Below are 1,126,010 nucleotides of genomic sequence, written 5' to 3' on the forward strand. Positions count from 1 at the left end.
GCTATGCTTCTCACTATGCTGATTTAAAAAATACAGATACATTGAGCAAATCAGTTAAATAAGTGTAATGCATTTGAAATGTACTTCATGATCATTATCACTGTTTTTTCTTTATATTATTTATGGTGTATGTGACACAACCTCTTTCTAAATTCACATTATTTGATTGGGGGGACCCACCTTTTTTTAGCACTTTTTGCTTTGTTAGGTCTTTGCTTTGTTAAAGGGAAAAAAATGAATAAAATCCTGGTTCTTAAAAAGCTATCTTCTTTGGTTTGACCTTCATTTTTTGCAGTTGTCCCCTTGCTGAAATTGGCATAGCACAAACAGTAGCTTCTAGGCCAAAGAGTGCACAGCTCTCATTGCAGATGGAAGCAAAGACTGCACAATCCACCCCTACATTCTTTATGAACACTAGCGGCTTCTGTCAACAAAAACCAGTGGCCTTTCCAGCTGGTGGCTTCCCTTATTCTTCCATAGTAGCCTTTTCAATTGACTCTTTGGGGGCTTTGTACTGCAGGCTACAGATAACTCAGAACCCTGAATATAAAAGACTGCCGGGATACAAAACAACACTGGATGCAAGAAGTCTCTAAGGAGCGAGCGTCATTATACACATTCTCCTTCATATCAAATTCTGGAAGGCATTCCTGAAATGAGGTACCCATTGATATCCAAGGTGTGCACAAAACATTTGGAGCCTCTTTCACAGCAACGTTGGTCCATTTATTTCCACCAGACTGCCCTTTCAAGGGTCAAAACCCACTTCCTCTCTCTTCAACATCTCTGTTATGGAAGATGGACTTGGAAAATTGTTTTCTTACCTCAAAGTGGGTTGTTGCTGTCATCCAGAGGTCAGGATTCACATGGAACCCGGTCTAGCATTCTCCCTGTTTGTTAAGGGAGGGGAACTTGTGGTCCAACAGATGCTACTTGCTTTCTGGGCCCTTCCAACCTGGTAGGCAGAATCAGACACTGTCCCATTCTACCCCAACACTAATTTTGAGCACCTAGGACAGGCCACGCCATGTGTTTCAGTGTAGACTACGTCTCAGGCATCATATGGGTTTTGAAGCGAAAAGTGGGGATGCCATTTCTAAGATGGCGGTTGCCCTTTGTGGTTTTATTTTATTGTGGTTATATTTTATATCTGCACCCCAATCAATTAGGGGAACCTTTATTGTTGTTCAAAAGTTTTAAAACCTGATAAATTTAATCAATTAAACCATCTATCCACCTTGATTGAATAATCTAACCTGTTGTTCAGTTAAACACTGCAGCCCTTCACTTTAGCAACAAGCTCCTTGGATAGTCTTCATAAAGTCATACATTTTAGCTTGCCCCAACCCCCTTCATCTTCAGTATGAGGCCGTGGTGAAATAGACAGCACTTCACTTAAGATACTGCCGATCTTGCACAGTGAGATGATCCAAGCAACTTCATGGACTTCTATCCTACCAGATACCACTTTGTACTTTTTCACTGTCACCACTCAGAGTTATATGTAACTCCATGTATACAGTCTTGGCTTTACCAAATTTCCTAGTAAAGCATGGTAAAGAACAAATAATCTCATTTCAGCTTTTTGGTAGGTGGTTCTAAGCAAGACACTCAATACAGAAAGTATCCATAGAGACAGAAAAAGTGGAAATAACCATCAAGGTCACTACAGATAGATGGATATGGATAGATTTGGTGGGGGAGAAGACAACTCACAACTGTCTTCTGATCTTCTCATGTGCCACATTTTGACCATGCAGGATGTGATGTCACCACAGACTCAGAAACAACCCTCCCATCATAATTAAAGTTGACAGAGGAGCTGGCTTCATTATGAAGAATACAGGAGGCCATGGCAGCATTTCCTTGCCACATTAAGACCTGTATCCTCAGCGCTGACTGGGGAATATATGAAGGAATTGTGTAACCCAAAGGAGTTTCCTGCAGATGTACAGGAGCAAATTTGCACTGACACACCCCAGGATCCATGAGCAAGGAGTTGCTGGTATGGCTCTTCCGTCTCCTGAAGAAACAGCAACCAGTAATGCTCCAGAATGTTTGGCTATCTGATGATCTTCTATTTTTATGATTCTTAATGCTCAGAAATGAAACTTTTCCTCTTTTTGCAATTTCCCCAAAATGCAGCCCTCTTGGGTCTTGAAGAATACCAGCTGAAATCAGTATCGTTTTGACATGGAATGCATGCTAACAAATCACTCTGCAGTCTTCAGCACTTATTCAGCTTTCATTTTCTTTATTATGCAAACCTGGGTTGGTACTAATAAATCTTGCATTGCTTTCTGCCACAAGAGTACAGTTTCATACTCTAAAATGGGTTGACTTTTTTTTCATCAGAAGTCAATACAGCTGCAATTCAACAACATCAAAAAGACTTTTCCAACTAAAGTTAACTTTATTTAAATTGGGGACCACCAAGCATATCCCACTCATTTCTGTTTATCACATCTTCCACTTAGATATTCAATGTTTGCTATGCATTATAAATCAGATGAAGCATTTTGGTAATAAGGTACAAAAACAAAATTGTCTTCTGCACACAAATGCTGCAATTTTATCACAGGAAGCAGATGAACCAAGCAAAGACTCTTGAAGAAATGTAATGTTGGTAAGCAGATACTATCAGAAACTGCTTATCTTCGTAGCAAACGTTAGCCTTACGTGAATCCCACTTGAATTCATTTAATTAAGAAGCTGTAAAGAACAAAAAAATATGATTAAATTCAAGGGGGGAGGGGAGTGCACATGTAGCTTGGCTTCTTGCTCTTGGAAATGAGATTTATCACCCTTTTTTGGGGTGTGTATGCTTGTGTATTATACATAATGGCACACAAATCCAAAAAAGAGCCTTGATGAGACCACAGTCATATCTGGTCTAGCATTCTCTTCACAGAGTAGTCAACCAGATTCCTATGGAAGCTCGCAAACAAGATACAATTGCAACAGTACCCTCTCATGTTCCTGTTCCTTAGCACCTCAATTCCCAGATCCCAACACTAGAGGTAATACATAATAGTTGACTGGTAGCTTATCCTCCATGAATATGTCTAAACCCCCTTTAAAGCAGCTATCACTGAGGGAGCAAATTCCATAGGGTTGCATCTTATGGTAGCTTTTGCTAGCAAAAACATTTATTATATAGGGTGAGGCACCAGATTTTCACCACTCCCCTGTATCCATTGTAGCCTTATGTGCCCTATCCCACCCTTCCAGGAGGTCCTCCAATCCTTCAGAGCTCTTGGGAGGCACAGGGTGGCTGCATGAGGTTGGGAATTAGTGAAAATCAGGTGCACTTCCACTGGCAGAAAGTCACAACTGGATACAACCCATTGTTTAACCATGCTTTGTGTGAAGTGCTTCCTTTTGTCTATTCTGAATCTCCCACCATTCGTATCCATCCAATCACAGATTGATTCCTTTATTGAGGGTAAAATATTGTTAGGCCTTGACAGTGTTGCACCCAGATCCACTCTGAGAGCATCTATAAATGTTATCTACATTTGTGCATATTTCCTTCCACATAGACTTGACTGTAGATCTTAAAACTGTCTCTCTCTCCCTCTCCGCCTTCAAAAAGTAAAGTGCAGCAGTTCCATTTAAGCTCCTTCTCTGTCCTTGAAAATCCCCTGCTGAGACATGCATATGGGGAAAAAGAGGTCCCTGGAGAGCAGTGTAATATTAATGCCAGGAAAGGCCAGACAAGTTTCATAATTTCACCCTGAAGAGATCAGAAAGTGGCTCTGGAAAGCTGGCTATTCATCCCCAGTGAGATACACTTACAAGACCATGCCATGCAATTTGCATATCTGTAAACTTGTAAAAAGAAATGGCAGCCCCAAGGCATGTGGGAGGGATGAATAAAAGATAAAAATTTCCAAGCAATTTCTTTCCCTTTATACGATCATGTGATTGTGCATAGGGAAAATTAGCTGCAGGCTCTGTTTAACTGAAGTTAACAGGTGGGCATTGTGCAGCACTTTAAACAGACTTCAGTAAAACAGAACCTCCAGCTAATCTATCAAATGCTTTAACTAAATGGAATGCTGATGTGATCGGGCAGTTAAATTTAATGGCTGTGTTTTCCATTAACCAAAAAAGGAGTGATTTAATGAGCACAAGTACTAATGGGCATGGACTGCTACCTCCAAGGTGTGTGTGTGTGTGTGTGTGTGTGTGTGTGTGTGTGTGTGTGTGTGTAAATAAATGGCAGTAATGGATACCTGCAGGAAGAGCAAATGACACATGCATAACAATTGTAGCATTGGGAATTCAAAAATGGAAGTCAGAAAAACTAATCCACCGGCTCCATTCCACAACCAAAGAAGATTTCCCACCTTCGCCTCAAATCCAGAGTGAAATAGAGGGAGAGACATTAAGAAGCATCAGTGAAGCAGTGGTGCTGCAGTCCGATTTCCAAGTTAACTGCTTATAAATAGCACGCTTGCCAAAATGTCAGGATTGGCTGCAGCTTCCAGGGTGGCAAATCTAGATTGGCTGGCATGCAATGTATGCAAAGGGTCTAGCTCTTAATCCTAGTGTGATCCAATGCGTACACATGGGTTTCGCATCTCAAGAGCGTGTGCCATTTGCTTTGGGTTTGTTGTGTGACGTGATATTTTCCGAGTAATCATTTAATAGTTCATGCTTGAGCTATGGTGTCATTATATAAACATTACAAATCTGAAGTGAGTTTCTGGGTATGAATTTTTCACATTTCTAATGCAGCACAAGATATTTGCTCCTCTTTTCTATTCATCTGTGGTTGACCTGGCACTTTCCTCCACCTTTGGGCCCAGTACTCAGCTGCATGCAGGGAGATGAAAGTTGGTTTTTATGGCTTTAACAATGAGTCTCCCACACCTTTCCATTGAGAAGAATCTGGCCACAACCGTCGACTTTGGTCCAGCAATGATTACATATTTCTACTGATTATTTATGGGCAGTCTAGTTATTCCTCTGCCTTCCTAAGCAGCCTAACCTCCTTGCGCATGCACCTGGATAAACTGGTATCAAGTTCACACATCACAATCTCTGATCAGTCCAGTAGCAATAATCATGTCATTCTCCTCCCCTCCCCCAAATATAATTCTGTGTCTATAAACAGCAAAGGTCTGTCAACGTATACCGCAATCTGTTTGTGGTATTCTCAAATATTCTAACAAGAGTGATGCAGTCAAAGGATACATGCAACGAACAAATCTTAAATATTTGATTAGTCAGTTTCAAAGTACTGTGCCCCATTTTTGGCACCCTAAAACTGAGAATGCAATTTCAGAAAAGCTGGGTTCCCCCCCCCCAGGGAAATTACCAGTAAGTCCAACATCCGTTTTAGCTTGCACAAATTGATTATATGGACTGAAGATCTGATTACATATGGCAGTGGAAAATCCACATTCTTACTCAGAAAGCGGAGAGGAGGGGTCCAATTTAAAGAGCAAAGGTGTTTATTAAACTCTTTGTTTTCTGTTGCTGACTTCTTCATGTGATTTGATGCCTTCCTCTACCACCACAATGGTGAAGAACTTCCTTCTTTTTTATAAGGAAACGAATATTTTGAGTATTCTATTACTGTCATGAACCGAGGACGATGCAGTGTGTGGTGGACAATTCTGATGAAGATAAGCTTCTGGCTTCTTCCTTGTAGGAAGAACTGCTAGTAGTTTATTCAGGGCCCTCCTAGCTGAAGTACTGCAGTACTGCTATCTCCCCAACCATAAATGCAAAACAGCCTTTGGCCTCCCAGGCAGTTCCTCCAGGGAGGCGACACCAACCACAGCTTACAGCTGACTCTAGTTCCCTCAAGGGACCATATTCTTGGTCTGAGCAACAAGAGTGACTGATTTTGCTAACTTCAGCCAAGAAACCCTCCCACCCCAGGGTCACCGTTTTATTCCTTCAGCTATTCAAAGTTTTAAAGCCACAGGTGTTGGTTTTTTTTTGGGGGGGGGTCAGTTTACATATGGATTACTGCTTTCAATCCTCAACTGGGAAGGGTTCAATCTATCTTTTTAAAGGAAGGTTTTGTACATATGATTCTGTGTGGGGAATGCAACTTTATATCACGAAGTGGGCATATGAATGTAAAGCTTGAATAAATGCCCTGAAATAATGTCTGCACTTGCATTTCCCCTCTGCCCTTCTAGTTATAGCACTTATTGGCCTCAGCCAGGGAATGCTGGTCATGAAAAAGGAGATAGTTATGCTGGGCTTCTCCACTAAGGTTTTGGGTATTATAACATAAAGGAGATTTAACTTTCTGTTATCCAGAGGCTAACAGGCCTATATTTATACCATCTGAGAACTGCAGTCATGCTGTCCACTATTCTTAAATAATATTCCAAATTATAGAATTTCCAGAGCTCCACAGTTGCAGACATTAGCTATTTACAAAACTAGGAGAGCACAATGTCTTGCTTTCTTTTTTTTCTTTTTACTTACTACTTAAGTAAGATTCAGGGATGTCTTTGTTACTGTGGAATTTGAGAAACAGACTATGTGAACCACATCCTTTTATACTGTAATTGGTACAAGGAGTCCAGAGAGAACCTGATTCTTTATTAAGTATTCTACCCAGAAGACCACTGAAATTCTAGGATCTTACTGTTTAAGTGATTCTGCTTATGTTACTGAACAGGTAGCTCCCCCCCCCCCGCCTTAATCTCAATACAAATTAGCAAGCAGATGGTAAAATACATTTCCTGTTGACACTTCTGGAGCTAACTTAGTAGGAGACTGCTTTTAGCCAGCAGGGCTCCCTTAGAACTGTCCAAGGTACTGTACTTGTCTGCTCTCAGCTTTGAAATGACACTATCTAATTCTCCTGTAGCCTCAAGCTCTCAGGCAGGTACAAAATCTTGTGTAAGCAACCATATTTAGTATGACTGAAGCTCTTCAAATATAGAGATTCCTGAGAATATTTGAGGGTTGGATTTGCGTCTCAGAATTCTCACTGCATCCTTATTTTTAGTAAAGGAAAATGTTGCTCACAGAGCCTACTGCTGGTTGCAGAGTCCCATTAGGAAATATTGTTCCGAATATGCAGATGTCAGGGGAGAGCTGGGGCACATGCTCTCAGGGGATGGTTGGTCCTGCTCCCTTCTCAATGTGTGACAAAAATTGGGGACAATGAACCTGTGGTCCTACAAATGTTGTTGGACTGTCAACTCCCATCAGCTCCAGCCAGTATGACCAATGGTCAGGGAAGATGGGAATTCAAATCCAAACAACTCCCAGAAGGCCATAGGTTGATCTATCCTTGATCTAAATGCATGGAAGCAGTGTCTGATAGGTAGAGGAAGTAAACTGTATTTTCACAATTGCCCAATCAGGATTGCCTCAGTTCTGTATTTTGCCCAACTCTGATAGAGCTTTAGATGTGAGGCAGTGTTAACAACTGAGGACATTTGTGGGAACACAAAATATGTCTGGGAAAAGAGGCAGCATAACAGAGGGACAACACCCAAGAAACAGAGACCAAAACAAATGAATAAGGTCTGAGTGAAATGATGAACAAGATGCTCAGTGCCTTTCAAGACTTGCTCTTGCTCAGAGTGGCCTTAAATTTTGAAAATTACTGTTCAAAACTATGACTATATAATTCAGATTACAGAAGCCCCAATGAGCATTTAAACTTCTCTCTCTATTTTTTGATAGGGTGAAAAAATTTTATTGAAGAGAACACATGGGGCATATCTATATAATGTATTATAATACATTTTACTTACATGTTATCTTTATTTTGGTATTCGTTTTGCATCACTGAGTTTGAGAAGTTATCTTACATAACACTTAAAAAGGAAAAAAGTAAGAAAGCCAGCCTCATTTGCAGACTCAACTTTCTCACACCGCCATTTCTAGCCCATTTTTCTTTAGATGATCAAAAGCAAGAGAAACCATCATAGACATAGTAAAGGATCCTCCTGCAATTTTTATGTATACGGCCATGTATAAAAAGCAGGGGCTGGGGATGATAGACAACCTCCCCCACAATCTTTCACTCTTGATTTATTTTTATTTGATTTCATGTTCAAAGCATATCACTTCATGGAGATATGCGGCCTAAGACAAGTGGCTTTTTGTTCCCTTTATTGATGCAGGACCAACCATCACCTGCTTCAGGAAAGATTAATATGGCCGTATGGTGTTATGCAACACATAATGTGTTTAAATATCTGTGGTCTTAGGGTGGACTTTGTTTTGGGGTCTACATCTTTCAGAATGCAGCCTTCAATTTCTCTTTACAATCAATTATTTTAAACACATGCAAATAGAAAGATTCAGTTTTCCTTAGTATGTTTCCATCAGAATGAGAGCTAGGCATCATCTGGTGCATGTCTTTTATGGAGTTCTTGTCACCTCATTTCCACAGTTAGACATTGCAATTTAGGACTGATCCCATCCTGGCTAATAATATAGAAGGTCAACTCTTGTTGGAGCTGAGTAACTAACAGCACATTGTGACACTCTGAGCCCACATTTAGAACCATTTCACCACTCATCTGTAGCTGATGCATGTTAATGCTATTCTTACTAGTTGGCAGGATGAGGCAGATGAGCAAACCACCAGTGGCTGAGCTTTCTCTTGACCGCAGGCAACATGGTCATCATATGGGGCTTCATCTGTCAAGCATGCTTCGCTGTGCATTTTTTAAGCCTTAAAAGGTTAACTGCTGTGGGTCTCACACAGCTTGAAGTCCATTTCCCCATTCATGTGCATCAAGTCTAAAACCCCCCAAAGCATGTAGAGAAGCATCCTTGTAACCCACTTTATCTTAGTACCAAGGCCAACCTGGCAGCCTCAAGCCACGTGAGATGATAAAGTGCCACCTCTTCATGCCAGTGGTGCCCTAAGCTCCCCAAAGGGGCAATCCTTAGGTGGGGATGAACCTTAACAGGGTATCTACTATTAGTAGAACAATGTGGCAGCAGATCTATTTTTTTAATTGAATTTATATACCGCCCTACGCCCAGAGTTCTCAGGGCAGTTCGCAGAACAAGTTCCAACCACTTCACACTGGAAGGGATTCCTTGGTGATTGCCCTCACCTGTAAACTTCTCATTCCTTGGGTTATCAGGCCACCTTCTCTCTTCCTTTGAAAGATGAAGGAATACAATTTGGGTACAGAAGAAGTATGTGGGAAATAATAATTTTAAAAATCCTGTCTAGTAGTCCAGTTTTGTAGTCAGGCTTGGAATAGGAGGAATTAGTTGACATATCTGTGTCCCTACAGATGCTGTTGGACTCCAACTCCAATAATTCCTAAGCAATGGACATGCTGGCTGGGACTGATAATAAATAATAATAATATTTTATATATATATACCCCGCCCTTTCCGGTTCAGGGCTCAGGGCGGCTAACAACAAATTTAAAACACTTAATTGATGCTACAAAAAAAAAAGAAAAAAGAAAAAAAGGAAAAATACGGTATAAAATGTAAATAACAATAAAATCAAAAATCAAAAATCAATTTAGGGGGGAAATCTATCCAATAAACATTAGATGATCACCAGGGCTAGCTGGCTAAATTAGTCCCACTTGGGCCAGTGAGGAGACCAAGGGAGAACCAGCTGTGGGGTCCGAGAGCAGGCAATCTTCACAAAAAGAGGAGAGGGAGGGAAGGAAGGAAGGGGAACTGAGGGGAACTGGAGTGCAACAATAGCTGGAGGGCCACAGGTTCCCCATCCTAAATGATATGGAAGCCTAGTGATGTGGTTGGTGAACAAAGGTTAGCCTACTGCAAGCCAACAGCTAGTGGAGTAAGAAAATATGGAATAAAGGAATAATAACAGTAAATAATAGATGCAACTTAAGTTATGCTTGAGTAGCTAATGACATCAAAAGGAGATGGTTAAAACCCCCAAGATACTTTTTAACACAGGGTGTTTCAGTTCTGTCTGTTGTGTTTGGTGCACAAGACATTTATTTTTCATTAAAAGTAATGCAAGTTACATGCATGCCCGGAGGAGATTTAACCTAAAGGAAGCAGGCAGAGGGGCAAGACTGTAGCACAGCCACTCATGATTACTGCAGGAGACAAAATTGATTTCATGAAGAGCCTAATGAATCCAGCAATGCTTTGCTCAGGGACTATAATACCCCCAGAGAGTTGGGTAAAAAGTCCCCACGCAGAAGGGTGTGATATTAGATGACTTTGACACAGAACTGAAGCAGGTAACTAGGCCAGAAAAGTTATAAAATATTGACTCAGGAGCTAGTAAATTTAGCTGTAAAGGCTGTTGTGTTGCTAGCCACCAGAGATTCTCCAGACAGCACACCTGAAGACTAACTGTTGAATGTGCCATTCAAATTACTTGTAAAAATAAAAGTATATGAATTAAGTTCAAAATGAGCCTCAAAATATTAGTGGGGATTTCTCTCCCCCTTCCTCTCAATGGACCCAACTGATTAGGAAAGAAGGGAAGGTAAGAAAACAGATAAAGAACAATTCTGAGGCTGCTTCTTTGTTTTAAGTTCGGTGCCTGCCACAGTAAGAAGTCTAAAAAATGCAACAAATTTTCAGGGGCACAGGTCAAAAGTCAGTTGTGAACTGAGAAAAGGAATGATCAAAGATGTGAGTTTAGGATATCTCCTGTGAGCCAGAAAGTTGTGCAAACTAGAAGTTTTTTAACCTCATTTCTCCATTAGAAGATCAGCAATGGCAGAAAGACTTGCTTTAAAAGGAGGGCCATAGCTTAGTGTTCCTGGATCCAATTCAAAGTGCTGTTTTTGACCTTTAAAACCTCATATGCTTCAGGAGCCCTGTACTGAAAACTTTTTCAACTTGGTGGGTTGGATCCTGAACACACAGCCCACCTCTAGGGGGCTGCTTGCCAATCACCTAATATCCCCATGATGTCAGAGGGCCCACTTTTTCTTTGTAGTGTGGTGTGTGTACCAGCTGCGGTGTGAAGGAAGATTCCAGCAAATCAAATTAGTGCTTAGAGTCAGCACCAGTCAGAAGGAGTGTCTCCACCTCCATCGTTCTGCCCGGACACTGAGGTCCAGCACCGAGGGCCTTCTGGCGGTTCCCTCGCTGCAAGAAGCCAAGTTACAGGGAACCAGGCAGAGGGCCTTCTCGGTAGTGACACCCACCTTGTGGAACGCCCTCCCACCAGATGTCAAAGAGAAAAATAACTGCCAAACTTTTAGAAGACATCTGAAGGCAGCCCTGTTTAGGGAAGCTTTTAAAGTTTAATAGGTTATTGTATTTTAGTGTTTTGTTGGAAGCCGCCCAAAGTGGCTGGGGAAACCCAGCCAGATGGGCGGGGTATAAATAATACATTATTTATCATCATCATCATCATCATCATCATCATCATCATCATCATCATCATCTCTGGATCCCAAAGGATGGAACTCACTGCCGATCAGCACAAACTCCAACCCTGCTTTCAACATGGATCATGCCACTTGGGAGATCTGACTGGGATCTTCTGAGTGGAACCAGTAGCAATGCTAGCATTTGGCACTAAATATAAAAGGTACTGAATACAAACCCTGCTTGCCAAGGAATGGCTGAGAGTACATTGCAAAGCTCCTGATGGTACCTTTGCAGTCACATCTTTACCTGCCTCACTCCTTACATGGGCCAAATTAAGACCCCTACAGGAGCTTCTCCACTGCTCACCGCTTTCCCATATGAATCTGCTTGGATCCTGAGAGTATGATCTGACACCCTGCTCTTTGTACCACTTTTTACAGAGAATTGAATGCTTCTCCCAAGTAGGCTCACCTGGTGCCAACTTTGTCACTCTTTCAGCATTTTTGTTTTCCCAGGCATTTGGGTAGCACTAATGACTTCTCTTCTCATGAGAAGAGAAGACTCCCTGGAAAAGACCCTGATGTTGGGAAAGATGGAGGGCACAAGGAGAAGGGGACGACAGAGGACGAGATGGTTGGACAGTGTTCTCGAAGCTACCAGCATGAGTTTGACCAAACTGTGGGAGGCAGTGGAAGACAGGAGTGCCTGGCATGCTCTGGTGCAGGGGGTCACAAAGAGTCGGACACGACTAAATGACTAAACAACAATGACAACAACAACAACAATGACTGTCTGTTTGCCTCTCTTTGGTGGTCATCTTGGCTGGGGAGGCTATGATGGGAATAAACCCTTTTGTGCGATTATTATATTCTGAATATGTTTTTAACGTGGTTTCAGCTTCTGGTTTGGCTGTAAAAAGTGTCTGAATGCACGGTTCAACCACTCTCACACTCTTACATGCCATAGTCAAGTGGTCCACTGTATCAGAACCATTTCTCAGAGTCCTCTCCAAAGAACATATCAAGATGTTGCAGAAATTATGTTTCCACCCTGCCGAGTTTTTCCAATACTTTTAGTACAGAACTCTGACACACATGAAGAGCTCTTCTGAAAACGCAGATAAGTAATATTTCATGCTGCTTATTGATTGTTTTTTTTAATAAAAAGAGATACAAGCTGAAAATATTCATTCAAGGAAGAGCTAGTAAGAGACAGGAAGGAGATATAAATATTTTGCATTGTCTTTTATGTAGTTCCCTCATCTTTCTAGATCCAAGACTTGAAATGCATTTGTACCATATCACCAGGGAACAGAAGCTCATGGATTCCATAGTTTTAAGGAAACAGAGGTGGTTAATGTTTGATTAAGAGAGTGATGACAGGAGCTGTGTTTGATGCCCTGTTTTTTCCCATACTTGTTTTTCCACTCATGGTGTGTGGTCCTCTTCTTTCTCCTGGAACCTTTTGTAGCATCCCTTTTCAAATACTATTCAAATACTCAGTGGCGTAGCGTGGGGGGTGCAGGGGGGGGCCGGCCGCACCGGGCGCAACATCTGGGGGGGGGCGCTGGCACTCACAGCTCTCTGCCCCTACTAAAATCCACGGGTTAGGGGGCGCAAATTACTTGCCTTGCCCCGGGTGCTGACAACCCATGCTACGCCACTGCAAATACTTAAGCAGATTGAAAACGTAAGTGTTTTTCTGCCACCACCTCTGACTGCCTAGTAGTACGAGGGCTTGAAACCTTCTCTGGCCCCCAGCTGTGAGTTAGGCTTTGTTAGGGATGGACAGATCAGTCTATTTCCAATCTTTCACATGTGCTCACAGATAAATGCATTCAGTCTTGTTTCAACACTCAATCTGTGATTATCATCTTTAATCTGCATGAGAAATCACATTTTCCCCCAAACAAGAATCTATTATGCAATGAACACTAGGAAAATATGCTCTCCTCAGAACAACCTTTTCCTTGATGGAAGATCTTTGGATCCCATGGACATGTGTTGTTGCTTTGATCGACTGAGAGTCAAATCACCATGTGATGGAAGAAATCCATCATATCTTCCAAAATACTTTAAAAACAATCATGGGATTTGAAATCAGTGGCTTGGAAGAGAAAGTTGTGGCTAACTCTTTTGCCCAGTACCCCTTCTCACTACACCATTTCTCCCCAAGCTGCTATTTGCCCCAAAGGAGAAAAGTAGAACTACAGAGACCCTACAGGGCTAATAGAAGCTTCAAGGTGCAATTTAGATCAGGAAAATTGTGAAGATTAAACACTAGCTTACCCCCAAACTACTGCTCTGATCAAATTCAGAGCCCCCTGTACTTGCTTTAAGATAGTAAATCATCTTAAACCTACACAACAGTTCGCTTTGTCCTGAAAAGGCCCTAAATCAGTATGAATGGGATGAGAATGTTGGCCCTAACACAGCAGCACTGGTCTGCAACTTGAATTCATCAGAATGCCACATGCATACTCAAGTCCTCTGAACTTACAGTATGGCAATTGTCTACAGTTTTCACACTGCATTTATATTTTGCCACCAACATCAGTTGTAGCAGGCACAGAATCTTAATGGAATTTGGTGGTATTTGCAAACTTTTAAACAGCCAACCTGTTATTTTTTCAGCTGTGCTATGCTCCATACCTCAGGTGGCATTAAACTAAGGAGCAATAGGATTTCTTTATGTTGTACTATAATTTTCTCTCTTTTTTGTACTATAATTTTCTGATTTCCTAAGGAATACCTGACAGCTCCGTTTTCTTTGATACTGGTCATGTTTGCTGCTGTGGAAAACTTGGGTGAGAGCACATTTCTGCAGGAACTTGCAGGAGAACATTTCTGTAATAGTGCAATGCTGCTTTCTATTATTCAGAAGCTATAGCTAATTTCCTCTATGAATGGAGACAGCATTCTAAGCAAACAGCTGGTTTCCAGATACGGGAAAGGATGTTGCAAAGTTACACTTTTCAGCTAAGTATGGTGCATTATTTTTACCCAGAGTGTACAGTTTGGAATTCATCAACTGATCACTGTTCACATACTTTAAGGACCATAGGGCCAGAACACACCTGGAAAACCTATGGCTTCGTGAGCAGAGCCCATGATACCTGAGGCATCAGTAATTTGCAAACTCCAAAACATAGTCCATACCTCCCAGACTAATATTTAGATTGAACTGTAGCAATACCATCAGATTTTACACTTCTCTGAATACTGCAATGCAGTTCTCAGCTTATCAAAATGCTTTAAAAAATGTGTAGTTTGCAGAAAAAATATATTTAAAATAAATCCTATGTCCTTGCAACGTTGTAAGCCAGGGCTTGGTACCTGAATACAACGTTTACCTGGAAATCCCCTTTTCAGTTGCATCTTCAAGCAGGAAGACTTCTTCATGTGGTATGACTAACAAGATGAAACTGCTTTCTTCAGTTTAGCCTCATACAAGCTGGCATCAGCTACTACACAAGCTCCCTCTTTGCAGATTAAGCAATTCCTTGTTTCATACACCAGAGTGCATGTCACATTGCAAGAAAGCACTTTACTCCCCCTTTTTATTTACTGTTTACAGGGACTTGTAATACTGTCCTGCAAAACCAAAATGCAGTGAGTGTGTGTTTTGAAGTTGCTGGAAACCACAGGAGGGAAAAGTGCCCTTGTGTTTGAATCCTGCTTGCTGGTTTCCCACAGGCAGTTGTTCAGCCCCTATGAGAATAGGATTTTGGACTAGATGGGCCATTGGCCTCATCCAGCAGGGTCTTCTTATGTTCTTATGCAGTGATAATCCAAATAAACCCTAGAGATGACAGTACAATTTACCTGTTCATGGATTCATTAATGTCAAAGTAGAAAGCTGGGAGCAGGCTGATGGCTGAAAAAAGGTGATCTGCGTGGATAGGGTTTTTTTGTGACTTACCTGTATGGGTAACCATGGTACTTGGAGCGGAATATCGACAACAGGAAACTGAAGAAGAAAACGACGAGACCCAATCCCACCAGGCATATAACTGGGGGGAAATAAAAAAAGCTGATATATTCAATATTAGGTACAATCACTTATATATTGAAATATACAAGGTTAGTTAGGATGTCTCTAGGCATCATCCTTATATCATCTGAGATAACATTGAAACCCTTTTACAAAAAACAGAATTCCAAGAGATTATCTTTTCTCGTTATCACAAATGACAAGAAAATTGTTGTTTAAAAAGAAAAAGGGAACCAAAGGTGGCAACCTACAAAACGTCTCAGGGTACCCAGAGCTTGCTAGAGAAAGCAATAAACTTGAATTATGTATTTCAGGGAACGTCGTTTCAGGTGTGTACGTCAGACCCTTTGGCAGGCGAAAAAATAGTACATCTTAATTATCTATTGCCACAGGTTGGCAAAATCACCGCATCCACATGCCATGTAATTTTTCTTGAAAGGAGCTGACTGACTCAGCCAATTCAAATGCACTTGAGGGCCAAACTAGAAGAATGTCATTCACTGAATTAGCAGCTGCATGAATGGGATGTTAGAAGTCAACTGCAGGCATGGAGGGCTGATTCAGACTGGAGGGTCATAAGAGGCTTTATCCGGGGAGGGGGGGCTTCTGGACCTAATTCTGGCCCCACCCACATGTCCTTTACATGACGTCATACATCTACAAGCAGGACATGGGACAATGAAATACAACAGAACTTTTTCTTCATAACACGCTCTCTTCCACCTAGATCAGTTTACTTTGTACGGTATTGAAAATGTAGGATACAGGCTCAGTGCTCTAAGCATCACTTTTTGCATACAGAACCTTCACTAGGGTTTTGTATCACCCATTGGTTAGATATATATTTTACATATATACTGATGAGTACTGAAGACTGAAAGACTCTTGCTTAAATGTGTGTGCATGCATAGGGACTTGTTTTTGTTTCTTTTAAGGGTAGGGAGGAGTGGAGATTATTCACAAACTGGGAAGGATTAGCTGGTAGCGAGAGCAACATTTTCTTACCTTTGTTTAGGAACTACTACAAGTAGCGACAGCAGCAGTGCTGCTCCTGGTAGCCACCTTCTGACAACCACAATTTCTTCTCCAGAATGCCCCCTTGGAACAATGTGGTGTCATGAGATAGCCTTAATCCAGAACACCATTCCAATGGGCATAATTGGGATGGCTGTGAGGCAGCCCCTATTGCCATTTCCCCCCACAATGCATCTTGGAATTTTGCTCAGCCACCCAGAGTGCCTGAGGCAAGGCAATCCAGTCAGATGGGCGAGGAACAAATAATAATAATAACAATAATTCCCAATTTGCCTCTTCCCATTTATTGCAAGCTGAACATTCCCAACAGAAGAATGTTCACTGCAGCCCTAAACAGGAACTCAGAAGAAAGCGATCTGGAAAACATGCTTTTTTATTATTATTACCCAATCTTTCCTATTTAGTAACATCATCACTTTTACACACACAAACAGGGCTAGTATCCAAAGAACTGCACAGATAGTTCAAGGGGTGCAACCAAGTTTTAGACTTCTATTTTTCATGCTATATAGCAAGCTGATGTTGAAAAGACATATCTCAAGCAGCTATTTTGGATACCTGCCTGTGTCATTAAATAATATTAGGAAAGAAAAATGCCTATTCACAAAAGCACACCAATATGTTCACAAATGAATAAACACATTTGCAAGTGCTCATGAAAGATGAATGAGAATCTGTGAGCTTCCACGTGGAATGCGGTAATCAAGCGTGAATCAGAATCTCTGAACAGCAACAATAAATCGGCCAACCACATTAAACATCTTACTTCTCCTTTTCCCAACATCTCCTTTGGAGGTAGCAGCTTCATTCAAAAGAACCATTCCCATGGTGATAGCAGCATCTATATCGTTGTTGTCAAGGAAACAATGGAAATGCGGAAGTCTTACAAAGCTAATCAATGCATCTTTAAACTTGGGTTATCAATTTTATGATTTAAAGAGGGTTAAGTACATTCAGTGTATGGGTTGTAAAAGTTCACAGAGCTGTTCAGAGAGGAAAATGCATTAACTAGTCATTATTTCTATGTATCTTCCACATTTTCAGAGTTATTTTCCCCTTACCTACTTTTAGATTTCTGTAACTGGTTGGACTAGACTAGCAAAAGCATTAAATGAATCCGAGTACACTAATGGTGCTTTGTTAAATTAGGTGAGTATCGTAAAGCCTGCAAACCTATGAGATGTCTGGAAACCCATGTAACAATTCTGGTAGTACAAAATGAATGTCGCCAGGAGACAGATACAGGGTGCATAAAAATAATTACATTAATTCTCTGATTAACTGATGCATACTAAAGCCATTTAGATAGCACACAGTATGCTGTTTCCCAACCAATGTTTGCAAGATGGATAGTATCTGTCTAATGTGCCACAAGAACAGAGTAAAATCACTGCAGCGGCAAGTGTTTTCACTCACTAGCCATTTTTAGACTCTTAATTGCTAGCTTTTACAAATGCAAACAAGCACATAATGATAAAATAATTTTAACTAATTTGCCAGAATCCTAAGCCATTCACATAATTGTTTGAAAACGTATCCGTGAACAGCAACTGTTACTACTGTAATTAACATCTGTTCTAAGCAGTCGACATACAATTGATGTATCATGGGAGCTGTATCCATTTCTAGCTCCCCCCCCCCCAAAAAAAAGGTCTACCATTTTAGAATTTAGCCTCTTTTCTTTCTCTGTTTAATAGCCTTGTTAGTATCTGTAGTAACTAAACGAAAATTATCCACTGGGCACCACGCTCACTGTAAACACCTTATATTAACTAAAGTGCACTTTTTGACTTTAGGAGTTTTGTACTGCAACTTTTTACGAGTCTGTAGCTGTTAAGAACACAACATCCACGAATAATGACACCGGAGAAAGCATGTCTAAATTAGTTTAGTGAACTTAAGACTGCCGAGAGCTTGGGTGGGGGTGGGGGGAGTGGCATGGAAAGGTGAAGCGAGTTATGCTCTCACTTCTGAATATCTCTTGCCACTTTTCTGTGTGGGAGTTGTAGACCAGCCCAAGATGTTTCATTGCCTGGGGAGCTGAAGGAGTGAAAGGTGGAATGATAGGCAGCCAAAATATATGCAGGTTGCCCAAAGAAGCCCCATAAATTTCAACGGGAGAGAGTTGTGCATGTGCTTAACTCTCTTTGATTAAAACAAGCAGGGTTTTAAAGTGTTCAAAGCCTGTTTGGATCATGAACAAAGTTCAAAATAAATCATCTCTACCATGCTAACCCCAAAATATCGACCAGCTTGGGGCTTCTGCCATGGGCAAACATGAAACAGAAGAGTTCTTGTAGCACTGAGGATTACCCAAACTTTAAAAAATACCTAAATTCTGCTGTTCATAACAAAGCAAATGCTAATTCCTCTGTGTGTATCTTTGGCTCTAATCACAGTGCTGTCCACATTCTGCCCCCGTCTCCCCACCAAACATGAAGTGATTTTGGCAGATCATCTTTACTTATCTTCCCAGTTTGTATCAGGAAATTGACAGGGTTACTTGTTCTCTATATTTATTTTATTTAGTCTCCTTGACAGGTCAACAGGGAATAGTAAAAAAGATAACTGTGTGAAACTCAAAATTCATAAGGTACTCATTTTTTAAATATATATATAAATACAAGCAGGCAACATCCTCTTAAGTATTTGGAAAGGCACACAGGAACCTCCAGGTTTCATGAATGGAGATTGGTCTGTCTCCCTACACTTAGAGTGTAGTCCTACATTTGTCTACTCAGAAATTAATTATATTAATATCAATGGGATTTATTCCCAGGTTAAATGTGTGTGTGTGTGTGTGTGTGTGCGCGCGCACACACACACACACACACACACACACACACTTATTAGAGCTATGAACTGGCTCCAGCAAAATCCTAGCTTCTGAGTCGAATCAGGGTGATTTGTAGAGTCACAATCAGCCAGAGTGAGTTGAGGCAGGCCTAGATTGCATCAGGTACACCCAGGGGAACCTGCAGTTGTTGAAAGGGGAGGATAGTCAGGCAGCAAGAAGAGGGAGGAAGAAAGAGACACACGCAAGGAAGTATGCATGCTTCTCCCTCTTCTTCCCTCCCCTTTGACTGCATGTTTAATCAGGGTTTTAAATCCCAATTATAGACTGTGCAAGGCCCCTGATTTGGTTTTTTTTGGGGGTCACATCTGGAGTGGGTTGGCTCCGAATTGCCCCTGTATTGGATTGGGCAGGGGTATGCACAGACTGCAGTCTTAGCTGATTGTGTCCATTCAAAATGAATAAATGCACATGATTTTGCTATGAGAAAAAAATGCAACAGTTCTAATGAAAAACAATAATCATTCTAGATGATAGACATGTGCTGTGGCAGCATGCATCATCGTCAGGCAACGTACTTCCTTCTCTCCCACATGGGAAGCAATGCCATCTGCGATGTTTGTAAGAAGTTGCGCTACTTTAGTTTTAATTTTTTTAAAAAACAACAACCTGCCACTTTAATAATTGGGATCATTTTTGTCAGTTCAAAACATTTTGAAATCAATCAACCAACTAACCATTGCAGGCTTTTATTTGTTTTTAAAAGAGGGATGGAGAGCTACCCCCAACACCCACCTGATAATCTGTTGCGGCACTAAATCAATCACAAAAAAACAGGACTTTTAGGAAGGAATTTTGGAAGTACTTGGAACTTCCTGACTACTGACATTAGGCAGGTGCGGTGCTTGGAAAGTTGATTTTGAAAAGGAACTAGTTCTAGTTCATCCTGTTCAAAAAGGAATTTACTAGTCCCAGTTTATGCTTTTACAAACCAAACTATTTCAGTTAAAGTTCATCCAAATGAAGCTTGGATTGAAACTTCATCCTCAGCAATTTCCCCCCAGCATTCAGAATGTTACAAGTGGCTGCGCAGGGACTAAAAATAAATAAGATGCCATACACGAGTAATACAGGCCGGCAGGAAGTCAGCAGGTGAAGCTTTCCCCACAACTGTATTTCCATACTTGAAAAGGCTAACCCTGCTTAATATATGCCAGCCACTCAGCTATTAAAGACACAAGGCACCAATCCCTTTGCTCCTGTACTTCTCACTGCAAGCTGTTCCTGTTGGAAGGGAACAAATTTCTTCAGCAGGGAAGATACAGGAAATGTCTCACATTCCTTCCTTCTGTTTGTTTAGCAACAGTGACTAAGAACCTTTGCATCTGCCAAATTTGGCTTAAAGTGTTACCCAACATTTTGCTTGCTTGCTTTGTAGACGCTTAGTTGAGATTTTAAAAAATGAAAGCAAAGAGTTTGGGGAAGTGGTGGGGACATCTGAAAACCTGTAAGAAGCTGCACTGATGCACTGAAGATTTCTAATGCACCCGTTAAACTTTAGAAACTTTGGTCCTCTTGCAGGAAACAGAAGACAAGTTTTAGACCATTAATAAAACACTCGCAGAACCAATGTTTTGTTTGAAGCTGTAAGTACCTGGGGAGGAAGTTTCAGAAGGATTTTGCTCCTCTAATATCTGCTTCCAGAAATGAGCAGGGCCATGGGAGGGCCAGTTCTTAAAAGATAGCTGCTTTCTTTCCGAAACCTCAGTTTGGGTTGGAAGGTAGGCTTTGATCCAGAGGTACTTACGGTACTTAAATCAGATAGATGGTGAGATTTACTTAGGCCTATTGATTTCAACGGGCCTACCCTGAGTATGATTGACTCACATTGGCTATCAGCCACTGTTGCATTTGAAATCAAAAACTTAAGGAAATGACCTTCAGCAATGCAAGGGGCATTGGCACTTCTGGCCATGTAGTTAAAAAGGCAGGAAAATAAAACTGGCAGAGTTGCTCATTCATTGTATGTAAACGGGCAGACACTTGGCCTCCTTGTCCTTCAGGCAACTCAGCTGGAAAATTGAAAAAGTAAAATCTCACTGAAAAACCAGATGCTACATCTGAGCCGAGATATCCCGAGCAAATAAATTACGAACGTATAAATAAATAAAAGGCCATTGGCTCACTAAGAGTTGGCCACTTCAAGTACCCATTTTAATTTGTAGAAGATGAGCTTTAGGCTAAATCTAAAGCTCCACGATGGGTTCGAATCTAACCCAGGTCATTATTTATTGAATCCATTTATTCATAGGGTAATAATTACCAACATTTATCAAACCCTGGCACCATGGAAGAGGTCAGCGGCTGGAAGCGTGGCCAACGAGGCGGAGAACGCTGCCAGCTTCCCTACACTCAGAGACTCCTGATAGTTGCATAATCCCCCCCTTTCAGCAGTGGCTGGCACTGGCTCAAGAGATAGCAGCATCCTTTGGGAGGAGTGTGCCGTGGAGGAGTTAGGCGCCAGTAGCAACTTCCAGGCTAAGCCTCTTCAAGCTCCTGCCATTTTCTGATGTCTAAAAGCAAGCTAAGAGCAGCGGCTGAAGGAACCTGTCAATTAGGTCTCCACAGGGCAGCTGTCAGTTTGCTCAGTCTATTCTCTCACCATGATTGGCACCATCCAGTACCTGCCAAGAAAGGCACAAAAGGCACTCTGACCAGCTGGGAGTAGAGAGCATGTTTACAGCCCGAGCTATAAAACAACTGGTTTTATATGCTGCCGGAGTCTCCTTAACATGATATGCTTTAAGCATGGTGGAGATGGGAGATACATCATCCCCTAGCAACATGCAACCCAAATGTTCCCTTCTGCAGAAGACAAGAAGTGGTTCACATCCCAACTGATGCTCTGCTAGAATTCGAGTGTTGGGGGTAGCAATGTCCTTGAATGATAGAAATTGCAACAGAGATATTCTGCCTAGTAATTCAACAGAATTGGGACACCATTGTGAAACAGCCACCTAGAGGCCTTATATAATTGAGGCCTCTTCTGCACCCTCTTATACAAAAAAAAAAAAAAATAAAAAAATATTCCCAGTGCACTCAGACAAACAGTTGCGGGTCATTAATCAAGAGGTGTATTGTGTCATAAGCCAGACGCATCAGGTCTGAATACCTACTGGAGCACTTTCTGCAACTTTTGACTACCACACTTTTTAATTTCCTGAATGCTAAAGCTTAAAATATTGCAGGACTAGTCATTAGAATTTGTTCCCGTGCAATGTTTGCTTAGCTTTAGAGCTCTTCTTTCAAATTCTGAATCTCCGATAGTCTAGTACAATTAGGCTTGACTCATGTGTTCAATCTGTCTCAACCCGCCGCTCCTGTCTAGGCACTCAGCTCACAGATCTGCAAATTGTTAGGAGGTGTGCTGCAGAGCACTGAAAAGTCAAAGGCTGTGCACGGCAGTAGCTTACATATGAACTACACACTGCACAGAACTGTCATATGGTTTTAGTTTAAGAGCAGTCAGCACAATGTGTGTGTGTGTGTGTGTGTGTGTGTGTGTGTAGGGCATCAGATTTAGAAAAATAAATAAATTAACATATACTGTATTTTTCGCTCTATAAGACGCACCAGACCACAAGACGCACCTAGTTTTTAGAGGAGGAAAACAAGAAAAAAAAATTCTGAATCTCAGAAGCCAGAACAGCAAGAGGGATCGCTGCGCAGTGAAAGCAGCAATCCCTCTTGCTGTTCTGGCTTCTGGGATAGCTGCAGCCTGCATTCGCTCCATAAGATGCACACACATTTCCCCTTACTTTTTAGGAGGGAAAAAGTGAGTCTTATAGAGCAAAAAATACGGCTCTCCAGAGGTAGTTGGACCAGATGCATCATCAACTTATAGAACAATCAGATATTCAGTCATTTTCTACACTATTTAAAAAAGTGTAATTATTGAAAACAAGGGCCTTTGTCACCTGTCTTTAGAACTAATCAGGAGACATAATTCCAATTGAAATATTAAGCAGTAAACGTAAGGATGTTGTTGTTTTTCTAAAGGAACCACCCTCAAGATAAGCTCTTATGAAGCTTGACTGTTTCTGATGATCTCTGAAGCTGAGAACTTATATTCTATCTAAAGCCATCAGACCCGTGAAGGTAAAGATTTTAAAATCCATTTCAGCCGGGTCCAGCTACAACAAGCAGAGGATGGAACTACAGCTGACTGGATGATAGACCACTGATTTTCAGATCTTTCCCTTTCGGTGAGATAACACCTGGGCTACTTAGAAAGGTGCCAATCAAACGGGTTGGAGAAAATAGGTTTTGAAAAGCTTGAAAATGAGAACCCAAAATAAAAGTTGAGACACGGATTACAATTACACGTAAAAAAAAATCCCCAAGTATGTGAAGTAGAGGAGAGAAAACATTGATTTGTTCTCTGAAGAAAGAAATATTTTGTAGTCAACACTTCAGAGAAGTGGAAACGGAAGTATATGGTCACCCAAGGAGAAAGTATATCCCCCCAGTATCTTTTCCTTTATTTATTTATTCTCCATATTCTGCTGCTTATTTGGTTTGGCTATTCTTATGGGGTTGCTTTTTTCCTCCAGCTATAAGCTTTATTCTTCCAATCCTGCCACACCCAAAAATGACTGCCCACTTTCCCTGACTCTTATATACAGGTCACCTCAAAACATTTGAACAGCTATACTCCTCTCTTTTCCTTCAAGTCCCTTTCAGAACTAAGCTCATTTTCAGTTGGAGAAGGCCTGTGGCTCAGTGATACAGCTCATGCTTTGGGTGAAAAATTTCCCAGGTTTAATCTTTGGGAATCACCAGGTAGAGGTGGGAAAGACTCTGATTAGAGGACTTGGAGATCTTCTGCCAGTCTCAGTGTTTTCCAAACTTGGGTCTCCAGCTGGTTTTGGACTACAATTCCCATCGTCCCTGACCATTGGTCCTACTAGCTAGGGGTGATGGGAGTTGTAGTCCAAAAAACAGCTGGAGACCCAAGTTTGAGAAACACTGGTTTATATAATACTGACTTGCTATAAGGCAGCTTATGTTGCCTTATGTTAGCCAAACATGCCAATATGTTTGCTGGCTGATATTCCATTCATCAGTCTTACCTTCTTCCTTTTATCCATTACCTCTCCCATTGGAAGCTTCTCAAGGGCAGGGAACTATTTTTTAAAAAAGTTTATATTAGCTAAGTGCTATCAACGCTACTAATTTTTATACCCAGACTCTCTTGAAGTTCAGCCTATGCAGCAAGACACTTCTGTGTTAAAACTGGCCTTAAAATACCTCATTAGTAAACTAGTTTTCGTAGCTTAGTTACCAACATTTTATCTGCATTAACTGTATTTTAGAAAAGAATTATTGGGGAGTGGGGAGGAGGAACCCTGCAGGTTATTGTAAATCCCCACAGTAACGACCTTCAGGTTTATCACTTGCTATACAAGCAAATACATTGCTTAAATGGAAAAGTCTTTTGATAAAGAAAATATTTATTACTTGAGCCGCATTAAGTGGAATGTTATTGCAACCGCAAGTATGAAAACAGCACAGATTACAGTTGCTAATCTTCAGCGTTCTGGTGCGAGAAAACCTAAGCAAGCATTGTGAAAAGCTTAGGGTAAAAAAATGTGTGGAGAATAGATGCAGGTTTTTGGCAGTAGGAAGAAATGTTATCTAACTTCTAGTGTGTGTGTGGGGGGGGGGAGAGAGAGAGACACACGAAGCATGTGTTGTGGGGAATGAGAGGAGAGGATTAAAAAACAACAACATTCCCTTCCTTCATTTGCTAAGACATTCAAATAATGAGAAGGCTGAAATATCAAGGACACGTAGGGGAGGAAATTATGTTCCGAATGTGAACTCCAAATGTATGTTTGTTTTAAAACAGACTTTCCCCATTTATTGTACTTAGGACCAAGTATTAAAGTTTGAATCAAGAACAGGAGAATGACAGTTGCAGGTTTTGCTAGATGGTACTGTTACCAGGCGGAAGGGACGCGGGTGGCGCTGTGGTCTAAACCACTGAGGTTAGGGCTTGCCGATCAGAAGGTCGGCGGTTCGAATCCCTGCGACGGGGTGAGCGCCTGTTGCTCAGTCCCTGCTCCTGCCAACCTAGCAATTCGAAAGCACGTCAAAGTGCAAGTAGATAAATAGGTACCGCTCCGGCGGGAAGGTAAACGGTGTTTCCGTGTGCTGCTCTGGTTTCGCCAGAAGCGGCTTGATCATGCTGGCCACATGACCCGGAAGCTGTAAGCCGGCTCCCTCAGCCAATAAAGCTAGTTGAGCACCACAACCCCAGAGTCGGCCACGACTGGACCTAATGGTCAGGGGTCCGTTTACTGTTACATTTTGCAACTGGCGCAGGTTTAATTATGACCCTGTGGAGATCTCTGGCAACTGACATCTCCATTTGGCTGGCCCCTCCAACTTCCTTAACCAGGTAAGCAGAAGAGCTTATTCATTGCACTTATAGCCCACATTTTCCTCCCAGGAGTACATGGTTCATCCCTCCTCTCAGTTAATCCCTACAACATTCCTGTGAGGTAGGTTAAGAGACTGTGATTGGCCCAAGGTTTCACGACTGAGTGGGGATTTGAATCCTGATCTCCCAGATCCCAGGCCGACAGTCTAACCACTACACCGCCCAGCATCCTAGAGTATTTCTGCTATGGGGCAGCTATAAAAATTTAGTAAGTAGATAAAAAGAGGGAAAGCAAAATGTCACTTAGAGAAGGATCAGAAATGTTATCCTTGAAGCTTGAATTTGTTTTATTCTGGATTGTTTTATTTGATGTTTTAATGTGTTTGCAAACTGCTTTGAGATGTTTTCTTTAAAATATAAAGCGGTATAGAAATGATGATGATGATGATGATGATAATGAAGAAAAAAGGTGCCTAGACATTTGCAACCTAGGTTTAAGGTGCCATTTGGGAATTAAATTGTGTATCTGAGTTTCTAACACTGGTTACAGGTTATTTGTTGGGGGGGGGGAGCACATATTGAAACGCTCCTCTCAAAAAACTAAAAATGTGTTTTGTTGTGCATCTTGCTTGTTTTTGGTGAACTCTTTTCTCGGTGTACTAGTTTTCTATTTATAAAAAACATTCTCTCTTCCAAGTGGGAATATTTCAACATGAGATTTCTCTACCTATAGTCCGAAGAACGTTTCTTCTATGGAATAAGTGAGTCATTTCAACTAGTAGTTGTCAATGGATTAGTATAGTCAATTTGGTTCTTCACTTTTTCTGTCTTTAAAAGTATGTGGAGTTCAGAAAGATTTCCATTTTGTCTCAAGAAGCTCTGGAATAGGGATGTGAGTAATATCAAGATATGGATGGGCAATCTAAACAAGAGCTCGAAAGGTAAAAAATATTTGTGATTTGCAGTTTAAGAAGTCTTTTTGCTTTAATAGTCAGCTTTTAAATGGCAGAAGCAAAACAAGTCTCTTTATCCCATTCCTGACATGAAGAATGTATGTTTACCGTTGAAATGTGAAGTAATTATCCTAAGAAGCTTCTGTTTGAGAATCTGTGTTCTATGGTCTAATTATTCTCAGAGTTGAAGAATAATTAATGTAATGCATGATGTGTGTCTATGATTGTTTTCAGATCAATGCCTGAAGTGAAGAGGCATTTTTGAAATGCACTGTTTAGAAATACAATTGAATGCATTCTGATAGGGAAAAAAATGTGCTTTCGTCCTTACTTTCCTGAATATCAACGTGCCTCCCCCTCTTTCTTTCCTACAATGTCTGTCAGCCAACCACCAATGCATCTTTATCCAGGTACTTAATGATGGAAAGATGATGACATATGTTGATTGCACAAACTAAGGTCTTTGATGAGCTTCTAAGAAGATTGGTACTGGAACAGATATGTAACAGTCGTTTCTATACAGTCATTCTGTTTTATTTCATATAGTTCCATCTATCTCAAACACATCTCAGCTCCTGGGATGATTTATTGATGGCTTTCTAAAAAAACCCAAGCACCACCCCTCCAAAAGGAAGCTACTCAGGGCAGCCAAAATATTGATATAAGTCTGCCTAAAACCACAAACTATTATTTGTGAAAATTACATACAGCACCTTCAGGCAATGATCATCCAACTGAGAGGGTGACAAATATGTTTACAGTACATAAAGCTTCATTCTCAATTGCACCTGATAACAAGCTACTGTTGCTCTTAGAAAGGAAAACAGGGCTTTGCCAGTTTAAGATAAATGAGAACAGATGCTGAGGAAAAATGGCACTACACTGTGGTTATAATGACAGATTAGAAGCGATCCAAATCTAAAAACAATTCTCAAAGTGCGTTCAGCATTAATGTTTCTTCCCCTGAAAAAATCTGTCCTCGGATGCACTGTATGTAAAAGAAACCATGGGGTGGAAACCCATCTATTCCTTTCCTGGGAACAGAATCCACATTTTGGCAAGTTTGCTTTTCAAAATGTTGCTGTGCAATAGGAAGCTGACTTATTGAGCCTTGTTATCCCTTAAGCAAGCTTTAGACAGGCCTAAATGAATACACTTTGACAGAATTACCCTGGATTTACTTTGACGTAAATGAAACAGGCATGATGCTCAATATTGTACAGAAACCTGCTAGATGGAAAAGGCAGGAAAAGCGGGAGGGCAATCCCCGTAAGCTTACGGCACCATGCTTGGATAGCACCGTACAAGCAAGCTTGCACTACCTGAGAAGCGCTGTGCACAAACATGTTGCAGAGAAAACTAAAGCTGAAATGCTTCTGCTCACATTTGTTGGCTCAACAGTACACACCTGCCTGTGGCTGCCACCCCAAAATCCCTCCCAGTGCTAGTCATTTATGGACAGGGAGTATTGCTTAAACCAGGCACAGGCAAACTCCGACCCTCCAGATGTTTTGAGACTACAATTCCCATCATCCCTGACCACTGGTCCTGTTAGCTAGGGATGATGGGAATTGTAGTTCCAAAACATCTGGAGGGCCAGAGTTTGCCTATGCCTGGCTTAAACATTTTCTAACCCCTTCTGGGCCAAATGAGGGCCTTCAAAGTGGTTTACATAAAAAAAAACAAGAGAAAAAAGAAAGCAAAGTGAAACAAAACACAACCAAGTACCAAAAGTTAAAATTAAAAATTTATAATAATCACAAGCTGATTAGAAAGGCTGAAAAAGAACAAAGTAAGGACCCCAACTACCTTCCGTTATAGGCAGGGCCAGTCTGGTACGAGAGGGATGACTCCTCCCACTGGAGACAAGGCAAAAGGCATATTAAAATTCAACAATATGTTTTTCATAAAACGCTGAGAAATTCAACAGCATTATCGGGGAAAGTGATATTTTGTTGCTTTCTTCTTTACTGCAAACATTTTTGAATAGACAAACAGAAACAACAGCGCAGCTAATAATTATTGCTGGTACATAAAGGATAATGGAAACAAACTCTTCCAAGCATAACTGTTAAAAATCCATATGTAAGACTTCACACTGCTTGCATAACCTCTTTGCATCACAAATTTCAGTTGACAGTACTGAGCCATGAAATAAAACCTTCAAAAACTCTTGTGGGACGTGCTAGTTTAAATCCTCTATTCAAACTAGAAAGCTGTGAGAAGGATGTGTCAGGCCAGTAAAGAAAGGTTCCTTGGCAACTTGGCTTTGAATGTTACTGTAAGCCTGATGACATTTATTGAAAGTCAGGGTTCACTGAACCCCTTGGGACTCTCCTCTATAGAAAATTTGTTTAAGGGTCCTTTGATGACCACCCTCTATCCACCCAAAGAGACAGAAGCATTTGAATTAGAAACACTGGTAAAAGTTGGAAGCTAATTGAAAATAATAATAATAATAATAATAATAATAATAATAATAATAATAATAATAATAATAAATAAATAAATTATTTGTACCCCACCCATCTGGCTGGGTTTCCCCAGCCACTCTGGGCGGCTTCCACAAATACCAAAAATACACTAATATGTCATACATTAAAAACTTCCCTGCAAGGAAGCCTTGAGACTACCACTTCCTGATCAGAAACTATTCCCTCGCCCTAATATTTCCCACTTACGGTAATGTATGAAGTCAGAACTGCTAGTTGTGAAGTATTACCACTTGTCTGCCCAATCTATGGGGTGAAAACAACAGCGCACAAGCAAGTTTCATAAAACAACAGTTGTCTTTAACACATCCATAGTTCCACAGAACCATGGACTCCAAATACATTTTGGTGAGTCAGAGAATATTCCATGCACAGTCCCCAATACAGCAGGGAATACTGCAAATAGTTCTCAGAGAGAATCCTGTATAAGGACCAAAATCTGCTGGACCCACCACCACCCCGGCCAAAAAAAATCTTCCATACTGTCCTCAAATTGTGTAGCATTTCTGATGTATACTACTAATGGTGAAAATGGGGAAGTTTTGACAGCAAAACATTAGGAACTCTCAGATTTTCCTAGTGGTACTAGGAACATTGCGGTAGATATATGTTAATATGGGAGCTTGGGCAGAACACACAATCAGTTATAATTACTCTGTAATACAAGTAAGATAATTCCTTCTAAAATCTCCTGCAACTGTAATATGATGACCCAGGAGCTCCATACACACTGCCCAGGCTTTTGCCCTGAGGAGGTCACGTTGGTGCTGCTAACACAGCTGTTTGACTTCACCCCCAAAGACACACTCCACTGTGTCTCGAGACAGATGGATGTCAACACCACAGTGACTTCTCTTCATCAAAAAGCATTGCCCCACGTTTGTTGCTACTGGGGAGCATAACCATACAGCCAACTTTATTACCTGACTGATGAACCTATTAAAAGAGAAGGATTCGTTCAAATGGGTCTAGGCCCTTAGAGCCTGGAGTTGGTGTTGCACTTAGGCGCATCCATCCCATTTTATATAGACTTTCTTTTCTAATCAGGTATATACAAGGAATGACAATTTTAGGCCCATCCAATTGACACATGATCGCTGATGTGCGGGTCCTTTCGGACCTGGAAGAAGGCAGAATGGGGGTGAAATGGGGGTGAGACAGGGGAGGGGCAGAGCACGCTTATGCATGCTCTACTGACATGCGTGGGGGACAGGAACAGAATCCCTGCAGAAAATGATCACTGCTTGTAGATTATATATACCCCATCCTTGTGATCCAGCCAGATGGGCAGGGTAGAAATAATAAATTATTATTAATTATTATTATCCACCCATTCATTTGTGTGGAGAAGGTATAAGTACTTAAGAGATGTACAATGGCACGTGTGTGTTGGGTGGGGGAAATATGCTTCCAATGAGACTTGCTTCCACATTTCAACTAGGAATACAGTCTTTTGTTGTGATAAAGGAAGATCTATTTGCTTTCCAGATGTTACTAGACACCAAATTGTTGGAGATGATGAGAGTTGCAATCCAACAATATCTGGAGGGCAACTGGTTCCCTACTCTTGCAATAACAGCAAGTTTAGCAAAAGATTAAAATGATTATCCTGTCACTTGATGATCACTGCTGACATCCTGTGCTGATCCATAGTTTAACACAACATAGTTGGTTTCTGTTACAAGGGGAAAACAATACGCAACACAGCACCAGGTAACCAGTTAGCAGTATACAACAAAAACACCTACCTTTCTCTACACATAAAACCCCCCAAACTATTGGGCATCATCTTAATCACATAGCAAATAGGCAGGGAACGCAATACCTGTTCAAAACCTCAGTGATATTCACTGTCAGTGCAATTTCATGTAATAGCAGACTCTGCTTAGCTTGCCTTGTTCCATCCATCAACATTTGAAGGATACTCAGGAGCAGTATAATATGAGACTCTGCCACGAATTGTGCTTGGCTGCTTCCATGAATGTAACTCTGAGAAATGGAGGGAAAGGGAGAGTAAGTATTAGATTAGCACATACAAAGCATTTTTAAAAGGATACAATTAGTAAAGATACGTGTCAACAGAATTAAAAGCAAATAAAAACCAGCCTGGCAAAAGCAGGGTACAAAGTACAAAGTAATACAGAGAGATGACAGTGGTGCATAAACACGGCTTCAGAGCTGCACCTTTCTAAATTCTTGCTTAAAGCCAAAGAACCAGCATGGGAGATAACTAAAAGGGGTAGGCTACTGCCATCACACCCTGTTGGTGGCCTTCCCAAAGGCATTTGACTGGCTATTGTTCACAACTGAGTCTTGGACTAGATGTGCCTTTGGCCTCATCCTAGAAGGCAATTCTTAAAGCAGCGTTTGTCTGCCAATTTCCTGAGCTTTAATCAGAATTGTAGCATTGACACAGATCAAAACCCACATATTGAACAGCAGGTACTGGGAATTATTTAGCAAGCTGAATTTTTAGCCTGGCCCTTGTGTGCTACCCTCCCTGGGAGATTCCATACTTGGTTCCATTTAAAAAAGCCACAAAACCATTAAAAATACACAAAAGTCTCAGAATGATGTTTCAAAAGGTTGCCAGATAAGACACTCTGTAAGGGTCGAGGAGGAACTAGGCAGAGGAACAAGCCCAATTAGAAAATGGCAGGATGAAGAAGTGAATTCACATATGTTGAAATACTTGTCATTCAGTGAGGCGGGAGGGGGCACTTTATTTCATTCATCCAAAAGGACAAAGGGATCCACTCATGTCAAGGGCAAGTCTATGTACAGTGGTACCTCCATTTATGAACTTAATTCGTTCTGGAAGTCCGTTCTTAACCTGAGGCGTGCTTTTGCTAATGGGGCCTCCCGTTGCTGCCATGCCACTGGTGCGCGACTTCCGCTCACATCCCGGGGCAAAGTTCACTACCCGGAACACCAACTTCCGGATTAGCGGTGCTTGTAACCTGAAGTGTTTGTAAGGAGGACGGTACGTAACCCAGTACATTATCCACTGTACTGAGGGATCAGTGGCCTTCTTATGCTAAAACGTCAAATCTGTTCCAACACTTTTTCATTTCCCAGTGATGGTGACCTGCTGGTTTCCTGGACTACTAACTGACCATTTACCAGAAAGTTAATTTTCCACTTTTCATAGATAATGTCCATCCAAAGCATGCAGATTATATTAATTGTGAGGTATACGTTTATTACATATGAAATAAAATCTACTGCTGCTTTGACAGCTGCCTATGCAGATCTTCTAGACCTTTTGTCTTTAAGGCAGAAGGGGGGGGGGGATGAGAGAAGAGCCTGTGGGTGACATGATGCTATGCTGCATGAAAAAGAAGTGTTGCGTTTGTTCTGCTGTCACTCTTAGATTTAAGTGACTGTGGTATGGATGAGGGTGCATGTAGCTCAGACCTTCCTAAACTGGCACCAGCTCCCCAGGATTTCAGTCAGGGATATCTCCCAGTCCTGAAATACTGGGAATTGAACCTGGAACTGTGTAATGCAAAACAGATGCTCTAGTAGTGAGTTACAATAGGCTCACAGCATGTGACAGCGAACAGCTGGCAGAAAACTAAAGTAAAGTAGGAGCGCTGATAAGAAGATGTGGGGCTGGGAAACCAGCTGGCGAATAATTATTTGTAAGGATAATTTAGGAACCCAGGAGTCACTTCTAGTACAAAATTATATTGTACAGAACCAAAACTTGTAATTTATACCTCAGTTTTGGCAGGCTCCTCTAAGCACCACCACCTCCACACTAAACTTCCTGTGTATGCAGTCCCTCTATAAGCGGAATCCCCACCCCGCAATAAATAAAAGCCTATTACAATGCTATCAAATTTTAGGATACCTGAAGGAAAGTCAACCTAAGGGATGAAAATTAATGAAGCCTAAATTAAATCAAGCGCCCTACAGTAAGATAATTAGGGCATCTACATAGCCTTTAACATATAGCACCAAAGTACACAGCACCTAAGGTATCTGTCATGAGTTGAAAACTATATATCTCAAAATGCAAATAAACAACTCCCTAAGATGAAAAGACACACAAATTACTGTTTTATTAATGTGAACATAGATAATGATCCCCCCCAAAAGTATATATGGAACTGGATTTGAAGAATGAAGCGGCAATACTTTTGATGATTCTTTATAGAGATGGGCCAGCTTCCAAAATCTCTATTAGTATGAATTGGGGCTGGAAAAATGAGTAACATAGGATTTCCTTTCCTGAGCACTTTGACTTTGAACACCTAGAAAAGGATGTTCAGAGGTTGGAAGATTCAAGTTTGGTTTGGACTTGCGTTTCTCTCCCCCCCCCCCCTTTTCTTTGCAAACCTCTTGAATTAGAATCTGAGCCAAGTTTGGATAAACTCTTATGCTATCCCTAGTACTGTATTTGCTATACATTTGGGGCAGTTTCAAGCAATGATGAGCTGGGAGTAGTTAGTGCAACTGTTCCTGGGCTTGCAGCCAGGGTGAAGTGCATCCAGAAGCAGTGGTGATTTCAAAATGTCTTGCAAGAGAGCACGTACATATGCTCTAAAATTTATCCTTAGGAGCCCTTCTTGTAGATAATGGTCGCATGTTGAAGATAGCACAATCACATTGTCTCTTGGGAGCAACAGGCACAGATCACACAGCCAAAAATTGTGCAACCATGTGTGAGCAGCATTTGCCAACATAGTCAGAGCAGCTTGCATATTATTTTAGAGGCTGGGTCCAGAAGGCTTCTCTGACTGAAGGACCCACAGTCCCATACATACTGCATCCTATACGGAACTGAATTACATTCACAATGAAACCTGCATGTGATGTTTTCAAGGCCAATTGGGGGGGGGGGATCAGGTCAGTGTAGGGCAGATCCTTGTGCCTGAACTAACTTTCACTGGAAGGGAGTCTGAGGAATGTTCTAAGCTAAGCCTTATTCGACAAATTAAAATCTAACAAATCACTGGGGTCTGGGTGCATCTACCTGAGAGTTATTAAAGAACTCAAATATGGAACTGCCAATCTTCTAGCAAAACATGTAACGGGTCCCTAAGTGGCCAACGTATCAATATTTTTTTGAAAAAAGAGATCTGGAAGAATCTAGGAAATCACAGGCTGGTTAGCTTAATGTTTGTTCTAGTAAAGCTGTTGGAAATCAGTGCAAAATATAGAATTACCAATCGTAGAAAAGAGCAACTCCTGTCTCACTATCCTTTCAGAGTTCTTTGATGTGTCAACAAGCCTAAGGTAGATGTGTCATTGTGTATGTAAGACTTTCAAAATAATAATAATAATAATAATAATAATAATAATAATAATAATAATAATGACAAAGAAGAAGAAGAGAAGAGTTTGGATTTGATATCCCGCCTTTCACTCCCTTTAAGGAGTCTCAAAGCGGCTAACATTCTCCTTTCCCTTCCTCCCCCACAACAAACACTCTGTGAGGTGAGTGGGGCTGAGAGACTTCAGAGAAGTGTGACTGGCCCAAGATCACCCAGCAGTTGCATGTGGAGGAGCGGAGACTTGAACCCGGTTCCCCAGATTACGAGACTACCGCTCTTAACCACTACACCACACTGGCACCTCATCCGTGTCCTGAGTAAAGCTTAGCAACTCATGGGAATAAAGTAAATCCTCTTATGGATTAGTAACTGGTTAAGAAACAGGAAACTGAGTGTAAAACAGGGACATTTCTTTCGATGTAAAAAGTGGCGGGACACCCCGCCCCCCCCCCCCGGCCAAGGACTTGTGTTTTTCAGTTGCTCATTAATGATGTAGAATTGTGGGTGAGCACTGACATAGTCTTGTTCGCTGATAATACCAAATTGTTTAAGGCAGATAAGAAGGAATTGTGAGGAGCTCCAAAAGGATTTATCCCAAATGGGTGAATGGGCAGTAAAATGGAAGCAAATGTAAAATAATACATACTGTGGCAAAATGTCACATAAATTTCAAAGACATTATAATTTCACACATTTGCTGATGGGTCTGAACTGGCAGTAACTGACCAGGAACAAGAGCTTAGGGTCATAGTGGATAGTGTTATGAAGATGTTGAACTAGTGCGTGTCAGCTGTGAAAAAGGTGAATGGCATAAAAGGGACTGAAAACAAAACTATCAATACCACTAAAGCTATTCTAGAAATCTATGATGGGGTGATACTTGGAATACTGTGTTTAGTTCTGGCCCTAGTATCTAAAAAAAGAATACTGCAGAGCTGGGAAAAGTTCAAAAAGGACCACAAAAATGATCAAGGGCTTTGAGAAGCTCCCCTACGAGGAAAGGGGGTAACACTCAGGGCTTTGTTGCTTAGGGAAAAAAAGGAGAGAGGAGAACATGATAGAGGTGTATAAGATTTTGCATGGTATAGGGAAAGTGAATTCATTTCTGCCTCTCCTAATTCTAGAAGTCAGGGTCATCCAATTAAGCTGGTAGGGAAACACAGGTGGGGAAAGTGCCGTTGCACTCAAGTTACTGCACAGGAGCGTTCCATATGCATCTAGTTGGCCGATGTGAGGAAAGGATGCTGGACAAGATGGCCTGATGCTCCAGAGCTCTTATGTTCCAAGGTGGTCGGCTGAATTAGCATACCCACTTGCCATCACATCAGTTCAACTTCAGGTACAGCTACAAGAATTAGCTGAATTAGCATACTCAGTTCAACTTCAGGTACAGTTACAAGAGAGTCTTCACTCAAGGTCTTTTAACAGATCCACTTTCCAAATCCATTTTTGTGATCAAAGTAACTGCAACAGCAAGTCACAATGGCCAAAGGGCCCGGCAGACTTCAGCAAAGAATTAACTCGATACTAAAGGTCACTTGCTTCAAAAGATCTTTTCTTACAACACTGCAAGGATTTTGTCTCCTAAATCTTGATACGACAGTGGTGTCATTTAGAGTGAATTGCCAACTTTCTTTCTAGTAACAGTCACTTGTCTTCAGAAGGCTTTACTCTTATCCACTGTAAAGAATTTTAGGTTTTTCATGCAGTCACAAGTGTTAGCTGACTAATTCATTTTCCTTGCCAGAAAAATGCTAATAAGATCCATTTCAGTATATAAAAATCAACTGTATGTTCCTATCAGTAATAGGATACTATCCATATGAGAGATAAATATATAATAATAAAGCTAAAAAGATAGAAATGTAATGATGATCCCCGAAGTTTTTTTTTATTAAACTAATGGCACCTGTTTTTTCTATCCAACATATATATTCTGGTATTTTTTTAATGAGTCCTTAGGAGTTTGGCTTTGCAGGGATTACAACATATGTTTCTAACATATTTGTAAAGAAACATGTAGGCCATGGTGCACCTGTAACAGCAAAACTGGATGCCTTCATCTGCCCCAATTGCAATAAAACATGTCTCTCCTGTATTGATCTCTACAGCCACAGCAGTCGCTGTAACTCTCCAACGGCTTGACTTTACCCTTGGTAGCACACTCTTCCAATGTCTCTTGAGACAGATGGCTGCCAGCAGATAAGTCAGTAAGCATAGCTGTCAACCGTCCCTTATTTGGCAGAAAACTCCCTTATCCCGCTGCTGTCCCGGATTGATGATATCCCGTAAATTTCCTGGGTTTCAAAGGAAGCAGCTCCTCTCCCTCCCTCCCTGCCAGCTAGGGAGGAGGGAGGCTTCAACTGTGTTGCTTGGCTGCGTTGCTCACCCAATAAGGAGTCAAAGAACGACTGGGGGGTGGAGCTTGTATGCCTGTGCCGATCAAAACGGCCGCGTTGCCTGGGGACTTGCCTTTGCTCAGTGCTTCCCAGTGGAGGGGTGACGGTGGTTTTCCTTGCTGCATCCCCTTTGCCGGGTTGCTGCGCTGTGGGAACCACCGCTTGAGGCTTCGTTTTGCTGCTGGCTGGGGTTTCTGCCTTTGGCTTGGGAGCTGGCTGACTAAAATCCCTTATTTTGGCTGCGGATCCCTTATTTTCGAGGCTGCTGGCCCCTTATTCTCAAATCTGTAAATTGACAGCTATGGTCAGTAAGACCTCTTCCTACACAGATGATAAGCAGAGAGCAGGCAGCAATGCCAGTGGTGTGGATAGAGGAAGGGGCATTGTGGTTAGAGAGCAAGAAGCAGAGGCAGAGAGACACTGCCAGGCCTTCAGCAGTTGCCCAGTTGTGCCGTCAACTTGCCAGCTATGAAGTACCAGCCTTGTTTCTATCTGTATCTGTTTCTTGGTCACTTTACAGTGGGGTGGAATAAGAACTTCACACTTTGCTGCAAAGTGTTCTTCAAAATTTACTATCCTAATCAATATTGATTTCCCATGTCCTGTAGTAGCAGAGTGGCTAGTATGGACTGGTCTCCTACACAAAATAATGCTTGGCAGATCAGCGCTTCATGCCAGAAGAACCCAGTCTTATGAATGGATTTGCAATTTAACTCTAAGACATTATTTTGGTCCCACTGAAGGCAGTAAGAGTGGAATGTCCAACCCAAAGTATCAAAATGAATAATATCAAACAAATGTCTATTTCTTGAGAAACAAATTATTTATCTGCTCTCCTAGACTTATTTAGCATTACTGAACCAGAGATGCTATATACTTTGCACACTCTCTCTAGAGTAATCAACGATAGCCATAATGGATTATATATATTTTTTGAAATTTCTCTAAATGCTGCATATGTTTGTGATCTCCAGAGTGATATCTGTCACGGTTCAGTAAGACACTTACATTAAATGTAGATTGCACTCATTCCTTTCTCCCTGTTAAACTGTGTAAATAAAATAGAAAACGGTAATTGGAAACAAGACCTGTGTGAGTTACATTTTAGTCCTCAAGGCAATTCAATTAGCTCCTGCAATAGCCCCCATTAAAATTTAAACATGATTGCAAATTTTAGATGCCACAACGGTCTGCAGTGCTGTTACCTGAATAAAGCAGCATGGGTTTTGTGCCTCAATGAGTTGGTACAGGTGATGGGGAAAAAATAATCTAGAGATGTTTGCGTGGGGGCATTAATTAAACTCCATTTAAATTAATAAGCTGGCATCAGAGGAGAGCATTTCTGTCAAGTTCCCCAAAAAGTTTACTTTGCTTTTTAAAGAGACAGGAACGCACTGTTGTCCCAGCTGTCCAAACGGTCATTTCTGACACAGTGAAATGAAAAGGCTGCTAAGAGCGCAGACATTGGAACAGCTAGATGTAAATTTGATTATACTGCTGCAGCCTTAGGCTCACTATCTAGTTCTTGACAATTAAAAAAGCCTTGCAGCTGGCTAGACCTACTCTGGCAGACTTTCAGCTTGCTTAGGCTTGTGTGGGGGGCATTCCAGCTCAGTGTGACTGCTCCCACATGCCATGAGTGGGCTGAAGGAGAGGAAGGACTGGCAAATACCTTAACCAATGCTAAGCATCGGTCCCCTTCAGGAACAAGAGGATCAGCTGTATCTTCAAAGCAGTAAAACTGAAGACGTGGCAATTATGCAGCACTTCTAAGCTTTAAAAGTTACAAGCGTCATAATACAAGTTAATACTTGTGCTTCATACAAGTTGATACTACCTCCATTCTGTTGAAGGCAGGATGCCTCTGAATGCTAGCTGCTGGGAGTCACAAATGGGGAGACTTTTGTTATGGCTGGGTCCTTCTTGCTGGGTTTACCATTGGTAAAAGGTAAAAGTAAAGGACCTCTGGATGGTTAAGTCCAGTCAAAGGCAACTATGGGGTTGTGGGGCTCATCTCGCTTTCAGGCCGAGGGAGTTGGCGTTTGTCCACAGCTTTCCAGGTCATGTGGCCAGCAGAACTAAACCGCTTCTGGTGCAACGGAACACCGTGACGGAAACCAAAGCACACGGAAATGTTGTTTACCTTCCCGCCAGAGCGGTACCTATTTATCTACTTGCACTGGCGTGCTTTCAAACTGCTAGGTTGGCAGGAGCTGGGACAGAGCAACGGGAGCTCACTCCATTGCAGGGATTCGAACCACTGACCTTCTGATCAACAAGCCCAAGAGGCTCAGTGGTTTAGACCCAGCTTACCACAAGCCCCTGTTGGTCCCCTGTGAAAACAGTTTGCTGGATTAGATGGGCCATTGGCTTGATCCAGCAGGCTCTTATTATGTTCTCATGATCGTCAAATTACACATTGTGGTGGGGAAGAGGAGGACAAGACATGTTGGTTTCCATAAAGTCCCCATGTGAACTCATGCTCTGCTGTCAGAGGTTTGAGTGGGACTTCCCACCTCTCCTGTAGCCACTGGGCTACCCATCACAGACAGCCTAGTGCAGGCTTCCTCAAACTCGGCCCTCCAGATGTTTTTGGCCTACAACTCCCATGATCCCTAGCTAGCAGGACCAGTGATCAGGGATGATAGGAATTGTAGTCTCAAAACATCTGGAGAGCCGAGTTTGAAGAAGCCTGGCCTAGTGGCTTCTCAGTGACACTGCGTCAGATGCATGCAGCATAGTGTGTATATTGAGGGTGGGGAAGGCAGCTTGAACCCAGGATCCAAATGCAGCCTCCAAGCTTTGTATATGACTCGCGGGACTCTCCCCACGCAATACGACCCACCAGTTCTGCTCCGTGCCTTCCCAGAGTGTTTTTGCCTAGCTGAAGTGTGTCCCTGAACTCTGATGATGTATACTGCTTGCTCGGATGGAGCCCAGAGCAAAGTGTGTGTAGAAAAGTAAAGAGAGAGGGGGGGGAGGTATACTTCTTGCTCTGCAAACATTTACATCAGGCCTCACTGCTGGCATGTGGCAACTGAAATGGTGTCTGCAAGGGAATCTGGCTGTAAGGTTGGGAGATTTCCCTGTCCTCCTTCAATTAAGATGTATAGGTAAATCTCTGCTTAGGCAACTTTTGCCTAGAATTAGATTGCTGATAGCAAGGGAACTAGAAGGGCCTTTCCTGCAATAGCTTGAAGGCTTTGGAACAAGCTACTAGAGAAAGCGTGTCAGTGTGGCTAACTGGTGAGGTTAAGGAAGCGTTGCAAGACCATTTGTGTTTAAGAGCAGTTTTGCCAACTTGCTAATTTCCCCCTGGCTCCTTTAACAGCATTTGGATTTTGTGGCTGCTGAGTCATATTTGATGTTTAATGACTTTATGCCGTTGTTATGCCGTAACAAGTTATGTGGGAAGCTGCTTATTGTTGGAAACCACTTCCAGCCAGAGGAGAAGCTAGATTTAAACACACACACACACACACACACACACACACACACACACACAGGGTGCTCACAGAACTTTGGGGTAGTACAGATATTGTTTATAAATAAAAAAATAAAATGTTTTCAAAATAAAGGAAAAATTCTGGATAACATTTTTACAATGGCTCATAACAGCCATATCTAAGCATGCGGGCTATATACATCCATATACATCTCTGCCCAGTTTTTGCCTCTGATGAACCAATGCCTATTGAAAGTTTATTCCAGCAATTTCTAGGATATTTTTTCAGGATCACAGGGATGCATCTAACTAAGTCATTACACAAGCGGAATGATTTCTGCCCATGAAACAGAGCTTTCCTTCCTTCTCTTTTCCTGTGCACCTCCTTACATCCCAAACTTGCTCCAGAGATTCCCTCCCCCACCCCCCAAAAAAACTGGAGCATTTTGGGGGTGGTGTGGGGAACACACAATTGGGAGAGGGGTTCCATTGCATGAGTGGTAGTTGTTTTGATCATGCAATGACTTAGTCGGATGAAACCACCAATCCTCCTAAATCTATGAGATTAAAAAAGAATAAAATGCTACCACTTTGTTTGCAAAATTAGAACAGATAAAATATTTAACCCATTGAATCCAAAACAGACAAGGAGCAAATTGTCATTTATATGCCCTGTCCCCCACCTCTGTAACTGCAGTATGCACTAGAGGAACTACAGGAAGTTATTTTTACAAATCTTTCCACTGGCCTGTAAAAACCCATGCCATAATGAAATTCATTGTTAACATGCTACAAAATTGTCTTCCGCCCCTAAAAATCAACAGTGGCTAATTCCTCACAAAACCTAGTGCCAAACGCAGGAGGGAACCACAGTTGCTGTTAGCCTCGTGCAATTATGTGAGGAGGGCATTGGCAGACCTAGCTCATTTATTCCCTCCCACCAGTTGAGGCCTCTTTCCTGCGGGAGTCTTTTTCAATGTTTTCACTGTCATCTACCAGCACAAAGTCAATCACACCCAAAGCTGCAATACTAATGGATGCACTTTGAATACCGATTTTACGACCCTAAGGCGTACCATCTCATTTGCCAGACTAGAGATGAAACCATCACAATAGACTCACAGGCTATCTCAGTGGCCGCTAGAGAGCACAGTGTTTACATCGTTCCTTTGAAGGAAATGCCTGTTTTCACTTTCTGCAGACCTAACAATGCCATTTCGTTACATTAGTGGGAGATTTGTTTTGTCTTCATAAAGACCTCTAATCGCCAAATGACAAAAGCTACATCTGATACAATTTTGGCACAATTTCTTATTAAAATCATCTTTGATGTTTAACAAATATCCAGTTCAAAGAAGCTGTTTCTTATTGATCCTTTCCCCAGTTTGGGCAGCTAATGACTGTTTGTTCGGATACTTTAATTTTAGCATGATGTAATAATGTAGTTATATAAAATTTCCAACATCCCTCGAAAAATAAGAAGAAAGGCAGACATTGGCTGAGGTTTAACATTTGAGAACACAGCAACCACCCGCTTCCCTGGCACACGCTATGTAACACATATTCAAGTTATATCTCCCTATATACATTAAAATGTAAGGTTGTCATCGCATAGCCATTGGAGGATTTGTAGTGCCACATCACAATTCCAGGTTTGCATGAATTCTGAGCTCAGCCTCAGAATTTGTAGTGATTTAGTAGTTGCAATGTGTGAAGGAGGAAGATGTAGGAGCTTATTATGGTCTGTGTGCAAAAGAATCAGGAGGTGAAGGTAAAAACAGGTATGCAAAGTGGGGCTGCAGAACAGACAAGCGAAGTGTTCAGAAATGAAGTTGGAAAGGTGAAATACCAGCTTAGTAGTAGCATAGGATGGGGATGGGGAAGATGTGGGGAATTAATGTGTGGGGAATAGCAGGGAGTTGTTGAGCAGAGTAAGCAGGGTCACAGCTTCCATCTTCACATTTTTAGCCAAATGTTGGGATTTAAATACATGTGTTTTTGTGTAATGGGCAGGATTGCAAAACAAACTGTTATCTAAAAGAAGATATCTAATTAGTAGATCTACAGCCTATTCTAAACCGTCCAGTCGACACTGGACAGCAAGAAAACCATCTAGCATTGCACAATGACCTGAAAAATAATAAGGGACATAATATTGCGTACAAAGATGACCTATAGCTCAAGAGGTCAATATAAATGTCAAAACAATAAATTTATAGAAAAATTGTCCCTGCTCATTAATTTTTGAAACAAAACAAAAAAACCCAGGATAATACCCAACAATGTCTCCAAACCCCCCCATGTTGTAACTGAAAGGTACATTTGACTAAGGCTGCAAAGAGTAGTCAATATCCCTTCAGTGTCCTTCTGGTCAACCATTTCTATAAGCCCTTTCTATAAAAAGGGCTGGCATCTCTATTGCCCCTAAATACAGTGGTACCTCGGGTTACATACGCTTCAGGTTACATACGCTTCAGGTTACAGACTCAGCTAACCCAAAAATAGTGCTTCAGGTTAAGAACTTTGCTTCAGGATGAGAACAGAAATCGTGCTCTGGCGGCGCAGCAGCAGGAGGCCCCATTAGCTAAAGTGGTGCTTCAGGTTAAGAACAGTTTCAGGTTAAGTACGGATCTCCGGAACGAATTAAGTACTTAACCCGAGGTACCACTGTATTAAAGTCCCATCATTTTCCAAAGTTCAAATCATTAATGGGGAAGTTTTAATGTCCTAAGTTATTTTGTTTTTCCTCTCAGAATTACTGAAACTTGCATAACATTTATTTAGCATTCAGAAACTCCTAAGGGATCTGAATTATTTCTGTAGCACTATGGTTTATTTGAATTTAATTACTGAAGTTCTATGTATATTGAGTTGCACCTATCCCCTATTTTCTTTTGTGATGTTTTTGATCCAGAATTTTCCCTTGTGATGTTTCATATATCACATTCTGCTTCACACTGCTCGGCTTCAAACTAAACCACTGGAAAAGCTGCCAGCCAGCCCCCTGGTTAAATGGGATTATTCTTGTTACTCTCTTGGCAAGGCTCGCTTGGCATGAAGACCGATGTTGATATGAGTTTCTCAGAGCTTCTAAATTCAGAGCAGACCACAGAGGTGTGAAAGAAAACACCTAGATTTCTGGAATGCTTCCTCATCCAATTGTAAGATACCCAGTCCTTATTCACAAAGAGTGTTATGGTAACCCTTGATATATTTGAAATAGCTAAAAATAACAATGATCTGTGAAATTATGCAAACTAATTGGTTAGAAGTTATTCCTGGCATGGGATGATAGGATTTGTAGTCCAGAAAGACTGGGAATCATTTTTTCTCATGGATGATTGGACCTGTAGTCCAACGCTGTCTGGAAGGCCACAGGTTTCCCATCCCTGCTTTAAAAACTTGAATGGTTTGGGACCATTCAGTGGAAGATCAGTTGGACCCATACAAACCAGCCCAGACCTTGCGATCAGCAACTGAACCCCTGCTCTCTGATCTGCCATCAAGGTCCATAAGACTGTAGAGAAGAAGACAGGGACTTTTCAGTGGTAGCCCCACAATACTAGCATTCATTTCTTAAAAAGGCATGTATTGTTGTGTCTGTGTCTCGCTTCAAGCAGAATTTTTCTGCTTTGTTCTGCATTTTGATGTGTTGTATGTTCTGGTCATTTGTCTTTTGGATTTTTAAAAATTTGGCAAGGTGAGTTTAAGGTGGTGGTGGCTGGGTTCCCCCCAGTCCTGAGAAGCAGGCTATACCCTTATTAATTAATTAAATAGCACACAAATGCAATGCACTGAGTCTTGTGAGGTTGTTCACTGTGGTTTTAAAGGCACATTTTTAAAGCCCCTGTGTTTGGGGGGCAGTTTATTGGGAGATGTGTTATGAGGTGCTTTTGGAAAGGGGTCATGTGATGCGCTGACCCTTCAGAGCTCACAACACAGCCCTCAAAATTAAGGCTCCACCCTTAGTTACAGGCCAGCATGCTCATATTTATTAGCTTTTGATGTCTTTTCACTGGTAACCTTTCCTTTTTTGCACTCAATTTAAGACTGTTAGTTCCCTTCAAATGTATCCATTCGCCAGCTCCTGTTTATCTTTCATCTCTGAGTACTTTATCTTCTCCTTCTCGCTTTTTGCATTCTTCCAAGTTCTTTGTTGTTTGCTAGAGCTGACTTCTCCCCAGCTATTTTGTATCCTGAGCCTTTTCTCTGATTGCTTCTTATTTATAGAACTCTTTACCAGCTGACATTAGTTTAATTGAATCTCTCCCCCCCTCACTTTTTAAAACAATTCCTCAAGTCTCATATTTCACCTACTCCGTATACAATTATTTTTTTAGCATTCTCCTCCAGTTTTCAGTATATTATTTATATGTTATGTCCATGTGTGGTGGCAGTTTCCATCAATAAGATTGTGGAGGGCCTTTGTGTGTGCATTTGTGCAACACCTAGTTAAAAAAATTAATCCCACAAATTGTACTAACGCTATCAAGAATCAATTTAAAATTGTATTTAAAAGCTATTAATAAAAAGAGAAAACTTCCACTCCTTTCACACATCTCTCCAGCCCACACGACTTTGGATTTCCTCCTAGTTAGTCTATTTATCTAGACAGTTTCTGTTGACAGCACTTCTATATAAATAAAGCTAATTACATTCTCAACTCTTGCTTTTTAGAGCCAGTGGGATAAAGTAGAATATAAATATACATAGCATAAATAGAGGCAGCAGGATTTATCCTGCTTTACCAGTTATATTCCTCTTTACTTTATGGCGCTCTCTCTGTACTTGTTTTAAGCTCACTAAGGCACCTCTTTTGGATTTCCCCTCCAATAAACTATGATTCAGCTGAAGGCACTTACGCCATTCTGCCCAAAGCTTTAGTTTTTGGGTTATGACACCCTTGAGCAATGTTGGCTAATCTGTGAAAGGGCCTCACAAAGTAAAGATGCAGCTTAGGTCAGGGGAGGTTACTAGGTGCCCCAGGGAGTTTATTTAATGTTCTGTAACATTATAACATGGCTTCCCCAATAATAATGCAGAAGATGAAGTCATGCCTGTGTGTCTGCCAGTCAGATCAATTAATCTGGCAAGCATCAGAGACAGGGCCTTTTTGTGGTGGCCCCACAGCCATGGAAGCCTGCAGTGAATTAAGCTTGGCTCCTTCAACTAAGGCTTTCAGGCTGGCATTGTGTAGGCCTATGGTGCTGAAATCCTGTCTCTTAAAAGTTCACAGAAATCTGCTATGTCAAAGTAGCATCTATGGATCTTCTTGAGAGGGCTTTCCCTTGAAAGGCAGCCTACAAATATTTTCCGTAAATAAATAGTGAACATAGTGTATCCTGGAGAAATTGTCATCTTCTGCTTTGAAGGAGTTCTGGTGTCTTCTAGCAACTAATGAAACCCTTCCATTTCAGCTGCAGACAGTAACACTTCATCTCTGCCTCAAATCTCGGCAGTTTCTCAGCCATTTCCATTAAAATATCCTCCCCACTCTCAGTCCGAAAACAGGCTTGTGTCACAGATTATTTCCATCCAAACTATTTGAGGCCAATTATGGGTATCTGAAAATAGACAATGAACACGCTCTAAGTGTGAGCGGAGTGCTACTGCTGTGACTATAAATATATATACATATTTATTAGAGTTAATGGAACTACTAGTGTGAATAAGGTTTATGAGGGTAAAAGCTTTATAGGATGAGACATTTTATTGTGCCAATTATTTTAGGCACATAACTACATAAACACTTAACATATTAAAATTTAAATCATAAAGGATGTGACCGATTTTCTAGCAGTACAAGTGAGTTTTACTATTCTGTTCAAATTTATGCTCAACTCATTATACGGTCATTTTGTTGCAATAAGCCCCTATTTTGATGATTTAAAACTCCATAACATCTAAATATTGATACGTAGGGTTTATTATCATGTAGCAAAGCTATGCAGAATAGCTAAATTAATATTTCCCAAGAGACAGCATACACAAGTGCAGCTATATTCAACCATGTGAAGGAATGGGGTTTATACTGTCATCCTGTTCATGTGTGCGTATGATGCATACAAACCTTTCAGCTTCCAAGGGGTAAATGCCTTCTCAAATTCTCCTCACTTTCCCTTTAAGAGTCTCCTACGTCACACCCGCTCTCCCCCAGCACTGTCAATGAATCTCCCACCATATTCCAGCCATCTTGCAATGATAATAATATGCAGATTAGAGGCCAGCTAGAATGCCACCAGGGATGCAGGTGGCGCTGTGGTCTAAACCACAGAGCCTAGGGCTTGCTGATCAGAAGGTCGGCGGTTCAAATCCCCGTGATGGGGTGAGCTCTCGTTGCTCGGTACCTGCTCCTGCCAACCTAGCAGTTCAAAAGCACGTCAAAGTGCAAGTAGATAAATAGGAACCACTCTAGCGGGAAGGTAAACGGCGTTTCTGTGCGCTGCTCTGGTTTACCAGAATCGGCTTCGTCATGCTGGCCACGTGACCCGGAAGCTGTACGCCGGCTCCCTCAGCCAGTAAAGCGAGATGAGAGCCGCAACCCCAGAGTCGTCTGTGACTGGACCTAATGGTCAGGGGTCCCTTTACCTTTTTTTAGAATGCTATCAATCCCTGCAGGCATGATTCATCAACACACCTCTTAAAAATGGGAGCGTCATCATCACCTTTATCCACTCTGGAAATCATATGGAACAACTGGAATAATTCCCCTGTCATCCCTTAGACAACCAGGAGATTAATCTACAGTTCATATAAAACCCCTAGGTCCTGATAACACTGCAGTATAATATCATCTCCGTAATACCTTAATTCCCCACGATTCTCATAATAATAATAATAATAATAATAATTTATTATTTATACCCCGCCCATCTGGCTGGGCCTCCCCAGCCACTCTGGGCGGCTTCCATAAAAACCAAAAATACAGTAAAATGTCACACGTTAAAAACTTCCCTGAACAGGGCTGCCTTAAGATGTCTCCTGAATGTCAGGTAGTTGTTTATCGCTTTGACATCTGCTGGAAGGGCGTTCCACAGGGCGGGCGCCACTACCGAGAAGGCCCTCTGCCTGGTTCCCTGTAGCTTTGCTTCTCGCAGTGAGGGAACCGCCAGAAGGCCCTCGGCGCTGGACCTCAGCGTCCGGGCAGACTGATGGGGGTGGAGACGCTCCTTCAGGTATACTGGACCGAGGCCGTTTAGGGCTTTAAAGGTCAGCACCAACACTTTGAATTGTGCTCGGAAACGTACTGGGAGCCAATGCAGGTCTTTCAAGACCGGTGTTATATGGTCTCGGCGGCCGCTCCCAGTCACCAGTCTAGCTGCCGCATTCTGGATTAGTTGTAGTTTCCGCGTCACCTTCAAAGGTAGCCCCACGTAGAGCGCATTGCAGTAGTCCAAGCGGGAGATAACCAGAGCATGCACCACTCTGGCGAGACAGTCCGCAGGCAGATAGGGTCTCAGCCTACGTACCAGATGGAGCTGGTAAACAGCTGCCCTGGACACGGATTTGACCTGTGCCTCCATGGACAGCTGTGAGTCCAAAATGACTCCCAGGCTGCGCACCTGGTCCTTCAGGGGCACAGTTACCCCATTCAGGACCAGGGAATCCTCCACACCTGCCCGCCTCCTGTCCCCCAAAAACAGTACTTCTGTCTTGTCAGGATTCAACCTCAATCTGTTAGCCGCCATCCATCCTCCAACCGCCTCCAGACACTCACACAGGACCTTCACCGCCTTCACTGGTTCTGATTTAAAGGAGAGGTAGAGCTGGGTGTCGTCCGCATACTGATGAACACCCAGCCCAAACCTCCTGATGATCTCTCCCAGCGGCTTCATATAGATGTTAAAAAGCATGGGGGAGAGGACAGAACCCTGAGGCACCCCACAAGTGAGGGCCCAAGGGTCTGAACACTCATCCCCCACCACCACTTTCTGAACACGGCCCAGGAGGAAGGAGCGGAACCACTGTATAACAGTGCCCCCAGCTCCCAGCCCCTCAAGACGGTCCAGAAGGATGCTATGGTCGATGGTATCAAACGCCGCTGAGAGATCCAGCAGAACTAGGAAACAGCTCTCACCTTTGTCCCTAGCCCGCCGGAGATCATCAACCAGTGCGACCAAGGCAGTTTCAGTCCCATGATGAGGCCTGAATCCCGACTGGAAGGGATCCAAATGGTCCGCTTCTTCCAGGCGTGCCTGGAGTTGTTCAGCAACCACTCGCTCAATCACCTTGCCCAGGAATGGAAGATTTGAGACTGGGCGATAGTTGGCCATCGTGGCCGCATCTAAAGATGGTTTTTTAAGAAGCGGTTTAATAACCGCCTCTTTCAGCGGGTCTGGGAAGGCTCCCTCACGGAGGGAAGCATTCACCACCCCACGAAGCCCATCGCCCAGTCCTTCCCGGCTAGCTTTTATAAGCCAGGATGGGCAAGGATCCAGGAGACAGGTGGTTGGTTTCACTCGTCCAAGCAGCCTGTCCACATCCTCGGAGGTAACAGATTGAAATTGATCCCACTCAACTTGACTAGACAGAACTCTAGCACTCTCCCGCCCCGGCCCTGCTCCCACGGTGGAGTCTACTTCTTCCCGAATCTGGGCGATTTTATCTGCAAAAAACTTTGCAAAATCATTGCAGGAGAACATGTGGCCCGTACTGGGCCCCGATGTTGCAGGTGGTTCCGCTAAATTGTGAACCACCTGAAAAAGTCTCCTGCTGCTGTTTTCTGCAGATGCAATAGAGGCGGTGAAGAAATTCTTCTTCGCCGTCGCTATCGCCACTTGGTAGGCTCGACGTTGAGCTCTAACCTGTGTCCGGTCAGATTCGGAATGAGTTATCCGCCACCGGCGCTCTAGCCGTCTCAACGATTGTTTCATTGCCCTCAGATCCGTGGAAAACCACGGGGCTGTCCGGGCTCCATGCAATCGGAGAGGGCGCTTCGGAGCCAAACAGTCAATAGCCCTGGTTAACTCCACATTCCAGCGGGCCACCAGGGAATCGGCTGAAAGGCCATCAACATGGGATAAAGCATCCCCTACCACTCTCTGGAAACCATTTGGATCCATTAAGTGGCGGGGGCGGACCATCCGAATTGGTCCCACCTCCCTGCAGAGGGGATGGGTCGCAGAGAAGTCCAGTTGCACCAGGAAGTGATCTGACCATGGCACTTCTTTCATTTCGCTTTTACTTAGTGTCAGATCACCAACATCCATAGAGGTAAACACCAGGTCCAAGGCATGTCCACGGCTATGGGTTGGGCCAGACTTATTCAGGGACAGCCCCATGGAGGCCATGCTTTCCACGAAGTCCCGAGCGGCCCCTTGTAAGGTCGTGTCGGCATGGATGTTAAAATCCCCTAGGACGACCAGGCTAGGTGTCTCCAGGAGAACATCCGCCACGACCTGAAGCAGCTCGGGCAGGGAATCCTTGGTGCAGCGGGGAGGTCGGTACACCAAAAGGAATCCTGTACTGCCCCTATTGCCCAACTTCCAGAACATGCACTCAGAAAACTGGGTCTTCCCAATAGGACGCCTGGTGCAAACTAATGACTTCCTAAAAATCACTGCAACCCCCCCTCCCCGCCCACGTGACCTGGGTTGCTGTGCGTAAGAGAAACCTGGTGGACAAGCAGCGGCAAGGACAGGCCCATCTGCTTCATCCAACCAAGTCTCTGTTACACATGCCAGGTCGAATCCTCCATCCATGATCAAGTCATGGATGGCAGTGGTCTTACGAATCATTGACCTGGCATTGCACAGCAGCACCTTCAGGTCACGTGGGTATCCCTTGCTGATTCTAGTATCCATCCGGACAGGACCAGACCCGGAGGCAGGGATAGTCCTCAGACAACGACTAAACCTGCCTCCTCTGTAATGACATGGTCTGGTCTTAGCGTAACTCCTCCTCCTACCCGTGATCACTGAGATCGGTTGTCCCAGTGCATCCCCCCCTGTGGAACATGCCCCAGCCATTTTGTGGGCTGGGGCCCACTCCCCGGCAGCCCTGAACCCTCCCCCTAAAAACAAAATAACACCTTAAACAAACAAACAAAACCAATAAAACAATACAAACAAAAAAATGTAAAAATTACAAAAATTACAAAAACTTCCTTCTCAGCTTTCAAGATGTAGCAGAAATTCATAGCAGCTATCGGGGCTTGCAACTATGCTATGGGTGTTGCTGGCTGACCTCCCCTGGCTTTTCCATTGCCTCTAGTTAAGGTGAAGGTTGGTACAGAAAAAAAAAAAAAGAGTATACAACACCACTCGCTTTAGATTTGCATGGTTTCCCATGCTGAGAAATGTCATATCTGTTTGTTCACTCTGAAAATATATAGTTCCCAAACTCAAAATGTAGCAAGGCTGCCAAGGAAAAAGCAACTATTAGAAATTTCAGGGAGTGAAATGCAAAGCTAACCTCTTAAATATTGCAGAAGTCAGACCATTCCAATATGCTTCTATTATTATGGTTACTGTTGTCGTTGTTTGCTGTTGTTGTTATTATTTGTGCATCACCCTTTATCCATAGATCTCAACATAAAATTACAATATAAAAGACACAGAAGACAATTAAAAATAAGAACAAAAACAAACCAATAATCCTCCCTCTCATAACACATTCCCCTTACTTTTCTCTTTCTGGAAACAGGTCTTGGCCTTGGTCATTTCATTTATTTAAGCATTTAACAGAAGCCTCTCACATTGTATTCCCTTTAAGGCTTTTAATTTGAAGTTGAAGTTGGGGCTACATTTTTATCACAAAGCACATGGCAATCTGAAGTACGAAAAAGATTTTCATTCTGCTCCTTTCTGCATTAATCATGCTTAGGCCAAGGTTAGCAACAGTACAGGAGTTGGTGTAATAAAACTGGGGGAAAGTGTGTATCCATCAAGATTCTGCCTTAAAGTGAATTAAAATTACTGAATGCTCTTAGATTTAGCCACACAGAGAATACTTTGAGGCCTTTAAAAATATATATCTACTAGCTGAACCAAGGACACAAGCACAAACCATCATTTCATTCAATGTGCTCTTTGCATATACCCTTACAGGTTACTGGGAAACGATAAGGTCTGAATAATTTATCAATAAAAGCATCAAAATTGACTGTATGAATGCAGAAAGCTACATTGATCGCATCAACCTCTTCATACTATATAGTAGGGACAAATGGATACTGGCTTGGTACTGTTTTAACTGCCACAGCTTCAACTAGAAGATCCTGAAAACTGTGATATTGTAGCCATGAAGGAAGGAGCTAGCAATCACCCCGATTCTCAACGCAAAGGGAATGATGACAGCAAGGGTGGGAAACCTTCAGCCCGGGAGCCAAATGCAACCCTTTCAGGTCTCTCTATTTGGGCCCTGGGAACTTTCCCAGGCCACACCCCTTCTCCTTAGGCCACACCCTCACTTCCCCTGCTTTGCCCCCTCCTTCAGCGTCTCTTTCCCTGACTTGTTTGTGCCACTGAGCTCTGATAATGCCTCTTGCTTACAGTGGTACCTCGGGTTACATACGCTTCAGGTTACCTACGTTTCAGGTTACCGACTCCGCTAACCCAGAAATAGTACCTCGGGTTAAGAACTTTGCTTCAGGATGAGAACAGAAATCGTGCTCCGGTGGCGTGGTGGCAGCAGGAGGCCCCATTAGTTAAAGTGGTGCTTCAGGTTAAGAACAGTTTCAGGTTAAGTACAGACCTCTGGAACGAATTAAGTACTTAACCTGAGGTACCACTGTAGCTGGATGGAGGGTAAAAGATGGGTGTGTGAATGTGTGTAGAAACTAGCCTACTGTAAAAAGGTGAAAATTACAGTTGTTGTTCCACCCACTTTTGCCTCTGGAACCACTTACCACTACCATATGACTTGCCAAGAAGAGAAAGTGGACCTCAGGCTGAAAACACCCTGAGACTATAGCCCAATTCTATCCTAACAGTTTCTTTTTGGGCCTGGCTTATGGGTGCACATTCATTTCTTGATTCCTCTATATTTAATGACACTTTTTTCTGCCCAAAGCAGGAGTGGGGCAGAAGAAGGGAGGAGATGAAGTTTGCACTTTGGCCTGCTTCCTCTTTTTCAACACTGTCACCAGGTTTGGCGGTCCTGCCAGCAGCGATTTCAAGCCGTTGCAATACCCCAAAGAACAGTACAATAAGTTCACCAACCACAGCCAATCACAAACAAACAATCACACCCTAGGCCAACCCCAACCTCTCTAACCACCAAAGGAACACAAGCGAATAGTAAAGATAACCTGCACAAGCGACGCTGACACAAAACCCCACACATACATTAAGTAAAATAGAAACATTGCCACCTGACCTACTCACCATGGCCCCCTCCACCTCTTTCTCCCTTTTCTCCCTAATGTAACACTACAGTGGTACCTTTAGTTATGTACTTAATTCGTTCAGGAGGTCTGTTCTTAACCTGAAACTGAGACACCACTTTAGTTAATGGGGCTTCCCACTGCTGCCGCGCCGCCGCCACACAATTTCTGTTCTCAAGAAGCAAAGTTCTTAACCCGAGGTACTATTTCTGGGTTAGCGGAGTCTGTAACCTGAAGCATCTGTAACCTGAAGCATATGTAACCTGAGGTACCACTGTACTGTAATGTCTCAACAAATGAAACTGATCTGTAGAAAATGTAACTTGAAAAAAAAGACATTGCACATACTTTAGTAAACCAAGAAATCTTTAATAAAAAATATGTTAAAAAATAAACTGCTCCTAAAGAGACATAAAAACACACACACAAATGCAAATGAGGTACCAAAACCAGGGTATTTGGGGTCAGCTCTACATAATATAATGTGGGAAGGTATTAAAATTCTATCAGTGATGGGCCATTCACACATTTAATAATTTTGTGTATTTTGTACTCACTCGGTAACTGTTCTTTGAGTGACATGCAGTCAATCAACTTACCAACCCATCATACCAAAACATTTCAGGAATAAAACAGATAAAACGATCAGATTTTAAACCCATGCAACTTATCACTTGATGCTGAAATTTATGAGAGATCAACATACATAAGTGGACTAGCTCTTTGAGTGAGGCAAATGTTTATGCAGCATGCATGTTCAAATAAGGCTTAAAATACCCAAACAATGAAAGTTAACTCCCCAAACCTTACAATTCTATTTGAGTTGCACCTCATCTAAAAGCAATGTCCTGACTTTATATCACAAGTCCAATATTATCACTCAACTAATATTTGAACCACATTAAGTCCATTTCAGTTTATGCAATGAGAAATTGGTTACACTAAAAAAACACTGATAATGCTGTTATCTTTTCTATTCCAGCAAATATAACCTCAAAAGGAAGCCTCCTCTATTCACAGTTCAAAATCTTCATGAGTACATGCATTATGATTCTGACATTTCTATGAATGATAAGAGACCGAAAGTCGCTGAGAAAGTTTGAAGGTTATTCTTTTAATTGTCTTGTGTAAAACTAGTACTTTTAATACTGTGTGATGTACCCTATCAGACATGAATGTTCTGGGGGAGAAATTCACTTCATTTTGATGGAATTAAAATGCAACCTCTATTCACTTGAATCTGCTCTCATCTCTTTTGCCAGACCTTACCCAGTGATAACAAAAGCATGAAGAATAACCAAACCTGCATTTTCAAAATGAACAGAGGAAACATTACAACTGAGAAATATATCTTTTTCAAAAGTTGACTTAAATGGTATTTTTATAAAGAGAATATCTAAGGACGAAGCAACCCAATTTGATTCCATGTTTCATTATGCATCTAAAAAGATTCATGCTCTTTAAAGAAATGCTGTATAGTTTTTGATCAAAGTAGCCTCAAAGTAGCCTCAATTTATACTTCATCTGGGCATCATCAATACTGGCCACAGATTCGATGAAATTCTGGGGTTACCACCAGTCTCTGACAGTTTTAACCGTAACAGAAGTCTCAGACTTTTAGAAATGTGACAGAAATAGCCAACATTATTTTCATCCAAAGCATTGAGATAATTAGGATGATTCGTCCATTTCAGGCCTGGACCCCACAAAGCAACATATTCCAAGGTTCAATTCACTCATGGGAAATGGCCAATCATTTTTTTCTTCATGTAATTTCTCTCCTGTGTGGATTTGCATAGAGAAAACTCTTTGCAAATGGGCTTGGATATGAAAACTACCTACAACAGTTTCCATGACCACGGCAGCTGCAGAATGTGTTGCTACAACGGCGGAAATGGCCTCCGGCTCTCAGTGTACAATCCAGTTCACACAAAAAATGAAATATGTATTCAAGAGTGTGCAAGTGTGTGCGAGAGAAAACAAGTATGTGAATGCTAGAAAGACAAATCTCACACTCAGACATTGTCTGTTAAAACGCTGGTGCAGAACACTAAGGTTTTAATGCACTCAAGAGAGCATTTCCTTTTCCCCCAGTGATACTATGTATACACCAAGTGCAAAAAACAAGAATCTTGGTGACCATGGAACAATTATGTTGAAGGAATGTAATAACTGATTATCTCCTTTAAAGCCTTTTTTGAGGTTTTTTTCTATTACACTTGCACTAAAGTAGATAGCTAGACAAATGCCATGGGGCACACTATAGGATTAAGCAAAAGAAATCCATGCAGCAATGCTGACTATGACCTTGCAAAGTCAACATTTTCTTTTCCTTCTTAATGACTTAAACCATACTTAATTTTTACAACAATTCTGAAAAGACACATATTAAGTTAACGTTAATATATTGTGAACTGACTTTCAGAATGCAGCAGATTTCAAAACCTGCCTAAACGAGAGCCACCCAGAATGGATGCTGAGAAAACGGGAAACTGCTTGATCACCATTTAGTCTGAAAATCTGTACATTTATAGTAGTAAAATTCTATTCTTTCAGATCACGCAGAATCCCAAGTTAGATTACAAAGTTAAAAAAACAAAGCAACAGTAAAAAACCATTAGACTATCAAAACAGTAGCATTAAAAGCCCCCCAAACCATACCATATAGCTATACAACCATGGCACAACAGTATGCCCATTGTTCATGAAAAGGAGGTAGCCATCAGATGGAAAATGGCCTCTCTCAAAAGAACATTCCAAAATTGCATCATCAGAGACTGAGAGGCACACTGGTTCTGATGAACACAATGTTGGCAACCCCTTGTTTATGACATGATTTGACACCAAGAGGATATATCATGCTTGCTTGTGGGAACAATACAGTCATACCTCTTGTTACGTTTGCTTCAAGTTAAATCTTTTCAGGTTGCATCCCGCAGCGACCCGGAAGTACCAGAAAGGGTTACGCCACTCGCACATTCGTAGACGCTTAAAATGACATCACGTGCATGCACAGAAGCGGCGAATCGCGGCCTGCGCACGCGCTGATGCGGGATGCGTTCTCCTCATGTTGCGAATGGGGCTCCAGAATGGATCCTGTTCGCAACCAGAGGTACCACTGTATCCTCTACCAGTAAACTGAACACAAGCCACCACTTCATTGACTTCAAAGTAGCTCAACATCAGAGAGATATTTCATTCTGAAAACCACATTTTATTACTTTGGAGAACGTTGAAACCCACCAGATATGCCTCAGCAAGAAATTAACGTTCTCTCATTTAGAAGAGACGACATCAGCTGCAGAATTTATAGGGTACATAAACTTTCACATTAACAAAATTAAATTGGAATGTTAATATTTCATTAAAGGAAATAAAGAGCAAATGCCACCTTTTATGCAGTCGCGAAAGAACAGAAAGAATACAAAAGAAAATTTCTCTAGTGACCTATATCTTTTTTATTGCAAAAATACAATGTTATAGAAATAGGAAATTATATAGAGACTTGATTCTAGAGTGCCACCTGACACAATGGCCAACTCAAACCACTGGACTATACTTTGCTTCCAACATAAATCAGTTTCCTCCCCCTGCAACTTTAGGTCAGTGCACATATATCTACTTTATGCATTCCTGAAGGACTGGACTAGCCCAGTTAAGATTCCAATTCTTTCCCTGTAAACAGGATATAACAATATAACCAAGATTTTTCCATTCTCATGCTCACAGCTAGCATGCTTTGAATCTTCTCAGTCAAAGGATCCATACAACAAGAACTTAGTGATAGTTGGGAGGGGGGTGGTAGTGCAGCTTAAGAAGCAGATATATATCAGTGGTAGAGATGAAAACAAGGTCAAGCTTGATAAATTGGCTGTTTCGCTTACAAACTAGCAATTTTTATGGAATGCAAGTGTTGCAACTGCTAGCTTTTCTGGCAAAATAAAGCCCAAAATGTTCCATATATTGTAGCATTGTTTTAACAAGCTGAAAGTCAAGGTGCAAGCTAATTTAGCAAGGCTCACTTGTAATGCATGAATTTATAATGGAACAAGTGCATAACAGACTATCTTGGCAAGAGAAGTCTCATGACTATAATGGTGCAACTAATTTAACCATTTTCACCTTATACTAGCTTCCCAGTTTATCAGATGAATGAGAACAGCATTACTGTATTTTACAGAATCCAATACCAGAAGCGACATTTCTAGTAGGAGCATAAACAAGCACCAAATAAATAATAGATGGATAAACATGCTTCTTTTTCTTTGATACAAGAATTTACAAAGACATGGTCTCTACTTTTCTTTTCCTAGAGCAATTCTCAAGCAACAATATCTTTGAAATACAGGCCACTCCAGAATATAAGGGAAAGCTAACTCTGTGTCAGATCTTCCCTGCCACCACCCCTGATATTCTGCACACACAGCACAAAAGACTTCAAGAACTTTGACTTTAAACTGAGACACAAAATTATATTTCATAAATGTTAAATAATTTCAGCTAGGGAAATAGAAAGGGCAGAAATAAAAGATCTACTGTGCATTTTGAAGTTTTCCAAATGAATGGACCGTTTTATGTACTTTTGATTATTTATTTATTTTGTAAATGGAAAAGTCACCGTAATTTATTTTGTCCCCTTAGAGCAGGCATACTCAGACTTTGTTCCAGCGAGATGTTATTTCATTAAACTTTATGACCTTCAACCACACATCATTATGGCTTTCTTATTGCCCTTGACAGAGAATGGAAGAAGTTTTCCCTCCAACATTCAAAGCATTCTACTAACAGAGCTGGATTGTCAACCATTTGTCATAGTTGATAATGTCCAAAATGTCCTCATTAGTTAACTGGATATTTAATGCAAGTGAAAAATTGTTTCCTTGCACTTTATCTAGCCTATTTTTTTTTATCTGGAACTACACACTTTCTCTGAATGGGCTGTATCCAACTAAGTTAGAGTAGACCTACTGAAATTAATGAACTTAAGGCACACATGTCCATTAATTTCAATAGGTTTACTCTGAGTAGGCCTAACATTGGATACATAATTTTATGCAACCGTGCCTTTACTTCTGGGGATGCTGTGAATCCTACAGAAATATAATAAGCTTAGGCAGTAATTAAAACTGAAGCACTTGTCGCACATATACCAGCTTTCCCCACACTCAGAGCATTGCAAATATTTGAATTTTGGCACTTATTGTTCTTTCATTGTTAACAAATTGAATTTGAAATGTTATTACCCCTGTAAAGGCTCAACATTGCCGTATTTGGATGACTCTCCGTGGTTTCATAAACAATGATTTACAAAGTTACGGGCAAGCACTGAGGCTCCTCCTTCGCTCTCCCATTCTTGCCTTGTGCACCGACGTTCATGAAAATATTCTGGCTTGCATCAATCAGTAGAATGTTCCGGTGAATCACCAGGCACACAGGGCTTAAGTTCTTTTTTTTCTGTACGTACTTGATAATTTCTGGACATTTTAAAATGGAATGTTTTCTAATTCCAGACTTTGTGGCTATTTTCTGGAGTCCCCTGGCAAATTTAACCTAGTTGCCACAGGCAAAAGCACCCCAAAGGAAGAATTGTGACTGCTCCTTACCACCACAGCCTTCATCTCCATTGCCCTCCAGAACACACACACACAAAGAACAGAACAGAGGGGATGGTTTCTAAGCCCAAACGCCAAAATGATGGCATACTTACTGTTTTATGCTCTAGCTGAATTACTAAGCATTTGAAACTCAGTGATGCTGAAGTGCAATTTCTGTGCTACAAATGTTGGCGCTTGTAAGGAGGGCAATAGCGTGTGCTAGACTTTATGGTGCTTGAAAATAAAATCTGTTATTTAAAATTATTCTGAGAAGTTTGTCTTTTTTTCAGTTAGAGCAACCTGAGAAAATCACATTGTTTACAGTATCAAAAAAGCCCCACCTTAACCCCAGCGGAAGGTTAAGAAATCCTTTAAAATGTCAAAAAATAAAATAAAGAAATGGCTTTAGAATTGCTACGAGTTTCACTTCACCCCTACCTAGCTTGAAGGGCCATTTGCTGCTTCTGCTGCAATAGATGAGCATGGCTGCCTCTCTGGGAGATGCTATGAGAGGGATAGCTCTTATACACTGGACTGCTTCTGGACAGTGATGACAATTAACATATGAACATGAACTGTGCCAGCCACCCTTCAATGTCTCCCAGAAGGAACAGCTCCTAAGCAAAAGACTATCACTATTAGAGGACTGACAACACATCATAAGAAGTCGAGAAAAAGGCAGAAAGTAATGAAAATAGGTCTCCTTATATTCCTCCTCTGGGACAGAGAATCCAAACCGAATCTATAAAAACTTACACTTTATTAAACACACACACACAAACCCTAATTTAATTGTTAGCATCAGTTGTCTGCTCTCTGCCATTTCTCACCTTTCTGTCACTCCATATAAAAGGCATCATAAATTAAATACTGAAATGGAGTAATGAAAAATTCTGAGCTGTTCTAAACACAGTGTTTTAGTGACACGGTTATTTATTACTTCCTTAGTCAAAGTTCTGCATAACAAAGCTGCCAGACCAAATGTGTCATTTTATGCCATCCATCAGCAACTATCCTCCCGTCACCAAGTAGATCAGTCATCAAATTCAGTCCGTCACCTTTTTTTCTTACTCTAATTAAGATATGAGGTATCAAAGAAAATTAAGAATGGATTTCCTCTTGCAAGACTAAGCAAATTATTCTTCATTAAACAGTAATGAGAATGCATGAAAATGGTGGGAAGTTCAGCTCGCAGGAAGGGGGAAGGACAGATCCCATTTTTGTAAACTACCAACTCAATGACTTGTGGATTTTCCCCCCTAAAAAAATAATACTTTTATTCTGCTTTCTTCAAAGAACAATTCAAGAATGCAGCCCATCTCAGACCTTCTATGTTTGGTGGGAAACAAGGTGAAATGGAGGTCTTTATGTCAAAGCCCTGACATTTGTTTTCTTGTGACAGTTTCTCTTACTATCTTTCATATCAGTCTTACTTCTTTTCTTTCGCTTCTGTATCCCAGCAGGAAGTTCAAAGAGGATTACACTCTAAAAACCATGTATATACACCCAACACAAAAAACAAACTCCCAAGAGCCATCTGAGATTCAAATCACCCTTTGAAGTCAAAAGCATGATTATCAGTATGCAGTCGGAACGCACCTCCTGGGACTTGATTCATTACAAATGATGAAGAATTTACAACAGCTGAACCAAGGGATCATCCACTAAGTTATGCAAATCTATTTACAATGTTTCCCAGTATCTTTTAAACCCTCCATCCTAGCGACACTTCACTTCACTTTAACCAGACCCTACTCCTTCTTTATTGTCTCCTGCTCAGTTTGATTCAGGAGATACTTTTAGAGAGGTTCCAAAATACAGGACAAGGCAAAGGAAGAGACCTGCAAACCAATTAATTTTGTATGTCTTCTTTTAAATTACTATGTTTGATGAAACAAAACTAGCTCTCACCACTGAGGGAGACAGTTATAACAAAAATGTATATTCAGCTTTCTGTGTTTTCCAGTTATCACACACTGTTTGATGAAACAGGTGATGTTCTGAAAAGGGGCTGAACATTTCTAAAAGAAGTAAGAGTAGCACAGACTATGTGAAGCATAAACAACAGGCTACTTCCATCTTCCATAACCACATATGCTAATGTTTACAACATGCTTAAGGTCTTGATATTGGAATGCAAAGTCTCAAAGGACTTGAGACCAGGCTACCTCCGAGAAAGCCTTACCTTATCTATACTTTCCAGGTCACCAAGCCTTGGGAGAGTCACTCTTAGAAGGGCCGTACACTCCTGTTAGTCTCATGTCCACTAAAACCAAGGCTTTTAGTGTGGCAGCACCTGCCATCTGGAATGCACTTCCAAAACACACCAGCCAGGCAGCTACAGCATTGTTAAAGAGGCAGCTGCTTAAAACCCATCTATTCACCAAGGCTTTCCCTGAGAGGTGATGCAGCTATGTTTACTATTAGATTCTGATGGATTGTTTAATGTTGCTATGTTTAATATAAGTTGTTTATTTTAAAGTTATTGTGACTCTTATATTGGATCAGATTGTTACTATTAATGTTTGATGTTTTATTATGTTTTTATGTCTTGGAAGCCGCCCAGAGTGGCTTGGGCAACCCAGCCAGATGGGCGGGGTATAAATGAATTAATGATGATGATGATGATGATGATGAAGGAAGCTGATCAGCTGAATTGTAATATATTTTGTACTTTTAAATGAATGCATTTTTGTTATTTTATACAGTTTGCTGCCATTATTTTCTTTTTAATAGACCTTTTTGCAAATAAATAAATTGCAAACAAATAACCCATGCAAGTAACATTTGCTACACCTAGGCTGCATTTCTAAACATATTTACCAGGTCAAAAGCCTCTCCAGACACTCTATGCATAAATAAGTATAGGACTGAACTGCTGGAAAAACTTCATGACATGAGCTGATTAGAATGAAGCTGGTAGTCCAATTTTCTTTCCAAAATCTTGACACTGTAGAAGGTGCTCACCCTTAGATAAAGCCTCCTGTCATCTCTTTGTATAACATGTGTGCACACACATACTAAAAAAGTTTAAAACCACACTAAAGATTTATAGGGAGAGTGGAAAGCCATAATTAGTATGCAGTCTGTCCATCTGCTGGTATGGCTAGAAGACAATTGGCAGAAGCAATTTTACATGAACTTTGGTTACAGATGAAGCATTTGCTTATGTTCACTGCACATTCCTAAAAAATAGTTTCATTAAGTTCATGTGCTATCAAAAGTATGTGCTAGATACAAGTCTTTTGAAAAAACTGCCCGAAGGTAAATAATCGTCACTTATTTTCATACCCTATTCCCCTGCAACTTGAATTTATAGGCCCCTGTGATGACATCATTCTTTTTATACATTGGTAGAATAAGAGAACTTACCACTTGCCCATTCTGAGGATTTTTATGAGCATAAGGGGGCCCACGAATGTGATTCCACATCTGGCCAGAAGTCATAGCGAAAACGACACACTGCAAAAAGAAAAAGAAAAAGATGCTATTAATAAAACAAACAAAAGAAAGAAAGAAAGGGGGGAGCTCTTAAGTTTGTATGCCCAGGAAATATATCCCAATAATCAAGTGGCGTATATTTTCCAAACAGATTACAGTGGTACCTCTGGTTACGTACTTAATTCGTTCCGGAGGTCCATTCTTAACCTGAAACTGTTCTTAACCTGAAGCACCACTTTAGCTAATGGGGCCTCCTGCTGCCACTGCGCCGCCAGAGCACGATTTCTGTTCTCATCCTGAAGCAAAGTTCTTAACCCGAGGTACTATTTCTGGGTTAGCAGTCTGTAACCTGAAGCGTATGTACCCTGAAGGTAACACTGTACTAAAGTTAGGATATTACTTAAGGTAGGTAAAGGCAGGAAGCAAAGAGAAAATATAAAGTGGTATAGGAATAAAATGAATAATAATAATAAAATGGGCCTTCAAAGATTAGTTCCTGGGGGGGGGGATGAGGTAATGCTTTAAGTTTATAGAATTGCTTGCTTGTGGGATGAAGAATTCAGCCTGTCTCTAATGAATTCACTTGTGGGGAGAGGGGGGGGGACCAAACTCCAGTATTTGAGGAGGGGTGTTGTCAGCTAGAGTAGTGGTGTCATCCTTAGATGATCCAATTGGAAAGCCAGATCTGAAAGTAACCAACACTTCACAGGCCAATTTGATAGGTGGGCGTGGCCACCCACTTGTCATTCACCTCCCATCATATAGTGTCAAGTGATTAAGGTTTGGCTGCAAAACCAGGCAGGGGGACAGAAAAGGATGCCAAGTTCAAAAAAATGCAGCATTTGGACTGCAAAGGAACAAGCAATGGCACACTGGTTCCCATTCTTCCTTTGCGGCCACAGCTAAATTAGGCGCTTTGGTCAGTGTTGGAAATTTAAACTTGCAGGTGGCTTCCCAGATTCAGGGGTTGCTGACAGTGAGTCTGCAGCTGTAGGGTTAGAGGGGAACTATACAATGACCAACGCTTTGCAGGGCGACTGCCTCAAACCTACAGCTAGTCCCGAATTTTTCTGTTTCTCTCCATATCACAGCTTTACTACTGCAATCTTGATGGAAGCAGTTTAACTTGAAAATTAATGAGCATACTAGGATGAAAGATGGGAAGGGGAGTCCCTGCTTGACAAACGTCCATACTCTCAGATTTCGGAAAAAAAAAAACCCGGCTCTCACTGGGGAACTTCCTTTTATCTTCCTTATAATTATCTATGTGGGCGCAAGTTACAGATAGGTAGCCGTGTTGGTCTGCCATAGTCAAAATAAAAAAATTCCTTCCAGTAGTACCTTAAAGACCAACTAAGTTAGTTCTTGGTATGAGCTTTCATGTGCATACACACTGTGTATCTGAAGAAGTGTGCATGCACATGAAAGCTCATACCAAGAACTAACTTAGTTGGTCTTTAAGGTGCTACTGGAAGGAATTTTTTTATTTTGACTATGTGGGCGCAAGCGCACCAACTGCTCAAGCGATAGGTACGAAAACGGAGTGCACTTGGCTTCTCAACTATCTTAATGCCCAGTTAATGATTGTGTTGTTCTCCCTAAGGTTTAGCAAGCCTAAAATACAAAAAATATGCTAATCCCAGGTCCAGCAGGGAGCCACATGCAGCTTAGAGCCTTTTGAGGCTGCCGGCAGCTTCCGAGCTGCGTTGACTATTGATTGACATGAATCAAGTTAGGAATGCTTTTGACAACCGCACACCTACTGTCTGGCTGCTTAAACTAGTACATAGACTGGAATTGGCCTTCTTCTCTCCACCTGAATCAACTATTAATAAGGAACAAGCTGGCACATGATTAAGGCGGGAGCTAATGGACAACATTAATGGGTTATTTGCATTACGTACAACCTGGAGGGAAAGCAAGCTCACACCTTTGGACGAGTCCTTGAGATCCGTGCATGGACAATTGGGGAGCAGGGTATGTGGAAAGTAAGAGAAATCCAGGCATACAGAGGGAGCTGCTCTTTATCTCATTTTCCCCAGGGTTCTCTTTGCTTACCCACTACTGCTCAATTTATTGTTATCTCTTTCATATTACCTCTAAAGTATTCAACTCCACCTCCCCATTCATGTCATTATTTAAGCTGTCTCAGATGACAGTATGGGATCTACAGGCTCACAACTCCATATTATAAAGACATAATAAAAGGATATGGTAAAAAGATAGCATCTTGTACTTCACTCCACAAATTAATAATCCGCCTCCTTCCTGTTTTGGAATATATAATCACTCTCCATTTTAGCAGAGTTTTAGTTGCTACAGCAAGATAGAATTGAACACTGGATTTTCTTTGTTGTTCCTTTTTTTATTAAACTCTTGAATTTCCTGAACCCCCTAGGACTGAGGCTCAATGAAGTACTGCTGTCCAATTGGTTATTTTCTACTAACATCTCTGTATATGCTTAAAATCATTACATGACTTTTCGTTCCAAGCATACTAATTCTACCCCATGATTCCTCCAAGGAATCAGAAACTATGTATAACATTACCCAGTTTATTCTAACAGGATATAGGTACAATACATAAGATGACAGGAACACCTCTTCCTGCACATTTCTGTACCGGGCAAGGGACAAAAGGGTCAGGTTAACACATTTGTAGACATCTTCAAAGCTTTGCAGCGGAGAGCAATCTTACTCAATCCAGCACCATGTTCTACATCTAAAAAGAGACGCTGCCTTCTCCATTCAAAAAATCCAGGGGGAAAAGGTCCTCCCAGAAACCTCTGTGAGGAAATTCCCAGAAAGTAGGAAAACAGCAAAAGAAGGCGAGAGGGAGCAAGTGATAACCAGATAAATTGTACTTGGGAGTACACCTACTGAAATAATCTCCATTAATCTCAGTTTGGTCTATGCTGAGTATGACTAATGCTGATATCACCAAGAAAGAGTACACTGGCAGTACAAGAAGATCCTCATCACATTAGGAGTCTTGTAGCTCAATGGCAGAGCTCATACAAAGTGTCATAGTCAATCCCCAGAAAGTCCTGGTAGTGCTGGGTTCAGAAGTAATGAGGTAGATTGACCCAATGGCGCTAGATGGACTCTTGTTCCTAAAAGACCATGAAACCAGTATTGTGTTTCCAAGGGGGTTGTGGTATTGTTTTCCTAACTCCACTCTCTACCAAACCACATGGCAAACTGGTTTTGAGATTTATTTATTTTTCAGGTGATTCCAAAGCAGTTTGGAAAATGTTCAGCTGGCCTTCTGTGCCAAGGACAAAAAGTAACAAATCCCGCTGGGCTACTGCCATATCCCTGCATGGAGATTCGTAGTTATTTACATCCTGCAAGTCAGATAAGTTTGCAGCCAAATATATAGGTCAAACTATATATTATGGTGGCATGACCCATAATGTGAGTCATGTAGATTAATGCCACATTCATATCAGAATGTGAGTCATGCCACAGATGAGTAGACAGAGAACCTTTCCCTCACCTTCTGTTCCCTCACACCCCAGAAAATCTGTTTTTATCAGCAATTTTTTTCCTCCTTCTGGGCACCAGAAAACAAACTGGGAGGAAGCAGTTTTTCTCAGGAGCAAGTGGAGAAATTTCAGCATTCCTTCCTGCAGAAAGTGCAATTTTATTTCCCCTCTCCACTTTAAAAGAATTCAGCAACAATTTCAGGTGACACAGGTACTGCCCACTGTCTGGTCTAACTCCCACGTCAGATTCATAATTATTTTATTTTAGCTTTATGGACTAGGGATAAAGGGATAAAACAAAGGAAGCATCTCACAAGTATTTTCTGCAGGACACAAGGCATGCTAGCAGTCTATAACCTGTAAAACGGTGTGGGTGGTGTTTGATGGAGAAGGCAGAGAAACGAATGAAGCAGGTGGCATTTAAGAATGTAAGGGGGGAAAGAAATCAGAAATGTTTCTAAAGCGAAAATATCTACCTTAATATTCTTATGGCTAAATGCAGCTGTTCCTTCCAAAGAGAGATATGATTTTGCATGAATAAAAGATCTTTAAAAGCTACCAACAAATCATCACCACAACCTCTTATCTTTGGAGATACCACTATGGAAGAGTTCAAGATTGGAAATCTGCTTCAATAGACAATTTGTCAAACAATTTAACTGCATTTTTTCTCATATATATATGGGGTAGGGAAGATGAGGAGAAAGATAACTAAGCAGCTCCTTTCCATCTTCCCAGCTCTGCGGGGAATTCAAAAGGAGTACCTGTGGGTAGGAAAGCTACAAACTTAGCAGGACTTCAGGAGCTATTGTGCAGTGTGATTTTAGCTACATCTTATAGAGGAAAGAGTCCTGTGGCATCTTAAGTATTAACAAATAAGTTCTGGCTTTTGCAAGCAAGAGCCAACCTCATGAGCTGTAGAAGGTGGACAAAAAAATGTTGAATTTATTTCTAAGATTTTATAATACGGTGCCTTTCAAAACAAAGTTTGTCAAGGCAGGTTACAATATATTTTAATGATGCATGCTTCCATATATGCATGTATACACAAGCCCCCAAACTGAACAAACGTGGGGCAAGTTATATGGTAAAATGAGAGTAAAAAGCAAATGTATATATGACATCCCTGTGTTCAACGCATGTGTTAACGACTATCAAGGACCAAAGCCTACCATTACTATTACCAGTGGGGACAACTTAGCATACTGGTTCCTGACAAAATAAATAAATAATTAAAAAAAACTGTCCAGTAGCGCCTTAGGTAAAGGGACCCCTGACCATTAGGTCCAGTCGTGGCTGACTCTGGGGTTGCAGCGCTCATCTCACTTTATTGGCCAAGGCAGCCGGCGAACAGCTTCCGGGTCATGTGGCCAGCATGACTAAGCTGCTTCTGGCGAACCAGAGCAGTGCATGGAAATGCCGTTTACCTTCCCGCCGGAGCGGTACCTATTTATCTACTTGCACTTTGACGTGCTTTTGAACTGCTACGTTGGCAGGAGCAGGGACTGAGCAACGGGAGCTCACCCCGTCGTGGGGATTCAAACTGCCGACCTTCTGATCGGCAAGTCCTAGGTTCTGTGGTTTAACCCACAGCGCCACCCGCGTCCCTTTAGTAGCACCTTAGAGACCAACTAAATTTGTTTTGGGTATAAGCTTTCATGTGCATGCACACTTCTTCAGACACTGCATGCACACAAAACAAACTTATTTGGTCTCTAAGGTGCTACTGGACAATTTTTTAATTTATTTTGACTGTGTCAGACCAACACGGCTACCTACCTGAATCTGGTTCATGACAGTTCAGCAACTGAACCATGCACTGTTAGCAGCATTGTTACTTACATGTGAAGGAAGTAACAATAAAAGGAAGAGCTCAATGTGGAGGTGGGAGTATAAGTAATACTCTCGGACTTGGGAGTTCTCCCAGATCCATTATTCTGTCAGGTTCATAAACTTCAATGGCGGGTGGTGGTGGTGACAGCTTTGTTTTAAAATAGAATTGCCTTGTTCTCATGGGTGCAGAGATTTTTTTAAACAACAACAAAGCAACAGCACAAGTAAAAGACTGAAAACCACTATGCAACACAGATTCATTATAACGGATGCTGAACAATAAATGAAGGTATTTCAACAGTGGATTCAAGTACTGAGATTTCAGATGAGGGAGCTGTACTCTCACCCACTAAAGCTAAGCTCTTACCTAGCAAAGATGTCATAGAAAAGAAGTTTGGTACAAGAACCTGCAGCCATGTGGCTCATATTTTCCCATGCCAATTTTTAAGGAGCCCAGCTCTATCTTACGTTTCCGTCACAAAAACTAATGTTATATATCTGATAAAACAGTGATTATCAGTATCTTTAATTGCATAAGCATACCCACCCTACCACCCCCCAGTTCTGAGCAACTGTTAACTTGTGAGTTGTAACCTTCATGCCTTTGAACTTTGGGGGGGGGGGATGTCAATTTAACCAACTTCTGCCAACACTGGAACCAATTACAATTAGCCAGGGTATCGGCAACCTCTTAATTGCATGCTAGCACTGTTTACTGCCCTTGAGGTTTGGCCCAGCTGTTCCTGTTATGATTTCACAATCAATGCTGTCTCTCGCTAACCTATTTATTAATGCAGTGCTCTCTCATTAACAGTGCGAATGGGACTTGAAATCTTGTTATATAAACAATCAAATTAATTGAGCTTCGAAAAGGTTTTTTTTTAAAAATGAAAAGTTGGCTTACCAGTGCTGCCATTGCCCAACCAGTCTTGTTGTAGATGAACTCCAAGTTGTTTCGCCGCAAGTAGAGTAAGCCACCGACTAGCGACACCAGGAGAGCCAATGCAATGGTACCTGAATAGTTTGGGGGCCTGAACACTCTGATCTGTAAAACAATAAAAAGCATGTCATGTGTTTTCTGCTTTCTGATGTACAGTGGTACTTCGGGTTACATACGCTTCAGGTTACAGACTCCGCTAACCCAGAAATATTGCTTCAGGTTAAGAACTTTGCTTCAGGATGAGAACAGAAATTGTGCTCCGGCGGCGCGGCAGCAGCAGGAGGCCCCATTAGCTAAAGTGGTGCTTCAGGTTAAGAACAGTTTCAGGTTAAGTATGGACCTCTGGAACGAATTAAGTACTTAACCTGAGGTACCACTGTATAAGTAGACATACACCTAGGCATGCAGAATTTACATACTAAACAGAGTCAGCCATTCACAATTAAACTTGTATGCATCTAGTCAAGCAAAATGCCACAAGTGCAGATTAAAACTGCTTTTTCCCCATTTTTCGGTGTGTGGGTGATATCATGCTTGCTGGAGGCAGGGCTTTTTTCAGGAGGAACTCAGTTCCAGCACCTCTCAGGTGGGCACCATTGCCATTATAAGAGAACAAGGGGGGTGTTGATGGTGAGTTCCAGCACCACTTTTTCTAGAAAAATAGCACTGGGCTGGATCCAACGGGAACTGTATTCCAAATCACCCGGAGGACACCAGATTGGCTACCCCTCCTCTAAGCCTTCAGTGGCAACTACAAAACCACATTCAGATGGCAGCAAGTTTATGCTAGTCACAGCAACAGCACACAGAAGTGGAAGAGCCTGGCAAAGGGGCCTGATGCTCTAAACTCAGGAGATAACTTGAAAGAATTTCCACTGCAAAGTTCTCCTGCACTAGACCTGATGAAATGAAAGGGAACTTTTAGTGATGTTTGCACAAGATAATGTGCTGGTGAGCTGTGCCCCATTTGAGCAGTGAACCTAAAAACATCCCCCAGTTTCTTGAAAAGTCCCCTTTGCATCAACCCTAAGAAGCGGTCAGGATTTTAATTCTTTGTTAATTCTAAAGAGACTTCTAGTTTTACCTTTAGATAAATACTTTTCCTACAATGTTCTTGCCCACTATGCCTGCATGCAGTTAAATAAAGTTGTTCAGTATATTTACCAATTGTACATCTACAGCATTATTTTTTAAAAAATCAACAACTACTCAGTGTTAGACTTGGGAGTTATTACTAGCAATAAGAAATATTTCAAGTACGTGCTCACATTAATCAATTAATTGGTACAATATCATTCCTCATGTTCTGCTAGGAGACAGCCAGATTAATATTTTAGCTACCAAAGCAAGATTGAAATACATCGTTAATTTTTTCCCCTCTGGAGTTACCAAAGAGTGATAGAGTAGCACAGCTGGCACTTTTATTATTTTAATACATTTTGTAGAGGACTCTTATGGGGGGGATATCATTTGAAGGTAGTGGGGAAGAGGGAACCCCAATTCCTAAGGTCTGTTTGTCACAGAACATGAAGATAAGTGTGGATGAGTCTCTTAACTTTGTCAAGTGACTTACATGAACATCAGTTCTGTCAGCTATCCACTTAGCTAACTGCTCTGCTGCGAATCCAATTCTCTGCAGGTCAAATGTGTCAGCTCTCCTGGGCTTCCCTTTCGGAGGGAAATGCATGAACGTTGGAGCAGAGTTCATATTGAGCTATGAGAGACAACAAAGATGCCACCAAATATTAAAAAAGCAAATATTAAAAAAATCTGTCCTTTGTCAGCCTTTTGGGAAACTGTTAAAAGTATGGAAGTATATTGTATATAATGCTTAACAATGTGCCATTAAATCAAGCCACTAGGCTTCTATCAAGTCCCCATCTACTGCATGGGAACAATAAGGTCAGTACAGTACAGGTCAGCTGCACACATGTAATTTATGTATTTAAAGCCATTTACAGATCACCTTCTATTGTAAAAACAAGGCAATTTGCAAAACAGAAATTATACAATACAATATTCAACAGATGTACAAAAGTTCAGTACAGCGAATACTAAGGATCAGGTTAGTAGGAATCCCCATGTGAACAGTTAAGCTTTTAAACAGTCAGTTGAGTACCTCTCATTGCTTCTCAAGGGGGGTGGGGTTGGAACTCAAAAGATGAAATATAAAAGCTAAGTATCATCATCAGGCTAGATCTTATAAGCTAACCTGTAGACGTTTACAAAAGGAAATGCTTCCTGATCCCTCATTTTCTCTGCAGCCACTGTATCTCTTAAAAATATATTGTGTTCAGGGGTACTCCCAGAACAATGTGGGATGAAACATGGGGAAGGGCACTAAGAGAAGCGGGGAATTGCATCAAATCAGGTTTGGATCTTAAGCTAAGGAAATTCTCATAAGAAAAGTTCCTGTTGCTTCATCTTTCTCCCAGCAGCCCTTGTGCCTCATCCCACATTCTTCAAGAGAGCTTCCAAACTTCCTTAGTCATCATAAGTAACTACAGAGGGAAGGATGGAACAGGAAACTTTCCTTCCAATGACTTCCTTAAAGCTATGTCAGGATCCAAGCCATTATTTTCCACTAGCGAAAGGCAATATTGTATTTATTTATACTCTCTCTCTCTCTCTCTCTCAGAACTCAGGGATGTGGACATATAAGGTTACCCAGAAATCTGAGTGAAGAAACCTGTGAAAGCAACGAGGATGGAACAAGATTGCCTCTAATGACATACACAAGCCCAGCCATTTTCATTACCAGGGCTGTATGCTCACTACACAACTAAATTATGTTACATAAATACATTATTTAAATGTTGCAAATTCAAATTATGTACAATAATCAAGCTGGATGTTAAATAATTGGATTTATTCCAAGTACAACATATTCTCTTCCTCTGCGGAATATTTGTTGACAACCCAATATGTCATGAAACTGCAAAATATGAGACACTAGGAAATGTGGTTGGTTGTGGGTTGTTGTTTTGGGGGGTTTTTTGGTCAAATGTAATATTTCAGAAGACAGCACATAGCTTTGCTGAACTAGACTGCAACTCGCTTTGTGAACTAGCAAAAGTGAGGTCTTTTAAAAGAAGTAATCAATTTGAATGATATGCATTTTATGTGAACTCAATTACTCAGATCCATGGGGTGCGTGAGAGAGGATGGAAGAGGAGAAAGAGAGCAATCAGCAATAAGGTAAAAAGGTATCAGCAATAGGGAAGGACAAAAGCTACATATTGTGTTAGGGTGGCCATCGAAAACAGTCTCTCTGTGCCACACTCTTCTTCCCCTTTTCCCCATAACATATATATTCAATTACATCTGATGTGATGCCATCACAGTATGCATTTTCCGTCCAACAGCAGCCGATGCTGAAGAATGGGAGAACATAGGTAATGGCATCAAATCTCTGACAACTGATATACATTATGGAGAGAAGGGGGAGAAAATGACCTGGCAAGTTGCTTACAGATGGCCATGACCTACATTTTAGTATAAAACTATTAGTGTCAAAGTTTCAGGATAACTGGAAGCAGTAGCAATCTTGTTTTATAAAAATAAACTGATCTCTTAAAAAACTTTTAAACTTGTTTTCTTGTATAGCCTGGGGAGAAGTGGTAGGCTTCTGTGTGTGTATATGTGTGTGTGCATGTGCTTGTGTGTGTATGTATATATAGCACAGTAAAGTAAGAAAGCAGTTTATTTCACTTGCTTTTCAGAACACTAGCTACTTTTGTCTGTTGCACTAAAAAAAAATTCCCACTCAACCTCTGTATATTTATTTGACAGTAGCCCCATAAAACCCAATGAGGGTTACTTTTGGGCACAGTTATCTAGGTTGGGAATTCAAATCTGAGGTAGGCATAGCGAAAATTGGTCTTTCTTCCAGATTAGTTAATTGAAAACACTTCTGGCTTTGCCCACTGACCCCAAAAGATTAGCCCTGAGTGGGACAGGGGTGGGAAGGTTTGTTCATCCCTGATCTAAGCCATAGTTTCACGATCATCTGAAGTGGACTACAAAAAATGAACAATGTGTACATTTTTGTGGGCAGCAGAAGCAAACTGCTGCGGATCTCTCAGAACAGCAACATTCTTCATTTTTAGTGGCAGCTAAAGGAGTATGGTGGAATTTTCTCATCAATAACCTCAATAACAACAGCAGTCTCTCCATCATCTGTGCTTGGGCTTACCCCCTCTAAAAAAAAAGTAAAACATGTCTGAAACATACAATTAAGGCAACCAAGAGTATGAAGATATTAGAAAGATGGACACAGAGCAGCTTAGCATTCGGGAATGCACCTTCTCACCTGCTGAAAAACATCAGCGCCTTCATCATAATCTACTATAGTGAAGAAAAGTTTGTTCGAAAATGCCGAAGAGTAGCGCCATGAGTTAGCCAGCACTTGATATTCCTCATTAGCTTGCCTGTAAGAGTAAAGACAGAGAAAAACACATTCAACTACCTAATAAGTGCACCATTAATAACTGCAGTAACATCGTCCTACTTACAGCATTAGATGAACCTCACATAAAACTGTAATGTGCATTCTTTTCCACAAAATTACACTTCTTTTTAAAAACTCACAGCTAAACCTGAGAAAAGGGAAAAAACTTTACAGTATTTACAACACTCAGAACACTTTCAAGGGCTTTGCATAGGTCACTCTCAGTAATCATCATCATCCCCACATTGCAGATGAGACCCAAGGCTGAAAGACAGTGACCTTGAGCAAATCACCTCCTTTCTGTTGTTGCACCAGTGTGAAATGTGGGGGACAGTAAACTGTTGAGTCGATGGAAGAGATGAGATTTTAACTGCTCCTAACCACTATAGCAGGGCTCACACAAACCCCTCCCTAACTTGAAAAATGTGTGGAAGGAGCTGCTACCACCTTCAAAACTTCCAAAATCCAAAATAAAGAGCCAGTGGTGGTGTAGTGGTTAGTGTTGGATAGGACCTAAAGCCCTGTTTGGTCACCAAACTCACTGGGTGACCTTACAAGTTACCACAAGAAAACTGGACTGCTCAAGGAACAGAAACTATGCTGAACACCTAGGTAAACTGGATTGCAAAATTGCTTTTTCCCAAATTGTCCCCATGAGGCCATGGCTGATGTGGTGTCAGCTACCTATCACTAGCCTAGGACTGTCCCATTTTTGTTTCTGTTTTAATCTGTCTATTGCAAGTCTGCTTACATTACCTGGCAGGTAGCGTTGTGGGCAGGCATCAGGCCCTGCAGGATCTGGCCAGGGCCGGAAATCAGCACCTCCTTGGCACTGTTCAACTGCATTGCCAGCACTGGGCCCCACCTAGGAGTGGCCCTCACTGCCCAATTGGCGCTGGCAGGGGCAGGGAGCGTGGCTGCGGGAAATTTAAACTGTGGCACAGCCGGAGACCGTCCTCTCTTTCCCTTCGCCAGATCATCCACTCAGGGATGAGTTGGTTTAGGTATACATGCCTGAACAACTGACATAGGACTTTCATTTTTGCTTTTGATGCCTTCTGCTTTGTTTTTACAAACAGAATGGCTCTGTCTTGGTATTGCATTTCAAGAAGACCACACCAGTTGAATTTTCTTGTTTATCTTAATCTTGTACGTAAGGTTACCAGATTTTTTTCAATGAATCCAGGGACACTTTTCAACTTCAATGGATTTTGTATGGGGGCTGATTTGTAAATCCGGGGACTGTGTGGTAACCTTACTTGTACGCCCTAAGGACAAGTCATTTGAAATGTGGAAGCATTTGCAGTTATCTACGTGGTACCCAGTGAAGTAGTTTCACTAGCACAAGGATTTCTGCATGCAGTGGAACTTCTCCCTCTCCTCTCTCCTCGCCTTCTCTGGCTCTGCTCTGGAAAGTTGGGGAAAACTCCAGAACAATTTTTGGGAAAGGATGAGAGGGAAGGGAAGTTCTATTGTGTAGCCAAAAGTCACTGCACCAGCACATCTATTTTGAAGGATACTGCCCTTGGGCTTTGGGAAGTAGCTTATTCACAGGCTCCCAGGTTCTAGGCAAGTTTATTTGGAATTATATCCCCCAGTGTTTGGTGAGACTTACCTACCAGGCAAGAATGCTAAAGGACTACAGCCAGGCACCAACTCTATACACCAGTCTTTGACAACTTGGGTGCCTTCCACACGGGTTGGAGCTGATACAAGTTTTATCGCAAAAACGTATGGAAGGCATCAGGCTAGCAAAAGCTGGTGCATTCACTGACTTGGAAGGAAGCCATACTGAACACTGCGGGATTTACTTCCAAATAATCTTGCACAGGATCAAGCTGAATGTCACTGTATCCGTTTGGGCAAAATATTAAACAGAATATTTGGCCTTCTGGGGAAGAAAAGGGATAAGTGCTTCTTTGAAGTTACTTCAAGTTGGGAATACTAAATATTTCTCTCTCCCTTTTGGTTTGTTCTTCCTTTCCTAATCCTATAAATCCAGAACAGCTGTTTTTATAGCAGTACTTTTAAGAGTATAATCAGTGCTTTTCTTCCAAGGGGAAAAAAATGGTGCTGGCACTCACCATGAAGTTGTTACAGTAAGGGCTACATTTATAACCAGTGCATTTGTTCTAGAAAAAGGTGCCAGTACTGCATAACCCTTGGGTACCCCCCAGAAAAAAGGACTGGTATAATATCATAGGGTTAAAAGAGTATTCAAATAAAGCAAAAACCCATCCATTGGACAAAAAGACTTACTGGATTTATTTTATAGTTGGGGGTAAATTCTCTGACTCCAAGTTGATGTCATTTGATCTTAACTATTGAAGGAACTTCCTCCATGTCAGTTGACAGATTCAGATCACTGAAAGACTCCAAGAAGCCAATACGTCCATCACGATATCTAAGAAGCCACAACTTTTCATATTCTCCTGCTCAATTTTCAAGCAGTGAGATGGAACCTCTCCAAATCTGGGTGAACCATAGTTCAAAAGACCCAGATGAGGCAGTATTTGCAATGCATGTGGAGCTATTGCCATTTGCAAAATTTCTGTAAACCATGGTCATTCTGTAATCCACGGCCAAACTGACACTATCAGAATTATTCAAGACCTCTCCAATCTCAATTTTCTTAGAACACTTGGCAGAAGTGAAATTTGTAGGAAAGCAAAATGAAGACCCTCTAGTCCAAACACTGACAGTGTATCAATCTCTTATGCCTTTGATCACTGGAACCAGGTTTTAAAAAAAAGGTTAAGTCTGTATGTTCACTGGAGAAGCAAACAGAGCCAGAGTTCCCTGGTTGAAACTTGACTCAAGACACTGCAAAACATGGATGCGAAGTGTCATTTCCTCAAATGAACTTGCTGTCGACTTAGTCAGTGGACCCATTTGACTCCCTTTTCATACGCTCTGCAGTCTTCCTTCTTATTCATGAGGACTGCCGCCTAGCACTGCAAACTCTGAGACCAAGATCTGTCCTTTAATGTGATCCAAGTTGAAGCTTTGGGCAAAATGCCAAAGAGTTAAACTTGCCTCCCAAAACTCCAACAAATTCACACTATGAGTAGCCTTGTTCTTCGACCAGATGCCCATCAGACTGGCATCTTGTAGTCATTACCATTCTCACCAGATCTAAGCAATAAACTGAATTCTGGAGTCTACCCTCTTAGAGATAATCATAGCCCCACAGTCAAAAGTATCCAAAAAGGTAGTAATACCCATTGTAATGGTCTGATATGTTTTGCCCAAAACATCAGATGACTTGTCGAAACTGCAAGTCCCTGTACCATGGGCTATGTGTATCAGCAGTGCTGACCTCATAAGCAGCAATTTGCTGGCAATATTTTAAACGCACGATCTAGGCTGACTGATACCAACCCATTCTGTGTATCCAACAGAGCTTGTAGATGCTGTGCTGGCTAAAGATGACTTTTTCTTCTTTTCAATTTATTATGAAACCACATGCTGAGAGACATTCCTTGATTGAATTGGCACCTCTGACTCACTTGTCAATTGTAGTGTGACCTCAAGAGAAGATTGTCCAGAAATGGGTACACATGGTGGAGAGTACACATTGGAGAGTGCTCTTTGGCCCCATGGAGTCTTCGATGTGGGGTTCTTCGGAGTTCAATTTTATCACCCATGTTGTTTAACATCTACAAGAAACCACTGAGTGGGGCTATCTGGAGTACGTTGTCAGCAATATGCTGATGAAACCCAGCTGGACTTCCCCTTTACATCTGCAGGTGAGGCAGTGGATGGGCTGGACTGCTGTCTTGCCTTGGTAATGGACTAGATGAGAGCCAGTAAACTGGAGCTCAATCCAGATAAGACAAGAAGCACTGGGAATGGGCAGTTCCCTAGACCAGATAGATGGGAGGTTGCCTGCTACTGATGGGGTTACACTCCCACTGAAGGAGTGAGGAAACAGCTTGATGGTACTTCTGGATCCATTGCTGTCACTTGAGCTTAGGTGGCTCAGAGTGTCTTACATCCTCCAAAGCTGTACTCCTATCTAGACAGGGATAGCCTAACTTCTGTTGTCTATGCTCTGCTAAGTTGTAGGTAAGATTGCTGCAATGTGTTATACATGGAGCTGCCTCTGAAGATGGCTTGGAAACTTTAGCTGGAGCAGAATTCAGAAGACAGGTTGCTCACCAGGGTAAGAGGGTTTGAGCGTATAATGCCAATCCTGGCCCAACTGCACTGACTGCCAATTATTTTCCAGGCCCAATTCAAAGTGCTGGTTTGGACCTATAAAGCCTTAAGTGATTCAGGACCACAATACCTCCAGGACCACCACTCCCCATATGATCCTCCGATCATCACGTGAGGCCCCTCTTTGTGTACCTCCTCCACAAGAGGTCTGGAGGGTGGCAACACAAGAACAGTCCTTTTCTGCAATGGCTCCCATTTGTGCAATGCTCTCCCCAGGGAGGCTCACCTGGCACCATCATTATACACCTTTAGGCGATAGGCAAAAATGTTCCCTTTTAAACAGGCCTTTGGCTAATTAAACAATTGATGGCCTTTTAAAGTGGAAGGTGGATTGTTTTTGTTTGTTACTATGTTATGTGCTTTTATGTTGTAAACTGCCTTATGAGCCTCAGATGAATGGCAGTATAGGAAATTTAATCATCACCATCATCATAGGTACAAGACTGAGGACAAATGGCAGGAGGGATATCACACGTCTGTAACAGGCAAAGGCAGGAAATGGACTACGGGAGGGGGGAGGCATGATAAATGGACAAAGAAAAAAAGCTGTTTTTCCTGTCTTTGGGTGTGAGGGAGTGATATAACACACCATGTTCTGTGTCTGCCACCTCTGAAAACAGCTGTTTTTATAGCATTACTTTTAAGGGTATAGGAGTTGTTGTTGTTTAAAAAGAACACTTCTGTTAGATATGACTTTTATTGGTTGGTAATTTTTGTGGATTGATTTTCAAGACCAAGGTAAATTATTCTCAGTATCAGCAACCAATTATGCCTGCCAAAAAAAAGAAGAAAAAAAGAAAATTCCCCCTGATCCTAATCTGCCCAATAAGTTCTCACAAATTAAATTTGGTCTCCAACCCTATCTTTCTAATAATCTCCCCAGGTTCATGATTATCTCTGAAAAAAGCAAAAAACAAATACTTTGGCTGTTGCATCACTCGATGACTGAGCCACCATCACAAATCTAATCACCTAACACCATCTGAAGAACAATACTAGCCTAGCTTGCAATGTGCCAACTGATTAGGAAAGTGTGTATGGCAGGGGGATTAATTACTAAAAATATTGATGGGTTTATGTGCTGAGTATTTTCCTGCTACAGTTTATTTGGTTTAGAAAGACCCACTATCTGTCTGCTTTAGTGCAACTGTGTATTTGGGCCCAGAACTGGCCTTCAAGTACAATAAATGTAACCATCACTAACAGTCAGGGTTGCCTCCAGACAGTCAGTATTTTGTGGGATGGGTTCAAGCACTTGCTAGAAATGTAGGTCTGTGCAACTAAAGTGGATTAAAAACCTTAATTGCCTAGCACAAAAAACTCCACTTCTTGTTTTTTATTGACTTTTTGAGATCAGGAAAGTAACAGGGAAATGTATTTAAATGTGTAGGTTGACTTACTGCTTAATGGGAAGATGTATAAACAAAAGACAATAAAATCAGGATGGATGCTCATCATCATATAATCTCTCAACAGACAAACCAGAACAAATGTTCAAGAAAGAGCGAACATAGGCTAACCTCCTTGGGTAAGCTTTGCAGAAGCAAATCATGATAGATGATGAATCATCAGGTCACCTGGAAGAGCTCTAGATAAAAGTGTAAGAGACACCATAACTAAATAGAATTCTGAATGCCATTTTGGTAGAAAAGTGCATTTTCCCATCAGAACACAGTACTAATCATCCGGTGAAAAGAAAACCAATATTTCTAAACTGCGATCACAAGAAAACACAGCCTCCGACGCGGGGCACTCATTTGGACTAGAAGCAAACTGAAATGTTTGCTTTTGCTGTCAACTGGAGAGCCGAGAATTATTCCCTTTTTTCAAAATCCCATTTAGGGGGCAAGGTTTGAAAGCCAGGCAGCTCACTGCTACACTGAATCTGTCATTTCCTAATGAACTGGTGCTGCATCTTCATTCACAGCCTGTAGAGGGCAGTCAAGCAACATCAAATGAATCCTGCCAAGGTTTAAGTAATAACTGTAGGGCATGTCTGTGTTAAACCAACTATAATAGAAACTCTGAAGTTTTAATAGATGAATAAAATGATCACATCACATCACATCACTCCAACTTGATCATTTTCTTTAACTTGTTTAGCTATACTTACACTTGGGTAATATATCCTAGCCAGTCTTTCAGGTTGCTTTATTAATTAACTCTGCCTAATTTAAAGTTACTGCTAATTAATTTATATTTACTATCTTTTGCAAAAGGCTTCAAACTTTTCTGGAATTTCAAGCTCATTATCTTACCGTTTCTGCAAGGGATAGTGGGTCAGATACAGTTCACTCAAAGAAAGAGGGAAATAAATTGCCAAAGACAGCTTTTATGCAGTAAAGATAACAACGAACATGTAAGTCAGCCAGAAAAGCAACAATGTTGGGGGGGGGGGAGAGACAAGATTGGTATGCTAAACTGAAATCTAGCATGTAACTCAGAAATAGTATCTAGATACCAGAATAGGAAAATAGCTATATTCATTTCTCTTAAAGTATGACTCTCCTGCTCTCCATATTAGATTTACATTTCTCCTTCACTGTACAGTGATACCTTGGCTCAGGCTCCTGAACGATCAAAAACCAGAAGTGATTGTTCCAGTTTTCAAAAGTTCTTTCAGAAGCTGAATGTCTGACAGGGCTTCTGCAGCTTCTGATTGGCTGCAGGAGCTTCCTGCAGCCAATCAGAAGCCACGCTTTCGAAGTCGACCGTTTCGGAAGTCGAACGGACTTCCGGAGCGGATTCCGAGGTACAACTGTATACCCAATTTTATATGAAATTTATAGAGGTTTTGTATGATGTCCTCTTTAGGGGCTGAGGGGCATGGAGATAAACAGAAGGAAAATATTTCACATTTTGGGGAAATTGAAATGTAACGGCCTGCAAGCGGGGCCTGCAAGAAGAATGCTGAAGAATTGGCTGCTCCTGTTCAGGGTTCTAGCCAGCCACGTCCCCTTCCTGAATACACCATTCCACTGCCCCCTCTCCTAGCAGCAGTCAGTCAGCATTTTGTGCCCTCTGAGCATGCTCAGCTATGACACTCACCTGGGCAATTTATCATCTCTCAACCTTAACTTGATTGGGAGAATAAAATGGACTAAGCCTACACACACTGCCCTGAACTCCTTGGAGGAAGAAGGCACAGAATATATTTCTGCCCTAAGCTGTTCACAAAGAATAGACAAAAATATTTGCCTTTTGTTTATGGGATTCACAATTTGCTAATAAAGAAGGGGCAGTAATTCAGACCTCTAAGTAGCCTCTTCTCCTAATTGCATGTAGGTAGAACTGATCCTCAGGTGACCAGGCAATGGTAGCATTCCTCCGGCCCATCCCTTTTTTAGATCACAAACAGCCATATTAGAAAAATGTGTGCAAATGGGCTAGTAAATCTTTTGCAAGGGCCAATAAATCCAGTTCTGTTATTTGCAAAGCTGGAATAACTATACTGCGTCTAAACATTTTTAAAGCTGCAATATTGTGTTATAAAGCAGCACACTCCCCAGAGGGGGTGTTATATCCCTTGGGTGGGCTCGCAAAAGACCCTGAAGGACATTAGTGGCGACAAGCACATCAGACTGCTAGGGAGGCTGCCCTACAAAAAAAAGGGGGCGGGGAAGAGGTGAATTCAATGCTTGTATTATATGATTATCATCAGTTATAAGTCCTCCTGAAGAAAGATTTGATCAGAAAGCAGAGTATAAACCTTTTCAAAAATAAGTAAGCTACAGCTACAGGTTTAGTCCAGCATTTGTTTCCTGAACTCGAAAGAAAACTGAAAAGGATTTTGAAGAGAAACAACAGTTTTATTATTTAAGTCAAAATGCCAACTGGGTTTTTTACCAGCTCCTCACTGCCACCTTGAGAGAGAGAACACAGTAGGTTATGAGACCCTCTAGACTCAGCCAAGACCTACTTCTGTCCTTCATACCACCGATTTCTTATTTCCTTAATTCCCAATTTTCTTTCCATAGATGCATTAATAAATATATGTATGTATGTATATATGGAAAGAAAATTCGGGATTAAGCAAACAGAAATATACATATATTTTGTTTTTATTTGATTCGTTGTATTCTGTGCTGCTTTCCATTCAAATGAATCCCCAATCAGCTTGCAAACAATAAATAACAACTTAATAGAACATCACAGGTTCAGCATTAGTCATATTACATAATTAACCAATCAGTGAAACAATTACAATCCGTAAAATGCTATTAACCAACCAGCAGCTAAGAAAAAGAGGAAGCTAAACATATATAATGTAAGCAAGCAGTACTGCAAGAAAGGCCCACAGCTGCACCACCTCAATCAACAGCTGGCGCCCCTAGTTGTTGTTGGTCTTGGTGTGTGTGTGTGTGTGTGTGTGTTGCAAAACCCAAATTTAGATAGCAAAGGCAAACATTTCAGTGGGAAGGAATTAAAAGTACATGTGCGTGAGAGTATGAGTGTGAAGAGCAAAATAGTTGGCAAAGGCCAAGTCATCCCTCATTTGGAATGGTGATTAAGAACATACAGTCGGCTGACAGCAGGCCCAGCAGGCATCGAGCGAGACAAGCTGTTTTCATCTTGCGCTGGGCACCGGCTTTCGAGGAGGCTCTTGCGTAAAATGGAGCCCGTCCAGTTCTCAGCACTGACTCCAGCTCCTCACACTTGCACGGCATGGTAAAGAACTAATTTCATGAAGGTGAAAATGAAAACGTCATATAATTGGAGAAGAGCTTGTGTGTGTGTGTGTGTGTGTGTGTGTGTGTGTGTGTGTGTGTATGTAGAGAACTGGGATCAAAATAAGAAGGGGGAAGTATAGACAAAAGTGGCCTCTCTTGATACAGAAGACACACAGAGATTAAGCTAGGGTCAACTGCCATGTCCCCTACTTCCTTTTCAAGTGTAAAATCTGAACAAGTGACACACGACCTCCTCCCACCATTACCCTGGATCTGAAGAGCAGACATTTCAGTGCTGGCGAGAGGCAGAATGCTCTGGTTCAGAAAATAAAGAGGAAATGCCAGCTTGCCATATGCTTTTTAATAGGTGATGCCACTACCTTCTCCTCCTGTTCTTACTTCTCCTTCATTTCACAATATTCCCAACCAGCCCAAATGTGAAAGGGAAGACCCTATCTGAACAATAAAAGGGAGGAGATGGGAACATTCTTATTTTATTTGTAAGTTTCGTTACCCACTCTTAACTACAAGGTTGCAGGGCGGATCCTGACCATTTCATATACAGTCAGAAAAACATTTAATATAGTTACAATGATAAAATCAAGCAAGTAATAATGTTCCAATCATAACAACAGATTGATAAATAAATACATTCTGTCAGTGGATGTGATGAAAACTCCTTTACTTGCTCTGTTAAGGATGTTGAACAGGCTTAAGTTGGCAGATGATGGGCCTGACCAGAAAAAAGGTACCTTCTCCAACTTTTTATAAGATCCGAATATCTGGGACCAACACAACTGTATGTGCGTGCAGTGATGGGATTCTGCACAGATAAAACAGTGCCTAACCTCAATTCAGGCAGGCCTGGAAGACATGCTGACCAAAGCAGGTTATCGGTAATGTAGTAAGAAGGAGAGCAGGAAGGGCTGAATCAAGTCCCCTGTTCTTTCACCCATATTCCCCCCCAGACAGGGGATCAGCATCCGTTGCATGAGCACCAACACAGAAGCAAACATCAATACGCATTTGGCCCCAGGTCAGAACTCCCCAATCTAGTGCCCTACAGATGCCTTTGAACCACATCTCCCATCACCATCAGCTATGTTGATTGGGGTTGATGGAAGTTGCAGTCCCATAACATCTTGAGAGCACCAGGTTAGGGAAGGTTACATAGGCACTTTTAAAATTTGGAATAATTTATCCCAGCAAAAGTGGGAGGGTGGCATCATCAGGCTGAAATCCCAAGCACTCCTACACCTCAGAGTAAGTTAAACAGAACACAGTGAGACTTACTTCAAAGTACACAGGCATGTTGTTGTTGTTGTTTAGTCGTTTAGTCGTGTCCGACTCTTCGTGACCCCCTGGACCAGAGCATGCCAGGCACTCCTGTCTTCCACTGCCTCCTGCAGTTTGGTCAGACTCATGTTTGTAGCTTCGAGAACACCGTCCAACCATCTCGTCCTGTGTCGTCCCCTTCTTCTTGTGCCCTCAATCTTTCCCAACATCAGGGTCTTTTCCCGGGAACACAGGCATAGGATTGCATTTTAAGTGTATTTTCCCCCTTCCTGGCAGTATCGAAACACTGGATCAAAACACTACAAGCAGCACTAGAAAAATCCATGGAGGCTCGCTTCTCAAACTCACTTTCAGTCTAGTAGCTTCCCATCATGCTTCCATAGTCTTCATGACACACATAATTATAGGATTCTTCCCACAATCACACTGACTGTTCCTTGCAAATTCTGCTTCCTGCAAACCCCAAACAAAAGGTCCACAGTGGGAAACTTTAGGCATAAGATTTACAATCAAAGGGGATGTGATCCTGCTTCTGGTGCTGAAGCACATGGTTACAGGATTTGACAGTAGTGGAATCAGTGGACATAATGCAGTCATACAGATGATGGAAAGAAATTTGATTGCTTGCGGTCTGGCGGCGCTCCAATAGAAGAAATGGCAGAAAGACGGAGAACTGGAATTTAACAAGGCAATGTTTTTTTAACGGTAGGAGTGGCACACTAATTTGTATCCTCTTTCCACTCTTGCCATTTATTTTCACAATGTCCGGCCAATATTTTATTTCTTTTAGGTGAAGGATGCAGTGCACCCAGCTAAGTATTCTAAGAAGTAATATTACCACAATTCTCCTGGAAGCTTCTAAATTGTTTAAGTTTTTTAAGTTGTATTTTAATCAACTTGTTTTTATTATTGGTTGTTAGCCGCCCCGAGCCCGGTCTTGGCTGGGGAGGGCGGGGTATAAATAAAATTTATTATTATTATTATTATTATTATTATTATTATTATTATTATTATTATTATTATTATTATTATTAAATTTGCTTCCAGTGCTATCAAGAGAGTGAAACATCAACCTTTATAACTGGTCATAGAATCAAAGAATTGTATAGTTAGAAGGGATCCTGAGGATCATCGAGTCCAATCCCCTGCAATGCGGGGATATGTAGCTGTTCCATACAGGGTTCAAACCTGCAACCTTGGTGTTATCAGTTATTAGCTCTAACTAACCATTTAAGCTCTTACTTGATACATTGAGCCTTATATAGGTGCTGCAATGCTCCTGGTGAGCAACAGGCAAGCCCAGGCTTCTTTGCAGGACTGTGGCAGGAACAGTTCCATGCATCAAATGGGAATGCAATCCAACCTGTTCCCAAATATGTGAATGAATGGGAAAACCACTGCATGCATGAACGGTGCTTCGTGTACACTGGAATACAGTGGTACCTCGGGTTACATACGCTTCGGGTTACATACGCTTCAAGTTACAGACTCCGCTAACCCGGAAATATTACCTCGGTTTAAGAAGTTTGCTTCAGGATGAGAACAGAAATCGTGCTCTGGCGGCGCGGTGGCAGCAGGAGGTCCCATTAGCTAAAGTGGTGCTTCAGGTTAAGAACAGTTTCAGGTTAAGAATGGACTTCCGGAACGAATTAAGTACTTAACCCGAGGTACCACTGTAAAGGTCAAGTTTGCACACAACATGTTAATTCCTTTTCACACTTCCTCTTACAATAGCTTTGCATGATCAATAGCCTCAAGTGATACATCTAGTCATGGATTATACCTAGGGGAACTAGAATGAGCTCACTACTGGCAACTGTGTTTTTATTTTCTTTTATGCTAATGAGAAATTTGAAAAGGTTCTTGCATTAACATGCAGAAAGAAGGAAGGCTGTTTCAGGGTAATGAGAAGAATATGGGAACCTCCAGACTTTGTGCTGAGCCTAAAAAAGTTTTTTTTTAATGCATTTATTTTATTGCATTTATATCACACCTTTTCCTCCAAGAAGCTCAATGTGGCGCACCTGGTTCTCCCCCTCATTTCATCCCTACAACAACTGAGAAGCAGTCACTGGCTGAGAGTCATGGCTGAGCGTAGATTTGAATACTTGGTCTAATAAGACACCCTAATAACATCAACATCATCCTGATTCTGAAAGAAGCCGTATCACTTGCTGTCATTGGAACCATTTGAAAATTAAATATTCTCCCCCTCTTGTCCATCTCAGATGAAGGGTAGGCAAATCCTCAGATTTTGCAATGAGCCTGTGCTGCTGCTTCCCACTCCATCAGTTCAGACCTAGGGGAGGAGAGCTAGGGCTTGTCTTTGTGGCTGAGTTGGGCTTCAGGGCATTTGGAAAGCCTGCCAAGATCAGTGTGTTGTCATAAGGAAGACTTAACAATCTTCTTACAGTGATGCATAGGAGGAATTTGGCAAAATATCAGCTCCAAGAGGTCTAAGGAAGCAGCTGAATTGCCACACAAAAAGGGTCAGAGAATGAAGAACTTGTTCAGATCCTATAAAGTGCAGAAGATGCAACATATAAAAGAGTGACTAAAAACTAGACTCACTTTATTTGACATGTTTTTGAGAGGTACCTTGTTTTTTGATGATCATACTTCCACACAGTTGTACAGGAAGTAACTAAATTCACTGAGCAAATCTGATAATTTCACTTAGTTTCCTTACATTACAGAAAAAGTAATTTCCATGGAGCTAATCATTAGCTTTGAGATGATCAACTGAGATTTAATGATAAGGGACAGACCTAACAAATGCTCTGACTTCCTCCATTAATTCAGACTTCTAAAACATGGTAGGCAGAATCATGACCCAATGACCAACTTCCTGACTTCTTGACAAGTGATGAGAAAAGCAATACTCAAATGGTATCCTGTAGCATTTTGTAGTCAGCCATGAATGGATGTATACTAACAAATCTCTGCAAAAAACAAATGCACTAAAATAGTGCTCCGTAACTGGAGTATGTTCAGCAAATTAGCTGGGCCAACTTAATTTGCATAATTTATTCTCCTTGTGCTAATCCCAAGAAGGGACATGGATCAATGAGAAGAATTGAAGCCTTGGTCCTCCAACCATTCAGCTGTCACTCCAGCTGTATTCATGCATTCAAAAGAATGTGTGGGAGGGGCATAAACTCTGTAGGAGGAGTGGAGGCGCAAGAATCAGGCCCAATCGCAGTCTTCTGACCTCCATCCATGTTGGAGAAACCTCCCATCAGATCTGGACAGTTTGAAGGAGGCTTCTAACCTTGAGCTGTCAGGGTAGCTGATCACAATCTAAGCACGCTCAACTGAATGTGCTTACAACCCCCTTCAGACATTCCAGTTTCAAAATGAGAAGAGACATGGAGCACGCCTGATGTGTGCAGGAACATTGAGGATGGGGGAAGCATGCACACCCGTTCCCCTCACACACATTTTTTTCCCTTTTTTGGAACACATGGCAAAGATTTTGACTTCTGAAGATTCCCACATGCACTACCCACACGCAAGATTTGTCTTCACAGCCATACTGCCTCAAAACTCTCAGAAGGAAAAAATGAAAATGAGAATCTCAACACACTGAACACTCATACAACCCAATGGTATGACCACATACCTCAATTTCCTAAAAAGAGCTGCACATCACATCCTTTCCACTAAAACAATAGCACACTGCTACATATTTCAGCCCCAAATATATCATGTGTCTTGCTGGCAAAGGTATTCTGGGCAACCTTGGAAGGAAAACTTTTAAAACTATTTCCATATGTTGAAGGGAATTATGAACTTTTCACAACTTAGTGCATCCTCAGTATCTGAAATACCTAAAAGCCCAAGGATGAACTACACAGAAAAACAACAACAACCGCCCACTGATATTTCTTATGCATTGATCAAATATGACTGTTTCAGAGCAGTTCCATGCAGGAAGTTAATATTGCATGCTTATTAAAAAAAAATGTTTTGCTAAAAAAGTACAGAGATTCCAAGAGGAAAAATTCATATGAGAAATACTATATTAATATGTGGTGTACAATTACTTTGAAAACAACTTCTTGTCTAAGAGAGCTATACAAAAGAGTAGCTTCAGTCAGTGATGCATTCAGCAGTATCTAACTAAGCATTTCCGCTAGTGCAGGTACTATGGGGCATGCAGTGAACTCCCATACAACCCCTAAATTTTCTAGGGAGGGTTGGAGGGAAACCCAGAACTCAGGGAATACAGAACAGGGCGAGGAAGTTCTGTTGCACTGTCTAAAGTGCTTGTACTAGCAGAACTGTTTAGTTGAATACTGCCCATTAGGTTGCTCATAGCAAAAACTCCAAAATGCACTGAACACAGCACTCTGTATTCATCTTCTCTATTATACGTACAGCTCCTGCCTTTTAATTACTTGGTGATTGGAGTAACTTCCGTTTTATGTTATTATTTTCAGGTGCAGCGACATCAGCTTCATTTAATTCATATTGTACCCTACAGCAAAGCTAAATCTCAATTTCACATTTGTTTTAAACGTTTTGAACTAGAAGCAATGAGTTAATTGTTTCTTATTTTAGATGTCCAGCTGCATTATGCAGAAATGACTAAGCCTGCGGTCCTAATATTTACTTGGAAATGAATTTCACTGAAATTAATGGGACGTGTTCAGGGTCTTTGCCATGCCAGACAGCAGGATGAACCTTAAGCCCTTTTCTCCCCCACTGCAGTAAATGGTATCCTCTTATTAAATGGCAATATTTGTACAGCATTAAATCCTAGTAACAAAAGATTTATGCACAGACCAACACAAGGGAATGTGTTACTGGCTATTTTGCATAATAATCAGAACCAAAACCATTTAAATCTGTTCCGATTGTTCCTGAACTTCAGCCCACCGAGAATAATACAGTTTCTCAGCAACAATAAGCCACATTCCAACTGCAAAGCCAATTCTATCATGCCAACCTGTCATTCTAAAAAAGAGCTGCAGTGGCCTGTTGAGAATTCACATGCTGAAAAAAAGGAGCTGATTGTGAAACCAAACAGTAACAAGGAGTCCTGGAAAGGAAATGTGTAACTTCATGGAAGAGCCACAGATGATTGACAGTTTGACAAATGTTGTAACAACTGTGATTCCTTAGTGGATGTCTTAAGAGCTTTTTCCGATGTTGCATGCATACTTGTATATTGGGCATACCTGTGGCATCCCCAAAAACATGTGTTCTTCAAAAAAAAGTTGAACTTTTGTATGTGCCATGGGGATCTGGGTTCCGTATTGATGTGTAGACAAAATATATGCAGTTAAAAGCAACAACAACGTGTTATAGGGGAAACAGCAAATATACAAAGGAATACAGGTATGCTCTCACTCAGCTATTTGCAATGTGAAAAGCAGTGCTTTATGTGCCCACGTATTTAGATTGCTTAATTGACAGGTTATTACATGGGGCTGTATCTCCCCTACAAAACAACAAGATCCAGTCTACACTACTGCAGGTTAAAATTTGCAGCTTTTAAGGAGCATCTCATTAAATAGACTTGAGCTACGTTTTCCACAGCAATCACCGAGTGCAAACAATAGAAGGAAGGCTGAAGAATGTTACGAAAAGCCCTGAAATTGTATTAAGTTGTGGCAAAGATCTCTGAAGAAACCAGTCAGTCAACTTGTGAAATAATGAATCCCTTTTTTAAGTGTTGAGTGTGTGTGTGTGTACACAAACATATGTAACCCAAAGAACCTGAAATTAAAGAGCACCCAACTGTTGCAATTTGTAAATGGAGCATAAAATGTCCTCTGAATATAGAAACTAATGAATTAACATTCAACTTGTATCTCACAGATAAACACAAACATGTGAGTTGACTACATAACAGATAAAGAACTGATAAATGTGAAAACATTGACTGAAGGCAGATGATCAAAAGAGAAGACCAAAAAGTTCTGCTTCCAAGGGTATAAACGTACCTGCAAACAGAACATTGCCTCTGCGGCTGGAGAGCTGTAAACATTACAATCACCGAATAGTTGCGAGGCGGGGCCTTCACAAATCTTCTGAATTTGTCTCCATTCATGCGGATGACTGAGCGCCTTGAACTCCATTCCATAAGTTGTTCCACCTTCTCAGCTAAAAGGTTCTGAAATCAAGAACAAGCAGAACGGTTGCTGCTGCATTTTAAAACACAGCACGTCCCAGGAGGTAGCCCCAGTTCAGATAGTCTCTGTTTAATGGACTATCAAGTTAATAGAAACTTTCTCGTCTTATAGATCTTACTGGCAAGCTGCTGGAATATCGTTGTGGGAATGCCAGGGTTGGAAAAGGATATTGTAGTAACATAGGCCTACAAAGCTTTTCTGAGCAAGTAATCTTTTCAGGCACACAGAGGCTCCCATTCACAAAAAATGTGTATTAAAAGGCTACCAAATGTGCATTAAAAAAAAATATATCTTAATGGTTGCTTTATGTGCTACATAAATGGTACATATACACTGTTAGAAACTCAGATATATAAGCTAGGCACCAAATGGTTCCTTAAACCAGGGTTACAGTCATCAAAATGGAATGTCTAGTTGCCATTTTCGGGTTAGATGGCTCAAAAGTCATATTTTCAATACAACCTTTCGGTTCCTAAAATTTGTTCTGATCGTGCAGATAAAATACCGCAGATAGAATTTTACAGGATGTGTTGTTAGTGTGTGAAAACAGGCAAGACCCAAGGTTGCCCAGGCATGCACCTCCAGATGTTGGAAATAACAGGTGCCATCCTAGCACCCGGGCATCAACCACATGCAAAATGTGCCTGGCGAATTTTGAATGCTGTGCTTACAGCGCCAATTTTGTAACATGCAAATACAGGAAAAATCAGGGACATGAAGCCCCACTACGCAACCAGGGTCAGACTCTGCCCTCTTTCAGTCAAGTATCACATCACTTTCCCGACAAACATTTAATGGTTACTGGCACAACTTGAATGCTGCAAATAAATCTCTCATTAAATAAACAAGGGCGAAACTAGATAGAAGGCAGCTGGGGTTCTGGCAGTAGGGCCAAGGCATCTTATTCCCTGCAAGCAGCAGGAATCACTGGCCTAATTTTAACAGCTCTGCAGTGCCACTACTGCAGATGGGTGGACAGCAATGTGGCAGATTACCGTATTTTTCGCACTATAGGACGCACTTTTTCCCCTCCAAAAATGAAGGGGAAATGTGTGTGCGTCCTATGGTGCGAATGCAGGCTTTTGCTGAAGCCTGGAGAGCGAGAGAGGTCCGTGCGCACCGACCCCTCTCGCTCTCCAGGCTTCAGGAAGCTATCCCAAGTCTTGCAAGCCCCGCGGTATGTCCCGCGGGCTCGCAAGGCTTGCGGGCAGCAGCCTGCACCCAAAAGCTGGGGACAGCGGGGAGGCGCAGAGCCGCCACCCCGCTATTCCCCGACCTGATCTGGAGGCTGGCGGGGGGAGAAGCAAGCCTGCTTCTCCCCCCACCATCCCCACAACCTCCAGATCAGGTCGGGGGAAAGCGGGATGGCGGCGCTCCGCCATCCCGCTTTTCCCCGACCTGATCTGGAGGCTGGGGGAGGGAGAAGCAAGCCTGCTTCTCCCCCCCACCATCCCCACAACCTCCAGATCAGGTCGGGGGAAAGCGGGATGGCGGCGCTCCGCCATCCCGCTTTTCCCCGACCTGATCTGGAGGCTGGGGGAGGGAGAAGCAAGCCCCACAACCTCCAGATCAGGTCGGGGAAAAGCGGGATGGCGGCGCTCCGCCATCCCGCTTTTCCCCGACCTGATCTGGAGGCTGGGGGAGGGAGAAGCAAGCCTGCTTCTCCCCCCCACCATCCCCACAACCTCCAGATCAGGTCGGGGGAAAGCGGGATGGCGGCGCTCCGCCATCCCGCTTTTCCCCGACCTGATCTGGAGGCTGGGGGAGGGAGAAGCAAGCCTGCTTCTCCCCCCCACCATCCCCACAACCTCCAGATCAGGTCGGGGGAAAGCGGGATGGCGGCGCTCCGCCATCCCGCTTTTCCCCGACCTGATCTGGAGGCTGGGGGAGGGAGAAGCAAGCCTGCTTCTCCCCCCCACCAGCCCCACAACCTCCAGGCTTCAGGAGAGCCTCACCGCCAGCCCCACAAGCTCGGGGGACAGCGGGAGAGGCGCAGCGCGCCATCCCGCTGTCTCCCGACATGGTTTGGAGGCTGGCGGAAGGCTTCCTCCTCCCCCAGCCCCGCAAGTTCCCAGAGCGATGCCAAAGTTGCGCGCAGCTTCCGCATGGCTCTGGGTCCCGTTCTGGGGGAGGGGGAAGCTTGGGCTTCCCCGCCCCAGCCCCGCGCCTGGCGGGGGGGGGGGATAAATTTTTTTTTGCCTCTATTTCCCCCCCCCCCAAAATCTAGGTGCGTCCTATGGACCGGTGCGTCCAATAGTCCGAAAAATACGGTACATCCCAGGAGGAATCAGGTGACTGAAAGAACCAATAAGGTCCCACGGGGACTGTAAAGCCGACAATGCTGGCCTAGCTCCACAATATGCATAACTTGTCCCTTGGGAGCAGACTGAGCTGCTTCACCATCTGCCCAACTACTACCCACTACTTTGAGTGCTCAGCCTCTGGAACCCTTCACAGGCTTCCAGGCCAGCAATGCGGACAAGAGACAAGCTTTGGAACTGGAACTGTGGACCAAGACCACAAATCATGATTGGCAACTGTCAAATTAAAAAAGGGAAATGTCACAACAGATATGCAATAATGACCTTGTGATCATAATGTAGCAATTAACAAAAGAAAATTCCACAAATTTCAGGACTAAGGAAGTTATCCCTTCAGCTGTCCAATAATAATTGAAACTGCTGAGTAGAAGCATTATGTTAGATCCTTATCATTCCTTATCAAAACTAGACTCTGAAATGATAGGCTATTGCTTACCACCAGACTCTAAGAAGTGCTTCCCCTCTCTATGGCTTCAGATAGCCCCGAACCCAAGTCTCGCAGCACTGGTATAGGCTTCTTGTGGGTGAATGGGGAGTGGGCAGAAAAAGGGTCAAATGTATTTTTTCCTTACCAAACTGCTGCAGGACTTTCCCTCACTGGAGGGCTACTGACCCTAAACTTGATGGGCTGAGAGAATGCAGTTCTGGAGAAGAAAAGGCATCCCCCAACTCAAATTCTCTGCTTCCAGGATACTTACTACAAGTTTTTAGGGGCTTAAGCAGGTTAATTCCCTTCCCATTTTCCTGTGGGTGTGTTTTCAACTCACATATTAACACTGTGCCTCACGGTTCCCAGCCATAGTTTTGATTGTAACACATACACAGTTTGCATGACTTCTGATTTCACTAAACTCTTTCTCTTTATATGCTTAACTGCCATAAACAATCTGAAAGCTCACAGGTCCCTTCCATTCAGTTCTGTTTTTTTTTAAAAAAAATAAATGTTAGAGTTATTTTCTTTTAATTCACAAATATATGCCCTTCTGCATACCTACAATGTCCCCCGAATACAGTGGTACCTCAGGTTACATACGCTTCAGGTTACATACACTTCAGGTTACAGACTCCACTAACCCAGAAACAGTACCTCAGGTTAAGAACTTTGCTTCAGGATGAGAACAGAAATTGTGCAGCGGCAGCAGGAGGCCCCATTAGCTAAAGTGGTGCTTCAGGTTAAGAACAGTTTCAGGTTAAGAATGGACCTCCGGAACGAATTAAGTACTTAACCCAAGGTACCACTGTATGTAGAATCCACTACCCTAATTTTGAAGGAACAAGTTTCATTTCCAAACTGATCCGCACTCAGCCATCTGAGTACACTCTTATAGGGAATTATTCTAATTTCAGTAACAGCCACGTAATAGCACCACCATTTTTTCTTAAAACTTAGATTCACAATTAAGTTTTAGTAAGAGGCTGAGAGGAAGAGATTTTCTGAAGGCAGAAGATGAGTTTGATAGTAACACACAAGGCACATTACCCAATCTTTCTCCCATCCAGAGTGAGGAACAATTGACCTCTGCCATTCACAGGTGACAAATTGAGGGTAGATATTTCAGGAGCGGGCGGCTTGCAATTGCATCAGGGAGTCCTTATGGTTTTTTCCTTGCACTTTTCCTTCTCCCCCTCCCCCTATTTTAAAGCACCTATTAGAGGCACTACCTCCATTCTTCCTTCCTAGACTGACCATGGGAAGGAAGAACAGCTGGCGGTGAGCAGAGCTCTGTTGTTACTACCAAAACCACCAGCAGTTTCAAAAGGGTCTGGTTTTTTAAAAAACTTAAAAGCCCCTTCTCCTAATCATTTCATCACTCTCCTTTTGTTTCACTTCAGTAATTCAACTGAAATGCCCCCCTCCCAGACCACAACCAAGCCTCCAAAATGAAATGAGATCGGTATTGCCCTCTATTAAGCAGACAAAGCTCCTATCTGCCAGTGGATTATACTTACAGGTAGGTAGCCGTGTTGGTCTGCCATACTCAAAATAAAAAAATTCCTTCCAGTAGCACCTTAAAGACCAACTAAGTTAGTTCTTGGTATGAGCTTTCGTGTGGTATCTGAAGAAGTGTGCATGCACACGAAAGCTCATACCAAGAACTAACGTAGTTGGTCTTTAAGGTGCTACTGAGTGGATTATACTTGTGAACCAGGGAAAAGAACACTGTCAGATTACATAGTGACTGCACACACTATGCCTCTCTCTGCTGTAAGGTTGGGAGACAATACACAGATGACAATAAAGCGGCCCGTTTCTGGAAGCTTTTTGCTTTTGAATACAAAGTACTCCAGGCTAGAGAGAGAGCACTCTCAGCAAATGAGCCTATTCTATGAGGAAGAGGGAAGCGCCCAGGACAGTCAGTTAGGCCAGCCATGTCAGTTAGGCAACTGTGTTAGTTTGGCCGCAGGGCTGGGAGCCTAGTGCAGACGACTCTCCATTGCCCGCTTTTTTTGCCTAACCAATTCCAAGCTCCAAATCCAAGAAACTCAACAAGACCAACAAGGATGCAGGTAGAATACCAGCAGGGGGTGGGAGCCCAGGTTGTGGCTGCGTGCTCAGTACAATAAGCTCCTGACCCTCAAGGAACAACTCTGTCCCCTCAAGGCAGCTGAGAAAGTTAGAGGGATTGGTGAATGAAGCTTTGATAAATGGGACAGTGGTAATTTATTCCCAGGGTGCCAGTTCCTCTGCTTGAAGAAGGAAAGTATAACTCTGAGGAACAGGAAAATGGTCTTCAGGAAAACTTGGGTCTTCAGTTGTTTTTGGACTACAACTCCCATCATCCCTAGCTAGCAGGACCAGTGGTTAGGGATGATGGGAATTGTAGTCCAAAAACAACTGGAGACCCAAGGGAAACGCTGCTGTAGAAGGAACCCATTTCTTGGGAAGCAAACAACTATTCCCTCACATCAATGATACAGTGGTGCCTCGCAAGACGAAATTAATCCGTTCTGCGAGTCTCTTCGTCTAGCGGTTTGTCTTGCAAAGCAACCCTATTAGCGGATTAGCGCTATTAGCGGTTTAGCGGCTATTAAAGGCTTAGCGGCTATTAAAGGTTTAGCGGATTAGCGGCTAAAAGGCTATTAGCGGCTTAGTGGCTTAGAAAAAGGGGGGGAAGCGGGGAAAATCGGAACACTCGCAAGACGTTTCCGTCTTGCAAAGCAAGCCTATAGGGAAAATCGTCTTGTGAAGCAGCTCAAAAATGGAAAACCCTTTCGTCTAGCGGGTTTTCCGTCTTGCGAGGCATTCGTCTTGCGGGGCACCACTGTACTTCTCCAAGGAGTGGGGATCTCCTAGTAGTGGGTGACTTGTTCATTAGAGATATAGTTAGCTTTGTGGTGGGTATGCTGAATGCATGGCAACTTGCCTGCATTGTACAAAGGCTGCAAATGTCAGGTTGCACCCACATGGTTTGCTGGACAGTGGTCCAACACAGTCACACTGGACTTCAAAAGAGAAAATGTCTAAAAAATGATGGATCTGGTGAAAAGGAAAATTGAAAGGCAAAGCAAAGAGGGTCAAATCTCCCAAGAACAGTTGGGGGTTATTCAAAATCACAATAATAGAAGCTCAACTAGAATCTATACTGCAGATCAGAAAAAGTACGAGCGGTGCCAATATGATGTCAATGTGGTTAATGAGCAGTCAAGAAACTATTAGAGGTTACACGGCTTCCTTCAGAAAATGGAAGTCTTGTCCAAATGAGCGGAGCAAAACGGAACACAAATTCTGGCAAAAGAAATGCAAGCTGGCAATAAGGATGCTAAAAAAATAATTTCAGGAGCACATTGCTAAACAAACAAACAAACAAAACCACCCACAAAGACCAACAAAAGATTATGTAAAGACATTAGTAGCAGGAGACCAGCTAGGGAGGCAGTAGAACCTTGAGATGACAAGAGAGTCAAATTTGTGCCAAAGGAGGAAAAGGAGATTGTAGAGAAGCTGCATCAATTCTTTGCATCTATCTTTACAGAAGATACAAGTCAAATCCCTGTGCCTGTACTAACTTTTCCAGGAAGGGAGTCAGAGGCCAACAGTAGCGACGAGTTGATGTTCTAAGCCAGGGGTAGGCAACCTAAGGCCCGGGGGCCGGATGCGGCCCAATCGCCTTCTCAAGCCGGCCTATGGACAGTCTGGGAATCAGTGTGTTTTTACATGAGTAGAATGTGCCCTTTTATTTAAAATGCATCTCTGGGTTATTTGTGGGGCATAGGAATTCGTTCATTTCCCCCCCAAAATATAGTCTGGCCCACCACATGGTCTGCGGGATGGTGGACTAGCCCACGGCTGAAAAAGGTTGCTGATCAAAAGCTAACAAAAATGTTAACTAGTCACTATGATCCAGGGAGAAACTATGAAATTACACTGGCTAGTTTAATGCCTTTTCTGAGAAAACTGGTGGAAAGTATTTGTTAAAGATAGAATTACAAAGCATATAATAGAATAGGCAGGATATGTGTTTGCTATTATACATTTTAAGCTGTTCTAAACGTACTTGAATTTTTTTAGATGGCTTTTCATAGTTTCTGCATATTTTAAGTATGTTTTGAATTGATTTTAAATTATACTGTTATAACGTTTTGAGCGCTGCTTGGGGAGGAAGTTCAGGAAACAAATTTAATAAAGAAATAATGCAGATGGTATCTCCTGTGTCATTTTTCAAACAAAGGCTGATCCACAGATGCAGCCTTCAAACCATACCCTTGGTTTGACTCGGAATTTAAGTCAAAGAAGAAAAACACCCCCCCCAAACCATTGTTTAAAGTACTTTATGGGTCTGGGGCACCAATTTCCTTGCCTCAGTAAATGTGGTCCTATGTTAATACACTGCAAAACTTGACGTTTAGACTGAAGAGGGTTAACAGAGCCAGGAGTACTCCTGGTGACTTAATAGTTCCTTGTCAATGAGGCTGGGTACATCCTTTGTTCGGGACACAACAGGCAAATAGGTACATAACCCAAGATGACTAGGAGATAGTTGGAAAAGATGACTCACCCTTGCTCCCCACTGTAGCCAGGGAGAACAAACAAACTAGCTGAGTAGTAACCAATAGAAGCATTTTTCAGGAGAAAAACAGAAAATGAAGCAGAGAGCTAGGCTCTGAAAAAGTATCAGTGCAGGGTGGGGTGCTTTTCTCTGGAGATCTGAAACAGGGCCGTTGCTTTAGCTGTCTGCTGGAGTGTAACACTATGTCTCCACATACTCTCAACCAGTGCTATTTTTCTAGAATAATAGGTGCCGGAACTCCCCATGAACACCTCCTTTGTTCTCTTATAATGGCAATGGCACCCACTTAGGAGGTGCCAGAACTGTGTTCCCATGAGTTTCTGTTGAAAAAAAGAGCCCTGCTCTCAACTTTTACATTTATAGATCAACTCAAATATTACACAAAAGGCCGTAAGATGCAAGTAAAATCTTCCAAAGGAATCCAAATCAAGACTAAGCGCTGTTACCCTGGTGTTATCAAGATGCTTTGCTTTACTGCCATTTCAAGTGTACCCAAGTGCCTTGACCACCAGTGAAGCCTAGTGTAGCAGGAGAACACAAGCTTGCTCCATCTTCCATGTGATTTTAGATATTTGAAGATGGCTATAATATCCACTGGTGGAGGAACGGGAGTGTGGAGGGAGTGGACCACCCCCAGCACCACTATTCTGGTAGGGTGCCATCGCAGCGCCCCCCCCCCGGACATGTGTCACGCACCAGGTGTCATGCCCCACAGACGGCGTGCCACGCTCCCAGAACGCACGCCACGCCCCAGGGGGGCACCAGCCACTCCCCTGCCTGCTCTCCACCTCCAGTAGTGGAGCATGCAGCTTCACCACTGATCATATCTCCTCTCAGTCTCCTCTTTACCAGACTAAACGTATCCAGTTCTCACAACTGTTCTAAGGCTTGATTTCCAGACCCTTGATCATCTTGGTCACCTCCTCTGCACATGTTCCAGCTTGTTAATATCCTTCTTAAATTGTGGTGCCTGGAACTGGACAAAGTGCTTGAGGTGGGGTCTGATCAAGGCAGAATAGAGCTGTAGTATTGTATTACTTCTCTTGCTGAGGGCACTGTACTTCTGCTGATGCAGCCTAGAATAGAATTAGCTTTTTTCTCCTGCTGCACTCTACTGCTGAAGCTCCTATGAAGCCAAGCCAAGTGTCCCTCATTTCATATTTGTGCTGCTGGTTCTTCCTACCTGACACCTGGCCCTACTGAAATTCATTTTGTTAGTATGGACCCAGTTCTCCAATCAGTTAAAGTCACCATGAATCCTGATTCTATCTTCTCCAGCATTAGTCACCTCTCCCAGTCCAGTGTCATCCGCAAATCTGATAAACAACCCCTCAATGTATTTATCCAAGTTGTTCATCAAAAATAGTTACCCGAGGATGTGAGAATGGTTCTAAAAAAAATATGCAGGCAAAATACACACTGGTTTTTTGTTTAACTGAAGGATAGACCTGGAAAATCTAGCAGCAGGATCCACAGCAGATAAATGAATATGCAAAAACCACATGCTTTCCTGTGGTAAATGCAATCTGTAACAATGGCAGCCGGGAACAACTGATTCTCATTGTGTCACTCTGAAGATGATATTAACAGATAGCACCTCACTGGCTTTGCGATTTAACACCTGTAACAATTTGAAAAGTACTTTTTCTTTTGACCATGCCTGTGATGTTTCGGCCTTATTGTAGATCTGCAGCAACCCCCCTTCCAAAAAATAAAAAAAATCAATTACCAACACAAGGTGAAAAGGTACATTAAGAATTGTCATCAAAATATTAATTTGTCTAAAGCATCTGAACATATGGTTTAGAAGATCAATAAAACTATGGAATCCAAGCATTTAAGTATACCATAAAATATGTCATCAAAGTAGGCTCGTCAGCCAGATGGCTACCTACCAGGTCTTTATTTTAAAAATGCCATCTGAAGAGTGACTACATCAGTATTTGCATACAGAACATTCTAGATTAATGGCTGGCTACCAATTGCTGCAAAAATAGTAACAGGTTTTGGGCTCCATGCCTCTGCAGGAATACCTATCTACAAGTTACTTCCCTGCAATATTAGGACAATATTAACAGCTTGCGACATTGTGCCAGTTAGTGCAACCCAACTTAGAATTTCTTTTCTGGCTCTGCAAAGTTAATTAGTATCAGCTGGTCATTTCAAATGCTTATGATGGAAGCAGGCAAGAGCTGAAGTTGATATGACAGAAGCATGGTGCATACACTTTGCTTTTGTCATGATAGGACCCCAGTTTAACTGGCTCTATATGTTGTTCAACATGTGAAGTTGTCTTTGGCTCAACTGCCATTGTTTCAACTAGTCCAGTAGTGCCCATTCTGAAGGATGGAAGTTCTGCAAGGGCTTTCCCAGGCTTGCTACCTGCAACCCTTTTTAACTAGATCTGCTGAGCACTGAACATGAGATCTTCTACATTCCCTTGCTCAAATCACAGACTCTTTTAACACCAAATGCTCCAATTAAAGCTTCTTGATTTTTGAAATATTATTGTTCCTCAGGCAAGGCATTTTAAGTGTTTTGTACTCAAAAAGCACTCTTTTTAATGAATAACATTAATAACATGCAAGTGTTCTTGTTTAGGGTACCAGCTAGTTATTCATTTTTCTCCTCCTACTTCCCATTACATTTTACTTTTCCAATTGCTACCGTTCATTCTGTGGCAACTGAGCATGCACAGTATTCATTGTGCTATTGTTTTGGGCTGGAGTGGTATATTCAGTTTTCAAATTATTATTATTTTTAAAAAGGATTTTTAGTTTTTAGTTTTGTCTCTCATTTTAGCTACAATCCTAGCTGCAACCGACTTTATTAAAAGGAAATGATTTCAGTTGTAAAACCATTGACAGAACTACCCTACAGACCGTCCACCACAAGAAATGAAGAGAAGCATGTTTTAAGGACTTTACATCAGTGGTTTTTATCAACTGCTCTAAAAAAAAAGAGACTCAAATTGCTTCAGTAAGTAACTAACCACAATCTACTCCAGCAAGGTCAAAATGTTCTCCTTGTTTTATTGGCCACCAACCTTCGCAACCTGCTGCATGAACAAGTCGAACTCATTAATCCAAGATTTTTGCTGCATGACCCATTAACAATTTTACTATGGAAGTGTGTTAGCCAATACTGAGAAAGAAAGTAAATTGAGAGTACATGCTGTTCAGTCCAGGATAACTTTAATGCAGCAAGGGCAAGGTGTTGTACTCAGTGCCCAAAGAAGAGAAAGGGCAAGATGATGCAACAACTTAGCTGCAGAAACATTGAGCCAGTGTACAAAGAAGAACCAACAGATTGCTGGCTTTGGTAACAGTCTGGGAGGGAAGCTGGATACCAGAAACCACAACCACAGAAATCGGTCATCACTTTCATGCACTGCTTGTGAGCTTTCCAGAGACATTTAGTCCAACACTCTGAAGGAAAGAGAATGCTGGACTGGGTGGACGTTTGCTCTGATCCGGCATTACTCTTCTTATGTTCTTATAAAAAGAGAGAGTCAAACACCACTAAGAAGCAACCTATTTTTAAGGAAACTAGGTATATGGGTCGCCAATTCAAACAGAAGTGCTCTTTTATGTGAGATTCTTGAACTGCTGCAAAGAGATCTGAGGCAAGCAGGGGTCCCCCTGCCTCAGTTCTTCAGGCACACACACACATAGACCTCCATTATCTGCTACCCCATACACTTCTCCGAAGCAAAAGTATAGGGAATTTTTTGTCTTTAGGGGTGGAATGGGGTAGCAGTCAAGAAGAGGATTTCCATCCTTTGGCTTCGTGCCCAAATGTCTGAAGAGTCTTCTCAAGGCTTTCGACCTCAATAATCAAGGGTACAAATGTAGGGGCACATAGCTGCTTGCCCTTCTCTAAAAGAAACTTTAAATTCATCTCTTACACTTGTCATTTTATAGGGGAAAAGGTGCCACTACTTTCTGATTAGGTAGTTTCAAACCTCCAGGTGTACTTTTTTATTTTAAAGAAACCTGAATTTAGCCATTAATGATATTTATCTATCCATTCATTAGCGGAAATAAAATTTCCCAAGCAATTTCCCTTCATCACTTGCTGTAATGAAAAAAAAGAGGCAACAATCTTCATGTGTATGATCATGTTACACTTCTTGGAAAAGCTAGAAAATAACCACTTCAAACCTAAAGGACATACACAAGTGAAAGATGATCTAAATAGTTACATTCACTATTTTCAAGTGATCCAAGTTCGGATGCCATGTCTTCTGAATGTATTTTTTTTTTGGGGGGGGGGGGAATGAACTAAGCAAGTAAGTTGTGTAACAAGAAAAATTCTATTTGGTCATTGACACTGAAAAGAAAGGTCTTGGAAGCCCATGTACCAGTTCATAAAACAAAGGAAGGCAAAGTAATTTGAAAGATAAGATAGAAATCATACGACTCTGAAAGGTAAATATTTGCAAAACTGAAAAAAGATACTGGAAACTTTACTGAATTGTCTAGAATTAAAGTCTCCTGTGTTGTTACACAAAGGGATCCAGGTGCAAACCTGTTCTATGTACAGAAGCAGAATCTCTGGTTTGTAAATCACTTATGAGACGTGCATACAAAATTATAGCATAAGAAATGGACACAGTTAACCGAATCAGAGCATAAAGATATTACGATTTCCCATAACTACTGCTAATGTAAAATGCATTAGAGCACTTAACTGCCGGAGTTCCAAACCATTGGCTCAGTGTGACATTAACACAGTTTGACAAGAGATATTGTCTTCAGCATGAATCAATTCTCTTTCATTATATGCATACATGTAAACAGATTGCTATAAGGCTTACCAATGTCTTGTATGTAAGCCATTGCATATGCCATACTAAAACTGACCCTGAAACGTGGTACCAACATACTACCTAGAAGTGGACGAGGAGGATACCAGAGAGGCCATAACTGCCAAGTAATGTACCAAGCAATGTAGTTCCTTCTTCTCTGCCAGTCAGTTAATGCAGCTGCCATAGAGAGCCAGACCACTGGTCCATCCTATCCCAGTTATTGTATGCTTTGTTAGTTCTTCTTCATGGTCTCATTCATTTATTAAGTACACTTGCAGTCCGCTCATCCTTCATACCTCTGAGAGCATACAAATTACATGAGCTTTCTCAAACAGTCTACCATCCTGAGACCCACAGTTGTTTATGTGCCCCCAGATCATACCTGGGGTACTCAGAGATAGCACACTCATTTTTAGAGTCCCTGAGTTGGAACATGGGAGTCTCTTCTTTCCATACCAGATCTCTGCAAACCAAGAAGCAAGGGGGAAAGACTAGGGGAAAACTCAATGACCTGCAAGGGGTGAGGGGAATCTGATGCACCAGAATACGATGCTTAGGTTACAAATATATGGGTGTTGGTTATTAGCCTCTAAGTTGAAATCCCAAGTGCTAGCCTGATGCTTTTCCAACATGCAACTGTAATTCACAGTCTGAAATGTCAGCTTTTAAAACCTGATTTATTATTATTAAACTCATTTTTTCTTAGTTTGTACATGTCTGTCTTTATGGCATCAACCTGATGTCTCTTAACTGTTGCTTCAGTGTATTATTAAAAATGTGCAATTTTCCATACTCCATTTCCCATCTAGGCTCTATAAATAATTCTTGATCTCCATACTCCTCTCCTCCTTTTACTAATTACCTCTAATAAGTATCATTTGTGACTATCACTTCAGCAATGCCATACAGACAACACAGAAAACCGACAGTAAATTTAAAAAGTCATCTTCTGATTCTACCTGAACTGGAATTCCAGAATGCTTTCCATTGTACTGGAAACTAGGGGAAAGAACGGCAACCAGAAAATCAGTACGAACCAAACACACAAAAATGGTTGTTGGTAATGGCCATCACAAAGCTTACAGATGCAACATGTAAGGGGCAGCCCACTAGTGCCAAGTAATATGATAAATGGAATGGCAGGAAGAAAAAAGTATTGCTAGTCTTTGAATTAGGAAAATTACTGGTCTTTACTGGTCGTGTAAACATTCCAAAGCAAACCAAGCATTTGAGGCATAGATTATAGTATTTAGATGGTTCAATGGTTTTTCTATTTTATTGCACTGGTGGTTTGTTTCAAATTGTACCATGATGCCTCGGTTTTTTAACGTAATCTGTTCCAGAAGACCGTTCGAGTTCTGAAACGTTCGAAAACCAAAAACTCAACAGCCAATAGCTAGGCCTCAGGATCTTACACTCAGCGGAAGCCGCGTGGCATGTTTGACTTCCAAGGCATGTTTGAAAACCAAAGCATTTACTTCTGGGTTTACGGTGTTCGTAAACCCAAATGTTTCTCAACGGAGATGTTCGAAAACCCGAGGTACCACTGTATTTGTAATTTTAATTGTTTTCATATACTGTCCTGAAAGCCATTCTAAATAAAGGGCAATTTCTAAATTTCAAAAATATTTTCTATAAGATGTAGAAAATTATTATATAAGATGTAGCAATGGCCACCAACCTGGATGCTTGCAAAAGGAATTTAGACAAAGTCATGGAGGATGATGCTATCAGTGGCTATGAGTCATGAAGGCTTGTGTACTATGTGCCAGAGACAGTGTGCCTTTGAATACCAGTTTCTGGGAATCACGAGGCGTGAGAACTGGTGAGCTCATGACCTTCTTCGCTTCCCAGAGGTGTCTGGCTAGCCTCTGTTAGAACTACAAGGGCCTTTGGTCTGATCCAGCACAACTTTTATTATTTTCTTAAAATAAGAAAATTCTCCTCCTAGAAGTACAGTGGAACCTCTACTCATGACCACAATCCATTCTGGAGGCCCGTCCTTATGGCGAAACAGGTCACTGATAGAAGTGGTGTTGTGTGCAGGTGCATTCAGTGGCAGCCTGTTTCTGCATAGGTACATTTGGCGGCAGCCCGCTTCTATGCATGTGCAAATGGCTGCAGACGCCTCTGCGCATGCGCAAATCACGGCAAACCCGGTGTTTACTTCGGGGTTTGCCATGGTCACGACTTGGAATGGGCCTAATTAGAGCGGGACGTAAGTAGAGGTTCTACTGTACAGTGGTACCTCTGGTTATGAATGGGATCCATTCTGAAGGCCCGGCCGTATCCCGAAATCTTTGTAACCGGAGGCGCCTTTCTGCGCATGCGCGCGTGGTGAAACCCAGAAGTATACACTTCCAGGTGTGCCGCCTTCGCAACCCGAAAGTTACATTACCTGAAGGTAACGTAACCCAAGGGTCCAATGTATAAAGATAGTGGACAAAAAAGTTAGGGGAGCTCTTTTGACTAACAAAATATCAAGGGAATGAACAGCTTAACAGCTTGACCAGTTCCACTGCCTAGCCATGAGACCCTTTTAAAAAAAAATCAAAATCAAAAATCATTTTGTCCATGAGATATGTTCCATGCTCCTAAGTAAAAATAAGACAGATAAATAGTACTTTCCCAGTGAGGTTCAGTAATGTTTCCAACAACTTGCTCACCTTTCTGCTGGCCTTGTCCTCTATACAGGATTTCACACAGCAAGTTTGTCATTGTTTCCTTATGAAGGTGATGAGAGGGGTCCCAGATCTTCTCACACAGAGTGAGTTGTGGGCGATGGATATTCCCTGCAGTTATACAGGACTCGTTCAATGATGGGTCTCCAATTCTAAGAAAGGAAGGCTGGGCTGGCTGTTTTGGCAATGAGAAGCCAATGTGCCAACAATACTGAGGAATGATGTACACACCAAGCAAGACCTTCCTAATTGCAGCAAATAAAGTTAATGCCCTTGAGCTTCTAAAAATTAGATCACCATTACATGTAGGCACCAGAAGTTGCTAGTATTCTGAAAAATTCTGACGTTTGCTCAATCCCAATTAAATGCACCACCAGGTACACTCATGCACAATGGACTAAGCAGGTAACCTGGACTAGCCCCAAGGATAAATCATGTGGCAGTTTAAGTGAACATCTGAGAGAGCCTTTTTGGGGGTGCTATGCACAGTGGGGGAAATGCTAAGGCTAGGACAGGAAGATAACAGAATGATGATATCTCAGGCTATGGAGCATGAGACTCTTAATCTCTGGGTCATTTTTTCGAGCCCCACATTGGGCAAAAAATTCCTGCATTGCAGGGAATTGGACTAGATGACCTGCGTGGTCCCCTCAAACTTTACAATTCTATGATTCTATGCTTCTAATCCTGCCAGGCTGTTTTCCCTTTGACTAGTTTTGCAGTGACCTCTACTTCCAAACTCAAGGTAAAAGGTTAGGCAGCTCAAGACAGTGGCTAGTGGGATCCAAAAGCTTTAAATGAAGCCCTGAGTCTATTAAACTAACAGAGATGAGAAAGCATTAGAGAACATCCTAACTTTTCTCTGCATTTGGAAGAATTGCTGACAAGTGTTTTGGTTTTTGCATATATATTTTCCATAATACCACAGAGACTGTGTTGCAACAATTACAAAGAATGATTCAGCTCTCATTCCAACCATATTTTTTTTAAGCCAAGCTTTAGGGCAAGAATGATGCATTTTAAAAATCGCATCTGCCCTCTACATTTTTATTAGTATAATTTCTTTGTAAATTAAGTAGTAAGTTTTACTTTTCAACAGCTTGTTACCACTGAAAAGGAAGATGCTCTGATATGGTTATGTTTATTGTATAATACATTAGACTTTAAAGAAACAACTGCCAATGTTAGCATTCAGACACTGGATCTACCATTGCCACTAATCAGCAGGACAGATTTTGCATTATTTTTATGTTGTGGAAAGGGGAAAGGGAAAGGACTACAATCTGTGTGGAAATAAAAATAGATTCCCTAGAAAACTGTTTTACGTGGAGCATATGGACTGCAGATGCACCTATAGCTAACCCCATCTTTTAACCACTCAATCTGGCTTTCATAAAAGTTGAGGGTCTCCATTTTAAACGAATACGGTTTTTGCTTGTGGACGCTGATCTTCACTGGTGAACCACTTATTCATTCAAAAAACCCCTATTTTTAGAAAGAATTACATTCAGAATAAACACAATTCTATGTATTGAATTATCTGTCTTGCGCAAGGCAAACACCTACAATAGAATTTTACACTGACGTGGCATTTTTCCCCTGCATGGCTTTTTGATAACAAAATGCAATACATTTTAAATGCAGGGCCCCAACCAAGGAGGAGTTGAACAATTTGCTCTCCAGACATTTTTTTTTATGAGTGTTCAACTTTTAAGAGACAGATTGGATTTTAAAACAGGCTCCGCAGTTTGAACCACCATACAAGTCTGTCTCCCCTATCCTACATAGGCTTCTCTGCACATTGGACAATTTGAAAACAAACTAAACTGGCTGTTAATGCAACGGTACGTTTCACTGTACAGAAATAAACATAAAATACACTTAAGAACATTAAAAAGGAGGAAGAGTAGAACATTACAGCGAGAACAACACGTTACGAAAAGGGATAGTTGCCACGTACTTGGCAAATTGACTCTGATGTATCTGGGCAAAGAGAAAAGGAACGAGAAACAGATACATTGAGCCGGGAGATGGGGAGATGGAATATACCTGTTACATGAATATTTTACAAGTCAGTGCACAAATCTAATTCATTTAAACCGGGGTTTGGTTAATTTACTTTGTTCGGCCTTCCTGCGCTTTTTTTAAAGCTAGGATCTCTGTGGCCTTCCAATGCATTTTTAATTCGCCACGCCCAAGAGGCGTATTCAGGCTCTCTTGATGGAGAAATATTAAGGGAGAAATAATATGTTTTAAGGAGATCCTGAGTATTCACTCTTCCTTTAAAAAGTGTTAGTGCCTTTTATGTACAGTGGTACCTCAGGTTAAGTACTTAATTTGTTCTGGAGGTCCGTTCTTAACCTGAAACTGTTCTTAACCTGAAGCACCACTTTATCTAATGGGGCCTCCCGCTGCCAGCGCCCCCGCACGATTTCTGTTCTCATCCTGAAGCAAAGTTCTTAACCCGAGGTACTATTTCTGGGTTAGCGGAGTCTGTAACCTGAAGCGTCTGTAACCCGAGGTACCACTGTACATTGAGCAACATCATGGGTGGAGTTTTTCCAGCTACTTCACCCTTGGCTCTTGGAAGCCTTACAAGTGGCTGCAGGAGTCAATGAGCAACATCATGGGAGTCTGTTTCTGGGACTAAGGTGAAATTGTGAAGCTCCCTTGTTATTTTTGCTATTGGATGCTGCATATTGTTTAAGTAATCTTATTTTATTTATCATCTTTAAATGTGGGGTTTTTTGTATGCTATGTTTGCTATAATATTGCTATGTTATTACAAAATTGTTACTATGTCATTGTTGCTGTATTATGCAATTGTTTTTGCTGTGTTTGTTTGAAATGTCTTCCTGTTTTCTTTGCTGAAAGCTGCTTTGAGCAGTGTTATTTTTTTGTGGGAATGTGGCATATGAATAAAATGAATGAATGAAATGTAATTGGAGAGATGGGCACTTCTAAACAGGCTAAAGCAAGAATATATTAAGACCACCTCCACCAATACGAGTCTGCCCAGACCTTTAAAAACTGTATTCAAACCTTGCTCTGTGTTTTCCTACAACAGCAGATGGGCACTAGCACAACAGATGGGCATGAGGAACAGGGCTTTCTCTGTGATAGGGTCAAGGCAACAGAAGGCCCTGCTAAAGAAGCCCACTAGGCTTATCACTGCTCAGTTTTCAAGGAGCCATGAAGACACAGCTTCCCCCTCCCAATGGGGGATTTCCTGGTACTGCTTTTTAAATTGTTTCTCCATGATGGCTGCATTCCCCCCGCCTTTTACTCCAGTCTCAATGATTATGGGTTTCATTTGGCTTCTTAAAAAACAACAACATTGCTGCATTGTTGCAATGTTCTTTAGTTCTCTTTTTCATTGTTAGTGGCCTTAGGTAGTTAAACTATAGAATTTGCTACCAAAGAATGTGGAGATGGTCCCCAACCTATATGGTTCTAAAAGGGCATCAGCCAAATACGTGGAATATAAGGCTATCACTGGCTACAAATTGGGAAACGACGGCAGGAAAGGAATAGTACTGTCATGTCTTGGCTTGTGCATTTCCCATAGGCATCTGGTTGGACCCTATACTGGAGTAGATGGGCATGGTCTGATAAATAAGGGCTTTTCTTATGTACTTTGTGTAGAAAGGGTAAATACTTTCCAATTACAGTGGTACCTCGTGTTACATTCCCCTCAGGTTACAGACTCTGCTAACCCAGAAACAGTACCTCAGGTTAAGAACTTTGCTTCAGGATGAGAAAAGAAACTGTGCTCTGGCGGCGCGGCGGCAGTGGGAGGCCCCATTGGCTAAAGTGGTGCTTCAGGTTAAGAACAGTTTCAGGTTAAGAACGGACCTCCAGAACGAATTAAGTACTTAACCCGAGGTACCACTGTATAAGTAAATCCTACCTATAGTCCAAATTGGTACAGTTCAAGAAAATCATTTGCCTTGAACACATGAAGTGTGTAGGTTGCCAAGCTACAAATTTATCCTGACCACCACAAAAGTAAACCCAGGCATGCCAAAGCCCTCATATGAGCTCCATATATTTGAACATGTTGATCTTTCTACTTTAAATAGGCACTTCGGCATTGTCAAACTGCTTCCACCCATGCTAAACGGTTCCTTCAACCACACAACTAGATAAATAGACGATACATGGGGATTTACTGGGTCACAGGAGATCTGAAAGGTTCATGAGCCACCATTTTAAACCTGCCTATACTGGTGGGCAGGAGGAGGAAAAAAGATATAGACCCTGCATGCCTATCTCTGCCCAACCTCTACCTAATACCTGAGAGGTCTAAATACACATTTTCAAAAGCAGGTTTGAAAAATAGGATCCAACCCCCTAGGGTGCTTTTTCTACTTGTCTACCTGTCCTTGTTCCTGTCATATATATTTATAGCTAGATGTGCAAATATATACTATATCCTCATGTTACATTTCCTCATTAGGAAGCAGGATCATCAAGCCATCAAGGCGACCACTCCAGGTTTTAAAAGCTATCATAGGCCTCAGGCATAATGTTGATGTAGCAGAAGGAATCAGGCAAGGTAACACAGGAATCGGAGAAGCTACACATGTGCATTTAGCTGCTCATCCCAGGAGAACAAGCAAATGTTATATGGGACAATAAAATAAATAAGTCTATTTTACCATCAGACTCAAGGAACAAGGAACAAAGTTACTACAAAAGTATTTTAATAAATTAAGTCTATTGGACTGACTATTTGTTAAAATGGTCGGTTGGTCTACATTCCTATTACACCTTAGAACTCACATTTCAGTTGTAAACCATCCTTTTGTCAGCACACTGCAATTTCAGAATTTACATATAAGTTACAAAATACAACAACACACTACAGAATAAGGTTTAGCACCACATAGTTTAAGAAAAACCATGTTTCTCAAGATAATATTGCATAGAAAAAGGGCCCTTTAATTTTGGGGGGAAGCGGGGAGGAACGTGTTCATGTAGCAACAGTACAGAACTTTAATTGCTTTAAAAAACAAATTGCTGTTTCAGCTAACAAACTTATAATTTACTCTCCAATAGCAAAGTAAGCATGAGTTCTGCATGAAAGCACACTGCATTAACTGTTCATTTTAAGCAAACAATTTCCCCTCCTCTGTGTAGGTTTGATTTGACAGAAAGGCAAAACCTAAATATAAGCCGAGAACCTGCCATCTTAAAAAGCACAAGCTCATAGGTTTTTCGTTTTCCAGTGCAGTCTCCAGAATCCTAAGGGATCCATTCAATAGCAAGCAGCTTTCATGCAGTGCATCTAAAAGTTCAAAAGTGCTTCGTACACCTACTCTGAAAAATCCTATCCACAGTGATGGAAGGTAGGTTGGAATCATTATCTTTATGTTGGTAACAAGAGATATTTGAAATAGAGGTCTCTTCACAATGGCCCAGATTGCACATAACCTTTAAACCACAGTTTAGCTCTACACTAATGAGGTTGAATGAACCTGAGCAAAGCATCAGACGTGGTGCTTCCCTTTCTTCTTCTCCATGGGTGGGAGGAAGACTTTGCCAAAGCTTAGTTTCACATTTAAGAAATCTCAGCTTAGCATTATGTTGAAACAAGGGAATCTTTCTTTTCTTTTTGAAACTGACTAGATCTTATTTTAAACCAGAACCCCTAATTCAAATGTGACACTAAGCATAGAATCATTAAAAGAAATTGAACCTATGGCCCAGTCTTCATCTTGGCCATGCAGGAGGAAAGGAAAAAGTACGCAAGCCCAATATTTTGCCCTGGTTCTTTCAGGTTCATCCACACAATGTTAAAGCACTGGAAATGCCCTTCGGACGGCAGAGTCTTTGCTCAAAACTTTTTCCGTTTTCATTCTCCCCACCCCATAGCTCTAATTAGATTTTTCCCAAGCACACTCATTCAGATTATATACAATCATTTTTGGGCTGTTTACTAATTAAATTTGTAGCTATTCAATCATGTGCCTTTTACTGGATTAATTGAATTTTTTTTAAAAAACAACACACCACTGAGTATCGCTATAACCTCAACTGTAGTGCCTTTGAGATTAAGTGAAATATAAATGCAATGCAATGAACAAAAGCTACCACTCATTAGAAGGAAATGCCATGTTTAATATTCACTTCTTTTGATCCCTGCTACAGCAACATGCTAAAACAAAAGTAACCTCAAATACAGTCTCGCCAATTCTGCCCTCACTAATAAAATTGTCCCGATTAATCATCTAAATCTTTAGATGATTAATCTACCAATTAAAGATCCAGTCCTAATTGCATCCTAAATTTCTTTACAAACAGTCTAGGCTATCTTCGTCACATTACTTCTTCTTTCTTCCAATTAGTGTTTAGAAGTTGCTGGGCAGCATCCAAATTATTAGTCCAGGTCATAAAGCTTTAAGTAATATTTAGAAGCAGCTCTTGGGGAATATTAAAGATCTACAAGCATTATGAACAGGCAGTTTGACTATTCTTTGTTATGCCACCATCAAAATCCCTTTCGTTAACAGAAACACACACACAGCAACCAATATAGAAACTATATTGACAGAAACCAAGACTCAGTGCCAATGCCGGAAGATACCCTGACATTACCCCATTTTGGACATTAAACAAAGATGGAGATCACCATCATGTTCTGGGAATATATTAATGGATATTTGGAAACACGGTGCATTTTTACAGCCAATCATAAGGAATCAATGCATTTCAATGATCATTCTGTGTCATTCTTTTTAGTAAGTTTTTGGCAACTATTTTAGACTAGATGGATCATTCTTCCAATGAAGCAGGGCAATTTTTATGTTCCTATCCAAGTGCACTGTAAGTTTTTTTCCCCTAAAAGAAGTTTGTTCTCATTAGTTACAATGGTATCCACAAAATATCTAAAAGGAAACTTTGTTTAGTGCACATGCACCACATATTCTGAGCTCCTCTGTCAATTTTTATTCACAGACCTACTGAAATTAATGAATATGACTAATTCAATGGGTCTGAGGAAAACTTGGTTGAATACTACCCCATTTTTCCAACACCACTGTATGCTTTACAGGGAAATTTCAAACAGTTCAGGAGTTCTGTAAGGGCAGTTGCCAAGAGCAAAATATCATCGCATGTGTGCCCTTTGGAATTATGGTCCAGTTTTACAATTTAGAGTTGCTTGGAACCAGATTAGTCCATGGAAAAAAAGAACAGCAACCCAACAAAGCAACCCATCTAAAGGAAAGGGATGGAAGGTGATGTTCACCACTTCCCCCTATAGCAAGGATGAGGAACCTGTGGCCCTCCACAATCCCTGGCCATTGGCTGAGGCTGATAGGAGTCAGAGTCTAATGACATATGGAGTGGCATAGGCGTCTCTGTCCTACAGCCCCCTCCCATTCAACTACCCAAAGCAGATTTTCAAGGGTGCATGGGGAATCAGGCTAAATTGCCTCATCCCCTTCTGTGAGCTTTCCACAAGTGCAACTCCACTCATGAGTTCTCTGGATCCACAATGCACATTTGCCCCATCACCCCTTCTCATATTTAATTTCAGTTTTCCATTGCTGTCCCATACAAATCTTTGTACATTTGCCTTACATACAAGGTTTGGGTCACCACCCACCACCCTCTTAAAAACTGTATTTACCTTTAACCCATACAATTAATGCAGGGAGCTAGGTAGATCTCTGGGAGATTGGGAAAGGTATCTCCAGCTCATCTTCCTCCCATAAACAATTAGCCAGAATGCCGTAGTGAAAGAATGGAAATGTCAAAATAAATAAAATCAGCTTACCTTATTTTTAAAAATAAATATATCAGAAGAAATCAACCATGAGGAAATTATCACCTTTTAAAGAAGGAATCAACTTTGGAACATAATACAATGAAGCATTCATCAGGCTGCACCAGCAACTCAGTCTATTTATAGAGACTGAATACATGAGCTGATAGAAACATCCCATTACCATCTGTTTCCAGAATAGCCGAGCCCTTTTATTGCTACATGCTAATAAGCCCAATAAAGCAACTTCTAGTTCAAAAAAAATGGTTATTTCAAGAAATGGGTTCAAATCCATGTAGCTTTCCAATTCCATATTTAGTTGCAACCTTACTCTGCTAATGAAAACATCTGCAATGGTCACATCTGTCAGCTATGTCAATGCATAAAGGTATTTGTCACTGCAGTCGTGCAGCAATTGGTATATGTAGGATAGATGCTGCCAGCAGGTTAGGGCCAGATATAGATCAGGAGAAGAGGATTCTTACATAAACCCAGCTCTTTCTTCCCACTCTACCATCTTGCCATTGCTCACAGCTTTTCTGAGGATTCATCAGCATTCTGATGGCTTCAGAAATAGTCGCGCTAGTGCACATGTGCTCTCCCCATCCCCCCCATATTTAGGAAATCTGATGGACTCATCAGAGAAAGGACACATTACTCCAGGAACTCTACTGCTATTTTGCAAATGGCACCCTGCCACCATGTTGCTCATCCTTCCCTTCTGCTGGTAGCTGGTAAATTCACCATCTCCACAGTGGGTTGTATTCAATAGTGTCTTTGCCTCTGTAGAAAGGGCTTTTTCTTGAGCAAAGTGGAGCCCCTATTTATTTATTTATTTATTTATTTATTTCTGATTCCTCTCTACTCATTTCAGCCTTCCTTTAAACTTATTTTAGAGGGTTAGGGCACCTTCCAGAACAGAATGAGAAACAGTCTGGGAGCAAACTGTCTGAAAGACTTCCTGAATTTATATGTACCTGCCCAAACTTCAAGATCAGCACTGGAAGCCCTGCCCTCTGATCCACACAGTTAGTGCTATTAGGTTAGTGAGTCCAGGGGTCTTGGCCTTCTCCATGACAGCCACATAATCAGTGGAACAACCTCCTTAGGGAGGCACATCTGCCATCACTTTTGTGGCCTTTAAAAAAGTAAAGGGACCCCTGACCATTAGGTCCAGTCATGACCAACTCTGGGGTTGCGGTGCTCATCTCGCTTTACTGGCCGAGGGAGCTGGCGTACAGCTTCCGGGTCATGTGGCCAGCATGACTAAGCCGCTTCTGGCGAATGACAATCCCTAAAACTTTATTATTATTATTCCCATCTGCTTTTTGGTGATTCGACGGCACCAAGTTTTATCATGGTATTATCTACTGCTATTGTTTCAATACTACTTAATGTTGATGTGGGTTTAATTTAGCTTGTGATTAGAGATGGGAGAGAGATTTGATTTACTTCCTATTTAAAGGTGAGTTTAGCTACCTTGGGCTTCCTGAAGCAATATGAAACCTGAAACATAACCATTCTTCCAAAATTCACTCAGAATTTTTCAACACAGTTTTCCAGCCAAGGAATGTATATAGAAATGCATATACTAACACTGAGTGTTCCTAAAATGCATATATTAGTGAAAATAACATACAATGATGCATTAGGGAGAAATGTTTTGCAAAAAATGTGTACATTAGGTAACAATGGGGGGGGGGCAGGCGGAGTGCATTGTGGAAAAATCCAAACTAGAATGCTGATGACTTTTCATGAGGACTTAAAAAAATAATAATCACAAGCTGATATGGAAAAGTGAAGAACTAACCTTTGGACTGGAAAACTGAGAAGAACCAAAACTGACAGATTCACCCATCCCTACATGTGATATTATATTGCTGGTTCACATACTGCTTTGTAAGCTGCCTTCAGAGGCTTACAAGGGGCGTTCATTAAAGATTTCCCCTGACACACTTCCCATGGACGGAGACAAACGAAACTGGGCCCAGTTATTAGTCCTTCTCTACATAGCTACCAGCAAGAGTCAAACACTTCTCCCATCGCTTTATGCAGCTGTGGAGACCTCCTCTGTAGAAGTCGGCAGGTTGCGTCAGAAGCCACAACTTGACCTCAGAAATCAGCATTTCATCGTGTGGAAAAAGCTTGCCCTTCAAAAATAACTGAATGGTTGGAAAGAGGTAGAAGTCCGATGGTGCGAGGTCGGGAGAATAAGGGGGGTGAGGAAGAATTTCATAGCCACAGGACCATGCTTCCATCTGAGCAACATGCAAGTTGTGAATCAGGGAATTATCCTGCAGGAGGCGGACACCTTTGGTCAGCATATCATGCCTCTCGATTTTGATGGCCTTCTGCAATTTCTGCAGCAGTGAAGCATAGTATGCCCTGGTAATTGTGGTACCCTTTGCCAGGAAATCCATCATCACTACTTCGCACTGGTCCCAAAAGACCGTAAGCATGACCTTGCCCGATGACAGTTGGACACGTATCTACTTTGGAGGTGGTGAGGCAGACTACTTCCATTGCTTGGGATTTAGTCTCTGGGTCATAATGATGGACCCATTTTTCAACCTGAATAATTAGTCTGGTGAAGAAGCCATCATGGATTTTGTGACACATGGCCAAAAGAGCCTGTGAGCATGTCACTTGTTCCTGCTTCTGGAAAGGCATCAGCAGCCAGGGAACCCACCGTGCGGACACCGTTCCCATGTGCAAATGGTCACAGATTATTTTTTCTACAGAGCCCACACTGATCTTGACATCCGCAGCTAGTTGGCGAACAGTTATGCGGTGATTCTCAAAATGGAAGCCTCCACTTGCTGAATGGTGTCTTTATCAATGGAGGACTGTGGTGACCCAGGAATGGGAGCCATTCCACCAAAGTCCAACCACACTTGAACTGACAATGCCAGTGCTTGACTACATCATATGATGGGCCATCCTTCCCATAAGTCCCTTTCATCTCATTGAACATCTCCCATGGTGTGCGCCCTTTCATGTACAAGAACCTGATGACCGCTCTGCAGTCAACTGGTTCCATTATCAGACATTACTTCACGTTAGTACCCATAACAGAGAAACTGTTAGGAGTTCAGAGCTACAAGCTACTAAGTTACCTATGGAGAGATGTATCATTATACATGTGCAATTTCATCCTCCTATGATAACTGAAAGTGGGTCTGGGAAAATCTTTAATGAACGCCCCTTGTAACACTCTTAAATGAGGTTTAAAAAATGCCTAACTAACTAACTAAGAAGGGCAAGGAAACCTAACTAACTTAATAACTAACTAAGAAGGGAATGGAAGGCCACCATAGGTAGAGATAAGAATAAATGAAAAGCAGATGTTCTGTGCAGAAGTGCTTTTGTTTAAACAATTTGCTCAGCCCGATATATCCTGTTGTATGAATGATTCAATGAGTCTGGAGCCTGAGCTGTGATTTTCATACACCTTTATAAGCAGCAGGCAAAACAGTGTTTTGGCTACCCATTGTTAATATTTGTTCTCATGGGCCTTTAGCATAGGTGGGAGAGGAAGAGAGGAAGGTACACTGCAATTACATTAAACAGCATGTGGTCACATTTTTCTCTCAGACACTTAATTTAAGTCTCCTCTCCTCCCCTAAAATAATCCTAGCCAACTCTTGGAAATGAAAATTGGATGGCTCGTTGAAATGAATTTTGAATAATACACTACAATAGAGGGGAGGAAGCCTCGGGGTGCCAAACCTAGCATATTATAACGTTCCACAAGATGAACGTACTAACAAAAACTGTTAAGGCTTAAACAATTTATTCAGAATACTCTCTGCCACTCAAAGCTGAACAATGCTACACAGTTGTGGAGGGTCGATCTGTGAATACTTCAGGCCACAAATGAAAGCATCCATGAGACATGAACATATAAAGAGTTAGGCAATATTAAGGTTCTGATTGGCCAATGACTCCAATGGCTTGGCAATCACAAAGGGGGGGGGGGGGTCATTGCTCAATGTCAATCCCAGATATTTGATGCAAGCATGGGGGAAAGTCTCAGAAAAATGTTCACATAACTTTAGCCAGAAGAACCACTTCTAGGATTTTGCGGTGGCAGGGAAGTAGAGAGCCAAAGGAACTCCTATCTTTCCAAATAGCTGAAAAAAATGAGCAGTGAAGCAAGTCAAACCAACTGGATGTTCATAAGTAAAGATGGACTATTAAAATATTGGGAATTCCAGTCATTTGGCCGTATAGTTAGAGAAACTGATAAGCTGCCCAGCCCCAGGTTTTTAAATCAAGCAATGATGTAGCAAGTGCCACTGCAAACTTTAAGAGATTGGAAAGACTGTAGCTCAGGGGTATAGGCATTGCTATCTGTGGGAATCCAGAACTACAAAAAGACTTACGAGGAGAAAAAGAAAACGGCAGAAGGAGAAACGGAATATCTGAGTTGCACGCAAAAGGCATTTTGTTTTGCAGGGAACAGGAAAGAGATGCTTATATAGGACAATGAAGAAGAGGGCAATGACCAAGCCCCAATGGGAAAGGGCAGAGCAAGGTAAAGAGCCAATAAAACTACTGGGACCCAAGGAAGTCTGTGACTTCCCAAAGATATTTAACTGTCCAATGAACTGCTCAAACAGGAAGTCCTCAGTTCAAGTCTGTCCGCAGCTGAAAACTTGAATGCAACTAGCATTCAGAGAAAGAGGGAGAAACCAGCTCCTACCCCACTCCATTTTGTGTGCCTGCTATGGAAGGCACAAGGGCTATGTCAGCTTTTGAAATAATATTCTGGGGCTTGAAGCTAGCGAATCATGGATAAATCCAAACATCAAAATTTCATTTATTCTTGCCGTGGAACTGCCATGGCCCCTAAGCCAAGCTGAAAATTGATATTTCCTTGGGTAACTACATACTTGTAGGATAGATAGATTTTCTTTTGTATTCTGCTATAACCCTGTATAACAAAATCCACAGTCTCTGGTTGCTGTGTTAGCAAAGGTCAGAAATGTCTCATTTAGAAATGGCTGCCAATGCAAATACAATCTTATTTTGATTCATAGGTCTGAGGACCAAACTCTAGCACTATGGGGTGAGATCTAGCTAAAATTAAGCCCTAGGCATTAATAACATTTGGGATTATGCTAAAATCCTCTTTCTTCACAAAAATTGTAATGAATCTGGGAGAAAGCTGACAAGAGCATCTGCTTCAGGCTGCACATCTTTTATGTAGCAATGGTGGGGAACCTGTGGCCCTGCAGAAGTCGGTGGACTACAACTCCCATAATCCCTGACCACTGACCATGCAGGCTGGGGCCAATGTGTGTTGAAGTCCAGCAACATCTGGATGGCTGCTGGTTCCCCACCACTGCTGTCCTTCTAATACATCTCTTAGGGATTATGGTTTAGATCCATTGTTCCCAGCATGGGGTACACGCCCCACAGAGGGGCAATTTGATTTTTAGGGGGGGGCAATTCGAGAATGAGTTAGACCAAATTAATGGCCTTTTAGGGTTCCTCCACATGAATAGGAGTTCACTTTTTGAATAATAAGAATTATATGTCACAGTGTGTGGGGGGGTGTCAGGATTTTAGAGATGCTTAGGTGGGGCATGCCCAAAAAATGGTTGGGAACCACCGGCTTAGATAAAACTTGGCAAAGAACATAGAAAAAAATGACAGCAGTTTAAAAATGCTAAATAGTGATTTTTTAAAAAAATTCTGTGTGCATGCACACACATACACCATTTATGGATGGATGCAATGCACGGGTTCATGCTGAAGCCAAAAGCCTCAAACTATGAGAAGAAGGGTACTAAAAGCAGTACATGGTTACGAGAGGCATCTCAGCAACAGGTCAGAACAGTGTAAATGATGAAATGTCATTATTCCTTTAAATAAATCAATACATAGTATAATATGTCATGTGTTGTTGCTCATCTGAGGTTGCATTCACCTAATTTTAAGACCTGCTAAGGAACAGATAGTTGTTGTTATTATGTCCTGAGGTCTGTATCTCAGGGTATATATGTATAAATATTATCTGTATATTTTAATGGTGTATCTATGCATATTCTGCACAACATGCATAAAATACTTCTATTTCCTTTTTGGTTGAAATGACCAGGATGGTCACAACAACAAATAAACTTGATACTTGTCCTGTTATGTGAAACCACTGAAATCAAAGAGGATGTGCTTTCTTTTCCCCATGACTGTACTTGGGAGTCTCAAGACTATACCCTAATAACTTTCTGTCTACTCCAGTCCAGTTTGAAATATTAGCCGAACTTCCTGTCACTTTGGCTTTCTTCTTCTACCTTTTTTTTTTTTTAAAGAACTCAGGAGGTTCAGCTGGAAAGTGCAAGCCCGCAAGTATAGGGCAATTAAGGGCTTTGTATTTTACTGATGCGACTCATTTTGACTGTGGCTCCTCCATTAGAGAGTCACCTCAGTCAGCATGGCAGAATTACCCATTTATTACCTCTTTTGCTGCCTGTAAAAAGAGTTGACACATAGCAGAACACTAATAGTATGAGGTAGTAAGACTTTATCCACTTCAAATGCCACCTTGAGGGCCATTTTAAGTGTGGCAGGCTCAAAAGGTAAAAAGCACAGCCTTCTTGCATCATCATATCCCCCCCCCCATATAACATTTTGGTTCAAGTTTTATCTCAACTGTATAGATGGCTCAGTGGTATTGTTTCATTATCCACATCAATCAAAGGCAGGGAAGGAATTCCCTACCTGTGATACATGGGACATTACGTGAGGAGTCATTTGATTAATCGTAGTTAAAGATCTAGTACAGTGGTACCTCAGGTTAAGTACTTAATTTGTTCTGGAGGTCTGTACTTAACCTGAAACTGTTCTTAACCAGAAGCACCACTTTAGCTAATGGGGCCTCCTGCTGCTGCTGCGCCGCCGGAGCACAATTTCTGTTCTCATCCTGAAGCAAAGTTCTTAACCTGAAGCACTATTTCTGGGTTAACGGAGTCTGTAACCTGAAGTGTATGTAACCTGAAGCGTATGTAACCCGAGGTACCACTGTATAGGTATTAAGCGGGCTTCAAAAATAAAGATGGTGTATTGGAGGAGGGAAGGGGAAAATAAATGTTCTGAAGGGAGCTGTTTAAGAACAATGTATAAGCTTTTGGTAATGTATGAGCTATAGATTAATTTTTTGGCTGTGATAGATGATGATGATGATAGATAGATAGATGATAGATAGATATTTCCCCAACAGGTATACCAGAGTTTTAATAATAAGATGGAAGCCAAATCACATCTCCCAAACTTACTTTAAAAAGAGAGTGAATTTCAACACTGATTACATGTTGGGGCAGTTCCTGGGAAGATAATTTGCAGTAGCATCTCTTAAACTGGAAAGAGCAGAGGCAGACTCAGTTCTCACATGCTAGTTTGGAGAGAGTGCCCTTTGCTCCTGGATAGTTCCTTGCTCAAAGAATCATATGCAACTGTGAACCATTTTCATTCCTTGTACAAGCATCCATGGCGCCTTCCCGGTCAACGTCTTAACTAAAAATATACCTTGTTAATTTGCTGAAGCAACTGAAATCCATGAATAATTCACTTTCTCCCAGGACCACAATTCCTTCCTTTCCCTGGCACCTTGTGCTTCAGCCACTTGTCTTAGACATTAAAAGCATTTTTTTCAGCCTCTTAGCCACTACACTGCCATAGCTCTAAGTTGCTTCAAACTATTTTCAGTGTTGTGTTTCAATGTTGCAACCCACCCTCGGACCTTAGGGTGAAGGGTGATTAATAATTAGTAAATAAAATAATAACCACAGTAGTGCTTTTTATCTTAATGCCCTCATACTCACACAAAAAGCTCTCCCTTTCCTAACACTCTGCTGTGGATCCACTAATTTTTTCAAAGTTTTTTGGTTTTGAATAGGATTAAAGTGCAATACCCACACATTTTCTCCTGATTTTATTACCAAGACTGATACATCCAACCAATTTTATAATAGGTTTTACGAGCAACACACACACACCATTTTGATATGACAGAATTGTCCAATTCACTTTACTCATCACAATCCAAAACCAGAGCAAACAGTCCCTATTTTCCACGTGGCTGCCCAGGCAGTGCTGCCTAAGTACTTGCAGAACAGTTTGATAGGAAAGATCAATTAAGCTGCTGATCTGTCTTATAGAAGCTATGCTGCCAAACTAGAGACATCTGGGATGGGGACAAAGTTTCAGGCAATCTAATTACAGGAGTACTTTGGGGCTGCTATAAGCACCATATTTTATTTATTGTAGATGACAACAACAACAACAACAACAACAACAAGCTGCATCACCAACCACTGAAAAACATTTGCCATTCCCACCCTGGTCTCTTCTGGGCTAAAATGTGACAAGATATCATATTAAACAATTGTGTTCTACCAAGTCCCCATGCAAACACCCTGTTTGATTGGCATAAGAGCAATATACTTCAATCCGTTCACTGGGTTACCAGAGAATAGCCAAATCACTGAAACACTTCACAGGAAGTTGTATGCATGTTTAGAAATCCATGTATAATAATTCCTTCCCATAGGTATACAAGTTTGATGGATCTGGCTGACAACAAAGCACACGATGGGTGGTTGCTATCCTGCCACAAGTTTTCACAAAAGATCTCTGTGGGCTTTCATGTAGGAAACCCAAATTCAAATTTTCACTCCACCTAGGGAGTTCAAATGTGCAAACATGATTTCTCAGCCTTACCTACTTCATGGGGTTATCTTGTTTCAAAGATAACTGCTCCTTGAGCTGCTTGGAGAAAGGGAATTATACACAAAAGGACTGTTCATTTGAAGCCCTCCATGCACGTATCCAACGCAAAGAGGAGGCAGAATATTGTGCTCCATCACTCCACCCAACATTCATGCATTCAGTGTGGCATTTAGAACAGGAGCCTGTGCAGATTTACATACCTATTATCACATTTCATTCCCTGACAATTGCAAAAACCACAATTTATGAAGCACTTTGAACATTCAAAGTACTTTCCATATATTGCCCTAGGGTCCCTACAACAGCCCTGTAAGGAAGGTCAGACTGATGGTAGAGTGAGTAACTGTGGCTTGCCTGAAGCTACCTAATGAATCTGTGGATGAGATTTTACCTGGGGATAGCTTGGCTGACAGGTCACACATCTACTATACTAAACCTGCTAGAACCTGTTCTCCTTCATTAAAACGTTCATATTCCATCAACCATCTGCTGTGTCACCTCACTAAGCTCTTCCCTGTTCTTAAATCTATTTCCCCAGTGATCCATCAGCAAAATTGCCACCTCACTTTCTTCTCAGAGCTATCAGGAATACTTGCCAATGGTAGAAGAGGTGTTGCAGATGCTGCTGTTTGCCTCAAGAGGCATGAACAGAAGTGGAAGTGATGCATCAGCAGAGGCAGAAAAGCAAAAAAGGCAGAAAGGCTTCATTATGCCTGGACTTTAAAAAACAAGACAATGCAGTGTTTGGCCTCAAAACAGACTGATAAATGATAGACATGTTCAAAAAGAGGTGATCATGGAAGTCCAATAGGTGCCCAAAATGTTCTATGTAGGGTTGTCCAAAAAGTTTGCCCATCCAAGGATGGCATAATTCAACTAAAAATGAACGTTTTCTAAGGGGCAAAGCCTCCCACCTTCCAAGTAAGAAGCTACATTCAAAAGGCCAGCTATATTTCAACAGTCAGCCATTATGAAGAGTGGGTGGAGGACAGGGAATCACTGCAGCTTATGCATTGTTTTAAGGGGAGAAATCTAAACACTGAAGAATTCAGGACTGACTTTAATCAATTGTGGTTCCTTTTCCAGAATTAAAACTAACAGATGTACAGTAACTCCATAGCCTTGCACATCCTATTTTACAGTTTCCAGCTCCATTAGAACCTTAGCTTCATGACTGATTATCTTCAAGATTTATTTTTATATGTATATAAGGAAAAGAAGCACACACCAACACAGAGTTAAGCACGCTTACAGCCTGTAGATTTTCATCCATATTAAACATGCTCTCCATTGGATTGCAGCCAAACAACATTTTCAGAGGCAGCTATAAAAAAGTTACATTTAGATCTAGCATAAGAACAAAGGAGATGAAACTGATGTTGGAACAATGATAAGGTAATATATAATGACTTTATTCAAGTCTGAGGTATGGGAAACGTTCAATGTTTAAAAATTAATTGCTTCATAAAAGTCATTAGTAAAATGGTGGTGGTCAATGCAATATGAGGCAAGTTTGGCAGTTCCAAACTTGTAATTAATGTTATTCTGGTGGTTACACTTAGGAAAAGTCTGGTGATATGTATGTTTTATTGATTTTTAACCCAGAAAGGGTAAATTAAAAACCACAAAAATACTTAGTAACTCTAACCACAGATCAAGTTATGAATTCACCTGATTGCATGTGCGGCTCTAATCAAAGTGAAAATTCTTACTGCACATCAGATTGCAAGTGTTTTTAAACTTGCTTACTAAATATAAGTTAAATATGTTACATCGGATCACACTGTAGATGCTAAATAAGCACCAGAAAATTTTCCACCTCAATACTTCCTATAAACCCCCTTATCAATTACTTGAATCGACATTATCATTTCAGAAGTTTTACTCTAGTATCAGGAACAGTAATTATGTCAGAGCTCAAAGCTCAGAGCATGTGGTAATGCTGGAGAGGACATTTTTCTTGGGAACAATCATATGGGCAATCCAAACCAGTCAGGGATCACATGGAGAATACTTGAATGAGAGATAGCAAGAACTGGATACATGATGAAGTCAAAAAGCCAATTAAGATCAATGTTTGCTGACGCTGCCCTCTCAACAGGTGAATACAGTGGTACCTCGGAAGTCGAACAGAATCCGTTCTGGAAGTCCGTTCAAGTTCCAAAATGTTCAGAAACCAAGGTGCAGCTTCTGATTGGCTACAGGAAACTTCTGCAGTCAATTGGAAGCCGCGTCGGACGTTCGGGTACCAAAGAATGTTCACAAACTGGAACACTCACTTCTGAGTTTGTGGAATTCGGGAGCCGAAATGTTCAACTTGCAAGGCGTTCAGGATCCAAGGTACAACTATACTTTCATCTCCTCTCAGGGCAACTTCCTATAAAATTCCTGTAACAAATTCCTGTAACATGGGCAATACCATTCCCACAGATAAATGTTTCCATCAAAATGTATCTACCTTTCAGTTGAGCCCTAAGTATCTTCAGAAGAAATAAAACAACACACATATAAAAGGGCAAATTTTAAAAGTTTTTTAAGGCAGGAAGCAAGAAGGTAAATTAAAGAAATCCACAATATATCGGCAAATTTATTTAGTCGTCTGAAGAAGTGCAAGCGGCAGCTTAAATATATAGCAGAAAAATGATAACTCCCGCTCATCATCATCCTTACATGTACAGTTCAACAAAAGTTTTTTTTTTTAAGTTCCATTATATGAACACACTTTCTGTTCACCCATTTCTATAGTAGGGTTAATAGTATGTTTGAAATATTATATGACTTACTTCAGTGCTATCATTCTCTGCTTCTTCCCAATCCACCCCCTAGTTTAAAATATTTACTTTGCAGGATTTTTTCAAAAGCTTTTGTACACCAGGAAACAGACTCTCCTAAACCTTAGTTCATAAATATATTCTGAAGTATTTCAAAATGGTATGTGTAAGAAGTCAGATAGCCTGTACAAAGGGCAATATGGTGTGAAGTAGAGAGGCAAATTTCCTCCAGAGAACATTTGTCTCTGTGTTGCTTTTGCTTATTATGGTTTGTATTTTTGTGTTTTTATATTGCAAACCACCCTGTGATCCTCGGATGAAGGGTGGTATAGAATTTTTTTAACAACAACAACAACAACAGAAATAGTTCCACATCTAAAATTAGGGATTCCTCTACCAGAAGAGAACAGACATCACTTATTTTGTTTTTCAGGGCTACTTTCACCAAGAATCTCTGCAAGCATCTTCTGAACTTTGTCCAAAAATGCAAAAGAGGACACCTTAACCTTTCTGCTCTTACTTTACATTCATTTGCTCTCCATTAGTACCACCCTGGCCAACAGTCAAATCTAGCACAATTAAGACAAAATTGATCTAAAGGCTGATCCTGATATTTTTCTGCGCATGCTGCATTTTCAGCCTGATTCTCTTTTCTAAAGGGAAGGAAGATCTGGAGGTAGCATCACAGGCCTTTTGCATTTTTCAAAGGAGTGTTTTGTCTCCAGAGTTTATACTTTCCACATGCAGACGGCCTAAAGCATGGCTAGGAAAGCAGATGAGGCAATTCATTGCACTGAATCAACTGCATTGCAGAAAATAAAGGTCTAGAGCAGCCTTCATCCACCTGGTGCCCTCCAGATGTTTTGGAGTACATCATCTCCTCTCATCCCCAGCCCCTGGCTATGTTAGCTGGGCCTGATGGGATATACAGTCCAAATACAGGAGCAGAGTTGAGAGAGAAAGGGCCTTAGAGGAGAAATTTGTGCTTCTATTTGGCAATGTTCAAGGTCGCATTTCTTGATACCGAGAGCACATTTTTTCTGGATTAAAATTGGAGGCATTCTCTCCTCAGTGCTCAAAAAACACATATTACTTTCTCAGTCAGTTTCAAGAATAAAGGCCAGACATCCTTTTGCACCATACCCACCCTGTTTACCCAGTGCTTTCTAGGCAATGAAGAGTCTTCAGAGATTCTCTTCAGCTGTCAATTGAAAAGGTTGCCATCAGGAAACCTCAGCGCTTCCTTACTTCCTCTCCCTAATGTAACTAGGCCACCCTTCTTCAACAGCCCTAGAGTAATGGTTGCATAAAATATAACTGCTTAATTTTTCAAAACATGCTTTGGCTCTAATATGCCCCAACATTTCGTTTGAGCATCACTGATTTAAAGCACACTTTGTGCAATAGATCAAATGATTTACAGGAGCACACCTTGTGCTTTTGAAGAAAATGTGTGAGATCCATGCCTGAAGGCATCCAGACTCCACAAATGTAGCCTCATGCAAAATGCATTAAAACTTCATTTCTCGAACATACCCTTTCTTGCAATGTACACATTGTCTCTTTGGCTATAACCACTGTACCCACCACGGAGTTGTCCTAGCTATTTCAACCGAACTACAATATGAATTAACAGGTTACCTTTCCAACCAGTCAGATATCACCACTACTTATTAAAAGAGCTGAATTAAAAGGGAAATACAAGTTTCAAACATCCATGTCATCAATACATCTGTTCCACAAGGAACACTCATGAGAAAGTTCGTGAAACTGATGATCACAAACTTTTCCATGCCAATGCTATAAAGGTAGCCTCCTCAGTTATCATTTTCATCTTTCAAGCAATGCATTTTAATTCAAAGAAGAGAAAGTGAAAGTGTAGCGCACCATTCTTCGTGAGAAAAAGAATCAAAACACATAGGGTTCATAAAAGACAAGTGTGGTAATGTTCTTTGTGAAAACATGCAAACTGTGTTATTGCAATTTGCAAACAAATTCTGTTCTCAATACTAAGACAGGTGAGATCAACACATTAAAAATAGAATCTGGCATATCAGACCGCCAAGGCCAGATGCAATTCGCCCCATGATCTCTAAGGAACTGAATAAAGAATTGGCTCAGCTACCAGAAAAACCAGGAAGGGTTCCAAAGCTTTTGAAGGCCAATTAAGTATCCATAGCTAATGAGTGAAGGGGGAGAGGATGATAGATTTTCAAGTACACGTCTAGGTCCAGTAAAATAGAAAGTTCTGATACAGTCTCTCTTTCCCCACCCACCCCATCCATGTAAGGAGTGAAGAAGTTCACATTAAACTTAAAGCGCTGGGGTGAGCTTTAGGAACAACAAAAATGACTTGATGACTAGCCACCTGGATTGCTGAAGAAAGCACAAAGCAAGCATCTCCTCCTTCAACGAGGAGCACTCTGTATACAACCTGACATTTGCCTTCCCTTACACCCTCTGTCCCCAACTTTGTTCCTTCAAACTCAATCAGCTCAACTTATCTACATTTTGGTGGTACAGCAGCAAGATTTGGCTGCTATCTCATTTTCCTTAGTCCATCAAACAATACACTAAAATAATACTGAGACTATTTTTACCCCCTCCAGCACATTCATAGCACACATCCTCCCTTTCCTGCAGGACTAAAGATCTACTTAAGACGGTTCATGCCCCCCCCAATATATATATATATTTCTCTTACATCGTTTCTGTGCCTACACTGATTTTCTTTTAAAACATGAAGAACATGACTTACAATAGAACAATGTGACTAGATTCAATGCAATGTATGCCACTCAAAATTTATTATTCTCGCTAATTCTGCTTCTCTCTTTTCCTCTGCTTCTTCTATTCTCTATCTTTTCTGTCGCGCTTTTGTTCATGCTCCCTTTCTTTCCCATGCAATCCTCATCCCAGCATATCTATCTCTTTCTGTTAGTTTCTTCCTTTCCCACAAAGTTCTTCCCCATGTCAACATCTTCTTATTTAGCCTCTCCACAAGTTTTACACAGCCTTTTAAAAACGCAATCTTGCCCTCCCATTTCTCTCACTCAATTCTAGTCCTTTACCCTTTGCTTTTCGCCTTTTTAACTTTTTGGGACTTAGAAGCAGGTCTTAATCGGAATTGGGGTTTCCTAGTTAAACTATGGATATTACCTCCACATGGTGTAGTGATGGCCCTCCACTTGGACAGCTTTAAAAGAAGAATGGAAAAATTCGTGGGGGATAAGCCTATCAATCATTACTAGCTACAATGCAGGAAGTATGCCTCTGAAGAGTTGTTGCTGGGAATCACACATGGGGAGAGTACTGTTACAGTCAAGTCCTGCTTGCGGGTTTCCCATAGGAAGATGCCCTTTGGCCTGACCCAGCCAAGCTCTTCTTTATGTTCCTAAGAGAACAGCTCCAGAACCTCTTTCTATGGAAAGGCCTTGGAGCAGAAGAAAGAATAAGTGAAGGTATAGGCAGACCGCAATTACTCAGTAGAGGGGAAAAGGCAACCACAAGCCACATGAAGCAGGAGGAAGGGCTCTGCTTTCCAAGTAATCGTCTTGAACCATGGCTCTCTGAATTAAGTGCTGACTAAAAGGCAGCCTGATAAGAGCTAGGGATATCGGATCCATCCCTCAGTCCAGTATATCTGAAGGAGCGTCTCCACCCCCATTGTTCTACCCGGACACTGAGGTCCAGCGCCGAGGGCCTTCTGGTGGTTCCCTCACTGTGAAAAGTCAAGTTACAGGGAACCAGACAGAGGGCCTTCTCAGTAGTGGCACCTTCCCTGTGGAACACCATCCCACCAGATGTCAAAGAGAACAACAACTACCAGACTTTTAGAAGACATCTGAAGGCAGCCCTGTTTAGGGAAGCTTTTAATGTTTGATGTATTACGGTATTTTAATATTTTGTTGGAAGCTGCCCAGAGTGGCTGGGGAAGCCCAGCCAGATGGGCGGGGTATAAATAATACATGATTATTATTATTATTATTATTATTGGGAGAAGCAGAAGCCATAATAAAACCAAACAAGGGCAGGATCCCTTTTTCCACTGACGCAATCAGGTCTCCATTTCTACCTTTCCTCCAATCTAATTCTAACAGCACAAACCTATAGATATGCCTACACAGGAATAAGTCCCACCAAGCTCAATGGGGCTATTCCCAGGTTAAGCAGGTAAAGGCTTACAGACCACACTTTGGTAAAAGCAAATGGCACCCCACTAGGTTTATAGCAAAGATTCAAATTAAAATAATTCAACACTTTACTATTCTGGCCATTTTTACTCAGAAATATCACCAATTTCAGGAGACTCACTTTCTACTGGTTAACTCTTAACTACTGAAGTCATGAAACACAGCACTTGGCTCATAAGAAAAACCCTGGATGAATCAGAAAGATACACACATCCTGCAATACATAAAGCAATGGGAAAATAATTTTAAAACTTCCTAAAGATCCTGATCCTAAATATGTCAGTGTTCCTTTATTTGCAGCAGTAGCCTGATGGGGAACAGACAGCTGCTGAAGCAATGGTGAGGGCTTGCAGGCTGTTGCAAATTTGTTTACAAGTTCATTTAGTATAAAAGCTAGCCACACATATTTTTTATTATTAGTACAAGCTGCAGATAAGCATCAGGGTTGCATATTGTCACATTTTTATTGTATAAGTGCTAAGATCAGCAGCTACAGTGTTTCTCATTATCTCAAACAAATTACAATAGTTTGTTTGGGTGTAAATCATATGCCCAGCATATTGTGATCACAAAGGATAGGGTAGAAGACATTTACTGACTACGAGGCTCACAAAGTAGAACACTTATGAATTCTACTTCAAAATCTCTTGATTTATAAACTTCATCTCACAATATTTATATAGTATGAATAATTCCAGAGTGTTGTTGTATACTAGCTATTCATATACTGGTTAGAAGTTATCCAGTCACAAAAGGCATTACTCACTGAATACATGCTACAAAGCCAGAAAGTTAAAAGTTTCCAGAATAATTAATCCAGGTTCATAGATATAAAGTATTTTCCCACCCCTTCTATGCATGTTAAATGGTAAAGCAAGGAGTCTAATCCCAATCAGTAGCCAATGGTGGCTAAGAGACTTGAAGTATAAGTGTGGAAGAATGCAGACCTACTATCTATTATGCAGTTGTCTGAAGACCTTATTGCCATGGCTACATTCAAAAACATAGGCATCAATCTTGTGGGGGTACCTATTTGAAAATCTGAAGGAGTTATACTTACTTATATGTTTAATTTAAGACCCATGTACTGATGGTCATGGTATTCATAGTTGATGCTGATTTGATTTACTGTTATTATCTGTATTATTACTATTATTTGTATATTATATTTTATCTTTATTTTTTCTTCTCTTTAATTCACTTTTCCCTTTTTTCTTGGTAAACATGCCAATAAAATAATAATAACATAATCAAGTAAGATAGAGGGACAGTTAATTCAAGCCAAGCACAGCAGTGTTATTTTATCTCTGCAACACAGGAGGTTCCTCCGTTTTTCAGGGGATAATACCGTATGTCTGGCATTAAATGGAGAAGGGAATGGAGAAGGGAAAAAATAGCATGTATTGATGGCAAAAAGACTAGGGAAGGGTCCATATTATAGAAATCTCCAACAGCAGCATTGGATGTACTACTAATTTATGAAAACTTGAAGAGGCAGAATTATTGCTGATATTAATTTAACCACAACAGCTATTTCAATATATAACATTCTGCACTATGCAGCAGTTAGGAGAGGGTATATATATGGGACAAATGTAAGGACAATGACCAACTAATAGGAAATTGTACAAGTGATTAAGGTGGACTTAAATATCACAGGTGGTATCAAAACATAGTGAGGCGAAGAACAAGGGAGAAAGGAAGGAAAACAACAAAGCAGTAATTAATTCCTAAAACGATGCTCCTGGCATGTGAAAATCACACAGTGAATTCCTTTCCGCTTATTTCCAAATACGTGCTTGTGTTTCTGTCAGAAGAGACTTTCATCACATGTTCAGAGACACTTTCTTTTTCTCCACCGTAACACCACATGTTCCATCGATAAAACAAGCTGTGGGATGTGAGATGTAGAACTGATTTTGCTTACATGATCTAACAACATTTTTGAGGGGTGGGGTTTTTTTGTAAATAATTCAAAAACGTATTAAACAAAAGAAAATAGGTCCTGAATTTAAACACTAGTTATGTCTCTTATTTTATACAGCTTTTGCATTGGTGGTTCAGTAGTAGAATTCTCGGCTGCCACACAGCTTTTGATCAGCAGTCCTAAGCAAGGCAAACACTCAACCTTCTCCACATTCCTATTATTATTATTATCAGTGCTTTTTTCGGGGGGGGGCGGGGACGCAGGGGAAGGCATACCCCTAAACATTTTGTGAATCTTTGTACTTTTCTCCATTTGCTGTGTTTATTTCCCCCCCAATTTGAACTAAAAATGGTGATTTTCTTGAGTCAAAATGAGAGGACCCCTAAACACTTTTTGTTTTTTTAGAAATAAGCACTGATTATTATATACCGCCCTTCATCCAAAGATCACAGGCGGCTTACAACACACACAAAAACACACACACACACACACACACAAACCCCACATAGCATAATAACGAACATTCCTAGGCAGAAACCTTAAGAATCCATCTTCCCCCCCCATGTCCAACCTATGTTTGCCCCTCAGAGGGATGGATGACTGGGGGGCGGGGGGGGGAGGGAGGCAGCGAGAAGGAGGGTGGGGGAAAATGATCGCTATAAACTAAAATTAATAATGAAATCTTAAATGTGGGCATTCATGTTGTATAAATAAAATTGTAAATAGAAAACAACAAATAAACAAACAAATAGAAAAGAATATGAAATATATATATATATACACACCCCAACACAAAGGAGCTGCAGGGGGGAAGGTGGAGAATATATTAAACTCATAAACAAAGGGAGCTGGAGGGGTTTGTGTGTTGAACCCTAGCTATCTCCCCCCCCCCCGACACACACAGGGAGGCAGAAGGGTCGCGCGGGCGGGGCGCGTGGAAACGGGAGAGAAGCGAACGGCTCTACCTCCTTCTTCTTCTGACCTCCCCCGAACTGGACACAAAGGAGGAAGAGGAGGAGGAGGAGGGGGGGAAGGAGGCTGCTCCCCACAGGCAGGTGCGGCGCGAGGCGCCGTGACGGGGCCATGGCTTCCAACGGGCGCCGGCGCGTCAGTCTCCGCCACAAGCACCTGGGAAACGCCGTTATCCACGCCGTTCTCCTCCGCGCTGATTGGGCGCCGAGGAGCACCAATCCAAAAGCGAGCCTGCTACTGGGCAAAGCCTTCTGGGAAATGTAGTCCGTTCCGATCCGTTCCGTGGCGGTGGTTCTCAAAGGGTGCGGAGCGCCGCGCAGGTGCGGCAGGAGAGGATGGCAGGTGTGGCGGGACCCGCTCAAAGAAGCGTTTAAACATTTCACTATACTGTACTGTACTGTACTATACTATACTATACTATACTATACTATACTATACTATACTATACTATACTATACTATACTATACTATACATGCGTATGTATATATGTGTGCATGTGTGCGTTTCTCTCTGTATGTATATATACGTATATATGTGTGTGTGTGTGTGTTTCTATTATACACACACACATATATATACATTTATATCTCATGTTACGTTTGCTTCATGTTACGTTTTTTCAGGTTGCGTCCCACGCCAACCCGGAAGTACCGGAAAGGGTTACTTCCGGGTTTCGCTGCTTGCGCATGCGCAGACACACAAAACGATGTCACGTACATGCGCAGAAGTGGCAAGTCGCAACCCGCGTGTGCGCAGACGCAGCACTGTGGGTTGCGTTCTTCTCATATTGCGAACGAGCCTCTGGAACGGATCTTGTTCACAACCAGAGGTACCATTCTGTATACACACACACATACACACATAAATATTCGCAGAATGTGGAATACGCATCTTTTCAAAATCAAGCACTGCTAGGAGTTGTTGCTTTTTGTTTCCCAGTGTATTTCTTATTGATAAAAAATTTAGTGCGGCATGAGCATATTACTATTATTATTATTAAATATGTTTTCGTTATTAGTTTTATTATTTATACCCGGCCCACCTTGCTGGGTTTCCCCAGCCACTCTGGGCGGTTTCCAGCACATATAAAAACTTAATAAAACGTCAAACATTAAAAACTTCCTGATACAGGGATGCCTTCAGACGTCTTCTAAAAGTTGTGTAGTTCTTTACTACCTTGACATCTGATGGGAAAATGTGGTTCAGAGGGAAGAAGTTTGAGAACCACTGTTCTGAGTCCCCCCCCCCCGCCCGCTTCCTCTTTCGTAGGGTTTCCTTATTATTTTATGTATACTATTCCTGAACATAAAGCGATCGCCACTGTGAAACCTGGTTCTTTGCTTGCTTGCTTTAACGTAAGTCCCACTTTATCCAATGGGACTTAACATCTGCAAGCAAGGGTGCAACCTGGATAGCAGCCTTAATTAAGAAGTTTGTTGTTTTGACCTAAGCCCCCTTTCCCTACATAGGAAAGCAAATGTACACAGTGATATGAAGCTGAGAAAATATCCGTAGCTTGCCTTTAATGTGGGGTAGAGAGAAGTGTGTGTGTGTGTGTGTGTGTGTGTGTGTGTGTTTTAGCATTCTGTGCAACTTAAAACACACTATTTGATACGTGTCCACTCAGAAGTAAGTCGAGTTGAGTTCAGAGGTCCTTAAGGGTAAAGGCAAAGGGACCCTTGACCATTTGGTCCAGTCATGGACGACTCTGGGGTTACGGGCTCATCTCGCTTTATTGGCCAAGTGAGCCGGCGTACAGCTTCCGGGTCATGTGGCCAGCATGACTAAGCCGCTTCTGGCGAACCAGAGCAGCGCACGGAAACACCGTTTACCTTCCTGCCAGAGGGGTACCTATTTATCTACTTGCACTTTGATGTGCTTTTGAACTGCTAGGTTGGCAGGAGCAGGGACTGAGCAACAGGAGCTCACCCTGTTGCAGGGATTCAAACCACCGACCTTCTGATCAGCAAGCCCTAGGCTCTGTGGTTTAACCCACAGCACCACCCACGTCCTTACTCTGAAGTATATGGATATTAGGCTGCTACGTATATAGTATATGACTACCTTTATCTAGCCCCCATACATTACATTTAGTATCCTAGAATCATATAAATGTAGGGTGGGAAGGGACCATGAGGAACATCTAGTTCAACCCCTTACAATGCAGGAATCTGTCCCCAATGTGTATCTCAAACCCATGACCTTGAGATTAAGAGTCTCATACTCTACTGAGATAAGAATAATGACAATGTCACCAATAGTATCAGAGGTGATTGCAGATTTCTGTGCCTTTAATAGCTGGCCAGCAGACAGAAATATAGCAAATTTAGACACACACACACACACCCGCTTCCAGAAATAAAGCTTTGTAGGCTAATTTTCTGCCTATGAAATAGTTTCTGAGTGCACAAAAATCTTGCCATAAGAAGGTTCACGGCCAATTCTCATAACCAAATTAATGAAGGATCCTGGAATTTATTGCTGGTTTGTTTGTTTAAATTAAATAAGGTTAAAGCTTGTCATGATTAAGATAAATGAGCAATGGATGTGCTATTAAAATATTATTCTCTTTACTCGAAACAGAAACAAGCGATAATAAATGTGATGGTTGGGATATCCTATGCAGCACAATCCAGTGCATGTCTATTCAGAGGTAAGTGCTATTGAATTCAATGGGACATTCTCTTAGATAAGTGTGTACAGTGGAATCTCAGGTTACGTACCACCCTCCTTATGAACGCTTCAGGTAACGAGCGCTGCTAACCCGGATGTAGATGCCCCTGGTAGTGAACTTTGCCCTGGGATGTGAGCGGAAGTCGCGCACCAGCGGCACAGCACCAGCAGGAGGCCCCATTAGCGAAAGCGTGCCTCAGGTTAAGAACAGTTTCGGGTTGAGAAGGGACCTCTGGAACGAATTAAGTTCGTAACCAGAGGTATCACTGTATAGGATTTCAGGCTTTGACTCTTACCCAACAAAAATTTCACAAGCTTCAGTATGTAATTATTTAGGAAATGCAACATTTTTATTTTTATTTTGTTATTGTCAGGACTATGTTCTTGCTAGGGCAGTCTGATATATAAAGAGAGAACTGGCATATTACACCAGGGACCCTTCTTCTTCTTCTGTCTGCCTTCTCCTCACAATAACCAGCCAAATGTCTCTAGAAAGGAGGGCAGGAAGACAACAAACTTTCTTCCACCTGCTCCCAGAAGCTGCTATTCTGTGTATCCCCCACCCTCACCCCACCCCAAATACTAAAATAATATTATTATTGCTGTTGTTGTTGTATTTGTTACACCCAGCCACCCTGGGCAGCTTCCAGCAAAATATAAAAACATTATAAAACATCAACCATTATTCCATGTTCTGTGGAATACTGTCTCCACGCTTGAACGTTCTACTAACCTACCATGGCTAATAGTTACAGGTAGACCTAACCTGCACTAATTTATCTAAACCCCTTTTAAAGCCATGACTACATCTTGTGGCAATAAATTCCGTAAGGGCTGGTTGCCTTTTGTCACAGAATTGTTCTATGATTTTGCCTCTCCTGAATCTACTGCTTATCAGTTTAAATGAATTACCCGGAATTACTAATATTGTCTACTTTTCTGCATCATACAATATATAGTTTTTCAAATGCCTACCGTGAGCCCCAGTCATTTCCCCCTTTCCCTCAGACCATGCCCCCTTTGCCCCTGACCACATCCATTTTGCCTCAGAAGCTTGGAAAGGTGCAAATCTGACTCATGGGCTGTAAATGGTTCTCTCTGTGCCCTAATCTAAAAAACTCCAAACTCTTGACTCTTTGTTCTGAGGGAAATTGCCCCCTCCCCAATTCTTTGATTAATTTGGTTGACCTTTTCTGCATCTTTTGCACTGCTGTAGAACTTTTTCTGAAATAGGGCCCTGTTTCGACATAAGACCTCCAGTTGTAATAAATTGTTGTGAGATTAGCTGTCTGGTTACTCTGAATGGGTCTACTATTATGGCTTTACTTGGGGTTGTGACAGCAGTACTTAAAAAATGAGTGTCAGGTCCCTGCAAAATAAACATATAATAATAATAGCCTGCCTTCCTACAATACCTGAAATTGAAACAACAAAGCTACAGATAAAATAAACTGTAAAATAATAAAATTGCAAACATATAAAAATATGTCATGTTTAACTAGAAGCACACTGGAATAAAGAATCTGGGTTGGACCAAGCATGTTGCCCTGAGTCGGGTGTTCCATAATCTGGATATTGTAACTGAAAAGCCCCTCTCTTTTGACTCCACTTGCCACTCCTCATGCAAAATTGGGTTCTCAAATCATTTCTCATGAGTGGAGACAGTGTCCAACATGCCCTGGTGCCATACCTTGACTTTCAAGGTCAAAACCAACAGCAAGTTGTTACTAGTGAACCGGGTAAAGGATTGAAGTAATGTATTCAGATCTTTGGGCTTCAGCCAACCCCCTGGCACCCACATTCCAAAACAAGTGAATTGTCTGAATTGTCTTCATAGGCAGCTCAGCATAGAATGAATTATAGTAACCCAACATAGAGGTGACTAGGGCATGAATGACTGAGGTCGAGTCAAAATAACTTTAATGATCCTTTAATGGTTTTTATGTTCTCTTCAATAGGAAATCTAGCTGCAGGGTGATGGGACTGATACCATTGCTCAGTGCAAGGAAACAGGAGTTTTACGGTTTGATTAAAGAAGCGGAGAGTTTAACAGGGAGGGGTAAAGTCTGGTAGAAGATGTACTCTCTCTAGATCCAATTCAGACTTATTGAAGGAGTTCTCGTTTGATTCAGCTATGCTGTACTTACGTATTTGTAATTAAAGTTGAGGTTACAGTATGACTGGTAATCTAGACATACACAAGGACTTTTAAAAAACAAAATTCTCATTGTCAAACTGTTAAGCCATGAAAAACAACCGGAAGGAACTAAAGTAATACTTCCCCCACTTTTATATGCCTTTAGTGCAAGTGGAATATGGGGTTATTTTATTTTATTTTAGCATTTTGTTTGTTAATATCAACTGAGCTTTTATGGCAATGCAAATTGCTCACAGGCAAAGCTTTCCTTCATTTATCCACTCACATTCACAACATTTCAGGCCCTGTGGGTAGTATCCCCAGCTTCATGTAAATTGGCCAAGCTGTGCATCAGTGCTTTAACTATATGTAGCCATGATGTTTAAAACTAGACAATCGACTGAACCAATCTGACAGCTGTGCTAGAAAATTCTTCTCAAAAGGAACAGTTCGCTTGCACTATAATCAGCCAAAGTAGTGCAGTGTTGCAGGGGTGCAAGCGATGACCGAAAACTGAGTGGAAACTTAAAAATATAAACGGTGTAGAATATTTTATTTGTATGTTTTTTTCCTGATTTGCCATAGCCGAGTAAGAGCATGGCCCATCTAGCCCAGCGCTAATAGCTATTCAGATGTCAGAATTAGGGGGAAATGCAGATAGCATTCATTTATAATCCACAACCCATAGAGTTCAGGGAATTGCAAGATTTCTCCTTAATTCTAGCCACTCTCAAGATAAGTCATTTGTCTTCTAGGTTGTCTCAGAGCGTCAGAGGACAGCTGGAACTCCTGGAAGTGGCCAGGTAATTCTCAGGTGTTCTATTTGAAGGGCCTCTCAACCAGCTAGGATGGTTTCATGGTCTTGCCTATGCATGGCAATCTGTAAATATTTTGCAAACAGATGTGTCACTCTAAGACAAATCTATGAGTAGCATTGCATATTCTGAATGCTAGTTTCTGTAAGTGGTTTCTCCAGTTACGTTTCCGAGCATAACTCAAAGTGTTGATGCTGACCTTTAAAGCCCTAAACAGCCTCGGCCCAGTATACTTGAAGGCCCAGTATAGTTGAAGGAGCATTTACATCCCCATCGTTCAGCCCGGACACTGAGGTCCAGTTCTGAGGGCCTTCTAGTGGTTCCCTTACTGCGAGAAGTGAGGTTGCAGGGAACCAGGCAGAGGGCCTTCTCAGTAGTGGTGCCTGCCCTGTGGAACCCCCTCCCAGCAGATGTCAAGGAAATAAACAACTACCTGACTTTTAGAAAACATCTTAAGGCAGCCCTGTTCAGGACAGTTTTTAATATTAGATGTTTTATCGTGTTTTTAATACTCTATTGGGAGCTGCCCAGAGTAGCTGGGGAAACCCAGCCAGAAGCCTATCAAAATCAGAATCCATATCTTGCTTTATAGTCAAAAGAAAGAAAAGTCAGGAGCTCCGATTATGGATCCCTCACACCCTGACCCTCCCATCTCATACAAGGCAATCCTCGTGTCCTCAGCCGTTTGTGTAATACTGTAGAGAGACGATTGCTGTGAACTGCTTTTATAAGTCGCTGTAAAATTACATCCTACAAATAAACTCCTAATTCATATCACTGCTGTAGTAACTTCAGGGTGTTTTGTAGCTGCTTCAGCCTCTAAAATTTCCTGCTAAACCTGGAGCCTGGATAGAAAGCCACTTGGAAATCCCATATATACTGTGCAAGCTGCTCTCCTAAGGAAGGGTACAATGCAAATGAGTAACAAAAATATTACCGTATTGGCCTGAACATAATATATAAGCCGCACCTTTAAAATTGGAGGGGGGAAAGAAAAAAACCCCAAATATAAGCCACTCCCTTCCTCACTGCTCCTGGCTGCATCCTGGGCCGGGGCTGCATTGCCGATGGCCTTTCCTCTCTCCCTTCCCAGCCTTGGGGGAGAGGACGGGGGACTATGCGCAGGGCGGGCTCCACTTTGCCACACTCCTAGTGCTGTTTGCCCCACGCTCCTGGCTCCATACCATAAGGTCGGGAATATAAGCCACACTTTAACTTTTCACGGTCAGAATTTGGGGAAAAGGTGTGTCTTATATTCGGGCCAATACGGTATTTTAAATGGTTGGAAAATATTGGCTTTCGTTTCTTTTATTTCTTTCTTTTTTTAAAAAGGCTTTAACATGACTAATTATTTCAGAACAAGTCTGGTGATGTTATATCTCATGATGAATGTGTGTGTCTGTGTGCACATTCCCTAACTCCAGGATTTGATTATCCTGTGAACCGCCCTAAGACTTGCGGGCATAGGGTGGTATACAAATTTAATAATACAGTGGTACCTTGGGTTACATACGCTTCGGGTTACATACGCTTCAGGTTACAGACTCCACTAACCCAGAAATAGTACCTCGGGTTAAGAACTTTGCTTCAGGATGAGAACAGAAATCGCGCCGCCGTGGCACAGTGGCAGCAGGAGGCCCCATTAGCTAAAGAGGTCTTCAGGTTAAGAACAGTTTCAGGTTAAGAAGGGACCTTCGGAACGAATTAAGTACGTAACCAGAGGTACCACTGTAAATAGATAAGTAGACACAGTATTCCCCCTGGGGGACAGCAGCAAGAGAGGGCTATTGCTAGCATGTGCTGCTTGCAAACTTTCTATAGGCCACGGTGGGCAAGAGAATGCTAGACATGATAGATCTTTGATCTGATTCAGGCAGGCTCTTCCCACATGCTTGAGACAACCAGCGCCAGAGGCATGCAGGCAGTGAACTAGGGGGACTAGGCTAGTCGCCTAAATGCTTCTGGTAAATTAGAGTATTAAAGCCTAGCACCTTCTCAAAGCCTGGGAAGCTTCTACCCAGCTTAGGGAGGGAGGCACGATGCTCTGACAGGACCAAGAGCCCTTCTGCCATCTTCCCAAAGCCTGCCCGGATTTGGAAAGTAGGCAGTAGACATCCAGCATCTTGTCAGAGACCTGGTACCTCCTTCCCAAAGCCCAGAAAGCTTCTGCCCGGCTTAGGGAGGCAGGTGCAACGCTCACACGCATGACATCAGCACGTCATGATTTTCCCTGCACCACCACCGCCAGCAATCGCACTCACAAGCTGGCACCTCTGGCCCTAAGGTTTCCTCTACAAAAAAATTTCACCGCACACCACTGAGTCCAGCACAGAATAAGTTCTGGAAGCCTCCAGGTACCACTGGAGTTCCTAACAACCAAGCCAAAGAACCACATCTGGAAGTTGGCAAGAAAGCAAAGTAAAGTTGCAGGTGACATAATTTTTCATTCTGCATGATCGATGATGTCGTGTGTGCTGGAATGACAAAGAAGTGAAATGGAGACCAAGTTGGAAGAAAAATTACATCTGGGTTCCTACCTAAGCACCAGTTTTTGTGATGGGAATATTAATCATGACACATCATATCCAAATGAACAGTGCTTAACAAAGTACCTGAGAGCAAAATCAAGATTCCACCCCACCCTTATTTTCCACCAATCCTGAAGGCTCATCTTCTTTGACAGCAAACTGTCCTCAAAGCACTGAGCCAAGAAGAATATGTTTGGCAGCTATCAGAAACAAACAGCTTATATTGGATTCCTAGTCAATAGAACAGAAGGTGAACCTTTTTTCCAGGTAGAAATCTCTCGGGTTTATGGCTTCTCAATACTTTGGGATGGTGCGAAGGTAATACTGATAATCTCCCAGCTATGGTGAGGCACCTGAGGGTTTCCGTTGACCTATTTGCTTCTATTCAGGAACAGTGGCAACACCCAGCATCCCCGGTCAACTGAGGCGGATCTGAGCCTCGCAGGGACCTCCCAAGCATATGTGAGGACTGAGGATTAGGCCTACTCGCCCACCCATAACCACAGCTTGATTTTTTTTTTAAAAAAAAGAAATCATTTTAAATTTCCAGGAGGGGAAAGAATCATAGATACCACCTTGAGCTCCATGGAGGAAAGGTGGGATAGAAATATAATGATAAAGATAGAAAGAGATAGATGATGATAGATGATAGATAGAAAGATGATAAATGATAGGAAGGTAGGTAGATGAGAGAGAGAGAGAGAGAGAGAGAGAGAGAGAGAGAGAGAGAGAGAGAGAGTGAGTGATGGGACGATGAGCTGCTTGTGCGTAAAATCCAAGTCCCTCAGAGTTTGATCAAGTTTGCAAACCTCTGTCTGTAACGGAGCCCCTTAAACATGGGTCCCTCAGTCGCTGGCAGATTCTGACAGTGGTTGCTTTCGGAATCGCTTCAAACATAAAAGCTCCTTAACGGAAACACGTCTTCTGGACTCTCTGCGTGACAGTTTCCGGCGAGGAGTGGGTGTCCCTACGGGAGGTCCTGAAACCTCCCCACTGCCCTCGCTGGAAGTGTCTTGGAGCCATCCCTCCTGCTCACTTTCCCTCAGCTCAGCTCCTCTCCCCCTACTGGTTCCCTCTTCAGCTGCTGAGTCTCTCCCAACCTGTGTGAGCCCTTCCACCTCCCTTCCTTCCGATGGCAGTTCCCTGACAGATAGATAGATAGATAGATAGATAGATAGATAGATAGATAGATATAGACAGACAGACAGATAACAACTCAGTAGAATTAAAAATTGGAATAAATGAGTGGAGCCTCAAATGCACTCCTTGCCTTGGGCACTGCTTGGTCTGTGGCCATCCTTGGTCTCTGTTGCACTAGAATAGGCAGTTTGGAGACTGCAGCCATCAAATTAACTTGTACATAAATGGCCTCCATGTAATTTAAGTTTTATTGGCAGGCTCCCGGAACTAATCAAATGAAAATATACACTTATGTGCGTAAGGAAGAGATTCTGCTCCGGATTAGGGAAAGCAAATCAACTGCCATAGTAGTACAAATAGCAAAACTAACAGAAGATTAACTTTTCAGAAGTGCTTGCCAGCTTATCATTATGAACAGAAAAAGCTGAAAAGAGCTGGAATAATACCTAGAATAATGGCTCGGGGTGGGGGAGGGATCCTCAGGATAAAAGGGCTGACTTTTTGCCCCAGTACCAAAAATAACTAGGAAAGAACCCAAAAAGCAATTAATATAGATGGCATTCTCACAAAGCTATTAACAGGAGAATCTTTATGGGTCCTGTTGCACTAAAAAAAATTGTTCTGCCTGAACTTTAGAAGAGTTCAAAAAAATCTGATACGTTTACCTTGACGATCATTTCAAAGGGGGTAGATGACGCTGCATATCTCTGTTAATTAATTTAACAATTGCAAATAATTGATACAGCTTTCGGGGCCTGCACATGCATGCCTGACAAAAATGTAGCATTTTCAAGTACCCATAGTGGCAGATGGAAAGAGAATGGAGGAGGCATAATGCATAATTTCTAGACATACCTCTAGTAGAATCAATGAGTTTCTGGAGCTGAACTCCCGGGTTCTGGGAAGAAACATGGGCGTTATGAGCTCTGCTTCAAACTAAACCCTCTAGAAATCTCATTGCTGAATTCATCCATTGTGTTTTCAGTCTGGAAGATCATTGTGGCAGGTCTGACTGGGGACAACGTGCCATGTGGTTCCATGCCTGCCTCCTTCCATTCAGTAAACATGTCAGATATAAAACTCATGGTTGCAACAAGCTGGTCATTTTATTTACTGTGTTGCATTTTCAGGCCAGCTCACCTAGAGCCCCTAGAGCTTTGATTTTTCCTGACCTCCTCTACCACTGAACAAATTGGGTCCTAATTCCTTGCAACTCTGTGGTGACTAGTGAAACCAGCTAGAAAGAGGAGCAATGCCCAGAAAAGGCTATTGGGCAATGCTTTTAATGAGAGAAAGACATTCCTAAAGAAGATGTCCTTCCCCACCGCTGCAGTGGCAAAGAGAGGGTTGTCTGTGGTCTCTCTCTCTCTCTCTCTCTCTCTCTCTCTCTGTGTGTGTGTGTGCGCGCGCGCAAAGGAAGGTAAGCAGGTCTCAGTTGGGGATGGTGGAATAATTGTTATCCTTATTACTACAAACTATTAATTCATTGGAATTCAATGTTGGCACTTGTGAAATTATTCCAGGGCAATTAATTCATTAATGTGTGTGTGGAAGTAATAATCATTACGGATCATTATAACGGAGCAATTATTAGTGCATTTGAAGTCATTGTTGGTGCTTGTAAGAAGCATTCTAGGGCAATGACATAATCTTTTTAAAAATGTTTTTAAAGAATTAATCATATGCATTGGTAAGAATTTAGGTTTGGCTTCAGCCCTCCCAGCTTTGGCACGTGACAACCGACCCTGCAAAGTGGGAGGGTTTGCAACAGAAAATGGGGTGCTTGGACCAGAAAAGTTTCACTATCCCTTGCCATACAGGGTGAAGTTTCCAGTGTACGTTCTCTAGTGCTTGGCCCATGACTAATTGCCTGTGGCCTATGCATCCCTACTCCATGTATTCAAAAATATTGCTGTGCAGAGTGTTTCTAAGAACTTCTATCATTTGTACTCACCACTCCAAGCCTTGCTCAGACTTTGAAACTGAGTACTGTGTGGTCCAGTTTAGATGCCACACTTCTGGATCTCCAAACCGTAGTTCAGGAACATGATGCTTCCTCATTCTCCCTTCCAATTCAGCCAAACTCTGGTAAATACTGACTTCAGACCATGTTTTCAAACCATGGTTTTGAAGTCCATTGGCTAACCATGGTTTGAAGCTTAGCAATGGCCATAGTTGCCAGATTTGAATGTCACTGTAAACTACGATCGGAGCAATCTGGAAATGGAGGAGAAAAATCCTTTTTTGAGAGACGAATGAAGTGGTTAGAGAACAAGAAGGATTAAGGCTGCGGGTTATAATCAACAGTCCTATTCAGAATAGATCCATTGAAATTAATGTAGATGACTAACTTATGTTCCTTTATTACAGTGATTATACTCTTGAGCAGAACTTAGCTGGATACAACACAGAGCATGTGAGCCCATGGTGCAGCTTCAATACTTTGGCAAAACAGCTCAGATGAGCCAGTGTATGTGGCATTTCAGTGATATTGATACTTGAGAAATGGGCTATGGGACATGTTTCCTACCCTAGACTGGAGAGAGTTTAGCAGTGTGGTCCTACATGGTACACAGGCATTACTTAAGCCGTTTCCTGCTCAGGCTAGCAATCCCTTTTCTTTTCTTTTCTTTTCTTTTCTTTTCTTTTCTTTTCTTTTCTTCCCTTCTTCCTTCTGCCTCATTATTCTTGAATTATGTCCGCATTTGAAATTGTTTGGAAGGCTAGATTAATTGCCTTCCCTTCATTCATTTATGCTGACATAACATCAGTGGCACTGTCTGCGCATTTCTCCACTTCTGAATAGAGCACTGCCAGCGCATTCAAGCATGAAGGCAACTTCATCATTGCTCCTGAATCAGCCGGAAGGTTTTGTTTGTAAGAGTTGGGTTAACATACAGAGAGGGCATGAAGACGTTCTCCTTCCTTTACATATCATTAGGGGTAGTGGAAGCTGCCTTGTACCAAATCAGACCATTGGTTCATCGGGCTCAGTATTGTCTACATTGGAAAAGCAGCGGCTCTCTGGCATTTCAGACAGTGGTTTACACTGACTGGTAATATTTGTCTAGAGTTTCAGAAAGGAAACTTTCCCAGCCCTGTACCTGATGATGTAAGGGATTGAACCCAGGAGCTTTTGCATGCAGACCATGTGCTCTGCTACTGAGCTACAGACCTTCCCCAAGTTGTCCCGGTGATCACATGTGGAGCGATAAGACTATTTATAGGCTTATGGAAATAGTCGTGTCTGACCAGAGCAAACAGCACTGCCCTGGCGATGCGCTGGAAAAACAAACAAGCACTTTAGGGCATTTTCAATGTGACTTCATTCCATAGGCATCCCTGATAATAAAAAAGAAAAATGCTCTCATTTCAACCTTACAGCTACCTGATGCAAGATTTGAGGTGACAGCCATAAAACCTAGAAATGTCCTCATCAGACTAAGACAGGTGGCAATGCAGCTGCTTCAAAAGCCCATCCAAACATATGTATCTTTTCTTTCGGCAGTATTAGTATGCTGCGCCTAACTGTTACTAGGCAAAGTGATGTTAACAGCACCACAGATCACTTATTAATGTGGCACATCTGTCCTCTTTGTGTATAGAGACAAACAGCATTTCCATCAAGCAAGAAACTTGTGTACCATAAATCCTGATGAACCAAATGGCACAGGGATTTTTCCTCCTTCCTTTTGCAGGGAGGGCAGGAAAGGGAGGGTTGGTTTTAAATCCAGACAAAATGACAGTCGGTTATCTCCTCTCATTATTTCACTGCCTAACAACAGATATGAGATCATTTTCTAGTGGTGCTCTTGGTATAGGTTGGAGCCATTCAGAGTGAACTACAATATGTGAATTCAATGTTTCTTTTTCCTTCCAATTCTGAAATCACGTTTTGATGGGAAGGTTAACTATGGGCTGGATTATCCAGTTAAAAACTATTTAAAGCTCTGGAGCCAAGTGAGGATTCCTAGGTAAGATCCTCCCTCTATTGTGTGGGCAGGTAATCCCTCCCCTACCTGGCCTGGTCTCCTTGGCAACGCTTCCCCCAGGTGGGATTGGACAACTGACTGAGGTAGGCGGAGACCTCCAGGTATCACACCTGAGGGAAGGCAAAGCCAAGCCTATGCTGTTGGGGCCGCTCCAGATTTAGGGGCCTGCACGCGTCCACGCAAAGGGCGCCCCCCGTTTTAAGCGGGGAGCGGTCATTATATACAACCCAAGTTGTATGGATTTCCCATATTCTTGTGTCGGGAATGTTCCATATCCATATCCACTTATAGATTCTCAACTGACAAACGTCGAAACATTTGGTCCAAGGCAAATGTTGGATTTCAATATTCTGAAATCTGCTCCATTCTGCATTGATTGTGGCCAGTTCTGCTGATGATTTGCACTGTTTTGTCCAATCTACTGGTGTTCAAACCACAACATAATGTAGGTTGTACCAGTGTATCACAATCCCATCACAACAGGACCCTGGAGAGACTTCCTTCAAGGAAGAGGTGTGGGACCCTCAGAGAAACCCAGCACATCTGAAGACCAGGAAGAACTTACTGTAGTCCTGAGATAGCCCCAAATACCTAGTCTCATTGACATGTTGCCTGATCCCTCTAACAGCTACTTCAGCCACATCCTTCCTCAACCATTGATTCTCCTCCTTTGTCCCATATTTCAAGATCAAACGGGACAGCAAACCCAATGGGAGAATTGGAGCCTGAGTGTTCATTTGATGTCCAGGGGTCTATCACTAGAGTTTTCTTGGGGAGGAAGGATCTACTCAGGAGGAGGGAGGCTTCAGAGAGAATTCACTTGTGAACTAAGACCTAGATTATCATATTGCTATTATAGAAACAACAGGTCCTTTGCTCAGCTGCCACACTAGCTGGTGGTCATGGGCACAGTGGCACTACTGCCACTTTGGGGGCATAAGAGAATGTCAGGTGCTCGGTTCAAGGACTGGCAGGCTAGGCAAGCAGTATAGTTATGCAACCCACCCTAAAAAACAAAACACCTGACAGATCTAGGGCTCCATAGTAGACAGCAGCATGGAATTGGCCCTCACTAGAAGAATTGTGGCCTTTGTGTCTTCATTTGATATGCCCGCAGTTGCCTCTAAGACTGGTCATAGACTAAATGGCACCCAAGTGAGGAACTTTCTTGGTATTCTCTCCATTTCTTCAACTTTTGAATGCCATATTATTTATTCCATTTGTAGTCCATTTAATGGGTTTGATTTATCACAGTCTCAATATGATAAATTTGCACACGTGGGTCTGGTCACAGTCTCCCTCTCTCCCCCCCACCCACACCACTACAATTTATTAAATGGTGTTGTTGTTTTAAACATGTGAGAAAATTTACAAGAAGAAATAATATTAACACAGTGCTGGCTATGCTTTACGTGTAAGGTTGTAAGGTTTGTGTTAATCACATTGATTGTTACTTTAACAATAGATAGACCATGACAAGGAATCCCCTCCTCTTCTCCGCAAGGCCATCATCCCCAAGCCTGGCACTCTGGTCAGCTGAACAGCAGTGCCTGAAAACGGACTTTGGTCCAGACACATCTTTACCTGCCCCAAAATCAACAATATCTCCCAAACACTGGCACCAAAGAGAAATAATGGAGACCTAAAAACTTGGAGCAAAACTCTTATGAAATGGTGAAAACATCTTATCCAGTACAAGATAGCTCAGTTGGTTAGAGCATGGTGCTTATAATGCCAATGTTGCAGGTTCAATCCCCATAAGGCACAGCAGCATATTCCTGCATTGCAGAGGGTTGGACTAGATGGGTTGGACTAAGGGTTCCTTATACTCTATGATTCTATGTCTGACTTAAGCTACAATCCTATCCACACATTGATTTCAATGGAGCTTACACTGTCAGATTTAATTGAAGTTGTTCAAAGGTACCGATGAAAAATAATTCTTTAAAGGTTACCACACAGAGATAAGGAGCTAAATCTCCATACAACACAACTTGATAGGGGGGAAATCCACAATAATCTAGTTCCTTTCTTTTTATTCTCCTCTTTTGAGAAAGGTTATTCCAAACATCAAGCACCACTGAGCTTTGTAGGCTCATCCTGCTGACTTATCCCTGTTAGAACAACCTAATTAGACGAAAGCTTATTTTGGAATTGTTTGTAATCAACTAGGGAAGGAGAATAAAAGCAGCCATATTATCTGAAATTTCAAGGTGTATGTTTCCCTATTAATGATAATTACATTTATAAAATGGAAATTGTTTCCCTTTCCTGGTCTTGCTATATACAAATGTAAATGCGCCAGTTGCAATGCAAGGGCACACAAAACAAAAAGCAAATAAACTAAAACAATTGGTTGTAAACATAATTTGTTGCATTCATCCAAGGGTGGAGAACCTGTGGCTCTCTAGGCGTTGCTGGTCTGCATTTTCCACCCTCCCTGACTATTGACCATGCTGGCTGGGGTTGATGAGAGTTGGCATGCAACAACATTTGGGAAGACCATAAGTCTGTCATCACTGCCTTAACCAATACTGGGAATACTGGAGTATTGAGGTACAGTAAAACATTAGGGTTAGTTGACACACAACCTTGGTGATTTTTGCAACTGTATATGATGCAATTTCGAAGATCTCAGACCCTGAGTCACAGCACATGGTGGCATGTTGCCTAGCATACCAATTACTGGGGATAAATTGCAACAAAACACAGAGTCAGTGCAGGTGATGAAGAAAAGTCTGTATTTACTACAAAATCTCAAGAGTGGTAAGAGTTATGCATGCAACCACTTTGCAGACACCACCAGAAGTGTCAAGTTGCCCCTAAGATTCAGGGGGCCTGGCTTGCATCACCCGCATGGAGGGCCGGCCACTGAACCTGCAATGCACGCTAGGCCCCTCAACATTGAGGGAGCCCAGCTCCCTTCCAACAAATATTGAGGGGGCTGACATGTCTTCAGCTGCTTAATTGAATACACTTACATGACCAACGTTAAATGTTCAAATGGACTCATGTCAGATGTAGGATAAGGCTGTTACCAGTTACCCTAAGTAGCGGAGGGTATACACCGAATATACACAGAGTGACCAGCATCTAGTTCAAGCAGGTTTGATGCTGGGTGCCACAGAACAAGGCACATTAGCAATTTCAGGACCATGGATAGCTCCACATGAGCATCTCACTCCAAGAAAAGTTGAGGCCAAACTGATCCCTTTTAAGCCTCTGTCTCTAAACTACCGTACCTCTCCCAGGCTCTTCCCTCTTGTGACCCTTAAAGGACCAACCCTCTGACCTAAAGATGAGCACTTCTCCTCCTTTCCATTTTGGGCAGCGAGGTTGGGATGTCATTCAGCTGGACTTTCCAAAATGAGACAGCTCCTTCTGCTTTGCAGCTATAGGCAACTTTCCCTGTGTCATTAGAAGAAACTTCCCTAGTGGCTAATTGTTCTACATACATTTCACCAACAACTTGGCAACTTGAGTCTAACAAAGAAGTAATAAGGCTCTGTATAATTAAATAAATGTTCACAGAGTTGCTTTCATTTATGGTTACTATGGAAGGAACACATAATTGGCTCATGGGGAACAAAAAGAGCATATTTCTTGCAAAGATCGCTGAAAAGGAATTGTCTCTGTTTCTTGTCTAAGCCATATCCCTGTACCTTTTTTTCATTAGAGTGAACTCCAATTTGCATTAGCCTTTCCTATGAAAACCCCTTTTGTTTTCTAGAAAGAGCCTTTGTTATAAAGGCAAGAAGAACATAAAGACAACTTAATTCCAGAATCCTGTGATGTATGTTGATACAATTTCTACTGCACGAACAAAGGGGATGATTTTTTTTAAATTACAATCTCCCTAATAGGACACCTCCAATTATATGGTGAAGAACCCAACTGAGTAGTAGAGGAGCTACTTTGCGTGCAGAAGGTCTCGGGTTGAATTTCTGGTTACTCCAGGTAAGGCTAGTAAAAATGTATTTCTGAAATGCTGGAGAGCTGCTACCAGTGTAGACAAAACTGAGATAGATCAGGCCCAAGGGCCATGTTAATTTCTGGGTAACCTGTCAGTGGTGGACTGGGGCAGGTGAAAGAAAAAGTGGGCAGAGCAACAGATGTAAATGTACAGTAACTACTTTGCACAGTAGGCTAGGTGTGTACTCACACCCCCCATGAAGGCAAGCAACAGGCATTATCAGAGTTCAAGGAACTATTCCAGCCAGGCAAAAGACTTGGGGAGTGAATCATGGCCATTGAGCAGGGTAGCCTGGCAAGCTGAGGGCCTGATGGAGAAACCTAGCAGCCATATTTGGTCCTAGATTCTTCATCCTTGGTCTATATATGATGTGATTCAGTATAAGGCAACTTGTTATGTTCTTAATTAGCTGCAATGGCTTCAAGGTATATGGTTGTTGTTGTTGTTATTTGTCAGGCTTGAGGAATCCTCTCCCTCCCCCCGATGGCACCAAGAGGCAGGGAGGAAACAAGAAAGTTATTACGTATGATTTATTCAGTTATCACAGTGAAATACAAAGAATGCCGGTCATTCCTCCATAATGGAGTTGCTCGCACTGAATTCCTCCTTCTTCCCTCTCTAGCAACAACACCTGCTTCTACAGCTGGGGTCAGCAAACTTTTTCAGCAGGGGGCCGGTCCACTGTCCCTCAGAGATTGTGAGGGGCCGGACTATATTTTGAAGGAAAAAAAATGAACAAATTGCTATGCTCCACAAATAACCTAGAGATGCATTTTAAATAAAAGAACACATTCTACTCATGTAAAAACACGCTGATTCACGGGCCGTCCGTGGGCCGGATTTAGAAAGCGATTGGACCGGATCTGGCCCCCGGGCCTTAGTTTGCCTACCCATGTTCTATAGCATCTGTCTGTGGACAATTGTCTCTGCTTTTTGTTCTAGCAACCTTAACAAATGCCGCGTTTTGAGAGAAGAGGGGTCAGGTATTCTGCGCAATGACTTGTTAGCTAGCTGCTCTATCTCCCCTCCTCCTAACATAGCATAACTCAGCTGTCTGCCTGTCTCTGAGCTGCTATCTTCCTCAAAGCCCTGCTGTAATTTGAGATTGCCTTCCTCTTCACTGTAAGCTACAGGAGAAGGGTGGGGAGACCTTCACCATTCCTCCTCTTCTTCAGTACAATCCCTGACATTATTATTATTATGCTGCCCATCTGATTGGGTTACCCCAGCCACTCTAGTCAGCTTCCAGCATATATAAAAACATAATAAAACATTACACCTTAAAAACTTCCCAATATAGGGCTGCCTTCAGGTATCTTCTAAAGGTTGTAGAGTTACTTATCTCCTTGACATATGATAAGAGGATGTTCCATGGGGCGGGTGCCACTATCGAGAAGGCCCTCTGCTGGTACCCTGTGCTCTCACTTCTCACAGTGAGGGAACCGCCAGAAGGCCCTTGGAGCTGGACCTCAGTGTCTGAACGAGGGGGGTGGAGACACTACTTCAGGTTTACAGGTCAAAGCTCACCACAGCCTTCAATTCAGATGCCATCATTAGGTGCACAGTGATAAAACAACAACCTCTAAGTAGTTATTTATCTGAAAGATGGTTCTTCAACTCTGACAAAGTTGATGCTAAGCACATACGGCATTGGTTCTCTTTCAGGTATCGGATTGCTAGGCATTCATTCTGCATTTATTCTCAGTAGGATTTATTACTTGACGCTGTAGTCTTTAAATTATCGCGTTGAACACTTGCATAAATAAAGACAGCACTGCAAATGTATCATTTCTTTTGGTGAAATCTACTGCATAAATTATCCCGAATGGCTATGTCATATATAAACTTAAAATGAATAATTTAATTGCAGATCTGTCGTGATGAGGATTGATATACCTTCCTACCTACAAAGAGGCTAAATTAAAAGCTGTGGTACCGTAACATTCAGTTGCATATGCTAGTGGTGGCTTGCCAGGTTATATCTATCCCTATCAAAACCTAAAGCAGGGATGGGGAACCAGTGAGCCATCCAGATGGTGAACTCCAACTTCCATCAGTCCCATCCAGAATGGCCAAAGGCCAAGGATGATGGACACTGTAGTCCAGCAACATCTAGAGGGCTGCAGGTCTCCCACCCCTGATCTAGAGGAGTAAAGTATTCATCTCAAAGCAGATGTATATTTAGCAGAACATCTGGTACTTTCAACAGCCTCATACCATTTTGAATTGACTAGTAGGCTGCTGAATGATTTGCAGTAGATCAGCAATTGGATCCCAGTTGCTTAGCACTAGCAATAAAACCCTCTTTTTTCCTTCTAAATCATGCTTCTAGATTTAGAATCCTAGATATGTAGTAGCTCAGGTGTCGGTTTGCACTTGTATTGTGTGTTGGGTCATTCAAGCTGATGGGAGTGCAGTAGGCAATTTGCTCCTCCCCTTGAATTATTTTTGCATCTGGTTCCACTCACTATTTTGTACCCCTCTTCAGTCAGTAGCCCTTAGGGTTTTAGTAAAACAACAAAGCAGGCCACACAAACCTGATGTCTGCCCATAACTTTATAAAGTAGGGCATGGTATCTAGCTTCATCTTTTTAAAAAATCCAACAAAGGAAAACAATGACTAGAGCAATAGCAATAGCAATAAAATGTAAACGTTCAAGTAGTCTCATATATTTTGAATACAACCTGGCACATGGCACAATATCTAACATTTTGAGAGATAGGCTTGTCTGACAGCATTCTTGTCTGTGTCTTTTTGATGGGCAGATGGAAGCATAGTTTGTTTACTGTATTAAAATTAAAACAGCTGCTTTATTGTTTTCTTAATAGCATGTAACTCTGGGATCAATAAAATTGAGGAAGGGCAGGCTAAACATCAAATCAACCAGCAACATGATTTAGCCCTGAATAAAGTGGTTATTTTTTTCCTTTCTGTTTTAAGGAGAGGAAGGTAATATTCATTAATATTCTAGGTCTTGCCTAGCCAGTCTTGTGGCATTCATATTAGGCTGCTTAGATCTTGACACGTCTACTGTCATTTCTTGGTTAATCTCAACTTCTTTTTGTTGCCTAGGGTTAAACTTCCATATTCGTGCAAAATAGATTATGAAGGTGATGGAGCTGTAAATTGTTTCCTTAGACTTTGCAGTTTCTGACCTGAAAAACATAAAATAAAATTGAATGTATGCTGATACAAGCATGGTATGTAACAACTCTGCATTGTATAGATGATGCACAGAGAAGCAAAAGAAGATGAGTTTACACAAGATGAAAGCAAAGCTGGCAAATGAAATAAGGGGAAAGGACTTTGAAATAATTTTTAAAAGACAGACAATGTATGACAAAGAAATGTAATGGTGGAATAGTGGGGATGGAAGCAAAGAAGGAATTACCAATAGCAGATAAAACAACAATAACAACAACAAGAAGTCTTTTGTTATGTTTAGAAAGGACTATCCTGGCACTTTTATTCCTCACCATTCCACACTAGTCTTGGAAGGCAGAAAAAGGTGGTCGATTTCTTTCCCATTCCTGGACAATTTTTAGTAGAGCTTAGATTTTCCTTTACTGAACTTATTTATTAAAAGGATTTATTAATCCTTTCAAGTCATTTTTGATATTCAGGGCAGCATGAAATTTCATTCATTTGTGGCTACAAATAATGGCTGATATGAGACCAGAAAGCTGAATAGTATGAACTAGTCATACAAAGCAATATTTTAATCATAAATGTTTGCAGGTGTTGTAACTCAGTTTTATATTTTTGCATGGAGTATCCAAACTGATATATTGTTTGTCTCTATTATATATCATGTGTACATTCAGAGATCACTGAAGAAGACCCTTGGTGGAAATGCATTTGGTTAATTGTATTGTTTTATTTGACACCCCCCCCCCCATGAATATTTATTGGTTACATCACAACTGAGTTGTTGAGTTGGCATCCGTCTATCTTGGTGAGACAATGGAGGACTGCACCTTTGGGGGAGAGGGAAAGCTGTTGGATGGTTTCAGCACCTGCTATGGCTGTAGGGACTGATGCAGGAGAGACACGTTTTGTTGCAGCTAGGGCAGATGAAGGCATCCAATTGTGCTGCTGCAGATACACCATGGTGTTTCTCCTCTGGTCACTGCTATGGATATATGACTTGACTGCCTGTCTCCAGGCACTGTGGTCGTCTGTAAGGGATTCCCACATGGCAGGGTTGAAGTTGCCAGACTTCATGGCATGTTTGCAGAGATCATTGTAAAGTAGAGTTGGTCCACGAGTTGGCCTGGTGCACCATGTCACATTTAATTTATTTGTATTTGTGATATAAAGTTGCTGTATTTAACTGGTTTATACTATTTTGTGGCTTTTTGATGTTCAGATCTCAATTTGCGTGCTGGTTTTCTACCTGTTGAAGTGGGGCACAATTTCCTCTTTGTTGGGTTTGATGTGAAACAAGCACCAAAACATCTCTTCTCTTCCTCAATGAAGCAAAATACACAAGGAGGTGTCAGTAGGATTTTCCCTGATTTTTCCCTGTGTGGGAGCAATGTGGTAGAGTTAGAGTGGGGAAACTCATTTTGTCGGGAAGACATTAGGAGATGTGAGGCAGTCAGACATCTTTTCGTAGCGTGTAGTTCTGCTTGCTGGTAAAAGTGCAAGTAATAATCTATGTGCAACGTTTCTCCTGCAACCAGCTTTCAAAAGGCACTTTAAAGTGTTTCTGAAAGTTCAGTGGGGGAAGCTGCAGTCCAGGGATTGTTGCCTAATCGTTTAAAAGGATTTCTGGCTTTCAAAATCTTGCAATCACTTCAGCCTCTGGGTGTTCAGAGCAAAAGTAGAATAATAAGATCCTCATTCTCCCAAATCTATACGTAATCACAAATCACACAGGGTGTTCTGAGAACTATGGTGTGTGGCTGGAGACTGTAATGGGCTGGATGAGGGCCAACAAAATGAAACTTAATCCAGAGAAGCGGACACGGAGCAATGGATCCAAACTACAAGAAAGAAGATTCCACCTAAACATTAGGAAGAACTTCCTGACAGTAAGAGCTGTTCGACAGTGGAATTTGCTGCCAAGGAGTGTGGTGGAGTCTCCTTCTTTGAAGGTCTTTAAGCAGAGGCTTGACAACCATATGTCAGGAGTGCTCTGATGGTGTTTCCTGCTTGGCAGGGGGTTGGACTCGATGGCCCTTGTGGTCTCTTCCAACTCTATGATTCTATGATTCAGACAAGATGGATGTAACCTCCATATTAGATTACCATAATGTGCTCAACTTGGGGCTGCCATTAAAAGCAGGGGCCCAAGGTGGCATACATGGTTCTTCCTCCTCTCATGTTATCCTCACAACAACCCTGGGATGTAGTTTCGGCTGAAAGGCCACCCAATGAGCTTCATGGCTGAGTACAGATTGGAATCCTTATTTCCGTGGTTCTAGTGAAAATAATATAACACTACATTATATTGTGGCTTGCCAACAAAGGTTAAAGCTATGGTTTTCCCAGGAGCGATGTATGGAAGTGAAAGCTGGACCATAAAGAAGGTTGATCGCCGAAGAATTTATGCTTTTGAATTATGGTGTTGGAGGAGACTCTTGAGAGTCCCATGGACTGCAAGAAGATCAAACCTCTCCATTCTTAAGGAAATCAGCCCTGAGTGCTCACTGGAAGGACAGATCGTGAAGCCGTGGCTCCAATACTTTGGTCACCTCATGAGGAGATAAGACTCCCTGGAAAAGACCCTGATGTTGGGAAGGATTGAGGGCACAAGGAGAAGTGGACGACAGAGGACGAGATGGTTTGACAGTGTTCTTGAAGCCACCAGCATGAGTTTGACCAAACTGCAGGAGCCAGTGGAAGACAGGAGTGCCTGGTGTACTCTGGTCCGTGGGGTCATAATGCTACTTCTGGAATTTTGGTCAGCTTTAACTCAGTGACTTCTGTTATCTCCTTAAACATCCTTTGCCAGAGAATTTGTACATATTTACACCCCCATCATATGTGAACATAATTCTTGGTTTCCTGGCATCCTCTCCAACATAACAAAGAATATTCCTTGTTTATTTGATTTGACTGGTGTTAAATGCCATCTCCAAATTAATTTATAATAATTTTCTTTTATTCTTATAGACAACATAGACAACAACATTCTTTTTGAGCATCTCATTGACTCAGGCCTTGTGGATGCTTGTTCAATTGCACCAGAGTTTGCCCAAGGCCCAAGACTACCTGTTTGTTAGCTCTTTCTCAGACACCTGCTATAGGCTCCTCCACCATGCAAGGTGTAGAGGGAGCTTACCTGGACTAGGGTCTTTTATACAGTGCTACAGAAATTCTGAAATTTCCTCCTGTAGGAGGTTCATACCATCCTTTTATTGTGGCTCTTCTGGTGACAGGTCAAGGTCATGCTGTTTATTTCTGGGGTCATTTGGAGCCCACCCCCCAAGACAGAATTTTCTTTCATTTAGTTGCTGGGCTGTCCCTTTCTTCCCTAAGCTGTTATTAGCTCAGCTACTTTTTTATCTTCTTTTTAGTTTGATGTTTTTAATTTTTTTAAATGTCTTGTTAGCTGCCTTGAAGGACCTTGGGCACAAAAGACGGGTGAAAAGTATTTTTAAAATAGATTTATCTCACCCAAAGATTTAACAAAAATAAAGAAATCCTTGCTAATGAGCAGTGGCAAATCCTCATATTATAAGAAAATTAAATAAAGTGACACATTAAATTAGTTGTGTTTAATTAACGCAGCATAAAATGTTGCCCCTTTAATCACCAGCAACAGCATCATGTTGACTGTACCTGTAAACGATGGCTCTCAATTCAGTCTAAATGTATCATTTTTTAAAATATCGCTTGTTTTAATGCAATCACATTCCATGGTCTCATCCCCTAGATGAAGATACTGACAATTGCAGTAAAGCCACTTCATTTAGAGAGAGGATTAATAACTTCAAAGTTGGAAGCAGAATGGAAGTGAAAGGTGAAACTCAATACAGTTGAAGGCTAATGGAAATGTTTCAATACTTTTAAGTACTAAGTTACTTAATACTTCATGTCTGGGTTTGTTTGGTTTTATTTATTTATTTTTAAAAATGTATCTTAAACCTTAATTTATGCAGTCCCAGAATGGTAGTCCCTTTAGTCTGGTAGCTGCAACAAACGGAAAGCTATGAGGTATCTTAGACTAATAGATTTCTTGCAGGTTTAAGCTTTTTAGGGTCAGAAGCCACTTTGTTAGATGTGAAAGCAGGCATAATAGTGATCAGGAAAAACACCAGTGTTTACAGAATAAGAAGCTACTGCTCTGATCCTAGCTGCTTTGGGATATTTTCCTCATGCATAGACTGAACACACGGATGTGAGGGGAAAATCAAAAGTAGAGTTGTGCACAAAAAGTCTCCCAAAATTCTCCATCCTAATTGTGGGCAGAAAAAATGCCTTAGGGGCAGGGCTGGAATTAGATGAAGAGAGGCCCTAGGCTACTCTACTTGTGAGGTCCCTCCCAATCCCCCACCCTCACAACTAGAAGAAAATGAAAGTGTGTTATAAACAAAATTGAGTGAAGCCAAGGATGATGACGGGTATTTAAAATTCTGCAATTCACAATTTCACCTCTAAAGGGCATAAGATATTATTGTTAAATACCATGGTGATTTTTAAAAAAAATCTGCAATTCACAATTTCTCCTTTAAAGAACATAAGATATTATTGTTAAATACCATGGTGATTAAAAAAAAATTAACACTGAAAAACTTTTGCAATAACTGAACTTTGTAAACCCTGGGCAGGCCAGGTCTTCCTGTTATATACTTGCTGGGATTGACAAGGCATCTGACCATCACCTGAATCTCATAGCTCTCCTGACGAGTCCTTTGGTCTGCAGCCATGGTGTGGAAATAAAGGATGAGATTGCCCTCCACATACCAGGCACTCTACTATTCAAATTAGGCCCCAGTGTTTTTGTCACACTCCCCTTCTCAATTAAGTAATCAACTTTAATCTAGATTTTAAATTCTCAAAACTTTCTTATTTGTTAATTTGAGCAAGTAAACTACTGCTCTCACTTCATTCAAACAGTGTTTCTACCTGCAACACACTTGAGCAAACCTGCTCCTTTTCCTTTCATAGATATTTTGTTACCATTTGCAACTGTAGCTGCCTCTGATTAGTTATCATTTAACTCTTGGGGGAAATAATTAGCATCACACGTCATGTGCATGGAAGTTGCCAAGCCAAGTAACCAACTAGAAGGATTACTGTTAATAGCACCAGTTTTTCTAGAACTTGATATTGCTGGATAGTTTTGATGAACTGTAAAAGCATTTTTAGTTTGCTTTCTGTTGCCACCCTGGAAATTTTCTTTATTAGTCCCACTTTGTTTTGTACGATTCCTTGCAAATGAAGGAAAACAACTTTTTTGCTTGCATATGTTGATAATATAATTTTGGTTACTGAGGACAAACAAGATTGTACAAAAACAAGATTGGGTACAGACCTGGCCAGGATATAGGCGTCTTGACTGTGACAAAGGTGACCTGTGTGCTTACTTGCTTGATTAACTTCAAGGTCCTTTTTCTCCCTTCTTATGGTCTTTGTACTGGACCTGGAAACTCCAATATACAGCATTCCATGTCAAGAAGGAGGGCAAGTGGGTACCCTATCAAATGACAGGGCAGGAGCTACACGGAGCAGGGCCTTTTCACTGGCGGTGCCCATTGTATACCTTGCTCTTCCCAGACCTGCTATATTTTGGTCTGTATTTTGGAACTTTATAATTTAGGAAGACTAACGCTGATGTATGAGCAGATTTTATTTGCTGCTATTCTGGGCTTCTGGTGCACCAGGGTTTACACCAATGTAATAGAGTTCACCAGGATGCCAGAAGGGATACAATTTATGAGCTTTCTCCATTATCTGCACAGCAGGGGGTGTTCAGTCAACAGTGCAAAGGCTGAGCTGAAGCATTCCCTGTTGGTTACCTGCTTTCAGCAATAGGGGTCACTGTTTGGTAGTCCCCGATTGGTTAGCTGTCAGATTCTAGAGCTCCCTATTGATGGCTCTTAAGTAATTCACAAAATACAGAGTCCATTCATAAAACACAGTGCTCATTCATAAAGCAGTAACATAAATCTCCATTGCTACATACCGGGTGTATATTTCAGTGGTTGAACGTACAGGTTTATGGCCATGCTGTAATGTTGTGCTTATGCGACTGTGAATAAAAGGTGGCTGGGCTCATTGTCTCAGGGTTTGGGGTGGGGGGGGGGGAGAGGTGACAAAACTGATTTCCAATAAGTGCCCTCCCTTTATTTCCATAACAAGTCCTTGAGTCTGTACTCTGAATAGTGACAACAGGGACCTAGAACATGCAGGGCCTGTCAGTCCAACCCCCTGCACAGTCTCATCAGGGCTGACCTTAAGGCAATTGGAGCAACTGGGCCAAATTGGGCCCTGCGTGCAGCTCCTAAGGGGGCCCCTGCACCAGGGCAATCTAGATGGATTTTATTTGTATCTATAAGATTTTGCAGACTTTGGCTGTGAACTGAGGCCCTACAAAAAATAATAATCAAGATGCGCCCCACTGCTTCAAATTGGGCCCCACTGGCTAGCCCTGAGTCTCACAGTTGCTGGGCATGAGTTGCCCTGCCCTTGCATGAAGTCTTGGGTTTGCAATTTTGGAAGAGGGGAGTCTGCCCGCTGGGGAGCGGGTGGGCTGGCAAGGCCCCCAGATTTAGAGGCCCTAGGCTTCAGCCTACTTAACCTATACATAAATCTGGCCCTGATTAGGGAAGAGAACCATTTCAGTAAATTTATCTAGGGAAAGAGAAATTCTCCACCAATTAATTCCAGGGGGATTGAGTTCACCATTAACGGTTGTAAACCAGCACAGTGTCTTTGTCCCCACCACCCACAAAAAAGCTGGTGAACATCCTGTGACAAAATGGCACTCTCTAACTCAGAAATTATCTCAGAAGAATTTTCTTTGAGAAATTTCAATCCATCTCTAGCATATGCTAGGTGTCTCTCACCTCTGTGTGTCCACCTAAAGGTCTGAAAGGAGCTTCATGTGTGTCCACCTCTATGTATCCCATAATAATAACTGGCAGCAGTTATCTCCAGATGCTAGTTATCTCCCGCCAAAGAGCTGTTTATAGCAATCAAGAACGCTCATCGGTGTATCATGGCGTTTCTTCTTTCCGCACCCCTCCCAGCAGTCATTTTTCCTTTGGTCACTGTTGTGAATGCATAACCACCTGTGTTGATTGGGACTACCTAGCTTAAGGTGGGCAATAGCTGACCACTGAGACACAATGATCTCTCCCACCGACAAAGGCAACCTGTAGTGCTCATACCTTATGTCAATCATAGAATCATAGAGTCATAGAATCATAGAATCATAGAGTTGGAAGAGACCACAAGGGCCATCGAGTCCAACCCCCTGCCAAGCAGGAAACACCATCAGAGCACTCCTGACATATGGTTGTCAAGCCTCTGCTTAAAGACCTCCAAAGTAGGAGACTCCACCACACTCCTTGGCAGCAAATTCCACTGTCGAACAGCTCTTACTGTCAGGAAGTTCTTCCTAATGTTTAGGTGGAATCTTCTTTCTTGTAGTTTGGATCCATTGCTCCGTGTCCGCTTCTCTGGAGCAGCAGAAAACAACCTTTCTCCCTCCTCTATGTGACATCCTTTTATATATTTGAATCAGGCTGAGTTTAATAATTCCTAACTGCAGCCTCCCACATTGTCTTTGCTGCATTAGCAGCATGGAAGCAAACTCTCTGGAGTGCAAGCCTGGGCAGTCCAGGCCCTCTCTACACACTGCCCAGGCTTGCACTCCAGAGAGTTTGCTTCCATGCTGCTAATGCAGCAAAGACAATGTGGGAGGCTGCAGTTAGGAGTTATTAAACTCAGCCTGGTTGACATAAGGTATGAGCATGGGTTGCCAGGGCTGCGGGGAGGGTGTGGATTGGAGGGAGGGAAATGGACAGAGTATGCATACACATTCAGTTGCCTAATGGCATCCGCATCACCCTGGAGATTACAGTTGCAGAGATAAGAAGAGTCATTCCATTGTCTGGAGAGGTCACTTTCTGGTTCACATGGGGAAGCCATTTTTAATGGAGCTAAGTGATGGAAGTATGCAGCAGTATTGAGGCAACACAGGGTGTTTAGATTTTGTGCCCCTAACAATTTTGCACTCAGGTCAACTGCCTCTGTTCCTCCCTGCCTCTCACGCTACACCACGGCTGCCCAGACGTTATGACCCCACTCTGGGCCTTGTTGATGTGGTCCTAAGGAAAGTAGAGCAATACATTTGGCACCAGCTTGGCTTCAGGAATTGCTGGAAAGAAGCATACAAGATGCTATCCAACCACCTTAGGGATTCTACATGGTATTTGCGTAAGGTTTACTTCTTAGCCCTTTTTCTCCTGAAGATGTCCTGCAAGGAAGCGAGTAATGGTTATCGTCTAATTTTTAGCAGAGGGAATCTTTCATCTAGAGCCCTCGGAAGGTTTGATCTGAAGTCTCTTGCCATACAAGGTCTTCAGCAAGGCTTAAGGTGTTACTTTAATTGGATGTGTGGGGAAAGGGTTGATAATAACTCTTGTATTTATATTCTTAGGTAAGCTGGTTCTTTGTTCATACTAATGCATTTTGCAGATTTTCCTTTGATGAATTAGAGCACTTACTTTCATTTTCCAGAATTGGATGTAGAAGTAATATCTAGATATTATATTATTTTGGAGCAGGACAGGGGCCTTATGATAAGGAGTCCAATGCGAGACACGGTAGTTCTCAAGAACATTATCAAGAGTATGGCAAGGAGCCATATTGTTAGTTTGTAGCACTCATCTTAGATGGCATGTAACTGCGTATAGGGAATACTGCAGACCTTGGAACTACAATAAACCCCATAGGCTTGCACTTTTTATGAACTTGAGATCCATCACTATGTCCTTTACTATCAGCTCAAGATGCCATTTCTCCTCAAGCACTACAGGAACACAGCTTTGCCACACTGCAGAAATGTCTCGGCCTTGGCAAATGTGTCTCTATTTATATTGTTCTCCCTCCAATGCTCAATATACAATTTTTTAAATTCAATCATTCCATTAAGTTCAGCTACATTCCATTCTTATAGGTGAGTCCTTTGAGGGATGTTATGGGTGAATGTGTACACACAGAAACTTCACAAAATTTTATTTTGCCAAGAAGAAGCAGATTTTATTGGTCCATGTCTACGCAACCCAGGAACACTTAAAAAAAAAAATAGACTGTCTAGCAAACCTACAGGTATATTTTACAAGAAAAAGATAGTAGAACCATAGAATCTTATAGTTGGAAGGGACCCCAAGGGTCATCCAGTCCAACCCCCTGCGATGCAGGAATCACAGCTAAAGCATCCATGACAGATGACTATTCAAAGTCTGCTTAAAAACCTCCAAGGAAGGAGAGTCCACTGCCTCTCGTGGGAGTCTGTTCCACTGCCGAAGAAGCTCTTACTTTTTAACCCAACCTTCTCCAAAGACCTCAAGGTGGGCTACATAACCACACAAACCCTCTATTTTATAACAATCCTTCGAGGTGCATTAAGGTTAAGGCCCTCCAGATGTTTGCGACTACAATTCCCATCACCCCTGACCACCGGTCCTGTTAGCTAGGGAAACATCTGGAGAGCCGGAGTATGCCTATGGGTTTGCCTGGATTAGAGGTAGCAAGTGACCCAGCGTCATCCACTGAGAGCTTCATTGCTGAATCGGGATTTGAATTGTGGACAGTAGTCCTACTCAGATTAGATCCAGTGAAGTTAATGGTCACAACTACCACATTCATTTCAGTGGGTCTTCTGTGAATACGACTTAGCTGAATACAGTTCTGAGTCTCCCTGGCTTTCACCCTTGGCCTCTGGGAGCCAGATGTCCATTGGATGCATATCTGGTGCATTATAACACATCATGAAGATGAGTGTGTTATAATAAGTACAGCACAAGCCAAAATCTAGAATTAAATTAACCTGAGATGGATAATGTATTAGATTTGCTTAACATGCAGCTGAACAAATAGGGATCTCACTGTGGCCTTTTAAAAAAGGAATTTGTTAGTATGACTCTGATAAGAACACAGTGTGGTATTTAGTGTTCCAAATATATTTTGATTGTGTGACTTTTTGTTAAATTTATGAGAGGCATTTATCACACAGAGAGCACTCAGCAATGTACAATCCAGAGATACTCAACCATCTCTCTTTAGCTTGAGTAAAGTTGCCTAGATAGAACACTTCTAGAATCACCTCTGGCCTTTTCCTTCCCCTTTTCTTCCTTCTTGCCTTGTTACACAAAAATAGGGGTATATAGAAAAGATCTTCCACAGCACGAGAGATCAAAAAACAAACAGTGCTGTAAAATCATTCAACAATTCTTGGCAAGAATCCCTAAAGGTAGGCGTAAAATACTAGCAGAGTACTATGAGGCAGAGGTCATCGTAAGGGAGTCACAGCCAATTTCAAACCCTGTCTGTTTCCAAAAAAAAAAACCCCCAACATTGATACACACTCAAACGTATTGTTATGTTACAGATCTGGAGGTTCAGTATTGTGGAATACCTGGGAAGAAAATGGTGAAAGTTGTGAGGTTGAGATGCTCTGAACAAAAGGTTGGCACTACCTGAAGATCCAACAGAGTTCCAAAGAACATAAAACATCTGTCAGAGATGAACAGCGGGAACAATATCTGAGCAGAGCCACGAGGGGGGAGGCAAATTCCTTTTTCAGGTGCTTTTTTTAGTTCTGTGAAAAACAAGGACCAAAAGCCGTATGAATCAAAGCTTCATAAGCAAACCCTGAAGAGATGGCATGCCTCAATATTAGCTAGGAAGTTAGGAATGAGAATTTTGTATTTCCCCACCTTATTTCAAAAGTATAGCTATTATTATTATTATTATTATTATTATTATTATTATTATTATCCAGTTATTATTAAATGCATGTCCATGGTGCTTCATGAAGAACAAAAGGGAAGTTTCTGAGAAGCATATGTCAACCTCTCAGAGGTTTTTAGTGATTTAGCGGTATATAAATCAAATAAAATCTAAAGTTCAATACGGGGGACTATGGGGCAAGAGGAGTTCAGTTATACATGCCTTGGCTTAGTCACAGTAGGGCATGTTAATTTATCTACCTTTTTCCTCTTCACCCAATGCAGTGATAGAGAGTAATAAATATTTTGGAGAAACATTCTCTACAGCCTCATTTTATTCTCACAGCAAAGTCTCAGGAGGTCAGGGTTGACAGACTCTAGCAATGGTACCCAAGCACTTACTCTGTGTGTTGCCATGGAAACATCCCAGAGGAAGGAGTAACCTGTAGTCTGTGATGCTCTGGCACCAGCGCTGGAGATGGTGGGACTGTGACGGGGCATTGCAGCTATAAGCTCAGCAGGGACCAAGTGGCATAAGTGACCAGTAGGACTTCATTTGGTCCTGTCACAGAAACTTGTCAGTTTCCTGGATCGTTGGCTGCCTGAGAAATACGGTACATGAATGGCACCTTCAGTTCTGTGATGGAAGAGAGGCAGAATGTAAACATAAGAAAATAAATGAAAGGGGTTCCATGAGCTAAAATCACACCTTTGGGTTAATCATGACCTCTCAGTGGACCATAGTGTAGCACATGACGGCTTTTAATCACTGTAACTGAATGACACTTGTAGTATTGATTATGCCCACCCTATGTGGCATAGGGTCCATTTGAGAAATGCAAATATGTTAGTACACAATTGTTTTTAAATGAGTCAATGTGTGCTCTCTGTCTGTGTGTGTACGTACAATATATATGTGTATGTATGTATATATATATATATATGTATGTTTGTATGTATGTATGCATGTGTGTGTGTACATGTGTATAAACTGTACATGCATATCTGTGTGTAAATGTAGGTCACTAACTCTGAAGTATCTCTTGCTGTAGCAGTTTATAACCTCCCACTGCTTTGGTCTGGCATATGTCTTCAGTAATAGGTAGTCTTTGACTGCGGCAAGCTTTTGTGTCCTTTCAGTGTGCTCCTCCTTTGAAGTCAAAGAGTTCATTTTGTTTGAAGCATTTGACTCTGGGCACTGTGCAACTCAATTTCACAGTTTAGTTATTACACGTTCCTGCCAATCATATTAAGATTGCATATTACAGAGTTACGGTTTCAAAAGGTTAGGCACATGCTCTTTAATACTTTGTGCAATTCTGCTGTCACACTTTCTCCTTTGATTACCCCGCCCTACATCTAAGCTAAAGGAACAGCTTGCCTCCTTGTCTTGAGAAGGCTTCCTTCGTATAAGGAAACCACAAGGAGAGCCTGGTGGTTGAAACACTCAACATTAACTACTGAAGATGTGATTATGCACAAATCCATCAGTGCAGTATTATATGTCAGATGAGTGAAAGAAACCAACATCATTTGTATAAACTACAAATTATCAGGGCTGCCTTCTTGGAAGGATTCTAGAAAGTTTAAAGAGAACATTGTAGCATGTAATTGTAAGTTAAGAGCACTGAGAGGTCTGCCCAGGAAAAGTCTCCAAGTTCAGATAGAGAGGTCTGGATGGGCACACGTGTGATCAAAAGGGAATAGCAACCAATCATGGGTTCCTAGGCCTATCTGTTTGGTACTTAAATTTGCAGAGAGGTTTGTCACACTCAGGGATTCATCCCTGGGGTGAAACAAATTTGGAAAAGGGCTGCTTCATTACACAGTTGAATATGCTAGCATGGGAGCCACAGGCAAGGATCTGTTATAGCAGCCCATAGCAATATTATGGAGGGACTGAGGGAATATTATTACCAGGAGAATTCTGTTCCAGGTTTCCTGGTCTTTGCAGCTGTCAATTTCCTCTTCTTTTAGTTCAGAGACACAAGCACGATGTTTGGGAACCATGGATAATCAGTGTGGGGTGGGGGTGAGATATGCCCACCATCTCTGCTCCACAGCGGGTGGTGCTGTGGTCTGAACCACTGAGCCTCTTGGGCTTGCCGATCGGAAGGTCGGCAGTTTGAATCTTTGTGACGGTGGTGAGCTCCTGTTGCTTTGTCCCAGCTTCTGCCAACCTAGCAGTTCAAAAAGCACACCAGTGCAAGTAGATAAACAGGTACCACTGCAGCAGGAAGGTAAACAGCATTTCCGTGCGCTCTGGCTTCCGTCTCGGTGTTCCATTGTGCCAGAAGCGGTTTAGTCATGCTGGCCACATGACCTGGAAAGCTGTCTATGGACAAAAAAACCAGCTCCCTCAGCCTGAGTGCCACACCCCATAGTCACGTTTGACTGGACTTAAGCGCCCAGGGGTCCTTTACCTTTTTTTTTACCTTACTCCCAGTTTACCTGCATTAATTGAAAAGACTTAAAATAATCACAGTGTGTACACATTATATGTGTACAAACTCTGTTGGGATCTTTGGATTGACACACAGAGGCCAGGAGTGTAGAAAATGGACACCATCCTGTTTCTCCATCACTGATTTTATGTGATTCCTGAATGTCTTAGTAGGGCTTCAGTCAAGTGCAGATTCATTTCATCTTTACTAACGAGGAAGACACATTAAGTGGCTTTCTATCGACTTGGTAAATGGGTAGAGCTCATCCCTGATGCAAAGTTTTGTATCAGCTTTCTGTTCTTGAAATGCAAAGTACATTCATAGAAACAATGCAATATATAATTATCCAGTCATTTAGCTGAGAATTTCTATTATTACACTTTGGTGCCCAAATACAATGGACTCTTCATTTCTGGCATGGGGATTGCATAAAGCCAATGACGTTAAGTTCAAAACACATCCATACATCCCTTTTGGATTCTAAAGTACTCAGCATGCTTCTGACAAGGTAATCCTTAAAAAGATGTTCTTGTCTTTTCTATAACTGAGTTAAGAACAGCATGACTTACCTCAAGGTATACTTTGATGAGAGTAGCCTGCACCATGCAGTGTCACTCCCCATGGACTTTGCAAGGTGTCCTAATATGATAGTACTAAGAGTGTTTTGAAGTTTGGTCGTTAACACTTTAGTGGTTTCATTCTCATAAGGCCTCTTGGCTCAAAACAGAATGTTTTGGTCAAAGTCACAAACTCCTCTTTCGGCTACAGCCCTACAAGAAGAGCTTGTCATGGACTGCAACCCTGTGCATGCTTGTTTGGGAGCAATTTCCACTAAAGTCAAAGGTGCTTCCTTCCAAATGGACATCTATAGGATTGCTCTGTTGGTGACCTTAACTTTGTTGCATTGTGGCTCTCCTTGCCTGCACTAATCACCTCTGATCCCATTACAGTATAATGATGGAGTGAGATAGTTTCAGCTTGAACACTCAGACAGCCATTGTGCTTTGGATATCGTATCTCAGATACTTACCTCTCTTTTCACATGTCTCAAAATATGGAATGCTAGAATATGAGAGAATCACTCACTCACTGTTTAATGAGTTTTGCCGCTCATCTTCTCCAACAGTGTCAAGGAAGTGAAAAAGTTTGCATGATTCAAACAAAAAGTCCTAATGGCATATTTAACTGGACCCCAAAATCTGCCATTTGAAATGGTTTGACTCAGCCCCACATAATGTTCAAATCATGCCTAAAGAGGAAATGATTATATATGATAGAGCAGGGGAAATGTGATCCCTCCTCCCTCGCCATCAAATGTACATTTACATTTCTCAAAGCTGTTTTCTTGCAACCTTCACTTGGCTAAAATTCTTTGGTTCTGCCTCTAAAATATTTATCATTGTAGAATCCCCTTCAGCCAGCACACTCAGCTCCAGATTGTTCGGGGCAATTGTGTGCCAAATCCCAGAGGGAATAGACGCCTGGAACGAAGGACACAATGCAATAAATAACCTTCTTCTATGAGGACAAGGTATTTATGTAGAAGGTGGTGGAAGAATGAAAGCACCCATATTTGCAAAGTTAATTTGTTCTATCAAAACAACAGAGGGTTTCGTCTTTGTGTTTTAATAATTCAGGTACCTTTTTCAAGACCCCAAAGAAAATCACACCTGAAAAACAAAATTGTGGTTACTGCCTTCAAATGGAAGTCCTATGAAGTCATTCACCCGAATGCATGCAGGCTAAACGTGTTTAGGGAGAAGGTTGGAAGGGAGAATCTCAGGCCAAATTCACACCATACATTTAAAGTGCTATGGTGCCACTTCAAATTATCATGGCTCACCACCCAAATAATTATGGGAGCTGCAATTTATTAAGGTTCCTGAGAGTTATTAGAAGGCCTCTAGTTCCCTCCCAGAGCTACAGTTCTCTGAGTTCGCCATGAAGAGGGATTGGTGGTTAATGACAGGAGAAATGAGGGAGCAAGTGGGGGTTAAGATTCTTGTTTTGTGGGGTGCTTGCTTCCCTCCTGCACTGCCTCCGGGGGCATGCAAGGGGAAGAGGGAAGGGAAGTTTCATTGCATGTGCAGGTCGTTCCATTTGCACAGTGACTTAGCTAGATACAGCCCCTGATTATCTTCCTGAAAAGGACTTCACAATCTCATTGTAGACTTCACAGTCTCATATACAGCCATACCACCAGCAGTTCTCAGCAAAGTAGAATAAAATAAAACCTTAAAATAGCAAGACTAGGGTATGATTTAGTCAGCAGTATTTATAAAATTGTTCCAGGCATCTTAGATATGTATTTTAATACCTAGCGAGCCTCCTGATAAGCGAGCAATCAGATTGTTATTGGGACGACTTAATGAAAGTCCAGAAGCTGGTGATGATCTCGTGACCTCCACCGACGTGGGTTAGGAAATGTTTATGAAAGGCTTAATCGGCAGACCAATCCATTTCTAGGCATTATTAATCCAGGAAGGTTTTTTTTGAAGAGGTGGGGGGTTGGTTGGTTGGTTTGGTTCCCCCCACCCCCGCAATATGGTCTGGAGGGTAGACATCCGGAAGCCCTTTGCAGGAGGGCAGCAGAGAGAGGCACTCATTTTAAATAATAATATAAAAATGTGAAATAGAGCATGATGGCTCAGAATCCCTGATGTGCATATACAGCAATATTATTATGGGTGATGAGCAAACAGTGGGAGGCTTACTGAAAAGTAACAGAGGCACAAATGAATGAAAAGAAATGTCAGCAACAGCAGTAGCTCTGGTTTCAGCTGAGTGAGTGGAAGATAATACCGCAGCGGCTTGCTCAGCTTGCTTTCTGCTGCTTTAATGACAACTGATCCTTTCAATACTCTGTCCATATGGGAATTTTAGCTCGAGTATAACACCCAAGTCTTTGCCGGACTGTTCACCAATGTAAGCAGAACATTTATTTCTTTTTAATTCCCATACCAATTTATTGGGAATAGGATCCGGGGACAAAATAAAACTCGCTCGCTTGACACTAATGGGCTTTCTGGCTTCTGGTTCCTGGAAGCTCTGCAATGACAGATGACAATATGGCTGTGGTGTTTTAGTGCTCGTTCGTAACAAGGAAAAAAGGGCCTTGGAAGAAGAAAGGGACACAGAGAGAAAGCCCAGCCATCAGCTTTGTTCGCAATCCAGTTCAGACAAAAATAGTAATACTTGGATTGTTCCCGTTGAAGAATCTGCTTCCTTTGGCAACCTGAGAAGTACAACCAGCATCTTCCATCCCAATTGTACTGCCAAGCACTTAGGTGTACGGGCTGCTGATAAGCCCCTGGGGCAGACAGGATGGCAGCTGGAAGCAGAGGCAGGTAGCTTGTTGGACTCTCTCAGAGACAAATTGCCCATCTTGCGGAAGAGCAGCAGCTCTCAGAGCTTTTATAACAGGCATTTTCATGGGATTGGCTCTCTATAGGGCCAGGAGGATTATGGGTTGTGTCAATAGTCTCATGGCTTTCCAACCAGCAGTCCTACTGGTGGAGGAAGCAGGGAACAATCCCTAATCCAAGCCCTGCAGCACCTGAGTTGGAAACCAAATTCTATCAAAGTAAGTCCTGGTAATTTCAGTTCGGCTTTGCTTGGAAGTCACAGCCAAGCAAATCCAAGAGTGAAAAGCCCATTGGTTGGATTCAGAGCAGTGACATTTCGAATGCTACATCCAAGAGCTGACAGTACTCCATACTGTTGAATACAGTCACAAAAAAAGCAATGACTTCATCTATTTATGACAATATATTCCAGTAGTAGTGTAGATGGGTACCGGGTTATATTTTCCAGAGCTAGAGAAACGAGGGCAGTCTTAATCCCAAATGTAAGCAAACACCTGATGCAAAGAAATAAAGCCTTCTGGGGGTTTATATTCATTCTATCTGTGAGTCCAGCTTTAGGGGTCACAATGAATTTTGAAAGGTACACAGTATGGAATACATAAAGACCCTTAGGCTTCATTTACTAACCCCATGTCTGCCTGTCCATACAGATCCTACAGTTCCCTTGCAGACCTCACCCAACGCTATGGGCCACAATCCGCCAAGACAGGAGACTCGGTGGGAGTATCAAAATCTGCTCCCATTGCAAATAACATAAAATAAAAGAATGTGTGAAGATTTTTTCAATTGACTGGGCATCTGGATCCTGAAGTCTTTGGTGCAGTTTTACAGGAGATTTTATATTCACTGTATTGTTATTTTCATCTGTTGGTTTTCCAAATGGTTTTACTTTCACTGCTGGAGGTAGTAAGCCCCTGAATGTGAGTTGCTGGGACTAGCAGATGGGGCAGAGCTGTTTGTGCTCAGCTCTTGCTTGCAGACTTCCCTTGGGCATCTATCTGGTTGGCCACTGTGTGAAAAGGGTGCTGGATTAGATGGACCCTTGGCTTGCTCCAGCTGGGCTGTTCATATTCTCTTACATTTCACTAGTATTTCCCACCCACCCATATTTCTGCAATCTCATCCTGAGATCACCATTGTACTGAGCTTCTATAAGCAAAAGCAATAATAATTTACCAGGGCAACTTCTTTCCTGAGTTACTGTTTCGCTGCATGACTTTCACAGGCGTATCTGGCAATGCAGTTAGGCATCTGCTGACATTTTTTGTTTGCAGGTACATCAAAGAGAAAATAACCTGTTCTGTTCTGTCCAATTGTCTAATTCAGGCATAGCTCCGCTGCTGGCTCCCTAATGCAGAAAAAGTGGAAGCAGTACAAATAATTTTGTCTTTGGAAAAACCTGGGCATGGCGATGAATGCAGAAAGGGAACAAATATTGAATGGAAAAGGTGCTATTTTACATTTGCATTTCTTTTTCAGAAGTGATTCGGGAAACTCTTCAAATAGCCTCTTTCTGGTTCTGATGGGCTAACAAGTAAACTGTTAGAAAACAAATTGCTTACGCTTTCGGCAGCCTGGAATGAGAGTGTCAGAATGATGGCTGTGTCAAAACTGCTTTCCACGTTGGGGTTGACTTTGCCAGTCCAGAAGCCCCTGTAAACAGATGTGGATATGTACATCCTATAAATGAATAGCAGACTCGTTCTCCTTGTGTGTGTTTCCGTGTAGTCAAAATGGCACCATCCATTGTACAAGAATGAGGCACCAGCAGACTTAAGGGGAACCCCAAGCTAGCTACCTATTTGTATCTGGAACCACAAGTGAGAAAGAAAACAGCAAAACAGCTCAATGAGACTGAGCATGTTTAGTGGGCATGGAACACTGACTTCTGTCGGAGAATAAAAATAGAAAATTGGGGCACTGGAGGGAAAATTGAATGGAGTGTCCTAGAAATGAGCGGGACACAATTCACTTGCCCCTGCTTTGAAAATGTCAGTCGAAAGGCTCATCTATGACATTTGCCTCCTGAGGCACAGGACATGATATTGGGTGGAGTTCAATATTGTGCTAAGCAGGTTGCTCCATCAGTAGGTGAAACATAAAGGTAAAGGACCCGTGGACTGTTAAGTCCAGTCAAAGACAACTATGGGGTTGCGGCTCTCATCTCTCAGGCCGAGGGAGCTGGCGTTTGTCCACAGACAGTTTTCTGGGACATGTGGCCAGCAGGACCAAACCACTTCTGGCGCAACGGAACACTGTGACAGAAGCCAGAGCGCACGGAAACACCGTTTACCTTCCCGCCACAGTGGTACCTATTTATCTACTCGCACTGGAGTGCTTTCAAACTGCTAGGTTGGCAGGAGCTGGGACAGAGCAATGGGAGCTCACCCTGTCATGGGGATTCGAACTGCCGACCTTCTGATCGGCAAGCCCAAGAGGCTCTGTGGTTTAGACCACAGTGCCACCTGTGTCCCTGCCATCAGTATGAGCATTGCTCAACTCTCTGCATCCCGTTCCAGGTGATCTCCTGATCAACTACCACAAGACAATTTTAGTGCAGGGAGGAGCAAGGGAAAGCCCCATTAGACTTGAGACTTCAGTTAGTGGAACTACTTAGTTCATGGGTAGGCAAACTAAGGCCCGGGAGCTGGATCCGGCCCAATTGCCTTCTAAATCTGGCCCGCGGGCAGTCTGGGAATCAGCGTGTTTTTACATGAGTAGAATGTGTCCTTTTATTTAAAATGCATCCCTGGGTTATTTGTGGGGCATAGGAATTTGTTCGATTTTTTTCTTCAAAATATAGTCCGGCCCCCTACAAGGCCTGAGGGACAGTGGACCGGCCCCCTGCTGAAAAATTTTGCTGAGTCCGGGCAGGTGTCTGCCCCACTCCCCACTGCAATGTGTAGAAGTCTACCAGCTAGCAACTGACTATTGCTTCAACACTCATGATGAGACAACATTTTACACTGCATCTGAGGGCAGCAGGCTAGCATACAGGCACAAGGTAGGCCATGTGGCCTGCTACCTCAGGCAGTTGCCTCACTCTACCATGCTGTTCTGAGACCCACTCACTGAACCATCACATGTCATTATGTCATGTCTCCAGGTAAGACACACTGAATCTGATTGGCTGATACAGGACACTGGGCAGGGCTTACAAAAGACACCATGAATAGCCCTTGATGCAAAGACTACATGCTCATTCTTGCGACTAAGTGCTCTGAAAAGGCAGCAAGACTAAGAATATGACTCTGGAAGGCAAATTTGTTTATATAAAAGGAACAACTGAAGGCCCATGCTGTTTCGCAAATACAGTATAGCACTTTCAATATGCAGCAATGATTTGTTTTACAGTGTTTGGATAGTGTGTTTGGATAGGGGCATCAATGCACTATTAGGCAAATGCAGGGATATACTTATTAATTTAAGTAAATTGCTAGCCCTCCTCTCCATCTGAAGATGCTTGAGGCATCTTTTACTCAACACATACACATTTCTAACAAAATTTTGGATCTGATTGCAGAAATCACATATCCAGTTTTTCCTGATTGCAATTCTGTACATTCTCTGCCAGGAAGGTAGAAATATCTATGGAAATAAATCAACAGGTCCTCTCCCAATTCATAGTATTTATCGGCAAAGCAGTCAAGGAACTAGCAGCAGCAGCTATGAAGTTATTATATTTTTAACCCACTAACATTAATTAGGGCTGCCATATACATCCGGATTTTCCCAGACATTACCAGGATTTCAAAGGTGGAATCAACGTGGGGGGGGGGGGTTTCCAAAATGTGGTGCTTTGTCCTGGATTTTAGGCAAGTCAATTGAAAAATCATGGTTGTTTGACATTTTTGTTGGGGGGGGGGAAATACATCAAAATTTTTGAGGTCTTCCCAGCAACTTTCAAGGTGTCCTGGTTTTTACTTTTTGAAATATGGCAACCCTAAACATGATTACTGATTTCAAGGTAATGTACAATGCCACCAAAACAATCCGATTAAAACACTGTAGCTAAACACAAACAAAAAACGAACAAGTCAAACGCCATAATTGAAACACATCTTTTAAAACGCAGTGTGGACTTTATATTGCCTTGCAAAAACAAAAAGAAAACTGGCAAGTGAATACTGAATATCCTACAAATTCCAAGGTGAACAAGTAAGGTTTTATTTGGCACCGGCACCAAAGTGTAGACCTAGTCAGTGCCAAATGTACTTTGTGGCAGAAAGGCACCACACAAATGGAGGGTCACCAGTAAGGAGACCTTTTCCCCATGTCACTGCATAATGCACATCTCTCAGCAGCAGGACTCTGAGAAGAGCCTCCTCTTCTTGCCTTAAGATCAAGAAAGGCATATGATTTCTGTGTGGCAAGCACTGAAACATGTAGCAAGGTGGTATGAAGGAGCGTCTCCACCTCCATCGTTCTGCCCGGACACTGAGGTCCAGTGCCAAGGGCCTTCTGGTGGTTCCCTCGCTACAAGAAGCCAAGTTACAGGGAACCAGGCAGAGGGCCTTCTCGGTAGTGGCACCCGCCCTGTGGAACACCTTCCCACCAGATGTCAAAGAGAAAAATAACTACCAAACTCTTAGAAGACATCTGAAGGCAGCCCTGTTTAGGGAAGCTTTTAATGTTTAATAGGTTATTGTATTTTAGTGTTCTGTTGGAAGCCGTCTAGAGTGGCTGGGGAAACCCAGCCAGATGGGCGGGGTATAAATAATACATTATTATTATTATTATTATTATTATTATTATTATTATTATTATTATTATTATTATATGACAGGTGTAAGAGATGTGGTACGAAGCCAGGACTGCGCCATATGTCATGATTACAGCTATGTAGCAATGCTAAAGGAAGCACAATCAGATGGTTGTTGCAAGCCGTTCAATAATGTCTAGTGATGCAAAGGCCCTGGACCTTGGAAGCTTCTCTTAAAGTGCAAACAGCAGTTTCATAAAGGTGATTTGTGTCGGGATGGTGGCTGGGCAAGAAAAAACAAACTATCAAATGAAATGACCCCTTTGTTTTCATGGAGCTGTGGGCATGTATAAAGATAGAAAGAAACAAACAAAAAACCCTCTTGTTAAACCTGAACCTCATCTGCTCCTATCCCCCCCCCCCAAGTCCAGCGAGTGACCAGAAACTCCACGTAATAAGTGAAAAGCAATAGGGAAGTTTTGCAAGAGCTTCTGGTACCTAATTCAACAAGCCTCCTACAATTAAATTCCTGCGTGTCATCGCGGAAGCTAAATGGGCAGCTGCTATTTTTGGGTGGCAGAAGTATGTTTAACATAGCATTTAGTTTGGCCCTAAGGGGGAAGTAAGTTATATGTGATTCCAGCAGGCAAGACTTACACTCCAAGCACTCAGATCCTAGCATCTTAATGAAATGGAATTCCAGATGGCAACTATGCAATAACACATCTTCAAAATGGATTAATTGGTGTTGCTCCACTGAGTTTCTATATTTCTTGAAGAGCTGACCTTCTGTGTCAGTTTTTCTCTGTAATGAGCCTTGTCTAAATTAATGTTATCTAAGAGCCACCACGCTGACGAAGGGAGCTTGCCAAACCCTACATGCTTTTCTTTGTGTTATGTACTCAAAATACATCTCAGTTCCACAAGATTTATCTGAATAGTCTGAGAACAGCTCAGCACATCTGTATCAGAAATTCAGATAATCATGAACCCCATTTCTACAAGTCTCCAGCTGCAATGTTAACTACATGGAGCTCAAAGAATTGATTCAGATAACTGCATGGGGGGCGGGGGGAATGAATCACATTTTTATGGAATATGAAAGTAGGAAATATTAGTATAATCTAAAACAATCCATGCAAACACAGTAAGCTGGCTTCCTTAGAGGAAACAAGCACACATGGTTGCCAAGATAGAAGGAACCATCAAAATGTGTCCTGACATGCGATTCATCATTAAAAAGTCTCCTATTGCACATCTATTTTTGTACTCTCTTTATGACAAGGTTCCAGCAGAATGGTTGGGATTATGATCAGACTAAGTCCCTCCCCCAAGGGGTTTTCGTTGAAAGAAAAAGAAAAAGTAATGGAAGCCAGCAAAATATGGGATACCCTGTAGTACTACAAAGGCAAACCCAGTATTAAGAATTCACAAATTGATGCTTTTGTAAATTGCTGATCAACCAACAGCATACAAATCAATATGGCTAACCTGATCCAAAATACCCACCCACCCCACTCACACACGAAAAGAAAGACCATCACAGCCAATCACAAACAAACAACCACACCCTAGGCCAACCCCAACCTCTCTCACCACCAAAGGAACTCAAGTGAACAGCACAAGCAACCCTGACACCAAACCCTACATACATTAAGCATAATAGAAACATCGCCACCCGACCCCACCCATCTTCCCCCCTCCACCCCCCTTTCTCTCTCTCCCCCTAATGTCTCAACAAATGAAACGGATTTGTAAAAATGTTACATGGAAAAAAAATGAGAGGCATTACACATACTTCTGTAAAACAAGAAAATCTTTAATAAAATAAAATAAAATAAATTGCTGTTGTTTTAGAAATTGTTGCAGAGTTGGAAGAGGTCTAGAAAGGCCGTTCCACTTCTGAGTGGGGCAGTGTTGCGAGCAGGCCACGTGCCCTCTGCACCCAGCGGGGGCTGGGCTAAGCCCCCTCATCATCAGGGAGTCCCTGGCCGTGCCCCGGTCCCCGGCCAGCCAATCTGGTTAGCCGGGGGGCGTGGCTTCCCTCTTTAAAGCAGCCGCACGGCTGGGTGATCTCCCTTGTTGTTCAGTGCCTAAGCCAATACCGCTCACATTCTGTAACCAATAAAGTTGTGGCCTAAATTTTGCCCATTAACCTAATATATGTTGTCCACGTGTTATTATTCAACATAAGGGGGAGGCCTTGGGGTCTCCCCCCCCCATTTTTTTATTACTTTTCCAAATTTATGACAAATATAGCACACACAAAATAGAAAGCACATTAAAAAACAACAAACAAACATATAAAACATCTTACTATTAAAAATCCATTTTGATTTCTTTTGTTAAGTGACTTCCTCGAATCCTCCCTAAGTGAGTTTCATTAAATCTCATTGTAGCAATTTTCCAATATCCACTTTCTAATAAAATTAACTTATTCAAATTACTATCTTCCTTCCCTTTCATGGTTTCTCAATCCATAATATTATACAATTCAACATATTTTAATCCTAGGCCAGTTTGGTAATTGCAAGTATTTCAACTTATGTTATAGCCTCTCGGCCTTTTGGCTAAGATCAAGTGTAGTAGCCTCAGGGTCTTGACATGCAAATGGGAATCAAAATGATGAAGGGGGTGGAGCAATTCACCTATGAGGAAAGGTCAGTGGCATAGCGTCTGTTGCTGGCACCCAAGTATATGCATGCATGCCAGGCAGGGGGGTCTCTAGCCCAGCCCTCACTGCCGGAGTGACTCCACCCTCACTGGAGCAAAGCAGGGCCACACTGAGCCACTAACCCATACAGGGGGAGCCTGGCCGGCCTATGTGGCCCTTGGCAGGTAGAGAACAGCATCAGCACCCCCATCACTCAGCCCGGACACTGAGATCCAGCGCCGAGGGCCTTCTGGCAGTTCCCTCATTGCGAGAAGTGAGGTTACAGGGAACCAGACAGAGGGCCTTTTCAGTAGTGGCGCCCGCCCTGTGGAACGCCCTCCCTTCAGATGTGAAGGAAATAAGCAGCTATCTTATCTTTAAGAGACATCTGAAGGCAGCCCTGTTTAGGGAAGTTTTTAATATTTAATGCTGTATTGTTTTTAACACTTGATTGGAAGCCGCCCAGAGTGGATGGGGAAACTCAGCCTGATGGGCAGGGTATAAATAATAAATTGTTGTTGTTGTTGTTGTTGTTGTTGTTGTTGTTGTTGTTGTTGTTGTTGTTGTTGTTGTCAAGCCAGGCTGGAGCTGAGGGCCTGGTTTGCGCTCCTCCAAAATTGTGTGCCCAAGGCCACGGCCTTCCTGACACCACCAGCCCCATGCTATACCCATAGGCAAAGTTGCAGCATTTGGGACTTTTTCATTTAGAGTAACGGTGAGTGAGACGTGACATGGCATGGAGAAAGTAGACAGAGAAAAGTTCTTTTCCTTCTCCCAGAACGTCTTGTGGACCTCTATTGAAGCTTGAGAATGTACTTTGTCATGCAGTGCATATGTCAACTATGGAACTCGTTCCCATAGAGAAGAAGAGAAGAAGAGTTTGGATTTGATATCCCGCCTTTCACTCCCTTTAAGGAGTCTCAAAGCGGCTAACATTCTCCTTTCCCTTCCTCCCCCACAACAAACACTCTGTGAGGTGAGTGAGGCTGAGAGACTTCAAAGAAGTGTGACTAGCCCAAGGTCACCCAGCAGCTGCATGTGGAGGAGCGGAGACGCGAACCCGGTTCCCCAGATTACGAGACTACCGCTCTTAACCACTACACCACACTGGCTCTCATTGCATAGGAGGCAATGCATAGGAGGCAATGATGGCTGAAAGAAGGTTCTTTTTATCATATGTGGTGGTCTTGTAGTAAGGTTAAGACATACTGGGAAATGATATACCAAATTCAATGGCTTTAAAAGAAGGTTGAGAAATTCACAGAAGACAAGGCTATCAGTGGCTGTCAGACACAATGGCTGTGTTCAACCTTGCATTCATAATTCTTGGAGAAAATAATATTTATTGATATTGTGGGGTAGTAACATGTCTTTTATATATAAAAAAGATTTGCTTTGTTAATAAAAAAGGATGCCTTCCTTGGGGTATTATGGTATTTTCTCTTGAAGCTAAAAAGTTACTAAAAGTTCCAAATAGCAGCATATTTCAGCATTATCATCATCATTTATATAAAACATATTTTTTTATTTATGTATATATTTACTGCATATATACAGCCATCCATAAATAAATATTCCTTGGGTGGCATACAAACAATATATATAATCCACAAAAAATAATTGTCAGGGAACTGACATCGGAGCAGAGGGGGGAGGCGATGCTTCCAGACTCTGCAGGAGAGGGAACGAGTAGGGGTAGAGAGAGAACGTCATCTGGGGAAGAATGTCCAGGTGACACCAGGAAGAAGGGAGAGGGAGAAAGCATCTCGGAGGAGAGGCTCCGAGACTCTGGCAGTGAAGTCAGTGAGGAGGGTGGAGGAGCACCACTAGGCACGCCCACTCTGCGCAGAAGGGTTACGCGCAGAGAGGCGAGGTGAAGGTTGTCCGTCAAGGAATTCTTATGCTGGGGAAAATTTAGGAGACGCCCACTCACGGATTCGTCGAGCGACTGAGCAGCAGCACCCAAGCTGCTCAGTCAGGGAAAGACACAACCGCCCCTAAGCAGTTTGGAACAGCTAGAGGTTTACACACAAGCAACCCCAATTCCCGTGACAATAATAATACAAAACAATTTATGTCACCTTTCCATAGATGCTCAGTGAAGTTTATATCAAACTGACAAAAGCCTTAGAATACAAATAAATAAATAAATAAATAAATAAATAAATAAATAAATAAATAAATACCATTAGCCTACAATATCTCCATAGTTAAAACAAAAAATCATAATAAGGAAACACATAAATATTAAAATATTACATAAGGACAATCCATCAAAACATACAGTTCATAATTACTGGAGCATAACAACTACCTTTAAAACCAGGACAGCAGACATATTCGGAATTTATGGTCTGGCATTATCTTTCACAAATGGAAATGAATTGTACCCACCAAAATCACTGAAGGATAAACAGAAAAGCAATGCAGTATACAGGTAGCTCTGACACGTTTCCTGTTATGCGGTTTGTCTGGGCTTAGCCCTGAACTTGCACCTCCCTGCAGTCACCCTTACTGAACTGAAAGTTCTTTGGTGCTAATTTGCACGTGATCAGAGGCAAACAGCTGTTTATTATTACTTCACCTGCTCTGTGGTTCAAGGTGGAAGGGAACCTCTGGCTCTTTGGGTGTTGCTGAACTACAACTCCCATCAACCCCAGCAAGCATGGCCAGTGGCCAGGGATGATGGGAGTTTTAGGTCAGCAACATATGGAGGGCCAGAGGTTTTCCATTCCTCATCCACATGCTCATACCTCAACCACATCCACCACATCCACACAGCCTTGTTTGTATTGTTAGTTTTTAATTGGATTTACTGTATAGGACTTGCATACAGTCATACCTTGGTTTAAAGTTGCTTCAGGTTGAGCGTTTTTGGGTTGCGCTCCACTCGCGCATGCACAGATGCTCAAAATGATGTCACACGCATGCGCAGAAGCTGTGAATCGCGACCCACACACACGCAGATGCACAGACGCAGGTTGCGTTCGCATCAGGATGCGAACGGGGCTCCGGAATGGATCCCATTTGCATCCAGAGGTACCACTGTATTGCTGTGTGTGTGTGTGTGAGTGAGTGAGAGAGAGAGAGAGAGAGAGAGACAGACAGACAGACAGACAGACAGTATGTGTCTCAGGGCATATGTGTGTGTGATTCCCGAACTTAAGTAGCCAGCTGTTTTTGAACTACAATTCTCATCATCCCTGACCATTGGTCTTGCTAGCTAGGGATGATGGGAGCTGTAGTCTAAAAACAACTGGAAACACACACACACACAAAATTCAGGGGCTGCAGCCCCTGCATGCTCTCTGCAGCAACCCCACCTACCCCCTTGCTCTTCACCCACACCCGAACACACCCCTCCCTATTTTCCCACAGCTCACCCTTCCCTCTCACGGCTTGCCTGAAGCCCCACCCCTTTTAACCCAAGCCCCACCCCCATTTTAAAGGAGAGGAAGACACTCTGCTGTGCAAAGGGCCTCCCGCCTCCATTAAACATTGCTGCGGACGCATTTAACTGTGGGGGGAAAGTACTCCTCAGCACCTATCTCCATTAAACTGTTTGCCTGGGGCAGCCTGCCGTTCCTCCTGCTACAGTTGGTGTGGCCAACAGTTGGCCGCTATGTGAACTGCAGAGCGTGACAACACACTGCATTTTTATGTATATAGGAAGATAAAACCTAATAAAAGTATTAAACAATGCCCAATATCAATACAGAAATAAATCTAGTAATAATTTTTAAAAACTCACACTAAAGCCTGGATCAGATAACAACAATGCTACTAAATACCATCAATTGCCAGGGAGAATAGAAACATTTTTGCTTGTACCCCAAATGCTAATAAAGTTGGTGCCAATTATGCCTCCTGAAGGAGACATTCCCAAAACTGTGAAGAGGACTATTATAAAAGAAGCCCATTCTATGGTTGCCATCCCTCCATGCTTCCCTTTTTTGGAGGTGGGAGACGGAGAAGAGTCTCAGATGAGAAATTCAGTGTCCATGCAAGTTCATATGGGAAGAGATGGCCCTTTATATACTGGGTTTCTGAGCTTCAATAGGGCTTAAAGATCAAAACTAGCCACTAGAACTGAACCTAGAAACTGACAGCTAGTGCAGTTGGGCCAGAAGTGGCCCATCTTCTTGTTTTTGTCAACATCCTCTCCATCTAAGCTGTCCACCTTGTCCAAATGTAACATGCCATGAGTATTGCCAAAAAGATTCCCATACAGTATTTGTGGCTCTAACAACGACAACGAGCTTTCTAAGATGTCTTGCAGCTTTTGTGAAATCAACGTTCCCTTCACTGGAACCACTACAGGTCCTTTTGCTGGACGTAAAATTGAGCTGCCACAATGGAAGCTTGAGAATGTTTGCTCAGCATATAACCACAAAACCCAGTGTGCATGCATGGGAAGAACAATATAGTGCTGATGCAGCAGAAAGTCCACAGAGCCTGCGAATGAGCACACTCCAGATTAAAGCATGCATACACAAAATACTGCAATTCAAATCAGCCACGGACAGCGTAATGCACTACTGATTTTATCCCAAATTCGCAACATGGTAGATGCTTGACTTTTGAGCAGCACGCTGCTTTGTGAATTTAAATCAGATATATCTGCAGAGCATGTAATGGGATGTTATAATTGTTGCTCTTTTAGGGATCGAGAAGAACAAATCACAGCAGGGGCTGGAATTTCTACATAAACATATAAATAGAGTAGGAATTTTGGGGCTGAAAATACAATTCCACACCTTTATGCAGAATAGGGATGGACAAACTTGTCAGTTTTGGTTCTCATCTTTTCTTATTTTTCCAACCTTAAGTCCAGTTTGCCTTCTTTCTTTCTTTCATCATCGTCATCATCATCATTACAACAATTTTTTACCATCCTTCACCCTAAGGTCCCAGATTGAATTAAAATACAGTATTCATATTAAAACACAATATTGCATAATATCAAAAGCAGTTTAAAACAACTGTGTACTTCATTTTTTCACAGAAAGTCTGCTGCATGATATATTCACCTTTTCACACTTATGTCTCCTAATATTTTAATGCATTTTTTTGCTAAGTATGTACATATCACTAAGCCATTTCCCTTAGCATAATACATCTTTGTATGTTCACTAATGCACACATTTTGCACTTTTTTCGGTCTGCATTTCTACTTTGGTTGGAGAACTGCATTGCAAAATTTGGAAAAGTGCAAATTTCACCTTAGTTTGAGAAATGCCATTAAGCGGGCTCACACTAAAATGTGAACTGAACAAATTCCTCCCCATCCCTAAATGGCAGAATAAGTCCAGGAGGACTCTTCACGGTTGTCTCTTTTGCACCAGGCGATATTAAAAAACAAACCAAAAACAGTTTCCCATCTATCTTTGGAACATGGGAATCCCTTATTATGGAGACTGCCAGTGTGGCCTGATGCCTCTAGAGGGCATCATAGGCTGATACTCCCTGATGAGCACTAAGCACATGTAAACAATGCAAGCCCTTCTTTACCAACAGCGGACAGTCAAAGCTCTCTTAATTGCCCTGGGCTGCCTCTTATTCCACAGACTGCTAGCAACCACTGCTTGCCAACTCCAGATTTCTGAACTCCCCAAGATTGATGATTTTGCCTACATGGAGGACCCAGGATACACTGGGAAAACTCTCTCAGGCCACAACAGAAATGACTTGTCTGAAAGCGCACACATATATTTTAAAAATGGCTCGAGCTCCCTGAGTCTCTGGCGGTCCCGAGGGGAGCACAAGTCCTCTGAATCCCTCCTCTGCGTACCGAAACAGCAAGCTTCCATCAAACTTGTAAAAACCCTGTCACTTTGTTTGGGGTTGAGTTGGTTCTGGCACTTAACAAATCCCTTTGTCTTTCCTTTCTCCCTGCAGTTTCATTAACAGCGACTGCCGCTGTTTTCACATACATAAATGTATGGCTTGCTCCAACAGTCCGGGGCTAAGCTGATGGAACACAAAGAGATAATAATGCCTCGGTTGTGGGCAATCGCCGGGGCTGCCGTAAATGGGGTGCATGCCAAAGGTGTAGAAGTGTTCATGTTGCCAGCAATCAAAATGAAAGGTCCCTTCATGATAGTCACAGCCATGTACCTCTAAGATTACGCAACCAAGCTTCTAGTACAATCATCTTGTAATGATACAATCATAATAATATTTAAGGATGCATTGCAATGATCAATGCAGATCTCCATGCTTGGCCTTTCAGCTAGATTCTGGGCACCTGCATGGGCAAATGATTTGGAGTGCTCCAATATCTTCCTTCGGAGTGACTTAAGCTGCGTTTCCCTTGGTGTGCCTTTATCTGCATCCAAACTTGCATGCTAGTCTCCGGAAACTGAAGCACCTTGTGTATTCAATGTTCCTAAATGCTTAGCTTTGGAGCACATGGAATAACTCCTTCCTGGTGGTCTGCCTGCACCCCTTCTCCAGAGTGACCACGGGGCCAATCCTCAGGTGCTGACTCACCTGCTTTCACCATGATTTGCTCCAATCAGCGCAAAGGGTGAGAAAACATCTTCTGAGTGGCTAAAAAAACTCCCCTTTCATTCTGATTGGCCAGCTCTAGGACCCTGCTGCTGAAACAGTAATTGGTCTTCAAACCTCCACGACTCTGGACCACTGTACCTTGAAGATCAGGTGGCTATGAATTTCATATTTATAAAGGGACCAAGCCTTCCAAAAGTGGTTTTACAAAGTTAGACATTTGGATGCTTCATTTGCATCAGGTTATATAAGTGTCTCCTATCAAGACGGGCATTGCTCATTACCTGCCTACTCATGTTCTCCCTTAAAGAAGGAAATTGACATTTTCTCAACGTTTCTCAACGTTCTACATGTTTGCAGAGGACTATGTATAATCTGCAGGGATTTAATGATAACTCTCTGTCTACATCAGGAAAAGCTGAACTCTGGCACCTGATTAAGGCCTCTGGCCTTAAGCGCCTGTCTTTGACTAGTTGGACCCAGAGGAATGGTAAGAGGAACCAGCTGGAGAATCAGCGAGGGAAGGAGGCTCAGAGCCCGGGGAGTGGTGGTGGGACAATTGTGAATGGTCACAGGGAGAAGGGGGAGAAGACAGAAGTTGAAGAGGTAACAGAGCTTAGTGAGCTGGGAGAGTCTGTGGCAGAAAGAAGTCCAGAATCGGAGGCAGAAGCTGAAGCACGGAAGGAAGGAAGCCAAGAGACAGAAATGAATCACGCTGCTGAAGAATCACAGTTGTCTTCCCCTCCTGCTGCAAAAAACTCCCCTTCCCCCTTGTCTGCCAGAACCAGAAGAGGTGTGAAAAGGGTGGAGGAGAGATTGGCAACATGCAGATGCAGTCTCTGATTGCTTGTGGGGATGACAACCCTGGAGAAGAGGCAGCTGTGAGGAGGCAGGGACCTTCAGTCTCCTTCATGGATCCTTCATGGATCCAAGACCTAGCAGAGATGAGTTGCTGTGCTCATTAGGCCCGAAACTCCTGTGTCGATCATGTTTTTGCTAATAAAGAGATAACTCCAACTTGCATGGTGTGATTTACTGCTGACTCTTTCCTGACAGAACCCCTGGCTTATGGCTTCCCAGAAGGAAATGCAGCACTTAGCTAAAAATGACTCCCATGTTAGTTTGTAACACCATGTTTAGTCTGATAATGCTGGTCATAGGGTGTATCTGTGCAGAACAATGTGCCCCCACGCTGTAGCAATTGAAATCCTGCTGTTTTCTAAAATCTGTACAGATTCTTCATCCATGTTCTCAAATTTGGCTTGAGGAGTGGGACCATGACTTTTAAGAAGAAGAAAATAAAAAAACAAAGGCTCTCAAGATTTCATTTATTTATTGCATTTATATCCCACCTTTTCTCCAGTGAACTCAAGGTGGCGCACCCGCTTCTCCCCCTCCTCATTTAATACCCACAACAACCCTGTGAAATAGGTTAGGCTGGGAGGCAGTGAATGGCCCAACTGAGCTTCATGGTTGTGTGAATATTTGAATCCTGGTCTCCCATGTCCTCGTCCAGTGCTCTAACCACTGCACCACACTAGCTGGAAACAGGTTGGATGCCATATTCTGCACAATAGGTTTTGTGCAACCTAAGTCCCAAATACGCAGAATACCTATAACTGGATGTATCTGCATTTGGCACAGGTTATCTGGCAGACACAACAGAGATGGCAGATCATGATCCCGTCTACTGCGAGAAGATGACTGAAGGTGCTGCTCTGTGAAAAATGTGTAAATTACACCCTTGTGATGTTTGGATAATATTGCCCAATTGCATGTACAAATACAAAATTCTGTAACTACTATGTATCATAAGAAAAGTATGTTCACAGTGATTGCTTTTTAAGTGGTAAACTAGAGGATTTACTAAGACTAAGTGATTATGTCATTTTCCTATAGTCCAAGCACTGTTGCATTGAAATATTCTGTGAACTGCCCTGAGATCTTGTGATGAAGGACAGTAAAATAATAAAATAAAATAAAATAAAATGCTCATTATACAGCAGCAATAAATATTGATAGATAAAATTGGGGAAAATAATATATGGAGATAAATTAGAATCTGTAGTGGAAAGGAAATTAATAAAATTAAACATGGAAGGTGGGGAGGGGAGTGAACATTTAATGTGTGTTTTACATTTAGACTATTGTTAGTGTTTTAAGTGTAAAAATGAAAATGAGAAAGAAAATTTAATAATAATAATAATAATAATAATAATAATAATAATAATAATAATAATAAAACAAAAACATTATGTTCATTATATATGTATGTAGGTGTGGGTGGGTGGTTTTTCCAGCACACGAACACAAAACACACAATCAATAAAACTACAGTAATATATAGCATGCAGGCGGCATATAAAAGAAGCATAACACTATTTTCATCAGGATAAGCCATTTATAACAGCATCCTTATTTCTGGCCAGGCACATTTCAGCAAGAGCAAAACCACCATAAGGACACTTCCAGGCAAGATGTTCAATTTCAAAAAATAACACCAGAGCAGAGTCAGGCCAGGTCAGAGTCATGGAAGAAACACAAATCAAAGAAATGAAAAGTTAGACTCCAGAGTTTCTGCGTTTTATTTGGCCAAGATCTGGAAGAAATGGAACAAATGAAAAAAAGGAAAGAAGGTAATGGTATTGGCTTTTGACACCTGCTGGATTCTGATTTGTTTGGTCACTCATTAGGAGGACAGACAGCTGGAGCAATCTGGAACTTCAGCTAATTCCCTGGGATAGCTCCATGGCATCAGGGGGAGCTGAAGGCAAGGCAGCTAGCCTTCAAAGAGGTGGATGAAACATTTGGACAAGTGGCCAAGATAGCATAAGCACCGTAGAACATTTGACCCCAGGCTGAGTAAGGCCAATATTCCTTTCATTGCTGCACCTTAACAGGACAGGTCTGGGGGCAAGGTGCACGTTTGGGAGCACTGTATTGGCTGCATCAGTGCAGAGCCCTGACCTCGCTAAACCCCAGTGCCATGCAAGTAAGCTGCAGTGACCTCAGGAAGGTGGCTCCCCCACTGTGCCCCTATCACATGGGCCACGGCTGGTGAGGAGCACAAAAGCATCGAGATGTTCCTGCTGCTCATCTCCCATCTAAAGTTTCCCCTTTTCTCCCATGGCAATGAATTCAATCCCCACCACAGCCACAAAGAAACTCTCTATCGCAGCCCCTTCACATTTTGTTCAAGCGTTTCCCAAGCCCATATTTGTCTTGGAAACTAAAAGCCTTCATGCTTGTGTTAAGGCTTAGTTTTAATCTCTATCCCAGGGAAAGCAAGATCAGTTGAAATAGGAGCACATGAAAGCATCTAGCTATGCAGAATGCATTTTGGGAACAGGGTTAAACGACTGATCGGAAAAGAGCATGTTTCTAACCATTAGGAACCGTATGAACAGTAGTCAGACTGAGTGAGGGTGGTTGTATTCATGATTGCATAGGGTCATGATCAAGGGAAGTAACAGTCCCACTCTGTTCTGCCTTGGTCAGAGCACACCTGGAGTACTGTGTCCAGTTCTGGACACCACAATTTAAGAAAGACATTGACAAAGTGTGCAGAGGAGGGCAACCAAGATGATTAAAGGAACTAAGCCTTATTTACAGGCGTACCTTGGATCCCGAACGCCTTGCAAGTCGAACGTTTTGGCTCCAGAACGCCGCAAACCCGGAAATGAGTGTTCCAGTTTGTAAACATTCTTTGGAACCCAAACATCCAACACAACTTCCATGGCTTCCACGGCTTCCGATTGGCTGCAGAAGCTTCCTGCAGCCATTCGGAAGCTGCACCTTGGTTTCTGAATGTTTTGGAAGTCGAACGGACTTCCGGAACGGATTCCATTCGACTTCCGAGGTACCATTGTACAGGAACCAGAGCAGCAGGTCCCCCTCACCAGAGCCAAAGGGCCCCTGTCCCCACAAACATGGCAGGCTCTGAGTCATAAGGAGCAGTGGGAAAGGCACTCGTAAGAGGCTGAGAAATGCAAGGGCCCACTGTTCATTTCATTTCCTTAGCTCGCTAGCTTTGGGAGGAGAGGTCTGAAGTAGGCTTAGCTGAAGTAGGCTGAAGGGAACAGGTGAGGGTCATATGCCTCGTCAAGCCCAGATGCTGCAATCAGCAGTCAAAAGGGAAGCTAAGCTGAGGAGCTGTGTCTGTTCAACTGCCCGTGTTGATGGGCCTAGGCCTGGATACTCCTGGACCTTTATGGGACTGTGCTTCAGATTTGACTCTGGGCTGCATTCTGACTGCTGGACCTCAGGCTTGGCATTTGGATTGTGTTTCCTGACTGTTGGACTTTGCTTGTGTGGCTTGACCCCCAGACAGTGGACTTTGCATACTGACTTGCTGCCAGGAAGGCCAGGGCTCCAGGACACTAGGAAATATTCAGAAGGCTTTCCTAAGTGAGGATGGTGTGAACTAGTTGTGTGGCGTAGGAAACTTCTGTTTTAAAAGGGAGAAACAGAGAGAGGGGGGAAAGTGAGTTGCTAGGATCTGTAAATGTAAATGTAAAAACATTTTGTGCTGCTGCCTACCACTGCCCAGAGATCTGGAGTGGGGCCCCTGGCTTTGACTATCTGTTGGAACTGTACCACCACATAAGAACATAAGAATAGCCTGCAGGATTAGGCCAATGGCCCATTTGTCCAGCATCCTGTTCCCAGATGCCTGTGGGAAACCAGGGAGCAGAACATCAGCCACCTATGTTCAACCTGTATATTTGCAAATAAAATTGGATAAATAAAACAATGGCACAAGTCACCTTCTCCTAAAATGAGAGGAAACTTGCTTTCAGTGCAGCACGGCTGGAACTTTTCAACCCACGTGGAAAAATGAGGTGAGTGTAACCATGTTTTCCATTACAATATGTTAGTTTTTGAATAACAGGATTCACAGGTCTTTGGGTGAGTCAAACAAACGATTTACTGGTTCATCCCCCACAGGGATGAACCTCCACATCTGTGTGAATCCAAGGTGGAGTGGTCCTTAGTTTAAATAATGTTTCTGACTTGACAACCGCACAGTGATAATTACAACACTAGACCTTTCTTGAGATAAGTAGCAGGCTGCACATTGGCGGTGGACCTTGACTGTAGTAAACTGTGTACGAGAAGCCTTTAATTTCCTTGGGAAAAAAATAGTAATTTATTTCATGGTGTTTTCTTTTTTGCTGAACAAGTACCTGCATTTCCTCAATGGTAAAATAAACCAGCTGGGGTTTTAATGTCAGGAATAACTCAGCACTTCAAAATACTGTGCGTGCAAAGGGAGCCTTGCAGTTTAACCACGGAGGTCAAATAACCGTGTCTCTTGTAAATGATATTGCAGGAGGATAATGGGTCCTTTAGTCCTGAGGAAGAAAATATAATGTTAGTATTTTGAACGGAAAATGTTTTTATGTTAAGAAACTCAAGCCAGCTTTGTTCATTAATTCATTTAACAAAATACATAGACCGCTGGGTTGTAAAGAAAAACTGCTAAGCAGTTTACAGAAATGACAAATTACTCATAGAATGAGGGATGGAGTGGGATTTTTCCCTGCTCACCACATCACACCCTTTGACTCCAGAGAGCACTTTTCTGGTGTCACCCAGTGCATATTTGGGTTGTATCCATTGTTGCACTAAATTAGTCAGTTAATTTGTTGCACTAAGTCAGTTAGTGGCATATTTGTTCCTCTGGTGAAACATTTTGTGGCAGTGAAACACTGTTGTGCGAGAGAATCCTCCCTCAAGTAACTGTGATTGGAGATTATTGGGAAATAATTCTCTCTGAGCATAAGATAGACGTGTCAGTCACAAAAAAACTCTCCCTTCCCAACATGACATTTTGGGGAGAAATGTTTTAGTTTTTGCAGTCATGTTATCTGTAGTAGGTTCTTTTTTTAAAAAAATCTGAATCTCTGAAGTACCTTAAATCACTTTGGATGCCTGTGGTTTGGTTCAGACCCCTTTGGAGGGATCATGATTCCATTTGGACAATGCACAAATCTTTCCAAAGCAGACCGCTTTGGGTCAGGATTTATCAGACTCTAACGCACAACCCTACACACAAGTGATTTTGTATAAATTCCTTGCCTGAGGAGAAGATTGCCTTCGAGCTCTGTCTCATGTGGAGTTGAGCCCCAGCAGGGTAGAATTACATTAGATAAAACTTTGAATGATATGCCCTTCTCCACACACAAAAATTGTCCAAGACACTTCACAATATACAAAGTAAGATAAAAACTGCAGGGAGGGGGGGGGGACTATATTCATAGCAACTTGACAAGATACGAAGTAAGGTAATAAGTGCATAAAAACAAATTTAAATGAATATTTTGATTTAAAAAAATCAATAACATAACAATTTCCAAATAATACCAACACTTCAGTAAAATGTAAACATTAATTCATAGAACAACTTTATAAAAAGTTCAGTTTATTTTTTAAAAAATCCCAACATGCAAAAGCATCATCAAGACTCCCAGTAAGGGGACTTTTCAAAACTCAACAAGCTGGTTTAATTTTTTCAACCTGCCTCACCCCCAGCTGTGGTGGACCTTGGGGTCTCAGACTTCAGTGACATCCTGTGTGATGTCAGAATCCAGCTTCCTCCTGCCTCTCACCTTCCATTGGATGTCATAGTGGCGGTGCCTGCTGAGGCACCCCAGAAACTCTGCGCCCAGTGAGCTTGCACCATTCATGATCCCCTATAACCACCTCTGTCCCCCAATTGCTTTCCCTCTGACTACAATTACTTCAGCAGCCATCTTAACAATTGGAACAGCTTCTTATTCGCACACCTAGGAGGCAGATAGTCTCTCATTTAAATAAAGTGGTATCTCAGGTTACAAAGCTTCGGGTTACAATCACTTCAGGTTACTGACTCCACTAACCTAGTAGCAGTACCTCAGGTTAAGAACTTTACTTCAGGATGAGAACAGAAATCTCGTGGCAGTGGCGCAGCAGCAGTGGGAGGCCCCATTAGCTGAAGTGGTACCTCAGGTTAAGAACTGTTTTAGGTTAAGAACGGACCTCCAGAACAAAATAAGTTCTTAACCAGAGGTACCACAGTATTGGCAGCATTCAGATGTCAGGGCAAACCACAGTTGTTTGCTGTGTGTGAACTGCTTGCACCCACTTTGGTCCTCTTCACTAGCGCTAGGGAGAAATAAATCTGGCTGCTACTTCTTCTTTGGCGATCACTCATAGCCGAGTAAGATTGTCTTCCATAAACACGGTTTTAACAGTGAGTCCGTAAGTGACTGTGGAGGCCATTTCTGGATCCACACGTCCTTCCAGAGTGGGGACATAGTTTTTCTGGGAAGGAGTTGATCGTGGTGAGGGTTTGCCAAGTGTGTCTTCCTCTTAGCATGTTTCTCCCTTTTGTCCTGAGTTCGAGCATCTTCAAAACCCATGACACCTTTGGTAAAGGCTGTTCTCCAATTGTAGCGCTCGCAAGGCAGTGTTTCCCAGTTGTCAGTGTTTATACTACATTTTAAAAGATTTGCCTTGAGAGAGTCTTTGAACCTCTTTTGTCGACCACCAGCATTACGCTTTCCATTGTTAAGTTCGGAATACAGTAGTTGCCTTGGAAGACGATAATCAGACATTCGAACAACATGGCCAGTCCAACAAAGTTGATGTTGAAGAATCATTGCTTTGACACAGGTGGTCTTTGCTTCTTCCCAAAATCTGGCTTATCATCATACCTAAACCATGTTTCTCCCAAACCATGATGAGTAGGCCAAGAACAAGGACTGTGGTTTGTTTCTCTTGCTGCTAGTGGGGAGTAGCAGAGCAGGCATACTGAGTTTGTGCATGGTAAACTATAATCTTAGTATGATGTCTGAACATGTCCATTAACTCTCAGCTCACCAGCAGTACAGTTTGTATTTTTCTTACCAAAGATGTTTACCTGCAACTTACCGGGACAATCTTCCCGCAACGGAAATTGCCTCCTACACAAAGGGGCATTTACTTGTCTTGGCAGGAGGATGGGATCAATTTTTCAGCTTTCAATTAGGGTGTGTGACGTTTGCGCTAAAGAGGTGAAATGCATAAATCATGCTCCAATCGCGTGAAAATAACTTGCAGCCTGAACCCAGAGTTATCTGTGCGATCCCCCAGGATGGACGATTTTTGTAGGCATGGCTTTGAGTTCATTACACAACAGAAAAGATGAGCTTTTGCTGTTTGGAAGAAATACATCTTCCTTACCCTGGTTTCAACAGAACACGCAGGCAAATGATTCCCATTTGACAAAGAAATAGAAAGAGCAATAACCTGGAAGTCAAGAAGGGAATAAAAATAATGATAGGAGGGAAATTGCATTTCAGTAATCTTGTTGCATGTTTATAAATTCAGTGGAAGCACATGGCAGGTAGGCAGTTTAGCTTTACTGTGAATTCAATAAGCTCCTTTTCTTAATACCTGAGGATTTGAAAGGAAAGAGCATATGCAGTAATAATAGTAATAAAGATGCCTCAATCAACATTTTCATTGACTACAATCGCTGCTCATCTTGGTGGGACCTCTTAATGTTCAAGCTTCTCCCACAGTGGGAACATGTCCATTGCATCATCCATCGTGCTTCCCTTTCCAGCCCTCCTTATCAGCCATGTTACCTAAATGGGATTCTTTGCTCAGTGGCAGAAAAGCTCTGTGCACCAATAAGGTCAGTAAAGATTCAGTACTGTGCAAAGCGGTCCCCGTGTGATTATAGTGCAGTGGTCTTCAGCTTGTTCAAGCCAGGAGCCAACCTACAACTTCTGCCTGATTCACAGACCCACTTTTTGTTTTTTATTTAAATTAAAAAATCATAAATAAATAGCCTGTTTATTTGGCTCAGAGAACAAGCAAGTAGCAATAGGAAGACTTATTTATGATTGGGAGGTAGATGCTACCCTTTGCCTCCTCAGCTCTCTTCTTCTGCGCCTGGAGAAAAGCGTCTTGTTGGAGGAGCCAGGAAGTTCAGCCATCTAGCATCCTTCCTGAAGAACCTTGCCACAGTTGAAGCTGGTTTCTGGGGTGCAGGGTGTGGGATAAATTGATTTGGAGGCTGCCATTGGTGGGACAGCTTCTGAGGTCATCCCTTTGGGTTGCAGAAAGGTCACACCAGTGACACTTCAGGGTGTGACAAGGGAGAGGGCTCGTCCCATGAGGGATTGGTTGTAGGTGGGCTTGCTTCTAGGGGGGAGACTGGAGCAGCTAGAAGGGAGAGGAATGAAAGTGAACCTGAATTTCAGGTGAGAGGTGGAATGCTGCAGAGATGTTTCTGTGCCTCTTAACGGGTCTTGGGAACCCACTGGGAAAACTCCCTTGCAAAGCTGTGTTAGTTGATGCTAGTTCTCAGTTTTTCTTGACAGTTTGCAATATTTTCCGTACATGCTTACTTTAAAAGATGTTTTTTGCCACTTGTAATTTTTTTGTAATTGAAAAGAACAACAATATCTTATTAAGGGAACATATTTATTATTATTATTATTATTATTATTAGTAGTAGTAGTAGTAGTAGTAGTAGTAGTAGTATGCAGGAGCTGGGGAAAACATTTACTGCCCAGAAAAAAATCTACTTCCTCTGAATAAGGTGTATTCTGGCTCTCAGTGTTTTGGGTATTGGCAGCACACATCATCTTACACTACAGACACAGTTATTACTCGAGGTCTACCTTCTACTGCACTATGCATTGGAAATCTTATTGGGGGCATAAAATGTACCCTGAAAACCATTAGGGTGGTTTCCCTCTTCAAGACTGGATGGAGGTTAAATGATGGCACAGCCCATGTGGGGGCCTTAGCTCTCCAGCTGTAGGCCAATAGCCATGTAAGTCCAGAGGCATGAAGCATTATCATTATCATGCCGCTCGATGGTATCATTCTTATCTTTACTAATTTCATTTATGAATTGCTTCCTATGAAACATCTTGAAGCCAACAGCTCAGTATTGCAATACCTCTTTCCATATGAACCTATCCAGACCTTGAGATCATCTTCTGAATACCTTCATGGGAAAGGGGACTTTTCTGCAGTGGCTCCGCATTTGTGGAATGCTCTTGCCAGTGAGGATTGGCTGGTGCTTTCATTATACACCTTTAGGAGCCAGGCGAAAGTGTCCCTCTTTAAACAGGCCTTTGGCTGATTAATATCCAATACCCTTTTTAATGTGTTGTTGTTTTTTATGGGGGGGGCGCTATTGGATTGCTTTCGTTTTTATTTTGATATGTATTTTGTGTTCTTATATTGCGATTTTATCCTGTGAACTGCCCCGAGACCTGCAGATATAGGGCGGCGTATAAATTCAATTAATTAATAACTTCACAGTACAACAACAGCATATGTAAAACAATCGCACATGTAAAAATGGTTAAAACAATTTTGACATTCAGAGTGGTGCAGTAACTCTGGGGGAAAGAAGTAATTGCCAGTTTCTGTAGAAACTGACTGTACCAGCAACTAGGTCAGCTCTTTTGGTGTTGGGGAGGGGTGTACCCTAGAGAAATGTGTCCAGTCAAGTAATCCACTATCTATCACTGTTCCCCCAATCAAAATGATTTATTTGCAGTCTATAATGTTATGCCATTGAAGGTATCCCGGCCCACTTCGCACTCTCTTGCTCTCGTTCCCTCTCGCTCTATTCTGCATTTTCTCAAGGTAGCGTTCTCTTGAGCGAAATGCTAATGTAGCCTTTTGTTCAATCCCTCAGCTGATCCATATGTGCCAGGATGGGAGATGTGAGGATATATTTTTGAAACCATAACATTTCATACATAATAACTGACAGAGGTGCCCCTGTACTAGGGATGTAAATGTCACCTGAAATAGGTAAAGCTGCCTGTAGGTAATCCCAACTGGGTAGGTTACTACACGAATTCATATTCTGCCTGCTAACTTGCTTGGGGAGGAACTGAAGGTGGTAGACACCGGCAGCCTAAATACATTTTGGATTAATTAACGCTTGCCTCACACTGGGTTGCTTGTATATTTAAATGGCTTTAATAGAGTTTAGATGGAAGGGAAATATTAGCTTTCCTTAATGGGTGGAATGCAGCCTTCTCATTGTCAACATAAATTAGGTAGTGCATTTCAGGGTTTCAGAACACTTTGCAAATATTATCTAGCATTCATGTACGGTACACCAATGTTATTATCTGAGGGGACGAAGGAACTAGCACTGAGATATTGGGTACATTCAGACATGAGGAATGCTGTGTTAAGTTTTCTTGCTTGCAATGCAAGCACTTTTGTCCCCCTTTTTAATGTTCCTTTCCCACTGCAGTACCTATTTTGTTATGGAACGGTGGCTTTGAATGACATACCGGCAGGTTGTGCTCAATTTCATTCACAACAGTGGGTGTGGTGCGACACGACAACAAATATCAATGGAAAATGTTGCAACTGCCCCACCCTTCTGCTCCCCCGTGATTCATTCCCCCATGAAAACAGCAGGAAAGTATTCTATGGTGGTATACCACCACAAATTTCATCACTTTACTCCTGTAGTTTTCTGGGTTAAAGATTTCTCTCCCCCACCCCCTTGGAACCAAATAACAGAGATGAGATCTCAACTTGCACTCTGTTCTAAAAGTGGCTTTTTGTGTGTGTCATGTGACAGCTCAAATATAATGCAGAAATAAACAGGGAAATGTTGGGGAAAGGGAATAAACTGTCACATGAATGCAGCCTTTGCTTTAAATAAGGGCTTGACTACATGCTATGTCCATTACGTGATTAGCGATTAGATATCAGTGAAAATCACCCCCTGCACGGCAATTAGCATTTGGGAAAACCCACCAGTGGAATGAACCTGAGAACAATCACAATGCACCAATGAAACAAAACTTCACATTTCTAGATTCAGGTAGGTAGCCGTGTTGGTCTGCCATGGTCGAAATAAATAAATAAAAATCTTGAAAAAGATTATTCCAAAAAAATTGTCCAGTAGCACCTTAGAGACCAACTGAGTTTGTTCTGGGTATAAGCTTTCATGTGCACATTGTTTATGGACCATGTGGTTGCAATCCTATGTATTCTTACAGTGATAAAGTGGTGCTTATTTCTGAATGAATATAGAGTCGTAACTTGGAAGTTGAACAGAATCCATTCCGGAACTCCGTTTGACTTCCAAAATGTTCGAAAACCAAATCACAGCTTCTGCAAGAAGCTCCTGCAGCCAATCAGAAGCTGCAGAAGCCCCGTTGGACATTCAGCTTCCAAAAGAACGTTCACAAACCAGAACAATCATTTCCAGGTTTGCAATGTTTGGGAGCCAAAACATCCGAGTTCCAGGGCATTCGGGATCCAAGGTACGACTGTAGATAGATTCGTGGACAACTACTGAACTCATGGCTCTTGGTGCAATTTGAACCAAGATCTGCCCAGCCCATGCTCTTAGCAGTCAGATAGACATGACAATGAGAAAGCTGTCATTGGATGTCAGTTTTTAACAGCAGTAATGTCAAAGTAGAAGTGTGGAATACAATCAGGGCTGCAGCAGTGTGTGTGTGCTTGTGTGTTTCTGCATGGGGGTAAGGTTTAAGTCCTTCTCCACATGCCATATTCTCACTGAAAATCTCTTCCCCCAGATGCAATTTGCCCTTGTTAGGTATTTGGCCTACCAGGATAAACCAATAGCAGCTCAAATAAGAGTTTGGATTTGATATCCCGCTTTATCACTACCCTAGGGAGTTTCAAAGCGACTAACATTCTCCTTTCCCTTCCTCCCCCACAACAAACACTCTGTGAGGTGAGTGGGGCTGAGAGACTTCAAAGAAGTGTGACTGGCCCAAGGTCACCCAGCAGCTGCATGTGGAGGAGCGGAGACGTGAACCCGGTTCCCCAGATTACGAGTGTGTCGCTCTTAACCACTACAACGTACTGGCTCTAGTGCATATTGCAGTCTCCGGGGGGTCGCAAGTTAGGCATTTTCCAAGGCCCTAAGCCCAGGATAGGGACCCTACCATAACCATTTCAACTTTGCATAGAGTATTCAAGATCAGGGGAAACCTAAAGAGAACCCTCAGTTTGCATATCCTGCCTTGTCCAGGTTAGAGGACCCCACTGAGTCCAGAACTGTTGGTATGCAGAGAAGGGCTGCCTTAAGATGTCTTCTGAATGTCAGGTAGTTGTTTATCGCTTTGACATCTGCTGGAAGGGCGTTCCACAGGGCGGGCGCCACTACCAAGAAGGCCCTCTGCCTGGTTCCCTGTAGCTTTGCTTCTCGCAATGAGGGAACCGCCAGAAGGCCCTCGGCGCTGGACCTCAGCGTCCGGGCAGAATGATGGGGGTGAAGACGCTCTTTCAGGTATACTGGACCGAGGCCGTTTAGGGCTTTAAAGGTCAGCACCAACACTTTGAATTGTGCTCGGAAACGTACTGGGAGCCAATGTAGGTCTTTCAAGACCGGTGTTATATGGTCTCGGCGGCCGCCCCCAGTCACCAGTCTAGCTGCCGTATTCTGGATTAGTTGTAGTTTCCGAGTCACCTTCAAAGGTAGCCCCACGTAGAGCGCATTGCAGTAGTCCAAGTGAGAGATAACTAGAGCATGCACCACTCTAGCGAGACAGTCCGCGGGCAGGTAGGGTCTCAGCCTACGTACCAGATGGAGCTGGTAAACAGCTGCCCTGGACACAGATTTGACCTGTGCCTCCATGGACAGCTGTGAGTCCAAAATACAAAATGATTCTGTATTCTACAGCATTAGCTACCCTTCCCAGTTTGGTATCATCTGCAAATTGGATGAACATCCTCTTAGTTCTTTAATCCAAGTAATTTATAGACATTGAAGAACACCGGCCCAGGAAAGAACCCTGTTGAACCTCATTTGCCACTTTCTTCCAGGATGAGGAGGAACCATTAGTGAGCACTTCACTGTGTTCGGTCAACCAACCAGTTGCTAACCCATCTAACAGTAAACTCATCCCGTCCACATTTTACTAGCTTCTTCACAATAATATCAGGGGATATTTTGCCCAAAACCTTACTGAAGTCAAGATACACTATGTCCACAGCATCCCCCTGATCCACCAAGCTTGTTACTCTATCAAAGAAAGAAATGGGGTTCATTTGGCATGGCTTGTTTTTGAGAAACCCACGCTGAAATCTGATTCTGCAGCTGAATCTCCTTTGTGGGAGTGGGGCAGTAATCTGCCTTATGATACCAGAAAGACGGACACTGAAGTTGGCTCCTATTTTTTAAAAAGAGAGCGGATGACTAAAATCCCCAAAATCCCATAAGAGAATTCTAGGCCAACAGAAATGTTACAAACATAGGACATAGTCTTATACTGAATCAGACTGCTTCAAAACTGAGTGGGGAAGCTTCTGGGATGGCTTTTTATTGAATATTCATGCAGATGTGCCCACAGGAAATGTATGTGGAAGTTATACAATGCCATCTATTTATCAAAACATATCATCTTGATACGTTTGCATGGATGTTATATGATACTTATCAGGGTTTTTTTTCCAAGTAGAAAAGTGAAAGATAACAACCATATTTTGTGCAAATAAACAGCATCTCTGGAAATTCCCTCATGGTTGCTCTCCATGATTTTGGAGTTGCTTGGAGAATTTGAGTTACATATTTCAACAGGGAGTGTGCATGTCTTCCATAATCTCTTGCTTCACTTCTTCATATAGGGGTTAGAGGCTAAGTTTTCTGAGGTCTACAGTGTTTCCGTAATTATATTTCTGTAAAAGGAATCTGTAACTGCTATTAGTACCCCCTTGCAACTTTTTTCTCTATTATTATAGGTAATGAAAGTTTACCCAGGCTATATGGAAAATAAAGATACCCTCTCTCATGCTCACCCATAAATGAATCCTTAACAAATCACAAAACAGCTCCTAGAATTCTTTGGGTGAAGCCATGGCTGTTTATAGTGGCATTATAGTGCTTTAAATGTAGGGTGTGAATGTGGCTGAAATGTGGTGCTTGACAGGCAGAGGGGGTGAGGCAGCATTGCTCACCAGGCTTTCCAATCTAGAGGTTGCTGCTAGTAACTGAGATGGGCATAGCAATGTTGTTGTGATGCAAGCAAAATGGCGGAGCACATCTGATGGTCCCGCCACAGTGCCTGAACCACACTGACTTCCCTGCTGCCACCTCGCTCTTCCCCCTATTAGTTGCTAGCAGAAACCTTTACATTGGGAAGACGGGTAAGCGGCCCTTATGCATTTCATTGTGCATTCAAAGTGGAGAAAATATGTATATACAAATCAGCCTATGTTATTCTGCCCACATTTTATATAGGGCAGTCATGAGTTTGGCATAAAATACCTGCTTAAAGAAAAAATGACAACTTCTTCTCTTCCTGTAACATTTTCACAATTAGGTGCCTTTGCTTGTTCTTAACGAGGAATTCTTCCATTTTATACTATAGATTGTCACAGGGAGAATGGAAAGGGCTTTTGAGGTTTCCACCTCCAGTAGCAGCTAATATCTTAAGCTGAAATCCTCAAACCTGGTGATGGAGTTGCCAGAGATTACTGGTGCACTCAAAATATATAGAGATGGAAAGGCACTGTCATCTCTCCCATCTGTTACAACAGGTGGCCCTATTAACAGAGAAGACTTGCAAAAGGCTGACAATTTATTTGATGTTCATACAGGTGACTACAGTCAACAGGTGACAACACTAAACATTCCAAGTGTGAACTGTATTTAAATAACACAGAATTGTCACTATAGGCCACTGGTTGAGGCCCATTATTGTGTTGTTTCATCCCACCATCTGGGAGCTAACTTTACCCAATATTTTTACTCAGCAAATGGATCCACCAACCTTGGGCTAAAAGTGTCAGCATGCAGAGGGCCGGGAGGCCAGCTGGCTAGCCCCGGCTAGGCCGTCTCCTTCCAGCCGTCCTGCTGCAAAGACCATTACTTCTGCTCTGACGCAAATCAGCGACCCGGGCTTCAAAACCAGGGCACACTATCAGCATATCGAACTGCACACACAGAATAGGCGCGAGGCTTGTGGAAGCATACTACAACTACAGATTTATTAAGCATAAATCAGGACAAAGAAGCATGTCGTCTCTCTCTCATGTCGTCTCAGAGAGAACAGCTAAAAAGGAAATGCTATACACAACGGAAGTTCCCAGCATACTGTGCTGGAATGTAAACAGACATGTGACACGTAACAATCCCATGTCTGTTCCTTAAGGTGGAATAGAAATGTCAACAATAAGTTCATTGAATCATCTAGTCCAAACCACTGCAATGCAGAAAGCCCCACCCTCATGATCTGATATGAACAAGAGCAATAAATGGCTTCCCATATCCTGGGGCGTCTCTCTCTCTCTCTCCCCACACACCAAGGAAAAAACAACTCATGCAGATCCCACCCTAGGAGCAGCTCAGGGCAGCCTCAGCCCAGACACGCCAAGCTAAGGCAACTTTGGAGTTCAGGAAGATCCATCACAGACCAGCACAGGGTTCCTGAGGAAGATGCTCTGGACACCAAGCTGTGTGGCTGGGCTCCCAAGCGTTTGCACCTGCCTGACTGCCTCCTTGCGGCTCTGCACAGTCAGACAGGGTTGTAGAGTCCAGAGGAAGGAGGGTTACAGGGTGAGAGGCTGGCCAAGACTCTGCCTCTGCTGGAGAGCCCTGCACTTCCCTATACCTCTTGACATGTCCTTATGAGGGGGTTGCTTTGGATTTTGTCCAAATACAAATTCCAGTCTTTTTTCTGGTAAATGGGGTTGACTGTACTCCCTCACCTGGGATCTGTGAGAGAACGGGACCAGTTTTGTTGATCTCCAGCTATCAACAAGTATTTCACCTCTTTATTCCTGGGTGTGAATGTGACAGGCTTACTGGTTACACTTTAACTTTGTAATGGGGATTTATTTTAATTTCAAGTAAAATAGGAACAGGGAAAAACATGGGAAGTGGGGAAGAACAGTGATCTGAAGCAAAAACCGCGAGCTCCTATGTTGTCGTTGGTAATTAGGCTTGAAGGAACGTATCAGCGGTTTCTTCAGAATGATGAGATGAATCGTATGTGCTCATACACTTCCCACATTTAAGTGAATGTATGCAGGATAACAACAACAACAACAACAACAACAACAACAACAACAACAACAACAACAGGATTTGTTGGCTGCTCAGTGCAGTGCCTATATTAGCAAATGCTCACCCCCTAGCCATCCTGATGATGGCAAATACATCTAAAGGCCAACTGTGACCAACACTCATCTTGATAACAGGGTTTCATCATAACATCTTGGTAATTTCCACTTTTTGCACAGTTTGTGTAAAGCATCATGGAGGAATGGCATGATCTTAGCAGGAAATGAAGGCATTGCTGCACAGAACAGCCTGTCTCAGGCAAGCTTGATATCCTTTGAAGCTTTCTTCCCATTAAGACACAAATTCCCCATTTTTCAAGTTATATAGACACTGGTAATAATAGATCTTTTTCGAGATCAGCAAAAGCATCAGAGGAATCTCCGCTTTCAGATAGCACAGTAAATGCCCTGTAACTGTTCCGTTGCAAGCATATAACATTTCCACAATTTATATCAGAGTTAGTACTCTTCTGCGTGTACCACAGAGGCACAGTAAACAAGGAAGGAAAAATGCTTAGGCTTTATCAGGTATTTGAGTCAAGATCCTGGAAGTCATGTTTGTGCTTTCAACCAAAACTTTGTGCCTCAGTTTGGTAACCTGTTCTGAATATGCATTTTGATTTACCAAAGAGTGGTACCCAGTCTGAAAAAACACATTCATCAATTTTGTTGGGAAAACTTATCCATCTCTCTATATATACTTCTTTCTGCATGTAAACCACCCGCATCAATTAAAGTCAATACATTTTTGTCATCGAGAAATGGAACAAATGAATACAGTATCTGAATGGATGTGGATCTGTAGATTAGAATGAATGGTTAGAGTTGTCAAGTCAGGTAGAGAATGTTACTGTAAGATAACATTAAGGGGTGGGCAGTAGCTCAGGAACAGAGTATTTGCTTTGCATGCAAACTCGGGCTTCTCCAGAGGGCTGGTGATGTGCCCTACCTGAAACCCTGGAGAGGAGTTGTCCATCAGTGCAGAAAATACTAAACTAGAGGGACCAATTGTCTGATTCAGTCAAAGACAGCTTTCTATATTCCTATGATCAATCACCCGCAATTCAGTAAATAACTAAATTTAATTAATCAATAAAAATGAATAATGATGATTTTCAAAATCTTAGTATAGGAGCCTTTTTCCAAGGATGTATAAGATAATTAGATATAGAAAACCTACCATAGTTGAGTAGAAAGGTCTTCCTCAATAATTTTCTTTTTGCTTCTTTTTTAAAAAAGTAAGTTTTGTACATACATGTATTATGTAACTATGCTTATGTTCCATCCATATATGCAATCAGTGAGAACAATAATTCAATTAATTCATATATCTTAAATCAGAAGCCACTGATATTATACTGTGAATTAAACTCTATATGGAAAAACTTGACGGCATCTATATGTCACTCAACACCATTTCCTTTATTCAGATTAATTGTAGATTGGTACACATTAAAGTATCAAACAGTGACACCATATACAATAAAGCACACTAAAAGATAATGCAAACATAATTAAAGTGCCACCATAATAGTTATGAAATCTATTTTAAATTAGCCTGAATTACATAACAGCTAACCTCTAATCCATAAAAATAAATAACATATGTGAATTCTCATCTTCTGTTCTAAAAAGATTTAGAATATTGCAGTCAAGACTGGTGCAGAATCCACTGCCATATTGAATCACATTACAGATGAATGACTCAGGACCCTAGTACCTTGAGTATCTTGATGTGCTAGGTAGGTTTTGCTATTGGATCAATGGGATTGCATTAAAGATGATGAAAAGTTCCCCAGGATATTGGTCCTTCAAATGTCACCATTACCATTCATTTTCAGTTTGACACATGTCTATAAATGGCAACAGAATTTTGCTGAAAGTGAAACGCTAGGCAGACATGGGAAAACCCATTCAGCCAGAATACCCATGGAAATTCTCAGAGTGGAAATTTCAATAAAATTTGGCATGGGGGTTTGTACATCCAGTTCCAAATACATTGTTTAAGCAAATATTGCAGGAGATACTAGAAGAGAAAGAGAGTTTTAAGATCTTCTTGCAAGAAATGAAATTATTCAGTATAGATTTATTGCTTGGAAGCAAACAAAACACAGAACAAGGAAAGGTCACAACAATAGCTTTCTACTTTCTCAGACTCAAGACCCACTTTTAGCCTTAATCTAAGAGAAGGAATCCATATATATATATATATATATATATATATATATATATATATATATATATATATACCATATATAAATGGTAAAGGAAGCAAGAGAAAGAAGAGAACATGTGGATATGGTAAGAATATATATATTCTTAAGAATATATATATATAGCCAGAGCACAACTAAGTGCAGTACAGCCATCTTCTCAGAAAAATCTCTTCACTAGCTCAAAAGGTCAAGACACGAAAGCTATAGCAACTAATCCACACTTAATGACCCACCTAAGTGGTACTCAGAATACCACTCAAGATATCACTCAAGATATCCCCCAAGTAATTAAAGAACAAAAGAAGAAAAGGCACAATAACCTGGGAACTTCTTCTCTGCACCACACCCCCTCAACAGTATTTATAGGAACTCAAACACTGAGATCCTGCTCTGTTCCAGTAACAAGAAGCCGAAAGCACCAGCCTGAAGATGACGAGTGAGACCTCGTCGAAACGTCGCCTAGACACCCCAACTCTTACACGGGAAGACACCCGAAGACACCAAAACCTACATATATATATATATATATATATATGCAGGTTTTGGTGTCTTCGGGTGTCTTCCCGTGTAAGAGTTGGGGTGTCTAGGCGACGTTTCGACGAGGTCTCACTCGTCATCTTCAGGCTGGTGCTTTCGGCTTCTTGTTACTAGAACAGAGCAGGATCTCAGTGTTTGATCCTGCTCTGTTCTAGTAACAAGAAGCCGAAAGCACCAGCCTGAAGATGACGAGTGAGACCTCGTCGAAACGTCGCCTAGACACCCCAACTCTTACACGGGAAGACACCCGAAGACACCAAAACCTGCATTCCTGTACCCGTGAAAATCTACGAAAGCATATATATATATATATATATATATATATATATATATATATATATATATATATATATATTCTTACCATATCCACATGTTCTCTTCTTTCTCTTGCTTCCTTTACCATTTATATATGGTTGGGAAATGCTCTCACCATGTTCAAATGTGCTTCTCATTCAGTTTCTTAGATTCCTGAACTCTTATTGTTATATATGTACAAGATTCCAGAAGGATTCTGTACAAAAAAAAATCAATCATAAAAACCCTGCATCTAACACCCAAGTTTGTGTTGTATAATGTTCACGAATCCTCATTTGGTGTTGCAGAAACCAGTCTACTATCTCCATTTTATCCCCATCCTGAGATTCATGCGAAATTGTCACTTCACATTACCTGTTCCGCTCTATATTTAGAGGACTGTATCATTGGTTGGTTTTGGTGATAGGTTGGGAATTCTGGGCTTAGACCACCAAGGCTGCTTTCAGTCTAGGGGATTGGAAAGATAGGGTGGCTTTTTCTACCTGGGCTCAATCAGAAGGTTGAACTGCCATTCTCAACCTAGCAGCCCCTTGCGGAGTTTGCAGCCAAATCACAAATGCATGTTTTGCTAGACAAGCACAGAGAATTCTTGAACTTCCTAGAGAGGATCCCCTGTGTGTGGTCACTTCCTTTGCCTCCTCTGGGTGGGAACTCTAACAAAGGTGGCAATCCTTTATATTTCCTTCTGCCTGTGAGGACACTCTGTCTTTCCACCATGCCTCCAAGCTGACCAGACATGCATGGCTAAAGCTCCTTATTTCTACCATGTTAGCTAAGACTACCAACTTTTATTTTACTGTAACTTAGAAGTATTTTTCTTCACACTACTATTCAGTATTTGCTGCCTGCACTGAAATGTAAGTAAACAATTTTTTCGTTTATCTTACTAAAACGTGTGGTTCATTCTCTACAATGGGAATGAAGAGGAAGGTCAACAGACCACAAATGAAATGTATAAAAAGGTGCAATTGCTTAATTATTAGTCTTTCATAAGTTGCAAAACTTATAAGTGTTTTTACTCTGCTAAAAAGGCTTCACAGCTTTTGTATTTCTCCCTCACACGTGAGATAGGAGGTTTAGATCTAAATGTACAGATTTAATTCTCAATCCATCTCCCACACCCCCAAGGCCACAATAATATATAAGCTATTTGTTTGTAACCTTTGCCATGTTCTTCCTTTGAAGAACTCAGAGCACTTATATATTGTTCCATCAGTCTCCATCTGCTTAGCTTTGGCAGTGGAATGGTATCTTGTGCCTCCTGGTTTCTAAGCATTAGCAACTCCTTTTACGCTGAAGTTGCTCAAAAGCTCTCTCCTGAGGGCTACCTGCTGAGAGATGCAGCCCTGCTTATGGGAGAAAAGGGAAGGAAGCCCTGTATGCTTTAGTGAAGAAAACTGGAGGCAGAGTCCAGCAGCAGCGACAACAACAACAAAGATCTTTCTCAAAGTAAAAAGGTAGAAGTAAGACAGGCATGATTTTAAAAAGCACGGTGTTCTGCAAGCGAATTCCAAGTAGAAAAACAAGGCAGCAGTCACCCGCCTACACATCCAGTGAGCACACGGGGTGGCAGGAGGAGATTACGGCTCTCTACGAGATTTGAGATTAAGGACACCTGTTTCACAAAGGAAAAGACTATGCCAGAAGACTCTTGGAGCTATTTACACTGTGAGATGTTAAAAAATGAGCCAGTGATTCATTATGCTGATGCATGGTTTCAACATTTTATTTTATTTTATTTTTACACCGGGGTGGGGAACTTGTGGCCCTCCAGGGGACAATGGACTCCAGCTCCAATTGGCCCTAGCTGGCATGTACACCCATTGTGCAAGGTGATAGGAGGAGGAGCCTGTCAACATCTAGAGGGCCACAGGTTCCCCATTCCTGCTTTACAGTACAGTGGTAAAGGTAAAGGTAAAGGGACCCCTGACCATTAGGTCCAGTCGTGACCGGCTCTGGGGTTGTGGTGCTCATCTCGCTTTACTGGCCAAGGGAGCCGGCGTACAGCTTCCGGGTCATGTGGCCAGCATGACTAAGCCGCTTCTGGCGAACCAGAGCAGCGCACGGAAACGCCGTTTACCTTCCCGCCGGAGTGATACCTATTTATCTACTTGCACTTTGACGTGCTTTCGAACTGCTAGGTTGGTAGGAGCAGGGACCGAGCAACGGGAGCTCACCCCGTCGCGGGGATTCGAACCGCTGACCTTCTAATCAGCAAGTCCTAGGCTCGGTGGTTTAACCCACAGCGCCACCCACATCCCCTCAGTACAGTGGTACCTCGGGTTAAGAACTTAATTCATTCTGGAGGTCCCTTCTTATCCTGAAACCATTCTTAACCTGAGGTACCACTTTAGCTAATGGGGCCTCCTGCTGCTACCGCGTCTGAAGCGCAATTTCTGTTCTCATCCTGAAGCAAAGTTCTTAACCTGAGGTATTATTTATGATTTAGCGGATTCTGTAACCTGAAGTGTCTGTAACCTGAAGCGTCTGTAACCCAAGGTACCACTGTACTAATAGGCCCCACTTGAAGTTGGAATGTCTCTTCTCTGCCTCTTTCCAAGCGGTATGAGCCATTCTAGAGTACATTAACTATATACACTATATCACCTATATCAACTTTATTTTATTAAATTTCAGCATCTTAAACATATGCAGTCAAGACACAATTTCATCTTTTCTCTTATATCTGTCGACTCCCCACCCCTTTCCCCATTGAATTGTTGTCTCTCCCCTTCTGCTGCACCCTATCTTCCATCTATCAAATAATAACCACAATATTATAATCTAATTACTCCTGTTGCTCATAGCTCAAATCCTGCTTGCGATATCATCACACTATAATATTTCTTTAAATAGTTCAGGAAAGGCATCCATTCTTCCATTGATTTCTGTGAAATCAATGAAAGCTAAAGGGGTTTGTAAACGTATGAAACTGCCTTGTGTGAGGCAGATGTGAGGCCTAGCTAGCCCTGAATGGTCCACCCTGATGGAAATTCTCTCAGTCAATGGTTTCTGCAGAGGTATTTTCTAGCCATGCCTCCTGAAATAACTACCTTGGATTCTACGGATCAAACCTGAGCTCATCCATGGAGCTATGGGCCATTTTGGGGGGTTAAATTAATTTATCTGGATTGTGCCCTTACACACACACACACACACACACGATGTGATCTTGTCATAATGCAATTCCCCCTAAACACACAAATATATAGCTCAATGGTAGAGCATCTGCTTTTCATGCAGAAGGTCATAAGTTCAATTCCTGGTATCTCCAGGTAGGGTTGATTGAGGACTTCATCTGGAATCCTGGAGAGCCTCTGCCAGTCGTTTGAGATGAAACTCAGCTAGATGGAAGAACACTGTGACTCAGTATAAATCTGAACATTTTAAAATGGAAATTGGAATAGCTTATTACCATTCATCATTGACAGGAAACTTGTTCAAGGTTTGAAGGATTCTGTAGCTTCATGGGCTTCCTTCTCTCTCTCTTTTTTAAGCGATGGCACTCAGCATGATACTGAGGGAAAGGCCATCAACCAAATGTCAGAAAAGTAAACACAATTTTGATATATATATTTTTATAGTATCCTATAAAATTATGTAACTTTAAGCAGGTTAATAATGCATCTCATGCTGTAGGGCATATTACTTTATTGGATATGTGGCAATCCTGGGCTTTTTCCCTTTTGTTTCCTGAGGACAAATTACATAAATTAAATTAAAACAGAGCACATAGATTTAAAGCCAATTAAAGTATTATGAATCAGATGCCAAGTTCTCCAAGGCTGGGAATTAAATTTGAGTATTCATTAGATGAAACCAACACTCCAACTTGGTTTGTCATCCCCCGCCTTTTTAGATTCTCTTAACTTGTTTCACCCACCCACACCTCCCCCCCTTCCTCCAACAGTACAAATTCAATTTTTTAATCAGCAGCGCATCGATGTACCTAAGCATCAGAATCATTCCTAAATGTGAGGCTGGTCACAAAGAAAGCAGCATGGTGGAAGATTGGACACAGAGATACCCAATAGGGCATTGACACAGAGTTAGGAAAGTCACCTTTTTGATCTCACTCCATTAAAAAAAAACCAGCGCTGTGTCAAAATGTGCCCTTCAATTTCTCAAAAGTTTTCTTCACTTGCAAAAATGAATTCTGTTCCTCCTCCTCCTCCTCCTCCTCCTCCTCCTCCTCCTCCTCCTCCTCCTCTTCCTCCTCCTCCTCCTCCTCCTCCTCTTCCTCCTCCTCCTCCTCCTCCTCCTCCTCTTCCTCCTCCTCCTCCTCCTCCTCCTCCTCCTCCTCCTCCTCCTCTTCCTCCTCCTCCTCCTCTTCCTCCTCCTCCTCCTCCTCCTCCTCCTCCTCCTCCTCCTCTTCTTCTTCTTCTTCTTCTTCTTCTTCTTCTTCTTCTTCTTCTTCTTCTTCTTCTTCGACTGACTCCCTCCTCTGGCAACCTGCACAGAACTTTGCTTAACGGTTGCCATTAATTTGATTTTAATTAATTGTTATAATGAAATGTTTTAGAATGTTAGATTATTTGATTGTTTGATTATTTGATTGTTGTTAGCCGCCCTGAGCCCGGCTTTGGTTGGGGAGGGCGGGATATAAATAAAATTTATTATTATTATTATTATTATTATTCACCTTTTAGAATTTCTTGGCATTTCCAATGGGTGCAGGATTAAGCTTACTTTAGTGTCGTGAAGTGGTTGTGGGTGGTGTGTATCATAGAATTGTAGAGTTGGAAGGGCCATCTAGTGCAACCCCTGAAATGCAGGAATCTCAGTGAAACCATCCGTAGCAGTTGGCTACCCAAGCTCTGCTTAAAAACCTTCAAGGAAAAAGAGTCCACAACCTCCCGAGGGAGTCCGTCCCACTGTTGAACAGCTCTTACTGTCAGAATGTTCTTCTTGAGGTTTAGTCGGAATCTCCTTTCTTGTAACTTGAAGCCATTGGTTTGAGTCTTACCCTTCAGAGCCGGAGAAAAGAAGCTTGTTCCCTCTTGCATGTGACAGCCCTTGAGATATTTGAAGATGGCTGTTATATCTCCTCTCAGTCTCCTCTTTTCCAGGCTAAACATGCCCAGCTCCTTCAACTGTTCCTCATAAGGCTTGGTTTCCAGTCCCTTTTCATCTCGGTTGCCCTTCTCTGCATGCTTGTGAACATCCAGCTTGTGAACATCCTTCTTGTTTCTCTCCTTCAAACATTTCTCCAGTGCTCTGCCCCAACTGCCCACACTTCCTGGTCTCAGAAACCCCTACAACAGGCATAGGCAAACTCGGCCCTCCAGATGTTTTGGAACTACAACTCCCCTCATCTCTAGCTAACAGGACCAGTGGTCAGGGATGATGGGAGTTGTAGTCCCAAAACATTTGGAGGGCCGAGTTTGCCCATACCTGCCCTACAACATCTTTCCTTAAGTCTGAAGTGTGGAAAGCCAAGTGGTGGTGACTTTCAAGCACCTAAAATCAGTGCACTCACTGATTTTGTTTTTAAGGGAAGTCTTTCTTTTACCTAACAAAAGAACAACAACACCACTTTCTGCACTGTGATAGGCAGCATCCCTGCCTTCTGCACTGATAGGAAAGCTCAGCTGAATTTGTCATGAGGTTTTAAGGAAATCTGGGCCCCCAGGAAGACTGCAGTGTGCAGAACACTGGAAAGATGGTTTGTATCAAAAAGTATCAGCTCAAAAGAAAGCTGATCCACTCTCCTCAAAACCCTGTCCCCATCCCAAGAATGCCACTGGATTTTATTTTCTTCTTTGGTAACATTTGAATGCCTTTTCTTTTTCATTAATTGATAGAGAATGATCGGGGGTGGTGGGGTGGTGGGAGAAGTCAGAGAAATTTTCAGCTTATCACTCACTAATAATAAAAATAAAAATGCCCACAGCAATCTGAATCTGATTTGATCCCTAATATGTGTACACATGTGCAAATATGCAAACACGGTATCTGGACAGTACAGTAAATGGTCCAAGTAGCCTGTGAGTTGGCTAAAGTCAATTTGATATTGACAATTGCTGGTAGGTGATGGACTTGTGCATGGCTGAAAAAGAGGAAATGCGTCATCAGAAAAGAACTCTGATCAGCATGAAACATACTTGTACTATTTTATAACTTTAGCTACAAATTTAGAAATAATTACTATAATTTAAATAGAAATACAATGCCTCTCACTGTAGCAAGGGAAAACTGTAATCAGATTATCTGTTTGCCTGCTGCTCTACCAGTGCTAAGCAGGAAGAACGTGGAAAGAGCTGTTAATGGGCAACCCCAAGGCCTCTGCTCTCCCTTGTGATGGTTCTCTGTCTTTAAATCATACTGAGACCAGACAGCCCTTCAAAGAGAGGACTGTTCTCCAATGGACTCTATGAAAAGGCCACCTTGGGTGCTGGTAACATGTAAGCTTACACAGTAAAGGTAAAGGGACCCCTGACCATTAGGTCCAGTCGCGGATGACTCTGGTGTTGCAGCGCTCATCTTGCTTTATTGGCCGAGGGAGCCGGCGTACAGCTTCCGGGTCATGTAGCCAGTGTGACTAAGCTGCTTCTGGTGAACCGGAGCAGCGCATGGAAACGCCGTTTACCTTCCCGCTAGAGCAGTACCTATTTATCTATACTTGCACTTTGACGTGCTTTTGAACTGCTAGGTTGGCAGGAGCAGGGACCGAGCAACGGGAGCTCACCCCGTCACGGGGATTCGAACCGTGACCTTCTGATCGGCAAGCCCTAGGCTCTGTGGTTTAACCCACAGCGCCACCCGCGTCCCTATACACCCTTACCTGGCAGTAATTCCAATGTTACTCAAATGGGCTTACACCTGAGTAGGATTGCACTGCATCTCAGTAATCCCTCCAACAGAGCTATAAATTAGGCCAGTCTGGAGTTGGGTGTGCCTGAGCTTGAGAAACCGTGGCTTGCTCAAGGCAGTCTACTGAGTTCAATGGCTGAGGTGCAGTTTGACACTGCGAAGGCCTGGACCTATCGCAGTCTCTTAGCCACTCTTGTTTCACTGGGTCTCAAGGCATTACACTCTTCAGTGAAATATAATCAAGCGCCACTCGCGTCCCAAAGCTTACACAGTAAGGAAATGCTATTTGTAACTCCATGTTGGGGGGGGGGGACGGGACACAGTTCAGACTGGCCTCAAAGACGTCGCTGCTCCTATTTCTCTTAAAAGTAGATTAGGGGTGGGGAAACTCAGACCTGGGAGCCAGATACGGCCCTCCAAGCCTTTCTGTCTGGTCCGTGGGACTTTCCACAGAGCACACCTCCTTCCCAGGCCATGCTCCCCACTGGTTCTGCTCCATGCTCTCATCCTGTGTTCTTATGCCTAGTTTGAAAGTGTCCTTGAACTGCAGTAATTCCTCTTGCTTGTCTGGATGGACAGGGGCTAGTGTAGGAAGCTCAGGCTTTTACGAGCTAGAGTCTGTGGACTGGAGTCACATCTGTTGCCCCACACACCACTGGTATGTAGCCCCCGGAAAGATGCCCATGAGGGAATGCAGGCTTTCAGCTGAAAAAGGATTCCTCCTCTCTGAGGCAGATGGGGACCATGATGGAAGGGCTGAGAATTAAAATGATTGTTTATAGCACCCCAAACTGGGATCAATGGAATAGAGCATGATTCCTTTCCCAAGAAGTAGAAGCATCCATCCTCTGACTGCATCAGATATGTATATTCATGATTTTGTCTAAATTTTATTTCAGTTTTTCTTCTTTGCTCACTTTTTCATGGGTTCATTTTGAATGACTGTTAGAAAAAATATACCGTATTTTTCGCTCTATAACACGCAGATTTTTTCTCCTAAAAAGGAAGGGGAAATGTCTGTGCGTGTTATGGAGCGAATGTGTGGTCCCTGGAGCCGAAAAATAAGGCAAAAATCAAACCGCGCTTCAGGGAGAAGGGAGCTCCGTGATACAGGAAGTGGCTGCTTTCCTGCATTCTGCCTCAGGGTCTTACTGCCCGCCCTCTCTGTTTCCTTGCTGTGTTTGCTCAAACGGAACAAAGAGCAGGGGAAGCCCCTCCCCTCCAGGCAAGTAGAGAGGGAAAGCAGAGCGTCCGAACAAAGAGCAGGGAAAGCCCCTCCCCTCCAGGCAAGTAGAGAGGGAAAGCAGAGCGTCCGAACAAAGAGCAGGGGAAGCCCCTCCCCTCCAGGCAAGTAGAGAGGGAAAGCAGAGCGTCCGAACAAAGAGCAGGGGAAGCCCCTCCCCTCCAGGCAAGTAGAGAGGGAAAGCAGAGCGTCCGTCCTTCTATCCTCTCCCTGCTCCGGAGGAACAATGTTTGTGAAGGGAAGAGAGACTACAGGTTCGGCTAAAAATTCTGATTTGACTTCCTGCTTTTTGTTTTTGGAGACACACAGCATTCAAATATGCTTTCTTCCATTTAAAGAGGGAGAGAGAGAGAGAGAGCACACGCTGGCTGGCTTGTGTGGGTGGGTGGGGGGAAACTTTTGCCTTCCTTTCCTCACGTTATAGCCCTCTCCTGCATTCTTAGCCTTCTGTGTTTTTCCTTCCCTCCCCACTTAAAATGTGGTTACAAAGCATGGATCCACATGGATCCTCAGGATCTTTGCATTGGGTCACCCCAAATTCACCATCAGAGCACACAGCATGTCCATGGCTACAGCCTGCCCCCCCCCCAAAAAATCACGCACCCACTGTTGCCTGGGGCTGCAATGGTGCAAAAACGTGGTTACAAAGCATGGATCCACATGGATCCTCAGGATCTTTGCATTGGGTCAGCCAAAATTCCCCATCAGAGCACATAGCATGTCCATGACTACAGCCTGTCCCCCCCCAAAAAAATCACGCACCCACTGTTGCCTGGGGCTGCAATGGTGCAAAAACGTGGTTAAAAAGTATGGGTCCACATGGATCCTCAGGATCTTTGCATTGGGTCAGCCAAAATTCACCATCAGAGCACATAGCATGTCCATGACTACAGCCTGTCCCCCCCAAAAAAAATCACGCACCCACTGTTGCCTGGGGCTGCAATGGTGCAAAAACGTGGTTACAAAGCATGGATCCACAGGGATTCTCAGGATTTTTGCATTGGGTCACCCCAAATTCACCATCAGATCACATGTCTGTGGCCACAGCATGAAGCACAAAAATGATACGTCCACTGTTTCATTCAGAATATTTTTTCCCTTGTTTTCCTCCTCTAAAAACGATGTGCGTGTTATGGTCAGGTGCGTGTTATAGAGCGAAAAATACGGTATATACTAGGGATTTGTCATCAAAAAGTCATTCTTTCAGGGCCATTGAGGAATGGCACCTGTTTAGAATGGCTGTCTATTATAGTTCTCCGGACATGTAAGAAGCAAACAGTGCAATCTTGTGTACGTCTACTCAGAAGTAAGCTCTGCTGAGTTTGGGCATCAAATGTAGCCTAAATCAGGCTGTTGCTTGTTAAAAGCAAACTAGGCATTCAACAGAAACACTGCAACATGCTTTAAACGCTGTTATATTGATTTCAGAACAAAAATGAACAGGTCATTTTCTTTCAAACCTCAAATTCCTCTGGATTTTGGGGCCATGCAAATTTCATGCTATATTTAAGTTGCAACCCTATGTGCATTTCCTTGGGAGAATGTTTCATTAAACTTAATTGAAGACAGCTATAGAATTGTGCTATAAACACATAGTTGTCATCATAAGTAGTACCTATTCATTTACTATGATGACCTACTCATTCCCGCAGTCATGGCATTGGCCATTGACCCAGCCCAACACATATCTTTGGCTCCTGGGTGGGAAGGAGAGAGACACAATGTTGTGATGTCATAATATGGATAATTTGTCCTAGACCAGGAGTAGCCAACCAGGTGTCCTCTAGATGTTGTTGACCAGTCAGAGATGATGGGAGTTGTAGTCTAGCAATATCTGGAGGACACCATGTTCACTATCCCTATCCTAGTCATTTATGGAAGAGCAGAGAGAACTAAATGGGCAATCACTGATTTTAGCTTCAAATTAAAAGCAAAACGTGGTTCCAGACTCATATTCTCTGCTACTGCCCATGTGTTAGGTTTTTTGTTAAACCCCATATGATGAAGAGAGAAAAAATGAGGACTCCTGTCTCTACCTGAACACAAAGGAAAGGAGAACACTTTTGTTTATAAGCCACTGGAAAGACAGATGTGGTAAGTCATCCTTTCCCTTTTGCTGGAGCGCTACAAGTGAAATGGAGAGAAACATTGCTAAGATATATTTCGAAAGTGATACTTATTTTAAAATGAGTTACAGTTCACTCACTGGAAAACTCAACAGTTAACATATTTCCCCTGTTTGGCGATATTATTATCAAACTGGCAACATGCCCTGGCAGAAACTATTTCCAAAAGTTCTTGAGCTGAAGAATGCATAATATGAAAAATGCCCTTTTTTGCAAATACTGACAAAATGCTAAGTATCGGAATGCATTAAGCATGAAGTTAGCTTTCTCTCCCTTATTGCAGTATAGGAGAAATTCACCCTGGGAACACTTCTGTAGAATTTTTAACAGGTTCAATCATTATAAAAGATGATCTCGTAGCTGGAAAAACATACGTCTCTATTGCTGCAGAACAGATGCCATTGAGGTTAATTTTGTTTGCTTGACATGGGGCATAAGTGTAGTAGAATGTAAACTACGCATGTATTATCTGAAAGCTCAACTCTATTGAATACTGAAAAAGCATTGTTTGGGAATGTCAATTATAATCATAACTATTTTCATTAGGTAGGGGAAGTAGTTAGAATATTGTTTGTGCTTCTACTTATAATTTCATTAAGCATATTTTGATTTAGCTATGTTGATTCATATCTCCGTCTAAAAAGTTGGAGATATCTCCAGCACCCCTTATGAAATTTCCTCTCTCTCTCTCTCTCTCTATATATATATATATATATGTGAAAAAATTGTGGCCCACATAGTGGTATTTTGGGGTAAATCTCAGTCTTCCCTTCTCTGGTCCCTAGAGAAGGAGAAGCTAGGTGTCAAAAGAGAAGTCAGCAGAAGACAACCCAAGGAGCAAGCAATCACCTGGTAGCCTTGAGTTACCTCCTACATAGACATCAGAGATGTAGCCCAGCAGTGATGGGCAGCCTGTGACCAGTCAGATATTTCTGGATTCCAAGTCCCATCAGCCCCAGCTGGCAAAGTCAATGATTGGGGGTAATAGGCGTTGTAGGCCAACAATATCTTAGTCAGCTGCAAATTTCAATTAAAAATAGAAGAATCAGGAATGCTGCGTCATTGAAAGAACAGCTGGAGGGCACAACTGCAGTGTAATGACTTCAAATGGCACATAGTAAATTAACTTGCCCATTTAATCAAGAAGAACAAGCGTTCTAGAGTGTGCAGGCCAATTGATAATATAAAAGTATAAAGCAGCATCAGTTACATCAACCTGACGAAAGAGATTCAAATCTGAGTGGTTAGATCTACGCTGCAAGATACATAGTGTTATAAACTGCAGAAAATGGAACATAGAATAATAGAGCTAGAAGGGTCATCTAGTCCAACCCCCTGCAATGCAGGTCTTTCAGATAAAGCAACCATGACAGATGGTCCTCTGCTTAAAAACCTCAATGGGAGCAGAGTCCACAACCTCCCAAGGGAATCCGTTCCACTGTCAAACAGCTCTTACCATCAGAAAGTTCTTCCTGATGTTTAGTCGGAATCTCATTTTTTGTAACTTGAAGCCATTGACTCAGGTCCTACCCTCTACAGCAGGAGAAAGGCAGCTTGCTGCATCCTCCATGTGACAGCCCATTCAATATTTGAAGATGACATCTCTCACTCTCCTCTTTTCCAGGTTAAACATACCCAACTCCCTCAACCAGTGCTTTTTTTCCTTAAAAAAATGTTTAGGGGGGTACTCTCATTTTTGACTCAAGAAAACCACCATTTTATAGTTCAGATCGAGAAAAATAAATACAGTAAATGGACAAAAGTACAAAGATTCACAAAATGTTTAGGGGTATGTGTCCCCCCAGAAAAAGCACTGCCCTCAACCATTGCTCATAAGGCTTGGTTTCCAGACCCATGATCATCTTAGTTGTCCTCCTCTACACACATTCCAGCTTGTCAATTATCCTTAAATTGTGGTACCCAGAAGTGGACACAGTACTCCAGGTGTGGTCTGACCAAGGCAGAATAGAGGGGTACTATTGCTTCCTTTGATGTGTACACTACTGTTGATGCAGGCTAGAATAGCATTTTGTAGGGCAGTTTGTGGAGGTGTGAATAAAACTGGCCCATCCACAATTACACAAATGGTCACTAATGATATGATTTAAAGAAGCATCTACTTTGCAGCCACAAAACATTGCATAGTTCAATTCCAAAGAGAGATCGCAAATTATTATATTTTTGTATTTTTAAATGATATAAAGATGCATTATTTGTTGATTTGTGAAATTTATATGCAGCCTTTCCACCCAATGGTGCTTAAGGTAGTTGACAGCAATAACAAAAATATGTCCAAATACCATAAAACAATAAATGAAGAACAAAGAGGGGGGTGGACAGAAAAAGGAGGCAGGTGAAACATAACGTTTCATTACCGTTGCTGCTTGCTAGTCTCTACACAGCGTCTATCAAAGCTTTAAACCACAGATAGAGAATGGCAGCAAGGCTGAATGCCATGCAGTCAACAAGCTTTGGTGTGAAAATGAGATCTTGTGAGCTTTCTCATTTCTGTAATCTGCTAATACAAGTGGCACAATGGACAGGGGAGCTGCAGATTAACCCACTCCTGCTAACTCAAATGCAACATCTTGGGAGCTATTTCCAGTCCAAACATAAGAGCTACTGCCAAGTTACTCAATATTTCCCAGCAGTGGAATAAAACTGATCTAAAGGCACAAAGTGCACTTGGAACAATGACCCTGTATACAATGTACCTTGGAAATACAGGATGCATCAGGAGCGCTGGGCATAGCCTCAAACTCTGCTTTGATTTCCATGCTCTGGCATATGAGATGTCTTGCTGCCAGGTAATTAGGGACACACAGACTTGTTGACATCCCAGGGTATACCGAACCCTCCTTGCCAATGTATTGTTCCTTTACTAGCAATGCACACGAACACTGCACTGATGCAGTTAAGATTAATGACCTCCTGATTAAAACCAGAGAGCGAATTTGCAATCCAATGGTCTATATCGACGAAGCATGCGGAGAACATTTTGTACATGAGTTCAACAGTTCATGGAGCTGTGCCATTTCTGGAATAGAAACTGCCAGTTATTCACCTCATGAGCACTTGCACAGTGTTTCAGAATAGCTTAATCATATAAAGCACTGCTTCTGGAGTCTTTAAAATAAATGCTTTTTAAAATGTGGCTTGGAGACTGCATGCTGGCAACCAACCTTGACAGCACTTGAATACCAAATGCAATGCAATATGCTCTCAGCTCAACAACTGCGAGCAGGAAGCTACAGATAAAGGTTAGTGGGCATCTTGTCCCTTTCTCACATACAGAAATGAGCATTCATTCCACCATTGTTTTGGAAAGGAAAATCATCACCAGCAACCCAGAAAAATGCAGACTTTTCACTATTGGTGGTATTCAGGTTTGCCAAGTCAGACCCCAGATCTATCTCAGAACTGTACAATCAGATTGGTGGTGGTACCCCAGAGTTTTAGACAGAAGTCTTTCTGGGTCTACCTGGAAGTGCTGGACAGTGGTGGAGGAAGCCACTTGGGTGCCTGGGGTGGCATGCCCAGGGGCAGGGAGACCCACCCATAGGGGCGGGGTGAGTCACCCATAGGGGCGGGGCCTCTGGAGTCTGCCTGCCTCCTCCCACTCAGCTGCCCCACAGCTGTGGGGGAGGCAGCGGGCAGACTGTTTGGGCAGTGAGGAGCCTGCATGCACCCAAGCTGCTGTGTCTCTCCCAGGAGAGAAGCGTGGCTTGGGCACACTGCAGGCCCTGTGGTGAGTGCCGCCCGGCATTTTTTCACCCCCCTCAGTGGTGATACCGGGGGCGGTCTGCACCCACTGCACCTCCCTTCCTCCGCCCCTGGTGCTGGAGAGTGGACATGGGACCTTTGGCATGTGTATGCTCTGTTAGAATCCTGATCTGTGATTGTACTCATGGGATTTTTGTCTATCACATGACGGTGTATGTTTTGACTCCACAGAGTAATGGAGACAGGATGTTTGTGTTACTGTGTTCCGTGAAGTGGGACTATTGTCCTTTGTTCTTTTTCTCTTTGCTGTCTGATGCTACAGAGAGAGGCAGCCATGTTGAAGTGCTCTATGTGTGTTATATATAAATAAAGTAGATTAGCCAAAATGCTGAGTTGCTGAGGTCTGTCATGCAAGGTGTGCAAACTCTGTGGATCTCTAAGTGTGCCGGTGTCGGTTGGCATCGGTCGCTGTGATGTTTGGGCTGAAGAAAGCTTTTGAAGCTCCTGAACGATCGACCAGGAGGGAGAGAATATGCCAGTCAGGCACGTGTCTCTGCCAGGGTCCTACTCGTGTGTAGGCTGAACTCCTGACATGCTCTACCATGGCAGTGTGGCCCACTCCAAAAACTGTGGCTGGAGGTGCCTCTGTCTCCTTTGGAATGCTGAGGTAAAACTGCCAAAATGCTCAGGCTTTACTGAAAGCTTCAACTGCAAAAAATGGAAAGAGAGCTGAAGGGGTCAGTAGTTTAATTCCAACTCCTCCCTTAATGTCATCATCCCCATCCACTTAGAAGCAAGCACAAAACGCCCTCATATTCCCAAGAATTTCACAGTTCTATTCACGAAGTTATTAAATGGACTTATTAATGGTGGAGATTAATTAGCAGGAAACCTATTCTATTATGTCTTCCACTATAACTCAACATGAGGCCGCTAAAAGACCGCCTGTAGCTCTGTCGCATTTCACTGATGACGGTCCACAGATTTAAAGGATAATTTATTAGCCCAAGAATAAATAACTTGTAAACACAGTGGAGATACTGCAGTAATCAACTGCTTCGCGGCGACTGGCTTCGAGTTTTGCGCCACGTTCAAGAATAGAATTGATTCATTTATGGCAGAGTATATGAGATGCTGTAAGGCTTCCTATCAAGACTTAGTATTTGCTACAAATTAATATGCACTATTACACCAGAAGCTGTGGGCAGGGGTTTCTGTCATCATTTGAAAATGCTCAAAGCCAAGGTTTTGTAAGTAAAAGGATGGTCAGCGTTGGAGACAGTGTAGCATGGAGATTTGAGTGATATTGCAACATGCTTTGTGCTCTCCCCCTTAGTGGCTGGAGGCTTGTGGCACCAAAGCCACAAACAACAATTTAGTGAGAGGACGGTCAGACCGAAGGAGATTCCCCTTCCCTTTTGTTTTCTCAAGAACAGTGCCCTCGTTGCAGACTAATAATTTATCTAAAAGACACTTAAATTGATTAATGCCTCTTTAATAATTGACAGCCATACTCATTTTCTGTCTTCTGGACTTCCAAAGCACTTAATAGATAATCTTAGCTTCAAGACAGGAACAGTTCAGCCTCAAAGAATATTACCATACACTTCCCAAATGGTGTCAGGGCTGGTGGCCTGGAGGAAGGGAAGTGACACAGACAGATGAGCTACGCAGGTGGCAAGCTGGCAAATGGACAGGCTGAGACAAGCTGAGAGGCAGTGTGATGGCAGCTTGGTGTTTACACCACAGACAAATTGCACAGGCGGGGCTTTATAGGGCCAGCTGCATCCCCATTGGTTCTTCAGGTCACCTGGCCCCTGCTACATTGGTCAGCTCCTCGTGTCCCTCTTTTTGCAACTGTTGTGTAGTGAGCAAAGCATATAATTTGACCTGTCAGCAACCCAGATGTACAGGGCCAGGTTAAGACAGTTAGAGGCCCTAAGTCAGGCATCCCCAACCTTCAGCCCTCCAGATGTTTTGGACTACAGTTCCCATCATCTCTGACCACTGGTCCTGTTAGCTAGGGATCATGGGAGTTGTAGGCCAAAACATCTGGAGGGCCGCAAGTTGGGGGTCCCTGTCCTAAGCACTGAAAAGATTATGGTGTCCTCATGTGTAAATCAAAATAAATACAATACTAAAATAAAATTGTAAGGGAGCCTAACAAAGTCCTCATCTTTCCCATGATTGGTGCTTTTTCTTTTCTTTTTTTGTCAAATTCTGTTTTTAAAATCTATTTTTTTATGCCCCTGCTTTGCTTGTGCTTTAAGCACATGCTTAATCTGTCTATTGGGTAATCCAGCACTGTATAACTCCTGATAGACTACAAATAGTTAAGCATGGATTTATCATTCTGGGTCATTTTCATATCTGCTCAAAGAAAGGTCCATTCCACTTCATTTTTAGTGCATTAATTGGGAAAAACCACACACTGAAATTCACCAAAAAAACCCACCTTACTATTATTAATTTCATTTCTACACTGCTTTATATTTTTAAGAAAAAAACCCTCAAAGTAATTTACAACCTACATGAAAAAATCAAACAAAGCATTACAGGAGAAAATAAAATATAAAGTATACATTTAAAGCATCATAACTAACAGGAAACAAACATATTATGTTAAACATTTCAAAATATAACATTACTAAAAGAGGGCAAATATAGAATACATGCTTAAAACTGCATAATTAGCAAGAGGATAAAATATTATATTAAACAGAGAACATATTGCCATCATCTCAACATACCAAGTTAAGAAGTATAACAATTCTATCTGTCTGTCTGTCTGCCTGCCTGCCTGTCTCATTGTCACTGCCAATGGTGGTTTATGGCAGGCAACAGCTGTGGAAATTTGGGTTCAGTGACCTGGGTCTGCACTAAGAGACCCTGTAGTGGGCAGAGAAGCCGAGAGACTCCAAGACAATGCCAAGGGGACAGTTAGCGTTGAATTCAGGGCATCACTGAGGCTCTGCCTCAGGAATTCTTTCCTTCTATATATCTAATGTCAATTTTATTTGGGTTCATCACATAGAATGCATATTTCTGTATGCTTTTCAATGCATTTCCACATAAAACCCACAGCTTTGAATGATAAACTAGGTCAGGTTGGTTTAAAATGCATACTAAATCACTCCTACCAATAGTGAATGACTTGTCAAGGACCCCTCCACTTCTTAAATTCACAAATTATATCTGCAATCCTACACACACTGAGCTGGATGTAATTCCCAATAAGGTCCATGGGATATCTTGCCCAGTTGTGCTATCTGCTTGTCATACATGTGGGTAACTCAAGTAAAACATGAATAACAAGTGGAACATTTCCTTTCTACTTTTGTTTAAAGAAGGGACATTTTCAAGTTTTGTAAAAAACAACAACACAAAAAACTTATTTGTACAGAAATGAGGAACTTATTTGTTCCTCAAATTTACACCTCTGCCAGGGGAGCCGACCTGGACCTCAGGTTGTGGGTGCCCAATGCGTGTGACATCATGACGTCACATTGCGATGTGATGTCATGCGCGGACCCCGACCTCAGTTCTAAGACCTCGGCAAGCATCTCCAAGGTCTTGCGAAGCCTCAGAGATGCTTTCTGAGGTCTCACGAGACTTTGGAACCTGACTTCCAGTGCCAGCGGATATCAGGTTCTGAAGTCAGGATATCAGGTTCTGAAGTCTCGCAAGGCCTCAGACAGCATCTCTGAGGCCTTGCAAGACCTCAAAAGTTACACCAGGGGCAAATTTTGTGGGTGCTCAGGCACCCGGAGCCCCCTATAGTCTTTGATGTTCAATCCACACTCTCAAGGTGACTTACGAAAAAACATCATATCCTCACAAAGATTACACAGGAAAGGAAGGAAAACAATCTATAAAACTCAATAAAAACTCACAAGAGCTTAAAACAATTAAAAATCTTTATAAAGTTTAGCAGGGTTGTAGTTTACAACCTACATTGAGCATTGTAACTGGTGAGAGAGTTATGACTGCCACCATAAGTTTTTGCAGCATGCCAGAAGTTATGAGCAACAGCTGGGGAAGACACATAGATACTGAACATCCTAAATCACTCCCATGTAGGAGATGGGGCACTTCCCAAATTACTTGCTGCTGTTCACATGCTTTATCTGCTTCTCTGGGTCAGTTTTTTCTTGATAACCGCCATGGGGCATTTCTTTCTTCTTCGTCTTTTTTACCCCAACACAACATCTTTGCCAGGATGAGAAGGCACCCCATCTGTAAGATTCAGTTGGTTCTCTTGGGATTTCCCACCCCCTTTGCCCCCTTTTTGTGTACAAAAAGAAAACTATAACTGGTAGTGGCTGAAATTTGGGGGTCTTGTTTACTATTATACAAATGCCAATAAATAAGGAAAACTACACTGTAGATCTGCCTCTGTGCAAATTCTGCAAGAAAATTGCACCCCAGTAATCAATGGGGGGCAACTGTTCTACCTTGCTCCCTCTTACTGTAGATGCCTTGGTTTTTTTTAAGGAATTTTCATGGGAGGGGGACAACATAAAATGACACTTTAAAAATTACATGAAATGACATTTTTATTCTCAATCAATGAAACACGCATTTATTTAAATACAGAAATGTCATGAAATGTGTCAGAAAATCTTCAGGACCTCCTGATTCCTTTTATCACTGCCCAATCACTGAGGTCTTCATGATAGCCATTGTTCGTGGTCCCCCATGGCTCGGACACTTGGCTCACGCACAGCAGGAGCTGTGCTTTCAGTATTGTGGCCTCAAGCTTGTGGCATTCCCTTCCAGCTAAGATCAGTCAGGCCCCCTTCTGGACTTCCAGAGGAGTCTCCAACTTTTTCATCCTCATTATTGGCCACCTATTGAGAAGAATCAGTCAATCTCCCTAACAAAGGAAAGGTATTTGGCAAGTTTGCCAAGTCTGTTAAGGTAGTTTCCAGTTCTACTAACCTTCTCCTCTACAACTTGTTTGGCCACTGCAGCAGCAGTCCTCTAGTCCAGACCCCAGTCTTATAACTAGAAAATTCCTGAGTTGGAAAAGACCTAAAAGGCCACCGAAGACACCCTTCCCCCAAGCTTGCAAAGTTAAATTAAAATAAAAACAAAAACTGGGACCTGACCAGTAGTACTTTTCTATTTTTATCATGTTTATAACCCTATACACTCTTACCTGGCAGTAATTCCAATATTACTTAAGGGGGCTTACAGCTGAGTAGGATTGCACTGCATCTCAGTAATCCTTTGAACAGAGCTATAAAGTAGGCCAGTCTGGAGTTGGGTGGGCCTGAGCTTGAGAAACAATGGCTTGCTCAAGGCAGTCTACTGAGTTCAATGGCTGAGGTGCAGTTTGACACTGAGAAGGCCAAACTCTTAGCCACTCTTGTTTCACTGGGTCTCAAGGCATTACACTCTTCAGTGAAATATAATCAAAGCAAAGCCATTTTCATTAGGCTGTTCTCATGAAAGGCCAGAGGCTGGGCTATTCCAAATTAGCTCTTTACTTATTGTCGTCAGGAGACAAGTCGTGCCATGTTTTTCTGGCATTAAGGAAGTGTAGCTGAGGTCCCCGTTAGTGTTCCATGCAGTGGTGACTTGGCTGCTTTATCTTGAGATGGAGTGTTATTATTTTAAAAACCCTGGAAGAAAAGAGAGAGGCTGTTTCCAGCTTCTCTCTCTTGCTCATAAGCTAGTGAGGAACTGTATCAGCATGATAAGCTTCATATTTATTTTTGTGTATTTTGACACATACCACTTATCACCATAATCTCTAAGTACGGTGCAGTAAGATTAAACAGATATTAAAAAAACCACAGTTAAAACAAATCAGAAAACTTAAAATGCCTGCTTAAACTAAAAGGTCTGACCAAGCACCAGATGATCAACAGGGAGGGGGTTCTGTAGGCATCTTAGGCTGCCTCCCTGGAGATCTGATGTGGGAGCCATGGGTGTTGATAATTTGTTGGAGCACTGAAGCTACATCTTCATCTATCCTCAATTTTTTGTCTTCTTCTTTGGCAATCACTCATAGCCGAGTAAGATTGTCTTCCATGAACACGGTCTTAACAGTGAGTCCATAAGTGACTGTGGAGGCCAATTCTGGATCCACACATCCTTCCACTGTGGGGACATAGGTTTCTGGGCAGGAGTTGATCATGGTGAGGGTTTGCCAAGCGTGCCTTCCTCTTAGCACGTTTCTCCCTTTTGTCCTGAGTTTGAGTGCCTTCAAAGCCCATGGCACCTTTGGTAAAGGCTGTTCTCCAACTGGAACGCTCGCAGTCCAGTGTTTCCCAGTTGTCGGTGTTTATGCTACATTTTTTTTAGATTTGCCTTGAGAGAGTCTTTGAACCTCTTTTGTTGACCACCAGTATTACGTTTTCCATTGTTAAGTTCGGAATAGAGTAGTTGCTTTGGAAGACGATCATCAGGCATCCGCACAACATCCGCTCAACCTGTATATTTACAAATAAACCTATATATTACAAATCCCCAAGAACCTAATTTGGGCAAGCACTGCATCTCTGGAAATTCTCACAACTCAGGGACAGGTGACAGTGTATATTAATTCACTTGTATGGAGCATGTTGAAATGTGTGTATATTTTAGGTAGGTGGGACATGAATAAGATTGACATCGAGGGCTGACACTGTCCATCCTTAATCCATCTTTCATGCTTCTTGCATCACGCCTACTTACAGAATCCACGCATTTTCTTCAGTAAGAGTAGTTTGCAAAATCAATGATGAATGGATGGTCTTTTAATGCCCTAAGAATCAGGTCAATCCTCTTCCTTCCCAGCATTGTTACTTTTCCAATCATTTCACATTCTCCATCACATTATCAGGTCTCATCCAATTGTGGTCATTTCTTGGAGTCCCCTTGCTGTTGTTTTTAACATCTGTTAATGTCTGCTAGAAACATGAATCTCTATGACAGGTTATTGTGCTTCTATTTATAAAGCACATGAAGTTGTTGTAGAAGGGTTTACTTTTATGTGCTGCAAGAGAAGGCAAAATGGTGTGGACTTAACATTAGAAGAATCTGCCCCACAGAGATGAAAGGAATAATTTTAGGAGAAATTTAGTTCTCAATGATACACCAAGAAGTAAAAGAGAGGGGGGAGGAGTGTGATGCAAATGAGACTGGATACAAATAGATGAGCAATGATTATGCCATCTACAGTGCAGGAACAGAAATATAAGCTCTGAATCACCACTGTTCTGTCAATGCCTCAAAGGTTTAAAAATGGTATGTGCAAACTATGAAGTAATGCTGACTAATGAAGAGTATATTTACAGTAATCACGAGCAGCTCCAAGAGGGCTGCATTAAAATAGGGGTAAGTTTAACAAAAGGGACCGGGTTGCGCTGTGGGTTAAACCACAGAGCCTAGGGCTTGCCGATCAGAAGGTCAGCGGTTCCAATCCCTGTGACAGGGTGAGCTCCCGTTGTTCGGTCCCTGCTCCTGCCCACCCAGCAGTTCGAAAGCACGTCAAAGTGCAAGTAGATAAATAGGTACCGCTCCAGCAGGAAGGTAAACGGTGTTTCCATGTGCTGCTTTGGTTCACCAGAAGCGGCTTAGTCATGCTGGCCACATGACCCGGAAGCTGTATTCCGGCTCCCTCGGCCAATAAAGCGAGATGAGCGCTGCAACCCCAGAGTCGGTCACGACTGGACCTAATGGTCAGGGGTCCCTTTACCTTTACCTTAAGTTTAACAAATACCTGTAGTTATTTCTATTTTGTCTCTCTTTGGTCAGGAGATCAAATGCAGGTGAAATGAGATTGTGTTAAGGAGAGGAGAAGAAAATAAATCTGAGTGATTCTAGCAGGCCAAATATGTAGGGTCACAAGCATATCTTCTAACAATTCATCAACTAGGAATCCAGACAAGACCCCCAAACTCTGTAGAAACTCCTTTGTCCACATGGAAGCTCTGTCAGCACTTTAAATCCTGCTCCACAAATGTGAATTTGTGATATAGATCTGAGTTGTGCCCATTCATGCAGCAAACTTCCACTTGCGTAATGGAACTGCCCCCTCCAACTTGCTGCACACCTTCAAAACCTGCTCCGTCCCTCTTTAGCCCTAGATTTGGCCCTAATTGGATGATTTTAAATTTGCACCACTCCTTCTCCTGTGTACTCAAGCAACTAAAGTGGAGAGTCGATGGGATGGAGAAGCAGCCTGATTGCTAAAAATCTATCCCTGTCAAATCCCTGGTTCTGAATTCAGGGTATTTAAAGATAAAAATAAAATTTTGTGGAAACCCCCTTTACATCTTAGTGTAATGAAAGACAATATCACCACCACCACCTCTATTCTTATTATTTTCTTGCATTTGTATCCGACAATTTCTTGAAACCCAAGATGGCATACATGTGTTTCCCAGGCTGTCTCCCATCCAAGCACTGACCAGACCCAAACCTGCTTGGCTTCAGCAAAGTGCTGACCTGCTGTGACTTCACCCCATAAATACCTTCCTTCTCTCTCCTCCTTCTGCTGTGCATCCAATACATGGAAGGCCTTTCTAAAAAGGATGGGCCAGAAAGCCTGAATGGAGGCATCTGCCAATACATTGTTGGAGACGGCATCTGTCAACCATGTTTCATGGGCACCTGTTGCAAAAAATAAAATAAAATAAAAATAGAAGCACCAAGCAGTTGGATTGGAAAAATTGCCTCTGCTCCAGGGACTGAACTTTTCAAAGTGTACAAAGAGGGATTTTGTTGCTTTAGGGAAGTTTTTAATGTTTGATGTTTTATCGCTTTATCATCATCATCATCACCATCACCATCATCATTATTAATATTAATATTAATATTGATATTCTGTTGGGAGCTGCCCAGAGTAGCTGGGGAAACCCAGCCAGATGAGCGGGGCATGCATGCATGCATGCATGCATGCATAAATAAATAAATAAATAAATAAACAACAACAACAACAACAATTATTATTATTATTAGCCTGCATTATTCAGGTCTAGAAAGGACCTTACTCACACCAGACCTGTAACTGATGGAACTGTGAGTGGGTGATAGGAGCAAGGCCTAGGATGGGGGGGAGAGATAAATTTTATTCAGTTTGCGTTCACATGGAAGCTTGGACAATTCACACTTTGTTTTGAAATTTCATTTGAAAGTCACACATTCCTGAATTTTGCCATGCAGTTCTGCAGCCGAGGAACATCCTGCAAACCTGCATATACTAGGGCATGCTTTTATTATATTATATTTTATATTAGGGAAATTATAGACAAAGTGCATTATATATGGGGGAACTGCTTTGAAAATAACATGTGCCTTAGGCAAAATTGCATTAGAAATTGTGTATATTGGGAGAAATTCACGCTAAAATGCTGGAGCAGACCAACGTGGAAATGTGGAGAACTGAATTTAGATTGGAAAAATGAGAAGCCGAAATTTGTTCAACTCTAGTGAGGCCAGACATTTTGCCACGTGAGGCAGAGCCACAATGGCACCCCTATGTCAAAGTGAAGGCACACTGCAAAAATACAGAAGGACAATCAAGTTATTTCGACACCTGTGTCAGAATCTCTCTCTGGCAGCAAAAATATCAGATAACAACAATTTGTTGCCCTTGCTTTATTCAACCTAATGGTAGAGCTGGCCATATGAGGCAGGCTGAGATAAGTGTAGGGGTAGTTGAGAGACAATTCTCTGCCGCACCTTGCTTTTCAATCTTTCCCCAGTCATATTCTTCGCCTTGTACAAAAGACTGTAACAAGTGGCGCATATGACAGGAAGCCCAGCTTTGATTTTGTTTGGAATAGTCTTTATTTTGCTTGGCTAAGCTTGCCTCCTCTACTGACGTTTATCCATTATCATCACTGCATGTATAAGAGGATTTTTATTCATTGGATGTAGCCAAAGTCTCCTGTCTTTACATCAAAACTTGACAAAGCAAGTTCCTTTTGCACACAGCTGAATTGTCATTCCATCACCCTAGTGGTTGATGGGCAGCAGGAATAAAAACAAATGCTCTGTTGAACGATATGTCCTATCCGAGGCGAAACTGTCCTTGTCTTCGTAGTTATGTGATTCCCAAATCCTAATGCAAAACAGATAAACATATCCTGTTCATCATGGGGTCAAGCAGTGTACTAATGTTGGGATAGTGGACCTCCAAACCTTTTCTGTACCATCTGTGCTATGCAGCTCTTTGGTATACAGTACACCTGGGCTTTCGTATTAGTGGCAAGCAAAAGCAGCGCAGATTGCCTGCTCTTGGTCTAACCTTACATTTGAGGTGTCAATCCTTGCTTGTATGTTTGTTAAAATATAAAAACTCTCGGATAAAAAGCCAGCACAGCCAGCAGATCATTAAAACTCTCGGATAAAAAACAGGGGAAGATAAAAACCACTTAAAACCTCTTAAAACTTTGATAAGGATAAGCAAACTTACTTGGTGACTACCTTCGTCGCCATCTTTTTTAAAGAAATATATTTTATTGAATTTCCACAAAGTACACATGAAGTTCCAATACATCATGAATTTTTCTATCGACTTCCCATCACATTTTCTGTGATGTTCTTCTTTTCAACCCCTATGCTGCACCCTATATTCCCTCTTTTATATCATATCCCTAATACGGTAATCTCTAATTCTCTCTGTTGCTCAAAATTCAAATCCTCCTCGTGATTTCATTGCATTATAGTATTTCTTTAGGTAATCCCCAAAGGGCTTCCATTCTTCAATAAAACAATCATCACTAAGTTCTCTTATTTTTAGCTGTTAACTTTGCTGATTCAGCATAGTCCATCACTTTACTTAGCCATTCTTCTTCATCTTTCCATTTCTGAGCAAAAATAATCCTAGCTGTTGTAGTTACATACCTAAACCCCTTAATCATCTCTTTTTGGAATTTCTGTCCCTATAATCCCTAGCAGAAAAGTTTCAGGATTTTTATTTTTATTTTTGTACATTTTAGGGTATTTTGGAAGATTCATTTCAATCAGATAGTCCGGAGGTAGGGAATCTTTTACAGCCAGAAGGCTGTATTCCTTTCTTCTGAGGTCCACAGGCCAGTGGTAGGTAGGACCAGAAGTGGGCGGAGAAACAAATGCAAATTTCACCTTTGCACAGTAGGCTAGTTTCTACACACAGACACGCCCCCTCCTTCCCTCTCTATCCTACATCCAGGCAAACAGGCATTCAAGGACAGACTCCTGCCATGCAAAAATGCTTGAAGCAGGTCTAGTTAGGGACATAGCCTGGAGAGAGACCCATGGGCCAGCTAGAGAGTTCTGGAGGTTTGCATTTTGCCCCTGAGGTTCCCAGCCCCTGATAAGCCCATATGTTTTCTCTGCTCTCTAAATCTAAACAGGTTGTTTCAATCTTATATAAGTCTGTCCTTGTTGTGGCTCATATGTCTACCTGAACTGGAACTGGCATAGCTTGGAGGAGCTGTGAGCCTCTCTCCATCCTCCGGATAATTTAGTGTGAACCGAGTCCGACTTGTGAATGCACAGGGGACTCGTTCCCATAATTGTTTATTGTACAAGGATATCACAGAGGAGGAGGCATCATGCAGCTGGTGCAATCAGATATTAACCCAAGAAACCCCTTCTGCTTTACTGTCTGACTCTAGCACGGCATTGCTAGAGTGTCACGAAGAGATCGACCGTTGGGAACAGAGAGATACAGAGCCCAGGGGAAAAAAGAATGTCATGATGAACTTTGGAAAAAACGACAACATATTGTTGATGTGGCATCCCCTAAGGAACACTACATCTCTATTGGTAGAGGTCAAGCTCATCAACTCTCCCACAGAATGCTGGCCACTGGTGACTTGTGATCAAAAACCCCCAAAAGACAGCACATTCTAGCTCTGATATAAAATAATGAGTACAAACTTTTATTGCTACATTTGTCTTATTTAGTTCAACTGTTATGTGGTCAGGTCAGCCTGACATCTCATGTATCTGTAACCATTCTTGTTCTGTTCCTACTTCTTTTCTATCCATTTATTGTATATTTAGCTCTCTTTGCCCCCACTTTGCTCTGTATTTTATGCTCTCCTCCTAGCTTTGGTCTGCATCTTTAGCAAGGATTTGGGATTCATCTAAATTTGATTTTGTCTCAATCAACTCTGTTTCTAGCTAAAACAATTGCAGCTAGCAGTATCTCTTTAGCAATGAATTTCTTTTATTAAGCCTCTTCTACAGATTCAGACTGGGATTCTGTGGGTTAAACCACAGAGCCTAGGACTTGCTGATCAGAAGGTCGGCGGTTTGAATCCCCACAACGGGGTGAGCTCCCATTGCTTGGTCCCAGCTCCTGCCAACCTAGCAGTTTGAAAGCACGTCAAAGTGCAAGTAGATAAATAGGGGAAGGTAAACGGCGTTTCCGTGTGCTGCTCTGGTTCGCCAGAAGCAGCTTTGTCATGCTGGCCACATGACCCGGAAGCTGTACTTTGGCTCCCTCGGCCAATAAAGCGAGATGAGCGCCGCAACCCCAGAGTCAGTCACAACTGGACCTAATGGTCAGGGGTCCCTTTACACATTCAGAATTTTTGCTACAGTTCTACTTTTTAAAAAACCTGTCCCAACCCAGTTCATCTTCTTCCCCGTCATCCCTCAATTGATCTTGCACCTCCCCGAAACAAAAATAATGCCCCAGACATCAATATTGGTCAGATTTACAAAATGGCATCCTATATAGATTTGGTCCAAATCAGCAAGACAACTTCTAGCAAATGTCACAGCTAAGGGTGTTGGACTATTCTGGTTCTATCCTCATTGGGGAGATAGCCTACCCCCTTTTGACCCCACAGACCTATGTGTGGATTGGAATGTAGATATGAGGATTAGTTTGCATAATCTAGGAACCAATATACACATAAGCTCTGCAACCTTCTTCTTTTTTTGCGGTTTTTGCCATCACCATCATCCTGAGGCCAGTGTCTGATATTCACCATAGTTCCAGTGGGAACTCTTCCTCCCATTGTGAATAACAAGTGTGCATCCACCCAAAGTTAGATCAATAATATGGTGGGGGCAAAGATCATCGTATTCCCACACTATTATTGTAATCCAGATCTTCAAAAAATAAATAACCAGTGTAGGGTTGAGTTCACGTCTAGTTTGGCCCTTGGTGTCTGATAAATTAATGGGGTAAGCTCTTGAGCAATAATACTGAGCATGTATAAGGATGCTGATCTGAATTTTTGCCTGGCATCTTCTTGTACCTATGTAATTGGTATGTCTTCTACATGGACTCTTCCTCTTCCCTCCCCATGCTTCCTCTAACACGGTATTTACTGCGGGAAAAATCTGCAGTTTCCCTGGAAACAAAATTACATGCCATTCAAGACACAAAAGTTAAAATAGATTCTTGTTCTGCCTGGAACCTGATGCAAGAAGTTCACAATCAGAAAAAAAATAAAACTAAATAAAAATATTGCAATGGAAGCAAAATACCTATGATATAAACCTTCAAAAGATATCTCAAAACAAAGATGACTATTCCTGTCTGTTAAGCAACATTTGGTAAAGTTTTAATATGTAAACAACAGCTTCTGCTTGAAAGATCTGCCCAGTCTGTGAGCTACCAAGCTGAATTGTTGCCACGAGCCGTGTTATTGACTTCTCTATATTTTTGTAATCCTTAGGGTTACCTTATTTCAAAAAGTAAAATTCCTGATGCTCACAAAATTGTTGAGCTTTCTGGGGATACATCCCCCCCCAAAAAAAAGTGATTTTAAGCTTTCGGAGCTTTTTCCTCTGCTTTTTTGGTTGCGTTGCCATACATACAGGTTTTCCCTGACATTTTGCTGTTTCGACAAAAATTTTCCCCTGACACCGTTTTTACATCCCAAAACCAGGACATGTCAGGAATTTTCCTGATGTGTGGCAAGTCTAGTAATCCCAGACAAACAGCAAAAAAAGAGAGGAGGATTGCCAATTTCCAGGAGGGCCACCATACATGGTTGCTTAGTAGAATTCAGCAAAATTTTAAGTATCGATGGGCTACTTTTTCCTGTGCTCAAACTGACGCGTGGTACAAATATAAAAGAGAATGTGCAACTTAACCTGCACGAAACAGCTATAAGGGCTGGGGAGGTTGATCTGTCTCTGACTTTATCTCCACCTATGGCAATTGATAAGTAGATGGTCAAGACAGCGGCTGTACTCTTTTTTTTTTTTGGTGGGGGGGGGGGACATGGTAGATAGAATCAAGGTTCTGCAAGAGAGAGTCAGTGTGCCCATGTCCCAGTTTAGTGATTCTACTGTAGTTATAGGGCTGCTGGTTTCTTATTTTTCCGATTATTAATAATAACATTTTACTGATTTTGTTAACAAAAAGAAATAAAACAAAGAATCAAAAAACACAAATCATAAAATGTCACATTTTGGAAGGATAAAAGTAAAAAGCACAGCTCCAAAGGAATAATGGAGAACTGACTCATCCAAAGATTCCTTTTACAAATAACAAATATATGTAAAGATGAAAGTATTATCCACCTGTGAGTTCCATCATTATTGAGAATAAAGGTTCTATAAAGTCTTAGATGAGCCAGACATTTTCATGCACTGGTGATGCTGTGCAACTGTGTGCCACAATATTTGTATAAGAAATAGAGTCATGCCATATAGCCCTCACTCCATCCCCACAAAAAAAGGCCATTTAAGCTCTGCCCTTTAGATACTTTTAGTTTATGAGTTATCTTTCCAAGGTGGGCAATTTGCCAAACCCAGCAATCCAAATTATTAAGATTGAAGGTCTTCCAGGATTTGGCAGTGGAGCCCTGGGCTGCTGTTAAGAGTTGAGAAACAGAATCTGAGAATCATAGAATTGTAGAGTTGGAAAGGACCAGGAAGCATCATCTAGTCCAACCCTCTGCAATGCAGGAATCTCAACTAGAGTATCCATGACAGATGGCCATCCAACCTCTGCTTAAAAACGTCCCAGGAAAGAAAGTCCACCTTCTGTGGGAGTCTGTTGCATTGTCAAACAGGATCTCCTTTCTTGTAACTTGAAGCAATTGGTTCAGGTCCTAGTCTCCAGAGCAGGAGAAAACAAGCTTGATCCATCCAAGTGACAGCCCTTGAGATATTTGAAGATGGCTATCAAATCTCCCCTCGGTCTCCTTGATGATCTCGGTCACCTCCTCTGCACATGTTCCAGCTTGTCAATTATCCTTCAGTTGTGGTGCCCAGAGCAGGTCGCACTACTCCAGGTGTGATTGGACCAAGGCAGAATAGATTCAGCCCAGCCTGTGTGTCTGACTCAGCCATCAGGTCACAAATACAGCACACAACCTTCCCTCCCCATCTACAACTGTCCAAAAATTGGAGGTGTCCCTGCACTATAACTAAGCTGAAAAAAGCTTCATACTGGAGTCAATAGGAGCCTCCCCCCCAAGTCTGATTGTGGGGTGGGGTGTCACAGTACACAAAAAGGGGAATATTACAGTGAAATAGGTGTGCCTCCTTGGGTCGGCCTTATGTTGGGATTGGTGGAGCTTCTCCTACTAAGATTTATATCCAAGGGCAGAATTACTAAGGAGAAGCTCTCTTTTAATATTTAATATTTGGCCAAGCACTGCAGAACTTCTATACAGTGATACCTCTGGTTAAGAACTTAATTCGTTCCGGAGGTTTGTTCTTAACCTGAAACTGTTCTTAACCTGAGGTACCACTTTAGCTAATGGGTCCTCCCGCTGCCGCCATGCCGCCGCTGTGCAATTTCTGTTCTCATCCTGAAGCAAAGTTCTTAACCCGAAGTACTATTTCTGGGTTAGCAGAGTCTGTAACCCGAAGCGTCTGTAACCTGAAGCGTCTGTAACCCGAGGTACCACAGTACTTGTAGCTGTTGCAGTTAAACTGATGCAGTTTAACGTTATTGTTCCCAATGTTTTGAAAAGGCCTGGATTCAGCAGTCAGATGGCAGAAAACAAATTAACAGCAATAGCTTTGGGTTTGAAAGATCAGCCCTATGGGTGTCTGCTTCTTAATTCCCCCCACCCCTTGAAAATGCCACTGGGGTTCAAGTTGACTTCCTTGGACTCTGATCTAGAAATGTATAACAACATCAATCAACCAAACTCCCAGGAAGGACCTTTAGGGTACAGGCTTTGTGAGGGGTGACACAGCAGGAAAACAGCAGGCCCAGCTTATTCAGAATGTTGCAACACAGCTGTTCTTTGTTATTTTTAAGAATGCCACAAATATCTGTGGTTTCCCAGTGTCAGTGCAAAAACGGTACCTGCATATTCACTATTGCAGGCAAGCAGTGGTGCAGAGGTTAATTTTGAACCCAGATGCTCCCTCGCAGCCGCAGTTGCTCAGGCCAAGCGCCGGCTCATCGTCCTCCCCAAGTTTGGCAGCTGCACTGGTGGGGGAAATAGGGACCTTCTGGGATCAAATCAGAAGCCAGGATGGCTTTCATAATTAGGGGACTGCCCCTGGAAAATAGGGACACTTGCGGGGTATGCCACAGCCATGTCGCTTAGGACAGTCCAGAAATGCAAGCAGCTGTATCAATCAATTATATAATATTTTGCATAGCAGAAACCCCAATATATCACGCTCAGATGACAGTCCCAGAATACTGAGCTGGCAAAAGGTGCTGTCACAGTGGTTAGCATATTGGAATGTGCATGGAATGAAGTTCCGCACACGGTTGTTTATTTATTTTATTTTATGCACTTGGTTAGTTGGGTTCTCGTGCTGAGGGCAAGCCAAAGTGACTTAAAACCAACCAGAGAGACCAAAGAACCACACAAAACCAAGAGGAAAATGACATCCTTTAAAAACATGCTGCCTACTTCTAAAAGGCCACAGAGGACAAAGGTCTGGTTATTGAGGAAAGGTTTTGCCTGGCACCTAAAGAGATATAACAATGGCGCTAGGAGAACCTCCCTGGGGAGAGCGTTCCACAAATGAGGAGCTACTTCAGAAAAGGCTCGTTCTTGTGTTGCCACCCTCCAGACCTCTCATATAGGGAACACACAAAGAAGGGCCTCGGATAATGATGACATGATCAGTGCATACGGGAGAGGTGGTCCTTGAAGTATTGTGGTCCTGGGAAATTTAAGGCTTTAGAGGTCAAAACTTTGAATTGGGCCCAGAAACTAATTGGCAGAAAAGTGTAGTCAGGCCAAGAATATTGTCATTGCTACCTGGGAGCGAGCTCCACTGAATTTGGTTGTCCTAATTCTTCTGACAGCATAGTTTTGTAAATCGTATTGAGTTTCCACAAATCTTTAGTCAGCTGAAATACAACCTTCATCCTTGAATCAGAAATGCAAAGAAACTGCTTGCGTGAAGTAGGAACCTTATGCAAGGAAAGACACGTTCTGCCTCTTCTTCATTATTTCCCTCATTCTCTGACTTCTTTTATGTGAAACGTGAAAGTCTCACAATCATTTCATTCACTTGCTGTTACTGGTGCATTAAGATGATTTCTGCTTCCATGCCACCCACCCATCTGGGGCTGCCTCCTACAGTCACCGCAACACCAGATATTATAGCTTTCTGATGGTGGTAGGCAGAAATATTTATCCTGTACATTTTCTATCAGCACAGTAGGCCGTAGAACTGAGGCTGTCTAATTAATTGTAAAGGTTTGGTGCTTCCAAAATCAAACATTGTATCAACATCAAGGTTTCACAAAGTGTATCCAGTCAGGATCTAACACAGGCACAGGCAAACTCGACCCTCCAGATGTTTTGGGACTACAACTCCCATCATCCCTGCCCACTGGTCCTGCTAGATAGGGATGAGGGGAGTTGTAGTCCCAAAACATCTGGAGGGCTGAGTTTGCCTATATCTGATCTAACAAATCCTGTAAACATCTAAAAGTATATTTCAGATCACATAGAGTTGGGTCAATATTGGTACATGTCCACCAATCCCTAGGAATGTCATTTCCACCCATCCATCCAATCTAACTAAATGGATGGGTTACTGTTGTGCAACTCTCATTCATTTTGGTGGGATTTGAGAAAAGAATGGAGTGGCTTCCAGGAGATCATGCTTCACCATTGTGTCTAGACAGATGGCCCATTGAATTAAATTGCATGCTGAGGTCCGGGGCCCCACAGCCCCCTTAGATAATAAACGCACCAACACAAATATTTAGGTTAATGGGATAAAAAAGGCCACAACTTTATTGGTTACAGATGTGAGCGGTTTGGCTTAGGCATTGGGTGAAACCAGACTATATCCTGACTCCTACCCGTCTGCAGGGCGTCTCCTAAGGGTAAGCCACCAGTAGGGGGAGCCCTATGATATACATCAAATCAGGGCACCGCCAGGGTCCCCTATGGAGTCATGGCATCGCCCTAGCCCACGCCCAGGCTTCGAACAGAATCCACAGCCCTGGAGCCCGTTAACGGGACATCCTTAACGAGGAGGGGCAGGCAGAGGCTACAACCTCCCCTCCCATAAACAAGGCTTACCCAATGCCTAACCTCACAAAGTTGCAATGATTGCTACAAGGTAGGCAAAAACCAAATGGCTGGTCCCAATTTGCCAAGTGGGAAAATTCCTACCTGGCCCCATCAATATGGCGGCTGACATATGTCCATAGCAAGGTCATGTCAAACAAGACCTTAAAAAAGAGGGCGAGTGGGCTGGGAGATCCAGTGAGGAAGCAAAAAGGAGGACGCACCCTTCACTGGCCATGCCACAGTTTAATCGGCCATTGGCCACACCCCCAGCTCTCTTGATTGGTCAGCTGGGGGTATGATGCAGCTGGGAATCCCACTGAAGTGGGCAGCTTCCGCCTGCCCTCTCGCAGGGTCACTGTGAGACCCAGATAGGTAAAGGTAAAGGGACCCCTGACCATTAGGTCCAGTCGCAGACAACTCTGGGGTTGCGGCACTCATCTTGCTTTATTGGCCAAGGGAGCTGGGGTACAGCTTCCGGGTCATGTGGCCAGCATGACCAAGCTGCTTCTGGCGAACCAGAGCAGCACACGGAAACGCCGTTTACCTTCTGGCCGGAGCGGTACCTATTTATCTACTTGCACTTTGATGTGCTTTCAAATTGCTAGGCCCAGATACCCCACCGCAATGCTGCCCACTGGGAGAAGGTGAGCGGTCTTGTATGCAAAAAAGGTCATACTAGATGTTACAAATGAAAGGCCAAGTACTGAAGCCCATGCTTCTGTTGTGATGCCAATGTGGGAGACGGAAGAGCTTTTGCGTAGGAGAAAAGTACATAATCCTTCCCCTGCCCTATGGTTCTCTGCTGCAAAAGCCCCAGAATATTAGGAATCAACACATTTGCTGAGATACTCTTTAGTTCGGCCCTAAGAGAGCCTCTGTTGCTTTGGCTTTGGGCCAAAGGAAATAAATGCATCTGAATCTTTGCTCAGAAATAAAGGTTCAGAGTGAGGGTCATATTTTGCAAAACCTGGGAGAAATGTGAATTCTACACAGTTGTATAGATTTTGCAATAAAAATGTTAAATGTACTGTATGCTTATTTAGAAACACAATCAACTTATCAGGAATCAGGACCCAGTACGCTATACTAGAATTATTGATTTTTCTAACAAAAAAATGTTTATACATTGTTGCAAAGCAACAAAAAGCTATAAAGGAAGCAGAGTATGCCAGGTGTAATATCATAAAAATAAAAAGTTTGCTTAGCAGAGATGCTTGGAACTACATTAGTAAAATAGCTTTTATAATAGATACTACGTACTTTGTAAAAATGATTTTTTGAAGTTTGACCTAGTTTTTTTGGAATCCAAATCACACCTTAAAAGAACCAGCAGCAAGAGTTTCGTTAGAAGCAGATTTGTTCCCAGAATCTCACCACCCCCACCACCCGCCAGTCCTAGGAATCAGATCTGGCCTAAGTGTGGAACTAAGAAAAGAATGCTTCTGAGCATGTGCAAAATTTCTTTCTGTCTCACTTCTGAGACCATCTTGGCTGTGATGCATGCATGTGTCACAGCAGCAGTCAGCATCTAAGAGGAGGAACTGCTGTATCTGGAATTGGGTTTTGCTGCAATGCAAGACACTCTGGATGCATTTGCAAATTGCACCCTCTCCCACGATTGCAACAATGCTTCCATTATGAAATGCTCTACAGTCTGTGAAACTGCACTGTGAAATGGTGCAATGCTACACTTAACTGAAGTGCATCAGAGCCATGCAAATCTTCCCAAGTGTCCATATTTTCAGCACGGGGGAGGGAAATGATAAGGAGATGTACCTGGAGCAGCTATTTAAACTCCACATTCAGAGCCCTATTCCACTGTCAACAAACAACACTGAAAGCCACCAGCAGTGCGTGCAATTTTGCCTCTAGCGTCCAGGCCAGATAGAAAACCTGTAATTGCTCTTGAACATGCCACCCCTGTTGAAATGGCAGAGGACCTAAACTGAAGAACAAAGATGCTTCTGGACTGGTTTTCTTTCATGTTTGGGTGTACATCGTGGGAAGGAGGGGATGGTGGTGCTCACTGCTGCCACCAAGTAAATGTCTTTCATTGAAACAGCACTTCATCCTCTGTCCTTTTATTTATTTATTTATTGGATCATAAGAAATACTGATACACTGTGGTATCACAAAAAGAGAGACATCAAAGCGGTTTACAGCACTAGTGCATAACACAGAGAAGTTAAAAACAGAATCAAGGAAGCCATGTGGAAAGGTATACTTTTATTTGCCTGGATTGGCCTGACAGAATAGAAGAGGTTTCAGCAGGCATTTAAAAGTTGACACACAAGGTGTCTGCTGAATCTCTATTGGCAGAATATTCCACAGCAGTGGGCCAATCACATGAAAGGCTCAGCTTCTTCTTGGAGAATGACCAATGGGGCCCCTGCATATCTCAGTGATGGACTTGTGTCCAAGTCTTGTGTCAGCTAGAACCATAACGAAACATGAATCTGTTATAAGTTTTAAATATAAGACAGTCACTGAACATAATGAAATGCTGGTCACACGTAGTACAAAAGGCACAGTTTTACATATGCAAAGGAGCTTCTACACACCTAGAGATGCCATGGAAATGTCATCCAAGGCAAAATTCAAAGTGAAATTCCAGGTTTCCGCAGGCAAAACACCTGAGGAGTTTTAAGGGCAGCCAAAAGGAGTTTTGATAAGGCTGGTGAAATTTCTCAAGGAGGGATCTGCATAACCACAGACTGCCACCAGAATCTGCCTAAAGCAAAATTAAAATGATTTCAGAGGTTCCTCATTGGTCAAAACCATCTAAAATATCCAAGGTATTTAGTATAAAGTTACGGAGGGATGCTAGCTGCCATTGTTTCCCGTAACTGTTGATTTATACATAAACTTATTTGCGGGAATCCATGCCTGTTTAAGTGGTATCATAGTGCTTTGAATTTAGGGTGTAAATATTGCCTGCATAAAGAGATTGCACATGAGCATATTCAAAAGCAGAGATAGAGAACTGTTGCCCTCAAAATGTTGTTGGAGAACATCATCCATAAATTCTCAACTGTCCTGATTTAAGGGGGATATCCTAGAATTACAGACGCCATCTCAGCTTCCGGTGGGATCCCAGAATGTCCTGTTGTGGCTCCCGTGAGAGTATAGCCCCCAAAGATGCTCGTTTTCTGTGGCTGTGCTCTCACATGAGTCACATGACTCATGCAGTGCTGTGCCCTGAAAGACATGTTTTGGGGGCCACGCTCTCGTGCGAATGACATGACTCGTACAGGACCACAAACATGCGTTGCAGTTGCCCTCTGTGGCATGTTGGAGGGTATGCATAATTCCTATTGTCCATGCTGGCTGGGCTGAAAAGCTACAAGTACCCTCATCCCAATTCTCCGAATTCCCCTAATGAAGACAGACCCTGTAATGCACATGTGAGCAGCCAACACTGTTTTTAAACAGTGAAAGCTGTCACTTAACACTCTTATAAAGCAATGACAACCATCTACACTTGATTAATCCATTAGACTTCAGAAGTACGGTACTTTAGTTTGACATATAACTACCCTTTTGCTGAAGGGGCTGGAATTGTGTTTGCCCTGAAGATGCCCAGTTAGATGAAAATGTGCCATCAATACCTTTATGGAGAAATAAAAATAACAGCAGCCTAATTATGAAAGAAAATGAAATGGAATCTTGTTTCCTTCTGCAGGTGATTGTTTCCACCTAAGCAATTGTGAACATTCAGGCTCCAAATTAATTCCCATCTGGAGGTAACCTTATTTGCAATATGTTTCTTTTTTAAAAAAAGCAATCTGGAATCACTCAGCATTCTCAAGTATTATTTTACAGCAGTGCTAAACCATAACTTTCTTAAAAGAGAAGCACAAGAGGAAGTTTTTTTAATATATATAAAAAAGGGAAATATAGTTTTGCAATATGCATATGTAATGCGAGTTGTTTAATGGCCAATATGGGTCAATTAGAATGCCTAGCATTAAAAAGTAATGTGGATATAGTACACATATAAGGATCCTGGGTAAAACAATGAAAGTCAATAGGATTCTGGCATCCCTGCATATAAAACCTACAGGGAATTCAGAGCAGTTTATGGTGAAGGTGATGTTGTTCTATAGCATGAAATTGCACAAAACAAAAAACTAGGCAGCAAATTACACCACAGAATCAGTAAAGGAGGTCAGGAAAAGTGTGTGGCATTGGGTATTTTATTATTTCATTGAACAACAAAAAACAGACAATACAGTGGTGCCTCACAAGACGAAATTAATTCGTTCCGCGAGTTTTGTCGTCTTGCGATTTTTTTCGTCTTGCGAAACACGGTGTCTGGAAAGTTTTGGAAAAGCTTCAAAAATCACCAAAGTCTTTAAAAACCTCAAAAAAGGCTACCACACCGCGTTCTATGAGTTGCTCCTCGAAGTCAAGTCGCAACTGTATTAACGGTGTTAAGAAAAAGGAAACAAACTTGCAAGACGTTTCCGTCTTGCGAAGCAAGCCCATAGGGAAAATCGTCTTGCGAAGTAGCTCAAAAAACAAAAAACCCTTTCGTCTAGCGAGTTTTTTGTCTTGCGAGGCATTCGTCTTGCGAGGTGCCACTGTACACACAAACAAGATAATCAGTAGCAACAAGATAATACAAGGAGCTTTGGATAGTAAAGAAAAAAATATCAGGAGTGAATAAAATAGATACAATTATAAAAGGGGTAAAAATAAAAAGCACAACGTACATTGCACAATGAAAGAGATAGGAAAAAAGTATTGCCTGTTCATAGACACTGCAAAATAAAGCCATATTTCAAGGAATTTGCCACCTGTGATGTCATATACAGTGGTACCTCAAGTTAAGTACTTAATTCATTCCGGAGGTCTGTACTTAACCTGAAACTGTTCTTAACCTGAAGCACCACTTTAGCTAATGGGGCGTCCTGCTGCTGCCGTGCCGCCGGAGTACGATTTCTGTTTTCATCCTGAAGCAAAGTTCTTAACCTGAAGCACTATTTCTGGGTTAGCGGAGTCTGTAACCTGAAGCGTATGTAACCTGAAGCATATGTAACCCAAGGTACCACTGTATTTAATAAATAACCCCCAAATAGAAGTGAAATCAGAAGGATTAGCATCATCCCTAGCCATTTAAATATTACATGGCAATTTCTCTGAAATAGCAATAAACCTAACTTTCTTGAACCAGTTATCTAGGGTTTAGTATGAAATGTCTTTCCAACCCTGAGTGATTACTAATTGAGGGCTGCCAGAAGATATACAATCAACTGTTTACATTTAAGATCTGCATTAACTTTATAAAGAACAGACAAAACACATTTTTACATTTAAGAGTAATGATTTCAGATGGTTCATCTAAGCCAGGCATGGCCAAACTCGGCCTTCCAGCTGTTTTGGGACTATAACTCCCATCATCTAGCTAACGGGACCTGTGGTCAGGGATGATGGGAACTGTAGTCCCCAAACAGCTGGAGGGCCAAGTTTGGCCATGCCTGATCTAAGCCAAGCCAAAACAGCAGGGGGGATAAATCTCTTAGGGTCACCAGAAACATGAAGGAATCTTCAGTGGTGGCTCCTGGTGGAGTTGGAGACAATGGTGTCCTCCTAGTGGCAGCAGTGCTGTGTTCATCAGGACAGAGATGGAGTGCAATGGAAACAGTGAGGTTGGGGGAACTCCTCTTTGCCCCATCCTCGTCCCATCCTGAGAAGCGGAGTACTTCCAGGAAGATGTGACTTCCTCTCTCTGCCTCATGAGGCACTTCTGGGAAACTTCTCCCAACTTCAGATGTGATCCTGGCTGTCATCAAAATCCACTAAATCTTTCTTAATCACTTTGATACATATGCCTACCACTCAGACTCCTGTAGTTTTGGTGGGTTCAGGTATGCCAATATTTTGCACTTTGGGTTTGAGTCAAACATGCATGTTCACAGCTCGATAGTGGCAACATCAGGCCATCTAACAATGCAGACAGGACTTTCATAGCACCCACCCACCGTAACCTCAAACACAATACTTTTTCAGCTCAAACACATCAGCCCTCAGATGTGAGTCATCAAGTGACAAGAAATCCCATGATTTGTGCGGACCACTCCACTCTCTCCCTAAGTGATAAATAAATTCGCTATACAGTGGCTATGTCTTCGGCTCCAGTCAGTCTGGAAGTACTTCCAGGTGACCCCCGTTTCATCCCTCACAATGTCAGCAGCTGCTAAGGAAAGACACACTTCACTTCCCCATCCCAAGTATTGTCCTGAGATTCCCTTGTTATTACAAAGCAATACCATAAGGAGATTTGCCAGCCAAAGTTAATTTCTTTCCACCCATCTTTGTAGTCTCAAGTAGCTTCCTTAGAAAATTGGGTTATGCATGAGACCATTTCCAATTGCTCAATCGGAGATGCTTATTTAAAAGGAGTCTGCATTGCTAAGGTGGCTTATTGCCAAATACTACAGTTCCAGTAGACCAGCTGAGCTGCCTCCCGAGTGGCTCAGCTGGTCGTATTTGTACTTCTGTACATAGCGTGGCTGTTGACTAGAGCTTTAAACCATTAACAGTACACATTTTAAATCTTATTTCAAACCTCTTCCCTGGGTAGCAGTGTGTATCCAATCTCTCTTTTTTTTAATTGTACAACATGTCCTCAGAACTCCTCAGCAAATATTTTCCCTGTCAAGTACTTTGGGAGGATATAACCTGAATCACGGCGTCATGACGATATTTGTATTTAATTAGCAAAATATCAGATAAAGAGGCAAAGTTTCTTGTTAAACGCACGCAGTTGCTTTCAGGTTCTTTGGAATTCTGTGGAAACGTTGTTCAGTGTGATCCCCATTGTTATCCCGTTAATGCTCTGGCGCCTTTGAAAATTTGTGTGCCAGAGATCTCTCCCCATCCCTCCAAATCAAATTACCAAATGTAAGTTGGCACTTATATTGCTGAGGGATATGTATGAAGAACAAGGTGCGGCACTTTCTGAAAGACCAAGTCCTTACCTACAGACCATAGGAGGTGTTAAGATCTGTTGGGGGTGATCTTTGCTGCTCTGATTTTCTCCCGCTTGGATTACTGCAATGCGCTCTATGCGGGGCTACCTTTGAAGGTGACCTGGAAACTACAGCTAATCCAGAATGTGGTAGCCATATTATACCGGTCCTTAAAGACCTACATTGGCTCCCAGTACATTTCTGAGCACAATTCAAAGTGTTGGTGCTGACCTTTAAAGCCCTAAAAGGCCCAATATACCTGAAGGAGCGTCTCCACCCCCGTCATTCTGCCCAGACACTGAGGTCCAGCTCTGAGGGCCTTCTGGCGGTTCCCTCACTGTGAGAAGTAAGGTTGCAGGGAACCAGGCAGAGGGCCTTCTTGGTAGTGGCACCCGCCCAGTGGAACGCCCTCCCATCTTTTAGAAGAAATCTGAAGGCAGCCCTGTTTAGGTTTTTAATGTTTGAAGTATTGTTCTGCTTTTAGTGTTCTGTTAGAAGCCACCCAGAGGAATAATAATAATAATAATAATAATAATAATAATAATAATAATGGAGACTTGGAGAGAGCATTCTCTGTGGCAGCCCATAGCTGTGGAACCCCCTCCCCAGAGATGTGCACCTGGTACTTTTATTGTACAGTTTTTGTCATTTAGTGAAGGCAACCTCTTCACTCCTCAGCCCGTCTTTTGACACCTGACTTGTTATTATCAATAATATTGCTATTATTATTTCCATTTATAGATAACCTGCTATATGAATATCTCAAACTGGTTTATATAAGCATAATTTTTAAAAAATGATGTCAAATGATGTACATAAAAGCAAATACATATACAATATAAATATAAATATAATATAAATATAATAAAGGTAAAGGTCCAGTCATTAGGTCCAGTCATGACCGACTCTGGGGTTGCGGCGCTCATCTCGCTTTATTGGCCAAGGGAGCCGGCGTACAGCTTCCGGGTCATGTGGCCAGCATGACTAAGCCACCTCTGGCAAACCAGAGCAGTGCACAGAAACGCAGTTTACCTTCCCGCTGGAGCGGTACCTATTTATCTACTTGCACTTTGACGTGCTTTCGAACTGCTAGGTGGGCAGGAGCTGGAACTGAACAATGGGAGCTCACCCCGTCGCGAGCTAATCCCGCAACATAAATATACATAAACACAATATCAGTGCAAGACATGCGCAAAGGTTTCTGCAAGAGGGCTGCCCTGATTTCCTCCCCCTGAACCCCCAGCCCCCCCCTGAAATTGGTTCTGTCGGGCCTAGAGAATCTCCAGAACAGTGGGGTGGTTTTTTTGGAAATCTTTCCCTCTGGTAAACTGCAGTGTATTGACAGGATGTTCATCACAATGCAATGTTGAATTCCACTCATTGTATGTCAAGTCAAAGAGCATTATGAGGCAGTGTCATGTAAAATTTCAATCAACACAGCACACATTATTCATAATACTACTCACTCAGTATCACTCGCTATCTATTCCACACAACCACTAAAGCCTTTCCCTACCTCATACATTCTATTTGTCAGTCAACTACTCACTACATTTCATCAAAGACAGAGATGGTGAATTTGTGGCCCTCCAAATATTGCTGGAATATAACCCCATCATGGGCTGGGGCTGATGGAAATCCAACAAAATCAAGAAGGCCAGAGGTCCCCTATCCATTGCCTGAGGCCCAATATTAGGGCAGGTGCCTAAAAGCATTTAAGCAATATTGAGGGAAACCAAAAGCATTTTGATAAGGCCAATGGGATTTCTCAAGATTGCACTGGGACCCTCTGTTCCAGCTGTGGGATTCAGTTTGGAAAGTAACTAAAGGCATGGGTTATGTTTGAATTTCTTTAAAATATTTCTTATCTGCCCTTCGTGGAAAAGATTCCAAACTTGTGTACGAAGGTGTGAATAAAACTATTCACACAATATAGAAATGCAATAAGAACAGCAAATGAACTTAATATACAGTAGGGGGAGAGAACCTATGACCCTCCAGCCATTGTTGAACTCCAACTCCCATCAGCACCAGCCAACATGGCGAATGGTAACGGATGATGGACACTGTAGTCCAACAACATTTGAAGAACCACAGGTTCCTCAACCCTGATACACAGGAATGATAGAGGCAGTTTAAAAAGCCATAAGACAAAAGGGCAAAATTCCAGATGAGGATTTATTCACCTGGAGCAGAAACTATTTTAATCTCAGTGCCAGATTTGCTACTTTAGGAAGGGTATTCCAGAGTGGGGGCACCACCACAAAAAAGTCCCTTTCCTAGGTATATCTCTGCAAAAGAGAGTACTTGGAGCAGGACCTCTACATAAGATCTTAAAACATGGGCAGGCTGGTGTGAGAGGGACTCTGGCTCTACCAATCAAAATTCTGGAAGCTGAGTTCTGCACTACTGAAACTTCTGGGCAGCCCCACACATAGCACCCTACAGGAAGCCAACCAGTGAGTTATCCAAGCATGGAACATGCCAGCCTAAACCTACCCAGCAATGGCCACTGCTGGCAAACTGGCTAGCTAGCAAACTGGCAAACTGGCAAGCTAGCAAGACCAAGGGCTTAAATGACAACACTTTGATCAGTGATTACCTACAGACTGATCAACTGCATTTTCAGGAAAAGTACAACCACATCCGGAACAAAGTTGGTAATCACAGTTCCAGACCCACGATAACAACCAACCACAGAGTTTCTGCCTTGTTGGGGTTCAGCTTCAATTTATGGGGGGCCCTCATTTGAACCACTACGGGGTGCAGGCATCAATTCAGCACCTGCACAGATTATACGTACAGAAGAAGAAGAAGAAGAAGAAGAAGAAGAAGAAGAAGAAGAAGAAGAAGAAGAGGAGTAGTAGTAGTTTGGATTTGATATCCCGCTTTATCACTACCCAAAGGAATCTCAAAGTGGCTAACATTCTCCTTTCCCTTGCTCCCCCACAACAAACACTCCGTGAGGTGAGTGGGGCTGAGAGACTTCAAAGAAGTGTGACTAACCCAAGGTCACCCAGCAGCTGCATGTGGAGGAGCAGGGAATCGAACCCGGTTCACCAGATTACGAGTCCACCGCTCTTAACCACTACACCACAGAGTACCCCCCATTAAGGATTCTGAATGGATGGAATTGCTTCAGAATATATACAAAGGATCACTCCCTTTTCAAATATTTCTCCACAACAGTGAACACAGTTTCTGGCTTGTTTGTTTTTGGTTTTTTAATTGTTGTGTATATCCTACAGCTGGTGGATACACACCCCTTCCTGCTACAAGAATTTTAGTACACAGATATTTCTTCTGATGGCACTTTAAAGATGTTTCCTTTTACAATTAAGCTACATTTATTTGACAACTGGGTGGAGGTGGTGCCATAGTTCAGACAAGATGCATGAAGATGGTCACCAGGTACTCTTGCATCTTATCTTTGAGAAGGCATTTCTCGAATATTTCAGCCGACGGTACTGCTCATACTATTTCATTTAGCTCAATCTGCTATAATTTTCTCAGAAGCATGATTTGGGGAAAGCAACCGTGCTTGTATTTACATAAACACCCCACTCCAGTTTTCCCTCTGGGCTTCTAAATGAAGCCTGAAAGCCAATCAAACTGCCAACGTTTCACCACAGCCAGACATGTTCTTCAGGAAGAACCTGAACTCCTGTACAGCTGCAGGTCCCCAGGGCCTAAATGAAACATTGGTGACAAACATCGACAGGCCAGTTGAGAGAAAACATGAAAGCCATATCCTGCTTTGGCGCAGTACAGGTTGTTCATTGTTGAAGTGCTGTGCATAACTAGAATGGAGGAATATGTTGGTGAAGACAGTACCTCATAGTGGGGAGCAGGGTGGGGTTTGTGTTTTTAGGCAATTTGGGGAAAACATTGTGATACCGCAGGTTGACAGCAACAGGGACAAAATGTGAATTGGGGGCAGTCTGAATATGAACTCCTTATTTGAAATGGCTCTTTCCTATGTGAGGAGAATCCAGAACCTTTTAGATTAGGTTTAGAGGGTCAAGGGTTATCCTGCTGTTTTCGAGCCACACTTGCTCCTTGCAAATTACCACTGATGCTCCTCCTAATTCTTATTTGTCTGGCATGCCACCATCACAGATCCATCCAGCAGATCCACTTGGGCAACTCTGCTCCAAATTTTGGCAATAGAACACTTGCATGAAGATTTATTTTGAAACAAAGTTGAAAGTACAGTGGTACCTCAGGTTACATACGCTTCAGGTTACAGGCTCCGGTAACCCAGAAATAGTGCTTCAGGTTAAGAACTTTGCTTCAAGATGAGAACAGAAATCGTGCTCTGGCGGCGCGGCAGCAGCAGGAGGCCCCGTTAGCTAAAGTGGTGCTTCAGGTTAAGAACAGTTTCAGGTTAAGAACGGACCTCCGGAACGAATTAAGTACTTAACCTGAGGTACCACTGTACAGGCAATGAAGAAGGAAGAATAAGAATACAGTGAGATAACTAACTGAGAGGAAATTAAACTCACTGATAGGGATGGGAGAACAATTTGATTCAATCCCCATTTAAAGTAAACCTCCCAAATTCACACTTTCCAGAACAATATGCAAAGTGAAATAAAGGCAGCCTTTGAAATGAGAACTTCTCTGAATTTTGCAATGCGGGTCTTCCACCGACTAAAGTGTGCAAAAATGCATAGCCTTGGGTAAAGTCTGCACAAAAATGCTTATATTGGTGAAAATATAATACAAAATGCATTATATTAGGAGAATTCTCACACACGTTTAAATAGTATAAAATTGCACACACTTCTGAATATAAAATTCACTCATCCAGTCCACTAAGTTCAGGAGGAAACAAGCAGCAAACATGGGAAGCATGAAGTCAGATAAGGTGCTGTTAGACCACAATGTCCAGCATCCTTGATCTTGGGCTATGATGTCTGTGGCTGATGGGAGCTGTAGTTCATCAACATCTGGAAGGCTACAGATTCCATATCTCTGATTTACAGGAAGAAGTTCTCATTGACTTTTCATATTCCTATTAGGGGATGAGGTTAGCACCACAGCAATTGTAATTCTAGCAACATCCTTGCTTGTCCTAAATTTCAGCTAATTTGGTTTCATTATTATGTAGGAATGTGCCATTACTGCCTTCTGTCTCCTGAAAATAAAGAAATAATAGACAGATGTCTACTGCAAATAATTATTCATCTCTTTTTTTAAAAAAATATGCTTGCATGTTACCAGTGAGAGAGCCATCTAAAAAGGAAGCAGATTTTCAAGAAATTTAATAGGATGAGGATTGCATCATAGGTCAAAGTGTTGTACAGAAGTACTGTATCCAAAACATTTGTAACCCCCCAACCCCCCCAGAAGCTTTTCTTTTGAGAATTATGGGATCAGAATTACCTAAACAATATAGCAATTTTTTTATGTATGCAACTACTGCAGCAAGACTGACATTCACCCCAAAATGGAAAGGAGCCCTGGCGAAAGAAGAATGGCTACAGAAATTAATGGACTATGCAGAAATGGTGAAACTTACCAGAAGAATAAGAAATCAAGACAACAAACTTTTTATTAAGGAATGGAAATCGTTTATGGAATATTTACAAACAAATGATGGCATTAGCAGGATTATTGTTTCTAAAGCATATATGAAATAGATGAGGAAAAGAATAGAGTTAAATGGGATATGCAGAAGAAGAAAGAAAGAGGATAAATTGATGGAAACACTGGAAGAGGGGAGGTACCGTAAGTCAAGGTTTGATATGTGAGAATTGTTTAATTTTTTGTTCTTGAAATGTTTATTTATTATAAATGAAAATTATAAACCCAGTTTGGTATCATCTGCAGAAAATTTGTGTGGATACACACACGAAGTGCTATATCCAAAGCAGTCTGATAAAATTAAACCAATAAAAACACTTTCATAATATAACGTCAAACTTATATGTTTCTTTACATTAAATGAATATTATACAAACAATACCACATCCTTTTGGATTTTTGCACATGAAATCAAACTTACACATCAATCCTCTATGCATACTTAATTAGAAGTAAGTAACACTAAGTTCTTTCTGTTGCTTAGTCGGAATCTCCTTTCTTGTAACTTGAAGCCATTGGTTTGGGTCTTAGCTTCTGGAGCAGGACAGAACAAGCTTGCTCCATCTTCCATGTGACAACCTTTTAGATATTTGAAGATGGCTATCACATCTCTCGGCCGGACGCAGGTGGCACTGTGGTCTAAACCACAGAGCCTAGGGCTTGCAAATCAGAATGTCGATGGTTCGAATCCCCGCGACAGGGTGAGCTACTGTTGCTTGGTTCCAGCTCCTGCCAACCTAGCAGTTTGAAAGCACATCAAAGTGCAAGTAGATAAATAGGTACCGCTCCGGCAGGAAGGTAAACAGTGTTTCCATGCGCTGCTCTGATTCACCAGAAATGGCTTAGTCATGCTGGCCACATGACCCAGAAGCTGTACGCCGGCTTCCTCGGCTAATAAAACGAGATGAGCGCCACAACCCCAGAGTCGTCCGCGACTGGACGTAACGGTCAGGGGTCCCTTTACCTTTATCACATCTCTCACCCTCCTATTTTCCAAGTTAAACATATGCAACTCTCTCAACTTTGCCTTACAAAGCTTTGTTTCCAAACCCATGATCATCTTGGTTGCTCTTTTCTGCACTCATTCTGGCTTGTCAATATCCTTCTTTTTGGCTCTGTTCTCCAATCTGTTAAGGCTATCCTGATTCTGTCTTCTTTGGCATTAGCTACCCTTCCCAGTTTGGTATCATCTGCAGATTTGATGACCATCCCACCAATTCCTTCTTCCAAGTAATTTATACAGACATTGAACAACAATGAGCCCTAAACAGAATCATGTGGCACCACACTTCTCACTTTTTTCCAGGATGACAAAGAACCATTAGTGAACACTCTTTTGGTTCAGTCGGTCTACCAGCTACAAATCTCTCTAACTGTTATCTCACCCAGACCACAATTTGCCAGCTTCTTGACAAGAATATCAGGGGGGGGGGGTTGTCAAAAGATTTACTGAAATCCAGACATACTATGTCCACAGAATTCTCCACCAAGCTTGTAACTCTTTCAAAAAGAAAAAAAATGAGAATATACCCCATTCTCAAATTCTCTTATTTTGTTGAATCTGTAATGCAGATGAAATGCAATCTTTTCATTTTAAAAACACAAAAGTTTGAAAGAGAATAACTGCACTCTCACTGTAAGGCTCGTTTTTGCTACAGTTTCTTACTTTTAATTAAAAGGGGGAAATGTCATGCGCTTTTTGATTATTTAAACATTTAATGCACATAGTGCAACAGAGAAATTAGCCTAATCTTAATTTTGTTACTTTAAGGATACATTTCCTTTGATGGTATCTCCTTTGAATGCTCGTACGTGAGACATGAGCTTGTGTAATAGGTAGATGCAGACACATCATGTTTAATTTTAAGACTATAACTGAAGTCTTTGACAGAATAAAAGCTTTCCCCTTAGAGATCAAAGTATTGAGCGTGATTCTGCACATGTCAAGGCTGCAGTCCCACCAGGAAATCTTCTGGGCTGTCATCTTGATTGGAGCATGGAAGTTATCTGAGTAGGCAGCCATAAACTCTACCTCCAAGATTTAGAAGATTATACTGGTGCCTGTGTTTACCTCTAGAAAACAAAACATCAAATGGAAGTGGAAACCCATGTGTGAACTGTGGAATAGTGGTCTAAACCACTGAACCTCTTGGGTTTGCCGATCAGAAGGTCAGCGGTTCAAATCCCCACAATGAGGTGAGCTCCCGTTGCTGTGTCCCAGCTCCTGCTAATCTAGCAGTTCAAAAGCACACTGGTGCGAGTAGATAAATAGGTACCACTGAGTTGGGAAGGCAAACAGTGTTTCTGTGCGCTTTGCCACCTGTCACAGTGTTCTGTTGTGCCAGAAGCAGTTTAGCCATGCTGGCCACATGACCCAGAAAGCTGTCTGTGGACAAAGGCCAGCTCCCTCGGCCTGAAGCAAGATGAACGTCACAACCCCATAGTTGCCTTTAACTGGACTTAACCGTCCAAGGCTCTGTTTACCCTTACGTCATGCCAAGTAGTCTGAGCAGGGCAGATCTCTACACATATCTGTGAATATAACAGTTTGATCCTGACTAGGGATTGTAGCTCAGTGATAAGAGTATCTCCCTCACATGCAAGAGGTCCTGAATTCAATACCCCAGACACACAGGTCGGGTTAGGAGAGAGCCTTGCCCTGGAGAGCCACTGCTATTCCAGTACTGCACCAGATGGACTAGTGATGTGGCTCAGTATACAACAGTTTCCTATGTTCATAAGTGGTGCAACGCCATCTCCTTGCAATCCTGCTGTAACATCACTGCAGCACCGTAAGAACTGGCAAGTAACTGTAAGAATATCTAATACTTTTGAAAAGCACAGTTGTTGGTTATAAAATATATCGATTAGTACCTAAAATAACAATGGCCTTGATTGCATGTGGTTACCAGTCTACTGGAGGTGGGAAACACACCATGATTCCTGCCTTAGTATTGTACAGTGGTACCTCGGGCTAAGTACTTAATTCGTTCCGGAGGTCCTTTCTTAACTTGAAATTGTTCTTAACCTGAAGCACCACTTTAGCTAATGGGGCCTCCTGCTGCTGCTGCGCTGCCGGAGCACGATTTCTGTTCTCATCCTGAAGCAAAGTTCTTAACCTGAAGCACTATTTCTGGGTTACCAGAGTCTGTAACCTGAAGCGTATGTAACCTGAAGCATATGGAACCCGAGGTACCACTGTATATCAACCAGGCATCACAGGCTGGATCTACACTGACCTGAAAAACACTATTTAAAAACGCAATAAAAATATAGTTTTCAAGGCAATTTTCCATTAGTGATGGATCGTTGCTCTACAGTGCCCTCTGGTGCCACATTTTTATAATGCATTTTTAACGTTATAATTGACCAATGTTGCTGAGTCCACAGTTTGTTTTGCATAAAATAAGCGTGCTAGGGAAGCCAAGAACCAAGTTTGGATATGTATAATGGCTTGTTTGCAGCAAAACAAACCATGATCCATGTTTTAAATGTAATGCTAAGTCAGGGACTGGGTTTTGTTTTTCCCATGAGAAGGAAGGAACAAAGCAGGTGAGACTGGCACATTCATGGTGAGCTATTAACTGTAGTTTACCATGATGTACAAATTGGGCTAATGTTAATCTGTTTCACATGCCTGACCCAGTGAAGAATAATAAATTAATGATATTCAGAAGAACTGTGAATCATTCGTTAGATACTGGAATCAGCCTGAAGGGTACCAATTAGTTTCTAAAAGATTCTCTTCTACATTGTAACCCATTATTCTTTGTTTCTGAATGGCGATGTCTTGGAAGTGAAATATTGCAATTTCAGAAGTCTTAACTTGACCGTAGGCATTTAGTTGACTAATTTATTGATTAAACATGCAGATGAATGGGGGGAAAATAGTTCTGAAGCAAAAGGCAAACTTTATTTGCTTTCAAATGATGCACACCTATATTATAGCGAGCATCATTTTAGAAGAGACTTTCCCTCTCCTGTGCAGTTTGTGTCTCCCGTAACATTTGGGAAACAGCTTTTTCAGCTACCAACTGGTTTGCAGTTGATAATCCAACCAATTAACTAGAAAATGTTGCAGTCCTAAAATAAATACTACTCTTTTCTTTTCTTTTCTTTCATTTACCAAAAAAATAAATAAATGCAGTGGCTATTTTTCAGTTGGTAGCCAAATGGTCTTTGTACCCAATAAAGGTTTGTTTTTTATTTATTTAAATAGTGTCATCTATATGCATAGTGCTTTACAGAGGAACAGAAGACAGTTCTCTGTTCCGAGGGGCTTGCAGTTTAACATTGGCACTGAAGAAGACAGCAGTAGATGTAGGGTAAATGAGGAAAGAATACATTGTTATTCCAGCTACACATACTGATGATTAGTTACATTAGGAAATCTGTGGCCCTTCAGAGGGTGTTGGACCTCAGTGCCCATCACCCATGGCCACTGACAATGCTGGGGCTGATGGGAATTGGAGTCCAAAAATATCTGGTGGGCCACCGCTTCCTTCTAGTAGAGCAAGGGAACTAGTTTACCACTGTGCATGATTGAAATCAGGGTCCATAACAACAACAACAATTTCTTATTTATATCTCGCCCATCTGGCTGGGCTTCCCCAGCCACTCTGGGTGACTTCCAACAAAATATTAAAATACAGTAATGCATCAAACATTAAAAGCTTCCCTAAACAGGGCTGCCTTCAGAGGTCTTCTAAAAGTCTGGTAGTTGTTGTTCTCTTTTACATCTGGTGGGAGGGCGTTCCACAGGGCGGGTGCCACTACCAAGAAGGCCCTCTGCCTGGTTCCCTGTAACATTGCTTCTTGCAGTGAGGGAACCGCCAGAAGGCCCTCGGAGCTGGACCTCAGTGTCCGGGCAGAATGATGGAGGTGGAGACTCTCCTTCAGGTATACTGGACCGAGGCCATTTAGGGCTTTAAAGTTCAGCAACAACACTTTGAATTGTGCTCGGAAATGTACTGGGAGCCAATGTAGGTCTTTCAAGACCAGTGTTATGTGGTCTCGGCGGTCACATAGCTTATTCTGGGCTTAATAAGTAGTTAGGCAGCCACTGACATGAAGGCACAGATGCTTAGCAATAAGAAAAGGAGTACATTTGTTTCTACTCAAGTGCTGTTGTCTTAATCTGTTGCAATGCAGGTTAGAATTAGGTCAGTGAAGCTGTACAAGGGATATGCACTGAATCTGTCATGTAGCTTCATCAAAAACTACAGCTGGGTTGGTAAGTGCAACTTTTGAAGTGCTTGAGGCGAAGCTTTTGTTGACTATAAATAAAAAAAGAGATATTTGGAAAGGAAGACCTGAACAAAATGAAACTCTCACCCAAGTTTTAAAGTCTAGGACTAGTAGATTAGACTAACCCAGGCAATGCAATCAAGGCATGTGGAAGACAGGGTTTCCATTTTATTTATAAATCAGTATCTCTTCATAATGTTAATAAACAACCAGCATTTAAATCCTAGAAAGGGAGCAGTGATAATTCTCTTGGAGAAACTATTGGAGAACATGGCAAACATCCATTGTGGGTATATATATAGTATATATTTGCTCCCTTTAGCCTTAACAATTCCAAATAGTCTTAGAGAAGAGAAAACTGAACATACCTGGTACCTTCATAATAATGTTCCATTTCAAAAGCTTGGACTGAGCTGGTATTACAGGGGTGCAGAATGAAGCACATGGGCTGTCAAATTTCTAGGAAGGTTCAGCGTCACCACCACTCCCAATACACTCAACCCACTTCTCACTCTTTAGAGAAGTTTCATCAGTGCATACCCAAGTTTCATTCCCTTTGAAAGGAAATCACTGGGTATGCATTGGCCTTTGGTAATAGTTGTATTTATGTATAAATGTACAGGTTGACCATAGGTGGAAGCACTCCCACAGACACCCAAAGTCAATTGCCTTTATGTTGTAACTCTTCCCACTGCATTGTGACCCACAAAACATATCCACCCTGCTTTAATTGCAACTCGATGTTGACTAGAGAGAAGGCCACAATTCAAGAGGAAGATGGTTGAACACAATGGCACAAGTCTGGCTCTCCTCAATAAGCCAGATACTGATTCTGGCCCTCTCCCAGCTCAGATTCAATTTTTGAATGAAAAAGAGGGAGTATTCTCCACCCCACATCCTGGCTGACCCAGGCCCACTGCTTTCCCCATCATGGCTGAGGGCTGATTCACATGACCATTTCTAAGGCAGATACTCACCGCCTCTCATTTTCTGCATAGAATCATAGAATCATAGAATCATAGAGTTGGAATAGACCACAAGGGCCATCGAGTCCAACCCCCTGCCAAGCAGGAAACACCATCAGAGCACTCCTGACATATGGTTGTCAAGCCTCTGCTTAAAGACCTCCAAAGGAGGAGACTCCACCACACTCCTTGGCAGCAAATTCCACTGTCGAACAGCTCTTACTGTCAGGAAGTTCTTCCTAATGTTTAGGTGGAATCTTCTTTCTTGTAGTTTGGATCCATTGCTCCGTGTCCGCTTCTCTGGAGCAGCAGAAAACAACCTTTTCCCCTCCTCCATGTGACATCCTTTTATATATATTTGAACATGGCTATCATATCACCCCTATCATGGCTATCACATCATTCTGGTGTGGTCTTGTGAATGCATGTTCATATGGGCAACTGGATTTTCTTACTAGCTGCATAGTCTGAGGCTTTAAATGAACGTGAATGCAAGCAATGTATAAAGGACAGTCGCATGTCCACTTTGGGGTACAAGAGCAACAGTTATTTTGTAAAAGACTATGCATTCTTCTATTTTGCATTACATCCGAAGATTGGCACTGAATGTTTTATCGCTCCAAAATGGAGAAGCTTTTTAAAGCCCTCATAGGTGCACTGAAAGAGATTTCAGCTTAAAATGGCCATTATTTCAAATACCGACTACTAGTAACCTTAATAATCTTAGGGCTTGACTAAGCAGTTCAGGAATTAGTGCAGAATTGAACAAAAAGCTGATGCACACAGATTCACCTCCTTAATTAGTCAAGCTCTTTACATTTTTCCTAAAGAAAACCTGAAAGTTTCATGTTGCTGGGGGATCTGTTTAATCTCCCCACCCTACCCCACAAATCCTGACTTTAAAGCATATTAAAACAGTGAATATTCAAACTGAAATTCACACACACACCAAGTTTTAAAATGGAGAACTGTGAGACATGGGCATAAAATAGGATTCTCCTGAAAGCTGCAGAAGCTGTCACTAAACCCTAGCTGTAGGATTCACAAAGCAGATTATGCCTATGGTCATGGAAGCAATTTACCCAAAGATCCGTCTCTGCAGTATTTGCTGGGATGAGGACTGATAAAAAATGTCAGATCTTGGTGGGCTGGTTTAAGTCTGTAAATCAGGCCAGGCCCTCACCAGCACCAGCACTTGTCTTCTCCAGACATCCTCTCCCATGTTGGGAACTGCCCAGAGGAAGCTCAGTGTGAATTAGGTTAGGAACACAGCAAATGCCCAACTCTTCTTGTGATTATGGTGTCACATTTGGCAGCTTCCATAATATGAAAATGGCTGTCTGCTGCATCCATTCATGAAAGTTCTTTCTTCCAAGGTCTATTAAGTGTGACTAGGGAGACCTGTAACAAAAAGTGTGGTGTTGAGACAGCCGGCCAGCCAGGTCTTTCTTCAATAGCAAAACTTTGGGGGTGTCAGGCTTTGGGGAATCAGCTTCCTCCCCCCGTGGCAGTAGATAAGAGATCAAACGAATGGAATGCCTTAGCAGTTTAATAATCACAGCGAGAGAACAAAGAACACATCTCTTAGAAATGGTGATGCTCTCAGGTAAGGGACACTCCCCCCTCCGTCCCTATTAATCTACGTCACTCCTACGTCTTGTAATCTGATCTCGTACCCTCTGTGCTTTTTGTTCTGACACTTTCTGAGCTCTCCAAGACTTTGGCGAAGAGGGGTGAATGTTGTCCAGACACTGTGAATCTGTTAACTCTCTCTCTTCCAGTGTTTCTTCACCTAGCTGTTCCCCATCCAGTATTTCCCAGCTTCTGCCTTCTGAACTATGCCCCTCTGCAAACCACTGTTCCAAATCTATGCTGTCCTCCTGCTCCTGGGAAGATTCAGGATCAGGCTCCCACCATTCTTCCTCAGTGCAGCCCTCCTCAGTATGGTCCCTGATGGGGGGGCTTTGGGCGTCCTCTTTTTTTTCAATTGAAATTGCAAGTATAGGACCCTAGCACAGTAGGATTTAACCCTTTGATCTTGCTGTGGTCCTGCTATTTCCATTGCCAAGAAGAGCCTAGCTGGTTCAATTGCTCTCTCTCTCTGTAAGGAAAATTGCTAGCAAGGTGGGGAAGACTGAGATTGGGACCTCAGCAGAGGGAAAGGGCTAAAAATCCTCTCCCTCTCTTCACATGGCTCCACCCTGGCTCATTTCTGCCTTACTGCTTATCAGGCAGGAATTTCTTCTTCTCCCTCAGCCACTTTTTAAGGTTAATTTGATCTCCTTGAAAGCAAAGCTCAGACCCACGCTATTCCTTCCTTAGTTGTGCATTATATCCGGGAATATATAAATGAATATAAAGAACACTTAAGAGCTTACAGGGTGAACTGGAATCTGTAGCACCACCTTGCCTTCTTTACCTGTGATTGGGTGGTCTGATCACATGAATTTCAACTCTGTATGAGTTGTTCTTAATAATAATAATCCTGTTCTGAAGCATTCTTGCCCATCCTGAGCTCTTTAGATGGTTTGGACCAAATGTGCATTTCACATTTTTCAAGAGCTGCCAAATCACATCTAAAGGTCTGTCTTCTCCACATCAGTGTGTGTGGCAGCCATTTAACAATCTTCAGGAGCTGAGGGAATGAATAAAGCAGAAACAAATGCTTACTCTTTTCAACATATTATCCTTATTTTACAGACTTCAAAGAGGATTTTATTGTGGGAAGCAAATCACCTTGCATTAGCTTAATGTAAATTATTTCATTAATCTCTGAATACGTTTAAGCAGGACAAATGCTGGGTGCACTGTTTCAGAGCCTCATTTCCTACTGTTTTGAAAAGAAAGCTCAGTGAGGGATGGGCTAGTCCTTATATAATGAGATCAGTAAATTATCTGTCAAAACAAATGCTTTTAAACCTATTTAAAGTAATTACAAAACTTGCTGCCCTAAAAGTGTGCATGTGAGTGTTTTTTCTTTCGTTCTTTTTTATAGAAAAAAATCAACTCTCCTCACTTCAAGAAATTTGGGGTTGTTCACATTTTAACGGGAACCTACTGAATTCATTCTTTCCAAAACAATGAACAAATAAAAACGCAACCATCCATAAAAATTCCCACTTCTCTGAATTCTGCAATGCAGTTCTCTAATCATGCATGTATTCTGGAAAGGCGTGCATAAAAATGGATGTATCCATGAAAATAAATACAAAAATTGCCTTACACTAGGAAAATTGCTTGCATTTTTTTTTTAAAAAATCATTTTTATTAAATTTTCCACCTTAACAATCCAATCAAATCACATTAAATATTCCAAATTATACATATACATATCAAATAATCTGAATATTCTGCTAAATTATAAATTTTAATAGGACTTCCCATGTTTCAAGTTCACAGGGGTCTGATCATCTCATACTTCTACTGCTTTTCATAGTCACTTCCGATGGTTCCTCTAATTCTTTCTGTTGATAACCTTCTGCAAAAATATTTTTTTTAAAGGCACACAATAATGTATTCATTGGAAGCAAGTGCACTAAAATGCTGAGCAATTATCATGTTGACTAGCTTTAAAGGGAAAAATTAGAAACGCAGAGAAACTGAAATTGGCATATTCATCCAGCCTACCAGAAGTACATATGGAAACCTGTGTCCACTATCATCCCTCCCCCTGCCTAATGTGGTCCCCGGTAAAACAAGTGGTTGATCAGCCCTATCAAGCATCTGCTTTGCTCTGCAACAGATGGCCTAGCATGGTGTAGTAGTGTAAGACATCAGTCCTAAGCACATTTAGTAGGGACTCAGTGGGATGTCGCATGAGTGGAACTAGGGAAGCTGATGGCTCCAATCTGACCTTAGCCATGAGCTCACTAGGTGGCCTTAGGCAAATCACTTACCTTCCTTGAACCCAATCTCCAAGCTTCCATTAGACTGGGGAGCCAACATGATGGACTTCAACTCCCATCTGCCCCAGCCAACAGTGCTGGTGGCCCCGGGTTACAGCTGTTGCTGTCCAACAACATCTGGAGGTGACCACGTTGGCAATCCTTACACCAGACCAAAACCTGAACCCTATCTGCCACATGGAGGCTAGTACAGAAGCAAAGACTCTAACTGTGGCTTCCTAGAAAAAAATAGGTACATGATAATTATTATTATTCTGACACCTGCAACTTCTGTTCCAGTTCAGAAAGCCCCTGCACAGTGTGTTGCATCTGCAGCCGTTTCTGTTTTCTAGCATGCATATTTTATTTCAGTCATTTCTTGGCTTCGGAATAAATGCAAACAATAATGAGTTGTTACCGCATTCAGCAGATACACGAGTAGCTTCAAGAAAAGGATGTGTTTGATTTAGATTGTTTTGTTTTGTTTTACTTCCACTTATTTTACAAAGGAAAAAGAATATGAGCATTCAGTTAATTCTGCTTTTTTCAGCCCCCTGGAGAGGTTGCTGTGTGATAAATTATTCAGATGAGCTATAAATTATTTGGGAAATATCTGTGTTAGGAACTGGACCATAGTTGTGGCAAATTAGGAGAATGCTCCTCCCAACACACTCTCAAAATTACCATTTCACTAAACAGTTGCACTTATATTTACATGTAAATAGGCATTTTTTAATTTTTAAACACTGGTATCTAATTTTCAGAGGAAACTCCAGATGTCTAACATAGCCAAACATCATCACCACCACCACCACCATATTATTATTATTATTATTATTATTATTATTATTATTATTATTATTATTATTATTATTATTGTCATTGCTTATGTTACCATCGTATTATTAATTTATATGCAGCTTAATGCTAAAATAAGTTTCCAAGTAGTTTACAAATATAAAAGCCCAATTGCACAAGCATGAAAATGTAGATATCCATAATAATAAATATATAGTTGCAGAACCCTCTGCAGCACCCACAAGGCTCTGCACCCAGTGTAACATAACCAGTCATGCTCCCCTAAATCCATCTCTGCAGGGAGTAAGCCTTCTCGGTGAACAGTTAACTCACCAGGTTGAGAGGACCCAAAGGTTAATAATAATAATAATAATAATAATAATAATAATAATAATAATTTATTATTTATACCCCACCTATCTGGCTGAGTTTCCCCAGCCACTCTGGGCAGCTCCCAATCGAGTACTAAAAACAATACAGCATTAAATATTAAAAACTTCCCTAAACAGGCCTGCCTTCAGATGTCTTTTAAAGATATGATAGCTGCTTATTTCCTTCACATCTGAAAGGAGGGGGCCACTACTGAAAAGGACCTCTGTCTGGTTCCCTGTAACTTCACTTCTCGCAGGGAGGGAACTGCCAGAAGACCCTCGGCTCTGGATCTCAGTGTCCAGGCTGAACGATGGGGGTGGAGACGCTCCTTCAGGTATACAGGACCGAGGCCGTTTAGATTTCATTGAATCATAGAATTGTAGTTCCTGGCTCCAACAATTGGGGTGGGAGCTAAACAAAACAAAACATTGAGGAGGCCCACAGTGCTTTGGCCCTTTGGAGCTGAGGCTTATGCTCAGCATCCTTAACAAACCATACTTGCCATGTCTCTTGAAAGTAGTATGATACTATGTTAAATGCTGTGAATGTGGCCAGAAAAGGGAGGGGAGAGGGGGATATCAGGAGGCAGGTCAGAAGCTGGAGAAATCTGGAGCTTTTCCTTCCAAACCTCCCCAGTACTGCCTTTTGGTTGCTTTTTAAAACAACAAAAACAAAACAGAAATAAGGAGCTCTCAAAGAAACTTCTTAGCAAAATGTATGAAAACAATCCGTCATGGCCCAGTTTCAGGTATTCCTAGACTGATTGCCCTACAGATGAAGAAAAGTGCCTGTAGCTCAGAGCTGACAGCTGGAGCCAAGGGCCTGCCAGTTCCCATGCTTCCTCCATCAACACGTAACCTCTACTAGGGGAGAATGACAATGACAATTTCTAGCTCAATCCACTTACTGAACAAGCTTTCTAGAAGAATGCCTCATAAAAAAAAGCAATGCAAATCTGATATTCCCAAGGATCACTTTAAATGGGTCTGATACACACACAACACACCTAAGTTTAAACTGCAATTGGCTGATGTTTGAGGAATTTGGTCTTTGTAAATTCAAATATAAACTGATCCAATTTATTTGCAGTGGGAGGTTGATAATATCTGGAGGGCTGGCAATATCTGGGGGGCTATAGGTACCCCATACCTGCCCTGGGAGGATTGAAAAGGATTAGTTCCAATCTTTGTGATACTCAGAGTAAACCAATGGAACCTAAGCAGGCTATAATTAATATAGGTCCTACCGGTGTCAACCTGTAAAATCTAAATCTAACCCAAATGACACAGTTATATATAGTGAGCTCAGTAACACACTTCCTTAAGTAGCAAGTGGCTCTTACATTGCCTCATTTGCATTATATTTTTTAAGCAGTATCGTAACACTTTAAATGGTCATGGCTTCCCCCAAAGAATCATGGGAAGTGCAGTTTGTTGAGAGTGCTGAGGATTCTTAGGAGAACAATTCCCCTCACAAAGCTACAGTTCTCAGAGTGATTTAACAATAAATACCTCTTCTCAGGGAACTCTGGGAATTGTACCTCCATGAGGGAAATTCTTTGGGGAAAGCTATGATTGCTTATAGTGGTGTAAAGCTAGTAGTAGTAGTAGCAGCAGCAATAGTTTATTTACACCCAACAGAATATTAAAAACATGTTAAAACAACAAACATTAAAAACTTCCCTAAACAGGGCTGCCTTCAGATGTCTTCTAAAAGTCAGATAGTTGTTTATTTCCTTGACATCTGATGGGAGGGTGTTCCACAGGGTGGATGCCACTACCAAGAAGGCCCTCTGCCTGGTTCCCTGTAACCTCACTTCTCACAGTGAGGGAACCGCCAGAAGGCCCTTGGAGCTGGACCTCAGTGTGTAGTGCAAATGAGGTCTAAATAAAGAAACTGTAGGTGGGCAAATCCTTTCAGAACTGTAGACTGACTGGAGTACACCCAGGCACTGATAGAGAGTGTGATCATAGTGGTACAGAAAGTACAAAAGAGTGTTCCTATTTTCATTTATGTTGATAAGGGTATCTTTGTCAAGCACTAATTTTGATCCTAAGAGTGAAGTTTGTCTCCAGTATTAATTGAGTAAAATGTGACTACCTGTTTTTGGATGTTATCAAGGGGGGAAAAGGCAAGGAAGGGGAAATTTAATGACCTAAACAATCTATTCATGATGCTTGCAGCTACACCCTTTAATATAAGCAGTAATCCAGCCATTTCAAACCTGACACACAAATATTGAGAGGTGGAACAGAGAGTTAAAACAACCTGATCTGTAAATGCCAGAACAGAAGCACTCTATGTAATATTAGGTCTTATATCATAAATTTAAATCTCGTTTGTGCAAGGGAAGAAACCATTCTTATTAGAAGCTACTGGGCACCACACAGACCTCGTAAGAAAGAGCATGAGAAATGACTCCTTACCATTGGCTTTGTAGATGTATTTAAAGCTCTAAACAGCCTCAGTCCAGTATACCTGAAGGAGCGTCTCCACCTCCATCGTTCTGCCCGAACACTGAGGTCCAGCGCCAAGGGCCTTCTGGCGGTTCCTTGCGAGAAGCCAAGTGACAGGGAACCAGGCAGAGGGCCTTCTCGGTAGTGGCACCCGCCCTGTGGAACGCCCTCCCACCAGATGTCAAAGAGAAAAATAACTACCAAACTTTTAGAAGACATCTGAAGGCAGCCCTGTTTAGGGAAGCTTTTAATGTTTAATAGGTTATTGTATTTTAGTGTTTTGTTGGAAGCCGCCCAGAGTGGCTGGGGAAACCCAGCCAGATGGGCGGGGTATAAATAATAAATTATTATTATTATTATTATTATTATTATTATTATTATTATTATTATGCTGGTGATGTGTGTATGTACTGAAGTTATCCAAAGTTTGGAAACATTGCCTAAGTGTGTGAGTGAAAAAGGAGTGCATGGGCTCAGGAAGAGTTCAAGTCCATTGACAGCTGTGAAAAATCCTGTTACTTCAAGTAACCTAACATTTCAAATCAGTGCTCAGAGCTCATTTTATAAAGAATCACAGGATGCAGCATATCTGAAAATATGAAGTTATGGACTGGTATTTCATTAATGCATTGGCAAAGTCTCTGCCCGAATCAACATGCATTTGGCATGCTTTTTAAGATTTTTTTTTTTAGGATTCAAAGATTAAGAGGAAGCTACTCAGTCGAGTCCCTAGCGGGCATCTGCTCACTTCACACAGCCACCATCATCTTAAAGCATAATTTGCTTTCATTGTCAGTCACGACTTAAGAGAGCTGCTACTTTTCAAATCTAATCCTGAAAAACCCTTGCTGAAATGCCATTAACGTGGCAAACATGTATGTTCCTCATGTCTTCGGATAAGGCAAGGAGGCCTTCTGAAATGCAAATGATCTATTTAGAGTCTTATCTTTCATGCTGAGTGTCAAAGAAAGTTGTCGAGGCTGCCAAACTCCAAACCCTGACTCCTCAAACTAGGCTGCTAAACATAAAATATCAGGGCAACAAAGAGCTTTAAAGAGCATGGATGGTTTAGAGAAGCTGGGGGGTCAACCCAGAATTTCACAATGCTAGAGGTCTCCAGGCAGGATTCGAGTGGTTTGTAAGAACTCATTCCTCAATTGCTGTCATAATAGCAGCTGTAGATTAGCCGATCTCAGAGTTTATTTGGGATTGGAGGAAGTATGGCAGAGACATAGGAAGATTCTGTAGAATTTTCAGAGCACACTGGTCCATTGATCTCCAGGGTTTCTGATGGGACACCCCCAGTTGTACCTGGAGATGCCAGGGATTGAATCTCAGAAGTTTCGCATTCAAAGCAGATCCTCTTCCACTAAGCTACACCCCTTCCTCAAATATATATACAGTGGTACCTCTGGTTACATACTTAATTTGTTCTGGAGGTCCGTTCTTAACCTGAAACTGTTCTTAACCTGAAGCACCACTTTAGCTAATGGGGCCTCCCACTGCTGCCGCGCCGCTGCCACGTGATTTCTGTTCTCATCCTGAAGCAAAGTTCTTAATCCAAGGTACTATTTCTGGGTTAGCAGAGTCTGTAACCTGAAGCGTATGTAACCCGAGGTACCACTGTATTTATATAGTTGGTTTTGTTCTGTAATCGGAGGTCTGCTTCTTACACTTACATGTTTGTAACTTCTTTAGACTTTAGACTGTCCAGCTACCCAAATCCTCAGTGGACCAGATGTTCCACTTGCAAGATAAGTTAGGCTGGTAACATCCTTCTGAAACAGGCAACATTGTGTCCTACAGCTCCCACCATTCCAAGCTGTCATGGTCAATGGTCCCAGACTCTAGAAGTCACTCCTTGGAGAGGCAAGACTGGCTCCCTCCTTGTTGTCCTTCTGCTGGCAGGTGAAGACCTCCTTGTTCCAATAGGCTTTGGGGAAACTGACTGCTTATAATGAAAAGGCTGGTGCTGTGCTGTTTTCATTGCAATTATTTGTATGTTTTAAACAAATTGTATATATATAGTGTCAATTCTATTACTGTTTAATTGCTTTTTAATTATTTTTTTCTGTTTTTACCAATTCTGGTTTAATGTGGAAGCCGCCTTGTGTCCTGTCAGGGGGAAAGGTGGGGTATAAATAAATACAACAACAACAACAGCAGCAGCAGCAGCAGCAGCAGCAACAACAACAACAACTTCTGCTTCACAACACCGGGACAGCACCACATTTGGTACCCCTGCCATAGTCCATCCTATTTCTCACAAATTAAGTGACACCTGCACTGGCTTAATGAATACAGCAGACAGACACAACAGCATTGCTTACTTAGTTCCCCTAGCACCCTGCTGGTGATATGCAATCTATTAATAATTTTAGTAGGTCTCTGCATACTCAGTACAGTTATGAAACTTTGCAATTGTCATTCTGTGGAATTCAACTGCGTATAATACAAATGAGATTCTAGGGTTACATCTGTGCTCTGACGGCGCAACTGTGAGAAGGCAACACTGACGAAAAGGAATAAACGAAATCTTTAAGGACATTCTAGGACTTTGAAAAGCAAGCTGGTGTGTGGCATATGCTTCATGGTCCTCCTTCGTTTGTCCCAGTCAGACTCTGCAACACTGATAGGTGAGCTCCCCTTGGCTCAGTTCAGAACTGGGCTCAGCAGACTGAGCTCTTTTCCAACAAACAATCAGGAAATGTTTTTCTCCCAATGCCAATTCAGAATTTGGACTCCATAGACCTACCAATGATGCCATCAGGAAGATCTGAATGATGAGTGGGGTGTGTGTGCTAAACCCTTTCCTTGCTGGCCACCTGTGATGGCCTGGGATTCCGAGTCTGAGAGTGAACCGGAGGAATCCCAGCCGGCACAGGAGTCCCCGCCTCCAGGGCCGGCTGAACTGGGGCAAGGCCTAGATGCTGAGGAGCCTGCACCTGTGACAGATCCTCAGGGGCAGGCACCAGGTGAGACCATTCTGGCCCCAGAGGTGCTGGAGGACTCAGTGGCTACAGGTGAGCCTCCCCCGGGGCCCAGTAACCCTTCGGCCTCTCCTGAACTGCAGAGGCTTAGGGCAGAGAGGCGAAGGGAACTGGTCTCTCCCAGGAGGAGTGCTCGCCTTAAGGCCAGGAGAGGCGGGGCTCCTGGGGGCCGGGACCGCCCCCGGCCTTAGAAGAAGATAAAGGTCAGGTAGCCCGGTCCCAGGTTGCGGGAGCAACGTCGTTGTGGAGTACCTGCTTTACCCAGACCTAGATCTGCACTCCCAGTGTGCCTGTTCCTCGCCCGGCTTCCTGCTCCTGACTCTCCGGTGTTCCTGTTCCTCGCCCGGCTGCCCGCTGCTGACCCACCAGTGTTCCTGTTCCCCGCCTGGCTCCCTGCTTCTGCTCTACCAGTGTTCCTGTTACCCGCCTGGCTTCCTGCTGCTGCCCTACCAGCGTTCCTGCTCCCCCGCCCGGCTCCCTGTTTCGGACCTCGCGTCTCATCTAGTGATCGTCTACCCTGCTAGAGACTCTGGACTGAACTTCGGCTACGGTATTAGTACCTTTCCCCCCCGGGACCAGCACACCACCCCATCAACTTTTCCCTCTGTGACGGAATAGGTGCAGGTGCAACCAGGTTTGTTGCTGTTGTTGGGGAATTCAATTCATTTTGTATTTAAATGAGAGCCTCCCTAATACACACTTCCCACAACACACAAATCGAAACTCAGCCATTCTTCGAAACCCGCGCTTCTCGGAATTTTTCAGTACAGTTCTCCAGCCAGGTGATGTGTACAAAAATGCATATACTGGGGTAAAGTGTACTTATAAATGCATGTGTCAGTGCAAATAAGATCAAAATGCATTATATTAGGGGAAGTTGCTTTGCAAAAATGTGTATATGAAACAAAATTGCATAGGAAAGTGCGCATTTTAGGATAAATGAATCAATGATTTTTTGGTGAGCACTTTAGACAAAACCACAAACTGATGCAGAAATGTGGAGACCCAAACTTAAGATTTTTAAAACGAGAAACAAAAATTGACACATTCACCTATCCCTAGGTACCACTTTCTTTTTTCCTCTGGGGGGAAAAAGCTGCCTGGAGGAAGGTGATTTTGCTTGGGAAAACAGCTGGCAGGGAAAGGATGTGTGTACATATAAGCACCCCCCCCCACACACAATCCAGTTGAATTCAGTGTGTTTCAAGGCTCCTTTACATGAAAAAGGTTGTTTGGAGAAAGTGACATGCACCTGCATGTAGTATTTGATTTGGCCAGTAACCACTGCCAATGGGAAGAAGGTTCAAATAATCATGAAATATGGATAAACGTTTTCTGTGAAAATAGTTTTGGAAAACTGCTGCAATGATTATATGGAAATTCAGCCGGGGGATTTGAGGAAGTCACCCAATAATGTTAACGAAAGTGGAATTATTACAGTTAGGATTAATGTTTGTTTGTTTGTTTGTTGACGTTTTCTTTTTATTTGTTATAAATTTTAAAATTAATGAAAAAAAATGAAAAAAGAGATATGGATAAACGTTGGTCCCCCAAAATGAATATATTGGAGTGTCATTACATGTACATTTTGAAACAAAATGAAAGAATTCTGTTCCAATGAGCAAAGAAACTAAGGTTGTGGACAGAAGGCTGTTACAGATTAGGATGCTCCTTAGTAGCTGGGAATGAGTGTCCATATTGCCTCTGGGTTTGTCATGCTTTATAAAGCCTGTGTGGTTCCCCTTAAAATTAATGCCCACATCTATCAAGAATGTATGTAGGTCACCTTCAGTCTAGTAGTTTTCAAACTCTGTGCTTTCAGAGAACCCATTCTTCACTGATGTGTCTGCCAAGAAAACCAGGAACATCTGCCATGGTACTCCTGCAAAGGATTCAAGGGATGGGGGAACATTCTCAGATGCATACTTTTAGTTCATTCAAGGTGGTGGCCATGCTAGAAAGGACTCCTCCTATAGCCCATGTAAAAAAGAAAGCATGTACTCTATTACAGCCAACATTTTCTTGTGGCTTCCTATTACAGTGGCAGAAGAGTACCGGCCTAGCAATCAGTCTTCAAGAGATGAAGGTCCACCATTGCTGATGTTCTCAGTGAAAAACCCCTGATAAGCTCCATAAACAACAGCAGTGAATCACTCAAGCATTCCCTGGAACGCAGCTTAAAAAACATTGCTTCATCTTAAATTCTCCTGAAACCCTAAACACGGTAACTTGGAGGTAAGTCCTGCTGAAATAAATTTACTTTGGACAAACAGGTTAGATTGGGTTGTTCATATTAAATACCACATGCATGGGTCACGAAGATACACAAATAAGTGATTTTTTTTTTTTAAAAAAAGAAGGGTCCTTTCTCTAAAAGTCAGCTCATTTGCTTTCTCCGTATTCTCTCCTTTTTTAATGTTCTCTTAATTACTGGTGTTCATTAGTTATTCCCTCATCCCATACTTAAATGAAAGAACAACAAAAAATTACCAAAGTAGTGGAATAAAAACAACACTTTTGCAATAAATCTTCTCCTTTTTTGCAACTCTGTGAGCTGCAGACACTCAGCACTCTTGCTGAATCGAGCACTTTGCTTATTTGTTTCTGGAGCAGCCCCCCCCCCCCCCAAGAAATCTTACCAGCACCTTGAGAACAGAGAAATCATTTCCAGTTCTGAAGTTAGCTTTCTCCTCCACCACAGAATATTTGACTCACTACTGTATGCCCATAACTCAAAACCTTGTGTTTTACCCCTCCCTATGATAGCTCCTGGAATAATTACTGCAGGTCTCTCTCTCTCTGTGTGTATACAGACTTAATTAGAATGGGTCATTCGTATGCCTTATTTGTAAACTGATGCCGGAAGCTGAGGCATCTTCTGCTGTAGTTAGTTGCAGTTGATGTGATTGCCTGTGAATATGCTAAACAGGTGACACCAGCACCTTATCATTAACATCTGGAAGAACCCACCCAATAAGGGAGCTGTATGTGCTCATTCTGCTGAGCAATGTACATTTCTACTCTTTCGGTCTCTTCCTAAATCCCATTCTGATGGTATGCTGTCAGTGCGATGCCTTGTGTTGAGATGAGGGTTGCCTGATCACCGTGCGGATATTTCAAAGCACTGGTGCAGTATTAGATTATGTGCCAGTTGCTTTTCCTGCCTGCTCATCCATCTTCACCCATTTCTCTTTGCCAGTCCCTTTTCCTATACCTGCTTTAGCTAGCAAGCTCTCAAGCCGCCATTTAGGCCCCCATCGGTGTAATGGTGCCTCCCCCTTTTTAACTGGTTTCTGTTAAAGATTTCCCTGTGTTACATAACGGACAAATAAGCATCGGGGAAGTACAATTGGGCAGAAGAGAGGAGAGAGAGGGAAGTAGAAAAATGGGAGTGTTCTTTCATTCTATTTCCTAGTGTAGGGATTTGTACCAGTGTCACATGGATAGGTCGTGTGTGTGTGTGTATTACTGACATTGTAAGAGTTTAGGGGGTCCAGAGCTTGGTTGGTTGCATTTAGTTGGTTGCAATGTGACTTGTTTGCATGTGTTGGGGGGTAGGTTGTTGGGTTTGGTTAGCCATATTGATTTGTATGCTGTTTGGGGCAGGGATAGGTCTTTGTACTGTTGTACTGTGTATGTGATAAAGGGGAGCTATACTGAGGCGAAGGCATCCTTCCTTGCTTGTCCCCATGCTAACTTAAGTTCCAGTAGGGTGGTTTCCCATCCATTTTGGTCCCAGTGGTCTATGTTCACTCCTGATAAGTCCTTCCAGTGTCTAGTTGTGATGTTTCTAGCTGCTGAGAGTAAGTGATTTATGAGTTCCTTGTCATGTGTGTGTGTGCTTTGTTATCCTGGAAGATACCGTATTTTTTGGTCTATAAGACTCACTTTTTCCCTCCTAAAAAGTAAGGGGAGATGTGTGTGCATCTTATGGAGTGAATGCAGCCTGCGTAGCTATCCCAGAAGCCATAACACCAAGAGGGATCACTGCTTTCGCTGTGCAGCGATCCCTCTTGTTGTTCTGGCTTCTGAGATTCAGAATATTTTTTTTCTTGTTTACCTCCTCCAAAAACTAGGTGCGTCTTATGGTCTGGTGCGTCTTATAGAGCGAAAAATACGGTATTTGATAAGGCTAATTCTGGAGTTGCTTCTATTACCTGTTTAGTTATTTTGGAGATTTCCAGCAGCACTGATATGCCGAAGGATGAGATTTTCCCCCATGCCTGAGAATCCTCTAAGCCTCCCCTCCAACTCAGACACACCTGCTCACTCCATGCCTCATTTGTCTTGAAGAGGTCAGTGGTGGTTACATTCTGCTCCACTGAAAACTGCATACAGTCGTACCTTGGAAGTCGAACACCTTGCAAGTCGAATGTTTTGGCTCCCGAACGCCGCAAACCTGGACGTGATTGTTCCAGTTTGCAAACACCCTTTGGAATGTCGATTGCGGCCTCTACAGCTTCCAATTGGCTTCAGGAGCTTTCTGCAGCCAATCGGGAGCCTCGCCTTGGTTTTCGAATGTTTTGGAAGTCGAACAGACTTCCAGAACAGATTCTGTTCGACTTCCGAGGTGCAACTGTATTTCTGAAGGAAGAAGCTGGAAGGCTGGTGCTTTTCCCCACTTCTTTTTACAAGAGGTAGAGGAATTACTCTGGAGCCAGCTTCTACTCAGATCCCTTGGGAAATGCTCATGCATTTTCTCTTTTTCTGTCTCTGGGAATTTGGGGTGGGGGAGAGAAGTGACCAGAGAAGGTGGAGCCCATGGCACTCGCGCAAAACCCCAAACATACCAAGGGGCTTAAAGACATGGGGGGGCTGCTCTAGCTTTACCCCACACAAATGGGTGGCATAGGGCTGCAAAGAAATGAGAGTGGGGGAAGTGTGGCAGCTGAGCCTCTCCTGCTCCCTTCACACATGTACAGGTGTAGGCAGGATCCCCGGGTTGCAGTCTGGCAACTGAAGCCAAGACATGTGCTCCAGAGGAAATTAAGCGAGCCTAGCTGTACATTTCCCATGAGCTCCCCGAACAATCTGTGGCATTCATACTGAGTCCACGTCCTGGTAATTCCGCCACCCCCCCTCCCCGAACAATCTAGTTCACTCTGGCGCTATGTGTTTGAATGGAAATTAGCAAAAGCTGAAAGTGTCTGCGTGAACATTTGCCTGCCTCGAGGTATTTAAAGAAATCCTCAGTGTGGGCAAGAATCGAAGAGGCACGCAGAAGCTGTATTGCAGCTCTCTTTTTATAAAAGTTACAGCAGACTGTCTCACAGAGATTAAGCAAAATGGCTCCGTTCCAGGCTCCGTTTCTTAGAACAAAAGTATCTCCCTCCAGCACTAAGACTTGATTATGCCCTCAGATATCTGTAGCACCGAACAGAGAAATAATTTATGCATGTGAAGGGCTAGCAGCAGCTTCCATGACGAACTGTTGTTCCTCTGAGATCCTTCTTCTGCTAAAAGGCAAAGCATTTGCCAGATCCTCGCAGTGATTTTTTGCTTCTCAAAGGTTTCTCCAAACTGAGGAAGAAGCCTGACCGAAAGTTAAGTCCTTAAAATAATAAGAATGTGCAAATGCAAACTGCTTATTTCTGAGAACGCACTCTTTGTGAGCTCTGTACTTACAAGCTTTTTGCCAGCTAGTCTGCCACTGTGGCACTAGATTTAGCTTTGGTTTAATGCCACGTTCTGCAACCAGATACCCTGGACTAAAAGGTCCTGGAAGCTTTGGACTAAAATGTCCATCATCCTTGACTAGGGTTGATGCTGGGGGTGATAGGAGTTGTTGCTCAGAACACTCAAAAGGCATCAATTAATCCAGAATGCGGCAGCTAGATTGGTGACTGGGAGCAGCGGCCAAGGCCATATAACACCGGTCCTGAAAGACCTACATTAGCTCCCAGTACATTTCCGAGCACAATTCAAAGTGTTGGTGTTGACCTTTAAAGCCCTAAACAGTCTTGGCCCAATATACCCAAAGGAGTTTTTCCACCCCATCGTCCAACCTAGACATTGAGGTCCAGCTCCAAGGGCCTTCTGGTCGTTCCCTCCCTGCAAGAAGGGAGGTTACAGGGAACCAGGCAGAAGGCCTTCTCGGTAGTGGCGCCTGCCCTGTGGAACACCCTCCCATCAGATGTCAAGGAAATAAACAACTATCTGACTTTTAGAAGACACCTGAGGGCCACCAAGTTTAGGGAAGTTTTTAATGTTTGATGTTTTACCTTATTTTTAATGCTCTGTTGAAAGCCACCCAGAGTGGGTGTAGAAATCCAGCCAGATGAGCGTGGTATAAATAAATAAAAATATTGCTATTATTATTATTATTATTATTATTATTATTATTATTATTATTATTATTAAATATTAATATTATTAAATATTATTAATATTACTATTATAATCAGGCTGATCTATTCAGGCTCTTCTTATCTGATTCTTACATCAGTTGGGTTTTTGTTGTTGTTAATTAAAAGTTTATTGGCATAAACACATACAGAATAAATAAAAAAGATGGGTATGGCAAATAAAAATAAATGTAAAAGTAGAAAAGTAAGACACAGATACAGAGAAGAGGGTAAAACACCAGGAAACTACTTAATATGAAATGCCACATCCAGTTGTCAAATATGAGAAGGAAAGGGTGGGTCAATTCAGTTCTTGATAAAACCTCTCCTTTAATACGAAGGAAACAAGGGTGCGTGGAAATTCTTGCCATTGAAATTGCTCATCATTTCCAAAGTCTGCAGTGCAAAGCCTCATGATGAGTTTTCAAGGTCTGCTTGACAGCCTATATTGTGGGGACCATACACAATTCACTTGGAAGGCAGTTCATAGCCAGAGGGTCTCCACCAAGAAGCAGCAGTCACTTGTGCCTGCTAACCTAATTGATCTTACCAGCAGGCTTACAGGCAGAGTCTCTGAAGCTGATCTTAATGCAGGTTGTCCCCCATTCGTCCACATTCACTGGCAACAGAGTTTCAGATTGCGGTCTTTATCAGCCCTACCAAGAGATACCAGGGATGGAACATGATGTATATATTCTACTACTGATCTATAGCTTCTCCCATCAAACAGAAACATATCCCTTCCCCCACCCCAGAATGCATGATCAGGATTCAATCCTGGACTTCTTACGCCCTAAACAAATACCATGCAGATAGACTGAAAAGAGAATGGAACTCAAGCAAGGAGACTCCCTACTTGGGAATCAATGGAGCAACCAACCATTTTGGGCAGGAAAGCTCCAAGCTTCCATTGCATTGGGGAATTCTGCCCCTTTTCCAGCTCTGCCAAATAAATGTGCTTAATTAACTTTAAAGGAACTTTATTCTCAAGCCAGGGCCAGGTGTATTGCGTGCTCCAAGAGATCAACATTCAGTGGTAAGCAGTGTTAGAAACAGGTGAGGAGCTAGTTGGCAAAGGGTTATGGGTGCAACAACGGAATGTCTAGGTGCACTTTTTTATAACAAGAATACAAAGCTGAAAATGAATGAGCTGCAGCTAAAATATTATGTTCATTTTTCACATGGGCTAGTCCTTCCCCTGCCCATCCCCGTAATATTCTTAAGAGGGTCGATTCTCCAGTCTTCAGAGAGCAGCTGGAAGTGGAGAGGCAGAAAAAGGTCCTCCTTTCCTTCCACTCTGCCGTTTTAATCTGAAATCTTAGGCGCAGTACTGAGCCCAGAGCTCAGAAACTGCTCCTGCTAATGAAATTCCCGGTTGCAAAATGCGCCTGGAACAATGGGAGTTTCGAACACTGGCGGCAAGGTAATTCTCCCAAGTCAATTCTAAGCTAAGGAAATTCGGAAATAAAAGTTGGATTTTGTGGCTTGTAGGAACGTTGAACATTTGTAAACTACACAGAACAACTCTGGCCATTCCTGACGCTGCCTGGGGCTGATAAGAGATGCAGAAGAGCAACCTTTGGAGGTCCATGCGTGCTTCATTCTTGTTCTAGGGGTTGAGGGAAAAGTCTTGGGGACAGGATGCTGATAGACAGCACTTGTATTAATGTGGCAAAAACTGCCTAAGGATCCTATGAAAATAACTTATGCTTAGATGTAAATATGTTTAGGTTATATAAGCTTAGATGCAGAATGGATGCTTGGGTGAAGAGTCGTAGACAACAGGACAGTGGAACAGGATCTGTAGCGCAGATGAATTTATAACAAACACTGGGAAAGTGTATTTTTCTTTTAAAAAGATATGTGGAAGACTCTTAGGAAGTTGTTTGATCTGCATGGAGAGGGGAAGAAACTCTGCACATCAATGGGAACTTTAGCCGACTTAGATTAGAAGGGGACATTTTTATAAATCAAGAGGCACTCCGAATTATATCTCTGCATTACCACAAACCTTTGAACTGATCAGGTGTGTGTGTGTGTAGGTTGATGCTGACATAAAAACGCCTTTCAAAAATATCCCTAATATTTGTTGGAGCAGCACGCCTTGGGGAGTGCAATAAGGCAGGAAATCAAGGGTGGGGTGAATGTGATATGTAGGGAAACTCCGAAGATTGCAGCCGGAGCTTCACTCAGCCATAGCACCCCGCCGGCCCACCAATCTCCAACCAGAGGCGTCTGCCCTTCCGTGCGTGCCCGCGACTGCTCGCTCCGAAGCAGCAGCGGTGCCAAGACGAAGCGTGCGCTAGGACCCGGGGCCCGCAGCCTGGAAAGGAAATGTTGCTTTTTTGACAGAGGAGAGAAATCCCCTCAGTGCTGGCTGTGAGAAGAGAGAAGTGAAGTCAGTCACCTGGCGGTGAAGGACAGTAAAACAGGAGAGAGGGGGGCGAGAGAGAGAGAGAGAAATCTCCCCCCCTCCCCTACTCTTCTCTTCCTCTCCCTGCGAGAGATCCTTCTCTCTCTTTCCCACCCCCCTTCCCCAATCAACCCGGTTTTAACTCTGTTTAGCCTAACCTTCAGGAGAGAGGGGGGGGAGGGAGTGAGAGCGTCTCTATATCTCCCCCGCAGACTTTCTCTTCTCCTTCTCCCCTTCCTCCCTCCCTCCCTCCCTCCCTCCCTCCTCCAGCTCCCTTCCCGCCAGAGCCTCCGCACAACAATTGGGGTGTCTATATGCAGGACTAAGCGGTGAAAGCTCGAGAAGGGACGGCGGCGGATGCCCGACGCTCGCTCGCTCTCCCGGGCGCCCGCGGGGAGCTGGCCGGGGTAAGCATGCCGGGCAGCCCCGCGCTGCGCCGCTGCTCTTGCCGGGCGCTCGCTGCCTTCTCCGGCTGGGCGAAGGAGGCGCAGCACCAGGAGACGCTCGCTCGCCGTTTTGCTGCATTGGTGCCGTCCGGGGGAAAGGCAGGCGCCGCTGTTCGCCTCGGCTGCCAGCGAGGCGCCGCTGCCGGCTGCTGAGGCGGCGGCCGGGGAGGAAAGCTTTGGCGGAGAGGATTCTCCTCGGCGTCCCACCCCGACGGGAAACCCATCTTCTTCTCCCCGCCCCCCTCGATTCCTTCGCCTCGGCACAGGACAAGATCCGGGGGCTCCCAAGATCACCTGTCGCTTCCTCCCCCCACCCCGATCGCTAAGGGAGGTGTGTGTGGTTTCTCCCTCCTCCCCACCCCACCCCAAAAGGAAAGATTGAGAGGAAGGGCCGGGGCATCTGATTCCCCTTTCCACATTTATTTGTTGCTTTTGGGAAGCCTGGTTGGCGGCGCGCTTGGCGGAGGATGCCATTGACTCGAGCCGCCCGGATTGCCAGGGCAAGGCTGACTTCGCGTTGGAAACGGAGCGCCGAGAACCGATGACTGGCTGGCTCGCTCTCGCTCCGAAGAGAGAGGAAGAAATTGGCACAACTTCTCTGGTGTTTTCCTCTTCCTCCGCCACCTCTTTTTCTTCTTCTTCTCCTCCTCCTCCTCCCTCCACCTCGCCTCTTTCCCCACCTCCGTGGCGTTCACTTTCGATCTATGGAAAGAGCACCCGATCTGGACATTGAAGAGCTCAAGGTACGTGTGGTCGCCTCTCCCCCCTCCCCCCGTGTTGAAAGGGATGGGAGAGCGTGTGTGAGCGATTGTGAAAAGGGGGAGAAAGAGGAAATGCCTCTCTTGGTGGTGGTGTCTTTTGCTCAGGCTCAGCCCGAAGGAGTTGGAGGCGCTTTCTGTTGCCAGTGCGCGGAGATGCCGGGTGTGGGGGTATGGGAAGAGAAGGGTGGGCATGGAGGAGCGCAGCCCCGTCCGCCGGCCCCTACAGGAGGAGAAGAAGAAGGAAAGAAGAAGAAGAAGGGGGGGGAGAGGAGGAGGCTCTGGTAGTGGGGAGAGGGGGAGGGGGAAGGAGGAGGAGGAGGACGACGGGCGCTGGAGATTAGATGGCAAAAGCCCGGCTGCGCTTCTCCTCTTCCCTCCCCCTCTCCCTCCCTCTGCTGCGCCTTCCTAATCATGATCCTAATGATAAAGCGCTGCTTCCTCCCGTCAGTTGCATCAGCACTTCGGACAGCGGCGCGCCGGGTCTGTTAATCATCGGCCGCCGGAGGAAGAGCTGAAAGGTGGCTTCCCCTTTCACGCCGCCGCTGTTGCTTCCTCAGCAAAACTTCCCTCTCAAAGCTCCCTCCCTCCCGATTTCTAGCCTGTTGTGAGAATGATCGGGCGATCTTCCTCCTTGTCTTGCACTGCTCTTGATCTATGGGGTTCCCTTCCCTCTGCGGATCCCCTCACTCTAGTCTAAAGTCTTTTCCTTCCGCTTCACACACACTCCAGAAGCCCAAGGCTCAACATTTCAGGACTACATGCCACTCAAGGCAACTATCCGGGATTTTCCAAGGATGCGGACGCAGCCACGTACTTTGCTCGGGGGAGGGGAACTGAGAAAACTTTGCATTGGAATCGCGGAGCGGAGGGTTTTTAAACAAGGAAACTTCCCCATCCGATTTTGCCTTCTTTTAGGCTCCCTCCTTCTTAAGGAGCATGCTTGGTTGCTGGGAGCATGCGCCATGAAGCTGCCCACCCCGTCTTGCTGGTTTAGAACCTGTTCCCTGCAAAAGGGGAGGGGGCTTCCTAGGAAGCAAAGCTGGCGGTGAAAGGGAGAAGGCAGAGTAAGGAGGCAATGGCGAGAGAAGGGGGAATGGGGCGCATGGGGAGAGGTGTAGTACTGAAGAGGAAATGAAAAATGGGGGGGGGACTAAGGTGAAATAATGCAAATATAAGGGTAGCAGAGGATCAAAAGAGGATGAGAAGGTCTTTAGAAAAAGAAATAATAATTTATGTATTTTTTAATTTAAAAAATCACTGCACTGTGAATCAGATAATTTGTGTGAAAGAGGAATAGTTGTCTCACAGCCCTTTCCTTATAAAACCTTTCAGAAAGAATTATCATGTCCTTACATGTGGCAGGCATGCTATTTATTCATTCGGAGGAGTTGCTTCCTTTCCTCAAATATTGAAATGTGTGGTGTGGGAACTTTGAAACTGGGGTGCTGGTGGTGAACATTTCGTGCCCCAAAACTGTGATTTATTGCTTCCTGTTGTTAAGGATGCGTTTCCCCACATAAACTTTTACAGCTTGATGCTTCTATGCACAGTCGCCTCAGAAGGAACCCCCACCCCAGAGTTCCCTGGGAGTTACCTCCAAGAAAGCATGCATGAAAAAATGGCAACCCCCCCTTCAAGTTGCTCAATTTCAAGAGCTTAAAGAATATGGCATTTTAATGCCAGCTCTGTTGAGATGATCATTTGTTGTGATTGTTATTATATGAACACAATGCAAGAGCCAAGACCAGACTGTTTTGAGCTCGGTTTCCAGCCTGGTGCAATGCCATCCCTCAATGAACTGAGATCCCCACGCAATTTGCCGCCTTTCCCTCTTCCCAGGGAGCTGTGGTACATAACGTAGGCTTGTGAACAAAGTTTTCTTTGAGGACGGCATAAGGGCACTTCCCCGCAGGGAAATGGCTCCCCGCTTTCAAAGTTCTGTGGAAATCCTAAACTGGGCTACGTCTCACACGTCTCTCCATCACTTGGGGAATGGCAGATACTTCTCCGCTGCATGTGGTCTTTCTGCAGACCCCGGTTTGAGGGAGAGGGAGATGTGTTCCCATTAATCTTCCCTCGAGCAGCTCTGCAATTAAGGCCACTCTTGCAGGGGCTGGGAGACAGTGGGTGACCTTGAGGAGAGCAGCCAGGATGAAAGGGGACTCCCAATACCCCCTTTCTCCATTCTTTGCCTTGGGTACCTTAGAGAAAGCAGCAGGGCTTCTCAAGGGGAACTTTATCCTTGCACAGAAGACAGAGGAGAGATAGAAACCCACATGTCGCTGGCTTAGAGTGGAGCACGTCTGCATGTTCAGGACATGTCGCCGTGGTGCTGATCTGTGAGATCCGATATGCTCATGCAGGTGCAGCTGATTCATGTGGTGCACATGCACCTGGGTTTCAGACCTGGCTGGACTCCTGCCTGTTCAAATGCTGGACATGTATGACTATAGGCCCTATGCTATCTACCTACCTATCTATCTAGGTAGGTAGCACTTTTCTGTCAGATGGTCCTCAGGGCTGCTCCAAGAGCACTGTTTCCCATGCATGCTTCCTCTCATGTGCCACAATATCTCCTGTGCCTTCAACTGGCTGCTTTTAGGAGCCTGTTAAAACTCAGCCTTTTTGGATAGACAGCTAATACTTTTTGATAATTGGTCTGCTGCATTCTATTAATCACCAGTAGGGGGTGGTGTGTATGCAAGATACCATTTTATTGAACAAGGCTAAAAAGAAGCAGGTGATGAGTTTGGGGTGTGCGTGTGGGTGTTTGTACACACAGTAAATTCTGTATTATCAGCTATTTTTTAAGCATTTGCTCCAGGGTGGATTAAACGTGTAATAAATAAATATAAGGGACAGCCAACTCTTTCCTTCTCTTAACTACTAAGCTTTGTTGGCACCCCTGCTAGTGATGCAATGCCAACTTAAAGTTGCTGGTATTATTAGAATCAGACCCCTCTTCCTTCTGCACATGAGGTTGAACGCATTGCATTTTTGGGGTGTAGAGGGCTTGTGAGCATGATGCATTTGGGGTTCAGCTGCGAGAATCAGGAAAGCACAGCAAAAAAGAAGAAGCTCAGAGGCTGCTTTAAGTTGCAAAGAAGCAAATGAACTGTAGTCACTGATCTCTCCCCTACACTGATCACATTTGCAGGACAAATCGAGGTGTGTCTACTCAGAAGTAAGTCCTACTAAGTTTGATGGGACTTACTTCCAGGTATGCAGGCATAAGATTGAAGTCTAAGGTTCTAAGCTCCTTTTGGGGCAGGGGCTGCTTCTGTTAATTTGTAGAGCATGATGTGTGTGTGTGTGTGTGTGTGTGTGTGTGTGTGACTAAAACTAATGCTAATGGTTAAATAATATTAACAACAGCAGCAGAAGTAGGTGGTCATGTCAAGGTCTCAAAGATGAACACTTGATTTACTGATTAGCTCAGGTGAGGACAGACCCGATTGGTTTTGCGTAGTCTACATTTTTCACCCTAGAACCCGCCTGTGCTCTGCTTCTGTGTTTTACAATTGCAGAACTGCTTTGGCTGGGTCAAACCAAAGCCAACTTATCTCAGCAATCTTTGCAAGCACCCCAGAAACTAGAAATTTGCTGTGGCTCCACCAGTGGACCATGCCATTTCCTGATGTACCTTCAACACTAAACTCACTTACCTGGGAGTAAGCCCTGCTGAATTCAGTGAGACTTAATTCTGAGCCAACATGGTTAGGATTGTGGCCTTAATGTTCATAATACCTATATTTTGTTGACCACATATATATATGGTATCCAGAAGTTTTGCTGGCTCTAAACCTGGAGATTCTGTTAGCTCTCATTTTTGCCACCAGGGCATAACTTTGGGGCAGATGCCAGAAAGACCTCCAAATGCAACAGGGCTGGCTTACCACATTTTGAAGCAAGTAGGGCAATAAACAATATGATTACAAGGATCTGAAATTACGTAACTGCACCACTGTTAGCCACCATGTCTAATAGACATATTCTCATTGATTTTGCCTAATCTCCTTAGAAAGCCTTCACCTCATCCAGTGGCCCATCTCACAAATTAATTCTATCCTATGTGAAAGACCTTCTGTTGTCTGTCCTGATTCTCCTGGCAACCCGCGTCTCTGGATGATTCCTAGACCAAGTTCTCATTTTACAGAAGAGGAAGATGGGGGAGGAAGCCCATTTGACCCACTTTTTCCAGAACGTGCATAATTTTGTAAACTGGTATCACGACCCTCTTTGTTGTTGGGTTTTCTGAACCAAAAAGTCTCCAAACCTCCACACTTACTCTTGAGGAAAATGGCCCCAACCTCTAATTTTCTGTTTGTTTGCCCTTTGCAGTGCCATAGAGTGCTCTGTGATACTTTTCTTGAGATGAGCTGGTAAGATCTGTTCAGACTATTCTAAATGCAGCTGCCGCAGTTTTATATGAAGGCATTTTGAAACAGGTTCTCTTGGTTTCCACTTCTTAATCTCTTGCAAGGATTTTGCTTCCTGACTCTCCAGTTGCCATACACTGAGTTGACATTTTTATTAAGTTACCAGCCATGCCTCCGATATCTCTTTCCTGATTAGACCTAGTTGGCTCTGATCCCATCATTGTATTTGTGAAGTTAAGATTATTGGGCAAGCAGGGGAGGAATGCACATAATTTTGCAGTCATACTACTGGACTTAATTTGCCATATTAGTACTATTCCTATCCTCCACCGTTCCCCTCAGTTTGGAGAGATCCCTCCTTGGATAATGTGTTGCTCTTTGCAAAGTTGGCCATTTCCTTCTGACTTCAGCTCATTTATGGAAACCTTTTATGGAGCTTATGTCTTCTCACAAAGGCCTGCCTGAAACCTGATTAAAACAGTGTCTCCTCCAAACATCTATCTGAAATGCAGCAGACTCGGCCTAGCAGTGTAACACTATCTTTAAAAAAAGGTTTCTAAAATCTTATTTGTGTGGGGGACCTACTATTTTATTATGAGAAATTGCTTCTGGCTTTAGAAAGAATACTTGGATCAAAACAGCAACAAACTCGCTAGCAGCACAAATACTTCTCCATCTGAAATCTATCTCTCTTGTTTACGAAAGCACAGTACGGCCAGGCTTTGGAAAGATCAGCTAGTGATTCCTGATGTGGTTTGGTTGCCTTGCCAAATGAAATCGAGGCAGGGCGAAAAAAAATGCTGCTTAAAATTTCACTTTAAAGAAGCAACAAGATGTTGCAAATTTTATACGTCTTACTCCCACAAATACAGAAAGCAGGGAAACGAAACAGAGAAAGAAGGATGTGCCAGCATTCTTAGGGGGAATACCACAGTTTACAAAAGTGTATATATCTATAATATATACCAAAAATAAACACAAGAAAATGGCAGACAAAACCAGAACCATGCAGTAAGGACTGAATATATGCAAAATATTGAGTCAGCTGGAAAGGAGGAACTGAAAACGGGTCTGAATGGATAGAATGCCCTCTTTGAAAAGAATAGCTGGCTAAAATCCTGAACAGGAGTCCTCTTGTTAGGGGAGAGGATGCTCTGCAACCACAGTAGAAAAAAGCAAAGAACTATTTGCCTCTTGGGGAGATCTTTCAGGTAGCACTTTCATTCTTCATTCCCCACAATCAATGACCTCGTGCTAGGATCTGAGTGCATTGTGCTCCATACCTGAAGCCTTTAATGCAAAGTAATACCTGCCTTACTAAAGTCTTGATCATCCATGAAGAGGCCAGATTGATCTGGGACTTGTGTCGTACGCTAGCCCCCAAGGATAGAGAAGTTGGTTATCCCTGGTTATCTATGGCCTGGAGCAAAATCTCACTCCTCTTGCAACCGTTCGTTGATCCCAGGTTATTGGAGACACTGTAACAGGACCTGCCATCTAATTTTCTGGGTAGTTTGGCAATAAGCTTTTCATTTGCTAAGAGCATTATGGATTTTTATTTGTAAGCATAAAGCTTATGTTAAGCCCCTTTTCTGAGTCCATTTAAAAGTTAGAGTTTCATTAAGCACTTAGCTACAGAGGAACCGTAATAAAGCTCACTGCTGAGTGTCTCTTTGAATGTGTGTTGTGATATTTTCAAAGGTGCTGGGCACATTTGAAAGGTCACTTGATACAAAACTGAAAACTAGCAAGGGGAGGTGCTTCACCTTGCTAGTCTCTGCACGAATTTGCGATGAAACAGATCAGAACAAAAATGAGAGAGACGGAAAGCAAGTTTTCATCCAGAGATCTGGGGACTGATGTGCTTTTGCTTTGATCTCCCAGCTTCCGTCTCCAATGCATATATGAACTTTCATACTTTTAATTCACAAATCCGTGGTGTTTTGTTTCAAAGGAGCACCGTCATAAAAATTAACTAGGGCTGTATTGCGCTTACCTGGAAGAAAGCCCCAGTGAACACAGTGGGACTTCCTCCTGAGTAAGTATGCGTAACACTGGGATGCATGTTGAATGTGTCTCCTCCAAATCCTTTGCAGTGCAGCCCTTTGCATTAGCAAAACCACTTTGCAATTTTTAAATGTGTGTCCCTATATGCACACAGGCATTTCCTCTGTGAACAGCTAAGCACGTGCATGTTTTGCATACATGCCCAGGAGCACATCCTTAAAATCTTGGCTAATTAAACTAAAATATTACCTACTACTTTCTGGTTCATAATCACTAGCATAAGTTAAAATTCACATATCCCCCCCTAAGCATGCTCTCAAAAAGCGTCAAAGTGTGTGTAAGAGTGCAGACTCATGTGAATTTTATGAGGCTTCCTTTTTTTTTTTTACTTTTGTAATATTTTATTAAGGATTTTCTTGTTTTACAGAGGTAAGTGCTTACTTTTGAGTAGACATGATTAGGGTTGCAGTGTAACTCCCCTGCTGAAATCAGCACAATTTAAATGGACTTAACTTTTGACTGGATCGTACCTCGTGATTGTGAAGTGCAACAGAGTAGCCATACCAAGTCGGGGAGACCCAAAATGGTTCCCTGCAGATGTTGCTGGGATCCAGCTCCCTTCAGTTCAGTCAGCATAGCCACGGATGATGGGAGTTGTAGTTCAATGCCACCTGGAGAGCACTCCATTGGCTAACCTTGCTCAAATGGAGAACAACTCCAAGTGATCTTGCATATGTGCATATGTGCCCATGGAAATATACTTACACAAATGTTCACTGTATAGTTTGAAATATTTAGCTGACAATTGGATGAGCTGCTTTTCGAAGGCTTGTACGCCTATGTGCTTTGGCTCACTGCAAAGGCATGAACTGACTTTGAACCACTCCTTAAATAATGACACAAAGGCAGCAAGTTTGGGATCTGAAGGCAATGGAAGAGAAGCTTTCACATGTGAAGCATGTGCACTGAATTGCCTTGCCCCACACTGATCCTGCTTCTATTGCTATAAATCTCTCGTTTGCATTTTCCACTCTTTATGGCGCAACTCTTGCAGCATCTTTTATTTCCATTCCTCTCCCATTTGCAATCATTGAAATATGTCTATCGGTCTCAGATGGCAGGTGATTGTGCTTTATAGGGTGTGTAAAACATCATCTTGACATTTTTTTCTGGATGAATAGACTATGCAAACCTATAAAAAAAAGCATCTTTCAGGTGATATTATTAACTTGAGGTAATTAACAACACCAGTGAAAAGCAGCATTTCCACCTGAAAGTGACAATTCTAAGAAGGAACAGCAAGTTCTAACAGATCCATCCTATGCACATTTACTTAAAGGCCAATCCCTTTGAGTTCAAGGAAATGAAATGTAGGATTACAAATATGCTAGTTTTAGTTTTGGGTGGTACGTTTGGTCTTGCAAGCATGTTAACGGTTGACTGCTGGTGAAGCTATTGGTGAAAGCACTCCTACGATCTCAATGTATGGGCAGCCACACGTGGAGGCAAGGGATTATTCCAGTACCCCATCCTCTAGCCATGATGAGCTTTAAAGGTCCCTGTGAATTGGGCCTGGAAACAGATCAAGAGTCAGTGCAGCTGATGAAGTGCTAGCATGACATCTTCATCGCTCCCGGTCCCAGTTAGCTGTCCAGCAGCTGCATGGTTAACCAACAGCAGTTTCCGAATGCTCTTCAGAGGCAGCCCCATATATATGGGTTATAGCAGTTTAGCACAGAGGCTAACAGAGCATGGCACATTGGAATTAATATGGAGATAGATGTCTGCCTTTTGAAAACATAGACATGCTCCAGGATGGTGGGGATTGCCATATAACAACATCTGGAGGGGCAAAGGTCCCTCACTCCTGATACAGGGGCTCCTTTAGCACCCAGAACTAATTGTCTCTTCCATTGGACCTACCTCTGACCACCCTCCTGTCTGCTAGGGCTTACTTTCATGTGGATGTACACTCCCTGCTGATCAGTTTTTGTCCTTCTTATCTCACTCTTGCAGTTGTACCTTGGTTGTTGAATGGCCTGTGATTCGAACGTTTTGGCTCCCAAACCCAGAAGGGAGTATTCCGGTTTGCGAACATTCTTTGGAAGCTGAACGTTCGCACGTTCGACGGGGCTTCTGCGGTTTCTGGTTGGCTGCAGGAAGCTCCTACAGCCAATCAGAGGCCATGCCTTGGTTTTCGAACGTTTTTGGAAGTTGGACGGACTTCCGGGACGGATTCCGTTTGAGAACCAAGGTACAACTGTATATACTAAAATGTATCTAGGTCATGTAGCAGCCAGTTCAGGGGACTGTGAAGACAAACTGGTAAATCAAGCCTGTCACTTTAAGCAGGTAGTTTGCGTCAGGACAACACGGAGCAAGAAGAAGTAAGGCAGTTCACTCGAAAAACCAGAAGAGGCTGCTGTAAGGTGATCAAGGGGTGTGGAAGAGGAAGAGAAGGAGGAGGGGGTCTTTATTCCTGGTGTTGCATTGATGTATCAATAGGTGCTGGGGGGTTGTAACATACTTGACAACCGCTTGGTCCGGTTTCCATTTCCAGATGAAACATGGCTACATTATTCAGACCAGTCGATTACAAAACTAGCCGCAGATGGAGAGCTTTAAACAATGCTGTCCTCCAGCACATGGTAGATTGATGATGTTTCAGAATTACAGCATATGGCATAAGGAATGTGAAATGAGGGAGCCCTCAAGAGGTTGATTCAGCAGTTCTGTAGTCCTAAACCAAGCCACCTTGGAAGCCAGTTTCACAGTTTCCCCAAGTTAAGTCAGGCTTTGTGCAGCGTGGGAGGATTTTTGATGGGCAAAGCTAAGTAGGTGGCTTTATTTCTGTTACACGTTAGTCATTCCATAATGCAAAATACTACTCTGTAGCAACTGACATATTTTTAGTGCAATGCATGCTATATATTCATCGCTGAGGCTGGAGACAGGAGAGCAATCTCTGGCTAGAGTTATCTGACATGCCTGATAAACAAACGGCTCTTCTTTCTTTTGTCCTCCCTTCCCTCATTTGCCACCCCAAATCCCATCATTTTCACAAAGCCTGTCATCATCAACATTAGATAAAAGACAATTAACCTTTGCAATTCACCTTCAGAATATCCAGTCTTCAAGCTCTACCTAATTAAAGGTCAAGCAGGAATGCAGTAACACTTGGCAAATTTCTCTTCTTGTTTAGGACAGGATGAGGCGGTGCCATCATTCTGAAAAGGGCCAGTTCACGTTCATCACACACGTTTTAGTCAAAAGATCAGTGGGGAGAGTGATTACCTTTCCCTTGGAAATATCATGAGCTCAAGCAAAGCATGCCTAAGGAAGGCCTATTTTCCAGGTGACAATTTTATAAACATGGACACACAGTCATGCAAGAGCAGGTGCCTCTTTCAGACTGATACATGAATATGCAGGTTCATTTCTGGCAACAGGTGCTGGATCAGAACCAGAAAATGCTTTCAGCCAGGGACCAATCTGTTTCTAGTCCATGTCACTTCTACACGTGTCCATTCATAGATCTGATTGCTACAGTTTCCAGATTAATCTGCATTTTTGATCTGCCTGAAATTGTCTGTTATATTTTGGAATGCTTTCCGTCACTAAATATACATTTTGTAGCATATTTTATCTTCAGGTATTAATGTGATAGGGAGTAAGACAGCCACATAATATTTTCCTACAGGGAAACAGATGTAGGCATGGGAGATGCATCATTTAAGTGAGCACTGAGTGGGTAACAAGGCTGGGCCATCTTAGGTAAGTGTAGAACAGGGTTGCCCCCAAATAAAAACAGGTGAAGCGAATTGCAGTGGGTGACCTCAGTAAATAAATCTTCTCTTCCTTCTTTCATTATTAAGAGTTTGCAGTTACTCTGCCTGAACACTTCAGTCTTGTATTAATATAGAGATTTGCTAAGCTCACTACGTTTCAAGCTGAAAATATATCAACACTTGGTTAAAACGAAAATCCTTCTAACGTGTACTTATTCGTGGCTTTTTATATACACTATATCTGTCCTCTCAAGAACTTATCACATTGTGCAAAAAGTATTGATCGTTACATTGATTTCCCCAACCAGTACTAAACACACACACCAAACGCAAAGCCTACTCCAGATTATCCTAAAGGTTGAATTAGAAGGATTGTGCCAAGCATCCACAATGCCCTTGACACTGAAAACCTTTAATGAGATCCCAGGGGTGCCAGGAACAACAGGATTTACCTTAATTCCATGACAATTCTAGGTAGAATCATTAGGGGTGTCATGGGACTCAAAAAGTCCCATGCTTCCCTTTTGGTGGGGAACATAGTTTTTTTTCATTCTCTGCTTCCTAGAGGACAGCAAGTTGGTTTTCTCTGTCTCCAATCCTCCAGAAGTTAGATGGGGCTATTTTAGCCATTCTCCACTTTGGGCTTGTCTTGTCCCTCTTGAAGTGTTTGGACAGCAAACATCATGCATTCTGTTCCAGCTGTAGATATGCACTGTAATGTGTGAATAGATACGTTGTTAGTGGCTCCAGTGATCAGCAGGGGTGCTCTGATATCACAGGAGGTGGAACACGCAAAACGTTTTCTGAATGCTGTTGGATGAATGGCTTTGAGCTAGACCCTTTAAATCAGGGTTGGAGGATCTGTGAACCTTCAGATGTTGCTCTACTACAACTCTCATCATCTCTGATCATTGGCCATACTGGCTGGGCCTGGTGGGATTTGGAGTCCAGCAACATCTGTAAACTGACATGTTCTCTATAGCAATCTAAACCATGGTGGACCATGCTACAGTAGAGGTGCTACATCAGGCTTCTTCAACCTCAGCCATCCAGATGTTTTTGGCCTACAACTCCCATGTTCCCCAGCTAGCAGGACCAGTGGTCAGGGATGATGGGGACTGTAGTCTCAAAACATCTGGAGGGCTGAGGTTGAGGAAGCCTGTGCTACATGGTATGTCAACTGAGTAGGACGATGTGCCCATGTACAGCATATAGTCTGGTCTGTACATCCCTTCCTGCCTCTCCAGGGTCGTACTGATAACTTTTTCCTGAATCATAAACCTACAGCCAAACATGGCAGGCTGTGTATCCATTGTAATGCACATTAGAGTGGTACACTCATATACTTTGAATTGGACCCAGGGCACACCTGCTAAAAAGGAAGGCCGCCACTGCTGTCAACCTTGAATCCCACCTTAGGGATAATTTAATGGCAACTCCATTTCCTATAAAATATTCTGCATGAGGTCCCATCATCTGATATTCCATATGCATCTTCGAAGCTCCGTCATATATTTTAGTATGCCCATGATTTTTTATTTTTTATTTTTTTTTGCATGCAGTAGAGTTTTGATGTTGATTGCATTTCAGAAATATTTGTGCAAAAGTTCTCCGGTGTACAAAATTATTATGAGACATTTTTAGTATGAATCAATCAAGACGGTAAATGCGAAATTGATTTTAAGCACGCAGAGCTTGATATGAGGGATTTAGTATTCACAGCACCATTTCAAAGTGATGCTATATAGTTTACTTCACAGAGATCTACACGCACATTACTCCCTTCCATTTGTAGGTAAAACAGCCCAGATTTATAGTGTTTGTTGCATTCCAGAAAGATAGCAGGCCCATATGCAGATGATCCTTGCTTTGCCACACAAATACATTTCCCTTCCATGAACCTCACATCCCACCACACAAATTAACTCTAATTGGATATGGCATCACTTTCACTCATCTTAAAGACCGTAAAGCATGGATTTTATGAATTGCCAGCATACATTCAGCAATAAAAACTAAAGATGCCGAAAATCAATAGGAGTTTCTCTGTTGATCATTGGCAATGACAAAAGGCAAAAGTCAATTTAATATTTCAGGCAACAAGCTGCCTCACCCATAATGGTCTGAAAGCAAAAGAGGACTTATACTGAAGGTGTCTTCATAAGAACCCATACACTTCCATGCTATGAGCCTTTTGTGGAATCTCTACTTACTGCACAAGCCTTACCATGTCTACTAAGAATTGAATCCTGTTCAATGGGGCTTAGTCTCAAGTAAGTGAGGTGAGGGTTGCCCACCTTAGTTGAGAATATTCTACATGCGATATAATCATCTGATATAGAAACGTTATCATTATGTGGGAGCGTTTATGGTTTCGGGAGGTTCCGTGCTAGCATATAGAGCAGCCTTTCTCAACCTGTGGGTCCCCAGATGTTGTTGAACTACAACTCCCATCACCCCTAGCTAGCAAGGCCAGAGCTCAGGGATGATGGGAGTTGTAGTCCAACAACATCTGGGGACCCACAGGTTGAGAAACGCTGATATAGACAGTGGAGATAAACCCTTGTCCATTTCTGTAGATGGCTTCAGCAGCAAACTTGCATGACCTTTGATGTCCATTTTACACACAGCTGTCCTGCATGGTCCATAGTGTCCCTTTGCAAACTGCTTCTCAGCTGTCCAGCTTCTTTCAGGAAGGAGAGTCAGGTGGCAAGTTCCTAGCTCCTAGGGCTGCCATCCTGGGCATTACCAGGATTCAGCGGCGGAACTGACGTCGGGGGGTGGGGGTGGTTCTGAAAGGCAGCACTTTCTCCTGGATCAAGTCAATTGAAAATTTGTGGTGCTTCAACAACTCAACAACTTTGGGGTTTGTCTGAAAAAAGCTCAACCACTTTCGGGTGTCCTGCTTTTTACTTTTTGAAATATGGCAACCCTGCTAGCTCCTCCTGGCAGTCAGGGTAGGTCTAGGTCTTTTCACAGGGTTTTCCTGCTCTGTGCCTGTCTCTGCTTCCTTCCCAGTGCCCTTCCCAACTGCCACATTGCTCTGTACCAGGGTTTCCCAAACTTGGGTCTCCAACTTTGGACTACAATTCCCATCATCCCACTAGCAGGGATGATGGGAGTTGTAGTCCAAAAACAGCTGGAGACCCAAGTTTGGGAAACCTTACTCTTGGCCATCCAACCTGATGTATTGCAATCTGTGGTTGTCTGTGTCCAACTCATCTAATGCCTAAGTACTTCCAGATATGCCAGACTTTGCTGAGGACTTGGCCAAAATCTGGTGCACAGCCCTACTAAAGGCAATGGTGGCTGGCTCCATTGGGGACTGGTGTGGTGCAAAGTAGGAGGCCAGCAGTAGGTGGAGCTTCATTCTCCTCCCTTCTAAGTTCTAGAACAGGCATAGGCAAACTCGGCTCTCCAGATAGATGTTTTGGGACTACAATTCCCATCATCCCTGACCACTGGTCCTGTTAGCTAAGGATCATGGGAGTTGTAGTCCCAAATCATCTGGAGGGCTGAGTTTGCCTATGCCTGTTCTAGAAAGGTGAAGAAGGAAGAAGTTGAAAGCCAATCTCACCCCATGGACCAGTTGTAAATAAGGAAGTAGGGACTGGATGATGTTGGTGGGGCAGTAGTCCATTCACCCTGATGGACCAGCCTCCACCAACTAAAGACATACCTTGGTTGACTTGGTAATCCTTCCACTATCAGCGAATTCTACAGGCTCTATTGGTAATCTATGAGATTTCACAATGGCTTCACCCACACCCTCCTAATTCTGCCCTCGCTCTATCCCTGAATCACCACCTTCCTCAGACGTTGGTGTCTCTGAGCATGAGGCAAATGCTTAAGCAATGTCATGTGTGGAATGTCCCTTTGCGTCCTCCCTCTCCGAGTTGTGAAAATTGCTCAGGCAACAACTGTACAAGCCTCTTAATGTTCTCTTCCTTCCTTTCCTCCTCAGCAAATGCATGATCTATTTGCCCAGCTCGGGCCTGCCTAGTTAAGCTCCCTATTTCATTCCGTATTAATTTAGATGAGGCGGATAATATTTGCTGTTCATGTAAATATGTCATCTACTCAGTCTACCGAGACCACTTGCACTATTGCTTAATAAAATTATGGGGATATGAGTGGTGTTGCCGCGTCCCATGATAAAATTTCCATCATAGTGCTGACAGTCATAAAACAAAAGCTTCTCTCTGCCAAAGTGCCGCCTGTCCTATTGAACTTGGGACTTTTTCTAGGCCTTGATCAATGAACAGTATCTACCAGGCAGTAAAACTGCAGCATAATGATAAACAGAGCAAGAAGACAGAGTTTGGGCGGATTGAAGCTGAGCACCTGGCATGTCAGGGATTATAGATTATATTGGCCAAAATTTATTTTACGCGGGTGCATGGTGCACTCAAGTTGAGCTCCTTTGTGATACACAACCCAGCAAGCTCCATTTTCAGAGGAGAGAAGTAAATTGTAAGGATTTGAGGACTGACTGGGTGGGGCAGGGAGGAAGGCACAGACAGAACAGAAATAAACAATTCTAAGCTACACAGACACATAGGAGCCATTTGTCAAGCTTCTTAAACAAGATGGGCCTAAGTGAAATAATGCTGTAATACCAGACCCTCCAAGTGTCCTCATTTTCCAGGGACAACCCCGGATTTACAGAAGCCATCCCAGTTTCTGATTTGATCCCGGAATGTCCGGCTTTTGCTTAGGATGTCCCTATTTTCAACAGAGAAATGTTGGAGGGTATGGAGTTATGTGACCCCTGAGTCAAGGAGATAAGTAACTATACAACCTTTAGATTACATGTGAAGGCAGACCTGCACAGGGAAGATTTTGATGTTTAATGTTTTATATATGTTGGAAGCCACCCAGAGTGGCTGAAGCAACCAGGTCAGATGGGTGGGGTGCAAATAATAAAATTATTATTATTATTATTATTATTATTATTATTATTATTATTATTACTATTAGTATTATTGAGTAGGGCATCCCTATCCTCATCGGAGAAATGTTGGAGGGCATGTAATAATAATTCACAGGAAAAGGAAAACATTGTTTGACTTGGTGTTAATATAGTGCATTAAGTACAGAATGGAAGTTTTTGTGTATCTTGTCACAGCAGTCGGAAACTCCAGGGCTGCAAATCATCAGTATCGCATAGTACCTTTGAGCATGGACAGCAATGGTGGCAGGCGCCCTTTGGAGGTAGGGTAGAAGACAGAGATGCCATTGAAAGGCAGAGTTTTGACCCTGTCCTCTCCCCTGCTGAGTTTTACAAGGGCAATGCTTAGATGCGGACAGTATGTGCTACCCACTGGGCTACATATAAGTAAGATGGCAGGCAGCTGGAGGCTGGCTGAGGGCAGACTGCTGTTGGTGAGGCAGTGCCCCACACACCCTAGTGGCCCAGACTCCACTGATGGGTGGGGAACCTATGACCCTCCAGATGTTCTTCAGCTCCCACTAATTTCTAAGCATTGGCCATGTTGGCTGGGTTATCTCAGCGTCAGGTGTCAGAAGATCCAACCCCGACGGTAGGTTGCCAGGAATGGATAAGACAAGGAAAGTTCTTATCAACTGCTTTTTGTTCAATGTTCACACAGAGAGGCTTAGAAATGCAGCCTCTTGGGAAAATGGTGTTGCTCCGAGTAAATCTCCAACCCCTTTCTCTCCCACTTCCTCATTTGTCAACAACAACACTCCCCCTTTATGGTTTCAGCTTAGGGCCATCTGTCTCTGAGCCCTTTGCTCTCCTACTTTTAAGGCTTGCTGGGTTCTGGGAGATGGTGATTCTGGTTTTTTTTAATATAAATATTTATTAAAGTTTTCACAGTATTACATAATGAAAAAGAAAAAAGAAAAAATACAAAATAAAAAACAGTTAAAAATAATTCCATCTTTTCGTCACTTATCTTTCATTTACTTGTTTCCCGGACCTCCTCATACCTCCCTTTTTTGTATTCCAGTTCAATTTATTAGTTCAGCAATTCCTTTCCCTCCTTATTATCCTGATCTTTAATCTTAATATATTGAGAGATGGTATTCTGGAATGCTTTCTAGTGATAACGTGTCAGCCAGCTGCTCCAGCTCTGCCTCCTTCTTCTCTCCCATTATTTCCCAACTTTCCCCCTCATCTTCCTCTGAGCTGTGACCTCCCTCAAACCCCTCTTGTAATTTGGAACTATGTTCTTCTTCTCTGGAAGGGTCAGGCTGAAGAGGCGGTCTCCATCATTCCCCCTCTGCCCAGTCCCTGACATTCAGCAAAGATCATGCCAATCTGACTGGTTTCTAGGCAACACCTCCCTTTTTGCTGTAAACAGCATTAACCCTTGGGTCACTTGTTGAATGGTCTCTGCTGTCACACTTCCTATAAAAGAACAGGAGCTTCCTTATAGCCACCTAATACGATCATAGCAAAGGTAAGAATTGAATAAGGGCTTTCCTGATTCAGAGCTCAGTTGCGTTAAGTCACCAGGCTACAGTTGTTCTCAGTCAGGAATTGCCACCGCTTCCAGATTAATTGTTTTAATATGTAATTTCCTCCCCCCCCCGCTCCCACCACCCAAATGAAAATATAAAAATTGATTAGCTTTTGAGGTTTGATCTGACTGGTGATAAAATTGATCCATGATGGTTTTTAAATCAGGCAGTCAAAGCACTGAGAAGCTGGGAGGTTTATATGCTCTATTTGGTTCAAACATCCGTTTATAGAGCTACCTGCAGCATCAGTCAAAAGCTGTGGCTCAAGGCAGGAAGCACATCCCACAATCCTAATTATAGGCAACCTGTACAGCTCTGAACAGCTGGGCGGCTCCTCACCTGCCTGTGCATAATATAACATGACAGTTGTGGACTCCACATGTCTCCATTCCTAATGGCCAGATCACCAACACATGTACATCATGCTGTTGATTTTTGTACACTTGTTCACTCTACCTGTGATGACTGGCAGCTGAATGTGTCCTCAGACGCCTGTAAAAAGTACTGGACAGATTATGAAAATTATGCCTATGTTATTAGATCTCTGGCTGTCTCCTCACACATATAAAGATGCTAGCACTTGATGCTGCAGGGACCATGTGAGTCAGTTCCAATTCTAAACTTTCATTGTGGCATTTGAACACCGATGGTTCATGCACACATGAAAGCATCATTCAAGGCTGAAGTCACCAAATGATGAATATACGTGTGCAGCCCAGTCCACTGGTGAATAGTCAAAAGCCTAATCCAGAGATATGTTATGGGTGAGCACTGTGTCCATTGCATATACACTTAGGGATGCAGGTGGTGCTGTAGTCTAAACTACTGAGCCTCTTGGGCTTGCCAATCAGGTCACCGGTTTGAATCCCGGTGACGGGGTGAGCTCCTGTTGCTCTATCCCAGTTTCTGCCAACCTAGCAATTGGAAAGCATGCCAGTGCAAGTAGATAAATAGGTACTACTGTGGAGGGAAGGTAAACGGCATTTCTGTGTGCTCTGGTTTCCGTCATGGTGTTCCATTGCACCAGAATCAGTTTAGTCATGCTGGCCACATGACCTGGAAAGCTGTCCCTGGACAAACGCCGGCTCCCTCGGCCTGAAAGTGAGATGCGAGCCACAGCCACATAGTTACCTTTGACTAGACTTAACCATCTGGGAGTCCTTTACGTTACCTTTTCCTGCATATACACTTGGAGGTAAATATCATCTCTAGCAGTAGCACTAAGTGCCCTACACATGTCTTTGAATGTGAGGATCCCCTGCTTCTATGGAAATGAGTGGGACAGCATACATACCCAAGAGCTCCATGTACACATCTTGGCACATGTGGCATCTGAACTGAGCTGCAAAGCTAAATTGAAGCACAACTTGGAAAGAAGACATGTCCTCCTCTGTCCACCTGCTGAGCTGCATAAATACTCTAGAGGCTTCTGATGGGAGCCTCTGTCTTGGAACACACTGTTCCAAGACAGAGGCTGCAAAATATCACAGAAGCAGAAAGATCCAGCAGTTTCAGAGGGTTGTTTTGTCAAGCAGTCTTGAGGGGAGAAGTTAAAGTTCTGCTGGTGAAAGCAGAGCAGGTTTTACACAGTATCACCCTTGCCTAAATTTGTCCTGTCTTCAAATTTGACAAGTGAGCCTGGCCCTTCTCCATATGTTGCCACCGGAAGTCACATTTATTTATTTTTCCTTAGAGTTAGCCAGGATCTGTCCACTGATGGGGAAAGGAACAGAAAAAAGACCCCTGCCTTAAACCGTAAAAAAAAAGCAAGAAAACTGAGTTCAGCTATTTAAACAATCAATTTTATTCTGCACACAGCAATTACTTCTGCTGTCAGAAGGGATAAAGTTTACTACCACAGGAAACTGTAAAAAGTCAAATGTGTTCTTGTAAAATCCAGTGTGAGCTGCTAAGTCAATGGCAGCATACCTTTGGAAGGCTGCTTTCAGATGTTACATTTATCAAGAGACCATGTGGACATAAACCAAGCTGTGGTATTCCCCTGATGTCATTTCTGAAACAAAAACAGTGGAAGTTATTCTCTTTGATGGCTCCCACCAAAGCATCCTGCACAGAAGACCATTAATGGGGTGGTGGTAGTGGTGGTGGTCAGTATCATTGTAAACCAAGCGGCCTGGGCTGAGTTACAATGAAGCATTAGAATGCAGTAGGGCCAAAACTGACAGATAGTTTCTTATGGGCCACCAGAAATGACTCCCATTTTGGAGCTGGAGGTCTGACTACTGGCTTTGTCCCATGGATTCTGGTACCTGAAGCCTTGCTGCTCATCTTATGTTGCTTTATACTGAATTGTAGTTTTTATATTATCTTATTGTGCTTGAGTAGTTTAATTCATAGAAAAGTGACCCACAAGTCTGAATGAATGAACGAATGAATGAACACATACATCCATGTAAACAGGACTTTTTTCCCAGCCGGAACTCACCAGAACTCAGTTCCAGCACCTTTCAGGTGGACGCCATTGCCATTATAAGAGAACAAGGGAGGAGTTCATGGTGAGTTCTTGAGCGGTCATCAATGGGAGTTGTAGTCCAACAACATCTGGGTATCCCAGGTTGAGAGAGGCTGGTATAAGGTGCTGTTTTCCTTTCTTTGTGTAGGTGTGGGATATTATCATACAGTCTGTATGGAAACATTTGTTTTGTTCTTGCAGGGATATGGTTTCCCCAATTCCATTTAAAGGGCTTTTTATGTTCTTGAAGATTGTGACATCACATTTGTGCATGGAGAAAGAGAGAGAGAGAGATGAGAGAGAGAGCGCTTGCCCCTTTTTTAAGCAAAAAAAGAGAAAATATACATCTTCTTAAAAAAGAAAGCAGAGATAAAAAATGGCAATGCATCCCTTATGTGCAATCTGTATCAGAAGAAGTTTAAAGCACAGTTTGCTTTTATTGATGCCTTCATCTGAAAAACAAACAGAAGAAACCCTAAAGTTGTAAATTCCAGAGACTGGGGATAAGAACGAGATGCTGATACGATGTACCACAGATAAATCAGGTGGCACTAACAGAATTTCAATAGCTAAGGTTAATAATATCGCCATCAGTAGTTTTCGAAAAGCTTTGACTGCCTTAGAAGGAACTTAATTTTAAATCTCAAGAGAAGTCAATCAGTATACATCTAAAATATGCGTCAGGATGTGAATTGCATACATTAGAGTCATGTTTCTCTATCTACCTAAAGTGATCTCATTTCCTATGTAGTTACTTTGCCAACGGAGAGTTCCAGCAACTTGAGTGAGAGAAAATAAAGGTCAAGGAACAGTTCAGAAGAGAGTACTTCTCTTATCTCCTCATATCTGCCAACTGTCTTCCTTTCCTGGTCAGCTCGGAGGCTGATCAACAGGAAGCAGAAGATGCACCCAGCAGGTTCTTATTGATCTGATATCAGTTCTGGAACTTAGATTAGCTCCATGAGCTTTACCAAAGGCATCCTTCACTTCCTGCGGATCAGCTCTGTACCAGGAACAGTGTCAGCCCAATACATTTTGATGGTGCCCAAAGCACACCTCCATGCTACAGCTTTAAATCAGGGTAGGGATTCTGTAGCCTTCAGCTGGTGTTAAACTGCAACTCCCATCATTGGGCTAGTTGGGGTTTGTGGGAGTTGGAGTCCAACAATTTCAGGAGCTGGTTCCTCTGGTTCCTCACTTCTCTGTTTAAGTCTTATTACCCCATTCAGATACCAACCCCCACTTTCACCTATCCCACCTCTGTGCTCTGTAAAGGAAGGAGGCCACCACACTTTATTACATAGCAGGGCCAGCTCTGATCAAGAAGAGACAATTCTAACTTGTGGCGGAAGGAGCATGGTGCAAATCATGCTGATATCGCTCAGAGTTTGAGTCTGCACCCAAGTCATGTTTCCTTTTGGTAGCACTTGTGCTAATGCACATATACTTCCCCGAAGTGAGATAATTTTCATGAGAGATCCCCCCAATTGAAGCTATACAATTAGAGCACATTGGATTTGCACACTGGCAGCTGAATGGTCTGTGCTCCTCCTCCCAGATCTTAGTTGAAATCCAATGGATCACTAGGCAATAAGCGCAGCATGTGTCACAATCCTGGAAATCACTTGCAAGAGTCATCCATGTCTGGAAAACATTGCTGAATCAGAGCTTTAGTAACATGACGTCTCCCCACCCCCAATCCAGAAAAAACTACCCTGAAGCTGTTTATAAATATGAAATGGTGACTGAACATAGAAATGCAATGTCACTGTGGTCAGCAGCCATTGGTCTAAAGCTCATAGTCTTCTGCCACATCATGCGCCCATCAGAAAAACAATATGTTCCAGAGACTTATTTCAGGAACAGTTGTTGTTGGAGTATTCCCACCAACTCCAGCAAGGATGAGCAATGCTCAGGGAAGATGGAAGCCACAGTCCTTCAACATCTGTAGGGCACCATGTGTCAGTTATATTTGGATTATTTATTGTATCACTTTTGATCTTGTCAAGGGAGCAGAGGATGGCATGTGGTTATTATTAGCTATTCTTATCTACTTTTTTCATGTGTGAATTCCTTCCCATGAGGCATCCCAAAGCAAATTTACAATTTAATAAAACATAAATAAAACACTTAAATATATAAAAACAGAAACCAGTAGTACATATGAGAACATTATTTTTTAAAAGAACTACATACAGGCACACACAGAAACAATGTAAAACAACAGCATATACATCAAATCAATTCAAATCCAGTACAAATACCAGATGTTTCCTTATGACAGTTCTATGAGGTATCTAGGCGAGATACAATGACTTGCCCAAGTCCAGTTAATGAGAAGGCTGAAGGAAGATTTGAACTCAACTCAGGCCTTCCTCGCTTCAGTAACACACTGGTGAATCGAGTCAAAGCTTCATGAAGCTGTGGCAAGCTTTTGCAAAGGTCACATTGGAGAAATCAAGGCGGTGTTTGTCTACTTCGGAAACAAAATCTGGGGCTTTGGAGTTCTTGTCTTTCGCTGAGATACAAAATGGGAGGGGACGCCGAAGATTTTAACTTATCCTGCAATTAAAACAATTATGCATTCTTTTCATTATTCACTGCAATGCTGATTATTTGGGTAAACGTCCTCACATCAGGAGGATTCTGGGGGATGGCATAATTGAACCAGAGCAATAAACAACAAAAAAAAGTTAATCCATCATGTCAGGTGTGCTGCTTAAAAAGACTAACCCGAACTTGAAGCCGGGAAGAGTCTTCTTGCTTCCTGATTAAAATGTGATTATAAATTACAGTGTGAATGCTGTAATTTCAACAAGGGTTTTTACTCTCAGAACCTGACCTTGAGCTAAAAAGAAAAACAACCATTTGTTGTTGTTGGTTGGCCTGTTTTGATGCTTTCATTCAGAATATCCATGGGAGAAAAGGATCGAGACATGTGGACAGAAAAAATCTGTGGCATGGAGTTGCCTCTCTACATAACAGCGGTTTTCAGATTTTCTACCTTCACCTTGTCTGTAAAAGGCTCCCTGTGCATCCTGTCACATAGAACCTCTGATTGTAGGTTTGGTTGAAAGTGCGGGCACTCTTTATGTAAGGCTCAAAGGTTCAGTCCAGCACTCCATCCACCACATCAGGAGTGGGGACCTCAGGTGACTGGAGACTGACTGTGTACCAGGCCTGACATATTCAGCCATGGAAACGCTGCTTTCTTGATAAATGGATTGATCTGCCAGCTAATTTTCATGCACTCTTTGTGCTTCCTTTGGCTGTGGACGTGTAATTCACCAGGTGGTTTAAAGTGTGATCAGCTGCTGTAAATTGAATTCTTTTTCCAGGAATAGGTCAGTTTCTTTCCTCTCTCCGGTTGCAGATATTATACACCAAGCTTCATGACTAGGGATGGAGGAAGAATTTGGTTCACTTTTCTGACTGATCTGATCTGAAAAGCCTAAATTTTCTTGAGGGATAAATGAGAGTGGAGACTTACCTTTCTCCAACAGCAGTGACTTTTCTCAGTGTTGCCATTTCCTAAATGCCACCATTTTATTTTCCCAGAATGCTCCTAATGTATTATTCTGTAGCATCCCTTGGGGGGGGGATGGAGGTTGATATCACTTATTCCTCCCCAAAATGCTACAGAAGATGCAATGTCAGGTTTGGGTACCACTGCACTGTGTTCCTCAAGAGCAGCTTTTTATTTCCTTCCTGGAATTAATGTGTGGCACCCAGTAGTACTGAGTGCAGAAAGAAAATGATTGGGGTTAAACATGCTCCTTACCCCTAGTGACCCAACTATTAATTATATCAATTATATCAAGCCTGCGCCTCTCTGCATAGCCCCATCCTGGGTTCTGTCTCTTGGTCATGCTGAGCGTGACAAGTTGTTGGGAGTGCTACAGAATGTTGGGAACTGGCAGATAGATACTTGGAATTACTATTTAAAAGTGACCACTGTGGCACTACCCTTCTGATGTTTATACAAATGCATATACTTCTAGTTCACTGGCTGCATTTTAGACTTTAATTGCCCTGGCCCAGAGACTGAAAAGCTTTTAGTTGATTGCACACATTAGATTAGACTCTTGGACCTGACAATTGACTTGGGCGGTTATTACTATTTCCAGCACTGCAGTATAATTTGTGAGTTTCCTCCATCTGGGGCATCACACACACAAAAAGCTGTGTTGCAGATTTTCATTCTTCATATCTGTGACAGTTGCACTTGTAGGGCTTCTGTGTGAGACAGAATACAAAAGGGTGTGCTGCAACTAGGACATTGCTTGCGTTCTCAAAAGCTGCTACATTAGAACCCATGAAGACCCCCTCTGGGTCAGGTTCTAGTCTAGCGTCCTGTTCCAGCAGTGGCCAACCAATTGCCTATCAGAAGTCCACAAGCAGGACTCAATGGTGGCTGGTGCTCCTTGGGACAGAAGGCCAGCAGCAAGTGGATCCACAGCCAATGATAGGCAGAGCCAACTACAGTGGTGCCCCGCAAGACGAATGCCTCACAAGACGAAAAACTCTCTAGACGAAAGAGTTTTCCATTTTTTGAGTCGTTCCGCAAGACGAAGTTCCCTATGGGCTTGCTTCGCAAGACGAAATGTCTTGCGAGTTCTTGTGAGTTTGTTTCCTTTTTCTTAAAGCCGCTAAGCCGTTAATAGCCGCTAAGCCGCTAAGCCGCTAATAGCCGCCAAGCCGCTAATAGCCGTGCTTCGCAAGACAAAAAAACGCAAGACGAAGAGACTCGCGGAACAGATTAATTTCGTCTTGCGAGGCACCACTGTAATTCTAGTTTTGTCCCCATCCTCCTTCCTGGTGAGTTCTACGCCAGGGCCCAATTCAAAGTGCTGGTTTTGACCTGTAAAGCCTTAAAGGGCTACTTCAAGGACTGCCTCTCTCCATGTGAACCTACCCAGACCCTTCAATCATCTTCTGAGGCCCTTCTTCATGTGTCTCCTCCACGAGAGGTCCAGAGGCTGCCAACAGGAGAACAGGTCTTTTCTCCAGTGGTTCCCATTTATGGAATGCTCTCCCCAGGGATGTTTGGCTGGTGCCTTCATTATATACCTTCAGGTGCCAAGCGAAAATGTTCCTCGTTAACCAGGCCTTTGGCTGATGGACCTCTAGTGACCTTGTGGGAGTGTGGATTATTGGGTTGTCTTTGTTTTTATTTTGTGTTTTCTACATTGTGATTTTATGTTGTGAACTGCCCTGAGATCTATGGCTATAGAGTGGTATACAAATAATAATAATAATAATAATAATAATAATAATAATAATAATAATAATAATACAGTCCTCCAGCCTCTAATGGACCAGCCTCCCTTGACAGGACTTGAATGCAACAGTGCTCTCCCTATTGGTTATTTCCAGCATCTAGAATTGTGAGTTACCCAGGGGAGTTCCAGCATTGCTCTTGTGGGTTAGCCATTGATAGCCTCTTTCCCTGTAATTCAGGTTTGTGGCCATGACTACATTTTGCAGGAGATGACGAAGGCTTCATACTAGAAAAGCTACTAAACTGTAGAGGAGTTGGTCGACAATAGGGATCTGGTTCACAATGTAGCTGTTTAGGTGTCATTGGGTATACAGTGAGGGGGAAAGTATTTGATCCCCTGCTAAATTTGCCCGTTTGCCCTCGGACGAAGAAATGACCAGTCCATAATTTTAATGGTAGGTTTATTGTAGCTGTGAGAGACAGAATAACAACAGGAAAACCCCCAGAAACCCAGAAGACAAAAGTCAGAGATTGATGTGCATTATAATGAGGGAAATAAGTATCTGATCCCTTTGCAAAAGATGACTTAGTACTTGGTGGCAAAACCCTTGTTGGCGGTTACAGAGGTCAGACGTTTCTTGTAAGTGGCCACCAGGTTTGCACACATCTCAGTAGGTATTTTGTCCCACTCCTCTTTACTTTTCTGGGTTTCCCTGTTGTTATTCTGTCTCTCACAGCTACAGTAAACTTACCATTAAAATTATGGACTGGTCAGAGGTCAAACGGGCAAATTTAGCAGGTGCTCAAATACCTTCCCCCCTCACTGTATTTCTGAAGCACGGTGTGGGGGGGGGGGGAGGTCAAAGGGAAGACAAAACATTGGCTTTGCAATACATGCACAGATTTGAGAAATTGTACAGCTCCTCACTCAGGTCACCAGTCAGGTCACCTGCCCACGGCTTTGCTTTATGGGAAGCTGATGTTTCCCTCGCATCACACCAGCTTGGGTGATGAAGTTGTTCCGGGGTCTTTTGGCCCTGAACAGCAGGCAGGAAATTTTCTACCTGCCTGTGCAGATTATGCCTGCCTGCACTTGTTATACGAGATCGACACAAACTGCTCCTTACTATATTTTAAGAGATATATTTTACCAATTCATGCTTTGTCAAGTCTTCATTCTGGGTGTAGGGGAGTCTCTGGTTATATACTAACCAAAGGTTAGACAGCCTTGGGATACAGCATAATATAGGACAAATAAAACCGAAGAATGAAACTGGAATGGATGAGATGCTGACATTTGGACATCTCCTGGAAAGAAATCCTGGAGTACATTTGGTAAGTCAGCACTCAGAGGCAAATAAATATTGCAGCCTGCTCACAGATATAGATAGAGAATAGCTCAAGGTCAAAAAGCACTGTCGGTGGTTTTAACTGCATTTGTAAATTGTGGGAGAAAACATGAATCTTGTATGCCGCATAATGGATTTTAATTCTTGCACTCAGTCTTTGCATTATAACTTCTTCCTTGATTGCTCATCATTCATCAGATATATTCTAAATGTGTGGATGCTCTGGACTAATCTCTTTATTAATCCAGACGCTGATAGTTTAGCCATAGCCTTTGGCAATGGCTTGGAAGCTTTGTTTGGTGCAGAATGAGGAAGCCAGAGTTTTATCTGGAAGAAATCCACTGGTTCCCTGTTGACTTCTGGGCCCAATTCAAAGTGCTGGTGCTTTTAAGCTCTAAATGAGTTAAGAGCCAAGTATCTGAGATAATGGCTTCACCCATACCAATCTGTCCTCATGTTGAGATGCACATCAGCTGGTCATCTTTTCTCTCTTTCAGAAATGAGGTATGTTTTAATGAAAGGGGAATATTTTTGGCAAAATATTGCAAAATCTCTCTCCCCCCCAGCTTCATTATTTTTAGGCACCCAATAAAGACTTTTTCAGCATTCAAGCAGGTATTTAAAACATCTGGGTGGACATTGTGTTTCTATTGGGCAAGTTTTATGCTTATGTTGTACTTCGTAATGAGGAGATTTCACCCCTCCCATATCCAAGAATCTGCTGATGTTCTCTGCTGATTCTCCAGAGAGGAGGGTGCGGTTTCTGCTCTCTACTTATTCCACTCCAGCCTCACATCAAAGAGAGAGAGAGAGAGTGAGTGAGAGAGAGAGAGAGAGAGAGAGAGAGAGAGAGACTGTTAGAGAGAGATCGTGTGTATAGATAAGGTTGCTGCTAAGAGCAGCTGCAGACACTCAGTGCAGTTCAGCATTTTTGCTTAGACCTCATTTAGCTCTGTACATAGTTGTGTATTATAGTTGTAGATAGAATAAAAGAAAATATTCTACAGAGCTGCTCTCCGAGTCGTTTATGCTCTGCTATACTCTGCTGTACTTTGCTGTGCGACGACTGTTTTCTTGTTGGAGGGAATCCGGTGCTCACAACTCTAAGCTGTGAGTCCACAACACTTTGACCTGTTCCTGTGCAGAAGGTGGTCTCTGAAAGTGCTACCCAGCTCGCCTAACCCAGTCGGGGCTGAAGTGTATGAGTCCAGTTAGTGGTACTGGCTCAAGGGCGATGCTGACACGTAAATGGCTTCAAAATCTCTAGATATATAGAGTATCAAGTACACAATGCATTTTAGAATCGAAAAGAGGCATTGCAGAATCTACTTTTTCAGCCCCACTTGTACTAAAGTCGCATAAAGCCACGGGTAAGATTGCGAGGCCCAGGTGTCTAGGGACTGGCTCCTGGGCTGGATATAGCTCAGTTGGTAGAGCATGGACTCAGCTAGATTAGTAAAGAAAAAGCGTTTTATATGCGTTGTATATGCAATATAACACTGTGACACCAGATGGCACTGGAGAGTCCCGTCTTTCCCTACCGGATATCCCTGTATGAGTTTACAATGTGTTTAACCGAATCGCTTCTTTGATGTGTCTAGTTCCAGCCCAAGAGACTCTTAATCTCAGGATTGTGGGTTTGAGCCCCATGTTGGGCCAAAGATTCCTGCATTGCAGGGGGTTGTACTAGATGACCCCCACGGTCCCTTCCAACTCTACAATTCTATGATTCTATGACATCATAAAATGCCATGTTCTGTGCCCATTACAGTGCTGTCACCACAAGAAAAAACAGCATCTTTGATGCATGTTTTAATGGCAAAATAATCATTTCAGTGTAGTTCTAGAATTGGCAGTTCTACCCAAGAGATGTGTGTGTGTGTGTGTGTTGAAGAGTGATTTCTTTTAAAAGCATATAATTGAGATGTAGAACCATGAGTTCAAACAGCATTTCCCCCCCTTACATAAACCAGCCTCGAATCTTTCCTCTTTAGACCTTTCAAGCCGCTGCGGCATCTGTGACTTGAATTAGCAGAACAGCTGTTGACCTTTTCAACACACAGTGCACAGAAGGACCCATCACAATTCCTAGTAGGTCACACAGAGCCTGTTTCTTAGAGAGCAGCGGCTGCATTCAAACTGCAGCTTGCTGGTTATGCCATTTGTGATGTTATATTTGATTTAAAGACCCAGCATCGCTCCCTATTTCAGACCTCTTGCCTCTTGTTGTTATCATCAGGAGTTAGGATACAACTCTACTCCTGGTTATTTATTTTTATTTTTCTTATATTTATATGTCGACTTTCTTCCATCATGGAGCCCAAAATGGCTCCCAGACCATTATCCCATCCAGGAGCTGACCAGATCCAGACCTGGTTAGCTTCAGCAAGGTGTTGGCTTCATGTGTTTTCAGATCATACATTGGGACCATCGGTCTGATGCATGACATAGATCTGAATAGAAAACTGGGCTTCCTTCATAGTGATGTGCTTGCTCCTGGTGTACTGTGAATTTCTTCCCTCAGGAGGCCCATCCAAACCTGGGTTTCCCAGTTTCGGAAAGTGCTATAAACGGCATTTCATGAATTTATTTAATTGGAGGTCTGGTGCTAAATTTGAGATAGCTGCCTTTGCGATTTTCCTTTTTTGTCAACAATGTGATGGTATTTTTGTATTCTGGCAATTGTGAAATGCCACAATTTTGTAGGAGAAAGAAATATCATTACAATTATTAATGCACTGCCGCCATTCATGCAGCGTGAAACAGTGTTTCCACTTACGCTAAGCATGTCCTCTTCACTGAGATGCATACCAAAAATGTTGCTGAAAATGGAAACTCTGGGGATAAAGGTAGCCTAATATATACCATGTTGGACCTGGAAGACTGGAGGATAAATCACCATTTGGCTACGAACTAACTAGCTGGTTTTGGTTAGGTCAGTAGCTTTCAGCCCCATGTCTCTAAATGGAAAGACAGTGAAGTTATTTCACATATCTCTTTTGAAGAGGAGTGTGATGGGGATGAAAAATAAGGAAGCTATGGCTGAATTCTAATTTTGATACTGGGTTATTTCTAAACATGGTACAAAAAATAGAACATTAGTGCTGGACATGTGGATATCAATAGCTGGCATGCCTTCTCCAACTCAGGACTGTTGAGATTCCATCTAGTGAGATGGAACATAGGGTTGTAACAAAGGCTGAAAACCCATGTTGGGTAGAAATCTATAGGACTGGGCTGATTTTTATTTCTTTTACATCTTTCCTGATTTTGTTTCTCCCCCAATTCTCCCAGCCCCCTTCCAAATCTTATGTGAAGTACCACTCCTCCAAACTTCTCTGCCCATCAATAAAGCGGTGCAACTCCCGTTGCAGTTTTGATTTTTGTTTTTATATCATTGCGACGTTGTTGAAAGCAAGCAATGGCTATGTCCCCTACTCCTTCCACTCCTCATAACTTGGCCCATTGCTTCCTGTCATTCACTAGACTGAATGAATGATACATCTTCATTCATTATTGACGGAGCCAAAATGGATCAGAAGATACCGTATTTTTCCGTGTATAACACGCCCCCATATATAAGATGCCCCCTATTTTGGGGGACTCAAATTTAAGAAAATGGAGGGAGATGGCCCAAAGCTGGTGAGCCTTTTTTTGGGGGGGGGGCGTGAAATGCAGAAAATCACTAACCCGACTAACAAACACTGACACCACATCCAACATGCGTCTGCCCACTCACCAATAGCAGACGGCAATCGCACGCCCAATTCCCGAAGTGTCAGCCAATCCAAAGCATCCCTTGCCACGGCAACCAATCACCCCCCCCCATTACCGCAGCAGCAGCCAATCCAAAGCAGCACTTGGCACAGCCACCAATCACCCACAAAAATCACCGCTGACAAGCTCCTGCTCGCGGCTGCAACCAATCACATGTCCCCACCACGCACTATCCGTGTATAGGACAACCCCTGTTGTTTTACCTTATTTTAGAGTAAAAAAAGCTCATCATACATGGAAAAGTACAGTAATTTTCTGGAAAATGGTTGGAGAACTTTTTTTTTCCTATTCCGAAACCTGAACACTTAACAAATCCCCTATTTTTACTTGTTTGTTTTATTGGCACCTTGGTGGAGGGGAGTTTTATTGGGGAGCTTTGGGCATACCATGTTCTCATGCCCCCTAGAAGATACAGTAGTACCTCAGGTTAAGAACTTAATTCGTTCTGGAGGTCCGTTCTTAACCTGAAACTGTTCTTAACCTGAGGTACCTCTTTAGCTAATGGGGACTCCCGCTGCTGTCACGCCGCCGGAGCACGACTTCTGTTCTCATCCTGAAGCAAAGTTCTTAACCCAAGGTACTACTTCTGGGTTAGCGGAGTCTGTAACCTGAAGCGTCTGTAACCCGAGGTACCACTGTACTGCTTTGTTGATTAGGCAAGGACAGGGACCGCCAGCATTTATTCATGACCCAGTAAACCTAGAGAATTCATACTGCTACATTTTCACTGGAAGGGTGTGTGCTGTGTCATGTCCTAGGGCTCTGAAGTTTGAACACATTGAGTCCTAGCCAGCTTACTAGGCTGGGTCTTCTGCTCAGCTGTGAGGTTTCCAGTTCAAGCTCCAGAGCCCCCAACCCCTTTGTTAAACATCTACAGTACGTCAAGTGCTCCTAACCTTTCGCCTGTGGCGGTTAACGTCTTTCTCTTGGAGTTATTTTCTGTAATGGTTGCAACAGAAGGGAGGGCCTGCCTCTTGTCACTTGTGAGTCATAGCACATATATTTAAAACTTTGCCTGGCTTGGAAACAACTTGTTAAAATTCTAGTACATCCCCGCTAACTCCAAGGACTCCTTCCTATACACGGCACGTAGCAGAGGTTCACATCAAAAGAGACAAATTTGATTTGAAGCCGGGCTCCAATTGTGTTGGCAATGCTTGGATGTATGATTATTCTAAAAGGATAATAATGTGGCTGAACTGTTGGTGGCGAGACCGAGGAAGTTGGGTCATATATTGGAAAGGTACAAAAGGAAATGGAATTCGGGGGATGAGGCTGGTTAATTACAAGGGAGATAAAAGAAAATTAATTAAATGAAGCAACCCATGAGCTGTTTGAAAACATTGCTATCTATAGGGGCAATTGGCACTAATTGGTTATTTTATTTTCAAACAACAACAACACCTAAGACTTAGTTGATTTATTCAAAGGATGCCATCCTGCAGTTCATTACAATATTTCATTGAACTTGTAGGCCTTCAATACTTGAAATATAATGGACTTTATTCTTAAGGCATTGTAGTGGAAAAGTAATCAGGGCTCCCCCTTAAATGTCTGAAGAATATCTACAACATGTGGTTTATCAGTGTGACTTTGAAATTGCAGACAAATGAACATTGTGCAATCAACTGCATTAGAGCCTCGGGGAGTAATCCACTAAATGTTGCCCCCCCCCCATGCAAGGACCATTAAAATGAATGGGCATGGCGTGAGGTGGTTGTTGACAGATACACTGCATGTGGTCTTATTTTTTCTCTTTGAGAAAGGAACGGAAGCTGTGAAGGAAGCGCTCTTTCAAACTACACAGAATAAAATGATGGGTGCTGGGGAAAAGATTAAAAATGTTCCCCATAGTTCCCTGGTTTCAATTGACTAGAATATTCCCTCAAAGATTCCAGGCTCATTAGAAGGGTTGGAATTAGGTAAGATTGTTGCTTGGGGCGATGGGCAGGATCTTGCAAGAGTGTTGCACAAGAGAGCAGCACCCACTGAGATCTTGTGTGAAAAAACAGGGTGTCCTGGGGTTTTTCCAGGGCACTTGGGAGATATGGGTTTCCTAGAAGCGTGTTCATTTCATGCAACACCAACAACAAACTTTCTGCAGTCTCTCTCTCTCTCTCTCTCTCTCTCTCTCTCTCTCTCTCTCTCTCTCTGTGAGATGCACCTCAAACAAGTCCTCAAACACTCCAAGGCACCCCAGTTCATCCTGTCATATAAAACCTCTGTGCACCCCTACTTCAGACTATGTGAAGATATACAGAGCAATGAGTTCTCCTTATCTCTGGTTTTCCCCTCTCCCCAAGCTGCTGAAATTGAACACTGGGAAAGGGCTTGATTCCCTAACAGGAGTTTTGCAAGAAAAGGGACTGTGGGATGGAACCTACTGAGTCTATAATAATTAGAGTTCCTATTTACTCATTAATATACTGGAGAGAATTAGGCAGTTTGAACACAATAGGCTTCCACAAAAGATATAGACTATGTAATTGGAATTTGCTGCTTAAATGTGGGATAAGGAGCGGGGGGAATCGGCACTGCAGGAGGAGAGATAAAATGCAGCTTCTCTAGGTTTTGAAAGAGCAAAAATGAGCGCTGCCTCATATTCTCCCCAGTATCAAATGAATGTTTTTGTTTGCTCCACATATCAGCATTGGTGGGGGAATGAAATCACATGATGCACTTTCTAAACAAATAGCATTACATGTGTGCATCTTAATGCCTTTTATAAAATTATAATTGTTAGACAAATCCTTTCGTCACAGGAGAGGTCACACGAGGTGAATTCTATTATTTGAAAAAGAAAGTGACACAAGATATTGGTGTTATGCATTAAGCACAAATGCCCTGGAATCAGACAGGGTGAATACTGAGGAAATATTGATGGTTTTCCACATTGAAGAATTCTTCATAACATGGAAAGGGCCCAGATCTACATACATTACAAGTGCTGATTTTAAGGATCTGAGAAGCCCCAAACAATCAACATAGAGTGGTGATATTTTACCACTCTAATGAAAGAGGGGGATTTTTTGGCCCATGTATTTAAAATAATGCAGTAGTAGACCTAAATTAATCTTGTAGCACCATGAACTCCAATTCCAGTTCCATCAGGAAAATGTAAAGGGCACCAAGTTCCCCATATAGCATTTGCTCATGGGATGGTTGAGAAAAGGGATGCTAAAAGTGATTGTGTATTCAATGTGGCATTGTAATGTATTTGTTTGTTGCTAGGATTCTTTGCTGTATTTTTGCTATAATGCAACAATGTCAAGGAGATCTGTGAATGGAGCAATCCCCTCCACTTCCTGCAAGTGAGCTCCTTCATTGGTGCAGGCAGCAAAGGTGCTGTCAGATAAAATATAAAGCAGGTTCCTATATATGGGAAACCTGTGACCTTTTGCTTGAGAGAAAGCTTTTGCTAATGCCGCATTGCCTTTGCCATACAGAGGTAACTAACCAATTCAGCAAGTCAGTGGCTAGGAGACTCACTCTCTTCCTTGCCCTTTCCCCCTATTGCCATGTCTGCAATTCTGGTTGAGTAACGCTTTGGTAGATCAGCATGCCCATCCTATAAGGGGCATCTCAGTAGCTTTAACTCGTATAAGTAATGGAAGCATTTGTCCTGCAAGGACACCTTCCTGATCCAGTGAAACGATGGTTGGAATAGCTTTCAAATGTGGAGAGCAGTTTGAAAGGAAATGGCCTGATCAGCTTGCGAAAGTTATTGTAAATTGAGCCGCGTGAAGTGATATTGTCCTGCAGCTAGTTTCACATGGCAGCAGAAGAGGCTGATCTCTGAATGGTCCTTTGAAGCCAATATTTGCTTATGCTTGTTGCTTCAGTCCAGGAATGGAGCACTTCTGATCATTTCCTCTTTGAAGATACAAATAGGGATGTGATGTCTCCACTGAAACAAAGAGGGATCACCTTGAGATTTTGGGGGCTCCCTCCTATACCCACCCTGCCCCATCAAATTGTTGGTTTGGAACAAATCAGTGAAGCTACAATATCACAGGTGGCATCCTCACAAAGAGGCTTACAGGCTCTGTTCCAGGAATGGGGGAACCATGGCCTCACAAATGGTGTTGGACTCCTCTTGGACCACAGGACATGCAGGTGTTGACATTTTCCATTCCACCTTAAGGAACAGGCATGAGATTGTTGCGTGTCACATGTCTGTTTACATTCCAGCACAGCTTGCTGGGAACTTCCATTTGTGTATAGCTTTTGCTTTTGCTGTTCTCTCCGAGACGACATGAGAGAGAGACAACATGTTTCTTTGTTCTAATTTATGTTTAATAAATCTGTAGCTGTAGCATGACTTATGCCCCACACCTGCTTCTGTGTGCATACCACACTCTGCTAATTGCGTGCCCTGGCTTTTGAAGTTTGGGTCGCTGATTTACGTTGGAGCACAGGCCGATGGAAGGAGACGTCTGAGCTGGGCTTGCCAGCTGGCCTCCTGGCCCCTCTGCATGTCGACAACAGGCTGGGGCTGATGGGAGTTGGAGTCCAAGAACTTCTGGAGCACCATAGACTTCCCACTCCTGCTCTAATCCCTAAACAATATTGTCAGAGCTGCTTCCAGGTCCCAGCTCACAGAGGACCACGCCAGCCGGTAGTACTGTACAAAAGTCTTTATTGAGTTACAGTTTCCATTTTAAGCCACAGCGTGCAGCTCTACGTCTTAGAAGCTAGACCAGCGAAGCTCCGTCTGAGTCTCCGCCTCCTGTACACCAACTTAATACTCTAGCCTTACTCCACCTCTTCCGTCTTTCCTTCCTCCTCTGGGTCCCTCTACCCCCCGTGGTCTCTTCCTTCCTGGACTCTTCTGACGCCGACCCCCCGGACTCTGCTCCCTCTTTGCGGCGGGCTTTAGGACCTGGCTCCCTATCCGGACTGCTTACTGTGCCGCCTTCCTGTGCGTTTGAACTTGGCGCGCGCGCGCAGCCTTCAACCTTCCTCTTGACCGTTTCCTCGCTCCCCGATGGAGGTGTGGCCAATCCTAACTCCTGCCTTCCCGCTTGCGGCGAGCCGCCAGCTCCCGATACCTGGGACCCCTCCCCCCTACTGTGCTCTGGTGGGGAAGCTGGTCCCGATTTCCAACTGCTGCTCTCTGAGTCTCCTCTGGTCCCTTCTTCCTGGGATGTCCCCCTAGGCGCCCCCCTTGCTCTGACCACTGGCGCCCCTTTCTGTGAATCTTCCGATTCACTGGAAAGACTCGGAGATCTGGGGCCGCTGTCATCGCTCATATTTCCTTCGGATTCCTCCCCCTCGCTCTCTGTTTCCTCCCTTTCCTGTGCCTCTGCTCCTGAACCCCTGACAAATATGCACAATGTTATTGACCGATTTATCTACTGTCCAGAGAGTGTTCTTAGGGGAGAGGTCTTCTGTGCTTGAAAGATGCAATCATAGTCCTTCGTTCAAAACCTTTCTATAGATGGGATTACAAAGCAATTAACAGTATTTCCATGCATAGCTGTCAACTTTTCCCTTTTCTTGCGAGGAATCCTATTTGGAATACTGGAATTTCCCTTTAAAAAAGGGAAACGTTGACAGCTATGTTTCCATGTAATACGTTCTGCTTGATTATATTTTCAAATAGGCCATTTGGCTGGGAGTTCTGTCTTTCTCCATTGTGATTTCCCACTTTGAGGTTTACAATGTGTTTCCCTGAAACTCTTATTTGGTGCATCTAGATCCAGCCACTGATTCATGGGATGAACAGCTCACAATCTGGACTCACAAGGTGTGTTCGGTGGTAAAGCATTGGATCTGCATGGAGAGGGTCCCAGCTCTCAATCCCTGGCAACTTCAGGGTGGGCTAAAAGAGACCCCCATCCAAACTCCTGGATAGCCACTGCCAGTCAGTGCAGACAATACTGAGGTAGATGGACCAATGGTCAGACTCAGTATAGGGCAGTTTCCTATGTTCCTTGCAGGCGAAGGAAGCAAAAAGTATTGCTCTCTTGAGCAGACGAACCAGAAGGCCAGGTTCCTGGTGCTTCTACCACACTTAGCCAGTCTAGAGACTGCACAGAACCTAACAAGCACAGGGGCCATTGCTGTACACTCCTGCATCCTCTAGCACTCCAAAGCAATGCTGACACCTGAATGCATCATTTCTCTTGGGTAGGTCTCTGCCTGCGATCATAGGTTTCACTTTACATGCTGATGCCCAAGGCAATGTTCCAGATATAGCTAAATCTGGAAACGGAAAGCATTGTATAGTGGCCCAGGAGAAGGGATGCACTCGGTTCTGTTCAAAAGAAAATCAGCTGTCAAATGCCTGCTAAGCTGTAGTTGCAGTCTCTGATCTAAAAGTATTAAATTCATAAGCGCAGCGCTGGAGAGAGTTGGGAAATAGGGCGAGAATGGAATTCTAATTGCACAATCAATAAAGAGGACCATGTAAGACTGACATGCCAAATTTGAATGGCACCATCCTAAGGAACAAACTTCTATTCTTTTGGACAACAGGTAGAGGAGAAGGCTTCTGATTAAAAACAGTGTGCTGAAAAATAATAGGTCATCTCCATTAATCACCTGGCCAGCTGAAACTCCTGAATCTGAAAGGAGCTCTTAATCATATTACAAAATATGCAGAGCAAAGTTAAAATCCTGGACTGCAGCAGGGCTCGAAGATGTTGCACAGAACAAAGAATCTGCGACAAGCTTCTTAGTCCTGAAAGTGGAACAGCTTTCTGACTAAAGCTGATGAGCTTCAAAACTGCTCTTGTTTCTTCTGGGCTGCCTATCCAGCTGCAACATTTTTCTTGAATTTTTTTTTTCAGGGGGCGAGTGCTGCTCTCTGCTTAATCCAGCAGTCTTTGGCACTAAGGTGGCTGTGTTCTAAGCACATACAGCCTGGAAGTTTATGGGAGATTGATATCATAGCATCATGGTTTAAAATATACAGATCTACTTGACTGAGAAATGTGTGAAGCACGCCTGCCAAACAACATAGTACTTGAAGTTATAGAAATATTCTGCTGCAGTGTTAGCTCTTTGGGATATTCCCACATGCCAGTCATCACACGATGCTTCAGTAATCAAGTGCCCACATTGCATGTCTGGTCTGGACTATGAAGGGAAGTCAGCAAGCCCCCCTGCTGGAAGTAATGCTTCTGTTGTTAATGGTGGAGTATATGTAGAAATTCTACTTGTGAAATGAATCTCATATGCTGCCTGCAGTTCAGATCCACCCATCCACATGTGTTTGTGGACAGTGGTGTAGCATGGGTTGCCAGCACCCAGGGCCACTTGGAGGGAGGGAAACAGATGGAGCATGCATGCCCATTCACTCAGAAGATTGCAGACATAAGAAAAGAAGAGTCATTCTGTTGTCTGGAAAGGTCACTTCCTGGTTCTCATGGAGAAGCTGTTTTCAATGGAGCCCAGAGAGGGAAGCATGCAGCTGTATTGAGGCAGCATCGGGTGGTGACATCTTGTGCTTCCTAAGAATTTTGAACCTGGGGCAACCACCCCATGCTATGCCACTGTTTGTGGAGGATGCTGATAGTGCATGTTTCAATTGTCTCCTACTTGATCTGAGCGACTGGGAGAATTCAGAATCTGCTCATTCTTCTTCCCAAAGTTAAAATGAGGCGTAAATGTTATCAAAAGGCCTTTAAGACTGAGATCAGATTTGTTGTCTACACCACAGTGAAGTGGTAGACTGGATTTCTTTCTCAATAAGCTGGTGGAGGACCTAAAGTACTACAACTCCCATTATCCTTGACCACTGGCCACACTCTCTGGGGCAGTCCAGCAACATCTAGAGGGCCGCAGGCCCTAAAAGAAACACTACCCACCAGCTGATTGGAGCAGCCTGCCTTTCTAACCTCTCACAGATCAGACTATTGGCAACTATTAAGTGATGACCATTAACTTGATATCATCAAAACATCTAAGGTCACATAAAGCTGATTGCAAATTAGCCCTGCTAAAAGCAAAATAAATAATCATCCCCAGGTGCAAAAATGACCAAAAAACGCAATTTTTCAATTGACTTGCCTAAGATCCAAAGTACCACCTTTAGGAAATTCCCCTCCGACGTCAACTCTGCCTTTGAAATCCCAGTAATATCTGGGGAAATCTGGATGTATGGCAGCCCTGATTTAGCACCCTTTTTATTCAATACCCCAGAATAAGGCACCCAGCAAATTTCTCACTTCCACTCACACCAAGCCCTTTCATAATGCTGAAAACAGCAACCTTCTCCACCCATTCGCTTGCTGATACAGATCACTGGAGATACTGACATTTCTTTAGGGAAAGCACACTAATAATCTATCAGGTAAGACTCTGGCTATGTAACTATGGTTGCAATCCTACGCACATTTCTCTGGGAATAAGCTCTATTTTTTTTAAAATAACAAAAAGGAGGAGCATGCTTCTGAATAAATATGCATAGGATTGCCCTGCATTCATGTTTTTTTTAATTTAGGGAGTTTTGGAGAAAATGCTTATTCTTAAGTATAACATGGCTGAAAAACCTTAGGATGGTTTAATGGTGACTGAGTCTCTCCCACATTTATTTATTAAAACATATACCTCCCACCTTTTTGTTCAGTGACTTTACCGAGGCAGATTTATAACATTTAAAATCCACAATGATGCTATAAATCACAATGATGATGCTTCAGCCCTCCTTCTCTGCTGTGACAGGAGGAGGAGGAACCAGCACCAAAGGGTTGGTGTTGAACTTTAAAACCCTAAACGGCCTCGGCCCAGTATACCTGATGGAGCATCTCCACCCCCATAGTTCAACCCAGACACTGAGGTCCAGCTCTGAGGGCCTTCTGGCAGTTCCCTCACTGTGAGAAGTGAGGCTACAGGGAACCAGGCAGAGGGCCTTCTCGGCGGTGGCACCCGCCCTGTGGAATGCCCTCCCATCAGAGATCAAGGAAATAAATAACTATCTCACTTTTAGAAGACATCTGAAGGCAGCCCTGTTTAGGGAAGTTTTTAAAGTTTGATGTTTTATCATGTTTTTAATATTCTGTTGGGAGCTGCCCAGAGTGGCTGGGGAAACCCAGCCAGATGGGCTGGGTATAATAATAAATTATTATTATTATTATTATTATTATTATTATTATTATTAATCACGTCATGGTCGGCTCCGCCCTTCACCTCCATGCTTTTTGAACCTTGGGAAGGGGTCTTGGCCCCAAAGCCAAAAATATAGGGGGCTCAGCCCCCTGGAGCAGGGGCCTCTGCTATAAGATTATTAGTCCATGGAGAAGATCAAACTGAATCTGCTCTATTAAGGCGAGTAAGGCACTGCCACACCGACCTGAATCTGCCTTGAAACAGCCGCCCACCCTGCCACCACTTATGTTCTTTGTTACAACCAGTGCAGGGTGGTCACTGGCTGTCAGCTTCTTCCTCCTTAGTCCCTGTAGGGAGAAGGATGGGGACATGGTAGAATCAGCTGACCCTGTCAATAATACTGGCACCACCTACTGTTGGCCTTCCTGACCAATCCCCTACAGTCCCAATAGGTAACAGGCCCCACTTGATCTCTGTCACTCTCTCAGCATGCACAGTATGCACACATCATGACAATAATAAAGGGAGGGTCTTTCACTCATGCATCTGACAAAATAGATTCCAGCCTACAAAAGCCCATGCTGTAATAACTGAGGTTGTTGAAATCCTATGACTTTGACTGGCCTGGGATTCAGCTACAATGAATACCATAGCACTTCCAAAAGAAAATATCTAGGTTTGGGCTTCTCACTAAGATGTTGGTAGTGGTAGCCTATTTCAAAGCACAACATACACCTTTGATTGGTTTTATTCATATAAATTAGAGGGTTTTTCTTGCTTGTTGAAAGGACTGCTATAAGCGCATCCCTGAAAAATATAGCATTTGTTGATAAATGTATTTATTAATAAGTGAGGGTGCCAAACGAGAAAGGATGCTGCTGGCATGGAGGAACTATTGAACTTGTGGTTAACTTATTTGTTTAATAAAGCAGGAAGCAACTGGGTTGTATAACATGACAATTTAGCGGCAATAAAGAAAACCACATGAACAAAGTGAGTCTTAAAAAAGAAGACTGTGATGAGACTTTCTAAAGAGGGTTGAAGTTCTTGGGTGCAGCAAATTGCAATACGCCTTTTCCTGACTTTTTTCTTCTTCAGAAAATCAAATCCTAGCAATTACTGCATTGACCATTATTCCTGTCTGTCAGCATGATCAGAAAAGGAATGTATCTTTATATTGGCTAGAAATATCCAGAAATCTTTCTTTTTCAAAAAGCCAGCAGTTGGCAAATGTACTTTTGGAAAACCTTGGAGGGGGTGGTAAAAGAGCTTGCCCTAAGATTGCAGCCCTTTGCACGTTTACCTGCCATGGTGTGCCAAGGGACTTACTTCTGTGTAAGCACGGTTAAGCTGCTGCCCGTGTGAAAAATGGAGCTCAGCAGAAACACAGCGAGAGAGTGCATTCCACAAGGCCGAGCTGAAAAATTAATTGAAATTGGCTTAGATGCCAGTGCTCCTGTGCGATCTCAAACCTGGCAGAAGGAGCGCAAAACAAACAGTAACGATAAAGAGCAGGTTATTGAGTTGCGGTAAGACGGGCCAAAGGAGGAGCATTGCTGGGTGCCACAGCAATCAATTTGATGTCTGGTCTTATTCAACGTCTTCATTAATGATCAGCAAATGAGCCGTTAATGACATTCAGATGATGCTACCTTGCAAAGTGTGGCAACGGCGCACTTGACCCAACAAACAATGCTTCAGTTCTAGAGAAATGAGTAACACAGTAGCCAGATGCAACTTTGGCGAAGAGGGTGAGGAGTTCCTTTGCACAATGCAGATCAGTTGTGTTGGTATCTTATCTGCTATGCCTTTAAATCTGAGCAATGAGACGCAGTGGTGTAGCATGGGTTGCCTGTATCCGGGGCCACGTGGAGAGGTGGGGTATGGAAGAGAAACAGACAGAGTATACATGTGCATTCAACTGCCTAAGGTGTCTGCATCACCCAGGAGATCACAGCCACAGAGATAAGAAGAGAAGAGCTGTTCTGTTGTCTGGAGAGGTCAGTTCCTGTTTTCAACAGAACCCAGTAATGGAAGTACACAGCTGTATTGAGGCGGCACCGGGCGTTGAAATTTTGAGCCCTGAACAAATTTTGTGCCTGGGGCAAATGCCCCTGTGCCCCCCCCCCACAACACACCACTGATGAGACGTAAGAGTAAGGGCTGATCTCTGCAATTAAATATAGCTACTTGGACAGCGGGTGGTGCTGTGGGTTAAACCACAGAGCCTAGGGTTTGCCGATCAGAAGGTTGGCGGTTTGAATCCCCGCGATGGGGTGAGGTCCCGTTGCTCGGTCCCTGCTCCTGCCCACCTAGCAGTTCAAAAGCACAAAGTGCAAGTAGATAAATAGGTACCACTGCGGCGGGAAGGTAAACAGCATTTCTGTGCGCTGCTCTGGTTCGCCAGAAGTGGCTGAGTCATGCTGCCCACATGACCCAGAAGCTGTATGCTAGCTCCCTCGGCCAATGAAGCAAGAGTCGTCTGTGATTGGACCTAATGGTCAGGGGTCCCTTTACCTTACGTGGACAGCACCATGTGAGCCAGTGTAGGTAACTTCTGCATTTGGGCTCAAATCCACACTCAAGACATACAAGCCGTAGGATGACAATCTTTAAGATGCCACAGACCTAGTACTGAGACTCAGACATCACACATTCTGTGCTATTGGGATGTCTTGTCAGAGAAAGGAGCTTTTGACGTGTTCCTGCTGCACTTGAGTGCCAACATTAAGTTCAGTAAGAGGGGTTCAACAGGGGTCAGGTGACAGAAGAGGCCAATAGGCTTCCTTCTTGTCCCATAAAGCTGCTGATGCTATCTGAGCTCTTTGATTGGTCCGCTCCCAGGGTCCCTTCTGCACAGGACACCAGCCCTGCCACCACATGCATTTCTTCCAGCCTAATCCACCACACAGGGTTCTGTGAGTGACCTATGCGCCACCTTGGAGGAAGAAACGCAGCTTAGAAATGTGTTTGTGTTTTTTTCAAAGCAACAAAACTCATTTGAGTAGAAAAATGCTTCACAAAGCCTGCCATGGAAGAAAGCAATGTAAACAAGATTAAAGACCAAAACAAGATAAACACTAGAGGTACAAAATATATCTATTAGAGTAGTCTTGTTTTTCTTCATTATGTCTGAATGCTCTTAACCAGTGTCACACTCCAATGGGAATTCTAACTGGCTTAGATTTATTTGAGCAATGGAGGGCTGGTGACTTTTATATGAAGAATGCTTCAGTTATTGTTTTCTACCTGTCATTTTATCTAGATTGAAGAAAAGATCTCAAGCAAACCGAATGCATTGTATCATTCTATTCTTGCTGGCATGCTTTGGTAAAGTGGGCAAGTGTTAAATCCATTATCATCCTTTCAGTCAGCCACTCTGCTCGGAATAGATTTAATACAACACCAATCGCACTAATGCTCAGTATACTGTACATTTGCCACTGTCTACCATTCTGTTTCCAATTACTGCTTGGTCCTCTGTGTGTGTGTGTGTGTGTATGTGTGTGTTTGTGTGTGTGTCAGAGAGAGAGAGAGAGAGAGAGAGAGAGATTATAAACAGCACTATATAGTATATATAGCACCAGGGTACAACACTTACAAAAGAAATTTATACGTGCTTACTTTCAAGTAAGCTACAATCCTATACTAGGGAGTGAGTCCCACTCAACTAAATGAGGCTTACTTCTGAGTAGACAAGAATAGGACTGTACCCTACCATTCCGTCATGTGTGTGTGCAGGGCTGGATTTAGGTTTGATGAGGCCAGTGGCGTAGCGTGGGGGGTGCAGGGGGGGCCGGCCGCACCGGGCGCAACATCTGGGGTTAGGGCAAATCCACGGGTTAGGGGGCGCAAATCCACGGGTTAGGGGGCGCAAATCCACGGGTTAGGGGGCGCAAATTACTTGCCTTGCCCCGGGTGCTGACAACCCACGCTACGCCACTGGATGAGGCCCTAAGCTACTGAAGGTAATGAGGCCCTTTATATGTCCAGCTGTCCTTTGTCAACAACAAATTGTTGCTGTTTTCTGTGTGTTGAATATATGCTATATGGTACTGGTACTTCGGGTTAAGAACTTAATTCTGGAGGTACATTCTTAACCTGAAACTGTTCTTAACCTGAGGTACCACTTTAGCTAATGGGGCCTCCTGCTGCCACCACCGCGCGATTTCTGTTCTCATCCTGAAGTAAAGTTCTTAACCCGAGGTACTACTTCTGGGTTAGCGGAGTCTGTAACCTGAAACATCTGTAACCTGAAGCATCTGTAACCCGAAGTACCACTGTAATTTATGGACCTAATCGGTATCTAAAGCCATTTACACATGTGGAATGTAGGCACCCTATATATAGAAATGAGCAAACCAGGGATATTTTAGGAAGCAGGATAGCAGGCAGGGCCCATTACTTACATCACAGGAGCCTACACTGTTGCTGTATGTATGTTTTATTTTATTTGTTTTTTATCTTATATTTTGGAAATGTACAACCAGTTTCCCCCCCTATAATTTTTTTGGGGGCCCCCAAGAGAGTGGGGCTCTAAGCTATAGCTTGTTTAGCTTATACGTAAATCCGGCACTGTGTGTGTGTGTGTGTTGTGTGCAATATGTGTGACAGCAGCTATCTTAACAGAGGCTGTCCTCCACCTATTGCAGCCATCTATGATGGTGTCTGCTGCAACATATGCATGCATAATTTTATCTAAAATGAGAGTCCCTCCCTCCCCGCAGCACAGTTACTTAAATGCAGATTTATGCAGATGTAATTGATTAATCAAAACCATATGATTAATCCCACATGTGCCTCAGAACACCCCGGCGCAGATTGGAGGTGCCAGGTCAGGACCACAGAAAGGATGATAAACCCCACTGTGATCAATAAGATTAACTTGCAAACCTACTGCATTAATTCCATAACTGGGTTTAATCCCATATGTCAGTTGTAGGTCTAAGACCCTGGCCAGACTTTTCATTCTATATTCAAAGCAATAGGTACCTGCCTTGATATGAAAAAAATAAAATAGATACATCCTCTTCTTTCTTTCACTGAAGTCTCAGGTTGTGGTCCTGCACACCTGGGATGGGTAACCTGAGGCTTAATCTCAGGTGGCTCTAATTTTAGGTAACCTACAGAGGAGAGAGAGATGAACAATACTGCAAACCCCACCCACTTTGGGTACTAGCTCCTCCCACTCCCAGCTCTGCCTCTGGCTGCCATCTGCCCCACTGACTTTTCCCATGGGTCAACAATAGGGTTGCCATATTCCAAAAAGTGAAAATCTGGACACAAAAGTTGTTGAGCATTTTTTTTTGGCAAAGTTGTTGAGCTTTATAATTTTGCAAAGAAAAAAAAGTTTTTGAGATATTTTTAAGGAAAATCACCAAAATATAGACTTCTGACATGGGTTGCCATATGTCTGGATTTTCCCAGATATTTAAGCAATTTCCAACCAAGACACTGTTTCCTAATTCCGGCTATGTCTGGGAAATTCTGGTTGTATGGAAACCCTAGTCAACAACCTTCTGTAGGGACTTAGTGGGGCTTAATTCTCAGTAGATCTTAGTAGGTTTGCCCAGTTAACCCGCTAGTGTATCTGAAAACCAGTCCTCTTTTAAAAGTCCATAAGTGAGGCTCATTTCCCAGTTCTGTGGAAAACTCTGTCAGAAGTAATTCAACAGGTTCCTTTTAAATGATTACTGAAAACTCTTCCATTCTGGCAGGCCTGTGCTGGCAGTTAAGAATCCATCCCTCCACACTGGCTAACTGATATGTGCTTTTTAATTTTGTATGGTTCTTATTGTAGGAGAGCCAGTGTGGTGTAGTGGTTAAGAGCGGTAGTCACGTAATCTGGGGAACCGGGTTTGCGTCTCCGCTCCTCCACCTGCAGCTGCTGGGTGACCTTGGGCCAGTCACACTTCTCTGAAGTCTCTCAGCCCCACTCACCTCACAGAGTGTTTGTTGTGGGGGAGGAAGGGAAAGGAGATTGTTAGCCGCTTTGAGACTCCTGAAGGGGAGTGAAAGGCGGGATATCAAATCCAAACTCTTCTTCTTCTTCTTCTTTTATGTATTATTGCTTTAATCCGCTTTGATATCTTTTTTTACGACATAGTGGTAGATAATTATTTGCACAAAAAAACAAACAAACGAGTCTTCGGGCCTATGCACACTTTCCCGAAAATAAGCCCCATGGGCCATGGGGGAATTTACTCCCAGGTCAGATCCCATTTGCAATCGATCAAAACATTTCCCCTAATGCAATTTCTGGCCCCTGTTCAGCTCTGTCTGTGGGAAATAGAACTGTTATCCCCCAGGTGCCCACCCTCCTTTAAAAAAAATAAAAATAAAAAACCCAACCAATGAAATGGTCCTGATGCGCATTACCGAGTAGATAGGGATGCACACCCAGATGTGCTTTTGTGACTGCGCAAAAGAAAGGCTTCTCCTGAGCTAGAACCGGGCATTTGTCTTCAGAAATTCACCTGCTTCGGTTCCCTTTTCCCTTTGTAGGTTGGCTGCATTTACTGTTTATAAGCCAAAGCAGCTGAAAGTGTGCTTCCCTAAGTTAGGAAGACAAAAAGAGGCTGCACCCTTAAGCGTAAGAACCATACTCAAAAGTCAGCTTCGAGATCGATGTGTTACGCAGCATCAGCGAAACTGGAGATTAAGGAAAGCAGCTGTAATGCCTAAGTGACCAGTGCATTAATTGCCCATCGGCTTTAGTCTGTCTAGTCTGCCATTGTAAACAATGGATTCTGCAAGCCTTCTCCGTTTCCCCTCTGGATAGAAGGCAATTTAACTCCTGACATCTGCAGCCCTCCTCCTCCCCAAAACTACAAACAAGATATCCCTGTATGTGGATACTTTCGCCCTGCCTATGCTGCAGTAGCGTCAAATACCCAGAGGAGGGCGCTTGTGGCACTCCAGTCAGCCTGTTCCAAGTGAAGCACTTAATACCATATACTCATTTCTAAGGGGGGACGGGACACATTTTCAAGCACCTTATCTGAGTCAAAGCACTATTAAACAATAATGGGCAATGCTTGGTTATCAGTACCAAGATTAGCTTGCAGGTTTCTGCAATTAATTGGCATATTTATCACACAAGCTGCTTTCTAAACACAGAAAGCAACATCTTTCTGGAGCTACAGCTGTTGGCTGCGGTTGTCTGTGGCTCGGACCACGGAGGCTGTAGGGACCTTCTGTGTACTCATCATCCCACAAGCAAAGGAAATATCCACTGCAAAACTAGATGGAATGTGAAAGGAGTAGAAAGCGGATCATTTGGAGAAATGGTTTCCTGATTCTGTGTTTACATTTTAAAAGCTAGGTAGGTGATCTGTGAAATGTCTATGAGAGACATTCGGTTGCGGGGTATAATTCTCATATTGCACACAGAACTGGCGCTATATAAGAACATTTACCTGAAATGATATTGGGGGGGGGGGGTGTGTGGAGGGGAATCAGAAAGATTCCATGGTTTGAGGTGTTTATTACAATTGATGGCTTAGGAAGGGAGGGGTAAATTGCAAAAAAAAAAACCCAAGGATGGCAATTTGGAAGATACTGGAGATGCAAAAACAAGAGAACGTATGCCACGACCAAAAGAGGGGGTTTCATGCATCCATGAAGAGGGGGAATACACCAGGCATGATCATCTCTGGGTACGTCCACACCAAGCGTGCTGGCTCGCTCCTGCAATAGAGGGGGCTGGCGCCATGTGACGTGTGGACACTGTGCATGCTGACATCATCCATGCGGGACGTGCAATGTGCTGGTGTCATGAGTGTGCGCCACGCGACGTGCTTGCACTGTGCGCACATGCTGCACGGCGTGCTGACATCATCTACGCATGCTACACAACGTGCGCACAGTCGCCACAGAATATTGAGGGGGGCTGGCCCCCCTCCCTGAACATTTTTGGCTGCCCTCAGCACCCACTGCCAAAGGGTCCCCTGTTCCACACCAGGTATTTTAATTCAAAGTGTTGGACCTTTAAAGCCCTAAACGGCCTCGGTCCTGTATACCTGAAGGAGCTTCTCCACCCTCATCATTCAGCCCAGACACTGAGGTCTGGCGCAGAGGGCCTTTTGGTGATTCCCTCATTGCAAGAAGTGAGGTTTCAGGGAACCAGGCAGAGAGCCTTCTTGGTAGTGGCACCCACCCTGTGGAATGCCCTCCCAGCAGATGTCAAGGAAATAAGCAGCTATCTTATTTTTAAAAGACATCTGAAGGCAGCCCTGTTTAGGGAAGTTTTTAATATTTAATGCTGTATTGTTTTTAACACTCGATTGGGAGCCGGCCAGAGTGGCTGGGGAAACTCAGCCAGATGGGTGGGGTATGTATGTATGTGTGTGTGTGTGTGTATATATATATATATATATATATATATATATATATATATATATTTGCTTTCGTAGATTTTCACGGGTACAGGAATGCAGGTTTTGGTGTCTTCGGGTGTCTTCCCGTGTAAGAGTTGGGGTGTCTAGGCGACGTTTCGACGAGGTCTCACTCGTCATCTTCAGGCTGGTGCTTTCGGCTTCTTGTTACTGGAACAGAGCAGGATCTCAGTGTTTGAGTTCCTATAAATACTGTTGAGGGGGTGTGGTGTATAGCCTCCAACGTTCTGGGCAGAGAGGAAGTTCCCAGGTTAGTGTGCCTTTTCTTCTTTTGTTCATTAATTACTTGAGGGATATCTTGAGTGATTTCTTGAGTGATATTCTGAGTACCACTTAGGAGGGTCATTAGGTGTGGATTAGTTGCTAAAGCTTTCGTGTCTTGACCTCTTAAGCTTGTGAAGAGTTTTTCTGAGAAGATAGTTGTGCTCTGGCTTGGCTTCGTGTATAGGGGCGAGCTGTGGTTTTGTGCCCTGTGCCAGCCAGATCTGTGTAGGGATTGCAGGGGGGTGCAGCATCCGGAGGTGCCACTATGGTTTGGCTACTGGATGGTGTCTGTAATTTATCTGTGGAGAGGGTCTGGGTTTGGGTCTGGTGTGGTTGATTGGAGATGGCGTTCTGTGTGCCTCTGGTTCTGGTGTCGGTTTTTGTGGGGAGGGCTAATTTCCAGATGTCTGGCAGGCGGGACGTGTCGTCACGCTTGTTCATGTTGTGAGGGTGTTTCTCTATCTCGATGGCTTCCATGATTATTCTCTTGTGGTGATGTTCCATGTTAAAGAGCAATTTGGAATCTGCAAAATTAATTTCGTGTCCTGTTTCTTTCATGTGTTGGTAAAGAGAGGAAGTTTTTTCTTCTTTTTTGACGGCATTCTTGTGTTCTGCGATACGTGCATTTATTCGTCTGTTTGTTTGTCCAATGTACGTGGCTGGGCAGACTTTGCAGGGTATTTCATAGACCCCTTGGTTTTCTAGCTGGATTTTATCTTTGGGGTTTCTGAGGATATTGGCTATTTTTTGGTTGGTGCAAAAGGCTGTTTTGATATTGTGTTTATGGAGGATTTTGCTAATTTTATCTGTAGTGCCCTTGATATAAGGAAGGAGGGCCATGCCATTGTTTTCTTCTGTGTCTTGGTTTTTGGGGGGTGTTTCTCTGAGGAAAGACAACAACATAATCATTCTCCCAGCAGACAAAGGTAATGCCACTGTTGTGATGAACACATCGGACTACCAAGCAAAACTATCAAATCTACTCCAAGACCCTACCTACCAACCTATAAAAACAGATCCCACCACCTATCTGGAAAAAACCACCAAATCCAAAATAAAAGCCTCTCCTATCAGTGAAGAAATCCAGCTAAGAATCATCCCCAGAGAAAAATCATCCAGATGCCCCAAACTCTACGGTCTCCCCAAGATACACAAAGAAGGAACACCACTCAGACCAATAGTCAGCTCCATAGGCTCACCTCTACAAAATCTCGCTAAATTTCTCGCCAAGCAACTTCAGCCCTATGCAGAATCTATCGCTTCACACGTTACAAACTCCTTCCAGTTCATAGAAACAATAAAGAAGCAAAACCTACATCCCGATGACCTACTTGTGAGCTTCGATGTTGTATCTCTCTTCACACAAGTGCCCATTAATGAAGCCTTGACAGCCATTCAAAACAAATACAATCCCCCCGAATACATCCTGGACCTGACCAACCACTGCCTAACCAACACGTACTTCATCCACAATGGACAAAGATACAAACAGATAGAAGGAGCACCTATGGGATCACCCCTCTCTCCGGTCATCGCAAATCTGTACATGGAACACTTTGAAACCAATGCTTTAGACAAGTCAGAACACAAACCCAAACTTTGGCTCAGATATGTTGACGACACCTTTGTAATTTGGCCACACGGGAAGGAAAAACTAGATAGCTTCCTCACACATCTCAACAGCCTACACCCCAAAATACAATTCACTATGGAAATAGAAGCCAACAACCAACTTCCCTTCCTTGACGTCCTAATCTACAAAAAACCTGATGGCTCCCTAGGACACACTATCTACCGGAAAAAAACACACACCAACCGCTACTTACATGCACAATCACACCACCACCCTGCACAAATAAACTCCGTAGCCAAGACTCTCATCTCCAGAACCAAACGCCTGGCTGACAAAGACCACTTGACAACTGAGTTACAGAATCTCTCAAATGTGTTAATCGCCAACGGATACCAGCAAAACAGGGTTACGAAGCTAATCCTAAAAGAAACACCCCCCAAAAACCAAGACACAGAAGAAAACAATGGCATGGCCCTCCTTCCTTATATCAAGGGCACTACAGATAAAATTAGCAAAATCCTCCATAAACACAATATCAAAACAGCCTTTTGCACCAACCAAAAAATAGCCAATATCCTCAGAAACCCCAAAGATAAAATCCAGCTAGAAAACCAAGGGGTCTATGAAATACCCTGCAAAGTCTGCCCAGCCACGTACATTGGACAAACAAACAGACGAATAAATGCACGTATCGCAGAACACAAGAATGCCGTCAAAAAAGAAGAAAAAACTTCCTCTCTTTACCAACACATGAAAGAAACAGGACACGAAATTAATTTTGCAGATTCCAAATTGCTCTTTAACATGGAACATCACCACAAGAGAATAATCATGGAAGCCATCGAGATAGAGAAACACCCTCACAACATGAACAAGCGTGACGACACGTCCCGCCTGCCAGACATCTGGAAATTAGCCCTCCCCACAAAAACCGACACCAGAACCAGAGGCACACAGAACGCCATCTCCAATCAACCACACCAGACCCAAACCCAGACCCTCTCCACAGATAAATTACAGACACCATCCAGTAGCCAAACCATAGTGGCACCTCCGGATGCTGCACCCCCCTGCAATCCCTACACAGATCTGGCTGGCACAGGGCACAAAACCACAGCTCGCCCCTATACACGAAGCCAAGCCAGAGCACAACTATCTTCTCAGAAAAACTCTTCACAAGCTTAAGAGGTCAAGACACGAAAGCTTTAGCAACTAATCCACACCTAATGACCCTCCTAAGTGGTACTCAGAATATCACTCAAGAAATCACTCAAGATATCCCTCAAGTAATTAATGAACAAAAGAAGAAAAGGCACACTAACCTGGGAACTTCCTCTCTGCCCAGAACGTTGGAGGCTATACACCACACCCCCTCAACAGTATTTATAGGAACTCAAACACTGAGATCCTGCTCTGTTCCAGTAACAAGAAGCCGAAAGCACCAGCCTGAAGATGACGAGTGAGACCTCGTCGAAACGTCGCCTAGACACCCCAACTCTTACACGGGAAGACACCCGAAGACACCAAAACCTGCATATATATATATATATATATATATATATATATATATATATATATATATATATATATTAAATAAATAAATAAAATTATCATTGCCCACAGCTGTCCCATTTTAAGTGGGACATACTGGATTGCAGAAGCAAATCCCCACTTCTGTTTGGATCCTGGGATGTCCCATTTTCTTTCATCTAGCACTCTGGCGTGAGTCCAGAGCACTGGACCAAACAAATTCTCTCTGGGCTTTCTATCCCAGCACTCTGGCATGACCCTGCTGACAATCACCAGAGCACCAGGCGACGTGCCCCTTCTGACACCCTGATTATGGGGATGGAAATGTTGGCGGGTATGGAATATGGAACCCTCACTCTCTGTCCCATAGAAAGGTACTGAAAATTGGCATGGTGAGAGACATGGCAGCTGTAGAATGGAAAGTGATGTAGTTTAAAGTTGGACAATGAGTGGGAAGTATTAAAAGCTCTCAGTCTGGAAGCGACCTCTCTCTCTCCTAGATAGGTGGTGGGGCAGCTCAGGGTTGCTCAGCTGCCAACTTAGCATTGCTCATGGTTCATGAGAGGGTGAGGCCTGGGGAGCTCAGTGTGGTGTGGGTATGGTGGCAGGATTGCCAGATTGGCTCTGTTGCTGCATCAACACCTCACCAAGCCCCCTACCCCTCGCACCTTCACTCTCTCTCTTAGGAACCGGCAACAACACACAGCGCTTGGTAAAGGTAAAGGGACCCCTGACCATTAGGTCCAGTCGTGGCCGACTCTGGGGTTGCGGCGCTCATCTCGCTTTACTGGCTGAGGGAGCCGGCATACAGCTTCCGGGTCATGTGGCCAGCATGACTTAGCTGCTTCTGGCAAACCAGAGCAGTGCACGGAAACACCGTTTACCTTCCCGCCGGAGCGGTACCTATTTATCTACTTGCACTTTGACGTGCTTTCAAACTGCTAGGTTGGCAGGAGCAGGGACCGAGCAATGGGAGCTCATCCCGGTGCGGGGATTCGAACCGCTGACCTTCTGATCGGCAAGTCCTAGACTCTGTGGTTTAACCCACAGTGCCACCTGCACTTGGAGAGGCAGGTAAAAAGCGTACCCTGCCAACAGCTACTGCTCCCAGATGCAAATGCAATGCAGCATTGATGAGCGAACTCTCCACTCTTCAAATGTCACAATGTTCACCACACTGACAATCTCTGCAGCAAAATCAATTTCCAGGAACACCATGACTTGTTTCTGTTTACATTAATTAATTATCACATTTGGGTTTTGTTTTCTTTTCTTACCGGAAAGGCCTGTGAACATTTTGTAGGGGGTGGTGGTTTGCTTGTTTCTTCAGCTGTGCTACATTAATCTCACTACATCGCATAAGTGGCAGAATGTCACACACAGTGGCTCAGATAACAGAGGGTCTGCCCAATGGGAATCTGTTGTATTTAAGATGCCCCTTTGCTAATCCATAATGTATGGTGCCTCTGCGCCACCAGTAACAGATCACATGCATGTAACGGAAATGTGAAATTTTATAATCGATTTCTTTAAAATATTCACATATATATATCTCATTTTAATATACTAAGAACAGATAAGAAACTAGAGCTTGCAATCGCACAGTCCGGTCTTCTCTTGCTTTCCTATTCATTTATACGGTTTTCCACTGATGCTCCGACGAGTTTCTATTAAACAGAACTAGATGAGCTACAAGGTGATATCAAACTTGCCTTGCCTAATTCACGAAAAAGTGCAAAATGGCGTTGTCCTCAAAAAGATTGCAGAAATAATCCCCAGCCTTTGTTCCACCACCACCACCACTTTCTGCTTCCAAGACTGATGGGTCTGTCATTCTGAGTTGATGTGGGGAAGGAAAATGAGACGTTTTAACGAACCACTTTTCTCTTTATATTCCTCTGAGGTAATAGGTCTCTTTGAATGCTACAACCCATAATGCTTGGGGGGGGGGTCACAGGTCACTCTGAAGGAATGGAAAATAACATGTAACTCTAGCACTTTCATACTCCGTGTACTCTCCTGTAATAAAGCGTCGGGTGGTAACTCACCCTTCTCACTCTTGAGTGCAGCAATGGGCACTTTTATCATTTGGTTTCTCTCTGCTTCCTATTTATGGCTTGCTTCTGCACATACCTGCATCAGATCACTTCTCTCTCCCACCCCCTTTCTAGAAAAGTCCACATGAAAATTCTTCAGCATTGTGGTGTAAATTTCTCCTGTTAAACACACTTTTCTATGCAATTTTGCCCAATATATACCCATTTTTGCAAGCAATGTCCCCATATGTGCTTTTTGTTGGGGTGTGTGTGTGACGTTAACATATGAGAGTGCTGGAGGTGAAATAGTTAAACAGGTTACCCAATCAGAACCCAGGGGGTGGAGTCAGAGGGACTAGAAAACCAGCTCTGGGAGGGGCGAAGGGAGGAGTTCGTTGGGTGATTGGTTGGAGTGGGAGTGAATTGGGATAGATTCTGTGGAGAGGTTGAGTTAGTGTAGTGAAATAAGCTGAGTCAGGAACAGTTAGGGGCTAGGAAGACAAGCAAATATCTGAGAGGTGGTTTAGTGAGTGAGAGCAGGTAGCGGAAGTTATAGGTCTGGATAGGCAACCCATGAATGTAATAGACCGATATTGTTTATGAAACCACACGCTTGTTAAACTGCAATAAAGAAACAGAAGTTTATGTTCCAATTTAACCCTGACTGGACTCAGTATTGTCCCAGGTAGGGCCTGGGTAGTGGCAGCGAGAAATAAGGTGGCGGCACAGGGATCAATAGACAGTGAAACGTCCAGGGACCCTGTGTGATCGCCACAGGGGGTTATGCGACTTTCATGAGTATATGCATGTTTATGCGCACTTTCCCATAATATATGCATTTTTGTGCATGGCACTTGGCTGGAGAAGTGCATTGCAACATTTGGAGAGGTGTGATTATTAAAGGATAGCTCTGCAACTGCAAGGCACCATGTGACCCATCCCTGGTTTAAAGGTTCATAGACTTGCATGGGGCGTGACCAAGACTTAATGTACATCTGCTTTTGGACAGTGCCACTGTGCTGTGTCTGTAGCAAAGGATATTATTTCCTGGGATAAGATACTATTATGCTAACCAAGGGAAGCTGAGTTTGATCACCTTGTAAAGGGGTGGGGGTGGGGAATGTTGTAAGAAGAACTGGTAATGAACTTCCTAGGCTGTTGGAGTGGCTGTAACCCTAAGGATAAAGGTAAAGGGACCCCTGGCCATTAGGTCCAGTTGTGGCTGACTCTGGGGTTGCGGCGCTCATCTCACTTTACTGGCTGAGGGAGCCGGCATACAGCTTCTGGGTCACGTGGCCAGCATGACTAAGATGCTTCTGGCAAACCAGAGCAGCGCACAGAAACACCATTTACCTTCCCGCCAGAGCAGTACCTATTTATCTACTTGCACTTTGACGTGCGTTTGAACTGCTAGGTTGGCAGGAGCAGGGCCCAAGCAACGAGAGCTCACCCCATCGTGGAGATTTGAACCGCCAACCTTCTGATCGGCAAGTCCTAGGCTCAGCGCCACCCGCATCCCAACCTTAAGGATAGATACTTTGAAATCAATGGGCATTGCCTCTCTCTTCCTCATCCCTCTCATTCCTCATCCCTTTGTGATCCGCATGCATAAAAGAGGATGGGTCACAGTCAACAAAATTTACATCTGAGAATCAAGCTTTTGGCCTTTGTTTCCCCTGATAGAGAAAACCTCTGAACTGCTTATATCATCAGTAACCGCAGAACCGAGCCTTTGAGAAGTGTCAGCTCCACATCACAGACGGAATTTGATTCCCATTTAGCCTGGTGGTTGTCTGGAAGGTGTTCTATAACTCAACAATGCAAAAAGGCTTCTCTGTGATCTTTTAACATCAAAGTCCTCCCTCCCCACTCATAGAAGGATATTAGTTAATCTCCCGTCATTAAAAATAGCAAAACAAAAAGCGCCAGCAGCTCTCTCTTTTTTCCGCTGAAAGTACAAAACTACCAAAGCATCATTTATTCTTCACAAGATGTTCTCCTAGACACACACTAATGGCAGCTACATGACTGTCTTTGTGGCACAAGCATGTGTCTGGCCCTCGGTGATGTGGATAATGAACAGAGCTGGTGCAGATTAGCGAATTCCATCACTCTTGCTGTTTTTCAGTTGGTTGGAAGTATATCTTTGCCTAGCAAATTGCTTTTCAGCCCAGGAAGCCATGTGGATCATAAAGGGAGAAAACCCAAATTAATTGCCATGACAACATATTTACTGATTTGCTAGATAAGGCTCATTTGCCTTTCGTTAGCAAAGGCTGATGAGCAGAGAAGAAAATGGTAGGAAAAGACTTGCAAAAAAAAAAAAAGAAGATTGTTAATTTCATACATTCACTGGCAGTGACACCATCATTACAAGATGGATTCTTCCTCCTTCCCTCCAAGGTGTAGATGTCATGTTGAGTGAGCTGGGAGCTCCACATAAATAGCTGACCTTGTAGAGCAGGGATGGGGAACCTGTGGACAACCAGATGTTGCTGAACTGCAGCTGCCACCAGCCCTGTTTATTGGCCATGTTGGCTGGGGCTTATGAGAGCTGGAATCCAACAAACATATCATTCACATAAAAGCACAGGAAGCTGCCATATACTGAGTCAAATCATTGATTGGTCCAGCATGGTACTGTTAACTCTTCTTCTTCAATAGAAGGGGGTGGAGAGAGAGAGAGAGAGAGAGAGAGAGAGAGAGAGAGAGAGAGAGAGAAAGGAAGGAAGGGAGCGAAGGAGGGAGCGAGGGAAGGAAGGGGACTGCCAGCTGACATTAATAATAAGAATATTCCATCAATCCTAATTTAAACATACAGATTAACATATGTAAGGTTAAAGCTTACCAGGAAATGATATATATTGAAATGAAAAGGTTGTTTAGAATAACCTTTGTAAAACCAAAACCAAAACCAGAAGCTTTTCTTTTGGGAATTATAGGGGCAGAACTACCTAAAATGTATAGAAACTTATGCATGTATGCTACTACAGTGGCAAGAAAGAAGCAGAAGTCCCAGCAAAGGAAGCATGGATACAAAAACTTATGGAATATGCAGAAATAGTGAAACTTACTGGAAGAATAAGAAATCAAGATAATTTTTTAAAAAACACACACAAAAGAATGGAAATGGTTTATTGAACAGATAAAGTATAAACAGATAAAAACATTGGCAGGATTAAGGTAACAACCTGCAATTTTATAAGAGTATGAATTTAAAGAAGATAAATAAATGAGTAAATTAAGTTAATTTGGATATGCAGAAGAAATTTAAGGAAATAAATTTAAGGAACCGCAGAAAGTGGGGGAAGGGAGTCAAGTTTCGAAATGTCAAAATGATTGTAAAATTAGTGAAATGTATAAAATTAGTAAAATGTATAAAATTAGTGAAATGTATAAAATTAGTGAAATGTATAAATAAATAAATAAATAAATATGAAGTTAAATAACAAACAAACAAACAAACAGATTAACATATGCTATGCAGTCCATAAGTATCTAAAGAAGATTGATGATTATAAACCAGGCATTCAAACATGAAAAAGCCAGTAAAATCTTCAGGTCACTGAGTTATGGATGGTGGGTGTTTGGCCTTCCCGATATTCTCTACACTGACTGATAGTGACTCCAGAGGATTTTTGACAGGCTTCCTTCCTAGCCCTACCTGGAAATGTGAGGGATGGGTGCAGGTACTCTGCCTCTGGGCTATGTCTCCTCTGATTTGCACACAGCCCCTCAAAATAGTATGGGTGGTGGATTGTACAGCCAGGATTCCATATCGTCTGTCATTTCTGCTGAACAATTTGAAAGTATGTGGTTTTATTTGTGTGCAGAGGGGAAGGGGTAAGCTTTCTCATCCACCACACAAGGATAGCGTTGGTTCCAGTGACTGACTGAACAGAAGATGCCATCTGTTTTGAGAAGCCAGCTGGCATTCACAAAGGTACAATGGGGAGCCCTGTTGGATAAGGCAAAAAGTCCATTTAGTTCAGCATCCTGATTTCCACAGTGGTCCATTAGATGCTTTCAGGATGACCATCAGGATAGCATGAAAGCCCCATGAAATGAACATGTGGTCCTCTCCTACTGTAACTATCCATTAGCCATACATACTGCCTCTTAACATGGATATTTCATTTAGGTATCATAGCTAATAACCACTGATATACGGTATATCCTTTTCCTCCATGTGTTTTCCTTAATCCCCTTTAAGAGCCATTTAAACTATTAGACATCAAGTTTTATAATGTATCTGATTTGCTAGGAAGCAAACACACTTCAGTACCACCAGCCGGTCCTCAGCAATGACATCTCAGGCTGAAATCTTGGATGCAAAAACCCAGATAGTTCAATCTTTAAAATCTTCAAAAGTGGATATCTGAAAGCACCCCACAGCGTGCAAAGTGCAACCCACTTAGGAATAATTGATTGACTTCTGTAGGCTTCCAACGAAGGATGGCGCTTTGAGATTACAGCCATGGTATCGGCTACCAGCTTGCCATAAAATGAGCACAGATACATTGCGTTTGAATATGAAAAACTGGAACATTTTCGTTACTTTCCCCCCACTGAAATTGTTTTCTCTGAGCAAGAGAAATGCAGATTAAATTCAGGAGCATCCTCCCGTCTAAATCAATGGAAGGAAAGTTGGCACGTGCATATGTGACAAAACTGTATTGTGCAAAGAACCCTTGCTCCCCTTTTCTTATCACCAGATTCTCCCCTTGAGAGATCCATGGGTATATAATAGGGTTGCCATACATCCAGAATTTCCTGGACAAATCCAGAATACTGCAGTCAGAAGCAGTGTCCCGGCAGAAAATGCTAAGAATGTCTGGGAAAATCCGGACATATGGCAACCCATGTCAGCAGTTTTCCTTTAAAATAGCTCAGAAATTTGCCAAAAAAAAACACCTCAACAACTTTTCTGTCTGGATTTTCCCTGTTTGAAATACGACAACCCTAGATATAACCCAATTATGTGCACCCTGTCATCTGAGTTGTTGTCTTTATATATTCTTGAGTTCTTGTCCTCTCCATCATGGTTATGTGAACAGGAAGGTTGTCACTGGGCGCATGTGTGCAAAGTTTTATTTATTTTCTCCTCGCCGCTGAATTCAGGGAGAATTCCTTGCACAAGTTCCATGGTCAGTTGATGGGGCATGGGCAGAGTCTGAGTGGGTGTAGGATTGCGGTAAGAATGCTACTCCCTTGTGCTACCTGCCTCTCATGTGTATCTGTACCCCAATTTGGCCACACCCAGCAACATTTTCTACTGGGATAGCCAAGAAGATGCACATTGCTCTGGTGCAAGTGGGTCTTCCCTTCTGCCAGTATTTCTTCAGTACAGGATTGTGCTCTACATAAGCAAAGCAGTTGCTTCCTGTGAAAATAAAATTACCCTAATGGTAAATCTTGGTCAATCTGGTGCTCATTCCCTTATGGTCACTTTTAACCGTTTGTCCTTGTTTCTATCTTTTTAAGTACATATGATATAATCACCTTTTAATTACAGTGGTACCTCGGTTTACAAATCCATTCTGGAAGTCCGTTCTTAAACCGAAGCCGTTCTTAAACTGAGGCGCACTTTCCCTAATGAGGCCTCTCGCCACTGGTGCCCTTCCACCATTTGGATTCCGTTCTTAGACCGAGGTAAAGTTCACAAACCGGGACACTACTTCCGGTTTTATGGAGTTTGTAAGCCAAATTGTTCATAAACAGGGCTGTTCTTAAACCGAGGTTTTAAGTCTTACCTGTTTTAAGTCTTATGTGTTCAGTTTATCCGTATGTTTTATCTTATGCTGGTCTGTGACCGAAATCAAGTCTGATACTGATACTGTTTTGAACAACAACTCCTATCAGCCAGCATAGTCAGAGATCAGGGATAATGGGAGCTATAGCTCAACAATTTCTGCAGGGCATCATATGGGAAAAGCAGATTTAGATTATTCATACAACTGAATATTGCTATGGGGATTTGCTGCTAGGTTCATTTCATCACACTGTTTAATAACCTAGACACAGTGCACCTTGGATGCCATCCACTTTCATTCATGCTGGAAACTAGCAGAGACCTGATCCTTCAAATGGAGGGCTCAGTGTGGTGTAGTGGTTAAGAGCGGTAGTCACGTAATCTGGGTAACCGGGTTCGCGTCTCCGCTCCTCCACATGCAGCTGCTGGGTGACCTTGGGCCAGTCACACTTCTTTGAAGTCTCTCAGCCCCACTCACCTCACAGAGTGTTTGTTGTGGGGGAGGAAGGGAAAGGAGATTGTTAGCCACTTTGAGACTCCTGAAGGGGAGTGAAAGGCGGGATATCAAATCCAAACTCTTCTTCTTCTTCTTCTTCATGTTTTAGCATGCTGAAGACTCCAGACTCAATCGCTGGCATCTCCAGTTAAAGGATAGCTAGGGCTGGGGACGATGACTGCTGTTTGACTCAACTGAATAATTAGATTGTTTTAGGAGGGATGTTTGCAATGGATTCTAATGCCTCCAAAACAGTGAGATGAAAACAAAATACAGGGGGACACCCTTCCTGCTGCTTTGCTGTCTCCTGCCAAATGCCTAGCTAGTGGGAGTTATAAAGCTAAACTATTATTAAAATTTGGTGTGCAGTTCTGGAAGAGTGACTAAATATTGATTTTGGCCAGTGCAATTGCAAATAAATCTTCAAATTTAAAAATATCCAGCCACTGGGACTCAATGTGTCAAGAAAGTTTTCCCTCTTATGGTCCTGTGTCCACCAACAAACCGCTCATCACATATTGTCAGAAAGGTGAAGGCTAACATGGTCTGGAAGGGATAGCCTGCTTTATTTCACCAAGTGCGTGGTTAGCTCTAGCCAGGTTGCCTGAGGACTCTTACTGAACACATCTCCAAAAGGAAAGTAAGGCGACAATTCTCTTTGCAGCTCTCTCATTGGACTCAATAGTACTGCACCAAAAATGTGATGAGCGGAAATGGACACAACAAAGTAATCAAAGAGAGAGCAGCCAACTTGTATGAAAAGAGAAGGGACTGGCACATTGAGAAAGAGTATTATTATTATTATTTTATTTATGAAATTTGTATACCACCCTTCATCCGAAGATCCCAAGGATGCATAAAGAAGCAAAATAGAAACACAAAATACATAGCAAAAACAGTAACTTGACACCATTGGTTCAAGTCCTACCCTCAAGGACAGGAGAAAACAAGCATGCTCCCTCTTCCATTTGACAGCCCTTAGGATATTATTTCTCCTCTCAGTCTCCTCTTTTCCAGACTAAACATACCCAGCTCCTTCAAGCACTCCTCATAAGGCCGTTTCCAGACCCTTGATCATCTTGTTTGCCTTCCTCTGCGCACGTTCCAGCTTGTCAACATCCTTCTTAAATTGTGGCACCCAGAATTGGACACAGTATTCCAGGTGTGGTCTGACCATGTTGGTGCTGCTAACACAGCAAAACCAACACAGGAGGCAGCAGTTACAAGCTACCGGTCTCTGCAGCCACAGTAGGTGCTGTGATTTTCCAGCAGTTTGACTTCACCCCCAGAAGCACACTCCATTGTCTCATGAGACAGACAGCTTTGAACAACAACAATTACTGGACTCATGAGTCCTGGGGAGCTCACAGCAGCTGGTGCTGGCTAGGAAACCCTGTAACCTTTTAAATTTTGGGATGGAATTAAATGGAATTTTCAGGCAAGGTCACCTCCTATGAGGGCATGAATCTAGAAAGATAGCTGCCGCAATTTTCCTATAAGGGCAGCTGCTTCTTGTTTTTTTAGGGTGAGTAAAAAGGAATCTCTTAATCTCCCCTCATGTCTTGTGGGCGATTGGTCTGAAAATTGCAGACCTGGGAAGAAGCTTGCAAAATTGCAGACAAATAGATCAGGAGCTTTTGTGCTAGATGCCATTAAATGTTAAAAGAATGAAAAGGGATTTGCTTTCTGGGGAAAAACCAGTCCCTCAGATTACAAGCATGACCTGTTAGTCACACAATGGATCTCTCTCTTTCTGTCCTTTATCCACTCGGGGTTTTGATTTCCGTCTCCCCCACCCTGGCAGTAAGATGGTGTGTTAATTTTAGAGTCATTACTTTTGCTTTTTAGCGTTTGCTTGTCCGCAGCATTTTTTTAAATGTCTGAGCACTGAGAAGCCATGAAGCATTTTGGGGGTTCCTGTTTCAACTCATGCCACTTTGTACAAATCCAATGCATACCCCTAGCATATTCTGGAATCCTCAGCTGCTACCAGATTCACAGGAAGTAAAGAATTAACAAACAAGCAAGGTCATTGTGATGTACTGTTACTCATTAAAAAAACACAAAATGACATATTTTTATGTGTATAATACACCCCCATGTATAAGACGACTCCTATTTTTTTTGAACCAAAAATTAAGAAATCAATATTTTAAACAGAGTGTGCCCCACCAAGTGTGTTGAACTTTTTTGAGGGAGATCGCCAAAGTTGCAGAGCTTTTTGTGAGAGATTGGCGGTTCTGGCAGCTTCTTTGCAGCAGCCACAGGAAGGTAATTAGCATTTTAAAAAAACGCACCCATGCAATGAACATCCGTGTATAAGTCAACCCTCATGGGAAAATACGGCATTTTTCTAACAAGATATGCAGGAAATTACCACACAAGGCTGACAGATTGCTTACTGATAGAATCCAGTAATGTACTGTATTGCATAATCAGAATATTTTGTTATTCCTCCCTACATTTCAAAACCAACAAACTTTTAAAAGCCCAGCAAATCCATTTGGAATCTATCAAGTGACCGTTGGGCTACTAAGTCTTTGAAAATGCAAAGCTTCAAATTAGACACAAGCAAGACTGAGAACTCTTCACAAGGTTGTATGTAGCCTTCGTTTCTGCATATAAATGTCCTCTGTGATGTACGAATTTCCTTTCATGGGCATTTTCTTTAATGTAATAATCACAGATATAACAGTGGGAGCTTCTGTAATCGGAGCTCCCACTATTTTCCTTGCCTTGGTAATCTTTTGTCGGGAATGCTAAGTAGGAAGAAAAAGAATAGATTTACTATGTGAGTACATTAAAGTTAGTAGAGAAAAAGCAGAATGTTGGAACAGGGACAAAGGAATAAGCAACAAAGGAAGGTGGGGTAGAGATGAAAGGTCTCTGGCAAGGGCACAATGTGATGCACTAGCAGCCTTGCACTTGACATTGCTCGGGAATCCTAAGAAACCAAAAAATCAGTGCAGTTCTGAAATTTCAGACTACCATCTTGATGTCAGGAGTTCAGCCTACACTCAAGTAGGACCCTGGCAGAGACGCATGCCGGACTGGCATGTTCCCTCCCTCCTGGTCGATCGTTCGGGAGCTTCATAAACTTTCTTCAGCCCGAACATCACAGCGACCGATGCCAACCGACACCGGCACACTTAGGGATCTGCAGAGTTTGTGCAGTTGCATAACAGATCTCAGCAACTCAGCATTTTGGCTAACCTACTTTATTTACATATAAACACACATGGAGCACTGCAACATGGCTCCCTCTCTCTCTAGCATCAGACAGCAAAGAGAAAAAGATAAAGGACAATAGTCCTACTTCACGGAACACAGTAACACAAACATCCTGTCTCCGCCACTTCCCACTCTGTGGAGTCAAAACACACACTGTCATGTGATAGACAACAATCCCATGACTGTAATCATGGATCAGGAATTCTAACACTTGATTGAAAATGGCATCCAACTGTATTCAAATCTTATCCTTGTTTTTACGAACCATTGTGCAAAATTGGATTGTATCTCAAGAAGTGTCCAAATGCCCAGTGAACAGCTTTCAAAATTCTGGGGAAAGGCCTGTACTGCCAACTTTGCAGCTAGATCCGACCCCCTCACCCCTGAATTCACCACATATAAAGGACTTTGATGGGAATAATATAGCAAGTGGCAACATTTTCACAGAAATAATGCTATTCATATCGGGCACCAATTTGTCTTCTGGAGAAATAACTCCAAACAGGAAGTTTGTGATTTATTCTACAAATCCCATCCATTCATTTGCAACTCACAAGCTAAGTCGGCTTGCCTTCCTTAGAAACTGGGATTTTGGGGTCAGAATCTGAAAAAAACCATACCAGAATGTGCATTCTCTCAAAGTTAGTTGTGTTAATTTATCATTCCCATGTAGTCCAACGGTACTTGTGAATTTAGTTGATGATGGGGATACATAGAAAGTTTGTATTCTGTATTTTCCAGAAACTGTTTATTGTCTGGAACAGAGAGTAGGTTGTGGAATCTGTGGGAATCTTGTGGCTTACTACATCATTCCTGTCTGGAACAATGTGACTGGCAAATTTGGTTGGTTAAGGAGGCTACAAAACTGGTATTCCAATCATTTCCAAAAATACATCTTATTGTCCGGAATGCCACTTCTGTGGGTTATTTTTATTTATCTGTCTATTTATTTCATAAGATTTATACAACACTTGCTGGTAAACAAAACAACAACCTCAAAGCGGTTTACAAAGAGAATAAAACAAAATAAATATCAGCAAAAATAGCAAGAACTATTATTTTAAAAATCCAAAAGATAAAATCAGCAGTAAACTAAAAGCAGATTCAAACATGCATAAACATTCTATGCAGGGCTGTTTTTTTTGAGAAAAGGAGGTGCCAAAACTCACCATGAACACCTCCCTTATTCTCTTATAATGACTGGAACACCAACTTTTCAGCCTGCTTAACCAAGCAAATTTGCCAGCCACATTGCGCCAGCCAGAAATGATGAAGTAATCCAGTGGGGCCAGAACTGAGTTCCAGTGAGTTGCAGCTGAAAAAAAAGCTCTGATTCTATGTGTTATTACTGCAGAAATCCCCTCTAGTTCTGTTTCAGTTGGGCTGAAACATATTCAATATGGTTTATTTACCAGAATAGGTTCTAGAACGTGAATTCTGTATAAGTTTATTTGACTTGCTACATAACTTCTTTCTGGTCTCATGTAACTTGTGAATTTGGTTGGTATGGATAGCTAGAAATGTGCCATTCTGGCAACTTTTCTGAAATACCATTTCTTGTCTGAAACAGATACTGGAACATTAATTTTGTTGGAGCTTCGTAGCTCCTGCTTCACTCCCAGCTGGTTCTTTGTGAGTGGGGAATTAGGTTTTTTTGGCTTCCTCATAAATTGGCATTTTGGCCTGTTTTCCTGGAACATGGTTTGTTGCTCAAAATGGATAGCAAAATGCAGTTTCCATGGAAGATTTGTGGTTTATTTCCATCTATTCCTGTGTGATGAATGAACTGGGTCGCTCTTTCAGGCTCTGAAGTTGGCATTCTGGAACACCCCTTGTCGTCTAGAATGGATTCTGTGAAGTTTTGGTGGTATGTTGCATCACTCCCATGTGACTTGGGATGCTGGGTGCCGTTGTTACCTGGAAACATCTTTTTTCTTCATCTAAAAAGCAGGTGTTATAACTGCACGAATTCTCTATCAGACACCCCACACTAAAAATAAGACAAACAAACACAAAGTGTGCTTTTTTTCTTGCTCACACCCTGTATCAGTGGCGGTTTCTCATTGGAGTCAGTAGCTCTTATCTATTATACAGTGATGATTTATTTACGACTCTGCCTTCGCTCAGCAACTGACAGGCACAAAAGAAGGAAGCAATGAAGTATTCCCTGCTCGAAGATGAAGGTGCAGAAAGGGAGATTCCACCAAAAACAAAGTGCTTCAATATAGTTTGGGCGGTTTCTTCTAAGTATGCAAACTGAGCACGTTGTTCCCCCTCCATCACCCACGCACATTTGAATCTGTTTACCAAGCCTAATGCTTGTGAGCTGTGAATTAAGAAGGGTTTCCCCTCCCCATTCACCAAGAGACAAAAATGGCTTCCTTTGACTTTATGCAAGTCTGTTGGTGAATGAGGAGGTGAATGAGAAAATGCATTTCTGGCCAAGGTTTCAGAGCATAATTTATTTCAGTGTAATTTTCCAACAGGGTGCTTCCCAGTCAAAGAGCAGTGAAATAAGAAAAATGCAGGCTGTTTCTTCTAATGCAGAAATCTTTATGCAGAGGAGAAGAGGCTGGAGCAGTCACAGCAGGACTGCTCAAGTCAGGGCTCAGAGCTTCCTTTCCCCCCAATCTTCTTCTTTTTCTTCTTTCATTATTAAAGCACATTTATTCAAAAGTTACAATACAGCTGTGTCCAATGCCATCATAAGGTAAAAAGGTAAAGGACCCCTGGATGGTTAAGTCCAGTCAAAGGCAACTATAGTGTGTGACACTCATCTCACTTTTCAGGCCGAGGGAGCTGGCGTTTGTCCACAGACAGCTTTCCAAGTCATGTGGCCAGCATGACAAACTGCTTCTGGCACAATGGAGCACTGTGACAGAAGCAAGAGTGCACAGAAACACTGTTTACTTTCCCACTGCAGTGGTAACTATTTATTTACTTGCACTGGCGTCCTTTCGAACTGCTAGGTTGGCAGGAGCTGGGACAGAGCAACAGGAGCTCACCCCATTGTGCGGATTCGAACCTCCAATCTTCAGATCTGCAAGCCCAAGAGGCTCAGTAGTTTAGACTACTGTGCCACCCACATCATAGTATCACAAAATGATCACTCCAATCCTAAATCCCTCACCATTGTCATGTTGGCTCACCCAGTACCTTAAAAAGGAACCCAACTACAGATCTGATTTTCTTTAGATTTAAGGGTAGAATTTGTGGTCAAATCTAGTGATAGTAAGGCAAGTGCCAAATTAGGAGAGAGAGATTGTTTAGTGATTTTGAAGGTCAGGTAAAAGACTTTCCTCCAAAAGGCATGGACCACAGCACACTCCCACCAAACTTGAAAATAGGAACCTCATTCTCCATAGCCTTTCCAACCTAATGGTGAGCTTGAAGAATTTGTTTTTGCAAGGCATGTGGGGGTCCAATGCCACTGAAAGATAATCTTAAGGGAAATTTCCTGGAGGCGAGCTGAAATTGTTTTCAGAGACGGATTTCACCATATGGATTCCCATGCTTTTTCACTTATCAGACTCCCAATGTCAGTTTCCCATCTCATTCAAATATCTTCTGTGTTGCCCCCTGTAATGTGTATGGGTTGCTCGTGCGTAAGTTGCCGCCTCTCCAGGCTTTGTTGCCTTGCTACACCTGTCAGTCTGGACAGCCCTTCACCTCGTGGCTGCCTCAGTCGCTAGCAGAATCCGTCAGTGGGCGTTTCTTAAATCTTTTCCAACACAAAAGTTGTTTGATACCCAGTCTCCTCCTACTCTCTCTGCGCGGAAGTCTTCTGCGCAGGGTGGGCGTGGGTAGCGGAGGACCCGTGCTCTCCCCGCTGGTGTCCGGTGAAGAGTCCTGGAGCCCTCTCGCCGATTCCCCCATCAGCCCCTCTATATCCCTGGTGTTGCACTGATTTGCTTCCCCATCTGCGGAGCTGCCTCTCTGCCTGCTGGGCCCTTCTCCAGCATCATTTGAGAGCCTTCCCTCCACCTCTAGCTCCGATGTCAGTTCCCTGACACCCCCAAAGCTGTCTAATCTTCAAAGCTAGAGGTATAGCAACAGGTAAGAAAAACTTTATTGAAGGATAGTCTCTCACGTATAGAAATAAAGCCCCAAAGGTTTATTCTTTTAAATGATCGTATGTTCTTTAGACATTGCCTACATCAGACATTAACACTTGTGTAGCTTCACCCAGTTTAGTAGGATATCAGTCTATCTCAGCTTTAAGTAGTTACTGCAGTTCAAACTTTCTAGTGGCTTACTCCACACCCGTTCATCTCCTATGAAATCCTAGATCATTGCAGAAAATGTTAAGGCATTCTCTGGAGCACACATCCAGGTTTTTTAATATTAACATGGCATTCTTCTTTCCTGTGGTTTCCAGCAAGTAGGAATCATAGCAGCCTCATTTGCCTTCACCCTGTCGAGCCCAATCAGGCTTATGCATCTCCGAATTGCTCATGTCACGATACAGCCGCATGCCCGAAATGAACTCAATGAAAGGTTGAGCAGTGTTGTTATATCCATTAGCTTCCATTATTCATGACACTTTGCAGGATATTGCGGAAGGAAAATAGAGTTAAGAGCGCTTTGTGTGTGTGTATAATGTATACAGGTACTGATGGATAGGTATGATCAAAACATTTGTGCCAAACTAAACCATTTCCCCTCTCCACGGATCCAAATTCTGGCCCTATCATTGTCAGAGTGAGGTAGCTGCCTTAGGCAGCAGGTGCTTGAGGGAAGGGGCTGACAGTAGGTTGTGTGTGCTGTGCTACCTGACCTGCAGTCCCTCAGGTACAGGTACAGACCTCAGGTACAGTGGAGGACATTGTCCTCTCACCAGGGTCAAAGCAAAATTCATCTGCCAGTCCAATCATCTTCTGAGAGAAGGGTCACAGCTCAGTGGTAATACAGTATCTGTTTTGCACTCAACTTCCAGCTGGAAATGTACTTTACCTGAAACCCGACGCAAGCCACTGTGAGTCAGTGTAGACAAGGCTGAGCTGAATAAGTAGAGGGTGTGTTTGCATGTATATGGAGTGGAGGCGGCCATCTTGTCATTTGTCTCAGGCAGCTAAAAGCCTTGGTCCAGCCCTGCTCCTTGTTTGAGTAGAGCCTTGATCCTCAGTGAAGTTCACTTGGTTCTGTGCGCCACCATGGCTAGGAAATTAATATCTCAGAATCAGCTTAGATATACCCAGAGTGGACTTTACATTCCTGCCCAACTGGTAAGTTGTCATTATAAACTTACCGACATGGATTTGTCCATAGCATAAACATTCATGGATGCTACCAGAGCTTGGAGTGGAGACTGTTCTATTTGGGAAAAGAGGGCAAAGCCCTACCAGTCTCAGTCTGTTCTTAGCCAGTCTCCACTTGCCTGCAGAAATCAGCAGGGAGGAAGATGGGGACAAAAATCTGCCTGCCATTCGCTCTGGTACCACCTACGGTTGGGGTCCCTGCCTTCTATCCTACCAGTTCCAGTGGGCATCAACCACCACTGTCTGCCTACTTAGGTGAAAGAGGAGAAGGAGGTGGGCAGGAAGAGGAGTCACTTTGATTACTCTGTTTCTCAGGTGATGAGAAAATCTCTTTTCTACCTTCTGATCCAACATGAATACCTAATTCTGCGGAGAGGAGAACATTTTGGGAACTGCCTGTCAACTGGCACAGGTCCAAATTCAGGCTTTAGAATGTAATAGGCAACTTTATGAATAGCACTGATTGTTCAGGCTGCGTATTTAGGGAGATAGTGGTCAATTTGCACTTTAGCTATTTATTTACATCCTCCACCAAAATACGAGGTGTAAAAAAGCACCAACACACTGTGAAATTACATCAAAGGAAATTAAAGAACTAAGCCTTAAAAGAAGGCATATAATTAAAAGAAATCCACAAACAGAGCTACTGGCTAAGGAAGGAAAAGAAAAATGAGAGAAATGGGAAAATATTGGCACACACACAAATGGAAATGGTTGGGTGCAGTAATGCGGTCTAGCGATGTAGCATCACTCTTGAGACATTGCAGAAGTGGGAATGGATAGTGGCTGTGGGGATTAGGGTTAGTGGGGACAGGGGGATACTTAGAAAGATAGTGGTGGGGAAAATGTATTTGTTTGTTTGTTTGTTTCGAGCATTTGTAATAATAAATAAATAATAATAATAATAATTTTTTATTTATACCCTGCCCTTCCCAGTTCAAAAGCCAGGCTCAGGGTGGCTAACAACAAATTTAAAACACTTAATTATAAAAGCAGCATAAAATACATATAAAAACATAAATAACAATAAAATTCAAAATTCAAAAATAATCCCCGGGGCTAGCTGGCTGAGTTGGTCCTACTTGGGCCAGTGAGGAGGCCAGGGGAGATTTAGCTGTGGGGTCTCAGAGCGGGTGATTTTCATAAAAGGGGAGGGGGAGGGAAGAGAAGGGAAATAAAAGATCTGGCTGAATTCAAATTAAAGCCCAGGTGGAATAGCGAAATTGTACCCTGCTCTTCAGCCAAAAAGGCTCCCAGAGTGACCTACATACAATCAAAACAAGACACTCCCTACCCACAATCTAGGAAAGGCCTCTGTGAGCACATCTGGCAACCACTGGAGCAGGTGATGCTCTCATTTGTAGACAATAGCAGCCAGTGTGCTGGTGCAGGCAGGGTCAGGTTGCTCACATGCCTCCCCAGCACTGAGCATCCCTGTCAGTTCCTGAGAGGGGGAGGTATGAGGTGCTGGAAGTTCAGCGCAGTGTGTGCACGATGGCGGGAACATTGGATTGGCTCTGCTGCCGCGGATGCACTGCAATGAGCTTCCTGTGCTTTACCCCTCCACTTCTCCCTCTCAGTAACTGTGATCAGAATTCAGCATTGGGAAGGCAGGTTAGCAACTCATCCCTGACCTGTGCTGCCCCCCCCCCAACCACTGTGGTATTTAGCAGTGTCTAAGAGAAGGCTGTGCCTCTTTAATTTCAAGAGTGCTTACTTCCAAATCAACCCTTGATGCATTTATGCGGAAATAAGTACCAGTGGAATGTATTTCTAAGCTAAGCATCCTTTGAAAGCATATTTCAAGGTGGCTTTTGAATTTACCGACAAAAGTTTCCATTTCATTTCGGTTGCGAGCTCCTTGATTGCCATTCTGTGTGAAGACACTCAGAGTTATGCCTAGACCCCAAACCGTTTTTTTGCTAATACTTTTGAGGCTGATGGCTCCTTTGAGGAGGAAAACAAAAGCTTGATTGAATTGCCCATCAAAGGGAGCCCTTGGCTTGCTGGATTTTTCTTCAGGAGAGAATAGCAATTTTGGCTAAGTGCAGGAAGAGAGAGTATTCTCCATTTGCAAAGTGTCTCCTGGCACATGTGACTTTCCTACTGCTTTCAATTGCCAGTACCATGGGGTCAGTGTCATGCAATACAATTGTTTGGGTAGGAATTGTGGGCCGTAGCCAAGTAAGTACTTTATATGGAGGGGGGAATTGAATATGCAGACTAGAACATCGTGAATATTGTCAGCAGTGGCACTTAGGCTTCCAAGGTTTTCACCAGATTTTGCAACTTTAGTCCATATGTTTGAAGACTCTGAGTCCCCTCCTAGCTCACTGGGGCTGAATGAATGATAGAATGGAAACAAGTACAATTATTGCATAAATATATGTTAGAATCGAGGGCATTCGGAGTTACGTAAGCAGATACTGGCTACATCCCCAAATAATCTTGTGGCATTTTGGTTGCTGCACTTCTTTGTGAAGGGAAAATATGGTACTTATCGGACAATAAATATTTTGTTTGCATCCGTATGTCTTGAGAGACAATGGAGTGTTCCTCTGGGGGTGAACTCAAACCACTGAGTTAACAGCACCAAAGTTACCTCCCTAGGGCACAAGCCTTGGCAGTGTTCATGGAGGTCCTGGACATCCCAGACAACAAGACCCACCCCTATTTCAGTCTCACTCATGTGGTCCAAAGGAAAGCAGAGTAGTATGTTTGGCACCAGCTTGGCTGCAGGAGTTGCTGGAAGGAGGCGCACAAGGCACCATCCAACCATCTTAGGTACTGCACTCTGGATCTGTAGAAGAAGAGGAAGTGGAAGAAGAAGAAGAAGAGGAGGAGGAGGAGGAGTTTGGATTTGATATCCCGCTTTATCACTACCCAAAGGAGTCTTAAAGTGGCTAACATTCTCCTTTCCCTTCCTCTCCCACAACAAGCACTCTGTGAGGTGAGTGGGGCTGAGAGACTTCAGAGAAGTGTGACTAGCCCAAGGTCACAAAGCAGCTGCATGTGGAGGAGCGGAGACGCGAACCCGGTTCCCCAGATTACGAGACTACCGCTCTTAACCACTACACCACACTGGCTCTCTAGAGTTATAAGGTTAACTCTTTAGCCTTTCTTTAATGATCTATACCATCTCTATTCAAAGCAGCTTCTGTTCATATTATAAGGTTGCCATATTTCAAGAAGTAAAAATCCGAAAACACAAAGTTGAAAGTTGTTGAGCTTTTTGAGGGGAAGGGAAATTGCCCAAATTAAGTTGTTTTGGGGGAAAGTTTCAAAGACCTGGACATTTTGACAATTTCCCCAAATTCCCCCCATCACTGGAATCCCGGACATATCCAGGAAAATACAGACTTATGGCAACCCTACAATATAAGATACCCAAATTGCAATTATTCAGCAATTATTCTGACTTTGTGCAGGAAGACCTGAACTGGGAATTTGCTTAACCTGATCATACTGGAACATGGCCTCTAGGATGGATTTTCTTTTTTTTTTTCTTTTACCTTACTAGGACTTTTAGCCTATATTTATTTTAATTTTTTTTTTAAAAAAAAGACTTCTAATCCCAACAGCTATAGAGAAAAGCCTGGGGGTAAGTGGACAGCTTCTTCTCATTGTAAGGATAGAGCTGCTTCATCTATCACCATCTCTAGTTCCTCCTCCTCCCCTCCCCTCAGTCTCTTTCATTATTGCACGTCCAGCTCACCTTGTCCAGCTTGACAAAAAAAAGGTACACAAGACAAAGCATGTAGATTAAGCATTGTTATGCATTATTGCCTTTTGCATGCTTCATTCCAGCCTCGGCATTTGAAGATGCCAAATTGAGAGTTCATCATGCAAAGTACAAGATTACATCCCTGCTTGCCCTCGTGCATAGTCAGTTTAACAAGCATTTTTGTCCAAGTGGACAGCCCAAAATACATCAGTGATTATAATACCAATTACATGATGGCGATGGTGCTTGCGCTGGGCTGCATTGTCAATGGTCACAACAGTGAATTGTTAGCACTTGGATTCAGAAGGGACTTCCCCACTATCCACATCTACCCATCGAAGCTGTTAATTGGGGCTGCGAGCTTTAAACAGTTGAATCAATAGATCAATCAGCTAGAGATTCATCAGTTGGTTATTTGCAACTGGACTTCTCTGCGACCCATCCCCTCTGCAGGGAGGTGGGACCAATTCAGATGGTCCGCCCTTGCCACTTAATGGATCCAAATGGTTTCCAGAGAGTGGTAGGGGATGCTTTATCCCATGTTGATGGCCTTTCAGCTGATTCCCTGGTGATTCCCTGGTGGCCCGCTGGAATGTGGAGTTAACCAGGGCTATTGACTGTTTGGCTCCGAAGCGACCTCTCCGATTGCATGGAGCCCGGACAGCCCCGTGGTTTTCCATGGATCTGAGGGCAATGAAACAATCGTTGAGATGGCTAGAGCGCCAGTGGCGGATAACTCATTCCGAATCTGACCAGACACAGGTTAGAGCTCAACGTCGAGCCTACCAAGTGGCGATAGCAACGGCAAAGAAGAATTTCTTCACCGCCTCTATTGCATCTGCAGAAAACAGCAGCAGGAGACTTTTTCAGGTGGTTCACAATTTAGCGGAACCACCTGCAACATCGGGGCCCAGTACGGGCCACATGTTCTCCTGCAATGATTTTGCAAAGTTTTTTGCAGATAAAATCGCTCAGATTCGGGAAGAAGTAGACTCCACCGTGGGAGCAGGGCCGGGGTGGGAGAGTGCTAGAGTCCTGTCTAGTCAAGTTGTGTGGGATCAATTCCAATCTGTTACCTCTGAGGATGTGGACAGGCTGCTTGGACGAGTGAAGCCAACCACCTGTCTCCTGGATCCTTGCCCATCCTGGCTTATAAAAGCTAGCCGGGAAGGACTGGGCGATGGGCTTCGTGGGGTGGTGAATGCTTCTCTCCGTGAGGGAGCCTTCCCAGACCCACTGAAAGAGGCGGTTATTAAACAGCTTCTTAAAAAAACCATCTTTAGATGCGGCCACGATGGCCAACTATCGCCCAGTCTCAAATCTTCCATTCTTGGGCAAGGTGATTGAGCGAGTGGTTGCTGAACAACTCCAGGCATGCCTGGAAGAAGCGGACCATTTGGATCCCTTCCAGTCAGGATTCAGGCCTCATCATGGGACTGAAACTGCCTTGGTCACACTGGTTGATGATCTCTGGCAGGCTAGGGACAAAGGTGAGAGCTGTTTCCTAGTTCTGCTGGATCTCTCAGCGGCGTTTGATACCATCGACCATAACATCCTTCTGGACCGTCTTGAGGGGCTGGGAGCTGGGGGCACTGTCATACAGTGGTTCCGCTCCTTCCTCCTGGGCCATGTTCAGAAAGTGGTGGGGGGGGATGAGTGTTCAGACCCCTGGGCTCTCACTTGTGGGGTGCCTCAGGGTTCTGTCCTCTCCCCCATGCTTTTCAACATTTACATGCAGCCGCTGGGAGAGATCATCAGGAGGTTTGGGCTGGGTGTTCATCAGTATGCAGATGATACCCAGCTCTACCTCTCTTTTAAATCAGAAACAGTGAAGGCGGTGAAGGTCCTGTGTGAGTGTCTGGAGGCGGTTGGAGGATGGATGGCGGCTAACAGATTGAGGTTGAATCCTGACAAGACAGAAGTACTGTTTTTGGGGGACAGGAGACGGGCAGGTGTGGAGGATTCCCTGGTCCTGAATGGGGTAACTGTGCCCCTGAAGGACCAGGTGCACAGCCTGGGAGTCATTTTGGACTCACAGCTGTCCATGGAGGCACAGGTCAAATCTGTGTCCAGGGCAGCTGTTTACCAGTTCCATCTGGTACGTAGGCTGAGACCCTATCTGCCTGCGGACTGTCTTGCCAGAGTGGTGCATGCTCGGGTTATCTCCCGCTTGGACTACTGCAATGCGCTCTACGTGGGGCTACCTTTGAAGGTGACTCGGAAACTACAACTAATCCAGAATGCGGAAGCTAGACTGGTGACTGGGGGCAGCTGCCGAGACCATATAACACCGGTCTTGAAATACCTACATTGGCTCCCAGTACGTTTCCGAGCACAATTCAAAGTGTTGGTGCTGACCTTTAAAGCCCTAAACGGCCTCGGTCCAGTATACCTGAAGGAGCGTCTATACCCCATTGTTCTGCCCGGACGCTGAGGTCCAGCGCCAAGGGCCTTCTGGCGGTTCCAAAGCTACAGGGAACCAGGCAGAGCGCCTTCTCGGTAGTGGCGCCCGCCCTGTGGAACGCCCTTCCAGCAGATGTCAAAGCAATAAACAACTACCTGACATTCAGAAGACATCTTAAGGCAGCCCTGTTCAGGGAAGTTTTTAACGTCTGATATTTTAGTGTATTTTTGGTTTCTATGGAAGCCGCCCAGAGTGGCTGGGGAGGCCCAGCCAGATGGGCGGGGTATAAATAATAAATTATTATTATTATTATTTGAATTCGAGTCAATTTAAATCTCTTTGGGTGCATGTTAAGGGCACAAGTGTCCTGTTTCAGTTTTTGTGTGCTATTGTAATGAAGACTGAAAAGGAGAACATGAAACACGGTCTTTTCTTGCAACGGAAGCTAAATAATGAGCATGGTAAATACCTATCTATGCTTCAATAATTCAAACGGCATATATATTGAGGTTTGTGCGATATGCAGATATATTTAAACATAATTGGTTTAAACTAAGTTGGTTTAGCCAATTAAAAAAATATTGATCAGTTAAACATGTTAGTGACCCTATTAATATTAAGTTGTAGAAGAGAAGTTTTTATACCGTATATATATTTCTAATGGACCACAGTAGAACAAGAAATTTTCTTTTCCATGGAAGCCTTTAGCTCTATTATGAGTGGTGTTCATTTGGCTTCTTGATTTTTGAGGTCTTTGCAGGGGAAGGAACTGGCCTAAACCAAGGAAAATGGATTATTAACCATAAGTATATTGGTCTGCTCATAGGGAACTAGGCTTTCCCCCAGGTAAGATGATTCACTGATTGCCTGTAATTTGAATTTGGATTAGATTTATGGAGCTTCATATTTCTTTATACCAAGCAATTACCAATTTCATGGTTAAGTTTGTATATTTCATGGCACTTTGCCCCCAAAGTAAACGTGTCATGCTTAGGAATTGCATCTTAAAAGTGGGGAAATAGGCTGACATTAGGTAGATTTCATGGAAATTTTAAACACTGTGAAGGGAACCCCAACTCCATTTGAAATCTATTTTGTTCCATTGCCAACAAGAGTCCAGGCTACAGCTGTGAACCTCTGGGTTCTTTTGCACCCTTTATTAAAGCAATACTGCAAAATTATTGGCATGGAGTCTAAAGCTAAAAGCATGCGTTTGTCATACATGACAGCCAGCAATTTCTGATTCGTTCCTAAACGACATTTTGCACACTTAGACTTAAAGCTTTATTCTGTCATTTAGCATTTATTCCCATTCTACACACATTATTGCAGAATAGCTCCGAGCATCCCATTCAAGGTAGTTTCAAGGGTTTATGCCTTCTGCGGAGAGCAGTTACAATGCATGTTATTACTGGCAATCTTTTTTTAATTACACTATTAGATCTTTTGGTGGGAGCCTCAAACACTTTTAAGATGAGACATGATTGTGGGTTATTTTAGAGGTATATTCAAGAGAGTAAAAGCTTTCTTCAGTCATGAAAGACAACAAAATTCCTCTTGTTTTCCTTGGAATGACATTTGCTGAACATTAACAGCTGACCCCAACCTTTGTCCCCACTCCAATTATACCACCCTTAACTGCCCCCCAAATTTGTATTTTCTAGCGCACACACAGCTCCACCCTTACTGTCCAATATTGCATTTATTTTTAAATTTATATCCCATGTTTCTTTCATTATGGGACTCAATACAGCACTTTTCATGGGTATCTTGTTTCACCTCAGATCCTACGAAGAACCTCCCTTCCAATGCTTCGTATGTTTTCTCAGTTACAATAATGAGGCACTCAAGAAGTTGCTCTATTTGTTGTTGTATTACAGAAATGGATGGAATTTGTAGGTCTAGTTGCTTGTTTAGAAAGAGAAGTGCCTGCCAGATTTCAGATAAACAGATGCAAGCGTTTCTAGGTGGAGCCTTTAACATTTGTAGATTTTAAAAGGAGAGTACCCCTAGCTGTTTGCTTCTTAGCAGAGCAGGGCGGTCTCTGCAATTATGGCAGTCCATTCTGAGTAGATGAAGTCTCCCACATTTGAGACAGGTAAATGCAGAGCTGTTTTTGTTTTGCAAAGGGAGCCATAAATGTTTGATATTATTATTATTAATAATAATAATATTGGCTGAGGCCAATTCCAATAAACATTTCATCCTTTGCAGACATGCCCAATGGTAAGTTCCCTGCAATGTTTCAGAAGCATAGGTTCAGGTGTTAGGAAGCTATGATGAAGGAAAAAGAGTTTGAGGTGTGTTTCATTTTCGGCTAATAGTTAGCACCACCACCATCCGGAGAACTGCATATTCCAAATTTCTGTTGTAGGTCCTGAGAATAGGGAATGAAAACAACTGGTTCTCAATTGCTAAGCCATTTAAAAGTAGGAATAATAGGAGAAAGTTGTAAAGATGAGTTTTGAGAAGCTTCCTGAAGGGAGGGGAGAGCAGAACATAGCTCACATGAAAGAGAATCCCACATATTAGGAGCAGCAAGTAACAAAGGATAAATACAAGGAAAAGCAGCTGAAATATCAGTCCCTTTCACATCACAAACTGGATATGAAACCGAGGGGGCTTTCAAAATATACCGTATTTTTCGCTCTATAAGACGCACCAGACCACAAGACGCACCTAGTTTTTGGAGGAGGAAAACAAGAAAAAATATATTCTGAATCTCAGAAGCCAGAACAGCAAGAGGGATCGCTGCGCAGTGAAAGCAGCAATACCTCTTGCTGTTCTGGCTTCTGGGACAGCTGCGCAGCCTGCACTTGCTCCATAAGACGCACACACATTTCCCCTTACTTTTTAGGAGGGAAAAAGTGAGTCTTATAGAGCAAAAAATACAGTATTTTTGACATGGTCCCTGTGGTGGGGCAGAGTCTGCTGTTGGAAAGGGGGAGGGAGAATTTGTTAAAATCCCACTGAATATTGCCCAGCCCCCGTGGCACATGCAGAGTAGTTCTTTGGATCCTGGACACAGAAGCCAAACAGTTTGTATGACCTACAGGAGACCACCCACACCCCAGGCACATTCCATATCTAATGCCTATGGGAGCACTGGAGGTAATATAGAGATCACTGTACAGGCTGGGCTTTCCATTTATACTCTGCAATTTCTATGCTCAAATAAAGTTGTAGCCTAGTTAAGCCCAGCATGTAGCAACCTGACTTCCTTCCAGCGATTTGTAGGTAGTCTTATCAAATAAGTCTTAATGCTCCTCTGGGATTGAAGAGAACGGCAGGCAGAGATTTGCTTGCCCTGCCCAACGTATAGTTAGTTTTGGCCTTTGCTCATAATTCGGATCATTTGCCACCTTGGTACAAAATCAGGGGTGGGGAGTGGAGAGGAGAGGGCCTTTTCTTCCTTTTTAAGTAAAAATAGGCAAAATCACTTCCTGCACAATTTGCAGAAAATAACCTTTCATGCCCTTTTCATTGCCTGCAAACCGGGAGTTTCCCAGAGTGACAGCAACCAAGAGTGAAAGAGAATAGGAAATGAAAGGCTTATGGATATCTATACAGGCAGCCCTGTTTTGATCTGCGCCTAACTCTCTTTATATTCCAGCATTGTTAAATTCCCCTTTTGTATAAGTCAGCCATTTGTTTGCATGGCTGTGCAGAATGCTGCTCTGCTGCCTGATCCTGCAGCTTGTAGCAAGGAGCGCATGTAGCAGCCAGGATGGAGGAAAGACAGGACTGGTACCCATCCACCCACTCCCATTCTATGCTATTGTGCAGATCTAAGAAGTTCCTTAAGAACTGCATAGGAATTTGTTGCCTGCCTGAGTCTTGGCCCTGTGGGCAAGTTTTTCACTTCTGCTGCACCTGATTTTTGGGGATGGGCGGGCATGCACAGAATATGAGTGTGCCATTAATTGGGTTATTTGGTCACTTTGGAAGCAGGAAGGTGTGAGGAAATTGATCGGATAGGGGTGAGATTTGGGGCGGATCTACAGTAACATTAAGGAAGGGTTAAGGAATGGTTTTCATAATGTAGATGGACACATGACGTTCTACTTTTAACATTCATAATGCATTATTGAATTGTGACAACTGAGGACCCTGCAGGACAACCAGCAACCAGCAGTAGGAAGATAGCCATTTTGATGGGGGGAGGGGACAGAGCTAACAAATTATTTTACAAGTATGCCATATTATGTTTTAGAACAGGCATGGGCAAACTCGATCCTCCAGATGTCTTGGGACAACAATTCCCATCATCCCTGAACACTGGTCCTGTTAGCTAGGGATCATGGGAGTTGTAGTCCCAAAACATCTGGAGGGCTGAGTTTGCCTATGCCTGTTTTAGAATGATATATCTAATATCATTCTAATGATATTAAACAGGTCAGTGTAGATTCAGCCTAGGTGAGCATACTTAGGCAACTTTCAGAGTGATGGGCACTTGCCAGGACTTGCCGCTCAGAGCTGTGGGACTCTTGGGTGGATAAAAAGTGTATTTGAGGCTAACCTGTCTCGCCTGTGAAGTGAAGGACATGAGACAGGAGTTGATCATGCAGGTGAGCTGTGCTTAAACAAGCTGCCAGCTAGCTCTGCAGAGGCTCTTTTTATTAGCACAATATGCAAAACCAGTCAGATACATTTTGGACTGCGCCTTTTACACATCTTCTGATCACGCGATCGTGGGGTGGTACAAAGTTATTTTGGTACCTGTTTCCACCGCGTCACTTTGCCCCTGAACAATGTTTAAATGAAGGAGACAAAGGTCACAGACAGGGCACAGCAGACCAGTGTGAAAGCCAAAGGTTAGATAGAGGGCATGGCATTCAGACAGCTGTGGCTTATCTGTGGGTGGAAGTGTACTTCACACCCTGCGGTCATTCCTTCACACCTGACTGGAGCTGTGAGCAGAGGTGGACCTTGGGGTCTCACATTTCAGTGGCACCAAAATTCAGCATCCACCCTGCCTCTCGCCTTCCATTCTACACCAACAGATGTGACAACCCCTGCAGAGCCCCCGAGGATCTGCACCCGGTTCCACTGAACCAGTCGTACTCCCCTAAATCTGCCTCTGCTGTGAGGCCGTAGGAAGGGATGCATCAGGAATACCTATCTACTCACCTTCATGGGTGTGGCTTGCAAGGGTAAGAAATGGCAACTCATGGCACTAGAAGCAGTACACTAGGTAGGGCTGCTAAGTTGGCTTCCCACTGCTGCTTAGCGGGACAGGTGAGGCGGCAGGGAGACTGTGCAAACGCAGTGGTGGAGACAATCCTGTGCTCCTGCGACTGACCTGCTCACTGTCCCTGCTGGTAAAGAGCAGTGGTCCACCTGCCAAGAAGCTAGTATAGTGACTCTACCCCACCAGGTGAGCCACTCCTGCACACCACAGTCCCTGGGTAGGGGCTGACTCACCTGATGGCAGGTACTTCTAAGTTATTAGTTTCCTGCACTGCCATTGTGGTAGAATTCCTGCTCCATGATTGCAGTCATGGGATTTTTGTCTTTCACATGACGGTATATGTTTTGACTCCACAGAGTGGGATGTGACAGAGACAGGATGTTTCTGTTATTGTGTTCCGTGAAGTGGGACTATTGTCCTTTGTTCTCTCTCTCTTTGCTGTCTGATGCTAGAGAGAGAGAGGGAGTCGTGTTGCAGTGCTCCGTGTGTGTTTATATGTAAATAAAGTAGATTAGCCAAAATGCTGAGTTGCTGAGGTCTGTCACGCATGATGCATAAACTCTGCAATCCCTAAGTGTGCCTGTGTCGGTTGGCATTGGTCGCTGTGATGTTTGGGCAGAAGAAAGCTTTTGAAGCTCCTGAACACACTTCCAGGAGGGAGGGAACATGCCAGTCGGGCATGTGTCTCTGCCAGGGTCCTACTTGAGTGTAGGCTGAACTCATGACACATTGCCCCTCTGCAGATCCTGATGTGGTTTAAGTAAAATGGCCATCTTGGCTCAACTCATTTTCCCCTGTGCCACAGATATCACTTTATGCCCAGTTTGGGTTGCAAATCTTCCCACTGGAAAAACAGTTACAGAATTAGGAGGATAGCATTGGCTTTCAAATGGAGTTGGTGTTACCAAGTCCAGAATTGTTCTGCCTCCAGAGCAGATATAAATGTAAGCAATCAACGAATGAATGAATGAATGAATGAATGAATTGGCACTCCGGGCTACATCCTAGGTTGATTTTCCACAGCTGGATCAGCTCTGCCTCTTCCAGTTTGGAGAAAATCAGAAACAAAACAATGGGTGCCTTCTGTCATCCGTTGTGCTAATGGGATTCAGTAAAAAGCAACAGCAATTAGATGCAAATGCAACCACACCTTTTAAGTTTTCTTCTTAGAAGTTTTCTCTTTGCGTTTGAAATTGCTAGCAGTGGATTATGGCTCCCATTGCAAAGTAAGTAACTCTTCTGCAATGCAGAATATTACTCAGTAACGTTTGCTTGCCATAAACATCAAACCGTTCCGTGCCGCCATAACTCATAGCAGGGGTGGGAGGAACCTGTTTATTTCTTTTTAGAGAATGTGTGTTTATGGGAAAGATAACTGGAAGCTAGAGAGTGATGGCTGTGTTTGGACTGATTTCAGAGTATACGATGCATAAACTTAAAGACTGCTGGTGCCCATTGGTAAGTAAAAAATGATAGTCCTATTACAGTGTAATCTTTTTTTCAAACATTTCCAAGATAGAGATGGTTTGAAAGGACAAACGCTCGACAACTTCAAGCGAGATGTGAAAAGGCATGGAACAAAACCACCCGTGAAATCTTACACTCTTTTAAGGATGGCGTGTGTGCTGGGTATTTTTTATTTTATTTTAAGTGAGGATAAAGAGAAACAGTTGCCAGAAAAGCTGATCTAAATATTCTTTTAGGGACAGGAAAGAAAACCCACAATTCTTTCAATATTCTTTCTATACTCAAATGTGTGTGTGTGTGTGTGTGTGTGTGTGTGTGTGAGAGAGAGAGAGAGAGAGAGAGAGTGTAATAACACTTAAGTTTCAGTAAAAGTTTTTGGGAAAGTGTTTTCAGTAAGGCTGACGGGGGGATAGATTTACAGAGTACTGTCCAGTGTTGGTCATATTCAGACTTGAGCATCTGAAATCCAAGATTTCAATCCGCTAATTTCAATGGGCTATGACTACAGTTGCATATTGCTTCATGACATAGTCAGATTGCAAGAGAATGAATTTCCTCGGGGCCCAGTTTTGGCTAACCTCATTCCAAGTAGCAAGATTTCCTGGTCCCACACACAGATATGTATGCAGTGGCACTGCTATTTCAGATTAGTCTCCTTAAGAAATCCTGTCGTCAGGATTTTGGCACAGTGCAAAAGCATTTCATGAATGGGCACAGAAAGTGATTCACTCAAAAATTTATTAAGTTAGCAGATAATTTCAGCTCATGAAGCTCATTTTAGGCCACGGGCCTGCGCTGGAAAAAAAGTGTGTGTGCATTTGAAGGAAACATCAGCTGTGAATAAATAGGGGAGTCTGGTTAATTTGCACTTTGAATGCATCTGTTTCTGCAGCCACTTATGGCTTGCTCTTGTGCCATGTTGATTTTGGGAGCTTCCCCCTTGCTGGACTTAATTTTAGGTAGACCAATAAAACTCGTTTATTGATACAGGAGCCAGAGTTCGTCTGCCATTATTTTATCTCTCTGCTGCAGTTGATACCTCACACTGTTTGATTTTGTATTTCTGTTGTGTGTGCTCTATGTATTTCCCTTGCCTCGAATATCTTGGGCAGAAAGGTAGCATGCCTCGGAATGGCAGTTACCTGGAATCGCAAGTGGCGGGGGTGATGCTGTGCTCATGTCCTGTTCGTGGGCTTCTCATGGGCATCAAGCTGAACACTGAGATAACCAGATGCTGGGCTAGAGATGGGCCAGTTGGTCTGCTCCTCTTATGTGATAAGTGACTTTTATAAATAAATATTTGGGGACTTTCAGCTTAGCTGGTTCGTTGTGGACCAGACAGAATAAAGTGGACCAGACCGTTTCATTTCAGTACACTCTACTTAGGAATGTACAGAAATTTCAGTAGGCTTACTGAAACAAATTTGGCGTCAGGTGTTTGGCCATCATGCTTCCAGCAATTGCAGATGATGTGAATTTTGCTACTTTTTGTCTTGCTAGGACTTTGGGTCTTTATTTCCAGCTTCATTCAGGCAGAAATCTGGAGAGCTGCACCTCTTTCCATCACTTCTCATTGTTGTGGGAAAATGTGTAATCTATGAGCTTCTTTTGGTTTATGGCGAGCTGGGAGTAGCAATGAAGGAGAAATTCAGTTTGGCATGCATTTAAAAACGAACCTACTGAATATGCAAAACTCTCAAAACAGTCCATGGACCAAAAATTCCACATTGGATTTTTGTGACTCGGTTCTCCAGCCAAAGTTGTATACACAAAGTTGTGCCTCTCTGTGCCTTAAAAAAATGAATGGGAGGATCCAGGAACACTAACCTGAAATAATGTGCTTGATAACAAATGGGAAAGCACTGTTCAAGTCTATGTTACATACCTGAGGTTTTCTTTTTTTGCAGGTAAGTACTCTGACCTTGCAATGCAGCTTTTCAACGATGTGGGAATACACATGAAAATAACTGGGACACATTTGCATGGCAGTATTTTATTTATTTCATAAAATTTATGCACCACTTGCTTGTAAAAAAAGAAAAAGAAAACAGTAAAGACAGCAGTTTTCAGAAAATTAAAATCAGCAACAAACTGGAAACAGATTAAAACACACACTAGTATTCTAGATATCTGGATAGGCTGGTCCAATAGTCAAGGAAGGCCATTTATTTAAGCATCTCTTCTTTTGTAATGGAAAGTTTGCCCTCTAAACATCTGGAATGCGAATCCTTTGCACTTTTCTGACATATAGACTCTCCCTGGATATGTCATATGCTCAGCGGTGGTGATTCCTTGACAGAGTAGATTTACAAAGTGCTCAGGTGCTCTGTGCTGTAGGTCAGATTTTTTGTGTGTCTTCAAAATTGCAATCCCCATCTATTACACGCGGAAAGCAGCTGAATTTCATCATCTCCAACAGCTGTACCACAGCTAGGGTCAGAGCAGCGTGATTTGCTTCGTCTAAATGATCTGTGGATATCTCTCCTTCTCTCCCAAGCCAAAGCAGGTGAGAAGGTCGTACAGAGTGGTCTAGGATATTTGGGCAAATCAGTAATGGTGACATCCCCTCCCCCCACAATCTAGGCATATTTTAAGCTGTTCAGTAGGTTAATATAGGGTTCATTTCCATGTTAGTGTGAACCTCATTTATTGCTCATTTGCTACCTCCGTGTCCCTGGGATGTTCTTCCTCCTCATTAGCTCCACATAACATAATTAAGCTTTGACCAACTTGGGAAAGGAATAAATGAGTTGGCGAATGTTCAGTATGTGCCACATACCCTCCAATATTCTGCAGGAGAACTTAGGGTCCCTCTCCAGTGTTCTTGCGATGCCCCTATTCTCACATTAAGGACCAGGGCTCTCTGCATTATTCATTAAAAGCCTGTCCTTAAATGGCTTCTGAAACAGAGTGTGTTAGTAAATTGACAACAGCAAAGCCCCTTTTTTTTTAGGAAAAGGGAAGGGGAAATAAAAACTTTGTGTGTGTTTTGCTTCCCTTACAAATAGAAGCAAGGCGTAGTTTAAACGGGGAACTTTGGATTGGATGCAGACTAGGAATGTCGGAGAATTTTTACCCCCAAATTTTCATTTCATTTTTTTAAAAAATGCAGAATATGCAAAATTACAGAAATTACAGCTGGGTACATATTCACTCATTGTCAAGACCAGGTTTACTTCCTGCGAATGTAAGGGCTTTTCCATACCTTTTGCTCTGCTCTTTCCAGGCAGAGTTCCACACTTTAATGCTCTGTGTTCCCCACCCCACCCCTGACCTCTCCCCACGAAAACCTGCTTTTTAAAGCTGAATCGGAGCAAATGTCAAGAAAGGGTGTTTGGGCCCAGAGCTCTAAAGAGTGGAGAAAAAGAAAGTGTGGATGAACCTTAACTAGCATTTGTTGACACTGGATTCCAGAGCTGTAGATATTAGGCGCCGTATTTTTCACTCCATAAGACGCACCTGGCCATAAGACGCACCTAGGTTTTAGAGGAGGAAAGGGGGAAAGCCCCATTTTGGGGGGATCAGCTCACAGTTGTGTAGCTTCTTTTGCAAAGGGGAAAAGCCCCCCTTTTTGAGCATCAGCTCAAAGTTGTTGAGCTTACTTTGTAAAGGGGAAAATCCTGTTTTTATGGGGTTCAACTCACAGTTCTGCAGCTTCTTTAGGAAAGGAAAGGGAGCCATTTCTACAGTTTCCAGACAGATAATCTAATCAGCCATGTTGCTGGGGAAACAAATGGCCTCCGTCTGCAGAACATTCAACAATGGAGGCCTGGGCAAGGGGGCGGGGCCAGAAAGGGAGCCAGCGATCGACCACACATTCGCTCCATAAGATGCACAGACATTTCCCCTTACTGTTTAGGAGGAAAAAAGTGCGTCTTACGGAGCGAAAAATACGGTAATTAATGCCATTGCCGATCATGTTTGCATTGCATTGGCATTCGATGGACTGTGGCTCCAAATGCACTATACGTATAAAGCAGTATCATGCCACGTTAAAGAGTCTCGGCTTCCCCCAAAGAATCCTGGGAAGTGTAGTTTTGCCAAAGGTGTTGAGAGTTCCTGGAGTTTCCTAGGAAGAGGGATTGATTGTTAAACTACTCTGAGAACTGTGAGGAGAATAGGGACTTTTGTAACAACTCGCAGCACCCTTAATAAACTACACTTTATTTGGGGGAAGCCATGGCTTTTTAACAACTCTGTGTTCACAGTTGTTAAAATAGGCAGTTACAGCATATTCATTTATTTTCCATACGGTTAAGCAAGTTGTTAAGATTAAGCTCCTTTGCACGTTTCCTCTTTGCACTGTAAGTTCTCAGTATAATGGGGTATAAAAATAATGGGGGCAATCCAGCCAGTACTATGTCTTTGGTTTCCGTTGGAGAGTTAAGCATGCACTTAAATCTCTCTTCCTCGTTGCAATAAACAGATGTGATATAAAAGTGTTCAATTTTTAATTTTATCTTTTGCCCTTTCTGGAAGGTGAAGGACGTTAAAATAGAGGTTTTTAATTGAAAATGTTGCGGGCTTTATTGAAATTTTAGTACTGGTTTTCCCTAATGATACTTTTTTGACTAGCTGTGTAAGTAATTGTATCATGGGGAAATTCTAGGTTAGTTTTATACAATCGTGTTTTTGTTGTTGTTTCGGAGGGGGTAGCTTAGCCATGCATGAAAAGATGTAGATGTTTCTGAAGGGAATCCTAAAGAACTGTGTGGCAATATATTCTCCAGTGAATGATAATGTCAAGAGAAAATGGCCGGGATTCTGTGGGTTCAGGCAAGGAGCTTCTCTAGGCTTAGAATGAAACAGAGATGTGAAGCAACAGACTCTCAAGACCCGTTTATAGACATATACAGAGAATTGTAGAATTGTAGAACAGCAAAGGACCATAAAGATAATCTAACCCAACCTCCTGGAATGCAGGAATCTTTTTGCCCAATGTGGCTCTCAAACCCACGGCCCTGAATTAAGAGTCTCATGCTCTACCAGTTGAGCCATTCTGTGCACATGTGCTTACACATTTGCTAAAAACCAGAGCCTCTGTCTATTGCTTGGTCAATAGAACAGAATCATCTTCTGTGGTACTCAAGCTCCATCCTACTCCACTGCCTTGAAGGCCAAATGAGCCAACTCCTAGTGGCTGTGGGGGCTTTGGCCCCCACAATAAAATATTTGATGGCCATTTCAATTCAAATGGTGTGTGTGAACTGCATCATGTGATCGATTTGCGAGGCTTACCTGGGACCCACAATATTTTATTCAAGTTGACACCCCCTGTTGAAGGCTCGTATTCTACCTCCAGCTCTGGTTATATCTGTAGAAACTCTGGAGTGTAGACTTGACTCATGGTAGCAGGTCTTAAGGGCCTGGCCTTCTGTGGTCCATAGCCTCCATGGAAAGTGGTGCTAAGATTCTGTGAGGAACTACTCCTTAACAACATCAGATCTGATAAAATTTCAGCTCTGTATCACATCCCAGATTCAGCAATGCTCTAAATCCGTGTCCTGAGCAAGGCTGAATGCCCTGTGTGTTTTTTAAAAAAGATTGTAGCAGCAGAAGCTGCAAAAAGGACTTGCTCTTTCCTCCCCTTAGCTTCTGAGCCATGCCTTCTTGCTCTTCTGGATGTGTCTAAAATGTCTGGTGGAGGGGGACAATTTCCATTCCAGTATATACATCCCCCGGTTACCTAACTGGTGCACGAATGACTGGTTAGAAAGCTTCAGATCTTGCTCCTCTCTCTTTTTTACCGAGGCAAACTAATTGGACAGCAGACGCAATTCGAATGTGCCCTCATCAGTATGCGAGCTGCGGTGTTTGCAGACAAGCACTGGATGGAATGGATTTGAACATCAAAACAACAGAATGCAATATGTGATTGAAAACAGACGCTGACAGCAAAGGGTTGCTAGCATGAGGTTCTTGATAAAGTCCATTTGGTCTCTCTGCAGGCAACTCAGAGTCTTCTCTTTCCCCCACCCCTTTTAATCTTTAACTCTCGACGCAGGGGCCCTCCCCAAACCAAGCTTCCACTATCCCTGAAATAAGAGGGATTTCTGGCAGCACTTTTAATGATAAAAAGAAGAAGAGCTTTTCTTTTCATTCTGCCCTCGAACATATCAAAGGGTTCCATTTTATACACTGGCCTGCAATCTTCTGCTCTTGGTTGTTGATAAAAATTACATAACTTCATTTTTTGTAACGATTGAAGAGTGCACAATCTAGCATCAAAGCTGCACCATTCAGTTTGGGTGCAGGCAACTCAGTTTGGGTGCAGGCAACAAGAGAGCAATGCAGCCCCACCTACATCATCCCACCAGTCATTCATAAAACCCACAGAACTCATAGAGTTGGAAGGGACCCTGAGCATCATCTAGTCCAACCCCCTTCAGTTGCATCACAGGGGGTTGGATTAGATTATCTTTGTGGTCCTTTCCTGCTCTACAGTTCTATGGTTCTCTGTATATGCATATAAACGGGTCTTGAGGGCCTGTTGCTTCACATCTCTGTTTCAGGAATATGCAGCTGTCCCTTACCTGCAACCGTGGGGTTATCAGCACCACACTCTAAGCAACTGAGCTATGCTGCCTATAACCATAGCTGTCAACCTTCCCTTTTTTTTGTGGGAAATTCCATTATTCCAGCGCCGTTTCCTGCTGCTATCCCGGATTGTTAGATATCCCGTAGACTGTCCCCGGGACAGGTGAGGCTGCTGATCCCTTATTTTCGAGGCTGCTGATCCCTTATTTTCAAATCTGAAAGTTGACAGCTATGCCTATAACCCAAGAGATGCCATTGTGGACAGAAGCAAAATATGCCAGAGATGAGAGCAATTTGCTTGTTGTGGAAATGAGGGTGCGTTATATAGCACACAGAGCTTGCATGCCGAACCAGCGCGGAATCTGCAGATACATATTTCATGTAATTTTAACTGGCCCAAATAGGCTCATTTCCACAGCTTAGGTTTTGCCGACAAATGCTAATAGAGCCATTTCCATGGTAGTAAAAAGTGCAGTCAACTTAAAATGGCCTATGCAACATTATCTTTACCATTTGAATGTGCAATATCGCTTTTGCTTTCTGGCCAGGACAAAATCTGTTTTGTGATTCCCTTCCAACTAAGTTGAAAAGCGGAAGAACAAGCTGTCAATAATTAATCTAGCAATACAGTAATGTGGAAAGAGGAAGCAGATGAGGACGTTGCGAGATTCATTGCTGGCTGAGAATCGCATGTCACAAACCCATCCAAACTCTCCATAGTAACTGCTATGTCGGAATCATTCACCTTGGGGTGGGGAGGGGGAAGGAGATGTCCTAGATTTTTTTTTTTTTTGAGGCATGCTTTCACAATTAAATAAGAGAGAATGTCTTTTCCAAGAAAACCACTGCATCAGAGACTTGTGGAAAAATCTAAGTTCTCATTCTTATTAATTTAGCTCCAATTCATCACTTTAACCCAAATATGCTATTTGCATTATTGCCAACAATAATCATACCTATGGTGTGGTTATGCCCCAAGCCGAAAGGAGGATGGTGTCTTGCTGCGTTCCTAAGTGTGTGCTCCAGATAATTCACACTCTAATTAGGTAATACAATGACACTATCAGATGTAGGGAAAGCACTATTTTAAATTAAGGCTCTTCAAGAAATGTGTGTCTTGAGGACCCTTTAATTGGGAAAAGATGGAGTGGAAGTACAGAAAAGGACAGAGTACAGGCTAGAGTCTAAACCTAGGCACAATTTATGTACTAAATTCATTCCGGAGGTCCGTTCTTAACCTGAAACTGTTCTTAACCTGAAGCACCACTTTAGCTAATGGGGCCTCCTGCTGCCGCCACGCCGCCGGAGCCCGATTTCTGTTCTCATCCTGAAGCAAAGTTCTTAACCCGAGGTACTATTTCTGGGTTAGCGGAGTCTTTAACCTGAAGTGTATGTAACTTGAAGCGTATGTAACCTGAGGTACCACTGTACAAGGATGTGGGACCTAGTTCAGAATCAAAGAAGGGCCCGGATCCAGCAAGCTCAAGTTTGGCTAGATTTCTTCTGGCATCTTGCATACCTAATGCAAAGATTCAGCCACCACCTAAGATGCTGATTTATATTAGATTCACCTTTAAGTTAAGAGACAGCTCAAAATGGTTAAGTTTATTGTACTGTTTTGGTTAGGTTTATTGCACATTTTAGCTGCTCTGGCATTTTAGAATCTTATTCTAAAATGTTGCTTCCATATACAGATTTTCTCAGTCTAGTAGTAGTCTGGGGCCATTGCCATTGATGGCAAATGCCTGCTAGTTTCTGTCCAGTATAGGCACATTTCCCTAGTAAGTATGACGTGTAGTATTTGAAGCAAAAACACACCCCCCCCCTCATTCTGTTATTCCAGCAAATTTCTTGGCATCATTGAAAACAGTGCTGGTTCTCTTTCAATGCTACAAGTGTGCTCAGCAAAGAGGTGCAGATTAAGAGCAGTCACAAGTAATGCAAGGTGATAATCATATTTAACTGTTTTATTGATATCATTAAAGGTTTGGACTCATCAATGCATCGTCCAGATATAATGGCTTTTGGAGCTGCAGCCTAGAAATAGATCTTGTGGTAATCTATCTATCCAGCCAGGCCCCTGAAGCATTGCTAGATTGAGAAAATCAATATATGGAAGCAACATTTTAGCTGCTCTGGCTTTTTAGAATATGATCCTTTGCCAAGAAACCGAACCCTCATTTGAAGGTAATTGTAAATGTCATTCTTGAGTAGCTCGGAAATCATTGTTTTAGACAGGATCCATCAATTCTGAAAAATAGCATGTAGCACAATGTTCCATTGCACACACCCATCCTGATCTGATTCCAGCTTGCGCTGGTACTGAAGGATGTATGTGTACGGTGGCTTGGCAATGCCGATTTTAATCCCGTACTGAAATCTGTTCATACCAGTTAAGAATCTGGCCCAAGGGCATTGTCAAATATGGCTACAATCACAGTAGCAGGTTACAGCATTTATCAAGAATCATTACAAAGAAAATGATAAGTGACAATGATCAAATAGTCAGATGCCTTATTGATCAGCGGGGCAAATCCTATTTGGGAGGGAGAAATCATCTTACTAGCTCTGATACCCATCTACCAATATCTTGCCTCCTATAGTAGGGTTGACATACGTCCGAGAAAACCTGGACATGTCCTCTTTTGGTGACAACATGCCCATCCTGGCAGATTTTCACATTTTAAAAGAGATGTCTGGGTTTTTTCGGGCTCGGGCTCAGGCTATGAGTGGCTCCGGCTGTCCTCTTTTTTGCTCTTCAAGATATGGCAACCCTAGACTCTGTGATACATCTGACGCATTGTAAAGACTTCTGACCTCTGCATTTTGGGGATAAGCAATGGACCCATCTACAGCCTAAAGCATTGGGGGGTGGATTGCACAAACCTCTCTGTGCTTATCTCTAATCTGATTGTAGTTTGGTGAGCATTTCCTTGAAGTTCTTGCAACAGTTTGAGGAATTTTGCTAGTGCTTGAAAGGAAGACTAGCCAAAAGAACTCCCCCACAGTGTTGAACCTGCTTAAATCTTCCTGAAAAGGTAATAAATAAATAAATAACTTTAGGACACATCACGGGAATCATCATGGATGCTAAAGGTGCCACGGGGTATTCAACAGTGGCTAACCCTTTGAACTAATATTCATACTGCTTCACAGACGTAATCAGGCTATTCATTTATCCTCAGGGTCCTTTCCAACTCTACGATTCTATGATTCTAACTTCCTTTATTCCCACTCAAGCCCATTGTAGCGTCTATGAGAAATCCGTCCAGCTAGGATCAATCAAACTAGGAATGTATGAATCGGTTCATTTTGGCTTTTCTTGAGTCATATGTTCGAATCTCCACATTTCCAAATCAGTTTGCGATTATTATTTTTAAGTCTTCATGAGAATTCACCAGCAAGTTAGAGTGAAATTTCCCTGCATTTTCACATAAAACACACATTTGCATATGCTATTCTCACAAATAAATGAGTTTTCATGCACATTTACCCCAGCATGTGTGTTTTTGTACACATTACTTGTCTGGAGATCTGCACTGCAAAATTCAGAGAAGTGCAGATTTTAAAGGCTGCTTAACTTATTGTTTCAGAAAGTGTAAAATATGTAGGTTTGCCTTTAAATGTTACTGAATTGAATTTATCCTTCATCTCCAGATCAAGCTACATTAGCAGATTCAGGTCTGCTTCCAATAATGGATACAGTGCTTATCCATGCAACCCCTTGCCCTTCTAGGGCTCAGATAGAGGGGGAACACTTTTACCACTGAAAAATATAAAATTATTAATTATGATTTGACGATTTTATAATATATTATGCCAATCATATGTTGTCAAAAGATGCCTGTTGAAGTTTGAGTGTTTATCTCATGGTTGATGTTGGTTTTGTGTTTGTGTTTGTGTGTGTGTGTGTGTGTGTGTGTGTAGACACACACACACACACACACACACACACACACACACACACACACACACACTGATAATAAGGTTCTTGGACCTCTAATCAATTTGCTACCAAAACAGCCCTACTGACTCAGAACTGCCCTTGTAGCATATTCAGTTTGAGGAAATGACTGTCAAAGATCATTACCATTTCAAAAAGTCGTTTCCTAGAGTAAGTGGTTTAATTGTTGCAAGCTTAAACTGAAACATCCAAAAATGCTGCAGGCTCAAATGTAAATAATCAAAGAGGTTGAAAATTACAGAGGTTTTAGATGAAGACAGCTAAGATGATTTAAGGTCTAAGAGAGCAAATCCTACTAAGAAAGATGGAAAGTACAGAGCCCGACATATTAAGAAGACAGAAGTTGAACTGTAAACCTAGAGAAGAAGTAATTCTTCCATTTTGCCACTGGGGACAGGACAAAAATCAATAGGCTTAACCTACCGCAAAGAAAATAATAGGAGCAATGATTGTGATTATAGAAGTAACCGGACAGTAGAAAATGTTGCCAAGTATATTCTGGAGTTCCTATTGACTGAACAGGTTGAATACACATTTCTCAGGGACATTATTCATTTTTTGCTGGCTAACAACAGTGAGACCCATTCTTTGATTATTTTGAGGGAAGTGCTACAAATCTTCATATTTATGATTCCGGGATCTATGTAAGAATATGGATACATGGACCCTAAAGAAGTAAAAATTGTTTTGATGGCTACAGCAGTGCTCAACAGCCCACAAATTCTGACATGAATAAACGTATTAGCCGGTTAGTTCCCTTTCTTTCTTAGTGATGTTGTATGCTGAATAGAGAAGGAGGCTTTCACTAAGTCAGTGTTTCCCAACCTTTTTTGGGCAAAGGCACACTTGTTTGAGGAAAAAAATCTCGCGGCACACCACCATTACAGCCCCGTGACGTCAGCGCGCAGCGTCACGCCGGGAGGGACGCACGAAAGTGAAAGTTTTAAATTTTTTCCCCTCCCCCTTGCCGGGGAACCTCCAAGCTTTGGGGGTGGGGGGGGGAGGAGGCAGCAAAGCGAGGGACTGAGGGACGGCGGCAGCTGAGGCGGCGGCGGCGGCTGTTGTGGTGGTGGCGGCGATAGCGGGCGGAGGAGGGGGCGGCGGCGGGGCCGAGGTGGCCGGCGGGGGAGGCGGCGGCGGGTGGAGCAGGAGGGCGGCCGAGGCCAGTGAGGGAGTAGGGTTGCCCGGGGCTTGAGGAGCCGTCGCCGGGAGTTGCTGCTGCTGTTGTTGCTGCTGCTGCCCGGACATGCCGGCCTCCTCCTCGTCCGCTGTCTCGCGCTCCTCCCTTTTGCACGCGCTGCCCCGCCGCCGCCCCATTGGCTGGGTCCTGTCAGCTGATCCTGTGTTATTTCCTGTGTGTGTGTGTGAGGGGAGAATGGAGAGAGAAACCTCGGCACCACCACCGCGGAGCCGCCCCCGGCTCGACGCGGATCCTCGCCGCCGCCGCCTCTCACCGCCCGACTCGCCCGCCTCCCTCCCACGGCACACCAGCCAACTTCTCACGGCACACTAGTGTGCTGCGGAACACCGGTTGGGAAACACTGCACTAAGTCTGGGTGAAATGCCTTTGTACCTTATTACCTCAAAACTCCAAGCTATACCATCAGAAAAGGCATCAGAAGCCAATGATCTCTGAAGCCTGAACTTGGAGCAGGACTTTCAGTGTGGCTGCCCCTGTTTTGTGGAATAGCATTCCTGTCGATGTGCCTACTACAGTATCTGCATTTTCTGGAAACCACTGAATGTATTTTATATATATATATATAATAATTTTTATTGGTTTTTCACCTTTTATAAAGACATAACACACACAGAAGGGACAAGACAATAACATGTATAATTTCAGAAAATCCTACTTTCTTAACCTTGTTCCTTGACTTCCCCCCACCCCCCTTCATGCATCCCAATTCCCATAATTGTGTCAGCAAATTAAAATTTCTAACCATCTTAATATTACCTCTTTTATAAAAAAAAAAGAAAAGAAATAAGTTTTTTCTAAGTTGGACTCAAATTCCCTTCCATCGATTTCCCATTTTGTCTTAGATAAAAGTCGTATTAACTAAACCCAAAGGTCCTGAGTGTTTTTAAAGTTATTCTTCCCTCCCTCCCATCCCCGGTTTTCGTCCCTTCCCCAATACATGTCCAAATAACAGTTCTTAGCCTGGATTCCTCACGTCCGAGGCTTTCAAATCTCTTTCAGTCCCTCTCCACCGGTCTTGTTGGTAGTCCTTTATATTGGTCGTCGAATCTCGAAGGAGTTCTGTCCCCATCAAACCAGGTTCTCTTCCCACAAGGACATTTGAAAACAACTGCTGCAAAAGTTCCGCAGGCCATGCATCTTCAGAGTCAGAGTGGAGGCCCCAATCATATTTCTTTTTTATTTTGAGTTCCTGTATTCCATATACTCCCGGGGCCTCCTCCTTCGTCTTTTGCATCTTTCGCAGATTTGTAGTCAATGTAATCCAAAAGTCTCCTTGCTTATATTCCACTGGTGTAAGCTTCTGGTTGGTACTTTCCATCTTTGCTTTCTCTTTTCCTTGTTTAGTCTCGTCCACTTCTTGAGTTATCATTTCCGATTCAGCTGCAGATTCTTTCTCATTCAGGTCCTCAATACATTCAGCAGAGCTGCTTGTTCCAGAAGTCAAGGTCATGAGTTGTTTATTCATAGCCAGACTCTGCTCTTGTAAGATTCCCACCAAATGAAACATTCTTTCAATTTCCACTAGTAACTTTCCATCCACAGCCATTTTAATGTCACAGAGTTCCCCCTAGAGGGAATCTGGTTACTTAATAATCTTTCTCCAATAATCCTCTGACTTGTTGTTATTACTTTGTTTCCAACAATTTTAGTTCAATTTTAACTGATTTTAGTCCAGAGGGATCTTAGATGGCAATTTTTCAACTTTAAACTGTCCGTTTGACAGCTTTGACAGCTGTCAAACTCCGTAATCCTCTTCCCCAAGCTCAAACACAGGACGCTCCTGGGCCCGGGAGGGGGGGTTGTATACAACAGAAAAGAAGCTTCTAAAATTCCACTCTTTCACTCCAGCTCAAAATTTCTTTTTGCCAAATCTTGGAAGTTAATGTCTTTTTTAACTCACCCCTCAAAGGGTAGGCTCTCCAGCTTAGTTCTTCTATCGTTGCTTTAGATCGTCTGCAAGAGGGGGGATGCGGACTTCCTTTTAGCACCCCCCCCCGGTCGTCTCGAATTCACAAGAAAATATTCTTAAAGTCCAATTCCATCTTACTCACGGGTTATTCTTTTTCAGTCCGAATTTCAAGGAAGGAAGTCAGCGCTCTCCAGTCATGGCTCGCGGCTCCGCTCAACCGAGGTAGCGATCGACTCTCAGCGCCACGCCACCCTCCGTACCCTCTCCGCAGCCTTTAAAAAGGCTCTTCGTGGGTCGGGGGCGCTTAAGGCGCCCACCGAGTCTTCAGTCTGCAGGCTTCACCGCCTGCGGTTTCTAAGGGTCCCCGCATCGCCGGCGCAGCAAGACCCGTCCTCAGTTGAGCCGATTCCCTCCGCAGCTCGGAGGGAATCCGCCATTTCCAGATCGCGCCAACCCGGAAGTCCCACTGAATGTATTTTTTTTATCCATCAGGCTTTCTTATCTTTCCCAGCTGAATGAATGGATCTTTGTCATATGTGTCTATTGTTTTAAATGTATCTGCTTTTTGTGGTTTTTTAAATAATAATAATAATAATAATAATAATATTCATTTGATTTTACAAGTGTAGTGTTTTAACAATGCCAAGAAAATATCCACATTTAGAGATTTCTCCGAATCTCCAGACTTCCCACCACCTCCATGGGTCTTATTGCCAACATTTTCAACTCCAAATTATTCCATAGTCCTTATTTTGTATCTGTCCATATTATCCATAGTGATGGTTACATACAAGTGTTATTAAAATCCTGCTAATATTTTCACCTGCTTATAGTGGTCTCCTAGATAAATTATAAATAATAAAGTTTTTGTCTTCTTGGTTCCTGAGCTTCCCAGTCAGTTTTGGTATTTTGGCATAGTCCGCCAGCTTGGTTTGCCATTCCTCTCTGGTCATTGCCTTGTCTTCTTTCTGTCTCTTGGCTAGTAGCATCCGTGCAGATGTTGTCGCATACATAAAAAGTCTTTTGTGTTCCTTTGCAATATCAGTACCTACAATTCCTAATAAAAAAGCTTCTAGGTTGTTGTTTTTTTAATAAAAGTTATTTTAAACATTTCCCCCCCAATTCATTATATATCATTTCCCAGAATGCTTTTATTACAGGGAACCAGGCAGAGGGCCTTCTTGGTAGTGGCACCCACCCTGTGGAATGCCCTCCCATCAGATGTCAAGAGAATAAACAACTATCCAACTTTTAGAAGACATCTGAAAACAGCCCGGCAGCCCTATTTAGGAAAATTTTTAATGTTTGAAGTTTTATTCGGTTTTTAATGTTCTGTTGAAAGCCACTCAGAGCGGCTGGGGTAGAAATAAATAAACAAATAAATAATATGGCAACAATAAAAAACCATTTGGTATAACTCTTCTGGGGCTGTTGGACAAGTCACAGTGGAGACGGGCAATTTCATGAAGTAATGTTCTTCCAAAAGAAAACATTCCCTGCTCATGGAAAGTTGGCATGCCAGGAAAATGTTCTGAATGGTGTTGTACTCCTCTGAAAGGAGTAGGTCTGTAGCTTGGCCTTGTACTCCTGGCTCCAACATTGTCTCAGAAAGCTCAGGAGCACCTATTTCCAACTGTGGATGGTTCACCAGCTATGGCACCTGCTCATACATTACAGCAACCTGTTTCAGATATGCAACCAAAACATGTGCAACAGAAAGGGCAACAAAAATAATGATAAAATTTCTTTTGTGGTAAAAGGACTCCTTTGCCGGACTCTAATCGGTCATGGAGTTCTACCTGCAGCACAAAAGTTTGAAGAGAATTAAGAGTTTGTTGCTTGACCAATGTGTTTGTGGGGAATTGAAGAAAGCAGTTTGACCCCAAAAAACACACAACCTAAGTAGATGACCTGGAGTTCTGCATATTGTACGTACTTAAGCTGTGTACTTGCATGAATAGGAGAGAGAGAGAGAAAGAGATTCTAAGCACTCATATTTGGAAAGGCCCCAAGAGGCATAACAATTGGTGAGAACATCCCTGCAGATATGTAGGGAACCAGCTCCTAACTTCTCTGTGTATTGATCATGTCTTGGGTCTGAAAAGTCAATCCTGCTGTTATAATATCTCAGCACAAAACCCATTGTTAATAGATCAGCATGCGTTTTGGGTATGTTTAGTGTGCTCACTGAACATTTGGCCAGCAAAGCTAGAATCTCTTCCCATCCTTTGGGCGGTCAATAAAGCACCAGCTGATGATTGTATTCCTCCTGAAGTTTATATCGATATTATTGATTGGTGGTCAGTCATCCTCGCAAGACTGTTTACTTCTATTAATGAGTCAGGGTTGGTTGCTCCAGCTCCTGCTCTGGAATAATAATTCCTATATTAGAGAGCGGCCACAATTATCAACCAATCTATATTTCAGATATGGGAAGTAAATTCTGTGCCAACTATCCCCTAGACAAATTGGATACACGAGCTATTAACCAGTGGAGTCTTTGGTGAAGAACAAGCAGGAATTAGAGCAAGGCCTCTCAACAGTGGATAATTATTTTTTCCTAAAACATTCAGTTCACCAATATTTCATGCCCCTTCCAGCCAACTGGGGCTATTTGTGGCTTTTGTCAGCGTAAAAGCAGCCTCAGATTGAATTTGTGTGAAGTCCTTGTGGGAGAAACTAAGAAGGCTGAACAAAGATCGTAAATGGTTGCTATTACTGGGAACACAATGAGAAAAGTTTGAATTAGTCCCCAGTGTCATTTATCTGAAGCTATCTCAATCCCAAATGTACTTTGGCAAGGTTGCCTGCTAGTACATGTTGTTTTTAAGTTTTCTCACTCAAAGCTTTCTGCAGCAGGCAAGTCCTCATCCTTAAGTATATCTCAAGCCACAACCCATTAATTTTACCCTATGTAGCTGTAACCTCCAACCTTTTACTTTTCTCTCTAGAGCAAGGATGGGAAAACTGTGACCCTCCAGATGTTGAATTCGAACTCCCAGCCAACAAGGACAATGGCCAGGGCTGATGGGAGCTGGAGTCTATTAGCACCTGCATGACTGCTGTTTCCCCTTCCATGTTCTAGGATTGCAGCTGAAATGAATAACACTCTTCTGCCTTCAGTGTTTAGATAATATTATGGGATACAGGTAAACCACTGAGCCTCTTGGGCTTGCCGATCATAAGATATGAGCTCCCGTTGCTTTGTCTCAGCTCCTGCCAATCTAGCAGTTCAAAAGTATACCAGCACAAGTAGATAAATAGGTATCACTGCAGCGGGAAGGTAAATGGCATTTCCATGCACTCTGGCCCTTGTCACAGTGTTCTGTGCACCAGAAGCAGTTTTACCATGCTGACCACATGACCCAAAAAAGGCTGACTGCTCCCTTGGCCTGAAATTGGAAATGAGTGCCACACCCCATAGTCGAATTCAACTGGACTTAACCATCCAGGAGTCCTTTATCTTTAACTTTACCTTAGATAATATTGGAGTCTTGCCTTGAATGGCACTATGTGCAACATAGTATGAAAAAGCTGAACATTGTGAAATCCCTTCTTTCATATACCTATTCACAGTAAGAATGCCTTTTCTACATTTTCTCTTTCATTTCTGTTTCAGTCCTACCTTTTTCTGTTTTGCTTCTCTTTAAAAATGAAAAAAATGGTGGTGGTGCTACTGCTTACTGATGCTCAGATTGCTGTGTGGCCCTCCATCCCACAAGTTAAAAGATGAATACCGTAGACCAAGGATGGGGAACATGAGGTCCTCCAGATTCCCACTGGATGGTCCCCCAACCAGTGATGCAATTAATATCCACAATTTTCTGTTCTTAAAAAAAGCGTATTTGCTACTGTGGGTAAGTGATCTGTAGAGACCACTGGTTTGCAAATATACTTTTAGACCTGTGGAAAAAGCAGCAGTTGGATTGTACAACTATGATATAGCTCTGGCTTCATTTAAACTATGCTCTGCACTGTTGAATGGAAAATGTGATGAGATTTAAACCAATAATGCATGCAATGTGCCTGCAAGGATTTAGTTTCAGGCACACTTTCCTGGAAGTAAGTCCCACTGAGCATTTAGAAGGTTACATCTGTGTAAAACTGAATAGGTGTGCGCTGTTGGATCCATACAATTATCTGTGCTTTTGAATGGGGAACATGACACACAAATGTGGGCATTTGGTTGAATTCAAAACCATGTTCTTCCGGTTGTTCTGTCTGTGCAAGCGTTGCAGCTTGCCAGATGGAATGATTTCTAATATCTTTTCCCGTGTGCACTGTTTAGCATGGGGTCTCTCCTGACACCCCCTCAGAGGCAATTGCAGGGGGCTTGGAGGGAGGAGAGATGCCAAAAAGCCCTGTTGTGAATGTGGAAATCCTTGAAAATCTGCTGGCAGGGCTGGTTAGATGAATCAACCATTATGTGCAATACCGATTCAGATCTGCTCTGCAAAAACATATGCCCCTCACAGAGATACAATTTCCAGAATGGTTTAACAATCTTTCCCTCTTCTCAGGGAACTCTTAAGAACTGTGGGGGAATCAGATGGTTGGCATCTGTCTGTCTCAGGAGATAATGTGCCTTCAGCGGTGAATTCATAGATGGAGAGTTACAACGCCTGCTGTGGCTGTGTGGGAAAAACTGTACAGTGGTACCTCGGGTTAAGTACTTACGGTAATTCGTTCCGGAGGTACGTTCTTAACCTGAAACTGTTCTTAACCTGAGGTACCACTTTAGCTAATGGGGCCTTCCACTGCTACCGCGCGATTTCTGTTCTCATCCTGAAGCAAAATTCTTAACCTGAGGTTCTATTTCTGGGTTAGTAGAGTCTGTAACCTGAAGCCTCTGTAACCTGAAGCGTCTGTTACCTGAGGTACCACTGTACATGTTTTATTGCAGCTATCCAGGGCAAATGAAGGCATCCAGTTGTGAATATGCATGGGGAATACATGAGGGGAATATGGCTCTCCTAACAACCCTTAACAAACTACAGTTCCCATGATACTTTGAGGGAAGCTCCAACTGTTAAAGTTGAATAAGAGGGCTTTAAATGTGTGGTAGAGGATATCTGAGAAAATTCTGCAAAGAATTTCTGTGGCGGTGGGCAGTGGCGTAGCGTGGGTTGTCAGCACCCGGGGCAAGGCAAGTAATTTGCACCCCCTAACCCGTGGATTTGCGCCCCCTAACCCATGGATTTGCGCCCCCTAACCCTAACCCCCAGATGTTGCGGCCGGTGCGGCCGGCCCCCCCTGCACCCCCCACGCTACGCCACTGGCGGTGGGATAAAACTAAATCTCAGCAATTTTTCTCAGAGAAATATCATCTGAGACATTTGGGCACAACTCCACTTATTACAGGCGTTGTATTAGACACACCGAGGAAGTAAGGCTCCTTTCCCCTACATTTCCCCCTCACCCAAATGGGCACGTTGATATTGACCCATCTCGGCAGCAAGGGGCAGTGGTGGGAAATAATCAAGTTCATAATTTTCATCTCTGCTGCAGGTCCTCCTTCTGGGTAACCCATTTTGGGGTCGTCGTCCACCCTGCAGTTATGCAAAGAACTAATTTTGATGGTAAAACATATTGAAATAATGCCTGGTTTTATTACAGCTTCTGTTCAAAGAAGCAGCAAATTACACAGCACTCATATAGCACCCATTAAAATTCATGTTATGACTCATCAATCACAGAAAGTCTTAATAGATAAAAATAACAAAAATTGAAACTGAGAAGAATGAAAGAAAATTAGTTCTAGCCACTGAGGCTTTCCTTCTAATATATCCTTTTTTATGTTGCCTGTAGAAAAAAATATATGTTTATCTCTTTTTTGCCTCCCCTCCCTCTAAAACCCAGTGTGGGTTTTCAAGGACAATTTCTTTCTTAACATTATCTGTGCTAAGGCAAACATTTCCTCTGTTGCTAAGCAACAACTATTTGTTTCTTTAATGAGAGACCACTTTAGCAGTGTTCCTTGCCATTGCTGCTGTTGTTAAAAAGCCTCTGTTAATATATAATTTATTTGAATTTAGAGTAGACCCAGGCTTCTGTGAAGCATTGCAAACCTATCGTTTTAACCTCCAAACATTTGGAACAATGAAATCTATTTCAGAAACGAGCAATGAATTGGGGACTTTTGAAAGCGGTTGTCATGATGAACTTTTCAGATTGCTGCATTTGGAGCCATGAGGAGGAAGCTGAACAGGGAGTCTGCTTTATTGCGAAGAATTTGTGATCAACTGCTTAGTGTTACTTTGTTTGTTTGTTTTTTATTTTAAAAAACCTATATTAGACATTGTATTCATGGTGGCTAACAAAACAGAAAGCAGCATGCTTTGGATTTGTTGGGGGGGTGCTTTGCTCCCCAATCAGGATTATAGCAGACTTGCCAAAAAAAGTTTGGTGAGAGGAATGGAAATGAAACCTTGTATAGTTGACCTGAAAAGTGAAATAGCTCAGGTGGGGCTTGATGGCTTGAAAAGCAGGTGTGTGATGCCTCAGCTGGAGTAGGTGCAGGTGAGGGTCAGATGCCTCGTAAAGCCTTCTAAAAACTCGTAAAGCCCAGGGTATGTAACAGGAAGACCATCCCGGCCAGGCCTTCGCTGGAAAATGTTGATCACTTCATTGGACTGGTCATGTTGTGCAGATGCCTGATTAATGTCTTCCAAAGCAACTACTCTATTCCCAACTTAAAATAGAAAGTGTAATGCTGGTGGTCAACAAAAGAGGTTTAAAGACTCTCTGAATGCAAATTTTTAACAATGTAGTATAAACACCTACAACTGAGAAATAATAGCCTGTGAGCACTCCAATTGGAAAACAACCTTTACCAATGGTGTCATGGGCTTTGAAGACACTCGAACTCAGGAGGCAAGGGAGAAATGTGCTATGATGAAGGCACACTTGGCAAAGCCACACCATGATCAACTCCCACCCAGAAACCAATGTCCCCACTGTGGAAGGACGTGTGGATACAGAATTGGCCTCCACAGTCATTTACGGACTCATGGTTAAAACCGTGTTTATGGAAGACAATCTTACTTGGCTACGAGTGATTGCCAAAGAAGAAGAAGGAATATACATGGTGGACAACATAATATAGTATAATATAAACAGGGTTGATGCTACACAAAAGAAGTAGCATACTAATTTTCACTTGCTTGCACTTTCTCTCTCTCTCTCTCTCTCTCTCTCTCTCTCTCTCTCTCTCTCCATATACAAACACACACTTGTTTCCATATTTAAGTTATCTTCTAATAGGCTATGTAGTATGAAATAGCTTGGGCAATGTGATGCAAAATGTATGTTTCCTGTCAATATAATGCTACAACCATAAATGCTGGGTCTTCTAACGTTGTGCTGTTACATCTGTTAGCTTATCACATCAATTTCACTTATCCAGTGAGACAATAGACATACCACTGATTCTTAGACTGTGGTTCAAGCACCACCAATTATCTCCACTGTGCTTTCAAGTGGTCCATCAGACCATGACCAAAACAATGGGATGAATGCTGAAGGTTTCTTTCTTCAGAACAAACTGATGAGACTCTTTCAACACTCCAGTACAGCTGAATTGAATGCATTGTATTTTCATGGTGAGATGCCAATGAGATTATTTGTTGACAAGACATAACTGTTTGGAGCTGATTATCACATTACAGCTACTATGGTTCAGTGACACAGAGTATGTATATGTCTGGCAATATCAGTTGCTACCTCCCATTCCTTCCCCCCCCTTCACATTCACTTTTTGCTTAGACTATTACAATAAAAACAAACAAAACCACTTGAAAGCCATTCTAGGGGCACTCCCACACTGTTGAGCCAATTTTGCAGTGGGAAGAGAAAGGGGGAAAATCCCTTTGTGCAAGCAGAGGTCTTTTCTTGGGGCTTCTGCTGACAGGGATACTTAGATAACTTCCACCTCTTGATTTTAACTTCGAAACTTCCTTTCAAAGAATCACAGATTAAAATATGGTGGCCCTCAAAGAAAAAGCGAAAGAGAATAATGGTCTCAAGAAAACAAAATTTAAGAATAATTGAATATTCCAATGTGTGATATATATATATATATATATATATATATATATATATATATATATATCCAGATGGAAGTAATTTAGCAGTGCTGATGCTTAATGCTTAATTAGCAATTGAATAGAATGTTGATCTCTTCCTGTGTCATTCAGCTTCCAGGCATGCAAAATAGTAGAGAGCACCAGTTTGTTCATTGATCTGCTTTGTAATTGTCTCAGCATGTTTAATGCTATGAGGCTTGACCCTCTTTAACTTCGTCTGGAATGTGCCCTGTGTTTTCAGGCCACTTTTTGCAACAGGTGGGGGCAGACATTTTTTTAAAAAGAAAGCTCTCGTTTCCACCCACTTGTTTGGAACTACACTAGCGAATCATGCCTGATATTGAACATCAAGGATATCCATTCCATATCAGTACATCTCCTATTATCTTCCTTAAATATGTCATCATTAAATACAGTCAAGAAAGGAAGTAAATGTGGTGAGTCAAGATACTTGGGTGTCATAATTGTCACATCCATTTGGGCATGCCTGTGTAACCTTTGTAACCATCTTGATAGTAAAAACTGCACTGGGAAGGAAGACTTCAGTCTTAAGGATCTCCTGTTATCCTTTGTTCTGCACCATATTTGGGGGGAAGTAACTCGCTTTCCTTTGCCTTTCCTTTGAACTCAGGCTAGTGCACATGAAATGCTGGTTTGGCGCCAGTGCTGTATAAAGTGAGAGAACTACGATGGAATTCTTTATTTGTTCTAGCTATAGGCCATTACGAACAAACAAGGGACGAAAAAGCAGACACACAGGGAGACATCAGGAATAGAAGTTAAAAATAGGTAGCAAATGTACAATACAAACTCCAGTCCAGCAGAATAAATGGGAAATGCCAGTGTGTTGTTGCATTCCTTCCAACGCTTCCCATTAAGCTTCTCTGGTGCTCAATCTCCTCTCCAATGCTTTCTGAATAGAGTTTAAAGAGCAATGCAGAGTTCCATGCGGGCAGCTTCTGAAAAGGAATCTGTGGGGGGGGGGTAGGGAAATCAAGGGCACATCTGAGTAACTGCTTTGTGATGCACTCAGAACCTAATTCCCCCCCCCCCCCATAGTCCTTGTTTAGGTTTCTCTCCTGGTTGACTCAAATCATCCCAAATTCACTCCCGAGTACAATGTTGTATTAAAAGCATGACATAGCCAGACTTATGATGAAGCACTTCCCCAGCTGTTCCATTTTATGGCCAGCTAGGTTTTCGGCACCTGTTGAGGCTCATTATTTTTATTTTCTAGTCAACTCATCATGCGCTGAAAATTGATCAGGCCACAAACAGAGCAATCAGCAGTAACACAACCTGAATTTGCCACATGCTCAAGGTCAATTTGGGGTTAGGTAAATTGGCTCTACATCTGCCCTATATATCGTACCACATTGCAAATGAAGCTGTAGATTCTTCTCCAAATGCACTGGGCAGGCAGAATTGAGGGAAGAGGGTTAAGGCCAAATTCTCACTGAGACTCAAGGGGTTTTTTTAAGTCTTAGTTCTCGCAGGGAGGTTTGGGCCATAACATTTCACATTGCAAGTGTAAAGTCATATGACTGAACAGGTTTTGCACATAATAGTTCACTGCACAAAAACTACCAGCAGGTGAGGGAGAAGACTGGACATGGATTCATATTCTTGGTGCTACGTTTTGTATTTTCAGGGGGTTTTTATTCAGCCATGCAAGCACTCACACCTGCAATCTGGGCTGGGGCAGCCCAGACACAGGTTTATCACCCCAGTGAAAGCCAAACTATTAAGTGAAAACTCTCTCTCTCTCTCTCTCTCTCTCTCTCTCTCTCTCTCTGTGTGTGTGTGTGTGTGTGTGTGTCTGTGTGTGTGTTAGTTCCAGGATTCTTTAGACACATTTTAATAAATGCAAAGCAGCTGTAAGTGGCTTCCAGATTGAATATAGGACTCGTAGGGGTGTGTGTGTCAGGGGAACACATGACTGCTTAACCCTTCCCTTGCTGCTTCCTCAGAGCTACCGCAACTCCTGCTTGTAGGAAAGGACTAATGGAAGCAAACGGCTTGCAGGGAAAATGTTTAAAAGCCTCTCTTCCTTGCTGGCCCTTTGTTTGTATTTAAAGTGAACTGATTGGGAAAGATATATGGAAATATTACAAATAATATTATTAGGTAGTTTGCACGTAATAACTGTACCCAAATCCCCTTGAAACTGGAATCTAGACTTGTTCCACACAACCATGCTCATGATTTTGCAAAGGCACCTGATAAATGTAGGAGCTGACACTTTAAAAAAATAAATACTGTAAGCATTGTATCTGTGGGGGTTTGATCTTGATGGCTCATTCATAAATACAAGCCATCATGTGTACATGTATCTTGTCAGTCAACCCTAAGTTGCAACTAACATTTGTGAACTGTGCCCTGCTATGTTTATACAAAAATAATAGCACTCGTCAAGCTAAGGAGAGATAGATAATTCCCGCAGAATTTATTATAGGCAAGCACAACAGGACCTCAGCCTTACCAGCAGGACCCCCAGGCAACACAGTTGTAAATAAGAAAGTGATCTGTATTTTCATTTTTGCATGCCTAATCTAAACGGACACTAATTTATATGTGCATAACATTATTGTGGATGATTCCCCCCCTTCACTATTGAATAAGTTTTCATTCTGATGAAGAGATTTTGAAATCTACAGCAGACAGTAATTAACTTTATTGTGTAACCTTCTTCCATAAGTAGCATTTCTTATTGCCTACTATAACATTTATTTGATTGAAAAGCTAACAGCTGTGACCTAATTGCTCTTAGACTCATTGGCTTTCCAGGAACATGTATATTCTCTTTGTAACAAAAGTTGCATCTTATGGAGAAAAACAGGCACATGGGAAAAGCACAAAGCCGCATCCAGCTCACCACAGTGGTCCTCTGCTGTTAACTTATGGGGAAGAACCGTAGTCCAGTGGTAGAGCATATGGTTTGCATGCTGAAGGTCCCAGGTTCAGTTCCCAGCAGCTCTAGGTACAGCTGGAAAAGCTCCAGTCCAGCACCCTGGAGAGCTCCTTCCAGTCAGCACAGACAATACTGAGCTAGACTGGTCAATGGTCCCATTGGATCATGGGCTAAGGCAGTCATGCACAAACTGTGCGCTGGAGCACAGTAGTGGGATATGAAAGAGCCACTCGTGTGCCACAAGCAATTAACAAATTCAATACTGAAAGGATACTGTGAACTTTCAGGGTGTGCTTCTCTCCTTACCCCCACAATCAGACTCCTATAAGGGCCAATGACTTTGCTGTGATTAAATTATCCAGTCACATGTGAGGGACAGACTCATCAGCAGATCCTTCAGGCAAGGTCAACTGTTACATCTCTGAAACTTAAGCATGGCTTGAATTGGAGGCCTATTAGTGGGGTGACACATATCCCTGATTAACTAATGTTAATTTTATTGTGCTGCATATTTCACTTTCAGTCAAATATGTGAGACACACAAACACTCACATATGGTCTAAACGGCCTCTGCCCAGTATACCTGAAGGAGCGTCTCCACCCACATTGTTCAGCCTGGACAGTGAGGTCCAGCTCCAAGAGCCTTCTGGCAGTTCCCGCACTGTGAGAAGTGAAGTTACAGGGAACCAGGCAGAGGGCCTTCTCGGTAGTGGCGCCCGCCCTGTGGAATGCCCTCCCATCAGATGTCAAAGAAATAAACAACTATGACTTTAGAGGATTTCTGAAGGCAGCCCTGTATAAGGAAGTTTTTAATGTTTGATGTTTTAGTGTTTTTCATATTTTGCTGGAAGCCAGCCAGAGTGGCTGGGGCAACCCATTCAGACAGGCAGCATAGTAGTAGTAGTAGTAGTAGTAGTAGTAGTAGTAGTAGTAATGCTCTGAACTAGAATAATTCTTTGGTCAAATAAAATTATTTTGTTTCTCTCCATTCCTACCATTTTGACTGGTTTTGGCATATCAATCCTTGTATTTAACAGGCTCTTTCCTAGAAAAATATTGATACCTAACAATTCAGCGAATCAAAAAAGATAATATAACACTGCTGCTTGACACTGTCCCTTATTAATAACATCTAATTGACTTTCATTTGAAGCTTTTCAGCTGGATTACATGATCTTTGTGCAAATGTCTGCTCCATAAAAATACGACCTGCATGCTAATCTTTCTCTTCCCATTAGAAGTAATAAACATGTTTGCTGAAATGGGCTGCCGGTTTTTATAATACCCCTGGAAGCATTTCTCGTCTATTTTTAAAGCCTGTTAATAGTAGGTTTGCTGAAATGGTAACTGGTAGGCTTTCATTTTCATTTGGAGATTGGGGGTGACGCCCTGGCATAAGTGATAACAGATGTAAAGGATTTGGCAAATATTAAGAGAGTGAACACTCTGACCACTTTCTAAATCTGTGTTTCTTGATACAGAGTGCAACTGAATGCCTTTATTACACCCATGAAAACATGGGCAAACACATACTTGCTTTTCTTGGAATGCAGTTTGAAAACAAATACAGAATGCCATGCTTCCCTATTTAATTTGAGATGAATTCAGGGAGACACTGGGGCAGTTCATCCTTGACTTGACACAGAGTGAACTTGGGCTTGAAGAGTGTTTGTGCCAAGACCGCATGATTGATGTCATACATCATGGAATGCAAACATAAGGAACTTTTTACCCAGTATCTGAGTTATTTCCAGGACAACTTGAAAAGAAAGTGAGAATAATTATCACAGTGAGAAGCATTAGTAGGAATGAGTGAAGAAACACTGAATATCCACTAAATCAGAGAAAGGTCCTTATATAGGTAAACGATTCCATTATGTCCTCTCCTCTTCTGTTTCTTCTTCTGCATGGAACAGTAACAGTCATGCAGAGCAATCCTGTGCAGAGAATTCATAGAATCATAGGGATACAGGGACCCTGAGAGACATCGTCCAACACCCTGCAATTCAAGAATATACAGTTGTCCCATATGGGGAACAAACCTGCAACCTTGGCATTATCAACACCACGCTCTAATCAACTGAACTATTTGACCACCATGTTTCCTAGGAAGTAGGTCCCACTAAGTGGGTCACTTCCAGGTAAACAGTCTCAGGGTTGCTCTGTAAGTGGATAATAAGAGAAGGAACAAAAACAACAGCACATAATATGGAAATAAGCAGATAAATGGCACTGACAGGGAAAACATAGAAAGCAAGGTGAAAGAGATTAAGAATGACAAACTAGTTTGTGATAAATGGATTCCTACTTGAAAAGCTCCATCCATAGATGCTTTAATTAAAGAGTCACTAATTTTCCACCAATGCCAGGTGCAGGCATCTAATTGCATCTGTCAGAATAAAAGTAAATGAGATTCTTCTGAGAGTCCTTTTCCAGCAGAAAAAAGAGCAATTCCATCTGCCTCAATTGCATCTGCATATTCTCAGAAGCTCCTGACGTATCATAAACCTCATGATGTAGATGGTGTTGCTCCCAAAATGCATTCTCCCCGTCTCCCACAAAAAAATATATGAATCTGGTGTTTAGCGGAAAGGCACTAAATGGATTTGTGTAAAAATTACCTTAGACTCTCATTGATGCAATGGATTGTCATAACAGAATGTTAAATTCCATCAAGGCAAGAGTGAATCAATTTCAAAAAGGGAGGGAAATTGCAACAGTAATTCTCTCTATAGAAGCCCAACATTTTTAGCCCTCTTCAGGCATAAAGAAGGAAAGCAAATACAGAGGAGCTGCTGACCTGTGCACAAAGCCCCACTCCCATCATTGGCCTCTCATCTCAGTCGTGTGTCTTTTCTACTCTGGAAGCTCCTCCCACAATTGAGAATTCTAGATGATCTAGAACGTCTGAATGTGAAGAAATCACTAACAGCAGCAACAAAACATGGCAGTGGGGCGTCATCCTCCAGTGACTCCATTCCATTGCCCTTCTCGTTTTCACACACATTCAGGGCTGGAGTCAGATGCAGGTCAGCACGAAAGAAGCAGTGTAGTTAACACTTTATTCAAGGTCTTGCCCCTATGGACTGATGGTCCCTGCCTCGCACCCTTTCTAAGGCTCCTCATCTCCCATATGTTTCTCAAGCAGTCTCAAACTGTGTCTGTGCACCTCTGGCCTCTTTTCCGCCCTCCTCATTATTCTGTGCATTCTTGGAGCTCTGGAGGGGAGGGAGCTTGTTGCATCAAGAGAGGGAGTCCCTGGATTCTTCTGCAGTCTCTTGAACCCCCTCCTCTGCTTCAGCCTCAGAGTCTGAACTGCTCCCTGTCACAGGCTCTTCCTGCTCACTAAACCCTGTTGCCCCTCCAGCATCCAGCCCTCCTAAGTAATCTTCTCCCTCTGACCTCTCCTCAGTGTCCCACCACCAATCCCCTGGCTCTGAGCCTTCTTTCTCTGAGATTTCCCTTGGGGGTTCCTCATCAGCTGCCTCCCACCACTCCCCTTCATCCAGCCAGTCCCCCACCCCCCCACATGAAGTTGCACTCTCTGCCCATTGACCATGCTAGGTCCCCACTGAATCCTTTGTAGACTTCCTTCCTCACTTAGGATCAGCTCCACAAAACATGCTTGTCCTTCTGCAAATGTTGGTGTTACCCAAACATACCAGGAGCTCCTTTTTGTGCTTGGGTAGTGTTTTCATGGCTAGCGTTTTCATGCACAATGCTCCTTACGGGGTCCTTGCCACGGGATCACATTCATTCAGTGCTTTACCAACTGTACTGGCTCCCGGTGGAGTGCAGGGTCAGGTTTAAGGTGCTGGTTTTGACCTTTAAAGCCCTATGTGGCCTAGGACCCTCGTACCTATGGGACCGCCTCTCCTGGTATGCCCCACGGAGGATCTTAAGGTCCACAGTGACAACATTTTGGAGGTCCCAAGTCACAAGGTGGTTAGATTGGTCTCAACTAGGGCCAGGGCCTTTTCAGTACTGGCCCCAACTTGGTGGAACGCTCCGTCACAAGAGACTAGGGCCCTGCGGGACTTGATATCTTTCCACGGGGCCTGCAAGACACAGCTGTTCCACCTGGCCTTTGGTTTGGACTCAGTCTGACCCTTATGTCTTCCCTCCCCTAACGGTTTTGATTTATGGGCTACTTTTAAAATGAGGCTGCTTTTTAAATTGCATTTTAACCTGTATTTTCAATTGGGTTTTTTGTTTGATTGTTCCCTCCACCTTATTATGTTTCCATTGTAATTTTACTGGTGTTAGCCGCCCTGAGCCCGGCTTTGGCCATGGAGGGCAGGGTATAAATACTATTTATTATTATTATTATTACATAAGCAGCAGCACTCACAGCCTGAGCACTAGAAATAGGAGAAATGGCAACAACTATACCAATCTGAACTGCTTCCAACGCCCAGGGTTGTATCTAACTAAGAAGAGAGAGAGAGAGACCTGGTCTGAATAGAGACATTGGATTCTTATCTCATTATACATGATAAAGTGATTTTTAGCCATCTCACCCCTTGCTTTTTCCTGTAAGACCCATTGCAGTCATCAACAAGTTTACCACACCTATCAGCCAATCACCCATTCCCACCTCCCTTGTGAGTGATACCCCTCCCCACCCTCTCACTATATATAAGAGTCTGGTGACTTCTGTTTCAGTGTATCTGAAGAAGTGTGCATGCACACGAAAGCTCATACAAAGAACAAACTCAGTTGGTCTCTAAGGTGCAACTAGAAGAATTTTTTTTTAAAAAATTGTTTAAGCTATTAAGTTAGTCATCATAGCCAATACTTTCAATGGGTCTACTCTGAGTGAGACTAACATTGGCTACAATGCTCAGATTGTGCTATCTAATAGGGAAAGTATTTTTTATTGTTGTTTATACAACAGAAAAGGATCCACATATGCGGTCGGGAGTTTTGTCGTCGAGCAAACATAAAGTGAATGAAGCCACTTTTTAAAACCATGGCTTGTACGAACATCCATCAAAACCACTCTGGCGAAAACAGCCCAGAAAGCCTTGACACAGCACCCCATGCCTGCTTGCTCCTTTCTGCTGTGGTGTAAGTATACCTGTGGCATGCTGATTGCAATGATTTGCATTTAAATGGCACAGAGACTCTGGAGCTGAGACTGCCCTCCCTGCGGGCTGTCTCTTGCATAGTTAAGCAAAAGTCCACTAGAGCCAAGGATTCCTTCCCATCGCCAGCACTTGAAACAATTAATAACGATAATGATTAAACTCTTCCACTGAAAACTAAATTGTTTCTTAATTAACACGAATGGGCTATTAAAGCATTGATTTAACAGATAAAGTAACTTAAAGCATCGAGATTGCCATGCTTATGAAATACTAATTAATATTAGATGAGTTAATTGATGCTGTAGCCGTGTTGTCAAAATGTCAACTCAAAGTCAGGCGAGTTTTAAGACTGTGGTTTTGTATTTTCATTGCATAACATCACGCCATCATAATCTTTGCCCTAATCCAAAGTTCTCCATGTGTACCGGGAGCTCCAGGCAAGTAGGGGACTTTCTCATTCACTTCACCTTGGTGCCAATGTCTGAAGAATAAAAATATACAGTGGTGCCTCAGGTTACATACGCTTCAGGTTACAGACTCCGCTAACCCAGAAACAGTACCTCGGGTTAAGAACTTTGCTTCAGGATAAGAACAGAAATCATGCTTCGGCGTTGCGGCAGCAGCAGGAGGTCCCATTAGCTAAAGTGGTGGTTCAGGTTAAGAACAGTTTCAGGTTAAGAATGGACCTCCGGAACGAATTAAGTACTTAACCGGAGGTACCACTGTATAGATACATATGCAGAGAGAGAGGGAAAGAGAGAGAGAGAGAGAGAGAGAGAGAGAGAGAGAGAGAGAGAGAGAGGGAGAGAGAGGGAGAGAGGGAGAGAGAGAGACCAAGAGCATTATGGAGATGTGGTTTGCAATGGCTGGTGACAGATGCCAATAAATATCTCAATCTATGTGGTTGTAGATCATCATAACCATCATTTGCAAAGGTCATCGTAACTACACATGGGCTTGTCTCCAGTGCTCTGCATACATAGTTCTGCTGGTAACTGCACAACTTATGTTTCCTCTCCTCCCCCAAATTTGCTCCAGAAGGTCCCCAAACCACCCAGAACTGATTTTAAGGTGTCACCAGGAGGGGGACCTTAGGGGACAAGAGGGAAGCAGGAACCTCCATTGATCACACAGACGTCCATTGCAACAGCTGAATTTTGCCACTGCATACGGCCCACAGCTTTCTTTACGAAGCTAAACGGGAATCTGTGGCCCATTAACAAGCTGGCATTTCTCTTCACAGATTGGAGGAACAGGCATATACTCATTCCCTATTACCATACCTTAAACCTAACGTGCAAATGAAGTGCTCCACTTGGACGTTAGTATGTACACACTCCCAGTTTGTGCAATATTCTTTTACTGCCTTTGAGAAGGGGAGGAAGAATAATGTGAATTGGGCCTTGGCACATATGGGCTTGATTGTGCCACATTCTAAGCATGGTGGGACTGGAGAGTCTGATCTTTCAGGTGAAGTGGATCTCCAATCTAGTAGGTTCATGAACCTGTGGAACAATGAGAAATCAGGGGAATGTTGCTTTGAATTTTATTGAAGAGTGAATGATTTCTCAACTGTGAAAGACCCCCAATCCGTCACAGTTAGAAAAAGGATCACTCTTGTGTACATACTGCACTCCTTGTTGCAAGGTTTAGTACTTGTGGGTCTTGTCATCAGGGCCGTCTTTAAACTGGGGCGCAAGGGGTGCAGGGCACCCTGGTGCCAAATTCTGGGGGCCGGCTGCCGCTGAAGCCACCTACCCATATTGTATGTGGCAGCAGAGTCAGTGGCACCTTTGACATGACTGATCTCATGCCGCCTGCCTGCCTTCTCCCATTCATGGCAGGCATTGTGAGGTGCTGGCGCGAGGGGTGGCTGCTGGCTTGATTTTGGGGGAGCCTCTGATTTGGCCACTGAGAGGAAGAGGGGGAGGCGCCACCACCTTTATTTCCCGCCGGAATCTTGGAAGGAAAGGCGGCGGTGGCGAGGGCGCCAGAGCAAGAGGTGCCGAGGGGCGTCCGCCTGCCTGGACGTGCGCTGAGGCTTGGCTTGCATGTCTCCCTGCCAAAGAGCAGCACTATATATGAACAAACGAGGCCTATAATCAACCACATTGTATAAAAAAATTAATCAGGCAATAAATTCCTTTGTTTTGCTCACCCAAGGAATTCTGTAAAGGAGCAAAGCAGGAATTTAAATTTTAAGAGCTGTGCTTTTTATATTTGAGACAGGAGAAGACAGGACTCCTGTGATGTAACTTTGCCACAGAAAGTTTTCTTAACAGAACATATTTATGCTGAGGTTGATGATCTATATGTATTAGTGAGCATTTGGGACAACTAGCTGTTTATACAGTGCAATGCCCAGTGGTCAAAACTGTTATGTTAACTTGCTTTCACTGGACTTTTGCTCCGTCTGCATAACGTGCATACCTAATATATTCTATGTCTGCCTGCTTGCACATATGTTCTGTTCATGCATTTCTTTTGTAGAGCTGGAAAATGTATTCAATTGCTTTATTCTTTGGGGCATTTCTTTATTTATTTGCTTTTAAGAAATGCAGTAGGGGGAAAGAACCTTGTTGTGTTTCAAGCTGCTAATGTGTGCATAGCCAAATAGTTCTCCCAAATGATAAAGACCAAATCCTGGACACTAATCCAGGCAGCATCACTGTAAAAAATGAAAAAGAAAAGAAGGAATCCACATTTTCTTGTTTGTTTACATATGGGTGACCTTGCCATGATGTACAAGTAAACCCCTTGATCTCTGGAGGGAAGGAATTGGAAGCTATGGAGAAGACTAATTCACAAGATCACTGAAAATGATAGGAATTGGTTTCTTCCCATGTGATAAACTGCAGCTCTTATCAGATCGTTTTGTTGCTTGAAGCCATTATCACAGATCAGTTATCATGCAATGCTCTATCTTATCATATCCGCCCATCATCTAACAAGGGAGAGGCAGGCTTGAATGTGATAAGAAAGAACAATCCGCTTTAGTAGTAGATTTCTGATAATGACTTCACAGTTAAAAGGGGGGGGAGAGAGATATAGCCATAGCTTGTTTTTGCAGCAAAATCCAACATGGAGCACAGATGTATAATTAAACTAGAAGTATTTGTCTACAATTATCATGTAATAAAAAGTTATAATTCCAGAAATAATCATCCAGGGGTGTATGGGGGTGTAAAATATAACTACCTATATAGCACAGCAAAAGACTAAAGCAGTGGAGCTCATTCAGATAGCTCAACTGATAGAGCATGAGACCCCTGAATCGCAGGGTTGTGGGTTTGAGCCCCATGTTGTGTGACTACATTCCTGGACTACATGAAACTTGCGGCCCCTTCAAACTCTGCGATTCTATGATTCTGTGATTCTTTACCCTAGGCAGCTAGGAAAACATGGTTATTCTTGTAGTAGATAGGTAGCCGTGTTGGTCTGCCATAGTCAAAATAAAAAAATTCCTTCCAGTAGCACCTTAAAGACCAACTAAGTTAGTTCTTGGTATGAGCTTTCGTGTGCATGCGTACATGTGTATCTGAAGAAGTGTGCATGCACACGAAAGCTCATACCAAGAACTAACTTAGTTGGTCTTTAAGGTGCTACTGGAAGGAATTTTTTTATTATGGTTATTCTTGTTAAGGAAAGAAAAAAGTATAACTGGGAAAAACTAATGCAGGCAGAAAAGCTTTACTGCAGATGTTATTTTCTAATCAAGATCAGTGCTTCCTTGTAGCAGTCACAACAAAATACAATTTATATTTGCTTCAGAAGGATTTGTAGAATTAAGATCAGGTGATAGCATTAGAACACATTTCAAAGCAATCATACTGTACTCTGCTCAAAAGATGCACCTTCCAGGTCTTCCTTGGCTAGACAAACTGTGTGCTATGAGAGAACTGTTCTGCAAGAAATAAATTCATTCATTCATTAAAAGCGCCTATGAACTCAAAGTCCCCACCCACAGGGAAGGTTTCTTGCTACATCTGTACATGGGGTTCTGCTAAGGTTACCAGATTTTTTTCAATGAATCTGGGGACACTTTTCAACTTCAATTGATTTTGTTAGGAGACTGATTTGTAAATCTGGGGACTGTCCCTGGGAAACGGGGACGTCTGGTAACCTTAGATTCTGCGCTTTCCTGCTACCAACCAACCTCTGCTGAGGATAGTTGCATGCGATAAGTCTGCTGCAAGGTTAAATTGAGTGAGATAGGATGATTCAATCCGTCTTCATGCAGAATGCAGCTAAATGAAACACCTTCAGTGGAGAAAACCCAATGAATCTCTGTCGTTGCTCTGGGCTTACCTCCTTCAGAGGGTTGGTATTCTTACATGCACACGAAGTCAGCCTGTTTGGCTATAAACATGAAGCTCACCTCCAATTTGCATTGAGCAAAGTGTTCCTCAGAAAAAACTGTTGGGTGGAAATAACTGCTCCAGTACAGTGGTATCTCAGGTTACATACGCTTTAGGTTACAGACTCCGCTAACCCAGAAATAGTGCTTCAGGTTAAGAACTTTGCTTCAGGATGAGAACAGAAATCATGCTCCGGCGGCATGGCAGCAGCAGGAGGCCCCATTAGCTAAAGTGGTACCTCAGGTTAAGAACAGTTTCAGGTTAAGTACAGACCTCTGGAACGAATTAAGTACTTAACCTGAGGTACCACTGTATATCTGACTATAGTGAAGTGGGGAGCGAGGAAGCCAGATACCCATATTTAGCTTTAACTATCATATCCTTGAAAGTTCACTTGGTGCAATTCTAATAAAGGAGCCTTCCATGTTGCTGCTTTGACATTTAGGTGCTAAACCAGAAGAGGAGGAAGTCCTGCTTGCAAAAGGAAGTACATAAGAGTCCATGCTTTTGTTCGCTACTGACATTGACCTCATTATTCCCCCACTTTAAGAAAGAGAGATCATCAGAGAGCACAATTCTAAACCCCAGATGCGTTTGCTAACTCTCCTCCCACAAGATCTTCAAAACATGAATGGTGGAACAACTTTAAAGGGATCACAATCATGCCAACCTGGATAAAGGCTGGAAGACAAAGACCTACCAGCTACCTCTCTCTCTTGTCATGATTCTACAGCTGAGTCAGAAAATAAATGAAAATAAATAAATGCAGCATTATAAACAGAATTATTATGACTCACATTGCTATGGCTGTAAATTGCATGTAACCTGATTGCTGTAATTTAGCAAGGGATCTCGGTGTGCAAAAGAAGATTTCTGAATGCCGATCTAATGTGAATGTACACTTGGAAGCGCATAAGAATCAAGGCTCTACTCTGGGTACATTGAGTTAGAAGAGTGGCATTTCAAATTGATGTGGATGGAACTATGTATCGCCTTCTAAAGAAACTAGTTGTTGTGCAAGACCTCTTCTGCATAGTCTGGATTTAGGGACCGCTTTAAAGTAAGGTATATGCACTAGGTTTTCCTGGTGAGATTTTGAGAAACATTTACTGCCTCTGAGAATAGGGAATTTAAACACCTCAAATATGTGCTCTCTAACAAACAAAAGCCATTCCCCGCTATTTGTGGGTGTGAATACTGATTATGGGATTAAAGTGTCCAAATATTTAGAAGTGTTAAACCTTTCTAAATATAGTTGTGCTTTCACATTAGATAGGTACAGTGCGTTACCCTCTGTACTGATGCAAAAAGATTTTACGCCTTCCTCTGGTTGTAGACTTTATGTTATTGTGGGACCACAGAGAGGCCGACTCTGTTACACGTGTCTTAACTATACTGTCCATTTTACGTAGGGATTATGTTGACATTTATGGTAGATTTAAGGAAATCTTTTGATGACCCAAATGGATGTAAATCCTGGCTATCACAAAGAGGTTTTTGTACACACACATGAAAGTGAATGCAATGAGGTTAGAGAAATCTTGACTTGGAACACCAAGGCCATTAAACTCCCTTGGGTGACCTTGGGTCAGCCATTGCCCAATCTAAAAAGTAGAAGAGCTGATTCTGAAGTTTTCATTTGCTTGTAAATATCAAGATGACAGGCTTCTCTGAATAAATTTATGAATATGCCATATCAAGAGCAAATATTCCACTACTGGATTGTGGTTTGTTTGACTTGCAGATGTCAATGTAATATTCTGGGGAAGCCATTCTTCTGTGACATGTTTACCAAACTAGATGATGCTGAACCTCTGCACACATTTTCATACACGATTATTTTTTTAATGTTTCTGAGAAAACCTACCGTGAATGCAATTACTTGTAGTGTTTTTTGAATTTTAGGAAAAGTTGACATTTGTTAACCATGGAAGTTAACATTTACCGGAATACAGAACCTCATTGCCATTCCTATTCAGCCATGTTAACTTCAGTGGGTTGGATCCAGAGTAAGGAAGCAATCCAAGCCCAAGATCCCCCCAGCTGAGCAAGTTAGGATCCAGCAGATCTCTGGCTCAGCTGGCTGATTCGCAGCTCAGCTAGGGCTATGCTGTCATAACACCTTCATCCTGTCTCAGCCAGGTCATAAATCTGACCTGAGACTGGCAGATTTTATACCGGCATAAGCTCTGAAAAACTGGCATTCTGGGGAGGTGGGAGGGAAGAGTTGAGAGCAGGACCAGGGGGAGGACTTATGCTGGATCCTAACTCTGTTCAGCTCAGTCACATGACTTGGCAACTTATGCTGGAGAAAAGGGTGGTCTAAATTGAACTGGTTTGGATCTGGTGTAGTCTACACCAGCTTAATTTAAGTCATTCTAAATTACACTGCCTTTCCATATTTAGGATTGCTCATTTAGCCATACCTAGAGTAAACCCGGATGCGGTTGGTGCTGTGGTCTCAACCACTGAGCCTCTTGGGCTTGCTGATCAGAAGGTCGGTGGTTCGAATCCCCATGACGGGTGAGCTCCTGTTGCTTTGTCCCAGCTCCTGCCAACCTAGCAGTTCGAAAGCATGCCCCAAAGTGCAAGAAGATAAATAGGTACTGCTGCGGTGGGAAGGTAAACGACGTTTCCGTGTGCTGCTCTGGTCTCGGTGTTCCGTTGCGCCAGAAGCGGCTTAGTCAGGCTGGCCACATGACCCGAAAAACTGTCTGCAGACAAATGCCGGCTCCCTTGGCCTGTAAAGCAAGATTTCACCTTCCAGCGAGTGGAAGGTGAAAGCTGTTGTTGCATATAATTGTCCAATGATTGAGCAATGCAATAAGAATATGAGGGGATATTTGGAATTTGAATGCCCCCGCCCCACTCCTGTGGCATCCACATGATACTTCCAGCTGTCCCATTTCTTAATCTTCCACCTTGGTCTCTGCTATGCTGATACGATGGGAAAATATTTATTTTGCTGCACAGTGAGTGCTAATCAAAGTAGTCATTCAACCTTTTCTCTCTTTAATCAAGGGCTACTTTTCCCATCAGTCTAACACTGATGCAATTGATAATGGGGAAGGTAAAATCAGTTAACATGTAGAGAGCCCTATAGGAAATGCGCTGAAATCGGATTACTCCGGCAAATTACTCCCTAGGCATTTGTACAATTGTGGATTTATTAAAGCACTGGTATGGGCAGCATTTCAAAGCCCTGCTGCAGCATCTCTGTTGCATTCATGATTGCCATGAGATGAAACAGACGCAGCAATTGTGTTGCACAAACTGCCTATCAGCTCCCTATCAGCTTGTGTGTAAAAGGCGGCTTAGAAGCTCATACCGCATACTAATGTTATGAACATGGACTCCGTGTCATAATTCATGAATCATAATAACTAGGGGGCTCTAAGGCACAGGGAGATCCTGATCATTTATATACTGTATGGTGGGATTTTATTTCCTATGATTTAGTTTCAGATTTACTGGTATCTCTCCCGTTACCATTTATTTGGTTGCTATGATTTTAGGTTGGGTGTAATGACTTATTATCTTTAGGTTTTGTATTCCCTGCCTTAAGTCGGACATATTACTGACTTTTCGGTATTGTTTACTTGTCTTTGTGGTTCCATAATGATTTGAAATCTGAAATAGTAACAACAATAACTAATTATCATTCTTACCCCTTTCATCTGCATCCTGTGTCTGTTTTTTAAGGTGCCTTTCTGGCATTAGTTCAGAGCGATACATAGCTGTATGCATATGTTCAATAAGATAAAAAAAGCTATCTTGCTTTTGGCTACTTAACATTTGGCCACTTTTCCAACTTGCAAGAAAGACAGTAGGTTTGAATGGTTTTACAAAGCACCAAGAATGCACGATCGCAGCAAAATACTGACAACAAAATTTCACCTGCCCAATAAAAAGCGAATGAATGTGGGGAAATCATAATTGCAAGACAGGCTTTGCTGGGAGGTTTGCCCCTGACCAAAACAGGGGCTGCAACCATGAAGGCCCTGCCCTGTGTCTGAGTCAATCATGCTGTGTTTAAATGGCAAGCGCAGCCAGGCTTCCTCAACAGATTCCATAGAAAAGATAGCTTTATATGGGAATACTCTAGTATAGTCTTTGCCAGCCAAGCCTCTCAGGCGTTTGGATTACAAGTCCAGTCAACACCAGCAAACACAGCCATGCTTGCTGAGGCTGCTGAGAGTTGTAGTCAAAAACATCTGGAAGGTAAAGGCTGCTATAGCACAAAAAGTAGTTTATCAGTTTTTCTACTTATTTAAGTCCCTGGTGCTACATGGTTGAGGCTTCAGTTCTGCACACTTTTAACTGGGAGCAAGTGTCATTGAATTCAGGGTGACTTACTTCTGAGTCGGCACACATCGGACTGGGCTACTTATTTGGTTCCAATTCAGCCTAATGCTTGGCCTGAGCTAGTTTTCCTTCAGTAAAAAGGTAAAGGTACCCCTGCCCGTACAGGCCAGTCTTGACAGACTCTAGGGTTGTGCGCCCATCTCACTTAAGAGGCCAGGGGCCAGCGCTGTCCGGAGACACTTCTGGGTCATGTGGCCAGCGTGACAAAGCTGCATCTGGCGAGCCAGTGCAGCACATGTAAACGCCGTTTACCTTCCCGCCAGTAAGCGGTCCCTATTTATCTACTTGCACCCGGGGGTGCTTTTGAACTGCTAGGTTGGCAGGCGCTGGGACCGAGCAACGGGAGCGCACCCCGCCGCAGGGATTCGAACCGCCGACCTTTCGATCGGCAAGCCCTAGGCGCTGAAGCTTTTACCCACAGCGCCACCCACGTCCCTTCCTTCAGTACTTGTAGCCAAAAAAACCCCACATAGAAAGCCCAAAGAATGCCGTGGTGCCCTGCAAAAGGAATCCAGAGAGGGATGCATAATTACATTATCATATTTATAGAGATCAAAGAAAAGCTGTTCCAATAGCACAATCGCTAGAGTCATTGTAACGAGAGAGCCAAAAGAGGAATGTAATGGAATCTTTTAAGAGGAGACATAGGCATTATTATCATTTATTGTAATGAAGTGCATGTCACCGTGGGTTGTCTTGGTTTTTTATTTTAAAAAAACCCTTCATTATTATTGTCAGTTTCCTGGGAATAAATAAATGATTGTTCACAATTCACTAGATACAAGGTTTTATGGCGTTTAGCTCTCTGTAAACAATGAATGAAGAAACAGGGAAACTGCTTTTAAAATAAAGACCTCTGTGGCCCATTCACGAGCTTTAGCAATAGGTGTTAATTCAGATGTGTTCAAAGAACTTTTCCTCTTGGCAGAATATTGGAAATTGGTTTTGCATTCCACTTGCTGCCAACATGAATGGCAAAATTGCTCAGGGGAAAATATTGCACATTTCCCTCAACGTGCATGCTGTAATATATGAAAACAGCAGCAAGGACGTTTCAGGAATGTCTGTTTGGAAACCTTCTCCTTCAGTGCATTTGAACCAGGGCATTTGCAGTGCCCTACCCATGTGTCGCTTTTAGAGATTGGTGCCATTCATCAGAAAAATGGCAACAGACTGCCTAATTATAAACTTCCTTTGCTAATGATTAATAAGCAGCAAGGTAGTTTGTTAGAACGTTAAAAAGTTGCCCTATGTCTCCTGAAGATGAAGAAAGACAAATGTCAGTGCTGTACCTAGGACTGAAGGTATGTGCAAACAGAAGGCAAATACTGTTACACAAACACTGTTACCCAATTTGGAGTGGGTAGTGCACCCCCAATGCTTTTTGGATTGCATCATCTCATGCCTAGGGATGGATGTATTTGTCAGTTTCAGTTCCTCACAGTTTTTCATTTTTCCAGTCTTCCATTCATTATGCCTCATGTTTGCAGTAGTTTGCATTTAAAAAACAAAACAAAAGCCTTGATAAATATTCATTCATCATGTGCATTTCTTCTCATGCACATGATGTATACAATTTTGCTTAAGCTAGCGATGGCAAACCTAGACAGCATCTTAAAAAGCAGAGACATCACCTTGCCAACAAAGGTCTGTATAGTTAAAGCTATGTTTTCCCCAGTAGTGATGTATGGAAGTAAGAGCTGGACCATAAAGAAGGCTGATAGCCGAAGAATTGATGCTTTTGAATTATGGTGCTGGAGGAGACTCTTGAGAGTCCCATGGACTGCAAGAAGATCAAACCTATCCATTCTGAAGGAAATCAGCCGAAAGTGCTCACTGGAAGGACAGATCGTGAAGCTGAGGCTCCAATACTTTGGCCACCTCATGAGAAGAGAAGACTCCCTAGAAAAAACCCTGATGTTGGGAAAGATTGAGGGCACAAGGAGAAGGGGACGACAGAGGACGAGATGGTTGGACAGTGTTCTTGAAGCTACTAACAAACTGCGGGAGGCAGTGGAAGACAGGAGTGCCTGGCGTGCTCTGGTCCATGGGGTCACGAAGAATCGGACACAAACAAACAACAACAACACTCACAATGGCACCCACTGGACTTGCCCCTGACACTTTGGAACAATAGTTTCCTATAAGGAACCTACATTTGGAGTGAGAAGGGGCTAATGTTGTTTGGGAGCGGGGATTGCTGTTTCAGGTTATTTTGAAAAAATCAACACAATATTTTTATTTTTATACTTTTTTAAACGAGTGCTGAGAGGGGAGAACTCTGGGAGGGGAATAGGAGACTCCTGGGAACTCTCAGTTTGCAAACTACAGCTTCCAGGATTCTTTGAGGGAAGCCACACCTGTTGAAATGGGCATCAGTGGAGCACTTTGGGCTTCCAATTTTCAGTGGCATTGTGTGCCACACTAACCCTCACCTCTTGTGCTCCATCCTACATCATGGTTGCTGTTTTCCCCCATAGTGCTGGCGCAAAGTGCAGCCAAACTGGTTGTGCTACCCTAAAACTGTCTCTGCTGGCATCATGGTGCTTTAAACATATGGTGTGTTTGTGACCTAAGACTCATTTCGACTTTTATTGTAACTGAAATCTGTACTTCTTTTTTGAAAGTCTAGAAAATATTTATAAGACCCTCACCTCATGAAAAGCATCTGCCTCATAGCAGTTGTGTAGAAATAGGTCACTGTAATTTGAAGAAGAGAATCCCTGAGGCGCTGTCAAGGGAAAAAATCAAGCTGGGCTGGGCAATACCTCTCCTTGTTTAATTAGCATCATGAGGAGCAAGCCCTTTATGGGGTTTTGCAAAGCTATCAAAGAAGGAAATTACCTAATTGTAGCATGAAGCATTCTTCATAAAAAAAGAGAGCTAAATATACAGGTAATGGCCCTAGTCTGATTTATATTTCAACAAATATCCGTGGTTATGAAGGTTAATGGCCTGTTAACACTTGTGGATGAAGCTCTTCTTTTAAGCTATGGAGAACCTCAGCAGGCAGAAAAAGGAAGAAGGGCAGCGGTGTTCACAGAGGAAATCTTACTCAAGGTGCAGAAGTTCAGAGGTACTTAGAAACAATATGGCTGCTTGGAGTGATTTCAGATGGGACCAAAAAGAGGGAGAGGGAGAGAGGAGGACAGGCAATGAACAGGAGGTGTGAGGAATGTTTGCATGTGATGTCTCATAAGAACATAAGAAAATAAGGCGAGCCTGCTAGACCAGGCCAATGGCCTATCTCTGTGGCCAACCACATACCTGTGGGAAGCCTGTAAGCTGAACATGAGTACTGTAGAATGCGTACATTGTGAGTAGTAGCCATTGGTAGAAGAGAAGAAGAAGAGTTTGGATTTGCTATCCTGCCTTTCACTCCCCTTCAGGAGTCTCAAAGCGGCTAACAATCTCCTTTCCCTTCCTCCCCCACAACAAACACTCTGTGAGGTGAGTGAGGCTAAGAGACTTCAGAGAAGTGTGACTGGCCCAAGGTCACCCAGCAGCTGCAGGTGGAGGAGCGGAGACACGAACCCGGTTCCCCAGATTACGAGACTACCGCTCTTAACAACTATACCACACTGACTCTCGTATGGAGAGAGTCCTGTCCTTCATGAATTTGTCTAATCCGCTTTTTAAGCCATCCAAGATCTCCCCAGTGATGAATGCATTTCCGGGAAGATGGAGAAGCACAAAATCAGGAAGGTGATATGCCCTTCACTTGCCCTTGTTTCTCCTCAAAATCCCAGGTGGCATTTTGAGTGCAGTGGTACCTCTGGTTAAGAACTTAATTCGTTCTGGAGGTCTGTTCTTAACCTGAAACTGTTCTTAACCTGAAGCACCACTTTAGCTAATGGGACCTCCTGCTGCCACTGTATGATTTCTGTTAACATCCTGAAGCAAAGTTCTTAACCCGAGGTAATATTTCTGGGTTAGCGGAGTCTGTAACCTGAAGCGTATGTAACCTGAAGCGTATATAATCCGAGGTACCACTGTATAGTACATGTTGTGCTTGAAGCACTGTGTGGTTCTGGTGAGAGGAATCAAAGCTTGCAGTAATAATTCAGAGGCCTTGTATCTTGAGACTATGATGCCAAGTCCTACATGCCATAGAAGTCCTTGCGCTTTGCAGTTACCTACAACAGAAGTTGACAAGTTCCCTCCATGTACATGACTCCCAATCACTGAATGTGTGGAGGTCAAACTGACAGATTGGGTGGGACCAGGGACATTGGGAAGACCTGGCATATGACATCATATTTCCCCCTCTTCATATTATCCCACCTTTCAGAGGGCTAATGTCCTCATTGAGCCAGAACAAGGATGGGGATTCAGCTGGACTTCAAAGCCCATTAGATCCAGCCAGCAAGGCAAAAGTTCAGAGAGGGAAGATGGGAGCTGTGGTCCAACCACATCATGACACCAGAATAATAAAAGCAAGGAGAAATCTCACTTGAACAGAATATTTCGGCTTTCCTTTCATCTCTCATTTTCAAATCAATTCTTCCTTTTCCCAGTCTTGCTTTTTCTCGATTGTGTATGTGTTGCTATGGGGCTGTTTTCACATCAGCCATGGCAGAAGAATGAAGCATTATTGAAATAACGTTGCCAACCATGCAACGGAAAGGCTTTGAGGGAGATTCATGATTGGTTGGGCTAACCAACCAATCAATTAAAGCTGACATTCCCTTGACAGAACGGTGGTGATAGAGGACAATTGAAACCAATTAGTCACTTAGGCAGCCCACCTTGCAAGCTCTCTTCCTCATCATTTCATGTGACACCTGTTCTTGATGTTTTCTATTAGGAAAAGAAACAACAGGATCTTTTAGCTGTTGACTATGGAGAGTTACACACCCACAAAAGATGCATAGGCCAACATGTTTTCCAATGCTGTTATATCTTATGCAGCCGATTGAGATGATACACAAGAGCAGGCATAGGCAAACTCAGTGCTCCAGATGTTTTGGGGCTACAACTCCCATCATCCCTGACCACTGGTCCTGTTAGCTAGGGGTGATGGGATTTGTAGTCCCAAAACATCTGGAGGGCCACAATTTATGAATTCAATATAAACACATGAAGTCGCTTTATACTGAGGCAGAGAATTGGTTCACATAGCTCAGTATGTTGACTCACCTGGAGATGCTGGCGATTGAATCTGAGACCATCCATTAATGCTCTACCACTGAGCTAAAGCCCCTTCACTGAACAAGACATGTGCAACACTGGGACGTCAGCGTTTCCTGTTTCTAAATCTAGAACTGTCTGGTGACTATTTACAACCTAGCCTCTGAATTGTGGGTGGTCACCCACTATAGCTTTCCCAATAGCCAGAACTGTGCAGCTACTGAGAGATGCCTTCCTGAATTCTCTAGAATAGCTCTGCCAGCCCAGCCCCACACAGACTATGAAATAGCATATGTCCATATCCAACGTGTTCTGTTCCCAGAGCATATGCAAAAGCTGTTGCTGCCCACACTCCTTCAGGCCAGCAGGAAATTATGTTGGCACTAGGAATGGGTTTGTTTTTTTTGGGGGGGGGGGTGTCCTAGGGACTTCGAGTCCCTGTGGTTCTACACTCCTGGTCTTTTGTGAGGAACTCTAGGCTTCTATTTAGCCTAGGCTGTATACCACTGGTGGCAAGTCACACATACTTATTATCATAGGAGCCACCCCCCAATAAAATACTTTAAGGGGCCAGTCTCGCCCCCTCCCAAATTGATGGGCCTTGCCATTCAAATGGTGTGTGTGCTCTGGGTCTTGCAATTGATTCTGCAAGGCAGTGCTAACTTGGACCCCCCAATATTTTATTCAAGTTGTCACCCCTGCCTATTATTAAATACAGTGGTACCTCTTGTTGCGAACGGGATCCGTTCCAGAGCCCCGTTCGCAACATGAGCAGAACGCAACCCACGTCTGCGCGTGCACGGGGCGCGATTCACCACTTCTGCACATGCGCGTGATGTCATTTTGAGCGTCTGCGCATGCGCGAGTGGTGAAACCCGGAAGTATGCTGAAAGAACGTAACCTGAACCGAATGTAACAAGAGGTATGACTGTCCATCGATATCCCAGCTTTTCTCCAAAGGAGCTCAAGGTAGCATAGCCAGCTCTCCTCCTCTTTATCCCCACAGCTTATTCTGTGAGGTAGGTTAAGCTGAGAGATAGTGGATGGCCCAAGGTTACCCAAGTGAGCTTCATTTGAGCTTTGGTCTCCCAGGTCCTGGTCCAGCAGTCTAATCACTACAAGGATAACAGTGATTGGTATTATTATTATTATTATTATTATTATTATTATTATTATTATTATTGATTTACATCTCACCTTTCCTCCAAGAAGCCTTACAGCCTTGTGACAAGCTTCATGGCTAAGCAGAGATTTGAACTTGGGTGTTTCATGCTCATAGCTGGCACCCTAGCAACTCTTCTGCACCTGCTTCAGTGTGACACAGCACCATCCATACTTCCTCAGAAGTTAAGTCCCATTGAGTTCAATAAGTAAGGTGTTCATAGGATTGTAGCCACGCAATCCGATTCTGTGTGTACTTAGTTGGAACCATGTTCTGTGGGACTTTTTCTGAGGTTCATGTGCCTAGGACTGCAAGTCTCTCTCTCAGCAATAGCAGTGTTTTCTCCTCTGGTTATTGATCCTTTTGTCAGTGCATCACAATCAATTTTTCGCATTTGTAGCTGCTGTTTTCCTCTCCCTTTTCCAAGAAAGATCTTTGATAAATGGTATTATTTTGTGATTTGTTTCAATTACCCTCAGCCCGATTCATCTTTCCGTTGTGTGTTTGGCAACTGTTACCCATTCTGCAAGTTCCCTCTTTTATATTCCATCTGATTTCTGAGCAATAGTCAACACTTTGCTCTGTATTTGTTTTCACTTTTACATGTTATCAGCTTTAGAGTTCTTCTAATGAGGAACAACAGCATTTAAACAGGGTTCTGCTAGCTGTTTGGGTACATATTTATGAGCCATTGCATAACAAGTGCAGGCAATTCACACTTGTCAATTGTTTGGAGTTCTGCTGATTACTGTTTCTGTAATCATCAGGGTGCTTTATTTCTTTTAATATCCTCCTGCAGAAAGACTAATTATTCATTCACTGATGTCCCTCTCCTTTCAAATTCTGTTTTAAAAATATTCAGAATTGAGACATCCAGGCATTCTGGTAATGAATGATGTAGCAAGCCCTATAAATAAATCATAAATTATCCTCCCAGCTGTATAGAAACATGGGCTATCAAATTATTCCAAAATCTATTTTTTAATTTATTTATTTTTAGATGGCCTAAGTTCAGAGAACCATATGGCATCTTTAACACCATAAATCCATTCAGGTTTGAAGAGCCCTGTTTGTATCATTAGAGCTCCTTTTCATCTTTCCCCCTTCCGCTCTCAGAATTGACTCCTGTCTCCCTGACTGCTAAATCTTAGCTAAATTAATTGTGATGCGTTGTTATAATTAAACTGGCTGGTCTGACTATGAATGCAGATTGGGTTGCCAACGCTTGAACCAAAACATTTTGGGTGTCTCAATAGGCCTCGTTCACTCTGGAGACAGAGCCAAGAGCAGACCCAATGGTGGAGCTGGAAAATGCCAGAATTTCTTGGTGGGTTCATAGTGGACCTCAGTGAGTCAGGGGCAACTTCAGCCCCCCCCCCCAATATTTCAAATTAGTTTCAGCTGAGGTGCTTTCTCTTTAGTCTGTAGGATGGTCTTGGACCATTGAAGGTCTTTATTTTAATAACATATATTAGTAATAGCTTGATCCATTTTGAAGATTGGTTGGTTGGATTTGTTTAGATGTTGGCAAAAACCAGTATAGCCCCAATTATGCCAATCAAATAATCTCACTTTCAGTGACTAACTGCATGAATGGGACTTTCTCGAATTACCGCTCCCATAATCATGGCTCTCTGTGTTTAAGCCTCATTAGATGCATGCCATAATTTCAGTTAAAATTTACTGCACCGCAATAATATTAAAATTGCGCAAAATGTTTTGTTTTACAACACACATAAAATTGCATTACGTAGGTGATAAAATGGATGGCCGTCTTCTTCGCTGTAATATTCCCAAGCGTGCATTTGTTTAAACTCTTCAATGAACATTCATAGCACCTTGTGCCTTTTTATAACGGAAAATTGCTCAAAACGTAAGAACAGGAAATGATCCCGCTGGATCAGGCCGATGGCCCGTCTAGTCCAGCATCCCATTCTCACAGTGGCCGACCAAATGCCCATAAGAAACATGCAATCAGGACCAGAATGCAACAGCACTTTGCCCTGCAATTCCCAGCAACTGGCACTCAGAGGCGTAACACCTCTGACAGTGGAGGTAGAACATAGCTATTACAGTGGTACCTCGGGTTAAGTACTTAATTCGTTCCGGAGGTCCGTTCTTAACCTGAAACTGTTCTTAACCTGAAGCATCACTTTAGCTAATGGGGCCTCCTGCTGCCACTGCGCCACCGGAGCATGATTTCTGTTCTCATCCTGAAGCAAAGTTCTTAACCCAAGGTAATATTTCTGGGTTAGCGGAGTCTGTAACCTGAAGCATATGTAACCCGAGGTACCACTGTACATTTAGAAGCCATTGCTAGCCTTACCCTCCATGAATTTGTCCAGTCCTCTTTTAAAGCCATAGATGTTGGTGGCCATTCCTGCCGCCTATGCAAGTGGGTTCCATTGTTCAACTAACCGTATTTTTTCATCTATAAAATGCCCCCATGTATAAGACACCCCCTATTTTGGGGGACTCATATTTAAGAAAATGGGGGGAGATGTATCCATGTATAAGATGCCCCCTAATTTTTGACATTATTTTTTAGGGGGGAAACCTAGTCTTATACACGGAAAAATACGGTATATGTTGTGTGAAGAAGTCCTTTCTTTAGTCTGCCCTGAACATTACAGCATTCAACTTCATGGGATGACCACGAATTCCAGTGTTATGAGAGAAGGAGAAAAATGTTTCACTTATTATGTTCTCTATGCCATGCATAATTTTATAGAAGCAAATGCCTAGTCAATCTCCTTTTTTCTTCCTTCAGCAGGACAGAGAGTTCTTTTCCAGCCTTAAGATACCTCTTACTCATCTTTCCTTTGAATTTCAATAAAGAAATAATTTTTTTGAGGGAACAGGACAGGGGACAGAAGATTCTTAGAGGAAATAACAAATAATTTTCCCGAGTTGGGAATGAGATATAAGGATATCTGGTAATTTCACTCCCTGACCAAGAAGCAAGATCCCATTTTATCAAGTTTAGTTAAAGCTGAATTGACGCGTGATTGTCAAAACACAACACCAAGCCTGCATTCCAGAATGTCATCCCTGTACAGTAGTTGCCTTCATTGTAAAAGGTAAAGGACCCCTGGACTGTTAAGTCTAGTCAAAGGGTTGAGGTGCTCATCTCGCTTTCAGGCCAAGGGAGCCGGCATTTGTCCACAGACAGCTTTCTGGGTCATGTGGCCAGTATGACTTCTGGCGCAATGGAACACCGTGACGGAAACCAGAGCTCACAGAAACACCGTTTCCCTTCCATACCTATTTATCTACTTGCACCGGCATGCATTCAAACTGCTAGGTTGGCAGAAGCTGGGACAGAGCAATGGGAGCTCACCCCATTATTGATATTCAAACCACCGACCTTCTGATCAGCAAGCCCAAGAGGCTCAGTGGTTTAGACCACAGCACCATTCGCTTACCTCCTTACCTTCACTGTACCTGATGGTCAGCTGCTTCATCTCATGTCATTACCTTGTGCAAAATCCCTTTATGAGGAATGATATCTCCACATAGTCTTGATTCTGAATGTAAGGACTCCTTCCTCATGCAATGCTGCCTTTGAATATGATATACAGGCCCCATCTCAGAAGTCCATTAGCATGCCACACACAGTTACTTCTTTTATTTTGTTTTATACAATTCAGGGGCCCATTTCTTAAACACACAACACACAACATCTCCCTATCCTTAGGTGTCAACTCCTAGGGGCTGAGGCAGTTTTGCCCCCCCCATGCATTTTTGAGGTGGTGGGCCCCCTCAATTTTCAGAGGGAATTCGGCTCCCCCGGGCTCCTCGTGACATCACACAACATCATGTTGGGCCTCCTCAATCATCTGAAGAAGCTGACACCTCTGGTTCTATCACTGAATTTAGGAACTCTGAATTGGAGAGTGTGGTCTCCTAGATTTGGGGCTGTAGATGCCTTTGGTAGGCCAGGCTTTGCTATTCTGGAAGCTTCACTGGTTGTAATGGCAAAAGGGAGAGGATCAGCCCGGCATCCTTTAACAGCAAGCTGTAGTTGCCGCGAGTCCATTTGCCAAAGTGACAGGAGCTGAATCGCAGCACTGAATTAAAAATGGAGAATTAAAGATCTTTTAAGTCCTAAGGAGTCTGTCCTCAGCAGTTGCTTAATGTAGCTTAAATAGCATAATGGAAAACTATTCATCTTTTCTGGTAATAAAAGCAAAATGTGTGTGTGTGTGTGTTTGGCTTGGTAATGTTTATTGCAGGGTTTGTATGTTTCACATTCGCTTAAATATTAATGCCAGCATCTGTTGCATTCTATGCTACGACAGTTATCCTAGGCAAGCAAGGAAGGTTAAACGCTTTTTCTTCCTGTCATCCCCAAGCATGTCTCATTTCTATGCTTGCTTCCCTGAAGAATTGACAGTGGACAAAATGGCTTTAAACTGGAGCAGAGAAGAGGAGGAGGGGAAAATCTGAAGAAAGGACAGAAGCCATAGAAATTGATGAGTGTTACTTGGGCCAAAGGGCGTCTTCAACAGAAATAAGACAGGATTGTTGAGAGCCTATTTTTTAATTGTTTATTTTCTTAGCTGTACAACAGGTAGCACAGGCCTGTAGGGAGATTCAAGGAACCCATGCATATTTTCTCATACAAAGCACTTTATACAAAGCCCAACTGGGGTTACTTCCATGTAAGAGTGCACAATTGTGTATCTATATCTCCTGTGGTTTTTTTATTTTAAAAAAATCAACCTAAGACAAGCAGGTGTATTACATTTATTATTATATTACATTTATTTATGTCCCATCTTTTCCCCAGGGACTCAAAGTGCCTTACAAATATAATAGACAGCTAAAAACACAGGGGTGTCAGAAATAATTTAAAAACAATTAAATTATTATTATTATTATTATTAACCACTATATCACAAGATCTCAGGGTGGTATGCAACATTAAAAGCATATAATATTGCATACTACTACTAGTACTACTACTAATTTTATTATTTGTACCCCGCCCATCTAACTAGGTTGCCTCAGCCATGTACAATACATTACAAATCATTACAATAAAAACATCACAGCACCAGCTCTTTCCTTAAGAACACTAAGCTCCAAAAACCTGTTTAAATAAGAAAGTCTTCACCTGCTGGCAGAAGGGAAGGAGCCAGGAGGGTCCCCTCTCACGTCCTGAGCCTTTAAGGGTGGTGGGACTGAGAGAAGGGCTTCCCCTGAAGTCCTCAGAGTCCGGCCAGGTTTGTCTGAGGGAATAATGCCAATTATGGTTCTTTCAGATGCATATTTTTCGAATTTTAAATTCAGTTCTTCACATTTCTCCATTAAAAAAAATTGCTCATGAAAATTCATCAGCATCTCCACACAAACTTCTCTTGAGAAACACATTTTTCTACACAGCTGTGACAAATATTCATGTTTTTGCAAATCAGATTCCTCTCATATATAAAGCATTTGCGTTATGTGATTAACACGGAGAAATTTGTTTAATTCACATTTTGCCCTGGGGTGTGCAATTTTATAAATATTATTTGGCTGGAGAAGTGCGAATCTCAAAGGCTGGCTATGTCTCATGTTGTTTCTGAAAGCGTGAGTTGAGTAAGTTTGCCTTTAAAGCTGAACTGTATTTCTTCCCTATCCTTATGAGGGAGTAAGCCCAACTGAACTCTGTGTGATTTACACAGCGTAAACATGAGTATGGATTGGGTGGGATGTACTCTTAAGTGCTTGCATGGGCCTGGCAGAACGGGAAAGTTTTCAGTGGTCACTGAAGTTGCCCGCTGAATCTCTATTGGCAATGTTTTGCCCAGGACTGGGCCGATGACAATAAAGGCTCGATTTCTCAATCATTTATAACCGCGGAGAGATTTTTGTTGCTGTTGCAAAAAGGAGAATGGATAGGTATGTGGAGAGGACATTCAACAAATAAAACATTTAGCTTTGGGTAGTGCAGCACAGAAGGGAAGAAAGGAGTAAAAACCCTCAGTCCCCCTTCTTAGGATTTTTTTTCTGGCTTCCCAGTTGAGTTAGCCAGCTAAAAGGAACCCGGCTTTATTTGTTGTGGCAGGATAACTCCGCATGTGGAGAAATTGAAGAATAGTTTGTTTAAATGTTAGGGTTATTGTTTCACAGGATGTGTACCATTTTAAAAGCCAGGGTGCATTTCCTGACCTAGTTTTTACAGCTGGGGAGCAGGTGCTGATGGGACGCAGGTGGCACTGTGGGTTAAACCACAGATCCTAGGACTTGCCGATCAGAAGGTCGGTGGTTCGAATCCCTGTGACGGGGTGAGTGCCCATTGCTCGGTCCCTGCTCCTGCCAACCTAGCAGTTCGAAAGCACATCAAAGTGCAAGTAGATAAATACGTACCACTCTGGCGGGAAGGTAAACGGTGTTTCTGTGCACTGCTCTGGTTTGCCAGAAGCAGCTCAGTCATGCTGGCCACATGACCCAGAAGCTGTACGCCGGCTCCCTCAGCCAATAAAGCAAGATGAGCACCGCAACCCCAGAGTCGGCCACGACTGGACCTAATGGTCAGGGGTCCCTTTACCTTTTAGCAGGTGTTGATAAGTCACTGTAATTAGCTGTGTCCCCAATTGTGAATGATATATCATGTACAGTATGTACCGTACTCTGCCGCCCTGGTGGATGGGTGGGTGATGATTATAGACACTATGTAAGATGTATGTTTGAGAAGTTGTTATTAAACCTTGCAAATATATCTTTGCATCTCTTTCCATCTGTGTGGTCCACTCTGCACGCACTCTGCGACATGTTTCAATGCCCAATAGAAATATCCTTCGTAATTGGCTACAAATGGCTTTTGGTAATTCAGCTGGCTTTTTCTTTTACCCTCGTATTTTGTGCCCTTCTGACCCTTAGTTCTTTGACTTCTCAATTCTATTTGCCTGTGGCTTTTACCCTTTGATTTCCACCTTTCTACAGTTTCTCAGTATCGGCAGGCAGACAGACAGACCGACAGACACTCTTCTCCTTGGCTTGGTTACACCCCACCCCCATTTGGAATTTCTCTGCTTTACTTCCTTTCAAAACTTTGCAGAGTTATTGTGGTTGTTAATGGTTTTTCTTTGGAGGCAGTCTGCAAGTGGCCAGAGGCATGGTCTGCTGTGGAAGTATAATATGTAAACTCCTCAGATACTGCTTTTGCTTTAGCACTGTATTATGGATCTGATCTCTGTGTGTATGCTGAGAATTTGACCTCCAGCAAACAAATGTGGAAATCAGTAATAAAACATACTGTTCTTTTTGCTAGTTCTAGAACCTCTGTAGGAGGCTTAGCCTTTTCTTTCTTTCTTTCTGGTATATGCAATCAAATACAGTCCATATGTCCTCGGGGAAATGTGTGATCTCTGGCATTTGTAGTTGTTGCTGTTGCTGTTGCTAGAAGCAGACATGGAGGTCCCAGTTTTGATCAGGGAATTAATGGGGCGGGGGTGGGGAAATTGGGGCTTACACACACCACACCCCATGCCTCCTATTGATATCTTTCTCCTGCTGCTACTCTTAGTTAAAGAAGTGAAAACGTAACAGACATACCGGTGCTTTTCATCTCTCCCACTGCTGGTGTGCATGCATACAAGACAGAAAAGCAAGTTTAAATGTGTTTGTGCCAGGTTTTCAAACTAACGTGAACAAACATGCAGGAAGATGGATTTGTATGCTCATGTCAACCTTTGTGTATATTTTGTGCCACTTGCAAACCATTTGGTCTGATGTGCGTTCTGAGCCATCTATTCAGGACCTTTTCCAGAGAGTTGTACATTTTTGGGATTTGATGGTTTTTTATATACATATATACAAGGACGTGGGTGGCGCTGTGGCGTAAACCACAGAGCCTAGGGCTTGCTGATTGGAAGGTCGGCAGTTCGAGGCCCCATGACGTGGTGAGCTCCCGTTGCTCGGTCCCTGCTCCTGCCCACCTAGCAGTTCGAAAGCACATCAAAGTGCAAGTAGATAAATCGGTACCGCTTCAGCGGGAAGGTAAACGGTGTTTCCGTGCGCTGCTCTGGTTTGCCAGAAATGGCTTAGTCATGCTTAGGTTGGGAATGAGGTCCAGACTGGAGTTCAGCAACACATCTGTTTGTCCCATCATTTGTAGGCACGGGGCCAAGAGATTGTTCTCCTGCCCCACAGCTTCCTCTGGAAAAACCCACTGTTTACTGCTGAATCAGAACAAAACATCAATTCATGGAAAACCCGATTGACATTTCATCAGTAAATGGGACCAACGGAAGTGTACAGGAGCCCTCAGCGTCGATATGCTTTTGGGTCTAACAAGGCATAGACGTGATTTGGTTTAATAGGATTACTGTTCTACTCACATAATTACACTGTGGTGAGAAGCCATCGGATAATTGGGGCAAAGTTAATTTTCTGTTTCAAAAATGTAGGTAATGATTGCACATTTTGACTGACTCTTTTCTGTGTGGTGCAGTTACGCTGTTTTGTAGACTTTTTATTCTCCACAGTATAAATTAATTATGCGCAGATTGATCTGCAGCTGTCATTAGAACAATCTTGTGTGTAACATGCTTTGCCTGATTACCATAAAAATTTACGCTGATGCTAATCAAACTTGCCCCAATAGGAATTTATAGGTCTAAATTGAGTTTTGCTTATGGATTGTCTACTATAGAGAAATTAAAGCTTGTTGCTGTTTCCAGTTCAATATATTGGTCTATTTTAAAGCTCTCGGTTTTAGATCTGCTTGTGAAATCATTATTCTGTGCTGGGTGACATTGTCAATCTAGTGTTAGTGTTAAATCACAGTCCATTTTTATGCTTCAGAGATTTATTTATTTTTAAAACCTGTTTGTGAAGTTAAAAGTTGTGGCTAATGTACATCCTGCAAATACCATGAGCAAGTTGAACGATTGTAATTTATGCGGCCACAAGGAAGCGTAGCTTACCTAAAGAAGTAGCCTCTTTTTAATTCCTTCAGTGTTCCCTAGTGGAGTTTGCTTATCTGTAGCTCAGCCAGTCCCCAAAAGAGTAGAGCGGACCAAAATTCTATTTGGATTAAAGCTGTAAAAACAGAGATTATGGGGATTGAAACACGGTTTTTTATTTTATTTTTAAGGCTTGGTTCTGCGTTCCACTGACAACTTGGCTCGTGAAAAATGTCTGAGGATACAAGTCCGCTGTTGAATATAAAAGAACAGTTTAGTAATCTTTAAGTAAACAACCCAAAGCTTACTGTAACTCTGTGGAATTAGGTTGAATGAGCTCAGGGTCCTACAGTTCGACGTCTGAAGTGAAACATGTATGATGCATGTTGTACATCTTTAATAACAAAACAGGCCTGTGTTGTGTAGTTGCGGTACCTTTTTATTTTGTCTTTTTCTCTGGCCTTGCTTCTGTGTCTTTCAAAGCAGCCTTAGACAGAGAAATTTAGCTGGTGAAGCTTTTCCATTTGCCTGGATATCTGAATGGGTAAATCTTTACCCAGTGTCTGTGTCAGGCTATTTTGAGCCCTAAGCAAGGCTAACTTCTTGCACCTTCCCCACCGAAAAAATTGCTCACTTCAATTTTCAAAAACGGATGTCTTATAAAAAATGAAAAGCACAAAACTTGAAACTGCTAAATAAGTAATACAACAATCTTGGATTATCTTTAGCAAACACAAAAGGAAATGTTTTAGCACACAAATCATTTTGAATAATCCTGTGAATTGCAGTGTTGAAGTTCAGGTCTCCTGAAAGTTTCACTTTCAGGCACATCAAAATCTCACTTTGCATGCTTTTTCCTTTGAAAATGTTGTCACCAGTTCCTTCAGGTCAAGTACTCATGCTTGGGTCTGTTCAATTGGTATACAGGTGACTTCCTATTTACATGGGATTTATGTTCCTGAGATAGTGTGTAAAGCCAAAATTGCGAATAGTCAAAACACAATGGGTGCAATGGGGGGGGGGGGCTGGCCAAAGTCTTTTTTCCTGGATGCCTACCCCTTTCCACCCCTTTATTTTTTATTTTTTTATTTTTTGCCAAGAGCGTGAAGCTGAATGCATGCAAGTTAAATGTGCATTAAGTTGTGGTTTACTTGTAGCTGCCAAGTCAACTAGTCTCTCTCTCTTTTAACATGGTTGAGCTTTTATGAGTTTGAACTTTGAGAAACTGTGATCACTACTTGCTATTGGCAATGGAAGTGTGAGATGGATCCTTAAGAGAAGCAAAAAATATTAGGCACATTATCCAACAGTTTCAGTTGTATGAAGAGAAATACTCCTTTTGGCGGCATAAACTTTGGAAGTCTTTGAGCTTTTGCTATAAGTTCATAGCATAGATGTCAGCAGCAATTTTGTTGTTTCCGTTGTGCATCAATAATTTCCCCAAATTTTTACAGGTCTTAAGTACAGCTTCAGTAGAAGACTGTATATATCATACAGGAAACCAAATAGGGAATTATATTTTTATAGTTGTTGGAATCTCTCTTCAGCAGATTGCACGTGTAAGACAGCTTAGTAGAAGCCTACTTTGAATTTCTGCTTTGGATTTTGTAGTGCCTCTTCTTGGGTCTTGTACAAAAACTACCATTTCTTTCTCCTTTTTCTAACTTACTCTGTCTCAAAGTTTGCATTTCTAGCTCCTTTGCAATCTCTGTAGCCTCTATCAAAACTTGTTGAAAACCCTCATCACCCCTATAGCTCACAAGGCAATTCTTGGTCACTTGCAATTGGCTTGTAGCTGAATTTAAATCAGGTTCCTTACTTTGTAAAAGCTTGTTTATAAGATTGACTTCAAAAAGGATGTTGTACCATGTAACAAGGAATACCACAAACTTGAACTTATAAATTGCATCAGCAAGAGCCTTAGCTTCAATTCGGGAAGTATTTCCAGATAAACCTTTTAGGCTTGTTTCATCAAAGGTTTCTATTAAAGCATCATACATACTGTCAGTGGTTTCAAAGCATCAATCTGGTTCTCCCATCTTGTTTTGCTCAATGGCTTAGCAGTTATGTCTAAGACTGATGCATGGCTAGTTAGAATTTGTCGATGCCAAGTCAATGCATAGAAATAGTGATAGGTCTGTTGAACCAAGTTGTCTACCAAGTTTAAAGAGTGTTTATTGCACGGCACAAAAAAGGTGATGAGTTTATGTCCAGGACTCTCTCTTGTATGCCATTTTCTTTGCCTTTCAACTCCCACTATCATAACCTTGATCACACAGATTCTCAGTGGGTAATCCCATTTGCTCAAGGCGCCCAATAATAATTTCTGCCATAAAGACATCAATAACAGTGACCAAAGGAGGAATGAACGCTGGGAGGAGCACAGAGAGAAGAAATGCCATGGTGCATCTGTAGCAGCACAACCAGACGCCTTCATCTGCTCCAGCTGCAACAAAACATGTCTCGTCCGTATCTGTCTCTACAACCACAGCAGGAGCTGTAACTTTTCAGTGATTTGACTTCACCCCTAAAGGTGCACTCTTCCACTGTCTCCCAAGATAGACGGATGCCAAGAAATCTCCTTTAGTGGAACAGATCCCAATAAAAGTTCTGTTATGATAACTTTGAGCTTATGCATACGTACATAATTTTATTTGTATTTCTATACAAATCACTGCCATTTGTTCAATAACATCTGGTGTGCAGTCCAAAGTGTAATGCTCTGTACAGAATGAAGCTCTTGTGTTCCCCATTCACTATAATGGGGAATCTAAAGTTAATTATAATTTAGGCCAGATGAAATTTTCAGGCACAGGAGAACCTTCAGAGAGAATTAAATGTGCCAAATGACAGACAAATACGTCAACAAAGGGACGTTTTTGTGAGGGAAATAAAAGGGATTTCATTTTCACTGCAATCCCTTATGAAAGTGGGGCTCAGGGGTTTGTTTCGTGCCCTTTCTTAACTTAAAATAAATGAGTTGGCTAAACAGTTTTTGTTCTTTCTTTCTTTTTATTAAAAAACCCAGCAACTTCTTACCAACTTCCTAGATGCTCAGTTGTGTCTTCAGATACCTTTTAAAATGTGTTTTGAAATCTACAGAGTTCTATACTGGTTTTTTAAAAGCAGAACAATGTATTTTTTTGAATAAGTTTTTTTAAAAAATTTCTCTAGAGAGGTCAGAAGGGCCTTTTAAGGATTTTCTGTATTTGTATATTTGAGGGCACCAGGGAATGCACCAAATATTTGCTGTTGAACATTTTCAGTGTTCAGAAATGTTTCCTGAAATTCCATGCCTCAAAGCCCAACTTACCTGTTTTTTAGCCAGAATTCAGAGCCAGTTCACCATCTGAGTGGCAGCTAGTTCAGTGACTTTCTTTTTCATTTGGCTGTCCAAAAACCATATATAGTACCTTCCCCCACCCCCAAGACAGGGAAAATTCTAGTCATCCTGTGTATTCCTTATAAGAACTTCCCTCCACTGTTAAGGCTACTTTAAATGCAAGAGTTCTTACTATATCATCTTCATACAGAGAATGACAAATAGGCATTTGTAGTTTGTTTTATGTCAAGTATTATAATCCAAAATACGATGCTTAAATGGAGACCAAAAGTTCACAGAGAGCCATTTCCCCCCACCAGATTTAATTTTAAGGAATCTATTTAAAATATGGCTTTTTGCACTACAAAATTGCATCCTGCTCTCTCCCCCCTCCCCCACCCCATTTTAAAGGACGGCACTCTGAAGAGAAAGGCATGGGGCTAGAATTGCGAATGCAAAACTGTATCCTATAAGGAAACAGATATTCAATGCTTTTGTGTAATCTTTTGCCGAAAAGCACTTTAAGTGCATGCATTATCTTCTCATGTAATAGATTTTCTCAGGGGCTTTCAAGTGCAGCCAACATTCTCACTGGAGAGGTGAGCGGGGAAAAGTTGCACTGCCTGTAGATTACCATTGCAGGATAATTTGTACTGTGTCGGTTCTTTGTTGGCTTGAATTACACTCCACCTGAAAATAATCTTTTGGACCAAATTTAGCATCACGACCACCACCACTACCTCCACCACTATTACTACAACAAAGGAATAAATATCAATGGAGTTCTTTCCCTGTTTTTAGCTGCTGTTAACTGGCAGCGACATTTTTCGTACAGCCTTCTCTGAGATTGTGCTGGGAGAGTTTAGAAACGTTTCTGAAGCCCGTTAGGATTTCTGCCTTGATACAGAGTGGAATTTGATTATTTGGGACAGGTATGAAACTATAGCAGGCGTTAAATGAAATAATTATGAGAAGAACATTTCCTTGGTTGGTTTCCATTTCAACTCCTTCTTGCTTTTGGTCTGATCATCCTTTCCGTTAAACTGTGCATTGGGGAAAGCAGCTGAAGGCACAGGACCACACACATTACTAGGGCTTTTCTGTAGATTCCAGTTAAGGCCAGGCCAGGGATTTGGGTGTCTGTATCTAAAATTAGTCCTAGAAGGTGCATTTTCCAGCCTGGGGTGCCCTGAGGTCACTTGCTGGAGGTGAATGTTGATGTGACAATACACAAGGCATGGCCAATTGCAAGTGCCAGTGTCGTACCTTGTGGAATACTACAATCATAGAATTGTAGGGTTGAAAAGGGAACATGAGGCTCATCTAGACCCTGCAATGCAGAATCTTTTGCCCAATGTGGGGCTTGAACTCATGACTCTGAAATTAAGATTCTCATGCTCTACCAACTAAGTACGCCATTCTTTTCCTAAAGAGGACTCTGAAATTTAAGCACATGTAGTTCATGGCACAGAAGATCACACCTATCCATTCTTAAGCTCTGAGTGCACACTGGAAGGACAGATCGTGAAGCTGAGGCTCCAATACTTTGGCCACCTCATGAGAAGAGAAGACTCCCTGGAAAAGACCCTGATGTTGGGAAAGATGGAGGGCACAAGGAGAAGGGGACGACAGAGGACGAGATGGTTGGGCAGTGTTCTTGAAGCTACCAGCATGAGTTTGACCAAACTGCGGGAGGCAGTGGAAGACAGGAGGCCTGGCGTGCTCTGGTCCATGGGGTCACGAAGAGTCAGACACGAAGAAATGACTAAACAACAACAAGTTCATAGCACATGTGCATGCCCTGTGGCTCTCTCTCTCAATATGAATAGAAGACATCGTGTAAGGTGGGATTCTAGCCATGTGGGGCAATCTACTTGCATTTGAATGATTGCAAGTTAAAAACAAAACCAAAACAACCCTACAGATCTTCCCAGGGAAGATTGGGGACCGAGTGAATTCACATGAGTTGACACAATGTGCACGGGGCCATTTTGAACCAGTGCCAGATTAAACCCTGTGAATGCACCCCTAGATATCTTGGGGTCTCTCTTGTGCGCCCACTAGTGGAATAACACTGAATTAAGAAAGCTTGATTGCAATTTTCTTTCATGATCAAAACAATATTATTTTGATCTGTTCTCTCAGGGCCCCTAAAAGGTTTAGGGCCCTAGGCTGGTGCCTACTCTGCCTGTTGGTTAATCTTGCACTGTTTTGAACTGTGCAGTTCATCAAAATTTTGCCCAGCCTTTTGTAGTACAGTCATGCCTTGGTTGTCAAACGCCTTGTGATTCGAACGTTTTGGCTCCCGAACACCGCAAACATGGAAGTGAGTGTTCTGGTGTGCGAACGTTCTTTGGAACCCAAACGTCCAACGCTGCTTCTGTGGCTTCTGATTGAGCGCAGGAAGCTCCTGCAGCCAATTGGAAGCCGTGCCTTGGTTGTCGAACGTTTTTAGATTTCGAACGGACTTCCGGAACAGATTTCCGTTTGAGAACCAAGGTACGAATGTACTATCAAATGATACAGATGTAATAGTGCTGCTGCTAAGGTATATGACAGTACTTAACTCTAGAAGCCCAAGGGACGGGTTTGGAAGGGGACTAGAAGGATGCTTTCTGTCATCTTCTGATCAAGCTGGGCTGTGAACTGTGTAGCATTCTGGGAGACACTTGTATTTTAACAATTAGTGATGCTTTGAGCAAGATTGGTACCAAAAATGCAGCGCTGATCGCATATCTGCCCAGGTAAATGTGGGGATTTATGGACGATCTTGGGACTACGTTAAACCGCTGGAAATCATTAATGAAAGCATTTTGTTCTTTGGCTGGTAAAAGGGCTCTCTTTTCCTTTCGTTTCCCCATCCTGGCATTGCATTGTTTTCCCTTTCCTTCTCGAAGTGAGAAGAGAGCTGTTTTGCTTTCTAGGTGGTAAACAAATGCTCCAGTCTCAATCAATCAGCGCCACTTTACGTGGCCAGTTGGGATTTCCCAGCATGTGGCTTTAATGGAAATGGCACCAGTGCCTGAGATGTGAAGTACGGCAGCACAAAATGCGTTGCTGCACAGTGCTGGGATCTGTTCCTTCCTGCAACTTGTGGCAGTTAAGTGGTTTGATGGTGAGTAATAGGGAACATTTGATAGCCCAAATGGCATAATTTATAAGGAAAGGGTACCATTTCAGGGATGCAGGCTCTATCCAAGACAATGCATATTGAGAGCACAGTTCTGGGAAGTGTCTTTCTGCATTCTCTTAATACATGATAAATATTTCTCTCTGTGTTAATATTATTCACAGAGTAGTCTTGGCTCGGTTGATATAGTTTCCATTCAGAAAGCCTAACATTATCAACAAAGGAATGCAGCAATCTACAGGAGGGCAGCAGACTGATTTGAAACCAAATGCCTGGAGCCATAGTCCCTGTCCTATAATGCATGCTTTCATATTGATGGAGGAATGAAGCGCCACCAAGCAGTGCAAAGTGCAGTTTCAGTCCATTCATTTAAAGGAGGCTTGGATAAAGCAACTGTTGGAACTCGTAGCATGTTGCCTGAGAGAAGCAAATAAGAAAGCTGGCTGAAAACATAGTGACTGCAGTCATTTTGCTGAATCCTTATATGCTTCCAAGTTCAGCTTGATTTCTGTTCCCAGGTGATAGGGATGCATCGGGATTCCTGTGAATTCTACTGTAAACTAACCTGATCAGAACATATATGGAGGTTGGAATGTACTTATCCTTCAGATTGCACTACCATCTGAAATTTGAAATTCAGTTCTCGGCTCAAAGAAATAAAATATAATTGCTATTTATGGGTAATATACATGCTTTAGGATAAAATATGTACAGTGGTACCTCGGGTTACATACACTTCAGGTTACAGACTCTGCTAACCCAGAAATAGTGCTTCAGGTTAAGAACTTTGCTTCAGGATGAGAACAGAAATTGTGCCCTGGTGGCACGACAGCAACAGGAGGCCCCATTAGCTAAAGTGGTGCTTCAGGTTAAGAACAGTTTCAGGTTAAGAACGGACCTCTGGAACGAATTAAGTACTTAACCTGAGGTACCACTGTATTCAAATATATGATTAAGTACAACTGTTCATGTGGATTAACCAAAATATGAAAATATGCAGATTAATGCAGAAATGGTAGTAGGATGGAGTATACTAATGAATGACATAAACTCTTAATTTCAGGATCATGGGTTTGAACCCCAGCTTGGGCAAAGATTCCTTCATTGCAAGGGGTTGGACTAGGTGACCCTCAGTGTCCCTTCCAATTCAGACCACAGAGGATGGGAAAGGAATGGATAACATCTTCAAAAAGCATGTTCAATATCACTAAATAAGGGCTGGGTTGCAACAACTTTTAACTACCTGTTACTTCATGCTTCGGAAGGTTCAGAAACATGGGTAGTGTGTCTCTGTGTCTATTGTAGCAGTTAGAGGGGAAAACACAGACATAAGTCTAGCACTGTTTCTACTCGTTATAGATAAAAACATGACTCAAATAACAGGGAACTTGGATGGTTATACTAGGTTTATTTTTATCTGCCCATTGCTTGGGGACTTGGAAAATGTGCATCCAGCCCTTCAGTTCTCAAGGTTCCTCTCTTTTTCAGCCAACATTGTATAAATCTGCCAGACTCTGAAGGGCCGTTTGAAAGTGAAAAATATTGAGGGAAATTAACAGAGCATTTGAAGTATCCACAATTTGAGACTTGGCACTAATGCCTGAGTGTGGGTGTCTTTATACTTATAGCTTATTAGCACTGTTTTGTTTTAGAACAATACAAACACAATCACACCTACATGATGGAGGCTACAGTCCTGCATACACAAACCTAGGAGTAAGTTACATTGAATTCACTGAGGCTTACTCTTGAGTAGAAATGCATATTGTTACACACAGCACTTTTTTTTCAGTCGGAACTCACTGGAACTCAGTTCTGGCACCTCTCAGGTGGGCACCATTGCCATTATAAGAGAACAAGGGAAGCATTTGTGGTGAGTTCCGGTACCTCTTTCTGTAGAAAAATAGCTCTGGTTACACCCACCCCAATTTTCACAGCCATCATGTCATGTATGATCTAGCTGAGATTCCTAATGACTCCCGGGATCACTTCTCATTCTACAATTCTATGATTCCAGAGGCTCAGGCGCTTAACCAGGGTTTGTGTTTCCTTTGGAAATGAAACACACCCGTGTTTCTTTATCTCTCTGCATTCCTTTGCACTGCGTTGTGTTTATTTCCTTTGGAAATGAGGCACGCCGTAGACTGTGGTGTCCTTCGGATGTATGGTTTATTTGTACATACCGGTACATACAACCTGAACCTGCCTACAGTGGAGGGGCTCAAAGCCTTCCATTGCAAGCGGGGTCTTGCTTCCTCCATAAGCTCAGCCTTGGATTCAAAAATAAATATGACATGGTTCTCTGACCCACTGCAGCTGGGAGTATTCTGCATACTGGCCCTTTCTTCCCCCTAGCTCACATCACAGCAAAATTCTAAAACTTCAAAGGCACTTGTCTTTCTAACTAATTCTGAGCTGAGAGAGGGAGCCCTCCCATTTGCCCTCTGGCACAGAGCCACTCCCTTTGTTCCAGTGAACGACCCTTCTTTAGTGGTCATCACCAGGCTGGCTCCTGGCTTGTATTTCTAACATGCTAAATTCAGTGTGTTCCGCCCAGGAATTTGAAGAAGAAGAAGAAGAAGAAGAGTTTGGATTTGATATCCTGCTTTATCACTACCCGAAGGAGTCTCAAAGCGGCTAACATTCTCCTTTCCCTTCCTCCCCCACAACACTCTGTGAGGTGAGTGAGGCTGAGAGACTTCCAAGAAGTGTGACTAGCCCAAGGTCACTCAGCAGCTGCATGTGGAGGAGCTGAGACGCGAACCTGGTTCACCAGATTACGAGTCCACCGCTCTTAACCACTACACCACACTGGCTCTCCTGAAGGGGTGTTCAGGCACCTCACAAACCTATGATTGCACTAAAAAACAACCTGACAGAAGGAAAATGGAGAGGATGGAGAGTGGTGGTAAATAATAATAATAAAAATCCATTGGGGTATGGAATTTGGACTTGGAGTGCAGAGTGTTGCCCATATAGCCCAAGGAACTAGCTCAGGAATCAGGAACCGTTTTTCAACATGAGAGCCACATTCATTTTTGGGCAAACTTCCAGGGGCCACATGATGGTGGTTGGTAGGACCAGAGAGAAAAGTGGACAAAGCAATGGATGTGAATTCCACCTTTGCTCAGGTGGATGGTTTCTAGACATTTTCACACATCCCTCTCTGGCGTCCATTAAGGCAAAGCATCATTGGAGTTCAAAGACACATTCCAGCCAGGACAGAGCACTCAAGGTGGGTGTGAAAGTGGGGCCGGTGAAGGGTGATCTGAGGAGAGGCCTGAGCACATATCTGGAGGGCATGATGGAGGTATCTGGAGGGATGTATTTGTCCTCTGGGCTTGAGAAGTGCAGATCTCCTGAATTGGAGATATCTCTAATGTGTATTTTTGGGACGCGGGTGGTGCTGTGGTCTAAACCACAGAGCCTAGGGCTTGCTGATCAGAAGGTCGGTGGTTCGAATCCCCGTGACGGGGTGAGCCCCCATTACTCGGTCCCAGCTCCTGCCCACCTAGCAGTTTGAAAGCATGTTAAGTGCAAGTAGATAAATAGTACCACTCTGGTGAGAAGGTAAACAGTGTTTCCGTGTGCTGCTCTGGTTTGCCAGAAGCGACTTAGTCATGCTGGCCACATGACCCAGAAGCTGTCTGCGGACAAACGCTGGCTCCCTCGCCCTATAGAGCGAGATGAGTGCTGCAACCCCAGAGTTGTCCGTGACTGGACCTAACGGTCAGGGGGGTACCTTTACCTTTTACCATGTGTATTTATTTAAATTATTGGTATACCAGCATGTAACAAAATATAACAATAAAAGCTGCCACAATAAAATGACACTGAAGCTTATTTCAGGATTGGGCAAAGTGTGATGTCATATATATATATATATATATATATATATATATATATTTTAACTGGCACCATCCTTTTCTACTTTTCAGCCGTGCTTTAGTTCCAAACTTGCAAGCAGGAAAAATGAAAGCAGCTGCACGTGTTTTGAATTTTTGCTTCGGTGCCCACTGCTTTGGAACCGGCAGTCATAAAAAATATTCATAAAGTTTGTTCAATTCATCTGTTTGGATGTCTCGCATGTCAAGGCTGCTTCTTTATTGTGATATTGATGCTTGGCCGAGCCTCACAGCTTCTCGGTGTTGTGCTGAATTTCAAACGAGCCTCACTTGTTACAACGTTGACAGGGAAACCTTGACCACGTCGCTTGCGGTCTTAAAAGAATAATAAAGAGTAGACACTTATTTTATGGGCCCGCACAGCAGGCATGTGTGGATATAGTATCAATAAGCATCTCTTTATATGTTAAGGTTACTTGATATTAACTCCATCAGCGAGTGCAGATATTATCCTGTGAGAGTCAGTCTTCCTGGAAGGGCAGGAAAGGACATATTTATTCTGTGCTCTTTTTATTTTCTCATTGGGATTCCTTTCTTTCTGATGTTGTTTTCAATGGCAATTTGTGTCTTAAAGGCCTTTCTGGATGGCAGGGGGAACCCACATGTATTTCTTTAGCATTTTACTAGCATCAGTAACACAATTATACTCTGTCCTAAGGATGGAGAGATGAATCTGTCAGTTTTGGTTTCTCTTACCTTTTCATTTTCCAGCCATAAATTAAGTTCACCATTTCCCCTAATGTAGGCCTATTGTGCACTCACATCCTGCTAATGTACATTTGTGGAAAAGGGACAAATCTCAAAGGATGGCTGCATTTCAGTTTGTGTCTTCCAAACTTGATTTTTCCTCCATCCCTACTCTGTCTCGCTAACAGTGCATTGTGGGTAGATTTCCTGTTCACCAATTTTTGGGTTGGGGATATAGAAGATGTCTGTATGACACAGAAGTAATATAATACCTTTAAGGAACAAATTTTGTTCCTGTGCTGATAAGTGAGATAAAATAAGCGAGGATCCCAAACACCTCCTATTTAGCTTAAATCAAGGCTAAGGAGTCAGTGACCCTCCAGATATTGCAGGAACCCCATCATGACCAGTGATCAGGTATGATGAGAGTTGCAACAACGGGAGAACCACCGATTTCCCACTCCAACTATACTATAGCATCAGCTGCTCCCAGCTGGACACCTCCCCACCTTGAATTACTATTCTTATTTTTTAAAGAGAGAGAGTCCTGAAAATCCTTTCCCTAAAGGCCAGTGAGTGATCTTTATAGCTGAATAATTTGAACCGGCTGATCCCGTGTTCAGACCTGGTCATCTGTCCACTTCACCTGACCAACTTTCACATCCACTGTGATTGCATTAGTTGCTGTGCGAGAAAGCAGAGCCGGGAGGAGGTTTTAATCAAATGCTTTTGAGTTTGCCAGCACTTAGTGGGTGAGAGCAAGTGGACATTCAGAGGTGGATAACATAGCACAGAATCAAGGTATCATAGAGTTGGAAGGTGCCCTGATGATAATCTAGTCCAGCCATTTCCCAACCTTGGGGCTCCAGCTGTTTTTCAGACTACAAATCCCATCATCCCTGACCACTGGGCTTGTTAGCTAGGGATGATGGGAGTTGTAGTACAGAAACAGCAGAAGACCCAATGTTGAGAAACACTATCCACTGCAGTGCAGGAATGTGCAGCTGTCCCATATGGGGACTGAACCTGCAAACTTGGCGTTATCATCACCATGAATCAAGGCACATGTTGGGGGTTGGGTTGAAGAGAGCAAAGTGATTTGAAAAAAACCACACACAACAGTTTTCAATTCAGAATAAGCTTTGTATCCATCTCAACTGTTTGTTCCTTTTCTTTTTAGCGCAACGGTGATCATTCAAAAGTGATTGCCTAAGAAAAAAAGAAAAGAAAGCCGTGATCCTTGCTGTGGTCTTTGTTTTTGCATGTACTTTGAGCTGCTGACTTGCGTAATGAAAACGAGCTTTTGTTGCTTTTCACGTTTTCTTATCCCTGCTGAGACATCGCATTTATAAATAAAAAGTGCGGGGGGGGGAGGGAGAGAGACGCTGTTCCTTTCCATGTACTAATGGACTCATTTACCAAGTTGCTCTAAGTAAGATGCTGATAGCATCAGAGCTGCGTGGTTGTCTTAAATGATGCCCTTGGAGACAATGGGATTGTACAGTTGAAGCTGAGGGCCCAATTTGGCCTGTCATCCCTTTGTTACTGGGCTTGATGGCCTTTGTTCTCAAATCCCAGGTCGAATTTCCAGAGTTGGCAATTGGCTCCTAATGGAAGGGTAGGATTCACAGAGACGCAATGAACATGGGGGGTGGGGCGGTCCATGAAGTCCTCTCAAGTTTTCCTTTGCAATCGACAATGTTTGCTTGCTCTGTAGAGAAATCAAACATAATGGCTTGTGGTTTTTTAAAAAATGCATGCAAAGAAGGCAGAAAAAGAACCTTAAATTGAGTTTACTTAAGGCTTGTTACTTAGACATTTTGTTTAATGGTTCAACAAGCGGGGAGCAATTGAAGGAAAGTGGTGGTACAGGTTCCTTGAATTCTGCTTGAAAAATCGGGCTGTGGATCCAGGCAAGCTTGAGCATTTTAAAACCCTGTCAGTTTCAATGGGAGGAACAGGATCTCATGCCAGACCCCTCCTATTACGTATATCAGTGGGAGTTTAAAGTGATTAACTGTGACTAGATTCCTTCTCTGCATATCACACAGGGTTGGCAACTGCAGACCTTGGGGACAAATGCGGCCTTCTCTAACTGGGTTTCTGGACTCTCTCCAGGCCAAAGTCCTCACTTGCTCTGCTTTGTACCTCGTTAACTGCTTTTTTTCTGGTCGGAACTGGTGCTTGAGGGGTGATAATGTCTCTTGCTTGTCAGGTGGAGAAAGGTGTGGTGTGTGTGTGTCGAAACCACAAACTTTTGTGTGGCTGTAAGAACAAAGCTAAGCATCACATCTGTTGCTTCATCTACTTTTTCCTCTGGCTCTGTCCACCCCGGAAGGTTGCACACGGATAAATTTTCCACTGAGCTGAAAAGGGTTCCCTTTTCTTCCATGACCTTGACCCAATAGCCTTATATTGGTACCCTCAGATGGGTTACTCTGTTGGCTGTCTTCTTACAAGCAAGTGGTTGTATGAAGATGAGTGCCTTCAGTGCTTCAGAGGAGAGAACCAATGTCCTTCAAGTGACCATTTGAAAAAGCAAATAAATACAAACTTTTTAAAGTGAAAGGGCACTGATGCTGTAGCCCTTCTTCTTCTTCTTCTTCTTCTTCTTCTTCTTCTTCTTCTTCTTCTTCTTCTTCTTCTTCTTCTTCTTCTTGTGGCGAGGGAGGCTTGATTTTATGCAAAAGTAGTGGAAATGAAGAGTCTAGAGCACCCAACGCCTAAACAATTTAGAAGAAATACTGCTTATTTCAGGGATGTGAGAGGCACTACCCAATGGGCACCTGCGAATCTCACTCTGTCCCTGCAGCATTTGCAAATAGGATTGCTGTGCTGCCAGGGGTGAACTTTCATTTCCCCAGCATCTCAAAATTAGCACTTTGAGTGCCTGGAAAATGAGATTTCCCCACTGCTAATGTGCTAGCTAGGGGAGTGTGTGTGGTGAACGGGGACTGGCTAAGAGCTGCTACTGGCATACTGCTTAAAAAGATATTCGGTTTTGTAAAATATTAATAAATGGTGTGTGATTTTGTGTGTGTGTGAAACTTCTTAGAAGCCTATTGATAAAACTGGTGAAATTTCCTGAGGGGAATTCTAGACATCTCTAGGTTTTCCTCGCATTTTTTTGCCCAAATTTCAGGTCTTTCTGATGGCAAATAGCCCACCATCTGTAAAATCTTGCCATGCAAAAGAGATTGAATTATGAAACTAATATGATCCAAAACTGTCCCCTGTGTAGGAGGCTGAGATGCTTGGAAGTTTTATTAAGCCTCTCATCTGTCATCACTCATGAGGGTTTTTTTTGGGGTGTGTGCAAAAGAGCCCGAGAAACATCTGGATCCCACAGGGAAGACACCTGCATGCATTTTCTTACAGTACAATCCTATATCTGTGTGCTCAAAAGTTAATTGTGTTGTGTTCAATAGAGTATACTTACAGATTAGTATATTTGGATAGGTGTGAGCAGTAGGAGCAGAGGAGCTTGGCTGGCCAGTGAATAAGTTGGCAGGAGGCCGGCTGGCAATTCCTCAGCAAGTGCTATCAAAATACCTTGAAATGGGGCATTCTGAGGGTTGGGAAGGGGCAGGGCAGAGCTGGCCTAGAATCCCAAGACATTCCCACAGCTATCACCAGCCAGTATTGGCCCTGATCCATGCTTCAATGCTTCACCAGCCTGAACCTGGCACAAGTCTTGCCATTTTCGTCTTCCACCATGACCACCAATAAGTGGGAGAGAGACCCAACAGCAGTTTCAATTGAAGCCTCCATGTGTTTTTACCTCAGAAGTGCAGGATTGTAGGCAACAATGAATCTGGTTCAGCAAGAGCAAGATGGCAGCCTAGTGTGGGCACAGCCTGAATATTTTGACTGTTTCCCAGACACTTTGGATAGATGGGTTTGTACTTCATTACGTTGGCTGGTTACTCCGTGCTTTGCAGGCCCAGAACTCCTGCCTCAGTATCCCTTTCTGGCTGTATATCAGGCTTCAGAGGCTTCAGAGTGGTCAGGCAGAAGATAAGGGTCCCATTTCTGGCCATAAGTTAGCTGTTTGTGTGTTTTAAATCTCTGTGTATTGAACCAAAAAGTTTGCTCCTGAAGTTTGGAGTCAGTTACAGCTTGGCAGCAAGATGATACGGTACATTTCCTGTACAGCTCAATTCTCCGATTCTTACCTAGGGACACATTCCAGAAATCCTTCTTAGTCTCTAAGACTGTGTTGTTGATTCCCCCCCCCCCTTTTTTAACCAACCCTCCAACTTCCTGGCATAAATCAATCTGATGGGAATGTTATCGCAAAGAAGCAGATCATAAGGTAACATGGGCTGATGTTTCTGTGGCACTAAAACCTTCCTATCAAGCACAAACCCCTTAATCTTGGTTGCAAGATTTTCTAAAAAGATATTAACACTTGAGGTTGCCCGTCTTGCAATGCTGATGTATTGGAAATTGCCCCAGGTGGGAATTTGCCAATTTCACAGAGAAATGTTTCTCTTTTCATGGTGGAATGAGTTTTTGTGATTCCCTCCCCCAACTAAAAAATAAATAAATGAAAAATGCTTTCCTATGTTTGCACACCAGTTAAAATGAGCTATATGTGCGTGTGTGTTTTTCCCTGGCAGCTGAAATATCTTACAGAGCTTTAACAAATGCGAGTGTTGGGAATGAGGGAGAGATCAAATTCTGTCATTTGTTCTTAAAGAAATGACACTTAATATTCTTGACATATATTAGCTTGTCTGCAATTTTGACTTATATTAATAGGGCCTGCTCCTAGAATGCTATCTCAGCATTTCCTGCTTGGAGTGACATATGAAGCCGGACTATCTCTGACTACATGAATGCAGTCAGGCAAACTTCTCCGTTCCTCCATTGGTGGTATGAATAATCGTAGCTGACATGTCATTCAAAAATGGTTTAAGGAAATGTAAGTTTCTATTGGGTAATAAGCTACAATGAACAACAAAGAGAACGGAAACCATAATCAGAACTGACTCCTAGGTCATGATAAATGTCAGAGATGTCAAAGGAAATACTAGAGAGGTTTCTTTCTTGCTGCCTGTTGCAACCTGCAGCTTGTCAGATCCATCCATACATATGTGAAATGCAAGGACTAGAATTACATAGAATGAGATGAGAGTGTTGGTGTTTATCTACTCACAGCAATGCAATAGATCTCCAGCTGCTTTTGTTCAGATTGCAAACTTTCAAGTGCTCTGCTGTGCCTGGTTAGGGAAAGAGCTATTTGAGTTCCATTTGCGTGTTCAGACCCAGAGACCTCCCCCCTAAATAAATTCACACATGACTCAAATTTTAGTTTTGGTTTTTGGCAGAATTTAGGTCACAACTTTATTGAGTGAGTGGTTGCATAGGCTCTGGTTCGACTAGCTCCCTGCACTCTTGCAAGCAGCGCTGACCCAGGGCACCAGCATAAGTCAGCCAAGGGTGAACACCTGGGAAGTTGAAAAGCCAGGTACAGACTCTGTTCACCACCCAGATGCCACCCCCCCTGGACTCAGGTATGGGCACAACCCCCTCTCAGGGGTTGACCAAACCAGTTGAGTGCCTGGATTCCTTTAACACCATTCCTTCACATAGGAATGGCAAGACCGTTCTCCCATCCCTATCACATGAACCAGTGCCTATCCACAACCTTACAAGTTGTGACGATTTGCTACGCGGCAGGCGAAACCCAAGAGGCAACAACCAATCAGCCAAGTGGGGAAATTCTGCATGGTCAGGGGAAAAATGATCCTGTCTAGGGTTGTAAAGACTGTAGAGAGAATAATTGGGTGCACTCTTCCCACCTTGGATCAAATCTATGCTTCCAGGTGCCATAAGAAAGCTGCAGAGATAGCGCAGGATAGTGCGCACCCCGGAAACGATCTCTTTCTGCTTCTGCCTTCTGGAAGAAGGTACAAGGTTATAAAGACTAGGACTAGCCGCCTGAGAAACAGTTTCTACCCAAATGTGATTTTGGTTTTAAACACAGTGTAAGGAGTCTCTGTGGGAGTATATTGTATTTAAAAATGGGGTATAGAGTTTTTAGGGGGCTAACCAGGTTAGGATAGCTGGGATACCAGGCTTGTTAGGTTTTGAATGTTTTATGTAGATTTTATGTAGATTTTTCTATTTCATTCTTCTGTAAGGGACAATGGCAATAAAGATTATCGTATCGTATCGCAGAGGGCCTTCTCGGTAGTGGCGCCCTCCCTGTGGAACGCCCTCCCACCAGATGTCTAAGAGAACAACAACTACCAGACTTTTAGAAGACATCTGAAGGCAGCCCTGTTTAGGGAAGCTTTTAATGTTTGATGTATTACAGTATTTTAATATTTTTTTGGAAGCCGCCCAGAGTGGCTGGGGAGGCCCAGCCAGATGGGCGGGGTATAAATAATTAATAATAATAATAATAATAATAATAATAATAATAATAATATCGTATCGTGTGTGGAAATGAATGTCTCATTCCTCTTTGTAAGCAGCCTTGAGCATGGTTTTAACCATGGAAAGGTGGCATGGATGGTATTGCTAGACTATAGCTCCTATTATCCCTGATCATTGGCCTTTGCTGAGTGGGACTGATGCAATTTAATGATATCTGGAAAGCCACGGGTTCCCCACCCCTGTCTTATAGATTCAATTAGATAAGAACTTCAGAAAGAAAAGTTAACTACCTGTCTCCTCCCAGGGGAAGAGAGAGAGCTATTGCACCCCAATTTTCTGGAGAACTTCCACAATCTCATTCACTTTCTCTTTGAGTATGCAGCTTCATCACCAAGGTGCATGTATACAGCCAGGGAAAGCTTTATGGCTATTGAAGGCACATTCTTGATTTAAGGAGCCCGGATAGTTCTCTTTTTCTAAATGAGCTAATTCTTAAAAGCTTCTTTCAATACAATAAAAGGTCTTTCGGTGTTTCTGAAACATCAGCACATTCTAGAGACTGATCTGGGACGGTCTCAGTGTAGTCATATAATTGCTCCATCAAATCACTTGACAAAGGTAATCCTATAGACGTTAGACGACTGGCCCTTTAGGCTTGTTCCATTTATGCTGAACTTGGTAGTTTTAAGTGCCTACTCATCCATTCCACTTTTCTCAGTGTTGCAATAAAAAAAAAGCAAGGACTTCCGCCTACAACTGAACACAGCAGACAATTGAATGGGACTATAGGTTGGATTAAGTCAAAACTTTCAGTAATCCAGAGAGGAAAGAAGACTTGGAGGGCTGCAGGAGTGCCCCCAAATACAACATATCCATGCCAAAGTCTTCCATATCTGCTGTATTATTTGCTAGCTTATATGTGTTTGGCTCCATCATGTAGTAGTTATTCCCCGCCCCAGTGTTGCATTGCTGAAGTGCAATGTATCAACTGCTTGAGTAGAATCATATGGTAAGCACTTACAGGTGATCAATGAATGCATGAAGAATAGTAAGTTCATTCTCGGTAGCCATATGGTTGATCTCAATGTAACTACATTTTTATTTATTTTTTTGCTTAAAGAATGCAGGTATTATTTAAAAATATCACGGTCCAGAATATGTATGAGTAGCATATATTTTTGGTTTGGTCATCAGCTGTGGTGGGGATTAAGTAACTGAAAATATATTCTCTGGGTAAATAGTAAAGTGTACTAGTTTTTCTAGTAAACAAAGATTGGGAACCATAATGCTTTGTGGAAATAGTGACAATGATTGGATCTGTAACATAGTGCCTAACTAAGGAAGGTCTGGCCTGAAAACTTTTCCCCACATCTTTAGACAGAGTATTCTGTTCTCATGTTTTTATATTTTCTGGAAGATGGGTGCAGAATCTGAAACTTATGTACAGTGGTGCCTCGCAAGACAAAATGAATTCATTCCGCGAGTTTTTTCGTCTAGCGAATTTTTCGTCTTGCAAAGCACAGTGTCGGAAAAGTTTTGGAAAAGCTTCAAAAATCACCAAAAACCTCAAAAAAGGCTACCACACCGTGTTCTATGAGTTGCTCCTTGAAGTCAAGTCACAACTGTATTAACGGTGTTAAGAAAAAGGAAACAAACTTGCGAAAAACGCAAGACATTTTCGTCTTGCGAAGCAAGCCCATAGGGAAATTCATCTTGCGAAGTAGCTCAAAAACCGCAAAACCCTTTCGTCTAGCAAGTTTTTCATCTTGTGAGGCATTCGTCTTGCGGGGCACCACTGTAAAAACCTATCAACCATGCCTCATTTTAAAATATTTTCCCCCCATCTGTCTTGGATGCTTTTGTTGAGATTCCTTCATTGCAGGGCATTGGACTAGATGACCCTTGAGGTCCATTCGAACTCAATAGTTCTATGATTCTAGGTCTACAATCTCCACATCTGCTTGGGTAATAGTGTCTAGCTGGGTTACATCACACGGCAGGTTTGTCCACAAACCAAGATTCACAGTTTATTTTCAGTGCTGTTATCTTGACATAATACAGATCACCCTAAATTTCTTGCTAATTATCTGGATCATTTGAGGTCACTGCCTTTTACTGTAGAATTCTACATGCCACAAATATGTGCTCAGGGTGGTGAAAATTCATCAGCATCTCCTCCCAGGACATCTTTGCCATTGGGAATAAGGAAATGGACTGGAAAACCTGCCTAGAACTCTTTTAAGAAATAGAATCATAGACTCATGTGATTGTGTAGGTTGCCCACATACTTGTACTAAAGACTTGAGAGCCAAGGTTAAGGAATACAGTTATAATTGATTCAGTTTAACTTGAGGATGACTTTTAAAAGAGGATTCTCGTGGAGACTAAGGCTATTGGTAGCTACTTGACAAGATGGCTATACTCTATGGCCAGAAACAGTAATGCATCTAAATACCAATTGCTGGAAATCTCGGGGGGGGGGGGAAGTGCTATTGTGCTTGGGTTCTGCTTATGAATTTTCCCACAGGCATCTGTGGCAACAAGATGCTGGACTAGAGGGGTCATTGGCCTGATCCAGCTGGTTCTTCTTGAGTTCTTATGAGGATCTGTAACAAAAACCAAGTTAATCCAGGCAGATAGAAACTGCACAGAGAGAAGGGGGAAGCCTATATCTCCAGTATCCTGGGCAAAACCAACCTACTTTGGCCCTTGCACTGTTAAGCAAGTGATGAGAGCAAATGATTTCTGGTTTCTCATATAGGGAAGCAGTGGACCAACCTTGTGGACTAGCATTCAGCAGGGACATACACCAGGCTCCAAGAGCACCAGAAGAAGCAACTTCCCAAGCCCATCAGCAATGGAAGGCGCTTACCAATGTTATCCAGACCAATGTACATTCTTGCCCAACACTAAATAGAAATTAGGATTGAATCAGTCACATCATAAACCCAAACTCACCAAAAGTCAGTTGAAAAAGGGGCAGGATGGAATAAGTGAAAAAATGGTGCTCAGTTGCCAGTTGAGCCCTAGGAGGATAACTGACTTTGCTGTTCATGGCAGACAAAGAAAAAGCGCCTTGGGGCAACATCAGCCATTATAGGCTGGTGCCGGCCTTTTTCTGATTGGTCTGCTAGGGCTGAAAACTCCTGTTCTCTTGTCTCCCTCCAGGAAAAAGCCTCTCTAGACTTCCTGCGACTTCCTGCTTGCACAGAGTAGGCCAAATTCATCCCCAGAAGAGAGAGATGGGGCAACGGCATAATGCAATTATAGTTTATTCTATTCCCAAGGCTAAGAATATGCAGCTTACTTCATGATTCAAAGGTTAAACTGTCTTTCCCATCCTCGTTCACTCAGATTGTTCCCACTGTGCTGGGCTGTCATCTTTCGTCATCTTCCAAGAAGCTCTCCTGATACCGAGTCAGTGTAGTTAAGACTAAACACAGGGGAGCAAAGATAGCGGTTGTTGCAGGAAAAAACACAATATTTTATTTATGATGGAAGAAATGCATTCTCCCTCTGTTGCATTTTAGCTTCAGTGACTGGTGAAGAAGAATGAGGAGGGGGGCGAACCCGGAGCAAGATACTCAAATCCTCACTTCTGATACACTTTAAAAGCTTGTTTATAATTCATCAGGGAATTTTAAGGCACGAGTGCCCTGGTAAGATCAATAAGCACTCCCGGAGGGAATGTAAAATGGACAGAAGCCTTAATGTGAGAGACCTAGATTGCTTCTAACACCATGCAACCATGTTGACTATGACCTGATGCAAAGATTCTTGGTGGGGGGGAAACCTGGAAAAATCACAGCCCATTTATTTATGAAACTCTCAGGAAAGAAGCGTCAAAATGCTCTTCTATCCCCATATGGTTATGGTGGCAGTAGTAGCAGTTGTACACAGAGAGAAACTCAGACTTTTTCTTTGAGGCTATATTATTGACAGTCAATTATCCTTTCAAACCCGGGAATTAAATTTCCAAAGTTGAATGCATCGACTTAAAAAGATTTCACTTCAAAAGACAACTGAAAGAAGTGATGAGAGGAAAATTGATTTCGTTAAAAGGTGGCCAACGTTTTATTAAACAAACTCCCGCAGTGTTTCCCTTTGAAATCACAATGCATCTGGATGTGGTGCTCTTACAGAAACGCAACTCGGATGTGAGCGATGGCGCACATTTCGTACACATCCTATGTTTATGCATGGATTTTCTTAGTTGCTGTGCAGAGCTTCAAAGCAAATGGCCCATTCTGCTAAATCCCCCTTGTTAACTTCACCTTAGCTGGATCGTAAACATTGACTTTCTCCCTCTTTCTCTCATATATACCTCCAATAAAAGTGGGAAAAGAGAATGAGAGAGGGGAAAATCTATAACCACAGAGCTGTCAATTCTTACACCGCAAGGATAAATCACTGGAACACGTGCAGCTGTAACTTTTTATCATTGAGATTGGCATCCTTGTGGCAATGTTTGTTTGTGCACATTGCTGTATATTGAAACAGAATTTTCTATGTTGGTAGGGGATTCTCACATTGCAAATTTCCCCACCCTATAAGTGCAGCCTTTAATGTGATTTGGGGACAAAGAAACTCACGGTGTGATGGATACAACTGGGACTGTGCTTTTGTTTCATTATATGCCCTCAGGACAAGGGGAATGCATAGTGCAGGTAACTGCAATGGAAGTAACATCTAGGCTAGCTCTTACATTATAACCATGACATCGAAGGCTAGTGGAAAAGTCTTCTACATAGCTTTAGCACCACTAGGGATGTAATAAGGCATAGTTTTCTGTTTCACCCATTCCATCCCATTCATCACATGCCGCACTGCTTCCGTTCCACTGCAGTTCGTGTTCCACCCAGAATTACATTATTTGTCTGACTGGCTGTTGTGATGAATTCAGAAAATTTATGTAATTGATTGTGTAAATTACATTATCATTAAGGTACAGTGGTACATTTGGTTACGAACTTAATTCATTCTGGTGGTCCATTCTTAACCTGAAACCGTTCTTAACCTGAGGTACCAATTTAGCTAATGGGGCCTCCCACTGCCGCCACGGCATGATTTCTGTTCTTATGCTAGGGCAAAGTTCTTAACCCGAGGTACTACTTCCGGATTAGTGGAATCTGTAACCCAAAGTGTTTGTAACCCAAGGTGTTTGTAACCCGAGGTACCACTGTATTCCACTCCATTCATTTCAATGCAAAGGAAATGCAATGCGTATTGTGGGCAGGGAGCAATAAATAATGTTTCATTTGCTGAATCAAGGCAACAACAACACATACTGATAGCATTCACTGGATTGATTTCCATTCTGGTATGAATAAGTGAACATAGGCAGTTTATGCTCCTAATTTCATTGCAATTCTCCTCTCTAAGCAACCTGCAGCCATTCTAATGTGTGAGAGATGCTTACCACATGGGTCAGCTGTGTGGTTAAGTAGAAAGTCGCCAAACCAGTGACCTCCATACATGGCTTTGGCATGTAGCAGTGTCCAGACATTCCAAGCTATTGGGACACTCCACATGTTGAATGAGATTCATGTTACGGCTGCCATGCGGATACATGTAGCTCAAGAATCCCCCATGATGTCCATGACAAGAGAACTGGCTTTACGTAGGAGACTCCCTTAAGGGTGAAACCCCCCCCCCCGGCCTCTTGAAATCTAAACTGTTCTGATACAGTGGTACCTCGGGTTACAGACGCTTCAGGTTACAGACTCTGCTAACCCAGAAATAGTACCTCGGGTTAAGAGCTTTGCTTCAGGAAGAGAACAGAAATCATGCTCCGGCGGTGCAGTGGCAACAGGAGGCCTCACTAGCTAAAGTGGTGCTTCAGGTTAAGAACAGTTTCAGGTTAAGAATGGACCTCCAGAACGAATTAAGTTCTTAACCCGAGGTACCACTGTACTGCCTTTGCTTTTGTTCAAGTCAGCTTCACTCTTACTGACATTTCCTAAGCAGTGCTATTGGCAATTAAGGCTGTCGAAGAGCTGAGCTTTCTAAATCAACGGAAAATACTTTGCCAACAGATCTCGGGTTTGTATAAGCTAATTAGCTCTGTGCAATACAGCTGAGGTCCTAGGCATGAAGAGAGAAAATGCCTGATTTTTGACAAAGGGTACCAGTTACATTTATTTTGTTTATTTCATAAAATTTATATACTTCTTGATTTAAAAAATGAAACAAAAAACCACACACCCTCAATGTCTGTTGCCACGCCCCTCATTTAATCAACTTGTTAATTTTTATAGTCAAAATAAGCATTCCAGAGTGACGCCAAACCTTGCATTCACGATCATTTTCTAGGTGCTTGTCATTGTAACAGACCAGTGGGTCCTGTGCTTTACTGGTCATTGGAATCAGGAATAAAAAACAATTTAACTTTCGAGACCCATGCTCTTATCACTTACCCTTCCTGCTTTCAGAAATGTATTTTGAATGTTACGGCAAAACCATTTGACATATTTTTCAGTGCTCAATAAATGGCTCCGCCACACAACAGATGCCACTGTGCGTCACCAGGTAATCTTTCAAAGCTATTGTCTCATGGAGTTTAATGGGGCAGGGTTAAAGCATTGCTCCCCCTTTAAGCCATTATGATATAAAAGTGCTGAACACTCAGCTAGATCACATGCATTGTGTGTGCATGTGAACCTGTACTCACACCACAGCTGCTATCTTTGAATTCATATTTAAGATTTGTGTTTAACTTTAATTATGACAACCCAAACTGGATAGCATTTTTAAAAAAAACAAAACAAAACTGTTCAGTTATCTGTTTGCTTTCCACCAGACACATGGTAAATTAGGGTGTGTTTCCGAGCACAATTCAAAGTGTTGGTGCTGACCTTTAAAGCCCTAAACGGCCTCAGCCCAGTATACCTGAAGGAGCGTCTCCACCCCCATCTTTCTGCCTGGACACTGAGGTCCAGTGCTGAGGGCCTTCTGGCAGTTCCCTCACTGTGAGAGGTTACAGGAACCAGGCAGAGGACCTTCTTAGTAGGGGCACCTGCCTTGTGGAATGCCCTCCCATCAGATATCAAGGAAATAAATAACTATCTGACTTTTAGAAGACATCTGAAGGCAGACCTGTTTAGGAAAGCTTTTAATGTTTGATAGATTATTGCATTTTAATATTCTGTTGGAAGTCACCCAGAGTGGCCTGGGGAAACCCAGCCAGATGGGTGGGGTATAAATAATAAATTATTATTGTTATTGTTGTTGTTGTTGTTGTTGTTATTATTATTATTATTAATATTATTATTATTATTAGTGATCTTTCCTTGTGTGCTTGGAAATTCCAACTGTTCCTCATGTAGTTAGGAACAGTTTTGTCTTCCCTCTTTTCAAAAATGGTGGGTTTGATTTGTCTCTGCAAGGGACCTCTCTGCCAGGCCTTTCGGACCTTCACCAGGCTCCCCAGCCTCATCCTCATTCATCCTGCTTTGCACCCTCTTTGCACCCACCTGGCTGTCCTTGAACCCTGCCCATGCTTCTTGCTTGCCTACATAAAGCATAGAGAGGGGGTGCAATATGTATGAACTAGTCTACTGTATATAGGTAAAATTTACATACAGTGCTCCACCCATTCTTGCCACTGGCCTCACATGGTATGTGGACTCAGCGGCAGAGCATATTCCCGTGCTGCCCAGGACGGGCACGTTCCCGAGGGGGGCGAAGCACACTCCCCAGGGGGGTGGAGCGTGCTCCTGAGGGGGGCGGGGGGCAGAGAGTACCCTCCCAGGTGCAGGATAGCCACTCGGGTGCAAGGAATGCCCCGTGCGCCCTGCAGCCAGGGGCAGAGTGAGCTGCCCATGAGGGGCGCAGTGAGCCACTGATGGCAGACATTCTGTGCGCCAAATGTCACCCCCCTCCGTGAAGACACTTGGGGCAGTCCGCCCCCACCACACCCCTTCCTCCGCCCCTGCGTGGACTCTGGACAATTTCACAGAATGGAATGTGGTCCTTGAGATAAAGAAAAGCTTCCTCATGCCTGGTCTATAGGAAAAAATGGGCATAAATTATTTCCCCGCTTCATCATCTGTATAGTATTATGCAATGGTGATTCACCCGCCTGTACAAATCATGAACATATTGCTGCCATATCATCCCAAACTGCCTTCTGCAGCCTCACCTTCTCTCTCACTTTGTCCTTCTGTCATGTGTGAAGTGTATTTCCACACCCCACCCCAACAAATACTGAAACACTGTTATGATTTCATGAAGTACTAATGATCTGACATCCAAGGCAAAAGCAAAATCTGTGCTTTTGGGCCTATTAAGGAATGACAGAAAACAGCAAACATTGTTCCTTAAGGAACAAAATATATTTGAACATTTCATTGGTATTTGTTACAAAAACAGTGCAGGCAAAATCTACAGTTCAATTTGCTGAAGTACTAAAAATTGGAGGTAATATTTAGGTTAGCCACATATTGGCTGCACTGCAATAAACCAAACCATTGAAGGTTTGGATCAGAGTCATTTCTGCTGTAACGTAATGAAGGCTTCATTGATCTCAGTGGCAGTTGCTTGAGTTTTTATAGAATTTTCTTGTGTTCAGATTCAATACAGCAGCGTTTCTCAAACTTCTGAAATTTGTGAGACTCTTTTCTTTCTAGATTAACTTGGAAGCACTCGTATGTTTATTATGACACTGCAGTCCTATGCATCTCCTCTCAAAAGGAAGCCCCACTATGTTTTATGGCACTTATGTGTGACAAACAAGAAAAGTTGAACTCCAAAGCACTGAATAAAATGTTTTGGTAAGATTCACGCCAATGAATATTTCCTCAAACGAGGTGGTGCCAGTACAGACCTTGTCTGTCTACATAAGGCTTCAGATAGCCCCAGCTCTTGGCTGAGGGCTTATCCTCACATACCTTTTGCCCTGGTCTTTGCAGGCACAAGTCTAGGCCTTAAAGCTATATGTCTGAACACTCTTTTTTTGTCTCCCCTGCGAAACCCGCTCTTTAAAGCTGAAGCGCACCAAACAGCAATTCAGGTTCTCTACGGATTGCCCCTTTTTCCAATTCAGCTTTTGTAGGGAAAGCTCCAGATCAAGAAAAGAAAGGAAAAGAAAGAGCGCTCAGACATGGAGTTTTCAAATGTGGACTGTGCCTGAAAACTGCGGAGAAAGTCTGGATAAGCCTTGAGACAACAGCTTTGAAAGTTCAGCCAGCAGGGCCCAATGGGAGTTGTCCAGGGTCCTGAATCTGTTTAGAGAAACTTAACTTGACTTTTTGCCTGGATTTGCCTTGATGTGCTTGACCTATTTACTGCTTGCACTTCCCCTGTGAGTCTCAAGCCCAAGCGGAACAGGAGAGCCTCAGCAAATGTTGACTTGAAAGTTCTCATACAAACTTACCAGGCTGAGTAATGGTTCTTGGCTATGTGTGTGAAAAGTTTAAGTACAGAGTTCCCTCCCTCCTGCTGCTGTCATCTGTTCATGGTCCTGGTAACAGCAGGAATTGTGTTCCCCAGTGCTTCGGGACATCATTTTATATTACCCACCCAGCCCAGAAGTCACCTGAGTGAAGGCAATCCTTCCTGCTGTCACTCTGATTTGGCTTCATGATGATTGTTTGATAGACTTTTGTGACAGAACCCTTTAACTACCAAGTCTCCCACAGCAGCTTATGTTTTTTAAAGAGGGGAAAAAAATGTTTTACAGTAGACAGCTTTTAAAGAGCCAGAAAAATGAGGAGACTCCACCTCTGTCATGTTAAGCCCCTCCTGAAATGGTATATATTGCTTCATGCCACCTCACACTCTTTGTTCTTTAAGCTCTCCTCCCATCCTCAAATTCAGGCAAAACTTAAAATGGAGCTTAAGAAGTCTAGGTCTATATGGGGTAACCTTGCAACATTTGGTGTAGCAGATCCAGTGACACGAGCACCAAATTTCTAATGCCAAGCTCCCTATCAGATACATGTTTTCACTGACTGAAAGTCAACTGCAAGTTTATACATTCCAGTAAGAGATCATAGATCTGTATGTGCGACAAGTAACAGTGATGGTAGCAATAGACATTGTCGAAGTTGGTGTCAGATGTATAAAAATTGTTCACCTACTCACCTGTCAGTGTCAGATGTGTTAAGTAAAAAAGAGAAAGTACCTGTCCATCAGAAAGTCCATTTTTCTTTCCTAAGGCTCTCAAAAGTGTCACAAATATCTTCCTCTGGAGAGGTAGTCTAGTAAAACTGCTTGTGGGTTAAAAAGTCTTTAAAAAGCTGGATTTTAGTACCAAGTGATTCACGAAGTTGTGTGGATTCAGAGACCAGTAGCTTACTGCACAATTCTAAACATGCTTACCCTGAAGTAAGTCCCATTGAATTCAGGTAAATGGGGTGAGGATTGCAGCCTTAACTATCAGCGTGCTTTGCTATTTGAATGAAAAACACCATCACATCTTTTCAGTTTGCCATGACAAAACTGATGTGAATCAGGAGTCTATAAGGACACAGAGTCTCTTTACTGTTTTCTGTTTTGCTTTCTCCCTCTGATTAAGGCTGAGAACACGAGACTTGCAAGTATTTTAGAGGGTTATCTCAGGATAACCCAAAGAGATCTTGTGTGTCCAGAGCAGAAGGAAGGTGCCTAGCTAAAGTGCCAATTCAGACACCTATTAAGTGGATTTGAGGTGGTGGCTATGGAATTTGAGGCATGTAGGACACTTTTTAACGAGCAAGAGAACAGGATTTTGAACAGCAGCAAGAGAATCCTGTGGGATCTTGTGGAAGAGGATTGACCTCTAACCAAAGACCACAACACTGACTTGCTTAACAGCTTAAAGGATTATCAGAGAGTGAGAATGCCAGAAACTTCAAGATTTATTATGACTTTACAGAGAGGCTTATCTAGAGGAATCGATCAGATTAAACTGAGTATGTGTTGAAGAACACTTTCTTCAGGGGCTATACGATGTTAACGCTTTGACCTTTGCAAGGGGCTCCCAGAGGACACTCTTCCTTAAAAAAGAAAGAAAGATGATTAAAGCTTCTAAATGCTTAATGCAGAGGTTTTCAACCTTTCTGGGTCCACGGCTCCCTTGACGAGCTACAGTACCTTCTTTCTGTGGCACCCCTGTGGGGCTCAGGAACCCAGTTACATCACCCCTAGCAGCCTCTCACCCCTTTTTGAACACTCTCCCTTTTGGACTGTTCCTTCAGCCTCCTCTCCTCTCCCTTCTCCTTGGGAAGCCGCTGCTGCTGGCCCTGGTCTCTGAGCTGTGCCCCCCCCCACTCCAAAGAGAAATGCCTACTCACACTGCCCCACAGGGCAGAGGATGCCACCAGCCTTAGTGGCCTAATGGAGACTGGCCAAAGGTGAACGTGAGGCCAGCCGAGCACCTTACCTTGGGAGGCAGCAGTGGAAGCAGCAGGGCAACAAACAGCTGCAAACAGCTGCAGCAGCAAACAGCGGTACAACACATCCAACCAGTGCTACATCAACTGCACTGGCTCCTGGTGACATGCCAGTCAGTGTAGACAATACTGAGCTAGTTGGACCAGGGGTCTGACTCTCAGGAGAAGGAAGCTTCCTATATTCCTATTGCCAAGTGAACGTCCAGCCAAGATAAACACGAATTTCCTGTGGCCCCTGAAAGAACAACATGTGCATGATAACATTAGTTTTTGTGGGGAATTATCAGCAGCACCCAAGGCTAGAATCAGGAACGCATGGCTCAGTCCACAACTGCCTTGTGAGAAGGAGCAGGGACCGAGCAATGGGAGCTCACCCTGTCATGGGGATTCGAACCGCCGACCTTCTGATTGGCAAGTCCTAGGCTCTGTGGTTTAACCCACAGCGCCACCCACGTCCCATTGTTTGTTTGTAACTTTATGCTATAACCAGGGCTTTCTTTCAGCTTCACTCAGCTCTCAGGTAGGTGCCATTGCCATTATAAAAGAACAAGGGAGGTGTTCGTGGTGAGATTTGGCACCTCTTTTTCTAGAAAAATGACACTGGCCTTAACATTTATTTTATTTATTTCTGTCCCAGTCTTCCAACTGCCTGTGTGCTACTCAGGGCAGGTTACAACCATGTAACAACGAGGCTGTATTCAATGGAGTGCTAAGTAATGCATTCCACCAATGCAAGGATTTCCACTTCAAGGGTAATGTGGGAAACGCTGAATGCTGGTCCACATACAGCTACACATAGAAGTAAGGTATGGGATGCCTGTGGAGGTCAGCTGAAAGGAGGGAACGGTTGGCATTAGATGTCTAATACAGTCCTGTGACTGAAAACTGCCACTAGCTTCACCCCAAGGAGTGACTAGAGATGGCAACCATTGGTCAGTACCACCATTTCCACCCACTTCCCATTTTCACCTAGCGACTTGCTGAATTCTATTGCATCTAGATCTCTTTCCTCTGGTCACCAGAGTGTTGGATGGAGGTGGTAAGAAATCTGTTTGCACTAAACTCTGCATGTTACTTCTGTGATGTATAACGGATGACAGGCACCAGGGGCAGAATTTAAGCTTCAGGGCCAATAATCCCACATTGCTAAAAAACAATAATGGTCCAGTCAAAAACTATAAGGCATAGGAAAGTTTTATTCAAGCCAGTGACTTTGACATGTAAGATCATTCAGCATAGCAATTTTAATCAAAATCTGAGATGTAATAGTCATTTTTTTTAAAAAAAAGTAATCTGTTGGGGGGAAACCCCATTGAAGAAGATAACAATGGTTACCCAGACCTTGTCACTGGTTGTGAAGTGGCCCCCATAACAGTTCAATTTTCAAGGTCCCCCAAAATGTAGGTCCACCACACCTGTGGCTTTTTAGTTATATTAGAATATGTGAAGTAACTAGGGCTATGCCAAAAGTTTGCCTATTTATATGGGGGTGTGTGTGAAAATAGATTTGTTGAGGAAGGTGGGGACTTGACAAATAAATCCTTGATATTTATATTCCCTTCGTTCTCCCAGTCTTACTGCCATTGTTTTTTCTTCTCCTCCGCTGCTTCACTGCCGTTTTTTAAGAGTTTATTTTTGTCTTCTTAGAGTTATCTCTGCCACTCAAGGATGAAACATGACAAATGTGCCCCCCCCCCGTGCTATGCAACTGATAGCTATGGCTACACAGAGGGCACACAAAACCAGTTGAGAGTGGGGACAATTTTTCCTCCTTCAGTAACATGGAAATCTCAGCCAGTTGGATAACCAGTTGTCGTCATTCTGTATCAGTGAATGTTTCATCCTTCCTTTTGATGCAATTACTGAAAGGTTACTGAAAGGCAGGTGTTTTTCAGTTCTTCCAAAAATGTTTGCAATGCCCCCTCCCCGTGCAGGTACACACACAAAATGTTTGGTTCAGTCCTAGGAGATACAAACTACAATGGCCACGCTGAAATTTTAACTTTTTAATGAATACACTTAATCTGCTGGTACAAATTCAGTTTTTGGAGTCTGATGATTAAATCTGAATTTATGTCTGCTAAAACTCCACACTTTCAAAAGAACTTAGTCAACTGTGTGACAAATTTCCTTCACAGAAATGGCAATTAAAAATGATCTACAAGGATGTGCTAGCAGAAAAGGCTAGAGATCAATTAGGATACACACACTGTTCAGCATAGTTGCTACTGGACAATTGGCTAGCAGGTCTGAGTAAATCATTATGCCCAATTAAACAATAAAACCTGACAGTAGGGTGGACTCTAATAAGTGAGGCTTCGGTTTTGGGGCATAGAGAATGTGCCCTTAGAGATTATTTTATTGGGAAATTTTGCTTTATTGCTGAATTGCTACTTTGATTGGAGGTTCTGATTTTTCAAGTTATTCCACACATTGATCTCCTTTCTAAAGCCTTAACCAATAAGATCAGTTTGACTTCCATTATCTTTATTGCACAGTGATTTCTATTGCAATTTGACAGTACTTATGTCAAAGCTACAGCTCGAAATAGCACAGGCTCCATAAGGCCAGCTCCTTTGCTTTCTTTGCAGCACAGTCTCTTTTTGATCCCAGCTGTGCAAGGAGCCTCTGATAGCTAAGTCGGTAGAGTATGAGACTCTTAATCTCAGCGCCGTGGGTTTGAGCCCCATGTTGGGCAAAAGATTCCTTTGTTGCAGGGGGTTGGACTAGATGACCCTTGTGGTACCTTCCAACTCTACAATTATATTATTCTATAAAAGCTGCATTTAAATCAGTTCAGTGTGTTTCAGTGAATGATCATGATGCTCCTCTAAATCAATAGTAGTTTAATCTATAATAAAATCAGCAACATTTGGCAACAAGACAAAATTCATTTTGGGTTAATTGTTGAGAACAACCTAATTCCGGGGAATTAGCTACTGAAATAAATACTCACAAAAAATGAAAGAGCAGCCCAAATGGGCTAATGGCATTAAGATTTTCCACCTGTAGGAGAGTGGCTGGGCCACAGGCTTGCAGGTGCTGCGATGGTTGTCTGCGAGCCTATCTTTTTGCTTCTTGCAACTTCATTTGTGTGATGTTGGATGCATGCACTCAAAGAACCATGCCCTTTTTCCTGCCCTGCAAAAAAAAATTGTTAGTAAACTAAAGCTTGAGCCAGCCCTCTGTAGTAGCTGCACAGACTTATCTATTGCACAATTTCTTATTGAATTAAACAGAAGGCTATGCTACCATGCTCAAAGAGGTAACCTCAGATATTCAAGGGCTAATGGAAGCTCTTACAATACAGAGGAATGTACATGAGGAGTTACGACTTCTTTCATCAGGTCCCTTTTGAATTTCTGCATGACTTTTGTAGCACTTGGCAGAATCTGTCTGAAACCTTTCAACACCAAAAGGGGAAATATATATCAGAGAAGAATTCCTGAGGCTGAGTTCCCTGTAGACTCCTGCAATAACCCCGGCCATGTATTCCTCCCCAACATTTTTGATAACTTCTTAAAGTTGGCTTCCATTTGTTTAGGCTGATTTTTTTTTAATGCTCTGTGGCTAGTAGCTAGTACCTTGAGAGTGAAAGGCCGTAAGTTCACTTTCCAATCAGGGTTTATTTTAAGCTATCGTAGAGCTCATCCTGGCATGCCAAGTTCTGTCTTGGTGCAAGAAAAACATGCCCCGATCATTCTCGTTTCTTTGTTCATTTCCAACCACAGCAATTTCTGAGCTTTCAGCGGAGTTGGGTCATTGTCTAGTTTGATCAAGCCTGAAATCTGAGAAATCTCTTGATCCCATGGGGCTACCTGTGTGACACAGATGAAATCTGTCCCTTCCCAAGTATTTCCTTTTATTTATTTTAGTTACAATGTGAGGCATCGGCCACACTTTAGTGCCTTTCCATTTTTCTGCTGTAGTCCTAAATCCATTATTCTTAGACACATACCTGGGGACATCAGTGTGCCATTAATCCACACCTTGAAAATTCAGCAAGGCTGAGAGGGGGGAATCCTGTCATTTGGGTAGCCCAGGACCTCCATATGCAATGCCCAAGCTTGTACCCTAGGGAGATAACTTCAGTGCTGCTAATGCAACAGTTTGACCACACCCCTTGAAGCACACACCATTGTTTCTCAAGAAAGACAAATGCCAACAACAACATCACTCAAAATACCCATCTCTCAATACCAAAAGAACAAGGGAGTTCAGAAATCAGCACTGATGGTACCTCTTTCTGCCATTATATGGACAGGGATTCCATCCTTTGAAGAAGTGCAAGGATGCACTGAAGTTTTCACTATGAGATTCCTTCATTTGGCTGACAGTATGGGGGAAATCCTATGGAACATAGGAAGTTGCTTTATACTGAGTCAGACCACTGGTCCATCTAGCTGTCAACTCCAGAGGTGGGGAATCATTAGCCCTCTGGATGCTGTTGAGTTCCAACTTCAATCAGCCCCAAACAGTGTGACCAATAGTTGTGGGAGTTGTGTTTCAATCAACATGTGGAGGTCCACAGGTTCACCACCACTAGTCTGCAATTTCCAGCTCTTTGATATTTCAGGCAGAGTTGCCTCCCAGCTTTACAAGAAGATGGTGGATATTGAACCTGGGATCTTCTGCATGCAAACCCTAGAAGTATTACCATTGGCAAGAATCTGCTATGCTGTCTCTGAGCTCTGAAGAACTGGAGATGGTAGGGTCGACTATCCTGCAGCTGATAGGAGAAAACTTGTTCATTATACAGTACTGGCAACTGACTGAGATACATAAGTAAGTTGCTTCTCCCATCTGAATTCAGAAAAATCTTTGTTCTAGTCATCAAGCTTTAGGAACAGTGCTTCCTAAATAGATTGAACCTGAATTATGCTACTGTGCCTTCCAACGTGTGCAGGAATTTCTCATTCTTTTTGTGCCTTTGTTCTTAACGGCATTTAATTTGTCCTCTCCTGGTTTTTAATTTTTTTGAGATTTAAAGTTCTTGAGATTTCAAAATTTTGGAGGTTTACCTAACGTTTCAAAATTGGTATATTATATATTTTATTGCCGTAAGCTGCTTTGAGACCTAAAAAGTGGAATATTTCCCCCCGCAATATAAAAAAATAAATAAACAGAAGTATCATCAGACTTTACAATAGCAGACTTGGATGGTGAGTGCAGACAGGGTTGCAGCCAAAATCAACAAGAAGAGGAACAGCCCAGTGATGATGACAGGGCATGCTCAGTAGCCATAAAATGCTGAGTGTTTGGAGAGGGGTCTGGATTACTTTGTGGGGTAGGCAATGGGCAGAATGGAGCTGCATGCTGGCTGAAACACTGGACATGAGCAGTCTAGATGACAATGTTTCATTTCAGGTTGCAATCGAATATCAATCACTAAATTTAGTATTATTATTTGTTTGGTTTTTTAAAAAGCAGCTACAGCAGCAATGCATGGGGAAGTCCTCTCAAAATGAATGGTGCGACAGAAGTGTGTGCATGCTCCCACGTTTATTCATGTTCAAAGCACTTTGTGATGTATGCTGATATATGAAGGTAATGAATTCTTTGGTGACTGGAATATGCCATACCTTGTGTTCCATCTCGTCCACCAATGAACCAGCACCTAAGTATCTGGACCCAGGAGAACGCTCAAGTCACCTGCTCCTCAGATCAGAAGGTGATTGTGGCTTTGGTTTGATATTAAACAGCCACAGCACTGCCTGGTCAGAAAGAGCAAGTGTACTAGCCTTTTGCCACGTTGAGACCTTGGTTCTCATGGAGCATAGCTTACCACCTAATGGTTTTGGTGGTCACCTCCCCGTGTGAGAATCAAAAAAGCAAAACCAAATGTAAGGAATGATTAATGGTCATGAGGATCCTGGAGTCAATTGCTCGAGTTGTTGGCAGGTAAGCATTGGCTTGACTTGCAGTTTTCAAACCACATCGCAAATGAAAGTCCCCCAAGGTAACACATTGCTTTGTTTTGTTAAGTCAGTGTGCTTATCTGCCGCGAATAAAACTAGATTGACTTTAATGTCTCCCTAGTTGTTTGCATCACCTAATAGTTGAGCAGAAAGTATTACAATAAGTAATGTAGCCTTATTGGATACGGGGGGAGGTGTCTTGTCTTTTTTTATTATCAGTAGCAGAACTCTGGGTGAATTACACCGTGCATTCACAGAACAGCAAATAATTCTGCATCCTGCTTATTTTGCTTTTCCTCATGCTGTCTTAGCTTATCAATAGTGCCGGAATACAATATCTAATGCACAATGCATTAGAGTGAGGTGTGATGCCATCTCACTCCTTTTTTGTGAACAATTGAGGCTGTCTTCATTTGAAGCAAAAGTCCAAATGAAATCATCAGACTTCCCTGCCACACATGCTGTATTGAGCATTGCTGACACAAATCCCAATGCAAGCTTATACAGAGTCACCTGCCTGTGATGGGTAGAAGTTGCTTACATCACAGATGACCAAGCAGGAAAGCCAGCAGGGTCAGGGCTGATGGGAACTATAATCTAGCAGCATCTGGAGGGTCACAGCTTTCTCATCCATGCTGCATAGGTTGGTGGAGTCATTAAATTCAAAGAAGATGCCCACTTGCTCTTCTCGCAGTGCTAAAGACTAGAAATAATAGGACCTGCTTTTTCCCCCACTGAGAAAGGCTTGGCTGAAACTCATTCAGTTTGTTTCAATCCCTAATGCCTAGAGCAGGGGTCAGCAAACTTTCCCCCCCAGACCTTGTGGGGGGCTGGACTATATTTTGAAAAAAATTATGATGAATGAATAACCCAGAGATGCAATTTAAATAAAAGCATACATTCTACTCATGTAAAAACACCAGGCAGGCCCCACAAATAACCCAGAGATGCATTTTAAATAAAAGCACACATTCTACTCATGTAAAAACACGCTGATTCCCGGACCATCCATGGGCCGGATTTAGAAGGTGATTGGGCCGGATGCAGTCTCCGGGCCTTAGTTTGCCTACCCATGGCCTAGAGGCATTATTATGCAGGTGTTGCTTTTTTACCTCTGTGATATCGGATACCATATATGAATCAATTTTAGCATTGGATTGTGTTTGTTTGTTGTCCAATAAGTTTATGAATGACCTTGGGACACACACTGCCTTGATTAGTAGAGATTTATATCACTGATGAGGAATAATAAGCCTGACCAGTCTAATTGTTGAGGGCACTCTGCTGAACACTAAGGCTGCAATCTTACACACATTTCCCCAGGATTAAGCTACATTGAACTCAATAGGGCTTACTTCTGATATGCATAGGATTAGGCTATGACTGAATAAATATTCAGCCAGCACTCTTTCTTGGTATAGTACCAAATAAAACAGAGTACTTAACCCCTAGCCCTAATCAAGGTTTTGCTATAGCTGACCTTTCAAATCAGCAACAAAGTGGAGCAAATCAGCCAATATTATTTTTCAGGCTTTGAATTTCAAAAATAATATAGTGGCTGCACTTGATTGGCACATTCAAAGCACTGTTGCAAAGTGCTTGTTTTCATTCCTAAGAACCATGTGCCCAGTTCCATGAGTCCAAGGAAGCTTTGGATTTAATTTGTGTCCCCCTCAAAAAAAATGTGCAAAATTGCCTTTGCAAGTCAAGGGCGTTTCAAAAAGCTCAAGACTCTGTCGTTCAAAAAGAAGGGTCAGAAATGCCATTTGCTTATATTCAGATCCTTTAAACATCTGCAAAGTAGATCTTTGGATCCCTGCTTATAAGAGTGACTGAGACTTGCCATATTTACATCTATCATTTATACTATCTCTGCAAATGTTGTAGCTGTGCATTGCTTTGTTACAGGAATTTCATGGAGGGAGTCTTAATGCAGCCTGTTTTATAAGAATTGTATTGATTTGAGGTTGGATGTCTGGTAAATGCCAGCTTGTGGAAACCTGGAAATAAATGTTTATCAATGTTTAGTGACTTTTGCAAATTCTTTTATAAATAATGTTCCACTGTATGGTTTCCTTAATCTCTTCCTGTGGTTGTTAGCCAAAATCTCATTCCGCTCCTGTGCAGAGCTAGCATCTACAGTAAGATCAATTAACATTGTGACTAAAATGGCTTCATGCCTTTTGATTCTCTCTGTGTCATAGCTGTGTTAATAACAGCAATCTGTGGACACAGTTTAGGGTACTTTCCCTAACTTGGTGTCCTGCAGATATTTTGAACTCCCATTAACCCCAAACAATGGCCAATGGTCAGAGAAAATGAGATTGTAGTCTAAAAGATCTGGAGGGCACCATTTTAGAGAAGCTGCTCTTGAGGTTTGAATGAAATCACCAGTGCTTTGATGTACAAAAGTTTAGATCATGTGAAGTCCCTCCAAGTAGTCACTAAATGATTTCTGGAGCAGCAATAAAACCGCTAACACATTTGCAAAGCTAAGCAGGGTCCGGTATGGTTCCAAACTTGGTGGGAGACCGTGTGTTGACATTCCTGCATTGCAGGTGGTTGGACTAGATGGTCTCTTCCAACTCTCCAGTTCTATGTTTCTTTGACATCATTTCCTACCCTCAAATCTTCAGAAAGCAAACTATGCAATTTTTCAATACTTTGGTGTTCAGCTCAGGGATGCTATTTAAGATTCCAGTGCCTGTAGGGAAACAGCCAGGTTATATTAAGAACCTATGCTGTGGTTATTTTTGTACCTCTGAATAACCCTCCCTTTCTGTATGTGGTGCATCACAGTTGTAAATAACTTTATTAGGACCACACAAAATGATGAAAAGAGTGCAGGCTTTGCGTTCTCCAGATCAATTCAACAGGCAAGATATTACTCAAAGCAGAAATTGAGAGGAATTGGAGAAACATCCTCAGGTGTTTTATTTAAAAAGAAAATTAAGCTGGACACTTTGATGTCTGAAGATGGAGATCGCATAGTGTATTTGCAGGTATCAGATTACACCTGATATTCTGACAAGAAGCAGCAATAGCTGATCCCCATTTTTTTGGAGAAAAACAAAGCCTGGCTATTGCCCAGATCCGTCTTGTGCCTTAAGCAAAACACACAAGTTTCTGGTTATGCAGAAATCATATTTGTGTCAACCCACCCCATAGGTATAGGTATTCCTGAAGAATATTTTTGTGTGTTCCAAAGAATCCCTAACTCCTTCATAAGAGGGTACCTATAGAAATCCATTAATCACTATGCTTTTGCCTGAAATCCTGAAATCTTGATCGTATGGTGTTTTTCAACCAACACATTTTATAATACAAAGCCCTGCACCCAAACTGTGGCTGGCCCAGTAGCTTTCAGGGTGAATTCCATCATGCTATTCCCCATAGAGTTCCCCGCATGAAGCCCCATTATCCAGGCTCATTTCAGTGAGGGTAAATTTCCGGCCTTAATGAACTTTTCTTCATTTTCGATTGTTCTGCTGCCAAACACGATGCCTCACGCTGAGAAACAGCAAGGAAATGTGTCCCTTTTAAATTAAAAATGGGAATGTGGAAGAGAGAACAGATTGGGGAAACAGAGCCAGAATAAATGACAAGTACCAAAACAGAGAACACACCTTCCATTCATAAGTGAGCGATCAAGGGAGGATAATATTTGTTGTTTCTCCCTGAACACTCTCAGGGCTGATTCACACACACATGTGCACTGCTTGAGGATCCTCAGACAACTCGCGACAGGGGAGGCGAGCTTGTCACAGCAGGAAGGCGGGGAGAGAGAGACACCTGTGACTCTTCACCAGCAGGACTCATCTCTGCCTCTTGGTTTCCCTCCTCCCCTGATTCTGATTCTGATTCTGAGTCTCTGGCACAGACTCTCCCTGCTCACTAACTCTGTTACCCCTTCAGCTTCTGACATCTCTCCCCAGCGCCCAGTTTTCTCCCTCTTCTCCCTCAGACCACTCATCATTATCACACTCCCTGGCCTCTGCTGCCAGTGTGGTGTAGTGGTTAAAAGCGGTAGTCTCGTAATCTGGTGAACCGGGTTTGATTCCCCGCTCCTCCACATGCAGCTGCTGGGTGATCTTGGGCTAGTCAAACTTCTCTGAAGTCTCTCAGCCCCACTCACCTCACAGAGTGTTTGTTGTGGGGGAGGAAGGGAAAGGAGAATGTTAGCCGCTTTGAGACTCCTTCGGGTAGTAATAAAGCAGGATATCAAATCCAAACTCTTCTCTTCTTCTTCTTCTTTTGGAGTTCCCCAGCTGATTCCTCCCCCCATTCCTCTGTGTCCAACCAGTCCATGTATGCAGTGGGCTTCATGTCGAAGTAGGGATTTGAACCCTGGTCTCCCAGGCCCTAGTTCAACAATCTAAGCACCACACCACACTGGTGTAATGATAACATTATTATTATTATTATTATTATTATTATTATTATTATTATTATTATTATTAGGGTACCACTACTGGTGCCACTACCAAGAAGGCCCTCTGCCTGGTTGCCTGTAACCCCACTTCTCACAGTGAGGGAAGGCCCTGGACCTCAGTGTCTGGGCTGAATGATGGGGGTGGAGGCACTTCTTCACTCTGAATTGTTCTCAGAAATGTACTATCTGATTTCTCATCTACACATGCAGGTCATCATTTAATGGTTCCCAATCCCATGTTTGCATTTGACATGGAAATCAGGAGCCAGAAAGGGGTGTGTGTGTGGATTTGCAGGAAGAGTTCTTAATCCTTTCTCCTCGCCACTGTGTTTCCTTGTTTGTTTTCCCCAGTTGACCAGGAAATTCAGAATCTGATGGGGAAGTGATTTGAGGAAAGAGCTTGCAGAGTAAAAGAAGCAGCCAGAGAAGGATTGAGGGAAAAGTTACTCAGGGGAAGAGATCAACAGCTTCCTCCTTGCTAATTATTCTTGTTTTTGTACATCATTGTCAAACATTGGACTGGGAGGGTTCCATTTTTGCACCTAGTGCCTAGTTCCTGCCTCAGGCTCCATCTGCCCTACACATTTACAGCAGTGACACACCGTCCACTTGTCATGGTAGTTAGGTTAATGAGGCGAGCCTGCCGTTTTCATAACACAGGTATTTAATATCTGCCACTGTCAACACAGTTTCCGTGGCTGTTCCAGTGAATCTTGACAATCTTCAGCTTGTGACATTTGTAGCGGCATCCCAAATACCAGGAGCTTTTGTGCGGAAATGAGAAAAAGGCATGTATATCTTGAAAGGTTTGTAGGTGATTGTATAGCAAAACACTTTTGGCAGGAGTTCTTTCCTTAACAGCTCTTGCATCTACCGATTTGTAAGGTGCCATGTTACCCTCAGACTTCAATAAGCAAGCCTGATAATTGTAGCTTATATTTAAGTGACTGTGATTGACTCCAAACTCTAATGATAAAAGAGGCGGCTAAGTTTGATCATTAAATCCCTGTAAGAGAAGCTTTAAATCACAAGAGATGTGTGAATATGCAGAAACAGTTTATTATCCCCTTTCCCCCTCTAGTCACTCATTTATATTGTAATGTAGCTGGGTTTTATTTCCTTTTTCTATTTCTTTAAGGCATCATACGCAAAGAATATTTAGGATGGAGGAAGGGACTCAATCATTCCTCCAAGTGACCTGATCTGACACCCCTAAACTTGCAGATCAGTAATGTATTTTTGATGCTCAAAATTGTGCACATAAAAAATGCACATTGCACTGGTGAAATCACCGAAAAGCACTGAGAGTTGAATATTTTATGTACAATGTGCATATTTTACATCTCTGAAGTGTGCACAAAATGTGTACAGTGGGATGGAATGACATGCAATGGAACGGGATGCAATGGGATACAGTGGGAAGGAACAGTGACTGAAACAAGGTGGAATTATCTGCTCATTGCTTCCCTAGGGATAGGCAAAACGCCTAGAGTATAAGGAAATCATTCCCTTGTCATATAGCATGTACCTTTAAGGTCCACTGGAGCTAACCTTGGGCACCTCAGCTAACAACAAGTCTGGGAAGAGAAGGGTTCAAGTAGGCAAGGGAAGTGAGAGAGCTATGGCTGCACTAGATGGAGCAACCTTCTGCCCCACCAATGTATAAGCACACATTGTTGTGGCTTCTTTGCTTTATATGGTCGTTTTGCAGCTTAGAGCAAAAGCTTAACAACAGGTAGTTTCAAAATATGTCATTCCAGACTACCGGCTGCATATTTCAGGCTGAAGCCACAAGACATCTGGGAGATGATGTCTCACGCAGCCCAGATGGTGCATTTGGGCTTCTTTCCAAAATGGTCTCAGAATGCCAGTGTGGCAGTTTCCTCAGGAGGCTGTCGAGCGGCAGTGCTGCTCTGCTGAGCAAAATCTGCCTCTTCTGTCCAGCAAGTGGCCCACAACAATTCCCAGTCAGGATTCCTCTCCTCTCCAATTTAGCTCCTTATCAGTGCATTTTCTCCTTATATTTCTTATTGGCAGAGTCCTAAACAACTTCACAAACAAAGGTTGCTGAAGGTATATTGAATATCAAAGGTATACAATAAAATACTGAAAAAGTAAACAGTACACGGTAGAACAAAAGGTGCCTGTCTTTAAACCTCACAAACCTGCTCTAATGTTCACAGTACCAATGTATCATCTTCATAAACCCGCACCAGCAAGGTTCTACAAATGAAGCATATGTGACTTTTGACTTTCCGCTGTAGGCTACACACAGGGAAAGGGTTGCAGCTGAGTAGTAGAGCATCTCTGGTTCAATTCCTAACATTTCTGGGTATAGCTGGAAGAAACATCTGACTGGAGAGCTGTTGCTAGCCCATGTAGACAATAGAAGTCTGCAGACCAAATGGTCTGTTTCAGTATAAGCTTCCTGTTTCCTATTCCAGCATCCAGTTTTCCACAATGTTCAGCCCCCCACTCACCCAAGAAGGATGTAAACGCAATAGTCCTCCCTCACCATTTGCCCACTGCCGCCTAGTATTCATAGGTACACTGCTGATGAACACAGGCATTACACTTGGGCTCCATGATCACTGCAGATGGTGACAGCAGTCACGAAATTAAAAGACGCCTGCTTCTTGGGAGAAAAGCAATGGCAAACCTAGACAGTATCTTAAAAAGCAGAGACATCACCTTGCCAACAAAAGTCCGTATAGTTAAAGCTATGGTTTTCCCAGTAGTGATGTATGGAAATGAGAGATGGACCGTAAAGAAGGCTGGTCGCCGAAGCATTGATGCTTTTGAATTATGGTGCTGGAGGAGACTCTTGAGAGTCCCATGGACTGCAAGAAGATCAAACCTCTCCATTCTGAAGGAAATCAGCCCTGAGTGCTCACTGGAAGGACAGATCCTGAAGCTGAGGCTCGAATACTTTGGCCACCTCATGAGAAGAGAAGACTCCCTGGAAAAGACCCTGATGTTGGGAAAGATGGAGGGCACAAGGAGAAGGGGACGACAGAGGACAAGATGGTTGGACAGTGTTCTCGAAGCTACCAGCATGAGTTTGAACAAACTGTGGGAGGCAGTGGAAGACAGGAGTGCCTGGCGTGCTCTGGTCCATGGGGGCACGAAGAGTCGGACACGACTAAATGACTAAACAACAACACTTAGCTAACGTTAATCCCCTTTCAAAGGTAGCTAAGACTGAAACAAATGTTACAGTATATGTAGCCTTCCTGTCTTCTCCTAATCCTTCCCCTCCAGCAGTTTTCCACGCAGAAAAGCAGCAGGGGTGGTGGTGGTGGCAATGAAATGGCTAGAGGGAAACAGGTTAAGCAGTGTCCTTGCTGCTCTTTGCACACATTCATAGCATCCTTTTGTTAAGAAAAAAAGAAATGGAAGGAAAGTTTGGTTACACACAACCACATGTAGACCTAAGCCAGGGGCCACCGCCATGTTCTAAGACAGCAAATTCAATTTGTTATTTATGCTTTTGTGGGAATAAGTTCTGAACACATATTAGGCTCCTCTGACACGTTTCTTGCCATTGTTTACATCATTTGATGTAACAGAATGGTGAAGAACCTCTTTCTTGGTTGGCAGAAACAAGGAACTTCATAGCTTTCTGGTGAAGAATCTATTCCAGTGTAAAACAACTAGAAATGTTTGTGTCCCTCCAAAGATTAATTCAGACCTTCAGGTCATTTCCACATCCCTTTCATTGCTGGAGGAAGCATGGCTTCAGTTATACACACAGGGTTCGCTGAAGAGCAGCCATCACAAACCGTTTGAGTCTGCCGTTCCAAATCAAGGCGAATTGGGGATAGAGTTGGAGTCCTCCACCGTTTTTGGACCTACACACACATAGACAAATGAGAGAATCTGTTATGGGCAACATGCACACACTACAGCTATGTGTGCACAAGTGTCAACCGCATGGATGCACACACCCTGACTCCCCGCCACACTACAAGCAGTGAGGTTTGCAAAAGGCCTCTTTTCAAATCTAATGTGCTTTTTTTTGGGGGGGGGGAGGGATAGTAATTCAAGAGAGTACAGCTGGTGGTTGAAAGACTTATAGGCCAGGGCCCTGCAGGATCTGATTTCTTTCTGCAGGCCTGTAAGACAGAGTTGTTCCACCTGGCATTTGGCTTGGAATCAACTTGATCCCCTCCCCTCTCCCCCCCCCTTTTCCTTCTGTGATGGAACTCCTATTTGGGGACTTCCCTGGCTTTTTTTCTGGACCACGTAGGACCAGTCTGGATAGTTGGCCTTGGTGAAGATTTGACGTTTTAATCCCCAAAATGTTTTTGATTTGAGTTTCTACTGAAATGAGGCTGCATTTTAATGTTGTATTTTAATCTTGTTTTTCAGTTGTATTTTAATCAATTATTTTATACTTGGTGTTAGCCGCCCTGAGCCCGGTCTTGGCTGGGGAGGGTGAGGTATAAATTATTATTATTATTATTATTATTATTATTATTATTATTATTATTATTATTATTATCACAACTGCAGCTCCCTGACAATAATTAGGCATAAGAAAAGCCTTCTATCACAGCCAACAGAAAGCTTATTTCAAGCCTAATTGCAGTGGTGTGGAGTGTTTTCAGGGATCAAAAGTGCAGAGGGAAGGAGTAACTTCACTCCCCCCCCCCATCACCCCTGCTCCTTTGTAACCAGGCTTCAAAGAAGTCTTATATTGTACCCAAAAGAACCCTGATTGTAGTGGTGGGGACATTTGTGTCACAGCCATGAGCATGCTAACTCTGCTGCCCCACTGCCTTTGACAAGTTGGATAAGACCTGATGCAGGGAGCCTGCACTACTACATGTGATTGAGAACCCTGGAAAAAATGAAGGATTTAAAGGGAGCCTAAAAGAGTAGAAAAGGCTCCCAGTGCAGAAGTGATTCCTTCAGCTCATGAAGCCAGTGTGCCCATTCTAACCTTCCCACCCCAAGCGTTTGATTAAATGGAGAAGCAGAATGGTCGGATACGGCTATGTTGATTCTGTCTTCTGAGAATAATCAACAGGATGCCCTGCATTTCCTTCAATGCAGCATTTTGTAATGTTAATTTATCATCCCGCTTGTAGCATGGGAAATGTCAGTGAATACAGATGAATCTTATTTACAGTGAAGAACTGAACCATGAAAACATTTTCCCCAATAGCAGACAAGTTGCTACAACATTCAAAGAGTGTGCTGGAAAGTTCCTCTGGGACTGCAGTGATTTCCCTCCTCCATTACCCTAAACCTGTCACAATCCATGCGCCAGGTCAACTTTTAGGACACGACAGCTATATAAACACTGCCACTGTCTCATACCAGAAACCAGCTCAAATTTAAACACGGCTACACAATTGCATTTATTCTGAGTTTGCCCCACCATCCAGTGCCTATAGTCAAACCTTATGCCTGCATTTATTCTGGCCCCTTGAACAGGGACAAATACCCACAGGATTTATAGCAATGGAAAATATTATTTCAATGTGAATTTTGCCCAATTAGTACATTTTTACACACACACACACACACACACACACACACAATCCATGACAGAATGATTTTTTGTATTTTCCCCCCACCAATATATGTATTTGAATCCTGGCTGATCCATTTTGTACACATTGCTTGGGTGGAGAGTTTTTGCATTGCTGGTGCCACCCAGTCAGATGGGCATGTAAATAATAATAATAATAATAATAATAATAATAATAATAATAATATGGCAAGGTGCAAATTTTGAAGGATAATTGTGTTTTGGCTCATGTATTGTGGTGTTGTGGGTTAAACCATAGAGCCTCGGGCTTGCCGATCAGAAGGTCGGCGGTTTGAATCCCCGCCACGGGGTGAGCTCCTGTTGCTCTGTCCCAGCTCCTGCCAACCTAGCAGTTCGAAAGCACGTCAAAGTGCTAGTAGATAAATAGGTACCGCTCTGGCGGGAAGGTAAACGGCATTTCCGTGCGCTGCTCTGGTTCACCAGAAGTGGCTTAGTCATGCTGGCCACATGACCCGGAAGTTGTATGCCAGCTCCCTAGGCCTATAGAGCGAGATGAGCGCCGCAACCCCAGAGTCGGCCACGACTGGACCTAATGGTCAGGGGTCCCTTTACCTTTACCTTATTGTTTCAGAAAGTGCATATTTGGTATGTTCATCTTTAAATGTGAACTTAGTCAGATATCTTTCCTGTCCCTAGCAGGGGGTTGGAGTAGATGACATCCTTCAAAGTCCCATCAGACTCTAAAGTTGCGGTTTATTCTGTATCCATCCCAGTATATTTCCTTTTGCCGTTCAGATTTTAATAGAGGGCAAGATGTCCCCCTGCAACAATATGTAGATTATAGCAGGGCAGTAATTTATGGCAAGTATAGCACCTTGAAACAGTCAGTCATGCTAAGTAATCAAACGCATTATAGAGTCACTTTCAGTGAATGCTTATAGAATGAGTCAGTCTGTGATCAATTCTCTCGCAGTAGAAATCTTATGGGACAAGAAATCTTTCAAGTTTGCAAACCATGTGAATGTATTTAGAACGTGGAGGAAATTCTGCAGATTTGCTATAGAACTGGAATGGCATATCAAAAGTCAGGTGGTAGTACTGTAAATAGTCTTCTTTCCTCTTCCTCTTTGTCTGTATGGTGATGCAAACAGTTTGACTAAGCAAGCTTTCATCTCTGTATTGGAGCCATGTTAAAATGGTGAGGATCGCTTACACTGTTTTTGGACACAGTACAGAAACCTCTCTCCAATCCTTTGCACAAGTAAAGTGGGGAAATCTGCATGCAAAAGCCTGTTTGTACTTGATTGGGTCTTCCCTGTGCATGGGGGAGTTGCGATGTCTGGTAATTTCTGCTAGCTCTGTGTGGTGCTTAGTCTAAATTCCAAATACTGAGGCAGGTATATTTGAACTGAAATGTTGCCCTTCCAAAGTGTGCCTCCTTTCCAACTGCTCCAAAGTGTATTTAGTTCCACCACTCGGAACTATCTGGAGTTATTCAGAGTTGACATTTTCAACCCTGTTGCCTAAGCTAGACAGCCCATCTCCAAAATGCTATAAATACGTAAAACAAAACCATACAAGGGAAATGCCAGGGTGGAGAGAGGGAGAGAGTAAGGGAGCCAAAGTTTGTTCATTGAGAGGACTATCTTCCAATAAAGGGCTAGAACCACACTCAAAACTCTCCAGTCAAAGTGCTTGGAAGAGGGGATGTTGATTCTATCAGACTTTTTCCCAATGCCTTTTCCTCACTCTTTGTCTAGTTCTCAGAGCATCACAAAGAGTTGGGTGGCTTTTTTAAAAAGAATATTTTTAAGACAAGTATTTCCAAATCTGCTGGTGGAAAATGCCACCTTGTAAAAGCCATACTTCCTTGAAGAGGACTGGATGCATGAGATCCATGCTGCCTCAAGCTCTCACCTCACAGACTCTTCTCACCACTTCTCACCTCATGGCCAAGTGTCTGTTAAGAGGGTTGAGGAAGAAGAGACTAATGGTGGAGGATTATTTTGCCCACTTTGGCCAGATCTGCCCTTTGCTGGGCTGTAAGCTTGGGGGTGAACTAGAATAATTTGCTGTTTGCGTCTTGAGCCCCCAACCCAAAATTTTGTAGCACTATGCTCAAACTTGATGCTGCAACATGTCTTGTATAGTAGCGGCTCTGTATAGATAAAAAGTGATGATCAATTAATAAGCAGCTATGCTGGTTTTAAATGCTACCTGCAGTATGTTATAGTGTTGTTTTAATTTGTTTTATCATTTTCTTATTGTGAGCTGCCCTAAAGGTGGCTTATAAATTTGAAATGCTAAATAACAAAACAAGAAGTGGGCATAAAGCTATAAAATGGCTGTTGCAACCTTTTTTGCAGATCATGTTGTGCAGCATCCAACGCCCACTTCCTCTCCTCATGCACCCCTGCACTTTCCTCAGATCTGTTCTTGAGGATTAGGGAACCCTAACAACAACAACAACAATTTTTATTTATACCTCACCCTCCCCAGCCAAGCCTGGGCTCAGGCAAACAAGCAATAATAAAAACAAGTTGAATGAATACAACTTAAAAACAAGATTAAAATACAACAGTTAAAATACTGAAACATGAAAATATTAAAATGCAGCCTCATCACAGGAGGAGAAAGGAAAAAGAAAAAAGAAAGAGGAGGAGGGAATCAAATTGGCTCCAAGCCAAAGGCCAGGCAGAACAACTCTGTCTTACAGCCCCTGCGGAAAGAAATCAGATCCTGCAGGGCCCTGGTCTCATGAGGCAGAGCGTTCCACCAGGCCAGAGCCAGTGTTGAAAAGCTCTGAAGTTTCATTGCACTAATAGAACAACTGTGTCGGTAACAAGACAAGATAGAAGGCAATGGAAAATGTAGCACGTAATATCCATAACTTGAATTTGGCTCTGAAGCTTGATTTCTGGTACACCTACCCTCACATTGATTTTTCTTGAGAATGTAGGAGAGCATTTCTGCCCTTCCCCATCTTCCTTGAATTGGTTAAATAACCCAATCAGCATTACAAAACAAAGCAGAATGGCTTCATTTTAAAAATTAAATGATTATTTCAAAACTTTTTTTTGCAAATTGTGGGCAAAGCTCATTAGTATGCCATTATATTTATAGAGATGTTACTTGCTGCATTAGTATAATGTCAGAAATAATTATACATGCAAACACATATACACTTTGATACAACCTCCCTTGCCTTGCAGTCAGCATCTGGTATCAGTAACGGTATCGGTAATTAATGTGAACAGGTGAATTTAGAGATATGAAAAGTATTTCCATAACTATATCCTACATGTTCTAGCTAAACATAAACTTTTATTTCTGGGTCATGAGCATATTAGTTTCCTAGCACAATAATATGCTTTTCTGATTTATTTATGCTTGTAAGGCACTCATGGGTCCTAAGTAGTATTTATCTGAAGAATGAGTAACGTTCAGGCTCCTAACGTTCAGGCATTTAGCTCCTAACAAGATTCTTCAGGACTTGCTTTTCGAAGCCTGGCTCTGATTTGGAGAAGTGTACTGTCTTTAATATACCTGTGACCTACTCATATCGCAGTGAGATTGGGCAGACTTGGTTATTGCAGCCTAGCTAAGCAGCCTATCCTCCTAATGCCTCACTAAGATGTGGAAAAAACATTGTGTAAGTTTTATTGATATAATGCTAGCGTCTTCTGTTTCCTAACATACCTTTCACACTGAGGTACTTGTTGCCTACTGTGTCTTTTTGACTGATATGCTGGCATGTCTCACTCAATTTCATTCACACCAGTGAAAGAGAAACTGCATAGCCATATGATCTGCTGATTATGTGTGAGTTATAGATTCCCTGAGAATTAGAGGACCCCGTATTTGCCATCTGTGGGACCTTTCTCAAAGGGAGGTGTGGAGGGGGGCATTTGTGGAGTGGCTCCCCATTTGCTAAATGCTTTCCCCAAGGAGGCACACCTGGCACCATCACTATCGATATTTTCCCCCACCCAGGTTTTGGCCCTTAATTTGGAAGGTACTTAGCTATCTGGACTCATCTTGTGCTTTTTTCCCTGGGGGTGAGCAGCGCACAGAAATGCCATTTACATTCCCGCTGGAGCGGTACCTATTTATCTACTTGCACTTTTTGGCATGCTTTCAAAGTGCTAGGTTGGCAGGAGCAGGGACAGAGCAACGGGAGCTCACCCCATCGCGGGGATTCGAACCGCCAACCTTCTGATTGGCAAGCCCAAGAGGCTCAATGGTTTAGACCACAGCGCCACCCTGGCCTCATCTTTTGCTTTTTTCCTTTGGGGTTGAGTTGAGTTACATCTCTTCTTTTATACCTATTCTTGAGGAGCCTTTTAGGTTGTTTTTTACTCTTATTTTTATACTTGTTTTTAAATTTTCTTTTGTCAGTCGCTTTGAGTCACTTTTGTAAAAAAAGGGAAATGATAATAATAATCCCAATTGCTTTTCAAAATAGATCCTGAAAGTTTGCAAGATCTGTAAATCTTCCCATTTTTCTAGTACAGATTGTGCAATGGGGTAAAAAGAAAGTTAAGTTTCATGGCATTAACATGTTGACTGAACTACCTACTGACTTGTAAGTACGAACGAGTAAATACTTCTATCTTTTCCCTGCCTCCCCTCTGATGTCTCTGGTTATTTGCTTCATTTTTTAGAATCAACCAGTGTTTTCAGTGTAAATATGATTCATTTATGATTCATCTGGCGGCTCATTTGGAATGTTTTATGCATTTTATACTATTATGTTTAGAAGATTGCACTCGTCGTTTTGTGGGGTTGATCCAGGGCATTTTATCGCTGCCTGGCTAGGATTATATACTATTATCACGTTAACATGACACAACCTTTAAGAAGATGTCCCAGGGCAGTATTTAATCTTCTGTTGACTGGGAGTTGCATTTCATTATGCAGTGGCTCACAATAGCACTAATATATCATTTTTTTTTATTTTTTGCAGAATCTCTCTCTCTCTCTATCTCTATCTCTATCTCCTTACCTGATCTGGGAACTCTGTTCTCTGTATTCAAATACCACTGATGATTTGAAACCTGGTGATGTGTACAATACGTTATTGTTCTAGCTTCACATCGTCTACAGCACAAATGAATGTCAGTTTTATAAACGCTTTAATGCCACAAATTCTCTGAAAAAGTTTTCTTAGGAACAGTAAACTTGTTTGGAATTTCTGGAAGTTTATCTCAGGGCAGTACAGCTCCCATGGGACAATGGCACAGAAACGAAATATCTTAAGTGAATTTGATTGGAACATTGTTTGGATCAAGAGTAAGGGTTGTATCTAATGTAGCATCAAGTTGAAGTCACCTAGTGATATACTTAGTCTTTTGGCAAATATTTTGTGACAGGAGAATGTTGTTGCACAAGAAAATGCACAAGCAGGTTGCTGCGAACTTTGTTGCATGATAGAGTGTGCAATCTGTTGCATTTATAAAAAAAATATATAGTAGGTTATAAATAGCAATATATGTATCTGGATAATAATACTATATGAGCATATGTGGAATTGTAGTTGTCAGCATATATAGATATAATATACATTTATTTCATTTTCCCCATTGTATTTCTTTTTTTTCATTTTTCACTTCTGTTTTATTAGGTTCAATTGAAATATTCTCAGTAAAAGATGAATCTAAAAAAGCTTTGAGGGAATTAGGGTGGCAAATAACTTACATACATACACAGATGCATTAATTTAGCTGTTAAGGGAGCAGAACCCCATAAAGCTTAAAAATTGTGGAGGAGGGGGTCACATTCCTTGACCTTAATTATCCCAAATCGCAGTGGAAGCTGATCTGCTAGGCTAGGGCACTGCCCCACCAACCTTGGTCTTCCCTTAGTTTGCCCCGACCTGCAAACTTTCTTACAACCAGTTGGCGGGTGACTCTGCCTGCCATTGACTCTGACACCACTCGCTGTTGGTCTCCTTGCCTTCAAATCTACCAGTTCCAACAGCCACCACCTGGGAATATGGAAGGAGTAAGTGGTGGTGGACACCGGAGACATCTTGGAATGGGTAGAGAGATCATGCCCCTCGATGGGTCATATTTAGTTTGTGAGCCACCACTTGCAAAGCCCTACTGTGGTGGTTTTCCTTACTCCATATCAGTGGTGTCCAAACTTTTTTCAAAGAGGGCCAGATTTGATGAAGTGAAGGGCCTTGAGGGCCAACCAAAGTTGTTGAGCTTTTGTTAGAACTGAAACTGCTACAGGGGCCGCATTAAACCAACCGGCGGGCCGGATTAGGCTCCCGAAATGAACTTTAGACGTGCCTGCCATGTACCTCACCAGAACCCTGTATTAGTACAATGATAAGGCATCCTTGCATGAACTAGGCATTTAGATCTAATTCATGAAGGACTCCAGAGTACTTTATTTTAGTGAGGTGGCATACACATGCCATAAATAGAGAGAATAATCCCTTGGTGAAATAGCTGATTGTGAAAAAGCTAAGAGGAACAATATTGGACTGCTGAGATTGAAATTATACTTCTTCTTTAAAAAACAAACCAATGTTGTTCTCACAATAAATAAAATACAAAGCCTTGAGATTTATGTCATTTCTTAAGGAGAAGAATAGCAAAGGATGATTTCATGTAGCAATAAAAAGGGATAAGTGCCCCCATTTTCAAGCTTGCACATATAGTGCTGTCTTGGAATAGGAAATGTGCCAGCAGGCTTTAGAATCCAGAACAATTTATCAAGAGCAGAACACTGGTGATGTATTACACTCGGGAAAGCAGAACGTTTAGATGGCTTTTGCTTTGCAGATGTAATTTAGATAAATTAAACTGAGTCAGAGTTCCTTTGTTTTGGCCTTCAGAAGAAAGAATTTGGTCTGAAACCAGGCATTGAATCGGGCCAGACTATATGGGAAGTCTCTAATTGCAGCTCACAGTGATGGGAGGAAAATGTGGTGGTGGTGGTGTTGTTTTAAAAAACCTTCTGGGCCTTTTAATGTATCTAACGCTTTAAATTCCTTTAACAACATTGATATTTAAAAAAACTCTGAATTTTGCAGTGCAGTTCTCCAATCAAAAATGCCCACAAGTATCTTTCTGTCTGTGGAAATAAACACATTATATTAAGGGAAGTAACCTGCAAAGAATGCATACACATTTTTTCATGCAGACTTATAATTTTTTGTAAATCACGAACTGACATGGAAATAGTGAGGACTGAACTTAGTGTACAAGTGTGATGTGTCATTGTGCATCAGGGATCAAGCCTGGGGGTCAAATGCCATCCTTTGGGTCCTTCTATCTGGTCCTCAGAACTCTTCCCAGAACTCCCCAGCCCCCAGACCAGACTCCTCAGTGGTCTTGTTTCTGCTTGGATGGAATGTTCTCTTTAAGTTTCATAATGTCTCTTGCTTATCTGGGTGGAGGATTTTTGTGCACAGAAATCGGTCCACCGGGGTGGACTTTGTAATCTATGGTACTATGGTGTTCTGAGTGAGGCCAAAATTTGGCAACCCCAAATGGATCTTCTGAATTACGGATCTTCTCAATTTAGTGCAACCTCTGCTCGGTGCCATGTGTGGCAGAACCACTAGCACTGCCCTAAATCCGACACTGAGTCTACTGTAAGGAGGTAAAGTTTGCATTTGCCCACTTTTGCCTTCAGCCTTGCCCTTGGAAAGTTGCACAGAAGGGAATGTGCCCCTCTGGCTGAAGAAAGATTCCAACCCTGTTGTACATAAAAACTGGAAAAATTAGAATGAGCCACTCTACGTGGGGCTGCCCTTGAGACTGACTGAGAAACTCCAGCGGGTGCAGAATGCTGCGGCGAGACTCCTTACGGGGTCCTTGCCGTGCGATCATATTCACCCAGTGCTATACCAGCTGCACTGGCTCCCAGTGGAGTACAGGATCAGGTTTAAGGTGCTGGTTTTAACCTTTAAGGCCCTATACGGCCTAGAACCCTCGTACCTACAGGACCACCTCTCCTGGTATGTCCCACGGAGGACCTTACGGTCTTCAAATAAAAACACCTTGGAGATCCCAGGCCACAGAGAGGTTAGGCTGATCTCAACTAGAGCCAGGGCTTTTTCGGCTGTGGCTCCGATCTGGTGGAACGCTCTGTCACAAGAGACTAGGGCCCTGCGGGACTTGACATCTTTCCGCAGGGCCTGCAAGACAGAGCTGTTCCACCAGGCCTTTGGCCAAGACACAGTCTGACCCCCCTCTCTCCTTCTGTAATCCTCATAGAACTCTAGCCCAATGGTTGCCATTAATTTGATTCTGAATTGATTTTTGAATGTATTTTAATTAATTGACTGTGATTTTATGTAAATTGTGCTATTTTTACTGTTGTTAGCTGCTCTGAGCCCAGCTTTGGCCGGGGAGGGCGGAATAAAAATAAAATTTTATTATTATTATTATTATTATTATTATTATTATTATTATTATTATTATTATGTTGACATGTCTGCCCATCTCTGCTCTCAGGCATACAGTGGTGCCTCGCAAGACGAAAAGAATCCGTTCTGTGATTCTCTTCGTCTAGCGGTTTTTTTCGTCTTACGAAGCAAGCCCATTGACGGATTAGCGAATTAGCGCTATTAGCGGCTTTTAGCGGCTTATCGGCCTATCGGATCAGCTGATAAGTGGCTTAGCGGCTTAGAAAAAGGGGGGGAGGAAAAAACCCCACAGGAACTCGCAAGACATTTTCGTCTTGCAAAGCAAGCCCATAGGAGATTTGTTTTGCGAAGCACCTCCAAAACGGAAAACTCTTTCGTCTAGCGAGTTTTCCGTCTTGCGAGGCATTCGTCTTGCGGGGCACCACTGTATAGGATTGCACACGGTGATGCACAGGAGCGGATGGCAGCAGGTGAGGTAGAACAGCAAAGAGGGAGACAAACTGCCTTCCAACATGTGCCAGCATGAGAATCCCTTCTGCTCTTGCACATGACACTCCACGGCCCCCATGGCATTGCCTCTTTAACTAGGATGATCTAGGAATTTGCTGAACCCAAATCCCACAGTACATTTAACCTTATCACACCTCCTAGACTAGTGAGAAGGGAGGAACTGAATGTAGTTCTCTTTCAGAATCTGTGCTGCAATGAGTTTGAAAAGTGGCTTAAGGGTTGCCTTTGGAAAAGAAATCTTTTGAACAGCCGGTTCAGTAAGCGCGAATGCACATTGAATGATAGGACATGATAACATCCCATTCCTCCCAGTGACAAAGGAGGGTGTTTTCCCCACAGCTACTTCTAGAAAAAGAAAATCACATGGATCTGCCACATAGTACCACATTATGCCCAAATCATAAATAAAAAATGTACTGAACCCCTCCACACTCTAGTTCCTATGGGTCCTATGAGTAGAGAGTGTTCTGTCAAATCTGAGTCCCACAAGATCTAAAGTGGGCCAGAAAGTTTTTGTATAAGCTGAAATGCAAGTTTTAGGCCTAAGATGCTGTGTGGGAGTCCCATATGATCTCCTTCTTCTAAAAGTAGCTATGCTTTCCTCCCCAGCTATGGATTAGTTGGGATGAGGGTGGCACTGTGGGTTAAACCACAGAGCCTAGGGCTTGCTGATCAGAAGGTCGGTGGTTCAAATCATAATGGGGTGAGCTCCCATTGCTCAGTCCCTGCTCCTGCCAACCTAGCAGTTCGAAAGCACGTCAAAGTGCAAGTAGATAAATAGGTACCGTTCTGGAGGGAAGGTAAACGGTGTTTCCGTGTGCTGCTCTGGTTCTCCAGAAGCGGCTTAGTCATGCTGGCCACATGACCCGGAAGCTGTACGCCGGCTCCCTTGGCCAGTAAAGTGAGATGAGCGCCGCAACCCCAGAGTCGGCCACGACTGGACATAATGGTCAGGGGTCCCTTTACCTTTACCTTTACAGATTAGTTAATTTAAGTGATTGCCAATAACCTCTACAGAACTTTGAGAAGACCATGTCCATACCTGACTGCAAGCAAACTGCATCCATACGTGCATGGAATTCCTACTCAAGACAGCAGCCCTAGTGCATGGTTCTTCCTCTTGCTCACAAAGCAATGCCACCATGGGGATGAAGATCTTTGCAGCAAAATCCTCACTTAGTTACGTATCACAAGCTTTTGCAAGACTGTGCATTGTCACATAGTCAGTTTCCATGTCTCTGCCAGCAAGCAAGCACCATTGATATGGATTGCAAATAGAAAACGTCATAGTTCTTGTGAATCAGGAGCAGTTATTCCCCTTTCAAATTATCCCTTTCTTAGTCAGTTATCCGTATTCAGTGTTTACATATAGACTTGCAGCTACCCAGAAGTAAATGCGGCATCCTGCTTATCTCTTGCAGCAACCATCAAGGGGAAACACAATTTGTTCCCAAGCCTTTCATTTAGCATTCATGTATAAGGACCCAATCAAACTGAAGCGATTACCTCCCCCTCCACAAGTAATAACTATTGTGTCAAATGGGACTTTTCAGTTCAAATAGCTAAATATCAGAGGGAAATTTCAAACCAAGGCATGACAATGAAGAAGACAACTTCTGGAAATGTGTAACTTCAGAAAAAGATAATTCCTCATTCTGCACATGAGAAATATAAATATGTATGTGCAGCTGAGGGAAAGTTAAGTAAACACAATCAGACAATATGAGATTTTTTTGATCTCTTGACCTGAACATCTTGTTTTAAATGTTATTTTGTTGTGCTACTTTAAGGGGATTTGTTTCATATTTTAATTGTAGGTGCTTATTTTAATGTTTTTATGTCATTGTTTTATTGTGGATTTTAATTATGTGCATATATATATATATATATATATATATATATATATATGCACAATACACACACACACACTGTATATATTGGTTTTACACTTGTAAACTGCTTAGAAACCACTTTGGCAATTTAGTGGCATATAAAATAATACATTCATAATTTAATAATAATGATGATGATTTTTCATGGAGCACTCAGTGGGGAACCTTTTTCAAACTGAGGGCCACACTCTGTTCCTGCCAATCTTCTGAGGGCCACATGCAGTGGTGGTTGGTGCTAAGGACATGTTCTAGCAGGGGCAGCCCATCCCGTTTCACCACCTGAGGCAAAATGTGAAGGTGCCCTTCTTCTGAAGCCTCTCTTCTGGAGCCAGTGTGGTGTAGTGGTTAAGAGCAGTAGACTTATAATCTGGGGAACCGGGTTCGTGTCTCCGCTCCTCCACCTGCAGCTGCTGGGTGACCTTGGGCTAGTCACACTTCTTTGAAGTCTCTCAGTCCCACTCACCTCACAGAGTGTTTGTTGTGGGGGAGGGTGGGTGGGAAAGGAGAATGTTAACCACTTTGTGACTCCTTCGGGTGGTGATAAAGCGGGATATCAAATCCAAACTCCTCCTCCTTCTCCTCCTTCTCCTCCTCCTCTTCTCCTCCTCCTCCTTCTCCTACCATGGTTGTGCAGCTGTGGCTGCAGCTTCCGTGTTCCAGCAATACCTTGGGATAAGTCTGTGAGATCTTTCCAGAACCCGGAAGCCACAGCCGCTTCCCTGGCGGCAGTGGTGATGGCAGGGTGAGGAGAAGCAGTGGCGATGAGATCTTGTGAGAGTTCTGTGAGACCTCATGAGATCTAATGATATCTCACTGGAAGCAGCTGTTTCATCTTCTTGCTTCTCTGGCAGCAGCAGGAGGGGCACCTGTGGGGGTGCCACCCCTTGGGATTACACCACGCTTGACAGCTGTCTTAGTCTGCCTCATGGATAGGCTGACTGTGTATTCCAGCCAGACAAAAACATGTTTGGCATGCAAAGTAGGGCCAGAGAGGGGTGTGGCTGAGAAGAAGGGGTGTGGCTTGGGGAGAATTCCAGGGGCCAGGTAGAGAGAGCTGAAGGGCTGCATTTGGCCCCTGGGCCTGAGATTCTTGATGTGATTCAGACAGATCACACTGACATGCAGTGTCCACAGCAGTATCCTAAGAAGTCTCAGCAGCCATTCTCCTCACACACAGAACAAGAAGCAGAAAGCAGTTAAAAAGGACAATTGCTTGAATAACAGTCACAACAGAATGGAATGCCTTTCTCATGTGACTCACAGTCCTCCAATCACATGAGAGCTACTACCAAAGGAAAAACCCTGTGCAGAAAATACACAGTAATTTAATATAATTTCCATTTCAGGAAATTAAATCATTATCCTCAACAATTCCCCACCCCTGGCTTAAAGGGAAGGACAAGATGGCAGCCATGTGCAGAACTCAACTGGACCAGCAGTTGAATCTTACTTTAAAACTGGTGAGGGAACAGTGTCCTCCATTGGACCTCAAGATGGCAGATATCTTAAAGGGTCAGTACCAATGCTTGTGCATGAGTGCAGTCAGACACAATACCACTAGAAATTAATAGGACCATGGAGAGTCTGGCGTCAGGGCTAGACCATGAGCAGTGGTCTGCAGAGAGCCAGAACTGGGAATCAGGAAACAAGTCAGGAGTCAGGGCTAACAAGCAAGACCAGAAGCATAAGACATTCTAGAGCTCAAGTAGACCTTCATTGAGCAAGGCTCTGCTGGCAAAAGAAGCTCATTATACCACTACCTGCCTAGAAAGTTGCTTGGTAAGCAGAGTCAGTCCAGAGGGCTCTTCACAGGGGAGGTTGCCACCTGCAATTCAGTGATTCACCACATGGGGCAGCCACACACAAATTCCAGCAGCTCCTGACTGTTGACCTGGTTCTTGGCTTCTGGGCAAGGACAGGTGATAGCCATGGCATAAGCTGAGGGCAGATCTGCCTGAAGATGAAAATTGGCCACACATCTCACAGCTCTGATGGTTACAGATGTAGCCTAGAGCAGTTATAGCTGTAGTAATCACTACTCCCTCTCAGAGATGTCATTCATTATTGGGAATGACAAACAGATTAGGAGAGAGAGAGGTCTCGAAAACTCTCATTCATTATTATTATGTTTAAATATAAAAAGAGTCAATAGACATTTCAGTGCACTGCATTAAAAAAAGAAGTTATCTGCTTATTCTCATCATATACAACAATGTGATATTTGCGGACCATAGCTCCAGTGTATTTTCCTACTGCTTCTGTTGTCACAGTTTGACAGGTTGTGATGATAAATGTTCAAAACAATAGATGGTTTTCCATTTCTGCTTTGACAGCAGCATTATTCTTGGTGGTTAGGCTTGCAAAATGAATGTGATTGGCTAAAGCAGGTGAAGGACCTTAAAGGTTGTGATGGGCAGGCAGTGTATATTGCAGAGACCCCTGGTTGGGAACCTCTGGAATGGCCTTCAGGCCTCCCTGCCTGGCCATCAGAACAGTCCTTAGACCACACCGCTCTCTGGCTCTTCTTCATACCCTCTCTCAGTGTTTCCACCTGGCTAAAATGTGTCCCTTAACTCGGATAATACCTCTTGCTTGTCAATATGGAGGACAGAGAGCTGCATGTGTAGAAACTATGGAGGCTATAGAGGGGGTGTTTGTAATGTGAACTAGTTCAAAGGTACATTGCTCCATACACTTTTGCTTATTGCTCCAACGACCTCAGAATCTTGCTCAGAAGGGAATGTGGCCCTTGAGAGCCAGCGTGGTGTAATGGTTAAGAGTGGTGGACTTGTAATCTGGTGAACCGGGTTCGCTTCCCTGCTCCTCCACATGCAGCTGCTGGGTGACCTTGGGCTAGTCACACTTCTCTGAAGTCTCTCAGCCCCACTCACCTCACAGAATGTTTGTTGTGGGGGAGGAAGGGAATGGAGATTGTTAGCCGCTTTGAGACTCCTTAAGGGGAGTGAAAGGAGGGATATCAAGTCCAAACTACTCCTCCTCCTCCTCCTCCTCCTCCTCCTCCTCCTCCTCTTCTTCTTCTTCTTCTTCTTCTTCTTCTTCTTCTTCTTCTTCTTCTTCTTCTTCAGTTCAGAAAAGTTTCCCACTCCTGCGCTGAGGCGTGTTGTGCATCTAGTTGTGTTCTGTAAAACCAGGCGTATTGTAAACACAGGTACCCTCTACCATGCCAGTGAGGAAGCCACCCAGTGTTTAAAACAGTGGACTGGTTTTGCTCTCAGTACAATGGTGTTCTCATAATCAGTACCTTGCTTTTCCTACTGAAGGGAACAACACAAAGTTGCTGCTGTGGCAGAAATTATGGAGGTACATTTCATTGGGGAACCATAGGATGGGGGCTAACCCTGCTCCCTGCCTCTGGTGACCCCGGTCAATCAAACTTGCTTCCAGTTGCACAGCCCAATTCTCTCTACTGCATAGTTTGTTCCCAGCGATCCTGTTTCATGTTCATGCTAGAGTGTGATCAAATGTTGGGGAGCTATAATTACATAATAAATGAGAAAACTAATAAGGATATCTCTTTTTGGAATGGCTTTAATCAACCATATTGTTGACACATTTCATGACTGGAGAGGCGCTTTTCTCACTCTTTATTGGCCACATGCTGTTTAAACACTCATTTCAACGACATATCTTATAATAACTGGAGGTATAGTACCTAACGCTCCCGCTTAGTTTAAAATTCCACTTTAGATGAAAAGCTCGAAAGGTCAACAAAATCTTGGCTTCCCAAGAACGTCTCTGAATGAAACACTGTATATCTTACAGATTTCAAATGTATGATCAATTGGTACACCCATTATAGCCTGGAGAGGCTATGAAAATAAAACATCTTCACATTTCTGATCTCGGGGGTAATCAGTTCCAACAGATTAAGACTGTTTGTTTTAAAGTTCGTGAGTGTGTGCACCTTAACATCCCGAGTCCTGGTTGAAAAATGTATCTGGCTGGGTTATTTGTCTTTGGTTTCCATGCTGTCTGCAGTACCATTTTCTCATGGATAGCTGTTTGTTCTTTTGTGATGTGTATTGATTTGCATAGGGCTTCAGCATCAGGCTCCTAAAATAATTCTAGCAGCAGGGTTGAAATAATGGCAAGGAAGATAGATAGCATATGAGCAAGAGATTTGATTAAAAATTAGATGGATGATCATGTTTCTGAAAAGTATTATACTTTAGGGGGGTTGTTTTAATTGGGCTTGTATACTTCGTTATGGCATGCTCTCCATTACGTTACATTGCAACCCAGATTTCCTTCAAAACAGCTGCTGCCATACAAATGGACTAGTCACTTTAATATAGTATCAGGGTCTTGGAGACAGGTCATACATTACGGTAACAGTCTGAGCACTGTTTCTGTTGCTGCAATTGTAGCCTGCAGGCAGAGTCCTGTGATTTTTAATTATGGTTCTTTAGTCTACCATGAGTCCTGTCTGAGCATTCAAAAGTGCATTCAGTGAGCATGCCACTGCAGGAGGAATCATGCTCCACCCCATAACCTGCCTGGATTCATCAAAGCCAATGCATGAGACTGTGCTCTGGTAATCAATGAATGTTGATAGGGTAAGGGCAATGTCTGTGCATGGGATGTATTTTGGAATGTCAGAACTGGGCTATAGGAAGAGACACTTTGTGTGATGGCCTGCAATTTGGACTTGGATGAGGAATCCCAGCCTGCACAGGATTCCCTGCCTCCAGAACCAGCTGAGCCGGGGCTGGGGCTTGAGCCTGAAGGGTCCTCACCTGTGCTGGATCCTCAGGTGCAGGCTCCAGCTGAGTCTGCTCTGGCTCCTGAGGTGATGGAGGACCCATTGCCTGCAGGTGCTCCACTCTCAGCCCTGTCAGGGGAAGGTGAGGTTGCCTCTGGGTCTGGTAACCCTCCAGCCTCTCCTGAGCTGCAGAGGCTCAGGGCAGAGAGATGGAGGGAACTAAGTTCCTGCAGGAGGAGTGTTCGCCTCCAGGCCAGGAGAGGCGAGTCACCTCTGGACTGGAGCTGCCCTATGCCTCGGGGCAGATAAAAGCCAGTCAGCCCCAGTCCCAGGTTGCGGAAGCAACTATGTAGGATGCCAGTTCCTGCCTGAACCCTGTCCTGCATTCCTGCCTGCGTTCCTGACCTCACCTGACTCCCTGCCCAGCACTCAGCTCCAGCTTTTACGGGCTGACTCCCTTTTGCACCTACGACCTCGGACTGGACTCAAACCTCGCCTCCCAGTTACCCACGGGACCAGCACACTTTGATTGTTTGCCCAGGTGATACCAGGCCTCACACAAACTATTCAGATTCTGTGGCTGGGTGGGAGATATGGATAAATAAGCATCTCAGTGTTCCCATGGAGAAAAGAGCCAAGTCTTTGTAAGCATTCCTGACAAAGCACAGAGCCTCAAGATTTTTGCAAGTTGTGATGCGAACACTTGTGAAAAGTTCACTGGCAAACCTGCCTTTTCCTTTGCTCTAAAACTCCGAAATGTGCTATGGATAGGGCCGGGTAAGACGTTGGCAAATACTACCACACTGAAAGTACAACTCCTGACAAATGCAGAATGGGCATGGCATGGCACACACAAGTTCTGCAGATCAAAGTGATCGAGTCAGCATGCATGGGGTTAGTAAACTGGTCCCAAGCCATTAAGGGCTTGGTAGCACCTTCAACTCATCTCACTGGTGAACCGGAAGTCAGTGCAGATCTTTGAGCCCAGCTGGAATATGCTAACAGACTTTCACTTCTGTAAGCAATCATGCTGAAGCATTCTACACTAATGACAGTTTCTGGACCCAGGGAAGCCCCAAGTAGAGTGCATTGCAGTAGTCCATTCTTGAAGCTACCGATGTCTGAACCACTGAGATCAAACTGCCCCAGTCCAGGAACGGTTGTAGGGTTTGTGTGCTGAGTTTCCTGCTGCATTAAGCAACAGGACCTAAAAATATTCATCTTTCCAAGGACTGAATCACTGCATGCTTCAATAGTGGGATTTTCTTTTCATTACAGTAACAAGTATTATCAGTGAATTTATAAGATGGTACAACCAGGGGCATCTTGCCCATAGAGGCAAGTGGCGTGGGGCACCAGGGCGCCAAGTTCTGGAAGGTGTCAGGGAAGAGGCGGAGGCTGGACGCTGGGCGCAGCCGCCAAGACCACATAACACCGGTCTTGAAAGACCTACATTGGCTCCCAGTACGTTTCCGTGCACAATTCAAAGTGTTGGTGCTGACCTTTAAAGCCCTAAACAGCCTCGGTCCAGTATACCTGAAGGAGCGTCTCCACCTCCATCGTTCTGCCCAGACACTGAGGTCTAGCGCCTTCTGGCGGTTCCCTCACTGTGAGAAGCCAAGTTACAGGGAACCAGGCAGAGGGCCTTCTTGGTAGTGGCACCCACCCTGTGGAACGCCCTCCCACCAGATGTCAAAGAGAACAACAACTACCAGACTTTTAGAAGACATCTGAAGGCAGCTCTCTTTAGGGAAGCTTTTAATGTTTAACAGACTACTGTATTTTAATACTTTCTTGGAAGCCGCCCAGAGTGGCTGGGGAAACCCAGCCAGATGGGCGAGATATAATAATAATAATAATATTATAATAATAATTTATTATTTATATCAGCTCGCTGCCCTCGCCCGCCTCCGCCATGCCACGCTGAAGCAGCGCCACACCAGGAGCCTCTGCCTGCCGTGGCCACCATGGCACAGGCTCCAGGGAAGAGGCTGAGACTGGGCGTGGCACCTCCCAGCATCAGCTTGCGCCCTTGCCCACCTCGCTGAAGCAGCACCACGCCTGGAGCCTCTGCCTTTTCCCCGCTGGAGGAGCTGCCCTCCAGCCTCTGCCTGCCTCCTCCAGCCCCACAAAGCTGCTGGCCGCACCATCAAATGGTCAGCATCTCTGGGAAATGGGGGAGGGGGGCATAGGAAAGATCTTTGCTCTACGGTGCCAGATATACTTAAGATGGCCCTGGGTACAACCCTTGGGAATCTTGGCATCCTAGCATGTCATGGGAGATACACTACGACCCACTGCCCATACTTTGCAAGCTAAGTTCCTTTGATAAGGAGATGTTCTAACACCACAGTCTAGGAGTGGTACAATGCAGAGGTGCCATACTTGGTGACTGCATTAACAATGGAGTCTTTATTGATGCTGTATCATGAGAGTGCTTCAGCAGAAATGCTCCATTTCTATTCAGTATTTGAAGTGTGGTAAATCTCTCTTTTTATTGTGCCGTAAAAGATGACATGATATTTAGTTACTCTAAATGCATATTGTGACCCGAGATGCAATTCACATAACCTACTTACCTTGAAGTACTGGAGTCAATAGAACTGCTCTGGGACAACTCGGGGGGTAAGTGAGCTGTAAATTTCAGCCTAAATACCTGTTCTTGCTTTCCCCCACCTCCTCTTTCTCTCTCTATCCTTGACATTTAACTTTCTAGCTGTACTGAAGTAATGGATTCCATTTTACAGGGTATATTTTTTATGGGTAAAAGAACTGGGCTAAAATTCCCTTAACTAAAAATATGAATGTAGATCGCAACTCAGCCAGAATACATTAAACACTTTCTCATGCAACAGATGAGATAAAATTAATAAACTATATGTTCATGTATGTTTTATGAAATAGGCCTGTAGTCAGAACAAAAACAATTAATGTCTTGTAAATCTGTCACAAAGTTTATTAGTTTCTTTATGAGTTTTATTCATTGTTTTTAATGCTGGAGGTGAATTATAGACCATCGTTTTCTTCTTTCCTCAGACTCCCTGTAAATTCTCATTTCACTGGTACGTACCATAGTAGTTCTCAGACAGCCAAGAGCAGATAAAAGAGTTTTGGGAGGCATTCCAAACTCATTTGGTGTTCTACGTAGGCGCGATCTTTGGCTTTTAATCAGCGCCCTGTGATCAGCATTGTCAAACTCATATATGAAGAGTTTAAAAATTCGGAGAGCTACAATGGGGTATCAAGTGGTGATCAGCAATCATCAGCCTCTCATTTATGTCCTGCTTGCGTGCCAAAAACGGGTTCAAAGCAATTTACAAGTATTAAATCCGTTATAGAACACATACATACATAAATAAAACAGTTCCATTAAAACATCTGTAATGTAAATTTACTTACAGAATCCTTAAAAGAGTTAAAAGAGCGATTAAACCAAATAGATCAGGAAGTTCATTTTCAGGGGAATACTTGCCTAACAGCCATGTCTTCAAATATGTCCGAAGCATTTTCAAGGTGTATTTAAATTCTAAAATGTAGCCGTAAAGGTCATCAAGTAATAGAAGTCCTTAAAAAAAACGGAAAAAAACAACCCACACAGCCAGCCAGTAAATATGAATAGCTGTGTAGAAGAAACTGACATAAGGAGATATCAAATGCTGTCCAAAATTGGCAGTATGGATTTGCCTTTCTAAAATGGCTTATTTAGTGAATATTAACAATGTGGCATTGAAAAGTCTACTAGGGCAGGGCTCTGTGATGAAGCAGAGCAAAATAGTTGGCAGGCTCAGGCAGCAGATTTGGAACACCGTTAAAGGGGATTAACTTGTCAGTCCCAACCATGAGGCAGCCATCAATTCACTCGGCAGATTTTGGATACCATTAAAGGGATTCAGATTGCCGTGGTTAGGAAAGCATTTGGCTTTTCTACCTCAGTAATACTAACTTACAGGACCAGCACTAGTGTGTGGGTGTGGGTGTGGTACCTGTATATACAGTGGTACCTCAGGTTAAGTACTTAATTCGTTCCGGAGGTCCGTTCTTAACCTGAAACTGTTCTTAACCTGAAGCACCACTTTAGCTAATGGGGCCTCCTGCTGCTGCCGCACCACTGGAGCACAATTTCTGTTCTCATCCTGAAGCAAAGTTCTTAACCTGAAGCACTATTTCCGGGTTAGCGGAGTCTGTAACCTGAAGCGTATGTAACCTGAGGTACCACTGTACACTTTAAGTTTGACTCTCAAAAGTGTCTAGATCAGCCTTTCTCAACCTGAGGGTCCCCAGATGTTGTTGAACTACAACTCCCATCACCCCTAGCTAGCAAGGCCAGAGCTCAGGGATGATGGGAGTTGTAGTCCAACAACATCTGGGGACCCACAGGTTGAGAACCACTGGTCTAGATGAACATTTAAAGCAGGAGTGCTTTAAACTACAGCTCCTTCCATCCCTGGCCATTTGCCATGCTTGCTTCGGCTGGTGGAAATTGTAGTTCAGCCACACCTGGAGGACCAAAGGTTCCTCACCTCTGCTTTAAAGAATTCTACCACTTCTCTCCATTGTGCAGTTCGTGATGCTGCTTTTTACATAAGATGAATGACATCACCGTATCGTTTGTGTTAGTAAAGGCAGGACATCACCATATCGTTTGTGTTAGTAAAGGCAGGAATTTACATTGCCCTCAGCCATGATGCATCTTGCTCAAGAGGAGTAGCCTTAATATCCGTCGCATGTTGTTGTTGTTTAGTCGTGTCTGACTCTTCGTGACCCCATGGACCAGAGCACGCCAGGCACTCCTGTCTTCCACTGCCTCCCACAATTTGGTCAAACTCATGCTGGTAGCTTCGAGAACACTGTCCAACCATCTCATCCTCTGTCGTCCCCTTCTGCTTGTGCCCTCAATTTTTCCCAACATCAGGGTCTTTTCCAAGGAGTCTTCTCTTCTCATGAGGTGGACATGTTTAGCTGGGCATGTTTAGCCTGTTTAGCTGGACATGTTTAGCTGGGCATGTTTAGCCTGGAGAAGAGGAGGTTAAGGGGTGATATGATAGCCATGTTCAAATATATAAAAGGATGTCACATAGAGGAGGGAGAAAGGTTGTTTTCTGCTGCTCCAGAGAAGTGGACATGGAGCAATGGATCCAAACTACAAGAAAGAAGATTCCACCTAAACATTAGGAAGAACTTCCTGACAGTAAGAGCTGTTTGACAGTGGAATTTGCTGCCAAGGAGTGTGGTGGAGTCTCCTTCTTTGGAGGTCTTTAAGCAGAGGCTTGACAACCATATGTCAGGAGTGCTCTGATGGTGTTTCCTGCTTGGCAGGGGGTTGGACTCGATGGCCCTTGTGGTCTCTTCCAACTCTATGATTCTATGATTCTACATCCATCGCATAGGGGTCTTCAGTTATGGGAGCAGCATGGCCACCATTCTCTGATACTGCTCCTTGTGGCTCCAGGAATGTGGGAATCGACATCCAGCACAGTTGGTCTTAATCAGGCATAGGCAAACTTGGCCCTCCAGATGTTTTGGGACTACAACTCCCATCATCCTTGACCACTGGTCCTGTTAGCTAGGGATGACGGGAGTTGTAGTCCCAAAACATCTGGAGGGCCAAGTTTGCCTATGCCTGGTCTGTATTTCAAGAGAGGAAACTTCTCAAGAAATTAGGGGATCAGTTTAAAAAGGCAAGAGGTTCAGATCTATTAGAGGGAATTAAAAAAAAAATAAAAGTGTGCTGGAGAAATGCCAGAAATGAGCAGCATTGAGGAAACCATTAAAAGCATGCCTTTCTAAAAGTTTCCCAAATAAATGCAACGAAAAGGAACGCACACCCTCCGAAATGAAAGTAAGCTGACAATAAGTCGAGCAAGAATAAAAAGGTGTAGGGAAATTGCCCTCTTTTTATTTTTTTGGATGACATCAAATGATTAAAGATGGGAATTATCATTCTCCACAGCCAAGTGGATAGAGAAGGGTGTCTCACAATAGGGCTGTGCTGAACAGCATCCCCACACACTTCCATGGCCTCGTTTGTGCCCCTGGAGAAGAATGTACCATATTGGCCTGAATATAAGCCTCACCTTTTCCCCAAATTCCGACCATGGAAAGTTAAAGTGCGGATTATATTCACGACCTTACGGTATGCAGCCAAGAGTGTGGGGCAAACAGTGCCAGGAGCTCAGCAAAGCGGCGCCCGCCCCATCCTCTCCCCCAAGGCCAGGGAGGGAGAGAGGGAGGGAGGGGAAAGGCCGCTGGCAACACAGCACAGTCCCCCCCCCGCCAAGTATGCAGCCAGGGGTAGCAAGGAATGGAGCGGCTCATATACTGGTAACTTTTTCTCCCCTTCCTCCAATTTTAAAGGTGCAGCATATATTGGGGTAGAGCTTATATTCAAGCTAATATGGTATGTGTTTAGGTTTTCAGGCACTTTCACAAGAGAAGTTACATTTTCTTTATTTTTGGAGTTGGAGACTTGGTATTTGGAAATGAGATGGTGGAGGGCTTTCTCTGTCCCTTGCTCTTCCTTTTAAAACAACGAAATAAATCTTTGCCTCTGCTTCAAGTGGTGGTAAAGCTGCAACCAGCAGCACGTTGGTGTCTTGTCCCATTTGGTGGCCTGTTGCCAATGGAGCATCATATGAGACAGAACGTCAACCGGATGCCAATTGAAACTTGAAGAAGCAAAGACTTTATGATGTGTGTGTATTTTAATGAAGAGAAGACTCTGCAAGTCTCCACCCTCCAGACATAAAATTCAGCCTTCTCATGAAAACACTGCCATTGTTCAGCTGCTGTTTGCCCCACCTCCTTATCCTCCTAAATTTCAAAAAAGAACAAGGAGAGAGTTTGTCTCAGCACTAACTTCAGTTTGTGTGAACGGACAACAAAAGTGTAAAATCATTTACATTGGAGCCCTAACTTCACATATGCACCAATGTGGGTGGTGAGGTCATGATAACAAAACTGTTATCTCAGTGGATGATTGTTGTGATAAAGGCAAATTCCAAAATAGGGAATTATTAGTAAAGAGACTGAAAATTAAAATTCAGTTTTGTAAATTATGCCTTAGCATAATCTATAATACAGCCTCATTTGGAGCTCAAGTTCCGTTCTGATTTCTCCATCTCAAAGATAGCACAGAGTTAAGGAGAGCACGTGGGACGTGGGTGGTGCTGTGGGTTAAACCACAGAGCCTAAGGCTTGCTAGTCAGAAGGTTGGCGGTTCGAATCCCCGCGACGGGGTGAGCTCCCGTTGCTCAGTCCCTGCTCCTGCCAACCTAGCAGTTCAAAAGCACGAAGTGCAAGTAGATAAATAGGTAGCACTCCGGCAGGAAGGTAAACGGCGTTTCCGTGCGCTGCTCTGGTTTGCCAGAAGTGGCTTAGTCATGCTGGCCACATGACCCGGAAGCTGTATGCCGGGTCCCTTGGCCAATAAAGCAAGATAAGCGCCACAACCACAGAGTAGTCTGCGACTGGACCTAACAGTCAGGGGTCCCTTTACCTTTACTAAGGAGAGCACAGAAAAGGGCAACCAAAATATCCAGAGGGTAGGAGCACTTTTCCTAAGAGGGAAGACTAACAGATGCAGTGGTGCCTCGCAAGATGGAATTAATCCGTTCTACGAGTCTCTTCGTCTTGCGGTTTTTTCGTCTTGCGAAGCACGGCTATTAGCGGCTTAGCGGCTATTAACAGCTTAGTGGCTATTAGCGGCTTAGCGGCTTTAAGAAAAAGGAAACAAACTCGCAAGAACTCGCAAGACGTTTCGTCTTGCAAAGCAAGCCCATAGGGAAATTCGTCTTGCGGAACGACTCAAAAAACAGAAAACTCTTTCGTCTTGCGCGTTTTTCGTCTTGCAAGGCATTCGTCTTGCGAGGCACCACTGTACATGGATTTTTGATAGCAGGGGGACAGCAGCAGCAACAACAACAACATAATTTTATTATTTGTACCGCACCCATCTGACTGGGTTGCTCCAGCCACTCTGGGTGGCATCCAACATATATAAAAACATAATAAAACATTTCACATCTGGGACAGGGGACATGGTAGAAGTTTATAAAGTTAGATATGGTATAGGAAAAAATGGTTATAAATTATTTTCCCTCTTTACCCCATTGGTAGTAAACACTTTTTCTTCTGCATTCAGTTGCTTCTCTCCCAGGAATAAGAGTCTCTTCCTGCAAGCTGGCTTAAGTAAAGGAACGAGTTTGTGAAAAGGGTACCACAGATGGTTTAGTACAAGAGGTGATCATGCCTTTCTCTGTACTTTGTTGTTTCAGTTTGCATATATTAAGTGTACAGATTTCAGTGGTGGCATTTGCCTCCCAGTTGTTGTTGATACACATAAAACGAATTCTTTGCTTATGTTTGGTGATGATATTAATCTTCCACTCTAGCAATTTTCAGTATGTCATGCTCCACATCTCAATCCGTCTCTTAAAACCAGGTTGCAGGTGGCTTTTTGGAACGATACAAATATTACCAGCTGTTCTGGATTCTTCAGCTCTCATAAGTAATATGGCATATGCCTTGTATCCTCGTAGCTTGTTTTGATGATGAAATGTTGGGAGGTTGAATGGATAATTAATGTTATGGAATACTTCACCTTAAAAAAACAACAATGTTATTGCCTCTTCAGCAGTGCTTTAGTGGAGCAATAATGCAGAAAGATACAGCTCTAGGGTATTCTTCAGAATAATAATGAAATCTGCTGGACCACCCAGTAATTGACAGACCCTACTTGTTCAGGTAATGGTGTTAATGAAGCTCTGAAGTTTGTTTGTCAACATAGAGGAAGTCAAAGAATGAGGAATATTGTCAAGTAACAGAATGGACCCATCTTCCATTTTCTTTGGTGGGGGTCACACGAACAATTTAAATGCCAACACTTATTTGCAAGATGGTTAGCATTTCTAATTTAAAAGCTAAGGGGTGTGTTTTACAAGTCAAGCCTATGCAGTCAGATGTAGGTACCACTGAGTTAAATGGAGGAGTTTAATTGTTGAAAACTTCATAGGATTGCTGTCACGCTGATTCTAATAAGCTGAGTATTATGCTATGCATTGGTGTTCCTGTGTGTGAAAGAGAGTGGTGGAAGGAGAATGGATGAACACAATTGCCTTTAGTCTCTCCTTGGGGACATAGCTATGGCGTCTGTCACAATGCACTTGTGCGCTTCAGATTTTAGTAATGCACCATTACTATTCAGACTTGCCTTAGCATGCAAATTATGCTGGTTGCCTCACTCACATAGCCCTGCACAATTCCAGCCCCTGTTTTGTTTCAGTATTCCATCCTTTACCACAGTCCCTTGTGCCACCATAAACATCTCTACGTGGGGCTACCTTTGAAGGTGACCCGAAACTACAATTAATCCAGAATGCGTCAGCTAGACTGGTGACTGGGAGTGGCCACCATGACCACATAAGACTGGTCGTGAAAGGCCTACATTGGCTCCCAGTATGTTTCCAAGCACAATTCAAAGTGTTGGTGTTGATCTTTAAAGCCCTAAACGGCCTCTGCCCAGTACACCTGAAGGAGCGTCTCCATCCCCATCATTCAGCCCGGACACTTAGGTCCAGCTCCGAGGGCCTTCTGGCAGTTTCCTCACTGTTAGAAGTGAGGTTACAGGGAACCAGGCAGAGGGCCTTCTCGGTAGTGGTGCCCGCCCTGTGGAACGTACCCCCCCCCATCAGATGTCATGGAAACGAACAACTACCTGACTTTTAGAAAACATCTGAAGGCAGCCCTGTTTAGGGAAGTTTTAATGTTTGATGTTTTGTCATGTTTTTAGTATTCTGTTGGGAGCTGCCCAGAGTGGCTGGGAAGGCCTGGCCAGATGGGTGGGGTGTAAGTAATAAACTATCATCATCATCATCATCATCATCATCATCATCATCTATACTGGTGTAGGAGATGAGATCTCGGATCTTTGTGGATGCTGCTCTGAAAGCTCTTATACAAGTCACACATAACATTCCCCAAAGCACCAATAAGACCATATTTTGTAGATCTCACTGTTTGTCTGATCTTCTTCCCCCCTGCTACCAAATCCTGCTTAACAAACCAGTCATTTGTCTTGAGCAGGAATTAAATGGTCAGTCTTGTTGCCACTGCAGTAGGAGCTAGCAAGCAAATACTAGAGACTTGTCAGCTAATTCCTGTGGCATTTCTGTCTACCTTGCTACCACGCTGGGCTCCTTCATTAAATATATGATGACTTTTTAACTAGGATTAAAGATATCCCATGACCTTTAAATGCATTTATTCCTTTGCGCAATTAAAGTGCAGAGCTGAAATATTCCACAATGTTAAAATGTGAAGCACCTGTGCTTTGCTGTGGGCTATGCTGCATCAGGGATGCATGTGCCCTGCATGATGCACCCATTTCTGTATCCTTGGCATACCGGTAATGTGCTGTTATAGCCCATTATGTGTCATTACAGTCCTCAAGATCCTCATGTAGGCATAAGTGTTGTACAATGTAACTGAGATGAAAATAGCTTGAGTGGAAAGATGTTATGTGTGTGTTGTTGCTTTTACTAGCCCTAGAAAGGTTGGCCATGAAAGAAAACAGATGCCCTTAGGAACATAGGAAACTGCTTTGCACAAAGTCATACCATTGTTCCATCTAGTTTGGCATTGGCTACAATGATTGGAAGCAGTTCTCCAGGGTTTAGACAGGATCCTCTCCCACCCATACTTTGAGATACCAGGCACTGAAATCTGGATATTCTGCTTGCAGTTTACTACTAAGCCAGTGTTTTCCAAACCTGGGTCTCCAGCTGTTTTTGGACTACAATTCCCATCAGCCCTGACCACTGGCCATGCTAGCTATGGATGATGGGAGCTGAGGAAACTGTGGGCCTTCATATGCAGTTGAGCTACAGTTATCACACCCCCAGTGAGACCAGTTGTCAAAGATGATGGGTGCCATAGTCCAACCAAATATGGCAGGGTTGAGGGGAACAGATTCCTCCACTGGTGCTCTATAACATCCCATATCTAGCATGGTTTGGGAGCATGTGTGTGTTTGTGTGACAGGAATGAAGGTCACGACCCACACAAAATACGTAGGATATTTGGAGAAGCTTCCGCACCATGGCTTTCTTACTGCTGAAGAGAGATGGTGCTGAGAAAAAGAAAAATCTCCATCTTTGTCTGGGGGATAGCGCGGAGAGCAGCTATGAATGAAGGAGCCTCATGTGGAAGATGCCTTCACAATGTGAGGGATAACTTAGTAAAGCCAAAGAGAAAATCCTCCTGACTGTGCAGCAGGGGCAGCCACTTAATCATTTATATTTCTCCCCGGGAGTGAAGAACAAGTGAACTGTCCATCTTTGCATCTTTTAAATCATATGGATGTAGCAGATTGCAAAAGGTTTCCCAGATGCATCAGAGTAAACATTGTTTGGTGCTGTCAGTTTGCTTTGTCTCTTTCTTTATGGGTTACAGAGTGATTGGATTGCAGCTGAGAAGGATGGACTGCAGAAGGCATGGTTTGTGCTAGCCGATCTCACCTCCCTTCTTTTCTTTTCTTGTGTAAAGAATCTGGCTACAAAGCTTCCTGGGTAGGCAATGTGTGCTTGGTGTGTCCTTACTAGAGGGCCCCTGAGAAAGGGGAATAAGAGGCTGGGTCAGAATTATGGGATAGGTAAGGGAAAACCTCTTTTGAAAATGGAGACTGGCAATTAGCTTATGACTTGTTTATATGTTACAAACACAGGTGCCAGTGTTTGTGTGAGTGTACATTTGTTGATTTGTACGGCTCAACTTATCTGTACACAGATACACAGACTGTACATTCAGTGAATGTTACATGTGAATAACGGTACGAGTGTACAAGTCAATCATTTGTATACATGGGTATAACAGGGTGGGTGGTGCTGTGGTCTAAACCACTGGGCCTCTTGGGCTTGTCGAACAGATGGTCGGTGGTTCAAATCTCCATAATGGGGTGAGCTCTCGTTGCTCTATCCCGGCTCCGGCCAACCTAGCAGTTTGAAAGCATGCCACTGCAAGTAGATAAATAGTTACCGCTGTGGTGGGAAGGTAAACAGCATTTCCATGTGCTCTGGTTTCCGTTACAGTGTTCTGTTGCACCAGAAGCGGTTTAGTCATGCTGGCCACATGATCCGGAAAGCTGTGAACAAACACCGATTCCCTTGGACTGAAAGAGAGATGAGCGCCGCAACCCCATAGTCGCCTTTGACTGGACTTAACCTTCCAGGGGTCTTTTACCTTTTTACCTTACACAGAATCATAGAATTGTAGAGTCGGAAGGGGCCATAATGGTTATCTAGTCCAACCCCCCCCCCCGCAATGCCAGAATATTTTGCCCATTGTGGGGCTCGAACTCAAGACCCATGCTTTACCAACAGAGCTATCCCAACAGATTGAACACTCATTGAACGTAATGTGTGAACGCCCCTTTCAAAATGCAGTTGGGCCTGACTAGGGGATATTCTGGTCTTTCCTGAAGCGATGTGGAGAATTCTGAACCTGCACTTATGTAAGAGGACAGGGCTTGGAATCAGTCCTGGTCTCTGCTCTTGGACCTAGGAACCTCAGCTCATCATAGGGAAAGCTCTCTCATCTGTGGGGCCATCCCCACAATCTTTTCTTCTCAGGCAGCAAAATATCTTGGGTCAACCCTCCCTGTTGCAAACTGGCTAACAGTTGCTAGAGTCTTCCTCCTTCTCTGGTGTTCTTGCTGTCCTATAAGTCCTCCTCCTCCTCTCCCTTCTCCTCCTCAGCATTCTTTGCTTCTTCCAACGTGAAAAAGGCCCCTCTTGCTTGCCTCACGCCTCTGTATCCCTGCCTCCCCACTCCTGCAGTTCATCTGGGCTCACTTTCAGAGCTAGCACAGGCAGGGAGCCAAACAGCATCAGTGTCTCCTTGCGGTATCACTGCTCTAACATAACAGTCTTGTTTCTGGAGTCATCCATGTCTGCATGTACATGACAACATTAAAAACGACAGGGCTTTGCCCCAAGGATCTTCCATTCCAGTATCTGATATTTTATTTATTTATTGGATTTATATCCTGGTTTTCATTGAAGGAGCTTAAGATGGCATGCATGGTTCTTCCCCCACCTCTCCCATTTTCTCCTCACAACCACCCAAAAAGTAGTGACTGGCCCAATGTCACCTAGCTAGTTGCAGCCAACACTAGTCCTGCTCAGAGTAAACCCATTGACATGACTCAGTTCATTAGTATAACAAGATATTTGAACCCAAGGCCCCATCTACACTGCACATTTAAAGAAATATCATACCACTGTAATTTGTTAAGAGTGTTGAACATTGTTAGGAGATACCTATTCTCCTCACAGAGCTACCATTCCCAGAATTCCCTAGGAAGAGGGATTGGTTGTTAAACCGCTCTGGGAATTGTAGCTCCGCAAGTGGACTAGGGGGCCTCCGAACAACTTTCAGTACCTTTAAGAAACTACAATTCCCATAATTCTTTGATGGGAGCCATGACTGTTTAAAGTGGTATGATACCGCTTTAACTGTAAAGTGCAGAAGGGGCTGGATTCTCTCCAGCTTTAGTCCAATGACTACACTATACGGCTCTCAGGTTCTTGACAGAGAATAGAGGAAATGGAGAGGTGAAAGAGGTGATAGTAAAGGTGAAAATGAGCAGATGTAGTTATATTTTCAGTGCCAGGGAAAATGTGGGCTTTGAAGTGGGATTTGAAGGAAGAGAGCATGAGCCTTTCATGCTAAGAGTTTACAATCTCGTGCTGATCAGCTTGCAGCCTGGAGTCCTTAGACTTCCAACCAGGGACATGCCAGGCAAAGAAGATCAGGAGATGGCTCCTACGGTATGAGGCTGACTTTTATTTATCGGGATTAAGGTTTGCCTAATCCAAAGGATTTCAGAGTAGGTAGTATCTATGCAATATGTCAGATGGGCAAACCGTAAATCCCTAGCAGGCTTAATGCCAAGCAGAAGTTGTCTGAAAGGTGACTGTGGATTGTGTGCTAGACCTTCTCTGCCCCTCCATAAGCTGCTCTCCCTCTGGGTCTGCTGCTAGTTACAAGAGGGGGCAGTCAGGTAGGGGGCAGTCAGGCTGGGCAAGCAACACTCACACACGTTAGGAAAAATGGGATAGAAAGAGATATGGAGGGCCACATGTACACACCTCCATCATAAAAAAATAGTAGGTAAAGGTAAAGGGTCCCCTGACCATTAGGTCCAGTCATGGCTGACTCTGGGGTTGCGGTGCTCATCTCACTTTACTGGCCGAGGGAGCCGGCGTACAGCTTCCGGGTCATGTGGCCAGCATGACTAAGCCGCTTCTGGCAAACCAGAGCAGCACACGGAAACACCGTTTACCTTCCTGCCAGAGCGGTACCTATTTATCTACTTGCACTTTGATGTGCTTTCGAACTGCTAGGTTGGCAGGAGCAGGGACCGAGCAACGGGAGCTCACCCCATCATGGGGATTCGAACCGCTGACCTTCTGATCGGCAAGTCCTAGGCTCTGTGGTTTAACCCACAGCACCACCCGCGTCCCTTAAGAAAATAGTACTGTGTTGTAATCAGAGGGGAATGCAAAGTAAGAATTCTGATGAATATCAAATAACCCTAAAGTAATACCCTATAGGCATTTTCCCACCAACAGTAGCATGATGGGGAAATGAAGGAAGCCAAGGAACACTCAGTTTAATGGGCCGGGAGCAAATCATTCCTGCACATCTGCATTGTTGTTGTTTTCTAGGCAACAATGTACACATTGACTTTAATATACAGCTTAACTTTCCAGGAAGCCCTAGTGGCATTTGAGTTCTAATGTAATGGCCTTTTTGGCACCGACCGCCAGTTTAATATCTTAAATCAAAGGGGAACATATTTAACAATGCCAGCCAGCTGCCTGAGCTGCAGAGCAGTCCCAACACTGGGTGTGAACTCAGCTGCTGTAGGGACTTGACATACACACCCCTTGGCTTGAAATTGGAAGTGCTGTGGCACTTACCACTTGACTAGATCATTTAAGTATTTCATGTCCTGTGGTAGGTGGGAAATCTTGAAAAATGCAGGATATTACTGAACTACTGGAGAGGATTCCTAGTCTCTAAGTATGTGGGGTCAGGGACAGAGCAAGAGTAGCAATAACTCAAGCTTTTTGAAGTGAGAGAAAAAATTAGCACGACAGCATCAAAGAGCATGAAGCATCAAATATCATCGTGCTGCTTGCCAAGGTTAATTTTTAAAAAATATAATAGACTTCTTAGTCTGAATGCTGAGCATGCAGCCTCAGCATCAGTATCTAATTTTCTACTTTGGTTAGACAAGTTTTATCCTAAGCAGTTTCTGCATTCATCTCCCTGCTTTTCCACCCAAAAGGAAGCCTAAAGTCACTGACAATAAGTACGACATGGTCAATGCAAGAAATGAAAGCTTGGTCACTGCTCAGTTATTATATTGTATATGTGCACATTGGGGGGGGGAATCAAAATTACAATCCATACGAAATGATAACTGATATTTAAACTTGAATAAAGCAGTTCAATACCATTCCAGACCCATAATGGCAAATCAGTAGATCAATATAGCACACTTCTTCTATAGGTAAAATAAATAAATCAGGCATTTCCTTAAAGAAATGTCTTCCGAGAAATTTCAGCTCAACTCCAGGCAAAATATCTCATGCCTAGATATCAAGAGCAAATCCACACTTTATTTTTTTTTTACATTCTATTGCCAGCCTGCTTTTTATCTTTCACAAACCTGACACATTAACCTGTAAATACAACAACAACAACAACAACATTCATGAGGAATGGATGCCATGTTCTCCACTCAAATATGTTGCATATGGAATTGTAGTTTTCTCCCCTACAAATCTGGAAATAATTTGCTTGCTTAAGGCAATTGATCTGAAGTCCCATATCTGGGGTATGTCCAATATCCCTTAATGGAGCTTACTTATGAGTAGACAGATATAGAGGTCTAGTGTTATTCACAACAGCAAAAAGACAGGGGTTTTTAAAATGTAGGTGGGGAAAATTGCAGACACTCATTCCATCCCTGTAAATTTGATTTATCATCACTTGAGGCAGCTAGCTATGAATCCAAATTTCTGTAGCGATAGCTGTGTACACCTGAGTAGGAGACTGGACACACAGAGTGGGTGTGAATGAAAGCTGCCTACAGTGTTCTTTGTCTTTATTTCACCCCCTTTATTTCTTTATGCAATGGATTTAATTAGGTATTCTCTACCAGCCTCCCTATGTTCCGCACAGCACAGTAGCCTTCATAATATCAGTGAACTCACAGTGTGTGGCTGTAATTGACATGTTAATGAAGCTGTGCCTGGGGAGGGTGTTACACTAGTTCCTACCACCTTACAAGAGGAAAGCTAATGAAGAAATGTGTCCTGAATTTCTTTTGGCAATGACAAGGAGAAAGAAGAAAAGGTAGGATTGGGTTTTATCATTTAGGTGTCTGCAGGTAGGTGCTGCAGGGTGGAAAAAATAGGCAGTAGTTAGGCCAATAGCATAGTCCTCATGTGTTGCTCCTAATATTTCTGTATGCATTTTTGCCTAATATACACATTTTGCAGTAATTTCCCCCATGTTTTGGTTAGAGAGCTGAATTCCATCATCTGGAGAGATGTGAATTTTGAAAGATGGTTGAATTTCAATTCTTGTGTGGTTTCACTAGGTGCAAATTGGGTAGTTTCGCATGGCAGTGATAACACATTTGAATTTCTGCTCCATCCCTGCCCTGTACTACCTGACAAGCTGCCACCAAATCTGGTATAAACTTGGAAACAGAACAGTTAGTCAAATAAAAAGGGAAGACCCTTTGATGATTTTAGCAATGGAAAGGCAACATACAAATAAAAATATGTATGCCTGTATGTTTGTATGTTTTCCCACCTAGGACTGGGAATACCGGTCCCACAAGCTTCAGCACGAAACAGACACCCTTGTGTTCTCTATTTAAATCAAGGAATGGTGACTAAAACCACCTATTTTGTGGTTAAATATCAAATAAATCCATGAGCCTTAATCCTTGTAGAAAACCCACCTCACTTATAATCCCTTTGCTCTTCCTCTTAACATACTTGGGCACAATCCACAAAGAAAAAGTGGTATCTCGGGTTAAGAACTTAATTCATTCTGGAGGTCTTTTCTTAACTTGAAACTGTTCTTAACCTGAGGTGCCACTTTAGCTAATGGCGCCTCCCGCCGCCCCCACGCGATTTCTGTTCTCATCCTGAAGCAAAGTTTTTAACCCGCGGTACTATTTCTGGGTTAGCAGACTCTGTAACCTGAACCGTTTGTAACCTGAGGTAGCACTGTACAGCAGTTGGATTTCTGTAAGTGTAGCCTGATGGAGTAAAATCGATTACAGTGGTACCTCGGGTTAAGTACTTAATTCTTTCCGGAAGTCCGTACTTAACCTGAAACTGTTCTTAACCTGAAGCACCACTTTAGCTAATCCTGCTGCTGCTGCTGCGCCACCAGAGCACGATTTCTGTTCTCATCCTGAAACAAAGTTCTTAACCTGAAGCACTATTTCTGGGTTAGCAGAGTCTGTAACCTGAAGCATATGTAAACTGAAGCATATGTAACCCGAGGTACCACTGTAGTAGCACCAGCAGAAGACAAGGGTGGTGGGGAGTTGCCATCCACTTCACCTCCTGATATCGAATCACTGCTGTCTGCCACGTTGACCTCCCTGCCACTTAACTGCTCTTCCCTCTCCTTCCCATTCTTGGGAGGGAAGTGCCACGCCCCATCAGGCCATCCGCTATTGAGTAGCACACTTAAGCATCTGTTATATATATGGATTCTGCTGGTTTCAACATGGCATTGTCAAATGCTTTGGAGAAGCTTCATTTCCTACCAGCTTGATTAGTCTCTCATGCTTTCCAGCCAAACAAAATCACATAATTGCGCATTCTAATTTGGTGGTTACTTGAATTCACACTGATTATGTGATTAGATGTAATGACAATAATTACTCCCTGAAAGTGGACAACGGTCATTTGAAGAGAGGAAAAAAATTACAATAATTTTAACAAGATAATACCTCACGCACAAGGACAGGCAAACTTTGTTTTCTCTGTTGTGAATTTATTCCGATATCATGGACAACAGCTTGAAAGGTTCACGCTCCGTTTCCAAGAGATTCCATATGCAAAGAAGGCAAGTGGAACTTAAAACAGTTGAACAACATCTGCAAGAAGATTAGCCAGATGTCTCAGTGTCCCCTGCAGAAGAATTCAAAGAATTTTTTCCCTCCAGAAGGAAACAGAGCAAGAGACGTCATTTTATCCCATAAGGACCGAACATTTTACTTAAAATTTATTGGGAAAGATTTCTGTTATTGTGAATGGTGCCTGCAGGTGAAACAGGAAATGCCTAAAATCATTGTTGAAGAAATTCGTCACTTGCAATCCTATACATATCTACTCAGAGCAACCATTGTGTTCAATGGGCTTACTAAGAGGAAAGTGGTTGTAGGAGCACAGCCATATTAATGTAATCCTATGCATGACTAATCCTGCCCACCTAGCAGTTCGAAAGCACGTCAAAGTGCAAGTAGATAAATAGGTACCGCTCTGGCGGGAAGGTAAACGGCATTTCTGTGTGCTGCTCCAGAAGCGGCTTGGTCATGCTGGCCACATGACCTGGAAGCTGTACGCTGGCTCCCTCGGCCGATAAAGCGAGATGAGCGCTGCAACCCCAGAGTCGGCCCCGACTAGCCCTAATGGTCAGGGGTCCCTTTACCTTTACTTTATGCATGACTAAACAGATATAAACTCCAGGGGTTTCAACAGGACTTACACTTGGATAAGAGCCTATAGGATTGCCATCTTACAGAAATCTTTGGCTTCTAGGTATATGGATGGTTGAGCATGGTACTAAAAATACTTGGGCGCTTTCTTTGTTCTTTTCCTGCCATACACCCTGTTGGAAGTTCTAGTTCATTTCCTTAATTTATTTAGAAGTCTAAAAGCAGCATGCATTCATTCTGTTTTGATTTGATCCAGACGTTCAGGAAATCTAACATCTGTAGTTTTGGGTTTATGTTCCATGTACCATTCTAGAGAAGTGAACCATCCATGTTGGGAAAATGTGGTATGCCTATGAATACCAAAAGCTGGGGGGGTCAGAGGCTTTATGCCTGCATGCTCTCTAACATTTCATGGGTGAGAACAAGAACACTACTGCAACCATGTATTTTTTTTTCTGAATTCATACCCAAGTTCCTCCTATTGTTGCTAAGGTGAATGGTCTTCTCCACCCAATCTCCACTGTATTTCCTTTATAAGAATTGTCTGGGAATTTGGGGGGGGTATTTTGTTCACATTTTAATGAGTAACTACTCCATTGGCACAACTCAAACCAATATGCGAACTGAAAGTTCACACTGTGAATTTTGCAATACATTTCTAAAACCAAGTAATACAGACAATGCGTGGGTGTGGGTGTATGCATAAGAATCTATATAACATACAAAAATGCATTCTGTTTAGAAAATTTGCTTGCAAAAATTGTGTACATTAGTCAGAAATGTGTATATTAGGAGAAATTTGCACTAAAATGCCGGTGAATTTTCATGAGAATTTTTTCCAAAAAGAATTACAAACTGCTGTAGAAATGGAGGGAATTTAATTTAAGGAAGGGGGGAAACGAGAAATCAAACCTGACAGATTCATTTCTCCTTGAGCTGTTTGCACTCAGAACACATTCAGGGGGAAAATTATCCTGATCAAAAATTATTGGTGTCAGAGGAAGTGTGTTTTTTTATGTATGTACACTAGGGAAACCTACATGTTGTCCTTGGGATTGTCAGACCGACCAGGGTAAAATGGATCTTGCCACCTTCAAGTTGTGCATTTTGGGTTCATTTGTGTGCACTGGCAAGCATAAGTCAATTTCTAGTCTGCCTTTCATCATGATTCCAGGGCAGTAAACAACAAAACAGTACAACAATAAAACCAATTGAACACAACTGAGAAAAGCAGTTTGAAATGTAAGATTAGCAAAAGATATAAACCCTGTTGCCATCAGTGGAACTGACTCCTAGCTAAGTGCTTTTAGGATTGCAACCTAAAACTTGGTAGGGCTGCTAAGAGGGCTGATAAAAGTCCTTCTTTGCCAAAGGGCATTATAACTTTCACTTTATAATTTGGGACCCAAAGGTTAGATACACTGATAGGCCCAAAGTCACTCATTCGAGTGGGAAGTGGCTCTCAAATACTTCACATTAATTTATGAATTGCAATTTTGCAGAATGAAGAAAATTTCCATTAATGGAATGGACGAGCTCTTCTGCTGTCTTCGAGTAGTCTCCAAATGTGAAGTTAATCATTGTGACATATTCCTTTTGGCCATTTTATTTTCATTTCTCCCCCAAACCTCTGCTTGATTTACAGTTTGCCGCCACTTATAATGCACACCAGTGCTTCTCTTAACAGTCTAGTGGCCTCATTCAAGAGGAGTTGACAGACTTCCAAGGCCTGTCATGATCTGGTAAGTCTCCTCTGATTCATAAGGGATTAATTGCCCCTTAGTGCTGGTGAGCTGTAATGCTGTCACCAAGGCTGTAGATCTGTCACTTTGATGCATAAGATAATCAAGTCTCATAATAGACTCTCCATGCATGCGAATAACTTGGGAAAAATCTAAGCAGGAAATGACAAAAACATGTGGTAAACATGTATACTGGCAAATGTCACTGATCACACTTTTCACTTTTTTCTTTTTTGGGGGTGGAAAAGGTACAAATTGATATATTAGTAATCTAAACTATAGTGGTACCTTGGGTTACATACACTTCAGGTTACAGACTCTGCTGTATTACCTCGGGTTAAGAACTTTGCTTCAGGATGAGAACAGAAATTGTGCGGCGGTGGCACAGTGGCAGCGGGAGGCCCCATTAGCTAAAGTGGTGCTTCAGGTTAAGAACAGTTTCAGGTTAAGAACAGACCTCCAGAACGAATTAAGTTCTTAACTCAAGGTACCACTGTTTTTAGATCAGGGTTGGGGAACCACAGGCTTTGGGAACAAAAAACAGCCTCTTCATCTGTCCTGAGGGACTCTCCTTAGGTCATTTCTCCTCCTTAGGCCACACCCCTCTCCCTAGCCCACAGCCTCACCTACTACAAGCTCTCGTTGACTGCTTTAGCCTGGCTGGAATGTGTCCTTGAACTGTGGCAATTCTTCTTGCTTGCTTGAGGATAGGGAAATATAAGGTAAAAAGGTAAAGGACCCATGGACGGTTAAGTCCAGTCAAAGGCAACTATGGGGTTGCAGTGCTCATCTTGCTTTCAGGCTGAGGGAGCCGGTGTTTGTCCGCAGACAACCTTCCGGGTCATGTGGCCAGCATCACTAAACCGCTTCTGGTGCAATGGGACACTGTGATGGAAGCTAGAGTGAACTGAAACACTGTTTACCTCCCTGCCACAGCGGTACCTATTTATCTACTCGCACTGGCGTGCTTTCGAACTGCTAGGTGGGAAGAAGCTGGGACAGAGCAACAGGAGCTCACTCCATCCCAGGGATTCAAACCAGCGACCTTCCGATCGGCAAGCCCAAGAGGCTCAGTGGTTTTGAGCACAGCATCACCACCCGCGTCCCTACAGGGAAATGTGTGTGGGGGTATGAGTATGGAAATCCCTGAATTTTGCAAAGCTAGGATGAGGCCTCCTGTAAAATGGTAAGAGTTGCATTCATTGCTCTTCCTATGTATGTCTCTGGCCATGATGATGGTGATGATGATATATTGCTTGTCCCCTGCACATCTGACTGGGTTGCCCCAGCCACTCTGGGTTGCTTCCAAGAAAATATAAAAGAATACACGATACATTAACAGCTTCCTGATGTCTTCGGAAAGTCATATAATTTTTTATGCAAACAGAACTGTTACCCTGATGGATGATGATGATGATGGTGATGATGGTGATTTACTGCCTCTGCTCACAGAGTACTCCCAAGCCACCAACCCCTTCCCCTTCCAGGGATAAGCACTTGAGGAGATCACAGAACAGGTCTGAGATGGGGAATCTGGCCTGGGAAGAGTCCTGAGGACCCAATAGAGAACCCACATTCAGTCTCAGGGCCTGAGGTCCCACACCCCTCTATAAAAGGATACAATTAATGGAAGTGAATAAAGAATCAAATTTAGCTAGTAATTGAAGAGGGTGTGTTTGAATTAACTATTTGAAAAAGAGTGTTTAAATGTTTCATTTGACAAGTTTAAGCTGTTAAATGTTTTAACAATAGCATCAGCTTTAGAAGCAGGGATATTTTATTTAAAATAAAAGTTCTGGCTGCTCCAAGATCCTTAACCACGTGGTCTTTGTAAGATGAGATAGCTGTGGCAAAATTAGACCCATAATAAATCCTCTCTAGTGTCACAGAAACATCAAAGATACAATGCTGGTTAAAATGCTGTGATACATCATGCCAGGATTGTGGAGTCATTACTTGGCATTGCAGGTAGATATGCCATTACAAGTGTTTAGAATTAATGCCAGCACTCCAGAATAATTCCTTATTCCGTATGTAAAACTGTAAATATGCTGCTGGGATGTGACACTTTAGCTCAAATATTTATACCTTTATCTTCATTTGCTTTTGAGTGCCACTCAGGTGAAGGAGATGCATAAGATGAGGTTGGGGGGTCAGGTCTCTTTGTTGTGGCAACTGCCTCATTGTGTGCACACCTAGGAGTAGCTGAGAGACGTAGGGCTGAGGGACATGCCTTTCCCTAGCTTGTAAGTGCACTTTTGACAATAAAGAGTTAATTCCTCACTCTGGACATGCTGTGCCTGATAGCACAATGACACTTGTGGTCATCAAGTAATGCCAAATCAGGGATTGGCTAATCCAGTTCAGTGCTGGTTGTTGTCTTATTTCCCCAGTGTAGGTTGCACAGAAGTCTTCAAAAGGCAAGAAATGGATGCAGTTTTCTGCATGATGTGAAGGAACGTTATATTACAATTTACTTCAACTGTTATGTAAGCTATGCCCTTTGTTATATACTATGGTCCTCCTATTCTGCATTTTGCCAACCGTCTTCTCCCAAAATGGGCCATACACTGTGACCTTATTTTCTGTTATTTCAAGATTTCTTCACAGTTGCTATGGGATTTTATGTAGCATTTTAGATGCCCTTTTCCATGTGCAGATTTAATTGCATTTTGTTAATGGCTTCTTTCTTCTAAACCTGTGGTACCTTTTTCCTCTTTGTGCTTGAATGCTGCCTACGAACATTGTGTCCTATTAACAATAAGGCGGACTGAGCAGCCTAATTCTTTGCTACTTCAGTTTTGCTGGCACTCAAAATGAAAGTCTGTTCCTTCCCATTTTCTGCAGATGTTTTGAAAGAATACACGAACACTCTGCATTTGCATTCTGCACATTTGTTATACATTTTCATAGAATCATACATTTACAGAATTGCAGAGTTGGAAGGTACTCCAAGGGTCTTACCCCCTGGAATACAGGAATAACAGCTAAAGCATTCATGACAGGTGGCCATCCAACCTCTGCTTCAAAACCTCCAAGGAAGGAGAGTCCACTTTCTCCTGAGGGAGTCCATTCTTACTGACAGAAAATCCTTTCTGATGTTTAGTTGGAATCTCCATTCTTGTACTTTTTGGTACTTGCTTATTACATACAATTTGCATTTTTGATACATTTCCCCATCACATATATGCTTTGGACTCATTTCTTACATAACAAAGCTTTTTGTGTGGTGGAAGTGCACCACAGAATCCACAGAATCTGACTGGGATTTCGTTGCAATTTGCAAATACATTCTTCAGTGCTGATTTGGGTTGGTCCACTATGCCTGGCATGTTCTGGTCCATGGGGTCACGAAGAGTCGGACACGACTAAACAACAACAGCTATGAAAATCATGCTGAACAAACTCCTCTTCCAACTCTAGTTGATGGTACTGCTTGGATATAGTGGACATCTATGACCCTTAGCAGTCATTGATCTACTGTGGCCACATTTCAAAAATTGCATTTCAACTATATTGGTTCTTATTTCTTCACCCTGAGCATTGCCATAAGAACAACCCTTCGAGTATATAAAGATATAGCTAAACCTTCCATGTTCCTTTTCATCCTCCATCTGAGCACAAGTGGATCAAGGAGGAAAGGGGAGTTAGATATATTTGGACTCATTCCAAGCTATAACCCTTGTGAAAATGGACTGGTTTATGTCATTGATTCCTGAGCATTGCTCAGGGGGATTAGAGATGATTGGAGGGTTGGAGCTTCTGGTCTTATACTGACTGGAAGAAACTGAATGAATGGATATACTTGCAGAGTTCACTCTGCACCTCCCTTGCCTTTAAAGGTAAAGGTACCCCTGACCATTAGGTCCAGTCGCGGCCGACTCTGGAGTTGTGGTGCTCATTTCACTCTATAGGCCGAGGGAGCCGGTGTTTGTCCGCAGACAGCTTCCGGGTCATGTGGCCAGCATGACTAAGTCGCTTCTGGCGAAACCAGAGCAGTGCATGGAAACGCCGTTTACCTTTCCGCCGGAGTTTATCTATTGCTCAGCTGGGACTGAGCAACGGGAGCTCACCCCGTCGCGGGGATTCGAACCGCGACCTTCCGATCAGCAAGGCTCTGTGGTTTAGACGACAGTGCCACCCTATCCCTTGCCTTTAGGTAAAGGTAAAGGGACCTCTGACCATTAGGTCCAGTCGTGGCCAACTCTGGGGTTGCGGCGCTCATCTCGCTTTATTGGCCGAGGGAGCCAGCGTACAGCTTCCAGGTCATGTGGCCAGCATGACTAAGCTGCTTCTGGCAAACCAGAGCAGTGCGCTGAAACGCTATTTACCTTCCCCCCAGAGTGGTACCTATTTATCTACTTGCACTTTGACATGCTTTCGAACTGCTAGGTTGGCAGGAGCAGGGACCGAGCAACGGGAGCTCACCCCGTCGTGGGGATTTGAACCGCCGACCTTCTGATCGGCAAGTCCTAGGCTTGCGTCCCTCCCTTGCCTTTAGAATGCCACTAATACACAGTACATGCAAGAAGACAACCTTTCTACCTAATCACCTATGAACTGAGGGACCTCCTTCCACACAAACCACTTGTTCTGCTACTGAGTGATGCCTTGTTCCTTATGGCCAGAATGCACAGGAGCAAACCATTCTGTTGTCAACAAAAGAGATGCTGGAGCTGCATTTGGGAGAACTCAGCACCTGATTTGTGAAGGAAAGTTTATCACCATCTGATCTCAAGTACACTGCCGGAAGCAGGAAGGGGGGGAAGCTTTAGCTATGGTTTCATCTTAACTTTGTGCTCCTGATTTAAAGGGAAATAAAAGCTATAACAACAATAATAAATCTGAAACATTTCCATTAGGTGTAAGGCACAAGCAAGAATGGTCTACAAAAGCCCTGATTCTTTCCTTTCTCCCTGCCTAAATTCCCATTGAGAAACAACTCACATCCTATAACAATAGCAGCTTTCATATTTAGAAAAGGAATGCAATTTTAATTTAGCCTATAATGATACTTTAATAGGCACGCCTGTTATTAGCCGTGTCAGCCTGATTGCTTTCCTGACTGCAGTTTTCAATTAAGCATAATGTGTCCTATTCATGTGCAGAGGAGAAGAGAGGAAAGGGGTGTGGACTATTTTTGTTGGCAAATCATAGACTTGAATAGGCACTTAGAGAAAATACATCTTGTAAATCTCTTCTGGGTTTCAATGAGACTGATTTTTCTAGAGTTAGTGAAATGCATCTAACTTGATTAGAGGTGTTCTCCCTGATATATCCTCCACAACAGTGGTCTTAATTCCACTTCATGTCTTCTAACTTTCATCATGGGACCACCAGGGAGGGCATGAGGGATGAAGGCCATCAGACTTCTAATATTTGCTTCATACATTTTGTGATCCCCACACAAAAAGCAAAAAAGAAAAAGAAAAAAGTTTTCGAATTAGGAGTGTGCAAAAGATTCAGAAGAATTGGCAAGGGACCACTTCATACAGATTTGTTACGATATAGAAGCAATGCAGCTGCAAACTGCTAGCTTGAAAAGTAAACATGATGGGAATGTTGTGACTGTCCGTGGGAAACAGAGGGACAGTTAGCTCACAGGGCAATGCACCAGAATTAGCTCAGAGTGTAATATGAGCTCTTCCTCTTGCTCTTGAACAGGAAGTACAGGAGGTGTTTCTCACTCGACTGCTGGAGCTTGAAGAGATCAGTCATGTTTTCTGTAATGCTGCAAAGACAGGAATAAAAGCATGTAAATACGTTTCTGTCTATCTCCTTTTCCCTGCCGGGAGTGCAGGAGGGAGGGGGTGTGTTCTTCCCACGCTGAGAAGAATCACCTATCGAGACCTAGCCTGGATCTTGCTGGGGAATGCAGCCAGGGAGGTCAACAGGAGACCAAGCCGGGTGCCTGGGAGTGTTGCCAGTTACTCCCGATATAGGCTTGATTTCCGACAAGATTTGTCTGAGCCAAAGTAAGATCTCTCCAATGTGACCCAAATCGAAGAGGCGACCTCTGAAGCACTAGAAATTCAGATGTTTGAAAAACATTGCAGTGCATCTGCAAATAAAATTTTTTTAAAAAATCTCTTATGCTTTGTGCCATATAAGAAAAATGCCAGGGTGGAGAGGGACAACTCGTTTGTGATGGACAGGTCTAGCCTCTAATCAGAAAATAATATTTTGCCAGGCCTCTCCAATCACAGTGCTTTAAGTAATGTATCACCTTTTTCTTTTCAAATTAGTTCTGCTTGTGGTGTGTGCATGGAAAATACTGTTTGTCTTGTCTCTGTGCCAAATGCTCCTCATGGTCCCACGCCCTTCATGTCCATAGCCTGGAGAGTGGTGATTCATAGGACCTTCTCAGTGGTAGTGTCTGGTTTTGGACCTCTCACCTGTTAGAGATCTGTGGGTGTCCCTACACTGCTTTCCATTAGGTGATCACTTAGCTTATATGTTTGTCTGGGCTTTTGACCACATAGCTAAAGGATAGTCCAATTGTCTACTGCTTTGAGTCTTATTGTTTAGTGTTAGGGTTTTTATTGTTGGTTTCCCCCCCCAGCTGATTTTATTTGTGTGGTTGTTATTGTTCCTTCAGGAGGAACAGCAGGATATAACAATAAATCATCATCACCACACAGGGGATTTTTGCCCAGTTTATACATGACTGCAGCAAAACAGTAAGGAGGCAGGCAAAAGTATTCTCATTCCATGCGGATAAGATAATATGTCACCATCTCCACTCTTATCTATTTCACCGGGAATTCTAAGTTAAAAGAGGAAGAAGCAAGGACTAAAAGACTCCAATTTAATCACAGGAGTGCATGCTTTTCTATACAGAAATGGTAAAAGAAAAATATTTTTGTCTAGCTCAAAATGTATCCTATACCAAATTAAATTTCTAAAGCCATAAGTGTGCAGTGGCATTATATTAGTGAAATTAAACCATTTGCAATTTTGTGGAAAGTAATAGGCATTTAACTTTTCAAAATGAACAGCTGATGAGCATTACACCTCTGCAGATGTAGCAGATGGATCCTCTATTAGTTCGACTGCAGATGTCATATTATATCTGCATACCTCCTAGTAGGCTGCTATGTTTAAATTTAGATCCTTGCTTCATAGTCTCGGAAATATTCATATGGAGACAGCCCAGGATACCGAGGCAGTATTGACATCTTTAGGATAGTATTGATGAGTCAGTATGTTTCTGTTAGTCACACTTGCTTGAAGACTCCTATATATATATGCATGGAAACACCTAGGGTTATTGTTGACAACTGCAACACCCAATGTAGATATAATCCAAGGAACCCCTTCAAGAAACTATTCTTCTATGGGGAGGGGGAAGACTGTTTTCAATAACCGTAACTGTTGTTGTTGTTTAGTCGTTTAGTCGTGTCTGACTCTTCGTGACCCCATGGACCAGAGCACGCCAGGCACTCCTGTCTTCTACTGCCTCCCGCAGTTTAGTCAAACTCATGCTGGTAGCTTCGAGAACACTGTCCAACCATCTCGTCCTCTGTCGTCCCCTTCTCCTTGTGCCCTCCATCTTTCCCAACATCAGGGTCTTTTCCAGGGAGTCTTCTCTTCTCATGAGGTGGCCAAAGTATTGGAGTCTCAGCTTCAGGATCTGTCCTTCCAGTGAGCACTCAGGGCTGATTTCCTTCAGAATGAATAGGTTTGATCTTCTTGCAGTCCATGGGACTCTCAAGAGTCTTCTCCAGCACCATAATTCAAAAGCATCAATTCTTCGGCAATCAGCCTTCTTTACGTTTCCACAATCCAGACAATTTTTAAAATACCGTATTTTTTGCTCTATAAGACTCACTTTTTCCCTCCTAAAAAGTAAGGGGAGATGTGTGTGCGTCTTATGGAGTGAATGCAGGCTGCGCAGCTATCCCAGAAGCCAGAACATCAAGAGGGATCACTGCTTTCGCTGCGCAGCGATCCCTCTTGTTGTTCTGGCTTCTGAGATTCAGAATATTTTTTTTTTCTTGTTTTCCTCCTCCAAAAACTAGGTGCGTCTTATGGTCTGGTGCGTCTTATAGAGCGAAAAATACGGTACATGTAACCTTAGCAGGCAGGAACAGCGCCAGACCATTGTTGATCATGACTTCATGCCGATAATGAAAACATAATGCTTCCACCATTTTAACAGAAGTTGATTAAAGCAAATTTTCGCTTGAAAAGCCTATGTCTATATTTCTAAGGCCCGGATGAACCCAGTGCTCCACTTTCTTTTCCATTGTGTTACAGTACATGTTAGATCCTTCAGCAGCCATTATGAACTTCTGCAGGAGGTGTTAATCTCACTCATACAACACTCAGCAGTCCCTGTGGAGTCATTCCAAGTGCATGAATGTTTATTGAACTGCCCAAAAGTACTTTGAAGCACTCTATATCGTTACTCCTTTAAGGGCCAACAAGCTGGGGGAGGAGGTACTGCTTTGATTCATTCTTACAGTGGTCAACTGCTGTGTGAAGGGAAGACGAAAAGGATGGTGAGGAGAATGCGCCAGGCAGTTGCCCAGGTATTTCTGATGGTTATTCTGCCCCTGTTCCTTTTATTTCCCAGGAGGCAAATTCCATCTCTGACAGATCACAAGTCAGAGAAATAGCCTCAGGTTAATGAGGTGATGTGGTTCATCCAGCAAAGCCGTCTTGCAGCTTGGCTTGCTTTTATGTGACTCCTTTCCATCTTGTTGGCCATTATTTTCAAGTTAATATTTTACAGTACCAGATAGAGATGGACAAGCACTTTTGGTTTTTTATTCTCTTATTGAATGCTCCACCACTGCACAATTTTCTGTTAGATACTCTGAGCATTGGGAGCGTATGGACCACTTCATGTGCTTTTTGTGAAATCGACATGATAAGAACCCAACCATTATCCGAATTTATAGAATTGGTGAAAATAACCGCAGCAATAAGATATCAAACAAATCAGAAATTAAGGTCACAATGGATATGGTTTGAAGAGTATATGAGCAAACACTGGTCTAAAGGTAATACCTTGGTATGTTTAGATTAAGTCTGTAAAGCTGATCTAGAAAAAAACTAATAGTTTAACAAGAAAAGTAAGGTTGAGATAGATAAAATGCAATATAAAAAAGAAATTTAATGAATAAAAGATGACGAGCACTGGTGGAGGGAAGTCACAAGGCTGTAGTACCTATTTTATTGTATTTTTCCTTTTTTTCCTTTACCTTTTTTGTTTGTCTTTCTGTTTGCAAGTGTATGTGTAATACTGCTTTGTATGTTTGATGAAAGAAAGAAAGAAAGAAAGAAAGAAAGAAAGAAAGAAAGAAAGAAAGAACCCAACCATTGGCAAGATGCAGCTGATTGTGTGAATGGGTGCTACTGAAAAGTCTTTGTGTGTGTGTGTGTGTGTGTGTGTGTGTAGGGGGTGGTGTAGAGTGACGTTCAAATGTGGTGCTTGATTTGCAATGGCACATTATTGAACTACAGCACGCTAAGAGATGAACACATAGGTGTTCGGTCTCGGTCCAGTATATCTGAAGGAGCATCTCCTCCCCCATCGTTCTGCCCGGACACTGAGGTCCAGCTCCGAGGGCCTTCTGGCGGTTCCCTCACTGAGAGAGGCCAAGTTACCAGGCAGAGGGCCTTCTCGGTAGTGGCGCCCGCCCTGTGGAACGCCCTCCCATCAGATGTCAAAGCAATAAACAATTACCTGACATTCAGCAGACATCTGAAGCCAGCCCTGTTCAGGGAAGTTTTTAATATGTGACATTTTAGTGTATTTTTCATCTTTGTTGGAAGCCACCCAGAGTGGCTAGGGAAACCCAGCCAGATGGGCGGGGTACAAATAATAAATTATTATTATTATTATTATTATTATTATTATTATTATTATTATTATTATTATTATTGGTGTGAATTGTTTCATTTGGTAACTCATTCAGAATATAGGGGAGATGTTTTTTGATCACTGGCGACAGCAAAATAGTATTGAACCATATACAATATGAGGTAGACAAAGGTTGTATTTACAGGTAGCAAGCCTGTAGGTGTTTAGTGCAATGCCTGAGACATCGAAGGCTTTTGTACACCTGGGAGAAAAGGGTGCCAGTAAGAATGGGCTAGGACTGTGCATTGGACAACGTCTGATTCTAAATTCAGGGAATATACTTAGCATTAGGGCTAGAGGATTGCGTTTAACTCTTTGTGTTTTGCTTCATTGGGGATATGCTGGTTTTCTGTAAAGCCTCTCCTCTTGCGAAGAGGGGAAGAGTTGTGGGCGGGACGTGATGTCTGCCTCATGCAGGGGGCGTTACGCCCCCTGCCTCCCACTCACCTGGCTGGCGCACCTCGCCCACAGGTAAGCGCCCAACAGGCAGCTTGGAAGGGGGCGTGGTTGGCAGTTTAACTTACTGCTGCGCCAGCCATGCGGCCTCATTTTCCGCCTTCCCATCGCAAGTCACCCACCCTCCACTCCCTTAGAGCTCAGGGTTTAGTTTTTCTCTTGGCCTTGCTATGGACCTTAAGTTGGTTGCCCAGGTTGTCCAGGGGGCCTGATAGGAATTTTTCCATCTGGCACTAGGCCTTGTGGTTTTTTCGCCTACCTCATAGCAATCGTCACAACTTTCTTGTTATTGGTGGGTAGGTTAGGCATTGGAATGTGTTGGTGGTGTGTGGAAGGGCTAGGTGTGGCCATCGCCTACCCCTTCAATTTTGGGTATTCCGTTAAAGGAACCCGGTGGTCGTGGATCCTGTCCGATGCCTGTGTGGTGGGGGGCCATGGCACGACCCTCGGTGACATCAGGGGAGAACTTATAGATGTATTAGCATCAACAGGCTCCACCTACTGGTGAATAACCCCCCCTTTTTAGGCTCACCCCTCTCCAAGTGGGTGGAGTCAATCTATCGTGGTCCAATGCCTAAGCCAATACCTTTTCACTTGCTGTAATCAATAAAGTTGTGGCCTTTTCTTGCCCATTAACCTTATATTCCGTGTCCGCGTGTCTTCATTCCACAAAGCGGGGATTGGGTCCTCGAACCACAACTTTTCTTTGCAGTACAATTTTTCTTTTCTTAAAATGTATCATAGTGAATGTTTTGTTTCAAAATCCTGTTGTGGTTTACTCCCTGTTAACCATGAGCTCCCTTTCCTCAGATGGTAATAATAGTAGTTGTAGTAGTAGTAGTAGTAGTAGTAGTAGTAATACTTAGAATCATAGAATCATAGAGTTGGAATAGACCACAAGGGCCATTGAGTCCAACCCCCTGCCAAGCAGGAAACTTAAACCCTCCCCACCTGGCCGGGCCTCCCCAGTCACTCTGGGCTGTTCCCAATAGAATATTAAAAACACAATAAAACATCAAACATTAAAAACTTCCCTGAACAGGGCTGCCTTCAGATGTCTTCTAAAAGTCAGATAGCTGCTTATTTCCTTGACATCTGATGGGAGGGCATTCCACAGGGCAGGCACCACTACCAAGAAGGCCCTCTGCCTGGTTCTCTGCAACTGCACTTCTCACAGTGAGGGAACCACCAGAATGCCCTTGGAGCTGGACCTCAGTGTCTGGGCTGAACGATGTGGGTGGAGATGCTCCTTCAGGTATACTGGGCCGAGGCCGTTTAGGACTTTGAATTGTGCTCAGAAACGTACCGGGAGCCAATGAAGGGACCCAGAGTGGCTGGAGAGGGTGGGTGGTCGTCACATATGTGATCCATCCTATCCCATTTCCACATTTATTAACTTACTTTCTATCCATCAGCAAGGAAATGGCATGTAAATTACAGAATGTATACCCCCCTAAAATATTTAGTTCTCAATGTTTTTTGATATGACATTTAAGACAAAACCTGCCGCAGAATCCAAAGAAGTATGAAATCCAGCAGATAGCTGACTTCCAAGCCAAACATTAGTCTAGATCAAGTCAGCTAGCATTGGAATTCAGATAGATTGAATGCAAAAGACACCTGTACACTCCGCTATGCATAATAATAATAATAATAATAATAATAATAATAATAATAATTTATTTATACCCCGCCCATCTGGCTGGGTTTCCCCAGCCACTCTGGGCAGCTTCCAACAAAACACTAAAATACAATAACCTATTAAACATTAAAAGCTTCCCTAAACAGGGCTGCCTTCGGATGTCTTATATAAGTCTGGTAGTTATTTTTCTCTTTGACATCTGGTGGGAGGGCGTTCCACAGGGCGGGTGCCACTACCGAGAAGGCCCTCTGCCTGGTTCCCTGTAACTTGGCTTCTCACAGTGAGGGAACAGCTAGAAGGCCCTCAGCGCTGGATCTCAGTGTCTGGGCAGAACGATGGAGGTGGAGACGCTCCTTCAGGTATACTGGACTGAGGCCGTTTAGGGTTTTAAAGGTCAGCACCAATACTTTGAATTGTGCTCGGAAACGTACTTGGTACAAGTACAGTAAAACTTTCCAGGACAACTGTGCATATATCCTGTGCACATTATTAACTCCAATGTGGCTCATGTGATCACATGATTAATGATTTTACAGGAGAAGGCAATTATTGAGAGGGGAATGTGTTGTTGATGTAAGCCCAAAGCCTCTAACCAGCTTTCAAAGAGCTGCCATGATCACAAAAGCAAACAAACAAAGGCTCCTTTTTGTTTCCCTTGCAAATGAAGTGGAGGTCAATACCAGCAATTACGTCGGCTTGAACTCCTGTACCAGCCTCATCCTACCCTTCACAATTGACATTTTTGAAGTCCAGCTTCTCCTGAACTGTCAGCCATTTCAATTATAGCAGGTTGCAAGACCTTACATTTATGACACCCAGATTACCCAACAAAATGCTTGCAAATGGCTTGAGCAGGCTTTGTAAAGCATTAGCATTCTCACCCTTGACATTCCAAAACATGGGCTCTTTGCATTGATGTTACCACTACGACATTATGTTTACGCTTTTCTCCGCTTCATTGGCAACCAGCAATTCATCATTGGACCAAACCAGGCTTGAATAAGCCACACTCTTGGACCTGAAAGCAGTGTCCCTTGTTCCTGTCTCTGGACTGATTTGTTGATGCTGTACAAGGACGTTGCATTCTCTTTGCAGCTTGTGCCCAACCAAGCTAAACACAGCTTGCTAGTCATGTATAGTGGAACCAAGTGTTCAATAAACAACTTGGTTTTGCTGCCTATCAGGTATACAAAAAAAATGGGCTTACAGGCTCACTTGTGCATAACTACAGTGGTACCTTGGTTCTCAAACTTAATCCATTCCAGAAGTCTGTTCCAAAACCAAAGCATTCCAAAACCAAGGCGTGCTTTCCCATAGAAAGTAATGCAAAACAGATTAATCCATTCCAGACTTTTAAAAACAACCTCTAAAACAGCAAATTAACATCAAATTTACTATCTAATGAGACCATTGAGCCATAAAATGAAAGCAATAATCAATGTACTGTCCTATAAAATAAATAAAACAGTATTGTAGATGATAAAAATAAAAAATAAAAAATTCTTACCTGCACTGATGATAGTCATTGTTTGGATGGGGGGGGCTTTTATCCATTTCCGCAGTCACTCAATCAATCAGTAGCTGAACTGGGATCCACACAGTCACAAAAACAAATTAACTGAAAAAGCTCCCCCCAAAAAAACACAAAATAAATAGCAAAAACAAAAGCACCAAATATAAGCTCCAAATATCACCTCAGAACACTGCAATTGGAAATGGAAGGCTTGAATTACAATGGGGGGGGGCAAATTAGCAGCGCAACAGGGAACACAAGGGGACTCAAAACGGAGCATGTTTGGCTTCCGGAAAAAAGTTTGAAAACTGGAACACCTACTTCCGGTTTTGCAGCGTTCGGGTTCCAAGTTGTTCATGAATTAAGCTGTTTGAAAACCGAGGTACCACTTTACATATATGTGTGGCACTGGAAAATAATTCAACAATTCAATACTAACCTGAAATGACAGGAGAAAGCTGGAAAGTGGCTCATGAGGAGACCCTCCCCAGAGCCCGAAGTCCAGAAGACTCCAAGGGCTCCAAAATGGTGTGCCGGAGCTCTCACTATTGGATAGGAAACTATTTATTGCCATAGGCTTCCCACTTACGTGCATTTCACTTAGGCCTTTATTGCTAAGAACTTGGCAGGCCCAAACGCATGGCTGGGGGACTGTTGAGTGGGCTATGCATCAGCTCCATGTGGGGGCTGACTAATGGGAGAATTGTGGTGATTCAGGCAGTCCCCCCCCCGCGCGCGCACACTCCAGAATCAAAGGGCAATGTCATTAAACCCATCTGACACAAATCAGGGTTTCTACAAAGCCACGTGTTGATCCGTTGTTTCTTTCCTTTCTGTGACTTATAGCTCTGAGTTTTCCTTTAGCTCTGTGTTTCTCTCTGGGCTTTGCAAGAAGTGAAGCTGTCTGAAATGTTGGCTATTGAGCATTGAGGAACTCTGGGTTTGGTGGTGGTGGTTAAAGTGCAGCATCCGATGGTTGTGTTTAAAAAAAACAGTGGAGGATTTGATTTTAAGAAGTTAAACACTTCTATTAAGTTTTATTGAAATCCTATGTTACTCTGCTTTGACAATGACAACCATCTTCCCCTTCAGGAAACAACCCAAAGCTCTTCAAAACTGAAGGCAACTTTGTGGACAGTCTCACACTATAAGGCTTCTCAGAGGCCCCTTAAGACCCATCAGAGAAAACCAACAAGACTGAAATGGAAAGCTTGATGTGAAGCTGCAGAGTTGCTGTTTTTTTAATGTGCAAACAACAATGCACATCGCTCAGCCACCACATAAGCTGCTTATCCATGCTCATTAACTGCAGTGGTTCTACTCTGAGTAAAACTGAGTACTAATCTGGTTTCTTGTCATCACCTCAAGCAGTCAGGTGCAAGGAAATTGGTAAGAATATTGCATTTGGACAATAAAACGTTGGCCTAGCTTTATGCGCACGCCATTATGCTGTGGAAATGTTATTGTTTTGCTCTTCCTTGTTAGCTTTACGCTCGCCCTAATACAAATGAACATCTAATGCACTGAGGGGAGTGGAATAATTACACAAGAGAATTGGGCTGTTGCAAAGGTGAAAGCAATAAATCCTGGTATTATACTTTTAATTTGCGCAAGGTATTAAACCTAAAACTGCTCTTTCACTTGGTGAGTTAGAAGCTGTGCTGCAGCAGCACATCCAAAGCTTCTTTTTTGGTCTGAAACATGAATGTGAACTAATGCTCAGTGCACTTTGAGATGTCAGATTCATTTCCAGACCTGTCCCTTCTGCTATGTGAATGGCCTTTTGATGTGATGTTGTTGGGAAGTGGGAGCTTCAAGGAAATGCATCAAAGAAATGCAAGAGGCCAGGACAGCAGAAGCAAATATGTATTTTCACACATAAACAAGCATGTGCACACATACATGCAGACACGAACAGAGATATATGCATGTGCAGTGTTAGAAACTGGGATAACAAAAGCTAGGAGGCTCATTGCTCCTGGGACTTTGATTGTAGGTGCAAAAACAGAATGCATAGTCACCACTTTTTTATATTTATATAGGGATTTCTTTTTTAAAAGACACTACAGGTTTTCTGTTTTGAAAACCAGATTTTGGCACAAATTTAATCCAGGCATATTTAATAACATGAAAAAAATAATAGTTTAGCAGGGATTTTTAATACAACCCTGTGAGTGTCATAGATGCCTGGCAAGAGCAACGGGGGTGGGAATTCCATAATGAAAGCTCTGTCATTTCCAACAGTAAACAGTCTATCCACCAATTTCCCTACAGGAATATTTGTGGAAGAGAGACTGCTAGGGGAGATGCAAAAGATTCATTGCAAACAGTGATGAGGTGGCGTGGGGAAAATGATATAACAGGAAGCACAAAGCACTGGTCCTTCCTGGTGCTTTTGCAGGTCCTCTCTGAAGGCAGTCTGATATCCCCAGCCACTTTATAAAGGGACAGAGAAGGAAGTATTAGCACACAGGCATTGCTGTCTATGACTTCTTTAAAGTGTCCAATACAGCAAACAAAACTGGTGGGTTTTTTTTTAAGAAATAGGTGCAGGTAAGAGCGCTGTGGGTTAAACCACAGAGCCTAGGACTTGCCGATCAGAAGGTCGGCGGTTCAAATCCCCGCGACGGGGTGAGCTCCCGTTGCTCGGTCCCTGCTCCTGCCAACCTAGCAGTTCAAAAGCACATCCAAGTTCAAGTAGATAAATAGGTACCACTCCGGCGGGAAGGTAAATGGCGTTTCCGTGCACTGCTCTGTTTCACCAGAAGTGGTTTAGTCATGCTGGCCACATGACCCGGAAGCTGTACGCCGGCTCCCTCGGCCAATAAAGCGAGATGAGCGCCACAACCCCAGAGTCAGCCCCGACTGGACCTAATGGTCAGGGGTCCCTTTACCTTTACTTTAAGAGACTTGAGAAAACATTTTGAAGGCACAGCTAGGGGTTCAAGCCAAGTCATTTAAGAAAGGTGGGTGATTTAAACTTTATCTTTTTATTTAAAATGAACAAATCCAGTAAAACCTGTTTTTAAAATCAAGTGTGATGACTTAGCATTCTAAGATCATCAGCTAATAATATTTTATACAAATTGGTATAAATTAGGGAGAAAGGGATGCAAGTACCAATAGACATCACCATCACGCTGAACATTTGGAAATGTCCTAGCTTACAAAGAACACAGTTATTCTGAAACTCATGATCAGTAATAATATTTCCCTCCACTGAAACGCATAAGCTCTCTTTCTCCTAACAACATCCTATATAATATATGAAGCTCTTAGCACAGAAATAAACATAAAAAGGAGCTTCTATTATTAGCTTGTGTAGTAATTTGGTTATATTTTGAAATACTAAGTGCTTTATAAAAAAATTTTATCTTTACTTCTAGTCATTTCAACAACAACAAAAAACACACTCAAAGCAAAGACCCACTGATTTCTAGTAACAATTATACATCTCTGAATTATTCCAAAAGCAGAAAAACAAAGCCTAAGGAAATACACACAAACTTTGGGCAGGATTTTTTTTTAAATGGTAAACGTACGTACTGTTTGTGTATGTGTTTCTGTGCTATTAATCTGAAATACAGGGACACAAGGTTAATAGCAAATTTTATAAAGAAACTAACTTGTAGTAATTTTCCTCTGCCCCTGATCACACTCACACACTTATTGACATTGTTCACCCTGTAAAGAAATAACTGACATAGTTTGGTCTTGCATTTAAATAATGGCAATGAAAGTTACCATTCTTTCCAGGCATTCATTAGACCTCATACCGCTTTGAAAATAATGAAATGAAGGTATTGTCTGACAGATCCTATTAACCAACATGGTCAGTGCACATGCTTCATCCAATAAATTGCTCCTAAAGTTCCCACAACACAGACAATATTGGTATGCTCAGCAAATTGAAATCTACAGAGCAGGCTTGCGTTTCTTTGCAATGCACAGTTATTACAGGTAACAGGAATGAGTCTTCTCCCTGCGCAGAAAGCACAAAATGGTTATGTAGATGTGCGCTGCTCTCTGACTAAAGATCAAAAGTGGAGAGAAACTTCTCAGAAGCTTCTGGGAGTTGTAAAAAAGGGCTGTCTGCGAATCACCTGGCCGGCGGAGCCGGGGAGAGGACAGGCAAAGGAAGGAGAGAGAGAGGGAGAAAGAAAGAGCGCGCGCGCGCTACGGAGTCTGAGCTGAGCCCGGAGCAGGGGGAATCCTCACGAAACACAAAGCGGCAGCGAGAGAGTCGAGGCTTTGCTTCCCTGTCCGGCCATGCAGAGGCCAGTTCGCTGCTCCGAAAAGGAGAAGGAGAAGATGGGGAGGAAGGGAGCTTCGCCTGACAGAGGGAGGGAGAAGAGGAGGAGGAAAAGGCGGAGGCGGCAGCAGGACCGCTCCTGCTGCTGCCTTGTGGGCCGAGAGGGGGACAGGAGGGATCTTTGGAGCCGATTTCAAAATGCGGGCAGATGCTTCCTTTACACCCCCCCATCCCAATCCGATTCTCCTGCTCCTTCCTTCACACACGCATGCACACCGACTTCAAGCGGTTCTCCCTGCGCCTGTCTTCACACCCCACCCCAAACACCTGATTCGCCCAGCAGCATGGCAGAAGAAGAAAAAGACGCGTCTTTTGCTATTGGGCGAATCAGGTGTTTTGCGGAGTAGAGCATTAGCAAAAGACGCACTTCTTTTGCTGCCGCTGTGCCCGGCAGGCGAGGAGATACCTCGGCGCAACGGAGGCTTCCAGACATCTTCATCCAGTCGCAAAAGGCGGGTTTACCAGTGGCAAAATGCGACTGGAACCATGGGAGTATCCAACGCTGTGCACGTTTACCCACATCTAAAGGGCACATAAGGGCTTTTTCATGTGCTCTTCTTCTGTTGATTCTGTGGAGTTTGTGGAGCGCAAGTTGAGCCAGAAAAATCCCCAGGCACTCACTCATCCCAGCAGCCCTTGGATTTAGGTTCCACTTTCTTGCATTAAATAACTTTTTTTTTTTTTTAAAGGCTGCTCTTCCATGATATACAAAATTAGTTTCCCAAAGTGGTCACCTCACTGTACATTTCCCCTGTGTTAGTGGATAATATTTTAAAATTAGTTCTATACCTTCTAAATATGTTAAATATTAAGTGGTTAACAAATGATAAATATACTACTTCCTCTTTCCTGGCTAAGTCTGTTTTCTGTGTGTGAATGGAAGTTTCATCTGAACCCAAATAGTTGACAACAGCACTTTAGTGATCTCTGGATGGAATTCTACAGGGTTTTTCATTCCTTATCATTCTTACTTAGGAACCGTGTGTGTGTGTGTGTTCCTGAAAGTCCTCTTTCTGCAACATCTCTATTTCATTTTTATTTTTAGATAAGAGAGGAAAAGGTATGATCATTTCAATTTGTCACATATGTGTGGGGCCTTTTCCCCTCTCAAATACTCTTTTAAAAGATTGTGATTATTGAGGATAAAGTATACTGGTTTGATTGTCTTCTGAGGCATTTAGATGCTTCCCCCACCATTTTGTGTATATATCTTTTGTCAAATGGCACGTTATTTTTTGATCGGGTTGAACTTTCATTATTATAGCTTCTGCTTCCATTATGTCAAAGCATATTTGTGGGGGTATATTTGGTCAGCTTCACTGAAATCTAACTTTAAGCTCCCCAGCAGTGGTGGAGATTAGAATGCAAATTGCTTTCAGAAAATGAAATAGTTACTTAGAACAATACATACCTCTACTGAGAGATTTGTTTAAAAAATGTGAAGTATGGATGTTTTGTTCCTTCTTTGGATACTGGGGAATGATTCAGCAACTGGGCTGGGTGGCCTTGGCCAAGTAATGATCCGCAGTTCGGGTTCAGGGTTTTTGTCTGGATGTTGCTTCAGCCTAACATGATCTTAAGCGTTACCTTATGCAGTCAGTGCCACTGACTGCCTTAATTCCGCCCCCCTTTAATGCTACCCAAAGCCACACATGGAACATTAGTTGCCACCAGTACATACTTAAAAAGCCCCCAAACAATTTCTGTGCTAGATAAGGTTTGATATGATGTACAGTGGTACCTCGGGTTAAGAATTTAATTCATTCTGGAGGTCCGTTCTTAACCTGAAACTGTTCTTAACCTGAATCACCACTTTAGCTAATGGGGCCTCCCGCTGCCACTGCATGATTCCTGTTCTCATACTGAGGCAAAGTTCTTAACTCAAGGTACTATTTCTGGGTTAGCGGAGTCTGTAACCTGAAGCGTCTGTAACCTGAAGCGTCTGTAACCTGAGGTACCACTGTACAATGTTCAAGCAGTTTCAAATTAGGCACTTTTAAAAAATAAAAATAAAAATTATATTTATTAAGTTTTCCAATTTAACAATCCAATAAGGGCCACATTAAAGACATTCCAAATTATAAAATAATCAAACAGTCCAAATATTAAGCCAAATCATAAATCTTTGTTTGACTTCCCATGCTCTGAGGTCAGAGGGTTGCAATCATCTCACATTTGCCCTGCTTTCTTAATTAGTCCAAGTGGTTCGCATAAATCAATCTGATGTTATTCCTTCATTCATTTTCACAGCCTCTGAGTTTGTCCAACAAGCGAGTTATATCAAAACAGTATATTTCTGTGTGGGTGTTTATTTTTGTCTGTGTCTTTCACTTTCACTTCTTCATGCTTGTAATTGTCCAATACGACACGTCCCCAAATGGAGGAAATCTGGCTTTCTGCCAATTGTTCCAGGCATATGTCCAAACCTTTTCGTTTCATCTCATACCAGAACAGAAAAGCTTGTACTTTGGCTAGAAGCCTCAATTCCCATCTTCTGCTCTTAACAGTCCATCAAAATTAATTGCAAATTCATAAGTCTTTTCCACACAGTTAATAATTAGATCAAAATTATATCAATTAGACATTGTTTTGGTACTGCAAAGGGATCTCTGTTTGAAGACTGCAAAAAGATCTCTGGAATTGAGCCAAAGTAGAGGCACTAAATGTTATTAGCAGGGACTGAAGGGCCCATCACTTTGAGCTCTCTTCGCATCTAGTTTTTCTAATTTTAAATTTATTTCTGCACATTTCTGTAGCAGTTTAAAAGAAATCTTCATTAAAATTCTTCAGCATGTGACTGCGAATTTCTCCCAATAAACACATGTTTGTATGCAGCTTTAACTAATGTACAATTTTTTTGCAAGTTGTTTCTCCATAAATATTGCATTTTTGTATGTTCTTTTCACTAATATATTCTTTTCTTTTGCACGCTTTTCCCTAATATATACATTTTTATAAACATTGTTTGGTAAGAGAAGTGCATTGCAAAATTCAGACAAGTGCAAATTTTTAAAGGTAGCTGTTCATATATTGTTTGTGCAGATTGAAATTATAAAATCAGAACTCAGTTAATATGCCTGCTGGATATTTTCCCCCAAAAGTCCTTCAGTGGGTGCCAGAGGTTCAACAGGAAGCGTGACATTCTGATCCCAACTGGTAGGGAGTTCCATAAAATTGGAACCACAATACTGGACAGCTCCTGGTGGGTATAAGTCATACTTGTGAGTCACAAGAGACAACTAACAGTGGCTCCCAACCCCCAAGTTATCAGTGATTGAGTGGGGATATAGCAAATCAGGTAGTCTTTGAGGTATCCTGGTCTCAGATGGTTAAAGGCTTTGTAATTGAATGTAAGAACCTTGAACCTTGCCCAGTAACATATGGGCAGCCAGTGCACAGAAATCAAATGCACACTTTTGAGCACTGGTATTATGTGCTGGAGATGTTTTCCTTATACAGTCATACCTCTTGTTACGTTCGGTTCAGGTTATGTCTTTTCAGGTTACATCCCGCGGCGACCCGGAAGTACCAGAAAGGGTTACTTCCGGGTTTTGCCGCTCACACATGTAAAATGATGTCACACGCATGCCCAGAAGCAGTGAATTGCGATCCACGTGTGCACAGATGCGGGTTGCGTTCCTTTCGGGTTGCAAACAGGTCTCCGGAACAGATCCCGTTTGCAACCAGAGGTACCACTGTAAAAAGAAACTCACCATCTTTGGCTAGAACAGAGATGGTGAACCTCCCCACCTCTGGCCAAGAGTCCTATTCATAGACCAAAAGCCAAAAATCAAAGACCAAAGCCAACAGTTGATGGAGTCACTCTTTTTCTGTCCACCACCTTTTCCCTCTTCTACTGCCCCCTTCTTTTTCTCCCCTTCCAATCAGGCTTTTGGGGAAGAGACAGATTGCTCTTGCCAGATCTTTGAACACATCCCTGGCTTACAGAGGACTTTTGTAATTAGGCCTTGTGCTACAGGTTGCCTGCCCCAATCTAGAATCTGCACTAGGGTGTGGTTATTGTAAAGTGTTAAGAAAAAGAAGAAAATGCAATTCACAAATAAAATACTTCAGCCTGCTTATTCATCATAACTTATGGGGAGTGGGAAATAACAACATAAAGGGCATGCAAATTATTTCTAATGAATATCAGCTTGTCGTTAAATTATTTTCCCTTTGAAGTGCTGGTATTAGCTGAAAAGTCAAGTTGCTGAGTTTCAAAACCACGTAGGATGTTGTAAATAATGCAAGAGAGAGAGAGAACTCCATGGCTCTGTCTGTCTTTTTCTTCTTCTTTTCTTTAAACTATCTAATGGCAAGCTCAGCTTTGTTTTTAATATATCTGACGTTTAGGAAATAAAGTATCTGGAATGGTGTATCTGTGTATTATTAGAGGAGAGTGCACAAAGTATATTGGATCCATCATAGCAATGTTTCATCTAATGACAGAACTGTGTCAGCTAAAGCAGTGTTATCTGAAAGTGCACTCTGATATTCAAGTGAAGGGGCTTGGGGATTTTTTGAATTAGTCATTTTTATTGTTTCCTAAATAAATGTGTTTGCTTTATTAAACAATATCACAGCTTGTTATCATGATTAGTTGGTTCCCCTTACCTAGATAAAAGTCATTCCTTGGTTAATCAGTTGGCTAGTATGGTAGAAATGGCTCCTTATATTGCTCATCGGCATGTATTTCTTGATCGAGCGCTAGGATATCATAGTGGCTGAGAGCCAGATTGAGGTCCAGTGCCGGAGCTTGAGTTCCCAGCTCCCATAACCATACATCATAACCATTGCTGAATGGGCTACCGTTACTGAGAACCAGTCATGCTTGTGTTGTATCTTAGTTTAGTCTTTATTGCACAAGGCATGAGTTTAGGTCGACAGTACAATGAAGCTTCAAAGCGCTGTATTGATTTCCTAAGATTGCAGGGTATTGTGTTTTTAATGTGTGAAAATACAGGATTGAGGCCCTCCCTCGTTTTTAAACCGTAATTTATTTTCACTTATTGCTGTGAAAGCTTTATTCTCTTACTTTAATATTATCTAAAGAGGCACTTGTTCCCTCTGGATATATCCTGTAATAAGCTGTTTCTTCGAATGCTCGAAGAGCTGAGAAGCCCTAAAAGCTTTGCTTAAAATGAATTAGAATAACCATGTTATCATGTTTGGTTGCTTTTGTATTTTTCCTCTCAAAAAACACTTTGGTTTGTATGTACAAACTTCACTCCTCCCTCTTTAAGGGAGGAAAAAGATTGACATTAGCAAGCAAGAATTATCAAAAGTAACATAGCTAAAGTCAGCAATTTCCCCCTTTTCGATTCCTGGGAAATGACCATCACACTTTTGGAGAGGCACGTGATAAGGGAAGACCCTGAGTGAGGGGCAAGCTGTCATCCAGGGAATATAGGTCGTAATTACTGATCTTTTTATTTAGGAGCCCTGAGTAAGTTTCTGAGGAACCCCACAGTTCTCCAGAACACCAGGTGGAACACAGTTGCTTTAGCCATTTTTAAAATTACTGCTTAAAATAGATTTACTTCTGCTATGTTTGGGCTTTAGAGCTCAAGTGTTAACTTAGTTCCAGAATGCCTAGCTGCTTTGGATAAACAGCCTAATCCTAAAGAGGTATGTGATGCGGCAACAAAAATGGAGGAAATGTTGCAGCACCTGGGATTTAGCTTAAAGAAAAGGCAGGCGAGAGGTGATATTAGATGAGTTAAAACTATGTACGACATGGAGAAAGTGGGCAGATAAAAAAAATTCTCCCTCATAACGCTAGAATCCATGGACATTCAATGAAACTGAATGTTGGAAGATTCAAGACAAATTAAATAAACTACTTCTTCACACAGTTAAACTATGGAACCTCCCACAGGAGGTAGGAGATGACCACCATCTTGGATAGCTTTGAAAGAGATTTGGGAAATAAATGAAGGTTAAGGCTCTTAATGCCTACTAGCCATGATAGCTGTACTGTGCCTCCACAGTCAGAGATAGTATTGCATATGAATAACAGGTGCTGGAAACCACAGGAGCAGAGCGTGCTTGAGAGTTCTGCTTGAGAGTTTCCCATTGTCAGGTGTGCGTGCAGGAGCCAGGCTCTGTGACCAGTGGGACTTTGTAGAGCTGGGGCCTTCCTAAGTTTGATCTGAAGAGGCAAGGCGCGGCCTCACAGGTGAGGCCGATTGGTAACTCACAGCGCCTGGTGGCAAGAGCTGGGAAGGGATATAAGGTCAGCATTTCCCTTCGGCTCTTTGCCACAGCAACGTGCTTCCTGATCCTTGAACCTTGGCTTCTTGACTCTCTGCGTCTTGATCCTCGGACCCCTGACTTCTTGCTCTCTGACCCTCGGACTCTTGGCTTCCTGACTCCTGGCTTCTGGACCCCCGTTCCTGCTCCCACCCCGCCATCTTGCCCCCAGTCCTGACGTCTCCTGCCGGGACTTCGATTGCCTGTGAACCGAACCATGACACTCTTAGGTATCTGGTTGGCCACTGTGATAATAGGATGCTGGACCACTGGCCTGATCAGGCATGTTCTTATGTAGTTTCCAGGGCTTTTTTATGGGGAGCTCACAGGAACTCAGTTCCAGCACCTCTCAGGTGAGCACCGTTGCCATTCTAAGAGAATGAGGCAGGAGTTCATGGTGAGTTCCAGCACCTCTTTTTCTAGAAAAATAGCAATGGACTGGTATCCAACCTGTAGTATGCCAAAATCTGTCCTCACATTTCACAGAAGGCAGCTTCTTTGGCAATCACTCGTAGCTGAGTAAGATTGTCTTCCATAAACACTGTTTTAAAAGTGACTCCGTAAGTGACTGTGGAGGTCAATTCTGAATCCACTGTTGGCTATTTGCAGTATGGTAGCACTGCAGAGAGCTTGCTGGGGAGACCATGCATTAAAAAGGGACTCAAAAATAACTTAAACAAGGTTTTAATAACAAAAACAAAAACTCCATTTACACTAAATACATCAACAAACCAGACCCAACCACCAACCCATCCCCCAGGGTAATGGGAGAGCTAGGTGCTGCTCCTTATATACTACACCCAGATGCTGACACACCTTAATCAAATACAACTCAGCAGCACCTGCTATGTTTCACAACTGTAAAGCTGGGTCTCGTTATTTTGCTCTGGCCCTTGCTCTGGCCCCTTAAAGACATACACATGGAGTGGAACAATGATGAACCTTTACATTTAAAGAAACCATTCAACATCCACATGTCCTTTCACAGTGGGGACATAGGTTGATCATGGTGAGGGTTTGCCAAGCGTGCCTTCCCCTTAGCACGTTTCTCCCTTTCGCCCTGAGTTTGTGTGTCTTCAAAACCCACTACACCTTTGGTAAAGTTTGTTCTCCAATTGGAGCACTCGCAGGCCAGTATTTCCCAGTTGTCAGTGTTTATCCTACGTGTTTTTTTTAGATTTGCCTTGAGAGCGTCTTTAAGCCTGTTTTGTTGACCACCCGCATTATGCTTACCATTTTTAAGTACCTTGTCTGCAGCAAGACATCAGCAGACATCTGAAAACAAGTCTGCCCAGATCTTGTATCCATTTTACAACGTAAAATTTACACCAGAGGGAACTTATTTCTTTTATTTAGTTTTGAACTACTGCTTCTAATGTTAATGCTGAAATCCTTCATTCCCTTTTTTTTTTTTAAATGGAAATTAGCAAACCGAGTGCAATCACGTAAAACTGATGAGGGTTTTGATGGAATGTTTATAATCAAGAGCTGTGAAAAAGCTGTTGAAACTTTATATTTCATAGATTTTTAAAAAAAATAATCATGAAAATGTTTCTCCTGTAGCAAATGCAAGGGAGAAAATGATGGTGAGTTTAAAACATACTGCTAGATAATGAGCATAGTGCAATTCTGAACTGTAGAATTGGAAGGGATCTAAGAGGTCACTTGGTCCAAACTCAGCCCACCTCCTCAAGGCAGGATTTGCAGTGCCTGATGTAATTACTGATAGATGACAAATAATGATGCCTACAACATGAAAAGAAGAAAGTATCACTTCAGAATTCTAAGGAAGGCATATGGGGGAGCAACAGTTTTAAAGCAGATATAGAATCAAATTATTTAAAAGAGTATTTTTAAAAATTCTTTTATTGAGAATTGTGATCAGTTATATGTGTTGGAAGCTGCCCAGAGTGACTGGGGTAACCCAGCCAGATGAGTGGGATCTTCTTCTTCTTCTTCTTCTTCTTCTTCTTCTTCTTCTTCTTCTTCTTCTTCTTCAGATCCGTCAATAAACAACTAAAACTCCAGACTGGAGAGAAGGCCTGACACAACTAATTCTCTCCCATTGTGTATCTAATGTAAAAGGTAAAGGGACCCCTGACCGTTAGGTCCAGTCGTGGACAACTCTGGGGTTGTGGTGCTCATCTTGCTTTATTGGCCGAGGGAGCTGGCGTACAGCTTCTGGGTCATGTGGCCAGCAGGACTAAGCCGCTTCTGGCGAACCAGAGCAGCACACGGAAATGCCGTTTACCTTCCCGCTGGAGTGCTACCTATTTATCTACTTGCACCTTGATGTGCTTTCGAACTGCTAGGTTGGCAGGAGCAGGGACCGAGCAACGGGAGCTCACCCCATCTCAGGGATTCAAACTGCCGACCTTCTGATTGGCAAGCCCTAGGCTCTGTGGTTTAGACCACAGTGCCACCCGCATCCCTATGTGTGTCTAATGTAGAGGAAGACAATTATCATTGTCAAAGGACAAGGTGGTGCCCCCAATCACCTATTCTGTCTTCTAGCATTGGCTGGTTAAACAGACACCTGGCTTCAACATTGGCAATAGAATAGCATCCTCCATCAAGGCAGCTTAAAGGGGACAAGGCAGGCTACACAGCACATGCAGCTCTGACTGTGTGAAGAATACCCAAGAGGGCCACCGCAGCCTTCTCCCAGACTCCCGGCATCTCCTGCCTGAGGCGGCTGCCTCCCTCTGCCTAATTATAGAGGTGACCCTGCTCTTAGCTGATCAGTGCTAAAAGTTAAGCTGGGGGTATTTTCAACCCGAACCCTAGATGTGGCGGTGCTGGGCTTAGAGATGCACCATTAGGGTCACTTTCTCTGAAGTGTAAAATATACCTAAGAAGTTAAATCAAACATGAACACACCCACCCATCCTTGATTGTGAATTTATTTACTTCCCCAGTAATCATGTTCTTTAAAGGCCCTAAGCAAGATGTGTAAGTGAATGAACTAGAAATCATTCAAAGTTCTACCTCAAAAACAAACTTAATTCACGTTCAGTTATGGGAACTACTTCCAGTTGTAGTTCGGAGATTTTGGGACTAATTCAGTGAACCTCATTAAGCTGAGCTCGTTCATTCCAAACAGTAGTTGGGCAGATGACCTATGAAGCCCTCCCATTTCTCTAGTTCTCTAAGAACTTTTCACTTACAAAGCCACCACTGGTTCTGGGCATCTGCTGCTGTAGCTGGTGACTTTCCAGCTGGAATCACGTAAAGGGGCAACGGAGGTGCTGGCTGGCCCAAGAGGAGTTGTCCCAATCAAGAAAATGCATTCAGACACCACATTCTGGATTAGGAATCTGAAGCATAAATTGGATGTAGATCCAAATGCCTGTCCTGAGTATGAACCACTTCTGTCTGCACTGCCTTGGTCTCAAACAGAAGGGAACCCATGTCCCTTTTGATAGGAAGACAGTGTTGCTGTTGTTGGTGGTGTCCTCTACTCTGGATCAATATGGGGATTAAACACACATGAAGGTGATGGATGGTTGGCAAAGGACCCCGTATGAGAGGCAGGGAAATGAATAGTCCCCAGGGTGGGGTGCTGGGAAAAGAAAGGGAAGCTCCCAGGTGAGACCTGGGAGGGTCCACCCCTTTCTGTATGAGACAAGGGTTAAGATCTACCTTTGAGACACTGCTTTGCATTTCCTTTCCTTTTCCTTTATTCCTTTTTGTTTTCATTGACATTAGTTTGTTTTTTATTGTACCAAAAAGGTTTAATAATACAGTGGTACCTTGGTTTACAACCATAATCCATTCCAGAGGTCCATTTGTAAACCAAAGCAGTTTGTAACCCAAGGCATACTTTCGCCAATGGGGCCTCCAAAAAACTCTTTTGTTCCCAATCAAAAAAAGAAAAGAAAAGGGTTATAATCCAAAAAAAAGGTTCCAAAAGGGACACGCACTTCTGGGTTTGACGGGTTGGTAATCCAAAACGTATGCAAACCAAGACGTATGCAAACCATGGTACCACTGTACTAATACGTTAACAGAAAGAAAAGAAAGCAATGAATTGTAGATCTGACGTGCTCATGCAGTTTCTGATCCAGGATGCGCCATGCATCTTGAACGCTGCTTCAATACACAGATCTCCTTAGTTGTACTGGGCCAATGAAGCATTATGGGAGGGGCAGCAGAGAGTGAGATGTGTGTGAAAGAAAAACATGTTTCTCTTTCTGAAAGTTTTATCTTTGGTGTGCACACTTTTCGGTTTGCAATTAAACAGGTCTGTTTAATTCTTACATAGCAATCATTCGGAACCAGTTGGAATGCAAGGTGTCTTGCATGAATGTAATCAACATGTGTGATTTTGTTGATGCAAATAGCAGCTCCAAGGGGAGCCTAAAGCAGCACTGGTGCCGCGAGCTCTGAAGAGGGGAAGCTTAACCTGGTACTTCCTGCTGCTGTTGTTGTTTAGTTGTTTAGTCGTGTCCGACTCTTTGTGACTCCATGGACCAGAGCCCGCCAGGCACTCCTGTCTTCCACTGCCTCCCGGAGTTTGGTCAAACTCATGCTGGTAGCTTCGAGAACACTGTCCAACCATCTCGTCCTCTGTCGTCCCCTTCTCCTTGTGCTCTCAATCTTTCCCAACATCAGGGTCTTTTCCAGGGAGTCTTCTCTTCTCATGAGGTGGCCAAAGTATTGGAGTCTCAGCTTCAGGATCTGTCCTTCCAGTGAGCACTCAGGGCTGACTTCCTTAAGAATGGATAGGTTTGATCTTCTTGCAGTCCATGGGACTCTCAAGAGTCTCCTCCGGCACCATAATTCAAAAGCATCAATTCTTTAGCGTTCAGCCTTCTTTATGGTCCAGCTCTCACTTCCATACATCACTACTGGGGAAACCATAGCTTTAATTATATGGACCTTTGTTGGCCAGGACCTGCTGTGGTCCCTGCCAAAATAGCCCTCCCACCTAAGCTGCTGTTTGCTCTGGAATGGAAGCCTCAATTTCTCAAGCCCCCCTGTGGTTGCTATTTTCAAAACAAATGTGCACATTAATTGCATTCATGTAATTAATGCTGTGCTTAGCTTGGCCCTTGGTGTGTTTAGACCTAGTGAGCTGGCCAAAATATTCTGAGCTATAAATACATATGATCTGAAATGCGGGAGGGACAGTGGTGGAGGGAGCTTCCCCCCATGCCCTTTCTAAATGGCACCCCTAATGAAAAGTTAAAAAATATCTATAATCCATTCCGAGAAGCTAAGAGTGATCTAAAAAGCCTGGCAATGGAAAAGAACTTTTGACACCAAGCAAATTACTGAAATGCGAGAGAATGATAGAGGTGAATTGGAAGCGAATTATATTCAAACAGATTGTAATTCACCTCTACCCACATGACATTGCTTTCAGTGGCGTGTGTGCTTAGATACTTGAATGCAAATCAGCACACAAGAGGTCATAGTGGAAGGTCAACTCTCAACCACTGAGAACTTGAATAGGTGGCCTTTGTGAATTATAAATACAGGAGAGGGAAAAGAGGATGTGAGCATAGACGGTGTAGTAAGGAAGCAGACTGAATGGTACTCTTCAATGCATTTTTGTAGTGAATGACCATAAAAGCAATGAAAAGAAAAACTCCCCCTCCCCCCCCAAAAGACGAGTGTTCCAGGAGATTATTGTGTCTTCTGAAGAATTGATGAATAGCAAGGAATGATCAAAAAGGGTAAGGTAAATCAACGACGTTAAGCAGAGTTACTGCCAAGTTCCACCTGAAGTGTGATTTATTATTATTTCAGTGTGCATGATACTTTATACAGTACAGGAGGTCAGGTCACTGTCCCAAGGAGCTTACAGTCTAAGGGCCAAATGACATACCATGTTAATGACATGAATGGCCCTTGCACTTGTGTTTTTCTTTGCTTAACTTTACTTCCTAAAGCTGGACTCTTCCCTTTTGTGCTTTAGGATGTTGTGCTGTATTTTTGTATCTTGCTAGGTGGTTTGTCATGTATGCTTTAACTGGGATTCCTGCATTGCAGGAGGTTGAACTACTGTAGATAACCCTTGAACTCTTCAGTTCTACAATTCTGTGATTCCGTGGTTCGAGTGTTGGACTCAGACCTGTGAGAACATGGTTCAAATCCCCACTTGGCCAGTCAACGCCTCTCAGCCCAGCCTACCTCACAAGCAGTGCTCTTTTTTCTTAAAAAAAAAAATGTTTAGGGATACAGTACTCTCATTTTGACTCAAGAAAAGCAACATTTTATAGTTCAAATCGGGGGAAATCAATACAGTAAATGGACAAATTACAAGGATTCACAAAATGTTTAGGGGTATGCGTACCCCTGCATCCCCTCAGAAAAAAAGCACTGCTCACAAGGTTGTTGTGGAGAGTAGATGCATGAAGGAAAGAGCCATGTAGACCACCTTGACCTCCTTGGAGGAAAAGGTGGTGTCAGGAAACTGACATCAGAGCAACAGGAGAAGGAGAGGCTCTCCGATTCTGCAGGGGAAGGTACCAGCACTAGGGGGAGACGCAGCTTGATGGAGGGGGAAGGAAATCAGCGTAACACCAAGGATCCAGGAGAGCAAATGGGGGAAGAGGGGGAAGGGCTCCGGGATTCTTCCTTGGAAGTCAGTGAGGAGAGCACCAGTCCTCCACTACCCACGCCCTCCCTGCGCAGAAGACTCCCGCGCAATGAGAGACGGAGACGATTGGGTGTCAAACAGCTTTTATGCTGGCCAAGGTTTAAGAAACGCCCACAGACAGATTCTGCTAGCGACTGAGGCAGCCACGCTGAGATGGGCTGTGCAGTCAAGACGGTTTAACCCAGGCAGCCAAGCTCCCAAACGGGGACAGTTTACGCACGAGTAACTCCAAATCACTACAGGTGGGATATAAATAAATAGTTTAACTATCTGCTGTGTGTGAAGATGGCCCTTTGTCTGTCTTCTGTCTCCCACCACTCAGTTTCATTGGATGACCCCTGGTTCTAGTGTTATGGGAGATAAATTTCTCTGGGTCCAACTTTCTCCACACCCTGCCTGGTTTTATATACCTCTATATACTTACTCACCCTTTTGGTCATCTAAAAAGCCCTAGGTGTCACCACCTCTCTTCTTAGCAGAATTGCTCCACCCTGTTCATTGTTTTTGCTTGTGTGGAGAGAGTCTCTTCCTTTAAATTCCTAGGAGTTTATCTCAGTGGAGACCTTACTTGGAAAATAAATACAACCCAGGTGGTTAAGAAAGCCCAACAGAGACTCCATCTCCTCAGAGTATTGCGGAAGAATGATGTCAATCAACATTTGATGATCTCCTTCTACCGGTCAACAATAGAAAGTGTCCTTTCATACTGCATCATGGTGTGGTTTGACATCAACTGATAGGAAGTGCCTACAGAGGGTGGTGAATACAGCACAAGATATTATGGGCTGTCCCATGAATCCGCTGGATGAAATAGCAGAAGAATGTTGCCTCAGGAGAGTGAGGAAAATTTTCAGGGATGATTCACACCCTGACTGGCACTTTCTTGATCTCCTGCCCTCAGGTAGAAGATATAAAAGCATGATTAGTCGCACCAACAGGGTAAAGAACAGCTTCTATCCGTGGACTGTTAGGCTGCTGAATGAAAAGATAACAACAGGGGAACTGACTTTTGGGTTTGGTGGGTGTGCGTCAGTAAATGAGGGGAATTAAGACTAAGAGAGCTGAGTGGGGGGTGCTCATGTAATCTCATTGTATACCAGTTGTACAAGTGACAATAAAGTATTTCAATTTCAATTTCAATTGGAAGGAAAAAGTTTTGTGGTAGGGAAGCAGAGCTGAGTTCCATCAGTATGTCTTCTAAATATTTTTTGTATTGGATTTTAATTATTCTGAGCACTGTAGGTTTGTTTGTTTTTTGCAAGTCTCCCCTAAACAGCTAGATAAATTACCTTCAGCTGTTTGAAGATGTATCGCTGCAGAGACGTGACAAAATAAAATGTGCTAAATAATATGTTAAAAGCGCCAAGTTGCTATGCTGGTGAGGCAATCCCTCATTAACAGCTTTGTAATATTAATAATGATGGCACAAGAGGAGAATTTATAAAAAGAAGCTTACCTTTTTTCAGAGCAGCTCGGCGTATCCTGGGAAGCACAGCCTGCTGAGTTTGACTTTGGTAGAAGAAAAATATATCTGAACCATTGTATGAAAAGGGAGCTATAAAGCGAGCCTATAATTAATGTGTAATAGAGATAAACCAGCAGGAAGTATGTAAGAAAAATGTGTGGTTTATAGAAATTAATTCTGAAAGTGTTGACAACTTTGTTAGAGAGTGGAAGGTGAAAGTAGCATGGAAGAGAAATATTTTATGTGTACTTCCCTGTTTGCAAAATTGGTCATGCAAGAAATGGAAATGAAACCCACACAGGGTTGCATCCAGTGCTCAGAGGAGACTAACTGGAATTAATAGGCCTGACTAAGTCAAGTCCACTGATTTCAATAGATTTACTGTGAGTAGATAGTAGGGACATGGGTGGCGCTGTGGGTTAAACCACAGAGCCTAGGACTTGCTGATCAGAAGGTCGGCGGTTCGAATCCCCACAACGGGATGAGCTCCCATTGCTCGGTCCCTGCTCCTGCCAACCTAGCAGTTTGAAAGCATGTCAAAGTGCAAGTAGATATATAGGTACCGCTCCGGTGGGAAGGTAAACGGCGTTTCCGTGCGCTTGCTCTGGTTCGCCAGAAGTGGCTTAGTCATACTGGCCACATGACCCGAAAGCTGTACGCCAGCTCCCTCGGCCAATAAAGCGAGATGAGCGCCGCAACCCCAGAGTCGGTCACGACTGGACCTAATGGTCAGGGGTCCCTTTACCTTTTTACTGTAAATATGATTTAGAGCATCTCCAAACTGGAATAGGGGATCTTTGGCCCTCCAGATGTTGGACTGCAATTCCCATCAGCCTTGACTATTGGCCATGCTGCATGTAGATGGTGCATGCAGTTCAACAACATTTGGCGGGTCAAAGGTTCTCCTCCCCTGCATTAATGCAAGGAAAAACACACAAATGACCACAGAACCCACTGCCCCCCCCACTCTTATAATAGCAATATTTAGGCTAGAAGAACCAGAAACTGTCTTCAGGGTTAGTAATACTCAAACCAGGGGTGCCAACTTAAATAAAATATTGTGGGGGACAGGTAACCCCATCCCCGCATAAGCGATCACAATTCCTGGTGCACACACCCCATTAGAATGGCAATCCCCATCAATTTGGGGAGGCAGCCCCCTCAAATATTTTATTGGGGGACCAAAGGGATCTCAGCCCCTAGGAGTTAATGGATGTGACTAACAATATACAGTTATTGAGCTGAATAATTTCAATGGGTCTACTTGATTAGGATACATCCTTTCACTTTTACTGTATCAGAAATGGATGACTGCCTAACATACATTGCCTATCATTCTAGTATTTATTTATTTTTAAAGATTACTATTTTTGCTCAGATTGATTTGTTTTATAACTCCCTAGCTTCACCCAAAGAAACCACATAACTTTCTCAAAGATTATACATCTCATAGTTTAATATTCTTTCAGTTGAGGTATTTTCCTTCTTTTCCAATCCTTAAAAAGAACAAACAGTCTGTATTATATATTTAAAAGAGGTTTTCTTCCTTTACTGCTTGGTCCCCTATCTTTTAAATATTAATATTTTATGGGGTTAAGAGGAACAGCACATTGCAAAATATCATTGATATTTATATATAAAAATATTGCCAAGATCTCTTGGCATTAGAACACATCCACTAAACTGCAGGTTAAATCGGTGCTGAAATCGGTGTGTTTGCCTAATTTTGACTCTCTGTGAAATATATTTTCATTGCGGTGAAATGATGGTTCTTTCATGACTTTAGAAGCTGATTATACAAAACTTGTACCATGTTGGATTTCTGAGCAGTGGGAGTAGATTCTCAAGGTTGATTTCCAATGAAAAATTGCAAAGTGGGATGCTTCTATCCAAGGCAGATGGAATTACCAGGTAGAAAACATCTTGCACAAGGACAGCCATTGTCATTTTATTTAATCCTGAGATGTAATTCTACAGTCCTTGCATTTTGAATTCACTCTCAAGTATACTTCTATTGAAATCCTGCCCACATATTGGCAGACGACAATATATTCTTTTCTGTTTTGTTCTGTAGTTCTGTTTAGAGGAAGTGTTTGGCCATCTCTTCCAAAAGTAAAGAAGAATGGACAAAAAATCCTATACATGCCAGTAAACCATTATTTGCATCTGCATTTCACAGATAATTTTCTCAGCTCTAATTGCTGCATCCTATATTACAAGACACATGTTAATGGGCTGAGACAGCTTTTGTAAAAGAATGTGGGGATCTGCCTCATACCAAATGATACCATTTGTCCATCTAACATAGAATTGTAGAGTTGCAAGGCAAGAACTGCAGTATGGCACCAAGCCACTGAGTTCTCTTTTTGTTTTCAACCGTTGAACTAATATGGCCATGTGTGTGTTTTGACTGGCATTATTCATGGATTATAATTATGTTATGTATGTTTTGTGATTTGTACATGGAAAACCAAATATATATCACAATTAATTAGTTCCATTTGCCTCTCATTGTTCCTGGTGTAGCCTTCAGGCAGCATTTCCATGCATTTGGTTATTATTTCTTTATCTTAAACAGCTTCAAGTGGCTGGCTAAACCAGGTGAGGGCAGTCAGTGGATCCTAAACCCTTGGTGACTTCTTTTGCATGTGAAACAGGCTCCGGGGATTGAGCAGATAAAATCAATACAGGGTCCCAAGGTCAAGAAGGCAGTTTCTGTACATGCTGTAGGGGTAAGTGAGGGACAGATGGAGTTAATCAACCTGGGAAAGTAGCCCACCCAGGAGAAGAAAAACTCTAATCCTAAACCTCCACTGCTTGTGGGATATCTTCAGCATCTTCTGAAAAAGCTCAGCAGTAAACCCAACACAAATCTGGAGTAAAGTCCCTAAAATGGTTGGATGGTGCTTTGTACGCCTCCTTCTGGCAACTTCTGCAGCCAAGCTGGTGCCAAACGTATTGCTCTGTTTTCCTTTGGGCCACATCAGCAAGGCCAAGTGTAGGGTCTTGTTGTCTGGGCAGCCCACAACCTCCATACACACTGACCAAGCTTCTGCCCTGGGAAGGTTTCTAAAGGTAAAGGTAAAGGGACCCCTGACCATTAGGTCCAGTCGCGGATGACTGGGGTTGCGGCGCTCATCTTGCTTTACTGGCCGAGGGAGCCGGCATACATGTGGCCAGCATGACTAAGCTGCTTCTGGCAAACCAGAGCAGCACACAGAAATGCCGTTTAGCTTCCCGCTGGAGCGGTACCTATTTATCAACTTGCACTTTGGAAGTGCTTTGGAACTGCTAGGTTGGCAGGAGCAGGGACCGAGCAACAGGAGCTCACCCTGTCACAGGGATTCAAACCACGACCTTCTGATTGGCAAGGCCTAGGCTCTGTGGTTTAACCCACAGCGCCACCCACATCTGCTAATGCAGGGGTTTGACTTCACCCCCAGAGGCACACTCCATCGTCTCTTAAGGCAGACGGATGCAGCAACTGATAATCTACTTAACGTTATAAAACATTTCTAAGTGTTGTAATGATACGTGCACTTCCTCCTAATGTAGTTGTGAGGTTCATTTTTAATTCTTCTAAGATCAAACTATATTCTAAAGGTATTCTTTTATTTCAAAAAAGAAACTCCCTTTTTATAAATTACTCTTTTGTTGCCGTTATTCATAGAGCTAAGCTGTTAATGAGGGAATGTCTTGCTAGCATAGTAGCTTTTCGTGAACCAACTTTTGACCCATGGTATATTTTCAGTTGCAATTGTGTGACGTTCTGGGTTTTAAGCAGCTAAGTTGTTGAGTCGGGTGGGAGGAAAACAATAGACATTTAAGGAGAGTTCACAAAAAAACCTTTGCCAAGGCATCACATTGTTTTCATGGGTAATAGGTCTGCTGCTTCAAAACACAGGAGCCTTCCAGATGGGTGCTTGCTTTGGGAAGAGTGTTTCTCATATATGCATATTTTTTCAGCACCTACATAATATTATTAACATCAAAATGCCAGCTCATATCCCATCTCCTATTTAATCTGGATTTCTCCTCTCTGAGAAGAAAGAAAGATAAATTCAAAAATTCTCTTGCTGGGTATATTAAGCCAGGCATGTTCATAGTCCAGCATAATGCTGGCGGTCAGCAAAAGAGGTTTAAAGGCTCTCTCAAGACAAATCTGAAAAAAATGTAGTATAAACACCGACAACTAGGAAACCCTGGCCTGCGGATGCTTCAATTAGAAAACAGCCTTTACCAAAGGTGTCATGGGCTTTGAAGATGCTCAAACTCAGGACAAAAGGGGGAAGCGTGCTAAGAGGAAGGCATGTTTGGCAAACCCTCACCATGATCAACTTCTGCCCGGAAACCTATGTCCCCACTGTGGAAGGACGTGTGGATCTACAATTGGCCTCCACAGTCACCTACAGACACACTGTTAAGACCGTGTTCATGGAAGACCCATCCCTAATGTCTATCTTAGTTTATTATTTATTATATTTCTATAACATAATAAGAAGCCTGGCGTGCTCTGGTCCATGGGGTCACAAAGAGTCGGACACGACTAAACGACTAAACAACAACAATATTTCTATACTGCCCTTCATCCAAGGATCACAGGGTGGCTTACAATATCAAAACACAGTACATCTCCATACAGGGTACCTCTATTAAGAGCAACACCCCCATCAACAAGATCACAACATATAATGTGCAAACGTTCAAGTTTTACAAGACCCCATCCCCTTACCCCCAGCTGGAATGCACCCTAGCTTCCCCAAAGTGGTGGATTCAATGCTAATGCAGCCTTAAAATAAAATAGATTTTCTGTAAAGCTTTTGTGGCAAAGAAGATAAATACTCAGGGTAATAAGTGGCTTAATGATCTTAGGCTCTTCAGCTTCATCCTATGCAGCATCTCAGAAGGCTAATGTAATTTTAGAGGAAAGAATACTAAGATGTATCATTTATCTTTCTCATCCATTCCTCAGCTATCACCTGCAATGTAGGACATTAACATTTGAATGGAAACTTTTGTCAATCATGAAGCAAGATAAAGCGTGATCCGTTTTCAAACAGTGGAAGGGAAAGGAAGGAAACACTAGTATCCTAGCTCACAATTACATTATAGGTTTTCATACATATTAAAATAGGCAGAGACGGCACACTGAAAACTGGATTTATTACAGCTTCTTCCCAAATATTGATTTTCTGTGTGTGCATTACCTGGGAGGAAGATTTGCATTGTGGTTTGGTTTTTTGTTTTTGTTTTTTGCTATTCCTTCATGAAGAACTTTGAGTGAAACAACGGGATGTATATGAAAGTAGGGCTATATTACAAATAATAACTGGGTTCAATGATGTGTGCAGTGAGGTCTTCTTCTTTCTCTACCTCTTTATCTCATAGGATCGTATCAAATCTTTCAGAAGCAAGACAGCTAATGTGGTTCCCTTCCTGTCTTCCTTTGTTTGTCCCTGTGCTAATTTAAGTTTGTTGGTTCATTGTTCTAGGAGGGCGGCTTCCCATTCATTTTGGTACCAGTGGTCTATGTTCACTCCTGATAGGTCCTTCGCGTGTCTAGTTATGGTATTTCTAGCTGCTGATGCAACTCTTAATTTCCTTTTAAGATTGAACACTGTGGGTGGAATTCCCCTAAGGTGCCCTGCCCACAGAAGCCCTGTTCAAGGACTTCCACTTGTGCTATGGGGCTTTCCCCACTGTCCTCCCCTCATGCCCTCTGAAATAGGCAAGGGGAATAGTTCCATCTGGCAAGCTGCAGACGGGGCATTCTTATAACACCATATTAAATTCCACTAAGTAGCATTCAGAGTAGGCACATTGGACTCAATGAACCTAAGTTAGTCAATGGGTCTACTCTGTGTAGGGCTAGCATTGAATACTATCCACAGCACCTGTAAACTACCCTGAAATTAACTGATATAGGGGCTTGTGTGTGTGTGTGTGTGTGTGTGTGTGTGTGTATGTACAACTCTCTCTCTCACTCACACACACACACACACACACACACACACACACACACAATCCACACAAAGCCTGACCAGTTTCTATTGATAAAGATTTTTAAAATATGCTGAAAATATCTGCTAACAGTTTTGTGTACGTTAAAATATTTCTTCTGTATCCATCCATTCTCATTATCAATGTAAGTACCCATTTTCAGATAGCTGACTTGGGAACGCAACTTATTCTTTTCTACAGTAACAGCCTTTGAAATTGCATCCCTCACATTCTACGTGTTACTCTTTCTTCCAAGGAGACAAAAATGCACTTAATTCTTGGTGTTTTGAAAACTCACACCTTAAAGTGTCAACAGCCTGATGTATCTTTTAGCGAAGCGAGAAGCTTCTAATAATATAGTGTTTATCTAGTAGGCTGTTCCTCAGTAACTCTAATCAATACTGGTGTTCTCAATATTTTACCTCTTATCGTGGTGCTGGAAAATTAATGTGAAGTAATCATGGAATTGCTCTGAATTCATTGAAATGGATTATACCAGTTTGGATGTATGGTTCCTTATACACAGACAGCCAATTAAAGGTTTTACTCGGTGATGGAATGCATGCTTTGTAGAATGCCTCCCCTTCAGCCTCCAGCAACTCCTGTAAGATGCCTGTCAATGTAGACAACACCTGAGTTGATGGGCCAAAGCTGATAGACCAAAGGCAGCTTCCTGCGTCCATATGCATACCATTCTGAGATTATTTTATTCTTGGCTGAGGATTATGCTGCTGGGGATTGAGTTGACTATATAATTAGAGAAGGGCAGTCTAAAGCCTTTGGGCTGCATGTGGCTGTCTTGCCAAATGCAAGGGGGTTCTTTGGAAATGAGATTCAGAGGCAATACAAACACAAGTGAGTGAGAAGATTAAAGATTTTATTCTAAACAGCAAGCGTTATGTACAGTACATTACCAAGCAGGCACTTCAATCTTCCCCTTGGAAGCCCTCAAGAAGTGGCAAAGTGACTCCCCGGGAAGCCTCAGGTTGCACAGCCCTGTGGCCGTCAGTTTGTGCACAAGCTTCTCAGAACTCGACCCCAAATATCTGATTTATAGATAGTTAACCTTTTAGCCTGCGTGACTTGCCTGACTGGCTATGTGCTACTAGCTACATGCAGATTCATTAGCCACCTCTCCCAATGCCTCACTTTCTTCAAACAATGTCCGGCATCAAAACAAGGTACCCAGCAATATCACTTCCTTCCCTTTCAACAGATTAGGGCATTAAAGGCTGTTCTTCAGCCATCAAAGAGCTTAGAGAGGGGGAAGCAAACAGGAGCAGGAATGATAACCACATTAGAGCACTATGTCCTCCAAATACAGTTATCTTCCAGATAGATTGCCCAGACAACGGCCCTCAGCTTCCAGTCTTGTTTCTAATTTCAGGCAAGTGGTGGGAGCCCAGAAGGGAGAGAAGGAGGTTGAGGACAGGAATTGGGGGTCGGAGATAAAAATGAATGCAGTGATGGAAGAAGAAGAGGTGAAATCTCCTGCAAGTGGTTAGTTCACATGTCTGGCAAGAGCAATTTGTCCTTCCATGAAGGGCAGGGAGGAAGAGGGAGGTGAGGTGGGGAGAGAAGCAGGTGTTGGATGAGAGAAGGGGTGGCAAAAAAGGAAGAGGCATTTAGATCCAGCCCCACCCACCCACCATTGTCTTCAGCCCACCCAATATTGGCATGTGGCTCTGGACAGATTCCCCCCCCCCCCAGCTCTTATATATGTAGGGGAGTGGTGCAATTCAAGGGACTTCCCTTATGTTGGAAGAAACATTGAATTTGCTTCTGGCATGGTCACTTCTCATGCAAGCAGAGAGAGTGCCCCAGATTCATGGGCAATGCCACAGCTCATGTCAAAGTTCTAGGACACAGACTTTGAATACTGTTCGGCTTGTGCCTCACTTGCATCTAGGGCAGGAAACAAAAACATCCTTGATGTGCTCCGAATGCTACCTCTATTTTTCATGGGGGGAACTACCTGAGCTAGCTGACCATGTAAAAATCAGAATGTGTAGCCAGCGTGCTTCTGCAAGTTATGAATATGGACTCCTAAAAATCTCTCATTCCTTTTTCTTTAACCATGTCCTTCTCAATGCACTCAACTATTGAATGGCCTTTTGGACATTCTTCTTGAACAATGGCCATACCCAAAGAAAAATCCTTTTGTTTGGACTGGCTTTACTTAAATTGTGCCACATATACTGCTTGCACATGGTATACCTCACCACTGCATCTCCAGCTCCTTTAATAAAGGACTTTTTAAGGGAAATCCTACTGACAATTATTTTTTTCCTGTTACAGTGTAGATTGAGGCGACTTCCTGTAGCATCTGTGCTCCTTAAAAAAAAACCCAAACCCCTCAATTGACTCCTAAAAGACATTATCTTTCTTTAAAAAAAGTTCTTTCAACTTGTGAGTTATTTTGCTGAGTTTTGAGGTCAGAGTTCCCACTTATTTCCTCCTTAAGAGATCCAAACCCCAAGGTGAGGCTGGCAGACACTGAAAAAACATATGTCAGGGTCAGCAAGGATAAATTGAGAGATACAGAGACACAGAGAGGGAGGAAGTCTCTTATTGGGTATGAACTGCCTAATCAAAAAAATGTTGTCTCTGGTTCACACATTGGATGAGGTGACAGCCTTGTATGTCTATTGCAGTCTCCTTTGTTGTCATAGTGGGTAGGTCTGGTTTCCAAAGTTTGGAACCAAGAAGCTGAACAGTTGCATAAATATTTGACCACATAGTTCAGGCCTGGGTCACATGAAGAGAGCTATGAGTGTTTTTGTTTTAGTATTGCTTGCTAAATGAAGACAAACTCTTGTCTCTAAGCACCTACTGTACTGTTCTATTGAGTTCTGCGTGAATATGAAATAGGAGCTAGGAGAGAATGTAGAAAAGATGCATAAATAAGCCTGACATGTCCCCACTAACTTTCCACTAGGGCAGTGTTCCCCAGCCATGTTTTATGTGTATTTCTCAAGCAAACAAGTTTGATAACAAAATCAGGATTGCTGCTGGATTTCCTCTGGAGCTCAGGGATGTAAATCATGGAACCTGCTTTAAAAGCCCATGAAAAATGGATAGTTCTTCGTGCTTTCACCACCCATTGGAACAGAATGTGGCAGAAAAAGTTCTGCTTTCTTGTAGATTTTATTTGCAGTAGAATTTTATTTGCCTGGGAACAGTAATGACTCTTGAGTGCTGACATTCCAGTGTAGTAAAAGCAAAGGCACATGAATCTGTTTTTTTTTAATTGAACCCAGCACACACGGAGATTTCATTAGTTCTAATTATAGTAAGTTTATTTAGATTCCCATGAAAATAGCTTAATAGGTTAGAAACTATTGTGCGTAGTTGATTACTTTTTTCCTTTCCTTTCCTTAGTCAAAATGAGCAACTTGAGAGCTGCACAATGGCACATCAACAAAATACATTTGTCATTTCGACATGCTGCTGCTTAAATGTAGATAGCTGTGGACTCTGAACTCCTGGTCTAGCTGCTAATTAGTTCTTAGCACTTGTAAAGTCAGAGCACATCCTACAATCTCAGAAGTGGCGTTTTTTCCTCCCAGGAAGAAAATTGCACCACTCCTCGTTCAAGGCAAGCTAAATGTAATGAAGCAAAGCTGAAGGAGATGTTCGCTGCTGACAATTATCCAGCTTGAGTTGTTACTGAAATCAGTTTTACGTTCAAGGGACATAAGTGTAGGTTCAAAAATTTAAGGTGGGCTAAATCTATTTTTGCATGTTTCAGCAGCAGGAAAACATATAGGTGAGTGCACTTCCTTCAACTAGTGATGATTTAGAACAGCACTTGTTGATGCCTGCTCCTCTTTCCATGGTTTCCCCATGAGTTCCAATGGAAAAGAGCAGTTGTAATGAATTGTCACATCTGCCCCAAGTAAATTTCTGGAGGAGCAGGACACTAAACAAAAAGTACACTTCTCCGATATTGGTATAAATAAGCTAAGTAGTTTCCCCCCACAGCAGATTATTTCTTAAAATTTAAATATTTTATATTGATTTGTTAAATAAACGATTTCATTTAGTTTTTTCTAATATAACAACACACTAAAAACATAAACCCTTTCCCATCATGAGAACAAGGTACAGATATCAGCCAAATACATGTCATATATATATTATAGAGGCATGCCCTATTTCCACAAAATCATTTTGTTTGCTGTCCGTTCAGTACTTTTAATGTCAGCTTTTCCATGATAGCCAGAGTACAAACCTTTTGTCCCAAGCAGACAACTGCAAATTATCCAAATCCTTCCATTTTGGAGCAATCAAAAGACTGTGATCAATTCTTTGTGGAGAACGTCCTTCTGTTCATTTTTTTTCAATGGTTAATAAAGCCACTTGCTAACCAATGAACTGACTGTTTTTTGAGCAAACTTATTTCCTGAAGGATTGCAGTTCAAAATGTATTAACCAAAGTACAAGTCGACCACATATGGTACATCATCCCCAAACATCCACAGTCCCTCCATCACAGTGGCAACCCTTGAGCATTGACCCAGTTACATTTTTGTGAATTCAAATGCCACCTATGTACTATTTAAAATGTGCTTTCCCTAGGTTGGGCAGATGCAGAGTGAAGTGGCCATTTTTTTTTTTTTTTTGGCCAAGTATTGCACCAATCTGTTTGACCATAAAAAACAACAACCCCAAAGTGGTTTGCAATTTGCTTAATTGAATGGTTCAGTTTCTGTATAAGACCAGTGAATCAAATGTCATTAGAACAGTTGAATTATCAGTATTTACATTTTTGCAAGTCAACTTCAAATAGGAGAATTTTATTAATGGTTATCTGAAAAAAATAACCCAGCGCTTGCCTTTCTCACTGGAAAGATCATGAAGACACTAACTGATTTAAGTTTCTTTGAAGCCCCCCAAGCCAGTGGTCTAAGCAGCATATGGTTGGACACAGCTGGATGGCGCCTGACATAGTTTCTAAATGAGAGGAAGGACCAAGGACAAGGGAAATTGACTGGTGAACAGATGCTATCGCTGCTGTTCACACTGACTAGCAGAATTGAGTTCCTGCCTAGACTGACCCTAAATCATCTAATGAATGAAGTCAAAGAAAGGTCAGGACACACTATTCCAATTACTTCCCCCACTCTCTGTGGTGATTTGTGTAAGTGAGGTAGTAAACATTTGAACAGAATCACCAGAGTTGTAGTTTATAGTTCTTCTATATAATGATGAGACTTCATTTTCAGCAAAGCTTCCTCTTGTCTTGCTTTTTGCCTATTTACTATATACCTGCCTTTAAATATTCTTTAACATGGTCTCGTTCAGGTGGGACCTTCAAAGATTGATCAAAATTATCCCCCTACTTTCATGGGTTCATTTACACCTGCAGGAGAGGGGTTCAGTTTTTTGCTATTATTTTTTGAGTGGAGAAATAATTTTCCTTGATTTCTTCAAGGTGGAGGGAAGTTTGCCTGTGGTTATGTTGATGAACTATATAGGATGGCCAAGGATTCCTTCCCCACAACACTTCTTAATTTACCGTATTTTTCGCTCTATAAGACGCACCAGACCACAAGATGCACCTAGTTTTTGGAGGAGGAAAACAAGAAAAAAAATACTCTGAATCTCAGAAGCCAGAACAGCAAGAGGGATCGCTGTGCAGAGAAAGCAGCAATCCCTTTTGCTGTTCTGGCTTCTGGGATAGCTGCGCAGCCTGCATTCGCTCCATAAGATGCACACACATTTCCCCTTACTTTTTAGGAGGGAAAAAGTGAGTCTTATAGAGAAAAAAATATGGTATTTATTTTTTAAGAAGCCTTGCAGCTACTTATAGCACCATAACCTGAGGCTGTGTTTCCTGAGAGCTGGCCCAGAATGTCTAAGGGAATAATAAAATATCAAAACATCACATGGCTCTCAGACGCATTCTTTGGTAGAAGGATTGAGGGTCAGGGTGGCAACACCTGCCTTACATGAAAAAAATGTCCTGGAATCCATCCCTGGTTTCTCTCAGGTAGGAAATGAGAAAAAAACAACAACCAAAACAAATAAAAACCTGCCTGGAACCCTTAAGAGCCTCGGCCAGTCATTGTAGGCAATCCTGAGGTAGATGGACCAGTGTTCCAACTCAATAGGTGACAACTTCCTATGCTTTTTTTAAAAAAATTAAGATTTTATTGTGTTGCAAAAGTACATCTCTGCTTTCAGTTCATAGAGTCCTTTCTACAGATCAGTTGTATTCAATGCAAGACACTGACAGTATAAGGTTGGGGGAGAAGACCGAGGGAGAGAGAAAGGGTATAGTAAACTTTTGCTTTTTCACATAGTGTATGTGCAAGGTTCTTGCGTCAGCGTCACATGGGTAGGTTCTCTTTCTATTTACTTATTAGTTTTCTTTGGCGATGAGAGAGATTGGGGGTCCAGGGCATGGTTGGTTGCCTTCAGCTGACTGGAGTGAGTTTCATTTGCATGTGTGAGGGAGAGGGGCTGTCAGGTCAAGTTAGCCATATCAATTCATATGCTGACGGTGGGTTCTTGTCATTGTCTTCTTAGGCTGAATATGTAATAAAGGGGAGTCATACAGGGATGAATATGTCCTCTTTTGTTTGTCCCCATGCTAGTTTCAATTTGTTAGAGGTAGGTAGCTGTGTTGGTCTGCCGTAGTTCATTTATACAAAATAATAAAAAAATTCCTTCCAGTAGCACCTTAGAGACCAACTAAGTTTACTAAGGTGTTACTGGAAGGATTTTTTTTTTTACTTTGTTTCAATTTGTTAATTAGCTTCTCCAGTAGGGTTGTTTCCCATATGCTTTGGTACCAGTGGTCCATGTTCACTCCTGACAGATCCCTCTGGTGTCTAGTTATGATGTTTCTGGCTGCTGAGAGCAGATGGTTTATGAGTTCTTTGTAGTGTGATTCTGCCACAGCTTCCTATGTTAAGCAACTAACAGGACACTGTTTCAGCAAAGAGGCAACTCCACCCTCAACCCAGCTGGGAAAGCAGAGGTGCTTTGAAAGTCAGCTAACTCTGCAAAGATGCTACAAGGATTTTTCTGGCGCAAGAAGCTCTTTTCACTTAAAAATGTGTATAATAATAATAATAATAATAATAATAATAATAATAATAATAATAATTTATTTATACCCCGCCCATCTGGCTGGGCCTCCCCAGCCACTCTGGGCGGCTTCCATAAAAACAAAAAATACAATAAAATATCACATGTTAAAAACTTCCCTGAACAGGGCTGCCTTAAGATGTCTCCTGAATGTCAGGTAGTTGTTTATCGCTTTGACATCTGCTGGAAGGGCGTTCCACAGGGCGGGCGCCACTACCGAGAAGGCCCTCTGCCTGGTTCCCTGTAGCTTTGCTTCTCGCAATGAGGGAACCGCCAGAAGGCCCTCGGCGCTGGACCTCAGCGTCCGGGCAGAATGATGGGGGTGGAGACGCTCCTTCAGGTATACTGGACCGAGGCCGTTTAATAATATGATGATGATAATTTACACCCTGCCCATCTGGCTGGGTTTCCCCAGCCACTCTGGGGGCTCCCAACAGAATATTAAAAACACAATAAAACATCAAACATTAAAAACTTCCCTAAACAGGGCTGCCTTCAGATGTCTTCTAAAAGGCAGATAGTTGTTTATTTCCTTGACATCTGATGGGAGGACGTTCCACAGGGCGGGCACCACTAGTGAGAAGGCCTTCTGCCTGGTTCCCTGTAACCTCACTTTTCACAGTGAGGGAACCGCCAGAAGGCCCTCGGTGCTGAACCTCAGTGTCCAGGCTGAATGATGGGGGTGGAGACACTCCTTTAGGTATACTGGGCCGAGGCCATTTAGGGCATTAAAGGACAGCACCAACACTTCGAATTGTGCTCGGAAACATACACTGGCCTTTTGCCAGTGTCTCCATAGGCAGGCCCCATACCAGCTGAAATCCCCATTGAAGGATAATAACACCTTCCCATTGGCATTTCAGAAAACATGTTGGCAAGGAGGCATCAGAAAGCAGCATGATGGGTTTATTTTTAAAGGAAGATCACCCCCTTGGTCACCTTGCAACCTTCTTATTAAGGTAACATCTCCTTTCCAAAAAAAAAGGGGGGGGGGAATTCTCCCATCCTCATGCCAATTTGAGAGGGAACATATTTTTTTTCCTGCTGCCACACTAGGAATGGTTGAAAAACAGCTTGCTTGAAAATATCAGTCTACCACCATGTAAGCTATAATGAATCAGACATAGTTGGGCACAGGCACTCCTAGCCACTTAAACCCCCAATGACAGTGCTGGATCCAGGGGCACCACAAACTACAGACCTGCTTCTTCCAATGGAGCAGACTTCAGAGCAGGCTGTCTTCTCACCTCCTAGACTTGAGAAGTCAGAACACATAACAGTCTTGTCTTTGCAGGATTCACCTTCAACTTATTTATGCTATGCATAACCATTTCCAGCGTATTATTTCCATGTATGACTCACATAAAAAAGTGTGTTCCCAACGACTCCTGTGTAAATTTAAGCATTTATGGGATAAGAGGGCAGAATGAGCATATTATTATGGATTAACAACAGTTTTAGCAACAGAAAAAAGAGGACAGGAAGAAATTAGCAAGGGGAGAAGCAGGGTCCTCCCAATATCTGTATTGGTATTGTTGCTGTCCAGTTACTTCATAAATGAACTCAAATTAGGGGTGAACAGGGAAGGCCAGCCTTGCAGATGCCATCAAATTATTTATGGTGGTGTAAAATCTGCAGAGCAGTGAAAAGCTTCAAATTGACCCCTCTGACCTGACTGGTAGGGTATCCAAACAGAAATGCAGCATAAATAACTGCAAAGCGATGCACACCCTAACTTCACACATATATTGATGGAGTCTGAACAAATGGAAAAATCCTTAATATCCCAGTTTATATACCAGTAAAGTGAATAAAACATGCTATGAGAGTGAACTCTAAGAAAGAAGATGCACTGCCAAGGCTGGAGTCAGACGCAGGTCAGAACAAAGAGACAGCCAGTTGTCAGTGAAGGCAACTATTCAATGAAATGGCATACAACTCAGCAGGTCTTGCCCCTATAGAGCAGTTGCCAGGAAAGAAGGCCTCCACCTTCCACCCTTTTAAAGGCTCCTCCTCTCCTCAATGTTTCCCAAGCAGTCTCAAACTGCACCTGCACACCTCTGGTCTCTGCATTGCCCTCCTCATTATCCTGTGTGTTCTTGGAGATGGGGGAGCTTGTTGCAGCCTGAGAGGGAGACTCCCAGGATGTTCCAACAATCTCTTGACCCCTAACCCTCCTCTGCTTCAGCCTCGGCATCTGAACTGCTCCCTGTCACAGGTTCCTCCTGCTCACTAAACCCTGTTGCCCCGTCAGTATCCAGCCCCTCCTCTCAATCTTTTCTCTCTGACCTCTCCTCAATGTCCCACCACCAATCCCCGGGCTCTGAGCCTGCCTTCTCTGGGATTTCCCACCATCCTTGTCATCTAACCAGTCCCTGACACACAGCCACTGCCCCATACATTGCAATTACAAAATGTAATTTCATTGCCACTATAACGGTGATGACTATAAATACATTGAGTGTAGTACAGTAATTACAGCAGTCAGCCTTCTTTTTTAGACCTAGGAACTCTTCTGCTGTCTCTAGTCCCCATCAGCCAGTCAAGATTATCTTTCTTTAAGTATGAACACCTCTTCTGCTGCCTTAATAATATGCAATTCCCTGATGTGTTCCATCATTGAGCACTTAATTATCTGTTAATTAAATCACACAGTTTAGAGATTTGTTAGATTAAACAGGAATCCCAATTTCAAAGAAGAAGAAGAAAAGGTGCTTGCATAACCTACAAACTGGGTCAAAGAAGATCCAATATTAAACCAATCCCAATGTGAGAATGGAAGGTGCTAGGCGTATGAAGATACACAATAGTATGCTACACTAACCCTGATAACAACGAGTGGCCCAATGGCACATCAAGAAAGCAACAAAATAATATTTTGTGAGCATGCCTCTCCTTCTGAGAGCACTGCAAGTGAGGAAGGAACTAATTAGCAGTACAGAATCATGCAGAATTCATCTGATCGAAAGGCACCACAGGAGACAGGAGTTCCATTTTCACTGGAATTTTGATAGTAAGTACAGTTTTATTTTTTCTTCTTTCAGTGCATCAGGACTGAGTGTTATTAAAACTGCATTCTGGAGTTCCATTATGGTGCACCTGCTTTCCTCAGAAGAACCCAACTTGCCCTTAACTGTCAGCCTTAAGAGATATATGGGGGAAGAGCTATGCATTTTGTTGACAAGGAGAGGCCTAGTGGTGCGGGCTGGGTCACATGCCCCAGCCTGAGGTGGGTTGTCCATTGCGAGCCATGGGACATGTAGCAGTCAAGGCCAAAGAGTAAGTTGGAACTAAATAAGACATCAGGATGTAGGGGCAAAGAGCAAGTAAGAAGTCAGGACTGAAGGACAAGCAGAGTGGTAGGAACACACCATAACTCAGGAAAGCCTTGTTTCTCAGTCAAGACTCAACTGAAACTGGAAGCCCTCTTAGACTCCATATTGTCCACTATGATCCAGGGACCATCCTCAATAGGCGGAGTCAGTCCATGGCCAGAAGATACTTCACTGAGAATCTTTTCAGTGACATGGGGCAGCTACTAACAAATCCCACCAGGTCTTGACAGCAGGGCTTTCAAGTCCCATGAGGACTGCATACTCCAGTATCTTCTGGAGCACCCAGAAATTTATCCATAGAAAGGTTGGTGCAGAAAGGGTCCTTTGAAGAGAGAAAATCTGAAAACCACTGGCGAATTTCTGTAAAACGATTCCATTTATTGCAAGCTTTTAAAGAAAGTAGGCTGTTCATAATTGATCTTTGTGGGCCTGTAGGGTACACTTCAAGGCATTGTAATAAACTTTCCTTCTCTCTTTTTGGTGGACCCTATCTCCCAGTTAATTTAACATCCCAATTTGTTTCCACCTGGAGTCCAATATGAAGTAAAGTTAGCAGTTAATGGTGCATCAGCACCCACAAAGCTGTGTCTGGATGACTTTTGAATAACTGTAGACTGTAGAAAATAGATACTGGCTTGGGGTACAGGAATAGCTATATCCACAGGCAAATGGCCAAATCTGCTTTAACAAGCAATCCAGATTGTTACAGAACAATCCTGTGCATGTATACTCTGAATCATAGGAGCCAACTTCTAGGGGCCAACCCCTCTCCAAAGTTGACGGGCATTGCCATTCAAATGGTGTGCATGTGCCGTGTCTTGTGATCAATTATGTGGAGCAGGGCTTACCTTCCCCCACCAACATTTTATTCAGATTGGTACCCCTGCTTGGTAAGTCCTGCTGAATTTAGTGTGGCTTGTTTCCAAGTGAATGTGCATGGACTGCACTCTTAGTGTTAAAACTGTTTCTTTAATTTTGTATTTTTAGATAGCCATGCCATGCGAATTTATTTCTATCGCTTTCCTGCTCCCACTCTGATCATTCTTTGTATCAGTTTTGCCTCTTCATGTCACTGGTTTCTGGGTTGCAAAAGTAGAGATGCTTGCGGAATTTTGTCTTTGGAAATTCCAGAACTTGGGCTAACCTGATTGACACCTCTCAGATGAATGTGGTGGTGATTGGAACATAGTGACTCATTCGTTTTCAGACTTGCTGGCTGTCCTGATGCAGTTCTTGACTCAAATATATCAAGATACATCGATGGGGTGGGGGTGGGGAGTTATGTTGAGAGAAAAATGCATTCAGAAATGTGTATTTAAATACATAAAGGTGAAGGGACCCCCCCCCCTGACCGTTAGGTCCAGTCACGGACGACTCTGGGGTTGCAGCGCTCATCTCGCTTTACTTGCCGAGGGAGCTGGTGTACAGCTTCCGGGTCATGTGGCTAGCATGACTAAGCCGCTTCTGGAGAACCAGAGCAGAGCACGGAAACGCCGTTTACCTTCCCACTGGAGTGGTACCTATTTATCTACTTGCACTTTGATGTGCTTTCAAACTGCTAGGTTGGCAGGAGCTGGGACCGAGCAATGGGAGCTCACCCCATTGCTGGGATTCGAACCGCCGACCTTCTGAATGTAATTTTTTGTGCAGATTTTTTTTTATTATAAAAAATGCAGATTAATGTAGAAATGGAACAGAACAGACTCACTATAGCTCAACCAGAAGCGTAGGAGACTCTTAGTCTCAGGCTTATGGGTTTGAGCCCCACAGATTCCTGCATTTCAGGGGGTTGGACTAGATGACCCTCATGGTCCCTTCCAACTATATGATTCTAAGATATCTGAAACTGACACAGATTGTTTCCATATGACCTGTACATGAGCATTCATTTTTATTTGCTTTCACAATGTTTGCAGTGAGGCTGGATGACGTCCACCATTTATTGACCATTTATTCCAATTTGTTCATGGGGAGGTTAGACTATTGTCTCAAGCAAGAGTTATCCCACATCTTTCAGTGCATTTTCTCGTAACTTTCTTTACTGCGAAACATTCAATTTAGGTTGAATACGAGTGTCAAATCGGTGTTAATTGTACAACCTGAATCTGATGGCATGTGATTGAACCCCACCCAATAATAGCAACACCCCCTTAAGAGCGCTGATATATTATCAATAAATGCTCTTGATTTTTTTTCTTCTTTTTTAAAAATATTTTTATTAGATTTTTAACAATAAGAACAACAAACATCATATTTCCAAAATACTCTGGTTTCTAAAGTGCCTTTGCTTCTACCAATGGAAGCGACTTTTCAAGCTTCCGAGTTTCTAATGGATTCCCCCCCCCCGCCTTTTTACTGTCCTCCTCATGAGCAATTAAAGTAATTATACCATACCTGCCTTCCTACTCATTTCATCAGCTCTCATTCTGGCATGCCTCCCAAGCCCTATCATTAAATCTTTAAAAACCTCTGCAAGGTTCTATTTCCACAAAATGTAGCTATTCTGATCTGAAGTGCATATAAGTTACAGAACTGAAAGCTTCTAAAACTTCTGAATACATGATCAAAATGTTTAATTCGAGGCTATTCACCGACAAAATGCTAAATCACAATTATACCTTTCCATAGACCCATGACTGTTCATTATCCCCACTCCCCGCCATACCAATCATTAATAGATCAAATTTCAAGTTACCTCTAAAATGCAGGGTGAGTTGCTTATTGTGGTAACATTTATTATTGACTTGTAGTTTATTTTTTAATTGTAGGTTTTGTCTTGCAACTTTTTGTTAACTACTCTTGTCACTGAAAACCACAATCCATCTGATTTTAACTTCTACTTGCGGCTGTATTTAACAGAGCAGATTTGGGCAGAAAAACAAAGCAATGTCTTCAACGAAGTCATCCTGTTTGCTCAAGGACTTTTGCAACAGAACTTTCCTTCCCTCTCCTGTGCCCATATGTCCCCCATCCCGACCCCACCAAATTTGTTCTAGAGTGTTGGGGGGAAATCAAGATCAAATTGGGGGGGGGGCACACAGAGGGAGGAGAGAAAGAGAAAGTCCTATTGCACTAGCAGAAATCTTTTTTGTGAATGGAATGATTTTGTTGGCAACAACCTGAAATCCTCATGACACAATTGATAAATAAGAGTTTGTTTTGACTGAGTGCATGCAATTTGCCTTTTTGCGAAATTTGCTACTCTTATTATTTGTGAGGAATAATATAAAATATACCTGGAGGAGAAATTCAACTGAGCATGCATTTAAAGCCAAATCTACCAAGTTTTCACTATCTGAAACAATATGTGAATGAAAACACAGCTGTGCTTTGAAATTCATATTTATTTGAATTTGCAATGCAGTTCTCCACCCCAACTCCCCCACCCCACCCCTGGAAATGCATATTACAGGGGAAAGTATGCCTTAAACATAAGCTATCAATACAAAAATGTATTGTTTCAGATTGCTTGCAAAAATGTACACACTAGACAAACTTTTATATAAAAATTGTGGAAAAAATCTCACTAAAATGCTGATGAATTTTCATGAGGATTTTTTTTAAAATTGTAAATGGCTGGAAAATGTGGAGAGCTGAATTTAAGATTCAAATAATCAGAAACTGAGGGAACTGAAATGGACAGATCCATCACTCCCTACCTGGAAATGGATAATGACACACAGTTAAGCATTTGTATAACTGCAGAAGAATGCCCTATCACTGACACATAATGCAGCATTCATCTGCAATGCCCTAAAACAGTATAAGGAATCAGATTCCCAGATCAAACTTGAGTTTGATTTCCTAAAGCTAGGATTGTTTTAACTCACACGTATGCTACACATTTGGACTATAAATCTATACATGCTTATGATGAGTTAAGCCCCACTGACATCACTAAAGCTTACTTTTGAGTAGACATGCATACAATTGCACTCCATATCTGGTTGGGCAGTGATTCAGTTGTCACGACTTCTCTCAAAGAATGATGAGAATTCTTTGGGTCCTCCCTGGTCTGTTTACAGCACTTCAGTATCTGGGGTATCTTGGCTGAGAGCCATACCATACCACAGTCTTGAAACTGATTTATTTTAATAGTAAAGGGAATATATGGATTTGACATAGCACAAACTTCCTCCCGTGATTTCTGACTGATGTTGAGTTTTTCACGCTCCTCTGAAACTTCTTGGGTCATACTCCAAGTTTCAGTCTTTTCAAGTATGGTTTGGGAAGAAATGCCTTCAATATCTGAGGTTGTTGTTGTTGTTATATTAAATTTATGTATTGCCCTTCATCCAAAGATCTCAAGGCTGCAGAGTAGTTTACACATTTAATCATAATTTTAGGAACTGTAAAGACATAGTTTAAATAATATTAATGAATTAAACTGAGAGCTGGTTTATAAGTTGCAGATAAATGGACAAATACAAAGAATAATAAACATCCATTTCTGAATTCCCCTTTTCTCTCAGTGTGTGATATGGACAGATCCATTGGTGGGATTCTGGACATACCCATCTATGTTTGAATGTGCAGATACTCAATTTTTCCATCCACTTCTATCCACTCATGAAAGCATCACTAGTGTGTACATATGCCCCATATTTGTGTACATATGGGGGACATGTACAGTCCAGCCATTTCTGAAGGATAATTAGTCTGGCAAGTATTGGAGCTGGACCAGTATTGCTTTCCTATCTGCCATTATGAATGTGTTTTCCCTTGATCATTCACTATCAATAAAATAAAAAAAAAGATTTAAAATCCATCATTATACTTTTGAAGTCCAGCTTTTTCAGCCCTGTCAAATTAAATAACAAAATAAGCCACTCGATGTCTATTGCAGGCTGACTAGGATTAATTATATATTATGGACCTGGTTGGTGTCATTCATTTTGGGATTTCAAAACTAGTGATGCAGTACAACTGTCTACCAGAGACATGTAGTCAATAGATGTAAGATAGATAGTGCTCATAAAAGCCTATTGATTATGGAACACATGGTTGTTTTCACATGGGCAGATAACTAAATTCTCTGTTTTATACCTGGCATGCTTGTATGTATAATTCCCATTTTCAGAACAAGGGTGCTATTGTATTCTGTATAAGGGTTTGGGGAAAGCTCAGCAGTATAATGTTTTTATGATAAAAGCCACTTGATGTGTCTTGCATAGATGTCTATAAAGGGATTGATGGCTGGTGGAAGCATAAAACAGAATTTACTCCTCAGATTTTTGACATCCAACTGTAGTCAAGTAATCTCAGAGTGTTTTGAAATTAATTTGATATGCTTTGAAGGCATATATATATATATATATATATATATATATATATATATATATATATATATATATAATGGCTATTCATATTAATCTCAGTTGAGGGATGCCTGCCATTTTACTTTGAAAAGATTTTAGTGCACGGTTAAGAGAAGCACCTGGTTTGAAGACCCCATCAAAATATAATGTTAAACTGTATTATACTGACTTTGACTTCTGAGGAGAAGAAGTCTACAACATTTGTAAATCAGCAAGCAAGCAAACACGGTCCACCAGGCATACGTTGTGACTTCCTGTGGGCTCCATAAACCTGTAGTTTTTGCTTCCTGTTGGCTAAAGAAAATGCTTTTGGGTGAGATCTCTGAAGTATGTGAGGCTGAGGAATTCAAAGTTGTAGGAGCAGCCAATGCAATGTCCTCCAGATGTTGTTGAACTATAGCTAGCACCTATTTATCCCTGACCAGTGGTCATGCTGGTCTCCAGACAACATCCAGAAAGCACCACATTATCTATCCATGGAATAGAGTATGGGGACTGGACATGACACATCCTAATTAAAGTATGAAATCCCAGAAGCTAGAGACATTTATCTGGTTACTTAATCCGATGGTTTAAAATACAGTGAACTATGTGTTGTCTAGTGAACACAGAGAACTAGAAAGTATTGTCCATAGCTGTAACCTTTAGAAGAGATCTGAAGGCAGCCCTGTTTAGGTAAGCCTTTAACATTTGATGAATCATTGCATTTTAATATTCTGCTGGAAGCCTCCCAGAATGGGATAAATTATAAATAATACTTATTATTATTATTATTATTATTATTATTATTAATTTATTGTTATTGTTATTATTATTATAGCTGTCATTAAAACAAACAAACAAACTCTTTCACCTCATTAAAAAAACCCAAAACATCTTAGAGTAATCTTTCTTTATGTGAAAGAGCTGTGTAGGGTGAATGTTGTGATATGGCTCCAGGAACTGTGCAGCTTTCCACACTCCAAAAAAGATATATGAATGGGTTTGCAATGCTCTTTATACACAAACGGAATGTCCAAGATTAGCTCTGCAACTTTCAAACAATGAGCTTGCATGTATACCTTCTGTTTTTCTCCTTTAATGAAGCAATTGTCTGTTTGCTTTACCTTTGCAGCAGGTTTGATCTGCTATAGCTTTGCATGCAATGCATCCCAGCAAAAGAGAATGAAAGGAGCCATCTTCCCTTTCTGAAGATCTCACATTGCCAAACAAATTTCAAGTGGGAAAACCAGTGGTGCTTTTCTTCCTGCCCTTTGCAACCCTGTTCCCTATTTCCCATTGGAAACCCAGGTTAATTCTGCAGATGAGAATTCTATTTTAACTATGCTTCTGTTGTATTAAGTGGGTTGAATCTGCAAGAAACTGACAGTGATTACATAGTCTAATGTAACAAATGAGAGCAGGTGCTGTTGTAAATAGTCCCTGATTAACAATTTCATTTAAATGTTATAACAGATTTCTGTAGGGCAAATTACTCCCACTGGCAAAGAGGTGTAGCTACTTTTTTGTAATATAATTTAGTAAACCTATAATTTAATTATGCCAGCAATAACAAAGAACCTCGGTGTGCCAAAAACTTCCAAATGCATTGGCCCCCACCATGGAAAGGAGTGCAACAAAAATGAATGATTTGTTATTCACAATGTTTCTGAAGGATCTCAAAAGGGAATAGTGTCTTTTGATGCTCTGTTCTGTATATATTGAACTGCACCAGAGATGAAAGACTGAAAATGGGATAGTGACTGTAATTCACTATTTTAGTTGATCCAGATGATATTTTTCTTATTCTAGTGGTAGATAATTTCTGTCAGACTATTTGGACTGCAATGTTCAGGTGGGGAACCTGTGATCTTCCAGATATTGCTAGACTACAAATCCCAACATCCCTAAATGCACATGCTAGCTAAGGCAAATAGGAGCTGGAACCCAAGAACATCTCAACAGGTTTCTCACTCCTGGCTTTGGACTTGCAACTGAATTTCATCCCTCTAATAACCTTACCTGTTCTTGAAAATCAGAAGGGTGTTTTTTCTACATAAACATGTCTAGGGTGAAAATAGAAGCGTGATTCTAAATACACATACTTGAAAATAGCTACACTGACATCAGTTGTTGTTGTTTAGTCGTTTAGCTGTGTCCGACTCTTTGTGACCCCATGGACCAGAGCACGCCAGGCACTTCTGTCCTCCACTGCCTCCCGCAGTTTGGTCAAACTCATGCTGGTAGCTTCGAGAACACTGTCCAACCATCTTGTCCTCTGTCGTCCCCTTCTCCTTGTGCCCTCCATCTTTCCCAAATTCAGGGTCTTTTCCAGGGAGTCTTCTCTTCTCATGAGGTGGCCAAAGTATTGGAGTCTCAGCTTCAGGATCTGTTCTTCCAGTGCAGAGTTTTGACCAAACGTGATCCACCTGGAGGAGGAACCGGCAAGCCACTCCAATATCCCTGCCAAGAAAACTCCAAGGGCAAAGACACTGACATCAATAGAACCTCCTAAATTCACTTATTTGAAAGCAGTGATGGGTGAGCTCCCCGCAGCTTGCAATTAGTTCTGGTTTCCTTTTCCTTTTTAATAATATTTTACTGGTTTAATAAAATGAAAACATGAATCCAAAGAAGGCTAGAAAAATGCATTACATACATTATAAATAACTGAACCTTGTTATCAGTAAAGGCCCTTCTTCACAGCACTAACCATACAAAAATTGCACAGAAATCACATCCTTCCCAAGCCATCTGTGTTGACTTAAGAAAGGCTGTAGTGAATAATTGTTGTTTATATAAGAAATAAGCATAAACCATTTATCAATATTCTGTTCAGTTGTGTTTGTTCACCAGATGCAAGCACTTGTTCAGACAATTTGTCCCAAAAGGCTGTTAATTTCTGAGATTTCTCAGTGAATTATTGGAAAGCCCACACAAGGGTGAGATTGCTCTCAGTTCTACCCAGTGATTCCCCACTTTCCTAAAATTCATTCTGTCAAGGGTGATGTTAGCAGTAATAGGGATGGTCGGACTAATGGATTTCCACTTCATTTTAGTTCTGTATTCATAAATTCATTCATTCATTTGTTCGTTCGTTCTTTACTTACCATTTCCACATTAACCTGCATTTTTTTAAAAACAAAAACAATAAGACAACCTGTTGCATTTAAAAATGCATTTTTCTATATCTACATATAGTGCTGGATTTATGTATAAGCTAAGCAAGCTATAGCTTAGGGCCCCACTCTCTTGGGGGCCCCCAAAAATATACTTCATCTTAACTATATTTCACTATTAATATAATTCTTCTTAATTGTATTTCAGTTCAACAATTACTTTGATAAAATACAAATTTTGTTATGTGCAAATGGCTTTAGATACCTATTAGGTCCATAAATTACCATATAGCACATATTCAACACAAACAACAGCGGCAATTTGTTGTTGACAAAGGACAGCCAGACTTTTTTTTAAAAAGATATTTATTGAAGTTTTACAAATTATATCAAACAAAACAATACACAAACACAAAAAAGCAAGTATAATTTCAGAACCTTATTTTCTTAAAACTTACTTCACCGACCTCCTCATACCTCCCCTTTCTGCATTCCCATTTTAAATATTTAGTTCAGCAAATCCTCACCCTTAATTTTATCTAATTGTCAACCTTTCTTTTCTTTTAACTTAATCTTTACAGCTGTACTCCATTTGATTTTTAAAGCCACCTCATTCTAACACACATTGATTTTGCAATATTTCTTAAGATAGTTCTTAAATTTTTTCCAATCTTCTTCCGCCGTCTCTTTTCCCTGATCTCGGATTCTGCCAGTCATTTCTGCCAATCCCATGTAGTCAATCACCTTCATCTGCCATTCTTCCAAGGTGGGTAGGTCTTGTGTCTTCCAATACTTTGCGATGAGTATTCTTGCTGCTGTTGTAGCATACATAAAGAATGTTATGTCTTTCTTTGGCACCAATTGGCCGATAGTGCCCAGGAGAAAGGCCTCTGGTTTCTTAAGGAAGGTATATTTAAATACCTTTTTCATGTCATTATATATCATTTCCCAGAAAGCCTTAATCCTTGGGCACGTCCACCAAAGGTGAAAGAATGTACCTGGACAGCTGGACATATAAATGCCCCATTACCTTCAGTAGCTTAGGGCCTCACCAAACCTAAATCCTCCCCTGTCTATGTATATTTTCTCTCAATGTATACATTTCTTTATGTATTCTTTAATTCTAAAAAATGCATTTAAATACACATTTAGATTCGTTTTTTGACCCCCCCCAAAAAAAAACACCATAAATTTTGGAGAAGCATGAAATCCAAAGTATAAGTGCATTCCAGTCCACACACCAGCTTGGGAAGTATGAGTGAGGTCTATTCCTAGTAGAATTAAGAAAGAACACATTCTTAAGCATCCCTTGACAAAGCAGGCTTTTGTGGATTGCTTCAGCAGATCATCCAGTCTTTGAGCATGTTCTTTTTGAGCATGTTCAGAAATTCAATTGTTTCCAGGGAGCCTAGGAAATGGATGTTCCCAGTGCCCCTCTGCTTAATGACTCGAACTGAGGGGCAAAAGGGAGAGAACATGAAAACTTCATTTTGCATGCTGGGGATATATGCAATAGACTCTTCTAAATAATAACAGAATTATCCAGGGACAACCAGGCATCTACAGTTAGACTTACGCAGCTCCAGAAGCCTTCCACAACAGGCTTCTCTGTAGTTGGACCCTCTTTTCCTTCTAGAAGAAGAAGAAGAAGAGTTTGGATTTGATATCCCGCCTTTCACTCCCCTTCAGGAGTCTCAAAGCGGCTAACATTCTCCTTTCCCTTCCTCCCCCACAACAAACACTCTGTGAGGTGAGTGGGGCTGAGAGACTTCAAGGAAGTGTGACTGGCCCAAGGTCACCCAGCAGCTGCATGTGGAGGAGCGGAGACGCGAACCCGGTTACTCAGATTACGTGACTACCGCTCTTCACCACTACACCACACTGGCTCTAATGTTTTCCAGACTGGGAAAGTTTGATTTGAAATCCCCTAGTTCCCAATTTTGGTTCCAACCTAAGTTGGAGAATCCAGGATGTAACTTTGAAGTATTTTGGTGTATCGGGCTTCAAAGCAGCCTGGATCTTCTGGGCTGTCAAAGATGGAACAAAGGTATCTGCTTCCTTTAAGGGTCGTTGTAAAGGCATTACTGTGGTTACGCAGAAGCAGACTAAATACAGATTTTTAAAAGGAAAACAATGGCTCACCAATGTATTGATGCTCATGATTCTTCCTAAAATGATTGAAATCTGAAGTGAATTCCAGTGGAAACTTGTTTCAGAAATAACAAGTTGCAGAAATAACAAGAGATGCTGAGGGAAGTTTTGTGTAGTAGTTAACAAAAAATACATATGATATATTCTTAAGGAGTGGATAATGGTCTAGAGAGCAAAGAGAAGATGAATCTTAGTGAAGTTGTGGAGATTCTAATGCTGGGTTTTATATCAAAAGCTGGGACACAGAGGAAAGAGGCAACAATTGTAGCTGAAAGAGATCTAGCAGGGCAGACTCTTTGTTTATAGCAGAGGAGGAATTTATTGATGGCTTCAGAGGGGGCAAAGAGTTGGAAACAAGAGGAAGACTTTGCAGATTCATCAAAGTAACACACTGGAATGGCAGGCAGCTCTGGAGTGAGCCTGCCTTTGATCTTGGGAAGACAAGAGCAGCCATCTCAGAAGTCTGCATGAAGAGGTTTTTGCAGGCTCTTCTCAATTTGAAGATAAGAGCCCTGTGCTGCATATGAAGCTGGAGAGAGGACTACAAAGCCCACACAGATTTGCCTTCCTCCTTCCTGTTCTGCTACAATGCGCCACATCCCCTAGGTCTCATGTGCTGTTGTAAAAGGCCCCTCGCCACCAACACCCAGGCAAGATGAGCTCATGCCCAGGTATCCTAAATCTGGGCATAAGGAAATCCAGATTTATGGTAGCTTAAATGGAAAGGGATGAACAGACCTAAATCCTTTCTGCCTACCAAGGTGGCATTCAGAAAAACTTTATTATGTTTTCCTGGTGTTTCTTTACCTGGTAATTTCTGTGTTTTATGTGATCTTTCACATGGTATAAAAATACTTCTGGAAATCTAGTGGAAGTTTAGCATTCATTTCCATGTTGAGACAAGAATTGGAGCCCAAAATATCTAGAGGTAGCATGGTTGGGGAAACCTAGCTTAGAAGCCTGGCTTAGAAGTTGGAACCTATCTATTTCTTTAAAAAACTCAATAAAGTATTTATAATGACAGTACATCAAATATCCATCAGTAATATATCACCATAAATAATTATTCCTCACATTCAAAATGCCATCAGCATCTGCAGCGTAGAGGTTTTTTTAATAGAGCTTGCAAAGCTTTTTTATCAGCTTGTCCAATCATTTGGGATAAGAGTCAATATTCATTTTCTGAAGGGGGGGAAAGCAGCAGCAAGAATTTTTATGGTACTTCTAAAGTGCTTAAAAGAGTCTTGAGCCTTTACCTTGATCTTAATTCGTCTTGAATATAGCTGACTAAATAGGGTTGTCAGAGAGTACACTTCCGGGCAGTGGTTCACCTATGGCACTCAGTTCTTTAATCTCTAAATAGTGTAGAGCAGTTCCTCTAGCAACACGAACCCAGAAGTATCAGCCTGTCAAGGAGACAGGCACTGATTTGTTTGGATCAGACAGTGAGGACCTTTATTTGTACCTCCAGCAGTGCTGCTTGGTTTTGTAGCACTTAGTAGCCCTCTCCAGGCATTGTACTTCACCACAAGAATAGCACTGTGTGAGGGAAAGCAGGGATGAGCATGCAGAGGTCTTCTGTTACTGTCCCCGTCATCCTCCATGAGTTGGAGAGTGAACGTCTGAAGGAAAGAGCTCTTTTATACTTATGGAGGCTCCCCATATAATTTGGAATCTTGATCTTGCATGGTTCTATATTGCGCTGTGCAGGGGTAGCCAACATGGACTACATGTTGTTGGACTACATGCTCCCATTGCCAGCAACCATTGGCCATGCTGGCTGGGGCTGATGGGAACTGAAGTCCAACAATATCTGGAGAGCACCATGTTAGTAACCTTTGGTGTAGTGTAAGGTTACCAGATTTTTTTCCAGTGAATCTGGGGACACTTTAATTAATTAATTAATTACTACACGTACGGGACCTTGATGCTGCAGCGATGGCGGTGGCAGAGAGGCGGCCGCCACCTTGACCTCAACCGCCACATTTCCCCTTCCTCCGAGGCTTCTATCTTCTTTCTCCATGAACCTGGTCAGTCCTTGAGTTGTTGGTTCTTTGGTGGTGGTGGGGAAGCAGTGCACGGTAGGTCAGGCATGGAAGGCGGAGAAGGAGGGCCGAGAGCGGCGGTGAGGCTTGGGCAGCGCAATGCCTCCCTTCCTATTGGAGCAGCCCCAATCCCATTCCTACTTGTGTGCAAGCAGGAGGGGGCGGGGATTCCTCAGCTGGGATGAGAGGCTTGCTGTTGCCTAAGAGAGATCCCTGCCCCCCTCCTGCTTGCACGCAAGCTCTGATAGGCAGTGTGAAGCCTCCCTTCACAGCTTAGTTGCTGGGGTCAGGGAAGGTGGAAGCAGCCCAGAAGCTGCATCTTAAAGCCCCTGTACCACCATCATATGGGGACTTCCAAGCAGTTCCTGAAGCCAGCCAAAGCCAACTGCTCTGGGCTGCTGAGACTGGCGCTGCTGTGTTTTCCGTGGACATTAGATGAAATTTGGGGACATTCCAGGGGTGAAATTTGTCCGGGGACTTATTCGCAAATCCGGGGACTGTCCCCGGGAAACGGGGACATCTGGTAACCCTAGTGTAGTGCATCTCCAAGAGTAAAGAAGCCTCTTTCTGTTTCAGTTCACCCTCTGTGGTGAAAATGGGGAAGGCGCATGCTTGGTCCTGTTCTCTACTACAAAATGCTACTCATGTGCAGGGCTAATGTAAAAGCTTCTAGATGGCACTGAGATATGGGGGCATGATACACCACCTTATTCAAAAGCAATCTGATACAGAGATTTCATACTGATGCTGGTACTTCTATGGTACTGTGCACTCCTTATGGTATTTTGAAAGTGCTTAACAGAGTCTTGAGCCTTTACCTTGATCTTAATTCCTCTTGAACAAAGCTGACTAAATAAGGACAAATCTTTCAGAGAGTACACTTTCAGGCAGTAGTTTCACCTATGGCACTCAGTTTTTACATCTTTACATAGTGTACATCAGTTCCTCCAGCAACATGAACCCAGAAGTATCAACCTGTCAAGGTTAGAAACACTGATTTGTTTGGATCAGACAGTGAGGACCTTTATTTATACCCCCAGCAGCGCTTCTTAGTTTTGCAGCACTTAGTATCCTGCTTTGGGCATTGTACTTCACAAGAGTAGAACGGGGTGAGGGAAAGCAGGGATGAGCATGCTAAATTCCTAACGTCTTCCATTTGTGCAGTTGAAACTGAATGTTTCAACTAGGCCCAGTCTCAGGGATGGTTAGGTTATTAACTCCTAGCTGAAAATTAAATGTCAGAAGACAGCCTTTTAAAAAGCATATATGATGGAGCATTAGCACAGTCCAGGGTCATCTTGGTATTCTACTTTGGAGGATAGAATCGGTTCAGAATCAGAATTTAAGCTTAAGGTCCAATATTAAGAAAACTAGAAATGGCAGCTGAAGATTCTGTAAAACCGTGTTGTGCCAAACTGTAACATTTGCATGGTTGTGAATCTGATTTAACAATATTAGACAACTTTCCTCTAAGGAGAATATTCATACTGCTGGAGCTTTACACTGCTATTTTAGAGAAAGTTCCTCAGTCTTAACCTTAAGTGCATTTGTGAGATTGGGAACTTGAGTCACTATTTATTTTTCTCCTCAGAGGAAATTTATGCCAAACTCTTGATTCTATTTTTTTATGAAGAAAACCCAACGATGAGCTCTTCAGAAGCTAATGTTTTAATTAAGTCCTGAATGGAGCTAAATTATTTGCAGAGTGGAAACTTTACTATGCATTTGATGTTCGTATGGATTCCCATCCCCTGAAGCATCATACTACAGGTCACCAAGGTAATGGATACCAAGCAACCCAAGCCTATTCTAATGGTCAGGGATGATGCGAGTTATAATTAAACAGATCCCAGCAGGTTGGGAGAGGCTGGTGTAGATGGAGTGCGCTAGATTACTCTGTGGTTGTAGAAAGCTTGTGTGTGTGTGTGTGTGTGTGTGTGTGTGTAAAGAGTCTGGCATAAGGCACATGGAGTCACATGATCAACATGGTTAAAGATGTGGAAAGGGAGCTTAGCCTAAATGGTGGTTGTGAAAACATACTTTGCCTGTTATCAAACGGAGAAGGAGACAGGAAGTGCAGGTAGCTCAGACTTGCCCTTATTGGCTCTTCTTTGTAACTTCTGCCACGGAATGGACATGGTTCATTTCCAACAGTACAAATTGCCTGAGTTTCACAGGCTACTTCCACTTCCTGAACTTCCATTCAGCATCTTGGACATTGTGAAGAAGCACAGAAAACAAGCCGCTGGTGCTTGCTGTTCTCCAGCATTCAGTCATGTCTATAGCCACTCTGTTTCCTGTGGATCCAAGCCATCGTGAGGAAAACGTTGCCATTGGCATTGCATAATGGTGTCATCTAATGTCCTTTCTGAATGAGAATCGCATTACATATGTATTTCCAACCTTTATACACACTGGTGAAAAAATGATGCCAAATCTGGATTTTATAGCCAGGACCAATACAAGATAAGGGAAAGTGCAAGGAGAACAATGGAAGAACCTGGCAAGCATGCTGTTTCCCCCCAGTGTAGACATTAGTGGCCTCGCTGTATGGCACCCATTCCCTGGTTGGTAGTCCAAAATACAGGCTGAACAATGAGATATCCTGGCATAGAGAGACATTCTCCAAACTGCATTAAATGAGGGATTTGGAGGACATTTGGCCTGCATAAATCATAGATTCATTTGCTAGAATCCTCCTTTAATTGGGAGGATGCTTGATTTCTGTAACACATTTAGCACCACCTTGCCTCTATTTAATTACCTTGATAAAATGAGATACTGTGTAGATTTAGACATGCTTCTTGAGAACACTCCAACAACATGTTTAATTTTTTTTCTCCCCCTCTCTCTCTCTCTCTTCCCCCATCTATGTACGTGGCAATTTATAACAAAGAATTTTTCTATTAGCTGTATCTGAATCTTCCATTTCAATTTCCTTGCTATCATCTTTTGCTTCCTTACTATATAATATATTTGTAAGAAAATAAGTCATCATGCTGCAGTTTGCATGGCCTCCAGTAGGCAGCCAAGTGAATTGCAGGGGTGACAACAACAGGTAAAGTGAGTGAAGGAAGCAGGCCGGCCAGTGGTGCTCGTAAGCAGGCCAGTGCAGTGAGTGAGTACATGGGCAGGTGGGTGGGCCTGGTGGGCCTTCCCATGTCTCCCATGTCATCATCATTGCTGCCACCACCCACCTGCTGGCTTGAGTGTGTGCATGCACACCAGGGCCAGGAAAGCCCAGGGTCTGAGTGACTGAATAGGCAGCCTGACTGAGCAAGTGAGTGGGTGAGTGAGTGAATGGATAAGTGATCCAGCACAGCAGGCAGCCAGGTGGGTGTCCCAGGCAAGCATTCACATGCCCCCCATTGTCACCACTACTACTGGCAGTTGTGACTGGCACCCATGGCACTTTCTCAACATTACACTGGCCTAAAATTGTGACCTATGCACTAGTCGAAAGCAGAAACTCTTGACTTCACTGGGTATGTTACTACCATACAATAATGACGAGAATAAGTGGGATTTATTTTCCATGTTATGATAGAAACTAGAGAGGAGATAGTTGATTATATCCTACTGTGTAAGGACAAAGCAGTGGAATGCTATTAAATATGAAAACTATCGAGAATGTGTTGGCCACCCTTAGAAATTTTACACACACACACACTCACACACCGCTTTTCCGACATGTTCAAGGAGCAGAAGTTAATGTAATTGGGGGTGAAATTTTTAAGTTGTGGCTAAACATATCAGACGACACAGCGATTCTTCAAACAGCTCTTGTTTATTCACAGGCCAGAACAGAACTGAACTGAAGGGTTCAGCCAGCCTGCTTATATAGAGCTCCACTAGAATGCAACAGTAACCATTTTCTGTAACTATCCAATCACTGAACGTCACTTTCAATCCCTTATTTGCATATGTGGACCTGAGTGAAAACTATCTACAGTATCCCCCTGCTGGCCCAGGGTGAGAACTTCAGTACATAACAGAAATAATTTTTAAAACCAAAAATACCAGCTTTTGGAAAAGAGTAATATGGTAACTGCCATAGAAACCCACTTCCTCTGGCTAGAACTGAATTTTACCTCAAGAATCAGAGGAGGGTATGGTTGAGTTCGGTATTGTGCTAGATTATGCTGAAAGAGTTGATTTACAGTTAAGTTTGCTGTTGGCTGGAATGTGATGAAATGTTTTGTTGCTGAATGCAAATAAGTAATTCCATCCCTGTATACTAGTCCTGTTTATTTGTTTATTTGTTTAAAAAAGCTCAAATTGTGATGGCTCATTCACAAAATTGCCAGTTGGAGGTTCTGTATTCATCGTGGTATGCTGAGATTGTGTTCTCTCCATGCAGATGTTGAATCACTGTTGTCATTATAATTTATTTTTATTTATACTGAGCCTGCTGCTATAGTAGGTGCTGTACACATAGTCTTGCCAGCAGGACTATAAAAAGAATGTGATCTATGTTCTAAGACTTATGTGCACAAGTCTGCATATGCCTAAATCCACGCATATATTTCCACTCAAAAATGGACTGCGGAGAAGGAACACGCACACATGTGTACAGATGTATGCTCATATGTCTCAATTCATGTACTACATAGAGGGGGTGACCTACAATTCCAGTGTCTTCTCACAAAAACAGAATTTCCAGCAAGGGAGTGTTTGCACTACCTCAATGATCCCTTAACTCCCATGCAGAGCTTTCATGTGTTTCTGTAAAGTAATCCATACTAATGAAGAGGATGTGCAGAGATGTGAGAATATGTCTTAAATTTGCATATGACAGATTAGCAATTCATGCCAAAGATTTGTAGCAGCATCGTGTGTGTTATTTTAGCCTAATTAAATTGACTGGCCTATGCTGTCAAGAGTGCGCCACTGACCTCTCAGAACCAGAGTTCAGAGAGGAAGAATGATCTCCTCCTCCCAGCTCTATTATTCCCAGACTTTAGATGTTGTTAGAGAGGATTACAACAGTGCATTTGTTAACTGCCCATTAAACTATAACAATTATTTTATTTGAAGGGAGAATGATAAACTTGGTAGTGATTACTTGGGGAAATAAAGCCTTCAAGGCACAAACCACTCTCAGATATTTGTGTAGGCTGTGTATGTGTGTCTGTTTAAATCCAGATTGCATTGTGTTTATATGGCTTTCCATTTGAAAAATATAGGCCTGTTCTTAATCTGCTGTTTTTGTCCTAAATGTGACCTGTAATCACATGTGCAAGTGGTGCATTTAGCCCAGAATTATCCACTAGGAGAGTCTAGTTATTACTTGTATTCATGGTATGCTTCCCTCCTTGAAGAAATATCTAGTCATAGATAGATAAATGCTATTCAACAGTGAAACTTTGAAATTCATAGATCAATACCACAAGGATGTCCTCAGTCACTCAAGGACCATAAAGACCCTATAGGTTAGCGCCTTTCCCTCAGTGTGCTTAGCCAAACTTCAAACTGCAAATCACTTGAAAAGACTCCTGGACAGACTGAGACCTAAAGACACACATGCATGTTCCTCCGTTGATGTCACAAATAGTGACTTGGATGTGTTGATCAGCAAACGAACACCATGGATATTTCCTCACTGTTCACACCTATGAGTGTGCTCCTATGAGTGTGAGTCTCCCTGAGTTCAATGGAGCTTACTCTCAGGTAATGGGGCACAGGGCTCCAACCTGAAGCTCAAGAAACACACTGATTAGGAAGCAAGCGATATACCTTCTTATGCAGATTCCAAGCCCAAGCCCTGAAAAATCTCTTGTTAAAAGGAGGAAATGGCTCTTAATCATGGTAGAAAGTAGGGAAATGGTGCGTTCCTTCTGCTCATTGTCTATCTGGTATATGCTGTTTTTATTATGTTTTTATATATGCTGTAAGTCACCCAGAGTGGCTGGGGAAACCCAGCCAGATGGGAGGGGTATAAACCTAATACAGTGGTACCTCAGGTTACATACACTTCAGGTTACATACGCTTCAGGTTACAGACTCCACTAACCCAGAAATAGTGCTTCAGGTTAAGAACTTTGCTTCAGGATAAGAACAGAAATCGTGCTCCGGCGGCGCGGCAGCAGCAGGAGGCCCCATTAGCTAAAGTGATGCTTCAGGTTAAGAACAGTTTCAGGTTAAGAATGGACCTCCGGAACGAATTAAGACTTAACCTGAGGTACTACTGTAATAATAATAATAATAATAATAATAATAATAATAATAATAATAATAATAATAATAATAATAATAATATCATAGTGGTCATAGTACAGCAGGCGTGGGAAGTCTTTTTCAATCTGAGGACCAGATCAAAAACTCGGCCCACCTACCCTGAGCCATTTTTGGCACATGCTTGGGACTTTCTACCTGACAGTTGTCTGACTTTATTATGATTCCAGGTGGCCACATCAAAAGGGCTCACTGTCCATGCCAGTCAGCTGATCAGCACTGGCATTGAACCCCAATTGCACACTTTAAGCTCCCGACTGTTCCTTGGCAGCCACATCTGTCCTGCCCTCCACCTGCTGCCACATATTTTAGGCCCAGGAGCCAAAGGCCATTCACAGCTATAGTATGGTTGTCGTTTACTCGTCTTAGTCGTGCCTGACTCTCTGTGACCCCATGAACCAGAGCATGCCTTGGAAATTCCTTCTCAAAGCTTCTCCTTTTTCATGTCCATAGAGTTTTCATGGCATAAATACTGGAGTGGGTTGCCAGTTCCTTCTCCAGGCGGATCACATTTAGTCTAAACTCTCAGCTATCTGTCTTGGGTAGCCCTGCTTCTTGCGGTTATTCAAGCCCCTTCGCCATGACAAGGCAGTGATCCATGAAGGGGTAGTACGGTCAACCCAGGCAAGTTCTCTCCATTGAGAAATCTTCAACACACCTCTGTGCCAAATACAAGAAATGATACGAAAGCATAACTGATTGCAAATGGGGTTTTCCTTTTTACTGAGATGGTGATTTCCTTATATAAGGGAAAATAGCATTTGTGTAAAAGGAATGACGCATTAGCCCCAAACAGCCGAGTATTCTGTTAGTGACAGAAAGGCATTAAAGGATGGGACAAGGCAGAAAGCAACAGAAGAAATCATATATCAGAGTGGATGAAAATCAAATAACAGGACCATTAAGATGTTAGAAGTAGAGCTGTGCACAAGGTGGTCCCTCGAATTTTGCCACCCTACATAGGAGCAGAGAAATTGTTTGTGCAGGAGGAAGGGGCACGATTTAAAAGCTTTGTTCCAAACAGTAATAATTTCATTGGGGTAGAAAATAAAAACTTGCTTAGAGGAGAAAGAAAGGAAAGAAGAAATACCATATAAGTGTAATACCATGATCCTACAATTTACAATCCCATCATAGCTGTCAATGTTTCCCTTTTTTAAAGGGAAATTCCCTTATTCCGAATAGGATTCCTTGCAAGAAAAGGGAAAAGTTGACAGCTATGAATCCCATATAACCCAATAGGGCCATAACAGACCTGATTTTTTTTTTCAAATCCTTGGTTATTATTTTTAAGACAAATTTGATTCCCCCCTTGAAACATTGATCCCTTAGTGAAGGTTCAGATTTTCCCCTCCCATACCTTGGTTGGGACTAATGTGTGTGACCTCTTGCTCTTTTGTTCCCCATTGTTACCAAAATTATTTTATGCAATAACTTAACATACATAACAAGCAGAATCTTAGAAGGCACCTCCCGCAAAGACAGAGGGTACAATCTTATGCAGATTACCTGGGACTGGAGTAACCTCATTGAACTCAGTGGAATTTGCTTCTGAGTGGATGGGGAAAGTCTCACCTGATCAAACTTCTACTGAAATCACAAAATGGGTGGGTGGGAGAGAGCTGGTGACTAAGGAGCAAAAAAGGAGACTCGGGAGTTATGGAAACAATGTGACATAAGCTAGAATCCATTTTTACTGGACGATGGGGAGAAGAGGACAGACCCAGACTTAAGTAATCTCCCAGAATGCAGATTGATGTTGGAGGGAAGCTACTAGTGGCGGGGGAAAGAATTAATTATAAACTCGCCAGCAGAAGAGAGTTTTGCACCTACAGAAAAGCCAACCTGAGTGAGCTGGAATATCTATGATTGCTCTTTGCTTCCCAACCTTTTTGTTTTTAAGCAAGCCCTATCAATGGATGGAAGGAGGCACTCACCACTGGTGGGCAGGCAGGCAGTCATGGACTTGGCAGATGAGGTTTCTTCTGGCTACCCCAAAATGGGGTGAAGGGCCAGATGGCAGGAGGTTGAGCATGTCACAGTATGGGAAAAAGGAGACACCTGCTAGAGCTGGCTGGCTTGCACAGAATTATGTCTGGGAACATTCCACTAGAAAATGGCAGCTGAAAACTTCTTTCAACATTGGCTGAAAATAGTGGAATTTTCTATCCTGTAATATTACCGGCTCCACGTTGCAGAGGATGACTGTGATGGCAGAAGAATAAATTGTTCACCTCTCTCAAATGACAGGGGTCTGTGGCACATTAGAGGCTGTGCAGTATTTCCCCCCATATGGCCCTTGCAATTTTTAAGACCCGGGCTCTCCTTTGATGTAAAGGAAGTTCGTATCGGAAGAACCCATGAGCGACTTGAGCCTAAAGTTCTCAGCTTTTGGTGAAACGTAAACGGTAAACAAATTTTTGCAGGACTGAGGCCTCCCCACTTATGACTGGATCAACAACATTTTGAAAATATCGTCTTTTTTAAAAAAAAAATGAAGGGAGCCATTTTTGTGCCCTTGTATTCATCAACATAATTGTCCCTTCTTATCATCATGCTCATCAGTACTGATTAGGCAACTTCTAAAGCAGTTCTCCTATAAATCACTCTGTAGCTAAAATAAAATTAACTGTAGGTTAAAGTCACATTTAACTTGAGACTAGTTGAAAATGATAATTAGATCTTATTCATTTCTGCTGGTCTCTCCCCCCCCCCCCCCCGCGCTGCCCAGAATAACTTGTATGTATGTATATATGTGTATATGTGTCTTTAATACACTTTTGTCTTAGGATACTATGTCCGATGGGGATAAAACTCTACATTCATATTACCTGAATGCAAAATTACATTGGTTTTACTGTATTCAAAGAAGTTAAGGAAGAATTGATGTGATTTTGTAATCTTGCACAGTAATTTTAATTGTTGAAAAAGAAGCTGCATGAAACTGATTTGAACAAATATAAATCTTCATTAATTTCACATGTCAATGCACCAATTATATTTAGGTATGCAATTAAACCTCTAATTATGTTTACAATGCCACCACATATTAAAATAGATATCTCTAGGCCCAGTCTTTTGCTAGCATTCCCTGTTCTTTATGCAGGTGTACACCCCCACCCCACAGGTCGTTTACAAATTTGCTTGTGTATTTCTTACGCTACATACCAAAAGTGAATCCTGATATTGTCTGCCTATGCTGTGCATTTCCATTAAATGCTGACCTGCAGACCATAAATGAACTTGATTGCGTGATCACAAAAATGTTATTCACCAGAGATATTTGCAGATCTGCTATCTGCGGTTCCTTTCCCCTTCAAAATATATGCTGCCATATTGCATCCACTAACCATTTTCTATCAATGATCAGAATTTCTAGACAAATTAGTATTTCTCATTTCCGTTTTGAGACATTTGCCTCCTTTTTTCCTAGCACATTGTGGGAGATGTCTTATCTTCTTATAGTGCATGAGAAATTTGGTGATGAAAGAGGGATGGGGTGTGACTTCCTTGAACTAGGCGCATGAGCACATTCAGCTCTGAAGATGGAACTGAGTTTGGTGGGCTGGTATTTGTTGTGGCAAAACGGAATCCAAATAACAAAGGCATGAGAATGTTGAAGCAATGAAAACAGGTGCTGCACAATTTTATTTTATTTTGTGATATCCACTTTTGCTTCTGAAGGTTGCCGGGGAAAGGATAAATTTGATGACTTCTCCTCCCTGCACTACCACCCATACCATGAAGCATCTCCAAGCTTTTGGAGTAGAACTTGGGGGTGCAATATGGCTGAGGACATCAGAACCCTATCATTGCCCTCCCTCTAAATAGGAAATAATAATAATAATAATAATAATAATAATAATAATAATAATAATAATAATAATAATAATAATAATAATAATTTATTTATACCCCGCCCATCTGGCTGAGTTTCCCCAGCCACTCTGGCGGCTCCCAGTCAAGTGTTAAAAACAGTACAGTGTTAAATATTAAAAACTTCTCTGAAAAGGGCTGCCTTCAGATGTCTTTTAAAGATAGGATAGCTGCTTATTTCCTTCACATCTGAAGGGAGGGTGTTCCGCAGGGTGGGCGCCACTACCGAGAAGGCCCTCTGTCTGGTTCCCTGTAACTTGGCTTCTCACAATGAGGGAACCGCCAGAAGGCCCTCGGCGCTGGATCTCAGTGTCCAGGCTGAACGATGGGGGTGGAGACGCTCCTTCAGGTATACAGGACCGAGGCCATTTAGGGCTTTAACGGTCAGCACCAACATTTTGAATTGTGCTCGGAAACGTACTGGGAGCCAATGCAGATCTCTCCGTACCGGTGTTATGTGGTCCCGGCGGCCACTCCCAGGCACCAGTCTAGCTGCCACATTCTGGATTAATTGCAGTTTCCGGGTCACCTTCAAAGGTAGCCCCACGTAGAGCGCGTTGCAGTAGTCCAAGCGGGAGATAACTAGAGCATGCATGCAGTCTGTGGGCAGGTAGGGTCTTAGCCTGCGTACCAGGTGGAGCTGGTAGATAGCTGGAAAGAGGAAGTGCATTCCTGCCTCATTGTCTCATGTTCATCTTTTTTTCGGGGGGTGCATGGCAGTGGTGCATGTGGCCAAAGGGGAAAGTGCATGGAGCAATTAATGTGGCTCTTACCTTTATACTGTCATCTACATTCCAACCTGCACAGCTGTGAGAGGTTTCTACACACACAAACACCCTCCATTCAGGCAAGCAAGATACGTTATCACAGCTCAAGAATACATTGCAGCCTGACAAAAAGCCCTTGAGGAGGGTGCAGAGAGAAGCCTGACCTAGTGAAAGTGTCAAGGGCCATACAGAGACGCACGGCGAACCTCATTGTTATTGCCATCCTCGTGTCACATGTGGCAAGTATTGAACTGAATGGGTGAGAGCATGAGGACTGAAGATCATCCCATTATCTGAAGGCTCTCTGTGCCACACAGCCAATCAATGTGTTCCTTTCTGTTTCTTACTTTAATGAACTGATTCGAACTAGTCTTCAATTCATTAATTTCCTTCCTGGTGGATTTGTTAAATGGGGTGGTGTCATACCTTGTCCCCAGCAACTACAATGGCTCTGTCACAACTGGTAAGTTGTTGCTACTAATAGTGTGCATGAACACACAGTCTTTCAGAAAACATGTAGCTTTTCACATCAAAAGAACTATTTTCAGCACTATTGCAAACTAGAGTAGGAGGATTCAACATAATGTGAAAGTCTCATGCCTCACTTGATGACTTACAAATGAGTGTGTGCACTGACACAGTAAATAAGCAGTTTTTTCTGTTTAAGATGTCATCAAGTGGTAGGAAAGTGTCAGACCGAGAATGACTCATTCACACATGGAGGTCACCATTTCATACCACAGATGCCAAGGGATAAAAATGCATGTGCGAACTAACCCTCTGCATTAAGATACATCTTAGAATAAGTTTGGGTAAGCGGGGGTGTCTTAGCCAAGCAGTGCAATAGTCCAGGGCAGGCATCCCCAAACTTGGCCCTCCTGATGTTTTGGGACTACAATTCCCATAATCCCTGCCCACTGGTCCTGTTAACTAGAGATGATGGGAGTTGTAGTCCCAAAACATCGGGAGGGCCGAGTTTGAGGGTGCCTGGTCCAGGATCTGATACAGGCTTTCAGGACCTTGGATAGCTCACTCTGGCAGCTGGCTACAAATCAAGCTCTCTGCAAAGAGAACAACAAGCAATGTGCTTAGCTGTGTTGCTTCACCAATAGTCCTGAGCCAACTTCAGGCTTAACAGATGGCTCTCAGCTTCTACCACTTTAGAGAAAAATCTGCTTGGATCTAAAGAGATCATGATCTATAATGACCCAACCGATCTGGTTGGGTTGGAAAGCATTCTACTGCCTAGTATCATGGGCTTCACCTGCTGAGCAGCAGCCTGAAGGAGCAGAAGGCAAAGTGACTTCACCTGCTGCTCATCAGCCTTCTTGCTCCTGATGAGAACCAGCTGGCTTCAGCTTTCTTAAGTAGGGATTCCAGCCTCAGTCAGTTGCTGGAAACAACATTTGTTGTTCCTGGCCAAACCTTGCTGCTTCTTGCTTCTCATGCCCTTGGAGATATTCCTGACCTTAGGACTGGACTGAACCTTGTATACAGATTCTGCCTCCAGGCAAGTACCCCCCTGAGATTTGGCTGGCTTCTTCCTCCATTGAGCTCTGCTGTGGTTGGCAGCACAGAGCTACAACACCTATGGACATGACATGTTTGGAGAAGGAACTCTCCTGAGCTTCAGGTGGCTTGGGGGAAAGGGTTAGAAGCAGGGCATGGTTACCTGTTCAGGTAGAGAAAATGGAGGCATAGCTGTATCCCAGAGCTCCACTTTCATAGGACTTTCTAACAGCAGAGTTGTTTTGGACTGATAGGTCTTCTCCATTGGTAGGTTTGTCAGGTTTAGAAGCACAGCATTCTCTTTTATTTGGTTATTATTATTATTATTATTATTATTATTATTATTATTATTATTATTATTATTATTTGGTAGAGTCTGGAGTGTCACATGCAAGTAATTAATACATGCAATTAATTTAATATTTATTTCCTAAAGGTTGAATCCAACATTAGTCCTACTCATAGACCAATTGAAATTGGTGGACACAACTAACTTGGCTCCATTACTTTCAGCGGGTCTGGTCTTTGTATAGCTTAGTTGGATACATCCCTTCATTTCTATACTGCATTTCTCCCAAACAAGTTAAGCTGGTTTGTTGTAATGGCTTTTCATCTAAGAGACGTGAGGCAAAGGTGATCAGGGAGGAAATAGGAAAGGAAGCAATTTCACATTCCAAATATCATGTGAATGGCATTCTGCATGATTACCAGGGAGTCCATATATGAAGAGCTGCTTAGGTTCTAACAATATAGACATCCACTGGAAGGGAGGAGCTAAAAGTCACTTGATACCAACTTATCCAAAGGAGAGAACCTCACTGTGTCAGTGTGTATGTATATGCATATAGTCGTACCTCGGTCTAAGAACAGTCCTGTTAACGAACGATTTGGGCAACACACTCTGCAAAACCGGCTAGTGAACTTTGCCCCGGAAAACGAATGAAAGCTGACCAGTGGAAGGGCACCCGTGGCGGGAAGCCTTATTGGGGAAAGCGTGCCTCAGTTTAAGAACGTTTTCAGTGTATGACTGGACTTCTGGAACGAATTAAGTTTGTAAATGAAGGTACCGCTGTATACAATATGTGTGTGTGTGTATATATGGTGTTTTATCGCACTGTATCAGATTTAAATTATTATATTTCAAAATTAGAAGAAGCTGATGCATGCCACAAGTAGTAGTACAACTTTATTTTGTCAAAAATAATTATATTTATATTCTTTTTAAAAATCTGTTATGATCTGTCTTGTCTTTCTAAATTTACTCAGTCCGCCAAGCAATTTATTTAGGAATATGTTAATTATAATTGTACCACACACACAAAACAGGCTCATTTTTAGTCTCCCCAAATATAGGCAAGCCACTGTAAAACACTGGCTGCAAACTAACGGAGAAGCTTTTCTATCAAAAAATCCTTGGCGGGGAAAACTATTTTTCTGCCTTAATTAGGTCACCTACGATGGTGGAAATATCTCTTCTGCGGAAGTAACATGATTGACACTATGCAAATAATTGTTTTGTTTTTGTTTTGTGGTAGTTGGATTTCTGAGGTAAGCAAAAAAAGACATGAAATAATCATGTGAGGCTTTGTGGCGGTGAAAACAGAAATAAAACTAGTAATTTATGAACTTATTACTTGGGCCACATTTACACCATACATTTAAAGCACTTGTGACACCACTGGGAGAACAGGGGTCTCCTAACAACTCTCAGCACCTTTAACAAACTACAGATCCCATAATTATTTAGAGGATACTATGACTACTTAAAGTGGTATCATACCGCTTTAAATGTACGGTGAGAACATGCCCTTTTGTGCCTGCCTCACTGTGCCTCTGTATTTAATAATTTTTGCATCAGTGGCTAACTTTTGCCAATCTGAAGACAGAATTGATAGTGTTTGAGAAGAATTTTAAAAACCCATACATTTACTCTGTATTTTTAGGAGTGCAAAAATATAAGGTATTGAAAGGACCATCTCAAATTGGTTGGGTGGTAGGGATTAAAATAAAAATAGAACAGAATGGGGTAGAATCAGTTGGCCTTGTTTCATAATTAATTAATTGAATTACGGCATCCAGTGTGTAATAAATTCAAAATCAACGGAGTCGAACAGTATTCTTAATATAGCAGCCATCTTGATAAAAAAATCAACTCTATTTATTTTTCATTGCATTTCTCCCTGAAAGTGACACAGTAGTTGTCTTGCATCAGAAGATTTAAAAAGGGTTTGCAATAGTAATTAATATGAAATATGCATGACAGATGTACACACTGAGGCGTTTTAACAAGTATGTGTTGAATAATGGTTCTTGTATTATTCAAAGGGCTTGCAAAGTACATATCCATTGTGTTGGTGTGTGCAGAACTTCAATTTTTAAATGAGATTTGCATATTCTAGTTTGATTACCATAAATTGGTGAAGGGATAATTGGTAATTTTCCTAACTTCTCTTTTGATTCAAGTACACATGTTGTGGCTTGTGATACTGATCCTTTTTGTATTTTGCTGTGGTTTCCCCCCATCTTCCAAATAACCCACTAACTAACTACATGTAAAAGATCAAAAGATAAAAGCCATTTCTAAAGCCCAGTTGAGGAGAAGGAGGAGCCTGAAGGCAGTAACAGGACCCATTATCAGAACTTCCACACTTAGAGAACTGCTAAGTGACATCTGTTTTCTTCCTCGCTTCAAAACCTGGCTTGAATTGGTATTAACCAAGAACTGGAGTTGTAGAAACACAAGTTCAATTCAGCAACACCCATGCTCAGGAGTAACCACATTTTTCTATTTAACTCCAATCTCATTGGGGTGGTTTTGTTGTTTAGCTGCCACTGAATACCAGAACACTGGTATTATGCAGGCTGGATCCTGGTTTGAGCTCATTCAGTTTGCATAGTGAAAAAAAAAGAAGAGTGAACCTTTACCATAGCTGCCTTTTCCCTCAGTGCCGTTCGTGAGGGCAAAAAACCGTTCTCATTTATCAAAGCCTGTGGCTGAAGTATATAACTTTTTAGCCTGCTATGGCTACTTTTAATATTTTATTATGCCTTACGTGTGTATTTTTTAATCTATTTTATTTTATTTTATTATAAAATTTTTATTGGTTTTACAAACTTTTTTGAAGACAAACAAACACTTAAAAAGACAAACATACACGTATAATATCATAACATATTTTCCTAAACCTCTTTTCTAGGACTTCCCCGTACCCCCCCCCCTTTCTGCATCCCAATGTCCAAAATTTTTAGCAACTCCCAATTGTTACTTTCAATCTCTGTCATCCTAGTCCTCTCTATGTTCTAATCTTATATCGCTGTATCCCTTTGTTTCTAGGAACCACAACACTTTAACATTCATTAAGTTTATGATAGTCCTTAAGATAGCTTTTAAATTTTCGCCATTCTTCTTCCACCGTCTCTTTGCGTTGGTTGCGGATTCTGCCTGTCATCTCAGCCAATGTCATATAGTCCATCACTTTCATCTGCCATTCTTCCAGAGTGGGTAGATCTTGTGTCTTCCAATGCTTTGCGATGAGTATTCTTGCTGCTGTCGTAGCATACATAAAAAAAGTTCTATCCCTCTTTGTCACCAATTGGCCGACAATGCCCAAGAGAAAGGCCTCTGGTTTTTTAGGAAACGTACATTTAAGTACCTTTTTCATTTCATTATAGATCATTTCCCAGAAAGCCTTAATCTTCGGGCACGTCCACCAAAGGTGATAGAAGGTACCTTCAGTCTCTTTACATTTCCAACATTTGTTATCGGGCAGATGATAAATTTTTGCCAGCTTGACTGGGGTCATGTACCACCTATAGACCATTTTCATAATGTTTTCCTTTAAGGCATTACATGCCGTGAATTTGATACCGGTGTTCCATAACCATTCCCAGTCAGCAGACATAATGTTATGACCAATATCTTGTGCCCACTTAATCATAACCGATTTGACTGTTTCATCCTGTGTATTCCATTTCAGCAACAAGTTGTACATTCTAGATAGATTCTTAGTATTGGGTTCTAGCAATTCAGTTTCTAGTTTTGATTTTTCCACCTGGAAGCCAATTTTCCTGTCCTGTTTGAAAAACTCCATTATTTGGTGATATTGAAACCAATTTTCAACTTTATGTTTCAATTTCTCATGGCTTTGTAATTTGAACTTATCTCCATCCTGTTCCAGAATTTCCCAATACTTCGGCCATCCGACCTCCATATTGAGTTTCTTCAATATGGCCTCCACTGGTGAGACCCATCTAGGGGTTTTGTTTTCCAACAGATCTTTATATCTTATCCAAACATTAAACAATGCTTTCCTAACAATGTGATTTTTGAAGGCACTATTCAGTTTGATTTTGTCATACCATAAATATGCATGCCAACCAAAAGCATTGTTAAAACCTTCCAGATCTAAAATGTCTGTATTCTCGAGGAGCATCCATTCTTTCAGCCAGCAAAATGCTGCTGCCTCATAATACAGTTTTAAGTCCGGCAGGGCAAACCCCCCTCTTTCTTTGGCATCTGTCAGTATTTTGAATTTGATTCTGGGCTTTTTGCCCTGCCAGACAAATTTCGAAATATCTTTCTGCCACCTCTTGAAACATTCCATCTTATCAAGTATCTGCAAGGTTTGAAACAAGAATAACATTCTAGGCAATACATTCATTTTAATCACTGCAATTCGGCCTAACATTGACAATTTCAAATTTGACCATATTTCTAGATCTTTTTTAATCTCTGACCAACATTTTTCATAGTTATCCTTATACAAATTCACATTTTTAGATGTCAAGTAAACCCCTAGATATTTAACCTTCTTGACCACCGTCAGCCCTGTCTCCTCTTGGAACTCCTCCTTTTCCATATCTGTTAAGTTTTTCCCTAAAACTTTGGTTTTTTGTTTATTCAGCTTAAATCCAGCCACCTGGCCAAACAATTGGATTATTTCTAAGACCCTTTTCGTACTAGTGTTTGGCTCTTGCAAAGTCAAAACTAGGTCATCTGCAAATGCTCTTAACTTATACTGTTTAGCTCCGACCTGCACTCCTTTAACCTCCTGGTCATTCCTAATCATGTTCAGCAACACCTCCAGAACTGAAATGAAGAGTAATGGGGAAATTGGGCACCCCTGTCGTGTTCCTTTTTCTATCTTAAGTTCCTCAGTTATTACATTATTTACAATCAGTTTAGCTTTTTGTTCAGAATATATTGCAGCCATACCATTCTCAAAACCTTGACCTACCCCCATCCCATGAAGATTCTTTATCATAAAACTCCAAGAAATATTGTCAAAGGCTTTCTCCGCGTCCACAAAAATCAGTACTGCTTTAGTATTTATATTCACCTCTAGCTTTTCCAAAATGTCTATTATATTCCTTACATTGTCTGATAGGTGTCTTTTTGGGAGAAAGCATGCTTGGTTCTTATGAATCTTTTCCATCAACACTTTTTTAAATCTTTTTGCCAAAATGTCTGCAAAAATTTTGTAATCCACATTAAGTAATGATATTGGGCGGTAGTTCTTCAGTTGAGTCTTTTCAGTCTCTGTCTTTGGTATGAGTGAAATATACGCTTCTTTCCACGATTCAGGTGCCTTTTTTCCCTCTAGGATCTCATTACAGACTTCTTTTAATGGTTGAATCAACCACTCCTTCAAAGATTTGTAATATCTGGAAGTCAGTCCATCTGGTCCTGGAGATTTGCCCAGTTGCATATTCTGAATGGCAGCCTCTATCTCTTGTTCTGTTATTCTCTGGTTCAGATCCATCTTGCTTTGATGAGAGATTTTTTGTAATCCATATTTATCAAGGAATTTGTCTATATCTTCTTCATTTTGCAGGCCTTGAGTATAAAGTTTCTTGAAATAACTCAAAAAGCAATTTCTAATTTCATTGGGTTTAGATATGATCTTTCCGTCCACTTCTAGGCTGGTAACTGTATTTAATTTCTGCCTTTTCTTCAATTGCCACACCAGAAGTTTGCCACATTTATTTGCTGATTCAAATGTCTTTTGTTTCATTTGCTTTATCTTCCATTCAATCTCTTGATTCATCAATTCCATATATTGTGTTTGATATAATTTGATCTCTCTTAAAATCTCCTGGGACTTTGGTTTTGCTCTTAGTTTCTTCTCTCCCTCCTTTATCTTTTCTAAAATCTTTTCTTTTTTCTCATTTTGTTTTTTCCTCTTTATTGAGTTTTGTTGAATCAGAAAGCCTCGCATCACCGCTTTGCCTGCGTCCCAGACCACTCTCTTCTCCACGTCGGCCCTCAAATTTATTTCAAAATAGTCTTTTAAGGTTTTTTGGGCCTTCATGAGAATCTCCTTGTCTCGAAAGAGGGTGTCATTCATTCTCCATCTAAATTGACCAGTATTTTTTAATCTATTTTATTGTGTGCTGCCCTTGAGCTTTGCAAAGAGGCACCAAAGCGAAATAAACAGATGTCATTAATGATTGTAATATTAGTTTTATAATGAAAATGCAGATTACCATTTAAAGGATATATTTGACTTAATTCATGAGCTACTTCCACGGGGGTAGCCGTGCTAGTCTGAGAAAACATTAGCTGCAGCAAAAGCAATGAAGCATATTGTGTCACCGCATAGATGAACAAGTTTATTATGGCTTGTGTCTGCTGCATCCAATGCATGGCCGGATTTAGGTGTGATGAGGCCCTAAGCTACTGAAGGTAATGGGGCCCTTTATATGTCCAGCTGTCCTTTGTCAACAGCAAATTGTCCCTGTTGTTTGTGCTGGATATATGATACAGTGGTGCCTCGCAAGACGAAATTAATTCGTTCCGCGAGTTTTTTTCGTCTAGCGAATTTTTCGTCTTGTGAAGCACGAAATCCCATAGGAATGCATTGAAATTCAATTAATGCATTCCTATGGTCAAAAAAAGTCCAAACAAAGCCAAATTTGGTACAACAAGAGTTTATTAAGTGCTCTTTAAAGTCACACATACTGTAAAGAGCATTTCAAAAATTGAAGGAACAATAAATTAAGTTTCTAAACATGACAGAAAAACATTTAAAAATCAACAAAGTGTACAGTACATTTTCTAAGACTCTGGGGGACAACTCGAAGAAGGTTCCTCTTCCACTCTTTGCTTCATGCTGAAGAACCCCCTCCCCAACTGTTCCCCCAGCCGCCCACCACACAGAAATTCAAATCCAGAATTTTTTTAAAAAACAGCAGAGTGGCCCAATGGTCACAGAAAATCATAAAAATGCAGAAAGAAACCACACAAGCTTCCAGATTCTAGCAAACCCCTCCTCAACTGTTCCCCCAGCCACCCACCACACAGAAATTCAAATCCAGAATTTTTTTTAAAAAAACAGCAGAGTGGCCCAATGGTCACAGAAAATCATAAAAATGCAGAAAAAAACACACAAGCTTCCAGATTCTTGCAAACCCCTCCCCAACACCAAGTCCTTGAATTCCAAACACCCCAACCCAAAATCCAAAAAAACCCCAAAAAGTTTTAAAAGTTTAAAAGTTTTGGAAAAGCTTCAAAAATCACCAAAGTCTTCAAAAACCTCAAAAAAAGGCTACCACACCACATTCTATGAGTTGCTCCTCGAAGTCAAGTCGCAACTGTATTAACAGTGTTAAGAAAAAGGAAACAAACTTGCAAGACGTTTTCGTTTTTCATCTTGTGAAGCAAGCCCATAGGGAAATTCGTCTTGCGAAGCAGCTCAAAAAACGGAAAACCCTTTCGTCTAGCGAGTTTTCCGTCTTGCGAGGCATTCGTCTTGCGGGGCACCACTGTATATGGTAATTTATGGACCTAATAGGTATCTAAAGCCATTTCCACATGCAGAATGTAGGCACCCTATATATAGAAATGAGCCAACCAGTGATATTTTAGGGAGCAGGCTAGCAGGTGGGGCCCATTACTTACATCATAGGAGGCTACACAACACAAAACACTGTTGCTTATGTAGGTTTTCTTTTATTTCCACCCCCCCCCCCCCTTATATTTTGGAAATGTACATCCAGTTTTTTCCTTTACATTTTTGGGGCCCCCCCAAAAGAGTGGGGCTCTAAGCTATAGCTTGTTTAGTTTATACGTAAATCTGGCACTGATCTGATGTCATTCCCAGAAACAGCTCTACCATTCGGCAGTGTGAGGCAGCCAACATGAAGGCAACATTCTAAGGATTGTTGGGCAGGTGTGGAGGCACTTCTGTTCCTAAGGATGCTTAATCACTGTTGCTAAGCAGTCGGAAGGAAGGAATGTGAGGCATTTCCTATCGCTTTTCCCCGCTAAAGAGATTTGCTCTCTTCCAAGGAGAGAAGCTTGCATAAAGAAGGGCAAGAACAAAGCAAAAGATGCATTTTGCTTCAACAGGTGTGCGACTTGCACAAATACAACAGGGTAAGCTTTTTCTAGTATGGGAATGCCATTATGGGTGGGGGTGGAGGAGAAATTCAATTCAGTACACACGTAAAGCCAAATCAAGCAAATGTGCACTTTCTGAAACAATGTGAACCAAAACACAGCTAGCCTACAAAATTTGCACATATAATTTTGTAGGGTACTTCTCCAAGCAAACAAGATTTACAGAAGTACATATATAAGGGGGAAGTGTGCACAAAATGAAGATACAGTGGTACCTCATGTTACAAACACTTCGGGTTACAAACACTTCAGGCTACAGACTCTGCTAACCCAGAAGTAGTACCCCGGGTTAAGAATTTTACCTCAGGATGAGAACAGAAATTGTGTGCTGGTGGCACGATGGCAGCAGGAGGCCCCATTAGTGAAAGTGCGCCTCAGGTTAAGAACTGCTTCAGGTTAAGAATGGACCTTCAGAACGAATTAAGTTCATAACCAGAGGTATCACTGTATTAGTGAAGATAACTTACAAAAGTGCATTATGTTAGGGGGAAACTGCTTGCAAAAATGTGTATTTTAGTCAAAGCTGAATATAATACTGGGGAGAAATTTACACTAAAATGGTATGAATGTTCATGATATTTTTTTAAAAAATGCAGATTGCTGCAGAAATAACTTAATTTAAGATTGGAAAAATGAGAACAGAAATTGGCAGATCCATCCATCCCTAATTGTGTGGAAAGCTTCACCTGTTGACATTCTGTCTGTCAGACATCTTTCTTGTGTGCAGCCTCTGATTTTATTGTGCTTTAGCACAGCAGCTTGTAAATGGATTTTAAACTTTTGCCAAGGATGAACTTTTTATGAACTAAAATGTTCATTTGGGTTGACTTGAGCTGAACTAGTTTGCCTTATAAGAGGAGGAAGTTGAACTGAAAATCATCCCACTTTTGACAGAATGAATTGGGACTTATTCACTTTTAAAACTGGACCTTCCGCACAGTGTGCTGGACTGAGCTGTTTATACCATTCCAGCTGCCCTACACTAACCTACCGCCCTCACATGCGCTGCCTCATTCACAGCGTTTAAGTAAAGTTCAGCTGCTTGTCTGCTTGGCTTTTTAACATGGAATGGAGAGTGGCACCATCTTATCCTTTGCCTCAGGCAACAAAACAAATAATGTTTGAAATGACCTTTAGCAAGGAGAATAAAAGGGCTAAAGAGCCATATAGGAATTAGCTTCCTTTTGCTACCAGGCATGTTTGAGGTCTCTGCAAATATCATACATTTAGAAGACAGGGGCTTCTGAAAAGGAAACAAGCCTCTTGGGGCCCAGCTAGATATTCACATGTAGCTTCCGTCTTGCCTTTTCTTTCTGAATTCCAAGCACACAGGTGGGCAATCCATATAAAGATGGAGATGGCTGGCTTATCTCTTCCTCAGCATGACTGGGCCCCACTCCCATAGATAGAAGCCTTAAGGAAAAAATGGCTTGAGCTTCAAATATCTGAAGGAACATTTCTCCCTATATGTGCTTGCCCATGTATGAAGGTCAGTAGTGGAAGCATTTCTGATTGTCGTATCTTCAGGAAAAGTATGAAAGGGTCCAATAAGTGGTGACACCCCCATCTCTAGAGCCATCTCCCCCCTGAAGAATGTCTGACACCGATGTTGCTTATCTTTGGGCCGAGGCTTTTGGGGTGGATTGGGTCGTCATGTCACGTGTTATGGGTTTTATTTCCTGCTGTTTTCCTGCCTTTTTGATAAGTTTTAAATAAAATATTTTTGGGAAAGATTTTATTCTGGGACCATTTGCTGAAGGATGGGCTTATAAATTCCATAGATAACCATTAGCACCAAAGCTAAAGAGGAGGGGTTGTTCATCTGGATTCTCCAACATCCCAACCCCTAAGTATTGCCCTAGGCAGACCCTTGATTCTGTGGACCCAGCCCACCAATAGATTGTCACTTGTGCCAGAACAGCCCTTCCCAACCTCGTTCCCTCCAGATGTTTTAGACTACAACTTCCACCATCCAAAGCAATCATGGCTGGGAAATGCTAGCATCACAGAAAGACATTTTAACACTAAGCTAGAAGAAATCCAGGTTTTTCTGGCAGCCTAATTTAGCAACTACAATGCAATCTTTCTCTCCCCCGCCCACCTCTACCTGCTCCTACCGCAAAACAATCCTATGGATCATTAGGTGTAGCTAAGCCTATTGATTTTGGCAGGTGCAAACATTTCTAACTCAGTCTTTTTGCCTCACAATTCATGATACAAGGGAGTGGATATGTGGAAGTCTCCTTCTTGATCCTCTCTCTATCCCAGCCCCACAAAGACTAGCATCTTAATGGAAAGATCTCCATACTTTCTCTGTTCTGGCTGCTTCTTCCTGCGAGTCATCGCTATTGGTGCAAGCCAATGGAATTCCTTGGTAAGCATTTATTGCGGAGCTTGGCATTTTCACAGGTCATGTCATTTAGCACCAGAAAGGTACCGTATGTCCTTACATAACCGCACTTGTATTAAAGTTAATAAGGATAATGCACGAAAGCTGTGAGGGACGGAAACCTTCTTGCTGTAATGAGGTTCTGATTTATTTTACATTTGCAAGACGGATCAGAGCCAAGCATGCCATCTGTTGCCAAAGAAGAGACGTTATTGCTGTTGCCACACTAGCTAGATCGTGAAAGCTAGTTGCATATGGGAGGGTGTTGGCCCTGGTCTGACTATTTACTGTGACTGGAAATGGCACTGACTGCCCTTTCTAGCTCGCTGAAGACTTTTGTTATCCTTCCTCTACAGCTGCAGCCAATAGTGATATGGCTTTAAAAACTGGCATGCTGAAAGCCTCTTTCTTTAAAGCAGTGCTGGGCAACAAAAGCATTGTTCTTTGATGCGCTCTTGGATATGTTCGGTAGCAGAGAACAGAATGGTGGTTCCAAGAAGGACTCATTGAAATTTGGTGGAAAATTGCCTTGGTAGGCTTTCCCTCCCATTAGCGCAGGAAGTATCCCTTACTGTGGAAGTATCCCTTACTGTGTCTGTCTGGTAGTGGTGAGCTCCATTTGTTTCACCAAGAAAACAGGATTTAGTACATAGACTAAAGGACAGGTGAATCTGTCTTTACTTTGTTGAGATTAAAAGCCTTTTGTCAAGGTTGGCAAACGTAAATCCCAGCATCTGTTGGTTTGTGAAAGAAAAGACAGAGCAATCAAGGTTGTGCTCGCATTGACTCAGCTTTCCCAAATCAATTAGGGAAAGAGACTTGGAAGACATATGTTGTAGAACAGACCAAACATACTTTAGTGATATCTGAGATGCTGTTGGCAGGGCTTACTTATCCAGCGGGCAGACGGTGCTCAGCTTCCATCTTCCATACATTGGCACATCAGTGAGAATGGGGAGATGATAAATTCACTGTTGCTGTAGCTGTATGTGAAGACAACTAGTTGTATGGTTGACCAACAAAATAGATATCACTTAAGAATTTTGGAGTGACACTAGAAGTTGATTCAAAACACGATGACTTCGTCTGCTGTCCTAAACCCCTGCGTACTCTGAGTTAAGTTTTGATGTCATGAACTGGCAGGACATCAGTTTTTTGATTAAGTTGTGAGTGCCACTGGTAACGTAGTTTAAACAATGACATTGCACACACATGCATGCAGGAAAGGTAGACATGAACAGTCTTGGGCAAACACAACATCTTTATGAAAAATACACTAAGGGAGGCTGTGGCAATCACACAGGCTCCCCAGACATTTAACGGTCTATTGATCCCTGTGCCACCACTGTGCTTGCTTCCCTGCTACCACCAACCCATTACACTCGGGTACACACTGAGTCCAGACAGTTGTTAAAATTAAACCAAATAAACAAGTTTATGGTTTCTCAGGTAATATTCTTGTCAGTTTCTTAACTGTAGTTTCTTTACTGGCCTATACCTTCCTAATACCTTCTGACTGATTATATCAACTGTTTGACTGACTCCTTTTAACAGATTCTCTCACTCTCTCACATCAGACTAGCCCAACCCACAGACTTATCCTCTCCGTCTCTTCACTAACTCCAGACTGACTTCTTAACAACTCTAACTCCTCCCCTTGGGCTCCTATTGATTAGTCATTTTACAATGAGTTAACCCTTTCTTTATGAACCCAGTATGATGTCACACACCTAGGAGGGCAAACGCCACAGAGGCGCACCTGTAGAAACATCTCAGAGAGATCTGAGCATTCCCAGTGGCTACAAAATGCTGTCTGACACTTGAGTGGTAGAAAGGAAGGGAAAGGCTAGAACCCTGAACCACAGCACCCTATTCTGCAACATGTTACTGCAGGCCTTACTTTGTTCAGTACTATCGCTATTTACCTTTTGACACATGCAAAAACAGAATGGTAGAGCCAAAATTATTGGGGTTTTGATCATTTTGAAAAGTCATTTCTGTGTTGGGATCAGTTGTCTTTCACCCACATATGTGGTAAGTGTGTCAGGAGTTGTGGCGGTCAGTCAATCTGAGAGCCTTTAAAATCATATTGAGGTTTCCTTTTCTTGTGCCACCCTCTGAGCTGCTAGTTAGAGGAGGGGAACAATAAGCAGTTCAAGCTGGGTCACTGATAAAATCAGGATTCTGAGCTCCAGTGGTAATCAGGTGATACTGATGAACCAATCCCATGTTGCTTGTTAAAGTAGTGGCCATAGGACATATGCATTCATATTGCTGACGATAGTAAAACCTGTTGTGTTTTCTAGTTTACAATTACATTTTCTGAGTGATGGAGATTTGTGACCCAAGTGAAATAAAACATGGGATTTATAGTGTGCAGTATTTCTAGCCCTTTTTCTGGATGTGAATCACTTCCTATAAAACAACATCAGGATAATTAACAGGGAATATGGATAACTCCATAATGGTTGTTGGAGCTCTTTTATGTGTGTGATATTGACTTTTCAAGAGTTAATCAGTGTGTGCTTAAAATGCTTATGGGGCAATCCTGTGCCATTTTGAAGTGCAGTCAATCAATGAGTATTACAATGTCTTGCCATTCCCGTCAGTGATTTCTAAGAAGCACTGTGCAACTCCAGTCAGTACGCGGAATTATGGTTGCACATCTGAGCATACAGACCAAATTTAGCTAAATATCTCAATAAAATGCACAGCTCTGTCAGCTGCTTCTCATGAGATATTTTCTACTCAGGGGAACAGATTGTGACTTATAAGAACCATAATTAAATGTAACAAAATTGAAAGTGCATTATTTTTCATGGTTCATATCAAGAGTGCCTAATCCTTGGTCCTCCTGATATTGCTAACCTACAACTCCTCTCACCATTGGCCATTGAGCATGTGGCTTAGAGTGATGGGATTTGTAGTACAGTAACAGAGGGTCGCAGGTTAGTCATTCCTAGTTTACAGTATAGGGGTACAAACTATATTGGAATGATATCTGAGGTCTTTAATAATCCAGAATATTAAGGTTCAGGCAACACTGGGTTTTTTTGCATGGATGCATGTATTTACAGAACCTAACTTCAACTCAAACTCTTATCTTTCATAATGAACGCAGACTGTATGCATTTGAAAGTCTGGCCTCTGGGCCTTAATGTGAACTGTATTTTCTCAATGTCAGTCATGAAGTCCAGAAAGATCGTTGTCTGGGAATATTAAAGAGGAAGTGACAAAATCCTGTGGCAGTGTGGCACTTTTATAGACTTTTTTATTATCTGTTTGTGTGTGTGTGTTGATCTATGCATTTTCCATTCAGTATTGTATGTTTCTTTTATAGCCAACTCTTTCTTTTCAAGATCTTATGACTATTAAATGACTTAATCCATGGCGTGCACCTGCATGCTCTAAAAGCAGTTTGAAGTGGGGAGTGGAGTGGAGGGCTATTGGATCACATAGATGTACATTACATCTTGTATCTTTCTGTTGCATTACTGCTGTAGTGGCATTTTTAAAAGGAGGCACACCCTTTGGAACTTATTTTATATACAGTGGTACCTCAGGTTACAAACACCTTGGGTTACAAACACTTTGGGTTACAGACTCCGCTAACCCGGAAGTACAGTGGTACCTCGGGTTACGAACCTAATTTGTTCCAGAGGTCCGTTCTTAACCTGAAACTGTTCTTAACCTGAGGTACCACTTTAGCTAATGGGGCCTTCCGCTGCCACCGTGCAATTTCTGTTCTTATCCTGAAGTAAAGTTCTTAACCCAAGGTACTACTTTGGGGTTAGTGGAGTCTGTAACCTGAAGCATTTGTAACCCGAGGTTCCACTGTAGTACCTTGTGTTAAGAACTTTACCTCAAGAGCAGAACAGAAATTGTGTGGTGGCAGCACAGCGGCAGCGGGAGGCCCTATTAGTTAAAGTGGTACCTCAGGTTAAGAACGGACCTCCAGAACGAATTAAGTTCATAACCAGAGGTATCACTGTATTGGACAATGCCAAAATGACACAGTGAATGTGTGCCTTCCCTTGAGAGAGAAGCATGCACTCCATCTCAAATATTGTGGAAGAAGCTCAAAATGGGAAGCAGACAACCCACCCACCTAGTGCTTGCTACTTGGTGTGTGATACCAGCTAGGTGTCTGATGTCAAGAACCTCACATTACAAGTGTTCTAATTTTTTATCCATAATTGTTGTTTGTATCTTTCCAACTTTAACTAAAATTAATGCAGTGAAAGTAGCTCTGTATTGGTGGTCAAATTCTTTAGTCTCCTGGGTTTAGCATCTTGCCACAGATTTATGATGGTAGATAATTGTGTTATGGCTGTGTTGACCAAAGTATGAACTAAATGATAAATGATTTCTTCGTAATCTTCGTTGACATGTACTGCACAATTATTATTCAAGTTTGTGACATTAGCATGAACTCATTCCACTCTTTATGAGAAACAGATGGAACAAGCAGTCATCGTAGGTATTGCCATGAGCATCACAAACTTTTACCGTATTTTTATTACAATGGACGAGCAGTCGATTATTATAACTACAGGGATACTGCTGTAGACAGAAGTATTCCAACATAAATTGTGCGTCAGAACTGATAAATTGTGCACCATGTATACATAAAATTCTAATGCATGTGCTTATTTAGAGAGGTATTCTGACATGATGGATAGAGGAAAATTATTCTGATTTACATAGAAATGTGCAGCAGCTAAAAGTTTAAAATGAGTTTGAGGGGCCTTCATTCCTTTCACCCGAATATAATGCGAATTAAAATGAGTTATTAAAATATGCTAGTGCTACTTCTAGGAACAAACATATAATTTGACAAAAGTTAGCATGCTTGCAGGTCTATCTTGCTATCAGTTTACATTTGGAGTTACCTCTTCAACAATTAAGCTGTTATCTGCTGTACAGAAAATAAATGTTGCTTGAAGAATGCTTTCAGAGCAGGAGGGAGTAAGTATTGTAGTGCACTTGCTATCTTTTTGCAGTATATGACACATTTAGGTTACAATACAAAGTGTACATAGGATTGAATGGCACTATTGAAATCAGTGACCAGAATCAGGGTGGTTGGGAATTTTGAAGTGTTCCCTAAGCCTCGTACCTCTTTGAAGAGCTGTATTCTTCTTTCTGTCTTTATCCTGATGTGACCCCATCTCAATCCACCTATGGTAGTCAGGTGATTCTTCCATTTGTCCGGGCGTATCTCCTTCAAGAATTGTGACAGTCTGACATTGTTCTGTTTTAGGTATATGCAGTATATGTTAGTAGGTATATATTTTAGGTATATCCTATATGCATTGGAAAATGAGTTCTTTGATTAAATGGGCATGATCCAAGTCTGGAAGGCTACTGTTACATCAGGGTAGGTCTAGCCTACAGATAACTTCTACAGAGGACTTGTGGCCAAACTATATGTGACCTAGAATGTCAAGACATATAAAAAAATAGACTTTTCTCAGAGGAGTCTATGTCAGTCCATAATCACTTGCCACCAAGTTTTGCCTAATCACTTAGTTGTCAACAAGTTTCGCCCAAAAGAAACTGGAAATTGGGAATTCTATTGACTTTTTACAGCTGTATTTTCAAAGATCAATAAACATTTTTTTTAAAAAAAAATAGTGATAATTCTGAGCAATTTGATGAAAAGCTAGCAAAAGTTCTTGGGTTACCAATGTTACCAATCAACTGTTATATGGATATATATAAATTAAAACTCTTATCAGCTGAAACTTTCTTTGGACAACAGTATAATAGCTTTGTTGAGTTAAACTAAAATCACAATGTAGAGAGCTAGCATTTGAATTTCACAGAAAATTTCCTCAGGATGAAGGTTATAGTTGAGAAAATGGAGAAAGATGCTGGTGATGAAAGGACAGTGTGTGACACTATCAAGGTGATGGTTTGGGAAGCTCTGTGCAGATTAATATAATTAGTGCCCAGAACAAATTATTGTAGTTTGCACCAAGTAAATAGAGATTTTTGCATTCAGAATAGAGCATGGGTAGGCAAATTAAGGTCCGCGGGCTGGATGAGGCCCAATTGTCTTCTGGATCTGGCTCGTGGACGGTCTGGGAATCGCCACGTGGATTGCCAGCAAGCATTTTCTTTCCCTCTCCCTCACACGGCGGTGCCTGCCTCCCTCCTCCTGGCTTCTCCCCGCCCTGCCTAGAGGAGGAAGGGGGCTGGGCTTTGTTGGTGCCAGCAGCAGCAGCGCTCAAGTGGCTGCCATTTTAAGCAGCCCCTCTCCAGAGCCCTTTCAAGCACTGCTCATCGTCCCGCCGCCAGCCCTTGCTGTTCACAAGACACAGGTAAGCAGACACTGGGGCTCATGGTGCTCTTGCATCATTCCCCCTCCTCAAAATATAGTCTGGCCCCCCACAAGGTCTGAGGGACAGTGGACCAGCCCCCTGCTGAGAAAGTTTGCTGATCTCTGGAATAGAGCTTCATAAAACTCATGCTAGAACAGAATTTGACAGTTCACACCAATCCTGTGACAAATGACTCTCAGTCTCATGCATGCCCTTCGTAACTTCCTCATATTCTGGCTTGCATCCTGCTGTTTAGTATAAGCCACGGTTTGCCATTCCATCCAAATAGCCAATGTATGTCAGTGTAACAGCAAACTATGGTTTGTACTAGACAGGAAGACAGTGGATTTCTGCATGGGAGAAGAAGTAGCATGTGCATCTGAGGCTTGCGGCAGTAATACAAAGCCATAGTTTGGCATTATATGTGAACCAGCTCTAGATCCATCTTATCTTAGTGTGGCTACTTTGAGAAGCACTCCCAAAGGCACAGTGATTCATTACATCTGTGGGTACTTGTTAATTAGTCTCATTAATTTATAAACTCTAAATTTTCTTTTTAATTATGTACACTGAGAAAAGTGGATAACTCAAGAAGGTAAAGGAAATGAGCAGTGAATGAAGACTTGCTAGCTTTTAATTATGCAAATAAAGACCGCTGTGGATTAATTATTTAGAAATCGGTATGCTTAGAATTGAAAATCTATTTCTGTCATTTGTGTACATGCCTTCCTTACTCAGAACAAAGGAAATGACATTTTCCCATATATTTTTCTTTGCTATATATTATCAGACTTTGGAGAATTCCAGATACACTTCTGGGATTTCCTCCTTCTTGGAATTTCACTTCAGTGGCTTTAAATTGGTGAATTTATTACCAAACTCATTTTGTCATTGTGCTCTCACTTCCCCAGCATCCTAGTGCTTCTGTTTCTTAGTTGTGTTGTGCTGAAACTTGTGCTCCAGTTCCTCAAAAACATCTTCCCCTGAAAAAAGGGGCTTCAATTTTCTGCCTTATTCTCAGGACCTTGAGCATTTCTTTAGAATTCTGGTTGGTGCAGGATCCTGAACTTGCCTTATCATTGTAAGGTAGCCCAGAATGATCTGCATGCATTTTTCTTCCTAGCAAACAGTTGCCCAGTGCTTTGCAGATTTGCATGTTCTTTGTAATTCCTAATCTAAAGAACTCACATGGGAGGGGATACCTCAATATAACCTCCCCGGAATTATAGTCACCCAGGGGAGCTGCAGAGTGTTGAACACTAGGCGACCCTCACAAGCCTACATGATGCCCTGCACTCATGAGAAGTTATCCAAAGTGTTGGCTCAACACTAGTTTTAGTAGTCGCGCTAGCCATTCCCCCTTGGTAGCAGCCAAATAACACTAGATTTAACAAATGCGTACATTGATGGTGCAGAATTCTGACTGTAAAGCACAGCTTACTCTTCGGGGATTGGGGGAAATGGGTGAGATGTTGGAGATGGTTCCTGCAATGGGATCTTGCCAGGGAAAGGTAGCTTGCCCCAAGTTGATTTTCCATCTCTCCTGTCGTGTTCCAAAACCCTTATAAAGCATCTTATTTACTTCACTAGGCTATGCAATGGCCCAAAGCACATCAAATTTAATTTGAAATTTCATTCTCCTTACATAATCACTTCTCCAGTTCTTCTTCCATTCCAATATGGCTATATGTATACAAATAGAAAATTTTGTTATTGTTGTTTTTAAAAAGAACAGTAGCTAACAGCTTTTCTACTGAAGCTGAAAATGAGGATAGGAAAATGTAGAGTTCTGAATTCTTCATACAGTGTGTGTGTGTGTGTGTGTGTGTGTGTGTGTGTGTGTGTGTGTGTATCTGTGTTGATCAACCCTATTCCATCCCCCAAACACTGCCATGTTACAGCTCCTAGTACAGTACATGTATTTTTAAATGGTTAAAGGACACACATGCAGGTTATATATTTAACTCTCAGATCTGCTTTCCTAATGCTACTTTCATATCTTTCCCCCTGGAGGAAATATTGTTCTGTTTAAAACATGTTGGGACACTTTGTCACAACTTAGCATAAGCACTTTGGTATCCATCGGTTTTAATTCCTGCATTTTCCTCTTCCAGTCTAATACTTTTGCACCTATTTAAGAATTGTGAGGGGGGAAATTGAGAGTGTGCCTTTCATTCATCGCCATTCAGATTTATTTTTAAGCTGCCTTTTATTTCTGTATTATTCAGTCCTTTAAGAAGCCTAGCAGGAATCCAGCGCTTTATATGAAAGAAACCGCATGAAGTAACAGCATGCATAAGTTTGTGATGGCACGGCAGTTGGCTTGTGACCATCACTCGCTTACTCCCCAGGCTGGTGATCAAGGAAGGATATTCCTCTGTTATCTCTCTTGGGGCCAAAGCTCAGCACTGTTAGCAATGGACAAAAATAAACTCTTCAGTATTGTTTGCTGTCTTGATAAATCTTTCCTACTTTAGAATAATGTTTACATCTGTTCCAATGTCCTTTCTCTCCCATCTGCTCTTCGCATATAATTTATCTTTATAGAGCTTTCCCCTTTTAATTGTTCCACTCTTCCAATCTGCTGTATTTACTTCTACATTTAACTACATTTACAACTCCTTCTGTTGACGTTATAATTCCTGAATCAAGTTTTCCTTCTCAAATATCAAAAGTATTCGATTCGAGCCCCATTCATGCTTAGCTGCTCCCTAGCCATTGAAGGCATGGTCTCCGCAGGTTGAACTTAAGATCAATTCAAAATGGCCGGTGGCAAGGTTGCCACTCTGATCATGGACAATGGCTATGGAATGTGCAATGTGAGATTTGTGGACGATGACAATTCCCAGGCAGTCTTCTCCACCATTATGAGATGGCTCAGGCACCAGAAGATCATGGTGGAGTTGAGCCAGAAGGACAATTACATGGGGGACAAGGCACAGAACAAGAGGGGTTTCTTCACCCTAAAGTACCCCATTTAACACGGCATCATCACCAAGTGAGAAGACAGGGAGAAGATCACGCCACCTTCTACGAGTTGTGGGTTACCACCAAGGAATACCCAGTCTTGCTAACCGAAGCCCTCCTGAACCTGAAGGCCAACTGGGAGAAGATGATGCAGATCATGTTTGAGACCTTCAAAATGCTGGCCATGTAAGTGGTCATCCAGGCTGTGCTGTTGCTGTACACCTCTGGCTGCACCACCAGTCATGTAGGTGTCCCACATGGTGCTCATCTATAAAAGGTACTCACTGCCACATGCCATCCTGTGCCTTGACCTGGCCATTTGCATCCTGACTGGCCACATCATGAATATCCTGACCAAGTGGGGCTATTGCTTCACTACCACAACTGAGATGGTAGGACATCAAAAGGCCCTGGACTTCAAGCAGATTACGGCCACGGCCTCCTTGTCATCCTCTCTGGAGAAAAGCTACGAGCTGCCTGGCAGGCAGGTGATCACTATTGGCAGTAAGTGCTTCCGGTGCCCCAAGGCCCTCTTCCAGCACTCCACCCTGGACATGGAGTCATGTGGCATCGACTTGCTGTGAGTCAGGGACTCTACAATGTTTCTCCACATTCTAGAAGTTTTGCATCTGCAAGCAGGAACACAATGAGTTTGGCCCATTCATCATCCAGCACAAATGTTTCTAACAATCCAACCTTTTCTGTTGGAGTCAATTTCTCTTGGTGCACTGTTTTTATATGTTAAATTCTGTCCTCTTGCAAAATCTTTAGTATTGCCCTGATTTTTGAATTATCCCTCCCTTTGTGCAACCCTTGTCTACTACTACATTGTCAAGGCTTGCTAGCACCTGCGCTCTCAATCATTAATCAGATTTGTCTTCTTTCTGACTCCTAACTGCTTCCATATTCCAAGTTTAGTGTCAGAATAGTCAAGTTCAGTACTTTATTACTATCAATTTTCACTGTCAAACAAGAAAAACTAATAAAAGTAGTGCAAATGAATTAAGTAATAATAATAATTCATAGCCCTTCAAAGACTTCATATTTGCAGGAAAATGTCACCCACTGCGATTCCTGGAGCAAAATTGGGTTTATACTATATTCTAACCAATTTCTGCTTAGGCTCACAAGTACGAATGATTCCGCATACATCTCTTACATGGAGCTCAGAAAAAGAAATTAGGGATGTTTTCATTACATACTGAACTTCCCTTGAAAACCTTGTAGATATCTGGGAGGACTTAGAAGTCATCTAGTTCTTTCTGCCTCAAATTGGTATCAAGCCCTTAACTGGCAAACTCTCCCAAGCATCATTTACGACCCATTCCTCTGTCATAGGAAGTTGCCTTATACCATGCCATGTCAAACCATTGAGCCATCTTGTTTAGTGTTGTCTACACGGACTGGCAGTTTCTACCTGGCGACACCAGGGATTTTCCTCTTCAGTGGTCCTGGGATGGCAACATCTGTAGAGAGCTCCCTTCTCAAAGTAAGGACAACCATGTTGAATGCTGGTTTAAAAAACAACAGTAGGCTCTCTTTTTGTCAGCAAGTTTTTAAATATCATAAATAGCAGGAGCTGAAACCATTAGAAACCCCTTTGGTTCTGAGTGGGTGATATTTGCATGAAATCAAAGGCATCCATTCAGAGTCTCATTGTGCCTTGGGAAGGAGGGAGTTCTCATGCTGGCCAGGTTCATTGACATGTGCTAAAGTACATTACACCTCTTCAATATTTCATTCCCTTCTTGTCATGCCAAACTACATAAATTGTGGTTTTGTTTTTCCTTTTGCCTACAAGGTCTTGACGCCAACCCTGAATTATGCATGTCCAGGTTGCCCCCCATCTTGCCGCAAGTCCTAGAGGACGTTGCTTGCTTCTTTGCAGGCCTTTGCCACGTGATATTGTTTAGGGGATTTTGTTGATGGAAAGGAGCCTGTTGCTGTTTATAAATGGTTTTGTTAATGTTTTAAATTGCAAAATGCTTTTAACATGTGTGTTCTAAAATTTAATATTTGAGGGTTTTGTTGGGTTTAAATTGTTTTGTTGTGTTTCAAATAAGGGATGCAGGATGTGTCTGGGAAGATAGGAGCTGGCAAGAGCAGAGGCACTACAGTCAGTTCTAGGAAAGGGGACATATGGTATGCGAGTGAAGTAGCCCTGACTGACCTATGGCTTGGGCTGTTGACATAGTCACCCCTGAATCTCCTCCTCTCATCCATCCCTACTGGTGACTTATATAGCCATGGGAAAACATGTGTGTTGCTGTTTATGGAATGCAAAATAAAACAGTCCGTGCATACTTCAACTTTACTTTCTTTTTAGGATAACTTCCTGGTTCCTTGGGGGTGTGAAGCAGAGCGGGGCTAAATACAAATGACAAATGTCTCCGGGGCGGGGCTATATTTGCAATTCTGAAAAGCAAATTCAAGAGAAGATTTACAAATAAGTTGGCTAGATCTGCCACTCTCTCCCTTTCCAGCAAGGTTTGTTTGCAACAACCTGCTTATTCTTGGAAGTAGCTATTACTCAGAGTTATTTTAAGAGATTAGCTGGCACAGTGCAGTTGCTTCTGTTGCCATGGCCTGTTTCTGTGACCATCGAAAGACTGAAAATAACAATGACATGTCAAGGAGTGAGATATGGACTCAGTAAACTGCATCTGACAAAGTGGGCTCGACTCCAGAAAAGCTGATGCCCCAGTGATACAAAATCCTGGGCCATTCTCCTTTTATTTTAAAACAAGCAGAGCACCAGGAGGACGAGGTCCCCCCTCCAGTCGCACACCAAAGCCCAGCTCCCTAGAATCATCTGGTGTCACTGATTGGCTCCCAAGAAAATGTCTCAACTGCAGTATGACCTGCAGTGGAGCTTAGTCCTGAGCCCCCAAATTATGCAACTCATCTTCCCAGTCAACAATTCCTTCTTAGACATTGTCCAAGGGATTAAGATTGAGGAACAGTGGTCTGTTGTGCTTGAGGTCATAGGAAACACCTTCAAGAAAACAAGAAACTTAAGAACAAGATACTCAAGAAATAATTCTTTTAAATCAGTGCAGAAAAATCAGAGTTACGGTACAAAGGGTCCTTTGCCTTTAAGTAGTGATTTTTCAAAAAAAAAATGTTTAGGGGGACTCTCATTTTGACTCAAGAAAATCACCATTTTATAGTTCAAATTGGGGAAAATAAATACAGTAAATGGACATCCCCTCCCCCAGAGAAAAGCACTGCCTTTAAGACTCCCCAACTGTTACTTCAGACAGAGCTCAGAATCACATGAAAAAGATACCTAATGAATAATTATTACCCAGCCAATGAAGAACATCATTGTAATGATATGTGGCACACAGTCAATGAAGGCTGCAAATGTTTGTAAGTAGTGGGAAATGTTTTCAGTCGTGGCCTTGGTTCATTTTGCATTCATGAATTCCTGATCTATTTACAGTTAAGCTTGAACTGTAAGCCTTTTATGAAAGAAGGGGGAGGGGGAGTGAAGCAAAAGCTTTAGTTTTGAAAGCTCATTAAGCAGCCCCAGGACTCAAAACAACAGCAAGGCCATTAGGAGAGGATTTAAAATTACCTTTACCCAGTAAACTATTCAAAGATGTACACCACACAAGCTTTTGCTTTTGTAGCACCTTAAAAACAACAGGCTTTTTGCTCCTCCTTATTTTGAAATTACTTGTATCTGGGGGTGGGGGGGTGGGAATGCTTTATTTTCGTCTAGTTCTGTGTATAGACCTGCATCCTACTGCAAAGGAGCAATTGTTCATTTCTTATGTGGTGAGAGGCAATTTGCAGAGTTGCAGTGTTTGAGGTGTTGGAACAATTCTCGGTTGTTCCCTGTTGATTACTTGAAATCTGTTTAAGATGTGTGAGCGTGGAATCCTATGCCCTAAAATGATACACATCAGAGGTAGTTCACACCAGGACTCACCCCACCCAACAAAAACCCATTAGATGCATGTATTTGTACTCACAAATACTCAGATTAATTGGACTGTAATCCACAAAATATATATTATAATCTATGTTACTCTTTAAAATGCCACCAGGTTCTTTGCTGTTTCATTCAGAGGTGTCAACCGTAGGGTGGCAATGACTAAGTGATCCATTCAGGCTTCAGTTGTGTGGAAGGATGGGTCTGAGCTGGTAGAATGAATAGGGTTTTTTATTTAAATTGCTCAGCCGTAGTGCTTGGAAGGAAGGCTGACAACAGGCTGTAAAGCTGAGAAGCTCCAGACTGAGAAAGGAGCATGCAGAGGTATTTTAACAATTCATCCATGTCACAAGAGCACCCAAGGCCCATTCTGTTGTGAGTTGTAGATGAATGCTATTGTGCACATGGTGTTCCTTTTTAAAAGTATTTTTTGAGAGGCTGAAAAATGACACTGACGGAAACAGCCACCTACAGAGTCTCAGGGAAGGGGATTTTAGTTGTACGCATATAGCAAATTGCTAGGATGAGATCCCAGGAACTGCCTTGAAAGAGCCATGTGTTTTTGCTTGCCTCTTGTGCATGCTAATTGTGGAACAGGTATGACAGCTGCAGATGTACAATGGATTTGCCATTCTGCAAGATTGATGCATGGTTCACAGACCTGTCTATCCAGTGAATTGATGGAAGCAGGGGAATACGATCCTCTCTTTTAACTACCTCTATTCAGAAACCATTGTAAAACCTTCTGGTGTCGGGAGGAGTTCTTCAGCAACTTGTTCTATCATTGAAAGTCATTACAAGCGGTAGTATTTTGAAGGAATATTAATGATCCAGTCACTAGCTTACCATTTCTGCACCGGGGGCTGTTAACCTGGTCAACCCAAATTTGCCAGATCTCCCATTTCTTGTAGTACTCAGCAAAGCTAGGGGGCCTTTAATGAAATCAACAAGAGCCATTTTAGGCACAGAGAGAGACAGAGAGAGAGCTTCTGAGGGGGAAAATAGCTGAGAGGACTGGGAATACCCTTGTATTCAAGAATTGATTTCCTGGACTGCAGCCATTTCCAGTCTGTCAGTATATTCCCTGACATAGATGATACAAAAAAAGGGTGGCATGCAGATGCCTTTAATAAGTAAAATTAACTATTGGGGTAATAACACTATGATGTGCACTTCCATTGAAGAGGGTGGGAAGAAGGTCATCCTCTTTTATCTGACAGAGAATCAAAGCTTAGTTCTTTATCTGGACTGAACCACTTCAGGCTGTATATAGGGGCTCAGGTGACTCAAGACCTGCACACCCCAAAATCTGCATGTTGGGGAGAATGGTTCCAGTTTAATTTTGTTTCCTATTTTTCTGTGGAGGATATGTTTGTATGAAAGAAAATTCCAAATAATGAAGCTGTGTTTGGGCTGACCTACTGCGCTATAAAGTGGTTCAGCCCAGACACAGGTTTGTTATTAGGCAATAGTCCTGTTTTCCCTTTGGTAACTTGTTAGTCCTCCTTTTCCTATTGGATATTTTAAATGCCCATTGAAACAGGGTTTGAAAAGACATGCATTTTATAGGCGCACGAATGAGAAACCCAGGGTTGGTTGTGGCTGCCTGTCAAGTGTATATTCATTGACAAAACCAGGTTTGCTTCTACGTAATGAGCTGTGAGTGCTGGCTCTGCCATTAGGCAGAGTGAGACAGCTGCTTCAGACAGAATATGCTGAGGTGGGCTGGAGTGCAGGCAGAGGACAGAGCTGTGTGAGTGAGTCTGCTTACTTACACATGTACTCGGCTACTGTCCTGTTATCATGGTTGATGTAAAATTCAGTTGCTGGTCTGGTTGGAAAAGGGATGGGGAAAGTTCCCATTCTTCCCTTTATTTTAGGCAGCAAAATGTCTTGCAACAGTCCTGTCCTCTATATTTCACTTGTAACGAAGGTCTAATTAGCACACAGTGATCTCCTAGAGATGTGAGTCAAGAAATGTAATTCTGTGTTCAGTTTCATAACATTTTTGGTGCAACATACTTGAATTGGAATCCTGAAACTCCTCTCTTCATAAAAAGAAGGCACCCAAATCATTATTCCAGAGTACATTTTAGCATTGGAGGATGAATAAATATTTGCCTTCCCCTCCACCCTTCTGCCTGTACTTTCTCAGTAGCTGCTTAGAAATACTGTGAAATAATGCAGTGTGTCTGTCTGAGCAAGTTGAGAGTACTTTTCGTTGAGCTTCTATGCTGGCAAACCATCAACACCTTTCCTCAGGGCTGAGATGGTAAGACTAGCTCATCCTCTCTACTTACATCAAAAATCACACACCCCAAAACACACACACACACACACATGAATTTTGAATCACTGGACGTCTGCTTCTGAGTTTAAGTGCATGGCTCCTCAGTCCCTTTTCATCTCCCTCATAATCTCCTTGTGAGGTGCCTCCCCTTCCCCCTGGGCTTTGCTCCTTTGGAGATTTCCAGATCACAAAGTAATAGGTGAGTTCCTTTTGGATGCTTTCTGCAGCCAGCAGTCTCTCCTTGGATGAATAGCAGAGGAGGTGGATGAAACATGCTCCATACGGCTCATTAATAGGTGGGCTACAAATATTCTGCACCAGCTTAAGCTTTGGGGTAATATTTTATCTGGTTTAATGTTTATTATGTGATTCCAGCTCATGACAGGCGGTTCACCTCAGAATATTTTTTCCATGGCTCAAACAGAGGAAAAGGCTGTTTGGAGAAGTGCATAAACCTCTGTAGCTGTCTCACTGTGCTGTATGCTCTTAATGAACAATTTTGCTAATAATTCCAGTTAGAGGATCCATGTATACCGGAGGAGGCTGCTCCATTAGAGCAAATGGCATCCTGCCTCACCAATTTCAGTCTGCACTCAGCTAAGCTCACCCGCTTACTCACAACCAGTCCAGGGGTGGCACTGCCTGTTGGCGGCTTCCCCCTTAGTCTTGGTGGTGCCCTCATAGAGCTCAAACAGGGGACAGGATGGAGGCAAAACTGGAATTAGGTGGGTCCCAGTAGTGATGTGTGGAAGTGAGAGCTGGACCATAAAGAAGGCTGATCGTCGAAGAATTGATGCTTTTGAATTATGGTGCTGGAGAGTCCCATGGACTGCAAGAAGATCAAACCTATCCATTCTTAAGGAAATCAGTCCTGAGTGCTCACTGGAAGGGCAGATCCTGAAGCTGAGGCTCCAATACTTTGGCCACCTCATGAGAAGAGAAGACTCCCTGGAAAAGACCCTGATGTTGGGAAAGATGGAGGGCACAAGGAGAAGGGGACAACAAAGGACGAGATGGTTGGACAGTGTTCTCGAAGCTACCAGCATGAGTTTGACCAAACTGCGGGAGGCAGTGGAAGACAGGAGTGCCTGGTGTGCTCTGGTCCATGGGGTCATGAAGAGTAGGACACGACTAAATGACAACAACCTATCATTGGTTCTGGGTCTGCCCACCATTGTCTTTAGCTCCATCTAGTGTTGGTCTCCTTGCCTTCTGCCCTATGAGTCACAATGGACACCAGCTGCCCCTGACACACGCATATTCCTCTCTCTCCCCATAAGGGGCATGCTCACTGGGATACTGTTTCCTTGACCCATGAGCTGTGTGTTGCACAAATGAACAAGTTTCTGAGTGAAATGCCAAACAATACACCTGTCGAAGTAACAGCAAAGTCCCCCCGCCCCATTTTTTTAAAAAAAGATTTTGTGCAAGAAAAAAATATCCAATAAATTGCTTACACATAGATTGCTACATTCTTAGTTATAAGAATATAAGAATCTGCCCCTGTTTGTTGGTTACCTTCTGCTTTTGTCTTAAAGACTGTAGCCATTTCAATTAGAGAGATTTCCTTGAATTGTTGAATGTAGGCCTCTTCTTCTTCTTCTTCAAGACATAACACTGTTAGGAGTAGACATTTCTAATTTGGATCAAATCAGTAGCTGAAGTAGCGCTTTCTGAGCTTGAGTTTCTCTTCCTTACCTCCTGATATTCCATTATGTAACAGACAAAGTTAAAGCTGACATTTAACTGACAGCTTCTATGAAGCACAGACAATGTTCCTTGGACCAATTTCCTATTAAATTGCTGGCTTCCTAAATTCTCTGGGGTTTTTTCTTCTTCTTCACCTAATGCCTACCTTTAAGTACGGTGATGGTTTTATAATGACGGGTTCTATCAGATTTTCATTTCTACATTAGCATCTGGAATTAAAAGCCATTGGTAATCATTCATGTTGAGATATATCTTGGCACAGGCTATTCTGCTCAACTACTATTTTGTAAAAATATGATTTTAATCAAATTTGACTGTGTGTGCACGCGCTTTTACTCCAGCAACACAGATGATGCTATTCAAGTTAAAGGCTACTATAGCTAATCAGACTGAAAATGGAAATTCTTTCATGCTGTTAGATCTTCGAGGGTACAACATTAATGTAGCATTAACTTACAATCTTGTGTAAGTTGTTTTAAATGTTATGGAGAGAGGGGGTGAACTTCCCAGGCTACTGTTCTGGGGTGGCAATCTTCTGTTGCTACTGCTGATACTGAGTTTCCCCCTAGAGCATCTCTGTTTGAAAATGAGTCACTTAACTGGGTGAAATCAGAGGGAGTGAAATTAAAAATGGCAAATTAATGATCTACAACTTTAGTTTGGTCTACAATTTGAAACATTTAAATATAAAATTAGAGATCTCCAAGAATCCTGACAAAGGCAGGTATTGCTTCAGCCAAGCGAATGTGATCGGTATTCATTCACAAGGTTAATTGCTGCTAAGTTTCCAAATGACAGGTAATTAATGAAATTTTATTTACATTGCTTTGATGATTACTTTATATTGAAATGAATGGATGTAAGTAAGTTATAGAGCATATATTAAATAGAGGACATGGAGATTAATAATGTAGTATCTGGCAGAAACTGAACTTCAGTGGAATGGAAACAGTGCTGATTGTGATAAGTAAAGGTCAGAACAGAAATTGTTTTTCTTACACACCTAATATAAATCAAAGTAAACATAGTAATGTATACATTGACCTTAGCCCAGCAAATCACTGGAGGACCCACATGCACAGCTGAAATCCACAGTTGTAGCCATTCCTGTTGCTAAAGAGATTGGCAATGTTTCAAGCTAAAAGTAAAGGTAAAGGGACCCCTGACCATTAGGTCCAGTCGTGGCCGACTCTGGGGTTGTGGCGCTCATCTCGCTTTATTGGCCGAGGGAGCCAGCGTACAGCTTCGGGTCATGTGGCCAGCATGACCAAGCCGCTTCTGGTGAACCAGAGCAGCACACGGAAACACCGTTTACCTATCTACTTGCACTTTGACGTGCTTTCGAACTGCTAGGTTGGCAGGATTCAAGCTAAAAAGCAGCTTATCATTAGTTTTCTAACAGTTAAAAGTGATAACTGGGTACTAAAACTTTCTTGGTGGCTGCCTTCATCTGTGCTCCCCCCCCCTTTTTAAAGGATTTGTATTATTCTGAATTAGAATGGATTAGGACCTCGTTGCATTTGCCTCGAGTAATGGGTGAACTCTCCAGCTATTCAAATAATTAGATTAGATTTGCTTTTCCCAATCTTTATTAGAAAAAACCTTTCACCAAGAGGCCTCTGAGAATGCGCAGATTGTTGGTGAACCTGAGGGTGCTCCTTGCTAGATCTCTCCCATCAAAAACTAGCCTTGAGCAGAGTGTGAGGAGCCAGCAGAGAGGAGAGCTGTAGGGTAATTGTGGAGGTCGAATAGGCCCCATTCTTAAGGTCTGAATCCCAAACCTGCTAGGATGCAGGGCAATTGTAGTTTCCAGTACTCCCAATTCAATGAATTGTTCCAGGAGGAATTGGAACCCTCCACTTCTACTCATCCCAGTGATGCTAAAAAATCTTGAGCATGCTCAGGGATGTTCAGAAGGATGACACATACAAGGCCCTGTGATTCCACTAGCTTTCGTTCTCCATGGGTAGTTCTTCCATTTTCCACAGAAGGTTAACTTTGCTGGGGGCAGGGGGACAAACAAGCAAGATTGACTGATGGTGAGCCAGTTGTGACCCTAGCTTGCATTTTTTTTGTGCAGCTGCGAGCTCAGCTCATGAAGGCAAACCTTTGGGTTGGCCACTATGACCCCCCTCCCCTTCCAAAGTTCAGCAATCTTACTGCTCATCCTAACTAAGCCATATTTTTTTTTGACACGATCTTTCACGAAACGTTGTTTGAAAAGCATTAGCCATGCCTATCCCCTTGAATGAACTTTGGGGGGACAGTAAAATACGATAAACTAAAGTCCACAATCCACTCTGCAAGCCTTCTAGGTGCCCAGACATCCCTTTTAGACTAGACGTTTTGTTTTATTTTTTAAAGAGAAACTGTGGGAAGTTTCTGGTCAAAAGCAAAGTGTCTGTAGCTTCATAAGACACTAATGGGAGATGGTGACAGAGAAACTAACAGGAAACACCACAACCAACAGTCAGCTCAGTCTGTCTATTGCAGTAATCGGTGTGTAGCTGAGCAACTGCCATAGCAAAGCACATGTTTTGAATACAGAACGACTCAGGTTCAGTTACAGGGCTGGGGAAGACTGCTGCTTCAGACCCTGGAGAGCCCCTGTCAGTTAGAGTACACAATATTAGGCTAGGAGTGGATCGATGTCCTGCCTCAATATAAGACCGTATGTCTTGTCAGACAAAGAACAGAAGGGAAATGTGTCATGCTGACACTCTTGTATTAACTTATCCATTGCAAAAATTAGCAGCCTCACACCGCGTCATGGGGACTCTACAACATTAGTAGTCATAGCTGGTTTTATCTATCCACCACATTCTCCCACAGATACCTTTGGGATCAAAGTGCTGTGCAGAAAATAAATGGTTGAAATACAATAGTAGTACAAACCATAATCATAAATATAATGCTATTGCAATACAGTGCTAACAAGTTCGACAAGGGCTCATTTAAATTATATCAGGAATTTAAGAGAGCATAAAGTTTAACAATAGGTCACTTAACCTTAAGTCGTCGTCGCCCCCCCCCCAAAAAAAATATATATGATGGTATAAGTGTCCCCACAGACAATGAAGGCTCCTAAAGCCTGGAGAGTAGAGCAAGGCATGTGGAAACATCAATTCCCAGATAGTAAACAAAGAATGCCTCTTTCTTCCTAAATTATAATAACCTCAAGTTCCCTTAGCTGAAGCCCTCAACTTCACTGAGTATGCTGTGAAGAAATATAAGAGCAAGATCCATACTCCACATGTTTCTACTCCACTCGTACACACACCTTTCTCTTTGCAAGTTTTTTGTTTCCCTCAGCCGCTCTGTAAGTCATAGGGAAGCTGGGGGTTTGGGGGGTTGGATGAAGGATAGTGTCGGGGTTACTGAAAAACCTGATGCAGGGCTTATCTGCACAGATATTTTTTTCCTAACTCCATCTTGCTCATTAATCTCAATTAAATTCTTCCCTGACTCCAGCCTGGTTCTGCTAAATGTATGAGCAATTCACACATATTATACAAATTATTTATACCAGAGATGGGGGAGCTTGTGGGCTTCAAAATGTTCTTGGACTCTCAACTCTCATCACTCTTAGCCAATATGGACGTTGGTCAGGGATGATGGGCTTTGCAGTTCAAGAACAACTCAAAGCCAATGGTTCTCCATCCCTGATTCTTATATTGTATACTGCCTTAAGATATGAAAGTTCACATAATATATAGATATACCTTTATATTTATATATTTATGTGTGTGCTGGAATGTAAATAGACATGTGACATGCAACAATCCACATATCTGCAGCAAAGGGTGGAATGGAATTCCCAACAGATCATACACATATTAGTCATGTGTAAAGAAATAAGCAAATACACCAATGCATATAATGCCATAATATATGTATATATTAATATACTTATAAAATTATACAGCAGAAATATAGTATGGTACATTATATGCATACAAGGCATACACATAGTATAGGGGAAATTCGCATCTAATTAGTTGGGCTTTTGTAAAGCAAATAAAAAATGGCCAGTGCCTCAATGCAACAGGCGGCTCAATGCAAACAGGTTCTGTCTGTCCAGAACTGCCAAAATTCCATTCAAGGCAGATTCCTCCTCCGTCCCTAGTAAAGGAACCATGTGTTGGAACTTGCAGCTAAATCCTATAACGCAAGGGGTTCACCTGAATATGCGAACAGGCGCTTGATAACTTCCACTGCAATGTTCAAAAGTTTCAGTGTCCCTTACTGCTGCTTCTACCTCCTCAGAAGAACTCTTTTTATTTCCTGTAACTCCAGCCTCCAATTTTCTATTCTTTGAAGCTTTTTATACTCGGCTCTGTGAATAGACTTGAGATAAAAGACAAAACACCCAGCCTTTTCGACTGCTTAGCTAGTGCCAGTTATGAGTGGTGGCGACTGCCTGAAGAAGAACTGTCATTCAAGTAAGCTCGGGACATGCCCAATTTAGATGAGAAATCCTGCCAGACGATTTTAACCTGTCCTTGGGGGAGGGGGGGACCATTAATGTAGTGTTTGAAAGGTTGTTGCTTGCTAGCAGGGGCTATAGCCCAACAGACCAGGGAGATCATGATTTCTTGTGTCTGATGACAGCGATAAATCTTTGTCCCTTGAACATATATTTTGATGTCTCGTTGAGAACACTCTGGCCATTCTGCTTCCAAGTAGTAAAACCAGTTGTAAGGGTGCTTGGGGATTTCATATGGTTCACATTTTTTGGCGAACTGGTCTGATTTACACTTCCTGGAGTAAGGGAGAAATCTTAACTCCCCACCCCCCCATACGTGTGCAGTCTAGCAGACTTTGCAGAGTGATTGGGTCACCCACTATCACCACCTCCACAGTTCTTCTGCACATGGGTGCCAGCGTGGAAGGCAGGCAGATTGTGCCAGCCGGGAGGTGGTACATTGCTTGGACTCAGATCATACCCTATGACATCACATGATGACAGCGAGGCCCACTTAGAAGCCTGTGGATCCCAGGCTGCGTCCCTGTTTCTGAGCTGGCTGTAGGATCCTACAGGTTCAGGATACCACCACCCATTGAAAACACACACCACAAAGAGCCTGCTAGCACCAGGCTGGCAGTCCCATTGCTGTACTAGCTTAGATGCTGAAAAGGTGCAAACATTACTAGTACTGCTCAGCAGAAGGTTGGGATTCTTAGAATTATATCATTGGAAGAAACATCAAAGAAGACCTCAAACTCCACGCTGAGGCAAGAGATCAACTCCTAAAGCATCTATGACTGGTATTTGGAAAGAGACAGATCCTCTAAGCATTTCCACCCCTCGATAAACAGGGAGTGTGATGCTTACTGTGGCATGATTCCTTTCTATTGAAGAGCAGCCTTGGAATCGCAATGTGCTCTGTAGCGCCAGCTAGATTTTGAAGGAAGGGTGTATTGCTTCGTGGTTGAGAGCATACATTTTGTTTGTGAGATTTTCCTTCAGTCCTTGCAATCCAATTAAAAGGATATCTGGTAAGAGTGCTGGAAAATAATAAAATAAAATAATTACAGTGGTACCTCAGGTTACAGACGCTTCAGATTACAGACTCTGCTAACCCAGAAATAGTGCTTCAGGTTAAGAACTTTGCTTCAGGATGAGAACAGAAATCGTGCTCCAGTGGTGCGGTGGCAGCAGGAGGCCCCATTATATAAAGTGGTGCTTCAGGTTAAGAACAGTTTCAGGTTAAGTATGGACCTCCGGAACGAATTAAGTACTTAACCTGAAGTACCACTGTATACGCCACACATCTGACTGGATTTCCCCAGCCAGTCTGTCTCTGTCTGAGACCATTTTCATTTATTAATCATACCATAACCCAAGTTCTCTGGGTGATAAACAACTAGAACAACTTAAAACACAAATCCAGTAAACCAATAAAAGAATCCTAAAAATCAAAATAGCCACATTGGGGAGATTTAAGTCTTTTAATGGCAGCAGAGAGCCACAAAGTTATGTTACCTTCATGCTCTTTGCAACTTTGAAAACTTATTTTTGGAAATAGAGAAAATACTTAAGAAATATGATTTTTTTAAAAAGGACTATGGAGTTAAAATACTTGACAGCACTCACCATAAGCCAAATATACCTGACTTTGATTTTGCTTCCACTGTGTAACAAGCCAACTAGAAATCTTCTTTTGATGCTGCAGGATCAATATTATTTGACAGCTTTGTCACTTGTAACAAACCTCGGAAATACAGTTTCATTGGAAGCAATTGCCACTGCATCTTGTTGGTTCATGGACCCCAAACTGAGAATCAGAGCAGGGATAGAGATTGTTGTAGCAGTTGCAATGACAGTAGCCGAAGGCAGCACCACAAGACCTTTTTAAAGCAGCAGTCCCATATGTACGAGTTCAGCAGTGCTTCCTTCTGAGCAAATGTGTAGGCAGTTGCACTGTGGGTTCCATTTCATCCAGTCAAAATGGTTTGAATTTATACCTGCTTAAGAGAATTGTATTACTGAAAATAAATAAGCATAAATACACTCTAAATGTCCTGCAATAGAGGCTGGTTGATTAGGACAAATGGGGCACTGCTCCACCAAACTCCGTCTGCCCTTAGCCAGCCTCTGTGTGCTGACCTTCTTACTTACATCCCATCTCTTTTTTTGTAACAATTTTTATTTGATTTTTGAAATACAGATTTATAACAAAACCCAATACATTAGAGATTTCTCTGAATTTCGTGACTTCCCCCCATTCCCTCTGTGGGTCCTAATGTCAACATTTCCAACTGCATATTATACCGTAATCTATGTTTTATATCTATCCATATTATCCATTGTATTTGTTACATTACAAGTGAGATTAAAAACCTGCCATTGTTTCCATCTGCTTACAGTGGTCTCCTTGATAAATTATAATTTCCCCCCATTATTCTTGAAGTTTTTGTCCTCTTGGTTCCTGAGCTTTTCGGTCAGCTTTGCCATTTCGGCATAGTCCAACAGCTTAGTTTGCCATTCCTCTCTGGCAGGGACTCCTTCTTTGTTCCATCTCTGGGCTAGTAGCATCCGTGCAGCTGTTGTCACATACATAAAAAGTCTTTTTTGCTCCTTCTGTACCTATGATTCCTAACAGAAAAGCTTCTGGATTTTTAGCACAGTCACTCAGTGAAATTTTGTTGGCAGTGCAATTTAGTGCCCAAATTAGTGTCCAACTGTAGTGAAACAGAGACAAAAACCTGTTGCTTGATCTCAGGAGCCACAAGCAGAGTAAAAGAACTGTGAGATCTGTGCGAGTGGGAAGTGAGCAGGAAGCAAACAGAGTCCCAGTCCCGCAGCCGCTTAAATGCTGCAAACCACACACCCCCAGCCAGCCAGATAGGCCGGCTGTGGGCATGACGTGAGCCAGGGACTCCCTGTGACACAGGGGGCCTAGTCACACCCCCTGCTAAGCGCAGGAATGTGAAGCCTGCTTGCAACCCCTCCCCTCTGGGAAGAGGAGCAGCCTGCCTTGATCTCAGGAGCCATTGTGCTGGTTACAATATATTAAACTTCATAGTGAAACAACTTTCCAAAAATATATAATAGATACATGTAATAGACCTATATTTTGCATATAATTTTGGATATAATTAGTCAAACTTCTTTTTTAAAACAGCAACAACAACAACAACAACAAGAAGCAGTTTGGACATAAGAGGCGCCAGGCAAAAACGTTCCTTTTCAACCACACTGTTGCCTGACTTAAAATACATCTTATACCCTTTTTAAAAAAGCTGGCTCTTTTGGGGTTGGTTTTTTTTATTGGGTTGTTAGTTTTGTTTTAATTTTATGTATTTGATATTTTATGTGAACCACCCTGAGACGTTCGGGTATAGGGCAGTATAGAAATTAAATGAATAAGAAGAAGGCATTCAATATAAGTTTGAGCAACTCCCCCCCCCAATGTAATAAATCTATTTAAAATGGATACCTCCTTCACTGTACATGTCTGGTGGTACATTTGCCATATACTTGAATGCAAACATGTCCTTTTCAAGTACAGTGGTACCTCAGGTTAAGTACTTAATTCGTTCCAGAGGTCCCTTCTTAACCTGACACTGTTCTTAACCTGAAGCACCACTTTAGCTAATGGGGCCTCCTGCTGCTGCCACACTGCTGGAGCCCGATTTCTGTTCTCATCCTGAAGCAAAGTTCTTAACCTGAAGCACTATTTCTGGGTTAGCGGAGTATGTAACCTGAAGCGTATGTAACCTGAGGTACCACTGTATTCATGTCTCCAAGCAATTAGCATCCCATGGAGCAGGAAGCAGGAATGAGCATGCTTGCTCCTTGTTCATCCCCACTGTTGTCCACAAACTGGAGGGTGGTTATCTGCAGTGTGGACTTTTCCCACTCAGAAAGGTTCCCTGTACATTTTAGAAAACTGATTTCCCCAGATGCTAAACCATAAGGGGAGCTTACTTGAGTAGAACAGGCTCCTCATTGCAGCTGAACATCCCCCAACTAGTTGAAGATGTCAGGGATGGCATTGGATAGGGCAGGTTGAGTGTGCTCATTCTCACTTCCTCCTCCATTTGATGGATAAATAAACCCATGAAAAGGGCTGCAACACATCACAATTTCCTCCAGGCAAGGCCTATCTTTTAATTTTACCTATAATGATTTGAACACATTGCAGCTGGTATGTAAATAATCATACTCTCCAAGCCTACTGATGCTAATCACAGTCTGCTTAGAAAGGCACAAAGGTTAAATTCACGGTGATCGTTCACTGGGTTTTGAATAACTGTGGCGCGCCTCTAGTAATTCATGCTACCCATGATCTTCAATAAACAAAAGTTATTAAATCAGTTTCACCGACACACGAGAAAATCCATTAGCCCAAAAATCCATAGAAAGCATGCAAGGCATGCCAATGTGATCCCCAGAAAATGCTTTTAAATATGCAGATATGAACTAGGCTGTGGCAGACCTCATACATTATTTAAGATTACAAGCAGAGGCGTCGATATTTAATGTTTGAATGTGCAGAAAATTGGGCATCTTGGAATAAATATGCTGGGTGAATATTTTAATCAACATATCCTTGTAACCACAACTGGCAATCGGAAGCATGATGAGGGATTGTTCCTAACTCAGTTAAAGTTCGTTAATGGGGAAATCATTTCAGCCAAATGTGTTGATTCATTTCTCTCAACAGGCAATCTGTTGAGGTTTAGGTGCCACTGTCGTTCACCCAAGAAACTAATGTAGTACATTAAATTGAAGTATGTTGTTGTTGTTGTTGGCTATGCTGCAAATTTACCAATCAAACTCTTCTTCCTATTTAGAGGATAAAATTTTCACAATAAAACAAAACATATGGTATATTTGCTTCATACTCCAGATTATTATGAACATTTGTTAGGGAAAGTAAGCATCATAGAGATGTTGTTAACCACATACTCATTTGCTTTTGTTATGGTAGCAGTGGCTGCATGAAGAGCTGATGAACAACATAACTAGTCAAAAGACCTAATGAAATTGTAATGCTTCTCATCACACATCGCATACTACGGAACAATCTGTTTGGATGATGATGGGAAAAGAGCTTTACAGGGACATTATTTGTAACCATCCCTGTCAAACACAAATATATTGCCAAGCACATGTTGTACAGTAGTAGCTGCTGTTGTTGTTTTAGAAAAAACTTGAAGAAACTTTTAAAACCCATTAAAAGGAACATGTTGTTAATAATAATAATAATAATAATAATAATAATAATAATAATAATAATAAATTTATACCCTGCCCATCTGGCTGGGTTTCCCCAGCCACTCTGGGTGGCTTCCAACCAAATATTAAAAACAATACAGCATCAAACATTAAAAACATTAAAAACTTCCCTAAACTTCAGTTGTCTTTTAAAAGTAAAAGAGTTGCTTATTGCCTTGACATCTGCTGGGAGGGCATTCCACAGGGCGAGTGCCACTACGGAGAAGGCCCTCTGCCTGGTTCCCTGTAACCTCACTTCTCGCAGCAAGGGAACCACCAGAAGGCCCTCGGTGCTGGACCTCATAATAATCTGAAGTTTCATATTGGAACTTCTGATTAATTAAATATTGGGCCTGGGGAAAGAAGTTTGGGGGAAATGCTATCTTGCAGAATGGGAAAGGAAGGCTGGATATTAACTACAGCAAGAATTACTCTGGAGCGTGTATGTTAAATACTTTGAATTATTGGTATACATGTAATTGATAGAAAGGTGGAAGTACCTCTTATGTTGTGTTATTTTATTTTCTCTATTAGAAGTCCTTTATTTTGGATTGAGGAGGGCACACATAGGGGATAGTTGGAGGAAGATGATCCCTGCAGGAAAGGCTGGGTTGTTGTTGTTTAGTCATGTCCAACTCTTCATAACCCCATGGACCAGAGCATGCCAGGCACTCCTGTCTTCCACTGCCTCCCGTAGTTTGGTCAAACTCATGCTGGTAGCTTCGAGAATACTGTTCAACCATCTCGTCCTCTGTCGTCCCCTTCTCCTTGTGCCCTCCATCTTTCCCAACATCAGGGTCTTTTCCAGGGAGTCTTCTCTTCTCATGAGGTGGCCAAAGTATTGGAGCCTCAGCTTCACAATCTGTCCTTCCAGTGAGCACTCAGGGCTGATTTCCTTCAGAATGGATAGGTTTGATCTTCTTGCCATCCATGGGACTCTCAAGAGTCTCCTCCAGCACCATATTTCAAAAGCATCAATTTTTCGGCGATCAGCCTTCTTTATGGTCCAGCTCTGACTGGGCAGGGTAGAAAGGTTCTTTTAGGGTAGGAGACTGGGAGAAGAAGTAGGCTCCCAGATGGGAGATGTGAAGGTCTACCTTTATGGATAAATGATAAGATATAAATGCGATAAAGGACCCTTATAGTTACTTTCCCCCCTCTTTTCTCTCATTCTCTCTTTTTGTCTCTTTCTCTCTTTTCTTTTGTTTCCTTTTTTCATTTCTTGGTTTCTTATCATTTTTGTTACTTAGATTAGTTTGATTTTTATTGTGCTTTATGTTGAAAACTTTCAGTAACAATACTTATTTAAAAAAGCTAAAGAAATATATTTTAAATTAGTGATTTGGCCAGCCCTCAATGTAAAATCCATGAGATACAGTGTCTAATCTTTTAGTGAGCCTCAGCTCAGCAGGCTCTAACACCCCCTAAACATCTCTTGCTTGATAAGGCTTCATCCTGAGCTTACCAATGTGCCTGATTATTGTTCCGAGGTGAGCACAGATATCCTCCTCCCTTCTCCCAGATTCGGACCTTTTAGAAATGCCAGGATTACATTTTGAAATCACCACACTGTCTCCAGCCTACTGGTGTTATTGAATAATGGGTTTCAGGCAGACAAGAAAGTTCAGAAAGCAGATGATGGGGCTGTAATGGAAAGGCAATAAATTATGCTTTCCGTAATACTTGAAAAAGAAATAAAATGACCCTAATGAGCAGGTGTTGGTCACATACAGCCTATGAGCTGAATGTAAACTGCCAAAATTTGTACCATGGTTTGCAGCCTTCCAAGTAATAAATGTAGATGGGATCAAAGTGAGGTGAGGCTGAAATGGACTAGGTGCAACCCCCAGGCTTTAGATTGTACCCACTGCATTAGAAAAGGAAACCAGTGATGTCCCTTAAAAAGAAAGGATGCATTAGGTTTTTAGTGTCATATCACTCTAGAACATAAAAAATACACATACAAAATATTTTTAGAAATCTAAAGGGTCTCTTCCTAGCACTGTTTTGAAATTCAGTAGTGAAGGACTGAACAAAAGAGTTATCCAGGCACTTAAGGATTTTATACATTACTGGGAATTTTCAAGGCTTACGGAATGGGGAGGGTCACCAAGATTGTTGTGCAGTTTGGTATCTGGGAAAGAAGTTCCTATCTCGAAAGTATGCCCAAAAAATGTTAAATGCAGAATCACTAGTGTTGCTGATAAGTCAAGCAGCATGTTTTAAAATATCTCTATATGTATAATGTTAGAAAACAATACTAGGGAGGAAAATGGGAAATTGAAGCTGCATGTCTCATAAAATGGAGGGGTAGGGATGCAGATTTTGAATAATTTCTTTTTGGAGACCTGATGGGGTAACAGAAACATGCCTAAGTGCTTTCTCTGTGGGTTTATAATAGTATCTGAATTGCTTGATAGAATTACAGCCTCAAGATTCTCAGTGGTGCCTTGGTCCATATTTGTTTTCTGTTGCTATTACGTAGTTTAGCTCCCTGCAATTTTTTTAATAAAGTAGCAAATTCTGAATCTGCAAGGCAGGCCACTGAACAAATATGGGTGTATTCCTTTGTTGGTTATTTATTTTAACTTTTGCATCCGCTTTTCCGAAACCAAAAGTTATACAATAAGCACAACTAATATAAAACAGTGTTTTTTGTTGTTTTAAAAAATGTCTTTATGAGTTACTGCAATGCACTCTATGTGGGACTTCCCTTGAGGCTGAATTAGTGCAGAATGCTTCAGCACAACTGCTGACAGGAGTGAAATTCGATGAGCATCCTATACCTGCGCTTAAAGATCTGTACTAGCTGCCAAGTTTGTTTTGGACTAAGTTCAAGGTTTTATTATGGGTACATAATGCCCTTAACAGCATGGAATCAGTTTACTTTAGGGATCCCTTTCCATATATTCAAGCATTTTGGTATGCAGAACTTAAAAGGTTTACAGGTGCTATATCATGTTGGTTGGAGACAATCTTTTAGCGTGGCCGCACTTATGGTTTTGAAGCCCCCATCTTAGACATTAGGCAGGTACCTTCTCTGTATTGATTAAACACTTGCTGAAAACTTAGAATCATAGAATTTTAGAGCTGGAAGGGACCCTGATAATTATCTAGTCTAACCCCCTGCAAAGCAGGAATGTGCAGCTGTCACAAACAGGGCTCAAACCTGCAACCTTTGTGTTATCAGCACCACACTCTAACCAACTGAGCTACTTCCTCCCCGCCCTGCCCCCAACCAAAGCTACTTACACACACACACACACACACACACACACACACACACACACACACAGTGGTACCTTGGGTTAAGTACTTAATTCGTTCCGGAGATCCGTTCTTAACCTGAAAGTGTTCTTAACCTGAAGCACCACTTTAGCTAATGGGGCCTCCTGCTGCCACCGCGCCGCTGGAGCACGATTTCTGTTCTCATCCTGAAGCAAAGTTCTTAACCTGAAGCACTATTTCTGGGTTAGTGGAGTCTGTATCCTGAAGTGTATGTAACCTGAAGCGTATGTAACCTGAGGTACCACTGTATACTATTGGTGATTTCTGCATTTTATTGATAATGTTTAGTATACCTGCTTTTTACCACTGTTGCTAATTTTACCTGTGTTTCATTGATAATGTTGTTATATGCACCACTTGCAGAAGCACCACTTTTCTGCCTACATAAATAAATGCACCTCTCCCCCCCCCCCTTCTTAACCTTTTGCACTGGAAGGCATCCATATCCTCCTCCCAAATCTCTGAAAATATGGAAACTGTTCATCATAGGATTATTCTTCCTGAGCGCATGCCGCGAATGTGATTGCATGACATGCATTATAATTAAATATGTTAAATACAGAGCACCAGCAAATGTTCTCACTAAGCGGTAATGCTAATAGCAGTATCTAACTTACAGCCGTTTCCCCCATTTAACTCCCTTTCCCTTTCAGTGGGAAAATGGCATTGGAAAACAATATTTAAGATAGAGGCATTTATTGTCCTTTTATAGACAATTGTTCCAATAACTGTTTAGTAGTTCTGGGATCATAGGGTGAAAATTGTATACCTCAGCGGCTGTCCTGCTTGTAGCTGTAATGAAGTCTCAGTAGTAATCTAATTGTATTGACTTAGCAAGAAAGTGGAATTCTCATTGACAGTGTACAGGCAAGCAAATTGCAGTATCAGAAGACACATGCAGACATAAGCCCCATAGACTCCGATGTCAAGGGAAAGTGTTTTTTCCATCCCCCCTCCTAGAGAGGAGAGGGTATGAAGCAATTAGGTTCCTCTGAATTTAGTAATTTTTAAAACAAATAATTTGACTTTATTCTATAGATTTTCCCCCCTCTAGACAGACGTTTTGGCCCAAGCTTTCGATGGTCGCTTCCATGGTCATGTGGCATTCAGTCACATCCTGGCAAATTACGGTTGCACAATTAAAGCTGGTTTGGAGCTCTTGCCAATTCACTCCCTGAAAAGATTGGACGTTTTGTGACAAGAAAAGCGATGGGGAAATCTATTGTAAAGTGTGGGAGATGTCAGAAAGAATAAGGCAATAAGTCAGAATGAAAGCTCAATAGACAGCCAACCAAATCAGTTTGTCTAACCTTACTGCAAACAAATGGCAATGCTCAATAAAACAGATAATCTGAAAATAAATAGACTTTCTAGTCTTTTTCACGTAGACTTTCCAATCATTCCTAATGTTCAGAGAACACTACCCACGTTTCCACAATGACCTGTCTACTGAAGAACCAAATATGCATTGGTGAGGCTTCTGTAATGTATTCTAGGTAAACAAATCCATTCACATAAGGGCAGGACCTTAATGTGTCACTACTAATCCATGTGAACATTGAGTGTGCCTAGGATACATCCAGGACTTCAAGGGAAGATTTGTTTTAAGGAAGCTAGGTCATTATTGAAGAAGCCGTCAAAATCTTTCTTGGATTCCCTGGAACATGGTTTGAAAAGAAGGAAGGATTTGAGTATTGATGCCTACAGAGAAACTCCCATGGTGAACTCTTAAGTGTAAAGCTATGCCTTAGCAGAGCAACGAGGCCATAAATGATAAGGGAAGACTACCTTCATCTTGAACAGAAAGCTTCTGGGCAGCCATTGTCTTTGAGTCGTGAGCAGTCTCACTGAGAAGGGCAACATATGCCAATCCAATCTAGCAGTAAATACCTGTGTGGCCTTGGTGTGAAAAGCAAATAACTCTGTCTGAGTGGTGTGAAAGTAGGTAGGCTGGATGAGCATGACCACTGTATGCATAAAGGGTGGAAGGAATGACTGTGGCTCCTGAGTTGAGTGAAATCTCCTGTCTTTAGGTTTTGAAGAATGGGTGGTGAGAAACCTCCTATGCTTATTAAGAAACATTTCCCTAATGGCTCCACCATTGTTTGGAACACCACATTTCTCTGAAAGAACAAAATTCTTAATTTGTACATGCAAGTCAATTAAGGTGGATTACATGGACTGGTGGGTTACATAATTCTCAGTGGTGGAAGGATTTCTTGTTCCAGGCGTAACTTCATGTAGCCTTTAGATATGGAGTGGCATGGTGTACACACACAGAGAGAACTTAGACAATCCTTCAACAGTGCAAATCCCAGCCACTTTGGGCTCTTTCTCTGGCCACTCTTCCCTGCAGTCCCTGATAAACTTTTCCTGTAGCCCTTCACAGCATTTCATATACATCCCATTCTGGTGGCTCTGTGTGAAGGCAACATTGTCAGGAAATGACTGTATGAACAAATATATTTGATTCATGTGACAAAAAGATGGAGTATCCTGCCTATGTCTTGTTGAGGGAAGGGCTGTTAAGTGTTGGTGTTATACTTCCTCCAGGTAGATAAAAGCTAAAACACCGAAGGCTGTGGTTACTATGGAGAGGGCTCCATCTACTGATCTCGGTTTGTTTCATAGTGCTACTGAGATGAGGGAGGGATAATGGCTTCCTTCTTTCCTCACATTGCCATTGGGAGGGAAAGGGTTTGGAGGTTGATGGGCCTTGGAGGCTCATGTAAGTGTGACAGGGAATGGTTGAGGGATTCAAGAGGGAACATTCCATGATGGATCAGAACTCCTCAAGATAACGTTATTTTGAGATCATGATGGGAATAATTTGGTTTTTAGTTGGGTTTGGGATAGACCAAAGCTAGACTTGGGATAGGCTTTTGGGGCAAAAGCTTTGGTATGTCCAACAACAAATCCAACCAGGTAATTTAGTGCTCATTACATGGACAATTCATACATACATACATAATTATATTTGTATTCTGCCTTTCCATAGTTCAAACCATGCTCAAGGTGGCTTATGACATGAAAAAGATGCATAATTGCAATGTAAGAAAAGTAGTAATAAAAAATAAACATCAAAAATACACACCCAAATGGAACAATTTCCACATAAATCACAAGATCTAAAATGAAGATACAAAAAATATCAATAACATCAACAGCCTGTCCCAACAAGACCCCCTAAACAATAGCCCAGCTCCTAAATATCCAATAGATACCCTGCGAAGGAAAAGTGATATAGGTTATGAACACAGAATTATATTTACTCTTTTTAAAAAGTTGTGGAGCTTAGCTGTAGGAAATAAGGCCTAGCTGTAGGAGATAAGTTGGAATAAATCAGTTTGAGCAGCGTTATCTGTTTCTTAAAAATAAAAAAATAAAGTTGACAAGACTAGGTATATTTAAGCCGCTTGCCTTTGAAAAGAGCTTCCATGGTAAATCTATTTGTCTGACTCGTGGAGTCTTTCTTTTACAAATCAATCCATAGCGGGAAGAATAACTGGCCATTATATATAGTTAAATTGTAAAAGTCCAATTTTTATCTATCACGCCTGAAATACGGTGCCATTTTTTAATGCATAATGTATGTATTTATGAGTTTGCAGCCGGAGAAATGATGACTCCGGTGCTGTTATGCGCCATCAGCTACACTGTGTGATACATATTACCCTACATATGGTAGGATGCCAGCCAGCCAAACAGCACGAAGGAAATGTGAAATAATGCTTCATCTGTAAGTTTAATTAACGCCCCATGCTGCACAAACCAGAAGCAGGGTGAGTGACTTGCTGGCATGTTGAAGAGAGAAGAGAGGTGGCCACAGCATGGACTGCATAGCTAGAGGGCATGTTACTGTCAGGGGGAGTAAAGGAAGCCAGCTGGTTCTGGTAAATTACCTGTCTAAGGTTTTGAAAGAGTTCTCCCTAGCTTCTGTGGCTGGTTAGCAGCAGATTGTGGACCCCCCCCTTTCCCTTTCTCTTTTCTTATTCACTCTAAATGCTGATGCGCGCACTTTTAGCTTAGAGTGTCTATTTTAAAAGGCTTCTCCCCAAGCTATTGTGACGAGTTTCACAGCTCACATGGCTCAGAGTCTCCACACAAGCACAAAATAATAATCTGATCTATATACGGATGGGGGTTGAGTCACGTGTCCTCGTCCCAACATCATATTTTTGTTGAGAATAAATTATCCAGGAAAGGAAGATACAAGGGAATGTTTATTGGCTTATCTCTGCCTGGGTATTGATGAGCACTTGCCACCATGTGCTTGAATAACCAGGTATCTGTGTTATCCTGCCAAGTGGTCAGGAGAACTTTCCCCTGCTTTTGTCACACATCAGGTGCTGACAGCTGGTAGTTGAAACAGATGGGTAGAAACAGCACAAATGGCAGCAAGTCTTTATCGGATGTTTTGTGGAAATATAAATCATACGAAGCCATAGAATGTCATACGGCCTCAGTCCAGTATGCCCGATGGAGCGTCTCCACCCCCATCATTCTGCCTGGACACTGGGGTCCAGTGCCAAGGGCCTTCTGGTGGTTCCCTCACTGCGAGAAGCCAAGTTACAGGGAACCAGGCAGAGGGCCTTCTCGGTAGTGGCACCTGCCCTGTGGAACGCCCTCCCACCAGATGTCAAAGAGATAAACAACTACCAGACATCTGAAAGCAGCACTGTTTAGGGAAGCTTTTAATGTTTAATAGGTTATTGCATTTTAGTGTTCTGTTGGAAGCCGCCCAGAGTGGCTGGGGAAACCCAGCCAGATGGGCGGGGTATAAATAATAAATATTTTTTTTATTATTGTTGTTGTTGTTGTTGTTGTTGTTGTTTTATTATATGAGACCACAGAATGCCATGTGGTTTCTTGAAAGACAGCTGCACCAGTACTTAGCGCTGTCAAACCACCAACCAAATCTGAGCACATTTCAAATTAAATGAAAGTTGTGCTCAAGCTCCATTTCAGATTTTCAGGTTCCAAGTTGTTCTTCAGCTCCCCCAAATTTGAAATCTGGATTTTGAAATTACAAATGATATGTACTAGTGGTAGACCCTTCAAAGGACTTTATAAGCTCTTAGTGCAATTAAGAGAAACCCTCATGATCCCCTTTTAGGCATGCTCATAACTATTGTTTGCAGCCCCTTGTTCCAGGCCATAAGCTCTCTTCTGTATTTCACAAGCGTTACCTGCTGGTGGTTATACCTGTTAGTTAGTAAAAGCAAGAACTTTTGCTTAAGAAGCAAGTTAACTGGCAGGGAAGGGATGGCTAGTGGCTAGACCCAAACCTAAAAGGGATTGGGCCCAACTTAAAAAAGGGTGAGCCTTTTTGAAGGAGTGGGAAGGAAGTTCACAGTTCTGAACTCTCCCCAACTGGAAATTCACCCCATAGCAAAAATTCAGCTGGTCCAACTTGTGTTTGAGAAGTCACTTACAGCACTGCAGAAATTATTATAGCACCTGAGGGAAATGATGGAGTGGCAGTGGATGTGTGGCAGCCAAGGATAGAGAAACCTATTAATTTTGGTACCTCAAGTTTCTCATTTCTCCAATCTTAAATCCAGTTCTCCACAGTTGCGCGTCAAGGTCCCCAAGCCACCCCAAATAAACTCACACTTCACACATCAATTTTGTTTAAGGTTTTTGGAATGATTTTGGCCACAACTTTATTTAAATACACATGTGTGAGTAGTTGCTTAGGCATTGGTTACAACTATCTGTCCTTGCCCCAGGGACAGAACTGACTTCCAGATTCCAGCAGAAGCCAGTCAGGGAAAACAATACTGGGGAGAAATATTGGGCATCAGACCCTCACTTCTCACCTGCATTCTCCCAGGGGCTTGCACGGCCCAAGCCCAATGCCAGAGACTTGGATGAAAGGATGGCAAGCCCCTGGATTCCTTTAACGGAATTCCCTTGCAGCACCACCATCGGAGGGATAGGCACTTACCCCTCCACCAACCAATTTTAACCAATGCCTAACCACCAACCTTACAAGTTGGGACAATTTGCTACACAGTAGACAAAAACCAAATGGCACCAGCCAATCAGCCAAATGGGCAAAATTCCTACCAGGCCCCTGCCCCCAAAGCAGGCGACCCCATGACAGGCATAGCAACGCCAAGCAAAGAACCCCCCCAATTCAGGGAGGGTGGGCGGGTGATCCGGTGCACACAGCCCAAGAGGACGCCCAAAGCTGCGTGTCCAGTATTTAAAACCTTTGACCCCTCCTCCAAATTGGCAACATCAAAATATCCCCAGAGACTCGAATTACCCAATCACTGCCTGTGGCCAGCCAAACGTATCTGCCCAGCAACAGTGGGGTGGGCTGCTGGCCCCCACCGCAACACGTGCTCTCTGTCAGGGAGAACACTCTTTCTGCAACAATCTCTTTCTCTCTTTTTTTCTCTTTCTTTCTCTCACAAAAATCTGTCATTGTTCAATTGAAAATTTTCGGTTTGTGTGCAGTTGCATAATATGAATATTATTGCAAAGCAATTTCCCCTGAAGTAATGCAGTATTCACTCTGCCTTTCCTTTACAGTGGTACCTCGGGTTAAGTACTTAATTTGTTCCGGAGACCCGTACTTAACCTGAAACTGTTCTTAACCTGAAGCACCACTTTAGCTAATGGGGCCTCCTCCTGCTGCTGTGTCACCGGATCACGATTTCTGTTCTCATCCTGAAGCAAAATTCTTAACCTGAAGCACTATTTCTGGGTTAGCGGAGTCTTTAACTTGAAACGTATGTAACCTGAAGCGTATGTAACCCGAGGTACCACTGTATATTCTCTTGAGAAAGGGCTTTGAGTGTCAGCCTCATCGCAGCTTGCATTTTCCTAATTGTTTCATGGCAATCTCTCAAAGGCAGCAGAAGCTGCTCCATTGGGATGAATGGGGCACTGACTGCACCACCACCCTCAACCTTTCCTGAAGACAGACCCCACCTGCAGGTGTATAACTCGCAGCCAGTCAGGTAGTGGCTCCCCTGGACATTGGCTCTGCCTACTTTTGGTCCCTCTACTTATGCCTTACCAGCTTCAGTGGGCTCCAAGCGTCATTGCTAAAAGAAAATTCCATTCCCACCATGGCTCCTTTCTCTGCCCCAATTGCCTTTTAGCCGATACAGTAATTGAATACATCTTGCTTGTTGCAGAAAGGATAACATTTCCTGTTTGGGTGGACATGTTTGAAAATTCGGCAAATGTTTGATACATAAACAGCATGTGTTAGCACTTTGGAGAGAGCATATGCTTATTGGTTTCTTCCTTAAATTTGAGACATCGTTTCTTACATTGAAAGGTCAAAAACATTAATTGTATCGTGTCTTGTTAATGAGGAAAATGGCTCTAAAACAACAGAAGTCTTTCATTTCATTTTTGCTGGTCATTAATATTGAACCATTTTTGTACGAGGAAAAATGCAGGTGTGCATACTGAACAGATCATAAATTTTTGTTAGAATAAAAGGATGTGGAAATGAAGGGATACCGTAAAACTTAATCCAGAAATCATTAAAGCAATTTTTGCTAAATACCAGAAGATTAGCAATCTAGTGAATACATGTGCCCTGACATTCTCAGTTATTAACTTTCTAAATTACCATATATTGAGACTAGCTTGAAATGAAGACTAGAATTGTTTTAATTGAGAACAGTGAACTATTTTCCCCTGGAGATTTAATCTGCGTCATTTGCTTTCCCCCTCCTGAGTCTGGAGGAGAGTGAAAGGACCAGTAGCTGAGTCCATCATTTCTTTGCTTCTGGTCCCAGTTGCTTCAACTATTAACCTTTATTCAGAGCCAGCTCTGAGCAATGTAAATGTTAGAGAGCCCAGCTAAGGCCTTGCATCCCAGGCTAATTGAGGAATGAAAGGCTCTGGCCCCATTCTGGAAGAAATGCAGCTGGGACATCTGAGATGGGGCCCGGATGCATCCCCACAACCATTTTATTCACAGGATGCCCCTTTATGCAATAAATGGCATTGCGATCAGTTGCAGGAACTGGAGGTGGTAGTTGGTGAAGATGGAAGCTAAAGTCCAGTGAGTTGCGTCCCTCCCAGCTGTTAATATGTCTGAAAGGAAAAAAAATTGCAATATCAGACCCTCCAAGTGTCCCTATTTTCCAGGGACAGTCCTGGCTTTACAGAAGCCGTCCTGGTTTCTTCTGTCTTGATCCTGTAATGTCCTGCTATTCCTTAGGACATCCCTGTTGTTAAGTTGTGGGTGAACATATCAGATGACACAGCAATTCTTCAGACAGCTCTTGTTTATTCACAGCCCAGAACAGAACTGAACTGAAGGGTTCAGCCAGCCTGCTTATATAGAGCACCACAACAATGCAACAGTAACAACTTTCTATAACTATCCAGTCACTGAACGTCACTTTTGATTCCTTATTTGCATATGTGACCTGAGTGAAAACTATCTACAGTATCCCCCTACTGGCCCAGGGTGAGAACTTCAGTACATAACACCTGTTTTCATCCGAGGAATATTGGAGGTTATGGAGTTATGAGACCCCTGACCCAAGGAGATAAGTAACTATACAGCCTTTAGAAGACACCTGTAGTAGCCCAGTATAGGAAAGGTTTTTTTTAAAAAAAAAGGTTTAATTTTTATTATGTTTTTATATGTTGGAAGCTGCCCAGAGTGGCTGGGGCAACCGAGTCAAATGGGTGGGGCACATGAAATTTATTACGGTCAGAGACCAGCTTGAGAAACACAAATGGAACTACAATCCCAATAGCAAAACAAACATTTAAAACAATATACAGCAATGGATTTTAAGTTTAAAAGTGTGATAGGCATATAAACACATAAAAACTTTAAAATAGACTACCTTAGAGAGATGACCCAATGTCGCCCATGGATCCTATGGGTGGGGTATTATTATTATTATTATTGTTACTATTATTATTATTATTATTATTATTAAATAGGACATCCCTATTTTCATAAGAGAAATGTTGGAGGGTATGCAATATATGTTAATGACAGGAGTCTAGCAATGGAGGGGAAAAGGGGATGAGCTGCTTGTTTGGGGGAGAGCTTGCCTCATATCTGGTACCACCCATGTTTTGGTTTCTCTTTCATCTTTCCTGCTTGCTTCTGCTTTAACAAACCATGACTGACGTTGTTAAGAAAAAGATCCTGTTTAAGCTTATAGCCGTGTCTTCTGTGAGGTGAGGCAAAGAGCCTGCTCTGCAACAGACAGAGGAGTGAATGGTCTGACTCAGTGTGAGGCAGTGCCCTATGTTTCTGCGGCTGGGGGAACACTGTGCTGCATTCAGGTCCCGCTGCTGAGCTTATCAGCAGCACATCAGGTTGGCTACAGTGAGGACAGGATGTTAGTTAAAAGGGGATTTGGTCTTATCTGGCAGGGCTCTTATTATGCTCTTGGGAAAAGGGAGTGTTGGTGGTACAGTGGTGCCTCGCAAGACGAAATTAATTCGCTCCGCAAGTCTCTTCGTCTTGCGAGTTTTTCGTCTTGCGATGCACGGTTTCCCATAGGAATGCATTGAAAATCAATTAATGCGTTCCTAGGGAAACCACCTTCAGACCAGGTCCGGGGACAGTCTGTCCCCGGACCTCTTCTGAAGGCTGGGGGGGGACAAGGGCTTTTCTTCCCACCCCCAGCATTTTAAAAAACCCTGGGACAGCGGAGGACTTCTCCCCTGTCCGGGCGATCTTAAAATGCTGGCGGGCGGCATTTTAAAATCGCCCCGGGACAGCGGAGGACTTCTCCGCTGTCCGGGGTGATTTAAAAGCCCCTGGGAAGGCAGGCAGGAGGAGGCGTTCCCGCCCCGCCGCCTGGCTTCGGAGGAGGTCCGAGGACAGTGGGGAAGACGCACTGCGCTTCCCCGCTGTCCCGGATATTTCCCTATGGGCTGTCGTCTTGCGAAGCAAGCCCATAGGGAAATTCGTCTTGCGAAGCGCCTCCAAAACGGAAAACCCTTTCGTCTAGCGGGTTTTCCGTCTTGCGAGGCGTTCGTCTTGCGAGGTACCACTGTATTGTAATCCTTCACATGGGAGCAATGCAGGAGGGAGAAGAGGAGTGCATAGAGGTGGACTTGATTATCTACACAGACTAGGGTTTTTCGCGGTGTTTGAACACCAGCCAAATGTATAGCAAGTACTTGAGTATTTAATTCATCCGTATTCATACATACTTCTTCCCTTGTTTTTCACTTCTTCATGCAAAATGATGTTTTGGAAACCATTTATTTTGCACTCGAAGGCAACGCAGAAGTTTTCATTAACATTATATATGGTAAAACGAAGTCTCAGCTGAAGTAGGCACTGAGATTCCTATTGAGTTTAATGGATCCAAGATTTCATTTATTCATCTTATTTTGTCTTTTTAATTTAGCTTCCCTCCTTTCAGCTTTGTAATATGGCTCTGATATATACATATGACACACACACACATTTGTATTGTATAATTACAACCAATGATGGGAGGGAGAAAGATACTCCTAGTGGGAACGGGGAAGCGGTACAACACTGTAAAATGCTTGCCAAATGGGTGGAAATTAATGTAAATCAAATATGATGCCCTTGCAGCAAAATCCTATGCATATCTAATCAGAAGCAAATCCCATTCTGTTCTATTGACTTACTCCTGAGTAACTGTGTCTAGGATTGCAGCCATAATGCACTATTGCAGGCATCCCCAAACTTGGCCCTCCAGCTGTTTTGGGACTACAATTCCCATCATCCCTGACCACTGGTCCTGTTAGCTAGGGATCATGGGAGTTGTAGTCCCAAAACAGCTGGAGGGCTGAGTTTGGGGATGCCTGCACTATTGCATTGTTTACCATGGTGATAAAAAATTGTAGGATGGTGTTGATGATGATTATACTCCACCCATATGGCTGGGTTGCCCCAGCCACTCTCGGCAGCTTCCAACATAATATATAAAAACACAACAACAACAACAACAACAACAACAACAACAACAACAACAACAACAACAGAACATCATATATGAAAAGTGTCCTAATACAGGGCTACCTTCAGATGTCTACAGAAGGTTATATCATTATTTATCTCTTTGACATTTGAAGGGAGGGCATTCCACAGGGTGGGCACAACTACCAAGAAGGCCCTTGGTATACAAAAGCAAACTTGTTCTCCTGGCATGTGGACTCTAAGAGACGTGCTTGTTGAAGACTGCTGATCTGCTGATCCGTGCAGATTATCACCATCATTTGATGAAATGATAAATCTGAAGACTGGGGAAGGCATATTTTGCAGACAGTTCCATGTGGAAAGTGTTTCCGGAAGGCAGAACACTTGTAAAGTGCTTCGGGGTGTGTGTATGTGAAATATTAATCCAGATATGTCTGTAGTTTTGATCCTCTTTTGTGTGGTTTCTTCTTTAATTCTCATTATGCGTGTTAACTCTCTGAAACTTTATGCCTGTATTATATGGCTAAAGCGGGGGAGGGGGGTAAACATTGATGGTTAAAGGGGAAAAAACCGGGTGTGTTATTTTCCTACTGTATTTGATTGTGAAAACTTGAAAATTAATTAATCACACCATCCAACAAGAGAGAAAACTCCCTTGGGAGTTCATTAGTTGAAACCTGGGACAATTGTTCTAGACAAAGTCCTATTTAAATGGTATATTTGATTGAATATTCAGATACATACTTAATGATATTTTTATTTTTTTATTTTTATTTTAATAGATGACACGAGAACAGTATATACTGGCAACACAGCAAAACAATCTGCCCAGAACAGAAAACACTCAGCTTTATCCAGTAGGAATTTATGGTTGGCGAAAGAGGTGCCTATACTTCTTTGTCCTCTTGCTATTGGTTACCATGATTGTTAACTTAGCAATGACGATATGGATACTGAAAGTAATGAATTTCACAGTGGTAAGTAACACTAAGATTTGTTTTTTGTTTGTGTGTATATACATGGCGGCCCTTTGGTGTTAGGTTTCAGGGACCTCTGTTTATTAGTTGGATGGCAAATTACTTTTTTTAGCAGGCGCACCATTTCAGTTTTCAGTGGGGAGGACAAAGCGATACGGGGGGAGGCTGGGAGGTGGAAACCCACAGCATAGTTCAACGATTAGCTCTTCAAGATGGAGTCCAACAAAACTAGTCTTGTTTTAAGAGCATTCAGCTGTGCCTACATTCTTACAACATTATTCTAATCCAGGAGTGGAGAATTTAAAGGCTCCAACTCCCATCTTGCCCCAGTATGCCTGTCCAATGGCTAGGGATGATGGGAATTGTAGTCTAACAACATCCGGAGGCTGAGAGGTTCCTCATCCCTATGCTCAGACCCTTCCATGTCCTCTTCACATCACTTAGGTCTCCAGTCTGGTGAGGTGTTGGTGTTTTTTACCTTCCATGCCTACAATGATTTGTGGCAGCTTTTCATTCTCCTCTGATTCTCTGTTACAGTGGAATGATTCTATCATCATTTTGCATAGGCAAGTAGTCCCTGGGTGTGCAGAACCATAAAGCTGGCCAGAAACATGACTGTTCCTGAGGAATAATCATGAGGTCCTGAAACAGAGGGCGGGCGATTAATTCTTGGCCCCCTCCCCACTGTTCTAATTCAGTTCCCCTGCTATTCAGAAATTATGTCTACTATGGAATGAATAGCACATTGATACCAAATCATAAAGCACTGCAGATTTATTGTGTAATTTTAAAAAGGAGATGTACTGTCTTCCCCTTGGTTTTTGTTTGATAGAGTATTATTTTGCCTTAGAGAGGTGTGTTCTTTTTATATGTTTTTATCATACAAATCTATGGAATATACACTTTGACAATCCCTTGGTTTTATTATTCATACGTATATCAGGGTATATTATGGGCACAATAATTTTTATTTTGAAACGTAGTGTCTTCCTCATCTCTATAGATCTACATTGTCTTGTTTATGTATTAAAATTAGGGGTGTAATGACTGTGCTAAGATGATTCAGTGATCTTGCTCAGTTAAGAATTATTCCTATGTATTGGGGGTGGGGGAAAACCAAGAGTACAGAAACGACCAAATTCAGAGCCTGCTAAAAATACAGCGAAAGCAATCGTGTCCTTTGTCATGATACATTTAAATGTTTCTTGCCTGCATTTTAAACATTTTCTTGATCTGGCCATTTCTGTATTTTGATGCACAGTGTCAGTTGTATCAAATGGAATGTATTGTAATGATAGGTATCAAAGCAATGAGGACTCTGTAAACTGACCACAGTGACATACTGTCTCCCTTTCAAAAGTGGAGCTGAAGAATCCTTTACATTTCCACAACAGTAGAAAGTTACATCTTTATTCAGTGAAGCTAGTGGGCAATAGGCTGGAGACAAATATAATGTTTGACTTCATGCCTGTATAATTTACATTTTTCTTTTGTGGGGAAGGTCTTTAGCTTAGGTTTTAAAATGCTTAGGAGACCACAGAAGAGAGGCCTGTAAATATCTCTTTACAGTTGGATATTGAGAGTAGTGCTCAAATATGACAGCTAAAAAGAAAATGGCAGCTGCCAGGATATCAGAGCTGTGAGAACATTCCAGTGAGTTCCCCTTCACCCAAAATCCTATGTCCTCACCCTCAGTCTCTGAAGGTTTCTTTACAAACCTCTATAGGCACAAACCCTATAAAGCAGACACTTATATCAAAAACCCAAACAAGTGCAGCTGACTTCAAATATTTCATTAGTATCATCATAAGAACAATAAAATTCTTGTTAAATTGATGGTTCTCATTGACAATGGCCAATCAGATTCCTCCAGAAAGAGGACAAGAAGAGAAGGATGCCAATTCTTTCTTTTGTCCCTTGCAACATACATTCTTGGCAAGTGAAAATGGTGGCTGCCTGTCAATCAAAACTACAAGGACATTCTAGTGATAATAAGTTTCTGGGCGGCTCCCAACAAAATATAACAAAACCACAATAAAACATCAACCATTAAAAACTTCCATGAACAGGGCCACCTTCAGGTGTCTTCAGATCACCCCACAACCACCTCTGATGTAGGAAAGGATCTTGTAAACTGCAAATCTTAAAAGAGTATGTTTCTCATTTGAATTGCATACTATGGAGGATAATTTGGGTGGGGTGATGGTACTCGGCTTTGCATTATAACAATTTGAATATGGAAATCACAGTAGACAGGGCTATTTAGGAATGGCACTTCAAAACACAGCTCCAGGTGCAGAAGTCTTGCTGGAAAGTTTTCTTCCTATAGCATATTTTAGAATCATATTTCATATTTAGCGTACAAGGTGATGAGTTGACTTCCTTCCCTGCCTGCAGACTAGAGGACTGAGGTCTTTGCTTCACTCGTTTAAGTTGTATGCATGTGGCTACAGTAATTATACAAATGGAGGCTTAACGATTTCCAAAGATAACATTTGAAGTCTAATGCACTTTATACCTAAATCCAGTCTTTCATGACTGTACTGGCTATGGAATTTCAAGAAATCACTTAGCTAATGTGGATTTTAACTGCCCCTTCAGTTCTAAATCCAATTAGATTGTACACAGTTGACAAGTGAAAATTAATCTTTAATCCTCCTTTGTTACTCTGTGAGAATGAACCAGCATCTTTCCTTCCCTATTCAGAAAGGAGCTGTAGAAAGCACTGAAGGAAAATAAATTAAGAATGATATTAAAAAGCAAGAAAAGAAAAGTGTAAATTGTTCGGGGAACCTTATTGATCTGCCACAATTAGATCTCACTTTCATTATTGCTCTTTGCTATCCCTCAAGTGTGGATTCATACTTGTTAACACTTTATGTTTGAACAAGCTGAACGTGTTGTTTTCAGATGATTCTGTTCTCAGAAAGATTGACAGGATGGTTTGGGGTTTTTTTATTATTATACAGGAGCTATCAGATTGTCCTTTCCAGAATTTATACTTTGCGTGAGATGATTAACTTTTGTTCTTCACATGAATACATAATAGTGTTACACGGCAGTGAGAGATTCCAGGGGTACCAGATGCCTACCTAGGTTCTGTGTTTCCTTTTAGAAAATGAGGCATAGTGGAGGGTGTGGTGTCTTTATTTACACATCTATACAACTTGAGCCTATGATGAACAGGTACATTTCATACTCCAAGAGCCTTCTTCCATAGCCCCAGCATCCTTGGATTTAAGCAGACCACAACCATTGCTCTCAAACATTGCTCTCTGACCCTTTCTCTCCAGCCTGTAGCTTACTAACTCTGTTGCTTAACTCGTAACTCTCTCTGCGCCCTAGGTTTTCAACCAGTGTGTCATGGTACCTGGGGTGACTTGAATGATGTTCAGGGGTGCTGCAAGCAGCTCTGCCCCCTCCTTCCTTCCTTCCTTCTCAGAAGTTTTTTTAAAGAATTCTGAAGGGCTACCTTTTCATTAAAAAGTATTAACCAAATGATATATCTGAACTTGTCCAAATAGAGGAGAGGAGATAAGGCTGCGATGATGTAAGGGACTGAGATTTATAAATGCATATAGGTCTAATCTTTATACACACACACACACACACACACACACACACACTGCTTTTTCTGCGGGGGCGGGCACACAGGAGTATACATACCCCTAAACATTTTGTGAATCTTTGTATTTTTGTCTATTTACTGTATTTATTTTTCCCGACTTGAACTATAAAATGGTGGTTTTCTTGAGTCAAAATGAGAGTACCCCTAAACATTTTTTATAGAAAAAAGCACTATATATATGTGTATATATATATATATATATATATATATATATATATATATATATATGCTTTCGTAGATTTTCACGGGTACAGGAATGTAGGTTTTGGTGTCTTCGGGTGTCTTCCCGTGTAAGAGTTGGGGTGTCTAGGCGACGTTTCGACGAGGTCTCACTCGTCATCTTCAGGCTGGTGCTTTCGGCTTCTTGTTACTGGAACAGAGCAGGATCTCAGTGTTTGAGTTCCTATAAATACTGTTGAGGGGGTGTGGTGTATAGCCTCCAACGTTCTGGGCAGAGAGGAAGTTCCCAGGTTAGTGTGCCTTTTCTTCTTTTGTTCATTAATTACTTGAGGGATATCTTGAGAGATTTCTTGAGTGATATTCTGAGTACCATTTAGGCGGGTCATTAGGTGTGAATTAGTTGCTAAAGCTTTCGTGTCTTGACCTCTTGAGCTTGTGAAGAGTTTTTCTGAGAAGATGGCTGTACTGCACTTAGTTGTGCTCTGGCTTGGCTTCGTGTATAGGGGCGAGCTGTGGTTTTGTGCCCTGTGCCAGCCAGATCTGTGTAGGGATTGCAGGGGGGTGCAGCATCCGGAGGTGCCACTATGGTTTGGCTACTGGATGGTGTCTGTAATTTATCTGTGGAGAGGGTCTGGGTTTGGGTCTGGTGTGGTTGATTGGAGATGGCGTTCTGTGTGCCTCTGGTTCTGGTGTCGGTTTTTGTGGGGAGGGCTAATTTCCAGATGTCTGGCAGGCGGGACGTGTCGTCACGCTTGTTCATGTTGTGAGGGTGTTTCTCTATCTCGATGGCTTCCATGATTATTCTCTTGTGGTGATGTTCCATGTTAAAGAGCAATTTGGAGTCTGCAAAATTAATTTCAAACCCAGACCCTCTCCACAGATAAATTACAGACACCATCCAGTAGCCAAACCATAGTGGCACCTCCGGATGCTGCACCCCCCTGCAATCCCTACACAGATCTGGCTGGCACAGGGCACAAAACCACAGCTCGCCCCTATACACGAAGCCAAGCCAGAGCACAACTAAGTGCAGTACAGCCATCTTCTCAGAAAAACTCTTCACAAGCTCAAGAGGTCAAGACACGAAAGCTTTAGCAACTAATTCACACCTAATGACCCGCCTAAATGGTACTCAGAATATCACTCAAGAAATCTCTCAAGATATCCCTCAAGTAATTAATGAACAAAAGAAGAAAAGGCACACTAACCTGGGAACTTCCTCTCTGCCCAGAACGTTGGAGGCTATACACCACACCCCCTCAACAGTATTTATAGGAACTCAAACACTGAGATCCTGCTCTGTTCCAGTAACAAGAAGCCGAAAGCACCAGCCTGAAGATGACGAGTGAGACCTCGTCGAAACGTCGCCTAGACACCCCAACTCTTACACGGGAAGACACCCGAAGACACCAAAACCTACATATATATATATATATATATATATATATATATATATATATATATATATATAATCATCACTTTTAAATAATGAACTCTTTGAAGTCCAGTTTTACCACCTACCTGTTAGCATTTTCCTAAACATTGAGCTTCCATAAAAGTTCAAAAGAAAATACTTGACTTTTGGCTCAGTTCCCTACCTGTGACCCTCAAGTATAACTGCTTTGAAGCTAAAATAATAATAATTAATTCCTTGTTCCACTTGCCGTGTTAACAAGAGATACTTGGCTTAGCCAAGTTCTTTCCTCCTAAGTCCATTAGAGGTTTTTCTTTAGTCTTCTGGAGATAGCAAGTGGAATACAGATGAACAGATACCTGGCAGATACTGATTAGGAAACACTGAGCTTAAGAGGAATCCACAGGTCGAAAAGGAAAAAAGGCGAAAAAAGCAAAGGTAGCTCTAGTTTAATATGCGGGTGAATATAATACATATTTTCATCCTTTCTTTTAATATTTCTACAATAGGCAACAACCCAACCGTGAAATAAAGATTACTGGGTAGGCTATTGAGGCAGCAAGAATTTAATTTTAACCAAATGAAACTATCCATTAAGCACTAATTTAGAGACTTGTGGGATCACAGTGTCAATAGGTTTTTCTTGAATATCCATGAATGATGGTGGTGATCTGGGCAGGGTCTTCTTGATGAAAGTGACTATCTACCTTTGCCAGAAAACATTTGTGTAAAAAAGGACCACCAACTCTCTCCCCATTCCCAATGTGGCTAGGTTCTTCCATACCTGCAATTGTCGGTGAGGTGGACCAATCCCCTATTATCCCCAAATCAATCTGTGGGTAATTCTAAATATATTGGTGTGTATCCAGCTAAGCCATACTCAAGAGTAGGCCCACTGAAACCATGAACTGAAAACTTAGACATGACTTACTTAAATCATTTTATTTCAGTGAGTATGCTTTAAATTTGCCTTTGGCATAGACCTTGCTACCCATTCTGTTTCAGAGCTTATAGTCTTATTGCCAGACTTCTTTTTTTCCCCAAAATAGGGATTAGGTACAAATAAAATTGTGGCTTCTCTTAATGGTGCAGCACAGGAGGGGTATAATTTATAAAGGGTAGGTGGACATGGTGGGATTGAGGACACACTAATCTGTTCTGGACCTTCAGTTTTTGATATATGACATTCACTTAATGGTTTCCCTCTTCAGTGTATACGTTAGTGGTAGTATGGTGTTGTATTATATTTTAATAGAATTATGTGAATTTTCCTTTCAAAATGCTAATGGAATTACATCATTGCATTGTGTCTGCTGTGCCTCAATTGTTATTATTTGCAGCCCATGTCCATCAAATCCTCACAGATGAATCAAGTACAATGTGTTTCTGTAGCTCTCCCAGAGCCTGCAAGACTCAGAAATGCCACCATCTAGATGAAAAGAGAAAGCGTCAGATCTTATTCCATTTGGTGTTATCCTTCACTGCAAAGGAAATGTAAACTTATTGTCATTGGACAAGCACTAGAAAAAGGAGAATACTTTCCACCACATTTCAGGCTGAAAAGCTCTAAATAACAATGTTAGAAAAGAAAATGCAAACTTGACCCTGTGATTTGGAAGTTTGCCAGCATGCCAGCCCTAAACTTTACTTTCCCTTTGCATCAAAGTCTCTTTATTCGACTTTTTGAATAAACAATGACCGCTCCCCACATTAAATGGGGGGCGCCCTTTGCGTGGTTGCGTGCAGCCGCCTGGACCCTATGTGGCACCATTAGCATAGGGTTGGCTTCGCCTTCCCCAGGTGGGATACCTGGAGGTCTCCGCCTACCTCAGCCAGTTGCCCAATCCCGCCTGGGGAGGCATTGCCAAGGTGATCAGGCCAGGTAGGGGGAGGGACCACTCTGCCCACACAATAGGGGGAGGATCATACCTGGAAATCGTCAGTTGGCTCCCAATATGCTTGGCATATGTTGCCAGTTGTATTGTAGCTAGTATTGGTCTCAATACTGCAGCCAGTGTTGATCAAGAGTATTAAAAATTACTGGGCACAAAGCAATCACTTTTAAAATATGTTCATTGGCATTTAGCACTTTGCATTGCTTCAGAGACGTGTGTGTGTGTGTGTGTGTGTGTGTGTGTGTGTGTGTGTGTGTTCAAAGCACTTTTCTAACTGGTTATTAGCTTCGATCTAAGTCAGGCATGGCCAAACTTGGCCCTCCAGATGTTTTGGAACTACAATTCCCATCATCCCTGACCACTGGTTCTGTTAGCTAGGGATGATGGGAGTTGTAGCCCCAAAACATCTGGAGAGCCAAGTTTGGTCATGCCTGCTCTAAGTAAACAGAGGCTTGGCAGCTGTTTGGGTTTTCCTGATTGGGATATGTAGACTTTCATAGTGAACATGCATTTTAGGCTCATGATCATCTCTTTAGCTAGAGTGGTGCCAATTAATATGCATACTAGATACTTTCCCTCAGGTTTACTTGCCATCCAGCCAAGAGTCCAATGACTGGGCAGCCTCTCTGAAAATGTAAATCTGCTTACTCTTTACTCCTCCCTCTGCTACTATAGGTGTCCATGGCTCTTCCTGCTCCAGCACTTCAGCAAATATGTTTAAAAAAAACCAGTCAAGTATTTTGGCTGAAGAATCACAGCCACTGGAAGGTACAATCAGTCCACACTTAGATTTTTATTACAGGACAGTAATGAATAATGTTTCAAAACATGGGATACAGCCATGCAATGAACTTTACATAGAACATTTGTTCAGGTGTGGATGCCAGGAAGGAACAAAGATACTAAAAGCAGAGGTTCCTGTATTCTGTGTGTTTTTCTCTGTTTTCTGAAGTTGACATTGTTTCAGATAGGAGTTTGTGGATTCTGTAGAAGCCTCACTGAGATGGATTTTAAAAATTCAATCTTCACACATACCAAGCGTGTCCTAAGAGTCAAACGTTGACTATGACTAAACAGCTGGGTGAGCAAGGGCTTCCCTTGTGCAGATGTCTGCACTGGATTTGCAGGCACCAAGAGGCAGTGGTGTTCACTGCATACCGTGTAGGAGACCAGGCTAGGCAGGTTTGACTTTGGCATGAGCACTGTTACTATTATTATAATTCATGCAGGCTGTTGCTCTTGCATCCCTGAAGGCAGCAGCCTGGCAAAGCTGTGGGGGACTGGGTGATGAAGGCGTTGCATATGTCCCAAATGTGTAGACACCATGGAGAGCGAGAGACAGGCGGACAGAGGGAGAGAGGGAGAGGCTCAACTCACTGCACATTGCCTTGGAAACACAACTCATCTGTGCTTCTGATTTCAGCTCCTCTCTGCAAAGGCACCCTTAGGCTCATGCTGACAAAATCGGACTGTGTTTATTTTGTTATCAAATGCCTTGGTGTTCGTATTGTCTTAGCAGGTGTTTCCACTTGATTAAGAATATTTATTTTTGTAAAGCGGCAGGTATTGCAACTATTACATTGTTATCTTTGCTGCATTGCCTGGCTTTCATTTGCTTTAATTTAATATTCAGCTCAGGAAGGGATGGTTATTCAGCATGGTAAATTACTGAGGAAACAAGTGACATGCTAGTATTTGTTAGGAAGTTTAGCTGCAGGGACCGAGTTCATGCTGCATGTGGTGCCATGGATGTCCTGCGGTTGAAGCAATATTTAACCAGGATATAAGCCTATAATGTGCAAAAGGAAAACACATTAACAAATTGGAACTCACAGTGAACACACACAGAACAACTGAAATTGGGTGGAAGTCATTTGTGTGACTCCCTTTCCTGTTTTATATGTTTAGCACAATTGTATAAGTGTGTACCGGCTACTAATGTTGCTGAAGTTTATAATTACCTGGGTCAGTATATATCACAATGGTATTATACAAATCTGTGGCTTGGCTGCATCTGGAATTCTGTGTACATTTTTGGCTACCTCACCTCAAAAAGGATATTGTAGAATTGGAAAAAGTTCAGAAAAGGGCAACCACGATTAGCAAGGGGGTCGACTCCCCTATGAGGAACAGTTGCAGCATTTGGGAATTTAAGGTGAATTTAAAGGGGAACACGATAGAAGTTTATGAAATTATGCATTGTTTATTTTATTTATTTTGCTTCCTTGCTGGGCAAGTGAAGACAAACTACATTTCTCAAGGATCAGTATGATAGTGAGCATTTCCGTGACACCATCAATGTGCACGTATCAGCATTCCAAGTGAGGGAAACTGGTGGTGAGCTTTTCAGAATTCTCACTGAGGGCTTGTCAGTATGAACTAGTCCAGAATCCAGCTAAGGAAAGCTCACCATTCAGTAATATACTGAATAACATTCTTATACAGTGGTACCTCAGGTTAAGTACTTAATTCATTCCGGAGGTCTGTACTTAACCTGAAACTGTTCTTAACCTGAAACACCACTTTAGCTAATGGGGCCTCCCGCTGCTGCTGCACCGCTGCAGCACGATTTCTGTTCTCATCCTGAAGCAAAGTGCTTAATCTGAAGCACTATTTCTGGGTTAACAGAGTCTGTAACCTGAAGCGTATGTAACCCGAGGTACCACTGCACTTCTTTGGGTGTGAAGCGACCTTAGGTCACAGATGGGCAACCTGTGACCCAGGAGCTACGTGTGGTCTTTGACTGAAGTCAGAAAGGAATTACTCCCACTTGCTTTCCAGAGCAGTAGCTGTGCTTTGTTGAACTGGGAGGTAGAAGCTCTGAATACCTATTTGAGAGTAATCAAACACAGTAGTGCTTACTTCCCACTAGAGCTACATAGGGTAGGGAATTCTAATCTGAGGTAGCCATGGTGAAGATTGAAAAAGAGTGGTCTTTATTCTGAATTAGTTAATCCAGAACAGTTTTGTCTCTGTCTCTACCCACCACCTGCTTTTGGCCCCTGACAGGTTTACCTCAAGGGAATGTGGTTCTTGACAGAAAAACAGTTGCCCACTCCTGGTCTAGTCATTTTGGCTTTCTGAGTATACACATGGGGTGGAAAGGTGTTTTAAAGACCTTAAGGGAAGGAAAATGTGGGGACATTATATACATTTGGTTAGCTTTGTGTTTAAAAGAAAGATAAATTCTCTGATGTCTGTGATTGCCACAAGGCCTTGTATGCAATGTTACTAGGGGCTCCTGCTCCTGCTCCTGCTCACTCCACCCAGCAACCCCCCCCCATCCATCAAGCCCTCCCTTACCCTCTACCTGGCCATCCCATACTTCCTTTTACACCTGACCAAACCCACTCCAGCGATATTCACCTAGGCCACCTGCCCCCCCCCTGCTTGCCTGTCTACCGTTCTGTTGTTGCCGCTGCTGCAGCTATTGGCAGCCACCTGAACTGCAGCAGCATGGCAACAGATGTACAATTATATTATATAGTAAGATAAGCCTGTTTAGCAGGGGGTGCTAGGTAACAGGTTCTGGAAGAGAAGAGAGAGACTGCTTTAAGATTTAGTAGGTTGGGCTTTGCCTTGGATCAGGCTGGTCAGGATATTACCAAAATGCATAGAAGAAGACATATGCCCTAATGACAGAATTCTCTGAATAGCTCCTGCCTCTTGCGTTGAAGGAGGAACTTTTATCAGGAACTTTGCAGGGTGAGGTAGTAGTCCCTTTTTTTCTTAAATGGATATAAAGTTATATCATGCACTTACGCTACACTACAATACAATACACACTAACCAGTAAATAAGTTCCAGTGAAAACAATGAGATTTACTTCCAAGTAGGCAAGAACAGGATTGTATTATTGGGGGGGGGGCTTTCTAAATAAGGGTTCTGCAGGGGTTTTTTTGGGGGGGGGGAGAGATGTCTATACATTCATCGTTGCAGAAAGAATCTGCCAGATAAAATTCTGCCTCTTTTCCTCACATCTTCATGTATTTATTAATCCTTTGAGTAGCAAGAACAATTAACCTCTAACTTCAGCTCTTTTTGTCTTGTTTTTCCTCTAGTCATTGTGCTGACACATGTTATTACATCCAGACCTCTGTTGTTTGCTAGAAAGAGGAGCTCTTGAAACACTATCCTTTCCCCAAGGGCATCTGTCACCTTGTCATTCTGAGGTCTGTTCTACTAACTAATGTGCATTTGAAATTTTAGCTTTTGATTCCGTGCCATTTAGCGAAGCTCCATTTTGCATTCCGGTTCATACGGTTATTGGGGGATGGAGAAAATAGGCAGCACGCAGGTTTATATATATGCACAAGTTCTCCATGAATTAAATAATTGTGAGGTGACAGGGTGCCTGGTTTGGTGTTTCTTTGCAATCAGTTTCAATTAATGTTACTAACTGGTGTTTTCTGTCTTAAGTGGCAAACCTTAAATTGTAAGCTTAGGCAGTCTGATCTCAGACAGATCAAGTAGGAAAGGATGGGTGTGATGTCTAGCCACCTGCTCCACCTGTTTGCATCAGTGATTATCCCCACACCAGAGTCCTGATCTAATACAAGGGGAAGGGACATAGATCCTTTATCTGCATTACTGAACACATTATGGGAGGTGAGCATTTTGGCTTTCTGCGGGCTAAACAACATATTAGGTTATTTGCTATACAGTGTTACCTTGGGTTACGAACTTAATTCGTTCTGGAGGTCCGTTCTTAACCCGAAACAGTTCTTAACTAGAGGCATGCTTTCGCTAATGGGGCCTCCCGCTGCTGCCATGCTGCTGCCACGCGATTTCCGTTCTCATCCTGGGGCAAAGTTCTCAACTTGAGGTACTACTTCCAGGTTAGCAGAGTTTGTAACCCGAAGTGTTTGTAACCCAAAGCGTTTGTAACCCAAGGTACCACTGTATATTAAAAAGCATGCTTAAACTAGCCGCTCTTATTTTGATGGGAGAGAGACTACAGGGGGCCCTGATCCAGAATGTTCTCCTGAGCCAGGCCCCATCTGCAGTGTATATTTAAAACAGCACCATAACACTTTAAACAGTTGTGGTTTGTTAAGGATGTTGAGAGTTGTTAGGATACCTCTGTTCCTTTCCCGGAGCTACAATCCTCAGAGTGGTTTAACAGCCAGCCCCTCTTTCCAGGGAACTGTAGCTGTGTGAAGGAAACAGTGTTTTTTTAACAACTCTCAGAGCAAACCTAACAAACTACACCTCCCAAGTTTCTCTGGAGGACGCCATAGCTGTTTACAATGGTATGATAGTGCTTTAAGATAAAGGTAAAGGTAAAGGGACCCCTGACCATCAGGTCCAGTCTTGACCGACTCTGGGGTTGCGGCGCTCATCTCGCTTTATTGGCCAAGGGAGCTGGCGTACAGCTTCCGGGTCATGTGGCCAGCATGACTAAGCCACTTCTGGCGAACCAGAGCAGCACATGGAAACGCCGTTTACCTTCCCGCTGGAGCGGTACCTATTTATCTACTTGCACTTTGACGTGCTTTTGAAGTGCTAGGTTGGCAGGAGCTGGGACCGGTAGCAACGGGAGCTCACCCCGTTGTGGGGATTCGAACCGCCAACCTTCTGATCGGGAAGTCCTAGGCTCTGTGGTTTAGACCACAGCGCCACCCACGTCCCTTATGATAGTGCTTTGGGTAGAGTGGAAATTGGGCCCTACTAAGGCCCACATGCTGGTTTCCTGCCAAAATCCCCCTGACTCTTGTAGCATATTCTGGGACAGATAAACAGCAGCTCGGGGCAGTGCTGGATCTACAAATTCTGCTATGGAGGCAAAAGTCTGCTTTTCCCCACTTCTGAATAAACTTTGCCGTGTGACTGTTCAGTACAACCCCACAGACTAAACAAAAATCAGGTGGAGAAGTGGAAGCCTCAATTAATTTTGATAGTAGAGGGATTCCATGGGCTTGGGTGAGTTAGCTCCCAGAACCCCTTCATCTGCCTCCTTCACAGTATCAGCATCACTGGCAGCAGGTTTTAATCTTTTGACCTCAGGTCAAACTGGCATAAGTAGAAGAGCAAGTCATTTAACCATACACTGGTGCCCAGTGTTGTCACCAGGGCATAAGACCAGAGCAGCTCAGGCACCCAAAGCACAGCAGGGCCAGCATTTCACATTTTTACGTAAATGAACATCTGTAGCTCTGTGATTTTCAACTTCTTCTATTTCTTTCATGGAAACTGGCAAGGAGTTAGTGTGAGTCTGGAATTCAGCAATTCAAGGGGCGAGAGTCTTCTGTATCTGCAGTGCCTAATAGTTGAAAAACTATGTGCTCCATTGGGAGCAAATCCACTCTGGCATTGCCCTGTAGTCTCAAAAAGAGTATTACTTTGGTGACTAGTTTGGTCCATAGAGAAATATGCTGTAATTAAATTGTCTTTCGAGGTGTTTTGGACTCCCTCTTAAACTTGCGCGAACTAGCGTTTATTGATTTCTTTAATTTTAAAAAAGAATTAACTATTGCCTCTGACACAACATTTGCTTTCAAGGAAATAAAACTGCACCAGATAAAGATTTTGTTGGTAGAATGTGAAAGCATTTCTAAAGGAAATAATGAGAGATTTCAGATTCATGGTGTGTATGAGTGATAATTACTTCAGGTGCCTACAGTTCAGTTTAGAAGCGAGTCCGTTAAATAAATCAGCTGTACAAAAGGAACATGCCCTGAAAATGATTTTATTGGAATGGGTTTGTAAAAGGGAAAGCGTTTAAGGACATTTCCTCACTCATTGCTTCGTTTCATAAAATGAAAGTGAGCATGAATTACAGAATGTTTCATGAAAAGCTAATCTCAGCAGATATAGCCCACCACATTATTAGTATGTCTAGGAACGGGATTGCAAAGAGGAGTAAATGGGATGGCAAAAGGCAATTTAAGCAATCAAGGCCTATAAATATTTCACAATAGTGTGCCCTACTTATCTGAACATTTTGGCTGGGGTAGTATTTCAAAAGGTTGATAATAAGCCTATAAAATACAGCTGGTTATTAACAAAAATGAAAAGACTTCCTCAAATATTAATTGCTACATCATGGAGTGCATTCCATTAGTAACGCAGAGTGAACCTTTTTGTAAATTCGGTATTGATGGCTTGATAATTGCATTGGGAAACAGATTTTATTTATCAACCTGTTGTGAATTCCTCTGAAAACAATTAGAATAGTGTTCTCATGTGCTATGATCCTATCTTAAGTAAGGGAGTGTCTGGCTTTGTGGGAACTTTTGCTCTGTGCCTTTGTGGTTAGAGGGGCATCAGTAAAATAAAGCAGCTGTACGAAGAGATATATGCACAGTGAACAAATTAGTATAGAAAAGGACTTATGAAGGAACTGAACATTTTATTGCTTTTCATAGGAAACCTGCTGTCTCTCTTTACCTTACGAGGGCAATGGTGATTTTGGCAGGAAGAGAGTAAGACAACGAGACAAGGAAGACAAGCGCTAGCAAAGGGTCTGTGGTAAAAGTTTCAGAAGCAAAGAATCAGACAAAAACGGGTTAGATGTCACTTAAGGGAGCCCATTCACCCCTCCCTATATACAAATTTGTGAGCTTATTTCCCATGGAACAATTTCATGTCATTCTGCCACGGTGTCGTGTTGTGCCAGAAGCGGTTTAGTCATGCTGGCCACATGACCCGGAAATCGGTCTGTGGACAAACGCCGGCTCCCTCAGCCTGAAAGCAAGATGAGCGCCACAACCCCAGTCGCCTTTGACTGGATTTAACCGTCCAGTGGTCCTTTACCTTACAACTTGGCAGGGCAAAGCTAATCTTCAGATGCTAGATATGACCACAGGAAAAATAACCCATGGTGCTGGAACAACTCACCATGGGCACCTCCTTTGTTAATGGCAATGGTACCCACCTGAGAGGTGCCGGAACTGAGTTCCAGTGAGTTTTGGTGGGGGAAAAGCCCTGAAAATAACTGTTTAATTGGCTAGCTATTGTGGGTCATGATGTCTGCTGAACCGTGCCCTCCTCTTTCATTTTGCAGTCCCTGTCATTGTTTTTACCCAAATACTGTAGCTTGATGATGTTAGCATCTGTATTCTTGAGAAGAAAAGAGTTTTAATTCCTGAAAAATATTTAAACTCAGTGCCGAGTTTAAGTAGCTAGAGTGTAAATCATACCATATGCTTATTATTATTAAATTAATTTTATTATTTTTACCCTGCCCATCTGGCTGGGTTTTTCCAGCCACTCTGGATGGCTCCCACAGAATAACAACAACAACAACAACAACAACAACAACAACAACAACAACAATAATAATAATGTGATAAAACATCAAACATTAAAAGTTTCCCTAAACAGGGCTGCCTTCAGGATGCCTTCTAAAAGTCAGATAGTTGTTTATTTCCTTGACATCTGATGGGAGGGTGTTCCACAGGGTGGGTGCCACTACCGAGAAGGCCCTTGGCCTACAACATTTTGTTGTGGACCCTCCTTATAATCCCTTTATTTTTATTTCAAGAAAAAGAAGTACATCAGTTGCCTCCTGAAACTTGTCTGAGAATGCAATCTCAAACTGACTAGGACTAGATTCCAGTTGATGGAACTCTTCAAAATATCAGAATAATCTAGCATGTGTACTATTGCCAAGCTAGCAAACAAATGCACCAAATGCACCAAAGGACTTGGTGATAAGTTCTAAAAATCAGAATTGATGGATTAAGGAACACCAAAGCCATGGGAGCTATTGCCTAATAGCTTACCTGCTTTGAAGTTTTGTTTTGTTCAATAGGGTTAAAAATTACACTTCTTTTTGTCTATTTCTTTGTAAGTATGGGGGACTGTATTTAAAGCTGATGTTTCTACTAACCAATTTCTTGCTGAAAAACAGCTTCAAGTGGGTCTAAGTTGGAAAGGCTGAACAAGACTCTGGAAGACAAATGGGTTGTTGGTCTGGTGTTTGTTTACCATAGAGTTAAAGGAGGACAATTATGTTGCACCAGGCTGTACTGGTTAGAAGGAAGACGGTGGTACCAGAGAGGCACAAAATTGGGAGTTTGGGGCAGCAGAGGGGATAAATACAAACTGCTGGCTTGTCTTCTATTGACTTTTTGACTCGGCTGACAAAAGTGACAGTAATCAAGTGCAAAAACAATAAAATGTTCAAAACGGTTACCATTACCGGCAAAATGGAAACAATTCCCTGTCACAGAAAGTGATGGAAAATATTTTCTGGAAGGGCCTTGTTGCTGAAGAAATCAATCACTGTCCATAGTACAGGTATTGGGCTGATGTGTTGCTTGCACAAAGTGTGCTGGAGTTGACAAGAGCTTTCCATAAGACTTACAATCATTCTGGAGTGTACCACTTGTTTGACAATTTCCCCCACAGCAGTCTTAACAGCTATGAAAACAAAAAGGATGTTCTAATGTCTCTTTCCATTAGTGTAGCTAACTTACCCCTTTATACTTTAAGGACACTCTTTGTGGGTCAAGGTGAGAACATGATGATGGTGATTTATTTTTTAAGTGTGTGCTTTTTAATAAGTTTAAAGTAGTCCACAGAACTTAAAATTATATTAAAAAAACAATTATTAGTTTTTATATAACGATGGTAGAAAGAAACTTAAAAAGAAACTTTATATATACTATAGGGTATTAAATGTTTTTGTTATTAACTTTGCTTTAAAAATCTTTGACCTCTACAAATATTTCTATACATAGTGTGATTAATGCGTGTTTAATGGGGAATGTGCATAAACACAAAGAACTGCAAATTGCCTAAACGTTAGGAGCATGTGATCCTAAGTGAGTGAGGTGGAGGTGTCAAGTAAGTGTTTATGTATCAGGCAAGAGAACCATGATCAAAATCCCCTATGGATTTTACACTCGCAACATCAACTGTATCTTAGTCATTAACCTGAGCACGCCAGTGAAGTCAGCGAAACCAATAAGAAGGTACTAAATTTGAATTCAGGGAACTACCACTTTAAGACTCTCCACTCCTTAGGAAGGGGGCGGAGCCTGAGAAATATCTACCATCATGGAATCAAGGACTGATTTCTCTTGTTAGCACTGAAAGCAAACTATGACCACAGCTCTAGAATTCTTAGCATATCTGTTCCACCCAACTCAGGGCTGGATAGCATCTGTTGCTAAAACGGGAAAATTGGCAATTGGCAATAAATTAGTAAAAGAAGAAAAACATACTAATAGCTAGATCTAAAACTGCTTCATTAAAAGAAAAAGAAAAAACCCAACCATATTTGATTCAGATGCAGTCATTTAAGATGTTCTGCTCTTCCTCTAATTGTTTTTAAAATGATGTTCAACCCTCTAAACCATGAAAAAATCTTGGCTGAAGTTTGAATTTTAAGGCATTGACTCAAGGACTCTATAATTTGAAGTCTGCCCATTAGACTAAATATGGCTTAGAATTTGATCCAAGACTAATGGAGGATGTATTACTTTCCCCATTACCTTACCCCATTATTGGGGGAAAAAAATTTTTAAGCACGCAAACACACACACAAACACATCTTAAGAGTGGCCAATTTCTCTCCATCATAGACAAATAATCCCATCCCTATTCAGACCTGATTTTAGCTGGGGGTGGGTGGGTTGTAAATATGATAAATCTCTTAGTATGTTCAGACAATAACATAATTATTTCGCAAAATTTTGTGGCACTCATACATACTTCATTGCCATTGTAAGGAACTGAGTATCCATTACACTAAGAACAAGAATGTAATATTTGGTCAGATTCTCAACAGGAACTCCTCAAATATAGGTCACGGACTGTAATACATAAACAAGTAGATAAGGGCCCAAGACATCTGTTCTCAAGCTGATGTAGTAGTAGTACCTGGAATGGTCCTCATCTCAAAATGCAGAATAGAGAACTATATGCCTGTAAAACTCTAGGAATGAGAAGCACAGCAGCTCCGATGCTTTGGCATTGACATCTGTGCATGTTAGGCTTCAGGAACTTACATGGATGCATGGATGTTCTGGAGGAAGGGATCGTAGTGAATAGCAAGAGAAAGAGATAATAGAATTGTAGAGCTACGTTATAATATTTTGCATGCAATTTTGCATATAATTAACTGGTCTTTTGTAAAAATTGCATGTGTGCTTCATTCATAAGCAGGTGCTTGATGCAAGAGGTGGCCCAATGCAGAAGAAGCTCCAACAGCTCAGAACTACCCCATTAAATCAGTGTATAAATCAGTTTTAAACTTATCCACCCCTAATCCTTGTAGCAGACGAATCTTGTCTGATTCCTGTACAGCTTGTCCCCGCCCCCTTCCCTTTCAAATTTCATCATGCACTCCTATGATCTTGGGTCAAGAATGTAATTAACAGAAATCACGCTGCATCACCCTGTTTTGAGCTGAATCTCCTTTCAAGGAATTGACAGGTCACACATGCAAAATTGTATTGTATTATAACAGACCGTCGGGACACGGGTGGTGCTGTGGGTTAAACCACAGAGCCTAGGACTTGCTGATCAGAAGGTCAGCGGTTCGAATCCCCATGACGGGGTGAGCTCCCGTTGCTCGGTCCCTGCTCCTGCCAACCTAGCAGTTCGAAAGCACGTCAAAGTGCAAGTAGATAAATAGGTACCGCTCTGGCGGGAAGGTAAATGGCGTTTCCGTGCGCTGCTCTGGTTCGCCACAAGCGGCTTAGTCATGCTGGCCACATGACCCAGAAGCTGTACGCCGGCTCCCTTGGCCAATAAAGCGAGATGAGCACCGCAACCCCAGAGTCAGTCACGACTGGACCTAATGGTCAGGGGTCCCTTTACCTTTACTACAACAGACTGTCAACTGAATTAATCTCTGAGCTGCTTATTTTTTGTTTCTTGTTATCTTAGGCTTCCTATTGATCAGTGAAATTTGGAGAAGTGTGAAATCTGATGGATAGATGAGTTCTGATCCAAGGGGTGAGGATCAGACCAATTTTTATAGGAATTTTGTATAGACTGAATTCCTCAAGAACCCCTCCATTCCGTTTAACAATACTGCCTTAGTCACACTTCATGGATGGGAAACTGAAGGATATAATGACTATTTTCCTCCTATAATTGAAGTGTAATTTTAAATATTTAAAGGTGCTATGTATGACTTGAATACTCAAAAGCCATTCATTAGCTCATCCTTTATTACCCTGTCCAATTAATGAGTGCCTATAAATTTTATATTAATATAGAACTCCTTTTGGACTCAAACAGTTATGATTGTTCATGATGTGACGGTGACAGAAAATAAATACAATTGCCGGATGCATAAACAGTGCAGGAAATATTTATTACTTGCAATAAAACTGTCTCCAGTCAGCATAATGATACATTGAAAAGCAGTGCTGAGAGAGAAGAATCGTAAGGAATGAGTAGGTTAAACTGAGTTCATTGCAGTCTGTAACAAAGAAAGGTCTGAAATTAATAAACTAGTATTCATACTGGGGCCTGTTGGGGAAATGTCTAGATCTCAGATAACATAGCAAATGGGTTGCTCCACACAACAGCCCAGGCTAAAGGATCAATTCTAAATATGGGTAGCCAGGATTATTTATGTCAGCTTAAGTTACACCAGATCACTGCAAACGTACCATGTTTAGCTTAATGACACGTGGATTAGCCTTTTGCCACCCACCTGAAATCGAGTAAGCAGCCATTATCAAGCTCTCTGTTGTTGCCCATACAGCCTGATTGTCTGCATGCTTAATAGGTAAAGGTAAAGGGACCCCTGACCATTAGGTCCAGTCGTGACCGACTCTGGGGTTGCAGCGCTCATCTCGCTTTATTGGCCGAGGGAGCCGGTGTACAGCTTCCGAGTCATGTGGCCAGCATGACTGAGCCACTTCTGGCGAACCAGAGCAGCGCACGGAAACGCCATTTACCTTCCCGCCGGAGCAGTACCTATTTCTCTACTTGCACTTTGACGTGCTTTTGAACTGCTAGGTTGGCAGGAGCAGGGATGGAGCAACGGGAGCTCACCCCGTTATGGGGATTCGAACTGCCGACCTTCTGATCGGCAAGCCCGAGGCTCTGTGGTTTAACCCACAGCACCACCCACGTCCCCGTCTGCATGCTTACGCACAAGTAAATCATAGGATCAACTTAGCATGGTAAAGACTTTTAAGAAGTCATTGTTGTTGTTTGTGGGTGTTATTCTGAGGAGGAGGAGGAGGAGGAGGAGGAGGAAGAAGAAGAAGAAGAAGAAGAAGAAGAAGAAGAAGAAGAAGAAGAAGAAGAAGAAGAAGAAGAAGGCATAATGACACTTCTAAAACTCAGCATCAACTTTGTCACCTTTCATAGCTTTAAAATACACCACAGACTTAAAACATTTGCAAAAGGACAAAACAGAGGTTAGTGATCTGAAGGATTCAGGAGGGCCTGAGAAAGGTGCAGTCATTTATCATGGAAGGGAAGGGAAGTTAGAATGGCTTATAATTGAGAAAATGACAAATGTTAGACATAGTTTAAAGTAATTAAGCCCTTTTCACATACAGGCAAATAGTTACCCAGTGGAGCTAAAAGGAAGTAAATTTTGAACAAATGTCAAGAGAACCTGTCTCTTACAGCAGCTAATCAGCACATAAAAGTCCTTGCTGGAGAATGCTGTGTACACCAAATGTGGTCTGAATTCTTTTTGAATAGCACCTAATTGTATTGTCTTTTATCTCAATTGTGGCTTTGTAAGCAAAGCAATAACAGTAGCCTGATATATACTCAGAGACAGTTTTGACCGTGGGAGAACAGTACTGCTAAATTTAAGCAAATTTAATCAGTGAAAATGAGGGTTTAAGTTTCTTCCACTGAAATTGTTTGGAATCAAACACACTTAATTTCATCTGAATTGTGCCCCATTTTCTTATGGATCATCTAGACCAGTGGTTCCCAACTGGTGGTCTGCGGACTCTAGGGGGTCCATGTAACCCATCCAGGGAGTCAGTGGCACAATTCACATATCAAAAACTACCATAGAGCTATCTAATTTTTGAAAGGTAGGGGGTTCATGGCTTAGCTAATTGGGAACCATTGGTATAGATGGTTGCCTCGTTTTCCTCTAAATATTGCCATGTATGGATGTTTCATTCCCTTCCCCCAAACTGGATGAGATCTCAGAGAAGGATGACCTTGCTGCCAGCACTTGCTCCTGCAGCAGACGTAGTCAACATGGTGCCCAGAGGCAGAGCTAGCTGCTCCAGCACCTGGAGTGGTACACATGCTGTGCACCCAGGGGTGGGACTAGTCACCCATGGGGTGGGGCTAGCATTCCAGGGGTGCTCCACCCACAGCGAGCAGCAAGCATCCCAGGGGGGTGCGGCAATGTCACCCTCCTCAGGGATGACACCCAGGGTGGACCGCACCCACCGCACCCCCCCTTCCTTCTCCAGTGATGGTGCCCTCCAGATGTGGTTGACCTCCAGAGCCCATTATCCCCCGCCAGCATAGCCAGCAATAAGAGACTGTGGGTGTTGTTATTCAGCAGCAGCAGGAGGGCCCCTTCATATATAGGATTCAAGGAGAGTCAGCTATCAAGTGCCTTCTCCCAAGACTGTTACCTGGGTGGGAAGGTGCCCTGCTTTTGCAAGCTGTAGACTCAGTGAAAGCAATGAACCCTGAGTGGTTCAGATCTCCTGGATCAGACCTGATTTGTGGGATGCATATATATAACAATACAGTCTCCACAGAGAAAAGAACATAACATTAAGTTTATGGCATCATTTTACATGGTCTTAAACATTGTCATTCCATACAGGTTCTCCACATAACAGGTTTGTGAGGCTGGTGGGAGACGCTGGCTTTCTTTTTCCCTTATGTATGAAAAGAAGGGAGACCAGGTTTCATCAAAGGTCTTTTGCTTTATAACCCCCAGTTAATCATTCTGAACTAGCTATATCCCAAATATTATTGAACCTGGGATTGCCAGTGATACCACTAGACATGTGGCGGTAAAAAAAAGAATTAAATCTTTATGCTGGGTTGTAGGATTGGAATCTGGATTTAGTGAAAGCAGAGTTAAAGCTGGGTTTGGCGAGAGAGGTTGTTTAACACTTTTTGGAGAAAATATTGAAGACCAAAATACGGAAAGAATTTTGCATTCCCACCAAGCATGAAAACACTTCCTCGGACCCTTAAGCACAGTAAATGAACAGAATCCAAGACCCAAGGGTATGGTGCCCATCTGGCAACACAGGTCCTCAAGTCCCTGAGTCCTATTTTGGAGGAGAAACACCAGATCCAACACATGTTCAGGCTCAGGCCTCTGCTGATACTGCAGGGAGAGGTGGGGCTTCAGAAAGGGGCGGAGCCTCAGGAGCAGTTACAGTTGGTTTTGCACAGTTGATGATGCTAAGCCTCACCTTTCACAGCTCATTGACCCCATAGCTGGGAAATAGCCATGTTCCTTCCAAATGTTGTTGGGCTCCAGCGTGGCTGGTGACCAAAGATGATGGGACTTATACTGGAGCAACACTGGCTATCCCTGATTTACTTCAACAACTTCCCTGCTGTCTATAAATCTTTGGTCTCTGACCTACTGAACACCTCCAGTAAAACATACCTTTGAGCCACAGTGCGAAAGTGGGGTTCTGAGCACATGAAGTGGAAGAGAAGCTTTCTCACATATTTTTCCCATTTCATGTGGAGAGTGTCAGTAGTGAAGGGGCCCCAAACTCCCACATAGATTTCTGTAATGGAACACATTTGTCAAATTTGACAACTGCACTCTGTTACAACCCTCTTTCTTAAAATATAAGAAGTTTGAGGCAAGTATGATTCATCACCATTTTCCTGTCTTCTGGGGAAGAAGACTTAACTCTCAACTAATCCTTTCTTTATGTAATTGTCTGCTGTGGAAGCTTCTGCTCATTTGTAATGAAATGACTGCATGTTGCAGAGACTCTGGGCGTACTCTAGGGCAACTCTTAGGTCAAGCAAAGAACTGCTTGGGCACTACTGTATGGTCTACCTGAAATCCAGGGTGATCTCATTTCGAACAGCGCAGGAACACAAATTGGAGACTGTGGTCCTACAGCTCCGATAAATGCAGCTGAGAAGGATTGGGGCAAGAGTGAAGAACTCTGTTGGGGTCATTTTACAGTTCTGCCTAGCGTTCTTTGTAAGGCATGCTTTGATAGTCTCCCTGATACAGTGTTCTCACTTCTGAATTACAGCAGGGCCCCTTTCTTGCTGCTGTTAGAAGGATTCTGAAGCTTCCTTGTTTGATGAAATGAAGACAGATGCTCCATTGCTCCAGCCAGGAAAGGCCAGCTGAAATATTGGAAGTTGGAGCACCTTTGCTTAAGAGGAGAAGCGTTCAGGGCTTTTCAGTTTGTGGAGGCTGGAGATATACGGAAAGGGTAGAGCATGGTAGAATAATTATAAATGGTGTGGAGAGAGTGGGCAGATTTCTCTTCCTGTTCCCATAAAGAGTAGCATTTAGGATGTCAGCAGGTGAAATTGACTATAACTGTTCATAGGAGGGATGAAACGATCCATTTTATACATAACAGAGTTCGCTACCGGAAAACATGATGGTCATCCTAACAGTTCTGCTGGATCAGAACAAAGGCGCATCTAGTCCAGCATTCTGTCTAAAGTAGACAAATCCACAAAGGCTAGGTATGCCTATTAAGCCATGCTAGCTTAATACAACCTCTGTGTTCAAGAGCAGTTTACCTCTGAGTACAAAGTGCTTGGGACAAACCGGAGATTGGCAGTCACCTTCAGGTCCTGTTTTTGAACTTCTGGAGCAGGCATAGGAAACTATTAGTCCTCCAAATGTCATTCCATCTTCCTTGTTGGCCATGCTCACCCTCATCTAGAGGCACATAGAATCATAGAGTTGGAAGGGATCCTGAGGATCATCTAGTCCACAGGCCTGTAAGACAGAGTTGTTCCGCCTGGCCTTTGGCTTGGAATCAACTTGATCCCCTCCCCCTCTTTTCTTTTTCCTTTCTCCTTCTGTGATGGAACTCCCATTTGGGGACTTCCCTGGCTTTTTCTGGCCCATGTAGGACCAGTCTGGATAGTTGGCCTTGGTGAAGACTTGACGTTTTCATCCCCAAAAAAGTTTTTGATTTGAGTTCCTACTGAAATGAGGCTGCATTTTAATGTTGTATTTTAATCTTGTCTTTAAGTTGTATTTCAATCAATTGTTTTTATACCTGGTGTTAGCCGCACTGAGCCCGGTCTTGGCTGGGGAGGGTGGGGTATAAAATTTTGTTATTATTATTATTAGTCCAGCCCGCTGCAATGCAGCAGGAATATGGAGCTGTCTCTAAAAGTGATTGAACCTGGAACCTTGGTGTTGTCAGCACCATGCTCTAACCGACATGACTAACTACAGTTGGAAATGTAATGGCAGAGATGATGAACCGTGGGTCAGACTCTGTTATTAAAAGAAGGACAGGATATTCTAGGTAATTAATAAATCTTCCTATAAACAGATTAACATGTTTTCCCATAATTTTATTATGTTTAAATTTAAAACAGTTGAATGCTTATTTTTTTCAAACTCTAGTATTTTCTGGTAGTATTCCCACCAGTTCTAGGAATGACAAAAATCACACACATTTATTCTTTGTAGAGTAAATAAACTCTTGATGTGACACTGTCACTAATTGGTAGATACGGGTGGCTCTGTGTGTTAAACCACTGTGCCACTTGGGCTTGCCAATCCCCATGACAGGGTGAGCTCCCGTTGTTCGGTCCCAGCTCCTGCTAACCTTGCAGTTTGAAAGCATGTCAAAGTGCAAGTAGATAAATAGGTACCACTCCAGTGGGAAGGTAAATGGTGCTTCCATGTGCTGCTCTGGTTTCACCAGAAGCAGCTTAGTCATGCTGGCCACATGACCCAGAAAAACTGTCTGTGGAAGAAGACAAATGCCGGCTCCCTCGGCCTTTAAAGTGAGATGAGCGCCGAAACCCCAGAGTCGTTCACAACTGGACTTAATTGTCAGGGGTCCCTTTACCTTTACTAGATAATCCAAAGATTGAGGTGGAGTAAGCTATTCCTATCTTTTTCATAATTGTTTGGGGTTTGGCACTTCAAATACAGTGTGTCCTACTTAATAGGCTCTGTCAGCCAATTTTATTCATTTTATTATTCATGCATAGTGAACAATTGAAAAAAATAAATATTTCTGGTCTAGCCTTGAGGAAACTATTCATCAAAATCCAAAAGCTGGCAGGTTTTTGCTGTACCTATGTACTGCAGCCTTCTAGTCCATCTGGAACTGCCATATTTAAAACCAGGTATTTAGAAAAGGAGATGCTCACACACTCCACTCTGTCTGCAGAATGTACAGACTTTTTTATACAGACGTTTGAAGTAATACAGAGAAACAGCTTATCATTTTAGCTGTTGCAATGCCACTGTGTTTCTAATTACACTAATGAAGACGTACAGCTATATTCTTAATGGCTGAACATTGTAAGTTTACTGGTAGGATTTTCAATCAAAGCATGTGGTGAACAGAAAATCCCAACATAAAAAATAAATTATTCAGAACAGGTATGAGAGCAACACATTTCAGATTCTATCCCATCAGGCCATAGTGGTTTTATTTATAGTGCTTTGAAAACCATCACTAAAAGCTGAAACTTAATTTTGCAGATGCCATTGATAGCATGTATTTGCAATCTACACAATAAAATATGAATTCTCAAACATGGAAACCTATACTGAAATGTGATAGGAACTTGGTCTTTCTTTGGAACCAATTATTTATTTCTTTAAATGTGCATGGCTGCCAATTATTTATTTCTTTAAATGTGCATGGGTAACATTCTTTACATAGTTATCTTCAGTATTTTAAATACAACATTGCTTTCTCTGCTTGTCAGGAATGTTGCTGCTTGTTTGACAAAATAATCACACAAGACCAGCCCTCCTATTTTTCCTGTCATAGAACTGATCGGGTTCATCCTTCTCCAATTAAGCCAATGGATAATTGGGCATTTTGTACTTTGTTACAAATTTCTCTTAAGAACAGGAGTTCGGGAATCAAGCAGGGCATTCAGAAATGAACAGACACAATGAGGATGTCCCAACAGTTGCCCAATCTTGCACACCAAGCCTTTGAAGCACTCAATCATGATACTCACTGCCTTTATGGGAAAGTGAGCATTGCAAATGTGCACTCCTCTAGCAGGTTTCTGTGTGTTGCCACTGTGCAGTACTTGGAGTCACAAGACTCTGTTTTGCATTCCAGACATTCCAGACTGTTGGAAGTCTCACGGAAGATGGATGTGACGTTACGGGTTTCCTGTTCCTTTGTTTCAGTCGCTCTCTGCCTTTCACAGAGAAAGGATGTAAATTCTTACTGTCTTCATAGTTAGAAAAATAAAGCATAGCGATGTAGCTCATATTTCTCGGCTCTTTCTGCTGTCTCTCTGCTGAATGGGGAACGTGCCTGGAGCCTTATCAAAGGCTCATGCCGTTAACCATCGTCGGAGGAGATTCCGAAGGCTCAACCGGAGGAGTAGCTCGGTCGTAGCGGATATTCCGACAGGGTCTGCTCCCATTTGTGCAGATGCTGCCTGTTTCTAGGCAACATACAGCACCCTCTTGTTCAGGGGGCCTGATCAGTTGCTGCCGCCTCCTGACTTGCCTCCCCATTCAGCTGCCCACAGCCCTTCACAGCCTCCACTGAGTGTCTCTCCTTTAACAATGGGTTGAGGGGAGGAGCCATCATCCTTGTTCCCCATTCCAAAGTGTCTGAAGTCAGGGCAGGATGGGGAAAATCCTCCTCCTCTGACCCCGGTTCCCACTAATCAGGCCCAGTGCCGGATTTACGTATAAGCTAAACAAGATATAGCTTAGGGCCCCACTCTCTTGGGGGGCCCAAAAAAAATTAAAGGAGAAAAAAACACCTGGATGTACATTTCCAAAATACAGTGGTACCTCGAGTTACACCCGCCTCAGGTTACAAACGCTTCAGGTTACAACTCCGCTAATCTGGAAGAGTTACCTTGAGTTGAGAACTTTGCCCCAGGATGAGAACGGAAATCGTGTACAGCGGCAGCAAGAGGACCCATTAGCGAAAGCACGCCTCTAGTTAAGAACAGTTTCAGGTTAAGAATGGACCTCTGGAATGAATTAAGTTTGTAACTAGAGGTACCACTGTATAAGATAAAAAACAAATAGAATAAAACCTACATACAGCAACAGTATTTTGTGTTGTCCTATGATGCAAGTAATGGGCCCCAACTGCTAGCCTGCTCCCTAAAATATCACTGGTTTGCTCATTTCTATATATAGGGTGCCTACATTCTGCATGTGCAAATGGCTTTAGATATCTCTCTGGTCTATAAATTACCGTATAGCATATATTCAACACAAAAAACAGTGACAATTTGTTGTTGACAAAGGACAGCTGGACATATAAAGGGCCCCATTACCTTCAGAAGCTTAGGGCCTCATCAAACCTAAATCCGGCCCTGATCAGGCCCCTCACGTCTGTTCCTCCTCCACCTCCATTGGGGCCTGCCAAGACAATCCCATCCTGACAATGCTCTTTTCCTTGATTGTTTTTCCTTGATTTCAGTTCCTTCCTCACCTGAAAAGATCATTCCCATTCACAGAGGGGACACGTTAGATCTAAACTGCTGAATTTCGTCGGTTTTTAGAAGAAAGCATCTTGATAAAATAATGTTCTTTTTTTTAAAAAAAGAAGCCACCTCAACACTGCATTAATTTATTGGTTTGCTAAATAGAAGTAAGCAAACAAAGATGTTTTGCTGGAAATTACCTGAAGTTTATAAAAGCTTCACATTTTTTATTATGTGGGGTTTATTTGCATTTACATTGTAGTTTTTACAAGTTTTCACCTAAAGCAGCAATTTACTGCAGCTTGCTTTTCTCATTGAGGAAAATGAATGGTAAATAATTCATATTCAGATAAAGAAATAAATTGAAGCAAATAAAAATGTAAAGAAGTAGTTGTAAAAATTATTTTAAATACAGTTAGGTCACTGAACTCACAGTACATGGTCTATTTTTTATTTTAATTTTTTAAAAAACACCCATTTTCTGAGATAATTTAAAAAACCAAGAACTGCTTCCCAAACAATAGAACTGAAAGCGTATTTTTCTCTTTTTTTCTTTTTTGTTCTAAACAGAAGCTTGTAGCTTCTGTTAAGAAGATTAACTCTGAGGGAGAGTGTGACAAAGTGGATTTTATAAAAGCAGGCCAACAAAGTATTTGCATTTGAAGCATAATTATCACATTCTTCAGTATCAACACTGTGTTAAATGTGCTTTAAAAAAAAAAAAAGAGCCAGCAGTGAATCACTGAATTCTCAGTTGTCAATGCCTTATATTTAAAGCTCCTTGGAATTTAAACCAAAGCTGTGTGTATCTATGTATTTTTTTGCTTGTTTTCTACATGCTGTTCATTCTTTCATTTTCTGTTCATTTTTCCTTTTGAGAAGCATCAAGCTGTTATTTATTGCACACTATTTTCATAACTCTATTGGGAAGTCTTTTAAACCTAGGGTCAGAGAGAAATGCCCCAAAGCAGTTGCTAGTATTCAGGGTTTTTTTACTCAAAACATAAAATAAACTTGTCCTTCCTAAGTCTAAATTACTGGAGAAATTGATCGCCATTGCTGGTATGCTGGTATGGTGTCTTGCGCAAACAGGTATGAATGCATTATGGGAGTCTGCAGTGGAAAGGGACGAGGCCAGGAAAGTCTTCCTCCATGACCACAATAACATATGAAGCTTACACATAGTGAATCAGACCACTGGTCCATCTAGCAGGACATGACTCTCAGGGGTTTCACAAAGCAGCCTCTCCTAACCTGGAGATGCCAGGGATTGAACCTTTGACCTTCTGTAAGCAAAGCAGATGTTTTACCACTGAGCTATGGATCTTCCCCAAAGTTCTACTACCTCTTCTCAGGCTCCAATCCATTACACTGCCATGGGCATTATTTTCCAGTAGCTTTAACAAAAACAAACCAGAGTTCTTCTGTGTCCTACGGTTGGGCAGCCTCACTTCTTGCAAAACCCATGAAACTTGATACACACAGACATATGTAGAAACTATGGAATAGAAGCAAAGTTACATGAAGCTTTGGGAGTGGCCCTGGTTTGACTTGGGGTGTTGCTGATGTGTGTGAGGAGGAAGGAATACAGCGGCACCTTGGTTGTCAAATGGCTTGGATCCCAAACAAATCAATGCCAAAAACCCCGAGGTAAGCGTTCCGGTTTGTGAACTTTTTTAGGGAAACCGAACGTCTAACACGGCTTCTACGGCTTCCGACTGAGTGCAAGAAGGTCCTGCAGCTAATCGGAAGCCACGCCTTGGTTTTTGAATGGTTCCGGGAGTCAAACGGACTCCTGAAACGGATTAAGTTCGGCAACCAAGCTATCACTGTACGCAGAATCATCCTAATTCACCTTATTCTTCAGGTCCTACACAGAGCTAAAGCACTCTGAAATAGTATTTTCCTATGTTTGATTCTCTGTCAGTCTTGTTAAGTGAACATCATTTTTGACTCTTCTTTCTTTTTAGTTAATGAATATGTATGGCATTAATATTGAAGTTTGCTTTTCTCTTTTTCTGGATGCTAGATCAGCTACGCTACATATAGCCTGCTACATATTATTTAAGTAAAAAATAAAGTTGCCACTATGACTATTTTTTGAATTATGGTGCTGGAGGAGACTCTTGAGAGTCCCATGGACTGCAAGAAGATCAAACCTCTCCATTCTGAAGGATATCAGCCCTGAGTGCTCACTGGAAGGACAGATCCTGAAGCTGAGGCTCCAATACTTTGGCCACCTCATGAGAAGAGAAGACTCCCTGGAAAAGACCCTGATGTTGGGAAAGATGGAGGGCACAAGGAGAAGGAAGGGGACGACAGAGGACGAGATGGTTGGACAGTGTTCTCGAAGCTACCAGCATGAGTTTGACCAAACTGCGGGAGGCAGTGGAAGACAGGAGTGCCTGGCGTGCTCTGGTTCATGGGGTCATGAAGAGTAGGACACGACTAAACAACAACAACTATTTTCTAGTACAACTATTGTACAATCATTTCATTCTGCAATATAAAATTTCCAAGGTGCCGTATTCAATGAAGAGAAGGTATGAAGCTCAGTGGTAAACTGCATACTGTGCCTGTAAAAGGTTCTGGGTTCAATTCTTGACATCTCCATCTCTAAAACCCCAGAGAGCCATAGTCAGTATTAACGCCACTGAGCTAGATGGACCTGTTAGCATAAGGCAGTTCCTTAATGAATAAAAACAACATAAAAATCACACATTATATAAAATAGTAAAATCTGACAAAACAATATAGTTTTTAAGAAGTTAACTGCATGGCAGCAGAGCCTTTCCTACAGCATTTTATTAGCCTGGCTGCCAAAATATGCAGAAAAAGAAGAACGCTGCTTCTTCTACTTTCAACTTCCAATTTGAAAATTTTGGCAGCTATTCTGGCTTCTGTTATGCTTTCTACAAATCCATTTATGGGTTCTGCTTGGGAGAATTAGCTTTCAGTATACATTCACAATGTTCTTTGATTCTGAAGCTCTCTCTTTTTTTCTTGTTGGTGCTGCGTCTGTATTCCTGCAAGGATTTTTACTCTGTGCCAAATCATGTTTTGTCTTGCAATATATTAACCATTTTGTGTGTGAACAGCCAGACACTATTCAGCCTTAAAGCTACAGCCTTATAGCATGTGACTGCAGCTGAAAACTTGTATGGGGGAGGGAAGAAAGCATTTGATGACCTTCCTTAAAAGTAAATAACTGATATCAATAAATGAATGGGAATGCTGAAATATAAACTGGTAGTCAGACTTTTTTTTTGGGGGGGGGAGCTTATCTCAGAAAATTGGTAACCGAAAAAGAAAATTCACAGCTTCTACACATTTCTACTTTTTGAAAGAAATAAGATTGCATTTAGTCATCTGTGAATGTTCTGCGGTTTCATTAAGAAGCCCTGAAAGATTCAGCCATCACTCACTCTGAGTTATCTAGATATTTGACATCTCTTGCTGAAAGAAAAAGCATCTCTAGCCATGGGTAGTAAGACTTGAAGGAATATCAACAAGCCATTTGCCACATGCTTCGCTGGTAACTTACCAACTCTGTATTCATTGACAGTCACCTTATTCGACTTTCAGATTTGCTAAACTGGGCTGAATAATCAGCTACCATTGTACAAGATTCTGCATTATGGGATGCTGCAAATAATGGTGCTGTGGGACTGGTGCAGATGATTATGACTGGGGGCGGAATGGGCTAGAAGAGTCAGAAGGCCAAGTCAACTTTCAGTGGTATCTTAAGATTGTTGCAGCACTTGAAGTGCTTTGCCAAGGTCTGCCCTCCAGTTCCCCAAATTGCTTGAGAAATTCTTTCCCCTACAAAAAGAGAAGCGTCTCTTTTCTGTCTCATTCTCAGGGCACTTTAGAACTTATTATAATTTCAGTAGGTGTGGGAGCTTTGAGTTTACTGTATTATTGTGAAGTGGCCAGGTGTGTTTACATTTTTATTTTCCATTACTGTATTTTTTGCTCTATAAGACTCACTTTTTCCCTCCAAAAAAGTAAGGGGAAATGTGTGTGCTTCTTATGGAGCGAATGCAGGCTGCGCAGCTGTCCCAGAAGCCAGAACAGCAAAAGGGATCGCTGCTTTCGCTGTGCAGTGATCCCTCTTGCTGTTCTGGCTTCTGGGATTCAGAATATATATATATATATATATATATATATATATATATATATATATATCCCTCCTCAAAAAACTAGGTGCGCCTTATGGTCTGGTGCGTCTTATAGAGTGAAAAATGTGTATTATTTTTTTCTCCAGCACACTGCAAAATCCTTGGTTGCCCACAGATCCTGATCTGGAAAAAGGTGCATGGGAGATGTTACATTCTGTCTTTCCCTGGGCTTTGACTGATCCATGGGTACCTGCATAAGCTGCAGAATGCAGACTATGGGTGAGACGATTTGTAGAAGGAAAGAAAGGACTCTCTCAAAATACCCTGGCCACATCAAAAGTAAAGTAAGAGCATCAAAGCCTCTGCTTCTGAACCATGAGAATTTCACCAAAATTCTTGCTCTCAATTGATAAATTCCAAACCTATTTATTTTTCTCATTAATTGATGGAGGATGTTTGAAAAAATGCAGAAGATATTTCCAACACAACACTTCCTTCATTGCTTCCAGCCAAGCCCAGGAGGAAGTGTTTGAGGAATTTCAGAACAACCCAAAACATATGTACATAAACATATCACCTTGAATTCAGTGTGATTTACTCCCAATTAAATGTTCACAGCGTTGCATTAAGTTTAAAAAGAGCCCTACCTGCCAGGAAGCCATGTCTTACATCCAGAATAAAATAAAGTTCAGCTTCTGTTTTGCAGAAGCATATTTGCTTCTCATTTTCTGAACTGTAACTGCTTGAACAAATCTTACCTTTTAGTGAATTAAGCCAGTCACAGTAAAATGTTTTCCTTCTTTAAAGTTGGAAATCATCAAATCATTTGTTGTGAAAAAAAAGAAAAAAGAAAGGTCATAAAAGGGGAAATGAAATATTCAGGACTTTAACTGTATTGCCATTAGCCTTTCTTTGAACTGAAAAATGAAAAGTTCTGTCTCACTCCAGGTTCACTTCATGTACAAGGTTTGTCATTTAAGCTGTGCTTTCAATTTAAAATACAGTCTAGGCATATTTATGGAATAAAAAGGGGGGTATGAATTTTGCAGTGACATGAAATGTGGCATGTCAATATGGGACACAATGTTGGATTGATTCCTGAAAGTGAAATATATTTTAGATAGCTGTGGTCATTGACAACAACACCTTTCCATAAGTACAAAGAACTAATATCAATGGGACAACAGGTTCAATGGTGATGGAACTGAAAACAATTCATGGAGTAAGGTTAAAATAAATAAATAACCGAAGGCTCAAATGTTACAGTCCCATGAATCTTCATGTGAGTTCTGAGAGGAGAGCTGAAATGGTCTCAAGTGAATTAAATGGAGTGGATGCAGTTTCTGGCTGAAAGCTTGCCACATCAATCACTGGTTTCATTCTCCAACTGATGTCGCAAAACATGACTGTCCTGGGGGCAGGGCATGACTGAGTAGTCTGGAATGAGGATTTCTCTCTGTTTCATTATGGGGATATGTTGGGACCATCAGATTACTCAAGTTCTTGTATGGATTTTATAGGCAGAATAGGGTATGTTTTACAATTTATCTCCCCCATTACTCATGTGTGTGAACAGAATGTTTAAACTTAAAACAATTAGATAGCAGAGTTTAAAACACCATCCCTTGCATCATCCCTTGGAAACTTTGGGACTAGGCTGTGTAGGCTTGTTGCAATTTATCCAGACTACGGTAATTGACTGGATTTCTCCCCGCCCCCTTCCCTCTGAATTAAAAGAATAATGCGACAGACTGTAGATTAAGCAAAAAATAGTGTTTACTTACATAAAGTATTGCACTTGATTCCGGCAGTAACAGTAGCAAAAAGTAGGCTGGCAACGTTTATTTCTAGATTATAAAATACATATTTGAGTTCAAATTGAAGTCTCTGCTTAAGCAGAGATCAAAACAGAAGACCATCTACCTGAGAAGCATGGTGGAAAAGAGACTTGAGTTCTGAGGCAGGGGGGGAGTATAAAGGGTTAAATCTTTTTGTCTTTTTCCTGCCAGGCAACTCAAGAGAAGTGACATCACACAGTGCCCTCTCTAGTAATCAGGAACTCTGTGATGTTTAACCCCTTCATATTCTTGTTTAGCAAAACATGCAAAGTTATTTTGACTTCAAATTCACACACTAGTTAGGAGGGTCACTCTGGAACATAGACTAACAGATTCAGTTTGAAAAGGTTTTTTCTTTCTTTCTCAAACTGTGATTTAAATATTTCAAAGGGACTTTGTAGACATCTAAATAATTAGCACATGAAATGATAATGGCTGCTTTAAAATGAGTTGAAACAGTCTCTAAAAATTGTCTTGGTGGTGGCACCTCCTCAGCAGACTCTCCCTTAATCTAACTGATTTCAGCATTCAGAATATATTTTCTGGCAAATCAAACACCCTCTCCTTTATTTAAATCTATCCATTATTCTTCATTTGTACATCTTGTACTATTCTTTAGGGGGAACAGTGTGGCTTGTTACCCTAAATCAAAATTCTAGTGAATTAAATTCTAGTTTATAGGTACTTCAGAGCGCTGAGTGGTTGCAAGTCCCAGAACAATAAGTTACTTTTTAACAAAAAAGACTTGTGAATTTGAATCCCTTTAAATTAGTTCCATAATGCTCAAAACACCGGATAATTGTACATTTGTATAGGAAATTGCGTAGTTTTGTTTCAGCACATTGCCTTGAACAAGAATCTGGATCTTTGTTAATTTCAGTCTCATGACAAAAAAGATGTTGCAGTGATTCTAGCAAGAGAAAGCCCATGTATTTAGGTTTTGGTGCAAATCAGTGTATTGTATCTGCATCCAATTGCAGTTGCTAATAAATCCGTAGCTACTTTTTCTTGTAACCCTAATTTATTATTTTAGGCACCAGGGCCACATTTTGCTAAACCGTTGTTTTTTTTCATACTTACAATCTTTCTTTGCCTCCAATATTTTGCATATAAGGCACAGACGACATTTTCATCCTTGCTTGGACTACTGTGTGCAAGTATGTCTAGGGTATTCATTATTTTATTTTATTTTTCTCCTGACATCAAGACTAGGGAAGTAAGAACTTTGCGGAAATGAAATGGTTTATGCAGAGGAAAAGAAAAAAGAAGGGAGTCACTGTCAAATTCCTTCCATTTTCTGTGTCACAGCAGTAGCTGGTTCAAACATACCATGCACTTTTCGTCCCTTGTTAGTAATCTGGAAAAACATAAGTATCCTATAAGGTGATCTGAAGGGAAAAGACCCTGAAACATTTACTGAGCGGATTTGCTACAGAAACAGTAGATGAACTCCTGAAGTATAAGCGTTTATAAAGCAATTTCAAGCCATTCTTTAGCAATTACGTCAAGGCTCTCATACTATGCATTCATTGGATAAAATCTGGTGTTTTATCTTACACTGCCTCCCAAGAGAGATGGATGTCAACAACAATAATCTTTATAGCTCATTATATAAGTCGGAAGGCCTAAGTAGATGAAATGTTGGAGGATAACATTTGGATCTCCTTTTATATGTGTCAAGGCTGCCTCAGGTCCCAGCTCACAAAGGACCAACGCCAGTGTCTCTTTACATACAGAAACGTTTATTGAAGTTCATTGTCCGTTTCACAGCAGAGGCGCGCGGCCTCACGTCCGTAATGCTAGACCGCCGAAGTCCCCTCTGAGTCAGTCCCTCCCCTGCACCAGTTTAATAAGCTTGCGCTGCTCCACCTCTTCCTTTCTCTCCTTTTCCGCAGGGTCTTCCTGCCCGCTGGGGTTTCCCCCCTCCTGGATTCCCCTGACGCTGAATCCCCAGACTGCTCTCCCTCCCTCCTGCGGGCTTTGGGACCTGGCTCCTCCTCCGGGCTCCCTGTTCTTCCGCGCGCCTGCACATTTGAACTTGGCGCGCGCGCCCAACTTCTAACCTTCCTTTTGACAGTTACGCTACTCCCCTCAGTGCTCCCCTCCCCTTCTGGGAGGATGGCTTGCTCTGACCTCCCCTCCTTTTCTGCTGCCGGAGCTGCTTCCCCTGTCACACTGGAACCTCCTCCCCCTTCGCTGCGCTTTGGGGGGGAAGCTGGTCCTGACTCCCAGCTGCCACTTTGGGATCCCCTGCTGGCCCCTTGCCCTCGCTGCGTCCCCCCTGGGACTCCCCTTGTCCTGCCCACAGGCGCCCCCTCTTGGGAATCCTCAGATTCGCTGGAGAGGCTCATGGAATCCTCTGACCCACTGCCATCCTCTTCCTCGGCGTCCTGGGATTCTTCCCCATCGCTCTCCATCTCCTGCCTCCCCTGTGCCTCTGTCCCTGAACCCCTGACAATATGCCTCAGAGTCCCTCAGTTTCCATCCAGGCCATTGTGCAAAGTAGAAGTGTCTAATCCTTTTTCTCTGTGGTCTGGCATCGATCCAAATATCCCTCCCCGGTTGCTATGGAGGAAGATTTTTGCACTCTCTGCTTATGTGCTGCTTTTGCTGTCAGGCCCCGCCCTTCTGTGCCATTAACACCAAATAAATGAATCTCCTACTGTTGCATCCCACTGTTGCTTCAAGTGTGACCTTCAACATTCACATTCAGAGTACTTCTGCTGAAACATTCGTTGCTCAGAAACAAAACAGAGCAAAACCAGTCTTGTGCTGCCAGGCTTCTGCAGGCAATTAAGAAAACAGCTTTCCGTATTTGTTAGCTGATGGTTTCTGGTTTTAATTTTTTATGTGTTTTTATTATACGTTGATATTATTTTGAACTGCTTTTATACTTTCCATGACATAAATAGTTTTTAAATAAATAAATAAATAAATAAATAAATAAATAAATAAATAGAAAGAACCAAGGCAGGTAACTCTTTTCTCAGGGCAAAGTTTTAGTGGGCATTTTGACCATTTATTGCACAGTCCTAAAGAATGTAAGGATTGTGGGATTTTTTAAACAAATACACCTGCTCAAATGCACTTCAGAAATGGTAACTTGCCCAGTGTTACACAGGGTTGAATCAGCTGAGCTCCTCCTTGTTCCAGACTATCTCAAGCAGAAACTTTTGCCAACCCTTGCTTTGGGGGGGTCAGAGTAAGAACCTCAATTCCAGCTGAGATTCCTTGCTGGCACAGCAAGACATACTCAGGTAGAACTGGCTAGAACAATGCCTTTGCCTCATCAAACCTCCCTCTAGTGCAAACATCCCCAAACTTGGCCCTCCAGATATTTTGAGACTACAGTTCCCATCATCCCTGACCACTGGTCTTGTTATCTAGGGATGATGGGAGTTGTAGTCCCAAAACATCTGGAGGGCCAAGTTTGGGGATGCCTGCTCTAGTGCAACAGATGGGGAGTCTGGATTCCTCTCTTAAGCAGTAGTGTACAGACCAAGCCCATCTGTTATTCTCTAGTACCCATTACACCTTGTCAACAGATAGATGTATTGTAGTTAAGGGATTTTTGGCTTTGTTTATAACTGTTGTGGGGTAGAGGGTCAAATTCTATCAATAGTGGGACTGAACTGATTAAGTATGATGTAGATAATTGTTTAGGGATGCGGGTGGTGCTTTGGGTTAAACCACAGAGCCTAGGACTTGCTGATCAGAAGGTCGCGGTTCGAATCCCCGCAATGGGGTGAGCTCCTATTGTTCAGTCCCAGCTCCTGCCAACCTAGCAGTTCGAAAGCACGTCAAAGTGTAAGTAGATAAATAGGTACCGCTCCAGCGGGAAGGTAAACAACGTTTCCGTGCATTGCTCTGGTTTGCCAGAAGCGGCTTAGTCCTGCTGGCCACATGACCTGGAAGCTGTACGCCGGCTCCCTCAGCCAATAAAGCGAGATGAGTGCTGCAACCCCAGAGTCGGTCACGATTGGACCTAATGGTCAGGGGTCCCTTTACCTAGATAATTGTTTACTCAAAGAATATAAAAAGTATAAAGATGTCAGAGATTCGTGGATGTGATGAAAAGCTCATTCTTAAATATATCAGAACCTCTTCTATCATTAAACATATGTGGGTTTTAAATTTATTAATCTTATTATATTAGCATCTACAAACAAATCTCATTTGTGGGCCTGGAAACTAGCATCTTAGTGCGTAAGGCGCTCCACTTGTTATATATATATCCATTTTAGATTCTACAGCTCTCAATCAGCATAATTTAGGATAAAGATCCTGTTAGAAATGTAAATGAAGCAGTAAAATAATCTCTGTAAGAAGATTCTTTCAATCTGTTGAATATCTCAGTGGTAAAACATATGTAACTTAGGAAAACCAAGGCACAGGGATATACATCAGTTTCCTTTTTGCCGCAGTAGATATATTGGGGTTTGGGGATTTGAATTCTAAATTTGTGAGCTTATTCAGGGTTCTCTTTCTAGTTATTATCGGTAACAGAAAAGCCAATGTGCCTTTTCCTTCAGAAATCCAGATCTCTGCCAAAACACTGCCACCACCTACAATCCCCAAGCGCAGTGCCATTTTTCTAGAAAAAGAGGTGCCAGAACCACTATGAACGCCTCCCTCTTTCTAGTAGAATGGCAATGGCACCCACCTGAGAGGTGCCGGAACTGAGTTCCTGTGAGTTCCCCCTGGAAAAAAAGACCTGCTCAGGTGGGCCATCTTTACACACAGTGGCCTGATCCTACAGAGAATGTCTGAGAGGAAAAGAAATAATATCAATGGATATTACTATTTATGCAAAATGTAAGAATCTCTTTCCCCCATACACACACATGTCACCACAAAAAATAGGGTATTTTGCACATAATGTTATGTCTTGAAATGTTGCGCCTGTTAATTAAGCACTAGCCAAGAGGGATCTGCTTCTATCTTCCATTCCATGTCTGAAGTTTTAAGCTTGGTAGGGCATAGTTATCTTCTAGTGAATCAATCAGTGCAGCAGTGACGATTATGAAACTTTGTTGGGGGAAAACAAGATATCCTTGCTGCAGAAAAGAAATGCTACAAAGAAGATGTTCACAACAGGTACTTTGAGATAGAGGACCTCAACATGTGTATATTATGTGTCATTATTCTGACTGTTTTCACCTTGAGGTACATACTTTACATACTGTAGGCTTCAGAATAGGCTTTTGTCACGGAGGGCATGTTCTCCGCCTGCATTTTGCCTGTGCCACTTGTTCTTGCACCTTGCAAGATCAGGAAGATCTTTGTGCCCAGCAAAAGCAGAATGTTTTTACATTGTTTGCTCTGATGCCTTACCATAGTAAAGTCTGGTACAAATCACAAAGGCGTCTAGTAAGATGTTTGCCTCATCTTGACTTCTGTTCTTACTGACTTTTGGAAACGGTTGCCCTAGATTTCAAATAAGCCACATAGCTAAGCCGGGATGTTAAGAAATACTTCTAAGGTCTAAGTTACAGATAGGTAGCCGTGTTGGTCTGCCATGTATCTGAAGAAGTGTGCATGCACACGAAAGCTCATACCAAGAACTAACTTAGTTGGTCTTTAAGGTGCTACTGGAAGGGATTCTAATGTCTAAGTCAGGCATAGGGAAACTCAGCCCTGCAGATGTTTTGGGACTACAACTCCCATCATCCCTGACCACTGGTCCTCTTGGCTAGGGATGATGGGAGTTGTAGTCCCAAAACATCTGGAGAGCTGAGGAGGGAGCTGCAGCCCAAGATAGGAAAAATGTAGTCAGGAAACACCTAGCTACTTTAAATGAATTCAAATCTCCAGGGCCTGATGAGCTGCATCCAAGGGTACTAAAGGAAATTGCAGATGTAATTTCAGACCCTTGGAGAACAGATGAGGTCCCTACAGACTGGAGGTGGACAAATGTTGTCCCCATCTTCAAAAAGGGGAAAAGGAAGACCCAGGTAACTACCAACCAGTGAGCTTGACATCAAAATCAGGGAAGGTCCTAAAACAGATACTTCAACAGTCTGTCTGTGAGCATTTAGAAAAGGATGCTGTGATTACTAAGACCAGCATGGGTTTCTCAGAAATAAATCATGCCAGAACAATTTGATTTCTTCTTTTGATGGAATTACAAACTTGGTGAATGAGGGAAATGTGGACATAGTATATCTTGATTTCCATAAGGCTTTTGTAGCTGGTTGAGTGAATGAACCCAAAGAGTACTCATTAATGGTTCCTCATTATCCTGGAAACAAGTGACAAGTGGGGTGCTGCAGGGTTCTGTCCTGTCCTGTTTTGTTCAGCATCTTTATAAATGACTTGGATGAAGGAATTGAGGGGATGCTTATCATATTTCCAATAGGGACAAGTTTAAGGTTCTGCACTTAGGCAGGAAGAGCCAGAAGCACAAATGGGGGACATCTGGCTTACTAGCAGTACATGTGAAAAGGATCTAGGGGTCTTGGTGGTCCACAAGCTTGGTGGTCCACAAGCTGTGTGATGCAGCAGCAAAAAAAAAGCTAACACTATTCTAGGCTGCATCAACAGAAGTATAGTGTTCAGATCAAGGGAAGCAATAGTACCACTCTATTCTGCCTTTGTCAGACTACACCTGGAATACCATTTCCAGTTCTGGACACTACAGTTTAAGAAGCATGTTGACAAGCTGGAACGTTTGCAGAGGAGGGCAACTAAGATGATCAAGGGTCTGGAAACTAAGCCTTACGAGGAACACTTGAAGCAGCTGGCTATATTTAGCCTGGAAAAGAGGAGACTGAGAGGAGATATGACAGCCATCTTCAAATATCTTAAGGGCTGTCCACATGGAAGAGGGAGGATGCTTGTTTTCTCCTGCTCTGGAGGATAAGACTCAAACCAATGGCTTCAAGTTACAAGAAAGGAGATTCTCACTAAGAATTCGGAAAAACCTTCTGGCAGTAGCAGCTGTTCGACAGTGGAACAGACTCCCACGAGAGGTTGTGGACTCTCTTTCTTTGGAGGTTTTTAAGCAGAAGTTGGATGGCCATCTGCTATGGATGCTTTAGCTCAGATTCATCCAGGGGTTGGACTAGATGCATTTAGGGAAGCTTAGATGTTACAGTTCCATGTTTCTGAGATCCCCGCAGCCTCAAGGCCAAAAACAGGAATTGTGAGGAACCTGGAAATTAAATATTGGTCATTTTCCCAGAGTTCCCCAGTAAGTGGCATTAATTGTTAAACCACTCTGGGAATAGGGGGTCTCCTAGCAACTCTCAGAACCTTTCACAAATCACACTTCCTAGGAAGCCATGACTGTTTTAAAATGGTATGATACTGCTTTAAAAGTATAGAGCAGATGAGGACTTAAAATTGCAATTAATGCTTTCTACCACAACAAGAATATTCTAGAAAAACTGAGTCATATTTCTAAACGGGGGGGGGGGGTGCATTTTGTTAAGGAACTTAACATTTCAGAAATCATTGAGATTTCAGAAAATGCATAACTAATCTACTAGCATATTCCAGTATGGAGCCAGAATAAAGAATTTGCTTCCCAAGCTCAATTCAAACACATCTTTTTCAATTAACTTGCACAGCCAGCTAATATTATTGGCTTGCACAAATTGTAAAATGATGACATGGATTTCATATAAATTGAAAGTGAGACTTTGCCCACTAAAACTAAATGTTTTAATAATAAACAAATACAAAGCATGTACCCACAATGCACTGAGTGACTTGAGAAAAAAATGGGCTGTTTCAAGCACCCGAAATATCACTTGAAATATAATACAATATTGCCCAAACTTTCGCTCTTTATATTTACATAATGCACTCTATGAACACATTTCTTATACGTGGGGCAATCTCTTTTATGAGCCTATGTATAATTTTACATTATGAACAGGTGCAAATGGAAGCCTAAAGCAAATTGCCATTTCTTAGGTTTGTAGATTCATTTTCCATCTAAAAGGCTAGGTCTTCAATGTGTTATTTTTTGGTGGGAGGAAAGTCCTGTATCACATTTCAATTAACGCATAAGACAAATTATTTTGTTTCTAATCAAGTGCTTTGTTGCAGTGCAAGCTTGCATTATTCTGCATTCTATGAGAAAACCGGAAAGGAGTTCGCATTAATATTGGATTTCACAGTAATTTTTTTCCCTGAGGCTCTAATTGATTCCAGTGGGTTGAGCTGAGTTAAGAAATTCTTCCGTCAGCATTTATTTTCCCATTTATTTTTCCGTTCTACGTGGCCCTTACACAAAGCACTAGAGAGTCACTTAAATTACTACAAACTAATGTTCCTTGCTCTTATAAATTGACACTGCAATGCTATTAAGTGTTCCACTGTCCTCTGAAAACCAGAGTAAAATTAAATAAAAATTAGGGGGGGAGGAGAAGCCCTTGGAGAGCTGTAGTCAATGATGGCTGCTAATTTAAAATGCTTACCTAAACCACAGAAGCATGAATGTACCGTAGCTGCTAAGTGGTAAAGACAGCATTATTTAAAATGCTGTTCTTCATAATAAATGACCCACTTTCAGATTGATGGCAGCTTTCAATATACATGGGACAGTATGGTTTCCCAAATGTCTTCCTGTTTAGCAGGTGAGACCTTCCAGCCCATTGCCTGAAGTAAATTCCACCATAATTAGAGCAGCATACTTGCTGGCACCAAACTTTATGACATGTCATTGGTGGTTTTGATCATCCCATGTCACTTCTGTTTTCATTTCAATCACCTGCATTTTAACTAGAGGGGAAATGTGGATTTGGCAACTAGACAGAGCAAAGAACTTCATTAGAACAAGACTGACTTGGGCAAAACCGTTGAGTTTCTGGAGATATGGGCATGTGGTTCTGTGTGGTGCTTTTCAATTTGAGAAAGTGGATGGGCTGTCATGAATCTATGCAGTTATCGACTCACAGTGCAATCCTAACCATGCCTTCTCAGAAGTCCTATTGAATTCACTGGGGCTAATAATAATAATAATAATAATAATAATAATAATAATAATAATAATTTATTATTTATACCCCGCCCATCTGGCTGGGCCTCCCCAGCCACTCTGGGCGGATTCCATAAAAACCAAAAATACAATAAAATATCACACGTTAAAAACTTCCCTGAACAGGGCTGCCTTAAGATGTCTCCTGAATGTCAGGTAGTTGTTTATCGCCTTGACATCTGCTGGAAGGGCGTTCCACAGGGCGGGCGCCACTACCAAGAAGGCCCTCTGCCTGGTTCCCTGTAGCTTTGCTTCTCGCAATGAGGGCTTAGTAAAGGTAAAGGGAGCCCTGACCATTAGGTCCAGTCATGGCTGTCTCTGGGGTTGTGGCGCTCATCTCGCTTTATTGGCCGAGGGAGCCGGTGTACAGCTTCTGGGTCATGTGGCCAGCATGACTAAGCGCTTCTGGCGAACCAGAGCAGCGCATGGAAACGCCGTTTAGCTTCCCGCCGGAGCGGTACCTATTTATCTACTTGCACTTTGACGTGCTTTCAAACTGCTAGGTTGGCAGGAGCAGGGACTGAACAATGGGAGCTCACCCTGTCAGGGGGAATCGAACCACGACCTTCTGATCGGCAAGTCCTAGGCTCTGTGGTTTAACCCATAGCGCCACCTGCGTCCTGCTCACTGGGGCTTACTCTCAAGTAAGGCTAGGATTGCCAGTGTAAGGGTTTGCTTCAGTTTCCATACCTTTTTGTTATCGTTTGGTTTATGGGAGCAACCACAGAATAATTAGAGTCCCTATTAGTTTGCATTCTCCACTTCTTGTAACCAGGAGGACGGTCCAGGGCTAGCCTTTTACAAGATAAGGAGCAAGCACTAGAGACATATTTTTGCAGTGTATGTTTACATAACTATGTTGAACACCAAGGACAATTTGTTCTGCTTCTTGGTGACTTATTTTCAGTCAGCTGCAAAAATTCAAATTTCCTTCAGTGGCAACATTCAAGCATGCACACGAAAGCTCATACCAATACATAGCTGTCAACTTTTCCCTTTTCTTGCGAGGAATCCTATTCAGAATAAGGGAATTTCCCTGTAAAAAAGGGAACAGTTGACAGCTATGTACCAATAACAAACTTAGTTGGTCTCTAAGGTGCTACTGGAACAATTTTTTTAATTTTTTGTTTCAACATTCAAGCAGTTTCTCTCCAGACACAATTTAAGCAGATGTGATTTATCCAGTAGACAGAAGGCAGTAACAATGGTACACCAGCAAAGGTATCTGGTCCACCTCACCTGTTTTAAGGAAGCATTGCCTCACCATCAGTGCATAACTTGGTTGTCATAACTGGAACCCTGCTACAAGACAGACACTGCCATTATAGCCATTTCTCCTCCCCACCTCAGCAGCTCCTTGTTTATGTTCTGTAATTAACCAACAAGAAAGAATTTGCTTGCTCTTTGCAAATCGGCAAATACATTTCCTCATCCAGCAAACCTGAGCCTACATAGATGTTATAGACCAGAGCTGGTATACCTTTGACCTGGCAGATGTTGTTGAACTTAAGCCAGGATGGCCAGTGGAAAGCAATGATGAGAGTCATAATCTAACAACATATGGAGTGTCATAGATTCCTCATCCCTTTAGAGACATTGGTTTTTTAGTGCGACCACCAGTAACTTTTGATGTAGCCACCGATGTTCAAAAGCGGAAGTGAGGAGGACCATAAGGAAGAATGGAGTTGGGCCAAAGTACAAGAGTCAGAAAGATCAGAATAACTTTTTATGGGGACACACTTGCCCCCGCCTTGAGTTTTCTCTGGGACCCTGTGCTGTCAGTGGAATGACAGATCATTATTTATTTCTTTATCACCTTCCACATATGTCTCAAGGTGCTGTACAGAATACAATAAAAACAACTAAAACGATGTCGGTTTGAAACAATACAGAGAATAGCAGCAGATTAAACAAAAACAAAAACCCAACACCAGTTAGTCACCCATGGCAGAGACCTATTCATCTAGCTGGGAAGGTTTGTCAGAGCAAAAAGTCTTCAATTGTTTCTGGAAAGCACAGATAGCGGGCACCTGTTGTATTTTGGTAGGAGTGCTGTTTCACAGAATAGGCACAGCCACATTCAAATCCTGGCTCCAAGTTACTGTGGAGAGGACTTCTGAGATTTTTGGAACTTGAAGGAGATGCTTTTTCGTAGATCACAGTGACCTACTGAGTGTTTAAGAGATAATGCAGACTTCCCAAGCAATCGGGTCCTGAGATGTAGAATCATAGAATCATAGAGTTGGAATAGACCACAAGGGCCATCGAGTCCAACCCCCTGCCAAGCAGGAAACACTATCAGAGCACTCCTGACATATGGTTGTCAAGCCTCTGCTTAAAGACCTCCAAAGTAGGAGACTCCACCACACTCCTTGGCAGCAAATTCCACTGTCAAACAGCTCTTACTGTCAGGAAGATCTTCCTAATGTTTAGGTGGAATCTTCTTTCTTGTAGTTTGGATCCATTGCTCCGTGTCCGCTTCTCTGGAGCAGCAGAAAACAACCTTTCTCCCTCCTCTATATGAAATCCTTTTATATATTTGAACATGGCTATCATATCACCCCTTGACCTCCTCTTCTCCAGGCTAAACATGCCCAGCTCCCTTAGCCGTTCCTCATAAGGCATCATTTCCAGACCTTTGACCATTTTGGTTGCCCTCCTCTGGACACGTTCCAGTTTGTCAGTGTCCTTCTTGAACTGTGGTGCCCAGAACTGGACACAGTACTCCAGGTGAGGTCTGACCAGAGCAGAATACAGTGGCACTATTACTTCCCTTGATCTGGATGCTATACTCCTATTGATGCAGCCCAGAATTGCATTGGCTTTTTTAGCTGCCGCGTCACACTGTTGGCTCATGTCAAGTTTGTGGTCAGCCAAGACTCCTAGATCCTTTTCACATGTACTGCTCTCAAGCCAGGTGTCACCCATCTTGTATTTGTGCCTCTCATTTTTTTTGCCCAAGTGCAATACTTTACATTTCTCCCTGTTAAAGTTCATCTTGTTTGTTTTGGCCCAGTTCTCTAATCTGTCAAGCATTAGCACCTTATATGTGAACAAGCATATAGGGCCTTATATGTGAACTTGGCTTGGTAGCAGATTGGCATCTATTGCAAATCTCACAAACAGTGTGTTATATGTTGGTGGTAGTTTCTCCCAAGCAACCTCCTGATATTTTCCCAATATGTGTGTGTGGTGTATGTGGCTTTCTCTTCTCCTTTTTTTGGAAGCAGAGATTCACAGTCTATCCCACAGTCACAGGTTTTCTCCCATAAGTCTGTCTTATTTCTACATAAATCTGTGCTTTAAAAACAAACAAACAAAAAACACCATAATAATCCTTTCTCTCAAAACATGCCATTCTAAATGTATTTTGATACATTTCTTGAGCCGAGAGCAGTATTGGAAGGCTAGGAAAGAATACTGTGGAATAACTATAATTTTCAATTTTTGTATTAATCTAGAAGGCATAGATCAGGTCATTTCATATTTAAATTGCAAAGATTGAATTCTTCAAGCATCCTTATTTGGAGATGGCAAGACCTGAAAAGTGATATATAAATGCTTGAATAAATAAATAAAATGTATTCAAGTATTTCTGAATCCCTGTGTAGTAGAGATGCAATAGATATGTATATTCTGTTCCAGTTAAGGTGTGTCTAAGAAGAACCAAGTATTTTCCATAGTAAAAAACACAACCCAAAAATGTAAAGGACCTCTGGGCGGTTAAGTCCAGTCAAAGGCGACTATGGGGCTGTGGCGCTCATCTCGCTTTCAGGCCAAGGAAGCCGGCGTTCGTCCACAGACAGCTTTCTGGCTCATGTGGCCAGCATGACTAAACCACTTCTGGTGCAATGGAACACCGTGACAGAAACCAGAGTGCACGGAAATGCCACTTACCTTCCCGCTGCAGCAGTACCTATTTATCTACTTGCACTGGCATGCTTTTGAACTGCTAGGTTGGCAGGAGCTGGGACAGAGCAACAGGAGCTCACTCCGTCGCAGGGATTCGAACCGCCGACCTTCCAATCAGCAAGACAAAGAGGCTCAGTGGTTTAGACCACAGCGCCACCCGTGTCCCTCTATTTTCCATAGTACTTCAACAACAAAATACTGGTCCAAACAAGGGAGCAAATTAGTATTTTAGACTGTTCACTGAAAAGAGCAGAGGAAGGTGATGAAATGAAATTACCAAGTGGTAAAAGCACTTGGTATTGTAGTTCAGAGTGCAATTAACCTCAGACCTTCCAATAAAGATCTTGATATAGGATAATAGTGCATATATATATATATATATATATATATATATATATATATATATGAGAAAACCAATTTGCATTAAAAGCCAGTAAGAACTTGAATTTGGCCTTCATGCTTGGAGCAAAATGAAGTTGTTTTCTTTCTCGTTGTAATCCGCTTTGCTGTCTCTCTGCTGCCTGTGTTGTCAGCATTTATAAAGCAAATAGACTAAATACCCTAAGACTAACTTTCCCTAGAGTAATGTTGCTGGGATTAAGCTTTACAATTTCTAGCCTTTGGGAAATCAAAGTCTTGAATTTTTCAGTGCAAGTGATTCATGGATTGCTTCGTCTGCTCAAATCTTTCCCAAGTAAGAATTTCTTACAGACATGAGATCAGTTTTAAAGGATTTAAACTACATAATGGGGGCAAACGAGAACTGTTTCCCCCCTTTTCCATCTTTTTTTGTGGTTTTTTTTTGTTTAACAAACCCCCTCATCAAACCCCTGCAGTTGGTGATTGCCAATTACCTGCAACTGCAGGAACACTAGTAAAGCATCCCTTTAATTAGGGAGGTATTAAAAATGCCCTTGGGAACTAACCAAGCATAAATGTAGCTGAGAAGTTTTGTTTTTCCTGACAGGCTTCAGGATTAGTAGCCAAATCAGTGAAAGCTCCTAGCAGAAAATACCCCGAATCAACCTCCCTAGAACATGCTGCTGTTTAAATTAGGCAGTCATTTCACCTTCAGAAATAATTCTCCATCATTACAGGGGAGATGTGTGTGTGTGTGTGTGTGTGTGCGTGCAGGCAGACAGAGGGAGTTGTTCCTGCAGTTCTTCATAGTGCTGGAATATCCCTGGAGACAGCATGTAAGTCCCTTCACTGTGCTAAAGCTACTGAGATCTTGGGGCCCGTAGCTTTTTCTAGAAGAGACGACAATATATTGTTGCTTATGTAGGTAGCCAAAAGTGCAGCTTCCATGCACAAGAGGAGAGCAGTACCATCAGGTCTGAGGGAAACATAACAGTTTGCAGAAGAAGAAGAAACTTTAAGGGGAAAACCACAGGGTGGAGATAACAGCCCGATGAGGACGGAGTACGCTCAATAGTCATAGAATACTGGCTAGCTAAAGGCCCGACAGGAACTTAACAGTAAATGGAATGGAGCAGTTATAATCTGAAGCAGCAATACTATGCTCTTCTACACCTTCTGGCAGATCTGTTTATGTCTACGCACAATGCTCATTTTAAAATGCTGGAGTTGCCCCTCCCCACAACATATCATAATATGTTTATAAACATATGTATAATTAACCAGAATTCACTAGTGTGGCATAGGGTGATGGCAACCTTCTTAGCTGGGTTAAACAAACTGGTTAAAGGGTGCTTGTATAATGGTTACCCACTTTTGTGGGCTCTTGAGGCTCACAGCAGAAGTGCCTTGTGTTACAAGTTCAAGTAGTAAGCAGTGAATGTGCAGTACCATGGACAGCTCCACACATCCCTGCTAAGGCAGCAAGCGGAGATGTTGTCTCTGTTGAAAGCTAGAGTCAACTGACCAGGCCTCAAGTGTGGCAGGCTCTGCATTCCTGGAGGATCTGGCTGGCTGATGGCTCTCACCTTATTTTGTAGCCTTTGGTTTCTGAGAGACTAGGGAAGCAGGCACTGTAGGGGATGTGCCCTTTGAACCAGAGGGTGTAGATAGGATGGCGTCCCCAATAAGATATAGCTTGGTCTCCCCACCCCAGCCAAGGAACTAGTCTGACGCTTGACCTCAGCTACACATTGAAGGTCCTTGGATGGTGAGTCATTCCCTCCCCGTTTTCATGGTACAAGTTGTGTGTTCTCCACAGTCAAAATTTGGAGGCATTTGGGTTGGTTTTGGAGGCAAGGTATCATATCTTTCTTTTAGAATTTTAGGGGTGTCAGCGTCACTGGTAATACACTCCTGAGTTTTCCTGGTGTGATTCCTCATGGAAGTGATGATATGTAATGTGGTGCTCTGTTTAAGGGGAAGTGGCTGAGACAGGGAAGTGACATGAAGTAGGAAGCCTTGGGAGAGTCTTGCCAGCATCAACCAATTATTTTCAAACAGAGCCTAGGATTTGCCGATCAGAAGGTTGGCGGTTCGAATCCCCGCGATGGGGTGAGCTCCCATTGCTTGGTCCCTGCTCCTGCCAACCTAGCAGTTCAAAAGCACGTCAAAGTGTAAGTAGATAAATAGGTACCGCTCCGGTGGGAAGGTAAACGGCATTTCCGTGTGCTGCTCTGGTTCACCAGAAGCAGCTTAGTCATGCTGGCCACATGACCCGGACGCTGTACACCAGCTCCCTCAGCCAATAAAGCGAGATGAGCACCGCAACCCCAGAGTCAGTCACGACTGGACCTAATGGTCAGGGGTCCCTTTACCTTTTACTAGTGTAAAAATAAATGCATACTTTGGCCATTAAATCCTGCCGTCCAGTCAGCGCTTCCCCTGCTCAGTTCTGCTTGGGTCTGTCCTGGGCAGGAAAACAGAGTCGCAGCAGTCCTGCCGTCCATGTGAGATAGAGGGATAAATCAAGCCCAGAGACAGTTTGTTGCTATCTCTAAAAGTGTTTATTTACACAGCAATAAATCCATCAGAACTTTCTCACACAGTCTCTCTGCTGCTTCTTTCAGTCTAAAGTGAAACCAACTCTCACAGACAACACAGACAAAGCCTGTGACATAGGGCCCTGCGTCAGGCCCCTCCCCAGATACAGGACACCAAGGAGTTTTAACCCTGTAAACTCCAAACTCCACACCTACGTACATAAATAAACCAAATCTCAGCTGTCTCATCTTTCAAGCTGCTCTGAAAGCATATAAATTTCACCAATCAGTTCAGAATTTTCTGGGGCACACCTTTGAGCGCCATATGGATATCCAGAAAGAGATGGGCCAAGCATGATTCAATGGAACCTGAATGTTCAGAGGCAGTCTACCTCTGAATACCAGTAACTTTTAAAGAGTGAATGGAGAGTTATGCTCAGTTAGAACAAGGGTCTGTGTACTCCTCCATCTGGTTTCCTACAGTGCCCAGCCAAAGACCTCTGGGAACCCCACAGGCACGACATTAAGATATGACCCTTCTCAAGTTGCACACAGTTTTCCAAAAGGTAACACCAATTCATAATTCATAATAAAAAATCACAATAAAAACCAAGTAATCCCCAAAATGAAAATAACTGTGAAAACAAGATAAAACAAAAACAGCAGCAATTTAAAACAGCACCAAGGTCAAAATTATATCCCATTAAAAGCCTAGGGGCACAGCAATATTTGCTGCCCATGACGTAACCAATTCCCATGGTGGTATTGCCACGGAAGTAAGACCTGTTTGTTTCAATAGGAACTACTGCCATCTAAGTACTGTATACTTCAGATTGACTTAAAAGAAATAGATATATTTTGCATATTTGGCTTGCAGTTATATAAATATTGAGCAAATGTTATGGATATATATTTACTTACTGCTGATATAATCTTGGTTTCTTAACTGCTACTTTAGAATCTTATCTTTTGCATTTTTATTAAAAATTAACATTTTCCTTAAAGGGAACTTTAGAAGGCAAATTAAGGCACTAATGCTCATTTCTGTGGGCAAGTTAGGATGACAACAGCAAACTTTTGGAAGTAATTGGATTCTAGCTATAATATTTTCTATTTGGTGTTTTGTGGTTGCTTTTTAAAATTAAAAAAAAAACATGCACAGGGCATTAGAGGAATATTAATATCTTTTTAATTGGCCAACTTGCCATTCCACTTTTAACCTTAATGAAATTCACAGTCATTAATGAGGATACGTTTCATCTCTGTGTAATATAAAACTGAAAATACCAGGTCAACTTCTTAACACCCCAACGTGCTGCTTGTTTGCAGGAAGTTGCCTCAGTGATATGTCAAGGTTTAGATTAGTACTCACTGTGGTACAATTACTAGCTGCACAACCTAAATGGGAAACTGAGTAGCTACTGATGCCTACACCATACGGCATGATTTCTGTAATGTCCATTCCTTCTCTAGTAGTGAAGCAAACCTCTATGGAGCAAGAAGCGAGTTGTTGATGTCTTCTTGAATCCCAGTCATAGGGCATCAAACACCATCTATGCTGCTGATCGTACAGAATGCCTGTGTGTATATAGATGTACACATGTAGGTGTCTTTTTTCAGACTTCCTTTTTAAAAAATAAATTTTTATTGGAAATTTCAACACAATGGTTTTATCAAAAATACATCATCCGCATTATTATTTTTTCCCTCCATTTTCCCCCTCCCCCTAAACAAAAAACACAACCTCCCACCCCACCCCTGGACTTCCCTTTCTCTGGTTTCTCAACACATATTTCTATCTGCCTGTTATAAAATTGTAAAGATCCTCAAGTTGTCTATCTATATATTACAATAAAAGGTTTGTGAATGTTTATTCAAAACCTGCCATAGAGTCCAGTTAGTTTTCTTGCTTCTTCAAATATTTCATAAAAGGTTCCCATTCGCCTTTGAAGTCACAGTTATCCTTATCACGTAATTTGTGTGTCAGTTTTGTCAATTCCGCATAGTCCTTCAGTTTTTCTTGCCACAGTTCTTTCGTCAGGATCTCCTCATTCTTCCATCCTTGTGCTATTAAGACTCTTGCCGCCGTTGTCGCATACAAAAAAATATTTTTTTAATTTCTTTGGCAGGTCTTTCCCCACTATCCCTAATATGAAAGCTTTAGGCTTTTTCATAAATGTTAAATGGAACATTTTCTTTAGCGCATTATATATCATTTCCCAGAATATTTTGATTTTACTGCAATTCCACCACATATGGTAAAAAGTCAGACCTCCTTTGAACACCTATGCTGGTGGGAACAGCTGTGGAGCAAGCCGATTGGACACCTGGGGCAGTGTGCATGCCCTGTGCCCAGGGGTGGGGCCAGCTGCCCGTGGGGCGTGGCAAGCCAGGGGAGGATGCTGCACGGGGCCTCTGAGGAGTCTGCCTGCCTCCTCCCACTCAGCCGCCCTACAGCTGAGAGAGAGGAGGTGGGCGGACAGTTTGTGGCAGAGCGCTGCCTGCGGGTGCCCAAGCCCCCACATGACTCCCAGGAGAGACATGTGGCTCAGGCATGCTGCAGGCCCCATGGTGAGTGCTGCCCAATATTTGTCACACACCCCCAGTGGTGACACCCAGGGCAGCCCGCCCCCCACTGCATGCCCTTTCCTCCACCCCTAGGTGGGGAGGAGAATGGGACCAGCATAGTACAGTAACATAGGAACCAACTCCTAGGGGCCAAGGGGTCTTCGGAGCCCCAATAAAATATTTGAGGGGGCCTCCCTCTGGCTGTTAATGGTGTGAAGGCTGCCATGAAACAGATTTGCCCAGGACGCTTCCTACCAGGCTTCCAGCAGAATGAACACAGTCAGCGGCAAAACACGCACAGAATCACCCTGAGTCTGATTGACCAGCAACACAGGAGTGTTCTAGGCAGATTACTTTATGGCCCGTAATTCAGCAAATCAGTTGCTATAGGCAGAGATAGTCCTTAATGGCTGTGGATCCCCACAGTAGCACATCGGCTTGCGTCCTCTCCCCAGATGAAGGACTTCAGAAAGTTGCTCACATAACGCAGTGCGCATGTCAATGCTTTCACTATCTTATCTTGCAGCTGTATATAAAAAAAAATATCCGGCTTCACAGAGACAGTTTTCTGAAAACAAATGACCAATACCCCCAACAGTTGATGGGCCCTGCCATTCAAATGATGTACATGTACCAGGTCATGTGATCAATTATACACAGTGAAGTTTACCTGCCCCATATTTTATTCAAGTAGGCACTCCTGTACAGAGGTGGGGCCCTTATGAACTCATACTTCATATTTGAGGACCTTTATTCCAATTATGGCTGTCCTGCACCCAGGTGTGCCAACTCTAGGGGGGCAAAGGCACCTCGGCCCCCTCAATATTTGTTTTAAGGGAGCTGGGCTCCCCCCAAAATGAGGCAGCCCTGTGTGTGTTGTGCATGTGTGACATCACACCCGCAATGTACATTGTGTGTAACGTCACATGTGTGCCATTCGAGTCTGGCTCCCTCAGTCTTGGGGGCAATCTGCCACCTCTGCCTGCACCTGCCCTCTCATATTCAGCTTTAGGTTTATCCCCCAAAAGCTGACCCACTTCTTTTGGCTGTTGTTGTGTTTCCCTTTTGAAATGCTTTCTTTGGGAGGTCTTTGAACTGTATTGCTCTCATGTGAGAGAAATGAATCTGATATGTGCTTCCGGATTGGTTGTGTAATCCCACACAACCCTGTTTATGAAAACCATTGTCTGCTGAGGAGATGAATCAGCGGTGCCAAAATGGGGTACCAAACAGTCCCCCAACAAGTATGGATTTTTCAGAAATATAAATTCTGAAGAAGAGAAAACACACTCTAATGGCCAGATGGTTGAATTCAATCTTAAACACACAAATAAACAGTGAAACCCATGGCATCTCTGTAGTAGGAGCACCATACCATTTCCGAGTGAGCCTATGTACATTTCTACTAAGTTCTGTTAACTTCCCTCCAATTCAGTGTGTATTGGACTGCCGCCTCAAGTTTTGCATCCAGTGCCTGCTTATTATGCTTAACGTTACTCTTCATCAGACTAGCCTGATTAAAGATGATGTCTTAAACAGTAATATTAGCATCATTCAATATTTCCTAGAACTCATTTGTTTCAGCCTGCAGAATAAACTGAAAAAACCTGCCAATCTTCATCTTCCATGGCATCAGAGTTTAAATATGTCGCAATAAAACAGATTTATTACTCCTTTTAAACTTCAGAAATACAAATGACTGTTTCGTTATTAAAGTTATTGAAGAGAAATATACTTTTCATTTTCCAAAACAACGATAAAAGTGCAATTATGAGGGTACACGCTAATACATCTTACTGATTGAAAGCATATTAAATATTTACCTGAACCAGCTGCAAATTTCTCTTCCTTTATTAAGCTAGATCTCTGTTGACAGCAGTAGTTTTTAACATTTCTATTCTAAGCTCCCCCTGCCATTCCATATTCCTACTGATGAAACTCAAGTCTAGAATCCTCTTGTACCCTTTTGGCCACACAAATGGATTATTTGGCCACAACTCTCTAGGCAAGGAGCCAGTCCATTGCTAGGTGGTTCGAGGGTGCGAAGGACAATCAGCTATTTGATGTATGAAGGATCATTTACCACATGCATCCCATATATACTCAGGAGGTCATTGTGATCTGTGGGAGACTTTGTCCTTCAAGTTCCTTCATGATAATAATAATAATAATAATAATAATAATAATAATAATAATAATAATAATAATAATAATAATAATTTATATCCCACCCATCTAGGATATTATGATTATTTATTGAATTTATATGCCACCCTATACCCAGAGGTCTCAGGGTAATAAATTATAGTTTATTACCTGCCCTTCACTCTAAGGTCCCAGGGCTGGTCAAAGCAATTTAAAATACAACCTTAAGAACATTTCCCACCCCCCCCCCCAAAAAAAACTTGCACTTGCAAAAAGTACAATCACAGAAATAACATCTAATAAAAATAACAAGAGCATCTAATAACCCCCCCCAAAAGTTCACCCATTTGCTTATACAGTGCTACCTCGGGTTAAGTACTTAATTCGTTCCGGAGGTCCGTACTTAACCTGAAACTGTTCTTAACCTGAAGCACCACTTTAGCTTATGGGGCCTCCTGCTACTGCCATGCCGCCGGAGCACGATTTCTGTTCTCATCCTGAAGCAAAGTTCTTAACCTGAAGCACTATTTCTGGGTTAGTGGAGTCTGTAACTTGAAGCGTATGTAACCTGAGGTACCACTGTATTTAGAGTTCCAGTCTTTCTGTGTTAGAAATCTTCAAGGCCATTTTCTAAAGAGTGATTGCTTTTCCCATTTCATGATATGCATCTAGTAAGGCATCCTCTGGTACGGTTTTAAAGTCCAACTGTTGTCTGAAAGTGGGAAGCCTGATCTAGAGCAATTAGGAAGATTCCTGGCCTGCAGGCTCATAATCGAAGGAAGACACACAGCCATGTGTACTTGAAGATTTGAGTTGTGGATATATTTAGGTATAGCTTTGTATTTTCAGTTCAGTTTTATAATCATAAGTTAGCAGGGGAGGGATTTCCTATATTTTGATACTCGCACTGGGTTAAGTGCCAGCTTGCCCTGCTGAACGAAGAGGTCTCGGTCATGGGTGCCTAACTGTTATTGTTATTTTAAAATTTTACTGTTTTCTGTGGTTTTTCTTCACTTTTTAAGCTGTTTTAAATCCCATTTTGCAATCACCTTGTGACATATATGGAAGGTGATTCCTAAATAAATTGATGATAATGGGGATATCCTGGCTGGTTTGTATCACACGCGTCCCTAAGAGTTTGCTATTCTACAGAACGTTGGCTGTCAAATATTCCTCATTCCTCTTAATTGCACCCCTACAAGGTCATCCATCCACAAAAAAGGTTGGGTGTGTGTTCTGATTAATAATAATAATAATAATAATAATAATAATAATAATAATAATAATAATAATAATAATTTATTTATACCCTGCCCATCTGGCTGGGCTTCCCCAGCCACTCTGGGCGGCTTCCAAAAGAATATTAAAATACTATAATACATCAAACATTAAAAGCTTCCCGAAACAGGGCTGCCTTCAGATGTCTTCTAAAAGCCTGGTAGTTGTTGTTCTCTTTGACATCTGGTGGGAGGGTGTTCCACAGGGAAGGCGCCACTACTGAGAAGGCCCTATACAAAAATATACAAAAAGCACATTCCTCTCAGAAATTATGCCTCATACAAAACTAATGTCTAAGGCGGTAGGCCTTGCTCTTTCCCCAATACTCTTGATGGTCTTTACTGGGTGTAAATGAATTTATTTTCATAATGGCACTGCTCAAGTAACATTTCCTTGTCTGTCACACGCCCTAGGCTTTATTTGGACGAGCATGTACATTGTGTGCCTTGTGTGTTTGACGGAATGTTGTCTGACTTGCTGAACTAGGAGCCTGGGAAGGTTGCCATCCCACGGATATACTACTAATATCATGGGGGGGGGGCATCTTAAAATGAAGCCAAGCACTATGCAACAAGTGCCCGTAATAGTTAAAAATTACTAGGTCAGCCAGGAAGTGCACCTGTAGCCAAATAAAAATCAGAACCATTTGCTGTGTTCTGTGAAAACTTCCTTGAGGGATTGATTAGGAAAGCGCTTGCAACAACCCTGTAGCACAGCCAGCAGAGGTGATGATTTTCTAATAAGTAGAGTAGCTCAGGGGCAGCCTTTATGACACCAATTACTGTGGTGTTCGGTGACTCATTGGTGCACTGTAGCTTGTTAAGTGTGTCAGCTCATGTGTTACTTAGCTTCCAGGAAGCTGGAGAGAACCAGATCCCTGCATTGGCTAAGTCATGCTAGATTGGTAACATATTCACTCAAGTCAATATTTTTCAAACTTTGTATATTCTGCGGACACTCTCTTTCTTAACACAGGCCCAAAACTACAAGTGATGGTGAGTAAGGTGACTTTCTTTTAGTGCCTGACCTGTCCATATATAAAATTTGAATGGTGGGGCAGGGCTTGTTTTAACAGAAAATGGAACATGCGAAATGAAGGTTGCGCGTCGAGGTCCCCAAGCCACCCCAAATAACTCACACCTCACACAGAAATTTTTGTTTAAGGTTTTTTTGGCATAGCTTTTGGCCACAACTTTATTTAAATACAAAAAATGTGAGTGGTTGCTTAGGCATTGGTTGCGACTATCTGCTCCCGGTGGGGACAGACTGACATTTCGCAAGCCTGCGAAAGCCAGAAAAGGGGAATACATTTTGGGGATAGCGACGGAGCAGGGAACCTGCCCTCAGCCCTCCCCAAAAGCAACCAGGGGCTCTTGCGTGGCCCTAGCCCCTTGACAGGGTTTGGACAAAAGCAATGGTGAGCCCCTGTATTCCTTTAACAGAATACCCTTGCAACAGCAGCATTAGAGGGGCAGGCACAGCCAATCCATGCCCCTCAACCAACCAAACCAAAAACCAATGCCTAACTGCAAACTTACAAGTTGTGACAATTTGCTACGCAGTAGGCAAAACCCAAATGGCACCAGCCAATCAGCCAAATGGACAAAATTCCTACCGGGATCCTGCCCCAAAAGCAGACGAACCCATGACAGACATAGCAAGGTCAATGCGAATAACCCTAAATATAGGGAGGGGGGACGGGCAATCCGATGCATGGAGTGAAAAAAGGAAGCTTTTGACTTCATGCAGGGAGTTTTAAGGTTTCAAGCTGTCAATCACAAAACGGCAACGTTAACTTCTTCCCAACAACAAGGGAAGCCCAATCACAACAGTGGCCAATGATCAATTAGCCCGCCCCACAATTTTGGAGTGTCTTGTCGGTCCCCACCGCAACCCATGCTCTCCGTGAAGGAGAACACGCTTTCTGTATCTCTTTCCCCATCCCAACATATTGCCTCCCCTCAGTCTAAGGTTCTAAGCACTTGCTTCTCGTTCTTGCTCACTTTTGATACTGGGGCTGGGAAGTGTTAGAAAACCAGGAAGAACCAAAAGTAAGGTGGTAAGGCATGAAACGAGGGAAGGTTCAGAATCCATCTCAGGTGTTTATTTTACTGTTGTAATAAGAGCTCCTCCATCCCTCCACCTCTTTATGTCTGACTGGAAAGATGCATGAATTGCAGCCCTTTGCCTTATTTACTGAGAAAGGGTTGTGGCTTCTGGGGTATGGCAGGCAATACTGTGACATATTTTGGATACTTGAGGAAATTGATTCCTGTGAATTCCAGTGCATACTGACCTAACCCACACCTCCCAGGGCAATGTACAGATTGGAGTGTAATTAAACTTCAGATTTCACATTTCCCCAAAATTAGTCTTGCAGTTCTTGGCAAGTTTAGGATGGAGTATGTTTGTTAATGAGTACGTTGAAATAAAACATGTACATACGTAATGTGTAATAAGATAAGTATTTAAGTAAAAAGAATTGTGCATTTTTTTAAAAAAATGCAGATAATACACAAACACGACAGAACATAGTTATGAATGTGCAAATTGACACATGCAAGATGTGATTGATCTTTCCCTAGTTGTAAGGCACAATATGCTTACAGGATCAAATATAATTGATTATAGTATGCACATTTTTCTTAGATGTCACACTGAATTTTAGGTTTTAAAAGTCCTCATGGAAATTGTTATTTAAATACTGTACCTACTTTATGACAAATTGTGTATTTTTAATGATTCCAACCATTTTTTCTTTCTACTATTCCATGAGAGTTGTTACCTTTTCCTTTGTGTACTGAATTATTGAATACATAATAGGCAAATTAAGAGATAGGCATTACTGCTGCTGCATCTTGAATTCTACTCAGCGGCAAGAGGGCAAATTGATGATGTTGTATATTTTCTTCTTGGAGCTGACAGAACACTGGAGTTTTGTGCCGCAGCACCCATTCCATGAATGAGTACCTGTAGATGCTTAAAGGTATTGGAAACAAATTGGAATCTGTAAGTCTCACCTGTTAGATGAGACCCAGTTCTTAGTGCAGTTGATTTATACAACAGCAAGGATGCAGTATATGATGTTAGGAGATGAAAATATAACCATAAATTTGAACTCAATTTTGCAAGCTACTCAGGGTTTATTGCAGTAGAGATTCAGGAGCATGATTTGATATGCATGTATAGGCAGGACATTTATTTGCTTGTTTGCTAGTTTGCATTACTCTGCAACCTTGAACTATAGTAAACAGGCCATCTGGAAATCCTAACTTATATATGGAGCCGTACGTTGCTGCCATACACTAGAGGGGCCCTGTGCTCCCAGTTGCATGCCCAGGGTTTTCCATGGACCTTTCCTAGTGTGCTGTATCTGACCAAATTAGGTTGCCAACCCTTGAAAGACAAAATGGTTTTAGTAACTTCACTCCAGCTAGGTCAAAATCACAAAGCATGAACTAAAAATGCACAACTTACAGCTATTCTGTAACCATGGACAATTGGAATCCATGATTTGCAGATGCAAGAAAATTTGGATGAGTGGAGCAACTGAGCCTCAACTAGTTAGGTCAGTGTGGCTCTTGTTCACTATATTCTCCAACTGGCATGCCTTTCTGTCTTCCTTCACTGCTACCTGCAGTCAAAAGGGATGTAGTGACTCTGTGACAACCAAGGCAAGGATGAGCAGTAGAGTACAACTAAGCATGGTGTGGTACAACTGGCCACTTGAATCTCATGGCGTCTCAGGAATTCTCTTACCTTGTTCCTTGATTGATTGATTGATTGATTGATTGATTGATTGTATTCTATGCTGCTGTATCCATTCAGAAGAATCCCAAAGCAGGTTACAGACAACAAGTAGCATTAACACAAAAAACACAAGCACAGCACAAATCATATGATTGATTATGGGTGTATGGAGTGCAGTGCTGGATTTACGTATAAGCTAAACAAGCTTTAGCTTAAGGTCCCACTCTCTTGCCCCCCCCCCCAATAAAAAGAAAAAAACTGGATGTATATTTCCAAAATATAAGATTAAAAAAACAAATAAAATAAAATAAAACCTACATACAGCAACAGTGTGTTGTGTTGTGTTGTGTAGGCTCCTATGATGTAAGTAATGGGCCCTACACATAGCTGTCAACGTTTCCCTTTTTTTAAGGGAAATTCCTTTATTCCAAATAGGATTCCTCGCAAGAAAAGGGAAAAGTTGAAAGCTATGGCCCCACATATTGCATATATTCAACACAAAAAACAGCGACAATCTGTTGTTGGCAAAAGACAGCTGGACATATAAAGGGCCCCATTACCTTCAGTAGCTTAGGGCCTCATCAAACCTAAATCCGACCCTGATGGGGTGTTAGGAAAAGGGTGGTACCTCTCATGGAAGACATCTCATGCTCCTTCTGAGGTAGTTTATCCACCTTTGGTCCCCACCCTGCACTCAGCGTTCACCTGTGAGTCTCAGAAGCTGTTAGCATATGACAGTGGCCACACCCTGGGAAATGGCTTCAACTGGCTGAGGGGAGCCAATGGGGCTCAAACCCTTGGTGAGTTAGGGACTTCCACTGCATGCGAAGACAGGCTCTTGTGGATTGAGTGGATTAGACCCATAGGGAGTCCAACCACCAAGAAGGTGGTTACTGCAAGTGCTGTAGAGGGAAGTAATGGGGCTCGTCAACCTGGGAAAGTTAACTGTATTAACTTGGTGGTTCAAGTATCAATTTAACAAATACCTGATTAAAAACTAGAAAAAGGGGAGCCCTAAATCCTGCGTCCCATATGAAACTCCCTCCCCTCTAGTTCCGGCCTCTAATGAGTTCTCAGCACGGATTAATGACATTTGGAGAGGGGTGGTTGTAGTGGGTGGCACTGTGGTGTAAACCACTGAGCCTTGGGCTTGCTGATCGGAAGGTCAGCGGTTCAAATCCCCGCGATGGGATGAGCTCCCGTTGTTCGGTCCCAGCTCCTGCCAACCTAGCAGTTCAAAAGCACATCAAAGTGCAAGTAGATAAATAGGTACCACCCTGGTGGGAAGGTAAACGGCGTTTCCATGCGCTGCTCTGGTTTTGCCAGAAGCAGCTTAGTCATGCTGGCCACATGACCCGGAAAAACTGTCTGCAGACAAACGTTGGCTCCCTCGGCTAGTAAAGCGAGACGAGCGCCGCAACCCTAGAGTCATTTGCAACTGGACTTAACTGTCAGGGGTCCTTTACCTTTACCTTTTAGTTGTAGCTAGCTGCTGCCACCGTGTCACTTGTTATTTAATAAATTATCACTTTTAGAGTTCCTGTGTATGTTTTGCTTGAGAGCCAGCGTGGTGTAGTGGTTAAGAGCAGTGGACTCGTAATCTGGTGAACCGGGTTCGCTTCCCTGCTCTTCCACATGCAGCTGCTGGGTGACCTTGGGCTAGTCACACTTCTCTGAAGCCTCTCAGTCTCACTCACCTCACAGGGTGTTTGTTGTAGGGGAGGAAGGGAAAGGAGATTGTTAGTTGCTTTGAGATTCCTTAAGGGGAGTGAAAGGCGGGGTATCAAGTCCAAACTCCTCTTGTTGTTGTTGTTGTTGTTGTTGTTGTTGTTGTTGTTGTTGTTGTTGTTGTTGTTGTTGTTATATAGTGGTGGCCTGCTGGGTTGGGTCTCCCTTTTGTTGCAACTTGCTCTCAGATCAATACAATGAAAAACATATTTGATAATATTTTAAAATATTATGCATTTGATTAAGACATCCATTGGAAGCAATATAAATGCATGGAATAAAAGTATGCATATTTACCTGCTGAGAGGATCATTTTTCACCACTGCCTCTAGCACCATAAGTCTAGTGCAAGTCAGATTTGATAACTTCCCATGGAGCTTTTCACTTTCTTATCACTGTGAACGTTGCACACAGAGATAGTTGGATGCTATCCAATGGCATGGATGGAACTGTGCATTCATTTGCTGTGACAGTCGACAAAGACTGTTAACATGTGCAAAGTTCAGGATGTGTTGATGCCTCACATGTGACTGTTTTAGACTTCAGGCATTACAAACCAGTCCAACCAGTGGCTGCTACAGTCGAGGCAGATGTGAGACTCAGTCATGAACCACCCAATCAAAACATTACAATGTAACAAGGGGAAATCATAGGAACAACATTCTCAAGTTTCATCTTTGCCCACTTATAGTATAAAGTCTAAAATAAAGCTCAGCAAAAAGAGAAGAGCCCTCTCCATTTTGCAGACACATCTGTAGGGCTGGCACTGTAAGTGCTACTTAACTGTCCAAGATGGAGGCTTACTGAAAGTAGTAGCCAAAATGCATCTTTTTTTCTTGTGTTTTGAAGTTTACTTTCTCCCGCCTCTGCTTACAAGATGCAACATTGGTTTCCCCCAACCACTTAGAGAACAATGCTACATTGTGATGTACCATCATGCCAGAATATGGTTGGAAAAAAGTGATGTCATTTACACTAGGCTTCTCTCCCACTCCCATGTTATTCTCTCCTGCAGGTGGCTTGTGGTTTTGACTTTGCTTTTTACCCATCCCTACATCAAAGTGCAAGTAGATAAATAGGTAGCGCTCTGGCGGGAAGGTAAACAGCGTTTCCGTGTGCTGCTCTGCTTCGCCAGAAGCGGCTTAGTCATGCTGGCCACATGACCCAGAAGCTGTACACTGGCTCCCACAGCCAGTAAAGCAAGATGAGCCCCAGAGTCGGTCATAACTGGACCTAATGGTCAGGGGTCCCTTTACCTTTACCTTTACCCAAAACAAATTTGGAGAAAGGGACTAACAACAACAACAAGATTTGGATCATCACTAGTCCAAATTGACTCAGACCTTACCCACAGTGAGTGAGTTCCAGAAATCTAGGGGCCCCCGGAAATCTTGATGCCAACTCTGGACGCTAAAGCAGAAGTGAGGAAAAGAGAAAGGGAATTTCATTGCACCTTTACCCTCCACGCATCTTTGTTCCATTTGAAGCTGCTCTCTAAGTAGATTACTTCAACAAAACCAAACAAGGTAGTGTCCATACCCCTTTCTGATAAGCTTTATTTGATTTGAAGGCTGTAAGCTGCAGAAATGAGCTGGCTTTGAAGACTCGTGACACTTTACATTTTGAAATGTATAAATCAAAAGCAGCTTTGTATCCATTTTTTAACATATCAAATGCTGAGTTGGCTTTGCCCCATAAATAATTAATACCACAAAGCATTTAAGAACCCAGATGATGAATGGCACTTGGCAGTAATAATGCATTGCTTTTTTGGGAGCCAAGCATACTTTTAGTCAAAGAGAGGAGAAGAAGCATCATTTGATTGACTGATGAAGAATCGAACCACAAGCTACCATCACACAGATGCCTTGGCTTCAGGGCTTTTTCCTCCCAGCTGGAACTTGCTGGAACTTAGTTCCAGCACCTCTCAGGTGGGTGCCATTGCCATAATAAGAGAACAATTTGTGGTGAGTTCCGGCACCTATTTTTCTAGAAAAATAACGCTGCTTGGCTCTTTCTTGAACTGAGCATTTGGCTGTGGTCAGAGCAGATCACTGCAGTGGGATCCAAGCCCCTTCCCATCCCCAGCCAGGTAGGTTGCAGCATTCATGGTATCAGGAGAGCAGCTCCACCTCCATCACACTGGCCATTACTGTTGCGAACCACAGGGCACCTGCTTGCCCCTAGGCTTTTCCCCATTCTTTTTGTCACCACATGGCTGTGCTCTTTTATAGACCCCCTTCCTTTCCAGGCACAAACTTGTAAGCTCAGAGAGCTATTTCCTCAACAGCATCAAGCTGTGATGCTGCAGCTAGCCAGCCCCTTAAGAAACACTTCTCTCAGGTGAGCAAAAGGGAAAGTTATGCTCTGCCAAAGCACTGTATCCTCCCGTAGCCATCTACAAATGGAGATTTTCTTCCAACATTTAAGAGCCAACTGTTTTAATTCAGGGGAGAGGGCAGAGGTAAATGACAGTGGAAATAAAGAGCTGAGTGAGAAGTTTGATTTAAAATATAGGTGTATTTCCATATGTTTTCAAACATCCGGTTTTGATAGGAGCAAACAGAAATCCTGTCTTACATGTTTCAGGAAAGACATTTTTAGAGGACCGTATGTGAGACCATTATTGGGACGCGGGTGGCGCTGTGGTCTAAACCACAGAGCCTAGGGCTTGCCAATCAGAAGGTCAGAGGTTCGAATCCCTGCTACAGGGTAAGCTCCCGTTGCTCGGTCCCAGCTCCTGCCCACGTAGCAGTTCAAAAGCACATCAAGTACAAGTAAATAAATAGGTACCGCTCTGGCAGGAAGGTAAACGGCGTTTCCATGCGCTGCTCTGGTTTGCCAGAAGTGGCTTAGTCATGCTGTCCACATGACCCAGAAGCTGTCTGCAGACAAACGCTGGCTCCCTTGGCCTATAGCGCAAGTTGAGCACCCAACCCCAGAGTCATCTGCGACTGGACCTAACGGTCGGCGTACCTTTACCTTTACCTTTATGCGAGACCATTAGCTCTCTTTTCCCTCTTGGAACTGCCTTTTTTCGCTCCAGCAATACAGGGAACCAATAGCCTTGGTGTTGGACTTGTAACAAGGAGACCTATGTTTGAACAGAGATTTCACAATGGTGTTCGATAGTGAGCAACCTCAACTTACTTACATTATTCTAATAAGAATAAATCAGGAGAAATAAGTTTCAGATATGGTACCCTGAGCTACTGAGACAGAAAGCGAGGAATAAGTTTGCCCTGAAATCCTCCGTCACTCAGTACGAATACAGCATCATTGATACAAGTTTAGCAATAACTGAACCTGTTGATTAAGGGTTACAACACCTCCCAAAGCACTTCTTATCTGAGTGTAGTTCTTGAGTGATACATCATTAGTGCATCTTCCCAAAGTGTATTGCAGGGTTGAATTTTTGAGAAAGAAGATGCTTGAGAACTCTTATTTTCCAAGTATGTATTTTATTTAACTGTCTGGATTTTTATTGCAAAACTATTGAATGCTAACATTAAAGTGTCATCTCCATTGTCTGCCATCTACAAAAGCTCTTTCCTCAGTTGATTTGTCAGTCTTTATAGCAGAGGACTTTCATTTCTTTATCTGTTTTGAAAGATTTTTTATCCTGTTTTTTTCTGGCCCCAAGGCAAAGGCAAAGTTGATTCTCATTTCAAACACACATTCACACACACAATTTAACCCAATGAAAACAGAACATAAAAATCACAACACAAATGTATAGAACCAGTGAAACCCACATAGGAAAACAAGCCTGGTTAAATAAATATAAAGGCTTGAAAGTAAATACAGTGGTACCTCAGGTTAAGTACTTAATTCGTTCCGGAGGTCCGTACTTAACCTGAAACTGTTCTTAACCTGAAGCACCACTTTAGGCGCTTTAATGGGGCCTCCTGCTGCTGCCGCACCGCTGGAGCCCAATTTCTGCTCTTATCCTGAAGCAAAGTTCTTAACCTGAAGCACTATTTCTGGGTTAGTGGAGTGTGTAACCTGAAGCGTATGTAACCCAAGGTACCACTGTAATGTGGTTGCCTCCCAAATCAAACTACCAACTAGTAAGTTTGTCTAAGAGCTATGACCTCTATATCCAAAACAGGCTATTATTCCCTTATTGTTGTTTGCAATATAACCATGCAAAACATTTTCTGCTTCTGCAGGGAAGCAGGGAGGAGGGGTTAATGTGTGAGCCTCCTAATTTCACCTTAGCTCATGAGCATTTGGCTCATAAAGAGATGGACTATTCCACTCTCATCTGCAGGTGTAGGGATTATTCTGTTAGGAAGGCTGAAAGGACTAGGTAGCGCAGGAGGGACAGTTAATCCCTTTACGAATTCTGAGCATCTTTATTCTGATGGAATATGATAATAATGCTGAAATTACTATGGTGCATAATAGATCTATTGCCTGCTATATGCTGCATGTTTAAATTAATTTCATCTGCACTAACTTGGAACGTAAATGAGTACTCCAATTAAAATTAATATCAAACTTAAAATACGAAGGGTATGGTCTACCCAGATAACCCAGACCTTACTTTTTAAATAAAAGACATACTTTAAAAAGAAAAAGAAACACAACACTGATACATATCCCTTCCTCCTGAAACAAGGTGGAGATTGGTACACCTCACAAGGTACTTGCAAAACTAGGGAGTCAGCAACCTGGATTTCTCCTAAACTTGATTTTCAATTAAAAGATGCACTAAGTGACCCTAATGGAAGATTTATCTTCTTCAAAGGACTGTTAGATAACTCCTGGCTGACATTATGCTCTGTTTATGTACCTAATACCCAACAAGAACAATTTCTAGATGAAGCTTTTACATTACTGCACTCATTTAAACAAGGCGAAGTGGTGATAAGTGGTAACTTTAATCTTGTACTTAATGATTATTTTGATAGAAGCAGAACATCTCACCTGTTGCAAAACCCACGCAAACCACCCACTTTTAAAGCATCCTTATACAACATATTACATTAACACAATTACTTTTATGCTTGGTGCTTAGCCAATACAGAACTAATAAACCATACACATATGTCAGCAAGGTACAAAAATTATGCCAGTTTGTATTATTATTCACAACTCAGAAATTTGTCTTCTTAATATCTTGGGCCATGCCCCTGTTAACAGCTAAACCTTTCTATTGGATATTTTTAAAAATATGATTTAAAATGTTCTGAATTATTTGGGGGGGGAGACATTTTATCAATATGATGTTGATCTATTCCTTCCTAACCCTGAAACCTCATTATCTGCTGTTATGCATCAACTTGTTATATCTGGCAAGATATCTGGGTTCACCATTAACTTCAGCAAATGTGGGTTGATTCACTCCTCTAAAATTACAACTGCATTGACACAAAACAACTGGCCTAAAACACTGTAATACCTCCTTTAACTAACAGAGTGAATATATCTTAGAATCTATCTAAACTAGAAAAATTGAACCTTAAACCCCTGATAAAAGATTTAACAACTAAGCTCAAAAATTGGTCAAAACTAACATACTCATAGTTAGTCAGAGTGTCTAAAATAAAAATGATGCTATTGTCATACCTTCTTTACTTATTCAGAGTCTTACCAATAAGCATACCCATCTCTCAAGTTAATAATTACCAAAAGCTACTAAATTTTATTCATGCCAACAAGAGACCTTGGCTATCTCATAAAACCCAAGAAACAATGAGGTAGAGTGATACCAAACCTAAAATGGTATAAAGACTCTGCTCACTTCCAGAATATCATTTTGATTTTACTTCTAAACTAAACACAAGCCCCTTGCAGCACCAGAAATAAATTTTATATTGGGCTATACCATGTGGCTGGTTAGAGATACACCAGATTTTACATTTTCTAAATAAGCCAAATATAAGGATTCAAGTACTACACAGTTTAAATAGTTTTAGGCAACTACTCAACTCAACTAACCCACCGGGGAAAGGAATAATCTCCCAACTATCTAAAATTCTCACACAAAGCATATTCTCCATCACGGAGAGCACGTGTTGCGGTTGGGGATTCCAAGACACCTTGCTGTTTCTGGGCAGATGGTTTGGCCAACTCGTAAGCAGGGGCGGGCTGTTACTGGGGAAAATTACATGTTGCCATTTAGTGATTGACAGCCCTATTTGGTAAATACAAGGCACGCAGCAACGGACGTCCTCTTTCGCTGCGTGCTTCGGATCAACCGCCCTCCCTTCCCTAATGTTAGGCTGTTTGCTTGACCTTGCTATTGCCTGTCATGGGGTCGTCTGCTTTGGGGCAGGGGCCCGGTAGGAATTTTGCCATTTGGCTGATTAGTGTGTGCCACTTGGTTTTCACCTACCGCGTAGCAAATCATCACAACTTGTAAGGTTTGCGGTTAGGCATTGGTCTGGAATTGGTTGCTGGGGGGTATGGATTCGGCTGTGCCTGCCCCCCAAAATGCTGCTGCTGGTGGAGGGGTATGGATTCGGCTGTGCCTGCTGCTCCAAAATGCTGCTGCTGCTGCTGAAGGGTTTTACCGTTAAAGGAACCCAGGGGCTCTCCCATGCTGTTGTCCGAAACCCCCTGGCAAGGGGCTAGGGCCACGCAAGCCCCTGGGAGCATGCTGGGGAGAGGTGAGTCTCCCCAGGTGACTTACCCTTCCTGACTTTGCGGGGGGTGCAAATGTCAGAGCTGTCCCCATGCGGGGGCAGTTAGTGCTACCAATGCCTAAGCAACCACTCACATTGCTGTATTTGAATAAAGTTGTGGCCAAAATTATGCCAAAAAAATTAAACAAAAATTAAGTGTCAATTGTGTTTTCCTTTGGGGTGTATTGGGGACCTCGACACGCAATTAGCTATCCTTCCTCTCACTTTATTAAGACTTAAAATGGGGAAAAGATTTTGGAGAAGAACTAGAGGAACAACTCTGGGAAATAATTTGGAATAATCTACCATTTGCATCCATCTTAATTAGAACATGAGAAGATGCTTTAAACATAGCACATCACTGGCACATGTGCCCAACCAGAGTATGCAGAATTAATCCTAACACATCCAAACTTTGCTGGCAGGAATGCAATTTTCCTGGCTCTCAAGTACACATGGTGATTTCCCCCCAAACTCAAAAAAGTTATGAAACAATTGATCAGACCCCAAATTAGCCCCCCTATCTTATTTTAATTCTTGGTGTAAGAACATAGCCAATAAAGACCTCATCCTCCATTTATTAACTGCAGTGATTGCAAAAAATAAATAAATGGAAAACTTTAAATGCAAATCTTTTTGAAGCCTGGATTTCAGAAGTATGGAACATTTTGCTTCTGGACAAATTAACCATTTCACAAAATGAATATTGATCTGGAAAGGGAAAGACTCAAATCTTCTACATGACATGTTATCCTTTTATTTATTTAGTTAAGACAATCAAACATGGTTTTCACCCTTCATTGACTCATGGATAGACACTTTAATTTGATTGCCTTTCTCGGAATGTCTAAAACTACAACCATCAGCTGGTGTTTTTTCTGTATAACTACTAAACTCTGTTTTCCTTGTATGAGCAGGTTTTGTTACTTGAAATTTAAAATCAATTTCAGAAAGTGCTTGCAACAAGTTTGCCCAAACAGGCAAAAATGGGAGGTGAGTTTTGGAGCATGAACTCATACGCAAAGGAGACATAATTTAGCCTCATCCGTTTTCCACAACCCCTGCAGGTTGGCAGGTCCCAGGTTATGCTTCCATAACATGATCCTTACAGTATTTTTTGGGCTAAGCTCTTAAACTCTCAATTACCACTTTTTAACTAGATATCTTCTTTTTTTTCTGAAAAGTATTTTACGTTTGCTAATAAAGTTTTGTATTACAATTGTGAATTATGTCACATGGTGACATACACAAGCACTACAAATTGTATGTAGCTTGTTTCTTTGTTGGCAGTTGGATTAACCCACCCTATGACATGATCATAATGCCCTTTAATAATCTCACTACATGCCCACTGTCTGTTGTGTTTTTCTCCAACAGCTGCTATCTTAATTTTTGGAGTATACGCACTGCTAACGCACCATCAGCCAGTTCTTCACTCTCCAGGACTTTGCTTAAGCCATTTGCTAAAAAGCATATAATCAAACAGACCTTTAATGCAGTAATCCATCAGGCAAAGCCTGCAGATGAAGAAATGGCTGGAAAGAGAAAAGTCTTGCATGTCATATAATCATCACCATAGGGTGACTCTCAGAATGTCTAATGGCATAAAGCTGGAAGTACAAATAACACTATTTAAGTCTGCAACCCTTAAACCACTCACTCCATACTAGATGACTGCAAGATTTCAGCCCATATACTTTCACCTTTGTTTCAGTTAAAAAGAGAGACTTCAATAAAATATACATACCGAACCTAACAACTTGTATTTTGCCTGAAACAGCTAATTCAGCAAAGATGACTCTTCCTCACACTTTAAATAGTCGTTTGTAGAAGAGAAAACAGCAGTTTGAGGTGAGCCAGGAGTTGAGAGATGAAGCCACAAGTCAGGGTCAAACAGCTACCCAACTGCTTAGGCAAGCTATGATATTTTCTATCATGTTGTCTTTAAAAAGCTGGGCAGATTTTCATTAGATAGGGTACCTGCAGGTAATATGTAAGCTAGATGCACATAGAACTGGGAGGAGATATGCTGTTACTAAATCATTGTTGTGTGGAGGAAGGATGGAATTCAAGGAAACCCAACGACAAACTTTCATTAATGCTCTCCCCTCGCACATTGTGAAGTCCATGTAATTGGGTTTGATTGCAATAGTAAAAAGGAGAAGAGAGAGAAATAAGGGGGTAACAGAAAAAGAAAATGGGGTGTTCATGATCATCAGGGCTGCAAAGCATCAAACTCAGCCCTCTACAAACACCAACAATCAGGGCTTGCAAAGCGCCACATAGGGTGCTATGTATAGGGGTTTGCTAGCACCTGAAAACCTGTTTTTGGCACAGCTGTGTCTTTATCTGCTCCACAGGGCTCTTTTTCAGCCAAAATTCAGTTCCGTCACCTCTCAGGTAGGCGAGAACAAGGGAGGCATTTGTGGTGAGTCCTGGCACCTCTTTTTCCAGAAAAATAGCACTAACTAACATCGTATGTGAAGTCAGGTGTAAGGGAGGTGAGGAGAACATGGCCAAGATGACCTTGTGGGCCAAATGAGGTTTTAGTGTGCCTCATTAGGTGCACAGGCCAGAAGTTCCCCATGACTGGCCTAGACACACACACACACACACACACACACACACACACGTGTGTGTGTGTGTGTTTTACAATGGGTTGGAAGAAAGTTGTTTTCAGACTTTGTCAGAACGCATAACAAAAGTCATACCAAAAGACAACTTTGAAGGATGCTTCCAAAATGAGGGAGACAACGCTGCAATTGGCAACATGTTATTCATAAGGTTGATGTTGCAAATCAATAGGGCAAAGAGCTCCAAAAGGTTATCTTTAAGCGAGGGGAAAAACAACAAAATGGGAGATGTGAGAAACTCTCTTCTTAAGATAAGCTGATGAGGTCAAAGGGCTACACAGAAGTAAAACCATAGTGGAAAGTTCACTGACAATGTCAGCTTTCAGTGTTTTGTGGCAGTGAAATACAAACTCTGTATTACAAACTGTTAAGGAAGTGACCGGGGGGATGAGCATGATTATGTTTCTGATTTCTGATTTCTTTGCTAGTGAAACAGGGGAATTCCTTCTTCATTCTAAAATGTTCCTAATCATATGTTCTTCTCTGTCAGATTCTGAGAAAAGAAACTTTACTTTTAAAGCAATGGAAATTGCCTTTTCCCATAACTGAAATTTGCAAGTCAGTATCTCATCATTCTTGGGTCTTCTACATGCCAAAACCTCAGCCTTCTTAGCACTGGTGCCGGTTAGCCCAAGCCTAACCAAGTTGACTCATATGTAACAACATTGATTTTCATTATTCTTGCTTCCATTAAGTATGTTGAGGGCTACACCCGCAAACAGCTAAAAGTCTCCTAGAATAATTTATAGGAGGAATTTAAAACAGCAAACAGCATGTATCTCTGGTATACAAATGCCTTAAGGCTGTTTTTTTCAACAGTTGTCCCCCAAGCCCTTCACTTTTCATGTCCTATAATAATAAATAAGGTTCGTTCAAAGCACTCTGTGTGTGTACCCAGCAATAAAAATATAGATTATATTCAAGCCATAAAAGCTAGGAATAAAGGCTTTGAGTTCTTCCATTCCAATAAAGTTTTTGCTTCTGTTTCACTGCTGATAGAATGTCGTAAATTTTGTCATATTCATGACACAATTATAGCAAAACATCTGTTTGTGGTTATGAACCGACAAAGTATACATACTTTTTGCTGATCAATAAAATGTGCAATAAATGTCGGGAAAGTTGACATCATAAATTAAACCCAATGATAAGATATTTGGATTCAAGGACGGTTAGGACAAACTGTGATGCTTACAGCAGTGAAAAGGACAGAGACTAAAAATTGATTTGGGAGAACTTATCTATAAACCCTCCTAAAATCCTTCTTCATTGACACTCTTCTAACTTTTCCTTATCTGCTTGAAGCATGGTGGGAATTGGTAAGGTAGAAAGACATGCCTAGCTTTGATTTATACAAGGTTATATTTGGAAAGATTTTCATTTCATTTTGTAGGGAGCTCTGCTGTTATAAGAATTTTTCATACAATTAACACAATGAACAACCAAACATACATAATGTAACACCTCATTTAGCATGGCCAAGGGAAGAGTTGTGAAGATGAATGATGTTACTTATATATTTTTTTACATCAGAATAAGAAGTTACATGAAACCAAGCCTCACTATTCAGAACAGCCCAGCTTGCTTTTCAATTAATATCAAACAAGTTTGTCCTCTCCTGTTGCTTGTATACTGGTGGAAAGAGAGAGGATCAATGTTGCCTCCATCTCTCTCCCCATCCCAAGGGGCATAAAGTGATAAATGCATCCAGTATGGTTGCGTCAGTCCCTCTTGAGTTCTGAAAACTATGAAGCCTCTAGGCAAAAGATTCCTGCATTACAGAAATAGCTAAGAGGACCAATGGTCAGGGATGATGGGAATTGTAGTCCCAAACATCTGGAGGGCTGGAGTTTGCCTATGCCTGGACTAGATGATTCTTTGTGGTCCATTCAAATTCTATAATTCTATGAGCCTATGTATGTTCCCTGTGTTGGCTCCATTGGGTGATATCCAATTCTATACTCAGGGCAGACCCCTTGAAATCCATGGCCTCATTCTGGATATGATTTCACCCATCAAGAATCCTCAATTTATTCTCTGCTTATTCTTCTTCTTTCGGTAAGTGAGCCCACTGTATAGATCTCAAGTTTTGTTTCTTTCGGGATGAAATGCAAATGTTATAGTGTAGTAGATCCAACGCCATTTCCTTGATTTAATAAATCACCTACACTTTTGTGAAAAAGCATTAGCGTCATCAACTTTCAAGACAAACATTAGTAACAAATGCTTAATCTTAATAATGTCACAATGGAAAGTGATTATTTTAACTGATTACTTCTGAGTTGGGAGAGAATGTTATATCAAACTTGACAAATGCAAATTTTTACTTCTCGAGAAGAGTTTAATCAGTTTAATGTGTCATTAAATTAACTGGCATTCCTCAATACCCCAATGCAGCCACTGAAAGTCAGTCTGCTCATTCACCCAAAGCCCTGATATATTCAAAGTTAAGCTAAGATTGTTTTGGTAAAGGGAGTTGTATGAACTTCTGAAGCTTCTGTAACAGAAAAATTTGCTTCTCATCTGTGAAAAGACAATCAATGTTAGCATCATGCATATTTTTAACCTTGTCACAAAACTCCTGAAACTTTTCTAAAGTTTCTTGTGGTTTCTCCATCAAATACACCCAAGAATAATTAGTGAAACAATCCACACACAAAAGGTAATATTTTGCATTGCCCCTAGATGGTTCTAGAGGACCAATCACATCAGCATACACCCGCTGAAATGCTCTGTCGACCTTCGGCACCTTCCGGGCGCTCTTGGTCACACCTGCAAGAGAGATTACGTTAGAATCAGAAGAATTACATTTCATGTAATCACTTTGATCAAAAGTCAACAAATACAGTCCATCTTTCTCTTTGGCAGTAAGAAACAGTTCTCCATCTTTGTAGATCTTGCAGCTTTTAGCATCATAGGACAGTTTCAGTCCTTTCTTTGCAATCTGCGACACGCTCAGCAGATTAAATTTCAGTTCTGGAACCAGGTAAACATCGCTTATAGTCAAGTTCAGACTCTCAAGATACACAGTCCCAATTCCAGTCGCTTCCAACTCTTGACCGTTGGCCTGTTTCACAGTGAAGCTTTGCTTCTTCAACGTCGAAAACAGTTCTCTGTGCGGGCATAAATGTTTTGTACACCCAGTGTCGATTATGAAGGCGTGGTTCCTTTCGCCATCATAGCCTTTGCAGGTTTCACCTGGCACTTGGTACGGCTTTTGCCTGACGCCTCAGGCTTCGTAGAGCTGCTCTTTGCTCCTTTTGACTGTCGCGGCTTCTTACAGTTTCGCTGTAGATGCCCAGTCTGTCCACAATTGTAGCATCGGACAGCACTCAATGCTACACCATGCTCTCCAGTAGCACCATCAGTGGGGGAATTCGAACTCTGTTCTACCCTCCCCCTGTCCTTCACTTCCAGTGCAGCAAGTCTGTCGTGTTCGTTCAGGACCACAGCACACACTCTTTCCGCGGTTAGCTGAGCGGCAGGTAGGGAACCAAGCTGACTGGCAACAACCTTATAGGTGCGATTAAGGCTGTTTATCATCATGAAGCAAAACACTTCCTCCTGTAGACGGAAATTGCGTTCCACCATCTGTTGACGCAGAAACTTCATTTCTGTCAGGTGCGCTTGAACATCTCCATCAGGCGCAAGTCTCAGATTGGTCAACTTCTCAAAGTACAGCAACGCTGAAGAACCAGCATCTCTCTGATGCGTTGTACGCAGCGTGTCCCAAACCTCTTTCGCATTTTCTAAATGCTGGATATGCACCAATTGCTGATCTGAGACACACAGAATTATAGCAGTCCTGGCCCTCACGTTCTGTGATTCCCAACCTCCGGTTGGTGCTGCAGGGATGGGGTTTTCAATTACATCAAAAAGCCTCCGATTCTGCAGCAGGGCCTTCATCTTTACAGACCAAGATGAATAATTGTCATTGGTTAAGGGAGGTGGGTAAGGCAAACCTCCCCCTTTCTTGGCATCCATCTTGAAGCCAAGCCTCTAACTCACACTGTCAAACAAGCTGTAAAATCCAACAGTTGTTTTTACCTTTCTCAGTCAGGCAGGCTGCAAGCTGTTTATGCTTTTAGCACCTGGCAGCTTGACGCTAGCTGCTATGGAAAGTCCCTTCCAAGAGCACGTAAACTTTGTAGCCAAAACATTCCGTGGCTTTGTTTCGCTTTCCCAGGCTCACACTCACTGTCCAGCCCCTTGCCAGTAACTTTCCACGCAAGAGTGCATTCAGGACTTCTTATCAACCACAGGAATTTGTGGAATGCAGGCCTCAGCCTCTGAGCTGCAGGCCTTTTCGTCCGGAGCTTTTGTTTTTCAAACGCAGAGCTCCCGTGAACCAGGGAATTAATCAACCTGCGTTCACACTTTTAGCCCGAAAATGCAGCATACCTTGATCTCCGTTGCTTGGAAACACTTTCCTCTGGGTCTGTTCAGCCTCTGGCTTCTCTCAGACGCTTGCCTTCTCCCTTGGAGCAGAGGAGGACAATCCACCAGCCTCTCATGCAGATGTTCGATGGATCGCAACCATCCGAAGGCTGCCATATGTTAGTATCTTCGCTCACAGGCAGAGGTACCTGGCCTCCCCCGAGGCAATTGAGCGAGATACTGTGTTTACCTTCTGCGACCTCCCGGCAGGCTAGGTAAACAAACCCGGCGATTCTTCTCATCAGACGTGAGAAGAACACACCCTCTGCTTCTCTGCTTCTCTCTCCCTCCCTGCATTCTCCCAGGGAGGAGAAATGAGACAGACAGGAGTCCTTTCTACATGTTTTATTCCTGTCACTCAACAGTACATAGAAATGTGACTGTACCCTTCAGACTCCATCAGAAGAGACTCAACTCCTCCCCTGTACTTCCAGCACAGGACACATGACACTCTGAGCTAACATCCGGTGCTCAGTACAGAGAATAGGCTCCACCTTTTCCCCAGCAGTACAGCAGCAAACCACAACATCCTGTTTTGCATTCCAGCCATCTGGAGCTGGCTTTTGGCTTGGTGCTTTTCCCCAACAGTTTTATCATATTCTGTAATGTAAGGTAAACTTGCATTGTCGTTGATCCTTCAAAGTCCCATTGATTTGAATGGGACTTGAATGGTAAGCACTTAAATTCCATTGGACTCTGTAGGAATTAGGGCAGAATTAACATTGCATGTGTATGTATGTACAAAAATAAAATATACAGAGGCTGATAAGTACATTCATCTGAACACAATTAGAAGTCCCCTTTGGGTCTACCTGCTTAGTGGCAGAAGGTTGGGGTGGTCACATGGTTTCACAATACTGAAGGTGGGGCCAGCACATGAGCCCATACACTTCTACACGTGTTGCTTGAACACCCAAATAGGGCTATTGTTAGGCCCTTAAGTGTATTTAACTGTGGCTGGATAATACCCATAATAAATAATACTCTTCTAGCAATTATCGATGCTAGAGAAAGTGGAGGGACTTACTTGGTCATATTTAGTAGATTGAGATAAAAGGTGTGTTTTATTATACTTGTTTCCCACTCTTTGGGAGACCCAGAATGCCTTATTTTTAACTTGCAAACAATTTGTCATCCAGTAATTCACTAGATGGTGATGTATGTTTTTGTGTAGCTTAGACCTAAACACCTTTGCTTGGAAGTAGGTTCTGTTTTAATTCCATGGAATCAATTTCCAAGGAAGAGTGCCTTGACATCTAACTTTAGGAATATTTTGTGTACTGTGCATCTCCAGACTGACACTTCAAAAGGGGGGAGGAAATCTGGGTCTAGTTTTGAAGATGCAAGATTCAGGCACATCACTGTCCTTAGCCCCAGTGCAATGGTAGTCTGGGATATCAAAGAAGAGAGTTGAATTGTCTGAAATGCAAGGCTAAGGCCATAAATTAAGACCTACCATTGTAATATATTTCTGCACATTTATGGAATATTGCCCCATCATCATCCCCTCCCCATCACTGCACTACATAAACCTAGGTGCATTCATGCATTTTGAAAGGGCCATCTGCCCTTCAAAGATTCAGAACGACAATCTGAGGTATAATTTCAATGGAGAAGAGAGGACAAACTCAAAACATTGTTCAGAGGTCTCCTTTTAACATACCCTCAACATGGCAGAAGATTACTGCTATCTATGAGCCTGTACATAAGTCTCTCATGTACATCAATGCATGTACCCGCTTAGCATATTGTTTCTAGAATGATGTGATCTAAGGGCAGAAGGTATGATTAGAACCTTTTTAATATCTTGTCTTTTACGATGTTTCTAAATACACACAGGTACAATTTCCTGACAAGTACAGTGTGGTATTTGACTTCTGCAAGTGTTCTTCCCTGTCTATCTCCACTAACCCTGATATGTGTAGGTTCAGCATGTATAGGTTCAACATCACACGAGTACATTTTGAAAACTGGCAATCTGGAACTATTAAAATCTACTAGGCCAAAGCTGGTTTCTAGTCTTCAAGGTCCCGTTAGTTAAAACTCCAGGGGTCTCATAATGTTAATTCCCCCCTCCCACTTTTTGGCTTTACTTTATGAATTCTCAAGTTACAATGAGAACTTTAAGCCTTGGCTTTGGCACCTTACCAATTATGGGCGGTGAGTGAAAGATAATTTCATTTCCAAAGGTATTGTGATTACACAAAAACACAAAAGCAATAATTCATGTTACCCAGTATCAAATAATTTTGCAGTATTGATTTTTTTTGGGGGGGGAGGGGGAAGCTAGCATTCTGGTATCAAGGTCTGTCAGATACCAAATAAGCAATTGTGCAATTCTTTGCCAGTCTGCCTGATCCTGAGACAGTTCCTGAGATGCCCAGGATTTCACAAGAAATGGGGGCGGAGGAGAGAAAAAGAACAGTGTTGACAAGGAATAGGCACTTCCAGTATTCTTCAACTCCAGAAGTGTATTTTCACACTGCAGACACCATCCTGCAGTAACAGTTTCCCACTTATGGGGCATGTGTACACAAACACAGTATCATATTGTACCATATGTATTACAGTATTTTAATATTCTTTTGGAAGCCGCCCAGAGTGGCTGGGGAAGCCCAGCCAGATGGGCGGGGTATAAATAACAAATTATTATTGTTGTTGTTGTTGTTGTTGTTGTTATCATTTATTTTACATTATTTGTAGGCCACAGAATATTCCAGTGTGGAAGGTGGCTATTTAATACAACTGGAAAGCACTGAAAAACATTGCAAGAGAAACAGTGTGTGTGTGTGTGTGTGTGTGTGTGTGTGTGTGTGTGTGTGTATATATATATATATACACAGTGGTACCTCGCAAGACAAAAAACTCGCTAGACGAAAGGTTTTTCCGTTTTCGATTTGCCTCGCAAGACGAAATTTCCCTATGGGCTTGCTTTGCAAGACGAAAACGTCTCGCGGCTTTGTTTCCTTTGTCTAAAAACAAAGACATGTTTTGTTTATAAAGTTAATTTATTTTCCCTTCAATTTTTGAACTGCTCTTTACAGTATGTGTGACTTTAAAGAGCAGTTAATAAACTGTTGTTGTACCAAATTTGGCTTTGTTTGGACTTTTTTTGACCATAGGAACGCATTAATTGATTTTCAATGCATTCCTATGGGATTTAGTGATTCGCAAGACGAAAAATTCGCTAGACGACAAAACTTGCGGAACGAATTAATTTCGTCTTGCGGGGCACCACTGTATATATATATATACACACACATACGCGTGCGCGCTTTGGGAACAGCATCGAGTCTATGGGGAAATAGCTGCCTATCTGTAGTGTACAAGATTTGTGCCTATTAACCATGTGTAAGCTATTTGATCTTCAGCCATTCGTATCAGGCCCACAGTTTAACATTGGAATCCTTACTCTTCGCATTTGCCTGTTGAAGCTTTTGGTTTCCTAAGAAACAAATAGATGCTGTTTCCCAAGTTGTTGTTATTTGCATTTTCTTGGAGCGTGTCAGGCCAGTAGTTTTGTTTTACCGTAATAATAGTGCATTTATTCCCTGATTCCTGTTATCTTCCAAGTGGCAGCTCAGCTCTACGTTTTATAACATTTCATCCCCGCTAACACCTCTGTGTTGTTTTCATGTTAAAATTGTTTTCAGAAATACTATTTTTCTAGTTTTCTTTAACAACCATGACAAAATTGTGGAGTGTGCAGAGCATATGATTTGGGGTTCAGTGGCCTTAAGTAGGGCCATCCTGTGGCTCAAACCAGACATTACAAAGAATCAGGTGTGGGGAACGGGGACATTTTCATCCTGAGGGCCATATTCCCTGATTGGTCAACTTCCAAGGGCTTCATGATGTCATTGGTGGACTGTGCCATAGGCAAGAGTACATGGAGCCAATGATGCAGCTCTTCCTACTCCATCCTCCATCTTGGCAAAAAAATAACAGAGGTATTATCATAGTCTGAAGACATGTTCCAACCCAGAAAACACAGAGGGATATAGTGGGTGGCCTGCGTAGAGTTCCCATCAAGGCTCATCTGCCCCTAGATTGTCTATCAGCTCTGTCTAATGGTGTGTATAAAATACTACTTCATTCAGTTAGGGTTACTAGATAAAGAAAAGTGGCATTTTAAAGGATAAAGAAAATTGAGATTTTTAAGGCATTCCACATACCTTTGTTGCTTGAAGGGATTTTCAATGTGCTGACTAAAAAGAATTAAACTTGTCCTCCTCCTGTCTGCCCCATACCAAAATAATCTTCTGCTTCTTTAAAAATATCCCATGTTCATTTCACATTTGCAGTTTTATATATTACATCCATCTGATGGGTCTTAAAATGCTTATCATTTCCCTTTTCCCCCAGACCCAATAGCTTAAATGTTCCCTGGTGTTAGCATGAGTAGCATGATTGAATTCCATGAACCTCATTATTTTTCAATTTGTTGCATTCTCATGCCATAATTGATCTATTTCTCACGAGAGAGGAAATAGCTTTCTTAAAGATCTTGGTGTATCCCTATAGATTAAATAAATCTAAATCCTGCTAGATTTAATACATTTACTAAATCCCTAACAGGGTATCTTTCCTTTCTAACCATTTATAATTGTGAAAGTCTTGGACCTGATGCTATTCTGACTTGAACAGTCATCAAACGGAGAACAATTCAGTTAGCATTGTCCTTTTAACACCTTTTTAGAATAAAGCCTTCTGTGGGCAAACCTACAGTCTTTCCCAGTGTCTGTTCTCCCGTCTTCAGCCTTTCCTTTATTAAACTGTCTTGTTCCCCCAGTAGCACACAGGCTGAAAAGATGGAGATTCAATCAGGCTGTCCTTGGGAATGGTGAAAGCAAAAGAGATGCTCTTCCACCCTGCCCAAAAGCAAGAGACCTCCATATTTGTCTGTGTCAGGAGATCAGCCTACACTCGAGTAGGACCCTGGCAGAGACACATGCTCGACTGGCATGTTCCCTCCCTCCTGGCCGATCGTTCGGGAGCTTCAAAAACTTTCTTCAGTCCGAACATCACAGCGACCGATGCCAACAGACACCGGCACACTTAGGGATCCGCAGAGTTTGCACATCATGCTCGTGACAGACCTCAGCAACTCACCATTTTGGCTAATCTACTTTATTTACCTATAAACACACACGGAGCACTGCAACATGGCTCCCCCTCTCTCTAGCATCAGACGGCAAAGAGGGAAAAAAACAAAGGACAATAGTCCCACTTCACAGAACACAGTAACACAAACATCCTGTCTTCATCACTTCCCACTCTGTGGAGTCAAAACATACACCGTCGTGTGATAGACAAAAATCCCTTGACTGCAATCATAGATCAGGAATTCTAACAGTCTGGTGGCAGTAGGTTAAGGAACTAGTTGCTTGGGATCAAAGACCCAGGAAGTGTTTTTAACATGGGTAGGTGCTTAAGGTGATTATTACACAATGTTACACTAAAAATGAAATTGAAAAGGGATCCCAACTGTACCGAAAGGACACAGTTCATGAATAACATCTGCACTGTATATTTAAAGCACATCTAACACCCATTCAAATGGGTCCCCAAGATTCTGTCATTGGTTAGGACTCGGTTTCACCTGCTGAGCAGCAGCCTGAAGGAGCAGAAGGCAAAGTGACTCCACCTGCTGCTGATCAGCCTTCTTGTTCCTGATGTGAACCAGCTGGCTCCAGCTTTCTTAAGCAGGGATTCCAGCCTCAGTCAGTTGCTGGAAACAACTCCGGTCGTTCTTAACCAGGCCTTGCTGATTCTTGCTTCTTATGACCTTAGACCCTCAGCTTTCTTGACCCCCGGATCATCTGACTATGTGAACTGAGATGCTCCTGACCTTAGGACTGGACTGGACCTTGTATATGGAGTCTGCCTCCAGGCAGGTATCCCCCCTTCCCGAGACTTGGCTGGTTGGCTGGCTTCTCCCTCCACTGAGCTCTGCCCTGGCAGCCAGATTCTGAGGGATGTCATGGGTTGCCACATGGAAGGGAGAACAAGCTAGTTTTCTCCTGCTGAGGAGGGTAGGACTTGAACCAATGGCTTCAAGTTACAAGAAAGGAGATTCCAACGTAAACATCAGGAAGAACTTCCTGACACCAAGAGCTGTTCGACAGTGGTATGGTCTCCTCAGGAGGTGGTGGACTCTCCTTCCTTGGAGCTTTTTAAGTAGAGGTTGGTACGGTCTTCTGTCATGGATACATTAGCTGAGATTCCTGCACTGCAGGGAGTTGCGCTTGATGACCCCTGAGGTCCCTTCCAACTCTACAATTCTGTGAGTCAATTAATGGGTGCTAAACATGCTTTAAATGTATGGTGTGGATGACTGTCTTTTTCTCTCCTAACATTGTGGCCCTGTTTAGCTTGTCTTGGCTCCCTCCACATCTAAGCTCTCAGGGCATGGAATGCAAGGTGCTGTAGTCAGTTTGTGGGTTCTATAGTTGGAGTTCTTTTGTCATTATCCTTGGCTTCATCAGCAGCCTGATCAACTCAGGCTTAAGATTTACCTGTAGCCATAGAGAGTTGACAACCCAGTTAGCGTCTCCACCTGTTTAGCTTGTCTTGGCTCCCTCACATCTAAGCTCTCAGGGCATGGAATGCAAGGTGCTGTAGTCAGTTTGTGGGTTCTATAGTTGGAGTTCTTTTGTCATTATCCTTGGCTTCATCAGCAGCCTGATCAACTCAGTGTAAGTTGACAAACCCAGTTAGCGTCTCCACCCCCATTGTTCTACCCAGACACTGAGGTCCAGCGCCGAGGGCCTTCTGGCAGTTCCCTCACTGCGAGAGCCAAGTTAACCTAATAATTTTCAGATGGCTGGGGAAGCCCAGCCAGATGGGTGGGGTATAAATAATAAATAATAATAATAATAATAATAATAATAATAATAATAATAATAGGCAAGGTAGCTATTCCATGCTCCCTACCCATGTTGGAAGATCAGCATGACCTCTGGTAGAAAATCATATATGTACGGACCATTATTATTTCAATGTGACTAGCTACTGCTCTGCTATTCACAAACACAGGAAAATGTTATTTTCAAAAGGGAAAGAGTTACATTTTTCGTCTCATGTTTAAATCGAGCTCCAATTCATTCATCCTATTAAATTTTAAATATTTTGCATTTGAAGCTCTGCGCTAATATTTTATTCTAGAAAACATTTCATTATTTCAGTTGGTGTGATGTGCTTTGGAGAAATTGTCCTCATAATGTAACTCTTCAGTCTCAGTAGGCAGGCGTTAGTGGAGAATGGAGGATGAATCATTGTTGAGAAGCTGTATATTTTAAAGCTGAAATCAATGTACTTACCAGTGATTCTCAACAAAAAGCAGTTTTGATGTTGACAATTTCCCACATATTCTTTGTGTGGTCAGTATATCTATATGTTACTCTTGTCTGAATATTGGCATCCAACAGTTTTTAATATCAGGCATGCAATGGTGTTCAGTACTTAACAGTATAGATGGCTGACATGCAGTAGTAAATTGCAATGTTGTTTCAATCTTCCTACCTTCTGGGAACATTTACCATACAAAATCTACCAAGGAACCTCTACATGTTTGACAAAGGATCCCAGGGCATTGCATAGGAATCTGGAGAACATGTTGTAGGGCAGCGATGTGAAACCTGTGACCCTCTAGATGTTGGTCTCCCAGTTCCCATGAGTGGATCTCCATCGTTCAAATTACATGGGGGTTTGTTGCATCTCACTATCATCCATTGTGAACTGAGAGTGCATGCCCAATATCTTCCTGGAAATCAGTTTCAAAACTTCTGTTGTGTCACATTTAACAATATTTTGTGCCAGTTACAGAATATTTAACAGTAAGAGAACATTTGATGAACAGTTGGACATGTAATGATTGACATCTGCCAACATTTCATACAGAACAAAGTCGGGGTGTCTAAAAGCAACACCCCTTATGTGTTGTAACCCTCTGCCTGGCAAAAGCAAGACATTCACCATTAAAAAAAATGCATATTTCCTCTACCTTGTAATCTTGCCTTGTATAGGCAAGTTGAGGGAGCCACACTGTATAAAATACCATCGTCCTTCCATAGGCTCTTATTTATCTAGCATATTTATCTAGCATGCTCCAAGGAGCTCAAGGCAACATGCATGGAATCACGCTGTTTTATCCCCAAAAGAACACTCTGCAACTTCACAGTTTATTCACTGAATTTTCCCACAGTGAAAACACAAATAGTGAAAAAGATTTCCATGTTCTTGTTTTTTAAAAAAACAACCCCTCAGAATATGTACCAGGAATTCTCCAGCGTATGTCCATGAACATGGGTCTGTCTGCATTTTCTATGCTTGGTGTGCTCCAAAGTAATTGTGGCAAATCCATTTTCTGAGTGAAGTGGCCAGGAACCTCTTTATTGATTGGGAATCTAAGAGAATCCTTTGACATTTGTATAGAGCTGTTGGACAGTGGAATAGACTCCCAGAAGAGATGGTGGACTCTTCTTCCTTGGAGATTTTAAAGCAGAGGATGGATGGCCACCTGACAAAGTATGAATTAGTCGAGATTCCTGTACAGTGGTACCTCTGGTTATGAACTTAATTCGTTCCGGACATCCATTCTTAACCTGAAACCGTTCTTAACCTGAGGTACCACTTTAGCTAATGAGGCCTTCTGCCGCAGCCACGCCACTGGCGCACGATTTCCGTTCTCATCCTGAGATAAAGTTCTTAACCCAAGGTACTACTACTGGGTTAGCAGAGTCTGTGACCCGAGTTGTTTGTAAACCCAAAGTACCACTGTACTCCAGGGTGTTTTGACTATATGACCCTCGGGGTCTCTTCCAACTCTATAATTCTATGATTTTATGTAACGTTAAATTTGAAATGTCATACGAACTATGGAGTAGTATGCTATTCCTGTTGATCACAAGCTTCTCACATACTTGCAAGTTCGAATCTTCAGGCTACAGATGGCTTTCCTCCTGGTACCTCTACATTTCCAGATAAACATGGGCCCAATCCATATTACTCTTATAAAGGAGGACAACCTAGAGTTTTATGAACTAGGTAGCTCAAACTATAGAAAGGTACATGTCAAAGAAATATGTCTTGAAGTTTTTAAAGTATGTTGCCAGTAGGCAATGTGCCTATCAAAAACCGTGACAGATGTGCATTCATGTCATGAATCATCTCATAATCAGACAGGCATACTCACTTCCCCCTGCACTTACATTGCTTTTAGCATTAACCTTCTAAACCTGAGGTTTGATGGGAGTAAGTAATGCATTGTATATAGTGATTAGCTGCCCAACTCAACGGCATATACATACATTTGTATATTATTGCTTCTAGGATGGAATGGGGAATCTGAGAGTCACCAAAAAAGGAATTCGACTTGAAGGTATATCTGAATTTCTACTTCCATTGTATGTGAAAGAAATCCATTCTCGAAAGGTAGGTTGCTTTGCTTAAATAAATAACAAGTTTAAGGCTTTTCTCTCTTTTTTTTTGCTTTCGTTATTTTCACTGAAAGTATTGGATTTCTAAGATACCTTTAAATTGACATTTAGGTGAGGAGTCCAAATGTGTTTCCTTCTGAGCCTTCAGTGTAGAGGCACATAGGGAACTTAAAGGCTAATCTACCTCAATGATAAATTTTCACTTGACTATACCTTGCAACATTTCTAAGATGAATATTGCTTGTGCTTGCTTATTCTGTGTGAAAGCGTAGTTCCTCAGAGTGACACGGACAGTTATGACATAGGTAGCTGATGTGTGAAATGGCCCAGTGCATTTTGGAAACCTTAACTTCAAATTTTTTTTATTTTTTTTTGCTGCCATCACTGTAAAAAGAACTTGGGGATTTTACAAATTTCATACAGATTCTACTCTTGAATGCAACCAGAGGTTCAGAGACATATCACCAGTCAATACAAGCGGCTAGGAAGCTACAATGTGAGAGAAGCTATTTCCTTCATGTCCTGCTTCTGGCTGGCCTGTCCCATCAGGACTCCTCTAAGTTAAATGACTATGTATTTACTCAAAAAAAGAAAATAAAAAAGAAAGAAAGCTAATACTATAGCAGTGAACTACCGGTAGATATATATTGGGAATGTATCATTCAATATTCAACTTTTAAGAATTATCTAGTAGACATCATGAGCAGATTGGTACATTTGGAGCATATACTTGGCCGTTTCCCAAAGAATTTATTTCCAATTAAGTATTCATGCTTGCATCCTTAGGCCATAATTTAGCGTAGATGTAAACATGCTTAAGCCTATTGAAACCAACAGGCCTAAGCACGCACTGGTGTGTGTCCACTAGGGAACAGCTTTATAATAAAACAGAGGCTGGGAATGTTCTAATATGAGAAGTATCTCATCCAAAAGTACATTAGCTAAAGCAGCCCAACACATTATTGTTTAGTATGTAATTGTTTTACTGCTTAAAGTAGGCCATTACAGAAAAACAAGAGACACTATAAATTCTGCAGAGCAAGCCAGCTATTACAATTCTGTCATGTGGCAACGAAGTTCTTAAAGATATATTTTTAGAAGATCTTGTGTTTTGCTTTCTTCGGTTCAGGAGTTCTTTCTAGCATGCCAATGCTAACCAGTAATCAAGGAGTGAAGCAAAAATGTTTTGAGTCAATGAAGTGTAGGGAAATTTAATATACATTGCTGCTCCAAAGTTGTCAGGAATGAAGAGCTATTTAAAAACTTGTCAGTCCCAAGAAAGGCTACAATAAGCACTGATTTAAATGCCCGGTGAAGTTGTGTACATTTTATAAGCTGCTGTCCTAGGCACCCGCCAGGGAAGGCACACGTCTGAAAGTTACTTTTTAATTGACAAAAGTACACAGAAATTCCCACAGTCCCCTTCCCACACTTCTAGGCCCTAAGCAACTGTTCCCAGGTGTTTGTCCTGCAGAGCGCTTGCAGCAACAATGGGACCACACAAACCTAGCTTGTCTTCTCCTACATGGAAACTATCACTGCTCTTCTTCCTTCAAGCCCCTCCTGGTTCCAGTAGACACTGGGGCAGGGGGGTGGTGAGGATTCAACTGGCCTGTCCCTCGCCTGAACAGCCTCTTCCTCTGACACATCCTGCACACCCACCTCTGCCAGCTCTGGCCATTCCTCTTCCACTGAACCTCACAGCCTTTGCCAAATTCCACAAATCACTGCCCTGCTCACCAAAGTCAATCCCCAGGCTTCCCGCCTCTGTCACACACTCATCAGAGCCCTGCCAGACCCTGACATCTGCCCCCATCTGACGGTATGCTGGGAAGTCTGCTGTTTCCTCATTCAGAGCCATGTTTCTTAACGTGTGACTTGCACAGGGACAGTTTATTAGAATTGTGTCTCCAATGTAATAAGCAGTCCACTGGTGGCCCCATCCGCTCTGAATCAATCCTGATTCAGATTGCACTGCCATGCCCCATTGGGTGGGGTGGAATATTGAGAACTTATATAGGTCAGATTTTTTGTAAGCCACTTGGGGAATTGGTTTCAAAGATGGGATAGAAATCCCATGGGAAATAGATAAAATGGAAATTTCATGGCTTAGAGATTGGGATGAAGGAGGGCCTCCATCCTCTTGTCTCATTCCTTTCCACTTTATCTCTTCACAACACAAATCTTCACTACTACTACTACTACTACTACTACTACTACTACTACTACTACTCCCTTCTGAAAGCATTTCTCTGGCTCTCTTTCCTTCCCTCTCCCGTTCCCTGCTCACGTTTGGATGGGTAGCTCAGTCTGTTTCAGGTCTGTGCCAATTTCACATAATCATGGATTCGTATTAATAAATCCATCCCATCTGGTTTACATATTAACAATTTTTGAAAATTATACAAAACTCTTATTAAATGCATGTGTTTATAATAAATACCAAATTTAGATACATATTCTAGCACAAAATATGAATTTAGATTTTTTGTTTTTTTCAGTTCATGCATATCTAAGTGTGTGTGTGTATGCGTAAGCAAAAAAAGCATTGCAAAATTTGAAGAAGTGCAAAATCCTAAGACTAATTATTTTCAGATTTGTGCCATTTTGTCTAGGAAGTACAGATCAGATAAATCAGCATCAGAATGTACAGAAATTGAATTCCTTAAGTGCCTCTACTCTCATGTTGTCTTACTTTCCTCTGCACACGCTGGCACTGACTGTCCAAATATTTAAGAAGCTTTTCCCATCCCCGCTCTCAATCTTTCTAGCTCTCTGTCCTTCCCCCTCCTCACAAGTGTAGAGCTTCACTATTCTCTATAGCAATTCACATTAGCCAAGGAGAAAGTAAGAGGGACAGAGTGGCAAATTCATTCTTCTTTGTGGTCTCTGTGCATTCTTACCTATGAGTTCTGTGCTAGCATAAAGCACCCCTGGGAACATTCTAGAGATCTAGCTGGCAACTGGTGCCCACAGGCTCACTAAGGAATGTAAATATCTCGACGTTTAGTTGGGCATTGACCTGAAATCACCTGTGATGTGATAATTTGGGAGAAGAGCGTGAACCGAATTTGACATTTCCTGAAATTTACTCAGCAGACTTTTGTAATCGTAGGGCATTGTTGTGGCAAAGAGCAGCAGGTATCACAATAACCGTCTTTGTAGCCTCATTTTGAGGGCAGACAGAAATAGTTGCCCAGCATCATTCTTTAACTCCTAAGGTGTCCGTTTCTACATCCCCTATTGCTCCTTGCCCCTGGACCTGTGTTAATTTCTAAACCTTCCTCAAAGAAGGCAATGTATGAGTGGCCAAGGAGTGACATCAACAACCTTCTACTGCTGCGGTTGTTTCAGTTGCTCATTGTGCTTTGGCACCTATGCAAACAATTCCACCTACAGTGATTCCCATACCCAGAAATACAGCTTCCTGTCTCGGTGGAGGTTTCTCCAGAAGTGACAATGCCTGAACCAGTACTGGAAAGGCTGCAGTTCCTCCCCAAGTCCACAGTGTGGCATCGGACATCTTTGTGGTTGTGTGTCATTCACAGAAAGGAAGGATTTGAGGATGCTGCCACTTTCTCATCATAGCAGGTTCTCCCTGCTTCATTTTGGTTTGCACCATCAACAAAGCACCTTATGCCAACTAAGCTTGTCACTCCTCTGAGATGCTAAGACCAGGGTCACTGAAATCATAAATATGATTTGAGTAAAGGTAAAGGGACCCCTGACCATTAGGTCCAGTTGTGGCCGACTCTGGGGTTGTGGCGCTCATCTCGCTTTATTGGCCGAGGGAGCCGGCGTACAGCTTCCGGGTCATGTGGCCAGCATGACTAAGCCACTTCTGGTGAACCAGAGCAGCGCACAGAAACACCGTTTACCTTCCCACTGGAGCGGTACCTATTTCTCTACTTGCACTTTGACGCGCTTTCAAACTGCTAGGTTGGCAGGAGCAGGGACTGAGCAACGGGAGCTCACCCTGTCACGGGGATTTGAACCGCCGACCTTCTGATCAGCACGTCCTAGGCTCAGTGGTTTAACCCACAGCGCCACCCGCGTCCCTGATGATTTGAGTAGCAGACACTAATTAAACGGTTTGTGCTATTCTCCAAGCTGATAATTCCACTCTCACGTTTGTGCTGGCTCAGGGATGGAGACTAGGAAAAGCTTACTCTTAAGCATTAGCGTCCTGATTTCCTCACAGAAACATACCGTTAATAAATCTGTTACCAACCTAATAGGCTATTAGCAACTCCCCCCCCCTATGATGTTCATTCTGACTGCACCAATGTCAACCTTAACGAACTTTTTCTGCCAGTCCAAATCCATCCCTTTTCATTTGCTTTTCAACTTTATTTTTCCTGAGGGCATCTGTGCCCTCCCAAGCAAGCAGGTTGGTGAACCAAATGTGGGAATGCACAGAGACAAAAGAATTATGTCTGCTATGTGTAACGTGTGCTCTTCAAGTGGTCATCTGTATACTCTCCCAGCCTTCCCCTGTTTCTAGTGTCCCTCTACATTTTGCTTTGGGATGTGGCTATAAAGGAACTCGGCAGAAGAGGGCTTGCCCCACCTTTTGCAGAATAAGCAACTGGTCAGATACCTCACCTTGAGGGGAGGAGGCACAAATACCAGCTTCCTGGACTGAGATCTAGAATGTTCCAGTTGGTCTGCACAGGAACAGAACCATACATGGAACAACTTCGGTATTCTTCTTGGCATTTGAATAATACAATTATTGTTATTGGGGCTATTTTAGCTGGAATCGTTGGTGATTAACCTTGTGTCATGTGTGGAAAGGGTATCATTATACATTAGTTATTATTAGCCGATGATATCCTTTAGTGTTTTATTATTGATTCTTAATGTATTTATGTGACACTGCATCTATTTGAAAGTTTTGTTTTTGTTTTATTTCAAGGCACTGATAGAAAGCAATGGGAAACAAATGACTGAATGGCAATCTCCTTCCATTCAAAATTCTAAAGTGTCTGATGGAACATCTGTGTATGATCACAACTGCACCATACAGTCAAAGCCCTCTTCTCACTTGAACATTCATGGTGTCCCCAAAGAATCCTGGGAACTGTAATTTGTTAAGAGTGATAAGATTTGTTAGGAGACGACTTCCCTCACAGTATGACTGACAATTCTCCGAGCGGCTTAACCGTGAATCCCTCTTTCCAGGGAACTCTGAAAATTTGTGAGGGCAATAGGAGTCTCCCAACAACTCTCAGCACCCGTAACGAATCCCAGAATGCTTTGGAGGAAGCTATATCTAAAAGTTCTGTAAGAATGCTTTAAATGTATAGTGCATATGGGACCTATCAATCAATCAATCAAATCTTTATTACGGTCATAGGCCAGCATAAGTAGGGCGGGGTACAATAATTTAAAATCTGTAAAACGTTTGGGAAAGCTACAATTATTAAAACAGAAGGTATATATATAAAAGACTATAAGAATATAAAATAACATTAAATGGATGTGGAAGAGCATAAAAGGCTATGACTATCAATTTTCAAAGCACTCTGATATGGGTGTTCATTAAAACTAGTTTGTGGCACAGGTCATCAGGCGATGTATTTTGACCACTGCTATGTAGAACCGTGTTTTATATAATCGACTTTCGATTTTGTTGTGTGTGTCTCGTAATGTTCTTGTGCTGCTATGGCCAACGGCTGATGCAAATAAAGTTTCATTCATTCAACCTGGCAACATTGTATGTTGTAGCAGGGTTGATAGATATGGGACCTAATATATGTGTAGGAGAGAGACAGGGGAAAGATGCTTAAAATAAATTTGTTAAACTTTTTAATCATAGTCATTAAGAATCCAATTGCATCTTAGGGGCTGGAATTGTTATATGCTCTCATACACACCAGTACATGCTGATGTGCTGGCATGATTGGATTAGGACCTTAGTAAATAGATAATGATGCAAAATGTTTTCTTACACTTCTAAAAATATATTTTATTTACAATATTTTGCACAATAGTTATGTACAATATATATTAACAGTATTTAGGTATGAAAGAAACATAAAAGATAGCATCAATTAACAACAGTCAGGTTGATGTTTCCTATTAGTTCTGACCATGAAAAAAAGAAACTATTAGGACATAGATGATTAAAATGGGGGGGGGACTATCTAATCATAATTTTTAAGTAAATCGTCAGTAATGAGGTTGCTTCAGTGTAGAGAAAATGCAAATACCTAACCTCTGATGTAGTACTTTGCACAATCAAAAGTTTATGGTTGCATAAATGACCTCTATATAATTTATTTCATATTATAGTTACATAAATGAACCTCTGTGTAATTAGATTTCTTTTTTTATAAAAAGAAAAAATACATTTTAATGTGAAATGCAACCCCATGAGTGTAAATCAAAGTGGAAATTAAATTACGCCTAAGAAAAGTGTGCCACTATCATAAGGCATGAAACCTTTTAAATAATTTGACAACAACTTTACATATTATTTGAGGGCACAGAGATGAAGTACTGAAAGGAGTTGTGTCCTGTAGGTCAAAAGGTGTGCAGATGGGCGAAGAGGCTGAATTTTAGAACCACTCAACTACCAGGAAATTTCCCCAGGCTAGCATGTGTATACTCTAATTTACAATTTGGAAGCTGAAAATGCACGTTCCATGTAATCTCCTACTAAGCAGCATAGCTACAGTATTTTAGCCAGAGCCTCTGGGTGTTTAATCATGGTCTGATGCTGAAGCAAGCTCCTACATGCACTGAGGGCTCAATTCTTCCAAGAGAGATTGGAATGAGTGTCTCTCCAGCTTCTACTGCATTTGGTCAACAGTAAAAAAAAATAGTAATTCTGGGCTTACTATGACTGGCATAAATACTAGGAGTAAGATCTTCTTTGCTTGCCTGCTCAACTCAGACTTCTGCCAGAGCTGAGGCTTCAGGTTCTATTTATTTAACAGGATTTGTGATTCAAGGACCCACCACCCACTTGAGGATAAGAAAGACACATGGACACGGTATATTAGGTTAATGGGCTAAAAAAGGCCACAACTTTATTGATTACAGCATGTGAGAGGTATTGGCTTAGGCATTGGATAAAACAACAGAGTGTGACTCCACCGCCTCGGGGAGGGGTGAGTCTATCAAGGGTTAGCCACCAGTGGGAGGAGCCTGTTGATGCAAATACAACTGAAAGCTCCCCCTGATGTCACCGGGGGTCGTACCATGGCCCTAGCCACCAGCAAGGGCATCGGACAGGATCCACCACCACTGGATTCCTTTACCGGAATACCCATAAAATGGAGGGGTAGGCGATGGCCACACCCTGCCCTCCAACACACAACCATATTCCAATGCCTAACTGCCAATACCCAAAAGTTGTGACGAGGTAGGCAAAAAACCAAGTGGCCGATGCCAATTTGCCAGTTGGATAAAAATTCCTACCAGGCCCCTTGGCCAACCAAGGCGACCAACCACAGGTCCATAGGAATGTCAAGAACCAAGCAATGAACCAAGGGAGGGTGGGTGGGTGATCCGACGAGAAGCAGCAGCACAATGGCTGAGAAACGCTGCCGAGCCACATTTGAGTGGCTAAACCCCACCCCCAAGCCTCCAGCCAATTGGCTGGCCACCTGGAGTGTGTAGCACGGCAGCCAGAGCAGTTGGGCAGGGGGTGTAACACCCCCTTCCAAAGCAGGAAATGACTCCTGCTCACAACTCCTCTCCTCCCTGAGGAGAGGCTTTATTAAATTTCTCTATTGCCTTCCACCCAAGGATCACAGAGTGGTTTACAGTTAGGAGTTCAAGATGGCATACTTGGTTCTCCCCCTCCTTATTTAATCACCACAAACAACCCTGAGAGTTAATTTAGGCTGAGAGGTTGTGATTGGCCCAAGGTCACCGGGCAAGTTTTATGTCTGGGGACGGGGATTTGAACCCTGGTTTCTTGGGAGCAGGCCTGTCTGGGACTTTTCAACTCTAACTTTTAAAGGTTGCATGGGGAAAGGATATTAAACAGAAAAAGCACACAGTTACTCCCTAATGTCCTGCTCCCCCCCCCCCCGAAGGCTCTCCTGTGCCTTCAACAGCTGCCCATTAGAGATCCATCTGCTGTGCACCTCAGAGATATTTCTCCCTCTCCTTCACGCCTCTCAAACTATTTATACTCATTGCCTGTGTTTTTTTCTGCTGTCTCCATTCACATCTTAACTTGTAGCCTCTTGGTCTACCTGAACTGTAAACTCTGTGGCCTGGTGGGTGAGAATCTAGCCTAGCCACAGAATGCTTCTATATTGGCAAAGATTGTCCGGAAGTGTTGCCTAGCAACAGCAGAATAAGCAAGTCCATTGACAAACCTTGGTTAGAAAAATGCATTTAAAAATAAAAAATAAAATAAATACTACAAACATGTAATACTACAAACATGTAAAACACCTACCAGATATTCTCCTTGATCTAGATCAGCAATGTGTTCTCCAGAAGACACAATACAAAGAGTGAAATCTTTCTGGAAAAACCACCCCAGCAAAATTAATGTAAGACAAATGTACAATGCCTGTTGGAAATTTAACTAATTTAAAATGAAACATTTTTAAAACCCCTTCTACCCCATATTCATCATGGACCACGCTCAAATCTTTTCTCTGCCAGCTTTCAAATCAATCTGTTCAGCCATTTTCAAAGTATAAGCTGTAGCACCATTACATTGACTGAATTTGATTTACTTGACTCACTTTTAACAAAGCGTGTTCTCCTTCAGGGAGAGCACGTGTTGCGGTGGGGTCTACTGAGCCACCCCCTTTGTTGCTGGGTAAGTTCTCCAAGATGGCCAGGGGGCAGTGATTGGATTGCTGAGTTGCTGGGGCAAAAGTTATGTTGCAATTTTGGTGGGAGGTGTAAAAGGTTTAAATACTCTGCACGCAGCCTTGTACTTTCTCTTTTGCTGCGTGCAACGGATCACCCGCCCACCCGCCCTAGAGTAAGGGGTTGTTGCATTGACCTTGCTATGCCTGTCATGGGGTCGTCTGCCTTTGAGCAGGGGCCTGGTAGGAATTTTTCCACCTGGCAAATTGGCCGGCTGGGTGGTTTTTGCCTACTGCGTAGCAAATCGTCACAACTTGTAAGGTTGTGGTTAGGCATTGGTTATAAATCTGGTGGAGGAGGGGTTAGGATAGGCTGGGCCTGCCCCTCCATGGTTGCTGCGGAAAGGGAATTCCGTTAAAGGAATCCTGGGGCTTGCCATCTTTTCGTCCAATCCCTGGAATGGGACTAGGGCTGGCAAGCCTTCGGGGAGCAGGCAGGTGAGAATTGAGGGTCTGTGACTCAGCTCCATTTCTCCCCGACTTGCTTTCCCCCGCACTGTCTTTCGGTGGTGCCCGGAAGTCAGTTCTGTCCCCAGGCAGGGGGACAGATAGTCTTAACCAATGCCTAAACAACCACTCACGGTTTGTATTTTAATAAAGTTGTGGCCAAAATCATGCCAAAAATCTTAAACAAAAATTACGTGTCCGTTGTGAGTTATTTTGGGGGTGGATTGGAGACCTCGACACGCAATAGGGTCACAACTATCGCATATGAGAAAAAAGTAAGACTGTTGTCACACAACAGTTTGCCTTGCTGTTGACAGTTCTCAGGGGTTTTCAGATAATGAAGATGTTAGGAATTGAATCTAGGACTTTTTGCGTGCAAAGCATGTGATCCAACACCAAGCTACATTCCTTTTTTTCCCTCTTCCCACCCCCATGAGCCCTGGAAGAAAAAACAAGTTCTGCCCTGAATTCAGCCAAACCCAGACTTAAATAAAGGTGATTGTGGTGCAACAGGAAAGAGAAGTGATTTATGTTTATCTCCAGCGCTTCATTATAAATAGGTGCCAATATAGGTAAAAATAACATACAGTGGTACCTTGGTTTACGAACTTAATCCGTTCTGGAAGTCTGTTCTTAAACTAAAGCATTCTCAAACCAAGGCATGTTTTACCATAGCAGCAGGGGACTCAATTTACAAATGGAACACCTTCAACAGGAAGCAAAACTTGTTCTTATTCCAAGGCAAAATTCACAAACCAAAACACCTACTTCTGGGTTTGCAGCATTCTTAATCCAAGTTGTTCATAAACTAAGTTGTCCTTAAATCAAGGTACCACTGTATGTATATTTGTCATTGGTCATCTAAAATCTGCTAAGGGAATATATATATATATATATATATATATATATATATATATATATATATGCTGTTTTGCAACTGTGGTCATACATTTTCTATGTCATCTTTTGCACTCCTTTGAAGTCACAGCAAGCTAAAAAAGAAAATAAAGAATATGCTCACATATAACTGTATTTTTGTCTTCTTAGATTTTGTATTCCCAGAAAAATGTTTTTCAGGTTCATTTTCATGAGTCTGAAGCTAGAGTCAAACCATATATGAATTAGTATGCAAGCTATTTGTGGGGCACGATGGCTTGGAAGTAGCTTAGCAACTTCTGTGAACTAAGTTCTGCACTGCTGGCTTTCAACCCTACTGAAGGCAATGGGAGTTACCTTTTAAATGGACACTGGCATATTTTAAAATAGGATATAGCTCCACTCACTTGGGTGGGAGCCATCACTCAATGAAAGAAAAAGACGTGGCACCTTGTTTCTTTATAAATAACTGCCCTTCAGCACAGTAATGGATACTACTTAGCTCCCCTTTGATAGAAAGGTGTTGCTCAAGAGATAATGATTCATGAGTTGCTCAATAGCCTTTTCATAGGTTTTCATGGGATGCACAGGCCTTGGTAAACTGCAGGAATAAATTTATCTGAAGGCCATGGATCACATAATTTTCTCTCTATAATCTGAAAACAAATATATGGATTATAAAGTACAAAAGTGTCAGTCGTTAATAATGTAGTTCCTCACCCTCTTGGGCTTAGAGCCTCTGGGTGTTTAATCATGGTCTGATGCTGAAGCAAGCTCCTACATGCACTGAGGGCTCAATTCTTCCAAGAGAGATTGGAATGAGTGTCTCTCCAGCTTCTACTGCATTTGGTCAACAGTAAAAAAAAATAGTAATTCTGGGCTTACTATGACTGGCATAAATACTAGGAGTAAGATCTTCTTTGCTTGCCTGCTCAACTCAGACTTCTGCCAGAGCTGAGGCTTCAGGTTCTATTTATTTAACAGGATTTGTGATTCAAGGACCCACCACCCACTTGAGGATAAGAAAGACACATGGACACGGTATATTAGGTTAATGGGCTAAAAAAGGCCACAACTTTATTGATTACAGCATGTGAGAGGTATTGGCTTAGGCATTGGATAAAACAACAGAGTGTGACTCCACCGCCTCGGGGAGGGGTGAGTCTATCAAGGGTTAGCCACCAGTGGGAGGAGCCTGTTGATGCAAATACAACTGAAAGCTCCCCCTGATGTCACCGGGGGTCGTACCATGGCCCTAGCCACCAGCAAGGGCATCGGACAGGATCCACCACCACTGGATTCCTTTACCGGAATACCCATAAAATGGAGGGGTAGGCGATGGCCACACCCTGCCCTCCAACACACAACCATATTCCAATGCCTAACTGCCAATACCCAAAAGTTGTGACGAGGTAGGCAAAAAACCAAGTGGCCGATGCCAATTTGCCAGTTGGATAAAAATTCCTACCAGGCCCCTTGGCCAACCAAGGCGACCAACCACAGGTCCATAGGAATGTCAAGAACCAAGCAATGAACCAAGGGAGGGTGGGTGGGTGATCCGACGAGAAGCAGCAGCACAATGGCTGAGAAACGCTGCCGAGCCACATTTGAGTGGCTAAACCCCACCCCCAAGCCTCCAGCCAATTGGCTGGCCACCTGGAGTGTGTAGCACGGCAGCCAGAGCAGTTGGGCAGGGGGTGTAACACCCCCTTCCAAAGCAGGAAATGACTCCTGCTCACAACTCCTCTCCTCCCTGAGGAGAGGCTTTATTAAATTTCTCTATTGCCTTCCACCCAAGGATCACAGAGTGGTTTACAGTTAGGAGTTCAAGATGGCATACTTGGTTCTCCCCCTCCTTATTTAATCACCACAAACAACCCTGAGAGTTAATTTAGGCTGAGAGGTTGTGATTGGCCCAAGGTCACCGGGCAAGTTTTATGTCTGGGGACGGGGATTTGAACCCTGGTTTCTTGGGAGCAGGCCTGTCTGGGACTTTTCAACTCTAACTTTTAAAGGTTGCATGGGGAAAGGATATTAAACAGAAAAAGCACACAGTTACTCCCTAATGTCCTGCTCCCCCCCCCCCGAAGGCTCTCCTGTGCCTTCAACAGCTGCCCATTAGAGATCCATCTGCTGTGCACCTCAGAGATATTTCTCCCTCTCCTTCACGCCTCTCAAACTATTTATACTCATTGCCTGTGTTTTTTTCTGCTGTCTCCATTCACATCTTAACTTGTAGCCTCTTGGTCTACCTGAACTGTAAACTCTGTGGCCTGGTGGGTGAGAATCTAGCCTAGCCACAGAATGCTTCTATATTGGCAAAGATTGTCCGGAAGTGTTGCCTAGCAACAGCAGAATAAGCAAGTCCATTGACAAACCTTGGTTAGAAAAATGCATTTAAAAATAAAAAATAAAATAAATACTACAAACATGTAATACTACAAACATGTAAAACACCTACCAGATATTCTCCTTGATCTAGATCAGCAATGTGTTCTCCAGAAGACACAATACAAAGAGTGAAATCTTTCTGGAAAAACCACCCCAGCAAAATTAATGTAAGACAAATGTACAATGCCTGTTGGAAATTTAACTAATTTAAAATGAAACATTTTTAAAACCCCTTCTACCCCATATTCATCATGGACCACGCTCAAATCTTTTCTCTGCCAGCTTTCAAATCAATCTGTTCAGCCATTTTCAAAGTATAAGCTGTAGCACCATTACATTGACTGAATTTGATTTACTTGACTCACTTTTAACAAAGCGTGTTCTCCTTCAGGGAGAGCACGTGTTGCGGTGGGGTCTACTGAGCCACCCCCTTTGTTGCTGGGTAAGTTCTCCAAGATGGCCAGGGGGCAGTGATTGGATTGCTGAGTTGCTGGGGCAAAAGTTATGTTGCAATTTTGGTGGGAGGTGTAAAAGGTTTAAATACTCTGCACGCAGCCTTGTACTTTCTCTTTTGCTGCGTGCAACGGATCACCCGCCCACCCGCCCTAGAGTAAGGGGTTGTTGCATTGACCTTGCTATGCCTGTCATGGGGTCGTCTGCCTTTGAGCAGGGGCCTGGTAGGAATTTTTCCACCTGGCAAATTGGCCGGCTGGGTGGTTTTTGCCTACTGCGTAGCAAATCGTCACAACTTGTAAGGTTGTGGTTAGGCATTGGTTATAAATCTGGTGGAGGAGGGGTTAGGATAGGCTGGGCCTGCCCCTCCATGGTTGCTGCGGAAAGGGAATTCCGTTAAAGGAATCCTGGGGCTTGCCATCTTTTCGTCCAATCCCTGGAATGGGACTAGGGCTGGCAAGCCTTCGGGGAGCAGGCAGGTGAGAATTGAGGGTCTGTGACTCAGCTCCATTTCTCCCCGACTTGCTTTCCCCCGCACTGTCTTTCGGTGGTGCCCGGAAGTCAGTTCTGTCCCCAGGCAGGGGGACAGATAGTCTTAACCAATGCCTAAACAACCACTCACGGTTTGTATTTTAATAAAGTTGTGGCCAAAATCATGCCAAAAATCTTAAACAAAAATTACGTGTCCGTTGTGAGTTATTTTGGGGGTGGATTGGAGACCTCGACACGCAATAGGGTCACAACTATCGCATATGAGAAAAAAGTAAGACTGTTGTCACACAACAGTTTGCCTTGCTGTTGACAGTTCTCAGGGGTTTTCAGATAATGAAGATGTTAGGAATTGAATCTAGGACTTTTTGCGTGCAAAGCATGTGATCCAACACCAAGCTACATTCCTTTTTTTCCCTCTTCCCACCCCCATGAGCCCTGGAAGAAAAAACAAGTTCTGCCCTGAATTCAGCCAAACCCAGACTTAAATAAAGGTGATTGTGGTGCAACAGGAAAGAGAAGTGATTTATGTTTATCTCCAGCGCTTCATTATAAATAGGTGCCAATATAGGTAAAAATAACATACAGTGGTACCTTGGTTTACGAACTTAATCCGTTCTGGAAGTCTGTTCTTAAACTAAAGCATTCTCAAACCAAGGCATGTTTTACCATAGCAGCAGGGGACTCAATTTACAAATGGAACACCTTCAACAGGAAGCAAAACTTGTTCTTATTCCAAGGCAAAATTCACAAACCAAAACACCTACTTCTGGGTTTGCAGCATTCTTAATCCAAGTTGTTCATAAACTAAGTTGTCCTTAAATCAAGGTACCACTGTATGTATATTTGTCATTGGTCATCTAAAATCTGCTAAGGGAATATATATATATATATATATATATATATATATATATATGCTGTTTTGCAACTGTGGTCATACATTTTCTATGTCATCTTTTGCACTCCTTTGAAGTCACAGCAAGCTAAAAAAGAAAATAAAGAATATGCTCACATATAACTGTATTTTTGTCTTCTTAGATTTTGTATTCCCAGAAAAATGTTTTTCAGGTTCATTTTCATGAGTCTGAAGCTAGAGTCAAACCATATATGAATTAGTATGCAAGCTATTTGTGGGGCACGATGGCTTGGAAGTAGCTTAGCAACTTCTGTGAACTAAGTTCTGCACTGCTGGCTTTCAACCCTACTGAAGGCAATGGGAGTTACCTTTTAAATGGACACTGGCATATTTTAAAATAGGATATAGCTCCACTCACTTGGGTGGGAGCCATCACTCAATGAAAGAAAAAGACGTGGCACCTTGTTTCTTTATAAATAACTGCCCTTCAGCACAGTAATGGATACTACTTAGCTCCCCTTTGATAGAAAGGTGTTGCTCAAGAGATAATGATTCATGAGTTGCTCAATAGCCTTTTCATAGGTTTTCATGGGATGCACAGGCCTTGGTAAACTGCAGGAATAAATTTATCTGAAGGCCATGGATCACATAATTTTCTCTCTATAATCTGAAAACAAATATATGGATTATAAAGTACAAAAGTGTCAGTCGTTAATAATGTAGTTCCTCACCCTCTTGGGCTTAGTCTACAATGGCTACATAACCTTTTTTTAAATTAAAAAAAAGACATTTGGGGCCTACTGTCATTCTTGCTGCTATTATTTTTTTCCTATTTCCTCTCCCCTCCAGCTTCTTTAACTAATCCCATACACCTGGGACTTTGTGAAATACAGTACCTTCTAGTATACCCAAAGCTTTCCTAGCGCAACACATGATCTAGTAGAAAGAAAATTTATTGTGAGCCTTTTCTACAGGAGCTTCCTATTATTAGAAGCCTGTGAACTTGGAGGCGCTTCAGTCTGCGTTAAGCTTGTGTTTGTCTCCTTGCATGCCGTGAATTAGAATGATGTTATTCTGAAAGTCCCATTTATATTACCAAAGGGCTCGCAGTGCTGTATATTGCGTGTCCCTCTCTGCTAAGGCAGTGGAATAAAAACACTAGCCCAAGAAGCCAAAGCAAAACTCCATTTAATTAATGTGGCACAAAGCGCATTCTCCTTCATGTTGCGGTGGGGGCTAGCAAGACACCCCATTGTTGCTGGGCGATAAAGAGTTTGGCCACCATTAGCAGAGGGCTGGCTGTTGCTGGGGAGACTTATATGTTGCCATTTTTTGATTGACAGCCCTAGTCTTTAAATGCCCTGCACGCAGCGTTGAGCTTCCTCTTTTCGCTGCGTGCATCGGATCACCCGCCCTCCCTCCCTATTTTAGGCTGTTTGCTTGACCTTGCTATGCCTGTCATGGGGTCGTCTGCTTTGGGGGCAGGTACCCGGTAGGAATTTTGTCCATTTGCCTGATTGGCTGGTGCCATTTGATTTTTGCCTACTGCGTAGCAAATCGTCACAACTTGTAAGGTTGCGGTTAGGCATTGGTTTGGGAATTGGTTGATGGAGGGGTATGGATTTGGCTGTGCCTGCCCCTCCAAAAGTGCTGCGGCTGCAAGGGTTTTCTGTTAAAGGAACCCAGGGGCTCGCCATGCTTTTGTCCGAATCCTGTCAAGGGGCTAGGGGCATGCAAGAGCCCCTGGGAGCATTTGGGGAGAGGTGAGGCATGGTTCCCAGTCCCGTCTCTCTCCCCGGGTATCTTACCCTTTTCTGACTTTGCAGGCGTGCGAATGTCAGACTGTCCCCATGCGGGGTCAGATAGTCGCAACCAATGCCTAAACAACCACTCACATTGCTTGTAATTTAATAAAGTTGTGGCCAAAATTATGCCAAAAAACCTTAAACAAAAATAATGTGTCACTTGTGTTTTATTGGGGGGTGTTTTGGGGACCTCGACACGCAAATGATGATTGTGACTTTCATTTTCCAACATTGTTTCTAAAAATGCGCCTGAGAAATCCTGTTTTGAAACCACCTAGTTAAAACACACACAGGAGGTCATGAAGCAAACTGGGGAAAGGTGTTTCACATAGTAGTGTCTTGGCACCCCTCTGGGCACTACATAAGCTGTTTTGTGTTTTGGCACAAAGGGTGGGGGCTTAGGCAGTAATCCTCCATGTGTAAATGCCAGCATTCAGCATTTTCTACAACTGGGATATTCATTGTGGCATATATACTATTTGACACAATATGGCTTAGACACTGTTTTGCTATAAGCACCTGAATTCTCTCTATTTGAAACCCTGCAAAGCTCAGTGGCCTGTTTAAAGTCAGTCTGCTCAAGTAAAACTAGCCAATCTAAAGGAAAAAAAGAAAGATGCTGTGAAATTCTGGCATAGCACCCTGTTGTGTCTCCTATAGGAATTAGCATATGCACAACTCTTGCTAATTTTAGTAGTGACTGAGTTTGACTAGCAAAAGTAATGTATCAGAAAATTATTCTTTGGCACATCCAAATACAAAAATCCCAAAGCAGTGCTAAAAATAAGGCTGTGTGGTCTTTATTGCTTATCTTTCTTTTCTTTTCTTGCATTCATCTGTTTACTTTCTTCCTTTGATTATACAATAGTACAATGATTGATGAAACCGATTCCCCACCCCCACCCGAATATTTATTGCTTGCGTAGGGAAAATATATCACTTAAATTACATATAACTGAAAAATGGAATCTTTCCAATCTGGCTTGTCAACAGCAATTTGTATTGTAATAGTATAATGAGAGGAGTTGCTTTGTTCACTGATTGTAAAGAAGATGTTTGGAAAGTGTCCAGAATATGCTTCTAATGCTCAGGAAATCCATCTTAATTAGCTTTATCTCATCATTCAGGGTGCTTCCACTATACTGACAAAGTATTTGCTTTGGGTACACTGTATTTGCAAGGGCAGGCAGATATTATACATGCCACCCCAATCTCTGAGCAGTTTGAGAGTCAAGGGGTTCCATGCGCTTTCAAGCAGAAATCCGGCATATCTCTCTCTCTCTCTCTCTCTCTCTCTCTCTCTCTCTCTCTCTCTCTCTCTCTCCTTGCTGCTTTGCTTCAAGCTCGCATCCACTGCAAACTCAACTCTAGACTCTGCCTTTGTCCTTCTAATGATCTGAGAGTTGAAGGAAGGGCCCCACCCATTTGCCATCTCACACAGAGCCTCCCTTTGCTTTGCTTCCCTTAATGGCCCATCACCCAGGCGATCACCTCATCAGGAAGCTAGCCTGGCTTATATTTTAACACCTGTTGGATCCAGGCGTTAGAGAGGTCTGGCATCCAGTTTAACACACACCGAACTCATAACTACACACACACACACACACACACACACACACACAAACGATCATAGTGTTTTTTGTTGATACCTAGGGTTACATCAGTAGGGTTGTTTGACTGAATGTGCTGTTTGATTTTATGTTCATGTGCCCATTTTTAATGCACGTTTTGTTGTTGCCAAGGGGACAGTGCTTCTTTTAAGATTCAGAGCACAACGAACACACAAATGGGATGAAGGCTAAAGATTTTATTAAATAGCACGAGAAAGTTTCAAAGCATTGGCATTATCTTACTCCCTTATGGTCTATAGTTGACGAGAGTCCTGCCAACAGCAGCTGTGATCCCTGAAGATGGAGCTGGAGCTGTGGTCTGCGCACGCCATTTTCTGCGGTCCAGCCGGTGCAGAGGTTCTCATGAACAGATGTGTTATTGGTTCTTATTCCCATCAAAGTGACTCTTGCAGCTACATAAGCCACAGCTGGTGTTCGCTTGACATATCAGTTTCCCATCAGAATGAAAGACTAGCTAGTACTTGGCAGGTAGTCAGCACAGATAACTTCCAAGGAGCCCTCCTTACTCCAAATGCCATTCTCACACAGTGACATCTCAACAAAACTAGATGTGAGAACTAACTAGGGAATAAACAGAATTAGCCTCTTAAATACCAAGGCCCAAGGTATTTCTATCATTGAGAGGAGCAATTGCTGAGCACCACACTTCTCTCAATGAGAGCCAGTGTGGTGTAGTGGTTAAGAGCGATAGACTCGTAATCTGGGGAACCAGGTTCGCATCTCCGCTCCTCCACATGCAGCTGCTGGGTGATCTTGGGCCAGTCACACTTCTCTGAAGTCTCTCAGCCCCACTTACCTCACAGAGTGTTTGTTGTGGGGGAGAAAGGGAAATAAGAATGTTAGCCGCTTTGAGACTCCTTGAGGTAGTGATAAAGCAGGATATCAAATCCAAACTCTTCTTCTTCTCCTTAATATAACAAAAGTCTTCCGTAAGATGGCAATACAATATTCTGGGAGACAAATTCTGCTCTTGAGCAGGTCTAGCAAGTGGCAGAAAGAGAAAGACTTTTTCATTGGCAGTGCCAACTGTGGAATTTGTTGCTTGGGGGTATTTATCTGGCATCCTTGTCCTCAAAGGCAATTTTAAATTCTCTTAAGTCTTTTAAATGAAATGGATGCTTTAGATCTGAGGAAATGGGGGGGGGGGGTTCTGCTGCCGCAAGAGACTTCCTACTACACAAAGGAACTTCCTCTTCCCCTCCTGTTTCCGCCCCCCCAGCAGCACCCTTCTCAGCCTCAAAATCAGCTCTGGAGGACTGGGTTGTTGTTGTTTCTTCTGGGTTGGGGGGTGGGGCAGAAGGAGAGGAAATGGAAGCTCTGTTATCAATTCGCATTGTGAATTTCTGCGCTGGTGAAGGGTGATGTACAAATGCTGCCAATAAATAGATGTAATATTGTTGGGTGTACTTCAAATGGTCGGAGTCCTCAGCTTGAGAGGCAAGCTAGCAATGCACTTCCTGCTAAATTCTCACTCTTATCAGCAGCACTCACATGCTCAGGCAGTACCTGAGATCATTGGTCTTGAACAATTTAGCAGACTCTCTGTGTTCTCATCCTGTACTTACATCTTTTATGCACAGAAAGTGAGGCATAATAATATCATGTGCACTTCAAGCAATCTTGTGAGATAGTTGGATAATTCATTTGTAGTGTAAAATCAATGATAGAGTGGCTTTGGATAGGTCTTTTGTGGATAACAAGAGTGGAGGAAATGAGGCCTCTTATTTTTCTAGTACATCTCAAACAGACCAACACCACCTTCCATCCATGTTAGAGTCTATAACAAAAGAACTTTTATTTAGCTTTCCTGCACTTCTCCTTCTTTTTAATAGGGTGGAGTGAACTTATTGATTCCTCTGGTGGCCTCAGAAAATGCACTCCCTTCACCTATAAAGTTCAAAGACCATTATCTCCATTTGAGTGTTCAGAGGGCTTCCTGTGCTGGAAAAATCTAGACCTAAAACAAATATGCACCACAAAAGTTAGAAAGATCAATACATGAGCCAATGATGCATAGCCAATTCATTTATTACATGTCCTGGTAAATATTTAAAATTCAAATATTTTGAATATCAGTTTAGAATGTTTGCCTTATTACTTTGATATTTGAGTTGCCTTGGCAAGATTAGATCTTCCCAACATCTTAAGGCCTGAAAAGAACACTATCCTGAAGAAGGAAGAAAACAAAAAAGGAGATTAACTAGGCATGCATTTCTATAAAATAATGCATTGAGAGAGAGAGAAGTTTTTCTTCTCTCATAACACTAGAACTCATGGAGATCCAACGAAGCTGAATGTTGAAAGAGGACAAATAAACAAAATTATTGCTTCACACAGTGCATAAATTACAGAACTTGTTCCCACAAAAATAGCAATAGCTACTAAGTAAGTTTCCTCCCTCTGAATTGTATGGTTTTATTTTGTTTTAGGAGGTATCACTGAGTACTTCCATACACACACATCTTTTCTAAATTACTGTTCCTCAACATAATTCCTAATAAGCGAATCAAATCATATCACCTAATGATGCCTCGGTGTGCTTTTCTGGTTCTGTGATTAAATTGGACCTTTGTCCATAAAATCCATATCAGTCAACCAATTTTTTTTTCTGGTTAGCCTTCAGGATTTTATTAATGCTGTAAAAAACAAAGTCATCTATCCCGTACTATTCTATCTCTCAACTTGATAGGGCACCACTGTAATGAGTTGGTTCATTGTCAATGAACACTATATAATGTTGTCTTAATCACAGGCTCTGCCAGTGGGGACCACTCATTCATACTTTTACTGGAGCCTGTATCATATCTGCCATGAAATTAAGTTGGCTGAGCTCCACAGATCTTGATGATTCATGACGTTGCCCTTGATTTTCTGTACTTCACTGCAGCTTTTCTGAGGTCATCCATTTGCAAAACTATACCTTTTGAGCACATCATTTTTTGTGTGTGTCACTGTGTCACTCATTTTATGAGTTCAGAGTCATTGGTCCTTTGCACAGATGTCTGAGTATTTTACTGGAAATGGTGGAATATTATTACCCAAGAAGTTCATTCGAACTGAAAAACCTCCAGGGTAATTATCAGGGATCTACTATCATTTTCTATAGTGGATGGAGGAACAGAATAAATAAGGTAGAAGCAAGGGGTTGTGAAAACCCCTTTTCCAAGATGTGAAGTGACATAAAACCATTTCTTAACGTTTATTTAAGCCATTATGCTAATGGTTCTATGGTAAAAGTTAATAGACAGTGCATTCTATTGCAATCACTTTAATTGATTGAAGTGTGTGATTGCTTGTGTTGTGTGTGTGGTGCCCACTACACTTTCTCCTGTTTGCAAATGTGTCCATGGTCCAAAAATATTAGCAACCCCAACCTAACAGGACAGGTTCAGAACACAGCCAAGATTTGACATGCCATGTTGGAAATATGTAGGGCATATTTTCTTTTGACATGAGGCTGCAACTAATCCAGACTTACCAGATGTACTTCAGACTTAACTACAGTGGTACCTCGGGTTACATACGCTTCAGGTTACATACGCTTCAGGCTACAGACTCTGCTAACCCAGAAATAGTAACTCAGGTTAAGAACTTTGCTTCAGGATGAGAACAGAAATAGTGCTCCGGTGGCGCAGCGGCAGCAGGAGGCCCCATTAGCTAAAGTGGTGCTTCAGGTTAAGAACAGTTTCAGGTTAAGAACGGACCTCCGGAATGAATTAAGTACTTAACCTGAGGTACCACTGTAATGCCAAAATCCTGAAGAAAACAGCATTATTGTATCCCATGTATTTTATAAAAGGATATTTCACCAGCACTTTAAATATATACATAAGGAAGGAAAGGGAAGAAAGGGTGACATAGGAATTAAAGATTGCTAAACTTGGAATTGCTAAATACTTTTAAAAAACAGCAGCCATTTTAGGGATCATTTGCACAATATGTTTGTTTTCTATTATTATTATTATCCACCTTTTTCCCTGACAGAGACTCAAGGTGGCTTACAGATAAAATAAGAACAGCTAAAAAAAATATAAAAAACATGTTCTTATAATGTTCAATACAATCACAGAAATCCCTGCTATTGACTCCACATTACTTTTGCCCATTCAAAAAATGATATAACACTAGACCAAAGCATTACATAGTTTCAGGAACATTTAACATCTTGGTGTTTGAATTAGGGGATGTGTTCATGTCCAGTGTTCCATTTCATTGCTGTCCCATGGCTTGGATCAACTGCACATTCCATTCTCCCTACATTCTGCTTTAACTTTTCATATTTCCTTTCAGAACTGATGCACCCTTCATTTATAGCAGTTTTCAGTTCACATCTTTCTTCCCTGCTGGTCACGAATTGACACTAGTGCATGTAAGCATCTGAAGACAGTTCAGTTCAGAAATAAAAAATGGAAGAATGGTGGCTTGCTAGTGCATTGGTGCTGCTCCACATTTGGAATCCCCAAATACCTGCAATAAATTTATATTGGGAGAATTTCATAAGCATCCCTACTTTTAAATTGCAAAGGCAGGGGGAAGAGTGCCATCTCTGCTTTTGATGTATAGCTGGAACAAATAATTTTTCTAGATGTGGAACAAACATTAAATCAATACCACTGAGATTGGTTGTATCTATTTTCTTGATGCTGCTCCTGGTGCCAAATGAGTTAAATCTCTCCTTAAGCATCAAGGATATACCATTTAGTTGTACAGATTTCTGCAGAGTCCAATTAAGTACCAAACGTTAAGGGGGGGGGGGAGAGAAAGGAGTTCCTAGTACTTGTGTCATCACCTTAAAAAAACAAAACAAAAAGAGGCATGGACATTCTGGACTGTTAATTAGCTAACCTGATGAACTGAGACGGGGGGAAATGACACTCACTTAATCAACATTTTTCTATTGAGCTGGCATCCCTGGAAGGTATGGCTTTACTGAGCAGTTAAGCATTTTCCAAAAGAAATAAATCTGCTTTGAAAACTATACTTTTAAAAAATAATGAAAAGAGTGATTTGAGACAATGTCCTATTTGCTTCCAGCCTTTCCATCCAATTTCTCTGTCTCCCTGATTTTATAGACATACACCAATGTCAGCAACAGAGTATGTTTAGTCCTCATTGGGCTGCTTTTGAGTGGGTTTCACACTTCCTTCTTTCCTTCCTTCCCTCCCTCCCTCTTTTCATTTTATTTCTTTCGTTCTTTCATTCTTTCTTTCTTGGGGTTCCCTCAGAGCCCACCCTCCCATTAGGCTGGGTGAGGCAGCCACCTCAGGCAACATCCCCCCAAGGCTCATCACCCCAGTTCCACCACCCAGCTTTCCTCCTGGTCTCCCCAGTCCTTAGGAGCAGAGAAGGACTGGTGGCAAAGCTCTGCTGAATACTTCCCCTCCTGCCTATTCAGCGAGAAGGGAAACATCCCAAAATGCCTCTGGCCACCCCTGGGTTCCCTCAAGCCTTCTCATTTTTCCTGCAATGCTATTTTAGCTACATAAGGCTTGCCACATAGATAATTGAGTTGGGTGTTATGGTCTCACCTTTAATTTACATTTGGTGTTATTGCCCTGCTTCCTAAATTATGGACAATAATATGCCATTAAAAAAAAACTGTTAAGGCTGTGTATACACTATACCTTTGAATTATCTGTTCTTACAAGGCCTGTCCAGCACAGTGGTGCACAGTTCACACTGTGAACTTCATGACCCAGGATTTAGCCCATATCTCCTGGGTCCTAGTCCAATTAATATACCTCCACCTTATTCCACATTTGGGGAAAGAAGACAGCAGTTAATAAGCTGAGGGAAGGGAATAATATTTTCCAGTAGGCCTGGAAATTTATGTGGTCGCAATCCTGTACATATTAGGGTGCAAACCCTAATGTATTGTGTCTTTGGCAGGAACCCACAACTGAAATTGTGGCAAGGTGTTAAGTGTCCACAGTATTTTATAGGGAGAGAAGGGTAAGGAGAAAACACCCCGTGACCTCATTGGCCATGCCCACATGAATCCTTAGCAGCCAGATCTAATGGACACCAGCCGGCACTGCCCAGTAGTATTAACTAGTAGTTGAGGGTTGGGTTGAAGCTGAGAGATGACGACAACCTTGCAGTGTTGCCCATTGCTTTTATCTCCACATTGCAGGTTGACTTGAGAGAGTGGTATACAATGGCTTTGCAGTGAAGTATAGAATTGTAGAGTTGGAAAGGGATCATGAGGATTATGTTGTCCAACCCCCTGCAATGCAGGAATGTTTCACCCAACTTGGGGCTCGAACCCACAGCCCTGAGATTAAGAGTCTCGTACTCTGGAGACTAAGTAGCATTATCTCTCTGTAGTAGGAAGGGAGGGGTTTGCAAAGAAAGGGTAGCTTGCAGCAGCCTTGGAATGCAGTCTGCTGCTCATATTGTAAGTCTGAAGTCAGTCTGGAACTGGTCTGGATTGCCAGTCAATAATTCTCTATTCATTGTCCCACCCCCAAGATCTCCTTCCAGGCAAATCAAGCGTATCAATTGCCTGCAAAAGCTTCATGTTCCCTTGACGTACATGCAGATTGGTTGCACTTTCAAATGTTAAAAAACAAAAGCAGAAGATACCGTATTTTTCGCCCTATAGGACGCACTTTTTCCCCTCCCAAAATGAAGGGGAAATCTGGGTGCGTCCTATGGGGCGAATGCAGGCTTTTGCTGAAGCTTGGAGAGCGAGAGGGGTCGGTGCGCACCGACCCCTCTCGCTCTCCAGGTTTCAGGAACACATCCGCAGCCTAGGCAGCCCTACGGGAGGTCCGGCAGGGATGTCTAGGCTGTGGATAGCAGCCTGCCGCCCGGCGGGCGGGGCGCCCTGAAGCAGAGCGCCCCCCTCGCCAGGCAGACATCCGCAGCGTGGGGAGCCTTGCCGGACTTCCCAGCAAGGTTCCCCACGCTGCGGATAGCAGCCTGCTGCCCGGCGCGAGGGGCGGCCTGAAGCAGAGCGCCCCTCGCGCGGGGCAGACATGGGCCAGCCCCACAAGCTCGGGGGACAGCAGGGAGGCGCAGCGCCGCCATCCCGCTGTTCCTCGACCTGGTTCTGTTTCCCCGACCTGCTTTTTGGGGGGAAATAAAGGGAATTTTTTTTCCTTTATTTCCCCCCCAAAAAACTAGGTGCATCCTATGGGACGGAGCGTCCTATGGGGCGAAAAATACGGTAATAGATGCACATGAGGGAAGAACAGGGTCTTCCTGTTCTTTAATGGGCAGGATTCCAACAACAACAACAACAACAACAACAACAACAACAACAACAACAACAACAACAACAACAGCCCATCTTAGCCACAGGCTTAGGTAACTCATACACACCAGGGATACTTATTTTATGTATAGGTGTAGCTTAAGGCAATTTGAGTCTTTAAAGTCTGCATTCGTGTTGGTGAGTCAATTCATGCTAGATGTTTGAGCAATTTTAAGTAGCCTCTTAGCAGCACTTTGAATAATCGAGGAAAAGAAAGACAGCTTGCCAACTACAGTGGTACCTCGGGTTACAAACGCTTCACGTTACAGACTCCGCTAACCCAGAAATAGTACCTTGGGTTAAGAACTTTGCTTCAGGATGAGAACAGAAATCGTGCGGCGGCAGCAGGAAGCCCCATTAGCTAAAGTGGTACCTCAGGTTAAGAACAGTTTCGGGTCAAGAACAGACCTCCAGAACGAATTAAGTTCTTAACCCGAGGTACCACTGTATTCAGAGCTGCTGTTGCTATCTGCAATATTTGCTCATTTCAGCTACAGTGGCGTGAGTTGGGTGTTCCTGAAAAGCAAGCTCTGGGATTGTAAGCCGTTTTGTACATATAATTAACTACTTAATACTTAAGTCTTAGCATTTTGCTTGCTGGCAGGCAGCATTAAAGAAATAAAAATACACAGAGGAGGAAAAACCTTGTTTTCTTTATTGGATGCCATGCCAATCAAACTCCCCTCAGAACAACTCTGGCACTGCAGCTCATATCTGAATGGCAGAGACAACCCTTATTATCTGCTGCTTGTAGATACAGAATTAAGGAGAAAATGGCAATAATCAAAAGTATATTGGGAAAAGATGTTGAATTGACATGGTACTGGATAAATGCAGATGTCTGGAGGGACCCTTGATAACCTGCATCATCTTGCCTGATAGTAAGAAGAATTTTACCACACATCACTCATTAATGTGTTGCAAAATACATGGCAGACCATTTGGTATAATGGCTTCCCTTATCCACCCATGCAATCCAGTTACTCCTTGGTGAGCAAATTCCATCAGGGGTAGCTTGGTTGTCTTTATGGACTGCTTGTTAAAAATACTCAAGTGAATCCGTGGTTTAATCCCTAGAAAAGATCAACTAGAGCACAATTTGTTGTTTAGTCATTTAGTCGTGTCCAACTCTTCATGACTCCATGGACCAGAGCACGCCAGGCACTCCTGTCTTCCACTGCCTCCTGCAGCTTGGTCAAACTCATGTTGACAGCTTCAAGAGCACTGTCCAACCATCTCATCCTTTGTCGTCCCCTTCTCCTTGTGCCCTCAATCTTTCCCAATCACTGCCTTGTTGTGGTGAAGGGGCTTGAATAACTCAGAGAAGCTATGAGCTATGCCATGCAGGGCCACCCAAGACGGACAGGTCATAGTGGAGAGTTTTGACCAAACATGATCCACCTGGAGGTGGAACCGGCAAGCCACTCCAGTATCCCTGGCAAGAAAATTCCATGGACAAAGACAACAGAGTACAATTAGCAGATCATAAAATGGGGGGCAGGAGAGAGAGGAGTGAATAAATTGTTTGGATATGTGCATGTAATGTACAAAATGAATGCATCTCAAAGGAATTTGTGGGCAAGTTGTCTAGGGCAAATTTGGAGGCCGCATATGTTTAAAGACTTATGGTCTGCTACATGGTGGAAGTAAAACATGTTGGCTGATGCCCTTTCCCCTCTTTGTGGGCTCTGTTATGCAACTCCTATGGATAGGCCACTTTTAATATTTAGGTTTAGGTGGGGTGTTATTGTGCTGATATATTTTCTGTCATCTGCTTTATTTGATATTATGGAACTATGCTAATATGAATTAATGCTTCTCTCAAAGTGCCTATTGAAATGCACAGCTGATACTGTTTCTCATTTGAAGATAAAGGTATAGGTGTTACGAATGTTCGTTTCTGGGGCTTCCTGTTAATTAGCGTGAAAATATACATGCCTCCAGACTCCGAGAATCTAGCGGAAATTAGTTGATGAGTTCATGTGGAGCAAAAGTAGACCTAGAATGAAAGCCTCTACAATCAAGAGACTCATAAATAAGAATGGGGATTGGGGGGGGCACACACAGGGATAAAATGTAGGTCTTTATTATGCACATCAGATAAGGCCTAGTTCTTCTCTCTCTCTTTTTTAAATATGCTTTATTGAGATTAAAAAGAAGTAACAAACAAGAAGGTTAACCAAAAGAAAGGAAGAATGTAGTGAAATTTGTTACTTCATATCACAATACAGTGGTACCTCGGGTTACAGACACTTCAGGTTACAGACTCCGCTAACCCAGATATAGTACCTCAGGTTAAGAACTTTGCTTCAGGATGAGAACAGAAATCGTGCGGCGGCGCGGCAGCAGCGGGAGGCCCCATTATCTAAAGTGGTGCTTCAGGTTAAGAACGGTTTCATGTTAAGAAAGGACCTCCAGAACAAATTACCGGTAAGTTATTAACCTGAGGTACCACTGTATGTTCTTCTTGAATTTCTAACAACTTCCTGTCACCCCATCATACAACTACCACTTAATCTATCTAGCGTACTATGTATTTTGATTTTCTTTTATTAATTTTCATCAATATTATATTCTCCTATGATTTTCATACCACAGAAATCATTCAAAGCCTGCCACTGATGTCATTTTATTACAGTAATCCTTAAAGTATTTTTTTGTATGTTTTCCTAATAAATGTTTGACCTCTCAGTTTTTCTGTAATTTTTGCCAATCTGGCGTATTCCAGTAATTTACTTTGCCACTCCAGCTTTGTCGGGGTTCTCTCTCCTTTCCAATTTGTGGCGATTACCGTAATATTCTTGTGGCTACCGTAGCATACAAGAATATTTCTCTCACACTTTTAGGTATGTCTGGGCCCAGGCCTAGTTCTTCTCATGGCGGTGGCAGACCAGTCTTTGGGCTTCACCATTTCAGACAGTAGACAGGAGCTCGTGTAAATAAGAATTCCTCCATATAAAAATAAAAATGAATCTGTATGTAGAAAGCTAGATGCCAGTAGGCTACATCCAACTATGGAAAAGTCAGAGGGGGAAAGTCCAAAGGACACATAGAGACGCCTGGAGGCTTTCCCACCTTTGTCGTACAGAAACATTCAGCCATGTGAACTAGGTGTAAGACTCAAGACTTGGGTTCAGTTAGCCAATGGATAAATTCTGGAAACTCCTGGAAGAAAATGGAAGTAATGGACAGTTAGTAACAGCAAGCATATACTTCAGATAGGACAGATCTATGTCCCATTCCTAAGCTTACCAGATGAGTGCCGAAGTAGGATATCTGTAATTATCCAGTGTCCTAGCATTATGCAAGGGCTGCAAAGTGGTAGCGATTTTGTAACAAATGTATCTTGTGGATAAGCTTGCAAACAAAATGAAATGGGTTCCTAGTTTAAGATGTATGTTTTAAATGGAAGTCTGATTCTCACTGTGAAAAGGGGGATTTAATTAGCCCTATGTGACCTCTTTTGTTAGAATATTATGGGGCAGCATATTGAATACCCCGCTCACTATTACTCCCTCAGACTAAATTGAATCCTAATCTAATTAACTTTTTTATTTTTTTATTTGGTCAAAGGGCACTTATAATAAGAAACAGCTTTTACTTTTCACAGAAAGCCGCTGCACTACTCCTCATATAAATAAATGGACAATGAAAGATATAAGATTAGAAAGTTGCCCTGCTGGTCCACGTTGCACCCTGTTACTAATCACCTGGAGGTAAAGATTTGATTAGTTCTTTAAGATCATGTCCATGACAAAATTTCACTGATAAAATTATTATCATACTTATGGACTGGGCCTGGGATGGGAGTCGATTAGCTCAGGGAATATGCCTACAGACCCCCCCTCAAATGTCCCTATTTTCCAGTGATGTTCCTGGATTTACAGAAGCAATCCTGGTTTCTGATTTGATCCTGGAATGTCCCACTTTTCCTGAGGGCATCCCTATTTTCAGTGGAGAAATGTTAGAGTGTATGGCATTATCCAACCTCCAAACCATCTAAAAGCAGCCTTGTATGGGAAAGTTTATTAATGTTTCATGTTTTGTTATGTTTTTATATATGTTGGAAGCCACTCAGAGTGGCTGGGCAACCCAGCCAAATGGGCAGGGTATACATAGTAAAATGATGGTGAGGATAATGATGATGATGGAATAGGGTGTCCCTATTTTCATTGGCGAAATGTTGGAGGGTATGTGGGATCAAGACCATCCAGACTGTGCCACAAACCAAAAATGGGAACAAATAAAGAGTACTCAGAGTGGATTTGAGCTGTAAAACAAACCCATATATATAGTATGGTGCATGTGTGTGTTTAGATGGAAGAATGAGTGATGAACTAAAATTTATATGGCACTGAAAAAGGGCATCTAAAATGGGGAGTGTGATAGGTAGTGGGGAGACAGAGCTTTCCAAAGTTGTTCACGACAATACTTACCATTGGCAGATGGGTGACATTGGAGGTTTCTTCTTCTGTCTAACGCCACCCCCACCCCCCAGTTCTTTCCTTGGATGACCCTGGAATCAAAGCAATGCCAAATTGTAGCATCACTTGAAGGAAGATTCCTGGGAGGAAAGTGGTAGCTCCCAGTTGGACTTGATGTAGCATTGATCCAGAGGCATTATGGGAAAGAAGAGTGAGAGCTTCTGTAAGGAGCTCCACCACTGCCTTTCCTTGGCTACTTCTATACAGTGGAACCTTGATTGTCGCACGCTTTGAAAGTTGAACGTTTCGGCTTTTGAACGCCAACAACCTGGAAGTTAATGCTTCCATTTTGGAATGCGCCTCAGAAGTCAGACAGCTTCCGAGGCATGTTTCTCCATTTTCTCCATTGCAATTGCTTACCAGTAGTTGTGCCTCGGTTGTCGAACATTTCAGAGGTCGAACAGTCTTCCAGAACGGATTATGTTTGACAACCAAGTTTACACTGTATTTTGACTCACTGTCATCTCCAGACAATCCCCCTTTCCTAGCTCCTTGCTATATCTCCTAATGTCCTGCCACTTTCAGTGGTTGGAGAAGTTGAGCCACCAATCGTAAGTCAGAAATCCTTAGGATCAGAGAAGCTAAGCAAGGGGCAGTCAGAGGCTTTCTTATCACTGCCAGAAGCTTCATTGCATCACAAAATCCCATTGTCAATATTGCCATATATGGTGTGTGTGTGTGGGTGTGTGTGTGTGTGTGTATATATATATATATATATATATATATATATATATATATATATATATGGATGGGTGTGGGTATAATCTTGCAGTAATATAATGCACTTTAAAATGGCTTCCAATTTAATTCAAGTAGGAACAGCAGTTCATTATTCAGACCTGCAACACTGACTTAAAAGTTGTTGTGTCAAATATCCAAAGTATTTACTGTATGTGTTTCTGCAGCAAAGTGTTAAGACTGAATTCTAAATAATTGCCTGTATGTGTGTCCATGGCCATCCATTACTATATGCTGAAGTTTGTGTGGGTGGCACACTCAAACATTTCAATTTATTTACCTTTGGAAAAAGTTTGACTACCTGTCTATAAAGCATTTTCACTTTTTAAAAAGATTTATTAGGTCTGTCTCATGTACCCACTCAGCTAACACTGAATAGGCACCTAGCTCTTATCTTGGCCTTCTGTAAATATTTATTTTCCATGTGTCCCTGTCAATTTATATATGCATTGCAAGGGGTGTTTCAGAAGTGTGCATTCCAGTGGTTTGCAGTAAGATGTCATCCCTCTTTGCCCAATGGTAGTATTTCCTTTTCTCTCTCTTGATCTAAGGTAGGGGAAATGTATAAATCCATCAGTAGATTTCAACTAATCTTGCAGAAAGCAGCACAACAGAATACACATGCAAATAGGATAATACTGTTTCATTTTATGACTGTAGAGAGCTGTAAAAAAAATCAGTACTATGCAGTGATTGTTATCTGTGTCTGTACAGTGCGATATTAGAGGTTTTCCCTCAACATAGTGAAGGAATTAAGTTAAAGGGTCTATAAATAGGCTTTGACCTATGAAGAACACAAAGGCCATTATCTGCACAACATGAATTTTCTCAGAATACCTAAAGATTTCAAAGCATAGTATACAGTTGTGGGAATACACTGAAGGAAAAGCAGAAAAGAATATTGAGGCTTCGAGGCAAGACTTCTTTCTAGAACATGGTGGGATTTGGTGGCTATATTGAGGTCTTTTCCAGTTAGTTATATGGCCATTACATGATGAAAAGACCTCTTGTGACCTATTTTAACTGGAACTGACTGTGAAACACACATTACGCTGAATAAGCCAGCTACAGAACTATACACCAAGGATTCCTTGAATTCTGACTGTGCTTTGTAGTCAATGAGAGCAAGAATTCATGGGAAATAGTTTGTTCTTATTTTACAGATTTACCAGTTAAATCCGGAGCCTGAATTTGTTTGAGTTTTAACAGTGCCTGAAAACCAGAATGACAAATTAAGGACGTTGCCAATTGCATAGGCCTTGCGCCGCCCCCTCCTCTCTTGCACCCATTAACTTTCACAAAGACGAAACATCTGATATCTCATCATCACGCTGTGAGTTCCCCTGCTTTCTCGTATAGGAGCCCCTGGGGAAACTTGCAACATACTAAGAGTCACTGGAAGAGACAGGAGGAGGAGACAAGGCGCTGCTGTACTTCATGCCAAGCTGAGAGGCATTGCAGGGGGCACCGCAAAAATGCCATAATATGGAAGACGAGAGGTGAGGGCGCCAAATTTTGGCATCACAAAGGGCGTGGCTGAAATTTGAAAGCCCAAAGTTAGCCACTGCCCATTGCCCATGTTGTGTACTGAGTTGAATAGGATCCAAAATGAAGCAGCCTGATTGGTCCTAGAACAACAGGATCCAGAAGCAGCAGTCTGATTGGTCCGCAGGAGCCACCCAATCCAGCTCCAGGTGGAAGTGAATCCGCAACCTGATTGGCCTACAGGAGAATCCCGGAATTAGCCAATCATGTGGGGCCCATTGTGTAAATAATGTATATAAAGCAGACACTTTGGGGGAACTGGCATTCCTCAAAACTATGAGCTGAATAAAGAGCATGAAACCCACACTCGACTCCGAGTATATTTCAGCCCAGCTCCTGTCTTCTGAGGCAGCCACCTCACTCTGCCTGATGGTAGGTTTAGCCACACCATCTACATTGGAGCTATAGCTGGTGATGGTTGGTACCCATTGAGATTGATGGGTCAGAAAGCATAGAAGCCAACAGTAGTCAGGGGCCAGAGCCAATGACTGGCAGATCCAACATATTCTAGTTTTGTCACTATCCTCCTCCTTGTTGAGTTCTGCAAAGGGCACACTGGCACTAGGGAGGAGGCAGCCATACTGACCCCATTACTGGTTGGGACAGTGGGGGATGCCTGAGGGCAGACTGGGGTTGGTGTGGCAGCCCCTGTTTGCCATAAGGGACCACCCTCCACTGGCTGCAACACATACATCCTTAATGCATCATTTATATCTATCCTCGAATCCGACACAGCCAGCATGCTTGCAAATAGAGTTTCATGAACAAACAGGAACTTAACCAAACTGTGCATGCAAGTACTTTATAAGCCATTTGTCTGTATCGTTCTGCTGTGTGGCGCAGAGTCCTTTATCATACTTCTGCACCTGGTTAGAATTCCGAGGAAGAAGGAAAATGATAACATTTCTCCTTCACCCCTTGGCAGCATGATGCAGTGGTGCGAGCTGCCTCAAGGCTGCAAAATCCCATCCAGGAGTCGAGACAGCAGTACACCGGTCAGATCATTGGTGATCTTGCCTATCAGCTTCTCCAAGCCCTTTAGGAAAACAGAAATATTCTGAATGCATTTATTTATGCTATGAACACACATTTTTTTTTCTGCTCTTAAGTAGTGGTTTTATACAAGGGTTATTGATTTTTAACTGTAATAAATATGTTGGAGAAACTCTCCACCTGAAAGGCAATTAAGATGATGCTATCTGAATGTTCAATGCAAACAGCTTTATTGATTCTTAGAATTTTATTTTTTTTTAATCCACTTCACGTTCTTGTCCGTAGTGCCAAGGGGCAGATGCCTGCTTCCTCTTACATTGCCAGAGGGCCAAATTGCATGTGACAGTACTTTGTGTTTTTCTGCATAGTGGTACCTCAGTTTTCAGATGTCTCTGTTGGCGAACATTTCAGTTTTCAAACGCCGCAAACCCAGAAGTAAATGGTTTGGTTTTTGAACATGCCATGGAATTCGAACATGCCACGTGGCTTCCGCTGAGTGCAAGATCCTGAGGCCTAGCTGCCGGCTGTTGAGTTTTCGGTTTTTGAACGTTTCAGAACTTGGTCTTCCAAAACAGATTACGTTCGAAAACCAAGGTACCACTGTATTGCAGTTTCTTCCCGGTACAAATAGCAGGTGGGGGTTTATACAGGACCACCGAAGGGTGAGAATCCCAACAATTATCAACCCCAACCCCACAGCATCCCACAGCAGCAGAAATTGCTTGCATTTAAAAATAATAATAATAAAACTTGCATGTTCAATGCAAAGACCCATTTAAAGTCACCTCCAAATTGGCCATAAAGTTGATACCAAAATATATAAAACACCTCATACTGTCAATATTTTGATTCGTCACCAAAAAATAATGAGACAGCTACTTCAGAGAGCATTTTCAAGTCAACCCTGGCTGATGTTTCGATACCTTTAAAGATCATGGGGAAGAGGTTTTGTTGTTGTTTTCTTGACAGATAATGTGCTTGTCCTTTCAGGGCCTTTTTGTTTGTATTTGAAGAGACTTTGAGAAGCACCCTAGAGTTTTGATCATTACTCATTTGCCTAGACACTTCATAGCAGTGTCAGTTTTCTTTGATGACCAGGAAGCAAGGGATAGCAACTAGGAACGTTGTATGCGAGTTACGGCTGCAGAAAATGTTCAGCTAAAGCATATTGACTAACATCTCTCAGAAATCCCACCAGTTTGGTTAATGTACCTCCTAGGAGTAACCTTGCTTGCCTCCTAACAATAAATAGTAATGTGATTTTTAAATTTTACAAGTTTGTTCATTTATAATAAATGTAATTATTTCAAGATTGTAAGGTTCTGTAGGAAAAAAAGGACAGCTTGTTCTGTCTTTTCTTTTCATTGCTTGGTCAGCTTCATACATTAAGGTGACAATGTTATTGTCACTGAGAGTCTTACATGTTCAGGGGAATAATCTGACCATGCATGCTGCAACATATGTAACCGACTTCCCATTGGTGATAAGTCGGCACTGGAACACTGTGGCTGAACTGAAAGGTTACTGAAAACTATGAGCAATCCGGTCTTGGGAAACAGATTGCATAGGCTGCAGCAATCATGCGAGTGGGGAGCAATTTTTTACTGGCAACTATTATGCCATCACTTGGTGGCTGAACATCTGGTTTACGTGGAGAGGTTCCAAATTCAACTCCTGGCAACACCAGGTCAGGCTGGGAGAAAACCCTGCTTGACATCTCAGAGTCGCTTCTAGTCTAATCCAGACCCAGGACCCATTTTAGAGACTCGGCCAGGAACATGGGACCTACCTACACATTTTCGCTTTTCTTTTGGCATACTATTTTTTTCATTAGTTCAGGTATTGGCCGTGAAACTTTTGAACCCTGTTAATAGTTGTATCCTCTCTTTGGCTTCCATCCCACCCCTTTCAGTTAAGCCTGTGGTTGATGCTGAGCAAGAGGGCAATTTGTTTTAATCTGTTTCAGATTTTAACTTTTGTACATTTGAAAATATGGTCGTGAATTTCCCTCGGTTTTATCTTTCTGTAAACTGTTTTGATGTTTTTAACGATCAAGCCGCAGAGAAATTTTATGAAATAAATACATAATCACAACCATTTATGCTTGTGTTTTGTTACCCAAAAAAGCTTTTGGACCACTTTCTATAACTTTTCACTGCCTTCTTTCTTTCTGCTGCCTTTTTCCTCCATCACCGGTCTTGCCTTTGTTCCTTCACCTTCTACCTTTGCTTTCTCCCCACACTTTCTCAGTTCTTTCTTGGTTACCACATGCCCTCGGCTCCTCTTCTTTCACAAGTCTGCCTGTTTCCTCTTTCTCTCTGCTCTTGTCATCTTCTGCGTTCTCTTTACCTTCTCAAACTTCTATACTTTCTTCCTTCTACTCCATTTCACCGTCTTGATATTTCCTTCCTCTCTCATTTCCTTTTCCTTTTGCTCACTTTCTTCCACCTTGTGTCACCTTTTCTGCCATCTTTAAATTCACCTTTCAGTTGCCCTTGCTCCTTGCTAATGTCAACTTGCCTGAAATAAAAAGGAACAGGATTTCTGCGCAAGGTTCATCACCCCCAGAACCTAATATAGATGGCAGCTGTTCTTCATTGCCCCTATTGGATGATGGCTTCTCCCACATTAAAACAATGTCCAGTTATAGTTCCAAAACAAAATGTGGTGTTTCTTTTACTTTGCAAAGTCTTGCCATTTCCTATTTCTTTCTTTTTTTAACAAACAATTAAATAAAACTAATTTTAATTCCAAATCAACCCATATTAAAGTTGAATACTTATTTGAGAGTAAGTCCCATTAAAATTAATGGACCTTTCTTCTGAGTAGAGATGCATAGGATTTGCATATTAATTTAATTAACTTTAACTAAGCATCTCCTTCCCTGGGGACCCGGGTCTCCTCTTCCTTTTCTGCATTCCACCCTTTTTTGTCACGTCATCTTTTTTCTCCCTCTGTCACAACTACTCGTCTATCTGCTCACGCCTTGGATCAACTTGCCTGAAATCAAATGTACGGAAAATAAATTTGAAAAAGTTTCAGTACCCGCAGAACCTTATCTAGACAGTAGTTGTTTGCTGCTGTCCCAAACTATTCCCATTTAAACAAATTGGCTTTACTTCTGAGTAAATTGCAAGAATGAGCAACCCTAACCATGTCTACTCAGAAGGAAGTCCTGCTGAATTCAATGGGGCTTACTCCCAGGAATGTAGGATTAGGATTGCAATTTTACTTCTGAATTAACCAACTGAAAAGTTGCAATAATCCTATCATACTTGCTCTCAGGTAAACTCATAGCAATCCAGATCAAGCTGTAAAGCTGCCACAATCCTACCAGGACACATTTTAGCTGCTCTGTGAGCCTCATGGAAGGAATTTAGCGGTGGGGCCATTTTTGTAAACTGGCTAGGGGAGGGATGTGAGGCAAAGAGGTCTGTTGTAAAATGGTGGGTTATGAGAATGCACTAAAAAGAAGCACTGAAAGTATCTCCTGTGGAAGTCACTTTAATAAGAGTAATAGTTTCGTCAGTGATTCTAAGCCATCGGGCAACTGCTTGAGGTTCTGTACATTTACCAGAATGGGGTGGAAACTTTGAGGTTACTGTTTGGGCTGGCCAATATTGCAAGGATCGTGCATATAGGAAAACCAAAGCCAAACCAAGCCATAGTTGACGCCAGTGTGACATTTGCCTGGCTGAGCCAAATGCTGTCCACCAGCCACATATTATGGCTTGCTGACAACACTTTCCCCCTCGTCTTTGCAATCCCAGGCAGGCAGGAGTTTTATCAAGCCCCCATGTGCCATCATACATGGCTGGAAGACTCTCTTTAGCTTGGTGAGTCCACTGTAACATGGCAGCACATTTTCCTCTGGACAGTAAGGACAGGAAAGCATCAGACTTGAGCTTTTCACCTTTATGTCCTTGAAGCAAAAATACTGTGCTTCCAATTTTAGATTCTCGCTTATGGATCTAAGGTGATAAACTAGCTATTTACTTTTTAAAACCTTGTTACCCAATCACTTAAAGATGGTTTGATGGTATACCATTATTTTATGTGAGGGGTTCTTAGTTTAGTTAATTGTTCAGACCTTAGGTCTGGGTAAGGCATATGTGTACTCCTCCCTAGGACCAGAGGCCATTGTCCAGTCAGGATCCTGCCTTCAGTCCAAGAGGGAGGGCACTACCCACTACCCAATCACTTGTTGGACTGTCTGCATCTGGAGAGCACAGAAAGGAAACTCAACAGTGAGTATTCATTTTCCTTTTCAGAGCCAGATTGCACCAACCATTTAGCTTGCAGTGGACTACAGAACCATATTGCTAACATTAACATGAATATATATATATACATATATAGTTCTCAGGATCCTAAGCACCATGTGTGGCCTTTTCAGTCACCCCATGTGCTGTATCCCATGCCCCACTCCCAAATTGTCCCTAACCATCAAGGGACCACTTACCTCAGCATTGCATTGGGTGTAAAGGGCTACAACAATGAGGGAAAATCAGCAACCCATCCATACTTTGCCTGTGTACATAGGTCTCATTTGATCCTGGCCAGTATATATTTATATGAAGTAACTGGGCAAGAATCCCCTCATGGTAGATTCAAAGTGGTTGTGGGAAGAGATAAACAACTACCTGACATTTAGAAGACATCTGAAGGCAGTCCTGTTCAGGGAAGTTTTTAATGTGTTTTTAATCTTTGTTGGAAGCTGCCCAGAGTGGCTGGGGAAACCCAGCCAGATGGGCAGGGTACAAATAATTAATTACTATTACTATTAGGAGAGTAGGTTTAGAGCAGGGTTTCCCAAACTAGGTCTCCAGCTGTTTTTGGACTACAACTCCCATCATCCCCAGCTAGGCAAGATCAGTGGTCAGGGATGATGGGAATTGTAGTCCAAAAGCAGCTGGAGACCCAAGTTTGGGAAACTGAGGATAAATGCAAATAAATAGATAACAAGGGTCAAGGAGGGCTGTAGCCTTCTTTTCACAAGTTGCCTTCTGAATTGAAACACTTCTTACATTACACTTCTGTGGGCTAGTTCTAACAGGACTCCCCCCCCACACACACACACATTTGCTTTTAAGATGCAAGCATGGAAGAAAGCAAGTGTAGTAACATCAGAACAGTAGGGTACAGGTTTAACACATACACTTTTGTAGAGAAGCCTCAGATGGTCTACAACAGGGATAGCCGGCACCAGCTATGCCATCTGGGGCTGGTGAGAGTATTAGTCCAGCAGCATCTTGAACTGGTCTTCAGTTTCGAGAGCAGTGATTCATAAAGGGTGGCCTTTAACATCAACACAATAAGCACCACTAAGATGCGAAATGGTTCCCAAGGTGAACTGCTGACCTATAAATTGCAGAGGTTGGACGAGATGACCCTCTGGGTACCTTCCAACTCTACAGTTCTATGACTCCATGAAATTAGAATTGAAGCCAGCCCTATCATTTGCGCAGAATGAGGCTGCCAACTTCAGACAGCAGATTTTGAGGTACAATGGAAGGTTAGCAAACGGTCAGTTATTTAGTTTTCACATTTAAAAGACACCCACAATGGCAGGAACCATTTGGATTTTCTGCCTCAGGCACCCAAATGTCTAGGGCGATTTCTGGCTTAGCGCCATCTCAGTTCAATTCCTGCATGTTGTCTGTTTCATTTATGAATGCCTGATGAGCATATATGACTGATGAATGCTGCAGAGGAATTATAGGCACTGTCAAATATTAAAAATAGTTCCTTGCGGCTGGTCTGTTGTTAAAAACCAATGAAATGCTTTTTAAAACCTTTTTTAAATGAAAGCTAATGCTTATTATACTTTGCGTGATTTAAGTAGAAATCAGAATTGGCTGACAGCCTCAAAAACGGGTGTTTGAAAAATGTCAAGCCTATTGACTTAAGAAAGCTTGCCCACCTACAACATAAATAATATTTGTACCCCATTTAGCATAACTTCATACTGGATTTCTTCTTCAAAGAGGTTATTTTCTCATGTTATAAATGTCATACAGTTGAAAGATGCTTTTCATTTTGCCTTTCATCCAACCGACATTTATCGAAATTCTACTGGATATTTTTTATCTGCTAAACTCTCCCTCCCCAAACCCTTTGCCACAGTAAATATATTGGCTATTTGAAGGAAATCACCTATTTATAATTAGTTGGAATGATGTAATCATGTAAGCCAGCTGTGTTTAATCATCTGTGAATTCCTAATTATAAATCCCAGGAGGCCATGTGTGGCCAAACACAATTACCAAATTATTAAAATACGTTGAAGGTGCAAAGTTAGATTTCACCACTCTTCCTTTGAACTATGGTCATGCTTTGACAGCGATTTTACAAAGATGGTAGCATTTTAAGGATGGGCATATTAAAAATATCAGAACAGTTTAAGACATTGGTGCTAACTCATCTGGCTTCTTTTAAAAATTATTATTTTCTTATTTTAAGAAGAAGCCAGATTGTTGAGGGGCTTCTGGGAGCACCAGAAATTGCTTGAGTGGGGATTGAATATGACTTAACTGCTATGGGTTAACCCAGACATAGGCAAACTCCGGCCCTCCAGATGTTTGGGACTACAATTCCCACCATCCCTGACCATCCCTGACTGGTCCTGTTCGCTAGGGATGATGGGAATTGTAGTCACAAACATCTGGAGGGCCGAAGTTTGCCTATGCCTGGGTTAACCACTCATGTCTCAAACTGTTTCATTATAAAAAAAAATAAATCAGTCTTAAAATGTTACTGTGGCGATCACACAGGGTCCCCGGACGTTTGACGGTCTATTGATCCCTGTGCCACCACTGTGCTCGCTTCCCCGCTGCCACCAACCAGTTACTCTCTGGTAAAACACTGAGTCCAGACAGTTGTTAACATTAAATCAAATAAGCAAGTTTATTTTATAAGCATTAACAAGTTTATGGTTTCAGATAATTTTTCTTGTCAGTTTCTTAATCTTAGTTTCTTCCTAATACCTTCCTAATAACTTCTGATTATCCCAACTGTCTATCTGACTCCTCCTAACAGTTTCTCTCACATCAAAACTCAACCAACCCACAGACTTATCCTCCCTTTTCCTTCTCCAACTCCCAACTGACTTCCCAACAACTCCAACTCTAACTCCTCCCCTTGGGTTCCCACTGGCCAATCACTACACACTCATTTAACCCTTTCCTTATGACCCACCTAGGAGGGCAAACGCCACAGTTACCATCTTCATAAACTTACTGAAAATTACGGGGGGGGGGCGGAGCGGGCTTGTGGGTATCATCATCATCATCATCATTACCGAATTAACCAGCAGGTGATGATGTGAGCTCTACCAGCAGAGCAGAAAGGGGGGGGGCAGTGTCACCTCTTTTTACCTTTCAAATGGGCCCCTTCTCCCTCTTGACAAGTACAATTCTGAGGTCAGTGTCACTGTTAGAATGTTTCAGAGAGGTTCAGGAAACGGGAAGAAGCATGCCTTCCTCCATCCTCACCAGAAGGAACCCCCCTTTTTTTTAGCTGAAAAGCACGAAAATGGGCCTTTTATGCAGTGGCTCCCCCTTCGTGGAATGTTCTCCCTAGGGAGACTTGCCTGGCACCTTCATTACGTATCTTTAGGCACCAAACAGCAACGTTTCTCTATAACCAGGATTTTGGCTGATTGAAATTCTATGACCTTTTAAATGTGTTTGTGGGGGGTGTCACTGGTTTGTTTGTTTTCTCATGCATTTTGTGATCCTATTTTCTATTTTTATGTTGTGAACTGCCCTGTGATCTTTGGATGAAGGACAGTATACAAAATGAATGAATGAATGAATGAATGAATGAATGAATGAATGAATGAATGGAAAAGCCAGTCCTGGTTTAAGAAATATGATAAATGAACAAAAACTACTGAAGAATGCCATGCATTGAAAGTAGACGTGTGTTTGGGGCATAGAGCAGGCTTCCAAAATGTACTTTATGGATGCCAAAATGTGCTATTCCTTTTCAAAAATGTATTCTCCTTTGGACAGCAGGCTTCCAATCCCATATCACAATCTGTTGTGAAAAGTGTATTTACTTTCAAAAGCTCTTTGCTATGCAGCTGATGAAACTTACCTGAGAAAACTAAGACCCCATGAACACATGAAGCTAGTTGTGGATAATAATATACGGACCAGTAATTTTTGTATGACACTTCATGTGTCATACGTTTTCCCATTTTGTCTTGCTTTCCACATTAAACTGCAGGTTGTTGGGTTTTTTAAAAAGCATTTACATATGAAAATTAGACATGCTTTCACTAGAAATAGGCATTTCTAGATGGCTTTCCTATCAAAATAGGCATTTTGATGCATTTTTTATTTTAAAAACCTGTATTGCAAAATTCTGAAAAGTATAATATCCCAATAATGGATTTGTCCCCATCCACACATCAGTCCAGGAGAAGCAGATCAGATCAATTGATTTTGGAATTCGCAGAGATCAATTTCTTCAAATCCCCCTAGTTGTTCAATTATTTGGATCCCAAACACACCACATGATTCTGATCCATCTTTCCTTATGTATGCATCCATTGAACGTTGAAATACTATTTTCTTACGCTAATAACTATGGCAGGAGATTGCCTGAAGAATGTATTGTAATAGCAAATTTGAAATTGATACTAAGAGTAGTTAAATAAGATTTCTTTTCATACATCTTTTTCCTAATGAAAGGTAGAAATGGGATATAGAAAAAAGGCATAGCTGGTTTAATTTTCCTTAATAATGCCAGTATTTCTGGTTAAATTTATAGGTTTTGTATCCAAAGTTTTGTGTTGTCAAAAACAGGGGTAAAAAAAAAACAAAAAAAAACAAAGAGCACAACCCTTGGCAGCTGGCACTTGGATAAAAGCAAGCTTTACTTTATGCAGGAATGCTTGCAAATGATTTATTGGCCAAGGTAATTTTCTACTAGATTATAGCAATTAGAATAAATATGAACTGTCAGCGTGCCAGCTGATTTTGTGTTGACCTTTCAAAAGCCAAGTGCACATAGGCATATAGGACAATTGGCACAAAGGCAGCTCAAAGGCGTCTGTGATATGAGACTTGTCATCTTACCTCCTTCCGAGACAATGAATTGGACTAATTATTAACTGTTTTGGCAAGTCGCAGCTTTCTGGAATCATATTGTTTTAGAAGTCTGCTCACTTTTTTCGGTGAGCGGTGTTGCAGCCATGCACCCTTGCAGTGATCTGGAAGTTGATGCCCCCCCCTTGTGCCATCCAGGCCACGTCACTGGTGCTGGGCAGGGCCCCACTGGCCAATCAGTGCTAGTAGGGGATGTGACTGTGGGAAGTTTAACTCTGGCATGGCTGGGGTTAGAACTGTCATCAGAATTCAACCGCTACGTATGCTACACATCAAGGTAGCAATGTTATGACGACAGAAGAATTTCTTATCACAGTAGAATGGAGAATATAATGAAGTGAACAAGTTATACTGAGGTTGCCAAGGGGGGATTCAGCCAGTGCATTACAGCTCGGGGTGGAGGATAAACTTGATTCAATATGCATTTAAAAGCGAAGCTACCTCATTTGCAGCTTTCCAAAATCATATAGGAACTGAAACAGAGTCACCCTTCAAACTTCTCACTTCACATTCTGCAGAGCAGTTCTTCATCTAAGTACAGTGGTGCCCCGCAAGACGAAATTAATTCACTCCGCAAGATTTGTCATCTAACGAATTTTTCGTCTTGCGAATCACGAAATCCCATAGGAATGCATTGAAAATCAATTAATGCGTTCCTATGGTCAAAAAAAGTCCAAACAAAGCCAAATTTGGTACAACAACAGTTTATTAACTGCTCTTTAAAGTCACACATACTGTAAAGAGCAGTTCAAAAACTGAAGGAAAAATAAATAAACTTTATAAACAAAACATGTCTTTGTTTTTAGACAAAGGAAACAAAGCCGCGAGACGTTTTCGTCTTGCGAAGCAAGCCCATAGGGAAATTTCGTCTTGCGAGGCAAATCGAAAACGGAAAAACCTTTCGTCTAGCGAGTTTTTTGTCTTGCGAGGCATTCGTCTTGCGAGGTACCACTGTATTGCATGCAAACAATTAAGAATGCATTATTTTGAGGTAAATCATGTTCTAAAAAGCTGGAAAAATTCACACAAAAATGCTGATAAATTTTCATGAGGATTTTTTTTTTCTTAACCAAAATTGCAAACTGATGTGGAAATGTGGAGAATTGAATTTAGGAGTGGGGGGAAAGGAGAAAGTGAAACTGGTGATTCACCCATCCCTAACTGCAACCAATTTCTGTGCAACAAGGAAATACAGTTGTACCTTGGAAATTGAACGGAATCTGTTCCAGAAGTCTGTTCAACTTACAAAACGTTCAAAAACCAAATCACAGCTTCTGATTGGCTGCAGGAAGCCCTGCTGGACATTCGGGTTCCAAAAGAACGTTCATAAACTGGAACAACCACTTCCAGGTTTGCAGCATTCAGGAGCCAAAACATCTGAGTTCCAGGATGTTTGACAACCAAGGTACAACTGTAACTGTAAGGAGATCAGCTACACCAGCTAGGAAACCTTTTTATAATAATATGCGGGCTGGCCCACTCATGAGGCAAGGTGAGACAACTCGGGCAGCAGTATTCACAAGGGCAGCAGATCTGGCCTCCAAGGCATGTATCACCTGCTGACACCACTGCCTTTAAAAATGAAAAAATGAAAAAATGAAATGGCTTTCAAATAGTGCAGTGATGTTTCTGCTCTCTGTAATTTAATAGATCAGTTTTTATATTACTTTCATTCTATTATAGTTTTGCATAATTGCCTTATGCAAATTAAAGCAACACTGACAGAATATAGAAGGCTAAAAACATATAAAAGATCATAGTTAAAAAGTAATTAAAATATGATCTTTCATATGTTTTTAGCCTTCTGTATTTTATCAGTGTTGCTTCAATTTGCATAAGCCACAACAGCAGTAGGGTGGAGGTTAAAATTGCCCTTAAAATAATGGCAGTCTTTTTAAAATTCTCTTTCCAGACCTTTTTATTTTATGTGATGGATATTATTGAGGAAACACTGAAAGGCCAAAAGGAAAATATGGGGCTGTAGGTGGGTTGAGACAAAGTGGTACATCACCACCCAGCGCTAAGCACTGCCAGACTTCAAATTCACCCTCCGAGGCAGCTGGATTATTGGCGATTATCTCAACTGTTTTCAAATCATACACTCAAAAGAGTAAACCTCTTTTGGAGACCTGCTGGCTGCCAGAATTTTCTGTGCAGCTTTGGCAGCAGCTGCATACAACAGATAGACAAAGAAAAGCCACAGGCAAATGTCACTGAAGTGAAATCCATTGTTAGATAAAACCAACACTTTAAAATATACTTTTTAATAATAATTAGAGGTTTGAAAGTCTAGTCTCTGTTTGAATTGCTCAGCAGCAAATGAGGGGCTTGACCTTCAAAGCATCACTGGGTATGATGTACCACAGCAGCTAAAAGAGCATCAAATGAGGAGCGATGGAGGATTCCTCTCCCCACTCTCTGGCTGAATACTAAAGGTATCGCCTCAAGTAGAGCAAAAAGTATAGACACCATTGGGGTGGTAGGCCAAACTTGTCCCCTGTCTACTGGGCAGGTGAGATAATTGCCTCATGCATTAGCTAACTGAGGTTCTGTGTGTTTACTACCAAGTTCTTTGTGTTCTTGCTTAGTTGGCATTGCTAGTTATTTTTTGATTTGAGGAAGTACTGTGGCTTGTGATTGGTGAGAAACTGAGAGATGGGTGCCCCTCAGCAACACCATTGGTGTAGAAGGTGTAGATTGGTTCCTCACAGGTTCCTGGAAAATGCAGACTGCATTCCAGCAAAGGAATAGCAACTGGACCATGTTAGGGGTGATTAATGAAGATGGGGGAAAAGGCAGCAGAGCAGGTTGTGGGGAAAAGAGGCAGTTCCGTGCAACGGGATCTTAGAGAAGGAGATCAACTCAGGCCTTGTTGCCTTAGAGGCCACCACAACAGAAATAGAAGTCTTAAATTTTAAAATAAATTCAGCATGATCCAGTCAAAGCTAAGCAGATTTTGGGATGCAAACATGCTTAATATTGGCTGAATTCTCCTTGTGGTGTTTATCGTTCTTTATCTTTGAGCTTTAAGATCTGATTGCCTTTGTATGTCCATTTAAGAGTGTTCCTTCATCATATCAAAGGGAATTTAGAAAACAATTGGTGTGATTAGTATACTTATTTGATTATGGAGAAGAAGAGGAGTTTGGATTTGATATCCCGCTTTCTTACTACCCGAAGGAGTCTCAAAGCGGCTAATATTCTCCTTTCCCTTCCTCCCCCACAACAAACACTCTGTGAGGTGAGTGGGGCTGAGAGACTTCCGAGAAGAGTAACTAGCCCAAGTCCACTAGCAGCTGCATGTGGAGGAGCGGAGACACAAACCCGGATCACCAGATTACAAGACTACCACTCTTAACCACTACACCACACTGGCGATGACTGTTTCAGTGGAAGTGGGGTTTTTTCCAGTGGAAGCTCCTGTTCTGCCCCTTAAAAAGAGGAAGGAGGGAAGACGGAATTCCCTCTATGAACAGCAGATCTGACCATCTTTTGTGCTGTTGGGCTTACTGCAACATTTCTGACAATTCACACCCATCTGCAGCCAGTAGCCAACTCCACACCATCCTGATTCCCACCCCAATCGGATGAAGGGCTGACTGCCTGTGCTGTAAATGGCTGGAGAAAATACAGTGGGTGCTTTGCATATCAGCAGCATCTCCACACAGGGTCAGCCTCACGAGGAACAGGGTTCTGTTTAATTCCTACTAAGGGTGAAATTCCCTCACTGTTCTGTTGACAGCTCTCTAAGCAGGAAAAAGCGGGGGACCTTTGGGTATCAGTACAGAGAGTTACTTTCTGCCCAAAGGCTTGCTAGTGAATTATTTCTTTTCTTTCCCTCATTATCCCATATCACAAACAACGACTGCAACATCCTCAAGTTTAAAAAAGGTGGTTTGCATTTTGAGGGGAAGAAGGAACTCACAGAAAACCACAAATCCAACGTTCAGTCCCCTTTGGACATTCTTGTGACATTCTCTGGGTGTTACTGAATGTCTTTTCTGTGTTGTAAGAGAACAGTCTGCAACTGGATGGGAATCTGTCTCGAAATGTGGGGGGGAGTTGGGGGGGAGTCTTTTATGCATTATTTTTTGAATTTTTTTTACATTTGCTCATTGGGTGAAATAAAACCACTGTTAATAAACTGAGTTTGGTTTGTTTTTTAAGGGTGGGGGGGGGGAAGTGTGAGTATTGAGACCTCCATTTGGCAGGATTAATAGGGGCAGTAACAGAAGCATAATTGTGGTTGTTGCTACTGGCAACTACCTTTATGTCCTGTATGAAGAGTCTGTACAAAGATATTCGAGGGCCATTTTCTTTCAATAAATGCGGACCACATGCCAAGAACATCATAGTTAGTGCTCTTAAAATAGGCACTGCATCAAAGATATTGAAATTACTATTCACGTATAATAATGTAGACTTTAAAAAAAAAAACAGTTCTGAAGCTGCAAGTTATCATGAGAAAAGATCCATTCAGATGTCTGTCTGTTTGCAGATTAGGGAAAAAATGGGAGGCAATGTGTATTAAGACAACAGTATTACAGACTTGATTCCTCTCCCTTCTGTCATACACACAGAACTTCAATGCCTTTGTTTTCTGTAGCCTTAGAATAGGATATTATACCAAGTATGTCAGCATAAGTGGCCTTAAATTAAGGCTTAAAGTGGGAAAAAAGTCCATGGAGGATGGTTCTAGCAATGGCTTTTAGTGATAACTAAGGGACGCGGGTGGCGCTGTGGGTTAAACCACAGAGCCTAGGGCTTGCCAATCAGAAGGTCGGCGGTTCGAATCGCCGTGACGGGGTGAGGTCCCATTGCTCAGTCCCTGCTCCTGCCAACCTAGCAGTTCGAAAGCACGTCAAAGTGCAAGTAGATAAATAGGTACCACTCCGTCAGGAAGGTAAATGGTGTTTCTGTGTGCTGCTCTGGTTCACCAGAAGCAGCTTAATCATGCTGGCCACATGACCCGGAAGCTGTACGCCGGCTCCTTCGGCCAATAAAGTGAGAAGAGCGCCGCAACCCCAGAGTCGGTCACGACTGGACCTAATGGTCAGGGGTCCCTTTACCTTAAGGAAGAAGCTGTCATCATGTACAAGCAATTTGTCTTTGAGTTCAAGGTGTTCAGAATAAGCATAGGAATAATGTTTGTATTCATCTTGCTCTGTTTCTAAGCTTCTTTATGCCACTTGGCTACTCACTACATAGTAAGGTAAAATGGTTGCATCATGGCAATTCTTATTTCTGTTGTTGTTTAGTCGTTTAGTCTGACTCTTCATGACCCCATGGACCAGAGCATGCCAGGCACTCCTGTCTTCCACTGCCTCCCGCAGTTTGGTCAGACTCATGTTTGTAGCTTCGAGAACACTGTCCAACCATCTCGTCCTCTATCATCCCCTTCTCCTTGTGCCCTCCATCTTTCCCAACATCAGGGTCTTTTCCAGGGAGTCTTCTCTTCTCATGAGGTGGCCAAAGTATTGGAGCCTCAGCTTCAGGATCTGTCCTTCCAGTGAGCACTCAGGGCTGATTTCCTTAAGAATGGAAACGTTTGATCTTCTTGCAGTTATTTCTGTAGGCTGCCAGAAAACATGAAATATGTTTACTATTTAGGGCAAAAGGCTGCCAACCCACTCCAAATCTGGACACTAGGCTGAAAAACTGATCTGATGGTGCTTCAGAAGAAAATGTGGCTGTCTATCCAGATGGAAGGCAGATGTAGTCAGGGACAATTTGTAACTATAGGGATGCATCTTGTAGTTCACTTAAGAAGTCTTTAGAAAGTTCCTAAGTTATATTCCAGCAGTGATTGAATAAGTGAGAAGGCCTGTCCTATCCTAAATGCACTTATTTGGATGTGGGTCCCGGCTTAATATGATCAAATGTTCATCACCAAATTAATCTGTGGGGAAACCAGTGTTGTTGTTGTTTTTCAGCCAGCACTCACCAGAACTCAGTTCTGACACCTTTCAGGTGGGCACTATTGCCATTATAAGAGAACAAGGAAGCCATTCATGGTGAGTTCTGGCACCTCTTTTTTGAGAAAAATAGCACTGGGGGAAACCATTTGTTTCAGCAGAAGCAAGGTGGTAGAACTGAGCTAACATTTAGCTAAAAGTTCTAAATGCAATTTGTGGGCCCAGGCACAGTGAACCTGTGAATGCCGGGGGCAACCCAGGGACAGAGTACCGTATTTTTCGCTCCATAAGACACACTTTTTTCCTCCTAAAAAGTAAGGGGAAATGTCTGTGCGTCTTATGAAGCGAATGCTGCATGGAGGAGGAACGGACGGGAGCCGTGGCTCCCATCCTTCCCTCCTCTGTGGCTCACTTTAAAGCAGCAAAGCAGGACAGGAGCTGCTTACACGGGTGTAAAGCAAGCACAGCAGAAGCCGTGTAATCCCTCCACCCCCATGCTTGGCTGGGATGGCAGGCGCACGCACGCACCACCCCCTTGGATGAAGCTCACATGGGCGACGTTCCATGTCCCCACAGGCGATGTGCCACCACGCAGGACCCTCCCTCCGCCACTGGTCTTGCCGGGACAGTAGTGCCTTTCTTTGCAGAAGTGCGAAATTTGAAGGGTGGCTGTGGTTTGGTCCTTGTGTTGTGTACAAAGGTGTGAATTAGGTAGGTTTGACTTTAAATGGAAATTGAATCAGATTTCTCCCTCATTCCTCCCTCATATGAAAGCCCCCAGAGCTCTCAGCAATGAACAAAAAGGAAGAAAGTCCCACTTCTTTTGGCTTTATTAAAATAATTTTGTATGGCCAAACCATACAGTCCTTAGATCTAAGGGACTCAATGTGGGAAGCTTATATACTTCAATTGCCTGTCCCCTTACTAGGGGGTAAGGTCTCTCTTCATTTGTTAATGACAGTGATGATGGTTCTTAATGCCACTGTTGACTGCTGTTCACTTTACATGGTTGAAATATTATTCTGATATACCGGCAGTTTATTAAATAGTTTAGTACAACATTTGATTCAGAATATTTACTTTCTTGTCTTCCTCCTTTAAAAACTAGGTGCGTCTTATGGTCGGGTGCGTCTTATAGAGCGAAAAATACGATAATGAAGAAACAATAAAGGCAGTTCTTGGGATTAAATTGGCCACAACTTTATTGAGCGCAGTTGTAATATGGTCTTGGCTTAGGTGCATATTCTGTATTACGCAGTCCAATCTGTTGGCTGATTATTCCATCAGGTCTGATCCTGGATTAAGGACCACCCCATGACACACAACAAATGGAGGATTCCCTCCAGGTTGTCATTTTGTAGAGGATCTGAGGCCTGTCAACCCACATTTGGATATACGGACAGAGGTTGTTAGGATATTCCATTCCACTTTAAGTACAGGCATGACTGTTGTATGTCACATGCCTATTTACACTCCAGCACAGCTTTCTGGGAACTTCCGTTTGTGTATAGCTATTGCTTATGCTGCTTGCTTGGACACGGAGGAGAGAAGACATGTTTTCATCTTATCCTGATGTATGCTGAATAAACTGCTTGTAAATATGCTCATCACAGCCTCTCCCTGCCACTTCTGTTGTGCAGCGTTATTTACTCCGCTGAGTGTGCGTGCTCAGCTTCTGAAGGCTTTGGAAGCTAGAGTCGCAGTTTCACGCTGATCCAAGGACTGGAAATCGCCCGGCACACTGGCCCTTGATTCCTTGGCTGCATCAATTGCCCTTGATTCCTTGGCTGCATCCCAACAGAGGCATCCCTACCAGACCCCTTTACTAGGGGGTCTATTTCAAAAAGTGAAAATCCGGACTTAATGCAATTCAGTGCCTTATCTGTCAACCCATTGCTATGAGGCAGGCAAAAGCCCCAGACAGGTCCAATTAGTCTGCAAACAAATTGTTCCCTGGCCCCAACTATGGTGACCAAATAATTCCACAGCAAGGCCAAAACATGCCCTGCCCACTCACCCTCGGGTGTAGCATCCCACATCATAAAGGGAGGGAGGGTGGGAAATCTAATGCTCACCTCCACTGCTGGGTGCCAGCACAGTCAGAATTTATGACCTCTTTGGAGGTCTTTAAGCAGAGGCTTGACAACCATATGTCAGGAGTGCTCTGATGGTGTTTCCTGCTTGGCAGGGGGTTGGACTCGATGGCCCTTGTGGTCTCTTCCAACTCTATGATTCTATGATTCTATGATTCTATGATTCTATGACCTGACTGAAGCCAGGTTAGAGTCAGGTCTAGAACCAGGGTGCCACCACTCCCTGCCTGCAAGTGCAAATTTAAAATTGGCAGGGAGAGTCCTAACCACCCCAGCAGCCAATGGAGGAGCTGATTTCATCTGCTGGCTGTGCAGGAAGCCAATGGATGCTCCCAAACCTTTGGAGGCTGTGCTGGGCTGCAATTGTCATTTCCAGTAAACAGTCCTTTCCTACGAAAATGGAAAATTGGAAGAAACAAGGGGGTGGGGATGGAAAGTACCACATTTCTGAAAATGTTTTCTTCTGCTTTTTTGGGGGGGAGGGAGCCCAAATGCCCTACCATCCAGCCTGTAAATGGGATTGCAAAAGTGGGGAAGGGGCATATTCGGTTCAGCCCAACTTTGAGTTCAGCCCTACTTTGAAAGTAGAGGTCTCATACTAAATATTTGACATGGATGTAGAGGAGGGGACAGAGGAGTGAGAGATCAGCTCATGAAGGATACAGGAAATCATTTGCAAAGTGGTGTATTTGGGGTGAAGTTTGAAACCCACTGACATGTCCTCTGTGAACATCTTACGTTTGTGTAAAGCACAAATAGGAAAACCTATTTTCCAACCAATAATTATTTTGAGAAAGTGACATTTTGACTTTGCTCTGATGTTTGTTGTTAGACCCGCACATAGCATGTGAGACTTGGATCATTCCTGAGGTCTTGGATATATACTCAGCAGAATCCTTCAAGGTTTTCTTGAATCGGGAAAAGTGCGGGACATTGCCAGTTGTATCTTGTAAAATAAATCATTTCCATATTAAATTATGTCTCCGCAAGTTTGAGCGGCTCATAGATTTAATTTAAGAATAATAATTTTCCAGAGCCTAGAATCTGTAGATTGTGCGTTTTATTTCCATAGCCTCACAGCTTTTACCTGTTAAATTATTTGGATCCTGAAGTACTTTCAAGAGGAAATAAAAGCCCAGATAATTTCGCCTGCTGCAATCCACTCCTTAAATCTTTTTAAAGCTGTTAAGTGGGTGATTCACCTGAGAGGAGAACATACCATGCTAAAGTGATTGGCTGCCCTAGGCATGCAGAAAGGGAATACAAATGAAATCTTCATGTGGTTGTCATGACTTGTTCCACTTAAAGGGGTTTCACAAGCTTTGTGCTGCTGCTTCCATACTTCATAAATGTAGGCAATTTGAAATGAAAGCCTATACACTGCACTGTCTGCAGCATTTTAATCATAAATCGTTATAGCTGTAGAGAGTGTGGACAGCGGTTTTTCAAGGATGCAGCTTTTGTTATCTCCCAACACCCTGAAATATATGTGAAGACTGTAAAACTTGTGGTTGTGCTATCAGCCCAAATATTAACCAGTTGTTCTAGTATAGCATTAATCCAGATTAATCTGCTTTATTTCTATGCTGTCTGGCAAAACATAAAAAAAAACTACCCTCCCAACAGAGATTCAATCCTTATTGCCCCCCCCCACACACACCTGCTGTTTGCATTCTAAGCAAACATTTACATAAAGGGTGTTGTCACATCTAGTTTGCCCCCCTATCCCTTTGAATTTGAGCAAAGTAACTAGTTGAAATCTGTGCAGATAAATCCAGCGATGCTCCAGACATTTGGGACCCCCTCTCTGGGTCTATACATTGTTCTGGATATGTCAGATCCGGGATTCTACTAGTGAAAACAATACACCTTTCTCTCTGTTTCAACTGTTAGTTTGTCAGAACAGCAGTTGAGTCTTGTCTCCGCTGTGTTTCAGTAATATCTCTGTACATGGCTAGAGGATGGTGGGTATGGTTGCTGCTACCAATTGAGCACTGGTCAGGCATTACACACATCCAATCAGTTCTGATCTGGTAATATAAAACTTCTTGACTGTGTCCAGTTTGAGCAAGTAATTACTTGGGAAGGGATATGGCTCAGCACATACTTCGCTTGTGAAGGTCCTGGGTTCACTGGGAGAGACCCCCTCCCCATCTGAAATTATGGAGGACTTCTTTCAGACGGTGTAGACCAGGAGCGGGGAACCTATGGCCTTCCAGATGTTGCTGAACTAGAACCCCCATCAGAACCAGGTTGGAGGTTGGATGGCGGCTAACAGATTGAGGTTGAATCCTGACAAGACAGAAGTGCTGTTTTTGGGGGACAGGAGGCGGGCAGGTGTGGAGGATTCCCTGGTCCTGAATGGGGTAACTGTGCCCCTGAAGGACCAGGTGCGCAGCCTGGGAGTCATTTTGGACTCACAGCTGTCCATGGAGGCACAGGTCAAATCTGTATCCAGGGCAGCTGTTTACCAGCTCCATCTGGTATGCAGGCTGAGACCCTATCTGCCTGCGGACTGCCTCGCCAGAGTGGTGCATGCTCTGGTTATCTCCCGCTTGGATTACTGCAATGCGCTCTACGTGGGGCTACCTTTGAAGGTGACCCGGAAACTACAACTAATCCAGAACGCGGCAGCTAGACTGGTGACTGGGAGCGGCCGCAGAGACCATATAACACCGGTCTTGAAAGACCTACATTGGCTCCCAGTACGTTTCCGAGCACAATTCAAAGTGTTGGTGCTGACCTTTAAAGCCCTAAACGGCCTTGGTCCAGTATATCTGAAGAAGCGTCTCCACCCCCATCGTTCTACCCGGACACTGAGGTCCAGCACCGAGGGGATTCTGGCAGTTCCCTCACTGCAAGAAGCCAAGTTACAGGGAACCAGGCAGAAGGCCTTCTCGGTAGTGGCGCCCTCCCTGTGGAACACCCTCCCACCAGATGTCAAAGAGAACAACAGCTACCAGGCTTTTAGAAGACATCTGAAGGCAGCCCTGTTTCGGGAAGCTTTTAATGTTTGATGTATTATAGTATTTTAATATTCTTTTGGAAGCCGCCCAGAGTGGCTGGGGAAGCCCAGCCAGATGGGCGGGGTATAAATAATAAATTATTATTATTATTATTATTATTATTATTATTATTATTATTATTATTATTACCAGCTAGCATAGCAAGCGGTCAGGGATTATGGGAATTGTGGCCCAGAGACATCTTGTTCCCCACCCTTGGTATGGACAATACTGAACTACATGGACCAGTATAAGGCAACTTACATTCCTAGGTACAGCTTTCAGATAGCATATTACTGCCGACTGGCTTAATTTGCTAGCTGCTCAGCTGCTCAGTTCAATGCCTGCCTGGTTGGTATCTAAAGGTAAAGGTAAAGGGACCCCTGACCATTATGTCCAGTCGTGGCCGACTCTGGAGTTGCGGCTCTCATCTTGCTTTATTGGCCGAGGGAGCCGGCGTACAGCTTCCGGGTCATGTGGCCAGCATGACTAAGGCGCTTCTGGTGAACCAGAGCAGCAGCACACGTAAACGCTGTTTACCTTCCCACCGGAGCGGTACCTATTTATCTACTTGCACTTTGATGTGCTTTCGAACTGCTAGGTTGGCAGGAGCAGCGACCAAGCAACGGGAGCTCACCCCATCATGGGGATTCAAACCGCCGACCTTCTGATTGGCAAGTGCTAGGCTCTGTGGTTTAACCAACAGCACCACCTGCATTGGTATCTACTTGCCTGCAAACTAACCGGTCTCTGTTGGGCCATGCCAATTCCTTGCTGATCCAAACAGATTAGTGGGAGGCGCCAACACAAATGGCAAAGTTGAAATAACAACTGTAGTGCCAAACTCTCAACCTAGTTGTTATGCCTGCAGCTGAACTACCTTCCTCTTCCTCCCACTTTAGCAGAAGTCACTGTTATCTGGAAGTTCCTTTCACACTTCTTATCGTTGCACAAACCCTCAGAAGGAGATTAAAGTCTATTCTTTTCTGCTCCATTTGTACATTCTAATAGTTTGCCAAAAAAAAAACCCCACCTATCTTAATTAACTTCTGTTTGCTAATTACATTGGCTAACCTGCAATGAAAGTAAACTCTGGTTTCATCTACTAATTTGGCTCATTTGGAGTTGAATTGCTAAGTACATAGTTTAGGAAACCTGATGGAAGAGGTGAGTGTGTATATATATATATATATATATATATATATATATATATATATATTGGGGGGGGGGAGGGACAAAGAAACCGATCATAGCAAAGGTGAGCAACTTAAGTGGTACAGGCCAACAGTGGTAGAGAGGGAGATCGGGACCCCCGAATGAGTGGTGGTTTGAGTTGTGTTGATTACTTGCATGTGTAGATGCTGTTTTCACATGTCCTGTTCAGTGTGTGAAAAGCACATTTTCATCCAAGCTATAACATGCTATCTTTCTTGCCTGAATCTTGCTCAGCAACGTAATTGTAGGAAAGCCTTTCCTAGCTCCAAGATTCCAGATAATGTTTATAAATCAGTCCTTTCATTAAATGCCAGTGTAGAAATGCTTTGCCTATATAAAAATAACCAGCACTTGCTATTTTAAAAATGGTCTGGAGATTACAGTGCTCTCAGTTGACAATTTATTGGATAGTAAATTAAGCAGGAGAAAGTTAGACCTTGATATTGAATCTTGATGTGAAATAGGGTTTCAGTAGATTATTTTCTTTAGCTATCTGGATGACATGATAAGGGAACAGAACAAGCCCACAACAAATCCAGAGCTATCTGATATTTCTTCAAGTTTATCTCCACTATCTAGCATTTAACCTGCTTTGTTGATCTTCCAAACACAACTGATTTGATTAATAGATATGATTTTTCTAACCTTATAAAAACTTATTGAGAAGACAGGAAAAAGAAAGCTGTGAAACTGAAAATCCATTAATACTGGAAGATAAATTAAGCAAGCATTTCAAAAGAATAAGAAAAATACATTTTGTACTAGATAAATTGTCTAGGACTGTAAACCTATACACATTAGCCTGGACGTAAGTACCGTTGAGTAAACGTTTATAGGGTTACAATATAAATAAGTATACATAATACCCAGAGACTGAAAACCTAAAAGGAATTCGCTTCACTTGTTGGACGTGTTCACAGTATACTCTTGAAATTCATTGTTGTCAGGAACTTAAATATATTGATTTCAACGAGTTTACACTGGGTATGACATAGTTGGACATCACCCTTAATATCCAAGTAATCTAAAAACTGAGCACTTATCATAGTGCTCAAAATCTAACTCATAATGACTTCATTGAAATAAAACTGTCATAGAAGTAGCGTGACTAATTTTGAATTCCTCTCATCAAGTGAATGCAAAGAGCCTAGAGGATATAAGGAAGTCAGTGACAGGAGCCTGCAGGACCATCCCAAAATAAATATTAGGCTACATAATATACCATACTAATTAATTTCTATTTTCACAAAGATGAAACGGAGACTTCTTAAAGAACAGATGTCACAGTCCAGCACAAGGTAAAGAACGCTTAAGCCCATTGGGACCAAAGGTCTTAAGTACAACTAATTCTCTGCTGCCTTGTGGAAAGGCACCTCACATTCTTAGCTGGGGGAGGGAAAAGACACCCTTTTCTTTTTCATTAGATTAATGAGCATATAATGTATTCAAATAAGCTCTGTTTATTTTAATGTGCTTCTAAATTCCAGTTAGAAACAATGGATTCATTCAGGCAACGTCAAGTTGAAGTCAAAGATAATCCGTACCCCTGCAGTTTAATGAAAAATGCATTAATACCAATCAAATGACGGAGAGATAGAAACTGGAAATGACTCTCATGTGTTGTTCTTAGTGGGTAGTGGGTGGGAGAGTCCCTCCCCCCAAGCTAAGTGCTATAAACAACAAAGTGGTTCTTCGAAGATGTATTTTGACCTCAGCCATTAAGTCATTTATTACTGCATACTCTTTTGCCAGACCAGCAGTCGCTGGGGCTAACAAACTTCAAAAAGTCCATAAGGGGCGTGGGGAAAATAATAATCACTACTTAGGAAAAATATCCCTAGCAGCTGCTTTGGTTGCCATCAAGTCCCTGGGCAATGTTCATATTCTCAGCCCAAATGATTGCTTTGGGCACGGACGCTCCCAAACAGTCATGGCTGTGCAGCTGGAAAGATGGACAAGCCAAAAAGCCTTTTCCATCTGCCAAGCTGCAGGAGGGCAAGCTGTTTGACAAACTATTAAATAAATCAACTGCAGAGGGGAGGAAGGGGAGAACATACAATGCAGTTGACACCCTAGGAAGGAGCTCACCATGACTTCACACGTTCCTATTTGCAAGATAATGAACTGATGGAAACAGCCTAGAAGCCTTTCCTCTGGGAAAAAGGCTCCATGTTGGAGAGTCAAGAGTAACGTCTAGCCATTATCCAACATTCTGTTGAACTTAACTTGCTTTGTTTACTCAGAAGGGAGATAGGAGGCTTACTTCCAGTAAGCATGCTTGAGGAAAGGTGAAATGGTTAATTTCAGCTTTTCATTTTTACAAAATTAAATTCAGTTCTCCACATATCCAAGTCAGTCTTTTTTTTAAAAAAGAAGTCCTCATGAAAATTCATCAGCATTTTAGCTCAATTTCTCCTAAAATGCACATTTTTGTATGCATTTTTTCTCTAAAATACACATTTTTGCAAAGCAGTGTCCCCTAATTTAATGTATTCTTGAATAATCATGAATTTGTATGCAGCCTTTGTCCTAGAATGTACACTTTTGAAACACTTTACTTGGCTGGAGAATTTCATTGCGAAATTCGGGGAAGTGCAAAATTCAAAGAACAACTGTTTTGGGCCACACATTAGTTTGAAAAGTGCAGATTAGGGAGGTTCACCTTTAGCTGTGAACTGAATCAAATTTCTGCCCCATCCCTAAGTATACCAAGCCAAGCCTATACATGCCTACGCAGATACAAACCCCATTAGTTTCAACAGGACTTAACAGGTAGGACTTAACATATAGGATTGTAGCCTAAATTATTTCTTCATACACACACACACACACACACACACACACACACACACACACACTGTTTTACAATTTTGAATAATCATTTAAACATTAAAATATCAATGACTTCTCTTCCTCTCTTTCCATTGTTAATTTTGCATACCATAAATCCCTGCATGTTTTACATAAACTAAACCATTCAATATTCCATTATTACATCCATCAAAACTTATTTACACTGTTGAATTTATCTTAATGCTGCCAGGGTTTTCAAGTGTATACAATTTCCCCCCATATATTCAATAAACGTTTTCCAATCTTTTCTAAATGTATGTTCTTGTTCTCTTATTCTATATGTTAACTCTGCAAGCTGTGCATATTCCATCAGCTTAAGTTGCTACTCTTCTTTCGTTGGGACCTCACTCATGTTCCATTTTGGGGCTAACAAAACACAGGCTGCAGTAGTAACATACATAAATAACATTTTGGGAATTTCCGTCTGAAATAATAATAATAATAATAATAATAATAATAATAATAATAATAATAATAATAATAATAATAATAATAAATTACCCCACCCAACTTGCTGGGTCTTCCCAGCCACTCTGGGCAGCTTTAAACAGGATATTAAAAACATGATAAAACATCAAACTTTAAAAACTTCCCTAAACAGGGCTGCCTTCAGCTGTCTTCTAAAAGTCAGATAGTTGCTTATTTCCTTGACATCTGATGGGAAGGCGTTCCACAGGGCGGGCACCACTACTGAGAAGGCCCTCTGCCTGGTTCCCTGTAACCTCACTTCTCTCAGTGAGGAAACTGCCAAAAGGCCCTCAGAACTGGACCTCAGAACTCTGGTGTTTTCTGCAATCATTTTTCAATGATTTTTTTCAGTCATTATGGATTATACCCTTTTACATGTCCATAATTATTTCTTCATTAGTCCTCAGTAGCATGACAGAAGGAAAATCAGGAGCAATGCTTTGCTCCTTTTTCAGTTTAGAAAAATGGAGAGTGTCTATAGAAAAGGCCAGATGGCATTAAATTGTTTTAAATCACCAACCAAATATGCCCTTCACTTGGACTAAGCTATTTTCCAAAAAGCAGTTAAAAGTCATGGGGTTGGAAGGACTGCTTCAGAATCCAACCCTCTGCAACAAGGTGTTTCAGACATAACACATGCAACAATTCAGCCCTTGTGTCTAAATTGCAGTGTGTGAGACATGCTTTAAATGCCTTCAGTTGTTGAGCTATAGAAGATTCCTTTTTAAACAAATTATATGGAAGAAAATTTTGGTGTGTTGTTTTTACCACCATGGAGGAAGAGATTTTAATTGTTTCAGCAGGTATAGATACGGAGTAGGTGAGAGAAGACCCCAGAAAACAATCTCAATTGCCAAATAAAGAATGAGAAGTATTAGGGAAACTATGGCACCAAGCAAAAGGAGCAAATGGAAAGGGAAAAATCACCTTTTTATGTTATCATGGGGACTGTTTATTAGCTTTGCAGAAATCAAAACACACATAGCAAAGTATTTAAATAAGTTTGAAGCTTTTCATCTCTCCTGATATTACAAAAATAAGCCAAATGAAGTAGTTAGATTTGAATTTTAGTGACTATTTTTATGTGAAGTTTTTCCTATTCTTTCCTTTAGAAGTTGTAAAAGATTGGTTTGACTTGATGATCTGTATTTCTTTTCTCCTGTAAAAGAATTGCCATTGTACCTGATTTTGGAAGAGAAATAAAACAATTTAGGTTTTTTAAAAAAGTATTACCAAATTAAAAAGAAGCTATGAGGTAGCCTGATTAGCAGGAGAATATCTGAACTTAACTGATAACATTTAAAATTTATCCAGGCATTTGTATATAGCTAACAGATGTTAGCGAGGACAGGTGGTCTTCTGTGCTCTTTGTAATACACCAGATTTCTATCCATTCTGAGGATTAATGCTAAAATAACAAACCACTGATGAGACTGCAGTAAATAACAAAGCTGATAGATTCCATTGCAGGCTTAAAAACAGCTACTAATTTCCTTACCTGTACTTTGTTAAAAACTGTTTCCATGTACTCATTTCTGAAAGTTTTTATGAAGTTGATATTTTATTTCCTCTAAAAGATTATTATAAGTATGTGTGTGTCCATGACCTAGAAAATATTTTTATTTGATAAGCTGTCATAGCAACTGCACACTGTTCATTCAGTGGGAAAGCAGTTGGGGAGAGATTACTAATGCTGGCATCCGTCTGTCTTGAGAGACAATGGCCATCACGTGTGCTATCCAGGGGGTAAAGTCAAACTGCTGGAGAGTTACAGCGTCTGCTGTGGCAGTACAGACCAATACAGGAGAGACATGTTTTATTGCAGCTGGGGCAGGTGAAGGTGCCTGGTTTTGCTGTTACAGGTACACCATGGTGTTTCTTCTCTCTGTGCTCCTCCCAGCGGTTTAGATTACTAAATGCTCATTAGCAAGAATGTTTATTCATTTGAATCCTAGGCTGAACGTTCCCCAAGGAGATCTTTCAGCCACATTTGGGAAGTGGGAAATTACTTCATTATGTTTGCATTTGGCTGCCTTGTGGTGGGTAGCAAAATGGCACTATGGCTCTGTCTAGCAATGTGCAGTCACACAAAGTGGGTTCTTGGGGACCAGTGCCATCCTCCCTTCTGAAACATACACCACCAGTTATCAGTTGATGACCATTGAAAGGGGGTGCTGCTTGCGCCCCCACCACTGCTAAGCCCCTTCCCTGTATCTTTTAAACTTAACTCATTTCTTGTCTGGTGCCAAAATATTCCCGCCTCATTTTTGCTAGCTGTCAGCAGGGCGCTTAAAATGTTTGTGCGTATTGGGAGGTGAGAGATTTAACAAGCCTAATTGATTTACCAAGAGCTCCATATCAATCAGCTCCCTGCTGATTCAAGGGTAGTCTTAGAATCATAGAATCATAGAGTTGGAAGAGACCACAAGGGCCATCGAGTCCAACCCCCTGCCAAGCAGGAAACACCATCAGAGCACTCCTGACATATGGTTGTCAAGCCTCTGCTTAAAGACCTCCAAAGTAGGAGACTCTACCACACTCCTTGGCAGCAAATTCCACTGTCGAACAGCTCTTACTGTCAGGAAGTTCTTCCTAATGTTTAGGTGGAATCTTCTTTCTTGTAGTTTGGATCCATTGCTCCGTGTCCGCTTCTCTGGAGCAGCAGAAAACAACCTTTCTCCCTCCTCTATGTGACATCCTTTTATATATTTGAACATGGCTATCATATCACCCCTTAACCTCCTCTTCATATCACCCCTTAACCTCCTCTTCTCCAGGCTAGTCATAAGCCTGAACAGAACTTCTCCATATCGCTACACTCTCATCAGCATGCAGTCCTTTCCCCCAAGTTCTCCCCACCTTCCCCCAATTTCTGTGGTAGCTGTTTGACTCTAGAAACAGACCATTTAACAAGCATCACAGTTGCTTCTCTGGTTGAAGCGGAGAGAAAGTGCATGGCTACCTATTACTTGAGCAATCTCAAAGCTGTGACAAAAAGCAAGGTCCTACACATGGTTCTGCTATTTTTTTAATCACAGAATTGTAGAGTTGAAAGGGACCGTGCAGGTCATATAGTTCAACCCCCTGCAATGCAGGAATCTCAGCTAAAGCGTCAATGACAGATGGCCATCCGACCTCTGCTTAAAAACCTCCGATGTGCAGCTGTGTATATCATGGGATTTTTGACTGCATGGACTTTATGTGTGGTCCAATTCACATATACACACCAGGCTGAATGAATCCTTCCTGCACTGGTGTTATCTAGTGTTGTTACAATTGCAACGTAAAATATCTCAGAGGTGTTATGGGTCCAGTCATGTATACAGTGGTACCTCGGGTTACAATTGCAATTTTGCATTTATTTATTTCTTCAATAATATGCAGGCATACAAAGCAGATACAGTGGGACCTCAGGTTACATACGCTTCAGGTTACATACGCTTCAAGTTACACACTCCGCTAACCCATAAATAGTGCTTCGGGTTAAGAACTTTGTTTCAGGATAAGAACAGAAATCGTGCTCCGGCGGCACAGCAGCAGCGGGAGGCCCCATTAGCTAAAGTGGTGCTTCAGGTTAAGGATAGTTTCAGGTTAAGTACGGACCTCCGGAACGAATTAAGTACTTAACCTGAGGTACTACTGTATCTTACATATCCACCAAGAGAGAGCCAGGGAATGGATGCATTCAAGCTTAAATGACAAACAATAACAAAAGCCAGTATACTGTACTTTTGCTGTGATTACTTATTACCTCATAATAGTGATGTCAGTGCTATCAGCTCAGCTCAGTCACCTCTCCTCCTTTTCTTGAAGTAGAGATGTGTGTGTCTTTACTACACATTCCTAATACAGAGACTTGTTTCATTGCATTGAGTGATTCCACTATGTGGAATCAGTGACTCAGCAATATTTTTAATCTATTCTAAAACTACCTTATCATTTAAATAGACGGATTAAAGCTTTTTAAAGCAGATGTTCATGATAGATTCAACAATTGCCTTGTATTTTGACATTTCCAGAGATTCGGAGTACAGACAACTTTGTTGTCCACCTGTCATCTTTCTCTAACTTATACAGTGTCCGTCAATTCAGTCAGAGAAACTTGCCTCCTGCACTCTAAACAGTCTACTGAACGTGATAGGCCTGTTCTCATTTTTCCACCATCTTTGAGTGGTTGCCCTTTGGCTGCTGTCAAAAGATGAACAGTCGTCTCCAAAGCATCAGAAGCAGCTATGTATTTTAGATCTCCAAATACAACCAGAGGCTGGATTGAATGCTGTATCATAACCAGTCGCTTCCCTAATGTTTCTCAAAACTAATTTCTATTATGGTGTAGTGCTAGGACAGTTCCAAAAACCATTAAAGCAAATTAGCTACAATTTTGTCCATCTCCAACTTATCCCATATCCCAATCGAAGACAGAATCAGTAATGGGTTTTCCTGAGATTTGTACAGCGTGTTAACCATGTAGCCATCATCAGACCCAAGCATTGCTTGCACAGCAATACATGCTTGCTGAGGAATAGCCACACATGTTCTGAATCTAGAGGAGCCAACTTTCATCCAGTGCCCGTAGCTATCTCTTAAACAGCAAGTTGATCTGCAGCAATTAAACAGGTAATAATGTATAGCTCCATGTCATTAAAAAAATTGCCTGCTCTTTTCAATATACCAAACCTATCTTAAAGGCACAGGGGCAAACCAGGCTAATTTATTTCTGGCTGGCTGGCAGCTCTTTCTGTTAGGTAGGGGAAGAGAAAATGGTTTAACCTGTCCTCCCTAAATATGATCTTTCCCAAAAAAATAAGGTATATGGTTTCTAAATTGAACACCTTTGCAATTAGAACATAAATAAAAGATAAAAGAAAAAGTGTATATATCTCTACAATTTATTTATTATGTTTAAAATGATATGCAACATTTCTAAAAAACGAAATGAAATGAAATGTAACTACTTTGATCACAAAAGCAAAATGAGATCTACTAACAATATAAGTTAGAGCTAACCCAAAACTGCTTGTATTAGAATTTTTGAATGATTTTGAGAGGAGGTGGGGCAGAGAAGGTGATAATTACTTTTTTTGTATTTTCTAGGGGCAGAGTAAACATTTTGTGGGAAATATTTACAGGCACTCACATGGCCTCCATTCAGCTTGCTACCACTTGTCTTTTTTCTTGCCTAAATGCCTCTGAGCAGTGTTTCAGCCACTGCAAAAGCAGCTGTGCAAAGTGGAAGCAGATTCCAGCTCAAACCTAGTAGCAGCATAAGAAAGAATGCAGGAAGCCCAAGCTTCTCTGGAAGCCTGGCAAAAAGGCACCATGTTCGCCATTCACCTGGTCACCCCAGTAAAGCAAGCTGTGTCATAATTTCTTATGCTTCCAGCTGGGTCAACTGGAGGTAGCCTCCCCAAACGATCTTTATTCAGCCCACGTTCTGCTGTTTTGAATAGTATACCATCCCATGCAACCAGAATGCCAGGTTTTCAGACATCAGCAGCCAATGCCACACCCCTTTTCATACTAAGGATCCCTTAATGACCATTCTCTTAGCAGTAGCATTGCCTTTAGTGTCAGAAATATACCAGAAAATAGTGGCTTTGGTTGCTGATACAAACCCAGATTGCAGTTTTTCAAGTGGGCATATAAACGCAATGGCACCAAATGCTTGGCACCGAACAATGAGTCACTTTGTAGGCCTGTGTCTCTGATGCTGAATGCAGTTACGTAAAGGGAGCCATTTGAGAATTTTGAAAACCTTGGAATAGCTCAGAAATCAAATTCTGCGTCTTCAATTTCATGTGATTCTAGCTCAGGGGCAGCCAACCTGGTGACCTTCAAAAGTTGTTGGACTACAGTTCCCATAATCCCTAAGCATTAGCCATCTTGGCGACAGCTAATGAGTGTTGCAGTCAGGGCCGGCCCACCTATGAGGCCAGTTGAGGCAACCACCTCAGGCGGCAGGATCCACAAGGAAATCCGATCCCAATGCAGATCTTTATTCCCACCTTGTTCCCAATGTAGATCTTCACTCACCCATTCTTCCCTGGAGGGGAGGGGAGGCACCATTTTGTGGCCTGCCTAAGGTGCTAAAATGTCTTGGGCCAGACCTGGTTGTAGTCCAACATAATTTGAATGGTACTCCATGGTTATAGCTGATATCAGCAAGACTGTGCTGTTTTGACTAGACCTCACCAGCATACTTGTGTGTCAGTCGTTATAGCTTGATTCTGCTATATTTTCCCCTCTCATTTCCTTATCTTATACATGTTTCCCAGGATAGCCCTCTGGTCTTACAGTCTGACAGGAATGTAACAGTGAATGCAAGAAACCACATGGGACAGTTAACAGGACAGCTGACTGTAGGTAAGTCTTATTCTCTAATGAAGCTTTTGTGTATCATGTTAACACTGCAGACACCATTTCTTTTAAATACAGTGGTACCCCGCAAGACGAATGCCTCACAAGACGGAAAACCCGCAAGATGAAAGGGTTTTCTGTTTTGGAGGCGCTTCGCAAGACGAATTTCCCTATGGGCTTGCATCGCAAGACGAAAGCCCATAGGGAAATGCTGGCGGTCGGGAGCAAAGACTTTCGCCCACAGCCGGCCTTCAGAAGAGGACCTCTTCTGAAGGCCGGCGGGGGGCAAAAGTCTTTGCTCCCCCCCGCCTGCCTTCCCGCCCCGCCTGCCCCGGGCAATCTTAAAATGCTGGCGGGCAGGAGCGAAGCGTTCGCTGCCGACCCCCAGCATTTTAAAATCTCCAAGGGACAGCAGAGAAGTCTCTGTCCCGGGGAGATTTTAAAATGCTGGGGGTCGGGAGCGAAGCGTTAGCTGCCGACCCCCAGCATTTTAAAATCTCCCCCTGTCCCGGGGAGATTTTAAAATGCTGGGGGTCGGGAGCGAAGCACTGCCGACCCCCAGCATTTTAAAATCTCCCCGTGTCCCGGGGAGGTTTTAAAATGCTGGGGGTCGGGAGCGAAGCGCTGCCGACCCCCAGCATTTTAAAATCTCCCCGTGTCCTGCCTTCCCCCCCCGCCTGCCCCGGGCGATCTTAAAATGCTGGCGGGCGGGAGCGAAGCGTTCGCTGCCGACCACCAGCATTTTAAAATCTCCAAGGGACAGCAGAGAAGTCTCTGTCCCGGGGAGATTTTAAAATGCTGGGGGTCGGGAGCGAAGCGCTGCCGACCCCCAGCATTTTAAAATCTCCCCGTGTCCCGGGGAGGTTTTAAAATGCTGGGGGTCGGGAGTGAAGCGCTGCCGAACCCCAGCATTTTAAAATCTCCCCATGTCCCGGGAAGGTTTTAAAATGCTGGGGGTCGGCAGCCCGACCCCCAGCATTTTAAAATCTTCCCGGGACACGGGGAGATTTTAAAATGCTGTTCCGAAGGGGGGGTGGGGACATCTGCCCCAGCCGCCCCACTTCGGAAAGCTGTTCCGAAGTGGGGAGGGGGGCGGGGACACCTGCCCCAGCCGCCCCACTTCGGAAAGCTGTTCCGAAGTGGGGCGGGGGGGGCGGGGACACCTGCCCCAGCTGCCCCACTTCGGAAAGCTGTTCCGAAGTGGGGAGGGGGGGCGGGGACACCTGCCCCCGCCGCCCCTCTTCGGAAAGCTGTTCCGAAGTGGGGAGGGGGGCGGGGATACCTGCCCCCGCCGCCCCACTTCGGAAAGCTGTTCCGAAGTGGGGAGGGGGGCGGGGACACCTGCCCCCGTCGCCCCTCTTCGGAAAGCTGTTCCGAAGTGGGGAGGGGGGTGGGGACACCTGCCCCAGCCGCCCCACTTCGGAAAGCTGTTCTGAAGTGGGGCGGGGGGCGGGAACACCTTCTGAAGGCGGGCAGGGGGCGAAAGTCTTTGTTCCCCCCCGCCTGCCTTCCCCCCCCCCCGCCTGCCCCGGGCAATCTTAAAATGCTGGCGGGCGGGAGCGAAGCGTTCGCTGCCGACCCCCAGCATTTTAAAATCTCCAAGGGACAGCAGAGAAGTCTCTGTCCCGGGGAGATTTTAAAATGCTGGGGGTCGGGAGCGAAGCGTTAGCTGCCGACCCCCAGCATTTTAAAATCTCCCCCTGTCCCGGGGAGATTTTAAAATGCTGGGGGTCGGGAGCGAAGCACTGCCGACCCCCAGCATTTTAAAATCTCCCCGTGTCCCGGGGAGGTTTTAAAATGCTGGGGGTCGGGAGCGAAGCGCTGCCGAACCCCAGCATTTTAAAATCTCCCCATGTCCCGGGAAGGTTTTAAAATGCTGGGGGTCGGCAGCCCGACCCCCAGCATTTTAAAATCTTCCCGGGACACGGGGAGATTTTAAAATGCTGTTCCGAAGGGGGGGTGGGGACACCTGCCCCAGCCGCCCCACTTCGGAAAGCTGTTCCGAAGTGGGGAGGGGGGCGGGGACACCTGCCTCAGCCGCCCCACTTCGGAAAGCTGTTCCGAAGTGGGGCGGGGGGGCGGGGACACCTGCCCCCGCCGCCCCACTTCGGAAAGCTGTTCCGAAGTGGGGCGGGGGGGCGGGGACACCTGCCCCAGCCGCCCCACTTCGGAAAGCTGTTCCGAAGTGGGGCGGGGGGGCGGGGACACCTGCCCCCGCCGCCCCACTTCGGAAAGCTGTTCCGAAGTGGGGAGGGGGGCGGGGATACCTGCCCCCGCCGCCCCACTTCGGAAAGCTGTTCCGAAGTGGGGAGGGGGGGCGGGGACACCTGCCCCAGCCGCCCCACTTCGGAAAGCTTTTCCGAAGTGGGGAGGGGGGGTGGGGACACCTGCCCCAGCCGCCCCACTTCGGAAAGCTGTTCCAAAGTGGGGCGGGGGGGCGGGGACACCTGCCCCCGCCGCCCCACTTCGGAAAGCTGTTCTGAAGTGGGGCGGGGGGCGGGAACACCTTCTGAAGGCGGGCAGGGGGCGAAAGTCTTTGTCCCCCCTGCCTGCCTTCCCAGGGGCTTTTAAATCACCCCGGACAGCGGAGAAGTCCTCCGCTGTCCGGGGCGATTTTAAAATGCCGCCCGCCAGCATTTTAAGATCGCCCCGGACAGCGGAGAAGTCCTCCGCTGTCCCAGGGTTTTTTAAAATGCTGGGGGTGGGAAGAAAAGCCCTTGTCCCCCCCCCCAGCCTTCAGAAGAGGTCCGGGGGCAGACTGTCCCCGGACCTGGTCCAAAGGCGGTTTCCCTAGGAACGCATTAATTGATTTTCAATGCATTCCTATGGGAAACCGTGCATCGCAAGACGAAAAAACCGCAAGACGAAGAGACTTGCGGAACGAATTAATTTTGTCTTGCGAGGCACCACTGTATAGTGTATAGCAGGAAGGATGCAGGAAAGGATTATCCAAGTTCAGTGCACTCTAAATGTCCTTAGCTGCAATTTTAGCAGAATTTAGCTCTGCAATGGTAATTCGATAAAAAAGATAATCTATCCCAACAAATAATTGATTGGATAAAATAAGGATTAACCCTATTAGAAAATCTTATTGCACTTCAGCCTTTTCACAGGCAGATTAATCTAGAATTCTTCTAGCCTTTTAGTAAAGTGAGTTATAATTTTCATCCAACAGCAATGGTACAAAATGTGTGGGAATTATTTGCTAATATCAGAGGATTTTCTTTTATGATTATGAAGACAAAACTCACTGCCTCTTCAAGAAAGAGGGAAAACATTCTGAACACAGTCTCAGTAAGATACTGGGGAGGATAGGAAACCTTTGGACTGCGTTTCCGCATATAGTGGGAATGTTGTTCAGAAATATAAGCATTTACTTTTAGACATCATGTGTTGTATTGCAGAGGGTGCATTGGAATGTATGTAAATATATGTGGGTGTGTAATAGCAGGATTTCCAATCAGAAAGCTTGTTTCCCTCTCCAATTTTATTAATTATAGCCAAAATAATTAGCGCAGTGCTGGAGATGAGAGCCACAGTGTCACTGTAACAGTGGTTCTGCCACTTTTGGGATATATTAGTGGCTGAGAAAATAGCTTGGCTCTTTGAATGACAAATGATCAAGTGATCAGATATCAGGTGATGCTTGTGCCGATGTCGGTCTGCCTCATTATCCTTTGTTGGTTTGGAGTGCTCTTTGTTCTTCTTCATTTATAGTTACGTTTTATAATGCTTAGTTAGTATGGAACTTTAACAGGTCTTCCTCCTCCCCTAAAAAGAGATACAGATTTTTTTTAGTAAGAAGAATCTTTCAATTCTGCAGAAAAACACATAGAAAACCTTTACTGCATATTTAAATAATGACGTCTCTTGTGAGCATATGCCATGCAGTATGTTAGGTTTTTTATTAATGTTCAGGGAGAATTTCTATGGTTCAGAATGATTTCTATCATAAATCATCCTCTGATGTCAGGTACTGTTCTTCTTTACAGTTCTGTCATTCCCAGTTGTCCCAATTCAGTTGCTATCATTGCAGTGGCTTTATTGTAATGTCATCTCGAATATTTTTTAGTGGTCACTTTACATATTAAAAGGATTTCAATATTTAGTTGATTAATCTGTTAGATTAATCAACTAAAATCTCTTAAGAGGCAATACATTTCTGTGTGTTTCAAATAATGTCAACTATTTTAAAACAAGTACTTGTAAAAAACTTCAAGTGGTAAATATAAACTTAGAAGCAAAGTGCAACATTTGGGTTCATCACCTTAAAAGCAAAGACAGTGCCCTTTCCCCCCTGTTCTTCAGAATTATTATTTTGTTCGTATGGAAACACCTGCAGATTTAATTGGTTGAAACTTATATCAAGTAGCATTTCTAAAGCAGCAAATTTAATTGATACCAAAAGATCCGTCACTAGACTGATGGTTTTGGACTGGTGAGTTTTGAAAATTTCAACAAATAATCATGTTCTATAAGCGATCTCCTAAATCCAAAAACCTTAGCCAGTTAATGAGCAGAGAAGACACTGCCCACTTTTGAAAGGCTATGCAAGTAAACATCTTAGTTTGTGGATCGAGGGCCCGACCCCGCTATGTGAAATAAATACACAAGGACACATGATATAAGGTTAATGGGCAAGAAAAGGCCACAACTTTATTGATTACAGCAGTGAAAAGGTATTGGCTTAGGCATTGGATGACTATAGGTGGTGGGTTTATTCAACAGTAGGTGGAGCCTGTTGATGCTCATCCAACTATAGGCTCACCCCCTGATGTCACCGAGGGTCGTGCCATGGCCTCCCGCCAAGCAGGCATCGGACGGAATACACGACTGCCAGATTCCTTTAACGGAATAACCCACAGTAGATAGCATAGGCGATGGCCACACCTAGCCCTTGACACAGCACAACACATGAATCCAATGCCTAACCTACCCACCAATACCACAAAAGTTGTGACGATTGCTACGAGGTAGGCGAAAAAACCAAAAGGCCTAATGCCAAATGGAAAAATTCCTACCAGGCCCCCCAGCCAACCAGGGCGACCAACCTAAGGTCCATAGCAAGGCCAAAAACCTATACCCTGAGCTAAATGGGAGTGGAGGGTGGGTGACTCGCTGAGGGACGACGACGAATGAGGAGGAGGCGGAGCTGGCACCACAGCATTAAGCTGCTACACACGCCCCCCGGAGGCACCTGGTTGGCCACCTCCGGTGGGCGTGGGCGCCAGCCAGTTAGGAGGGGAGGGGGCTAATGCCCCCTACCAGGGGCGGAGCTCGGTCTCCCGCCCACAACCACTCCCCTCTCTTCCAGGGAGGAGAGCCTTTCTCTGATCGTCTCTGTTAGCTTTTGACTCCTGCTGCCAGATATAAGAGGTCTAGGGGAGGGTGTTTATAAACCTCTTTTCCTTCAGATCTTCCCATGGCCACTCAAGAAAATGACTTAAGTCCCTACCTTGAAAAAATGCCAGTATACTATAGGACTGTAGCAAGACCTTAATCCTACTCTCTTGGTTATCCTTTTCTTTTCCAATGAGGGTTTTTTTATTGAGGGGGTGTGTCTCCCACTGTTCATTATCTTGTTTTCTGCAAAAGCCTTTTTGAGTACATATAATATACATTTAAGATTAAGGGGGAAAGGCCTTCTCGGATAGGAGGTCTGGAGCCTGCTACCTCTCTCTTTTTTAGAAATGAATTGCTGGGCTTTCCCCCTTCATCTGATGAAGGGATTGTTGTTTCGTTCATATAGTTATTCTACCTGAGGCATGGCAGTGTAATATGCAAAGACACAGCATCTGTGATGATTGCCCTAAACGGTTGTGTCAAAGGCAGCCAGGCATGGTGGCAGATACAAATGGATGCAAATTAAGCCAGCACCTTTCTTAGCCATTTTGCACTCGCTGCTTCTGGTAAATACATTATTTAAACATTTAGCTCTAGCGGTATTTAAAGTTAGGTTTCTTCTGACACTCCGTTGAATTCAATATAGGGAAGCAATCTGAAACTCAGATTGAAGGAATGGCAATTTGTTGAGTTTTACCCTGTAAGTGTGACTAAATAGGTGTGAGAGCGCCGTCCAGTCGGCTTGACAATACAGTGTTTGCACTTAATCCTCTAAATAGTTCAGATGCTTTAAAGCAACACATGTTCTCTTGTTAGTCATTACTGCAAACACCTGTGAACTATTTAATTAGCCATCGCAGTTGGTGCAGATTGTCGGAGGAGTCTACTGATTAAAATGTATCATAGTTACGTTCAATTTCACTTCTCTTGCTTTCTAATCCTGGTGAAATCTCTGCAGGGTCAGTTTACTTTTCAATAGTATCAAGCCCTCAAAGTTACCTCAGTCATCAGTGCAATCTGGCTGTGGGGAGGCATGTAAACACCCTCTAAAACTTGGTGCAATCGGATTGCAGTTGCAAAGGCTCCTGGGATTTCTTGCTGGTTTTGCACCATTTTTGCAGTTTTTCTACTCTTTTGTGGGGGCTGGACAGTTGTTGTTGTTTTGCGCTTGTCACACTATTTTTCAGTTTAAATAAATTTATTTAATTTTCCCCCGGCGCCACACATATACACAGTTGTATATGTTCTACCCGGACGCTGAGGTCCAGCACCAAGGGCCTTCTGGCGGTTCCCTCATTGTGAGAAGCAAAGCCACAGGGAACCAGGCAGAGGGCCTTCTCAGTAGTGGCGCCCGCCCTGTGGAACACCCTCCCATCAGATGTCAAAGAGATAAACAACTATCTGACATTCAGAAGACTGCCTTAAGATGTTCAGGGAAGTTTTTAATGTGTGACATCTTAGTGTATTTTTGGTCTTTGTGGAAGCCGCACAGAGTGGCTGGGGAAACCCAGCCAGATGGGCCGGGTACAAATAATAAATTGTTATTGTTGTTGTTGTCCACGGGTTGAACGTAGCTAAGTGAGGAGATGCCTGCACATAGTAACACCTGCAATTTCCACAGCACGTTGGGAATGTTCAGAGCACTTTGTATAGCTCATGTACTAAGTCACAAGAGGACCTGCACCAAAACAGTGCAGTGAGACATACTCTTGTCCAGTATGCGAGCCAACCAGTCATGTATTCTGTATGGATGCCCCATTCCATTCTCTCCCCACCCTATTTTCTGTTGTCCTGCCCCACCTCCTGCCAATCAACTTACTGTGCCCACTGAACATTTTCAGTCATCATTGGGATGGTTTTTTTGGGAAGAGGTGTGTTCTTAATATATTTTTGTTCCCCCATGCCTCCCACATGGATGATGCTGTTTGCGATACATAAGGATCCACATTCAGAGAATGACTCCACTAATAGCATAGCAGATCCTTTCTATATCTGGTGCTTTATATAATCTTTGGCTCTGTAGCTATCGTCAATGAATATAGATGAACTATTCTTTTCTTCTGTATAACATTTCGCCACTAAATAAAGATAACAAAAATTGGAAGGAAAAAAACCATAAGGACATTTTTGCAAAAATCGCTAGCTGATTTCAAAAGTCCTTTCTGGTCCAGCCTTCTTTCTCCAGTAGTAGCATCTAGGAAGCTCACAAGCAGAGCTATTATTATTATTATTATTATTATTATTATTATTATTATTATTCAACTGTTCGCTTCTAGGAACTGATTTTCTGAAGTATATTTTCTCTGAATATGGGAGATTCCGTTTTGCTATCAATGCAAAAAGCCATTGATACACTGCAACCATTGACTCACCTCCCTAGGAGTAACTCCCATTGAACTCAGTAGAATTTCTAAGTGGACATGTGTGAGATTGTGCTATCATCCTCCTTGAGTTTGCCTCATTCTCTTGGAAAGCCATCTAAGGTTGTGGCCCTTACTACATCTATCAGGGGTTAATTCTGTTTCTTATAAGTGCATTGTATGAAATAAATGCAATCGTATGAATGATGGACAGTAGATTTCAGCCACTCATAAGGAAAGCAACTTGATGGTAAGAGCAGTTTGACAGGGTGTGTAGAGAGAGGCTGCGTAAATGTTGATACAAGACTGGGGTCAGATGGGCATTGGTGCTGGTTGACTGTCATCATAAGGTAAGACATAAAAACATAGTAAGAGCCCTGCTGGATCAGACCAATGGTCTAGTAATTAGTCCAGTGGCCAACCAGATGCTTATGGGGACCCCACAAGTTAGCCATGAGCTTACCCAGCAATTGGTATCAGAGAGATCTGATAGCCATCATTATGGGTAGCCACACCAGACCAAGTTGTGGTTCACAGTTCTGTGTTCTCCAGCTTAAGATAAGGTACCCAAGAGGTTGGTGATTGGAAGTAAGCTTTTAGAATTTAAAACCGATGTTTTGTCAAACGTGGATGTGGTAGATGGATGTAGTATCAACAGAAGCAACAGAACCTGGAGAAGATTGGGGCTGAAAGACCAAGGGGGAAAAGTGTAGATATATGGAGGCTAAGTTGTAAGTGGGCGCATTGTGTGAGACTCCTGAAGGCTACTGCTTACACGGCACAGAACAGAAATTAAAGCTAGTGCCTTCACTTAAAACTTTCATGCTTTTTGGTGCATGTGTGACTTAACTCTTCTCTTAAGTTAAAGATTTTTAAATCTTAGAATTATATTTTAATTCTTAAAAGTAGACCACCATGAGCAATGGAAAAACATGGAATCAAAATAGTCTCAATAGATAAAAACATGGGCGGGGGCAGAAAAAGAACTTAAAATGTATGGGACTAAATATTTGATTACTATTCTCATACCCTGTTCTTCATTCATTCATTTCAGGGTAGGGTGATGTTTTGAGGAGCAGGCTGCCTGTTATGTAAATGGCGCAATGTGAATCGATGGCTTTGGGTATTTTTCTTCTTCTTAATAACAGCAAAGCTCTGCCTGCTATTACTGTCTAGTACGAGTTGTCCTGATGTTATCACCGTGAAAATTGCAGGTGTAGCTTCTCTCTGCGCTTGTTCCTTAGGCTGGGCTATGTTGAATCCGTGGTGTGTGTGTGTGTGTGGAGGGAGGAACACCCAGGTGCATAATGTGGAAAAGGATATGTGATGTTTGCGTGGATGTTAGCAATAAACGCATTGAGAAGTATGTTAAGAAGCCTTCATTTTGTGTAATGAAAGCCTGGCTTTAGTTTATAGGTCTGTTATAAAAGTCACAATAATGTAGAGATTAGTTCCAGTGACTGAGCGGAATGGGCACAGAGGACTGGCTTAGCATAACAATGCCAGCAAGGCATTGATCATTTGGTGGCGGCGGCGTTGTGCTCAGAATGAGGTGGGGGGGGGAGAATCCTAATGCTGTGCAAGCTTTTCCTTTTACATTATTCAGTTGGCCCACCGAAATTAAAAGACCTATCTCACAGTAGACTATGACATTCAGTAAGAGGTGCTTAAAGGGATGTTCAGAACATCCTATTTCTGGATACTCCAGAAGACATACATCTACAGGTGAGATCTATCAGAAAGAAGGGAGTGGTAAAAGAGACCTAAAGCTTTCCTATATATTGTGATCACTCTGGCATGTATTCTGCACCAATTACATTGAAATTTCACAACGTTGTCCAAGCCGCATTAGCGTTGTTTTACAGCACTGCTGCTCCTTGCTTCACTAACTCATATATATTGTTTAACATAGCTGATACTTTTATACGGGAACCCGCACTTCGTGCATTAGGAGAGAGGAGTTGCAGATCAATTAGGATTTAGGAAAACCACCTCGAAAGCATGGGGAGGGGGGTCAATCCTGGTTGAGTTTGAGAACAATATTGGACGGTTAAAAAATCGGCATCAGCTCTACTATTGGAGTGCTCTTAAGCACAGATAGCAAGCCACTGCCAGAAAAAGGTTTAATGAGGATAAGTACTTATTTTTCTAACTTCTGAGACCTCCTCCAAATGAGAAAACAAATATTATTCAGCTAGCACTGAATCTGTTTGGGGTGATTTAATACACCTCTTCCAAAGACCTTCCATTTAAATGGCTTGTTTCATATATATTAACTGCTAATGCTTAGCTACTAGGACAGATGCTATGTGACTGTCATGACATTCAGAAAGCTGCTGCCGGGCGTTAAGTACAGTTAAATTATTTCCAGCATCTGGCTCTATAACAAGTCTCCGACAGGATATTAAATTTTTATTTTTGCTCTCTCTCCGCCCCTTCTGACATTCAGACATCTCATTAATTTTGGCAAAACTATATATCCTGCGTGCAAAGTGGAGAAAGCCGTTAAAGAGGGCAAGTACATTTAGTGCCACGTTATAACTTAACATTATATCTGGAGAACATGTTGTCATTCCCACATGCCTCTGACTTAACCTTTAAACTGTCATTGGCAAACAGCTCTGTGGGATGTTATGATGGTAGCAAATGGATATGTATCCCTGTAAAAGGATTGCATTTATTCAATCTGTCTGTGCATCTTTCTAGTTAGGTGATGGGAGGAATTTGTGACCATCCGGAAGTAGCTGTACTAAAACTGTCATCATCTTTGAGCAATGTCTGTGCTCGCTGGAGTTCATGGGAGTTGTGTTGGAGTCCAACACCATTGGGAGCACACCATATTGGCTACCCTTCACTATCTAGCTTTCCTTGCACAAAAGGACAGTGCTTCCATATTTGTTTCTCTGTGTGGTGAACACAGAGAAACAAATATGCTCCACACCATTTATTTATTTTTTTAAAAAAATAGAATCCACTTCCTCAAAAGGAATTATCCAAGGCCACAAGTTTCTTATTCTGGAGACATTGATCTCACACCGTGTTTTGTTTTCCCTACTTTAGTCTAAAATCTTCTACTTCTTTTTCTTTTTACTGCAGTCACCTTGTACCTAAATGCAAACTCAGCTGTATAGCTCAGTTCATCCACCAGTAACTATGGATGAGCTTGGTGCAAAACTCAGTCTCCACTTTGCAGTGAAAAACAATGTGAATTGTGTTTTATTTTAAGCAGCTACTATTATAAAGCAGCTGGTGATGTTGATATATGTTGGTTTCTGTTTCTATAACGCAGAATAGTTGTGCTGCATCGCTATGTTTCTTTAAGAAAGTAGCTCTGAGAGATTCAGTTCTTCCCTCTGTCTTTATATAAAGCATGGGTCGGCAAACTAAGGCCCAGGGTCCGGATCAGGCCCAATCACCTTCTTAGTCCAGCCCGCGGAAGGTCTGGGAATCAGCGTGTTTTTACATGAGTAGAATGTGTCCTTTTATTTAAAATGCATCTCTGGGTTATTTGTGGGGCATAGGAATTCGTTCTTCTCCTTTTTTCAAAATGTAGTCTGCCCCCCCCCCAAGGTCTGAGGGACAGTGGACCGGCCCCCTGCTGGAAAAGTTTACTGACCCCTGATATAAAAGCACAACCTCACTCTCAGTGTTGTCTTTGTTTCAAGATCATGTGAAATGGCAGTTATACAGCCAGTCTGCCACCTGCTGATCTTCCTGTTGATACCTTATATATAAATCAAGATAGTTTGTGTACAGTTGATCCTTTACATGCAATAATGTGGATTCCATTTTACCTACCTTTAAAACAAAACTTTACCACAGAAATAGAATTGGGCAGCGGTGGGTGGAGGGAGGGAATGATTTATCGACAGATTGTCTTTAAGATTTATGTCCTACAATTCACCCAGAAGTTACAGGGCAGGTTACAGCAACACACAACAGGGAAAAATATAATGGGGTAGCTCAGTTGGTAGAGCATGACCCGACATCGTTCAAAAGATCCCTGCATTGCAGGGGGTTGGCCTAGATGACCTTTGTGTTCCTTTCCAGCTCTGTAATTCTATGATTCTAAGTTTAATGCATGGGGGGCTAGATAAGAGCGGTCAGATACTATATATGCAACAGCCCGATGTCTGTTTGTCTCAGAGTAAGTACCACTGAGGGACGCGGGTGGCGCTGTGGGTAAAATCTCAGCGCCTAGGACTTGCCGATTGCATGGTCGGCGGTTCGAATCCCCGCGGCGGGGTGTGCTCCCGTCGTTCGGTCCCAGCGCCTGCCAACCTAGCAGTTCGAAAGCACCCCCGGGTGCAAGTAGATAAATAGGGACCGCTTACCAGCGGGAAGGTAAACGGTGTTCCGTGTGCTGCGCTGGCTCGCCAGATGCAGCTTGTCACACTGGCCACGTGACCTGGAAGTGTCTGCGGACAGCGCTGGCTCCCGGCCTATAGAGTGAGATGAGCACACAACCCTAGAGTCTGTCAAGTTTAATGCATGGGGGGCTAGATAAGAGCGGTCAGATACTATATATGCAACAGCCCGATGTCTGTTTGTCTCAGAGTAAGTACCACTGAGGGACGCGGGTGGCGCTGTGGGTAAAATCTCAGCGCCTAGGACTTGCCGATTGCATGGTCGGCGGTTCGAATCCCCGCGGCGGGGTGTGCTCCCGTCGTTCGGTCCCAGCGCCTGCCAACCTAGCAGTTCGAAAGCACCCCCGGGTGCAAGTAGATAAATAGGGACCGCTTACCAGCGGGAAGGTAAACGGCGTTCCGTGTGCTGCGCTGGCTCGCCAGGTGCAGCTTGTCACACTGGCCACGTGACCTGGAAGTGTCTGCGGACAGCGCTGGCTCCCGGCCTATAGAGTGAGATGAGCACACAACCCTAGAGTCTGTCAAGACTGGCCCGTACAGGCAGAGGTACCTTTTACCTTTACCTTTAAGTACCACTGAACTCAACAGGGCTTACTTCTGAGTGGACATGTATCAATTTGTTTTATTTAAACAATGGATATACTGCTCAACTAAAACCATCTCTAAACAGTGTAGAACAAATACAAGACCAAAGAGATAAGAATTGGTTAATACTCTAAAATCAGCATTCAGTGAAAAGCCTGCTGGAAGAAAATAGTCTTCACCAGGCACCAAAAGTTCAATGGGGAAGGGATCTATCAGGCCTCAGCCGGAAGGAAGTTGGACCCGCAATAAATTTTAAAAGGCAAAGGACCCCATGACGGTTATGTCCAGTCAAAGGTGACTATGGGGTTGCGGCGCTCATCTCGCTTTCAGGCCAAGGGAGTCAGCATGTGTCCACTGACAGCTTTCTGGGTCATGTGGCCAGCATGACTAAACCACCTCTGCTGCAACGGGACATGGTGGCGGAAACCAGAATGCCCGGAAATGCCGTTTACCTTCCCACCGCAGCCATACCTATTTATCTACTTGCACTGGCATGCTTTCAAACTGCTAGGTTGGCAGGAGCTGGGACAGAGCAACGGGAGCTCACCCCGTCACAGGGATTCAAACCGCCAACCTTCTGATCAGCAAACCCAAGAGGCTCAGTGGTTTAGACCACAGCGCCACCCACGTCCCAGACCTGCAATACTGAACACACAGCTCCTGTGTGTCATGCATCCAAGCCACGAGGAAGCACCAACTGTGACTCCTCCCAAAAAATTGGCACTGGCCATTTGGTTTTTGCCAATCTCATAGCAATCATCACAACTTTGTGTGGCTAGGCATTGAATAAGCCTTAGTCTTGGCTGGAGCAGAGGTTGTAGCCTCCCCAGTTAAGGGAGTCCCATTAAAGAGATCCATGAGGAGTGGCTTCTGTCCAGTGCCCAGGCGAGGGCTAGGACCATAGCACTCCTCCAACAGGGACCCATCAGGGTGGTACCCCTATTTGATGTAGGTCATAGTCCGTGCCCCCATATGTGGTTTACCCTTAGATGCACTCCCAGGAGTCGGGCTGGAGTGGAACAATTGGCTTCACCCAATGTCTATGCCAAACCACTCATATCTGAAACCAATAAAGTTGTGGCCTATTTGAACCCCAAAACTGAATGCTGCTATCTTACCTGTTTCTTCATTACCTAGGGAACTGCAGGGTCATGGGGCTTTGAGACACAACCAGCTGTGAAATGAATAATACTGACTGCTTGCTGCATTTTACTAGCTTCTTCTAGCTGGTTCTTTGGTTGCTGAATTTTAAGTTTATCAGGTTTTGTTTCAAAAAAAAACCAAAAACCCATGTGTGTATACACACACACACACACACACACACACACACACACACACATCCATTGAAAGCTTTCTGAAGCTTGATGCTGATTGCAAGACTGGAGCAGTCAAGTGATGGAATCAGAACAGAAAAGGTTAAGGAATGCTTAATGCAAGCATATTTCAAAACCTCGAGCCTTGTAGTGAAATTCACCTTACAGCGTTAGAGCAGCTAGCAGGGAAGGGATTGGCACCACTATTAGCAATTATTTTTGAGAACTCAGGGATGACAGGTAAGGTCTCTGAGGGCTACAGCAGGTCAAACTCCATGCCTATTTTTAATAAGAAAGAAAGGGGCAAAAAACAAGGATCCGGGGATTACATTCAAGTAAGTTTAATTTAACACCTGGCAAATTTTGAGAGTAACTAATAGAGCAGTCAATCAGTAAGCAATGCACCTAGAGGAAAACAAGATGAACAACAGTAAGACAATGTGACTGGGCTCTGTTGAAGAATGACTGCTGTAATGAATCCTGAAAAGATTTCCTGTGTTTCCAATCAAGTATTTGGGTATGGGTGAGACTCTGGCTTTGTATAATACTGTGAAGATTTTAAATTAAAGATTATTTTGTGCTCGTACCTTTAAGGAAGTAGCTGCATCCAAGGGCACATTGATCTGGCCCACAGAGGCAAATCATTACACAGAGATCAGCAGCATTTGCTCTGTTCTTTCTAAGTTTTGCAGCCAATCTAATTTTCATTCCAAATTGCTCAAGATCAAGGTAGTCCATGGGAGATAATCAGAGAGTGGGTCGAAAGAGTGAGGAAAAAGGGAGGGATAGGCAGAGAGGAGGGGAAAGTGAAGGGGTGCATATGATTGATGGTGATGGGAGCTGACTAATCATATTAAATAAAGAGGTTATCATATTCACAAAATTCTAAAGTAATAATAAGAAGTGCAAGCTGGATTTCGAAGGGGCAGAGGAACCAGAGACCAAATTGCAAACATGCGCTGGATTATGGAGAAAACTAGAGAGTTCCAGAAAGACATCTACTGTACTTCTGCTTCATTGACTATGCAAAAGCCTTTGACTGTGTCGACCACAGCAAACTATGGCAAGTTCTTAAAGAAATGGGAGTGCCTGATCACCTCATCTGTCTCCTGAGAAATCTCTATGTGGGACAAGAAGCTACAGTTAGAACTGGATATGGAACAACTGATTGGTTCAAAATTGGGAAAGGAGTACGGCAAGGCTGTATATTGTCTCCCTGCTTATTTAACTTATATGCAGAATTCATCATGCAAAAGGCTGGGCTGGATGAATCCCAAACTGGAATTAAGATCGCTGGAAGAAATATCAACAACCTCAGATATGCAGATGACACAACCTTGATGGCAAAAAGTGGAGGGGAATTAAAGAACCTTTTAATGAGGGTGAAAGAGGAGAGCGCAAAATATGGTCTGAAGCTCAACATAAAAAAAACGAAGATCATGGCCACTGGGCCCATCACCTCCTGGCAAATAGAAGGGGAAGAAATGGAGGCAGTGAGAGATTTTACTTTCTTGGGCTCCATGATCACTGCAGATGGCGACAGCAGTCACGAAATTAAAAGACACCTGCTCCTTGGGAGAAAGGCGATGGCAAACCTAGACAGCATCTTAAAAAGCAGAGACATCACCTTGCCAACAAAGGTCCGTATAGTTAAGGCCATGGTTTTCCCAGAAGTGATATATGGAAGTGAGAGCTGGACCATAAAGAAGGCTGATCACTGAAGAATTGATGCTTTTGAATTATGGTGCTGGAGGAGACTCTTGAGAGTCCCATGGACTGCAAGAAGATCAAACGCTTCCATTCTTAAGGAAATTAGCCCTGAGTTCTCACTGGAAGGACAGATCATGAAGTTGAGGCTCCAATACTTTGGCCTCATGAGCAGAGAAGACTCCCTGGAAAAGACCCTGATGTTGGGAAAGATGGAGGGCACAAGGAGAAGGGAACGACAGAGGACAAGATGGTTGGACAGTGTTCTCGAAGCTACAAACATGAGTCTGATCAAACTGTGGGAGGCAGTGGAAGACAGGAGTGCCTGGCGTGCTCTGGTCCATGGGGTCACAAAGAGTCGGACACGATTAAATGACTAAACAACAACAATAATTTGATATCGTGAAAATCCACAGAAACGCACTTTCCAGCAAACTTGGGGGCAGTTTGGTGCCCAGCCGGGTTGTAGTAAATGTCTCCAACATTCCTAGAAACCATGAAGGGGTGTCCTTCTTATGTTAGGAAGCTGGCAGGGTGGTTTCGGAGTAGGGGATCTCTGGACCAAACCAGCAACACTTCGAATTGTGCCCAAATGGCAACCATTGCCAGGATAGCTGTAACATGGTTCCATGAGTGTGTACCAGTTGGCATCCTTCTTATTGCATTATCGACCATCTGCAAGCTTCCAAAGGTGCCTCAAAAGAAGCCACATGTAGAGGGTATTGCATTGCTTCTATTTCAGCATACCGTATTTTTCCGTTTTCCATCTATAAGACGCCCCTATTTTGGAGGCCTGAAATTTCAGAAAAGGGGGGGGGGAGATGGCAAAAAGTTGTTGAGTTTTTTTAGGGTGGGGATTGCCCAGAGTTCTTGAGCTTTTTTGGGGGGATTACCAAGGGGAGGGGAGGATTACCGAGGGTTGTTGAGCTTTTTTTTTAGGGGGGAATGCCCAAAATTGCTCACCCACACACATCGCAAAATCCATCTCCCGTCTGTCCCCTTGCTGGCAGAAGCTGCCAATTGCCCACACAATTGCCACAGCGTCGGCCAATCAACACCACCCATTGACGCAGCAACCAAATAACACACACTATAGCCGCTAACAGCCGCGGCAGAAACCAATCAAACGTCCACCCTATGCACTAACCATGTATGACAACCCCCACTTTTTAGCATGATTTTTAAGGGGGGGGGAACCTAGTCTTATACACGGAAAAGTACGGTAACTAAGGCATATGTTAATTTATTCAGATCTGACGTTCTGGGCCTAGCTAATAACCGCCCCCCTTTCTCCTACAATTATAGAAGCTTATACCTATGTGTCTATATCTATGTATTTATCTATCATCTGTCTATCTCTCTAGCTATCTATCACCATCCACCTCTCCAAATTTATATAAACCTAAGTGTATGGACCTTTGTTGCTGATCTTATAATTCTTCTTTCCTCATCACTTTCTTTCCTTTCTAAAGGCATGCAAATAAACTTTTTATCTCCCCAAAAATGGTGAATAAAACATCAGTTACGAACCTAGCATAACTAGATTATTTTACTGAGTGTGTTCTTAATCTATTAATCTGAAGCAATTTCACTGAAGCAAGCTTTGCTTCTGTGGTGCTGTTGCTGAGCCAGCAGCGGAATGAGACTAACATCTATTGAAGCCTATGAGAAAAATCTAATTGCACTGAATGAGAATCAGATCAAGATCAAGAACGTATACAGGAAATGCAGCACATATGCTGTGTATTTGGAATTTAATAAGGTGTCTGCAGTGTACATTTAAAGTAATATCATGCCACTTTAAATAGTCATGGCTACCACAATTTCCAATGTGGTATAGCAATCAATCCATCTTCCCAGGTAATTCTGGGAATTGTATTTCTCTGAGGGGAATAAGGGTCTCCCAACATCTCTCAGCACCCTTAACAGCTCCCAGGATTTGGGGGGAGGGGCACATGACATTGATACTGCTTTATATGTGTATATATAAAGAGAGAGAGCAGATGGGGCCAAAGTACAGTTGAGTCATTCAGAAATCTTGTTTGAATTGCCCATTCCGTAGTCATGCCCCTGTTATTATAAGTGCCACGTTCCAAATTCATTTTGGTATGTATCTAAATAATAAATGCTAGAAAAGAGAACCAGACATTCAAGGACAGATTGGGTTGCATCAATCATAAGGTCATTTTAATGGTTTGCAGATGGTGATATGAATCCGAGATACATTTTTCCTCTGTTTCCTGTTTATTCATTCTTAAAAGTGACAGTTCAGTACAGATAATAGTCTCCCCACCCCCATCCTGAGCTGAAACTGATAGGGCAGAGGCATTATATACCTATTTATCCCACTAGTTTTCAGTTTTCATATTTTGGGGTACCTTGCGAACTCTGTTCTAGTGAGCATTTGCCACCACTTAGTGCTACTGACTAAACTTGAGTCAGTGGAGTGTTGCAGCAACAAAAAAGGCTAAGGCAATTATGTGTATTGTCAACAGATGTATAGTATCCAGATTGCGAGAAGTAATGGTACCGTTCTTTCTGCGTTCGACAGACGTCACCTACAGTAATCTGACCTGTTCTGGGCACCACAGACCATGTCGGAGGGCAAAAGATGTTCATGGGCCTATAGATTGTTCTGTGAGGAAGGTTGAAGGAGTTTGGTATGTGTGGCCTGGGGGGAAGACTATGGAAAGTGCTATGAAAGAGAGCCTTCTTAATAGGTGTTGTTTTAGAGGGTAGAACCTGAACTCCGTAGGTTCAAATGAAAACAAAAGGGATTCAGACTAAACACTAGGAAGATGTTCCTGCCAATGTGAGCTGTTTGCCAGTGGTACACATTGCCTAGAAAAATGGTAGAATGTCCTTTGTTAAGGTTTTTAAGCAGTCTTATCAAGGATGCTGCAGTAGATGCATTGGCAGCGGGTGGACTAGATATCTTTTGAGGTTCTTATTTTCACCGGTAAGTGATGTGCCCATTGATGAATCAATATATTGGCCTTAAGGTTTTGAACAGTTTTGTACATATTTTGCATTCTTGTAGCAGATAGGATTTTGGGGGTTTTTTACATACACAGTCATAGCTTTGATGGGAAATTTTTGGATGGGGCTAGTTTGGGGCCTGGTACCCACAAGGCCATGAATTATAAATAGCTGAATAAAAAGGTAAAGGGACCCCTGACCATTAGGTCCAGTCGTGACCGACTCTGGGGTTGTGGTCTCATCTCGCTTTATTGGCCTAGAGAGCTGGTGAACAGCTTCCAGGTCATGTGGCCAGCATGACTAAGCCGCTTCTGGTGAACTAGAGCAGCACACGGAAATGCTGTTTACCTTCCCGCCAGAGCAGTACCTATTTATCTACTTGCACTTTGACATGCTTTCAAACTGCTAGGTTGGCAGGAGCAGGGACTGAGCAACGGGAGCTCACCCCGTCGCAGGGATTCAAACCGCCAACCTTCTGATCGGCAAGTCCTAGGCTCTGTGGTTTAACCCACAGCGCTACCTGCATCCTGAAAAGGCTGAATTTGTTGTTCTGAGATAACTGAATAGTGTGACATAAATCTTAGAACTTCAGCTGAGAATAAAGTGTAGCTATTCTAAGAAGCAGTCATTGTTTCCCCTTGTGATCAAAAGCTAATTCCAAATACATCTGAATCCTTTAGTGCCTATACGTTTATATTCAATCATAGGGGCTTAACATAATTTTGATTCAATATTCTAGGGTGCCCCCAATCAACATCTTAAACTGAAGGCCCTTAGCAGTAGTTTACGTAGATGTTTCTAACATGCCAGTTAAATTACTTAAAATTCCACACATTTATATTCAGTTAACGTAGTGTGTCTCATGTTTTCATATTTCAAAAAATGGCAAAGCCCACTGGTAGCCAATCATACTTGAAGCTTCATCAATATTAACCCCAAATCCTGCATCTTTGAAGATATATTTGACATTATAATTTTAAAGATTGAGTTTAGGTTCTGCCAAGGATTACCTCATTATTAAAACACATGCTATCTCTGTGATTCCTCCCGTTCCTGAGAATCAATACATTTCAAAAGACTTTTTTTCCCCTAATATCATTGGAATTATTCCTTATTTCATACACAATTAAGCAAACAAACAAAAAGCAATCCAAAAGATTATTTAATTAGTGTATAATTTGCTTTGGCATATGCAAATCTCATTTGTTTTGGCATTATCAAATCTCAGTAATTTACTTACAGTTACCTCCTTTGGTGAGGAAAGCTCATCCGCTTGAACAGCTTTCTATGCTGGAGCTGCAAATAAATATAGAATTGTAGTAAGTATCCCAGTGGTGGATGGGTAATGCTTGCATCTACCCAGTAATATAAATCCAAAGAGGCAGCACATTCTTTACATTTACTGAAAACCAGCAAATCCAGATTCCGACGCTCCTCTTGGCTGCAAGTCCCCCTTCTGTCCCCCAAGAATCAGGTTCTCTCAAGTTGGAATTGTTGAAGGCAAAGTTAGTTTCTCATAGATGGTGGCCCAGTTAGGTAATTCTCGATTCTGGACTTAATAATGGTTCTTTAGATGGTGGTATGTATTTCTTCACTCAAAATGTGCAATGCCAACCCCTTTCCATTTGGCTATCTGATTCATTCTGCTGGTTCATCCCTGACTTCCAGCCCCAAAGTCTTGCCCTCATAACACCACTGGATGCAGATGCAGAATTACTTTCTTGCCCACACCAATGAGCAAGCCCGACCAGGGAATATCACATGACCCACTCTTAAAAGGATGGTGTTCATGCCATTCCTTCCATTGCAGAATGGAATGATGGTACACAGGATAAATTCTTTCCTGGCATTGCTTGCTTCAGACTCCAGTCTGGAGATACATTCAAAGAGGCCGAAGAAGAAGAAGGAGGAGGAGGAGGAGGAGGAGGAGGAGAGTTTGGATTTGATATCCTGCTTTATCACTACCCAAAGGAGTCTCAAAGCAGCTAACATTCTCCTTTCCCTTCCTCCCCCACAACAAGCACTCTGTGAGGTGAGTGGGGCTGAGAGACTTCAAGAAGTGTGACTAGCCCAAGGTCACCCAGCAGCTGCATGTGGAGGAGCGGGGACGTGAACCCGGTTCACCAGATTACGAGACTACCGCTCTTAACCACTACACCACACTGGCTCCGTACTGCGGGCTCATAGTAAACTCCCATTATTTTTTTTTAACCATATGAGTTGATTTCACTTAAAGAACTATTTTCTGATGTCCTGAGTAGAGAATGTTTCCACTGAACCCTAGTACATGTTGCTTCTAAATCTGTAGAGCAGCTCTTCGTCTTTCTAAGCCGCTCACTGTCTCTTTAGATGGCTTCAATTATTAGCGCTCCTTTCTTTTTATAGTCAAATATGTCAGTCTGGATAGGCAAGATCTCTTGTGATTCATCCCATGAATCACCAGTTTTCCATGCCTTAATGCCAGGGTCAATTTAAGTGTGACAGCGGTAGCTGGGTGGAGGTCAGCAAAAACCCCAAACTTACACATGTGGGTGCCCCATGCGATGGGTCTCATAGTTTAAAAAGTGCCAGAATTAAATGGTTCCGATGAGGTGCTAGTCCTATGATGGTTGCAGCACTTCTTGTATCAAGGTTATTAATATTGTGCATATGGAAGCAATTTGGATGAATAAAAAACTGATTCTTCTTTGAAATAAAAATTCTGCAGTTCAAAATGATGATTCAGAAGCTTTACTTACAGAATTTAAACTCCAATCAACTTAAAACAAATAAGGTTTCATTCAGTTAGATACATAATTTCTAATACTGATCCCAATATAGGTATTATGCATACCCTAAGCTAAAAATCAAAGCTGTCTCTCCTCCATGCCAGCCTCCATTAGCTTGAAGGTGTTTTCCTGGAGAGAGATTAGTATGTTCATTCTGTTCAGCAGCTTGAGAACAAAGAACCCCAACATCCAAAAAAGGATGGCTACAGATTAGCATATGCAGAGACTTGTAATAGTATATCTTTTTGTGGCTGAGCCACCAAGATATAGTCCTACTTAATCATTAATTTGTTAGTCTCTCTCTTCAGCTCCATTGTGAATTTCCATGCCATGCTTCACAGCATACATACAGAACAATGCAGGGTTATTTTCCATCTCAGTGTACATTAAACAACACTTAACAGTTGGTGCCCCATCTTTCAGTCTCTCACACCAATCAGACCAATTCTCTTGAAAGATGGCAGCATCAAAGAAGAGGCATTTTGCAGATGTTTGTATGACAGCAAGCAGAGCTTCTAACAAACTTATACACAACCATAATGTAATCTACAGTGTCAATAACAAGATGTATAGTTTCTTATCTACCTAAATATTTACAGTGCTTTCTGAATAAATGGATGTTTTCCCATATGACATTTGTAATCAGTGGTATTCCACCCCCTCAAAGTCAGCTGTTTTCAAATATTTCCAGACAAACTTCCTTTAAAAAACAACATGTGGCTTGCTGGCTTCATCCATTACAGGTTAACCGGTTTTGCTGGCTCATATAGCTGCATGAATTTATTTCAACACTCTCAACACATTCCTTGCATATGTGCTGGTGAGCCACAGGCAGTTGCAGCTGATGACGTACACAGTGTACACTCTTAGAACTGGTCTATATGTTAACTTTACCATAAAAGACTTTCCTTGGTCCACCACTTTGCTGGTACCCACCAGTGATATGGATTGGAAGACAGGTATCTCACAGTTATCACCCAACCCATGGGGCTTTTCCTGTACATCAGACCACTGGTCCAACTAAATTAGTTTCATCTACACTGACTGGCAGTGTAGGGATATTTTCCAGCCTGGCCTGAAGATGTGTGGAATGAACCTGGGATCTTTTGCATTCAGAGCATGTGCTATCTCACTGATCTATGGCTGTTCACTGATTCTTTCAGATAAGCTTTTCAACTCTCTTTAGGTAAAGGCCCCTTTTCAGCCTCACTTCCACTAAAAATAATGACCATGAGACTAAGTCAGTATTGTGCTCCTATTATTGCTACTGTCTGAGCCTGATTTGCTCTTATAATCTGTTTTTTACCACTCTTGAAAGGATGTCCACAGTGCCTTAAACACATCTAGTAGTAGAGCCGAGGTTTTGAATATATAAGGTCTTAGTTTAGCACCTCTAACTGAAAGAAAGCAGACTGCAAGCCTGGAAAATATTGCTGCTTGAGACATTGGAGAGGGATTTCCATCCATGCTTCATATCTGTTATGTCACTATGGTTGATATTATAGTGGGATATTAATAATATTTGTTGTTTGAACGTGCCATGCTCTGACTGCACTGATCCGCAAATTTCACCTTTTGTGTGTGCAACATTGCTTTAAAAAGCTATATCCATGTTTGAGAACTGGTTTGGAAAGATCTATGCGTCCTGTACATCCAAGTGGTTGGCTGTGGGATAAGTAGCAAGTCGTTCAAACTGGCAATCCAGATACGAAGACCTTTGTAAAACTAGGCGGAACCATGTTGACTCTCCTAATCCCTGTGAGGTTATTTCCTGCAATACCTTATACGGCCATCATCAGTGATGGCGCTGCAGTGCCACAGAAAGCAGGCCAACAGCTTCTCTGTTCTGGCAGTGTGACTCAGTGACTCAGTACTACCAGAACCCCTGGTTCAAGCCCCCTGGCACTTTACAGGCCCCATTTTATGTTCATACAGGATTTCAAATTGTATGAGGCAAGTGGGAGTGCACCATGTAGCTTCACATCACCTTTACTATGCAAGCTATTGCCAGCTGTTTTCCATCATCCCTGACCCCTGGTCTTGCTAACTAGGGAGGTTGGAAGTTGTCGTCCAAAAACAGCTGGAAACTCAAGTTCGGGAGACTCTGTTCTAGAAGCAGGCTCTCAAATGTCTGTGGTGGGGACTTCCAGTACTTGAGTGGATTGGGCATAGGAATTGTGAAGGGCAGAGCTCTCTCTCCTTCCCCTACTTCTTTAGAATCCCATGAGTAAACAGAATTCTCAGATATAACTGCATAGTATCTGTTTGCTGTTGGTGTTAAGAGATGATAACTATGGTAATTGTGAAGTGAGAGATCTGGCATCAAATGAATATCCACAATACCATATACAGTGGTGCCTCGCAAGATGAAATTAATTCGTTCCGTGAGTTTTTTCGTCTAGCAAATTTTTCGTCTTGCGAAGCACGGTGTCGGAAAAGTTTTGGAAAAGCTTCAAAAATCACCAAAGTCTTTAAAAACCTCAAAAAAGGCTACCACACCGTGTTCTATGAGTTGCTCCTCGAAGTCAAGTCGCAACTGTATTAACGGTGTTAAGAAAAAGGAAACAAACTTGCAATACGTTTTCGTCTTGCGAAGCAAGCCCATAGGGAAATTCGTCTTGCGAAGCAGCTCAAAAACCGCAAAACCCTTTTGTCTAGCGAGTTTTTTGTCTTGCGAGGCATTCGTCTTGCGGGGCACCACTGTATATTTTCTATTGAAGTTCAAGCAAGTGGCACTAAGAGATTCACAGTATTCGTGTAAGTGACAATGTGTTGCTTTTCATCTTCTCATTAGCTCCTTGGAGATATCAATAAGAGATAATACTAGCACTGAACAACAACAACATCATCATCATCAACAACAACAACAGAGTGGAATCCATAGAACATAAACTGATTCAATATGCAGATAATAGCCTATCATCAGTCATGGATTTCCACTTCAGAATCGAGAAGGTTGTGGACTTAACATAGAGAGCAGCATATTATATTGGACTATAAAATAAATTATTCTAAATGCTCTTATCCATTACTTTGCTTTCAGCCATGGTTTGCAGTCAGCAAATCTAAATGGGGAAAGAGCTAAGGAATCAATTCAAAAGAAAGCTCAGTAGCATTGTAAAACACTTGCGAAACAATTACTGTGAGGATTAGTGGTTATGTTGAGAGGTGGAGAACTGTCAGTCCTTTGCTTGATAGAGAAAACGAATGTTCTGCTGGAACTAGCTTCTAAGCATAAGATATAATGAAAAGGTTTAGGCTTAATATTACAAAACTAGAGTTTAGGGAAATGTCCTCAGCTTGCTCCAGTTTGTGGACATGAAAGGAAATTTATACTGGCGATCAGCCTACGAGACTTTTATTTGAAGAATTGGCAGTGTTGCTTAATTGCCCCCAATTCAAGGGATCCTGATGGGCAAGATGTCTTGAACCAACCTGCTGGTCTTTACATTCCAAAGGGGACAGCACAGAATAGCTCAGTTGGTTAGAGCATGGTGCTGATGATGCCACTGTTGCAGGTTCAATCCCCATATGGGACAGCTGCATATTCAGGTTATGCAGATTATGTACTAGAGTATTCTCGTTATGATTCTGTGATTCTCTGCTGTTCCTTAGAAAAAGTGATGGGTGTGCTCCCCCCGGCTCATCTCACAATTAGCTCGGTTTTTCCAGGTTTTCTCAGAGAACTCTGGGGGGGGGGTATCTGCCCCCGCCATACTTAAGTTCATAATAATCATGTAACCACCAATCTTCCCTTCTAGTCCTGCCTTCCCAACAATTAATTTTGTGAAGATACGGTAGCAGCAATAAGGATGATGCAGAGAGTTTACAGCATGGGTAGGCAAACTAAGGCCTGGGGGCCGGATCCGGCCCAATTGCCTTCTAAATCCGGCCCTCAGACAGTCCGGGAATCAGCGTGTTTTTACATGAGTAGAATGTGCCCTTTTATTTTAAAGGCACCTCTGGGTTATTTGTGGGGCCTGCCTGGTGTTTTTACATGTGTAGAATGTGTGCTTTTATTTAAAATGCATCTCTGGGTTATTTATGGAACATAGGAATTCGTTCATTTTTTCCCTTCAAAATATAGTCCGGCCCCCCACAAGGTCTGAGGGACAATGGACCGGCCCCCTGCTGAAAAACTTTGCAGATCCCTGGCTTACAGCATTGCTTATTTTTAAGACCTGGGTGGTGCTTGCTTGGCCAGGAATTTCTACAGCTTCCAGGGAGCTGGGGAAATGGAGTTTCCAGTGACTCTGTGCTCAAAATGGGCTCTTGTTCCCAGGATCCGTGACAGTGGTAGATTTTTCTCCTTAAGCATTCACTTGTCAAAATTCCTTCTCCTCCCCACTCATTCCCCTGGTTATAATCTGAGGGAAAGGGGGAAGAAAGAGTGTTGGCAGAAGGAAAGACTGGTGCTGGGACAAGTGGGGATGGGCCTTTTATGCTCCAGGTATTTTGTAGGAGTTCTTGGCATGGCTCAAAATGAGATTGAGGGTGACACACTCTGCATCCACTCCGGAGTTCAGTATTGGTATACAGTGGTACCTCGGGTTACATACGCTTCAGGTTACAGACTCCGCTAATCCAGAAATAGTACCTCAGGTTAAGAACTTTGCTTCAGGATGAGAACAGAAATCGTGCTCCGGTGGCGTGGCAGCAGCAGGAGGCCCCATTAGCTATAGTGGTGCTTCAGGTTAAGAACAGACTGCCGGAACGAATTAAGTACTTAACCCGAGGTACCACTGTATAAAGCTGTGAAAAGAAATTGCACCTTTTGTGCTGTGAGCCTGTCTCTCTTATTTTTCCTTATGCACCTCCTAAGTTTAACTCTTGCTGTTTCTTTTAATTCTGGTTTATTTCTTGCATTTTAGTACCTAACTGCTCATTTCTTCTGTTTCTTCTGCTAGATTGCTAAATGTTCGAAGGAATTTAGACTTAAACCAGACACTGCATGTTGCTTGAGACTGTTCACAATAATTTTTTTCTCCTCTGGCATGTCAACAGGTTTCTTTATTTACTGGCCTTCCCTTTTCCACCCTCCAGACCTTCTAATATTGATCACTGCCTCTCCTTTGTTGCAGGCACACATACACCCCATTTTCTCATTATGTTTAAGAACATTTTAAAGCACCAAGCTCTTCAGAAAATATTTTCAGTTAGCATTTTGTCTCAGCAAAAAATGATTCAGCCTTCAAAGCCCTGTGCTTGCTCCCATTTCTTGCTTTTTTAGTCTTTATTAAATTAGCTGCTTGAAATAGTCGATGGATGCACCAAACAAGATTAGTATCTGTAATTTACCCAGATCTTGCCCTAGAACTTTCAGTTATCCACATCAGAGGTTATTAGGACCCTGAGAATGTTAAAGGACTTTGAAATTTGTAATATGAATTGTTCAAAAGGGTGCAAACACGAAAGCATATTTGTGGGTGGGTTCCAGTAGCATGCAGAGTACTGTATATCATATGTTTTCATTGACTTGACTATGTTCTCATTGATCCAGAATGAAATATGTTATTGTCTGATACCCCGCCCATCTGACTGGGTTTGCACAGCCACTCTGGGCGGCTCACAACAGAATATAATAATAAAAAAGCAATAAAGCATCAAACATTAAAAACTTCCATAAACAGAGCTGCCTTCAGATGTCTTCTAAAAGTCAGATAGTTGTTTATCTCTTTGACATCTGATGGGAGGGCATTCCACAGAGCAGGCGCCACTACTGAGAAGGCCCTCTGCCTGGTTCCCCATAGTTTAGCTTCTTGCAGTGAGGGAACCACCAGAAGGCCCTCGGAGCTGGACCTCAGTGTCCGGGCAGAACAATGGGGGTGGAGACGCTCCTTCAGGTATACTGGGCCGAGGCCGTTTAGGACTTTAAAGGTCAGCACCAACACTTTGAATTGTGCTTGGAAACATACTGACACATACAGACCACAAACATACCTGCAAATTTTGTGAAGGTGTTTATCTGCCCATGTGGGAGGCTCAGCTGCCTTGAAGGCTGCCACTTCAGCTGTGTTGTGAGCAGGGGTGGACGAAGGGGGATGACAAAATGCTGGGCGGCACTCACCGCAGGACCTGCAGTGCGCCCGAGCCATGCGTCTCTCCTGGGAGAGACGCAGTGGCTCGGGGGCGCGCAGGCTCTGCGTTGCCAAACAATCCGTCTGCTGCCACCCTACCCCCAGCTGTAGGGCATCTGAGTGTGAGGAGGCAGGCAGACTCTGGAGGCCCCGTGGTATGCCCCGCCCCTATGGGCAGCTCGCCCTGCCCTTGCCCCGCCCCTATGAGCGGCTCACCCCGCCCCAGGCACCCGAGTGGCTTCCTCCGCCTCTGGTTGTGAGTCAAGCTCTACCACTGGGGATGTTTCCACTGATGGTAGCCAGCACAGGGCTTTGAAACAGAGTGTTGCAAGGGCAAAGCAGAGTCACATCAGTGTGCCCAATCCTAAACTGCACTAGCCTGTAGCTGACACAGCCTCTGCCTTCCATCACATCTGGTGTGAGTTGGCAAAATTTCAGGTGGCAGAGTGGCTGACCTGTTGCTCTACTCCAAGCTGGATGAGTGAACTCTTAAGTCTATTACACTGGCGCCCCCATCATGCTTAATCGGGTCCTCCCTTAAAGAGGGCATGTGTTGCGGTGAGACCTGGCAACCAAACCCTGTGTTGTGGGTGGGTACGTTTGGATAGCCACCACACCCAGTTGGTAGATCCCTTGATGCAGGGTTTAATCAGATCAATGGGATGCAAGCTAAACGGATCAAGGGACCTATATATACCTATACACGTGACCCAGAGCTTCCTCTTTCAGTGCGTGCACACCCGCCCACCTCTCCCTATATTTAGAGCTTGCACGCTTGACCTTGCTATGCTGTCGTCAGTCGTCTGTCTTGGGACAGGGGCACGGCAGGAATTTTCCCCACTAGGCTGATTGGCTGATGCCATTTGGGTTTTGCCTGCCGCGTAGCAAATCGTCACAACTTGTAAGGTTGTGGATAGGCTCTGGTTCAGGGGATAGGAATGGGGGAACGCTCTTGCCATCCCTATGTGAAGGGTATTCTGTTAAAGGAATCCAGGGACTCAATGGTTTGGTCAACCCTGCGAGGGGGTTGTGCCCATGCCTTGAGTCCAGGGGGACATCTGGGTGGTGGACATAGCCTGTTCCCGGCTTTCCGCCTATCCGGGTGTTCACCCTAGGCTGACCTATGCTGGTGCCATGGGTCAGCGCTACCTGCAACAGTGCAGGGAGCTAGTCAAACTAGAGCCCATGCAACCACTCACTTGCTGTAATCAATAAAGTTGTGGCCTAAATTCTGCCAAAAACCAAACCAAAATTTTGAGTATTGTCTGAATTTATTTAAGGTCTGAACATGCAATGTTTAAAGGTCTGAACATGCAAAATAGTCACAAAGTGAAGTGTCTGCTTTCAGTGGGTCTACTCTAAGCATGATTAATCTGACTACAACCTACTGTGAATAAACAAACTAGCTATTTTGCTTTGGTCATCTAAAAGTAATAATAATAATAATAATAATAATAATAATAATAATAATAATAATAATAATAATAATAATTTAAATTTATTTATACCCCACCCATCTGGCTGAGACTCCCCAGCCACTCTGGGCGGCTCCAACAGAATATTAAAAACATGATAAAGACATCCAGGTCCTAAGTAAATATCATGCCCATTCATCTATCTGAGAATTCTGGATATAACCCAGGTCTTTTTCAAATTGTTCATATTTGGGGTTAATTCTCAAAAGCACCATTAAAAGGAAGCCTTTTATTTTGTACCACAGGAAATTCATAAGCTTTCTGTAAAACATTCACACCATAATAAAGATTTGTCTGTTAACACAAAACTTAACAAGAACTGTATTATTTAAATTGTACAGTATTTGTATGTTACTAACAATTAAAGTCTACGGCAATAACACTACTAAACTGTATAAAACCAAAAGGTGGCAATGTTCCGGGAGGCCTGTAAAAGGGTTATCTTGATCATCAAGATAACCCCAGGATTAATTGGTAGTTGCTGAAAGAATGAGCTCATATATGTTTATTCACTTGCTTTGATATATGCTAATTGGCTTGCTCTGATGCTACACTTATCTGTGGGCTTGGTGGGCTTGGTTACTGACCTAGAGAGGAAAGACTTGGAGGCTTGCCACATATGCCTTCGTTGGCAGGTGGACCGATGGGAGGTTCTGGCCAATTGGACGTAAGCTGATATTTGTATAAGTAATGCATGAAAGCTTTCCTGGGTGCAGATAAGTTATGATGAACGCTTGCTCTGGTTATCTCCTGCTTGAACTGCTGCAATGCACTCTACTTGGGGCTACCTTTGAAGGTGACCCAGAAACTACAACTAATCCAGAATGTGGCAGCTAGACTGGTGACTGGGAGTGGCAGCCGAGACCACATAACACCGGTCCTGAAAGACCTACATTGGCTCCCAGTATGTTTCCGAGCACAATTCAAAGTGTTGGTGCTGACCTTTAAAGACCTAAACGGCCTCTGCCCAGTATACCTGAAGGAGCATCTCCACCCGCATCGTTCAGCCAGGACACTGAGGTCCAGTGTTTAGGGTAGTTTGTAATGACTAATGTTTTAATGTATTTTAACTCTTTTGTTGGAAGCCCCCCAGAGTGGCTGGGGAAACACAGCCAGATGGGCAGGGTATATATAATAATATTATCCTGACCCCTTCACCAGCAAGACTCAAGGGGTGTAAGTCATCTTCACACAGGGATGTCCACACTAAAGAAATTCCACACAATGAATTGTAGCAAATGTGGATTCTCAAGCAAATTTGATGGGGTGGGGGCTGCAGCCATTCCTTGCTCTCTTATTAAAATGCCTGTGATACATAAGCATATATCAAAACATGCATTCTTTTTCATTGACATGAGAGTCAGGCTGAGTAGTCTCAATTAGTCTTTAGCTTCATGTGGCGCTCTAAACTGAACTCAAGAGCTACTGCAAATGCAATTCATATGCATACAAGTAGGCCTTCTCAATCCTTAAAAATCCTTCTAATGTAAAGGCCATGTCTGAAACTTGTCCCATGTAAAATATTTTTTTAAGGGAATCCCACCTATGTGTGTTGATGTCACACACAACAAAAATTGTTTGTGATTACGGCAACTAAGTCAACAAGTATAAAGAGCACTTAAACAATAGTCAACTACCTAGTTTTGCCTAGTTCCAAAGTGATCAGGAGAACTGTGTCTGAGGGGAAAATAATTTTTTTGCAGATTTCCCCTTTAACGGGCTTTAGAGATACTTCAGTTAGGCATTTAATTTGTATACATGCTTTCAAAAATATCCACAGGGTGCGATTAAAAGAATTGTGCCATTCATTGAGAAATTAATTGGGGATCAAAATACCCACCTTACATCCCAGCCCATTTTAACAGTTCTGGAACCCCCCTGCCAAGAAAACTAGGTGGCCATCCCCAGTTACCTTTTGGAAATGGTGAAGGTTGCAGTGGTGGGAGTGAAATGCTTGAGCTCATCGTGTAAGTGGTGCTTTGTTTTCTCTCCTTAGGTGCTGACGCTGTAGAAGCCCAGTGTAAGAGATTTGAAGTGAGCTCCAGTGAAGATGGAAGGGTGCTCTTCTCTGCTGACGAAGAAGAGATCGTCATTGGAGCAGACAGACTGAAAGTCACAGGTAGGGAAGAACAGCGGTACCCTTTTTTTATTTATTTAAAAGTGCTAATGGTATTGATGGTGATACGCCCATAAGGTTTGCATAAGTATACCACAGTTTATTTTAAATGAGGAGGAAGACTTGCTCTCCATCATTTATGCACATTTTTCTAATGCATGTTCATGCACTCGACCAACAGATATACCACACGTTGTTCTGCATTAAGGGTGCGGAAATAGAACCTGCAACCAAATATGGCAGTGTGGAATGCTCCTGTTCATCATTCCAGAAATCCTAGTCTATTCCGCTCCCTATCCCAGTTTTTTGTTCTCTCCTCACCTGCTGCTTAACAGTCAGCATTCCGTGTGCACTGAGCATGCTCAATCTTTATTGGACTGTTGTTTTTTTTTGGGGGGGGGGTCATCTCTAAGGGTTTTCGCTAAATATTTTTTGCCCTTGTACAAATTTTGTGGTTCCCCAAAACTACTACTACTACTACTACTACTACTACTAATAATAATAATAATAATAATAATAATAATTGTACCCCTCCCATCTGGCTGGGTTGCCCCAGCCACTCTGGGCAGCTTCTAGCAAAATATAAAACCACAATAAAACATCAAACATTAAAAAATTCCCTATATAGGGATACCTCCCTCTCATGTGTGGATAATTTTGGCTACCCAAGGACCAGCGCTCAAGAAATATCCTTATCTTAGGCAAAGGAAAGGAAAGCCTAAGGTAGATAGGAAGGGGGTTGTGACCAGTCAAAGGGCTGAAGGATGAGTAAACTGGAAGTGGGTAGACTTGGTGGATTCTGCATAAAGGAAAAATGGAGGAGCAAAGGAAGAAGTCAGGGATGTTTGAGGAGGAAGAAGCTTGGTGAAACCAAGAAACCGAGGAGTGATAGGCTCTGCCTCATGCTAGGGAGTGGCATGGTGGGCACCAAAGTACGAAAATGGTGGCCTGCTGGGGCCAAAAACAGAGCCAGGGACAGAGTGGACACAGGCTGCTGCAACCTCATCCTGACTGGGAAGCCAGGAGAAAAAGCTGCAAGATGAGTGGCAACAGATACAGTCCTGAGTAGCAACATACAGTGGTACCTCGGGTTACATATGCTTCAGGTTACATACGCTTCAGGTTACAGACTCCGCAAACCCAGAAATAGTACCTCGGGTTAAGAACTTTGCTTCAGGATGAGGACAGAAATCGTGCTCTGGCGGCGCAGCAGCAGCAGGAGGCCCCATTAGCTAAAGTGGTGCTTCAGGTTAAGAACAGTTTCAGGTTAAGTATGGACCTCCAGAATGAATTAAGTACTTAACCTGAGGTACCACTGTACTTCCATGGAAGGTCCAACTCAGGGCCTTGAAAGTGAGGCTGGCAAAGAGTGGGAGGGGCATAACCTCACCTTGGTCTAACCTCACCTTGAGTTTGTTTTTATGTCTGCTTTTTTTAAAAAAAAATAAACATGGAAGTTGTTGAGTCGCATCTACCTTTCTGGCTCTGTTATTTGGGAAACCAAAGTGGAAGATCTGGATCTCTGTGGTGCTGAGTTCCCCCCTCCCCTTTTGTTGATGTCCAGACACAGCAATAACGTAGACAGATATTCTCCTGCTGTAGAATTCGACTCTCTACCCGCAGTTCTGTTTCACATGCCATCATTAATACAGCATTAATTTATTGCGCTTTTGCCATTTTGAGAGGTTTACTTAGGTAACGCCACCCCCACCCCCAATAGTCATAAAAGCTGCCATTACCCAGCGTGTTAATAGTCGCCTGTACTCAAAATGTCAGCTCTAATTTCTCTGTGACTTAAGGGTACGTACTTAAAAGTACTCTATAAAGAGTGCTTCAAGACAGTTCACCTTGAACTGGGGAAGCCGAAACCTATTTCTTACTAGAGGACTACTCCATGGATCGGAATACTGAGGAATGGCTTTCCCTCAGTGTGTCAGTTACTCTCCAGTGAAAGACTGCATTTCACTAAAATTTCCAGAGACTATTTTGACTGCATTGGCATGTACTCTGTCAAACTGATAGTGGTGGTTACATTCAATATTGCCTTGGTTTATACTTTATTCCCATGTTCTACTGCAATGTGCCAGAAGCAAGAGGTTGCTGATTCAATCCAACATTACAAGCTGACTCTTGTTACTGCAAATTGTATAATTATATTGGTGCAGATATCAATCTTTAGCACACTTTAAAATGTTCCGCATTATTATTTGACTTGGAAAGGATGAATCATACAACTAAAATCATGAGATTGATTGTCCAAGATCTATTTGACACATTATGCAGAATGAGGCGCTGTCCCACCACTTTATACCAAAGGTGGGTATCATTTTTTGAATGCTTCCCTATGTAAAAAATAAACAAAAAATAAACAAACTATAAAATGGGGGAAAGAGCTATGCTATTTCTCCTTTGTTGTTCTAGTTTTCTACATGTCAGGAACTCTCTCTTTTTAAAAAACTTTGAAAACAATTAAAAAATGTGATACCCCATCTGCAATTTGAAATGATGCATCCCAAATTCTACAATTTGAGTCAAGAGTAATGCATTGAACAACTCTATAATGTGAAGTGATCTCCACATCCCCAAGTGTTAGGAAGTTTCAGGAACAATCATTACCAAATCAGTTTCCTTATGATGAGAGATTACCAGAATTTTTTTTGTGGAGTCTCTATTTGCAAACATACAAGTTGAGCAAGGATGAGCTTCCTGGCATCCAGACCAAAAGTTCTAGTTTTAAAAGTATCACAAATGTTCAAAAGCAAGAGCAGGTCCCCAAGCCTGCAGACTGCCAGCCAGCAACAAAAATCTTTCATATGGTTGATTTCAGCTGCATCCTTTTTTTGTCTCCCTATCCTCCCTGCGTGCACATTCTCCTCTTTGTATGTTTACAGAGGCTTTCATTTGAACACAAATCTGTACACACAGTTCCCAGGCTAGCACAAAAACGTTTTTTAATATTTATTTTCCAGGTTATAACAATACGCCAACAAACAATTCCCATATGCCCCACCCCAGTAAACATTCTGTGTGTATGCAATGTAAATAATAAACACTAAGTTTGTAAGGAGTTTAGAAGTTTTGAGCAAAAACACCTCTTTTTGGAGAGCCAACTAGATATATACCCCCTCCCCAATAACCATGCACAGGAGTTTGTGCATCCCGTTGCCAGTAATTTCCGCCCCCGCCCCCCCGAAATGAAATAGAATCAGATAACAGGAAAATCTGGTATACTTGTCTGCACCAGTGGAACTACTACATACATAACGTGTGATATTTTATTGTATTTTTGGTTTCTATGGAAGCCGCCCAGAATGGCTGGGGAGGCCCAGCCAGATGGGCGGGGTATAAATATATTATTATTATTATTATTATTATTATTATTATTATTATTATTATATTGGGAATCAAACTTGGCAGATCATCACAGCATCCATACTGGGTGTCCATCAATATGCAGATGATACCCAGCTCTACCTCTCTTTCAAATCAGAACCAGTGAAGGCGGTGAAGGTCCTGTGTGAGTGCCTGGAGGCGGTTGGAAGGATGGATGGCGGCTAATGGATTGAAGTTGAATCCTGACAAGACAGAAGTACTGTTCTTGGGGGACAGGGGGCGGGCTGGTGTGGAGGACTCCCTGGTCCTGAATGGGGTAACTGTGCCCCTGAAGGACCAGGTGCGTAGCCTGGGAGTCATTTTGGACTCACAGCTGTCCATGGAGGCGCAGGTCAATTCTGTATCCAGGGCAGCTGTCTACCAACTCCACCTGGTACGCAGGCTGAGACCCTACCTGCCCGCGGACTGTCTCGCCAGAGTGGTGCATGCTCTAGTTATCTCCCGCTTGGACTACTGCAATGCGCTCTACGTGGGGCTACCTTTGAAGGTGACTCGGAAACTACAGCTAATCCAGAATGCGGCAGCTAGACTGGTGACTGGGGGCGGCCGCCGAGACCACATAACACCGGTCTTGAAAGACCTACATTGGCTCCCAGTACGTTTCCGAGCACAATTCAAAGTGCTGGTGTTGACCTTTAAAGCCCTAAACGGCCTCGGCCCAGTATACCTGAAGGAGCGTCTCCACCCCCATCGTTCTGCCCGGGTGCTGAGGTCCAGCGCTGAGGGCCTTCTGGCGGTTCCCTCATTGCGAGAAGCAAAGCTACAGGGAACCAGGCAGAGGGCCTTTTCGGTAGTGGCGCCCGCCCTGTGGAACGCCCTCCCATCAGATGTCAAAACGATAAACAACTACCTGACATTCAGAAGACATCTTAAGGCAGCCCTGTTCAGGGAAGTTTTTAATGTATGATATTTTAGTGTTTTTTTGGTTTTCGTGGAAGCCGCCCAGAGTGGCTGGGGAAGCCCAGCCAGATGGGCGGGGTACAAATAATATATTATTATTATTATTATTATTATTATTATTATTATTATTATTATTATTATTATTATTATTATTTACTATTCCTGATTTATCAAAGACCAGTGTGGCTGGTTTTTGAGAATAAAACATTTCCCCTATGTCAGTTGTTCAAGGGAACAGTGAACAATTTTGTATTTCTAAAAATACTTTCTCCCCCCCCCCCACAAAAGGCCATTGATGCTGATATTTTATAACTTTCTCTTTTAGCATTTTAGCATAGGTCTTTAAAATCTAGCATTTGTCTTAGCAGACTAATTGGCAGTTGTCTTGTGACCAGTGAACTACTGCTAATTTTGTCTGTTTGTTAGACTTCAAAAGCCAAAGGAGAATAAATATCTGGTTCTTTTATCTAAAACGAATCTTGAGAGCCAGTCATTTTCAAGATGTTTGCCTTAGCAAGGAAGGAAACGAAACTTGAAAAATACAAGAATAAAGCTAAATATAAAAACTGAAAGAATCCTGCTGGCAGATAAAAATCTCAGAACACTAAATGTTCTGAAGCTTGGTCTTAAGCAAATAATTGACACAAGCTTTCAGAACAGATGTTTAAAGTTTCCTCAAATGAATATAAAACAGCTAAGTTGCAACTGTTATGAAAAATAATAGTCTGTGTGGAGAAAGGTAAAGTTACATATGTGAATGTTGTTCTGCTAAAATAAACTTTTCAGCCTGTAAATAGTTAATTGTATGGAGTGACTGGCAATTTATTTCTAGCTGGGGGCTGGGAGACATTATGTAGGATTTCTTTAATTTGCCAAGGAACAGCTAGGCTGATACAGTTTCTAGGGATTTTGGAGAGGTTATCATATGGCTTGTGGGATTTTCCATTGTGTCAGTTGGCATTAGAAACCAGTTACACTGAGGCCTGTATTTTTATCCATACTTATAACAAATTATCTCATATCAGTCAGTGTTGATACGTCAGGGCAAGCTTTTCAGCTTCCGATATAAAACGACCCCTTCCCTCCATGCACTATTCTGGGGATTCTCCTGACCCCTCCCCACCCATTTTTGGGGGGAGGCACATGGGGAAAGACCCCTCTACAAAGGGAAATTCTTGTGCAGGCCTCCACTGACAGGACTCATTAGTTGAATTCAGTCCTCTTTGCTTAAAGGTAAAGGTAAAGGGACCCCTGACCATTAGGTCCAGTCGTGGCTGACTCTGGGGTTGCGGAGCTCATCTCGCTTTATTGGCCAAGGGAGCTGGCGTACAGCTTCCGGGTCATGTGGCCAGCATTCTGGCGAACCAGAGCAGTTTACGGAAACACCGTTTACCTTCCCGCTGGAGCGGTACCTATTTATCTACTTGCACTTTGATGTGCTTTCAAACTGCTAAGTGGGCAGGAGTTAGGACCGAGCAACGGGAGCTCACCCCGTTGCAGGGATTCGAACCGCCAACCTTCTGATTGGCAAGTCCTAGGCTCTTTGCTTACTATCACGCAAAATCTCTTTTTGGATTGGGTTGTTGTTTTAAAACCTTTATCCACAAAGACTAGGAGAAATAGTTCAAATTTGCTTCACTATTTTTAAAACTGCGCAAATGAATATTTAAACATATGAAATGTACTTGTATTGAGTCAGCTTTCTTGGCGTCAAGCAGAGTAAGAGATTTTCCTGCTTTGTTGAATGCTAGAAATCAAACCCAGAATCCTCCATGTGGACAGTATGGGATGGGAGAGAGACCATATCTGCAAACTTCTACCCAAGTGTTTTATCCAATGAAATGCAGTCGTGTCGTAGTACTTGTCCCATGCTTCATAATACCAAAACATTCAACACAGATATTTCTGTGATAATAACGACACCATCTAGTAGTAAGGGCATCACAATTATGGAACCCATATGTTCAGCATTGCACATAAAATATAATTACTTTAGAGGGAATTCAACACCACACTGTTGCAAACATTATGTTAATGCAAGCATTTCTGCTTATCCAACAGAATCACTTCCCCCTGCACACTGTTCTGGGGTTTCCCCTTGAGCTAATTTGGGGGACGCAGGGCGCAAATGGGGGGGGGGGGAATCACAATTGTACTAACAGGTTACCACTAGCAGGACCAGTTGGTTTATTTCGGCCGTACATTTTCATTGCATCTAAAGTAGAAATTGAACATGGAGGTTTCACTTTTCATTACAAGTAAAAAAAGGGGGGCAACATTTCTGTTGTTGTCTTACCACATCTTGACTCACATTTCACAGGGTCCTGCCCACAAGCCATCAGTTAGCCATGTCTGGTCTAAACTAAGTACCTAACGTCTTCTTTTACTGTGTCAAGCACTTCAAGGTAAGGTACTTATTGAATGTGTATCTGAAGGTGGGAAAAGCCTTTGAAAATCTCTTTGTGACACTTGGCACTCCAGTGCCCTGCCATATTTCATCAGTTATATCATGTCACAGGACGTAATATAAGCCGACTGATGCAAACCGTGGGGACTTGCACATGTTTGCTGAAAAATTTAAAAGCAACACAATTTGGGGGTCAGAACTCAAAGGCAACTACAAGGAGAAAGTTATCTCTGTGTTCCTAGCTTGGGGAATATAATGCCTTTTGGCAGTGTTCTAGTTGTACCTTGCAACCATCATTCATTCCTTCGTCACCTCGAGGCTAGATGACATGCGGCTGCCCTTGATGACTACTAGAAAGCTGCCGATGTTGCAGAATACAGCAGTACACTGCCTGAGAAGGGGAGATCACACCAGTACTCCAAGCCTACTTTTCGTCCCCTACAGCATCACAGTTGCTCTGGTTACTTGTACCCCCTTAAGGTGCTTGGCTCCGGGTTCCTTAAAAGACTGCGATGGGTCAAAGGTCCAAAAGAAATTCTGAAGTTGATCCAGAGATAGGGGTGCAAGTCATCTGGTTGACATTTTGACATGAACCTGCCTAATTCACAGTTCCCGTACTGTTATGCAGGTATCTTTCAGAATTTGCACTTCTATGAATTTTGCAATTAAGCTCTCCATCACGCAAGCCGCAAAATAGAAAAAAAAGGGGGGGGAGTCCACAGTGGGAAAGTGTGCACAAAAGTACTTGTATCAATGAACATAATATAAAAATAACAGACAAAAATGTATATCAAGGGGAACTGCTTGCAAGCATTCCTGTTTTAGGCAACATTGCATACGAAAAGGTGAGGGGAAATGTGTACAGAAATGAGCACAATTTTTTTATGTGAACTTTTAAAAATATAAAATCACAAACTGATATGCAAATGGGGCGATTTGGACCTAAGATGGGGAATAAGTGAACTGAACTTCATGCACATGTCTCTGTCATATAAGGCTTGATCACAGCTGTGAGGCCTTTGATAATTTTTGTTTTGTAGACGGGAAGCAGCACTACTCCATCACAAAAAAGGAATAGTGATGAACTGTTCAAACTATGTATACAGAGAATATATAAAGAGTTATGGTAGAGGTGTTGGAATGAGTGCTAGCAGCAGTCTTTGTTCTGGCTTCAGTCAGTCACTTTATTGTGTTTTACACATATATACACATATAAAATATTTGTTGTGGTTTAGTTGTTTAGTTGTGTCCGACTCTTCGTGACCCCATGGACCAGAGCACGCCAGGCACTTCTGTCTTCCACTGCCTCCCGCAGTTTGGTCAAACTCATGTTGGTAGCTTCGAGAACACTGTCCAACCACCTCATCCTCTGTCGTCCCCTTCTCCTTGTGCCCTCAATCTTTCCCAACATCAGGGTCTTTTCCAGGGAGTCTTCTCTTCTCATGAGGTGGCCAAAGTATTAGAGCCTCAGCTTCACGACCTGTCCTTCCAGTGAGCACTCAGGGCTGATTTCCTTAAGAATGGATAGGTTTGATCTTCTTGCAGTCCATGGGACTCTCAAGAGTCTCCTCCAGCACCATAATTCAAAAGCATCAATTCTTTGGCGATCAGCCTTCTTTATGGTTCAGCTCTCACTTCCATACATCACTACTGGGAAAACCATAGCTTTAACTATACGGACTTTTGTTGGCAAGGTGATGTCTCTGCTTTTTAAGATGCTGTCTAGGTTTGTCATCGCAGGCGTCTTTTAATTTTGTGACTGCTATATACACATATTAAACAGAAAACAACAACAACAATAACAATAGTAATTTGCATTTCTACTCCTTAACCTTTAAAGCATACATTATTTCCCATATGCCCTTTAAATTTTGTAGCACAGATCTATAGAAAATTAGCTATTCTGAAAGATATGTATTTCTCTGCATCAGACAGCAAGAAACAGGTCTTTACCAAGGTACGGCCTTTCCTTCTGTGCTCTTAACAGTGGGTGAATATAATTGTTTCTAAGTTCATTATAGAAAGGGAGCACATGAGTTGCATCTCCTATTGATACTGAGTTGCAGCTGCAGACTCTGTCTTTTTTAGGAATTCCTTTATGCCGGCCCATCCAATCTGCTTGTGGGAGAACATTTAATCTTGCCCGTGTAAAGGCCACCCTCATTTTGAGATTTGGCAAGTCTACCAGATATCTTGGAAACGAGAAATACAATGGAATAAAGGAGGCATACAATTTATTAGATTGACAGGTCTCCATCTGGCTTCCACTAACGGAACCTGGCCCTAGATCCCACGGTCCGCTTTAAAAAGTATTTTCTTTTGATGTTCAACTTTTAAATTTGATTATTGCTAGACGAAAAGAGATGAGTCTAAAAGGCAAATATTATTGATTGTCACTGGGGACAACCTTTATCGGCTAGAGTCACCAGACAATCAGAAAACAAATAACAGCTTTTTTTTTTATCTTGGGCCAGTTGCTGGTTGTGTAACAGCCAGTGGCAACTTCCCTCCCGATGGAAATAGCAGCTTCTGAGCAAGAATATGTATTTTCATTGATATTGTGGTACACTGCAAAGGATTAAAGAGCATAGACTTCTAGCCTCACCACATTTTTTATCCTATCTGGGCATCCCAGGTGTCTGCTATTTAAACTTTAAAAAACAAAACAAAATGGAATGCCAAGCCATATGTTTAACATAGAATGCAGTTTGCCCCTGAGGCATGATGTGAATAAATGGGTTCATGCATTCAGGACTAGCAAAACATAAATACAGAACAGGCTTGCCTATAAATGTTTCATTGGAAATGTTCATTATCTAACAAAGAAAACAACACATGAAAAAATTGTGTGTGTGTTGTAGCTGAGTAGGCATTTGAACTGTGGCTCTTTTGTAGCCAAGAAAAGTAACTGTGTGATCTTGACAAACCGCCATACAGGGGACCCAATTCAGTCACGAATGTTGTAGAAATGCTAAAGTTTAAAGCTTGAGTGTCTTAACTGTACAAGCTTCACGACGACTGTTAAAGATTGCAAGAGTTTTCCTTCTAACCTTAATAGTATTAGCATTGTTCTTTCCCAGATATAATTTAGAAAATTGTTCTGTCTCTAAAGCTTCTCTATGCTTGTCTTTGAATTAGGTTATTATGATTTTTTTTCCTGTGCTCAAAGGCAAAGGGGTTTTTAGATTCAAGAACTTGTGTCCTTTAAACATTTTTAAAGCTCTGCATCTTCAATTTTTATTTTAAAACTTAACTCATAAAAGAAAGGAGGGGTGCTTCAAAGAATGGTCTCCAGGGAAGGGAAGAGTAAACTTAAACTTTTTTGTTTATCCAGAGTTTCCCTGAACAACTGAGCAATTCTCAACCTAATCTTTTTAAAAACCCACACAAGAGCATTGCATATGGGGAACCATATGCTCAATAGGCAGAGGAGATCTATTTTTATGATGTGTGGTATACGTTTGTGGTATGCACACACTGGAAACCTAAAGGTTGGATTACTCAAGGGCATATGTGAGAATGCCCTTGAGAATGCACTTAGCTTCAGCTGGTACAGAATGATGTGACTAAGCTCCTGTCAAGGGTAGCCTACCATGAGCACATAATAGCAGTTTTAAAAGGATTGCACTGGCTACCAATATGCTGCCAATGTTTCCGTGCGTTTCCATGCACTCTGGCACTAATCACAGTGTCCCATTGTGCCAGAAGCGTTTTCATCACGCTGACCACATGATAATAATAATAAATTCTTATTTATATCCTGCCCTCCCCAGCCGAAGCCGGGCTCAGGGCAGCTAACAACAATAAAACAATACAACATTTTAAAATCATTTCATTAAAAAATTACTTCAAATCAAATTGATGGCAACCATTGGGTAGAGTTCTGTGAAGATTGCCAAAGGAGGGAGTCAGGCTGTGCCCTGGCCAAAGGCTTGGCGGAACAGCTCTGTCTTGCAGGCCCTGCGGAAAGATGTCAAGTCCCGCAGGGCCCTAATCTCTTGTGGCAGAGCATTCCACCAGATCGGAGCCACAGCTGAAAAAGCCCTGGCTCTGGTTGAGGCCAGCCTAACCTCTCTGTGGCCTGGGACCTCCAAGATGTTTTTGTTTGCAGATCGTAAGTTCCTCTGTGGGACATACCAGGAGAGGCGGTCCCGTAGGTACGAGGGTCCTAGACCGTATAGGGCATTAAAGGTTAAAACCAGCACCTTTAACCTGATCCTGTACTCCACCGGGAGCCAGGGCAGCTGGTATAGCACCAGATGAATGTGATCTCACAGCGAGGACCCCGTGAGGAGTCTCGCTGCAGCATTTTGCACCTGCTGGAGTTTCTGGGTCAGTCTCAAGGGCAGCCCCATGTAGAGCGAGTTACAATAATCCAATCTGGAGGTGACCGTCACGTGGATCACAGTGGCTAGGTCAGGGCGAGAGAGGTAAGGAGCCAACTGCTTAGCTTGGCGGAGATGGAAAAATGCCGCCTTTGTTATAGCTGCAATCTGCACCTCCATGGAAAGGGAGGTGTCGAAGATTACACCCAAACTCTTAACGGACAGTGCTGGCACTAATTGCGCCCCCGCAATAGATGGGAGTTCTAAGGTAAAGCACTGAAGGAGCTCAGCAAAGTATACATACTCTTTGCCCAAGAATGCTGACAGTCTCAGAACTGAGTATTATCCTTCCTTGAAAAGAAGATAGAGAGTTGAGTCATTTGCAGTTGGCACTGCTACCATCTGGCTTGCGCTCTTCAATGCTTTATGCCTGTGTGTCGACAGCACATGTTAGCAGCAGCTATTAGAACCAAAACACCATTTCCCCAGGGACATTTGGTTTCAGCAAATAACATAAAATTAGATGGCGGAACTTTCAGATTCTAGCAATCATGTAAACTAAACTAATATTCTCATCTGATTTCCAAATTTGAAAGGGGCTATTTATTTCTGCTCTCTTGACTCTGGCCACCATCCAAGAGGACCCCTGAACTAAACTGAGGCCACATGCCAAGCAGAATTGCATAATGATCTCAAGCAAATAGCACCCGGGATAACAATATTCACAAGCAGAGTTCAGATGTGATACACTGATTCTTGTCGGACTCCAGAACTATCAGTGGCCTCATAAGCAAGTGCAAGTAATAGACTTTCATTTCTCTGTGTCTTTTGAGTTAGCTTGTCACTGCCTATGTAATTCAAACCCATATGTATCAAGGCACCATTGACCTTGAAAGCTGTATTTACAGTAGTTTTTTTTTACTTTTAGAAGCATAAAGTCCCCGCAAGATTTGGGAGAGGTCTGTAACTCCACATAGCCATTAGTGATGAAAATCCTCAATATGATGCTGTAAAATTAACAGGGCTATACAAAGCCAGTTAATGAATATCTCAGGATGAGTTTCAAAGTTCTTCATGGAGGAAAAGGGTGTCACATGTGTGCCAAAGGAAAAAGAGAGGAAAACCACCAGAAATAGATGACAAAGGACTCTTTGGTAAGAACTGAGGTCCAAGCTGCATGTGCTTGCATCACCTGGACTCCCACTTTGTGGGGGACTCCCTTGTAGAAATGAGCAGAGCTCCAGTGTGGCCTTGCACAGCTAGGAACTCACAAGCACCCATTTGGGGGGGGGGGCAGGTCATTTTCATATCTTCTGAGACTGAATCAAAATTCTTAGGTTAACCCAATACCAAAGAATCTCAAGGAGATCTCTGAGGAGCCAGTGTGGTGTAGTGGTTAAGAGTGGTAGACTCCTAATCTGGGGAACCGGGTTCGCGTCTCCGCTCCTCCACATGCAGCTGCTGGGTGACCTTGGGCTAGTCGCACTTCTTTGAAGTCTCTCAGCCCCACTCACCTCACAGAGTGTTTGTTGTGGGGGAGGAAGGGAAAGGAGAATGTTAGCCGCTTTGAGACTCCTGAAGGGGAGTGAAAGGCGGGATATCAAATCCAAACTCTTCTTCTTCTTCTTCTCTCAACTACAATTGCAATTTTGCATTTATTTATTTCTCCAATAATATGCAGGCATACAAAGCAGATACAGTGGGACCTCGGGTTACATACGCTTCAGGTTACATACGCTTCAGGTTACACACTCCGCTAACCCAGAAATAGTGCTTCAGGTTAATAACTTTGCTTCAGGATAAGAACAGAAATCGGGCTCTGGTGGCGCAGTGGCAGCAGGAGGCCCCATTAGCTAAAGTGGTCTTCAGGTTAAGAACAGTTTCAGGTTAAGAACAGACCTCCGGGACAAATTAAGTACTTAACCCGAGGTACCACTATATAAGATAGGAAACCAGACTTAATTAAGTACCTTACTAGTAGCAGTGTGAGAAATAGATGTCAAAAGGTTAGATGAGAAATATACAGTGGTACCTCAGGTTACATACGCTTCAGGTTACATACACTTCAGGTTACAGACTCCGCTAACCCAGAAATAGTGCTTCAGGTTAAGAACTTTGCTTCAGGATGAGAACAGAAATCGTGCTCTGGCGTCACAGCAGCAACGGGAGGCCCCATTAGCTAAAGTGGTGCTTCAGGTTAAGAACAGTTTCAGGTTAAGTACGGACCTCCAGAACGAATTAAGTACTTAACCCGAGGTACCACTGTAATCTCATTAATCAGGAAGATTAAGGAGAGTTTTAATGCAAATGTTCAGATAAATCACCAGTTACACACTGCTAGAATTGCACATATCTTGAATGAATTTGCAGAAATAAAAGACATTCCACTTGAGTTTCATGTGAAACAGACAAGAAAGAACAATGTGTTAAGAGTTGATGAATGTATTGAAACAAATTTAATATTCTTCTGACTTGGGTCTAGCCATGCTTCTTTTGATGTGGAGAAAAATATTATGAATTCAATAGAATCTAGCACAGCCACACAGTGGAAAGAAATAATGAGACACTCCATTATTGTATTATAATAGCCACACGATTTTAACATGTATAGGAGAATATAAACATACTAGATTTGCTTTTAAGACTGGATAAATGTGCAGGTAATTGGAAGCAATATACAGAGCACCACAATAACAGTTAAAATGGGATGATAAAGTAGAAATATTGTTTGGGACCATAAAAAGGAAATATGACAGAATAACAAGGAAATGAGGGATATGTGTGAATTACAAATTAGGTTAGAAGAATATAAATAAACCATTTAGAAAAAGCTCAGTCATGTAGAGAAAGTAAATGATGATACGATGCATGTTTGTATGAGAGTATATGGTATATATTTGCCTTCAGTAGCTGACTGGCCATTTGATTGTCAATGGGCGAAGTCTTTCTCACACTTTTCCTGCTCTATTGGCAGGTCATAATTCAAGCTTGATATGTTACAATCAATGGAAGAAAGGTAGGAAGAAAATGCAATAATATACACCTGGCTGACTCACTGAATTAAGCAGCATTTGCAATCATGGCATTGCTGAATATGGTTGGGTATGGTCAAAATTCTGAGGACAGTTGGGTAGATAATCAGTACATGTGTAGCAAACAGGTGGAGTTCTAAAATCTGAAGTAAATCTAGCAGTCAAGATGCAAGCTGTATATGAGGACAAGTAGCCACCAAATTTTCCTGTGTCAGAATTTCTGGGCAGACAATAAGGTTTTGCCTGGATAGATATCTTGAGTTATTTCAAGGAACATTTGCAGTTTTGTAAATGCTTGCAAACGTTAGGGTTTAGAAGCACAATCAATGTTGGTATCTTCAATCCTGCTTGCATTCTAAGGTCCTGTTGGCCCAGAGAAGCCAGTGCCATATTCACAATTTGTGTATTTCATTGACCCAGCTTCTAAACGACATGATTTATCATCCCTTAGTTATTCAACATTTGATACCTTTCGACTGAATGTGCAGACTGATAATGTGTTTTGGTATGAAAGTTCTATCTATGGTGTACCACCTGTGATTGCTCATTCACACATACAAGCTTTCGCACTTTGTGTCTGCACTCCTGAACTTCGCATGTTCATGGGACCTTTGTAAACAGATCCTTCCTTCCTTCCTTCCTTCCTTCCTTCCTTCCTTCCTTCCTTCCTTCCTCTCTCTCTCTCTGTAACTTGTACCCATGTTTGTTCCATATATAACAAAATGTATAAACAAATGAAGATTTGGAGCCCTGAATGCAAAAGGCACAATCTCACCACTCTATGTGCCCGGAAGTCCTGAATTTTGACCATGTGAACAGGGCTAAAATTCCAGTTTCACAGAGGTACTGGAATTGGTCTATTCAGTCATTTCTGATTCTTTTTCACAACACACATAAGAACTATAACATCAGAAGTAGTCCTCAGATACTTCTGACACTATGACTAAGAAACAGAAGTAGCAAACCCTAGTTTGCCTTACTTTGTCGCAGGACTTTTTGTGACCTAAGGTTATTGATATGTAAATCCATGCCAATTATCACTTGAAGACTCACAGATCCATCAAGAGGACATTTCCAGGTCTATACCAGCAACTTCCCTTCTTCTCCACTCACAAGCAGATATAGGTCTAGTAAAGAATTTTAAAGTTGCATAATTACACCTCACCCTTGTATCATGCAACCTGAATATTATTTAGCAACTGCTATTCACTCAGAATGCTTTCACCCACAGACAGCCTAGCCCAAAGGGAGTGAAGTGTAGAAATCATACACCCAAATGTGGCTCAGTATATTGGTTATTTATTTATTTATTTTGCAGCACTGTGAAGTTGAATTTCTCCCTTGATAGAGGACAATGATGGGTTCCTGTTTTTCAGGCTGACATCAGTAAATTCAGTACATAGGTATTTGAGCATAATAATGGTCTTTTTTTGCTTTGTTTTTAAGCACATAATATATATGTTTTTATTTTTCATGTCTGGATTGTAAATGAGGGCTGTAAAGGTGTGGGCATGACTTGTCAGGAGCCTTGGCTCTCAGCGCAGAATATATGGCCACTTAAGGATTAGTTTCTGGGGAAAGAGCTAACTCTTGGATTGAATTAAGTAAAAAAGAGAGAGAAAGAAAAGCTAGGAGCACATTTCAAAGAGAATATGTTTCTTGATATAATGTGGTACTAACTCAAAGGTTACATCCAGTGTTTGGGGGATGGATTGAGGAAGTTGGAAATGCCAGGATATTGCATAATAATGTAGTGCCATTCAAAGAGGCATTGATTGGGTTGTAAGAAGGCATTGTTGTGCATTCCATATGTTGCATGTATTCATCACATGCAGCACTGCTTCCATTCGACTGCAGGTCTCATCTTCTGCCAAAACTTACGTTCTTCTTCTCACTGTCTGCTGTGCTAAAATCAAGCAACTTGACACAATTTACGTAATTAATTATATAAAACACATTGGCATTATGCCATTCCAACTTATTCACTTCAACGTGAAGGAAATGCAATGCAGATGCGGCAGTCTGGAGAGAAACTTAATCAGCAGCATATGTTTGTGGACTAAAATCAACAACAGCATATTGTTGTGTTCACTGGATTGATTTCCATTCCAGACAGGGGACAAATAAGTGAACACCAGCAATTTCTGCTCCCATTTCCATTGTCATCAGAATTCTCTGACATCCCTATTATCAACCAATCAATTAAATGTATATACCGCCCTTTGTCCAAAGATCCCAGGGCAGTTTACAGGATAAAAATATAAAATACAAAACATGACAAAGACAAAGAAAGAGATAAGCCAATAATCCCACCTCCCAAGCCTCCCAAGAATGGAAGAGGGGGAAAACAAACAGTAACCCTCCTGCACCAGGATCATGCCTTCTAAATTTCACTCCTAATTTCAAGCTACTTTGAGTTGGATGTTTTCAGTTGACAACTTCTGGCTCAGCTTTAGCAACTGCTCACATCTCACCCAGCAGTCTATTTTATCAGTGGCTCCTCTCTCTCTCTCTCTCTCTCTCTCTCTCTCACACACACACACACACACACACACACACCAATGTTCAGCCGCAACTCTTCCATCATTTGGGACTCAAAAGGTTTGCTTCAATTAGGAATTCTCAGGATTGACATATGCTGCTTTCAGCAAATTTAAACCAAAGAGGCATCCTCTATTTGTCTTTAAGGGGCATCTACTAATTTGGAAATACTATATGCTGCTATATTAAGGGACTGATGAATGGAAAATATCAAATTGCTCAATTACTCTGGAAAGCAGCAAAGTCTCTCTCTCTATATATATATATATTCTAAATAAAAGGTTGAGAATAATGACATTGTAAAAGAGCACTGTAAAGATAATTGGGTAGTGAGCAATTTTGAAATAGGCACACGTTTGAGATAAGCTTGGCAGACTTTTAGAAACAAGATTCGTAAATCATAGAATTGTATAGTTGGAAGAGGCTCTGTGGGTCATCTAGTCCAACCCCCACAATGCAAGAATCTCAACTGGATCATACGTAACAGATAGCCATCCAACCTCTGCTTAAAAACCTCTAAGGAAGGAAAGTCCACAACCGCCTGGGAGAGTCTATTCCACTGTCAACAGCTCTTACTGTCAGAAAGTTCTTCCTGATGTTTAGTCAGAATCTCCTTTCTTGTAACTTGAAGCCATTGGTTCAGGTCCTGGCCACCAGATCAGGAGAAAACAAGCCTGATCCATAATCCATGTAACAGCCCTTTAGATATTTAAAGATGGCTATCATATCTCCTCTCAGTCTCCTCTTTACCGGGCTAAACATACCCAGCTCATAAGGCTTGGTTTGCAAACCATTTTGGTTGCTCTTCTCTGCACGTGTTCCAGCTTTTCAATATCCTTAAATTGTGGTGCCTGGAACTAGACACAGTACTCCAGGTGTGGTCTCACCAAGGCGGAATAGAGCGGTACTATTACTCCCCTTGATCTGGACACTATACTTCTGTTAATGCAGCCTAAAGTAGCATTAGCCTTTTTTGCAGCAGCATCACAATTATTATTTATTGTTGACTCATGTTAAGTTTGTGATCTACTAAGACCCCTAGATCCTTTTCACACATTGTACTGGCAAGCCAGGTGTCCCCCATCTTCTATTTGTGCAGCTGGTTCTTCCTGCCTAAGTGTAGTACATTTGTTCCTATTGAAATTCTTTTTTTTTTTTAGTTTTGGTCCAGTTCTCCAATCTGTTAAGGTCATATTGTATCCCAATTCTGTCTTCAGAGGCACTGGCTACCACTCCCAGTTTGGTGTCATTTGCAAATAGGATGAGCATCTCCTCAATACCTGCAACCAAGTCCTTTGTAAAGATGTTGAACAACAACGGGTCCTGCTCAGAAACCATGGCACCCCACTTGTCACTTTTTCCCAGGATGTTGAAGAACTGTTAGTGAGCACTCTTTGGGTTCAGTCAGTCAACCAGCTACAAATCCACCTAACAGTTACTTGGTTCAACCCACATTTTGCCAGCTTCCTCGCAAGACTACCATGGGGGACTTTGTCAAAAGCCTTACTGAAATCAAGCTATGCTATGTCCACAGCATTCCCCTGATCCACCAAATGGAATCCATCTGGCATGACTTGCTTTTGAGAAGCCCATGCTGGCTCTTCTAAGTGCTCACAGACCGACCGTTTAGGTATCTGTTCTATGATATTTTCTGGTATCAATGTGAAGCTGACTGGTCAGTAGTTACCTGGCTCTTCTTCTTTTTCCCCTTTTTGAAGATGGGGACAACATTTGCAGCATCTGCAAGCTCCTTTGATACCCTTGAGTGCAGCTCCTCAGGTCCTGGAGATGTGAATTCATTTAAAGTAGCCAAGTTACCACCTCTTTTCTTATCTTGGGACCCAGCATCATTTATTCTTGTTGTCACCAAGTTGGACACTGCTTTCCTTTTGGGTGAAGACAGAAGCAAAGTAGATATCAAGTAGTTCACCTTCCCTTTGTAACCCAGTAGCATTTCCCAGTCTTCTCTGAGACCCATTTTCATAAACCATGGCTTAACACATTCTCAGCTAACCATGGCTTAACACAACATATGAATGTGTGTTGGTGTGATGTGGCCTTTTTCATACAATCTCATCGCTCTATGGTGGGGAGCACACCAAATGGGAAGGAAGCCTCTTCGAGCCTGTCCAAATCACACAGAACTCTGCCTCCTTTATCTACTGATAGTAAGCTTGGCTTACCAGATATTGCAACAGGTATGTAGCTTGATCCACCTGCCAAACAGTACAATTGTGGATCCAATAATAGTGTATTATAAGTAATAAGGAGGTTTGGGAAAAGAGCTTTGATTTTAGTTGGTGGGAATTTTAAATGTGGAATCATAATTTGATTCAAGATGATTTGGTGAAGGTTGTTTCAGTTTCACTTGATGCCAAAGGTCTGCACTAATTTTTCAGAAGTTAGCAGTGATATCCAAACTACAGAAAAAGCATGAAAATTGTTGCTTTTTAACAATCATTTGGTGATGGTTAGCAGTCACTGACGCCGATTTCAAGGGAGCCAGAATTTATTCCATTGTTTTTATTTTAACTTAGCTTGGTTTCTCTTTGGGTGTTATATAATATTTTAAGCCTACTGTAGCTCATTAGAAGTATTAAACAGAGGGCATCAAAAGGCACAGGGGATAATCAGGACATGGTGACAACAGAGAAGGGAGATTAAATAAAACAGCAAAGGATATGACTAATTGAGTGCCTGTACGAACAGACTAGGATCAAGGGAAAATACAGCTGTGAGTTTGGCTGGCTCCATCTCTGTAAATCTGGGATCTGACAGAGGCATGTTAATGCTTCTTAATGACCAGGGATGGTCCCTTCAATGGGTAATTCTCTCCTGCAGTGCTGGAGAGGTCTCAGACCTGTGCTTTGCAGACCTGTGCTTTGTATAGGGTCTCAGACATGTGCTTTGCAGGATGCATATGTGAAATAGTAGCTAGCAGCTTTGAATGGGCAATGATAGAACAGAGAGATCTGAGTGTTTCTAGGTGGAATTAGCTGGAGCGGGGAGTACAGTTTTGTAGGTCCACATAAATAGTTATCTGTCTTCCTTCTGCAGGAGTGCCTGTTTGCCTCCACCTTTGCTCTGCTTGTGCATTTGTTAAATAAAGCAAATAGTCCAAATACACCATTAAGTCTCCAGTGCTCTCTCAACCAAAGGAAACAAATGCTGCAATCCTTCTCCTGGAACTTGGCCACAGATTCCGGAGTGAGAGCTGTGCTGGTCTGTTGCAGCAACAAAGTGTATTGTGGCACCTTAAAGCGTAACATTTCTTTTATGGCATATGCCCAACAACTGATGCATACACACCATGCATCTGTTTAGTGGGCTCTAGTCCACGAAAGCTTATTCCATAATATAATTTATTTGTCTTTAAGGTGCCCCAAAAACCTTTGAGGCATATCGGCACAGAGTAATTATTCTGCTAAAGAAACAAACACATGCTGTGCATGTCTACGGCCATACTATCATGAACACTGTGCATGTGGTGTCCTATTTCAGCTATTTGAAATTTTCCCAACTTTCCTTCCTCCTGGTTTGTCCAATTGTAGCATGAATGACTTCCCATCTAAGGGAACTTCCCTCTTTTCCTAATAGCTGCTGTCATGCTGATTGGCTTCTCTAACAGGCAGCAGCTCTCCAATATCTGGATTACACAGCCTTCACATAGTTAAGAACATGTAGATTTTATTTTTTGTAATGTGTGTCAAATGTTTTACATCAAGTGTGGTGAACCTTTGACCCTCCAGGTGTTGCTGAACTAATACTCCCATCATCCCTGGCCATTGGCCATGCTTGCTAGGGCTGATGGGAGTTGTAGTTCAGCAACGTCTGGAGGGTCAGATGTTCCCCACTCCTGCCCTGTGTGGATGAACTTCAGAGCTTGTCATGAAATCCGCTCCACTTCCCAGTGGGGAGGAGTTGCGGTGGACTGCGTGGTCCCCCCATTCCCCTCCAGGGCCGGGGGACTTAGTCCCCCATTGCCCAGGGGATCCCAGCCACGTCAGAGCCCGGCCAGCCAATCCGCCATGTAAACGGAGGCGCGAGCCGGAGGGCTTCCTCTTTGGCTCCCTTCTTCAATCACCCGCCCTCCCTCCCTATTTTGCAGGTTAAGGCACTGGCCTTGATATGGACCTCGGCTGGTTACCGTTGAGGGGTCTTGTAGGAATTTTTCCACTTGGCAAATTGGCACTGGCCATGTGGTTTTCGCCTACCTCATAGCAATCGTCACAACTTTGTTAAGGTTGCGGTTAGGCACTGTTTGACCTTGTGATGGGGGAGGGGAGGTGTGGCCATCACCTGCCCCTCCAAGCTTAAGGGTATTCTGTTAAAGTAATCCGGGGGTGTTGATCTTATCCAAAGCCCGGGTCAGGGGCTAGGGCCATGACATGACCCCGACAGGAACACCAGGGGGGGGCTTGAGTTGGTATTCATTGACAGCCCCCCCCCCTTCCAGTGGTTTGCCCTTACCGGACTTCCTGTGCATCGGGCAGGAGTCATATATAGTCGGGTCCATTCAATGCCTAAGCCAATACCGCTCACATTCTGTAATCAATAAAGTTGTGGCCAAATTTGCCCAATAACATTAACCTAATACCTGTGTCCTTGTGTGTGTTATTTCTCAACAAGGGGGTGGCTTTGGGGTCTTGACACACAAATACTTGATGCTGTTTCAGTTTTGTTAGTGTTACACCATTTCTCAACATCTCACACTTCGTTTAACACTAGGGGTCTGGCTGCATTAAATGAGCAGGTCTTAATTTTGTGTAAGTGTGTTTGGAATTGAATCTGAGTCCTCCCTGTATTTGAAAGCTTAGTGAGATGGGAGAGTCTGTGGCAGGTCAAGAATCAGAAGCTGAAGCCGGCAACTGGAAGGGAAGCCCAGAGGCAGAGATGAGTCAGGCTCATGAACAGTCACAGGTGTCTCCCCCTCTTGCTGAGGCAAGGTCCTCTCCACCCCCTGTCTCCCAGAACCAGGAGACAGGGGCATGTAGGCACAGTCTGATTGCTTGGGGAAAGCCCTGGAGAGGAGGAGACCTAGATAGCTGTGGGGAGACGGGGAGCTTTAGTCATGGCAACTGATCTCATGGAGCCTGACACTCAGCCAAGTCTGTAGAGATCATCTTTTTGCTAAGAAAGAGTAAACTCCAACTTTGGACTGTGTAATTCAGGCATAGGCAAACTCCGGCTCTCCAGATGTTTGGGACTACAACTCCCATCATCCCTAGCTAACAGGACCAGTGGTCAGGAATGATGGGAATTGAAGTCCCAAACATCTGGAGGTCCGGAGTTTGCCTATGCCTGGTGTAATTTACTGACCGGCATGCTCTGTGACACTGGGTCCCATAGCAAGTTGGATACCCCTTGCCTCCATACACGGAAAATCTACAACTGTTTTATCTCCTACCTTTAGTCTTGAATACGCAGAGCAGTGGCGTAGCGTGGGGGGTGCAGGGGGGGCCAGCCGCACCGGGCACAACATCTGGGGGGGCGCGGAAGAGACTCGAGTGCTAAAATCCACGGGTTAGGGGGCGCAAATTACTTGCCTTGCCTCGGGTGCTGACAACCCACGCTACGCCACTGACGCAGAGCAAATCTCTAACCCAGGAACCCTGTTGAAAACTACAAAGTGAGAATTTTATCACTGATCAATGGTGTTTCTTAAAGTATTAGCTGTTTTCAACTTTCACTGTTTACTGCAATGTCCTGCAGCGAAAAACAGTTGCTGCAGTGCTACAATGTGTGTCTGAGGCTATTGTAGTGAATGGCTCATTGACTGTCATATGTATCCCCACATGCCCCCTCCTCCTATTGGTATGGTTGTGTCAGATTCCCAGGCCTTGTTGTCAATTGCTTTGCAGTACACCTCTTTCCCCATACTGCTAAATTAAGAACTGTACTTTGCCTCTCTGCTGATCTAAAGAAGGGCATTTAAGTGCCCAAGTCCCTCTCCCTCTCTTATTGCCTGCAGAATTTCCCACTTGGACCGTGGTGAAGGGCATTTCTCAATAAATCATTTCTCTTTTGCTTTGTGGTAATGACAGGTGGTTTTTGCTTTCTACATCTGTTATTCAGCTCCGTGGTACAGAGAAAAGGTAGGATGCTTTGGAGACTAAATGGCCAGCAAATCATTATATAGGTAATAATCAGGAACACTAACGGCAAGATCAAAATAGAACCTTCTGAATAACCTTTTTAAAAAGTGCATATTATGGCTTTAATCTATTCCATCTTTACGAATGACGCACTGTGCTTTTTAGCAATCTATAGTACTATTATTTTCTGTTCATGCATGGAAGGAAGCCATAAAGCACTCCACATGGTGGCTGTTATCAAGTAGCAAGCCATTCATGCAAAGCAGTATACTGCGCAGCGTCTACTGAAGATCACCTGGGAAATCTCCCAGGAGATCCTGATCTATCTTCTGCTCACTCCTCTACAGGGCTTCAAAATACCTTTGTAAGCCACCCAGGTAAAGGTAAAGGGGCCCCTGATCATTAGGTCGAGTCGTGGCCGACTCTGGGGTTCCGGTGCTCATCTCGCTTTATTGGTCGAGGGAGCCGACATACAGCTTCCGAGTCATGTGGCCAGCATGACTAAGCCGCTTCTGGTGAACCAGAGTAGCAGCTCACGGAAACGCTGCTTACCTTCCCGCTGGAGCGGTACCTATTTATCTATTTGCACTTTGACGTGCTTTCGAACTGCTAGGTGGGCAGGAGCTGGGACCGAGCAACGGGAGCTCACCCTGTCATGGGGATTTGAACCGCCGACCTTCTGATCGGCAAGTCCTAGGCTCTGTGGTTTAACCCACAGCGCCACCCACGTCCCAAGCCACCCAGAGTGGCTGGGGAAACCCAGCCAGATGGGCAGGGTATAAAAAATTAAATTATTATTATTATTTCCCCACCACCTCATTTTTGTTTGTGACTGGGATACCTTAGACCAATGTCAGTGACCAATGTCAATGTCAACCATCATAGAAGGGGTGGGCAATGTGAAGCTAGAAAACCTGATGTGTCCATAGGCAGGCAGAAAGGAGACAAGAAATTAAAGTAAGGGGGGAGAAGGAGGCTGTGGGCAGAGGCAAGTGATTCAAATGAATGAGTGAATGGATTAATTGGGCGGGGGATTTAGAAGAAAGCAGGCGGCAATGGAAGTGAAGCTGGGGCAGATAGGAAGGAGGAGAGGTGGAGCAAGGAGGGAGTTAACTTGTGGGATTCATTGCCACAAGATGTGATAGTCACTAGCCTATATAGATTTCATGAAGAAGAATGCTGTAAATGGTTACTATTATTACTTGTGATAGCTGTGTCCTGTTACTGGGAATTTGTTGGGGAGCAACAGCAATGAGGTTATTGTCCTCATACCCTACTTGAAGGCTTCCAAAAGCTGTCCAGTTGGCTGCTGTGGATAGCAAAAGATGGACTAGATGAATTTTGGTCTCATCCAGTATGATTCTTCTTAGATTTTTATGACCTGGGATAGTTGCTAAAGAGACTTATGCTGGGATTGGTGTAATTGTTTGTGTACATACATTCACATAATCTAAATGGCAGTGTCAAGCCTCTAGTTTCAATCTGTTATAATTTAAGTACAGTGGAACCAGAAGACTGTTTGAAAATCGAGGAGCAATGGGTGGTCGGCAAAATCCATTGAGAAAAAAGAAAAACACGCAGTGGAAGCTGCTCGACTTTCGAGGCGTGCTCGAAAACGGAAGCAATTACTTTTTAAGTTTTCTGTGTTCGGCTTCTGAGACGCTCGAAAACCGAGGTTCCACTGTATATTATTAATTCAAATGCTATACTGGTCCAAGAACCGGTGTTGGCTGCACATATTCCAATGTTGCCAAGTAACACTTCAAGCCAAATGCCCACCGAGTTCATAGATTCCATTTTATGATACAGCTGTTAAATGTTGCACATTGTTTCTCATTCTGACACAATGACTTGCAAATCTTTTACCAGTAGCATTTAACTGATATCCTGGACCCACCTGTAAATCCTACATCACCACAACGATGGGCACCTGATGACAAAGACAGGCACAACTAAGGTTCCTTACATCTGTGATTTGAGAAGTCAGGGTCCAAGTATCTACAGGAATAACATCCCTCTCATTTGCTTACCCAGCTGTAGAAGCACCGAGGCTTTTGAAACCATGGAAACTTTGGTCAACGACACCAACAATGTACCAAAGCAACCCCTGCTGTTTGGTCCCTTTGTTGAAATGAACCGTACATGCAACATTGAGTTTGCTTTCATTTTATTGTGACCCTAGATGTATGAATTAAAGGGTGGTGGCGGTTTTGCATCTAGAGTACTCCCAATAAAACGGCACAATTTAGCCTTTATTTGGTGTTGTGCTGAATGTGCTGCCATTTTCTTTTTGAGAGCAAGACAATGCATGGAGAAAACCCTTGTTTTGCTGTTTATATAACAAGTACCCACTCATTGTGCTCATTCTGTGGATGCAAGGGTAACATGATCTATTGCCAAACTTTCAGCTCTGTAATTTGTAATATATGATTCCAGTGGTATTAATGAAACCATCTTCATTGTCATTTTCCAAAGGCCGAATATCAGTAACTGGTAAATCGAGCAGAAATAAGTAGTTTACACCAGCCAGTCTCTGAGAGTACTAAATTTTCAGTTTCCATAGTTTCAGGGGAGTACAATTTGTGAATGCATGACTAGCTGTGGCTTGTACTGAATTAGGATGGATATGATGTATGCTGAGCTCTGTGTCAGAGAAATATTTCTGAGAATCTTGCCATTTATAAAATGGCCATGTATCTTGTGGGTTTCTTGCCTTATTTAAATGATACCTCCTAGAAGATTTTCCACGCTCGGTCTGCTGTAATCTCTAATTTCTTTATGGATGATCCCTCCATGTCCATGATTATGCTGTTTAAGAGAGTACATCACCGGTCCTCTAGTTAACACATTGCTGCCCAATATTGAAAGCTGAGAGTTTGAACTAATAAATAGCTGTTGTCACTCCCCTTCTATGACTTGTGATCTTGTTTTGTCAAAAAAAAAACCAAAAAGCTTTGTTTTCAAATGTTGACCAGTTTTTAGCTAATTATTATTTATTTAAGGCATGTGTATATCGCTTAATGGTTAGTATTTCTAAGCCATGTACCAAAATAAATAAATAAACTGTATAGAGAATAAAACAATAAAAATAATCATGAAACCAGACACAAATCTGAATGCTACCTTAAGATGAAGGGATGGGAGCTGGAATCCAGTAGCCTCTGGAGGGAACCACTTTGGCCATATAGAATAAAATAATTTATAAAAAATATATATCATCTTGAATAATTCATTATATCCTGAAGCATTGCATAAGATACTGGAGATCTAGACTAGAGGTGGCTGTCTAAGATCTGGGATATTATACTCATATGCATCTGGAGAGGGGAAACATAAATTGGTCATTAGGGGAAATTTGGCATTTTTGTATGGAAGCTCTGCTGGACAGAAGAAGCACTCCTCTTTACACAAGTGCTGGTCCATTTCCTTTTCTGGACAAGGCAGTTGCATAAGCACACTCCTTTAAGCATGGAACTTCTGCCACTGTAGATATGAATGAGGCAGCAGCAGCACCCCAACCTGAAGATCAGGACCTTTGCTTCCAGTGCCACCAATCAAATCTTTTTCATATATCACATTTTCTTTAAAACATGAAACCCTTCTAGAACAGTGCTCCTCAGCTATGGGCCCCGAGATATTGTTGCACTACCCATCATACCCAGCCAGCTTAACCAATGGTCAGCGATGACGATAAGAGTCCAGCAGGGCTTTAATTTTTCAGCCGCAGCTCACCAAAACTCACTTCTGGCACCTCCCAGGTGGAAGAATAAGGAAGGTGTTCCTGGTGAATTCTGGCACCTCTTTTTCTAGGGGGGAAAATAGCACTGGAAGCATTCTTCTAGAGCCAGTCTAATTTGAAGAAACCTCACCAACAGTAACTTGCTGAAACATTAAACAAATCAGTTCAATGAAATGCTTTTGTTTGAGGAATGTAATACATTGAAACTGTGATCTTCACATAGAATATAACCATCCTGTATCCTATTTATGTATTTATTTTAGGCACAGAAGGGGCTGTATTTGAGCACTCTGTGGAGACTCCCCATATCAGAGCAGATCCATCCCAAGACCTCAAGTAGGTGTTTCGAAAGCATTGATTTCAGTTTTATTTGGCAAGTTATCCATAGACCAGCTATGCTCTAAAACGCTTTTAAAGTAAGTTATATTGTTCATTAATCTGACTATAGCATTTATGTACTCCTCACCCATAAACAAAACTTTCAAGTATTTCGCCTACAAATGAAGAATCAAAATTAATCTTAGACCTTTTCACAAAAGCATCTTCCATTTGACATGTATCTGTGCCTTGTCTGAAGCTGTGATGGGTCAGGATTCATTCATTGTTAAATGGGGTTTGTAGAGCACTCCTGTCCCTCTGAAAACTGAGTTTTTGTTCTTATTATGAGCTTTCAGGATGTGCAAGCCACAAATGTCAGGGAAGGGTTGGCATGCTGTGGTTTGCCCTTGAAAACTATGTTTGCCTTTTGCTCATTTTCTCTCTCTCTTGAGCCATATTTGTCCTTCACTTTCCTATGAATCTATCCTTCCAAGGTTATTCAAAGGCTGCAATCCAAACAAAAAATCCACTCACTCCCGATGTCAGTGAAACACTACTGCATTTACCGGCCAGTCACTCTTGTGGTTTTTGTCTCTTTCCCAAATATCAGAGGGTTTTTTTATATAAAAAAGATCGAATCCTAAAACTTCCAGGGAGTCTGTAAGTCAAACTAAGATTTATTTATTTTTTAATGAAAATGACTTCCCTGTTGAAGCCTTAGATATGTTTAGATGTGGCTGCTGAGCCCTGATCAATATTTTTCTGAAAAGGCAAAGAGATTAAATGTAAGCCTAAAACAAACAGTTGTGTCTCAGTATAAGGTTCTTTCTTCTTCTGTTTTTTGGGATCATTTCCATCTCAGAACGTGTCACAGAGGTTGTGGTAAGGTTGATGTCCCCTTCTCTTTCCAAAGCAGATTTGGGTGTTTCACGCACATTAGACTCAAGAGATGCACTCAAGTACTTCAACAAGGGAGTGCAGTCGTCAATCTGGAACCATTGTAAAATGAGCATTTTAACTTGGGCAGAAATCAGATGAGATCCCTTGTTGAACACATTGCCCTAAAGCAGGCTTCCTCAACCTCTGCCCTCCAGATGTTTTTGGCCTACAACTCCCATGATCCCAAGCTAGCAGGACCAGTGGTCAGGGATGATGGGAAATGTAGTCTCAAAACATCCTGGAGGGCCGAGGTTGAGGAAGCCTACCCTAAAGGATAACTCTAGCTGTGATGGGGCAACATCTCCTTACTCTGATAGAGCACCACTTCCTGTTTCCTATCCAGAAGTCAAGGGGGGGGTGTGAGGAAACCCTAGAAAAGATATAAGGAGAGAAGCACCTGAAACAACCAGTAGCAGACTGGTTGTGGTAACAGGAGGAAGGCAGATATTTTGCCACTCCTCTATACCATCAACCATGAAATCTTATTAGACCAACTTTGCTGGTTGGAGAAAAGGGCACAGTGTTATGGTGGTCCTACTCTACCTGAGGCTAAGTTTCAGAGGGTTGCACTGAGGGACTTTTGCTTGACTCCATGGCAGTTCAGCTCTGGGATTCCACAGGGGTCAGTCTTAGCCCTCTAGTCAACGTCTGTGTGAAGCCACTATGTGAGGTCATCTGGAAGTATGGAATCAGCCATCACCAGCAAACTGATGGCGCCCAGATCTACTCCACTTTCTCAGAGGAGGACAGGCAGCAGAGGCGGCCTTGGGGGAGCTTGACTAGTTTGGTTGCACTCCCTGCAGGAGACACCTCAACTATGAAGTAGAATGGAAGGTCAGAGGCAGAGGGTGCAGAACTTTGGCATTGCACAAGGTGCCGCTGAAATTTGAGACACCAAGGTCCATCACTGTAGGCAGAACCTGTGCCAGTGTCTGGTCATCATAAACTAAGACCTTTTTTGAATATGTTTTTTAAATAAAATAATATTTTTATTCTTTTATTATTATAAGTTGCATCCAGAATTCATGAATGGCAAAATGGGGTAGGCTGTTTTACCAAATAGGGGAGGTCTGAAATTCTCCAACAGTTCAGGAGGAGCTTGAAAGAAAGAAATCTTTTTGGATCAATTTCAGTTGAGCCCTATTAATTTTGCATCCCTTTTTGCACCTCACTTTTGAGCCTCTCCATCATGAGGTTATATTGAAATGGTTTTTTAAACAAACAATTCTGTTTGTCTTATTTTACTTGCATAATGTTATATCTAGTACATTTAATAATATAAAATTTAAATTTTTTGAGAGGTTTACAGTACAGTCCTGTATGTGTTCCATAGAGTTCACTGGTGTTTACTCCTAGATAAGTAGGTTCGGATTGCAACTTCCATGTGTAAAACTTTGTTTAAACAGGTTTTTTTTATTATCCACATAAATAACTTTATTCTTATTCTTAAGCATTTTTCAGATTTAGGAAATTAATTCAGCTGCCTTGATAAATGATAGCAGTATCAATGACCAAATCTAATCTGAAAAATAAAAATCATATTCTAAACATTTATGAACAAGGTTCTCATACTCTGAACATTCCCCCATAGTTTGGGATGTTTACATTTTGTTCCTTCTAAATCATTTTTAAATTCCCTTACTAGTCAACCATTCATCTCAGACAAGATAAAATCTACCCAAGTTTATCTTTTGCTAGCAAGATTTTGCTGCCTGTAGCCATTTTTGAGAGTTTATAAACTCTGTTACATGATCCCTGGCCCAAGAAAGCTTAGCTGAACCTGAGACTCATTAGAAGGAACAAGTAGGATAAAAGGATCATATTTTACAAACAGTAAAATGAATTACATCTGTATAACTGAATTACACCTGTATAATTTATTTGTCAGACTCCAGTTGCCACGTTTTGTCCGAAAGAGCCCAGCTAAACTAAGGAGAGTATAAACCCCAAAATATTTATTTTAAATATGACAGCAACACAGTTTGTCCAGGTAGTCATTAAGAAACAAACAGCTTCTATACACAATCAAAGACCACTGTGGTTATCTGCAGAAATCTATGCCCTCAATCAACTTCTTAATAAAGGGGGCAAATTGCTTTGTTGTTGTCCTGCACCTCTGGGGAGAACTCGAAAATCAAATTTAATAGCTTCCTTCCCCCTTTTATCATCAAGGCTACAGTAAGATTGACTATAAGCTAATCCTGAAAGCCAACACTGGGCATAATGAGATGGAAAATTGATCAAGCGACAAGGAGCCGACAAGGATAGTAGGATCCCCTTTTAATTCTGATCTGTATTGAAGACCCACAAATCCTGCACAATAGTTTTGTGTTTTCTACAAAGCTGCAACCGCATGGCATCAGCAGGAGCAGTTCTCGAAAAAGACAGAGGGAGTAAGAGAAAAGCACTAACATAGCAGGACATCCTTTCATTAAAAGCTTGAGCTACAAAGAGGCCAAACGCAATTCCCCCCCCCCCCGCTGCCCTTAAACACAGATACAGAACTTTAAAAGATTTGATTTGAAGCTATGAAGGCACATGTTAATGTGATCTACTTTCAGTGCAGGAGGAAGCCTCACAAAGCAGCCATCAACATAAATTATATAGGGTAGATCTTGGTGCATTTGTGCTTTTGTATGTTAATGTGAATAAGGGAGCTTGTAAATGGCAACATACGCAGCAACAGCAGCACCGAGAACAGTGCACCAAACAGGAAGTGTCTGTCGGGGCTGATGGTTTAGAGGCAGGTAAGTGGCCAGATGGTGCCCAGGTGGCCTAAGATCAGCTAAAACAATAGAGGAGGGGCAGGGAACCTTTTTTAGCCTGAGCACCGTAGGCTTAGCAGTAGGTGAGGCCAGAGGCAAAAGTAAGTGGACCAACTAATTTTGATTTCACCGCATTGTGACCATGACATGCTGTAACCAGACAAAAACACTCAAGTGGGATGCAACTCAGGGCCAATGGAGCATGGGACCGTAAAGGAGGGTTGATCCTGGAAGAGGCATGAGGCCTGGAAGGCTGTATTCACATCCCTGAGGCTCCATAGAGGCAGGCTATAATTAGAAACTTTGCAGAGCTTTGGTGGCCCTTGGAGTCACCTTACTCCTCTGGAAATGATAGCTAAAATCCCTGTCCTCAGGAAGCAACTCAACCAAACTCTCATGGTTGCTAGAGAATAAGGCATCTGGGTCCTACAGCTAATATCCCCATTAGAGAGGCATGTTGTTTGTTGTTTAGTCGTGTTCGACTCTTCGTGACCCCATGGACCAGAGCACACCAGGCACTCCTGTCTTCCACTGCCTCCCACAGTTTGGTCAAACTCATGCTGGTAGCTTCGATAACACTATCCAACCATCTCGTCCTCTGTCGTCCCCTTCTACTTGGGCCCTCAATCTTTCCCAACATCAGGGTCTTTTCCAGGGAGTCTTCTCTTCTCATGAGGAGGCCAAAATATTGGCGCCTCTGCTTCAGGATCTGTCCTTCAAGTGAGCACTGAGGGCTGATTTCCTTCAGAATGGATAGGTTTGATCTTTTTGCAGTCCATGGGACTCTCAAGAGTCTCCTCCAGCACCATAATTCAAAAGCATCAATTCTTTGGCGATCAGCTTCTTCATTACCCATAGGAAATGGGACCTGGTGGATCGAGAAGATTTGTAGATAGGACTTTGGTCACAAACACTCCTTGACTATCTTGAAATATGACAGGCACAGGAAAACCCTGGATCCACACATGAGAATTGCAAGGGAAAATTATCTGCCCTTGTATAACTTTTGAATGCAATTTCCTTCATTAAAAAGGAATGCAGTTTACTTTGTTATTTCGTATGTTTTAAAAGTTTGCTTCATTTATTAATCAAGAGATCTGTGGAAAACTGAACAGTGTGAGATTAGGCAAGAGCAGGAGATGTCTGCCCACATCCCCCTCCTCTCAAAATGCCAAATTATCTGGACAACTTGTTCCTGACTCTGGGCCAGAGGTACTGTATCATTTGTTTCCAACCCTGCAGACCTCACCTGTCCAGTCCAGGGCTGAGACAAGTCCTTCCAGATCACAGCCAGTGGCGAAGCTGCATGCTCTGCTACTGGGGGCGGAGAGCAGGTGAGTGCATGGCTGGCACCCCCCAGGGGCATGACATGCATCCCGGGGTTATGGCGCGCATCCTGGGGGCATGGTGCGCCACCTGTGGAGGCGCGGTGCCCGGTGCATGGAGGGGCCACCGCAATGGCACCCTACCTGAATAGTGGTGCCGAGGGCGGTACACTCCTTCCGCACTCTCATTCCTCCGCCAGTGATGTTAGGTGTGTCATCCAAACAAACCTTGAAAGGGATCATTTCTCCCCCTATAGCTCTGAGGGTCCAAAGTAGTAAGCCGCTGTTACCCTAACCTCTGTTTGCTGTTCAATCCATCCCCATACTACACTGTCATTTACAACCATCTATTTAAACTGACACCAGTCAGGCCAATCTAGGATTAACACAGTATCGTGTAGGCAAAAAAACCCCACACTTTCCCCAGGTCAATAAGGTTTACAGATTATTTTTATTAGTATTAAAAATAAATAAAATAAACTCCTGGTTCTCCTGTGTATTTGACCTCCATTCAGTGAAGCCTTCTCTCACACCCATGGCATGCAGATGTTACTGGTCCCTGCATCCCTATCTCACCCCTGTCACCCACTCATGTACCCCATGTGCAGAGTAACAGGGGGATCATGCACTGATGCAGAAGAGAGGAAAAACATGTAATAACTGGAGGATGTAGCAAAGTGCACACGCCCAGTGCTATGCTCAAAATTCTGAAATAAAAAATCAGCACAGTGGATAATTCCCAGTACATCTATTCCACTTTTGAAACAACAAGAGGTCACTCAGAACGCCAACATACATAGATAATGGAGAATGATGTGGCAGTATCCCTGTTCTGGGTGGCATTGTTCCCAGGAGAGCATCTTATTCAACCACCTCCAATGTAGGTTCTCTGTGCGTGAAGGATTTGTTGCAGGTCACCGTGGTCTTCTTCCTCTCCTCTCCTGGTTCCTCCTCAAACAATTGATTCTGCTTCTATTCATATATAACACATCTGTTCTATGTGTCACAAGTTTTCAAACTGCCCTTCATTTAATTCTGCTACCTTTCTCCTCTGATCTCTCCCCACCCCAGTGTTATCACTACAAAACCTCTCCTTAACTTACAATACATAACGACATTTTCAAAGGCTCTTGAGATGTCATTTTATCTTTAGATTTCACTCCCGCCTTGGCAACAAACTACATTGTAACTCCAGACACTATTGCTTAATGCGCACACACTTCACCTATCTTTCTAGACTTGTTAACATCAAAGTAGTCAATTATTTTCTATGATTCCTGGTAGAATAAGGAAAACTAGCTATGCCAAAAATAATGGAATGTTCCGTTCAATTAGAGTCTAGCTAGGAGATGTCTAGGACTTAATGAGAGCTTTAGGATTGATAATAAGGTAACTGACATGCTCTGCATGAAATAATATGAAGTTAAGTCATAAATTCAATACTGCCGTATTTCTGAATTAGAGCTGGGGCTGTAATGATCTTTCCTGGTTTAAGAGCCAAACAGTTGAAAAGATGCATGGGAGAGGCAGTGCAATTTGGAGGGGAGAGGCAGCAGTTGGGGATGTTTGCTTTACCCTGATTCCTCCCCATTGATTCTCCCCTGCATGCCTTGGCCATAGCTGCTTTTCCACTAGCTGCATCTGAGAAATCCATATCCAAGAAACCCAGTTTCATGGAGAGGAGGGGACCAGGTGTTGCAGGAGAAATGCAATAAATGAGGGAAACCGAAACACCTTTCCCCACTCATTAGATACCTGAAGCTCGAAAATGATTGACTTACTCATGCCCTGGTCTTTCCCTTTGAGTGTTCATTTTTTATGCTACCTTTTTTCTTTTTGCAATAATGAACCCAAACCAGGGCCAATCTGCATCCTATGTAGCTGCCGCTGAGACTCCTTTTCCCATGTTTTGGTACATTTATGCTTTACCCAGAGATATGAAAGTATTCACCGCCACCTCCATCTCTTTATAGTGCCAGAGGTAGAGCAAACTCCCCCTCTTTGTTAAGGGATCTTACTGACCCCACTGACCCCTTTGCTGGCTTGTCAGTTGTGGAGAGTTGCTGGCCCCACCACCTGAAACCTCAGAACTCTTTGAACTGGGCAGATTCCCTAACTCACCTGCATGCAAGCTAGCAGAATCTTTGAACCCCACCATACTGAAACATAAAATCTGGGTATAATTGCCTTGTAGGTTCAGGCAAAGCAAGATTGTCCAGCAAAGCAAAACTCCACTTCCTAAATTTCCAAACCCTTATCACATCATGCTAGTGATATAGCTCCTTTTAATTCAGTTCTAAGGCTATAAGAGCAAAAAAACCTGAAAGTACCTCCATTCTCTTTCTGGATAATTATGGCCAAGCCTTCTTAACTTGCTTCACTCAGTTCCAAGTACCATTTTAGTTTTCCTCATCAGCTGGGCTTTTTTTCAGCTGGAACTCGTGGGACTGAGTTCCGGCTCTCAGGTGGGCACCATTGCCATTATAAGAGAACAAGGGAGACGTTCATGGTGAGTTCTGCACCTCTTTTTCTAGAAATTTAGCAGTGGTTGTTGGTGACATTTTTCTTGATCATAGGGTGGGTTTGACTTGTGCTCCTGTGCATGCATGCACACACACACACTCTTCTCTCAAGTAGGCCTAGGAAGGCAAGTGGAATATGATTAGCAAACCTCAGAGAGGTTTCTTTGAAGGTGCAGCTGCAACTCTTTTCTCCTGATCCACAACCAATGAAAGTTCCTAGTGGTATACTGGTTCATTGTGTTGACACAATAGGCGATAAGAAACCTTAGTCTCTTACAGCAAGTTTAGGATTGTGGTATATATTCCAGGCATGTCCCCATCAAATTTAAGTGCTTTCCAGTCCCTGTGGTTTCAGGGGCGAGGTTAAGCACCTTTTAACGTTTCTTTGTCTGCAACTAAAGGATCTTAAATGTCCTTAACTTTGGGTAGATGGCGCCCATTATTTTTAACCATGCTTTTAACTTAGTGGTGGTGTCTGAAATGAAATCTTTTTACAGAGAAGCTATTTTGCCTCCACGGCAAGTAGTATTTTTTTTTTAAAAAAATCAAACCACACTTATTTTAAATTTCCTGTACAGTAGAGCAGCATGTAGAAATTTTAGCTCATTTTATCATATAGTTGCATACCTTCCTGTTGCCTAAGGGAGGGCTGGGAATAAAACACTGCATTGGTAGCAGTGAAGTAAGTATCGTTATGACAAGGAATTTATTCTCTGAAAGGAAAGCAGGTTCTCAGACTGTTCAAAAGAGAAGTTTCCTGGAATTTAAACCATGCCCTTTTCTTTAGAGACAAGGATATCTAAAAGAGAATACTGTAGTAGCTCCATGGAAAATGCTGCACTTTTAGAAAGCATATAACAAATATTTCTGAAGTTCCACTGATTTTAATGAGAGGGGTTACATGTGAAACCAATAGATTTGAAAGTACTTCACTTTTGGCTTGAGATTATTAGTTTTTCCATATCAAGACCTGGAAACCAGTTTTGGGGACTCGTAATGGTTGTTTCAAAACAAAATAGGAGCAGTGAAATTCTTGTTTGTCTCAAAATTTTAGAATGCTCTCACCAGAGTGGCCTAACTGATTAATACTTTGCTGTTCTTTTGGTTTCAGGAAAAAACATTTCTGTTTTCCTAGGCCTTTTAGACACAATTTAACTCACACTGTTTGTTTTTATCTGGCTTTTAAGGTCTCACTGCCGTTGTAGTTCCTGCATTCTCTTATTGTCCACCATTTGTTTTATTTATTTGTTATGTTCACTGGTAGTCTGAGAACTGGGAGATGGAACTTTCTTCTTCTATAAACCACCCCGAGAATTCTTACTGAAGGGCAGCATAGAAATATCTAAAACAAAATTAATAAAATAAAACCTGGGCCTGGGGGAGAGTCCCACCGGTAGATAATGAGGCAGCAAAATTTGTTCTGGGGGCAAGACACTGAATTTGGATTGTTATTTTTCTGACTGTGCTGATTATGCATAAAAATGAAGTTAAGAAGGTCATATTGCTGAATTTGAAGAGGAAAAAATGGCTATAGGTTTTATCGAAGTGCAAAGGCCTTGCAGAAACATGTAGCCCAGTTACTTGAAATTTGCTTACGGATAGATGTAGATATGAACATTTTCATGTGAGATGAACATATGAGAAGCTTCTTATGTGTCAACTTCATAAGGTGAGAGAGCTTTTCATATGCACCTCACAACATAGATTCAACCAAGCCTGCTTGCAGCCTTCGCACAGTTGTGCACTGTGAAAACAGCATGCTTTGAAAACTAGATAGGCCTTTGACTTGATCCAGCAGGGCTGGAGGTTTTTTGTTCTAATGCTCATGTTCTTAAGCTAAGGGGAAAGTTCACAAAGAGCAGACAAAACATCAAAGTAGTTACAAATTCTGAGCTTGACGTCTGCAGGTGAGTCCTGCTGTCAGTTAACAAAACCACATGCATCACATGATCCCTTGCAGAAGGTGTGCAAGTCTAGCTTTGTAAACTAACTGGATGGAAGACCATTTCAGAGCCTCTCTGAACTCCTCAGAAAAAATAAAGAGTAATAAACTGTAAATTCTGAGCTTCCAGTCATGGTGGAAGAATTGTAATGATCATGCAAATAATGCACGATGTGAATCCATACAAAGTCTTGATTGACAGGCCACCACCGGCTGTAGGAAGCTAAAGCCATATTGTCAGACTTCAGGCTGTACATATTGTTTGTTGATGGTTTTCATTTGCCTTCTTTTACAGAATCACATATTTAAGACCCTTCTAGCATGATAGCCACCAGTCATGGTGACAGTGAAACAATCATATGATAGGCTGCAGGCATAAATCATTAGCACTTCTGGGGTAGGGTGGTAGAATTAACTTTGCAAAGACGCAGTACAAATATTTGAATGTAGATTTGTCGTGTGCTATCACTCCTCGCCTCCTTGGCACAAGCAGAAAGCAACCCACCACCTGGTGGTCATAAAACCAGGCTCTTACATGAGACAATAACCCCTTTTCAACGTAATAATTTGTTATCTATAACACAAACATTCACTAAGAGGTGTATGCATGTACGTGTATTTATGTGCATATAGAAATATGTGGTTCCAGAAGTAAATGCCGTGTGTTCCAAAAACAGCTCTGAACTGAGATCTAAAGGAATATGAATATTGTAAGAACTGACATTTTTCATCTTGAAAATGAATTTTTCCAAAAAGCAGGGGAGTCAGTGGAAGTTTTATTTTTACATTGTCTTAGGGAAAAGATTTTACCTATGCTGTTGGGTGATATGTGCAAAGCATAATCATTTAAGACTTTCCCCCCTTTCCCTCTCTCTCTCCTTTTTTTCAAAAACACACTTTCAGGCTCGAATCGCCAACTAGATCTTTGATAATGGAAGCTCCCAAGGGAATACAAGTGAGTGCAGCTGCAGGGGACTTAAAAGCTACCTGTAGAAAAGAACTACACTTGCAGTCCACAGAAGGGGAGGTAAGTCTGATAGGAGCACCACAACACAAAACACAGATGTAGGAAACACAACTCAAATGGTGCTCTGTTAGCCAGATCATCCCTACCACATACTTGTGTCAGCATGAAAAGATTACATCGGGAATCGTAGCATTTAACAGTGCAGCTCAAGGTTGTCATTACAATTAATGGCAAATGTGGCTCAAACACAGAGAAAAGCTTCAGGTATTACAAGCAAGCTTTCCTAGTTGACTCTGGAAGAGACCGTGCAGGTGGCTGACATCCCTTCCTTTTACCATCAGAAGATACCCAAAGTTAAACAGTCATGGTTTAATTACTGGATTTCCTTTTCAGAATTGAATTGCTTCCATTTTCATTTGTTTTTTAATTGCAAACCACCTTGTGAGCCATTATGGTGGAGAGGTGGTCTAGAAATGCATTAAATTATTAAGTCAGGAAAGAGATGTGATTTAAAAGGGCATATACACAGCTCAATGACACATTACATGAGATTTGTACCTCCATTCCCAATGTACCGTATTTTTCACCCTATAAGACACACTTTTTCCCCTCCAAAAATGAAGGGGAAATGTGTGTGCGTCCTGTGGGGTGAATGCAGGCTTTCACTGAAGCCTGGAGAGCGAGGGGGGTCGGTGCGCACCGACCCCTCTCGCTCTCCAGGCTTCAGGAAGCTATCCGCTAGCTGTGGGAGAACCAGCTCTCCCACGGCTAGCGGAGACCTTGCCAGCACCCAGAAGCTTGGGGCGCGCTGAGCTCCGCACGCCCCAAGCTTCGGGATTAGCGCAGCGCCCCGCTAGCCCTGGGAGAGCCGCGCGGCTCTCCCAAGGCTAGTGGAGACCTTGCTGGCACCCAGAAGCTTGGGGCGTGCTGAGCTCTGCATGCCCCAAGCTTCAGGATTAGCGCAGCGGTCCGCTAGCCCTGGGAGAGCCGCGCGGCTCTCCCATGGCTAACGGAGACCTTGCTGGCACCCAGAAGCTTGGGGCGTGCTGAGCTCCGCACGCCCCAAGCTTCAGGATTAGTGCAGCGGTCCGCTAGCCCTGGGAGAGCCGCGCGGCTCTCCCAGGGCTAGCGGACTGCTTGCCGGCACCCAGAAGCTTGGGGCGTGCGGAGCTCTGCACGCCCCAAGCTTCAGGATTAGCGCAGCGGTCCGCTAGCCCTGGGAGAGCCGTGCAGCTCTCCCACGGCTAGCGGAGACCTTGCTCGCACCCAGAAGCTTGGGGCGCGCTGAGCTCTGCACGCCCCAAGCTTCAGGATTAGTGCAGCAGTCCGCTAGCCCTGGGAGAGCCGCGCGGCTCTCCCAGGGCTAGCGGACTGCTTGCCGGCACCCAGAAGCTTGGGGCGTGCGGAGCTCTGCACGCCCCAAGCTTCAGGATTAGCGCAGCGCATCTGGGGGAAAATAATTTTTTTCCCCTTTATTTCCCCCCCAAAAAACTAGGTGCGTCCTATGGGCCGGTGCGTCCTATGGGGCGAAAAATACGGTATGCAGTATGCATCGAAAGTGATCATATCCACATCATACATTTAAAACACTCTGCTACCACGTTGACAGTCGTGGCTTTTCCCAATGGGCTGAGGCAACCCAGTCAGATGGACAGGGTCCAAGTAGCTCTATGATGTCCTAAGACCTTTCAGCGTCCTTAACAACCCCAGAATTCTTTAGGTGAAGCTGTGGCTGTTAAAATGGTATAGGAGTGATTTAAGAGTGGATGTGAGCAGCACTGGAGTCATCAACCTCACCTCAGAAATTCCACGTTGGTCAAGACATTCCTACTGAGGAGTCCTTCCCAATCATAACCCAGCCCTACCAATCCATGTTGCTCCTTCTGTCACTTCTGTCTTGTGTGGCATGTCTCAGAGCTATTCCCGGCATGATGGCCATGTTTGTGACTTTTCAAGGGGAGGCAATTTTGTTGTCTGCAAAGGAGGCACTGTTGGGAAAGCAGGAGGCAGACGTTGGCAGAATACAGGCAGCAAATGCCTGATGGTCCACATTCAGCTTTGCAGGTCACAAGTCATGCACAGCTGTCATAATAAATGACTGAAAATTGCACAAACATCATGCTTCCTTTCCTATGTGGCACTGATGACTAGGGGATATTTAAATGAACAGCAAATTCTAAATATTTCAGTGTGCTGTGAATTATACAGTTCTTTTTCACTTTCACGGCTCTTTTCAAACTTCATTATTTTGATACACTAACGTACAAATATAATTGCTACATTAGTGATGAAAAATGCTCCTTCCACTTAGCGGTGCTGATAAACAGGCCACAGTTAAATCAAGATCACCAAAAGGAAGAAGTGTTAAAAGGTGCTTTGAAAACTTTGATGACTTGCATGCTATTATATCCCAGCTTTCAGTTTTATATCCACATTTGACTATCGGCCCAAACCACACATGGCATGAAAATAACGATGGTTTGAATTGCTCCAAGAAGTAATTTATAGGTAGTCATTACACTGCCATGGAGCCCCATTGCTTTCCATAGGCTTGAGCTTGAGTCGCACTAATGTGTCCCTCGGCAGCTGCTATAATGCAGGAAATACTTAAAGCCTCAGCCTTGTATCAGTATTTAAGCTCAAGAGCTTTTAAAATACTGCTGCCATGCTTTTACACCACTGTTGCCACTCTGAAGATCGTAAAAGGCATCATTAAAAAAGCTAACAGCAGTTGTAACAGTTAAACCCATTCTGTTGGTTCTGAGGGCTGTCAGTCTACAGCCCTCCATTGGACTTTCTGCCAGTGAGCAGCCAGCCATTTCAGGATGCTTGCCTGGCCAATGGGAGCTCCATATGCCAATTGGACATGAGCTTTTTGCTCATATCTGTGGTAACCCTAGAGGTAAGTTATAAAAAGAAGTGAATTCCTGCCATACTCCATAGCAAACTGCATCCAATTTATCCTTACTGGAAATGGGTGAGTCCCCCAATGCTGTCCTCAAATTAATACTAATAATACTTATTATTATTATACCCTGCCCATCTGGCTGGGTTTCCTGAGCCACTCTGGGCAGCTTCCCATAATTACCTTGGAATTGATACAGCTTTCTCCAAAAAGACATTGGTTTGATTTTCAAAGCTTCACTGTCCCCAAAGGACACCTCCCAAACTCTCCCCTTTCCCTTCCCTGTCAGGTGGCAGTCATAGGCGTAGCAATGCTGGCACAAGAGGAAAGAAGCTGCTCCCTTTCCTTTGTCTCCCTCCACAACACGAGTCAGCTGTTGTGCAACTGCAGTCAGACCTGAGGCTACAGATGCTTCAGCTTACATTTTTTCAGGTTGCGGACTGCCAAAACCCAGAAGTACTGGAACGGGTTACTTGCAGGTTTCGGCAGTCACGCATGCACAGAAGCGCTAAATTGTGCTTTGTGCAGACGCACTGAATCGCAACCCGCACAGATCACATTCGCAAACCAAGTGTCCACTGTAGTGCTCTGGGTTTCCTTTGTTGCACAACCTTTAAACAACTCCTGTGCTAGCGGACAGAGAATGTTCAACCAGGCCCCATGTATTTATCATTCCCTCTATGCCTGATATCCGTAGGTGAGTGTGGTTGCTTTTGCAGCCAAAATGGCACCATCCACACATGATAGGGAGGCATCTATCATATACACCAGGCATGTCCAGCTCCCAAGAGACTGCAATCTACACCCACTATAAAAAACTGGCAGTGACCTACCCATTAGAGTGACCAAAGTTGTTGAGCTTTTTTTTGGGGGGGGGGGGCAATAATCAATACACCATGAAAAGAGCTTTACATTCTTTTTTTCTTCTCTTCTCTTTTCCTCCTAGATATTTTTAAACGCGGACTCAATCCGGTTAGGAAATCTACCAGTGGGTACTTTTTCCTCTTCCTCCTCCCCGCCGAGCTCATCAGCAGCTCGACAGACTATCTATGAGCTCTGCGTTTGTCCCAATGGTAAACTTTACCTTTCCCCGGCAGGAGCAGGCTCCACGTGTCAGTCCAGTAGCAACATCTGCTTGTGGAGCTGAAAAGACTCCCGACCCCTCCTCACACCAGAATAGCCTTTTTGTTACTGTCCCTCTGCTTCACAGTTCTGCCCGGTTTCCTTCGTCTCATCATGAAGCTCCGAAACAGCCCACAGAGCATCCTCTTCCGGTGTAAACAGGAAGACAATGTGGCCTTTTTGTCTGGCTCGTGGACGTAAACGACTGGAAGAAAGAAGGGGGAACAAAAACGGTTGTCTTCATCAGGAAACCTGGATCTTAGTATCACCTTTTGCCCAAAAGGGAGAATAACACAGGTGCCTTTGCTATATATGAAGTGAAGCACATTGTTTTAGATTTTTGCAGGAACTGTAAATGAGAATCTGCACATATATATAAATATATATATATATATATAATACATAAATATATATAGATATAGATATAATGCTATACAAATTTTCCCAGAATCAAAAGGCGAGATGAATTGGTATAATAAATAATTCTACTGTCTGAAAGCACAATTTTCATATGCCCATCACTTTTGGATGTAAACTTTTATCCCTGATTTTTAAAACTTCTGGAGCATTGTGTGATGCTTGCTTTGCTAAACAATTAAAATTCAATTCACATTTTAAGCAGCAAGAGACAGAATCCCCGATCGCCAATCCGTTGTTACTGTTTATCTCCTACATCTGGGGTTTTGTAGGAAAAATTCTTTGGACGCACTTAGCAATATAACCTATTCATGTTGAAAACAAGACCCAATTTTAGTTTTGTTCAGCACTTCAGTGATTACATAGTGATTATATACAAAGCAATTTCTTTAAACAATAGCATTCTGGGGTCAACGAATGGTCCGGGTCGGGGGAGAATATACCACTGAAGAAATTCCCATGATGATGTGATGGATAAATGGATGACCAAATAAATATTTTTCTAAAGTTATAGAAGTTTATAATGGAAAAAAGAGCCATGCCTTGAACTGGAGCCCCACAGGTGTACATTGAGTTCTCACATGTGTGGGTTTCCTCATCCATTACAATGGAGACAGGAAATGCATGCGCACACATGAAAATGCCTATAGACCTGCTTCGTCCATTGAAATGAAGTAGAGGAAAGCACTATACAACCCCAAAACAGTGGCAGGTTTGGAGCATAATAGTTGCAGCTAAACAAAGCCATCTGAATTTAGTGCATTGGAATTACTATCACGGTGAAAAAGTGCGGTGACGTTTTCTCTTGTTAGCAGCTATTATCAGATCTTCCCGTGCAATTTCAAAATATAATGATTAGGATTCTGAAATAAATTAAGAAAGTTCATGGGGGAAAATGTTTGGCCCTTGGTCACCCTGGCAGCCATATGCACCCCTAAAAGGGATCTCCAAATGATAGGGAAACCCTCCTGAACCATGTGGGAATGGGGCACTGGGGTACTGCTTGTTGGACCAATTTGGGGCAATTTGTTATCTGCCCCCACCCCAGCAGCTCCAGTTCCATATTTTGAGTGAAGGTGCATATGGCTTCAAGGATGGAGGAGGGGACAGGCAACCTTTTTTCTGTGAACCTGCTTAGCTTGTTTTCAGGATAATTATTATCATTATTAAGGGGCACGGGTGGCGCTGTGGGTTAAGAGCCTAGGACTTGCCGATCAGAAGGTTGGCGGTTCAAATCCCCATGACGGGGTGAGCTCCCGTTGCTCGGTCCCTGCTTCTGCCAACCTAACAGTTCGAAAGCACGTCAAAGTCCAAGTAGATAAATAGGTACCGCTCTGGCGGGAAGGTAAATGGCGATTCCGTGCGCTGCTCTGGTTCGCTAGAAGCGGCTTAGTCATGCTGGCCACATGAGCCGGAAGCTGTACGCCGGCTCCCTCGGCCAATAAAGCGAGATGAGCAGCACAACCCCAGAATCGGCCACAACTGGACCTAATGGTCAGGGGTCCCTTTATTATCATTATTATTAAATTTGTATACTGCCCTTCACCCGAAGATCACAGGGCAGTTCACGAGATAAAAACACAAAATGGACACTCACCCCTTCCACCGGGCGGGCGATTGTTGCAGATCCTCACGCTTGGTCACCATCCCAGGGCAGTAAAACAGAACGCACATGGTCAGGCAGCCATTGAGGGAATTCCCCTTGGCCACGTAGGTAGCTGGCTCAAGTTTCCGTCAGCTGCTGCAGTTCAAAATTGGCCAATGAGTGGCCTCCTCAGGGGTGGGGCATGCCTTGCTGGCTGAAAAGGAATGGGCTGCCTGGGCAGTCGGCGAGGCATAAAATCCAGAAGCGCCTTTCTACAACATAAAAATAAAAAACGAGAACACAAAATACATAATAAAAACAAACCAATCTCTCTCCTTCCCACAGACATGTTTAAAATGACATAGAATCTCTATTTTTGGCTGATTAAGAAAACATTTTCACCTGGCATCTAAAGATATATGTAAGAAAGGTGTTGGGCAAACCTCCCTGAGTAGAGCATTTTACAAACGGGGAGCCACCGCAGAAATGTATCTTGCAGCTTGCAGAATTCGGCAAGACTCACTAAATCAGTATCTTTCCTCCTGAAGCAGCCCATGTTTCAAACAGTTGACTGATTGCCAGGGCAGGTTTGCTTGTTACTTTAGTGTGCTTGCTGCCACCTCTCCGGTTTCTCCTTCACTCCTCCAGCAATGTGCGCAACTTCCCAAACTTCACGGTTGTGCACATTACTGGAATCACAATGGGAGAAACCACTAAGAAGTAATTTTCTGTTCTTGATATTGTTTTATCATTTATTGTAAATCACGTTGAGCATTTTAAAATAAAATAAAATAAAAGGCAATAAATAAATTTCAGTGGCAGCTAAGCTACTTGGAGGAACATGTAAATCAGGTCTCTGACTGGATAGCAGCACAATTCTGCCACAGTAGGAATCTATGGTTTCCTGTTACATGAACAAGCTATGACAAGCCTGGAAATCCCATGCTCCCCCACTCCTAAAGGAGATCAGAAGCAACTACCTCTAGTTTTAAATCAATCAGCATTTTCTGTGACTTCTGAACTGGGAGAACCATGGTTTGTTTAAACTATCGTTTCAGAACAAGCCAGGGTCTGAAACCAGCATCTGATCCTGGCTTGTTCTTCTTAACCATACCTTCAATACCTTCAACAAATCACAGTTCAAATGCCATGAGAAACTGTGGTTTGTTTTAAACTGAAAGCAAAATTTTCCAATCTTCTCACAGGCAAATGCCATGTGAAACTGTGGTTTGTTTTAAACTGAAAGCAAATTTTTTCAATCTTCTCACAGGCAAGTCAGAGGAGAAGGCAGTGCACCAACTTGAGGCTCATTATGCTTTGTTCCCACAGCAGAAACCATGGTTTCCTCTTACATCTGAGCTTGTCAAAATATCAACTGGGACCCATATAAATTCAAATATACTTTAAAGTAATTTTTGTTATATTAGCTAAGGGGTATCCAACATGATGCTCTCCAGATGTTGGACTATATTTCCCATCATCCCTCTCCATTACCCTTGTTAGATGGTGCAGGTTTTCCAGAGCCTAACAACAGCTAGAGGGAAACAGGCTGGCTAATAAATTTCCAGACGAACCAAATAAATAAATAAATAAATAAATAAATGTCCTATGAAGTCATAGGAGACAATGAACAGTAAGATGGTGTAGTCATTTAGTTAGCAGAACAAGAGGGCAAAATGTGAAACTAGAAGCATTCAGTTCATGGTTGAATTTCAGTATGAACTTTCAGAGACTGTTTGGTTCCCTGGAAGTAAAGACTCTCCCCTATATTATGTGTAGCCATAGATTTATAACCATATAAAATGAAAGAGAGGACAGAGGATTTGAAGGCTTTATAACTGAGCTCTAAAATGATCTCCAACTAGATGAATTTCCCTTTTGACATTTATGTGTTTATTTGTTAGTTGAAATGCCACACTGTTAATTTTAAGCTGGAAAATGGGCACCTCAAGATAATGCATGGATGTGAAAAGACTCTTGTCCCAGGCAATCAGAGCAAGTGTGGTCGTAACCAGAACTGAGCCTCCTTTCTCTGTTCTGCTCTCAGAGCAACATCTGGCTAGGGAAACATCTGGCTTGGCAACTGGACCAAGAGACCAGTTCTAGGGCTTACCCAAAGGTTTCTGGGTTGTACAGCCAGCCCACCAGCACTCCCTAGTTAACTCGTGCCCCCTTTGAAAGTCTCTCCCTGTTGAATCAGGCAATGCAGATGAACATCAGGCAAAACCAGATGAGTCCAAATAACAAGGATCCTGTTGAAATTGGGGGAAAGCTTGCCCAAAAACAAACAAACAAGCCCTTCAGAATAAGATGTGCCCATCACAGCAGTGTTACCAATTCACCAAATTCAAAGAATAACAGGCAGCTAAGGATTTCACTAAATCTGGTAGGGAAGCAGCCTCCCAACTGCCTGGGCATTATTCATAGCCTCCTTGTCACTGAATACACCCATCTCAATGTCTGTGGTCCCGCAGTCAGTAAAACATCTAAGGAGGTAAAGTTAGCTGCATAATTAGACACAATATGTTCCCAACTCTCCAATAGGTTACAACAGTCAGGTATAGTAATATTTTAACAAGGAATGGGGGACCTGTATCCCTCCAGATGTTGAACCCAAATTCTCATCAGCTCAAGCCAGCAGGGCCAATAGTCAGAAATGATGGCAGCTGAAGTCCATCAATATCTGCAAGGCCAAAGATTCCTCACCCCTGTTTTAAGTGCTCACTACATGGATTCCTCCATCTAGCATAGCATCACCATAATGGAATAACATACAACAGCATCCTATTGGTAAAGGATAATAATATATTCCACCCTTACCTTCGTAGGGTGCGAGTGAAATACAATAGAAATTACAGGAAGAAGTGGGAGTAGCAGGGCTGTTAGAAATTCTCTTGATCTTTTTGACCGGCTAGCTGTTCACTTGAGACATGTAGTATTTTAACTTTTGATGCAGCTTGGTTGAAGAAACACTTTTTTTTATTCTGCCTTCATTGCATTTTGATGTGGCTTGGCTGTATGACTGAATTTATGTTCTGCAAATGAAGAATGGATAAAACTAGTTATCAAGTTCAAACACCGCAGGATTTGGAAGCAAACTTCAGGTTTCAAGTTGAATCAGGATTGGGGAAGGCTGGCAGCTAGGTTCAAGTCTGCTCTTTAAAATATTAAATATCAGACTGCCTTAAAAAGAAATCAGTGTAATTTGCAAACGTTTTGTATTGGTTCCCCCTTTTTACAGGCCACAATAACCAGATGTATCATTCCTGCATCTGTGGTCTCAAATACAGGAGAGATTGTCATACTCCATCCTTTCCAAATGGCATCCCCATGCATTTTGTTTAGAAATGGCAAGAGGTTGCAATGAATTCTTCTTTTACTGCTTCCAAGTTCTGCTTGTGTTAGTGCTGAATAATCGCGGGCACATAACATGACATAACATGAGATCTCAGAGCTTGGATCACAAGAGTAGGTGGTAGTATTTATGTTTTAATGTTTTTGAAATAGGGAGAGATTCCTGAATCACAGCTGACAACGTCACTTGGGTGCCCACACATTAGCCTTGATCTGGAACTGCATGTTTGCCTAAAATCTGGCACCACTTTATTCATGGGTCTCTCTTCCAATTGCCTGGTTATCCATCCTATTCATGGAAGCCCCATGGCCCAGTAGTGTAGAGCCACAAGTTGGGAACTTTACACTGAATCTAAGGAAAATATTGGATAAATATTTTCTGTCAGGCCTAGTTGCATTCTGACCAGGGCAAAGAACCTGAACATGTCAAAATTTCAGAGTGACTGATGGGGAGGATAAGGTACGAGCTCCTCATTTAATAGGTAATTCATGTGCCAGAGGATTGCAAAAGCCCATCACAAATTACAGCAAGTCCACCATTCATCAGTTTATAAAGCTGTTACATGCAATAATCTGTAGGAAGCTCCTTCAGGCCAATGATCCATTTCTCCCAGAGCTGTCTATAACCAAGCTGCAGGAGTGGTTGGCATACTGAGGTGGTGTTGCAGAGCTGCTTACCTGGATGAGGCAGGGCAAGATGGAGCTGTGTCGATATACTGGTGGAGCCAATCCTGGTCTCCTGCCACAGTGTCCCCACAAAGCCCTGGCCTCACCTTTGCCCCACACCTGCACCACCCAGGTGAGCAGCATTGATGCCCATGTCAGGAGGGTGACTCCATGGCACTGCCACACCTCACCAGCTGCTTCCGCCTAACTGGCAAGGAATTTTTAAGGGCTCAAGCACAGTCCTCCCGCAACCCTGCTACACGAGAGCTGTAGCTGGCAGGAATTAAACATGGGACTTTCCATATTCCATGCATGTCCTGTACCCCTGAGCTAGGTCCATGTTCTTAAAGAGCACCCCTGAAGTATGGCAGCCTGCCATTCAGTAGCCACTTACCAGTAGTCCAAGGAGAAGGCAAGATCAGGCCTCCAGCAGAGTTGAATGGGGAGCCACGTGAATTGCTTAACCAGGTACAACCCCGCTTCTCCAATATGATTCTTCTTGGATCATGCCAAATACCAATAACATAATAATGTTCTTCCTTTTACCTGGAAAGTTTTTTCAAGAGAAGGAAATGTAAGTTTAAAAGACTGGTGCTATGACCCCCTCCCTCAAATCAGGCCACTTTTTCAAATATTGCCCTCTCAGTTTGTATCCCAAGGAAAATGGTACCTCACTTTTCCAGATTTTCTGGTCTCCTCAGAATTATCCCTACTGCATCATATACAATGGAGTCTAGTATATAACTAGACAATTCTCCACTCTTTGTATGACTATATATTACGTAGCAAATACCGCAAAAATGGGGGGATCCCTGCTACAAGGTTAGTGGATACTGTCTCTTGTTTATTTATTTGTTTTTAAATAAAAGTATACAATGACCTCTTTGAACACTGTTACTTGTATGTTGGGTTGGTTCTGTTCTTTTATTAAATGGCAGTTCATGTATTGGTTTAATATTAAAGACCAAAGACTGATACTTCTGTTATATCTAACACGACACTGCACCTTCAGCTCCTCTCTGTTGGAATGAAGAGAATGATGCATTGTACTTGCTACACAAGACAGTAACATGCTTTAGATCTGTGAAGTATTCTGTGCTTTCAATATTTGCCTTTTTCATTCATTTCGAAGGGAAAGTGAGTTTGGGTTGTTGAGTTATTCTCTTCTTCATGCATAAGATCTATATTTCACTAATCAGAAAGGGGAATGTATACTGAAAATGTGCCAAAAAGTGGTGGGGGGGCATGTTTTGTTGGGTTTTTCTTCTTCTTCCTCAGTTGAATTTTCAGAGTAAGGTCTGGATTCTAAGTTTCTGTTCCATGCATGGAATGAGCTTCTGCTCCTGGAAGGAAAGTTGCTTTCATGGATGAACCCCTCCATGAGTGAAATGCTAATACTGGGAAAAATGAATGAATTACTGTCCACAAACAGAAGCTCTTTCAGTTTCGAGAGGGAAAACTAAGGCTGCAGTCCCTACCCACTTACCTGGGAGTAACTCCCAATGAATTTAATAAGACTTATTGAATAAACATAGTTTGGATAGCCAGCGGCATAGCTAGTCACTCAGGTGCCAGGTACAGCATGCGCATCCTGCAGCCTTTGGCAGGAGGAGCCTCTCCGCAGCCTCCCCCTCAGCTGTAGGGCGGCTGAGGGAGAGGCGGTGGGCAGACGCAAGCTCCACGCTGCCGTTTCAGGCAGCGCTGAGCCTGCAGGCACTCAAGTCCCCAAGTCACTCCCAGGAGAGACGTGTGGCTCGAGCACGCTGCAGGCCACGTGGTAAGTGTTGGCCCCCGTGGTGTGGCACCCAGTGCCAGCCATGTTTCGCTGCGTTTGTTGACTGAACTAAAAAGTTTTGTGAGCCCAATTTATTTTATTTAACTCATATTTTTGTCATTTTGTCACCCCCCCCCCAGTGATGACACCCGGGGCTGCCCATACCCACCGCACCCCCCTTCCTCCACCACTGTGGATAGCACTGTTAAGCCTATATTTATTTATTTCTCCACTGATCTGACTGGATTATACAAGTAGAGGATGAAAGAAAATGACCAACAAACAGCTGTAATGACAAGTGATTGGTTTCTTTGGGAGTTCCTTTATCATTCATTTTAAATGTCAATCAAAAAAAAATCAAACATATAGACAACCCTGGTTTGTAAGTGCCAGTTCATTCACTCTGACATAATTGCAAAATACTCTCTCAAGTTCAAATGTCCAATGGTTATGTTGTGTTTTTCAGGGTGTGCTAACTTTTTCTTTCCCTTTTTCTCCTTTTGCTACTTTCATGTCAATGTTGTTCTTCTGTAAATAAATATATAAAAAGACGGAACTATTTTCTTACACACTCTATGCAATATGTTTGTAAAATTGCAATATTACCAAATTACAAAAGCTGTGCTTTTGTACTCTCTCTTGCTTTATGTGAAACAAGACTTTTTTCTATTTAAATGAATTGATTGTCTTATAAACTGTAGATAACCCATTAATTCACAAGCAGTATATGAATATCTTGGATTTTGTTGTTGCAGCAGTAGTTTATTTTAAACTAAATTACAGCAAGGTTTTGGAAACGGGGACCTGTTCTTCTCAGAAAAGAGGAACTTTCAACTCATTTGATACTATTTTTTGTTTTTTCTCCATTCACTTCATATTTGGGATTAGATCTTCCAGATGGTGCCGAAAAGAGAAAGATAAGCATCTAAATTCTGCCCATGACAAACAATTAACTGCCTGCCAGGGCTGGTGCTCTGAGCAGGCAAGAAGGGCAGAGACAGTCTGAGAGTGCTTTGGTGCTCACTTCAGGACACAATTTGCTTAGATTAAGGACAGCCTGGCCACAGCATGAGGCTTTAAAAGACAAGATGGAACTCTGCTAGGTTCTTGTGTCGCCTAGCAGCCCTTTAACTAATAGGGGCAGAACTGGCCAAATACAATGAGGTCAGCAGGTCCACAACTACATCTTACGAAATGCTGCTGTAATGGTACAGAAGCCTTCTTCCACCTTCCTTGGGGCTAAGTCCTTGACATGGAAAAAGGCAGTATATAAATGATGATGGCACTCAAAGTGGGGGCAGTAGGAGGAGTGCACAAGGTCAACCCCTCGTTGCCATTCCAACCACCTTTTTAGGATATGGAGGGCAAACACATGAAGCTGGGAGCTTCTGTTCCTTGTGGAGGCTCCCCCCCCCCCATGTTTTAGAGTCGTGGAAAACCACAGGGAAGCTCCACAAGTATATGAATATATATATATATATATATATATATATATATATATATATATATATATATATATATGCAGGTTTTGGTGTCTTCGGGTATCTTCCCGTGTAAGAGTTGGGGTGTCTAGGCGACGTTTCGACGAGGTCTCACTCGTCATCTTCAGGCTGGTGCTTTCGGCTTCTTGTTACTAGAACAGAGCCAACAGAAACAGAGCCAACAGAAACAGAGCCAACAGAAAGAACAGAGCTCTGTTCTAGTAACAAGAAGCCGAAAGCACCAGCCTGAAGATGACGAGTGAGACCTCGTCGAAACGTCGCCTAGACACCCCAACTCTTACACGGGAAGATACCCGAAGACACCAAAACCTGCATTCCTGTACCCGTGAAAATCTACGAAAGCATATATATATATATATATATATATATATATATATATATATATATAGGCTCCCCACTTTATAAGTTTGCTGTCTAATTCATGGAGGGAAATTGGTGCCCCCAATACAGAAAACATTAACAGGGTTGGGGCAAAGTTTCCTGGGTTTCATGGCCTGTACCTCTGGTTCAAAACCCTAGCATCTTAACCCTGTCAAATTACTTTGACTGGGATCTAACCAACCACACCAATAATCAGCTGCCCTCCAGGAAATTTTCTGCTTCTGTTTCCTAAACAGCAGACTTCCTCACTCACACATCACACATGACTAACCATGAAGCAACTTTTGCAGTCAATTTGTGACACTGCATGGTGGTGGTCTTTGGATCCTGGTCTAAATAATTAATCACACTTTCTTCTAGAATCAGCTGCACATTTTACAGCTTACCTGTTGTATGCATGCATATCAAGCCAGCTAATGGAAGTTGATCCTAGTAATTTTTTTAATCGGCATCTAAACCAACAACTACGTTCAATATGGAGCAAGTATTATGAAACAAATGACTGGTGCACTGGTGCAAAGCCTGTGGGGGAAACTTAGAAATCTAAATGTATTTCACATAGATATTTCAGCTGGGTAAGAACCAACAGAATGGCTTCTTTTCCAGTGCCTACAATTGTTAGTGATACAGCAAACCACCTGCACACAATAGCAGCCTCTTACAGGCACAGTATCACATGCTAAGAAAATGTATTGGAGTCTCTCCTAAAACCTATTCATTACATTATCTCCAGTTTCCAAAACCTTGCATGGATTTAACATGTTAGATTTTTGAGGGAGGGGGAAAGATTAGTTTTTCAGTCTAGTACATTATATACTTTTTAGAAGGTTAAAAATTATATATCTAAACAACAGAAATTTACTAGTGGCCATATATTTCTGATAACTGAAAGGGAAAAATACATTGGAATCACGATGCCTCATTTTGCAGGACAGTATAATTTCATTCTTCCTATTAAAGCCTCTATACAAGCCAATATAAACTAAATTTGATACTGTACAGTCTGTCTAACAAGTTTTACTTGGGTTAGACTCTTGTGATAAAGTATTTACATTCCAACGCAAAATTTCTAAATGGTGTATTATTCCCTTTTAGGAAAACAAAAGAATTGTTTATTACTAGAATTGATGAAAAAGTATATCAATGTATTATCATGTTGTGAAGTATGAAGAGCTATGTTATATCAGTTTTTAAATATATGTAAATAAAAATCTTTAATATATGCGGTTGTTAAATGTGAACCTTCCTGTGAACTTTGGTGCTCGTGTCTGATAATCCTTTGAGAGCAGCATCTAAATATGACATCAGGTGGTGAAGAAATTGTGCCAGAGACTTTTCAAGTCACATGAAAGGAAGACATGGTTTTCCTTTCCAAGCTGCTGCACTTTCTAACATTTTGAATAATCTGTTTGTAGCAAGGATGGGGGACAGGCCTAGGGGCTGAATGTAGACTTGGGCCTCTGGATTTCATGGATCACCCTCAGGCCACAATGCTCTCCCTAAGCCACACCTCTCAATGGCCCTGTTTTGCAGCCTCCTTGGCTGCTCTTTCCTGGTTGGAATGTGTCCTTGAACTCTCATAAGACCCTTTGCTTGCCTGGATCTCTTTGGTGGGTGTTGAAACCTCTTACTTTAGTGTAAATGGATGTAGCCTACTGAACAAAGGTAAGACTCACGGTTTTTCCACTCACTTCTTTATCCTCTGGCCCCACCACCATTGGGATGCTGCCCCTGGAATGATGCCCATGAGATGTTTCACCTGTAATGAAACACCTCTCTGCAGGTTCAGACGCGTTTGGAGGAAAGAAGGCAGTGGCCACAGCAGTGACTCAGTCCGATGCTTCTCAAAGTCATAGGCCCTTAAAAGAAAAAGGGAAGCCGAGTTATGCCAGGTGTGTTAATGCTGCCTCCCAGCACCAACACCTTGCCCTGTCTCCCACCCTATGCCATTCTGGTGAGCCCAGTTGTCAAGCTTACTGGGCAATGGAGGCAGCTGGGGCAGCAGTCATGCACCCAGAATATCACGGAGCTGGGGGAAGGCCACAGTGGGCTGTCCCTGCCTCTATCCTCTGCCATCACCTGCTAAGCCTGCCCAGGAGGCTCTGAGCTGGGCACTTTGAGGGAGCAGAGGGTACTTTGCCCAGGGTACTCCAAACCCAATGCATTAACCACCTCTTTTGTGCCTCTGAAGAGGACAGGGGCTGGATAAGCAGAAACAGCCAATTTAAGGGTCTGCTTATGAGATTATTTCTTTAAAATTATATTCTGCCTTTGTCATGCAATAACCCAAGGGAGCTAAACAACAAGTCATTAAAACAACACACAAAAATCAATAGATCAATGCAAAGCACAGAAAATAAAAAAAACAAGTCAGGGGTGGGTCTCCAAAGCAAAACAGCAACAGCCAGAGATGCCTATAAAAATCCATAGAAGTTTACTAGCACACAAAAACACAGAAAGCAGAGGGAAACTTATTGTTGGGCAATTTATGTGGTGGGATATCATCAGGTTCTTATTGTTGATGAAGAACTCATTTGGCACCCAAGGCTGTGCAGAAACTCTGCATGCAGTGGCCAACACTGGTAATGCAGAGGATTAGAGCTGCCACTGAAGTTTGCCTAGAGCAGAGATGGGGAATCAAGGGCCAGGCATACCCTTTCTATGTGGCCCTCAGGGCTCTCCTCAGGCCACACCCCTCACCAGCCCTGCACAAGCACTTCTGTCAACATGTCCTTAAGTTGTAATAATGCCTCTTGAGTGCCTGGAAGGGGGGGGGTGGAAGAAATTTAAAGACTATTTACAGAAATACTGTAAAATTAATGAAAGTTAGAATGATGTTGGAATGAAGCTAAGGGGTTTTTAGTAGCAATGTTATAAGGAGTATGTAAAAATGGACTGCTAACAGATGAGAATATACAGTTATTACATATTAAGACAAAGGACTAAGATAAAAACAAAGAGGGAAAGGATTTGCTGAATTAACTTACTGAACTGGAATACAAAAAGGGGATGTGTGATGAGGTCAGGGAAACAAGTGAATGAAAGACAAGATATGGAATTTTAATTGTTTTTACTTTTTTGTATTTTGTATTCTCTTTTTTCTTTTTTTGTTCTTTTTAAATTATTATTGTAACTTTTTTTTGAAACTTTAATAAATATCTTATTTTTTAAAAAAATGGAAGGGGGTGTTGGTGTTGTATGGTTGGAAAGTAGACTACTGTTCAAAGGTCTCAGCCACTGCTTCTGGCTCCACCCACCACCAACATGTGGACCCAGGAAGACTTCCCACAAGGGAATGTGGCACTCGGGCTGGAAAAGCTCCCCACCACCACCCGAGTGAAATGTTCAGGTGAATCTGTGGGTTTCTTCCTGGGCCAAAAATTCAAGGATTCTCGAGGAAAGCAAAAATGAATAACAGAATATACCTTGTGGCAGCAGGGGTAGGCGACAGCCTGCATTTGAAAAGCAAAAACAATGGCCCATACTCAAGCGATGTTGTTGTTCAGTCGTTTAGATGTGTCCCACTCTTCGTGACACCATGGACCAGAGCACGCCAGGCACTCCTGTCTTCCACTGCCTCCCGCAGTTTGGTAAAACTCATGCTGGTAGCTTCGAGAACACTGTCCAACCATCTTGTCCTCTGTCATCCCCTTCTCCTTGGGCCCTCCATCTTTCCCAACACCAGGGTCTTTTCCAGGGAGTCTTCTCTTCTCATGAGGTGGCCAAAGTATTGGAGCCTCAGCTTCACGATCTGTCCTTCCAGTGAGCACCCAGGGCTGATTCCCTTAAGAATGGAGAGGTTTGATCTTCTTGCAGTCCATGGGACTCTCAAGAGTCTCCTCCAGCACCATAATTCAAAAGCATCAATTCTTCGGCGATCAGCCTTCTTTATGGTCCAGCTCTCACTCAAGCGATAGCACTAAGCAAATGAAAAAATGGGACTATCGAATAGTGGCAGATAACCAGAGGAACAGAGTGGGGCATACTTGAAATGAAGTGTTCGTGGTAAGCTTATTGACAGTTGGACATCTGGCACAAAATATCTGGAACGTGTTCGGATGCAATGTTTGGTGGGAGCTGGAAGTTGGGTGCTCTTGCCGGCAGGTTCTGCTTGTGGGTTTCCCCACGATCATCTGGTTGTCGACTGTGAGAACGAAGTGCTAGGCAAGATGAGCCTTGCCAGATGCAGCAGGAATCTTCTTAAGTTCTTAAAAGTAGGTAGGAAGGAAGGAATTAGTACCAGTTTAGGAAACAACTTATTTTCTGTTGCTTTCTTTTTATCCCAAAAGGTTAAGCCCCTTATTAAGTTGTTATTCCACCAACATTTCCCTGACTTGATCCCTGCTTGCCCTTCCTTTGACCTCCCAAGCTCTTTCCAATTGAAGGTCTCCAAAATACGCTGTGACAGATGTTAAATGCCACATCAGATGTACAAATATGCTGTTATCGTCCCCGTCTGTCAGTTGTATTTTGACATCACAGCCAGGCTTTCAGCAGTTCCTACCGTCAGCTACCTGCTGATTTAGTTGTAACAGCACATTGCATCTTTATATTTTAAAAAGATGAGATTTCTTTTTATTGCTTTGTACTGAGCGTTCGGTTAGATACCGATCTGTACAAACCTCAGCATCTGTCAGTGCCTCACCTGACAAGTAAAGGAGTCAACAAGCACAATATTGGCATTAGAACTGGAGACATTAGGAATCTGATTGACCCTGGATCAAGGACAGATTGGTGTATAATCAAAAGGAGAGGCCTTAAGTTGTGTGTTTGACCAAGACTGTGACCTTCCAGACCTCCTCATTGCCCACAGTGAGAACTCCCACCTGCAAGAGATAAAAGAAAGATTCCTAAAGAACCATAAACCAAACTTTTCCTCTAGTTACACAAGCAAGCAGGTGATCCACAAACATTTTAGATATGTAGGTGTGTGAGAAATTCCACTTTAAATAAGTCACACACTCCACTGAATCTCATACAAAGATTTTGTTTCATCTTTCATGGCACCCTGCAGTCATGTAATATTCTGGCTTTCAACGCTGAAGTTCCTTTATATGAATTCCAATTATTTACATGACCTTCAGACAGGGATTGGGAAGAATATGCCAGGTCCAAAATAATGATAAGGTGGAAGGTTTTAGCTATGCCTGCCTATTTGTGGTTAGCAGATCCTTGCTTTGTGGAGAAAAGACTAATGAGGAGGCCTAATCATAGAAGTGCCTCACTAAGCTGAGCTGTAGATATAAATTAAGAAGGGAGAGAAAAAACTGAACTCATAATTAGTGCAGGATAGGCTGATTGTACTTTCTTTATGGGGAGCACCATGAACTCTATGAATGCTCAGAGGTGTCTTCTTTATAATGGTCCACTCCCTGATAACCTGGTGGTTGCCAGGGATTTGACTGGGACATGTGTGTGAAGAACAGGCTGTTACCCTTTACATTCAGCTAGATAAGGGGTCAGATGTTTAAGGTTTTAAGTTTGTTTTATCGTAAACAATGTCATAAAACTAGTGAATCCCAGACTTAACAGCGATACCAGGCTCAACCTGTGGATACTCAATCAACAATCCTACTGATTTCAGGGCCAACACATTTTCTGAATCCAAAGCCCCCTTATTGCAAAAATCTTTCTAATCACTTTCTCTCTTTCCCACCAACGAGCAATTGCTAGTTGCTCTACAGGTAACTTGTGAAGATGAATAAATATATACTGTATACAGTGCATACATGATTTGTTATTCGAAAAGTTGCTTCTGTGAATTCCCATACATTACAAATTAATATCTTCTCCCTAGGCAAGAAGCTCAAGAAGGTCCATGGGAAATGTTGAGAGTTCCCCCTGGGAAGCTCCTGGGAAACAGTGATTGAAGGTTGCCTGAGAATATGGAGCCCTCTGTGTAGGAAAATCTCTCCTGTGGACTTTCAACAGGGAGTAACCAGCAGGAACAGCAGCCTATAGCAATGATGTGGACTGAGAAGAACTCCAGTCCTTTATACTCTCGCCAAAGCCCTAGCAGCATCTATGGCTTATTCCTAATTTAAAAACACACTTCTGGCTGTACACAGAGAATCATTCTTAACCATCCTAGATTCTTCCAAACATGCCTGAAGGCATTTCAGTGTGTAAGGCCCCAGGGTAATTAAACATTCTTCAGAAACTCTTGAAGGGCTCTCACTGATGCAATCGTGACTTTCTTCGACGCAAACTTGTATCTAATCCGACAGAAAAAGTTCTATATAGGGATTAACCCTGGGCATGCTCTTCAGCGCAAGGGCTCGGCTGAATATGTCAGTCCAAATCCAGACTTAGATGTGTGTGGCTGCTATATTGCACATTACTAGCAGCAGCGCCGACATCTACATTTGGTGAGATTTGGGGGTTTGCATCCTGAACAACAGTGCACATGGGAGCACTGGCCAAATGCACATTGCAACAGAGTTTCATATACATTTGAACACTGGGTCAAAGAAAAGCATGCGCAGAAAATTATATAATTGCAGTGTCTTCACTGATGTATTCAGGCGATGACAAAAATGTGGGTAAAAATACATTTTCCTCACCAATCCATTCCATCTCAACCTTTGATTTTTGGGGAAGCCCTCATGGAAACTTTGGCTGTGTACACATATGTTTAAAGCACACATCCAACCCAAAAAGAATACTGTGAACTATAGTTTACCCCTTATAGAGCATCAGTTCCTAGCATCCTTAACAAACTGGAGTTCCCAGCATTCTTTGGGAGGGATGCTTTGAATGTGTTTTAAATATATGGTGTGTACCCATCGCTAGGGGATGCAGGTGGCACTGTGGGTTAAACCACAGAGCCTAGGACTTGCTGATCAGAAAGTCGGTGGTTCGAATCCCCGCCACAGGGTGAGCTCCCATTGCTTGGTCCCTGCTCCTGTCAACCTAGCAGTTCGAAAGCATGTCAAAGTGTGCATACAAACAAGAGAAGAGAAATGTACGCCAGTTTTTATGTGGATTTCTTTTTAATTGCACACCGATACTGCAATGGTGGGAACTAAACTTAAGTCTGGAAAAATGAAGACTGAAGAGGTACTAGCACTGACAAAATTGTCCACCCCCAGTTAACTGATGAGGGAGTTCAAGTAGAATAAAAAAGGGACAACATCTTTCCTGTTTTACTGCAGATGCCTTCTCTGTCAGACTCCTTCACAGGCCTCCTTCTCCTTTGTTCTGATTCCACCCCGCATGACATCTCTGGTTTGTGGAGAAGCACTGCTGTGAGGCACCCCATAGGGAGCTGCTTAAAAAACTAATGGAACCTGGAAGGGAACCTTTGTACCAGACAGCCCCCTTTTGCACCGCAAGTTATGGCTGGCAACAAGCTGCAGGAAAACAAACCTTGCTGAAGCCGGCACAGTGGTATGTTGGCTGGCTCCCTTTGGATTAACACAGAACTTACTGGGCACAGAAGACTTTTATCTCTTGCTCACACACCTCTTTGCTGACTGTTTTGTCAAACTGTTGACAAAAATAGGTTCGAATAAGACCAGGAGCTCCAATTAAGTCCTATAATACATCCAAAACAAGGAAGTTGGAGGCAAACAAACTGCCTCTTTTGTTCTTTAAAGTCTTCTTTCTGTACTTTTCCTCCAGGGTAAACTGATTGCCCTTCAAACTGGTGAATATTATTTTTTTCATGTCCAGACCAAGAATATAATAAGTTTATATATCACTAGTGCATCCAATACGGTTTGAAATTATTTTCCATTCATGACCACAAACCTTCAGACTATCTAACTACCCAGATTGTGTTAACCGTAAGCAAATTTTTCAAAAAGCTAAAGCAAAAATAGACTAACTTTGGGGAGTATTTTTCTCTGAGATCAATGCAGCAAGCATTAGACTTCCATACCTATCTTTTTTTTCTGCCTATTTACTGTGTTATTTCCAAATGTTGCACTGAACAAGGAAGGACCAAGCTGAAACAATGATTTACAACCAAGCATCAACCATCTCATGGTTTCAGGTACTTTGGTCTATTGAGTAAGCAGAGGGAGGCATGGCAAGGCCTTCTGTTGCAGAGAAGCACGGCACACCCTCCACCACTGTGGGGAGGTACAGCGGGACCCTCTGTCGCTGCAGGGAGGCATGAGAAAGCCCTCTGCTGTTGTGAAGCATGGCATACCCTCTACCACCACAGGGAGACATGGCAAGAGCCTCTACTGCTGCAGGGAAGAAAGCCATTTCTGACCTGGGAGGAGAGGGGGTTGCGGGCAGAAATCCCTCCCACATCCCGCACGCAGGGGCTGGCCATTGCCCCCATGTGATTAGGGAATCCCCGGGCATGTCGGCAACCCGGCCCGCCAATCAGCGGACCGGGGAGGCGTGGCCTAGCCTATTTAAGACTAGGCACGCCCGGGGACCGCCCTCTTTGCCCCTTGCCAGCTGAGCGGTTTTTTCCCCATCCCGCCCACCCCTTAGGTTTTTGGTAGCTTTGACCTTGCTATGGACTTCAGTTGGTCACCGCAAGGGGCCTGGTAGGAATTTTTCCAAGTTGGCACACTTCGAGCCTTTGGGTTTTTTCGCCTACCTCGTAGCAAACGTCACAACTTATTCTGTATTGGCGGTTAGGCATTGGCAGGGGTCAATTGTTATGCAAATAAAGGGGGGAAGGAAACGCCATCACCTTCCCCAAAAGAAAAGGGTAGTCCGGTAGAGGACTCCGGGGGGCGTTGCCTTGTCCGAAACCTAGGGAGGTAAGGGCCTCCGGCACGCCCCAGAGCGGTGACACCCGTTGGGATCCTAGTTGGCGTACTTCAACAGGACTCCCACGGCTTGTGGACAACCCTTCCCGGTCCCCATGCCGGGTAGTCGATAGGAGCCAATGCCTAAGGCCAATACCTTCCAATTCTGTAATCAATAAAGTTGTGGCCTTTTATGCCCATTAACCTTAAATACTGTGTCCAGTGTCTTCATTTCACATGGGGGAGGGGACTTGCCAAGCAATGGTGCACTCTCTGTCACTGTGGGGAGGCCCAGCAAGAGAGACTCTCTGCCGCAACAGATTAATAATAACAATAACAACAACAACAACAACAACAACAACAACAACAACAACAACAACAATAATAATAATAATAATAATAATAATAATTTATTTATTTATTTATACCCCGCCCATCTGGCTGGGTTTCCCCAGCCACTCTGGGCAGCTTTCAACAGAATATTAAAATACAATAATCTATTAAACATTAAAAGCTTCCCTAAACAGGGCTGCCTTCAGATGTCTTCTAAAAGTCTGGTAGATGTTGTTCTCTTTGACATCTGGTGGGAGGGCGTTCCACAGGGCAGATGCCAGTACCGAGAATGCCCTCTGCCTGGTTCCCTGTAACTTGGCTTCTCATAGTGAGGGAACCAGCAGAAGGCCCTCGGAGCTGGACCTTAGTGTCCAGGCAGAACGATGGGGGTGGAGAAGCTCCTTCAGGTATACTGGACCAAGGCCATTTAGGGCTTTAAAGGTCAGCACCAACACTTTAAATTGTGCTCAGAAACATACTGGGAGCCAGTGTAGGTCTTTCAAGACCGGTGTTATGTGGTCTTGGTGGCTGCTCCCAGTCACCAGTCAAGCTGCCACATTCTGGATTAGTTGTAGTTTCCGGGTCACCTTCAAAGGTAGCCCCACATAGAGCACATTGCAGTAGTCCAAGTGAGAGATAACTAGAGCACGCACCAGTCTGGCAAGACAGTCTGCGGGCATCATGAGATTGTGATATTCAGCTGGTGATATATCATGATGTTGAAAACCATATACCACCCAGCCCTACAGGCGACTAGCAGCAGCCCTGTACAAATGCTGGTTTGACAAATGCTGGGTTCACTGCCCATGGAGGTGCTAAAAACTATGGCAGGTTGTCTTCCTAGCTGGTTTGGGGATTGCCCTGTGTTCTGGTGCAGACCAAATAAATGAGCCCCTGCCTCCCTTGTTTTCTTAGATTCAAGCAGATGGCTAGGGCAGCCAAATGCAAGTGTGTGCAACGGTAGAAGCCTGGCTGGAAAATTTGAAGCCTGACGCCACTACAAGAAAGACAGATTGAAGAAAAGAACATATGAATTGGCCCTGCCCCATTGCTTGACCAATCGTGGCTAGGAGAAGCTAGATAGAGTCATAGATCTATTTAAAAAAACAACGTGTAGACTCGCTTCCCTGGCCAGCTTCCATTTTGACTTGAAATGTTCATTATGGGCTTCTCAAAAGTAGGTAAAGGCAAGAAGCAGTGGGAAGGGGAGCCCCAGCCCACAACGGTGCCCAGCCGAGAGGTGCCGGAACTGTGCTTTGGCTCTGACATTTTGCAGGAATTTCAAAACAGTCTTAGTTACCCATAATGTTTTAACTGTTTTTGAACTGCTAAAACACACACACACACACACACACACACACACACACACACACACACACTTTGGTATTGATGTGTTTGCCACCCTGGGTTCCTTCAGGAGGAAAGGTGAGATGTAAATGGAAATAAATAATAATAATGATGCCTTTTCCCCCCAGTCACTGTCTTGCTGTGCTATAAAAAGCTTCATGCTTAATCTTCTGCATGATAGACTGCTGTTAAAGGCAAAACAGCAGGTTGACAGCTCCTAGGTTGGCTGTTACCACTTGGCAGAAGATTGCTGCCTGCGTCTCCTGAGCCAGTTTCACCATGAACTGCAATCCAGAAATGTGTGTCTTTTTGGAAGCATCCGTTGGCCATTTCTGCTTCTTAATTGATCCCCAGTCTGTGGGTTCTAATGAATAGTTGATGGTAACTTAAAACCCTCCTGTGTGGAAGCAAAATCCTGTCAGCTGCCACAGATCCTTTGAAAGTTAAGACGCAAAGAAGTTAAGGGAATCATCTAAAGGAAAGGGCAAAAGAGAATGCCAGGCTGCAGTTTGTACTGAACATTTGTGCACAATGATTTTGATTTTTTTTTAAAAAAAATAATACTAATTAGTGGGCAAGAAGCACTCTGTGTTCTGAAAAGGGGAAGAGATATAATTTGAAATGAAGGGAAATTCCAGACTTCAAAAAGGGGATATAAATGTCACTAAGCTTTTTCTCAGAGTTATGATTCGGCTACTAATACGGACAGTTAATTGCCCAACAATATCCATTATGACCTTCTGTGTGGAACTCTGATAGTTTGGGTTTATAAACAGCCCATGGCCAGTGGAAAAGATAGTTGGGAAAGTAACAAGACAAATGGTTGTTAGCAGAAGGTGTTTCTGAGGGAAACTGGGAAAATTTGAGATGGTGACATTCATAATAATTATTATTTATACACCACTATTGTGTGATTATACTCAAGAGTGACTTATAGCACATGGATAAAAACTGTGCAATACAATAAAATGAGAGAATGTTATATATATAATACATCCAACACTAAGAAAAAGTGACAAAGCTAAAAGAAATGCTGAACAAAGCAAAATCTACAGGCTCTTGCTCAGGTAAAACATAAGGAGTTTCAAGAGAAACTTCAGAAGGGTACAAATAAATTATCATCATCATCACATGTGAAACTGGCATGGACTAGAAATAGACAGATCTGGACATCCATAGCTTAAATTAGGTGAACCTAAGAGTCATTGGAACAAACAGAGCAAGGCTGGATCTACACTGACCTTTTAAACATTATTAGAATGATATTAGATATATCGTTCTAAAATGTCACAAGGCATGCTGATAAAATAAAAACATTCCTTACCTGTTTCCTCCATAATAACACAGTTTCCCTGTTGCCTGTTTCATCTGCAGCATCCTCTAATGTCATATTTTAATAACGCAATATTAACTTTAGAAGCAAAACGTAATATGTCCATTACATCATGAAAATCACTCCTTGATCCTTCCTTAACTTTGTAGACCTTGAGTGTAGATACGCCCCAAGTTAAGTCCTTTCCCCACCCGCCATAGTGAGAGTTAGTAATTAAGTAGGGATGTGTATTTCCAGTCCATGGATTCCATTCTAATCCATTTTCAGTTTAATCTACAATTTTAAAGTGCTCACAATGTATGTATTTAATAGATGCATATTTTCTCTGAAAATAAATATCCTGCATTATATACTTTAATCCATGGTTTGATACCTTCAAGCAGCTGCAAACTATGTCAAACAACATTCAGAGAAGTGTGAAATCTACTGGATAGCTATGTTCTGTCCTTTAGTCCTTGGGTGTGGATCAGGGTGTTTTGTATGGAAATTTGCAAACATCACAGCCCTCCAACACCCCTAGTCATGAGTAATTTTATTTGTATTGGAGCCCCAAGGGGGGGGGGCTAAAATAATTCTGGCATGTTGGATTTGTTCCCTTTCAAATCACAATGCTGCTTTTGCAAAACGCATTTTGCATTATTAAAAATTGGGGGCAGTTGGGTAGGTAGCAAGGGGGTCCCCCCTCACTTTCAGTGCAAATATTGCAGAAAGCAAATGTAACATTTAATTAGTAATATGCCAAACATTAGGGGGGGGAGAGGTACTTGTCTGTCTTCTGGCAGAGACTGAGATCATAAGGTGACCTAAATTCACAAACTAAGAACTGCAAACTCTAAAAATACTCCACCACTGAAAATATATATATAAAGAAAACTTGGAGAAAAGATTTCTGTACCAAGAAGACGGAGCGAGTTCTGTAAATAGAAGTTGGTTTTGTGAGGAAATGGGGCTGTCCAAATCATAGGATTTGTATAGCTGCTTATTCCAGAGGAAAAAGCTACCAGAGAAAGACTTTGTCAGGGAATGAAGGTGATAAGAGATGACAGGGAGATGAAAATTCTGTGAGAGACAAACCGAAAAAAGAACATATATTAAAACGTGTGCTGAAGGGAAAAAATAGCAAAGCCAGTTGTGACAGAAGTGTCTCTGTAGGCTGAAATACTTTATGTTGCATTAGATGACCAGCACTGCATTGACAAAGGAGTCAGAGCCTCTGTCTATAATATTTGAGAATTTTTTGAGAACGGGTTCCTGTGGGCTGGAGGTGGGAAAATGTTGTCCCCATCTTCAGTAAGGGGGGGGGAGGGGACCCAAGTAACTACTGTCTGGTGAGCTTGCATCAATACCAGGAAAAGTCCGAGAACAGATAATTAAACAGTGGATATGTGTACACTGCTTTTGAATTCTGGTGCTGGAGGAGACTCTTGAGAGTCCCATGGACTGCAATAAGATCAAACCTCTCCATTCTTAAGGAAATCAGCCCTGAGTGCACACTGGAAGGACAGATCGTGAAGCTGAGACTCCAATACTTTGGCCACCTCATGAGAAGAGAAGTCTCCCTGGAAAAGACCCTGATGTTGGGAAAGATGGAGGGCACAAGGAGAAGGGGATGACAGAGGACAAGATGGTTGGACAGTGTTCTCCAAGCTACCAGCATGAGTTTGACCAAACTGCGGGAGGCAGTGGAAGACAGGAGTGCCTGGCGTGCTCTGGTCCATGGGGTCACGAAGGGTGGGACATGACTAAACGACTAAACAACAACAACAAATGTGTACACTTAGAAAAGGATGCTATGATCACTAAAACCCAGCATAGGTTTCTCAAAAACAAGTCATGCCAGAGGAATCTCATTTCTTTCTTTTTTTATAGAGTTACAAGTCTGGCGGATCAGGGGAATGCAGTGGATGCAGTATAACTTGGTTTCAGTATGGATTTTGAGAAAGTCCCCTATGATATTATTGTGGAGAAGCTGGTAAGATGTGGGCTGGAGGAGGTAACTGTTAGGTGCATTTGTAGCTGGTTGACTGACTGAACCTAAAGAGTGCTCAGAAAGGGTTCCTTGTCATCCTGGAAATAGTGGGGTGCCACAGGGTTCTGTCCTATGCACGTTGTGGTTCAGCATCTTTATAAACAACTTGGATGAAGGTATTGAGGGGATGTTCATCCAATCTGCAGATGACTCCAAAATGCCACTACAGTGGTACCTCTGGTTAAGAACTTAATTTGTTCTGGAGGTCCATTCTTAACCTGAAACTGTTCTTAACCTGAAGCACCACTTTAGCTAATGGGGCCTCCCACTGCCGCCGCACAATTTCTGTTCTCATCCTGAAGCAAAGTTCTTAACCCGAGGTACTATTTCTGGGTTAGCGGAGTCTGTAACCTGAAGCGTATGTAACCTGAAGTGTATGTAACCCGAGGTACCACTGTACTAAAAAAGCTACAGGTCCTCAAATATAGTGGCGGTGGAGGGGGGTGGGACAAAGAGCTTGGAAAAAAGCTGGCTTTACAGTTGTTGGTGATGTCACTGAGTACAAGTTTGCCAAAGAAAAAATCCTTTAGAAGCCTGAAATGAGAGGTGATCTGTCACAACTCCAGTGATATGAAAATGGTATAGTATTTTTATTCTATAGTAGAGCATTTCTGTGTTACTTAAGGTGTGCTCTCTCTTAACAAAACACTTACTCAAGGATGTGTGTGTGTATTTTTAACACACTATCTTATCAGCTACTTCCTTCCACTTCGAAGTCAAACACCAGAGAAATTTGCAATCTCTCCTTTCCTGCACTCAAACCAACACCACCAGAGATTAATACAGTTTGTAGAAACTGGGGTGTTAGAATCAGAGTGAACCCTAATGCACTTCCAAAGGGATGAAAAGATTCCACCATTTCTACTGAAGTTTCTGAAGTAATCAAAGTAGGATATTGGCTGATGTTTGTGTGCAGAGAGGCATGGTTCAAGCTCAGGGGGGGGGGTAGCATTGCATGCAAAAGGTCACAGGTTCTTGGGGGTCTCTTCCAACTCTACAATTCTGTGATTCAATCCTTGGCATCTCTCAGTGGGGTTGGAACCCTGTAGAGTCCCTGCTGATCAATGCAGACAATGCTAAGATGGATGGATCAATGGTCTCATTCACTATGAGGCAGCTTCCTATGCTCCTAAGCCGCATCAATGCTTTCTCTTCTTATTCCACACACAAACATTGCTCAAGGAAAACAAATTCACCTCACAGAGCTGCTGGGAAATGAACCACCAGCGTGAACCGGAAGTGACATGGTTCTTGTTGTTTGTGGAATATGCTACTAGCATTGCCACATATCAGCAGGACCAGCCCTCCCATTAGGCAGAATAATAATAATAATAATAATAATAATAATAATAATAATAATAAAATTTATTATTTATACCTCACCCATCTGGCTGGGTTTCTCCAGCCACTCTGCAGCTGCTTCAGGAAGCAGATTTGAGGTATCCTCCCCACAACTAATTCCCCCCTCCCACAAACACACATAATTATGGAATCCATATTTTTTGCTTATTTCCCTTTGAATTCACATAGTAACCCAGTGCCTAGAGTTAAAAGGGACTGGGTTATAGTTCAAGATGATTTCTCGTCTTATTATATAACTATAGTATGTTTCTAGCTTAATTGTTCTCTTTAATTTGTAGCCTACAGTATTTTGATCAGGCAGGGGAAATGGTGCCTATCCAGAGGCTGTTGGGCTAAAACTCCCATCATTCCTGACCAGTGGTCATGCAGATGGAGCCGATAATCTATACAATTCCACAGGTCCTCCATCTCGGATTCAGATGCTGAGTGTGCTGCTGATGTTGCGAATCCTTTAGAGCAGCTTCATGGCAAATCTGAGTGTCCCTTATGCACTCAGAGAAGAACTAGTCTCAATAAATTTGGTTTCTCTCTCCCTCACTCTCTCTCCCTCCCTCCCCCCTTCATACATACTCCCTTTGTAATTGCTAAATACTTCTTTATCGAAATCCGGTGGCGGGATTTATTTTCATGAATTTGGGTCCTAAGCCTGAAGGAGCTATCTAAATTACTTTAGCCCAGGCTAATGCTTTTAAAATGAACTTGAAACTCGGCTCCACTGTGGCTTCTTTTGTTGCTGACTTGAGTGGCATAATGAATTCTAGGATGTAATGATGATTTGATTTGAGTTGGTGGGTTGATACTCAGATATCCTATAATTAGGTAAGAAAAAGACTGAAATGGGATTGTCTCACTTGTGCGGCGTCAATCAAGCAGGCAATCTGCCGGATATATGCATACACAATCCGTTATTAAAGGATCGTAATGACTTCCTCCCTCCTCCACCCATTTCACTTTTCTGGATAAGTCAAGTGCTCCGTCTTCCGCGATACAGAGTGCGTGTGACCTCACCAGTTCCTCTTTTCCTGCATTGCTTTTTGGAGACCTTAATTTCCCTCGATAAGAATCAGTTTTGTCAAGTGACAGCAGAAGTAATTAAAACATTTTCAGTCCATTGCTACCGTCTCCCTAAATATCTAGCAAGTTGAAGGACGGCGGTGACAACACTTCGTTTTTATATGAATAATGGGAAATTAGGATCACTTTATTTGCCCCAGGGGACAAAGCATGATATCGATAGCCAGATGACCGAGTTGTGCGGAATGATCTAAATTTACAGCCCACTATCGGCTGCTGCTGTCCTGCTGAAAACAGATGAAAGAATAAATAGTATAAAATTAGTGTGGGGTGAACTGGCCATATTGAGCCACTGCACGGCAAATCAAATCAAACCCCAGTAAGTCAAATGAAACGTTGGTATTTAAAACACACAGAGAGAGATTAACATTTGATCACAAAAATATACTATTTGCCTGGATTCACTCAAACAGGAACTAGCTATTTAGCTATAAGTCGAACCAGAACGTTTTTAATTGGGGATGGGCAACCTTTGTCCTAATTTTTAAAAGCTATCTACAAGTACAGTGGATACCCGGGTTGTGAACATGATCCGTGTGGGAGGCACGTTCGCAACCCGCAGCATTCGCAACCCACAGCGCCGCTTCTGTGCAAGCATGGGTTGCAATTCAGCGCTTTTGCACAAAGCATGATTTAGCACTTCTGCGCATGCACAAAGTGTGTTCTCCCTAACAGAGAGCACGTGTTGCGGTTGGGGGAACAAGCCACCCTGCCGTTACTGGGCAGATTTGGTGAGGAACCCAAGCCTTTAAGTGGTTAAAATTGGGTTGCTGGGGAGTTTTGACTGTTGCCAATTTGGAGGAGGGGTCAGAGTCTTTAAATACAGGGGCCAGACGTTGGACGTCCTCTTGGCCATTTTGCACCAGATCACCCGCCTTCCCTCCCTTTAATAGGGTGGTTTTTCTTGATCGCTTGACCTTGCTATGCCTGTCATGGGGTCGTCCGCCTTGAAGCGGGGGCCTGGTAGGAATTTTGCCATCTGGCTGATTGGCTGGTGCCATTTGGTTTTTGCCTACTGCGTAGCAAATCATCACAACTTGTAAGGTTGGCGGTTAGGCATTGGTTAAATTGGTGCTTGGAGGGGTAAGTGCCTATACCTCCAAATGATGCAGAAAGGGAATTCCGTTAAAGGAATCCAGGGGCTTGCCATTCTTTTCGTCCTTCTCCGTGGCGTCGGATTTGGGCCGTGCAAGCCCCACAGGAACATGAGGGTGAGAAGTGAGGGTCTGATGCCCAGCTTCATTTCTCACCCAATACTTGTTTCCCACGCTGGCTTCCGTTGGTGTCTGGAAGGCCAGCTCTGTCCCTGAGGGCAAGGACAGATAGTCATAACCAATGCCTAAGCAACCACTCACATTTTTTGTATTTTGAATAAAGTTGTGGCCAAAATTATGCCAAAAACCTTAACCAAAAATTGATGTGTGAAGTGTGATTTTTTTGGGGGGTGGCATTGTGGGACTCAACACGCAAATGCCAAAACCCGGAAGTAACCCGTTCCAGTACTTCCGGGTTTCGGGGCATCCGTAACCCCAAAAAACACAACCTGAAGCGTCTGTAACCCAGGGTATGACTGTAATCCATTCAGGCAAGAGTGATCTATCCATCCATCATTGGGCAGGGAAAAAAGCAGGACAGAGGTGGGAAGGGGATAACCAGGTGTCAGAAAGAGAGAAAAGGGAGAGGAGAGAGATAGGGTGACCTGTACACAGCTAGCTGTGGCCCCACCCACTTCTGGCTTTGGTCCCACCCACAGTCAACACCAGTGGTGTGTGGTCAGTGGATCAGGGGGACTAGGCTAGTCCCCTAAATGTTCACATGGTGCATTCCCATGGGGAAGCTTCTGCCCGGCTCAGGGAGGGGGCACAATGCTCATGAGTGCATCGTCAGGCTATTGCAATGTCATTTCCCCTGCACCCCTCGCCCTTGCAAGCTGGCGCCTCTGGCCCTAACTGTTCCCCAGTGAAAAAAGTCACCGCATGCCGGTGGTCAACATACAGGAGCCTCAGAAACAGACTTCCTATTGTGCCATACGCGAAGGGCCATACACACGTGAACATCATCCGTTCTTGCTGTTGGCACCATGTAATGAATGAGCCATCACACTCATTTCCCCAGCTTTTTGTTCTTCAAGGATAGGTCAAAGACATGAGCGGTTCGTATGAAGGTATGGCACACACAGGGCCGGATTTAGGTTTGATGAGGCCCTAAGCTACTGAAGGTAAAGGGGCCCTTCATAGGTCCAGCTGTCCTTTGTCAACAACAAATTGTCACTGTTTTTTGTGTTGAATATATGCTATATGGTAATTTATGGACCTAGGTAAAGGTAAATGTACCCCTGCCCGTACGGGCCAGTCTTGCCAGACTCTAGGGTTGTGCGCTCATCTCACTCCATAGGCCGGGAGCCAGCGCTGTCCGCAGACACTTCCGGGTCACGTGGCCAGCGTGACAAGCTGCATCTGGCGAGCCAGCGCAGCACACGGAACGCCGTTTACCTTCCCGCTGGTAAGCGGTCCCTATTTATCTACTTGCACTTAGGGGTGCTTTCGAACTGCTAGGTTGGCAGGCACTGGGACCGAACAATGGGAGCGCACCCCGCCGTGGGGATTTGAACCACCGACCATGCGATCGGCAAGTCCTAGGCGCTGAGGTTTTACCCACAGCGCCACCCGCGTTATTTATGGACCTAATAGGTATCTAAAGCCATTTGCAGGTGTTGCCATGCAACCAGTCCATGCAGAATGTAGGCATCCTATATATAGAAATGAGCAAACCAGTGATATTTTAGGGAGCAGACTAGCAGGTGGGACCCATTACTTACATCATAGGAGCCTACACAACTCAAAACACTGTTGCTGTATGTAGGTTTATTTTATTTGTTTTTTATCTTATAGTTGGAAATGTACATCCAGTTTATTTCCTTTAATTTTTTTTTTGGGGGGGGGCAAGAGACATAGCTGTCAACTTTTCCCTTTTCTTGCGAGGAATCCTATTCGGAATAAGGGAATTTCCCTTTAAAAAAGGGAAACGGTGACAGCTATGCCAAGAGAGTGAGGCCCTAAGTTGTAGCTTGTTTAGCTTATATGGAAATCCGGCACTGGGCACACAGGCTCTTACAGTGATGTCTAGAATTATGCTGTGGGTTTTGTGGAAATTTATATGCCATATGGTGGCGGAAAGAGTCCTTGAAAAAGAGTAGATTGCTGGAGTTGAGAGCATCTTTAAAATTGTACTTTCTGCATTAACTGATTCACTCTCACTTTGATTTTTAAATAGCTTCTCCTGGCCTGACGGGTTCTGAATACGAGCCCTAGACTGAAGAAGTTACAGGAAAAGATGCTGACGAATTCCATATTATAACAGAATGAGAATCCCTGTCCTTTTTTCTTCTCTGTTACAAAAGCTGCTAAACATTATGCTTTGAGATCAATAAGGCGGAATGGAAATTTGTTACAGTTACTGCCTACAAAACCAATTTTTCATCATAAAGTACCGGTACATTATAGTTAACCTGAAAATACTGTGATTTGTTTTTGTTTTTTTTGTTCCTCTCAGCAGAGCACATATGCCTTTCAGTCTGTAAAATGCAATGGCAATCAAATTGATCATAGCTGCAAAGTTGTGACCCAGTCAGAAGCATTGCAGCTATTGAAAAAACACAACTTGTGCATCCTGAAAACTAGAAAACATTTTCTTTTTAAATCATATTTTCCTTTCAAGGAATATATTTTCTTGCTTCCAATATTACCTTTTTTTCTACTTTCCATTATACTTTTCTTAACTGGCCAGCACCTCTCTTCCATAAGCTTGGGGAATGAGTGGAAATGCATTTCTTGTTCATTCACCACCTATATAACTAGCTAACTCTCTGTATAGAACCTCTATACAGAAATCACCTATTTCAGAGACTTGCATTTTTGCTGGTTCTTGTTCTGCATTTTAGTTCAGACTGCTTAGTTTTAGAAAGGAGAATTGTGATCAGTATATTATTATGTAATTCAGGTGGGCCATGGGTTCCTTTTCTGGTGTCCACTGGAAACTATGCTTCCTGCATGCAGTGTGATATTGCATTACAGTGGACGTTCGGGTTGCAAACGTGATCCATACAGGAGGCACGTTCGCAACCCGCAGCACCGAGTCTGCACACGTGCGGATCGCAATTCGGCCAGTGTGGTGTAGTGGTTGAGAGCAGTAGACTCATAATCTGGTGAAGCGAGTTTGTGTCTCTGCTTCTCCACATGCAGCTGCTGGGTGACCTTGGCTTAGTCACACTTCTTTGAAGTCTCTCAGCCCCACTCACCTCACAGAGTGTTTGTTGTGGGGGAGCCGCTTTGCGATTCCTTCGGGTAGTGATAAAGCGGGATATCAAATCCAAACTACTCCTCCTCCTCCTCCTCTTCTTCTTCTTTGCAAAGCGTGATTTAGCGTTTCTGCACATGCACAAGTGCCAAAACCTGGAAGTAACCCATTCCGGTACTTCCAGGTTCGGCGCGGTGTGCAACCCGAAAACACACAACCTGAAGCATCTGTAACACAAGGTATGACTGTATATTAGGGATGGGGAACCTGTGGTCTCCAAATGTTGTTAGACTACAACTCCCACCATCCTTGACCATTGGGCATGCTGTCCGGAGTTAACAAGAGGTGCAGTTCATTAACTTCTGGGGAAGCCTACAGGTTTCCCAACTCTGCACTGTATAATACCATAATATTCTGAGATCCAAAGCAATCTTGTTGTAACATGAACTTGTAGGCATTTTTGAAAGATTGATGGAGCCTTTCTTCTCTGCAAAAATAATGTTAAATTCTGTTGTCCACTAAAAGCCTGTTTAATATCACCTACACCTAGAATTTAACCAGGTGGCATGTGAAAAGCCCTGTAACTTGCTCATTTCAAACAAAGAGCATTCCAAAGCTGGAATACTATAACAAATTATGCAAAATCAAATACTATAGCTTTGAGGTAAACAGCACAGGTCAATACACCCAGAGTGTAACAACAACAAAAAAGCCTCAGAATGCCATGTTCTTCTCCATGCCTTGAGGTAATGTACCTCAGAAATTATATCACGTTTATGAGGCCTCTCTGCTTACTTTTCAATTAAGAGATCTCTACTTGTCAAATGATCCAAGACATGGGCATTTTGTATTCAGATCATTCTCATATTTGTTGTTGTTATAGTTAATTTATTTTTGCATCATTTAAGCAAAGCCCCTGAAGCAGTGAATGATAAAATAGCAAAGTATAATGATATATATATATTGATACACACACACACACACACACACACACACTCATGGGGGGGGGGGGAGATAAAACAAAGTAGGACAATACCTTTATTAGGCCGAGCAAAATATCACAAAATACTATGCAAGCTGTTGAAATGCAAAAGCTTGTACACTGTTTTGTGATATTTTATGCCTAATAAAAGACATAAAAATATGGATTTCCTCATATTATATAAAATAAGAACACCAGCAGAGCAGAGCAAGATACCAAAGGGAGCCAGATACAAATTTCTAACTAGCAAACAAGTACAAATGACTCCAAATGAAAGCCTCGCCTGAATAAAATGTTCATTACAAGTCTTTGGAAAAGAAAAGGGAAGAGTCTAGGTGGGGGTCCCATGGGAGATAATTCCAAACCTTGAAAATACCGTATTTTTCGCCCCATAGGACACACTTTTTCCCCTCCAAAAATGAAGGGGAAATCTGGGTGCGTCCTATGGGGCGAATGCAGGCTTTCGCTGAAGCCTGGAGAGTGAGAGGCATCGGTGCGCACCGACCCCGCTCGCTCTCCAGGCTTCAGGAAGCTATCCGCAAGCCTTGCAAGCTTGTCATTAAACTAGCAAAATAAAATTTCTTATGGAGAACATCAGGGTGGGGTGATAGGGGAAGAGAGAAGAAATACTAGTGTGGGAAGAAAGCTGAGCTGATAATCAGAGGGGATGGTTTTACTTTGAAAACAGAACCCTTCTTGTTTTACCTTTCCTTAAAATCAATTTTAATGGTACCTGGTTCAGAAGCTCCTAGATTTATTCGTCTCCAATTTGGCAAGTTTCCTGTCCACAGGCATTTCTCACTTGTCTGCAATTTTCAGAACAATTTGCCTTAAGAGAGAGAGAGAGAATTATATTTTCACCCACACAAAAACTATAAGGTTGCACTTGCAGGAAAACCACTGCAGATAACTTGGAATTTAACAGGATCCATGCCCTGAGAAGGGATGCACTTGTCTACAGTTTCATCCACTTCTGCTCCAAAATAACGATAATAGTAATAAATAGACATTTCCTTTAAAAAATAAAACAAAAGTGCTTAGAACAAATACCTCTGGACCTATTTGCCTGTAACCTGGCAAACTTTATCTGCCCTGAAAAGACTACTGTGCCCACAAATTTAATCCACTTCTGTCAAAAGAAAAAAAAGCCCTAGTCAAGTTTGTTTGTTTGTTTTTAGTTAGTTATGAGGAGGGGATACAGCAGACCAGATGGATCCCAAGTCAAATTGGCCTACTAAGTTCTTTTGATGAAGGTGGGCTGTTTCCCAGAGTCCTGAATCATGGTCTGAACAAAATATTATGGACAGTGTACACCCCTAATACTTAATGTTTGCTTTGGTATGATCTAGCCAAAAATGTAACACTTCTGAGCCCGGCTGATTTCAATAGGAGACATATGCAATGCAGTAAGTTATATTATGCTATGAGGGCTTACTTCCAGGAAAGTATGCATAGGATTACAGCCTTAATCATTCAGAACCCTTAAATCAGTCAGATTTAAAGGTGCTTCATTTTGCTATATCAGATGCATTTTTTTAAAGATGCCTTGAGATGCCTGAGGTAAAACTATAAATGAGTAAAATACAGTAAAGCCAAGATAAAGGAAAATCTTTCTCATCTCTCTCTATATGCATTTCAAATTCAAAAAGTGTATATCGGGTGCATATGTACTATGCATAATACCATGTTGAAGCTTGTATCACTTATGAAGTATTGCTATGAGAAACATTTATATTTTTTTACATATATGGTGTGAAGGGGGAGAAATCGACACACAGTAGTGTATTAAAACATATTTCTTTTCTTGAGATAGTTCAGTTTGTTCGATGTACAGTAGTCCAACGCTGGGGTTGCTAAGCAAACAACATGAAAGTTGTAATTTCTTTCCAGTTATTTAATAATCCAAAACTATTCCAGAGAAGACTACAATATTTCCAGTGCAAATTTGTTCAGAGACATAAAATATCTATGCTCCATTGCCTGCTGTTGATTCCATACAGCAAATTGACAGAAAAAGCTAGCAATGGTTTCCTTTGAGCTTTATAAGGAAGCCATGCAGAAAACCAAAAAAGAAGGTTTGATACCTGTTGAAGATGTGGTTGCCTGTCTTATACAGATTTTTTTATGTGCATTGTTTGTTAATTTTTAAAGAAACACCATATCCCACTTTTCACCACACTTTGCTCTTAAAATGATTTCAGCCTCATTGATATGAACTGTGTGTCTGGTGAAGCTTTCGGGGAAGCTTTTCAGATGGCATCTTGATTGCAATCTTAGATTTTTTTTCTCACCTGAAATGATCTCAACCACCTTGTTGGTCTGTGGGTAAAAAGGTAAAGGGACCCCTGACCATTAGGTCCAGTCATGACCGACTCTGGGGTTGCAGTGCTCATCTCACTCTATAGGCCAAGGGACCCAGCGTACAGCTTCCAGGTCATGTGGCCAGCATGACTAAGCCGCTTTTGGCAAACCAGAGCAGCGCACGGATACACCGTTTACCTTCCCGCCGGAGCGGTACCTATTTATCTACTAGCACTTTGATGTGCTTTCGAACTGCTAGGTTGGCAGGAGCAGGGACTGAGCAACAGGAGCTCACCTTGTCGCGGGAATTCGAACCGCCAACCTTCTGATCAGCAAGTCCTAGGCTCTGTGGCTTAACCCACAGCGCCACCCACGTCTGTGGGTAGTAGGTTCATTATCAGACAGTGTTTATAAGCCAAAGTACCTTTACGTATATCAAGCACTTTCCTTCACAAATAGTCAAAGGGAGAAAAGGCCAGGCGGTAATGAAAGTAAAGCTGCCCGATCAACATTTTGATACATTATGGTACATGAAAGGTTCTGGTGTCAGCTACCATGTGAAGTGATTTATATGCGGTTGGCTTTTACCACTGCCATCTTTACCGTTAAGCAGGGTAAGGACACATTTCTTATTTAAAAGATACGAGGATCATACCTTTGTCCCAAATTGGACCTAGTTTCTTTTCTTTTATTTTTTTAGTGGTAAACCTGAAGGGAAAGGTGTACACATAGAACCTAGTACATCAGGAAGAAGGGTAGAACAGAGCCTTTGACTCTTACATTGTTGGTTGATGAACACCTTGCGACTCGAACGTTTTGGCTTCCAAACCCGAACATCTGGAGCAGCTTCCGATTGGCTGCAGAAGCTTCCTGCAGCCAACTGGAAACCATGCCTTGGTTTTCGAACATTTTGGAAGTCGAATGGATTTCCAGAACGGGTTGCATTCAACTTCCAAGGTACCACTGCATATATATATATTTTAATGGAGATAGGTGCATTCTGTGCGAGTCCATATTTGCATGCCCCAGATATGATTATATATATATTCAAAAATAAGGTATACAAAAATAATTTTAAAAATACAGTGATTTAATAAAAACAGCAGAACAGCATCATAAAAGCAGGAGGATAAAAACAGGAATTTATAAAGGCAGGGCAACCCTAGGCAAAGATATGTCACCTCCATGAAAGATTTGCCACCTCACTGAGAATGAGGCCTTGGATATGGAAATACATATCAGAACCCCCATCAAAAGGGATTGCTGTGTCCAGCCTGGATATGACTGTACAGTGGTACCTCGGGTTACATACGCTTCAGGTTACATACGCTTCAGGTTACACACTCCACTAACCCAGAAATAGTGCTTCAGGTTAAGAACTTTGCTTCAGGATAAGTACAGAAATCGTGCTCCGGCGGCACGGCGGCAGCAGGAGGCCCCATTAGCTAAAGTGGTGCTTCAGTTTAAGAACGGACCTCCGGAACGAATTAAGTACTTAACCTGAGGTACCACTGTACATATCCAGCTACCCTGCTGTTTGGCTTTTAGACTTTTCTTAAGCTCCACCAAGAAAAAGGTGCAGGGGAGTTTGGGGTCAGGTTTACAGAGGCTGAAACCAGAAGGTTTTTAGTTGACAGTTGAGTCCTGTAAGAACTAGGCTCATCCTTTTAATAACGCAGCTGAGATAAATAATCAGGTTGTGTGCTGAATGCTTCTCCACTTCTTAGGGTGGGCGAAACAGAGTGCAATATTCTGAAGAGAAAATGGAAGGGGGAAAAACCTGCCACAAAAATATATCTGCTACAACAGAGGCTTCTAACATCAAAATCTTGGCACTACGTGCTAACAAGCAGAAAAATGAAGACAGGGCCCAAAGGTCACCTTCAAACTGCTTTCTACTCTTCAAGGAATAGTCCTGTGGGAGCCCCCCGGACCTCAAAAGACAACTAATTCTTGACAGTTCAAGCCAGTGTCAGGTTAAAGAGATATAAAAATATGAAAACTGGTGGAAAAAAATTATCTAGAGCTCTGCAGGCATAAGAAAAGCAACACATTTGTAGAAACTACAGAGAAGTTGGAAGTAGGCTTTCAGGTTCGAGATCCTGTGGTGTATTGCCTCAAGTAGGCTATATTGTTAACTACAGACATGTGACAATATCACAGTGAGACAATAGGACTGTCAGGGTTGGAACTCCAAACAAGGGGTTGATCCTTCCCACGGAGAAGAATCCAAGCCAATTCACACTGTTAGGTTTGTTGTACAGGGATTGCAGTTGTCACATGAAAGTTTCATGCTCATGGAAGAGCAATTGCAAGCCAGGAATTGAAGAAAAGAGCTTTTCCCACTCAAACTGGCAACACCCTGTCAACAGGAACAAGCCCTCCTGAACTGCCCTACTAGTAGATCTTACAAACATATATCATTGCTTGCCTTGCCATCAGCCCAATTTATTACATTTATATCTTGATGGGCTGTTCCTCAGCTTTTAAGAGTCTCAGACGGAAGCAACTGGATAGCAGTTTGGCCAAGACACTTAGCATGTTGAATATAAAGTTGTGTTCTATAAACAACAGTTAATCCTGTCTCCATATTTTGTTTTAGTCAAAGGGCCAAACTAGAAACGATGTTCAATGCATCTACACAATTAACTTTTGTGTGTTTTTAAACACGGGTGTGGGGCAGGTTAGGGATGATAATTATCAAAATGATAGCAGGTGGGCAGGTGGGGGTTTAACCCAGTCCTTCTCTGCTGTAGTTTAGACCAAATTTAACTTCCAAAGATGCTACTCAAAAAGTAGCAAAATCAGTTTAAAATACAGTAGTGCCCCGCAAGACGAACGCCTCGCAAGACAAAAAACTCGCTAGACGAAAGGTTTTTTCGTCCGCGATTTGCCTCGCAAGACGAATTCCCCTATGGGCTTGCTTCGCAAAACGAAGCTTGCCCCGGGGACAGCGGGTCTTCTCTTTTGAAGCAAGGGGCTGCGGGGAGATAGCGATCTCCCTGCAGCCCCTTGCTGCAAAAGACATCCGGGGGAAGCGGGGAAGCGAAGCGCTTCGCTTCCCCGCTTCCCCCGGACCTCTTCTGAAGCAAGGGGATGGGGGGAGATAGCGATCTCCCTGCAGCCCCTTGCTGCAAAAGACGTCGGGGGAAGCGGGGAAGCGAAGCGCTTCGCTTCCCCGCTTCCCCCGGACCTCTTCTGAAGCAAGGGGCTGGGGGGAGATCGCTATCTCCCCCCAGCCCCTTGCTGCAAAAGACGTCGGGGGAAGCGGGGAAGCGAAGCGCTTCGCTTCCCCGCTTCCCCCGGACCTCTTCTGAAGCAAGGGGCTGGGGGGAGATCGCTATCTCCCCCCAGCCCCTTGCTGCAAAAGACGTCGGGGGAAGCGGGGAAGCGAAGCGCTTCGCTTCCCCGCTTCCCCCGGACCTCTTCTGAAGCAAGGGGATGGGGGGAGATAGCGATCTCCCCCCAGCCCCTTGCTTCAGAAGAGGTCCGGGGGAAGCGGGAAGCGAAGCGCTTCGCTTCCCCGCTTCCCCCTGACGTCTTTTGCAGCTGTTCCGAAGTGGGGCGGGGGGCGGGGTCACCTGCCCCAGCCGCCCCACTTCGGAAAGCTGTTCCAGGAACAGCTCCATAGGAACCTCCATAGGCGCCCGTCACCTCTCCAGCCAGGAGAGCGCGCGCGGGGCTAAACCAGCCCCCCGCGACCCTCTCCCAGCTGGAGTTGTGACGCGCGCATATGGCAGGAACCTCCATAGGCGCCCGTCACCTCTCCAGCCGGGAGAGCGCGCGCGGGGCTAAAGAAACCATAGCCCCGCGACCCTCTGCCAGCTGGAGTTGTGACGCGCGCATATGGCAGGAACCTCCATAGGCGCCCGTCACCTCTCCAGCCGGGAGAGCGCGCGCGGGGCTAAAGAAACCATAGCCCCGCGACCCTCTCCCAGCTGGAGAAGTGACGCGTGACTATGGCAGCAGCCTCTGAAGGATGCACCGAAGCCTGGCGTGGGGGGCGGCGGAGAGACCTTCTCCCCGCGCCAGCCTTCGGATGGCTGTCCTGAAGACTTGGGGTGGGAGAAGGGTTTTCCTTCCCACCGCCAACATTCAGAATGCTGTTCTGAATGTTGGCGGTGGGGAGGAAAAACCCTCCTCCCACGCAAGCCCCGGGAACAGAGGGAAAGCGCTGCGCGCCTTCCCCTCTGTTCCCGTACCTGTGCTGAAGGCTTGCGGTGCGGAGAAAAGCCCTTCTCCGCACCGCCAGCCTGGCAAGCGGTTTCCCTAGGAACGCATTAATTGATTTTCAATGCATTCCTATGGGAAACCGTGCTTCGCAAGACGAAAAATTCGCTAGACGACAAAAATTGCGGAACGAATTAATTTCGTCTTGCGGGGCACCACTGTACATATTTTAGGAGAGAATTATGTTCAGAAATGTTTTTTCTAAAGAAGAAATGCATTTACAGTGCAATCCTATGAATATTTGCTTAGACCAGTGATGGCCAAACTTGGACCTTCAGCTGTTTTGGGACTACAACTCCCATCATCCCTAGCTAAAAGGACCGGTGGTCAGGGATGATGGGAATTGTAGTCCCAAAAACAGCTGGAAGGCCAAGTATGGGCATCACTGGCTTAGACATTAGTCCCACCGAGCTCAGCTGGACCTACTCCCATGTCAATGCATATAGAATCTCCACCGTAATGTACATATTTAAAATATTTAATTGGAAATGTTTATGCATCAAACCACAGATTAAAAACAGAAATGGGACTGGACTAATTCCTCCAACCATGCTAAATTGAGTGTTCTGTCCACCTCTCAATTCTATGCATGTGCTGCAGCGATTCAGTTCTGATCCCCTAAAGACTCCATGCTGCACATAGGCTCAAAATATTCATGTGTAGAACTGAATGTGACACATTTCAGCACAGATCTAGAGGACAAGTTCTTTGGTTCTGGGGGAACTGAAGTAGAAAGACATTTCATGGGGGAATCAAAGCCACACTAGGTTCTCTTTTTTTATTACCTTTCTCAGAATTTCTTATAAAACCCCTAGGCTGCTCTTAAGATTGTTGTGTGGCAGTATTAAGCTATGGCCTTGACTTGCATATTCTATATGGATGTTTATATGGCTTGCTTCCAGCAGAATCTGAAGGAGCGATTATGAACATACGCCTTCTAGGCTTCCAGGCAGAACATATAAATCTCGGTTAGACAAATGTAAATACACTTCCATGCATTTTAGAAAGAGTTACTTTAAATATTTTTTTTGCCACACTAAGTGATAAAAATCTTTCAGATTTTAAATGGGACATTATAAGTCTTTTATCCTCTGAGAATAGAATTTAATCAGATTTTAGTAAGATAGTGGTGACAGACAAGGTTATTTATTTAGTGGCAGCAAATCCTTTCATCTTTGGAGTGCACCATGCTCCTCAATATTAAAGAATATAACAGACTTGGACTTTTTATTTATGTATTTAAAATATTGACAACCCCATTCTTCATTACCATAAACAACTATTTGACTTTTAAAAGACATCTACAGGCAACATAAATACCTAATGTTTTACTTTTTTTTTATGTGCTGTAAGTTGCCCAGAGTGGCTGGGGAAAGGCAGCCAGCCAAATGGGCAGGGTATAAATAATAATAATAATAATAATAATAATAATAATAATAATAATAATAACTATTATCATTACTTCTTTGAAGCATAAACAAAATAAACCCTAAAAGTAAACAGCAGTTAAAACCACAAAACTCATCAGAACAAATTAGCACTAACACAACTCATCCAAAGGCTGGCTGAACAGGTGGGTCTTTAACCAGTACTTAAAGCACTTAATCATTGATACCTGTTATCATTGACAGGGGATGTAATTCCATTATTGGGGCATTTGAACTTAGAATGCCCTCTTTCCCATAGTAACATACCGAATTTCAGAAGAGAACATCTCCAGCAGATCCTAAAGTATGGGCAGGTCTGTATGGGATGTGCTGTATCTACTGTAGGTCCCAAGATGTTTTGGGATTTGAATATAAATATGTAAATCTGGCATAGTAGCAAATAGGCAACCTGTCCTGTTCTTTCAACACAGGTCTAATATGATTCCAGCAGCTGTCCCACCAAACACAAATACCACAACAGCCTCCAAGGCAGCCTAAAATAGAATACATTGTGGTAGTCCAATCTTATGGTGCTGGAGGAGACTCTTGAGAGTCTCATGGACAGCAAGAAGATCAAACCTATCCGTTCTTAAGGAAATCAGTCCTGAGTGCTCACTGGAAGGACAGATCCTGAAGTTGAGGCTCCAGTACTGTGGCCACCTCATGAGAAGAGAAGATTCCCTGGAAAAGACCCTGATGTTGGGAAAGATGGAGGGCACAAGGAGAAGGGGACGACAGAGGACGAGATGGTTGGACAGTGTTCTCGAAGCTACAAACATGAGTTTGACCAAACTGCGGGAGGCAGTGGAAGACAGGAGTGCCTGGCGTGCTCTGGTCCATGAGGTCATGAAGAGTCGGACACGACTAAACAACTAAACAACTAAACAACAACAACAAATCTTGACTACACAGACACTTCCTGTCCAAGAATGGCCATAGTTGGCATACCAACCAAAAAGGGCAATAGGTGCTCCTCCAACAACAGATGGAGGTCCTGGATCCAGGAGCTCGCAAACTATGCATTCATTTCGGTAGAGGGAGTGCAACCCCATCCGGAATGAGCAACCTACCCAGTTCTGAGATCTGGGAAATACCCAACCACACAACCTCTCATTTAACAGAGCTTATCCTTGGTTTATTGGCTCTCACCAAGCCCACAACTGTGTTCAGGCACCAATCAAGAACCTGCATGGCCTTTTCTGACTCAGATGTCCAGGGGGGAAATGGGGGGGAGCCTCTCTGGCCTTCTGGACTGTCAGCAGGCCACATCCTTGCCCAGGTCACATCTTCCTAGAGTGTGTTTGCCTGGCTGGAATGGGTGCTTGAACTGTGACTGCCTCTTGCTTGCCTGGGAGAAGAATGGGAGGGGTGTGGGTAGGAACCTGACTTCTGCATAGCTCGGATGTCACTTCCATTGCTCTGCCTACTTTTGCATCTAGGCCCACCCCACCCCGGTATGTGGCCCCCAGAAGGAAATGTGGCCCTCAGATTCAAAAAGATTCCCTGCCTCTGCTTTAAATGGTAGTATAATATAATAACCTCATGTGAATCCTACATCTTTAAAAAGAATGTACAGATGCTAAGTGTGCTGTAGCAAAGCTAAGGTAAATAATATGTTTAGGAATGAGTCCTGAAGTTTCTCTCATGAGACTCTTCACCTGTTATCACCTGTTGCCTTAAACTGCATTATTCCTGATTTACAATATTCTGACGAAGGGGAGAATTGGGCCTTCTATTTCCCTCAGAAGTATCTGGGGGGTTGCAGCTCCGTGATTACTCTTGAAGACGAAACAAAATATAATCAACAGAAACCATCTCAGCTGGGCATTTTTCATAGCTAACAAACTCCTGCCACTGTTCAAATAGGCTTTTTAATTAACACACTTTATTGAGGTCACCGAAAGCATCTAACCCTCTTGCTCTTCGGTGACATTGGGCCCTCGTTTCAAATCTTTCATTGGCCTTGGGATTGCATGTTTGTGAATTCTCTTTCTAGCGCTATACTGTGCCATTCCTGATGCCTATCTATATTTTCTCATTTAGTGAGGTAGCAGATATCCCTGCTAAACTGTGTTTTTGTAAGGTGAAATGAACAAACAGATCTTAAATAGGTTTAAGATGAATTCATTGCTGTTTGGTTTCCGATTTGCTCAAATTGTTTGAGCTATATAGATCTTGAATCTCTGACACACATACTAAATTAATTCTCTGTTCGGAACAAAATTAGTTGGGCAGGGGCTTAATGTCCCTAATTATCTGCTGTTCTCTCTAAATATCATGCCCTTTGCAGAGGGTTAGCAAAGTGTCCTCCAAGAGATAAAAATGACAGAGCATGGAAATCTGTTTCACCTGTGCATAATCTTAACTGTGCCTTTATAGAGTTCCTTAGGGGATGAATCTATGTAGTATTTTTAATCTCCCCCAAGTCTTGCACCCTGACCCAAGCGTGTCAATATTTAAAGGGCTCCTGTGGTTTTTAGAACTGCATGTTAGGCAAAAGCTAAGCAGGTGCTGTTCTGCAAAAAATTAGCTATTTACTTACAGCAAAAGTAGCCAATGTGGTGGCCTCCAGAGATTGCTGGACTACACATCCCACAATCTCTGACCATTGGTTATGCTGGCTGGGACCGATGGGAGCTGGAGTCCAAGAACATATGGAGGGCATCACATTGGCTACTTTTGTTGTAAGTAAATAGCTAAATCTATAGCAACAAAGAGATAGCTGCTAGGAGTCTGCTGGCACAACTCAATTCTGCTGGTGGAAGCACGGCTAGAAGAATCAAAGTCATGTCCCTCCATTAGCCAACAAGTAAAGTTGCTGCCTGGCAATATGAGTAGGTGAAATCACCCAACTTGCTCAAAGAGAGAGAGAAAGGTCACTCTTTACTCATACAGTGGTACCTCGGGTTAAGTACTTAATTTTTTCCGGAAGTCCGTTCTTAACCTGAAACTGTTCTTAACCTGAAGCACCACTTTAGCTAATGGGGCCTCCTGCTGCCGCTGCACTGCCGGAGCACGATTTCTTTTTATTGTTATTATTCAATTTAATAATTTTTATTAAGTACAAATTAGAAAACATACATATTTACAACAAAAGAAAATACAAAAGAAAAAGGAAATACATATAACCAAGGGAAAAAAATTAGAGAATACTTTGTCTCTTTTCATATTTACAGTTATTTATACCTCTATAAAATGCTATTCACAATAAAGGAGCGAAATGAAAGATAAGATATCATGAAGAAAGAAAAAAAGAACAAAGAAAAAATAGAGAAGTAAAAGAAAAAGATCATAGGTGGAAAATTTTAAAAGTAGATAAGTATTCACTATACATAGCCGTTTCCCATCTATATTTATATTCAATTGTATAATTTCATCTTGTCCTTATCTACCTTAAATAAAGTGTTTTTTTAAAGACTTCCACAGAGGATCTGACGAACGGATTATTAAAAACGCGTGAGGCAAACGGCGGACCACAATTTCTGTTCTCATCCTGAAGCAAAGTTCTTAACCCGAGATACTATTTCTGGGTTAGCGGAGTCTGTAACCTGAAGCGTATGTAACCTGAAGCATATGTAACCCGAGGTACCAGTGTACTGTTCAAACCAGTGGTGTAGGAAGGGGGTGCGGTGGGTGCGGTCTGCCCCGGGTGTCATCACAGAGGGGGGTGACAAAATGGCACAAATATGAGTTTTAAAATAATAATAAAAATTGGGCTCATGAAACTTTTTAGTTCAGTCAACAAATGCAATGAAACATGGCCAGCACTTACCGTGGGGCCTGCAGCGTGCCCAAGCTAGGCGTCTCTCCTGGGAGTGACATGGTGGCTTGGGCACCTGCAGGCTCCACGCTGCCTGAAACAGTAGCATGGAGCTTGCGTCTGCCCACCATCTCTCCCTCAGCCACCCTACTGCAGAGGGTGAGGCAGCGGAGAGGCTTTGTGCAGTGCACCCTGCCCTGGCTCGCCCCACCCCCATGGGCGGCTCGCTCTGCCCCTAGCTAATAGTAATAGTAATTTATTATTTGTACCCCGCTCATCTGGCTGGGATTCCCCAGCCACTCTGGGCGGTTTCCACAAAGATTAAAAATACATTAAAATGGCACACATTAAAAACTTCCCTGAACAGGGCTGCCTTCAGATGTCTTCTAAATGTCAGGTAGTTGTTTATCTCTTTGACATCTGATGGGAGGGCGTTCCACAGGGTGGGAGCCACTACCAAGAAGGCCCTCTGCCTGGTTCCCTGTAGCTTAGCTTCTCGCAGTGAGGGAACCGCCAGAAGGCCCTTGGCCCCAGAATTATGGGGGTGGAGACGCTCCTTCAGGTATACTGGGCCAATGCCGTTTAGGGCTTTAAAGGTCAACACCAGCACTTTGAATTGTGCTCGGAAACATACTGGGAGCCAATGCAGGGCACTGAGCAGCTAGCTGTGCCGTTGGTCCAAACACAGGAGAAGGGTCCAGGGAGCCTTACCATTAGCTTCAAAAAGGAGGCAAGAGAGAGTGATATCTTCCTCAGCTCCACCAGTTGGCAGCAGAGGAAGCCGCTCGGGCACTGCGAGCCCTCTGGAGTCTGCCTGCCTCCTCCCACTCAGCCGCCCTACAGCTGGGGGAAGGCAGCAGCGGACTGTTTGGGTAGCATGGAGCGTGTGAATGCCCAAGCCACCGTGTCTCACCCAGGAGAGACACGTGGCTCAGGCGCACTACAGGCCCCTTGGTGAGTGCCACCCGGCATTTTGTCATCCCCTCAGTGGTGACACCCAGGGCAGCCCGCACCCACCACACACACCTTCCTCCGCCCCTGCAACCAGGTCTTTACTGGGTAGATCTGAACTGCCTCGAGACCACAGAGAAGTCAACATGGTGTCCTCCAGATAATACTGGACTCCAGCTTCCATCAGCCCCAGCCAGGATGACCAGCGATCAGAGATGGTGGAAGCTGTAGGAGAAACATGTTTTGGGCACCTTGTCATGAAGGAGTGAGAAAAGCTGCTGGATTTGCTCCTTCTACACAACTATGAAATGTACAGGAAGTCTGCCCTTTCCTGCATCTTGTCACCCAGCCAAGTCAACTGGAGTAGGTATGATAGTTTAAGAGTTCAGAAGGAGAATGAAATTATCTCCTCGTATTGTGGTTGGGTTTAGTAACAATGTGGGAAGCTGTGAAGCAGTTAATGGAACCATGTAAATACTCCCAATTAGTCTTTTTCTCACTAATGCCCTGATGAAATGATAAGGTCACTCAGAACTGTCTCAAAGCTATTATTTCACATTGCATCCTCAGAAACCATTAGACATCATAACCCTTGAGGTCAGATTGTTAGAGATTTCCTTTGAATCCCCAAAAGGCTAAAAACTTTAATTATTGTTAATGGAAGTTTTACTTTATTCAGAGACCCATCAATCTGCTAGAGATGATGTTACTGTAGTTCAATAAAAGAACCTCTTGCCATTCAGACACTGACTTCAGGTATGCCACTTTTCTGAGCTGAAAAGCTTTTGTTTTAGTTCACGTTGCATAGATGTTCTTTTCCAACCCTGTAAAGTGCAGTTGAATGCAATTTAGCGCTTAGTAGAAATAATGTCAGTTAACCAGAGCTGAGTTCTGAAGGTTTCCAAGCAGTCAGGTAATTCTAGAGGCTGAACTTGATGGTCTTATGGGAGCCTCACTCTTCTGATGATGATGTTTATTGTGTATACTTGTTTCAAAATGTGTGAGGCCAACCCTTCACTCTTCTCCTGCCCCCCCCATGCCACTCATTCTGGTAAGATTGTAGTTTACTAAGACCCCTAGATCCTTTTCACATGTACTACTGGAAAACCAGGTGTCCCCCATCTTCTATTTTTGCCGCTGGTTATTCCTGCGTAAGTGTAAAACCTTACATTTATCTCTCTTGAATTTTTTTTTTTTAGTTATGGCCCAGTTTTCCAATCTGTTAAGGCAATGTTTCCCAACTTGTTTTTGACTGTGGCCCCCTTCTGACCTTGTTTCCTTCCTGTGCTTCCCCCCACCGATGTAGCCGCAGGGGGGCAGCTGCAACCCAAATAAGAAAAAAATCAATACAAATCAATACAAATCTGAGGTTCTGCCCCCCCTAAAAAAGCCTGACCCCTAAAAAAATCCTGGCTAGGCCAATGCACATACACCCTTGTCCTACTGGCTATTTAAATGTTTTGTTTGCAAATAGAATATGTTTTATTTATAATTTTTATACAAAATACAATTACATGAAATGATCGGAACATGATGAAATATTGTTGAAGTAGAAAAACATAGAATCATGGAGCTGGAAGGGATGCCTAGGTTCCTCTTTCTAGTGCAACCCCCTGCAGTGTAGGAGACCCAGCTAAAACATCCATGGCAAAGGACCACCCAACCTCTGCTTAGAAACCTCCAAGGAAGGAGAGTCCAGAACTTCCCAAGAGAGATCCAACTTCCACGTATTATAAAAAGTAAACAACATTTATTTGACCCCAGTTATTTGACACAGAGGGGGAAACCTACAGGTGCAGTCCAAAAGGTGCCCAGGGAGTTCTGTATACATGGGAGAATTTTAAAAGGCAAGTAGTCCTCACTGACCTGGTGCAAAAAAATCTTGTCATCCGGAGGAGCCCTGGCTGCCTAGATAAAACACTATAGCCCCAAATACACTGAACTCAATGTGGCTTTCTTCTGAGTAGACACTTGGTTATATACTAGATGCAAGTCAGTAGCACCAAATGTCCCCACTCAGCTAGGCGCTGGGGTGGAATTCACTCCGCACCTTTCAGAGCCAGGCCAACACTGCCAACGGACCCTGTGCCCCTTGGCAGCATCTGAAGGGCCTGATCCACTAGGCGCTGGGGTGGATTGCACCCTGCACCCTGCACCTTGCCACCTGGCCCAGCACTGCAGCTCCATCTCACCCAGCCCTACTGGTTGCCATCACTCCATTGCTCTTACCTGAACTGGGGGTTCTGGATTACAGGTTCTACTGGTCAAAATGGTGCCCTGGGTGATTGCCCTCTCCCGCCGGAAACAAACCAGGGCTGCTAGAAGAAAACACATGTGGCAAAAAGCAACATTAGGCCCCTACCCATTTGTGATTGGCCAAGTGCATGGGTAGGCAATCTAAGGCCCAGGGGATCCGGCCCAATCGCCTTCTCAATCCAGCCCGTGGACGGTCCGGGAATCAGCGTGTTTTTACATGAGTAGAATGTGTCCTTTGATTTAAAATGCATCTCTGGGTTATTTGTGGGGCATAGGAATTTGTTCATTTTTTTTTCTTCCAAAATATAGTCCAGCCCCCCGCAAGGTCTGAGGGACAGTAGGCCTGCCCCCTGCTGAAAGAGTTTGCTGACCCCTGGCCAAGTGAATAGACAGCCAATCAGGATTTTTATTTTATAAATGATTTTTTTTCTTCACTTCTCACTTCCCTCTGTGGCCCCCTAGCCTCATGCTGTGGCCCCCTATTTACACAGTTTTCACCTGTAGCCCCTCAGGAATATCCTGGTGCCTCTGGGGGCCCATATGGCCCTCGGTTGTGAAACACTGTGTTAAGGTCATCTTCTGCGGCATTAGCTAACCTTCCCAATTTGGTGTAGCATTTGTTTACCCCCAGTCCTCAGGAACCTCACCTGTTCTCAAGGATTATAGACAGAGGCTCTGAGATTACACCTGCAAGCTCCTTTAATACCCTTGGGTACAATTCATCAGGCCCTGGAGATGTGAACTCATTTAACGTATTGCCTGGACCTGGTCAGATGTTGTTGAACAAAAACTCCCATCATCTACTGCAGCTAGCTGGGGCTGATGAAAGTTTTAGTTCAGCAACATCTGGAGGGCCAAATATTCCCCACACCTGCTATAAACCTTGTGTGGTGCTTGTGAGTGGTTGTTATTGAGAGAGATGTCAGAGGAGGCATGCATTGTAACCAAGTACATCTATGTATCTATTCTTTCCAAATAGTTTACCACTGTCATTTCACAGCTTCTAAATACAAATAATGTAGGTTTCAGCTTTGATATGGCTGTGCTAGCTTGATTTGGTCATAGCTAGATGTGCATTTAGTAGGTTGTCAATAGAGGGTACACAATGGAAGGATTAAATGTCAGGCTCATGAGCGATAAAAGAAAGGTTTCTATATATCGCCGGTCAGGAACTAGAATAAGGTGTCAGACAGACTTGAAAGCCTCTCACAAGGTAAAGAATTTAGCAATCCATGTTCAATGTAACAAGGAAAGAAAAAGGTTTCATGCTGCTTACAATTATGTTCCACAGAGAGTCAGTACTGGACAACACAGGTACAAAACACAGAAAAGGGCTGATGCTTGTCAGCAGCTGAAGCGCTACCCTAGATGAAAGGTTGTAAGGAAAGCAAAAGTTGGGAGGGGTGCGCAATAAAGCGCAAAGCTGTACTGCAATAAACACAAAGCAAAACCCTATTATATAAACCCAGGGCTGCTTAAATTGTAGAAGCGCCATAGAAACTCCGCACTGCACAAACTTAAATGGGGAATGGACAATGCATTTTAAAACTGTTTTGCAGAATCCTGCCTGTTACTGTTCCCTGATGAAAATGTAGGCAATGCTTACACATCCCAGGCAAGGGTGCAAAATGATGATTTGAGACAAGTGGTTGTTTCTTGTTTTGATTTTTTAAAAGGATGAATAATACTTACTTTGTAAAACAAAACAAAACAAAAACTGGCATAACAAAGCAAGCATTGCTTTTGTAGTTTCCCCTAACTCAAAAGAAACCCAGTCTGCAAATTCCTCTTTAAAGTAATCCACCACAGGTCTACTGAGCTTCACCATTTCCTGAAAATATAGAGGATAGAACTCCGTGACGTAGGTCCTCCAACTGGCTGCATTTGTTCTTGCTGTTGTAGCACCTGCGACTCCTTAAATTAGCCACAGCTGGCCTAGTTAAGGCCTTAATAGCTGCCAAATGTCAGAAAGTTGCTGACACACTAAGCTCTTTTCTAGTTCTCCCTTCTGATAAAGCCAGCAAAAGAGAAAAAATGCTATTCTTTATCCCCTATCAAAGACAATAGGTTGTACCACAGAGACCAGTAAATGAAAGGTGGAGGGAATATCCTTACGCAGATAGATGCTCATCTTTTAGCTGGTGTGCTGTTTCTCAGCAGAAGGCTCATTAACCCCTTTGTGGCAAATGTGGAAATGAAAAATGGCTTCTCATTTGTGCTGTATTATTGTGTCAGCATCAATGTACTGAGCGCTGCGCAATTTCTGGCCAGTCTACTCGTGAAAAGTGTGGCAGGAAAAAGAGGGTCATACAGGCATTTCCTGTACTTGCGCTTGGGACCTGGTTACTTGTAAGATCATCTGTCCCCATATAGACCTATAAGATCACCTGGATAATCTGGGGGGGGGGGAATTACTCACGGGCAGTCACCCAAAAATTGGCGTTTCGTGCTATGGTCCTTGGACTGTGAATGCTCTTTCTTTCGCCATATATGAAGCATCATCTGTTAGTTCATGGGTAGGCAAATTAAGGCCCGGGGGCCAGATCCGGCCCAATCACCTTCTCAATCCGGCCCTCAGACAGTCCAGGAATCAGCGTGTTTTTACATGAGTAGAATGTGTCCTTTTATTTAAAATGCATCTCTGGGTTATTCGTGGGGCATAGGAATTTGTTCATATATTTTTTTCAAAATATAGTCCGGCCCCCCACATGGTCTGAGAGACAATGGACCGACTCATGGCTGAAAAAGGTTGCTGACCCCTGTGTCAGTTGCTTCAGACAGCTTATGAATAACTAAGCACACAGAAGAATAAGCCCATCTGAAGCAAAGGCAGCATGGCTTCTGCAAGGCAAAGTCCTGCCTCACATACCTATTAGAACCCTTTGAGAGTGTCAACAAGCATATAGATAGCACTGATCTTGTTCCTAAAATGGCAAATGTAATTCAATGTAAGGAAATGTAAAGTGATGCCTGCTGGGGCAAAAAAAAAATCTGAATTTCACGTACACGGGGTCTGAGCTGGAGGTAACAGAGCAGGAGTGAGACCTTGGAGTCATAAGAGATACCTCGATTAAAATGTGGACCCAGTGTGGAAGAGCAAGGCTCAGGTCTCTTTGCTCCTATTTTCCCATTCTGTGCAGACAAGACAAGAGTTTAAAGGATTAATTAGCAGTAACTAATCCTGAATATATGCTCTAAAGTGTGAAGTGTTTCTGTGACTTGTCTTATTGATTGCGAGAAGGAGAGTAAGAATGAATCTGGGATTGGTATTTATTAACCTGGAATAAGACTGATTATGTGCAAGGTACTTAACAGCACATTGATGTGAGATGCCCATTAATCTGATTAAGGGGAAAGCAGATAGTTTTCACAGCAAATATCTACAGCTTCAGCACCATGTACTGACATGGGGCCTGTTCACACTTCCCCACTTCCTGAACTCTTGGAAATTCTAGTGAGACTGTGTTAAGAAATAAGACTAAGAGCACATATTGATATAGGAATGTATTAGATAATATGTAAAGAAATATACAATAATAAGAGTACATTCATTTGTAAAAAAAGGAATATACAATGGGAAAGACAGGAAGTCTAGTGTGTTGGTATGTATATGATTTTTGGGGGGAAATTGCTGTTGTTTTTCTTTGTTCTTTCTTTTTTATTTTCTTTTTAGGTATATAAAATTTGTATATAATTTTTGTATACATGTTGGAAATTATAGTAGGTCCTGTAATGTAATATGACAGTGTTTACCGATGTAATATAAGAATGTTAATAAATAAATAAAATGCAAAAAAAGAGAAAAGGACATTCTAGTGAATGGGTGGAGAATACTCTCCTGAGCCACTCCCTTCCTCAGCCCTGGTTTGCACCCTCCTTGAGTATTTTCGTCTGGTTGGAACATGTCCTTGAACTCTGCTTCTTGTGTGCTTAGATGGAAGATAAAAAATAGGTATGAAGAATCATACAAAAGTTTAAAGAAATGCATTTCTGCTTTTGGTTCCCCTGTGGCATTTGGGCCTCAGAAGGTTGCCTAGAATGGAAAGTTAATTATTTGTAATTATTTGTTGGGTCTCTGGACCGTAATAAAGATTGACTGAAGTTAATTATTATCCTGAAAGTAGTCCTTGGGGGTAGAAAGTTCCCCCACTTTTTCTGTTATATACTGAAGTTCTCACCCTGGGCCAGCAGGGGGATACTGTAGATAGTTATGCAAATAAGGGATTGAAAGTGACGTTCAGTGATTGGATCGTTTTAGAAAATTGTTACAGTTACGTTGTACTGGAGCTCTATATAAGCAGGCTGGCTGAACCCTTCAGTTCAGTTCTGTTCTGGCCTGTGAATAAACAAGAGCTGTTTGAAGAATCGCTGTGTCGTCTGATATGTTCACCCACAACTTAACATTTTCCAGAGTCAGTTTCTCTATGAGCTGACGCTACTGTTGATTCTTGCAGTGTCTTCACAATACCTGCTTATTTACAGAGATATAAATTAGGCAAAAGGTGAACCCACCCTGAGATCATTTGATGAAGGGTGGTAAACAAATCTAATAAATAATAAAATGATAATAATGAAGGACAACAGGAATGTCCACCCAAACAAAGCAGCGTGCATTACCAAGCACACAAATAAAGTGCTGCTTCTTCCAGTTAGTAATAATAATTTATTAAATCACACCCATCTGGCTGTGTTTCCCCAGCCACTCTGGAGGGCTCCCAACAGAATATTAAACAGGAAAAAAAACTTCAAACAATAAAAACTTCCCTAAACAGGGCTGCCTTCAGATGTCTTCTAAAGGTCAGGGTAGCTACAAATCTCAGATTTCTGTTTCCTTTGCTTGCTACATGCCCTACTTCCAAGTGACTAGGGAGAAGCCAGAGTTAGTAGCCATCAGCCTTCAATGCTCATTAATGGAACACGCAGCTACTATGCCCCCATGATCAGCAAATAGTTAAAAATAAGTCTAGAGGAAAACTCACCTACTTATTTGATAGTCATGATAGTATTGATTGATCTACATATTCATTCATTCACTTTAACACTAATGCCCTTCATTATTATTTTTTAGAGTTAACTTTTTCGATGAGTTTCTTTTTTAAAGTAAATTTTCAAGTTCTCTCTGAATATATATTAGTTAAATTAAAATAAGTTTCAGAAGACTGGAAAGATCAAATATACGACAACATTTGTGCCAAATGATTTGAATTCATCAGGAAGCAGAATTGGAAGTCACAAATTCAATCTGCAGTGTTTGAAGTCTTATCACAAAGTGGCAATCTTATCTAATGCTCTGTTTTGAAAAGATAATTTTTACAGTCTGAACTGCAGCAATGTATCCCCAAAAGTAAGACGCTCTTTGTTCAACCCCAATCAAAATCAGCATGACAGTTCAAAACAATTTGAATGAAACTAATTCAGTTAGAAATTCTAAGTAGGACAAAAGCTTTTGCATCCTCAAAAATTAATAAACTTTTAGTGAGTTTGATGGACCATTCATTTATTCCATGTACAAATCACAATACTTATTTAAAGTATGCCTTGCATCATCACTTAGTGACCTTACTGTAGGAGTGGGGAACCTGTGGACCTCCTGATGTTGCTTTCATAATCCTTGACCACTGGCCACGGTCCCTGGAGCTGATGGGATCTGGAATCTGACAACAACTGGAGGACCCTTGTTTTGGTAAGGCACTTATGCAGGATATTTATATTTTAGATTCTTTTTAATTAAGTTATCCCCCAATGAACTGTTCCATGTCTATCTACTTAATTGTTTCCTAGATTCCTTTCTGCTTTTTTTTTCTACCTTACTAGAGTGTTTTGCAAATCCAGATTACAGTATCTCCAAGCAGGAAGCAAAAAAATTGGAGGTTTCTGAGACTACTGGGGAGCAACTATGAATTAAAGTGTGTTTGGGCTGATGCATCACAAGTTGTGGAGGCCTGATCTAGTGGAAGCTGTACTGTGGGTTGTCTGTCTCAGTGGTGTGGAACTTGTGACTCTATAGATGCCATTGGACTCCAAGTCCCATCAGCTCCAGCCAGCACAGACAATAGACAAGGATGATGGGAGTTCTAAAATAGCAACTTCTGAAGCGCCACAAGTTCCTAACCCCCTCTCTAACTGAATTTAATCCAAATGAATATTAACATATTATTCATAACTTTAAAAAAGCATTGTCCGCTAGAGGGAGGGAATGTTCATTCCCATTAATGTGAGATATATATTCTCACAAAAATGCATCATTATGTTGGTCTTAATTTTAAGAATTGTTTCCTGTCTGACGTCTGGGGGGGTTACAGAGGAGGGTCTCTTCTTTCCTTACCCTATCAGAGAAGTGTGCTCTATAATGCAGATAGTCTAAGAAAGTAATCAGAAGACTGGCATTCATTGTGAATTTCAGGCATCTTTATACTTGCCTAGACTGCAAGTACCTTAATGCTAAAAGGGGCTCAATTTCCAAAACATTGCAAATAGCCAGAAGGCATTTGAGGACTTGGTGCATAGAATATTTTACTCATTTATTTTAGATTAGCAGATGAAAAGTTTATCTACAGTATAGTAATGACCATATTGCTGAGAAACCTGCACAACGTCTGATGGCTATAATGAGAATAATAATAATGGTGATCGTTTTATTAAGAAGATTTTTAGAGTGATGTAACTTTTTAAAAAAAACGTTGGGTTGATTTGCTTCTTTAGAAGCATAAAAATGTATTTTTGTGAGGATGGGAAATTTTCATAGTAATGTAATTCAGTTTAAATGGTGAGGCACTGCTACATTTTATAGAACCCAGACACATTTTATGGCTCTTACAGAGTATACTAATGTCTGGCTGACCATCCAATAGGTAATAAAATCCTCCTTTAATGTAATGTATCCCATATAAAAAGAGAGATAAAAAAGAAATACCAAAAATGTTTTTCTACTGAGGTTGCCACCTTTTGTTTTGGAGGGCTTTTTTTTGGGGGGGGGGGTGTTTACAAATGACTACAAGGAATAAAAATATAAAAAATAGAGCCTGGACATTAAAACACTCGCTTGGTCAACATGTAACTGTCAAATCAGTGGAATATAGTTATTACCCCAGACCAGAAATGTGCACTCTGCAAACCTACAGAAATTGGAAAAGACTATGAGGGCAAATAGGCAGTTCTGGTCTGTTGACCAGGCAAAGGTATCTATATGGCCAGTCTCAAAGTTTCACAATGTATTTACCAATTGGAAAGAAAATACTGTTTACTGGAAATGTTTTTTGAAAAAGAGAGGACATTATGTCAAAGGAAGATGGGACTTGAAGGGGAAAGTGTGCTATGAAAGAGGTGGAAAGATGTTCGAGGCATTGTAGAGCCAAGGTGGAGGACCTGTGGCCCTCCAGGTGTTGCTAGAATATAACTCCTGTGACGCACTATTTAATTGGGATCCGCCATTATGGGATAGACCGAGTTGCAGAGATAAATAGTCATGGGGGAGGCGAGCTCTTAATTTGTTCTTATATCTGTACTTCAAGTCCAATTTGGCAAACCTCCTCTGGAAAGACTAATGTTTGATGCAACCTGTCTGAGAAAATTAATGAGCAAACGCCTAGATTTTATTTCATCGGAACTGAGAGAAGATGGCGTCTGCCACTAAAGAAGGACTTTTGGATTGATTTGGCATAAACACCAGCGTGTGAGGACATACTGCAAATAATAGACTTACCAGATGCAAAAAAAAAAAAGGGGGAGCCATACAAATTTCACACAGAAGCACATTATTGCTCACTTCAACTCGCCTGTGGAAACAACTCAGAGGCCATGAAAGAAGGAAGGATAACAACAGGAAGGTTTAAAGAAGGAACTATTGGAAACTCAAGGCAGTAGAAACATAGGATGATTGGACCCCACTGAACTTGAAGCATGGGTAGCCCCAACAAAAATTTATAATTTGGCAAAATATTTGGACTATATGATATGTATTTGTATAAATTGGAATACTTAATGTGATCTGATTGGATTGTTAAAATGGAAAACTTAATAAAAATTATTATTTAAAAAAATAGAATACATAGGCGCCGACTCCATGGGGCTTGAGGGGGCTCAAGCCCCCTCAAAAAAATTTTTGGGGGGGCTCAGCCCCCCCCAATAATCTCGGGCGCCGGGGGCGGGGGCTCCTGCCTCGCTGCTTCGCAGCACCACCGCCACTGCCAAGGCACTGCCGGGGGGAATTTCCTTCCTCCTGGCGGTTTCAGCCCCCGCGAGAACAGGGGAATCCCGACTGGCCACACCTCCCAGCCAGCCAATCGGCCAGCCAATCGGCTGGCTGGGGGGCGTGGCTTGCCCTATTTAGGGCCGGAGCCACTTTATTTGCATATTCATGAGCTTATTTATTATTCATGGGCTTTCCCGGGGCCCCCCCCCAATATTTTTTATAAGTCCGCGTCCCTGATAGAATACAACTCCCATCCTTCTTGCCAATTGTCTATCTTAGCTGGGACTTCTGGGAGTTGAAGCCCAACCACATCTTAGAGGGGCACAGGATCCCCATCCCTGTTGCAAAGACTGTCTTGGAAGAATGAGACAAAGGATGGTGACCCTCAATGTGCCGAAAGAAAAATAGTTGAATATTGTTGTGAAACTACCAGCAGAGTTAGAAAATGACAGTGCAACAAAAGAAAAATCCCTTTACTTTTCAAAAGCAAACTAAACCAATCCAAATAACTTTATTGTACTAGCCATTGGCCATGACAAATCTGAATCAAAAATAAATACAAGCAAAAGGGGTGTTGCACCACAAACAATTGTCTCTATTTAGATCTATGCTGCTATATTGTTCAGAGTCTTATTTCTGAACTTTTTGGCTACCAAAGCAAAAAGGGCAACTTTATGAATCACTGAAGCGCTGACATTGCTAAGAATCCAGGATCTACTCTGCCGGGGAGAGACATCTTTCCTGTATGGATGGTAAGGTGAGAAATCACCTCCCAGGTCCAATGTATAGTGGGCAATATAGTAAATAATGAAAGATGTCTTCCACATGCGGTTGCCCATATATACAAAGTCTGTCTTCGTATGGTACCCTCTAGGGCAACGGAGGACATAGCTTGAAAACGCAGCTCAGTTTGATTTCTGCTGTTATTTGTTGGTAAATCTCCACCAGGGTGGACTAGTTGTTTTCAGGGGATTTGTGTAGATGCATTAGATATTCAGAGGCTAGGGTCTTTTGGATGTTGTCACTTAGTCTCAATGACCATTTTAGTCTTTTTGCACCCTTGAGCTCTCTGGAAACAACTGTTGTGGTGGGGGGAGAGACATTCTAAAAGAGGGTAGATTGTAACCAAAAATGGGAAATGGTCACTTTCTGCTATCTTCAGCACCTCAAAAAAATTCACCAGTGGAAAAGAGATTGTGACACTATGATGTAGTCGGTCACAAACTAAACACTTAAAAATGTTTTATGTACACCTCCCTGCAGATCCTCCACAGATCCATTTTTGTTTATTTCTTCAGACACATCTTTTGGAAAATACTTTGAGTAACTTGAAAACGCTAGCCTAAAATATGCGTGCATTCTATGCATGTGAATGTTGCTCACAATCAGCTATCAATTGTTTGAAACTGGATGGTTAATCCGAAGTTTTGTGTGATTCTTTCACACTGTGAATGTTCATCTTCTATTGCCATTCACCACTTTGTGAAATGGACTCTTAACGGGCCTAATGTTAGCAGACTTTATAAAAGTTACATAGATAGCTAAGATAATTATACCCCAAATCCCAATATAAGGGTCCATTTCAACTGTGGCGTGCTCACCTGGCTTATCTATTATTGGGCCTTTTTTTTTACACCACGGCCTAATTAGTCTTCGGTTCTTTAAAACAGTAGACTGGGCAATAATCCCATTGCCTTTGAGGTTAAAGAGTTGAATGATAGGTAGTCATTTAATGGATTATAGATTAGTCCTTGCGAGTTTATATCTCTAAATGTCTTCTATTGGCTGAAAGTGAAGGTTCTTGCAAGTTCACTAACAGAATAATTTATGGTTAATTCATTTTACAATGTTTTGTGGGAAGTGATTCATAAATAACTAAACAAGACCTTGAATAACCCTTGCCAGCCTGGTGCCTTCTAGATGTTTCAGCCTAAAACTATGCCTTCCATCAGCCCCAGTCAGCATGGTTGCCCAAAAGATCTTTGGTGAAGGCTGATTCCATCTGGCAGCTTCTGTTACCCATCTGCTTTTTGTTTGGACGTAAGGCAATGGTGGCTAACCTGTGACACTCCAGATATTGATGAACTACAACTCCCATTTATGTTCTATCATTTGCCGTGTTGGTTGGGGCTTATGGGAGATAGAGTTCAGCAACTTCTGGAGAGCTCTATCCCCAAACAAAATCCAAGTCTAAGTATGTATGACTGCAAATCTATCCCATTCCCATTAGTCTCTCAGTTTTGAAATTAATACTGTAAGTCCCTTTTGCAGGGACATGTCTTTCTCACATGCTATTCTTTCAAAGCACCATATACCTCAAAAACCACATGCTTTCATTTTGGTGGGCAACTATTTGTCCTGGCTTCAACGACAACCATTGTCTCTTACTATTAGCGTTGCCTGTCTCTTAAACTATGAGCAACAATTTTAAGTAAGGCCTCTAATACATTTACCGTAATTAGAGGAAGCCTTTATGAAATGCTAGCTGCTGGAAGATCACAGTGCTTTCATCATTTTTCAGCACTGCATCGACTAGGAAAGTTCCCAAACACCAATGGGATAATACTTGCTCATTTACCTCACACACAAATCTTCCTCAGATTCTCAAACCTTTATTGGCATTTGTACAAGATTTCCATAGAGTTTAATAAATAATAATAAAAGCACTAAGCCTCCCCCCCCCCACGGAAGCATGCACCTAATGCTTAAATTAGATCAAACCTCTCCATTCTTAAGGAAATCAGCCCTGTGTGCTCATTGGAAGGACAGATCGTGAAGCTGAGGCTCCAATACTTTCGCCACCTCATGAGAAGAGAAGACTCCCTGGAAAAGACCCTGATGTTGGGAAAGATGGAGGGCACAAGGAGAAGGGGACGACAGAAGACAAGGTGGTTGGACAGTGTTCTTGAAGCTACTAACAAACTGCGGGAGGCAGTGGAAGACAGGAGTGCCTGGCGTGCTCTGGTCCACGGGGTCACGAAGAGTCCATCTTATCCCCATCCAGAGTAAACATGAGGAAGGCTACCTTACCTTCATCTGAATGCCGCTCCCTATTAACAACCAACTGATTAATAAACTTAGATAGAATTGTCTGATACTGGGGCATTGCAAAAGAACATGCAAGCATCTCTGTACGAATGGTGTTTTCTGGAATCTTGCCTGTAGCAGACCCTCCAAGTGTCCCTATTTTCCAGGGACAATGGTCCCGGATTTACAGATGCTGTCTTGGTTTCTGATTTGATTCCAGAATGTCCCACTTTTCCTTAAGATGTCCCTATTTCCATTCGGATAAATATTGGAGGGTATGGTAGGACGTCCCTATTTTCATCAGGAAAATGTTGGAGGGTATGGAGTTATGTGACCACCCCCCCCACCCAAGGCTATACAAGATTTAGAAGACATCTGAAGGCAACCCTGTGTAGGGAAGTTTTTTAAATGTTTTATTGTGTTTTTAGCGGAAGCGTTCGAAACGGGACTTTGGGAAGCTCTAACTTTTTCGTGCTATTAAATCTGCTCTTTTTTCTGCTGAACTGAAGGTGGAAAGGGACTTTGATTTTAAGAACGAGTAACGGGGGGTCTCCTCCTACCTCCCCCTCCCTTTGGGGTGATCTTTAAAGAGCCAGATCGTCGGGCTGCCGGAGAGAGAGACTGTGCTAAACTGCGGAAACAGTTGCAAACTTTGTAAAAACTTTGTTGGAGTATAATTGATACATTTGAGCAGGAAAGTTTGGATGTGATATTGTTGCAAGCACCCCCTGTGAAACTTTGTTGAACTTTAAAAGGTGCTCTGGGGAATTTTGAATCTTTGAAGGGACTGTTGGATATTGAACTTACTGAGTCAAAAAAAAAAAAAATTGGAACTTTAATGGCGGACTACTTCCTTCTTTGTCTTTGAAACTTGGTGGCACTCCCCCTACAGGGCTTTCGGATTATAAAATCCTGGGAACTGACTTTTGTTTTGAATTCCACTTTACCGGTTGTTTATAATTGAACTTGTCTTTCCCATGGAACAATAGACAATTTGACCTTGAACACTGACAGATGTGTAATGAGTGGTGCAGGGAGAACAAGAGCATCTAAAGCTAAGGAATCTAAAGAGGCCAAGGAGAAAGAAAAGGAAAGAAAACCAACACAATTTGTACAAACAACACTGACCCAAGGACGCCGGTCGTCGGTTCCAGCTGTACTGGTGACCCAAAGGGAACAAGGGGAAACAACTGAGAAGTCCACTGAGGAAGATATGGCAGCAGGTGGGTCAGATACACTACTTAAACAAATATTGGAGCAACTATCAAGTTTAAACCAGAAGGTGGACGACCAGTCTTTGAAGATAGATAAAGCAACTTCCTCGATTCAAAAATTGACTGATCAAGTTTCCCAGCACACACAAGCCATAGAGAATTTGCAAGGAGCAACAGCGGAAAATCGGGAATTGGCCGGAGAAGCAATCCAGAAAGTGGGAGCTCTACAAAAAGAAGTGGAAGAAATAAAAGGAGAAGTTAAGCCCCTGCACAAACAGGTGGGTGAACAACAAGTTTATCTGTCAATGGTGGAATTGAAAAATCGCGAGAATAACATCAAATTGAGAGGCATCCCGGAACTAGAGCAAGGAGATTTGATTGGATACTTAACACAAGAATTTTCGAAGTTCTGGGGTTTAAAGGAAGACACAGATTTTAAGATTGTTTCGGCATATAGACTGGGAAGAGTGGTAAAGAAAGATAGATCCAGAGACTGTTTGATAATTTTAAGATCAAAGGAAGAGAGGGATAAGATCCTAGGTCTTCATTTCAAAAAAGCAATTGAAATACAAGACAAAAGGGTGGAAATTTATAGAGATATTCCGAGACAGCTGTTGGATCTTAGAGCCACCTATTCAGAACTAGCAAAATTGCTGATACACAACGCAATCCCCTATAGGTGGGAGTTTCCACAAGGACTATCCTTCACCTACAAAGAAAGGAAGGTTTTTTAAAGGAATCCCGACTGGCCACACCTCCCAGCCAGCCAATCGGCCAGCCAATCGGCTGGCTGGGGGGCGTGGCTTGCCCTATTTAGGGCCGGAGCCACTTTATTTGCATATTCATGAGCTTATTTATTATTCATGGGCTTTCCCGGGCCCCCCCCCCAATATTTTTTATAAGTCCGCGTCCCTGATAGAATACAACTCCCATCCTTCTTGCCAATTGTCTATCTTAGCTGGGACTTCTGGGAGTTGAAGCCCAACCACATCTTAGAGGGGCACAGGATCCCCATCCCTGTTGCAAAGACTGTCTTGGAAGAATGAGACAAAGGATGGTGACCCTCAATGTGCCGAAAGAAAAATAGTTGAATATTGTTGTGAAACTACCAGCAGAGTTAGAAAATGACAGTGCAACAAAAGAAAAATCCCTTTACTTTTCAAAAGCAAACTAAACCAATCCAAATAACTTTATTGTACTAGCCATTGGCCATGACAAATCTGAATCAAAAATAAATACAAGCAAAAGGGGTGTTGCACCACAAACAATTGTCTCTATTTAGATCTCTGCTGCTATATTGTTCAGAGTCTTATTTCTGAACTTTTTGGCTACCAAAGCAAAAAGGGCAACTTTATGAATCACTGAAGCGCTGACATTGCTAAGAATCCAGGATCTACTCTGCCGGGGAGAGACATCTTTCCTGTATGGATGGTAAGGTGAGAAATCACCTCCCAGGTCCAATGTATAGTGGGCAATATAGTAAATAATGAAAGATGTCTTCCACATGCGGTTGCCCATATATACAAAGTCTGTCTTCGTATGGTACCCTCTAGGGCAACGGAGGACATAGCTTGAAAACGCAGCTCAGTTTGATTTCTGCTGTTATTTGTTGGTAAATCTCCACCAGGGTGGACTAGTTGTTTTCAGGGGATTTGTGTAGATGCATTAGATATTCAGAGGCTAGGGTCTTTTGGATGTTGTCACTTAGTCTCAATGACCATTTTAGTCTTTTTGCACCCTTGAGCTCTCTGGAAACAACTGTTGTGGTGGGGGGAGAGACATTCTAAAAGAGGGTAGATTGTAACCAAAAATGGGAAATGGTCACTTTCTGCTATCTTCAGCACCTCAAAAAAATTCACCAGTGGAAAAGAGATTGTGACACTATGATGTAGTCGGTCACAAACTAAACACTTAAAAATGTTTTATGTACACCTCCCTGCAGATCCTCCACAGATCCATTTTTGTTTATTTCTTCAGACACATCTTTTGGAAAATACTTTGAGTAACTTGAAAACGCTAGCCTAAAATATGCGTGCATTCTATGCATGTGAATGTTGCTCACAATCAGCTATCAATTGTTTGAAACTGGATGGTTAATCCGAAGTTTTGTGTGATTCTTTCACACTGTGAATGTTCATCTTCTATTGCCATTCACCACTTTGTGAAATGGACTCTTAACGGGCCTAATGTTAGCAGACTTTATAAAAGTTACATAGATAGCTAAGATAATTATACCCCAAATCCCAATATAAGGGTCCATTTCAACTGTGGCGTGCTCACCTGGCTTATCTATTATTGGGCCTTTTTTTTTACACCACGGCCTAATTAGTCTTCGGTTCTTTAAAACAGTAGACTGGGCAATAATCCCATTGCCTTTGAGGTTAAAGAGTTGAATGATAGGTAGTCATTTAATGGATTATAGATTAGTCCTTGCGAGTTTATATCTCTAAATGTCTTCTATTGGCTGAAAGTGAAGGTTCTTGCAAGTTCACTAACAGAATAATTTATGGTTAATTCATTTTACAATGTTTTGTGGGAAGTGATTCATAAATAACTAAACAAGACCTTGAATAACCCTTGCCAGCCTGGTGCCTTCTAGATGTTTCAGCCTAAAACTATGCCTTCCATCAGCCCCAGTCAGCATGGTTGCCCAAAAGATCTTTGGTGAAGGCTGATTCCATCTGGCAGCTTCTGTTACCCATCTGCTTTTTGTTTGGACGTAAGGCAATGGTGGCTAACCTGTGACACTCCAGATATTGATGAACTACAACTCCCATTTATGTTCTATCATTTGCCGTGTTGGTTGGGGCTTATGGGAGATAGAGTTCAGCAACTTCTGGAGAGCTCTATCCCCAAACAAAATCCAAGTCTAAGTATGTATGACTGCAAATCTATCCCATTCCCATTAGTCTCTCAGTTTTGAAATTAATACTGTAAGTCCCTTTTGCAGGGACATGTCTTTCTCACATGCTATTCTTTCAAAGCACCATATACCTCAAAAACCACATGCTTTCATTTTGGTGGGCAACTATTTGTCCTGGCTTCAACGACAACCATTGTCTCTTACTATTAGCGTTGCCTGTCTCTTAAACTATGAGCAACAATTTTAAGTAAGGCCTCTAATACATTTACCGTAATTAGAGGAAGCCTTTATGAAATGCTAGCTGCTGGAAGATCACAGTGCTTTCATCATTTTTCAGCACTGCATCGACTAGGAAAGTTCCCAAACACCAATGGGATAATACTTGCTCATTTACCTCACACACAAATCTTCCTCAGATTCTCAAACCTTTATTGGCATTTGTACAAGATTTCCATAGAGTTTAATAAATAATAATAAAAGCACTAAGCCTCCCCCCCCCCCCACGGAAGCATGCACCTAATGCTTAAATTAGATCAAACCTCTCCATTCTTAAGGAAATCAGCCCTGTGTGCTCATTGGAAGGACAGATCGTGAAGCTGAGGCTCCAATACTTTCGCCACCTCATGAGAAGAGAAGACTCCCTGGAAAAGACCCTGATGTTGGGAAAGATGGAGGGCACAAGGAGAAGGGGACGACAGAAGACAAGGTGGTTGGACAGTGTTCTTGAAGCTACTAACAAACTGCGGGAGGCAGTGGAAGACAGGAGTGCCTGGCGTGCTCTGGTCCACGGGGTCACGAAGAGTCCATCTTATCCCCATCCAGAGTAAACATGAGGAAGGCTACCTTACCTTCATCTGAATGCCGCTCCCTATTAACAACCAACTGATTAATAAACTTAGATAGAATTGTCTGATACTGGGGCATTGCAAAAGAACATGCAAGCATCTCTGTACGAATGGTGTTTTCTGGAATCTTGCCTGTAGCAGACCCTCCAAGTGTCCCTATTTTCCAGGGACAATGGTCCCGGATTTACAGATGCTGTCTTGGTTTCTGATTTGATTCCAGAATGTCCCACTTTTCCTTAAGATGTCCCTATTTCCATTCGGATAAATATTGGAGGGTATGGTAGGACGTCCCTATTTTCATCAGGAAAATGTTGGAGGGTATGGAGTTATGTGACCACCACCCCCCCCACCCAAGGCTATACAAGATTTAGAAGACATCTGAAGGCAACCCTGTGTAGGGAAGTTTTTTAAATGTTTTATTGTGTTTTTATATAAGTTGGAAGCTGTCCAGAGTGTCTGGGGCAACCCAGTCAGATGGGTGGGGTATAATAATAATAATAATAATAATAATAATAATAATAATAATAATTAATAATAATAATAATAATGGAATAGGATGTCCCTATTTTCATCAGAGAAATGTTGGAGGGGATGGGGTAGCACACTAGCATGTAGGCCGAGTGTTGATTCAGGGCGATCAAATGGGAGAGACACCACTGACTGCCCACCTTGTACCATTCCCAGACTTGCACATACACTATTCCTGATTTAGCTACTAAGTTTGTGGAATTCGGTGTCTAACTATCTGCATTCAGTACATGTTGATATGCTGGAGAAGGCCTGTATACCAACAGCATAATGGAATCAGAAAATCCTGACTTCAGCCCTGTCAGTAACTGAATCACATCTACAATTTATGGAAGATCATTATGTTAACAGTGTTATCTTACTAATAGATTTAAATGTGTGTGCATGTTTATAGGGCTTTTATGGCAGGCAGTTATAGTCCCTTTTTGCTGTTGTTTGATTTCAAGGCACCTATATTTAAGTGCAATTGTCTGGGGTCCGATAGCAAAATAGCAATCCCAGTTATCAGTGAATTAGATGACTTTAGTACAGATGTGTTGCCCTGATGTCAGTCTTTAATCTCCCTGTTTTTCCTTCTAGGCACTTTCTTTCTCAAATCATTAACTTTCACAGTATGCTTGAAGCTTTTGGCATCTGCTTGTTTCTCAAAGTAAAACAGATTTTATCCACCATAATCTACAGCTCTCAAGTACCCTGAAATTGGAAGCTATTTTTGTTATCCTGGAAATAATAACAAACATTAGATTATTTGCACCAGGAAATTCAGTTCAGGGAAACTGCTGTTTAGAAACAGCTCTTTGATCATCATTATTTCTCATAAACTGTGTGACAGAATATCACCCTTTCAGTATAAATAAACTGACAATAAGAGCCAGAAAATTAGGGGTGGTTTTTCTTATTTAAAAAATGGTGTTAAACCATGAATTTTGAGGAAATGTATGGAAAAATACATTTTTATATAAGCCCTTGACCCAATGAACACTATTTCCATTGAAACTGGCATTCCTGCTACTCACAATTTATGCAACACTTTCAGGACAGAATCCACCCAAACGTAAGTACTTCTAACTGATTTTAATGAAGACATTTAGGCACATCCAGTGGTACCTTTGTAGTCGAACGGCTTTGGTCCTGAACAAATTGGCTCCTGAATGCTGCAAACCCAGAAGTGAGTGTTCCAGTTTGCAAAGGTTTTTGGGAGGCTGAACATCCGACGCGGCTTCTGCGGCTTCTGAATAAGTGCAGGAAGACCCTACAGTCAATCGGAAGCCACGCCTTGCTTTTTGAACCATTTTGGGAGTCGAACAGACTCCCAGAATGGATTAAATTTGAGAACCAAGGTACCACTGTACTTAACTATTTCACAGAAATCAACTGAGCTTAGAAGTGCATCCCTTTGCCAGGATGGTCCCCTTAATTTTCAGTTCTGCAATCACGACTGTTTTGCCCTCATTACAACCTTGCAAGGTAAATTGCTATTGTTCCCAATTTGCAGTTGAACCACTGTTGCAAAGAAGCTGTGCTTTGTCCAAGGGCACAGAATCAAGATTCCACAGCAGAACTGATCCTTTAACCTAAATCTCCCAGCTCCAAGGACTTTCCCCCACTGCCATCCATTCAGATTGCACTTTATGCCATCTTCACCATGTTTGCTTCACTGTTCCTTTTTGCATTTGGAATTATCTTATGCACAATGTAAAAGCCATTTCTGGGAATCTAGTGGAAGCCCAGCACTCATTTCTGTGTTGTTTCCAGGGGGTGGAAATCCACCGGCAACCCTGTTAACGCAGAAAATCATGTCCCACTTTACATGTTGAAGTAAGAGACTCAGAGATCTAACTAGAGACCATTATTTGTGGCGCAACACCCCCTCGGCTTGTATTACCCTGGGAGTAATTCTCATTGAACTTAATGGGGCTATGTGGTAAACCTTCATAGGATTGCACTGAGCCTCATATGCATTGTTGAATCAATTCCTAGTACACATTTCTGTGGAAAGGTGCAGTAGCTTTTTTATAAAATAGTTTTATTAAAGCTTTTCAACATAGAAACAAGGGAAGAAATAAGGGGGAAAATGCAGAAAAAGCAAACAAGCAAAGAGATAAGAATAACAACAGAATAAAAAGAGAGAGAGAAATAAAAGTGACTTCCAACTATCCACCTGTCAGTTGTGCTTGCAAGAGTTCCTCATAATAAGCCAATTTTCAATCAAGAGTAGTATCCAGTTATTCCTCCCCCTGCTAGCTGATGTTTTCCCAATGATCAATCCAGGCATCACAGGTTCATTTCTTTTCCTTTCCATCCAAGAAGTCCAAAAGGGTTTCTCCAATTATTATCCATAAGAACCAGCCATAATATTCCTCAGTCCAACCTCATAACTTTACCTCCAGATTTAAGACGACATTATCCAGTCCTTATTCTTTGTCCCTCACGAATTTCTTCACTGTGTTTATAATAAGACAATATCCATAATCGATTACAAATTATTTAGGCATTAAATTGCACCAAGAAAGGCATATCCATCTCTGCTAATGCCATTTCCTGTGGTCTTCCGCCCTCGTCAATTAGTATTGCAGGAGGCTTGATCACTTTTTTCTTCTGAAACCATTACAAACTGTACACAGAGTCCTTTGACCACCTCTCCTTGAAAGATGTGATTGAAGTAATGCCCAAAGTGATTGTGTGGTTTACCAGATAATTCCCTATGCACAGGCCCTTAACCCATGGCTACCCCCAACAGAGGCCTTCCCAGGTGTCCAGAGGGTCCCATCCCTCCAGCTGAAATGAGTCTTGAAATGTCACTCTTCAGGGAATCCTGCCCCTCCCATGCAGGCAGCCAAGAAGCAGATAAACAAGGAGGAGATCTTACCAAGCAGTTTATTCAATATTCACAGAGAGAGACGAAGGTCTCTCTTAGATAATGGTATTGCTCCAAGTAAAGTCCCACCCCCTCCATCTCTCCTATTCCACATCATCCCTGCGCTGGCTGATCTGTGCTTTCTGCCTCTGAGCTTTTTGTTCTACTACTCTCAATGCATGCTTGGTCCTGGGGGAGCAGGTCAGGAATGCTTTCTACAGACACTGAGTCTGTCAGCTGTCTCTCCGCTGGTGCTTCTTCTTCCTGCTGCTCTCCCAATCTTTCCTAGCTTCTCCCCTCTGCAGCCACTGAACAATGACCTTCTGCTAACCACTGTTCTAAATCTATATTGTCCCCCTCTTCTCGGGAAGGTGCAGGAAGAGGGGGCGGTGGCCCCCACCCATCCTCCTCAGTCCAGTCCCTGACATGAAAGAAGTATTCTAGCAAGAAGAATAGGTTGCGTGCAGAGGTCCCCAAGCCACCCCCCCCCCAAATAACTCACAATGCACACTTAATTTTTGTTTAAGGTTTTTGGCATAATTTTGGCCACAACTTTATTTAAATACAAAACCGTGAGTGGTTGTTTAGGCATTGGTTAAGACTATCTGTCCCCCCGCCTGGGGACAGAACTGACTTCCGGGCACCACCGAAAGACAGTGCGGGGGAAAGCAAGTCGGGGAGAAATGGAGCTGAGTCACAGACCCTCAGTTCTCATCCGCATGCTCCCCGAAGGCTTGCCGGCCCTAGTCCCATTCCAGGGATTGGACGAAAAGATGGCAAGCCCCAGGATTCCTTTAACGGAATTCCCTTTCCGCAGCAACCATGGAGGGGCAGGCCCAGCCTATCCTAACCCCTCCTCCACCAATTTATAACCAATGCCTAACTGCAACCTTACAAGTTGTGACGATTTGCTACGCAGTAGGCAAAAACCAAATGGCCCAGCCAATCAGCCAGATGGACAAAATTCCTACCAGGCCCCTGCCCCAACGGCAGACGACCCCATGACAGGCATAGCAAGGTCAATGCAACAACCCCTTACTCAAGGGCGGGTGGGCGGGTGATCCGTTGCACGCAGCAAAGAGAAAGCTCCAGGCTGCGTGCAGAGTACTTAAACATTTTTCCCCTCCCACCAAAATTGCAACATAACTTTTACCCCAGCAACCCAGTGAACCAATCACTGCCCCAGGCCATCTTTAGAGACCCTGCCTGGTTTGTGGTATGGTGTGAGGGGGGCAGTCTACAACACTTTATGCCCTCCATGAACAGCCTCTGGACTTGTTTCAATTACACATTGCTTATTTTGAACACATCTTGCATATCACAGCAGAGAGAGAAAATATTGATGAGGCGAGTCTTAATATCCTTTTTTCTGATTTCTTTTTCCCATACGAAGAAACAGAAACAATGTCAGTGGCATATCTGCTGGGCTTGGCATGGACTTCTCTCCTACAGAGAATTTGGCAAAATTCACCTGCGATGCCTTTTGTTTAGCGTGGGTTCATATCAAATCTTTCAGTGCAATTGTTTGGATAGTCTGTTCTTGCTCGGGTAATACAAATTGTTTGTGAAGCTTGCCCATACTCATACATTTTCCTATCAGACCTGCAATTGCTTCTGATCGCTTGGGAACTCTGCCAGCCAGGCATTTTGTCTTTATTTTATTAACCACTCGTTCATTCAGCCTATGGGCTTACTCAGCCATAGATGAAATACAGACAAAGGCATACAATTATGCCGTTTGTTTCCCTATCAAGAAGGAGGCACTTCTGTGATTAATAAATAGCTCATTCTCCTCAATGGTCCGCAAACGTAGTATGTTATCAAGATGAAGCATTATGATTTCACCAAGCTCCAGGTTTCAATAGGCTCCAGATTTTTTTGGCTCCTGGACATGAGACCAGCTATGGGTCCCTTTCTCTCCTCCCCCCTCCCTCACCAAAACACACACACATAGTTGCTGCTGAACTAGACTGGTAGGGCTCCCTAGTCTGTGCCCATGTGGGTACAACAGGGAGCTGGGTATGAGAAAGTGTCCCACAGAAAGGTGTGCCATGAACATCCACACCCAGGGCCACACAATGATCAGGCGAGCAAGACTTAGGAGTGTCAGGTTGTATAAGAAGCAGACAGAACCTCTTTGGAAGGCAGAAGGAACACACACACACACACACACACACACACACACACACACACAAATCCATGTAGGGACTAGGACAAGTCTGTGCCTCTTTGGAGACCCACAATCAACAATTCCTTATTGATTAGCAGCTACCAAGAACATCACTCCATGTACCCCTTTGAGTTAGCCTATACAGTGGTACCTTGGGTTACAGACGCTCAGGTAACAAGACGCTTCAGGTTACAGACTCCGCTAATCCAGAAATAGTACCTCAGGTTAAGAACTTTGCTTCAGGATGAGAACAGAAATTGTGAGGTGGCAGCGGGAGGCCCCATTAGCTAAAGTGGTACCTCAGGTTAAGAACAGTTTCAGGTTAAGAACGGACCTCCAGAACGAATTAAGTTCTTAACCCGAGGTACCACTGTACATGATTATATTAAGAGGATAATTTTCTGAAAGTATCAGGGGTTTCAGTGGGGCTAAAGTAAAAAGAACATCTCTCACTGCTTTGATATGTTGGCCTTGGGTTCCATATAGAATTTATTTTGTTAGCAATCAGAAGCATTATTACCCCAGTCTTTAGCCAAAATGTCTCCCAGAGCAGCTTACAGTAGTAAAACATTCCCTGCCATCAGACTTGCAGTCTAAAAGTTATGACACACAAGGAAATGAGAAAGAGGAGAGAGAAGAAGAAGCAAAAGCTCAAGAATCATTTCTTAAAGTTCCATTTCTTACCATGGCCAGTAGGGATGGAAACACCTTCATTTTGTTTGTTTTCTGGTTTTTATATACATTTAAGGGAATATTATTGGATTCCCTACTCCCATAAGCTGCCGAGAGACTTTTATTATATTAAGTGATCACACACACACCCAATTGTTCAGGCACTGATTTCACTGATTGTTCACTGAAATGGCTGCCACTAGGTGACACTTGAGGGAGAGTTAAAAGCAGCTGGTCCCTCAGGCAGGGGCTATTGAATAGCCCTGCTTTGCATCTCTCCCACTGTTCTGCAGCCTATAGAGTGAAGGGCAAAGGAGATTTACTTGTCCCAACTACTGACAATATAGAAAACATATTGTCATTAGTGAGCATAAATCTTATTTGTGTGGGGAAATCTATGAATGCCTCCCCTCCTCCCCATCCCACCTAGTTTGTTTTTCCTCTTACATAGCCTGCCTTTTTGTATTTGACAAATGAGGACTGTGTGACCCTGAAAGCTGCTGTATTCAAATTGCATTCTTGAAAATGAAAAATTAACTCCACAGCTAATGCATCTGTTTTTCAAGGATCAATATGTCTACAAGACACTTTAGCATTCGATTTTAAACTCAAGAGCTTCCATAAATATTCTCCACTGATCCCCATAATAGGATTTTGCTCTCCATTAAAAACACCTGCAGGATCTTTGCAATTTCTTCTTATGCATTCCCATGTTGAAATATTTTGCAGTCTCTTGCAGAGGTGAAACACTGTCTCTGCTTAAATAGCCCATTATTCTGATCTGCCAATACGTCAATTCATCATTGGAATAAACATACACACTGTAGGAGACATCTCAATACTTGATGATCGTAAGTCTCGCTTGGAGGAGGAAAAATCACCGGTGGCCTGGCTTCTCTAGTGAAGTATGAAGCCTTTCATGTATTCTGTTTCCTCTCATACTGAGCCCAATGAGTTTATTAGGTAGTAAAAGCTTACTAGAGCTGAGACTTTCTACTATCTACACCTAAGATGGTACCTGCCTGTTCCACACAGCAGAAATCTCCCAGACTGACAGTTGACTCTTACAGCTGGAATACCCTCCAACATTCCTCAAATGAAAATTGGGACATTTCTCACTCCCCACAACTGACCCTCCCCGACTCCCCATTTTTGTGTCCCTCCAAGCATTTCCTATCAGAAGGCGGCGAGGGCCGCCACCACTAAACCAACAGGCCAAAGCACATCCTGAGAAAACCCTTAATCCTGAAGCCTCTCTTCCTACTCGCCTGCTCTCCAGTAGCCACTATGAGCTGCCCAAGGGATGAGGCCGGCGGCGGCAGCCATGGAGAGGCAACGGGGTGCTCCATCACTGCCACCAGCGCTCAGGAGAAACACCAGCTCATCCTCCTTAATGGTAGCAACACTGTGGGGGGAAATAAGGACATTCTGGGATCAAACCAGAAGCCAGGATGGCTTTCGTGATTCTGGGACTGCCCCTGGAAAACAGGGAAAACTTGGAGGGTATGAGCTGGCTAGCCTAATGGCTGCATGACTCACTGCATGGCTCAGGGTATCGGTCATGCCTGGCTGTGGCTGATGGGAGTTGTAGTCCAACAAGATTGCAGCACATCGGCTACCCCATCTAACAGGGAAGAAGAGTAGCTGCCCAGCTTCATCTTGTGGAATTTTCCTGCTGATATATGAGAGGAACCATGGCAAAACAGTGTCCCCAGCATACCCTACATTTAAAGCACATGATTCTTCCAAAGAATCCTTGGAAGTGCAGTTTACCCTTACAGAGCTACAGTTCCTAGCATTCTTAACAGACTACAGCTCCCAGGATTCTTTGAGGGGAAGTCAGGTGCTTTAAATTGTATGGCGAGCACACAGCCTCTCTCAAGGAAGGTTTTTATCCATCCAGGTGTGGGCCATTCACTTTAGCCACCATATCTTCAGTGACTCATAGCATAGATGTGAGATGGGGATATGGGGAATTAGTAATACATGCTTACCTTTGGAGACATGTTCACTGAGGAGTTCCACTGCTCTCCAGAAACAATTAGGTCCCTGCCCAGTCGATTCCTTTTTGTTGTTTTCATAGGTGAACAGCTCCCGGAGAAGGCAATAGGGGCACCCTCCATCTCTGTTTCCGTGGCATCATTAAGAACTGAAATGAGAACATAAATAAATCCAAAATGTGAAGTAAGCTTTAATGATGTCTGGATCTTTGGCCAGCTTTGGATTGGCAAAATCACTTTTTATAGACTTTCCCCTGCTATTTATTTATTGTAAAATTATTTATTGTAACTTGGGGAGGCGGGTAGTTGTAATGGCTACAGCAATCTGTCAGAGCTTTCTTCACTATCAAACATGGGTAAATATATCTGAGGCTTTAAGAGGCCTCATTGGGGTCTGGGACATCGCTGCTGCTGCATCGTGAGTGTTGGAGAAGGCCTCTCCCTCCTCAGGCTCATTCCATCCGGCCTAGGGGGCGGGGCCCAGGCTCACCTTCGCCACAGCTTTAAGAGGCCTCATTGGGGTCTGGGACATCGCTGCTGCTGCATCGTGAGTCTTGGAGAAGGCCTCTCCCTCCTCAGGCTCATTCCATCCGGCCTAGGGGGCGGGGCCCAGACTCACCCCCGTAATAGCTTTAAGGACACTGGTGCTGCTGCAGCATATGTTAAACATGTTTGTACATATTTTAAGGTGTTTTAAAGGTGTTTTTATTGTTTACTTTGTTGTACCACCGTGAATGGTGGTTTTTATCTATGTATTTTTGTTTTTTTCCGTTTTGTTTTGTTTTGGGGTCGGGCATTGAGTGGGGTGGGGATTGGTTTTGTTTGGGCATAATTGTTTTTGGTTGTTTTGTTTTCTATTTTATAAAGGGAGGTTAGTATGAGGCTTGGGATTGCTACCGTGGAGGGGCGAGGGAGGTATGGCGGTGGGGGCAGATGTTATAGGCGAAGGGGATCGAGATACGGATATGCTCGTACCCCTTCCAATCTGCGCCCCATCCCGAGAGACGAGGGTAGGGTGAGCAAGGATTACTCACCTCCGTCACTGGTGTTGTGCAATGCCAGGTCTATAGGCAACAAAACCGCCACCCTGCGAGATTTCTTTACCTCGCAGGGAGTCGACCTGGCTTGTGTGACGGAGACCTGGGTGCGCGAAGGGGTAACTGTTACCTTACGAGAGATGGCGCCCCCGGGTTTCACCGTCCTCCACCAGTCACGGACTGTGGGCCGGGGGGGAGGGGTGGCAGTATTAATCCGGGAAGATTGTTCTTTCAGGGCTCTACCATCGCCATCGATCCCCGGCATTGAATGTGTTGGCCTAGTGTGGGGCTCCGATGAGAGCTTGGCTGTCTGGCTGGTGTACCGGCCACCTAGCGCACCAGCAGCCACCCTGTCAGGCCTATTGGAGGCGGTGGCCGGCTGGGCCTTGGAGTTCCCTAACCTATTGGTATTGGGGGACTTCAACTTCCACGCTGATGCCACTCCCTCCTCACAGGCTCTGGACCTGGTGTCTTCCATGGCGACACTAGGGCTCTCCCAGTTTGTTTCGGGCCCCACACATCAAGCAGGCCACACGCTGGATTTGATCTTTGGCGCCGGTATAGATGTGATCATGTCTCCTTCGATGAAGGTGCCATGGTCTGATCACTACGCTCTGAAAGCCAGGATTGACTTTCCACCCCCACCCTGCTTAGGTGGCGAGCTGATTTGGGCTCGCCCGCAGAGGCTGATGGACCCTGATAGATTCCGTCAAGCCTTGCGGGACCTTGCTCCCCCTGGCGACTCATTGACTGAGCTTGTTGAGGGCTGGAATACCCAGCTCCTGGCAGCCATCGATGAGATCGCACCTAAGCGCCCTCTGCGACCCCGCAGAAACCGGGCTCCCTGGTTTACCGAGGAGCTTCGGAAAATGAAGCGGGACCTCAGACGGCTAGAGCGAGTATGGCGGGGTGCCCGTGACGGAGCCTCAAGAACATCTTATAGGGTTTTTATGAAAACCTATGAGATGGCAGTGAAGGCCGCTAAGAAGTCTTACTTCTCGGCCTCCATTGCATCCGCTAGCTCTCGCCCGGCGCAATTATTTAGTATAATTCGGTCTTTAACGTCCCTTGAAGGACAGCCAAATTTAAATAACAATCTGACACACAGCTGTGAGGCATTTGCGAGCTTTTTTGCGGAGAAGGTCCTGTTGCTCCGCCATGACCTCCCTGCCAATTTGGATACAATGAAGGAACTGGAGGCCCCTCGACTGTCCTCGGGTCCAGTATTGGACCACTTTGACCGGATATCTCCAGCCGATGTGGACAGATTCCTCCAAGCTGGAAAGCCCACCACCTGTCCTCTTGACCCGTGCCCGTCATGGCTGATTAGAGCGTGTCCAGACGAGGTGCGGGCCCCCCTGGGTGATATCATCAATTTGTCCCTTGGCACCGGGATATTCCCAGGGGAACTGAAGGAGGCGGTGGTGCGTCCGCTCTTAAAGAAAACATCATTAGATCCCTTAGATCTATCCAATTACCGCCCGGTCTCGAATCTTCCATTCCTGGGTAAGGTGATTGAGAGAGCGGTTGCTGAACAGCTTGGTAGGTTTCTGGATGAAACATCTGCTTTGGATCCATTCCAGTCCGGCTTCCGTGCTGGTCATGGGACCGAGACGGCTCTGGTCGCCCTAACAGATGATCTCCGCAGGCAGCTGGATCGAGGCGGGTCGGGGCTGCTGATTCTTCTAGATCTGTCAGCAGCCTTTGACATGGTCGATCACGAACTCCTGGACCACCGCCTTGCCGACGTGGGGATCCAGGGCACAGTCCCTCAATGGCTGCGCTCGTTTCTCTCTGGTCGGGGACAGAGGGTGGCGCTTGGGGGGGAATTGTCATCGCGTCACTCCTTGGTGTGTGGAGTGCCTCAGGGTGCGATTCTCTCCCCGATGCTTTTTAACATCTTTATGCGCCCCCTCGCCCAGCTTGTCCAGAGTTTCGGGCTGGGTTGCCATCAGTATGCTGATGACACCCAACTCTATCTGTTGATGGATGGCCATCCTAACTCGGCCCCAGACACACTGACCAGATGTCTGGAAGCTGTGGCTGGATGGTTACGTGGGAGCCGGTTGAAGTTAAATCCTTCGAAGACAGAGGTCCTCTGGCTGGGGCGGGACGATATGGGATCGAGGGGGCAACTCCCATCTCTTGCGGGGGTGCAATTAGTGCCAGCACCGTCCGTTAAGAGTTTGGGTGTAATCTTCGATACCTCCCTCTCTATGGAGGCGCAGATTACAGCTATAACAAAGGCGGCATTTTTCCATCTCCGCCAAGCTAAGCAGTTGGCCCCTTATCTCTCTCGCCCTGACCTAGCCACTGTGATCCATGCGACGGTCACCTCCAGACTGGATTATTGTAACTCGCTCTACGTGGGGCTGCCCTTGAGACTGACCCAGAAACTCCAGCGGGTGCAGAATGCCGCGGCGAGACTCCTTACGGGGTCTTCGCTGCGAGATCACATTCACCCGGTGCTATACCAGCTGCACTGGCTCCCGGTGGAGTACAGGATCAGGTTTAAGGTGCTGGTTTTAACCTTTAAAGCCCTATACGGCCTAGGACCCTCGTACCTGCGGGACCGCCTCTCCTGGTATGCCCCACAGAGAAACCTACGGTCTACAAATAATAACACCCTCAAGGTCCCAGGCCTCAGAGAGGTTAGGCTGGCCTCAACTAGAGCCAGGGCCTTCTCGGCTGCGGCTCCAACCTGGTGGAATGCTCTGTCACAAGAGACTAGGGCCCTACAGGACTTGACATCTTTCCGCAGGGCCTGCAAGACAGAGTTGTTCCGCCAGGCCTTTGGTCAGGGCGCAGCCTGACTCCCTCCTCTGGCAACCTGCACAGAATTTTGTTTAATCGGTTGCCATCAATTTGATTTTAACTAATTTTATAATGAAATATTTTTAGAATGCGTTATTATTTGATTGTTTATTTGATTGTTGTTAGCCGCCCTGAGCCCGGCTTAGCTGGGGAGGGCGGGATATAAATAAAATTTATTATTATTATTATTATTATTATTATTATTATTATTATTATTATGAAAATACACTATTCCAATATTTTGCATTTAAGTGAAGATGGATGCGGAAGTGGGCCAGAATGGCCCTATGAATTAACTTATCCATCCCTACCTGTAAAAGGTAAAGGACCATTGGACAGTTAAGATCAGTCAAATTCAATTATGGAGTGCGGTACTCATCTCTGCCTTCAGACCGAGGGAGCCAGCATTTGTCCACAGACTGCTTTTCTGGGTCATGAACTGGATCCCTACCTGTAGGTGGAAACTAACAGAGCAAGGAGTAGGCTGTGTTCTGATTGTGGTTTGTTTCTGCTTTTACTTACAGATGTTTTTTGTTTTGTTTTTTACATGTAACGGTAAAGGGTAAAGGGACCCCTGACCATCAGGTCCAGTCGTGACCGACTCTGGGGTTGCAGCGCTCATCTCGCTTTATTGGCCGAGGGAGCCAGCGTACAGCTTCCGGGTCATGTGGCCAGCATGACTAAGGCACTTCTGGTGAACCAGAGCAGCACACAAAAACGCCATTTACCTTCCCGCCGGAGCGGTACCTATTTATCTACTTGCACTTTGAGGTGCTTTCGAACTTCTAGGTGGGCAGGAGCTGGGACCGAGCAACAGGAGCTCACCCCATCGCAGGGATTCGAACCGCCGACCTTCTGATCGGCAAGTCCTAGGCTTAACCCACAGCGCCACCTGCGTCCCTATTTTTTACATGTAGGAGCATTCAAAAATGTGAACCTATGTCTGTACCTCAAATCAGAAGTGTCACAATGCTCTCCACCACCTCAAGATTCTATAATGTCACTCTAGGTGCCTCCAAAGTGTCTTTTCCAGATTCAAGTAAATCCATATCACTAACACAATGAAGCCACTTATTAAAATGTATTTTTATTAAAGATTTTCTTGATTTACAAAAGTATGTGCAATGTCTCTCTCTCTCGTCCCCCCCCCCCATGTAACATTTTTACAAACCAGTTTCATTTGTTGAGACATTAGGAAGAAAAGAGGGAAAGAGGTGGGGGGAAGGATGGGTGGGGTCAGGTGACGATGTTTCTATTTTACTTAATATATGTAGGGTTTGGTGTCAGCGTTGCTTCTGCAGGTTCTTTGCTGTCAGCAGCCAGAAACAACATAACCAGACACTGGAGAGACCTGTCAGGAGTAAGCATGAACCAATGGTACCAAATAGTATGGCAAACAGCCTTACTAGAAAAACTAACCAATAAACTGAAACTGACACGGGGACAAATAGAAGACGACGCCTTCACCCCGGTATGGCTCCCCTTTATCACACACACACACAGCCCAACAAGACAATGACAAAAATCCATCAACAGCATACAAATCAATATGGCTAACCTGATCCAAAACACCCACCCACCCCACTCACACATGAAAACAAAGACCACCACAGCCAACCACAAATGAACAACCACACCCTAGGCCCACCCCAACCTCTCTCACAATGAAGCCACTTTAAAAAGAAATAGACTTTCTGTGGTTTTGGGAAAATGCATTGCGTAGTGTAGGATGGATGGATGGATGGATGGATGGATGGATGATTGAATTAATGAATTACTGGGAAGACATATAAATGCCATGCAAACCATTCAGGATATATGCAGAATGAATGCTCTTTGCTAATAAACAGATAAAAATTAAATGCTCAATAAAGGCCAGACATTTTATTTTATTTATTACATTTACATACCATCTTTATCTTCCAAGGAGCTCAAGGTGGCTTACATTGTTCTCCTCCTCCCAGTTTCATCCTCACCAACAACCCTGTGAGGGAGATTGGGCTAAAAGATGGTGACCAGCTCAGCGTCACCCAGTGAACTTCATAGCTGAGTGAGGATTCAAACCCTGCTCTCCCAGGCCCTAGTCCAACACTCAAATCATTATGCCACACTGGCATTATCTAACTCCCAATGAAAGGATGGGGCAGAAATTCCATTCAGTTTTCATTTAAAGGCAAAGATCTCAAATTTACACTTTTCAAAATGACATGCGAACCACAACACAACCATCCCTTGAAATTTGCACATATCCGAATTTTGCAAAGCAGTTCTTCAAACAAATGTTTACAAAAATGCATACACTGGGGGAAACTGGTTGCAAAAATGTGTACGTTGGTCAAATCTGCATCCAAAAATGTGTTTATTGGGATAAACGTGCACTAAAATACTAATTAGATTTTTTTAAGGTAATCATAATTACTGCAGAAACATTAAGGACTGAATTTAAGATTGGAGATTTTTGAAACAGAGAGAACCAAAAGTGGCAAATCCTTCCATATAAGCTTTGTATAAGCCAGGCATCCCCAAACTCAGCCCTCCAGATGTTTTGGGACTACAATTCCCATAATCTCTGACCACTGGTCCTGTTAGCTAGGGATGATGGGAGTTGTAGTCCCAAAACAGCGGGAGGGCCAAGTTTGGGGATGCCTGGTATAAGTAAACCAGAATGAATGCTCAGTAACTAGGTCATTTGAGGGGCCCTTCCATGCATGTGTAGGTCATGCCAGAGAATACAAACATTTCAGCACAAATTAACTTCATCCCCCCTACCTCTTGGAATGAACTTTCTTTGGAAAGAAATTGTTTCCCTCCTACAAGACCAGTAGGGGAGAAACCTCCACATAATTTTGTAAGGGACAAATTTGTCCCTTTCTCTGCTGAGAGGGGCCAAAGAAATTGTAAACAACAATGGAAAAGTTTAAGGGTCCAAGGAAGGAAACTTATTGGAGTGTTAATGAGTAGCACGATTAGACAAATCAATATTTCATTGCCAGTTTCTGACTTCATTACCCAGCCTTATTTCCATCAGGAGTTGTCGCACACTTTGATGCCTTTTGCACTTATGGTCTTATTTGTATTTGCCAATTCGGGAAGAAATTGAAATGGCTGGTCTATATGTGTGTAATTGCCAACTGCTGAAATGAGTTTGCTCTCAGATGAAATCAATTGTAGCAAAATGTATACATACTCAAAAGAGGGGAAACGAATGAAAGGGGATACAGCTATGCCTTATTAACATATATAAGCTTCACATTGGTGCAAAAATATTCATTCCATGTAGAACACATAGTGAAATAAAACTATTTTCTCTCAATTATATTGAGCATGCTTCTACAGGAATACCTCTATGATGAATGCTTCCAAGAAAAAATAACCCCTATTAGGCTGAAATTATATTTTGGTCATTCTTGCCTGCTCAGTGTTAAGGATGAAAAGAACGGAAGAAGTCCTAATATGTCCAGCATCTTTTTTCATGCAACAGCCAAATAGTTTCTTATTGGAAGCCCACAAATGCTCTTCCTGTTCTTGTTCCCCAGCAACTGATATTCAGAGGCATACTGCACCCAACAGGAGGTCTTCACAGCCTTGTGTTCCATGAATTTGTCTGTAGACAAGGCCCACAAGGCAACAGGTGTACCTGAGTGGGGAAGGTATATACCACCATGTGAACAAAATCTGTCATTATTATTTTTGCATGAACATTGTCAACATCTGTACAACTGCTTTTCAGAAACCTCTTAGGAACACTATACCACAGTTTCTCTAGATATTATCTACCATGTTCTCTTGCAGCTGTTTCATTGAGAATTGCATCTATGGCAAGGGACTCTTCTACTAGCCTTTAAGTTGGGCGTGGCCCTCCCAGTATTGCTGGGCTACAAATTCCTGACCATTGACCATGTTGTCAGGGGATAATGGGAGCTATAGTTTAACAGCACCTGGAGGGTCAAAGGATCCCCATCTTTGCCTTAAGCCAACACAAGTTGTATACTTGTTTGGCAAGTAGCCATAATGATTCATAGATGCAGTGCTATTTTTCTATATTAAAAAAAGAGGTGACGGAAGTCACCATGAACTCCTCCCTTGTTCTCCTAAAATGGCAATGGTCCCCACCTGAGAGGTGCCGGAACTGAGTTCCAGCTGGGGGAAAAGCCCTGCATAGATGTAAAGGGATTTTTGCAGTGTTTGAAGATGACAAATAAGAATTTTATAGAGTCAACTTTATAGAATCCTAATAAATGCCTAGCTTGATTAAGCACAGGTCTAGTCAACTGAGCATTTAAAGTGCCATGATCAAGTATGTTTGATAGCAATGCTTAAAAAATGTGAACCACTGGCTTGCAAGTAGTCCCCATTAATATCAGTATATGTATAAACATTATTATGCAAGGGCTTTAGAACTTCATCCACTGAATCTTAACTATAAATTAGCCAATAGGGAGAGTTGAATAACAGGCTATATATTTCTTACACTCATGTTTCAAAGTTGATAGCCTGAAGGAATTAAATCCATGCATAAACACAGACAACTAAACCTATTTATAACCTGTGTCCTTATTTCAATAAGATCAGCTAGAGATTCTAAAACTATAGAGAGTGTATACACAGAATTATAGGAACATAGTTCTACCTTATATTGTGTCACACCATTGGTGCATCTAAATAAGTACAGGCCACAATGACATGCAGTAGCTGTCCAGAATTTCAGACTGGGATGCCAGCGCTATCTGGAGAGACTGAACTTAGAATCTTCCCCATGCAGATCAGATGATCTTCCAGTGAGCTCCAGCTAATTATCACTGGACAACAGTAGCAAACTATATTTTGTTCTTTAGAGAAGACATCTCTTAGTATCAAGATCACCTACCCTGTCTGTAAATGATCCAACAATCAATCCGTAGCACCACTATTTAAGACTTCTCAAGTAAATGATATCTGGGAAGGTTCCCTTTTTTGAGAGCTGTTTCACTCAGAGAATACTATTGGAGGAGATGGCCGCTGGTCTGACTCTGTATAATGCAGGCACCCCCAACCTTCGGCCCTCCAGATGTTTTGGACTACAATTCCCATCATTCCTGACCACTGGTCCTGTAGCTAGGGATCATGGGAGTTGTAGGCCAAAACATCTGGAGAGCCGCAGGTTGGGGGTGCCTGGTATAATGCAAGGATAGGGAGCTCATTTCTCTGCAGATGTTGTTTGACCCAGATTCCTATCATCCACAGCCAAACTGGCTCAGAGATTATGGGAGTTGTAGTCCAAGGCCATGGGGAGGAGTACAGGTTCCCCACAACTGGTATATGATGAAACCGCGAGCTCCTATATTCATATGATATGCCAGATAGTCTCCTTCTTTTTTGTTCTTTGCAGATGCCAAATTATATCAAATTCTAGAAACCTCAAGCAGTGAATTCTATGACTACCAACCTCAGTGTGATCATATCAAGGTAATTGAGCCCCCCCCCAATGTGACCATTAACGAAATCACATATAATGCTGCATTAATGTACCCATACCAGCTAATGCAGCAATTGTTTGGCTTCCGGCATTTTTATTAACAATGAGTAGGACTAAAAGAGGAATCTGAATCATTTAATAGATATAGTTCCCCAGAGTACTATGAGTGAGCAAGAACAAGACTCCATCTTTGTGAATTAAGAAGGGTAATCTGGAAGGAGGCTTGTCTCAACTTCTCAGAACTCAAATTATTTTCTGGGTGAAGGTGTGTTTCTTTTAGCCATTGCTTATTTTGATCAACCAGCAGGAGTAGAAAAAGAAAAAGTATCTTGGATAGATTCATTTAATATGTATCATGGATAGATTCATTTAATATGCACTTCCACCCAAAGGAATCTGGAGATTGGGTAAAAGGCTAAGAATTGTATGTGCAAGATCTCTACCTCCCCCCAGTACAGTACTTCAGTTCTCAGGATTCATTGGGGAGAGAAATTGATTTTTAAACCCACATACCTATGAGAAGAGATGTGGGGAATTGATTCAGGTTGTATTTAAAAGTGAGTCAACCTCATTGACACTTCCCCAAATCAAGTGGACTGAAATGCCATCATCCTTTGAATTTTGCAGTGCTGTTCTCCAACAAAGTCAAGTGTACAAGGCTCCATACACTCAGACAAAGTGTGTATGAGAATGTATATATGCATGGGAAAAGCTTACAAAGATGCATTTTATTAAGGAAAACTGCACACCAAAATGCGTATAATTAGGAGAAAATTGTACTAATATGCTGGCAACCCAACCAAATGAGCAGCATATACAGAGGTACCTCAGGTTAAGTACTTAATTCGTTCTGGAGTTCCCTACTTAACCTGAAACTGTTCTTAACCTGAAGCACCACTTTAGTTAATGGGGCCTCCTGCTGCTGCCGTGCCGCCAGAGCACGATTTCTGTTCTCATCCTGAAGCAAAGTTCTTAACCCGAGGTACTATTTCTGGGTTAGCGGAGTCTGTAACCTGAAGCGTCTGTAACCTGAGGTACCACTGTAAATATAATCATCAGCATTAGGAACTTCTTTAAAAAATCACAAACTAAAGTGGAATTGTAGGAGCAAAGGTTGAGGGTGGGGAAAAGAGAAACAGAAAGAAACCTAAATTGACAGATCTGCTCATCTCTATCTGGGAGTAAGACTCACTGGAGCCAATATAACCTACTTCTGAGCAGACGTGTACAGAATTCCCTTGTTAAGCCTGCTCCATAGATATGCCCAAAGAAATAGATGTATACTTGGCACTAGTCATTAAGCTGACTGTTCTCCTAAGAATTTTACATATCGTCTTGGATCTTATACACAGTTCCCCCTTGCAGTGCTTCATTACACATAGTTGCAGAGGTACAAAACGTTCGTGCAAATTAGATGCAGAGTTTTCCATCTGTGCAAGTATGAAATGTATTGCAAATGTCATGAGAAAACTTGTTCTCATTATTTTTTAACCCCGTTCTTGGAAAGAGTGGTTGAAATGGATGAGTCAACTTCTATGTGTAACCTTCCTTTCAAGGCGGAAAATAAAATAAAATAAAATAATATTTTTTAAATTTATATCCCACCCTCTCCAGCCAGAGCTGGGCTCAGGGTGGCTAACACCAGTAAAATTACAATAAAAACATAAGGGGGGGGGAGAAAAGAAAAGAAAAACCAAATTAAAATATGGGTTAAAATACAATTTAAAATGCAGCCTCATTTTAATAGTAGCCCATGGATCAAAACCATAAGGGGAGGGAAACGTAAGGGTCAGACTGAGTCCAAACCAAAGGCCAGGTGGAACAGCTCTGTCTTGCAGGCCCTGCGGAAAGATGTCAAGTCCTGCAGGGCCTTAGTCTCTTCTGACAGAGCGTTCCACCAAGTCGGGGCCAGTACTGAAAAGGCCCTGGCCCTAGTTGAGACCAATCTAACCACCTTGCGACTTGGGACTTCCAAAGTATTGTCATTTGTGGACCTTAAGGTCCTCCGCGGGGCATACCAGGAGAGGCGCTCCAATAGGTACATGGGTTCTAGGGTCCTAAAATGTGTTTCACTCAGTCAAACCACTGGTCCTTTCATGTCCAATTCATTCAAAAGATCTACCATCCTAGATTTTAACACAAATTTTTATCTTTTATGTTACATTTATGTCTCGCACAGGAGCGAGATGACAGTAGATGAAATGAATGGAGATGTATTCCAGTTCTTTCAGTGAATTATACCATCTATGGATGAAATTTGTACGCAGATGGTGTTGTTCTTCATTGTATCAAATCTAATCATATTTTTATTTTACCTTCAAATGGAAGACTGACTTCTCATTTCCAAACATGAAAGTGGCCAATTTCGGGTTGAGTTGTTGGCCATAGCTCAGAGGTAGAGCATCTGTCTTGCAACCAGAAGGTCCCTGGTTCAATCCCTGACATCTCCAGGTAAGGATGGAAGAGATTCCTGCCTGAAATCCCCCCCAAGCCTCTGCTGGTCAGTGTAGACAATACTGGGCTAGATGGACTAATGGTCTGACCCAGTATAAGGCATATTCCACTCACTTCTTTAACCAGGGACCTAAACCAGGGATGGGGGAAAGAATCTCTGCACCATGATTTGTTGAATTTGCTCCATATATGACTCAATGGGATAACAATACCGATCCAACCAGAGATTGAATTTCCCATGCTCAGAAATGCATTTAATCTCTATTCATCCTGATTGTGATTTGATGAGGATGGGTAGGTAAGTAGCAATTTCTTGTTTAGCAAGCAGTATTTTTTAAAATGTATTTTTAATCTCTTTTTGGAAGCCGCCCATAGTGGCTGAGGAAACCCAGCCAGATGGGTGGGGTGTAAGGAATAAATTATTGCGTGGACAGGCAGAGTCCCCCAAACCCTGGGTGGGCCCCATGTGGAATAACGACTCAAGACAACGTGCTAATTGGCCACATATGTTTCAAATGTGGGTAGACCTTGGTTCAAGCATTGGGTGTTTATCCCTCCCAGTCCCCCACTGGGGATCTGGGGAACATCAGGGTTATCCAGAGTGTGGAGGGGGTGTGTGTGCTAGCTCTGGAGAACATATGTTCAAGCAGAGAGAGCCCGCCCCCGTTATGTCACTGTTGCAGGGGAGAGCAATGACAACCTCTATGCATACGGCCAAAGCCTCCCCTTGAAACAACCCCTTTAACGGGGAACCCTGGTATCGCCACCGCTACACTTCCACCCCCATTTAGGGAAGATAGACTAAAGGATTCCACCCAAGGCCTGATACCGCCAAAGTTGTGGCGTTTTGCTACAGGAAAGGCAAACCTGCCAATGCAGGGGAATTCCTTTCCGGGCCTTCTACAGCGACCTTGATGTAGCAGCGCCCGCGTACCTGTGGAGAAAAGGTTAACCTGCAAAAGAAGTCTTAACTGAAGGTGGGTAGGGTGGGAGAAGCTCTGGAGCCAACTAACGATTCCCAGGTAAGATCCTCCCCCTATTGTGTGGGCAGGTGGTCCCTCCCCCTACCTGTTCTGATCACCTTGGCAAAGCCTCCCCAGGTGGGATTGGGCAACTGGCTGAGGTAGGAAGAGACCTCTAGGTATCCCACCTGGGGAAGGTGAAGCCAAGCCTGTGTTAATGGTGCCGCATAGAGTCCTGGGGGCTGCATGCGACCATGCAAAGGGTGCCCCCCCATTAATTTGTGGAGCGGTCATTATTATCAATAATAATAATAATACAAAGTTGAAGATCTCACACAACTGCCGCAAAGCAGCTGCATTTTAAGAAAGGAGCGCCTAGCACCATCTAATTATGTGATAAACAAAAGCAGCATTAAATTTCATCAGCCTTTAAATTATGGCGACTTCGCACAATGACACCAAACCTTCCACAGCCACAAGCGCAGTGAAAACTCTTTTACACAAAGGGAGCTGCAGTGATTCCAGCTATTGTAGTACCAGGGGGAAAGTGCTTCTGTGATCACATAAAATTCTGCCATCTATATCTTTGCATCGTGTAACTCGCAGACCGAAGGCTGCATTCCCTTCAGCCAACCTTCCTCATGCTAGTGGTGGGCAGAGCCACGGGCAAAACAGGGCAGAGCAAACTAGGTTAGTTACTTCACATTCACACACCATTCTCTATCTTCCAGCCAGGCAAACAAGAACCATTCAAATATATTTTCCAGCCAGGTAAACATACTCAAGGAGGGTGCAAAGCAGGACTGGGGTGGAGTGTGGCTCAGGAGAGTATATGGCCTGAGGAATCATAGAACTGTAGAGTTGGAAGGGACCCTGAGGATTATCTAGTCCAACCCCCTGAAATTCAGGATCATGCAGCTGTTCTTATGAGGATCGAACCTGCAAATTTGGTGTCATCAGCACCATGGTCTAACCAACTGAGCTACCATGCTTGGGCCTGACAAAGAGGCCTGGAGAGCAGCATTCGGTCCCTGAGCCTGAAGTTCCCCTGTCCTCATCCAATAATATATAAATATACAGTCCTAAATTCCTAATAAATTTCATACAGTTTTGTTTTTTTAAGAAATTTATCCATTGACATTCTTTCTATTGACCCACATTTTTACTTGGTAAATACTACGACTTCTCTTTCAGCCTTTTATCCCACATGACTCTTGGGATAAACTCAGTTGGTAGACCATGAGCCTCTTAATCTCAGGATTGTGGGTTTGAGCGCTACATTGGGCAAAATATCCCTGCATTGCAAAGGGCTGGACTAGATGACCCTCATAATCCCTTTCAAGTCTACTGTGATTCTCGACACTCCTACCATTATGCTAAAGAAAGAAATAATCCTTCCCAATGTATTTTGTTACAGCTGGTGAATAAGCAGATATGCCATCTCAGGAGGCCCTGAACAACTTTGTACCCTAAGGAATGTTCTCTCCTCCTCTTCTGATGCAACTCCACTTGAGGGGAGCTTGTCATCAGCCTCTCTCAGGAGAGGAGATATCTCACAAGTTTAAGAATCCAGCTTTGACTAGGATACTTGGATTTGCGGGAGCTTGTTCCTCTTTACCTTATAATACAAAAGAACTCTGTTAAATATGAAGATGATTTTCACCCCTCCAAGTATTCACACTGTAGTAAAGCATACATTAAATATCTAGCGTGTAATGCTGGTGCTCAACAAAAGAGGTTCAAAGACTGTCTCAAGGCAAATCTTTTTTTAAAAAAATAGTATAAACACTAACAATTGGGAAACACTGGCCTGTGAGCGCTCCAATTGGAAAACAGCCTTTACCAAAGGTGTTATGGGCTTTGAAGACACATGAACTCAGAACGCAAGGGAGAAACATGCTAAGAGGAAGGCACGCTTGCAAATCCACACCATGATCAACTCCCGCCCAGAAACCTATGTCCCTACTGTGGAAGGATGTGTGGATCCAGAATTGGCCTCCACAGTCACTTACAGACTCATTGTTAAAACCGTGTTTATGGAAGACAATCTATGGAAGAAGAAGAAGAAGAAGAAGAAGAAGAAGAAGAAGAAGAAGAAGAAGAAGAAGAAGAAGAAGAAGAAGAAAGGAGCTAACTGTGCTTCAGCATTTTTTGCCTTCCAGGCATTTCTCAGGAGCAGAACTACAGAGATCAGATAAAGGGTCTGTGTGTTTGATCCAAGAAGGAAGATCTTGGATCTCCTTAGAGCAGTGTTTCCCAAACGTTTTTGGGCAACGGCACACCTGTTAGCCGGAAAAAAATCTCGCGGCACACCACCATTAAAGCCCCGCCCCGTGACGTCAGCGCGCAGCGTCACGCCGGGAGGGACGCACAAAAATGAAAGTTTTTTCCCTCCCCCTTGCCGGGGTGGGAGGAGGCAGCAGAGCGAGGGCAGCTGAGGCGGCGGCGATAGCGGGCGGAGGAGGGGGCGGAGGCGGGAGTTGCTGCTGCTGCTGTTGTTGCTGCTGCTGCCCGGACATGCCGGCCTCCTCCTCCTCCGCTGTCTCGCGCTTCTCCCTTTTGCGCGCGCTGCCCCGCCGCTCGGCACCACCACCGCGGAGCCGCCCCCGGCTCGACGCGGATCCTCGCCGCCGCCGCCGCCTCTCGCCGCCCGACTCGCCCGCCTTCCTCCCACGGCACACCAGCCGATGTCTCACGGCACACTAGTGTGCCGGGGAACACCGGTTGGGAAACACTGCCTTAGAGATCACCACCACTGTGTTCTGTAGTCCAGTCACAACAGAGCTGTCTGTGCATTTATCTGTGTGCAAACACGGGGGGCAAAGCAAAGGTGGCTATAGGACCACATTTGCTGACTTATGTCCAAACCTGTGGACAGACTAGAGTGGTGACGTACATGTTGCCAAAAAGGAGAGCATGGATCACCCAAAAAAGGGGCACAGATCTGCATAAAATTTGCATATGCTATTTAGGCATTACTCAACAATGTACAGGCTTCTTCGCATACAGAATAATAACCCAAGTGAGACTAGCTCAGGTTAACTCCCTGCACCCTTTGCCTACTTCCATCTTAAGTTGTTCAAGGCTGAGTTTCATCTTCCGCAACAGTAATTTGCCATATAGTTATTCTCTGTTGTTTCTTGTCTCAAATGGCTCTTCTTCTTCCTCCTCCTCCTCCTCTTCTTCAGTGTAAAGACAGACCCTGATACCATCACCTACTAACTATAACATTCTTACTCCTCAGTTTTAAAGCCTTGTAGCTTGCAAGAATTTCCACAGAATATCTGACATTCTCAAAGACTTTCCCCCCCAAAAAACAGCCCCAAAGGCAAATTTATAATGCCCAAGCTATTATGTTTGTGAAAGATAGGTTCTCTTTCATCTCTGCACCTCAAATATGCTGGAAATTTCAAAGATTTGACTGCAGTCTTTCATAATTGTCCAGATATGTTGAGCCTACTTTGTAACCCAATCCGCTCACATTTTTTTCAGAATATACCTGTTACCTCTTACGTTCAAATCAAGACAATGTTTATATATTCCCTTCATTTTCCAGCTGAGATGACAAGTACTTTTGCTTTATACGTCACATTTTCTGTGACTATAGGCTTTAAATTAAAGTATTAAAACATTTGAAACCGTTTTAGGAGTGCAGCATTGTATAATTTAAATTAGCAGCGGGAATATGTAAAGAAAAGAATCCGGACCAATTTTGACTTTTGGTTGTTTCTTCTTCCTTTCTTTATAATATTTTACTTGCTGACAGGATCCAAGGTCAGGCCAAATGAGAGACAGTCTTAGAGCAGATAAGAGCTGACAGGAAATGTAGGCAAAGTAAATAATATGCAACTGGTGATAATGGAAATGTCACTGAACTGGAAATTACTGTATGTGTGAAGGATGTTCTTCCCCTCCCTCCCCTCCAGTCTCCAATTCCAAATACTTCTAAAAAGTAAAACACTATAGCCTGGTGAAATGATAAATTGGGGAGGGGAAAACTATAGTAAGAATGAAATCATATTGTGGCTGGGAAAATATTGCAGCCATTAACTGCTCCAATGATTACATCAACAGGCCTATCCATTTTTGATATTAGAAAAGAGAACTGTTAATGTCATTTTCAGTAAGAAGACAGTTTTGTTTCTAAGGCAGTTAAAGCTTCAATCTGTTCATCTCAATGAATTTTAACAAATGCAAAAATGCTACCATTTTCTCATGTTTTCGCCTTCTCAGGCTGCAGTCCTCTGCACACCTAGGAGAAGGGATGATTGACCCCATGATAGTCCAAGTCCACCCTATTTCTAAAGGGAGAAAGGACTTCATCCATGCCATTCCATTTTCACACATCTTTTAACATATCTTGTGTAGAAAGATAGATTAAAAATAATAAGACATGAGGGGGCTTGTGAAGTGATCCAGTGGGTTGCAGTTCTGCCTCTGTTATTGATATTTTTTAATCATTTTTACAAAGTCCCAGAAGTGGAGGAGACAAGCCCGACCAAAGAAGAATGGCAGATCAAGTTGATGGACTATGCCGAAATGGCAAAACTAACTGGGAAGCTCAGAAACCAAGACAACAAGAAATTCTAAGAAGAATGGGAAATGTTTATAATGTAGATACAAGATCATTGTAAAGAGGTCAAAACATTAGCAGGATTTTATGCACACTTATAATGTAATAGAACTACAGATAATTTAGGAAGGTGAATAATTTGGAGAAGTATTAATATGCAGATGAAAACAGAATTAAGAGGACCCATGGATGGGATGGGGGGGAGCATCAGGAGATTTAGAGTAATCTCGATACATGAATGTGCATGACATTTTGATGTAACTTTATTCTTTTTCCTTCCCCCCCCCTTCTCTTATTTTTGAAAACCAAATTTAAAAATATTAAAAAGAAAAAAACAAAGTCTCAGAAGGGACATTGGCAGCCTGAGTAAATTAAAATTAAAATGTATAGCTGCAAAGAGGAAGTTGGGGAGCGGTGAAGTGGACTTTGCCCAATGTATATTCTCAATGAAACCGTCAAGTGGGTCTTGTGCAGCAATTGTGTCCAACAAAACTATTAATGTATCAGGGAAGCACTATTGGTCTGAACTCACACTGAATTAATGATGTGCAACAACAGGGATAATAGGTGTATAAATGCTGCAAAATTAAGACACATTGCACTCTATTTGGATAGCTCAAAATATTTGTATTAAATACACATCCAGATCCATGTATAAGTGTATAAGGAGCAGAGCATTCTAAATGGCTGTTTGGGTCCATTTGTTCCCTTAAGTGTTGATTTTATGAATGTAGTCAGTTGGTGAGCACACATATTTTGTGGGCATAACTCAGGCACTGGGGTCTGAAAGCTTAGACTCCATGTATTTTAAGTGAAATCTGTTCTCAAAATGGCCAGGGCTGTTTAGTTTAATGAAGCGTACAAGATGGAGATCAAGCTTTGGGCCTATCACCTTTTCACTTTACACAGTGGTGTGTTACACTTGCTCAGCGGGTAAATAGCATTCCTTGAAAACATTGTTGCCATTTCCCTTTGGCAGTCAAAATCTCTCCTTCTGATATTTCAGTTTCTTCCATTCTCAAATGCCCAGATGGATCCATTCCCCCAAGGTTCTAGCTCTGCTCTGCTAATACCTGTGCTTTTCTGTTTGAATTTCTGCTATGAGCTGACTTTAGTGTGTCTTGGGAAAATCCCAGCAAGGGGTTTTTCTGCTCACATAATCCCACCTGGGAAAAGAGAGCCCAATTAACACAGCATTCTTGCACATTAACAGAGAGACTGAATTCCCACAGTTGCTAATCAGATCTATTCTGGTGTGATAAGAGACCAGGTAGTTGCCTGTGTCAGGAGACAACTACCTAAGGAATAATGAACTCTGACTAAAAATATTAGTTCTTGCCTTTACAAGGTACCTCTTTATATATGAACTTCCAAATTCACAGATTGGAAGAAACCTGTGGTTCATTTCCATCAGTATCGGAGACATATAGAAGAAACAGACAAGTTCATGTGCTTTGCTTCCATTATTCAAAGCCACTTGTGTGGAGCTATTGCACCTTTCAACAGGACATGCATCCTCTGATTATTAGCTACTGAGACTTGATCTGTGAGTTTTATTGGGTTGATTCCATCAACAATGTCTCCGAAAAATTTTACACATCACTTGGGAAGACAGGCGAACTAATACCAGTGTACTGAAAGAAGCAAAGATCATCAGTGTTGAAGCAATGATTCTTCAACATCAGCTTCTTTGGACTGATCATGTTGTGCAGATGCCTGATGATCATCTTCCAGAGCAACTACTCTATGCCGAACTTAAAAATGGAAAGTGTAATGCTGGTGGTCAACAAAAGAGGTTTAAAGACTGTCTCAATGCAAATTTTAAAAAATGTAGTATAAACACCAGCAATTGGGAAACACTTGCCTGCAAGCCTTTACCAAAGGTGTCATGGGCTTTGAAGACACTCAAACTCAGGACACAAGGCAGAAATGTGCTAGGAGGAAGACACGCTTGGCAAATCCACACTGTGATCAACTCCCACCCGGAAACCAATGTCCTCACTGTAGAAGGACGTGTGGATCCAGAATTGGCCTCCACAGTCACTTACAAACTCATTGTTAAAACTGTGTTTATGGAAGACAATCTTACTTGGCTACGAGTGACCGCCAAAGAAGAAGAAGATATGGAGTTTGGACAAATCCTGGGATGAAGCAGAATAACTTGGGAGGATTGCAGGCTTGTGTGAGATCTCTCTGGAGCAGCACAAATCAAAACAGGAACTCCTGAAAAAATTGGAGGCACCCCGGTGATATAAACAGCAAACTAGTGCCACAGGCAAGCATCTGCTGAAAGTGAAAGGAATGCCAAAACACCATGGTTGGGATAATGGAGGAAGGGTGAGCAAATGCTACAGTGGGGAGAGAGGGCACAGAGAAGGAGCTGCTTTGTGTCCGACAAGCCTAGCTTCAGAGGGAATGGTTTTACCACTACTTTGAATGAAGAAGCAGCTTTCTCTAAGCTTAAGGGAAATGTTGGGGTAGTGTCAGGTGCGCGTGTAGGAGCCAGGCCCTGTGACCAATAGGACTTTGCAGGCCTGGGGCCTTCCTAAGTTTGTTCTGAAGAGGCCGATTGGTAACTCATAGCACCTGGTGGCAAGAGCTGGGAAGGGATATAAGGTCAGCATTTCCCTTTGGCTCTTTGCCACAGCAACACGCTTCCTGCCTTGCTGCGTTTGGCTTCTTGCTTCCTGATCCTTGAACCTCGGCTTCTTAACTCCCTGCTTCTTCATCCTCGGACCCCTGACTTTGTGACTCCTTGCTTCCTGACTTTCGGACCCTTGGCTTCTTTTCTCCCGGCTCTCTGACCCTCGGACTCTTGGCTCCTGACTCCTGGCTTTTGGACCCCATTCCCCGTTCCCACCCCGCCATCTTGCCCCCAGTCCTGCCGTCCCCTGCCGGGACTTTGATCACCTGTGAACCTGACCGTGACAGGTGGGGGAGAAAGAGCTTCATCACATGAGACTGACAGGTCTAGCTTGTAACCAAAGGGTAATATTTTAATCCGTAGCAGGTGGGGTTAGGGTCACCTGACCTCCTGACAGCTGACTCACTGCTGCTTACCAAGAGGGGGAGTGGTGGGGAGATCACTTTAGTGCAAATGCAGGAGCACAAGATTGGCTCCATGCCAGCCTCCCCACTGCCTCATGCCTCCCCATTTCCTTCCGCGTAAGCAGCAGCAACTCAGTTGTTAGGAGGTGAGGTGAGTGTCACTGCCCCACTACTGGTTTCAACTTGGAATGCAAATCCCTTTTAGTTCTTCCCTCTCCAAAGTCCACGTTAAAGCCCCTGGACCTCTTGGTGTGCAATTTGGCGGGTTTCTTATCCAGGGCCACCTCTCACACATCTTTAATTTTCAGATCCACAAGACAGTTCTGAGACTGCAGGGTGAATAGGTGCTATAGATATCAGGCTACACATCTAAAATTCTGGGAAAGGGAGGGGGGAAGGCAACGATGGTTTTCCATGATGGTTTTCCATTTCTGAGAAGTTACAGTCTCCTCTACACCATAAATGAAAACCACAGGTTCCTGGGTGGACAGCAGGCAGAAGTAAAGAGAAACATTGCAGCCTTTAATTTGGCAAAGTCATAGACCAATTGTGGATAGTGTACTAGAAGCAGGGAACAGGCATTGCTTCTTTATATCAGAATCCTTGGCATGTAACCTTTTATCTTCAGCTCCTGGGAGGGACATATTCAGCCTCCAATCTCTAAAAGATGACCTCACAGCTACTATATCAGCCTAATGACTGTCCTTTGTTCTCATTTTTTCCTTATCTCCTTCACCTACTGCTTTCCTGGTGAAGAGCTTTGGGGAAATTGTGCTTTATTATTTTATTTTTATTTTTTCGATGTAGAAAGAATCAATCTGATGTAGGAAGTCTAACTCATTCTTATAAAGAGTTACAGCCATCAGGTTGCGTTATTCTCCAAAGCAAAGGCAATCAAAGGAGAAATATTTAAGTGGCATGTGAACAACCCTTTCGTCGCGAAGCTGCTTGATCTTTAATGGCAGGCTAGATTTCCAATGCATGCATTCAAAAGGAAGCTTTTGGCTTTTAAATTTTGTTTGGCTTCTGTTTGTTATTATCAAAATCTTTTTTATAAAAACCCAGGAAGGGTATTTGAGGAATCATGATCTCACAGCATCTAGATCTGGGCATCAATGATTAAAGCAGCACCCAGATGGCAGCTGCCTTCAATGCCTCAGTTAGTACTGCATGGCTAAACCAGAAACACTGCAAATGGAGCCATGAGGAAGAACACTAACTAGAAAATAATAATAATAATAAATTAATAATAATAATAATAATAATACCCATCTGGCTGGGTTTCCCTAGCCATTCTGTTCGGCTTACGAATAAAAAATTGTAAAACAATAGACATTAAAAATTTCCCAATACAGTGGTACCTCAGGTTAAGTACTTAATTCGTTCCGGAGGTCTGTTCTTAACCTGAAGCACCACTTTAGCTAATGGGGCCTCCTGCTACTGCCACGCCGCCGGAGCCCGAATTCTATTCTTATCCTGAAGCAAAGTTCTTAACCTGAAGCACTATTTCTGGGTTAGTGGAGTCTGTAACCTGAAGCGTATGTAACCTGAAGTGTATGTAACCCGAGGTACCACTGTACAGGGTTGTCTTCAGATGTCTTCTACAAGTCAGACAGTTGTTTATTTCCTTGACATCTGGTGGGAGGGCATTCCGCAGGGTGGACGCCACTACCGAGAAGGCCCTCTGCCTGGTTCCCTGCAACCTCACTTCTCTCAGTGAGGGAACCGCCGAGAAGGCCCTCGTCGCTGGACCTCAGTGTCCGGGCTGAACAATGGGGATGGAGACACTCCTTCAGGTATACTGGACCGAGGCCGTTTAGGCTTTAAAGGTCAGCACCAACACTCTGAATTGTGCTCTGAAACATACTGGGAGCCAACATAGAACAGAACGGAAGCGCTGCTAGTTTGGGACGCTGTGATTTTCACAGCTAGGAAGAAACTTCAGTTTCCTGACTGACAGATATCACAGCCAGAAGGAAAGTGTGAAAGAAACTTTTCTTTGCTTCGTTGTTTGGTGTAACTCATGTGGGGCTAGTGCTCTGTAAGCATGACAGATCTCCCAGGAAAAAAACAGATTTCTCAGAAATGCTAATATGTAGCATTACTAAATAAGGAGTCCTTATTTTAAATAAGCTCCACAATCCTGATCTTCCCTACCTCGTACTCCACACCCAGCAGCTACTGGCATGCAGCGCCCAACATATTGCCTCTGGGGAGAGACAGCCCTTGACAAAAGAAAGTTCCCTACCCCTCTAGTACTGGGATGGATAATGCAGTAAGAATGTTTCCACAGAGATCTTGATGCTGTAAGACACATCAAAGGATCTTATATGATAAATCAGTTGGATGTCGATGATAAGGCACATATCTACAATTACAGCTATTTTGACTATTATGAAAAGGTGGCTTTCCCCTTTGTTTTTCTGGTTTACGTTTTTTGTAAGCTTGTCAGTTTAAAAAGCACCATGTGGCTAAAATAATTACAGGTAATCTGTTTGGCCAGATTAAGCAGTAAGCACAATAAAATCTTTTCAAAGCACATCTATAAACATTAGATAAGATTGTTATCATTTGATACCTTATGTGTCTGGGATTTTTTGTCTTTTGTTATCTTGCCTTGAATTGTAAGAAGAAATGTTAATGTGTCCTAAAAATATTTGTCAAATAAATAATACTCATAATCTTTTGGGAAGAGACAGCAGTCACATTAGCAAGCTTGACTACAAAGTGAACAGTGTGTAGTCATATGAAAGTCTACTCAGAAGGAAGAGTGATTGAGTTCTATAAGTCAAATGGTCGGGTTTGTAGGATTTGAGCCTAAGATTACAAACTATGTCTGCTGTGAAAAAATGTTTACCCTTTCCTTTTCTATAAAAAATGTTTTGTTTTTGTTTTTGTTGTACTGTTAACATTGGATCGTTTCTAAACCTGGTAATTCTTAGAGCAGACCTAATGAAATTGTGAATTTTGTATTTTTGAATGGGGGAGATACTGCCATAACTCCAGCTGAGCCAAAGGTGAAGGAGTTGAACCAACGTAGGATCTTGGGAACTACAGAATCTCGGCTAGAGTTCTGTTGGATCCTATCCTGCTTATAGAATTGTTCCCTAAATGAACAACACAGTGTACAGAAAAGTCATATGGTGTGATGGAATTTTCCAATACATTCTATGCAGCCTGACTTCCTAAATGATGCTTCACTCAAGACCTGAAAACTCACAGTAATGTCACGGCAATCATATTGTATTGCAGCCAAGGATTACATCTGATACTCCAACTGCTTAAAAAGAAGAATGGATGCTTTTACAGATTTATCATATAAAAGCATAGGGGGAGGGGAAAATCAATGCATTGTGTCCTTTTAAATGGATGTTTGGGCTTATAGTAGTGGTAAACTGACTTTCCAATTCATCCAGTTCAAAGGGTTTGAACTGCATTCTTATTAAATAGTGCTCAGATGTTAGGTTTTATATTTCATTTAAAATAAAACACATCACAAACTCAAGGCTTTGTTCCTACCACTGTTCCAATTAAAGATGGACATAAGCACCATAATTGCATGTTTATAGCTAACCTGTTAATTACTATTGCCATAATTTTCAAACTATCAAAAATAGTTAACTTGTGAGTGTTGTTAGCGTACTGTAAGATTTAAAAGAAGAAGCAGCAGCAGCAGCAGGAGTTCATGGCATGCTTCTGCATTAAGAGCTAGAACTGTGTTTTTAAAGAAGCTGCAATGCAGTGGCGTAGCCTGGGTTGTCAGCACCCGGGGCAAGGCAAGTAATTTGCGCCCCCTAACCCGTGGATTTGCGCCCCCTAACCCTAACGCCCAGATGTTGCGCCCGGTGCGGCTGGCCCCCCCTGCACCCCCCACGCTACGCCACTGCTGCAGTGTTACCCCAAAATCTCCACCTTGAAGTCTTGCTGATTTCATTGGGAGAGTTAAGCCCATGGTTGACATTCCTCTTGAAACAAATTGATCTTAAATTGCTTTCTTGGATGATGCCTAAACACGTATTTACATCTGCACCTAGATCTTATTGTCCACTCTTGAGCCCAGCAAGTATCAGATTGCAAGATCATATTCTTCCTAAATGCTAGTTAAATCACTATCCACACTAATTTCTCAATGAAATTAGAAGGGGGATAGAGGTATCAATGGATTTAAGATCAGGATATTATTCCTGACATTTGTTTTGTATTCTCTGGGGATCAAATCTGTAACATATAATTTCTTTGTGTAGTCTCTTGATAATGTGCTTTATTTTATGAGGTGATGGCTGTGAACGGTTGTACAGTTTTTTTCTCTTTTCTAATTTTCTTTCCTATTTTTTACTGATTATTTTAAGTTCATAATATAGCTTTGAAAACTCTTAAAAATCAGGATATTGTGATACCAAACTAGCAGTCTCCTTGTTGTCCAGCGATATAAGGAAGAATTAAAATCGTAGTGAATTATTAGTCTTCTTAACTTCAATCATTTAGCACACCAAAGGGATTCACTTGGATGCATAAATCTATTTTTAAAAAAATAACAGCATACAAGGCGACTAATCAAACAGCTCAACAGCATTAAAAAAATAATGGGGAAATTGTAAGAAGCCAAGCCAACACACTACAACAATGAATTGCTAGAAATTCACAGGTCCAGGACATCTTGTGTTCCCTCTAGTGGTCATTTGTAGCAAATCCATTACTGAGCAGGTCTCCATACGATGTCTATACAGGGCTGCTTCATCTACTGTTGTCCCAGGTTCAATCCCCAATATCTTCAAGGTAGGCCAGAGACCCTTCTCTGAAATCCTGCTTCCTGTTAGTGCAGACAGTGCTGAACTAGATGGCTCAATGGTCTGACTCAATTTAAGGCCGCTTGCAATTTTGTGTTTTTGCGCCAATGGAGGTAGATTGGCTGGACCTGCTGAGTTCATATATTTGAGGTGAAAGAAATGTTCGCAGCACACCTCACATGGGAGAGGGTGTACGCTTTTTCCAAAATGGAGGTAAAAGTAGCTGTATAAAAGTCTTTAAATACATGGAATTTCTCTGACATGGTTTCAAAACCAACAGCTAATAGAACCTGCCATGCAATCCTCAAAATTTACTTTATCAAATAAGCTTATGATTTATTCATTTTTTTAAAAAAACTTGCCCTCTGGGTGTCCCATATATTTATAAATTGTAGTCACTTTCCGGTACAGTGAGTGAAGGAGAAGGCTGCCTTTCCCCTAACATTTATCATGGAGTTTAGTGAAATTCTGGTAAGTCCTGATTCCTGTGCTAAGATTGCCTGTCAGAAGCTGCCTGCTTAATGTTTTTTACAATCCATTGTGAGATTCCAAGGCCAGCTTTGGAGGATTAAAATCATGCTTCTGGTTTTTATTCCTCCTCTCCCCGTCCTTTCTTAAGGCTTTTATCTATGAACATTTGTTTTCCAGTTTATACATTCAAAGGAAGTAAAGATGCCTATCTCACTTTCAGACCAGGAAAAAGAAAATGATGGACAAAGTTTTATACTGCTAAGACTCCAGCAGAAAACACCCAGAGTAAATGTGTGACATGTTACAAGTAGTTAATAATGTTGAGCCAAATCAGTATCATTCTAATAGCCCATCCCTTTCCTTGTGCCCTTGAGACAGTTGAAAAGTCTTAAGCTTATATGACTTTATATTTCCAGACCCCATACAGTGACTCTGATTTGTGTAAGGAATTAGTGTTCCTTGACAGTATATTCTGATACTATCTTTCTTCGGTCTCATTTTGCATGGATTTTATATATCCTTTTCAGAATTATCAGATCTACAGTGTCCTCTTTAAGCAGCAGTAATGTTTAGCAATAGAGCTTGTCCTTTTAGGTTATTATATAGGTCATATATATTTCTCCGCCGCTGTCTCGTTCCTTGCTCTTATTTCTCCTTGGACCATTGTCGACTGCAAATGTTTTTGCACTCCAAAATTTATGTTCTTTGAGGCAGCTGGCTTTGCTTAGAACAGCTCTTTAGAGTTATGAATATCTCAGGTAATTCTGCAAAGTATATATTGCAAAGATAAAGATTACTTAGTGCCTCTAGGCTCAAATTAGGATTGACATTTCATTATAAAATGCTCCTTAGTGAAGAACTTTGAAATCCTTACAAACAGCCAGTAGCCACCGTTGGCACAAATGTGTCAGGACTAGGGGTGGAGAAGAATTTTGATTCAGTATGCATTTAACAGGTGAATCTATGAAATTCAGACTTTCATCTGCAGCCGTAATCCTATATATCTTCCAGATACAATAGAATTTGCTACTAATAGGAGAAGGAAATTTCTGTGGAAATGCATCACAGAACTGAAGTTTGGAGCCTTTCATAGCATCCCTTCTTTGACAGTTGAAATAGAGTAACTTCCCTTTCCTCCAAAATCTCAACCAGGCCAGATTTGAACTCTACCCATTTGCCTCCCTTTCTCTCCCATTATCTTGCCTATGACATCTCACATATATATACAGTGGTACCTCGGGTTACATACGCTTCAGGTTACATACGCTTCAGGTTACAGACTCCGCTAACCCAGAAATAGTTCTTCAGGTTAAAAACTTTGCTTCAGGATGAGAACAGGAATCGTGCTCCAGCAGTGCGGCGGCAGCAGCAGGCCCCATTAGCTAAAGTGGTGCTTCAGGTTAAGAACAGTTTCAGGTTAAGAACGGACTTCCGGAACAAATTAAGTACTTAACCTGAGGTACCACTGTATACACAAAGAGAGAGACAGCACACACATTCTCCCAGTGCATCACCTTTTAAAAAATGTTTATATAATGTTTCCCACATTCTCCACACAAACATTTTTTGTTAAGGTGCGATTCATGCGCTCTTGTGCAAAGAGGTTGGAGGTGCTGTTGGCAAGAGAGTGGGAGAGAGTAAGGGCTGGATGCCCCATCTGGAAGCTAGATGCCCCATCTCAGCACACACCCATGCCAACATGAGACACATATGAAGGAAATGTTGGTTTCTCAAATGTACACCCCTGGACTTCACCACAAATTGAACAAAATGACAATTCTCAAGTTGGATCAAACATGGCTAGGGAGGAAACCCATCAGACAGCAGTATTTCACAATAAACTACAGCATACCTTTGGATCATGACTGACAACCTGTATACATAGACTGAAAAACCACCAGTGGGGAAATGCTGGAGTCAGAGTAAACAGCAATGTGTATACAGCCTAATGCTACTCAATCTGACTTTTAACCAGATTCCTTGGGGAACAGCAAGAAATGTGCTTTTAAAAAACAGCGTGGAGATTTTTTATTTTTTTTACTCTCCCTTTTCTTGCAGCTGGTGCATGTGTTACCAAACATTACTACACCGGAATAATCTCATAAGCAAAGTATATATAGGCATAAATAAGAGCTGGTAAAGAAAGATGGATGGCAGAAGGTTAGAGCTAAAGGTTCCTTCCTCCAATGTCAGGAGCGTGTCCACTAGAGGGAGTTTCCTCTTCTTCATGGAAGGGAACTCACCAAACCCCCGACTGTCTAGCAAAGTTATGTAATGGGAAAATTTTTTAAGTAAAATGGAATGCACCGACTTCCACATCATGGTATTTAACAATACAGTGGTACCTTGGGTTAAGAACGTAATTCGTTCTGGAGGTCCATTCTTAACCTGAAACTGTTCTTAACCTGAAGCACTACTTTAGCTAATGGGGCCTCCTGCTGCTGCCGCCACGCCGCCACTGCGGGATTTCTGTTCTCATCCTGAAGCAAAGTTCTTAACCTGAGGTACTATTTCTGGGTTAGCAGAGTCTGTAACCTGAAGCATCTGTAACCGAAGGTACCACTGTATTCTTCTGAGCTGATAGGATACAATTGTTGTCATGGTTTCAAGATTTTTCTTGTGCGATCAAGAATCTGAGAAAATACTTTTCACTGCATGAAGCTGGCAAAACATACAACAGATTAAGACCGCAATCCTGGGAGCAAGCCAGGCAACTTAATGAGACTTACTTCTGAGTAGACATGTGCAGGATTGCACTGCCACTTTTGTACCTCAAGCCTTAAGTATTACCAAATTAGTTTTGTCATTAAGAACACGATACATTTTTCATTTGGGGCAATGAAAGCTCTTGGAAGTGAGTAGGATTACTGGTGGATATGTATTCCTGGGTGTGTGGGTGTGTCCGGTGCTTTTTTCTTTAAAAAAATGTTTAGGGGTACTCTCATTTTGACTCAAGAAAATCACCATTTTATAGTTCAAATCAGGAAAAACAAATACAGTAAATGGACAAAAGTACAAAGATTCACAAAATGTTTAGGGCTATGCTTGCCCCTGCGTCCTCCCAGAAAAAAGCAGTGTATATTTCTATTACCAAATCAAATCTCTTGTTTAACCAAACATGCAGTTCTAAGCATGTTTTACTAATTGTAAAACTTACCAAATGCCAAAAAGAGAAAGCTGGCAAAACCTGAGGCTCCCTTTGAGCTTGAGGCCATAGGCAAAATGGCCTCCTACCCACATCCCACCCCAGATAGGCCCTGTTCAGTATTGTCTCTACTGCATTGGTAGCATCTCTTCAGAGTGTTCCCCACCCGAACTGCAAGTGTTAGGGACTAAACCCAGGACCTTCTGCATTCAGAGCATGTGCCCTATGGCCTTTCCCCAAGGTAAGTCTTTACACTGAAATGACCAAAATGTCCATGCCAGGTACAATGAGGTGCCACTACTGAGAAGACCATCATTCCTATATAGTAGGCTTCTCATTCTCTTGTATTTCCAATGCAGCATATCCTTAATATCTCCACTTAAAACTCCATGAGTAATAATCTATTCCCATCTGCTTCTGGCTCCCAGAGAAATCTCCATCTCACTTCCACTGCCTGTTCAGATGTCCTCTCCAAGAGAATGAGGAAATCAAAAAGGATCAAAGAGGAGGAGGAGCATTCTCTGTTTGTTGTGCCCTTATTCCCTTCTGGGCAACCTTCCAGGGGCTCAGAGGAGAAAGTGGGTGGTTCAACCTGATGGGATCTCCGCTCGGCCAAGCTGATAAGGCTCATTTTCCTCCGAGCCTTCGGAATCGCCCTCCCAGCAGAGCATCAAAACAACACAGCGGAAGGATGAGATAGTATGAGCTACATGCTATCCTTTATTACTAAGCTATGCAGAGAGCAAAGAAATATACATCCACTCCCTGTGAGAGCAGAGAGCAACTGAACAAAGGAACAAAGAAAACAGGAAACCACTAACGTCACATCCCGTCTCCCCTCCCGTGAGACTTCCAATAGTCTCTGGACTCTGTGGAATGTAAACAGAGTCCTGTGACTCACAGCAGCTGCTCGGTGAGAAACAGAAACTAACACAACCAAGTCAAAATAAAAAAATTCCTTCCAGTAGCACCTTAAAGACCAACTAAGTTAGTTCTTGGTATGAGCTTCCGTGTGCATGCACACTTCTTCAGATACTGAAGAAGTATCTGAAGAAGTGTGCATGCACACGACAGCTCATACCAAGAACTAACTTAGTTGGTCTTTAAGGTGCTACTGGAAGGAATTTTTTTATTTTGACTATGGCAGACCAACACGGCTACCTATCTGTAACTAACACAACCAAGGTAAATTTTGCCTATATCCTAGTTTCTACACTCACTCTATCCCTCCATCCAGGCAAGCAAGAGGGGATATCAGAGTTCAAGGACACTTTCTAGTCAGGCAAAAACACTCAAGGAGAATATGAAGCAGGGCCAATGAGGGGCATGGCCTGGGGGAAAGGGTGTGGCTGAGGAAGGAAAAGTCCCAAGCACTACGGAGAGATGCTTGGGGGGGGCACATTTGGCCACCAGCCCTGAGGTTCACCCCCTTGCTCCAGTCAGTGGTGCAGTTGGGCCAGGAAGGAAAAGGCAAGCAAGTGCACAGCAGAAACCATGATAGAAAGGAAGTTCTACACAGGAAGTTCTTCTGATGGTCTCTCTACAGCTCAGCGGTAGAGCATCTGCCAATGGTCCCAGGTTCAGACTCCAGCATCTCAGGTAGGACTGGCTGAGAAACGACTCCTGCCTGTCACTCTGCAGAGACAATGCCACTTTGCTCTAGATGGACCTGTTTAACATAACAGGATTGCATACCTAATACAGTGGTACCTCGGGTTAAGTACTTAATTCATTCCGGAGGTCTGTACTTAACCTGAAATTGTTCTTAACCTGAAGCACCACTTTAGCTAATGGGGCCTCCTGCTGCTGCCGCGCCACCGGAGCATGATTTCTGTTCTCATCCTGAAGCAAAGTTCTTAACCTGAAACACTATTTCTGGGTTAGCAGAGTCTGTAACCTGAAGTGTATGTAACGTGAAGCGTATGTAACCCGAGGTACCACTGTACTGCAGTGCTGCTGTTCCGAAATCATTACTTTATCCAGGAAGAACTGAAAAGCAGCTTGTTTCATGGCCTGAGTAGCTTCGTTGCTTTCTCCTGTAATAGGATGTTTGCTACAGGTAAGAGTTCACATTGCTCACATAATTGTACTGGCCTTATTCCAGACCTCCCAGAATTTTTAGCACCTCACCAGATAGAAATCCCCAATTGTCTCCTGCCATCCATGTTATCTTTACTTTTTAAAGAAAGGTGTTTTTGCGGTTCACTTCATTCCATAATCTTCTAATGCACATTCATGCATAACTGAATGGTTGGCATACAATTTGGATATTTTTTTCCCCTTTGAGGCAGACTCATGAAAAATGATGTAACTGTCTACACTTGTTAAAATTAAAGCCTATGCTATGTTGCTTTATTACCCAAGCCTGCAGCTGAGGAGCTGGGTTAGTATGAAATCGTGCTCCGGTGGCGAGGCAGCAGCAGGAGGCCCTATTAGCTAAAGTGGTGCTTCAGGTTAAGAACAGTTTCAGGTTAAGTACTTAACCTGCAGTACCACTGTATGTGAAATTCAGCCCCCTGCCAGCCCAATGCAAACTGGACTCAAGGACCCAGGTCACCCGTAAGTCCGATATGTGGCAAATTACTATTACACTTATTTAGTCCAAAGGCAACGAACATAATAGTGATGTTCTACTAGCACAGTGTGGTATACAACTTTAAAATGTGAAAATTTCCATGTGCTATGGATGAGCTGCAGATTACACCCAGGATCATCGCCCATGCTGCCTGTGGATGTTACAACTGAAGGGCACCACATTGTCTACCCCTTTCTTAAGGATACTCTTTAGGATGTGATCAAACATGTCTGCAGATGGTGAGGAGAGGCTTCCAGATGGCTTCAGTACCACAAACATATTGTGCGGGTTATAAAGCATCAATGGGAATGTTCAGAAATAGCCATCCCTTTTAACCATCCTTATTATTTAACACAAGTATAGGGAGCTGGGGACCAATTGACTCTGGACTCACCATAGGTAGCACTTCTGTCCTGAGCTGCACTCCTTCTCTGCAGGCCATGCCCCCTGAACAGCCCTCCACACCCTCTCCAAGTGCCATTTCCTGGCTGGAAAGTGTCTTTTCCAAAGCAACTGGCAAGATGCCTCTTCACCAGCCCACACACTTCACAGGCCATGCTCTGAGACCTCCTTGAGTGCCTGGCTGGTAAGTGTCATTGAACTCTAATAATGCCTCTTGCTTGCCTGAAGAATGAAGAAACATGAAGAGATATATGTGTCTATGTGTGCAAAGAAACCTCTGGCTTTTGCATGGCTGGAATGTACCAATTGTATACAGGTAAGAGTCACATCCCTTGCTCCATGGGGGGGGGGGACAAGAGTAGAGCCCTGCTGGATCAGGCCATTGAGTGCTCTATCTTCCATGAGTTTGTCTAACCATCAACTTTTAAAGCTGTATGTATTGGAGGTTGCCACTGCCTCCTGTGGAAGCCATGGCCACTTTTGTCTTAGGCAACATCCACCCTGGTATACCCACACCCAAGGTTCCCCATGATGATGTGTTGTCCTCAGACTGAAACAGACTCCCCTCTCTCAGCTTAATCAACATCACACTTGGAGGGAAAATTTCCAAACACATTGTAACTTTGTTGTTATTGGACCGCCTCTCCTGGTATGTCCCACGGAGGACCTTACAGTCTTCAAACAAAAACACCTTGGAGTTCCCAGGCCACAGAGAGGTTAAAGGTAAAGGGATCCCTGACCATTAGGTCCAGTCGTGACCAACTCTGGGGTTGCGGTGCTCATCTCGCTTTATTGGCCGAGGGAGCCGGCGTGCAGCTTCCGGGTCATGTGGGCAGCATGACTAAGCCGCTTCTGGCGAACCAGAGCAGCACACAGAAATGCCGTTTACCTTCCCGCCGGAGCGGTACCTATTTATCTACTTGCACTTTGACATGCTTTCGAACTGCTAGGTTGGCAGGAACAGGGACCGAGCAACGGGAGCTCACCCCGCCACGGGGATTCGAACTGCCGACCTTCTGATCAGCAAGTCCTAGGCTCTGTGGTTTAACCCACAGTGCCACCCGCATCTAGGCTGGCCTCAACCAGAGCCAGGGCTTTTTCGGCTGTGGCTCCGATCTGGTGGAACGCTCTGTCACAGGAGACTAGGGCCCTGCGGGACTTGACATCTTTCCGCAGGGCCTGCAAGACAGAGCTATTCCACCAGGCCTTTGGCCAAGGCACAGCCTGACCTCCTCCTTTGGAAATTCTTCATAGAACTCTAGCCCAATGGTTGCCATCAATTTGATTTGAACTGATTTTATAATGAATTGATTTTAGAATGCTTTATTATTGTACTGTTGTTAGCCGCTCTGAGCCTGGCTTCGGCTGGAGAGGGCAGGATATAAATAAAATTTTATTATTATTATCTATTATCTGCCTGTCTTAAGAGACAATGGAGTGGGACTCCATGGGTGAAGTCAAAGTGCTGTGTTAGCAGCATCAAAGTGACCTCCCTGGGGTGGACGGCTAGGGACACCGCTACAAATTTGTATAGGGTTTACTCCTTAGTCCTTTTCTTCTCCTAAAGATAATCCCGCAAAGCAACAAAGGTTTAGCATCAGAGTTTTCCTTCTCCTAGATGGACTACCTTCCCAGACTGAGGAACCCCATCTGTCTCTCATTCCCTTTGTGCATAAACCACCTTCTTGAACATTGGGCACACTATTGGTGACTAGTAAGATACAAAACTTCAAACATATTCTTTGGGAAAGAAAAGTATATTCATCTAAGCCAGGCACGTCCAACTGCCAAGAGTCGGTGATCTACTCCCAGTATTAAAAAAAATGGCAGTGATCTACCCATTGTATCCCCAGTCCCCAGCAGGAGACGCCAAACAACCACCCCCACTTGACGTGAAGGAGGGACAGAGAGAGGGAGGCGGGGGGCAGAGATATTCATTCCACAGCTTTTCTCACTCAGCGCTCGATAACGGTCCCACGATTGACCATGAACTCCCGGGGATCTACCTGTCAATCACGGTTGACGGCTTGGACATCTCTGATCTAAGCTATTGCATACCAATGAAACTAGTAGAGAAGGGATTGCTATCCATCAGCACCAGATCCCTTTGGATCAGTGTGTTAGTCTTGGTGGGTTGGAAGCTACTGCTTGATAGTGGCCTGATGATAAATAAAATAATAATAATAATAATAATAATAATAATAATTTATTATTTGTACCCTGCCCATCTGGCTGGGTTTCCCCAGCCACTCTGGGCAGCTTCCAACAAAGATTAAAAAAACATTAAAATGTCACACATTAAAAACTTCCCAGAAGAAGCCTTCAGATGTTTTCTAAATGTCAGGTAGTTGTTTATCTCTTTGACATCTGATAGGAGGACGTTCCACAGGGTGGGCACCACTACCGAGAGGGCCCTCTGCCCAGTTCCCTGTAGCTTTGCTTCTCACAGTGAGGGAACCACCAGAAGGCCCTTGGCGCTGGACCTGATATGAGTTGCAACACTATATAAATATATGGACGGGGTGTATTAAGAATACATCTTTAGGTTAAAGGCAGATCTTGGCCTAAAAAGGTTGAAGACTACTACTATGCATAGGGACCTTTTAGCCTCTGTGCTTTATCACTTACAATTCCCCTTGATAATTAGACTATGAGTGGAAGCTTGTACTGCAATGAACAGGCAAACAGTTGAGTCTATAGCTCTTTGAAGCCTCCCAGCCTAACCACCATTAGCTCCAATCCCAAAGCAATGCCACAATCCACTCCTGCCTACCACTAAGAATGCAGTACACCACACTATGTCATTTCCATTTCACCTGGACAACAGTGATAGCAGCAGTCAATACATTTCCTTCTAATGAAATGAATACAAGGCCAATCATGTTAGAGGAGGAACGTTGGTCAATTGACGGATCAAATATTGTCAATATGCCAACCACAAAAGAACGGCTAAGGGAAAGTGTGGGCGACTGCCGAGATGAATAAATTAACAGACACTGTAAAGAAGAGACATTTGTCTAAACTGTTCCTTAAAAACAGATGGATGAATGGATTCTATTTATGACTGGACTCAGCATTGTAGAGACACAGACCTATCTGGCAAAGAAACATTTTTATATTGCTTAAGAAGAAAGCTCCTTTTGTTGAGAAATTAACTAGTCAACTGATTAATTAGCTGTCAAATATTGTCACCCATTTCATGAAGCTAAGAAAAGAATCCCTTTGTATAAGTAGCAGGCTACTTTTAAAAATTGTTATCATTGTTTCATCTTGTAGCGAGAGTGAGAAATCTCTGGTTTCTGCAGGAATGAGGTACACACATGGAAACATACACATTTCACTTAGGATCAATTCCTTCCCATGAACCACTTAAAGCCAGTTTAGATATTAAGCAACGTATAAACCAACCAACAACTAAAACTAACAGGGTTGGGCCAATATGTATTTTTTCATTTTCCCCATTATCTCATTCTTCCAGTTCTAAGTTCAGTTCCTCACATTTCCACATCCATTTGTAATAAAAATGATAATAATTTAATAAGTCCTCACAAAAAATATCAGCATTTTATTGCAAATTTCTCCTACTATATAGAGATTTTTGTATGCAAACCTGCCAAATATTTCTGCCAAGCAATTCCCCCTAATACAATGCATTATTGCATGTTACATTCACTAAATTATACATTTCTATGCACATTTTATGGTAGTATGTGCATTTTTGTACATTGAATAAAAATGCGAAATTTTAAAGAATCTGTTTCAGTTTGCCTATTTCAGAAAGTGTGAATTAGTTTACTTTTAAATGCGAACTGAGTTTCTCCCTCATCCATAAGAATAGCTTGTGTCATAGTTGCTTCATAGCTTTAATTTAATTCTGTTAAATTTAATTTCATATCCATTTCAAACTTTGTCACTTTTTGAGTTATCCCTGACATTCTGAGGCAAAAAGTCAAGCACTGTCATTCAGCATCTTGAATGTCATTCACATGTAAATGACATTCATATTTTATGTATTTAATTACAATTTATGTACGGTCTACTGCCCATGATTACAAAACAGTAATAGATTCCAAAAAATAAATAAATTTAATTTAATTTCATCTGCTCATTTATTCTGGTCCTCCTTACAGAGATGAGTGAATTTGTTCTTTGCAATGGCCAAAAGCTTTAACCCTTTTAGAATAGATAAACTTGACCATTGTGTGCTAATATTTGACTGCTGTTTGACTGATCAAACTATCCACCTTAAACACAAGTACTCCAAGTCAATGGCTGTGAAGGCTATACATGTCAGAACCCCACAACTTAAATAATAATAATAATAATAATAATAATAATAATAATAATAATAATAATGGCATAAGGCATTCCAATTTAATAAACCACATCTATCCCAAGAGCAGGCCATTCACAAATTTAGCATAGTTAAGAAACCTCCCTCTACAATCCAAATGAGCATTAAACCATTCATAAGGCTGTTATCATTTTTGAATGTTTAAATTAGCTCATTTTTTCCCCTGCAGCAAGACAGGTGGATGTTTTGTAAGGAATTTTACAACTGGAAGGAGAAACATGAAGCAAATAGATGTAAGCCACAGAAGTAGACATAGAGTACTATGGTATCATCTACTGAGAATAAAAACAGCCTCCATTGTCCTAAAAAAAACCCAATGCTTTATGTTCAGAACATCTCTCAAGGATTGAAAAAATATGTCCTCAATAATAAACCTAAGGGGACCTTGGAATATCTCTGTTGCGTTAAGAGGACTGACCTATTTTTTACTCTTTTTTAAAGAAGAGAAATAAAAGAAGTCATGGGAACCTCTTCAGAAGGGCATAAAACTAAGTTAGGACTGCCAAATTCCCAGCTTGTCCATGCAGCTGTGTTTTTAACAGCAGCTTGGTGTCCACATTTTTTCTCCATGCAGTGAAAAAAATCTGCTTGTTGATATCTGAAGAGCTGTAAGCATTGCAAAACCAGGCTGAGACAATGTTTTCTGGGCAGTTGGTAACTCTAGGACCAACACCCCAATGTTCTGCTACAGTAGGGTTGCCGTATTTCAAAAAGTGAAAATCCAGACACAGAAGTTGTTGAGCTTTCTTTTGGCCAAACCCACAGGTTTTTTCATTGAAATTTGCAAAATAAACCTGGGTTTTCGACATGGGTTGCCAGATTTCCCCAGACATTTAACCAGTTCCCACCCGGACACTATTTCCAACAGCCCAATCCAGCAGTGTCCAGAAAAGTCCAGACGTTTGGCAACCGCATGCTACAGTTTTGTGGTTTGCTTTTTTTTTAGAAAAAAGAAAAGAAATTTGGCGCAGAAGATCCCTGGCTCGTTCCTTGTTCTGCAGTTCCATGATGTATCACTTTAATTTGGTTGCATTAAAGGCCTGAAATATTAAAAGAAAGGCTAATAGGGCCAATTGAAGGCAGCGTCTTGTGACATTTATGTCCTTGTTCCCAAGATGAAATGCACAATCAGCTCCATCCCAGAAGGTAACTTTGTTAAGAAGGAAGGACACATACTTTTCTGAGAAGGGAAGAGAGAGAAAACCTAACACATCTTGGCTTGCAAAAATGGCATTATTAGCAAAGCCAAGTGTTTCTGAAGAATCTCCTTGGGTTGTCAGGTCTGTGCACGTACAACTGTGCTTCAGCCAAACAGGAGCTGTTGGTGCAAATCACCCCCTTCAAAAAGAAGAAAGCACCGATACATCTTCAAATACTGCCCCAGTGGAAGCTTCACAGCTTCTGAAGACAACATCAAGGCAACAATGCCCACAAATAGCTTCTCTGCCCTTTAGCTGATCATACCAGAACAATAAGTGGGTTAAGAAGACATATTATTTTTTCTATTTCTGGTTGAAACTGCGCAAGTCAAATCAAGACATGACTCTGCCTTTTCCCTTTAGGTGGATGCAAATATTATGTGTCTCTTAAAAATGTAGGTCATTCACTGCTATGAAATGCTGAATGTTATCAAGAAGAATGGCTAATGTATCTCATAAACCTCAAAAAAAATGGTGGCAAAGATGCTAAGAAACATGCCATGATGATGCACAGCGGCTATAGAAATAATAAAAAGGATCATTTCAATAGAAAAGTGTTGGGTCAGAGAGAAATATAAAAATCTGCTAGAAAGAAAAACACTTTTATGGTTATCCCCCATCGAAGCAATTACAATTAAGAGAGTTAATATGGATAGATAATGGGCGACTTACAGGGAATTGCTGGACTTTGCAGACGACAAACCTAGACTGAAACCTATGGAGAATTTAAGGAGCCAAGTTATGCATTGGTTACAATACCACCAGATACACGTTATGTTTAAGGTAGGGAAAAAATGGGGTTTTGGACTAAAGCTCACTATTTGAAACTGTTACAAAATGAGGATAAACATCTGTCTAAAATGTATAATTTCTTATTAGAATGGGAAACAAAAGATGAACATCAATGTCACATTGGGCAATAGATATAGGACACAATATAGACCTAAACCTCTGGGAGAAACTTTGGAAAAGTGATTTGAAATTTACTGTGTGTTATTCTCTGAAAGGGAACTATTTGAAAATGATTCACAGATTTTATTTAACTCCTAGTAGGCTGGCTAAGATGTATAAAGCAGAATCAGATTTGTGTTGGAAATGTAAAGAAATGGGAGGAACTTTTTCATATGGGGGGGACATGTAGAAAGGTGAAAGAATATTGGGAAATGATTTATAATGAGTTGAAAAAAAATATGCAGAATGTATACCGGTATTTAAAGAAGAGTGGAAAGTATTTATTGAATATATGGAAAATAATTGTACACAGCTGAAAACGCTGGCAGCATTAAGATAAATTCCGCAGAGTAAATAATATATGATTGATGTAAAAGTGGAAAATTGATTTGAATGGTTATGGTAAAATATGCAGTAAACTATGGTATGTAATATGAACCATGGAAGGGGAAGAAGGGAAGTCATTGGTTATTTTAAAGTTTGTAAAATGTATAATTTGATATGTAGAAAAATGAAAACTCAATAAAAATTATAAATATATGAAAAGAAAAGTGCCTGTCATTAGCATGGGTATATCTTGAAGGGATCAATGCCACCTTCAGGACTGGACGTTCTATCTGGTGGGCCCCATACAACATCAATGTTCTCCCACAAAATTGGGAAGCTGCCCTTTTCAATTCTCCACAATGCCCTGGAGTACCCGATGGAAGGTGAAATACTGACTCCAGCTGCTGCCTAGTGGAGTTTAATGGAGTAGCACAGTCGTTCCTAGGTTCCAGTCAGGGTAGCAGGTGGTAGGCAGGCAAATCGCTGCACCATATGATGGCAAAGGGGCGACATCAGAATCCAACAGTGTCCTGGCTCTGCCTTTGGAATGTCTCATTATTTCTGCTGGCTGCCACCAACATCTTCATGGGCTTTGGAGACTATGACACAGGTGATGGTAGTCGATGGCTTTGTTAATGTCCTTCTGGGAAATTTCAGGAAACATAAAATGGCGGCTTCCCAGTGCCAGCAATCTCATGCAGGGCTGGTATGCTGACAATGGGCCTTGCAGAGCCGCCTCAAAAGTGCAGGGGCCTCACACCGTTCTGTGATATCCTGGACAGTGGAGGCCTCTCTTGATTTCACTACACCATTGTTCCCAAATATTTTTGGGCACTTTCATTTTTACTCAAGAGAACAGGGAAAGCATTTGCTTCTGGCTAGGTGAAAATAAAGGGAAAACACAAAGGTTTTTAATGCTCAAAAATAAAACCTGCTCCTGTCTTTGCACAATGTAGTTAATTTGCATAGTCCCTGCCCACTTTCTGTTCTTGAGGTTTTCCTAATCACTCCAGAATGTGACAGAAATGTTGTGGGAGAGTGACAGAATATTGACAACTGGATGAGATAAACAGATGACAGCCAGATAAGCCTCAGGTGGGTTGGGGGGAAAACATATGGACGAGGAACAGATTACCGGTAGCTGCCATAATGTTAGCATTATATCTATCTGGAGTCTCTGGGTATTATTATTTATTTGTTTCATTTATCATTTATCATTTATTCATTTATCATTTATTCATTTATCATTTATTCATTTATCATTCAACCTCCCCTCTCCCCTTAACCATGGTTTTCTGGGCAGCAACAGTTAAGACACAGCCACACTCCTTAAATAACAGCACAAAAATCCTATTTAAAAACGAAAATCAAAGCAAGACTTCACACAATTTTAGCCACAAACAGAGCTTATACAACAGAGTCACAAAACATCCTTGTGGACCTAAGAGCACATCCAAAAACCACAGCAAAATGCCAAGATTAAGATGTTCCAAGACAGGATTTTCAATTATTTTTAAAGGCCTGGAAAAATTAAAATTCCTTGCCCAGTGCAGAAAAGACATGAGGGAAACAACCCAAGGAACAAAAGGTGTGTTTTTTTCCTCCTTCCTCCCAACCTTCCTGCTGGACTTAAAAAAATACTTCCAATGGTTTTAGTCAGAAGGAAAATTGCTGCATCAGCTCCAGGGATGGGTTGCTTGTCTCCCTTGTTAGGGGTCCATCCCCAACAACAAATTCTTTCCAGCCCCTGAGAAGCAATAACAGAGGATATTTCTACCATCACAACAAGAAGGCCTCTGGAGGTGTACTTTCTTTTCCTCCCCCTCCCACAGATATGGCTGCTGCTGCAGACTGCCCTCCTTCCCAAGAGCGTAGGATTGCTCCCTTAAGCAGGTAGCAGGCATGTCTTTCTGGGAGGGGCATTCCCAACCACCAGAGAAGAGGGCCTTCTCCCTTGCAACTATCCTCCATATCTCAGATTGTTCTTACTCAAAGAAGCACCTCAGTTTATTATCTCAGGACATAGGGGAAGAGGTGAACCTTCAGATCCCAAGCCATGAAGGGCTTTACAGGTCAAAACCAGTACTTTGAATACAATTCAAGTACTGGTATTATGTGTTCGTATCACCCAGTCCTAGTTAGAACTCTTGCTGATATATTAAATTTATACTCTGCAAATATATTTGTAATATTGGCTGATGAAATTTGCACCAGTTTTGCATTTCTCTGCTTTGATTCATAACTGGGGTCAGTAAGCCTCATTACATAAAACACACGCACGCACACACTTGCCAATTTGTTGATTGACCAACCACCGATATGAACCACGTCCTGTTCCTAATGATGTAATTGGGAATGCAACAGAACCCAATCCTTCATTTTACCCGATAGATGTGGCTGCTACTCTTAGCAAGAGAAGAATGGAAGAGATCTCACCTCCTCCCCTTTTGTGCTGGTAACAACATAGGTGCCAGGAGCCCTGGGTAAATGATATTTCCCAGGGATCCTGATGCCTTGGCTACTGCAGTGGTTCTCCAGGTCCCAAGAGAGACGAGCCAGTGAAAAGGCCTTTCTTTCTTTTATACCTGCTGCTTCTAGAGGAGCAATCAGATAAGCAGGTGGGTAGAAGTTCTTTCCCACCTTAAATTAAAATCTAAACTGGAGAAGAGCTCAGGAATCATAATGCTTATCTCATATTTAAGGCAACTAGTACAAGTAACTTCATATTCCAGACGAGTAACTTCATATTCCAGCACCATCACTAGTTCCAAATTGGAAACTACATCTGCTAATCATATCAAAACTCTTTTTGCTTTTCTCTCTCATGCTTCTTCAGACAGCTCACCCAGATTCTCCTAAAAAAAACTGCTGCTGTTGAGATTTGGTACAACTTTAGTATGGCTGGTTCGCCACCCGCCCCCATTCCATTTGGAATACACACAAAATTTGGATGTCTCTATATTGTTCTTCACGAGCCATGATATCGCATGCCCTTTTCATGGTGCTTTGAGCAGTGGTATACAACATCTTTGCTTGCCTTAAAGAATTCAAATGATGTTCAGCTTGAGCATTGTGAAATCCAGACAGAAAATAATGTTGCCTCCCATTTGCAAGAGAGCAATCTGAATTAGGTGCTAAGTTTAGCAACCTTGTATTCACCTGAATAGCTCCTATAGTAGTTACTTTAAACTTGCGAGATGCAAATTTTCTTTACGACGCAGACAGAGCATCTCAAACTACTTTGGAGTTATTCTGCCACCTGCAGGAAAAATGTAACTGAAGCTGAATTTAGAGTGGCCAATATGAACTCTGGTCCTTGAAAATATGTATAGCTGGGGAATAATATACTGGCAAAGTAATAAAAATATAGACCTTGCCAATATTTTATTAAGTGTTCCAGAGGAGAAGGAAAGGTTACCACTACCAGCACCCCAAAGTCTCCTGGTCACACGCAAGGATATTAGGCCATGTCAGCAAAATTTTTTGCATCTATTGAATAACCTTCCCTTGAGGTAATGAAAACAAAAACCCAGTTACATATAGTTACATTTTAAGACCAGCTTGAAGAAACTATATATAATGTCATCTATTATTCAGTACAATTTACTTCGTAGCAAAAGAATTGCTTGTTAATGTTACCTAGAAAACTTGATCCGAAAACAGCATTTGGGGGTAATGAAGACTGAATATACTCTAAGCTGTAAACAGCATCCGGTTTTGAGGACACCAGCCATCAAAAATGCAGGTAACAATCAACACAATGCCTGTAGGGTTTGGGTTGTTTTTTTAAAGTCACTTGACAGCATTCCCTGGTTTGCTTTGATGTCACCATTTCTCTCTCTCTGCTTGCTTAAGATATTTATATCCTGCGTTGCAATTTAGTAGAAAAATTCACACGATGAGGTGGCTTCAACATGAAAACCAAGTCCTGCATTCATAAAATACAAAACTACCTCTTGGACTACTGCAATGCGCTCCACGTGGGGTTCCCTATGAAGGTGACCTGGAAACTACAACTAATAGAGAATGCGGCAGCTAGACGTGACCGCGAGTGGCCGCCAGGACCATATAAGATTGGTCCTGGGAGATCTGCATTGGCTCCCAGTATGTTTCCGAGCACAATTCAAAGTGTTGGTGCTGACCTTTAAAGCCCTAAACAGCCTTGCCCCAGGATACCTGAAGAAGTGTCTCCACCCCCATCGTTCTGCCCAGACACTGAGATCCAGCGCCGAGGGCCTTCTGGTGGTTCCCTCATTGCGAGAAGTGAGGTTACAGGGAACCAGACAGAGGGCCTTCTCGGTAGTGGCACCTGCCCTGTGGAATGCCCTCCCATCAGATATCAAAGCAATAAGCAGCTATCTTATTTTTAAAAGTCATCTGAAGGCAGCCCTGTTTAGGGAAGTTTTTAATATTTAATGCTGTATTGTTTTTAACGCTTGATTGGGAGCCACCCAGAGTTGCTGTGGAAACTCAGCCAGATTGGCAGGGTATAAATAATAAATTTTATTATTATTATTATTATTATTATTATTATTATTATTATTATTACTACTACTACTACTACTACTACTACTACTACTACTACTATTATTATTATTATGGAATGGTCCAAACAACAAAATATAGCAACACCAAAAACAGAAACCGCTGAGATTGGGAAGGAAGCTTTCTACTGCCCTTCTGGCAGAAGAGAGAGGGTGGCTGTCTATGTGTGTGTGTGTGTGTGTGTGTGTGTGTGTGAGAGAGAGAGAGAGAGAGAGAGAGAGAGAGAGAGAGAGAGAGAGAGAGAGATGCCATCTCTACCCAGGCCACACCCCTCCCCAGCACCGTTTTGAATGTGTCACTGAATTCTTGTTTACTGAAATGGAGGCTAGGGAGCGGCGGGTGAATCTTAGGGATTCCCAAGGGTCATCTAGTCCAACCCCCAGCAACGCAGGTGAGTCAGTGTCAGAAACCAGCCCACTGTACAAAGGTAATATTCACATTCCTTGCTCCTCCCACTTTTGCATCTGGCAGGGTCATTCTTGTGTTCTTATGAGCATGAATGCAGTGAAGCAGTCAGGATGTTGGACGGGGACTTAGAAGACCAGGGTTCAAATCTCTGATCAGCCATGAAAGCAAGTGGGTGACCTTGGGCCAATCACAGCCTCTCAGCCTTGGTGATCTCAGGCAATTATAAATAAGTTGCTACACCTCTGTTTTGCCATTTACATTGGGTACTTTTGTACCAGAGAGTTAAAAATGCAAAGTATAACTTAGCCCTAAGGGCTTCCTTTCACTTTGACTAGCTGCAAGATCCTCTTCTGCTAATCGTAGACTTTGGCCTGCAACTAATTCATTATCTGTTTGTCAAAACGGATCATTTTGGGCAGAGCAAGTAGCGAGCAATTGACTTCTTGCTTTTCCGTGCTCTTGGATGAAAGAGAGTGGGGAAAGTATGGGGAGAGGTTTTTTATTTAAAAAAAATCACCAGGTAACACGTACAGCCATTTAATTGTAGCAATTAATTCGCCTATGTAACCCAGTGTACTTTTAAATGGCTTTTTTGATTGGAAAGAAATGCTGCTCTAGAGTTAAATGTTGCAGTCAGAAAGAACAAAATGCAACAGAATAATAAATGGCATCAAAGAGGGTTTTTCTTGCGGGGGGGGGGGGAGTCCAATCTGCAAGTCTCAAAACAAAAGAAAGTAAAGGAATTAAAACCTTCACAAAGTCTTGCAAGGCCAGGTTGTAAAAGCATCCACTGGCATGCAGATGTACACACACACACACACACACAAACACACAGTGGTACCTCGGGTTAAGAACTTAAGAACTTAATTTGTTCTGGAGGTCCGTTCTTAACCTGAAACTGTTCTTAACCTGAAGCACCACTTTAGCTAATGGGACCTCCTGCTGCCACCGCCATGTGATTTCTGTTCTCATCCTGAAACAAAGTTCTTAACCTGAGGCACTATTTCTGGGTTAGCAGACTCTGTAACCTGAAGTGTATGTAACCTGAGGTACCACTGTGTGTGTTTGTGTGTGGGGTGTGTGTGTGTGTGTACAGTGGTACCTCAGGTTACAAACGCTTTGGGTAACAGACTCCGCTAACATGGAAGTAGTACCTCGGGTTAAGAACTTTAACTCAGGATGAGAACAGAAATCGCGCGGTGGCAGTAGGAGGCCTCATTAGCTAAAGTGGTACCTCAGGTTAAGAACGGACCTCCGGAATGAATTAAGTTCTTAACCAGAGGTACTACTGTATATGGCTTAAGCATCTAGTATAGCTTAGTTGCTAGAGCATGAGACTCTTAGAGTCATAGGTTTGAGCCCCAAATGGGGCACAAGATTCCTTCATTGCAGTGGGTTGGACTAGATGACCCTTTGCCAGTGTGGTGTGGTGGTTAAGAGCAATGGACTCGTAATCTGGGGAACCGGGTTCGCATCTCCACTCCTCCACATGCAGCTGCTGGGTGACCTTGGGCCAGTCACACTTCTCTGAAGTCTCTCAGCCCCACTCACCTCACAGAGTGTTTGTTGTAGGGGAGGAAGGGAAAGGAGAATGTTAGCCGCTTTGAGACTCCTTTGGGTAGTGATAAAGCGGGATATCAAATCCAAACTCCTCCTCCTCTTCTTCTTCTTCTTCTTCTTCAACAACTCTATGATTCTAATGTGATTATTTCTCCTACACTTTTTGCCAAAAGTAAGTCCCATGGAGCTTGCTCCCAGATAAACACCACCCATTTTGCATGTCAACAGCAGCATAAATGTGGTTTATATATCTAAAAATTAGTATGTGTGCGCTATACATTGCTTATTGAAAACCTGGTGTGGGTCTATTATCTGAAACTACAGAAACAGCTTGCCAGGAGGAAAGCATTATTTCCTAAAGGCAGCTGGACCTCGTTCAAGGTAAATATAACAACAGTTGCCTGCCAGGTTTTGTTTGCAGAAGGGCTCCTTCAACTCTCAAATTAGGGTTAATTTGTTTATTTAGAATATTTTCATCCTGCTTACCAGTCCAAAAGACCCGCCAAGGTGTTAAGAGTAAAATAATAAACATTAAAAACAAAACCACAAAAAACTACAATAAAGGAATGGCTGGATCTCAAATCAACTAATATATAACCCGAACGCCTGCTGGTGGGAATGCCGGATTTGCATTGCTTCCTGAAAGCATGGAAGAAAGTTTTGCTGCAGCTTAGGGGCCATGTCTGAAAAAGCCCTGCGGCTAGTGATTAGCCAACTGCCTCAAATAATAGAGGAATGCAGGGTAGGGACTCTGAATTGAACATATATGGAGGTTGTTTGGGGAAGAGAAAGTAGCTCAGATGTCCTAGACTCTGTCTATTTAGGGATGTAAAAGTCAGTACCATAGAAGGCTCTTTAAATTAGTCTCAGTAACTAATAGCCAACCAGAGAATATGGAATAATATTGGAGTTATACGCTAGCTACTGCCCAGATCAGTTACCAACCTGACCATTGAATTCTGAGCCAATTGTAGTTTCCAGATGCTCTTCAAAGGTAGCACCGTGAAAAGTGAGTTATAATTATCAAATCTGGAAGTTAGCACCTGTTAAAAGCTGTCTTTTAACAAATAAAGCTGCAAGGGCTGTAGCGCAGTGGCAGTGAATCTCCTTTGCATGCAGTCAGGCCCAACTCAATCCTTGGTGTTTTCAAGTAGGCCTTGGAGAGACTTCCTGAAACCTCTGAAGAACTGTAGTCAGTCAATATAGACCATACTGACCAAGATGGATGGGTGTTTCCTAGGTTTCTAGCTCAGTACTACCTACACTGGGGGTGTTTCAGTCATGAGTCCTACTTGGCGATTTCAGGAATTGAATTTGGGACATTCTGAAGGCAAAGCATTGCCACTGATCTATGGCTCTCAGGTGCCCTGACCCCCTGGCCTACCTGGCAGCAAGTCAACATGTCCAGTCCAAAGTCCACATCCAGAGGTCAAGTCCTAAATGTCAGGAAGCGCAGTCCAGGGTCAAGCCAAGTAGCCAAGCCTGAAGTCCAGCAGTCAGAACACAGTCCAGAGTCAAACCCAAAGCACAGTCCAGTAGCAACATCCAAGTCAAGGCCCATTAATATGGGCAGCTGAGCAGACACAGCACCTCAGCTCTGCTTCCCTTTTGACTGCTGATTGCAGCATCTGGGCTTGACGAGGCAGGTGACCCTCACCTGTTCCAAGCCTACTCCATCTGAGGAATCACACCCCTCCTCCCAGAGCTGACGAGCCCCACCTGGCCAGCTAGGGAGCTCTGCTGTAGGCCCTTTGCCTGCTTCAGCCTCCTGCAATTCCCTCAGCTTCAGTTTTGCCAGCAGCTGTTACACACATAAAAATAGTAACAACAAGAATTCTGCCAGTAATAGTGGTTTGCCTTTCTACTGCCCAACTTTTATGGGATAAATCATTCCCCACTCCCTCTTTAAATTTTATTACGCAAATTTGTAAAGCCTTGGCACGAAATTTGGATGTTCTAAAGGATATATACCTATCTATATCAGACAACAAAAAACAGGTTGTTGCAAGAGACTGCTGCTCCCTATGCTTCAGAGGGACAGGGAACCCTCTCTCTGGTGATGGGTCCTGCTGCTCTGGTTCCAGTGCACTGACCCCCCCCCCCATTCCCTCAGCATCCTCCGTCACTCTGTGAGTACTTCCTCCCCCATTCCCTGCTTGCCCCAGTACGTCCCAGTCCCGGCTACTCCCCTCACCAGCACCCTCTTCTTCAGGCAGCAGCAAAGCTAATTTACAATGTTCCTGCCAACCAGAAACACCTGGGTAGCATCTGATTCAGGATACAGTTCGTGAACAAAACAAAGAAATTTGAGCACAGACCTAATCAAACCTTTCAACATATACCTACAAGGTCCAAAATGATGGTTGTGCAGACTCCTCTGAAACCTGACAGCAGTTCCAACATGGCTGATGATGTACGCCGGCAGCTCAAGGTGAGAGAGAAGTTCGTAATGCAGCAGATTAAACTGTGAGCTCGAAGAAGGCTCCTGGAGCTTTGAATCTTCTTTTAAGGGCAGCTGAATGCTAGTAGACTTTAAAATTTGGTGTACTCAGCCCTTACCTGGGTTTCAAATTGGATTGAGGAAAGAGATGTGCCATTAGTCCATTTTTAAAAATCAATATAGGAAGTAGAGCTATTTGGCAGACCTTTGGCATAAGCATTAAGCATCTTTATATGCCATGATCCGGTGACCCCACCATACAAGGTAACAGTTAAAAACAATTGCATGATTGTTTACAAAAACCAGCAACCCTGAACATAGACATCAGTATTTGCTAGCATTTATGGAATTATAATAGTTTGTATGTGTGCTTTACAAGTCAGGCAGCCAATCATCCAAAATGATATGCTGTAGACTAATTATTAGTGACATGATGCATGCAATATATGTTTTAGGGCTTTCTTGGTAATGGCGTCCTCCCTTCGGATGTCAAGGAGATAAATAATTGCACAACTTTTAGAAGACATCTGAAGGCAGCCCTGTAACAGGAGGTTTTAAATGTTTGGTGTTTTTATTATGTTTTTAGATATTTTGTAAGCCGCCCAGAAGGGACGCGGGTGGCGCTGTGGGTAAAACCTCAGCGCCTAGGACTTGCCGATCGTATGGTCGGCGATTCGAATCCCCGTGGCGGGGTGAGCTCCCGTCGTTCGGTCCCAGCTCCTGCCCACCTAGCAGTTCGAAAGCACCCTTAAGTGCAAGTAGATAAATAGGTACCGCTTTATAGCGGGAAGGTAAACGGCGTTCCGTGTGCTGCTCTGGTGCCGGTTCGCCAGAGCAGCTTCGTCACGCTGGCCACGTGACCCGGAAGTGTCTGCGGACAGCGCTGGCTCCCGGCCTCTAGAGTGAGATGAGCGCACAACCCTAGAGTCTGTCAAGACTGGCCCATATGGGCAGGGGTACCTTTACCTTTACCTTAAGCCACCCAGAGTGGCTGGGGAAACCCAACCAGGTGGGCAGGGTATAAATAATAACATCATCATTATTAATATTTGATAAATGGATAAAGACAAGGATAGCAGGTGACTTGCATGCTGTGATAGCATATGGCTTTCTTTCAGCCGTATTACATACAGTCAAAAACAGACACACATGTACTATTTAGGTCCCACTCCAGGCAGGCCCTATGTATGGGGCAACTTTGTCTGGTGGCATGGGAACTCTGTTGGTGTGAGGGCAGGAGTTTTTCACTCTGCAGTGCTCTGGAAGGCTTCCACGGGACTGGTCTTGACAACAAATGGTTCAGGACAATATTGTTCTGCAAGCTTCCCAATCTGTCCTTGGTGATAGAGCAGGCATCCCCAAATTTGGCCCTCCAGATGTTTTGGGACTACAATTCCCATCATCCCTGACCACTGGTCCTGTTAGCTAGGAATGAAGGGAGTTGTAGTCCCAAAACAGCTGGAGGGCCGAGTTTGGGGGTGCCTGTGATAGAGCCTCACTTTGTACTTAACAGGGCTGGAAATGATTTCCCCCCCTCCCAACCTCAATCTTGGTTGGAAGGGTTTCATCTTTCCCTCAGTGAAATGCTTCATTTTCGGATGCTGGTAGCGTCCCTAGCTAGCTGGACTCTCCGCACAGTAGCCCAATAGGATTCAACGCACTTGGCTAGCACTATGCCATGGTCCAACACAGGGCAGCTTCCAAAGTGAAGAGCTGGGTGCTTCTAAACCCTGAGTGGAAGACTGTTCCATAAGCAAAGAATTGACCCTTGCCATGTTGCCCGATGAATGCTTACTTACTTGCTGTTTAATCAATGAAGCTTTGGTCTGATTTCACCCAACACTGGTGTGCCATCTGAGCTATTTTCACTGCACTTATGAACCACATATCTAGGGAATTTCTTCTACACTGTTCTTTTGTCCCATTAGATGAAACATGGACTATTTGTGACTTAACATGCAAAGGGTTGGCTGCTGGGAGGGGGGAGCAATCACAGTAACAATGATAATACTGGAACACCATTTAATAAGGGAAAGGAAGGCAGTTCCTCCCACCAACCATTTTAGACCATGTGAGATATCAGGAATGCTTGTATCTCTCTTTAAAAAGTGATTTGTGCATTTTGCATGCCTGTTTAAGACACAAACATTCAGGCACAATAAACGGGGTAAAGAGAGAAAACATCATTGACAACATTGCCATGGTTCTTCTGAGCCAGTATACACAAGAAAATGAATGGCCGCTGACAAGAGAGCAACATTCTTCTACCATTCTATGTGTTCCCCAACATCTTGACTCCAAAGGGTTCCCTTTGCTTATGATGGATAAGTTAGTACAGGTGTGTTCACAGGCAAGTATGGTAACCATTATATTTTGAGCTGGGTGGAATGTATCCTTGCTGAAAACGCACACAGTTTTTTGTTTGTTTGCTTTTACAAGATCCTTCCACACTATATAGGATACATCTGAATCTGAACAGACCTGAATTTTAGATACTCATGCTAGAAATATTCCACAGCCTGGTTGCATTTGACATGAGCTTAACCTGCAGGTACAGTCCTGTCACTGCATGTATGTATAATCCAACAGACTTCAAAAGGATTTATGCATGAATAACCAGATTACAATCCACATTTTTATTTTCATTTGTGACCTTTCCGTTTTTCTAAGAAGCAGTTGGATTGCTTAACCTAACTGTAAGATCATGAGGATAAATTCAGCGGAAGTAGGGTCTCTGCAGACAGATTGGGATGAAATTAATTTACAATGTATTTTCAAAATGCCTACATGGTTAAAACCAGCACTATTTTGGTTGGGTTGCTACCAAATGGAGATTAAAAGCTCAACAAAAGAAGTGTTTTTATTTCCTCTTGCAAGCTGAACATGAGGCAGCTAGATATGTATTGGAAAATGATGCTCCAGAGACAGAACTTTGGATAAATTATATTTTTCACAGACAAAATTATCAAAAGAACTCAGTATGTTGTGCACCAGTGAGACTGTTTTTTTGGGGGAAATACATACACAGTGATTTGCACTGCAGATGCATATTGTGCTGCTTTATGCAACCATGCCCACAGGGACTTGGGGCAGAGCTCGATATTCAATATATACCTTGTGGTAGCACCTCTCTGTTCCCCTGACTGCAAACTGCCTCAGGAGACACCTAGGATCTGTGGATCCTTGGCAGATGATGCAGGGCATAAAGGCGGCAATCCTTCTCAGAATCTAGTATCCAAGAGCATATGGTCTTTGATCGTCCCTTAATAGCTGTTGATAGACTTCTTCTCTGTGAATTTGTCTGCCTGTGTAATGAAAGAAGCCTATTTTGGTCAGACATCCTCTGTCATTATCTCAGTGCACTTCCCACCCTCTTTGTGCTAGCATCGACTTTTGATTTTTGTCTGCCTCTGAACCTGCAAGGCAATGTCCAGCCTATTGTTGAGACTATTGATCTGCTTTTGATATGAAAGAGAAGAAGATAAAGAGCTCCTAATTACCCGGGAGCTGCTGCTGCTGCTGCTTCCTCTTCTCCTTTCCTTTGCTTCAGTTTCTAATTAACATGCACAACTGAGAGATTAACATGAGCTACAAACTACTGATGAGTGAATAAACAAGGCTATCCTGCCTTTGGAACCAAACTCTACCATTTGCTGTGGTTGTTGTCAGTAAAACCCCCAAATGACAAACAGCAATCCGTCTACAATTCATGGTTTCATCTTGTTATTTATATTACTGTACATTTAAATGCCCCCTTCCTTCAACAAAAGGAGTTTCTCTTCCACTGGAGGAAGGAAGGAAACTGTGGATCACCCAACTCTGTGTTATCAGAATTATGAGAATAGATTTAAATCCCTTCCTAACTGTATTACCCATAAAGAAGACTGATCACCGAAGAATTGATGCTTTTGAATTATGGTGCTGGAGGAGACTCTTGAGAGTCCCATGGACTGCAAGAAGATCAAACCTATCCATTCTCAAGGAAATCAGCCCTGAGTGCTCACTGGAAAGACAGATCGTGAAGCTGAGGCTCCAATACTTTGGCCACCTCATGAGAAGAAAAGACTTCTTGGAAAAGATCCTGATGTTGGGAAAGATTGAGGGCACAAGGAGAAGGGGACGACAGAGGACAAGATGGTTGGACAGTGTTCTCAAAGCTACCAGCATGAGTTTGACCAAACTGCGGGAGGCAGTGGAAGACAGAAGTGCCTGGCGTGCTCTGGTCCATGGGGTCATGAAGAGTCGGACACGACTAAACGACTAAACAACAACAAATTGTATCACTTGACAAGATTTAAGTAGCATTAAATAAATATTTCTTTTTTCATTCCTAACGCAGTAGAAGTAAATACCTATACTAATTTCAATTATTAATTGATTAATTAAATTAATGATTAATAATTGAATTAATATTATTAATATTATTAATCATAATACTATTCCCCGCCTTCCACATAAGCCCCAATGTGATGAACAAAATATAATGACAGTTACAAAACAGTTACAAAAACAACAGAAGATGAGTTCAAAAACAAAAAAAGTCTTCAGTTGTTTCCAAAAAGTGCAGTTAATGGGTGCCTGTCGTATCTCAGCAGGAATTCTGTTCCACAGAACAAGGGCAGCCACACTTAAAGCCCTTCTCCAAGTTACTTTGGTTTGGGCTTTTGATATCCTTGAAACTTGAAGAAGAAACTCTCCTGGATATTGCATTCATGACTTTGTGGGGAGAGACTCTCTTTCTCTCAACTGACCTTAGTACCAATTTGTCTGAGTTAATTGGGCAGAAGCCCAAAAGATGGATTTACTGCCGCACCTTTAATTTCAGTTGATTTGCACTTGTACTTGCTGAGGTGAATGAATATCTCTTCAACTCAATGAGGATGTTCATGAGATTCTGGCACACAAGATATGTTATGTTCTTGTTGAGAAGACCTAAAAACGCTTAAATCACCAATATCCAGAGATTCATAAAACGGTCCTGACCATTCCTTTACAGCCTTCTGGGTGTCCTCTACTCATTCCTGTCACCACTTGCGGCCTGGTCATTTTTTGAAAAGTGGCAGGGGATGGTGAAAAAATTCATTGTGGGGTGTGTTTCTTTTCACACCATAAGATCAACTGCCTGATTGCTTTTTAACATGCACATTTGGGGGGGGGTGCAAATAGCAGTTGGGGGAGTGGCCAAGCAGTGGTTGGAGTTTAACCCTCCCCACAACTGCCATTGTCTCAACAAAACTCACCCCTCCCCAAAGATGCTGCTTGTATGTATCATGAGGGAATATGCCAACACCAGTTTCTCTCCTGTCACAAAGACAAGTTCAACGGGTTGTTGGCAAGGGGGAAAGGACAAGTAATCTTCCCTTTTGACCCTTCTTGGTCCTGCAAAATTAATACAGAGTGTAGAGTTGTTGCCAAATTTAGCATAATTTAACATTTCAAGGCAAATCTGGGGAAATATTCAAGGGAACCAAATTGAATTACTAGGGGCTCTTCTTCTTCTTTGGCAATCACTCATAGCCGAGTAGGACTGTCTTCCATAAACACGGTTTTAACAATGAATCCGTAAGTGACTGTGGAGGCCAATTCTGGATCCACACGTCCTTCCACAGTGGGGACATTGGTTTCCAGGTGGGAGTTGATCACGGTGTGGATTTGCCAAGCGTGCCTTCCTCTTAGCACATTTTCCCCTTGTGTCCTGAATTTGAGTGTCTTCAAAGCCCATGACACCTTTGGTAAAGGCTGTTCTCCAACTGGAACGCTCGCAGGCCAGTGTTTCCCAGTTGTCAGTGTTTATACTACATTTTTTAAGATTTACCTTGAAACAGTCTTTAAACCTCTTTTGCGGACCACTAGCATTACGCTTTCCATTTTTAAGTTTGGAATAGAATAGTTGCTTTGGAAGATGATCGTCAGGCATCCGCACAACATGACCAGTCCAACGAAGTTGATGTTGAAGAATCAACACTGGTGATCTTTGCTTCTTCCAGTACACTGATATTAGTTCACCTGTCTTCCCAAGTGATCTGAAAAATTTTTTGGAGACACCATTGATGGAATCTTGTGAGGAGTTGGAGATGGCATTTATAAGTAATCCATGTTTCACAAGCTTGGTAGTACAATAGTTTTGTAGACAAGCATTTTGGTTTCCCTGCAAATGTCCCGGTCCTCAAACACTCTGCACTTCAATTGGGAGAAAGCCACACTCGCAGAGCTCAGGCAATGCTGGATTTCGTCATCAGTATTGGCCCTTGTGGAAAGATAAGCGCCTGTGGTCCAAAGGAAAGCAGAGCAAGACTTTTGGCACCAACTTGGCTGCAGAAGTTGCCGGATAGAGACATACCATCCAACCATCTTAGGGACTCCACTCTGGATCTCTGTGTAGGGCTTACACTCTAGCCTTTTCTTCTCTTGAAGGCAGCAGAGATTTAGCTTCATTTCTCCTGGATGGGCTACCTTCCTAGGATGATGAGCTCATTTCCCCCCTCACTACAGTACATGCAGAAACCACTTTCCTGACTTTTGGGCCCACTATTGGTCTCGTCCGCTCAACTTGTATTTGCATGCAGGGGAAGTCCCTAATTCACTGAGGGTTTGAGACCCATTGGCTACCCTCACCTGGTTTAGCAGCAACTATAAATCCATAAGCAGGTAAAACTTCTGTTTCAAGGAAAAAATTACAGATTATAATAGAAAGGTGGCAGTCCTGCGTCACACATGTTGAGAACTCTGTAAATTGGGAAACTTTTACTTTCAAGTCTTCTTTTTAATTATCCCTTTCTGAGAAAAGTTTTAACAATTTCTGTGATGCTCAAATATTACCACAAGATGTCTCTATTTGTTCAGTTTTGGGCCATTTCCATTTTGTTCAGTACTTCTTTGGATCTAATATGCAAACCCGTGACACATGAACTGTGTTCTTTTTGTGATCTAAAACTGTGAAAAGCAGATATAACATCTTAGAGCCTTTCTGAATGATCCATTTTTGTCCAATGAAAAGGCCCTTTTGTTCTGCGGGGCCTCCACAGTTTTTCTTGAGTTCATGCTTTTGCCATGGGATTCTCACAGCCTATCACAGTTATGTTTGCTCTGTTGGAAGTGCTTGCACAAATGCCACAGACATCTATTGGATATTCCCTACAATATAACTGGTAGCAAGCCTCACAAATCTTGATACCTCAATACCCAGCCACCGTCCTAACACAACCTTTGCTTGTATCATTATAATTATTAAAAGAAAATACTGGCTATACAATTTCTTGTGGTACAATCTCTGCTGTACAGAAGCTCCTAGTTCTTCACCTGTGGGGTTTCTTGTTTTTCACCCTGTTCTGCTTTTTACTTAAGGTCTGAGGATGAAGGGAAGAACCATATGCTCTAATCTGATATAAAACAGAGCCCCTTCTACCCAAGTTTAAGAAAAAAGACAGAATATTACAAATAAGCCATATATTAAATAGCGGCTGCCTCATCCTTCTCCTCTTTGTTACAGTACCCTGCCTTTCAATAAGTTCTGTGGGCATCTTGCAAAAAGTTAAAATTAGAGTAAAACCAACTGTAACAAAACACTGAGGCAGGAATATTAAAACACAGTGTAAAAGAGAAGCAGAAGGGCAGAAAGCCTCCCTCTGGAGCCCATGGCTGGGTGCGACCACCAAGCAGGCCCTTGGTGGTCCTCTGTGGTCCCCTGATGCTCTGCAAATGGTACCCAAAATCCCTTTCAGCACATTATGTTTTAGAACTATTAGATATGACCCACGCTTGCTACACAATGATGTAGCTAAATGCTAAGGGGTAAGAGCGACTGTACCCCTTCAGACAGCAGGTAGAAAAATACCATATACAAATATCCATTGCTCTTGCTCTTGTGTAGGGGGAGAAATTTGGTTAACCTAATTCACTTTTGCCGAAATAATGCACAAACCAAAGCACAGCTGTCCTTGGGAATTTGCAGCTCTCAGACTTCTGCAGACTCTATCCCACCAATGTGTCCAAAATGCATATATTAGGGGGAAGAGTGCATAAAAATGCATACATTTATTTTAAAAAAAAATCCATCATGTTATGCGAAATGACACACAAAAATGTGAATATCAGGCGTGATGCACTGAAATATTGATTGATTCTCATGCTGACTTTAAAAAAATCAGACAAAAATATGGAGAACTGAAGACTGGGGGGGGGGGGGCGGGTTAGAGAGAAACCAAAACTGACACGTTTCATCATCTAAAGGGCTGCTGGGGTCATTGAAGCTACTCAGTGCTAAACTTTTGGGATTAAAGAATAAATCCAATCTTGATTGTTTCACAGAATTGCCAGACATGGTATACAATCAGCATACACAGTAGCCGAGCTTCCACAAGTGTACCCCTCTTTCCCACAAACAAATGCAGATGCATAAAGTGAAGTCGTACCTGTGTTCAGTATAACATGTGAACAAGACCAGAAGATGGGTGCACAAAGGCAGAGACAGATTTTGGGGAGTACAACGAGAGAGCCAGTGTGGTGTAGTGGTTAAGAGCAGCAGACTCGTGATCTGGTGAACCGGGTTCGCGTCTCCGCTCCTCCACTTGCAGCTGCTAGGTGATCTTGGGCTAGTCACACTTCTCTGAAGTCTCTCAGCCTCACTCACCTCACAGAGTGTTTGCTGTGGGGGAGGAAGGGAAAGGAGAATGTTAGCCGCTTTGAGACTCCTTCGGGTAGTGATAAAGCGGGATATCAAATCCAAATTATTATTCTTCGGTCACACTGGGCGCGAAGCCTTGGGGGTGCCACAAGTATTATGTAGAATGGAAGGTGAGAGTCAGGGACACTGAATTTTGGTATGACACAAGGGGCTGTTGAAATTTGAGGCCCTCAGGCCACTGACAAAGGGGAGAATAAGGTCAAGGGACATTGCTCAAGCAACTTGCTTTAAGTGGGGTGACTTCAGGGTTCCCTATAGCCATCCCATAGGCAGAAGTAACAATTGTCTCATCCCAGATTAATAATAATAAGAAGAAGAATTTATTTATACGCTGCCCATCTGACTGGATATCCCCAGCCACTCTGGGCATCTCCCAACAGAATATTAAAAACACGATAAAACATCAAACATTAAAAACTTCCCTAAACAAGACTGCCTTCAGTCCTTATAAGAGTCAGATAGTTGTTTATTTTCTTGACATCTGATAGGAGGGCGTTCCACAGGGAGGGTGCCACTACCGAGAAGGCCCTCTGCCTGGTTCTCTGTAACTTTGCTTCTCGCCATGAGGGACCCGCCAGAAGGCCCTCAGAGCTGGACCTCAGTGTCCAGGCTGAACGATGGGGGTGGAGACACTCCTTCAGGGTGAGGTCTCAAAAATAGAATGGAAGGGGGCGGGACACAGATATTTTTGACCCCCAGTCAGTAACAGGAAAATAAGTGGATCCTAGTGATCCCACTGGGTTTTCTGAGCATGCCCAAGTCCATGCTGTCTTTTGCTTGTTGTCCCCCTCCCATCTCCCTCACACTGTAGCTCCATCTCAGGGGAGGGGGCCTGCCATGCAAGGCCTGCTCTCTGAGCTTCCTCTCAAGTTGCATTGCATCGCTTATGCTGCGACTGCCCCTGTTTGGCCTAGCAACCAAACGGGGAGTGGGAGTTTTATTAACAACTCGACTGCAGAACAATGACTTTATATGTTCTGGGTAAGTTATTAAATATGTTAAACCAAGTGATTAAGTGAAAGTAATAACCTGTGCATACTTTCAGACTTCCAAATACTTCAGAAGGAATTTTGGCAGACGTGGCAAGACTAGAATTCAACACTGCGTGTCCCAAACCGGATGATTATCCTATTAAACTGGAATCTCGTATTCATCATGGCCTTTCCCAAAGGGGTTTGATTTCACTGAAACTATATCAGTGTGAGTGATAAGTAGTACATCACTCCCCAAAACTTGGAATCCAAAATAATACTTGGAATTCAAGAGTCTCCCTGTAGTCACTATCATTAAGGGCTTGTCCTCCAAAGCAGAATATAGTGTGCACACGCATACAGCCCCACGAAAATGGTGCTTTTATTCAGGTTTCCAGAAACTCTATTCCACCCACTGCTTTTTCTGTTGGGGGGCTTGCTTGTTTTCCATTTTGGTCCATTTTCTCCATCTTGGTAGAGTCTTGTCTGGGTTTTGGGGGGAACACTTTGGGCTAACCCTAGGTACATTAGAATCTTATATTTCTCCATTGATGCCTTTGGCAGCCTGGAGACATTTGAAAATGGTTTCTCAGTATGAATTAAGAAATGGCCTATTCAGACAATGAGTTTACTCTATGCTTTTTAAAAACAACAACAACAACCCTGTCTGATTGGCGGTTCTACCCCTTCTCAATCTTTCAGAGTTTCCTTTCCACTGACTTTATTGGGTCTGTTTTGGGGGTACCCTCCTTAGGGTTCCCCCCCCAATGATTCTCAGGGTTACCCCAAGTCTGTTGATACTTCATTCTTCCTTGTGAATGTGCTTTTGGCTACATAAACGTTGGCACTCAGAAGACTCATATCAGTATAAGAAGTTAGGTGTTCGTTTTCACATAACATGTACCTGTGGCTACTGCACCCTGAGGAACAGTGGATCTGTTTTGCATCTGTTTTGAACCAGGCTGTCCTTCATGGTGGCTGCACACCATGCCTGAGATCAGAGACACTGTGCCTCTGAATACCAGTCTTTGGGGAACAACCGTGAGAGAGGACTCATGTCCTGTTTGTGGGCTTCCCATGGGAATCTAGTTGGTCACTGTGGGGGGAAAGAATGCTGGACTTGAGAAACCTCTGGTCTGATACAGCAGAGCTCTTAGGTGCTTATCAGGGATTCACTCTAGTTAGGATTAGGATTCCTGTGTGATGTCAACCTTTCTCCCTCCTCTATGTGACATCCTTTTATGTTCAAATATATAAAAGGATGTCACATAGAGGAGGGAGAAAGGTTGTTTTCTGCTGCTCCAGAGAAGCGGACACGGAGCAATGGATCCAAACTACAAGAAAGAAGATTCCACCTAAACATTAGGAAGAACTTCCTGACAGTAAGAGCTGTTCGACAGTGGAATTTGCTACCAAGGAGTGTGGTGGAGTCTCCTTCTTTGGAGGTCTTTAAGCAGAGGCTTGACAACCATATGTCAGGAGTGCTCTGGTGGTGTTTCCTGCTTGGCAGGGGATTGGACTCGATGGCCCTTGTGGTCTCTTCCAACTCTATGACTCTATGATTCTATGATTCTATGATTCTATGTCGTGGACAGAGTAGGAGACTATGACTTTGGGAGACCAGCGTTCAAATCCTCATTCAGACACAGTGGCGTAGCATGGGTTGTCAGCACCCGGGGCAAGGCAAGTAATCTGCGCCCCCTAACCCATGGATTTGCGCCCCCTAACCCGTGGATTTGCGCCCCCTAACCCTAACCCCCAGATGTTGCGCCCGGTGCGGCCGGGCCCCCCTGCACCCCCCACGCTACGCCACTGTTCAGACATGAAACCCACTGGCTGACCTTAGGCCAGTCACAATATCTCAGCCTAATTTACCTCACAGGGTTGTTCATTTCGTATTTTGTGAGCCACTTTGTGCAGGGCCATAGCGGGGGGGGGGGGCTGTCAAAGCGATGGCCGCAGTCCATTTGGGGGGGGGTGCAAAGAGGACGCAATAGGCACACACCCTTCAAACCACACCTATCTGGACCAAGTGAACAGTCTTCATCTTTGTTTATGCATTATGCTTGAACAGGAAATATAAATCGATGTCAGGGGCACCTGGCTACACATGCCAATCTCCTCCCAACATACATTTCCCCACACACTCAATCCTCAGTCTTTCCTGCTTTATCAGAGTTCCTGCTTCCGTTCAAGTGATCATGGGCCTATTCCAAAACTTGCCTCCTCAACACAGAAGGGTTGAAAATGGAGAGCATGGGACTGGGCCTCTACAGGAATATTTGGGGCTGCGCATGAAGCCCCAGGGCCCTTAACACAAATGGTTACAGGGGCATAGGAAAAGGGGTGCAGGGGGTGGCTCGCCCCAGGTGTCACCCTGAGGGGGGGTGACAGAATGGCGGGCAAGCATCTGTATCGGCGGCGTACATGCGCCCTCCATATCAGCACCACACTTGCGGTGTACGTATCAGCACCGTGCATGCGCCTCCGGGCGGTTTGCCTCGCTCCTCGACACCCCACACCAGGTGCTGGAGAGCCTTCCTTCGCCCCTGGATAGTTATTTCCCGTTTGTGCATACTTCCCAGGGCATTCATAAATGTGCCATCTGAATGTCAAGTGTTATTATTAGTACTTATCTCCTCTTCATCCAAAGGTCCGAGGGTGGGTTAAAGGTAAAGGGACCCCTGACCATTAGGTCCAGTCATGACCGACTCTGGAGTTGCAGCGCTCATCTTGCTTTATTGGCCGAGGGAGCCAGCATACAGCTTCCGGGTCTTGTGGCCAGCATGACTAAGCCTCTTCTGGCGAACCAGAGCAGTACATGGAAACGCTGTTTACCTCCCCGCCAGAGCGGTACCTATTTATCTACTTGCACTTTGACGTGCTTTCGAACTGCTAGGTTGGCAGGAGCAGGGACCGGGCAACGGGAGCTCACTCTGTCATGAGGATTCGAACCACCGACCTTCTGATCGGCAAGCCGTAGGCTCTGTGGTTTAACCCACAGCGCCACCTGCTACAACCATTTAAAATTCAATCTTAAAAACATTTTGAAATAAATTACAGTCACAGGAATAGGGTGAGTTCTGAAAACATATATCTCAGGTGTCAGGAGACCAGTGCATAGATGTGCATCTTCAACATATGATAGAAACTATACACTCAAGGTGCCAAATATACCCTTGTGGGGAGGGAACTCCACAGTCCTTGACCTGCCACAGAGAAGGTCTTCTCCCGGCCACCACCACCCAAATTTCTGAGGGTGTTGAAACTACCAAGAGGCCCTCTCTGCTAATCTTAATCTTTCCATAGGAAAAGAAGCAGTATTTATCGTATGTTATTCCAAAGTAAATATGGTACTTAAAAAAACACACCCTGTAATGTTTTATATTGGAATTAAAGTTATACAATAGCTATGCTTGTAGCAGTAATATATTAGCAAACCTCCTCCTGCTGCAAAGTTCTTATTCTTTCTCAAGCTTTAAACAATAAGTGTTTTATAGATCCTAAGAAGGAATTTCATGCCTTTTGTCAGATCATTTTAAGATATCTTATATTCAAAATATAACCCTGAAAAAAACCCAAACTGTTGAAATGGGGTGTATATGCTTGCTCATACCATCTGGCAGAAAAGTTTCCTAGGGGGAATCGAAGAAATGTAAAGTCTTATGTGAAAATCAATTTGGCATACACAACCACAAATAAAGAGGCAAAATTAAAATAGCAGATGAATGGACAAATTCCAGATGTCTGCTTTCAGCATAACCATGCTTTAATATCTATAGCTACAAAAATCTAGCAAACCTTGAGAGCCAGCCAAACGTATACTACACATAATTGCATACCCCTTTATGAAATACAAATGATTCTATTGTTTTATATGTGTGTGTGTGCATGCATGTATCTGTATATCATTTCACATTCTTCCTCTTCTGGTGCAACTGACTGCTTGATACATATGGCCGAATTAATCAGCAGTTGTATCAATACAGTGTCAGTTGCAGCAGCCATAAAATTGCACTCAGTGGCACCAAATGGCATGGTCAGGCAGGCAGCTGTCAAGAACCCAGCACTACCACCTTCCCATTGCTCCTTCTTCCACCATAGCCACAAGACCCCTTTCACTTCCTGCATTGGCACTACTCCTGGCAACACCACATCTTCTTCCTCTTGTTCCCCAATATCTGCAGTTGGTTCCACCCACTCATGTGCTCTTATGTCTGAAATAAGACTTTTTATAGGAAGGGGGGTTGGAAGACAAGAGTTGGAGAATCCAGTGCCTATTATTGTGGGAACATTCCTGGGTGGGGTGAGGGACAGGGAATGTCCCAAGGACCCACACCGAAACCTGAAACTGGCCTGCATAAAATACACTGCAAGAATTGCATGTTTTGTTTAACAAAGAAACATCTTCAACTTTGAATTTGCCACACGGTCTAGTCATATGTAAGCATAGTCAAAGTGCTAATTATGGATGGAGAAATTTGATTCAGTTCTCATGTCTCGGTGAATCTACCCAAGTTATACATTCCAAACCAGAACACAGACACCTTTCGAAACTTGCGTTTCTCTGAATTTTGCAATGCAGCCAAAGAAGCCAACCGGAAATGTGGCAAGCACGTTTAAATAATAATACCCATCCCATCCATTTAAAATGTATAAGTAATATATAGCTAATATGAACAGACAGCTCACAGTGTATCTAGTGGAGTTTACTCACACGAATAGTGAAGCTCACACAATAGTGAAATAAATAAACGGACAAACAGCAAAGCTGTTCAGGGAGCCTGGTGCATGAGCTTTGCTACTATGTAGGTGTGACCTTCAAGGTAACAGCTCTGAGATGCCCAGAAAAGATGTATTGGCATTGGCTCTCCCATAGCAGCACACCTGTTAATGGAATATACAGTGGTACCTCGGAAATCAAATGGAAATCTGTTCCGGAAATCCTGTCGACTTCCAGAACATTCAGAAACCAAGGTGCAGCTTCTGATTGGCTGCAGGAGCTTTGGGTTCCAAAGAACGTTCACAAATCGGACCACTCACTTCCAGTTTTATGGCGCTCAGGAGCCAAAATGTCTGAGTCACAAGGCATTTGTCAATCAAGGTACGACTCTACTGCAATTGAATTGCATAATAGCAACAGGAGAAGTGTGGGGAACTGCACAACTGGAGCTAGGAGCTAGTGACTCCAGTAAAATATGAATCTACGTGGTTTTTCTGCCTGCAGACAGAATCATGGGACCTCCTAACCATAGCAGTACTTTGGGATCTAAATTTATTTATTCCATTTATAATCCACCCTTCTCGCCTTTCAGATTGGCTGAGTGGTGTAGAGAGCTGATTGGCCACAGAACAGGAGATTTACAGAAATGTCTCCAGAAACCTCTCTTAAATTTAAATGGATTATGGAAGGTTGTGTGGGACTTTGAGATTATGGGCAAAAACTTAATAAAAAGGGGCTTGACATTTCAGTTGGTAGGACTATGCTCTGGCCTGGTTTCTCTAATAGATCAGCTTCCACTGAATACATGCATGTTTTTTTATTTTCCCTTATGAACGAGACTCCTGTTAGCAAATGGGTGTCCAGATAATGAAGTCCTCCATGTGGGTGTTGGAACGATTTAGTACTTTTTGAAGGCTGAGAACGTACTCATAAAAACATCTGGTGAACATAGTCTCAACCCTCCCCCCCCCAACGTTTTATTTTATTTGGATAATTACCCAATCAAAAGCAAACGTAAGAAGTGGGGAATTTTCTTCTGATAAAGAGGCTGGAGGTGACCAGAAATAACACCAAGTTATACGAAGTGAGTCAGAAACGTCTGTGAGTTGCTCCAGTGAATCACTTAACTGTTCACTCTTTGTGTGATCACAATGGAAATAAGTTGCTTGAGTTTTGTTTTTGTTTCCTTGGTGGGGGAGGGGGCGCTGTCCTAAAAACTTTAAATTTGCACTTTGTTACTTTAGGCCACACTTTCCGGGAAAGAAGTTCTATTGAACTCAGTGGGGCTTACCTCTGAGTAGATAAATGTAGAATTGCACTGCTGTTGCATAAAAATTAAAGCAAATCCTTATTAAAAAAAACTTTAAAAAGCTTAATGCTAGATTTGAAGTTAAATGTCAAAGGGTGACATTTAGTTTGCGGGCACATTGCTGTAAGCTGAAATGGGTAAAAAAGTACAGGAAAAGGAGGCATGTGATATAACAAAACATGAATGCTTGTGACTTTCAGTTTAGTTTCATCACATTACCCAGATAATACAGTGTTATAAATGAATGGACAATCATTTCTTTTTCTTACAAAAATGTATTTTCCCTCCTCTTTATAATTCCTGTTTATCATAAAAGTTGTCCTCCTTTGAAAATCTGTAGTGTGTGTAGTATTTAGATTGCAAACTCAAGGAAATATTATTATTATTATTATTATTATTATTATTATTATTATTATTATTATCATCATCATCATCATCATCATCATCATCATCATCAATTTATTTATACCCCATCCATCTGGCTAGGTTTCCCCAGCCACTCTGGGCAGCTCCCAACAGAATATTAAAAACACAACATTTTGCTTATACTGTAAGCCAATGCATTAGCTGGTGGCACTATATAAATAAATAAATAAAACTGTTACACCTACAGTGGTGCCTTGCAAGACGAAATTAATTTGTTCTGCGAGTTTTTTCGTCTTGCGAATTTTTCGTCTTGTGAAGCACGGTTTCCCATAGGAAAATCATAAAAATGCAGAAAAAAACACACAAGTTTCCAGATTCTTGCAAACCCCTCCCCAACACCAAGTCCTAGAATTCCAAACACCCCAACCCAAAATCCAAAACCCCCAAAAAAGTTTAACTTACCAAATGGCTGCAAAAGAAGTTTTGGAAAAGCTTCAAAAATCACCAAAGTCTTCAAAAACCTCAAAAAAGGCTACCACACTGCGTGCTATGAGTTGCTCCTCGAAGTCAAGTCGCAACTGCTCCTCTTCAAGCAATGCACCCTGGGTATTAACGGTTTTAAGAAAAAGGAAACAAACTTGCAAGACGTTTTCGTCTTGCGAAGCAAGCCCATAGGGAAATTCGTCTTGCAAAGCAACTCAAAAAACGAAAAACTCTTTCGTCTTGCGAGTTTTTCATCTTCCGAGGCATTCGTCTTGCGAGGTACCACTGTATTTATATTCGAGTATAATGAAGCATAGCATGCTTTTAAAAATAACCATCCCCTGAACTGCTGGGAAAGTTAGATAACACAATCATGCCCAAACAAATATGTTCTTCCTTTCTTTGTAATGATGCCTATTTTGTGTGGCGCTTCTGAACTCCAATCCTGTATACTCTCTTACCTATCTCCATTGAACTTACTTCTAAGACATGCATAGAATTTCTCAGTTAACTATAGTGACAGGGATTTTGAATTCTATCTTATGACGCAATACCCAGGCGCCTTATTGAATGAAGTCTCACTAATTTAAGTGCAGTGGGGTTTTTTTTTTCCTTGCAACCCTGCGTTGTGAGTGCGTTTCAGAAAAGCTGCTGCTGTTTTGCTTACAGTTTTTCAGTTTGGTTACCCCTTAGCTAAAAAGGACAATATGTGAAGCAGAGAGTGTGTGTGTGCTTTGTGCACATGCAATTTTGCAAGAGCAGGTCCATCTCCATTAGCAGTTCACAGATCAGAGGTGGAATGAAATGTTTCTGCAGTTCTGTTGCCGAATATTGGCGGGTTTGTTCATCCCCCCCAAGATGAATGTTCAGGCTGTGAGGAGTGGAAAGTGTTGTTGTTGTTTAGTCGTGTCTGACTCTTCGTGACCCCATGGACCAGAGCACGCCAGGCACTCCTGTCTTCCACTGCCTCACGCAGTTTGGTCAGACTCATGTTTGTAGCTTCAAGAACACTGTCCAACCATCTTGTCCTCTGTCATCCCCTTCTCCTTGTGCTCTCCATCTTTCCCAACATCAGGGTCTTTTCCAGTGAGTCTTTTCTTCTCATGAGGTGGCCAAAGTATTGGAGCCTCAGCTTCATGATCTGTCCTTCCAGTGAGCACTCAGGGCTAATTTCCTTAAGAATGGATGCGTTTGATCTTCTTGGAGTCCATGGGACTCTCAAGAGTCTCCTCCAGCACCATAATTCAAAAGCATCAATTCTTCGGCGATCAGCCTTCTTTATGGTCCAGCTCTCACTTCCATACATCACTACTGGGAAAACCATAGCTTTAACTATACGGACCTTTGTTGGCAAGGTGATGTCTCTGCTTTTTAGGATGCTGTCTAGGTTTGTCATTGCTTTCCTCCCAAGAAGCAGGTGTCTTTTAATTTCGTGGCTGCTGTAACCATCTGCAGTGATCATGGAGCCCAAGAAAGTAAAATCTCTCACTGCCTCCATTTCTTCCCCTTCTATTTGCCAGGAGGTGATGGGCACAGTGGCCATGATCTTCATTTTTTTTGATGTTTAGCTTCAGACCATATTTTGCGCTCTCCTCTTTCACCCTCATTAAAAGGTTGGAAAGTGTACCTGTGGAAAGTGTACCTTTGGCCTTTGCCTGCAGACATGTCCTCCTCTGGGCTTAGAAGTGAAGCACTGAGGTAGCCAATTCACTCTTCTGCCATTGGAGGTGTCATTTAAGGAGCATGGGGACACAATTCCACAGACACCTCCAAAGAGTTTCAGAACACAAGTGACAATTTCTTGTTTCTGACCACCTGAGTTATTGGCCTGACAAATCATTAAATGGGCAGCAAGTCTGCATGCCAAGGTTACCTATCCTTTCATTCCAAAGAAAATGTGACCATCCTGTGTTGAAATAAGAAATTTCCCTTAATTTTGATACAGTCACATTTATTTAGGTGAACTAATAGGGGGCCCCAAAGAGCTGGACACAGACCAAAAATCCACCACTGGAAACAGTCCAAACAATTAAGGCGTCTTTTGAACGTTTGATGGATTTGACTGGATTTCCTTCAAAGGTTGTCTACAGTGTGTACGTGATATTTTTTCGTTTATATGCTCTGGATGGATACATGCACTGTTGTTTGCGTGGCGATCCCCGCCCCCTCCCACAGATGAAATAAATAAAGACACTGGACACCTGATATTTTGGTTGATGGGCGAAAATGGCCACAACTTTATTGATTACAGGTAAGAGCAGTATTGGCCCTAGGCATTGGCCCTAACATGCTATCCGGTCTAACCGGGGAGGGTTAATCACCAACAGGGGGAGCCCCCCAGATGTACATCCGTAGGCGCTCCCCGAGGGGTTACCGCTCGGGAGTGCGCTTTAGGCCCTAGCCTCCGTAGGTTTCGGACGAGGCGACGCCCCCCGGAGTCCTTTAACGAACTACCCTCCAAGCATTGGGGGAGGTGATGGCGATCCTCTCCCCCATCCTAATTTGCATAACAATACCCCGGCCAATACCTAACCGCCAAAACCAAAGAGTTGTGACGTTTTGCTACGAGGTAGGCGAAAAAACCAAATGGCTTCAAAACATAGCCAATTAGCCAAGGTCAGAAATGCAAACCTAGAGGGTGGGTGGGTGGGTGGGAAACCGCGTCTGCTGCAGCGAGGAAAACGGGGCGAGCCCGGGCTGACCTGACCTTAAGTGCCCTCAGGTAGCCCAGCCCACAAGCGCCAGCCCATTGGCTGGCGCTGCTACCTATGAATATTAATGCGGAAGCAGGATCCTGCGGGGCTAGCGCTAGCCCCACGAGATTGCGTGTGTGGGTGGGGTCGAGCGCCCGCAACCCCCCCTCTGTAGTTCGGGAGTGGCTTTATGGGATTAGAGAAATTCCTATGATTAATTTCAGTACTTTTTTCTAAGAAAATGTTTAGGGGTACTCTCATTTTGACTCAAGAAAACCACCATTTTATAGTTCAAATTGGGAAAAATAAATACAGTCAATGAACAAAAGTACAAAGAACATGCATTACCTCATATTACACAGATGACAGCTCATAGGAAACTCCACACTGGCATGAGGCTGTGTGAAATTCTGCCCCTCAATGAGGCCAAACTTTCATCAGTAAAACACCACACATCCACATTCCACACTGCTTCACACATTAAGTGCTCGCTTCTGTCTGAGACTCAGGAAACACCATGAAAGGAAAGGAAGCCACCGTCGGAGGTGGTAACAACAAAACTGACCAATCAGTGTTCTGTATTCCAACTCCTACTTCGCACATTAAATACCCGCTTCTGTCTGAGACTCAGGAAACACCATGACAGGAAATGAGGCCGCCATCGGGGGTAGCAATGGAACTGATGATTCACCGTGCTAGAGAAGAAACTAAAAAAATTAGTTTCTTCTCCCGTTAGATTCACAAAATGTTTAGGGGTACGCTTACCCCTGTGTCCCTCCAGGGGAAAAAAACACTGCTATGATTTCAAAATTCCCTGGAATCTCACAACCCATTGTGCATGTCTATCTGCATCCTGACCCATAGATATTCACACAAATGAACTGCAGCAGTGGCAGCAGCAAACTTCAGAACTTGGATAAGAACACTGGTTTATAACCAGGCCCTAGTGGAGAGATGGTGCTAATTTCTACTTACAGGTTCTAAGCCCATGGCTAATCACTTCAGACTACTTAGCATTTTACAAAACTCGCTTCTGTTTACCAAAAGACACTTTCCATTTCTTGAACCTAATGCATTTGAAGGTGAAGTATATGCAGATCGCTAGTGAACACATTTTCCCTGCCATTAAATGGAAAAGAAAAACCTGCCCAGTTCAGTATCTCTGCAGCGGTAACCAGGAATAGAGCTCCATGTAATTTATTTACATCAGGGGAAATGACCTCTAGCAGTTAATGCTATTACCTCTTAGAGTGATCCGGAAAGTGGGGGGGGGGGAGATGGGGCAGCTAGACAGTAATTTAATACAAGCACTATCAAGATCTGGGGGATGAAGCTGTTTGCCACCATTTAGGAGAGCAATAAAAGAAGGTCTTAAATTAAAATAGCATGGCTGATCAGGAAAAAAAAGATTATTGGAGCTAACCTGTTTTAATGGTTCTGAGCACAGAAGCAAAAGCCTGTTGTAATAGCCTAATGTGATTAGGGATGGTTTTGTACTAAGCAAAGTGTTTTGTTCAGAATGATATTGAGGGATATATTGTAAATGCAAAGTTAATGCATGTTATAGAAAACCAACAATGGCCAAAAAGCAATCAGAAGAAAGCTATTTCAGTGGTGGGAAGCATAGGTCATGGACTCTACAGAAAAAATTCATAGCCTCTGTTTTGCTTCTTCTCTTCCCTTTTTATATCCTTATAAATTTATTTCCAGCAATTTTGATGGATTTCAAGAAAACAGAACAGAACCACTTCAAATAAACATATACAACAAAATCCAGTTATAGACACAGATTACTGAATACCTAGTACATAGTCAGACACATCAAATGATATTACCTGAAAAGAACCGTAACCAGCTCTAGCTGATTATTATGTGTCAGTAGAGCACCTCCAAATTGAGGTGTGGGTATTGGGAGAGCCTGAGAATTTTCATTAAACCTTTTTCTTAACACGTTGAGATAAAAGAAACTAATCTAAATAAAAACTAATCTAGATAAAGAGAAATATAGAGTCCTCTCTCAAAAGTAGCCTTTAACCCTTGTATCACACAGAAAATAGTGAACCCTCCCAGCTCTCACCCGGGAGCTTTCCATGCTTCTTCCAGTCAGCACCCCAAGACTTCCCTGCTCTGACTCAGGGTCCTTCCACCAACCATCTACTACCTTCATGTATGTGTAATCCTAGGACCCAAATAACAGCCCAGAGGATTGAGTCAAGTACTTTCCTACAATAGAATACCTGAGGGCTCCACATCCTTTATCTCTCTCACAGCTTTATTTCAGAAGGAAGGCCTATGAATGTACTGACTGTTAGAATTCCTGATCCATGATTGCAGTCATGGGATTTTTGTCTATCACATGACGGTGTATGTTTTGACTCCACAGAGTGGGAAGTGACGGAGACAGGAAGTTTGTGTTAATGTGTTCTGTGAAGTGGGACTATTGTCCTTTGTTCTTTTTCTCTTTGCTGTCTGATGCTAGAGAGAGAGGGAGCCATGTTGCAGTGCTCCATGTGTGCTTATATGTAAATAAGTAGATTAGCCAACATGCTGAGTTGCTGAGGTCTGTCACACAAAGTGTGCAAACTCTGCGGATCTCTAAGTGTGCCGGTGTCGGTTGGCATCAGTCGCTGTGATGTTCAGGCTGAAAAAAGCTTATGAAGCTCCTGAATGATTGACCAGGAGGGAGGGAACATGCCAGTCAGGCATGTGTCTCTGCCAGGGTCCTACTCGAGTGTAGGCTGAACTTCTGACACTGACATGTAAACAAGTAAACATCCTTTTCCTTTGCAAAATCAAAACATTCACCACCTCTGCCATTGCCAAGATGCAACTTTCCTTGTTGCTTCTTTAAAATCTACGACACAGATACAGATTGTTTTCAAAACTTGCTTTGACATGTTTCATTTCATGGCATAATCATCAATCATAATGGAGGGTGGAAACAAAGCTATATGCACCACGGCACAAGTCATTGGGAGCAGTTCAAGTCTTGCCCCTGCTGCGTCAGAGGGGACCCTAGCTCTCACTCTTTAACCCGTCTTGCCAGCTACTGGGGTAAGCAGCAGACATGAGCTAATGCCTAACAGCCTTTCTCAACCTCTGGCTCCCCAGATGTTGTCGAACTACAACTCCCATCACCCCTAGCTAGCAATGCCAGAGCTCATGGATGATGGGAGTAGTAGTCCGACAACATCTGGGGACCCATCGGTTGAGAACTGCTGGCCTAGGAGCATTGCTTCAGCAAAATAGTATGCCTCAGATAATTCATAAGGCAATATATGACCAGTGCAAATTGAGGCATCTTTGTCTACCCCATGTACTGCATCTTCCTCATTTGGATTTGGATCTGAAAGACCAATGAAAATTATGAGTGCATATGAGCAAGCAGTTTGTGATACTGCACAGCATCATTGCTGATCATGGAACATATCTGTTATACCAACCACTATTAGAGTTATGACCATTAGAAACTTGGCTAGTGGCTACGCAGAACAGGTCCTTTTCGGTGGTGGGCCCTGCCTTCTGGAACCACCTCTCTAGCAAGCCCTTTTAGGGTTGCAAAAATCTCCATGAAGTTTATTTACCTATTTCTTAGGAAAATTGACCAAAAAAAACCACAACACTTCTGAAACATTTGCTACTTCCTACAGGGGTGGGGAGGGACGCGGGTGGCGCTGTGGGTAAATCCTCAGTGCCTAGGACTTGCCGATCGTATGGTCGGCGGTTCGAATCCCCGCAGCGGGGTGAGCTCCCGTTGTTCGGTCCCAGCTCCTGCCTACCTAGCAGTTCGAAAGCACCCTTAAGTGCAAGTAGATAAATAGGTACCGCTTTATAGCGGGAAGGTAAACGGCGTTTCCATGTGCTGCGCTGGTGCAGGCTCGCCAGAGCAGCTTCATCACACTGGCCACGTGACCCGGAAGTGTCTCTGGACAGCGCTGGCCCCCGGCCTCTTAAGCGATATGGGCGCGCAACCCCAGAGTCAGACACGACTGGCCCGTACGAGCAGGGGTACCTTTACCTTTATCTTTACAGAGGTGGGGGAACACGGATGGCACTGTGGGTTAAGCCACAGAGCCTAGGAGTTGCCAATCAGAAGGACGGCAGTTCGAATCCCCTAACGGGGTGAGCTCCCATTGCTTGGTCCCTGCTCCTGCCAACCTAGCAGTTCAAAAGCTTGTTTAGCGTATACGTAAATCTGGCACTGACTATAGAATGTTATCTTTCTCAAGTCAGTAATAGACATTGTAGTCTCCTTTGGCTGTTGTGGACTACAACGTCTATCATCCTTGATCATCAAGCATGCTGGCTAGGGCTGGTGGGAGATTTAGTCCATAATATGTGGAGGGTGCCATCTTGACTACCCTTGTCTTAAGTATATATGTCCAGTATCACAAAATGAGTAGCATCAGAGTTTTCCTTCATCACAAGCACATTGACGTCTTCTGCCTAGTCTGTGCTTCTGCACACAGACATGCACATGCAGTGCACATTAAATCCAAATGCTTGTACAATAGATGGAGTGTGGTTTCCTTTTCTGTAACAGCAGGGTGTGTGTGTGTATGTGTGTGTGTGTGTGTGTGTGTGTGTGTGTTTTGAAAAATGAAAGATTCCCTGGTGAATTCATTACTACCTTGGAGTCCCACCCCTTCCAATCACTATAGACACATAACTGGATTACCGCTGAAGAGTTTTCTGGGATGTAAGTAAAATTATTCCAATCAGTCCGAAGCCAGCATCAGTAGGACCAAGGTAAGAGAATGTCTTGCTACTTTGTATCTTAAATAAGATGTTGAAATCTAGGCAATGTTCTCTGCAAGCCTGATTAGCTGACTGGTTTTAGTTCAGTTGTAATGGAAACATTTTCAGCAGATGGAAATAAATAGATATTCAAGCTGGAAATAAATGAATAGATGGATAAGATAGTTGATAGATATTTTAGAGGGACTTATTTTCATGGATTCAAGGGTGCATTTTTTTAATTTTATCGAAGAACTAATGGAGAAGTCAAATGAATTTATAATTAAATAGAAAAGAATATATATCCCAAGAAGCAAAATTGTTACTCGGGAAAATACTGTTTCTAGTTCATTGTAAATGTAGCCTTAGATAGAAACATTGCACTGGAATTGCAATTGTGATTTTGAAAGGAAGGCTTTGTGATTTTGTTTATTTTTATTTAAACAATAATAACTTCAATTTATTTCCCAGTAAATCCATGATTTAAAAATGTATACATCAATGAAGATTAAATAAACTGCATTGAGGCGCTAAATTGGATAGCTCTTTCATAACTCTTTCTTGAGAATACTGTACAGTATTTCTTTTTAAAAAATCAAAAAAATCTTATCATGTTCTTAGCAATTAGTTAATGCACTGAGAGCCCAGCATCTTTCTAAGAAAGTAAATTAGTTGTGCTTAATAAGCTAATGGCTTGGCAGTCCTTGAAAAATGTAGAGCCATCTAATCAATGTGGTGACAAATGGAATGATCTGTGGTCTTGAGGGTGAAGAGTTAATTGAATGAACAGACAGATTTTTATTTTTTTTTACATCTGCTCATACATTCCTAATGGCTACCTTGGTTTTAGCCTCCATTGAAGCAATAGCACATTCATTGTTAATTTAAAGTCTCTACGTTTTTCATCCAGTTGCTTTTAGCTAGGGCAAAGGTCTCAGGTGTTTATACTTCGGAGATTTGCATTGTCAATATGATGTATAAGTGATTGAAAATCATTATGCATCTTGTTAACCCGCACTTGGAATTGTGACCATACTTATGAATGAGAAGCATTAAGTAAAATTCAAGCAATATAATAAAGTTGTGGTGTTGTTGTTGTTTTAAGATTACACTTTCCATATTCAGGGTCAAGAAAATCATTTTTGGAACTTTGGGATGAAATGCCATGAGTGACAGTCATCCATCTTCAAAAGAATGAGAAGAGAGTACTATTTCATACTCTTTCATGTCCGCGTAAAAAAAAACCCTGATGTGTAGATTTGTCATGTGGTAGGTTATAACAGCAAACAATAAATTGATGTCAAAATAAAGGGCAAAAATTGATTTATAGACTGCCTTTCAGTACAATAAACTGTAAAGGTAAAGGGACCCCTGACCATCAGGTCCAGTCATGGCCGACTCTGGGGTTGCGGCGCTCATCTCGCTTTACTGGCCGAGGCAGCCGGCGTACAGCCAACATGACTAAGCCACTTCTGGTGAACCAGAGCAGCACACGGAAATGCTGTTTACCTTCCCGCTGGAGCAGTACCTATTTATCTACTTGCACTTTGTGCTTTCGAACTGCTAGGTTGGCAGGAGCAGGGACCGAGCAATGGGAGCTCACCCCGTCGCGGGGATTCGAACTGCCGACCTTCTGATCGGCAAGTCCTAGGCTCTGTGGTTTAACCCACAGCGCCACCCGCGTCCCACAATAAACTGTACTTTTTTATTTTAAAAAAATCCACACATACTACAGCTCTCTAAAATTTCTAATAAAGCCATTACTAAAAATCACTGCTCCAGGAGACTTGGGACCGACTTATATTTGCTGGATTTTGGAGATAAGGCAGTGGCAAGTCAGAAGGAGGGCTTCTGGGAAGTTACAAGCTGCAGTGGGGACTGAAAGTTCTCGGGGGTTGGGCAAGGTGACAATTGGGGCCAATGGCTGATTAAGGGGCTGTGACTGGTGATGTGTGGAGGGTGTCACAATGCACTGAGATGATGAATGGCCTTTTTAGAAGCTGACCACTGAGCTTCCTTTCTCCCAGTGTTTCTCAAACTTAGGTCCGCAGTTGTTGTTAGACTACAAGTCCCATCACCCCTAGCTAGCAGGACCAGTGGCCAGGGATGATGGGAGTTGTAATCTAGCAACAGCTGGGGACCCGAGTTTGGGAAACACTGGTCAGATTGCAGCCTGAGTTTTTTATTGGCTCCTATATTGCTGTCACTCTCTGCATATGATCTCTATAAGAACTAGTTGTGGAGACTGGGTGACTGAAAACACTTGTATTTATGTTATAGGTTTACCATTAGGCAGAACGAAGCAGCCACTTCAGCCTGCTGGGCAGGGGGCACAAAAGAATGGTAGATCTGGGCCTTTCACCCTGTAAACCAGCTTGCTGCTCTCTGATGTGTTGGAGAATGCAGCAGCCAGCCCAGCCGGCTTCTGTAGGTGCAATTTGGGGGAGCAACTAGTCCTTTGCCTCAGGCAATAAATGGTCTTGAGTCAGCACTAGCCATACAGAACACTCAGGGCACAGCCCCCTCTGAGTTTTCTCTCAGTTTTGAGTCGTGTGACTGTCATAGAATTTTACTCAATATTGAACCAGAGCCAATTCCAATGTATAGTTAGCAGAGCAAAAACTTAAACACATTGCAGGATTCCCAAGAAATAGACCTGAGGCAATTGTATTTCATCCAGCAGAGCTTTACTGCTACTGAAGGCAAATGAGCATAATGGTCACAAATCCAATACGTTCAGGATTGGCACTGTCCATAACAAATCCAGTTGCAGAAGACTTAACTTAAACTGACAATAACTTATAATAAGATTAAACCTTAACACTATCTATGTACAGAACACCACACCAGAAGGAAGAGAGACAGAAAGAGAAAATGAAACCCAGGCTCCTTCTGGCTTTACTTTTATAGTTGGCATGACCTTGACAGAAGAGATAATGGAACCAGTTTAAGCCAGCTGTACTCAGCTTCTCTGAAGGAATAACCCAAACATCATGAACCTTCTGCTTGTTTCTTTCACACAGAGAAGCTTCCAGAACCTTCTTGAATTCATTAGAATAGGAAAGATCTCTACACATCAGATCAATACTTTCTGTACTATACTAAGAAATGCAAACTGACAGTGACTTGGTCTTTCTTTATGTGGCTAGAAGGCCTCTGCAAGTTAAAGCAACATTACTAATATAGTCTGCATTCTAGTTTTAGCTAACGACTGCCTGATCCATTGGTCTAGCTAGGTCATTTCTTGGGGGTTTCAGGCAATGGGCTCTCCCAGTCCTACCTGGAGACACTAGGGATTGAACCTTCTGCAAGCAAATTAGATAGTCTTCTACTGAGCTTTAGCCCTTCTCAATGGGGAAAATGTGGAAAGCATTAATGCTGCCAAGGGCATTATGTTCTTTCCCACCTGCACCCCTGAAAACACACCGATATGTATGCAGAAAAGGTTGGTTCCCAAGGAACCATAAGCTTCACAGCTGCATATAATTCATTTGGGGAATGGGGATTCCTTCAGCAATTATGCAATTATATACTTTACCCCTGCACAATATATTAAAGACTAATCATGAGCAAAGTCAGACAGCGGGCATTTTAAAAGAGAGATTTGTTTTCCTCTCCAAAATGTGGCGTTTCCTGCACAAGTGTGCTTCACACAACGGCCTGGCATAGTGCAGGCTGCATCTTTGGCCAGTGACATCCTTTTCATACCTTCCGTGAGGTAGAGAACTTGAAGAGTGAGCAGGACTTCCATTCAGTGGGAACAAGATACTCCCAGGTTCCCAGTGGGGCCTTGCATTTCCTCCTAGACCAGGAAATACTTGGACTTTGATGCATCAAGTATGCTACTCAATTGCCTGTGGAAAGAGTGGATCACATCTGGAATACACATGTATTAATTATACAGTCTGCCTCAGCATCCTGCATTTTTGGACTCCTGTTATTTAAAACAGCCTGACTTTCAAGTGGGAGGAATAAAGCAGTTCCGCTCGTATGAAATTTTGATCTGATGTGCCTTTCTCAACCCAATCAAATGATACCTTTTCCTGTCATATTACTTTAATCATTGTCTTAGCTAGCCCTTTTAAACCAGATTGACTTTATGATGCTTCCACTGCCCATCTTCAAAATATTAAAAGTTGTATAGACGGTCAATTTCCTTCTGATGATATTACCTTATTAGGAGTGATTCGTGTCCAAAATATTTAAGCTCCTTAAAAGGCTAGCATTTCTTTCTTCATCCTTCCAGAAGAAGTGTTGTAAAACTTTCAGTTGTCTCACCGACTTGAGAGAGCTCTTGACAAAACAAAATGCTTGTTGGTGACTAAACTTCTGGGGTTTCCGACACTTGGCGATGATATGTTTGCTCTTTGAACTTCACTTCACTTTATGCCAACAGTTTTGTTTTGAATGGTCAAATCAGAGGAATTATATGGTTCCCCTGAAAACATCAGGAGAGTTTTATTTTAAGGAGAACTGAATCGGCAAAAGGCGCTATGACACTATTTTTTAAAAACCACGTCACACGTGATATACCTCACTGTCGCATTGTGGGCCTCTCCACACATATACAATGCTCAGGGAAAATACCTTTTTGAAAACTGCTGTGGAAGAAAACCACTTGACCAAATTGTCTTATACAGCAGTTATGTGGTATATCTTACATCCTTACATAATAGCAACCTCAGTGCTCCTATAACACCAACAGAAATGGAGTCAAAGCAGAACCACTGAGAAACAAGAGGGAATGATCAGCTTACCTAGGGAACCCCAAGGTTTCCAGAAAGGCAAATAGTATTATTTTTTGAAGAACAGCCCAATGAGGATTGAGCATGCTAAGTGATCTCCAAGAGCCATGGGATATTGTGTGTCAGTTGGAGAAGAAAAACAGAAAACCATAGAATAGAGTTTGGCGAGAAATTCAGTTCAGCTTGGATTTCAATGTGGACCTTACTAGCTTGCAATTTCCAAAAAATTATTCAAAGTGAAGCACAGCTATCCTTTGAAATGTTCACTTCTCCAAATACTGTGATGTGATTCTACAGCCAAATAATCTATAAATAATATAGAAATGGTTTATCTTAGAGGAAATTGGTTGTAAAAATATCTATAAATTGCAAAATTGTATTATATACAAAAGTGCATATAAGCCCAGAGTGGCTTGGGAGGCCTGGCCAGATAGGCAGAAGTAATATATTATTATTATTATTATTATTATTATTATTATTATTATTATTATTATTATTAATTTTATTAATCAGCAGTAAAATGATGATTATTGTCAATTAACCAGCTTGAACTTCTTACAACTTAAACTAAGTCTCATAGCAGGGGTCACTAACCCTTTTGGAGCAGCAGGGATATTTTGAACTTTGAAAAGGTACTTTGGGTGTCAGTCACAAAATGGCTGTCATGAGGGTGTGGCATAACATAAAATGGCTGCAGCTGGTGGCCATGCATAGCACAAAATGAGAGAGAATGCAGTCAACACTGTTCACCCTGTCAACCCTGGAGATCACACAGTACAGTGGTACCTCTGGTTAGGAACTTAATTCATTCCGGAGGTCCATTCTTAACCTGAAACTGTTCTTAACCTGAAGCACCACTTTAGCTAATGGGGCCTCCTGCTGCCACCGCGCCACCAGAGCATGATCTCTGTTCTCATCCTGAAGCAAAGTTCTTAACCCAAGGCACTATTTCTGGGTTAGCGGAGTCTGCAACCTGAAGCGTCTGTAACCCGAGGTACCACTGTATTGATTGCCACCCCCCCACACACACACACTGATGCTGTTGTTATCTAATAACAATAAGCATACCTGAAAAAATACACAAGGTGCCACACCACATTCACTCCCTCATACACAATCACCATACACAAATAGGCCATGGACACACATGCATATCTCTCATACACCTCAAATAGGCACAAGTACATTTCTCCCTCCCTCTCTGTCCAAATGTATCTCCCTCAATTACACACATGTGGAGAGCATACATGAGCATGCACGCATTTAGAACATCCCTTCCATGGGCGAAGAAAGTGCTTGCCACAAAAAATAGTAGCAATTAAATACAAGGACCACCAATGTGGCGACCATGGGTGTCATGAGATCAGCAGATGCCAAGTTGCCAACCCCTGTCTTAGCATTCCAGAGGAAGGTATATCTGACCGGGTAGAGTCCTTTCAATTCCGTCAGTTATGGAAACATTTAACTGAACAGCATTAGAGAATGGGTACGGGTAACTAACACTTCACACTTATTTCACTTACGCGATTGCAGCTGTCAAGAGTGCGTGCAGGAGCCAAGCCCTGTGACCAGTAGGACTTTACAGGACTGGGGCCTTCCTAAGTTTGATCTGAAGAGGCAAAGCACGGCCGCACAGGTGAGGCCGACAGGTAACTCACAGCACCTGGTGGCAAGAGCCAGGAAGATATATAAGGTCAGCATTTCCCTTTGGCTCTTTGCCACAGCAACACATTCCCTGCCTTGCTGTGTTTGGCTCCTTGACTCCTTGCTTCTTGATCCTCGGACCCTTGACTTCGTGACTCCTTGCTTCCTGACCCTTGGCTTCCTGACTCCTGGCTTCTGGACTCCCTTTCCTGCTCCCACCATGCCATCTTGTCCCCTGTCCCAACTTCCCCAGCCAGGACTTTGATCGCTCATGAACCGGACCGTGACAGCAGCTCTATGTGGGTTGCCAAAAAATAAATGCATAAATTAGAGAGACAGATTCGGGGGGGGGGGTGGTGGTTAGAACCCAGAAAGGTTGTCCGAGGACTTGTGGGAGCCCTTGTGTGACATTCCCAGAACCCTATAAGTGATCTGGGGGCTTAAAAAGCTCTCTGCCTTGCATGGCTGGGGTGGCAAGGCAAAGCACCGGCTTTGGTCAGGTAGAGATGGACGCTTGTGGGCATTCCAGGAATCATTCTGGCTTTGTGATTTTCCTTATACAGTGGTACCTCAGGTTACATACGCTTCAGGTAACACACTCCGCTAACCTAGAAATAGTGCTTCAGGTTAAGAACTTTGCTTCAGGATAAGAACAGAAATCGGGCTCCGGCAGCGCAGCAGCAGCAGCAGTAGGCCACATTAGCTAAAGTGGTGCTTCAGGTTAAGAACAGTTTCAGGTTAAGAACGGATCTCCGGAACAAATTAAGTACTTAACCAGAGGTACCACTGTATGCACAATAGCCAAGAACGTAACTCCTGAACAATCTGTTACACAGATGGGGAACCTGCAGCTCTCCTGATGTTGGTGGACTCCAACTCCCATCAGCCCCAACCAATATGGCCAATGGTCAGGGCTGATGGGACTTGTAGTTCAAAAAGACCCTAGAGGGCTACAGGTTGCCCATCCCAGATCTGTCATCTTGCATCTGCTTTTGATAGGCACTTTCAAGTCATGTGTCATTTGTGATGAAATCATAGGGGCTTCCATTTCAGTCTTTCCTTTGCAAAGGTTTGAACCCCTTTGTTTATTACATTTGTATCTCACCTTTCTTTCAAGAGCCAGCATTGCTGGAAGAGACCCAGTGAGGGAATTGCTCAAGAATTTCTGCATCGTTCTACACAGCTCTGTACGCCTTTCTCCTCCCTGCTTCCCACACCAACGGTGCAGGAAGCTGCTGTCTGGGCACAAGCTTGGGTTGTTAGTAAATACAGCCTTAAATACTTGGAACCAACTCTTCCAACAACTGCATGTATAAACATTATGGAAATACCAGGAAAGTGTTGCAGGCAAGGAGCCAAAAATTCTGCTCCCTCCCTGCCAAATGTTTTCCCTCTCCCTCGATCTCAATCCAATTTAAATAAATGTTCTATGTCAGTTTTATTTTTGGGATCTTGCTGGCTTTTCATGGAAAAACTGTTAAAGAAAGAAACTCCCCCAGCACAATTAGAAACAAATCTACAGTCAAAGAACACATACCAAACATGGGCCCTAATTTGGAGAAAATGAACCCTTTTTCAATCTTGCAATCCTGCACAAGCTTACCTGGAGGTTCATCTGGTAGGCTGGGCTCCCTTCGCTGAAGACACACGTGTAGGATTTAATTATATGCCTGTGGAAATCAGGGGGAGTCAGACATTACTGACTTCCACTGGTCCAGGACCAGGCTATGTAAAGACTGACATGAGCAAGTGGACAATAGCTGGACATCTGGATGAACTTTGAAGGGCTGATCAGTTTCTTCATAAACTGCTCCATTATGAAAATCACTGTGTTATTTGAAATGTGGGTTAAATATATGAGAGAGAGAGAGAGAGAGAGATCCTCAAGCTTGAAGCTTCAGTTATTAAAAGCTCATTGAGTTGCACGGATCTAAAATAGAGCCCTTTTAAGCACAGAAGAGTCCTTCCATGAGTGAAAGGTTTTTTTAAAAAAAACATGTGTGTGTGTGTGTTTCTTCACAGGTGCAGTCATTATTGCTGGATGAGTAGCACATGTAACTTTATTTGGAATGGTATCCCTACAATAAGCTTGGAAATGGGAGAATTTATTGTGTTTATTGTGAACAGCCATATAAATATGTATGCGCCATACCTTATGGAGTGCGCTGCTCATGTATTTTGCATTTAAAGTATGTTAATTTTTGCATTTAAAGTATGTTATTTTTTGTATGCTTGATATCAAAATTTAAAGGATGGATTATTTATTTATTTATTTATTTATTTATTTTATTTGAAGCATTCTTATCTCACCTGTCAGCCAGAAATGCTCCTAAAACAGAGCGTTGTTACATTACGTGAGTAAAAACAGATAGTCCCTGCCTGCAGGAATAACCCCCACCTCCAGAAAAGAAAAGAAAAGAAAAGGCACAGAAAGGGAAATGATGAAGAGGAAAGAGCAAACAGCTTGTTGGTCCCCATCCAGCCTATCACGGTTCCCAGGCACTTGTCCAACACCTTTATAGCCTCTCTTGATTGTGGTGGAATGCAGACTTAGAGCTGTGCGTCATCAGGATACCTCAAAGCAAAGGATAGGGCTGCTATACGTCTGGTGGTTTCCTAAAAATAAAAGCTCAGCCACTTTTGGTGTGTCCTGGTTTGTACTTGGCAACCCTAGCAAAGGAGATAGTATGGGCAATTGTGGGACCCCTGAACTCAAAAGCCATGGGACCAAGCAGCCATCTCCTAGTACAGTGGTACCTCAGAAGTCAAACGGAATCCGTTTCAGAAGTCTGTTCGACTTCTAAAATGTTCAGAAACCAAGGCATGGCTTCGGATTGGCTGCAGGAAGCTCCTGCAGCCAATCGGAAGCTGTGGAAGCCGCATCGGACGTTCAGGTTCCAAAGAATGTTTGCAAACCAGAACCCTCACTTCCGGGTTTGCGGCATTTGGGAGCCAAAAGTTCAACTTGCAAGGCGTTTGGGATCCAAGGTGTGACTGTACTACTTTCTGGTCATAAGACTTCAGGAAGGAACAGAAGCACTCTACTACAGTCCCACAACTCCCACCTCCTTGAGTCGCTCAAAATGACACTAGGGTAAATTGTGTCAAAAGCCACTGAAAGGTAAAGGGTCACACACACCATCTCTCTCCTGATAACGGTCTTCAATGACCAAGGCTGTTTGGGTTACAAAACCAGGCCCAAAACAATAATGGAATGGATCTAGATAGCTTGCCAGACACTCCTGCAACTGGCTGACCATCACCTTTCCAATCACATAGTAATTGGAAGGAGTATTAGTGGACAGTACTATCTATTCAAGGTGGACCTCTGCACCAATGTCTCTTTCAAGACCATGGGCATAACCCTCTCCCTTATGGATACATTCCTGGAATCATCCAGCTAGTCCACTCATACTGCATTTTATCCACCACTATGGGCAGCGATTAAGAGGGCATGTCGCAGCCTCACCGCCTCAAGTGGCCTGACCACTTCTTTAGCCTGCAACAACCGAAATTGATACTGCAAAGCGTAATATGATGGTGCTCCACGCCGAGCCTCCAACACACCTGAGCCAATTGTGGCATCTCGTCCAGCAAGGAGTAATTTTACCCTCAAAGTGTTTTCCAACTCTTTCACAGTACGACATGTAGTTTTGCTGCTACTGGTGGTTCCAGATGTGTAGCTTCCCTGTGTGCACCAAAAGACGCATCTCACCAATTCAACATGATGCTTGGATGAGGATTGAGACTGGGGTGGGCATCCTTCCAGAAACACATTTGCAACCACATTGAATGCACACAACACACACACACGCAAGCATGCTGTCTAGCTTCCAGGAGGACCAAGGCCGCTATATTCACCATAAATCACATTATATTCCTCTAATGGAAGGTGCAGAAGTCCCAGAATTCTATCTGGGCAATTTTGCATTAAGAAAAGGGTAGGCCTGTATTGTTGATGAAATATACTCAGAGTCGAGAGTGGATTTCATGCTCTTTATTCAGCTCATAGTGGTGAGGAGGAATGGAAGTTTCCCCAAAGTATCTGCTTTATATACATTATTTACGCAATGGGCTGTACGTGATTGGCTAATTCCGGAATTCTCCTGTAGGCCAATCAGGTTGTGGATTCACTTCCATCTGGAGCTGGATTGGGTGGCTCCTGCAGACCAATCATACAGCTGCATTGTTCTAGGACCAATCAGACTGCTGCTTTCTGAATCCTATTGTTCCAGGACCAATCAGAATGCTGCATTTTGGATCCTATTCAACTCAGTACATAAGAGTTGAAATGGAAAACCTATTGTTTCCATATAGGGCCATCTTGCTTTTCTTAGAAATACCAGATGTAAAAGCTGTGAAAATGCCCTTTATTATTTTCTTTCTTTCTTTCTTTCTTTCTTTCTTTCTTTCTTTCTTTCTTTCTTTCTTTCTTTCTTTCTTTCTTTCAAAATCCACTGCAGCTGTGAAGCTCCACACAGTCATGGCAGTCAGAGAAGTAGGAATCTGAGAGGGAGAGGAGAGAGAGAGAAACCATCTTAGTAAGCAAAATCTGGAGGAGCCTATTTTGTTTGAAAATACCAAATGAGAACCAAGGATTGCCAAGGAAAATAGCAAGAATTTTCAAAAGAGAAAGAACACCAGCAAGCCATGAATAGAAGACTTATTCTTCAATATGGGCAGCGGAAGTTCTTTGAGATGAGAAGCCGCATAGGATCCTATTTTCAATATAAAATCAACAGGGCATTTCAGCAAAGAAATTTTATTTTGGAGAGCAGTGTTGCTTCCGTAAGGTAATATCAGCAAATTAGAAGTATACTTTCCCCCCCGAATGCTTTTCTCTTCATAAGTTTTATCACTTCTGCTGCTACCTGGCCAGGGTCAGTGAAAGTTTCTCCTGCAGTCAGATCATGCAAAAAACACCCTTTCCCAAATCCCTTATAACCGTGCCTTATAACGCTGGCATATCTAATCTTTTATTTTCACTCATGCAAAGTCTTTGCTGCTGCCTTTGTAACTCACGGGCCATTTCTGACCACAAATGCACATTGTATATGCAGCTTTTGCTGGGTACTTTAGAGAAATGGATTTCTCGTTGTCATGGGTAGCTGAATATTTTTGCTCCTGCTTTGTCTTGCATGGATAAGCGGGGATGAAGCAGACCTCTACACAAACAGCCTCTATGTGCTGGTCCCGGGGGGAAAGGTTACCGAGAGGCGAGGTCAGGGTCCTGGGTCGAGGGTCTGTATATTGTCCTCCAAGGGCGGAGCAGGGTCCGAAGTGAGGAGCCGGGCAAGGACAGGAACTCTGAAGGTGCATGGCTGGGTGCTGGCCAAAACAGCTCTTCAACGACGTTGCTCCTGCAACCTGGGACCGGGCTGACTGGCCTTTATCTTCTCTGAGGCCAGGGGCGGTCCCGGCCCCCAGGAGACCCGCCTCTCCTGGTCTTAAGGCGAGCACTCCTCCTGGGAGAAACCACTTCCTTCCACCTCTCTGCCCTGAGCCTCTGCAGCTCAGGAGAAGCTGGAGGGTTACTGGGCCCAGGGGGAGACTCGCCTTCCCCCGACAGGGCTGGGAGAGGAGCACCTGTAGGCACTGTGTCCTCAACCACCTCTGGAGCCAGAGTGGATTCACCTGGTGCCTGCTCCTGAGGATCCGGCACAGGTGCAGGTGCTTCAGATCCAAGGCCCTGCCCCAGCTCAGCCGGCCCTGAAGGCGGGGACTCCTGTGCAGCCTGGGGTTCCTCCAGTTCAGCCTCTGAATCGGACTCCCAGGCCATCACACTCTAATCCTCCACCCTATTTGTGAATAGAGACACTTGGGGTGGTGCTGTGGTCTAAACCACTGAGCCTCTAGGGCTTACCGACTGGAAGGTCAACCGTTCAAATCTCCATGACGGAGTGAGCGCCTGTTGCTCTGTCCCAGCTTCTGCCAACCTAGCAGTTCGAAAGCATACCAGTGCAAGTAGATAAATAGGTACCACTGCGGCAGGAAGGTAAACGGCATTTCTATGCGCTCTGGCACTCGTCAAGGTGTCCCATTGTGCCAGAAGCAATTTAGTCCTGCTAGCCACAATACCCAGAAAGCTGTCTGTGGACAAACGCGGCTCCTTCCGCCTGAAAGTGAGATGAGCACTGCAACCCCATAGTTGCCTTTGACTAGACTTAACCAACCAGGGGTCCTTTACCTTTACCTTTATTTTTTCCAAATGTTTCCAGCAGGAAGAGAATCCCTCTGCCATTCCTTCATTTTCATGGGGAAAGAGTCGAGCAAATTGGATCAATGTGCATGCAGCCATGTCCTTCCATCGCACATTATCTTATGCATGTGTGCACATGAAATGGCCTCCCTTCATTCTCAACATTCTGGCAGGTACATGTCACTGCTGGGTGAGGCTAGTGGTGAAAAGTGATCAAAGCACCGGATGCGATTCTTACCTTTGTACTGTAGGCCACATTCCATCCACAGAAAAATCAGGGGTTTCTACAACTCCATCCGTCATCAAGGAAAGCAAGAGTCATTATCATAGCTCAAGGACATGTTCCAGCTATCCGAAAGCAACTGGGTAGGGCAAAGAGTGGTGACAGATGTAGCTTCGGGGTGGTTGTGGACCTGGGGAGAGTCCCAAGCGCGAGAGCTGCATTTGGCCCCAAGGCCACAGGTTCCCGACACCTGAACTGTAGAATAGCAAAATACTCTTTGCTACACATGAAGATTGGTGTGATTGAAGTGAAAGAAGGATAATCACTATGATGGGTGGAAAGGACTGTCAGTTTGCATTTCTTTGTGCAGAAAGTATTCATCTGATGTGTAGAGATCTTTCCTGTTCTGATTCATTCAAGAGAGTTCTGCAAGCTTCTCTGTGTGAAAGAAACAAGCAGAAGGTTCATGATGTTTGGGTTATTCCTTCAGAGAAGCTGAGTACAGCTGGCTTAAACTGGTCCCATTATCTCTTCTGTCAAGGTCATGCCAACTATAAAAGTAAAGCCAGAAGGAGCCTGGGTTTCATTTTCTCTTTCTGTCTCTCTTCCTTCTGGTGTGGTGTTCTGTACATAGATAGTGTTAAGGTTTAATCTTATTATAAGTTATTGTCAGTTTAAGTTAAGTCTTCTGCAACTGGATTTGTTATGGACAGTGCCAATCCTGAATGTATTGGATTTGTGACCATTATGCTCATTTGCCTTCAGTAGCAGTAAAGCTCTGCTGGATGAAATACAATTGCCTCAGGTCTATTTCTTGGGAATCCTGCAATGTGTTTAAGTTTTTAACTCTGCTGACTATATGTTAGAGTTCTACTCTGGACAATACTGAGTAGAATTTCCATGACAAGGACTACATGTCCAAAGCAAAACAAGCAGCAGCAAACAATGATGCTGAATCTTAAATGATGACTATTTTGAAAATATTACCTGGTAGCACTCCACTGCACATCAATGGAGAATGATACAAATGGGTGGTATTCAATGGTGGTTGTCCAAGGATTGAAGGAACGCCGTCAGTTGAACAGAAAAGGAAATCATTTTCTGCAATCCCCCCTCTGTAGTGCACTGCACTCCCTCTAAATCTACTCCAGAGGATTGGGGGACCCTTCCATGCAGATTTAGGGGCTACATGGTGCTGCAGCAGGAAGTGAGGTCACCAAAAATTGCCTCCCTCCCCATTCCATTGACAGGCTCCTTTCAGCCAGTAGACAGACATCATTGAATGCCACTTTATAGATTACACACACACACACACACACACATATATAAAATATTAAAAGAGTTAACATGCATGCATAAAGTTCATCGGGAACTGCAATTGTCCCTTATGAAATCAGAGGCCCCAGGTGAAGCACATCAGGTCTTTTTAAACATCTGTGCGTAACAGCCACTTGTATTATAAATCTATTAAACCTAACTCACAAGAAAGACATAAATTAGTACCATTAAAACTAAACCACTCTTGTAGTGAGTACTCCCTTTCAGGAAGTTTAAGGTCATCTGTGGTACAATGTAAGCACAAATTAAAGTGCCTCTTCTATTTTTAGTGCATTACTAAAACAAGCTTTCCATTTTCAGCTTGATTCAAGATTATCATCCTATCATACCAAAGTTCTACATGTATACATAAAATGTCTGTTATGGATTTTAGGATAATTTTATTATGCAGCTCAGCTATTTAATGAACAGTTAATGAAATGGAACTGAACTCCTGGGATTCTTCAGGCATGATGACCTTAATCCGGAGAAAGTTGGTTACATTATATTCCAGTTGAACTCAATGGGGCACATGCTTTGAATGAAAAACTCCCTAGTTTCCATCTGTGGCAACTCCATGTATAGTGAGAAAACCCTTCTGCCTGGAATCCTGGAAAGCTGCTGAAGGCGAGTGAAGATAATACTGAACTAGATAGACCAACAATCTGAGTATAAGCCCTCTTCCTATGTTCCTGTGAGGAGACTGGTTTCCATTCCATTCATTTCAATGGAATTTAAATTCAGATTTCTTTGGTTTGGAGCCTAGATCTATGCACAGTAAAGAGGAAGAATCCTGAGCAAGTGATGGGAACCGTCTTTGCGCAAAGCAGAATAAGTTTAATAATCATACTATGCCTTCCTGTCATGGGTTCTCAGAATTCACAAATGAAATTATTTTCTTGCCTTTTCAGTTGTATACAAATGGTTTCCTATTTGATACAGTGAACAATATGATTGTGAATGATATCATTGTTCACTGTTGTCTAATTTATTGGAAGAACCTTTCAGTGCGTTGACATATTTTTCATATTGCCTAAAGAGGTTGCAAACAGCATTATACACAATGCAATTTGGAAGTTGTTCTCTAGCCCTCCATGTTATTATGTGGTGAGTTGTTCATGAGCTGCAACTCAACATATGGATCAGAACTTTTTTATCATGTCATGCTAAACCATTATTTTTTGAAATTTCATGGCAACAGTCAAACAAAGCTGGGTGATCTCTGCAATAAATTACCTCACAACGTGGCATCAGCCATTACATGGGCCAGTTTGAAGCATACATCACATGTAGATTAACTTAACTCAAAATTCAGCATCACTTGGAGGCAGAGTATACATGAATGTTATAGTTGTCACCATGGTTCAGTTCTAAGCCCGGATAACATTAGAACAGCCATCCCTCAACTGCTGAGATGTTTTGACTACAACTCTCAGCAGTCTCAGACGGCATAGCCAGTGGCCAGGGCAATAGAAGTTGAATTCCAGAAAAATCTGGAAGACACCATGTTGAAGGAAGCTCAGTTCAAATGAGACTTGTCATGTGGGAGGAACTGGTGACACCACCATTTTTCATTCTAGTGTGTCCTATAATCAGTCCTCAAAAGTGGGATAATCTGGGGAACCATATTAGAAAATACATTCTCCAGCAAGATGACGCCCAGTAAAGAGGAACCACAAGTTTCTAGGTTTGGTGCCACTAACAGTAGCAAAATCTGTCAAGGCTGTGGATGCTTCACCAATTTCAACATTGTTTATTTCGTACGCCTCATGATTGTTAACAAATCTCAAAGCGGTATAGGAAGGAATAAAAGAATAACGTTATCATCACAGAAAACTATTTTAAATATTCAAATTAATAAAATCAATGACAAACTGATCAGGATGGCACCCACACATGGATTAATTAAGCCAGTTCTGACCAACTGTGAAGGAAACTCCCCACAAGTCAAGTCCAGGGATTTATTTTCAGCCGGAACTCGCCGGAACTCAGTTCCAGAGCCTCTCAGATGAGCACCATTGCCATTATAATTGAATAAGAGAGGTGCTTATGGTGAGTCCCAGGACCTTTTCCCCCCTAGAAAAGTAGCCCTGATCAGGTCCGAATTATAAGACTCTTGTAAACTCCTTGAAATGGTTTTGTCTGTTGAACTGTGGAGGAGCATTGGATATTATAATGGGCATACAGGCATAGCTTTATTCCAGTACCAATTTAACGAGCTCTCTTGCTCATTTCCATGTGTGCCACAAGCCCTGTTGCCTATGGCAGAAGTCAGGGGTGAATTTAGGGCAGCACGACTGCTTCTCTCGCACTGGGTGCCAAGCGTTGCAGCTATGATTTGGTGCATGCGCAGAACAGAAGGCAAGAGGTGGGGGCACCAAATTTTGGCCTCGCACGGGGTGCTGTTTAAATTTGAAAGACCAACATATGATTTCTTTTTAAAGTCGAATTATTCCAGTTTTCCTTCAGAAGGTATATTCCCTTCCACATGAGACTGTGAGTCACTTATGACGCTAATGAATATTAATCCATCTGCACTGTATTATGCTTGGCTGGGCTCCCATCCCTCATGAGAAATGTGGTCATTTTAGAGTTCATCTCCTGCTACAAAAAAAAAAAAGGATGCAAAAGAGGAAAGAAAAAAAGAGGGAACTTTGTGTTTCAAGCAGTTTATGAATAAGAGTTATGGACCCAAAAAAAGAAGAAGAAGCATAAAACATAAAGGGGCTGTGTGACAAAAGTCACATTTTAGCCTTTAGCCTTAGAATAAGAATACTTTCAGCCGAGCATGCCTTTGTTTTTGTCACTGATAATTTTGGGAAGGCTCGAGCCATTTATTTCTTGACTTAAAAGAGAAGCCCATTTAGATGAAACTGGCTTCAGAACAGTTGCTGTGAATAAATAGCCCTATTCAAGCTTTCTAAACCCTTCATGGAGTGAGGGGGTGAGAGGAATGACTGTGCTAGCTCCACCTACCATTCCCTCCATTATCCCTCCATCAGATAATTGTGGCAGGAAGAAGCCTGCTTTAGTCATGAAGGTTCTCCGTGCAATTTACGTAGAACCCTGTGAAATCATAAAATTATCCCTCCAATTTGTAGAAGCTTGGAAGGGCAGAGCTAGCCCACTCACCCCTTACTCTCCCTCGTTGCACGAGCGATTTAGAATCCCTGAACAGGGCCGAGGCTATCTGAAAATTTGTTTCTGCGTCATCTTCTTTTCCAGATACAAGTGGTTAGTGTGTGAAAGCTAAACTTGGCGACAGGACCTCTTGTTTGAGTTGCTTGTCAGCATCTTCACTTCAGTCTAGGCTGGGGCCTGTAGGGAGATTCTCCACTCAAGTTCCCACAGCAGAAAGCTTGAGGCCTGCTCAAAGTATGCACATCTGAAGACCTCACTTTATGCACCAGATGTGCCTTACAGTTCATAAGCGCTTGGCCTCTGAGAGCATTGCATCAGTGTTAGGACAAACTGGAGAACAGCAGAGCGGATGGTGCTTACATTTTAGAAGCAGCCAGCTATTTGTTAAGTCCTTCAGCTTGCAATAGCCATGTGAACAGGGTGCTGTCCAAAGAATGAAATGGGCTTGGAACAGAAAAAGGGATGATTCTGGGTCTCAGAGGAAACGCTGCGTGCTGCAGATGGTCATATCCCGCTGTTGTCCAGAAAGCGAGGAGAGAGGGAAGGTCAATCTCCCTTCATGCTTAACTCATTTCAGGCCACCACAGATCAGCCTCATTGTCTCCGTGGGATATTACATAAGAAATGTTTAAACAACTAGACCCACAGTGGTTCATTGTTCCAAGGTCATTTGGCAGACCTGTCCGGTTTTATTTCATACACACAAATTGTTAGCGTGGCTTATAAATCAAATGGAGATCGAATATGTGCTAAACCTTTTTTAAAAAAACAAACACACACAAACGCAATACTTAGGGGCCTGCCTGTGGATTTGGCTTTGGGTGTGCCGGAGTTTGCATGTTAAACTCAATACAGTAAAATGGCGGGGAGAGGTTATCTTCTGATCAGGGCTTGCAAAAGGCAAGCATATAAATGCCAGATTTACACAGTTGAATTCCCTTAACAAAATATTAAGAATTAGTATTAGAAGCAACCTAAGCCTGTGTGTGTGGTGTGTGTGTGTGTGTGCGCGCGCGCAATTAAAAACCGGGTTAGCTAGGGGCCAGGTAAGATGAAATCCCTTATTGATGTTCCTGCTTTTCACTTCATCATCTTTTTTACTACAGAGCAGTCCAAACTTGAGCATAGCAGTATCTTCTTTTTTTTTTTTTTTTTTGCATTTTAAAATTTTTTATTAATCTTTCCATATATATACATTAAATCCGTGTTTCATACATCTCATTCTTTTGGACTTCCTTCAACGTCCTTGACATTCATTCGTATTTATCTCTTTATAACGCATTCCAATCTTTCGTACTGCCATTAGTACCATTTTTCAGACATTGTTTTCCATAAGCAATACTTCTTAGTGTTTTACAGTGCCTCTTTAAATCCTACTAGCGTTGTGTTTACTAAACATTTGTTCTCCAGATAATCCGCAAATTTTCCCCAGTCGTCTATAAATTTTTGATCCTTCATATATCTAATTTTCCCTGTTAATTTATCTAACTCCGCATATTCCGTCAATTTTAATCTCCACTCTGTTAACGTTGGGCTTTCTTCCTGCTTCCACTTCTGCGCCACCACGATTCTAGCTGCTGTTACCGCATATTGGAAGATTTTATAATCCTTTCTTTTAATATCTTTTCCGACCATACCTAATAGAAAAGCTTCGGGTTTCTTTACAAATGTGTAGCTTAATATCTTTTTGATTTCATTATAGACTTCGCCCCAGAAGCTTTTAACCTTCCCACATTCCCACCATTGGTGATAGAACGTCCCTTCTTTTTGTCTACATTTCCAACATTTGTTATCTGTTTTATACATCTTGGCTAGTTTAACGGGTGTCATATACCACCTATATAACATTTTTAACATATTCTCCCTTAACAGTACACATGCTGTAAATTTTATATTCACTCTCCACAATTTTTCCCAATTCTCCAATTGAATATCATAGCCGAGGTCCTTTGCCCACTGAGTCATCACTTTTTTGACTTTCTCATCTTTCATGTTCCATTCTAACAGTATTTTATACATACTTGACAGATTTTTCCGATCACTGTTTATTATCTCTCTCTGAAATTTCGATGTCTTTTCATCGTAGCCCCTCTCTTTCACTTCTTTTTTAAATATCTCATTTATCTGATAGTAACTCAGCCAATCGTATGTATATCTTTTTACCTGGTCGTATGGTTTAATTTTCCACTTCCCTCCTTCCTTCAATACCATTTCTTCGTACCTACCCCATTTTTTCCCCATATTGACTTTCTTTACACTTATTAACTCCACTGGTGATAACCAGTGTGGGGTTTTTGGTTCTAATATGTTCTTATATCTATTCCAAACTTCTATCAAAGGTCCCTTAAAGATATGGCTGCAAAATCCCTTATGTACTTTTATCTTATCTCTCCACAAATAGGCATGCCATCCAAATTTGTTCTTATACCCTTCTAAATCCAATAACTCTGTATCCTCCAACTTTATCCACTCTTTAATCCAGCAAAGGCATGCCGCTTCGTAGTACAGTCTCATGTCTGGCAGGGCGAAGCCCCCTCTTTCAGTGGTATCTGTTAATATCTTAAACTTAATTCTGGGCTTCTTTCCTTCCCAGACAAATCTAGAAATCACCCTTTGCCATTCTTTAAAGTTTTTTGTGCCCTTTATTATCGGGATTGTTTGGAATAGAAAAAGCATTTTGGGGAGTACCATCATTTTGACCATGGACACTCTACCCCAGAGTGATAATTTCATCCTTGCCCAAATCTCCAGATTTTTCTTAATTTCATTCCACACTGGGATATAATTATTTTGGTATAGGTCAATATTTTTATTGGTAAGCCAGAGTCCTAAATATTTAACTTTTTTAACTACTTCAATTCCTGTTTGTTCCTGTAGTGATTCTATCTTGTCTTGGTCTAAGTTTTTAACGATCATCTTTGTCTTATTCTTATTTAGTTTGAATCCAGCTAACTTCCCGAATTCCTCCATCTCCTCCAGAATTCCCTTTAAGCTGTTTATAGGATCTTCTACCGTTAATACCACGTCATCAGCATATGCTTTAACTTTGTATTCGTTTGAGCCTAATGATATTCCCTTAATTTGTTTGTTGAGCATAGCAGTATCACTGAGGGAGAGAGTGTTTAACTTTATCTACTAAGCCATTTACCCATCTAAATCATACATCCCTCTGTCCCAAAACTGCTGTTTTACCATTTGAGGGAGAGGCGGAAAGGGATATCTACCTGTTTTTCCTTGTGAAGCAAATGTGAGTTCATGGGTGGGAGATCTGGATTGCGAAGGGAAACAATAAAACGCCATGTCCCCCAATACGTAACAGGTCAGCTGTACTGACTGGACTTTGCATAAACCTTCCCTCCACCTGCCCAACAGATGCTCTGTAATTTCATTGCTTCCAGGTTAAAATAACCCATTCAATTGTCCAGTGTGCAACATGAAAAGCTCTGCTTTGGCTAAGTGTACGTTAGCTTCAGAAACGATGCAGCCCCTACCTATGAATTATGCTATCAGATTTCACCTTGAAGGTCTAGAGCAAAATATTGTCATAAAATATAAAAACAGAGCATGTGTGGATAATCATTCAAGATACTCAACCTTTTGGCTCAGGTCCTCAGCACTAATGCCAGACCCTAAAATCATCAATCCGAGTTGTGCTTGCTTCATTGGGACAACATGCAGATGATTTAAAAATCACACTTCTTTTGCAACCACAGAAATCCCATGATTTGCAGTGATCTTGCATTTACAAAACTGCAACACTGTCCCTTTTTTCCTGGATTTACAGATGCCTTCCCGGTTTCTGATTTGATCCTGGAATGTCCCTGTTTTCATTGGAAAAATGTTGAGTGGTATGATAGGATGCCCCTATTTCCATCAGAGAAAATACAGTCACATTTTTGCATGTAATAAACATGTTTGCAAGTGGTTTTCTCTAACATAATGCCTCTTCTGTTACTTTTAATAATATATGCATTTTAATGTGCATTGTCCATACACACAATTTTGTACACAACTTCTGGTTTGAGAGCTGCATCAAGAAATTTTGAGAACTGTAGTTTTGAATGATAGCTGTTTTCCATTTGTGTTTTGCTTCAGTATGTGTGGATTAGGTATATGTGAATCAAAATGGGAACTGAACCATTTCCCCCTCCCATCCATATATAATGCCTATCAGCACCCGTCAGTGTGACCAATTGTCAGGGATGATTAGAGCTGTTATTATGTTGTATACTATAATGAGAGTTATATTATGTTTTTATATGTGTTGGAAGCCACCCAGATTGGCTGAGGCAACCCAGCCAGATGGGTATGGTATAAAATCATCATCATCATTGGCCAGCAACATTTGAATGGCATCACCTTGGCCACCACTGACCTGTGGTATATGGATTCCTGTTGCAAATGGTAGGGTTGTTTCACAAGCATGTGTCTAGACCATGAAGAAATGTGTCCTTTCTATTCAACTTCTACCTGGGGGAAATGATTTGAAATGAAATGTTCTTAGCAGCTTTGCAAAGCAGCATACCCAAGAGTTAAAAAACAAACAAAAAAACAACCAATCAGTAACAGGTAAATTTGTTTCAAATTATCAGCACTGCTTAACCAATGTCGATCAGCAAATGTATCACTGGGCTAATTGAGACTTTTATTTTGCTGAATGGAATACATTTTCCATCTGTCCCAGATACAGTAGTTCCTCGGGTTACAAACTCCGCTGACCTGGAAGTAGTACCTCGGGTTACAAACTTTGCCCCAGGATGAGAACGGAAATTGCGTGCTGGCAGCGCAGCAGCAGCAGGAGGCCCCATTAGCGAAAGCATGCCTCAGGTTAAGAACGGTTTCAGGTTAAAACGAACGTCCGGAACTAATTAAGTTTGTAACCCAAGGTACCACTGTAATATAAAAGTCAACTTGTTGTATTAAATCAAGTGTCCAAGAAACCTCTCTCTTGATCATATGCAAAAGATGTGCAACTTGCAAGCAACATTGTATTCAGACTTCTATTTCTAGTGAAATACACCAAAGATGGCCATGCTAAAAATCACATATGGTTTGCAGACATTTGCAGATTGGGAACTCTTTGACCTCATTTTAGGGTTAGATAGTAGCTGATGAAAAGCAGCAGATTGGAAACAGCCAGAAATACTTTCTGCAGATCACATATTTGATCCATGTCATTTATTTGTTTGTTTGTTTAGTCTGCATATTTGGAACCCACCCTTCGCCATACAAAATCAACCCAACAATTTTAAACATAATATAAAACATCCATTAAAACCACAATATAAAAACCATGAATTAAAATGGCAATCAAGAACAGCAGTTCCACAGTATGTGGGGGCAGGGGATTGTATGCTTATTTCATTTCCATCTTCCACCCCCAAAAAGTTATTGAAAAGCATATAATAATGGGACCAGGTACACCTCAGAAAAATGTGCAGATCTTTAAGAACAAGAAAATTAGTGTTTGCCTTTAAAGCACTGAAAGTGATATTGGAAAATAGAATTAACTTGTGGGCTACAATCCATGCAGGAGGGGCCAAAATGCTGGGGCAGAACCATGCATTTTCCCCAGACACCAGCGTCACAGAAGCTTAGCTGGATGGGACTGGGGTGGGCCAGGGCAGCAGCCAGTGTGTCTATGATGATGATGATGATGATGATATATTTATACCCTAGCCACTCTGGGCGGCTTCCAATAGAATATTAAAAATACGATAAAACATCAAACATTAAAAACTTCCCTAAACAGGGCTGCCTTCAGATGTTTTCTAAAAGTCAGGTAGTTGTTTATTTCCTTGACATCTGGTGGGAGGGTGTTCCACAGGGCAGGAGCCACTACAAAGAAGGCATTCTGCCTGGTTCCCTGTAGCTTCACTTCTTTCAGTGAGGGAACTGCCAGAAGGCCCTCAGCACTGGACCTCAGTGTCCTGGCAGAATGATGGAGGTGGAGATGCTCCTTCAGTTATAATAATAATAATAATAAATTTTATTTATATCCCGCCCTCCCCAGCCGAAGCCGGGCTCAGGGCGGCTAACAACAATAAAACAGTACAAAAGTACAACATAAACAACATTCTAAAATCATTCATTATAAAAATTAATTAATTCAAGCCACTGGCAACCATTGGGCCAGAGCTCTGCGAAGATTGCCGAGGGAGGGAGTCAGGCTGTGCCCTAGCCAAAGGCCTGGTGGAACAGCTCTGTCTTGCAGGCCCTGCGGAAAGATGTCAAGTCCCGCAAGGCCCTGGTCTCTTGTGACAGAGCATTCCACCAGATCGGAGCCACAGCCGAAAAAGCCCTGGCTCTAGTTGAGGCCAGCCTAACCTCTCTGAGGCCTGGGACCTTCAAGATGTTTTTATTTGAAGACCGTAGGTTTCTCTGTGGGGCATACCAGGAGAGGCGGTCCCGTAGGTACGAGGGTCCTAGGCCGTATAGGGCTTTAAAGGTTAAAACCAGCACCTTAAACCTGATCCTGTACTCCACCGGGAGCCAGTGCAGCTGGTATAGCACCGGGTGAATGTGATCTCGCAGCGAGGACCCTGTAAGGAGTCTCGCTGCAGCATTCTGCACCCGCTGGAGTTTCTGGGTCAGTCTCAAGGGCAGCCCCACGTAGAGCGAGTTACAATAATCCAGTCTGGAGGTGACCGTCGCGTGGATCACAGTGGCTAGGTCAGGGCGAGAGAGGTAAGGAGCCAACTGCTTAGCTTGGCGGAGATGGAAAAATGCCGCCTTTGTTATAGCTGCAATCTGCGCCTCCATGGAAAGGGAGGTGTCGAAGATTACACCCAAACTCTTAACAGACGGTGCTGGCACTAATTGCACCCCCGCAAGAGATGGGAGTTGCCCCCCCAATCCCATATCGCCCCGTCCCAGCCACAGGACCTCTGTCTTCGAAGGATTTAGCTTCAACCGGCTCCCACGTAACCATCCAGCCACAGCTTCCAAACATCTGGTCAGTGTGTCTGGGGCCGAGTCAGGATGGCCATCCATCAACAGATAGAGTTGGGTGTCATCGGCATACTGATGACAACCCAGCCCAAAACTCCGAACAAGCTGGGCGAGGGGGCGCATAAAGATGTTGAAAAGCATCGGGGAGAGTATCGCACCCTGAGGTACTCCACACACCAAGGAGTGGTGTGATGACAATTCCCCCCCAAGCGCCACCCTCTGTCCCCGACCAGAGAGAAACGAGCGCAGCCATTGAAGGACTGTGCCCTGGATCCCCACGTCGGCAAGGCGGTGGTCCAGAAGTTCGTGATCGACCATGTCGAAAGCTGCTGATAGATCTAGAAGAATCAGCAGCCCCGACCCGCCTCGATCCAGCTGTCTACGAAGGTCATCTGTTAGGGCGACCAGAGCCGTCTCGGTCCCATGACCAGCGCGGAAGCCGGACTGGAATGGATCCAGAGCCGATGTTTCATCCAGAAACCCACCAAGCTGTTCAGCAACCGCTCTCTCAATCACCTTACCCAGGAACGGAAGATTCGAAACCGGGCGGTAATTGGATAGATCTAAAGGATCTAATGATGTTTTCTTTAAGAGCGGGCGCACCACTGCCTCCTTCAGTTCCCCTGGGAATGTCCCCGTGCCAAGGGACAAGTTGATGATATCCCCCAGGAGGGCCCGCACCTCGTCTGGACACGCTCTAATCAGCCAAGACGGGCACGGGTCGAGAGGACAGGTGGTGGGCTTTCCAGCTCGGAGGAGTCTGTCCACATCGGCTGGGGATATCTGGTCGAAGTGGTCCAATACTGGACCCGAGGACAGTCGAGGGGCCTCCAGTTCCTTTATTGTATCCAAATTGGCAGGGAGGTCATGGCGGAGCGACAAGACCTTCTCCGCAAAAAAGCTCGCAAATGCCTCACAGCCGTGTGTCAATTTGTTATTTAAATTTGGCTGTCCCTCAAGGGACGTCAAAGACCTGATTATACTAAATAATTGCGCTGGGCGAGAGCTAGCGGATGCAATGGAGGCCGAGAAGTATGACTTCTTAGCAGCCTTCACCGCCATCTCGTAGGTTTTCATAAAAGCCCTATAAGATGTTCTTGAGGCTCCGTCACGGGCACCCCGCCATACTCGCTCTAGCCGTCTGAGGTCCCGCTTCATTTTCCGGAGCTCCTCGGTAAACCAGGGAGCCCGGTTTCTGCGGGGTCGCAGAGGGCGCTTAGGTGCGATCTCATCGATGGCTGCCAGGAGCTGGGCATTCCAGCCCTCAACAAGCTCAGTCAATGAGTCGCCAGGGGGAGCAAGGTCCCGCAAGGCTTGGCGGAATCTCTCAGGGTCCATCAGCCTCTGCGGGCGAGCCCAAATTGGCTCGCCACCTAAGCAGGGTGGGGGTGGAAAGTCAATCCTGGCTTTCAGAGCGTAGTGATCAGACCATGGCACCTTAATCGAAGGAGACATGATCACATCTATACCGACGCCAAAGATCAAATCCAGCGTGTGGCCTGCTTGATGTGTGGGGCCCGAAACAAACTGGGAGAGCCCTAGTGTCGCCATGGAAGACACCAGGTCCAGAGCCTGTGAGGAGGGAGTGGCATCAGCATGGAAGTTGAAGTCTCCCAATACCAATAGGTTAGGGAACTCCAAGGCCCAGCCAGCCACCGCCTCCAGCAGGCCTGACAGGGTGGCTGCTGGTGCGCTAGGTGGCCGGTACACCAGCCAGACAGCCAAGCTCTCCTCGGAGCCCCACACTAGGCCAACACATTCGATGCCAGGGATCGATGGCGATGGTAGAGCCCTGAAAGGACAATAAATAGCCAAGGCTATTTAGAGCTTTAAAGGTCAGCACCAACACTTTGAATTGTGCTCAGAAATGTACTGGGAGCCAATGTGGGTCCTTCAGGACTGGTGTTATGTGGTCTCGGTGGCCACTCCCAGTCACCAGTCTAGCTGCCGCATTCTGGATTAGTTGTGGTTTCCAGGTCACCTTCAAAGGTAGCCCCACATAAAGCACATTGCAGTAGTCCAGGCAGGAGATAACTAGAGCATGGATCACTCTGGCGAGACAGTCTATGGGCAAGTAGGGTCTCAGCCTACGTACCAAATGGAGCTGGTAGACATCTGCCCTGGACACAGAATTGACCTGTGCCTCCATGGACAGCTGTGAGCCCAAAATGACTCCCAGGCTCTGGGAAGCTCTGACCTTGCCATCGCCCTCCACCCAAGTAGCAATGATGGTGTTTAGAAGGCAGCTCCATGACTCTGCCCTACCGTACTAGCTGCTACTGATTCCATGTTGCCAACTTGACTTCTCATAGTGCTTCTCAGATACTGTGGGTGGTCAAGCTAGAAGACCTGTATGTCAAGCCCTGAACCTTCTGTTTGCAAGCATGTGATATCCTACTAAGCTTCTTGCTGAAAGATGCTGCCATGGTATCCATCTGGATTCACTTGCAGTTCCCCCTGTCATGGACGCAGAGGAATTGTGAGAGGAACCAGCTGGGGACCCACCAAGGAAGGGCAGAAGGCTCAGAGCCGGGAGAGTGGTGGTGGGACAACAACGAGTGGTCAGAAGGAGAAGAGTGGGAAGAGGAAGTGTCAGAAACTGAGAAGGGTAACAGGGCTTTGTGAGTTGGAGGAGTCTATGGCAGAGGGAAGTCAATAATCTGAAGTTGGCAAGTAGGAGGAGGCAGGTCAAGAGACAGACTGGTGTCACAGGGGTCCTCCCTTCCTGCTACGACAAGCTCCCCTCTCCCCCGGCTGCCAGAACCAGGAGAGGCATGAAAAGGGCAGGGGAGGGATTGGCTGCAAGCAGGCACAGTCTCTGATTGCTTGGAAGAAGCCCTGGAGAGGAGGAGACATAGAGAACTTTGGGAAGGTGGGGACCTTTTGTCTCAGCAACTGATTTCATGGCGTAAGACACACAGGGAATGAGCTCCTGTGCTCATTAGGCCTGACACTCAGCCAAGTCTGTGTTTTTGCTAATAAAGAGTTAACTCCGACTTTGAGCTGTGGGATTTACTGACTGACAGGCTCTGTGACACACGCCCCACATTGGTTCTGATCACTTGACCCCACCAGCCTTTGAACAAATATTAGTGATATTTGAAATAATCTTATCTTGCCCGACTGATCATTTCTAAAGCATTCCAAGGGAAATCTCTGAAGACACATCTTCATTTCATTTGTAAAGGCAAAATAGTACTCCTTGACTTGGTATGTTTTTAGAAGAGAGGCTGAGCCAATTATCTACTGTTTTCAGGTTCACACTCTTAGCTCCAGGATTAATATAATAATGTGGCGTGCTATAAATATCATGTGGCTTTTTCTACTGGAGTTGCGTATCAAAAAGGGGAGATCACATAAGGTTACAAGTTTCTTTGAAACAGTATCTGCAGCCTCACTGCGCCTATTGTTTGAAAGTTTACAGACTTGTTTTTCCACTCAATATTAAGCTACTGGCCTTGTGTTTGACATCTTCTTCCATATACAAAAGAATACCAAAAACATTTTTGTTACACCATGTCATTGCAGTAAAATCTACAGTTTGAAGAGGAATGGGCTAGAATCACAGAATTGTAGGAATCTCAGCTGAAACATCCATGACGGATGGCCATCCAACCTCTGCTTAAAAATGTGCAAGGAAGGAGAGTTCAGAACCTCCCAAGGGAGACCATTCCACTGTCGAACAGCTCTTACTGTCAGAAAGTTTTTCTCTGATGTTTACTTGCAACTTGAAGCCATTGGTTTGAGTCCTACCCTCCAGAGCAGGAGAGAACAAGCTTGTTCCCTCTTCCATGTGACAGCCCTTGAGATATTTGAAGGTGGCTATCATGTATCCTCTCAGTTTCCATTTTCCAGGCTAAACATACCCAGCTCCCTCAACCATTCCTCATAAGGTTTGGTTCCAGACCTTTGAGCATCTTCCTAGTGATCACTTGTGGAGGGGCCTGTAGTTCAGTAAGGCATTTCCTTTGCATTCAGATGTTATCTGGTTTGATCCCTAGCATTTCCAGATAGGTCTGGCAATGACTCCTGTCTGATACACTGGAGAACAAACCAATACTGAACTTGATGGACCAGTTATCTGACTTCCTATATTCCCCTTTGCCTACTCTATATAACATATTTTTCAGTGTATAAGACACCCCCATGTATAAGACGGTCCCTATTTTTTGAGCCCAAAATTAAGAAATAATTAATTGCGACATTCCAGGTATAAGACGACCCCCAATTTTAAACTTTAAAAAATGGGGGGAAATTTAGTCTTATACACGGAAAAATACATTATTTTTCACTTAGCATTTAAGAAATGTAATGAGTGAATTTATTGTGGGTTGTGTCTGCTGGAAATATGCCAAGGGTGCAATGGAAGTCCAGCAGCTTTCAAATGCCGGCCCTTCTAATCAATTTCTCACTCATCCAGAAGGAAGAGGCTCTCATGAATCCAACTTTCATCACCAGATACTGATTTGTCTATAGAAAGCCCTTAATGATTTCATTGCCACAGAACAGGGGTGAGGGACCTGTGGCCCTTCATATGTTTTGGGACTCCAACTCCACCCCATAGGCCCCAGCTAGTATGGTGAATGTCAGTTATGATGGAAGTTGCCATCTAAGAACAGATGGTGGGCCACAGACCTCACATCCTTGCTCTATGGCAATAAAGTCACCAAGGGCATTCTTTACAGATTATCCTCTTCCTACCACAACAGCCTGGCGTGCTCTGGTCCATGGGGTCACGAAGAGTTGGACATGACTAAACGACTAAACAACAACACCCCAACAAAACGCCAATTCACCCCTCGAACCCTGATGAATGTGTTGGGCTAGAAGGCAACTAGAACAGCTCTTTGGTTGTCATAGTGGCCACGAGTTCCTGAGCAACACTCAAGAAGGTGGCCTTGTCATCACAACAGATGAAATTCAGAAGGACTAAAAACTTGGGGTTTTCCTTTTTTAAAATTATTTTTTATTAAATTTAACAGTTTTTTACTTATCACAATAACATTATCTCAGCAAGAAAGAAAAATACAATTCCCATCCCCCACCCCAACCCACAACTTCACTCAACTCCCTCTTCTGGTTCATTACATATTAACTTCTCCTGCCTGTTTTAACATATCTTAATACAGTAATGCATTCTTTAAATTGAATATTGTTCTGATCTGGTCATTTTTATATTATAATTATTTTCAGATCGGCTCTTACACTTTGTTATTTTCCAATTGTTGCATCTTAATATCTATATTTGTTTTGTTAGTTGTAAGTGTTCAGGCAAACACTTTTTTTTTGTTTTTTAGTTTGACAAAACTTGGGGTTTTCCAGTATCACTTTTCAGTCAGGAGTTTGTTAGGCATTGGAATGATTGGAATCATGCTCATATATTGATAAAATCCCTGAGGTGCCAGCACAAAATGGCTGCCATGGGCAGCAAAACAAAAAAGAGAGGTGAATGCAGTGGTACCTCAGGTTAAGAACTTCATTCGCTCTGGAGGTCTGTTCTTAACCTGAAACTGGTCTCAACCTGAAGCACCACGTTAGCTAATGGGGCCTCCCACTGCCACTGCACCACCACTGCACGATTTCTGTTCTCATCCTGAAGCAAAGTTCTTAACCCGAGGTAATATTTTTGGGTGAGTGGAGTCTGTAACCTGAAGCGTATGTAACCTGAAGCATCTGTAACCCGAGGTACCACTGTACTGCCACAAAAAAGGCACCTGAGCTGAGTGCTTAAATAAAATAACGAAGCATAGCCTTGATCAATAGCTCAGTGGTAATGCCTCAGCCTTGCATGCAGAAGGTCACAGGTTCAAACCCTGGTATCTCCATATAGAGTTGGGAGTGACTACCAGTCTGAAACTCTGCTGCCAACCAGTGTAGACAGTATTAGATGGACCAGTGTGCCTGACTCAGTATAAGGCAGTTTCCTATGTTTCTATCCCCCAAATACCTATAAAATTAGTTTTGGTACACCGTAAGTGAGTCAACAGAGTGCATACTTTGTGTAGCCTCAAAAACTTAATAAAACTCAGCATCAGCACTTCTTCCAAATTACAAGCAAATCAGCCAACACAGCTCTGTCATACTGTTTGGCATTCCTTAAGAGAACTTGCCTCTTTGATTCTTGTTGCTAGAGCTTAATTTTTTTTTTAAAAAGCAGGTCTGAGGTTTTTTTAAAAAACACACGACAACCTAAAATAACATAAGTTATTATGCTCCTTAGAAATTACCTCAAGAGCTCTGGTAGCATTTGTTATGTGAATAGTTAACATTTATTATTAATTGATACTCTAATTAAAGCCATGCCAGTGCTTTCCATTAGCTTACTCTCAAATTTTTACAGAGCTGTCTGTCTGGTTTTAATCAAAACCAAATGGCAGTCCAAGTTCCCAGGCTGGAGCAACTGGGAGGAAATCATTCAGAGGAGGCAGAAGAAAGCAGAAAAGATAAACAGCAGATAGCTTCACCAAATCTGTACAGAATAGAGGATGTAGATTCTGTGGGCTGCTCCAGAGATATGATTCAGGCACCCTGTCAAACTGGGAAAGCATAGTTACAAGTGTTTTATGTCAGCTGAGTACTAATATGATCAAGATGGAGTCTGTCCTCATGCTTTCACAGCCCTGAATCTCTGACACTCTGGAGAATTCTCCGTAGAGGTAATGTCTTGTGTTTATCTCTCTCTCCCTATGCGCACTGTTGCCTTTATATGCAAATGGCTCTCTGTTCTCATACCTCTCATTGGTTAAAATGCTCACTGGCAAAACTTTGCCTTTACCTTTTATTTGCGTATTTTACTCTCCCTGCATCTTGCATCTTTCTTGCCCTTTCCACCTCGTGCCTCGTTCTTGTGCTGGTGATTACTTGCTTGATACTCTAAAGAAAAACTGCCTTTGAAGAGTTGCAGTATATTAGCTGAAGCCAACTTTCCCAGCCATTTGCTTGTTTGTTGCTCAAGAGAGTAAAACAAAAATCTGAACTGCTTTCAGAGTTGTGCTTGCGGTTGGCATGGTGGGGGTGAGAGTGGAGCCAATGAAATTCATATGAATGTGTGCATTAATGTGGGAATTGCCACAAATTAGGGAACAGGGTCCTATCTCAAATCAGAGTTTTATTGTGCACTGTTTCGGGATTTTCTCCTCTCTCTCTCTCTCTCTCTCTCTCTCTCTGTCTCTCTCTCTGTTTCACATGCCTACTACTCAACAGCAGGAAATACTTTCCAAGCAATCTGGGCCTGGTTCTGTGAGGCCCCCGTCTCACAAAACATCAGTCTGCATTTAGTAGACAGAAGTAACTAGGGAAAGCTTGGTAGAATTCCACTTAGACAAGGCTCCCTCCAGCTGCAGAACGTGTTTCGGTCAGAATCACACATATAGAGCAAAAGTGCTGAGAATAGAGCAATGATCTCAGCAATGAAATCTGAACTTTATGCTTAGTGGAGGTTGAGTCGGATTTTGGGTTCCCACCCCTTCCCTCTCTTTCTGTATACACAGGCAAAGTATTTAGAGAAGTAATTCTGGCTACTTCTACCTTCTTGCCATCTCTGTGAGGTAAACCTGGAAGGCTTCTTTTTAAATTCTTTTTTTTTGGGGGGGGAGGGAATAAAGCTTATTTGAGATATACAGACATTTTCTGGAATCGGTTAAACAAAATGCCACTGCTCAGTAGTGAAGCTTTCTGCACTGAAGATTCGAACAGTGTAACTGGGATGAAAAAAGTCGCAGTAAGTGGATGATTGCATGCCGGCTGTGTCTTTTAAGTATTCTGTATGCAAGCTCTGAAGCAAAACTTTGCTCTCTAAGGTTTCCTTTGTAAAGATGCAAACGATATGCTGAAGTATCTGTTTATACAAATGACGCTTGGAAGGGATTGACTTGTGTGTTTTGCAAAGGCTACAAAATCAAGAAATGTGCCTAAATCTTCTCATTACCTTCATGATCAATAGGCAAAAATCAGCACCCGGCTGAAAACCACATCTCCCTTATGTGAATACGCTGGTTTATATCAGCCGTATCTCTCTTGGGCTTGGTCCCAGAGAATTTTGTGATATAGGGATACTTGAAATGAGAATGGCTGGGCATGAAGTTACCAAATGTATCAATCAAGAAGCATCAATTGTCAGATGCATATTAACTAGAAATAAGAAAATGTTTTGTGATCATATATCCCTTCGTTTTAAGGAAAGGAACAATTGTCATAGAGATGATATTGCCTCTAATGCAGCTTAAAGTTTTGATTCAGGACTCTGTGTGAATTCTTTCAAAGGGCAGAAAGTTGTTCCATATCAACTTTTTATGTGAAACCACTACAAAACCAATATTGCACAGCATGTATAAACTGGAGCCACACAGGAAATACACACAAGACTCCTAATCAATGATGTAGACTGGATTGATAAAGTGTTAGTATATCATATAGCATTAGCTGAATTGCTGGAAGAAGCTTCAGACCATAACACTGGCATTTAAAGGCAGATGAAAGGTCTGGGTAATAATGCCCCTCGTATCCCATGCCCCTGTTTGCTTAATATGGGCAGAAAATGTATTACTCCCTGAACATTAAGGCTGCAGAAGGAAGAGAAAATACTTACCTAGGAGTAAGTCCCATTGAACTCTGGGAAGATACACATGGGATTCCACGGTCAAACAGTATTGGCTATTAGACCACTGCATGAACCAGGTGAAGAACATTTTTTTTCTGTCAATGCTGCATTGCATCAGAGGAAATATTGCGGGGAGGGGGTTGCAAACACTGGGTGGGGCTAAAGCCAATGTGGACCAGGGCCAGATCCAAAGTGGGTGGGTGGGATCATCACTTTTCTCTTCCTTCTGTGACCCTGAGCTTTGTTACTCTTCTCCAGCCTATCAAGTGTTCTTGGTATTAAGTAGTGTATAGCTCCAGCATCATAGAACATTGTGAAGACAATGATGAGCTAGATGAACCAATGGTCTGACTTGGTGTAAGGCAGTTCCCTGTGATCCTATGCCTGGGATAGTCCAGGGCTAAGCAATGTGACTCACTGAGTCAAACTCTGCCGCATGCTAGTTGTTGTGGGTTATGCTTCTGCCACTTGCCTAGGATGGCACCCTGGGTTGGTTGCAAGTTGTGTGGGACTTAGATAATCCAATGAACACATAGGTTGGCACGGGCAGCAACTTCCTCATTCACTTGATATGAATCGTGTTTTCTATGTCCTTCTATCTGCAGCCTTGCGCTGGACACCACGAAAACCATCTGCATGCAAGCCAGAAGGTTCCTAGTCCAAATCCTAGTTGACCAAGACAGTTTAGGGCTTAGGATTTAGGGCTCACAGAGGAACAAGTGCATTCATGTTTGAATGAGTTCGCTGTAGTCTTAAGGATACATTACAGTTTCGCACAACGGAATTGTGAACCTTTGGGATGGAACTGGTGAATCTTCAGTTGCATAAAACTACCATTCCGCTGAACTGTGATGACGGCTGTTCTTTTTGTGTGTGTCCACCTGTACCTATTCTCCACATCTTTTCCTTTCTCCATTCCCTTCATGTATTCTGCTATTCTGCTAGTATGTTTCAGACATCTTTCATATTGTAAGCCAGATAAATCATAATTGTAAATTGTAACCAGTGGAGGCATGCCAATGTACTTAGCTTGTGTAATTTATTTTGAATGTGCAATTTGGATTTCCTTGAGGCCAAATCTGAATTATTTTGGCATTATCTCGACACAGGCCTGAATCGTGGGAGCTTTCTCTGTAGAATGTGTAAAAATGGTTGGTTCAGTCTGTGGGTTGAATTCAGTGTCATGGAAACAGATCCTGTTTGCCTGATAGAACAATCTCCCCTCTACTCCCCTATGTGCTGTTCTGGAGAATCTTCCACACGCATTCCAAGCCAGTTGAGGGGCAGGGGCATGTGGTGGAAGAGCTGGGTACTACTGGGACTCTGCACTGGCTTTCACTAGCACAACTATTTAGTTGACTCAAGTACTAAAGTTCTAGTTACAGGTAGGTAGCCGTGCTGGTATGCCATAGTCAAAACAAAAACAAAAAAATCATTCCAGTAGCTTATATATAGTGAGAAGGTGAGGAGGGGTATTGCTCAGAAGGGTGGTGGGAATGGGTGATTGACTGATAGGTGTGGTAAACCTACGGGTCTGGTGACTTCTGTTTCAGTATATCTGAAGAAGTGTGCATGCACACAAAAGCTCATACCCATAACAAACTTAGTTGGTCTCTAAGGTGCTACTGGAAGGATTTTTTTAAATTTTGTTTCATACTAAAGTTCTAGTTCTGCATTGAAGATGGGTATAGACAAACTGATTCAGAAGTTAGCAGAGAAGATGGTCAACCATCATCTGCTCTGCCAACCTCTGAATCAGTTTGTCTATATCCTTCTTCAGCCATATGGGATATATGTCCTATGAGAAAAGATTGAAGGGATGGGATATGTTAAACCTGGGGAAGAGAAGATTGATGAGAGACCTGATAGCACTCTTCAAATACCTGACAGACTGTTGCACAGAAGAGAGCAAAGACTTGTTTCTCTGTGAGCCTCGAGAGCAGGGCTTAAGATACAGGATGGCAGATTTCAGATGAACATGAGGTGAGACCTCTTAATGAGAAGAGCAGTTGAATACTGGAACCCATTGGCTAGAGGCCTGGTGGCTCCCCTCATTGGGATCTTCAAGGAGGTGCTAGAAAGCCATCAGTTTGTGGGTGCTCTAACTCTGGATGTCCTGCATTGATGCCACTAGATGATGAACTAGAAGAACTGGGAGGAAGAGGAGGAGGAGGAGGATCCCGGTGAGGGGTGTAGACAGGACTGGGACTCACCAGGGCAAGCTGGGGTTGGGGAAGGAGAGGTTGGTGTAGGGTGACAGGGTGACAGAGGATGACAAGGGGATGATGCACAGGAACCAGAGAAGCAGGACCCATCACCAGAGCCAGAGAGGCCTCTGTCCCCACAAACATGGTGTAGGGAGCAGTGGGAGGGTTGCCCAGGAGGCTGAGGCAGGCAAGGGTCCATAGCCCAGCTCCCTAGCTGGCCAGGTGGGGCTCACTAGCTCTGAGAAGAGGGGTGTGGTTCCTTAGATCAGGCATGGCCAAACTTGGCCCTCCAGCTGTTTTTGGACTACAACTCCCATCATCCCTAGCTAACAGGACCAGTGGTCAGGGATGATAGGAATTGTAGTCCTAAAACAGCTGGAGGGCCAAGTTTGGCCATGCCTGCTTAGCTGGAGTAGGCTTGGAACAGGTGAGGGTCACATGCCTCGTCAAGTCCAGATGTAAAATACAAAAGGACAGCAGGGATGAGATGCTATGTCTGCTCAACTTGCCCCTGTTGATGGACATCAGCTTGGTTACTCCAGGATCTCTGCGGGACTGTGCTTTGGTTTTGGACTTTGGACATGTGTATTGAACCTGGGCTGTGGACTTGAAATATTGACTTTCCACCAGGTAGGCCATGGGTTCAGGACAATTGATCAAGGGGATGATTCTATTCTTTGCCTGAAGTAGTGAAAAGAATCTCAGATCATAAAGCTGGAAAGGTTAATACTTTGGAGAGTCACTGTCAGTTAATCTTATTAGGTTAAGTGGGCCAAAGCTTCTCAGTTTAAAGCAGTCTCATATGTTGATATGAGTCGTTGTTGCGAGGAAATAGTTAGCCCCCTGTGATTACAGGGGTGCCAACTTCATCCCTCCTCCAGTTCAATGATAACTGTTCAGGATACACACACACACTGTATTTGGAGATTGTTGGTTAATTGTGGTTCTCACCTCCATCTGCAACCATCCCATGCATTTGCATGGCTGTGGTCAAGACCCTGCCATATCAAATGCTTTTAAGTTTGGGTTCTTATTTTTATTTTACTTTCTAATGGATAAGCGCTCATGTAGCTCTTTACAAGAAAAGAATGTGATCATGGAAAAGGTCCTGCTCTCTCACAATAGCACTTACCTATATCATAAATGGCATTGATATGAAATTATCTGCATTTAATGGATATGTGCTCCCTCCCTTGACACTAGATGCACCTTTCCCCTCATACAGAGTTAATAAGATTAAATGGGCAAATAGTCTTTCCCTTGCAAGGACAGTCCTTGGTAGCAAGTCTCTCCTCATCCCTGTGTTTGCTCAGCTGAGTGCTATGTGAACAACCCTGATGCTCAGACATTTTCCACTTCCTGCCCCGTCTTCTGGAGCAGCTATGATGGGGAGAATAGAAGCATTCCATTTTCAACTAACTCTGTTGTTTAGTCCAATGGTTTGTCCAACTATGCTTTCAACAAACAAGCCAAGATCAACCCAAGCTTTCTGATTCTGAATGGTTGAGATAAACTGTAACTAACTAACCACAGTTTCCAGTTCTGACAAGGGTGGAAGCAGATGCTTCCAATCTCCTGCTCACGGCCACACCCAGAGGAAAGGAGGGGGGGGATTGCTGGATGTTGCTGGATTTGTGTGCAGTCCCCTGGGTCATTGAAATGCAGGTGGCAGTTTCTCAGAGAAGTACATTCAGACTTTGGATTTACTCCACCCATCCAGGCCATCAGAAATATTGTAAAAATGCTTCTTGTTCCAGATGAGCCTTGCTTGAACACGGTCTTCCTGACCTCTGGCATGTTCCCATGTTCTCGAATTCTGGGCTCTTGGGTTGCTTCTCAACCATCCCTCCTGGTTTGCCCTACGGTTCTGACTTCAGTCCTGACCACTAACTGTTTCCCACAGAACCTGGTTCCCCGCTTCTGTTTCCTCCCCACCCAAGCATGGCCAAGCTAGCCATGAGGGAAGGTGAGGCAACTGCCTCAGGTAGCAGGATCCACAGAGGCAGCAGATCTGACCTCCAGGGAATGCATCAGCCACTGCTGCTGACAAGGAGGCAGCAATAGCTGCAGTGCTTGGAGATTGGTGGATCTGCTGCCTCCTCAGAAGCTTCCCACAATGTTTCTCTACAATGGCCTCTTGATGAACAGGAAGCACTGCTGGTCTCCCGCTATCCTTGTTTCTGATGTAGATCTTCCGCTCACCCCTACTTCCCATTTTGTGTTTTGCCTCAGGTACCAAAGTGTCTCTAGCTGGCCCTGATCATGGCTCAGCCCATAGGGAGCAGGCTCATGTATGTAATGCTAAACTATGAATTAGCAATACATTCAAAACAAGCCGGTGGCTGTAGCATAGAGGTTTGGGAATTGCTAGCACTAGGAGCAAATTGGGGTCACAAAGAGTCGGACATGACTAAATGACTAAACAGCAACAACGACAGGAGCAAATTGACTATTGTTACAGGGCAGAAGGAAAGGGCCCATATGGCTTTGTATGCATAGTCTCCAACGTTCCTCAGATGAAAATAGGGACATTTCTCACTCCACTCCAACTGTCCCTCCTCAACCCCCTACTTTCTGTTTCCACCACCACACACCAACAGGGCTCAGTACACACATTCTCCACCATCCTGAGAAAACCCATTAATCCCAATTTTATTTCAGAATTCCTGTACTATCCATGGAAAATTGGGGCACTTGGAGAGTATGGATATGTATAAGTAGCATGATGTATTCAGCTGACAACTGTTGGCATTCTCACTGTTTTCTTTCTAAATACACACACACACACATATAATATAATTTTTAATAGTCTTAAAAGTGACTTCCTCATTTAATAAAAATTGATTTAACTGCTTAAAAACAAAATAATATGTATAAGTAGCAGTAATGTATATGTAGATGCGGCAGAAATGCTTAAAGGGCTAATTTCACCCAAACAACATTTTCCATCGACTATGTCCTCCCATAGCGGCATTCCGTTTCGCAAAGTTCCCAGGCATCAGCATTTCTTCACTTGCATGGAAATGGGGAATTCTGGCCTTCCTTACTGGAAATGTTAGCTTAAGCCTCATCTCCACGAAGCAGCGAAGTCCATTTTGGCAACTGTTTTCAGTAATGAGTTACTTCAAATTGGTTTTATTAAAAGGTTTAGCTGTTAGTATAAATGCTGTGAATACATTCTTGCCCTCTCTGGAATACACGCAACAGAAATATTTGAGAACCAAATGTCAATAGTGTTTTCGGTAATGATGTGTAGTGCAGTTCTCTCCCACCCATGCTACCAGTGGAGCCATTTTCAACGTCAAGTCAACAAAAGTGATGACAACAGTTGTCAGCAAGATTTCAGTTCCTTGGTGCATCATAAGACCACATTGTACAAGTTTAGGAAGTATATGCCTAAATAAGTACAGATTTAGGAAGCGCACACAAATAAATTGATTTCAGCAACTGGGCACATGCAGGCGCGAGCTTTTACCATTCGGTTATGATTTAGTATTTCTTTTGGAATACGTTGTGGCCAGCGTCTTCTAAGTGCTTTTACCTTGATAGAAATTCAAATGAACTTGTAGCTACAGAGTCAGCTTTAGTCCTAACTGAGTTCCTATAGAAACTGGTGAAATAATAATATATATATAGTTTTGTTAGTTTGTTAAGGGTACTGGGAATTGTATCTCTGTGAGTTCCTAGGTTTCTTTGGGGAAAGTCACACGCTTTAAATGTGCTCTGGGTGTGCTTTAAATGCATAGTGTGGTTCTTCCCACACATTAGGAAACACAAGCATTCGCCACAGTTGATGGATTTAGGGGATTTCCAAGACTATCGCTATTTTGAAGGAGCAATTGAAGCACAAACCAGAACTTTTGATTTGCACAGATGGATGGATTAAAGTGCTCTGCTCCCCTATAGGGTGTGCTGAGTGTGCCCAGGCACCCCCTAATGCTTTTCCCACAAAAAGTGGCTGCAGGCTCCGTAGATGTTTTCACACTGGCAACTGGGAGGACTCCCACTCCCAAGGTGGCTATGATTTTTGTGTGTGGCAGGAATCGCAGCGCCAGCAACAGTGGGGAGCTTGTTCTCCAGACGCATGCACACAGTGTGTGTGTGTGGGGGGGGTGTTTCTCTCAGTCTCTGCCTTTGCTGAGGAAGAGGTGCAGAGTCAGTCTGGGGTCTTGCCTCAGAGATGACTCAGAAGCTATAAAGTGTAGGTAACAACCAGGGGAAGGATGTGTATGGGATGAGCTGATTGGCTGGGGTCTCTTGGGGTGTGTGCCTCTGGCTCCACCCCTTATTTTTATCCCCTCCCCCTTGGTGTGTATGTGTGTGCACATACGTATCTCTTAGTCTGCTTTTCTCCTGCCTTGCACTGATTCTCTTTGTTGGGCTGCGTGGTGAGAATGGTGTTGTCATTTAATTTAATTCCCTGGGTGCAGACCCTAATGAAACGTGCTGTGCACAACTATGGGCTAACGGGAAGCAGTGTTTAAACACCTTGCAAGCAAATCAAGATGAAGGCTGCTCATTGTCATATGACCATCCCCCAAACCAATCAGAATGAATGCTTAATAAAGACCAGATATAAAATCTAGCTTTGATGTCAGCATTGTACAAGCAAATCAGGGTGAATGCTCCATAAACAGTTTTATGAGTTTGAGAGAGTTTGATGATCCAAGCTCTAGGCAGGTATTAGTATGAATGTGTGGGGGGGGGGGAGAGAGAAGTGGAGATGAGGAAGGGGTGCTCTTTCAAGCCTCACCCACCCACAACACCCCTGTGTGCACTATCTCCATCAAAGAGGGAATTTCAGAAAGGAGATTCTAAGTGTGTCTCCAATAATGAACACACTTCCGATACGATACAATACGATAATCTTTATTGTCATTGTCCCATACAGAACAACACAATCTACACCAGACATTCAAAAACCAACAAGCCTGCTATCCCAGCTATCCCAGCCTGGTTAACCCCCTAAAAACTCTGATACCCCATAATTAAATACAATATACTCCTATAGACCATATGTCCCATAGAAGGGACGCAGGTGGTGCTGTGGGTTAAACCACAGAGCCTAGGACTTGCTGATCAGAAGGTCGGTGGTTCAAATCCCCACGACGGGGTGAGCTCCCATTGCTTGGTCCCTGCTCCTGCCAACCTAGCAGTTCGAAAGCACAAAGTGCAAGTAGATAAATAGGTATCGCTCTGGTGGGAAGGTAAACGGCGTTTTCGTGCACTGCTCTGGTTCGCCAGAAGCGGCTTAGTCATGCTGGCTCCCTCGGCCAATAAAGTGAGATGAGCACCGCAACCCCAGAGTCAGTCATGACTGAACCTAATGGATAGGGGTCCCTTTACCTTTACTCCCATAGAGACTACCTTACACTGCCTTTAAAACCAAAATCGCATTTGGATAGAAACTGTTTCTCAGGCGGCTAGTCCTAGTCTTTATAACCCTGTACCTTCTTCCAGAAGGCAGAAGCTGAAAGAGATCATTTAGTGCGCACTATCCCGCACTATCTCTGCAGCTTTCTTATGACACCTGGAATAATGAACAAGATTCCAAGCACATGTTGGCAAGGGGTTGCATGTTTGTCCCTGGCTCCTCTCTGCTTTTAGCCCACAGAGTGGAAGCAAACTGCACCATCTCAAAAGCTAGTGCTGTTCTGGGGCCCGTTTTGGTGTGTCTCAGGATAATGCAGGGATTCTGGATCATGCAGGTAAACAGGCTCCCTGATACGCCTCCCACCACCAACAGGGCAGTGATAGGAGGGGAGCTTTCCACTACCTCACTGGGAAGACTCCAGCAGTAGGCATGCGATCCCATCTCCCTCTCCACCATTTGAGCAGCTATTCCTTTGCAGCCTATGGTCCCTCAGCTGTTCTGCTGGGAAACATAGGCTCAACCCCTTAATCTATCCTGTTTTCATTATTTTAAAATGAAATATGACTCTCCAGTTTTATCTTTCTATCGGCTACCCAGTTAGAAACATGAGCTATTGCAATGTCAAATAAATGCATTGCCGTGGAAGCTCTACATCCAAAAATGAAAACAGAGCTCTGTTGCCCACGTATATATAAATATATGTATTTAATCAAGATGGAAATAACACATTCGCCACTCTCCTGTTCTTGACCTTTGACCACATGGGCGTGCATGAATGTGGAAGACTGTGCGGCACGTCACTTCAGAACTAGAGCTTCCAGAAATTCTCCTTAAACTCGACACCGACACACTGTCAACCTCTAGGGAATTGTTTATCCTGTCTTACCTTATATTTCCTGTCTGCATGTAATAAAATGAACCATGCTACTGTTGTCTGGCTGACTGACTTGTTTATGCAGTGGGCTGAATTTCTCTTGATGGACACTTCGGGTGTGAAACTATTTAACCGTAATTACCGTATTTTTCGCTCTATAAGATGCACCAGACCACAAGACGCACCTAGTTTTTGGAGGAGGAAAACAAGAAAAAATATATTCTGAATCTCAGAAGCCAGAACAGCAAGAGGGATCGCTGTGCAGTGAAAGCAGCAATCCCTCTTGCTGTTCTGGCTTCTGGGATAGCTGCGCAGCCTGCATTTGCTCCATAAGATGCACACACATTTCCCCTTACTTTGTAGGAGGGAAAAGTGAGTCTTATAGAGCAAAAAATACGGTATTTATTTCAGCATTTAGCAAGGGTCCAGCAGCTGGTCAATGTTTGAATGTAGCCATCTCCTTGGAAGCATAAACTCAGTTTACAGAAGAAAAAGAAAACAACAGGAGTATTTTAGACAGTAACTCTCTTTGCCTGGTAGGTGTTAAATTTGCTATTAAATTACCAGTGTAGATAAGGTTTATTTAGCAGTACACCTGCAGTTTCCGATTTAATCCGTACCCAAATCATGTGCTACAGATTAGGCTGAAGTGCAAAGAGTTGCCTCCAGATCACCCAGTGAGCTTCATGAGTTAGCAAATGTTTGAGCCCTGGGCCAAACAAGATATAACACCACTTGCACAATGTGACAATTTCCCTTGGAAGGGACTTGGAAGCTGCAAATAGCGCAAAATGCAGCAGCCAGGTTAGGAAGCAGATCAGCCAGTGAGAGCCATATGACTCAATGGAAAGGAGTTGCAATGGCGCCCAACACATTTCCCTGAATTTATGGCACTGATGGTGATTTTTAAAGCCTTGAATGACCATGGGTCCTAAATACCTGAAGCACCCGCCCTGTGGAACACCCTCCCACCAGATGTCAAAGAAAAGAACAACCACCAGACTTTTAGAAGACATCTGAAGGCAGCCCTGTTTCGGGAAGCTTTTAATGTTTAAAAGACCACTGTATTTTAATACTTTGTTGGAAGCTGCCCAGAGTGGCTGGGTATATTATTAGTATTAGTATTAGTATTAGTATTAGTATTAGTATTAGTATTAGTATTAGTATTAGTATTAGTATTAGTATTAGTATTAGTATTATATTGTCTTGCTTGATCTGCCAAGGAGGCTCTTCTCAATGTCCCACTTCCAGGATTTATGTTTTATGCAGAAGGCTTCTGTTGTGGTACCCCATTTGGGGAATGCCCTTGCCTCTGAGATATGGCTGGCACTGGTGCTTTTTCCACACCAAATTATACATTATAAGGACAAAGCAGGGCTTCATGTACTGGCAGCCTTGATTCAAATTCCCCCTCCCTTTCCATAACATGACTTATCTCGTGTCTTAATGCCATTACCATGTGAATTTACCCAGCAACACTACCTTGCTAGCTGTGAAATGGAGTTGAGGAGATGCATAACGTAATGATGTCAAGACATGTCATAAACCTATTGGAGGCAGGGTCATGGCTGTTTTACTAATTTTGCTTTGTTTGTAATTATGCAGTTATTACTTTTCATATTGTAAGCTGCCTTGAGCATAGCTTTGCTATGGAATACTGTGTACAAATGAAATGATGTATGCATTGTCAAGAGCTGCAGATTTCAGCGGGATCCCCTGTTATTTCTTCAAGCTTATGCCATGCATAGGAAAAATGAGTTTTGCTCATTCCCTATTTACCAGGTCCTTTTTCTTTTCTCCTTTTTGGCTACATCTTTCCTTGAGAGAAGGTTTCGTTTCACCATCCTCATCCTCATGCAGCCGGCAGTGAGTTCTGTTAACCCTTCCGCATGCAGGGTCCTCTTCTTCAGCTTTGTAGACGTGGAAAATATGGTTGTGAAATGGGAGCAGGCTGGACTTAAAAGGGAGGTTAAAGGCCTCTGAGCATGCAGACGCTCCGTTGTGAAAGTCACTTTGTCAAGGCGTAATTTATGGAGGTTCAGTTGCACAGCTATAATTCTGCAATTCTTTCAGGCTGCCTCCTTTTATACCTTCAGGCATGTGATTTGTCAGGACAGCCTTGTGGTCCGGGTGTGCAATCGGAGCTTCCCTCGGTAGACTGAAATGACCCAGAACAAACTCGGTAGTTAATCTTCTTTATTGCTGAAATCAATAAGCAGATCCATGCTAAGTGCTGACAGTTCCTATGTAGGGAGTGAAAAGGAGAAGTGGCTGTTCCTTGAACCTGTAATATGTTACAACCCAGAAATTTCCTTTATTGTCGTTGCTGTTATTTAATAAGGAGGTCCCCCTCTGATGGTGTATACATTTAAAAGGCATCATTTTATTTCCTTTCACCTAATGGGCCATGAAGAAATAGATATAGTCCTGGCATATAGAATCTGTTTTTCCACATGCACTCATTTTACACGTACACTTTAACATACATGGCTGCACATAGATGCATTACACATATATGTACTCTTCTCTCTCAGAGTTTTCAAAGTGATGCACATATATAATTCCATTAACCATTACAATAACCTTGCAAGGGAAGGCAGTAGTACTTTACCATCTTGCAAATAAGGAGAGGCAGGGGAAAGATAACAGTTTGCATAAGAAGATAAAGCGAAATGGAAATTTGAGCTTTTCTTAAGAAAACCAACCCAGTTGTTGAGCTTCTTTTAGGAAAATCTGATTTATTTTTTTTACAAATATGCAATTTGACTTCCCTAAAATCCAGGAGAAAACATCACTTTGCAGAAAACTAGGAGAGCATCATGTCAACTACCCCTGCTCCAAAGCATTATTTCATTGTTATGTATGATTTATTATGATAAAATATCATAACTCGGTAGGCTTCTCAATTTTTTTTTGGCGACATTGTGTTGTTTGTTTCCTATGCTTACATGATTCTGAATGATAGTGTTGTCATAAATCCCATAATAAGTCTGCACAGCAGCCTCTTCTAATGACTCAGAAGCTTGGCACAGATCATCATATCACACGAGGCTCATTGGAAAGATAGGCAGATGAGAAGGTGGCACGCAAACCATAAGCAGACATCCTTTGCATGCGACATTTGTGATGTGGTTGCCATCATGAACCCAAAGCAGACAGACACCTCTTTATATGTACATCTATGGGCACATGCCGTTCCAGATGATGTCAATCATGCTAGGGAGGTCCCTGATTGGGATGTATTTTGCTACTTTGGCATGATTCATATTGTCTCGAATGGGGCATGTGTCACTTCACATGTGAGTAATTGTAAATGCACTGGCACAAATCAAGTTTCCAACAAGCTGTTGGCATCCATCTGTCTTGAGAGACAATGGAGTTCACCTCCAAGGGAAATGTCAAACTGAAGTGACCTCCCTGGGGCGCAAGCCTGGGCAATATGTATGGAGGCCCTGAGCTGCTGATGTGGTCCAAAGGAAAGCTGATCAATATGTTTGGCGCAAGCTTCGCTTCAGGAGTTGCTGGAAGGAGGCATACGAGGTGCCATCCAACAGCCTTAGTGACTACACTCTGGATTTGTGTAGGGTTTACCCCATGGGTAGGCAAACTATAAGGCCAGAGGGCCAGATCCGGCCCAATCGCCTTCTAAATCCGACCCGCGGACGGTCTGGGAATCAGCGTGTTTTTACATGAGTAGAATGTGTCCTTTTATTTAAAATGCATCTCTGGGTTATTTGTGGGGCACATGAATTCGTTATTTCCCCCAAAAAAATATAATCTGCCCCCCACAAGGTCTGAGGGACAGTGGACCGGCCCTCTGCCGAAAAAGTTTGCTGACCTCTGGTTTACCCCTTAGCCTTTTCTTCTCCCAAAGATATCCTGCAAGGCAGAAGAGGTTTAGGACCTGAGTTTTTCTTCTCCTAGATGCGCTACCTTCCCTGGTTGAGGAGCCTTATATGCCCCTATTCAATTCAAGTTTCCAACAGCATGCGTGCTATTTGGATAGCCTATGAATTGGGCCACAGAGTCAGCAATTGTTTCTCCTGTCTTGCTAGAGGACACCTCCATGCTGAAGATATCATTATTCAAGTGTGCTGGGACTTCCAAACTCAGGGACACTCGGAAACACAAAGACCTGCAGAAAAATTTCTGGAACAACCCAAGGCCCATTGTCAGGGAACTGCCATCAGAGCATCAGGTGGTGGAGGGACTCAGGCAGGATGAAAGAGACTCAACTGCTGAAGCAGGGACCAGCAGGGGGAGGAGTGGGTCTCTGAGGGAATGCGAGCAGGAGGGAGGGCTCAGGGAGGCTTCCAGCGAGAACAGTGGTGAGGTATCGGAGTCTCCCATAGGGAGACCCATACCTCGCAGGAAACTGTCACGCCGTGAGTCCAGGAGACGCGTTTCCGTTAAGGAACTTCTTTGCTGGAAACGCTTCCGCAGACAGCCACTGTCGGACTCTACTAGTGACTAGAGCAGACATGTCTGAGGAGCTCCGTCACACACGGAGGTTTGTGGGGGCGCACAAACTCTGAGGGAGCACGTTTTCACGCACAAGCAGCTAATCAAACCCTCACAGCAGTCCGACAGTCTTTGTACGCTGCCTGTGCAAGAGAAGGCATCATGAGCGAACCAACCGGAACCGGAGGAGCAGGGGCTGGAGCTGGTCCAAGCTTGGAAGATAGATACCGAGCGTTGGAGGTTCAACTGGCCCTGCAGACGGCGAGGCTGGAGGAGAGAAGGGCTCAGGATGCAGACAAGAAGGGGAGAGCCACTCAATTCCCCAGAAAGGTACCAGGATTGGTGCAGAAATTTGGGGGGGACCCCAAGGACTACCATGCTTTTAGGACAGAGATGCAATATGCCCTTAATGTGCAGTTCGATGAGTTCCCTGATGAGGAATCGCGAGTTGCTTTTGTAATTGGGCATCTTGAGAAAGGGGCTAGAGACTGGGTTCGACCCCTAATGGCAACGCACAATGACATACTAAAGGACACAATGAAGTTCTTTCGTGCAATGGATATCATGTTTTCCAGCGATATTGAGGAAGGGGTGGTGCGCAGACAGCTAATGGCTTGTAAGCAGGGGAGTCGATCTGTCCGTGAATATTGGACTGAGTTTACCATGCTGATTCACAGACTGAGTTGGGATTTATCGGCGGCACCCGTTCAAATGCTATTTGAAGAAGGTCTTTCTTTGGGGGTGAAAGACGAGCTGGCACGGAGCCCCAGGGCGGAGTCTATGGATCAGCTGACCAAATCTGCGCTGACCATAGGAGCGCGGCAGGAGGCAAGAGCCTTGGAGAGGCGGGAAGGGAGAGGGGAACGTTGGAAGGAGTTCCGCATTCCAGACATTCCTGAGCCAGCTTTCCCGCCGGCAGAGCCGATGGAAATCGGAACAGCGCGCGCGCGCGCATTTTCAAAAACCAGCGAGGGAGCTAAGAAGGAGGGAAAGGGCCCCCGGAAATGCTATCTCTGCCAACAGCCAGGCCACTTTGCCAGAGTCTGCCCCCAGAGGAAGGAATGGCAAGGGATGGTGGGAGCTGTTGAGGGGGGAGAAGAAGGGGGAGCGGAGCAGGTAAAAGCCAACGCCTGGTTGCCACAATTGGGGCACTGCAGCCAGGCCAAAGAGCAGTGAAAGTGCCCGTGCCAGAAGCTCCTCAACCTGCTCTAGTGATTGAAGTGTCGCTAGAGCTGCAGAATGGGCATCCCCTAAAAATAAAGGCGCTATTGGACTCAGGCAGCTCCTGCAATTTTATGAGCAAGGAGTTTGCTGCTGAACACCAGATACAGACCATCCCTTTAAGCAACCCCCTGCAGGTGACCACGATTGATGGCAGGGAGTTGTTGGGAGGAGGAGTCCGCTTGCAGACTGTCCCAATGATAATGAGGGTGGCAAGGCACACAGAACTGATAGCGTTTAATGTGGCCACCCTGGGAGGCGCTCCCATTATTTTGGGAATGAGCTGGCTAGCTCTACATGATCCGCTGGTTGGCTGGCATCAAAGAGTGGTGTCCTTTGGTTCAGCACATTGCCTAGAACACTGCAAAGGGGAGAAGGGTTCAGTAGGGGCCCAAGCCACCCTAGCAGGGACTGAAGTAATGGGGAAGGTGAAGGTACCACCACAGTATGCAGATCTCAGCGACGTGTTCAGCGAGAAGGAAGCTGACCAACTACCACCTCATAGACCCTTTGATTGTCAGATCAATTTACTCCCTGGAGCACAGCTTCCCGTGGGCAAGTTGTATGCCATGTCAGACAGGGAAATGCAGGAGTTGCGAGGGTTCATTGACAAGAACCTGAAGAGAGGCTTCATCAGAGAGTCCAAAGCAGCAGGGGGGAGCCCAGTGTTCTTTGTGGACAAAAAAAATGCGGACAAGCCGAGACTTGTATGTGATTTTAGGCGGCTGAATGCAGTGACTGAACCGGTGGCGTTCCCTATGCCCAGAATTGATGATATTTTGACCATGGTGAGGAAGGGAAAGATTTTCACAAAGCTGGATCTAAGGGGGGCGTACAACCTGATACGCATAAGGAAAGGGGATGAATGGAAAACCACCATGTTTACCCCTTTGGGGGCGTTTGAATACCTCGTTATGCCATTTGGATTACAAGCAGGCTCCGCGTGTTTTCAATCTTTTATGAACCACGTGCTGGGCCCTTTGCTCTACAAGAATTGCGTTGCCTTTCTAGATGATGTGTTGGTGTATTCTGAGAATGAGGAGCAACATGTGAGAGACGTCAGAGAAGTGTTGAGCAGACTGCAAGCCAACAGGCTGTGGGTCAAACTGGAGAAGTGTCGGTTCCATACCAAGGAGGTGGAATTCCTGGGGTACCGCCTGTCAGACAAGGGATTGGCCATGGATCCCGGCAAGGTACAGGCAGTGCTGGAATGGAAAACACCCAAAACCAAGAAGGATGTGCAGAGGTTCCTAGGGTTTGGAAACTTTTATCGTAAGTTCATCCGCAACTTCGCCCATCTGACGGCGCCCATCACTGACTGTCTCAGCAGTAAGAAGAAGTTTGTATGGACGGCGGAGGCGGAGCGAGCGTTTGAGGAACTGAAAAGGGCCTTCGCCTCTGAAGAACAACTTCTGCATGTGGATTTACGAAAGAAGCTAAGGGTTGAAACAGATGCATCTGACAGAGCCATAGGGGCGGTGCTTCTTCTGCAGCCGGGGAAGGAGGAGTCGGAGTGGCGTCCGTGTGCCTTCTTCTCGCGGAAGCTGAACAAATCCGAGAGGAACTACACGGTGTACGACCGAGAACTGCTTGCTATTCATGAGGCGTTCCGGAGATGGAGGCATCTGCTAGTTGGTGCACAACATAAAGTGCAAGTGTGCACGGACCATAAAAATCTAGAGTACTGGAGAACGGCGCGAGTGCTCAACCAAAGGCAGTTGAGATGGGCCCAAGAGTTCTCCAAATTTAACTTTGAGATTTGTTATGTGCCAGGCCCAGAGAATGTTAGGGCGGACGCTCTCTCACGCAAACCTGAATATTTGGAGGGGGAGGGAGCACCCGAAGAAACCCATATCATTCCAGAGGACCGCTGGGTGTGTGGGGCGACTTTGGTGGGGCAAAGGGAATTGGTAGAGGGTACGGTGCAGGATGCATACGCCCAGGGGAAACTCAGGGATCTCAGAGGGGAGGAAGACAAACCCGGTGGTTTTGAGGAGAGAAATGGGGCATTGTATTATAAGGGAGCGTTATACATACCTGAAGGGGAATTGAGGGAGAAAGTACTCAAGCAGCTGCACGATAGCCCCACAGCAGGGCACTTTGGGCAACACAAAACCATGTGGCTGGTTACCAGGGAATTTTGGTGGCCCAAGGTCAGGGAAGATGTGCGGGAGTATGTGAGAGGGTGTGAACAATGCCAAAGAGCCAAGGGGGAGAGGCAGGCGCCGGCTGGTTTATTAGAACCACTGCCCACACCTGAGAGACCGTGGGAAGCAGTGGCAATAGATTTCATGACTGATCTGCCAAGGTCTAGAGGGAAAACAGCCATCATGGTTGTAGTAGACCTGTTAACTAAAATGGCCCACTTCATAGCCTGCTCACATGCGGTTACAGCAGAAGAAACCGCCAAATTGTTTGTAGAGAATGTGTTTAGGTTGCATGGCGCCCCCTTGAGGGTGGTTTCAGACCGAGGGAAACAATTTACTTCCAGTTCTGGAGGAAGCTCATGAGCTTACTGCATGTAGAGGTTAATTTCTCGACGGCCCGTCATCCTGAAACCAACGGGCAGGCGGAAAGAGCAAATGGGGTTCTCCAACAATATTTGAGGTGTTATGTTAATGACAGAGAGAATGATTGGGTGGAGAAGCTGGCGTTGGCAGAATTTGCCTACAACAATGCAGAGAACGTGTCCACGGGGATGAGCCCCTTTTTGGCTAATCACGGGTGCCATCCCAGAGCCTTCCCAGGGGGGGAGGGGGAGAACTGGAGCGTTCCAGCTGCGGAACAGTTCGTGGAAGAAATGGAAGCGATCCATCGCCAGCTCCAACTCAACTTAAACAGGGCTAAGGAGGAATATAAGAGGCAAGCAGACAAAAACAGAAGGGAAGGTGAAAGCATCAGGGTGGGGGACCAGGTGTGGCTGTCAACCCAAGGGTTGCCATTCAAAGGAGGTTGTAAGAAATTAAGACCCAAAAGGCTGGGTCCGTTTGAAGTCATACAGCAGGTCAATCCAGTGGCTTTCAGGCTCCGGTTACCGAACCACATGAAGCTGCACCCAGTTTTTCACAGGTCGTTGCTGTCACCGTATAGAGGAGACAGTGAGGGGAGGGTCACTAGGGGACCAGCAATGGAGGAGAAGGAACACAGCTACCATGTAGCGGAGATCCTCGATTCCAGGTGGAAGGGAGATCAAGTAGAGTATTTGGTAATGTGGGAAGGGGAACCGGAGTCGGAAAACACCTGGGTTAGGGCAGAGGATGTCAATGACGAGGTTTTAATAGAGACTTTTCATCAGAGGTTCCCACGTAAACCTCAGCCTGTAGCGAGGTTCCGAAGGGAATACTTTGCCACCACCGACGAGGAAGAGGAGTTGGAGGGGTTCCCAGATTCTGAAGAGGAGGAGGATTCAGCTGGCCAGGACGACGATCGATGGAGAGAATTGTTCGAGACGTCAGAAGATGAGGAAGATTCGTTTCGGGGTTTTAGCCCTTCACCTCCCAGGGGGGAGGAATTGGGAGGGGGTGAGGGGGGCCCTGGAGGGGAGGTGGATGTCAGGGAACTGCCATCAGAGCATCAGGTGGTGGAGGGACTCAGGCAGGATGAAAGAGACTCAACTGCTGAAGCAGGGACCAGCAGGGGGAGGAGTGGGTCTCTGAGGGAATGCGAGCAGGAGGGAGGGCTCAGGGAGGCTTCCAGCGAGAACAGTGGTGAGGTATCGGAGTCTCCCATAGGGAGACCCATACCTCGCAGGAAACTGTCACGCCGTGAGTCCAGGAGACGCGTTTCCGTTAAGGAACTTCTTTGCTGGAAACGCTTCCGCAGACAGCCACTGTCGGACTCTACTAGTGACTAGAGCAGACATGTCTGAGGAGCTCCGTCACACACGGAGGTTTGTGGGGGCGCACAAACTCTGAGGGAGCACGTTTTCACGCACAAGCAGCTAATCAAACCCTCACACCCATTAATCAGGCCAGAGGACTGTGTAATGCTTGCTGGGATTTTTTCCCCCTCCATTTATATTTATGAATTATTATAATGCGCTGGCTTTCTTAGGACAGAATTGCAGAATCTTTTACTGTGTTCTTTGTTTGTTCACCTCTGATTTTATCTGTCCTCCACTTCATTCATCCATGTTTACAACAGACAGCTGCTTTAAGCAGATGAACAAGGCCAGTCACTAACTGCCTATTAATCAGGCGTTAAATGGATCATTTGTACGTCACCTTTTATTTTGTACAGCAGAAGAGCTGAGATTGGGAACATGAAATCAGAACAAAACAATGGGTGGTTCACTTAATTACTATAGACTACAAGCCCATGCAAACAATTAAATTACCCCTGAGTCAGTTTTCTTGTCCTGAAGTAACTTGGGACTCAGCTACATTAGTAAAATAAAACCCAGCATTTTGAATGCATAATAAACATGTAACACCAGTTGGTGCCGGAGAACAACATAAAATTTCTTTGTGGTTTTCCATAGTGGTTTTTTCCCCCCTTTTGTTATAACAATTTAATTTCTAACTTATTTATAGCGGTTTTTTCCCTGTGTGTGGATCCACCCTTAGTCAACAGTATCGTCCTATAAAATGATAAGGAGAATTATTCTAACACACATCAACTACCAATGTGCTGTAAAATGTGTAGTATAATGGATTCTGAATTATCATCGTCACCATCATCATTTATTAAATTTATATACCACCCTTCATCTGAAGATCTGAAAATGGTTCACAAGATATAAAAAAACAGGATAGAAGCACAAAAACAAAACAGTAACCTCCCTCCCACAACCACATTTAAAAGGCCATAAAATATAAATTAGCCAAAGGCCTGGCTGAAGAGGAATGTTGTTGCCTGGCACCTAAACATGTATAGTGAAGGTGCCAGGTGAAACTTCCTGGGAAGAGCATTCCACAAATGGGGAGCCGCTGCAGAAAAGGCCCATTCTTCTGCTGCCACCCTCTTTTGGATGAGCCACATTAAGAAGGGCCTCAGATAATTATCACAGTTTATTGGGAGAGAAGCAGTCCTTGAACTATTGTGGCCTGAATGGGTTCTAAGAGTGACATACTACACTTCTAGCTCAAGGAACATCACATGACCACCAGTACCCTTTTAGTTAGCATGCTGTACTTAAAAAATCAAGAAGGGACAATAAGGGAAATCCCATAGCTGTGGTTTCAGCCCTCAGCATCTAGTAGCAAGCCTGAGAAGGACCTCTGCTAGTAGGATCAATGAGGCCTTCTAATCAAAGTAGACAATGCTGGACTCACTGTAAGGCAACTTTATATGTTTATATTCATGTGTGTGGGACTGTTTCAAGCATATCCCAAACTGAACACAACTCACATTTAGACAGCCTTCCAGTGATCTTGTAAATAGTTTGGTCGCTGAGCTCTATCTGTAAAGCTCCGGCACCTATTCTAAGAAAACCATCTACTCAGTCAAATGTTTCTGCCTTCTCTGATAGTGGTGGTGAAGTAAGTTGGGGAACACTAAACTGTCCTTGGAAATATTCTTCTAAAAAATAATTAGCGAAGATAATAGTTCTAAATATGTTCAGCCTAGGGTCTAAATTTACCAATGTAACAAAATAAATGAATATTCTAGAATGTATGAATAGTTCAAAAGGCAGGCACTGAAATTCAGCCTTTGACAATAATGTGGTGCTTGGTTATTTTCATGAATAGGAAATGTGGACTTGTGTTGTCTACGAAGACTCACAAGACCAATGGCTTTTAAACCCATGAAAATAGCTGTCTCATGACAGAGGCAGTGATGAGAGACTCATTGTCAGATTTTGGCTTATGGAACCTGTTGTGTTCCCATAAAGTTGTTTATAGCATTCTGTTTACTTCATTTGAGGGAGTAATCAGCAAGGAGGCTATGCTAGATTATAGCTTCTGCCTTTGTTGGAAAATGATTAAAGTTATTCTGCAAAACATCTTTCTAAACTCTTCGTAACTCATGCACTTATTGTTGCTTTTCCATACTTCCCTCCCCGCTAGATGCGCTTCTGTTACTTACATTGAAACGATAATTTATTTCTTCTTCTTTTTACAGAAGATATGCAAGAGGTAAAACCATTTCATCCTGCAGAGAATTTCATGGAAGTCATAATGTTTCCTCTGGCCCTCTTTGCATTACACTGTGGAACCTGTTGCTAAAGTACTATGACATGTCTCTAGCAATCAGAAAAAGAAGCTGGGAAGAACACGTGACCCAATGGATGGGCTTGCCGTTTGGGTCTATTGATTCTAATATATTATGCAGGCATGGCCTAGTAGCTGACAACTTGCAAGCAGGTATGGAAAATGACAGACTTCGGAGCGAAAGCCAGAAAGAAAGAAGTGCTTCCTTGCCGGACTGCTGTCATGGTGGAGAACTGGGAGGTTTCCCCACAAAGCTGCTTGGTAATGTTTCCAGAGAGGTAGATGAAAATGACAATCATCAAGAGGAAGAAGAATTCCCCTCCCTTGAGGCTAGCACAGAAACATTGGTGAATGTTTCCATTGGTGGTGATAATGATGCCAAGGACAATGACGTAGAACTCTCTTTGGAGAAAGTCAACCACCAGCTTGGTGACCCTGAAGAAAAATGGTCAGCTGAAAGGAACCAGTCAGAAGGAGGAGCAGGACTCTTCATGAAGATGGACCCAGGTGTGGAAGCAAAGGAAGACTCCAGTCATGCCTTGGATTCTGTTGGGAAACTTCATAATGAGACAGATCCCAAAGCACTGAAGGAATATATTTGTGATAGCAGAGAAGAGAGACTAGAACTTTGTTACAACAGCTCCAATGAAAATGAAGAGACCTCAGAAGAAAACTTCTCTGAGCCTCCAGATGCAGGAGAAACAATTCCTGAGAAGAAGATGGCCTGTGATATTGTAGCTGCACAGAGGCATGAAAAATCGAATGCTCCTAAAGATGGGAATGAAAAAGAAGTCTGTGGTCAATTATTTGATGAATTTTCTCCTGGTCCGTGTAGTGACCTAAATGTAGTTGTTGCAGACTCCAGAAATGTTCTTGTGCCATCACCTGGTTCTTGTTTCCTATCGGAGGAAAATGTTCTGGATGAAAATGGCTTTGCCTGTGCTCAAGACAAATGCATCAAAAGCACGTCCCTGGTGGAATGTATAAGTGATTTAAAGAACAACACGACCACACACGAGCCTACGGACGGTCAAGTCATTTTGCGCAAAAGAAAGGTAGGACATGTAAAAAAAAGTGTTGCTGTTGTTTTCAGATTTCCTGGGAAATGTGTGTTCCTAGGCAGAAGCTGACAGTTGAAATAGCTTGGGGAAGGAATGGGTGTAATCCAGTGTCAAGTTAAGACTTAGTCAATGAGACCTCAGCAAGCTGAAAGCAGCGGTGTGAAACCTCGAGCCCATGGGGCTAATTAGGCCTGCTAGGCCTCAGAGGTTGGCCCACCAAAGTATTTTTTGGTAAGCCATGCTGACCTTTCCCCCTGCTTGCTGACAGAAAATGGAGGCAGTTCGAAAAGCATTGAATTTGGCCTGCAAATGAAGACTTGGGAGCGCACTTAGAGTGCAAATCTGCTTCTTCCTTCAAGCCATGGCTTGAATTCAAGTGGTTCAAGCTGGGTAAAGGAATAATCGGCGGCTCAAGAGTACACTCCAAATTCTTCCTTCGCAGCCATGGAGTGAATGCATATCATATGACAAACAGGTGATTGACAAGTGAGTAACCCCACCCATCTGTCAAAGTGCCCATGTAGGGTTGGACACCTCTGGATCCCCCTTGCCACAGCCTAGCTTAAAGGCTTCAGTTAGCATATTAGAAGGAATTCAAAGTTCACAGTCAGTCTACATTAGCTTGGGGCTGGAGAGGGATCCAGTTAACTGCTTCATCTGGCCCTAAGTGCAACCTGAGATCAGCATAGCACTTAGTAGAGTCAAAATAATTCCAGTTAGTGTGATTGGCAAAATGCCTCCGGAGGGCTTCACGCTTTTCTAAGTTATCACAGTTTTACCTACATGGAAAATGAAGGGGTATTTGGAAGACCCTGCTCAGGTGAACAACCAGCACAAATCTGAAGGGAAGTGGACATCCAAGGGAAATGGGTGGTAAAAGATTCAGGGTGGACAAGAGATTTCATTTTTTCACACAGTGCACAGTTGTGGTTCCCTGCCACAACTTGTGGTGATAGCCACCAACCTAAAGGTAAAGGGACCCCTGACCATTAGGTCCAGTCATGACCGACTCTGGGGTTGCGGCGCTCATCTCGCTTTATTGGCCGAGGGAGCCGGCGTACAGCTTCCGGGTTATGTGGCCAGCATGACTAAGCCGCTTCTGGTGAACCAGAGCAGTGCACGGAAATGCTGTTTACCTTCCCACTGGAGTGGTACCTATTTATCTACTTGCACTTTGATGTGCTTTCGAAATGCTAGGTTGGCAGGAGCAGGGACCGAGCAACGGGAGCTCACCCCGCCATGGGGATTTGAACCGCCGACCTTCTGACTGGCAAGTCCTAGGCTCTGTGGTTTAACCCACAGTAAGAGACAAATGTTGGGAAAATAAGGCCATCTGAGAGGGCTGTTGGGCCCACGTCCTTCTTGGGGCTTCCCATAGGCGTCAGAGTCTGTGGGAAACAGGATGCTTAACTTAAATAGGCCTTTGGTATGAGCCTTACGTTCTTAGGAAAAGGCTTTTAATCAAATTAATGAAATTTCTCTGGGATGTTTTGACACTTCTTGATACGAATGTTCAGTAAGTGACTTTTGTCTAGAGACAGACTGTGCATTCCCACATTGCTGGCTCTGGCTGGGTGTCTCTAGGGTCAGGCATCTACCGGGTCACTCCCCTCTGCTCTTCTCATATCCGCTTGTACTAATTGGTCCGAAAAAGGGCAAATTTATGTCAGTATTGATTCAGCAGAGCAGCCCCAGGATCAGCCTCCTTTTCAACACACCTGAGACTCCTACGGAATGAGGAAATGACTTATGTGAGGTGCTAGTTGGGGTGCGCATAAGACAGTTACAGTCACATTTGAAAGCAATTTCTGGACAGCACAAATAGCTCTCCCCCCCTCCAGCCCGCCGCCCACAATTCTGACAAAGGAACGGCAAGCGATTTTAAATCCCTTGTGACAAGAGTCCTCCCCAGTCCCCAAATCCTTATTCATGAGGTAGGATTAATTTTGCTTGCAGCTGGACGGTAGGATTAAACTGTAAGTGTCGCTTTTTCTCTGGCTATGTTGTTAGCTCTGTCAAAGTTAGACAGTGCCTGTGGCGAAAATCTTCAAAGCCTCCATATTTGACAGCAGCGGCTAAAGCGGAATGCTGACTCTCCCATTTTCCCTGTTGCTAGGAAGCATATGCAGAGGAGCAAGACCAGGCCTCTGCGTCTGCTGCTTTCTATAAATTGTAGGTGAGATCACCAAGCTTCTCGGTGATTCAGTCCAGGCAGCCCAGCCACTGGAAGAAGAATCTGTAGACCTTTCCAAACTGCTGCTTGCTGCCTCAGTAAGTTGCCTTGCTTAGACATCCAGAATAGTTGGGCTGGCCTTCTATCTTCTGGAAGACATTAAGATTTTTTTATGGTTGGAATCCATTGATCCTTTGATAGAAGATTCTAGAATCCCTCCAGCTCTTGTAAGACTATAAACTCTCATCCATGAACGTGGGCCATGATGGCTGGGGCTGATAGGCGTTCCGAGTCCAACAGCACACCTGGGTTTCTCATCGCTGCTATGAACAGAACAAGAACCTTCATAGATAAAATCATATGCTCCCAATCTTATACATATTTACTCAGAAGTAAGTCCAACTGAGTTCATTGGCACTTCCTCCTAGACAAGTGAATGGAGGGTTCAATTGTATGCATACATACCTGGGAGTAAGCCCCATTAAGCATAGTGAGACCTACTTTTGAATGAATGAATGAATGAATGAATGAATATATATATATATATATGTCTGTAGTGCTTATCGCCATCACCATCACCAGTCAGTGGAGGGACATTTGTGAAATATCCCCTATCTGCACTGTACATTTAAGTGGTATTAATCTATGCTAAACAATCACAACTTCCCCCAAAGAATCCTGGGAACTGTAGGTAAATAAGGGTGTTGAAAGTTGTTAGGGGACCCTTATTCCCCTCAAAAAGCCACTGTTCCCAGAGTTTCCTATGAAGAGGAGAGAGGGAATCACTCTGAGAACTGTAGTCAGAGATGAGAATAGAAGTCTCCTAACGATTTCCAGCACACTACCGTTCCCAAGATTCTTTGGGAGAAGCCATGGGTGTTAAAAGTGGTATGGTACCGCTTTATGCAAATAGTGCAGGTGGGGCTTTAGCTAATGAAGCTTATACCAAAAGCATAAATGACAAACTTATCAACAGGGAAAAAAAGCAGTGGAAAACTCACAATTTTGTTGCACTAACTTGTTTAATTAGAATTTATGCATTGTGGTGTTCTTCGGTTTAATTTATTTAGATTACTGTGTAATTTGTACTTGGAATTTACGCAAACACCATCATAAATATTATCTCTGTCCCTTAGGAAGCTATGGAATGCTATCCCACAGACTTCAGCCATGTTTGGGTAGACACATGATGGATTCCAAACAATCCAAAAAGAATTTAAAACAAGTGCTGAACAAAACAGAGTCACTAATGGGATGATTCGAGGCCATGGAAGTGCAACCTTTTATGCAAATTTAAATTTTGACACATTTTTGCGACGGCAGGCAGCTATAAATTTTAGAAGCTGCCAATTTTGTCTAGACTGCAAACCCAAGAACCATACTGCAACTGTTATGCATCAAGTCAGGAAACACTTGGGTTTCAGCTGCCTAAAATGGTAATAAATGCAGTTTTATATATGACTTTATAACCGCTTGCCAGCATCTCCCTGACTAGCATCATGGTGCTAAAGTAATTGATGTACAGTAGATTCCTCTTTAACTAAATCATCAAAACCTTTTATTTCCCCACAAAATAAACTATAAACTATGTTGATCTGAACCTAATCAAAAAGTCCCTGTTCTAGAGGTGGATACATTAAATCAAGAGAGTTCTTCATTTAGGAACAAAGTGATATTACTAATCAAGAGTTCTCAGTAATTTTGGGAAATGAGTCACAGACACGGATGGGGTTCTTCTTCAATCGCGCTCTGATATTGGTCTCTCTTTTCCCCCCTTAACTCCCTGCCTTTTCAAATCTTACTTTCGTCAAACCTCTAATTCTCAAGCCACTTCCTACTCTATCCACATTCTTCGGCTGCCCTGCCACCAATCCCAGTTGCCCTTCCTCGTTTATTTTCCAGTTCCTCTTCCCATTTAGATTCCTAACCCTTGATGTCACTGCTTATCACCACATCACACATCCTTCTTTGCCTCTAGGGCTGTGTGAAGATTTCCATAGCCAAACTGGTCTTCACATATCTTGCAAGAGTTATCATCACTTCTTGAGATGCTGCTGTGACCCACTAAGCAACTAGAATGCTTGTGAACATTCCTTGGGACTCATAGAAGCCCATTGACAAAGAGGAGTATGACAGCAAGGAGAGAGGTGGCAAACAACTATTGCCATTTAGCTTCTTATATCCAACCTTCAATACCGCAGAATTTTCTTTTGCATCTCGAGGTCCCCAAGCCACCCCAAACAAACTCACACTTCACACATCAATTTTTATTTAAGGTTTTTAGCATGACTTTGGCCACAACTTTATTTAAATACACACATGTGAGTGGTTGTTTAGGCATTGGTTACGACTATCTGTCCTTGCCCCAGGGACAGAACTGACTTCCAGATTCCAGCGAAAGCCAGTCAGGGAAAACAATATTGGGGAGAAATGAAGGTGGGCAGCAGACCCTCACTTCTCACCCGGATGCTCCCGGGGGCTTGCATGGCCCAAGCCCGATGCCAGGCACTTGGATGACAAGGGGTGGCAAGCCCCTGGATTCCTTTAACGGAATTCCCTTGCAGCACCACCATTGGAGGGGTAGGCACTTACCCCTCCACCAACCAATTTTAATCAATGCCTAACCGCAAACCTTACAAGTTGTGACGATTTGCTATGCAGTAGGCAAAAACCAAATGGCACCAGCCAATCAGCCAAATGGACAAAATTCCTACCAGGCCCCTGCCCCAACAGCAGACGACCCCATGACAGGCATAGCAAGGTCAATGCAAAAAAAAATAAAAATTCAGGGAGGGTGGGCGGGTGATCCGGTGAACACAGCCCAAGAGGACGCTCAAAGCTGCAAGACGAGTATTTAAAACCTTTGTCTCGACCCACAAATTGGCAACATAGGAATCTCCCCAAAGACTCAGTTACCCAATCACTGCCTGTGGCCATCCAAACATATCTGCCCCGCAACAGTGGGGTGGCCTGCTAGCTCCCACCGCAATACGTGCTCTCTGTTAGGGAGAACACGTTTTGTGCATGTGTCCACATACCCAACACTGATGCTGATGACCATAGCTTCCAGTTTTCAAGCTGTGTGTGTATATCGCCAATGCATTAAGATTCTCTGTGGGTAAGAATCCTAGCTCAGGATCACACCTTCTAATGCTGAACTCAGACCCAGCATGATGACATTGTGCAACCGCTGAGCAATAAGGCTGAGGTACCTGCATATTAGGGACGTGGGTGGCGCTGTGGGTTAAACCACAGAGCCTAGGGCTTGCCGATCAGAAGGTCAGCTGTTCGAATCCCCGTGACGGGGTGAGCTCCCATTGCTCGGTCCCAGCTCCTGCCAACCTAGCAGTTTGAAAGCACGTCAAAGTGCAAGTAGATAAATAGGTACCACTCCGGCAGGGAGGTAAACGGCATTTCTGTGTGCTGCTCTGGTTCACCAGAAGCGGCTTAGTCATGCTGGCCACATGACCTGGAAGCTGTACGCCAGCTCCCTCGGCCAGTAAAGTGAGATTTGCACCGCAACCCCATAGTCGTCCGCGACTGGACCTAATGGTCAGGGGTCCCTTTACCTTTCTACCTGCATATTGGGGTAAATCCCACAGATTGCAGAAGTGTTTTTTTAAAAAAAAACATAGGGGGGAACCCCCAGCCAAGAAAACCCAGAAAGTGGGCAGGTTGTACGTGTGCAGCCATCCAAAGAAAAGGGAGTAAAGGACCATATAATGAAAGTGAATCTTAAGCAACTTCTTTGCCCCTAAGGGGCTATATATCTACCTGTCTACCTACCTATCTATAGATTGCCCTTGGCCATATGGACAACTTTATTGAAGATCCATTTAACCCACAAAATGTTCTTCAACAAAAAGTAATGTGAGTAATGCCCCCAAGCCTGTACATTTATCTCTTCAGATCCAGAAGTAAATTTCTGGCCCAAAAAAAAGATCCCATGGTTTCATTGTCCTTGTTTGGGGGGGTGCCTTCAAAAAGACACTGAAAAGACTTCTTTTCATTTTCTTTTTAACGTTGTTAGTGCTTGGAATTTCAGAAAGGGAAAAGCAACACTAGGGAAAGTGTATCACTCCACACCGAGGTGTTCCAGGACTGCCTTCTCCTCATCGTGGCTTGTTTATTTCTAGAGCTCTCATTCATACCTACACACTGATGCTTTGTAATTTACTGCCAGAGTAGAGAAAGAGATGAGCAAGAAGAAAGACTAAGGAAATATACAAGCGGAAATAATGTTCGGCCTCGTATGATTTGTTGGGTCATCGCTGGATTGGACTTTGTACCTTGATACCATGTTCCTTTTTCATGTTCCATTCCCATCTGGCTCAGTTCCCTGGACATGACAACTCAAAAGATAATCTGGATGATAGATCTGGAAGCAAGGGCAGCATTTGGACAGAGACAGAGAAGCCTGTGATAGAGGAGGCTAAATGCTTGCTAATTTATACAGTATATATTTAAATCTGAGTCCATACCTGGCGCTTTCTATTCTTCTTTTGCTTCCTTAATCCTTTCCAGTTTCCGTGAATGTATTCATCGTTCTCCAATTCTTAGGTCATTCTGTACTGCCACTTAACAGATGCCAAAGGCAGAACCAGCCCAACTGCTGGGCAAAATGAGGCAACTGCCTCAGATAGAATATGTTGCATGACAGCAGGGGCAGCCTTCAGGTTGAGCCTCCTAAGACCCCACCCCTTGTCCTGAGGCTTTCCCTCTGCTGGAGGATAGGATCCTGCTCCCCTCCAAACTAGACTGATGCTTCAGGTATAGTAGAGGATGATATCCTGTCACCATTGTTTCTTTCAAAGATTTTCTTGTGTAACAAAACAAAGAAAGAAACAGAGAAAAGTCTCCACTTTCAATTCACAGTCTTTTTCACAGTTCCTTTATGTTCAGTATGAGTCACTGTTATCATAGACATTGTGAGGTTGGAGGGAAAGGGGGGAGAGGGGGGAATAGTGATCTTTCATTGTATTGCTTAGTGTTTGTGCAGGGTTTTTATTTCTTCTTCTTTTTTGTTCACTAAGGAAAGATACAAATACACTTTATATACTTTACAAAATAAAAACCATATTCACCAAAAGAAAATTATAATATATACCTATGTGGCTTCCCTCCACCACAACTCAACATCCTTTATACTATAATGTCTTTTTTACATTGTGTCTTTATATAAATCAATTTATATCCATTGATAATTTTACTCTAAAAATGAATCATGTTTGTGCAGGGTTTTTGTGTCAGCTTCACATGGGTAGGTCTCTCTCTCTCTCTCTCTCTCTCTCTCTCTCACACACACACACACACACACACACACACACACAGCATTGTTGAAGTAAGATTAAACTGCCAGCCAAGGCAGCTTTTGTATGTCGAATGAGGAGGGGCTGCCATCTTGTCTGTCTTCTCAGGCAGCAAATTGTCTTGGACCCAATGCTTCCATACCTGGGTTGCGACTTTGAGCTCAAGGTGCATATCTGTCTAACTATTTGACGCCACCTGTACATAAGCTGGCATTCCTGCTTTTTGAGGTGTGAACTTCCTCCTGCCTCCTATATTAGGCATTGTAATGCTCTGCCCAGTTCTTAAATAGGACTTTTTGTGTTAAATCCACTTATTTTCCCTTTGTTGACTTTCTGTGCTAAAGCTGGAACTCATCCACCCCTGCCTTTGCCAACATTTGTGAAGTCTGCCCTTCTTTCCATTCTTACTGCCAACAGTCCTCAATCTCTCTCTCTCTCTCTCTCTCTCTCTCTCTCTCTCTCTCTCTCTCCTTACACCTCCATAGATGTAGTACAGTGTTTGCCGACCTGAAGCTCTCCAGATATTTTGGACTACAACTCCTGTTGGTGCCAGCCAGCACAGCCAATGATTGGGGGGATGATGGGAGTGGTAGTCCAGCAATTTCTGAAGGTTCTCCAATCCTGGGTTATGCAGTCAAATCAATAACATCTCCTTACCTGCTTTCTCTGGTGCCTTAGATATATGTAGGATAGGATATAAATATCCCTGGCTAATTTGCTTGATACACGCTGAATAATAATAATAATAATAATAATAATAATAATAATAATAATAAATTTATTTTTATAGCCCACCCATCTGGCTGTGTTTCCTAGACACTCTGAGCAGCTTACAGCACATAAAAAAATTGTAAAACATTAGACATTAAAAATGTCCCAATACAGGGTTGCCTTCAGATGTCTTCTAAAACTCAGATAGTTGTTTATTTCCTTGGTATCTGATGGGAGGGCATTCCACAGGGTGGAACGTTAGTGTTAGTTACCTATTTGTAATGGCATTAATTAATATTTTTAAAAAATCAAACAAATACTTTCAAAAGCAGTGTTAGAAACTGAGATATGAAAGGCAGGAGCTAAATGGCACCTTAAACCTAGGCCATGGGCACCCCATGGAGTGTCTAGCCGTGCTTTTTATATAACAAGAATACAAAACTGAAAATGAATGAACTGCAGCTAAAATCTTATGTTTATTTTTCACATGTCTGTGAAGACTGCAAAAAACAAAAAAAAACACAAAGCCATACTTCCCCCCTAATATTCTTATGAGGGTCTTCATAGGGTCTTCAGAGAGTGGGTGGAAGTGAGGAGGCAGAAAAAGGTCCTCCTTTTCTTCCAGCAGTGGCAGTTTTAATCTGAAATCTTAGGCTCAGTACTGTACCCAGAGCTCAGAAACAGCTTACACTAATGAACTTCCCTGTCGCAAAATGCATCTGGAACAATGGGAGTTTTGAACGCTGATCAAAACAGTTTAGTAATATAAGTCCTTTCATTGCACAATACAGTGGTACCTCTGGTTGCGAATGGGATCTGTTCTGGAAGCCCGTTCGCAACATGAAAAGAACGCAACCCGCAGCGGTGCGTCTGCGCACACACGGGTTGAGATTCGCCACTTCTGTGCATGCGCGTGACGTCATTTTGTGCTTCTGCGCATGCACAAGTGGTGAAACCCAGAAGTAACCCTTTTCAGTACTTCCGGGTTGCCGCAGGGCGTAACCTGAAGGAACGTAACATGAAGCGGACATAACATGAGGTATGACTGTATAAGAAGGAAGGGAATTTAATTTAGCTACCTCTGTTTTGTAGCCTGCTTTAACTGTTAACATATAACAGCAATTTAAGTCTGAAGGAGAGCAAAGATCACCTGGTCCTACCATAGCTATGATAGGAAGAGTGCAAAAAATTATTAAAGTGGTCAAGAAAATTACTGGTAGATGAAAGCTCTCACTAATATAAAAAGTAGATCAGGTGGGGGGAGAGCCAAGGGAGAGCAATAAGGAAATGCCGGTCTTAAGTAGGCACACAATCTGCAGTGTTCCTTCTCCAAAATAAAGATGTATGTTAGAAAACGAGGAATTTACATGTTTTGAAGTAAAGAGTTGACTGAGATATTGCTTGTAAGACTGCATTTGTATGCAGTTATATAATGTAACATCATAGCTCTGTGACTTCACATATTCATCCATAGCGGGCATACCTGGGAACTGTAGTTCACTTCTTACAAAGTTACAATTCCAATGCTGTTAACAAAAGTCAGTTATTGTCAGGCTTTAGGTAAACGGCTTCCTCCCTCCCTTTGGCCGTGGATAAACAGAACAAAGCAAAAAATAATCTCTTACCATTTAAAGAGATTTTCAGGATCACTGCAAAAGAATAAAGAGTCCATTCTCGGAGTAAAGGTGCTCCCAGTTAAGGTTTACACCCCGAGTCATTTCTTCATCTTGCAACTTGATCTAAAAACCGCTTTACTTTCTGTACTGCCACCTTATCTGCTTGTTATGACCTTGGGCTGGGCAGATGTAGGCTGTCCAGCGAGAGAGAGTCTGTTAACTCTCTCTTTCCCAGTTCTTCTTCTAGCTGTTCACCACCCATTTCTTCCCAACTTTTGTCTTCTGAACTATGTCCCTCTGCAAACCACTGTTCCAAATCTATACTGTCCCACTGCTCCTGGGCAGCTTCAGGATCCTGACCAGGAGCAGGGGTGGGGGGAGGTTCCCACCATAACTCCTTTGTGCAGCCTTCCTCAGCACGGTCTCTGGCAGTTATAGGATTCTCTGAAGGAAGGAGGGTGCATCCAATACATGGTGTGGGTGAAACCAGTGGGGATGTATTTGTTCGCCATATGTTTTCATCCCATGTGCTAATCCGATGGACAGTTTATATTTCCTGATCTATTGTAGTATGCAATCTGCAAAGCTACATGTTTCCTGTCCCACCAAGTTATAATGTTGGAATTTAACGTTGCTGCTGACGTCTTGCCTACTGATGGCTTCTCACATATGTGAGAATATACAGTGTTAACAACACTGTTGTATCTATCTAACCTAATTTCCAGTACTGCTGATATTATATCCATGTGTTCTTCAATTGTTTCCATTCACAAATAAATGAGCCTTCCAATTGCCCATCAAGTAGCCGTGCGTCCCAGTTATTGTCAGTATGGGACATGAATGATGAAAGGACATGAATGATGGCTGGAGGGTTTCCCCCTCACAGTGAGATGGCAAGACTTCCTGAGCTGTGCTTATCAGAATTATTATTTTTAAGCATTTTATAATGCTGAAGCTGAACGGAGTAACCTGTCTTGTAGCTTTGTGTGATTGTGATGCTGAGAAGGGAAGACATGGAAAGTTTACTCCAACTGCAACTTAATTGTTGTGAGCTGCAGTGTCATGTACCATGGCAAATTGTGCTGTGTTTTTCCTAAAGATGTTTTTCAAGTGTTGAATTGTCATCCATGAACTGCTGACCTAAGTATCAGACATGCATCTGACCATGAGTAACTGACTGACATACTCTCTAGTCCTCAAGCGTTCAGCAACCACAGCTACAGATGTGTTCAACCTTGGGGCTGGGTGTATGAAGAAGACTGGCAGTATCGGTTCTTAGTTTTTCATTCCTAAAGTATAAGGAAAAATAATCTATGCTGAGAACAATGCAATAGTTTGTGTGGCTGGAATAAAACCAAGATTCCAAAGGTGAAAGGACAACTGGATATAGCTCACTCAACCATTTCCTAGTAAAGTTAAAAATACGTTTTGCTGGTGGGAAAATGGCATTTGTCATTTGAGAAAATTGCTTTATTTCAGAAGCAGTCACATGTAGCAGAAATTTCTTTGCCATGTGTGTAGGTTTTACAGTGTTTCCATCGTAATAGCACTGCTGAAATAGAGATTTTAAAGGATACACTTTCCAGAAGCTACCACTTCAGAACTAATAATTTAAAGACTTTCGCATTCTCTTGTGATCTCCAAGTAGGAAACACCAGCAACTTTTCGTCTGTCAGGAAGTAGCCTACACTGATGTCATTGCCATGTTGCCAGAGCAAAGCCCTCTGGGAACCTGACTGAGGGCTCTCAGGAGTAATATCTGAAAGGAAATGTGTATCTTTTCCATTCATCACTACAGTGTTTGCTTGAAGTCACTACAAAAGCAGCCTTCAGAGAAATTACTTTGCTCAATATTTGAAGGCCAATAGGCTTTGCGAAGTTTTACAGCTGTGTGTCTCGCCTGTTTCTTTGAGGGGGGAGGGGAGAGAAACAAACTTGTAAAGAAAACCATGAGGGTGGAAGGTTTTGCTTCTGCTTTTTAACAGAACACTGAGGGGGCAATCACAAAGGTACCATCAACCAACAATAATAGATTTTCACCATGCAATTGTCACCTAACCAGGAAGAAGAAGAACCCATGTGATTAGCCCTGAGCATATGGCGGCAGACCTTGAAACTGCACATCCGTGCGATGGGATGAAGTATGGAAAAGCAGCTCCTTGTGTTGCTGACGTAATGTCTAAAGAGCATCTTAGTCACTGTGAAAATGAAACAGAAAGATGTCCTGAGCCATTCAAACTGCCTGTATTAGCATAAGCCTCTTACCAAATGAAGTTTGATGAAAACAATAGGAAATTATGCAATGCTGCTGGGGACTCTTAAGGCCCCACCCCAGTTGAGGTGAGGAGAAATTAACACTGTGACGGCACCAGTGGTTGAAGGTGCCTGTAATGAAATGCTGATGGCATTGATCAATTGTCCACCCAACGAACAAGCGTGTTTGCACCAATGCAAACAGATCCTAATATCCCATCACAATGCAATGGGTATATAAGGGAGTAAATGATTTAAAAGAGTAAAAGGTAACTTAGGACTCAGCTACACTGGCAAAGAAAAAGCACTTTGTATGCGTTGTATGGGACGCGTGTGGTGCTGTGGGTTAAACCACAGAGCCTAGGACTTGCCAATCAGAAGGTTGGCAGTTCGAATCCGTGCAACGGGGTGAGCTCCTGTTGCTCGGTCCCTGCTCCTGCCAACCTAGCAGTTCGAAAGCACGTCAAAGTGCGAGTAGATAAATAGGAACCGCTCCAGCAGGAAGGTAAACGGCATTTCCATGTGCTGCTCTGGTTCACCAGAAGCGGTTTAGTCATGCTGGCCACACGACCCGGAATCTGTACGCCGGCTCCCTCAGCTAATAAAGAGAGAAGAGCGCCGCAACTCCAGAGTCGGTCACGACTGGACCTAATGGTCAGGGGTCCCTTTACCTATGCGTTGTATATGCACTATAACAGTGTGACACCAGATGGTGCTGTGGAGTTCCATTTTTGCCAATCCGATTTCTCATACAAAGTTTATAACGTGTTTAACTGAAACGCTTCTGTGATGTGTCTAGATCCAGCCTTAGTGTAGTTTTTATCCCCCAGATCACTTTAGCTTATCTCTTTATTTTGCCCTTTGCACCCAATCCTGCTTGCTCGTCATAATAACTGCAAAATAAACAAACTCTTACTTCTTACTCCAGGCAAACGTGCTTCTTTATTGCTAGCTGTGTATAGAACACAACTGAAACCGAAAAGCAGAGCAAAGGAAAGTCCCCTGGGTGGACTCTAACTCAATCCCATAATACAAAGTTCTAATATTTAACTCTGCAAGGTGATGGTACCATACAGTGTGCTTTTTCTGAGATCGCTTAAGGCTCCTGAAAATGTCATCCTTGGTCAGGGAAGTCTTGAGATAATGGGGACAGCCCTCTGTCAGATGAGTCCTTTATTGTGCATGCACCCTGCCTTATTCACTGAATTTTTCAGACTGTTAGAAAACATTCTTTAAGCAGAGGCTGTCATTGTCTGTCACGTCACAAATTATTTTATTTTTTATTTTTTGATTTTTTAATTTTCAATGCAGAATCATAACAAAAATTACAAACATTGAATCCAAAATAATACTGTACAAACAAAAATCCCCGGAACATATAGGGGGGGAAAAACAGAAAAGGGAAAGGGGGGAAAAAACAACAACAAAGGAAACAAAACAAAACTAAACAAAAACAAAAAAGCACACATCTACAGAAAAAAACCATATCATTACATACGTAAACACAAATTGACTTCCTTCCTTTGTTCTAAGACCTCAAAAAATTTACTCTTACTGTATTGTTGTGTCTAATTAGATTACATCCACCTTGGTACTTTTTATTTTATTTTTACACCATTTTTCTTTTTCTTTAACCCTGTAAAGCATCATTCAATATACTAACTCCAGGACAATGTTTTTTCATATACTCTCTGGCACAACCCCATTCTTTTAATAATTTCTGGTCCGATTGTCCCCTTATGTAAGCTGTGAGTCTTGCCAGATTTATGTATTCACATAATTTAACTTGCCATCTTTCACTGATTGAATTTCTCTGCCTTTCCAGTTTTTAGCTATAAGCATCTTGGCAGCTGTTGTTGCATAAAGGAATACTTTCCTTTGATTTTCGGGGATCTCATTTGTAATTAAACCTAAAAGGAATGCCTCCGGTTTTTTACTGAAAGATAATTTAAACATCTTTTTGAGTTCTTCATAGATTTCATTCCAGAATTGTTTAATAAGTCGGCATTCCCACCACATGTGAAACATTGTTCCTATTTCTTTTTTACATCTCCAACAGGTATTCGACTTTAATTTGTAAATTTTTGCCAATTTTACCGGAGTTAAGTACCATTGGTACACCATTTTCATAAAATTTTCTCTTATTGTATAACATGCCGTGAATTTAATATCATATTTCCATAATTTCTCCCATTGGTCCAGCCGAATTACATATCCTATATCGCATGCCCATTTAATCATAACTTCTTTTACTTCTTCATCCTTTAATTCCCATTCTAATAGTAAATTATACATTTTGGATATAATTTTTTTTGAGTTTTGTAGTAATACTTTTTGTAATTTTGATTCTTCTTTTTCAAATCCTATTACTTTATCCTGGTTGAATATTTGTGCAATTTGGTGATATTGTAACCATGTGGTACAGTATTGGGTCACCTCATCGTATGATCTTAGTTTTAATTGGCCCTGTTCTTCCTTTAGGAGCTGCTGGTATGTTGCCATTCTTCCTATAGTATTTATCTTTTTAATCGATATTACTTCTAGCGGTGAGACCCACCATGGGGTTTTTGGTTCTAACAACCTTCTATGTCTCACCCAGACCTTGTATAATGCATTTCTAATTACGTGGCTTAGAAATTCTTTATGAACTGCCACTTTGTTATAAATTAGATAGGCATGCCAACCATATCTGTTGTTCCATCCCTCCAAATCCAAAATGTCACTGTTATCCAATTTGATCCAATCCTTAATCCAAGTAAAGCATGCTGCATCGTAGTATAATCTCAGGTCTGGGAGTCCAAAACCTCCCCGCTCTTTTATGTCAGTTAGTAATTTATGTTTGATCCGTGGCTTTTTGCCTTGCCATATAAACTTTGTTAGATCCGTTTTCCATTTTTTAAAACAATCATCTTTACCTATTATGGGAATCATTTGAAAAAGGAACAGAAGTTTTGGTAAGATATTCATTTTAATGGCCGAAATTCTACCCCAGAGTGTTAATTTCAATCTTGTCCAAGTTTCCATTTCTCTTTTTGTTTCTTCCCAAATTTTTTTATAATTATCTTCAAACAGATTTATATTTTTCATTGTTATTTGTATACCTAAATATTTCACTTTTTTTACAATTTGTAATCCAATTTTTTCTACCAGTTCCTTTTTCTCTTGATCTCCCATGTTTTTTACCATTAATTTCGTTTTTTCTTTATTCAAAGCAAAACCTGATACCCTTCCAAAGTTTCCCATTTTTTCTAGAGCCTTTGCTAAGCTTTCCTTTGGGTTTTCCACCATTAAAACTAAATCATCTGCAAATGCCCTTATTTTGTATATTTTCTCTCCTAGGGATATTCCATTTATTTCTTGATCCAATCTGATTTCTTGATTTAATATTTCCAAAACCAAAATGAATAATAAAGGTGAAAGTGGGCACCCTTGTCTAGTGCCCTTCTGTATTTTAAAATAATCAGTCGCATCATTATTTATTATTATATTTGCTTCTTGTTGTTCATAAATAGCTTTTAGCCCTCTTGTAATTTGGTCTCCCATGTCCATCTGGTCTAATAATATTTTTAGAAATTTCCATGATACTTTGTCAAACGCCTTTTCCGCGTCCACAAAAACAAAGGCTACCTTCTTACTTGGTTTCATATCTAAATACTCTATCATATCAATCACTGTTCTTATATTACCACTCATTTTCCTGCCCAGCAGGAACCCTGCCTGCTCTTTATTTATACAATCCTGCAAAACTGTCTTTAATCTTGTTGCCAATATTTGTGCATAAATCTTGTAATCGTTATTTAATAATGATATTGGTCTATAATTAGTTATAGAACTAATGACAGATAGAACTAATGACAGATTTAAATATGGGTGCAGTGGTCACACCCACACCACACATTTAAAGCATTATTTCACAATTATAAAAGAATTGCCCGAAGAATCATGGGAACTGTAGCTCTGTGAAGGTCTACCTACTCACACATGAAGCTCACTGAGTGACCTTGGACCTGTCACTGTCTTGTTGTGAGGATAAATTAGGGAGGGGAGAACCACAAACACCAAATTTCAGTTCCTTGGAGGAGAAAGTGGTATACAAATGTAATAAATAAATAGAATTCTTTATTTTTAAACTGGTTTTGGACTGGGCAGCCCTTCAAACAGAGAATATCGTCAAATAGAGGGCTGTAAAGCGACCACCCTTCTGTATTACTGTGATCCCATCTTTGACTGGTTCCTATTAATCTGTGACATTTCTGAAATTTGCCTTTCGTACCATGACCGAAGCATTAAATGTTGCCATCTTTCCACACATGCTCCAAGTCCTGGATGCATGTGGATGGCATGGCGATCCACATTTAAATCATTTTTGACAACCTGGATTTTCGATGTTTTGAAACTGTATCACTTTGCCTGGCCCAGGAGGAATGTGGGCTTAATAGCCGTTCATTTGTTCCAGGTCCAGCAGGTGTTAGAGGAGGTTGTGACATGTGTGGATTACTTGGCACATTGTGAGGATGTTCAGAAATATTTGGTGTGGAAAAACATATTAAGTGAACGGATTCATACGGGGAATTACTGGCACCGGTGCTTGCTTGTAATGGAGCTCTTTTCAACTTGGGAAGTTCAGCTAGATAACGTGGATGTCGAGTTTCATTTCTCAAAGGGAAAAAGGCCTCCTGTTTTCAAAGAGCCTTTAGAAAGCATTCTCAAGGAATGGCCAGCAGCCCATCAAAGAACATCTGGAGTGTATTTATGGACAGTTATTTACTTAAGTGACTCACATTGTTGTTGTTTTTGGAAGCGTATAAACCAAGGCTGGGGAACCTGTGGCCCTCCAGATGTTGCCGAACTACAAGTGATGGATTATGAGTGCTGTTGGATTCATGTCCTGCGTGCAGGATTCCCAGAGGGATCTAGTTGGCCACTTTTAAGAACAGGATGCTGGACTAGGTGGGTCTTTGACCTGGTGCAACACATGTTCTTATGTTCCCATCATCCCTGAGCATTGGCCATGCTGAATAGGGCTAATGGAAGTCAGAGTCTAACAACATCTGAAGGCTCATAGTTTCCCCACCCTGATATAAACACTTGAAATTCTGTTACTGATCTGGATGTTTAGCATTCATCAGCTTGGACCACATTTCCATATATATTTTTGGATTTCCTTACACTCCTTCTGTAATATCAAGGTTCTATGGTTAGTCCCAGGGAGGTGAACATACAATCTGTTTCATACTGTTTGATTCCACTCTTGATTTTGTGGGAGTTTCATTTTATGTGTCAGGCTGAGAAGGTAGCTGACACCTGACCAGAACCATTTGCTGTAGCAGAACTTGAACCACAGTATGTTTCTCACCGTACAACTGTTTCAGAACTAGTTTAGTCTTTTTGTTTTTGTTTGCTTGTGCAAACGCTGTATTACTGAGAGATCTGGTGAATCCTGCAGGGTGGGTTCTACCATACCCGTTTCAGCATACAAGTTGGGTTGTAACAGATGTTATGGGAAACATGGAGAGCTCACTGTTTCTCATTGCTGATTATTTTACAGTGGTACCTCGGGTTAAGAACTTAATTTGTTATGGAGGTCCGTTCTTAACCTGAAACTGTTCTTAACTTGAGGTACCACTTTAGCTAATGGGGCCTCCTGCTGCCGCCACACGATTTCTGTTCTCATCCTGAAGCAAAGTTCTTAACCTGAGGTACTATTTCTGGGTTAGCGGAGTCTGTAACCTGAAGCATCTGTAACCTGAAGCGTCTGTAACCCGAGGTACCACTGTATTTGTTTGCCACTTCATTATAAAAGAAGTCTCAAAGTAGCCCAACGACAGTATAAAATGCAAATAAAACCAATTAAAGAAAGGCCAAAAAAAGAAAAGAACAACTTCTCACGTTCATGATGTCACTGCATTGCTCCATCCGGCCTCGCATCATTGCCTGGGCACAAGATATCAGTGGGTCTCTTGTTCCCTCCATCAAACCACTCCTCTCCCTTTTGGCCCCCCTTGCTGAGACTCACAATTTGTTAATATCTATGGGGTGGGATGAGGGATGGATTTGAATGACTGCATTCATTCTTCCTCTAAGGACTCAGTACCATAAATCTGTAACATGGCAGAATAACATAAACCAATAATACAGCAGAGTGTGTTTTCTTACCACTGTGGGAAACCGCAACCAGATCCCACATATTTTAAATAAGAAAACAGGGTTTGCACCATTGTGCGTCTCTATTTACAGAATGAGCCTTGCATGTAAATAGAACATGTTTAAAAATACAGGGACAACAGTGCTAAAATAGCATTGCTGATTCAATCTGTACTCTATAGTTTGTGTGCATTGTAGCCAAAAGTCTGGCATGAAGGTAGGAACATCAAGCTAGGAAGATGCAGTAGATCCATTTTAAAAGTCAGAGCCCCTTCCAAAATTACCTTTACTGCCCAAAGCCAAGTGTAGAAGGACATAAAGATTACATAAGAATAGTCAGCTGGATCAGAGAAAGGCCCATCTAGCAGAACATAAGCCCAAGAGCACTTTCCCATCTCATAGTTTCCAGCAACTGGTATTCAGAAGCATAGCTGTCAACTTTCGGCTTTTTAAAAGGGAAATTCATAGAATCATAGAGTTGGAAGAGACCACAAGGGCCATCGAGTCCAACCCCTTGCCAAGCAGGAAACACCATCAGAGCACTCCTGACATATGGTTGTCAAGCCTCTGCTTAAAGACCTCCAAAGAAGGAGACTCTACCACACTCCTTGGCAGCAAATTCCACGGTCAAACAGCTCTTACTGTCAGGAAGTTCTTCCTAATGTTTAGGTGGAATCTTCTTTCTTGTAGTTTGGATCCATTGCTCTGTGTCCGCTTCTCTGGAGCAGCAGAAAACAACCTTTCTCCCTCCTCTATGTGACATCCTTTTATATATTTGAACATGGCTATCATATCACCCCTTAACCTCCTCTTCTCTAGGCTAAACATGCCCAGCTCCCTTAGCCGTTCCTCATAAGGCATCGTTTCCAGACCTTTGACCATTTTGGTTGCCCTCCTCTGGACACGTTCCAGTTTGTCAGTGTCCTTCTTGAATTGTGGTGCCCAGAACTGGACACAGTACTCCAGGTGAGGTCTGACCAGAGCAGAATACAGTGGCACTATTACTTCCCTTATTTCAAATAGGATTCCTCGCAAGAAAAGGGAAAAGTTGACAGCTATGTTCAGAAGCAATGCTGCCTCCAACTGTAGAGTTAGAAAATACAATCAGATCGGGCAAAAATAATAATAACTTTTATTTATACCCCGCCCTCCCCAGCCATGACCAGGCTCAGGGCGGCTAACACCAGGTATAAAAACAATTGATTAAAATGCAACTTAAAAACAAGATTAAAATACAACATTAAAATGCAGCCTCATTTCAGTAGAAATTCAAATCAAAAACTTTTTGGGGATGAAAATGTCACATCTTCACCAAGGCTAGCTATCCAAACTGGTTATACGTGGGCCAGAAAAAAGCCAGGGAAGTCCCCAAATAGGAGTTCCAACACAGAAGGAGAAAGGAAAAAAGAAAGAGGGGGAGAGAATCGAGTTGATTCCAAGCCAAAGGCCAGGTGGAACAACTCTGTCTTACAGGCCTGGTGGAAAAAAATCAGATCCTGCAGGGCCCTGGTCTCACAAGGCAGAGTGTTCCACCAGGCTGGAGCCAGTGTTGAAAAGGCCCTTGCTCTGGTTGAGGCTAATCTAACTTCCTTAGGGCCCGGGACCTCTAGGGTGTTGCTATTTATGGACCTTAAGGTCCTCTGTGGGGCATACCGGGAGATGCGGTCCCGTAAGTTCCTTCCTTGAGAACTGACCTGGTGCCAGCTTTCCTTCAAGGAGCTCAAGGTGCATACATCGTTCTCTCTTTCTCACCCGCCATTTTCTCCTCACAACAACAACCCTGTGCAGTTGTTAGGCTGAGGGACAGTGACTGGCCCAAGGGGATTTAAACACTGATCTCCAGGGTCCTAGCTTGACACTCTACACACTTGGCTCTCCTATGAGGAAAAATGAGCAAAGAAAGGGCATGATAGCAGTTCTCTGTTTCTCATGATGCCTTTATAACAGGGTTCAACTTCCAGGCTCCTTTCTGAATGTTCAAGCTCCAGAAAGAGAGGTATCCATCTTGGAACATGTCATCTGCCACACAGCTGTGTAACTGCACTTGTTGCAAACCTGGAATTAGGAGTAGATGCCTCCCAGCTCAAATGGCAAGAGCTAGCTTTTTTCTTTTTAATGCCAATGTAGCAGAAAGAAAAAGGGGAGAATAAAAACAATTGCTAGCTATCTTTAACAATAAAAATATTTCATCAATCTTACAGTAATTTAAACATACAGATTGATACAGGCAGTCCGCATGTCCAAATAGGTATCAAAATGAAATTATTATTATTATTATTTGTTAATTAATTAAATTTGTATACCACCCTTCATCCATAGACTCAGTGTGGTTCACAACATAAAATTACAACATAAAAACCACAAAATGCATCATAAAATTAAAAACAATGACAAACCAATAACCCCCTCATTTAAAACATATTTAAAAGGCCATCGGATGTCAATTGACAACAGTATAGCACGTGTTCAAATAAGGTAATTGAGATTTTCAAAGCAGAATGGCCATTTAGCCTTCCAGCCTTGTAATATAAGTCTCTCTGCCATGCTAAGATCTCCTACACCCACTTTTGTTGGCCATCTGTTAGTCCCCACACTATTTCATAAGCTTGTGAATTTGGGCTTTTGTTCTGGGCATGGAGGGTAGAAATTTATGGGAAAAGAGGAATACAGCAAATTTAACTTATAAGCCAGATAGCTGTGAGCTGGAGTAGGAAGGTGACAATGATATTGCCTTCTCATTTGCTAACAATTCCTCTTTCCCCAACCCAAAAATATACTGACAAATCCTGCTATTTGCTCCCTGCTGAGTGTGTTGCATCACACCCCTCTATATCGTTCTCAGTCCATGGGAAAATTACTAGCAGGGGATCTGGGAGAATTTTATAAAGCAGGGGGAAGTGGAGAGGAAGAAGTTTAAATTTCACTTGAATAAACTGCTCTTCATTCTCAGGGGCTCCTGTGACTAGCCGGTCTCAAGAAAATTACATTGCAGTGGAATTTGCTAAGCAGAAAGCTAATCCATGGGTCCTTGATGGAAAACTCAAAAGATCTAGTAATTAGCTCTCAAAGGACTCAGCTGGTTGTTTTACAGCTGCGAAGAAAACACAGCAGAGAGTTTATTTATTGACCTAACTATCTGATAAATCAGGACAAGAGCAGAGTCTTGGAATCTTTTTCAATAGACCACCTCCTGATCCAGATGAGGTCAACACCCCCACTCAACTTCCTGTCCCAGAATGTGGGGAAAGTCTGGTAAACATAAAGCTGCGCAGGATTTTAAAAGTCTCTGGAGAGAAGGTTTGTGGAAGTGGGTGGCTTTTAAAGGAACGGTCCTTTTGTTAGCCGTAGTACACTGGGAATTCATCAAAAACACTCAAAAACTGGGCTTTATATATTTAGCACGTCAATAAAACGTTTGGAAATAGCAGGAAATGCAAGATTCAGTGGAGTAATGCTACACTTCTTCTCTCTCACACACACACAAACACCTCCTGTTTACATAAAAAAACCTAGTTCATTAATGCCCCCCCACACACAAAATTTGCTTTATCTTCAAGATTGACAGACTCATTGACCAGTTTCCATGCATGATTGATATGATTTGTTTCTCAGTAGGTCACATACCGTATTTTTTGCCCTATAGGATGCACTTTTTCCCCTCCAAAAATGAAGGGGAAATCTGTGTGCGTCCTATAGGGCGAATACAGGCTTTCGCTGAAGCTTGGAGAGCGAGAGGGGTCGGTGCGCACCGATCCCTCTCACTCTCCAGGCTTCAGGAAGCTATCAGCAAGCCTGGGGAGCCCAGCGGGAACTCCCGCGCGCGGAGCGCCCTGAAGCAGAGCGCCCCGCGGGCCGGGCAGACATCCGCAGCCTAGGGAGCCCTGTGGGAGTTCCCGCAGGGCTCCCTAGGCTGCAGATAGCAGCCTGCTGCGCAGAGCGCCCCGCGCTTCGGGCAGACATCGGCCAGCCCCACAAGCTCGGGGGACAGCGGGGAGGCACAGCGCCGCCATCCCGCTGTTCCCCGACCTGGTTTTTGGGGGGAAATAAAGGGGGGAAATTTTTCCTTTATTTCCCCCCCCCAAAAAAAAAAAAAAACTAGGTGCGTCCTATGGGACGGAGCGTCCTATGGGACGAAAAATACAGTAAATATATTCCACCATTTCCCACTATATATGGCAATAAACACTGTCCATTTCTTTGAGAGCAAGTTTGCTGTCAAGTAATAGTATGCAGCCCTCCCGCCCAGCTAGGGTTAATATTACTTAGATCAGTGGTTCCCAATTAGCTAAGTACAGGGGACCCCCTGTTTTTCAAAAGCCAATCCATGGATCCCCTTCCCTTGATTTTTCCTGCCTGAAACTGTGGCCATGATTAAGGACTCCTACCCACTGGGGACGTTCACTCAGAAATGATCTTATAAACAGCAACACTAAAGCAGCATTTGGAGGAGCTGATTCAAGGTAACTCAGTACCCACTCACAATTCTCTTAAAAACAATTACAGTACCCTGAACCATGATTAGTTCCTGAAAATCTCCTTAATAGCTCCTGAAGTCTATTGAAATATGACTCCCATTATGCTAAAGGATAAAGAAGTTTTTTTTTTCCCATTTTGGCCTGAATCGCCCATTGTCTTTTTCTTTTAAGAGCAGGAAAACATATTATATGAGTTATTTTTGTTAGGGGTATCCCTACAGCTGCCTCGTCTGTCGCTTGTTTTCAGTGGTACCTTCTGAAGGCAGAGTGATATAATCGAGATAACAGGTTTACCAAGTTTAAATAATGTCTGGTTACCCTTTTAGCAACATTCAGCCTGAAGTCTGAGGCATTGTACGGGATGCTATCATTCCCTCTGTCTTTATTGCAGCTTTGTGGCAAGAACCAGGTGTTTTAAGCTCCCACCATGTAGTCTTGGCAACTTAAAGCATGCATTTCCTTCTGTTTTGTCTCTATTTTTATTTATTACCTAAACTGGGAAACTTAGGTATCATGTGCCTCACAGCTGTTAGGGTATTCCCTTGTTGATACATTAGCAGCACCTTTTAAACTTTTTACATCTGTGTGTTTTGCTTATTTTTCTTTCTTTTTTTTAAGAAAAGCTAATCTTTGTTTTCATTAGGGGTTGAAAGTGCCTATTTTTATCTGATTCCACTCCATACTTATTCCGGAAGCATAATTTGCGTAAAATATGATAAACATTCAAATTAATACAGAAGTGTGTGTGAAAATACTGTGTGTTTATCTCACCCTTATTTGTTTCCAGCTTTGAGCATAATTGGATTAAAATTTACCCCAATGTATGGATGAAGAAGGTGTTGCTTGATTCTTTTGCTTGAAGGATTTGTGGCTGTTTTAACTCCTGGCAACTTTTCTAACTTTGGCAGATGAGCCAAGAGATACCATACCCTCCAACATTTCTTCAATGAAAATAGGGATATACTATTCCATACTACTACTACTGAACAGCCCTGGGACCTCCAGATTTAGGGCTGTATATAAATTTAATAATAATAATAATAATAATAATAATAATAATAATAATAATAATAATAATATCCAGCCCATCTCACTATGTTGCCCCAGCCACTCTGGGCAGCTTCCAACATACTTAGAAACATAACAAAACATTATAAAAACTTCATTATACAGGGCTGCCTTCAAGGCATCTGAAGGAGCCCTGGCTCATCTTGGCTCAAGGGGGTCACATAACTCCATATCCTCCAACATTTCTCTAATGAAAATAGAGACATCCTGAGGAAAAGTGGGACATTCTGGGATCAAATCAGAAACTGGAATGGCTGCTGTAAATCTGGAACAGTCCCTGGAAAACAGAGACACTTGGATGGTCTGAGACACCGCATATGAACCTGCTACTCTCCTCTTGGACTCTTAATTTCTGAGAATTGGAAGGGAGGATGCTCTCAGCGGCTTCCGGCTGGTTGCCCAGGAAAGTATAAAGAAAAGTTTCTTACTGTCCTTTTTTATTTTAGTCTTTACAGAGAGATGCTATAGAAACCAGCCTCTTGCATAATGGCATTATCCCAGGTGAATCTCCTGTTGGCATGCAGAGGGCCGGGAGGCCAGCTGGCAAGCCCCAGCTGGGCCGTCTCCTTCCAGCCATGCCGCTGCAAAAACCATCACCTCTGCCTGACGTAAATCAGCGACCCAGGCTTCACAGCCAGGGCACACTATCAGCAGATCGAACTGCACACACAGAAGAGGCCTGAGGCTTGTGGAAGCATACTACAGCTACAGATTTATTAATCATAAATCAGGACAAAGAAACGTGTGGTCTCTCTCATGTCGTCTCCGAGAGAACAGCTAAAAGCAAAAGCTATACACACAACGGAAGTTCCCAGCATACTGTGCTGGAATGTAAACAGACATGTGACATGCAACATTTCCACATGCCTGTTCCTTAAGGTGGAATGGAAATCTCAACATCTCCACCCCCACCCCTGTCTCTCCCACTTCCTCATTTGTCACTTCTACTGGTGCTGCTGCATGCCTTCTTTCTCTGAGTCCTTTGCTCTCCTACTTTTAAGGCTCACCAGGTTTTGGGAGAGGGAAGGTCTGGAATACTTTCTAGTGACCATGTGTCAGCCAGTTGCTGCTCTGGCTCTGCCTACCTCTCCTCTCCCATTATTTCCCAACTTTTCCCCTCATCTGCCTCTGAGCTGTGATCTCCCGCAAACCACTGTTGTAAATCTATACTGTCTTCCTCCTCCCCCTCCCTGGAAGGGTCAAGCTGGGGGGTTGGTCTCCATCATTCCTCCTCTGCCCAGTCCCAGATGTTACCCCCTGCAAAGCACCTCCTGTCTCTGCCACCAAACAGCTCTTACTGTTGGAAAGTTTGTTCTGATGTTTAGTCGAAATCTCCTTTCGGAACCTCCAGTCTCGGAAAGGAAAATAAATTAGCAGGATCTGTCACCACTGTATCACTTTCTTTGGGTTGTTCCCAACATTTAAAACAAGAATTCCCCCTTTCTTCCAGTGGTCATATGTCATATAAAAATGCTTCCAATAATAATATAATATTTCATTCAGTATAAAGATCAAGGGTGTTCCATGAGTTGGGCAATTTTTCATGCTTTTGTAGCATGGAAATAGATCTTTCTAGATTATGCTTATTAATTTTTAGTCTTTGGGTATGTACAAATAACACACCCAAGGCTCGCATGAGATGATAGAAACTGCAGAACAGTTTATGATTTGTCTAAATTCCAGACTTTTACAAAGTCTCATTCAGCCTCCTGGTATTTATGAATAATTCCTAAAACTCGTGTTTTTAAGCTGTGGCATCTGATAAAAGGCAGATGATATACTGTAGTGTCTTTGGGAAGCGCAAATTAGGTCTTTGTTGAATGGTCTCCCATTTCAAAGTTTAGGTCAATATTAGGGAACAGAGAGGGCAAAATATTTCCAGATAAACTCTGAATTGCAAAGATGTTCACCTTTTTATTGTGTCTACTGCCATTGTTTCATTTGTCACTGCTTCAGCACCCTCCCCACCCACCCATGTCTCATTGCTACATCTTTCCTGATTGGACAAATACAGTATGTGGTCCGATACACAGGGCCGTCTTAAGTATATCTGGCACCATGGTGCAAAGATCCCTCTGGCGCCCTCTCCCCATTTCCCAGAGTTGACAACCTTTTTATGGTGCTGCCAGCAGCTTTGCGGAGCTGGAGGAGGAGGGCAGCAGCTGGAGGACGGCTCCTCCGGCAAGGAAGAGGCAGAGGCAGCGTTGCTTCAGCAAGGCAGGCGAGGGCAGTGAGCCAGTGTGGTGTAGTGGTTAAGAGCAGTAGACTCATAATCTGGTGAACCGGGTTCGCTTCCCCGCTCCTCCACATGCAGCTGATGGGTGGCCTTGGGCTAGTCACACTTCTTGGAAGTCTCTCCTCACAGAGTGTTTGTTGTGGGGGAGGAAGGGAAAGGAGAATGTTAGCATCCAGCTGCCTTCATCTCTTCCCTGGCGCCCTTCAGAACTTGGCACCCTGGCGCCTCGCACTACTTGCCTCTATGGGCAAGACGCCCCTGCTGATACAATTGTAGATTACATAGAGAACATGATGGTGCTGCATGGTCTGTTGGATTTGCTACATCACAACATCAGATGAGTGCCCCCCCCAAAAAAAGCCAATTGAGAATAAGGGCAATGTCTCCTGGATCATTTGCAGGTGATTCCAGCCAATTGATAAGGATGACGATGGGATGATGATACAGTGCTACCTTGCCAGTCATGCTTGGCTACGTGCTTATGTCACTTTGGGGGGGAAAGTTCAGAGTGACAACAATGTTTACTGAGTTGGTGGACACTTTTTGCTGCCTTTTAAAGCAACCACCAACAAAATAATCAGGGCTTTTCTATGCTGCCACAAATGTTTGCAAAAAGTGGATCCTGCTGACTGAGGGCAATGTTTTGAATACAATCGGATAACTATAAAACTGACTATAGTTTTCTATGGCTTCTGTTTTCAGGAGCTGGGCAAATACTGTTCACAGCACTAAACAGCAATAAACATTCCATATAACTTTAAAGCCTTAACAGAATCAAACTACAGTGGTACCTCGGGTTACATACGCTTCAGGTTACATACGCTTCAGGTTACACACTCCGCTAACCCAGAAATAGTGCTTCAGGTTAAGAACTTTGCTTCAGGATGAGAACAGAAATCGTGCTCTGGCGGCACGGCGGCAGCAGGAGGCCCCATTAGCTACAGTGATGCTTCAGGTTAAGAACAGTTTCAGGTTAAGAATGGACCTCCGGAACGAATTAAGTACTTAACCCAAGGTACCACTGTATATTGGATGTGACCAAAAGTGCAGCCTTTCATCTACCATATTTAGAGGTTTTAAATGAGATGGAAGCACATAATCAGAACAGTCACTTTAAAAACAAATAAAAACACATTGCACATTGTTGTACTTTATTAAGATGCATGTCAGTTACTTGGGGGTGGATGGCAATGGACCAAGTAAATGAATAAAAAAGAAAATGCAAAATATATCAGATTGATAACCAAGGGTATAGGTATGTAGCTCCAAGAAAGAGGATGATATCAATGGAGAAACTTGTCCAATCAGCAAGATACACCTTTGAGGGGCTGCTAAATGTAGGGGTCCCCCCCTTCTTCCTTTGCACATCCTTTCCCAGTGTCTTGTGTGAAGAGTGGTGTGCATCCTTTCTATGGAGAGATGTATGTTCTGGCCCCATGTTGAAAAACTCACATCTTCTCCCTTGCATTGAGTCTTGGGAGAGGAAGCGCAAATCTCTCATGATTCATCTGCTGACAGTTTCCGAAGCATTCTGAAGCCGCTGTTGCAAATTTGTTCTTTTCCCCCAAACTGCTTGGCTGCATGGATGGCTGTGAGAGAAGCGGTAGAAGGGGGAAAGAACTTCTGGACATCTGATTTAGTTTAGCAGTGTGGGAAAAATTCCTGACAAACTGGGAACCAAGGAGAACAGCCTTATTGACAGCACCTTCCTGGCTACAAGCAGTTACAGCGCTATGCTACCCATCATTTAATCAAGTTAACTTTTTTTTCTATTGCTCTCAAGTCTGCAGGAAGCCTCTAAATTCCAGCACAGGGTCCAGTTTCTAATTCAAAACACACAACCCATTTCCACACACAACACACATTTTGAAGGTTGTTGTGAAAGAGGCTGTGACATTTTGGTTACTGAGGCAGAAAATCCAAAGGGTGTTTCCCACAGTGGTGAAATAACAAATGACAATGGAATTTTAAAAAACACAAAAACTTGGTGATGGCTGCCCTTTATAGGTACTCCAGAGTCTGATACCTGAGCCAGACTGTGCCATCTTGTACCAGTAAATAACCATTGAGAGTCACGACCCATAAGGAATTAGGGAGAAGATTGACTTGAGCCCCAGCATCTAATTTCCTAGACATTAAGCACTGTGTTAGATGATCATGATGTATCTGTCACAGCTCTACTATGCTAATAGCCAGTGGTGCAGTTAGGTAATTTTAGCCTTTGGACTTACAGAGGTCTGATCTTTAGATGGTAATGTGTATATGATAAGTCAGCCCTGCTAGGTTTTACATCCCCTCCAACATTTGTCTGATGAAAATAGGGTTGTTCTGATCCAATTATTATTATTATTATTATTATTATTATTATTATTATTATTATTATTACTATTTATACCATTCCTCATTACATATCTCTTTTTATAGGGTTGCCATTTGAAAATCATTACACATTTGCCTAGGAGTAAGGCCCACAGAACTCTGAGTAGACGCATATACTGTAGCTTGTTAATATATCAATCAACTGAAGCATAGATTGAATTTGCCTCTCAATTTATTGGAACAGGTGAAATTGAAGGGCATAGCTCTGTGTTAACATCAGAGAGCTATTAGCTCTCCTTGTTGACGCGCCAAGTTTTTCAAAAAGGGGGAAATATTCTATATTCCCAAGGAAAGTAAAATAGATTACCTTTCCTTTTGGCAATGAATGGAAACTTCTGTTGTGAGGTATCTCATATGTAAGAGAAACTCTTTCTTTCAATATCCTCACAAAGACAGTTGTGGGTTTGAAGACTGGGGTTTTGATGATATGCACATTTTATTTGCATTTGAATGAGTATTTTGTGATATAATCCAAAGCCATACGGTTAGTCAACCCCTGGCCACAATCCTAAACACACTTATTGTGGAGAAAATTCCATAGAATTCAGGGGGATTCGATTCTGAGTAAACCTTTTTAGAAGCAAGGCATCATATCTGTAATTTCGCATACAGTTAAGTCTCCCTAAATCCCATCAATTCCAATTGGGTTTAAACGGCTTAATTGGGGAGATTGAATGGCAGCCTAGAGTTTTAATCAGCTGACAACCTTTGATACATGGTAGAGACATTTTGTAATTTATTTATTTTTTTAAGACAGGTCATGGGCCGTGCTGCCATAGAAACAGATGGAAATGCATTTGAAACGATTAGGGACTGCAAACCACAGGCCAGAGGAACTGGGGCCATAAAATTGGAGAGAGAGCATGAAACATAAAGCAGTTCGATAGTTATGCTTTGTACAAACCAGATGGCGCAGTAACTGGAATACTTAATACCAAGTCCTCATATGATGACTTTTGCAAGGTCAACCAAGGATTGCTGATGATTGCTGCCCTCACATGACATTCAACTCTGCATGCTGCGGCATTCATTCTCTCTAAACAGCACTAGCTGAGTAAATCCAGAGCCCCTTCTGATAAAATAACAGGTGTGCCAAATGTCTCCAGTGTGGTGTAGTGGTTAAGAGCAATGGACTCGTAATCTGGGGAACCGGGTTTGCGTCTCCGCTCCTCCACATGCAGCTGCTGGGTGACCTTGGGCCAGTCACACTTCTCTGAAGTCTCTCAGCCCCACTCACCTCACAAAGTGTTTGTTGTGGGGGAGGAAGGGAAAGGAGAATGTTAGCCGCTTTGAGACTCCTTAAAGGGAGTGAAAGGCGGGATATCAAATCCAAACTTCTCTACTCTCCCAGAGCAGCTAACATAAGATGAGTGCAAGATCAACTAGATAGTTCTTGCCTGTAGACTTATCATCTAAGAGAAATGATGCAAAAGGAAAAAGGAAGGTGGAGGGAAGAGAAACAAAACAAGCTTGGGCCCCAGCTCTAATATTTCAAAACTCATATAAAGACCAGATGGAATTGAGAGAGTTGAGAGGGAGGAGGAGCCAAAAGGAGCTGATCTTTCAGCAGACCCAACAGAATGGCCCTGCCCCTCCTTCTCTTTCTCTGTTGTTGCCAGGTGGGAACTGCGTGTGACTGATGTCATGCATAGTTTAAGTCCAGACCACAACGCCCAGCAAATATGTCAAGTTATGAGTCAAGCCACAAGGACATGTGAAAGCACCCAGAGGGTGGGAGCAGAATTATAGATCCCAAAATGAGGATTAAAAGGAAGCCCGTGAGTGCACGAGAATTATTCTCTTGCTGTCACAATGCATAATATGAGAAAGAGTTTCATGAAATCACCACTGATGAATTTGGCTCACAGAGCAAAAACGCCCTTTGAAATTTGGCTTTCTATGCAGTCAGCAATTCAATCTGGAGACTAATGAAGTACAATCACTCCTATTATGACACTTGTTTTTTTCTCTTTCCTTCTCAGTCTCTTGTTGAGGTTCAGGTTTGATGAATCCAAATTAACTCTGCCAAAACCACTAATACCACCTTTCACGTTTAATTCTGGGAAAAATCACTATGTGTCTCATCCAATTTGAGTGAAAGAAACCATGAATAGCTTCAGGTTTGCTAGGTGTATCCTGAAGATTCAAACTCTACTGACCTATCGTTAACCTTCTCTGCATTTCTAGTTAATAACAAACAGCGCTCTTAGTACCTACAAATAAATCTTCAGTAAGCTGTGCCAACTGAAGAATCTTGCAGCCTCACAAACCAGAACATTAAACTAGCAGAGTCAAGAAAGCCCTGTTAATTTAAGGAGAAGGCTATCACATCATGGCCTTTTTCTCAAGTCCATTCTGAGATAATTAAGAAATAAAACTAAAGATATATTTATCTACATACAAATAATTTCATGGAATAGGGTGGCTAAATTAATTACATTATATAAATAATTATAGTGCTTCTACCGCGCTATAATATCTGTCCGTTTTTAAATAAACATATCACAAATACACTCTCACAGTGCAATTCTAACCACGCCTACTCAGAATGTTAAGTCCTACTGAATTCAGTGAGGTTTACTCCCAGTAAGTAAGGTTTGGGTTGCAGCATTAGTCTCTGGTACTCTCGCTTCTACTCTGGGAAGCCTGCCTTGAATTTCTGACTGCTCCTGGAAAGGAAAGTATGAAATCATGAGGAATGGTTTTCTAAAGTCCTGTGACCGTTCTAGGCTTTGGCTGTTCCCCAAACATTTACAATCAGAAAGGGATTATCTACTGCATTGGTTTTCCTCAGCCTTGACCCTATCATACAATTGATTTCATGGTTTGCTGCACAATGGAGCAGAGCTAAGAGAAAAGAAGACAGGTGTGGGAGGAGGCTAAATGCTGGACCAATGTCAATATTCCATTTCTGAAGACTTCTTGAGTATCCCTTTTCTTGAAAACCTGTACAACAAAGCAAAACACTTGCATTGCATAGTATTGATGCAGGATCAAACTCTCCCATGGGCCCCTGCTCTGGTTACACAAGGTGGTCTGTTGAATATTTTGGACACTATCACCATGGCATCTCTTGTAGTACACTGTAATAAAATAATATCTGAATGCCAAATCTGTGATTTTCTGGAGCAGCTGCCCACAGTGACATGACGTTGGCCGATGATCAACCCAGACTGAACCGGCTTTTTAAATTTCAGAGCTGTTTCATGTTACGAATGGTTGTTGGCTACAGTTCTTCTGATATGGGCAAATCTGTGCTTATCTCAGGAGTTTGGCATAGCATTTAGTGATTAAATGTAATTCTGAACGCTGAACAGCCTGGACTAAATAGTTACCACATTTTCTTCTGTCTCTTTAAATATTTTTTCCCCATTCATGCAGTTGTCTACAGTTATCTTTACAACATGGATTCAGGTGGAATTGAGTGTTATGAAGGAGCTGCTGTGAAGATGAACAGAAAACAATAATTTCAAACCACTCATAGAATGACATTTTAAGAGTGCTTTGGCTAGCTGATACCTTTTCAACCAACAGGATGCACCCTATGAAGCTTGAGACTCTGCCAACCCTTCTCTAGAACATGAAGGTAGCAGGCAGCATAACAGTAATCCTGTGGGGACATGTCTGTGCTTAGCCTGGGAAGCATGTCAAAGGGAGTTGCATATAGCCAGTTCTGATACCAGCCCCAAGGGCACCATCAATGCAAGCCACACTCCTATGCAAGCCATGGATAGATAGATAGATAGATAGATAGATAGATAGATAGATAGATAGATAGATAGATAGATAGATAGATAATAGATAGATAGATAGATAGATAATAGATAGATAGATAGATAGAGATAGATAGATAGATAGATAGATAGATAGATAGATAGATAGATAGATAGATAGATAGATGATAGATAGATAGATGATAGATAGATAGATAGATAGAAGATAGATAGATAGGTGATAGATATTTGTGTATCAGAAGGAGAGCATGACAGTGTGTTGTTTTCATCTGAGACTTATCAGAGAAGGAAAAAGGCATGTCAGTTGGAGTATAGCTGGTTGGCTTTTAGCAGCTCAAATGAACCCAGGGTTGACACACAACGGAGACTGAGATTTCAATCTGTGTTGGTCTCCCAGATGAGAGCTAAACAGACAGCTAAAGCCAAGAGGTCTGCCCAACCTGGTTTATGATGCAAGGGGGCTTTGAGCCAATCACTAGAGCTCTTTGACCTTTGCTGCTCCTCCACCCCCTTGTAAGAACTTAAGAAGAGCCTCCTGGATTAGGTCAGTGGCTCATCTAGTCCAACATCCTGCTCTCACATTGGCCACCCAGATGCCTGTGGAAAACCCTCAAGCAGGGCCTAAGCAAAACAGCACTCTCACCTCCTATGATTTCCAGGAACTGGTATGCAGAAGCAAAAGGACATGGGTGGTGCCGTGGTCTAAACCACTGAGCCTCTTGGATTTGCCGATCGGAAGCTTGGTGGTTCAAATCCCCGCGACGGTGTGAGCTCCCGTTGCTCTGTCCCAGCTTCTGCCAACCTAGCAGTTCGAAAGCATATCCGTGCAAGTAGATAAATAGGTACCACTGCAGCAGGAAGGTAAATGGCATTTCTGTGCACTCTGACACTCGTCAGGGTGTCCCGTTGTGCCAGAAGTTGTTTAGTCATGCTGGCCGCGTGACCCGGAAAGCTGTCTGTGGACAAACGCCGGCTCCCTCGGCCTGAAGTGAGATGAACGCTGCACCTCATAATCACCTTTGACTGGACTTAACCATCCAGGGGTCCTTTACCTTTTTTTTTTCTTTCTTACCTTGTGCAGAAGCATTACTGTCTCCAACCAGGAAGGCAGAGCATAGGTATCATGGTTAGCAGCCATCGATAGCCTTACTCTCCAGCTTTAGCCTCCTCACTATCACCAGCCATACATCCTCTCCCTCTGGCCCATGTGCACACACTCTCTCTTTCCAAAAAAGCTGTGCATTTTAAGAGCATTGGCTTTGATTACTTTTTCATGTCATGGTTCAAGCAAAATCATAATACAGGCCAATCGATCACACTTTTTTTAAAAAAAAAAAAAAGCAAAATAATTTGTAGTTTGGGCACACCTGCCTGCCTGCCTGATGCATTAATTGCGCACTACAACAGCCACAGTGACTAAGTTCAGATGATCATCTAAACCATAATATAGGTAACGGTAAAGGGACCCCTGATGATTAGGTCCAGTCATGACCGACTCTGGGGTTGTGGCGCTCATCTCACTTTATTGGCCGAGGGAGCCGGCGTACAGCTTCTGGGTCATGTGACCAGCATGACTAAGCCACTTCTGGAGAACCAGAGCAGCGCACGGAAACGCCGTTTACCTTCCCGCCAGAGCGGTACCTATTTATCTACTTGCACTTTGATGTGCTTTCGAACTGCTAGGTTGGAAGGAGCAGGGACCGAGCAATGGGAGCTCACCCCATCATGGGGATTAGAACCATCAACCTTCTGATCAGCAAGTCCTAGGCTCTGTGGTTTAACCCACAGCACCACCTGCGTCCCTCATACCATAATATAATGGTCCCTCAAACCATAATCTAAATTAATGCAAATAAATGGCGACAATTCTTGGGCTCACGATCTCACTATCCTCCTCAAGCATAAACTCTTTCACTTTTTATAATAACTAAATCAGTTTCGTGTTACAAATGAACTTGGAAAACTGGTTTATTCGAATTCTAGCCACATAAAAAAGCAGGGTATTGAACCACAGTAAAGGTTTAAAAGTCCAGACTCTTCCTTTGTGAGGAAGAAACTACAAGGAAAGCTGTAACCTTTTCTTTGTTTTAATCTGTGAAAATGCTTGCTTTTGCTATCTTTTCATTTGCTTTGTGAAATACTGCATTATTAGTGCCTAATATGAAATTTAAACTTCAGAGGGAGATAAAAATTCCCACGCCAGTTCCCTATTTTATCATGTTGCAAGGAAGAAGGACATAAACCAGGTTACCTCTGATTTATAGAACTGCTTGCGAAAGTCAGCAGATAGTTCGAGAAATGGGATGTGTTGCATTATCCTCAACCTTTCTTGTCAGCTCAGATGAATGACTTCACGGTAGATGAAAAGAGACCTGAATACCTTTCTATTCTGCTGGAGCAGAGTGTTATTTTCCCCTTTAAACAAAGCAAGACATGGACTAGGACTTTAGCATCCTATGAAATGTATAACATTAATGTAAGATTTTAAGCTCAGTCCAACTGGCCCCAGATCAAAGGCGCAGAGAGGAATTTTGCCAGCTCTCTTTGTAAAAGGACCCTTTCTTCTGTGGGTGGGTGAGAAAACTTGCCTTGCCTGTCCAGCAAAAGAGGCTGCCTTTAAAACTGAAGGCTATGTTACAGCACAATCTCTTGCATGTTTTCCCAGAAATAAGTCTCATTCAGGCTTACTCCTAAGTAAATGTGTTTGGGACTGCTGCTGCTGCTGGAGGAGGACAAGGGCTGTAGCTCCAGGGAAAGAGCTGTACCCTAACATCCTCAACTAGGGCTGGAAGAATCCCTTGTCAGACATCCTAGACCACTGGTGCCAGTCAGTGTGTAAACAGATACTGATACAGATACTGAGCTACTGGGGAGGTCCAAAAAATATCTACATGGTGCCTAGGGACAACTTGCACCTTAATATCAGCAAAACAAAGGAGATGGTGTTGGACTTTTGGAGGAAGAGAGGAGAACTAGCCCCGCTGTACATCAGGGAGGGCTGTGTGGAGAGAGTCTCTTCCTTTAAATTCCTAGGAGTTTATCTCAGTGAAGACCTTACTTGGAAAATAAATACAACCCAGGTGGTTAAGAAAGCCCAACAGAGACTCCATCTCCTCAGAGTCTTGCGGAAGAACAATGTCAATCAACATCTGATGATCTCCTTCTACCGGTCAACAATAGAAAATGTCCTTTCATACTGCATCACGGTGTGGTATGCTGGTTTGACATCATCTGATAGGAAGTGCCTACAGAGGGTGGTGAATACAGCACAAGATATTATGGGCTGTCCCATGAATCCACTGGATGAAATAGCGGAAGAACGTTGCCTCAGGAGAGTGAGGAAAATTCTCAGGGATGATTCACACCCTGGCCGGCACTTTCTTGATCTCCTGCCCTCAGGCAGAAGATATAGAAGCATGAATAGTCGCACCAACATGGTAAAGAACAGCTTCTATCCGTGGACTGTTAGGCTGCTGAATGAAAAGATAACAACAGGTCAACTGACTTTCGGGTTTGGTGGGTGTGCGCCAGTAAACGAGGGGAATTAAGACTAAGAGAGCTGAGTGGGGGGTGCTCGTGTAATCTCACTGTATACAAGTTGTACAAGTGACAATAAAGTATTTCAATTTCAATTTCAATTTACATGGGCCACTAGGCTGACTCTGTGATTTTATCATACTGGTTCTACATCAAGGGCAGATTTAGGGAAGCACTACTGGTTTGCCCTCACTGGGTGCCAAGCTGAGACAGTACCACAGGGAGTGCCACAAAATGTTGTAGAATGGAAGGTGAGAGGTGGGGGGACACCACTGAAGTCTGAAAGCCCAAAGTCCGCCACTGTCTCTGTGATTTGCACCGGTTGCCGATTTCCAGGCTCAATTCAAGGTGCTGGACAGTACCTTGAAAGCCAATCTTTAAAGGGGTTAGTGGCTTGTGACTTGGTGCTGAAGGAACCACCTTTTCCCATGTGTTCCTCCTTGCATTCTCTGATTGCCACCTCAGGCCCTGTTCCAAACCCATAAACCTCAGGAAGCAAGATTAGTGTCAACTAGGAATAGAGCCTCCTATGTTGTGGCGTCTGTCTTATAGAATTCCATGTTCAGCGAGGTCTCTTAGGCCCCATTGTTGTACTGCTTCAGTCAGTTGACAACAACCTTGCTTTCTTTTAAAGGACTTTGCTAAAATAGTATTTGCTGGTTCAGTTCCATATTATTTTTGTGCTGGTGGAGCTTGTCAACTGGCTTGGATAGTCTTAAATTATTACTCTGAATGCACATTGGTGTAGGTTAAAAAAGTTATACCTTTTTTTTCTCTTTTCGCTACAATTTGTTAACCACCCGGAGTCTCTTTGGAGAAATAGGTGGAATATTTTTTTAATAATATTTAATCCCACACCACTGTTGTGAATTCCAGAACCATGTGCATGGGTCCAGTTGCATGGGCCTTTCCAACCTGATGCTCAGGTGATATATCTGGTGCGATACATCCATGCAAGTGATTGTTGCCATCATCAACATTGTTTTGGCATCAGCATGAGATCACAATATGGAGGAGTGCTGCCATGCCACAAGGGGTTAATGTGAATGGGTCCTCAATGTACTACATTTGAACATAAACTGAAGAAACTGAGCTCTTCATACGTGAGCTTTAAAATGTCTTGCATCAACATTTCATATTAATTGATGCTACAACAACCACATGCTTACAATGAGGTTATCAAGAAGGCTATATTAACGGGGCAATTTGTTTTGCTTATTGTTTATTTATTCCCTTGGTGTCCCTCACTTCCTCTAAGGAGTTCTGGACAGCATCAATGGGGTTTTCCTATTTTATCCTTGCAAGAAACCTGAGCAGGAGGTTAGGCTGAGTTACTGGCTCGAGGTCATCTAATGACCAGAGAGGGAACAGAACCCAGGTGTCCCTGCTCCAGGTCCAACACACCTGCTTCCTGCCAGTATGCCCAAACTGCCCTTGAGCCAGAGTGCCTGAAAATAAGACAACACAAAGTCATCAGGACTCCCTCTGTGCCAGGAAACTAACCCTTTGGTGGGTGCTCCTGCAGCTTCCTTTCACTTAAGAAAATAGGGAACACAATGGAAAACCAGAGCTACTACAACCCCTTTTGAGTGGCTCCTAAATTGCCACTGAGAGGAGTATATTTCAGCAAGTAGCACATTTCTTTAAATTTCTCTCTAATCCTGCCTGGAGAATGGCCCTCTGAAGAAATACATGCACAATCCGTCACAGTATAGTCCCCCCCCCAAAAAAAAATGCTTATTGAAGCCCTCCTCAGCCTGCTGTGCTCAAGACATTTTGGACCACAGCTTCCATTGACTCTGGTCATTGGCCAGCCTGACTGGGGCTGATGGGAATTGTAGTCTGAAACATCTGGAGGGCACCAGGTTGGAGAAGATTGGCTTATTTTGGTTTCTCTCCATTTCTTTTTCCAAACTTTTATCCTGTTCTCTGCATTTCTGCATCAATTTATATATTTTTTAAAAAATGTCCTCCTGAAAATTCATCTGTGTATTAATGCACATTTATCCTAACTTTATGCATTTTTGACTAAATATCCACATTACTGCAATCATTTTTGACAGTTGCAATACCTTTTATGTTAGTCTAGCTAAAACAGGCATTTTATGAACAGTTTTCCATAAATATGCATTTATGCACACATTATTTGGTTAAAGAATTGAATTGCAAAATTCAGGGAAATGTGATTTTTCAAAGCATAGTTGCATGTTGGGTTTGTGTATTGTTCTGGCAAGTGTGAATTAGCTAGATACCCATTAAAATGTGAACTGAACTGAATTTCTCCCCCTTTCCTACTTATGGAGTAATTTCTGAAAGCAATGCAATGTCTACCAAGTGTTACATCAGAACCAGCACTTTATTTAAATATAGGAATGCCAAAAAAACCTCTGCTAGCGCGTGCCCAACCTAATTCCTACATTTATAGTAATCAGAAGTGACATTCTTAATATCAATATACGAATCCTGTTTCAGGTCTTTAGCTTAGGAAAATATGTGTTGTGCAGAGTCTTTTCCAGAAAACCATACAGTCTAGAGCTTCTTCTTTGTCACATGTATTATATGACATTTAAAGTTGATGAAACCATCTGTAAATAATCTGAATTGATGAAATGTTGGGTGGAAGGAGAAAGGGGAGGGAAATGTCAAGTTTAAGCTGCAAACAGGTCAGAGGACCAAAAAAGGCACATTCAGGAATATTCATAAGAGACAAAGACCTTTGCATGATTATGGCGACACAGGAACAGAGTATAAACATAGATGAATGATATCCCTTTCAGTGTCCTGCTCAAAATTTTCTACATACTTTCGTTTTTATGGGTATAATTCTTAGGTTTTTATGAATACATTTACTAGCTGCTTAACTCTGCAATATACTGTGTGGAAAAGTAATAAATGCAAAAGATTTGTTTTAAGGCATGGTGTAATAGTCAAATAAAAACCAAAATACTTCACAATGTACTTGACTTGGTGATTGCAGACCTAAATTTTTGAGTGCCTTCGTCCACATCCTCAGTATGAGCAAATTCAAAGCACAATCTTTTCCATACTACATGTGCCGCACCCACCTGTGAGCGCAGCTTTGCATATGTGAAGAGGTGCCCCATAGGCTTGCACTCAGCCCTTCCTTCGCCCCCTGTCTGCTTCAGCCAGCACCCACACCCCATTTACACTTGTCCACACCTCTCCATTCCCCCGGTATGCAGCATAATTAATCCAGAATGTGGCAGCTAGACTGGTGACTGGGAGCGGCTGCCAAGACTACATAACACCGTTCCTGAAAGACCTACATTGGCTCCCAGTACGTTTCTGTACGTTCTGTACTGTACGTTTCCTCGGCCCAGTATACCTGAAGGAACATCTTCAACCCCATCATTTAGTCTGGACACTGAGGTCCAGCTCCAAGGGCCTTCTGGCGGTTCCCTCACTGCAAGAAGTGAGGTTACAGGGAACCAGACAGAGGGCCTTCTCGGTAATGGCACTCGCCCTATGGAAAGCCCTCCCATCAGATGTCAAGGAAATAAAAAACTATCTGACTTTTAGAAGACATCTGAAGGCAACCCTGTTTAGGGAACTTTTTAATGTTTGATGTTTTATTGTGTTTTTAATATCCTGCTGGAAGCCGCCCAGAGTGGGTGAGGAGGCCTGGCCAGATGGGTGGGGTATAAGTAATTTATAAGTAATAAATTATTTTTATCATCATTATCATCACCATCATGACTCGTGGGCAAGGAACGTTTACAATAAATCAGTGGAAAGCACTTTTACATGTTCATTGGGAGGGGAAGAACCATGTCCTTAAACATGCATAAACTAGAGCACAATTTCCTGATTCACCTGATTCTAACAATAATTAGCCATTTTCAGATATTCAGCATGTATTCAATTAACACATTGTGGGGTGGGGAGACAGTGTCTACCCAAACATGCACACATTCCTTTTGCTGTCTGAAAAGCTGTACATGTGGAAAGCTCTTCTCTACATATTTTGGAAACCTTGGAAAAGCAACGTGTCCTTCTGTGTGTGCGTGTTGCCATCTGAAAATGTACATTGTGAGTTAAGTCTGGGTTTTGATATTTGGTTCATCTTATGAACGTTCTTTGGCAATCAGCAGAAGGACTGGGACTCAGCCTTGAGGGAGCAAGCTTTGGGAATCAAATTCCAAAGGATGGTGTAACTTCACTGTGACTGAGGCAGTGTTTGTCAAGTCACCACAAGAGCAAGCATGCATGAGAGGAATGTGCAATGTAGCGGTCCAGCTCCAAGATCTGCAGCACTTTCTCGGTGTGGGCTGAGAGAAGCCACAAGATTAACTGATATTCATCTAGCCTCTCTGCTCCAACCATGAGAGGCAGGACCTCACCAACATTTGGGCATGCATGCCCGACACACACGTAGAAATACAAGGCTTCTATATGGAATTCCTGAGTATTTGGTATAAGACCAAAATGTTTTGAGTAGAATGCTTTGCTTCTTCCAAGGGAGTATACTTCCTTTTTCCTCTAGACATGGAATGTATAGAAAAATATGTGAGGGAAAGCCTGTGAGGTTTCCTGTTCTATATGCAGGAATGCATATAGCATAGCAAACAATATGGCCTGTATTTATTATGGTGAAAATAGAATTTGGTATTACAGTAAAATTGTACCGTTGTGACACAAATCCTGCAATGAAAATTTGTGGGTCTGGAGCATTGCTGGCTGCAAGACGTGGAGAGAGTTGGCATATTGCAAGTTTATTTTTATTAGCACGCATGCAGATACAATCTATCTATCTATCATCTATCTAATATTTTTACATCAAGTTTCATTACAAAAATATCAGTACATAACTGCCCTTGATTTGTACTGTTCATGAAATGGAAAGAGAATTTTATAACAAAAAAATCCATAAAACAGTTTTTATTTATGAATATTTATTATAAAAGTCTGCTTCCTTTTCCAAGTCATTTGATCCACAGATAGTTTTATACAATGTTATCCATGATCAGAAATGTTACCCATAATCAAAAAAGAGTAAATGCATCAACCACAAAAAGAGAGCAAAAGAGGAGACAGATTTACATCAAATTGTCCCGGCTCCCAACCCAAAACATGCAAATAGAGGCTCTTACTTTTAAGTAAGAAGGTAAAGGTAAAGGGACCCCTGACCATTAGGTCCAGTCGTGACCGACTCTGGGATTGCGACGCTCATCTTGCTTTATTGGCCGAGGGAGCCGGCGTACATCTTCCAAGTCATGTGGCTAGCATGACCAAGCCCCTTCTGGCAAACCAGAGCAGCGCGTGGAAATGCCATTTACCTTCCCGCCAGAACGGTACCTATTTATCTACTTGCACTTTGACGTGCTTTCGAACTACTACGTTGGCAGGAGCAGGGACCAAGCAATGGGAACTCACCCCGTCACGGGGATTGGAACCGCCGACCTTCTGATCAGCAAGACCTAGGCTCTGTGGTTTAACCCACAGCGCCACCCGCGTCCCTCTTTAAGTAAGAAAGGAATCATTATTCAGGTGAATACTGTTAGAGGTTCAGCACAAGGTTCAGGAGACATGGTGCAGGAGTTTAAGAACAGGTCAAGAAGTTCTGAACTGGATGGAAGCAACAAATATGTCCCAACACCCCACCCGCCAAGCTTTTAAAGATGAGGCATTGTGCTCTCGCTCTCAATTTGATGCAAGACTACATCCTCTTGGTTTGGTGCCTGTCCAGTATGTATATAAGGACTGTAAGTTGTATAGAGATGCACCTCATCATAATGGGGAAGACAGGGACCAGACCAGGTAACTTGTCAGCTTGCAGTAGATAGGCTGGTCTCCACGCCCTGGTCTTCCATGTTACGGTTGCTTATATTGAAAGTGGATGTGGACCAGACAGATTTTCAAAGGGAGAACTTCAAATCCTGGCCAGCCCAGGTCATTTTTCTGCTTATGGTAGAGCAGCAGGTGGTGCCTGCCCCCAGCCCAAATGAAGATGAAAAGTTACTTTGGCACCTGGGGCAAAGCAACAACAACCCTCAGAAGCATCTCTTCCCAGCAGGAAAAATAACAACAGTAACAAACAGGAATAGCTAGCAATGTGCCGTCTTTAAAGATACCCAAAGTCTGTTGTCTGAGGTGGCTGTCTCACCCTACGCCACCCTTGATTCAAACAGAAGACTGTCCTATGAGAGCTCTTCAAACAGACAACCATCTTCTGTAAAACAGGGCATACAGCCACCTTTCACAGTGGCCCCACCACCTGCTTTCTGTGTCAGGAGAAACTCTGCACCCACCCTGTAGTGAAACTCTTGAGACCGGGGGTGGGGAAAACCATGTCGGCGTCTCTAGCACTTGTTCCAGAGTTTAGGGGGAACCTTGAGAAAATGGCTGCAATTTGTAGACGTTAGAAGCATGTGTGTATGTCGGATATCTTAGGAGTGGCTGTCAGTTTGCACTTTTGACAACAATTAATTACTATCAGGCACGTGCCTTCCTTTGCTGGGGTAGGGGGACTCTGGACAGTCATTCCAACCCCCCCCCCCGTCCAATAGCACTTAAAACAATGCCTTTTTCCGTTTGCACAGTTTTCAAGCAGAAAGGTACCGTATTTTAGGATGCACTTTTTCCCCTCCAAAAATTAAGGGGAAATGTGTGTGCGTCCTATGGAGTGAATGCAGGCTCCTTGGCTTCAGCGATAGCAACATGAAGCTTCCGAAGTGCAGAGGGAGCGCTCCCTCCGTGCTCCGGAGGTTTCGCGTTGCTTTCGCTGAAGCCTGGAGAGCAAGAGGGGTCGGTGCGCACCGACCCCTCTTACTCTCCAGGTGTCAGGGATAGCCGCCTGAAGCCTTTGGAGCGCAGCGCGAGTTCCCGCTGTGCTCCGCAGGCTTCAGGTTCCTTTCGCTGAAGCCGGGAGAGCAAGACTCTCCTGGCTTCAGCAGGGAGGGAGAGCTGCTCCGCGCCCCTTCAGCCAAGCAGGGGGAGAAATGGAAGGGGCTCCGTTTCTCCTGCCGCTTCGCTGAAGGGGCGCTGAGCAGAGAGGGGGAGAATTTATTTTTTCTTGTTCTCCCCCTCTAAAACAAGGTGCGTCCTATGGTCCGGTGCGTCCTATAGAGCGAAAAATGCATGCATAATTCTTCTCAGTCAGTAAGTCGAGCCTTGGCAGTGAACAACCCAGTGATGAGAGAAAACAGTGTGTTGTGGTTTTCTCCGCCCATCCCCCCCCACTGTCCCCCCTCCACTGCAAATGTGTGTTTGCTGCCTATTATTGAATGCTGTTTTGTTAAATTAGGGAACAGAGAGTTTTTTATTCTTTCCCAGAAGTGCCCTTTCAGATTCTGTAATTGCATGTTCTAATCCCCAGGAAGTGAGAGAAGATCACTCGCGATTGGACTCCATGGTGCTACTCATTCTTAAACTGGACCAGCTAGATCAGGATATTGAGAACGCTCTCGGTTCAGCATCCTCGCCTTCCAGCACGCTGACACACACACGGAGGCACATACCTGTGAGCTTGCTTGTTTACTTATCTTTTATCCCAGTTGCATATTTACCTCTGCTGCTTTTTCCTCACCCTTCCCCTGAATGTGTACACACTATGCTCTTAAAGTGCATGTAAAGCACATCGCTGCCAGCAAGGAAACATGGGAACTGTAGCATATCCCTCACAGGGCTACAATTCCCAGCATCATTAACAAAGCACAGTTCCCAGGATTCTTGAGAGAGGGGTGTGCTTCAAATGAATTTTAAATGTGTGTGCAGTCTCTCCCTCTTTTTCCTACTCTCGTTGGTCTTTCTGTTTCAGCACATGTAATTTCTCCTTTATAAAAAAATAAAAGGTGTGTATGTATGTGTGTTTGTGTGTCTGTGTCTATGTAATGTTCCATTTCCTAGCCTCCAGCTACTCATTTATTCCTTCTTGGCCTCTCTCCACTCTGGGAGAGTTATAAGAACTACTAAAACCAAAGCAAGTGAAGGGTACAAAATTCAAAAGATATTGGACTCCCCTGTCCCCTGCCAAGCTTCTCTGTGTGTGTTTTTAAAGGCAATCAGACTGGGGTTAGAGTCGTGCCAGCACAATGGTCTGATGCAATGGGTGCTGAATTTGCAAGAGAAAGTGCTGAAATGTTGTGTTTTTTATTGGGTCCACATTTCAGTAAGACCCAGCGCTCCAGGCAAGGAGGCATTTATGGCCTGCTTACAAATTCTGCCTCGGTTAAAATAATATTCTGACAACAAAGCATTGTTTGTCTTTTTTAGATACTTTTCTTCAATGGGAGTATATGTTATGATATTGGAAAGGATGAGGTAAAGCACTATTCTGGCAATACACACACACACACACGCAGACCGGTTAAAGAGCACTTTTAGGGGCAAAATCCTCTTTTTCCCCACAACTCCCCTTCATTTCAGTGATTCTGGTATGGAAAACATAGTGTTGTGTCATGCGTTGTTCACTAAAATTGCTAACCTCTGCCCACTTGGGAGGCAGGTGGCACTGTGGTCTAAACCACTGAGCTTCTTGGGCTTGCTGATCAGAAGGTCGGCGGTCATAGCTGTCAAAGTTTCCCTTTTTTTAAGGGAAATTCCCTTATTCCGAATAGGATTCCTCGCAAGAAAAGGGAAAAGTTGACAGCTATGTCGGCGGTTCGAATCCCCGCAACAGTGAGCTCCCGTTGTTCAGTCTCAGCTCCTGCCCACCTAGCAGTTCGAAAGCATGTCAAAGTGCAAGTAGAAGGCAGGAAGGTAAACGGTGTTTCCGTGCACTGCTCTGGTTCACCAGAAGCGGCTTAGTCATGCTGGCCACATGACCCAGAAAAACTGTCTGCGGACAAACGCCAGCTCCCTCAGCCTGTAAAGCGAGATGAGCGCCGCAACCCCAGAGTCATCCGCAACTGGACTTAACTGTCAGGGGTCCTTTACCTTTACTTTTTATGCACTCTTTCCGAAGAGTAAGCCTTATTGAACTCAGTGGGACTTTTGAGTAAATGTGTATGGGACTGCCCTGCATGTTATTTTTACCCTGTATTTTGTTTATCCCTGAAATAAGCTGGATTTTCAAAAAACAAAATCACAGTAGTGGCATGTGGTAACTGAATTTATGAGATTTGCTAAGCCACTGCTATATATAGATAAATTGCAATGAGATGGGAACAAGGTGGTAGATGTACTGTGGCATTTCAGACGGCAGGTGGAAATCACCTTTTTTTAAAAATAAAAAATAAAAATGATGCCATTGACAGAAAATTCCTTGCAAGTAGAAAACTAGGGAGGGGGTTGGGCTAAGACTTGTCCTCCTTGTGTGCTGAGATTTTTTGCTCACTTTTTCTCAAAATGGGTTAACAGCCAAAAAATAAACATGAAATCCGTATTTCCAGTCCAAAGTGGCAGAATCTATTCTACCACTTCCTGCTACGTTTATAGACCCATCATCAGACTTATCTGGGGCTCCTTAATAAGAATATTAGTAGCAATATTATTGTATATTATATCATTATATTATATTATATTAATTATATTATATTAATTATATTATATTATATTATATTATATTATATTATATTATATTATATTATATTATATTATATTATATTATATTATATTATATTATTATTAGATCATATTAGTGTATACTACCCTATATCCATATGTCTCAGGGCAGTTCACAACACAAAGTTACAATATACGAAGAACAAAATACATAATAAAATTAACCAAAATAAAAACAATAAAAACTTTAAAATAGACAGGTGATAGACAAGCTTCACTGAAAAACATCTTGCCTAGATCTATTGATCGTCCTCTTAATGTGTGCTCATAAGCGAGAATCAGGTAGGTTGTCGATTGAAGTCTCACTTTATGCTGAGCAATAGGCCTGGCCATTGTGCTACAGGAACTTCATGCTGAAATCATTTCAACATACAGAGGTGCTTAGGTGGACCGCTTGATGTGGAAAGGATTCTTTGAATGTGGGAAATGAAAAACCAACCAACCACTGAATTATATAAAGGCAGCTCATGATCTATAAACGTCACCTCTGTAACCCATCTTACTTCAGAACCAGAACCAGTAGAAAAGATGGCAGCCTTAAACATGCATATACATGTAACATGTAATGTTCACATTTCTGAATTCATATACCGTATTTTTCGCCCTATAGGGCACACCAGCCCATAGGGCGCACCTAGTTTTTGGGGGGGAATAAAGGGGGGAATTATTTCCCCCCCAGGCGCGGGGCTGGGGTGGGGGAAGCCTGAGCTTCCCCCGACCCCAGCCCCCAGAACAGGCTGCTACCCGCAAGCCTTGGGAGCCCGGCGGGACTTCCTGCCGGGCTCCCAAGGCTTGCGGAGAGCTGCCCGAAGTCCAGGGTGCACTCCGCTGCGCTCTCCGGGTTTCAGGCTTCGGGCTGCTGTCTGCAAGCCTTGGGAGCCCGGCGGGAAGTTGCGCCAGGCTCCCAAGGCTTGCGGAGAGCTGCCCGAAGCCCGGGGTGTGCTCCGCTGTGCTCCCCGGGTTTCGGGCTGCAGGCTGCTGTCCGCAAGCCTTGGGAGCCCGGCGGGAACTCCCAAGGTGGGAAGTTGCGCCAGGCTCCCAAGGCTTGTGGATAGCTTCCTGAAGCCTGGAGAGCAAGAGGGGTCGGTGCACACAAACCCCTCCCACTCTCCAGGCTTCAGCGAAAGCCTGCATTCGCCCCATAGGACACACACACATTTCCCCTTCATTTTTGGAGGGGGGAAAATGCATCCTATAGGGCAAAGTATACGGTATATAGCCTTAGGCTAGAATCACAGTTACAATATGTAGTTTATATTCTTAGCTGTTTTCCATAGGAATTCATTGTGCCTAACTACATACTGAATTGTGGCCTCCTCTGTAAATCAAGGATGGGGAATCTGTGGCCTTCCAGGTGTTATTGGACTACAACTCCCCCCATCCCAGATCATTGGTCATGATATCCAGGGCTGATGGAAGTTTGAGTCCACACATTCCTCAGCCCTGCTGCAAATATTACAAAGAGCTTGAAGCATTGAGACATGCATAGCGGTGGGAGGGAATTTTGATTCGGTCTGCATTAATTAGTGAACCCACCTGATTCACAATTTCTGAAACAATATGCAAACCAAAACACATTTACCCTTTGAAATTCACACTTCTTTGAATTTTGCAATATAGTTCTCCTGTCAAGTAATTTGTAGAAAAGGGCATAAGGTAAAGTGTGTATTTATTAGTGAAAGCAATGTACCCAAAATGCATTTTCTAAAGGAAAACTGCTTTGCAACAATGTGTCTGTTAGGCAAAAGTGTGTACAGAGGCAATTTTAGGGGAATTAGAAGAAATATGCACTAAAATGCTGCTGGGTTTTCATAAGGAGATTTTTATTATTATTATTTTAAGCAAACTGATGGAGAAATGTGAGGAACTGAACTTAAGAGTGGAAAAAATAAAAATTGAGATAAACTAAAATTGACGGATTCCCCCATTGCTAGACATGGATGTTACCAAGTTTTTGTTTACATTGTAAGTTTTAAGAAACCACAAGAGGTTTCACCTGCACAAGGTTTCAAATGATGATATCACTCCAGCTGCATAACAATTTCCACATGGTGCTGGAGGTATCAGATGCTTCCAGAGACAAAAGGTGCGGACATAATCTGAGGTGTACAGGAAATACAAGGAGAAAACATGCCAGACTTCTGAAAAAACCTGGCTCGTAAACAAAGGATTTTTTTATAAAAAACACACAACTTAATTTTTAGGGTGTTGCAGCTTTGATCTCAAAGTATATTACATTGTCAGGGAACAGCAGTGATTAGATCATCATTACTTCTTAGAACAAGAATGTATAAGAATGTAGAGAAAGTTGCAAACTTTTTAAATAAAACAACAACAACACCAATGTGTGATTTAATGTATTTCCTGTAGGTAGTAGAATGGTAGCCACCTAAGGAATATGCACATCCCTTAAAGAGATTTGTCCTTCTTTTCTTTAAAAAGGATTTGGAATTGCATCCTGATTCTAGAGTGGACATTGCTATACTGAGCCACCAGCAAGCAAACGTACCACCCCCACCCTCTCCACCTCTTCCGCTGCCCTACGTTGCTGATCGAGCATCTTCCACGCCAATGACCGGTTCTGGAGCTAAACCAAAGGCTGGGGTGAGTCTTAAAATTATTCTGGTATGGTAGCATTGGTTGACGTATGGGGAGAATTGGGAGAACAAGTAGCCAAGCCCTGCTGCCTTTGGAATGTGGATTGCCATCAAGATCTTACGAGGTTCGTTCACATTTGCTATTTTGTAGAGGATAAGTTCCAGGGATGCTCCCAGTGAAAGCTGAAATTGAGTGCTTCTAAGTTGGGGGTGGTCATGGGAAGGCAGGTTCCTCATTTCAGCAGTTTCATGAGATGCTCCTTGCAGTGTCTGGTCATAGAAGACCAGAACATGAGACCTGCTGACAGAGAAGGTGGGTCTGCCAGCAGATCCTCCCAGTGGGAGTCCTCCTCCCTAGTAAGGGAGTAAAATGTTTAGCCTGCCAATTCACATGGCAGACCTAAGGTCAAACTGCATGTGATGTGAATGGCCTGTACTGTGCCTGTGTCTTTCCCCTCCCTTGCTTATAGCTTTTCCGGGAGAGATTTGCATTGGAGAACTGCTGCAAGGGCAATGGGTCAAGCTTGCTGCAACCCAAATCTCTCTCACGCAGAGAGCTGCTTGTGGGACTGAGGTGGGAAACTTGTGCCCCTCCAGAGATTGTTGATCTCCAGCTCCCATGACCCCAGCCAACATGGCCAATGATCAGGGATAATGAAAGCTGTAGTCCCACAACATCTGGAAGGCCACACAGTTTTGTTTTAGGAGAGCAAATATGATGGGAGATCTCAAGTAGCATGCAGCTGGCCCTGGGCCAGAAATGTGTGAGCAGTTCTTCGGCTCTTTGGTCAGTGGTTCCCAACCTCTCTTTTGGCCATGTCCCACCTAAGCATCTCTAAAATCCTTATGCCCCCCCACCAATGACATATAATTCTTATTATTCAAAAAGTGAACTCCTATTCATGTGGAGGAAGCCTAAAAGGCCATTAACTGTTAATAACTCATTCTCGAATTGCCCCCACCTCTTAAAAATCAAATTGCCCCCCTGTGGGGTGTGTGTTCCACATTGGGAACCACGGGCCTAGGTGAAATGGAACTGAGCAGCAGTGTGACATCAAGAAGAATAGAGGGCAATGATAATAACTTCTTCTTCTACTTCCTCCTCTTGGAAAAGACTTGGTGGTGTTCACAGATGTGCAGTGACACTCATCCAAAATGATTCAATGGGGTTGGATATGACCAGTTGTGTTGCTCTTCATTCAGCCAAGGAGCGCTGGTTCCAAATGGTCTGGTTTCTGTTTAAATCCATTGGATGCATTTCCCAACACTGTCAAAACTGCATGCTTCAGCTGGCCAGCTGCGGAGGATATGTGTTGTGGAATGTTATCATGTCAAACTGAGTAGAGAACAAGGTGGATTTTATGCTTTGTGTGCCAGTGGGGTATTTGTGTGGGTTACACAGACCACAGCAAAATGTGTGACGGAGGTGAACAAGGGGCTCCCCTGTGGACTAGGAACTTAACTGTTAGCGGATGCTCCATGTGACGATTTCTTGAGTTTTCAATTCTGATGTACCACTTCCTGCCTTGTAAAACGATATTTTAGGGGTAAGGATCTCTGGTGATCATGCATGGTTATACTTGAATGCATGCATTAGTGGCTGTGGATTCATACATAGATAGAAGGTATATAAGAAGGTCCCTTAAACTGAGTCAGATCTTTAGTCATTCTAGACCAATACTGCCTAAACTGACTGGCAGCTGTTCTGCAGGGATTCAGACTCCCCCAGCCCTACCTGGATATATTGGGGGTTGTACCTGGGACTTTGTGCATCCAAATTAGATGCTCTACCAGCCACTGAGCTATGGATGGACTCTTGGAATTAGCATCTCAGTAATTTAACGGGTGGCACTGTGGGTTAAACCACAGAGCCTAGGACTTGCCAATCAGAGGGTTGGCAGTTTGAATCCCCGCAACGGGGTGAGCTCCCATTGCTTAGTCCCAGCTCCTGCCAACCTAGCAGTTTGAAAGCACGTCAAAGTGCAAGTAAATAAATACTTGCCACTCTGGTGGGAAGGTAAACGGTGTTTCGGTGTGCTGCTCTGGTTCACCAGAAGCGGCTTAGTCATGCTGGCCACATGACCCGGAAGCTGCACGCCGGCTCCCTTGGCCAATAAAGTGAGAGGAGCGCCGCAACCCCAGAGTCGGTCACGACTGGACCTAATGGTCAGGGGTCCCTTTACCTTTGCCTTTAATTTCCACCATTAAAGATTATGAGAACCACTGAACCTGTGGATTAATTTCAGTCAAATTCTATGTGTGGAAAGCATTTAAAAAAAAAAAGCTGTAGGCTGCATTGGGCACTACCGTAACTTTGTACCAAGAGTTTTATTACCTGTCAGGGGTGGCTTCTAACTGGAATATTTGGAATAAGATTGCCGCAAGAGAAATCTTTCTCAGAATGTATAGTTCTGTATATCTCACTGGCCAGCCTGTATTTCATATCTGCTCATTGTTGTTAGATTTTGTACAAATTCTGAAGCCAGCCAAGGATCAATAAAAATGGATAAAAATGCTTAAAAAATAATTTAAGCAGAAATATATGCGTCTCCCATAGCAAAACCCAACTGGGGAAAAATCAGGTCTACAGAATCTAGTTAGTTCATTATTAATTAATTCGTTGCATGTATATTCTACTTTTCTTCCATTATGGATTTTATACCTGAATGTAAACATACATAAGGATTCCAGATGGTCTCCCATCCAGGCACTGCCAGACCCATATTTAGCTTCAGCATGATTTCTGCATCGTATATCTTCAAGCTGACATCCTAAGATGTCATTTGTTGGCAGAACCAGAAATGAGGAATGGAGATGAAAGTTTGAGCAAGTTTCTTAATGGAAAGTCCAAGGCTGCCTACGCTTTTTTCGTATGAAACTCCATGGTTCAGCCCATCCCTAGGCTACTTGGGCCAAAACTCATCTGCAATTTAGAATCCCAGCAGCCAAAAAACACTTGTTCCAAATGATCTGGTTTGTGTTTAAGTCAATTGGAAGTTCTTTCCACCACTATTGAAACCACTAATCTGGCATGTCTTATTTAATACCATGCAAAAGTAAGTTGAGCCAGACAATTCAGATCATGAAAAGAAACAAAAGGGGAGCTGGAAAGGGTTCATCAAAAAATTGGATGTCCATCAGTGGCTACCAGGTAAATCAAGCAGAGCAACAATGTGGAAATCTCTTAATTGCGAGTCTTATTTATTGGAGTTTATTCTCCATTGCTATCTTAAAAATAGATGGCTACTGGGAGCTTTATTTTATATACTTTATATACTTTTCACACTGGAAAGTTGGACTATGTATAATATGCCCACTTAAGATATTTTATTTCGTTCTTGTGAGCTGCTATTGTAATATTTTTGAGACCAGTGGGAGACCTTTTTTTAGAAGGGTCGGGGAATGCATTTATTAATTAATTTTATATAGAAAACAGTGGAAAGTCTCAAGTTATATGAGGGAATGGATAAATATAATACACTGTTAACTCATGGTAAACTGTAAGATAATAAATGTGATTTGGTAAAGTGATTGATCTTAATACTTTAACTTCTGTGTATAAATCATTTTATTCAGAGTAAATATTAGGTGCCTATAGGGATGCAGGTGGCACTGTGGGTTAAACCCCAGAGCCTAGGACTTGCTGATCAGAAGGTCAGTGGTTTGAATCCCTGTGATGGGGTGAGCTCCCGTTACTCGGTCCCTGCTCCTGCCAACCTAGCAGTTCGAAAGCACGTCAAAGTGCAAGTAGATAAATACTTCCCGCTCCGGTGGGAAGGTAAACGGCATTTCCATGTGCTGCTCTGGTTCGCCAGAAGCGGTTTAGTCATGCTGGCCACATGACCCGGAAGCTGTACGCCGGCTCCCTCGGCCAATAAAGCAAGATGAGCGCCACAACCCCAGAGTCGGTCACAACTGGACCTAATGGTCAGGGGTCCCTTTACCTTTACCTTTAGGTGTGCCAAAAACAGATAGTATCAGAAATTGAAAAATTGAGAGGTATTGCATCACTTGATTCCACAATCAGTTTCTGGGCTGGGTGTTCCTCCTCCTGAGCAGCTGATAGACCTGGTCCGTGTTGACACATACAAGGGCCACATCTGCACCAAACATTTAGAGCACCATAATACAACTTTGAGTCATAGATTCCCCCAAAGAATCCTGGGAGCAGTGATTTGTTAAGGGTGCTGAGAGTTGTTAAGAGACCCCTATTCCCCTCACAGAGCTACAATTTCCAGAGTGGTTTAGAAATAAATCCCTCTTTCCAGGAAACTCTGGAAATTGTAACTCTGTGAGGAAATAGGGGTCTCCTGAGATATCCCAACTAACAGACAACTTGATATCCCAACTAACAGACAAAATTTCTGTTCCACAGAGGCTGTGTGTTTGTGTCTTTAAGTACATTTAATCTGTTTTCTGTTCATAGTTCAGTGCATTCTTGTTGAAGTGAGGATACATATATGCATGTACAGCAGTTTAAGATCATAGCAGAGGGTGTGAGTCGATTTCATTGTGGCTGAGGTGATGAAAAAAATGAAAGCATTCACTCTGTGAAGGCTCATTCATATGTGAATGTAATTCTGATGTGTTGCATCTTGAAGCTAAGGAGGTATTTCACTGTGGCTGCAAAAGAGGCACACCACAACATGGCTGCTTGGTGTGGAATGTGCTTTGGGGGTCATCTGTAAGTTATTGATTTCATCAGTTCAGGCTTTTATTTGCCAGCCTCTGACACAGACGCTGATTTCTAAACTTTTAACTATACATTTGGCAATTGTAAGCCACAGAGGAATGTAAATCAGTCTGAAAACACAACAGTCAGCAGTCCTTTCCCCCAGTAAGTATGAGAAACATGAAGAAAACTAAGCTAACAAGGAGAAAGGGGAAGGAGTTAAGTATGCCAGATGTCACTGTCTGCTGGAGAAACTGATGTCACCCTCATCTGGGGGCAACCTCCATAGCTGTCTACTGAATCCAGCAAAATTTAAAATGTCCAAGTGACAGTCAATCTGCAGTTTAAAATCTTGTAACTGAGTATTTAGGGAGTAGCAACAAGCAGGAATCCTCCAAGCCCACCACAAAATACTTATCTTTGACTTTTGCAATCGGAATTGGCTGAGATTTGTATACAGCTGTGGAGAGGGGGAGGGAAGACAACTACTGGCAATGGAAGTGCAAGGCTGTCCATTTTCTGTATTAATTTAATTACATAAAGAAGCATTCTGTATTCAAAGGATATATAATTACAATTGTATATTCTAACCCTCCCATATCTGTCTGTTGGTAGCATTTGCCCAATTCATGGCTCAGCGTTCTTAAAATAACAAGCAGCCTTGTACGACGAGCCCATTCCTACAGATGTATATCTGAAATATATTCGGAGTCCTGTAGTGATTTCATGCTCTTTATTGCAGGTTGTAAAACAGTGATTGAATTGCCCCCCAAACCTCAGGCTTTTATATACATTATTTACACAATGAGTCCCGTCTGATTGGCTGATTCTGCTTCCCTCCTGGAGCCTGATTGGTCTTTTCCTGCAAGCCAATCAGTTGTTGCATTCTAGGATCCTACTTGCCTATTGTTCTAGGATCCAAGCTTAGTACATAACACCCCTCCCCTCTAAGTTCCCGTTGTGCCCAGAAGGTTAGCATTCATAGTTGTTGAGGTATCCCAGCTGCCTACGTATGCGTTTTGGTCTCGGGTGTCTCTCGGTAGAGGTTCCTGGTTCTGGCTCTTGTTCCGGGGCTGCCAGCTGTGACGGGGCTGTTGGGTTGGGCGCCGCAATCCACTCGGTCGTGGTTCTGGTTCCTGTGGCTGCTCGGACTTCCCAGTTCTGCCTCCCTAACCCGCTCCTCCTGCTCTATGGGCCTCACCCTTCTGCTATCCCCTTGGGATTCCTCTGTCCAGCCCTCTTCGCAGTTTCCCCCTGGGAATCATTGCCGTAGTTGATTGCAGTGGTGACATCAGGCTTGCCCCCCCCCCCGTTAGCACCTCGTACGACACGGGGCCAGTCGCTCTGGTGACTGTGGTGGGTACCCATGCCGGGCCTGCCCCGAAGTTCTTTGTGTACACTGGGTTCCTACTGGGTAGCACATACAACACCAACAGTTTGGCCAAACAAATGTTCAGTGGATTTTATAATGCAAACCAGACCAATCTTTATTTAGTTATGTTACTGATATATTCCTTTACCTTTCAGAAAGTCTTATAGGGAAGCTTAGAAAAATATATTAAAACACTAAAAATCTCAGTGACAATAAAATCAGCAATGAATCTTTGCAGCAAAAAGGATTTATAAAAGCAAGTCAGCATCTACAGATTTTCATTTGAAAAGATGAATGAATCAGCCAACCCAAAGCACCTAGCAGATTAACCTCAAAGATCTTTCCCACTGCAAAAACTCCTCCCAAATTTGGAAAAGACTGCCAGATGCAGATGCATCTATCATCATTCACATGACGCAAAACACAGCATCTACCCCCTGGTCTGTTGCTACACTCTGAGCTACACTCAGTGGCGGAGAACACACTTCACATGTAGAAATTCCCAGGTCACATCCCTGCCATCTTCAGGGAGGGCTTAGGAAAAGACTCCTGAGAGCAACTGTCAGTTGGAATCAACAGTGCTAAGCATTGATAGACCAAAGGCAGCTGGCTTCCTGTGTTCCTATCTGCGGCAGAAATGCAACCTGTTGGGACCAGTACCGGATTCTGCATTATGTTTCTTGACACAGCTGTAAATGTGTTTCAGGGCCTCTCACTTCTCTTGGTATGGTGATCCATTGCTATCCACCTGGGACTTCTGGGAAATAACAGGGCAACCTTGGTTTGGTACACACACAGAGAGAGAGAGAACTTGCTCTTAACTCCATGTACCAATCAGATCAAGAACCTCATTCGGTATCCATCTCATACTAATAGATCATTTAGAAAAATAAGGAGAGGAAGATAAAGTCCTGCCCAGAGACGAATGGTTGATGAAGATGATGGACTACGCCGAAATGGTGGAAATGACCAGGAAAATCAGAAACTGGGAAGACAGAAACTTAATAAGGAATGGGGGGGAAATGGACAATTTACTTAAGATAACACTGTAAACAACTAAAAACTTTGGCAGGATTTGAGTAATGCTTGTAATGTATTAGAAACTAAGGTAAAAATGGATTACCTTAAGAAAAATAGACAGAATATATGATGCAGTAGAAAAAGTTTGCTAATGGAAACCATGGAGGGGTGGAGGGAAGTCTAAGAATTCAGGGAATCCTAAATGTTGATGATTATGATTAATGTTTGAATTCAAATGTATAGTGGAAAATTGAATTAAAATTTTTTTTAAAAAAAATAGAAAAATAAAGAGAGCACTGGACCAAAATACTTGTCAGATGGGGGGAAAGGTGCTGAACCCAGACAAGAGCAGAAACAAACATAACTGAAGTAAAGGAAGTGACAGCAGAATGGAACACAGAAGAACATAGCATTGATTAATTCACCTGAGAAGGACACCCTAGTTGGTGTCAGGTGCTGCTGGAATCTATGTGTGGCTGCCCCATGTGGTGAACCACTGAACTGCAGGAGGAAGCCATCTCAGTGAAGAATCATTTAGATTTACTCTGCCCACCAAGGCTGACCACCAGAACTTTCTGGGCAAAAGTGGGCTCCCTTATCTAGTTGGGCCTTGCTTGAACAGCAAGGTCTTCCTAAACTCTGGTACGTTGCTGACTCCTGACTTGTTCTTCCTTTGTTCTTTGGTTCTGACTCTTGGCTTATTTCTGGTTTGTCCTTTGGTCCTTCCTTGCTCATCAACTGTGACCACTAGCCTGCATTATACCTCCTGGTTCCAAGTCCTTGACTCATCTCGGACTCAGCCCCAAGAAACAGGCAGATAATGTAGAGCAGGAAGGAGAGGTGGGCACTGTACCTTGGAGGTGTTCCCTGAATAGGTGCAGTGAAACTAAAACCTGGATAAGCTCATTCTTTGGATGGTTGTACCACTAAAGAAAATAGTACAACTGTATTGCTGTGCTGACAGAATATTCAAACCATGCCAATTTCAAACATAACATGGTATGGTTGTATACAGCCTGTGAGTATTGCATACAGAAAAGCACGTCAGAAAGGAAGTGTCTTTGCAGCCATTTCAGCTGAGATGTACATGGACACTTATGAAACTTAAAATATTGGCTTAGTAGGGCCACTCTGCATTCTAACCGTAGCATATAGTCTAGCTTTCTGTTGGGTTCAGTTAACTCACTGAATGCTGCCATCTACTGCTCGCATCAAGAAAGTCTATGGTGTACAAGATACAAAAGCAGACAGAAAGTATGAATTATGTTAAGGATCCCATTTCAAAGTCTGTTTTAATCATTTTCTTAATAAACCACACATCCCTGTGCATGTTTAATTGGAAATAAGTCCTAATAAGTTCAGTGGGGCTTACTCTCAGGAGAGCATTCATCAGATTACAGCCTCTCTTAGTAAAATTAATTGGTCAGACAATGCCTAGAATTAGTGGGAAAATACCCATTAAAATATGCTTAGAAACTTAGAAAATATGCTTAGAAAACTATATGAAAGCAGAAAGAGTTAAGTGAATGTCTATGGAACAATTTTCTGGTCCCCCCCCCCCAGTTAAGGGTGATTGATATTACATGCAAAAGTAAACTGAATAGCTTCATTCTCTTCCTGTACTCAGCAGAATCTCCAAGTTAATTATTATGTATAAAAAATTATTTAACCTTTTTATCCATGTGTTTATAATACTTTGGTTGGACTTCATTTGTTTCCAGTTGACAAAATACATAATAGAAATAATCGGTTATGTCCAGTTAAATTATGCTCAGAGTAACCTCATTGACATTAATGGATCTAGGTTAGTCATGTCCATAATTTTCAATGAGTCTTCTCTGACCCATTCACTTCAGATAGTTCTAAACAGGAAATAAGAGGTATAGTTGGCAGTGACAGTGTCACAATAGTAAGCAAAATACACACACACACCCCTCCAAAGGTCTTATGTGCTGGTTCACAGATGTGTTTCATCTGGTCAAACAATGAAATAAAGCACCGCCAAAATTTTCATTCAAAGTTAAGCAATTTCTTTTTGAATAAATACAATTTTTGATTGCTTCCTTCTGCTTTGAATTAGGGTCATCCCTTCATAAGAAACAGGTGGCAGGATTGTCTGCCATTCAAGTTTCTGTAGGTTGTTTGATGAATAAAATCTAGCTAGAAAAGGCAGTTTGGCATTGCAAAATGTCAGCAGAAGTTTTATTTCCCAAAACTGAACAAATAGTGGTCTGTATTTCATTTAAGCATCTAGAATCTTTTTTAAAAAATATTGAGGCAGATAAATGACTTGCTATCCATATGACAGCTTTAATAACTCTACTGATGTTGTGTGGAAGTTTTTGATGCTACAAAATTAACCCATGAATTACAGCAGATTTGGAGGACCTATGGCCTCCAGATGTTATTTGGTGCACTATATCTGCAAGCCCTGACCGTTAGCATGCAATCTGGGGCAGATGAGAGTCCAACCACATCTGGAGGGCCACAAGTTCCCCACTCTTAAATTCAAGGATCAACAAGTGGTGCAGCTGAGTCTAGCCACCACACTAATCTTAGCCATCCTTGCTGCGCAACATTCAGAATTTGATGGTGGTGAACACAGCATATATGAAACCATGTATCTAAGATCCAAAGAATTTAAGGCATTGATAATAAAATATACTTTAGCTGCTATCCTAACCCCTCTTACCCACTGAAATCAATATGACCTATGTCTGAGTAGACATGGTTAGGATTTCACTGTTGGTCTGCCAAGCACCAAGAAAGCTTCTTAGATGCTTGAGGTTATTATTTGTCCTGGCAAATTGTATTACTTGCAACACAGCACTGTGGCATCAATGTGATAAGCAGTCATGACCCCAAAATAAATATCCAGACTTCTATAACAAACTCAGGCCCTGATCAGGCATGCCCTCCATGAGTTCTCTCCATGTAGGAACAGGAAAGTGGTGACATGTGTACCAGTTCCTTCCACCTTCACACCATTCTCTGCACATAGAGCACAAAGATCAAAAGTGGGAATCTTTGAATAATCAGCTGAATGCACTTAAAGCCCTGCACATGAGCATGAACCCTATATCAGTAGGCTCTCATTCACATGGAAGCTTCTGAGTCAAAGATTTCCTCTTCAGGTCTTATCACTCAAAGCCTGAAGATCAGTCATGGAGCCAGCAGTGATGCGGACCAGGTGGGGTGCGCCAGCACATGCAAACCCTCCCTCCATACATTCCGAGAACTTATGAAAGAAACGCCCGAGTGTCCTTGACCAAAAATATTGCACGGGCCTTGGGTCCTCTAATAGCTCTTGCTTTCTTGACTCCTAATGCGTTCCCAGCTTCCAATCTCAAGTCTCTGCGGGTGTTATTAGTCAGAAATCAGATCTGTCAGATTAATTTAGAATTCAATATCTTTACTAAGTTTCAGGTGTCAGAGAATATAATAAAACAGAAAAGAAAGCCCAAGCTTTTCAACAGTTGAGAGAGAATGATTAATCTTAAATGAGGAAGGGCAGTAGTGTGATGAAATTGACATGAAGGAATAAGTCGGATGGCTAAAAGGGGAGGGAAATCATAGCAAGGCAAATGTTGTTATATCAGCAGTCCAGATTTATTTATTTTATTTGTGTTCCGTCTTTCTTTCCATCATGGATCTTGTGGTGTACATGGGATTCCCTGACTGTCTCCCATCCAGGCTCTGACCCGAGACCCACTTAGTGTCAGTGTGAATGCTGAATCTGTTCAATAAGATTGAAGTTCCTTCTCTCTCTCTATATATATATATATAGATATATAAAGTTTAAGAAATATGTTGCTCTTCATTGGCCAGAACTAAGAAAAAGTATTACAGTGGTACCTCAGGTTAAGTACTTAATTCATTTCGGAGGTCCGTTCTTTTTTTTTTTAAATAGTTTTTATTACATTTTTTCAGACATAAACAGAAGAAAGAGAAACAAAAAGATAAAAGACAAAAGAAGAAAAAGAAAAAAGTATAACTTTCCAACAGCTTACTTCATCTTTCTATCGAACTTCCCCACATCTCCCGCACAATGCATTCTTAACAATAAATTTATCAGCAAATTATAATCTTGTTTCCTGTGTTTCTTTATACTTTCAATTGCAATTTAAGTTTAAATCCCTTATTATCCATTTACTCTAAAAATAAAACATATTGTTGTATTTAACATTTAAACTTTGGTTCTTTCAATATTATTATCCAATTTCATATATATTACGCTCTCATTGCTGGGGCTGGCATTTCAAATTATGCGTCTTTTTATAGTTCATATAACTTGTAAAATTTTTGCAAATAGTTCTTAAATTTTTTCCAGTCCTCCTCCATTGCTTCTTCTCCCAGGTCTCGGATTCTGGCAGTCATTTCGGCCAACTCCATATAGTCCATCAGTTGCGTTTGCCACTCTTCCAGTGTGGGCAAATCTTGAGTCTTCCAATATTTGGCGATCAAAATTCTTGCTGCTGTGGTAGCATACATAAAAAACGTTCTATCCTTCTTTAGCACCTTTTGGCCGACAATACCCAAGAGGAAGGCTTCCGGTTTTTTAGGAAAGGTGTACTTAAACACCTTTTTTAATTCGTTGTAGATCATTTCCCAGAAAGCCTTCACTCTTGGGCAGGTCCACCAAAGGTGAAAGAATGTTCCTTCAGCCTCCTTACACTTCCAACATTTATTATCAGACAAATGATATATCTTAGCAAGCTTGACTGGGGTCATGTACCACCTGTATACCATTTTCATAATATTTTCTTTCAAGGCATTACATGCCGTAAACTTCATACCGGTGGTCCATAACCTTTCCCAGTCCTCAGACATGATATTATAGCCAATGTCTTGAGCCCATTTTATCATGGCTGATTTAACTGTCTCATCCTGAGTGTTCCATTTAAGCAACAAGTTATACATTCTCGATAATACCTTAGTCTTTGGTTCTAACAGCTCTGTCTCAAGTTTTGATTTTTCCACCTGGAATCCTGTTTTTTTATCCAATTTAACAACCTCGTTAATTTGGGCATAGTGAAACCAATCTTGCACCTTATCCTTTAAATTTTCAAAGCTCCGCAACCTCCAATTGTCACCAATTTTTTCTACTAGTTCCCAATATTTCGGCCCGCCGGCCTCCATATTGGGTTTTTTCCACGCCTTAGCCTCCACTGGTGATAGCCACCTCGGAGTCTTACTTTCAAGTAAGTCTTTGTATTTCATCCAGACCATAAAGATTGCTTTCCTAACAATATGGTTTTTGAACATTCCATGTGTTTTTGCCTTGCCGTACCACAAATACGCATGCCATCCTAACGAATTGTTAAAACCTTCCAGGTCTAGGACATCTGTATTCTCCATTTCGGAGGTCCGTTCTTAACCTGAAACTGTTCTTAACCTGAAGCACCACTTTAGCTAAAGGGGGCCTCCCACTGCTGTCGCGCCACCGGAGCCCGATTTCTGTTCTTATCCTGAAGCAAAGTTCTTAACCTGAAGCACTATTTCTGGGTTAGCGGAGTCTGTAACCTGAAGCGTATGTAACCTGAAACGTATGTAACCTGAGGTACTACTATATTATTGCCAGTTCTAGCAGCAATCTTTAATCCAGAGATTCAGTTCATATGGCCACTGGTGTTGGGATGCCGGCCACACCTCAGAGGAGTGGACAGGTTGGGAGGTACTAGAACCTGGAAGCTTGAGGGATAGCAAAGAGGCAGAAGCAGGCAGGTGGTCCAGGCAGGGTGATGAGGTTTCCAGTTTGGATGCAGGCTCTGATGGAGATGACAGAAGGGATCCAAACCCTGCAGCTGCCCCACAGATCCACCCTGACAGCTTCTCTGCCAATGGCTCTCTGGCCCCACTTCATGCCCTGGTGTTGTACTTGGCATCACTGTCCATCCCAGCATCAGATACTTCATTGCATGTGAGGCGCAGCCTAGGAAATTTGAGAAGACATCCAGATTTGCAGCCGAACCCACCAGGTTCAAGTAAATCCAGCTTCTGCTCTGGTTTGAGTCCAGTACAGGCAGAGCCACAAATATGCTGCTAGGCTCTGCATTCAGTGGAATTTGGTGGCATATCTAACAATTTCCTGATACATTTACCTCCAGGCAGGCTGTTACCCACAGCAGAGAACATAATTGAGTTTAGGGGGAAGTTTACAAAAGCACTGCCATGGTTTGGAGAACACGATCTTACAGACTTTCAGAATGAGTTTTCCCCAATTTTCATTGATGTTGAGGTTTCCCTTCCTAAGATAATGAAGAAAAAAATTACAGCCACTATGCCGCAATTTAGCAAGACTGAAATCTGGTCTGATTAACATAAGGCAATGAGAAGAAATCCAGAATTATCCGAGTGACACTGGACACATCAGCCAAGAGTTTTTTGGGCAATCTTCAAATGTCAGATTAGCCAAATTCATCTTGAAACATTATTCCAACATGTTTGATCATTCCCATAGACCTCCATGAATGGCAACACAAAGCCACTTACATGTTAACTACAGAATAATCCACTTTTTAATCCTGTTCAGCCATGCTGAATACAATAGCCGAGGAAAGTTTCCCCACCCCCACCCCCCCCACCCCCATTCACAAGAATCACAAAGCGATGCATACTAATGAGCTCTGGAAATTGGCTTCATTAGCTTAATAAATTCTTCCATCTACCTGCCAAAGTTTGACAACAAAACTTCTATTGATATGGACTGCAAAGTATTTTAGATGAGGAAATGGAAAATTCTGTCATTCTAAGAACATTGCCAGGTTCAGATCTGCTGTGAGCGTCAACACTGGAAAATCCTATCAATGTTGTAAATATATCCATTTCTCAAAAGAAAAACTGAACATTAAAATTACATATGCATGCATGGGGTTTTTGATGGATTTCTATTGGAGTTAAGAAAGTTGCATCTGTACGCAGTTTGTGAATTTGTTCTTATGTTTAATTCCTAAAGTTATTCTCCATAAGGTATGTATGGGGAAGGTATGCATGCAGAACGTTCAGGCGTCTCCAGAAAGAAGAATCAGTGCAGACTGTAGACAATACAGAGCTAGATGGACAAATTGGTCTGATTCAAAATAAAGCAGCTTCCCTTGTTCCAAAATCTATGTCCTTAGAAAGCTACACAGTAATATGCAGAGTGTGGGGAAATAAACATGCCTGGAAATTCAGAAGTGAGCAGTTATAATATTGTGACACATGCTGGTGGTACTGTACACTTCTGATTCCACTGCTAGGTTCCATTTCTTATTCCAGGGTTGGGTTCCAGATGCTGAAATGTCAATACATTCACAAAACGCCCAACTCAGAATGGGTTTCCATTCATTTCAAATTAGGAGGTGGTTGCCACATGGCTTCTCTTGCACTGAATAATTGAGAACCCCACATGTGCAAACAATCTAGGCGTGTATGAGAAGCACATGGATAGGGGAGCTGGTTTCTCATTGTTTTAGAGGTTACCATAATTTTCGGATCATTGCAAACTTGTTCTTATGCGAATTACTGTGTTACTTAACCACCGAATGTGAAGAAACTTGCAAAAAAGTGTTCTCACATATGTTTCTGGCAGCCATTGTACATTTTTCTATGTAGCCACTGGTGTAAAGGTTGTCCTTACCGAAGAAGTGTGTATTAAAAAAAAAATACAATGCACCGATACACATCAGTGAATAAAATATCCTTGACATAAAACTCAGAGTTGGGCAAATAAAAAAACAGCAAACTGGGTGGCCAGAGTCAGGCAAGCTGGCTGAGGTCCGCAAGTCTAGAACCTAATACAGTACTACCTCAGGTTACAGACGCTTCAGGTTACAGACGCTTCAGGTTACAAACTCCATTAACCCAGAAATAGTAACAGATAGGTAGCCGTGTTGGTCTGCCATAGTCAAAATAAAAAAATTCCTTCCAGTAGCACCTTAAAGACCAACTAAGTTAGTTCTTGGTATGAGCTTTCGTGTGCATGCACACTTCTTCAGATACTGTCGTTAAAAGTCGTCAACAGGCTCATCTCAGCTACCTGCCAATCTCCCATTCCCACCACCCTTCTGAGTAATACCCCTCCCCACCTTCTCACTATATAGAAGGATCTGGCAACTTCTGTTTCAGTGTATCTGAAGAAGTGTGCATGCACACGAAAGCTCATACCAAGAACTAACTTAGTTGGTCTTTAAGGTGCTACTGGAAGGAATTTTTTTATCCAGAAATAGTAGCTCGGGTTAAGAACTTTGGTTCAGGATGAGAACAGAAATCGTGCTCCGGCGGCACGGTGGCAGCAGGAGGCCCCATTAGCTAAAGCAGTGCTTCAGGTTAAGAACAGTTTCAGGTTAAGAAAGGACCTCCGGAACGAATTAAGTTCATAACCAGAGGTACCACTGTATAGATTTGGAACAGTGGTCTGCAGAGGGGCATAGTTCAGAAGACAATAGTTGGGAAGAACTGGGTGGTGAACAGCTAGGAGAAGAACTGAGAGAGAGAGAGTTAACAAGACAGAGAGTTAACAGAGTTAGCCTTTTCAAGTTAAGAACGGACCTCCAGAACGAATTAAGTTCTTAACCCGAGGTACCACTGTACTCTAATAACGCTAATGCATATCATCAAAAGGTGAAGCTTTCATACAAATTATAGGAACATTGGAAGTTGCCTTATACTGACTCAGGTCATTGGTCCATCCAATTCCATCCTGACTACACTGGCAGTGGCTCTCCAGCGTTTTGAGTTCCAGGTTTCTCTCCCAGCCCTCTGGAGATGGCAGGAATTGAACCTGGGGCTTTCTGCATGCAAAGCAGATTCTCTGCCTCTAAGCTACATCCTTTCCTTGTAGTCAAAAAGAGAACTGGGAAGAGTTAATTTGCCAATGCTTCTAAATGTCTTTCCAGTCTGTTCCTCGGCTGTGCAAGTGAATCGGAGTTGGCGCGCTGTGCATCTTTGCCACACACAGCCAGGCCACATTCTTTCTTCGCAAGGCAAGCTAGCCATTCAGTGCCAGCTATGAGTGAGGTTCGTTATGATGAAGTGTGTGGGGTGGGGTGGGGACCTACTGAAAAGGATAGGTGTTTAAGAAACAAGCCATTTAAAGAGAGAGAGAGAGAGAGAGAGAGAGAGAGAGAGAGAGAGAGAGAGAGAGAGAGAGATAAGTAGGGTCATTCCAGAAAAGATATGGTGAACAAGGACAATTTTTTCTGGATGTCTAGTGACTTTTCCAGCTTCCTTTCCCCTGCCTCGTTCAGAATCTCATCAGATTCCACAGTTCAAATGTGACAGAATCTGGAACATTCCATTGGCTCCAGGGTCATTACTCCTCAGTACAATAGGCCTTAGCATATACATACGTATAGGTCTCTACAGTGGTACCTCAGTCTACAAATAGACCAGTTAATGAACTATTCTGTATACGAACTCCGCAAAACCGGAAGTAGTGTTCCGGTTAGCGAATTTTACCTCAGTCTACGAACGGAAGCTGAACGGTGGAAGGGCACTAGCGGCCTCATTAGGGAAAGTGTGCCTCAGTTTATGAACGGCTTTGGTTTAAGAACAGACTTCCAGAATGGATTAAGTTCGTAAACCGAGGTACCACTGTATAATACTGTGTACTGATGTCGTTGTCATTGTCTCTGTGTGTCAGAGAATAAAAACTAAGTTTTAGGTGTCTAATTGCCTACAGCTATGCCCATAATATGGAGAGGCTTCGTATAGGTGTGTAAGTATTCTGACCCCCCCTTTCCCACCCTCTTTTCTTGTGCTATGACAGAGGATATTGATTCAGATTGATCGGAAAGGTTAAATGGCAGAACCAGCGAGACTTTGCTGTGTCACTGAAGGTTCTGGGGATGCTCTGCAGCCAAGTCAAGCTGAGATGATGGTTGCTTCCGTTCAAGACAGCAGGGCTGTCAGCTCCTTAAGAAAGCACCTGAACTTTTGCTCCCTATTTAGTCTAGGTAGCTTAACGTCTTCCAGTCCTTCCTTATGCCTCGCTGAATAGCCTTGTCTGGGTTCTGCTCTGCAGTTGTGCTGGAAAATGTCCCTGGACACCTTTCAAATATTCATGAAATGTATAGCTCTTCTTCCCTATAGGCCTCGCTTGAGACAGCACATTTTCGCTCCGACAGACAGATGTAAGCATAACAGTTCTCCTGTGGGGTGACTCTCACAACCACATTATTCTCGGCTATTACCACTTTGTATTAACCCCTGCCCTACCCTATCTCTCACTCACCCACCCATATGCTTGCTGTTCTACAGAATAATCATAGAATCATAGAATCATAGAGTTGGAAGAGACCACAAGGGCCATCGAGTCCAACCCCCTGCCAAGCAGGAAACACCATCAGAGCACTCCTGACATATGGTTGTCAAGCCTCTGCTTAAAGACCTCCAAAGAAGGAGACTCCACCACACTCCTTGGCAGCAAATTCCACTGTCGAACAGCTCTTACTGTCAGGAAGTTCTTCCTAATGTTTAGGTGGAATCTTCTTTCTTGTAGTTTGGATCCATTGCTCCGTGTCCGCTTCTCTGGAGCAGCAGAAAACAACCTTTCTCCCTCCTCTATGTGACATCCTTTTATATATTTGAACATGGCTAATGATGATGATGATGATGATGATGCCTGTTCTGGCATCCATAAGGAAGCGGTGGGTCCAACTGAACAGGTTGAGAAGGCATGGACAGCTGTTTTGTGCATGAAGAAGCATGTACATTGGAACATCCTAGATCAATGTCTCTTCTCTAGGAGGAGAGATGTTGAGCCTTCCAGGATTCATGACCAACCAGGCAGAAGTAGGAAAGACAGGACTAGATCATCTGGGACATGTTTCTCAACCCTTGGAAAAAGAGTTTCCCCTCTTGCTTCTGTATATAGAGCTCTCCAGATGTTGCTGGACTCCACCTTCCACCATCTTTGACCACTGGCCATGCTGGCTGGAGTTGAGGAAGTCCAACATCACCTGTGGGTGCAGAAATTTCCCACCCCAGCTCTAGATAGTACCAAAGCATCATTCCTCATTATGGGCTGAGCCAGTGGCCCATGTTTACTTGGGCAAGTTGAATGTTAGAGAATATCTGAGAGGAATTGTCCAGAAGAGAGACCATTCTGGTTGTTCCATGTAAGAAACAAACCTTTCTACTTTGTGCAACATTCGATCATGGTGAGCTGTAGACTCATCCAATCATGCCTACCTTTCTGATCTTATGGTGTTAGCAGTGGGGTTGTGGTGGTTTCTTCAAGAAAATGGTTGCAATATGTGTGGCAATTTCTATTGGGATCAGAGGAAATGGAAAGCAAATGATAAATTTGAGTACAACCTTTATTCTGTGATGTGATATTGCTCTAGCACATGGCTGTAGCACCTCAGATTTCAGGTGTGTGTGCGTGCCCTAACATTTTGACCTATCTAGGAGAAAATTAGAATAGAAATCTCCTCTCTGGTAGGTAAGCTTTTAATCTGAAGCATTATTTGGATGTACTTCACACACACACTTCTGAAAGCTGAGCTGGACTTTACCATGTCAGACAACTGGCCTTTGCATTGCTTCTCTTAACTGAATTCCCTCCATAGGCTTTGGACTACAACCCCTATCAGCCAGAAAGCATGGCCAATGGTCAGATATTATTGGAGTCCAAAACATTTGGAGGGCACCCGGTTGGAGAAGATTGCCCTAGAGAATGGTTCTGGGTGTTGATTTTTCTTTCCTAGTGTCTGAATTGGCCTTCAGATAACAAATTCTTATCTGAGTGGTTGTTAAGGTTGCTTTTCTTTCCTATCCTTTAGGCATACACTGGGGTGTGAAATTGTGAAGATGCAGGATATTCAGTGTGGAGGAAGACTCAGAGGTCATTGAAAACAGCTGAAATGTTGCTTGGGATTTCACAATCCTTGTTAAATCACAGGATTAGTACCAAAGGCAACATAGCTACAGGGACCAAGTAGGAATGTCCTAGAGATTGTAGAACAATTGCTTTGGGTTTAGCTTGGTTGATCTTTAATTTCTCCAGACCATCTCCTGCTGAATGCCACACAATGCTACTCTGAACAGATTGTACAAAGTTATCCTAGATTCAAAAATATTGTTGGTGAATGTGGTTTTCATAATTCCATATTCATATGACTACCATCCAATAATTCATGAGGGCAGACAACAATGTATCAATTATTTTAGCTATGCATTGTAGGAAGCTAGGGACACGGGTGGCACTGTGGTCTAAACCCCTGAGCCTCTTGAGCTTGCTTATCAGAAGGTTGGTGGTTCAAAGCCATGCGATGGTGGTGACCGACCTTTGCTCTGTCCCAGTTCCTGCCAACCTAACAGTTCGAAAGCACATCAGTGCAAGTAGATAAATAGGTACTGCTGTGGCCGGAAGGTAAACGGTGTTTCCATGCGCTCTGGCACTCATCACGGTGTCCCGTTGCACCAGAAGTGGTTTTGTCATGCTGGCCACATGACCTGGAAAGCTGTCTGTGGACAAACACCAGCTCCCTTGGCCTGAAAAGTGAGATGAGCACCACACCCCATAGTAGCCTTTGACTGAACTTAACCATCCAGGAGTCCTTTACCTTTTACCTTTTTTTACTTGTAGGAAGCTACTCATCTTTCTCATCTGTCCTCAGCTAATATGATCTGTAGAACAATTTGAACAGCAGCAAGTGTGTGTGTGTGTGTGTGTGTGTGTGTGTGTGTGTGTGTGTGTGTCATAATGATGATGCTGGTATGGGAGCTATGTCTTCATTGGTGGTCCCAGTTTCTTGGGGGTTTGCTTCTCCCCAAATAGGTGTGGACAGATATATCAATTTTGGTTTCTCTCAGTTTCTCATTTGTCTAGTTTTGTCCATGGCATTTCTGTATCAGCGTTTTAGTACACATTTTCCCTAATAAACGCATTTCTGAACACAATTCTGCCTGATATAATGTATTCTGTTTGTTATTTACACCAATAGGTACACTTTATGCACACCTCCCCCAGTGTATGGATTTTTGTATACATTTTTGGGTTAGAGAACCGCATCACAAAATTCAAAGAGATTCACATCTTGATGGGTAGCTGGAGGATGATTTTCATATTGCTTTGGGAATTGTGGCTTTTGCATTTTCTCCCCCATCCTCATCCCCCAAAAGACTTGCTGATTGCAATCCAGTCCCTAACCAACCTGAAGAACAGCTAGGAACCAATGAAAACCGAGCTTGTTCTTGTTTGTGTAGCAACAGCTTAAATTCTATTGTGATTGTGCTACTGATAGGACCCAGAAACTAGGCTGGCTTATCTTGGCATCCCCAAGGCCAAACAAATTCAGCAGATGAGCCCTACTGAGCTTCTGTTCACACCAAGCCCATCTGCCTGTCCAAATGCAACCAGTTTATTGGTATATTCAGACACAAGCTTTTTTGTTAAAGTTTGTCATCTTTACTTGTTAGCAGGTTTCAGCAATGAACTTGCATCAGTGTGATTTTTCTGTTTCAATGTCCTGCAAAACCACTTTTCAAGGCAATTGCACCATGATTATGATGGCGTGATTATTATGGCATGATTATGATGTATCTGATTACTGTTTTCTCTTCCCCCTCTTAGCCATTAACACTAATTCAGTGCTTATTTCCCAGAAAAAGGGGGGGGCTGTCAGTGGTTCCACACTCTGCTTATTACCTGATTTGTGATGTTTGCCATGAATGTGGTCTGCTGGCATTCTGGACTATCTAGATTCCTCCACAGCCTCCATTCTGATTAAAATAAATTGTGAGAAGCACCAGAGCATTGTCTGAAAGCAGCTGGAAGAAAGGAAGGAAAGGGGGAGAAGGATGAACTACTAAACCACTGTCTGATTGCACCCTAAATTGTTCTCATTTATGAAGCCACAGCAGAAGTTTGATAAATGTAACAGGTTTCAGCCATATACTGCCTCCCCATAATTTTCAGTGTGACTGGGCTTTTTCAACACCAAGGCATGCAAATGAATTATGTCACTCTTCTCCCAAAGCCTGTGTTGTGTTGTGATTCTCTGCCAACAAAAAAGGCAGAGAAATAAAATAAAACCTCTTTTTAGTGAGGGTAAAAACTGTCACACATTTGCATTCCCTGCTGTCTTGTGGTCTAATAATATTATCAGCCAGTTAGACCCATGAAATTCCATAGGATTGCCTTGCAGAATGACAGGTGGCCCCCTTTGCTCTTAATAAATCATATCGCACAAACCCACATGGAATATGGGACTTATTTTACAAAGCACAAGAGAAATTCTTTCATAATTGCCTTTGGTTTCTTTATGTGCCTATCCCAAGTTCCCACAGAAGCTGTGAAAGCTGTTAAATTATTCTCTTATTGTTTCTACCGCACGTCTGGTGGTTTGATGCCTGCTAACTAGCAATCACACTGTTTTGTGTTCTTTTCTCATAGTCTCAGTGGGAAAATTAAAACAAAGCAAAGCTCAGCGCTGGTTCCACCAGCCAGCACAATTATGGGAAGGTCTAGAATAAAGCCCTCAGTCCACCTGCATGCTTTGTAGCCCCAGTGAAGTCAAGAGGATTTATGAGATGTAACTTAATACTGCAATACTCCACATACTTGCTTGAGAAATGTCTCACTGAGGAGACATAGGATATTTCCAAACACAATACTAAAAATGTGCCTTTCAAATCCTCTGGAGATATTTGTGAGCACATGTGACTGTTGAAAAACACACGGGAGAGCTTTCTTTCTTTATCAAACATTGTGCTTTGCATCCTAAAGGTTGTTGTATTGCAGATTGCTTTTATTGTTTGCTTTGTGGACCAACTAGGGATATATGAAACTCTGTCCCTTTGTTTGCTGTGGATGTTTCCACTTTACTACACGCTAGTATCACATGTCTGAGAAACTTAGGTGCAAAAGGAAATCACAACTGTTTCAGGTACCACCTCTGAATGAGCACTGGCTGGCTGTCAGCCCGGAAACAGGCCCAAAATGCTCTCATGGGGCCCCACTATAATAGGACTCTGATGCAAACACTGGCTCTATTTTGTTGACTAGGGATGGGGGGCGGGAATTGGATTCTGGGATGGGGAGACAAACCACAAGGATTTCAAGCCAGGGATTTAAACATGCTATATCCAAATGAATTCCTCACCTTAAATAATATGCATTTATGTAGAGATGTGATGTGGATACTGCATAATGCAGAAAGCAGTGTTTAAGTCTAACCAGCAGGTGATGGACCTTAGTTATGGCGCTTTAGCTGGAGGTGTGCAGAGTGTCCCATTCCCTCCAAGTGCCCCAATTTTCCGGGGACTGTCTCAGGAATATGAAAGCCATGCCAGCTTCTGATTTGATCCTGGAATGTCCCTGTTTCCCCCGCCAGTGCCGAGCTCAAAGAGGAGGATGAGCTGGCACTTGTCCCAAATGGCGGCAGGGCAAGCGAGCATCCTGTTGCCTCTCCATGGCTGCTGCTGCCGGCTTCCTCCCTTGGGCAGCTCATAGCAGCAGGTGGACAGTGGAGGAGGAGGAGGAGGAAGAAGAAGTGTTTGGATTTGATATCCCGCTTTATCACTACCCTAAGGAATCTCAAAGCGGCTAACATTCTCCTTTCCCTTCCTCCCCCACAACAAACACTCTGTGAGGTGAGTGGGGCTGAGAGACTTCAGAGAAGTGTGACTGGCCCAAGGTCACCCAGTAGTTGCATGTGGAGGAGCGGGGAAGTAAACTTGGTTCCCCAGATTACGAGTCCACCGCTCTTAACCACTACACCATGCTGGAGAGGCTACTGTCGCCGAGGCCCAGCCTTGCGGGAGGCACCGATTCTGATGGGCAATCAGAGGGCAGTGTCGCCTTGGGCGAGAAGAAAGGGGAGATGGAGTAGCGCACAAGAAGTCCAGGTTTTTGTTTAAAATGCTTTGTGCTTCCTCCTCCAATCTTGCCCCTTTCCAGTTTTCATAGTGTGTGTATTTGTAAATCTACCAAAAATTAAAATAAAATCTGGATTAAAGGATTTTCTCAGGGTGGTGTGGGCTTGTCCCTTTGGTGATGGGGTGGTGGCGTTCACATTTCTTCTTCTGATAGGAAATGCTCTGCAGTGGGGGGGTCAAGGAGGGTCAGTTGCAGGGAGTGAGAAATGTCCCTATTTTCATCTGAGGAATGTTGGTTTTTTTTAAAAAAAGGTAAAGGACCCCTGGACTTTTAAGTCCAGTCAAAGGCAACTATGGGGTTGCGGCGCTCATCCCGCTTTCAGGCCTAGGGAGCTGGCGTTTGTCCACAGACAGCTTTCTGGGTCATGTGGCCAGCAGGACTAAACCATTTCTGGCACAATGGAACATCGTGATGGAAACCAGAGCGCACGGAAATGCTGTTTACCTTCCTGCCACAGTGGTACCTATTTATCTACTTGCGCTGGCATGCTTTCGAACTGCAAGGTTGGCAGGAGCTAGGACAGAGCAATGGGAGCTCACTCCATCATGGGGATTCAAACCGACAACCTTCCGATCAGCAAGCCCAAGAGGCTCAGTGGTTTAGACCACAGTGCCACCTGCTCCCGGGAATGTTGGAAGGTATGGCAAAACCAACTATAGGAAGCAACTTACACCTGCTTAAGTTCTACCAGCTTGAGCTCTGCTGGTGTCGCTCCAGCTCAGCAGAGATGAGGGATTGACTCCAGCATAGCATTGGCTCTACTGGGAAGGACCAAGATGAGCAGCATTAAACCTTCCCAGACTAGCAGATCTGGAGTTTGAAGGGCAACTACTTCTTATGTACCTTTTTGTATTTCCTACACAAATGTATGCTTTGGCTGAATGGGTGACCAAGAGCACTGAATTATTCTGCTATTCCCATTCAAAACCCAGGCAGCAATTCCCCACCAGGACTGGGGGGAGTCCCTTTCCTGATCCTCACATCTGTATACTCCAAAAATCATGCGGCCCTTTTTGTGGTCTTGCTCTTTTCTTATTTCTACCGTATTCCTTTACAGGAACAATCCAAATCAGTCCTCTTAGCTTAACTTCGAGAGTCATCTGATCCACGCAGTGTTTTCCCCTAAACATTTCCATATTCTGTTGGAGCTGTTAACTAGACAGATTTGTTGCCAACCTCCTGCATATTCTATCCGGAGTGCAAACCTTTCAGAGCAGCTTTTCGTGAACACATAGGCTCGGCGGCGAAGTAATATTGCTAAAAACTTGGGAAATTGTTCGGTTTTATCTGAATGGGATGTTACACACAAAACAGGTGCTGGTGATCGGACCATCCCCTTCACCACAAAAATAAACAGTCATTGCTCATCCACATGAGGACTCATCAAAGGCTCCTGATGTAGAACTTTGATTGTTCTAGGGTTCTGCATAATATCAAAGCCTCGCCAAGTAGAGGAGGATTTGTCCCTTCAGATAGTCATTCCTCCAGCTCAAATGGTGATGGAAACTGGGGGCAGAACTAGCATGGCTGTCCCTGCACCCCACACCCCCATGTTACTTTCCCCAGTTACAGGAGGCCTGTAGTAGTTAAAGCTATGGTTTTCCCAGTAATGATGTATGGAAGTGAGAGCTGGACCATAAAGAAGGCTGAACGCCGAAGAATTGATGCTTTTGAATTATGGTGCTGGAGGAGACACTTGAGAGTCCCGTGGACTGCAAGAAGATCAAACCTATCCATTCTGAAGGAAATCAGCCCTGAGTGCTCACTGGAAGGACAGATCGTGAAGCTGAGGCTCCAATACTTTGGCCACCTCATGAGAAGAGACGACTCCCTGGAAAAGACCCTGATGTTGGGAAAGATGGAGGGCACAAGGAGAAGGGGACGACAGAGGACGAGATGGTTGGACAGTGTTATTGAAGCTACCAACATGAGTTTGACCAAACTGTGGGAGGGAGTGGAAGACAGGAGTGCCTGGCTTGCTCTGGTCCATGGGGTCACGAGGAGTCGGACACAACTAAACAACAACAACATGATGACATTATCCACTTAGGCAAACAGTTCTTCTTAAAGGGAAAGCATACTCAGCAAATGCTGGAGATCACAGTGGGGCAGAAGGGAGGACATGATCTCCAAGATGTGGTACCTAAGGCAATTAGGGATTTATGGGTTTTAAGCAACACTTTGAATTAGTGTGGCCAGGTGAAAAAGAGGACGGGGCTCCTGTAGCTGTAGTAGTTATGTGTAACAGCAGTTAAAGGTGCAAGAATCATAGAATTGTAGAGTTGAAAGGGACCCCAAGGGTCATCTAGTCCAACCCCCTCCAATGCAAGAATCTCAGCTAAAGTATCCATGGCAGATGGCCATCCAACCTCTGCTTAAAACCTCCAAGGAAAGAGGACCCATCACCTCCCGAAGGAGATTGTTCCGCTGTCAAACAGCTCTTACTGTCAGAAACCTTTTCTGCATGTTTAGTCAGAATTTCCTTTCTCCTTTTAAGAACTCTGCTTTTTTTCCTTTTTTGTCTGGGTGCCCCACTTTGAATTGTGTTTGAAAGGGAATAGAGGGTAGATATCTGGCTGTGTAAAACATGCTTGTGACCCCCAGTCCTTGGCAGATGCTGCAGTGTCTATATCTAGATATGTATATCTCAGTCTCTCCAGCAAGAATTCTGACCTCACCAGGCCAGCTTGAATTGCTGGGCTGAATTTGCTTGTATGTGAAAAGCAGCCAGCTAGTTGTTCACGCAGCAGCGCTAGATAAAATTTGTAGAAATGGAATTTGTCTAACTTGCAGTCCAGCCTTTTGTATTTCTTTCTTCCCGGAGAGAGCAGACTACCAAAACTAAGATCTGACATGTTTTCCTTAGAAAGGGACTGTCCTCTAGAGACCTAATGCTTTTCATCCATCAGCGAAGGTTCTGTTGGAGTTCATTTATGCAACAGCAGATCTTTTTCTCCTCTCAAGCTAAAAGTCATTAGTTTAGCTAATGTTTATCTTGCAAAACCTTTTACAATCACAAACGCATCAATAAAACCCCAAAATCTGGCAAATTTAAATGCTAGAAAATAAAAATCTACTTGTATCTTAAGGGCTGGTAATTAAAATCTCATGTTCCCTTCTTATTTCAGCAACTACAAATGTGATGTTCTCGTGAAATCTTTAAAGTTTATTGCAAAGCCTCAAGAGTACTTTACACATGGTTCAGACATGACTCTGGTGATTTGGGCTATTTCTATTGCCTCATGAATGAATATCTGTCTTGAGACCTGAAATGGTTGTTTCATGTTATTAAAATATATTCATAATCCACAATGCCATTGATCTGCATCTGCTTCATATTTAATATTAGAATAGTTGAGGGGGCGGGGATGAGGGTGACTCATAGATAATATATGCTCCATGTTTCCTCCTTTATTAGATGGCTAGTCTAAAGCGCCCCCTATATGGTTCATTACTCCTACATGACATAGGGAACATAGCCTTCTATGCAGCTTGCATCTCTACATTTAAAGCAGTATTATACCATTTAATACAGCCATGGCTTCCCCCAAAGGACCCTAGGAAGTGTAGTTTGTTAAGGGTGCTGTAACTTGCTGGGAGATCCCTGTTTCCCTCATAGAGCTTTAATTTTCCAAGTTCCCTAGGCAGAGGGATTGGCTGCTAAATTGTAGCTTTGTGAGATGAATAGGGGTATGACGCGGGTGGCACTGTGGGTTAAACCACATAGCCTAGGACTTGCCGATCAGAAGGTCAGCAGTTCGAATCTCCGCGACGGGGTGAGCTCCCGTTGCTCGGTCCCTGCTCCTGCCAACCTAGCAGTTCAAACGCACACTAGTGCAAGTAGATAAATAGGTACTGCTGCAGCGGGAAGGTAAATGGTGTTTCCGTGTGCCCTGGTTTGCCAGAAGCCACTGAGTCATGCTGGCCACATGACCCAGAAGCCGTACGCTGGCTCCCTCGGCCAATAAAGCGAGATGAGCGCCGCAACCCCAGAGTCGGCCATGACTGGACCTAATGGTCAGGGGTCCCTTTACCTTTACCTTAGTGCTTTAAAAGTATAAAGTAGATGGGGCCTGAGTCAGACCATTGGTTCATCTAGCTCAGTATTGTCTACAGTGACTGCCAGAAGCTCACCAGGGTTTCAGACTTGGGTACTGCCCAACCCTTACCTGGAGATGGCGAGGATTGAACCTGCAGGCAATACAGATAATCTGCCACGGAGCTATGCCTCTGGCCCCTCTCCAGTCCATCTTTGCTGCTTGATTCTGGCCAGCAATTACTTTTCTGACTTCCATATGCTGACTTTGTCTGTTCTTTGACAATGCAGACAAAGCTGCTGTAAGGAACGCTCAGGTAAATGCTAGACTACTGCAATTCAGTCAGCGTGGGCAACCTACTGGAATGTATTCAGCAATTACTGCATGTCCAAAATGTTGCAGCTGTGTTGCTGACATAGCTAACACCTAACTCCAGTTCTCAAGTAATTGTACTGGGTACCAGTAAGTTTCTTGGTCCAGTTCAAAGTGTTAACCTTTTGACCATAAATGCTCTGGTCTCTGGAGATCTCAAGGAATGCCTCTTCATGGAAATGGGTGGGTTGGGGGATCTCTAAAGAGAGGCAAACAATTAATCACAGAATTCTTTGTGGTGGGGGGAAGGTCTTGGCAATTAAAAGGTAAAGGTAAAGGGACCCCTGACCATTACGTCCAGTCATGACTGACTCTGGGGTTGCGGCGCTCATCTCGCTTTATTGGCCGAGGGAGCCGGGGTACAGCTTCCGGGTCATGTGGCCAGCATGACTAAGCCGCTTCTGGCAAACCAGAGCAGCGCCCGGAAACACCATTTACCTTCCCGCCAGAGCGGTATTTATCTACTTGCACTTTGACGTGCTTTTGAACTGCTAGGTTAGCAGGAGCAGGGACCGAGCAACAGGAGCTCACCTCGTCGCGGGGATTCAAACCGCCGACCTTCTGATCGGCAAGTTCTAGGCTCTGTGGTTTAACCCACAGCACCACCTGTGTCCTTGGTCTTGGCAATTACATCAACATAAATCTGATGTTGGAAGCTGCCCAGAGTTGCTGGAGAAACCCAGTCAGATTCAGATGGGTGGGTATAAATACTACTACTACTACTACTACTACTACTACTACTACAGCAACAACAACAACCGGACGTCCCTATTTTCATTGAACAAGTGTTGGAGGGTATGCACAAACTCTCATGTCTAAGGACCACTGTTAAGGCTTTCTTAACAGCTCATTAGAGGCATTGCAGGTGGTAAACTCTGTGGTGTTTTGAGCTCTCGCAGGTGGCCTGAGCACTGAGGCTAAGAAAAAGCCTTCTGTTTTAGGAAGGCTTTTATGACTTAAATATTCCGTTTCAGCCAGTTGGGTTTTAAGCTTGGCTCTGCTTTATCATGCCTTTAGTTCTTGTTTTATGATCTTGTTTTTATCATTTTTATTGTCTGTACTTTGCTTCAGGGACCTCTTTGGCTGGGAAGCAGGTGAAACGATAGATAGGACTGCCTCAGCTGTGTGATGAATACTTTCTGGAGGAAGCAGAGCTTCTTAATAGCTGCATGGCAGGCAAAAATAAAATAAGATACAGGTTTATCCCGCATGGTGATGATGCCATCTCAGAAAGGTTAGGCCTGCTCAGTTTCTATATGTCATATGCAATAATTCAAGGTGTGCACTGAAGATGGCCACCTGAACTGCATTTCCACAATAGAGTTGCCTATGGGGCCATCAGACTGGTGTTCCATTGAAGGTATGTTTAGGGTTCCTGACACCTGCAAAGTTGTTAAGCTTTTTTTTGAAACCTGACCCAAAATTAGTGATTTTAAGCTTTTTGGGCTGTTTCAGCTGCTTTTTCCATTGCAATACATCCAGCTTTCCCCTAACATTTTGCTGATTCAGCAAAATTCCCCCCGGTGTCATTTTTACACCTGGAAACCAGGGAGCCAAAATATTAGACTTGCATGGTCGGACGATTAATGAACTATTTTTTTATTATTTAAAAAATGGTTAACTACCCTAAAAGTTACTGTGTGGTGTTAGCTAACTGCAACAGATATGAACAAATAAGAACGAGCGGTTTTAAATAGTGACGACATAATCAGTAATTCTGTTTTGAGTTTCAGTGTCACATGTGTGAAATAGAAAAGATCTAGAAGGAGATTCTTTTAAACAAAAGTGTATAATTTGATCATGTGGAAGTTATTAGTGCAGTTCTTTTGTTTCATCAGGAGTTTGGAATAATGCGAAGTTGCACTGGACCCATCTGGCTGAGCAGGAAAATCCCATTTAATTGCTCTTTTGCCAAAAATGTTAAATCACTTCCTGGGAATGCATTTAATTTAAAGCATATGGAAACTATCGAGGAAGGTCCATAGTGAATTCAAAGCTATGTTTTAGCTGCAAGCATTTTTCATAAGTTACAGTAAGGCGTGTTATCCTGCTGGGTTGATAGTATGTTAGCAACCCCTTCCCCACAAAAAAAAGCCCTTAAGTTTTATGGGGCTTGGTTGCCTGAAAAAGTGATGGAATAATATGTTTTCACTCCTTATTGTGTTTTTAAGGGAAATAATACTTATCCAATAGTTTGGTTGATATTCTTAGTTCTTAAGGAAAGTCCATATGGGCCAGAGAAGGGAGTAACATGTTGTCATTTCAACAAATGTTTGAATAGTTGATCTTTTTGACATTTCATTTGCTTTGTCTAAATGACGCAATATACTATCTTATTTTCTGTGTTTCATGCTCAGACCTTCTGACCTCGACTGGTTCAATAAATTGGTTTATTGACTGGAAATGTCAAGGTCAAATTTGGCGGTTTTTGCGAAATAGCAGGGGAATTTCAAAGGAACAACAACAACAAAAGTTTTCATAAGATGTACGGTGGGAGACCTACATGCCCCTGAGGGCAAAATTAGACTGTACTCAAGACATGTGGTAGCTACTGAAAATTGCAGCCCAGTGTCTGCTCTTCTGTGCACTGTAATGTGTGACACAAATATTGTGCTCTCCGCTTAATTGATAAGCCAGTGAAGAGGCAAATGAAGAAAAACCAGAGTTGTTGTGGCTGCATTTTGTCTCATGGGGCACCTGTAGCCCACCAGACATTTCTGGACTACAACCCTCATTAACTCTAACCATTAACCATGCTGCCCAGGGTTTCCTATTCCTGCTTTAAATGCATAGGCATAGTGTTATGTACTGAAGTTCTCACCCTGGGCCAGCAGGGGGATACTGTAGATAGTTATGCAAATGAAGGATCAAAAGTGACGTTCAGTGATTGGATAGTTTTAGAAAGTTGCTACAGTAACGTTGTACTGGAGCTCTATATAAGCAGGCTGACTGAGCCCTTCAGCTCAGTTCTGTTCTGGCCTCTGAATAAACAAGAGCTGTTTGAAGAATCGCTGTGTTGTCTGATATGTTCACCCACAACTTAACACATAGTATCTGGGTGATGATCTGTCACCCAAAGGAGTCTGAATGACATGCAGAAGTGTTTTAGAGTTTTGCTCAGTTTACAATGTGTCTTGTTTTATAATGGGAAAATTTAAATGGATTAGCAGCCCCAGAGACTGTGATCTTTTGCCCATAAAGTAAAATATTTAGGTTCCCTACATCACACTGCTGTGGTGTGGGGCAGAGATCTGCAACATCCGCACAAGTAATCCATTCAGCTTTCTGTGTCCCAATGTGCTAGCCCCACCTTTGTCAAATATAGTGGGCGGGACTATATTAGTCCCAAAACTATAAATACATCACCAGGAGGTGTGTGGTTTTTTTAATCTCCCCCATTCTTCCTTCAATCTCAGAGCAATATAGAAACTGTTCCGCTTCAGAGGTTAAAATGCAGCAGGTATCTTCCAGCAATTCTATATTTTCTTTTACTTACTTATGTACTTACATCCCTCACAAACTGGGAGCAACTCCCATTTTAAAACAATGAAACAATAAAATATAAAATATCAGTAAAACACTAAAGCAGAGACTCAAAGAAGTAAATGGCAGCAACTTACTGGTAAATGCAGATGAAACTGAAAAAGGCTGAGTATATTTTAAACAATTAAGTTTTTGCCTGATGCTGAAGGAATTAAAGACATGGCACCAGGTGTCTGGAAAGTTCCACAAGTGGGGTGCCACCACAGAAAAGGCTTTTTCCCCTGTCACTTCTTGCCTTGCTCCAAGAAGTTCTAGATTTGTAATCTATCCTGCTTCACTTTAGGAACTGATTTGTTAACCTACCTTGATCCATTTATCTATGGCAGGACTGGAGAACCCTGTGGGAGACCAACAACTCTCCATTTGCCATGCTGACCGGGGAGTTGGGAGTCCAAAAATATTTAGAGGGCCATAAATTCGCCTTCCATGGTTTATATGGACTATTGAGTAGGAAGTTCCTGGAATCAGCTTCTGTTGTGTGTCAGTTTTAGAGTATGCTCAAAATAGTATAGCTTTGAGCTAAATTACTATGGTTTCCATACTTTTTTATGTTGTAATACTGTACAAAGAAAGAATTTAAGACTGCAGTCCTGCATCCACTTACCTAGAAGTAAGTTCTACTGGAAACAGTGGGACTTACATTCAAGTAAGCATACATCTCATAGACATTGGCCAATGTGAATTCGTGAATGTCATGTTTTGGTCAGCTGAGGACATGGGAGCAAAATCTGGTAATGACTCACTGGAGAGAAACTATGGGAGAGAGAGAGATCTGCTCTTCTTCAGATGCTAATCCACTTATTGGGAGAGAAGAAGCATCTACGCCATTATAAATCACTGTTATCTAGCACAGCTGTATATATATTTTCTTGGGCTGCCACATGCAGAACAATGGTGCCCCATCATGTGCAATATTTTAGCTTCGTTAGCAGACACATCTGCGCAGGAGGGCTTTGAGAAAGAGAAAATAAAGCTTTTTAAAGGGTTTTTTGCACATTGGTTTGTTTGCTTGTGTGCTCTTATGAGATGTCCGGGGGGATGGGGGCAAACCATCGCTCTGTAGTGGAGCACACGTTTCGCAATCACAAAGTCTCAGGTTCAGGCCTCGGCAGATCCAGCTGGGAAAAGATCAGGTATCAAGTGAAGTGAAAGATCTCTGCCTGAGACCCTGGAGAGCTTCTGCCAGGCTAGATGGACGAACAGGGAGCTGCAGGCAGACAAATAAGCAGGCGAAGGTATTGTTATAGATTGGGGGGAGGGGGGACCCAAGTGAACTAATGAACATGCGTGGGTGGTGAGCAGAGAATGCCTCATGATGTCACTCCTAACCAGCAACTGTGTTCATTTTATCTCATATGGATGTCTGAAAGAATACTGAGAGGCAGAGATGCATGTGTGATCTTTCATCTCCATTTTTTTTAATTTTGCTTTTAGAAGTGTAACATCTTTTCCTTCCTTTGCAGGCCATGCCAATTTTTACAGAAAAGGAGAAGGCCGGTGAGTGAATGACGGGTCCCCCCGTTGGTTTTTGTTTTCTTTTGGTCTCTGCCCCAAACTTAATTTTTGTACAACGTTGGTTTGCATATTGTCCTGAAAAGAGCTGAGCTGAAATTTCAACAGGTGGTGCAAAACAAGAAACCCAAGAAATAATATTGTACAACTGCAGGGTGTTCATCACCAGCACTGTTATTCCCATGCCGGGGGGGGGGGGGAGTAGCGTCTGATTGTAACAAAGATTTGTGAAAAGTTCACAACATGAACGGTTTTGTTAAACTGGTATGATAAGAGGCAATATGGTTGCTGCAAAAAATTTATATACTAGGATCTTGCTTTCTTATTGGTCAGTCTTTGATATTATTTGGTTGGCTGGTGGCTTAGTACTTCGGTGCTTTTGCCTGATGTGGCAGGCGAGGGGGAATTAACGGTGAAAAAGATTGGCACACACTTTCAGAAGGCTGGGTGGCAACTGTTTGTGATCAGGGTCTATTCTCCAAATGTTGTACGCAATATTTTAGACCCTAAATTTAGAGGCTCTTTGTGGTCAGAGGACAGGACCCCAAGCTTTTCATATTCCATCTCTTTCCCTCTTTGTTCATTGAGCGTTCATCCTGATTTGTTTGCACAAAATGTGTGGATAAGCTAGATGATGTTGACTGTTTCTTCTGATTTGTTTGTGGGAAGTTATATGACGTTTGTTGCCTCAAGCAATTGTTGTCTAATGCATTTACCCAACACTTTCCTTCTTGCAAAAAGTCTGATTTTACGAAGAAAAGCAAGCTTGTTGTACATGAGTACTAAATCGGCTTTACTTGCAGTGAATCTGCTGGTATGTGATTGAATCCCTTTGGAAACAGTAACATTCTGAAAGTGCCCAGTCTGTGGATAACGTAGGATAACAGTAGCTCTTGTCTGTTTTGACTCGTTTTGTTGGTTACTACATTGTTCATGGTATCTACAAGGCTAGACGATTCTGTAAGATGTTGCCGTTTTTTTCATAAAAGGATATTTTGGTAACCTCCTTGTTTACCTCAATAGCAGTTCCCTGCCTTTCCTTGCAAAGATCTTGGAGCAGTGTACATTTTATTATTAACTGGAGCTGGGTGACATCTAGTAGATAGAGACTTCCACAAGACCACCCAATGAGCTTCATGGCTGACCATGGATTCAGACTTAAGGTCCCCAACCCAAGTTCATCTGCTGCCCTACACGGGTTCTCAGTAGACACCAGCATCTTGAACTAGTAATTTTCTGTGACACCTTTGATCTGCAAGTAGAAAAATACAGAGGCAATTAAAAGGGCTCCTTAGCTGTTGGAAGCTTCTTCTAGTCTCTGATTGCAGCATCAGGCACTGTATGATCCTCACGATGCCACCAGATGGTGAGAGGAACTGAAGACTATAAAGTGACTGAGTGATGACAAGATGGGTCAAGCCGCAGTGTGTGAGCTCTCAGCAGGAAGGCCTTTTAAAAGTCACTGCCGACATGCTCCTCTGTCAGTAAACAAGATGCTTTTTTAAAAAACTGCCTGGTGAGCCAGAATGCTTTAAACTTTGATCTAAGTGGAACTCTCGTAAGAAAGCATTAAAGGCTGCAATAGCTTTTACAAAAGTATTTTGATTAAATTCCCTGTCCTTTTTTCTTCTTCCAGTCGATTTTGGCTTGTAAGGTTGGTAAGAATCACAAGCGTTCTGCATCCACAGTATTTTCAGATATCGCCAAAAGAGCTGATTTATTCTTTAAAGAAGTTATCTTCTTTAAGCAGGCACGGAAAATGCAAGGGATTCTGCTAAATAAATAAAAAATGCCTTTTCTCTCAGAAGGAGCTAAGCACAAATGTACACATCTTCATGAAGAGACAGAAAATTAAGACTTCAGTCAGCCTCGGTTCTTCCTCAGTTGCTTTTACCCCAGCCCAGAGTACAGATGTGGAACAACTAGGGCAAATAGCCAGGCATATTTATTGGATATAGTGTAGTTGTATTGCTCTGGCTTGTGATAAGTGCTTTTGGCTAGCTGTAGTATATTTTTAAATGTTGTTTTTTGTAATTTTAGAATTGATTATGATGATGATATTTTAATGTTTATATGCTACCTTGAAAAGACTTGGTCCACAAAGGCAGTCTAGCAATTAAATCAGACTTCCTCTTTGAAGAAGTCTTTGATCAACATGCCCATGTTCAATATGGAGCCACATAACAACAGCAGCAGTGCATGAGGGGGCAGAACAGTGGTGCCCTCCCAACAGTGATGGCACTTCATTCACCGGTGCAGAGATGAAGTGACACAGCATTAGCCCCATATCACATGCCACTGCAGCATTACATCTGTGTGGAGCCAGGAGGCACAGTGCTGTTCCCCCTCCATATGCTACACCTCCATGCATAGCGCTAATATCTACAAAAAGCTTCAATGGACTACAAATGTATAAGCAATGCAATCACACTTAGTTATTTTTAAGAGCACTTCAGGTCTTGCATGTCTGCAAGAGACCCAAAACATATACAGTAAAACCTCTCCGAATGTCCGCCTTCTCTAGCACCCATTCTGGTGAACATCCATGGCAAACCTGGAAGTACCGGAACGGGCTACTTCTGGGTTTGCCGCTCGCGCATGCGCAGAAGCACTAAATCACACTTCATGCATGCGCAGAAGCGCAAACTGCTCCATGAGCATGCGCAGACGCAGCACTTTGCCCTGCATCCTTTTGAACTAGCGGCCAGGGCTCCGGAACAGATCCCAGCTGCAAAATGAGCAACGACTGTATGCATTTCCTTGCCAAGAAGAAGAAGAAGATCCTTTCCCACTTCTCCTAGTTTTCGATACTGTTACCAGCCACCCCAATCTCTGCTGAGCAGTAACGAGATTCTAGGGGTCTTGGCCCTTAACCAGGGTTTGTGTTCCCTGGGAATGAGGCACAGTGGAGACCAGTGGTGTAACATGGGTTGTCAGTGCCCGGGGTGGGGAAATGGTTGCGCCCTCCTGGTGGACTGGGCAGCTGGGGTGGGCCACACCAGAGGGGTGCTTCCAAGCCCACACGGAGGGTGAACGGAGCCTGCCTCCATCCACCTGCCCACTAAACCATCCTGCCTGTCTCTGCGCCTCAGCTGCCTGTCGTGGGGGCATCTGATTGCACCCCCTCAAAAATGTGTACCCCAGGGCTCCATGCTGTGCCTCTGGTGGAGACTGTCAAGTCTCTATGAAGTATTCTACCCCCTTACTAAATTTAGGGTTATTGGGAGCCTTCACCGCTCCCCATGAATGCATAATTCCGCTATTATGTGAACTGGCTTCCATTGGTTTTGGCTTTCAGCTATGAGGTGATCGACCTGCTAGCCTGACCAGCACTTCTCTGTCAAATGAGCATTTTCAACCTTTCCAGCTTGTCACTCTGCAAAAGCAGTCCCAGCATTGCTTCCTGAACTGCATGGGTGACTGCCAAACGCCAATAAATTTTAATGGACATATTATTGCATTTGGTTGCTCCATTGGCATTTATGGGCTGGGAGAAAGCGTGATGACGACCATAGTTCCCAGTTAACAGTTCATGTTAGGGAGCGTGTCAGCCTTCCTGTCTTTTTTAAGGAAGAGGAGAAAGTTTGAAGGGTTCTGTCTTTCAGTGAATTCCTTGCTGCTGCTGCTGCTGCTGCTGCTTTTTTTAAGCCTGTTGGTGAAACCAATAAATGCCCCTCCAGTTTAATACAGTGTCTGTTAGGCAAAAAAACACACTGCATGAGCATTCCATGTCAACAATCCAGATATGCTTTGATTGAAAAGATTAGCTCGCTTGCTCTCCCCTCCCTTATCTCGTCTTCCTTCTGTGAGTCTGATCCATGGAGGGGGCTTTCCCAGTGAGCCAGCATGAGCTGTCAAGTTGGGTTGACGGCCCTGAAGTCATAGGCAGCGTCTCTGTGACTTCCTGCTTCGTAAAGAAAGTGGACAGAGGGACCTAGAGGGCTTTGCTTTGGCTGAAGGAGAGTGGCAGATGAGGAGGACAGTGGCAAACAGGCTCTGCAGCAGCACCTTGGCTGGCATGGGCAGGCCAGAGGGCACTGGGCAGGGGCACCAACTTGAACAAAATATTGTGGGGGCCCAGGTAAGCCCCACCCCACATAATTGATCATATGATGCAGTGCGCACACACCATTTGAATGGGAATGCCCATCAACTTTGTGGGGGACCGACCCCTTTTATTATGGGGGCCAAAGCCCCATGGCCCTAGGAGTTGGCTCCTATGCAACTGGGATTACAGCTGGCCAATGTAGCCACAGTTAAGTATGGAAGGGCATTGTGCTTCACAATGGAAGTAATGCAGACAACAGGGGGGTCCCCCCCATAGGACCCTTAACATTACTTAGATGCATCACTGTCAAAAAGGCATCAAGCACTTCTTTCTCAGACTTGGGCTGCCATGGCAGCAACCACAGAAACATCATCACCCATACTGTTATGTGTCTGTGCAGAGGACTAGGATCAGGGAGTCCTGGACTGAAGCTTATTTGAAGGTTTTAGGCCAGGGGTGGCTAACCTGTGATAGCCCTCCAGCTGTGATGGACAACCAAATCCATGAGCTCTGACCATTGGTCATGTTGGCTGCGGCTGATGGGATTTGCAGTCCCACAACACCAGCTAGGCCAGAGATTCCCACCCATGCTCAGAGCAAGTCATAGTTAAATCACTGTATGCTATTAGGAGGATAAAATGTGGCAGACCCAGATATGCTGCCCTGAGGTCTTCACAGAAAAAGTGAGGTGCAGATGTGTTACATCAACAATGGGCAGTCCCTAGAAGAATCCACTATTTGGGAGAGAGGCAAAATGCCTTTTAGCTGAGCAACACCTTTCCTCTTCTCAAAGCATTGACAAAGTACTGTCTTTGATGTGTGGTTAAAATCTTGTTTGTTTGCCCACTACATTGAAAAGGCTGTGAATATAGGTTATGCATAGAAATGCAAGCATTCTGTTGGCCTTTCGGTGAGATGGTTTGCATTTATTTATTTATTTATTTATTTATTTATTTATTTCACAGGCTTATATACGACGTAGGTCTCATCCACACCACACCTTTAAAGTACACCCCCCAAAAAAAAAGAAAAAGAAAAAGAGTAATTCCTGGGAGCAGTAATTCACCCCTCACAAAGTCACAGTTCTCAGCAGTGTTGACAAACCACAGTTCTCGGGATTCTTTGGGGGAAGCCATTTGTTTTAAAATGTGTTTTTACATGTTGGTGTGGCTATATGACCCTTCTCTGCCTAATTGCTTCCCATGATCATTAGGAGGGGCTTTTCAGCAAAACAGGGCAAGCAAGTGTAACATTTGTTTTAATACATAAATCAGCATATAACCTGTGCTACTGACTCTGTTTGGGAAGGTACCCGTCATAACTGCATTGCCAAATCAAGTTGAGAGGTGCGGCTTCTCCTTCTCTACCATCCGTTATGCTGTCCTCCTTTTTCATGCACCCTGAGTTCTCCCAGGAGTCTAACAAGGTTTGTTCAATGCAAGGAAGGCAATAATTGCTACCAGGAGAACTACCTTTGATGTACCATGCTGTCTTGTCTTTGAAGCTTTCTGCCTGAGTGCTGTACACTGAACAGAAGCCGGCTTGTGTTCTACATTCATGCACGCTCATTACTGAGAATTGTGCCTGGTGGTCATTGTTGGCCTGGGAATATTCTCAGCTACGTTTCTCCATCAAATCCAGATGGTCCTCTAGGGCATCTCTGTGTGTTCAGAATGTTTTCATCCTCTGCTTGCTTGGAAGAAGGAAGCCTATGTCCTTCTTGTCATTCAGTGCTAAAGCAATAATCAGGACAAGAAGAATGCAGTTCTGTATTGCCCAGAGCCCAGATTTGGAAATACTGTTTGCCAAATTTCTTCTCCCCTGACTAGAAATATGAATATGCTTCCTTGTCCAAAGCAGTGATGTAACTAGCTAGCACTAGGTAAAATGAAAATATGTACATGCCCTCAGGTTCAGCATGGTGTTGGGTAATGTTTCGGGAATACACATATGAACGACAAATCCTTCCTTGGTTTACGCAGGACCTGGGTTAAGTTAAAGATGGCATGTAGGTTCATGTTGTGACAATTGCAATGGATGCCTACCCATAGCTGCAGTACTGCCAGTCATAGCTCACTCTCAAAGGACGTCCATTGCCTGTGAGAAATTCCCGGTTTGGCCTCTGGCAAAGGGCTGGGGAAAGACTCCTGTCTGAGATGCTGGAGAGCTCTGCCAGTCAATGAAGACTATAGATGGACAACCTGTAGTCCTTGACCTAATTTCATGCAGGTGGCAAGGAGAGAACAAATGGTAAAGGGGTTAGCAGAGAGCGAGAGAAAGATATAAAGGATGTCATGCTCACCTTTGGCCCCGCCCACTTGTGGCATGCAAGTGATTACATCAATGGAAGGCAACCCTCAAAATAAACAAATGATTCCCAATCCCAGGTGTAGTCAACACTGAGCTAGAGTGACCAGCAGTTTGACTCATCAGAAAGCAGCTTCATATGTCAATAACTGTTGCTGGCGTCGGTCTGTCTCAGGAAACAATGGAGTGCTCTTCCAGGTGCTACACTGGCAGCACTGAAGACCTCCCTGGGGTGCAAGCCTGGGCAGTGTGTATGGAGATCTGGGCTGGCCAGACAACAAGACCCCTCTCTTGGCCTTGCTGAAGTGGTCCCTTTTCTTCTCAAAGATATCCCTCAAGGCAGCAGAGGTTTCAGATCAGAGCTGTCCTTCTCCTAGATGGGCTACCTTCCCAGGCTGCCAAGTCCCATCTGCCCCTCACTTCCCTCTACAGCATGTGCAGAAACCATCTTCTTGATTGCTAGACCCACTATTGGTCTTGTCCACTCTGGAGCTTGTCTTCACATGCAGAGGAAGTCCCTAACTCACCAAGTGTTTGAGACTTATCGGCTACCCTCACCTGGTTTAGCCGTCCAGCCAAAGCCATTCCCAGGGTGTGGCCACTGTCACATGCTAACAGCTTCTAGGAGCTACAGGTGAGAGCTGAGTGCAGGGTGGGCACCAAAGGTGGTCACCTACTTCCAAAGGAGGTACACACCAGAGGTACTACCCTTCCCATAACACCCCATGCACCCCATATGCCAGTAAGTATTCTCAGAAAAGGAGGTGTTGGGGGCATGGATCTTATAAGACTGAGAAGAGGCCCTGCAAAAAGTCTAGAAGCATCCAAGGTGCACACCTCCCTATGTTTCACCTAGTGTGAAATATTCATGTATTGCAAGAACCTTCTCACAGCATCCTTTGGATCTCCCTCCCTCCTAAAAGTTTTCTCAACTCCCTGGGTTTGTGTTCTTTTCAGTATTGCCGAGTTTCATGAGTGAATGCTTGCCGGTACAAGATTTCCCCCTGAAATATCTGTTTGGCAGAATTGTCTCTTTCACTTACTTGGTGGTTTTTTTATTTTGAGTAGTAAATGTCAATGGGAACTCCTAGCTGAGAATTGGAGCAATTGGAGTGTGTCAAAGATGCCAGAAAAGTATGCATTTGGCAGCTGAGACTGGAGCACTGGAAAGGTGGATAACTTTTCCAAAAAATGGCATGTCAATCAAATTGGAAGGAAATAATATTGGATTCTAATGAACTCCAGATGAGCCCAGCAATCAGAGAGGGGTGGAAATTCAGTTCAGAACTTACCTAATTCGCACTTTCTGAAACAATATGAGAATCGAAACTCAGCTATCTTTCTGAATTTGCACTCTCGAAATTTGCAATGCAATTCTGTAGCCAAGTAATGTATATAAAAATGCATGTACTAGTGTAAAGTGTGCCTTAAAATGCATATTTTAGTGAAAATAACACATTTTACATTACAGAAAATTGCTTTGCAAAAATGTACATATAAAGCAACATTGCATACAAAATGTGACTACTAGCAGAAATTCACACAAAAATATTGTGGGCCTCTGCTCTTGTAACATAACTTTCTTGTTTTCCTCCTCCATCCTTCCCCACACACCCAGAATCTTCTCCCAATGCTCTTGGGCAAATTTGGGGGTGGGGGTTGAATCCAGGGGAGTAGCAGAAAGAGATGTCCCAATGCATTGTCAGAAGTCTGCTACGCTGGTGCAAGGGCAGCGTTGCATACAGGCTCATAGATCATAATACTCAGAGCTTCCTGCCTTAAGTGCTGTTGTTATTTACAGATCCCTTTAGATGAGGGGTGGGGGACTTTTCTTCTGTTGACAGCCTTATTGCATCAGAGGCAATCTGTTGGGTGAAGTGTGATGGTCGTAAGCAAAGCCAGAAGTGGGATCTGTGACATTAATATATGAGAGTGCTGGAGGTGAAATAGTTAAACAAGTTGCCCAATCAGAACCCAGGGGGTGGAGTCAGAGGGACTATAAAACCAGCTCTGGGAGGGGTGAAGGGAGAGTTGTGTGGTGGTTGGTGTGGGAGTGAATTGGGATAGAGTCTGTGGGTAGGTCAAGTTAGTGTAGCGAAATAAGCTGAGTCAGGAACAGTTAGGCGCTAGGAAGACAAGTACCATATTTTTCGCCCCATAGGGCGCACCAGCCCATAAGGCGCACCTAGTTTTGGGGGGGGGAATAAAGAAAAAAAATTATTTCCCCCCCAAGGTGCAAGGCTGGGGTGGGGGAAGCCCGAGCTTTCCCCAACCCCAGCCCCCAGAACAGGCTGCTCTCCACAAGCCACGGGAGCACTCCCGCGGCTTGCGCAGAGCTACCTGAAGCCCCTGCGCGACTGCTCAGCACGCCGGGACTTCGGGATAAGAGGCAGCGCTGTCCTTCCATTGCACCATTCCTTTTTTGCTTTGTCCCCCGTTCTCGCCACCACCGCCTCTTGCCTTCCTTGCCCTTGCTTTGGAGTCAGAGTTGGTTGATATAGCCACCCAGCCCATGGATCCACTTTGTGGGGTGGAGAAGAACACTAAGCAGTGTATTCGCTGTGAAAAAAGTTGTTAAATGGGGTAGATTTCCTCTGTACTCTACAGTATTATTTCTAATGAGGCAATGAATACCACACAAAAGAAATCACAGGGCTGAGATGGCAGGCTTGTTTTCATAAAGCGAGCTGGAATCTAAAACCTGAACAGAGTCAATTACACTTAGATAGATTAAAAGTCTGCGAGAGTATTTTTACTTTATTTTTATTTATTTTTTTGGTCAAAGCTAAATGTTACCGTTTAAGTAAGCCAAGCTAGCTCTCTTGATCCCAGGAAAGAATTCCACATCTGGAAAATCTTTACTGCATCTGTGTTGGGTTTGAATGCTTTTTGTTGCTTTCTCCACCAGTTCCCATGACTCCCTTACCTCTGTCCTGTTTTCTTAACAGGAAAACATTTTGTTGCCCAAGTACACTCTAGTGCAACTAAAAATAGCATGATCATTTCATTTCCTGGGATTCTGTTACTTATCCTACTTACCGATGTTTAAATCTAATTAGAGAGATACAACTTCCCCCCTTTCCTTTCCAGAAATAGGAGAGGCATCCTTTGAGATTCATCAGTGCAATATGATGCAGATCATATTAATATAGGCAGTTACCTTCAAGGTAGGGTTTTTTGTGTTGTTATTTTTTGCAGATATTTACAATCATAATTTTAACAACTGATGATGATCTATCCTTAGGCAGGGATTCCTGTAAGATGATAAAGAATACTACTGTGAATAATTAAAATAGACCCATATAAGCTACCGTAAGTCACTACATTTGTGGTGAAGAGATGTGCATGACATATCACCTGTAGTTTCCCAATATTAAGATAGAAATAATTTGCTAAGATGTTTATTTCCTTTTGAAAGGTAAAAAACAAAAACAAATCTTTATTCTCCAACACAGATAATGATAAGCACATTCATACCACGCATTTAAAGCACATAGATTGCCCCCAAATAATTATGGAAATTGTAGTTTGCCCCTCACAGAGCTATAATTCCCAGCATTTTTCACAAACTACAGTTTGGCAGAAGATGCATGTTTTAAATGAACATTGAATATATGGTGTGGGTGTTACCATTGTTCTGTAAATAAGTGCATCTTGTTCACCTTTGTGGTGGCAAAGGTTTTAGCTATGCATGTGGTTGACTACACACACACACACACACACACACACACACACACACAATAACTGTCTGTGTGTTTGTGTGTAAAATCCTACTTCTTTTGTGCTTTTCCGCTTTCTGGAAACAATGATTTTGTTATGACATACTAGTATGGGCTGAACAATAGTGTACTCATTCAAAATAGAGACTGAAATGGATACACAGCATAGCAAAGACTTGACTAGAACCAAAGAGGATTTAGACAAAATGGGAACAGGCTAGGGACATTGTGGAGCTGCGCTTCTACAATGCTCACTGGATAAAAACCACACACTGGGAAAGGTGTCCACAGATGTGGTTATCTAAAGCTGCAAGAAGCACAAATGTCCTATCCCAGAATAATTCCTTAAAAGATTCTATCGGGCTCCTCTGAAACCAATCCAGACAAACATTTTGTTTTTGTTTAGCCTCATTGTCTAAGCAAAGAATCGCTTCTGTTGTTCCAAGGTCTCCTTTTACCAAAAATGGACAATGATTAGTGTTATGCTAGAGCGGTCCAGGTGGTAGCTTCACCTGGGTTGTCCTGTACATCCTCTAGCTATTTTTCCTTCTATTATGCATTCAGTGGAGGAAAAGGAAACAAAACACTGCACCAAAACACCAGCTGAACCAGTCATCTGCTCAGCACTTTCGAACATTTACAAAAAAATGCAGCCAAGGATTGTGTATGTGGCTCTATTTCAATATTGGGCTTCGCCTTGGCAACTGGAGAAATATTAATGCAGCCTGCAAAACAATCCTGGTTCCTGATCAATGCAAAGGTGTAATAATTGTTGTAAGGAATACACCAGAGTATGCACCATGAAGATAACTGGATAATCCAACTGGTGTTGGAAACACCAAGTGTTGGTACTGACCTTTAAAGTCCTAAACGGCCTCGGTCCTGTATACATGAAGGAGCGTCTCCACCCCCATCATTCAGCCTGGACACTGAGATCCAGCACCAAGGGCCTTCTGGCGGTTCTCTCATTGCAAGAAGTGAGGAACCAGGAACCAGGCAGAGGGCCTTCTCGGTAGTGGCACCCGCCCTGTGGAGCGCCCTCCCATCAGATGTCAAGGAAATAAGCAGCTATCCTATTTTTAAAAGACATCTGAAGGCACCCCTGTTTAGGGAAGTTTAAAATTTTGAATGCTGTATTGTTTTTAACACTTGGTCGAGAGAGAGAGAGAGAATTTGTCTATATATACCTGAGTGGTTGTGGGTTTTTTTACAGCAACCTAGCAGGATACATAGACAGTATTTATCCCCAATAAATATTATTTACCCTCACTTTATAGTTGAGAGATTAAGGCTTGCCTGAGGCCCCTATGATAAAGATGAAATTTGCTCTTGGGTCTCCCTGGTTCAAGGCACAGTCTCTTAGCCACTGTGTTGCACCAGCTAAATGGAATATGTCAACAGATTTCAACTATTATAAAGGCTGCTATAAAGAAAATGGGAGACAGTTTCCCTCAGAGACATATGGCTTAGAATGCTGGAGTATAGATATAGCTAACATCATTTTTCAAATAAGCTTTGACCATAACTGATGGACAGAGGAATAAGTTGCTCTAGGAAGATAGTAGCATCTCTTGCGCTTTAATCTAGATCTGCATCTCTGTGGCCGTTGACCTCTGTCATCCCTTCCAGCCTGATGATTTATGTCTCTAGAGCCTAACCATCTGATAAGGTTTAGACAAGGGATGAGTTGCTTCAGCCTATCTGAAATGTATCTTAATTTCTCTGCTAGCCAATCTTGTTTGCTCCCTCCTGTCAGCCGCCACCCCTCTCCACACCAAATTTCGTTGTTTCTCTCAACATATGGAGTATCTGTTTACACCAGGCTTGTGTAAATTCTTCCAGGCAAACTCTACGTACTATATACGTCTTCCTTGCAAAGCTGCTCAATTGCCTGGATCCAGTGTTAGAAAGTGAGATATGAAAGCTAGGAGCTAAATGACACCTTAAACCTAGGTTATGGTTGCAACAATGGAATGTCTAGGTGCACTTTTTTATAACAAGAATACAAAGCTGAAAATGAATGAAAAGCAGCTAAAATATTGTGTTTATTTTTCACATGGTCTAGTCCTTCCCCTGACCACCCCCCTAATATTCTTAAGAAGGTCTCTTCTCCAGTCTTCAGAGAGTAGCTGGAAGTGGGGAGGCAGAATAAGGTCCTCCTTTCCTTCCACTCTGCAGTTTTAGCTGAAATCTTAGGCTCAGAGCTCAGAAACTGCTTGCACTAATGAAATTCCTTGTTGCAAAATGTGCCTGGAACAATGGGAGTTTCGAACACTGCCTGGATCGTGCAGATGCTTTTCAGGTCCATGTCCACCTCGCTTCAGTAGTTAGGCACCCATGAGTGGTTTCCAGAGCGTTCTGTAGGCCACAACACACAGTCACTGGACGTGTGCTTTAATCTACCAATTGCGGTGGGCTCATGGCATTGTGGTCAGTGCCTGTCTTTCTCAGAGTACTGTTTTTATGTGACTCTGCCACAGGGTAACCTTAAGCGGCTTGGGATTGCAATACCTCAAGGGCTGCCTCTCCCCTTATAAACCAACCCAGACTCTGCGGTCATCATCTGAGACTCTTCATTGTGTGCCCTCTCCCTGAGGTCCGGAGGGCGGCAACACAAGAAGGGGCCTTTTCTGCAGTGGCTCCCTGTGTGTGGAATGCTCTCCCCAGGGAGGCTTGCCTGGTGCCTTCATTATATATCTTTAAGTGCCAGGCAAAAACATCCCTCTTCAACCATGCCTTTGGCTAATTAAACAATCTATAGCCTTTTAAATGTGCTTGTGGTAAGATCACCAGGTTAATGTGCCAGTTCAATGGGATAAATGGACTGACAAACCCGGGACCTGGGGGAAGGGACGTTGGATGAAGATTTTCTTTCTCTTTTTTTATTTTTCGTTATTAGGATTATCTTACATAATTGATGAATACTAGATGGATGTATGAAATTAAACTGCTTGGCTCTGGTATAAAAGTTTAAGGGATTAGGAAAGAATATAACGGTTAAGAGAAGTTATTAAAAATAAGATTTAGGCCAAGGTTTTTTATAGGACAATGAGGAGAATAGAGTAAGGTAATGTAATGAAAGATTAGAATAGGGTAAAAACTTGATGGTAAGGATTTGCTGAACTAACAAATTGAACTGGAATACAAAAAAGGGAGGTATGAGGAGGTTTGGGAAAATAAGTGTATGGAAGATATGTTATGAAAATTAATGTGTGTGTTTTTAAACTGTTTTTATTTTGTATGTTTTTCCTTTTTTTCTATATTTTTCATTTTTCTTGTTATAATTTGAAAATTTTTAATAAAATATCTTATAAAAAAATTAAATGTGCTTGTGGGAGGAGGTTTTTGTTGTGTTGTGTTGTGTTTTGTTTTGTTTTGTTTGTTTTGTTTTTGCTTTAACTATTCATTTTGTGCTTTTATCCTGTATTGTTATGTTATGACCCACCCTGAGATCATTGGCTGGAGAGTGGTACAGGGCGCAGCCACTGTGCCTGGAGGTTCTGTTCCTGGCCCATCTGCATGTTGGCAGAGTATGATAACCCCGCCCCATCCTGCCATGCCCCATCCTACTTTTGGCTTGATCCAGCAGGGCTCTTCTCTGTTTGCTTCTTTCTACCATTTTCACATGCTTTTGAATTATGGTGCTAGAGGAGACTCTTGAGAATCCCATGGACTGCAAGAAGATCAAACCTCTCCATTCTGAAGGAAATCAGCCCTGAGTGCTCACTGGAAGGACAGATCCTGAAGCTGAGGCTCCAATACTTTGGCCACCACATGAGAAGAGAAGACTCCCTGGAAAAGACCCTGATGTTGGGAAAGATGGAGGGCCCAAGGAGAAGGGGACGACAGAGAACAAGATGGTTGGACAGTGTTCTCGAAGCTACCAGCATGAGTTTGACCAAACTGCGGTAGGCAGTGGAAGACAGGAGTGACTGGCGTGTTCTGGTCCATGGGGTCACAAAGAGTTGGACACTACTAAACGTCTAAACAACATCAACCATTTTCACATTTTGCTCCTTACATTTCTCATATCCTGTTTATTGGCCTGTTTTCTCTTTCTACTATACAACTCTTCTTTAAGCAGGTTCATGTCTTTGCATATACACCATGCATTTAAGGCACATTTCCCCCAAAGAATGCTGGGTATCATAGTTTGCTGGTCACAGAGCTGCAGTTCCCAGCACCCTTAAACTACGTTTTCCAGGATTCTCAGCGGGGGGGGGCATGCCTTAAATGTGTTTTAAATGTACTGTATGTATGCAGCCTAAGTTTCTCAGCCAGGTAATATTTCATTTGTCAGCCCTCTCTCCCCCTTCCACCATTCAGTTTGGATTTATTTCTATTTTCTTTCACCTCATTTTTCCTATCCTTTGCATCACCTTAAGTAATCTAATTCTGTGCATTGGTTTTCTTTTTCTTTTTTGGAGGCAGGGTAGTCTTCAAAATGCTTGTAGACGCTTATCATTCCTCCTCTGCCTCAACTCCATTAGCTGTCATTTGGCTAAGCTGGGCATATTTTGCTGGGTTAATGCTCCCTAGTAAATCAAACCTTTCGGCTTTTAAATCATTTATGCTGCTCTTATCTGAATTCCTTCTAACTTGTTGACATCTTTGTGGTATTGAAGAGCCTGAAAGCGCACAGTGAAATCTAGGTGTGGCTTCATTTATGCTCAGGGTGCCCAGCCACATTTTTCCCCCTTCAGGCGGAATGCTCAGTATTTTCGCTGCAGCTTTTTCATCCTGCCATAAGAGTGGGCACCGTGGGAATGGGGCTCTCAGAATCCACAAAATAAAAACTGGTGTATGTCACAAAGGATATAGCATGCATACAAGGGATATATAAGCATACATATACACTGGTACCTCGGGTTACAGACGCTTCAGGTTACAGACTCCGCTAACCCAGAAATAGTACCTCAGGTTAAGAACTTTGCTTCAGGATGAGAATAGAAATCATGCTCTGGTGGCATGGCGGCAGCAGGAGGCCCCATTAGCTAAAGTGGTACCTCAGGTTAAGAACAGTTTCAGGTTAAGAACAGACCTCCAGAACGAATTAAGTTCTTAACCTGAGGTACCACTGTACTTGCCTTGCAGGGTGTGCTCAGGAGAAGAAAAGGCTAAGGAGTAAAGCGTACGGAAATCTGAGGTGGAGTCCCTAAGACAGTTGGGTGGGGCCTTGAATGCCTCCTTCCAGCAAATCCAGCAGCCAAGCTGGTGCACAACCTTTGCTCTGCTTTCCCTTGGGCCACATCAGTGAGGCCAGGAGGTGGATCTTCTCATCTGGGCAGCCCAGGACCTCCAGCCACACTGCTCAGGGAGGTCACTTTGATGCTACAAACAAAGTGGTTTGACTTCGTCCCCTGAGGCACAACCCACTGTCTCTCAAGGCAAATGGATGCTAAATTCTAACCATGCAGCTTTGCTTCCCTTTGGGAGGAGGTCAATGGGGGATTAGTTGCCTATTGCCGTGTTTGCATTTATTTACAAACATACAAGTTCAGCGTAGGTGGGGACACAGTTTAAGCACCCTCAAAAGGAAGCCAAAGACCGCTCTTCTCTTCTCTCTTCTCGAGGGAGTCAGCCAGCACCCTAAGATCCTTCCAGAGCTCAAACCTGGCTCTTTGTCTCTCATCATCTCATTCAAATTGCAGTTTGTCCTTTATTTCCGTACATATACACCTATAAACACCTTGCTACCTCCCCCTGGGGGAATCCAGATGAGTAATCTCAGCCACCACCTACATTTATTGCCCATTTTAGCTCTCATGCAGACGCATTGTTTGAATTTTACAAGCTGTAAACACTCTTTGGTCAAATCTAAGAGGATGCGCAGGTTTTGCTTCAGGGTAACCCACACCGATAGCCCTACCTGCAAAAATCTAATGGACTACATATGATTAAAATAGCACCCCTCTCACACTTCTGCTTTTATTTATATTGGGTGTTGCACACATCGGACAAGGGAGCTCTGGTCTTCTCTAGCCAACTGCTCTGGAGCAGGATCATCTCAGATATTATACCTCTGTTTCCCAAATACAGTGGGCAGAACTATGTTGTTGTTGTTTAGTCTTTTAGTCGTGTCCGACTCTTCATGACCCCCATGGACCAGAGCACACCAGGCACTCCTGTCTTCCACTGCCTCCCACAGTTTGGTCAAACTCATGCTGGTAGCTTCGAGAACACTGTCCAACCATTTCGTCCTCTGTCGTCCCCTTCTCCTTGTGCCCTCCATCTTTCCCAACACCAGGGTCTTTTCCAAGGAGTCTTCTCTTCTCATGAGGTGGCCAAAGTATTGGAGCCTCAGCTTCAGGATCTGTCCTTCCAGTGAGCACTCAGGGCTATTTCCTTCAGAATGGATAGCTTTGATCTTCTTGCAGTCCATGGGACTCTCAAGAGTCTCCTCCAGCACCATAATTCAAAAGCATCAATTCTTCAGCGATCAGCCTTCTTTATGGTCCAGCTCTCACTTCCAAACATCGCTACTGGGAAAACTATATAGCAGGCTGAAATATATTCCTAGCAGTAGACAGAAAACACTTAAGCAATAAAGCTGGAGACTCTAGGTCATCCTTCCTACAGAGTCAATCTGGCACTCGCACCAATGCACTTGCACAACCCCAATCTTGTCCCTCCCAGTATGTAGCAGAAACAACAATTGCCGTTGGACAATTGTGCAGCTCTGACCCACCAGATAAGCCAGTCGTGGA

At 42.7% G+C, this 1,126,010-nt stretch overlaps 3 protein-coding genes and 1 long non-coding RNA gene across 9 annotated transcripts in view; 3 read left to right on the forward strand and 1 right to left on the reverse strand.

The window, feature by feature from the left end:
* Positions 1-2,234: 2,234 nt before the first annotated feature.
* Positions 2,235-129,888, reverse strand: TUSC3 (tumor suppressor candidate 3). The gene is made up of 10 exons (XM_081209048.1): positions 129,698-129,888; positions 88,328-88,497; positions 72,052-72,169; positions 69,313-69,453; positions 67,704-67,844; positions 61,410-61,499; positions 30,918-30,981; positions 17,075-17,149; positions 15,202-15,292; positions 2,235-2,712 (listed from the first exon to the last, which is right to left on the reverse strand). Exons 1-10 carry the CDS (start codon positions 129,815-129,817, stop codon positions 2,697-2,699), a joined length of 1,026 nt encoding a protein of 341 aa, XP_081065174.1. The 5' UTR covers positions 129,818-129,888; the 3' UTR covers positions 2,235-2,696.
* A 16-nt stretch (positions 129,889-129,904) lies between these two features.
* Positions 129,905-160,667, forward strand: LOC308595176. Its single transcript, XR_014011858.1, has 3 exons — positions 129,905-130,046; positions 132,289-132,358; positions 160,535-160,667. It is a non-coding gene; the product is annotated as an uncharacterized lncRNA (long non-coding RNA).
* A 110,385-nt stretch (positions 160,668-271,052) lies between these two features.
* Positions 271,053-835,015, forward strand: SGCZ (sarcoglycan zeta). 2 transcript variants are annotated; one of them, XM_081209053.1, is made up of 8 exons: positions 271,415-272,207; positions 612,631-612,825; positions 696,733-696,834; positions 760,592-760,679; positions 791,644-791,766; positions 818,459-818,531; positions 828,910-829,033; positions 832,825-835,015. In XM_081209053.1, exons 1-8 carry the CDS (start codon positions 272,169-272,171, stop codon positions 833,023-833,025), a joined length of 945 nt encoding a protein of 314 aa, XP_081065179.1. In that variant the 5' UTR covers positions 271,415-272,168; the 3' UTR covers positions 833,026-835,015. The 2 variants fall into 2 exon arrangements, with proteins under 2 accessions (XP_081065180.1, XP_081065179.1); XM_081209054.1 differs by lacking the exon at positions 696,733-696,834 and having other exon boundaries at positions 271,053-272,207.
* Positions 835,016-1,005,544: 170,529 nt separating this feature from the next.
* Positions 1,005,545-1,126,010, forward strand: part of DLC1 (DLC1 Rho GTPase activating protein) — a 262,539-nt gene continuing 142,073 nt past the window's right edge. For 2 of the 5 annotated variants that reach the window (XM_081208657.1, XM_081208660.1), the window contains exons 1-5: positions 1,005,545-1,005,789; positions 1,027,933-1,029,076; positions 1,072,054-1,072,197; positions 1,076,682-1,076,843; positions 1,109,181-1,109,214. In XM_081208657.1, coding sequence (XP_081064783.1) covers positions 1,028,048-1,029,076; positions 1,072,054-1,072,197; positions 1,076,682-1,076,843; positions 1,109,181-1,109,214 — 1,369 coding nt within the window. In that variant the 5' untranslated portion in view covers positions 1,005,545-1,005,789; positions 1,027,933-1,028,047. Of the gene's footprint in view, positions 1,005,790-1,006,298; positions 1,006,681-1,006,701; positions 1,006,854-1,027,932; positions 1,029,077-1,072,053; positions 1,072,198-1,076,681; positions 1,076,844-1,109,180; positions 1,109,215-1,126,010 lie in introns of those variants that run through there. The other 3 variants (XM_081208659.1, XM_081208658.1, XM_081208661.1) reach the window with 3 other exon arrangements.

The sequence above is a fragment of the Podarcis bocagei genome, assembly GCF_964188305.1.
Source record: "Podarcis bocagei genome assembly, chromosome: 9".
NCBI lineage: Eukaryota > Metazoa > Chordata > Lepidosauria > Squamata > Lacertidae > Podarcis > Podarcis bocagei.

Coding starts and splice junctions, on each gene's coding strand:
- TUSC3 (XM_081209048.1), bottom strand. CDS start 129,817: ATGGCCCCGTCACGGCGCCTCGCGCCGCACCTGCCTGTGGGGAGCAGC. Junction 61,500..67,703: donor GTTGGGCAATGGCAGCACTG/GTAAGCCAACTT, acceptor TTCTTTTTGCAG/TGTGTCGTTTTCGCTATGAC. Junction 17,150..30,917: donor TCATATTATACTGCTCCTGA/GTATCCTTCAAA, acceptor ACAACGATATAG/ATGCTGCTATCACCATGGGA.
- SGCZ (XM_081209053.1), top strand. CDS start 272,169: ATGGAAAGAGCACCCGATCTGGACATTGAAGAGCTCAAG. Junction 272,208..612,630: donor TGGACATTGAAGAGCTCAAG/GTACGTGTGGTC, acceptor TTATTTTAATAG/ATGACACGAGAACAGTATAT. Junction 696,835..760,591: donor AAGAAATCCATTCTCGAAAG/GTAGGTTGCTTT, acceptor CATGTTTCCCAG/GATAGCCCTCTGGTCTTACA.